Source organism: Dasypus novemcinctus, chromosome 16 (genome assembly GCF_030445035.2).
Source record: "Dasypus novemcinctus isolate mDasNov1 chromosome 16, mDasNov1.1.hap2, whole genome shotgun sequence".
Lineage (NCBI taxonomy): Eukaryota > Metazoa > Chordata > Mammalia > Cingulata > Dasypodidae > Dasypus > Dasypus novemcinctus.
The window spans coordinates 72,712,601-73,866,033 of NC_080688.1; the positions used below are offsets into that span (position 1 = coordinate 72,712,601).

The 1,153,433-nt window shown below is 39.9% G+C and overlaps 2 protein-coding genes and 2 long non-coding RNA genes across 21 annotated transcripts; 1 reads left to right on the forward strand and 3 right to left on the reverse strand.

Moving 5' to 3' along the window:
• Positions 1-451,005: 451,005 nt before the first annotated feature.
• On the reverse strand, positions 451,006-496,424 carry TXNL1 (thioredoxin like 1). The gene is made up of 8 exons (XM_004452299.5): positions 496,074-496,424; positions 486,495-486,591; positions 484,039-484,212; positions 474,249-474,371; positions 466,732-466,801; positions 461,486-461,658; positions 459,307-459,411; positions 451,006-453,092 (listed from the first exon to the last, which is right to left on the reverse strand). The coding sequence occupies exons 1-8, from the start codon at positions 496,169-496,171 to the stop codon at positions 453,063-453,065; spliced, it is 870 nt and encodes a 289-aa protein (XP_004452356.1). The 5' UTR covers positions 496,172-496,424; the 3' UTR covers positions 451,006-453,062.
• A 51-nt stretch (positions 496,425-496,475) lies between these two features.
• Positions 496,476-936,345, forward strand: WDR7 (WD repeat domain 7). Of its 18 annotated transcripts, none has more exons than XM_058277778.1 (30): positions 505,170-505,333; positions 527,295-527,405; positions 552,037-552,150; positions 554,467-554,638; positions 562,629-562,735; positions 563,922-564,000; positions 570,021-570,195; positions 574,359-574,435; positions 576,194-576,313; positions 578,310-578,455; positions 578,820-578,922; positions 581,086-581,227; positions 581,447-581,695; positions 582,448-582,668; positions 599,462-599,657; positions 607,774-607,988; positions 639,818-640,587; positions 641,964-642,052; positions 661,168-661,266; positions 663,563-663,681; positions 665,041-665,164; positions 713,691-713,804; positions 770,416-770,637; positions 824,360-824,546; positions 835,195-835,312; positions 837,377-837,526; positions 838,467-838,549; positions 870,770-870,869; positions 928,948-929,052; positions 933,616-936,345. In XM_058277778.1, exons 3-30 carry the CDS (start codon positions 552,113-552,115, stop codon positions 933,817-933,819), a joined length of 4,524 nt encoding a protein of 1,507 aa, XP_058133761.1. In that variant the 5' UTR covers positions 505,170-505,333; positions 527,295-527,405; positions 552,037-552,112; the 3' UTR covers positions 933,820-936,345. The 18 variants fall into 18 exon arrangements, with proteins under 18 accessions (XP_058133768.1, XP_071064668.1, XP_071064671.1 ...); XM_058277779.1 differs by having other exon boundaries at positions 505,190-505,423; XM_023587049.2 differs by lacking the exon at positions 527,295-527,405 and having other exon boundaries at positions 505,174-505,333.
• Positions 936,346-976,697: 40,352 nt separating this feature from the next.
• LOC139436626 (uncharacterized) lies at positions 976,698-978,549 on the reverse strand. Its single transcript, XR_011645907.1, has 2 exons — positions 978,446-978,549; positions 976,698-976,823 (listed from the first exon to the last, which is right to left on the reverse strand). It is a non-coding gene; the product is annotated as an uncharacterized lncRNA (long non-coding RNA).
• A 128,024-nt stretch (positions 978,550-1,106,573) lies between these two features.
• LOC131273694 (uncharacterized) lies at positions 1,106,574-1,119,264 on the reverse strand. Its single transcript, XR_009180972.2, has 3 exons — positions 1,118,964-1,119,264; positions 1,111,057-1,111,136; positions 1,106,574-1,107,348 (listed from the first exon to the last, which is right to left on the reverse strand). It is a non-coding gene; the product is annotated as an uncharacterized lncRNA (long non-coding RNA).
• Between the last annotated feature and the right edge of the window lie 34,169 nt (positions 1,119,265-1,153,433).

Genomic DNA, 1,153,433 nt, shown 5'->3' on the forward strand with positions numbered 1-1,153,433 from the left:
AGTTGTGGAAGGGAAAAGGTTTTATAATGGATATGTGAGAGTACTGTATATTGTATATATGAATTACTGTGGTCTATAGCTCTTGTGAAGAGAAGCTCAATAATTAGGAAAAAAGAAAAGAAAAAGATAGGATGTAGAATTTTTCCAAATCAATATGTATTCTATATCTAACCTTTAAACTCATCGCTATATTCCATTTTACTATTAAGGGAACCTGGCATTATATTGGGCTTCACTTTTCAGGAAGTTTTGGATCACAGAGTGGTTCAACAATGGCAGTGGAGGAATACTGGTTTGAGATGTTATTGACAGGGGACATATGGTTGACAGGGAGTTATACAGGGCATGTGTTCAGGGTGCATAGAAATGTTTGGATATACTCATAGTGGAAACAATTAAAAACAACAGCTGGGGGGGTGCTGGGTTCCTGGCCAGGGGGCTCTGTTGTGGTCCCTAGGGGAGCAGCGGCAGTCCCTCGGGTGCAACGGCAAGGACCAGGAAGGAATGAGGGTCCAACAGTGAGCCCCTGATACTAATGACTATGCTTGTGAGCCTATACACCTGAAATAAGAACAAGGCCTAGAGCAGCACTGTGCCTAGGAGTTCCCTCCTGACAGCCTCCATGTTACTCAAATGTGGCCAGTCTTGAAGCCAAACTCAGCATGTAAATGCACTTCCTTCCCCCCAGCGTGGGACATGACACCTGGGGATGAGCCTCCCTGGCGCCGAGGGATCACTACCAAGTACCAGCTGATGACATAACTAGAAAATGACCTTGAATTAAAGGTTTAACGCAGGCCAGCAGAATATCCCTGTTTATGTATAATACCAGGAGTTAAAAATGCTTTTTGACCTAAATTAAGAGGGAAATGGAAAGGAGAAATGAGTTTATATGGCTATGAGTCTCTAAAAAAGAGTCTGGAGGTTGTCAGAAGGATTGCCCTTATGCACACCTGAGCAGAGTCTCAGAGACAGATAAAGTAGATACAAACCCAGGTATTGGTTCTTTTGAGGGCTAAAGAGACCCACAGGTTTTATGGCCAAGGCAGATGGAGCTCACTGCCATGTCAGTTGGCCCTTCTTTGGAGTTGGTGTTTCTGCGTGATGGAGCTGGACTCAGATGTGATCTCTTTTCACAAGCCTTTCCTGTTACTTTACTGGAATTATAGTTGGTGCTGGGGTTTAAGATATATCTAGGGGATCTGAATCTCTGGACTGACAATATGATAGCCAGGCCCTGAATCTCAACAGACTTCAGCTCCTACACTCTGGTTTATTGGACTTTCCCCACTCAGCTAACATGGAGTTGAAGAATGTCAACCACCACACCATGGAGCCTAGAGTGCCTACAACTGAAAGCAGGAGGATTGCATCCAGTATCCATGTGGAATCTAAGCCCCCTCTTGACATAGATGTGGAATGGACATAACCAATCCAAGGTCCACAGGAAGGAGGAATACAGTAAGGGTTAGAGTGGACTTACTGATATTCTATTCATGAACAATTGTGGTTAGTATTCGAGAAAATGTGGCATTGGTGTGGAAAAAGTGGCCATGGTGGCTGTTGGGTATGGGGAACGGGAGGAGGAGATCAGATGTGGAGGAATTTTCAGGACTTGGTGTTGTCCTGGGTAGTGCTGCAGGGACAATTACCGGATATTGTAGATCCTCCCATGGCCCACAGGATGGAACGTGGGAGAGTGTGGGCTATGATGTGGACCATTGACCATGAGGTGCAGCGATGCCCAGAGATGTACTCACCAAATGCAATGGATGTGTCATGATGATGGGGGAGAGTGTTGCTGTGGGGGGCGGTGGGGGTGAATGGGAACCTCATATTTTTTGAATGTAATATTTTTTAAAAATGAATAAAATAAATTTAAAATTTAAAAAAAATTGAGGCAAAGGGGCGAGGGTTGGTATGAAAGGCAGACTTGTGGGAAACAGGATTTTAGTTGATAGCTGAAGTTGAGGATCGGTTGAAGAGGTTTAAAACTTCAAAAAAATAAATCAGAATTCAAATATCAGAAGTATCTGAAATCAGAAGTCTTTGAAAAATGTCCATAAACAATTATGTAAATTTTTACATAAAGAGATAAAAGTAAAAATTCTAATCATAGAGATGATAAATTAAGCTTTTTGGCACTTCTTGTTCAGAGGTTTTCATATTGGACAGAATCAACCACAATTTAAAGAAGAAGTTTATTCTTTCTCCTGCCTTCTCAATATTAGTTTCATGGATATTCCAAGAGGAACATTATTTCATCAAAATAATGCTTGCTTTCTATACAAGTTCACAGTTTTTGTGAGTAACGCATACAGAGAAAATGCTTGTTCTTTTTATTTGTGTGTATGTGTGTATAGGTGCATGTGTTTATTTTTCAAAATACCTTAGCCATAGTTCAAATATCAGAGGTGTTTTCAACCCTTGAGAGTTAGGAAATAAAGGTATAGATTTGTCTACTAAGCAATGTCTTTCTGAGTTTTAGAGAATATTTTGAAACCTGAATCTGCATGTAAATAAAACTTTTTCCATGAGGAAAAGTGAAAGAGGTATAAAGAAAAGAAAAACATAGGCAAATATTCTGTCTAGTATTTGTAGTGTTGAAAGCTAATTGTTTTATTTTCTTCATTCTTCAGAATTCATTGAGAATTAAATGTTTAAAGCAGTGTTTCCCAGAGTGTGTTGTATTCCCAAGAAATGTTCCAGTAAAAGGGACTCTAAGTTCAAATAAATTTGAGAAATTCTCCATCTGAGTCACCCAATAAGTCATTTACTGAGAGTTTCCAAATGCATATGAGCACATTAAAGTCTATGATAAGTCCTGTAGGAAAGTCACATGTTTACTTGGATTTAACTGCTGTTCCTCCCAAATAATTATCCTTTTTCACATGTATTCTATCACTATGGATGGTCTTTTTATAAGACACCAAAGGTGATATTCTAAATATCTAGCAACCAGTAGAACACAGAAATGACCCATCAGGAGATGCTCAGTCTATGAACAACCAGTACAGCTGGACCACTGTGTCCTGGCTGCATATTAGATTAGATCTGATAATTCCCATTAGGAACTCTGGGAAAGTGTTTATTGAATTCATTTTGAGAAACACTAATTGAAAGAACACTAACATCAGATTTTTCCAGTACTACAGAATAATTCCTGTCCCTACACTAAATTACAAACTAAAGGCAATATTGATCTTTAAAAATTTTTTCTTTCATAGTATTTAATAGAGCTTTGAAATCTATAGAGACTTTCTGGGTTAAGACACTAGATTAAAACTCTAGTAGAGAATATCTCACCTTCAATATGTAAAAACCTGATCATTCAAAAAAGTAAAGGTGTATAATGAAAAAGCATCAAAGACCAGCAGTCATGGAAGGAAGCAGACAATTTCAGTGATTCAGAGGCCCATCATGGCTCAGCTCTCACTCTGCCCTCACCCTCTAGAGGCTGTACAGGTGAATCTACAAAATCTTTAGTAGAATCTCTAATAACCCCTATACTGGAAACATTGACTACACGTCTTCTGACCAGGTGGTGGAAATAGCCTGTAGGAGAAAAGGTGTGAAGGGCCTACTCTAAGATGGAAGTGAAGGGCTCTGGGCTCGACATGGAACTGGAAGAGCCTGCTACACCTCAAGGGTGCTTGTTCACACACCCCAACCCTGTAGGCAGACCCTGGCAAAGAACTAAACCTCTGAAATGGCACAGCTCAGCTCTAACAAGGGCTGCTGTTGAAACAAGATTCTCATCCCTAACTAATCCCTGAAACTACCAAAAAGAGGATAAAGCAGAGTATTGATTAGGAATTGCATTTGGCTGCTGGCAATAGAGAACTGATTAAAGTGGCTTTAAAAATTAAAAGCTTGTTCTCTCACATGAAAGAATCCCAAAGGAGTGTAATTCGGGGTTAGCAGAGTGAAGCCATAAAATAGTGAAAACTCATTTTCCTTATTTTTCTTTTCAATAGCATGTTGCCTTCATCTTCATCAAGGTTGCAAGATGAGTGCTAGAGATCCTGCCATCATGTTTATACTCTAGGAAAGAAGACAAAGGGCAAAGGAAATAAGCAAACAAACAAAAATCTCCTCATAGTTAAGCCAGGACTTATCTAATGACCTGTAAATATATGTTGTCAGCTATAGCTGGCTACAGATTAGACTGAGAAATATAGTCTTTTCCATCAGGACACATTACTTTCTGGGAAAAAAAAATTAGTGGTCTATTACTAAGGAAAATGGAGAATAGATATAAATAAGCAACGAGTAATATTTGCTAAAAATGGCAAGTATCAGGCCCAGAAACTGTAACTGGGAGAGAAAAACGAAGTCTCAGATTGAATAGAAAAGAAAAACTAAATATCTCCCACAATATATCAGATTATATAGAATTCCTGCATAAGTATGAGTAAAATGAATGACTGCCAAGTAACTAGGTAAACATGCTATAGCTGAAAAAGACCAAAACAAAAATCAAAATAAGAAGGAAGAAGGTGAAAAAATAAATAAATGGAGCCCGGAAGAAAGAAATTACTATGCAAAATTCAGGCAAAAAATCTTTACCCAGGAAAAAGAGATCGTTGGATTCATTTGTTTTATTTTGCTTTCAATTTTCTAGTCATTGCTTTTTACATTTAAATTTGGTTTTATAATTGTGTAAAATATTTACAAGATCCCCAAGTCAAAACTTCAATGAAGGTATATTAAGATAAGTCAACTTCTATAGCTCCTTCCCTTTGTAGGTATCTATTTCTTCCAGATGAGTAATTCTTCCAGTTTTTTAACAGTTTACTATGTCAATACTTTGTGATATTCCTCGGTCCTTTTTAGGGCTATGTAGTACTCCTTGGAGTGGATATATTGTGCTTTACTCAACCTCTTCCTTATTGATGCACTTTTGGGATGTTTTCAGCCTTTTACTTCTACAAATAATGCTGGAATGAGTAGCCCATAGTATATATCTTTTCAGTTTTTGCCAGTATATCTTTGTGATAGGTTTCTCAAAGTGAGACTTTGGGGTATGTACGTAATTTTGATGGATAATGCCAAATTCCCTTCTGCAACTTTGTACTATTTTGAATTCCAAACAGGAATCTATTATGATGCTGTTTCCCCACAGCCTTTCCAATAGTATATTACCAAACTTTTGAAATTTTGCCAGTTCAAGGCATGAGAATTAATGTCTTAATGTAATTTTGTTTTGCATTTATTTTATTATGAAGGAGTTTTAGCAACTTTTCGTAAGTTCAAGAATCTTTAGCATCTTTTGTTCCCCTGTGAAATGTTCATTTCTTTAGCTCATTTTCTAGAGTTCTTAGTACTCTTCTTCTCTAACTTGAGAAATTATTTGTATGTTAGTAATATTAAACCAGTGTTATGCCAATTGCAAATGGTTTTCCATTTGTTCACTGTCTTTTTATTTTCCTTGTAATATTTTTGCTATGAATACATTGCAGGTTTTTTTTTAAAGTGTTCCAATTATTCTGGATTTTGAGCCATAATTAAGAATGCTTTTCTCTCCCAGGTTTAGAACAAATAATACATGTTTAATTCTAGTAGTTACATGTTTTCATTTTTTTATATCTAAATATGTGGTCCATTTGGAATTTATCCTGATATAGAGTATGAGGGAGTGTTTCAATTTTATTTCACCAGAAAGCTATCTAATTAGTTCCAAACACTTATATTTTCCTATGGAATTATATTGATTTCTGGACTTTCTCTTCTATCCTATTAGTCTGCCTATTGATGAGCTAACACCACACAAATCATTGTTGTTCATTTTCATAATTTTACTAGCTATTTTTCTTATTTTATCTTTCAAATAAACTTTATAATCAACTTGCCTTGTTCAATAAAAAAGTACGGTATTTTTATTGGTATTACATTAAGTTCATCTTTATGATGTTGAATTTTCCCATCCAAGAAAAGACGAATCTTTCCATTTGTTCAAGCCCACTTGCATATTTTTTAGTTTAATGAAAATGTGATTGTCTTTCTAAGTGACTTTTGTTTTGTATTTGCTTAATTCCTCTTTCAATATATACTTTGAGGTTTATTTTATTTTAGGAAAACTTTTTCAATTTATAATTTTCAGTGTTTCTTCTGACACATAGCTTTCTCTTCTCTATACCCTCTTATTTTTGTGATAACTTTCTATGTGATTCATAGTGATATTTAATTTTAAAGTAAATGTTAATGGGGTGATAGTTTTTAAGAGGAAGAGGACCTGATACTCCTCTTAGTTTAAGGGAAGAACACTTCATTCAAAGTTGGCTAAAGAGTTTGAGTTCTGGCTCTGTCTTTTGCCTAAAACAAATTAGTTATCTTCTCTGAGTCTCCTTACCTCTTCAGTTAAGTGAAAATATAGATGTTCTAGTTATCTCACAAGGTGGTTGTGAGGATCAAATGAAAAAACTGAATTTGAAAGAGCTTTAACTGTAGAACACACAGATATAAGTAAAAATAAAAAAGTAAACTGTGTCCCCCACCACAGGAGTTGGCCCAAAGAGAAAAAAAGAGTTTCCTGTAGAGGGGCAGAGGCGAGCAAACAATTTGACTTCTGCTTCTGCTTCTTCTTTCACCCACTCACAACCCAAAATTCAATAGCTCATGGAGAAAACCACAGCCTTGGGTCTTTCCTAGCCTCAACATGAAAAGAACATCTGTCCAAACGGGGTAATTATGAATGAAACCTATCCATCCAGTTTATTGACTAGCCCTTTACCACATAGAAGTTTACCATAAGGAGACACCCTGGAAAGTCATCAAATATCTAGCCTTTTTTCTTTTGTACAGAATCAGAGAAGGGTCTTTCTTCACTGGGTACTGAATGAAGCAAGTAGTGAATAAAAATATTCCATGATCCCATTTATGCTTGGAAAAAAACTGTATACACTAACATATATTCATCTTGTGATGATTAACTAAAGTGATTTTGCTCTCAGTAAATTGTGATGATTTATATCCTGCCATCTTAAACAGAATCCATTTCTAAACATCACATGAGAAGGTCATTCCATACCGTTGTGCATTTATTTAGCTCAATATTTAATCTCTCGTTATAGGGTGCTCTGATGTTCTTCTATTATGGGAATCTCCATTTCTCTTCAATTTCCCTTAGAGATACCCTCAGTGAAAAATGGAGACCAGTTGGACTCCATTCTAGCATCTAAATCACAAACAACTTATATCTGATCCCTGCCAAATGGAACATTGTGAAATAAATGGTGTTCCTGGGCAAAACCTTATGACCTCCCAAATGCAACATGGGGACTAGGTTGCAATGGAAGTTGTAATTATTATTACCTATTTTCCTTCACCAAAGGAGAGTTGATGCAAAGTACCAGAAATGTTTTGGCTTTTATGAAGGGCATTTATTTGGGGGTAAGAGCTTACAGTTCCAAGGCTGTGAAAAGTCTAACGTGAGGCACAGTAAGAGATGCTTTCTCACCAAAGTCGCCTGCCACGTATTGAAGAAAGATGGTGGACAATCTCTGGTGGTCTCTGCCTTCCCCTTTGAGTGTCCTCTCTCGGTCTCAGCTGCTCCACTTTCTTCCTGACTTCAGTTGCAAGCTGGCATAGGGCTTGTCTCTTACGCTTCCTATATCAGTCTTGGGTGTTCTGCTCTCTTCACAAATTCAACTGTAAGTGATCAGGTAAATGGCTCATCTCTCCCCAGGGCTCAGCTATCTGAACCTTCTCCTTTCTGTCACATGACAGGATAAAAAATGACAGAGCTCTCTCTTCCTGTGTCTGTCTGTGTGAGTCCGTTTATATCAGACCCAGGAAGGGGAGCGGGGACTCAATCCGAGTCCTGCCTCACTGACATAGTCTAATCAAAAGCCCTAAAGCAATCTTAACAGGCAATCCAATCAAAGGCCCCTAGACTGAATTTAATGCAAACAAAGGGTATGGCACCCAGAGGAGAAGATTAGTTTATAAACAAAATCTGTCTCTTTTTGGGATTCATAAAATAGTCTCAAACTGCCACATTACCATTATCAACAATAATTTGTATTAGAAAGAAGATAATAGTACACAAGTGTAAGAAGGGAAAAAACATTTGCACTTAGGGTAAATAGAGAAAGCTTTTTAAAAAAGATGATGACTGAAGGCAGACTTTATAGCAAAGTAATTGGAATGCAAAGCATATGTTGATTGAGAGTATACTATTTGTTTTCAGTTTCCTGACTGCTAAAACAAATACCATAAAATGGGCTGCCTTAATAATGGGGGTTTATTGGCTCCTGCTTCAGAGACTAGAAGGCTTGCTTCCTCCTAGGTCGGTACCTTCTGGCCAGCCAGCAACCTTTGCGGTCCCTTGGCTTTTCTGTCACAAGGCAATGCACACGGTAGCATCTTCTTGCTCTTCCAGATTCTATTGAGTTTCAGCTTCTGGCTTCTCTCCGTGGCTTCTCTTTCTAGTTCCAGTTTCCTTTGCTTATATGGACTTCGGTCACTTTGGATGAAGGCCCACCCTCATTTGGTCTGGGCACAACTTAACTAATAATATCTTCAAAGGTCCTATTTGCAAATGAGTTCACACCCACTGAACCAGGGGTTGGGACCCGAGCGTGCCTTTTACAGGAGACATGATTCAATCCGCAGGACTGTTTGCTCCAAAATAAATTTGCAAACTATTAAAAAATCATTTTAAGGTTAATTTCTACATTAAAAAGGCAATAATCATTTTCTAAAATTTGGGGTAATGAAAGGAACCTTAGAATTATCTTGGGGAACCATGTTATTTTGTTTTGTTTTGTTTTATATTCTGTTGAGTCTTAGTTGTAGAGGTTTGAATTCATTATACCCCTCAGTTCATGTATGCAAGGCATTTCTTGTGTAAGGTATTTCTCTTGTTTTATTTATTTACTTCCTTTTTTGCCCCTTCTATATTCTTGTTCTCAAAACTACTGCCAAATAGCATCATTTTGTTTATGCATGTTTAATTATAATGTATGTGGTTATTTTTTACTTATATTTTTTATTTATAAAGATGGTATATTGCCTTAGATCGTGTTTTCTTTCTTACATTTTTTCTACTCTATGTTGAGTAGATATATCCATGTTGCTGTGGGTATATTTAGTCCTTAGTATGCATCTGCCAAATATTCCCCAGCACTCACTATGATGGTCATAGGATTTCCTTCCTTTCCTGCCATTACAAAAATTGTTTCAATGAACATCCTTATGATTGGGTCATTATATGAGAATTTTGGGGGATAAAGACCCAGGAATGGAATCAATATATGTATTCATAATTCAATTAAATACTACTAGCTTTCTCTCCAGAATGGATGGACCAGTTTACACTCCATCAGCAGTGTTTAAAAGTCCCTGTAACCCACCAACACTTAACATTATCCACTTTTCTATTTTTTCCCTGTTTGATGGTATAGTTTCAGGTGAATTTTTCAAGACTACACCTTTTTCTACTTAGTTCCTGGCTTCTTCTTTTTGGTTTTTAGCAACTCCTTTTATATTCTAAATATGTGTTCCTTGTCTGGTTTTGATATTACAAATATATTCCCTCAATCTATCATCAGTCTGAGAACTTTTCTTTATGAGGTCACACTTTTTTTTTTTTAGGTTTTGTTTAAAATCTTTCCCCATCCATCCATCTATCCATTCAGCAAATATTTTTTTGTTTTTGTGTGTGTGTGTGTTATCTTTTTTTTGTCTTTATTTTTTTATGTTACATTTAAGAAATATGAGGTCCCCATATACCCCCCACCCCCCTCACCTTACTCCTCCCCCCATAACAACAACCTCCTCCATCATCATGAAACACTCATTGCAGCAACTATTTTTTGAGTGCCTACTATGTGCCACATACTGTTGTAGTTGCTGGTGATGCCAATGAATAAGCAAACCAAAAGTCATGTCTTTTTGCAACTTACATTCTAATCAGGAAAGACAGATAATAATCAGTAGAATTAATAAATAGGTGAATTATATAGTATGTTAGATGGTGAAAGATCCTATGGAGAAAAATATTGAACAAGGGAATGGAGGCCAGGACAGTGGTGGGAGGAGGGGCAGAACTGAACTTTAAACAGGGTAGTCTGGATAGGCTTGACTGATCAAACAACATTTGAGGGGAGGGGAACAAGAAGAAAGAAATAGTCATATGCGTATCTGAGGGTAAAATATTCCAGGCAGGGGAGACCTCCAGAGTAAAGTGTCTGAGACAGGAGTAGCCTGGCATGTCTAAAGAACAGCAAAGAGGCCAGCATGGGTGGAGAAGTGTGAGGTGTGAGGAGGTGGATATGAGACCTAAGTAGGAAAGAGGATCAGATCTATTTAGGGCCTTAAGGAGATTTTTTTAAGGATGTTGGTGCTCTTGGGGTACTTTGTGAAGAGGAGAGGCAATACCTGTTCCCCCATTTCTGAAGTATCTGGCTTTCAGGCTAAGAATTGATTGTACAGGGCTAGGATGGTACCTAGGACCTGGATTAGGTTTCTACTGCAATACTCTTGAGGGCTAACAGTGACTGGGACCAATATTCTAGCATTGCAGGAAGCAAGCAGTGGTGGGGTTCTGGAAAATCTTTGCAAATAGATCCAATACAAAGAGAGTTGTGGTTGTTGTTCCATTGATGGTAGAAGGAAGAAAGGGAGGGAGGGAGGGAAGGAAAGAGAGAGGGAGAAAGGAAAAGTTTCTAAAGTTTACTCTGGTGTTAGAGACAAAACATCCAGGTCCTCTAAAGTTCATTTCTCTACAGCAAAAATGGGGCCCTCTAATAAAAATTTGAAAAGGAAACACTCTTAGGATATGACCACAATGTCACTGCTTCAAGTTATGAAGCATCATTTGACCACATTTTCTTTTCCTTCAGTATCTCAGAAATTCACCTCTAAGAGGAAACACTGATTGGACTACCAAGAAGCTGTGTTTTGGTTGGTAGGTGTAGTTAAAAAGCAGAGATGAGGGAATTGGGGTTATTGACCAGTAACTTACCATTAAGCTCAAAGCTGAATAGTTGAGTGAAAATTAAACAGTCCTAAGACTGAAGGACTCAGTGAGGCTAATAAAGTCAAATAGTGGTAAAAGACTGAGCTGGGAGAATAAAAAGGTATTGTCAGAGGTTTCAGAGCTGGAACAGTTCTGGGTGCGGTCAGGTAAGTGTGCTCCTGAATCAGAAATATTGTAAAGGTATTTGTAGTTAACAATTTTGAGGGGGAATGAGATTAGAAGGATATTAGGTAGATTATTTGAACATATAGATGATGCCCATTATGATGGTTGGTAGTCATGAGTCAGAAAGCAAAATACATGATTTGGGGGATAGTGTGGTGAGGATTTAGCTGACAACGAGGTGTAGGGTAGAAGACAGTTTAGATGGATGCCATGAGTTTCAAAATAGATGGAGATTTTCTACAAGGATGGAAGGGACAATGAAGAAAGTGGCAATGAGAAGTGAGGAGAAAGCTGCCATCCTGTCAGCCCCTCTCCTTTCCTGTGTCACATGGGGTATGGAGGATGAACTACATCTGTTCTTTGAGATGCTAGAGAAGCTGTGGCCCCAGAAAAAGCCAAACTTCAGTTAAGGCAAAGAGAATAGTGACCACTCTGGGCAGATGTCCAGGCAGAGGAGTTGGAAATGGAAGGATGCCCAAGCCAAGGCTGGAAATAAGAATGGGAAAGATGGATCCAGGTGGCAGGGAGGAGAGAGTTTGGCAAAGTGGGGCTGCTGTCAGGAAGCAAGAGGAGATGCAGCTGGATGGATGGATCAGTAATGGGGCCGAGGCAGCCTGGAATTCAGAGTTGAGTTTCAGCTTACATGATCTGCAAGGGGCCATCTTCTGGGGACCTCTGAGTGAGCAATTAATGTGATGAAAACTGATGTTGGGGTGCTGAGCAGGATGGATGGAATAGGAAAGAAAGAGGAATCAGTGACTCCATGTTCGTCCCAGGGCCGGTGAAAGCATCATTTGACTTCATACGCTCGATTTTAAAAATAAGACCCCGTTGAGCTGCTACCTTTAACATCATCCATCTTGGTCTTATAAAGATGCATAAATTATTTTTAAAACACTGGGTGTGGCTTCAGTGGCATTGATTCAACTTTCCTGGGTAGAACCAGCTGTTTCCAACCATCTGAATGTTTGCACACAAAGCCGTGGATTCTTCAGTGGACTGGTCCCTCCAACCCAGTCAGCTCAGCATCTGAATTGTGATGAATAGCCTGACAGGTCAACACGTCATTGCCCAGAACTCAGTCTGCTCAGGGCCAAGTCAGCGCCCCACGTGGCCATGGCACCTGCCTTAAAAACCAAGGGGAGAGAAAAGGAATCCTGGCACAGGTCCGTGCAGAGGTGAAACCTTTCATCCTCATCCTGTCACATTATTTGTCATTTCCATATGGGCCACAGACAGCTGTCAGTCAAGCAAGACTTACCCAGCCGCTGGCAAATCTCAGGGCATACAAAAAAGAGACTAACAAAAGTCTGTCTTAATTAGGTGATAATTAAGCATGCCAGCCAGAAACCTCCAATCAATCTGACAGAACACACCCGTTTCAAAACAAGGTTTTGCGGCAATATTCCAACAGACTGATAAGGTTTTGCCTCTCCATGAACAAAAAGGCTTCAAATCTTCACCGAGTGTCTTACAGATTAGATTTGAGGGTTAAGCAGAACTATACCTAAAAGGAACTCGAGAGACATGGCATCCCCAGGAGTTGTGTTCCTCTTCCCAGAAAGGGGAAGTAGGTTACAGTGAGCCTCAGATGCCGCCGTGCAGCAAGGCACGATGACAACAGAACCGTGGCTGCCACCAGGCCTCTGTAACCGTGGCGAGAGGGCCGCAGGCTGCTTACCTCTGTGCCCAGACCCTCACTCCGTGGTGAACACGTAGTGGCACAGCCACCGCCCTCATCTCCACCTAGCGCCCCGGAGTCACTGTCCAAACCCCTAGTAACTCGGCTCCTACTGAGACCCCCGGAGATAACTGCGCTTCTATTTTTTCAAAAGCAAGCCCTCATTAAGCATAGATGGTGCTTCTGCTAAAGAGCTTTTAGATATTATTAAACTCGAAATTTCCTATCTGGCAAGTTTATGGCCTGCAGAGTTAAATATAGAAAGAGTCTATACAAAGCTTATATTGGATTAGTTCCTTGCTTAACTCATATAATTAAATACTGAATTGACCCAGAATGTTGAATATTACTTTCTGGTGGGATCTGTGCCTCCAAACACCGAAAATCTTTCATTGTTGCCATGCTGCAATGGATCAAATAAAGCTGCAGCTCCTCAGCCCTTGTCCCATTGTTTCCCCAGTTATATGTGATCCGACTTAAACAGACCATCACTTGAAGTTCATGTGGCAGCCTGGGTGGGGCTGAACTGTGACAGTGCAGCATTCCTAGAAGAAATTCCTAACTTCCATTACTATTTTGTGGCTGTAACAATTCTGCATACTCACACACGACACACACACACCAGAATGAGCATTATATGGAGTGTCATTCCCTAGAAATCGTACCGCAAGAGAAACTTAGACATTTTCTCTTTCCCACGAAACTAATAATAAGATGCAAAACTATAAAGAGGAAAATGAAAGCCTCTGGTGAGGTGGGGGTTGGGGACTTCAAGACAGAAGCTGCCAGACTAATCGCTGCCCACACGATTCAAATGGGGTGGTTTCTTTAGAAAAGTTTACAAAGATTGAATAATTTCCACCAATATCATGAGGGGGTGCATATCCCACTCCTTCCTCTCAATGTTCAGATTTTCAGTTTCTCCTTCTTTGTTTCCTCTGAGATAAGACCCTTAATGTCCTATTCTTTAATTTTCCGTTCCCAAACAAAAGCAACCACAACATTTGCAGTTGACTTCAAAGGCTTTTTTATGTCTCTGTTATGAGTTGCTATGTTTTTCTCTGTTCATGCGATTGAAATCACTTTGTGAAAGCTGAGAAAACTGGCTCTGAATTTTTTAAGAGGTTCAGCATGTCCAACCAGGCAACTTGTTCATGCAGAACAGAGTGTGTGGCCCGCAGCTTCTGTCTTCTGAGAAGAGTTTCTTGCCAGCTAAAGCAAAGGCCCTGAGCGGCAAGGTATTTTCTTTCTCCTAGAAGGCTGGCTGGTTTCTCCTTGTCAATCTAGCATCTTGAGTCCCAAATGAACTGTTTCTACCCTTAGGACCTTTTCTTTCAGGGGCTGCCACCCTGTTAGGTTTTTTCTCCCAATTAATTTGTGGTTCCTCTGTCCTCAGTGTTCTGCATTTCAGAATCTTTCTCAAAGAACAATCGATCGACTTTGTGAAGCGGTTTAGGGTCAAAGCACTGCAGCTTGAGTATTTGCCAAGGAGCCTAACTTCCAAATGGCCACCAACCCCTGCCACAAAGTTACTTATCTATTGGGGAAGTGGTACACCTTCCTGTGGTCCTGAAAAATAAATATGCGTTTGAGCTTTAGTTTTTGTTCTGGTCTTTGGCCAGTTGGCTCTCAGATTCCCATCCTTCCTGTTCTGCTCAGTAGAGATCTAGCCTCTGTAGGCCACATTTCCTAGACTCCCTTGCTCACATCCATTCAGGTTAGGTCAATGGGCAGCACTGGTGGAAATCGGAGGATGGGAATTGGGGAGACTCCTACCTCACTCTGCCATGGTACCTCCCACAGCCCCTCTGTGTTCACGCTCTAGGCACAGTCCCAGCTCCCCCCATCCCAGTCACTCTCCAGAGTTCCACCTCCCACCTGTTAGACCATCGGGACTGCCATCTCCTCCATTTACCCTATAACCTTAAAAGCAGTAGCCGCTCTTCTATTTTCAGCTCTTCCAACAACTCTAGAGTGAATTCCCCTTATGGACTTCCCTCTATTGGAATACCTGGTTTGATGTCTCCTTAACTGACTGGATCCTCACTGTGAGTTTTCTTCATTCCCAAATTTTAAAATGTTTTGAATGTAGAAAATTTAGAAAAGAGGGAATGATACAAGTACAGTAACAAAATGAAATAAATGGCACACAAACACATGTAGAGAAATAGCTCTACTTGTGCAGTGAACCAACATGAGCAAATTATGGCATGAGGAGGAACCAGTAGCAACATGAATGATCTCATCGTCTTTACTTAGAAAAAAGGAAACCGAGGCCCAGGGGTGCACAGGCACACATAGTATTGGCAGCAGCACCAGCAGAAGAATCCAGATTTCCTTGGGCTCTGGTTGATGGGTACTTTCTTTAACAAAAACATGTCTACACACACAGCACCATGGAGAATTCAGATAAATTTCCAGATAACATGAGCAATGAAACCTCTGTTGTCATTGTTCCATAGAAGGCCAAATAAACTGTAATTTTATAGATTATTCAATTGAAATTCAGCTCTAATGTTCAACCAGTATGTATCAAGAGAGCCTATTTTCCTAGAAATAGAGCTGTTTCCCTTTTGCTCCTTGCTATCATTAATATCATATCTGAAACAGAGAAAAGGATAAAACCCTCTGCCTTAATTTCAATAGTTATTCAACACTGCTCAAAGCTCAGCTTTAATCTATCACTTTCAAAAGACTTCACCACTTTCCAACCTCCTGAAACTCTGATAATACTGCTTTAGGTAATTTTGCTCTATCTGTCACAATAGACGAATCAGTAACTTAACACAAAAGTTTACTTCTGGCTCATGTTATAGTTTGAGCTGGGTTTAGTGGCTCTACAGGACATCACTCCTCCAAGCGATGACTCAGGGATCCAGGCTGCTTCCGTCTTGTAGCTATGCTGTTAGGTACACATGGTCTCCAACGTTGCAGAAGCAGAGGAAAAGCAAGATGAAAGAGTCACACTAGTTATTAACAGACTCCACCTGAAGGATACACACAAAACTCCATGCATGTGTCATAGGCTAAAACCAGTAACTTGGCCACAACTTAACTGCAAGGGAGGCTGAGAAATGTGTGGGAGTGCATCATTTGGTGAGCACAGCCTGTGGGACCTTTCGGCAGATACTTTGGATACTTTTATAGATGTCTTTTTGGCTTGTCTTCCTGTTTAATTTTGTGTCTCTCTGTCAGTTCTTTTGTAAGTACTTTGATAATAGAACCAGTATGTCACACATCTTTATGTCCTCCTTCACATCCAGCAAATTATCTCTCCTGTAATTCTGTAATTGGTCCATTCAACATTTAGCCAACAAATACTTCTTGAGTTCCTATTACTTGCACTCTTCTAGGCACCAGGGATGCCTTGGTGTGCAAATGCACTGAATTTTCTATACTGCATTTACAGAATCAATCAAATATCTACACAAATGACCATAAAATGACAACCATACTGAGCATTAGGAAGTTAAAGCATACTGTGTCCTACCCCTGAAAAAATGCTGTTATGATTAAATTTGAAAATAATGTTGCTTTTGAATAAGCTAAAAAACAACAACAACAACATGATATGTGGGTTGAAGGGAAAGTCTTGCCCTATGGGGATTTCAGGACAGAGCAGTAGAAGGGGCAGAAGGCAAATGTTGTGGTGCTGGGCAATTAGTAGGAGCTTCTGAACTCCCTGGAGGAGTGAGGTTTTCAAACAGCATTCCCCAGTCTCCTGTAATGGGCCTGGTGTGATGGGCAACATGTCAGGAGTAATAAAGGAAAATGGCAGTGCAACTACAAATAGAAGGAACACAGCTTTGGTACATTTCCATTCTGTCAGCAGTTTTCTGTCGTACTTTAATGGGATCATATGAATAATTTTGTTTTCTCTGATAGGAACTGAAAATATATAATCTCATCGGGTTGTTTTTATATCATAGTATGAAAAAATGAATGCTAACACGATGAAAAGAAAAGATAAGCAATAGAAACACAAGCAAAATGGAAGATTTGTGAACATGATTATTTTAGATATTCCTCTGGCATCTGTGATAAGAATGCTGTTTCTGCTCACCCCTGTGCATTTGATGAACTGTGGGTAGTTAGCCAAGAATGGCAGGCATTTTTGTCTTGCCATGTTGTTTTATACTTGGAAAGGAATGTGTCTCTTGGCTTACACATGTTGTTTTATTTATTTATTTTGCTGAATTGTATGCTTAAGAGCCTTCAGTCTGCTCCAGTGATATAACGCAAATGACTCGGACAATTTGTCATTGTCAGTTTTTGAGAAGAGACCATGAAGTCACCCTGCGGCCCTCCAAACATATCCATTCAAACTCTGAAGACTGTCATTGGAAATTATTTCAGCAAAGTCTTCTCCTTTTCCTCCAGAATTGTTTGGGGAGGTTGATTTGCTTTTTGCTTCAGTTATTAGACAAGTTGCTCAACTTTCTACTTGCTTGTAGGCTGGGTTGAAATCCAAAACTGTATCAGCCATAATTCATATAGGACAGTGAAAGCATATAATAAACATTTAATAAACACTGGTTGAAATTAAGTCAGTTGAATTGAACTGAACTGAACTGAAAAATTAAAGACTTGCGTGGTTCAGCAAATTAGAACATTCTGTTAAAAATGGACAATTGGATCGCTTGCCCTACAGTGGCATGCTCTGCCTCCACAGAGAGTGTAGGTGTAGGAATAACCACGTGCTCAGCCAGTCGTGTATTCAGGCACTGAAAGCAAGTTATTTTTGTTGCATAATGTCATTGTGAGTTTCCTGTCTTTGTAACTCAAAAAATATGGGCCTCATAAACCGATGAGGAAGGAATGAATTATTCAACAATGGTCTCGGGAAAATTGGCTCACTACCTGGAAAACAAAATCCTCAAGTTAGATTTTTCACCTCAGACCACATAACAAAATAAATTCCAGCTGATATTAAAAAGTCAAATCACCAAAAAACTAAAAGAAGGAGGTGGAGGGGGCAGAGAATGAAGGCACTTCTGCTTTTACTTTTTTCTTTGTTGTCTTTTTAAAAACAATAAGCAACAGGTTCAGACACAATTTTCAAGATGAGGAGATAATATAAGTGATATGTTATTGGTCTCTGGGTGGTGAAGGGCTTTTAAAACATAATGAAAATATAGAAACCTGGCACAACTTCTGATGTCAATCAAAGGCTCAAAATGTAAAAGATAGATGAAAAATCAGGAAATAAATATTATGAAGTGTTAATATCATCAATGTATAAAAAGCAATTCCAACTTAATAAGAATAATAGGATTCCTGTATTGGGCAAAATAAATGTTGCACAGAATAATAGTAAAATAATAAATAAAATAATAATAAAATAATAAAAACCGTGATAAAGTATTTTTTAAAATACCACAGTTTTTGTGTCAGGATATTCATCACAACTCTATTTATAACACTAAAGACTTAGAAGTTATCTCAATGCTTAATAAAAGAATGCCTTGAAAGCAATTGTTTGAAGAATATGTAATGGTGTGGGGATATTCCAATTACATAATTAGAACAAGAGCCTCGAACCAATATACAGCATATTCAATTATATAAAACAAAAATGCGCGTGTTTGTATGTGTACATGCACATAAGAAAAATCTAGAAGGTAATTTATGAAAATACTAGCAGTACTTATCTCTTGGTAATGAGATTAGTTTACTTTGTTTCTTTATATTGTCCTTTGGTTTCTTTATAAAAGTGTATACTATTTTCCAATCAGAATAAAATAAGAAGTATTCCTTTTAAGTACAAGACTACTTTCCTTTAAAAAAAAATCATAAATTAAGTCTAAAATCTGTGACCAGATAAAATAATTATGGAACTTTGAATGAAAAACAAATTATTTCTATGCATTGAACTCCTAGGGATTGTTGGTTTAACCTAGAGCATGAAGAGAATCAGTTGATTTAATTTTAACTGTGCCCATGAGCTTCCTTTTCTCACTGTCATCTCCTCTTCTACAGGTTTGCTTACTTTTTACCAAAGTGCTAGCTAATATGGGATACCTTGAAACTGCAAGTTGCACGTTTTGAAATAGATGGTCTTTTTTTCACATCCCTTGGCAAATTTTAAATGGAATAAGTGAATCAAATAGCTGAAAGATAGGCCCTTTGGAATAAGTTCTGCTAAATTTTTCCTCATCAGGGATGTGGAATTAGCCCCAAAATAATACTTTTCCTCATCATTTGGACAAGTCCTTCATCATTATTTGTATTGTTTCTGCTCGAGCTGTAAAGCATACATGATCATTCCAAAATAAACACACATCATCCTCATGACTTTAACACTTAATACCGTTCTTCTATTAATTTCTCTTCTTGTCTTCCTGGTCCCTCTGAGCCATCATCAGTTTTCAGTTTTTGTTTTTAAGGAGAACAGAAATGTGGCTGCTAAGGGTAGATAAAGAAGGAGAGTTGAAAACTCAACATTAATAGATGAAACTTGCAGTTCCTATGTTTCATACTTGGTTAAGAAAAAGAAGGAAAAACAGCCAGCCATCAAACCCTGATGGGGCCCACCCCTGAATAAATGTATCTTCCTGTTTAATACCTAAAATTCCATCATTACTGAATGATTGCTTGCAATAATCATTGCCCCTTCCAGTTATCCTCTTTGAAAATGTAAATACTCCTAAAAAAATGACTAAATTTATGGACTAACACTTTGTCATGAGCAACTTTTAAAATAAATTCTCTTCCTACTCACACAAAAGATGGATTTCCATTAGGAATTCATTTATCATCAAAGCACTGTGTGCTGGGAAACTAGAGGTTCTAAAAATGGAGCAAAGGATCAACTTTGTAAGCTTTATAATAGTGTTTTGGGCAAGTCCCACACATATGCTGCCAATGTGCCCAGCACACCCACTTCCGCCTATGTCAGCACTGTTTTAAGGTAGAAAGGAAAGAACCAGTGCATTAATGGTACAACTCTTGATACCCACTGCCTCTAAACCCCCGGTGTCCCAGGGACACATCGGTTGAAGCTAAGGGGCTATTGAGCAGCCAAATATTAGCCTCTGGTTCAGCTTCTTCATCAGGAGAGGAAGGGGATGAGAATAAGACCACAAATGAAAAAATCACTTTTTGACTGCCTTCGATGGGTCTCAGCTTAAGAATAAAATGTAAATTGCAAAACAGGACCCAATAACAGGAAATACAAGTAGGGCTCAAAGTATGCTCAGAAAATAGCTGCAGTTTTCCCCACCAGGGTCTTGATTAATGCCCTCAGCACATCTAAAGAAAAAGACACTCCATGCCGGGAGTGCTGACTTCACACACATGTAATGAATTCCGTCCATCTCTGACATCTTTACCCAAGCCATGGATTTGTGGCAGAACCAAACACCTAGTCCTAGGAGAGGTAATGAAATGTAATGACATTTTTTCCCATTCCATTTCCAGATGCTTCACAATGGCTGCTGATAAAGACACATGACGTTTAACTTGTCCATTTGTGTCCCCAAAGCAAATGTGGAATTGTAGTTTCCTCTTTGGTCTGCTCCTTGCCTGGAGGAATGTGTCATGGAAAAGACAAGTCAACCTTGAGGTGACCTCTAACTGCTTTCATTAGATTAGACATCAACATTTCTCACAGTGCTTCCAAATATTTATTTTATTTTAAAAGTACAATAGAACTATGGTAGTCTTGTTAGCAAACCAATAGAATCAAGTCTTGTTCACAAAAATTACTTGGATTCCAGAGTGTGTGACTTTACTCTGGTTTGTTTATTTTCCATTTTATCTAAGGGATTCCAGAGGGTGGGTCAAAGAATTGAAAGCAGGGTTTGAAAAGGACTTGGAGAAATTTTGTTTTGGAAGCCCATGCAAAAATTAAAGATCATTATCTACTTTACAGTGTTTTTATTTTGACTATTTATGAGAACTGGCATTTGAATGTACTCATTCTCTAAGGTTTTCTGGGCCTACAATTTGTCATTAATGTTTCTGGGGACTTTTAAACTAAATAACAGTTCTGATACTAATACTACCAAAGCAAATAGCAAGCTTATATTGGTCTTCTGTTCCTCCTGCTCAAAGGCAGTTGAGTTAAATCAAGTGAACTTTTTCTAAAAACCTCAGACAGAAGAACTTAGAAGATACAGTTGACTCCCAGTCAACCCTTATAAATTTTACATTTGGTTCATTAAGAGAAAGCCTTTTTTGGGGGAATATTTTATCATCTTTAAAGATTTTTCTAATTCTGGCAGGACTTTTTGACCCATTCATAAAACTTATACATATCTGCAAATGTATTAGTGTCTATAGAATATATATAGAGAGAGATAGAGACATAGACATAGAGAAAATTTGTGAGCCTTTCAATCTTGTATAGAGAGAATTAATAAACTTCTTTGGTCATGTGTCCCCTGTCCTACCCATTTCATTCCTGCTTCTACAAACCCACCTCTCTGTAGTAGTTAGAAAAGAATGAAGTTCTTTAGGACATGACACCTTGAATTTTTCTGTTCATCTACATCAGCATTGTCATTGCCTTGTGCTACAATTACTTAATCACTCTGTACCTCAGTTTCCTAGGTTAGTACCTAATCTACTTCAGAGAGTTGTTGTGAGGATCTAATGAGATGATATATGCAAAAGATTTGGAATAGTGTCTGGCATATATTAGACACTTAAAATATTGTAGCTATTATTAGAGCCCAATATCCTAAATGATGTAAGAGATGAATGGTCATTGAACTAGGTCAGAAATCAAATCAAATCAATAAATATGCATCACATACTATGTGGAATCACTGCTGTAGAAAATACATGTTCATCAGTGGACACTTAGTTCATGCTGCATTAAGGGCTTATTGGTTATCTGGGTGGACCAGAGCAAATCAGAGCTAGTCTATTATTCTGCTTTTGTTAGCCTGGGACTAGGAACATTTAGGCAGGAAGAATGTACTCATTCATATTGGGACCTGGCCAGAACATGAGGCTAAACAAATCTATTAGTAAATGCTAACTTCAGTAATTAAAGGTACACACACAGACATCATGTGTGCTAAAATGACATTTGGTTAATAGACTGTCCTGGCAGGTTGAAGTGTTCTTTTAAGCTCTTTAGCAGCAGCAAGCTGCTTCCTAGTCAGGAATCTTAAAATAACTATGTCATTACAGAAACATTCTACATCCACCTTATGCCAACCCATTTTCTGTTTCCTTTGGAAGAGAATGAAATGAGATAAAATCAATGTGACCCAGGAGCCTGTAGTACATATAACACTAGTGTTCATTAAAATTATGGATATTCTAAAAGTTGTGAACTAGGAACGGTGTTACAGATATGGCTGACCTTTACCAAATTATTTTATTGCAAAAGATCTTTGGTTTTACCAACTGGCATGCCAGAGTCAGTGTAAATACGGTACTAGGGGAATACTGAGGTAAGTACATAAACTTATGTAGCTATTTTAGCACAGCCAACTGGGCACGGGGGATCTGGGGACACTGAGATGGTCCACACAGCTAAAGAAATAGCAAATATTGCCTGGTGCCAATAATTCAAAGAGCACCAGATTTATTGTCTTAGAATTAGAATGTACCAGGACCAAAGCAGACATAGTGACAAACCCACATATGCAGACACAGGCTTCAAGCAACTTCAACCTCTAAAATGCCTGCATTAGTGGGACTCAGGCAACAGGGAGCCAAGCCAGACTGATGTTTGGATCCAAGTCAAATAGGTTCTAAGGAATGAAAGGAGGCCCAGAATGTGGGGAGCCAGCACTGGAAGATATAGGGGAAGAGGAAAATATGAGAATGAGTTCGAACTGTTGGTGGCACATGACTTGGAGTCAATTAAAGGTACTAGGAGAAAGGACAGAGGTCAATCACTGAATCCAATATTTAGGTATGATTTAGTCTCAAAGGGCAAGTCAAGAGACCAGGAATTGTAACTGGAACTAAGAGGCAGATTAGATGCTGAGCCACTTGAGTGATACTCCTAGAAATTAGGGCTTTATTGAAGGAAGCAAACTTGCTTGATATATTTAATAATTAAGGTGTCCTCAGGTGAACCATAGACTTCCCATATTGAATTTGGGTTGTCCCTGTGACTTTCTTTGACCAATAGGATTAGGCAGAAGTGATACTGTATATCTCAGGAATTGAGCACAAATAGATCTACAGCTTTCACTTTTGCCATTTGGAATGCTCCCTCTTGGGCTCTGCTGCCATGATGTGAGAAGCCCAAACCCCAGTGAGGCAAGATGGAGAAGAAAAGATGGGCTCTGATCAATAGTCCAGCCAACCCCCCAGCAAGGCCAGCACCAACTGCTTGCTATGCAAGTAAGCCATCTTGGATGTCAAGGCAAGACAAGGCGGATCCCATATCACATGGAGAAGAACCATGTAACTAAGAGTTAACTCACAGAATCACAGGATATATTATATCATTATAATTTAAAGCCACTAAATTTTGGAATGACACAACAGAAAACTGAGTCTATGAAGGTTACAGGGGACATAAAAGCAATCATAAACACTGCCTTGATTATATCAGAGGACATTTGAAATGATGAATACGAATCTATTTTTAAATTAAATTTCATTCAGTTTAGTTTTTTAAGAAGACAAAGGGCTGTGCACTTTTTAGGAAAGGTTTCTGGGAAGCGGATGTGGCTCAAGTGATTGGGCTTCTGTCTACCATATGAAAGGACCCAGGTTCGATCCCTGGGGCCTCCTGGTAAGGGCATGCCTACGTGGTGAGCCAGTGCCCACATGGCGAGCCACACAGCAAGATGATGATGCAACAAAAAGAGAGATGAAGGGGAAAGACGAGACGCAACAGAAACCAGGAACTGAGGTGGTGCAAGTGACAGGGAACCTCTCTCCACATCGGAGATCCCTGGGATCGAATCCTGGTGAATCCTAAAGAAGAAAAATGAGAAGAGAAGACAAAAAGGGAAACAGGAACAGAAGATCACAGCGAATGGACATAGACAGCAAAAAAACAGCAGGATGGGGGGTGGGGGAGAAAAAGAAAGTTTTCTGCACAAATAGTTTAAATAAGCTATGATTTCTGATTGAAAGGTAAACTTAGTTTACCTAGAATTTATTCTTTGATGTGTCACTATGATTCAATGAAAAGAATAACGGGTAGGATGGGGTTTGAAATAAAATCTCAGATTTTTCAGGCAATTTCAGACACATCACCAACAACAACAACAGCTTTGTGAACATCGTATCTTCTCAAGATATAGCTGCTGCTTAATTTGCTACTACAGGTAGATATGAGATTTCTTGCATTGAACTTCTCAATTTTATATAAGACCTCCATTCAGCCTGGTTATCGTCTATATGACATTACCTCTGTATTTGTTCCAAAGGGTCAGATTTGAGAAAGAACCAGAAAGGGGGCCCAGCTCCTAAATCAGCACCCTGAGGGTTAATGTCACAGCATATTCCAAAACATCAAAGTAGGCCAAGGCAGACCAAGGTCTGAAAGTCAAGAAGTCAAAGCAGAGGTCAGGAACTCTCTGACTAGCAAAAGTCAAAAAACCAGCCAAGGGTCTGGAAACCATGACATCAAAAAAAGGAAAGGGTTAACCACCAGGGCTTAGAGGCCAAGACTGCCAAGGTCTTGAGTTCAGAAATCATAGAGTTCAAACTAATTATCTCAGCACTCAAAACTCAGAAGTGACCTCAGAATTTTTTCATCCACTTGATGGGAACAGCAAATGGTGACCAGAAGAGGGCAGAACAGTTCCCACAGATGTTTGCAGAACTGAATGCTTTTGAAATTAAAATAATCAGTCTGATTCTCAACTAGAGGATGAGTTGATACTGTCCTATTACTTTTATTCTTCAAGACTTTTAAAATTTGGAAAGAATATTGCTTGAATGATTTCATTACAGTTGTTCTCATCGTTTCACATTCTCTGACTTTGCAGAGCATGCCATAGTTGGCACGGAACACATAACATTGGGAAAGGGGTGGTGGTCCCTCTCTTTGTAGCATGATCATGACTTACAGAGATATATTTGGCTACCTTCTTGTCTTTGATTGCCTTCACTAGAGAGAGACTTCAGGAATTAGGGCAGTCTCCCTGAGTAACCCATCTACAGCTCCCATTCCTTCACTATCTCTTTCTCAAAGGAATTACTAGTTGAAAGTAAGCAGTCACTTCATGGGCAATAGTTCTCAAGATTAGTGATCAAAAGGACATTTTAGTTGAACCAAATATGGGCCATGTTTGCCAAGGAGGATTTCCTACTGCAGATTCAAATCCCAAGCTTCAAGGGCCTCTCAACTGGTGCTGGCTTGAAGTCCACTATGCTAGGCTGGGCACACAAGTGGATACATTGGTGATCCATTTGCAAAAGGGGTTATGGCCAACTGTAGACATTTCTGCAGGATGAAATGGTACAAATCTGCCCTCTTCTTTCAGGAGGTTTTGGCAATGAAACTTAGCCAATGAAACTCAGCCACAAGAAGAACCATTAGTTTTCAAGAGATCTTCATAGCTGATCACAGGTCTAGGAATAGCAGGTCTTCAGGTGGGAGCACTTTAAAATCTCTTAACTTTACTCTAATAGAAAGAGTGGTCAATTTGTATGACAAGTCTAAATAAATTAAAAGATACAAATTTCAAATGCATAAATTAACTCCAGGCTAGCAAAACACCAACAACTAAAGGCAACAGGACTCTTTGCTTTAATGAATAGAAAGGGTTAATTTGTAAATAATATATTAATAGTTTCCTTACAAATGACCACCTCATTGTAGCCCATAATTCTAAATTAGCATAATCAAAACAGAGTATTATGAAAGAATTTTCTAATAGTCAATTCAACAGACTTCTATTAAGAATCCTATTTTGTATTAGACTTTGTGGTAGATGCTACAGTTGCTAAGATTAATCAAATTTGATCTCTGCCTCAAGGAGTTGACAGTGTAGTAGGTGAGAGAAGGATGCAATTAATTATTATATAATGTGATAAATTCTATTCTTTTGTATACTCTCAGAGAACAAAGAGGGCAACAGATTAATGCTACAAAAAGGAGGCATAAATATTTCACAGGGGAAAATAATATTGGATTTGGACCTTAATGGCTAACTAAGAACTCACCAAATGCGGGAATCAGAAGGGTACCATAGGGGAAATTGTCTTGAACAAAGCCATGATGGTATGATGGTATTTCCCTTGAGATACTGTGGCTGCAGGAAAGGGAGCTGGAGGGAGGCAGGAGATGAGGGGTGTAACACTAGATCAAGATTGCCCCTGAATCCCTTCTGGGGTTGCGACTTAATCCAATAGACAATGGGGATCTAGAAAGGTTTGGAAGCCAGGGAGAGATCTGAACAGATCCTTTCGTGTGGAGATATTAACTTATCCAGAGGTCGCCACTGCCTCAAGGAAAAGTAGAATTTTTATAACAAGAAACAAGAGTCTGTTTCAGCTTTCAACTTTTTCAACAATAGTGAAAGTCACTGCTTTTTGTTTCCAAGAATCAAGCTTTGAAGAGGAAGATTCCTTTTTTCAAATAAGAAGGCGAAGCCCTAATAGAGCTGGAAGAACATAGAAGAACATGGTAAAGAATTACTAATTAGTACATATACCCTGATTTTGTATCTCTACCACCCACATGATAAGACCAATAGCTCTTCAGTCATAAATAGTGTACTTTTTAAAATCAATCTCAGGCCTGTATGAAATGATGCTAAAATAACCAGAAGGGCTCATTTGGGCACGGGGCATCCTAAATTAACAGTATCTCAAACATTGTGCTCACTTGTAACAGTCATGAACTGGGGATGATGTCATTACTGTCCTGCTAAGGAACTCTCTTAAGCCAGTTCCATTCGGTCTTCACTTCCAAGAAAAGGTGCTGAGGGTCTTTCCCATTCACACCACCACCTTTTGCTCTCATGTTATGGGACCTCATCCAATTTTGGGGGAGATATGCTGTCCTGTCAGTTTGAGGGTCTGAATGCACAGGACAGGTAGGATGGGCTCAATAAAGTCACAAAGTATATGTGGGCATCACTCCTGATGTGCCCAGAGGCCCTGAGGCTCCAGCCTCTTCTGAATTTGAGATGACCAGAGATAATAGAAATGGAGATTATGGCCCAGAAGTTCTGAGCCCCCTGTGCCAGCAGGAATGGCCTCTAGACTGAGAGACCAGTAATGAGCCACAAAGGAGAGTGGAGACATGTACAGCTGCTGCCCAGCTTCATCCACCTGATAGTGCGGGGAGCTGTCACACACACGGTCATGCATGGACTTGCACGTGGGAAGGGCCTTGCTAGAGGCACAGGTTCAGGAAGGACCCCATTTCTCACACCCAGGGGTACTTGGGGGTTCTAGGATCCTAGAGGAAAATAAACTTGTGGGGACAGTAAAGATGTACTTGGGAGAGGAATGTGGTGAGATATAATATTGAAATATATTAACTATTGGATAGTCTCTCAGTGTGGATGGGCTTCATCCTGGGACCAGTGGAGGAAAAATCTCAAACTGTCTCTGTTTACACCTTACCCCAGTAAAGTCACTAGGGACTTTCCATAGATCACCTGCATCCCCACCAGCCGTCCTTGTTCTCAAGCTTTGTTTTGTGGGGTTTGCAGATATACTGGCCGCTAACAGGGTTTTTTTTCCATGTGGGAATTTGAGTGTCTGGCATGGGGTCATGTCTGCTGCAAGACCAGCAAAGGAAGGGCAAACAGGTGTCAATGGGATGAGAAAGCACTCAATATTTCACGATAAGTTCTTCCTGCATGGACTTGAGAAGAAGGATGAGTCTGCAAGAGGGAGTAGGGGGTGGGTTGGAGGTTGAAGAAGCTATATGCAGGGCAATGCAAGAGTGGGGGCCTCGGGAAGGCAATGACAATGGAATGGGGAACACCTTTTGCATGTGGCAGGTTTGGGACGGGAGGCACTAAAGAGGATGGAGAGAAACGAGACGACCAGGCGGACTCCTAGGCTTTAGATTGGGTGGCAATAAATGGCAATGTCCTGTTCTGAAATAAGAAGCAACTTTTGTAAGGAAGAAAATAATTTGAGATTCTGGAGACAGAAACCCAATTGTGCTGGGAAGAAGAATGAATGAAATATAAGGAAATGGAGGTTTGAAATACTGGTTCAAAAGCAAGGACGGGAAGGGAAGGTGAGAAGTGTAGCACACTATCTGGAGAAATCTACCCTGCTGCTGTTTTTCAATCTATTCCCCTGTTCCAACACCTGACAGTTGGAGTGGCACACAAAGATCCAGGAAAGCCTTCATTAGCTTCCCAAATTATGGTCCCAATCCTCTCTTCTAATTAAGGGAAGCAGGCTACCCCCGCTCCTTACCATACCCACATGCATACACACACACACTCAATAGATATTTTTTACTGCTGCAATTTTTTCTTGTTCTACCTTCAGCAGAAAAAAGACAAAACTGATCACCATTCTCTGTAGAATATCCCTCCTTAGAAATAAAAGTTAATTAACATTTATTGAACCTTTCCTGGACATATGGCCCAGTGCCAGAAGCCTAGAGGGAAATGAGAATGGATGTTTAGGTGTGGTTCTAAAGCCAAATGAGAAGAGAAGAAGCATGCCAGTTAGACAAGTCAATGCCAAGTTTAATACATTTTTTTGCTTCTGGCTGCAAGACCCTGTCCCACCAATAAATCAGTTCACTCATAGAAACTATTTGCATTCCATAAAGTACATGGTAGGTAAGTTTCCTAAAATCATTTTTATGGGCTCAAGGGTTGAGCCATTCCTAATTGCCTCTTGACAGGTAATAAATGCTTGTGAGTGTAATTTTTAAAAAAATATCTCCATACTTGACATCTACAAGCCTTAATCAGTCCCTTCCAGGCCACATCACAAGGAAGTACTACACCTGCAGATTAACACCAATTCCTGCACTACCTACAGGATAAGCCCTTATCCCACAATTCATGACCTTCCCTTCACTTACCAGAATGGCTCTCAAGCCAGGCTGCCCATCAGCATAAAGGGTGCTTTAAAAAATACAGGAGTCCCTGTTGCCCACCCACAGCCTTTACATCAATAGAAGTCAGGGCCACTTCGTGATATCTTTCTTCATCTCCCAGTTGGGTGTGAATGTGCAACCCAATTGAGACATATAAACTTGTGAGATGCTGTCGTTTATGTCTGTCAATCAAGCCTGACTCCCATCAACTTTTCCAAAAGTACCTCCAACCACTGCCAATAAACACAAGTCCCTGAGGCACTGGCCTGAGCATTCCTGCTTTCTCAGCTTGCTCATGCCATCCAGTCCACCTGGTCAAAATACACCACCTTTTCTCCCCCTTTCCCCAGAGCACCTTTTCTTCAAGGTCCAGTTGAAGCCAAGCAGAAAGTGAACCTGTTTGTAAACATACACATCCTGGTGCTCAGGCTTCTACAGCATTTTGGTTCACTGGGACTTGTGAAGAAAATTGTGTGACTGGAGTCATCACTCAGAGATGGTTATAAAGAGAAAGGTGGACAGTTTCCCAGCCCATTCATGTCTGGGTTTGGGTGTGAGCTTTTATCCCTTAGGCACTTATATCCAGTGTGTGGATAACCCAAAGGTTAAGCTACCCCCTCATGGTTTTACATTTCACACTAACTTATCTTGCATTCGGACTCATCCACATTGCAAGCATGTTTAAGGCCCTACAAACTCCCTCACTGGAAGGCATGAATTAGTTATGACCCAAAAGAAGTATCAGCCATTTGAGAAATAGAGGTCATCTTGCATCTCTTTTCATGAACCCTCATCTGTATTTGGACCAGAAGGAGGGTCGAAGGAGGTGGGATGCAGGAATCAGGGCAAGCTGCCAAAGGAGGTGTCTGTTCTCTTACAGTCTTGCCTAATATCCAGAACTGAGAGGTTTTCCTTTATATTTTGATACTATTTTTCATATATTTTTTAAAAAATGAGAACAACATGATGGCACTTTTGTTTATTAATCTCTCGTCTGGGGAGCATGTAGCCACAGTTGACCAATTTCCGGTGAAGCCTCCCTCCTGAAGTGCCAGCACCAAAGCACTCTGCTGTCTGGGTGGATGCTGCTCTGGGCAAGAATGGAGCCTGCTCCCTTCTACTAGACATCCACCCTAACGCAGTGCGCAGCAGTTAAGTCAGTTCTACTCTCTGCACTTTTGAGGCTGTGGGTGAACTTGGACTAGATAGCAGAGAAACAAACCCAGGTCCAGAGGCAGTCAAGCCCATCTCAGTGGTACTCAGAGTCTCTTGATTTAATCCTGGAGGAGACAGGAAGGACCCACTGGAAATGGGATTCTTGGCACGAGGACCTCTGGGTGGTAGGTGAGGGCAGAGCTTGCAAACAAGGCCTGGACTCTTCCACTTGCTCACGCAGTTCACGTGGAAAGGTGAGGGCCTGTCTGCCTCTGTCTCAGCTTCAAACACCAGGTTTGGAAAAGTGACAATGACCTCACAAATGGGCATTCGAGGCAGAAATAATAGAATACAACTTCTGAAGTACATTCCTCCCTGGATATTTTTCTGTCACAGAAATGGTCAAGTATCTGACCACCTATAGATTGAGTTTGTCTTTTTCATCTGCTAGGAAAAAAGTCTCATTTTTTAAACATTCCCTTTCTGTATGGCATAGATTTGTTCTAAGCCATTATCTTTCTGGAAGACTTTGGTTATGAAAGGTTCACAGAGAGCAGACTTGATTTGGCTCTCACACTGATTTACGGAACTTGCTTTGGGGAATGTGACAAGAGAAAGGAGAGAAGCATAACAGGTATCAAGCACTGCAATCTGAGAGCCTAAAAGTCCAGTGTCTTAGTTTGCCAGGACTGCAATTACAAAATACCCCAAACTGCCTTCAACAACAGGAATCTATTGGTTTACAGTTTTGAAGGCTAGAATTCCAAACTCAACCTATCAGTAGGCATGCCTTCGCTGAAGTCTCCAGCATTCTGGTGGTCACTTTCTGGCAATCAATCTCTACCTCTTTCACAGAGTGATCTGTCTCATTCTCTCCCTCCTGTGGCTTATACTTCTGTGTCCAAATTTCTTTGGCCTATAAGGACTCCAGTCTTTATAAGAGCTACACTGGTTCAATTTGCCCTTATCACCAAAGACCCTTTTACAAATGAGTTTCAGGGGTTAGGACTTGAGCATGGTCAATCTACCACACTCGGGTAAAATGTTCTTCATGAAATTTAAAAGGAAACCTCTCAATGAGCTACTCTGATGCCATCCTGGATTGTCCTCAAGGAAACCATTACAACTTTAAAGCAGAGGAGAGAAAACTTTATTAAGTATCTAACACTGTACTAAGCACATATACATATACTAATACACATATACTATAGCATACTATAATATATATAATACATAATATACTATAATATACGAAGCACATACACACATACATACACATAGAGCCTATACTAAGCACATACACATACCTAAGCACACACATATATACACACACCTTGAGATAGCTTTTATTCTCCCTCATTTTCCACATGAGGAAACTAAAGCTCAGACAGGTAATGTAATATAAGGTGCCAGGTGATGTAAGATCTCCAGGATCATTGGTAGTAACCTTAGTTGCTGGCAGAGATAAGATTCTGATCTAGGCATGTACACAACTGTGTCATGCCCATTTGCAGAATTAATGATTTAATCTAATATATGTCCCTGGGGAGCTTGTATCTTTCCCCTGCACCAAACTTCTTGCTGGACGAAGTAGAGAGAAGCAGTTAAGAGAAAAGCCTCTGGAGCCAGAATGCCTGGCTTCAACTCCCAGCTCCTCAGTTTTCTAGCTGTGTGATCTTTATCTCTCCACACTTCAGACTCCTTATCAGTAAAATGGGGATGGTGATAATTCTGTTGACTTCATAGGTTATGGGGAGGATTAAAGAAGGTGGTAGAAGTCCTGATCAAGATGATAGAGTGAGATGCTTGAGGGCTCTATCATCTCACAGATGCTTTGAACAACCCACAAGAACTGGCAGAAACATCTTTCTCAAAATTTCAGAAGTCTTTTTTTATAAAGGTTTATTTATTTATTTCTCCCCCTTCCCTCCATTGTCTGCTCTCTGTGTCCATTTGCTGTATGTTCTTCTGTGCCTGCTTGTATTCTCATTAGGCGGCTCTAGGAACCCATCCTGGGACCTTCCGGAATAGGAGAGAGATGATGATTCTCTTGCGCCACCTCAGCTCCCTTGGTCTGCTGCTGTGTCTCTTTTCGTTGAGTCATCTTGTTATGCCACCACTCCACATGCGCCAGCTCGCCTTCACCAGGAGGCCCTGGGTATTGAACCCTGGACCTCCTATATGGTAGATGGAAGCCCAATTGCTTGAGCCATATCTGCTTCCCAAGTTTCAGAAGTTAAAGGACTATGATCCTTAACAGAGTGAGTGCCAAATCAAGTTAAAGGCTACCTAAAAGCAGTCGGCTCTTGTGGCGCTCTGACTGGGCCACCCCCCACCCTTCAGCAGCTTAGCACAGAGCTGGCCCGTGTTCCCAGTGTGGCCCTGCTCCCAGAGGGCACTTACTGGGAGCATGTTATGCCTGGCCTAATCTGTCTGATGATAGCCTGAAGGACTCAGTCAGAGATCCCAGAGCTTGCCCTGCATATAGAAGGAGGTTCACCAATCTCTCCCACAGAGTGTTGCTTGGGACAAGGGATTGCTGGCTGTGGGACATACAGTGTAGTGACCCGGGACTGTGGGGAAACATTTTCCTGGGGAAGAGGGGACTTTTGTAACTTTGTAAACAGGGGAATTCCTAAGGCCACACATGCATGCCCAAGGCAAGAGGCCTGAGCAGAAAAGGTCAGGGAGGCCTCTAAGCTTTGGCCTGGAGATGTTCTCCAAACTTTTTATATGGATTATCTCAGAAGGAAAGTACTCCACAGGCCAATCTGCAAAGACTAGGAAAAGTGGTTGTTTTGCTTTTCCTGATTTGGCTTTTCTTCCTCCTCCTCCATCTTCTTTTGTTGAATCCTGGCATTCAAAGAAAGCTCTGTCATAATACTAGCTGGATACAAGCTTAAGGAATAGGAACTTCAGAGTATAAATACTAGCAAAAAATTTTAAAATAGCAAGATGTCCATGTTTCAATAAAAGATTATAAAACATACAAGAAACAGGAAGCGATGGCCCAGGCAAAGGTAATGATTAAAGGTTTAGAAACCTTCAATGAGGAGGATCAGACAAAGAATTTTTAAAAATGGTCTTACTACCTAAGGAACCAGGGGGAGGACTGGATGAAGGAATAGGTGAATTCTGGGGATTTGTAGGGCTGTGGTTAAAATTACAACGGTGGGGATAATCTTTTAGCAAATATGGCTGGGGAGGGCCACTGGTGCGGGATGTTGGTGGTGGGGGATATGTGGGAACGGGTTCACTGGAGCATGTTTCTGTGGAATATGGAAGTGTTCATCTTGACATAGAATATAATCTCAGTAGGTGGAGACCTACACAATAAACAAGAAAATATTAAACTCCCGTCCTAGTGAGTCTTGCAATGTTCTCAAATAGAGAGGCAAAAACATCTTGAGTACATAGGCAGCACCTAGTAAAAGAAAACAGACTAGTATATCAAGCCCTCAATTAATGCATGTAACTATGAATCTTATTGTTCAAAACCTGAAACTTAGTGGTTGCCATGGGTTCCCAGGGGAGCAGGAGGGAGGAATGGGTAGAATACGGGACATCTATGGGGCATTAGAGTTGCTCTGCGTGATTCTGCAATAATGGATACAAGCCATTATACATTTTGTCAGAACCTATAAAAGTATATGGTACAAAAAATAAACCATAATGTAAACCACTGGCCATGGTTAGCAGCAATGCTTTGACATTTCTTCTTTGATTGTTACAAATGTACCATACTCATGTAGGATGTTATTTGTAGGGGAGGACATGTGTGTGTGTGTGGGGGGGAGTATATGGGTATCTCTTGTATTTTCTATGTGATTCTTCTGTTACCCAAAGCTTTTCAGAAAATAAAGAGGGGAAAAAAAGACCTTGGTGGAAAATACAGAAGAAATTATCAATATACATGAAAGATAAGAGATCTTAGGATGATGAAAGGTACAATGCAAAAAAATTTTTAATTTTTTGTCTTTTGTTTTTGTTGTTTAAATTTTAATTTTATTATTTTTTTTATTGGCTTTTTTTTTTTTTTTTGGATGCAGAAAGGTTGCAGCTGTGGCAGGGGAGGATCAATGGTCTGGGGTATCAGTGGTGGGGGGATATGCATGTGGGGTACACCTGGGGCATGCTTCTCTGCAGTGTGAGTGTGTACATGTAGTCACAGGGTATCATTTTGTGGGAGGAGCTCCACAGAATAACTGACAGAATATTGAATCCCCATCCTTGAGAGTCCTGCTACATTCTCTCACAGAGTAGTGAGAATCTCTGGAGTATACGGGCAATGCCTAGCAAAGGAGGGTGGACCCATGTGCCAGGCCATTAATATTGATCCCTGTTCTTATGAACCTTGCTCTTGTGAAATTGAAACCTGCCCCTGTAATATATATTGCCTAAGAGTTACCTCCTGAGGGCCTCCTTGTTGCTCAAATGTGTTCTCTCTAAGCCAAACTCAGCATTTATTATTATTTTTTAAATTAGAATGTAAAAAACATAGAGGTTCCCATATAACCCACACCCCACTCCCCCACCCCAATCATTTTTGTAAATTGTACTTTTTTGAAGATACATACATCACAAAAAAGGTTACATTATAAAAAACATAAGAGGTTCCCATATACCCCTCATCCCCCCACCTGACTCCTCCCATACCAACAACCTCCCCCATCATAGTGGCACACTCATCACACTTGGTGAACACACTTTGGAGCACTGCTGCACAACATGGATGATAGTTTACTCTGTAGTTCACACTCTCCCCCCAGTACATTCAGTGGGTTATGGCAGGATACATAATGTCCACCATCTGACCCCGCAACATCATTTGGGACCACTCCAAAGTCCCAAAATTGCCCCCTCATCACATCTCTTCTTTTCACTCCCTGCCCTCAGCAACTACTGTGGCCACTTTCTCCCCATCATTGATACAATTTCTTCTATTAGTAGTCACAAAAGTTTTGTAGTAGAATATCAGTAAGTCCACTCTAATCCATATTTTATTCCTCCATTCTGTGGGCCCTGGATGGTGATGTCCCCACCACCTCTATATTGAGAGGGGTCTTAGATTCCACATGGATGATGGATGCAATTCTTCTGCTTGCAGTTGTAGGCACTCTCGGTTCTCTGGTGTGTGGTGATTGACCATCTTCACCTTCTTGTTAGCTGACCTGCATAAGTCCAACGAACAAGATAGTAGGCGTTGCAACTCTGCTGAGGCTCAGGGCCCAGTTGGCACATGGACATTCCAGAGATTCAAGTCTCCTGAGTATGAACCAACACTGGCACCAACCAAAGGTTCATTAAAAGTGACAGAAGAGGGAAACGGACTTTGGCCCAGTGGTTAGGGCGTCCGTCTACCATATGGGAGGTCCGCGGTTCAAACCCCGGGCCTCCTTGACCCGTGTGGAGCTGGCCATGCGCAGTGCTGATGCGCGCAAGGAGTGCCGTGCCACGCAAGGGTGACCCCCGCGTAGGGGAGCCCCAAGCGCAAGGAGTGCGCCCGTGAGGAAAGCCGCCCAGCGTGAAAAGAAAGAGCAGCCTGCCCAGAAATGGCGCCGCCCACACTTCCCGTGCCGCTGACGACAACAGAAGTGGACAAAGAAACAAGACGCAGCAAAAAGACACCAAGAACAGACAACCAGGGGAGGGGGGGAAATTAAAATAAATAAATAAATCTTTAAAAAAAAAAAAAGTGACAGAAGAGGCATGTATAGAAGGTTCACATCTGAGTCCAACTCCTTCACACTCAGGAACACAAATTCCAAACTAGGGCCCACTGACATGGTACTGAGTGCCAGAGCTATCTGCCATGACCATATCTCTGTGGGTCTCCAGTCTTCAGGAAAACCAGTACCTGCGTTGTATTCACTTTGGCTGTTTCTGGGGTCCTCCTGAGGAGTGCATAACCATGACCCCTCTGATGACCTCCTGACTCTTTTTTGAAGACTCTTAGCCATATAAACTCATTTGACTTTGCCATTTTCCCCTTTTACTCAAGGTCAAACAGTAGTTTTTAGCACATGATCATACATGTGGGCTGAGATATTCTGCTGGTCTGATTTGACCCTTTTATTCAAGGTCTTTTTCTATTTATATCACCAGTTGGTGCTTGCTAGTAATCCCTTGGTGCCAGGGAGGTTCATCCCCGGGAGTCATGTCCCATGCTGGGGGGAAAACTCAGCATTTAAATTCACTGCATTCTCCCCAACATGGGATGGGTCTCCCTGGCACTGAAGGGATTGATACCAAGTACCAACTAACAATGCATTTGGAGAAAGACTTAGACCAAAAGGGGGAAATATTAAATACGTTTTTATGGCTAAGAGATTTCAAAGGGAAATGGGAGATCATTCCAGAGGTTACACTTATGCATATCTCAGGAGGATCTCACTGTCTGCTATAGTAAACAGTGTCTCAAATAGGTTGTTCCTGGGGGCTCTAGAGATATCTAGATACTACTGACAGGGCAGACAACTTGAAATTGGCACCCCATCAGTTGGCCTTACCTTGGAATATATGATAACCTGTCTCCCCCAATGTATTAGAGTTAAACTCATTTATAATTTTTCTATACATGATTCTTCTATCCCATTTATTTGAACCTATAATTTACTATACCCATTAAATATATGTCTTCAGTCTGCTCATATGCCAGATGAACCTGGATTCTCAGTAGAGTTGTAGCCAACTCCTACTCTCCTGTTCATTAGACTCACCCAGGACAATTAACAAAAGAATGATGATGGACAGCACCCAACCCAAGAAGCAAGCAAGACAGTTCCATCCATCTGCCTATATGGGATTTAAGACCCTTCTCAATCAGAAGCAGAATGGGCATCAACATCCCCCAATCCTCAATATAGAGGAATGAAAAAAATAAGGGGGGGGGGTGGAATGTAACTATGAACTAAAGTAGACTTAATATTATTTGAGTCATGGAAGAACTTATAACATTGATATAAGAGTTGTCACTAGAGGTTCTGAGGGGAGGGAGAGGGAATAATAGTTGTATTTTGAGGAACAATGGGGCATTTTTGAGATATTGGAAGCATTCTGCATTATATTACAATGACAGATAACAGCCATTATATGCTTTGTCAAAACCTATAATATTGCGTGGTGCAAATTGTAAAACAAAATGTAAACTATAGACCATAGTAGCAATTCTTCAATGTGTGTTCATCAATTATAACTATTTTACTACACTAATGAAAGAAGTTGTTAATGGGGGAAAGTGTGAGAGGGGGAAGGGGTAGGGTATATGGGAATCCTCTATAGTTTCAATGTAACATGCATGGAATCTAAAACACCTTTAAAAATAAAGAAAAAAATTTAATATAAAAAATACATGGTCCTAAATATGCTCAAAGAGCTAAAGGAAAGCACAGATAAGAACCAAAGGAAATCAGGAAAACAATAGATGAACACGGATAGAATATCAATAGAGAGGTAGAAAATATGAAAAGGAACCAAACTAAGCTGAAAACCATGGAAACAGAAATTTAAAATTCTCTAGAGGCATTCAATATCAGATTGGGGCTGGTAGGAGAAAGAATCAGAGAACTTGAAGATAAGACAATTGAAATCATTCAGTTTAGGAAGCGGATAAAAGGCAAACTGAAGAAAGTGAACAGAGTCTGAGGAACCTGTTGGACACCATCCAGTATCCAAATATACAGATTGTGGGAGTCCCAGAAGATTACAGAAAGGCACAGACAGAATATTTAAAGAAAAGATGGCTAAAAACCTCCCAAATTTAATGAAAGACATGAATATACACATCCAGGATGCTCAATGAACTCCAAAACATGATCACTCCAAATAGATTCACATTGCACCATATTATTATCAAACTATTGAATGCCAAAGACAAAGCGAATTCTGAAAGCTGCAAAAGAGAATCACCTGATCATGTACAAGGAAACATCTCTAACATTAAGTGCTGATTTTTCATCAGAAACCATGGAGACAAGAAAGCAGTAGGAAGACGTATTTAAAAGGATGAAAGTAAAAAATTGCCAACCAAGAATCAAATATCCAGGGAGCAGATGTAGCTTAAGCAGTTAAGTGACTGCTTCCCACATAAGAGGTTCCAGGTTCAATTCCGACCGCATACCTCAAAAAAAAAAAAAAAATATATATATATATATCTAGCAAAACTGTCTTTCAAAAATGAAGGAGGAGTTAAGATACTCCCAGCAAAACAAAAGCTGAGAGAGTTCATTACCACTAGACCAGTCCACAAGGAATCCAAAAGGGAGTTCTGTAAGTTGAAAGGAAGGGCACTAGACAATTGACTGAAGCCACATGAGGAAATAAAGATCTCTGGCAAAAATAATGATGTAATTAGAAATACTAGTACTGTTGTATTTTTGGTTTGGTTTACTTCCTATAGGATCTAAAAAGTAACTGTACAAAATTTAGTGATGAATCAGAGGTGTTGGACTTGAAATGTATAGACATGTAATTTGTGACAAGAACTACATAATGATGGGGGGATGGAGAGTTATAGGAATACAATGTGTGTATACTGTTGAAGTTAAGTTGGTATCTTAACTATATGAAGATATGTTGGTAAAGCAAATGAGATTTAGGATGTGAAATTTAAGCCCTGTGGTAACCATAAAGAATATAAGAAATAATATGAAAACTTAGAGAGACAAAAAGTAAGAGTACTGGTTAGTAGGGGTGGGAAGCAGCATCAATGGGGAGTAAATGAAAAATGAATGTAGGGTTTCTGTTTAGGGTTAAGGGAAAGTTCTAGTAATGGATCATGGGGAGGGTACTGCAACATTATGAATGTGGTATGCTTTGGGAGGGGTAGGGATAGGATGATTTATCTTGTATATATGGTTCCACCATTAAAAAAAAAAAAAAGAGAAACTAAAGAGAGAATAGCAATTAAATTCAATACATGATACTGGATGGGATCTAAGAATGGAGGAGAAAAACTCAAAGAGACATTATTGGGGCTTAAGAAAATATTAGATATAAAATGTAAGCTTTCTATCAATACTAAATTTCTTTTAACTTGATAACTGTCCTTAAGGTCATTATGTAAGTGAATATCCTTGTTTGTAGTAAATATATATGGAAGTATTATGTGTCAAAGAGAATGATGTGTGTAACCTACTCTTAAATGTTCAGATTAGACAGATAACATAGATAGAGAAATAGACAGATAGATAGATGATAGATAGATAGATAGATAGATAGATAGATAGATAGATAGATAGATAGATAGATAGATAGATGTTAGAGAGAGAAAGGAAGGAAGGAAGCCAAAATTGGTGCATCTAAGTATCTTGGAGGGTGGGGGTATGTTGGAATTCTCTGTATGGGATTTGTATTATTTTTGCAACTGTTCTATACATTTGAAAATATTTCAAAATAAAATGTTAAAAAAAGGAATAGACATACTCAAATGGATGAACACCTACTTCCCATGTACAAGGTCCCGGGTTCAATCCATGGTACTTCCTAAAAAAAAAAGTTAAAGAAGAAACTAATATACTTAAAACATTGAGAATATCTGGCCCTTGAGTTCTCATTAAATGACAGCTATTTATTATCCAATTAGGATCATTAAAACTTGGCACCTGCCTCCTTTTACATCTCATCTTGGCCATTCCTCCTCTCAGCCATTATCCTCCAGCAAGATGCCAGGCACTCTATCAACACCATGCCTTTCATGTTTATTCATGGTCCTCTTTCCTTCTACAGAGGCATTCTCCACCTTATACAGATGGCAAACTCTTATGTCTGCTTTAATTTTTTTTCCTAGAACCCTTCCTCCACCCTTATCAAAGAGAGTTTATTCTGTCTTCTGTGGAAAGTTTGTGAAACTTACCAGACTTTATTGTAATATGTTTACCCATTTGTTTCTGCTGTCAAACAGTGACCCGCTCAAAGGCAAGACAGTATCATTCAATTTTGTTATCCAACACACACAGCACAATGCTTGACACAAAGTATATGCATAATGGTCAATGCTACATGTTCACCAAAATCTGTGTATAGTTAATTATTTATAGAAAACTATGCTTCCTGGGTCACTTGTAGTTAGGTGGGCCAGGTGGCTAATAATTGAAAAATGCACAGAAATGATGGCTGGGGTTGTGAGAATCTAGTGTAATTCCCCAATTTTCCTATTCCTCTGCTGCAGAGAATGTGGAATTCTTGTGTAGAGATGGCAGAGCCACAGGAACCAAGAGGCCAAGATTGTTGATTCACTGCAGAAGTACAGCTTCCCAGATCGTCACCCAGAACGATTATGAACTTAAGAATAAGCAAGATGTAAGCTTTTATTGGGTTAAACTACTGTGGAGTCAGAGTCATTTGTCCCTGCAGTATTGCCTAGACTTTCATGACCAATAATGTCCAATACATGTCAATTGCTTAATTTTGATTGATTTGTTATGTATAAAAATTATGTAGCAGAAACTATTGCCGAAAGGAACTGAGTTGTTTTTTTTTTTTTTTTTTTTTTTTGCTTCTATAGTGTCCTGTCAACCAATTCTCCTGCAAGTGATTTTGGCCAGTTGTGTTCCAATGATCAGATTTCTTCTGATGATTAACATTATCTGTCAGTAAAATCATTATTTTATCATCCATGTATCCAGCAGGCCATAAAGCTCATACTCAACTGATAGTTTTTCTCTTATTTCACTTTGGGATTTTAGCAGTTAATGCTAACTGATCACATTTTAAAATACACAAACCTGCAGTATACAGAGATTCTCTACTTTAAACCTTCTGAAAAAAAAAAAATAGTATGCCTCCAGAGGAAAGAAAATAGAGATATGTGAAATCAGATAAATAATAAATTCCCAAGAAGTTCATTTTCAATAAATGATGAGAATCCAGAAACTTAGAAAATCTGTGTTGGGGATTTCCATCAAAATTGACAACTTCATTGTAATTTTCACACATATGCCTCTCTTAAAAATTCCAACTCCCAGAACTAAAAAAGAGACTGCCAGCCCTGACTCTGGGTCTTTAGTTTCTTGGTTGAATTCAGGGAGTTGAAAGTGTAATACTTCCTTTAGCATGCAGTTCACTCTTGTAGATTTATTTCCCTCACCTCTTCCAAGAAGGGAAAACCCAAATATAAAAGTCCCTGGATGCTAGTCAGGCTGAAAGAGAGATTCGTTAGCTATCTGTAAAAGGAGATGTGACGTGGGTCTACCATTGTGGCTTGTTGTAAACCATAATAAGTCTAGGCAAAGATATAAAACAATGAACTAAAAAATGCATATCAGTTGCTCACCCATCCATATCACATAAATACATAATTAACTTCCTGAACATGAGTACTTTTGGCATTTAAAAATATATGTTAATGGCTTCATATTCTGCCCATTACAGGCTGTTTATGTGAATATTGAGTTGAGAGACTCCTTAAAATGCTTGGAAATTACCTGGCCATCTACAATAATAATTGACTAAATACATAATTAGAATTTTTTTTTAAACAGATATTAAAGACTGAATAATCTTTAATGACCTTTGCATCCTCTTAACCTACGGTGTCAAGACTTCATTAGAATTCAAAATTCACGGATCATTGGCCAAAAGCATCATAATTGGCTTGGGCATATGCATTACTGCAGATCATCAGCAAACCAACTCCTTAAAAACAAAATCTCACAATGCTATTTTAAAGGTGTATTGATTCACCCACTTGGAATATTTCTCACAATGCATTAACCATTTAACATGTCTTTGAAGGGGAAAGCTTAATTTTTCCCTAGGTGATGTGGGAAACTCCTCTTTACAAATGAATGTCAGCTAATTAATGTAGAAGGAATTATGGAAATTTTTTTAAATCCCAATTTTGTGAACCTTCCCTGTTTCCCTCCCCCATCATGAAAATATTGATTCAGACAAGGATCATTAATGGATGCCAAAACCCCTGGGTAAAATGTCCTGTGGGGGAAAGGTGATTCACAAGGTGTCACGTCTCATCCCATAGATCACATGCTAATAGCAAAGAGAAAAAAAATGAAATGTTTACAATGGAAGGAATCTGTCTGTCACAACTTCAAGGTCACTGATAATGGAACCCTCTGCATTATGTTCTGGAATGCAGTAGGCAGTACCTAGAAATACCTGGGAAATCTTCTTGCTAACAACTTTTAACCTAGTTCTAATCAAATCTTTAGGCCTAACCTACAGTCAGCAGAGAATAGAAGAACAAAAATAACTCCAACAAGAAACAATCAGGGTAATCCAGGGTTGGGGAACAGTCCAAGACAATGGTTTATTAACTGCAAACCTTGGTGTAATGAATTTTAAGAAGTGGAAACTGTTCTAGATTAAGAGATAACCAAAGAAACACAATAACCACCAGCAATGAGAACTTTGGATCCTGTTTTGATACAAACAGCTACAGCAGACATTTTGGAAACAACTGGGGAAATTTGAGTATGGATTGTCTATTAGATGATTTTAGACAATTAGTGCTCATTTTCTTAGGAGATAATGATATAGTAGTTATGTAGGCAGATGTCTTATACCAAGGAAATACTTGATGAAGTCTCTTCATTTTGAGTGCAACTGACTTTAAAATTGTATAGCACATACACAGAGAAAGACATAAATATAATAAAGTTATTGTATCTAAGTAGTGGGTACACATGGGTTCATTAAATAATATTTTCAATTTTTCTCTGTGTTTGTAAATATACAAATATGTATATAAAATTTGGGTACAAAAAAATCCTTGCCTCCATTTTCATGTATTTTAAGCCAATTTGCAGTATTTGGGATCACAGCATAGCAAAACTAAGACAGGTTTTGGTACCAGAAAGAGGGACGCAGCTATTGCAAATACCTAAAAATGTGGATATGGCTTTGGGTAATGGGTAGAGGTTGGGAAGAACAGTGAGGTGCTTGACAGAAGAACCTAGATTGCTTTGAAAACGCCGTCAGTAGAGATATGGACATTAAAGGTGCTTCTCAGAGGCTTCAGAAGAAAAAGATGAAAAATTATTGGAAACTGGAAGGAGGCAATCCTTGAAATTGGGGAACTTGGGAAAATTGTGTTTCAATGTTGGATGGAAGGCAGAACTTCTAAGGTATATAACCTTGGATATTTAGCTAAGGAGATTTCCAAGTTAAGTGTGGAAGGTGCAGCCTGGTTTCTTCTTGCTGCCTATAGTGAAATGAGAAAGGAAAGATGTTAGGAGAGATACCTAAAGAGATGTCAGCCCATTCCAAAGAGGTGTCAGGGTCACCAGCAAAAGCATGACGCACACAGGCTCTGGTGAAAAGATGTTTTATTCACACAGAGAAGAGACAGAGCAAGGTCACTTCTCTAGTGGGCACTGGTTTCCCATGGCCAGAAGGTCTCAATCCATGGCCAAGGCAGGAATGTGTTCTCCACACAGCACACCTCTCTTGTGTTCACGTGCTAACGCAGCAGAGGAGCCCCGTGGCCTCCCCTCCAGGGATAGCTATACCACCAGGATATGAGCTGGATGCCATAAAACATGACCACCGGAGTCAGACTGTCTGCAGTGAATGCTTACACATGCTCAGGACAATGGGGGAGGAATGTACCTGTAGTCCCCTTATCTACTAGGTGTTTGTGTTTTATCCCACCAGACTGACACAGGATGCATTTGTGGGTCCCAGGGAAAGGTGGCACAAAAGAGATAAACCGAGCATTAAACTGTAAAAGCACAGAGAAGCCAGAAATGGATAATTTGGAAAAGTCTCAGTCTATGCAGTTCATGTGCTCTGAGATTAGGGTCAGAAACAGCTCTGTCAAAGCCCTGCTTGAACTTCTAGGAAGTGAGTCCTCAGAGAACAGGAACTCGCTTCACATGAGGGTTTAACTGAACGACTCTTTGCTAAAGGGGATATGGCCAAACATGGATCCAGTCAGCCATTTTAGAGGAAGTCAGGATTGGAAAGGATCCAAGAAGGATCTGTGGAAAGTCTTTTTTCTGATGGTTTGGACCCCTTGACCTGCATGTAAAGCCAATAAGGTTTTTGCAAAATTCATATGAACAGAAGCACTGCCAGTCTGAATTGTAAGGAACAGAGAAGGGAGAAAGTGACCAAAGAATGACTTCAAAGGCAGAATCATGGAAGCAGAGGTCTGGAAGGGAAAATTCTCCTCTGGCCAAAAAAGAGAAACAACCCACACATGTGGTAAGGGTGGGTCTGCCCCAGGACCTGGAGGTGGCAGACTTCCTGCTCAGGCACTTGGAGAGGGCGGGCTCCATGCCCTAATGTTTAGTAGAATTTGACTATCACCCCCAAAGCCTGGAAAGAGAGGGGTCTATGTCTAGGAGTTGGGGAAACATGGCCACTGCAAAAGTACTTTGAAAGGGTGGGGCTACCTCTCTAGCAAGGCCAGAGGACAAAGCATCAAGCCACAAATGGCTCTCTATACCTTAAATAATGGAGTCTGCCTGCTGGGCACTGTTTTTCTTCCAATTTCTCCCTTTCTGGAATGAGAATGTCTCTCCTGTGCCTGCCTCACCATTGTATTTCGGAAGAAGATAATTTGTTTTCCAGGTTTCACAGGTCAGACCCACAGAAAGGAATTTTGCCTCAGGATGGACCATACCCATTATTGATTTTGATGCGATTTCAGACTTAGAGTTGTCACTGAAATGATTTAAGGCTTTTGAGATATTGGGATTGGGGGAATGTGTTCTGCATGTGAGAAGAACATGTCTTTTGGGGGGCCAGAGGGTAGACTGTGGTAGATAAAATATGTACCTCAATTTAGACATGTTCTTGATCTTGATCCACATTGCTGTGGATAAGAACCCTTTGTAAACAGAATCTCTTGAAAACATTATTTTTAATTAAGTCATGGCCCAACTGAAGGTGGTTGGGTCTTAATCCAGATTACTGGAGACTTTATAAAGAGAAAGAAACTGAAAGCCCGAGGCAGAGAAAGCTATGGAGAGAAGGCAGAAGAGAAAGGAGAGGACATCACCAAGACAGGAAAGCCAAAGAACACGGAGGACTGCCAGGAAGCCAGCACCAGAAGCCTCTGAAGGAAGCAAGCCTTCTAGCCTCTGAAGCCATGAGACAATAAATTTCTGTTGTTTAAGCCAACGTATTGTATGGTATTTATCATAGCAGATTAATAAGCTAAGGCAGTTTTTGGTGTACGTGCTTGTTTGTGTTTGTGTGTGTCTATGAAGGTATTTCTCTAGAATTGTGTGTATTTAATAGAGTATGACAGATAGCCTTTGATTATTTACCTCTTACATTTATTTGGATCTTACTGAATCCCAACTAATTTATATTATTTGGTGCTTTCAGAAATGCATTTTCTTTTCCAGTACTGAAGGATTCAATTCAACCATTCTGGCAGTATATATTTACTGAGTATCAAACCAGGTTCAATGATAGGCCCCAGGAAATAATAATAAGCCGAAGCAAATATGGACCCAGATGTCATAAATCTTATAATCTAGTAGGGAAGGAAGATTTCATCAAATTATTACATGGCTAGACAGTAACAAATTATAATAAGTGCCATGAAAAATGTTTCAGTTTGCTAAGGCTGCCAATGTAATATACCAGAAATGGGTTGACTTTTATTTCTTTTATATTTAATTTTTAAAAATATTTTTAAAGATTTATTTTATTTATTTCTCTCCCCTTTCCCCCTGTTGTCAGCTGTCTGTGTCCATTCACTGTGTGTTCTTCTGTGTCCGCTTCCATTATCCGGTGGCACTGGGAAACTATGTCTCTTTTTTGTTGCGTCATCTTGCTGCATCAGCTCTCCATGTGTGTGGCACCACTCCTGGCTGGGCTGGGCTTCTTTTTCATGCACGGCAGCTCTCCTTGTGGGGCACAGTCCTTGCACGTGGGGCGCCCCTGCATAGGGGCGTGGTACAGCACTCCTTGCGCACGGTAGCACTGAATGTGGGCCAGCTCACCACATGGGTCAGGAGGCCCTGGGGATCGAACCCTGGACTCTCCATATGGTAGACAGATGCTCTGTCAGTTGAGCCCCATCCACTTCCCAGGTTGACATTTATAATGGGAATTTTATTAGGTAAAATCTCATAGTTCTGAGGCTGTGAAACTGTCCAAATCAAGGCATCATCAGAGATGCTGTCCCACAGAAGGTCAGCTGCTGGATCCTGGACTCCTGCCATGTGGTGAGGAAGAATGATGGCGCTCCGCCTCGGCTTCTGCCTTCTCCTCCAAGCTGCTTTCTCCCTGGGCTCAGCTGAGGGTGATCAACAATGGCAGAGCTTATCTCTTCAGCCTTGAGTTGCTCTGTGGGCCTGCGTCCTTGGGGACCTCTTTCTGTGCCTCTGTGCTCTGTTGATTCCAGTCTCTGGCCTCTAGGACCTCTCTTAGCCTCTCAGGGTCTCTTGGCCTTTCTGAGACTTCTTGGTCTCTCTCTCTCTCCTGGTATAGTCAGAATGGCAGCTGTCTTTCTCTGTGTGTTTCTGCTTCCAATTCTCAGTTTATATGACTCCATCAAGAGGATAGAGAGGGAAACGGACTTGGCCCAGTGGTTAGGGCGTCCGTCTACCACATGGGAGGTCCGGGGTTCAAACCCCGGGCCTCCTTGACCCGTGTGGAGCTGGCCCATGTGCAGTGCTGATGCGCGCAAGGAGTGCCATGCCACGCAAGGGTGTCCCCCGCATAGGGGAGCCCTACGCTCAAGGAGTGCACCCTGTAAGGAGAGCCGCCCAGCACGAAAGAAAGTGCAGCCTGCCCAGGAATGACACCGCCCACACTTCCCGTGCCTCTGACGACAACAGAAGTGGACAAAGAAACAAGACACAGCAAATAGACACAGAGAACAGACAATTGGGGGAGGGGGGAAGTTAATTAATTAAATAAATAAATCTTAAAAAAAAAAAAAGGATAGAGACCCAACCATTAGGCCCTAAAGTAATCTAATCATCAAAAGCAATCTAATCTAAAGGTCCCTTAACTAAATCTAACCAAAAGGTCCTACACAAAATAGACTTACACAGACAGGAATGGGTTAGCTTAAGAACATAATTTTCTAGGATCCACAAAGGACTCAACCCAGGACAAAAGATAAGCACAGGAGCAGATTGGGTGTAGCTCAGTGGTTGAGCATGTGCTTTACATCCATGAGGCCCTGGTTCAATCCTCCTAGAAAAGGTACCTCCTAAAAAAGATAAGTACAGAGAACTAAGAGACTAAAACAGAAAATTCTAGTTTAGACTGGTGAAGGGTGAATAGCCACTTAACTAGAGGAAGGAAGTGAGAAAGTCTCCAAGGTGTGAGGGAGTGTGGTTAGTTCCAGGAACAGAAAGGCCAGTTGGACAAGGAGAAAGAATGGAGGAGACACGGTACTGATGAGGCCCAGGGGTAAAGGCCAGGCGGAGGATGCTGATCTTCATCTAAAGACGGAGAGCTTCAAATGTGAAAGTGATATGGTCTGCTTAGCATTTTAGAAAATCTCTCAAGCTATTGTAAGGTGAATGGATTGGAGCTACCCCAGAGTGGAAGCTCAAAGACAATTGTGAAAATCCAAGACAGAGAAGAGTGGCTTGCATTAGGGTGGTGGCAATGGAAAACAATAAAAATAATACAAGGTAAAATTTACAGGCTCTGTGACTAAGAGGAGAGGGTTTAAGAGGCATCAGGGACTGCTCTTGGGGTTCTGTTTTCAGCTATTGAGTAGAGCACATAGGGGGAGAAATGGGTTCATTTAGAATCACTGCAAGTTGAGTTTTAGGCATGGTGTGTTAAGGGTATCTTCAAGTTCTCAATGTCAGCACATACTCCAATGGCTCATTATCTGTTTTTAGACATTCAGAGTATGGGCATAGAACAAAGGGAATTATCTTTCAACAAAACAAGATTTTACATTTCCAAATATGGGGTTTACCTTCAGGAACAATGTACTTATGCCAACGATCCTGTCACTACTGAAAATGCATCTGGAGTTCTTGCAACTTGCCTCTAAGAACCAGTGTGCACACATCTCTACTTCAGCCTGGAGTCAAAGAGTCTTCTCCAGGTGCTTCCAAAGCTCTACTGTTTACCCCAAATGCAAAGTTTACACTAGGCATTGCATTGCCTTTTTACTTGACTGAATCTCAAGACCCTGAGCTCTTCCAGTTTGCTCATTTCTGGATCAGGACAATATACATAAAATGCCCTTAACAAATATTTACTAATTAAGTGTAGAAAATTTATCTCATTACTTTACCATCACACCATAATTTTATCCAGTGTAGCCCAGCATGATCATTCAACTTATTTCCTAAAGTAGTCCCTGAACAACTTTCATCAGTTTCTAAAATAACAAAATCGATTCACCAAAGGACAAATAAGTGGATGAAGAGGAGAAAAAAAAAAAAGGATCCACAGATAATAAGTGTCACAGGATCTGAAAGTAATTCTTTCAGCTATATTCCTGGGAGTCACTGGGATAACAACAGCGCCTCCCAAAGTGACTACTTTGAAAGGGATAAGACCTATTTGAATATGCAAAGATTGATATGTTAAAAAAAAAAAAGAAACTGATTCTACACACACACACACAAATATATACAATATTAAAGATGATAAATAAGAGTCAAATTAAATAGCCCAGTCCATATGACACAACAATGAGAATTTGCCAGAAAACCTATACCAGCCATTTTCAAAAAGTACTGTGTATCAGATGCACTTGGGAGCATTTGTTAAAAATTCTGATTCCTGGACTGCATCTGAAGTTTATTGAGTCAGAAACTCTGGGTATACCCTGATGTTTGTGTAATTGAGCAAAGCACAGATGGAAGTATCTGGAAGCCTATACTACCTGAGCTCTGGTCTTGTCTCTGCCTCTCAATATCTGGTAAATCCTCTGGCCTCAGGATCATCTGTAAAGGATGAAAGCTGTTAGCTGGTTGCTAAAGTCCCTTCTAGCTCTAGGATTCCATGTCTGTGTCTAATGCCTCTTGTTTTGGCACACTAAACATTTTTCTTAATCTGCTTATATAGACCCTGATCAATTGTCTGGAATCCTTGGGATCTGACCTCACATTCAGTCTCAGGATGAGAATAACTATTACAGCACTTTCTAGCCCAATTTGCTGTCTTGCACTTTATTGTCTCATACCTCAAAACTTGCTAATGATTCCTCAAAAAGAAAGATCATGTTAGCTGGGATCATGTACTGCAGGTGGACCTCTAAGGGTGAGTAGGAGATAGATAAGCAGAAAGGAGGAAGGGAACACCAGGCAGAGAGAACTACAAGAGTGAAAACACAGGGATAGGAGTGGGCAAGAGATGCCCAGGGATCATGCTGTCAGGAACACAGTGTTTGCATTAAAAAGTAGCTTAATTCGAGAGCAGCACAGCAGAATTCAGATCAAGTTTGAGTTTTGTTTATATCTTAACATAAGAGCAAAGAAGGAAGAGAAGGTTCAATAGAAAGAGTTTGCAACTGTGAAACACTGTGCTATGATTATGTGTTAGCATGAAGTTCTCTCCTAAAAAGATGACTGTCGTGGATAAACTCACACTTTGCTTATGCCATTTTGTCTTATATATTGATAAACATAAATATCTATGAATGAACGAAGGAAATTAAATGTAGAAGCAATTGTGTGTGCTTCCAGACACATTTTCTTTCAGAAGTCATAGGGAATTAGATTGTGCCAGCAGGAGGCATGTGGTTGGGACAGGACCTCACTGCCAACTCAGCCTTTGCTGTATCATGAGTCATAGAACTGGCAGGCTCTGGGTACACATGTGGACTTAAGATCCTCTAGGCTTGCCAGTCCTACCGAGTAAATGGTACCCAACCAATGCACCACTTCTTTGAGAAGAATTGTTTTGATGGAATTTTTCCCTTGGGGAAAGGCATTCACAGACTTCCTTTCCAGTACATAGGTAAAAATGTTTCCAAAGTACAGAAGGTGAAAAGAGTCTACTCCATATATAGATGGGTTTTTCCTTTATCCAAGATAATGTAGACTGAAAGGGAGTCCACTGGCTGCCAAGGTTCCCAAGACAGGTTGCTGGCAGCAGGCTCTTTGATCCAGGAGCAGATGGCTTCTGGGAAGGGTGGGATGTCAGTCAAGGTTTCCCTGGAGAATCACTGAGTGGATGTCCTGGTTACCTCAAACATGCTTCCCATCTAGGCTCTAACCAAATCCAACCCTCTCTCAGAACTTAAAGCTTGATGTATGCATGAGTTTTATGCCACAGAAGACAATGTCCTCATCCATACAAGAGGAACTGATTCTTCTCCCCAAGGTCAGCCTGGTAAAGTTGTGGCATCATGATGGGTCATTTTTAGACTAATCCTTGAATATTAATTCCATTCCAGTTGACCTCATGGGTGTTTTTAAAGGGTTTGGGACTTGTCACCCACTCTCCCCACCTCAAGTGGGTTCATTGGTTCATGTACAATGTTTGCTAACTGTAACTGAAATACCATGAGTTTGATTAAATTGGATAAGCTTTTCTGGTGGCAACTTTACATATTCTGTAGTTCAAAAAAGTAGGAGCAGATTTTTTACCTAGAACACCCTAGACTTAGGTTAAATCCCATTTTAACCTTGAGTCCATTCACGGATATTTATTGGATACATTTTCCTGTAGGGCACCCATCAAACTGAGCCTAAACAAATGCAGAACGCCTCCTAGAATGAAGCATGCTATTAGCTTTTTAAAAAAAATTCATCAATAAATAGGTACTGATTCTGCCCAACATCTTGCTTCAAGATACTAAATGAGGAGGAAGGGTATGTTTTCAAAGATAATTTAATCTAGCAGGGGAAATAGGTTCTCATACATGAAATACTGTAATAGGAAACAAGACAAACTATAGTGGATAGGTCAATTCTAATGCCTCAGAAAAGATAAGGCATTTTTCTGCAAAATGTCCATTATGGTATATATGTTTCATTGTAGAATTTTGAAATTTGGTGCAATTGGCTACCTCTTCAAGCAAAGTCTTCCACATCCAACCTGCTAAGGAATTTGGATAGCTGTTGGAGAGGTCAGATGCCAAAGAAGGAATCATTTATCCATCCTTAAAGACAGGAACTGTTGCTCATCTCAGCTGAGCATTTTGGGTACAGTACAACACCAAGATGTTCTAATTTGGGCTGTCAGATCATTCAATTTGGAAAGCTTCAGACATGCTGTTCTTGGCTTGATAAACATGAATATACTTTGCATTTTAAGTTTTATTTTCTTTATTACTCTTCTACTTTTTAAAACATCATTTTACTGCAGGCAAAAGAGGTCACGTAAGGAGAAGAAGTAAAGCAGGACAAGAGCTGGATGCCTCCATATGCCCTACTTGTGCCTGTCTCTGTGCCTTAGTCCTACCTCTCTCTCCACTTCCATTGCCCAACAACCCTTCTCTGGATGTCTGAATTCTCTCCATCATCCACAGCCATCAGATACCACTTCTAGGAAGCCATCCAAATCTCCATCTTGAGCAAATATCTCTCCCTAGAACACTTGCTGACTATCTCATCACATTTAGCACTTTCTCTTGTACATAAATATTTGCACATTAGCTCTCCCTCTCTCTCTCTCTCTCTCTCTATATATATATACATATACATATATACATACACACACATACACCATACATATCTGACCTATTTTAATACAGCCTGCTGCACCTAAAACCTATCACAATGTCTTAGCAGCAGCCTGACTTCAGTAACTACTGGAAATATTTGTTGGGTGGATGAGTAAATGAAATCACTATAATGGAGGTTCTCACAAGGAATTTAACATATATCAGGACACTAAAATGGAAATAAAGTCATGTGTACAATTTGCAGATATACATCCTAGGTAAAAGTGGTCAATATTTAAATTATTGGTCAGTTCAATGAGCATTGTCTATCTACTTGCCAGACATGGGTATTTGGCTAAAATCAAACAAGAAATCAGCATCCAAGCAAAAGGGCCCTATTTAGGAAATCCACCTCACTTCTTTCATAAGCATTTCTTCCTTTCTTTGGGATTTCCTTGAGATCAGGGGAATTTGGGAAATGGTCTGATTAAAATGTAAAAAGTTATTGAGAATTAGATGTGGGCAAGCTTTCTTTTTTTTATGACTTGAAACCCAACCCTGTTGATAAACTTTAACATAAGAAAACAAGAAAAGTGAACTATTAAAGAAACCAGTACCATTCTGTTGAAATAGCAAAACAAAATCGTAGCAGTTTGATATTATTGATGAATTCCAAAAGGAAATATTGGATTATGTTTGTAAACTGGTCTTTTCCTCTGGGCATATTACATTATATTGAATTCAGAGGTTTACCTGAATCCAACACCATGTGCCAGTAGGGCATTGAGTCCCAGCCCCTTGGTGGATGGGGACTCACAGATAAAAGGCATGGCAAAGGACAGAGTTTGAAAGTTTTTGATGTTGGAGTTTGATACTGAAGTCTTAAGCTGGAGCCCCAGGAAGTAAGCACACAGAGGAAAGAGACGCAAGCCCCAGGAAGAGAGGAACCCTGAGCCCAGAGGAGCAAGGCCTGGGAAGAGAGGAACCCAGGAAGCCTGAACCCTGGCAGATGTCAGCAGCCATCTTGCTCTAACACATGGATACTTTATGGCCTGTTATCTGTAAGCTCCTACTCCAAATAAATACCCTTTATAAAAACCAACTGATTTCTGGTATTGTGCATCAGCACCCCTTTGGCTGACTAATACAAAAATCAAAGCAGATGCTAATATGAAGAGAGACATGGCCCACTGGGTGGAATGTGGGAGAGTGTGGGCTATGATGTGGACCATTGACCATGAGGTGCAGTGGTGCTCAGAGATGTATTCACCAAATGCAATGAATATCTCATGATGATGGAGGAGATTGTTGTTATGGGGGGAGGACTAAGGTGAGGGAGGTGGGGGGTATATGGGGACCTCATATTTTTTTAATGTAATATTAAAAAAATAAAGACAAAAAAATGAGAATTAGTTACCATGGATATGCAGCAATGAAGAGGACTCGGTGATAGAGAATGATGGAGATGGGCGATAATTAGGAGGATAGGGATTTAGAGTCTTCAAGGATAGGATATAGCTATATGTGAAGAGTAGTAGAAGACTCCAGCAAGAGCATGAGATAAGAAGAAGTTTTGTGTGCTCACAGAACTGAAGGTTTGGTTTGGTCTTAATGGAGATGATATAAAGATATTGGTTATCACAGGTTCTGAAGGGAGGGGGAGAGAAGAATAGGCAGAACATAGGGCATTTTTATGGCATTGGAATTGTTTTGCATGATTTTGCAATGATGGATACAGGCCATTATACATTTTGTCAAAACCTATAGAATTGTACAGTGTAAAGTATAAACCATAATGTAAACTATTGACCATGCTTAGTAGCAATGCTTCAATATTTGTTCAGCAATTGTAACAAATGTATCACACTCTTGTAAGATATTATTAACAGGGACAAATGAGAGAGGAGCTGGGGTATATGGGAATCCCCTATATTTTCTTTTCTTTTTTTTTTTTAGGAGGTACCGGGGATTGAACCTGGGACCTCATACATGTGAAGCAGGTGCTCAACCACTAAGCTACACCCACTCTACACCCCTATATTTTCTATTTAACTTTTCTGTAACCTAAAACTTCTTTAAAAATAAAGTAAAAAAAGAGAGAAAAAAATATGAAGGGAGAGAAAAGACACAAAGAAATACAATCCATCGGTTGATTGAAATGAACATTGGCAGAATATGAATGTATTAACTAGAATCACATTTTCCTTAATGACCAAATTTAAGGTAACTATAACAGCTACCATTTCTTGAGCACCTGTGGTGTGCAAGAGCTCTTTATATATTACCTTATTTATTCATCACAACTCTTCAAAACAAATATATGGTTTCCATTTTACAAATGAGGAAACAAAGCTCAGGGAGGTTAAAAAACTTGGCTAAGCTAACATAACTAGTATCATAGCCACTGTAACCCATCACCTTCTGCAATAAAAGCACATCACAGGAGTCTCCACTTCTTCAACGAGACAGGCTCAGGGACACACTATCCCAGTATGCCTCACCTCAACTTCTTAATTAGGCCCAACATCAAAGGACTGACTTGTGGGGCCATAGTTGAGAAGTGGAGAAAGACGGCCCAAGAGCTGCTGAAGGTATTCACAAAGTGAATAACCCACATCAAGGTATTCCACTGTTGACTATAGTGTTTATTAATATTCCCCGGTCCAATTATCTCTCCTACTATGCCACAGCTGCTTTTACACTGCTTGAAAAGAAAAATGCAATCAAGGCAGGCATTTGCCATCTGTATATTAGGATCCTCCTGCTCTTCAAAAAATGCTTTGGAAAAATACTACCAAACCTTTCTTTTGCTCCTCTCTGCCTCAACCAAATTGTACCCTCTCTGTGCCTCATGCCAGGAAAGCACCCTAAGCATTTGGCCCTGTGTAACCCTGGGAACCAGGAGACTTGGGCAGTCTAGGAAGATGTCCAGGTGAATTTGTAGACTTAAAAAGGGATAAATCTGGAACTACTTCCACTAATCATTCAAATTTCCCACCTTTTTGTCTACTCTGAACTGAACTTTGATCTCTCACTCATTGTTCATGCTGCCTTGAAAAATGCCTGGAAATGTATTCCAAATCTGGTCTTCAGGTGACACCCCTAACTGAACAATGCATGCAAAAGGCTGGAGTGAAGAGCAGCCCTCCCCTCCATCCTGAGGATGCTCAGGTGCTGCTAGCCAGTTAAAACGCCCCTAGAGCAAGGAAAAGAGGATGCTTCATGGGTGGAGGCCAGGGCTTCAGCCCTGGGAACTCCAGGCTTCAGAATCTAGAGGTGCCTGAGAAGGGCAGTGAGATGGTTAGAATAGATGGAGGCACTGTCGTGGGCAGTTAAGTCCCTGCATTTGGATCATACTGCTCTGCAATAATCTGTCCTTTCAACAGAAGTTCAAGACCGTGCTTTCCTGTTTCTCGAGGCCTACAGTCACGGCAGCTTTTTATGTGATCCAAATTGATTTCTGACGATGCTATTTCAACAGCAAAGTCAGCAAAGTGAGACATGGTGCATCTCTGGTCCTTGACTTCACATCTCAACAGAGGAGCCAGGATTTACCTGGACTTCAGAGGGCAAGGATGCATCGAATAACTCACCTTACTTCCCCTGAAGGCTTGCTAAACTAGTGTAACAAAGAGCAATCCCTTTGAATGTAGCTAAAAATGGAGCCCTTGGTATGGCTTACAACCTGCAGTGACACATGGCAACTGAAGGCCACTACTCTCATGAGCTCTCGGGGCCTAAGGAAAGCCAGCATCTAATGCAAAGTGTAGCAAGCTTTGAGGTATTTGTCCCACCCCCTGTGCTGTGCCTTTATCTAAGTTAGATCTTTCAGATTTAAAGGCATAAGAAAAATGCAAACACACAAATTGACCCTGGTTATATTAGATCAACATTTTTAACGCAGATCTTTTCAACTCACATTCTTTAGTGCTGTTATTACCATTGTTAGACACAATAGCAGTGAATTTGAAGGGGGTGTTGTCACTCTGAAGACCCCCATTTTACATATTAAATAATGTTGCCCACTGAAAAATTTTAAACACATCTTATGTCGCTTTGTTTTTAGGTTCTCTCAGACCAGAAAATCACAAAAAGCAAAGTGAAGAGAAATTCTTTGCATATTATAAAAAGTAATAGGCTTGAGATAAGTCTAGGATATATATATATACATACACATGAATCTCCCTGCAGTTACTCCATTGCTCATTTGGAAGCTAAGAAGATGTCTTTTTGGTTTTGAGATCTCTGGATGTGTTGTTTCACTTGTCTATATTCCCTTGACATTTTAGAAAAGATATTTTTAAAGACTAAGTCTAGTCATTTTGTTTTGAATTTCTTAGTACTCAGTTATGTAGTTGCTTGAGTGAATCTGACTGATTGTTTTCAAAATAACCACTTGCTACATTGAAACTCTAAATTTTACCAACAAATTTGTATGTTTAGGCCAAAGGTTGCATATCCAGCTTATAGACACATTTTGCTTGTTCAGCAAGGTGGATTCTTTTTACTGTTTAGGTTCTTTTTTTCCAGTTAATTAGCTGCTAACTTTTAAAAATCAAGATCTTTTCATTTTAAAAATTCTAGTTTCTTGACTTCTTTGGAAAAAAAAATGGAAAGTCTGGCAACCCTGGACTTGCATTTCCATGACGGGAAAGAGGTGAGTGTCTGGTGTCTGCTGTAGATGGAACATGGATCTTGAGTACATCATGGTTCAAACACAGACTACTCACTAATATGCATCTCCTGCCCAGGGCCCTCGAGGCAGTTGATTTTGCAGCCCCTGGTGTAGACACAGCTTGAATGTCTTGACAGAATCGAGGCTCCTGCAATAAGAGGCTCTGTCACACCTAGGAGGCATGTTGTGCTCTGCATGAAGGCTCTTGTGCGCACTCTTTCTCTTGTTCTCGTTCTCACTCTCTCGCTCTCTTTCTCTTTGATATCATTTGACCTAGACATACCTGTTCAGAATCTTCGCAGTGCAAGTCACATGGGTAGATAAAATATGGAAAGCCTTTGGGATGAGAAAATGCATTCCTTTCACAATCATTTGTTGAGTGTTTGCATTATGCCCAACACCCATCAAGGTACTGAGGGTACATCAGTGCACCAAACAAACCAAACATTGTCTTCATGGAGCTCCCATTCCCATACATTGCTCTTGGGACTTGCCACCCCCACTGCCCTCAAGTTGGCCCCTAGGTCCTTGCCTCTTCCAAATGGGTGCAAGCCTATCAAATCTTTGACTGTTAAAATTGTATTTCCAGGATGACAAATAGATTGCATCTTCTTTGCCAACTCTAAATAATTCATAGGAACTGCTTAGAGCCAGGGATTAGAATAATTCCCAACCCATATCTGGCTTCCCTGGTAAGAGTATCATTGTGGTGATGGCACTGGCACAGGAGGGGACTGGGGGCTGGTTGGCTGTACATTCGTCCATCCTCAGTCCTGACTAGCTCACTGGCAGATGAAAACACAGAGGCTCACAAGGGTGGCACAAATGACTTGCTCAAGGTGACGCCATTAATGAACAAATGGGACTCCATCCAGATTCCTTCGTTAGTCCCAGTTTTCCCTGTGACCTCCTGAATTTCTCTGGTCACTGAACCCAGTCCAAGAAATGATTTAATAAAGTCCCCTGCCTCTATTAGTGACCCAGAGAGAGAGTTTGGTCCCATGAATATTGGCGTCCTGAGCTGCTTCATGTCTTAACTCTTTGAAATGACTTGTCACATCCCTCCTTTGGAAGAAAATAGCAGTCACAATCTTTGGAAAATTAGTTCATTCTTTAAATGGTGTCAAGTATATTGCTATTAACAACAAAATTTAAATTAAAACCAAGGGGGGGGGGGGGAAAAAACCTCAATAGCCGAATGGCCACAGGTGAAAAGCAAATCATTCATTCATTCCTTTAACAACAGATATGGAGTGCTTATTATGAGTCAAGAACTGATTTAAGTTAAAAGGTAGAAAAGGTCAGTAAAGTCTTCTAAAGGAGTGGTAGACTGATAAAACAAGTAATCAAGTGGAAAGTAAAATATTAGCTAGCAACATGAATTGAAGAATTCTGGATGGTCATCTCTAAAGAGGTTTCCCTTAAGCTGAGAAACGAATGGTGTAAACATCTAGAGGGAGTACTTCCAGGCACAGAGAACTGCTGTTGCCAAAGCACAAGGATGAGAATACATTTTGGGTGTGCAAGGAATAGAATGGTCGCAGCATTTGCCTGGCTTAGGATGAGCGAGGTAGAGAGCTGTTCACAACAATTTCTGCTAGCTTAGCAAGTGGTAGACCAGGTACATTCTTATAAGGAATTTTAATTTATCCTAAGAGAAATGGGAAGTCCTTCACAGGTTCTAAATAGAAGAGTGACATGGAATAATTTATAACTTATAAAGTTCACTCTGGCTGCTAGATGGAAAACGATAGGGGTAGAGTAGGGAGTGGAAGCTGGGAAAGACGTGTAAGCAGGAATGATAGCCTGGAAGAAGGCATTCTCCACGTGTTTGCAGATGAGGATCACTTGGAAGACTTTTTAAAAAGGCAAAACTAAACAAGCCCCAGTCCCTATCCCAGAGAATGTCATTTAAATGTTCTGGAGTAAAGGCAAATTTTAAAAGTTCACCAGGAAAGGCTAATGGAGATTCAGAGTTGAGAACTACTGGTATAATGTCATAGGAGTGCAGATGGAGAGAAGAAAACAGATTTTGATAATGTTTTCAAGGTAGGCTCAACAGGACTTGATGATGTACTAGATAGATGGAAGAGGGAAAGAGAGAGCACACTAGTATATCTGGGCTTTGGGCGCTGAGAACCTCGGCTGATTATAGTTCCATTTCTTGAAATGCCGAGTGACATCTGGAGGAATAGGAAGCTGGGCAGGATGGGAATTAAGGTCTCTGCTCCAAACATGCTAACTTTGAGGTGTCTATTAGATGTGCAAGTGAATATGTCTAATAGTTGGATATTCAACTTTGGAGATAAGAGGTTAGAAATGGGCATGTGGATGTATGCATGTGTGTGTGTATGTGTGTGTATGTGTGTGTGATCAATATAAAGACAGCATTTAAAGCAGTGAGGGCCAGGTGAGATGATTTAGGACAGTGTGTAAACTGAGAAGAGAGGAGAACCCAAGACTAAACCCTAGGACCTTGCAAAATTTAGAATCTGCAGAGAAGGGAAGGAAACAGCCTGTGTAGAGACACCAGAGAGGTGGCAGGAAAATCCACATGCATGTTGTCTACAAAATCGAAAAAAAAAAAAGGGGGGGGGGGTTTCAAGGAGGAAGTGGTAACTGTGTCAAATGTGACTGAGAAGTCAATTAAGGTGAGGGTACAACTGACAGCTGGGTTCTGCAATATTAAGATTATGGGGGCACTTGACAACAGAAGTTCATGGAGAGCAGTGAGGAAGGGAGCTAATGAGGGAGAAGAGAGGAAAGCCAGCCAAGAAAATGACCATAGAGAAGATCTGGGGAGAAGGAGAAAAGAAACATGCACCTCATCTATCTATTGAAGCAGGAAAGAGGCACCTTCATTTCCTAGGGCTGCTGCAACAAAGTACCACGAGCTGAATGGCTTTAAACAAAAGATTGCTTGGCTCACAGATCTGGAGACAGAAGTCCAAAATGTGTCGGGGAAAATCTTTCTTTGCCTCTTCCTAGCTTCTGGTGGTTTGCCAGCAATCCTTGGGTTTCGATCTTTGCCTCAAGGAAAAGAAAGCAGTAAAAACAATGTGAATACATCCAAATATAGATCGAATGCAATAAAAATAACTTTATTGTGTTTGTAGACTATCAAAAGTTTTTTAATTCTCCCCCAAATTAATCTATAAATGCAATTACAATCCCACTAAATATCTAGGATTTTTCATGGAACTGGACAAAATAATTGTGAATTCTTTAAGAAAGAATGAATGTTTGCAAATGGTCTAGGCAAATCCAAAAGAGAAGAGAAGAGGAGAGAAAAGGCACTTGAAGGAATGTTAGGGAGGTTTGTGGGATAGTTAGAGCTATTTAGGAATCCTTCCAGGAGCACAACTGATGCCACTGGTGGGCCCTCAGGCAAGATGAGTGAACTGCTAAATGAAAGTCATGTATTTACTAGGAGAAATTGGATTAGCCAGTAGCCAATGATTAAAATATCCAAGGAAGCAGTTTTACCACTGCATGCAAGCATCCTCTGTCCTACAGGAGTTTCCTCATAATAAGGAAATGAAGGAAGCCCTTGGCACCTTGGCAGGTATATCCCATGTTTGCAGCCATGATGCCAGCCTTAGCCACACAGCAGGAGCACCCGGTGAGCTTCAAGAATACAAAAATCTCACCCCCAAAGATGCTGGTTCACTTGGTCTGGGATAGAGCCAGGGCACTGGTATTTTTCTAAACAGCTCCTCCCAAGTAATTCTAATGGGCACCCAGAGTTGAGAAAATAGTTTTATGGGATCCTTCACTGAAGACTGGAATTTATCATTAAAACTTTAAAGAACATCAATTCCAACTCCTCTAACATGGATTAAAAAGAGATCAGAGGGCCATGCAAAGACTCAGTTAGAAGTCTTTAGGTGACTCTTTTCCCAGCAGATAAGGTAAATAGACGGAGTCAACAGGAAGACGCAGCTAAGCACTCCTGTCCCTACATGGTAGAACAGAAAACTGAGCCTGTTTTCTGAGTGCACCATACTGAGAATCCAAACAAAGAACATTTCTTGATAGTGTCAGTATACCTGGTCTTCCTTAAATAAGAAAAGAGTTTTTAGGTAAAATCATTAAAGGTGTGGAAATCTTTAACAAAGAATCATTTAAAAGTTAGAATCCACATTTTATAAACATGAAAAATACATATTTTTCTCTCTGCTTTTTCCTTTTTTATAGGCAAAGTTTGTATTTGCTCTGGTCCTAAATTGTGGAATTCACATAACTACTAATTTTTAAAAACATGTCTAAATAAAATGTTACAGAAGGGTGGACAATAAATGACAGAGAGGATGCCCACGCCTTACACTGAACTCTCTAAATCAGGCAACGCTCTGCCCCGTGGAGCTTAGCGTCCAACAGGCGTGTGTTTCCCACCCCAAGAAACACATAGCAACAGAATTCTCATTGTCAGAAATTCCAGTTTAGCACCCAAACCATCCAGAGGACAGGAGTTCCGGATTCAAACGCTATTTCCTGAGCAATTAGTATGAGTAAAATGCCCTAAGAGAAGCTTCCATATGTGTCGTCTGATCTCTGAGCTAGACAGACGCCTCGGTTAAAGATAGGCCACCAGAAGCTCCAAGAGATCATGTCACTGACTCTAGGCTACGGAGAGTAAATGGAACAGTGGGGAATTTTTTGAACCAGGTTTTTAAGAATTATTATTAACATAATGCATGATAATTCAATTCACAAAATGAGATTTAAAGGGGGGATCTTTTTAAAAAAGTGGCCGTGGGGGGTGAGGCCATGAAGGACAGGTTGAATTTACACGGGTCAGCAAAGAGAGAGAGGTGCATTCCAAAGGGAAGCAAAAAGAGAAAGAAAACCAGATGGGAACGTACCCAATGAGGTTAGAGGACTTAGCATAGGCCTGTCTGGCTGCAATGGAGGCGGATCCTACAATGCCCAAACAAATGACTCCTTGCCAAGCAGAGATGGTTTCTTACTTAAAGAAATATTGCATTTGGTCAGGGCAGCACAATCCTGGGGCTATGAATGGAAGCTTTCTCCCTGCTGTCAGGGGCATTCTCCTGAATGATGAATTGACAGTTCTCCAAGCAAGTCCTGTTCCTTCTGGGGCCATGCCCCTTGGTGTGCACCTGCCACCGCAGAACCGAAGGGAGAAAATGCATTGTCTTCCTCTTTTTCTTCTGAGTGCAGCAGCTGCTGGACTGCTTTAAGGGAAATCTTCTAAACCTAGAGTCTTAAACCTGAACTTCTCTGATTTGCGGAGTGAAAACTTCACACTCCCAGTAGATTCAGGGAAGTGGTACTTTAGAAACTGATTTGAAAAAGCTTTGTTACTCACTTGGTACTTCAGGCGGTTTACTCCTTGCTCCTCGCAGGCCCTTTTTCCACTTAGCGGCTTTCTGACCACATCCCTCAGCGCCTGCTATGCTTTGTGACAGACGGCTGGGAGCAGTTGCCTGGAATCTAGAGGGGGCTGCCGGCCCTCTCACATTCAGGGGGCAGAAAGTGGTTACCCTAAAGGGAAAGGAAACTGAGTCATTGGTGCAGGAATTCATGATTTGTCCAACCATTCTGAATGGCTCCAGAAAGACAAGGCTGGTAGGGTAATTCAGACTTATTTAAATATTTCTGTGGCTTCCAAAGAATTAAATTTTTATCCTCCAGTCAAAGAGGCACTAAAAGTGAAGTTTCCAGGGACTTGTTAGCAATATTTGTGGTGTCCTCAAATTCTGGTTAAAGGGTTTAGCATGAACAATTCTAGAAGCCAGACATCTGGAAATTAAAATTAATAACAGCCATCGCCTGAGCACTTACTATGTGCCAGACAATGTCCTAAGTGCTAAACTCAAATAATTTTCTTTGATTCCATTTAAGCGTAACACTGACTCTTTTCATTCGTTCATCAAATCTTTATTTATTGAGTGCTTATTACATCCCAGACACACTGTTCTTTGGGATGGAAACACAAAATAAATAAAACATATAAGTAAATGATATAGTGAGGAGAACATGATAAGAGCTAAAGAAATAAAGATTAGGGTCAGGAGGCTCAGGAATCCTGGAGTGTGGCAAGGATGAGGGTTTTATGATCTGATTGACAAGGTGACGTTTTAACAAATACTAGGAAAGCAAGGGAATAATCCATACCATATCTTGGAGTAAGAATAACGGAGGCCCAAGGAACCAACACTGACTTTGGTTAATGTAAGCAGGGAAAAAACAGTGCTGTAAAGTAGGGGAGAGCTTGCTGAACTAAGGAAAAGTGGACATCTGTAGTACTGTAGCAGGCAGAATAATGGCCTGCCAAAGGTGTCCGGACGCCTCTGAAACCCTGGAAACTGAACTGGCTGGGTTATATGGCAAAGTGGAATGAAGGGTGCAGATGGAATTGAAGTTGCTAATCAGCTGACCTTACAATAGCGGGGGGATACTGGATTATTCTGGGAGGTCCAATGTAATCACAAGGGTTCTGAGAAGCAGAAAAGAGAGACAGAAGCAGAGAGGTAGCAGTGCGATAAGGGTTCAGCCCGATGTTGTGGGCTTTGAAGATGGAGGAAGGGGTCATGAGCCACAGAAAACTGGTGGCCTCTAGACACTGGAAAAGGCAAGGAAACCTCCAGAAGGAACACAGCCCTGCCGACATCTGGATTTTAGCCCAGGCCGACCTGTCTTGGACTTTGAACCTCCGGAACAGTAAGAAAATAAATTTGTATTGCTGTAAGCCACTGAGTTTATGGCCATTTGTATGGCCGAAATAGGACACGAGCACAATCCTATCTACAGAAGATGCCTCAGAGATTTACTACCTCAGGCCTCAGGAAAGACAGGCACCTGGGAGCAGGTTGGTCCCTTCAGAGTCCCTGGAAAGAACCTGCTCCAACGATTTTCCTTCCTTACTGCTCTTTAGACTCAAACTGTGCCCGACCTGTTTGAAAAACATCAGGTCAGTGTGACTGAACCGAGTGAGCAGAGGGAGTATGGAATGTACAGGTATCCAACTCATAGGGGAAGGAAACGGAGGGCTAAGCTTCCCAGGCTTAAACAAAGGAGATATACCTGGACGCCTATGGCCTTTAAAGCCCTTGCTTTCACCAACTGGGCAAACAGCTCAGAATAATGTCAGGATGAAACACTGGCTCCCAATGCTGCTGTCACAACATTGTGTGTCACCAAATCCTCACTATGGTGTGTTTCATTGGCTCCCATTGTTGACGCGACAGTTTCAGCCGAGAGTGCTTCACCTTCTGGAAGAACAGGGAGAGACCGCTCTTCGCTGCCGGGTTTGAAGTGGAGCCAGACCACGCCACGTCAAAAACACCTCTCTCGCTCTCGAACTCTTCCTCACTACCCTTCTCATTTCCTCCTCCTCACCCCCTGTCTCTCCTCCATAACTGCAGGAACAAAATCTTGCTGGCTTTCCAGCTGCAGGTTTTGTTTAATTAAATAAGGAGCTTCTACAGGACTTCATAGCACCCCTTCATTATCTCACTGCTTTTTAACCACACTGAACCCCGAGGCGCTCTGCTTTTCCCCATCCTTTGAGATTCAAGTTGAGCTGCTCTCCCTATGTGTTTAGGTAGCAGCAGGCCATCTGTTCCTGCCGCCTGCCAGCATCCCTCCCCTCTTCTCCTACTAACAGTGTCCTGATTTTCTGTGGGGAGGCACCCCACCCCCACGGAACCAGTGCTGGCAGCGTTGTCAGTCAAGGTGTCATGTGCACGCCTGGGTGAGGGGTGGGCCCCTGACCCACGCGTTGCCCATCCTCCCCCTGGGAATCTGAATCTCTAGAGAAGGGCCTGGAGGAAGGAAATTGGTGGAGCCGGTTCCTCCTAGGGGATCTGAAGAGAACAACCTACTCCTTGGTGAATGTCTTTCCTTGAGGCCTGAGGTAGATGATTGTTGGGGAGTTTCCTGTAGACATAATAATCCCTGATGTTCACTTTTCCTGAGATTCAGTGAACTCTCCCATAACCTTCCAATAATTTTTTTTTTTAATTTTCCCTACTTATGTTAACTCAAGTCACTGTTGGTTGCTTGCAATTAAAAAAATAAAGAGAAAACACACAAAACAACCTTAACTGATAAATCTTGCCTCTTGAATAACTAGCTGAATTTTGCTTGTCTTCAATATTTGGGACTTCAAAGGCTCTTAGCTCTCCGTGTAACTAAATATGACTATCCTCTATTAATATGTAGATTTTACAACTTAATATGGAGAATACTCTTCTCCACATGTTTATACCTTTTCCAGTCATATACCCCAAGGTTGAGGATAAAGTAATTCATCTTGCAATTTATCCGATAATCACCATTTTACCTTTATTTAGTCTTTTAAAAAAACAACTGAATAGAGATTTAATCCAAAATTTCAAACCAGAATTCTTTTTTTTTTTTTTTTTGCTTTGAACTTTAAAGAAAGCTCCCCAAAGATTTACCTACCTGAAATAGTTCTTTCAGTTAAGCGTATGGTTTCTGAATATAAATAAAATTTTGGCGTGTCCTTGAAAATGCAAGATGGCATTTGGGAAAAGTAACTTATTAAGCTTTAATAGTATCCTTGAATATCAACACTATCTTTGGATTTGTTTATCAGAATAGTGATAACATCACCCAAGAGTAAGTTCTGGCCAATGGTACAAGCAAAAGGGTCATGTATGACTCCCATTTCAGCCTCCTTCCTACAGGCTGGATTCTGGATGTGATGGCTGGAATTCAAGCAGCCATCTTGTACCATAAGTTGGAAACCCCAAGCTGAGGAGAGGAGAAGCAAGAGAAAAGAAGCCAGACTACAAGACAACTTCATGAAACTGTGCTACCAGCCCTGGGTTTCCAAACATTTATATATGAAAGATAAAGAAATGTCTCTTGCTAAACCCCTGATATTAGGTTTTCTATCCATTACAACCAACTATTTTCCTAAATTTTAACTGATACAGCAAAGTACTTACTCCTTCCCCATTCCTCCCCCTCCTCATTTATTCACACTTCCCATACCCTCCTTGGGAGATCTTATTATGTTTAATTAATTAAAAATAATACCATTAAATGCAAATCTTAAATATTAAACATGCTTATTAAAGCTAGTCACTGAATATTTCTAGACAGGCTCAAACAGGACAAATTAAAATAATGGCTATCATTTCACCACCAAAAGAGGAGAATTAAAAGTCATAAAGATCTTGATAAGGGAAAACTCTGTTTGAGGAGATGGGGAGACAAGGGCCTTGTGATGGTTTAAATTTTGTGAATCCCAGAAAAGATTGTAGTTCTTCAACTATTCCATTACAATGGGTGTGAAGCCCTTTGCTTGCATTAAATTCAGTTAAGATACCTTTGATTAGATTGATTTAGGGCTTTTGATTACATTGCATTAGTGAGATATGACTAGGTTGGGTCTTTACCCTATTGATAGGCCTTATATAAACAGAGACACGGAGTGAGAGACAAAGCAAGGGGAACTCTGCCATTTTGAACCAGCCCTGTGAGACAGAAGACTCCAGGTTCATCTATAGCTGCAGAAAGACAGAGAAGCCTGAGCAGCTCATCTGAGGCCCAGGGAGAGATCCCTGATTGCCCACGGCTGAACTCCAGGAAAAAGGAGAACGAGACTGGCATTTTGCCTCGCCATGTGGCAGGACCCCAGGATCTGCTAGCAGCCAATCTTTGGAGAAAGCATGTCTGATGATACCTTGATTTGGACATTTTCACAGCCTCAGAACTGTAAACTTTCCTTAATGAAAGCCAACCCACTTCTGGTTCTTTGCATTGGCAGCCCTGTGGCAAACTAAGACAGGCCTTGATGGAGCTTCTTTCTTCCCCTCACCACCAAACCAAGCTCCTATTTCCTAAGGAAGAAAAGCTATTTCTGTGCCACCCTCATTTTTCATGCATTTAACTTACACTAACTTTATATCCTCCAGTTCTCTCCTTGGAGCCAAGGGGCAGAATGGAAGTATTGTCCTGAAAATGGAGATCCTGGGATTTGAAGATTGCTTATTTGGTTCCTTTGCCTCCACCCTACCTCTGCTTGTCCCAGCCCCCCTAGCTCACCTGCCTCCACCAGGTCCTCCTGCCTTGACCAGTGTACCACTATAAAGAAGCCAAGAAGCCTGGCCCCAAGTAGCCGGGAGAAATGTGCTCTCTTCAGCCTCCAAGGACACCAACACACTTCCTGAGATGACGATTTGCCTGCAGTGTTTTGCAAATGGGTAATGTCTTCACTGTTAAAAAAAAAACAAACTTAAATTCCTTTTGCCATCTTATAGAGTAATCTGCTTATATTTATCTCATTGCATTTTTTAAAAAAATGTCCTTTTTAACAATCAATCATCCTTGGAACTTCATAAGGCATGGCTAACAATTCTCAGTGGAGCAATTTTCTTTTTGATTAATATAAAATTATAATGGCAGAGAATTGAGGATATTAGCCCTGTGATTTATTTTTTTCAAGGAAAGAAAAATCCAGCCTTCATTTAACAATGCCTCTTGATGGCTCTGAACCAGTCCCTTCTGGTGTTATCTGATACTGGTTACCAAGAGGAAGAGATTACAGCGCTCAAACTCTTCCTTTCAATCTTTCTGGAACTCTATTTGTAGCTCTGTGTCACCAGAGTGAAGAAAAGATAGTGTTTCATTTGGAGCAGCCCACAGCTACTGGCATGCTCCTTAATTAGTGTCTGCGACCAGTTAGCATTGTTTAGATTTCATTCCCCACACTTACCCAGCGCGGTCCTTCTCGGCCGCTGTGGTGTGTGCCAGCTGTCTTCAATCTCTCAGGCTGCGATTCACAGACCAAAAAACTCTCTTCTGAGCACAAATGTCTAAGCATGGGCATTTGTTTATTCTCAGCTTAGGAGACAACTTTCATATATCTTTGTCATTATGAGTAAATAAACAGGTAAATAAATACCAAAAAGAAACACAACAAAACCAAAACTGAGTACCTCACTTCTAACATTTGAATTTAAATGTTTCAGAATTACATCACATAAGGTTTGGCTCATGGCAGAGTTGCATCTCTCTTTTTGGCAAAAATAATACTGCTCTTCTCCTAGGAATAAAAAACTTGTCCCCAAAGCCATTTTGAAAATTAAACATACCCATCGAGAAGGGCAAAGAAGCTTATGGTTTCAGGTCAAGAGGTCGCTATTTCCAGTAATTACCAAGCCACATATGTTAGTGGATTTTGTCTAGGTTTTTGACTGTGCTACAGAAATGAATTTCAAGAGCACGTCGGGTGAGTTAGGCCAGCAATTTATTCAGTCAGGGAAGGATAAGAAATGGGAGAAAATAACAGATCAGGGGTCCCAGGTAGAGAGGAAGGGGCTGAAAAGTAAAAGAGGGCTGATTCACAGACTACAATTTCCCATCATAGGTTATAAATCCCCAGGTTTACTTGTATAGTGATCCAAGCAGGGGAGAAGGCAGCCAGAGTCGGGGTCCAGAGGAGAGCGAGCTCCGGCCTCAGACCCGCTCTTTGAACTGTTAATTATCCCACCCCTTTGGTAATGGCTGGGGAGGAGTTCCAGCTGTTTACTGTTTTGATTGATTCTCTCTCCTATCAATCTCCCATGAGGGCCCAATGATAAAGTCCTTGAGGAATATCCAGGGCTTCTGGCTTCCGGAGGAAGACTTCTTCTGAGTAGCAGAATCTTGGGGAGGGTCTTCCAGCAGCCATCCTGGAGTTATTGATGTTCACGTGGACTTCTTGCCAGGTTCCAGATCCATCTATTGATTCCGTCTTACTAGCCTGCTTCACGAACATTCCATTTCTTTCAAAAGTATACACCTGGATGGCACCGCAGTCCATCTCCTCTTTTTCTAAATGTGTGAATGGATATGTCTTCAGATGGTGCTCCTGGGGCCACCCCGGATGCATTCCCCACATTCCAGCACTTGGGGCAATGAGGCAAGGACCACACTTGTGCTGGCAGCAAGCTGACCCCATGCCCCATTAGGCACCTGGACTCTGTGAGCTCCAGGGACTCAAACACATTGTGTCATGACTTTCAGATTTTTAATCTTCATACTTTTATGACCTTAACACCTAGTACAATTTCTAGCATGCAGTGGGTAGTCAATAGATGTCCGTTTGATGATAGGACGACACTATGTACATGTAATTGTCTACCAGGTACTGTTACAAGACTTTTGCAAAATATTAACGTATTCAATCCTCATAGCAGTTCTATGGGGTAGCTGCTACTATTGCTCCAAATTATAAATGAGGAAACTGGGACACAGAGAAGTAAAGTGACTGGCTCATAAGTGGCAAAGTTGGGATTTGAACTCAAGAAGTCAAGTTCTAGACAACCATTGCTACATTTTTCTCTCTCTCCCCCATGTCCCAACACCCCAAGCCTTAACTGCTTTATCCAACTTGGTAGTCACTGAGCTCCCTTCTAAAGAATGAGATTCTCATCTCTGATTCTTGGATAACTGGTGGGACACATAGGATCTTCCATTACCTGCCCGTCCCCCCAAAATATTCCTAGGTCTTAAACGCCTGAAAAAATTACATGAGGGAACATGGAACCATGATTCACCCTTCTCCCCAAAGGAGGTTTCCATAAAAACAAGAACAAACAAGAAAACCATAAATGATCCCCATTTCTCTAACATCATTTTAACAAGAAATTAGTTCATAGGCAGAGGAATGATTCCCAGAATTCTGTTCAAGGGCTGTATGTACATCAGCAAAGATGAACCAGCACAGGTACCTCTGACCTATAATGGCACAAGGAGCCCTTAATGAAATGTGAGATACAGAAAATATAAACTCAGCCTGAGCCAGTCACCCAGGAAGGTGTTAGGGAGGCCTGAGACACAAGAGGGAAGTAAGGAAGTTGAGGCTGTATGTTGTTTGGGTTTTGTTTTTTGTTTTTCCAATAAGCTAGAATATAAAGGAAAGGAGGGAAGGCAAATGGCAACACTGGGACACAGCAAGGAACAAAGATATTTTTAAAGATAAGATAAACATGTCTACGGATCACAGAGAAGTAGCCAATTAATAGTAAGAGGTAGAAAAAACCAGAGGGTGTGAGACAGAGATGAGGGAGAGGGAAAAATGGAAGAATGTGAGAGTCTGGTCCTGGTTAGACAGGAGGGCATGAACTAGAGAAGAGTAACCCTGAGGAGAAGGAAAGGCACCATTTTCTTTCACAAAGATCAAGTGAGAGTGGATCCCCCATGGCTTCAACTGATTCATTCTTCAGACTGGAATTTTGCTGTAGTGGGGTATAGAAGACTGAAAGTCATCTTTGGGTTGATTTATTAACCCCAAAAATAGCTCCTTCAGAAGTGAAGAAAAACCAGTGGCAAAATGTCAGTGACTACCATTGGGGATAATAAAATGGGGTACCAATAGCTATGGTTGCTTATTTCTAAAGAGAGACATAGAATTCTGGGTCATGGGACCCTAAACAGCCAATGCTGCCCTTAATCAACCACACACGTCTTCAAAGAAAATAATCATGTGGATATATAAAAGCAAGGCAAAGTGGCACTTTAATTTTTACCCCATGAATGTACATTAAATAGCTCTTATGTGACAGGCATGGTGCTAGAGACACAGCAATGAACAAAAAGTCTTGCTCTCAAGGGACTTACATTCTATCTCCAAATTCATGAAAATATTTTGACCTCAGAGAGTCAGCCCAATTTGCCTAGTCTGCCTGTCTCCACCCCAGCAACCAGAGATGTTAAAATGGCTACACCTGCCAGCGAGAAACAGAAGAAAGTGAAAGACAACATTTGCCCCAGCAATGAAAGCAGAACTGTCTGAGGCCATCTGTCCAAACCTGGGAAGAGGGGAGGGCACAGCCCATAGCCTTGTGATGGGCTGGTTGGGTGGCAGATGCAGAGCTCCTGGGGAAGGAATGCTGCTTAGCCTTGTCCCTGTCCCCTGGGGCAGGAGCCCAGCTCTAGTGTCTTCTCAGCCTCAGGAACCCAAGGAAAATCAATATGGATCCACATGCAAGCATGCCAGAACCCTAGCTCAGCACGGTAGGACATGCAGCCTCCATCAGCAGCTAATTAAAGGTTTTAAAGCTGAACCGATCCATAAAAATTATTTCTGGTAGTGGATAGGAGAAAGATAGGAAAGAAGAGAGGGTATATGAGCTTCCCAAATCCCAGAAGATAATGTTCACCCTCATTTTATTCTCCTCTTAACCCATGTGGTTAACAGTCATGCCCATAGCCCACAGAGCTTCCTACCAAGGGACATGTGGGGAACCCTGATCTGACTTTAGGAGGCCATTCTCCAATTCTCACTGCTATTCTGATATTTTCTCCTGCAACCAACCGGATGGACAGTCTGAGCCCTTGATACCTTTTAAATTCCTACTTAACATTTCTCAATTCTATCACTCACACTCAAGGAACAGAGCCACCCAAATAGCACAAACAGGAACATAAAATGTCTCAAGTTGAGACAGAAAATAGAAGATGCCCCCTATCTTTACCTTATCCTTAGATTCCCAAATCATCATTTTATTTTAAAGTGAAATTTACCTTATCCTGGCCTGGTGATCTTGAGCTTCATCTACACTTTGTCCAGTGTACACTTTGTGCCCTGCTGTTTTCTCACAGGACCCAGAGCTGGGTTAGTCTTGCATATTTTCTTTGTCTTGCTTCAAAAGTCTAATCTCCCACCTGGTCTGTCCACTCTTTTCCACCTGTTTACATAGTCCTCCCTCACATTCCAGCTTCCCTGCAGCTTTCCCCAGCCCTCTGCCACCAACCCACCCAGGGATGAAATGACTTTCATTTACAAAACTATTTATACTTTGTTTACTTTATAGATAATTTAAACAGGTGGGTTCTGTATATTGATTGATTGATTGGCTGACTCGTTAAAGGTATTGCTCACCTCTATTGAAAAAAAAACAAATTGGGGTTCACACAGTATGAAAGGCCCTCAGTAAATGAGGCAGATCACCATCACTAACCTGCTCAATCATGGCATGCGAGTTGTTTTTAGGTAAATTATAGTATCGCATGTACCCTTTTGCTGCACAGGTGTGGAATATGAGGTTAAATTTCCTCTCCTACCTATAGCATACACAATGAAACAAATATAGAAACAAATAATAGGAAAGTAAGTTATGGATGGTCCTTTAGAAGTCAATTTAATCTGAGCATCTAACCATAAAAGCAGCATCTGCTCTGCTAAATACAGGTGTTTTATATCCTTGTCATTAATTGGAGGGGACATTATGTCATCATACATCAACAGTTAAGGTTGGTTAAAGTGCCACTTATCTCAGGTGCTGTCATTAATCAGGTTCCTTTCAGCTTGGTGACTCCAGAGGCTTTGCTCGAAGCTGCTCTATGTGGATGGGTTTTCCCTCTAGGTTTGAGGCGTCTTCATATAATCATTGTGAACTAAAACCTTGGGACCCAGACATTGGTGGCCACTAAAGTAGCAGTTCTGATGCTTCAGAGAAGAGAAACATTTTCCCCCATCATCTTCATTCCCCCGACGCCTCCACCAAACAGTCACAGTGGAGAGGAAGGCGCACCAGCACAAGCTGTCACATCATCATAGTTTAACCCATTAATGGATTTCAAACGGACCAGCTACAGTACATCTGGTGCTTAACAGGAGCTGGAGAACAGCAGGAAGGAAGGCCAGTCCCTTCTCTTTCTGCACGATACCCAGTATGGCAGTTTGATAGGGTTACAAATTCCAAAAATAGATATTGGATTATGTTTGTAATCTGGTCTGTACCTGGGCTTGATTGAGTTTTGATTGGGGCTTTGATTGGGCCAAGTCATTAGGGCATTGAGTCCTCACCCCTTGGTGGGTGGGGACTCACAGATAAAAGGCATGGCAAAGGACAGAGTTGAGGGTTCTTAATGTTGGAGTTTTGAGGTTGAAGTTTGATGCTGGTCTTAAACTGGAGCCCCGGGGAGAGAGACAGAGCCATTCGCCAGATATTCTTCAGCTGACCTTGTGGAGAGAGGTGAAGCCTAGAGCGCCTCATAGTCTACAGCTGACCTTGTAGAGAAAAAAGAGGAGCTGAGCCCAGAGGAACCCAGGAAGCCTGAACCCTCGCAGACGTCGGCAGCCATCTTGCTCCAACACGTGAAAATAGACTTTGGTGAGGGAAGTAACTTATGCTTTATGGCCTGGTATCTGTGAGCTCCTACCCCAAATAAATACCCTTTATAAAAACCAACCAATTTCTGGTATTTTGCATCAGCACCCCTTTGGCTAACTTAAACACCCAGGTCATCCAAATGCCTTTCTGGTTGCATAAAACCCACAGTGCTGGCCATTCCAGATAGACGTCCATGATGCATTCTTTTCTTTATTGTTTTTTAATTGGAGAAATGATTATTTAAGAAATTGTTCTGGGACAATTAGTTAACCATATAAAAATGAAATTTGTTTTCCATCTCAAACAACATCTAAACAAATCCAGTTGAATTAAAGATATAGTTTTGAGGTTTTGCCATTCACATTATAAGAAAAAATATCAGGATATATATTTGGACATTGCACTAGGAAAAAAATTTTAAAATAAGAGCCAAAAAAGATCAAACCATAAAGGAAAATATTCATACATTTGAATACATTAAAATGATTCAAATACAATATAATGACATTGAGAAAACAAGCCAAATTTGGAGATGTTTTAAACATTATTAATTGAAAAAGAATTATTATCCAAAATATATGTTATACAAATTAATAAGAAACCAATTTTTGTTGTTGTTCCTTTAAAGTCTTTTATTTATTTTTGAAATCTTCTATAAACATTTATATATCTTTTGGTGGAAATTACACTGCAAATAATCAGCTAATTTTTTTTTTACAAATTTGTTTATTTATTTATTTTATTTCCCCCCTTTCTCTTCCCCCTCCCCTCACCCTGCTCTTTATTTGCTGTCTGTATCCATTGGCTGTGTGATCTTCTGTATCTATTTCTCTTTTTTTTTTTTTTTGGTCCTCTCATTTTTTTATCATCTAGGGTTCACCGGGATTCGATCCTGGGACCTCTGATGTGGAGAGAGGTTCCCTGTTAGCTCTGCCACCTCAGTTCCTGGTTTCTGCTGCACTTCACCTTGACTCTCCCCTTCATCTCTCTTTTGTTGCATTATCATTTTGCTGCATGACTCACTTGTGCGGGCACTGGCTCACCACACAGACACTCTCATCATGTGGGCACTTAGCTCGCCACATGGGCACTGGCTTGCCACTCTGGCATGCTTTTTCTTCTTCTTTTTCACCAGGAGGCCCTGGGGATCGAACCTGGGTCCTCCTATATGGTAGGTGGAAGCCCTATCACGTGAGCCACATCTGCTTCTCACTAAATTTTTTAAAGTATTCTTTAAAAGATACTTAGATTACATAAATGTTACACAGAAAACATAGGGATCCATGATGCATTCTTTCTCGTCTCTGCTTTCCATTTGAAATGCCTGTCTTTTGTCCCATTCCTACAAGGTCACTGGAAGTTGCATGAGCTATTTTGAGTTAAATTGTCAGGGACAATGACTGTATGCAGCATTCTTCTACTTTCATCACCTTAACCCTAAAAATTAGGGCAAAATGTTCAGGTAACAGGTAGATAATTTAGACAAGGGGCCAACTGATCCATATCGAATGTTCACTTTAGGAGCCCCGTGATGGTTAGGCTAATGTCTCAACTCTGGCAGATAACTGTGTGCAGTTGTTTGGTAAAGCAAGCAATGGGCTAATTGTAACACAAGGACAGTTATGGGCTATAGTCATCAGTGATTTTACTGCATAGATGGCTGGTTATATCTATCATCGATCAGGAAGATTGCTGTCAGCAATGATTGATGCTTTATTCAAACAGTTGAATGCCTTAAAAGGGGAAGTGAATTCAGCATTCAGAGACAATTTCCCAGCTGTCTTCAGACAGCCAACGTCTCCTGGAAACTCACCAAAGACTTTCATTAGATTTTCATCAGAGCCCCTGGTTTGCAGCCTGTCCGCAGAACCTCGACTTGTGCATCCCCATGGTCATGCAAGAGACTCATAAAATCTCGTACTATTGACAAATCTCCTGTTGATTCTGTTTCCCTAGAGAACCCTGACTAATACAGAGCCCCTACTTTGCCTAGAAAATAAAATTCCCTAAACTTTCCAATTTGGGTCTCTGAAGGGCCCAAACTGCAGGAGAAATTGGAAGAATAAAGTCTGTAATGTGAGGGGAGGAGGAGAATGTTTTTATCATTCATTCATATATTCATTTACTTAGTGGACATTTGTTGAGTGTAAGGCCTCTGCTAGGATTGGAGGACACACTCCTGATCAGAAACAGATACAACCCTTGCCCTCACTTGCATGAGTTTAGTGGACTTGGCCCAGTGGTTAGGGCGTCCGTCTACCACATAGGAGGTCCACGGTTCAAATCCCGGGCCTCCTTGACCCGTGTGGAGCTGGCCCATGCACAGTGCTGATGCGCGCAAGGAGTGCCCTGCCACGCAGGGGTGTCCCCCGCGTAGGGGAGCCCCACGTGCAAGGAGTGTGCCCCGTAAGGAGAGCCGCCCAGCGCGAAAGGAACTGCAGCCTGCCCAGGAATGGCGCTGCCCACACGGAGAGCTGACGCAACAAGATGATGCAACAAAAAGAAATACAGATTCCAGTGCTGCTGACAACAAAAGAAGCGGACAAAGAAAAACATGCAGCAAATAGACACAGAGAATAGACAATGGGGTGGGAGGGGGAGGGAATAAAATAAATAAATCTTTAAAAAAAAGAGTTTACAGTATGAAGAGGGAGGGGCTTAAATAAGCCAAAGAGCAACCGAAGCAAATGTAAAGAGCTGTGATTAGTTCTACAGAAAAAAGTGCTACCCATCCATGCAAACATGCAATAGGAGAGCTGACCTGAGATCTGAAGTATGAATTAGGATGGTACAGGGAGGGATAAAGATCATTCCTGTAGAGGGAACAGAAGGCACAAAGTGCTGTGGTAGGAGGAAGCCAGAAAAATTCAGAAATCAAAAGTCTCCCATGGTAGGCAGAATTCTAAGGTGGTCCCCAACGTCCCCACTGCCCTGTGTGTACATGCCCTACATAATTCCTGAAACTGTGACTAGGATGGGTTTTACTCCCATGGCTGGGATATGTTATTAGGCACAGGTAACTTTAAGAAAGGAAGATTATCCAGGTGGGCCTCACCTAACCCTGTGCGCTCTCTCCATCTGGGTCTAGGAGTCAGAGACAGGGGAACGCAGAGCTATGAAGCACAAGAAGGATTCAGTGTACCACTTCTGGCTTGAAGATGGAGGGGGCCACATGGCAAGGAAAATGAGCTGCTCTAGTAGCTGAGAGTAACCCTAGTTGATAACTAGCATTTTACAGCCACAAGAAACTGAACTCTGCCAACAAGAATGAGCATGGAAGTGGATTTTTTCCTCAGTACCTCCAGGTGAAACTCAGCCTGAACAACACCTTGATTTCAGCAGAGAAGCCAACCACACCACGCCTGGACTTCTGACCTACAGAGCTGTGAGCAAAGAAATGGGTGTTGTTTTAAGCTGCTGAATTTGTGGTAATTTGTTGTGCAGCAATAGAAAATTAATAGAGCCCCTGTGGCTAGTGCCAGAGCTCAGTACCAGAAAAGGTTGGCCTAATGGCAGGGGTTAGACAAGCAAGGCCCTGAAGGCATTGACAAGAAAAAAAAAATTGGACTTTATCCTGAAAACAATGAGAAGCCACTAATGGAATTAAGATAAGAATGATCTGATTAGATTTTTTTTCTCTCTTGCTCTTCTCTTTTTGCCGGTTGCCTTTCTTTTCCTCTCCTTCCTAATTAGTATACCAAAGGCTTGGATGGGTAGAGAGGAAGAGAGGCAGTTCCTTAGTTCCACCTCAAACTTTATACAGAAGAGGAGAGGGAGTGCAAGAAGATAAATGAGCATACTCTGAGTCCAGACATTATTCTAAAGATTTAGGTGCATTTTCAGATTTCTCACAACAAGCTTCTTATTCCCCCTATTTTATTGGTAATAATGTTTTGTAACATCGCCAGGTCATCAGCTTAGGGAAAGTGGAACTGGGATTTGGATCCAGACCTGATGTGTTCCAAAATTCATTCTTAAACTTGCTGCAATAAATCAACCACCCAATACTGCCTTGGCCAAGGTCATTTCCTCTAGCATGGAATACCTCGTGTGAAGCTCAGAAGAGTCCTGTGGATTAGGTAGAATGGCTATGAATCCAGAGAACAAGGACACCTTGGTCCTCAGGGTCAGGCAGTTTTGCCCAAAGGACGAGCAATAGAGCATGCACAAAGCTCAATCACCCACCTGGCATTCTCCCTTTCCTTTCGGAATGAATGGTCAGTGCGCCAGGACTGGAGAGGGGAAGGTGGTAACAAGTCTCACCTGGGGATTTAAGGTGAGGTAAAGGATTTTCAAACCCCTCTCAAGACCATCCAGAGCTCTGGATCAGTCTCAGGCCACCTGAGGACATTGCCTTCCTTTTAGGTCAATTCTAAGGAAATGCAGGCTGCAGAGGCAGCAGCGAATTGTTCATCTATCCCAGGGCACTTTTTAAGATTTGAAGACATCCAGGTCACACCCTTCAGCCTACCCATAATCACTAGCTGTAAGAAATGATCAAATGCCCTTTAATCAATGTAAAAATCCTCTGTATATTTTCCTTCAATGAACTACAAGAAGTCAAGTAGCTCATTCTGTTCCCCAGAGAATTATAACATCTTATGTTCTTTACCCAGAGATGTACATGCCTTTAAAGGGAGGACACACTACTTTTCTAGCACTCATTTACATAACTTTGATAAATTACTGTAACCAGATTAGGGAGATAACATAACCAGTCTATTAATTACAATGATTATTATTTAATGGAAAATGGGATTCTAGGCAAAGTGTGTAGCAAGAAGAAAGCTTAGCAATGCATTATACAGATGTGGTATTTTGTCTTAAAGAGTAAGATAAGTATCCAGTCTGCTCTGCAATCTTGAGAATATGTTCATTAACTCTGTAAGATTTATATGTATAATTGACCATAATATTTTAACACTATTTGCTTGATTTGGTGGCACAAAAAGAACAAGGAAAAACTAACTTCAATTAAATTGAGTAAATCTCTCAAGGAACATATGGAAGACCAGGTCTACCCAGCAATGTAGAAAGCAGAGGGTTGAACAATGGTTAATTTTTTTAAAAAATTAAGTACTGCATTGTTTTGATTTGAATTAGTTGGCAACTTATTTTTGAAAAGATGGGGGTGGTAAGGGAAGCTTTCCTCACATCAATTATCCTCATAACCAAGGTATAATTTCTGGATGTGTCGATACTTCTTAAAAGAGAAACTTAGCATCATGATCAAATCCTGACTCTACCACCACATTGGATCTTGCCTCAATTCTCTCAGCCATAAAAGTGAGAATAACAACAGCCTCTGCCCATGTGCAGTTGTATGGCTGAAAGCAGGGTCTGTGAATTACAGTCAAATGCAGCCCACTGCCTGTTTTTGTATGGTTCCAACCTAACAACACTTTTTATAGTTTTAAATCGTTCAGGAAAAAAATATGCCATTTCATGGCATGTGAAAACTTTATAGAATTTGAATATCAAGAGCCCAAAAATAAAGTTTTGTTGGAAAACAGCCCCACTCATTCATTTAAATAGTGTCTATGGCCGATTTTATGCCACAACAGCAGAATTGAGTAGATGGTGACAGAGAGCATATGGTCAACAAAGACGAAAATATTTACTGTCTGGTCTTTTACAGAAAAAGTTTGCTGACCCCTGGATTAAAGAAGTAAAGCATGGAATCTCAAAGTTTGTTCCACATTAGATTCACCTGGGGAGCTTTAAAAAGCCTATTTCTATGGCACACCCCAGACCTATTAAGAAAGAATCCTCAGAGGGTACACTTCAGCCATCAAAATGTTTTAAAGCTGCCCAAGGGATTCCAATGTACTGCAGATTTGAAAGCCAGAGGAATAATATGTCTATGTAAGGTATATAAACCTAACACATAGTATGACCTTGATAGTTGTTAGTTGAACTGATAAAATAAATCCTCCTTTTTTATTCCTCAAAGCAGCTCAGTAAAAAGTTATTCAATATGTTGTGGATATTAAATATCTTGCCCCCACTTCCCTCTTTTTCCTTCCTGCCTCTGTTTTCACTTGCATGTAAGAGTTAGGGCAGGAGAAAAAAGAGTTTCCTTCTATGTTTTGAGTTTCTAAACATTCATGTCTTTATTGTTTTATATTTTTAATCTACAATATCATGTTCTATACAGTATTAATGGCAGATAAGAACATCAAAGATTTGTTTTTAAAGTTTTAGAGCATGCAATGGTGTTCCTGTAAATAGCCATATTAAAAAATAGACATAGTATTCATGGGAGTTTATTTGAGTAGTTTACTATTCATGAATCAGGCAGCCTCCAAAATGCACAAGGAGAGAAGCTCTGCCGTGGGAGTGGAAAGGGGAAATATATACAGGGCAAACACAGAAGAAGCAAGCAAGGAAATGTTCAGACTGGCTGATGTTAAGTTTCCATTATTCTGGGGAGGTCTTACAAGGTAGGGAGCATATATGCACTGATTAATATGGTGTGTCCATTCTGATAAGCTCTCTCTCTTGGACCAAAACAGGTTTATCACCAGTTGTTGTTTATCTGCAGTTCGGTAGGGTACATTCCCTGGTTTCATTTTCTCAGAAAGCCCCTGCAGGTCAATGGTTTTAGCATTCTGGAAAATCCTTTCTTGGGAAGGGGTCCAGCCAGGTAATGGCCAACGCCGGCAACCGTTTTCTTTTTCTTGGCAGTGTAAATGATCTCATAGGAAACATGACCAAAGCCTTCCTGTCACACTAGTGATTTCTTTTCTTGTCAGACAGTTGAGTAGGCTTGGTCAGACATTTTGTGCCTTTTTGCCTCTTCATTTTTTGTATTTGTTTCCTTCTTGATTGCAGCGAAGCTTGTTGCGTGGCTGTTCATTTAGGACCCTGGGAGTGGGGTTACTTACTCAGCTGAGTGGATTACAGGCATAGCCCTCTCTCCAAGTCAGGGTGTCTATTATTTTTATTTTTAGTCCCAGTCCACTAGAGACAGGCCCATTTCGATCTCATTTTCCTTTTGATTAGTTATATTAAGAGCAAACATCTGTCTTGAGGATGACAAGGAATTTAAACAGACTCTTGAAACATAGTTTGTACAAGCAATGAAAATATATAGACTGATAATGACAGTTAAAAGTATAAATCCAAAGCATACTAGTGGTCCCATGTTCATTAAACCAAGAACCTAAATCAGGAAATAGGTCTGTCCATTGAAATGTTTGCGCCTGACTGATACAATGAAATACCTCAACTTGGTGCTTTAAAATATTTGCTGTACCAGATTTATTAACATAAAAGCAAAAATGAAAACAAACAAAAAAACAAAACCATGCAGTTATCTGCAGTTTACAAAGGGGATGCAAAATAACTCAATGAACAAAAGCAGATTCTGAGAACTCAGAGGTGTAGAGGTGTGTCCTACAGTTTTCAATCAAAACTCACTATTTCCCTTTACAGTCACCTCCTTTTGAAAAAGATGACCCAGGAAAGGTTATTCTTGATCATCAAATATAGCTGGTTTCATTAGATTTGGTCTGATTATTTACATAGGTGCAGCAAGAATGGTAATTTACCATATAGATCCTTTTAAGTTCACTTTGCTGGTAGTTTCCATAAGCAACCTGAAATTGGACTTTAAAAGCCTTGAGGCTGGGAAGCCAAGTTAAGAATTTGACACCAGACTTCAGGTGCAGTACTTACGGATTTGATGAATTCCTCTTTCTCAAGATCTCCAAAGCATCTTATGATTCCTGTGTTTACCAGAAAGCAATCCTCCTTACTGACCTGTAAGGCTGGGAACCCTGCAATCAGGTGCCAGTTCAGTTTTTCCAAGAGGGTTTTGTGAGCTTTGGCTCCATAAGTCAATTTCAGTTCCTTAAAAGTCTCTTATCATGTCTGATTAAAGGAGCATCATTCTCAAATATTCTAGTGAAACCTTGGTAATATAATCAGTGTTTCCAATTATATCCTATTAACAAGGAGGACAGATTCTGATTTAACCTATGCAAATAATTATATTGCCATAACAGTAAGAACAGTTTCTGAATTCTGGAGGGATCAAGCAGCGAGAAAAAGATAAAGGTTTTCTAAATTATAGATAGCTTAAGGGAAAAGAGTATGGGATTCCTTGTATTTAGAAAATAGCCCATTAAAATATCAACAATAATCCAAACAAAACCTATAATCACTCTATCAGTTTATTCAGTCTTAGATAATTAATCCTTGTTCAGTTTGGTCTAGTATTAGCAATTTCATGAAACCATTGGCTTCTTCACTAGAATTCTGGAGATGCTGACGCAGTCCAGTGGCACAGCCTCAAGGTTACTTCAGCAGTGCCATTAGAAACCTGTGCCCCAGTATCTGGCATAGTCCTTTCCACAGGTCTCTGAGATAGATTTTTGTGTTGAAGATGGAGAACTCTGGCCTGTAACTGATTCCAAGTGTTTTCAGAGAAGCAGCCAAATAAAAGCTATCTGTAGACAACCAAAGACTTATAATTGTAGTGACTAAATTATTGCGGTTTTACAAAAGTGAATGATCTGATAAGAGTTCATTAAACTTTCTTTTGAGGAATAACTGAACTTATAACCATAACACTACTGTTGTCTGAAATATTTATAGCAATAAAATTTACCAATGTAACTGACAGAAGGTTAGAAACTTTTTAATTTGACACTTCCAGGCAACTCATAGCATACCAAATAAACCTATACCTAGCACCTCTCATTTTATTTATTTATTTTTAATTTTTTTATTTTTATTTCTTTCTCTCCCCTTCCTCCCTGTTGTCTGCTCTCTGGGTCCATTCCCTGTGTGTTCTTCTGTGTCCACTTGCATTCTTGTCATGTGGCATCAGGAAACTGTTGCTTTCTGTTGTGGTGGTTGCATCATTTTGCTGTGTCAGCTCTCTGTGTGTGCGGCGCCACTCCTGGGCAGACTGAGCTTTTTCACATGGGGCGTCTCTTCTTGAGGGACACACTCCTTGCGCATGGGGCACCCCTACACAGGAGACACCCCTGCATGGCATGACGGCACTCTTGGCACGCGGCAACACTGCACATGGGCCCGCTCATCACATGGGTCGGGAGGCTCTGGGTATCGAACCCTGGACCTTCAATATGGTAGGCGGACGCTCTATCAGTTGAACCACAACCACTTGCTAGCACCTCTCATTTTACAAGGTGAAAAAGCAAATCGTTTGTGATTTTTCAGGGGCCCTCTGAAAAAGCCTAAAGACAGTTTGAGATCAAGAAGCTGTCATTGAAGGTTTGATTCGGGGAAGGCAATTGTCAAAACTCTCAAGTTTGAACATTTTGTTATATAGGATCATGGGCCACTGTGAAAAAATATTTTGCTCAATATTTAACCAAAGTGGCAATTAAAAAAAAAGTTAAATACAGGAGTTAACATGATTGTAAAAAAAATAAACCAAAACAAAAACAAAAAATCCCTAGACTGCTTCCAAAAGTAAGAAGACTTGTTCTCTAAAACAATAAAAGATTACAAGGTCACTATAAAGCACAGGAAATTGACAAGATACAGAATCTTTGCCACTACGCAGATTACTCAGATGATTAAGAAAACCGTTCACAACATCTTACTAAAAGCAGACCAATCATTCAAGAAAATTTTGTCATTTTAACAGAGAAGAAATCAAATTCCTAGTTATGCTTGAAGATACTGCCTGATAAGAAAACTCTTAAAAATCTTACAAACCTGTCAAATCTTAGCCAGTCTTGACCATGACAAATAAAATTCCTTTTCCACAAACTTTCTACAACTTTCTATACCCATTTAGGTTCTGTCTTACACATTCCTATTTCTCGTTCTGCAACAGCCAGTCATTTCACTTTAGGAAAAAACTGTTCCCTTTTTCCTTAACAAAAACATATCCTGCATACCTTACATGTTTAAGTTATTAAAAGATCCTGGAAAGTGTCTTCAAACCAACATCCTACAAAACACAATATTCTTGTGTGTGTGTTCATTCATTTGTTTGGGTTTTTTGTTGTTGTGCTTTCTTTCTGAGTTTACTGAAAATGCTCTAATATTGATTGAAGTGATGAATGCATGACTCTGCATTATACTGAAAACACAATTATTCTTGAAATAAAGTTTGTCAATTTGGTTAAACACAAATTTGCATTTTTCATCAACTTAAATATCTAGTAGGTATGGTAGTTTGTTTGATCAGTAAACCTGTATAAATTTAGGAAGAACAAAGAGAATATAATTGTATGCTGGTATTGAACTTAATATTGATAACTCAGAAGTATAGCTGTTTATTTAATTAACAATATTAAACTACAATTTTAAATCTGTTTGCCAAAGAGTTACGTAAATTACATGAACTTAAATTTTTAAAAACATTTGGATTTAGTTCTACAAATACTCATTTTTTTTTTACTGGAAATAGTAGAAGTTCAGTTTCTTTAATTTCCGGGATTTTAGAAGTATTACTTTTTACACAAGCATTTATTTATCTTTAAACCAGTTTGAACAGAGTTCTTTTAAGGAGTTTTATAGATTAATTTGTTAATACCATTCGGAGGTAGGAAAATATCAAACATAAAGACACAAATAGAGAGATAACTTCAATTTAAAAGTTTTTAGCTTCCCTTCTAGTAATATACATGATCTTAGATTTTCCCTTTCAACCACTGATATACCCATATAGTAGTACTGCTAGTTACTAACACTATATTGTGCTTTCACCTTTTCTATTCATTTCCAAAGATTAACAAACAACATTTTTACTAATTCTAAAGCTAAAAAATGTAATGTAAGATTGTATAGTATGGTAAAACCTCATGTGAAATATGAATATAGGTAATATTGAATATATGACTGTTTTTCTTTGAAACCAAACAAATGTATATTAATGTTACAAGATGGTAATATCAGGCAAAAAAAAAAAAAATCACATTATGCTAAATGACAGAAACCAGACACAAAGTACTACATATTGTATGATTCCATTATATAAAATATAAAAAAAAAGTTTTTCAGCCATGAATCAGACATAGAAACACAAACACAGAAAACATAGACATACAAAACTCACTAGTTTAAATAAGAGAACTAGCTTTCTTCCTTGGACCACTCACATTTTTATCAGAATTTGTTCTTGGCAGATGGGCAAGTTGAAGTTAATTGCTTAAAATGAGAGCTAAAGCTTTCTCATTAATATATGTGGAAAAGACTTATAATATTTTCTTTGCCCTGATATGTAATCTTATTGTAGCTTTGCACCATTTCTTGGGCCTATTTGACCCTCAGATTTATTGTGGGAAGAGGACCTATAGTCCCTTTCCAGATCAGTCCGTTTAGCTTTTTTTTTTTAAGATTTATTTTATTTATTTATCCCACCCCCACCCCCACTTGCCACTTGTTCACTGTCTGCTCTCTGGGTCCATTCACTGTGCATTCCTCTGTGTCCGCTTGTCTCCCTTCGTTGCATCATCTTGCTTGCCAGCTCTTCAAGGGTACCAGCCACCCTGCCTTCACAAGGAGGCCCCAGGACATGAACCCAGGGCCTCCCATATGGTAGACGGGAGCCCAGTGGATTGAGCCATATCTGCTTCCCAGTCCATTTTGCTTTTGTCTTCCAGGATTTAGCATCTAAGGTTCAGATCGACATGTGTATAGCAGATAAAGCTCAGGTAACCCTGGATCATATGTACCCAAAAGAATTCTAAATTCTTCTGTGAATAATTATGGCTGTGAGTCCCATCTTTGACTACAGGTTAAAGGTAGTGGCCAGAAGGCCAGGGTCTGGGCAGGGTCTAACCTAAAGAGACATCTCTCTAGTTTCCTTTCTTCCTCATCATCAAAGTAAAAGGGTACCTGTGAAAGAGTGTCAGTAGAGTCAACATAATTAGGCAAAGGAGGGTAAGAAGGGGCTGAAGGCACAGTTGGAGTTGAGTGAGTTTGTCTACATCCCCTATTGTTGTCTTAGCTTTTCATTTCCTAGGTTTTTTATCTTTATTTTAAGGAGGCTTTTAATATACCTATTTCGGAATCACAAATTCTTTTTGATGCCTCTGAATATCAGTCAAAGTATGCATCCCATTGTTTTTGGGAGATGCAGGGGTACTTTATGTCCCCTGGGGTACTTTAAACTAAAACTACCCATTGTGGCCTATGAAATTCTAATTTATCCTTTGTAAGGGCTGACCATATTTTTAAAAAATGGACAAGTTTGGAGTCCTTTGATTTTAAATATATACCCAGGCAGCATCCCAACCAGGGAAACCCCAGATTCTGACTTTTTTGACAAAAACAAATGAGTTATCTCCTTGAGATCTTAAGTGTCTACAGTCTGACCTTCACACTTGTTTTGTCTGGACTCTAAACAAACCCTTAGTCTGTTCTCTCAACTTAGTGGTGCTCAATGCAATTTACAGAGAACTCAGATCCAAGTTGCATTTACCCATCACTCCCTGGGCACTGTGGAGCAAGTTGCTACATGGTCTGCCCTGGGAAGCCAGGCTCAGGCAGAACAGACATTTTCAGCCAACAGCCGCTTTATTATACACAGCACAAAGGGTCCAAAAGAGCAGGAGAAGAGATATCATTGTGGCCGGTCTCCTGGGGAAGCCAACCGTTTGGGTCAAGGTCAGAGCTTAGCAGCTACACATACCCTCCCCACCAGAGCAGAGACACCTGTACTGTCTGGGGTGGGGGATTTATACAGCCCAGGGGAGGGGGCCCTGCCACTAAGAGTTCCTGTCCTGACAAGCGGTAGGTGCTGCTTATTCTCAGTTTCTGGGTTTAAGGGATGGTCAGGCCTTTTCATTAGACCTAACATCTCCTCCAGACTGTGGAATGGAAACACACAGAAACATCGGCACACGATGAAAAGGAGGCGAGGGCTGGGAGGTGAAAGCTAGGTGAGTCCACCGCCTCCCCACCGCCTAGAGCAGAGAGCACAGAGGGCCCTCAGGTACTTTCCCCAGTTTTCTCTCTACCTCTGGGGGGCCGTCAGGGATCCCTAAGAGACCACACTGCCGATGCCCAAATTGTTACAAATGTTTTAGACAAGACATTATTTATGAGAGTTTATGTGAGCACTTTACAACTCATAAATTGGGCAGCAGCATCCAAACTGTGTGTGGAAAGGAACTCCACGGTGGGAGTGGGAAGGGGAAGTGTCAATGGGGCAACCACAGAAGCAAGCCAGGCCATGTTCTGATAGGCTGACGTTAAGTCTCCATTTTACAGAGGGGAGTCTTACAAAGTGGGAAACAGATATATATTTATAAGCTATCCTTCCTGGACTGAAACAGATTTATCACCAGGTGTTGCTTACCTGCAATTCTGTAGGGTGTTTTCCCTTGTTCTGTGTTCTTGGAAAGCCCCTGCAGGTCACTCTTTTTAATCTTCAGGAAAATCCTTTCTCAGAAAGGAGTCCCTTCCAGCAATACCCAATGCAGGTGGCCATTGTATTTTACTTAATACCCCATATGTTCAGGTGGAAACCCCCTGAATCTTACGGACTTCTTGTAAACAGGCAATTATAACCTAATTGGCTTTGTAGTAGCCTTTAAAATTTAAAATAAATAAATAAATAAAAGTGGCATCTTCAAGAGGCAATAACTAAAATGAATACCTGAAGCCTGTGTCATTGAAAAAAAAACAACAACAAAACCAGTGTTCTGGGTGGATACCTGTTCTCCACGTCACAACACATCTGAGGATGGTAGAGGGAAAGAAACCCAGGTGGCATTGATTTCAAGAGGCCGGTTTCCCTCTTGGGAAGACAAAATGAATGCACCATAAACAAACAGGAACTTCCAGTCCCGTCCTGGAGAGTTCACTCCTTTGTCACAACCAATGAACATCCACTAAATAATCCCCCAAAAGAAGATAAGTATGGACAGAGAAAGAGAATAGACTAGGAGAGAGAGATCAAGTGTATGGATTTTGAGCTCATACCGCCTGAGTTCTAATTCCAGCTCCATCAGCTATATGACCTTGGGCAAATTGATGACCTCTCAGTGCCTTGTTTTCCTGAAATGTAAAATAGGCATACTAATATTCTGACCTCATAGAGCCGAGCTGAAGTGATTCTTTAGAAAGAAACTATACATAAAAGCTGTTTTCTTTTTTTAAGATTTTTAAAAATTTCTCTCCCCTTCCCCACTTCCCATTCCCCCACCCCCACCCCATTGTCTGCTCTCTGTGTTCATTTGCTGTGTGGTTTTCTGTCATCCGCTTGCATTCTTGTCAGCAACACCAGGAATCTGTGTCTCTTTTTGTTGCATCATCTAGATGCGTCAGCTCTCCACATGTGCAGCACCACTCCTGGGTGGCCTGTGCTTTTTTCATGTGGGGCAGATTCCCTTATGGGGTGCACTCCTTGCACGTGGGGCTCCCCTATGCGGGGGACACCCCTGCCTGGCAGGGCACTCCTTGCACACATCAGCACTGAGCATGGGCAAGCTCACCACATGGGCCAGGAGGCCCTGGGTTTGAACCCTAGACCCCCTATGTGGTAGGTGGATGCTCTATCAGTTGAGCCAAATCTGCTTCCCAAAAGCTGTATTCTGAAAAGCTGAAAGGTGGTCTTCACAGCGTACCTGCAGGGATCAACCCCTTCATGGAACAAACTTGGCTCTCATTATCTTTAGTTCCCAATTGAGCACTGCCCTTTATGGCCAAATATGAACTTCTTATAGGAAGGGATTATGATTATACAGACTCTCGCCAAATTAAAGCCCTGTCCTTTTCAAAAAGGCCTTGCAGCATGTGCTCTTCATGTAACTTAAAATGTAGGTGCCTCATGAAGGCCTTTAAATGACCCATGAATTTTCTGATTGATAAACAGACAAAAGTTTCCATTTGCAATTTCCCACTACCTTAGCCCAAAGCTCAAGTGTATCTTCTGCAGTCTTCTGTCCTGACATTTGTTTTAACTCTTGAAAAGACATGCTTTTGGTGGCAAGTTTTCTCCGAAATCAATCCAGTGCCATTCATAGAAAGATTCTGTGCTGTGTAATCTTCTTCCAGATTTGCTTTTCTTTCTATTCTACTAGTCTCACTATTCATTCTTTCATAATGTAAATTCCTACATGACCCAGCTGTTAGTCACTGCATTTTGCAAGAGATGACTATGTTTTCTTTTTCCTTCTTCAGACTTCACGACTTTGCGTAAATGGTGTTTAGGCTAAGTGGCATGCATTTTAAACTCTGATTCACCACCCTCATTATGAGTAAATTCTTCTTTGCCATTAGTAACTTTTCCTCCAGAAACTTGCTTTGTTATTTCTGTGGATTTTTAAGGTAAAAATCATCTTTCATGCTTTTTATGCATGAATTATCATCATTCAAAATACATTTCCCTGTTGAAAAGGCCAAATAAATTTGTGGACAATAAAGACTTTAGGTGCCTTCATATTTCTTTAATATTTTCATTTTCTATATAAATCCATCTTCTTACACTTAAAAATTGACCCTCTATTCTTGCCATCACTTTGTCAATTTTTAGTGCTGAATAAAATAAAGCAAAGGGGAAAATAAAATGAGTAACGTGTAGTAATGCAAGAAAAGGCAATGAGAATTCACATGGTAACAGAAACCACATGGAGTGAGCAGAGGGATTTTCCCTCTCTTGAAAGTGCTCTCGGCCTTCTACTCTCCATTCCCAGTATTCGTCTCTGCCGTGGATACTTCCCAGTTTCTGTATATCACACTAATGTTGTCATATTTCTAAAATCGTGTTCAATCCCTTATGGAACAAACTTATATAAAAAGGTGATTTTATGCAAATTGAGTACACAATCATGTGTATATAAACACATCCAAGAGGCTTTTGTTTTTTTGTTTTTTTTTGTTTTTTTGTTTTTTTTTTTTTTTAAAGATTTATTTTTATTTAATTCCCCTCCCCTTCCCCGGTTGTCTGTTTTCTGTGTCTTTTTGCTGCGTCTTGTTTCTTTGTCCGCTTCTGTTGTCGTCAGCGGCACGGGAAGCGTGGGCGGCGCCATTCCTCGGCAGGCTGCTCCCTCCTTCGCGCTGGGCGGCTCTCCTTATGGGTGCACTCCTTGCGCGTGGGGCTCTCCCACGCGGGGGACACCCCTGTGTAGCACAGCACTCCTTGCACGCATCAGCTCTGTGCATGGGCCAGCTCCACACGGGTCAAGGAGGCCCGGGGCTTGAACCGCGGACCTCCCATGTGGTAGACGGACGCCCTAACCACTGGGCCAAAGTCCGTTTCCCTCCAAGAGGCTTTAACCTCTGCTTTGCACACCTTTTATTTGCTTTGTAGGTTGATTTATTTCTATCAGCAGAACTCAGGACCTTAATGCCTGTCCACACAAACCAAAGAGAAAGGGCTGGCAAATATCCAAGGAATCCAATAACCTATTATATTAGTTATCTATGACTGGTAACAAAATATCCCAAAACTTAGTTGTATAAAACAGTAAACATTTGTTATCTCACAGTGATTCCGGGCACAGCTACACTGGGTGGTTCTGGCTCAAGGTCTGTCATGAGACTGCAGTCAAGGTGTTGGCTTGGCACATGGTCCAATTCAAAGGCTTAATTGGGGGAGCATCCACTTCTAAGCTCACTCGACCTGTTGTTGCCAGCATACGGTGCCTTGCTTGCTATATTACATGACCCTCTCCATAGGGCTGCTCACCACAGGGCAGCTGGCTTCCCTCAAAGCAAGCCAGCAAGAGAAAAACAGGGAAGCAGATGTGGCTCAAACAATTGAGCTCCCGCCTACCACACAGGAGGTCCATGATTCAGTTTCCGGTGCTTCCTAAAGAAGACAGCAAGCTGGCACAATGGGCAGGCATGACAAGCTGGCACAGTAAGATGATGCAACAAGAGATACATGAAGGAAAACATAATGAGACAACAAAGCAGGGAACGGAGGTGGCTTCGGTGATTAGGCACCTCTCTCCCTCATTGAAAGTCCTGGGCTCAGTTCACAGTGCCTCCTAAAGGAACAAGGAAGACAAACAGACATAGCAAGTGCAAACACTGAGGGGGTGGGAAGAAATAAATAAATAAAATAAATCTTTAAAAGCAAGAGAAAGTAAGGAACAAGATGGAAGCCATATGGCTTTATAACCACATCTCAGAAGGAAATACCATCAGTTTTGTCATATTCCATTCATTAAAAGCCAGTCCCCTGTTCCAGCCCAAACTGGAATCCAGGTGGCAAAGCTACTGGGCACCACATTGGAGGCCGCCTACCACACCTGTCCTGAGTATGTTTATCACATACCTCCTCATATCATTGACTCATAAGTCACGTGGCTTAACAGTTGGAACCTTTTTTTTCCAGTGCAATCATTGGAAAATCGTAACCATTAGATTATATTAATCTAATTTTTTAGATTAATATAAAATGTCTTACAAAAAAAATTTACCCTAAGAGCAAAATCTCTTAAAATTGAGAGAAAAGTATGTCAAAAATAAAATCTTTCTCCATGCCATCCTAAAAAAGTGAATCCAGGTTTAAAATGTAAGGTTGATAAAAAGAGATCAAGTAATGCATGAAAAAATAATTCAAAGGCCACAATATCAATACCATACGAGCAGGATTTGAAGAGAAATATTAAATAGGACAAATAGTCATTTTTTTTCATAAATGTTAAATGCAAAATGCAGGTACAAAAGTACCGAATTGTATGTGCCAAATCATACAGTATCAAAATACATAAAGTAAAACTAATAGAATTAAAAGTAGGATTTGATAGACATAACTCAGTGCTTCTTTCAATTCCTGAGAGAGGAAAGTAAATAGTACTTAAAGATACAGAGGATTTGAAAAGTAGCTCTATTAAGATTGATTTGATAGACGTATAATGCTTTCAACTTAGAACCCCATGATCTGAACAGAGAATGTATCTTCCATACCAACACACATGAATTATTTCCAAAGAGGTGACATAAAGTAGTATACAATGAAAATAAGTTTTCCAATGCAGAAATAAACCATATTCTCTGACCTTAATGAGATAAAAGCAGAAAAAAATACATTTTAAAAGGTCAACACATTTCCCTTTGCAATTACGTCTGTCTACCTTAAAATTAATAGGGGATGAGGGATTATGGAAAAAGTATACCTATGGACCATGGTTGGTAGTAATAGTCTGATGGTGTTATCTCATAATCTGTAACAAATATTCCACCACACTGTGGTGTGTTGGTGAAGGGGTGTTGTATGAGAATTCTACACATAAGCATGATTGTTTCTTAAGTTCACAACATCAGTAATAAAAATATATTTAAAAAATAATAGGGTGGATTTGGGGAAAAATACACCAAATGTAAGATACTGTTTTATTCAGCCAAAGGGGTGCTAATGCAAAGTACCAGAAATCTGTTGGCATTTAAAAGGGTATTTATTTGGGGTAGAAACTTACAGTCACAAGGCCATAAAGCGTAAGTTACTTCCCTCACCAAAGTCTGTTGCCATATGTTAGAGCAAAATGGCTGCCTGTCTTTGTGAGAGTTATGGCTTCCTCTTCCCCTTAAGTCTCTGCGGTCCCAGGTCCTTTTGTTTTAAGCTGTATTTGGACTATAGTTAGTGGTACTATTTTGACAATGCTCTTACACAGCTTGTAACAAATATTTCACAACAATGCAAGGTATTGGTGGAGGGGTGATATATGGGAGACTTGTGTAATGATATGCATGTTTATTTTGTAAGTTCACAACTTTTACTATACACTTGTTTATGTATGTTCATGTATGAATGATATACTTCAATAAAAAAATGAAAAAATAGCTGTAAAGATTATATCATCAGTACCCATAAAATATATTGTTTCCTATGTTAAGTAACTATGATAATTGAAGTATGTATGAATAGAAACGTAGGATGTTTGGGAATTGTTTAAAACTGTATCCAGGAGAGGTGGAAAATGAAGAGTTAATTTAAAAAATACAAAAAAATATTAATAGGGAAGTGGGTATAGTTCAGTGGTTGAGTGCCTGCTTCCCATGTATGAAATCCTGGGTTCAATCCCTGATTCTTCCTAAAAATAAATAAATAAATAGAATTAATAAACAAAAAAAAAAAAAATGAAATGAAATGAAAGCAACTCCTTCCCTGCTGGAGCCCAGCTGCACATGGTATTCCCACCACTTGAGCTCAGTCCTCAGGGGAGTGGGTTGGGTGTGAGACTGGCTGAATCCTTGGCCTTGAGCAACTTCACCCACTTTTCCTAGGGGGTTATACAAATAATATTTATCATTATTTTCATTCTGTATCATGATGTGCAAAACTCAAGCTGAACTTACATGCTATTTATAAATTAATGATAACTAGACCACCATCCTTAAACCTAAGCACAATACAAGGAAAGAAGTAATAAAGATAAAAACAGAAGTAGCAAAATGATTTTTTTAAAAATTGAATTGATGAATGAGTAGCAAGAAAAGATGTTCCTTTGAGTCAGACAGACTTGGGTTCAACATCTGTCCTGACCATCGCTAATTATGGTCCTTAGATTAGCTATGACTTAAACTCCCTATGCCTTGGTGTTCTCGTCTGCACTATTAAGGTAGCCATAAGGCTGTTGGGGGATTAAGTGAGAAAATATATAAAGTTCTTATCATGATATGACTGACAGGGAGCTGTACAGAACATATGTCCAGGGTGCATGGTAATGTTTGGATATACTCATAGTGGCAACAATTAAAAACCACAGTAGGGGGGGTACTGGGTTCCCGGCCAGTGGTGCTCTGTCGTGGTCCCTAGGGGAGCAGCGACAGTCTCCCAGGTACAGTGGTGGGGACCGGGAGGGAGTGAGGGTTCAACAGTGAGCCCCTGATACTAATGACTATGCTTGTGAGCTGATAAACCCAAAATAATAACAAGGCCTAGAGCAACTTTGTGCCTGGGAATTTCCTTCTGTCAGCCTTCATGTTACTCAAATGTGGCCAGTCTCGAAGCCAAACTCAGCATGTAAATGCAATGCCTTCCCCCCAGCGTGGGACATGACACCCGGGGATGAGCCTCCCTGGCAACGAGGGACCACTATCAACTACCAACTGATGATGCAACTGGAAAATGACCTTATACGGAAGGTTCAATGCGGATCAGCAGAATATCCATGTCTACATAAAATACCATGACTTTAAAATGCTGTTTGACCTAAAGTAAGGGGGAAATGGAAAGGAGAAATGAGTTTATATGGCTACGAGTTTCTAAAAAAGAGTCTGGAGGCTGGCAGAAGGTTTGCCCTCATGCACAACTGAGCAGAGTCAGAGAGACAGATAAAGCAGATACAACCCCCAGATATTGGTTCCTTTGAGGGCTAAAGAGACCCATGGGAGTTATGGTCATGGCTGATGGGGTTAACTACCAGGGCAGATGGCCCCTCTTTGGAAATGGTGTTTATGTGTGATGAATCTGGACTCAGATGGGATCTCCCTTCATAAGACTTTCATGCTAATGTGCTGGAGGTGCAGTTAATGTTGGGGTTTAAGATATATTTAGGGGATTTGAATCTCTGGACTGACAATGTGATAGCCAGATCCTGAGCCTCAACAGACTCCAGCACCTACAATCTGATTTATTGGACTTACCACACTCAGCTAAGATGGAGGTGAAGAAGGACAACCACCACACCATGGAGCCTAGAGTGATTACAACTGAAAATGGGAGGATTGCATCCAGCATCCAGGTGGAATCTGAGCCTCCTCTTGACATAAAGGTGCAATGGACACAACCAATCCAGTGTCCACATAGAAGAGGTGGCATTGGATTGGGAAAAGTGGACATAATGGACAAAGGGTATGGGGAAAGGCAGGAAGAGATGAGAGGTGGAGGCATCTTCGGGACATGGAGCTGCCCTGGATGGTGCTTCAGAGGTAATCACCGGACATTGTAAATCCTCACAGGGCCTACATGATGGAATAGAGGAGAGTATGGGACATGATGTGAACCAATGTATATGAGGTGCAGAGGTGCCCAAAGATGTACTTACCAAATCCAATGGATGTGTCATGATGATGGGAACGAGTGTTGTTGGGGGGGGGGGAGAGGGGGGGTGGGGGGGTGGGGTTGAATGGGACCTCACATATATATTTTTAATGTAATATTATTACAAAGTCAATAAAAAATAAAAAAATTAAAAAAAAAAATAATTATACTATTAACTACAAAAAAAAAAAAAAAAAAGTTCTTATCATGAAACTGAATCCATGATGAGCACTCAAAAATGTGTCTGCTATAATTAACCTTCAAAAAACAAACAAAATAAACAAAACTGACTAGTCCAAGGATAAGAGAGAGAAAAAATGGACAACATCAATGATAAAAAAGTGTATATAACAACAGATGTGGTAATTTTTTAAAATTATTTAAGAAATATGCATTATTCCTTTTTTACCAAATTTGAAAATCTCAATGAAAAGGATTAATTTCTAGGAAAATATAAATTACAAAATCTCTCTCAAGAAGAGTTAGAAACCCTGAACAGACCAAAACTATTGAAGAAGGTGAATACAGTTGTTAACACATGACCCCCACAAAAAGCTCTTAAGGTTGTTTGGGGTTGTTCTAACCCCTGCAAGAAGGAGAAAATTCCTTTCCAAGCATTAAAAGATGGAAATATCCTTATTCATGTTACAAAATGAAGACAATCTTTTCACCAAAATCTGACAAAACACGAGGAGTTTTGTAAATGAGGGAAAATGATTAACACTCATACCTATAGATAACAAAAATGTTAAATAAAACGTTAGTAAATTAAATTCAGATATATAGCAAAAGGGTTATGCATTGTAACCAAGTAGGGTTGATTCCAGGAATGTAATGATGGTTCAACTTAGAAAGTGAATTAATATGAGTTATATTAATAGGAGGCAATCCATGCAACTTCTTGATGGAACTGAAGAGGAGTATGGGATAAAATTCATCATTAATTTCTACTTAAAAATTATTAATAAAATAGAATAGAATGGGTTTTTCTTTAACATTATTTACAGAAGGTCTAGCCCTGACTAATCTTCCAGTAAAATTAGCTGTAATTCAAGGGTGTCCATCGTCACTACTGCTATTTAAGATTATTCTGCAATTCTATTTAATGCAATTAAAAATGAAAACAAAATATTGTAAAGGAGGAAGAAAGCCCATCAGGAATTATAGATGTTATCATTGTTTACCTACAAAAGAAATTGGAATAAGGAGATTTGTCTGGGCAACTATTAGAATTGACATCCAGTTTACTATTCAGCTGCTATGCTGTGGAATGGCTGTACACATCTTTCACATCCCTCATCAGTGCTGAATGGTAGGTTCTAGGCTGCATAACTATTTGAATATTTTGAATTTTGGCTTTTAGTAAGAGATATCTTTAAGAAGGCCAGAAATAATAGGAAAATCAGCAGCTTTCCTACTTACCAATTGTGACCAGCTAAAATATGTAGTTAAAATATGTAATGGTAAAACAATCCTATTCACAGTAATAACTAAACATATAAAATATCTAGTAATAAACTGGACAAAAACATGCAGGACCTTTTTGATGAAAACGATTGAACTTTACTCAGAGTTATACACGAATAAACGAATACTTAATACTTGAGAAGACTTTGCAAACTAATCTTCAAATGTAAAAATCATCCTGAAAAGTCCATGGAATTTATTTTTGGAACTTGATGAAATTCTGGTAACATAAACACACCAAAATGTTTTGAAAAAAGAAGAGGGATGAGTTGGGATTTTCCTTCCCAGATATCCAAATGTGATGTAAAGCCACAATACTTAGAGTAACTTGACATTGGTGCCAACATAGACACATAAATGAAATGAAGTAGAAAATCTACAAGCAACCCTATGTACGTTTAAGAATTTAGTATATGATAAAGATGGCATTTCAAATCTGTGAGGGAAAGATAAATTATTCAATAAACAACTGAAGAAAATATGGTGACTAGTTTTTATAATCTTGAAGTTGGAAATAACTTTCTAAACTTTACATTATAAGATGAAACCATAAAGGAAAATAATAATACTTTTGATGTTCAAAAAATTTCTATTGACAAAAATTAAAGAGCACAGAACACACTAGGAACAGACAGTTGTCACATATGTGACAAAGACAGTTAAAATTTTTAAAAAGGAGTCAATTGTTCCAATTTACTGTCTGTTTTCGTTTCCTTGGCTGTTCAAGAAAATACCATGCAATAGGTTGACTTAAACAATGGGAATTTATTAGTTCATAGTTTTGAGTCAAAAAGCCCAAATCAAAATTTCATCAAGATGATTCTTTTTCCCAAAGACTGGCATTCTGGGGCTGGCTGCTGGTGATCCTAGGTCCTGGGCTCCTTTGTCACATGGCAGTGACCATGGAGGTCTTTCCTGGTCTTCCCTTCTCCTCCAGCTCCACTGATGTTTAGGTTCTGGCAACTCCCTCTGGCTTTCTCTCTTTCTGTGTCTGAATTTCATTCTGCTTCTAAAGGACTCTAGTCATAGGATTAAGACACATCCTGATTAAACTGGACTACACCTTAATGGAAGTAACCTCATCAAAAGGTCCTACTTACAATGGGTTCACACCCATGAGAATGGATTAAGTTTAAGAATATGCTTTTATGGGGTACACACAACTCCAAGCCACTGCACCATTCTATCCCTAAATTCTACTACAGTGCCTGACACGTAGCAGGCAGTTGAATGAATAGGTACATGAAAAGGCTTGCAAGTCAGTACGGAAGAGAGGAGCACCACAATTTTTTAAATGAACAAAAGGCATGAATCAAAAATAATAATTCTAAAAGGCCAGTACAAAAAGTTCAAAAACTGTAAATCTTATCAGCAATAAGATAAATGCAATTAAAACAACATTATTACCATTTTTCACCTAGTACTATCACTCTTAGCAGACTAGAAGGTGAACATAATAAACTAGGAGATCTTAGTAGACTGGAAAATGAGCATTAAATCTTAAGGTGTTTTTTATTATGGGAGTTTTATTTCCTTCTTAATAGTCTTCTATATATTTTAATTATTTTCAATTTAATGTATTACTTTTAAAATAAAAATGGTAAAATTTAAGAAATAATAGAAATGTAGCACTTAGTACTCTGGAAGGAAATCTTTTTGCTCTTTGTTAGTGCTTCCAGCTCCTGTGCTTGCTGATTTCCTTTGAATGACTTCTTTTCACTAGATCATTATGGTCTACAAACTTTTACTAAAAACTAATATTTAGTTATTATTAAATGGAAATCCCTAAACTATTCTCCACCTCACCATCATATTCAGCTACTACTGCCACCCTGCTTTATTTTGTTATTTTCTTCATAGCCTTCAATGTGAAATAGTCATTTACATATTTGCCTACTTGTTTATTATCTGTGTTTCCCCACCAGAATGTAATCTCCATGAGGGCAAGCACTTGAATTGTTTATATTCAAACCTATATCCCAGTACCCAGAGCACTGACTGATTTGGTAGATGCTCAATAAACACATGTTGAATAAATGAATGAATGAGTTTGTGTTAGTGGAATGCTCTGGGTTCTGGGCTTCTAGAATCTTGGCTATGTTGCATAAAGGAATTTAGGGACACACCATAGGGCAGGCAAGGAAGGAAAGAGTTTATTAAGAAATAAGTAAAGAGGAAAGTACACAACTGAAGACATGGATGGATTACAGCCATGCTACAGGAGGAGTGGGTGTGTGGGGCTCAGGGCTGACCTTTTTAAGACCTTTCCTCCTCCCCCTTCCTAATGTTGGGGGAGGGGCCCCAGCTGTTTGCTGTTCTGATTAGTTACCTTAAGATCCCCACTGTTAACTCTCAGGGTTCCAGTGAAGAGGCCTGTTTGGGGTTATCCAGGGCTCCTCCTTGAAAGAGTTCCAAGTGGGACCTGACCAGGGTCTGGCAGGATCTTTCCAGCTTTGTCCTAAGTAGCCCGGGATTTCTGGGCAGGGTCTCTGCTGGGTCCCAGCCACCTTCCCCCTTTCCCTATACTAACCTGACTCATTTGCTTGGGAAGAGTCGGTTTATTTGGTATGACTATGCAAAAGATTCACTGCCTCTTGGGAATCTTCGGAATTAGTTCTGCTAGTTCTCCTTATTAAGCAGTGTGGCTGACCTACCAAGCGGTAGTACATAGTAGAAATCACCCGAGTCTAGAAGTCAGCAGAGGTGGACTCCAATCCAGCTCTCACCACAGACAAGCTTCCTAAGCAAATCACTTTCACTGTCCTTATTATGTGAGACTGACCCTATTGAAAAGCCCCAGGCCTTCTCCTCCTTGGTGTCATTTTACCTCTTTGAGAGTGTTCACACTCCCTCCTGTGTGCCCTGGCTCTCTACTGCCTCACTCTCCTAGATGACAGAAGGCTGCTTAAGTCCCTCTAGTTTACCTACTGCCCAACTCCAGGGACACAAGACTCACATCCTGTACTCATGGTCTTCCTCGCTTGTCTCTCGTGAAAACCACTTTCAGGGCTGTATCCACAAAGCTCACCTAGATGGCTCTGTATCACCTGCTTTTCACAAGACACAAACACTTTGGTTCTGTGCAAAACAGGGTCTCTTGGGCAGAATCATTGCCATCTTTTGATTTATAAAACTCAGATGACTAAAATATGCTAGATAATTACAAGGCACATATACCAGTCACCTATATGTGTCCCAAAAATAAAGTTATTTTAAAAAGTCACAATGCTTCCTAATGCAGAATAATTTAATTAATAATAGATGCTATCACAAAGCAGCTTTCCAACACTTTAAATACCATCAGCCTTGTGAAAGGTATGAAAAGTTGGATCCACTCCTAGCCCTGTGGGCTCAAGTTCTAAATTGTAAATGTGAGATATTATTATCTGAACCTCTCAGGACTTCCTTGGCACTGGGAGGAATGGCACAGCAATCCTCATTTTAATCCCCTCCCTATTTTTTCCCAGATATTTATAACACAGCTGTGGAAAGGTGCTCCTGGCAGGAAGTTGGCATGCAATTTCTCAGGCTGGGAACAAAAATCTGAATCAAACAGAATAAAAACAAATTCCAAATGGATGAATTTCTTCAAGTTTGAGCTGAAAGAGTTCAACAAAAGAGTTGAAGTGCAGGTTTAGAGAGTATAATGTGGTGTCAGGAAATAGATAACTATCTGAATAACCCAAGTTCCAAGTCCATGCTGTCTTTTTAAGTTTCCAAATAACACAGGTAAAAGTTGATTTTCTCTTATACAGAGAGCCAGTGATAACACAGCAGTAGAACTGGAGTACTAGAAAAACCCAGAACAGCTTAAATATCGAGGCATTGTCCTGAACCTTTGTAATCAAGGGTTAAGAATTATAGAGATGATTTTATATTTTAAAGCATTGCAGAAGGTTAATATCTGAAATTGTTGAAACTGGCTGGATATAGCCTAGACCTGTTATTATTACAGTCATTCTAAACAGGTTTCACCCCTGTTTATAGCTGTGCAAAACTTAGCCTCACCCTTGTGTGTACTTGCCATTGTGATAGTAATTCTAGACTGAACTTACCTTTGTTCATGCTTAACCACGCCACCCTCCTGTTTGAGATCCATATGGAACACCTTGTGACTGACCTCTACTCTGTACTGTCCTACCCCTGATAGCCTACTTTGTCTCTGATAATGATTATAACCTTGTAACTCAAGCTGGTTTGGTGCCCACCCCACCATGCTCAATCCCTTAATGTTTATCAAAGAAGTAACCTGTGTCCAACTCTGCCCCAATTAGCCATTAGCACCCTGATGGTGTAAAATATTAGAATTACTGCAGTTCAGGGAGGATGATTTGAGATGGCACATCTCTGGTCTCCCACCAGTGAATAAATTCTCTTTTCCTTCCTAGCCTAGTTGGGTTTGTCTGTCTATTCTGCCACACCAAGCACACGAACCCAACCCAGGGCCACCCCAGCCCCTCTTCAGGACTATTTGAGGATGCTGCATTCAAGACATACTTGACTGGGTGTAGGTTTGACTTTCCACAATCACATGGTAAAAGCCTTTGGCACTTAAATCTTCTCACTTGTGATAGACATGATCTTTTCTTTCTTTTTGTAGGGAGAAATAGGAATTGTGTGGTTTTCACATTGTAAAAACGTATTGTAGGGACGTGTTTAAGAGGACTTAGGAAAGAGATTGAAGGTACTCATGTATCATCTGAAACTACCTAGGCTGGAAGCAAAGCTGGTAATTTGAGACTGGGAGACTTAACCCTTCACTGGGCTCAGAGGATGCCAGTTGTCCCTCTTATACAAGGGAATCAGAGGCCAGGTGCTACTACTCAGGACATAGAAATTAATGGTACAGCTTTAGAAGGGAAGACAATCTTGGAATCTGCACATCAGCTTGTGGCTGGCTGGAAGATATGCTGAAGAGCTAGTGGCAATGCCCACATCTGCTCAGCATTGCTGTGCAGCACTACACAGTTACGAAGGTCCTTTACTAGACACCATCTCACTGATCTCCATATTTATCCTTTGACAGGGGTAGGTAGAAGCTAGCTTCTCTGAAGCATAGAAACATCTTAGCAATTGACTTGTGGTTGCCTTCCACAAAACAGTAAGAAATGGGCTGGGATAAGGATCAAGAATGAAAGGTGTCAAAATTTTAAGATCCTTGTAGGCATATGAATGGTGTGTACACAATTGTGCAGCCTTCACTGCATCTACAGCAATATTTTACAATATATGTAATTGCTACTCTGATGCTAACAATTGGTAATATTTATTGACCAATTACAACTTGCCATGCAATCTGCTTAGCAAATCACATGTATTGCCTTATTTTATTCTCACAATAATTCTGAAAGAAACTTAATAAATACCCACTGAATGAACAGCCAGACTTAAGTCAATTACACAGCACTGGGCAATAGTACTTTTTCCCTTTACAATAGTAACATCATGGCCTCGTTTGACTCTTTGGGAATGTTTCTGGATGCTAGAAAAGGGAGGGAGTGAAGGAGGCTGGGTAAAAGGCAGCAGTCCTCCTAAACAGAAGTTTGTATTTCTTGTCCTCTGCTCCAGGAAACTCAATTCCACATTCTCCAGTAATGCAATATTTTCAGGGGGAAAAAATGCTCTAGGGACAAGAGGTTGCCTGCTTATTAGTCCAGTCGAGAATTTCTTTGCCCACTCTGGATGCAATTTTTCTGGTGTAATTTTTCATTGGTAAAAGTCAGTGAATGTTTTAAGTGTCTACAGTGTGTTGTATATTCTGGCCCCACAGAGTAAACAAAATATTATCCTCAGAACAACAGCAGCAGCATGAGGCACCTATTTCATCTAGACACACATGTAACCACAGGAGGTTGGAATTATCATTCCTCTCTGACAACCAGGATTAAGAGAGGAATGTTTTAGTGGGCCACAAATGATCAGGACAAAGACTGCTGTTTCCCAAACCCCAAAAAGCATTCTTCTCTTCTTCCTTTGAAGAGGTTTGGCTGGGTCTTGGTTATCCAGCTAGTGATGATATTTTCCAACCCCCCTTAGAGCTAGGTATGGCATGTGAGCCTGTTAGAAACATGTTGATGAGAACACCAAACACCTAAGAGAGAGCATGATAGAAAGGACCTGGATCCCTGGACCTCATGGAACAATCTCTCTTCCCAACATCATGTGACACAGTGACCTTCAAGCTTGTCTGAGCTACTGTATTTTGGGCTTAACCTATTCTCTAACCATGCAACGATCCAAGCATAGAAGTAAGAGAGTAAAAAGCCTATTGAGAAAAAGGTGGAACTGAGAGTCTGGGAAGGCAGAGAAGAAAAACATTCAGCTTCAAAGGTCAGCTGTGGTCCCAATGTGGAGTAATTAGCTCATCATTGATCCTTCCAGGAACATTAATGGAGTGCCTGTGAAGTGCTGAGTACTGTGCTGGATACTGGGAGTACAAAGATGAAAGACTTTGCCACCATCCTCAAGGATCTCAGCATCTAGAGGGGGAGATCAGTAGAAAACAATCACCTAGCAATGAAACCGGTACCATGACAGGCTGTGCAGAAGTCTGTGAGAGCACAGGCAGAAGAGGCTATCCAACAAGACTGTATGTGTTGGAACAAGCCTCATGACAGACTTCGAGGATGAATAGGTGTTGGCCAGGCAAAGACCAGTTGACCAGTGAAGGTGGGATCCCAAAGCAAATCTCTTTGCAAAGTCACAGAGACTCCAGTGAGCATGGGGGTGCTGGAAAAATAAAATTAGTTCTATATGACTGAAGTTTATAGGGGAGAGCCTAGAAAAGAGAGTGCGGAAGTATGCAGAGGCTGAAGCATGTGTTTATTCACTTATTTACTCACACGAAAATATTTATAGAGCATCTACTTTTTGAGTTACATTTAAATTGCTTACAACAGGTGGTAGGTAAAGGAGAAAAACATCTGGCATATAGAACTATTATTATTATCTACAGATGAGACAATTGCATGGTAAACAGTGAATATATTCATGGGCAAAAAAACCACTACCCCTGTCTTCTCAAAATTTAATATAGTGGACAAGACAGAAACATTAAGATACAATTATCACTGGAAAGGGAAGTAGAGGAATGCATTCAGGACAGCTTATGCACAACATTCCCCAAATCTCAATGGATTTTCACAAAAAAGGTAATTTTCTTACTTTCCTTATAGCTAACGATTGGGCATCTCTTCAGGACCTTTCTTCTTCTGGGTCCATTCATCCCCACAGGATCTCTAGATTCTCTTCATCCAGCTGGCCAATGAGAGAAGAGAACAGCCTGGAAGACAGGACATCTGCCTCTTAAACACAATTCCTGCATATGGCTCACATCAGTTGAGCTTCCATTCCATTGATGGGAGCTAGCCACATAGGGGTGGGAAGTGAAGTGCCTGGGTGGAGAGCCACTGATCAGCCTGAACTCTATCCAATAGAAGGAGAACACAAATTTGTTGACCAGGTGTTTGATTCTAGGGGGGTCAATAGGGAGGTATGAGAGCATATAGGTAGGAGGAGCTGAGACTCAAAGATGCTTCTCTGAGGAAATGATGTTTTAGTATGATTGGCAGTGCTGGGGAATTTGAAGTAGATCCTGGAGCAATGGGAGAAATATTCAAACAGAGGAGCAAAACAAATTCTTTAATGTTTCAGAAAGATCCCTCTGGCAGCAGGAATAGAAATTGGTTAGGTAGAGTATAAAACTACTGAAAGAGGATGCTGTGACTCAGATAAGAAATAATGAAGATCTAAATTAAGGAAGTGATAATGGAGTTGAAGAGTAGAGAAAGTATTCAAGGCAACTGGACCTGGTCATACATTGGATAGAGATAGGATAAGAAGGAATCAATGATGGAATCTGCTGAATAATCTTAGGGAATGTAATACAGTTAAGAGAATAGAAGGAAAATGGTGCTTGAGGAGATGGGGTACTGATTATCACTTTGGAAAAGTTGAATTTGAAGTCCTTGCTTGGAATCCAGATGCTGATGTCCAGTTAAGTAAAAAATATGTGAGTCTAAAATTTCAGGATTGAGTCCAGGGATGGAATGATACACTAGAGAGTCATCAGAGGAAAATGGATAATGAAAGCCATGGAAATACGGGTGATCACCCAGGCTTCAAGGTTTGGGCTTTACAGTTTAGCTAAGGAGTCATATGCCATCTGTTTTCTAGGTTTCTTCCACCTGGAAAGCCTCACTGTTGTTTGTGATGTCATAGTGGCATCTTGTCTTCTCCAACTCTTTCTCCCTCCTTAGCCACCATCAGAGCTATCGCCACCATGCCTTAAAAAATTCTGTTCTTACTCAGAGTTTTTTTCCTCCTGGCTTTCTCCTCTTTATCACATGAAGCATAAGCTCCGCATTGCCTTTACAGCTTGTTGAAGAGTGCAGTGCAATTTTCCACTATAGAAGCACTCCCCCCACTCTACCCCAACTCCCACAGCTATGCTGGGGTGGATAGTGGCATTTCTGAATGGCTGCTCCTCTCCTGCCACTCTGCCCCAGGTTCAGAAAGAACCATGACTCCTCGACCAAGCAGAAATGAAGAGTGCCATTTCCCAGGTCCTCTGTGCTGTCTCACACACCCACATTTGCATTAGTTCTCAGTTTGTTTCCGCTCTGCCAGTTTTGCTTGTATGTCTGGCACTGGGGGTGGCTCCCTGGGCTTTTTGCAGCCCTGTTCTTTCACCCAGAAGGAAGGTGGACCACTCTGACTCCAATATGCTACTGAATGCCAACTGGCAGGTGGCTGGGGTGAAAGAAGGGTGAAGTCACTGCAGGGACACCCAGCAGGCAATGAATTGGGGCACCAGATTGGCACCCACAGTTGCCACTTCAAACTGTCAACAACAGCCAGAATCCTGAATGCTGAACCCTCCTGTCAGTCCCTACAATCATGGAATCTTCTAGGAGTAGCTTGCATACTGATATAAAGGAACTTTCTCTGAACCACACTCAGCCTACAAATCAGAGTATTTCATATAGTGTCTCCAACTCTTCTAGATTTGTATAATCTGTAGATTCACCCCAAAAACCAATCTCAAACTTCTCCAAGGTGGGGAATTGCTAGACATGTGCTGTAATCCACGTCCTTCCACTGGATAGCTCCTAGTTTCTGTGTTGCCATTTCTAACATATTGAGGTGCAGTATGCTATGGTTTGGGTGCTTTTTAAATACTCCATCCCCTGCCAGAGTAGGATGCCATCCACAGAATTTTGACAGTAGTGTACATTGCAGCCTTCAGTATCCTAGCCTAGAACCCAAGCTTGAGCTCATGGCTTAGCTTCTCTCCAGCTCTACATCCCACTCCCAGAAATCCACCTTCAGGTTTCTTGAGAGAACAAGATTCCTTTCCTCCTTGCACCAACATCTACATAATCCCTCCAGGTTTTCTCTGTCTCACCTCCCTGACAACAGCTTCTGTTTCTGCTCCATTTAACCAATCTCCCTAAGTTCTATTGACAACTTTGTAACCAACTGGCAGCAGCTCGTTCACTTTAGGAGGTATTCCTCATATTCCCTGCTAGCCTTTCCGAATCAGTTCTCCACCCTTTTCCCCCTGCTTGGTGCCTGGGGAGGCTGCCCTCTGGAGGCTGCCCTCTGAAGACTGCAGCAGTGGGCCCACTTGCCTATTGGCTGTGGAAATTCGGCCAAAGGGAGCTTCCAGCCGGAGAACAGAGGGTGGGAAGGAAATGAAGTCAGGTTTATCGCCCCAGCCTCCAGCCTTCCAAGTCCTGCAAGGTCACAGTTACGGCTACTCTCTCTGGAGTCCTCATAATTTATCCTCCACTTGTCCTGTCAGGTCTAGGAGGGGTAGAGGCTCCCTGCTGTTACTAGCCCCAGGCTATGCTAATCTCCCTCTTTGACTTCCCTAAATCCTCTCCACATATTTATAAATATTTCCTTGATTAAATCCTCTTCAAATACCACATTTGTGTATGCTATCTATTTATTGCCATAACCCTGACACATACCGGAGAGTTCTATTATACTAGAAGGAAAGGTGTTTCCTAACTTAATTTAATGGAGCAAATATCAACTGGGTGCCTTCTGTGCATAAGGGCCTATTCTAGGCACTGGGGTTACAACAGTGATAAAAACAGAAAAATCCTGCCTTTTCAGAGATTGCATTCTAATGGGGGAAAAGAGACAAAAAAAAATAAAAGCAAATCATAGAATATATTAGAAGATGGTAAAGTTATGGATTAAAAATAGAGAAGGCAAGGGGGATAGGGAGTACTGGGAGTTGGGGAGTGCAAATTACATGGGTGGCTAAAGGTGGCCTGAATGAGAAGAGACATTTGAACAAAAACTTGAACAAGGATTCAGTGAGGGCACAAAGAAGTATAGCACATGGATGTTGTCCTCAGAGTGGTTACAGCCAGGTTGGGAAGCCCTAGTGGCACATAGTAAATTGGATATACCAAAAAACAAAAATTCAAGAAACGTCAAAAGTCAGTGGATGATCAAAGGCCAGTGAAGAATACAAGTAATAAGTCCTTCGATTCTCATAATTTGGGTTCTCCAAGAAGCAGACTCTGAAATGGAGTCTAATGTGCAGAATGTTTATTAGAGAGTGCCCTTGTATTCAACACCCATGGAAGGAATGAAAGAGAAGAAAGAGTGGCACAAACAAGTCATGCTGCAATATAGGCCTGGCAACCTCATCCAACCACTTCAGTTGCTCTGGAGCTAAAATGGACCATCAGAGTTGCCCTGCATTAGACCTAAATGGTCAAGCCTTTATACCTCCATTTGGAGGGCTTGGCAAACTCTCTGAAGCTGAACAAAATCCCTGCAGGGGCTGAGAACTGAAGGCTGTCTGTTGAAAGCACTACCAGTCAGTAGCTGGGGCAACAAGTCTTCCTATGAAGGGGGATCTGGATAGCAAATCGCCATTTCCCCACACCCATGTACCAGAAATATTTGAAAATGAGATGTTAAACCATTATGTTATCACTGAAGAATGGTGGTTACTAAAGGTGTGCAATTGCAAATCTTATTGTTAGTTTTGCATAAGTACAGATCTTTGCTCTTGAGGTTGCTAGAATGGATTGTTAAAGATGCTAGAATGGATTGTTAAAGAGAGGATTTGTGGCCCATTAGAAATGTGGTAAAAATCTAAGACACAAATTCCCCAAGAACAAGTCCTGCCAGATTAACCTCACTTCCTTTGATTCCCTAAATTGGTCTATTAGGGAATTTGATAGAGTTTGTCCAGATTTCAGAGAGAGTATGTTCTTGAGTGGCATGCCAGATGACATGCCTGCTTTACCAACCCCGCTTATCATTTCATCAGGGTAATCAGCCTCTACTAAATCATTCCACTCCTCCTACTCCTCACCCATGGCTGACTGGACAGGCTTCACCAAGGTAACCCACCTATCATCAGAGTCTTCCTTCTAGGATTTGAACTAATATGTATATATATATATCAAGCAGATGGTACAAGGTCCTGGAACAGTATGTTCATGTAGAGATGATGCCAGGGTTGACACCACAGAAAGCCAAAGTTAAAGGGAAGTGAAACTAAGAGTCTCAAAGAAGCAGGCAACGTGCTGTAGAAAGAATGGAGGAGATCTGAAGAGTAAGTATGGGTTTGAGAAGGAGAAATGAAAAAAGCAGCTGACTAATGACTTTCCAGTTCTGTGGGGCCCAGCATTATTTCAATACATTTGGATAATAAAAGACTCCTCTGTGTGTTTTAGGTCTATTTTTACTGAAGCCACTTTCAGTAAGTTTTCCTTACTTTTAACTACATAATGCTTAAAATAAGTCTCTAGTCATTTTTTTTTTATGGATTGGATAATGTACTGGATAATGTACTGGACAAAAAAGCCAGGTAAAAGTATATTAGGTGGTTATTAACTTAACTAGAAAATACTGTTTAGTGATTTGTTAGGTGCCTAGAAGGTATTCCAACTGGCTGCCATAGTGCAGTATCCCCATCACTGAGGCATTCGAAATTCTTGTCAGCACCAAGGATGTATATTTTGTAAAAGACAAACTGGAGTCAAGTCTGCAGGTGACCATATTTTACTTGGGACATCAAAATTTTGCTGTAGCAGGGAAGCCAGATCACTGCAGCAAAAACAGAAAAACAGAAGCAGCTTTGAGCTTCTAGGGATGCCAAGAGATCTTTATAGACCTAAAGAGGAAGTTATCCTAAGTCCTGTTGTTTGGACATGGTGTTGTCCATATTATTGGGGCAGGTTTAGGGCAGGAAGGCTTTGTTTTATAACTAACTAGAGGCTTGATTGATTATCTGGGTCAGCCGCTTCTGTGGGGATTTCAAATTTCAAAAGATTTCAAGAGGAAACTCAAGAGGGAGTTCAAAGATGACATAGGACATAAGTTCCTTCCTCCCTTCCTCCCTTCCTCCCTCCCTCCCACCCTCCCTCTCTCCCTTCCTCCGTCCTTCCCATCCTCCCTCTCTCCCTCCCTCCCTTCCTTCCTTCCTTCCGATCTCTCTCTCTCTCTGCTCTGAGGAGATATTCACGACTATCTTTAAAAAATTTTATCAGCTCGATGGAAGTAGGTATCGTGCCTGCCCTACAAAGTGCCACATTTAGTACGTAATAGTACATACCAGTACTTGCCATATATTAAGTGCTCAATTTTTAAGAAACTGTTAAATGAATTAAGATATAGATTTTGCAGACAACATGAATCAAGAAAAAGAATGATTTTGACTAATGAGAAAGGTGGGATTCAGCAAAGTAAAATAATTCTATTTTATAAGAATAAAGAAAAAGTCCTAGAAATGGTTCCAAAACATCAACAGTGCATCTTAGGAACACATGAATGAAAAAAATGTAAGAACATGCTTGATTTTGGCTCACGAGTCAGCAGCAATGTTGTGGTACTTGCAAAGGAATCGATGCAGGCTTAGGCAATGCTAGGGATGCATGGTTTCCGAACAAGTTGATGGTCCTTCTCAAATGTGAGCAGGTCAAACCACACCGAGTATCACATTCAGAACTGCACAGCTACTTTAAATAGCAAAACACAAACTAGAACATGTTTACGAGATGGGAGCCAGAAGGCCTCAAAGTGACTCAGGAGTGTTCTGGAATGGTCTGGGGATGAATAACCTATAGAACCATTACAAACTTGCAGCAGATACTGGGGTGAATGAAGGCTGCCTCAAAGCCACTGAACAATTGTCCTGAGGAAGAATAATTAGATACATTGCCTTTCACAGGAGAAGAATGATTGGAATCTACATTCTATCAACAAAAATTGAGCAACTTACCTTTGGTCAGTCATTATCTTGGTACTGGGAATGCTGTGCTGAGGAAAGCAGGCAGTCTCTGCCCTCGTGAAGTTTTTGATCCAGTGGGGAACCTGACATTCAACAAAAAATCATGATGAAGATGTATAAGAAGGGGGCTACAGAGGACAAGCAGAAGGTACTATCAGGGTTCCCTAAGGTTTTAGGAATAATTTTTGTATTACATTTTCTTTTGTATTACTTTGTTTTGCTTAAGTGTTCATGAAACTGAAAAAAAGCAATGTTGCTGAAGTCTAATGAGCAAGTTGGAGAATGGTATGAATTATTGGAAGATCAGTTAAAATGTTAGAGCAGAGGACAGGAAAGAGATATTAATAGGCTATACTGAAACGGTGCCAATGATGATAAGGGGAAATAGCTGTCTTTAAGATATCCTTGAGGTACAACCTAAATAACTTCAGGAAGTACTAGACAGAGATGAGTAAAACATTTGTTAACTCATACTCTTTGTTATAATTTAGACAAAAACTGGTCTAAAATATTTTTATACTATCTGTAAAAAAAGTGTTTATTGAGCCAATTAAATGAATTTAGAGGAAGGGGATTTGGAAGGAAACTTTATCCTATTTCAGACAAGAAATATTTTTAAGGGCTTAGGCAAATGCAGTTATTAAAGTTGACACACAGGATCTCCATAATTTGAAATAAATTTCTGAAGTCCAGACTTCTCACAGATCCAAGTTAGTCTTTACCCCACAATCACTTATTTATTCAAAAGACTCATTTAACATTTAAAATATGCAAGAAGCTATGTGGGTTGCAAAGATGAATCAGGATCAGCCTTGTACAAAAGTTACAGGAATACAGACTGTACTCTAACTTAGGGCCCCTAAGACAAGTACAAAGCAAATGATCTAGAGACATGGTAAAGGATTTTTTTGTTTTGTTTTGTTTTTATTTTTGTTTTTCTGAATAACTATGGACTTTAATAGGAATGCATCAACTATTGTTCATTAATTGTAACAAAAGCACCATACTAATGAAAGATGTTAATAATATAGGAAACTTTGTATAGGAATAGATCTGTACTCCTCTCAATGTTTTTGTACATTTAAAACTGTTCTGAGAAATAATGCATATTAACATAAAAATAAGGAAAAAAATTATACAAGCAGAAAAACTTCTTTCAGTGATAAGGTACTATTAATCATAATTTTCAAAACCACACATATATTTCATAAATGTTCAAGGATATTTTCATGGGAAATCAATAGTTTATTTTATACACAAATTAATCAACCATCCATTTATTTGAAATTTTCTAGAAAAATTAATTCAAGTTCTCAGATTTTTATATACGTTTGTTCTTGGAACCTTGAAACTGAACTTCTGGATAATGAAACATTTAATTTTAGAATATATAACTTTGGAGCTTGTTCTGAAGCCACGGTAATTTGAAAGATAAAGGTTTAATCATTTCATTCAGAACAGAGATAATAAAAAACTAAACATCTAATTTAACAATTACAATTCTAATTTATCATTAATTTTGTAACAGGAAAGATATCCTGAAAATAATAATTACCTTAAATCATATCTTGTAGAAGCACAGTAATTCTCTAAGTTGAGTTATATTGGTGGTAGATATAAGTGCAAGTTTCATTTATTAAATATCACCACATAATCCAAGTGGAAGTTTATAAGTAGAAATACCATGGCCTAGTATTCCTATTCCAGTTCATTTTCATTTAAATAGTAAAAGTGATATACATTTTTTATAGAAAGTTTACCATAGCAGAAGAGATGATACAATTTCTTGCCTCTACATTTCACTCACATCCCAAATTTTGGTAACACTGTAAACTGGAGAGAGAGAAAAAAGTAATTAAGTTTACTTGTAAACCTGAAAGCTTCATTTAGTCTACATAAATATTACATTTTATCCACAATTGTATTAAATTACAAAAATTAAAGAGTACAAAACTAGCCTTAGGCTGGCACTCACTTTCGTACTCTCAACCTCTCTCTCTCTCTCTCAAATTTTCTCTCCATATTCCAGGATCATTAATAATTCAAGGTATTATTGCTCACTCTCTTAATTCATTCTGAGCACAGGATGAACAGCTGACATTTTTTTTCTTTAACAAATCAATTTTATTGATACATCTTAACAAAGCATATATCCATCCAAAATATACAATCAATGGTATTAGGTATAATCACATATTGGTGCATTCATCACTTCGATCATACTTAGAACATTTTCATCACTCCAATAATAATAATAAACAGAAATAAACAACCAAAACCCATCACCTCTCAATCTTCCTATGCTTCCCCTGCCAAACATAGCTGCTATTCTTTTTCCTTCTCTCTAGTATATTTGTATTTATATTTGATAAAAACAGTCTTAGATATTCAATATCATCTATATTCACGTTTTACTTGAGGTTTTACAATGTTACAATTTTTAGCTGTCCTTCTAGTAATAAAAATGACCTTAGACTTTCCTTTCAACCACTGTCATACCCATACAATAGTACTGCTAGATACGAACACCATGATACGTTTTAACCATTTCTATTCATTTCCAAAGATTTACAAACAACTTTTTACCAATTCTGCTCAGATTAACCCTTAGCTTTTCATTCTCTACCCTCCTATTTTCTGGCAATCTATATTCTAATTATTAGCTCCATGAGTTTACATAGTATATGTAGTTCATAATACTGCAATCATAAAGTATTTGTCCTTTTTTGTCTGGCTTGCTTCACTCAAAATAATGTCCTCCAGGTTCATCCATGTCGTCATATGCTTCATGACTTCATTTCTTCTTACCACTGCATAATATTACATCATGTGTATATACCACAATTGTTTATCCATTCATTATTCAATGGACACCTGGGTTGTTTCCGACTTTTGACACTCGTGAGTAATGCTGTTATGAACATTGGTGTGTGCATGTCTGTTTGTGTCACTGCTCTCAGTTCTTCTGGGCATATAGCTAGCAATGGTATTGCTGGGTCCCATGGCAAGTCTATATTCATCTTCCTTAGGAACTGCTGAACAGTCCTCCACAGTGGCTGTACCATTCTACATTCCCACCAACAGTGAATAAGCATTCCTCTCTCTCCACATCCTCTCCGACATGTCCAACATGGTAAAGATTTTATTTGTGCTGGGTCTTGATAGATGGGCAGAGGTGGGGCATTCTGCAACAGATGAGCAGACGTGCTAAAAGGAACCAATATTGAAAGCTGTAACACCAAGGTGAGTGTCAGGAGCATGTTCAGGAAACATGGACGGGGGCAGGAGGAACCCCAAAATATTGTGGGGTAATGACTGGAAAAATGTGAGTGAAACGTTTTAGCTAGTGAAAAGTGAAAAATAAAAAAACAAGAAGTTTCTTTCCTAATGTACTTTATGCATCACAGATTCATCCAATTATATAGCTGAATGGGAACTTAGAAAGCAAAGTCTCCATCCCCATTGGTTTTCATCATTACCTTGCTATGACTTGGCCCTTTGCACCAGGACCTAGGGCTCCAGTGGTGTTTATCCTATGGCAAGCAAAATATCCAAGGCATGAAAAATATTGATCTAACTTCCAGATTGCTCATCACTGGACCCTGTTTCCACTCCAATTTCCTTTTAATCTTTGAATGTTATTGTCACATTATAATTAAGCTTTCAGGCCATCCAGATATCCACCTCCCCCATCCCCAAGTACAATTCCCATTATATGGCTCCATGATGCCAGGTAAATCTACAAGCTTTATTAGAGGCAAAAATGTTTGAGGCCCTCCTGTTTCCTCCATGTCTCCTTTCCCCTCTCAACTCCAGATAAGATTGCATCCTTCCAAGGAAGAAATGAGTAGAGCCAACTCGAAGGAATCCATGCCTATAGGGGTCATGAAAATGCACAGAAAATCAGCACAGACACTGCTCTTGCTGCCAAAAAAAGCTGTTATAATTCTTTGGTCCAGAAATACCAGAAAATATTTCTGATAGACATTCTCCCCTAAAATTACATCCTTTCTCTACAGATGTCAATGACTTTTATTAATCAACCATGGAGGGCTGGGGCTGATGGTGGAGGTGGTGGTTGGTGAGGAGAGAATTTTTGTGCATGGACGTGTAAGGTTTGGCCAGTGAGTTTGCCAATTCTAATCTTCAACACGTGTGTAATAAAGCAAGTGGAAAAAGCAAAGCAAAACAAAACGTAACAAAACAATGGAGGGCAATTTCTTTTGAGGTATTTTTTCCAATAGTGATCAAGGAGTTGAAATATTCCATCCATTCTCACTGGTGGGAATGACTTATCCTTCTTGATTAATCCTACTCAAAAAATGACTGTTCAGGATCAAGAATAAAGTAGGACTAGACTTACATGGGACAAAATCCATGATCCTGATCTCATTACTGCTCTGCACTAACTTGAGCTACCAGCCTTGATAATTTGGTAATGGCATTCAAGAGCCTCAAATCATACACAGTAGGCAATTGTTCCTAGCAGCCTCTGTTTTCATGCCAAAGATGTTACCATTTGTTTGGTTCTGGGGAACTCAATGTGTGGATTTCCTTTGAGGGCCATCTAGGGAGTTTCTCATATTGAAAAGTGGTTTGACTTCTTAACGTAAGTGTGAGTGAAAGATGGCGAGGTTCACAGAGTAACAACCACTTGCTTTTCTTGTTAATTAGATATTTTGTCCTGGTGATTTATTGCACTAAAGGACATTGAAATCATTTACATCAGATAACTGAATTATAATTAAATGCTGTATAGATTATTAAAGTATCATTGTTCCTATTATAGGGAAATATAAATGATCACCTTGAGACATTATAGAATTAGCTTATTTCTAACATACCCTGTTGGTTTGTTATTAAGTGGCAGCCTTGCCAGACCTACCTCCTCTATGGATCCTCACCCACCTCTGCTCTGCTGAAAGCCTCATTCCAGGTGGAAGGCAAGAGGGTTCACAGGCTTACAACTGGCTGGCAGCAGAAAGGAAAACTCCAGAGCGGAAATCCAATAGCTACTGTAAGCTCTTCTGGAGACACCACTGCGCCCAAAGAGAACCCAAGTAAAGATGGAATAATCACTCCTGAAACTTAAAGCCCCTCTGAAGGATTTCACTTCAGGTGAAAAAAAAAATTGTAAAAAGCTGAAGGAAAGGTAAAAATAGTTGTATTAAAATGTTTCTTCATATTGATGTCAGGTCATTCACCAGTTTAATATCCTCCAGGGATAACAATAATGTGGGGAAAAAAGTCTTCACAACACGCAGGTTTGGCCTTCTTTCTAAGCACTCCATTTTCTAGCTTGGGGCCTCTTCAGAACAATCAACTCACAATAGTACCCCTCCTCTGAACTTCTGAAGTATACATTCTATGTAGCATTCATTATATTTTGTGGACCTCTCTAAAACCACTATGCTATACTATTGCTTATCTCATCTGTTAATATTTAACTTTCACATATCAATGACTTCTATTCCTAGTAAGAGCATAAGTTATGTGAGGTTTGGGCCTTCTTTATGTGTTTCTGGTTCACCCATAGAACCCATCACATAGTAAGTATAATAGGTATATAATAAATACTTATGCATGGTTAGGAAAAAAATGGTGTTGGGGAATCTCAAAACCAAGAGAAACTTCACATAGCAAAATTTGCTGGCAAATAAATGGAATTCAATGTTAACTGTGTATGAGGCAATCCAAAAAGTATAAATTAAACATATTATAACCCATTTTTAATTTCTTTAAAGTATATTTTAATATCCTTAGGGCCTGAATGATCAACGCACTGGAAAGTGAGCTGAGGATCCCAATGAAGCACTTATGACCAACATTGTCAAGAACATTCCCTGGGTGGGCTTTTCATTGGTCCAGTCAGAATATGTTGGCAATGTGTTTCTGAAGGGTACATGATCAATGCTCCTGACCCACCTTCTCAGCTCTCAGACAGTGCAAGCTCCACATCTGGCACATCTGGATGCATGCTGAGACGCATGTGCTAGGAACACATGAGGAAAAAACCAGTATGAATTTTGGGGCGTCTGTTTGGTATTTCCAGGACAGGCTTATCCGTATTCAGCAGAAAGGAAACTATTAAATAACAATGACCGAGCCCAATCTGGCAATTTTTAAAAGTCTTTAAGTTTAGGAAGGAAAACACCTTTTGGGGCAAAGCTGTTTTCATTCTCACCTTAACCCCACTTTGATCCATCACCTCCCTTACCTGCATAAGTGGTCAATGCAGGAGTGACTATACATGTACGTGGAGATTCTGTCTCCATCAACGGTATCAGCCACTTCCTTCCACCAGCCCCGCACATCAGTAGACACTGAGGGTCTGCAGCCCATACCATCAGCAGCATTTACTCCTCCTCTTGTGGGCCTGATGGATGATGTAGCGGAGTAGAAGGGCCCAGGATTTTGGACAGACAGCACTGGGTTCAAATCCTCGTTCCATCTTTTGCTAGCTGTAAGTGCAAAGGTGCATTAGGCAACATTTAAGTCCCAGTTGTGAAATGGGAATAATTTAAAACCCAACAGGTGCCCAGTATGTGTCCTTTTTCACTCCCTGTTCCAATCATAGCCTCCACTACGAAATGGACTCCTAAGTCACTAAGCTCTAGGAACCAAGAACCTCCTGCATCTCAGTCTGAAGTCTCCTACTGGCATCCACTATTTGCCAGATTGGACCCACTTCAATGTTGGATGCCAGCCCAGACAGAGGTCAAAAGCACCACATTACTTTGAGGAACTGTAATTTGGAGGCCTTGGCAATATCACCCCATCCTAGACTATGCCCATCTTCATTTCCTCTGCCACCAGCCCATGCTGAAGTTCCAGAATATCTCTTGGTTAACTTTTCCATGAGATGCCTATTTGAAGGGACAGCGCTGCCTAAACTGGGCTTTGTTGGCCTACTAAGTAGCACATTTTGAGGCTACCAAAAATAAATAAAATGAAACATGCCACACTTATACCATTTGACCTGACCTCTAAGAGTATTTTATAACATTAATTTTTTTTGCATGAAAAAGCCCTGGTCAGAAAAAATAAATATAAGCATTATATAAAGAGTGTAAATATCTATATAAAGAGGCATCATCCAATTCTACCTAATTAGGAAATAGTGGTTAAAAGCAGAAATTCATGGGCCAAATTGCATGGGTTTGAAACCTGAATCCTTTGTGTCAATTGGGACAAGTTATTTAATCCCTCTGTGCCTCAGTTTCTTCATCTACAGGAGGAGAATAATAACAGTACCTATATCATAATGATAGTGCAAGAATTAGGTAAATTAATACATTTAAAGCTCCTGGGACAATGCTTGTCACAAGTGCTCAGTGGGGATAGGGTGTGACTTCTGATAGCCAGACACCTATTATCAGCTGATCAATTCTCACCCATCTGAAAATGTACTCTTTGAAGAACTTCCCATTTCAGTTGAGGTCTGTCAAGCAAGAACTGATTGTTGAGCACCTCAGGACCCTGTGCCAGGTGAAAGATTGTGAAAAGTTATCTAAGGTGCAGCCCCAAGGACTGACACCCTGAGAAGACGAACACACACACACACACGCACACACACACACACACACACACATGCACAGAGGAAAATTCAATGTATAATCATTGTCCAGTGAGTGGCTGGACAATTCATGTCACAAGAGTTCAGAGCTGGACAGTTCGGAAAGTCTCCTGTGAGAAAGTCTACAAGGGCATTCCAGCACTGGGTGGAAAGAGTTAATCCTGCAAAGTTCTTGAAAGCCTAGAAATCTGTCGTTAAGAACACTTGCATCTCCTTTCAGGCCAGCTCCAATTCTGGATGGGATTTTCTCTGCTCATATTTTAGGGTGTGTCTTAATCCTTAGCCATTCCCATACAAGTGTGAAATTCCTCTCCTTTTGTTCCTTCAAATTTCTTTGCAAAAGATGCTTTCCAGCAGCAATCACTTTCATTTTATAAATGCTGTTAGAAAACCCAGGCAGAGCTATTGCTTTCTCATATGGTTGGGAACTTGATACTCAAAGTGATATTTTATCCCAGTTTCAGGTGGTCAGTTATACAGAGCGGGAAGAGAAGGATGACTGAGAGAAAATCTACCCCCACCAAGAATGTGCAGCTTCCCTAGAAGACACCAATGCAATGACAAACACACAAATAAATAATAAATATTCTTTCACTGAAATGATGTCTCACTTCAGTAAGCAACGCATTATGCACCATACTGGTATAATAAAGCACACATCCTCTTGAATAATTCCCACTAATACAATGTATTCAGTGCTCATATGATTACACTTTTACAGCCTGTTAGCAAAAACACATACAATTGCAAAGTGCTGCTAATGCAATGTGACAGAATACTGTTATTACAAGAAGAAGTTGTCAGCACCAAGCAATTGATTTTCCTTCATCTCCTTTCTGCTTCTAACCTTCCTTCCCCCACCTCTCCTGGAGGTGTTTATTATGTCCTCTGAGCACAGTCCTTTCACTGAATCAATTCTATTATAGTGTAGGGGAAGGAATACAAAATCAGGAAAAGTTAACACTATTCTAGGTATTCTAAGGGGGAAGAAATCTGTCCTTTGAAGATACTTTCTTCCCAAAGTCTTTATTAAAGCTTGGGGAGACAGAGTTCCTTTCCTCCAGGAGAAAGAGCTGGCCTTTTCATTCCATGATGCTGTAACTATTTGTTTTCCTCTTCTCTTCCATTTCCTTCTTTTCATCCAAATAAAATCAAGTTGGCTTGAAAGGGCTCCTACTTTCCTGCGGACTCATTTCCATGCCTTTGGAACTCAGTGGAACAAAGGAATACAGAAGGCCAAGAAGAAAAATGATTAGGTTATTGCTTGGTTAGTATTTTCCTTACAAATGTTTGCCTCCATTCACCAGGTGTCAATAGGTATTTAAAACAATGATATCTCTCTGGAAAGAAAAATAATTCTGTGGCTAGCACTTGCATCCTAATCTAAAATCCTAGAATGATGCAATTGAAGGGGATCAAGTCCAACGTAATCATTTTACAGATGAAAAACCCCAGACCCCAGAGTTAAGGAACTCATCCGTGTACTCACCACTGGTTATTATTAGAGCTGAATCTAGAAGCCAGTTTTTGCTGCTATACCATGCTATTCCTGTAAATGTAACACACGTGTATGAATATATGTGTCACTGAATTACCAAATGGCTCTTAACACCTCACTTTTCTCTTTCTTGGTTATAATGGAATGGAAGAGTTCCACTTGTCAGTGTTGGTTTGAGGGAGAATAGACAAGTTCATGCACAGGCAAATTGATTCATGGTTTTCTGAAAGAGCAAGTTACCAAAAGAAACATTAAAATATTCCTGGGTTAAGGATTTCTTCTTGGGATTTTATGCCTACGTTTCTCCTCTACCCTATTTTCCCCTCCTCCCCCTCCCCCTTCCTGCTGTTTTTGCTGTCTGTGTGCATTCGCTGTGATCTTCTGTATCTGTTTCTCTTTTTGTCTTCTCTTCTTGTCTTTCTCCTCTAGGATTTACCAGGATTCAATCCTGAGGACCTCTGATGTGAAGAGAGGTTCCCTGTCAATTGTGCTACCTCAGTTCCCGATTTCTTGCTGTGCTTCACTTTGACTCTCCCCTTTGTCTCTCTTTTGTTGTGTCATCATCTTGCTGTGTGACTCACTTGTGCAGGCACTGGCTCACCTTGTAGGCACTCAGTTCACCTTGCAGGCACTGTTTTGCCACGTGGGCACTTGTATGGGTGCTCAGCTTGCCACGCGGGCACTCGGATTACCACACCGGCACTTGTGTGGGCACTTGGCTCACTGCATGGACACTGGCTCGCCTTGCAGACATGCTTTCTCTTTCTCTTTTTACCAGGAGGCTCCAGGGATCAAACCTGGGCCCACCCATATGGTAGGCAGAAGCCTTATCACTTGAGCCAAATCCACTTCCCCCTTGACCCTATTTAAATGTGAACTTTGCACATCTTCCCACCTCATTAAATGGACCAGGTACCCTTAGTTGTACCTAACATAAAAGCTTGGCTCCTCCCCTTTAACTCAGCAGGATCTCATTATAGCTTGCTCTTGAACATAAAAGAGTCACAAGAACCAAGGGTCACATCAGGGTCCTCAAACTTTATTGCATGATTAGTGTTAGAAAAGTCTTGGTAAGTTGCTTTTTGGACCATTGGGACAGTTGAATCTGTTTTTCTAGTGAGTCTTCACATTTTTAAAAATTGAAGAATCTGGACTCTTTTATCTTGAAGATGGCTAGAGGTACTCCCATTTGCAAATGGAGGCTTTATTGTGGGTTTTGTTCATTTGATTTGGGTTTGGGTTTATTGTGCTAGCTAGAAAATATTTGTGTGTGGAAAATATTTCATCAGAACCAAGAATTACCTATATTGAGTAGGGACTGGTAGCTACAGCCCTATTAAGGAAAACAAACTTTCCCCATCTCTACACATCCTTGAGTTGCCCACACTAAGAAACAAAAAGAAGGAGGAGGAGGAAGAGGAGGAGGAGGAGGAGGAGGAAGAGGAGGAGGAGGAGAAGGTAGAGGAGGAAAAAGCAGGATGGACCCACATAATTTAGGGCAGTATTGGCCCTCTGGTATGCTCAGTGACAGAGCTGGCCTGAGGCAATGTCATAGAGTTCAGGAAGGTTCACTGAGGTCCTCTTGTCCCCATCTGACCATCTGACATTTCCTAGTGTCCTTTCCTACAAATTCCACTATGTCTTCCTCCTTTAAAAGTGTTTCCGCCTTTCTTCTTTCCTCATCAAAACTGCCATTTCCTTTCTCTTCCCCATCCATAAATCTACTAATTCTGCTATGTTATTAGGTAGTAACTTCCCTTTCTGACTTTAAACCATGGCAACTTCCTATGGTTCAATGTAAATACTAATGGGCAACAACAATTAAAATACTACCTCTCTCTAGCTTTTTGTTTGGTTTTGGTTTGGTTTTTTAACTTCTTTTTTATGCTTCTTTAAACATGAATGTCTTTAATGGCAGAATTTCAGGCAGTTGATATGTGTCTAGCGTGGGAAGGATGTAACATGCACTCCCAGAAACTCCCCTAGACATCCAGCTACTCCACATTCCAATTCTGCAACCACAAAAGGGAAGGGAAGTAGAGGATTTCTTCTTCCATATTTCTTATCACTTCAATGCATTATATTCACTGACCGCTTAAATCCACCTTACTAACTAGATGAGAAAGGGGTGCGATACTGTCCATGGCCTCCTGGAACTCTTAATCTGGGGAGAAGGGCAAATCCACAGACAACGTTAAGCAGAATGTGCCAAATGGTAAAACAGAGGAGAGAAGAGGTGATTTATTACTAGGAGTACAAGGGGAAGCAGAGGGACTAGCAACACCAGCCTGGGCTCTACCAGGAGGTACCCACAGCTAGAACTTTGGGGTTTGAGCAGCCCAAGAATCTGAGAAAAAGTGAATAACACATGGAGGCATGAAGGAAAGTCAGGATTAATCATCAAGCCAGTGTCCTGCCAGGAGCTCATTATGTTGAAAGTGGTTGTGACGTCTCAAGAGAGGCCATCATCTTCTGCTGTTAGGACAAGGAATGCAGGCCAGCAAGGGAGCTGGGGAGAAGCCCAGGCATGCTTCAGCGTGTGTCTCCATGTGGTCATTCATACAGCACTTTAACTAACCAGCTCTGATCTTCTCCAGAACAGTAGATAAAATGACAAATGAAATATGGAACAATAATATAAGGCTAAGGCAAAGTTGCCAGTTTTAATATGAGTCTCTTCATGGGGAGATAGGTCATTACATGACAATAATGAAATATAAATGACCAACATAAAAAAAAGATAAAATCAGGTAATTACTGAAGCATCAGTTCTTTATAAAATAATTGGTAATGACCTTTGATAAAGAAATCACATTGTGATATTGCTGACAGGACAATTTTCCAGTGAGCCAGTGGAGAGAAATCTAGCAGCTGGTTATAAAAGCAGGAAAACTTAAGTTAATTTATTAGGCCAGGCAGGAGAATTCTTCTCATTTATTGGTACGAGGCTGCATAAGTGCATATTCTTACCTGTTGGGAATAGGGGAATTAAATAATGCTCTTCTTGGATACAGTGACATGTCATTATTAACACCCTGTCCTTAGTCCCAGGGGTCACTGTATAGTTCCAATGCTTGTTCATGGCTTCCTGTGTCTCCAGGCTGATGGTTTTCCATTCAAGCTGTCTGATAGGCTGGAGGTACAGGGTGTTAATACCTCAGGGCAGATCCTCAACCAATTAGGGGTAGGAGTTGGTGGAAAATAAACCAGCTTCCTTTCTCCTCCATGAGACAAGCCTGATGTGTATGCCACAGTCTGTCAGAGGTTCCTCAGCAGGATTGAGCCTCAGTTGCCCAGAGCTGTAACCCATTCATTAATGTACGCTTTTTTGTCTTCCCTTTTGACTCTTCACCCTTTCCTGGGTCCTGGGATCACCTCCCAAATGAACTACTAATACCCAAATTGTTGTCTCGGGATCTGCTTTGGGAGGAACTAAACTAAGATGTTACTTTTTCACTTTCTAATATGTCAGTGAACAATGTTTATTGAGTAGATATTGTCTAAATAACATAGTGCTAAGCCCATGGACTTACAAGAAAGTATAGGTCCCTAAACTCAAGGAACTCACAATGAAGGTAAAACAAGGGTTCATTAAATATTAAATAAGAATTAAGGCAGTATGTGATGAGTACAAACTGAGCTATCTAAGGAAAATTGGGAAATGAATGGTTGTGGGCAGATGGGAAGAGGGGAAGGTCAATCCAAGCTGTGGGAATAACACAAGTGCAAACAATACATTGGCTCTGGGAAATTCTGCAGCAAAGAAACCTACTAAACTATGATTAACCCAGTATTTCCCAAACACTTTTGACTCTGAAAACTTTTCTTTATGTAGCATCTAAGAACACCTTATAAAACTAACATTCACTGGAGTACACATTAGGTTATCAAGTTCTAATCTCTAGGGCGAGAAGCCAATGCTTCCTTGTTTAGCACAGGGTTTTTTCACTCCCACACCCATTGGTCAACTCAGTTAAGAAGTAACTCATTACTTTAGGCTGGTTTGGATGAAAAGACTGAGCAGTCTTCCCAGATATTTGAGTTTTTCTGTATGAAGTCAGGGTGGATGTATGGTAAATCTTTCTACCATCTGTAACACTATTCAGAGCCCTGGGAACAAGAAGCTGACGGATATTAAATCTATCCTTTAGAACTCCAACTGTCTGGGAGAAAAAATGATGAGTGTGTGCTCCATGACAATATACATAGCCATTTCAGCTGTTATCTGTACAGATGAAGTCCGACCTTGCAGCCAGGGTTCAATTCCTAGGAAAACTTGGGTGTCACTTAACTTCTTTGTGTCTCTGTTCCCTCATCTGTCAAATGAATTTCTTCAAAAGATTATTACGAAGATATAATGAAACAACACGTTGAAAGGAGCTCAACAGTCCCCAGCCATGGCCAGAGTTCAACAAGTGGTAGCTGTGCTTATGACTAGTAGCACTGTTACCACCAGTAGCACCATCATTACTTGGTTCCCTTTTAACTTGAATTGGTTTCTCTTCTCTGTGACCAAATTGCCTAGATGAGGACATGCTCACAACTTTGGCACCTCGCAGGGTTGGATAATGCTCAGATGAGCCAAACACAACGTGGGGGGGTTGTTAAAAAGATCATTTAAAATTCATCCTGAGGAAATTATCTCCACTCCAATAATTTGGGATATCTGTATGCAATACATGGAATTCCATATTACAAATAACTTAGTAGAGAAATTGTTGCCAAAAAAACAAGATATCCTTGCATGTGTACTTTCTCAGAGTTTTGTAGTGTTGACTTTTTCTGTCGCCTTCTTGCCCCAGTGCTGAGTGTCCTTCTCACTTCTTAGGTGTGGTTTGCTAGTAAAATTTTAGGCACATATGGGTGACCCATAGCATCAGAACAGCCTGGAGAAGTTCAATAGATAACGGCTGGGTTTTCAGAGTATTCTCTCCTTCCTCTTTTAACCTCCTCTCCTTTCTTCCCTCTTCTTTGGTCCCCCCTTCACTCTCCTACTTTCTTTTGCCCTCCTTCTCTCTACCTTCCTTCTCTCCTTCCGACATTCCCCTTCGCTCCAACCCTCTGTGCCTCTCGCTCAGACTTTGTCTCTCCTTCTCTTTTTCTATATATATATATATAGAAATATATATAAAATCTCTCTATCTCTATCTCCTGTCTTTAGCTCTAATTCCCCAGTTCTCTCAGAGTGTCTTTATTCTGCATAAGTTGCTATTGCTTGTTCCATGCATCGGCTCCTCTTTTTCTCTGATTGTTGAGCACTCTTTCTCTCCATCCCTTCCTCCCTCCCCCCACCCCTGGCTCTCTGTTACTCTCTCTTTTCCCATTTCTCTGCCTATCTCTGTCTCTGTCCTTTCTCTCCTTCTTCCTCCCTTCCTCCCCTCTCCTTCTGTATTTCACCATCTCTCTCTTTCTCCCATCTCTCTCTCAAATCTCTCTTTCCCCTTATGTGTTTCTTTTTTCCTCGGTGTCTCTGACACTCTTCATTTGCCTCTCTCTCTCTGTCTCTCTCAAGCATGAGCCCCTGATGGAGCCAGTCTGTGGTCTCCCACTGTCCTCTAACAGAGGATTTCCTGATGTAAATGGAACGTACAACATTCAAAACTGCTGACAGCCTAATGAGTGACAACTCTCAGCAGACTGCACTGAATGTGTTAGAGGGGGAGAAAAAGACCCTCTCAAATCACTGAAAACACTGAAGCAGATTAACAAAGGAAATTAAACCAGTTGCATCCAACAGACTTTGAAACACACCCACAAACCTACCCTGCCCCCTTCCCATCAGCAGATCTTCACACTTTCACTAATACCAGCTGGTTTGTACACTCCAGAAGTATCACCCTCGCCTCACTGAAAGTGAGACTTTAAATATGGATTAAATCCACTCTGGTCATTAGTCAGTCTTTCTGTCCCATTTTTCCTCTGGCTTTTCTTCACCTGGAAAATGTTAATACTTTATGTACTCTGTACACCAATCGAAGGAGGAAAAATGCTGCAGCCAGTTGGATGAGTACAGAAGAAAGAGGGGATCGCATTTGTGACCCAGAAACTCAGACTTTTCCATTTTAAAAGTAAGTAAAGGGATCCAAAGGACATTGCTATTTCCAAGTTAGTGCTAAATGAGTACATGTGTCTGCCATAAAAACAGAAAGATCTGATACTTGTGTGATCTCATTTGGCAAAGAGATCAAAGAACATGAGATTAACCAACTAATACTCAACCTACCCTGAGTTCACACCAGTCTGACCTCTACCTAAGAGCTGACTGTGCAAGTGGAGAAAGCGAGGCACAGTTATGTGACTTGCCCTTTCCTCCTCCTGCCTCTGAAGAGCATGGAGTTGACAACTAGGATGGGCTTTCTTCATTGTCCTTGTGATCCTGGGTATTACACCCCCCCCCCCCACACACACACACAAATACCCCCCACAACTACCTAGACCCTGTCCCTCTTCCCATTCCAACTCCCAGCTAAGGGCTCCCACCCAAATAAATCCCCTACACCCATAACATTTCCTTTTAGTCCTCCCTGCCCTCTCCTTCTTGACAATCACTATTTATTGTTGGACTTTAATTTCTTCAGGGCCCTGTTCTCTCCCTCCTGAAATGCAGGCTGAAACTAACCCAGGAGAATGGGTTTAACAGGCTTTCTCTTCTAAGAAGGCATTTGTTCAATGTAATAATGAAATAACCTCAGAATGAAAACCTAAGAGGGCATTTTAGGCCTCATGACTGGCAGAGAGAAGAGCTTTGAGGGCAGAGCAGCTGCCCGTGCCCTCTTCCTGAGGGGCAAGCTTCGGCTGAGCCTCACAGTGCTGTGCCCTTCCTGCTGAATTTCCCTGATTTCCTCATATACTGGCTGACATACAGAAGTCTCAAGTGTGTTCCTGGCTGCTAATCTCTGAGGTAAAAAAAAAAACACAAAACCAACTTTGTGTACCGGAATTGAACTGGGTGAGGGTTCACCCTAGAGCAGGCACATCTCAGTGCAAAAACAGCCCCAGGGTTTGGGTACCATGGACCGTATTGCAAAAGGCCCTGAGGGACTTTTAGTTCCTACCTTTTCTAGGTTAAAGCTTTAGTACTTTGGGCCCAGAGTCCATTTCAAACTTCTAGAAGGAAGGGACAAAGTTCAAAACAGAAAAGAGACAAGGTAAATGAGCAAAGAGATATATTTTCAGGGTTAAAATTTTTTCAATCAGAAATCATTAGGCTATTACTAATTTAATGTTATTATCTAAAATAAAAAAATGATTCATTCACCCACTGATTGCCCAAGATGTGCCAACCATTGTGCTAGGTACCAGGGCTCCAAAGGTGAATAAGACAGACATGGTGGTCTCTGACCTCATCAAGGTCATTACTGTCTAGCTGGAAAGTCAGACAGACAAGGAAATATAAGAAAGCATGCTAGATCTTACCAGAGAAGTGCAAAGAACTAATGAAGATCATGTGAAGATGCAGCGGGGACCTAACTCAATCCAGAGGATGGGGCTGAGGAGGAGGGGGATGTAAGAGGTCAAGGAAAGCCTTCAAGAGTTTCTAGGAACTAAAAATTTCATAGGGGGTAAGCTAAGCTCAAGGTGGATAGAGTAGAAAACAAGGAGGATGAAAAAGCAAGTGTAACCAGATAGAGAAGGGTCATATAAAGAATGTTAAGGGTTTTAACCTTATTTTAAGGGCCACAGAGAGCCACAGGAGGGTTCTGAACAAGCTACTAATGTGATCAGGTGTGACTGCGAATTGTATCACAATCAGTGCAAAAGATGATCCTACGTTTTGCAGAAAGTCCTGTTAGTATAGAAGGGGCACCTGAGGCTCATAAAATTACCTCAAAAAATGTTTGGAAGGAATCAAATGCAAAGAGTATGATCAAATGCCCTCTCAGCTAAGCTGCCCCACAAAACCAGATTCGCAGGTGCAACTGGGGTAGGGATAGGGGGAACAGGAGAAAGGCCTGGTGCTGTCTTCCTTCCCCCTTGGCAGGGGGTGTGATTTAGAAGCATAGAGGCTTGTCTAAGTTTGAGGAAGTTCAGATTAACCAGCTTCAAAATATTCACGGTCTGGGATAACGTAAACCACCAGTCAGACCAAACTTTTCCATCAAAGGTTCTTTCAGGAGGACCAGTAGCTACCTGATCCAGGAAGCAGTTCATGGAGTTCTAACCCGGTTTTGGAGGATCCTACAGTTGGATGGAATGGAATGGTGACAGATGATCTGCAGATGGCCACTGGAACATGGACTAGACTTTCCAGTAGTCCTTGGTGAAGCCACAGTGAGAGTTTCTAGTGGCAGACACAACCTTTCTTTTTCCAGTGCCATCCTCTCATGAACTGGTTCTGTTCATTTCATCTGACATGGCTTGTTCAGAAAAGCAGGGGTCCAGGGCCAACACATGCCTGGAGCCCCCGACCCAGGGGTTTCCAGGCTAACCACAGCAATGTGACAACATTTGATAGAGCTATTGTTCCTTGACTCTGTTTTCATTGTTTGTTTGATTTTATAACTAGACTAGTCTCCAAGGAGTAAACTTTCTAGTGCACCATATGTACTATACAGTTAATTATAACACACTCCCTCTCTTACCCATGGACCCTGAACATAAGGATGTTTCTAGTCTACATATGGTGAACAATACTGTTCATGCATTCTACCCTCAACGCATTTCCTAAAGCCCTCACACAGTGGACATTAATGACTTCTTTGGGCCCCTTCTGGTTTCACCAGATGAACAAAAATGAAAATAAGCAGCTGTCATACTTTAACTTAAAAAAAAAAGAAAAGAAAAGAAAAGAAAAAAAGAAATTCATCAAGCCTACTCCAATTTGGAAGAGTATTTGGCTTAGAGAGAGGGGAATCGGCTGTACCAGTGATGGCAAAAAGCTCACTTACTAATGCACCACTTCCTGACATTTAATTTGCACAATTTGTCTCTTATTATCTGGCATCTCTCAAAAGATTTTGGAAGCAGGAAAAAAGAAGACAGAAGCATAATAAGCAGTGAGATTAAAAAGAGAGAACGGGTGGTGGGGGGGCACCAAGTTAAATAGTCAGAAAACTAAGTCCCAGGCCACGTCATCAGGCCAATCAACATCTGGTGGCAAAGCACTCCAACCAGAAAATACTGTCATAAAAGCAAACCAGGAAGGGTGGCCAGAAGACAATACACAATAATAAAACAAAACTCATTTATGTTCCTTACCCGGCACGTTAGACACCAGGGAACTCATTTGGATCTAAACCTAGGTGTGATATATCTGAGAATATTATCACACACCTAGATAGGGGAACTTGCATATTTTCCATCATAAAAAAAATATCAAAATGTTGTATCTGTGCTTCTGCAATTCAAAAATGACTGAAGCTGTGAACTTCAAATTTGGCAAGATTGTAGTCCTCATTAAGAAAGGGAATAGAAGCCAATTTTGAAGAAAAATGGTTTCCTATTTTTGAATTTAGAAGGTTTAAACAATGAGCGTCAAGGCTGAGATGAGGAACAGTTCCTCTGCTGTTTTTGCTTCCATTTGGATAGAGATTATTAACCAGAAACAAAACTAGACATGTCTCTTTTTGACATAAATGAAAGCACCTTTCCTGAATCCTTTTTTCTTCTTTTGTCTTTCTTCCACTCTTCAAAATCTAAGTTAAAGTACTTTGTTAACATCTAAGCTAAGATGTAAAAGTAAAACCCCTCAAAAATCAGATAATTCATAGAATGGCTTTATCCCAGTCAGCTTAGGTCTGGGGGGGCCTAGCACAAAGTGTTTGTGAGGTTCCATGGCTGTGGTACAATATGCAGGACGTGCAGGGACTAAAAGAATACTATTATGAGGACTGTAACTTAGGAATTTCCTGATTTGACTACAAAGATTTCAGTCTTAACACTGTGTCAATATTGGTTTTAAATATATACATGTTTGTTTATTGGCACACACACATACACATAGGAATCACATCCATAAAATGCACTCACATCTGCGGTTAAACACAGCAGCTGTTTAACAGCCCAGTATAACATTCTGAAGAAATTGGGACCTGAATTAAGAATTCCACATCCAGTGGAAGCTGCAGGGAGAACTGAGGTCCTATATTAGGAATGCTGCCTTGACATCTCTCCAAGCTTCCCCCAGACAGAACTGCGTTGCCAAATTCACAGCATGGTCCCCAAAATTTGGAATCTGTAATGAAAGTCCTTGCCTTTATTTCTTGCTCTGATAAGTGTATTGTAATAAATACTTCACAGGCCAGCTCAAAGGAGAACCAAGGCAATTTAAAGTCTGCTAAATGAGTACATTTACTGTCCCAAGATTTTTGCAACGCCAAAGAAACAAAAGAAGCAGAAGCGATCCCAGGGCTCTGGCCAGGTAACTGCCAAAGAAAAGCAATCTTCATAAGCCAGTGGCCAGGAGGTGCTGGCATCAGGGCACATTTTGTTAGCATTTCATATCACGGCTCTTCCTTGGGCCACATTCCATGCCACTGATAACCTATTAAGAATAATCTTGGAAATGATGGAGGAAATGTACAGCAACCTGAAATCACACCCATAAATCATCAAGACACACTAGAGCAGGTAATCCTGAAAGTGAGGCTGCCGGTGCTAAGGTTACTGAAGGGCCTGCCAAAGGGTATACAAGAGAGAAAGCACATAACCTCCTCGTCATCTAGAACTGCCCAAATCTCCAGAGGCAGAGGTGAGACATTTTTATTACAAAATGAGCTTGCAGATTTTTGTTGCTGTTTTTCTCACTGAGTTTCCTTTTGCTGTCTGCTCACATTTTGTTTTTTTTTTTCTTCTAATTTTATTTCTTAGCATGGGAACTGGATCAGGGCATCTTATCTACACCCGACCAAGACTAGTATTTTCCTTCCAAGAGCACAATGAATTCCAATCACCCTAGCCTGGCACACGAGATCCTCTATAATTTGATTTCATTTATTCATTATCCATTTATTCATTCATTCACTCATTCATTTATCTTTTTGTGAAATAAGTATTTACCAAGCATCTATTCTGTTCACAGTATAATGTAGGAATTAGAAATAGAGGCATAAATAGGATAGACTACCAGCATCAAAGAATTTGAAGGCTAGGCTAACATGAGCATACTCAGTAACTATTAATTACAGCAATGTAGTAAAGGCTGGGATGGAGCAATATATGAGACACAATGGAACAATTGAGATATATGTGCCTAATTCTGTCATAAAGGAGATGTGGGGGAAGCAGACGTGGCTCAACTGATAGAGACTCCGTCCACATATGGAGGGTCTAGGGTTCAATCCCCAGGACCTCCTGACCCATGTGATGAGCTGGCCCACATGCAGTGCTGCCGCGTGCAAGGAGTGCCGTGCCATGCAGGGGGCCCCCAGCTTAGGGGTGCCCCATGCGCAAGGAGTGCTCCCCATAAGGAGAGCCGCCCCACATGAAAAAAACACAGCCTGCCCAGGAGTGGTGCCGCACACATGGAGAGGTGACGCAGCAAGAGGACGCAACAAAAAAACACAAAAAACAAGAAGATGCAGTTTCCCAGCGCCACCGGATAATGCAAGTGGACACAGAAGAACACACATTAAATGGACATAGAGAACAGACAACAGGGGGGGGGGGGGGAGGCAGGGAGAAATAAATAAAATAAATCTTTAAAAAAAGGAAATGTGATGTGTGAACTAAGGTTCAAAGCCGGAGTAGGAATTTACCAATGGGATATGCCAAATAAGACGAGAGGGGCTATAAAAAGTAGAGGAACTATGTGAGCAAAGTTACTGGGTAGAAAGGAAAAGGATGGCAAGTTGGGAGACCCCACATTTCAATATGGCTGTGCACATGATGGGGTATAATAGGAGAGGGGTCTTGAAGTATATGAGAACAGAGAGGTTGGCAGCACACACGGCCTGGAAAGCTCTACTAGGAAGTTTGGATCTTTTAATGGCTCAGTAGATCACTGAAAGATTCTAATTAAGCAGAACACTTATATTTTTGTACAATCGCTTAGACAGAGTGTGCAAAATGGAGACTGCCTAAGGAATTCTATCATGCCTCATTTGCTACCAATCTGCTGCCCCCAAAGCTTACTCCAGTCCAACTAATGCAGCAAATAGGAACTACTTCTCCAGTCCAGGTGTGCAGGAACAGGCCTATCTAAATTTTAAGGGAAGCCCCCTTTCTCAGGGAATCTGGCATTCCCCTCCCCGTTCTAACGATTCTACAAGCTTGTATGGTGAGTGCCTGGGGAATCTGGCAGCTCTTATCTGCTCCACACTCTTGTAGATGACCTGTCTTGGTGCCTTTTGCTTCCCCTAAAGCATCTGGCTCATAGTAGGCAATTAAACCTAGTAGGCAATCTCTACTACATAAAATATTACTCTTCCTTCAGAACATCTTTTACTCTCCACTGAAGGTTTTGCCTTTGGTATTTTTGCAAGTCTTCTGGACCAGGGCCACCTGGAAAATCCCCTGGGGAACTTGTTAAACTGCAGATTCTGATTCAGTGGAGGAGAAATAGGACCTAAGCTGGGGCATTTCCAACAAGCTACGATGCTGCTGGTCTATGGACAACACTTTGAGTAGCAGGGATCCACATGTCAGTGATGTTCTGCTTATTCGGAGACATTTCCACTCTCCAGGATTTGTTTTGTTGTTGTTGTTTTTCCTTTAAAGAATTCATTATTCACATATCTCAAGAATATTAGCTCTTGGAAGGCAAAGGGTACATCTTCCACCTTCCTGCATCTCCCAAGTAAAGGTCAGCTCCTCAGGAGCGATTGATCTGCTGCTGGGATGCTCCGCGCTGCTCCCAAGCCCTTCGCTGGCTCTCTGCTCTCCTCGGAAGTCAGTGCAAACACCTGAGATCATGCTGAAGAAGTGGCACAGGACTTGGCCCCTGCTCCCTTTTCAGCCTGATTGTCTGCCGCGCCCCCACCTCCTGCTCTGTGCCCTGCAGTCACCTACTGTGGGAGCTCAGGGGGAGAAACCTGAGATGATGCAAAAGGAGTCACCTTAGGACTCTGAGGAGTGGGGAAAAGGCGGGCAGAATGTCTATTTGTTTTGTCCGGAAGATCTAGTCTGCATAAAGGACTCTCCATCACTCAGATACAAGCCTGACTCTTCTAAACATCAGAGGCAACAAGAAGTTGAACCCTGTATGGTGAGGAACGGGCAGCCATCTTCTCCGTCCCCACATTTTTTCCATCCATGTGTGTGCTAATTTCAGCTTTGGTTGAGTTCCTCCCTCCTCTGGCCTAACTTCTAATTACTTACACCTCATTTTCATCTTGGAGATTTTTGGATTTTTGTCTTGAGTCTGCACCTGTGGCCTTTGTTTCTCCTCCCACATTCCATTCCTTCCCAAGACTTCAGTCACTGTCTCTCTTAAATTGTTTCCTTTTGCCTCCCATTTTCAATGGCCCTGACAATAATTTGGTGTAGGGTTGACATTGTCCAGCTTTCCCTTACTAACTGGCCAACCCTCATACAGTGTAGTTTATTCACTCGCATCAGCGACAGTTCTATAAAATTTGATATTAGGACTCCATGGCCTTCTGCACCCCATTTAGCACTTCTTCATCTTTTTTTCCATCTTAATTAAAGCCTGTTACACTCACGTGTACAAACAGAAACGAATTTTACATACATTCCCTGTAGTTCCTGGCAATTTGTATGTGAGCATGAAAGTTGATTCAATACCTGATGCTGTTACAGCTTACAGCTGCTACCTGCTCCAGACACGAGCATGGAGTTTGCTGACAGGCAGCACAAGTGGTCTCAAGGCTGGAATCCTGACAAGTGCCGCACCTGCTGAGGGAATTGATCCGATCAGAGCTTGTTTAGAGGCAAAGTGACATCAGTGACGATCTCCTCCCTCATCAGGTTGCAGATTGCTTTCCCATAAGCCAAAGGAAATCTAAAGAGTCGTTGGAAACTTAAGGGAAATCCTCACCCAGCTGCTTTCTCCTCTAAACGACTTGCCTGTTGTTGGACTGCTGGTTTTGGGCTTGGCTGGAGGATTTCATCCAGATGTGGTAGGCTTCAGGCCCCAGAACACTCTTCCTTTTAAGTGGTGGCCTGAAACCTGCCATTGAGAGGCGCAAGGCAAGAGTGTTTCAAACTCTTCGGAGGATACCAGCTTATTGCTCAGATGTCCTCGTGAGCAGATTTCTGTTCTCCTTATGTATTAGATAAGCATGCTAAGAATATGCTTTCTCACGCAGAGTGAGGAAGAGCTGACACCTTCCCCACAGCAGGAATGGACAGGTTCTGTTCAATCCGGATGCTCTCGGGGGTAGCTCTGCATTTTAGCAGGTTCACATCACAGGCCCGAAGAAATGAAACGGAACCCAAAGGAATCCAGCTGTGGTCCACCTAGCTTTTTCATCCAAGAAGCAGGCTCCACTCTGCAGCAGCCACGTTGCAATTCTGTTGTGTTCAGTGGTGGGAAATGTACCCTTGTCATGGTAGGTGTGAGGAAGTGGGGGAACAGAGAGGTGAAACCAGGACGTCGTAAGTGAGGCAAACAGGACGGCTGCTGGATCTGAGGGAAAGAACAAGAAGAAACATCCCCATGCATCCAGAACTCAAGGGTTTCTTTATGCACTGTCACTTTGGAATGAATTTTGACAATCATTTTAATGTTATCACTTTCTGATGCCCTAAAAATGATATGCATTTCCATTGCATATAGAAATTAAAATGTATTGATCTACAACTTCCTCTGCATTTCAACTTCAGGGTGCTAAAAGGAAGGAGCTGTATTTTTCTTTAGATCATCTTCTTACGAAAGGGGGAGAAAACAAACACAGGTGCTTTAAAATTTTCAAGGTGCAAACTAAATTACACGATGCCCAGGAGTGTGCAATAGCATTTCTTTGTTTGAGCATGGAATAAAAGACAGATAATTAGGAAATTGGGAGTCTATTAATTTTCTAAATTTACTCATGCAAGAACCACTGAGCTATGGTGATATTTGCTTACCTCGTCATTATGCAAAAATATATTAGCTAATTATTTTGACTAATGCAATTAAGATATGCATATTTAGCATAAACCGTACAATAGAAATGTTACAGTCAGCAATTGCTGGGTTGCGCTCATGGGTAGCAGAGAGGCAAAAGTTCCTGCTCAGTCTCCAATGGTAAAGCACAAGATTGCTACAACTCTGCCTGCACTGTTATTATTAGTTCGGTTGCAGTAATTAATTTACTTTACAGCATGACTAGGTGGCACAGCTAGCAGTGGTATTAATTTTTGTTATGAGACACCTGAAGATGTCAGCTTTTGAGCAGCAGCGTCTGCACCTTTAATTGCCTTAATCAGTGGAAATGCAGTATCTCTTTCAGGGATCCAATTAAGAACGCTATTGTTATTTTTCTTCTCTCTCTAACCCTTCTAGCTAGTAAAAGTTAAGTTGATGGTAGGAGCCAAGAGGTGTGTCTTCTATTCTCACCCTCGGAAACCCACGGAGCCTTGAGCTCCCAAGTGAAAGAAGGTTTTCCCCGGGCGTCCCTTGGGTTCCATTATCCCATAGGCCCTTGCTTCTCCAAATGTGGTTAATGTAGCAGCAGGGTTAGCTTCACCCAGGAGGCTCTAAGAAGTGCAGTATCCTGTGCCCACCCCAACCCACTGAGTCAGAATCTGCATTCAAACAAGATCCCCAGGAGATGAATACGCACATGAAGGATGTTGCTAGGGAGAAGGGGCTTGAGCCAGTCTTCAACCTACCTAAATGAAGTCAGAATCATTTAAGTGATAGTGTGATTTGAGGATATGCACACTGGGAAGGAACCCATGGACAAAAAAAAAGAACCCCATTGCCTATCCTTTATTCCTTTGCATTTGGAAGCATTTCAACCTGTGGAGTCTCTTGATAAAATTCATATGCTTTTTACCCTATGTCAGCAGAAAACACTAGAAAAATGCTGGAGAGAAAAGGCCAAGAGAGGAAGAAGGTTTGGGGAGGAGGTGTAATGAGGATGACGTCCTGTCTTGGTTTGCCAGGGCCACTATGACAATACCACAAACTGGCTGGCTTAAAGCACAGGGATTTATGGTTTCACAGTTTTGGGGACTAGAAGTCCACATCAAGGTATTGGCAGGCCCTGTTTTCTTGGAAGTCTGTAGCATTCTGGCATGGCTCTCGCTGCCCCCATTCTGTGGCGATCTGTCTCTGTCTTCTCTGATTTCTTCTTTCTAAAGTCCTTACTTATCAGGACTTTGGCCATTTTGGAGTAAGGCCCATCCTCATTCAATTTGGCACACCTTAGCTAACAGGCTCTTTGAAGGTCCTATTTACAAATGGGTTGCCACACACAGGACCAGGGGTCAAGACTTGAAAATGCCTTCTATGGGGGCCCAACGTGCCCCACCCTCACTCTTTTGTTGCAGAGCCCCTCAAGGCTGTCTTCCTGGGCTCTACCATGCTCTGGTCTGAGGACACAAGCCGCTCTTGTCAACCAGACCCTCTTAAGAGAGCACCCTCCTCCAGAGTCTCCTAACATGTTCCCCACAACCTCCACCTGTTAGTCCCAGACCTCTCTCTTTGCTTTTGTTTTTTCTCCCTTTGTCCCGATGCAGGAAGAGTTCTATGACTCATGTTTCAGCCTTTATGTTATGCGATTTTGACTTTTCAGAATTTTTCTGTCTGGCTTATCCTGCCTGGATCTCCAGTCTCTGTTCACCCCCATTTCGTGGCATCTTATCCTGCTAGGAAAGACCATGGAGAACTTGTATCCCCACTGCTGGCCACAAGCTGGCCCTCCGGTTTCAACAGGTGCCCCTGAAAGCTGGACTCTTTCATGTATATCTCCATTCCATGTCCAGTTCCTGAAATGTTGCACCTGCATAGTCAAGCTACGTTTACTGTCACCTTCCCAGCTCTTGAAATGACCTAGGCCACCAAAGCTTCAGATAAGTGTGGTGGCCATTAGCAACAGTGAAAGGCAGACCTCTTTGCTAGTTGAAGCAGCAGGAGCAATGAGCAGAATAGAAGTAGTTAACCGATAGTATAAGACCAACTATGTTGTAGGCTCCTTGAAGAAAAGAAAATTGTGGTCACATGCTTAAGCCCTCAAGATATCTCACCCAATAGTAGGTGATCCGTAGTAGGTGTTCAATAAATACTCATTGAGCAAATAAATGGATGAATGGATTCATGCCTGATTTAAAGAGCGATTCCCAGATTCTTAAGATAAGAAAAGTCTTTTTTATTTGAGCCTGATGACTCTGTGGAACATCTATGATACATGCCTTCCATCCCAAGGGGAAACAAAAACTGATCCCTGAACAAACCCTGGAAGAAAAAAATGCCAGCCCCAAGGCCTCTCTTTCTAGCCACAAGGGGTTTTTTGCTACTCTTTCAAGGAGTCTCCAGCATCCCAGGGAGCCTGAGTCAGCCGGGTGGCAAACATATTTGTTTTCACATATTAGTCATATATTTGATAGAGTGTATAGCAAATGTATGTGATAACATAAAATATATTTTAAAATTACAAATTTGGACAGCTGTCATGACATTTGAAAGAGTACATTAAAAATGATGCTCTATCCATTTTAAAATGCAATGCCGAGTGGCTAAATTTGTCAGTCTTTCCACATATTTTATATTTGCTTGTTTGTTTTGATTTTATAAAAGGAGATCACTAGGTGATTTCTGGGCAGCTGGTCAATATTAATAAAAACCTCACTTTGTAAAAACAAAATAAAAACTGAGTCTAAGATGAACTCTGCCCAACTCTACCCAGTCTCTCCTATTTCACAGTCTACCTTAGTCAAAATAACCAAGAAATTGTCAGAAACTACATGGGAGATTTAGCAACCTTGGCATTGGTAGAACAAAAAGAAATCAAAATTTGGGGTTCAGAAACTGGCTTTTCCAACACCATGCACTTGGGTTGAAATTGGCATCATGGTGCATGTGCCCCAGTGGATGGAGAAGCAGCTCTTGCTTGACTCTTGCCAATTTTTGCAATAAGGGACTGCAGACCCAAAGCAAAAAAAAAAAAAAAAAAACCCAGAAATCCAAACTTAAAAAAACAAAGAACAAACAAACAAACCAAAAACACTTCCCAAATTTTCAATGATAAATTCATAAAAAACACTATTCAAAACCAGCTTAAGCACTTTGAGATCAGGTACAGACCATGAGTTGCCATTTTGCTACCTTTGCATTATTCAGTGTTCAGAAATACTTCAGACCAATGAGTTTCCATTGCTTTCTCCCCATAGACCTACCCTAAGGAATTAGGATTTGGGGTTACCTTCTATGTGAAACTGTCTTATAAATTTATTTTTATATAAATTTCTTTAGATATAAAATTCCCACAGTGGGAGAGTCAAACATTAGCACATATAATCCAACACATTGTATGTAAGGAGGAGGGGGGTTAATTATTGGTTATTACTGGCAATTGCAGATGCGCTTTCCTGGTTTTATTGAGGTCAAATCAGAATATGAAAATTGGTTTGCTTCATATAAGAACTGACAGTAAGGAGTGGGGGGTCCAATGCATGAGGGTGGCAGAAAGATGATCACTCAGAACCCAAAATTTGCCTCAGATCACCAAGCGGCAACTATACTGTGGCAACATTAAGTTGTTCCTTTGGAATTGAGCTAATCCTTAAACTGTGTGCAAATCTAAAACATTAGCTATCTGCTGTCAGGCCTTTATGTGCCACATGCTGAGTTAATTAACACAGAGACGCTTGACACTGGAACCCTCCAGAAGGGAAAACAGAAAGCAGTCCAGGTCTGAGAACAGACAGAGCCCTTAGGGGGATGGAACGCAGGGGTCTGTTCAGTTTCTATTTCTTTCTGCTCTTATGACACACGGTCAAAGTGTTAGTCAACCCCATTTCTGTTCTATTGTCTATTATAATTCTCAGGATGACATCCTCTATGAAATAACAAAGCCTTACTGCTTTCCAAAAATTAAACATGAAAACTACCAAGAGGGAGCAGATGTAGCTCAAGCAGTTGAGCTACCTCCTCTCATATGGGAGGTCCTGGGTTCAATTCCTGGTACCTCCTGAAAAAAAACAAAAACAAACAAAAAGTAAAACAAATGAAAAAAGAAAAAACAATTCAGGAATGCCGATGTGGCTCAGTGGTTGAGCGCCAGCTTCCCACATACAAGGTCCCAAATTTAATCTCCAGCCCCCAGTACCTAAAAAAAACAAAAAAACAAACAGAAAAAACAAACTACCAACATTCCAACTATAATGGTCAGAGAGAAGAGTTTGTTGGAAAAACTACTTACCTGTGCCTGTAAAACAGCAGCCCTGTCTCTAGAACCCATTACAAAAACAATGACAGTAGTCTCTACTCACAATTTCATCCTTATAACTGTATTTTCTATAAATGGATTTATCATTTTTAACTTAAAAAATGCCTAAAAGGTATACATTTCCACGCTGTGGTGAATGTATATACAGGCATTCAGATATCTGTGTTTTTGTAATGTGGGGGGTAGTTAATAAGTATAGCCATTCTATCATTCACCTGACCCAGAACCAAAATGGTAGCATCTATCTTCTGAGGCTGATGTCACGCGAATACGGGTAGTACGTTTTTTGAAGGAAGGCATGTGGGGATCAATGACAAACATTTTAATAATGTTTGTTGAGGGCCAACAAACCTCATCTGGACTGGCTAGTAGCCATGGGGATGGAGAAGAAATGAACAAGATGCTATATCCATTTTAAAATGTCATGCCGAAAGAGGAAGAAATAAGATTTGGAAAGTAACTAAATAGTGACATCCTCAGTATCTGCAGAGTCTGTATTTGCAAATTCGCCTACTCACTAAAATTTAATTAGCAGCAGAACCAATACCCATGGCAATCTCATGGTCATTCACAAGCAAGCACAGACACACGGAAAATTTGGGTCTCCCGGCATACATATTCCCAGCTAAGATCGGATAAGGTGACACTCTGCCTTCTTGTTTCGGCTTTCGTACTGCATCCTTTTCACAGTACATGTAATACCACATGTTTTTTGCATTTTTGTGCTTTTTGGTGGTGGTTTCACAGCTTAAAATTACTCCTAAGCACAGTGCTGGGTGCTGTCTATTGTTCCTAAGCACAGGGAGGTTGTGATATGTCTAATGGAGAAATACGTAGGTTAGAGAAGCTTCCTTCAGGCATGAATTCCAGCATTGGCCGTGAGTTCAATGTTAACAAATCAACAATATAAACTAAATAATATGTCTTTAAACAGAAGCACACGTAAAACAAGGTTATGATCAGTTGAGGAAAATGCTGTGAGCAGAGGCTCTCAGGACCCTAACTCTGTATTTTCCCCGGAACAATGGCTCGGTATTTGCTAATTCAGCTCACGGCAACTATATAGAACATAACTAACACATATAACAAGAATAAACTGAATAACGTTAATGTGGCCCTGAGATTTCAAGCAAGAATGATGAGGAAGCCAGGGCAGTGAAAGAGGAAGCCAGAAGAGCAGGTGGGCAGGCCTCTGTCTCACACAGTGGTCACTCAGTAGCCAGGGTGCAGTGCTTGTCAGCACCTGACCCATGGAAGGTCACCACACTCTCTAAGCAGCAGTTTCCTCAATGACATATTAGGAATGATGGCAGTATCTTCACAGGGTTGTCATCAGGATGCAAACAGAAAATGTACATACCAGAGACAGTAGAGCATAGCATTTTACAGGATGGATTCTGGAGTCAGATAAATTCCTCTCCTGCCCCTCCTGAGCATGTACCCTTGGACAAGTTATTTAAGGTCTTCAGGCCTCCCTTTCCCCATGCGTAAAATAAGCGTGCTTAACTGCTTAGTTGGTTGTAGGGATTAAGCAGGACAAAATGCATAAATCACTCCAACCAGTGCTTGGCATATAGTAACCACTCTATGTGTATCAACTGTTACTAGGTAGAACGTTTAGCACAGTTCCTGAAACAAAACAAGAGCTCAGTTACCAATAACCATGCTGCTGCTGCTGCTGATGGCAATGCACAGAACTTCGCGCAAATAGTGTTGCAATGGGACATCAGCAAGGAAAAGGCCACTCAACAGAGACACAGCAATGAGGAGAGAGCCACAGAACAGCAGTGACAGCCAACGTTCAGCTCTAGCCAGAGTGAAAACAGAGGTGGCCTCCTGGGCTCTGGACACACAGGCCGTGTTGAATCACTATGGTTCTGCCCCTCATCCTTGGCTTTGGCACTTGTCAAACACAGGATGCAGATTGGGGGTCATGCAAGCACATCTAAGCACCACAGTGCAATAACAGAGACATATCCCAACCTCACTGACACCTGCCCTGCTGCCATTGCAGAGCTTGCCTCCCCCCAGCCTCTCCTACATCTCGCCCCACTGCACCCCCGTTCCCACTGCTGCCATCATTTTGGCTACTTCTGCATTAGCCATGTGGACTGTCGGATGGTTTCTGCTGTATTTTGTTGCCCTTTCAAATATTTCTTAAATAGAAGATTGTACCATCTGGTGGACAATCTGCCTGGGTGCTATCTCACCTATCACAGTGTGGATTCTACTCCTATTAGGAAAGAGAGAGGGAGAGAGGAGCCGCTATTTGCTAGAACACTGCCTCTGCCTCCTGCAGCCCCTTTGTCGCTGGTCTTCTCCCTCTTTCCCAGTGGCCTGGTTCTGCCTGCACAGCAATCAGGTTCTGTTTGCTGAGCAGATGTTTCTCCCACTCACTCCATGGCTGGGGTATTACTCATGGGGCTTCGAGGAGCAGATGTCTTCATAGATAGACCTCTCTGACCCATGCTGACATATTACCTACATAAGCATCAAATCACGGTGCCACTACATTTTAATAAGTGGGATAGAGAGTGGTTAAGGTTCAGTAAAATTCCACACATAAATTACACATAGTGTCTATACACTTCCAAGTTTTAAAAAAATTAATTCAATGTGCTCAGAATATTACTGGTACCTAAAGAAGGAAAGCACCCATGGGTATGTATGTGTGTGTGTGTGCTTACATGTATTTTTTTTTATTCTGTTCCAGGGAGCATTATATGTGTCTGGGGACAAATATAGAATTGGTACTTTGGGTTTAGAAGATGAAACTATCAATGGTAGCATCAAAACTTGAGAACATTATGTGGTAAATCTTGTTTGGCAGGAACTAAAGCAAATTCCAAGATTTGTTTTCCATTTAAGGATGAGCAATATGACCTCAGAGAGGCCCACAGAAGAATCTCAAGAGATTGTCAAATATAGCATCATGGGCAAGAATGGGAAATCCAGAACCAAACTGCCAGACACTGGATTCAGGCTCTACCTTCTACTAGATGTGTGGCCTTGGGCTAGTTACATAACCTCAAGTTTCCTCACCTGTAAAATGGGTGTAGTAATAGTTCCTACCTCATAGATTTGTTTGATTCAAAACTTTTCTAGAGTTTCCTATGAGCCAGGCACTCTCATAAACACATTACAAATTAGCCAAAGAATAGTTTACCCCTTCCCTAAACTGAATCATGGCATAGGTCCAGTGCTCCTTCTGAACTTGTATTAACATCTGCATCCATTACCTATGCAGCTGGACAATCAACATCACAAACTCCCAAACCAAGAAGCCTCAGGATGGGCTCCCTTTCCTCCCATGTCACATGGATAAGGGCAGCAGTTGGGGAAATCCATACCTCTCACTGTCTCTTCTTTGTTACTTGAAATAAAACAAGGATTGAAACAAAGCAGATTATGAGCCATTTGCCAGATAGGCAGGTAAAAGCTTTCAACATCCTTCCAACTTCATATGACATTTGCTTCATTGCTAATGTAACTTCTCCCCAGATCCTACTAAAATACCCAGGAAGATACAAAAGAAGAGGAAAACTCATCATAAAACCAAAAACTAAGTTCAGCAGACAGCCTATGGTCAAAATTCTAATTCTACTTATTTTGCATTTCTACTAATTACAAGATGATGGAACTGAATGTTGAAAAAACTATCAGTGGCCTACTATACTTTGTCTTATAAACTATAGCAGCCCCAATATCCAAAAGTAAATCAGAAAATTCTTCTTTTCTCCTTCATTTCTACCCATTCATACTAGAAAACATGGTGGCCATGTGATGCTTCATGATTTAGTAATATGGGCTAACATTTATTAAGTACATACACTGTGGCATGCACTATGTCAAGCACCTAATTTATATTAACTTATTTTATACTCACAACAATACAATGAAACAGATACCTCATTATTACCCCCATTTTAAAATGGAGAAAACAGAGGCAAAGAAAAATTATATAAGTAACTTTACCAGGCTTTTGTAGCTAATAAATGGCAAACTGGGATTTGAACACAGGCAGTCTAACTTTAGAACTTGTATTCTCAATCACTATATATTACTCCCATCATTATCCATATTTCTACATCCACTCAGAGACTAAAATTAATAGTTAAAAGTAAACAATATAGAAAAGCAGGTGGAACATGTGATGCAAATTGCATTCCAGGAAGCAGAGTCCTACAAGTAAAGGAATAGGGGCAACGAAGAAAATACAAATAGCCTTGGTTTCAGCAAATGCTGAAAGCAAATGCCAAGTATAGGTTTTCCTTTACTTTATGTATTCAGAGTACAAGAGAGCTAGGCATTGACAGTAGAGGGAAATTGTTCTTAGTCTAGCAAGACTTACTATGTGAAGGTTATCTCAAGAGTGGAACCTGAGCTGAGAGATGTGAACATCAACCTGCTCTCCTACTATAGATTTCAGTCAACTGTGGGCAGCAGGTAGAATCGATGGAAAATCCATGCACTTTTTTGTTTGATAAATGGTCAGCCTAGGTTGATGTGACCTTCTTTGAGATCAAGCAAAAAGAAAAATTATACATATATACATACATACACATACAATAAAAAATGTTGAAGATTAAAGGACATGGACATTTTCCAAAAGACTCAGAGGAAGAAAACATACGAACATATTTACTGTAAGAACCAAAAATAAGTTTTAGAAAACGATTATCCTCAATAGTATTAGAGAAGTCATGATCTCTATGAAACAGCAGGAGAAAGCAAAAATACAGAATAGGTTGACATGAAAATTGACATGAAAAAATTTCCTGGATGCTACTAGGAAAAATTGCAAGAAAACTAAACTTGCAATGGCAAAATAAAATCTAAATTAGAGACAGTAAAGAGCAGAACTGACATGGTGGGAAATAAAATAAGTGATATGGAAAACAAACCTGGAAATTCATTCATAATGCTAAGCAAAAGGACAAAGCTAAAAACAATGAGAGATAATATGATACAAAGTTAGAACCTAGGAAATAAAACTATTTCTAAAGAACAAGAGAAAACAACGGATGTCAAAGAAATAATCAAAAACAAAATTAAAGTTTCCAGGAATGGTTAAAAGGGGCTAACCTTTTAGGCAAATATTAAAAAAGGATAGCCCACTGGTGATAGAGAAAGTCAGAGAAAAAAGGGGACAAAGAGACAAGAGGGATGAAGAATGAGAGACAGAGAAGCAGACTTGGCCCAGTGGTTAGGGCATCCGTCTACCACATGAGAGGTCCGCGGTTCAAACCCCGGGCCTCCTTGACCCATGTGGAGCTGGCCTGTGCACAGTGCTGATGCATGCAAGGAGTGCCCTGACACACAGGGGTGTACCCCGCGTAGGGGAGCCCCACGTGCAAGAAGTGTGCCCCATAAGGAGAGCCGCCCAGTGCAAAAGAAAGTGCAGCCTGCCCAGGAATGGCGCCGCACACACGGAGAGCTGACACAGCAAGATGACGCAGCAAAAAGAAACACAGATTCCCATGCCGCTGACAACAACGGAAGCGGACAAAGAAGAACACGCAGCAAATAGACACAGAGAACAGACAACTGGGGCAGGGGAGGGAAGGGGAGAGAAATAAATAAATAAATCTTTAAAAAAAAAAAAAAAAAAAAAGAAAGAGAAACAAAGAGGAACAAAGAAAAAAAGACACCCAGAGAAAATGAGAGTGAGAAGAAGAAAAAAATGTAGTAGCATAATCAATCAATCAAACAAGCAATCAATCATTCAGGTATCCCTGCAGAAGAAAGAAAGAACTCACTGTGGTCAACACTGTTGGTCTTTGCTCCTATCTCCTCATGCTTACATTTCGGTGAATACCAGCCTGACTTCCAACTGCCCAACTCTGGCTTTCTTTTTGCCTGGCCTTTCTCAGACTCTATGGTCTTTTTGCCTGCCCTTTCAGATGACTGGGAATTAAAAACTCACAGGAGATGACTTCAACCAGTGAGGAGGACGGAGAATAGGGGTTAGTGATTAAATACCCTGGCTTCCTCACTCCCTGTCAGGTAATTTTGAGTCATGTATTTTCACTGGCTCTGAGAGGTAACCCAGTATGATTAAGTTCCCAATGTGCACAGTGGTATCTGACTTGATAACACACTCTTTTAAAATGCACCCTTCATTGGCTTCCCTCCCTCTCCTGTCTATCCTCCCCACTTTCCTATCTTCACCTCTAAAATAAACTACTTGTACTTGAATCTGTGCCTCAAATCTCAAAATAAGACATCCCCAAGGGGCATGTAAAATTAGGCCAGATGATTCTCAAATATTAACTGTCAGAAAACCAGAATGTGAAGTTTATCCAGGTTTGAAGGGAATAATTTGAGATCCATAAATGGAATTCTCATCCAAGTGTCATTCATATGTAATAATAACAGGAAGACATTTCCAACTAGGCAAGAGCTTGGAAAATTCTCTTATTTAAAGCATGACTCTACCTTTAAAGAGGTGAATCAAAGAAACTAAAGAATAGGGAATTTGTGATATTTGATGGTTTCTAATCCTAACCAGACAGCCATCTCATAGTTCACTATTTTTTGTTACTACTCTTTCATCTGGGAAATTTTTAAAATGAGTTTTCTCATGTTTCACATTTTTTAACCTGTTATTTGAAGGTTTATTTCCATAATGGAATTCCTAATTTGAAAATGTTGTGATAGTAATAAAAATAACTAGCCTATATCAAATGCTCATTAAAAGTCAGGCACTGGTCCTGGTGTTCTATAGGCAATATCTCATGAGGTAGGTACTATTATTATACTGAATTTGTGTAAGAGGAAACAAGAGTCACAGAGAAGTCAACTCCGCCAAGAAGTCAACTCCCCCAAGATGATACAGCTCATGGTTGAATGGATTCAGACACTGAAAAGTGATTGAGTCCTTGCTCTTAATTATACTTTTCCTTTATGATCCTTTCAGGGAATTCCCAAATATAAGCTTCTATTTACTCTCTCTCATTCTATCTGTCTCATTAATAATGAGAACTGTGGTGGGGACCAGAAAATATTGTCGTTTTTTTTCCCCCCTCACCTTATCTCTCACTTAAACAGTTGCAATGTAATGTAGAGGAAGTTTATATTGGCTGAATAGATAATCCTATGCTGGGTTATAAGTTATTTTCAAGAGCAACCTCAGAATGGCCTCCAGACTGATGAGTAGCTCTTACTCTAGAACCATGCAGTCATATAGAACACTCACATTCAAATGATATGGACAAATTTGACACCAACAATTAACCTGGTACTATCAGGTCAACTTGTTTTTATGCCAACTTTGGAATCCCACTTCTGCAGCCATCTCCTTGGAAATGGAGACTGTTGTAAGTTTACTGTATTAGTCAGCCAAAGGGGTGCTGATGCAAAGTACCAGAAATCTGTTGGTTTTATAAAGGATGTTTATTTGGGGTAGAAGCTTACAGTTACCAGGCCATAAAGTGTAAGTTACTTCCCTCACCAAAGTCTGTTGCCACGTGTTGGAGCAATATGACTGCCGACATCTGCAAGGGTTCAGGCTTCCTCTTCCTCTTAAGGCTCCATGGCCCCAGCTTCTTCTAATATCAGCTGTAGGCTGGGAAAAGTCTCCTCTCTCTCCCAGGGCTCATTTTATTCTGGGCTCAGGTGCTCTGGTCTCTCCATAAGAACAGCTGTAGACTAACAGCCTCTCTCTCTTTCTGGGGCCTCTGCTGTGTCTATGGAGTCATCTTTATTCCGCTGTGTTCTCCTGAGTGTTTACTTTCCTTGGTTCCAGCATCTAAAAACTCCAACTAACTCCTCTGCCTTATCATTTTCCCCTACTGATGTGGCCCAATCAAAGCCTTAATCATAATTTAATCAAGTAAAAGAGAAACCTCTGAATCCAATACAATCTATTTTTTTTTTAAGATTTATTTATTTATTTCTCTCCCCTTCCCTCCCACCCCACCCCCTGCCCCAGTTGTCTGTTCTCTGTGTCTATGTGCTGCGTCTTCTTTGTCCCCTTCTGTTGTTGTCAGCGGCACGGGAATTTGTGTTTCTTTTTGTTGTGTCATCTTGTTGTGTCAGCTCTCTGTGTGTGTGGCATCATTCCTGGGCAGGCTGCACTTTCTTTTGCACTGGGTGGCTCTCCTTACAGGGCACACTCCTTGAGCATGGGGTTCCCTTACACGGGGACACCCCTGCGTGGCACGGCACTCCTTGTGTGCATCAGCACTGCTCATGGGCCAGCTGCACACAGGTCAAGGAGGCCTGGGGTTTGAACTGCGGACCTCACATGTGGTAGACAGACGCCCTAACCACTGGGCCAAGTCCGCTTCCCCAATACAATCTAATATGCCCAGGGGAACAGATCAGTTTACAAAACATAATCCAATATCTATTTTTGGAATTCATGAACAATACCAAACTGCTACAAGCAGGTATATTTAATTTTTTTTCATTTTAGAAACAATTTATTGAAGTATATTATTCATATATGAACACACATAAACAATAAGCGTATAGTAAAAGTTTGTGAACTTACAAAATAAGCATGCATAACATCATACAGTGCTACCAGACATCATCCCACCATAAATACCTTGCATTGTTGTGAAATATTTGTAACAAATTATGAAAAGCATCATCAAAATATTACTTATAAGTATAGCCTGTATCTTAAATTTGATGTATTTTCCCCCAAGCCACCCTATTATTTTTTTAATTCATAAACCATTCAATTTGTCTAAACTGTGCAATCAATGGAATTTGGAATAATCAACAAGTTGTGCATTCATCACTTCAATCACCATTAGAGCATTTTCATTACTCAAAAAAAAAAAAAAAAGCAAACACTATCATACCCATATTTTAGCACTACTAACTACAAATCCTATGATGTGCTTCCACCATTTCTATTCATTTCCAAACATTTACAAACAACTTTTTACCAATTCTGCACAGATTAAACCTCTCCTCTCCATTCTCTAACCATATTCTTTTTTCTGATGACTTATAGTCTAGCTATTAATTCCATGAGTTTTCTCATTATATTTAGTTCATGATAGCAAAGTCATATAATATTTGTCCTTCTGTGCCTGGCTTGCTTCATTCAACATAATGTCCTCTAGGTTCATCCATGTTGTCATATGCTTCATGACTTCATTTCTTCTTCAGCTGAATAATATTCCATGATGTGTATATAATACAGTTTATTTATCCATTCATCAGTTGAAGGCCATCTGGGTTGTTTCCATCTTTTGGCAATTGTGAATAATGTCACTATGAATATTAGTGTGCAGATGTCTGTTTGTAGCACTGCTCTCAGTTATTCTGAATATATATATAAGTAGTGATATTGCTGGGTCACTTGGTAGATCTATATCTAAATTCCATAGGAACTGCCAAACAGACTTCCACTGTGGCTACACCATTCTACATTCCCCCCAGCAGTAAGTAAGTGTCCCTATCTCTCCATATCCTCCCCAAAACTTGTAGTTTTCTGTTCTGTTAATAGTGGTCATTCTAGTGGATGTGAAATGATATTTTATTGTAGCTTTGATTTGCATTTCACTAATAGTCAGTGATGCTGAGCATTTTTTTCATGTGTTTTTTTCACCATTTTGTATTTCTTCTTTAGAAAAATGTCTGTTCAGGTCTTATGTCCTTTTTCTAATTAGATCATTTGTATTTATATTGCTGAGTTGTAGGATCTCTTTATATATAATGGATATTAGGCCCTTAGCAGATGCTTTCCAAATATTTTCTCCAATTACCCTCTTCACAGATTCCTTTGAGGTGAAGAAATGTAAATTTTGAGGAGGTCCATTTATCTTTTTTTTTTCTTTTGTTGTTTGTGCTTAGAGGGTAAAGTTTAAGAGACACACACCCCTCCCCCCTTACTACAAGGTCTTATAGATATTTCCCTATGTTATCTTCTGGGTGTTTTATGGTCCTGACTTTTATGTTTAGGTCTTTGATCTATTTTGAGTTGATTCTTGCATAGGGAGTGAGATAGGGGTCCTCCTTCATTCTTTTGATCATGGATATCCATTTCTCCCAGCACCATTTATTGAATAGATTATTCTATCACAGAAAAGTGGGTTTGGTAGGCTATCAAAAATCAGTTGACCAAACAGGTAAGGGTCTATTTCTGAACTCTCAATTAGATTCCATTGATCAATGTGTCTATCTTTACACCATTACCATACTGTTTTGACCACTATAGCTTTATAATATATTTTAAGGTCAGGGAATATGAATCTCTGACTTTGGTCTTTTTTAGGATATTTTTGATTATTCAGGATTCCTTTCCTTTCCAAATAAATTTGGTTTGACTTTTCTATTTCTGTAAAGTAGGCTGTTGGAATTTAGATTGGTATTGCATTGAATCTATAAATCAATTTGGGTAGAATTGACATCTTCATGATGTTTAGTCTTCCAATCCATGAACAAGGAATGTTCTTCCATTTGTTTAGATCTTTGATTTCTTTTAGCAGCATTTTGTAGTTTTCTGAAAAAAGATCCTTTACATTCCTGGTTAAGTTAATTCCTAAATATTTTATTCTTTTCCTTGCTGTTGGAAATGGATTTTTAAAATTGATTTCCTCCTCAACTTGCTGATTACTAGCATATAGAAATGCTACTGTTTTTGTGTGTTTATCTTGTATCCTGCCACTTTGCTGAACTTATTTATTAGCTCAAGTAGCTTTGTTGTAAATGCCACAAGATTTTCTAAATATAGGATCATGTCATCTGCAAACAGTGAGAGTTTTACTTCATCTTTTCCAATTTGGATGCCTTTTATTTCTTTTTCTTGCCTAATTGCTCTAGCTAGAACTTCTAGCGTAATGTTGAATGACAGTGGTGACAGTGTGCGTCCTTGTCTTGTTCCGGATCTCTCCCCATTAAGTAAGATGTTGACTGGGATTTTCATATATGCCCTTTATTATATTGAGGAACTTTTCTTCTATACTATCTTTTGAAGGGTTTTTATCAAGAAAAGATGCTAGATTTTGTCAAATGCCTTTTGTGCATCAATCAAGGTGATCATGCATTTTTTTCCCTTATTTGTTGATCTGGTGTGTTACATTAATTGATTTTCTTGTTTGAACCACTCTTGCAAACCAGGAATAAAACCCACTTGATCATGATGTATAATTGTTTTTATGTGCTGTTGGATTCTATTTGCAAGTATTTTGTTGAGAATTGTTGCATCTATGTTCATTAGGGAGATTGGTCTGTAATTTTCTTTTCTTGTACTGTCTTCATCTTGTCTTCGGTATTAGGGTGATGTTGGCTTCATAAAAAGTGTTGGATAATTGTTTCTCTTTTTCAATTTTTTGGAAGAGTTTAAATAGAATTGGTATTAATTCTCCAAATGTTTAGTAGAATTAACCTGTGAAGCCATCTGGTCCTGGACTTTTCTTTGTTGGAAGGTTTTTGATGATTGATTTAATCTTTTTACTTGAAGTTGGTTTGTTGAGTTCCTGTATTTCTTGTAGAGTCAGTGTAGGTTTGTTGTGCATTTCTAGGCATTTGTTGATTTCATCTAGGTTGTTTAATTTAATTCTTTTTTAATTTCTCTCCCCTTCCCCCCCCCCAGTTGTCTGCTCTCTGTGTCCATTTGCTATGTGTTCTTCTGTATTCTGTATACAAGTGGAAGTTCTTCTTCCACTTGTATTCTTGACAGTGACACCCAGAATCTGTGTCTCTTTTTGTTGCATCATCTTGCTGCATCAGCTCTCCATGTGTGCAGCACCATTCCTGGGCAGGCTGCAATTTTTTCACACTGAGTGGCTCTCCTTATGGGGTGCACTCCTTGCACATGGGGCTCCCCTGTGCAGGGGACACCCCTGCACACAGCAGCACTGTGCATGGACTAGCTCATCACATGGGTCAGGAGACCCTGGGTTTGAACCTTGGACCTCCCATGTGGTAGGTGGACTCCCTATCCCTTGGGCCAAATCTGCTTCCCTAGGTTGTCTAATTTGTTGGTGTATAGTTTCTCCTAGTACCCTCTTATGATCCTTTTTATAGAGTCAGTTATAATGTCCCTCCTTTCTTTTCTGATTTTATTTATTTACATCTTCTCTCTTTATCTTTGTTAGTCTTGCTAAGGGTTTTAAGTTCACCATCATATTTGAAGAACACTTTTGCCAGATAAAGAATCCTTGGCTGGCAGTTTTTCTCTTTCAGTACCATAATTATATCATACCACTGCCTTCTTGCCTCCATAGTTTCTGAAGAGAAATCCGCATTAAGATTTATTGGATGTCCCTTGTATGCGATGTTTTGCTTCTCCCTTGCTGCTTTCCGAATTTTCTCTTTATCTTTGGCACTTAGCATTCTGCGTATTATGTTTCTTGGGGTAGGTCTGTTTGGATTTTTTTCTAATTGGCGTACACTGTGCTTCCTGGACATGTTTATGCATGTCTTGCATAATTTTTAGCAATTACTTCCTTAAATACTGTTTCTTCCCTTTTCTTTCTCATCTCCTTCTGGAATTCCCATAACGTGTATTTTGGTGCTTTTCAACTCCCTGAGCCCCTGCTCAAATTTTTCCATTCTTTATTCTCTCTGTTCTTCTTTCTCTTCTATTTCAGTTGCTTTTTCCTCTACATCACTGATTCTTTCTTCCATGAGTTCAACTCTGCAGTTGTGTGCCTCTATTGTATTTTTAATCTCATGTATGCTTTTCATTGCCATAAGTTCTGTTATTTTTCTAGCCAAGATTTCAAATTTTTCTTTGTGTGTTCACTTAGTGTCTTCTTTCTTTTTTGAACAAATCAATTTTATTGATACATATGATAAAGTATACAATTCATGCAAAGTATGCAGTCAATGGTATTTGGTATAATCACATAGTTGTGCATTCATCACTTCAATCACCATTAGAGTATTTTCATTATTTCCATAATAATAATAATAATAATAAATTAAAAAACAGAAAAACAAGAAAAGTCTTCACTTCTCAACGTCTCTGTTTCCCCTGCTGTACATAGCTGCTATTTCTCACTATCCTTGCACATTTATTTATTTATTTATTGAGCAGTTTTATTGCAATATATTCATATAATCTATGATTTACCTAAAGTGAATAATCAATGGCTTTTAGTATAATCACAATGTTGTGAATTCATCATCCCCAAAATTTTTAGAATTATTTCATTACTCCAAAAAATCCCATACACCTTAGCATGCCTTCTCTGGCCCTACATAACCACTTATCTTTATAAATTGATCTATACTTACATTTTACATAAATGGAATGATACAATATGTTACACAATATATTTAGGTCATAGTAATGTAATCATACAATATTTATCCTTTTGTGTCTGGCTTACTTCACTCAACATAATGTGCTCCAGGTTCATCCATGTTGTCATATGCTTTATGACTTCATTTTTTTCTTACTGCTGCATAATATTGCATCACACGAATATACCACAGTTTGTTTATCCATTCATTGGTTGATGAACACCTGGGTTGTTTCCAACTTTTGGCAATTGTGACTAACACCACAATGAACACAGGAAAGCACATGTCTATTTGTATCACTGTTCTCAGTTCTTCTGGGTATATATCCAGTAGTGGTATTGCAGGGTCACATGACAAGTCTATATTCAACTCCTTTAGGAACTGCCAAACAGTCCTGCACAGTGGCTGTACCATTCTGCATCCCCACCAACAGTGAGTAAGTTTTCCTACTTCTCCACCTCCTCTCCAACACTTGTAGTTCTCTGTCTTTTTAATAGTGGCCATTCTGATAGGTGTGAAATGATATCTCATTGTAGTTTTGATTTGCATTTCCCTAATCAGTAGAGATGTTGTGAATTTTTCATGTGTGTTTTTTGGTGTGTTTTTTTCCATTCTATTTTCATTTTTGAACAAATGTTTATTCAAGTCTTTTGCCCAGTTTTTAATTGGGTCATTTGTTTTTTATTGTTAAGTTGTAACATCTCTCTATATGTCATGGATATTAAACCCTTATCAGACATGTGATTTCCAAATATTTTCTCCCATTGAGTCAGCTGCATTTTCACTCTTTTAACAAAGTCCTGTAAAGTGCAAAAGGGTTTAGTTTTGAGGAAGTACCATTTATCTATGTTTTCTTTTTTTTTTTGAGTATGCTTTGGGTGTAAGGTCCAAGAAACCACCACCTACCACAAGGTCTTTAAGATGTTTGTCTACATTTTCTTTTAGTAGTTTTATGGTCCTAGCTTTGATATTTAGGTCTTTGATGCATTTTGAGTTGATTCTTAATAGGGAGTGAGATAGGGGTCTACTTTTCAATCTTTTGGTTATAAATATCCAGTTATCTCAGCACCATTTGTTGAAGAGACAATTTTGACCCATTAACTTCATAGGTTTGTCAAAAACCAGTTGACCATAGAGGTGAGGGCTTATTTCTGGACTTTCAACTCTATTTCACTGATAAATGTGTGTATCTTTATGCCAGTACCATGCTCTTTTGACCACTGTAGCTTTGTAATATGTGTAAAGGACAGGTAATGAAATTCCTCCCAGGTTGCTTTTCTTTTTTAGAATGCTGTTGCCTATTCAGGGGTACTTTCCCTTCCAAATGAATTTGGTAATGCTTTTTCTATTTCTGTAGGATAGACTGTTGAAATTTTGATTGATATTGCCCTGAATCTATAAATCAGTTTGAATAGGACAGACATCTACATAATATTTAGTCTTCTAATCCATGACCACAAATGTCTTTCCATTTGTTTAGGTCTTCATTGATTTCTTTTAGCATTGTTTTGTAGTTTTCTGCATATAGGTCCTGTACTTCTTTGGTTAAATTGATCCTTGGGTTTTTGAGTCTTTTTGTTGCTATTTTAAATGGAATCCCCCACCCAATTTCCTCCTCAGATTGTTCAATACTGTGTACAAAAACATCACTGATTTTTGTGCATTGTTCTCATATCCTTCCACTTTGCTGAACTCATTTATTACATCAAGTGGCTTTGTTGTAGATAGTTCAGAATTTTCTAAATATAGGATCTTGCCATCCATAAATAGGAGAATTTCACTTACTCTTTTCCTATTTAGATGCCTTTAAAATTTTTTTCTTGTCTAATTGCTCAAGCTAGAACTTCTAGTAAAATGTTGAATAACAACAGTGACAGTGGGCATCCTTGTCTTATTTCCAATCTTAGAGGGAAAGCTTTCAACATTTCCCCACTGAGTACTATGTTGGTTGTGGGTTTTTCTTATATACCTTTATCATACAGAGGAATTTCCCTTCTATTCCTATCTTTTGAAGAACTTTTATCAAGAAAGTGTTCTGGATTTTGTTGAATGCCTTTATATGTTGATTGAGATGATCATGTGGTTTTTGTCTTTCAAATTGTTAATGTGGTGTATTACACTGATTGATTTTCTTATGTTGAACCAGCCTTGCATACCAGGAATAAATTCCATTTGGTTGTGATGTATAAGTCTATTGATATGTTGCTAGACTTGATTTGTAAATATTTTGTTGAGAATTTTTGCATCTATGTTCATAAGAGAGATTGGTCTGTAATTTTCTTTTCTTGTAGTGTCTTTATCTGGCTTTGGTATTAGGGTAGTGTTGGTTTCATAAAATGTGTTGGGTAATTTTCCCTCCTCTTCAATTTTTTGGAAGAGTTTAAACAGGATTGGTGTTAATTCTTTTTGAAATGCTTGATGAATTCAACTGTGAAGCAGTCTGGCCCTGTACTTTTTTTGCTTGGAGATTTTGAATGATGGCTTCAATTTCCTTAAACGTGATTGGTTTGTTAAGTTCTTATATTTCTTGTAGTGTCAGAATAGGTTGTTTTTGCATTTCTAGGAATTTTTTCCATTTCATTTAGGTTTGTTGGCACACAGTTTCTCATAATATCCTATTATGATCCTTTTTACTTCTGTGGGGTCAGTCATAACTTCCCCTCTGTGATTTCTGATTGTATTTATTTGCATCTTCTCTCTTATTTTCTTTGTTAGTCTAGCTAGGGGTTTGTCAATTTTATTGATTTTCTCAAAGATCCAGCTTTTGGTTCTGTTGATTTTCTTTATTGTTTGGTTGTTGTTGTTGCTGTCAATTTCATTTATTTCTACTCTAATCTTTCTTTCTTTCCTTCTGCTTGCTTTGGGATTGTTTTGCTCTTCTTTTTCTAGTTTCTCTAGTTGTTGAGTTAAATCTCTGAGTTTAGCTCTTTCTTCTTTTTATTATAGACATTCAGGGCTATAAATTTCCTTCTCAAGTCTGCTTTCACTCTATCCCATAAGTTTCGGTAAGTTGTGAACTCGTTTCATTTTTCTCAATATATTTAATGATTTCACTTGCAATTTCTTCTTTGATCCACTGATTATTTAGGCATGTGTTGTTTAGCCTCCACACATTTGCAAATTTATCTTTTTTCCTCTCTATTATTGATTTCCAGTTTTATTAGATTATGGTCTTTGTATGATTGTATGATTTGCTTTGTATGATTTCAATTTTATATTTATTGAGAGTGTTATTGTGCCCTAACTTGTGTTCTATCATGGAGAAAAAAGCATGGGCACTTGAGGTGAATGTACAACCCACTGAATTTGGATGCAACGTTCTGTATATGTCTGTTAAGTCTAACTCGTTTATCAGATTGTTGATGTTCTCTGTTTCCTTGTTGATCTTCTAACTAGTCGTTCTATCCAATGATGTGAGTGATAGGTTGAAGTCTACACTGAGTATTGTAGAGATGTCTATTTCTCCCTTCAGTTTTGCCAGAGTTTATCTCATGAATTTTGGGACACCCTTGTTAAGTGCTGTAGCAGTTTGATATTATTTATGAATTCCAGAAATAGATATTGGATTGTGTTTGTAAACTGGTCTTTTCCTCTGGGCATATTAGATTGTACTTGATTCAGAGGTTTCACTTTTACTTTATTTAATCAAGATTAGGACTTTTACTTGACTACATCATTAGGGTGACTCCATATGAGTACTCACCTACATCTAAACTATAGCTGTGGGCTATATAAATGGATGCTCATTCTAAGAGAGGGAAGTACATGCAAGGAGAAGGAGAACACAGAAGAAGAGAGACAGATCATTAGACAGGATCCTGTGGCCTTAGGAAGAGAGGTGAGCCTGGTAGTTTACAGCTGACCTTGTGAAGAGAACAGAGCAGCTGAGTTCAGAAAGAAACAAGCCCCAGGAAGAGTTTGGAGCCATATGCCAGCCTACAGCTGAGATCAGAAGCTGGGGCCACAGAGCCTTAACAAGAAAAAGGAAGGCTGAGCCCTCACAGACATTGCCTGCCATCTTGCATTAACACATGGCAACGGACTTCGGGTGAGACAGTACCTCTTAAATAACCTTGAATTAGACTCTTTAGGGCCTTGTGACTGTAAGTTTCTACCCCAAATAAATACTCTTTATAAAAGCCAACAGATATCTGGTATTTTGCATCAGTACCCCTTTTGGCTGACGAATACAGGTGAATAGATATTTATGACTGTTATATCTTCCTGGTGGATTGTCCTGTTATTAACATATTATGCCCTTCTGTATCTCTTAAAACTTTTTTGCATTTAAAGTCTGTTTTGTCTGATATTAGTATAGCTACCCCTGCTCTTTTTTGGTTTCTCTCCATGAAGTATCTTTATCCAAATTTTCACTTTCAGCCTATTTGTATCCCTGGTCTAAGGTGAGTCTCATGTAAGCAGCATATAGATGGCTCATGTTTGTTTGTTTGTTTCCATTCTTTCAGCCTATATCTTTTGATTGGGGAGTTTAATGCATTCACATTCAATGACATTACTGTAAATGCATTATTTACTTCCTCTATTTTCTTCTTTGGTTTTCATATCATATCATATTTTCATCTGTCTTTTTACTCTTTTATTCTTGTCCTTTCTACTAATTTTTTCTTCTATACTCTCCTCCAAGCCTCTCTCTCCTGTCTTTTTCTTTCCATCTCTAAGGCTTCTCTTAATATTTCATGCAAAGGTGGAATCTTTTTTTAAAAATCTCTCTTAGTTTCTGTTTGTTCTTAAATATTTTATACTTACCTTCATATCAGAAGAACAATTTTGTTGGATAAAGAATTTTCAGCTGCCAGTTTTTCTCTTTCTGGATCCTATCATGCCACTGTCTTCTTGCCTCCATGGTTTCTGACGAGAAATCAGAAACCTTGCATGTAATGGATTGCTTCTCCCTTGCTGCTCTCAGAATTTTCTCTTAATCTTTGACATTTGACATTCTGAGTAGTATGTGTCTTAGAGTAGTTCTATTAGGATTTATTCTGATTGGGGTACTGTGCACTTCTTGGACACATAAGCTCATTTCTTTTGTGAGAGTTGGAAAATTTTCAGCTATTATTTCCTTAAATACTCTTTCTGCCCCTTTTTCCTTCTCTTCTCTTTCTGGAATGCCCAAGACACGTATGTTGTTGTGTTTCGTGTTGTCATTCAACTGCCTGAGCCCCTACTCATTTTTTTCCATTCTTTCCCCTCTCTGTACTTTTCTTAATCAATTTCAGCTGTTCTGTCTTTGGTATCACTTATTCTTTCCTCTGTCATTTTGAGGCCAGTGTTGTATGTCTCTACTGTGCTTTTTATCTCACTTACTTTGTCTTTCATTCCCATGAGCTCTGTTACTTTTCTATAAAGGATTTGAAAATCTTTTTTGTATTCATGCAATGTCTTCTTGATGTCATTTATCTCTCTAAGCATATTGTCTCTCAAATCATTAATTTGATTTTGGAAATTTGTGTACATTTTGTTAAATAGTTCTCTCAAATCCTGCATCTCTTCTGGGGCTTTGATATATTCCTTCTCTTAGGCCATGTCTTCCATTTTCTTAGTAAGGTTCATAAATTTTTTGCTGATGTCTAGGCATCTGACTAAGAAGGTAGTTTAATAAGAACAAGGCCTAGAGAAGCACTGTGCCTAAGAGTTCCCTCCTGACATTATCCGTGTTACTCAAATGTGGCCAGTCTCGAAGCCAAACTCAGCATATAAATGCACTGCCTTCCCCCCAGCGTGGGACATGACACCCAGGGATGAGCCTCCCTGGCACCGAGGGAGCACTACCAAGTACCAGCTGATGACGTAACTAGAAAATGACCTTGAAATAAAGGTTCAACGTGGACCAGCAGAATATCCCTGTCTACATATAATAACAGGAGTTTAAAATGCTGTTTGACCTAAATTAAGGGGGAAATGGAAAGGACAAATGAGTTTATATGGCTATGAGTCTCTAAAAAAGAGTCTGGAGGTTGTCAGAAGGATTGCCCTTATGCACACCTGAGCAGAGTCTCAGAGACAGATAAAGTAGATACAACCCCAGGTATTGGTTCTTTTGAGGGCTAAAGAGACCCACAGGTTTTATGGTCATGGCAGATGGGGTTCGCTGCCATGTCAGTTGGCCTTCTTTGGAGCTGGTGTTTCTGCGTGATGGAGCTGGACTCAGATGTGATCTCTTTTCACAAGCCTTTCATGCTCCTTTACTGGAATTGTAGTTGGTGCTGGGGTTTAAGATATATCTAGGGGATTTGAATCTCTGGACTGACAATATGATAGCCAGGCCCTGAGCCTCAACAGACTTCAGCTCCTACACTCTGATTTATTGGACTTACCCCACTCAGCTAACATGGAGTTGAAGAAGGTCAACCACCGCACCATGGAGCCTAGAGTGCCTACAACTGAAAGCAGGAGGACTGTATCCAGTATTCATGTGGAATCTAAACCCCCTCTTGACATAGATGTGGAATGGACACAACCAAGCCAAGGTCCACAGGAAGGAGGAATACAGTAAGGATTAGAGTGGACTTAATGATATTCTATTCATGAACTATTGTGCTTAATAATTGAGAAAATGTGGCATTGGTGTGGAAAAAGTGGCCATTGTGGCTGCTGGGTGCGGGGAATGGGAGGAAGAGATGAGATGTGGAGGCATTTTTGGGACTTGGAGTTGTCCTGGGTGGTGCTGCAGGGACAATTACTGGACATTGTAGATCCTCCCATGGCCCACTGGATGGAACATGGGAGAGTATGGGATTTGATGTGGACCATTGACCATGAGGTGCAGCGATGCCCAGAGATGTACTCACCAAATGCAATGGATGTGTCATGATGATGGGGGAGAGTGTTGCTATGGGAGGAGTAGTGGGGTGGGGGCGGCGGGTGTGAATGGGGACCTCATAATTTTGAATGTAATATTTTTTTTAAAAATGAATAAATAAAAGAAAAAAAAGAAGGTAGTTTACTCAGGTGCTCAATTTCTTTCTTTTCCATAGGGATTTATTGCCAGAAGACTGTGTGTTACTGCTGCTCTTTGATTCTTGATTCAACCTAGATTGTTAGGATTATTCCTGTTAGTTGCTCAAAACTAGGCTCTGGACCCAGTAATGTGTTGCAGACCCTCTTCCTAGGGCTTTGGGGAGGGAGGTGATAAAGGCTGGAAAAAGCCTCTCTTGTTTTTTTATTTTATAATTGCACTTCCTTGGTCTGCTAGCAGATGGTGCTCTTTGGCAGCCCTCTCAGTTCAATGCCTGGTTGGAGTGTGTGAGCTGCAACACTGACTGGATCAATGTGATAAAGGTTCCTGCCTAGAGGCTAAAAGCCTCATAATTCAAATTTTTTCAGAGATAGTTCTCCAGCCTTCTCTGGCAGGCCCCTCCCTTTTCCCAGGTAGGAAATTCCACTCCCTTCTGCATCCTCAACAGTCAGTCTCTGTTAGGAGAGAAGGAGATTGGGAGGGTTGGACCTCTTTAGACCCTTGCTGGCTCCTAAGGCAAACAATAGTGGGGCTCCACCTGGCCTGGAAGGGCTCCTGGGATAGAGCAGACAAAATTTGTGGGTCAGAAGCTGAGTCGGCCTTAGGCTCTCCCCTTTCCTAGGATGGTGGATCCCTGGAGCTCCCTTTGTCTGAAGCTGGCTCAGAGGCTTGAGAATTCTAAAGTGTCTTTAGCATGGAGGAGTGTGCCGGCAGTAGCAGCCACTAGTTTCAACTCAGTTTTGCAGTCATCATGACTCCCCCTCTTTGTCCTTCTCTCTTCTGGGCAATGACCAGCTTTCATCTGGCATCCTAAACCCTAGAAGACCTTTTTCCAGACTGTTCCAGCCTGTCCTCTAGCTATTTTTTCTAGCAGAGAAGAGTCCCATGTCTTTCTAGTCTGCCATCTTCAAGGAAACTCTTAATGTCTTCCTAATGTGTTTTATTTCTTTAGCCATGTTGTCCTTCAAGATTTGATTTAGGAGATTTGTAAGAACCTCATTGATTAGCTGTTTGAAGGCTCATCTGGAGCTTTGATTCATTCCTTTGCTTGAGTCATATCTTCCTTTTTTCTTTGTATGGCTTATAATTTTTTTGCTGATATATAGGCATCTGATTCTGATGTTGAGTTTATTCTGTTTAGTTTCTCTTTCTTGCCTAGGGATTTACTTTTAAGTAGCTGTGTGCTATCACTGTTCTTTGACTTTTGATTCAAACAGGATTTCCCCTGTTTAACTGCTCAAACCAGGCCTAAGGACCTAATATGGGGTGTAGGCCAGTTTCCAAGGGCCTGGGAGAGGGTGGCAGGAAAAGCACCTGTTCGCCACTTTTATTATTTTTTATTTTTCTTTTTCGTGAACTTTCATGGTCTGGCCAGAAGGCAGCGCTCTTGGGCAGCTCTCTGCTCCAACCTCAGGTGCTGAGGGGGAATGGATTCAGTCTAACTCCTCAGGTGGGTGGGCAGTGCAGAAGCAATGGCCTCAGGGCTGGCCCATCCTCACAAACAAACTTTCTCAGAGACTGTTCTCTCTTTGGCCTGCCATACCCTTCCTCCCTCTGCCTCCTCAGCAACCAACCCTGGGCAGTAGGGAGGGTATTTGAGGAGGCAAATTATCTCTCACTCCCTGCTCTCAGGGCAAACAATGCCTGGGCCTCACTAGCCCTGAAAGTGTGAGATTCTTCCAAAGCAGCAGTACAAAGCTTACTGGCCAAAATCTGAATTTGCTATAGGCTGTGTCCCTCCCTCTCCCCTTTCCTCGGGGAGGAGGTCTCCTGCAAGCCCCTCCATCTGCAGCCAATGCAGTCCACAGGCGCTGCACTCTGCAGACCTCTATTTGCTCCACAGGTGGAGGGAAGGGCGCCTGGTGCTGCTTTTGCAGCTCTGTTCATGGGATTTTTCAACCAGTTGAGGTTCTTTTTCTTCTCTCCTCTCTCTTCGGGCTGATATCTCCCCATTCCCTGGTGTTCTTTTTATATATATATAAAGGGTCCCTGGTGTTCTGAGCCTCAGAGCAACCCCCCAGACAGTCTAAGCCTGATCCCTAGCCATCAATTTACCTTTATTGATCTTCCAGACTACTGCTTCTTCCTGGGAGTCCTCAATGGCAGGAGACTTGGAGATTCTGAAGAAGGTCTAGGCAGGCAGGTAGTCCCAGGATACCTGTTTTTCTGTGATCTGACTGTCTTTCCCCAAAGATTCTTCCCATCTCTTTACAGACTCTTCTCAGTGAGTTTCCCTTCTTTGCTGAGCTTCAAAGCTTCTGAGACCTTGACTGCTGGGAAGTATAGGCTGAGGGATGGAGCACCACCTTGGCCTGGGCCCTGCTCACAGGGGTGGCCACCCAAGAGAGACCCAGGAGCAGAGGGCAAAAAGTCCTGCGTCGGGACGGAGTGGAGCAGCAAAATTACCAGGTATATCTAATTTTTTAAAAAGAAAAACATCTTGCCATTTCTCTCTATTTCAATGTCTGAATCAGAATTTTCTCCATACTCCAGAACCAAAACAAAAATTCATTAATGAAGAGGTTGGGATTGGCCAAAAATGTTATTATAAGATGGCAACCATCATCCATAATTCCCAATTTCCATTTTTTTGTGTTTAGTCATATGCCTCAGAATTCATTCTGAGTGCCTTTTTTAAAAGTAATGTTTAAATTATAGCTGCTTATATTTTTGAATTACAAAATAAATTGAAAGTACTCAAATATCCTTTTCCTGCTTCACACACTTAAGTGCCAAGTAGTGTATTATTTGGGGGAAAAATATTTCACTGCTTAATGAAAAACTTGACAACCACTGAGCGTAACCACAGGGTGTTCCAGCAAGTGCTGAGGAAACCTAACTCCTCCAATGAAGCGTTCTTTCACCTCATCCATCTTGAGTCGTGTCTGTGGATATGTGAAGAGAAAGGAGTGACAATACATTAGATTTCAACTCTACCAGGAAAGAAGCCAAATGAGGGTAATTAGCCTCACCTTGTCAATGATGTAGCAAACTCAAGCATGGAGGACTTCGTTTGACCAGACAGGGTCTTACTGAAGTGTGCATCACTCAGCAGCTCTAGGAGGGACACTTCTTGAATGCCTGCAGACCATGACTAAAAAGCAACAAAACCCACCAGGGAACAGAGCAGAGATGCCTGTGAGCAGCCACGAAGGAAAGGGCATTGTTCAACGGCACCTCCTCTTTCTCTCTCATCCAACTTATTTCTAGTTCCTTTAGAACTAATTTCCCTCTTAGGGCCATACACAATTTTGTTGACTTCCTGCCTTTTTAAGTTGATGAATAACTGTCATAATGGCTGTTGCCTTTTTAAACACCCCAAATCAAGACCAAGAATGTTGAGACTGCAATTGGATTTCAATAGTTTGAGGAACACACATTCCGACAGGCATCTCATTTGGTGAATCTCTCTGAAAATCAAGAACTAAGGAGAAAATATCACAGCTAAGGAACTTTCGAGTAAGTATCCAGAAGAATGGAAAAGGGACCGCCAAGCGGAAGGCAGTAAATGTACCAAACTCTGGTACATCAGTGTTAGGGAACCCTCTAACGGGCTTATTTTTTGCTTATTTGATCCTTGTCCATACTTGCTTATTGTAGATAATTTCTTTAACCACCTTTTCTCCCACAACACCCTAAAAAAATAAAAAGGGAAAAAAGGCTGCTTTATTTTACAGCTAATTTGCCATAAGCACATAGCCCAGCTGCTCACAATGAAGTAAAGAGGAAATGGGAACAGAGGGAACCTTCTAAGGAAGGCGGGGGAGGGGGACATATAGAGATGGAAGAATAGGCAAGATGCTATTCTATGATTAAAGACAAGAAAAAAAGTAGCAAGCAGGTATGCTCATCTTGAGCCTAGGAACAGAGAAAATGAAATAAAAATTACTGAGAGCAAATGCTTTTTCAAGATGGTGTTTTAACCAACCAAAATAAATCTTTCCCACCATGCCATTATGCAAAGCTATGGCTGGGATTTTGTTCTTGAGCATGTGTTATAATCGGACCATTGTTTGTAAACAAGGGATAATTCCAAACACTGATAATAAAAACGAGCATTTCTCTAGGAGTTCAAGAGGTAGGCTTAATTGATTTGATGGGGAAAGGCTTAAATGTAATCATTTGGAGCCATTGGAAAAACAACATCCTGAACTTCTGAGTTAGCAGGCTGCGTGCCTCACTCTCACACAAAAAAATTTCCCTTTAAAAAGAAGAAATATCACATTCATTTTGCATGCTATCCTCTTTCTGTCAACTCAGCATGTTCCCCACCCCACCCACCCCCTCACTGGGGGCCATGTTGGAATGTTACATTGTATACTTTTGTACTTTTTCAAACTGCAGAATGTGGTATTCATATGGAAATGAACAATTTCCTCAAGTTTCAGCTATAATTCTTTAATAACATAACCATTAAGGCAGGGGGAGAGGTGGTGTGTGGGGTGAGCTGCTTAGAAGAAAAAAAAGTAGGCTTTAATATTCAACTCTAAATAAATTTACTGAACTGGTCTGTATGATAATAGTGCCAAAATAATTAATTGGTGCCTGGCCTTTTCATTTGTCAGTGAGAGCAGGTTGCTGTGCTCTAAGGTTCCGTAAAACCGTAAAAGAATCAGCCCATCATCACTTTAGAGCTCAGGGCTCCTCCTGTTCCTTCCCCTGGTGGGAGCTGAGGCCCAATTTCCTCTGGCCCAGCTGGGGGCTCGGTTTGAGCTGGCCTCAGAATCCTCATTCTGAGCATTGCTTTGGCACCAAGGGAGAACCTTGTCCCACCTCATATCCTGTAGCATTTTTTGCCTGCGAATCTTCAGAGGAAACTAAAATGGTTAGTTGCTATTTGATAGCAAGGATTGGGAATTTCAATTTCCCAGGTTTTAATCCCATTTAGGAACTTGGGATAATTCCTTGATCTCCACAGCTGACGACAAGTACTGAGGGCCACTGTAGTTCACAGAGCCCTCTCCTGGGCACAATAAGATAAGTAAAGGTCCCCTAAAACCTGAAAATTTTTTTAAAAATCACAAAAATAAAATAAACACTGTAAAACAAATATGTGCAGCTTACATGCCCAAGCAGATCTAGGATTGATAAAGAAAAAACTAAAAGGTACTTTTCTTAGATTTGAAAACTCTTGACCTTTAAGAATGGAAATTTATTAAAAAAACAGTCGTAGATGAGGAAGTGAGAAAGATAAAACTTGTTTTGGAGCTTAATAAAATGTTGATAGGTTAAGTCAGGAGAAAGATGAAATATTCTGGGGTTTTTTTGTTTGTTTGTTTTTTTAAGGTTGTTATGAAACTTTCTCAGCCCTCGGGCACCTGAAACTGTCTCAATGGCCAGCACGGATGGTAATGGTCCCATCATGTATAAATGTGTATACGAGCTAGAAGAATGCTACAATATAAGAAGGAATGGGCGGTGCAGTACTACACAACTCTGAAAAGGAATGAGGAATATATCTCTACCTAATTAATACTAAGGAGTGACCTCCAGTTCTATTTTGTTGAGTGAAAAAAACAGTAAGTTGGAGAAAATGGGGATAGTTTGCTACTGTATAGCCAAGAAATGGTAGGATGAAATGTCTGTAGAAAGGAGTACATTTATAAATGTGTATATATGTGTGTGTGTGTATGTGTGCATGCCTGTGAACACAAGTGTGTATGTGAAACCCAGAGGTGACTTTACCCACCCCAGGGGATATTTGGCAACATCCAGAAACATTTTTAGTTGTCACAATTGTGGGGTGGGTGGTTGTTACTGACATCTAGTGTGTAGAGGCAAGAGATGCTGCTGCACATCCTCCAATGCTCAGGATGGCCCAATCCAACAAAGACGTATCTGGTTCAAAATGCCATTAATATGTGGGTTAAGAAACCCTGGTGTAAACATATATATGTATTTGTGTGCATGACTTTTCTTATATATTAAAAAATCATAAGATAACCCATGAAATTAAAGGAAATAGACTACCTATGGGGAGGGGATGAAAATAAGTTAGAGGAAACAGGAATAGATGCAAAACTTATTTGATTACAACTTGTTTTGAAATCTGACTTTGAAACTATGTAAATATTTTACATAATTACCAAGAAAATTACACTTTAAAAACCAAACCCTAAAATTCTCAAGCAAAATTAAGCACATGAATCTGTGTTTTGACTAGGTAACATAACCACATAAAAAGGAATAAAGTGACTTTAAAACACAAATGCTGTCTGTAAACCTAAGGACAAAAAAACTCTCAAAAATAATCTTAAACTGCTTTCAGTTGTATTTCTATGGCTGTCTTGATACTTTAGCACAGTTTTGCATATATTTTGAGATAAAACAAATGAATAGTTACTTGTTATCATCAGATTTTGGCATGAGAGAAAGAGATATTATGTAATAGAAAAGTTAAATAAAAATCCTTTCGTTTTGAATTGAATTGTAAAAATTAATATAGAACCATGGTTTATAAAAATTCTTTATTCTGTATCTTTGCCCAGTGAACAGGTCAGGAAACAATAACACAGTAGAAATGAGCACCTTAGTACCTAGATTGTGGTCTCTAAATACCATTTTCAGGGAGAAATAGCTGACTGATTACAGGTCTGAAGAAAAAAAATATATGAGATAAGCCTGAACTTCTTAACAGAAAGCATGGAAGTTATCAAAGCTATTAGTGCCATATTAAAAGGACTCAAAGACAATTTTAAGAGGATCCCCTTGTCCAAGCATGGTACAATTAGAACATCAATAAGAATTAAGCATTACAGTGGATTGAAACACCATTTAACATGTTTAAATTCATGAGCTCATACTGGTTTTAAAAATCTCATCAGTCACCCTTGGCAAACTAAAGAACTAACTAATTATTCTGAAAACAAATAAAGAGAAAAATCAAGTGTTTCTCCTGTTTTTTCTATACAAAACCAAATAGTCAAAGAAAGGAAGTTTCTTTTTGTAGCTGTAGATAAAATATTAAGAAAGTAAGATGGAAGTAGAATATTGCTGTTCCTAATGAACTAATGCATCTAAGCACTAATTATCAAAGGCTGCTCACATCACAAAAAGAGAAAGACATTATATGCCTATTAATGGAAGAACATGCCATCACCTATGAAGTATCCTTACAAAAAAAAAAAAATTGAATCTGAATCTTCTAGATCTCCCACCAGTTATAGGAAGTGCGTAATACAAAGGAATGACACAATGGGTGTGAGATCAGCAAAGTCTAAACTGGGGAAACCGTCAACATAAAAATTGCAAGGGGAAAAAATGATGTGCAGGAGAAATCTTTATATGTTTGAAAGGTTGAAAAGACATCAGTTAACTGAAATACAGGGTCCTTAGTCAGATCTGATTCTAACAAAAACAAAAAAACTGTAAAAATTTTTTAAAAGATTATAAATCTTTGTAGAAATTTGAATACTTGCAGATATTTTATGATACTAAAGAATTATTTTCAAGTTTTGATTGATAGTCTTGTTATTTCTTTAAAAAAAAAAACAGATCTGTTGTAGAGATACATACTAAAATGTTTGTGAATGAAAGGGTATGATAATCCAGAAGGAAGGGATGAGTACAGATGAAACAAGATTTGATAATCATTGAAAATGGTTGATGGGTATATGGGGGTTCATTGTTGTATAAATTTTGAAATTTTCTTGGATAAAGTGTTTTTCCAAACTTAAAAATGAATAAAAATAAAAGAAGGAATGGATGTTTCCCTTAATATCTGGACATAAAAATGTTTTACAGCAATCTTTATAGTGAAAATGTGATTGCAAGAAACATGCTTTCAGAAATGTCACACACCACATCCCCCTCACCCCTATCCAATCCTAAAGAATCTCACCAGGAAGTTGTCTTCCTTTCCCCACTACAGGCAAATGCCCATTAGAACTGGGATCATCTCATTCTGATGAATGCAACATAAAAGATGATAATACCAACTATGCCTCACTGAACACCATCTATGTACCAGGGCTTTTACATATATTTGTTTTATAATCTTTAAAACAAAGAAGATACTATCATCTTCATCTCAAAAATGAGGGAATAGAGGCTATAGCGGGGAAGGCACTGGCTCATGGCCACACAGCTAACAAGCACTTCATTCAGGATTTCCATACAGGTCTTTCAGACTCCATAGACTTTGCTCTATCCACTGCACCATAACAACTCCACTCCTGACTGTGCTGCTGAGGCTAAACTTCTCCCATCCCAAAACCCACCCAAACTCTCTCATGACTTTCTGTATCTGTGGTCATCAAACTTTATTGTGCATTGGAGTCACCTGGAGAATTTGTTTAAAAGGCAGATTCCTATGCCTGCCCAGAAAGATTTAGATTCCATATGGGTAGGATAGGGTCCCAAGAATCTGCAATAAATGGATGATTTTGATGCAGATGGTTTAGAAACAAAGCATTGAGAAACACTTCCCAGCTCCATCACGATCTTAAACTTCAAATGTATTATAACATGATCCTAGATGCTTTGGTTTCCTGGGAAATAAGTCATTAAATGAATAAGCCATTAGCTGCTTCAGAAAGTCTCTCTACCCATTCTCCTTTCTTCCAAAATAAAATAATAATAATAAGTGCACTAGAACCAACGTTCTGAGGAGTATACCATGCCAACATTTACATGCCATTCTTTGGAGTGGCCTCAATGAGTTGAATTTAAAGTTACAGAATCTTAAAGCAGTAATTTACCATTAAAATCGCCCAGTCTAATCCTTTCAGTTCAGCTAAGTTTTTACCATAATAACTAAGTACTTCCCAAGTGCCGAGTACTTTGATACAGTAGACATTACAGAGATGAATAAGATATAGTCCTTCCTTTGGAAATTTAGTCTACCAGCAGGTTGACATGTAAACAAATAAATACTATGTACCATATATATATAAAGGCCACAGAAGAAGGGACCTCATTTTCTCTAGGTAATAATAAGGAAAGCTACTCCATGATCATGACACCTGAGCAGGGCTTTGAAGTTAGCTACACAAAGAGGGAATTTCTGTGTTGAGCGTATATGCAAAGTTCTCCAGAGGTGAGTGGTTTGCCCATGGTCATACTGCTATCTTGTGTAGGGCAGCTTACACGGAGGAGCTCAGTTATTTAGAGATGTACAACATCAAGGCCTGGAGTAACTAAATAATTCACCCCCTTCAAGACATCTGCAGCCTCCTCCAGGGACTCCAGCCTTACAACACCAACTCTTCCCCCAAGACGATTCATTTTTGCACAGAATTTATCAGCCATGAAAATGAGTTCAACCCATTGAGCTTTCACCACCTCAGTTTGGCACCTCATCCTTTTCCATCATCAAATGTTGTCTTCTATCCCATCTGGCTGTGGCAAGACTCCTTCAAGTACCAGACATCTCTAAACTTAGGCATCGACTGAGATTTATGCTGATTCACTTGATTTAGTCCAGACTTGTCAATTTCCCTGGAAGGAAGTAGATCATTCCATAAATTACTGCAGCCTTTAACCAACCAAACTATTTTTACAGGGTGGTCCACATCAAATGCAATTAAATCTAAATTGGTGCCTTGATAACTCTGCCTTCTCTCTTTTCTTGTTCGCTGATTTCCCCAAGCGTGTTGAGCTTGTAACACATTAAGTTCGGTTCATCAGACTTTTTCAGTCTCTGGAGAATTGCTAAGAGCAATAGAACTTTTCATTTCAGGAGGTTTGAAAACAGTCTTGGAACACCACTTCTTAACATGCATCCTGGTTTAGTGTGTCACCCTGATCCCGTCTCCAGAAAATGTGCTGCACTAACTAGTTCAGATGCCCAAGGAACTAAACACAGGGCAAGTTCTCTGACCCAAGATCTGAGACAACAAAGGGTAAATAGCTAAAGCAGACCTTAACATCTCCAACCGTTTCAACAGTTCTGACTAGCACACAAACTGTTGAACCCTGTGCTACCAGACTCTTCTATAGTCGTTGGACTCCATGCCTGCCTTGAATTAAGCCATCCTCAGTTTCCCACCTCTCTGACATTCTTTCCTGCACAGGTATAAATGGGGCTATGAAAAAGGATGCATTAAACTGTATCAGGCCCTGAAATCCTTGTCCTCCTCCTCTCCAGCCTTCATTCTAAATGTCAGAATAATTGGGGCCATGACCAAGTGAGAGAGGATATGTTTCACTGGAGACCACAGTCTGCCCAAACAGGTCAGTAAACGAAAACAAAGACCATTGGGTGTCTCTCTCTTTGATTGGAAACCTGAGAATCTCCCACCAAGTTGAAACCTCCTTAGGTGCTGCTACATTGCTGATCATGCAACACATTGGTCAGAGACCTGGAATCATTTTGCCCCCATAAATCCCACCAGAGCACTATTTGCCACTTGCTGTCCTGCCCACTATCACTTCTCCCCTTGGCCACCTAAGTCCTGTCCCCCATATCTTCTCTACATTGAGAGCCTTCTGTACCACATCACTCTCTCTTGCCATCTGCCACTAATTCAGCAAGAATTAATAAAGACACCCTTCTCAAGATACTTTATTGCCATCTATCAGAAAAAGGTGGTAATAGCTATATAAATCTATGATGAATGAAGCCTGAGTATCTCCCCCTGGAGTTGTACAATTTGTCAACTACAAAACCTATAAACAGTCCTTTCCTCAATTTCAGCAGAAGCATGAGCTCACACTGAATGAGGCAGCCTGGCAGATTCCAGCTCTTTTGTAATATGAGTCTCAGAAACCCTCAGGTCAGAGGACGGGACCGTTTTATACCTTCTACTTCCCATAACTGAAAGTTCAAGGTCCTATCCCTTAGTTCTTCTCCACGGGGGCTACTGGTATTTTGAGTGGGACAATTCTTTATTGTATGGGATCATCCTATGCACTGAAAAACATTTTACACCCCAGCCTCCAGGCACCAAATGCCGGGGGCCTCCTCCTGTCATTGTGGAAACAAGAGCACCCCCCTCCCACATTTCCAAATGTGTACTAAGATGGTGCATACACTGAAATCTGCACCCCCAGTTGAGGATCACATGATGATCTGTTTTGTATCTGTCTTCATCTCTAGACTAGGCTGCTCAGGAGGGCAGGCACCGTACCTTGCACAAAGCCGAATTCCCAGTGCCTGTCACCAGAGTACCAATCATCGGAGCTGAATTGAAAAAGGAAACTGAAAGATATACCAAGGAAGAGTAGCTCATCCTGGCACATACTTCCATATACAATAACTCTAGTTCTCCCCTTCCTTACCTGCTGGGAGAAAGCCAGCATCAGTCCCTGAAACACAGGAGAGCATCTGTTTGTGCCTATCAGTGTACTTATCACCTACAAAGAGAAGTTGATCACTGGAGGTTGCTCAGCCCATCTGATTCTCTTAATAATTAGTAGCAGGTTGCCTTTCTCTAATGCCTGGAGAATGGGATTGCAAGTGCCCCCTGCATGAAAAGGGAAGAAAAAGGGAAAACATGTACTGGCAAATAGAAATATTGAGTCACTCATAAGAAAATAAAGTTGGGGGGAGGTGCTGGGTCAGGATTTCTGCCTTAGGTTCTACTGCAACAGTTTTTCAAAGCACTTCCATCTTTATTATCTCAAAATTTAGGTTGAATATGTAGGTATAGCAGGGCTGGCTGACTACCCATCAGCTAACTGCCCCAGGTTTTGTTTGGATACCCCCCTTCAGGAGAAATAACCTTATTCCCAGCTCAGGGGTAAATCTAAGTCTAAAGCTGACATAGTCCAGCCCAGGGCCAAATTCATCCTGCCACCTGTTTTTTTGCCTGGCCTGTACACTAAGAATGGATTTTCCATTTTTAAATGGTTAGTTTTAAAATGGTTACATTAGTACCTACATATTACCCTTGAGTTGCCTCTTAGCCCAGAAAGCCCAAAGTATTTACTACCTGGTCTTTAAGAAAAGTTTGCCCACCCTGTTCTAAAGCAATTGTCTCCATCCAATTCCTCTTGCATCAATTCTAGCCAGTTAGGTAAGAGAGGAGTTCTAGGAGCTTGTGGGAAAGGCTTCTTTGCTCTTAAGAAGGAATAATTAGACATGAAGGCTGGAACTGGGACAGCCACCCTGCAATACAAGGCAAGCTGGCCTGAGTACAAAACTGCCTCACTGAGGATGCTGAGCACAAAGATGTAAGGTCCCAATGACATTGTGGAGCTATAAAATTAATCAGTTATGGACCCACTCTATCTCAGAGCTTCTGGTTATGTGAAACAATGAATTACCTTAATGTTTAAGATGCATTGAGTCAGAGTTCTTGTTACTTGCAGCTAAACACATCCTCATGGATTTAGCTGGAAAGCAGAAAGTCAGAGAGGTTTCATTTCTTCATCCTCATCCCCAGGTAGTTGCTAATAGAGATGGAACCAGAAGACGTTTTTGCTTAAACTGACAAGACTTAAGTTTCCAACAGAGAGGCAAAGTGTGGTTTTTGTTTGTTTTTTTTTTAAGATTTATTTATTTATTTTAATTTCCCCCCCTCCCCTGGTTGTCTGTTCTTGGTGTCTATTTGCTGTGTCTTGTTTCTTGGTCCGCTTCTGTTGTCATCAGCGGCCCGGGAAGTGTGGGCGGCGCCATTCCTGGGCAGGCTGCTCTTTCTTTTCACGCTGGGCGGCTCTCCTTACGGGCGCACTCCTTGTGAGTGGGGCTCCCCGACGCGGGGGACACCCTTGCGTGGCACAGCACTCCTTGCGCGCATCAGCACTGTGCATGGCCAGCTCCACACGGGTCACGGAGGCCCGGGGTTTGAACCGCAGACCTCCCATATGGTAGACGGACGCCCTAACCACTGGGCCAAGTCCGTTTCCCCAAAGTGTGGTTTTAATGAATGGGATAAGGGTAGCTAAGTGGATTCAGCTGATTTACTACTAGGTGGCACTTTGAGGGAGTTGTTTCAAAACAAATGAAGACTGCACCCACCTTCCTTGCATTTATTTTTTGTTAAGTCTCCAAGGGACAAAATCATTGATGTTTTCCCAAGAAAAGGAGCCTTTACAAAAATATCAAACTATACTTATGCAAACAGGAGGAAAGCCACAGCCCTGACCCTGCCATACAGTTGTGTGTGTGTGTGTTTCCATTATAAGAACAAACAATTCAACTTCACTAGCTACAGATACTCGAATTTTCTAACAGACACAATTTTCTTGGTCCCTTACACTACTCAGAAAACTATTTTCATGCTACAAAATCATATATTTAATAGGGTGTTAACCCTCACTGAGCCTCCGTAATGGTTTTGTATTAATGTTTACTGTTCCCATTTCACAGATGAATCAGAAGAGGATAAATGACCTTCCCCAGACTGTACAAAGAGCAGCTCAAAAGACGAAGCAGTTACTGGGTCATGCAAGCCAAAGCTGCCTCTTTATAGCCACGTTCCTCAGAGAACTGCCTCCTGCCTTCCCACAGGCTTGTAGAGACCTCACCGTGTGGTCTGGGAGCATCATGGTAACTCTCTCTGCCTGAAGTCTTCCGTGAGTAGATCTAAGTTCCTTACACAGACCTTCATTCCCTTTAGGAATTTTAACTGATTTTGGGACATTTTTCAAAAGCAGGAACTAATGGAACACCAAAAAAACTTACAATCAACCCACTTACATGTTTTTGCTTTTGCTTTTGTTTTCCAAATCATCTCAAATGCTGCACTTGTAATTGTGAACTATGTTAGAATTTAGTCCATTCTTTAAAAAGCATGGACCGAGCAGCACAGAATCACAGATCCCAGAATGGAAAGAGTCTTCTGACTCAAATCCCCACTCTATATTAATCCTGTCCAATTACTTCAGCTCTGCGTCTGCACCTCCAGAGCTCATTACCAGAATGTTCTTCCTAACATTTGGACAAACATCTTTCTTCCTGTACCTTTTACCCACAGGTTGTAGTTCTGCCCACAGTGCCTCCCTGAACAAATACATTTCCTCTTTCACAAGACAGCCCCTCAGATATTTTAAGACTGATACCTCATAACCCAGAGTTTTCTCTTCCCCATACTAAACACCCACATACCAAACACAGCCTTAATAGTGAAGAGTTTGGGGCCCCAACCTGCTCATGGGTCTGACCACTGTTCTCCAGATATAGAATCCAGGAAATCATAGCAGTTTAACTGACCATTAATATCTCCAAACTCCTTCCAAACCCATGAGTTCTGTACATGTCCATTGAATTGCACCTCTTATGGTCTTCATTCCTCTGATACTTTGGAAATGTTCAAGTTTAATTGTGTTCCCATGACTCTCTTTGTTTGGGTCAATTCTTCTTAGAGAATCCTTACATCCCAATGAAAATCAGAGTGGGATCATTTTGGTGTACCAATGAGCCAGTTTTCCTTCTAAAAACATTAACGAAGAGGTTGTTTTGATGTGGGCTGATTTCGTCTCCAATGAACACCCAGCATCTAATTTCAGATGTATTCTAAATACCATCACCTATACTTAAAAATAACTTAGTACTTTCTTAATATGGGTGAATACCTTAAAAGTGAGTTTAAAATGTCTGGTGGCAAAGGGATGTGCTCAGAAGGCTCAGAGACCAATTTGAATCACCACAGAATGGGTGATAATACTGCCTTAATCCAAAAAGAGTCCCTGTCATCAAGAGTCCTTGGAAGTTCAGGCCTTTGATGATGATCACGAGCCAATAATTAAACAATCAACAATAATTTTTTGAGGATTTTTTATGGGCAAGGCAACATAGTAGCTTGGATTAGAGTCAGAATACAAGCAAGTGTGACATAAGCCTACCCCAGAGTTTACCATCTAGTTGTGGGGCCAAGGCACACATTGGCGATACTAGACAACACCTACTGAATGCTAAAACATGGAAAGGAGAAATAGTGCAGGAGTTTTGCAAAAGAGGAAGAGAGCTAACGTAAGGGCCCTTAGATGTGCTGGCTGTGTTCCGGACTTTCTTGCCTTCAAGCCTTCCAGCAGCCTTGACTTGGGTGTCACTGATCCGTTCAGAGATGAGGGAAGTGAATAAATGCAGGACGGGGCTACATACTCTCAATCAACTTTTCTTAGAATGGGGTTGGAAAAGATCCCAAAACAAAATTGCAGGATTTGTGTAGCTCAAACATCTACCAGGGGAGAAGGCAAGAACTGAGTGGGTGTGGCATGAAAGGGCCTGGGTGGGCAGATGGCACCAGGGTGGAAAGTGCCCTGGAGGAGATGTACTCTAAGCCTGTCGAAGGGGAGGACAGCTATCACATGGCCCAATGGGGAGGTCAGGGCAGGCCAGGTGGGTCTCTGCATTCCCACTCCATTCTTGGCCCTCTGAGGTACTAGAATTGGAGTGAAGAGAAGCTTCAGCCTTCTAGGTCAGCCCGTCCTTTTGGAGCCCTTCAGGTTTGCACCATCGTTCTGGAAAGTTGAACAGTGTGCCTGCGATCACCTTGAAGACTCCGGCTCAGGCTTCTGATCCTCAGCCCGTATTCTTCCCACCAAACCTCACCTCCCATAAAATGGGGTTTCTCCTCAGCGCTTCCCATCTCTGCCTCCCCCATTCTTTCAATGTCTCATAGAAAGGAGGAGCTGGAGGCACGCTGCAATCAATAGCATTTTATATAAAAGTCTGTTAGCTTGCCATGACATGGAACTCACATGGGAAGGGAAATGAGCATTGTGCATAAGTAGCTATAAATAAAAGCCCCCAACTAGTGAAAGTTTCTAGATCTCCTTTTTATTTAAATGTTCCTCATTTATATGCAACCAATTCACAAAAGCCCACACACCAATCTGCAACGCACCTGGTATTGTGAGAAATTGCCAGTTTGGTAGTGTCGGGTTTTTTTCCCCCCCACAATAAAAACTGCAAAAAATCATGTCCTCAGGGCACATCAGTCCCTTTCCTTTTTTTTTTTTTTTTTAAATAAATCCCTCAGAGAGGTAGATTTATAAAATACACCCAACAAAATGGATTCTATTTATTCCTAAGCATTCTAGGAACACTCACCCAGGAACATTTTTAGAGAGTGGGTATTTCTAATCGCCCTCTGTCGCGTGCTCTTGTCCTTTCCTTCTGCCTAAAGAAGCTTTTAGGACTGGCATTTGAAAGGGCAGAGAAGGAGTGATATAAGTTCCCACTTTTCACCCAAGCCTGGGATTTTGGCCTGGCCCCTAGCATCACAGAAAGAGGCTAGTAGAAAAGGTATGGGGCTCCCCCGGCTGGAGTGGGGGTGGGGGCGCGCTCTGCAGCTCAGAGCAACTCAGCGGGGGGGGGAAGGGGTCTGTTTCTCCCAAGGTCGCTGCACCCAACCTTGAGGTGAACTTCCGTGAAGGAGAGTGTGTCTCCGACCCCCTCCCGTTCAGAGGAGCTGAGCTCGTCTCTTCTGTGAAAGGAACACAGAGAGAGCTGATTCAGCTTACCAAGGTAAAAATAGCTAAGTGGACAGCTTGAGCGAAACTTAGCAGTTCACCTGTTTTTTCTATTATCAACTGCACAAGAGTGTAGGTATCAAGGACTGCCAAGTTAGAAGCCACGGTAAAACCAAGGGTCTGTGTAAAGACCGTCCATCCAAAATTGGGAAGTGGAAGGGAGCTCACCCAGATTGGAAACAGGCAACTGCTTCACCAGCTCCTCCTCAAGCAGCTGCCTGTGGAAGGACAGTCAACGGGAAGCCTCCTGCAATAGGGGCACATGCCAACGAACACTCGCTGTCAGCGGGATGCCCACGGGTCACCTCCCAGCGGGAAAGGGTGGGCTTCCCATCGCTGTGTGCCAGCATTCCAACGTTCAGCTTTTCTGGTGGTTTTGTTCCTTAGGTGCTGGAGATTGAACCCCGGATCTCGTATGTGGGAAGCCGGCACTCAATCACTAAGCCACATCAACTCCCCTGAGTGGGTTTTGTCATTCGTTTGCTTGTTGTTTATTTGTTTTTGTTATCAGGAGGCACCGGGGACCAAACCTGGAACTTCCCATGTGGGAAGCAGGCGCTCAACCTCTTGAGCCACATCTGCTCCCCCAGCTTCAGTTTCAATTTCAAGGCTGAGATGCATTTGCAGGTCAAGTTCATTTAGGTGGTACAAGTCTGGGAACTTTTTCAGGAAAGAGGCACATTTATATTTGATTCATACACCTGTTTGGACACTCTGATTTCTCAGCCCTAACATTTGAATCAACACCTGGGGCTTTCAGTGGAAAGGCCTTCCCCAGGTGGGTGGATGGAGAAATGTAGATGGATTCTGGAAGTTCTGCTGCCTCTGAAGGTCCTTCTGGTGCTTTAAAAAATCACATCCTCGGGAAGCAGACTTGGCCCAGTGGTTAGGGCGTCCATCTACCACATTGGAGGTCCACGGTTCAAACTCGGGACCTCCTTGACCCGTGCGCAGCTGGTCCATGCGCAGCACTGATGCCCGCAAGAAGTGCCCTGCCATGCAGGGGTGTCCCCCGCATAGTGGAGCCCCACGCGCAAGGAGTGCACCCCGTAAGGAGAGCCGCCCAGCATGAAAGAAAGTGCAGCCTGCCCAGGAATGGCGCCGCACACCCGGAGAGCTGACACAACAAGATGATGCAACAAAAAGAAACACAGATTCCCGTGCCACTGACGACAACAGAAGCGAACAAAGAAGAACACACAGCAAATGGACACAGAGCGCAGACAAGTTGGGGGGGGGGGGACGAAGGAGAGAGAAATAAATTAATAAATCTTTAAAAAAAAACAAATCACACCCTCCACTCAATTCCACTGGTGTTTAAGAGAGTCTGGTTAGGGATGTGCTAGGGAAGAGGAGAAACAGTGCTTTGGAGTTTACGAAAATATGTATTATATCCAATATATGCATGCACACGCATGCATACCTTCTTTTTTTTAAGAAAGAACAAGAGATGGTTTGAGAGTAGCAAACGCCCCACTGGGCCCGTCCTTAATCATTATTAGTTGGATCTGTCATGTTGACAATAGCTTCCACGGAGGGCAGACCCAGCAGACAGCCAGCACAGACAGTTGTTCACCTCCCGCTCCTCCCAGATGCAAATCGTGGAATGCAGGAGGCCTCCGCAGGGCACACACGTGGCCTAAAAATACCATGCCTGCCCCATCTCTGTGGGGGTCCACTTCGCAGGCAGCGGGGGCCTGAGGCCTGGGCCCCGTCCAGAGGAGGGGCTGGGGCCAGGGCCTGCACCTGGGCTCATTACCCCAGAACCTGGAACCGGCAGCTGCTGGGTGCCCGCTCTCCATTTGCCAGCCCCTCGCAAGGCAGTCGTTCTAACTTTAGAACTGCACTCCAAACTTTGATCTTCCAGTGCTGCTTGGCTTGAGGCAAAACATACACTTGAGAGCTGCAACATGTTCTTTAAATTTTATTCCCCTGGCAGTTTTAGAATAAGGACAGGAATTATTTTCAAATGAGAATCTTTGACTGCATAACACAGGCTTCCAATATTAAGCAGAAACACATGGCAGTTCTTATTATTAAATTTCCCTTGAAAAACAATGGTTTAAATTATGGGGTGGGGCAGGGCGATGAGAGACGGGCAGTTTGATAAAACTTTGAAATGTGAAACCTGAAGTTTAAAATTAAAAAATAGTTCTGTTGGTTTTTTTCCCAAAGATCATTATGGTTTGTTTGTTTGTTTTCTAGCCCTGCCATTATTAATACCTTTTTAAACAGATGTTTATAAAAATGAGTGCTTGGGGCTTGAAATATGAATGACAACTTTTAAAGCTGAGAATCAGGTGCTAGAGGGCTTCCTTAAGCACAGAGAAAAATTCGGCCTACCTAATTAGAGCATGTTCCCATAAAGCATGCTTTTAAGAAAAGAATGACAAAGGTAGAATTTCACGGTATCACAATCTGTACCTGATCCTGTGTAGCAGATAACAGGGAATGGCAAGGTGTGCCAGCAAGGCTTGCAGCAGGTTCCAAAGCATGTCGGTGACAATTAGGGCCATGGGCATCTTTTTCATCATGACCAATCAACACCCAACTTTCCTGGTCTCCCCCAGTCATTCCCAGAAAGAGATTTGGGCAAGAAGATGCTCTTGGAAACCTCACTGTCTCCGACCTCCCAGGCACTCGTTACTTTTTCCCTCTCTTCAAGGACTCAATCAATTGCTGCCTTCTTCATGAAGCCTTTGTGATCACCTCATTTAAAAGTTTCCCCATGTTCTCGTCTGCCTGCATCCGTATCACTCACATCGCTGACTTGACACTTATTCTTGCCCTGCTGGATGTGGTTAGTGGTCTTACGGAATGTGTGTCTCTTCTCTTCCCAGCTCCCTTATGAGATCTGCAAGAGTAAGAACCGGCTCTTTTCATTTCGTGGCCCCACCAAGCCTACCTCAGGGCCCTGCACAGATTGGCCTGGTTCCTGTTCCGTGCAATGCAGGGGAACTCAGGGCCAACAGGAAGTCATCTTCTAGCATCACCCCAAGGAAGCCCTTGGGAGCAAACGCAATGGAAAGGAACCCTAACCAACTTTCACTCCCCCTTTCTTGTTCTTTTTTTTTTTTTTTTTAAGATTTTTTCTTTTTCTATCACCTCCCCCCCTCCTCCCCCCCACACCAGTTGTCCATTCTCTGTGACCATTCGCTGTGTGTTCTTCTGTGTCTGCTTGTATTCTTGTCAGTGACACCGGGAACCTGTGTCTCTTTTGGTTGTGTCATCCTGCTGTTGTCAGCCCTCCGTGTGTGTGGTGCCACTCCTGAGCAGGCTGCACTTTTTCTGCATGGGGCGGCTCTCCTTACAGGGTGCACTCCTTGTGCGTGGGACTCCCCTACGCAGGGGGCACCCCTGCGTGGCACAGCACTCCTTGCGTGCATCAGCACTGCATGTGAGCCAGCTCACCACATGGATCAGGAGACCCTGGGTTTGAACCCTGGACCTCCCATGTGGTAGGCGGACGCTCTATCAGTTGAGCCAAATTCACTTACCTCACTCCCCCTTTCCACTCAGGCCTGGAGGGCGAGCCTGGTGGTGCCGCCTGATGGTGGCTGGGCAGTCGCTGGGCTGAACTGGCCAGGCAGTGGATACCACCGCAAAGACTCAGCTTGACAAAGGCAGAGATGACGGAGCAGGTCCCCACTCTAAGATTGGGAAGGACTCACTGTATGACTTCTGTCAGCTCTCAAATCCCTGGTTCCTGTTAGAGCCCTGGCCTGTTTCTTAGCTTCTCTGACTAAAGGGATGATTTCTGTGCAGTGCAGGGTTGGATCTTGATGATATTCACCCCACCCCCACCCTACCATCTTTGTAACATTGTTGAAACAGAATTACTACTGGTTCCAGGAAAACAAGAATATCATTCACCAAACTTTGTTGATGTAACTGAATTCTAGCTTGGAATGATTTCCTTCTCAGTTATAAAAAACAGCCTTTCATCTCCGGTGATAGCCAGCCCAATGGCCTGGGTCAGCATGGGGCTGGAGACCTCTCTGCGGGATCTTGTGTAGAGGAGAGAACTTTGCCCTGGGCAAAGTGGAAGGAACAGGTGGTGTCTGCGGTTTAGGGCTGGGTCTCTAAAAGTGTGGTCCAGGAACAGGGTCATCACCTGTGAACCTTCTCAGAAATGCAGAATCTCAGTTTCCACTCCAGACCCACAGATTTCAAATCTGCATTTTAACAGGATCCCCAGGGTTTCATATCTGCATTACTACTGCTCAGAAGCATCCTGTGAAAGCTCCCTCCCCACCAAGAAGCCTCTCCCACCAATCCCCTACGACTGCTGGAAATGCTAACTGGCTTATCCGTGCTTTCTTCACTTTGAAATTGCAAATCCACTCAAAAAAGGGACAATTTATTAAGGCCTAGTAGCCACTAGTACTGAGATGCCAAGATGGACCAACTAATCTGTGTCTTTCTATGAGGAAACTAGTTTTTCAAAGCGAGGAAAAGAATCGGATGCTTTGCACACCTTAGGATAGTCGCAAAGGTGAGCCGGCCGGCCCTGGGGAGTCAGGCTGGAGGTGTGCTGCTTCTGCCCTAGGGCCAGAGGGATCCCAATGTGGGGCACAGAGTCCCCTACCCAGTCACACTTGCAACAGCGGACTGGGGGAGAGTGTAAACTACAATGCAAGCCACTATCCATGCGGCGCAGCAGGGCTCCAAAATGTGTTCACCAATGCAGTGAATGTCCCACGGTGACGAAAGGGGTTGTTGATGTGGAAAGAGAGGGGTGAGAGGGCTGGGTTATATGGGGACCTCATATTTTTTTAACTTAACATTTAAAAATAATAATAAAGAGGAAAATAAAACTCAAAAGAAAAAAGTAAAAGAAGGTCCCGAAATGGGTGAACACATCCAGGAGGTTCTGAGAGCCGGAGAACAGGGTCAGGGAGCCATGCGGGATGAAAGCAGAAGGGGCAGGTGGAAGGGGTGCGTGAGACAGCTCCGAGTAAAGGCCAGAGGCCAGGGCTGGCGGCTCCCTGCCCCCCCCCCCGGCCTGACGGGGAGGTGGGTGACGAGGATGCCCGCAGGACTCATCGGCCCGTGGGATGACAGAGGCCACAGGCACGCGGATATCCACGTCCACTACGCAGTCTGACGGGGGGCGCCAGGCCGGCTTGGAAGCTCCCGTCCTGGTGGATGTTTCCAAGCCCGCGGCTGCCATCTCACATACACAGAGGAATCAGATTGCTCCTTGCTCCTCTCTGGGGTGCAGCCCCTGCCCATCCTCCCCCACCCACACACTCGAGTCCTCATGCCCGACAGCAGCACCCCAGGCCGCTTCTAAGAAGAAAAGGAAACGTCCAAGTGCCCGCCTGCCTTGCTCTGCTGCGTTCCCAGGAGGGACAGAGCTGGGAGACGCCTCCCTCCTCCCCTTGCATCCTCAGGGCCCCTGCAGACTTGGTTGCTAGGGACTCTGCAGGGTCTCTGTGCAATTTGGTTTGTGTCTCCCAGTCCTGCCCCACCAGTTCACCCCGTGTGCCAGGAGATGTCTGCACCCTAACCACGGAGATGGTCCAAGTGCTTTTTCCCATCAGGATAAGGACGGAACAGGGAGGGGGAGGACAAACACAAAAATAGGGACAGGGGATGGCTGCCGAGCTGGAGTGCCCCTGGACACCCTCTTCCTGGCAGGGCCAAATCTCACCACTCACCACTGCAATGCCCTGCTACAGTCAATTAGTTTGCTAATTCATCAAGACAAAGAACTTTAAAATAAACTTCAGTGGGAACCCAAAGGGACATCAGCCTGAGGGGCCTGTGACAGTTCTACCCACTTTTGCTTATTTGTTCATCTCTTCAACTTCTAGAACAGAGTCTGATATATAACAGGCAATAAAGGTTTATGAATGAATGAACGAATGAATGAATGAATTTAGCACATACATATATCCAGGGCCTGACTATCATGTGCAAGTCTTTGTCCTAGACACTAGAATGCAGCAGGAAATCAGAATCTGTCCCAGCCTTGATAGAGGAGCCTGGAAAATAAGCAGATGAGTTCTAGGCAAGCAAGGCAAGCAGGAAGGCGGGGTGCTGCAGGAGCACGGCGGAAGGGCCGGGGCAGAGATCCCCATAATGGGAGGGAGTGGAAAGGAGTCTGTATAGCGACGGGCACATACTGAGTGGCAAGGGTTGGAAATGCCTGCTAAGGGGTGCCCTTCCTTTTATTCTTTTTTTAAAATATATTTTTAAAAGATGCATAGATCACGCAAAATGTTATATTAAAAAATATAGGAGGGGGGAAGCAGACGTGGCTCAACTGATAGAGTGTCCATCTACCATATGGAGGGCCCAGGGTTCGATCCCTAGGGCCTCCTGACCCGTGTGGTGAGCTGGCCCATGTGCAGTGCCGCCGTGCACGATGAGTGCGCCCCATAAGGAGAACCGCCCCACATGAAAAAAAAGCGCAGCCTGCCCAGGAGTGGCGCCTCACACATGGAGAGCTGATGCAGCAAGATGATGCAACAAAAACGAAGACACAGTTTCCCAGTGCCACCAGGTAATGCAAGTGGATGCAGAAAAACACACAGTGAATGGACATAGCAGACAATGGGAGGGGGGAGGGGGGAGAGAAATAAATAAAATAAATCTTTAAAAATTTATGTATATATAGGAGGTTCCCATATGCCCCACTCCCCACACCCCTCACTTTTCCCACATCAACAACTTCTTTCACTGGTGTGGTACCTCTGATTCTTAAGTATCTCCCCGGGACCATGACTAAATCTCATGTCCCAGCCTGGGGTCTCCAGCACTAAGTACTGGGCTGGGGCAGGAGGTCCTCCATTCTAGGACTGACTCAAGTCCACTGTCAGTAGCTGACTGCCACCAGCACACAAGGTGCGCAAAAGAAATATGAAACTGTGGTATGAGCAGAGGGGAGGGAAAGGGCTGGGGAGAAAAGAAAGGAAGTGATTGTAGTCCAGATATGAGTTTACATGTTGAACATATTTACGTGGGAGGAAGGGAACAGGCAGATTAAAAAGTGAAAAATGACAGTTTACAGAGAAAGCCTAACTATGGAGAATAAGTAAGAGGTGAAGCAAAGCAGCTTTGGTAACAAAACTGGAGGTCTGAGGCGGTTATCTGCCAAAATCTCCTGCTTCTGAGAGAAGCTCAAGGGCCGTCTGCGTTGTTATACAGGAAATAAGACTGGGTTTGGTTGGGATTTCACTGGGTAAAGGGATAAAAAGTGAGGCGCTGCTCACTTGATTCCAAGGCTGTCTTGCAGCCAGGCTTTGAGCTGAAGGGAATTGTTGCGGTACACATTTATGTTTGAATACAAGCCAGCACATATTCTACCAGCACAGAGTTCTTTGATGCTCGGAAAAAAAAGTTTCTGCTCTTATATATATTCTTTCATCCTAAATCTGAAGCACTTAATAAAAAGTCAAGGTTGGCAAAGGCCTGGCATGAGGCAAGACTGTGTGTGGACGTGCAGGCGCTTGTGTTTTCTAGACAAATTTACATCTTTGCTGTTGGGGAATGGGCTAGTTTTTCCATAAATGGATAAAAGGAATTTTCTGTAGTTTGCCGCCTTTCTGTTTCATATGCCACATTTTAACTTGCATAGTTTCCGAGCCTCTACTTTTCCCTTGGCTTTATTTCCTAACCAACCCTCACCCCAGCCCACATGCCACATCCATCAAAGCTTTCAATAGGTCTGGTTTCTGTTCCCATAAACTGGATCAGGTGGCAGTGGTGGTTAGCTGAGCTGGGCATCTCTACTCCCCACCTCCCTCTTCCCAAGCTGGCTCATGTCACCAAATTGCAAAACATCCCAAACAGAAAATAAAATCCAGGCAGACTATGGCTATTTGGAATGAGACCACTTAGGGATGGATAAATACCTTAGAGGTTTAGAGGTTTCCCCTAGAATATTTGAAACTTTGCAGTCAGAAGTCCATGGCCAGGTTTTCAAAGGAAAAAGTAACAGGTGTGCCTAGGTGTACAGGTGAGCCCCTAGAGAGCAGGGTCTGTGAATGCAAGTGCTTGTGTAGGTTCAGCGGCTGTTCTGGCCATATGTCCTGAGAAGACATGGCATGCAGAGCAGGGAACAAGACTGTGAGTCAGATCCCACAGGCCCATTCAGCTATCCTTACCTCGTTTATCTCCAGGTAGGTAGGGCAAAGCCACAGGTAGAAAGCAAGAGCATAGCAGATGGGACTTCCCAAGGAGAACCTGCTTTCTGCTCCAAAGCATTCATAAACACGGGTAAAGTGCAACCAGTGGATTTTTGGTCATTTAAGTGATCTCAAAACCGAGAGAGTAAAACCACTAGGACTCATAATGAGAGATCTCAAAGACAAGCAATAGCTAGGAGTAGGAGCTGAGCAGGCTCTAGATGTTACCAGCAGGGGATATAGGTGCTCCATGCTTTCTGCTGACTTCTAAATGTTGGCATGCTCTGGCCTTGGCCTGCTCACCCTTTCTCTCCTCCATATTCTTTCCCATTGACCTCATTCGGTCTCATGCTTTCACTTACCTTTTACGTACTAATGCCTCCCAAATCTAAATCCCCACCCTGACCTCTGTCCTGAGCGCCAAACTAAAAATCCTATAGGCTGTTCATCCTCTTGGATACCTAATAGAGCACCCGAACTTAGTAAGTCCAACACTGAACTTTGATTTCCCATTGTACAGCCTTGCTCATCCCATTCTCAGAAACTAGCCCTAGCATTTACCCAGGTGTTCTGGCCAAACATCCCACATCCAATCCATCAGCAAGTTCGGTCACTCTCCACCTCAGAATAAATCTCATTCTTATTTCTCATTGCCTCCACTGCTACCAGCCTTGTATGGCACCACAGTCTCTTTCCTGGATGACTGCAATATCCTCAAGCTCATCTCTTTTTTAGAAAATGTAAATTCTCTTGCATAAAAATTTCCACTGCTGCCCCTTTACACTTAAAATGCTTCACAAAATCTTACAAGACCTGGCTCCAATCTACCACACCAACCTCATCTCCCGCCACCCCTGTCTAGCCCATTCCAGCCACAGTAGCCTCCTGGCTGTTCTTCAAAACACCCCACAATGCTCCTTCCTTGGGATCTTTATATTTGGTGTCTGTTCACCTAAAAAGGCCTTCCCCCAATTTTTCACATCATTCATTCCTCTCCTGCATTCAAAACTCTCTATTCACATGTTATCTCCTCGGAGAAGCCTTTCCTGACCACAGAAAATAAAGTAGACCAACAACCATCTCCTCCACTGCCCGCATCACCCTCTCTTCCATTATCTTGCTTTAATTTTCTTCATAATGCTTGTATTGGGTATTTATCACATTGTTTTGTGGTCCAGCTTATTTTAGCATCTTTGCTTAGTTTAAGAAATTTTAAGACTCCCCATAGCTGAAACTGGTGTACAATACTATCCTCCCAAAATTCACATCTACCTGGAAACCTCAGAATGTGACTATTTGAAAATAAGATCTTTGCAAATGCAATTAGTTAAGGAACTCAAGATGTAATCATCCTAGATGTAGGGTGCTTCCTAAATCCAATGACTGATGCCTTCATAAAAGAAAGGAGAGGGAAATTTGGACACATCCTCATGGGGAAGAAGGCCATGGAACGATGGAGGCAGAGATCGAAGTGATGCACCCTCAAGGCAAAGGACACTTATTAGTTGGTGTTCTCTAGAGAAACAGAACTGATAGGATATATGTATGTACATATTAAAAAGCTGGCTCACGCAAACTGTGGAGACTAGCAACTCTGAATTCTGTATGGCAAGCTGCAAGTTGGCTGCAATGAAGGTGAGGTTGAATTTCCCGGGAAAAGTTGACTGGCTCAAGAAGGGGAAATATTCTTCTTTCTGATTTCTGAAATCCTCAATTCTGATTTTTAAGACCTCCAACTGATTGGATGAGGAGACTGTCCTAATTGCTGAGGACAATCTCCTTTGTTGATTGTAGATGCAATCATCCATAGATGCAGCCAGAGCTTGCTTAACCCAACGCCTAGGTACCTTTACCGAGCCAACTTGACACATGAAATCAACAATCATAGACACCAAGGATTGCTGGCAACAACCAGAAGCTGAATGAGGCAAAGAAAGATTCTTCCCTAGAGGGAACACAGTCCTGCTGACAGCTTAATTTTGGACTTCTAGCTTCCAGAACTCTGTTGCTTTAAGCCACCAAGTTTGTGGTAAGTCCTAGAAAATTAATATAGCCAGAAACTCATTTCCCTGGGTTCTTGGTAATCCCTATGGGAAACATGGGACTGAGGATCTTGAGGGAGGCCACTCCCAGCTGTTTGTTTCCTTTCTGCCCAAGTCCCAGACATCAAAGAGCAGAACAGAAGCCATCCCTGTCCTATCCTGTTCAAATTCTTGACCCACAGAGTCCATGAGCCTAATAAATGGTTGGTGTTTAAGACCATAATGTTGGGATCGCTTGTTATACAACAATAATAACTGTAACAAAAACCAAAATAATTTCTCTCTGTTGGGGGAGCTTTGGTAAGATGGAGGGAGGAGACGTATAGAATCATGACTTGGTCAGAAAGGTGTTGGGTTTGTTCAGATAGCTGGATCTTATATTTCCCAGAGCTACAACAGACACCCACAAACCTAAGGTCATTAAGGGTATAATGAAAATTGTCTGGAGTCCTGAACATTTGAAAAAATATTTCAAAACTCTTGGTATAGTTTAGGAGAAAGAAACCTCATTTTCCTTGCCATTATAATGATGAACACAAACACTGACAATGTACCAAGCATTTCCATATTCACATTTTCTTGCAATCCCCCAATAACTCTGAAGGTCAGGTATTCCCACTCTCGTTTTACAAATGAGAAATGTTACAGGTGAGGTCTGGAGAGTATAAAAACCTCAACTCATGCTTTGAACCACAAAGAGACTTGAAGTTGCACGTTCTGACAGTCCATCTCCCAGATGTCTCTAAATGACAACACTGTATAAAATGAGGGGGCTGGAGTACCAAGTGATCTCAACAATCCCCTTTCATGATATTTTCAGGCTACTGCCAACAACAATTTTGTCTCAGAAGCAGCTCAGGGCAGTTAACAACATGGGAGATAAGCATTGGGGTGACTGTTAAGCCCACAATTGGAAGTTCAGAGAAGCAGGACATAAATTATTTTTAAAAGAGTGAAGATCAAGCAAGGGGCCCTTTTAAGAGTGGCCTGGCATCTTATTCCTGCAGCCTGGGCTGAATTTGTACTGAATCTCATGCTCTGGGGCAGAAATTCATACCAGAAAAAGTTCCTTGATGCATTTTTAGCACAGTTGGATAGAGCCAAGAATTTCTTCCAATTTAAATTAAATGACCCCCCGCCTAGGCTGATATACCATCAAGGATATTAACCAGCTAACTTCAGCAGGTCCTGATAGGGCACCTAGAGCAAGCTGAGCACCCCCCAAGAACTTGCTGGTATCACTGGAATTAAAGAAATTGGTGGCCTTTGCAACTGGCACAATTTATATCTATAAGCTAGTGAGAAGAGTTGTCATATCCATGGAAGGCTGCTAACCCACCTAAAATAATACTGGAGCAGTAATTCGGCAGCCTTGCAAGGATATGACAAAGACCTGTCAGATTTCATGAAAATATAAAACCACACTAGAACTAACCTTCAACAACCCAGGAACCCAAATGTCATACCTTTTCCAAACTACAAGCAAAAGATCATCTAGTCTCACTGCTTCATTATACAGATGAGGAAACTTAGATTTATGATGATTAAGGGACTTTTCAGTGAGATACTAGTTCATACTTGGGTAGACCTCAGTCTTCAGAGGCAGAGAGGCTAACACATTCTACAACTTTCTAGCTACATGGCCTATGGCAAGAGAATTCTCCATGAACATCGGTTTGTTTCCTCATCTGTACAACAGAGATACTAATGGTCTGGTCTCATATTTTTGTTGCAAAGGATGAAAACAATGGATATAAAGTGCCTCATGTGGAGTCAGTCACATTTAGTGTCTGTTATTATTTCCCTGGGTCAACAAACAAATCCTGCTTGAGCCAAGATTAAAGGCCACATCTTGGGTCTTTCAGGCTGGTACTTATACCATGCCACTGCATTGATGAGAAGGGCATTTTCCACCTGCATCCCTGGATCTACATTCTAACCATTCAGGACACAGACCAGCACCTCATAAACTCAATAAAATATAAGTAATCCAATGACTCTCTATTTTTTTTCCTGAATAAATGAAGTTTGGCAAGCCATCCCACAACCGCACACCTAATCCATAAAACCATAGGCAGTTTCCTTGGGGACCAACATTGTCTGGCTAATTAAAATGAATTTTGTATCAATGAAAGATTATTTTAAAATAGCCCTGGAAGTGTTTAGACACTGTCATAACATCAGCCAGTGGATCACTAATTTGCAAATTTTACTAAAGAGCTTGCCAATTAAAACCCCTTCTAGACACTCTCAAACACGCTGTCAGTGAGAGCTGATAGACCACATGGTAAAGACATGATCGCATTAAAGCCACATAAGACTGTTCTCCTGGAAGGGCTGAGGGAGGGAGATGAGGACATGTCCTCGAAAGGGTGCCATTGAGTCAACCCAGCCAATTGTCAGAGAAAAAAAGGAAACTTTTGGGTTTTATTTCACCCTGTTTTCCAAAACAAACAGTGGAAATTCTTAAAAAGTCTGCAGGTAATTATCAGCCTGCAAAGTTGTTTCTCTCTTTCTCTTGGGGAGACAAGTCAAGAGATTTATCTTGTCTCTGGACTAAACTGAAGTTCACCAAGACACAATTCAGCCTGCAGGCTCAAACCCAGGGTCCTGTGGGGGCAGTTTGCATTCCTCCAGGGATTTTCAGAAGGGGCAGCAGTAGTGAGTAGACTGACTCTGGGAAGTCACCCCATTAACAGCCAAGTGAACTCCTATAAAAGTCAACTTTACAAGCTCTGCCCAGCAGTTGGTCATTGATGGGAAATTTCCAGATTTGGAAGGTAAGGTAGTATGACTCAGCATGTATTTAAATACAGAGATTCTTAAACATAACCCTAGTTGCTAACATTTATTAAGTCCCTACCATTTGCATTGTATCATATAATCATTGCATTGTCACTTTCAAATTGGTGCTACTATTATCCCCAAAGGAAAGATAAGGGTGATCAGGATTAGAGATGGTGCAGAATTCATCCTAGTACACAAGTAGCTATGCTGCAGAACTGAGATTCAAACCCTGTCCCTTCTAGCTCCAGGACCTGGCAGTTAAACTCCAGAGTATGTCTGCCTTTATCCCTGAGATTCGTGGTATACCCACACACTGGTCCATTGGGGATCAATGTCTTTTCTGAGATCCACGTGGCATATTTTTCCAACCACTAAGGTATTTGGAAATGCATCAAGTTGCACAATGGTACTTACACATACAGTTTCTGTACATAGACATATTATACTGGAACTGTGTAGTAAAACCTTATTAAACATCCAGACACAAAGTAGGTGATTATTTGTGGAGAATGCTGGATTAAAATGGGTTTATTAAACAGCTTGGTGAGTAAATAAGATGGCATTGGTGTTCCAATAATTACAGCTATATAATGAATTATCATAAAGCATAGAGGCATGAAACAGCCACTTATTTTGCTCATGAATTCTGCTAGTCAGGAATTGGACAGGACACAGTGGAGAAAATTTGTCCCTGACCCATGATAGCTGGGCCCTCAGCTGGGAGACTTGAAGGTGATGGCTGGAATAACCTGAAGGTTCCCTCATGTGTCTGGCGGTTGGTGTTGGCTGTTCACTGGGGGTCTCGGTTCCCCTCCACACAGCCATCTCTATGTGGTCTCTCCATGCAACTGCCTCACAGCCTGGTGGCTGGGTTCTAAGAGAAAGCCAGGTGAAAGCTGTATAACCTATTTTAGGGGGGAAGTTCCTAAAGCATAGCCTTGAGAATTAACAGCATTATTTCTACCACATTCTATTCATCAGAAGCAAGTCACTAAAGCCAGACCATGTTGGAGGGGAGGGGAATCAGACTCCACCTTTTGTTAAGAGGAGTGTCAAAGTTCTGGAAAAGAAGGCAATACTGTAAATGTTGTTGTGCTAAGTTTTGGAAACTGAACTATGGCACAAGTGGGAATATTTATCATATTTAAAAGAACAACTGACTTAAGCACATGCTCTAACAACAGATTAGAAGCATCCATTTACCTATCAGCATTCTTATTCTCTAAAGCAAACATGCAAATACCATGCTAACTATAAAGTATTTTTATCTTTTTTATTTTTAAAAACAATCCCTCAGTGTATGCTACCTGAAAACATTTGGTTAAATGACCATAATAGGTTTGAAGGAAATAAAAATATCTTTTTCTTTGAATATTATATTACAATGCATTTTAGAAATTCAAATCAGCTTTTCCTCACTATGAATTTATTGAGATTTTACTGTATGTGTATAAAGACCTTGGGCTACAAAGACTATTGGGGATCAAACTGTTCCTTCCACAGCTTCTGACTGGACAACAATTATCTAATTCATCTTGGTATTTTTATTGTTTTTATCTATTAAAATTATAAGCTGAAGAAAAAATGTGGCCTAATACAAATGAAATAGGGTAACCACATTCCATTAGATCCACAACCAGGCAGTGTTCACTGTTTAGTTTCAAAATATTTGGAGATTTTCCAGAGATCTTGAACACCCTGAACACTCTTTAAATTTTTGAAACTTGTTTTATGGCACAGAATACAGTAAATTCTCTATGTGCCCATAAGAAGAATTTGGATTTGGATGTTTTGAGTAGAGTGTTCTATAAATGTCAATTAAGTCCCATTGGTATCCTTACCAATTTTCTAGTAGTTCTATCAGTTATTGAGAGAGAAGTCTTGAAATCTCCAACTCTAAATGTGGGTTTAATTTTCCTTGTAATGCTAACAGTTTACGCTTCCTGCATTTTGCAAGTCTGTTATCAGGAACATGAAGACTTAGGATTGCTTTGCCCTCCTGGTGAACTGACCCCTTTATCTTTATGAAATGATCTTCTTTATCCCTGATAATATTCTTTGCTTATGAAATCTACTTTGTCTAACACAGCTACTCCAACTTTTTTTCTGATTAGCAGTATGTTTATCTATTTTAAGTAACTTTAATCCTATTTGTGTAATATATACTTGGGTCTTTTTTATCCAATCTGACAAATTGGGATTTGGGTGCCTTTTAAATTTAATGTGATTACTGATACTGTTTGGTTTGTCTTGCTATTTCTTTTCTGTTTTCCCCATTTTTCTTTGTTCCCTTTTCCTTTTTCTGACTCTTTTTGAATTAGTTGGTTATTTTTTATCGTTCATTTTAATCTCCTCTGTTAGTTTAATGGCTGTAACTCTTTTTTGTTGTTATTTTAGTGGTTGCTTTAGGGTTTACATTATACACATTTAACTTATCACAGTCTACCTTCAAGTAGTAGTGTATCACTTTATGTACAGTATAAGAATATACCATAGCATATTTCCATTTCTCCATTCCCAGGCTCTGTGCTGCTGCCATAAATTTTACTTTTATATGTGCTATAACCTGCATATTAAATGGTTATTTCCTTTTAAATAGTCATTTATCTTTTAAAGAGGTTTAAATATAAAGAAAATAAATGTTTGTACTTGCCCATGTAATCCTTTTGTTTATTTTGAGATTTTTCAACCTCCTTACTATTGACATTCTTTGCTGTAAGGGGCTGCCCTATACATTGTAGGATGTTGAGCAGCATCTCTGACCTCCACCCATTAGGTGCCAATAGCACCCCATCCCCAGGGGGCAAAATCTTCCCCCATTGAGAACCACTGGTGTATATCTATATTTCCATCTGGTATCATTTCCTTCTTCTTGAAAGACTTCCTTTAACATTTTGTGTAGTGTGAAAATGCTGATGACAAATTCTTTCAGCTTTTGGATATCTGAAAAGATCTTCATTTCACCTTCATTCTTTCTTTTAAGATTTATTTATTTATTTATTTATTTATTTATTTATTTATTTCTCACCCCTTTCTCCTGCCCCGGTTGTCTGTTCTCTGTGTCTATTTGCTGTGTCTTCTTCTTTGTCCACTTCTGTTGTCAGCGGAACAGGAAACTGTTTTTCTTTTTGTTGCGTCATCTTCTTGTGTCAGCTCTCCATGTGGGCGGTGCCATTCCTGGGCAGGCTGCACTTTCTTTCACGCTGGTCAGCCGTCCTTACAAGGTCCACTCTTTGCACATGGGGCTCCCCTATGTGGGGGACACCCCTGTGTGGCACAGCACTCCTTGCGCACATCAGCACTGCGCATGGGCCAGCTCCACATGGGTCAAGGCGGCCCAGGGTTTGAACCGTGGACCTCCCATGTGGCAAACAGATGCCCTAACCACTGGGCCAAGTCCGCTTCCCTATTTCACCTTCATTTTTTGAGAGACATTTCCATTGGGTGAAGAATAGTTCTTTCAGCATTTTAAAGATGTGACTCTGCTGCCTTCTCCCTTGCATTGTTTCCTATGAGAAATCTTCTGTCATCCTTATCTTGGTTCCTCTGTACAGAACATGTGTTTTTCCTCTGGCTGCTTTTTTTTCTTTTAATTGTATTTTTTTTGAAGATATATACATCACAAAAAACTTTACATTCAAAAACATAAGAGGTTCCTGTTTACCCCCCAGCCCCCCACCTGTCTCCTCCCACACCAACAACCTCCCCCATCATTGTGGCACACTCATTGCACTCAGTGAACATATTTTGGAGCACTGCTGCACCAAATGGATAATAGTTTACCCTGTCACACTCTCCCGCAGTACATTTCGTGGATTATGGCAGGATATATAAAGTCTGGCATCTGACCCTGCGATATCATTTAGGACAACTCAAAGTCCCAAAAATGTCCCCACATCACATCTCTTCTTTTCTCTCCCTGCCCTCAGCAACTACTGTGGCCACTTTCTCCATCTCAATGCTACAATTTCTTCTATTACTAGTCACAATAGTTTTATAGTAGAATATCAGTAAGTCCAGTCTAATCCATATTTTATTCCTCCATTCAGTGGATCTGAGAATGGTGATGTCCATTCCACCCCTAGATCAAGAGGGGGCTTAGATTCCGCATGGATGCTGGATGCAATTCTTCTGCTTGCAGTTGTAGGCACTCTTGATTCCCTGGTTTGGTGGTTAACCATCTTCACCTCCCTGTTAGCTGACCTGGATAAGTTCAACGAACCAGAGAGTAGGAGTTGCTACTTTGCTGAGGCTCAGAACCCAGCAGGCACATGGCAGTCCAAAGTTTCAAGTCCTCTGAGTATACACCACCCCTAGTGCCAATCACAGGTTCAGTAAAAGTGACAGAAGGGACCTGTGTAGAAAGGTCACATCTGAGTCCAGCTACATCACACTCAGGAGCACAAATTCCAAAGGAGGGCTCTCTGACATGGCACAGAACTCCAAATCCATCTGCCATAACCATATACCCTGTGGGTTTCCATAGCCTTCAGGAGAACAGTACCTAGGGTTGTATCTACTTTGACTTTTTCTGGGGTCCTGCTGAGGTGTGCATAAGTGCAACCCCTCTCATGACTTCCCAACTCTTTTTTTGAAGACTCTCAGCCATACAATCTCATTTGTCTTTGTCATTTCCCCCTTTTATTCAAGGTTAAAAAGCAGTTTTGAAAATATGATCCTAAATGTAGGCTGAGATATTCTGCTGGTCTGAGTTGACCCTTTTATTCAAGGTCTCTTTCTAGTTGCGTCACCAGTTAGTGATTGCTAGTAGTCCCTCGGCACCAGGGAGGCTCATCCCTGGGAGTCATTTCCCACACTGGTGGAAGGTAAAGCATTTACACACTGAGTTTGGCTTAGAGAGTGGCCATATTTGAGCAAATGGAGGCTCTCAGGAGGTAACTCTTAGGCACCCTGAAGCTCTAGGCCTAGTTCATATTTCAGGCACACAGGCTAATAAGCATAGTCATCCGTATCAAGGGCTCATAATTGGGCCATCCTTCCTTGTTGATTTTTGTCATTGCACTTGGGGGATTATTGCTCTTCCATTGGGGAAAGTGACAGAGCTCCCCTGGGTAGGAACTCAGCACTCCCTCAGTTGATGTTTGTAACTGTAACTACTATGAAAATACCCAACATATATCCAAACATTTTTATGTCCCCTATACATGCTCTGGAGAACTCCCTCCCACCAATGTGCCCCCCATCAATAACAAACTACACCAGTGTTCCTCCCCTGCCATAGTTGAGCCTCTCTGTGGTCCAAAACTTCTTCAACAATGAAGCCTAAAAATTGCCTCTGGCTGCTCTCAAGGTTTTCTCTTTATCACTGGTTTTAAGCAAATGGATTATGATGTACCTTGGTGTCATTTTCTTCATGTTTTTTGTGCTTACATTTCTTTCATAATGGCATGAATCATAATCTACAAACAGGAGTGCAAGAAATATCAAAGTTTACTGTTTTTTAAACTTAAGTAAAACCTAACTTAGTGCCAACCCTTTCCAAATACACTGTGGGAAATTCAATCACAGTCATTATTTTTCCTTCCACAGTGATGGGAGGATGTTCCCTGGGCCTTACACAGAGCTATGGGTCCTTGGCACACCCTGGTTGCCATGGTGACATCCAGGATTCTTATTCAGATCCAATACATTGATAATCCATGCCTGGGACATGGCCATCTTCAGGCAGCCAGAATCCTGTACCTGAGCACCATCTCCTGAAGTCTGCACCTATCTCCTGAAGCGCTGCATGGAGTTATGACTCTTTTCACTTAGGGAACTCTCTTCTTCCCAACACTCAGAGACAATCCTCCTTCTCTCTTTCCATCTTCCAGATATCCAGCACAATCTACTCAATAACTTTGTTTTTTTCTTTAAGAAAAAAAACAAACAAACAGGAAAACCAAATAACTTCAAATTGCTTCTGCTTCTGCTTTCCACCCTTCAAAAAATCCCCAAAGCAAAGAAATGTCAATAACCTGGTTTCCTGCTTGATAAGGGGAAGTTCAGAAAACAAAATCTCAAAGATTATCCTACTAATTGTATAAATGATAATATAAGGTAGCAAATGATATACTGCATATTAATCAAGTGCTATGGGAACAGTTAGGGCAGTGTAACTTATTGAGGAAGGCAGATCTTAAAAGGTAAGGAAGAGTATGGAAGACCTAAAGTTGAGCATTCCAGAGAGAGGTGCAGCTTGTGCAAAAGCCCTAAATTGTGGGGTGTTCTGGGAACAATAAGAAAAAATAAAGAGTTATGTGGAGGTGTATGCAGAAGGGAGGAAAGAAGGGATCAGAGAGTGACAGGAGAAGGGGCTGGAAAAATTAGCTAATAACTAACTGTAAAGGGCTTTATATGCTAGACTGAGGCTCAGAGGTGATACTGTGGCAAGCAGGCAGTCAGCAGAATTCTTTTAGACTTCTGAATGACATGAACAGTTCTATTTTCTTTGGTATTATTTTACAGTTACAAAAGTAATAGGATACAGAAATTATAGCAAAAAGAAAACTATTAATTTTCATTGCTACATAAAATATTACCACAAACATAACAGTTTAAAATAATACATTTCACCACTGTTATTCAACATTGTTCTGAAAGTTCTAGCCAGAGCAATTAGGCAAGAAAAAGAAATAAATACTGTCCAAAAAGGAAAGGAAGAAGTAAAACTCCCTATTTTCAGATGACATGATTCTATATAGAAAGAATCCTGAAAAAAAAAAATCCACAGCAAAGCTACTAAGACTAATAAACAAATTCAGAAAATGTACAAGATCAACATGCAAAAATCTGTGGTGTTCCTATACAGTAGAAATTAACAATCTGAAGAGCAAATTGAGGGGGAAAGGTCCATTTACAATAGGAACTACAAGATTCAAATATTTAGGAATAAATTTAACTAAGGATGTAAAGGATTTGTACATGTAAAACTACAAAACATTAAAGAAGATCTAAATAAATGGAGGGACATTCCATGTTCGTGGAACGGAAGACAAAGTATTGTTAAGATGTCAGTTCTAAGCAAAGTGATATACAAATTCAAAACAATTTCGATCAAAATTCCAACAAAATTCTTTGCAGAAAAGGAAAGCCAATCATCAAATTCATATGGAAAGGTAAGAGGCCCTAAATAACCAAAACCATCTTGAGAAAGAACAAAGTTGGAGGACTCACACTAATTTTAAAACTTATTACAAAGATACAATAATCAAAATAGTGTGGTAATTGCACAAGGACAAACATACAGACCAATGAATCAAATTGAGAGTTCAAGAAATAAACTTTTACACCTTTGGCCAATAGATCTTTGATAAGGGTGCCAAGTCCATTCAGTGGAGAAAGCATAATCTCTACAACAAATGGTACTTGAAGAACTGGATAACAATATGCAAAAAAATGAAAGTGGACCCCCAACTCCCAAAAGAAAACTTAGGAAAACATCTTCAGGGCCTTGTGTTAAGCAGTGGTTTTCCAGACTTTGTACCAAAAGCATGAGAAACAACAGAAAAACTAGATAAATAGGACTTTATCAAAATTAAAAACATTTGTACACCAAAGGACTTTAAAAAGAAGTAAAAATACAGCCTATAGAATGGAAGAAAATATTTGAAACCCACATATCTAATAAGGGTTTAAAATTTATAATATATAAAGAAATCCTACAACTCAACAACAACAAAAAACAACATAATTTTAAAAAGGGAAAAAGACTTGGGTAAGTATTTCTCCAAAAATATAGAAATCATCAATCTATACATGAAAAAATGTTCAACATCATTAGCCATCAGGGAACTATGAATCAAAACCACAATAAGATACTATGCCACATCCAATAGACTGGCTACTAATTTTTTTAAAAAAACAACAGAAAATAACAAGTGTTGGAGAGGATATGGAGAAATAGGAACATTTTTACATTGGTGGTGGGAATGTAAAATGGTACAGCCACAGTGGAAAAGAGTGTTGATTCCACAGAAATTTAAATATAGAATTACCATATTAGTTGGCAATCTCACTTCTAGGCATATAGTCAAAAGAATTGAAAGCAGGGATTCAAACAGGTATTTGCACATTGATGTTCATAGTGGCATCATTCACAATTGCCAAAAGATGGAGGCAACCCAAATGTCTTTCAACGGGTGAATGGATAAACAAAATGTGGTCTATACATACAATGCAATATTATTTAGCCATAAAAAAGAATGAATTTCTGATGCCTGCTACAACATGGATGAACCTCAAAGACATCATATTGAGTAAAATAAACCAGACACAAAGGGACAAATACTGAATATGCTCACTTATATGAAATAAGCAGAATATGCAAATTCAGAAAGTCAGAGGCTAGAATATAAATTACCAGGGATGGAAATGGCTGTGGCTCAAGCAATTTAGCTCCCATTTACCATATGGAGGACCCAGGTTCAATTCCCGGGATCTCCTGATAGAAAAAAAGAAAAAATGGTGTCCCAGACCTACATGGTGAGGTGCAGGCCCAAAGCAATGTACCACAAAGATGTTCATGCAACCAGATAGAAAAAAAAAAAATTACCAGGAGCTTGATGGGAGAGGGGAATCGAGAGTTAATGTTTAATTTGTGCAGAGTTTGTGTTTGGGTAATGGAAAAGTATTGGCAATAGATGATAGTGATAGAGAGGCAAAAAGAGAAATTTTAAGTTTAATATAGATTACCACACATACACACATACATACTCAAAGAACATAGAATTGAACAACACAAACAGTGAACTCAATACAACAGTGGGCTAAAGTTAATAGCATAATTATAATATGGTTTCATTCATTGTAACAAAAGTATCACACTAAAGCAAACATATATTGATAGGGAAAACTGTGTTTGAGAGAGGGCAGTAAATGCAAATACTATAATTTCTGCATGCAAAGACAAACTCCAGAATTGTAGGCTGCTCTAATAATGAAAGAAAGAGAGAGAGAGAGAGAGAGAGAGGAAGAGAAAGAAAGAAAAGTCTCTAATTCTCCTTTTAAACGATTATTGATGAAATGGGAGAGGAGCACTTTGCTGGGCAGAAAGTAGATTTGTATTCAAGGCCTGACCATTAACTAGCTGTGTTACTTTGAGCATGTCATTTTTCCAAACTGTGTGTGAGAAAGGGCAGTAAATGCAAATACTATAATTTCTGCATGCAAAGACAAACTACAGAATTGTAGGCTGCTCTAATAATAAGAAAGAAATAAAAAAATAAAGAAATGAAAGAAAGAAAGAAAGAAAGAAAGAGAGAAAGAAAGAAAGAAAGAAAGAAAGAAAGAAAGAAAGAAAGAAAGAAAGAAAGAAAGAAAGAAAGAAAGAAAGAAAGAAAGAAAGAAAGAAAGAAAGAAAGAAAAGTCTCTAATTCTCCTTTTAAACGATTATAGATGAAATGGGAGAGGAGCATTTTGCTGGGCAGAAGGTAGATTTGTATTCAAGGCCTGACCATTAACTAGCTGTGTTACTTTGAGCATGTCATTTTTCCATTCTGCGTCTCCACTTTTTTTCATGTGAAATATAAGGGCTTCGTTTGGATATAATTTCCAGCTCAACCACTCTCTGAAGCAAATAGGGCAGGAGTTGTTACTTGAAACTAAAGATATGGAATCCTGTAGATCAAGGGTGAGTCAACTATGACACATGACCAAATCCATTTTCCTCCTGTCTTTGTAACAGCCCATGAACTAAGAATGGCTTTTACATCGTTAAACAATTGGGAAAAATCAAAAGAAGAATAATAGTTTGTGACATGCTGAAAAGTATTTGAAATTCAAATTTTGGTACCCATAAATAAACTTCTGTTGGAACACAACCACCTTGTTTGTGTACCTAGCGTCTTGAACTGCCTGAACTACCTTGGCACTACAAGGGCAAAGCTGAGTGGTCGCCACAGAGATCTTATGGCCATAAGATATTTACTCACTGGTTCTTTCCACACTTTACTGACCCTTATTATAGATCAATATGCCTCAAACTTCAGTGCCCATACAAATCACCTGGGACACTGATTAGAGTGTAATTTCGTGGGTCTGGAGTAGCGATGAGATTCCTTACTTCTAACAAGCCCCTGGGAGGTACCAGAGCTGCTAGCCTAGGCACCACATTTTAAATGGCAAAACTAGCCTCTATCAAGCAAATCTGCTTGTCAGGAACCTGCATAATATCCTTCAGTGCCTTTCCATAGCCTTCAAAATAAATGTGGACTCTTAAAAAAAAAAGCACACTTTCATTTTCTCACAGTATCTGTGTGTCAGCTTGCCAGGTCCTCTGCTTCAAAGCTGCAGTCAAGACGTCAGCCAAGGCTGGGTTCTCACCTGAAGGCTGAACTGGAGAAGGAACCACTGCAAGCTCACATGGTTGTTGGCAAAGCTCAGCTCCTAAAGAGTTGTTGGACCGAGAGCCTCAGAACCTTGCCACCTGTTAGCCAGAGGCTGCCCTCAGTTCTTCTCCATGGACAATTCAAAGCTATCAAGGGAGTCTCTAGGAAGATGGAAGTTATAATCTTATGTAACATGATCATGAAAGGGACCCCCTATCACCTATGCTGTATTCTATTCATTAGAAACAAGTCCTAGCCCTGCCCACACTCAAGAGCAGGGGACAACAGGAGTAAAGGCTTACTGGGGCCATATCAGTGGCTTATCAGAGAAAAGCAATCATTTACTGGCTCACAGCAGGAGGTCACAACTGCTGTACTAGCCAGCTCAGTAAGTAGCAACCCTAATTGTCATGACACTGCTTGTGAGTCTTTGAAGAGGCTACCCCCTGTTCATTGTAGGCTCACCTCCAAACAGAAGCAACCTATTAGCAATTTCATGAATTAAGGGCCAGTTTTCACTTATACTAGAAAGGATAAATATTTGTGAGCTTAGGTAAAAACCCATGCATTTATTAGAAAAGACAGATATTTTACTAAGCCTGATTATTTTAAATGCAAGATCTACATGCATAAGGGTCACATTATTCTAGAACACATGTATCACAGCAATGACTGTAAAGAAAATGACACAGTATATTTCAAGATGGCAAGTAATTACAACTAAACCTAGGTATGAAATTAAATAGATATGATTTAATATGTTTTCTCATGGTTCATTGTGTGATTTTTAAAATCTGTTTCTAAATGTTATCCATATTTCATGAATTGGTTTAAGTCTGAAACTTTTCCTCTGAGTTCGTGTGAAAATGGGTCTGCAGATTAGCAGGTTAGTGAACAAAGTCACTAGACTTGTTTTCTAGACCTGGCACTTCCAAAAACTTGGTGTGTGATACTAATTTCTAATTATTTAACCTTTCTGGACCTCAGTTTCCTCATCTACTAAATGGTGTGGACTAAATTCGCTTTTACAGCTCCAACAGTCTATGAATACATATTTTCCTTATCATTCAGTCATCTTAAATTACACCAGTTGTTTTAGCCTAAATTTGAAAGGCCTTTGGGGGCTTGTAATTTGCAATCAGTCACTTCACAATGAGTGTCAATAGCCCCAGCTATGAGATATAAACTGACTGCAAAGTGGATCTGTGGGGCTTACAAAGGATGATATATTGACTGCAGAGCAGGCGTGGGGGCGGGGTGAATCCAGCTGAGATGGAGTGACTGAGTCCTTCAGGGCTCCGTGTTATGCACAACTTGAACTTGTTCTCTCAGAAATTTCTCAACCAAGGGTGCTGGTCTACTTCCAGGCTTTGTAATTATGTATGTAATTTATATATTATTGTCTATAATTACATATATAACCCTTGGCCTTCAGCTAAGACTGGGACTAAGCCCACTCCCTTCCGAAGCTACTAAGACCAGTGACTCCCTAGTGACCTTCACCTCCAATGCCATCCTTGAATGGGAAAAGTATTTCCTGTCCACATGCATAGTTGAGTAAGCATGTCTCACTACTCTTTATTCAATAGATATTAATTCAGTAAGGATTTTGGAGGAGAAAATTTATAAATAATCATGCAATCACATATGTCATTATAAACTACAATTCTTTTAAAGGCAAAGCAAAAGATGCTCTGGAAGCGAAGAGTGGAGAGATAGAACCTAGTCTAGGAAAGATGTTACTGAAGAATATATTTGAGCAGTAATTCAAAGAATGCCCAGGAATTACCTAGAAAGAGGTGAAAGAAAGCAATATGCCTGGGAGGAGCATGGGAAGAATGGTGTGAGATAAGTCTGGGGGAATGTCAAATCATGAATTTGAGGGAAGCTATTGAAGAGTTTCAAGTTGAAGAGTATTGTGATCATATTTGGATTCTTTAAAGATCACTCTGGCTAGAGTTTGGAAGTATCAAAAGAGCAGTTAGGAGAATATTCATTATGCCAGGCAAGAGGTCATAGTAGCTTAGATGGGAGTGGAGACAGTGGACATAGAAGGAGATGGGCAAATTCCAGAGACACTTAGAAGTTCGACTGGTAGGATTTAATGGTGGAGTCAGCAGGGGCATTTAGGGAGAAGGATAGCTACCAGGTGTCTAGCTTAAAGAACTAAGTGGATGATAGTGATTTTCACTAAGGCAGGGAACACAAACAGAAAAGAGAGTCAGTCTTCAAAGGTGGGGTCATGAGTAGAGAGACTCAGCCACACTGAGGTTAAGGGGCCTTTGGAAAGTCTGGAGGTGATAAGGTAACAATTGTATATCTACGGTACTCTGAAGTTCAGAAGATATTTCTGAACCAGGGATGCACATTCAGGTGCCCTTGATAATTGAAAACTAAGATGAGAGACACTGCTTGGGAACTAATGTAGAGTTAGAAGAAAAGAACAGAAGAAGCTCTGAGGATCCTCAATCTTTAATGGACAGGTATAGGAGGATGACCCAATAAAGGAGACTGACAAGAACTAGCCAAAGATATCCAATAAAAAACAAGAACAAAGAGATATACAAATATTTCAAAGAAGTAATTGACAACCTTTATAAAAAAGCAACTGTGATAAGGTTTGAACAATGTTTATCATATTTAGTGACATGAAGGCCATGGGTGACCTTAGAAAGAGTCATTTCAATAAAGTCATGGGGATTAAATGAAGATTGTAAAGGGTTGAGGAATGAGTGGATGATCAGAAGAAAGTAGATGTTGTTTAGCTAAAAGAAGATGTGAGAGATTGGATAGTAGACAGGTAATAAGGTATAAGTGAGGGAGAGTGATGTTAAGATGGGCCAGACTTTACAGCAGTGAAATGCTGATGGAAAGAAACAAATGGAGAGGTAAGTCTTGAGACACAGAAGTGAGATAATATTGGTAACTTGCTGAACAAGCAAGAGTAGATGAGATCCAAGACACATGTGGAGGAAGTAACATTGATAGGAGGAGGAATAACTCCTTATTCCAACAAGAGGTTGGGAGGAAAGGAAGGATGCAGTTGAAAGTAGATGGCAATTAAAAGAGAAAAAAGGAAGCAGATGTGGCTCAAGTGATTGGGTTCCCATCTACCACATGGGAGGTCCCTGGTTCAGTTCCCAGCACCTACCTAAAGAAGACGGTAAACTGGTATGACAGGCAGGCACAGCTAGCTGACACAACAGGATGATACAAGAGGCACAGAAAGAAAAACATAATGAGAGATACAACAAAGCAGGGAATGGAGGTGGCTCAAGCAATTAGGAACCTCCCTCCCACATTGCAGGTCCTTGGTTTGGTTCCTGGTGCCTCCTAAAGAAACAAGGAAAACAGATACAGCAAGTGCAAACAACAAGGGGGTGGGAATAAATAAATAAATAAATAAAATCTTAAAAAAGAGAGAGAGAAAAGTTGGTGTGTGCAGTTGTAGAAGAAAGAGGGGCTCTAAAATGGCTTCTTTTTTCTTTCGAAATAGATGAATTCATTTGTAGGTCTAGAGAGAAAAATTAAAGTAGAGGTGGATTCTTCTGTGAGGGAATCTTTTCTGAGGGTACTGGAACTATAAGCTTGAATTCTTAGCAACAAAGTGAAAAAATTAATCAATCTGTTTATTTAATGTCAGGAAAGGTTTTAATAGCTTGCTTCACTGAATTCAATCACTTTGGTTTGAGTTGTGTTCATTTGTTTTTCTTTAAGCAGTTTTATTGAGATATATTCACTTGCCATACAATCTATCCAAAGTGTGCAGTCAGTAGCTCTCAATATAATTATAGAGTTGGCATTCATAACCACAATCAATTTTAGAACATTTTCATTACTCCAAAAATAAAAATCCCATACCCCTTAGCAGTCACCTCTCAATCTCTCTATCCTATATAACCACTAATCTAATTCTGTCTCTATAGATTTATTTATATTTACGTTTTCTTCTAATGGAATCATGCCATATGCAGTCCTTTGTGTCTGGTTTTTTTCACTTAGCATAATGTTTTTTAATTATTGTAATTATTTTTTAACAAGGAAGTTGTAGATTTACATAAAAGTCATGTAGAAAATACAACATTCCCATATACCCTCCAATTGCTGACACTGAGAATTAGTGTGGGACTTTTGTTACAAGTTGTGAAAGGATATTAAAATATTACTGTTAGCTATAGTCCATAGTTTGCGTTGGATGTATTTTTCCCCATATTGGGTAGAGCTCATTTTTGTTTAATAAAATAATCTAATTTTTTCATATGGCCACAACCTTAAATTATATTTCCAGAAGCACTAGGCTTAAATATGTTATTCAATAACTCTTTTTTGACTATCCTTTTCAAAATGTAGCATCCTGGATCTTGTTGGGAGTTCCAGCATTGTCTTACTACATTTCAGCTATTCTTAGTACATTTTTCTATCAATATAATTTCACGAATATCCCAATTCTAACCATTTCAAGGAAGCAGTCTCTCAAAAATGTTTAATGCTTTTCCAAAAAGTTTCAAAATCTAAGTGTATAGCCAAAATGTCTCAGTGATTTGGAAGTTAAATATCAAGTCAACTCACATCTCCCAAATTCTAAAACTTTCCTGTGACTAGAGATTCTGAAAATGTGGAGGCCATCCCTACTTCATCTCATGTGTCTTGTGGCTTACTATTCCTTCCTGTTCCCCTAATCAAGCTTAGGTCTCCTTTTAACTCTGGTTTCTGAAATTATATTTATTTTTAAGTTATTCTTTAATTATGAAGACTTATTAAGGCATTAATAAAGACTGTAACTTGATAGGTGTCAAAAGAGTTTTCAGTGAAGAATTACCAAGGATCCACTTGATTGTAGGAGACTGTCTATAAAAATAGCAGAGAAAGATGAACTCTGTAATTATATCTCTAGGTGCCTGAGCTCACATGGGCCTCCAAAAAAGTTGAGATGAGCCCAAATTAGGTGATAAAGGGCTATTAGCAATCCAAACTGAAAAGCGTAATAATAACTCTTAATTTAAGAGGATATTTAATTAAAAAGCAAATGTTGAGGGAATGTCTACTGGCAATGTGAGTGGTGAACCTTTATTACCTAAAAAATGAAAGCACTTTTGCTCACATTCTCTCTCTTCCACTTCACCTTGGAATGGCACACACATTTTATTTTCATATTTTCTCCCTTTGATACACACTGCTCTGTTCCATGAGCATTGGAACAACTTTTTCCAGAGGGTTGCCTACATCTTCATGACCAACCACATGTTACTACATCAGAGTAGACACCATGCCATCATGACTGCCCTACTGTTCCCATTATCTTCCTTCAGATGTGGTTAGCAATAACTCAAGGAAGATGTAGAGTATGCAGGATTACAGGTTAGCGGGCTGCCCACAGAAGGAGCATGTGGGAAAGAAAGTTCCCAGGAAACTCTCAAGACAGGAAGGGTGCTGTATCGGGAGCAATTAAGTGGGTCTTCAGTCAAGGAAATGAAAAGGTAAGAGTCCAAACTGAAAAGAAAAAACTGGATCGTGCATTTGGATGAATGCGCAAGGCAAGGAGATGATGATAAGAAACAAGAATGCCTCAGTAGGGAAGTCAAGAATGGGGGAGGTTAGGTGGAATAAGAAATGGAGACCATGAGTACCAGAAATGTGCTGGGATACATGCTTTCAGTTGCACTTCTCACTAGATAAGAAGATAGCAAGTACAGAAGGAAAATTGTATTATTAAAAATAATGTTTTTATTTATTCTCACAAAAGTCTAAGTTTGACATTAAAATATAAATGTATAAATGGCATGGTAAGGGAAGCAGACTTGGCCCAATGGATAGGGCGTCCGTCTACCACATGGGAGGTCCACGGTTCAAACCCTGGGCCTCCTTGACCCACGTGGAGCTGGCCCATGTGCAGTGCTGATGCTCGCAAGGAGTGCTGTGCCACGCAGGGGTGCCCCCTGTAGGGGAGCCCCACGTGCAAGGAGTGCGCCCCATTAGGAAAGCCGCCCAGTGCAAAAGAAAGTGCAGCCTGCCCAGGAATGACACCGCACGCACGGAGAGCTGACACAAGATGACACAACAACAACAACAAAAAAGAAACACAGATTCCTGTGCCGCTGACAACAACAACAGAAGTGGACAAAGAAGAACACGCAGCAGATAGATACAGAGAACAGTCAACTGGGGTGGGAGGGGAAGGGGAGAGAAATAAAATAAATAAATAAATAAATCTTAAAAAATAAAAATAAAAATAAATGGCATGGTAGGAGACAATCAACTAATTTCATTTTTTCCTTTCCTCAAATTCTGTGTATGAAATGGACAGATTTTGGCCACTTATTTTTGGTTTGTTTTTTGTTTGTTTCTTTTTTATCTTTCATCCACTCCTTTTCAAAGACGTTAGCTGGTATATCAAGGTAGAATATGAGTCATGCAGCCTTCCCCCCATATCTCATTTACTACTATTTATTTTATTGAACACTTTCTCTATAAAGAGAGCACTGTACTGAATCCTTTGCAGTGTGAGAAACACCACATGCCTGTTGAATGACCCCATGTTCACTTACGATAACTCTAAGTATCACATTCACCTATGTATTGTACTCAGGCCACAGGAAAGTCATGACACCATTGTGCATTGTGAGATTTTGTTGTTCTGGTTTGTTTGTAGTCTTGATTAAATATTGTATACAAGAGAAATAAAATTGCACAGTAAATGACCACTCACAAAGAAATTTATCTCTTGTCATTTCTCTGGTTCAAAATCCCTCCTCCCCAAGGCATTCTCTCTTCCTCTGCCCATCTTATCCCAGAGCCAACCAATCCTCCCTCTGCCTCCTCTTGCAGGTCCACTCAGCTCAACTTTCTCAAGTCCAGATATGATATCCAGGCCCTGAAGGTTCATGCTCCTTCCCCAGAAGATTCATCAGAGGATGCTCCTAACAAATGATGATTGCTGATCATGCTTTACACATAAGAATGGTTAGGCACCTGGTTTAACATTTAGTTTGTAAGCCCACACACAGAAAGGAGCCAAATAATATTGAAAAGCAGGCTTTGCCCAAAAGAAAAACAAGGCTAAAATGTCACTAAACAGGAGACCTGTATAGATTGCACAGATCAGTAATGCCTTTGTGATGACCTGGAGAGGTGAGCTGGACCTAGATTGGATGAAGGCACCAGGAGGATTTGGGCAAGCAAACAAAAGAGAGGGGCCCATGTTAGAGGGTGCAGAGAGTATAGAAATGGGCAGAGGTGCAGGAATGAGCGTGTACTCTTCTCCAGTCTGACCAGTTCAAAAATAAGTCAAGAAGTAATGGCAAGATAAGTGGTGCCAACCCTGGAGACCCTTGTGGCCAGGAGACTGGTCAAGGTGAGTGGAATAGCCCATGCAGTGACCCCTGTGGGAGCATGGTTTTCAAGCAAGGCAAAACCTTAGTCAGCAGGACAGCTAATGTCAAAACTGGAAGAAAAGGTGGGCACTAAGCCAAGGGGGAGGGATGAGATATGATCTAAGAATTACATAAGATAATTTCTCCAATTTAACCTGAAGCCAGGTTGGTAACCAAGGGAAAAGGAGAAAAATTCAAAAACAAAAAAAACAACTCTGGATTGGATCAGTGGTTTCATAAGCTAAGACTGATCTGGAGTACAGGTGAGATTTCCCTTATATAACACCCAATACAGACTCCAAGTAAGCAAAACCTAGGCTGGCTGCCTTACAAACTAAGAACAGTAATTTGATATAGTGAATTTCATACTGTGGAAATGGGATCATTAGAGTTTTTGAGTAGAGAAGCCATGTGAAGAGTGTATGGCTTGAAAAAGTTGTGACTGATGGGCACAGTTTGTATTGCAGACTGTGGAATGAATAAATGGAGGAATGAATAAATGAGTGAGTGAATGTTTAAATGACTAAGTAAGTAAAGAGTTAAATTAAAAAATGAATTTAAAAAGTCCAATTAACACATAGATAAGTATAGTCTATCCATTTATTTAGTTAGTGAATATCCATTGAGCACCAAGTACTTGTCCAGCACTAATGAAGAAAGCAGATATAGTCCCCAGCTTCAGGGAGTTTATCATCTAATGGGGAAAAGGACATTAAACAGTTAATGACATACATACAAATCATAATGCTATGAGGAAAAATCTTAAGACACTATAAGAGATTATAACAAAGGAGTTGTGAGTTCAGGAACTTGGCAAGAATGGAGCTCATTTGACTTTGCTAGGTCAGATGGGGTGCAGTAAGAAGGCAGATTGGAATGAACTGAAAAGTGAATGAATGAAAGGAAGGAAGGAGAAGGGAAAGGAGGAGCTGCGGATGCATTGCTGAACTAAACAGACGAATTCTTGCTCTTGTGAAGCCTACACTCGAGAAGAGACACCAGCAGGCAGGCAGAGCACTTGAATGGAACAGCAGGGCTGGGAGGGGCAATGCAGGAATGATGGGTACAGAGACTGTGACCACATTCACCAAGAAAAGAAGCCAAGAGAGTCCCTGAAAACAAGGATAGCCCCAAGAAAATGTCCCCTGTTGGGAAGGATGGGAAAAGAAAAAGAACTCAGAAGAATCCAGAAAAGAGGCAAGCAAATGCCTGCATTAGAGATAAATAAATATATATATTAAAGTTCTAGCCCAGGACTGTTACCTTCCAGGATAGAAAAAAGTGCTACCATTTCTAATTAAAGAACCTTACTAGAGAAAAAAGTTGTAGGGACCCCCTGACTTAGCTAAAAGGGGCTTGAGACAATTGGCCTTGAGCCTTCTGTGTGTGGATACAGGGGAGAGACAAACCTCACGCAGGTCTGCAGTGGGCGCCCAGCTTATGATTGTTGAGTGAATGAATGAACAACAGACGAATACGTGGAGGTCTAAGTGCCATTTGATCAGAGAACAAGGAAAAGAATATGAATGGTCTCCATCACATGTCCCTATTCAAAAAGGAAAAGATATACCGTATTTGATGCCTATGAAGTTTTTCTGCTATCAACTCTAAACTAAGAACAACCCTCTAATAAACCTCAGAGTCTCCTCTTGAGCTCCTTACTCCTTTATTTTCTGCTTCAGAATCCTTTTTAGTAGATGGTTCTTTAACAGTACTGAAGTAGATTTATATATAAAACAAACAAGCAAACTAAATTTTTTTTTTAAATCCCCAACTTTGACCAGTAAACCAAGAAAAATGATAAGTATTTCAAAGACCAGCTGGATGGAAAAAGATGGCCATGCTGACATGCAGAACTAACACTAACTTCAAAATGCTGAGGAAAGATAGGGTTTTTTAAGAATCCAGAGACTTCGCTAAGGTCTATACAGTAATTTTGCCTAATTAGGTCCCAATAATTAATGTTGTGAGTGTAAGAGAGAAATAAGAGGACAAAATGCTGGTGTCAAAACCCTATGAAAGTATATCTTCTGCTAGTAATTGTTATATCCCTTTTTATTAATAAAGATGCAATTTAAAGAATTTGTGATTTTTCTCTTTTGTATGAGAAAATAATAAACATTATATTGTTAGTCCATATATAGTGACACTGGGTATGTAATTAGCTGCATTTTTCAAATTGTCTATAATAACAACTTAAAGTTTCTAAAATGGAATGTAGACTTATTATTTAAGTGGAAACACGGTACTGATATTCCATTAACCTAAGTTGCTAAAGATATAATATATACCATTTATTAAGCATTACTGTGGGTCAAGCATATAGTAACTGCTTTAAAGAAATAGTGTATCCCCTACAAAATGACTGTCAGCTAGAGGGGGAAGGGCAGTGATTTCCTAGTGAGTCCTCATGAAAAAGCAGAAAGAAGGAAAGGATTGGGAGGGTAGGAGACTATTTTCTGGATGACTCCCTCTGTTCGTGTTTCTGCATTAAAGCCTGATGCCCATAATCATGAGTATTCAGTAAATGGTTGAGGTTGATTATGGTTTTGAGGACGATGATGACAGTGGTGACGATGATGAACATACTTCCTTCACAATCCACAAGTGGCCTATCAACAAAAAATATTCTCCTCTCCAATTTGTAAGCAAGGGGAATAAAGAGATTTAAAAAAGCAATCTCTTTTTGTCAAAGATATTATTTCTAATCTGAAGGAGGAAGAAATAAGTAAAAGCTACAAAAACCTGGTAAGTCTCCATTAAGCTAGACTTTAAGACCCGGAAATTACCTTTGTAAAATAACTGCTGCCTCCAGTCCCCCTTCTTGCCAGGTGGACCACAGCACATTGTGGTTAAACGGTGCACCTTCTGAGAATATTCTGGCATCAGTCTTTCAACAGAACGTAAGCATCTCTTGATTTTCTACATGTCGATTACAATATCTCTATCAAATTGTCACATTTTCAGAGTTAATAAAACTGAGCCTTAAAGTGCTGTATGTAAAGAACTAGCGCGTCTAACTGAAGAGATTCTCAGGCTCTGATACCACAATATGATTTGGCAGCTCCTTCTAGTGAAATGTGAGCAGCCCAGCTCTGGGAATAGGCTTCTCACCCAGAGAAAGGGGAGCTATCAGAGCAGTCTGAAGGGAGAAGGATGAAGCTTGGGGTCATAGCAGACACAGAGTCCAGAGAAGGAAGGCGCTGCTCAGTTCTGCCCTCCTGATAACGTTAAGTATGCCGTAAAAGCTGACTATCCTGGCAGAACTGCCCCATGCTTATCAAGTGCTCAATGAATACAAACAATTATCTGTACTCATTGCTAACAATTTATTTTTAATTTCTTGGAGAATATTTCTATAGTCACTTATTTTCACCTTTGTAACAAACAAGAAGCAGAAAAGTTATTTTGCAGATACTGTGAAGAGTGTTATAGAGAGGAAGGGACACCATCTTCAGAATGACTTTCTAGCCACCAAGAGTACTTAAATGACAACGTGCTCTCCTGTCGTCTTCGCTGCATGTCCTCAGAACATCCCTATGGAACAGGCAAGAATAGGTATTACCATTCCTCATATATAGATGGGGAAACTTCAGCACAGATGGATTAAGGTCACACAGGGAGTCACAAGTTGTCAAAACAATAATCAGTACCTTCTGATAATAAGTCAAGATATTTGGTCCATAAACAGAATAATAAACTGACTTACAAAAGTGGATGATGGGAAGCAGCTATGGCTCAATTGATTGGGCTCCCGTCTACCATATGGGAGGCCCTGGGTTTGCATCCCAGGGTCTCCTTGTGAAGGCAGTCTGGCCTGCACCCGCAGAGAACTGACGGCCCACAACTACGGAGAGTTGGTGCAGCAAAATGATGCAACAAAGGGAGACAATCAGACAAGCAGAATAACGTGCAGCAAATGAACACAGAGAGCAGACAGCAAGCAAGCCACAAGGGGGGAGGAGATAAATAAAAATAAAAATAAAAATAAATCTTTTTTAAAAAAGTGAATGAGGGAAACGGACTTTGGCCCAGTGGTTAGGGCGTCCGTCTACCATATGGGAGGTCCGCGGTTCAAACCCCTGGACCTCCTTGACCCGTGTGGAGCTGGCCATGTGCAGCGCTGATGCGCGCAAGGAGTGCTGTGCCACACTAGGGTGTCCCCCGCGTGGGGGAGCCCCACGCGCAAGGAGTGCGCCTGTGAGGAAAGCCGCCCAGCGTGAAAAGAAAGAGCAGCCTGCCCAGGAATGGTGCCGCCCACACTTCCCATGCCGCTGACGACAACAGAAGCGGACAAAGAAACAAGACGCAGCAAATAGACACCAAGAACAGACAACCAGAGGAGGGGGGGGAAATTAAATAAATAAATAAATCTTTAAAAAAAAAAAAAAAGTGAATGACATTACATACTATTTTAATAAGAAATTTTGATTATATATCCTCAGTATGGCAAAATCTATGGATAGATATTAAATAAAATCAATGAATATATGTGGAGCATCTCCCATGCGGAAGGCACTGTGGTATGTGCATCAACTACATTCTCTGCTCATTACGGGGGACAGGGATCACACATAAAATGATAATTAAAAAACAAAAAACAGAACAAGATATCTTGAGCACTGTATAACATCTAGGCTAGGGGTTGGCAGACTTTCTCTATGAAGGGCCAGATAAAATTTTCAGGCTTTGTGGGTCAGACGTCTGTTGCAACCACACAAGTTTGCCTCTGTAGCTTTCTAGCAACTCAAAAGCAGCCATAGACAACATGCAAATGAATGGGCATGGCTGGGTTCCAATAAAATTTTTATTTACAAAAACAGATAAAAGGCTAGATTTGACCAGAGGGCCATAATTTGCTCACCCCTGATCTAGACAATAACTTATAGCTGTGTAATTCTCATTTGTGATTAATACACATCTATAGTACAGAAGGCAAGATGTTCAAAAGATTATTCAGTGAAAAGTCTCCCCTCTCCTTCTCATTCTTCATTTCTTTTCAAATGCAACCATTTTTGTTAGTTTCTTCCGGATCTTCCCAGAGATATTCTATGGTAATGCTAACCATGGAAGCTTTCACAATTATTACCCTGATTTAATCCTTTCTACAGCTCTGTGAAGAGGAAGAATATCTGCTATTAGACCCATTTTGAAAATGAGGAAATTGAGAGAGATTCAGAAAAGACATTACTTACCCAAAGCCAGACAGTTAATACCCATAGCTCAAATCCAGTACTCTTCCACAAGTATATCATTTCAAAGAGTGGTTCCTCACAAAGAAGAGATAAAAGGGGGGCAAGGGGTTGCCTTTGCTTGGGGCTTTGCGGGTTTGAGGGTGGCTGGGGAGGGACGGGTGGGTAACGTTGCCCAAAAGTGGGGGGAGGGAGGGGTAGCATACGAACCAGGAGAGGGTCAGGTGTTGGTGGAGAGTAAAATGCCGAGAAAATCATATCAAAATATAATAAAGAGGGTTACCTGTTTAGAATGCTCGGAGGGGAGGGTCTGATGCAGGACGGGCTCCTGGGGAATGTCTAAATGCTCATTCTGCCAGAGTGGGTGACACCATGGGGTAGAAACCCAAGTAGTGAGAGTGGGGGTGGACCCACATCCTGGGGAGGACTAATGCCATCCAATAGAGGGAACTGTATCCCTCGAGAGAAAGGGTGGCTCCCAGGGCATTGGGGCAGTTGAGCAAGTTAGGCCCTGAACACTATTCCATCTATCTCTGGAAGTGGCTCCTCAGGAAACGGAGGTTGGCTATCACTGAGGGCACTAAGGTGGAAGGGAAAATGGACGTTAAATGTGTGGAACCAAAGTAAATGGGGGGTAAGAGAGGAGTTTCTTGAGAGTACACAAGGATGGATATAAAACATGTAATATTACACCATAACATATAGGAGATGACAGACTGATAATGTAAACCATAATGTAAAACATAGGATAACTAAAAATGTAAAGAACTGTGTATCCTAAAGTATGCACCATAATGTAAATACAGATGTCACCTTGTTAGAAAGCTAATGTCTCAGACTCTGTACATCACTTTAAGTAAATATGATATGAATAGGGCGTAAGAGTATCACTGTGGAAGGGAAAAGGTTTTCTGGTGGATGTGTGGGAGTGCTGTATATTATATATATACATTGCTGTGGTCTAGGACTCCTGTGAAGAAAAGCTGAATAATTAGGGGGGCGGGGGGGGAAAAAAAAAAAAGAAAAAAATAGGATGTGGAATTTTTTCAAGTCAACATTCTTTATCTAAGTTCTTTATCTAACTTTATCCAAGTTCTTTATCTATCCTTTAAACTCATCGCTATATGCCATTCCCTAGTAAGGGACCATGACATTATATTGGGCTTCAAATTTCGGGGAGTTCTGGATCACAGAGTGTTTCAACAATGGCAATGGAGGGATACTGGTATGGGATACCAATGACAGATGATATATGACTGACAGGGAGCTGTACAGAACATATGTCCAGGGTGCATGGTAATGTTTGGATATACTCATAGTGGCAACAATTAAAAACCACAGTAGGGGGGGGTACTGGGTTCCCGGCCAGTGGTGCTCTGTCGTGGTCCCTAGGGGAGCAGCGACAGTCTCCCAGGTACAGTGGTGGGGACCGGGAGGGAGTGAGGGTTCAACAGTGAGCCCCTGATACTAATGACTATGCTTGTGAGCTGATAAACCCAAAATAATAACAAGGCCTCGAGCAACTTTGTGCCTGGGAATTTCCTTCTGTCAGCCTTCATGTTACTCAAATGTGGCCAGTCTCGAAGCCAAACTCAGCATGTAAATGCAATGCCTTCCCCCCAGCGTGGGACATGACACCCGGGGATGAGCCTCCCTGGCAACGAGGGACCACTATCAACTACCAACTGATGATGCAACTGGAAAATGACCTTATACGGAAGGTTCAATGCGGATCAGCAGAATATCCATGTCTACATAAAATACCATGACTTTAAAATGCTGTTTGACCTAAAGTAAGGGGGAAATGGAAAGGAGAAATGAGTTTATATGGCTACGAGTTTCTAAAAAAGAGTCTGGAGGCTGGCAGAAGGTTTGCCCTCATGCACAACTGAGCAGAGTCAGAGAGACAGATAAAGCAGATACAACCCCCAGATATTGGTTCCTTTGAGGGCTAAAGAGACCCATGGGAGTTATGGTCATGGCCGATGGGGTTAACTACCAGGGCAGACGGCCCCTCTTTGGAAATGGTGTTTATGTATGATGAATCTGGACTCAGATGGGATCTCCCTTCATAAGACTTTCATGCTAATGTGCTGGAGGTGCAGTTAATGTTGGGGTTTAAGATATATTTAGGGGATTTGAATCTCTGGACTGACAATGGGATAGCCAGATCCTGAGCCTCAACAGACTCCAGCACCTACAATCTGATTTATTGGACTTACCACACTCAGCTAAGATGGAGGTGAAGAAGGACAACCACCACACCATGGAGCCTAGAGTGATTACAACTGAAAATGGGAGGATTGCATCCAGCATCCAGGTGGAATCTGAGCCTCCTCTTGACATAAAGGTGCAATGGACACAACCAATCCAGTGTCCACATAGAAGAGGTGGCATTGGATTGGGAAAAGTGGACATAATGGACAAAGGGTATGGGGAAAGGCAGGAAGAGATGAGAGGTGGAGGCGTCTTCGGGACATGGAGCTGCCCTGGATGGTGCTTCAGAGGTAATCACCGGACATTGTAAATCCTCACAGGGCCTACATGATGGAATAGAGGAGAGTATGGGCCATGATGTGAACCAATGTATATGAGGTGCAGAGGTGCCCAAAGATGTACTTACCAAATCCAATGGATGTGTCATGATGATGGGAACGAGTGTTGTTGGGGGGGGGGGGGAGAGGGGGGGTGGGGGGTGGGGTTGAATGGGACCTCACATATATATTTTTAATGTAATATTATTACAAAGTCAATAAAAAATAAAAAAATTAAAAAAAAAAAAAAAGAGTGGTTCCTTAAAAATCACATATCTTACAAAACATGAATAAAGCTGGATTTTATGAAAAAAGAATAATTGAATATTGGTAAATATAGCTTTAATCTAAAAAACTGGGAAGCAGATGTGGCTCAAGTGATTGGGCTCCCATCTACCATATGGGAGGTGTGAGGTTCAATTCCTGGGGCCTCCTGCTGAAGGTAAGCTGGCCCACACCACAGAGAGCAGACAGCCTGCACCTCAGAGAGCTGAGGGCCCATGCTGCAGACAGCTGGCACAGCAAGATGATGCAACAAAGGGAGATGCAGAGAAGAGACAGTGAGAGAGACAGAAGACCAGGGAACGGAGGCGGGTTAAGCAACTGAGTGCCTCTCTCCCACATCAGAAGTCCCAGGATCGATTCCCAGTGTCTCCAAAATAGAAGACAAGCAGACACAGAAGAACACACAGTGACTGGACAAAGAGCAGGCAGAGAGCAGGTGGCAAGAATGGGAGGAATAATTTTTCTTTTTAATCTTAATCTAAAAAACTGCTGCCTGCCTTCCATTTCTCATCCCTACTCCTCTCCAAGATGTCTTTTTTTCCCTCTCTAGCCAAAAACATAATATTAGATATAAGTTGTCTAGGCTATGGGGGGGAAAGCAATACTTTGCACTGGCAGGTATGAATATCATGCACTGCAGAATATCAGTAAACCTCCGGGGCTTGACACAGAGACTATAAACTTCCTTCTCTTCCCTCATTTTCTCTCCCCAACCAAAAGCTCATGCTCTGGCCCCAATCAAGATGGCAGCGTAACAAGCTTCAGGGCTCTGCCCCTCCACAGAAGCTTGGAACAACCAGCAAGAACTGGCAGAAACATCTTTCTCAAAGCTCCAGGAGACAGGTAAAGGATTGCAGTAAGAAGGAAAGCAGAACCCAGCAAAAGGCCACTTGAAAGTGGTAGTGTCTCCTGGGGTGGTGACCGGCCCCTCACCAGCCCTCGCCAGCCCTCGCCAGCCCAGCGTGGAGCCAGCCCACACGCCCTGTGAGGATCCCGGTACAGAGAGAGCTGAGTAACATTTGTGCACACACCGGGGGTATGGAATTTTGGCCCAGTCTGTCTGGTGGTGACCTGAGGGAGTCATGTCTCAACACTTGCCCTACACATAGAGGTGGCTCACCAAGCTCACCTATAGAATTCTGTGGAAGAGCATTTAGGGGCTGCCTGGGGAAATGGATTTCTGGCTCTAGGACATAAAATGCAATACCCAGGACCGGGACGAAACTGTTTCCTAGGGAAGAACATTATATTGTATAAACAGGAATTCCTAGGGCCAAGCGTACTTGCCCAAGGCAAGAGACATGTGCAGGAATAATCAAGGAGGTCCTGTGCTTTGGCCGGGTGCTATCCTCTAAACTCGTTGTGTGGATAAGCTTGGGAGAAGAGCACTCCCAGTGTTTTCATTTTTCTCTTTTTTTTTTTTTAGTTTACTTTTTTTAAAGAAACTTTTAGATTACATAAATGTTACATAAAAAATGTAGAGGATTCCCATATGCCCCGCTCCCTCTCCCTCCCACACTTTCCCACCTTAACAACATCTTTCATTAGTATGGTACATTTGTTACAATTGATGAACACATGTGGAAGCATTGCCACTAACCATGGATCATAGTTTACATTATAGCTTGCACTCTGTCCCACACAATTTTATAAGTTATGATAAAGTACAGCACTCAAGGAAAGCTCCACTATAACATTAGCTGGATACAAGCTTAAGGGACAGAGGCCTCAGAGTCTAAATTCCAGTGACAACATATTAAATATCAAAATGTCTAGGTTCCAAGCAAAAGTCTCAAAGCTCATTGCCTGAAGGTGATGGTCTAATAATATTATTGTTTAATTTTTCATGTATGGCTAATATGAAAATACCTTTCTCAAAATTAAAAAAAATAAAATTTTAAAAATTTATATTCAGTAGTATCCTACTCATTCACACCCTCAATCTCCTAAGCAGTCCCCCTAGAAGGTTTTTGGCAAATAGTTGTGCTTTTTTTTAAAGATTTATTTTATTTATTTCTCCCCACCCCATCATTACTTGCACTTGCTGTGTCTGTTCATCTTCCTTATTTCTTTAGGAGGCATGGAGAAATGAACCCAGGACCTCCCAATATGGAAGGGAGGCACCAAATTGCTTGAGCCACCTCTGTTCCCTGCTTTGTTGTGTCTCTTACTGTTTTTCTTCTTGTGTCTCTTGTTGCATCATCTTGTTGTGTCAGTTTGCCATGCCTTCTCATTGCATCAGCTCACTGTCTTGCTCGTCCTCTTTAGGAGGCACCAGGAACCTATGCTCCCTGCTTTGTTGTGGCTCTCACTATGCTTTTCTTCTTTTATCTCTTGTTGTGTTAGCTTGCTGAGCCTGCCCATCACGCTAACGTGCTGTCTTCTTTCAGAGACACTGGGAGCTATACTAGGGGCCTCCCATTTGATAGGCAGGAGCTCAATCATTTGAGCCACATCTGCTTCCCACAAATAGTTGTTGAATGAATGAATGAATGAGATACTTCAGCTAGGAACATATCCTTATCTTCCACAATTCTCTTTTATTTTTTTTTTAAGATTTATTTTATTTATTTCTACCCCCTGCCCCCATTCCCCACATTGTCTGCTCTCTGTGCCCATTTGCTGTGTGTTCTTCTGTGTCTGCTTGTATTCTCATTAGGCAGCTCTGGGAACGAATCCTGGGACCTTCCAGAGTGGGAGAGAGGCGATCATTCTCTTGCACCACCTCACCTCCCTGTTCTGCTACATCTTATTTTCTCTCCTCTGTGTCTCTGGTTGCATCATCTTACTGAGCCAGCTCTCAGCCTTGGCTGGCACTCCTGCACAGGGTGGCTTTCCAGTGTGAGCCAGCACTCCATGTGGGCCAGCTTGTCCTCACCAGGAGGCCCTGAACATTGAACCCTGGACCTCCTTCATGGTAGATGGGAGCGCGATTGGTTGAGCCACATCTGTTTCCCCACAATTCTCTTTAAGTGCATTGTTGAGGACACTAGTCACCGTAACACTGGCTTGTAGTCCTTGAGGTCCCACAGAAGAGACATCTACAAGCCTTAATACCAAGAATAGAAATGTTTTCCTACACATGAGTTGGCTTTACACTTAGGACCACTGTGAATTATGTGGATTTTGAGCATGTCATTTTAGTGAAATATGTCTTTTTAACATGAACTCTTATGCAGAACCTTACAGCATATAAAATAAACTCAGAACTGCACTGGCAGAGGAGAGTGAAGGAAGCCTGGAGCTCCACCCTTCACCTGGTCTCACCTGTTGTACCTGTCCCTGAGTTTCTCTGGGGAAGCCAAGGGCTTCATGGAACAAGATTTGATGACCCTGGCTCTCTCTCTCTGCATTGGCCACTAGAGTTTTGGGCCCACCTAGAAAATGCACATGATTCATGACTTATGAAAGCCATTCTTGGCTTTATCTAATCTTTCCTATTATTCTCCCTTTATCCCATTTTTTTTTATTCATTACTTTTTTATTTTATTTTATTTTATTTTATTTTATATGTTGGAAGATCTCTAAAATTATTTCTGACACAAATCATAGGAAGGGTGGGTGGATGAATGGATAGATAGATCTCTACGAAACTAGTTATCATGCTGTAATGTTAATTTGTATGCCTATGATACAGGGAGGAACATAGCAGTTGTGAAAAATTCTCCATAAGTAGCAGTTACACATATAATCAGTAGGAACTCTTCATAGCATGTGCCATCTTTCACTTAGAGTAAAGGTTCACTGGGACTGCAAATGGCTGCTTCTTGCATTTCACTCAACAAAGTAAAGCCAGTGAAATCCATGGGACAAACCATCCCTACATAAATGTAAATGTGACATAGGAAAAAAAGCATTGATAGAATTCCTCTAGCCATTATTGCTAAATATTAAAATCCTGACACTGCTATATGGAATATTATGGCCCAAAAACCTTCAAACTGGGAAATTAGTATACTTGATGATAAAATCACCTCTTGAATATCTATTCTAAAAGGATGCCCAAAGTCAGTCATTAGTGGATATCCCCACTCATCTCAATTTGTTCTCATAGAGCATTGTTTCTCAGCAGATTTATTTCCTCAATAAGTTTCCTTTAACTTCATATTAATATGGGTTTGCCTTGGTTTTATCTGCAAAATGCTACTACTATTGCTTACCGTGTTAGTTTGCTGAGCTCTTAGTACCTAAACTTTCCCAGACTCACTTGCTGATGACTTTACAAAGTTCAGGATCAATGGTTTTCAATGGTTCTTACATGAGTAAACAGCAATACCATTTAAAGACTGGTAATGGAATTGTGTACTTGCCTGTGGATCTCAAAGCAATTTACCAAACATCATTCTATGATCTTATAATGTTGAGGGCAAGTGATTGTGTCCGCATTTACACGTAGAGCTGAGACACCCAGGGCCCATTTCTCTTATTGTGCTATGCCCCACCAAGCTGATGATAACCCTGGGAACTCTTAAGAAAGCAGAGGGGAGGCCGGTGGAAGCTCTGCACTGCAGGAGTTGGGGGCTAAGCGAGCTTCTGGAGGTGGTGCCTGCTGTTCAGTGTGCCCCACCAGGAATCGCATAGCAGATTGGTTCCTTCCAGAGAGGAGCTCCTTCAAGTTGAACTACGGGGAATCCTAATAGGTCCAACCAGTATTTGGCATTTTGGTGCTATTGACCCAGGTCCTGCCCATTTGGGGACCCCTTTGCTGCCGACCAGGTAGTAATCAAGGACACCAAAGGCAGTTTTACCCACTGAATCAGGAAAACAAAGACTTGAGATTCTGCCTCCTTTTCCCAAACACTTCTGCAAAGCTTTCCCTTTCCCTTTCCCCACGCACCTCTCGGGTTATCTTTCTCTTTAATAACATTTCTTAAGTTTTTCCTTTCTGAGTAGAAAAGCAATTATCACCGCTAAAAATTTTGAAAACACGCAAGAGTACAAAGATAAGAACATTTTAAATCACCTATAATTTTATCATCCAGAAATAAACATATAACATTCTTTGATGTATTTCCTTCCAGTCTTTTTTTCATACGGTTTACATATAAGCACAACTAACCACACATAATGGGGGTCAAACTATATGCATTGTATATATTGTTTTTCCTTTTTGCATTTATCAAAATAGCATGAATACTTTTTCAGGTAAGTATTCTTTTTATAACATGATTTTTGAAGGTTTCACAGTAGTCCATACTAAAGCATAATTTAATTTATTAAACAATTTTACCATCAAAATTTAGGTCAATTCTAAGTGTCCACTATTGTAAATAATACTGTGATGACCATCTTTGCATGACAGTTGTTATATATGTATGTGCGTGTAGCACACTGATTGTTTTCTTAGGATCCCATGGAATTAATGTATTAAAGGTCATGAACATCTTAAAGATCTCTAACAGACATTTCCTAGTTGCTTTTTCCCATCCCCCCTCCCTTACCCTAAATGACTATACCAAGTTTTACTCTGACCAGCAGAACATAGGAGTTCCCAGAATGTTCTATTGTGATTTTTTTTTCCCACTCAAAGTTGCTCTTAACCTTCATTTTAACCCGACTTTTCCACAGACAAAAATATTGCCAGAGGAATAGTGTGTGATGCTCAGAACACAGGGCTATTTCCGCCAAGGCTCCAAACCCCCTAAGACAAGTAATACTGAATTGGAGACCTTTCTCAATTTAGGGAACTTAGGAAAATCAATGACAGGAGCTGACCTATGCTTTCTCCCTCTCCCAAACGAACAGAACTCTAAACCCAGATCTTGCTCCATGTGTCCCTGTGTTCAAACATGAACCTAAACAATTTATGATACACAAACTGGTTTTTCTGCATATGAAGAATCAAGTCAAATGAGTACTCTTTACACAACTCACTTGAAATGTTTCGTGGTTTTTTTTATGCTACTTAAGAGAAGCGCTTTCTTATTTTTCAACCTGTGTAAATGGCCCAAAGTTTCTATTTTTACTCAAACTGTCAGGAAAAAGATTCATTATTCTTTGCACATGTATTTCTACATTTTGCTGTGAAAGTCAATATTTATTACACTTTTTCCTGCATTTCTTAATGGAACATGTGTGTGATTATTGAATAAACATGAATGTATTGAGTTTTGCAACACTTCTACTCCTGTAATTTGTTAAGGTTTTTTCACGACACTAACTCAAAACAGATTTATTTTTCTAATAAGATTTTGCAAGTTCTTTGTCCACAGTATCCACTAGATTTATTTCATTTTCAAAATATAAACTGCTGCACCTGGGCACCAATTTTTTGATCACCCCAAATGGTCTGTAATGGTTTCTAGCAAAGAGCAACAGCATGCACCCTCACCAGCTGTACCTCAGTTCATGCATTACATTTTGGTTCAATATTTTTTGGTCTGCTTATTCCATTTCAGTCTCCCTGGCCACATTCTTAGGCTTTATTTCATCCTCATTTGCACATCACGCAAGAGAACATTTCAGCTGAATAAAGAATCCTTTGAAAGATTTTGCATGGAAATGGCAGATCTAATAAATTTCTGTAAAGAAAGTTTATTATTGTTATTGTAACTATTATTTAAGTTGGATGAAGCATTCCTGCAATACTCCCAGCTTTAAAGAACCTCTAGGTAGTATTGTCTTCTCTGCTAAGACATTGTGAGTTTATTCCTCAATCGTTTTCTCTACATGACTCAGTGGCCCAATAATTAGGTTCAGAGACCACTAAAGGAAGTTTCAATTTTGAATATTAAAAAATGTTATAATGGTTAGACTAGCATATTACATGTACACTCTTCCATTTTCTAATGAGTTCAAAATATTTCACAGATAATCTATAAGATTTTCCTCAACACTTGATAGCAAAATCACTCTCAGTGAAAAACAAATGCCGAACACAAATTATCTTTTGGTTACAGTTCATGTCATCTATCACTCTATTAGCAGTTTCCATTTGATCTGGTATGGGGGCTGTTTGTTTTTTAGCCAAATCAATAAGCAGTTTCTATCTGATCAATTGATAGGCTGTTGGACCAATTTAGCTTATTAAGACTACAAATCTAAACCTACTTTTTCAACTGGGAGAGTTTTTCTCCTGATGGAAGTGAATTTTGTGGTATTTTTAAAATATAAGTGAGCTAGTTTTGTTTTTTAAGTTTGAAAAATGTCATGTCTACAACAAAATTTTGCTGGCCCAAAAAATACACGCCAGACCTTCCTGTATCTCACCTGGTAAAGTGAATCCATAGCAGGAAATGCAGATATTTGCAGTACACAAGCCCTTGAAAATTTATAAATTAATCAATGTTTTCATTTGTGTTAGTTTTTTTAAACTATTTTTGCCAAAATAATGGTATTTTTACTCTTAAAACTTTGATATGGTGATTAAGCAATCTTTCTTCATGGGGATGTCAATATTGACAAAGATTTTAATATAATTAAAAAGCACCTCCCCACCCCCTAAAAATAGAACTTTCTCAAGAGAAAAGAGATCAATACACATTCTTTATTTCTCTAGGCTAAGTACCTACCCAAGGTAAACAGTTGGCTTGCAACAGAACCAGTATCCAAACCAGATCAATCTGATACCAAAGCCTCTTTCTTTCTCTCTAGGTATTCACCCAAAAGCAAAACAAAGCAAAACAAAAATACCCTACTTTTACTGCAGGCAACCATCTCCTCTTGCTTCTTCCCTTCAACATGGAACTTTTTCCTAGAAGAAAGGTGGACAGTTTGCTGCTGCTCCTTTCAGACCTCCAATTCGCTCCTCAATCCACCGCCATCTGACTCCCCACCACCACCACTCTGCTGATGCTGCTTCTCAGAAGTCTCCAAAGGCCTCCACCCTGGGAATCCAGTGGCTTCTTCCAAGTTCACATCTTTCCTAACCCACCTGCAGCATTCAATCCACTTATTCACTCTCTCGTTCTTGAAATTCTTTCCTTCCTTAGCTTTCATGACATTTGGGTGTATCAACTTCGCCTCCCACTTCTCTAATCTCTCTTTTGCAATCTTTCCTTGCTTCCTCTCTTTCAGTTTAGTTCCCATGTTAAATTCACCTTCTCACTAAAACTGTACCTCCTCCTACATTCTGAGTGGAGATATGGGGGTGGGGGGTACCCACTCTTCCAGGATTCCAGAATTGGGACTTCAGGGTGATTTTCTCTCCAGGTCTTGCCACATACGTCCCAGATGTCCTAAGTCTTTCTGACCTTCCCCCTCTTTGTTGACACCTGCTATCCTAGTCCATGCCCTTATCATCTGGCAGAACTATTGCAGCAGCCTCCTCTCCCATCTCCAACTTCCAATCAATATCCTGTGTAAGCCCATCCTTCACACTGCTACAATCTTCTTTCTACAAGGCAGATCTGGTGAGATCACTCTTGTGCTCAGGAAACTTTAACATTATCCCACAGGTACTCTTCCCAGTTTTATTCTCTGGAGTTGACTGGGACCTCTTCTCTCTACACACTCTAGCTAGATAGTCTCTAGTTTCATTGCTTTAGGTAACAATTAAGTGCTGATATGACCTAAATTTATTATCTCCAACCATGACTTTTACTCTGAGGTCACAGTAACAACTCACATTATACCTTGACATCACTACATGGACAATCAATAGGCAACTCAAATGTAATAGCCTCTCCAAAAACAAAAGAAAACTTCTTATTACCCTCAAATCAACTTCTTCTTCAGTCTTCCCTATTGACACAACTGAATGACACAGCTACCTAATCAAACTAAACACCTCAGGGTCATCTTTGACTGTTCTCTCCCTCTCCCCAACATCCATTCGAACTAAGTTCTGCTGCACTAACTTCAATATATATGCCAAATCTGTCATGTTCTCTCTTTCTTCAGTGTTACCATCCCGGTCCAAGCCACCATCTAAACTCACCTAAAATTCAGGAGACTTTTCATTGGTTTCTCTCTATTTCCATTCTTGGTTCACTACAGTTGGCCCACTGTAGAGCAAAGAGTAAACCAGGTTATGATATTCCCCTTCCTATACCCCCCGCTGGCTTCCCATTACACTCAGAAAACAGCCCAGGCACTATCACGGCTTTCAAAGCTTTAGGTGAACTAATCCCTGCTCTGCTCCTCTGTCTACAATCCATACAGCTGTTCCCTTGTTTCCTATCATCTAGGTACCCTGGTATTTTTTTCCCACATGCCAAACACATTCCTCTCTCAGATTTTGTTCCTTCCTGCTTTTCTGCATGGAACACTCTTTCCCCTTATCTTTGTGTGAATGACTGACATCTTCTCAGTCAGGTGTTAATGTAAATAGCATGTCATTAGAGAAGTCATCCTTGACCATTTCCTGCTGTCTCTTTCATAACACCCTGCTTTATTTATTTCTTTTCTGTCTCTTTCACAACACCCCACTTTATTTATTTCCTTCCCAGCATGTATCTTTCTTTGAAATTACCTTATTGACTTATTTATCTCCTTATTATGGCCTAGCTCCCCCCTTGGAAAATGAGCCCCATGGGAAAAGAGAAGATGACTCTCATTCACCACTGGAATTAGAGTGTCTACCTTGTATATCACAGGTCTTCAATAAATAGCCTTTGAATGAATAAATTTCTCAATCAGAAAGTCCAAGCTCATTGGCATGCCATTCAACATCCGTACCAATCTGGCCTTAACCTGCATCTATAGCTTGTCTTGTAACACATGACCCATCCAAGACTAGTCACTATTTTTCAAATACACAGTGAAATTTCATGACCCTATGCCTTTTATCAGACCATTTATTTATTCTCAAGTACCCATTTTCACCCTTTCCCAATCCTCCTACCCTACTCCACTGAGTGAAATTCTACCGCTTGTGGCGCTACTGAAATGTCTCCTCCACTGAACCAACTGAAGCTTTCTCCTCTGGATCCATGGCACTCTGTCTCTCTATCAGGGGGCTGTTAATACGTCCCTCCTTTCATAATTAGTTGTACCCATCTCTTGCTTCCCTAAGGTACGCCATGTTCTTTGAAAGCAGAAGCTCAGTCATCTTCGCATCCTTCTTAATACCTAGTCTAGTCTTAGATAGGAGCTCAATAAATGTTTGCTGAATTGGACTGAATTGAAATGATCTGAAATGAACAATGAGAAAGATGATCCAAAGACTAAAGTCTTTGCCTCTATCCAGCAGGAGTTTAATTGTCTGTTCATTGAAAAATGCATAACTTTCTTATTTAATGGGTTTGGTAGTGGAGGTCTGATTTGTTGGGGAACTTTCTCTGCATTTGCTCTGCTTATTGTAGAAAGAGAGACAATCAGGCATCATCAGTCTTATATTTTCTGTATCTCTGTCTTAAATCACCAGCTGCTTGCTTAGCCTTTATCCCAACGTTTGGCAGAAATTAGGTTGCTCCTCTTACACATGTTTCTCCTTTAGAGTGTTGATGTTGGGCTGTATCCTATATGATAACAAAATACCAGACTTCTTGGGTCAGTGGTTTAATGCAGCTGTGGTTTGTTGAAGTTCATGCAAGTCTCCACTTGTCATCTGTTTATATCACTGTCTTAGTGAATTTAGAGCTTTCCTTTACCAGGCAGTCCGGAACTCCATCCCCAGGCCCATAAAGTCCCACCACCACCATCACCCTGCTAATTAGCATGAGAAAGGGGATTAATTTGGAGCAAGGCACACTGTGAACATTCAGCCAAGGCCCTGTAGCAATTTAGGGCAGAGTCCTAGAGGAAAGAATTCTAAGTAGTTCCTTCTTTTTTTTTTTTTTTTTTTTTTTTAATTTCTCTCCCTTTCCCTCCCTGCCCCTCTCTACGCCCCCCCCCCCCCCCAGTAGTTCCTTCTTGAATTAATCCACTCTTGTTCCATTAGAGTCAGGGCAGAATCCTTAGTTAAGCAGGGTGGGACATTGCCTTCTTAGACAAGGCTGGCTGGTGAGATTACGTGTCCAGAGGATGCAAGAGAATCTTAATAATACTGGAAGATAATATGGTTATTCCTAAGAGCTCTAAAAAGCAGAGTCAAGGCCTGGCTGAAGCAAGGCAACAATGTATCAATGGCTTTGGGATAGCCTGATGCCAGCCAAGTTATTATCAACAAGCATCCCCTTCTTATCTTTAGTCCCTAAGCTTCCAGGTATATAAGCAACTTCTATTCCTGAGATGCTCCCGTGGGGTGAGGTGATTGCATTTTATTACCATTTGGTGGCAACCATCTCTGTGCCTGTCATGAAACAGTTGTAGGGGATACCTAGAACTGGTCAATTCTCCTTGTGTCTCCTTCTCCCTCTGCTGTGATATCTTTACTGCTCTTTAGATACCTCACAGCATCCCTCCTCTCACCTCCTCTTCAAAAGACAGAAAGTCACTATCCCAAAGGAATTACAAGGTATAAGACATGGTGTAAGAATAGATTTTTAAAAAAGTTTTATTTCCACATGACCCACTAAGCTGGCAACAGGAGAGAGAAAGGCAATGGCTGCTCACGACGAGCTGACAGCAACTTCTTCAATTTGATTCTGTTCAGTTTAATCCAACTGTTGGTGTGAGAGGGGATGGAAAGGAGTGAGTAAGGGCATTGGAGACTGAATGGATAACACCTTGCTGTCTTGGGTGAATAGCTCCTTGCTATATTGGGTGATAGGATTACTATAAGGTTTGCCAAATGCTGGTGAGAACTGGACAGAGACCATTTCACATGGAGATTTATATTAACTGTGCTGGTAGGGAAGAGCTTGACTTGGCAGGAGAAGTAGGTGGTGGCGCTAATCAGAGTCAAAATGTGCCCTCAAATAGCTGGCTTCTCCTAGTGGGGTCTCCCTTATCTGATCCTGATCAAGGTGTGCTCAGTTCCCTTGCCCCCTTGCTTAGCTAGACAGGTAGGAAGATGTGAATACAATGGTGGATGTAAATTAAGCATGGGAAGAACCGCAGAGGTCGCCTGCTGATCACACAACTACTTTGCTACAGACTTTTCACCACTGCTGTCGTGGTTTGCCACAGAGCTGCCGATGCAAAGTACCAGAAGTGAGTTGGCTTTTAGAATGAGAATTGTACTTAGAGTAAAAGCGCACAGTTCTGAGGCTATGAAATGTCCAGTTCGAGGCATCTGTAGAGATGCGTTCTTCCCGAAGTCAGCTACTGGTGATCCTGCGGTCCTGCTATGAAGTGAAGCAAGGTGGCCGCTGATCTCTGCCCATGTCCCTGCCTTCCTTTCCAGGCTCACTGTCTCCCAAAGCCCAGATGAGGGCAACCCAGGCATAGGGCTTGTCTCTTTGCAGGCCTCCTGTCTCAGTTTCAGCTACTCTGTTTCTTCCCGAGTTCAGCTGTGGGCTATCAGGCATATGGCTCAGCTCCTCTCCTCAGTCTTGAGGGGCTCCATAGGCCCAGACCCTCAGAGGCCTCTTTCTCCATCTCTGTGCTGTGCTGATTCCAGACTCCAGGACCTCTCTCAGCTCCTGGTGTCTTCTCTGATTTCCTGCAGTCCTCTCTCTCACATGGTAGGACCAGTATGGCAGCTTCCTGCTCTGTGTTTCTATCTGTGTGCCTCTGTTATAGCAGACTCAGTAAGAAGGTAGGGACTCAACCTGAATCATGCCTCACCGACTTAGTCCAATCAAAAGCAATCTAACCAAGTGATCCAAAGTGAATCTAATGCAATCAAAGGGTATATACCCACAGGAATAGATTAGGTAAAGAACATATTCTCTCTGGACTGACAATGTGATAGCCAGATCCTGAGCCTCAACAGACTCCAGCACCTACAATCTGATTTATTGGACTTACCACACTCAGCTAAGATGGAGGTGAAGAAGGACAACCACCACACCATGGAGCCTAGAGTGATTACAACTGAAAATGGGAGGATTGCATCCAGCATCCAGGTGGAATCTGAGCCTCCTCTTGACATAAAGGTGCAATGGACACAACCAATCCAGTGTCCACATAGAAGAGGTGGCATTGGATTGGGAAAAGTGGACATAATGGACAAAGGGTATGGGGAAAGGCAGGAAGAGATGAGAGGTGGAGGCGTCTTCGGGACATGGAGCTGCCCTGGATGGTGCTTCAGAGGTAATCACCGGACATTGTAAATCCTCACAGGGCCTACATGATGGAATAGAGGAGAGTATGGGCCATGATGTGAACCAATGTATATGAGGTGCAGAGGTGCCCAAAGATGTACTTACCAAATCCAATGGATGTGTCATGATGATGGGAACGAGTGTTGTTGGGGGGGGGGAGAGGGGGGGTGGGGGGGTGGGGTTGAATGGGACCTCACATATATATTTTTAATGTAATATTATTACAAAGTCAATAAAAAATAAAAAAATTAAAAAAAAAAAAAAGAACATATTCTTTTTTTGGCATCCACAAAATTCAAACTGTCACAACTGCAATGTACTCTGAAATGTGTTTCTGTGACTTCCTATCAACAAAGATGTGGCTGATGTTTGGGAAATTTACTGCACTTCAAACAAAATAAAGAAACCCCACTGAGATATCATTCCAGATATCATTCCAGAGTCCTTAGAAGAAATTCATCCCTTCCCAGAATCCATCCTTGTGTCTGCTGGAGAAAGAACATATCCTCTTTCAGGTCACACCAGCTTACAATGATGGATAAAGAGGACCTTTTGAGTGTATATATGGAGGGAAAAGGGGGAGAGGTAATTTATTTATTTAAAGGACCACCTACTGGGCTGCAAGCTTCAGGGAGAAATAAAAGTAAACAAGAAATAATGAGGTGTGTTGACATAGGACCTTACCATCCATCCTGCTGAGCGTTGAGAAAAATTTGAAAATATAATGTGCCAAAAACAATATGCAGTGTATATGTTCAGTTCTTTTTTTTTTCTTATGGCTTTGTTTTACCTTTTTTTTTTAATTGCAATTTTATTGAAATATATTCAGATACCATTCAATCTATCCAAAGTGTACATTCAATGGGTTTTGGTATAAACACAGTGTTGTGCACTCATCATAACAATATTAGAGCATTTTTCTATTACTCCAAAAAGAAAAACCACCACACCTCTACAGTTACCTTTCAATCCCTTTGTCCATTCCCTGCCATACATATCCACTAATCTAATTCCATCTCTATACTTATATTTATATTTACATTTTATATAAATGGAGATGCTCAGTTCGCAGACACCAAATATTATTGAGATGAGCATTAGATGCTCATCTCTTATAATTATATTGTTCCTAAAAATTTAATATCATATTCTTTGTATGTGGAATAAAACTACTAAGTTACTTTGCTAACCACTAGGCTCCATCAAAGTTTTCTGAAGTCATGTCAGTAAGTACAGAAGGATGATTCCCAGGACTCTCTCGTAGTCCAGGAGTACCTCTTCGTTGATTCCATGGAATATCTGCTTCATCCCAGATAGTTAGGCAGTGCCTTACAAATAAGGGAAGAAATATTTACTTGGACTAAGATTAAATTACATCACAAGAGATATTAGAAGACAATCCCTTTGGGTTTCTGAAGTGAATGTGATAAAAGGTGATCTATAGTTTACTGCCAAGTTTAATTACCTTAAAACATCAAAACTGTGTTTGGAAGAGGCAGGAATAGGTAAATGGGTCATATGCATTGGGATCCTATAATTACCATGTTCAGCACAAGAGAGTGATAGGTGCTGCACACTGGTTGTTTAGCCACCCCTAGAACTGAGTTCAGGTCTGGGGTTGTATACTATGGGAAGAGATAGAGGAAAACTAGAGAGGCTCCAGAATGGGATGCCAGAATGGTGACATATTTAGGAATCATTTCATGGGAAGCACAGTGAAGGAAACTGAGCCTATGAATGTGGAGAAGAGAGGAATACAAGAAGCAGGAAAATATGAAAGCTACATTTTCTAAATTTTGAATGTTTTCATACTGCATTTATTATATTTTGCCCAGAACACTATGAATTCTCTGCCTCTGTAGCTTCTTCTGTTGAAAAGGCTTTTTCCCTTCTCCTAGCATATTGATATCTCCAGAGCAAGATCAGAAACCCCTTCTTCAGGAAGCGCTCCATGATTCCCTTCTCCCTTTCCCTCTCCCTGACATTAGCAGGGAACTAGGTACTCTTTCTCTCTGTAGTCTGTTATTCACCTATCAAAAGATTTTCATGTTGTATCAGAACTTTGTATTCCAATGCTCTCTCCCTACTCCCCACCATTAAGCTCTGGGCAGGGAGTGGATCCAAAATTTCTTTTGTTCATTTTTTTCACCCTTTGCTGAATATCTGTTATATCATAAATACTATGCCAAAGGCTGGGAATACAAAGACAAAGACTTGTCCTCTGTACCTGCAGAATATAAAACAAGACAAGTAACTGACAGGTGCAAATAATGGGAATAAGAAAAGGATTTCTTCTCTCACACCTTCTTTTTGCTGTTATACTGCAGATTTTAACCCATGCAATAAGGTAAGAAAAAGAACAAAAAAGAATGCAGATGGGAAAAAAAGGAAAACTATGTTTATTCACTGATAACATGATAGTGTTTGTAGAAAACCCAATACAACTGGGAGCAAAAAGTGAGTTTAATAAGGTTGCGTGATAGGAGATTCACATGCAAAGTCAATTGTATTTCTATATCCAAAGAATAAATAATAGGAAAATGAAATTTCAAAAACCAATATCATCTAAAATAGCATACAAATAGGAAATACTTAGGGATTAATATGACAAAACTGAAAGACTTGAACACTGAAAACTACAAAATATTGCCAGAAGAATTAAAGAGCTAAATAAATGAAGAAATATTTGTGCTTAGAAAACTCAATATTGTTAAGATGTCAGTTCTCCCCAAATTAATCTCTAGATTTAATGGAATCACAATCAAAATCTTAGGAGTCTTTTTTTGTAGAAATTGATAAATTGATTCTTAGATTCATATAAAAATATAAAGGCCATAAAATAGTCAAAATATTTTTTAAAAAGAAGAAAAGGTTAGAGGGCAAAAACGACCTGATTTTCAAGCCTTATTTTAAAGCTACTGTAATAAAGACAGTGTGGCATTATGTAAAAGTAGAGAAATAAATTGATGGAAAAGAATAGAAATTCCAGAATAGACATATATGTACATGAGCAACTGATTTTGACAAAGGTGCAAAGTCAATTCAATGAAGAAATGACAGTCTTCTCAACAAATGATGTTGGAGCAATTGGATATTCATATGCAGAAAAAAAAAAGAACTTTGACTTAATAATTCCTACCATACTCATAAATTAACTCAAAATGGATCATTGAACTAAATGTAAAACCCAAAACTATAAAACTTCTAGAAGAAATATAGGAGGAAACCATAGTTACTTTGGATTAGGAAAGATTTCTTTTTTATAACACCAACATAATGATCCATAAAAGGAAAAAAGTGTATGTTGGCCTTCATCAAAATTTGAAACATCTGTTCTTCAAAAGACATATTTAAGATAATGAAAAGACAGCCCACAGACTGGGAGAACATATTTTCAGTAAATGTATCCAATAAAGGGCTTTTATGTAGAATATATAAACAACCCTCAAAACTCAATAATAAGAAAACAGACAAGTCATTTTAAAAATGGGCAAAATATTTGAACAGACATTTCACCAAAGAAGATATATAATGGCAAATAAGCACAAGAAAAATGTTCAATGTAATTTGTCTTAGAAAAATGCAAAGTAAAGTCACAATGAGATACCGTTGAATACTTATTAGAAAATAAAAAGACTAATTATACATAATATTGGCAAGATGTGCAGCAACTAAAGCTCTCATACTCTGTTGGTTGGAATACAAAATGGTGGAGCTACTTTGGAAAACTGATTGTCAATTTCTTAAAAACTTAAACACATACCTACCATATAATTCAAACAGTCCACTCTTATTTAACAAAAAAACAAACAAACATGAAAGCATATGCTCATCTCAAGACTTGAACACTAATGCTGATAGCACATTATTTGCAATAGGCAAAAACTGGAAACAGAACAAATGTCCATCAATGGGTGAATAGATAAATAAATTATGCTATATCCACCCACTGGAATGCTACTCAGCAGTAAACAGTGATGAACTATTGATATACTCTACAGCATGAACAAATCTCGAAATTATTATGTCGCATAAGAAGTCAGACAGAAAGGAATACATTTAATATGAGTGTTTTTATATAAAACTAGAAATTGAAAATCAATCTATAGTGACAGAAAGCAAATCAGTGGTTTCCTAGAGAATAGGGTGGGAAAACTGAAGGGACAAATTACAAAGGGCACAAGGAAGCTTCGGAGAGTGATAGACATGATCATAATCTTGATTGTGGTGATGATTTCCACATGTATACAGAAATTTTCTAAGTTTACTCTTTAAGTATGTGCAGTTAATTGTTTATCAATTACTCTTCAAAAAATCTACTTAAAAACAAGCAGTAAATGGTAATAGGACTTTTTAGGACTTCAGCTAAAAATATTTCAAGTCAATTTCTGAAACGTTATATATATTACAATAATGCGAATTTTTAAAACTCACAAAAATACTGAATATGAATATTTCTTACATATATTAATAGTAAAAGATTTATAAGGATACACACTAAACTGATAAATGCAGCTAACAATGGAGAGAATATTGGGATTGTAAGTGATGTGTTGAGAAAACTTTAGTTGATCTGATAGGATATTATATTCATTTACTGCATAATTAAAACTTAATTTAAAATTGGATTGAAGGCATTCAGTTGTGTAGGTGTATATCTGCTATATCCTCCCCTAGAAAGTATGCAAGCCTGATCCAAGGCAATTGTGGATAAGGTGGAGAGGAAGGGACGGGAATGAAAGATATTTAAGGGCAAAAATTCCCTAGGATGAGTATCTTCAGTGAGCCTGGACACAGCAGAGACCCAAGATGTGTCAAGGCATGGAAAGCATGCAAATGCTCTATTAGATTGATTCTCTTACTCTGAAGTCCAGAACTAGGCCAAGAAAACATATTTCAGCTTAATATAATCATTAGGTAGTCCAATAATGGAATGAGCTTCGTGTTAGCAAGGTGTCTATCAAGTGACTAAAAGTCTCCTAGAGAAAAAAAGACTCAAATTTAAGTTTCTGTTTTTAGTGCTCACTGTGTGACCTTGAACAAGTCATTTAAGTATTCTAAGCCTCAGTTTCTTCATCTTTAAAGCAGAGATTATAATTGCATCTACAACATAAAAATGTTATTAACAATAAATAAAGCACATGAAAAATATTGTTGAACTGACTTTTGCACTGGCTGGAAGGTTGAGCCAGTTGATTAAAAGTTGTTTGTTAGCACTATTTGTATAGATATGGTAATACTGGGCATTTCATTTAGGGCATACAGACACTTATTCAGAAATACCCTTTAAAGTGCCACATTTGGAGAAGATAATGGAATCAAATGGAGATTCAGGTAAACTCAGGGCAAGTCACCATCTCATCATTGCTCAACTCTCAAGCTCTCTGATTATTCCATTGAGCACCTCAGGTCCCACAAGTCCTTCCTGCCTATCTTCTTCCCAGGCCTAATGATAAAGTCTGAAATACTGTATCATGTTGCCTGTAAGAATTTTGAATTGTAGGATGTTCCTAAAAGACCAGTACTTTTCCCCCACAAAACCCCTATTTTTGTAATATTGTTGTTATTCATTAAAAGCAAAAAACATATCTACAGAAAGTTTTAAGGAGCCTGTTTTGATGACACTCTCTTTATGGATTTCTCGTTGATGAGTTCTGTTATAAATGCTTACATAAAATCTTGATTCAAGAAAATGAATTCAGCAATCATAGGACTGCCTCTTTGAAGGCTCTAATTGACCATACAAGCTACAAAAAAATGTGTAGCAAACATGGTTTCTTAGTGTTTCCTGCATTTTATAGGCCAGGAAAAATAATGATCTGCTTTCTTAAGGCCATGCAGGAGAGGGCTAGAAGACTCAGAGAAACTCAAGAGTTCCTGATTGCTGATCCCACATGTGATTTCCTAGGGCGCAGTGTTTCTCATATCTTTGGCCAGTTAGCTATTTGTTCACTTGATGAGGGGATAAAATCAGTGTCTGCCTGATTCCAGGTCTTTCCCTTCATTTTTTTTAGATTGATGATCTTAAAATTACAGGTGCATGATGCTTATTTATTTTTCTATTTTTGAACCAGCAGGTCCTTTCTTTAATGATGCCCAATCACAAATCTGGCAGACAATTTAATTCCACATGCTGAAAGGAAGCTGCAGGAAATATTTCTATTCTGAATTGCATAGAATTTGTGATTTGCATGCACCTTTTGAGTGAAAATCAAACATTTGCCCTGGATTGGCCCGGGTTTAATTAAAATGATGAGAATATGTGATAGGCATTCGGTCTAAGGCAAAAAGGATGCACAGTATTGAAATTTGGAACAAACATTTTTTTTAAATGAGAAATGCATGGCTGGTAGTGATAAGAAATGCCAAGACTATGTATTACATGGGATCACAGGTTGAAAATAGAAAATATCCTAAAAATTCTGGCACACTGTGAAACTGTTGTAGGAAGCCTTGGATAGGATTACATGCTTTATGGATAATGTCCCTGTAACTAACACTGTAGATGTTTATAATCTTTTCTATAGTCTTTTTGTAGCTCACCATGTATGATGGGCTGCTCATCAGTCCTGGCAGATTTTCCCATTTAACCATACAGGGGAGAAGGAAGAGGATTTTCTCTTTAAGGGTTAAGCTCTGCAAAACTGATGATCATCCAAAATCGCCGATGCCAACAAAGTCAGTATGAAACAAAGTCAAAATAGCCAAGCACAGAGAGTGGATCACTAATCATTTGAATTGAGGATTACTAAAACTGACCAATTTTCCATTACAAAATTGTTTAATTTTACTGATATTAAAGAATTATTCCTATCACATTCTAAGTTGTATTTAAACAAATGCACACATAGCTTACTAAATGGATTAGCGTGTCCATATTGCTTGGGCTTTTTACTTAATGGTTGAATTAAGTAAAAATCTGAGCTCTGGATATGCTTTCATTTTATAGGAGGCATTTACGCTTCATAGTTTACTAAGTAAATATTTAAATTTCCAAGTTAAGTATTTGGAATCATTTACAAGGAGAAAGAAGACATTAAAAAGACACACTATCTTAATTATTATGGTAGATTGGCTTAACAGAATAGATTTCAAAACTACTCTATAAAAAAGGAATAGTGTTGCTCTAATAGATGGGTAGACTAATGTTTAACATAATTACAATCAACTATTTTCTTATTCTATGCCAATATCTATGAAGACATTCCCAAATTCCTCTTACAAATAGATGGTTATATAGTCCTTTATGGCATCTCCATGGGACCCAAATTCCCAAGTTGAATGTCATTGGAATTCTGCAAGTCCTGCTGTGAGCCCTGAGAACCTCAACCCAAAGAAGAGGAACAGAAAACAGAATGGAAAAACGGCAAATGCGTCATGTCTCTCCTCCCTCGGGGAGAAACAGACAGCCACTATAGAATATAACAAGGGTGAATTTCCATTCAGACCATAAAAAGGAGGTCTATGCTCTGCCTCGTTATTTTTAATAATGGTGTTTGTCTTCCAAATAGCTCCAACCCATGTCTCTCTGTGTTTCGCTTTAAATAGTACCAACATTGTCTCAGCATCCTCAGTGGGCGCAATAGCTGTTAGAAAAATCTTTTCATATTAAACTTGGCCTCCTTCTTCCATTTACTCTAAACACTTGAAAAATACAACGTTGAATTTAAGAAGTTGCAGTGTAGCCAGCTCTACTTTGCTAACATGGCTGTACCTTAGTAATAATAATATCAAGAGAGAAGGAAATGACAAGACCACCAAATGCCCCGAACACAAAATCAGGGTACAAGTCAACAATTCATTCTAAACCCCACTGATTCAAAGGTACACAAAGGGAGGGGTGATGCCTTCGTTTCAACAGCCGATGAACGTCTGTTCCAAACAGCCTCTATCCCTGGGTAGAGTTAGACTCACCAACAGCTTTATAGGCCAGACAAATGCATTTCATGAAAAGAACATGTGGCTCAAGGGCTCACGTACCAAAACCCACACTTGTCTAGAGTTTTCATAAGAACAAATATAAAAATGAAAGAATGTATAAAAATCTACAACCCAAGTAGCTTTCTTTTGGCTTTGAGTCCATTTTTTTAAATTTATATTTATTTTTATTTTTTCACAGGAGGTGATTTTGCACCATTATTTTACTTTTGATTTGTGCATTTACTTCAGAGGTCCCTGGTCTATTTATTCTTTCTGACAGATTCTAATTTTCCAGATGCTCCCCAAATGAGTCATTCCTCATTCTTGCATCCTGCTTTTCTCCTTGTACTACTACAGCCTTTCCTCTGTCTTTCCTTTCCTCTTGGAGCTTCATTCTCTACTTCTGATCCTGTACAGATTGTGCTCTCACATTCTGAGCAGTACTTGGCCCTAGTAGGAAAGAGTCAGAGACCAGCAAAAGCGAGAGGGCCAGGCGCTGGAGGGCAAACAGCCCGACATCCTCCTTAGCAGAAGAGGAAAGAGCAAAAGGTGGTGGTCGGAGCCTGGGTGGGGAAAGGGAGGGGACGGAGGGAGGGGGCAAGTGAGTCTTTGAGACCCGTTTTTTTTTTCAGATTTATTTTTTTATTTATTTCTCTCCCCTTTCCCCCTCCCCACCCCCATCCCAGTTGTCTGTTCTCTGTGTCCATTTGCTGCATGTTCTTTTTGTCCGCTTCTGTTGTTGTCAGTGGCACGGGAATCTGTGTTTCTTTTTGTTGCGTCATCTTGCTGCATCAGCTCTCCGTGTGTGCGGTGCCATTCCTGGGCAGGCTGCACTTTCTTTCCCGCTGGGCGGCTCTCCTTACGGGGCGCACTCCTTGCGTGTGAGGCTCCCCTATGTGAGGGGCTCCCCTACATGGCACGGCACTCCTTGCACAACATCAGCACTGCACATGGGCCAGCTCCACACGGAGACCCATTTTTAAAGCAGACTCTCACACACATACACACACATGCATGCCCACTCAAAATAAATGCACAATAATGTTTATCACAGCTAACTTTTCATTCTTTCTGGTATGTTTTGACATTAACACCATCATTTAATGAATGCTAGGATGATATTCTTGCAGGATGCAAAGAAAAAAAATTAACCAATTCATTCATTTACAAGCAGTTATTGAGACCAAATATGAGCTAGCACTGTTCTAGGCAAGAAATTTTAATTTATAATGGTGAACATTTAAGTAACTGTACAGTAGTCACTCACAGAGGTTCCCAAGCAGAGAAGAAATAAGACAGTGATCAAGAAGGATGAATAGTTCTATGGGCAAGCTCATGTGGTTCTCCTAGATGGCAAAGGCATCATACAGTTTATAATTTGCTTGAACATGGAGTCATTTACTAATACTTTTTAATTTTTTGGAATTCACCTTATTTTCATTCCTGTACATATTATTAATATTCTATATAGTGGTTTTTCAAATTTGAATGATTAAAACTTGCATTTAATGCAATCATGCTGGACTGACAGGTCTGCTAGTTGGTTGAATCGTCTGTCAAACGTCCCTGGATAACCATCTTAATTCTCCAACTAGAGAATCTAATTTGATATTTGTGCTTCCATTTTGACATAAGAACCAGAAGTGTGTTAGAATAACATACAGACAAAAATCTTTAGAATAAATGATAATTAGATTACAGAAACTCAAGTTTTTCTTTTAATGTTGTCTTCTACAGACTGTGTGTTTAAAAAGTTTTTGGATTCCAAAAAATTATTAAGCAAAAAAACTTGTTTTCCAGGATTTTATTTATTACAGAACCAGATGGCAATGAATAAGAGCTTTAGATCATGTTGCAATAACCAGGTCGACACACTGAATATATATAACTTTAATGCAATCTTATTTCTGATAAATATACACTATCCATTTGACATTCTGACTTACTAACAAGAACTCACAAAATCCTTTACTTTTTTGGGGGGTTCCCAGGATTCCCAGCAGAAGTTCATGTGGAAAAACTTCCAGGCAGGAATGTGCTTGATCTAATTATAAAACACTATAGAAAGCTACTCTTCTTCTTTATAAACTATTCTGCCTTGAAGAAAAATTGGTGATGTTTGCAATAACCTCCATTCCACGATTTAAGTAGATATCCATCCTCTTCCATGTTCTCATCTGTTTGACACAGGCTCTGTGGGTTTCCTTGGTAGAATATCATCTTATGACACTGAGGGGCATGCTGTCATGTTGGGAGGGGAAGGGGGGCGTTGGATAGGAGAGGGGAAATTGCCCCACACCAGGTGTGGAAATCCCAGATAAGAAACCAGTAACAACCTGTAACAGTCACAGTTCATCAAAATGAAAGTAAAACAGAAATACCAAGGCATGTAACTTTCCACTAAAAAGTCTTTTATAATACAGAAGGTGAGTTTCGGCTCCATTCTTCTTGGAAGGAGAATCTAAAACCTCCCTTCCAGCTTTATACTAGCTAGTATAAAGAAACCAGTTTGGGTGCCTTGATCAATTTATCCGTCTGCTTGAGCTTCTTTCCCCCTTGTACCCTGCAAGTCCATGATGACCATGTGCTGTCCCTTTAAGAAAGGCAGATTAGATTGTCTCAGGTAGATAACAATGAAGAGATGCTGCCAAAGGCTGAATGTAGGTGTCTCCGTACAAGTGAAAAGGAAAGAGAAGAAAAAGCAGAAATCTTTTTTATTGAAAGGTATGTACATTACAGGCCTCTAGGCTAAATATTGTTCCCTAACGGAGTGGCAATGCATTCAGAGAAGAGAAAACCCAGACTTTTTAAGAATTCCCCTTTACTTACAGAACAAGTTTGGTGAAATTTCTGAAACATCTGTTTATACCACATCCCTTTGATTTGGGAAGTTTCATTTTCTTAGGGCAGAGCTTGCTGCCAGCAAGCCGACTGCAGTGGCAGAGGGCATCTCCTCCTTCCGAGCACCCTTTCCTCCTGGCGGAGCCTCAGCCCCAGGTGGACACGCGGGATAACCGGCCAGGGCTCCCGGCACACTTTCTGCCTTAGGTCACAACGAAGCAAGTATTCAAGGAGAATTACAGTCTGTTCTCTGTGTTTTCAGCAGAAGACATTATTTAACTTTGGATGATTGTCTTTCTCAGTTCCCGCGTCAAGCTGGTAAATTCTCAAGTCTAACATGTGTTGTCCCTCTCACTCTCAGTGGCTGGCATGCTGGCCTCCCCTTGTCCCATCCTGCTCTTCTTCCGCTTCACCCTATCTACCCAGTTCTGACTTTGGGACCTTGGCTCAACTAAAGCGGAAGCTCGGGAAATCCCACTGAGAATACCTAAGCTTCTGCTTGTAAGAGGTGGAGACAGGTGACCTCACCTAGTCAATGGTAAAGTTGCAACTAAAACCACCGGTCTCCCTCTTTTTCAGTTCCCAAATCCTGAGACATTTTCTCCGAAATGGGTTGGTTCTAATGCCTGTTCCACGCACGGGGCATGGATGTGGCCCTCAGTTCAGCGCTACATGCTTAGAAATGGTAAAGGAGCCTTAGATTCATAGACCGGATCAAGGGCTTGGGGCTGGGGCCACGGGATTAGGGGCTGTCACACTCCAACCTGCCAGGGAGGGAACACAGGGTTTTTCATCTGAGTTTTGCAGAAGTTCAAATGTGCTCTTGGCTCTTTGTAAAATAAATTATGCCTTTCAAATTACAGGCTGGACCGGCATGTTAACCAGGTCCAAAACTCCAGGCACTGGGCAAATCTGTGAAAGAGCCCAAAGGGCAGAAGCAAACACACAGGAACTTTGAAGGGATGTTCAGCTACTTGGAATGGAACTTCATGTACTCTTTGCTGTCTACTTGTAAATGGCTTCATTTAAAAATAAACAAACAAATCATTAACTCTTAGGACTTGCCAGGTGTTTGAGGGCACTTTCTCCCCGGGTTTGCTCTTTTGGTTTTCTAATTTCTCCACGACCTGCCCTTTCTCCTAAGGAGTTCGCCTGCATCTCTCCAGTTAGAGATGTGGCAACAGCAGTTTAATACCCAAAGGTGGCCCGTCTTACAGGAAGGCAGTTGCCACATGTACAATTTCAGTGACTCTTGGAAGACCCTTTTGCCCCAAAATGTACCTCCGCCACCTGCTCTTTCTGATGCTTAAAATTCTAAGGATTTGTTCTTTTTTCTCATTTTTGTTTTTAACTTTTGATTTCTTTTCAAATAACTGAATGATATTTGTGTTTCAGGGAAGCGTAACATTTTCGTTTTCTGTGTGAAATTTTTTCAGACGCTTTTCAAGAAGCAGGTTTTGATAAAAAAAAATAAAGAAAATGTGCATATGTGTGAAAAAAGAGGAGCGGTAGAAAGGAAGGGAGGAAGGAAGGAAAGAAGGAAGGAGGGAGAGCAGGAGGGAAGGAGGGAGGGACAAAGGATTAGAAGGGGAAAAAATTGAAACAATAGAGGTCATGAAGTGTTGAAAAGGAGTGGACAAGGGATGGCCTGGGGCCTCAAAAGAAGAGACAGGGAAAGTAAAAGAGCCAAGCTTCACTCCCTCCTCTGAGTAGACTAAGGACAGCCTCTTTTACCTCCTATTCCTAAACATTTCTTTCTGAGGGGAATTTTCCAAGCCAAAAGATCTTGATTCCAGTCTAAGGAATTAGATTCACATGGTCAAACGTACCTGAACTGCTGAAAATATGTGAGGTTCACAGCAATCGCCAGAAAAAAACTAAAGATTCTGACAGGTCATTTTAAAATATAGTTGGAGGAATGCTCCCTGAGTTTTTTCTTCTTGCGTTAGCATCTTATTTTTAAGGTGGTATAAATGTTACCTTGGAAAGCAATTGCCATTTGGAACCCCGAGCTGAGAGCCGACTGATGCCCTGTTGGACGCCCTTGCCTCTGACCTCTGCCCTGGGCATCCTGCTGCAGAGCTGAGAAGTCAGGTCTCTTTTCAGGGGCGTTCAGGATGATAACCTTTGAGGTGAGAATACCTGACGTGCAGCCTTGTTCCGAGAGTCATTCAGAAGACTGCCCATAGAAGGCCTTCCCATCTGGTCCTGTCAGAATATTCCTTCTCAGAAAAGAAAATAAACAAACAGATTGTTGCCGCCTTCATTTTGGTGCCAAGCCCCGAAGACTTCCAAGGATAGAGGCTGTTGCCTGAGGTAACACGCAGGCCAGCTGTGGGGCCGGGGGTCCTGCATGCCACGGCCATGACAGAATCATAACCAAGCACACAGATTTCTTTTTCCAAATCTTACCTCAGACATGACGTAAAAATACCAAGATGTTCACCAAAGCGTTTCAGCTCACAGTTTGAACTATCAATCTGTCCATTCCCGCAACACAAGCATTGGTACTTTCAAGTGCTAGAAGAAAATTAACTCTAGCAATAGCCTCCTGTTTTTTACAAACTGCTCAGCTTCGGCAGCAGCGGGAAACGCTGTTTGAATCAACGGCTGTAACAAAACTCCTCTTTCCTGCTAATGCAAAGTGGTGAGGCCTGAGCCCTTCTGTTTTATGCTGCACACTGATTTGAACGCAAATATTTTTCTAACAACATCACCAAATTGAAAGCATTTTGAAAAATCTGAAGCCGTGAAAGAACACTGTTTTGGAAAAACCAAGCCTAGTGGATCTCTCACTGACACAAGCCATCCCCTTCAGTTTAGCTTGAAAATGTGACCACACATTTCAAACAGCTCTAAATGATATATCTGTGTAGGCTTGAACCCAGCTTAAGGCACTGTGAGATCCAATTTTAAAAAACATGTATTTTCCCATTATGCTCTTAGTATTTATCAATAAAAACAACAACATCCCCCAACTTTAACTTGGGGCACAGTTACTTGTGAATAAGGTTTCAGGACACACTTGTGAATCTGAATTCTTTGGCCAGATATGTAATTTTTAAATTCATACTTCCCTCAGTACCCAAATATGTACTAAGAGCATAGTACAACCAATGTGCCATGCTAAATCCTATGAAAGGATAAAGTTACTCAAGAGATGGAACCAGCAATTTAAGGAGTTTACCCTCTGTTAGGGGAGAAAACAAATCATGCAAATATCAGAACTACAAGCGATCATTCCTTTTTCAAAATTAACTGTTTGGCACAGCTTTCTCCTCTCTTTTTGAACCCCAAGGATTTGAGTCGGGGGTCAGTCACTAATGGTCACACATGCCATCCCACATCTCTACCCTGTTATTTTCAATATTTAGGTGTAATTTGTAAAGTAAACTACAATTGCCTACAAACTGTGCTTTGGCACCTCAAAGTCTCTAATAAAACTTTCCAATACTTAAAACCTCTTCAATTTGTCACATTGATTGCTCTCCCCTAATCCTCACACTTTGATTTTCTTTTGGAAAATTTCAGATATATATTTTAAAAAGTAGAAAGAACATAAAATGTATATAATGTACCCCCCATGTACCCTTCACTCAGTTTCAATGATAAGCAATGCTTGGTCAATCTTGCTTCTGGTGAATCTCCCCACTAGCCACAGGGTAGATTACTTTGAAGCTAATCCCAAACATCATATCACTTCGTCTGTAACTATTTCAGCATTGTCACATTGGTTTCTAAATTTCCTTTACACTTTAATGAAGCCCTGATATTTTTAGTTATTAATCAGGGCACTTCACATCCAATAACATATGCTAATTTTCATTCTATCTACTCATATAAGTGGTAGAGTTGGCTTCTCTATTTTAAACAAATTATCACTAAAATAGTCAATAAGTATTATCATTTTTAATCTTGATGGAGTTTTTGCACAGCTATGTATCTGAGTCTACAAACTCACACTTTGTCAGTCACTTCCACACTATTATTTTGAGCATGTTAGTACTTGCCATTTATTTATTTAGAATATTTTTATATTGTAATGAGTTTCTCACATTCTTGTTTTCTTTCCTGCTCTGAGGCAGTTATTGATCTGTGAAAGCCTCTTCATTCCAGGGAACAATTTATTCTTCTAGGAGGGAGCCGAGCCCAGTCCAGGGATCCTCTTCCCATGCAGCATTTATGGGGAAAAAGCAGCAAGTTCAAAAGAAATTATGGGGAAAAGCACCCAAACATCTTGGGGATTATCATCAGAGGAAAAAGACAAACCCCTAGCGATTGGAATAAGTAGCAAAGTGAAAATTATATCATGAGGTTAAATAAACAGGATGAACCAAGAAGACAAGCTTCTTTATTCTAAGAGAAGAACTGCATTCCCCAGGTCCACCTTGATTAAGAAAAATGAAGTCACGTGTTCAGGTAGTTACAGCCAGGCAGGAAAAGGAGAAATAAATCCCCTGGTGCCAATAAAAAGTCACTCCACGTTAGTCTCTCCTAGCTGTCCAAAGTAAAAGTGAAAGTTTTGAGCAATAGGTCACAAGGACGTTCAGTGTTCCACATACCGTGTTCCAACTTAAGCAAAATGTCTAAGGATATTCCTTTTCGTCGTTAAGCTTTTTGATTAAAATATACCAGAAGGGCATTGACAGAGCAGGCTGCTTCTGTTCCTCTGTGGAAGGTTTAAATGGCCGCCGCACGCTCTCTAAATCTATTTACTTCGAGGCTGGAATGAAACAAACATGACAGATGGTTTTTTAAAAAAATCAAAGGGGAAGTTCTTGGAACACATCCTTCAAAATAAAATTTTGTTTCTTTATTTCGAGCAGCTGAAATGATTTTTCAGAACATCTGATGAGCGATTTTAATACTTCAACTTTCTCCTCTGTGAAGCGAGCCCATTCATTTGGAGACTTCTGTTCTTTTGTTTAATTTCTGAGTGTCTTTCTTTGACAAGACATAAAGTCTGAAAACGACAATATGCTAAATGAATGATTCCATAGTATATTCGGCAGCACAAGGGCTGTTGGAGTATACTTTGGATTTTGACGGGATAATAGAATGCTTAATGGAAGAAATCTTGAAGAAATAAAAAGGAATAGTTAATGAGCCTTCATTTTTTTGCTCTTGCTGATGTACAAGGGGCCAAGCAACTTCCCTTCACCTGTTGCAAGGGCTGTAAGTAAGAGGGTAGACCATCCCCAGAGACTGAAGGACTTAAAGGGAAGGGAACTGCCAGGATGTGGGGGTAGGTGGCAGAGGGTTCTGTGTGGCGCTTGCTTTCTCTCACCATGCTCAGAAGAGCACAGACTTAACACCAGTTTGTTTTCACTTACTAAGCTGAAATTTAACATTAGGAAACATGAGACCAGCAACCAACATTATCACAGGAGTAAGTCATGGCCCTCGCTGGCTTTTGATATGGCCTGGGTGTGAGGGTGAGTGAGGGGTCACCATGGGATATGGGCCTGAGGGTGGTGCCATGAATCCACGGAACACAGAAGGGGCAGATCTGGAAGCTACACTTACTTTCCAGGCACATCTAAAGACACACACGTTAGAAATCATGCCTTCTCTTGATCCCAGAACTAGAAAACAGGAGGACTTAGACTGCCTCAGAAAAGCAGTGCAAGGTCTATTATTTTAAAACACGGACTTTGGACTGAGAGAGACCTGGAAGGAAATCTCTGCATCACCACCTCTAGCTGTGTAACCAGTCACAGGATAGCACAGACTTTCTGGGTTCTGTTTCCTCATTGGTCAAACATTGGTCATCAAACCTGCTTCTTCGGATTTTAAGAGGCTTAAACGAGATAATATGTAGAAGGCACGTTTCATAGAAATAGGGCCTTAATACAACTACCCTTCCGTTTGGGTCCTCCAGCAACACTAGCTAAAAGCAGCATACACTATCTGGGGTCACGAGAGGTCATAATTTCCACTCCAGGAAACAGGGTGACCCAAACCACTACCAGCTGCCCTCACAGTCCCAAATTTGATAGCATTCTATAAGGACCTCCCATGGACGTTCCCCAGTAGTTATCTTGGGGTGTAAAGATATCCAACAACGCAAGAGCAAGTGATAAGTGCTAAATGCCAAGGGAGTTGTAATGACAAAACGTACTTTGAGTTGGAAGGGAGAACAACCACGCCCATTAAAGTGGCTAGAAGATGGAGAAGACAAGAAGAAAAAGCCAACTTTGACTAAAAGCTTGGTGCTGGGCCCTCTCAAAGGGTTTTCAGAATGCACCACTGAAAGAGAAAGCAGAGTCCCGACACAGATCAACACATCCCAGGCCTTAGCATAGTTCCCGGCCAAGCTCAGAGTTCCATAAATATCTGTGGAAAGAAAGAAAATTCAGAAGTTTACAGAACTACCTATTATAAATTTTATTTGTTTAGCTAAGTGACAGTTAATGATATACTGTATTTACAATGCTTATGATCAGTTAACATTAAAAATGATTTTATGCTTTCATCCAGCAATTCCAGTTGACAGTATCTGCCTAAAGAAAATCCTGCAGATAGCACAAGGAGAGATGTACAGGTGTTCATTACAGCATTGTTGGTCATGGCAAAGGCTGAATAAACTGTAGTCTATTTGTACCATGGAAGGCACAGGAAAGCACAGAAAAGGAGTGCGCTAGAGCTATTATAACAATAGAAATTACCTTAAAGACATATTGTTGAGTAAAAATGACTGTTGCAGAGGATGTGTAGATTATGATACTACTTATGTTCAAGACACACACACACACACACACTCTAGTAGGTTGTTTCTATAAATACGTATGTATGAATGCGAAATATGGAAAAGGTTTGAAGGTCAAAAGTAAGTAAATATGTATATATAAAAGTGACTTTTAAGGACGCAGGGATCCCAAAAGCATTAGGTTAAGTGAAATGAGCCAGACACAAAAGACTTCATGCTACTTTATTTACAAGAAATTTTAGAAAAGGCAAAGAGAGAAAGCAGATCAATGGTCTACACAGCCTGTAGGGTTGGTAAGGGTAGGGGAATTGACTGCAAAGGGGCACAAGGGGTGATGGAAATGGTCTCTATTATGATTAGGATGTTGGTTACACACTATATATTTTTGTCAGAATTCACTGCATTTTACACTTAAAATTGGAGATTTTTTTTTTCTTTTTTTAAGGAGGTACAAGGAATTGAACCCGGGACCTCGTACATGGGAAGCAGGTGCTCAACCACTGAGCTACACCTGCTCCCTGATGAATTTTATTGAATGCAAATAAAATGTCGCTAAAGCTAGTAAAAAATGTAATAAAGACTACCGTCAGGGAGATGAAAAAAAGGCTGATATTGAGGTCATAATTTTCAAAAGAGAATGTTACTCATTTGTGTTCTTATTCATTGAGGTATTATTTACATTGCCTTAAACTCCTTTTCCCTCTTACATAGCAAATTTTCATAAACTCAGATTTTAGTCTTAGAAAATGTATTGCTTCATACTCATTTTTAGTTACCTGGATTGCTTCTATAAAGAAACTGAGAACATTTGATAAGGAAATATTCATTCCAACCACCTTAAGTGTGAAAGGAAAAATACCAGAGAAAGAGGCAGAAGCGCTGGGCTCTAAGCGGCCCTCACTCACTCTCGGGCACTAATGATGTGTAGGACGCTGAGCAATTCATTTCCGCTCAGGTTCTGCTTTCTCAACCGAATAGGAGGAGGTTGGACACCCAGCTACTCTCTTAGCCCTTTTATAACCCGCAACCAGTGTATGACCCTGGGAAACTCAATCCTCTAAGAAATAAGGCAAGATTAAAAATGAGACTCAAAAGAAAATGACGAGAGAAAAATAATTCCATTCGTTTATTCAAAGATGGTGAGCCTTCAAATTCCATAAGCCCTGATACTTGAGCCAGTTTTTCTGATTCCCTTTAGCAAAAAAGTTCCTTCCCTTAGAAGAAGACAGTCATGCTGAAGAAAACAAAGGGAAACCTGGGTCTGCACTGAATCAATTTAACTTCGGCCAAAGCAAATTCGTATGGCCCATTTTAAAAAACATGTTTGTTGTAGAAATCCAAATTAAAAGAGTATGAACTACCAGGAAGATGGTGGAATAGAAAGACATGGAACTCTCTTCTCTCCCAGAAAAACAGCTAGAGGACGAGCGGAAGTGGCCTGGAAAAAATGTCCTAGGGTTTAGGACATAGGCAAAGGCTGGACATGGCCCAGAAGAGAGAGGAACAATGGTGAAGAATCACAACAGCAGAACTGTGAATTAAAACTAGCAGCTGCTATTGCAGGCACACTTCCCCACACTAAAGACACTTCAGAATTCTCATGCCTCTGAGCCAGCTACAGACAAAGCGGGCTACAGGGATCCACTGCCCCAGGAAAGGAGAGAGAGGGGGACACATTCTAAGACTGACTCTGCTTTTGACCCACAAATTTGGTCTGCTGTGACCCATAAGCCTTTCCAGGCTGGGTGGGACTGCTCCATTGTTTGCCTTCAAAGCCAGTTTAGGACTAAAGAGATCCCAGACTAAAGATGCTTGACCCTTCCAATTTCCCTCTCTACCAACAGGACTGATTGTTGAGGGCACAGAGGGGAGTGGAATTATTTCCTACCCAGGAATAGGAAGGGGGCTCCCAGCAAAGTCTGGAGAACTATTACTGAAAGAGCTTAAATTGTAGGGCTCTTAGCCTTCAGGCAGGAACCTCTATGACATTGAACCGGCTCCTGCTACAGCATGCACACTCCTGCCAGGTACTGAACTGAGAGGACTGCCAAAGAGTGCCATCTGCTGGCAGACTAAGGAAGTGCACGTGAGAAAATCTAAAATAAATAAGTAAAAGAGACTTTTTCTTTATTGTCTCCCTTGCCAAGGCTCTAGGAAGTGGGTCTGCAATGCATTACTGGGTCCAGAGCCCACTTTTGAACAACTAACAGAACAATCCAGGTTGAATCAAGAATCAAAGGGCAGCAGAAACACACAGCCTCCTGCCACTAAATCCCTATGAAAGAGAAAGAATTGAGCATCTGAGTAAACTATCTTCCTAATCAGATGCCTAGACATCAGTAAAAAATTACAAGCCACACTGAAAATGGAAAAAGTTTAGCACGGGTTAAGGGAGAAGAATGACAACACAAAATGTAACTACATACTTGTCCTGGGAGTTCCAGAAAGAGAAGAGAAAAGAGGCTGAAGGAGTATTTGAGGAAATAATAGCCTAAAATTTCCCAACTCTCATGAAAAAAAATGAACTTACATATCCACAAAGCACCCCAAACAGAAGAAATCCAAATAGACCAACTCCAAGACACATACTACTCAGAATGTCAAATGTCAAAGAGAAAATTCTGAGAGCAGCAAGGGAGAATCAAACCATCACATACAAGGGATGCTCAGATTTTCCATCAGAAGCCATGCAGGCAAGAAGAGAGTGGTATGATACAATCAGGATACAGAAAGAGAAAAACTGCCAGCCAAGAATTCTTTATCCAGCAAAATTGTTCTTCCAATATGAAGGTGAGTATAAAATATTCACAAACAAACAGAAACTAAGAGAGTGTGTTAAAAACAATCCAACTTAGCAGGAACTATTAAAGGAAGCCTTAGAGCCTGAAAGAAAAAGACAGGAGGGAGAGGCTTGGAAGAAAGAATAGCAGAAAGAATAATCACAGAGTAAAAGAACAGATGAAAGTATGATATAGACTTCTCAACAGTAATAGCTGAAGACTTCAACACACCACTCACATCATTAGAAAAAACAACTAGACAGAAGATCAACAAGAAAAAGGGAATTTGAACAACATGATAAACAGGTTAGACCTAACAGACATATACAGTACACTACATCCAAACTCAGCAGGTTATACATTCTTCTCAAGTAGCCAACAGTCTCACTCCAGTATAGACCTCATGTTAGGGCACAATGCAACTCTTAATAATTATAAAAAGATTGAAATAATACAAAGCATCTACTCAGATCATTATAGAATGAACCTGTAAATCATTAACAGGCAGGAAGAGGAAAATTTACAAATGTGTGAAAGCTAAGCAACACATTCCTAAATAATCAATGGGTCAAAAAGGAAATTGCAAATGAAATCAATAAATATATTGAGACAAATGAAAATGAGAACACAACTTATCAAAACTTATGGGATACAGCACATGCAGTCTTGGGAGGGAAATTTATAGCCCTAAATGCCTATATTTAAAAGAAGAAGAAAGAGCAAAACTCAAAGATTTAACTGAACAACTAAAGAAACTAGGAAAAGAACAGCAAGCCAATCCCAAAGTAAGCAGAAGGAAAGAAATAGGAAAGATTAGAGCAGAAATAAATGAAATTGACAACAACAACAACAACAACAAACCAAAAGCTGGTTCTTTGAGAAGATCAATAAAATTGGCAAACCCCTAGCTAACCTAAAAAAGAGAAAAAGAGAAAAAGATGCAAATAAATACAATAAAAAAATGAAAGGGGGTGGGGGGAGTTACAACTGACCCCACAGAAATAAAAAGGATTCATAATAGGATATTATGAGAAACTGCATTCCAACAAACTAGACAACCTTGATGAAATGGACAAATTTCTAGAAATGCACAAAAAAACTACACTGACACTACAAGAAATATAAGAACTTAACAAACCAATCAAATTTAAAGAGATTGAATCCATCACCAAAAATCTCTCAACAAAGAAAAGTCCAGGACCAGATGGCTTCACAGGTGAATTCACCAAGCATTTCAAAAAGAATTAACACCAATCCTGTTTAAACTCTTCCAAAAAATTGAGGAGGGAAAATTACCCAACACATTTTATGAAGCCAACATCACCCTAACACCAAAGACAGATAAAGACACCACAAGAGAAGAAAATTACAGATGAATCTCTCTAATGAACATAGATGCAAAAATTCTCAACAAAATAATTGCAAAGCAAATCCAACAGCATATCAAAAGACTTACACATATCAAAAGACTTACACCAAGTGGAATTTATTCCTGGTTGTGCAAGGCTGGTTCACCGTAAGAAAATCAATCAACATACTACACCACATTAACAAATTGAGGGGGGAGAAAGCACATATCATCTCAATTGATGCAAAAAAGACATTCAGCAAAATCCAGCATCCTTTCTTGATAAAAATACTTCAAAAGATAGGGCTAGAAGGAAAATTCCCCAATATGATAAAGGGCATAGATGAAAAACCCACAGCCAACATCACACTCAATGGGGAAATATTGAAAGCTTTCCCTCTAAGATCAGGAACAAGATAAGGATACCCACTGTCATCATTGTTATTCAGTATTGTACTAGAAGTTGTAGCTAAACTGATGAGACAAGAAAAAAAATTAAAAGGCATCCAAGGGAAACGGACTTTGGCCCAGTGGTTAGGGCATCCGTCTACCACATGGGAGGTCCGCGGTTCAAACCCCGGGCCTCCTTGACCCGTGTGGAGCTGGCCATGCGCAGCGCTGATGCACGCAAGGAGTGCCATGCCACGCAAGGGTGTCCCCCGCGTGGGGGAGCCCCACGTGTAAGGAGTGCGCCTGTGAGGAAAGCCGCCCAGCGTGAAAAGAAAGAGCAGCCTGCCCAGGAATGGCACCGCCCACACTTCCCGTGCCGCTGACGACAACAGAAGCGGACAAAGAAACAAGACGCAGCAAATAGACACCAAGAACAGACAACCAGGGGAGGGGGGGAATTAAATAAATTAAAAAAAAAAAAAAAAGGCATCTTAAATAAATAAATAAATAAATAAAATAAAATAAAAGGCATCCAAATAGGAAAAGAGGAAGTCAAACTCTATTTGCAAATGACATGATCCTATATTTAGAAAAGTCTGAAATGTCTACAACAAAGCACTTGAGTTAATAAATGAGTTTGGCAGAGTGCCAGGATGCAAGATCAACATGCAAAAATCAGCAACGGTTTTGTACACTAGTATTGACTATCTGAGGAGGAAATCAGTGGCGGGGAGGGGGTGGGGGGAGAATTCCATTTACAATAGCAATGAAAAGACTCATTTATCAATTGCAATGAATGTTCCACATTAATGAAGGATGTTGTTTATGTGGGAGGGTGTAGGAGGTGTGGGGAGTGGGGCATATGGAAATCCCTTTATTTTTGGTGTAACATTTATGTATTCTAAGTATCTTTTAAAGAATAAAAATATATATATTTTTTAAAAAAGCTCAAATCCATAGGAATCAATTGAACCAAAAAATTACAGGCCCTATATGCAGAAATCTACAAAAACAATGCTAAAAGAAATCAATGAAGACTTAAACAAATGGAAAGACATTCCATATTCATTGGATGACTAAATATCGTGAGATGTCAATCCTACCCAAACTGATTTATAGATTCAATGCAATACCAATCAAAATTCCAACCGCCTATTACAGAAATAGAAAAAACAATTACTAAATTCATTTGGAAGGGAAAGTGCACCCAAATAGGCAAAACATTCTAAAAACGAAGAGTGCCTTGGGATGAATTTCACTGCCTGCCCTTGAGACATATTACAAAACTACAGTGGTCAAAACAACATGGTACTGGCATAAAGATAGACATATCTATCAGTGGAATACAATTGAAAGTCCAGAAACAAACCTTCACCCTTCTGGCCAACTGGTTTTTGACAAACCTACCAAGTCCATGTTAATGGGACAAAACAGTCTCTTCAACAAATGGTGCTGTGAGAACTGTATGTCTATAAAAAAAAAAGAGGACCCCTATCTCACTTCCTATTCAAGAATCAACTCAAAATGAATCAAAGACCTAAATATAAAAGCCAGGACCATAAAACTACTAGAAGAAAATGTAGGGAAACATCTTAAAGACCTTGCATTTGGTGGTGGTTTCTTGACCTTACATCCAAAACACACACAACAAAAGAAAAAATAGATAAATGGGACCTCCTCAAAATTAAACACTTTTGCACATCACAGGGATTTGTCCAAAGGATGAAAAGGCAGCTAACACAATGGGAGAAAATATTTGGAAATCACATGTCTGAGAAGAGGGTAATGTTCATGATATATAAAGAAATGTTACAACTCAACAGTAAAAAGACAAACAACCCAATTTTTAAAATGGGCAAAAGAAACATATTGAAAAAGAAAAGTGAAATCAGAGAAATCACACTATCTGACTTTGAAACATACTACAAAGCTACCATGGTCAAAACTGTATGGTATTGGCACAAAAATAAGACATACTACCAATGCAACTGAATTGAGAATTCTGATATTTGACAAGGCCACCAAGCCAATTCAACTGGGAAAGAGTAGCCTCTTCAACAAATGGTACTTGTAGAACTGGATATCCATATCCAAAAGAATGAGAGAGGAAGACCATCTCTCACCTTATACAAAAATTAACTCAAGATAGATCAAAGATCTCAATATAAGAGTGAAAACCATAAAGATCTTGGAAGATAATACAGGGAAGCATCTATAGGATCTTGTATTAGGAAATGGTTTCATGATCTTTACACCCAAAGTACAGGTAATGAAAGAAAAAATAGATAAATGGAACCTTCTCAAAATTAAAAACTTTTGCACCTCAAAAGAATTTGTTAAGAAAGTGAAAAGGCAGCCTACTCAATGGAAGAAATTATTTGGTAACAATATATCTGATAGAACCCTAATATCCAACATATATAATATAAAGAAATCCTATACCTCAAAAATAAAAATACAAACAACCCATTTGAAAAATGGGCAAGTGATTTGAGCAGACACTTCTCTAAAGAGGAAATAAAAATGGCTAAAAAGCACATGAAAAGATGCTCAACATCACAAGCTATAAGGGAAATGCAAATCAAAACTACAATGAGTTATCATATTATACCCATTAGACTGGCTGCTAGTAAGAAAAACAGAGGACCCTAATAGTTGGAGGGGATGTGGAGGAGTGGGAACCTTCATCCACTGCTGGTGGGAATATAGAATGGTGCGGCTATTTTTGAGGACAGTTTCTCAGAAAACTAACTATAGAACTGCCATATAATCTAGGAATTCCACTGCTGGGTATATACACAGAAGGATTGAAAGCAAAGACACGAACAGATATATGCACACCAATGTTCACAGTGACATTATTCACTATTGCCAAAAGTTGGAATCAACCCAAATTCCCATCAACAGATGAATGGATAAACAAACTGTGGTATATACATACATTGGAATATTATGCAGCTGTAAGAAAGAATGCAGTATTATCATGTGGGATAACATGGATGAATCTTGAAGACTTTATGTTCAGTGAAGCAAGCCAAGCACTGAAGAACAAATATTACATGACCTCACTGACATGAATTAAGTTAATTGAGCAGACTCATGGAGCTAGAGTCTGGAAGATAGGTTTACATGAGTTAGAAAGGGAGAAGATTGTGAGCAAACAACCATATGGGCAAAATCTGTGATAAGATGGAAATGTGTAGTTTTGCAGTAGAGGGGAATGACAGTGGTGCAGTGCTGGTTTTGGGGTTAGGAGAAACTGGTTTGTCAGGGAGGTAGGGTGGGAAGGGTGGGTTGAACTGTCCATGGAACTGGAAGGATTGGGGGAGGGAGCAGGTGAACACTGGGGATTGGCTAGTATGTGTTTAAAATTATAATGTTGGGAATGTTCTTTTGGGAACATGGCAGGGGAGGGTTACTCATTTAGGGTGTTGGACATGGGGAGATTTTGGGACAGGGCACACCTGGGGCAACCTTCTAGGGTGTGTGTGAGTGTTCATCTTGTCATGTCGATTGTATCAGTTGGTGGAGATCCACATAATGAGCAGGAAGGTGTTGAACTCCCATCCTGGGGAGTACTGCTGTGTTCTCAAATAGAGGAGCAGTAGTCTATTGAGAGCATAGGCAGTGCCTAATAGGGAAGGACAGGCCAGTATGTCAAACTCTCAATGTTGTTGCAAGTAACTATGAATCTTGTTCTCCAAGGAGTGAAACCTGGTTGTTGCTGTGGGTCCCGAGGGGAGGGGGAGGGAGGAATAGAATAGATGGCACATGGGGCACTTTGGGGGCGGTGGAAGTGTTTTACATGATCTTGCAATGATGGATACAAGCCATGTTAAAGTTCATCACAATTTATAAAATTGTGTGGTCCAAAATATAAACCATAATGTAAATCATTGAACGTGGCTGGTAGCTATGTTTCAGTATCTGTACATCAATGGTAACAAATGTATTATCCACATATAAAATGTTATTAATTGGGGAAAACGGGAGAGGGCAAAGATGTTGGGTATATGGGAATCCCCTATATCCTGTATGTGATTTTTCTGTAACCTAAAACTTCTTTGAAGGCAAAATGAAAAAAGTAAGACACTTGGGGAATAAGTGGAAGCTAATGTCACTATACAGACAAGACAACAGATCTTAGTAATGAAAGACATAATGCCAAAAAATTTTTTAAACATTTTTTCATTATTTTTTATTATTCCAAATCTTTTTTATTTTTTTAAATTTTTTGTATTTTATTTTTTATTTTTAAAACTATCATTATTATTTCATTTTCTTATTAATTATGTTAGGTTATTTTGTTGGCTTCATTTTTTAACAAGTTTTGGATTACAGAAGGGTTACAGCTATGACATGGGAGGATCATTTGTGTAGGGTGTCAGTGATGGGGGATACATGAGAGGAGGGTCACCTGGGTATACATATAAGGCATTTAAGTGTGTTCAATAGTTCATGGGACATCGTCACAGTGGGTGGAGATTTACACAATAACTGAAAGAATATTGAATTCCTATCTTGGGGAGCTCTGCCACATTATCCCCCAAGAATCCCCCAAGTACAGGAGCAATGACTAGTGAAGGAGGATGGTCCATTGATGGGCCCTTAATATTGACGACTGTACTTAGGAACCTTTACTCTTGAAATTGAAACTTAGCTTAGTATAATAGGGTGATTAAGAGTTACCTCCTGAGAGTCTCCTTGTTGCTCAAATGTGGCCTCTCTCTAAGCCAAACTCAGCATATAAATACATTACTTTCCCTTCAGCAAGGGACATGACTCTCAGGGTTGAGCCTCCCTGGCACTGAAGGATTACTACCAAGCACCAATAGCAATACAACTAGAAAAAGATCTTGACCAAAAAGGGGAAAAGGTAAAGACAAATGAGTTTTATATGACTAGGAGACTTCAAAGTGAGTAGAGAGGTCATTCCCCAGGTTACACTTATGCATGTCTCAACAGGATTTCATTGACTGCCAAAGTAAATACTACCTCAAATAGTGGGGCTCATGAGGGCTCTGGAAACATTCAGACACTGTTGTCAAGGTAGATAGCTCAGGAGTTTGGTGCCTTGCCAGTGGGCCCTACTTTGGAATTTATGCTCCCCCATGTGAAAGAGCTGTACTCAGTTGTAGTTTCCCTAAACATGGCTCTTCTGACCCTTTTATTTGAACCTATAATTAGTACTAGGGATGACAGCTGTACATCCAAGAATCTAAAGTTGCTCGGCTGTCCATGTACCAGCTGGGCCCTGAATCTCAATGGAATTGCAGTACCTAATCTCCTGTTCACTTAATTCACCAAGGACAACTATCAAGGAGATGATGATGGACAACGACCATCTCAACGACCTGAGAGAGTCTAAAACTGCAAGTAAGAGAGTCCCATCCATCTGCCCCCTCTCAGTTAGAGGTGGAGTGGGCATCACCAGAATCCTCAGAATTGGGGAATGAACTATGGACTAAAGTAGACTTACTGGTATTCTACTATAGACTAATTGTAATTCTAGAAATGGAAGAACTTGTATCATTGATGTGGAGACAGTGGCCACTGGACGTTCTGAGGACAAGGAGAGGGAAAAACGGGTGAAATACGGGGACATCTTTGGGACTTGGGAACTGTCCTGAATAATATTACAATGACAGATACAGGTCATTACATATCTTTCCATAGCCTACAAAATTGTGCCAGAGAGAGTATAAACCAAAACGTAAAACTATAATCCATGCTTAGTGGCAATGCTCCAAAATTTTTTCATGGATTGTAATGAATATACCACATTAATAAAGGATGTTGTTGATGTGGGAAAATGTGGGAGGTGTAGGAAGCAGGGCATATGGGAATCCCCTATGTTTTATGTAACATTTATGTAATCTAAATATCATTTGTAAAAAAAAATTAAAAACATATCTTAAAAAATGGGCCAAACACTCAAATAGACATTTTGTCCAAAGAAGAAATACAAATGTCAAAAAAAAAAAACAACCATGAAAAAACGTTCAACATCACTCATCATTAGGGAAATGCAAATCAAAACTACAATGAGATATCATTTCACACCGATCAGAATGGCCACTATTAAAAAGACAGAGAATTACAAATGTTGGAGAGGATGTGGAGAGAAAACGCTTATTCACTCTTGGTGAGAATGCAGAATGGTACAACCACTGTGGAGCATTGCTTGGCAATTCCTAAAGAAGTTGAATATAGAGTTGCCATATGACCCTGCAATAGCACTACTGCGTATATACCCAGAAGAACTGAGAGTGGTGACACGAATAGACATCTGCGCACCAATATTCAAAGCAGTGTTATTCATGATTGCCAAAAGTTGGAAATAGCCCAGGTATCCATCAGCCAATGAATGGATAAACAAGCTGTGGTGTATTCACATGATGGAATATTTTGCAGCTGTAAGAAGTGAGTTCGTAAAGTATATGACAACATGGATGAACCTGGAGGACATTGTGTTGAGTGAAGCAAGCCAGACACAAAAGGACAAATACTGTATGGCTGCATTCCTATGAATCAATTATATTGTGTACCATATTGTATGATTCCATTCATATAAAATGTAAATATATATCAATTTATAAATAGGAAATTTGATTAGTGGTTATGAAGGGCTAGTGAAGGCATGCTAAAGGGTATGGAGTTTTCTTTTTGGAGTAATGAAATAGTTCTAAGTTTTTTGTGTTGACGACTAAACAACATTGTGATTATATAAAAAGCCATTGATTGTATACTTTAGATAGATTGTAATGTGAATAGATCTCAATAAAGCTGCTTAATAAATAAATAATTGCACAAGAATAGTCAGAAATAGCAGTTGTGTACAGTAGGAGAAACAGATTGAGAGGTAAAGAATTTTCTCGGTTTTTTTTTGTTTATTATTTTATTGTTGAAATAATGAAAATGCTCTAATAATGACTGAAGTGATAAATGTACAACTATGTGATTATACCAAATACCATTGATTGTACACTTTGGATGAACTGTATACTTTAATAATATGTACAATAAAACTGATCTGTTTAAAAAGTATTTTTTAAAGAGTATGGATGTAGTACTTTTATCTGATTTTCTCTAATAGTCTATTGAAGTATTTAATTGTATATCAGATATATATAACTCATGTGTGTTTATGTTATGTTAAGAAATTTTTAATGGTGGTGTGGTTTTTAACTACAGGCAAGAGTTAAATTCCAGGTATTGCAAGGGTATGAGAAACTCTAGGGGACCACGACTTTCCCAAATAATTAAAAGACTCAATAGTAATTAAATGAGTTCTTAAAGGAATTAGAGCCAAGCATAAGCATCGTTTAGCTGGAAATTCTCTTCTCTTGAAACCCACCTTCTTAGGAATACAAGTACATGTAAATGGAAAATTGGACAATAATCCAGTGAATTTGGCATCTTTTACATATTTAATCCCAAATCTGGATCGAGGCAGACGAATTTATTTGTCCTGAGTGAGTTGATAAATGAATGGCTCTTAATTTCCAGCCTAATCATAAGGCCTTTCAGTGCATCTGTGCTGTCTCCCCCAGTCAATGCTAATGACCATTATCAGGATTTCTGATACTCTGAGTTGTCTTTTCCTGAGAGGAGGGCTCAGTTGGCAGGGAACCATCCTCACTCTCTCTATACCGCAGGTCTTCCATCTGGGGACTGGCTGGTCAAAGTTGGGGGCACTGTCTGGACAAGGTGACCAACCTTTTTGGTTTCCAGGGACTTTACAGGTTTTAGTCCTGAAAGTCCCATATCCCAAGTCCCGCAGCCTCTCAATCAGGGGAGACTGGGACTGTTGGCTCCCCTTGTCTAAGCATGACCCTCGGTCCCACATGCTCTGTCCCCTGCCCACCCTCTGCTTTGTGTCCCCCTCCAACTCCCCACAGTGGCCTTCCTTCCTTCCTTCTTCAGGGCCTTTGCCCCAGCAATGCTTTTTCCTCCTCTTCCCCCCTTCCCCTAGCTATCTCCTCTTCCTTTTTCCTATATCTGTTGAACTGTCACTTCCCCGGAAGAGTTTCCCTAAATCCTCTAGACAAGGCTTAGTCTAGACTGGTAGCCCCCTGTGCTACAGCATTTGTCACAATAATCATTGAGACATCCATCATGAATGGCCAGCACCTGGGGCAGAGCCTGGCTCACAGTAAGTGCTAAATAATCGTTTGTTGAAATACTGAACCAATAATAATAATTATAACAATAGGTCCCCTTATGCAGAGCTTACCATGCGCCTGTTGCAAGAACTGGAAAAGTATTAACTCATTTAATCCCACAACAACCTCATAAGATATAAAACACTATTTTCATATACTGCAACTGAGAAGACAGAGGCAAAGAGAATGTGTGAAAAACTTAAAAGTAGAGTGAAGCCTACTAATGAGTCCATCTGGGATGTGACCCTGTAAGGTTGGCCTTTCTAACATTGGGCTTTAGCCAACTGAGCTAATTAGACCTCTACCCTTCTAGACTACATCACCTCATTTAACAAACCGAAACAGAAGGAAAACATTCCTTCTGAGCAAGCTGTTGCCGATCATAATTGTGGGCTGGAATTTTCTGGTGAAAATAATGACACTGATCCAGACAGTCAACTGAAAGGCAGAAAACCTGATTTAGTCACATTGCAAAATTGCGCACGGAGGAACCTGAGCTTTGGGCCCGGAGGTGCTGTGACTTAGGAGGTGCGGGTGCTCTGGAAGGCCATCCCCCAACTGGAGATGGATAACTAGAGCCCTTTGCAGGGAACAAGAAATGGGCCTGACCAAGACTACAGGGCACGTTCTGTTCCCTGGGAAAACTCCAGCCTCCAAAGAGGCTTCTTCCTTCCACGGTTGGGATAGTAAGTTTCATTTCTCCAACTAAGGGAAAGTAACCTGTTCACTTTGGCTAGCCTGATTTAGACAAGGTTTATACCTGGAGAAGCACATGACATCATGGGAAGTGGAAGAAATAACAGAAAGGGAAGACAAGTTGAAGAACTCACCAGATGATGTTGGAGAAGGAAATAAGATGCAGACACAATATGATGGAGGGTTTACCAGAGAGATCTGATACTTAATTCAAAACTGAGGGTAAATGTAAAACATGTCCAGAAAGACCTTTTGATAGCAAGATTATGTCTCTTTTCCGCCATAGTATTTTTCAAGCTTTGTAATCTGGGCTGGTAGCCACATGTTCTTAAAACCATGGTATATGCTACATCTTTTCAACAGAAATTGATGCCAAACAATTTCTCCTTGTGGAGAGATCAGGTCATTAGGTTGCTCATTATAGTAATTAGTGTAAAACTGAGAAAATCATCAAGATAATTCAATAATTTCTTAATCACGCTTGCCTACTAGCTAGAGATATCAAACAAAAATTTTAGAAAGAAATTTCTGAATATTCTTATTTCTTAACATCACTTGGCACAGGATTCACACAGGACAAAGGTAACTAGAAAGGAAGATTCAGATTATTAAATGTGGGTTTTTTCCCTCTTCCTTCACTCAATTTTGTATATTAAAATAGTGTTTTTCACTAATGATTTTTAAATTTTGTCTTGTTCTAGTAATTCTCAATTTTTTTGCATGTGACACCTGATACGATGTCAGTTGCTACATGAAATTTCTCAAAATTTTTGAAACTATTCATTTTCTTTCACTTTAGGAATTTTTTTTGATCTGTGTTGCGCTTTGGTAGAGCAAGTCCAGGGCTTCATCAGGGAACGCCAGAGAATAAATGGACCCTTGGAGGGTGGGAACACTTCAAAGACAGACAGTCATAATTTCAAAGACCTGTTACGGCTGACTCATAGTTTTGAACTAATTGAAAGCAAGATCTTTGATATGTTATTCTTTCCACAGCAAGCTTAGCACTGCAGTTCATTGATTCTTTCAACAAATATTTATTGAGCATGTTCTATGTTTAAGATTTCTGCTTGCACTTTGTATGGGAGGGTGGGGAGGAAGAAGACATTTAAATAAGACACAGATACTGAGCTTTAGGAATTCACACTCTAGTAAGGGAGATAAGTCCAATGAAAAGAAAAAAGAGAAAAGAAGGAGGAGAGAAAGAAAGAGAGAGAGTGAGAGATCGAGACCTGTGTCCTTTTTGGAAAGGAGAGATGGCCTTCAGCAAAGCTGGGGTTAGGAGACCAATCTGGAATTTTGTAGAAGACAAAGATTTGAACCAAGGTTTTAGAACTTTGGTAAACAGATATAGGAGAAGGAATTAATTTCATTAAAAAATAGACCAACAAGAGCAGAAGCTCATGTGAAGAAAAGCAGGGTCCTGTCCACAATTACAGAAAGGTCTGACTCAAAATTCTGTTATCAATAGTCTATCTCTATGAAAACCACAGGTCTCATAGCACACCCAAAAACTTTTATCTAGTGCATTAGTAGATCGTGAGACTGCCTATCAATTCTACCAATTTCAGTATGAAATCCAAACTGAAATCACAAGGCTCTAGGTTTCCAATTCTCTTCTGATTAGTGTTCCTTCCCTTAGCTTTCCTTCACAAAACAAAGCTAAGCACATTTAAGTTTCTAGGATCTTCTCCATATCCCTTTGAAAATACAGAGTAACTATGGTGGCTCCTTTCTGTAGTCAATGCATTCTTCTTGCCAATATCATAAATATAAGTTTTTTTGGCTGATACTTCTCTTCCTGTATACATATGCTATTGATAATTACTTGGAGTTTTTTTGTTCTTATCCACTTGTGTATGGGCATGCATCTGAGGTTTAAATGTTAGAGACAATTACATTATTAAATGTTGTATTTTATGAGCAAATAGGTCATCACCAACCCTATTCTATGCTCTAAATTTGTACTCACCAAAGGAATCCATTTACCCTCCTGAAATCCTAAAACAACCAAGCTTTTTTGTAAGAAAGTTAATACTAAAGGCTCCGTGCCTTCTCTGTAATCAATTTATCTTCCGCTTCTGTATGATGGCAGCATAGGAAATTCTCTGGTTTTATTTTCTATGCTTAGATAAAACAAGGATGATTCAATTAAAGATGTGCAATCTTAAAAGTGAATTTGAGGGAGGTCCTGTCTGGGTGTAGACTAAATGATATTGGCAATCTTCTGTGGCACTACAAGTTGCCGCAGCAGTGAGAGCACCAGAAGAAGCAATGAAATGAGTCATGCAGAGACATAAGGTTCCCATATGACAACTTTCATGCCTGTCTCTGTCCTTTTTCATTGCAGTGAGAAGCAGACTGATTGTCTTGGTATAGCTCAATCATGAATTTTCTGTTAGACCCCCCCAAGGAAAGTGGAAAATACACTTGGTTCTTTAAGTGTGAATATTGCTTCTTAAAAAAGACCCCTTGAGATTTAGAGCTAAATGGGCTGTTATACGAGGAACTGTGGGTAATATCTTGAGAGCTTTTATGCCAGCTTCCTCTGCTTAGATGAACGCATGGAGCCCTTGACTGGAAAATTGGGTAGCGTGGATCCCTGTCTGCCATCACCTGGAATCTAATATACAGACCTCCTTGTTTTATGAAATGTGTCATACTGTTAACTAAAATAAATTGCCAATAGTAATAATAATAATAATGTTTTGTGTACATCCCAGGACTCTGACTTCTCACAACTTCAATGAACCAATGTGTCCATTTCTTAAACCTGAATTGTGCCAGGGTATCTTAGAATCGTGATGCCTCCGAGGTTTAAATGGGGAGACACTTTGCCTGTTTATTTGGCCTCATCTTTTAACAAGTAGTCTTCAGCTTTATGAATAAGGAAAGGCCACCAGATTAAGCCATAAGAAATAAACTTAAACCTCCTTAATTCAGATTTATTGGGAAGTCAGAATGAGCTTTCCTAAAGTTCAAACATGAAATATTGAAAAATGATTAACTACCCATTGCATTATTTTTAGTTATGATAAATGATTGACAAGTAAAGGTCCACTGTCAATAAATACATATTTACATTACACAATTTTTTCATTAGTTGTTCCAATGTATGGATGCTCCTTGCTGAGGGTTACATTATTTCTCTAAAATAGTTCAGAGCCTTTAGTTAAACCAGTTGCCAGTGTTCATTTGTTTAGTAAACTCCTTTTCCATGGATCAGGCAAAGTTGACCACCAGCCTAGCTCCTGTCTGCATTTTTGATGTTTATTTAATGACAGATATGAGTCTGTCTTAACAACAAATTTGGTTTAGCTCAGGAAGTTGTTTCAGTAAAGTACTTAACCACACAAGCTGGCCTTGCCTAAGAAAAAGGATCAGAGTTATTCTAACCCAGTTCTATCCAACAGAAATATAATGCAAGCACCACATACATCATTTAAAATTTTCTAATAGGCTTATTTTTAAAAAAACAGGTAAAATTAATTTTATCTAACCCAGCATACCCTAAATAGTACCATTTTAATATGTAATAGTATAAGTTATTAATGAGATATACTTTTTTTTTTTTTTTGCTGTACTAAGTCTTCAAAAAATATTCACTGCACAGGTTTTACTTGCAGCACATCTCAATTTGGACTAGCCACATTCCAATGCTCAGTAGCTACATTTGGCTAGTGACTACTGTATTGGAAAGAGCACTCCTAAATAATTATAGTACTTGTCACAGCTTTTCCTTGAAACTGCTTACGTGCATATAGGATTCTAGCTCTCAACTTAAAAATCCGAGAGATGTTGTTTAAAGAAACAAAGAGAGGAAATGAGAAGAAAGAAAGAAGGTAACATGGAGTCTAAATTGCGCAGCATGATTACCAGGAGCCTGTGACCTGACCTTCATCCCCTCCGCAGCCTCAGCTTGCTCCCGAGCTCACGCTCCCTTACTTTCAACACTCTTGCCAAACAGTAATTTTAGTTCTCCGAATGCGCCGTTGCCTAGAAAACTCCTTCCACTCCAGTCAGTCTGTCTAGCTCATTCCTCCTCCTCCCTCAGGTCACAGTCCAGACGCTTTCCCAGAACCGCCTGCAGTTCGCCTGTCCCTGAATCCAGCCTGCAGCTTGCGCTGCCGCTTCCGCACGGCACCTGCAGTTAGGGTTTGCGAGTCGCTGGCCTGTTTGACTGTCTTCCTCTCTAGACTTTAACCCCCACAAAGGCAAAGGCCACTTCTTTTTCTTTTTTAGGCGGTACGGGGAATTGAACCTGGCATTTCATATATGTGAAGCACCTACGCAACCACTGAGCTACAGCCGCTCCACTCTATTTTGATCTTTGCCTCTCAGTTCCTAGCACACTGCCTGGCTCGTTAAAAGTCCCTAACTAAATGTTGAAGTGGTGAACTGAAGGTGGAGAAAAAGCAAACATTGGACCTCAAAACAACCCTCTCCTCTCCTGTTCCCAGCTTCTGATAGTGGGGTGGAAAAGTTGATTAGGATGTCACGCGAGACATGTTCTGGAGATCCCGACCTCTCCTAACACACACAGGTTACCTGAACTATTGAGTTTAACCTGCAACCTGCTGTTAAAAAGCCCTGTTTGATTCTGTAGCCTCCTGGTTCTATACTGACTAAATGATTAATTCATTCTAGAGCAGGGATTCTTAACTAGCAACCCACAGACCCCCAAGCAGTCTGGGAAAGATTTCAGGGGGTCCGTGAACTTGAACTAAAAACAATTCAACTTATAGTCTTTATTTTCCCTGACATCTAAATGAAATCTAGAATTTCCCTCACTTATGAATGTATGCAATAAATGAATTACAGTAGTATTCCTTTCATATCATATTACAGCTGTTGCAAATCTCGAGATAACGCTTACGCGCATTCATACTGTGAAATTATGGTAGTTGTTTGACCCAGCGCTAGCTGAGTGTCATAAAACTATCTGCCGCTACATTCTGAAAAGGGTTCCAAGGTTGTCACCTGACTGGCAAAGGGGTCTGTGGAACAAAAAAGGTTAAGAACCCCTGTTCTATAGCTAGGAGTGAGGGTAGACACATTTGAACTTAATGGGTTGTACACCCTCCTTGGAATTCTTTAGAAGGAAAGGGTCTGTCTCTGCTCAACTCAGTTTGCTTCCTGGGGATATTTAAAATGTAGTGCAAGGATCAGTCACACATAAAACTCAGATTTTATTTCTTTATAGTTGAAGGCCTCCACTTTCTAGTCCCCACCTCTCTTTCTTTCCTGCCTCATTCCACCAAAATTCTACACATTCTCGGCTGACTTAATCAAATCACTAAGTCTGCGCTTCCCCCAAATGTACCCTATGTGTTTCTGCTGTGCCTTTTATTTTCACGTTTCCCTTCTGGAAGGATTTTCCCCAGCACTGACTGCCAAATCCAAGGTCCAGTCAAAGGCCACAGGAAAAAAATAGTAAGCTCCTTCTCCCTCTCCATGCTCCCGCTGTTCTTTAGATCATTGTGGAGGCAGTAAGTACATTCTGATTTGTGTTACATAACTGGTTCACTGTGTTTTCTCTCATGCCGGACTTAGAACTCCTTGGCAAAGAGGTTACATCGGTGACATTTTGCACATCCTTTTACCTTTTTTATTTTTATTTTTTTAAGGCTTTCAAAAAAATTTCTCTCCCCTTCCCCGCCACCCCCCTCCCCCACATTGTCTGTTTATCAAACACCTTATTCAAGAGTTCACCCTTTTTTTTTCCTCTCCCCTTCCTCCCCCCCCCCACCCCAGGTGTCTGCTCCCTGTGTCCATTTGCTGTGCGTTCTTCTGTGTCCGCTTCTATTCTTGTCAGTGGCACCAGGAATCTGTGTCTCTTTTTGTTGCGTCATCTCTCCATGAGTGTGGCACCACTCCTGGGCAGGCTGCACTTTTCTCGTGCTGGGTGGCTCTCCTTATGGGGTGCACTTCTTGTGCGTGGGGCTCCCCTACAGGGGGGACACCCCTGTGTGGCATGGCACTCCTTGCGCACATCAGCACTGCGCATGGGCCAGCTCCACACAGGTCAAGGAGGCCCTGGGTTTGAACCTTGGACTCCCATGTGGTAGGCAGATGCCCTATCCGTTGGGCCAAATCCCCTTCCCTTGCACATCCTTTTAACATCTAGCAAGATTTTTCCTGCAGTGACCAGGTAAACTAAACCTTAGCTGGATACAGCTTAAAAATTACCTGACCACAATTCTGGAGTACACAGAGAGTTGTGTTATCCAGAAGGCAGATTTTTTATTTCCATCTTTAACTGCACTAATGAGCTCTATAATCAAGACATGGTTGTTAAAGTTCTGCAACTGGTAGCAGCATGGTGTTCGATCAGACACAAAACCTCCTTGGACCTCAGTTTCCTTATTTGTCAAATCAAAAAACTTTACTATTTGATCTCTACCGTCTCCCTTACAGTTTGAAAAGTCCAGTGATTTATTTTGGGGGGAACACTCGTGTTTGCTTAGGTTAAAATATGAGGTGTGGATATAATTCAGTATTTAAGTATAAACATTATAGACAGAAAGGAGAAAGAAAAATAAGTGTCCACATTTACCCCCAGTTGAAGACATTGGAATTCACAGAAGAATGCAGCAATCTCAATCGTGAAATACAGGCATAAGTCTGTGTTCTCTAGTGTGTATGTTCATGTATACATATAAGAGAAAGTTTTCGTTTTAAACTATATGAGTACAGCGACAAAGTTCAGAGGTTGAAGGCATCCTGGGTTGGTTGTCATTTGGCTCTTCTCATACTATTCCTCTCAAGAGATGACTTCCCCAAGCACTTGGAGAATTCTTCCTTATGCAAATCTCTCCATCATGGTTTCTTTGTGAAAAACAAAAACAAAAACAGATTGTAGAGACAACGGTATTCTATTTTGTGGAGGGAAGGCGGTTGGGGAGTACTGAGTGGTTGCTGTTGATTTTTAAAAACTAAACTATCCTGAATGTCCCTTTTTTGTAACTGAATATTATTTGATATTCACTATACACACCTTCTCCAAACAATACCCAAGGCGGAGCCCAAGCTTTTAGGAACTAAGAGAGAGTTCAGGGTGGAGAGGAGGAGACAGGATCTACATTATGGAAATAAAACAATCTCTCATGAAAACATTTTCCTGGAGGCGTGAACAAGTACTCTAACTACCAATTTTGTGATGCAGCAATCAATCGCCTTCCAGCCTAAAACCCACTGGTGTAACAGCTTTGTAAAGACTGCTGGGTTTAGAATTTAACAATTCCTCTGCCCTTCCTTACACTCCATAGGAATGATTGCAAGATGTGCCCCTAAAGCCCCATCACGAGGGGCCCTAAAGCAACTGTGTGGAAGTCTAAATATAAGCCTGAAGACGAACTCCTCTCATCCTGTCCATTTACTTCACTTTTTTATTGGCAAGGAGCATCCTTGCCTTCTTTCTCAACTCTGTCCCTGCTGGTGAAATATTGCTAATGCATGGACCGTGTGGAAGCCTCTGGGAATTATCATTATTATCAGTCATGATGTTAATAGGCTGTCATCATTGGCTGAAGTTGACTTATTCTAGATGTTTTGTTTACTAAGCTAACAAAAAGGCAGCTTGGAATTAAAAAAGAAAACGTGCCAAGCAATTAATCCATAACTTGGTTGGAATGCTTCAGGGATTTTCTAACATTTCTTTTATTGAATTTTTGTTTAAGTGCAGTATCCTTTTTTTCCTCTGAAATTTCGTTCTGGAGTTTTTTATTACATGCCATTTCTGCAGGAGGCACATTGAGCCATTGGGACCTTCTGGGTAAATACCACGTGTTTTAAAATATTTATCAATAATGAGGCTACTTGCTCACACATTCCCTGAAAATGCCAGGCTGTGAAGCCAATTCATTGCACAGGTTTTAAAAAGATATCAAAATGCTCATGCCATAACATTTTTTACATGGCACTTTTCTTTTGAACAGTGTACTGAAACAACAACAACAAAAATCCTGCAGCTAAAAGAGTGAAATACAGCTAAAGCCATAGGCTGTAAATATAGAAATTCTTTGAATGTTAGCACTCTACCAGATAGGATGGATATTTCTCTATATAGAGAGAGTAATAGTCATTATTAAGCATGTATCCTAGTTGAACTTCTTAGTTTCCTTAAGAGAATGTCAGCTGCATCCTTTGGCTAATTTCCAAAACATATAGATCTGTCCTTAACTGACAACACAAAAAGTTCTCACTGTATAATTTTTTCAGAGAATATTACCTTGATCTCTTTGGTGTCCAATTTGTTTCAAAAACTTGATTGTTAAAAAAAAAATAATATTCGTACTGGATTGCCTGAAGAGTATGCATTCTATCAAATTTTCTAGGTAGTCAAAGTTCAAACCAAACCATTAGAAAACTGCATACTTGGATTGCATTGATTTGCATCCTAAAATAGTTTTTATTAAATTTTGCTTTGGCATTATGCCAAAGTTTGCTTTGAAGGTACAGAATAAATCTTCAAAGAAATAATGGAACAATGGAACAAAACTCACTGCTGTATTCTATTGTTTTTTATTGGGGATGATGTTCAAGCTGTTATCTTACCGTCTCTCACAGCGTCCGCTTTCTTGAGTCACAAAAGCTGTACTTCTGATTAACTGGCTTTCATTTTGTTTTGTGGGGGGTGGTAGTGGGTGTTTTTTAACCTTAGAAACACTTTGTCACTTTTTAACTTTGCCCAATCTCTTCTCATATTATTTTCTTATCTAACTCAGCTCTCTGTTCCAGCCATGCTAATTCATGTGCCAACCCTTATACATGAGTTGCTAAATCTCATTCCTCCCTGTAAATCTTCTATTTTATCCTATAAGAACCAACTTAGAATGTGCCACTGAGTTTCATCTGAATTACCCCATCCTCACCATTGTTGAGTATTTGTTTTGCTATTATTTCACTCTTGTTGAAATGAATAAATTTCCAAACCCTCTATATATTTATGTTTTTTAATTCCCAACTGACTTATAATTTCTCTAATAATTGCAAAAGTGCTTTCCTGAATTTTATTCTGGGAGGGAGAATAATGCAGTGCAAACAATATAGACCTGTGGTCTTCGAGTTGTGAGACACATTGAGCTATTGAGCCATGGAAACGTAGATGGTCCAAATTGAGATGTGCTCTAAGTGTAAAATACACAGCAGATTCTAAAGACCTCGTACAAGGAAAAGAATGTAAAAAATATCTTATTAATAACTTTTATACTCATTAAATGTTGACTTGATCATGTATTGGCTATATTGGGTTAAATAAAATATATTATTGAAATTAACTTTACCTATTTCATTTTACTTTCTTTTAGGGTTCCTACTAGAAAAAAACTTTTAATTCCTTTCTTTTCTGTTGGACAGTGCTGATATAGACTTTGTGGAGGTAAAGAAATGGGTTTGAACCCTAGCTCTCCCTAAATAGGGATGAGAAGTTACAATACAGCACCTTATGGCTCATGATTGATGCTTAGTAGCTACCTTTGGAATTGTGAGGGAATGAGTGAAGGATGTTGGTGTAAGGATTAAATAAGTACAAAAAACATCAGAATAATGGCTGGCATAGTAAGAATTCAAACAATATTAGTTCCTATTCCCTTTTCTTCTTTTTCCTTCTGTAACTCACAAAACATACTAAATCATGTTTGATTATAATAGCTATTATTTCTTTTTCTTTTTTTCTCCTTTTTTTTTAAATTTTATTCATTTTGTAAAAATATTACATTCAAAAAATATGAGGTCCCATTCAACCCCACCACCCCCACCCCACCACTCCCCCCCAGCAACACTCACTCCCATCATCATGACATATCCATTGCATTTGGTAAGTATATCTCTGGGCATCGCTGCACCTCATGGTCAATGGTCCACATCATAGCCCATACTCTCCCACGTTCCATCCAGTGGGCCCTGGGAGGATCTACAATGTCCGGTAATGTCCCTGAAGCACCACCCAGGACAACTCCAAGTCCTGAAAACGCCTCCACATCTCATCTCTTCCTCCCATTTCCCGTACCCATCAGCCACTATGGCCACTTTTCCCACACCAATGCTACATTTTCTCTGTGGACCTTGGATTGGTTGTGTCCATTGCACCTCTATGTCAAGAGGAGGCTTAGATTCCACATGGATACTGGACGCAATCCTCCTGCTTTCAGTTGTAGGCACTCTAGGCTCCATGGTGTGGTGGTTGACATTCTTCAACTCCATGTTAGCTGAGTGGGGTAAGTCCAATAAATCAGAGTGTAGGAGTTGAAGTCTGTTAAGGCTCAGGGCTTGGCTATCATATTGTCAGTCCAGAGATTCAAATCCCCTAGATATATCTTAAACCCCAGCACCAACTACAATTCCAGTAAAGTAGCATGAAAGCCTTGTGAAAAGAGATCCCATCTGTGTCCAGCTCCATCACGCAGAAACACCAGCTCCAAAGAAAGGCCAACTGACATGGCAGTGAACCCCATCTGCGATGACCCTAGAACTTGTGGGTCTCTTTAGCCCTCAAAAGAACCAATACCTGGGGTTGTATCTACTTTATCTGTCTCTGAGACTCTGCTCAGGTGTGCATAAGGGCAATCCTTCTGACATCCTCCAGACTCTTTTTTAGAGACTCATAGTCATATAAACTCATTTGTCCTTTCCATTTCCCCCTTAATTTAGGTCAAACAGCATTTTTAACTCCTGTTATTACATGTAGACAGGGATATTCTGCTGGTCCGCCTTGAACCTTTAATTCAAGGTCATTTTCTAGTTACATCATCAGTTGGTACTTGGTAGTGATCCCTCGGTGCCAGGGAGGCTCATCCCCAGGTGTCATGTCCCACGCTGGGGGGAAGGCATTGCATTTACATGCTGAGTTTGGCTTCGAGACTGGCCACATTTGAGTAACATGAAGGCTGTCAGGAGGAAACTCCTAGGCACAATGCTGCTCTAGGCCTTTTTCTTATTTCAGGCATATAGGCTCACAAGCATAGTCATTAGTATCAGGGGCTCACTGTTGGACCCTCATTCCTTCCTGGTCCTTACCGTTGTACCTGGGGGACTGCTGCTGCTCCCCTAGGGACCACGACAGAGCACCCCCGGCCAGGAACCCAGTACCTCCCCCCAGCTGTAGTTTTTAATTGTTGCCACTATGAGTATATCCAAACATTACCATGCACCCTGGACATATGCTCTGTATAGCTCCCTGTCAACCATATATCACCTGTCAATAACATCCTATACCAGTATTCCTCCGCTGCCATTGTTGAACCACTCTGTGATCCAAAACTTCCTGAAAAGTGAAGCCCAATATAATGTCAGGATCCCTTACTAGTAAAATGGAATATAGCAATGGGTTTAAAGGTTAGATATAGAATACGTTTATTCTATTTATTTGGAAAAATTCTACATCCTATCTTTTTCTTTTCTTTTTTCCTAATTATTGAGCTTCTCTTCACAAGAGTCCTAGATCACAGTAATTCATATATACAATATACAGTACTCCCACACATCCACCATAAAACCTTTTCCCTTCCACAGCGATATTCTTATAACTTACTCATATCATATTTACTGAAACTGATGTACAGACTCTGAGACAATAGCTTTCAAACAAGGTGACATCTGTGCTTACATTGTGGTCCATACTTTAGGATATATAGTTTTCTAAATTTTTAGTTATCCTGTTTTACATTATGGTTTACATTATTAGTCTGCCATCCCCTATATGTTTATGGTGTAATATTACACGTTTTATATCCATCCTTGTGTACTCTCGTGAAACTCCTCTCTTACCCCACATTTACCTTGGTTTCATCCATTCAACATCCATTTTCCCCTCCCCTTGGGGCCCACAGTGACAGCCAACCTCCATTTCCCGAGGAGCCACATCCAGAGATACCTGCAACAGTGTTCAGGGCCTAACTTGCTCAACTGCCCTAATGCCCTGGGAGCCACCCTTTCTCTCAAGAGATACAGTTCCCTCTATTTGAATGGCATTAGTCCTCCCCAGGATGTGGGTCCACCCCCACTCTCACTACTTGGGTCTCTACCCAATGGTACAACCCACTCTGGCAAAATGAGCATTCAGACATTCCCCAGGAGTCCGTCCCACATCAGACCATCCCCTCCGAGCATCCTAAACAGGTAACCCTCCTAACTATATTTTGATATGATTTTCTCAGCATTTTACTCTCAACCAACACCTGACACTCTCCTATGTTCATATGTTGCCCCTCCCTCCCCCCAATTTTTGGGCAATATTACCCATCTGCCCATCCCCAGCCCCCCTCAAATCCGCAAAACCCCACCCAAAGGCAACCCCTTGCCCCCATTTTATCTCTTCTTTGTGCTCATACTTACCGCCAGCTCATCATAGATTCCACCCCTGCAGACGTCAGCTCACATCCTTCCTCCACCCCCCCGATTTCCTGTAAGCCTATCTTCCAGTCTCTAGCTCTCTGAGGCAGCTTGCTTATTTCATATCATTGAGGTCATGTAGTATTTGTCCTTCAATGCCTGGGTTGCTTCACTCAACATAAGGTTCTCAAGATTCATCCATGTTATCACGTGTGTTTGTAGTGTATTTGTTCTTACAGCCGAGTAGTATTCCATTGTGTGTATATACCACATTTTATTGATCCACTCATCTGTTGATGGGCATTTGGGTTGATTCCAACTTTTGGCGATAGTGAACAATGCTGCTATGAACATTGGTGTACATATGTCGGTTTGTGTCCTTGTTTTCAGTTCTGCTGGGTATATACCCAGCAGTGGTATTGCTGGGTCATATGGCAAATCTATGGTTATTTTTTGAGAAACCGCCAAACTGTCCTCCAGAATGGTTGGATTCTTCTGCATTCCCACCAGCAGAGCTATCATTTTCTTGATGTAAATATATTTATATTTCAAATGAAATATTTTAATTTGTATTATAAACGTAGTACAGCTCCTCATGAGTAATTTCAGAAAAAAATATAAAATAAAAATTATAAAATATAATCTACCATGTAGACATAACCATTTTTAATATTTTTGTGTATATCATGTGACATTTTCCCTTTTTATTTACTCTTATATGTTTTAATATAGAAATAGGTACATATTATTTGCAAAACTGCTTTGTAATACCTATTTTTATTTAAGAGATTTTTGCGGACATCTTTCCATACAAATTAAAGAAAGATCTACCTAACCATTGCAATGGCTGCATGCTATTCTATTGACTGGATATATTAGTTTTTATTTTCAACCAATAATTTATTGATAGTTATTTGGGTTGTTTTTCCTGCAATTGAAATCATTATACAATTTTTGTAGGCTTTTCCAATTACTTTTTTTTAGGAAAATATCATCTAAATGAATAAATAAAAGGGTAACTTTGCTTAATTATCATTCAGAATAACTGCATGATTTGCATCAACAGAATGGAGCAGGAGATTGTTTTTAATTCCTGGCACCTTCACCAATAATAGATTGGTCTTTTTCTCATCTTGAACAAGTTTATCATTTCTTTTTTTTTTAAAGATTTATTTTTCTTTTATTTATTTCTCTCCCCTTCCTCGCCCCTCCCCATCGTTTGCTCTCTGTGTCCATTCGCTGTGTGTTCTTCTGTGTCCACTTGTATTCTTGTCAGCGGCACCCAGAATCTGCGTCTCTTTTTGTTGCGTCGTCTTGTTGCATCAGCTCTCCTTGTGTGTGGCACCATTCCTGGGCAGGCTGTGCTTTTTTCAAGCTGGGCAGCTCTCCTTAGGGGGCGTCCTTAGGGGGCGCACGTGTTGCACATGGGAATCCCCTATGCGGGGGACACCCCTGTGTGGCACAGCACTCCTTGTGCGCATCACACTGTGCGTGGGCCAGGTCATCACACGGATCAGGAGACCCGGGGTTTGAACCTTGGACCTCCCATGTGGTAGGCAGACGCCCTATCCAACTGAAAATGATCTGCCATGGAAGCCACTCCCCTGTGCATTGCGGGAAGAAGGAAAAGCATCAGGGACATAGCATTACTGTGGAAACCATGGGAAGTTTTGTTTGCTGGGATGGCAGATTGGGAAAGCACCAAACCTCCAAAGAAGCAGTCGGGTGAACCCCAAGACAGGTGAGAACTGCCAAGCACTAAGCAGAAGACATTTTTTATCAACTTAGAAGAGTCTCTGCAGGGGACAAAAAAGTGATAACGAATCACCTTAAGGAGGTGTCAGAGGCCTCCTGACACTACGAAGAACTCAGAAGGGGTCTTTAGGCCAATCGCTACAATTTTCTGATCTGTCTGTTGCTGATTGCCCTGGTCATTTGAATTTGCATCATTAACACGTTCCAAGATAGATTGTCATCTTAGAATGCAGAGAGAAGAATCATACATGTGCATTCTAACAATACAATCACACAAGCAATTTATTTTGAACATTACTTTGGAGTGAGGCCTTTATGCAACCAGAGATTTAATAAATACATGGATATGAGACTGCGTTTTTCACTTAGGTTCATCAAACACAGAGAGATTTCCCATTATGGAGAAAGAGAGTTTGGAAGCAGGCTGGGGTTTTCCTTGCAGATTAAAAAGACAGATGGCAAGGTGCTGTGCTCAGGGAAAAAGGTTTATAATCTAAGAATTAGAATGTATTCCTCGATGTGGCATTTAGGTTCAGCCTCTATGCACAAGGTCACCTCATATGCTACCAAAAGATTCCATTATTTCAATTTCTCGTGGACCATCAAACCAAATTACCAATTCTGTAAGTCTTGGGGAAGATACAGTTCAGGAAATTAAAAGATCTGTTTCAATAGTGTCTAATTCCACTGCACATATGGATGTGGATGACAATACGTGCAGTCAGTAAATAGCACTTCCATTCTCACAGTTTCTCAGGCCAAAAGCCTTGGCGTCATCCTTGGCTTCTCTCTTCCTTGTACGCCCACATCAAATCCATCAGCAAATCCTGTCAGCTCCACCTTCAACATCTATCCCGAATCTGCTGCCTGCCCCCTTCTCTCCTCCCCGCAGCAGGCCAAGCCTCGTTATCACTCTTGCTGGCCTATTGCAATCGTCTTTCAACTGGTCCACCTGTTCCCACTCTCACTCACTTACCGGCTGTTCTCCTGAAAATGAAAATCCAGGGGAGCCGATGAAGCTCAAGTGGTTGAGCACCTGCTTCCCATGTACAAGGTCCTGGGTTCAATCTCTGGTACCTCCTTGAGAAAAAAAAACATCCATCCACGCCGCACGCCCGCTTCTAAGGCTTTTCAACCCACTTAGACTCGTGTTGAGCCCTGGTGCAGGAGGCCCAGTAGGCCTGGCGCCTGGCTGCCCTCCCCCCACCCTCCCTGCCCTCTGTCTGCTCCCCGCACCCTAGCTTCAGGGGTCTCCTTGTATTCCTCACGAGCACCAGGCAGTTCCCCCTCCTCAGGGCCTCCACACCCGCCACTCCCTGTCCTAGATCCCGCTCATGCCAGAGAGTTACTTAGCTGTTTCTTCATGTCATTCCGAGGCCTGCTCCCTTGTCACCTCCTCGAAGACGACTTCCCGTCCACTCAATTGGAAGCAGAACCCCTCCTACGCTGCTTTAGTTTAGTTTTCTTTATGGACCTAACCACAAGCTGATGTCATAGTATCTGTTTGCTTGTTCGTTTTCTGTCTCCACAATGTAAAGGCCATAGGGACAGGGACTAACGCAGTTTTGTGCACCAGCATGTGCCCAAGCGCACAGTGCTCAGCACATGTTGGCACTTGGAACAGGTGGACTAAACGATGGTTGACTCAGTGGTCACAGGGCAGGCTCTGCTGCAGGTTCAGCTCAGAGCGGTTCAGAGGGGAGAAGCAGCGTAGCAGGTGGCAGGTCCCAGCTGGTGCTCAGGCAGGAGCGCAGGCCCCAGGAAAACGGGGCTCCCCCATCCAGCCCTAACACCTGCAGTTAAGAGTGAACACTTTCACTTAGTCTTGAGGGTAGAAAGAACCCACATGGAGCAGCCCAAGCAGTGTATGCAGGAGAGAAGGCTGAACTGGCTGTGCCTCTGCGGTGGGAATGGGCGAGGGTGGCTATGTCCAGGCAGTGGTGCCTCGGGTAATTTTTAGCCCTACAAGGCAGCCTCCCTGCCTGGCTGCCCACCAGCTGCCTTCCTGAGGTTCTGCCAAGCCCCAAACCAACCAAAATGTGTGATGTGTGCCAATTTTTCGTAACATAGGGGTGGGTCTGATCATACCTCTCAAAGTAACCGCCACACTAACTCCTCGAAGAGGAAATGACTATTTGGTCAAAGTAGCACCTATTCCTGGGTGTTCCATCCTCAAAGCTGGTTCCACCCAGCAGTCTCTGGATGTCTACTCCAGAGGTACTGCCACCAACACACCACAACAGTGGATTTCCCCTATACCTAGAGAGGCCAGGCTCATCAAAATGGGGCTTTTAGAAGATTCCATGTGTGCTGGAGATCCAGTTGCAATACTTTGTAGCTGGTTTGAACCATTTATAATACTCCTGTAATAATTACATAAAAATTGCCATTATTGAATGTCTGTTCCGTGCCAAACTTTGCTCAGCATACTTCATATGCTTTATTTCTAGTCATGCCTACAAGGTAAATATTCTTATCCCTATTTAATAGCTACGTTTCAAGGGAACTGACCAAGTTTCTGCAGTCATTAGCACCAGAGCCATGGTTCAATCCAAGTTCTTCTGATTCGAAAACATCAATGTTTCCTCCTTTATACAGCAAAATAACTCTCTATGTAAACAGCCACTATTCCAAAAAAGTAAGGTCATTTGCCTAAATGACTGCCACCTCTGAACAAAGAAGAAAAAGATGGTGTGAGAATCCACCCAGTCCCCGTGCTGAAGTGAGGGGCTCAGGCCCACTGGTTGGGTATAAGCTTCTCTACATGGCTGGCTGCCCAGCCTTCTCCAGCAATAGCCAATCTAAGCACTTGTGGTTTTTACAATGAAAAGAGAACACACAGAAAGTGGACACTGCAGGGGGAGAGCAACAAAGGAAAATTTTCCTCCCTCCAAGGTGAAGAAAAAGAATTCCCCCCAGAACCAAGCTGTGGAGTGGTATGAAGAGTAGTAGTGCCTACTGATTCAGCCCTTGACCTTCACTTACATTCCTCCATGGAAGCATCTCCACAGTCTTATGGGTATGTCACACAGTGGCTGACTAATTATCCACTTGTACTGGTCTGTTTCAACCTTATGCCAAACAGGACACAAAACTCTTCCCTTTCACTGATTTCCACAAGACACCTATCACATCAAATGTTCTGTACTTTTATTTTTGTGCTTATTTAAGAATTACAGGGTCCTGGGAAAGTATCACAACTTAAAACATTGTCATTTATAAAATCAGGAAAGTTATCATGTCCTGGGTTGCGTATGCAAAAATTTTAACAGAAGTAATGGGGGACTCTGAAAATGCAGCTTATCATTTGAAGACTATGGTCTCCAATTTAGAAACACAGTCATTCGCAGGTTAAGCCACCAAGAGAATCCCCATTTGGAAGACTGTAGCATTTTGCCATTTCAATTTATCAACTCATTGAGTACCCACTGTGTGCCTGGCCCTGAAGGAGTGGGGAAAGGAGAGTTTGCTGGCCACAGAAGGCTCAAAATCTGATTGGAGAGGTGTCACAAATATGGCTGAGATGTTTAGGCGTTAACAATAAGACAGAGTTTGTCACAAGGTTCAACCCACATGAATGTGTTGAAAGAGCTCTTATCTCTAGCTGTGAAATCCTAAGAGGAGGAAACATACCGCAGAGATGAGTAAATGTGGGGTTGGGGTTGGCAAAGAGAAAGGAAGGAGTGGAGGCAGCCCACCCAGCCTGACAGTATCTCAAGCAACTGCGCTGTCCATCTCAGAGGCCAGGATACACTGAAGTGGGAACCATGCGAGCCTTGGCAGATCCCAGGAAAACTTAACATGTAGATGCATATCCTCCAAGCTCTCCTCTGCTGCATTTAATTTCACTTAGAGGTCCTAGGTATGTCATTATAGGGTATCTTGTCCAGATTCTCTCACCCTGAGTCTCTTATACTCAGCTGTGCTCTTTGGTAAAATGATTCAGGGGTGACCAGGATACTGGAGTTTTTCTCTGGCTTCAGCTAACAAATGAAGCCTTCACATCAGAATGGTGCTGGAATGAGTTAAAGATTGTGAAGATCTCTGATGAACAATCGTATCACATGATCAGTCAAAAATATATATCTTGGGCACAAACAGTTTGTTATGCCAAACTCCCATAATGATACTAAATGACACTTTAGTATGCGAATATATCAACCAGATGCTACGGTGAGAGGTGGAAGGAACTGCTGCTTCTCTATACATGGTCACCTCTTCCATTGCTTTCTTGAACTGAGCTGTCCTCTTAAATTAGAACGAAAGACGTCGAGGATACTTCATAGTAATTCCATCTGAAATCATTTTTGAGATGGTAGAGAAATCCATCTTTAGCCATTTCAATGCTGAGTCCTCCTGTTTTGGAAACATTCCAGGGATCAAAGTTTTTAATGCTGTGTTAAATTCCACTCCTGGTCTCAAATGCGAGGAAGATTTTCTTGTTTTTACCTCAGATTCCTTGCTGGGAATAAAAAAGTCAGGCAGTGTTTCTGTAAATCATTATACGCTGAAGATATTTAGTACCAGACTGATGACTGAATACACAGATGTGGGTGCCATCTCATTTAATCCTCCAGAACTGAAGTCTATCCATAGCATGGCTTTCTCCTCGTTTCCTCTCATTTCCCCCATTCAACCACCTTTGACGACATTCCAGTTTTAGCAAATGCTGCTGAAGTCTCTGCTGCTTTCCTTGGATTATAGTTTTTCAGAAAACTCAGAAGTCGATCTGCTTAATATTTATTCATTTTTCTTCTAAAGAATGGTAGTATTTTCCATCTCTAAGAAAGTGAGCTTTGTAGTATTTTCTCTCCAATTTAGAAAGAGGCATTAGCCAGCTTACACTGAATATTTTCTTTAAAAACTGAATGGTATTCTGATTCTCACATATTTTCCCCATGTAACCAGAAACAGTGATGGAAAATCTTTTCTTTTCACAAACTGCTTAAGCAGTTATGAAGAAAGTCTCACGAGAACTAGCCTGTCAATAAAAACTCTAATCCATTCAGATTTATATGACTCTATTAACTGGAGTCTTTACATTTAGTTAATAATATGAAATGCTTTTTTAAAATTTGCATATAGTATCTCCCATGAATGTCTCCAGCCATTCCCCTTGTTCTTTATAAAATTTAGACATAATTACACTGTTCTTAAAAAAAACTGAATGGTACTCTGATTCTCACATATTTTCCCCATGTAACCAGAAATAGTGCTGTTTTACAAAAAATACTACAATACTAGTAAAATTACAATAGTTTTCTAGAAATTGAGTCTAAGATTATTCAACATAGTATAACCGATGAGTTAAATTAGCTTATTAAGCAATGGGACATTATTAAAAATGAATGATTACAGGAAAAAAAAACTTTCAGATAAATAGTCAATAAACTCTAAGAGACTTGAGTTGAAGGGACTGGGGTAGAAATTATGGGGCAAACCATAGGACTGCTTTTTGATTCTTACACTAATTTCCTGTAAGTTCATAGGCAAATAATTTCACCTCTTCACTTTCGTTCTCTAGTCTACAAAACAGAACATCTGCCTAACAGAGTTCTTAAGATGATATAAAAATAGAGCATATGCAAAAATATACTACTACTGATTTCTCAGGCTTTACAAGAACCAAATGTTTGTACATACAAAAACTTACGATGCAAATTATTTACAATGAGAAGTTATATGTACAAATATACAGAACACATTCATGCATATACATTTGTTACAGAATGATAGCATATTAATCCAACCTTCTAACCAAGTCAGGGATAGTGCCTACAAAACCCTTCCCGGGTGGTCACTGCGGCGGCTTGCTCGGTCGGTAGAGGTGGGGCCTGGCTGCGGACGAGGGGTCGGTCCAGCTCTGGACGAGGGGTCGGTCCCGCTTGGGACGAGGGGTCGGTCCGGCAGCAGACGAGGGATCGGTCTCACAAGGGGTTGCGCGGTTTGGCTGACGGGATCGCCCGGCGAAGCCGGTGACGAAGGGGTCGCCTGGAGAAGCAGGCGACGAACTGGGGACAAGGGAGGCCAGGCCCTTGTCGGGGGCTCTCAGGACTGGAGGGCGCACGGCAGAAGAACTACCGCGGAGACAAGGTAAACACGCAAGTCCACTTTACTGAGGGAGAGGCAACAGTTTTATAGGGGCTGGGGAAGGCTGATTGGTTGAAGCCACGCCCTGTTCTGATTGGTTGCCGGCGAAAGGTCAGTGGGCGGTACCGGACGGGGGAGGGGTGGTGGTTAGGGATTGGCTGTCGCTGTTGCTGGGGGAAGGGGCAGGGTTTAGGGATTGGTGGCTGCTGTTGCTGGGGTGGAGGGCAGACTGGAGTTTCCCGCCCACGCCTGGCTGTTGCTGCTGTCGGGGGAGGGAAAAGGGCAGACTGGATTTTTCCGCCCACACCTGGCTGTTGCTGCTGTCAGGGGAGGGGAAAAGGGTAGACTGGATTTCTCTGCCCACGCCTGGCTGTTGCTGCTGTCGGGGGAGGGGAAAAGGGCAGACTGGAATTTTCCGCCCTGCGCCTGCGCAGGGAGAAAGAAGAAGAAGGGTGCCGCCCCACAGGCATCGGGTGGTGCCATCCGGGAGGAGGGGCGGCCGCGGAAGCATGGCTGCCGAGAAGGGGAGACCCGAGGGCACTCTGCGCCCATGCCGAGCTTCCTTCAGGGGTGGCGGTGAGTCCGACCAGCCACCCTATTATGGGGGCAGCGGCTTGGCCTGCCGCGGCTGCTCCCCCGCCAGGCCAGCAAACCACACTTCAGCCCGAGGGGTGACCGCAGTCACCATGCCCCAGTACTGGGAAGGTACTCACAGTACTGGGAAGACTAGGCCTTCATTTCCACTGTAGAATAGCTCTAGTCACTAGAAAATTATTTGAACTGTGCTCTTTTTACTTTCTCACGTTCTAGCTCAGTTTTTGGTGTCATACCAAAAATCTACTCCACACAATAGTTCTTTGATTATTTAAAGAGCAAGACTCATGCAACCAAGCATTCACAAACCAAGCAATAGCCGGTATCATTAGATCCATACCATGTGCCAAGCATTGCAATAAGGCATTCATCTGTTATTTCATTGAGGCTGTACAGTAACTAGATGTTATAGATTTATTTACATTGATCACAGATGAAAGACCTGCGGTTCAGAGAGGGTAGGTTGCCAGTCCTTGCAGGTAGAGTACTTTCCTACGCCTTTACTCAGGGACCACATGTCACCTGGCTCCATCTTTAAGATCCCAGCAGCTCAAAAGCTCATGATCCTGCATTTCTAACTTCTCCAGATTTCATTTAGACCCTATTTCGAGGTGGACTCAGATAGGATCCTCTCACATAAGAACACCAAGTTTGGATAAACACACTCAGATACACTCAAAGAAAAACTTACCAACCAAATATATAAGGAGGAAACTTCCAGAAGCATTTTGAGAAGTTAAAACCACTGCATTAACATAAGATGTTGCTGCTGTTAAAAAGTAAACCAGGTTACGGAAAAAAATGTTATTTAATGGCACCAATATCAATGATTTGGGATCAGTGAGTCCAAAGAGATGGGGTGTATTTAAAGTAATTACACATTTATTTCTTGTGCTGTACGGCCACATGAAGCACTAGTAATCCCCCAACAGATACCTGCCAGGAGGGTTGTCAAAAACAACTGTTAGGGCCACAGGTATGAACCAAGTGAATTCACACTACTACAGCTATTCACCTGACCGATTCCCAGAGCCAGACTCTGTCCACCAAGTACGGGATTTATAAGGCATTACAGAGTTTCCATCAGAAGGTACATTTGTTTCTAGCATAAACCACCCTGCAAACTCATTTGTTATTGTAATAACCACTCTCAACATTCCTATTATTAGGGAAGAACTTCTTTTCAAATGAAAAATGACGTACCTGATTACTTTCATGGAACTTGGCGTCATACTCATTTTGCTTCTTGTTTGAGGCAGAGAGAGCCAAGGCAAGGCCTTTACATCCTTGCATGCATATCGATTACAGTTAATGGAGTTCATAGGTTTATTATGCATTGGGGAGTTTAAAAACAAGATCTTTAATGATGGAGACCTTACCAATCCTACCAGCACATCCAAGAGAGCATCAAGATTTCAAGCACTAAAAATAGTTAAACTATCTCAGAAACTGTTTACAGTCAGCAAGGATAATTATATGAGCCTATAACTCATTCCCATCATATTAGAATACTTTAATAACCTATATTTTATTTATATCTAGTTGCTAAGTTTATTAGTGCTTATTATAGGATATGTTCTTAATTTTATGTTTTACAAAACAATTTGAATAATCAGAATTACTTTTGTGAATTTTTTTCCACTGGCAGTAAGATGAGTGAATTATAAAAAGCCATTTTCTAAACATGCTAACAGGTGCAGGAAAGATTGACAGAGCAGTACGAGAAAGTATTCTTAATGTAGGCTTTCTAAGATTTCAAATGGAACATGTTAAAGGAGTGCATATCATTTAACGGGTCCAGTTTACTCCTCAGGGGATGCTGAACAGAGGATATAGCAGGTGTATTTTATTAAATAATAACCATAATCAGACTTATGTGGTATATAGATGTATGTATTAAAAATAAGGGAAAAAAAGAGAGAAACATTGGCATAAAAGGCAAACCAACAGAAAACAAAAATTCTGGATTATTGAAGACCTCAAATTTCAGGTCAAATGTCAATAAAAACATAATCAGTGTTAGGAAAGCAGTAGGAGGTGATGAATTTTAAGTTTTGCTATGTGCCTATGACCATGGCCCTGTCACCAGTAAACTTATCAATTCAGCCAACATTTTCTAAGCAGTTACACATGTGGGCCCAGTACTGGGGATATGAAAAGGACAGGGCATAAATTCCCATTAACGAGAAACTCACAGTTCAGAGGGCGACCCTACATTATGTACCTGAACAGGCCCTTCCTGGTCTCCCAGCCGCATCACCCTTTCTACTTGACTGCAATGTGCCATGGCTATTTTAAAAATCACTCTTTATGACATCACCAAAATTATGTCTGATTTTCCCTTCAAAGTCCTTTCAGCCAAAGGGAACGTTACCTGAGTAAGGTTCTCAGAACTGAGGTCTTTAGGAAGTGAGTTGCCTTTAAGAAGTCCTGAAAGCACAAATTAAATAACCAAGAATTCTATTCATTGAAAAACACATTATATTGCATCATGTCCTTTTCAAATAGAGTGAAACTTGCTTATATTAAATTTCTAGGAACCTAAGGAAAAAATTTGATATAGGATAGAATTTGATAGACTCTAGAAATATTACATGTATGTGTAATAGGCCTGCTTTCCAATTTGATTGCAATACTCAGGGATTCAATATAGGTGGGTTCAATATCGGGGGGTTTCATTGAATTTGCATCTGTGTTTTTCAGGACATATATGGTATGTGCTTCCTCAAGGAAAAAAAATCAGATTCATTCCTGAGTCTAGGATAATTAAATATTCATGGGAACAGGAATTCTGGGAGGAATTTGGCCAGATGAAAGTAGTGTAAGCAATCTAGTTTTCACTTCGTTCCACTTTAATATTAATCTAATTGACTGAGGTTTAAACTATTGAATTCTGGAAATAGTATCTTTCTTCCTTTCCCCAGCTCTCCAATTCTCTGGCCTACAACTTCTCTATCTATTTATTTCTTTAATATTTTGATATTCATCCAAAAGAAAGTATTCAAAGGAAGCAAAACACCAGAGTTTCAATATGTAAAGAAATTTTCTCTTCCTGAAAATGTCTCAAGTCTCAGAAGATTGTAAAAATAATGAAAGATGGATGGCTGTGATAAAATGAAATAGATTACACCAAAAAATATCACCCCCTTAAATCATAGATGTAGAAAATTGTTAGCATTTCGCAAAATTTTTTATTGCTCCATTTTTTTTTTCTTAATTCTGAATTGAACACCAGCATTCTATTAATTAGCACTTGGGTGGCAAGGACTGGGTTTTATAAATTGTTTCTTCCCCCGTGGAGGACACTGGGCATGCCACAGAATCAGTGACAGGACAGTCCCTGAAAAACGGATAGATGAGCCAAGCCTACCACTCCATTTAGGAGCCCTTGGGTACTTAGACAAACATGTTACTTTTACATGAAAAAACTGGAAGTGGAAATGATGAAGTATGTCACTGCACAGCTCTATAATCAATTCTACTAAAATCTGCTGATTTCATCCAATATTCCAATGAAACAAATACAATTAAATAAAAAGAAACATATGTTTTAGATACCTTAACAGATTGGCTTCCTCTCAGATTGGAAAATCTGAGGTACTTTCCATTATAAAAAAGACAGGTCATGGACATACATAACATAATACTCATCACTTTCATCAGAAATATTTTATAGAGTTGCCTAAAAGTCATTTGCATCATCATAAGACATGTATATACTTAGCCAGCTAAGCTCTTCCTTAACATAGGATTGAGATAGGGACACAGTAGCTTATAGATGGAGTCACTGCTTCTTAGACTATACATTTAGACTGTTTACACTACAAATAATCTACTTGGGGAGATCAATTATTGACTTAAATGGCTGATTATTTTATTAAAATGACAAGATATTATGTGCAAAGCCATTAATCCTGTAGTGTCATATCACCCCAGTTTCAGATATATTTAAAGGAGGCAAAATTGATATATCTAAAGGGGATACAACTGAATAAATACACAAAATGCAAAAATGAATTAAATAGTTGAATAAATAGTGCAGAGTTAATACCAGCCTTACACATTGGCTTCATGAGAAGCTCCCCTAACTCCCTAAAACTCTCACACTCTCTCTTTCCTTCTCTCTCTCTCTCTCTCCCCCTCTCTCTCTTTCTCTCACTCTGGCTCTCACTCTCGCTCGCGCGCGCGCGCGCGCACACACACACACACACACCAGCTGCTACGGCTAAAATACTACCCATGGAGATGCATTCACTTTGGTTGAGCAAGTGTTTTGTTTCTAAAGGCAAATACTTCTGGAGGGAGGCAACCCATTATACTGTTAATAGATATTTGGGCTTTACTGTGAATTCGTAGTGGCTTTCACCCTAGAGACATAGCTGAAAGCTGGACTCTGAAGAGAGGGAGGCAGTGATCAGGGAAGAAGAGAGGTAGGAATCAGGTCCGGTTTGAAGAAGGGCAAGCCTGGAGGGGTGACCTGGTTGTGCGCAGGCGCACAGAGCAGGCAGCAGAGGTAAACTGCTCTTCCTCCTGTCGTGGCTCCAGGTGCTCCCGTGCATTTTCAAGGAGCAAACCTCACCAGCAGGGGCTTCAGAAAGCCTGTGTAGGGAGGACGTCAGGGTCTGAACTCCTAGGAGTGTCTGAGGGACCTGTCTGGAAGCAGATTTGTCCGGCAAGCACATTTTTTTCCCTTAAATGATATAAATAATTACAATGACTTGGAAATTATGGGAGACCAAACTTTCCCCCAGCTTCCCCTTTGCCCCCTTCCACTGAACACCGGGCAGAGCCAAGGGCCTTTGTTTCCAGTAAGCAGCAGACAAGGCAGGAGCTTGGCGACTGCTTGGTGACCATGCTCCAGTTCCCAGGTCATTGCCCAAGGGCCTTGTACGTCCGTGGATTCAGACCCCACCGTGCAGGAGGCCGTGCCCAGCGAAGGACATTCCGTCCAGGCTCCCAGGCTGATGGGCTTCTCGCTCCTTCCTGATCACTCTACCTTGAAGAGTGGAGAAAAGACCTGCAGACCCGTGGGTGTGGCCTCTCAGGGGAGGGCCCTGCGCCGGCAGCCCCTACCTCCACCGCATTGATAACTCCACTCGTGCCCCTGTTGAAGGAACCGAAAGAAGGTCATTTGTCAGCCCACAAGATGACAACTTTAGGCTGGTTTTATGTTCTTTGCGGGAGGCACAGCATTGTTTTATTTTATTTTATAAAGCAATTTATTTATAAATTAGCATTCTTCTTGACCATAGTCACACTGACTCCTTCCAGCCACCTCTTAATACAACCATTGCTATCGCAGAGCGGAGTCCCTTTCAAGGAGCAATGGTGAAGCAGCTAATCCTGACTGCAAAAATTGAACCAAGACTGACCGGAAATTCCCCTTTGTCACCTCGACTAATATTAACCCTGTCTTTATTCTGTTACTAGGATAGAAGAATGCAGAGAAAATGCTCAGAACACTGGAGAACAAATTCTTTCCAAATACCTTCCAGCGATTCAGAATTGCACTTTCCCTTAAGTGAGTAAGGACTCGTGTGATCATTTCTAAAAGGATCCTTGACTGCCTCTGAATAACTTCTTATGCATTTGTTTAGCTTGGTTGGTGCTCTTTTAAAATAATCAAACTGCACTTTTTAATCAGCCAGTCAGTGATTTTTCGGAGCAGGCTAAATTAAAGAGGGCAAGGCAGGAGCTGTCCTTGGCCGGCACAGGAGCAGCGGCGGAGCCCCTTCCTCTCCTCGCAGGGCTCCCCGCTCTCCCCGCTGGCCCACTGCAGCCTGGACACTGGCCGAGGAGCCCCGGACTCACGAGGCCTGCAGGCTCCCCTCCTTCGTCCAGCGCCTCAAACCCCATCACTTGTTGCCCCTAGACCCCCGTCACTCGTTGCCAGGGCTCTCGGGTCCAGGTGCCTCACTGAACTGCCCTGAACTCTGCCTTTAGCAAGAACCTGGCCTTGACCCCAGTGACCCCGGCTGTCACTGCCTCCCTGGACTCCTCGCAACTCCCAGTCCCTTTTCTCTGGGTCCTTCCTGCCCTCATCTGGTTACTCCCAGAAGCTGCAGGTCCCTCCATGGTTTCGAATCCGGACCAAGCCTCTAAATAAACTACACTAAAGTCCATTAAAAAACCACCTAAAATGTCAACACAATTGGAAAGTGGGCTATTAACAGTGCATATGGAAAGCTGACAGTATTTGTGATAAGCAGGAAAAACAATGAACACTAAAGTCTTTTATTTGTAGAGCATGTTAGAGGTTTTTTTTAAGATTTATTTTATTATTATTTTTTATTTTTCTCCCTTCCCCCCACCCCCAGTTGTCTGCTCTCTGTATCCATTCGTTGTATGTTCTTCTGTGACCACTTCTATGCTTATCAGCGGCACCAGGAATCTGTGTTTCTTTTCATTGTGTCATCTTGCTGTGTCAGCTCTCCCTGTGTGCAGCACCATTCCTGGGCAGGCTGCACTTTCTTTCACGCTGGGCGGCTCTCCTTATGGGGCGCACTCCTTGAGCGTGGGGCTTCCCTACGCGTGGGACACCCCTGTGTGGCAGGGCACTCCTTGCACGCATCAGCACTGCACATAGGCCAGCTCACCGCACGGGTCAGGAGGCCCTGGGTTTGAACCTTGGACCTCCCATGTGGACCTCCCATGTGGCCCTATCCATTGGGCCAAGTCCACTTTCCCATGTTAGAGTTTTCAAAGTATTGTCATAGCACTGCTGAGACAGGCGAAGGGCTACTGCTTTCTCGTGTTGCACTCGAAACGCTTACCTTCAGAAAGCTTAAATGAGTGAGGGAAAAATAGTTCTTGAACCCACAATGTAATTGTCCAGGAAACCCATCAGAAGGCACCTATAAGACCTTCAGACCTTGGGAACTTGTCCTTAAAACGCTGCCGCTATTTCTTCCTGTGGCTGCTGCAAGGCGCCAGGCATCACACATACATATGTATTCCTAGGCCTTGCCCCAACTCACAGTATCAGAATGGGAGTCGTGCCCCTGAGGCCGATCCACCTTAAGCTAAGCAGAGCTTGTGAAGATCCAGTCCCCACCTGAAGAGGAAGAGGACTTTCCTGAAGGAGTAGTACAGAGAAACAGGGTCAGCATGACAGAACCAGCTACCTACGTTCAACCCCCCAAAGGGGAGACTCAGGGCATGAGTAACAGCCAATGAGCCAAGATGGCGTCAAGGTCAAATCACCAACCTTTGAAGCCAAGTAATAGGGGAGCTCCATCCACGGACAAAACCCCTCAAGGGTTAAGAGCTTGGACACTGGAGACAAAGTGTCTTGGATCAAACCTCAGTCCCACTACTTATACAAAGTGACCTTATACAAGTCACTTATTCTCTCTGTGCCTCAGTTTTCACATCTGTAAAATGGCTGCAATTATAGTACCTACTTCACAGAGTTGTGAGTAAGACTAAATAGGTTTAAGGGAATGTACTGCACTTAGGACAGTGTCCCACACAGAGTAATTGTTGAATGAGTGATGGATATTAATAATCTAAGGGCTCCTTTTTCTTTATTGTGGATCTTTGAAGTGACATATGTTGTTAACAGGCAACACAGGAACTCAGGCTGATGTGATTTCCAGCACCTGGTGCAAAAAACAGAATTAAATCCTTACTATGCTAAACATTCGATACATGTTCAATAAATGATAAAATGGTGTAAATCTAATATTTTACCCAGTAGGGCAATTTAGAAATGAAGCTAGGTTGAATTAAGTATCTGTTCTTTGGTCCTGCAGACCAACCCAATTCCCAAGGCCTTTAAAATTTTTCCTGAGAAGATGCAAACTTTTCTGAATTTTGTTTTGTTTAGTTCTAATAAATCTTCATGCAAATTCTAGCGGAGATCATCATTAGCCTTTCTAGAGGCAAAAATAGGTGTCTCCCCTACTGAGATGTGATTGTCCTGTACAAATATACACTTCAACCCTATTCCCACCACACCTTCTGTTTTCCTTCTTCTTTCCCCCCCCTCCTCTAACAGCATGCCAACAGTCACAAGCTACCGTGGCTATTTATATCTCCTTAGTACAATGCCATCTCTTGGATATTTTAGAGAGCAATACCATTGATGAAATTTTACTAGACATATTGTTCATTTTCTAATGAATAATTGACATGCCCAAATCCCATTTGACTACCAAAAATGTTGATTAATTTTGAGTGTTTCACTATTTTAATGCACACATGTGAGTCTACCCAACAATATTTTAATCTTCATGCTATTTTGAAAAGCCTAAAGAAAAGCCATCAAAGTGCACATGGTAAAAATGGCAGCCATTTGGAGCCACCCATGAAGATGAGAAGGTTGAGCTCTTGGAGAGCTGTAGATATTTTCAGCATGGGCAGGAAAGAGCAAGTTTCCCTAAAAGAAAACACATTGACAACAACATAACAGGTTGCTTCTATTGTCAATGCCCTAACGACTTTCTTAAATTAGCTTTTTATGGGAACCCTTTCTGCATGTTTGATGATGCTGAGACCACCCAAGTTAATTTGATACAAATGTAATTTAAAAGATTCCATGTGTGTTTTAGAGAAGATTTGGGTATGTGAGATTTGGATTTTTTTTTTCTCTCTCTCTTTCTCTCTTTATTTTTTTTCCCCCTTAACCTGGAACAAGTTCATTAACATATACATGTTTTAAAAAGTGATGATTTTCTACTTGGTTATCACTCATAATTGAAGCTAACATTTAAAGTAAATGGTTTATATACTCTCCATTAACATTAAATACAAATCAAGAAGTTATTTCTTCCACTGAAGCACATGAATGTAATTTCAACTGGAGTCCATAGGAGTAACTGAGTAGAGATGTTGGTTAGTACGTGATGTACTTAATTTTATATCTTGGGCCAGGAAATTAAAAATGAATTATTTTGGAGAAGGGTGAAACCAGAGAAGGAATTTGAGTTGTTCTATTGCAACATCCCCTTTTTAAGGATGACACAACTTGAAGTACTCCAAGTGCTGTGCCCATGACTTAGATCACTTTTCTGGTTTTCAATAGAAGGTGTAAAAGCAATGGGAAGCAAAGAACATGTGGGGTGATTCTGCTGAATTTCTTTTTATCCATCATTTTTAATTAGCAGCTTCTTATTTTCTTATGTGTAATCTAAAACTCATAAAAATTCATAGGACTAAAAACAGTCTTGCCTAAATATGTCAGAAGTCAAGGTTTGATTCTATATTTAAATATTCATAGAGAAAGTGGAGAACACAGAGTTTGGAGTCAACATTTCTAGGTTCAAATCCCAGCTCTGCCACTGGCTCTTTTTGAATTTTAAGAAAGTTATTAAACTTCTTTGTGGGTCATTTTCTTAAGCTGAACAATTGATATCAGGACATTGTAAGAATTAAACGAGGTAACCTTTGAGCAGTATTGAGTATGTGATAAAATGATGGTGGTGGTACAGGTAGGTGTTTTCTGGGAAGGACTCTTGTGCCCTCTGAGGAGTCCACATGTATCTAGTACCCTAGACTGCTGTTGACCCAGGTTACAATTTTTTTTCTCAGTTTTGGGCTGAGAGCACAAGAAAGTCACATCTCTCCACCACAGTGAATTACTTCATGCTGCTTTGGCAAGAATAGGGCTGGAAGAATTGATGACCCAAATAAATGGGGGAATGAAAGTCAAATCAGAAGTTTCATGGATTGTCAATCAGAAAGAAAAAGAATGGACATTTGCAAAATTTTAATATGGTTTACTCAAAAAAGGAAAATACTGAAAGAAATATGTCCCTAATTTAAGGACAGGAGGTCAAATATCAAATGTGGAACATTCAGAAAAAGGTGAGCCATAAAACTATCAAGGAAAGACACCTCTGGGATAGAGAAGCTCTACCTAAGGTTTCTTCAGACAGGGCAAGGGAAAACAAGACTGAGAGCTTAGAGAAGAGATACCTCTAGACATCTCAGGCACAAGTTCAAGTGATGGCTGTTGGCTCAGTACCTAAGCAAAGCATACCATAGAAAAGGATTCTCTCTAATACTTTGTGTAGCTTGTGTCATCAGATTAAGGTTTGAAAAACATCACAGTAGAGTGAGGAAGAATTCCTCAAACAAGAGAAAGAAGAGTTTCTTCACGAAAAGTCTCTACATCATTCTAAAGCCCAAAACTGAAAGCATATCTAGGCTATACTAGAGTTTCACCTCTCTTGACTGAACTCCACAAATAAACTTTGTTGAAATTTATAATAAAAGTACATACACAAAAGTAAATTCATCTTTAAAAGTTATGAAATAAAATAATAAAGCATTTAGCACATCACTTTGCACATAATGTATACCCAATAAATGAAAACATTATTATTATGAGTAATCCAAAAATAATTTTCACTGACAATTTTATTCCATCTGACTCAAATCACCAGACTGCAGTTTAAGTCCATTCAAGCATTAGCACAAAAGGGCAAAAGCAATCCAACAGTGGTATTAATAGTTTCATCTTTGAAGCTAATAATACAAGTTCTCCTAAATCTTATCATAGATTCTATTTTTCTATCCCTTAGTGTCTTTCCTGTTCTCTGCCCTAAATTCCTCACTAAGCTCTTAGCAGAACATTCATCACTCTAAACCTACCTATTGCACCATTCTCATAAACTCACCCTCTCTATTACCACAATTCGACCCTATCTACCACATCATTTCCAATTATTTACTCCTTTCTCCTATTTACTAATTCATTTACCTTTTAAATTTGGTTTAGTTCAGTGGTTCTCAGACTTTTTTGTCTTGGGACCCCTTTTAAAAGAATACTTTAAAAAATTACTGATAGGGAGTGGATGTGGCTCAAGCGGTTGAGCTCCTGCTTCCTACATGGGAGGTCCGGGGTTCATTCCCCAGTGCTTCCTAAAAAACAAACAAGCAAACAAATGGAAAAACCAACACAGAGGGGCAAATGTGGCTCAGTAGTTGAGTGCTGGCTTTCCACAGTCCAGGGTTCAATCCTCAGCCCCGGTAACTTGAAAAGAAAAAAAAAATTTTTAATTATTATTATTATTTTTTTAATTTTTTAAATTATTGAGGTTGCCAATGAGCTTTTGTTTATGTGAGTTACACCTATTGATATTTATCACATTAGAAATTAAAACTGAGAAATTTAAAAATATTTATTTATTAATACACTTTATAATAACAGCAATAAACCCTTTACGTGTTAACATAAAAAAATTATAAAAATTAACTGCTTTTTTCAAAACAAAACAAAATAAAAGCAATGGGAAGAATGATATTGTTTTACAGTTTTTCAAATCTCTTTAGTATCTGGTTTAATGCATATCTGCTTCTACAATTTATTGTGATATGTTGTGTTGATTAAAGTAAATTAAGGACATGTGGCCTCATGCAGAAATAAAGTTTGAAAATGGTGAAGTATTTTCATAGCCTTTTCAGATAATAGTTAATTCTTTTCTTTGACATGACACAACAATTGAGGGGTCGTTTCTTCTGTGATGGCTGCAACATAGAACGTGAAATCCTACCAGTAAAATATTTGTTGTCTGTTACATTAAAATCAATAGATCCATCTTGCACATTAAATGGATCTATTGCCCATGCATGGTTTTATAACATTAGTCATTTGGAAAATATTGGTTCCCTGAGATATGCAGATCCTCCAAATGTTAACACATTTAATTATACAACATCAAAAAATGCATTTGTTAATATCACCACCTATCTCATCACAAAAGTCTTTAAGTATTGTGAAGCTGTCAAGTTTATGGTGGTGGATACAAGTTTTCCAAAATTCTAATTTCATTTGAAAGCTCAAATTTTTATCATAGGCAACAAATACTGTCAGTTGTTTTCCTTCAAGTGACAGGTTCACTTTTTTCATCTTTGAGAAAAATGCCTGCCAAATACGCAAATCTGAATAACTGGATTTTCTGCCAGTCGTTCTTTCAAGTAAAAAGGGAGTTCCATAAAAAAAAGAAAAATTTAAAAAGTGGCTAGTTCAGTTCACAACAAACAATCTCACGAGTACTTTTCCCTGAGATGACCATCACACTTCAGTCAGCAGCAGAAATTCTTTATGGGTACTTTCCATTCAATCATACAGAATATTAAAACAACATGTACTCAAGGGTTGAGATTTAATAAAATTAATACTTTTTATTACTACGTCAAAAGGATGGCATAGAAGATTACAATGACTACCAGTAGTGTTTGGTATGACTGGCTTAATTTATGCCATGGTGCCAGCAATATTTCCACACCTGAGAGCCGCTGTTTTAGATGTCTCAGCAAAGTTGTTTTTGTTTTTTTTTTTGAGATTTATTTTATTTATTTCTCTCCCTTTCCCCCTTGTTGTCTGCTCTTTGTGTCCATTCACTGCGTGTTCTTCTGCGTCCACTTGCATTATCCAGCAGCACTGGGCAACTGCATCTCTTGCTGCATCAGCTCTCCATGTGTGTGGAGCCACTCCTGGGCAGCCTGTACTTTTTTCACGTGGGGTGGTTCTCCTTACGGGGCACACTCCTTGAACGTGGGACACCCCTACGCGGGGACACCCCTGCATGGGACAGCACTCCACATGCATATCAGCACGACGTGTGGGTCAACTCACCACACAGGTCAGGAGGCCCTGGGGATCAAACCCTGGGCCCTCCATATGGTAGACAGATACTCTAGCAGTTGAGCCACAACCATTTCCTCAGCAAACTTTTTTATTTTTTATTTTATTTTATTAAAGATTTATTTATTTTGTATTTATTTCTCTCCCTTCCCACTCTCATCCCTGCTCTCTGTGTCCTTTTGCTGTGTGCGCTTTTGTGTCCACCTCTATTCTTGTCAGCGGCACCAGGAATCTGTGTCTCTTTTTGTTGCGTCATGTTGTTGTGTCAGCTCTCCGTATGTGCAGCACCATTCCTGGGCAGGCTGTACTTCCTTTCAGCCTGGGCAGCTCTCCTTATGGGGCGCACTCCTTGAACATGGGGCACCCTACACGGGGGCGCCCCTTCATGGCATGGCACTCCTTGTACACATCAGCCCTGTGTGTGGGCCAGCTCACCACACGGGTCAGGAGGCCTGGGGCTTGAACTCTGGACCTCACATATGGTAGGTGCACACTCTATCCATTGAGCCAAGTCCGCTTCCCATCAGCAAACTTTTTTAAACCACAATTTCCCTTCCTGATGAGTGCCTCAAGAATGGAGATTTATTAAAATTGCCTCCCCCACTTTAAACTTGTGCATACTGATACCTCCCCCAATCTCTCCAGATTTTGTATTGGTTTCATGATTTATATTTAATTACTGATATGAAGTAGTTAAAGGGGATAAACTCGTGCTGATTGCTTGATTGATTTTTTTAAAGTTACAGGTTTTTAAATTAGGTGGGCAAAAGGAAATGCACAATGACAGGTGAGAGTATGGGCTTATGGGCTCCAAGGGACTGACTCATTAAGGAGGACGTTAAAAAATGGTAGGGTGTCCAGAGAGGTTAGCTGGGTTAATGGATGGGCTGAAATCACGTTCTGTTAATGTGAACTAAAAAAATGTTCACGCAAATATCTTGACTGCCATCAAAACTAGGATTGTGTTATATGGGAAAGAGATTAGTTGTACCAGGAGGCAGCAGAAGGACCAATGAGTAAAAGTTACAGGAAGATTAACTTCCATTCAATATTTTTAAAAATATGTATGTATTTTTTTTTCTAAAAATTCTCTCTATCCACATAGGGAATAAGTTACATTTGAACAATAATCAACATGCCCAGCAGATATTACCAGATGCTAAGATCTAGAAAGGGGAAACTGTAACCCCAGTGTATCAGAAAAAGCATAGAATAGCCAGTTTGCAAAAGACTCACTTTGGAAGCTTCCCAACTTTTCCATGGTTTGCCTTCTTGTTCAACCACAACTGGAAAAACTTAGCCATTTGCATTACCATGGAACACTTTCACTTCTGAGAGTGCCTATCCCTTTTAATAACGGGGTTTTGATCATGGTAAACTTGGTAATGCTGATGAAAGCTGTGGAAACACATGCACACTGACACAAAAATACATGTGCGTGATTTCAGGATGACCATGGACCCCAAGGTTAAGAAGAGCCAGATGGATGACTTCTTAAGTCCTTTCCAATTCTCAGACACTACAATTACATTTTAGGCATTGAGAGCCTTAATAAAACAGATTTCATAATTCCTTTCATAAAAAGAAATGATTAATGAATTAAAATTAATTTGATGGGTATCATTATTCTTCTGTATAGCCAATTCAAAGTATCACTGTCCATTTAGACAGCATGGAGGAAGGGAATTATATCCATAGTCAGCTGGGTTTTAAAAGTCCTGATGTTGTGATGGAAAGACATGGAAGCTAAGAGTAAATTAGAGGGAAGAGCCACTGAGTGCACACTTTGAATGCATTGTACAAAGCATGAGGCTATATAGCACAATGAATCCTGTAGTTGAAGATGGACAGTGGTTAACCATACAAATATAAGAACATTCTGTCATGAACTATAACAAGTATATAATACTAATACAGGTGTCAATACCTGGTGGGTTGGGGAAAAATACACCAAATGTTAGATGTTGGACTATATTAATAGTAATATTTTGATGATGCTCTTTCATAGTTTATAACAATTTCACAACAATACAAGGTAGTGGTGGGAAAAAAAGTCATATAGCAAGAATAAACAAAGCAAATGAAAAAAAAAAAAAAAGAGTAAACTAGATGGAGCCCAGACTTGTATAAGAGCCCAAATGTCCCATTCAGTTGCATTGGACAAATTATTAAAGCCCATCTATAAAATACAACTGTGTATATTTTCAAGTCCCTTACCAAAATGTTGTGCTTACAAAGTAAGGTGACATTTTTAGAAATGTTTGGGATTTTTTTTTCTCTAACAAAACTCTGCTAATGCTGAGATTTATTAAATATTTGTTTGAATGTTTGCCTGGAGAAACTGCTTTCCAAGAGAACTGAAAAATTATTTGGGCAAAAGGAAATGCAACTAATTCTGTGTGATTAGAATAGCACATTTAACACTCATTAAATGTTCTTTGATAAATTCACTCAGAGTATCTTGGTTATGACTAATGACAAGGACCCAGAAATGGATTGAAGGCCCCATGGGCCAAAGTGACAGTAGATGTTTGCTGAGTTGTAAGAAAATGTGACGGGGGCAGGGAGCAGGGGGAGAAAGAAGAAGGGCTTCTGGGATTGACGTTTGATATGGCCTTATTTAATATCTTCATTAACAATCTAGAAGAGGGGTAAAGAGTCTGTTAATTAAATTTGCAAATGAGACTAAATTGGAAGATGTTGTAAACACGCTCAAGGACAGAGAAGTGATATAAAGACACCTTGAGAGCCTGGAAGGATGGGTCGGAACAGAAGAAGCCGAAGGCATGTCTGTGTGTATTCTAGAAGGAAACCATGGCAAGAAACCGTGAGACCCCTATGCACGCACCTTTCATTCCTCTTCCTTCCTTCCTTGGTGTATTCTTTCTCTCAATGCTTGTTCACACAGCGGTGCCTGCCAGTATCCACTTGGTGGCATTCACTGCTACACACCTTGCAGTCTGCTCACTGATTCTGCCCAAAGGCTTCATTTTGATCACAGGATGAGCCAGAAGTGCAGGAAAGTTAATACCCATAGAAATAGCGCTCAGCCAATGACAAAGGGGAATGAGGGGTTGGTAGATAAATATAAATAACCCAACTTCTTGACCTTCAATTTGGATAACTCTGAGAAATGTTCTACACTGTCTTTCAGCATTTCCAAGCAAGACCGATCTCTTTACCCACAGAGGTAACCGGCTTGAGTCACACCCTTCATGAGCTTCCTTCCCTTCCCGGTCACTTCTAAACTCACAGCAGTGTTGAGTGGGGTCAGATCTTAAGTAAACACCTTGCACTCAATTCCTTGTCTCATAGTCTCCTTCTGGAGGAATCCAAACCAAGGCATTTGTCAACTGTTTTCACCTCCTATGCACTGTGCTGTGTAATAGTTCTTTTTTTTAAATATATTTTAATTTTTTTTTTTAAAAGATTTAATTTATTTATTTATTTCCCCTTCCCCCTGCCCCAGTTATCTGTTCTGTGTCTATTTGCTGCATGTTCTTTGTCCACTTCTGTTGTCAGCAGCACGGGAATCTGTGTTTCTTTTTGTTGTGTCATCTTGTTGTGTCAGCTCTGTGTGTGTGTGGCGCCATTCCTGGGCAGGCTGCACTTTCTTTCACGCTGGGCAGCTCTCCTTACGGGGCGCACTCCTTGCACGTGGGGCTCCCCTACGCAGGGGACACCCCTGCATGGCACGGCACTCCTTGTGCGCATCAGCATTGTGCATGGGCCAGCTCCACACAGGTCAAGGAGGCCTGGGGTTTGAACTGCGAACCTCCCATGTGGTAGACGGACGCCCTAACCACTGGGCCAAGTCTGCTTCCCTTAAAATTTATTTTTAAAAGATACATAGATACACAAAATGTCACATTAAAAAGTATAGGAGGTTCCCATATGCCCCACTCCCCACATTCCCCCCCTTTTGCCACATCAACAACTTCTTTCATTAGTGTGGTACATTCATTGCAACTGATAAATACATTCATGAGCACTGCTATAAAGCATGAATTATAGTTTATATTGTAGTTTACACTCTCTCCCAGTCCTTTCAGTGGGTTATGGCAGGATATATAATGTCCTGCATCTGTCCCTGCAATATCATTCAGGACAACTCCAAGTCCCAAAAATGCCCCTATGTCATACCTCCTTTTCCCTCTCCCTGCCTTCAACAACTCCCATGGCCACTGTCTCTACATCAATGATATAACTTCTTCCATTGCTGGAGTCGCAATAATTCTATAGTAGAATACCAATAAGTTTACGCCAATCCATATTTTATTCCTCCATCCTAAGGACCCTAGGATGGCAATGCCCATTCCACCTCTCAATTGAGAGGGGACTTTGAACTCACATGGCTGGTAGATGGGACCTTCATGCCTACAGCTGTAGACTCTCTCAGCTCCTTGTTATGGTGGTTGACCATCATCACCTTCCAGCTGACCTGGATAAATCCAATGAACTGAAGAGTAGGTGCTGCAACACCACTGAAGCTCAGGGCCCAGCTAGCACATGGACAGCCCAGAGATTCAAGTCTCCCGGGCGTAAACCAACCCCAGCACCAGCCACAGGTTCAATAAAAGGGACAGAAGAGGCATGTGTAGAGAAGTCACATCTGAGTCCACCTCCATCACTCAGGTGCACAAATTCCAATGTAGGACCCACTGGCAAGATATCAAACTCTGCTATAACCATAGCACCTGGATGTCTCCATAGCCCTCAGCAGTACCACTACCTGGAGTTGTATTTAATTTGGCTATCTCTGAGATCCTGCTGAGACGTGCATAAGCGTGATTCCTCTGATGACCTCCCAACTCATTTTGAAGTCTCTTGGTCATATAAACTCATTTTTCTTTACCATTTCCCCCTTTTATTCAAGGTCTTTTTCTAGTTGCATCACCAGCCAGTGCTTGGTAGCAATTCCTCAGCGCCAGGAATGCTCATCCCTGGGAGTCATGTCCACACTGGGGAGAATGTAATGCATGCTGAGTTTGGCTTAGAGAGTGGCCACATTTGAGCAACATGAAGGCTCTCAGGAGGTAATGCTTAGGTGCCCCGCAACACTAAGCCAAGTTGAAATCTGAAGCGCAATAGGCTCATAAGCATAGTCATCAGTATCAAGGGCTCATCACTGGACCATCCTTCGTCACTGGTCATTGCCCTTGCACTTGGGGAATTGTTGCTTTTCCATTGAGGAGTGCAGCAGTGCTCCCCAGGATGGGCACCCAGCACACCTTTCAATTGTCATGTGATTTAATAGGTTCTGGTCCTCAAAAAGAAGGCTTGATTAGCTAATCCAACAAGGAATGTCAAACACATGTTACTATATGTAATATCCTCAGGTCAGTCCTAGAGAAGCAAGGAAATCATGGTCTAATTAGTCAGTATAAGGAATGATATTCACTTCATCACCCCCTTCACTAGGTTCGCCGTGATATTTCTCAACTTCAGTGTCTTTCTTCTCCATTTCTGCCGCCTTGTTTAGTGAGGATTCTAAATGCCCTAATGCCTCAGCCTTGGACTTGAAACTGATGGCTTCAATCTGTCCTACACAGAGCAGTAAAAATTGACCCTCCCTCTGCTACCACTCTGATCATATCACGACCCTTTGTATAACCCTATAATGATATCCAATTGTCTCAGAAGTTCATTAAAATCCCTAATTGGGAACTTGAGTTTATCCATTGATCTCCATTTTCCTGCTCATACCAGCTTGCAATTTTGCCCTGGTTAAGAAAACTTCTTCCCTTCCCTGGATCTGAACTATTTGCTCCTATTCTGAATTTTCACTTGTGGTATGAGTCAAGAAGTGAGTAAACTGTTGCTGGGATTTAATCTGTCCAGTTTTGGGCCTCATGTGTTCAGCCATCCCCCAAACCCTATGATGGGAATCCCTCCCTCCCCAAGGTGGTGAAAAGGAGGCATCAAACCATCACTCATGTCTTATCTTCTCCTCTTCTTCAGATCATTTCTTTTTCCTGAGGAAACTTGCCAAAGAATATTCTCTCTCTCCCCTATATTTTTTATGTAACATTTATGTAATCTAAACATCTTTTTTAAAAAAGACTGAATATTTAAGTCAATGGGACAAATATTTAATGGGCATAGTGTTAATTATTATAGGTTCAAATAAAAGAAGTATAAAAATCATGGGAAAAAAAAAGGGATCCAGTAAAAGCTAATACAAAAAAAATCCTCTCTCTCATAAAATCTTTCTAGGCTAAGCTTATCCAACTCTATTATCCTCAATACCATCTGAAGTCCCCATTAAGCTCTAACAGGTTCGGTATATGTTTCATATGTAACCTATTTCATAAAATTTTGTATGAGGATGTAATTGGATCATGTATGGAAAAATACTCTTTAAATGATAAAGCACTATACTATCATCATTTACTTGTTCTCCTTCTGCTTCTTTGTTTTTGATGAGAAGAGTAATAGCTGTGTTTTCTCCTTTCATTTTACCTGTAGGCCATTTATATTGAATACTTTCTTAAGACAGGGACCATATCTATTTATTTTGCAATTTTCACCAGCTCTGTATGTATGTTTAGCACCCGCAGAATGTGTGCAAAATGTTAATGACTGTTTGGCTATCCTATTCCAAATTAACACCATCTCTAGATTACTTACTAAGAAGTGTGTTGCAGATTGTATTTTCCAGAGATGGCTGTGCTAATAAATAAGGTAGAAAGAGGAAAAGAGAAATAGGAAGGAAGGAAGGAAGGAAGGAAGGAAGGAAGGAAGGAAGGAAGGAAGGAAGGAAGGAAGGAAGGAAGGGAGGGAGGGAGGGAGGGAGGAAGGGAGGGAGGGAGGGAGGAAAATCCCACATGCTGTTTTTACATTATGACTGGCATTCCTCCCATTGAGAGGTAGAGTTTCTTTCCCTTCCCCTGAGCAAGATGTAACTTCCTTCCATGAATAGAATATAGAAGTGATGTTTCCAAGACGTACCACCTGCCTCTCTCTGGGGTGGTCTCTCTCTGGGGTTTCTCTCTCTCTCTCTCCTCACTCCAGCTACAGCTAATCAATATCAACTCCAAGATAGATGATGTCAGCCCCCAGCCTTTGAGCTGCCCCAGCTGAAATGAAAGGGAGCAGAAACAAACCAACCCCGCTGAATCCTGCCCAAAGTGCTGATTTGTAAGCAAAAGAAATGTTGCCATGTTTTTTGAGCCACTAAATTGTGGGTTAGATTGTCTCACAGCCATGGTAATTGGAATGAAGTGCACTTTAGTGAGTCAGTAAGACACTTGTAAACAGGGTATCCAAAACACTGTTAGAAATTTCAAGTATGGATCTTGTAGGAGAGGCCAGAGCCAGGGCTCTGTGGGAGATAGATTAATCTATAAAAATAGGTGAGATGGCTCAGAAATAATAGGCAAAAAATCTTGAGACTTAGAGAACATGTGTATTTACAGAGCAGGTTGAAGAAGACAGCATCTTTTGGCTCTCAACTCAAATACTTCTTACCACTCAGATGAAATCTAGTCCTTCTCTTAAATGATCTCTCAGCACCCTACACATCTACCTTGGAACTCATATCACAATAACTATTAAATAATTGGTTATATAAATTATTATTTAATTTCTTGTTCACCCAATTGAATATGTAAGATCCATGAGCACAGACGATGAGTCTATCTTTTTCACCATTGTATTCCCACAGCCTAACATAGAATGAAGGCTAATAACTAAATGAATATGTTAAATACCAGTATCAAGTAGGATGAAACTGAAAATAAGATTTCCCATTGGAATTGGCAACTTATAGGTCTCTGGTAACCTGACAAGAAGAGATATCGTAACAATGAGCAAAGAAGCCAGGCCATGTTGAGATGCTGAGTGTAAGTACATTTCACTGAGACTGAAATCCACAGGATTTTCTCCAAGCCCTTTACCTGGTTTATGGATAGTCCAGCTCCAAAAGGTCCAAGGCTGTAGAAAATATTGGGGAAGCTTTTGTGACTAACTATTGAAGTGAACATTAGACATCTCTCTCCACAACAGAAATTGTCCTCAGCCTTATTTCCATTTTGACTTGGAGATTTAATTATTTTACCAGAAATATGATATCCTAAAGATATGGTTTTGGATCACTAAACAAAGTATTAGAACTTTGGTGATAGGAGGGAAAAGTAAGACTCTGAAGAATTATCTTAAGCAATTCATTTTAACATGCAAAGGAGTCAATAAAAAGATGTGTTTCTAAATACTAAGCCTAATACTAGGTGAACAGCCATAGCTGTACTTGAAAACCTATGGTTGCCTATGTCTTGGCTTCTTGGTGGCACATAAACCAAAGATTTAGTCCACTCAGTTGCCAAGATGAACCCCAGAGGTTGGGCCAGTACCTAGAGCAGAAAGAGCCTTCTCAGACTCCTGGGGCACATTAGGATAGATATGTTCAAGAGAGCTTAGAGAAGATAGGCACAACCCTAGATGCAGGTCCCATCTAAGCACAAGGCAGAGCTGGCATTTCTTCAGGTTTTTCCAAATAGAAAAAATCAATAGATTCTATGGTTCAAGATATATTACCACTAATCTTATTTTGACCCATGAGAATCTTCCTTGAAATGTTGTCTTTCTCTTTGTTGTCATTCCTTAGAGTCCAATGGGTATGCTACATTTCTATTTGGCGTGCCAGGGTATCCTAAAGGTTCTCTCGGGTGTCCACAGCTTTCCTACAACTATTAGAATATGAAGGGTGCAAGAAGATTCAGGGGAAGTATCAGAAATGGAACCGTGACCGCTATAAAGTGGTTTGGTCCCATTGGAGGCATGAAGAAAACTATTAGAGGGGAAATGCATATGATGAGGCAGGTGATCAGTCAAGTTGCCAATAGGAGGTCTAGCTATCCAGTATATTTAATTGAGAAACATATGCTTTTATTCAACTGTATTTTCTTTTTAGTTTATAATTGTTTATATTTTCAATTATCAAATATTTAAATAAAGTTAAAAAGTAAAATAAAAAGTAATGCAGTTTCTCCCCTGATATGTGATTGATAGAGTTAATTTGGCTATCCATCTGCAGGTTTGGAGCAATGGATAAAGGATGTGGACATGAAGGCCTTTAATTGGCAACTTCCAAAACCATAAAAAAAAAACAAAACAGAGGCCCACATTAGAGACTAGGTGACTGGATAATCTGTGAAAGTGGGAGATATCTTTGGCAAACATCACAATTAGCACTGATGGTGACTGATACAAGGGGTAAAATGTGCAATTTTTCTCATACTCACCATGAACAAGTTGTCATTGACATGGGTTAGAAGCAGGTCAAAGGTGAAATCCATTTTGTTTACACTGGTTCAGAGGCATCTATTGGCCTTGAAATGGGGACAAATATTCGTTGACGAGGTCATATGGACAGATAATTTGGAGACTTCTAAGCGGTCACCCCTCGGGCTGAAGTGTGGTTTGCTGGCCTGGCAGGGGAGCAGCCGCGGTAGGCCTAATTCCACTGCCCCCATAATAGGGTGGCTGGTCGGACTCACCGCCACCCCTGAAGGGAGCTCGGCATGGGCGCAGAGTGGCCTTGGGTCTCCCCTTCTCGGCAGCCATGCTTCCGCAGCCGCCCCTCCTCCCGGATAGTGCCACACGATGCCTTATGAGGCAACACCCTTCTTCTTTCTCCCTGCGCAGGAGCAGGGCGGAAAATTCCAGTCTGCCTTTCCTCCCCACCCCCCAGCAGCAACAGCCAGGCACAAGGCGGGAAACTCAAGTCTGCCCTCCACCCCAGCAACAGCAGCCACCAATCCCTAAACCCTGCCACTTTCCCCAGCAACAGCAGCCACCAATCACTAAACCCTGCTACTTCCCCCAGCAACAGCAACAGCCAATCCCTAATCACCACCCCTCCCCCGTCCAGTACCTCCCACTGACCTTTCTCTGGCAACCAATCAGAACAGGGCGTGGCTTCGACCAATCAGCCTTCCCCAGCCCCTATAAAACTGTTGTCTCTCCCTCAGTAAAGTTGGACTTGCGTGTTTACCTTGTCTCCGCGGTAGTTCTTCTGCCGTGCGCCCTCCGGTCCTGAGAGCCCCCGACAAGGGCCTGGCCTCCCTTGTACCCACTTCGTCGCCTGCTTCTCCGGGCGACCCCCTCGTCGCCGGCTTCACCGGGCGACCCCGTCAGCCGAACCACGCAACCCCTGTGAGACCGACCCCTCGTCTGCTGCCGGACCGACCCCTCGTCCCAAGCGGGACCGACCCCTCATCCGCAGCCAGACCCCACCTCTACTGACCGAGCAAACCGTCGCAGCTGACCGACCCCTCGTCTGCTGCTGGACCAACCCCTCGTCCCAAGTGGGACCGACCCCTCGTCCCAAGCTGGACCGACCCCTCGTCCGCAGCCAGACCCCACCTCTACCGACCGAGCAAACCGTCGCACTTCTAAAGTTCCCAACTCTGGGAAAGAGGCCCAGCAATCTGTGTTTTAGCAAGCTCTCCAGGTGACTCTGATACATGCTAAAGTTTGAGAACCATTGGTATACTGAGACTGAATCCAGACTCACACTTATCAAGTCATACACATCTCCTACCCTCAGTCCCCTCAGCCATGAAAAATGGGATATTAGTAATAAAACCTTCACCAGAGGACTATTGTGAGGATTAAACAAAACAATGTTTGTGATGCACCTAGTGCCTAATCTCTCATACCCTTGCTTCACAGTAAATATTAATTCCTTTTCCTCCCTCCCTTTCCTCTAAGAATCAGATTGTAGTTCAGCAAAGTCTTCAGTTCCTAGTACCTGGCCCTAACTTAAACTGAGGATTGATTCTGCTTTTTCTATGGACTTTGCAATGAGAGACTCCTGTAGCAAGTACATTCTCAAGTCACACCATCTAAACCCTTAGATCAGACTGGGAGAGACAATACTGACAGTTGTCAGGACAGCACTGCGGGTTAAAAAAAAAAAAAAAAAAAAAACCTTTGGCAATATTGAGTCTTTCTATTTCAGGTTAGTGCTTAACTTTCCACCAGCTTATTTATCATCAGGAACAGATATAGGAGAAACTACAGCCTACACAGCCCCCATGAATGGCAGCAAACTTGAAGATGAGGCAAAATCTCCAAGGCAGTGATCCCATTTCTGTGGTCTTAGGGAGGTACCTCTTTTGACTTTCTCAGTATTATGTAACTCAGCCACATGTCCTTGGCATCTTCAGCCTTCACTTGAAGAGCTAATTAGCTTGTCTCCTTATATTTCTTATGCTCAAAAGAAAGGCATTGTGCCCATTTCTCAATGTCCTGATATCCCAACCACAGAAAGAGACATTCTCACCATTTGTCCTGGTTCAAGCAACCAAATGCCATCTCAGTAAATATTAGTGGAAATGAACTGACTAAAAAAAAACAAAAACCCATGGGACAGGGAAGTGGATGTAGCTCAAGTGATAGGGCCACTGCCTACCATATGGGAGGACCTGGGTTCAAACCCTGTGGCCTCCTGGTGAAAGAGAAGAGAAAGCATGCCTGTGCGGTGAGCCAGTGCCCACGTGGTGAGCCAAGTGCCCGTGTGGTGAACTGAGTGCCCACGTGGTGAGCCAAGTGCCCATGTGAGTGCCCACATGGTGAGCTGAGTGCCCGCATGGAGAGTCGCGTGTCCATGTGAGTGCCCATGTGGTGAGCCAGTGCCCACATGGTGAGCCAGTGCCCATGCAAGCGAGTCATGCAGCAAGATGATGAGGCAACAAAAGAGAAATGAAGGGGAGAATTCAGGTGAAGTGCAGCAGAGACCAGGAACTGAGGTGGCTCAATATGACAGTGAACCTCTCTCCACATCAGAGGTCCCCAGGATTGAATCCCGGTGAATCTTAGAGGAGAAAGACAAGAAGACAAAAAGAGAAATAGATTCAGAAGACAACATAGCAAATGGACACAGACAGCAAAAATAGCAGGGAGAAGGAGGGTGAGGAGAGGTGAGAGGGAGGGGAGGGGATGAGGGAGGGGGAATGGGGAGGGAAAAAAACCCGTGGGACAAACGGCATTATACTAGACTCTGTGGACAATGGGTGATAATGGGAATAACTTATGTCTGAGGAGATTTTTCAGAGCACTGAAAACATTTTAAAATGACATGCCATGTCTGTGCAAAATTTCCTAGTGGGTAAGTGGATGGAATCAGTCTTGGCAGAATTTAGGCTAGATAGCACCACTCCTACCACCCTTCTTTCCATTGTTACCAAATAAGCTTCTCCCAGAATTCTCTGTCAACAAGAAAATACAGCAGCTTCGATTCTAACTCTGATGGGCCAGATCGAGGTTATCTCAAAAGCACTGCAACTAAAAATATATCTTTCTACAACACGGAGAGATAGTCCATATCGCAAGAGGTTTTTGTTTTTTTTTTAAGAATAACAATGATTTTAGCAGGAGTGCTATATCATACAGTGGAGTTCAAGCATCCTTTTCAAATATACTCAATTCACAATGCCAAAGGCACTGAATTAATTTCTGTGCTTAAACCTCAAGAATGTTTGAGAGAAAAGCAAAATAAATGGTTAAAAAGGTCCATAAGAATGCAAAACATGTAATTCCATAGTATCCTATGAGAATGATAGGTTATCAACATGGTAATAAATCAGAGGAGAAGGTTCCATCATTCCTGGCTTAGACAACACTGGATAAAAACACAACTGTTTAAAACTGCTCTAGGGAATTAAAGAAATCATCCATGCAACATATTTTGTTTTCATGTTTCTAATTGGTTAAATTTGGTAATTTGTATTTGAAAACTGTAACTGAGAAACAAATCTGGAAACTTCCAACTTAAAATTGTATCTGGATAACAGTTCCAGACACACCATCAGCCCTCAAACAAAAGCACCTATGAAGACCCAGATCATGAAACATCACAGCAACGAGGAAACTGGGATTTCCAATCAAACTCATACCAGAATCTTGAAGGAAGTTATACTAATTGAGAAGCAGAGCAAATCAGGTAGAAAATCCATTTTGTGATCCACCAGTTCTGTGTCTATTAGAATATATGCCCCTATTGTCTACCAATGTCCAGGAAATCAACATTGGTGCAAAACCAGGCAGCCGTGTCATGTCTCCACCACAGTAGTAGTGCTTCTTGGCAAAATTATCACTGTACTGTTTCATGCCCTCCATTCTAATCAATGCCTCTCTTTATACCTCCATCAATAATATTATTAAAGCAGCTAATGTTTAAAATTTGTGTTCTGGGCTAGCTGCTTTACAAGCATTCCTTCATTTAAACTTCATAATACCCCATAATGGTAGTACTATTGTTATTTTTATTTTAGGAAAACGAGGCTCAGTGATATGAAATAACTTACCAAAGGTCACATAGCTAGTCAGAAGCAGAGCCAGAGCATGAGTTCAAATTACAAGACTCTCAAACAAGTAAGTACTGAATTACACCACAGCTCTTATAAGATATTTGTCAAGAGATAGAGAGAAGCTGGGAGTAGAATTTAGTATCACAGGAAATATTGTCTTTCCAAATTATGTGCTAAAAGTGGAGGAAACAGAGAAATGGAGAGCTCAAGCAGCAGTGTGTGCTGAAAATTTTCACTTCTAAGCATTCCATCCATTCAGAATTTCAGAGCTAGGAGGCATGAAAAGAAATTTCCATTTCACCCTGGGGAAGTCATCCTGTAAATGAATCCAGCTAGACTCTGAGAAGGAGACGTGCCCAGTACCAGTGAACAAAGTCAAAGTTAAGTGATGCAACCTCTCTTTTATTTGAGAATACAAGAAGAAATGTAAACCATGGGGGGAAAAAGGAAATTGAATAAAAATGGGAACAACATCATTGTAAAAACTTAGAGAATGAGCAGCCTTCTGGAAAATATTTATTATAAAAACCAGACTCTGGAAAATGGTCTGGGATTCTCCTTTATAGGACAACATGATTTCCATGAGGCAAAAAGACAACATCACTAAATAGATAACTTGCTGAGGTAAAAAGTCAGGATGAGAGTAAAAGTAATGTAGCTCAGATAGAGAAAGCATCAGGAAGATTTAAAAAGCAATAACCAAATAACAAAACTATGTAAGAGGCTATGAAGAGTATAACTGACATTGCAGAAAACCAAATCAGTAATACGGATGCCAAACTTTAATAGTTCTCCTAAAATTCAGACCAAGTTCAAAATGATGGGAGAAAATGTTTAAAAAAGAAAATAATAATAGAGCTCCAACCTAAGAAAACAAAGTTATTGTAATAAACACAGTATCTAAAGTCAAAGTTAAGAAATCTTTGTAGACTAAACAGCTTACTATGATCCAAGAAAAATCAGTGGAAAAAAATAACCCTCCAATACATTTGGATCCATCCAATCATGTATAACCACAGGATAAAGTTAAAATATTACATAATTGTAGACAGAAAAAAATTTAACACAGAAAGACATAAAGGTCAGGCTGGCCTCATACTTTATAATTCTAAATGCTAAAAGACAATGAAGCAATGAATAACACATTTTCCGAAGGACCAAGTTGTAAACCAAGAATATTATACTCATCCAAGCTACCTTTCTGAGTAATGGAAGAGAAGGACAGTCTTGGAGAGGCAAGGGGTCTGGTAATATATCACCTATTTGCCTTTCTTTTAAAATTAAAATTAAATTTAGGAACTCTACATAAGGGAAGCGATATCATCAAAGGACCAGTGATTTGTCTTACAGGACATGCCCTCAGAGAACCACATCTGGCTGAACTAATGAGCCTGCAAGAATTGTTGGAGGCTTTGGGACACCATTTTTCTCTTGCTCTGGATAAAGCTTAAAACACAAACAATTTTAGAATAAATTGTTACTCTTAATTATTCTTATTTTAAAAAACCATTCTGGAAAAGGAAATTCAGGAATTCTAACAAATGGGTGCCATTGTGTAAAAAACACCCACCTACTCCCCCAAGAAAAAAGACCGAGGGCAAGAAAATCTGTGGTTGTCTCTCATGGACAGAATACTTTTCCTTTTTGAAAGAAAGTTCATCACATTTCCTTTAATGAGCTCATATTATTTAGTTAAAAGCAAACTATTTATAAGAGAAAATAGTATATTCAGAATTCATCCCACTTCAGCTAAAAAGATCAGTGCCTTTGGCTCCACCCTGCTGCTGTTAAAGCTTTCCAAGTATCTATTTTCAACAAGTGGGAGACTGCTCCTGGCTCGTTGGGTCTTTGTACCATGACTAGTGTGTTATGGGACTTGACTAGATGATCTCTGTGACCACTACTCAAAAATGCAACCGTGTCTCTGGTTTGGGAAGCTTGGACAAAGCCGGTGGCCCATGGCCTGCCAGGCTTGCCCTGGGAAGCGAGGGTCTTTGATTCCGGTGCATTTCAGAGGCTGGCTTTTCCTGATTTGTAAATTAACCTTTATTTTTTTAAGCATAAGAGTAGTCCACGTTTATGGCAGAAAATGTGGAAAACTCTAAAAAAGATAGGAAAAGATAGAAAATCTCCCTTTATCTCATGATTCAGAGTCATGGTTTTTCATTCCCAAGATTGTTGGGAGGCAAGAAGTTTAAAGGTGGCAGAACTGCCCGTTCCAAGGGGCTGCCACAGTGCGCATGGCCCTGCTCTGGAAATGAGACAGAGGGACTTAAGACAAGCTGACGCTCCAGGATTTGAGGGCTCCTCATCTGTGCTGTCCACAGATTCCAAGTGCAAATAGAAGCAATACAAGAACACCCATGGAAGCACTTTTAAAACGCTCCAGGATTTATTTACAAATCTTGCTTGTAATTATTCTCAGGGGAAAATGGTGTCTTGGTATCGTCATGACTCCACAAAAGGGAAATTTCCAAGGAGCATTTTCTAAATTTCTCGCCGTTGGAGCTGTTGCTGCAGTTCGGCTTTGCTTGGTGGTGGCAGCCTCTTTCCTGGCATTTCATTTCCCACAAGGATCTGGCAGGGCCTGCGGGTGAGCCTGGCAGACGCCCGCATCGCATCGTCTCAGGATTTCACTGCTCCATTCCCGGCGCTGCGCACTTAGGAATGGTGCTCTTATCTGTTTTGACCCTAAATAAGAACATAACTACAAATGCTTCATTTTAAAGCCCACACTGTCAGCAAGACTTGTAAAATCGCTAGTTCCAGAAAACTCTGATCAGCTGAGGGCAAGCTAAGTCACTTTCTGAGCCTCAGTTTCCCTCTCACTGAGGTGGGTAGAGTAACACAGATAGGACTTGATAAAATAATGCACGAGGAAGGGTCGCCATCAACACCTGGACACAGGAAGCGCTGAAGAGATGTTAGCTGCATTCGAATCTTTACGGCCCAGTGTCCAGAGTTCATTTATGTTCCTGACCCAGGAAAACAGTCAAAGGAAAAGCTACAGAAATTGCTGCTGGGAAAGGAGACTGAATGGGCAGAAGAAGGAGATCTTCACCGGAGATTGAAAATAACCCCTCAGCCGAGTAGTAGAGGCTATTTAGACATCATAAAGTTGTTCTCCACCTCCCAGAGTAATGCGGAGAGAAATCGCAGCTGGACGTGAATAGTTTCGGGGCGGTAGGACTGGAGTGAAGCATCCCTGGTCCCCGGAGTGAATTTCTCCTTTAATTGGGCATCCCGGGCAGTTCACATGCCTCCCCCTAGTCCTGGCTCTTCCCAGGGAACCAGCACCCAGGAACCACATTGTGCACACCTAGGAAGGCAGTCACCCCTGCCCCCCCTCCCTTCCTCCCCCCTTCCCCCCCTCCAACCCCCTCCGCCCCCCCTCCCTTCCTCCCCCCTTCCCCCTTGCAGCCAGTAGTTGTTTTGTTTTTTATAGGTTGTTTTTTTGTTTTGTTTTTATTTATTTCTCTCCCTTTCCCATCCCCCACCCCCAGTTGTCTGCTCTCTGTGTCCATTCGCTGTGTGTTCCTCTCTGACCACTTCTATCCTTATCAGCGGCACGGGAATCTGTGTTTCTTTTTGTTGCGTCATCTTGTTGTGTCAGCTCTCCGTGTGGGCGGCGCCATTCCTGGGCAGGCTGCACTTTCTTTCGCGCTGGGCGGCTCTCCTTACAGGGAGCACTCCTTGCGCGTGGGGCTCCCATACGTGGCGACACCCCTGCGTGGCAGGGCACTCCTTGCGTGCATCAGCACTGCGCATGGGCCAGCTCCACACGGGTCAAGGAGGCCCAGGGTTTGAACCGCAGACCTCCCATGTGGTAGACAGACGCCCTAACCACTGGGCCAAGTCCACTTCCCCACAGCCAGCGCTTGTGTGCTCAGGACCAAGCCCAATGCAGCAGCAACAGGCAGAGCAGCGCGGCCGAGTCACAGCCCGACCACCCAGCAAATGCTGTTTTACCCCAATTAACAATCGACTGCAACTCTGCAGTGAGAGTACCGTCCTGTGTGTCAGACTCCCCAGGAGAGCCCCAAAGGGGCAAATACGTGAACCCAGCCATTGCCCAAAGAACAAATGACCTGGGAAACTCACCAAAGCGCACACCTGGATGGGTGTCACACCTGAATGCAGGTCCCATCAGCATGTAATCACCCAGGGGCCATCAGCCAGAGAAGAAAACTCGCAGAGAAGAGCACAGCTCCCAATAAAGAATCACTTTATGGAAGTCTAGAAACACACAAGTTCTTCTTTGGGGACATGAAATAAGAGAAATTTCATTTCCTTCCCATTTCCTTTGTTTCATGGGTTATTCCTGTATCTTTGATAAGAGGGACTATCTTTAAAAAGTCAAACGGCAATGAATTTGAATATCAGATATGCTGACATGGGAGGATGGGGTGCAGATGTAGCTCAGTAGTTGAGCACCTGCCTCCCACATACAAGGTCCCAGGTTCAATCCCAGATACCTCCTATAAAAAGAAAGATATGCTTACATCAGTGGCAGTCGTAGCAATTGGCAAGCCGAGCACCTTTACTTTAGGTGAGGAAACTGAGGCACAGAAAGGGAGCATTACTGATCTTGCTCAGCATCTCAGTGGTGGACCAAGACTAGAACCCAGGAATCCAAGGACTGGGAATCCAAGGACCCAGGAAGCACCCACCTTCGGGATTTTTGCCCAATCTACTTGCCACTCCTACATTGTTTACTTAAGAGACTTCTTTAGTTTGGCACATATTTCCTTACAGAACTCTACTTCTATATATGGAAAATCAGTATCACTTGCCATGAATAAAAGGTAGCCATAAACATAAACAAAATTGTAGTGAAAGAATGTTGAAGAAGCTTCAGTAAGAGGCTCCGAGACCACTGCTGGTTAAATAGCGACGCTCCCCAGTGCAATGTCCTTGCCCTCCCGCGGGAAGCTTGAAGGAGAACTGAAAAGGTTACCCACATGCGACTCAGCCGCCATCTGGTCACACTCTGGAAAGCCTGTGCTACCCCCCAACACAAGCCAAGAGGCTCGCCTCCTCCAGGCAGCCCACAGGAGTCCCAGAGGAAGTACCCTTGTCAGTGAATTAAGTATCGCCTTCTCAGTATGTATACTCTCTCCCCCTTGTTTTGAAAACTAAGAAGCATTTTTTAATTCTAGGGGAGAATTGTTTGAGAATGTGCTCCAGGGATTGGTAACACCCCAGGAAAGGAAACTCACTCAATAGTAATTTTCAAGGAAAAAAAACTGAGGCTATAATAATGACAAAGATTTAGGTTCTTGAAAAGGAAACAAATGTTTAATGTCAAATACCTACTATGTGCCAGGCAGGACATAAGCTTTCTCTCAGTTAACCTGACAGCAACTTTAGAAGGCAGTCATTATCTGTTCCATTTCACGCATGAGGAAACCAAGACTCCGAGAGGCCAAGTAACTTGCCTCAAGTCACACAGCTAATAGCAGAATTCAAATCCAGATCTTTTATGCCATTCTGGCTGCTCATTAAAATTAACTAGGAGCTTTTTAGTAATGTTCAACACCAGAACCTCACTCACGTTGATTCTGATTTTTTTTTAAACTTCCTAGGTGATTCAAGGGTACAGCTAGCTTTGCAAAAATCTCACTTTATGACATAACCTTTGTTTGCTGTTATTCCCTTGTCACTTTTTCAGTTACTTTTAAAATCGGGTTTCCTACATTTCCTTTATCTTTTCTTAATGAAATTTCGGCAAGCAGGAGGGACCAAATCTATAAGCAAGCAGGTCACTGTCCAGTGGTGTGGAGCACCCAGGCCTGGGAGAGGCGTCCTGGGCCCCAGCTCTGCTTCTGCTCTGCTTTAGCTGGGACCTTGGGCAAAGCACTCAGCCTTGGTTTCTTGGTTTCCTCATCTGCAACATGAAGGGGCTGGACTCAGGGATCTTTAAGCTCCCTCCAGCTCTAAATTTCTGTGATCTGTTCCCAAATATAAGAGCCAGCTGCAAAGCACTGGGGACACACAGTCCTTCGTTTCCAACACGTTGGCTTGCTTCTTCCCTTCGGATCTTTTTCTGTTTAATGTGCGTTGGCCTCCGTGTGTCCTGACTGCTTCTCAGCCCTCTTAGCCCATCCTGGGTCCCCAGTTCAAATCTCACCGTGGAAACTTTTTTTTTCATTACTAATTTGCTTCTACTTTTTTACCTAACTCTAGTTCACTGCTGGCTATAGAAACTCTTTTAATACATACACTTGTCCTTTTTGGATCTTAATTGAACAAAATTATTTTCTAAAACTCCTCCCAAAAGTGAGCCAGGAGGGGCAGGGAGAAAGGAGAGCACAGGAAAGAGGCAAGTTCATCACAGGACAAATGCCATTATCATATTCCCCTCAGAATACATCTGTGTGAACATACACACACATACTTGCTTGCCCAAAATTTTAAATAATTTCAATATCTCTACTCTGGATCCATTTCCTCCTATGAAAGTTTAACCCCAGAAGACTATTTTTCAAAATACGGATCATTTCACTTCATGGGATTCTTTTACTTATTTGCACTTGCATGTTTCGTGCACATATAGGTCACAAGAGGCCTCAACACGAAGCGATTTAGAGCAACTCAAAACAAAGGTTGATACTTGCCCTCATCCTAGTTTATACCTAAATCCAAGTCGAAAAGCCCCCTGCATTCAAGAAGTCTGAACCTCGGGAAGCGATTTGGCTCAACTGATAGAGCATCCACTACCATATAGTAGGCCCAGGGTTCAAACCCAGGGTGGTGAGCTGGCCCATGTGGTGAGCTGGCCCGTGTGGTGAGCTGGCCCATGAGCAGTACTCATGCGTGCAAGGAGTGCCGTGCCACACAGGGGTGTCCTCCGCGGAGGGGAGCCCCACGCGCAAGGAATGCGCCCTGCAAGGAGAGCCGCCTGGCATGAAAAAGCACAGCCCATCCAGGAGTGGTGCCACACACACGGAGAGCTGACACAGCAAGATGACACAACAAAAAAAGGAGTCAGGTTCCCAGTGCCACCAACAAGAATACAAGCAGACACAAAAGAACACACAGCGAATGGATACAGAGAGCAGACAACTGGGGGCAGGGGGGTGGGGAGGAGAAGAAATTAAAAAAAAAGAAAGTCTGAGCCTGTGCAAACATCCTTCCAATGAACTCCCATCTGCAAACACCTTGTCTCAGCCCCAAATTTCTCTTAATTGGAACAGCCCTTGGAAAATGTGTAACATTGAATCTGAGGCTGATTATTCCACAACGACACTCAGAATGTTTTGGTGCACGACAGGCTTGATGAAGACCAATTTCCAAGCTGCGCCAGGATCGAGTACGGGGAGTGTCAGACAGTTTTTCTGAAGGAAACAGTTCTGTTGATTGGAACAGTATTTTGCAAATTCCTACTTCACCATCAAAGGTTGCACCTTTGTAAAATCTCCTAACGTGGGTTTCACATTTATCCTCCTTCTTGTTGTTGCTGTTAAATGGAACTAATGCTCGAGCTCTTTAGGGCAAGTTTATTGTTGGGATGAAACTGCTCCCCATCTGACTCAACAGAATTACCTTCCCACTGTTAGGTGGGGAGAAACATTTTCGGTTCTTTCATTATTCTTCCTTTGTCATAAAACCATTGGCATATATTTTATTTTCCGAGAGAAAAGGGGTGTGTTTATGGTTTTACCTTTATTTTTAGACTGCGTTCTTCGATTCGTCTCCTAACAGTGTATATTGTTATTCAATCTCAAGGTATAATTTATTTATTGTCAAAATGCTAATTATGCATTTGCCTTGTTTTTTTGTTGAGATTAACGAAATACAAAAGCTAACCCAGAATGTTTCCAATATCCTATCGAACTCCGAATGTAAAATGGGACCTTGATAACCGGCCACACAGAGGACCCCTGGGATTTCAGGGCCGGGGAGTCTCCTGGGTGACGTCGCTAGCCATTTTAGAGGGGAGGCGGCATCTCACCTATTCCCACAGCTGGTTTTAATAACAAGGGGAGCCTCCAACTCTGTTTGGACCGGGGGAGGGTGCGAGTGCCCTCAGTTAGTTCCACCTTCATATGGGCAACCGCAAACCCGCCATTAAGGAAACCCCGGGAAGCCTCCAGCCATCGTCCTGCACTGGGTGCGAGCAGCCCTGAGGACGCACCCAGGCGCAAGCCACCAGCTCGCCACTAGAAAAGTCTTCCATTACATCAGAATGCCAGCGCTGATCCCCATTGCACAACTCGAGGAAAGCGACGCCCAAAAATGGGACATGACTGAGTCACACACACTTAGCAGTCCTGCAATTGCAACCCTGGCCTCCCGATTCTTCTTTAAAGTGAGCCCCAAAGCTTCGCTGAAAGTAGCAGCAGGGGGTCCTGCCTTCTGCTCCTACAGGATCTGTAATAATTGAAGAGGCTCCCTTATTAAGCTTTTGCACGCAGTTCTGAGCTAAGTGCTCTCCCCACATTATCTCACTGAATTCTCATAACAACCCTCTGAGGTTGGGATTCTTAGAGACAATTAAACCATGAAACGGAGAGTGAGATCATCAGTCCATGCTCACACAACTGGTCAACGAATGATTAGAATTCAGTCTTTAATGGATCCAGAATTCAATCTTGGGTCTTCTGTCTCCATAGCCCAGGTTCTGACCCATGACCTGAACCTGGGTCCCCTTTTGCTTCTCTCTGCAGGGCCTGGCACAAGCAAATCCCATAGTCTCTGGACAGATGCTGCCCAAGACTTTCTTCCCTGATCACAGAACTGACCATGAGGTGAGGTAGCCAGCAGATATCCCTGGATCTTGGGGACCATATCCAGCCTCTCCCCAGCCCCAGGAAGTAAATAGTGACTGATCCCACAAGTCGTGACAATTCCATTCCCCTGTCCCAGTGACTGGTGTAGGGTGGTCATGTTATACTTTTCTGACCAATGAGATGGGGCGAGGTGACTTCTCAAGTCTCTCCTTGCTGTCTAAAAAGATAGAGCTTCAGAGGCTAAACCCTTTGGCTTCTAGCCCTCGTTTTTGCTTAGGATGATGACATAAACACATGACTGATGGAGCTGAAGCAGCCATTTTGCAAACGTGGGGTGACACAACCGAGGGCAAAAGATCAATATATGAGGATGGCAGAGCAAGCCTGTTAGAAAAAAACCATTGCCTGGACATTTGAGGGCATTACTAAGTCATTGCACCAACCTGAAGGTGCCTCCCTCCATATTTCTTGCTGTTTTTAAAAGTCAAATGTCTAGTGCCTAGGCAACCATCAGTCAGGTTCTCTGTTCCTAGAAGCCTGAACCATTTCTAGGCTATATGAGCCGTTAGTTCAGAGGTGCGTGGTTTGAGAATAGCTGCCCAATCCCAGGCCAGCCTTCCCTTTTTTCTGATGCATGAATCAGCTAGAGTCATACCAAGGCTTTATGCTTAGCAGCATTCAACAAAGATCTTGAGGCATGTGCCATACATTAATGTACTATGATTCAGAGTGTGGACTTTTGACCAAGCCACAAGGGGAATTAATTTTGATTCTTTGAGGGTAAAATTTAGATATTGGGACACATTCCCCACATATATAGAGCCATATAAAAATTGTTTCATATCCATGGGTTAGCAAATCACAAGTTTATTCAGTACCTAGCAGCAAATTGATAAGGATTCAAACACAACTCAGGACTCTTGGTCCTTCAAGTCCAACCTGCGCCACTATACACCTCCGTCAAGAGATCACCTCCCCTCAGCAACATAAAAAGAAAGGGTGAAGCCTGTGAAACTCTACAGAGGATCCATCCCTGCAATGTTTCCCTCCCCAAATCTACAATTTTGTTCTTTTGGTTGCCCATAAACATATTCTAGGGTTTGCTAGTTTTGCACCATACTTAGTAGGCATAAATTAACATTTGCTGTTTGATTCTATCTTATTTTGAAACTATACTACAGTGTTTTACTCACACAGAAACCTTTTCTGAGATGCTGTAGAGCCATGCCCATAATCACTGAATTGTCAATTGTTCAATCAACAAACATGGATGTGTGACGAGTACTGTGTTAAGAATTCAAGACTCGTGCCTCAAAAGGCTGGACCATGAGGCTTGTTCTTTTTCAGTGACAACACAAATGGAAGTGATGCCAGCATGAAGAAGTGATGGTATCCTATTATTACTCAAGAATTCCATCCCCAGCCCTGGGAACGAAAGCCAGAACTCTCAATGTCCCGTTTTCCCTGCTGTCCTGTGGGGGATGGAATTAATATGAGCAGAGTGCCTGACTCAAATACTGTCAGCCAACAGCCTCACATTCTTTGAGCTGGTTACTCCTCCATGGTCTCGTGCTGAAGAGAAAACTGCCAAGGATGGGGTTGACTTTCTTGTTATCCAGACCATTTGCATCAGCAGGCCCTGTAGAAGAAAACTAGATAACTAAATGAGACAACTGTGCTGTAAAACCCACTAAAGAGAGACTCACTGCAAAGCTGTGAGCTTCTTGTGGATAAAGGGTCTATTTCTAATTCATTTTTGCATTCCCAGCACAAAGCAGATATCCAATATGTGTGATACATAAATGAAGGGACAGGAAGTGTTATTACGATTGTTTTTCCATTATTTTTATTATTATCATTATTGCATACAGGTGGATCTAACTTTGTACCTTTTATTCAGGATGCTAAAGATAAAGAAATAGGGTCTAGTTTTCGAGGTCTGACTACAAAGCACCACAAAAATTGTAGCGCTGTGTTTAAATGAAATCTTATTTTAAACTTGCATTTTAAAAACCCTGGAATGAAAATCCAAGTCAGGGATCTCAAACTTGTTAGAGAGGGACTGATTAGACCCATGGCAATACACTTGGGAAGTTAGAGCATCAAGTTACAGATGTACCCAGTATTGGGAACTCTTCAAACATCCTTGAAGAACATCCCTTAGCCAAAAGCACCTGATTTTCCGATCAAGCATTGTATTTGTCAGAGTAGATGATTGTGGTAGCTCTGACAGAAATTTTATCACATTTAACATTTGTTCATTTCACACTTCAGGCTCTCTCTCGATCGCAGAATTCGTCTCATTGGCATTTGTCATAGCTGGGCTATCTTCTTTCACCACTTTGTAGATGGTGGCTTTTTTAGGCGACTTTTTCTGAGCTAAGGATTTTTTTTCTAGGATGCCAATCCAATCTGGTATTTCAAAATGCCAACACCATTGGCCCTGCTGGAAACCGATTAAACAATTTCTATGCCTAACAGCTCTTTTCAAGTTGCTGAGTTTTTGATTTTCATTTCTTAAGGCTAAATTTTCACACACACAAAAATTGCCCACTCTTTGCATGCAAATGAAGCAGTTTAGAAATGGAAATTCAAGCACAGTGAGCCCTGCATTAATTTACAAATCCATGGCATATTTAAAATATTTTTTTCAAATTGCTTCACACGTTTTGGGTGTGTGACACATCACCATTTAACTTAGTCAAAGTTATTTTGCTGATAAACTTTAGATAACTCTGAAGAAGTAATCTTTGAGAGAATCAAGAAAGAATTCTCTTATCTCTTCCATCTTATTTATTTATTTACTTACTTATTATTTATTTATTGTCATGAGAATAAAATGGGATCAACTTGGGTGAACTAGAGCTCCCTCTAAAGGCAGGCTTTCTCTCCCAGGTAGGCCTTTAAAAAATTGAGTGAATAGAAGGAGAGAGAAAATGAAGTTCCCTGTGAGTCAAAGTCTATGAAAGTACAAGTATGTCATCAACACTTTACATTTCAACCACTTGACTTCTGGTTCCCAAGAGAACCCAAATGTATCTTCACACCTCTGGGTAGATAAAAATAGGTAATCATCACAAGTCTTCAGCAAAGTATATCCCAGCTTTTTGTTGTATATTTGCTAAGAAAGAATAACACATTTGGCTCAAATAGGGCAATCGAAAGAAAAGATTTCTTATCCTTTCATAGTCTTAGAGCACTGCGTCATTGCCAGCACATTTTAGAACTGACATTCCCGAGATTTTTTAATTTAAATGAAATTTTCCGTTTATCTATCAGCCTCGTCCTGAATAAACTCAGAATCTAGTCAGATTTTAAAACTATCAATGCGTCCTGCCAGATAAAGAAGAAGAGTTACAAAGTTATAGTAAATGAGACAGTGTGGTATTGATGCAGAGAGGCCAATAGTTTAATGAAGCTAAACGGAGAGAGCTGAAAAGACCTGCACATAAAAGGACTATTTGAGATTGCAAATAGATGGGAAGGGAGGGAGGCTTCAACAATGGTGCGGGACAATGGGTTATCAATATGCAAAAACAATGAAAATGGATCCCCCCTCACAGCTATTATGAAACTCAATTTCAGATATCAATGACACAAGGAAGGCAATTTTACAATTTTCAGGAAAAAATTAATAGGAAAACATTTTTGTGATCTCAAGATAGACAAGATTTCTTAAGTCACGAAAAGACCAAACTACTACCAAGAAAAAAACAGTTATTTATTCAAATGCATTAACTTCTATTCATTAGAAGACACAAAAAGAGGATGGTGAAACAGAACACAAACTTGGAGAAGATATCTGCAGCACCTATAAATAACAAAGGATTAAGGTCCAGAAAATAAAGAACTCCTATGATTTAATAAGAAAAAGACAACCCAAGAGGGAACTTATAATCCATGGGCAAAAGATATGACAAGGCATTTCACACTAGGCAAGGTGAATGCCCATTAGACATGTGGGGGAAAGGTTCGTTAATAATCAGGAAAACACCATAAAACTACAATGAGGTACAAGGCATTTCCATTAGGTGGGCAAAAGTGTTCAAAGTCAGACAACGTCAAGGGTTAGTTAGACATAGAGTAAGTATGTGGCATAGCAGGCACCCCATACACAGCTGGTGGAAGCAAAATTATTACTCCCTCTTTCCGATACACTTTAGCATCAACTAGTTAAACTGAACATGTACACACCCTACAACCCAGCAATTTCACTCACAGATACATAGCTAAGAGAAATGTGTGCACGTTTACTAGGCAATGTGCACAGTGTTGTTTTTTGTTTGTTTTGTTTTTTGAAATTTATGTATTTCTCCCCCCACCCCTCACCCATTGTTTTTGTGATTGTTGTCTGCTTTTGGTGTCCATTCTCTGTGTTTTCTTCTGTGCCTGCTTGTCTTCTCTTTAGGCAGCACCAGGAACCAATCCTGGGACCTTCCAGAGGAGGAGAGAGGTGCTCAATCTCTTGCACCACCTCAGTTCCATGGTCTGCTGCGTCCCTTATTGTCTCTCCTCTGTGCCTCTTTTTGTTGCGTCATCTTGCTGCCCCAGCTCTCTGCATAGACCAACACACCGCTCAGGACAGCTTTCCACACAGGCAAGCTTTGTTTTACCAGGAGGCCTTGGGAATCGAACCCTGGACCTCTTATATGGTAGACAGGAGCCCAATCGCTTGACTCACATCTACTTCCCAGCATTGTTCTTCAGAGAAAAACAACCCAGATATCCTTAAACAGGAGAATATATAAATTAATTATGACACAGCCAAACAACAGAATACAAGGTGGCTATGCACATCAGCATGGCTGAATTTTAAAAGTATAATGTTGAGCACTAAAAAGAGAAAGCCTTAGAAAAATACACACAATATGATTTTATTTACTTAAAGCACTAAGACAGGCAAAACTAAGTAATTTATTATTTAGCAATAGCTATGCATTTAAAAAAAGAAGGGGGAGATTCACACAAAATTCAGGATAATGATAAGCTCTGGAGAGAAGGAGAGGATGCAATATGAGGATATCAGGCATAGGACTTCAGAAGTATCAGTAGTATTTGACTTTTTACTAGGTTCATTTTATCATCATTCTTGAAATTGTGCATAGATGTCAGACCCACTCTTTTATAGCTATTATATATTTAACAATTCAGAAAAAAGTTTTAAAAAGAACTTTGATGTGTGAGAGTCAAATCAGGAGTACAAACAAAAAATACCATCCTTCCCATCCCAATTTATCTTAAATAGTAAGTTATTTCCCAAACTGTTCTCCAAAATTCAGGTGGACTTGCGCACCACGCTGTTGGGAGGCACAGGAGCTGGTGTACAACATTCCAAAAGCAGCAAAGCCCTGTGCGCTCCTAAGCTTAGCAACGCTGTTGTGTTGTCAGGGCTGTTATATGTTGCTTGTTTTGGTGCCATGCTAGAGGTTGAGAAAACACAGAGATGCCTGACGGTTTGCTGACTTGACTCAACAGTCCCATTTTAACAACTGTTTCAATGGATGAATTGGGGGGCAGGGGGGAGGGGATTCTCCCACCAAGAATCTTAACCCGAAGTCTCTAGTGAGAGTACTTTGTGGAAGCAGGCATTACAGGGAGTTTGGGCTGGGGAAGCATCCTTATCTTGTATGTACTTGTTTAACACATGCTCGTTAGATCCCAGATTTCCTTCTGTGATCCCAAGGAAATGATGAATATATGTTTCTTGAATCTTAAATGCACTTTTTTGTTGATATTTTAACATCCCTGAACTGAGGATGCATTTGCAATCTAAGGTATGACACAGTATAATTCTTTTCTTAGTAGATGTATTAGTCAGGGTTCTCTAGGGAAACAGAATCAACAAGGGATATCCATTGATAGAAAAAGATTTATCAAAGTCTCTCATGCAGCCATAGGGATGCACAAGTCCAGGTTCCACAGGCAGGCTGCAACCAGGAGCTCCAATGAAAGTCTAGTGAAGATTCTTGATGAGTCCTGGGAGATATTGGCTGTCCAAAGACAAGCTGGGAAATTCTCAATGCTGGAATCACTTCCCCTTTTAAGGGATTCAACTGATTGGGTTTAGTGTCACTCATTGCTGATGGCAATCTCCCTGACTGATGTAATTATAACCAGCTATCTATGATTTACCACTGCAGTAAAGTCAATGGTGACTAAAGTCCATAAATGCCTTTGTATTTCAGTTAGCCCAGTGCTTGCTTGACCAAACAACTGGGCACAATTACCTGGCCGAGTTGACACAATAGCCTAACCATCACAGAAGACTGTAAAGTAATGGATAGTCTTAGAATCGATGGCTTCTTAGATTCTCTGGCATATAGCATCAAGTTCCCACCGCAATTCCCATAACCAGAAGTGGATAAAGCAAAAGGCCCAGTGCCCAGGTAGATCAAATGCTGTCATCCTCTGTAGAGGCTGGAAATGACTGCCTGAAAGAGCCAGTGCCTGAGAGCCTCTCTTGTGGGCGAGAAAAAAGAGGGTTCAAGAAGAAGGGAAAGGTGGTTCAGCCTGCACCAAAATGTTGATAAATGTTTGCTATTTTTAATGTGACCATTTCAAAACACACACACACAAATGCATTCAGACCCTCTGCTAAACCTTGATGGTAGGAAGCTCCAAGCATAGCTCAAACTGTTGAGCCAAGAGAGACACAGGTAGTAACACTGCCCTGCAAACCCAGCCTCAGCATCTGCAATTCAGGCTGGACAGGGAGGCCAGGGGCTGCATCTACTGTCAGCAAGGAGGGGGAGAGCAAAGTTCACGACGGCCACTCCCAAGCGCTGAGGACCCCAGCTTTTCCTTGCTGAAGGCAGAAAAAACAGATGCATGATACCCCACCCTTTCTTCAAAGACCTATTATACCTTCATGTTGGCTATCTCAGGACCTCTGTAAATGATGGACAATTGCAAAGTTTGAATAGAAAAAGCTCCATCCTCCTCTTCAGCCCCTTGCACCACAACTATTCAGCACTGACGGTTTGCTGCATGAACACCAACACCTTCAAATCAGAAAAAAAAAAAAAAAGAACCAGTGGGTGTTTTGCCATCCACAGTGCCCAGAGGAGAGAAGAGGCTCTTTATCAACATTTCTGGTTAACAGAGAATATATCATACTGCCCGGGTGGTCTTGCACAAGGGGACGATGTGTATGAAAGCACTTTGAACACAGTGAAGCAATCTAATTGAATGAATGAGCCGTGATTCATAAATCAGCAGGACTTGCAAAAACCCCACGGAGCAAAAAACAAATAAATAAATCTTTAGTGTTTGTTTTGTTTTGTTTTGTTTTTTTCCTCCACTAGCTAACTACCCTGGCTTAACTATTTTATTTCAGTACCTGGGCCACTGATGTATAGTACTATATTGAGAAATTACCAAAGAAAGTGAAAATATTTTTTTAAATATAAACTTTCTAGAACAGTTATTTGTCTCTACAAATCCTTTAAGCTTCTAAGAGCTATTTGATGTGTTGCCCTTTAGGTGTCATGAGCTGTATTTGCACGACTGGGCACCACTTTTCTTTGGGCTGGCAGGGTGAGATACTGTCTATGTTCAACAGGACCTCCCTAAACTTGTAGGAGTAGTATCAACAGTGTCCATCTGCCCATGTCAAAACCTCCTTAGACCAAGACTCACTGGAAAAGGGGCCATATTCATTTGGTCTGATGTGGTATGAGTAGAACCAAGTCCATGTACCCACGGCATTTAGTAAGTATAGACTGTTCAGAGTTTAGTTGGGTTTAATCTGGGCCAAGGGGAAGAACAGAAATCAGTCAGCACGTATGTGGCTTTGTCTTGAGAAAACAACAAGATTCATCTGACCTAGCCTGGTCCAGATTGATGTGGTCCACCTGTTGCCACTCAAGAGCCAGGCAGCTGGTAACCCAAATCCCTGAGGGAAATCGAGATCACGATTCCTGCCACTTCCCTTCCAGAAACTTCAACAGAGAAAGAAAGAATGCAGGTAAAACACCAGAGCAGTTTTTTGTCACCTGACCATTGTAACATCCTCAGATTCTGACAATGTCATGTTTTCTTTCCACTCTGTGGAATAGAGGGCTGGAAACAGATACTATGTGGCCATTTGCTTCTAGTGCCCTGATAGGTGACAGTTTCCTGCATGGGACTTTTATTCTTACTTGGCATTTGGACTTTTAAATGACTCCGTGATTAATGCTTTGGAGGCTGCATGTGATAATTGCCTTGGCAGAAAAGGATGTCTTTGTTCTTGCCCACTCACCTTTTGTATGGCATTTCCCACCCCTGTTCCCTTATTTATGACTTGTTGACATTCATCTATATTTAGCAAGCATTTTGCTAATATGCAAGGAGTCATCAAAGGTGCAGCTGCTTCGTCTCTACAGGAAACCCCCGCTTTAGGAGCTACCTTTACTCTATGAGGATGTGCTCCGGAACATTCCTCTGCATGAAGATGAGAAATGCACCTCTTAATTTTTAAATTAGCTGGCTAATGCGCCTATCTGTTTTCTTCCTCTTGGGGCTCGATGAAGTCAGGTTTTATTTTTGGTTGATTGTCAAACTAGCAAGGATGTTTTTCTAATCACCTCTGTGTGGAGTTATATTGGGTTGTTTTTTCCTTCCCTTCCCAGAGGTTCCTTTCTTCATTGTGTGGACATGTGACCTTGTTTTCATGTTTTTGGTGTCCCAAGCTAGGAAACTTGTGACAGTCCTTTCCTGTTCCTTCTTGAGTCACCAATGTGTGTCACAAATCTTGGTCACTTCCTTCATGTCCTTAGAGAAGGGGAATCCTCCAAAATAATTCCCCACTGTTGTCTCACAATAATTGGATGAATGCTGTAGCAGAAGGCATTAGAAGGCCCATTCTTCTTGAGTGCCAACTCTATGGGTTCCCTAGGGTGGCCATAACAAAATAACACAAACTGGGTGACTTAAAACAACAGAAATTTATCTTTTCACAGTTCTGAAGCCTAGAAATCAGAAACCAAGGTGCTGGCAGGGCCACTCTCCCTCTAAACGCTCTAGGGAAGAAGCCTGCCTTGCCTCTTCCCAGCTTCTGGTAGAGCCTAGCAATCTTTGGTGACCCATGGCTTATCCCTGCATCACTCCAACCTCTGCCTTCTCCTTTACATGGCTTTCTTCCCTGGATGTATGCATGTGGGTCTCCAAATCTCCCACTCCTTGTGAGAACCCCAGTCATTGGATTTAGGGTCCAGCCTAATCCAATATGACCTCATCTCAACTTGATTCATCTGCAAAGCTTGCGTTTCCAAATAAGGTCATGTTCGCAGCTATTAGAGGTTAGGAATCAACAAATCTTTTCAGGGTACACAATCCAACTCACTATACCATCCAGATCGGGTGAACAATGTACCCAAAATACCACATATTAAAGTGGTTTCACCATAAGGCAACGTCACCATAGAGTTCTTGCTACACGTTGAGCTGCCTCTTTCCAGGACAAGTGAATGCTCAACGGCAATTCCTGTAATGCCTCCTGGGTCTCTCCACCAACCTCTTTCTAATTATCTTTAGAAGCAGCAAATCTTGATTCTCCATTGGTCTGGGATTTCAAAAGTCAGAAGTGAAAAAAAATCACACTTTTAATACATACCTTAAAACAAACAAAATAAGTAGAAGAAAGAATTTTAGAATAGATTGCACAAGATCTTTATAACCTCATAGGAAACTACAGAGGAGGAAAACTACAACAGGAAACCAGAATGAGTAGGGAAAGGAGAGCATCTGCGGTGGCTTTTCTGCTCTTATATTCTCCTTTTACTACTACCATTTCCATCTGGTATCCATGTGCTGTTATGGCAGATCAGAGAAGGGATAAGAAACCAGCATTCCCAGACAGCCCTCTATGAGCGAAACTCACCCATTTTGGAGAGACAAGCAAGTCCATGTATAAGATCTCAGGCTCTGAAGTCAAGTTTGAAACCTGCCTCCACCACTTACTAGCTGTGAGTCCTTAGCAAGTTATTTAATAATTTCTTTAGGAGGTACCAGGGATTGAGCCCAGGACCTTGTACATGGAAACAGGCACTCAACCACTGAGGAACATCCGCTCACCAGTGAGAGTTGTTTTGATTGTTTGTTTTGTTTTTAGGAGGTGCCGGGAATCAAACCCTGGACCTCATACATGGGAAGCAGGCACTCGACCACTTGAGCTACATCTGCTTCAGCAAATTCTTTTAATCTCTCAGTGCCTCAGTTTACTCATCTGTTAAATAGGAATCATAACAAACCTCCCTCACAGAGTTATGAGGAATAAATGAGATCTTAAACAGTGCCTGGCATATAATAAGCATTATATGAGCATATGATAAGCTAAAAAATTAAAGAAATAAAAACGAATACATTTTCCATTTGATTCTCGTAATTTTTGTCACCGGCACTATTGGTTGCCTACTCATAAGCAACCCCTCTCCCCTTTCCTTGTGGTTGGTCCCACCTCCACTTGACAGATGCTGCAGATACCATAGGCCATATGCCATATGCAGTCTTTCTTTGCAGATGAGGCATGAACATGTAACCCAATTCTGGCCAATGGAACCTGAGGAAATTGTCACTGGTGTCTTTAGGAAGCTTTTCTTGCCTTCAGAAGAGGCAGCTGGATAAGTAGAACCCCCTTCCATGCTTCTTGTCTTCTCAAGCATCTACAAGCAGTCTTATCACCATGAGGAAACATCTAAACATACCACAGAGAAGCCAACCTGGTTTCTCTGAACCAACCCTGGAATCAACTATGCCCAGGCTTCTTGTCAAGAGTCATGTTGAGTGAAGCAGACTTGGCCCAGTGGTTAGGACGTCCGTCTACCACATGGGAGGTCCGCGGTTCAAACCCCAGGCCTCCTTGACCTGTGTGCAGCTGGCCCACGCGCAGTGCTGATGCACGCAAGGAGTGCCGTGCCACGCAGGTGTGTCCCCGCATAGGGGAGCCCCACATGCAATGACTGCACCCCGTAAGGAGAGCCGCCCAGCGCGAAAGAAAGTGCAGCCTGCCCAAGAACTGTGCCGCACACACGGAGACCTGACACAACAAGATGACGCAACAGAAAGAAACACAGATTCCTGTGCCGCTGACAACAATGGAAGCAGACAAAGAAGACGCAGTGAATACACACAGAGAACAGACAACCGGGGTGGGGAGAAGGGGAGAGAAATAAATAAATAAATAAATCTTTTAAAAAGAAAGAGTCATGTTGAGATAATAAATGTCCTTATTCTTTTTTTTTTTAAGATTTATTTATTTATTTAATCCTGCCCCCCCCCCCCCCCGCCCTTCCCCCAGTTGTCTGTTGTCTGTTCTCCGTGTCTGTTTGCTGCATCTTATTTGTCCACTTCTGTTGTCATCAGCGGCACGGGAAGTATGGGCAGTGCCATTCCTGGGCAGGCTGCACTTTCTTTCGCCCTGGGCAGCTCTCCTTATGGGGCGCACTCCTTGCACGTGGGGCTCCCCTATGCGGGGGACACCCCTGCGTGGCAGGGCACTCCTTGCGCGCATCAGCACTGCACATGGGCCAGCTCCACACGGGTCAAGGAGGCCCGGGGTTTGAACCACGGACCTCCCATGTGGTAGACAGACGCCCTAACCACTGGGCCAAGGCCTTTTCCCGTCCTTATTCTTTAAGTCACTTTCAATCAGATAGTCATTTACTTGTCGCCAAATGACACAGGATTATTTTATAGGAGGAAAGGGAGGGTTAGAAAGGTTAAATAACATTGTCAGCCAGACAGACAGTATAACTAGAATTCAAAGCCAGTACCAGGGAGAGTCCTCCATGGTGCTCACCCACTGGGCAAAATCAGTTAGGACTCAGAGCACCAGGGACCACTGTGTGAAGGTATGATAGGGAAGAATACAAAAATAACCAGTGCCTTGTATTTGTACCATGCCCTTAATTGTTTGCAAATCACTTTCACCTCTAGAAATGCAGAACTGGAAGAGAGCTTATAGACCACACAGACCAGATAGCAAAAGTGAATGGGTGAAGTCACACTCTTAGTTATTGGCAAAGTTGGATGAGAAATGAGATCATAACCCTTGGTTAGGCCCCTACGTCATCTCATTTTATCAACCTTTTAAGATCATCATGAAATAGGGAGATGTTGAGTAAACATTCAAGCCTGGGATTTAAAAAAGAGAGTCAGGGCTGGAGGTACGTACTTGGGAGTCATCAGCATGTTCAAGGTTCCAGGACTGGTTGACTTCTAAGATGGACAAGTCAAGGGGTGGAGGACTGAACCCTGGGCCACGCAGCAGAGTGAGGCTGGCCTGTGAGGAAGGCCGGTCACGCACAGTGCTCACAGCCTCTTTGCTCAGGGCCACCGGGGCAACTTTCACCTCCTGCCTTGGGTAGAGGAGAGGAAGTCTTGGAAGGAGAATAAAGTTGTGGGCAAGACCCGCTCACACAGAAGGGTCAATAATAGTGGAGAAAAGATTATGATAAGTGAACAGAGACATCTCAGGCCATCTCTGGCCCTGGCTTGAGATAGGGAGGTGACAAAGAAATACCTAGACTGCCTGCAGAGGAAATGGGCCAGAGTTGGGAGCACCTAAATTTAGCTGGGGAAAGAAAAAAATTTTAAAAAAGAAACTATTTATATATTTTTAAAGATTTATTTATTTTTCTCACACACACAAACACACCTTTGTGTGCTCTCTCTGTCCATTTGCTGTGTGTTCTTCTGTGTCCACTTGTATTCTCATCAGGAGGCGCTGGGGATCTGTGCCTCTTTTTGGTGCATCATCTTGCTGCATCAGCTCTCCCTGTGTGTGGCACCACTCCTGGGTGGGCTGAGGTTTCCTGCTAGGAGGCTCTCCTTGCACAGGGGCCACTCCTTGCATGGGGGGCACATTTACATGGGGGCATCCCTGCGTGGGCACTCCTTGCACGCAGCAGCGCTGCATGTGGGCCAGCTCACCACATGGGTCAGGAGGCCCTGGGTATCAAACCCTTGAACCTCCTATACGGTAGGTGGACACTCTATCTGTTGAACCACATCTGCTTCCAGCAACTATCTATTAAGTGTTTTTTATGTGCCTGGTACTGCACTAATTATACATTTTCACCCCTTAGTCCTTTCAACAAACCCAGGAGGCAGACACTGTTATTATCCCCATTTTACACATGGAAGAATTGAGGCACAAAGAGGTTATATATCTTCTCCATGTTCACCAAGTTAATAGAGCTGGCTCCAAATCCCTTGATTTCTACAGCATATTCTATCAAATGCACTGCTTCTGTATCTTGGGCATAATTCATAGAGATGGGCCCTGATAATTAGAAGGACCAGTGTCATGATGCCATAGTCAATATCAGAGATGCCAGTGAGGTCAGCTTGAAGACAATGAGCCCTTCCCTCCACCTGGCTGGCTGGCACGTGACTGACAGACCACCCCTGGTGTGCAGTGCCAGATGACTGAAGGACCCACGACCTCATGCAAAGCTACCAGCAGATTAGGGGTGACCAGAAAAGGAGGAAAGCACAGCTCAAAGAACTTACCCACAATTCTGTGCCCAAGAAATCCCAAGGCACTCTTAATTTTAGCATATGCGACAGCCCTGTTTTGTTTTCCTGTGGTCCTTATTTTGAGTTACCTGTGGCAGGAGCCCCTCCAGGCCTGAATCCAGCTTTGGACTTAGTAAGTCCACCCTCTGCCCTTTCCCAGCACCACAGCCTGTTCCAGTACCTCCTCATCTGTCTCCAAAACAATGACATTCCTTCTTAACCATATGCCTCGCACTCATCTTATTCTCCTTGACTTCACTCTCCGTAGTGCAGTAGAGAAAGATATCAGATATAAATCTGAGCTTTTCTCTCCTACTTCAAGGACTCCCGCTCATCCACAGGATAAAACCTACACTACTTATGGCATTCAAGGCCCTTGGGTACCTTCACACACCAGAAGAACAAAACTGGCGTTTCCCACATGTACCACTGTTTTCATGCCTCTGAGCTTATGCATTCTCTCTTCCTGGAATGCCTGTGCCACCCCTCCCCTTCAACACTGCTTTCAGATTCAGAGTTTTCAAGACTCGAGTTCAAACCTGCAACGCACCTCTTATTGCTACCTCAACAAATTACCTAAACAGTTTGAGTCTCCTTCCTCATGCTGAAAACTGGGCTTAGTAAAAGTGCGTAATATACCCAGACAGGCACTAGGAATACCGTGATGGGAAGCACACACACGAGCCCTGTCCTCAGAAAGCTGACACTCTAAAGGGAGAAACAGAAAAGCAAGCGCAGTGCAACGCGGTGGCAGATTCCATGTCAGCGTGTAATACTTGAGTTACTTTCCCTCAAGCGTAACACCCCTTTGCATCATGGTATAGTCCCCCACAGTCAGGCCTGCGCTGTGCATAGCTGAGATTGTTCTTTGGAAGCCGTCGCTGAGATGCTCTGCAATGTTTGTCACACCAATAACCTTTTGGTTGCTAACTAAGGCAGACTGCAAACCTAGCTGCCAAGGTTCTGACACTCGTGCCAGAAGGCAGTGGGGTCTGTGTGCCTTCCCCTTGAATGAGGTGGGCTGGCAACTTTGACCAGTACAGCAGGGAGATGCTAGGCACTTCAGCGGCAGCTCCCACGTCCTCACTGTAACCCACCCTCGTGAGCACCGAGGCACGGTGGGAGGCTGAATGACGTGGCCCAGCAAACACCCATTTTTAATCTTACTCCACATCCTGTGGGTGTGAACCCATTAGAAACAGGACCTTCAGAAGATGCTATTTTTTGTTATGGTCAGCCGAAGAAGGGTGGGCCTTAATCTGGATTATGGAGGCTCTATAAAGAAAATCTGGACGTTACAGAAGTGAGAGAGGAAAGAACCTCACCACATGGGTATGGGGAAGGGCAGGAAGAGATGAGATGTGGAGGCGTCTTTGGGACATGGAGCTGCCCTGGATGGTGCTTCAGGGGCAATCACTGGACATTGTTAATCCTCCCAGGGCTCACTGGATGGAATGGGGGAGAGTGTGGGCCATGATGTGGACCAATGACCATGAGGTGCAGAGATACCCAGAGATGTACTTACCAAATGCAATGGATGTGTCATGATGATGGGAGTGAGTGTTGCTGGGGGGGGAGGGGTGCGGTGGGGGTGGTGGGGTCGAATGGGACCTCATATTTTTTTAATGTAATATTTTTACAAAATCAATTTAAAAAAAAGAAAAAAAGAACCTCACCACATGATGTGTGGCAGAGATGCAAGCCAAGAAGCCCCAAGGACACCACTGGCCCCGGAAGGAAGCAGGACATCTAGCCTCCAAAGCCATGAGACAACGAATTCCTGTCATTTAAGCCAACTCACCCCATAGGATTTGTGATAGCAGCTCTGGCATGCCATGGAAGCATTCATTTACCCTGCAACTTCTCAACTGAAGAGGCACATGTCGATGGTCCCTGCTGAGCCCACCTTTCAGCCCCAGCCCAGACACTGGACATGTGAGGGAAGAAGCCATCTAGGCAGTGGGTCAGCCAGCCCCAGCCTCCAGACATCCCAAGTTACCCTGGACCATTTGATTCACCAGCTGAGACCCCAGACCTTGTGGAGCAGGGAAGAGCCGTTTATGAATGCCTGACTCACAAAATCCATAAGCATACAATTGAGAGTAGGGGAACAGTTTGCTACATTGCAATAAATAATCAGAACATGGCCATATCACAGGAATGAACAGTTTCGGCAAATTGGGCAATTTCTTAGGTAACTGCGCCAGAGCTTCAAATGCATCTCTCCCCCAGACCCTCCTCTGCACCCCTCGACACTCTGCTGCTGGGGCTGGGACTCTGCAAACCACATTTTCCCTTTGCCAGCCGCTCCCTGCTAGGTTTTGCCAAAAGGGTGCTGTAAGAAGACTAGAAAGCAGCAGGAGGGAAGAGGGAGCTACCCCTTTGTGTTTGTGTCCCATTTTCTTCCTATTCCTGCCAGCTTTGCCCAGCCACACTTTTCATTCCTATAGTGGCAGCTCATTCCAGTATCTGCAGCTGATCCCAATTTACAGTTTTCCAACACCCCCGGAACCATCAGAACAAGCACCAGCAACACACAGATTTCCCAACTTGGAGGTCTGAGTCCCAGCCCCGTGAGCCCCTCTTCCAAGCTCAGAAACACAGCACTGGCTGAGCAGGTGCTCTTCCCCAAAGGCCTGTGTCCCAGCCCACAGGGCCCCCCTTTCCAGGTTTAAAGACACTAGAGCTAGCTGGCTAGTGCCCTTTCCTCGCGGCTCTTCTTTTCAGCTCCATGGGCCCCGTCTCCAAGCTTCTGGTTTTAATACTTCTGGCCTCTCCACTTCATTTCCCACACTAAGATACATTAAGCTCCCTTTTTTTCTTTTCAAATTTTTCCAATATCTAGGAAACATGTCTTTACATATAATTCCTGCTGTTAAAATAACAGAGGGTTTAATCTACTGAGTGGACTCTGAATGATACAGATCATCAAAGATTATTCCTCTTTAAAATTATATAATTGTTGCCTCCATATCAGGAGCTCATCTTGGTCTCCTTGGATTTACCACATCTTCGTATGAGCAGCTCTAGATCTACACTGAGTAATGTAGCTGCACTGCCCAATATGGTAGCCAGCAGCCACATGTGGTCAAGTACAACTGAGGAACTGAGTTCTTAGTTTTATTTCATTTTAATGAATTTGACTTTAAATAGCCACATGGGGCCAGTGACTACCATATTGGACAGCACGGTATAGACCCTAATTACTCTTTCACACACAAATGTCTAGTTCAAAACTACTGGAACTTACTCTTCTGTGTTTTCACAATGTCTTGCTCTATGAAATAGTCTTCAAATTTTATTTTAATTATTTATGTGGTCTCTCTCACTAACTGAATTCTTTGAGGGCCATCTGATTGTCATGGTTCCTGGGTACATGGCAGACGGAGGAGCCCCAAAACAGTCCATACACTGAATGTAGTGTACAACCTGGAGATAGTAATAGACAGAGACAGTGGCTCTGTGTCATGGGGAAAGGAGATAGCCTTGGATTGCAGAAAGAAACAACTAGGGCAGAGCACTTAACTTCTTTGTGTGTCACTTTCCTCACCTGTCAAAGAATCACTTTAAGATGAGTTGGGTTTATTATAAAGCAGGTCTGGAAGCAAAAGTTTCACTCTGGTGTTAATCTTGACATTCTGCCTCTCAAAACTTTTTTTAATACTGTGTCCTCCATTCCACATTCCTCATCAACTAGGTTTTTAAGTTTAAAAAAAAAAAAGTACCCATTTTGCAAAGTTCAGGAAAGCTTGTCTTCGCATGAAGGAGAGAATGAAGGACGTATTTCCTTCTATTATCCATTCATCTATCTGGCCATTCAATAAATAATTCTTGCACAAATACCAAGTACTAGACCCTGTAATCCCCAAATTACTTTTTTTTAAGACTATATAAATTTAATCTCTTTCATGGCAACTTACATTTCTCTTTATCATATATACTGTAATTAAATATTTTACAAATTATATTATAACTGTTGCATGTTCCCCTAACTAAATGGTAAACTAAACCATGCCTATCTTCCCACCTGCGTTCCCACTAATATTGTTAGTTTCGATGTAGTACGTAACCAGTAAATTGCTTTTTATAAAATAAGTAAATAGTGAAAGAATGGCATATATACCATTTCAAGAATTGGACAATCAGCGAGCAGATGTGGCCCACGCAGTTGAGTGCCTGCCTCCCAAATGGGAGGTCCCAGGTTCGGGTCCCACTTCCTCCTAAAGAAAAAAAACAATGATCAGACAATGAGAAAAAAGAAAAAAACTAAACAAAACAATGAGCTGACAACAATCACAAAGAACGAGCAAAAGCAACAAGTGAACAGACCAGGGAGCCATTGGGGGAGTGGGGACAGGAATTGGACACTAATACTGTGCCTGACAAAAATCTCATTTAAAAGGTTTTCTTTAAAAAAAAAAAAAAAAAAACTATCAACCAAGAATTGGAAATTCTAAAGCCCCAAAATGAATGTGGCAGGATAAAATATGATGATAACTGAGTTTTCTATTTCCCATAATTCTCTCATTAACCCCACACTCCTCCATGCATTGAATTAGTGGCCTTAAATGAATCAGCCAAAAACAAAGAAGTCAATAGGGTATATAAATAGATGTTTTAAATTCACAAAGAAGACAAGAGTCTTGAAAATCTTGAAAAGAGGAGTTCTGTTGCAAGGGCAATGCTTTCTGAAAAAGGAAAAGGGCTTGGATTTTCAAAAAGCTAACATTCTGAAGAACACAGGCAATAGAGTTTATGTCTAAACCAGAGAGAAAGAGAGAATGCCTGATCATATGTCAGTACGATCTGGCCCAAAAAAGATCAATGTTTGAACAGCAAATAGAAGTAAAAGGAAGCACAAGGAAACACAAAAAAAGCTTAGATGCTGGTGAGTTTAAATGGATGTTGCCTCTCTCTGGGCCAAGCTCTGGGGTTGGAAAGAAATTCTGGAAACCCCAAATAGTTTAGGGGGTCTTCAAAGCAGAGGCTGAAGCTGACAGCATCAGTAAGAATCACGGTTTCAATATATCCTGGTTTCAACATAGCTTTGCAAAGTCAAGTAGAAATGCCAGTGGAACATGTCTTCTGAGAGGATATAAGGCAATTTCTTGAGTCTTCCACCATACCAGGGAGGCAGGAAGAGCATCTGAAATTTCCCACACAGAAAAAGGAGGATTTACCATGAAGCTAAGGAAACTTAAGCTCTAGTGCCCTGCTCCTCCACATTCTAAATGAGACATGTATTTTCCATCCTCAGGATTCCCATAAGATTTGTGGATGAGTCTCTTGTTTATCTGCCTCTATAAAATCCCACCTCCCCTTTTTGAGATATTCCTCATTAATAAACAGTGTTCCTAGTGCAATAGCCTGAATAAAACCATCTCCTTAATTGTCTAGTACATGATGTCTTTGATGTTGGTATGTTCTCATTAAATAGCAACCCAGAGACTAGTTGGGTCTTGGATTATAACCACAAAACCAAGATTTTCATAAGCCTGAAGCAGGGTACATCTAAGCTCTAAGACTATCCCTTCAGAGGAGAAGATTCTTTTGAAGTTAAAAATATAAAATATAATAAAATTGCAGGCTTCCAAATCATAATAGTTGTATGTTAGTATCTGTGGATTGAGAAAATTGATGATGACAAAATGAAATTGCTTTGAATTTAGCAATGCTTTACAATGAATTTTATTTTATTAATTCCAAGGGGGATCTACATGCATTTATAGATTCAAATATATGTCCAGGTGAAAGTAATTTTTTCTGTTGAAGAACTATACTTAGTGCCTTGATGGCTTCACAGCTTTTTAAAAATATCTCTACAACCCTCAGGGTTATGTGGACCTCAAGATGGGAACAATTGGGAAGCAGATGTGGCTCAAGCGATTGGGCTCCTGTCTACCATATGGGAGGTCCTGGGTTTGGTTCCTGGGGCCTCCTGGTGAAGGGGAGCTGGCATGCATGGTGAGCTAATGCAACAGAATGGTGCAACAAAAACAACAACATCAACAACAAAAACACAGAGAAAAAAGACAATGCAAGACACAGCAAACCAGGGAGCTGAGGTGGCTCAAGCAATTGAGTGCCTTTCTCCCACATCAGAAGGTGCCAGAATCAGTCCCCAGTGCCTCCTAAAAGAGAAGACAAGAAGAGAAGACCAGCAGACTCAGAAGAAGGCACAGGGAATGGATGCAGAGAGCAAACTATGAGCACAAGCAGCAAGGGGCGTACAATAAATAAATAAAATAAATCTTAAAAAAAAAAAAAAAAAGAATGGGAACAACTGACTTAGATAGCTTCAGGTAAAAGGAAAACTCTTAGGAAAGAGGGGCTGACCTGGCTGGGGTAGGCAGTGCCATAGTTCCTGGGGCTGTACCTTCATTGGACAGTTGTTTGGGCAAACATCTTGAAACATAAACTCTTCAGCCTCCCTTCCCATTCCACCCTGACCCTTGGCTGGGAAGACAGAGAATTAACAGCTTCTTGCAGGCACTCCTCTTCTGAGCCCACAGAGAAGTGCCACAGGAATCCTCCTCTGACTTCCTCCCTCAAACACACACATGCACACAAACTTCATGCCTGCCTCTGTGCTCAGGAACCTAGTCCCAGTGACCTTAATCCTGCCAGAAGAGGGAAGACAGAAGTCTTCTCTTGACGAATATCAGAGACCTAACTTCTGGGGATACACCTGAAAGAGAGAAAAGAGAATGGGGGAGGAGAACTGGGCCAAGGGCAAAGTCTGAGCCACTCTGCATCCCTAACTCTACCCTTCCCTCACCACCCAGAGTCTGCCACGCTCTGGAAGTACCAACAGAAAGGGAATATCTACATTTGGGGGAAAACGGACAACAGGTTTGTGGATATTTCTAAATTCCTTTTAAGACATGCATAGCATGACATTTCACAAATGCTATGTGGGAGACAATGTGTTGGTCACATTTATGTACTTGATTATTCCCCAAACCACACTGATGAGCTCACATGTATTTTGCAGGTTTCTGTAGAAATATAATGAACATTAGCCTGATAGCTAGTCAAAATATTAAAAACCAGCTTTCATTCTATTTGAAATATACAATCATCCAGAGGGCAAGGTTGGTGGTGCAAGCATTTCAATATGGAATAACATTTCATACCCAAACATTCCATCTTTATGGAGAACTTCATTTTAGATCCAGAGTTGCACAATGGAGTTAAGACAGTATCCAGTTTTAAACAGCAGACAAACTCATTCATATTATTATTAACTCTAAAAATTCAATTTATGTCTAAATGTCTGAGTTTAATTTCCTTCCCCGAGATCAAAGTATACAATAGTTCGATCCATTTAGAAAGGACAGACTCGACTACAGTTGGATGAAAAGATCGTCTACGTGCATCAGTGATTTATGCCAGATACAGAATTGAATTGTGACTTTATGGACAGGAATTATTTTTCCTTCTGTTTAATATTTAGGCCATGTCTCCTCTGGCATCATAGCCCAGTTATCTTTCTCCTCCTACTTCACACTTTCTATAAGCCTTCTGGTTTCACAGCAGACACACTGTAAATCTTCTATCTAAGTGTCCCACATATGCTTCATTAAAAGTGTTTGTTTCTTTGATCAGCTTGACGTTTCTAATGTGAAAAAAATAATAACTTTGTCCTTTGTCGCCTGACGCTTGGAAATGTATAGACCCAAAGTGAGGAGCCGTGCGGGGCGGTGAGGGGCGTGCACAGGGCAGAGTGTCAGGCTGTCTACCATTCAAACTCCACCGTCCCCGTGTGGGCCCGTGCTCCCCATGGCCCCCGCCTGCTGGAGGTGATGAGAGAAAACACAATTCTGGTCTTTGTTACACTGTTGACAAAGTGTATGAAGAAGCAAGGAAGGAAAACGGCAACCAGTGAGTGGGAGCCCCCAGGATTGCTCAGCAAGGCAGAATGGACTTTTCCAGGGCTTCCGACTCATCCATAGGCAGGCTTGAGTCACGCTCATTGGGAGCAGAGCTCCAGCGCTTCAGCAGGTGAGTTAAGGCATCAACGCAAGGGAAGGGCAAGCTCTGAGTTATGCAGGAATGTTTATTTTGGTCTTGCCCTCTAAAGAAGCGCCTTTCCCAGTAGGGGAGAAAATGTGCAGTATGCGAGAAGGCCTTAATTTCCCATCTCTCCCTCCTCCTCCTCCTCCCCCTTCCCCAGGCCATCACTGCTGCTGGTGATCTCAGAATAGTTTCACAGGAACCACAACATACTTGTAGCCCTCGTCCCCAGGGGTCCAAATGACTAAGCTTCCACTCAGCCCCAGAAGCATAATTTCTACTGCATAAAGGGCGCACCATTAAAGCACTCTGTTCCCTGGAGCCACTCATCCCTCCCCTACCAATGAGAGTTTCTTACGAGGGTCGGGAGAACACACCACACATCCACACAACGTCCACCCATCAGGTCCCTGGGTTTCAGCAATGGTCCCATAACATTCTCACCAATCGGCAAAGGAGTTCTCTCTCAGTACCAGTTCCCAAATTGCTTCCCAGACCACTGTGGTCCCACAAAAGTTGGCTTGGGTTTTGGAGGGCATATTTGTTTGGATTCAGTCACTAGATTTCTCAAGTCTATGAGGAATATTATTTCTGAAATTGATTCTTCTTTCTTATTCTATCCCTAAAGCACATTCTCACCTTTTTGTATCACCTAAGTATACTCTAGGACACAGGAAAGCACATGGTAAATGTTACCAATATCCATAGAAAATGCGGGTACGGTAAGAAGGATGCAAAAGAGGAAAGGAGTATGTTTATTAGAACCCTCGTAATTCCCCGCCACAATCTTACCACTCTATATTCTGAATATATAGGTGCTGTTGCCCTCACCTCTTCTGACATCACTGGAAAAACAGGAGGAGTGGGGAAAGGCAGATAAAGAGCAGCCAGATGCCCTTCTTGATATTTTATGGTTCACAGCTCTGTTCATTCAACACTGTCTAATAAAGACACACTTCACTTTACTCTGTAAACATAATTATCATAATTAATATTATTATTATTAATTCAATCCTCTTCCCATTAACTTAAATCATCACAAACAAAGGGAAAAATAATAAGAGACCTCATATATGCAATATATGAATCGTGCTGGGAAGCTAATATGACCCATGTTCTCGTCAGAACTGCCTAGACTAGGGGAGGCATGGGTCCCCAGAGAAAGGGATGCAGTGCAGACAAAAACTACATCAGTCCACACAAGTGGGAATGAAGTCTGTGGAAGGAAGAACCAAGCCAAATTGTACGTGATGATTTTCTATAAGATTTCTGCAACTAGGAAAGGGAATTTAGTTAAGGGGCAGTGAAGTCTAGTCCTGATGCTACTATTATTTAGCTATAAAAACTTGAACAATCCTTATTCTTTCTAGGGTTTTTTCTTCATCTGTAATATGACATTAAACTACAGTCTCTAGGCCACTTCTAGGTCCCAGATGATCTCCTTACATGACTGAAAGTGATCTTTAGCTCTAGCATCAACCACCAGCATGAATGTGTGAAAATCATTAAACATCTCTAAACTTCATTTTGAAATCAGGAGTGATAATGCCTAAGTTTTTAAGTGAAATTGCATGTACAAAAATTGCTTGAAAAATAATATAACAGCTACCATGTATTGAGCATCTTTGATGGATAAGCATTATACTCTGTGTTTCTTGTGGCTGTATCATGTTTCTCTATTCCGCTTATCCAATGCTGTCTAATGAAGACCCATCCTTCACTTCTTTCTTCTTTTACTCAACATACTTCACAGTTTGCTCTGATGTCTGAATAGAAAAAGATAATGGAATATTTACATATAGGTAGTCAGAGAAACCTAATTGATTTTCACCCACAAGAACAGGGCCTCCATGAATATAGGAAAAGAACCTCATTTTTTAAAAATAAAAGACTGACATGACAGGAAAGAGAGGAAAATGAACACAGGATTGCAGTAACAATTAAAAATGCAGTAACAAAATTAAAATGTGTACCTGAAATAATAAAGAAATAGGTTTTAAATTGCAGAAAATAGGGAGAATAAAGTAAAGGACATACTTGATGCGTTATCCCGGAATTTCAATGAAAATTGTGTGGCAATAAAAAATATGAGAAAAAATGATGTTTAACCTATGTGTTCAGTCTTTTACAGCTAAAGCTCCTTGAAGAAAAGGCCATAATTCTTGGAACTAAAAACCATAAATGTAGAAAGAGTTATAGAAAACTATCCAAGGCTAAGAAAAGACTTGAATATTGAAAGGAGTTACCAGGTTACAGCAAAATAATGAATAGACAATCATATTTTGACTTGTACTTGCAATTTTTAATTATATCATTAAGAAAAGGATTCTATCAAAATCCAGGCAGAAAAAAATTAACTAGAAAGAAACAAAAACCAGAGCAAGCCCTGTTAACTTGCTTGCAACACTAAATGCAAGAAGACAATGGAGCAACAGCCAGAATTTTGAGATTGAGTATTGGTGAACATGAATTTTTATACCCAGTCAAGTTATTGTTTTTATATAATAGGAATGTAAAACCAGTTTCAGATATGGACTGATTCAGGAAAACATAATCCCTATCTTTCTTTGAGGAAAGACACACTACAACTGACCAACTGAGCAAGAACAGACCAAAATTAAGACCTCAATAACTGTAAAACAGTGGTCTAACAGGATTGAATTTTTTAAAAATCATCAAGTATTAACAAACCTAACCCTGATGAAGCAATACAGTAGAGTGTAGCATTTTCAAACTGGGTCTTCTGGGTTCCACAGAAGTGACTCAGGAGGTACCAAATGGATGAAAGGAGGGCTGTGCTAAAATCTTCTAGGTCTCCCACTCTCTTTCAACCACAGCAGTTCCATGTTTATCCATTTTATATATTAGAGTTCTGCATATGATTTGGTTTAAAATTAAAAGTTTCAGCTGTTAAAAATAAATGGGGGAACCAGACATGACTCAAGCAATTGGGCTCCCATCTACCATATAGAAGATCTAGGGTTCAATACCCAAGACCTCCTGGTGAAGGCAAGCTGGCCCATGCAGCAAGCTGGCACATGCGGAGTGCCGACCCATGTGGGGTGCTGGCCCACAAGGGGTGCCATCCCACACAGGAGTGCAGGCCAATGTGGAGAGCTGATGCAACAAGATGATGCAATAAAAAGAGACACAGAGGAGAGACAATAAGAGACTTCACAAAATCAGGGAGCTGAGGTGGCTCAAGAGAACGGTTGCCTCTCTCCTACTCCAGAAGGTCCCAGGATCAGTTCCCAGAGCCACCTAATGAGAATACAAGCAGACACAGAAGAACACACAGCAAATGGACACAGAGAACAGACAATGGAGGGAGGGAGGAGAAATAAATAAATAAGATCTTTTAAATAAATAAATAAATGGTATTGAAACCATCTGAGTAGTAGAAAGACAAGAAATAGCAAAATCTGGGTTTGAACCCCTACTCTTCCACTTATAATCTATGTGCCTTTGGGCAAACCACCAACTTCTTTGATCTTTAGGCTCTTCAGTTATAAAATCATCTATCTCATATGTTTCTTATCAGAACATTGAGATGAAATGTGAAATGAATTCTTATGTGCTGTTATTACTCAACTAAATACCAAAAGTAAACATGTCACTTAGTTAGCTGTGGTCTTCTCTAAATGATAAATGACTTTGTTTTTCCTTTCTACCTTTCTGTGTTTTTTAATATTTTATAAGCAGCATTGCTTGTTTTTAATGAGACATAAATTACATAATGTATACAGATCTTAAGTGTGCAGCTCAATGGATATTTATACATGTATACACTCAGGAGACCACCATCCAGACAGAGACAATTTCCATCTCTCCAGAAGCCCCCTCATGCTCCATCCCAGTCACAAATGCCCCCTGAAAGTAACCATTATCCTGACAAATTGGTTTTTAGGGAATATCCAATTCTCGCATCATGAAAAAATAATAAACCTCAATTTTTAAATTTTTTTTAAAATGTAAAAGATTTTAAACAAGAGAATATATATTTCTAGCATTAACACAGACACATGCTTTTTTCTCAAAGAGTTGATTGATATTCATGATTACTCTAGGGCTGGAAAATGATCACCATGAGAAAGAAATAATCCACATGAGTGAGCTGAAGGTAAACCCCAAGTTCTCCACGGGTTTGGTTCAGAATGGCAAATTCTGTCCTAACTAGCACAGGTAAAAAGCTAATATTCATATGAACTTGCAGGGTTTTTCAGTTCCTCCAGAGAATTCCTGCATGAACAGACTCCCCTTTGAGATTTCTGATAATTATCAATTTTCAATGAGCAGAACTCACTTGCTCTAAGTACCTTCTTTCTAAATATAGTTTCATAGGTTTTTCACCTGCCCAACCTGACCAAAACATGAAGAGATAGAAGAAAAAATGTTAAATTTCCCTAAAGAATCCAAGTGAGTTGCAAATATCACCTGTTTGAATAATCGATACTCTAATGTCCTCCACAGAATGAGTTTCCATAACTTCCTTTCTGCTCTAAACCCCATCACTGAGAGGAGTATCCTCTCTTTGTGTGATCAAATCCTTCCTGATATCTCCTTAATTGAGAAAACCAGTACTGGTCAACATGCTTTATTTCATAAACCTTTACATACCTGGAAATGGTTGTCGGTTTCCCATCTGAACTCTTTTATCAAATTTAAATAATTTATTTTTATGGCTCTTCCATATGGAAGTGATTCTGTATAACTTCAAATATTTGGGTCTCGCCTTCATTCCACCCTAGATTTTCCACATGTGGCAAGGTGTGGGCAAGAGTTTTAGGGTAAGTCTGAGTGGGACTTAGAGAGAAGAGAGAATGGTTCCCATTTACTGTGTGCGTCTCCATCATCCTACACATTGGGAATCCTCTCCCAATTCCCATGAATCTGTTCACTGACCTTCACTTTGCTGCTACACCTTTTCTCATCTGGACTAAATACCATTTGTTCTGCTTGACATGTTACTTTTGGAGTTTCCACATGCTCCCTCCAAACCCTGCCAGAGTCCCTGAGGGGCTTGTCTTCCCACTCCCTTTTCTCATGGTGGCTTCCTTTTCCTAAGTATGTTTTGACCAATACTTTTGTTCTAGTTGTCGGATGCATCAACCCCTCGCCCCTCTGATCACTGATAGATCTTCCAAGCATCATCTCTACCATACAGGACATGTCTGTCTAAAAGCACATCTGCACCACACCCAAAAAGTAGTCTGCCTTGTGTTTGTCAGTAACTGTTCAAACCTTGTGCTGTAACACCACAATTGCTTGCTCAACCTGTGCTTGGTTGGCTATTTTCTGGACATATACACATTAGACAAGGAATAATGTTTTTCTTCATTTCTCTTTAGATGTTCAGTCTTGTTCCCCCATAATCTTCCATCCACATAACAGATCCCCACCCATTTTAAAAGGTATTACATCATAGATTAAAAGATTTCACCATATTTGGGGATGGGCAAAAGAACCTGGACTTGGAAGGCAAACAGACTTGTATTCAAATCCCAGTCAAATAACTTTTCAAGACTTCAGTTTTCTTGTCTCAAATACTGATAATAAAAACTACTTCCCAGGGCAGTTGGTGAACAAAATGAGGAAAAATATGCTCCAATGTAAAGTACCTAGTGTAGGGTGACATATAGGAGGAGATGCTTTAAATCAGTTCTGTGACCATCTGTTTCTCTGCTTTCCTTTAGAAACAGTGAGGGCACACCTACACACAAACACACACACATACACACTCCTGATATTAACCTAAACTACCTGGACTAGCACCAAATTTAGTTTGCTACCCTCTAGGCCTCAAACTCTATTTCTTGTTCCTTTCCTTTAAAAAAACCATCAGTGATTAAATCTCTCTCCTCCCCTAGACTCGTTACCTCAGTAGCCATGCTCTCTCACAAACTCTAAATTTATATAGCCTCCCTCTCTATTTCCACTGATAAGATGCCACCCTGTGTTTTGGTCACTTCTTGACAAATGTAACTGTTGTCCAGATGGCCTGTTCTCCCTCTGTGCTTCTCAAATCTGATAAATATTGGCGGTTGCTGCCAAGATTCCCTTTCCCTCTGGTCATTCTGAACCTAGTTCAAAGCCCTGCTACAGCTTTCGCATTCATTTTCCAGAGAACTCAACCTATCTACAATTAGAAGTGAAGGCACAGTACTCCCTCACATACGCTGGGTTACTTCTTTTGTTCTTCTAAATTTTCACCTTTTTAAGGGTGTTTTCTCTCCTTCCAGTTCTTTTTTCTTTTCCATTCTTTACCTGTCACCTAGACTCTTCTCTGCTCATGCTATAAACTTTCCTTTCCTCATATAAAAGTGTTGCTAAAACTCCTTCAAGAAAAGTTAATAATACACAAATTATGATACATCTAGTCAAAGGCTATTGTGCAGTCTTTTTTTTTTCAAGAATTATTATTATTTTTTAATTTATTCCTCCTTCCCTCATTGTCTGCTCATCTTCTTTTTAGGAGACACCAGAAACCAAACCTGGGGCTTCCCATGTGGGAGAGAGGTACCCAATCGCTTGAGCCACCTCCCCTCCCTGTGCAGTCTTTAAAAAACTGAAATAGTTGCTCTGATGTAGAGAAATACCCTCAAATTTAAAAAAAAGTTACAGAAGACTGGGTAATTTTTAGTGAAAAATATATACATCTGTGTCTATACACATGCACAAAGAGAAAGACATATTTGCATATTTTTCTGTAAGGAGACACAGAAATCATTTTAAATATTTACCTTTTAGAGAGGGACCTCTTTCTACTACTTGAATTATCTAGCTATGTGCTTTAATTGCTTTTTTTCCCTAATGTCATTAGGAACTATCTGGGCTGTGGAACTATGGACCATAACTTTTGCTTGTTTAATACTCCTCATAACAAAATAATATTAATAAACATTCCATTTAAAAAATAAAAGTAATGATGTCCCCACTCCAGAGATTGGAGCCTAGAAAGCATTGTTAGAAGAATCTAGCACAAGTCCAATGCTGAGAGTATTATTTCGTTTACAAACATTAGATCTACATTGTGTCTGGCACTGACCTTCTACTGGGAAAATTTTTTTCTTAAAGTATGAAAGACAGTGCCTGCTCTCAAGGAGTGTAAACAATGGGATAATTGTTACAATCAAGGAAGGCAAGACACCATAGAAGACCTGAAGGAACAAACCTCTTGTAGCACTACAAGGAAAGCTTCAAATGTACCAACATTTCAGTTGGGTCTTATATTAGTCAGGATAAGAAAGTTTATGCTGCAGTAACAAATTATTCCTGATATCGCAGTGGTTTAACACTATCAAAGTTTATTTCTTGCACCTGTGAAGCCCACTGCAGTAAAATTGGGAAGCTCTTCATTTTTCTTGCCATGTGAATCTTTGGATGACTTGCATAAGCAAAATAATAAACTAGGTAAATTGGTTGTCAGGGTTCTCCTTTCTCATCACTATTGTCTTTTCTCTCCACCCAAGGAAACCAGCAAGTTCACTCACATGTTACACACTTGAATGATGAAGACCTCTCCCAAGCCATACAATTGCACATAAATCTTTTCTCCCCATGCTTCAGACGCTTATTCTTTCCACCCCCTGAATCAAAAGTTACTCGAACCATGTCTCACTCTAAGCTATTTGAGGGGGTATAATACAACATGCAAATTCAGAAATATGGTCCTTGTTAGTTAGTATGAAAAACAAATGAAAAAAAAGGATCCCACTGAAAAAGAGACTGCCATGTTTTGGAAGGAAGTACAGAAAACTTTTTTAAGGAGGAGTGACTATCCATGAAGTAAAGGAATCCTGACCTCTCTCTGAAGCAGATCATTCTAACATCAGAGGCAAAGATCTGTAAACGTCAAGCTGCTTTGTTGAGCTGAGACTGGAGCCACTTTGAACATTTTAGAAGACTCCTGACATCCAATGTACTGACTATTCTCTATCGTACCCTCCCCATCCATTCTCCTCCTTTCTCTAATCTGCTCTATTTTTCTAAATTTGCTTTGTTCACTAGAGCAAGCATCAAGCATGGTTAAATCAGACAACACTGCTGGATCAAGAAGTAAACAGATAAGTCTCCATATAAGCCTCTACTAGGGCTGGGATCTAAACTGGACTAAATATGTCATGCCAGGGAAGCCAGAAACAAGCATTTTGCACTGCTGGGAATCCAAGAACATTCCTATTCATATATTATGCTCTTACTAAGTCTGACAACATCTCTTGGGCAGTAGAAACTGTCATGTTCCTCCAGCATTCCAGTTTTGAGGTTCGAGTCCCATGTTCACAAAACAAGGCAGTTTCTATCACTTCTTCATTCATACGGTGGAATCAAAGCAGACACAGTGGAATCAAGATGACTGGCATTTAATTTTTTTAAAAACAAAAAAATAGTGTTCCTGCAGTACCCTGATTAACCTTTTAGTTCCTGGAATCTATGGCAACGCCAGTTTTTATTCTAAAACCTAGGCTCTGAACACAAGTAAAATCAGGACATTTGGAACTTGATATATATCTCATTCCACAATCGGTCACAAAAGTGCCAGACTGGGAGGAACTTGAGCCTGCATCTGGGTGAACTGTCACTACGAAAAGAAACTACAGTTAGGCAGGTAAGCTGTCACTGGGAAGAGAAACTCCACTTAGGCAGATAGTGTAAAGTCAAGTAATTGTCTAGACCAGTGTTTCTCAAAGTGCGGTCCCTGAACCAGTGGCATCAGCAGCACCTGGGAACTTATTAGAAATGCAAATTCATAGGCCCCCACTCTTAATCTACTGAATCAGAAATTCGGGGAATGGGGCCCAAATGCCTATGTTTTATGAAGTCTTTTAGGTGATTCTGATGCACACTCAAGTTTGAGAACCACTGGTCTATTCCAGTGCTCAAACATAAGTGCTTATAAGAAATGTAGATTTCCATGGCCAGTTCTAGAAATTCTGATTTAATAAGTTAAAGGCACACTTGAGAAACAGCAGTATAGACCAGCAAGTTGTATATAATAAATCTAGCAACAGTAGGTTCTGGTAGACAAGATTAGCAATAGGAGTCTAGGAACAGACTCTTTTCAATGGTCACTAGGAAAGTTTGTAATCAGTAGTATGTTCTAATTCCCAGCATGAGTTTTGGAGACCTCCTGCTCCCAGGAAGTGGGGGTGGTGGGTTCGAAGAAAAGAGAATGAAAAAGATAAGAATGGCCTAGATAAGTCAAAGGGAGATAGGAAGGTTAACAGATTTTATTTTATCATTTTAGGGCAGCGGACAAGATAGAGATCCAATCACAAAAACTGATACGTGGTTCTTGAAATTTAGTCTCAAGAATAAGACCCATTAATAAACCCAGGAGCCAAAGGTGGGAGCCAAGCTACCTCAGGAATGAATTCAAATTTCTCCGGACTGAGTTCAGCTATGTTTTGGAATCAGAAGTCAGCCTGGTCTGCAGGTTGGATGGACCTATGAGAAGCAGCAGTAGTGAGGATGAAATGCAAATACATCCTGAAAAGAGACTTCTTTACTGCTCACTTGGCTGACAAGTTATCAAACTCATAGTTAGCATAGGATTCTCATGAGGAAGTTGCTCTACAAACTACTTCATGCAGGCTGAAAGCTCCTGCAGTTGCTCAGAGATGCTGAGGAAACAGCTCCTTTCCTATCTTAGTGTGGGCATGGATGCAACCCCACATGTCTGACTCTCAAGTCTGTGCCGGGTAAAGTTGTCCAGAGAGGCTGGTGCAGGTCCTCCCAGCTTCTTCCCTGCCCCCCAACAGGCTAGGAAAGGAGCTGTTTTCTCAGCATCTCTGAGCAACTGCAGGCACTTTCAGCCTGCACAAACTGGTTTGTAGAGCAACTTTGATTCCATTTCCACCCCTCACCCCCACAGGATAGGAGGGGGCTGATATTTCTTCAGCCCCTCTGGGCAACTGCAGGCACTTTTGGCCCACATAGACTGGATACTTGGACACCTGTATCTCCATCCCCACAACCCAGAAGGATAGGATGGGAGCTCTATTTCCTCAGCCTCTCTGGGCAACTGCAGGCACTTTTGGCCCATGGACTGGTTTGTTGAGTGTTTTTGATTCTATCTCCACCTGCTCTCTGCACCCCCATAGGATAGGACAGGAATGGTGTTTCCTCAGTCTCTCAGGACAACTTCAGGCAGGCATCTGTGGCTCCACCCCCACTCCCCAAAGGACAAGAGGATAGTGGTGTTTCCCCAGCCTCTCGTGGGTAACTGCAGGTGCTTTGGGCCCACACAGACTGAATAGTCAGAGACACCTATAGCTCCCAACCCAGCCCCAAGTAAGATTAGAGGGGAGCTGTGTTTCTTCTGGATTTCCAGGCAATGACAGGTACTTTTGGCCTACAAGGATGGAACTGTTGGATGCCTATGGATCCACTTCCATCCCCCAATAAGATAGGAAGAGGTTGGTGTTTCCTCAACCTCCCTGGGCAAGGACTGGCACTTTTGATCCACATGGACTGAGCCGTTGGGTGCCTGTGGTTCCATCCCCACCCTCTAAAGGGCAGTAAGGACAGTATTCCTTCAGCCTCTCAGGGCAACTGCAGGTACATTCAGCCCATACAGAATAGACTGTTTGGCACTCTACAGGGTCATTACCCTCCAGAGGGACTGGTGCTATGTCAGTATACCTGGGCAACTCTGGGCATTTTGGACCCTCAAGGCATAGATTGCTGCCCACACCTGCAGCTCCATCCCCACCCCAGGCAGGGGAGGAAGGGGCATGAAGCCTCATCAGTCTCTCTGGACAACTACAGATGGTCTTGGAATGCACAACTTGGATTGATACACTCGGCTGCAGCTCTGTCCCTGACTCTGGCAGAGGAGAAAGGTGGGAGAAACTTCATCAGTTCCTGGGGCAACATGATTAGCTTCACCCCATAGCTTACAGTACCAACTACATCCTCAGCTCCTACTACACAACCAGCAAGGAAAAAAAGGCAAGAAAGCCCTAAACTAAAGAAAGAAACTGTGCCCAGAATAAATACATCTGGTAAGCCAGATGCCAAAGACACCAACAAAAAGTTACATTCCATATCAAGAAAGAGGAAGATATGGCCCAGTCAAAGGAACAAGATAAGCATCCAAATGACATAAATGAGTTGAGACAACTAATCATAGATGTCCAAACAAATCTCCTTAATAAATTCAATGAGATAGCTAAAGAAATTAAAGATATTAAGAAGACACTGGGTGATCACAAAGAAGAATTTGAAAGCATACATAGAAAAAGAACAGATTTTATGGGAATGAAAGTTACAATAAATGAAATAAAAAATGCACTGGAGACATATAACAGCAAATTTGAGGAGGCAGAAGAAAAGATCGGTGAGTCTAAAGACATGGCCTCTGTGATGGTTAGGCTAATGTTTCAACTCAGTCAGGTTATTTTGCCCAGTTGTTTGGCCAAGCAAGCATGGATTAATTGTAACACAAGGACATTTATGGACTTTAGTCATCAGTGAGTTTACTGCATAGATGACTGATTACATCAAGGAGATTGCTATCAGCAATGAGAGATGTTTTATCCAATCAGTTGAATGCCTTAAAAGGGGAAGTGATTTTAGCATTCAAAGAGAATTTTCTAGCTCATCTTTGGACAGCCAACATCTCCCAGAAACTCATGAAGGATCTTCCTTGGACTTTCATCAGAGCCCCTGATTTGCAGCCTGCCTGTGGAATCTGGACTTGTGCGTCCCCCTGTTTATGTGAAAACTTTATAAAATATCATATTATTTAGAGTTATCTCCTATTGATTACATTTCCTTAGAGAACCTGACAAATATATCCTCTGAAAGAGAACATACAAAAGAACAGATGAAGAAAAGAATGGAAAAAATTTAACACATCTCAGGGAACTAAGTGATGACAAGAGATGTGCAAACATACATGTCCTAGGTGTCTCAGAGGAAAAGGGAAAAGGGGCAGAAGAAATATTTGAAGAAATAATGGTAGAAAATTTCCAAACCCTATTGAAGAACATAGATATCTGTGTCCAAGAAGCACAACATACTCCCATCCAAATAAATTGAAATAGACCAACACAGAGACACATATTAATCGAATGTCAAATGCCAAAGACAAAGAGAATTCTGAGAGCAGCAAGAGAAAAGTGATGCATCACATACAAGGGATGCCCAATAAGATTAAGTGCTGATTTCTCATCAGACACCATACAGGCAAAAAGACAATGGTATGGTGTATTTAAGACCTGCAAGAGAAAACTGCCAGCTATGAATCTTATATCCAGCAAGATTGTCTTTCAAAAGTGAGGGTGACATGGAAGCAGATTTGGCCCAACAGAGAGGCCATCTGTCTACCACATGGGAGGTCCAAGGTTCAAACCCAGGGCCTCCTAACCTGTGTGATAAGCTGGCCTACGCGCAATGCTGATGCACGCGAGGAGTGCCGTGCCACGCAGGGGTGTTCCCTGCATAGGGGAGCTCCACATGCAAGGAGTGCACCCTGTAAGGAGAGTAACCCAGCACAAAAAAAGTGCAGCCTGCCCAGGAATGGTGCTGCACACGTGGAGAGCTGACTCAGCAAGATGATGCAACAAAATGAGACACAGATTCTGGGTGCCGCTGTCACAAGCAGACACAGAAGAACATACAGCAATTGGACACAGAGAGCAGACAACTGGGGGTGGGGAGGGGAAGGGGAGAGAAGTAAAATAAAGATAGATAAATAAATAAAATAAATCTAAAAAAAAATGAGGATAAGTTTAGAATATTCACAAATAAATAGAAACTGAAAGAGTTTGTAGCCAAGAGATTGGCATTGTAGGAAATACTAAAGGGAGTGTTACAGCCTGAAAAGAAAAGACATAGAGTGAGGCTTGGAAGAGAGTCTAGAAATGATGATTATATCAGAAAAGTAACTAAAAGTGTGAAAGGAGTGGTGAAAATAAAATATGACAAAGGTCATTTTCATTGACAAAGGTCAAAATGGGTGAAATAACAACTGCCTTTATAGTAACAACATTGAATGTTAATGGATTGAACTTCCCAATCAAAGGACACAGACTGGCAGAATGGATAATAAAAGATAAACCATCTATATGCTGTCTATAAGAGACTCACGTTGGACCCAAGGATAGCAATAGATTGAAAGTGAAAGACTGGAAAAAAATATTCCACACATACAGTAACTAAAAGAGAACTGGAGTGGCTATACTTATAACAGATGAAATAGACTTTAAAAATTGTTATTAGAGACAGGGAAAGGCACTAAATATTAATAAAAGGGGCAATTCACCAGGAAGAAGCAACAATCATGAATGCATATGCACCTAACTAGGATGCCCCAAAGTTCATGAGGCAAACACGGGCAAAACTGAAGGGAGAAATGGATGCCACTACACTAATAGGTGGAGACCTCAATACAGCAATCTCATCATTGGATAGAATGCCTAAACAGAAGGTCAATAAAGAAACAAAGAGATTGAATAATATGATAGGACTATACCTAAACCTAATAGACTTATACAGATCTTTGCACCCCAAAACATCAGGATATACATTCTTCTGAAGTGCTCATGGATCTTTCTCCAGGATAGACTTTATGTTGGGTCACAAAGCAGATCTCAATAAATTCAACAAGATTGAAATTATACAAAGTTCTTTCTCTGATCATAATGGAATAAAGCTGGAAATCAAAAAAGGTGGGAAAAGGGAAAATTCACAAATATATAGAGATGAAACAAAACATCCTTAAATTATCAGTGGGTCAAAGAAGAAATTGTTAGTGAAATGAATAAATATCTGGAGATGAATGAGAATGAGAACACAGCATATCCAAATCTATGGGATGCAGTGAAGGCAGTTCTGAGAGAGAAATTTATAGCCCTCAATGCTTACATTAAAAAAGAAGAAAAAGCTAAAATTGAAATGACCTAACTACACAGCTGAGGGAACTAGAAAAAGAACGGTAAACTATTCCCAAAGCAAATAGTGGGAATGAAATAGCAAGATCAGCAGAAGTACTTGAAATTGAGAACAAAAAAATAGAGAGAATTAACAAAATAAAAAGTGGGTTCTTCAGGAAGATTAGCAAAATTGAAAAACCCAGCTAGACTGACAAAGAAAAAAAGAAAGAAGATGCAAATAAATAAAATGAAAAATAAAAACAAGGACAGGGAGGAGTAAGGGGTGTGGAGAGTGGGGAATATGGGAACCTCTTATATTTTTATTGTAACACTTTATATGATTTATGTGTCTTTAAAAAAAGATAATAAAAAATGTAAACTATTTAAAAAAAGAATAAAGAAAAATTTGAAGTTGAAAAAACAAGGACATACTACTGACTCCACAGAAATAAAAGAGATCATAAGAGGGTACTATGAGCAACTGCAAGTCAACCAACTAGACAGTGTAGATGAAATGGAAAAATTCCTAGGAACATACAAACAACCAATACTGACCCTAGAAAAAATAGAAGACCTCAACAAACCAATGAAAAGTAAAGAGATTGAAACAGTCATCAAACAAGTCCCCAAAATGAAAAGCCCAGGACCAGAAGATTTCACAGGTGAGTTCTACTATGCATTTAAAGAAGATTTAATACCAGTCTTACTCAAGTTCTTCCAAAAATTGAATCAGAAGGAACACTACCAAATGCATTCTATGAAGGCAATATCACCCTAATACCAAAACCAAAGATATTACAAAAAAAGAAAATTACAGATCCATTTCCCTAATGAATACAGATGCAAAAATCCTCTACAAAATACTTTCCAATCAAATCCAGCAACACATTAAAAGAATTATTCATCATGATCAAGTTTGTTTTTTACAGACTCCAGCACCTACAATCTGATTTATTGGACTTACCGCACTCAGCTAAGATGGAGTTGAAGAAGGACAATCACCACACCATGGAGCCTAGAGTGATTACAACTGAAAATGGGAGGATTGCATCCAGCATCCATGTGGAATTTGAGCCTCCTCTTGACATAGAGGTGCAATGGACACAACCAATCCAATGTCCACATAGAAGAGGTGGTATTGGATTGAGAAAAGTGGACATGGTGGACGATGGGTATGGGGAAAGGCAGGAAGAGATGAGAGGTGGAGGCGTCTTTGGGACATGGAGCTGCCCTGGATGGTGCTTCAGAGGCAATCACCGGACATTGTAAATCCTCACAGGGCCCACTGGATGGAATGGGGGAGAGTATGGGCCATGATGTGGACCATTGACTATGAGGTGCAGAGGTGCCCAAAGATGTACTTACCAAATCCAATGGATGTGTCATGATGATGGGAACGAGTGTTGTTGGGGGGGGGAGAGGGGGGGTGGGGGAGCGGGGTTGAATGGGACCTCACATATATATTTTTGATGTAATATTATTACAAAGTCAATTAAAAAAAAAAAAAAGAGGAAAAAAAAAAGTTTGTTTTTTACCAGGCATACAAGGGTGGTTCAACACAAGAGAATCAATCAGCATAATAATACACATTAATAAATCAAAGAAGAAAAATCACATGATCCTATCGACTGACACCAAAAAGGCATTTGACAAAATACAGCATCTTACCTTGATAAAAACACTACAAAAGATAGCAATTGAAGGAAACTTACTCATATATAAAAACCCACAGCTAACATTGTACTCAATGGTGAAAGATGGAAAGCTTTCCTATTGAGATCAGGAACAAGACAAGGATGCCCACTGTCACCACTGTAGTTGAATATATTAGCGGTTCTAGCTAGAGCAACCAGACAAGAAAAAGAAATCAAAGACATCCAAATTGGAAAGGAAGAAGTAAAACCTTCGCTGTTCACAGGTGATATGATCCTATACCTAGAAAGTTACAAAAAAATCTATCACAAAGCTGCTAGAGCTAATAAACTATTTCAGTAGAATGTCAGGATACAAGATCAATATGCAAAAATCAGTGGTCTTTCTATACACTAGTAATGTGTATTCTGAGGAGAAAGTCACGGAAAAAGTTTCATTTACAATAGCAGCTAAAAGAATGAAATATTTAGAACTATACTTAACCAAGGATGTAAATTAATTGTATTCAGAAAACTACAATGCATTGCTAAAAGAAATTTACAAAAGACCTAAATAATTGGAACAATATTCCATGCTCACAGATTAGAAGACTGAATATCATTAAGATGTCAAATCTACTCAATCTGATAAACAGATTAAATGCAATCCCAATAAAAATTCCACCAGCATCTTTTAAACCAATGGAAAACAAAGTTATTGAATATATTTAGAAGGGTAAGGGGCCCTGAATAGTCAAAAACATCTTAAAAAGGAAAAGGAAAATGGAGGACTCTCACTTCTGGATTTGAAATCATATTACCTGGCTACAGCGGTGAAAACAGCATGATACTGGCATAAGGATAGACACATAGACTGATGGAGCTAAACTGATAGCTCAGAAACAGATCCTTACATCCATGGTCAAGTGATTTTTGACAAGGCTGTCAAACTCACCCAGCTGGGGCAGAACAGTCTGTTAAGCAAATGATACTAGGAGAACTGGATATTCATAGCCAAAAGAAAGAAAGAGGACCCTTATCTCACACCTTTTACAAAAATTAACTCAAAATGGACCAAAGACCTAAATATAAAATCTAGAACCATAAAGCTCCTAGAAGAAAATGTAGAAAAACATCTTCAAGATCTGGTGGTAGTTGGTGGATTCTTAAACCTTATACAGAAAGCCTAGGCAATGAAAGAAAACATGGGTAAATTAGACTGTCTCAAACCTAAACACTTTTTGATTCAGAGCACTTCATCAAGAAGGTGAAAAAGGCAACCCACTGAATGGGAGAAAGTATTTGGAAACCACATATCTGATAAGAGTTTGATTTACATTCTGCATAAAGATGTCATATAACTCAACAATAAAAAAGCAAGTAATCCAATTTAAAAATGGGCAAAAGACTTAAACAGACATTTCTCCAAAGAGGAAATATAAGTGACCAAAAAGCACATGAAAAAATGTTCAGTATCACTAGCTATTAAGCTGATGCAAATCAAAATGACAAGTGAGATATCCTCTCACACTGCATAGAATGGCCATTAATTTTTTTTTCAAAAAAAGCAGAAAACAATAAGTTAAATTGGAGAGGATGTGGAGTACTGATGCTTAATGTATGTAGAAGTTTTAATTAGCTTGACTATAGAAGTGTGAAAATGGATAGAGTTGATGGTAACACATTATAGTGTGTAGCAACTGGTTTATAAATGGGACTGTGGCTGAAAAGGGTAGTCTAGGGAAGTAAATGTCAACTGGAAGAAAGCTAGAGAATAATCTAAGGACTGAATAACACAGTGAACCCAGAGATAGGTGGGAATTGTGGTTAATAGTACAAATGCAAGTATGTCCTTCTGTGAACTAGAACAGATATACATCACTATTGCTGGGTGGTGGGAATGCAGAGAAGAATGGGGAAAATACAATTAACGTAACCTACGGACTATAGTTAACAGCATTACTGTAATATTCTTGAATCAATGCCAAAGATGTACTGTGTTAATAATAGGGAGTATGGAAAAAATATGCCAAATGTACGCTATGGACCATAGTTAGTGGTAATAGTCTGATGATATTATCTCATAATATGTAACAAATATTCCACAACTGTGTGGTATGTTGGTGAAGGGGTATTATATGGAAAGTCTACACATGTGCATGATTGTTTTGTAAGTTCACAACTTCTGTAACAACAATATATATTTTAAAAAGCAAGGTAACGTATCACACCTACACAGATACAATATATGCTCCCTAAACACACCATGAACTGAGATTTTATCTATCATTAGATTCAGAGATGACAGTTTAGATTCAGAGACAACAGTAGTTTTTTTATTATCTCATTTTTTTTCCTTGGGTCTGCTTCCTCCTCTAAATTCCCAGTCACGCTGGGGAATGGTGAGGCCAAAAACAGTCTTCTTTCTCAAAAAAGCTCTCTTTCATACAGATATACCTTTCATTCTCCACTAGTGGTTGCTCTCAACTCCCACATCCCTCCACATACCCTGAGTTCTAGAATAAGCCTTGTCATATCACAAATCATATATGTATATAATAAAAGGATATAAAATGTAATTTGTGCTATATTTTCATAAGTTCTCTTTAGGACTACTCTAATTTGGCAGTAGCTTATGTATTATATACTATACACAAGCAAACACACACAGACTCCCCAAATACCCTCATTTTAGAGATGGGGATTCCTAAAATTGTGAAATCTTAACTCAAAGGTTCAGCACTCCAATGGGCAGAATATGGAATACTTGGTCAGCCTAGTTGGGTAGGACAAGTAGAGCCTTACACATCCTTCAAGTTATAAAGAGAAAGGAAGCCTCTCTCTTTTTCAAAAAATATACCAACACTTGATTCCCAAATGTCAGAGAAGCTCTCTGAAGGCCTTCCTGCTCTGTCCAGCTGAGAAGGCTGTTTGGGGCATTTACCTTTTGCCATCTCTGAGCCACTGTAGTGAGAACAGAGGCAGTTGCAAAGTGTCTTCATCAAAAGCTCTGCCCTTTTTCTCAAAGAAAAACAGAAAATGCTAGCCTGCTGAGAGTTCCAACATATTAATAGATAGATAATGTTACTGTGCTTCCAGGACTACAAAGTTAACAAAAACAAAAACACCTGTTACCCAAATCACCCCAAACAGCGCGTTACCACTGAAAAGCTGCCCTCATAGGCAGCTACGTTCCTGGAAAGCTCCAGCCATTTAGACTGAAGAGGCAACCGATGAGAGACCTCCCGGCCCTGCCAGGTCCCGGGCTGTCTGCGTGGAAAAGCAGGAGGGAGTGACATCCATCAAGCCCAAATTGTTGAGCAACATCCGTGACAGCGTGCTCTTCCCGCTGCAGCTGTTCCTCCCTGTCAGTGAGCCCAGATGATGAACTACCAAGGACAACATCTAATTGCCACTTTTTAATATCTGGGGTTGGCTTTGAGGATTCCTCAATTATAATAAAAGGGAGAGGGGACAAACCTAACTCGTAGCCTGGTCCTGGGTAAATTGTAAGACAGAGGTAGATGTCCCAGCTTTCAGCTCTCCTCTTTCTGCCATCTTTTCCTCACCAGGAAACCTAGCGACCTCAATATTTCTCTATCCCCAAGCAGCTGAAACCCACTCAGCACAAGCAATGTTAAATTGACAGAGAGTGGTGGTTAAGATCAGGGACTGTGGAGCCGGAATACCTGGATTTAAACCCTGCCCCTATGCTCTCCAGTTCTGTGGGAATAGGAGCAATTTACTAAAATCCTCTGGATACCACTTGTCCTATATTAAAATGGGGGTGATGATAGCAATAGTGTGTACTTCCTAAGTTGTTGTAAAGATCAAAGGAGCTGGTATTTCTTCACACAAGTAGTGAGCACTAGGTAAGGGCTTGCTGAATAAATAGCAACATGCATTATCCAACAGAAAGCACTAAGCTAGCCTCTTTTGTGGACCTTATAGGAGACAGGTGCTATGAAGACACATTTGAGTGGAGAGGCTAATGCAGCATGGACTTGTGCCATTCGTGGAGCTCTAGGGCATGGCAACTTTCCCTAATTACCATCAGTGCCTTGGTCATGGATATTCAGGCAAATTCTGTTCCTCTGCTTTCGTCCTGGTCTTTTGTTGCTATTGCTTTCCCATGCTGTCTTTGGGCTCATTCTTGTCCCAAAGCCAAAGAAAAGGACATATCTTCAGCCAGGACAGGTGTGATCCAGAGTTTGCAGGAGTAGGTAAAAAAAATCAGGGAACAGCAAAGCATGCACACTCACAGTGACTCCCTTTCAAGCCTGCCCTCCCCCCTTGCCACCTCATCCAGTCACCTTTCCTTGCTTTTCACAACACCTCTCTTCCTAAGGAGGCATTTGATTGAAACCTGAGCTTTAGGCAGAACTCACAGCTGCAAGTCAAAGCTCCTTATGGAAGCTAGTTTCTCTACATGCAAATTGCAGTCACCCGTGGCTTTCTATGTGCTCCACATCAGGCCAGGCTATGGGGCAGATATAGATGGAGCACAAGACAAGGTGGAAACCAACATTCCCGAGCAGCTCAAGAAGACACAAGTCCAGTAACCCATGTAGAATAGCTTTGAAGGGTTTGGGAGTTTAGAAGACAGGAAAATAAGTAAATGTAGGTATAATCAGTACATGCTTTTTGGGAAAATGGGTTTGAAATTTATTTTGACTAGATGGAGAAAAGAAACGAAAGGGCATCCTAGGAGTTAGGGACAGATTCTGAGGTACAGCATCAATCCCAGCATGCTGTGAACAGTGACATCAACCTACCCGTAGTGTAGGATGAAAGTTGGGAAGTTGTGAGAAGACAAGATGAATAGGGAGGGCTGATAAAAGTTTGCACAGGGCTTTTGAAAGCTCAGCTAAAGAATCTAGATTGGATTAAGTACTAAATGAGCAAGATATCCTTTTCTATTCATTCTCTTGGAAATTAGATATTCTCCAACAGGACCTCTGAGAAAGTTCTTTCTCTTGTAGCTTCCATCCTTTCTTTTCTGTTCTCACCTGGCCTATTGCCAAAGCTTCTCGACCGGCCTCTCACCTGCACTCTCCAATCCATCCCACACCCAGCTGTCATCTCCATCTTCTTAAAGCTTAGCTGTCATCAAAAACCTTCAGTGGCTCTGCACCACCAAAATAAATTGCATCTCAACTCCACATTCTTGAATTCAAGGCCATCCATTCTCTAGCCTCAACTTTCTTTTCCCTTCTTTGATCCTATTTCTTCATACTGTAGTCAGAACAGATTAGACAGGGGTGCTTCCTTAAGTGCCTGCTGCCCTCAATCTGGAATAGTCTCTTAGTAGGAAACACAGCATCCTGAAACCATGGAGGCAGATACAGACCAGGTTGGCAGTGGGGCTACAGAGGGCATCGGGAAGTGCTAAGGGAGTGTAATAACAGGTGTGTGTGTGTAAGAGGCACCAAAGTCTAATGGTTATAAGTATGGACTCTGCAAACTGGATTCATACCCTGGATCCAGCATATTCTGAGAGCCCTTAGTTAAAGTTATTAACTACTATAGGCGTAAATTTCCCAAAAATTTCCTTAAAAATTAGGCTAATAACAGTACCTTCCTAATAGGGTGGTTAGGGCACATAGCACAGTACTAGGCAAATAGCAAATGATTAAGAAGTGCTAACATTGTTTTAGACAGAGCTCAGCAAAAAGAGATTCAAAACAGGCAAGCACATCTCGATTTCCAAGTAGCTCTATATTTACCATTCCTCCTTTCTCTCCCCTTCCCAAAGCTAAGTCCTTCCAGCTCTTCACACATCTTCATCCTTTGTTGCATCTCTAATCTTGAGCTTTCCATCAGAATGTTTCTCTTCACCTGCAAACATCTTACACCTCCAACCCGATCTAGCCCAGCACCTTCCATACATGTTTTGTAGCACCTGCCAGTGTACCCCACTGAGTGAGGGGACGGGGTCTAGGACTGGAGCTTGAAGGTAAAGGAAAGGCAGGAGGTATAATGTAGAAGTCATTAGAAAGTTGATATCATTAGAACAGGTCAGCCTCTGAAGAGAAAGAACGCAGAAGGAGTGCAATAGCCTGGGACTGAGCCTTTAGGGATGTCTCCCAGGAATCAAGGAGCTTTCAAGGGAAAGCAGGTTTCTCCTCTTGGACTCCCTGCTTCCTCTCAGTGCCCTCCACTCTCTTACATGCGTTTGGCTAGTGACTAGGATTGGCCCTCCTGTCCTCACTTAGCATGCTCCTCTGGATTCTTCTATCACTTCAACACAAATGGCTCACACCCAAATGTACAACCTGGCCTACAACAGATATATGTACTTACAACTCCCTATTGCATCTGGAAATGCAGCAAAAGAATAGAGAGAGATGGTCAATAGTGTCAAATTCAAAATTGTCTTTTTTTTTTTTTTAAAGATTTATTTATTTGTTTAATTCCCCCCCTCCCCTGGTTGTCTGTTCTTGGTGTCTATTTGCTGCGTCTTGTTTCTTTGTCCACTTCTGTTGTCGTCAGCGGCACGGGAAGTGTGGGTGGCGCCATTCCTGGGCAGGCTGCACTTTCTTTTCACGCTGGGCGGCTTTCCTCACGGGCGCACTCCTTGCGCGTGGGGCTCCCCCACGCAGGGGACGCCGTTGCGTGGCACAGAGCAAAATAATTGCAAACCTTTTTTATATAGGTACTCGGGTCTGGGATTGAACCTGGGACCCAGGACCTCCTATGTGGGAAGCTGGCACTCAACCACTGAGCCACATCAGCTCCCCTGAGTTGGTTTTTTCATTTCTTTGCTTCTTGTTGTTTTGTTGTTGTTGTTGTTGTTGTTCTTAGGAGGCACCAGGGACCAAACCCAGGACTTCCTATGAGAGAAGCAGGCACTCAACCACTCAAGCCACATCCCGCTCCCCTATCTTTCTGTATTGTTGCCCTATCTTCCAATGTCGTGAACATCCAACATAGCTTCAAATACATTCTTTGGATGGTGGACTGGATTAGGAATTGTATATTTGATTTCTTTCTCTATACAATGAACTCTCTGCATCCCTAAGGAAAGAGAAGAGTCAGCAGAGACCCACTATGGGTAGATTGTGTGGACAAAAGAGCCAAACCAAGCAAGATAATCCAGTCCTCAAGTCTCTTTTAGCCCAAGTTTTTAAAATGTATATTTTTTATTGAAGAACTATATGCATATTTACATTAAAGTATAGTGATCTGAAGTGTACAGACTGATAAATTTTTAAATATAAATAACCTGTGGAGCCACCAATCAAGCTCTAGAACAATTCCAGCCCCCAGAAGTTTCCCACACACCCTTCGCAGACAAGACCAGCCCCCCAGAGGTAGTAACCACCTTCTAATCTAAATTGAACCATTCAGTATGTAATCCTTTGTATATAGCGTCTTTTCCTCAAAATGTTAGATTCATACATGCGGTTGTGTGTATCAAAAATCTGTTCTTTTATTGTCGTGTAGAACTCCATTCTATGAATTCCACAATTTTTCCAACAATTCTCCTATAGATGGATACTTGGGTTGCTTCTAGTTTTTTGCTATTGTGAGCAAAGCTACTAAGAACATTCTTATCCATGTATTTTGTTGCTATGTAGTTGTTTTCCTTAGGTATACATCTAGGAATGGAATTGCCAGATCACAGGGTAAGCACATGTTCAAGATTGTTAATATTATACAAACAGTGTTCTAAAATAGTCATACCACTTGAAACTCTCACCAACAATGTTTGAAAATTGTAGTTCTTCCACATCCCTATTGTGGTTCAATCTTAATCCAACTATAACCCCATTAACAGCAAAATAAAGTATGGGTTTCCTGCTCTGAGAATTTAAGAATAAGGTTTTCTTTCAAACATCCTCTCTCATGTTAAAGAAACACCTTATATGAAGGTTTTATTTCCTCCTCCAAAGAGAAGGAAGATTCTTTTTCATCGATTTGCTCAACATAGGATTTGAGATCACTTGCTAAGAGAAATATACCTCCATAGAAAAAATAAGAGGAAAAATAAAGATGGACTGGTGGAGTCAAAACCTGACTTACAAAACTCCCAACTTAGTGTTTTAATTTGATACATACTTTTCTTAGTTAAACCACACCATTTGGTGAATAAAAAGCAATTGTCTCAGAATACGGCCTCGCTAATGGGAAAGCAGCTATCTAGCCAGTGGGCTGAGGAACGACTGGAGAGGCACCTCCTCAAGCTGCACTGGAAGACACGCGCACATGGATTTTGGCATAAGTGGGCTTTTTGTTGCCATTAGGAGTTTTCCTCCCCCTGGCTGTTCAGAAGTTTCAGATGAAATTTTTCTGATGTTTTTTAATGAAAGATGATATTTGCTTACCCATCAGAGAAGAGATTTCCTCGGCAGGAATGCTGTCGAACATGTTGCATTCACAACATGACACAAAGTCTAAAAATCACAGAGAGACTAATTACTGGAGGAAAATTACACCAAAAGACCGATTTCCTCATGATGAAAATGACAGCCTGGTGCCCCGTTACCTGGCCTGATTGGGCAAATCGCCTGTGCAACATTGTTCTACCGCTTTACCTTACAAGCCACGGTAGAGGACAGAGGCCCTTCGATCCTGTAAGCAGCTCAGTGAGAAGCCAAGGTGAGCTGTCAGTTAAGTGAGGTCTAATTATAAGTCTCATTTCCAGTATTTATGAATGTGACAGACAGTAGCCGGGACTTACCTGCTTCGGTACAAGGGACCGCTGGAGCTGGTCCTTTTCCCTATTTGCCAGCATCTGATTTATCACCTTGAAGTGCTGACATTTAGTGCTGACAGCCAGAGCTGGCCCCAGCCAAACCTGGAAAGTGAGGACCACCCCTTTGCTCCTTCTGCTTTGCCCCTTCCTGTCAGCTGCCTAGGACTGAAAGGTCCCTTCCCCGACTGCCAGAGCCTATTTAAAGAGACAGAGGGGAGTCCTTTCCTCCTTAATATGAATCCACATCACTTTCAAGTCAATTTTCTCTTCAGTCGCAAAGATGACATATTGTAGTATTCCATTGATATGAAATGTCCAGAATATTCAAATCCACATAGATGGAAATTTAGATGAGTGACTGCCTAGAGCTGGGTGGGTTAGATGGAATTGAGACTGAATGCTAGTGGATATGGAATTCTTTTTGGGGTGATAGAAATGCAGACAATGTCAAGCATTCAAAAACAGATGAAGGGAAACGGACTTTGGCCCAGTGGTTAGGGCGTCCGTCTACCATATGGGAGGTCCGCGGTTCAAACCCCGGGCCTCCTTGACCCGTGTGGAGCTGGCCATGCGCAGTGCTGATGCGCGCAGGGAGTGCCGTGCCACGCAAGGGTGTCCCCCCCGTGGGGGAGCCCCACGCGCAAGGAGTGCGCCCGTGAGGAAAGCCGCCCAGCGTGAAAAGAAAGTGCAGCCTGCTCAGGAATGGCGCCGCCCACACTTCCTGTGCTGCTGACGACAACAGAAGCGGACAAAGAAACAAAAGCAGACAAAGAAACAAGACGCAGCAAATAGACACCAAGAACAGACAACCAGGGAAGGGGGGGGAAATTAAATAAATAAATAAATCTTTAAAAAAAAAAAAAAAACAGATGAAGAAGATTGGGGGTGGGGGAGAGTGAGTAGGAGAGAAAACGGGACCATTTTGTTGCTCTGAAATTACCCTCAAAGGCCAACCCTGCTAATTATATTAGAAAAGCGGATCCTGGTTGATAGTAATCAGTGTTGCTCAAACTTTTTAACCCATGACCTTTTTGGATAAACATAAATATCTCATACCTTCCTTTGGGCAATTTGAAATTTCAAAAAAGGTAAATATCATGTCTATGGGCAAATCAAAGCAATTATAGCACCACCTCTCAGAGATGTTGCTCACTCTCTTCACTCAATCAGAAATCACAGTATAGAATGAAACTTACATTTTGTTTTGAAAACTGCCTGTAACTTTCTCTTCATATCATCTTGTGTCAGAGTTGTAAGGAACTTTAAAGATGCTCCCTTATCTTTAAGATGCTGATCTGTCAGGGGAGCACATAGATCTCGGATTCAGAGGAGGCAAGAGAAGAAGAGGCTGCTTCAAAGGGTTGGGAAGGACAAAGAAGGGAGTGGGTACCGGTAATTGTGGTGGGGAAGGGGTAAGAGCTCATGGGTACTTACTTGTTGGAGAGATTTGAGCACAGAGAAATTTAAATGTGGAGGAGGGGAGAGTTGAGCCCAATATGACCATGATGTAGAATATTATCCACTGGGAATATTCAATCCAAGCACACTCTGCACTGGTACTACATGGGATTTTATGGCTAGGTAATTGATGATATAGGAATTGTTAATAATTTTTGTAGGTGTGAGAATGCTGATGTGGTTATGCTTTTTAAAAGAGCCCTTATCTAAAAAAAATGTTTAAATAAAAAATAAGAGTCCTTATCTTTTAGAACTGCATATTGAAATATTTATAAATGAGATTATAAAATGTGTGGTATTTGCTTCAAATAATCCGGAATGGGGGAGAAGCAGAAGGGTGGATAGATAAAAAAGACTGGTCATGAGTTGATCATTGCTGACACTGGATGATTAATATATGAAGATCCATTATATCATTCTGTCTACTTATATGTATGCTTGAAAGTTTCCATCATAATTTTTTTAAAGAAACATTGTGTTCCCAATCACATGGAGGAACAGAGACTGGATTATACTCCTACTAAGAAAAACTAGAAAACCAGAAAAGTACATATGAAACTATTGTTTTCAGACATTGGACAATGGGCAGTGCATGAAGAGAAACAACCTAAGATACCCTTATGGTTGTGCCCAGCTGATGGCCTGGAGACAGTGTCCATGTACAACGTGGAAAGGGGAAACCTAAATGAAGGCCAGCCTTCTCACTAAGATGGAGGAGACAAAGGTCGAAGTTCAGGGAGGGCAGGTGTGTAGAATTTGTAGGGCCAAGTTCCAGAGTGAAGAGAGCAGCACAGAAAGAAAGCTCCAGAAATCTGTAAGAGTCTTTTAACTGTATATCAATGAGAGGAAACTACTTGAGGCCAGGGGAAGAACTACTCGAAAGCTGTAGGGCAAACAATTCCCAAAGATAACATAGGATTAGGAATCTTCTGTGCTCCTATCAACCAGAATGGTTGCTTCCCCTTACTGCCCTCCCTCTCATCCCAGTCAGGCACTCAGATACCTTCTGAGCCCACAGATGCCTGCACAGTCCTCAAACACGGAAGACTTCATTTTACTTATCTTTGTGAATAACTCAATCAAGGCGGGATGGATGGGAACCTGAATGATGGGAAGCTGGAGGGAACACTTGCAAGGACACTGAACAAATGTCTGTCAATATTTATTCTTTTGTTCATTCATTTATTTCCTCAGTCACTTATTCTTTTATTGGGTGACCTAAAACTCAATAAGGGGAGAAAAAGGTAATCTGTATTCTACACATGAAAAACAAACTGGCACTTGTAGCAATTTTCCAGTGATACAAACTGTAAATTCATCAAGTCCATGCTCTCGACTATTTATTGCAGAACCACACATCAATAAAACCTTCTGAGAAGAGGTCAAGGTTAACAGGGGGAAAGGAACCAAAATGAGCAAAACCTGCTCCTTCCTTATAGCCAAACCAGATAAAACACAGATTTCTTTCCTGCCGTATGAAATTGAATGATCCCTTTCAACTCTCTATTTTACTTTATCTACATTTTGTGGTCAGCCTGTATCAAACATAAATATTTCAACCAGATATCGTAATCCTTTATTTTCAAACAAGGAAACAGAATTATTATTATATAAATAGCATAAAGTTCAAACCATATCTCTATGCTATTTATAAACTTGTTTCTGATTTCCTTTGTTCTATTCTCCACTTAAAATAATTTCATGAGTAGACAACATCCTATTATTTAAATGTGCAATAACTATATTTGGTTTTGACCAGTTCATGAGAGTCTCAGAAATAAAATACTAAACAAAACTTCTAGCAATGTGAATTGCACCTCGATTTTTAAAATTTGCTAGTAACATTTACAAGAATTTTTACTTCCATGTTTAAAAGAACATGGAGATCATAACCTCGTTAAAACGTTGGCAGGAAAATTATTGCCAGTATATTTTTTAGGTAAGTTTCTTTCATATAGCCCCAATCCATTTCCAAGTTGTTTCCTTTTTTGAAAGCAGAAACCCAATCTTTATTTTTAAATCTATCAGCATTTCATCTTTATAGATTAAGCATATAAATATTAAATGAAATGTTTTATTTTGTTTTCTATATCCTTCCCAATTATTAAATCATTTAATAATGCACATGGTTTTTAGAATGTAGGCACCACTGGGGCAGGGTTTTTGTCTGCTTTTATTAACTACTGAACACTTAAAACCTAGACAAGTACCTGGCACAGGGTGGGAGCTCCATAAATGTTGGTGGCGTGAATGAATGAATGAACAAACAAACTAACTGGGTTCACCTGTGGTAGCCTCAGACTCTTTCCCAGGGCCTCACTTTGGGCGGCCAGTCTTTAGAGTTATGCTTGGAAGTGATCTCTTGCCATCTGTTCTCACTCATTCTGTCCACCTGATCTTTCTGTTTACAATATGCTAATTTATTTGATGATGTTATCCACCTTTGACTACTCATTTACAAACAGACCCCAGTGACTTTTAAGAGGAGCGAGGGGAGCTGTAATGCAGCCGCTCACATTTTGTCAGGAGACTGCATGTACTCATTGGCTGCCATATTTCCTACTGACCCTCAAAACAGTCATGGTTCACGGCCCCCATTTGATCTTGAACCGAAATGTTTTCCTTGTCTTTTTTTTTTTAAGATTTATTTTTTACTCATTTCTCTCCCCTTCCCCACCCCCAAGTTGTCTGCTCTCTGTGTCTATTCGCTGTGTGTTCTTCCGTGACCACTTCTATCCTTATCAGTGGCACCAGGAATCTGTGTGTCTTTTTGTTGTGTCAGCTCTCCATGTGTGTGGCCCCATTCTTGGGCAGGCTGTACTTTCTTTCGCGCTGGGTGGCTCTCCTTACGGGGCACGCTCCTTGCACGTGGGGCTCCGCTACACGGGGGACACCCCTGCATGGCATGGCACTCCTTGTGCGCATCAGCACTGCACATGGGCCTGCTCCACACGGGTCAAGGAGGCCCAAGGTTTGAACCACTGAAACTCCCATGTGGTAGGCAGATGCCCTATCCATTGGGCCAAGTCCGCTTCTCTTTCCCTTGTCTATTGATACCATTTTTCACATGTTCTCTGAGGGCTTCAACTTGAGAAAACCTAAATTCAGATTATAATCCAAATTGAAGTTTCCCAAAGCAAACCCAAACCCAACCTAAATTAGAAATGCAGCTATTTAGATCCAGGGATATTTAGACACCAAAATCTAATTGCTTTTTGAAAAAGTCTGGATGGCTGTTTTACCTGCCAGGATCAAAGAAATTCTACAAACCAGGAAATTAACCTAGGCCAGCATAAATGCCTAATTAACCTCAAAATATACTAATCCCATTTGGGCTGTCCATAATCCCCACAAAATTTTTGATACAGGATCTTCGCAAACCCTGAACCACAAAGTGACTTGTGGAGACATCTGGGAATCAGTCATTGGATTTCTCCATATTCTAACTACATTTTTTTTTAATTATCTTTTTTTGAAGTTAATGGATCACACAAAACATTATATTAAAAAACATAAGAGATTCCCATATACCCCACTCTCTACCCCCCACCCCCATCATTTTTTATTGTATTTTTTTAAAGATACATAGATCAATTAAAAAGTTACATTAAAAAATATAAGAAGTTCCCATATACCCCCACACCCCACTCCTCCCACATCAACCACCTCTTTCATCGTTGTGGCACATTCATTGCATTTGGTGAATACATTTTGGAGCACTGCTGCACCATGTGGATAATAGTTTGTATTGTAGTTTACACTCTCCCCCAATACATTCAGTGGGTTATGGCAGGATATATGATGTCCAGCATCTGACTTACATTTTTAATAATTCAGAAACCCTGATTATGGAAAGAATGTGTTATTAGTCTATTAAGGCAAGAATTTAGAATATACCAAAGGATATGCATGAATCAGCATCTTTTTAAATGTCTTTAAGGCAGAATACCAATTGTTTAGTACACTTTCCAAAGTGACCAACATGACATTTCTATTAGTGGTCATGCTGTTAATTTACCAAATAGCCTTTCAAACACTATGCCTACCATTGTTTTAGCATGATCATGCAACCCAAAAAGTAAAGGAATGTTTGGTTCAAAAAGCCCTTAAAGACTTCTGTTCAAGATTACCTTTTTGCTGTGGTTGCTAAAACTCACTCATTTTCATCAGAAAATATTTCCAAGCTGTAAATAAAATCAACTTTTTAATAGGCCTCTCCTGGCATCTTTCAATGCATTACTTTGCGGAAATATGAACGTAGATGCTTCAATGTCTTAAAGCCACAACCTCTCTGTCATTTTCAGGGAAAAGGGCTCTTTTTATTGCTCTGTTCTAAAGATATTTTATTATTTTCTGTGGCAATTGAACAATACCACGTTCCGATAAGCTTCCCATAAAAGGCAGTGTAGCAGGTTAAATGGTGGTCCCCCAAAATGATATGTCCAAGACCTAACTCCCCAGTATCGTGGATGTGACCTCATTTGGAAAAAGGTCTCTGCAGATATTATAATTAAAGGATCCTGTGATGACATCATCCTGGCTTATCCGGAGGGGCTCAAAATCCAGTGACAAGCAACCTTCTAAGAGACAGAAGAGAAGACACATATCTGGAGAAGGCCCCGTGAAGGTGGAGGCAGAGGTGGGCATGACCCAGTCACATGCCAAGGAATGCCTGGGGCCACCAGAAACTGGAAGAGATGAGAAAGTGTCCTCGCCTGAGCCCACTGAGGAAACGTGGCCCTGCTGACACCTTGATTTCAGACCTCTGGCCTCCCGAACTGAGAGAGAATAAATTCCTCTTGTTTTAAGTCACCGAGTTTGTGGTAATTTGTTACACCGCAACCGTAGGAAACTGGCATACAGCAAGAAACTGGGTGCATTGTGTATTTATGTATTGTATATTCCACATTGTATATTTCTTACATTTTTATGTGGCCTGTGAGGGATTTCAGCTAAATGAAAATATAAGAGGAAAATCACAGGAAGTTGTCCAAAATAATGATGACTGCGCTATTCCAGAATTTACTTGCCTAAATTGGTTAAGAAACATGCTGTCTTAAATGACAAAATTCCGACAAAAAGTGAATAATACAAGAGCCTAAATCCACTTTCCAGACTTGCTTCCCCAGTAATATCTGTAATAGAACAATCCTGAATTAGCTGCTACTTTCCATAATTCTTGTCAGCAAAATCTATCAGTAGTTCTAACTCTGATTATACACGCTGGTAATGTAATTAAACGTGTTTTAAGCCTATCTCTGATGTCACAGTTTCAAATATAGCCACATAAATTTTAGCTATGAGTATTTCATACATAATTTATATATACAAATGTGTTTGCATGTGTACCTGGATTAAGTATAATAAATGTAAATTATATAATTTATATCTATATATGTTTAACTGTGTTTAGTTTCAATCAGACAATGGTTTGATATATATGTTTTTAATGAGGTAAAATCCTACCACAATATTAAGATTTTGTGTTTTGCAGACTTCATTTCTTAGTATTTTTTTAATTAAAAAGACAAATACATTTCAATGTTCTTTTTAGTAAATGTTATGCTTCCTGTTCCAAAACAACTTTAAGTTTATAAATAAGAGTTAATGGCTCCAAGAACCATGTTATTCCATGAGCTTGTGAACAAACAGCTTAAAGTCAAACTAGAATTCTTTCCAAGTTGGAGTTTCACATGATATAGTTTATAAACAGGTTTGGGGGTAGAGGAATTGGTTTTGTCTTCATTTGTTTTTCTATATTCTCAGTAAACAAAACTAAAATTCTGCCTTTGGAACAACTTGAAATGACTTGAAGAGTAACCGGATTTCTAACCCATCACACAAATGAACTTGTGCTAAGCGTGGAGATTGCTCTTGGCATCCATTCCTCGCTCTGCCTTCTAGACAGACACGTGGATGGTTCCCAAACTGTTGACCGCCTCACACGATGCCCCTTTGCTGAAAAACGAGGGCGCCTGCATGGCCCCCGTTCCTGAGCCCTTGATCAGAAATAGATCCTGAGAGAAGGCCCGGCAATCTTGGACTCTACCATGCTGTAAATTGTCTCTTCGGTAATTGTGACAGACACTCCCGGGATTCTCTCTTCCATCCGACTCCCATGATCACTTTATCCTTTCTCTCTCTGCTGCCAAATAGAGTGGAGTTCCCGGAGTTTTGACACCTTGTAAAGACATTCCAGTGGATTCTAGCACACCCAAACAGATGGTGTGAAAGGAATACAGGGGAAGAAAATGTAGCCCTCTGCCAGATTCTTATGTATTCTAGGTAACATGGTGTTCCAGGAGAAGGGGAAAAAAAAAATGAAAAGGAACCGATATCATTGTTACTGCCTGCTTCCTAAGCCAAGCCGCCAGGCCTCTGCCAACGATAACAACGTCTTGAAGATGGCTCTAAAAACTCCTAACATTATGTGAGGCAAAAGAAGGAGACCTATGAGGGGATATAAAACCACCTTTATTATTGTTATACCGTGTTACACTGATGCTTACATAAAGCAGAATTCTTTTTCCTTTTAGCAAGAATGACATCCAGCTCAAAATAACATCTCTACTTCTTTTCCTTCCTTGTCCAGCGTGTTGGAAATCTCTACTGGGATTCCTCTCTGTGGCTAGCATTGACTTTCACCACAGATGAAGGCTGGAGTCACAAGAACAAAGTATATTAAATAAACATCAGAGAGCAGTTACATGCTTTTCTCCAAGATGCAGCCTGATGTAGATACACACACACACAAATAAGCACATGAAAAGATGTTTAACATCATCAGCCATTAGAGAAACACAAATTAAAGCCTCGCTGAGATTTTGCTACACACCTATTGGAATGTCTGAAATAAAAATAGTGACAACACCACATTCTGAGGAGGATGCAGAGAAACCACATCATTCATACATTGCTGGTGGGACCCTGAAATGGAACAGCCACTCTGGAAAACAGTTTGGCAGTTTCTTCAAAAACTAAACCTGCAACTACCATACAACCCAGCAATTGCACTCCTAGGCATTGATCCCAGAGAAATGAAAACTTATGTTCACACAAAAACCTGTGCACAAATGTTTATAGAAGCTTAATTTATAATAGCCAAAATCTGGAAACAACCCACATGTCCTTCAATGGGTGGTACAAACTGTGGTTAAACAAACTGTGGACATCCAGACCAGGGAAGGGAAGTGAGTGTGGCTATAAAAGAGCAGTAGGCAGGAGCCTTGTGGAGATGGAAATGTTCTGTGTCTTGACAATATCAAGGTCAAGATCTTGGTGGTTCTATTGAAACTATAGCTTTGCAAGATGTTACCACTGAGAGACATGGGCAAAGGGTACCTGCAATTTCTCTGTATTATTTGTTATAACTGCCTGTGAATCTACTAGTGTCCCCAAATAAAAAGTTTAATTAAAAATACTGGGGAAGGAAATGGCTGTAGCTCAATCAGTTGGGTTCCCGTCTACCATATGGGAGGCCCTGGGTTTCTGTCCTGGGGTCTCCTTGTGAGGACAGGCTCGGCCACACGCTGCAGAGAGCCCCCAGGCCCGGTGCTGCTGATTGCCGCCAGCCTGCAAGTGCCGTGGAGAGCCAACTCAGCAAGGTGACACAACAAAAAAAGGGAGACAAGTAAAAACGCAGAAGAGCATGCAGTGAATGGACAGAGAGAGCAGACAACAAGCAAGCCTCAAGGGGGGGGAATAAATAAATAAATAATAATAAATATAGACACAGAAGAACGCACAGCAAATGGACACAGAAAGCAGACAGCAAGCAAAAATCACAAGGGTGGGGAATTAAAATTATTGGGGAGCAGGTATAGCTCTGTGGTTCCCAGGTACAAAATACTGGGTTCAATATCTGGTGCCTCCTAAAAAATTTTTTTAATTAAAAAAAGTTTTTGGAAAATTACTCCACTTACAATAAAAGAAAAGCACTTAATCTATGCAAAGACATAAAGTAAATATGGGTCTTTTAACTAGACAAATTTGAAGAGTACAGTAATCCAAACAGATTTCTTTTAAGCCTTCACATTATAATAGATTATACAGTATATATATTGGAATAGACTAGTTAGATTTAATGATTAAAGGAACAAGTAGTCTCTCTCCTTTGTAACCTACTCAAAAGTTCTAGATGAGAGAAAGAAAATTATGGGCGCTCAACCAGGAAATAATGGATAGATAATACAAGTAACATTGAAGCAGTGATATGCTCTCTGGGTGTGCAAAGGTAAAACCATGAAAGTGCTATGCCCTGGTCATAAATCTGGCTTTTCTAGGAGCCATTCCCAGTCTCTCATTTAGGGCCCCTTGGGTACAATGGAATGAATTTTTGGATGGCTAACCAAAATTGGTGTGTGGAATATAGTTTAAAGCGAGCATATGATCCAGCACAGATATAAAACTCACATCCTTGACCTCATCACTTTTCCTGCTTGTCAGACACACACTCACAATAAGCCAAACCACATTCTCTCAAGTTCTTTGATTCTTGAAATTCTCACCTGGATTTTTGGGCCCATATCTAATGTGCCAGCCCTTAGCTTTCCCCCAACCCTGAATCTTCTTAGGCTGCTCATCTCTTTCTTCCTTCTTACATGTTCTTTTCCTTAGCTTCTCACTCAACCCCAAATCCTCTACTAACTCATACTCTGTTTATTCTCATACTCATACTCCAAGTCATATTCTAATCTAGTTCTTCCACACACTGACCCTGCCTCTTCTCCAGCTCAGCTGCCCCTGCTCAGCTAATGTCGTCTCTTTCTTGAATTTTTATCTCCTTAATCCACAATTACATAATCCATAACTTAGATGCATGTAGGTTTAGCTGGAAAGGCAAACAATTTTATTCTTAAATAGATGCTTTTAACTACATAACATTTCACAAATAGAACTGTTTTATTTTTCTTTTGAATTACTCATGACATTTGCTCTCAACTCTCTAGGACACCTTTCTACTCTGGGATTCTGGCCCAGAAATGGAGGATGAGGATTCCTATTTTTCCAACTGCCGGTCCTATATCTGTCTTGCTTCTCCTTTCTACCAGCCCATCCCACTCCCCTTTCCTCTTGCTGTCTTGCCTGGACCTCTCTTACATAAAACTTCATGGTTTTAAGTTTCTTACATAAATTTTGGTCAGAAAATGTTTGGACACACACGCATGTAAAACACGAACACCAGCAGCAAACCTCTTTTCAGGGAAAATCAATGCCGTCGTGGCCATCTTCTGCCACAATTGCACCAGTCCCCTCCTCTCGGCCCCAACACACAATTCCCTGTACTCTGGGCTCTGAGGCACTTAAATAACTTGGGGAAGGAGGAGTCACATAAGAGCTACTACAGTCAAAGAAGTATTTAGTGCTCACCACCGGAAATACTGCAGCAGAGGCCTCCATTGCCACCAGAAAGAGCTACTCCTGCATGATTTTTATTTAACACATTTTTTTATGTTAAAGTTAATAGATCATACAGGATGTCACATTTAAAAAACATGAGGTTCCCTCCCCACCCCTCCACCCCCATCATTTTTGTAAATTGTATTTTTTTAAAGATACATACATTCCTGCGTGATTTTATTTCCTCCCCTGACCATCAGCTCCAGGCTTTTAGCCCAGTCATTGGTGAGGGAACCAGCCAAAGGGAAAAAGAAAAAGAAGTGTCTGGTCTTTAGCACAACCTCTTTGGCACTGCAAGGCTGACCAAATCACTGCTTTCATTGTTTTACTTGGTTTTGTTTTTCACTCACAATCTATTTTATGGTCACTGTGATGACACATTCTAAGCAAGATGATTTTAGGAAACAATAAATAACCAACAAACATTGGAAATTGAAATACTAAGCTACTCTTTACAATGAAGCCATTGGCCTTTCTCACCAGGGATAACTTACCTTGGAAAAGATACTTAGATTATTTTTCTGAGGTAAGATAAAGACAATGGATTAATGATTTACATGATGCATCATAAAGTTGGAAATCATGTGGCTAGATATTTCTGGCCCTGGGCTCTCCTCCAAAAAATCATCTCTTAGAGTGTGTGCTTGGACCACCGACAGCCCTCACTGGTCAATTGGTAAGATACATCTTTTCTGTGTGGTGTTGAGAACCCAGACTGGGGGCAATAAATGATATTAAACAACACTTTGACCTAAAGAAAAAGGAAGAGAGATAATGATGTAATACCTCAACATTTAGGAAATAACTTCAGGATTTTAAGTCGCAAATAAATGCCTGAGGGTTGACGTTTCAGTAATTTATTGCTGTACAGCAAATCACCTGAAAAATTAATGGCTTAAAACAACAAGTCATTATTTGTCACAATTGGGTTGACTGAGCTCAGCTGGGCAGTTCTTCTGCAGCACTTTATGTAGGCTGGGGTAACGCATGTGGCGGCTTTCAGCTAGGAGCTCAACTGGGGCCGGAACATACAAGATGGCCCCATATTTTGCAGAAACTCTCTCCATGCAGCTTCTTGTCATTTATTGTCTAGTTCAATCTTCATCTGGCAGCTGGAGCCTAAGCAGAAGCTGAAAGACCTCTTAAAAGTGAGCTATGGAATTGGACTAGTGTCATTTTTCCACAATCAGTGGTCAAAGCAAGTCTCAAAGCCAGATCAGATCAGGGGAGATAGGAAATGCAGACCACCTCTTTTTCCGTTTTTTTTTTTTTTTGAGGAGGTACCAGGGATTGAACCTGGGACTTTGTACATGGGAAATGGGTGCTGAAACACTGAGCTATACCCACTGTCCTACACACCACCTCCTTTTGTAACTTCAGGGATAGGAGGAGTTATTGGCTGCCATCTTTGGAGGCAATCTACACAGATGGACAGGAGGATATGCAAAATGCTTCTCCTAGAATAATTGTGCCACATCTAAAAAAGGGGTGATTTAACATAGTAACATTCAGAGATCACAATGATTTTTTTTTTGCAAACAATACTGTTACATATTTTTGCCAAGACTCTTAACGAGAATCCCTTAATTAGCAATGCTCCAAAATGTCTTCATCAAATGCAATGGATGTGCCACACTGAAGAAAGAGGTTATTAATGTGCAGGGAGTGGGGTATATGGGAACCTCTTATATTTTTTAATGTAACATTTTGTATGATCTATGTATCTTTTTTAAAAGAAGACAATAAAAATTTTCATTTTCAAAAAAAAAAACCCTTACTGGTCAGCCAGTAGGTCCCAAAGTTTCCAATGTTAGAGGCAGAAATCCTGCCTGGAAATGCAAATACCTCTAGCATTGATATGGGGTCAAACCACCAGTGCCTGTGGGTGAATCTGAGAATATCAAGCAAATTGGTGGCAGGACTTTGAGGCAGGGTTCTTAGTCCAGGATCCACGGTTGGGCTTAGGTATCTGAAGAACTTTTAAAATACCTTCAAAATATTGTGACTGTGCATACATTTTTCATCAGTTTCTCAAAGGGGTCATATAATTGTCAGCCATGGGAGTGCTGATGCAAGTACCAAATAAAGGGTATTTATTTGGGGTAGGAGCTTACAGTCACAAGACCATAAAACGTTAAGTGACTTCCCTCACCAAAATCTGTTGTCGCATGTTGGAGAAAGATGGCTGCTGGTCTCTGAGAAGGTTCAGCCTCCTTCTTCCTCCTAAGTCTCCATGTCCCAACTCCCTCCATTCTCAGCTATCGGTTAGCATAAGGCTTGTCTCTCCCTGGGGCTTGTTTTTTCTGGGCTTTCTCAGCTGTTCAGGGCTCTGGTCTCCCCAGGCAAACAATTTCACTCTCTCCCCGGGGCTCCAGTGTCCAAAACTAAAACTCTCTCCTCTGCAGTGTTGTTTTCTCTGTGAGTCCCCATCTACCAATGTAGGGGGTCCTACTGATGTAGCCAAATCAAAGCCCTAATCATAATTTCATCAAGTAAAAGTGAAACCTCTGACTATAAAGAACACACCAGTTTCCAAACACAGTCCAATATCTATTTTTGGAATTCATAAACAATACCAGACTTCTAAGTCAGGTATCATTATTGTAAGGGTAAGGACACAGGTAAGTCTCATTAGGGAAGAAAGCAAAACTAACACAGTTCTCTTTGGTGAACAATTCTTGTACCACCTAACTGTGCTACAAGATTTAATATCTATTACCTTTGTTTAGTTATTATTATTTATAATATCTATTATTATATTAGTTAATATCTATTACCTTTGTCTCAGTACCTAGGAGGAAGGGTCTGCACTTGATACTTGTATCCGCCAGTGGGAAGAATCAGAATCATTGGGAGTCCTCAAAAGGCATCCTGTCCAGTTCTCAAATCATGTTCCTCGAAACCCTTCCAGGTTAAGTGAGGCCAAGGGTAAGGTGGATGTCACAGCAGGAGAGGCAAAGGGGTAGCCCAGCAGGGATGTGGGCTCAGGCATGCTGCCTTCCAACAAAGCAACTCTTGATCTTATTATACTTAAGTATAAGTTTACTTTGAAGGTGTGTCTTGAGGCAAAAGTTTGAAAATGAAAAACATGTCCAATCCCCTTATTTTTCAGGTGATAAAACAGATGCTATATAGGTTTAAATATTTTGCTCAAAATCTGGAACCAGAGTTGCACCAGAACTGTGGTTTGTGTTCCCTGATGTTTTCCAACCTATACCATAAATCCCAACCAGTCCCAAGGCCCTGCCTACACCTTCTCAAAGGCCTGAGTCTGTGTCTCCTAAACCCCAGGACATGTCTTCTTCTGAGTACAAAAGGTCTGAAACCAGGAAATAGCCAGTTGATGAACCAGGAACTTGGGGAATTCCAAAGGGAGAACCTGCCTGGGCTAGGAACCAGAGCGGGACTTGGGCTGGGAAAAGGGGAGGACTCAAGGAACCCACAGAAGAGGGGACAAGTCCCAAGTTGTCATCATTAAGCCCTGTTACTGACCCTGACTCTTCCAACAGCTTTCTTTCTTCACTAAAGAATGAATTTTGATGTAGCAAACTTCATTTTCATCTTCTTAATGTAATGTGAAAAATACACTGTCCCTGATCACTTAATTCCTGAAAACCAGAAAGTGCATTTCAAAGTCTTACACCATATCCCATGCTTTCCAAAATGCCTTAAGGAGAGAAATGCTAGACAAATCCCAATAAAGATATGCATATAGATATACTTGCAATATTAATGGGGCTTGACTAAGACCACTGTGATTTTAATACATTGTATTGTTTTATTCCTACTGTATTTTTAAATAGAACATCTCAAGACAATTAGATTAATTAAATATCCACAGGGATGCAGGAAATGTTTTCTTATCACACTTGGGGACTTGACCAGCTCAGTTCCTTGGCTTTTTCAGAACCTCTTAATGACAGATTCTCACTCCAACAGAGCCTTGACAACGATTTCAATCTGTCACTAAGAAGTGCATTTCAGTACCTGGAAAATTTTAAGACTTCTTGAGACTGAAATTTGCCAAATGTAGCTGCTTAGTTTAAGGGAAAGCCTTTTTCACCATGAGTGGCATACTTTCAAGCCCGCTGGCTTATTGTCTGAGCATGCAAAGTGGATCATGGTCTTGGGGAGTAAAATACAGGTTAGAAAGGTTAGAAAAAGTCACTGAGCAATTTTTATTGTCTATGTTTCTGTCAAGATACTGAAAGTTGAAAATTTCACCCCGTGCTAATAATACAGTATTAGTTACACTTGACTGCTTTGTTGGAGCCAAACCAACCTCGCTTCTGTTCTCTCAAGCCTAAATTCCAAGAGCGGCCAGCTTTTTAAGAAAACAAAAGCTGCCATAATCTCTGGTATAGGCTGGTGTCAAACCACAGGAGTTCTAGCAAAGACCACATATTATCACGAACTCCAAACATTAAAGAATTCTGCAGCCCGGCAAGCTCTAGGAAAGAAACTGTTCAGAGAGACTCATTTTTCTCCACTATGTCAGTTGTAAGAATAAACTAGTGATACACAAGAGGTTGGGAGCTAGAAATAAAGAGATCATGCCTGCCTTGGTTTTGTTGGCAAGTCATTTGATTGGGTAAGGCATTTGATATACCTAAATGTCTCTAAAGTAAGAGGCTTATGTTTAATTCCTTTGCAAGTATTGAGTTTGCATAGTCACAAGGGAGATTCTTTTGACTCTTGTAGAATTGCAGGGCTACTGAGATCCTTGAAAGATCCCTCAGTGGATCTAAACACTGGCTTTCTCCCTTGCAGCACTGGGATTTGGGCAAGTTCTTTTAACTTCCTGTGTTTGACCTTCTCCTGCGTCTCAGTAAAATGGCAATGATAACAACAGTCCTCCTACACAGGACATAAGGATTAAATGGGTCTCATGATTTAAACCACTTAGAACAGTGCTGTAAAACAGTCTTAAGTATTTACTCTGAAGCATAAGTCAGACTTAAACTATTTCTTTGCAGTCTTCAATGACAACCTCCTTCAGTTTACCCCTATTCCCATATTTAATGGTCCTCATTGAGGGAATTGGATTTTTAAAAGGAATAAAGACCTATTCTCCCTTATTAACCTCCTCCAGCTACATTGCATGATAGAATAGTTTTTACTCAAGAATTCAGATCAGAGATAAATCACAGAGAAGAGAAAACAAATTTCTTCACACCTCAACTCCTGGAAAATTCTGAAATCAAGTGATCCAATTATAATGAAAAAGTTAAACTCAGGAATAACCAAATGGCTCACAGTATTCAACATGTAAAGAGCATTAGCAATCACCTGGTTCAGCCCCTTTGTTTTATAGATGAGGAAACTGTGGCATAGAGAGGTAAATGGCACTGGTTACTTTAATATTCCAGAAATTATACTTAATAATTAATGGGGAAAAAATTCAATGGGTGTCTACTCCAATCTATTTTCCACAGAGGCTATGGCTTATTCTAGTATTACTGCCACTACGTGAACCATGTTTTTAGCAGTTTGTGGGAAACTGCTTTTCACTTGGCTTGTGTATGTCACCCAAGAAAACCATCTGCCCTAAGGGCATCGTCCAGCCTGACCACGCACCTTCAAATATGAGATCGTATTTGTTTCTTTATGATTTTTTTAATCATTTCCAGAGACCAAATTTACTTTCACATGTCAAAAAAAAAAAAAAATCCTACTGTAAAAGAAAAAGTGCACCAGACAATGAAGGAGATGATGATTTTATGCAGGCTATTATAATATGAAGAGTGTTCATTAATGAGGAAGGTCTCAAAGAAAAGAAAGAGGGTCTGGGGTTTTATAGAAGTGGGCAAACATGTGAACCTTATGGGAGTCCTGAGGAAGGTTGGAAATTGGTCTTATCTTAGAATATACATGGGAGGGTCTTCCTTTGTCCTTAGCCATTTCCTGGCACACAAAAAGGTAAGGGTATTTCTTCACCATTGAGCTGTTTTCCTGGAGCACAGGACTGGGAGAAAGGTCAACACTGTCATGTTTCTGAGTATAATCAAAAGAATGTATCCAAGCTCTATAGGCCACTAACTACTCAGTCTCCTAGATGCTCTGGATGTTTATGCTCCTAGCTAGTTTTGTTATATTTTATCTGATAATGACATCATTTTTCCTGGTGACACCCTTCCTGCATCTTTTATATGAAGTTAAAAACAAAACAGAAACAAATAACAATGGGTCAAATCACGGTTGAAGTCAGCCATTAGACATAATACATCCATCTAAGACCATTGACCAGCCACCCTGCTCTCCATCCTATCATCTTACCTTGTCAGAAATTCTGTGCTCTTTGGTATAATGTTCACCATATGATTAGGTCTGGGAGTAGAATAAAAGATGAACTGAATTTCTGAAATTTACTTGTCTTGGGCATAGAAGTAGCTGGCTCAATATCCATAGATAGAGATACTATGCTTAACACAGCAGCATTATAATTTGCCAGTGATAAGGCTTGATATAAATATAAATATATAAATATAAATTGTTTGTGTCTCTGAAAAATTGGGAGTTTGAAATTTTTAAATTAAGTGGTTTTTCTGACAAGGTCATCCATTTGGATGTCTTTGATTAGGCTATTTAACAACTCTGAAGAGATAGAAGCTAACTTGTGGAAACCTAATAATAAAGTAAATATCTCCAGGCCATGGAAATGTAAACTCTGTCCAGTGGAAACTCAGTTGGCTTGCCTCCCCCACTGTGGAACAAGTCCATTTCGCACCTAGTAAGAACATTTGTTTTGGCATTCTTAGTGGCCTAGAAGTATGTCTGATCTTTGGATTCTACTTTGAACACCTCTCTGGTTCCTTCATTAATTAAGAAGTGGAAAGTCTTTGATGCATGTTAATTTTATAGTTGTATGAGAGACATGGTTTCACCTTAAAAAAATCCTTAAACATATATAAATAAATATATGTAAAGGCTCATTAACTCCGGCTTATTTTAGTAGGGAAAAAATCATTCTGAATTAAAGTATTTTTAATGTCCAGAAAAACACAGTTTGACTACTTTCAAGTTCACACTAAGAGAAATTCTCTAATATGATCAAACTTAAATAAATTATTTATAATGAAGTATGTAATTTTTCTAAATACAAGGCTGTTTCTAGATCACTTAAATGCAGTAGCATATTTTAACTGTTCTTAAAATCTTCCTCTAATTGTATTTCTACTACTTTAAAAAGAAAAAAGAAAGTGTGTTCCGAAAGGCTTCAGCCCAATTATTCTAAGTTACAAATTAGTGAAATCTAACTTTAATGAAATTTTACGTATGCAAATTGATGAACCACTGATTCTTGGAATGCTTGGATTGGCCACATTGTGACCTAAGACATCAATTAATATAACGCAGGCATCCCTTATAAATAGGTCTCCATGGGTACTCGGCCAGCCCCTGCCTCAAAAAATCTGTTAACAAAGAGCTCAGTATCTTTCAAGGAAGTTCATTTCATTGTTAAAAAGCTTCTATAGTTTGAACATTTTCCTTCTAATGAATCAAAATCTCCTTTCATGAAACATCCACCATTGGTCTTAAATATAGTTTAAAATAAACCTAAGACCTGTCTTTTATCTTCCTTCTCACCTAATAGCATAGTTGACCTGCCATTTGAGCTTCCTTTGGGAACAAAAAAAGTCACAAAGATTTACAATAAGCCAGACTTGCTATATCATCCCAAATAATCAAGAGGTAATACAGATACCTTAATTACTGCCATAAACGATCCAAATAAAACCCTCATAAACACAGGCTCAAGCACATAGAGTCTACATGTTATTCCCAGGTTTTCATGGATATTTTTGTAGCTATTCCTTTAAATAATGAACTTTTGATTGACAAAAGAAAAAGTACCAGGCAGTCAAAAAGCCTGATTGTTTCAAAACCAAGACAACTAACGTTAAAATAAGGTATTGTCTCATTCTACTCTACTATTGTATAATTCTAAGAATGTCATAAAAACCTCTCCGACTGCTTCATTTTATGCCATTACACCAAAATGATCCAGAGGATTCTTTTGCCATAGCACCCTTCACCTAATATTAGGACATTTTAAACGTAACTTAGAGTTTAAATATTAAGACATTGTACCGTTTCCCACATGCCTTTCTCCATCTGTCCATCCCTTCCTTAAGAGAAAAGATTCAATATACTGCCTGTGTGGCTAGAAATAGATTCTTTAGCAGAGGGGACAAGCTGTAGAATGCAGGATCTCCCTCTCCATTTATGAAGAAAAGAGAAGTTACTGTGGTTTTTACAGATCGGTTTGCTAGGGAATAAAGAAAATCTTGCCATTTTCCCTATGTCAGATGTAAAAATAAAAAGCATAGAGAAGAAGAATGGGGCCATAAACTTGATACAACGTATTGCAATAGAGTTTCATCAGATAAACTACAGAGACAGTTTTGATGATGCTCTTGTCAGAAAACACATGGTACGATACACTGTATATGTGCCAGATAGCTTCTGCACTTTCAGAAATGTCATTTCTAAAAATGTCTATCCATTTGGAAAATAAGTATGCAATAAATCTGTAAATATTTATTATAAAAGCAATAAGAAAACAGTAAAGAACGAATGCAGTTTCTGACAACACTGCGTAAACTGTTAACAACAGACCTTTGGAGCCGACAGTTCTGTTTCTAGATCAGGGGCCAGGGCCCAAATGTTGCAGTAACCGGAGCCATATCAATACTTCCCATATTCACCCTCGCGCCACAGGAGGTCCACTTAATTGAGCCGCCAAATAAGATATGAGGCGGAAGTAAAGCACACAAATCTTGTCTTTCTGAATCCATATGTCTTACTTGATCGATGAACCAAAATAGCTCCTCTCTGGAATTGCAAAGCTGTGAGAACTTGCTGCTGTTCTTTTTTATTCTCAGTCCTATAGGAAAGGGTTGGGAGCTGAAGAATAAGGGAAGACTCTCCCACAGAAGAGAGAACATTGGCACTTACTCAGGGCTGGGATCACCCGGAAGCTGGTTAAGGATGGTTAAGGGCAGGGTGACGGATGTGTGTTTAACAAATGGCCTCTTTTTTTATTTAAGAAAACCCAGTTTCATGTTGGCTTACCTTTTCTAAATAACTGTCTTCTGGACAATTTAGCTTAATGCTTCTTGACTTAATCCACAGAATTAGAACATCTGCTCTAAATCGAAGATTTACAGAGGGAATTATACCTTCTCCATCTAGAGATTGTTTGCCTCTGATGTCATTCTTGATTAGATGATTTTGGAATTTTGATTGCTTCACATTAGATCATTATGATTCAATGATTTCAAAATGCAGCCTGTAAAATTTAAATGTATTCAGTTCATCAAGGACTATAAATATAAATCTTCAACCACAGACTTCTCCTTTGCTTAGGTCCTCTTAGATGCTCTTAGGTTAATGGGATACCTAAAGAAATACCTTTAAGTAAAGATGACAAATGTCTTCATTAGAAATAAGCTTCAAAACATCTGGTCTCCTATTCAGGAGTTTGATCATCATGAGCTTTTCTGGGTTGAGATTTAAATTAATGACTTATAGGGTAATGAGGGTTGACTCTTTGGAAAAACAATGCAAAAACTTTAAAGACCATTCATGCTCCATTTCATAAAGTGATTACATGATTAGATTTTTTTAAATCCTCCAGGTTTTTCTACATGACCTTTGTAGGTAAAAAAATCAACCTCTGAGTTTTCTATTCCAAAAGAAATTATCCATTTCCATTCACAATACCTTGTAAGTTAGAAAAATTTGAAACTAACCTGGTGAGACAGGGAAAAACAAAAAACAAAATACAATGTCTCTTTGTAAGTGAAGAAGACATTAAAAAGTTTCTAAATTAAAATTAGATTTAATGTATTCTGAAACTAAAGTTCCCTAGAATTTGACTTGTTTCTTTCTTTAATCAACTTTGGGAGCCTTTTTGCAATTGAGATTGCATCTCAAATTAGGTAAACCCTAAAATACTTTACAAATTTAAGATTCTATGATTTTACGAGTTGTAGTATTTGAGTTCTACATGAAATCATGTCATCACTGCTATTTGTATTTAAGAATTGGGATAAGAAAAAGGAATAAAATAGCAAGATGTGTATAGAAAGCTGGTGGGTCAGTTTGCAGGGGAAGGAAAAGAAGCATCCATTATCTCTAAAAGGCTGCAGTTCAGCATGAAAACCAGCCCATCTGACACGCATCACGAGTTACAGTGGTAATTAAGTCTCTAGAACACAAGCTACCTTGAGGACCCCCCAGGATTCCAGGTGGCTAGCTCTCAGCCTTGAATCACCTAGTACTTCCTTGTGGAGCAACCATCCACATCATTCTAAGCCAAGGGACCACGTTCGGCTCTAAAAACTCCTTGCACAGCTACGAGCCTAGTTTTCCATTTTCTGAATACTTTCCTTAAAAATGAAGCCCATTATTCCTAATGGGTTCAAACAAAGTGTCTTCGTGGGCTTCCTTCCTTCCTTCCTTCCTTCCTTCCTTCCTTCCTTCCTTCCTTCCTTCCTTCTTCCTTCCTTCCTTTCTTCCTTCTTTCTTTCTTTCTTTCTTTCTTTTCCATTTTTCCTTTTGGTCTTGCCACAATAAGCTTGGGAAGGGGCAGGGGCCATTCACCTCTAGTTGGTCTGTCAGTGAAGGTCAGTTACATCTGCTTTTTCATGGTCATCCTTGTTCTCATTCATTCATTCAGCAAATATTTATCAATGTATCAAGAGCTGAAGCTGCGGACTACTTGTCTGAGGAGGAAAGAAACAAATGAATAAATTGAGAGCCATAAATCCAAAGGGAGATGAGCTTTTGCAGGAACACCCATACACCCTGGCTGTTTTCTGGCTTCTGGACTCCACATGGCCCCTCGTTGAATTTGGCAGCATTGACACCCCCCTAAGTAGCATCGTATGTAAAGAGTTAAGCATGAAAGAGGTATCATGGTATGGATATATGAACGTTTTGTGGACTTGCCGTGGGAAGAGAAGAGGAAAATGGGGGAAGAAATTCTCCTGCCCTTTCCAATACCGTCTTTGTCTCTGTGCACAAGAGGAAGGAGCTGGTCAGTCCAGGTTGTGGCCGATGGGCCAGTTATTTGTACTCTCGGCCCTGTTGGCTTATATGAGCAATTTTGGAGTAGTAATTTCTGCTGCCAGGTGGCAGCCCAGAAGTAACTTTCCTGATGAGCAAGGGAAGTTGCTCCCTACTTCCTTCCTTGACATCCACACCGCAGCCCCCTCAACCTCATCCCCACAGGCCGGGACCTTGGTGTCGGCATCCACGCAGGCTGTGATTAAATGACTCATCTCCTTCATGCCTTGTTTGTAAAGGTTACTCGCAACAACAGCAGCAGCAGGGCTCCAACTCCGGAGTGGGTATTTGTCAAAAATGAGTCAAGATAATAAGGGGCCATTGAAGGAACACCTCCAGTGGGGAGAAGGGGAGCAGTACTTGTGACTTGAGGGCGATGTTCGATTGAACACTTCCATATGCCCTTTGGAAAAACCTGACCTTCACAACAGAATCAATTCTTGGTTGACTGCTTGTTATGAAGTCAAGACTCAGACTTGTATCTATCCAGGACTTCGCCAAGTGTAATGACACCCATGTCTCCAGCCAAGTCAACAGTGAGCCCCTGCTCTGGTCCTCCAAACCCCTTGGCACTGCCAATTATCACATGCAGTGAGACAGAAACAGCCCCAGACCACAAAACCAAATTAATCCTAATTCACTGTAAATGTCAAAATCAGCAAGAAAAAATGAAATAAAATAAAGATCAGTAAAGCTCGTAAGTGGTGATTTTTATTTAAGGAAGGCATATCCTAAGGAGAAAAAAAAACTAAAGCAGGATGGTACAATCTTTTGTTGCAAAAAGGCTTGTAATCATTCAAATAGATATAAAAAGAAGTGGTAGAGAAGTGTTACTAGAGATTCCCTTTAAAGTTGCTATGAACAGATGAGTAGAAGAGACAAGAGGATAGTGGGGTTTAATTTTCCCTGTAATCAATTCTGGAAATAATAGTAGGAGAAGAGAACTAACTGTATACTAGGCAGTATGTGACCAAACATATCTTTCTTAATCCTTGAAACAGCCTTATTTGGTAAGTATGATTATTCCCAGGTCATAAATGAGAAAATTGAGACTCAGAAAATTGTAATGTCATATGTAAGTATGGTGAACGTTTAGTGAGCGTTCGTCCTTTTTGGCTCCCTGGCAACCAAATACCTTGAGTATTTGGGAGAGACTCCCACGGGGATTCCTGACGCTCGCCTGAAGGCAGTCTCACTCCCACTTTCTCCTTCCCACTGGCGCACAAGGCACAGGCCTGTGGCAAGTCCGTGCAAAGCACTAGCCCAGGACCTGACTCCTGAGGGTACCACACAAAGGAGCAAAGACAGTTGAGAAATTACTCCCAGCATGAGTGGCAGAGTGAAGAGCCCAGTTATAAGGCAACCCTGAGACCCCAACAGAAATAGTAATAAACAATATACAACAGTATATGGTTAAGAACCAAAAGGGCAGTTTAGGCAATAAACACTGGGAATTCTAAAACAGAACTTTCCCCATGGGTTGGAACCACTCGGGAAGGCTTAAGTGGATGGAGAAGCTGGGGCTTCAAACCCACCTTGTAGACTACACGGGATTTAAAGAAGAAAGATCATTCCTGATGGCAGGAAGAGCCATAAGAAGATGAACGTGGGATGCCCCAGGAACCTGCTGGGCTAAAAAACAATTATGTGGGGAAGGCCAGTTGGAGGCTTTGGAATCAGGGGAAGAACCAGAGGGTGCTACTGACGGTTGTTCAGCCATGGAGCACAATAAGGAAAGAGGAACCTTAAGAAAATTGAGTTGGCAATGTCAAGCAAGACGAATTTGAAAGGGGAGATCACAGGGACAAGGTTTGTAAGTGTTTTTTGAAGAAGCATTCCTGACCCAGACTGTAGTTGGACCAGGAAGCCCAGTTCTGAGTGCTTGGTGACCAGGGGAGAAAATGATGACGCTTTTACCAGCAAGGGTAGCTGGAGGAAGGGCCTCCCAGCACAGAGACACGAGGAGAAATTCTCCCTCTTTCTTCCTCTCCCAGAGCAGGCCCAGGCCCCAGGCTCAGGGAATGCTCCTGTTCAGTGGCCCTGAGGCTCCCCGAGGCTCCCCTCAGAACCCCTCCCCATGTCTCCTCCCTCGGCCCGGAGCTCAAAGCAAGTCCCCAGCCCAAACCCCAAGAGAGTTTAGCCCTTCCTACACATGGTGGCCATGCATTTTGTCTGTCAGGATAGCCCTGTGTATGTCTCTATTTCCCTTTAGCATTTGCTGAGGCAGTTATAATTTCTCCTACTGTCCCCCCCCCCCCCCCCCCGCCACCCAAAAGGCGGTGACTTTTGGACCCAGGAAACTAAACTACTCCCATGTTATAGATATGAACCATTTGTCCAGGGAAGATCCTGAGGTCTGGACAAGACAGAGTGATGATATGGAGAAGACGGAGGAGAAGGGCATGGGGGAGCAGCAAGCATCATGGGACTGGACAGGGGAGATTTAGGCATTTAAAAGGCATGTCAGCAGGCAGTCATATATAGTTACATAAGGTGTAACCCTTGGGGGAAACTGGGTGAAGGGTTCATAGGACAGCTCTGTACTATTTTTGTTACATTCTGTAATTCTATAAATTATTTCCAAATAAAAAGCCAAAAAGGTGGGGGGAGGGTTTAGACATTAAAGAAGGGGAAGTGGAGGTAGGAAGGAGGCTGTCAAAGAGAAAGGCTTGGCGGAGCAGACCTCCAGGTCAGGGCTTAAGCAAATCATCCTCCAACTCTTCTATACGGCAGCCCCAGTTTGCCACCCCCCCCAGTCCCTGGACCCACGGGGGGCTATCTTCCCCTATGGGGGCCCCAAGCACAGGTCCTAGGTCCTAGCAAAGAACAGCTCTGCTTCCTGACAGCCTTCTGTCCCTTTTCACACATCACTTGCAATGAAGAGCGGAGAAGTACCATTTAGCACTGCCTCGGCCCCCTTTTCTTGCCTGCAAAAGGAGTGTGTGAAGTCACTCCTGAAGGGCTTTCCTTTGCAGGTGAGAACCTCTGCTGTCACAAGCCCTATTCTAGAGATTACCTGCTAGGCCTCAGAACGCGAGAGGCCTTAGATGAAGAGCAAAATTCCAGCTAAACGGAGGTGTAAGGAAGAAACTGGCTCCTGGTTTTGGTATTTTGCCTGCCGAAGGCCTTTAGGCCTCACCCCTCCCTCTGCCCTCTGGGCCCCACCTCTGGACAAGAGGACCTGAAAGCCCAGGTGCTCCCTCCTTGGACCAGGCAAGCCCCTGCCAATGCCCGGGGCTCTCGCCTCAGCCCCACCCTCTAACACAATAAGGAAAAAACCCAGGCCAGTCTCCTCTCCTGGCTCTCTCAAGCCACTTTGGACATGTGTGGGAGGCCTGCCTTGTTCCCCCGCCCCAAGAGCTCAGCTACGAAAGCGGCACACCTTCTCCTCGCCTCTTGGTGTGAGCGTGGTCTTGTCAGTCTTGACATCTGAAGCAAACCTTGGGCCTCTGCAGGTGGCCACAGCAATGGGCACCGTGAGCAGGATGCCTAGAGATTGGTCACCACCGCCAGGGGCTTTCTTCTCTTGCTTTGACTTGCTCACCTGCTCTGTGGCCTCAGGGCACGCATGCCCTTTGAGCAGCGACTTGTTGGGTAGTTTGTGCTTCGAGTTGTGCTGCTTCATTGCACTGTTACAGATTTAGCTGATCTAAGACAGCAGTTTCAATACTTACTTGGCATTTAGGGGCAGGCGCATGGGCTTGGGGCCCTCTTGAAAGTGGCCCTGGTTGTGTGTCCCAGCTTAGCCCCATCTGTATATTTTGAATGAAGCCATGACTAATGCTAGGTGGAGGCACTCAGTGGGGAGACTACACCCTGGGCGAGATGTGCGCCCGTGGAGCAGCCGCTCACAAAGGAGCAGTCTTCCGGGAACTTGTGACTGATGCTGAGGCTCAGGGAGAAGGCCTGACCCTGTACCTGACTGGTTGTGTGTCTCAACCTGGCATTCTCCCCACAAATCCATAGAGCACTCAGGGAAAAGTCTACGGTGGGCAAGAGGTGGGTTTGACGGGTGGTTGCTCTTCCTAGAGCAGTCATTAAAAAGAAGAGCAAGAGAGAAAAAAGAGAGAGAGAGGAGAGGAGAGCGGAGGGGACAGGTAGGGGGAAGAGGAGAGGGGAGGAAAAAGGAGGGGAGAAGAGGGGAGGGGAGAAGAGAAGAGCAGCCATAAGGTGGCATGCTGAGGTCCACGCTCCTAAGAGCAGATGGCTCTCCAGGACCCTTAAATGTCACTGCTGCTGCCCCTGCCTCTGTCACAACAAAGAACAGATCCTCAGGGTTATAGGGAAAAGCCCCCACAGCACCCCTGGGTCCCGGCAAAGGGGTTAACCCAGAGCTGAACTCAGCCTGGGTTCTTAAACGCTCCAAAGCCTGTTGCCTTGGCGAGGCGCCTTCCCCTGATGATGCCTATTTGCGGCTCTCTAGAGGAAGAAATATTAGCAGGTAAAGAGGACTCCTGAAGTATATCCAGTCACCAAAAGTGACCCGTCCTCCCCCCCCGCAAAAACATAACTGAAAGGAATAAACCTGGATACAGGAGGAGGAAACAAACAAACTGGAAACAGTTGTCTACGTTGACATGCCAAGGCTAAAATTAGGCCTAAAATTCAATTGCTGCCTTGGGATTGCTGAGCCTCACAGAAGCCCCAAAAGCCTAACACAAGTCCCCCTGCTCTTGTCAGAGACACACCCCCTCTAGTAGGAAAGACTCCCCACTCAGCTAGTTCCACCGTCAGCCAGACCACCTATACCCCACCGGACCTACACCTCACAGGAGCCAGAGGGCGCCGCCCCGTCTTGTTACTACAAAGCCGGGCCCCAGAGCCACTCTTGTTCACTCTGCTCCCAACCACAAGCTTTACGTGGTCCTGCGTGGTGTATGGTGCCCATCTCCCTGGAATGTGAATACGTGGGACAGATAAACTGCTGCCCATCTCAGCCGTCCAGTGTTGCGTGTCCTGTGTTCCACTGTCCCCAGAGGCCTGGGACAGAAATCCCTCTGTCACTACAGGGTCTCAAGGAGGCAGAAAAACATTATAGCACTGGAAGAATCCATGCGTTCCTCTGTAAGGAAGCTACTAACCAGTCCTAAGTGGAGTCCCCAACTTTAATCCAAGTCCTGCCCACTCCTACCCACTGCACTCCTTCCACAACACGTTTTCTGAGGACTTTACTTGGTTCCCTCCTTGGCATTGGTCAACCTCTGATTTCCAGATATTTTCCCATGTGCCTTCCCCCCACCCCTGCCCCCGGATCAAAGTATAAACTCCTTTCTGACAAGAGTTATTCTCATTCATATATGTATAGTTATATATGGCAACTGTATATGCTCATTAAATAGAAACTAAACAGAGAAATCAATGAAGGATGTCAAAAGACTCAAACCAAAAGGAAATGAAAAGTTACTTCTGTATCTGAAAATTTGCTTTTTTATGCAGGGAATGTGTAATTTTATCAAAGGAAGACACATTTCCAGGTAAGTATCACCCAGAGATGTACACTGTGCTCCACATGAATCATTTGGCAAAACGAAAGGTAAAAGCTAGATGAAATAAACAATTATGGCAATCCTGAGGTTCTGGACCAGGAGATGAAGCTAAAGCAAAAATTGCCAATCCTAACAAACAAGTCCACTTAGGTCAGGTTTTGGAGCAGGTTCTTTATCTTAGAGATTGTGCATAGGTTCAGATGATCCACTTAGGAATAATTAATATAAAAGAAGGTCAGTTTTCTATTTTGTGGAAAATTAACAGATCGCAAGAACCAGCTTCTCCCTCTACCCAACATATCTCTGACCTACATATGTGCTTATGTAAAAGTTAAATAAAACTAAAAAGAAAAAAATAGCTACAAGACTGTTACAAAATGTATTTTAAAAGCCAAAATTATTCCCAACTTATCCATGCTACCCCTCTTTTTCATTTGGTAGATAACTGTAAATTGACAGGACTGAAAAAGAAAATTAAGACAAAGCATTGAACCTTGTCTGTCACTACTTCCTGACAATACTGATGGTTTGTGAGACATAAAAGGAGCTTCAGCTTCTTCTAGCCCCCTCTCTCCTTTCCTTCCACTCTTCCTTACTAAGTCATGGTAACTAAATGCAATGCATGAATCTGAACTGGATCTCCTTGCTATGAAGGACGTTGTTGGGACAGGAGGCAGGACTTGAATGGGGGTTGAAGAGGAGACGTAAATAACGGATCAGTGCTAATTTCTTGATTTTGACGGCTGTGTTGTGTTTATGGGAGAATGTCTCAGTTTGCAGGAATTACGCACTGAAGTATATGGAGGTGATAGAGCATCAAGTCAGCAACTTACTCTTATATGGTTCAGAATAAAGTAAGTTCTTTGCACTATTCATGCAATTCTTCTTTAAGTTTGAAATAACTTCAAACAAAAATAAAAGCCAAAAACTGAAAATAACAACATTAGTAACAGAGAGAGAGACGCTGACCCTTGCGATTCTGAGGCTGCTGTCCCTTTGGGCACCTGCATTCACACTGGTGTTGACCTGTGCGCACAGCAGGTGTTCCCCAGCATTCCAGCTCCAAGACGGCATGGATGTCCCTCCTGCCACGCAGCCCAGTTCCTTCCCCACCGCTTGAATTACGGCCCAAGCCAGCGGTCTTAACCCGGTCAAGCGGCCTTCCTCCAGCGAGCTTTTTTCTTAGGACCTCACATTCTCGTAAGAGTTGCACAGTCTCAGGCTCCCGCCACCGCGCACTAGAGACTCCCGACAGCACGACCCTAACGCATACCCATCTCTCTCCTGGCCGCTCCTCCGTTCGTCTCGTCAACAAATCCTGGGTGCCACCCCACGGCTCCTTCCCTTCCCTCCAGACAGACCTTGGGTGCCTCTGCCTCTCAAGATCTGGAAGGCTCTCCGCTTCATTTCGGCCACTCTGAGCCCTCCACATCCTTCTAGGCCCATTTCAAGGGCCACCTCCCTGTGAAGCCTCCCCCAGCCTGCACAGCCCACCGCTGAATTCCACAGTGCTTACTGTGTCACTTCTGGCTCTAAACACACAGGCCTGTTACCTTCCTCCATAAACATCCTCCCTCTCCCAGCAGGTTTAAGGTCTTTAGAACACAGATCACACTTGCCATGCCTCTTTTCAGTTCCCACCATACCTAGCACCCGCTCGCTAACAATGGACTGATCCAGGCTCTCACCCTTTCTCAGCCTCACTTCCCTCAGAACACTAGTATAAACAGTTATCACTCTGGGAAGCAGACTTGGCCCAGTGGTTAGGGCGTCCGTCTACCACATGGGAGGTCTGCGGTTCAAACCCCGGGCCTCCTTGACATGTGTAGAGCTGGCCCATGCACAGTGCTAATGCGTGCAAGGAGTGCCCTGCCATGGTCCCCCACGTAGGGGAGCCCCACGCATAAGGAGTGCTCCCCGTAAGGAGAGCCGCCCAGTGCGAAAGAAAGTGCAGCCTGCCCAGGAATGGTGCCACACACACGGAGAGCTGATGCAACAAGATGATGCAACAGAAAAAGAAACACAGATTCCCATGCCACTGACAACAACAGAAGCAGACAAAGAAGACACAGCAAATAGACACAGAGGACTGAAACCTGGGTGGGGGGAAAGGGGAGAGAAATAAATAAATAAATCTTTAAAAAAAATAAACAGTTATCACTCATTGTGGGTCACACACAGACACGTGGGTCAGCCAATTTGGAAATCAATAGATATGCCCTTCTTTCTTCTCACACTGAGAATTTGATCTAAGCAAATTCATTTGTCTCCTCTACTTATAAAACAAAATCAAGCATTTAATTAATCCTTCCCTGTGGTTCAGTTTGGAACCCTAGGGAAAACCATGAAGTAGAGATTTGGGCATCTTTCTACTGCCCGTAGCATTACTTTTTTGTTTATAAAGACCCATTGCATGGGAAGCAGACTTGGCCCAGTGGCCGTCCGCCTACTACATGGGAGGTCCGTGGTTCATAGCCCGGGCCTCCTTGACCCGTGTGGAGCTGGTCCACGTGCAGTGCTGATGCGCGCAAGGAGTGCCCTGCCACGCAGGGGTGTCCCCCGTGTAGGGGAGCCCCACGTGCAAGGAGTGCGCCCTGTAGGTAGAGCCACCCAGCGTGAAAGAAAGTGCAGCCTGCCCAGGAATGGTGCCGCACACACGGAGAGCTGACACAACAAGATGGCGCAACAAAAAGAGACACAGATTCCTGTGCCGCTGACAACAACAGAAGCACAAAGAAGAACACACAGCAAATAGACACACAGAGCAGACAACTGGGGCAGGGGGGGTTGGATAAATAAATCTTAAAAAAAAAAAAAAAGACCCATTGCAAACCAGTTTTAGGTAGAAGCTTATTCTATCTTGCTGTTCTACCACCATGTTAGCAGCTAGCTAAAATACCAGTAGGTATCTTAAAAGAAACAGCTAAGAAGAAAACTGAAGAATGGAAACCTTTAAGAAATCATAGAAAGTACCTCTAAATGGGAACTGTCAGGCAAAGGCGTAGTTAAGACAACTATTTATGCCAACAGTGCACTCCTAGTCATACATGTATGGCAGAGATGGGGGCTGGTTGAGGGCCAAATAACTAACCAATAGAAAGAGAGGGAAAAGGGAAGAGCTCTTCTCAGAAGAGAGTCCAAGGGTAAGCTGCAAAATTGGGGCTGTTGGGTGGATTTTATGAATGCTTATCATATTAAACTTTCCACTTTGAGAGAACCTCTAGAGAAAAGAATGGCTTCACCAGGGGTTGGGGAGCAGCAGCTATACTGAAGCCAGACCAAACTCCACAAGATATTAACAGAACAATTAACCAATACATTATTAGGGGAATTACTGGGATAACGGGCAAAGAGCGAGACCAAGGTGAACTATTAGAGCCCAGCCCAGAGCAGTGGGGGTCCCCAGGTGGAGAAGAAAAGCTCATGTGGACACAGCTGTCCCTCTTGGCTTATGTCATCTTCAATATCTATGATGCTAATTCAGGATTGCTCAAGGAAAACAACCGCGTTTGGTCCCATCTGTTCTTCACATCTCAATGACTATATTCTTTGCAGACTTAAGTACAATTTCCAGTACAAAGACTTTTTTAAATGTGGCAAATCCATAAAACAGACTCTGAGCTATACTCTAAATGTATTTGATACTATTTAATATATCAATGTCCAAATGGCAAATTTAATGACCAAAATTATTTGGTCAGATTCTGACATACCTCACTCTGCCTTTTTGGGTAGGGCATGAATTCTTAAGCCTTCCATTGTATTTCCAAATCCATAAAATTGGTCACTGCATAACTAAGAAGAGTTCACACAACCCTGAAAAAGCATTTTCAAAACTCATTCTGCCCATCATTTTTGAGACTGTACCAGTGGCACTATGACATTCAGTCTCCAACATACCCACTTTCCCCTCCAATTGTTCTCACCCCTTTTCTCTCATCCAAGAGAAAGCAAGTAACCATCTAACTCAGGCTGACAAAATCACGAATGAGGCAATGTCATTCCACATCCCAATTCCAACTGGCACAGACTAGAAGGAACCTCCATCTAGCTTATCTCATGGGAGGCCCGCAGTTGCTATCCCAGGGGTAAGGAAAATAAATATTTAATAAGCCATATGCAAAGCACTGTGCTTCTACATTTTTAATCCTCACAAGGACCCCAAGGCAGGTATTGCGATCACCCTTATCACAGATGAGGAAACTGCGGCTCAGGGAGGGCACATACATACCTGGCCCAGGGCCCCAGAGGTAATATGGTCAGTCAAATCAGGCTTCACAACCAAGTCAGCGGGCTCCGAACCCACGTCTGTCTCACGGCTTATGTTTAGTCAAATCACTCCGAGTTCCTGCCTCTCATCCTCGCGCAGTGCCTTGGCTTCCCCTAGGCCCGCAGCGTAGACCTCAGTAGTAGTTTGGTGCAGAGGTCAGCAGCCTTTGCAGGGCTGCATGCTAAGGTTCCGCCTCCCGTTTTCTGGCCTTGGGAGAGGAGGAAGAGCTGTTCTGATGACCTGACTTTGGGGAGCAAGAGGAATGGGGTGAGGGTGGTAGGGGAGAGATTCCCTTGGGCAAAGAAGGCCCAGCTTGGGTTGGCAGGCACCTTTGGCCCAAAAGCCAAAGGGTTCTGAGTCCTTGTGTTCTTAAAGCCACCTTGCTTTCATTGGTTGGCTTTATCAGAAAATATTTCCAACTTCTAGGTAGTTTTATACGAATAAAACACTGTTTGTACATTGTTTTAATATTTTGAGGATCTATGTAATACCTTGGTTTTGAGAAAAAAGGCATCTGCTACAGTAAAAAATAAGTTTGCAAACATGGCCCAGAGAAATAGACTCTTCAAAGACACCTCTCAACATCCATTGCCCACAGTCAAGTCTTCGGTGAATACTGGACTGCCCTGAGCAGGTGCTTAAACCTCCTGGCCATGACCTAAAGAAGGGATATTCTCTGTGGTCAGTTAAGAGAAATATGATTCCTAACAGACAATTAACTGAATTGGATCTGGAACTAACAATGCTTTATAAAAATTGAAGGGCCTGATAAGGACAAGGGCCTGAAGTTCTCCAACCCCTGCTTGGACGCAAATGAGGAAGAACCCCAGACAGAGAAAAGTGCCTTCACCGTGCAAATTTTTTTTTTTTCTTCAACTAGTACATATTGAAAATGATTACAAAAAAAAAACTTTTAAAAATTGCTGTTCATTGCATCCTCCAAAGATGGCTGTGACAATATTTCCTGTCTCGTTTGCTCTTCACACAAGGTGATTTTGACATTTCTCATTGAGAGGCAGGGTCCACCATCTCTCCCCTTGAATCTGGGTGGGCTTGTGACTCCAGTGATGTTTATGTGACCTCGGCTTAGGTCATAGAAGGCAATTCAGCTTCCACCTGGTCCTCTTAGGATGTGGCAATGACTATCCCGAGGCCATTAATCACATGATTATTGCTGTTTTAAAACAAAAGTTTGGGGTTAAATTGTTACACAGCAGTAAATAACCTGAACAAAAAAATTCTGATTAAGACTTTCTGAAGCTAATTTGACTTTGCTTCTTCCGAAATTTAGTCCAAATGAGAAAAATTATTTCCTCTTCAGAATCTTCTACATTTGCAAATGACAATATGCTTTTGGCTATATTGAGAAGGCAGATCCAGCATGAGTTCCTCAAATGACCAGTCCAACTCACCATCTCTTTCATGCATTTCCTTGGACAGTCTACATCTAGTTTAGCCATGTATGCTTCTAACTTGTCTCTTCCAGGTTTCTGCTACAACATAATCCCATTCCGTTCTAGTGCTTCCAAATTTTGTTTGTCTACTTCCAAGTCTATTTCTGTCAATTCTATTATAGTTACATTGGGCTTTTTAGCCTTTTTATGTGCCTGGGATGGCCTCCGGTCAAGGTAAAATGAGAAGCAAGAATATTCAAAGACATTCTGACTCAAACTAACAGTAGTGGTCATTCCTGTTGTTTCTAGTTCTAGCCTAGTTCTATCACGTATAAGAGAGAGAGACACTGGATCTGATCACCGCCAAGTTCCTGAGCTGTGAGGAAGGAAGCGCTTACCAGGCTTTCAATGGCCCAGAGAATATTTCTCAGATCTATCTAACATCCTCAAATCTTACTCCAGAATAACCAACAAACTTGTAATAACTAATGCTGCTTCCCAGGAATTCTGATGCTTGGAAAAGTGAATAGAGACCCCAAAATTCTGTGCTTTAAAAAAGGGCAACCCTGTCTCCTCGATTCTGGTTTTCACATCAGTCTCTACTTATTTTTAGTTATTGTGAGTTCCTGAGAATCTTATTAGCTTGGCTCAGTGATGAAATCAAGTGCCTGGATCCCCAAATTAACCAGAACATGAGCTTGAGGCAGGATGATCGTACTACGGTATCTACCTCCTATGAGACCATTTTCCTTGCAGCCTGACTGCTCTCCTGTGCAACGATCCCAGGTCCCCTGGAAATCTCCAAACTTCCTAACTCTAGCTGTTTTTCAATGATTCTGTTAAAAATGCAAATAGGTACAAGATCAACAATAAAAATCAGTGGTGTTTCTATAAACTAGTAATGAACAATCTAAAGAGGAAATCGAGGGAAAAAATCCTTTTATTGTAGCAACTAGAAGAATCAAAATATCTAGGAATAAATTAGTAAATTTAAGCGAGGGTGTACAAGACTTGTACATGGAAAACTATAAAACATTGCTGAAAGAAATTAAAGAAGTTCTAAACAATGGAAGAACATTCCCTTTTTATGGATTGGAAGAGTAAATATTGTCAAAATGTCAATTCTACCCAAAGCAATTTACAGATTCAATGCAATCCCAATAAAAATCCCTACAGCCTTCTCTGCAGAAGTTGAAAAGCCAATCATCAAATTTATGTGGAAGGGTAAAGGGCTCCTAATTGCCAAAAATGTCATAGAAAAGAAAAAGAAAGGTAGATGATTCCCACGTCTGTATTTTAACAATTATTACAAAGCTACAGTAACCAAAACAGCACTGTAGGGGAGCAGATGTAACTCAGTGGTTGAATGCTTTCCATGTACAAGGTCCTGGGTTCACTCCCTGGTACCTCCTAAAAAAAAAACAAAACCAAATTAAAAAGCAGCATTGTACTAGCACAAGGAACACATATAGACAGTGGAATCAAATTGAGAGTTCAGAAATAAACACATTTATGGCCAATTGATTTCTGACAAGGGTAAAAGTCCACTCAATGGTAAAAGAATAGTCTGGTCAACAAATGGTACTGGAAAACTGAATATCCGTAGGCAAAAGAATGAATGTGGACCGTACTTCACACCACATAGGAAAATATAACTCAAATGGATACAATACCTAAATATAAGAAACTTAGTTACAAAACTCCTAGAGAAAAACACAGGGAAATGTCTTCAGGACCTTCTGTTAGACAATAGATTTTTAGACTTTACACCAAAAGAATGAGCAAAATGAAAATTTATTTAAATGGGACTTCATCAAAATTAAAAACTTTTGTACATCAAAGGACTTTACCTTGAAAGCAAAAAAAAAAAACCTATAAAATGTTAGAAAAAACATATCTGACAAGAGTTTAATAAGCAGAATATATCTTTTTAAAAATCCTGTATCTCGGGAAGTGGCTGTGGCTCAAAAAATTGAGCTCCCATTTACCATACGTAGGACCCAGGTTCGATCCCCAGGACCTCCTGATAAAAAAAGAAAAAAGGTGACCAAACCTGAGTTGTGAGATGCAGGCCCACACGTGTTATGGAGAGGTGCAGGCCCCAGGTGGGCAAAGTGACGCACCAAAAAGACAATGATACAGCCAGATAGAAAAAAAATATCCTACATCTCAACAACAAAAAGACAACCCAAGTTAAAAATGGGCAAGAGACTTGAATAGCCATTTCTCCAAAGAGGATTACAAATCGCCAATAAGCACTTGAAAAGATTCCCAACATCATTAGCCATTAGGGATATGCAAGGAAAAAAACAACAACACAGTGAGAAACCATTTCATACCCACTAGAATAGCACTATTTAAAAAAAAAAGAAAAAGAAAAGAACAAATGTTGGAGGTTGGAGAGGATGTGGAGAAATAAGAACACTTATACATTTTTGGTGGCAATGTAAATGGTTGCCACAGTTGAAAACAGTCTGGCAGTTCTTCAGAAAGGTAAGTATAGAGTTACCATGTGACCCAGTAGTCCCACTACTAGGTATATACCCAAAAGAATTGAAAGCAGAGACCCAAACAGATATTTGCACAACAAAGTCCATAAGGGTATTATTCACAACTGCCAAAAGATGGAAGCAAACCAAGTGTGCATTCACCGGTGAATGGATAAACAGAATCTGGTATATACATACAATGGAATATTTTTCAGCCAATGAAGTTCTTTTTTTTTTCCTCCCCTTCCCCTGCCCCCAGTTGTCTGCTTTCTGTGTCCATTCGCTGTGTGTTCTTCTGTGGTCGCTTCTATCCTTATTAGCGGCGCTGGGAATCTGTGTTTCTTTTTGTTGCATTATCCTGTTGTGTCAGCTCTCCATGTGTGTGGCGCCATTCCTGGGCAGGCTGCACTTTCTTTCATGCTGGGTGGCTCTCCTTACGGGGCGCACTTCTTGCGCGTGGGGCGGCACTCCACTGCGCATGGGCCAGCTCCACACGGGTCAAGGAGGCCTGGGGTTTGAACCACAGACTTCCCATGTGGTAGGCGGACGCCCTATCCATTGGGCCAAGTCCACTTCCCCAGCCAATGAAGTTCTAATTCATGAACCTTGAAGACATCATGTTGAGTGAATTAAGCCAGACCCAAAAGGACAAATATTATATGATCTCACTGATATCAAATAATTAGAATAAGAAAATTCATAGAGTCAGAAACTAAAATACAGGTTAACAGGGATGAGGGCAGTGTTAGGGCATGGGGAGTTAATGCTCAATTGGTACAGAGTTTCTGTATGGGGCGATGAGAAGTGTTGGTAATGGATGGTGGTGGGGGTGCCAAAACACTTCGAATGTAGTTAATACCACTGAGCTGTATATCTGAAAGAATAAAATGGGAAAATTTAGCTTGTATGTTACCAGAGTAAAAATAAAATAAAATTTAAAAAAACAAACATAGAATTGAACAACACAAAGAATGAACCCTAATGTAAACCATGGGTTTTAGTTAATAGTGTAATTATAACAATATCGTCTCATCAATTATTATCAAAGGTGTACACTAATGCAAAATACTAATAATAGGGAAATCTGTGTGTGTGAAAATGGTGGTATACAGGAATTCTGTATAGTCTACATTATTTTTCCTAAACCTACAACAGCTCCAATAAAAACGTGAAAAGAAATGCTAATAGCCATTATCAGTCATTAACTTTGCTTGCATCATCAATGTGTCTAGGCTTTTCAATGGGAGAGCTGTTGGGAACAAGTTTTACCTAGTGAAGGAAGAAGGAAAATGAGCCAGAATATGGAGGAAGCTGAATGGGAGCAGGCAGTAGGGGAGAGGGGTAGTTGGAACACCAGAGTCAGCACACTGGGTGCTGGGTGCTGGGAAGCGATAATAAGCTAACTCTTATTGAGCTCTTTCCATGTCAGATACAAAGCTAAGTCACTATTTACTCTTTCACAAGAGAATATTATAGGTAAAGAGGATATTATAGATAGTAAAATATCCTTCTTGACAGATGGGGAAACTGATGCACAGAGAACCAGAATTTGTCCCAAAGCTGTCTTTTGGGGTCTAAATCCTTCTTTTTAAAAACAGCATTATAGGGATATAATTTACATACCATAATACTACCCATTTTAAGAGTTCAGTTCAATGATATTTCAGTAAATTTAAAGTTATGCAACCACAATCCAATTTAAGAACATTTTTATCACACCCAAGAAATCCTCCATGCAGCGCCTAAATCTTAACCACTAAACCAGACTGCTTCCCACACTACAGCAGGTGACACCACACTGTGGAAGACGTTGGCGAAGAGCAACTGGGAGCTCCTGTGGACGGCTGGTGGGAGTTTAAATGGGCACAACCACTTTGCAGAGCAATTTGGTCATATAAAATAAAGTGGGGAATGCTCAGACCCAGTGACCAGCAATTCCTGCCCCAGACCTACCCTAGAGGGTCTTCCCATCTGCCCAGAGAACCGATACAGAATTATTCATTATAGCATCCATTGTAATGTGCAAATTTGGAAACAACCCCAATGTCTAGCAATAGGACTGGATAAACAAGTTGCACTATATTCATACAACACAATATACTAAACCAGCCAGTAAAGTGAATAAACTATAACTACAAGAATCAAGATGGGTAGCTCAAAAACATAGTTAAGAAAAAAAGGAAGTTACCAAATACTATGTATAATACAACACTATTTGCATCCAACTTTAAAACCATAAGCAGCATATTTTTTAGATAGGGCCTGTATTTAAATGTTATTCCTTTTTAAAAAAAAAATGAGAAGCCAGTATGGCTTAATGCTTAGGTTTTGATAATGCACTAAGTTAATGTCTTTACTTGTCTTTATATTTGAAATATGTTTTTAACCATTTATTCTGTGCTGACCAAGCGCCAGACACAGCTTGGGGCACTTTCCCGTGCCTTACCTCATCTCATCCCCAGGTCAGCTCTCCAGGCTTCTGTGTGTTAAGGGCACACTTTCCCTAAAGGCTGTACTCTGCACGCCCCAACCCCCGCCAGCCGCTGTCACACTGACTCGTCCTCCTCCCCTATTCAACGGCTGAAGTATTGCACAAAACAGATGATGTCTTTGTGTTTGAGCAACAGAAAACTAGGATTGTTTGGCTCATAAAAAGATAATTAAGTGTTAACTAGTATTGAATGTGGCAAGGGAGAAAGCACTCAGCATTAACTCAGGCTTCTCAGAGGCTGCCCTGGAACAATGAACAATTCTAGGAGATTTTAGGACAGAAAAGGATGGACTTAGACATCTGTCTCTTTACAGTCTTCTGTCAAGACAGGACTTCTGGGGGGAGCAGATGTGGTTCAAGCAGTTGGGTGCCTGCCTCCCACATGGGAGGTCCCAAGTTCGGTTCCCGGTACCTCCTAAAGAAAATGAGCTGATGTAAGAGCTGACACAATGAGCTGATGAGCGAGCAGACACAACAAACAGACACAACGAGCAGGAAGCAGATGTGACTCAAGAGGTTGGGCACCTGTCTCCCACATGGGAGGTCCCTGTTCAGTTCCTGGTGCCTCCTAAAGAAGACAAGCAGAGGGGGGTGGGGGGTACATGGGGACCTCATATTTTTTGAATGTAATATTTTAAAAAATGAATTAAAAAAATAAAAATTAAAAAAAAGAAGACAAGCAGACACAATGAGCAGACAGACAAAGGAGCCATGGGGGATGGGGAATGGGTTTAAAATTTTCAAAAAGATAGGACATATTTCAGTCTTGTATTTTTACATCATACCAACTTTCCAAAAGGCAAATGTCTGTAATGGCACCCCTTTTATGTGACTCACACAAAATGTAGGCTGCCTTGCCTCCTGATATTGAAATTCAAGACCAGCATTAGGTAATCAAGCCTTTTCTCCTTTGGCGCCATACAATGTGGGTCTGGGCCACACCAAAACACTTGTCATTTTCCATATAGGCCCCTTATTTTCCCTCTCCCTGCCCTTTCTCACATCGTTCCCACTGGCTTTAACAACCTTCTTGCACCTCTTCTGCCAGCCTTCCCCCACTCCTCAGGGTGTCCAATGTTTCCCTGCAATAAAGAGCAGTTCAAGCGCCCCTTCCTCCTCAGAGCCTCCACCACTGCCCTGAGCCAGTAATCATACTAAACTCTGGTTTCATTTCCCTGGTTTCCCTCTTGTGAATCAAAACAGCTATTGCCATTATTATTATTATCCATTTAAATTTTTTTCTCTTCCCTATTATACCATTAAAAAGTGGGAAACAAGGTGTTATTCATTTTTCAACCATTCCTATTGCCTAAAACAGAGCGTACAATAGAGGCTTAATAAACATTTGTTGGATGAATAAATCTCTCTGTCTTGATCCATCTGAATTTCAGTCTGTTTCATTTTCACTTTAGCTGTTGGCACAGGCTGACAAATTTGCCATTAGGAAATCGAGATGAGCCTTTTGCCTTGACCTGATTATAGAATTCAGAGAACCCAGACGATGGGCTGGTTAACATTGTCTCTTGACCGGTAGTTCTCAGCCCTGGGCACACATTACCATCAGTGGGGGGCGCTTTCAAGAGTACCAGTACTCGCACCCTTTCTCCCCCCTCCTCCTCCAGAGACATTCTGATACAATGGGTCGGGGATAGAACCTGCGGATCTGGAATTCTGAAAGCGGCCCCTGCAATTCTAAACTGCAGGCACCACCAAGGACCAGCACCTGACACTGGGGCTCCCCATTGTCTTTTCAGACACCCTGGGCTGCACTTCGGCTACTACAGCTTTGAAAGGAAGTGTGAACAGTGTAAGCAAAGGGAAGGTCAACACTATTTGCATTAAAGACCACAAACTGCTTAAGTACCACCTTCCCAGCAGTTTTATTCACACGATGGATGAGCTCATTCCAAGCTCATCTTATCTATTTGTTAAAGCACTTACAGAATTCTCTTAAATGCATAGGCAACTTCTACTTTTCCACTTCCCCTTGTCCTGTCAGCAGTTACTGCATGAATTTGAGTCATAAAACTCCTTTTTAAAAAAGTTCTATAAACTATGTCTCTACTAAAAAAATATGAGTCCTGCACCATGTAGCTAAAAGTCAATATGGATACAAAATCTTGTCAGTGAAAAGAATAGAATATAAAATAGTACTAAATGCAGCTATATACAAAGTGATGCAAATATTGGGCACTTTAATTTCATGGATTTTTTTTTCCACCAACGTGCAACTCAATGAAGATTCGAAATTATTTTTTACAGAGCTAATAACTAAAAATTTTTTTCTACTAGTTGCCACTTAATGAGGGCATGCTGTCATCAGCATTTTTGCATTTTCCAACCTAAGATTACTATGTGCTTCTGTCTCAGATGGGTTTTTTGCTCAGTTGAGGGCAATTGGCGGTCTCTTTATTTTGTGGGCTCTTTAGAAGGTTTTAGTTTCCTGATTGTTGTTCATCTTCCCCTTCAAATCACCTCCTCTCCTCTTAGTGATGTCACATAATTGGACAACTCTGGAACTGTTGGTGGAAGGCTCTGGGTTCTGGGTTCCAGGTTCTTGGTTTATGTCACATAAAAGATTTAAGGACATGCCATAGGATAAGCAAGGGAATAAAGAGTTTATTAAGAAACAAGAAAAGTACGCACTCCCAGACATGGATGTAGACGTGCTGAAGGACGCGTCGCGCACGTGGGGCCCCAGGTTGGGCCTTTTAAAACCTTGGAACTGGATGAAATCCTCGCATGACTAATACCTTGTTCTGGAAGGCTTGATTCTGGAAGAAATTAACTTATTTAGAAATTAAGATACATGGTCCTACTTAAAAGGATGAAGAAGATGGTGACAAGCGGGCCCAAAGGGAGGTCAGAGTGAGAAAGACTGTGCCTCCAGAGGCTGCATCCTCCCAAAGTGGATGGGAAACCACATTCTTTCCAGTTTGGAAGTACATTTCCCCATCCCTTTAAGGAGACAGGACCGTGGTCTGTGGCCGTCAGATCTGCCCATCTTCTCCTCTCTCACACGGGTTTAACTGGAATTCAGGGTCCCATGCAGAACCCACTCTTGACCATACTGCAGCCACATGGTGTGGCAGGAAAAGATGAGCCCCTTCCTTTTAGACCACCAGTAGGCTGCTTGTCCCGATTTCTGAGACCACACCCCCATGGGAGTCTGCTGGAATGCTAGAGAAGCCCCCCATTGTTCCAGGGAGAAATGGATAAAAAGTCTGCCAGCCCATCCGGCTTCCTAGATCCCGGCCTGACTGAGCGTTTGCCCCCAAAACCCAAGCGCCCAAGCAGTCTAAGTCTTAGGGGACGTTTGGAGTTGCTTCTCTCATTGTCGGTGTCCCAGAAATCGCAGAGACCATGCACCCAGACATCCCCAGGCGAACTAGGTCTTGGGAGATGCCCAGACGAAGGTTCCAGACCAAAGCTGCTCAACTGCGTGATTCTTCCTAGAAAGGCGGCTGGCTTGAATCCTTCCTTTTGACCTACTGTTGCAGAGGTCTTAGAAAGGTTGGCCGTGAGAAATGCCACTGCCAGGGACCACGGGTGGTGTTAAACTGGACATTAGGAGGCATGTTAAAAGCAGAGACTGATTGTTCTGCGGCTTTCAGGCAAACAGTCTCCAGGACCCCAGAGGTAATGAATTAAGAGGAACTTAAGGAACAAATCTCGGGAAGCAGACTTGGCCCAGTGGTTAGGACGTCCGTCTACCACATGGGAGGTCCACGGTTCAAACCCCGGGCCTCCTTGACCCGTGTGGAGCTGGCCCATGCACAGTGCTGGTGTGCGCAAGGAGTGCCATGCCACGCAGGGGTGTACCCCGCGTAGGGGAGCCCCACACACAAGGAGTGCACCCTCTAAGGAGAGCCACCCAGCGCAAAAGAAAGTGCAGCCTGCCCAGGAATGGTGCCGCACACATGCAGAGCTGACACAACAACAACAAAAAGAAACACAGATTCCCATGCCGCTGACAACAACAGAAGCGGACAAAAAAGAACATGTAGCAAATGGACACAGAGAACAGAAACGGAACAGACAACAGGGATGGGGGGCAGGGGAAGAGGAGAGAAATAAATGAAAAATAAATCCTAAAAAAAAAAAAAAGGAACAAATCTCCAGGCACAGCCCAGGTTGAAACCGTCAGCAAAGACAAAAGAGGGCCCAAACAGGCTTTAACTAAAAACTCACTAGTCTTCAGCCAGGGTCAGGGAGTGTTAGTTGCCTCTTTGTCTCCTGGCTTGGTTTGCCATATATGTTAGCAGAACATTCTGGATTCTGGGTTTCTAGGTTCTTGGTTTATGTTTCATAAAAGAATTTAAGGACATGCCATAGGGTAGGCAAGGGAGTAAAGAGTTTATTAAGAAGGAAGAGGCTGTGGCTCAAGCAACTGAGCTCCCGTTTATCATATGCAGGACCCAGGTTTGATCCCTCGGACCTCCTGGTAGAAAAAGAGAAAAAAGTGTCCCAGACCTGCTGGTGAAGCACAGGCTCCCGCTGGGTGAGGAGGTGGCCCCGCACGGCTGAAGTGACGCACCAAAAAGATGATGACGTGACCAGACAGGAAAATAAAGCTTATTAAGAAACAAGAAAAGAGTAGACAGTCTTAGACATGGAAGAGGGGCCGCTGAAGGATGAGCCGCACATGTGGGGCCCCAGGGTGGGACTTTTAAGACCCTTCCTCCTCCCCCTTCAGGATGCTGGGAGGGCCCAGCTGTTTGCTCTTCTGACTGATGGCCTTACCATCCCCGCCTGTTCGCTCTCAGGGACCCGAGGAGGAGGTCAGTTTGGAATTATCTGGGGCTCCTCTTTGACCCCAGAAAGAGTTCTAAATGGGACCTCATGGCTGGGGTCTCACAATCCCTCAGGAGCCTTCCAGGGTGGGTTTCACAGCCATGTTTTCCGCCAGGTCTTCAACCGCAACCCAAGTCTTTCCTTGCCCTGTGCTAACCTGCCTCAAAACGAAATCCTTACTGATCCTGGAAGTTAGGTCCCAGCACACTGAGCATTTTTGTCAACTCCCTTTGCTGAGCTGACACTTATTTTGCCTTGAGAATAGGTTCTCTAAGCTTGAAAACAATTGCCGTTTCCCTTTTTCTTTGGAAGAAATGAAGGAGCAACCTGCTTCACACAGTGCATGTGTGTGCATGTGTATGCGCGCGTATGTGTTTAGAAAAACAGATCAATTTAGATGCATTTTTAAATCTTTAAGCAATCTAGCTTGGAACTCTAAGATTGTTTCTTTAGTAAGGGAATAATCTTTTCTAAATAAAAAAATTGTCCTTAATTAATGTTTAATACATGTAATTTTCATTTTTATTTGAAATGGGGATATATTTATTTCGTAAATAATGCCCTCATAAGCCTAGTTCAATTCACAAAGAAAATGTCAGTATTTGCGAGTTGTTCTTCTGAACATGAATGATACTAAGCAAAAGTGGGTTCTTGCCCTGTGTTCTTCCTTAATGACCAATTCCTGGACATGGGGGTTTCAGAGAGAGAAAAAGCTTATTTGTTTGTGCATAGAAGAGGAAGACAGTGACCTAAGGACCCAAAATCTGCCTCCCTGGTTTTGAGGGTTTTTGTGGATTCAAACAGGGGAGGATGGAGTGGTTACCATCACAGTAACAGGTATACAAATGGTGAGACTAGTTTGGCGTAATCATAAACAATGGTGAGACCAGTTTAGAATAACCATCACAATGGCAGGTATACACAAGAGTGAGACCAGTTTAAGATAATCATCACGGTAGCAGTATACATGAGGGTGGAGCTAGTCTGGAGTACCCATAAACTGGGGGAGACTATTTTAACTAGTTTCGGTAATTTCAAGAATTAAATTTTGGCTATTCTATAATATACTAGAAAAGAGAGAAAAAGCACCTATATAATGACTCAGGAATGACAATCATTTGTTTATTCTTAACTCTTAGTTACACTGAAGAACTCTTCAAAGAAGTCAACTGCAATAGGAATGTCCCAGTTCTCTTCATCCTGACCTGTGCCAATGGGAAAATATACTCAATGTTCTGATACCCAAGCAGGATTAATGAAAGGATGTCCAGTTGTTCCTGCTTGAGACGTAGATTTTCCCAACTTTCTGAGTTGCCGTGAGCTTAGGCCTCTTGGATGAATACAGAGAAAGTCCATCACAACTCTATGAGCTGGATCAGTGGCTATTTGTGCACTGTCATCATTGTTAATAGTATGAATACATTTATTTAGTGGGTCTAAATTGTGTAAAGCTCATAAGGATGAACACCAGGATGACTTATTCTCTCTAAAGAGTACACAAATGGCTGGGGGCGAAACGGGAGGGAAATGTTTGGGGTCTTCTGGAACTTAGTCCTTTACTCTATAATTCTTGAATCAGGCATTCTGCTGATTTCTAAAGATAGAGCAGTAAGTAACACAGGCATGCACCCTGCTTTTCTGGACCTTGCAGTCTCCCAAAAGAAACACGTATCAAACCCTAATTGCAGAATTAATGAAGTCATAGTGATTAGCAACATGTGGGGACATGCCTAATGGTCCCAGACTCCAGGTTCAGAGTGGCTTTGCAAGTAGCCCACCCATTCTTCCCAAAGCACTCCTCCCTCCTGGTGGGTTTTCTCACTAGATTCCTGCCTTCACAGCAACTTCCAAATCCAAACTCCCCACACCCCTTTAAATTCCTTCCAAAGCATGGATAGCAACTGACATTCTTTTTCCATCTTAGCCGAGCAGGTTATTTTAGAAAGTTTACTGTAAACTTAGGTAGGCGAGAGGAAGAATAAATACCAAAATGTATTTGCAAATAGTAGTATTAAAAAATTTTTCCAAAATACAGGTTCTGTTCCTATCAATGCCCACATAACAGCGAGAAAAAAAAATTGGGAGGGTGTTGAGACAATGACCGGTAATCTTGAAGAAAATTAAGTTGAATCCTTACCTCACACTTCACAGCAAATAAATTCCATCTATATAAAAAATCCAAGCAAAGAATTAAACTTAAAAAATACTTGAAGGAAACGTGAAGAAATTTTTTAAAATCTTGAAGCAGGGAAAGGTCTTTCAAAGTTTGAAACAACAGAAGTCATAAATTGTAGATCGATAAATTTAACTACAACAAAGTAAAAAATGTTTAGAGAAAGGAAACTATCATAATCCAAAATCAAAAGGCAATGACAAACTGAGAAACAATATTTGTATCTTGATTTACAAACAGGCTTATTTCTTTAATATAGAATCGTTCTTACAAATAAGAAGACTAACAAAACCCAATAGAAAAATGCACAAAGGGTGCTATCACAGTTTTCAGTAAAGGAAATACATGTGACTTATTAACATATGAAAAGGCACGCAAAGTCATATGTAAAAAGAGAAATGCGAAGCGAAATTATAGCCATTTTTGTCTCTCAATTTGGCAAAAATCAACATGTTGGATCATATACTACGTTGGCAAGGATGTTGGGAGCAGGCACGTTCATTCATAAGAGTCAGAGTGTAAATTGACACAACTTCTGAGAAGAACAATTTAGTAATCACCTATCAAAATTTTAAATTCACATACCCTTTGACTCAGTAATTCCACTTGTAGAAATTTAAACTACAAATATACTCATGCATGTGCAAAATTAGGTACATAAAAGGGTTTTCATTACAACACTGTTTAAAGAAGCATAAGAGTGGAAAACACGAGGCTATCCATGGGATAAATAAATAGTAAGTGTATATAATTTATTTAAATAGCATATCTTTTAAATTGCTCCATAATAATTTATATAAACCTTGGTACATCCATAAAATAGTAAAAGAAATGAAAGAAGCAACTCTATATGAAGTTCTATGAAATGACTCAATTACCCTGTTAATAGAGAAAAGGTAAGGTCCGAGTATATGTTTAAAGAATCCTACAAAATATGAAGGAAAATAAATGTAGTTTTATCTGGGTATATACACGACCCTAGCAAGATATATAAGAAGCCAATAACTAAGTACCTGGAGTACAACAATGAGAAGCAGATAAATATTTCACTATGTATTTTTTTGTAGTCACTTTAACTTTGTATCACGTGTAATGAATTTGTATCATAACGAAACATTGGGTCCTAAATATCCTAATCCTAAGAAAAATTTTGCTGTCTAATGCAGCTAGCTGCCTTTGCCTGCTTTCCTTCACTCCCAACTGCCTACTTGCCTTTCAGCCTTGCAGACACAATCTAGTTTCAACAAGTCTCAGCAGATTAGCCATCATTTGTTTCTCTCCCACACAAAAAAGTAGTCCTTTTCAAAGCTAATTACCTTAAATCAAGCACACAATAGTAAGGGTTCATGCACTAGGCTAGCCTTTCAGGTTAGCAATATTTTGTAATAATATCTTAACTATCTACGTATCAGGGATAAATGAATATACATTAAGTTAAAAGTGCTTCTAATGGAAAAATCTATGAACCTTTTGAAAATATTCCATTTTTAACATTTTCACAAGAGTCTGCTGTAACAATTCTAATTGCTTTCCAATCACTTTGAATGCAGGATCAATATTTCTTTGGAAGCAACACAATGTAAGACCAAACCATGATGGAGCGAGGCTTCATGTGGGTTGTGTATGCATAAATACTACATTCTCTGATACACTCATATTACCATGAAAGGGCATCCTTAATGGCCAGACAATTTGTCACCAACTCAAGCTCCTTCCTATCAAATAATCAGTTAATATACTAATTATATTTAAAAATTGACAGAACACTTAGGCATGGCTGTACTTGTCCACCGCAAACTAAACCGAGCGGTAAAGCAACAAAGCTTATTTGGGATCTTAGAATTGCAATTTGGGGAGCACAGATTCAGGTAGCAACCTGAATTGTGTACTGTTTTGCAGCTTCTAAGCCAGGGTTTTTAAAGAAAAAAAGAAGATTACGTAAATTGTTGGTAAGGAATTATGATTGGGAGTTACCAAACATTCCTCCAGCTAAGCAGTTTACTGATTTCTCTAGCTTGCAGTTGTTTCATGGCCTCCGTATGTCTCAGGAACCTTGTTGCTTTTGGCGCTGCAGACCTTGGCAGTTTGTAACAGCTGCCTGAGACATGCCTAGGAGTATCCTCCAGAATGGCCTCCTTACTCCATTTTAAGTCCCTTAGCCATAGGAACTCCATTTTGTTTTATCTTTTTTTCTCATTCTGCAAACCCACAACTTCTCTAATTAAAAAAATAATAATGATGGAACAAGCATTAGAGGATTACGTATAATATTCAAAATTACAGGGATAAAAAAAACATAATGTGAATCTCCAACACTAGGAGGAAAGAACTGGTAAAGGTAAGGGAAATTCTCAACTTTCACATAGAAAAGTCGATAAATATTGTCCAAGAATATAAATCCAGAAATTGCTGTGTAAACATATCATCTAGACTAGAGTTAAGGAGAGAACCGTCCATGGATGTAAAGGCTGAAATTGGTGATGGGGGAGGAAAGGCAAGACCCAGTTGCTTTCTACTATAAACTTTTCTTTATTATTTGATGCAATACTTGCATATTTTTATGATAAATTTTATTAGTAGTTGACAATTTTTTGTTGATAAAAAGTCTATTTTAAGCCTAGGACTAGGCCAAGCATTATAAGGCTACACACACAAAAAATAAATAAAATGAAATTAATACAAAATTTTAAAATTTGAGAGACAGACTCTACCCTCAAGGAAATTGTGTTCTCAAGGGGACCGTGATATTTGAATATATATGAATATATTTACAAATATAGATATCTATATGCATACACATACATGCATGTATGCAGGCATAAAATACGTGTGTTATCAATTATTAAAATACCATCATATCTAAGATGTAAAATGGGATATTGTTTAAGAGAAGAGGAGACTCAGGGGGTAGGAGTAGTCAAGGGGACGACACTGAATCTGAACAGGAAGAGCACATGGAGGATGGTTGTTGTAGGCAGGGATTTGTGGAGCAAAGGGGACAATGGGCCTTGCATGTTTGTGGGGCAGTGTGTGGGCCTGACTAGAACTGCGAGTGGGAGACTCTGCAAATAAGCTTGGCAGAGTGGCCCAGGGAGGGGGTGAAGGACGAGAGGCCTGTGAAGTCCAGAGTGAGAAGCCGAGGTTGGGTGAAGTAAGTTAGTTATGGCGGCCCCTGACAAGGGAGTGAGTTGGTCTGACAGCGTGAGGAGAGAGTTAGCACTGAGAGGGGAAAGGCCAGGCGCCAGGTGGAAGGAAGTGTGTAGGGTGAGGGCTGATGCCCTGAGGACCTAACGTAAGGGAGGAGGACAGGAAAGGGAGAGAGACGGGCCCCAGTCTACAATGACCCTGCAGATAGGAGACTCCAGATGGCAACTTGGACCTCCATACTCTTTGCTTCTTTGCAGAACTGAATTGTGGGGGTTCTGGTGTAGCAAAGGTGATGCTCCCCACCTTTTCTATAGACAGGTGCCTTAGTGTCATCCTGGACTGAAGTACGCTTGTAAAAAATGGGCAATGGCAAAGAGCTGAGGAGGATTTGACGAGATGATTCATTAGTAGGGCCTGCTTTCTGATGTTGGCTCAATGAATAAAGAACACTAGCAGAGCTGTGTAGGCTCTGCCACTCACCAGTGGGAATCTTTGGAATATTACTTAACCTGAGTCTCGGTTTACTCATTTTTTAAATGGTGGGGATAACGACTTCTTCACAGGGCAGATGGGAGGTTTGTATGAGAACAAAACACCTAGTATGTGGCACCCAACAAATTTGAGATTCCCTTCTCTAGTGCACATTGCTGTGCTTTGGCCACTCAGCATCCACTCTACCCTTAGCCCATAAGCTTCACTGGATCTGACTCCATCCCCAACACCCAGGCAGTGGTACGACCCAGGCCTCAGCCAACCAGCACATTCCATTCTCCTGGGTACCATAGTTATTTCAAAGATGAGCAGGTGACCCAATTCAGATCAAGGAAAACTAGTCTCCAGACTTTTGTATAAACTGTTGGAGGAAGTTAAATTATTTTTCCAACCAAGAGAAATCTGGAATGATATTAGCCAGGCAGCCATCATGCCAACGTGTTGCTCAACCATGGAGGAGAGCAGAAAGGAGAGATGGAAAGGTCCATGCCTCTCAGTGAGGCCCTGGATACAACCATGCCTGGAGCCAGAACTGCCTCTGGACTTTTCTATAAGAGAGCTAATAAATTCCTGTTTTAAAGCCATTTGGGGATGGGTTTTCTGGCAGCAGCAACTCAGTGAGCCTGCCTGGCATATCTTCTTTCTCATCTCTTGCCACTCCACAACAACAAATTCCCCAATTTAAGTTCTATGGGGAAAGAAAAGGAGTTTTTCTTTTTTCTTCCCTCTCTCCAGCAATAGAGCAACACAGAAAAAGCTTGCCATATTGTTTCATTGTCCTGTCCCAAAGGAACACCTCTAGATCACATTGGAAGCAGGTCCACCTGGAGTCAAAAATAGCCACCTGCTTTTCTCTCTGCCATCTTGGAGGGGGTAGGCACATTTCTCAGTTCTCTTCTTGCATTTCTCTACTGCAACCCCCACCCCCCTTCCCCAGTCAGTGAAGGTCCCATATGGACACTAATTCGAACACCGCCCTTCCCCTGGCATTCTTCAGGCGGCAGTTTATGGCCTCCGCTGCTACTGCCATACGTTTCCTCTCCTCCTCCATATTTCAGGGCCGGAAAACACTTGTTAAACATTTGCTCCCAACACCTACCAGTGGATCTTCCTTTATTAAAGAAGAAGTTCTGTGTAGTGGCGAGATAGTTTCAGTCAACCTTGAATTTATAAATAGCTAACACTCCAATTGGTTGTGAGCCTGGCAGAATGGGTAACATATGCATGCCCCCCATTTGAGTGGGCCCGGCTTATGTTATGTTGAGCAATTTTTTTTTCTAGAAAGGAATAAAAATTAAGTTATGACAAAACGTCTTAATTCCCTATTATTCATCTCAAATGCTAGCTTTTAATCATGCGCTTCCTAAGTTTAATCAAAATCCCCATCATTTGCAAACACATAGCAACTCTCTTTCCATAGAAGGGAGTTGTAAAATATATATGTGTGCCCTATAATTTGTTACAACATATTAAAATTGTAGTTTGGCCTTGTTTTTCCTCTAAAACCCTGAAGGAAAAGCAAAATGCCAAAACATAAAATGAAATGTTGCCTAAAGAACTGAGTAGCAGTTTTACCAAATTTACTTTCCCTTTACATTCCTTAAAAATATCATAAATCCTTTTGAAAGTCCAGCCAACCTTGCTGTCATCTCTGGTAATTAGGAACAGAAAGAGGCTGAAGAAATAAAACTCACCAATCCATGACATTTTGTCTGTCAGTTTTAACCTCCTCCTTCACAAAACATCATAACAACTCCTAGGAGTAGCCAAGTTGACTCAGATTGGTTTTCTTCTCTCCTTTCAGCCCCTGATGATCATAAAGAAGAGTTAATAGAGAAACAAGGAACAAGAAAGAAAGGATGAAGGAGTTGTGGCCACAGGCCTAGATAATCTGCTGAGGATCCAAACTGAAAAACTGGTTCCCAGAGAGATGGCCTAGTTGAACTGAGCAGTTGCTAAGCCCAAAGATTAAAGTCCTACAGGCCTAGAGGAAAGCCACCAACAACCAAAGAGCTTCTAGGCCACTGGAGGAAAGCTCACCATTGAGGGAAGAAAAAAATTTTTTATTTGTTTTACCTCAGATTTGCAGAGCACTTTTCATGTCAAGGTAGTTTATAACTACCTGAAAGTTAATTATTCTTGTAATCATGAAATGCTAAAAGCCTGGAGTCACCCATCTGGTTAGTGACCAACCTGAGGCAAGAGTCTGGTCTCCTGACTTCTTGGAAACGGTTTCCATGATCCTGCCATCCCTATGTGCAATATTTCTAGAGAGCCCATCTTGGGTGTGTGCTCTGGCCATTCCAATACCTGTCTTTCACGGGAGTCCTCACATTGATTAGAATGAGAGAAGGAAAGAAAATTCGTCTCTGGAGCAAGCAGCTCAGGAGCGACAAGACCTAGCTAAACGACGGTTCTGCAAGACTGGCTAAGCATCAACTTTTCTTTGCTCTACTTGCTCAGCTTTCAAATTGGGATTCTACTTTCTCTTCTGTATCACACAAGAATGGCCTGAGAACCAAGGACACACCTTTAGGAAGCATTCCCAAAGCCACTGTTTTTGTTTTTGTTTTTGTTTTGTTTTGTTTTTTTGAGGTAACAAGGCCAGGGATTGAACCCAGGAACGCATATACGGAAAGTTGGTGCTCAATCACTGAGCCACATCGGCTCCCTTGAGTCGGTTTTTTCATTTGTTTGTTTGTTGTTTGTTGTTTTTGTTTTCAGGATGCTCCAGGGACCAAACCAGAGACCTTCCATGTGGGAAGCAGGTACTCAGCTGTGTGAGCCACATAAGTTTCTGCCTAAGCCAGTTTTTTAATAATACTAAACTTGTGGCTTAGCGCTGGGGAGACTCAAACCAACAGGCAGTCTTTATATAAGAGCATAAAAGTAAAATTTAAATATAGGCTCTTGTACAACTACTTATGAAAATAATGACTGTTGGTTCTTCAACTCTCAAGACAAAGCCATATTTTTAGCTTACATATTGCAATGCTAAAACAAATCAGTGTCCAGACAGATGATATATTTTATAATTATTGTTAACTGGACTTCTGTTTACTTCTGCTCTCATCTGCTTAATTAAGGCTTCCTACCTGGGAGGTTTTTAGCATAAATGCAAAATTGTAAAATTGAAATATATTTAGGACCTATAATAACTCTTCAGTGCACTGACAACCAAGAAGTGAAACAGAGCCTAAACAATTAGCCTTTAAAAATAGTCAGAGGTACTGGAATGCATTGTACGACTGTGCCAGGTTGTAAAAATTAGTGACATTCTGTCTCTGATCATCAGAAAATTAAGGAGTCAAATACACTGAAAAATCATTTGAGAAGTAAACAGAACATTTTAAAAATGCATAGAAAAAACATAATATATCAAAGCAATTTCTTTCTGGACTTCCCCATTTACAACTGCCCCTGACTCTTTACCTTGCTCAGCTCTCCCTCTGCATCCCCTGGTTTATGTCCTCATCCCCTCTTCTCATCTGGGAGTGTGCCACAGTGGCTGAAGGCCTGAAGTCTTGAATCAAGTCATATGGGTTCAAATGCCAGCTCTGCCCCTGTCTTGGTTTTGCTAGGCTGCCATCACAAATACCATACCCCAGGTTGTCAAAACAACAGGAATTCATCGGCCACGGTTTCAGAGGCAAGTAGGCTTCCTTCTTCCCTGGCTTGGCAGCCTTGTGGCTGACTGGCAATCCTCTGGTTCCTGGGCTTTCCTGTCACGTGGTGGTGACAGCCTCTCCTTTCTCTTCTTGGTTCCCTTGTCCTCCAGCTTCTAGCTCCTCCCTGTGGCTCTCTCTGTCTGAATTTCTTCTGTTTACAAAGGACTCCAGGAATCTGATTCAGACTCTCCCTCATGCGTTGGGCCACTCCTTAACTGAACCAAGAGGTCCTGCTTACAATGGGTCCACACCCACAGGGATGCTGATGAAGTAAGAACTTGTATTTTGGGGGGTATGTAATTCAACCTACCACAGCCTCTTACTGTGTAGCCTTGGTCAATTTACATGCCCTTTCCAAGTCTCCTTTCCCTCTTCTATCAAGTACAGATAACAATAGCTCCTCAAAGGATCACTGAAAATCAATGAAAGGGGACATCACAGTACCTGATGCACCAAGAGGATGCAATAAATTAACACTGTGGTGGTGGCAATGGTTCATGGGTAGACTCCTCCCTAATGTTAATCTCTTCAGCCCCTCTCTGACCCAGTCCCTTTGGGCATTTTTGCCAGACTCTCTCCCCTATGGAAGGTCCATTTCTTGGCCCATTAACAGGTGGCAGCAGGGACAAGGGGGGATTCACATGGACTGATTGTTGGGCCATCTCTTCTTCCTGGAGACCCAGGCAATGAAACACAGGGGACCTCTGGTTGCCCAAGAATATGGAGGCAGTAACCATAAGGGCAGAGCTGAGCAGCATCAGCAGCCCCCAGCCAGCTCTGCCCTGTGCTTCCCGGGCCCAATCTAATGCCTTGGACCAGGACTGTGCCCCTTATTTGGCTCCATAGCACAGCCTGGCGTGTCACACACCTTATTAACTTGCGTGTAGCAAAGGAAAAGAGCTTCTAAAGATCTTTCTAGGATCGGATTAGAACCGAGGCTCTCTAATCAGAACTCTAAGTCTAAACTCTATGCAATCCATAAGTGTGGAGCTGGCCCATGCGCAGTGCTGATGCGCGCAAGGAGTGCCCTGCCACGCAGGGGTGTCCCCCGCGTAGGGGAGCCCCACGCGCGAGGAGTGCGCCCTGTGAGGCGTGTCGCCCAGCGTGAAAGAAAGTGCAGCCTGCCCAGGAATGGCACCGCACACATGGAGAGGTGACACAACAAGATGACACAACAAAAACAAACACAGATTCCCATGCCGCTGATAAGGATAGAAGCAGTCACAGAAGAACACACAGTGAATGGACACAGAGAGTAGACAACTGGGGGTGAGGGGGAGAAATAAATAAATATTTTAAAAAAGAAAAAAAATCCTGAGTCTTGAGTGAGCTTTCTTCTAACCTGCCACTCAGAAGCCATTTTACAGAAGACAGGGCCGTAGACTGAAGGAGCCAAACCCATGTTCGAGAAAATTTCCTGGGAGACTCTTCTTTTAGGGAAGAAGGGACTTGGGCTCCAAAAAGGCTATGGCTCTCTTGGGGTCATGGCAATAGGCCCAGCCGAAGTCCAGCTTGATTGTCCTATACACACAAGAGTCTTGATTGCCTATACACAGCGGCATCTTACCTGTGAGTGCCCAGGAAGTGAGTGTCAGGTGAAAATTCACATTACTTTTATAGAATAGTAATTATAGAATAAGGTTCTCTTCTTATCTTTCAGTCCCCTCTCCTGTTTTTCTTTAGTTTAATAGACTTACAGGGACTAGCAGATAGTCCAAAGTGATACTTACTGGTCATTGCAGTATTTTTCTATTATTGCTATTTTTCATCTTAAAATTGTAATTTATAATTATTTTGCATTGTAAGCATTTCTTATATATTAAAATATTTAGAAAGAAGCTGCATATATTTCTGACATAGAAAGATATTTATATTGTATTGCTGAGTGAAAATAGCATGTATGATTTGAACTCATAGTCAATCTTTTCTGCATATTACAAAATCTGGGAAATTAATCTTCAAAGTGTCAACAGTAGTTATTTTTAGGACAGTAAGATATGTGTTCCCCTCCCCCCTTTTTTCTAATAAATTTATACATATGATTCAATTGCTTATATCATTGAACACATTTTTATTTTCAATTTTAAATAAACCTAAAAAGAACATTCTTAAAGCATGTTTTATACCAGTTCTCTTCAGTTAACCCCTTTCAAAGTAAGTTGGGAAGTCGGAGTTTTGCCCACGACACAGAAGACCCCTGGAAGCCCAGTGAAGACAAGGAATTCAAAAAGAAAACCCTGCCAGTGAGAACACACCTTCTTCTCAAGTCCCTTGAAATGACACTTGGTAAGGTATTTGCCGACTTAATTACTTCATGTCTTCTGCCTGGAGGCTGCTACTGCAATGCTTTTCTCTTAGGAAGAAGAAAAAGATGTTCTAACTGTGATTGGCAGTGATGGCTCACTCACCCTGCGAGGTTCAGCCTCCCCCACGCTCTGCGAATCAATCAGCCTCCGCTAGCACGAGCTTCAGAACGCTCAGCACAGACTGAGCAAGACTTGCCTGTCTGCTGCACCCCCTTTAAATAAAGCCCAAGGCGCACGGGTTGAGTACCTGCATCTTCCCACCCAGCAACAAGGCGTGATCCAGGAACGCGCTCAGGATCTGCGTGCTCAGTGAAGGAACAGATTAAGGAATCAATCCCGCAGGCCTTTCTCAACTCCCTCAAGCACACCTCTTTATAGATGAGAAGCATCTGGGCAGGTGGGGGAGTGGTAGGCTGAGAAGGTTAGAATCACCCTTTGAAATCCCCGAAATCTCCCATAAAGCTTAGTATACATGGTTTTGGATATCAAACCCAATTTGATAATATAAATTTATGATACATATATATATATAACATACCATATATGATAGAATACTTGTGAATGTATAGTTGTACAGTATATTTAAGAGAGAGAGAAAGTAGACTGTATTAGTGAGAGTTCTCCAGACAAACAGAACTGACAGGATATGTGTGTGTGTGCGTGCATATACATATTCTCTATGTAAATATGTAAATGTGTAGGTAGATATTAAATATTTTACACATGTTTATTTTAAATATATTTAAAATAGTATATATAAATATGTAAATAATAAATATAATAATTTTTGCTGCAGGAATGGGCTCACACAACTGTGGGGTTTGGCAAGTCTAAGTTCTGTAGCGCAGGGTGCAAGCTGGGAACTGATGGTGATTCTGAATTCCCCAGGAGAAGCTGGCAGGCTGAGGTAGCAACAGAAACTCTTCTTTCTGAGTGCGGGGATCATCACTTTTCCATCAACTGATTGGATGAGATTTCTCTCACTGCTGAAGGCAATCTCTTTAGTTGATTGTAGATGTAATCAACCACTGATATCATCAACTTGCTGATTATTTACATCCATGAAACACCCTCTTAGTAACGGTGAGGCCAGTGCTTGTTTGACCGAACAAATGGACACCAGAATCTGGCCATGGCGACACATGAATTTAACCATCACGTAGACCATGCATAGTATGACTCGTAAAAGTTAAATATGACTCTCCTATACATGTTTTGTACATTTCCACATGCCTGTCCTTATCACGTGGCTTGGGGGAAGAGCTGTGTTTTCCTTTTTGTCCTCTGCACCTGCAATACCTCAATAATGTTACCTTATGCTTACCAAGCACTTACTTTGTGCCGGGCACTGTACTCGGTCTTTTTATGCACATTATCTAATGTTATATTTTAATAATCCTTAGGGGATTATTATTCTAATTTTATAGAGAGATTAATTAACTTGCATGAAGTATCCAACCAGTCTGTGATAAAGCTAGGGTTCAAATTGGTTTTATCTGCCCCCAAACTCCATTCTCATGACCAATGGACTATTCTGCCTCTCCATTATAAAGGATTTGATTTAAGGGACATTTAATGGGCATTTACTAATTCACAATTACTTAACAGTCTAGGGTGGGGATATGGCCAAGGAAATTAATTTTTTAAAAGTGATTAATTTGACTAGAGTAAGAAGGTATTATTATCAAAGTCCAAACAGAAATTAGAATAACATCAGAAAATATAACTCAGTGAGAAGTCACCTTCAAAAAACTGATTGCCCACAATCTTTTGGTAACACATCGGCTACTTGAAGCAGATATGTGTTATATGTATAGGAACAATGGCAATCATATGAAAAAGCCTACTTCCAAATGGATATAAAATATGATATACTAAGGTATATTGGTTCTGGCTGAGTGGTGTAGGTATATTTTGTTGACATCCCACCATGGTAGGAAATGGTAGGTCGCATCAACCAAGACATAGAGAAAAACATCAAGATATGTTATTTGTTTTCTTTTCAGAGGGGGAAGGACCCAGCCAGAATCAGAAGTTTTTTCTGCCCCTAACTCCACTGACTCCTTGACCTTGGGCACATCTCTGAAGTTCAGGTTACCCATCTGTGAACTTGGGATAAATTAAAAGGTGCAGGTTGTTTGTCGACAGCCATATGCTTCCTCTCTCATGTGCATCTCAAATGGCCCTATCACGGGAACCATGGTGCAGGCAGAGCACAGTGGAAGGCAGCCCACCTCCCATGGCCGCAGCTCACCTGCATGAAATGTATGCAAGGGTAATTGAGTTTCCGTGGAACAAGATGCGGGCCAGGTAGCTGGCAGGCTTGCTAAGATGACTCAGATGCAAAGCACGGTGCATTATGTGAGCAAGCAAAAGGGAGGGCCCTTTAAAACAAGTGTTCCTAGATTGCCTATTCATTTTCCCTATTTATTAAATATAGATGATATCTATAATATATAAATATATATCATACCCCCCAGTGCTCTTGTGTAAGCAAAATTTACAACTCCTTGTATTTCATACTTTGCACTTGGGTGAATTGGCTAAACATAGAAAATGTTCAAAAATAGCTTCTGGATCCACTTGAAGGGCTCTAGAGGTTCGCACTTGCCCAGTGCAGTGACTAGAATACAGAAATCTGCTCAGGGAGTTAGGGTAGAAGCAGTCGGGAGAGAAAAGAAACTTCCCGATCCTGCGTCCATTCTGTGTGTGTCTCTCTGCTTCTGTCCCTGTCTCACCGGAAGCCTCTGTCTTTGACTGCTGGACTTCTCTGCATGGGGGGAAGAAAGAAATTCAAAAACATTGATCAGTGTTCCTTCTTGTTAGCAGTTGTGGGAAAACATTTAAGAGAAATCAAAGAAGTTCAAAATATAATACTAAATTTATAAGGATTTGGAGATGGTTGGAGAATTTAGTCACCTGTGCTGATCTTGACTCATCAACACAGATTGTGGGTTGTAAATGGTGACAGCCTTCAGGATGAATTCCAGAGCTTCGCACACCAGCGGAGTTCCCTAGCTATCTAGAGAATGTGTTGATTCAGCACCACCTCTTTAAGGTGGCCTGTAAGTGAATTCCTAAAACTGACAGGTATTTGAAAACATTGACTGTCCAGAACGTTTGTGAATCAGAAGCTCAGCTGAGTGAACTGATTTAAACTGGTTAAGTACAAACATGCTCCTGACTGGTACCCAGCCTCAGTTCATGCCTCTAGATGTACTGATCATTCATTCATTGAGCCACATCATCGGTTATTGAGCAGGCACATTGTTCCAAGCACTGGGCCACTGCCACACGGCAGCTTCGGTACCCATCTCGTCAGAGAACTACCTCAGCAACTAAAGGAGAGTAGAGAAGCACAGAAACTCTGGACCCAAAGGCGGGCAGGTAACTCTCTACACTGAAATGAAAATGAGAGTCGAGTCGATGCCAGCAAAGGATGACCTGGTTGGTGGAAAGCACATGAGCCTGGGCATAGACCTATTCTACTGCCAGTTCTCTGTTGCTTTGAGTAAATTCGGGCACTTTTCTGCCTTAGCTCCTTTACCTGAAAAACCAGAGGGTTCATTTTACATATTTCATTTTTTACTGATTAGTCACACAGAACTTACTAAGAACAAAGTTCTTCGTTAGTGGGTGGGTGACAGAGTCAAGAAAATGTATATGAAAGAACTCTGAAAAGCATATTAAGACATTGTTTTTGTTAAATAGTTTGACAGTTAATGTTTCCAGAACATTCTATACAATCCAAAGACATAAAAAACAGACTCTGTAGCAGGGGAAATGTACTCTCATACTGGAGAATCAGTGAAAACCATGGGGAATTTTTATGAGAATGACCACAGGAAGACACTGACTAGGTTGTCTTAGTTTGGATATGCAAATCAGAGGAAGGGAGAAGAGGGTAAAGTTTAGCAGTTGGGAAAGAAAAGCAAAATAGAAATTATTTTTCAACAGAAGGAACTTGAGGCAGTTTAACAATGCCATGCAATTTCACAAAACTTTTAGAGCTAGAAAGAACTTTAAAACTGAAAATAGCCAAACTCCCTAGCTTAGGAGATGAGGAAACTGAGGACCAGAAAAAGAAGGGGCTGGCCCAGCCTAGAATTGTCACACTTGCTGATTGCCAGGCATCTCTTACCCAAACCTGCAATAAAAGCATAACGCTTTCAGAGATGTTTATCATTTTATTAGACACTGCAGAGCAAAGATTATTGCTGAACCCAAGAAAGCAGTTGTTTTTAAGTTTAAAAAGAGAAGGAGAAAAAAAATCCTAAAAATCAGTAGTGCAGCCACATAAACAGAACAGTAGATGACTAAGGAAGAGTTATAGATCATTGAAGCATCTAAAAAACCAGAAGAGTTTATAAGAAGCTTTTTTGGCAGTAGGGAAGAAAAACTGGTATTCTTTCTATTATAAATGCCACTGCTGCAATTTAAAAAAAAAAAATCAAACAACAAATTTGGATGCTAAAAGGCTAGTATTTTTATTTTCTAATCTGCCATCAATCATTTATGAGGTGTCTTAGGCAAATAGTGGTCACGATCACGGAAAGTGGAGAAAGAAGGATGCTGGTCAAAGGCCCAGCAATCAGCTGGAAGGTAAATCTAGTGCCTTCAGCATAAAGGAGAAGAAAGAAGAGAGACTGATGGCAGACCGGTTGTGGTGATGACCCTTCTGCCTGTCAGCCTGATTAGAGGAAAAATGTCCACCCTGTCCTCTCTTCTCCAAGGACCCCTGGAGACCCAGGACATAGGGTCCTGCTGGGGATTAAGTTCTGTCCCTCATAAAGATGTGTTCGAATCTTAATCCGTGTCCCTATCAGTGTGAGCCCATTTCTAAACAGGATCTTTTGAAGATGTCATTATAGTGAAGGTGTGGCCTGGCTGATCAGGGTCTTAACCCACATTACTGGAGGCCTTATAAAGAGAAAAGCACACGAAGAAGCCAGAAGTCAGCGGAAACAGAAGGGCAGACACAAGCAGAGAGAGATGACACGTGACAGGAGGCAGAGATGCGAGCCAAGGAGCCCGGAGGCTTGTGGCCAGCCAGCCCCAGAACACCACCAACTTCCTGCAGAAAGCACGGCCTTGCCGACCCCTTGATTTTGCACTTCTAGCCTCCAATACTATGAGACAATAAAATTCCCGCTCCTAAGCCAACCTGTGTTTGGTGTTTGTCATAGCAGCTCTGGCCAACTCAGACGAGTTCTTGAGGTCCCCCTGGGAGAGGCAGCTCACAGCGCAGGCTCCGGAGCTACAGCACCCAAACCCCAGCTCCACCACTTAAGCTGTGTGTCTTCACGCAATTTGCCATTGTTTCCTCAACTAGGAGGTAAAGAGAACAATATTACCTACTGCACACAGTTAGGAAGATGTTTCAGCTAAGGTATGTGAAGCACTTAGAACAGTGACTGACACAGAGAAAACCATTCCACCTATGGCAGCTGAGATGATTAGCCATTGTCCAGTTCTGAGCATTCTGTGTCAAGCAATAATCAGAGTTCTTAAATTGGAACTTTAATTAAATGATATATTAGGGATGCAACCCTACGTCACTGTGAAATTTAACACAGACTACGAATTACAGGAGCCTCCACATAAAGCTCTAACTTGGGGTTGAATTGTGGGTCCGGATCCCTTCCCTCATCTCCCGCTGTTTCTCCCAGTGAGCGCGGTTGAGCCTCATTTTCTAGTCGCTCGGGGGCTCTTAAGGGAGGATGTCCTTATCGCTGGGGCTGTGCGCTCGGAGAGGACCGCCAGACCCCAACCACCAGCGCACACCACCTTTCCTATAGGTCCTAACCTCCGGGGCTCTGCTTCCCACTGCTGCCTGCCCTCTCATCCACTCCCTCCAGCTGCTGCTGCGGCCCTTTCAACAGCCCCGTCAGGGAAAACTGAATGGTTGTGTGCCTGGCAATGCCCCTGGCCCACCCAAGGAGGAGAACGCTGGGGGGATAAAGGTCGCTTCATAGTTTTCCCCTACTTTGCACAGTTTCGTGGAGTTGGCAAGAGCAGGGGCCCACTGTGCACAATGCCCGGGGCAGAACCCTGGGTGGGGAACGGCTTCGAGGAGCACAGGACCCCCGAGATTCCACAGGACTCCCGAGATTCCCACCCCCGGGGCAGCAGGGAAGGAGTGAAGTGGCCTCCCTTCGAGGGGCCAAGCGGGCAAAGCTGGAAGGCCTCTGCATACGTGTTGATCCTGCTTCCAGCCACCTCGGACTCCCAGCCACCTGGGATCATTCACACATGGTCGGCTCAAGGATGGGGATCAGCAAGATGGGCTCAGTCCTCGCCCTTCTGGAGTTTCCAGTCTAGTTTGGGGGGTAAAGATGAGTAAACAGGAAACTGCAATGAAAAGTCCCACTTAGGGCTATGAGAGACAGGGCCCCAGGAAGGCTTCCAGGAGGAGGTGATTGGTAGGCCGAGATTTAAAAAATGAGTGGGGTGAGCAGGATGTAGCTCAAGTGTTTGGGTGCCTGCTTCCCATGTACAAGGTCCTGGGTTTGAATCCCAGTACCTCCTAAAAACAAACAAACAAAAATCCAACTCTCATTGGAGAGTGGATGTAGCTCAGTGGTTGAGCACCTGCTTCCCAAGTATGAAGTTCTGGGTTCAATCCTCAGTACCTCCTTAAAAAAAAAAAAAAAGAATAGAACTAGCCACCTCACCAATTTCCATCCATCTCTTGCTGGCTTCATTCATCTCTCCTCCCCCAACATGTTATTTGAGCAGAAAAGAGCTGGCTGGGGACAGTGCCAACAGAGGCAGTTTCACCTAGGGAAGTGGGGGCCAGGGGGTCCCCTACCCTTCCCTTCACTCATCACTAATTCTTCTCCTTCTCCTTCCCAAAGCAAAGCAGCTGACTCTCACAGCCTGAAGGCAGAGCATGACCCCAGTGCTTATTTATAACCTGTGACTGGCCACTCCATATGGGTTAGAGAAGCACATTAAACTCAACTGCTATGGATTGAATTGTGTCCCCCAAAAAGTATGTGTTCAAATTCTAACCCTCAGTCCTGCAAGTGCCTCTACCTGGAAATAGCGTGTCTGAAGATGTTAATGGTTACGATGAGGCCAAGCTGACTTGGGTGGGTCCTAGTCCAATATGACTGGCATCCTCATCAAGAGAAGAAATTTGGGCCAAGAGAGACAGAACGAGGGGAGAACACCATGTGACAGCTGAAGCAGAGAACCCATGGATGGGTGCCAAGCCACCCCTGGAAACCAGGAGAGGCATGGCACCAAGGCTTCCCTACAGACTTTAGAGGAAGCATGACTCTTCAAACATCTGAGCTAGAAGCTCAGGCTTCTAGCAATTTCTGCTGTCCTAAGCCATTCCGTTTGTGATACCTTGTTACAGCAGCTCTAGGAAATTAAGACACTGGCAAAAGGCCATTTGACTTCATTTGGAATGCAGATTGAAAAGGCTCAGTTCCCTTTCGGGCCACCGTGTGGTTACCTGTACCTTGGGCAGCCAATCGGCCCCCATGGGATCCCTTACTGGGTAGCCCCACATCCCCTCCTGGGTTCACAGCTGTTGCTGATCTATTTTGGACCGTGTCAGGAGGAAGTGGAGGGGAACAAATGGGCTTCAATCCTCATGGGGTAGGGCCAGGACCTTGGCTGCTTCTGCCCATTGCCTCAGTGTCCTCACAACACTTCATGCCCCTTTACAGTTTATAAAGAACAGCTGGTCTTGCTCTCTTATAGACTAAGAAGCCACAAGGGACTGTGAGAGGATGAAATGAACTGCCAAAGATCATACCGCTGGGAAGAGGCCACAGGACTTGAACCCAGGTCTTTCTCGTTTCTGTCTACTGCAGGAGGCATGGCCATCATGCTTCAGTGATGTGTTTTAAAGAAAGAAACTTTGAAAGGTCATAGTTTCTAAAACAAAAGACAGCTGCTATATATACACATTTTCCATTATGAGAGCAATTGTATTTTTACAAATCCTTACAAGTTTGTATATAAGCTATTTCCCAAAAGAGCAGAGAAAGGGAAAATTTTAACATTGACTTGATGCTCAGTGAAAGCTGTACCCCCACCCACCCATGCCTGGCACATCCTAAATATTTTTTGAATGAATAAATCCATTAAACATATGCTCCCTATAGTAGTAGAACTAGTATATGAATATTTTGGTTGCGATTTGACTATCAGGTAAGGAGGACAACAGAAGAACTAATCAACAAACTCACAAACCTTACCGTGATAACTTCTGGTTTTATAGTTCGGTTTCAAAAGATTAGTGTATTTGCATTCTACTCTATACTTTCATCCGATGATTTTTCAGCTGGGCTAGGCTGGAGAGGGGAAATAAATGACTCAAGAAATCAAATCTTCTTCCTTATTCCATTAATGGTCACTTTTGGTTTGTAATCACTGTGGAACTTGTTAGATAACCAAAGCGTTATCGCCTTTACTTGAGTAGGCTAGTGAACAAATACATTGTTTATTCTCCCTTGCTGTCAGCATTTGGTCTTTAAGCTCTGACCTATATTAAAAGCTATTGCACCATAGGGGCCCTGGGCTGCTGCAGGGTCTGCTGCCGGCCTCGCCCGTCACCCCCGGGTCGGGGGCACGTGTGGGTCAAGACGTCCCACGCTGCAGATTGTATTCTGGAAGCGCGACCCTCCCGAAGGCTGAAGGAGCGGACTAAGCAGGCATTGAGGAAGTAGCCCCGTCATGCGCCCAGGCTGGTTGCCCCTGACCCCGGCCGGGAGGGGGCGCAAAGCGGTGCCCTGCAGAGAGGGGGTGGTCCCTGCTGAGAGAGGGGGTCCTGGCCGAGCGCCCGGCAAGCCGAGCCCCCTTTTGCAGCCTGGACGGGGCGTCTCCTCTCTAAAGCCCCGGCCTTGTTAGCAGCCCCAAGCCTTGCTCCCGGCGCTGGCCGCCACCGCCTTCTCCCCGCCGGCCCTGGGCGGCGACAGCGATGGCAGAGAGCCGGGGCTTGCGTCCCCGCCCGGGCCGGGCCTCGCCGCCGCCTTCCCACCGACGCGCCCGGCTGCCCGCGACGGGGTGGGCAGAGTGGGGCCGCGCGGCGGCGGTGTTCCCTTTCCGGGTGGGTCACGGGCCCGGGGTTGCCTGCACAGTGTCCCTCAGCTCCACATTTACCCTGCCTACGGCTGGGGCTCTTGCCCCAGCATTAACAAGGGGAGGAGTGATTAATGGTTTAAAAAGCAACCGCACCAGCTCTCTCCCTCTCTTTCCCTGGGTCAGCCCCCAAGTATCCCTGGGACCCGTGATCTGTTATTTTCTCCCATTTCTCTTCTCTTCTCTCAGTTCCTTAATAAACTACTGACCTAACAGTGAGTGTGTGTGTGTGTGGGGGGAGCTATTACACAGGGAGCAGGTGTAGCTCAGTGGCTGAGCGCCTGCTTCACATGTACAAGGTCTTCTTGGGGTTCAATCCCCAGTACCTCCTAAAAAAAAACTTCTTGCTGCCTATGTGTGGTGAACATATACAGCTTTTATGTTCATGACAGTGACACGCGCAAGCACAGAGAGCATATTTATGATTCCTGGACACAGCATAGTACCATTTTCTTATATAGCTATTGAGATGAAATGCTCAAACCCTAAAATTTGCACAACTTCTCAGTAGGGAAAATCTCCAGAAGCAGCATGAAAAGTCACACCAGCTGCTGAAGAGGAAGCCGCCTGGGTCTGAAACACTGCAGCAACTGGGCTTGTGTCTACTGATATTATGTCATTAATAACACTCTATCAGCCCATCCTTATGCAGCTAAATCTTTTTTTTTTTTTACTGTGTTTTTTGTTTTTGCCCCCAGACTAACCTGCACTCCCCCTCCAGCCCACAGCCCTGAGACCCTTACCAGCTTGTCTGGTTAAGAGGGCAGGCATTCGAGCTACCTAAAGAGAAGGCAGTTGGGAGTATTCCAGATTGATTGTAACAAATGATAACACTTTAATCATATCGGGTTTTGACATGTGCAGTTTTCTTTTCTTTTATTGGCAGCTAAAACTCATATTTAGAAATATTTTGCAATTTCTCCCTGTAATGTTTTCAATTAGAAGCTTTCTTGCACATGATGCATCAAGGGAAAAAACAACACTTGGAGTTAGAACTAAGGTACTCCCAGAGACAAATATGATTAATGGGATAATCTTATAGATTACAATAGTTAGAGGCAGTTCCTGCCATTGCCTGCTCTCCAAGGACTGGTACTACTCACTCCAACACAAACAGCTGCACATTCCTCAATCCCATCATTATCCAATGCAAGGCTGTGTTCCGCATGCTGAAATTCCTTTAATATCCACATTTGGTGATTTCCTATTGTGCAACTTCAGTGTTAGAAGTTAGAACTTCAAGTTCCATGTGATTACTTGATGGAGTTTATAAACGGAATTGATTTTCTAAAGCACCATTAAAGGTTGCTCCATGAGAGACCAGACAAAGAGTGCCCCTACAAGCAAAACAGCTTTTATGTGGCACATTGAAAACATAAAGGGCAGTCCTGTCATCTGCCAGTCAGTCCCCTAGAGTCCCTCTGAGGGGCAGGTGTTTTTATTCCTGGTTTACAAAGAAGAGGCAGCCGCAGAGAAGGTACGAGACTCACCCAGGGCTTGGCCGAGCCGAGGGTGGGGTTATGATCAGGAGGGCCTGGTTCCTGTCCCCGAGCCCATGCTTGGCCACTGCCTTCTGACACAATTGTCCAGCTCCACCGTGTGACCCAGTGAGAAAAAGGCCTATGCCACTGCATCTCCATAGCAGAGGCAAGCTGTAGGGAGAGTGGTTGAAATTTGATTTTAACCTTTCCTTTTCTTTCCACGGCAGAGCCTTTGAAGAACCCTCAGTAAACTTCTGGACAAACAACTGGTCCCATTACATTTGCCCCCACTCAGTTTCTTGTGCTCTGTTCTTTTCTTTGTTGATAACGTTGTTGGGGGGGGGCGGGAGTGGGGAACACGGCCACTTCTGCACTCTTTAAACTTTAAACAAAAACTCCTCTCCTTGTTCAATATGTTCAATCCTTCAATATTTATGCTCTTTTTTTGCCCAGGAATTTTGACCTTTGTGACACTGCCCTGCAAATTGACATATATCTTATTATTTGCCTCAAACAAGCAAGGTATACGCCTGCTCTGAGCAAAACTCTAAACCAAAGGAGTTTTACTCCATGCTCTCCCTCCTCCCAGTTTTGCACCATTTTCCTCTCAAAAGCTGGAGAGATGCCTGCCACCACCAAAGCCAGTGTCTTGAGTCAATTTCCAAATATGACTCAGGAAAAATATGAAATGGTTCCTACCTAGATATAAATAACTGGAGACAGCTTAAGTGTTCTTAGGAATGGGTTTCTTGTAAGATCAAAGCTCTAAACTAGAGAGAAAGCATAACTCTGATGAGGTTTCAGGCAGGTAATAGGAGGGGGGAGATTTGGATAGAGTGGAAGGAGGACTGGAGGATAGCTGGAGCTTTCACTTTCCCTGAAATCATCACGTAGGCCAGTGGTTCTTAAACTTGAGTGGACATCAGCATGACCTGGAGGGTTTGCTAAAACTCAGGATTGTTGGGCCTACTCCTGGAGTTTCTGATTCAGTAGGTCTGGGGGAGGGCCCAAGAATTTGCATAGCCAACAAACTCCTAAGTGATGCTGCTGATTAGTAGACCACACTTTGAGTAGCCCTGCCAAGCAGCAGGGCATGCTCCCTGGACACAGGAAGACAGCCCCAACAAGAATTGTTCATACCAGAATCGAATGAAAGTTTAAAGGAAGCTTTGGTGCCCCAGTCTGAGAAGGTAAAATGCCCCAAGAGAAGCTGGGCGGAGGATTCAGGAGCTCAGCTAAGTGGCCTTGCTTTGCAATTCTTTCTGACCCAAGGCAACTAGGAAAGGAGATTCCTGAGCAGAGGTACTTTATCAAGGACACCTTTTAGGGGTGTTTAGATTCAAGAATTGTTAGCCAGCCCTCTAATTGACCTCAGCTGTCACAATGGTACACAAAGAGATGTAGCTGGGTACCCAGGGACCAACCATCGGGGGTTTATAGATCAATATCCACACCTTGAACTGCACTTGAAAGCAAATTAAAAGCCAGTGCGGACTGCACGGTGTAAAACCCAAGGTGTAAGCAATGATTTGCAAAAATTCTTTAATTAGAGTCAATAGGAAAGACCTCTTGTATTTTTTCTTCCATTCTACCTAGCATGCTAGTGATTTTATGTTTCTTTCAAACGTCACAGATGTTGTTTAGGGGGATGGTGCAACAATGACACTGTAAAAACCTGGAATTTTGAAAATGTATGCAAACTGGAACCTATTGCCACATAAAAAATATGAGTCAACTTACTCCCAAAACCTAAGGAGAGAAAACAGCTACAAAAAATCCAACTGGTCTTCAACATGGTGTTAGTGATATTAAAAGGGGGTTGTAATGAGAGCTAGAGAGAGAGAGAATACACAGACCGCCTCCTCACCTATAGAAAAATAAATAACATGTCATTTCCATCATGTGCAGTGGAAATATGAAGATGAAATGTGAGGTTAATTTTTAATCTCTATAGAATGTCCTTTAGTATAAAATGCTCTAAATTTTTTGTCTCCTATGGAATTGGAGAGCACACTATAGGTTTTTCAGATTTGGAAAACAGCTTTTCCCCAGTCCTCTCACTTCAACAGAACACTTCCTAGGGAACTTGAAAGCCTGGCTTGTTTTTAACTCCAATTTTAAATACACATGTAGACTTTTGAATGAATGTAAATATCTTCATTACATTTTGTTTTCCTTTTTTATTCTACCTTCTACTGTGGTTTCAGGCTTCTCAATGTCAACTTGTGGGCAATCATTTTCTAAGTCAGTTAAAAGGCCTTTAGGTTAAGCAGTAATTTAGTCTATAACAGTCTGTGGTGGTTTCCCAGAACAATTATGGAGAAGGAAAGAAAACACATCAGTTCTCTGAAAGGTGGCTTCTGTTTTTTTCCAGGGCTCAAGTGCATGTTAGGTAATTTAAGCTATGCCTATCCCAGAATTATACAATTGGGTAGAAAATTAGATCAATTCCTTTTTAATGTAGTGTCATATAGTGAATGTCTTCCCTTTTCCAAGATTGAAAATATGCAGAAATGAATTGACACATTAATGTGTTTTGGGTTAAAACGGTGAAATGCTTCCTGAGTCTTCTAAGTGTGCAAATAGGAGCCAAGACTACCACCACCAACTCACTCTTATAAAAATCCTTAGACAGAACTTTCTCATCTTCACTGACATCTCTAATTTAATATTCATTCCTTTTTGGGGGTGGGGAGGGAGACTAGAATGAGGAGATATATGGAAGACTTAAAATTCTAGTCTCCAAAAAATGATCATGTAGTACTTTAACAGTGTTCAGGAAATGAAGCAATTAATCGAGGAACCATTGCATGTCCAGTACTGTGTTAGATACTATGGGAAACTCAAAGTCATTTAGAGGGACAAAAATAACACAAAAGCAGACTGGAGAATGATGAAAGATGGCATTTGATTATATACCACACTGTGAGGCACCAATTGTAAGGAAGAAAACCAAAGTTTGGTCTTATAAAAACTCTGGATTTTGTATCTAGAATTTTCTCTTACTTGGTTGAAAATGGATGAAAGGCAGTATTGCATGGTAGAAAATGAAAGTTTTGACACTCCAGGCATGAGATGTGTGAACTTGGCCAAATTCCTCAACTGCTCTAAGCATCAGAATTTTCATCTATAAAATAGAGATAATAAAAAAAATTTTTTTTTAAGAAAAAAATAAGAGATAATAATACCTACCTTGTAGCGTAGTAATGCTTAAATAACTCTGTGAAACTCCATAGTAGGGGGTTCATTATAGGAAGAAAAGTTAAGTGTTAGCTATTGTAATTGTTACAACATGATCCAATTCTCCTCATCACTTGGCATAATTTGCTTTGGGCAAAGCATATTTTACCTCCCTAGTCTCTGTGATCATCCAGTGCGTGTCAGAAGACATATCTTCTCTGAAAGCATTTCTGTTTGGGGTTTTGCATACTGAGCATTCCACACAACTCACCTTCACTCTTTAACTAACCCTCAACTCAGAACCTCTCCTCAATCGTTCTCTTTGGAAAACACATTTAAACTTTGGATAAGAATAACCCTGTCTGTTTGAATGGGGTGTCTAACTTTTCAAAGTCCCCTTACAGAACACTGTGGCAGAGTTCAGACCAATAGGTACCTGGTCTATAATGTGGGAATAATAAGGCACAGAGAGGTTACACAACTTGCCTTGGTCACAAGATGAGACGTTAGCAGAGCTTGGATGACAGCCCAGTTCTCACTGCCCCCCTCCTGCCCCCCCACCCCCCCCCCCCCCCAGTTCAGCGTGATTTTCACTGAAACGCTATGACTACAGCTTTTTGCAGTGTTTTATTACTTTACCTGGAAACCCTTTTGTTCCTAGCCTGATGTTGAATGGTACATAGTGAGGTAGTGAGCATTTATTCATTTATTCACCCAATAAATATTTCTATATGCCAAGGAGTCTTCTTGGCACTAGACACAGCAGTAGAGACAATTTCTATCCTTGTGAAGTTTACATTCTACTGCGAGAGACAAATAGTAAACAAATCAGTAAACTATTTGGGTCCTTAGATATTGATAAAGATCAAGAAGAAAAATAAAGCAAGGAAGAGGGATGGGAAGTTGGAGAATAGGTATTGATGAGTTTGTAGGTGGGGCGGGGAAGTGTTGTGATTTTAGATGAGGTAGCCAGGAAGATGGCAATGAGAAGGTGACATTTGAGCAAAGACAATTGCAGGAACTCATCTTGGAGATATCTGGCAGAGGAGAGTTCTAGGGCATAGGAACAGCAAGCACAAAGGCCCAGGGTTGGGACTGTTCCTGGCAAAATTGAGAAACAGCAGGTTGGCCATTGTGACTCAGCCCAGTGAGCTGAGAGCATTGGAAAGGAGTAGGAGACAAGGTCAGAGCAGTGAGGAAATGGGGACAAGAGGCAGATCAGGTGGGGCCTTGTGAGTCATTGCAAGGACTTCGGCCTTGCTCTGAGTGAAATGTGGAGCCACGTCAGGATTTAAAGCAGAGGGAGTGTTCAATGACTTTAAGAGCTGTTCCCATGTGCATAGACTCGAGGGGAATGGGTCAGAGTGGAAGCAGAGAGACAATGAGGAGATGCAAGAGTCCAGGTGGAAGATGATGGTGGCTGGATCCTTTTCCTCACCTCACACCTATGCCATGGTAGACCATGGTATACTTGCTACTTTTACAGATGAGGAAACTGAGGCTCAGAATGACTTGTTCTGTTGGACAACTCCTGTACTTCTCACCACTCTCCCCTTCCCAAGGCTCAGAGCCTCATGTCATGCAAGGGCTCAAGTCATATCTCAGCTTTTCTTAAGGGCACTATTGAAGTCAAGGCCAAAGAATTTTGTGAGTATCCTTTGGGCCAGTGATTACCAACCTGCACTTCTAGACAGTAGGTGGTTCCTATATTTCAAAATCTCAAAAGGAAATCATTTGCAAGGTTGTTGAGCTAAAACATTGTTTCTTTGCTGCAGGATGGATTTGTACCAACCCTAGGCTGGAACCGTCTTTCCGTGCTGATCAGAAAGTTTGGATTGAAAGTAATACCTGTCTTGAAGTTTTTTTTTCAGTGGGGAAATGAATGAATACTTATTAAATGTTTTGTGGACCTAAGCTTTCAAAATATGGTTCCAGTGTATGAGACAATAAGTTGAGTAGTTAGTTGTTAAATAGCAGGAACCATTGAGATAGATGATGGCAGGTGAACAAATTCCACTCTCACCCAGGCATCTTGGAAGAGTCCCAGGAAGAGCATATGATGTGAGCCTCATGTACACAACCCCTGGGAAGGAGACAGTGTGGTGAGAAGTATAGGAGCTGTCAAACAGAACAAGTCACTCTGGGATCAATCTCCTCATCTGTAAAAGTAAGTCTAAATGACCGCTATGGTCCACTCCAGCTCTAAGCACCTAAGATACTGTGGGTGGTCTTTGTCCACAGGGAATGGAGGAGAAAGGATTTCATTTAAAATCTGGTCAAAAATCCAGGCAAACAGCCCAACACTCAATTCTTTTTACATACCTAGAAAATGTGAGGACGTGTAAATCCTTTTCACTCTTGGCACTAGAAAGAAATTTTAAAACCATCTTACAGGCCAACCGTGTGATATTTTACCAAATGCTAAGCTTATAAAACCTGGCTTTTTATTGCATGCACTTGGGTAGACTTTACCAAGTCATAACCCCTGAAACATAATCAGGTCATACACTATACCACAAGATCTTGGGAGGGCTCAAGTCATATCTCAGCTTTTCTTATGGGCAAGGAATATTTGGAAATACTTTGTTTTGTTTTTATCAACCTCCTGAGCTCATATGATGTGCTTCAAGGGCCAGCCATACTCTAGGGCTTATTGTCTTGGCAGAAAAGGCAACTATTGGAAGGTCAAATAAGGGCCCATTTCCTCCCCTACAGGCCCGCTGAGACTTCCTTCTCCAGACTGACTGCTATTCCTTTATTTTAACCTTCAGTTTTGTTCCCTAATAAAAAGCAACACATTGGGAAAGTTGTCATTGAAGTTACTTTGTAAGGGTTGAGTGAGGTCAGCTTCTGTGAGACGGGATGTCCCTGGGTGTAAAGGGACTGCCTTGGGATGGCAAGAATTTGGGCACTTAGAGGTTAGAAGAACAAAAGTCAAGTGGTCCCTTCTTAGTAGTTTTTCTCAGGCAGCATTCCACAAACCAGCACAATTGTCCTGTGTGACTTCTTTTAGAACTCCATTTTTCTTGATTAAGTAAACTCAAATAATTCATTTGTATGTTCCTGAGCACACATTTTTTACTTTTTTTTTTTTTTTTTTTGCTGTCTTCTTACATGTTGGATGATGGTCATTGCTGAGAGTAGAATCACTAATCTGGAAAACTAGAGGTCAACTTCCATCGCAAGTCAGGATTCTTTCTATGATACCCTTCAATGAGGGCCATCTTGTTGGTGATTGAACTCTTCCTGTGACAAGAAACCCACTACTTCATCAGATACTATATTAAATGGTGGCTATTTTATTTTAAGGAAGTTCCTCACATTGAATCAAATTCTCACTCTAAACTTCAACCCATCAGTTCTCTTAAAATCTAAATTCCAACATTCTTACCTGATTATCAAAATCCCTTGTTCCTTCCACAGGTCTAGCTTTACGAAAACTTGGGAGTCTTGGACTGCACCTCTGACAAGCCCAAGCCTATGTCAAAAGGAGGGGAAGGCTGGGGTATCTTCAGCTAAGTCCTTCAAACTAGACCTTAAGGTAGCTCTAACTCCCCACTCAGCATATCGTATTCTGCCTGGAAATAATTCTAATCTTAATACATAGGTTTTCCACCATTTGACAACTGATCACATTTTCTAATAGTTTCTAACACCTCACTTAAAATTAATCCACAATGAATATTTTGACACAAAACCCTACATAAGGAAATTACTTCCTATCCAAATTTATTACAAAATCAGGAAAAACTTGAAAAGGTTCTGTCACAGGCTGTACTCAGGCCTGTCTACTATATTTAACTGGGCTCTTCCTGACATCTAGTGGTGAAGTCTGGAAGAGATTACAGAACCCTAAAAGCTACTAAGAATGTAAACCAAAAAAAAAAAAAAATCTTAGTCTTATTTAATATTTGCTCTTTAAATGTTTCATTTTGTGAAATTGTAAACCAACTAATTTTTTCAATCCATGATAGTTATATACTCATCTTCATTTTAAACCTCTTTACTGCTTATATATTTTATATTTAGGTTTAATGTGAAATCAATCAAATCTATTTTTTTCACGGATGTCAAAAAGAAACACCAATCCCTTTAGGAAAAAAAAGCCATTTGGGATAAGCATAAATAATTTTAATCTGGAAAACATACCACGAAAATATTTCGCATAAATGTTTTAATTTTGAAATGTAGTTTTAAGACTTTAGATTCCTGTGAAATCTGAGTCATTTATAGCTAACCTTGAGTGTATTGTTATTCACAATTAGAAGTAGATAAATTTCGCAGTCAGAGAAGCTGACAAGTCTTTAAGACTTCACACTTAGTTTTACAGGAAGAGATGAAGTTAATTAGAAGTGATTATACATACATTGCATGTGTGTATTTGTGTTGTTGCAAGCAGACACCACAAAGCCTTGGGAAGGTTGCATTTTTTTTTTAATGTTTTAAAAATAAACATAATCTCCTTCCCATGTGTTGTTATAAGCCCAGTAAATCTAGGAAGCTCAGCAGGGCTGAACAAGGTCATTTCTTGTCAGGACTCCAAGGGGGAGCAGGAAGCAACCCCGGGCATCAGATGCTGGCATTCTAATCCCCGCTCAGCAAGGGCTTCTCAGGCGTGTTGGACGGGTCGTGCCAGTGCCGACACACTGGCTCACTGAGGCTTTGATGCGTGCCACCATCAGGATCAGGACTGTGGCTCTCTACCTACAGTGTCCCTTGTATGATGGAAATATATCCTCACCTTGATAATGAAGGCAAAACTCCAATGAAGTTTGCCCACTTCTTGGTTCTGGTAAACAGAAAAGTAGTCATGGAAAGAACTATCTATTCACTACCACAAAATCAAAGAGATTTTGTTGATTTCTTTTGATTTTGGGGGAATTAAAAAAAATAATATAGCCATAGATCTGCTACTGAGAAGAAATGGAACATATACACACATATAAGTAGAATATAATACCAGAAGGATACACAAGAAAATGCAGTGGTGATTTCTTGTGGGACAGGAGCTGGGGTCTGGGAGATAGAGGTGAGGAGACTACTTTTCTCTATATTCTCAGATTGAAAAACACCTGTATTACCTAGCAAGAAATGTATTTTAATTTGAAGATAATTTTTCCAAAAGGGGTTGAAAAGTATAGTCCTCACCTTGAAATGAGGTGATTTAAGTTTTTGGATTTATGATTAAAAAACTAGAAAAAAGCAAACTTTAGATGAGTTTATTAAATTATCACCTAGTTTGCCTAGAAAGATTGGGGAGAGTCTGAATAAGGATGTGTGTGGGGTTTGTGTGTCTGTGTTAGACCAAGGGACTCTCCAAATTTGAACTACAAAAGCCTATCTAAGATAAATTAAAGGAAACACATAGAAGAGTAAAGAATTATTTTCACTGCTATAGAACCAGTCTTGAAGCACCAAGTAAAAATCCAAAATCTGCTGTTTCTCAAACAACTTAGAAGTGAAATTATGTGCTCTAGAAAACTGTATGATGATTCAAAAAGTGGCACTTGTGATGATGAAAACTCTGATGTCAACAAAGCATGTGATGAGTTTGAATAAAATTGTTTCCTAAAATGTGAGTGGGATAAAAAAAATGCAATATATCTAAATCAATAACTTTTACATAATTTAAATATATATGCATATCTAAATTAATAAATTAACATAAATTTTAAAAATTGAGTACAGAAATCCAACAAGAATCTTGAAGAACAACTTTATCAGTTTAAATTGTCATATCTTCCTGTCCTTACTCATTCCACTTGAAAGTTAAATTACAATGGAACAAGGAAAATCAGCTAAAAGTAATTGGATTTGATGTGTAAAATGTACAAGGGTGAACTACTGCTCTTTCCTATGGATGGCCTTTCACCTTTTATACAAATTCTTTAGAGTTGAATATATCCTCCATTGTTTTTTCAATTGGTCAAACTGACACTTTCAATAAAAAGGGAAGGACCTTGTTGTGAGACAACTAGAATTTTGACATGGTCCATACCCAAGAAGCTTCATGGTAAGATTTTTAAGAATGCTGAATTAAAAACAAAGCAAAAAAACCTCATGGGTAATCTGATGCATTCATCCAACATGTTAAAATTCAAGTGTTGGTTTTAAGGCTGTTAATCAGATCCTTTAACAATAACACATACAGACGATTTTACTTGACTGATTTTATCTTAAACTCCAATCAAAAAAAGTTAGACCACTTGAAATATGGCATTTAACAGCAATATCTATGTTGGAATGCTAGAAACATGAATACATTTTAGCCAAAACTAGTAATTTAATATGTTAGGGACTGTTTTGAGGATTTTAGATATCAGGCATCTAAGTTTGGGATTATTCATGTAATTTCATGTGGCTCAAGGGCTCATACCTGAGACAATGATCATTTTAGAACTCTTGAGAGTTCCATTTCTGGTGTAACTGGATACACAATGAAACTGGTGAAAATTATTTTTAAAACCACCATTTAAAGCCTCTGGAAATGGCTCCATGGACATACAGGAAAAAAAAAGTTATTAAAGAAAATCTACTAAAACTTGGAAAAATGGGGAGAGTCTGTAGTCTTTTAACCAAATCCCATACTCACTCTCTGCCCAGTGAATTGGAAACTCCACTCCAGACTGGTACAGCAAAGAACATAGGGCTCACTCTCCCCCCAAGCTCCCACTCAGAAGGCTATCTTCTTGGGAGGAGCAGGCCATCAGTATTTTACGTAGCTGAGGCTAAGTTCCAGGGAAGTGTGGCAGAGAGGTGGGGCTCCATTCTTCTATTCAGGGGGCTCTAACTTGAGTGACTTTGAGAATGCTGAGTCTCTGATCATCCTTACTCTGGCTCCTGGAGGGGCTTTCATGTTGAGAGCGGCAAGTCAAGGAGACCTGGAACTGTTGCTTCCTCTTCTACTGAACACTCAGCTTTTAGGGTAGGGATGTCACTCAGAGAGAGCGGTGTCATTGAAACTAACTCCAACACCAAAAATGTGACTCAGATATTTCCCAGGGGGAGAAGCAAGCCACAGAACAGAAAGCTCCAATCCTTCCTCAAAAGAATTGACTTTACTTGCAACAGAATATGGAGCAGTTGAATTCTAGGAGTCCTCTTAAAAATCCTACTGGTGAAAGGCAATTGGGTAGAGATTGATAGATTCCTTGAAGATGTAGGCTAAATACATGCCAGATAGTTTGCCAGAGAGAAATGGGGAAAGAAACAGCTGGGAAGAGCTCTCCTGGGGTCAGAACAAAACTCAGGACATTGACTCTAGAAACTATCTCTTCAAAGGATCCAGAATTTGATTGGATTATACTGTGAATCAATCTATTCCCTAGAGCATTGTAGAGAACAATAGAGCAATCAGCCTATAAGTAGTGGAGCTTAACAGCTGAGGATGGTCAAGGAACAAGACCTTCAAGAAACTGTATACCATGACCAAGTAGTATTTATCCCAGAAATGAAAGACTTGTTTCTTTAACATCCGAAAATCAATTAACGCAAAGCACCATATGAGTTGAACAAAAACAAAAACCAGAGCAGACTTGGCCCAGTGGTTACAGCGTCCGTCTACCACATGGGAGGACCGTGGTTCAAACCCCGGGCCTCCTTGACCCACGTGGAGCTGGCCATGCGCAGTGCTGATGCGCGCAAGGAGTGCTGTGCCATGCAGCGGTGTTCCCACGTAGGGGAGCCCCACGCGCAAGGAGTGCACCTTGTAAGGAGAGCTGCCAGCGCGAAAGAAAGTGCAGCCTGCCCAGGAGTGGCACAGCACACATGGAGAGCTGACACAAGATGATGCAACAAAAAGAAACACAGATTCCCATGCCACTGACAACAACAGAAGCGAACAAAGAAGAGCACGCAGCAAAATAGACACAGAGAACAGAAAAACTGGCGGGGGGAGGGGGAATAAATAAATAAATCTTAAAAAAAAAAACACCACATGACCATCTCAGTAGATGCAAAAACAGAATTTGACAAAATTTACCAGCCTTTCATGATAAAAACAGTAGGAATAGAAATAACAAACTAGGAATAAAAGGAAACTTTGTCAATCTTTGTCAACCTTACAAAGAGCATCTGCAAAAATCCACAGGTAGCATCAAACTTAATGGTGAAAAACTGGATGCTTTCCTTCCAAGATCAGGAACAAGACATGAAGGTCGTCTTTGCCAGTTCTATTCTACATTGTACAGGATGTTCTAACCGGAACAATTAGTCAAGAAAAAGAAATGAAAGCTGTCCAGATTGGAAAGAAAGAAGTAAAATTATCTCTATTTGTAGATGACATGAACTTGTATACAGAAAATCCCAAGAAACCCACTAATAAAAGAATTCAGGAAGATTGCAGTATCTATACAATCTATTGTATTTCTATACACTTGCAATCAACAATTTGAAAATGAAATTAAGAACACAATTCAATTTACAATACAATAAAAAGAATAAAATATTTAATAATAAATTGAACAAAAGAGGTGCAAAACTTATACTCAAAACTACAAAACATTGATGAAAGTAATTAAAGAGCTATATAAATGGAAAAATGTCCTGTGTTTAAGGAGAATTAATCAGGGAGCCAAGAGTGCCTACAACTGCAAGCAGAAGAATTGCATCCATCATCTGTGTGGAATCTAAGCCCCCTCTCAATATAGAGGTAGAGTGGACATAACCATCCCAGGGTCCACAGGATGGAGGAATAGAATATGGATTAGAGTAGATTTACTGATATTCTATTCTGGAACTATTGTGATTACTAATGCAAGAAAATGTAGCACTGATGTGGAGAAAGTGGCCACGGTAGCTGCTCAGGGTAGGGAGAGGGAAGAAGAGATATGATGTGGGGGCATTTTCAGGACTTGAAGTTGTCCTGAGTGGTAATGCAGGGACAGTTGCTGGACATTGTGTGTCCTGCCATGGACTGCGTGGACTGGGGAGAGTGTAAACTACAATGTAAACCACTATCCATGTGGTGCAGCAGTGCTCCAAAATGTATTCACCAAATGCATTGAATGTGCCACGATGATGAAAGAGGTTGTTGATGTGGGAAGAGTGGGGTGAGGGAGGTGGGGGCTATATGGGGACCTCATATTTTTTTAATGTAACATTAAAAAAAAAAAAGAAAAAAAAAAGAATAATTAATATTGTTAAGATGGCAATACTCCCCAAGTTGAGCTATAGATTCAACACAATTGTTACCAGAATTTCAGCTGGGTTCTTTGAAGAAACTGACAGCTGATTTTAAAATTCATATGGAATTGAAAATGACCCAGAATAGTCAAAACAATCTTGAAAAAGACCAACAAAGTTGGAGGATTCACATTTCTCGATTTCAGAACTTACAACAAAGCAACAGTAGTAACAGTGTGATACTGGCATAGGGATGGACATATAGAATACATGGTAGTACACAGAGAATCCATAGAATATACAGAATATATTGATAATGGAATAGAATTGTGAGCCCAGAAATAAACCCATGTGTCTATGGTCTACTGATTTTTGACAACATTGCCAACCCCACTCAACGTGAAAAGGAAGGTCATTTCAACATATGGTCAGAACAACTAGATATCCACAGGCAAAGAATGGAATTGGACCCTTTCTTCACATTCTTTATAAAAATTAACTCAAAATAGATCAAAGATATAAGAGACAAAACTATAAAACTCATAATAAAAAAACATAGGGGAGAATTTCATGACCTTGGATTTGGCAATGAATTCTTAGATATGACACCAAAAGAACAAGCATACAAAAGAAAAAAAAAACTGGTTCTCCTCAAAATTTAACACTTCTGTACATCAAAGGACACAGTTCAAGAAGGAAAAAGATGGGGAAGCGGCTGTAGCTCAAGCAATTGAGCTCCCATTTACCATATGGAGGACCCAGGTTTGATCCCAGGGGGCCTCCTAATAAAGAAAAAGAAAAAAAAAAGAGAGAGAAAGATAGCATCCCAGACTTGCATGGTGAGCAGAGAGACACACACAAAAAAAAAAAAAAGGAAAAAGACAAAAGACAACCCATACACTGGCAAATCACATATCTGAAAGGAACCTGTATCTAGAATATATAAGAATTTTGTACAACTATATAATAAAAAGGCAAACAACCCTATTTAAAAATGGGCAAAGGATTTGAATAGACATTTCTCTAAACAAGATAAGCAAATGGCCAATAAGCACATGAATAGATGTTCCATATCATTAATCATCAGTGAAATGCTAATCAAAGCCACAATGATACACCACTTCACACCCACTAGTATGGCTTTAATCGAAAGGTCAGGTAATAAGTGTGATGAGCATGTGGAGAAATTGGAATCTTCAAACACTGCTGGTAGGACTGTAGAATGATAGAGCCACTTAGGAAAATAGCCTGGCAGTTCTTCAAACAGTTAAACATAGTTACCACATGACTCCGTATTTCTACTCTTAGATATACAAATAAGAGAAATGAAAACTTATGTCCACATAAAAACTTGTGCATGAATGTTTATCGCAGCATTATTTATAATAGTCAAGAGATGGAAACACCTTAAATGTCCATCCACCAATGAATGGATGAACTAAATGTTGGCTATCCATACGATGGAATATTATTCAGTTATAAAGAGAAATGAAATACAGGATACATGCTACAACATGGATGAATCTTGGAAACATGCTAAGTGAAAGAAACCAGTCACAAGATTGCATATTATATGATGCCATTTATATGAACAGTCCAGAATAGGTGCATGTATAGAGATAGAAAATAAATTGGTTGTATAGGTCTGGGGGTGATGCGAAGATCAGGGGTAGATTGCTAAATTTATACAGTTTATTTTTGTAAAATTTTCTTGTAATTTAAAAAAGAAGATTTTTCACGGATATAAATTTTTATCAACTGAAAATACTGCTAAAGTATAACTAGTACAGAGGGACCTGACCCTCAGACTCACAACAAATTTTACCATGGACTAAACAATCCCAGATAGAGTCTATAAACAAAAATGTCTTTTTCAAGATTTCTACTTCCTCTAAGTAATTCAGACTACCCCCCCCCCCCCACACTGGTGACAATTAAGAATGCTAGAAAAAAATTAAAATCTCCTCGAAAGCATGAAAGATGTTAGCCCAAACCCACAAAGCTAATTCACCCTCCATGCATTTGTCAATCCTGGGAAAGCAACTAAGTAATTGAGCTGCATTTTCGTACCTCCTGGGAAGCAGCTATGAAACCTGTAGCCCATGGGGGTAAACACCAAGGGAATCCATTCTCAAGCCAGAGCAGGGGTCACAGAGAACATAGCCTTTGGGCATTGTGGGAAGGAGATGAGGTCATGAAATGGAAGTAAACTAATCATACCCAAAAGGGAGCTAGTATACTCCATTTAAACGATCTAGACTTCAAGGTAAAAGGACGGCTAGAAAAGAAAGGTCAGTTCTTAAATAGCAAGGTTCAACTTTAACAGTTCGAAATCTATACGTATCTAATAACATGACATCAAATATAGAAAGCAAAAACTGACAGAACATCAAGGAGAAACAAACATGCAAAGTTGATCTAAGATATATAAGACTGAATCCAACAATTGAAGAGCACATATTCTTTTCAACCATATTTTCAAAAACCACATTTAGAAAACATTTACAAAAATGTATTAATGCAGGGCCATAAAGCAAATTTCAAGAGATTTCAACTATGAAATCATACAGAATGTTTTCTGACCTCAATGTGATAAAATTAGAAAACAAAAATTAATGTATCTAGAAAATCCCCATTTGTCTGGAATTAGGAAATATACTTCTACATAACTCATGGGTCCAAGAAGAAATTAGAAAGCACCTTCTGTGATGAAGTTAGGCCAGTTCCTAAAGGGAAATGTATAGCCTTAAAGCATATGATAAAAAAATAAAACCGCATAAAATCAACGAGGTAAGCCACCATTACGAGAAGTAGGAAAAAAGGTAAAGAAATGTAAAAAGATGTATAAGGCAGAAAATAAGCAAGATAAAAACAATGTAATGAAACACACAAAACACTCAAAATACAGAGATTCAACAAAAGCAAAGTTGTTTCATTGAAACCGCTAATACAATTGATAAATCTTTGGTGAGACTGATTGAGCACAACACAGAAATTTTCAATGATAGGTGAAAGAATAAATGAATTTTGGTATGTACAAGAGAATATTACACAGCAATAGAAAAGAATGAACTATGAATACATGGATGAATTTCAAAATTATTAGGTTGACTACAAGAAGTCAGAAAAAGAGTTTGCATTGTCTAATTCTATTTATATAAAATTGCAAAAAATGCGAGTTTATTTTTAGTGACTGAAAGCAGAACTGTGAGTGGCTGAGGAAACAGGATGAGGGAGGGCACAAGGAATCTATCAGGGGTGATGGTATGTTCACTATGTTGATTGTGGGGATGGTTTCACAGATGTATACACATGTTAAAATTTATATTGGGAGCAGGTGTAGCTCAGTGGTTGAGCACCTGCTTCTCACATATAAGGTGGTCCTGGGTTCAATCCTTGGTACTTCATAAATAAATAAATAAATAAACACCAAATTGTACACTGTGCACAATTTATTTAGTGTCTACTTAATCTCAATAAAGTTATTTAAAATACCAAAGGGAAGTGGACATGGCTCAAGCAGTTGGGCACTCATCTACCATATGGGAGGTCCTGGGTTCAGTTCCCGGTACCTCCTGCAGAAGAGGAGCAAAATAGCTAGCTGACGTGACAGGCTGGCACAGTGAGCTGGTGCAACAATATGACACAAGGAAACACAATGAGAGACACAACAAGCATGGAGCAGAGGTGGCTTGAGCAATTGGGCACCTCCCTCCCACATGGGAGGTCCCAGGTTCAGTTCCCGGTGCCTTCTAAAAAGAAGATGAACAGACCCAGCACACAACAAACAGAAACAGGGAGCAGACAGCAAGCACAAACAGTGGTGGTGGTGGTGGGGGGGGGGGGATAAAATAAATCTTTAAAAACAAAATTCCATTAAAAAGAACAAAATAAAAACATGAATGAAAATGGAAAAAAAAATCCATAGGAACAGACTCAAACGATTCCAGATAATCCAGATAATTGAGTTCTCAGACACAAATTTTAAAATTGCTATATTTGGACTTCTTTATACAGCTATGTAGAGTAGTTTGTGTCAACAACTGGAAAACTAGAAAAAATATGAATGTGTTGGCATTTGCAAGCTGACTTGAGGAACCAAGTCCAGAGATGGAGGAATTGTTGAAAGGTGAGTCAACATTCTGCAGTCACATTTTCTCTTACTGCCTAAGGCTTTAAGTTCAGACAAATGTTACAGGCAAAGGGTCTCTGCTGGGAGGAAGAGAAAAGAGAAGAGCATTTAGCCATCTCCCAGACCTGGAGAGGCAAAAATTGGAGATATGAAGATCCAATACCCTGGCAAGAAAGGAGTACAGAACAAATCTTGCTTGACACATGGCTGATATTATCCTCTCAAGACATATACCAAATTTTGAAACTGTGTGGGGTTAGACCTAAGAAATTGAGAAAATTCTGAAAAGCAGTGTTAATCATCCTTAGAGTGTTAAGGAGACAAGAACTAAAATTCAAACTTGTACATACATTAGGCTGCCTGGATGCAGCTTAGTTTCTGATTGGACTAAAAAAAAAAAAACTGTCCCTCTGTGTTTGCCTAGTAGAGGAAAGTGTTAACCCATTCAGATGCAGATAATATCACTAGAACATTTACAGCTGTTCACAGACAATGTCTGGCAAGCAATAAAATATTATGCCAAAAGACAAGACCAAAGGACCAAAAACAAAGAGAAAAAAAAAAAGACAGTAAAAACAAACCCAAGTGATATGGATATTGGAGTTAGCAGACAAGGATTTAAAAAAAAAGAACTGCAATTACTATGTTGAACAAAATAATGGAAAAATGGAAAAAAATAAATTAAAAGGAGAGTATCACCAGAGAATTTGAATCTACTGAAAAGAATCAAATAGAAATTCAATAACATAAAAAATAAATATTGAAATTAACCTATAGATAATTCTAGCAGCAGAGAGGGGAAGTGAATTGAAAGACATGTCAATAGAAAGCATCTAGTCTCCAGTGCAGAAAATATGAAAGGACAGAAAATACAGAAGAAATGTCACAACAAAGAGAAAAGGACTGACATGCATGTAATTGGAATCCAATATGGAAAAGCATTAGAAAATAAAATAGAAGCAATACTGAAGAGATTATGGCAAACAATTTTTCACAATTGTTAAAAGACATTACAGAAAAGTTATAATACTATAATGTGGGGTTTATAACATGTAAATAAGATACATATGACAACGCTAGCACAAATGATGGAGGCTAAATAAAATTAAGTGTTGCAAGTTTCCTCTATTTTATTTGAAGTAGTATATAAATCTAAGCAATTTATTAAGGATACATAATGAATTCCTAGAGCAGTCACTCAAAAAGAGGAATTTAAATGGAACACTAAAAATTTTGATTAACATATAAAAATCAGGTTAAGAAAAGGACAGAAACACTATTACAAGGTATTAATAATAGGGTGGTAGATGGGAAAAAATATACCTAACGCAAACTATGAATTATAACAGTAATTTTATATTCTTTGTAGGAAATTGTAACAAAGTTACCAAACCAATGCTAAGTGTTAATAATGCAGGTATGGGCTTTTTCTTTTAGGAGAAATGAAAATGATATAAAATTGATTGAAGTGATGAATATACAACTCTGTGATTATATTGAGAGTATATATTGATTATATACTTTGGATAGATTATATGGTATGCATGAGGCAGGTTAGTACAGGAAAAAGAGGGAAGACGGACTCACAAGCAGTCACCCTGCAGAGAACATGGCCGTGAAACCCTGCCCAGAAACCCCCGAGGGAAGGCTGCTACTAAGAACAAAGCCTGAAAGACCCAGCTGAGACCCCAGCCATGAGATCCCACAAGGAACTCTATCCAAGGTCAAGGGGAAGCCCCGGAAAACTCCCAACAGGCCTCCCCATTGGTCTTAGATAACTCCCAACAAAAGGCCTCATTTTTGGCCCCTGAGAGCTAACAGGTAGGCAACCAATCAGAACAGCAAACAGCTGGGGCCCTCCCCAGCATTAGGAAAGGGGAGGAGGAAAGGCTTTAAGAAGGCCTAACCTAGGGCCGCATGTGCACTTCTCACCTGGAGCTCGCCCACAACTATGTCTAGGGCTGTATACTGTTCTTCTCATTTCTTAACAAACTCTTTACTCCCTTGCCTACCCTATATCATGCCCTTAAATTCTTTCATGCAACAAAACCAAGAACCCAGAAGCCCAGAATCCAGAGCATTCTACCAACAGAAGGGTTTCCTCTCCCAGGCTGTACAAATATCTTCCCCGGCGCCTCCCCCGGCGCCTCCCCCGCCGCCCCGGGGCAGCACAGATTTCTCTCTCCTCTCAGACGCAATGTGGGGTATGAGGAGTGCCATCCACATCCCTGACCTGCTCCCCAGGTGCCTGAGCCTGTGTTGCTACAATGTGCCATGTAGCCACTTGTTCCACAAACAGCAACAGCACAAATGAAAAACAAAGAGCAGGGCAGTGGATGTAGCTTAAGTGTCTGAGCACCTGCTTTTCATTTACGAGGTCCCAGGTTTGATCCCAGGCACCTCCTAAAAACAAAACAAAAAGAAACAAATGAAAAAACCAACTTGGGAGAATCTGTATCTAAGTGGTTGAGTGCCTGCTTCCCACATACAAGGTTCCAGGTTCAATCCCTGACCCCGGTACACCAAAACAACAATAAAAATAAATAGCAAATAGCAAAGTGATACACCTAAATCCAATCATATCAATTATTTCTCTAAATGTTCTAAATGTAAATGGACTATAACCTCTGATTAAAAGATTGTCATACGGGATTTAAAAAGCAAAACTCAGCTAAATGCTATCTATAAGAGACATTTTAAATAAGCAGCACAGATATATTTAAAGTAAAATAATTGGAAAAGATATACTGTGCAAGTAATCAGAAGAAATCTGGGGTGGCTATAATAATATTAGACAAAATAAATAAACTTAAAGACAAAGAGTACTGCCAGACATTTATGAATAAAAGGTCAATTCATCAGAAAGCCATAATGAATATGTGCTTCAGTGAAATATCCATTCATTTTTGAAGTCTGTAATACCACTCTCACAGCAACTAATAGAATAACAAATAATGAAATTAGAAAGGATGTAGATAGCCTGTACATACAATACTACAAACCACTTGGACCTCATTGATAATTTATAGAAAGCTAAACTTAACAACTGCAGAATATGCATTATTTTGAAGCGTATATGGACCATTCACCAAGATTGACTATTATGCTTGGACATAAATCAAGTCTCAAAAAATTCCACAAGAGGGGATCTCTTTTCACAAGACTTGCATGCTACTTTATTGGAATTGTAGTCGGTGCTGGGTTTAAGATATATGTAGGGGATTCGAATCTCTGGACTGATAATATGACACCCAGGCCCAGAGCCTCAACAGACTTCAGCTCCTACACTTTGATTTATTGGACTTACTCCACTCAGCTAACATGGAGTTGAAGAAGGTCAACCACCACAACATGGAGCCTAGAGTGTCTACAACTGGAAGCGGGAGGAGTGCATCCAGTACCCATATGGAATCTAAGCCCTCACTTGACATAGGTGTGCAATGGACACAACCAATCCAATGTCCACAGAGAAAATGTGGAATGGGTGCGGGAACGGTAGCCATGGTGGCTGCTGGGTGTGGGGAACGGGAGGAAGAGATGAGATGTGGAGGCGTTTTCGGGACGTGGAGTTGTCCTGGATAGTGCTTCACGGACAATTACGGGACATTATAGATCCCCCCAGGGCCCACTGGATGGAACGTGAGAGAGTCTGGGCTATGATGTGGACCATTGACTATGGGGTGCAGTGATGCTCAGAGATGAACTTACCAGGTGCAATGGATGTGTCATGATGATGGGAGAGAGTGTTGCTGTGGGGGAAGTGGGGGGCGGGGGCGGTGGGGTTGAATGGGACCTCATATTTTTCATAATGTAATTAAAAATAAATAAATAAATAATTTTAAAAAAATTCCACAAGATTGAAGTTTTACAGAATATGCTTTCATACAGAAAATGGAATTAAAAATGACCAAAAATATGATATCTAAAAAATCCACAAACATATGTGAATTAAAAATGTATTTCTAAAGAATCCATGGATAAAAAATAAATTCTAAAAGAAATTAGAAAATATTTTGAATAATTTAAAATATTGGAATAATAATCTTAAAACATGTAACAAATTTTGGTATGTAACTATCATAGCTTAGTAGGAAATTTATCATTTTAAATGCTTATCTTAGAAATATTTGTAATTATGATCTAAGTTTTATATTAATAAGATAGAAAAAGAGAGCAAATTAAAGACCAATGAACTAGAAACAAAGAAGTAATGCAGAAAGTATTAGCATCAATAAAATAGAAAAATATAAAAGCCAAATACTGGTTTGCAAGATTGATTTACAAAAAGAGAAAGAAAAAATTAAACACAAATACCAATAATAATAATGAATAATGGCAAGCACTGCAGATCCTTCAGGCATTAAAGAATAATTAGGGAATATTATGAAAAAAAATGCTAATAAATCTGACAACTTAGAGACAAATTCCTTGGAAAACAAAATTTATCAAAACTGACACAGAAAATCCAAATAGCTCTATATCTACCAAATAAATCAAATTCATAGCTAAAAACCTTCTGACCAAAAACAATACAAAACAAAAAAACTGGTGAGGTTCTATTAGACACTTAAAGAAGAAAATAACACCACCAAACTTGTACAAACTTTCAGAAAATTGAACAGGAAGGAAGCTTTCTAAGCATATATTATATGACTAGCTTAATACTGATATCAACACCTAGTAGAGAAGTTACAATTTAAGAAGACTGTAGGATAATATTCTTAATAAGGATAGACACAAAAATGTCCTTAGCAAACTACTAGCAAATTGAATGCATCAAAATATGAAAAATATACGCATCAAGAACAGAGCAGTTAATCCAAGGAATGCAAGGGTGGTTTAACTTTCAAAACTATTTATGTCATTTACCATATTAACAGAATTAAGAAGGATACATACTAATCATTCCAATAGGTGTAGAAATAGTATTTTGCAAAATTTATCACACATTCATGATTTTTAAAAAATTAAGCAATCTAGAAAGAGAGAAGGGAACTTCTTCAATCTGATAAAGGAAGCCCTTTAAAAAACCTGTTAACATCACTTAATGGTAAAACACTTAATGCTATCTCTCTAAGATCAAGAACAAACCAATATCATCTACTCTCACTATCTCTAGTCCACATTCTACTGGAATTCCTAGACAGGGCAGTAAGGCAAGAAAAATAAATAAAATATCAAAGTTTAGGAAGGAATAATTAAAACCGTTTCAATTTGCACATGACATAATTGTTTACATAGAAAACCTTAAGGAATCTAAACAAACACTAGAACTAATAAAGGGGCAGCAGACTTGGCCCAGTGGTTAGGGCGTCCGTCTACCACATGGGAGGTCCGAGGTTCAAACCCCGGGCCTCCTTGACCCGTGTGGAGCTGGCCCATGCACAGTGCTGATGCGTGCAAGGAGTGTCCTACCACACAGGGTGTCCCCCGCGTAGGGGAGCCCGATGTGCAACTCCCTTAAGAAGAGCCTCCCAGCGCAAAAGAAAGTGCAGCCTGCCCAGGAATGGTGCTGCACACATAGAGAGCTGACACAACAAGATGACGCAATGAAAAGAAACACAGATTTCCGTGCTGCTGACGACAACAAAAGCGGACAAAGTAGACACAGCAAATAGACACAGAAAACAGACAACCGGGGGCGGGGGGAATAAATAAATAAATAAATAAATCTTTAAAAAAAAAGAATAAAGGAGTTCATGAAGTTGACACTACAAGGTCAATATACAAAAATTAACTGAATTACTACAAGGTCAATATACAAAAATTAACTGCATTACTATATACTAATAACAAATAATTGGAAAATGAAATTTTAAAAATTTCATTTACATTAGTGTCAACAGCAAATAACTAGAAATAAATCTATGAAAGAAGGGCCACTGTGCTGAAACATATAAAACTGTGCTTTGCAAAATTAAGCTCTAAATGGTATAGAATAGAAAAAATAATTCCTTCACTGGATTTCTACACAGCCATGAGTATTAATAAACTTCAGCTATATGGAATAACATGAATACATATTTTAAACTTCTTTGGAAAGAACCTAGCATGTCTCTACTTGTCCTCTTGCATTTCTACATGCCCAGAGTAGCCCATCAATCTGAGGAGGAGGAGGAATCACCTGGAAAAGACTGACCGCAAAGGCCCAGCCTAGATCAGCTGATCCCCAGGTGACCCACAGATAGGTGAACTAAATAAATCCTTAGTGTCCTATGCAATTGAGATTTTGTGGTTGGTATTGCCCACCAATAGTAAACCAATAGGGTAATTACAATACAGTTGTCTTTTTATCCTCATTTGTCCATACAACACCCCTACCTTTTAAAAAGGATAAAGATGCAGCCTCAACCAAACAAGACAAATTCCACTGAGTAGTAATTTCCCCTATCAGACATTGCATAAAAGAGAGTCCTGGATATGGTAAAGTGGTAACATTTTTGTTGCCCCCTTAACCCACCTTTCATCATGTGAATGCTGCTTGGAAACTAAATCAGGCAAAAGTTTTAATCCAAAGCTTCTGTAACTAAGGAGGCTTCTAGAAGAAAAAAACAGCTTCTGTGTTGCATTCAAATTCTCATTTGGCTTATAAAACTTTTGTTTGAGAAATATAAATATTGAACTTGTATGAAAATGTTCTATGTATGTAAACATTTATAGAAATACAATTGAATTATAAAGTTAACTGTTCAAACTATTTTGTTTCCCTTTCTCTCCTCTAAAAAAGCCCTTTAAAAGCAAAGTGGGGGTGGGGGGATAGGGGGAATCACCTATAATTCATTGATTCTAATATGCTGTGGACGTCAAGAAGCCTATCTTATGATAAACTAAGAAACAAACAATGCTTCCAATTAACTGTCACCACAAAAAAGACACATCCCAATTTTAAAGATGTTAGAATAGGGGAAAATTACATCTTAAAACACATGACAGGGGAGCCAATGTGGCTCAGTGGTTGAGTGCAGCTTCCCACATACAAGGTCCAGGGTTCAATCCCAGCCCCGGTAAATCAAAAAAGGAAAAAAAAACTGTAAGTGGCTTTAGAGAATCTGAGTCAGAATTTACTAAAGGGAAGAGGATTTGGCTCAACTGATAGAGCATCTGCCTACCATATGGGAGGTGCAGGGTTCAAACCCAGGGCCTCCTGACCCATGTGGTGAGATGGCGCATGTGCAGTGCTAACACACTCAAGGAATGCCGTGCTACACAGGGGTGTCCCCTGCATAGGGGATCCCCATTTGTAAGGAGCACACCCTGCAAGGAGAGCCACCTCGCATGAAAAATAGTGCAGCTCGCCCAGGATTGGCGCCGCACAAAGAGCTGATATAGCAAGATGATGCAACAAAAAAGAGACACAGATTCCTGGTGCTGCTGACAAGAATGCAACCGGACACAGAAACACACACAGCAAATGGACAGAGAGAGCAGACACGGGGTGGCGGGGGAGGGGGTGCAGGAGTGAAGAGAAATAAATTTTAAAAATCTTTGAAAATAAAATTTACTAAAGAACAAAATCATGATAACTGATAACAAGCCATTAGTAGTCCTTAAAAGGGTAAGAGAGAAAAAAGACAAAAAGCTGGAAAGGCCCTAAACCCCTTTCTTGGCCAAATCATTACTTTCAGAATCAGTGAAAAATGAAGATTTAACAGAAATTTTTAATCAAAAACTGAAGAGTCATAAACTAGGAAGGCAAAGTAAACACAGCAGAATTTCTGATTTTGGTTTATAAATGTCTTTTATCCTTGTGAGGGGTGTGTGTGTGTGACATTAACAAAAGTAAATTGCAAGCAGCATGCCTTTCATTCAGGTAAGGTTTGTTGAATAAAGGTAAAATTCTTTATTTTTGCCTTATAATAAAAAAAGTTCTCTCTTAAACTAGAATATGTAAGTCTTAAATCAAGTATACGAGTGAACTGAGTTCAATTTATGAGTAGTTTTTAAAAAATACTTACAAATATGACCTACAAACTTAGAGGGCCACTTTAAGATGTAATCTTTCTCTCCCTAATTTACTATTACATTAATTTTATTGCATTTTAATTTGTTTGCATTCAGATTTAAATAACTCTTGGTTCATACTTAACTGAAGTATTAATAATCTGTGTTTATCTAAAACACATCTTAGATATTGTTCTGGATGAGAACTGTTGTAAATGGTGAAACCCATCCCTCTCCTTCTGAAAGGTCACCTGCTTTATGATGAAGCTGTACAGCCATAAAAATAGCTTGTTCCTGAAATGATACATATTTTAGAGTTTCCCGGTAACTCCCTTAAGGCTTTCTAAAAAGTGAGTCCTTTAGGTTAAGGTTCTCAGCATTTCCCCAATTCAGTGGATTTCATATTTTGATTGATAAGAGGAAGCAATAAAGCAATTATATAAAGTTTGGGTTAAGAGTTTTAAAACTCCAGGACCTTTTTTTTCTTTTAAAGTGCAAATTCAAAGAAAAATGTGAACATCCCAAAATCTCCTCATAGTTGCCAGATTCAAATTAAATGAGATGACATTTGGAGTGGCTTTCTACCCACCTCTGCACAAGCCTCTGCCAGTGGTTCCAGTTGGCCTATGCAACTGCCCAGGCTCCCTGCCATTGCACTTTTTAAAGTTAGAGGTCAAGGCCAAACCCAGCTAACAGCACCCCTAATGCTGTCAATATGTGGACACCTTTGAGAAAATTATGTGACCTGAGATATGAAATGGCACCATTATTGTTATGGCTCTAGTCACAGGGAGGTATAGGGATCTTGTGAAGCAATCCCCTATTACTCAAAATCCAAAAGAGCAGGAATGACCAACTTGCACATTCAATACTGCCCCATAAAATTAGAAACCTTATTGCTAAAGTTCTTAAATGGCTCACCCAGGATTCTAACACAGGAACCATTTTGATGAAATTAGAAATATTTAATAAAAGCAGTGCTCATTGTTCAAGAAAGGCATATAGAACAAAACATAAAAATTGCAAACAAAGGAAAAAAAGCACCTGACTATATATGTAAAGACTGAAACATTTAATGGCACCTTCAAAACAGTGTTTCATATTCCTTCTTATGGAATGTTGAATCAATTTTCAAGTCTTGTAAACCTTTATTAAATAGTGAACAATGAAGTTTTAAAATTTCCAAAAGGGTTTCAGAATCATTCTATCTGCTAATACTAATTTTAGCCAAAATACTTTAAATATAATCAAGGAATGATTCTTTTAATTAGACATTGGAAGATGGTTAATTAGACATTGGAAGATGGTTTCCACAAGTGATGGGACTGAAAATTGAACTTCACTGCTAATTTCAACATCTCTGCAACTTTTGTTACTTAGGACTTTTCTCTCTTGAATTTTTAACACAACTTGACCACCTCCTGTTTTTCCTCCTGTGATCTTGTTTACTACTTGACTTCCCAGGTTCCTCTTCTGCCAATCCTTAGCATCTATTGGTACTCTTTAGGATACACCTATTTCCATTTTCTTCACCTAAAAGACTCAATTTCCTATTTCCAGTCCTAAGCTCTAAAACATTTCTGCCTGTGTATCTACTAGACATCGCCCTCTGAAATGCCACAAAATGTATTTTAGATACATAGCTCAATGTAACAAAAACTAAAATTACATCCATCTTCCCCTCCAAACCTGCTGTTTCTCCTAGACACCAATTTCTCCACCCAATTGTAAAAGTGAGAAATTTGTGTTATTGTGGACTACTCTCTGTACTATTCTGTCCCCTGTAACTAAGGATGAAATGTTCTTTTTCACATGACAATAGGCAATGCATGTTATGGTTTCTACTTGCTCTTCTAACTTCATCGCTTAACCCCACTCCCTAAAAAATCTCTTATACTTAACTCTCATTCTTTGAACACATCATGTGCTTTCCCTTTCTCTCTACAAATTCTTTTTTTACCTTGCCTAACTACAAATTCCTACTTAATCACTCAGACTCATCTCAAGTATCAGTTTTGCCTTGACTGAGCCTTGTAAGATACGCAGGAATTTTTCAGATGGACCGTTAGGTCAGAGGAAGACATTAGATATCAAAGTATATTCTGGTTAACTGTTAGTATGGTATAGCACACAGGAGAAATAGGGGCTGGAGGACCTTGTATAACACATGAAGATAATTAGCAGCTTCTTTCTATAGAGGAGCATAGGAAGTGTAGTTGAAGAGGAAAAATTTAGTGGTTTTAAACAGTTAAGTAAAATAAAATGGCTACCTGCTTTGGGCATTGCCAGGAGGAACCTCTTTCTGAGAAAGGATTTTCCAAGAGAAGAAAACAATTGACCTTCAGGGGCTTTCAGAGAAAACAGAGCAATGAAATGCACCCCATGGAACTGCAGATAAGCAACATCTGGTGATAAATCAGTTTTGGCCCAGTAAAAGAGAGCTTACCAGAAGGACCTATCATACTAATCAATGTATATCTGCTCCCCACTTTCTAAGACCCCCTTATGTGAAATGGAAACAATGCCAGGCAATCAGAACACTTCCTTCCTTGCTTCCACGTTTACCCTATATAAGCTTACCTTTTCCACTCCCTCAGCAGAGCTCCTTACCACTTTCGGTTTGGAACTGATTCACAAATTATTTGTTGTCCAAATGAACTTTAACATTTTAAAACTGTCTCAGTTTATCTTTGACAAGTTACGTATCATAAGATTCTAATACTGTCCCTGTGTACAATTCCAATAACATACGTAAATTCTAAAGTTATATTATGGGTAAAATGTAGCTCTTCATTATCCAATTGATACTTTTACAGGGGCCATGAAGTTTAAAAGTGATCTCAGACTGTAAAATCTCCATTCTGTCCACTTATCCCTACATTACTAGGTATACTGAAAAACAAAAAGCAAACAAAAAAACTATTTATCTATACATAAAATAACTTGAATTTAAAATGTGATTAAAATGACACCAAAATTCTTCCTTAAGCATTATCAATTAATGATAAAGCTTAAGTCCAAAATAAAATATTTAAAGTTTTAAAACTCATTTATCCAGCAAACATACATGTAAATTATAAAGCATATATACAGTTGGAAAACTGTAAAATGCAGAATGGCACTTCTAACAATGAGATGTTAAGTGTTAAATGAACACTGAATTCATCCAAAGGCAGTTCTTTAGTAGTTCCTCCTTTAGTAGTTCAGTGAATGGGTTTCTTATTCTAGGTTAGGTATCTGAAAAGAAAAACTGAGATGAAAAATGATCAATTCTGAAAATGAATTTACACAAAAACCAGCCTATGCAACAGAACTATATAAATATCAATACAGGCAACATGTAAATTTCTTTCATTCTTTAAAGCTTAAAAAAGAAAGGATTTAAAATAATTTACTCAACTCCAATGCTTTATACTTATTACAGTATTAAAGATTTATTTTAGACATTAGATGAACATGGGAAGATGTTAATTGTTTTGGGCAAAAAAAATAAGGAGAACCCCCCGCCCCCAACATCAAGTGTATTCATGGCAGCCATAAAATGCTGACCCCCTTTCAATCAGAAACAGAGTGGGCATCACCATCCTAAAATCCTCAAGACTGAGGAATGAACAAACGTAAGGGGGGAATGCAACTATGGACTAAAGTAGACTTATAATTATAGCAATGGAAGGACTTGTAACACTGATATCGGCAGTGGTCACCAGAGGTTCTGAGGAGAGGGAGAGAGAACAGACGTTAACATGGGGCATTTTTGGGACAATGAAATTGTTCTGAATGACACTGCAATGATACAGGCCATTATACCTTTTGTCAAAACCTATAAAAATGTGCAAAGGCTAAACTATAATGTAAACTATAAAGTAAATTTAGACCATAGTTAGCAGCAATGCTTCAGTATGAGTTCATCAATTTTAACAAATATACCACTAAGAAAGATGTTGTTAATGGGGGAAAGTGGAGGAAGTGGAGGGTATATGGGAATCCCCCTATATTTTTGATGCATCATTTATGTAATCTAAAGTGTCTTTAAAAATAAAATAAAAAAATTAGAGAGGGAAGCAGCCATGACTCAAGCAATTAGCTTCCCTTTACCATATAGAGAACCCAGGGACCTCCTGGTTAAAAAAAAAAAGAAAAAAGAAAGAAAAAAGACATTCCAGACCTGTGCAAAGCAGCGCAAGGCCCTGGTGCAGCCTGGAGAGGTGCACCAAAAAGATGATGCAACCAGATAGAAAATAAATAAATAAGAGAAGCGGATGTGGCTCAAGCAGTTAGGCGCCTGCCTACCACATGGGAGATCTCGGGTTTGGTTCCTGGTGCCTCCTGGAGAAGACAAGCAAGACAGCTAGCTGATGTGACAGGCTGGCACAGTGAGCTGAGGCAACATGATGACACATTGAGCTGATGCAAGATGACACAACAAGGAAACACAATGAGACACAATGACCAGGGAGCGGAGGTGGCTCAAGTGACTTGAGTGTCTCCATCCCACATGGGAGGTTCCAGGTTTAGATCCTCCTGCATCCTAAAAAAAAACACGAGCAGACACAAAGCACACACAATGGAAAGACAGAGCGGACAGTGAGTGCAAACAATGGAGGCGGAGAGGGGATAAATCTCTTTAAAAATTTTTTTAAATGCTGAGATCAAATAAACATTAATAGCATACCTGTAAATGCTGAAAAATAGTATGTATCCTCAAATCTTGAGCCAAGGATGGCAGATGCGTTTTAACTCATGTCAGCTCAAGATCATTAAGTGACTGTATCCACTTAATGATCTGAAGTTGACAGGTGAGTTAAAGATTGTCGAGATTGGAGGGCGATTTGGAAATTGACCACAAAGATGACCAAAATGGATAGTAGAGGGCTGCCACAGGCAAGAGTTTGGGAGCCAGAGTGTGCTACTCTTGCCCTCAGTCTTATACTGACAAAGAACTTAGTACTGAAATACATATTTTTATTATGAACAAGGTATTTCATTGCTGATTCACATTAGAAGGGCACTCTGTTGTGAACTACAACAAATAAAATATTTCAATCAAGGGAAAATATATATTTTTTTGCTCTGACAAAAAAGTCTATATTCCTAGGTTTCTATGTATTATCTTATGGATGGCTTTGGTTAAAATAAGCAGGATTACATTTTTCAAATGCTGTTATTTGTCTGGAAAATTCAGTGTGCTCTCTATACACATATATATAAATCTTTTAGGAGAAAACATAAGGATTTCAGCTTGATATTTTAAATAATGTCAATTATACATGTTTATTTATAATATTAAAACTTCCTGTAAGTGAAACATGTTAGTTATCTATAAACATTAATTTTTCACTATTTACAATTATAAATAAATATGGAATGCTTGACTATGGCAACCAATTGAGTTACAGAAAATCAACAATATAAATCTGATGTCCAATCCTTTATCAATATGAAATTACTCACTGGGTTTTCAAATTGTCAAGTATAAATAGGATGAGGTCAGCAATACTTAAGATGAGGCACTTTAATGACCGCCAAAGAGGTTAAGTGTACAAAAGTGTAAAACGAAACTCTTGATACTAATCTTATCTTTGATTTCAGGTTCATCAATCTCAGATTAATCTGAGATGGTACTGCTTGCCCTTTTGCCTCCACTTGAACCACAGCAACACAACTAGGAAATACATAAGGTAAGCATCACTATAAACCAGTTAATGTGTTCATACAAATACAAATGAACTAAACATTACCTAATGACACATGCGTTTCAGAAAGTGACTATTTCCACACTAAAACATCTGCATAATTTTCTCATAAAATATGTAAAAATACATTGGTCTCCCAAAGGCATCTATATTTCATATTCTTAGACAAAAATGCCCTCAAATGGTGTTATACCATTGTTAAATGAATCACAATTTGTATCTTATGAACTCTTTTCAAACAATGAATTTTAAAAGTACTTACTAGAATTTAAAAATTAAATTTACCAATGCTTCTAAGTATACAGCTTAAGATAAAAAAAATAGTAATTAAGACCAGATGTTTTGGGTTGCCAGTCTTTTATGAAAGACCTTGTGAACATATGTTTAGCTAACTCAATTTCAACTTTAAATTATGTTATCTAATATAGCTACACTGGATATTTTGGTGGTTAAGATAATATACACGTGGTGGTTAAGATAATGCATACTTGGTGGTTAAGATAATACAAACTTGATTAAAGATAATAATTCCTATAATTTCATGAATTCATAGTACTATATTTTTCCCAATTGTCTGATTTCAAAATAGCTCTACTGGTAAAGAAAATGGCTGACTGAAATTTTTAAAGCTTATCCAGAAATTAAAATCTTTCTATGAGAATTTTTATTCCATTAACAAAGAGTTTTGGGTGAGTGTTGTACAATCTCTCATTAAACCTATTTCTTTCTGGTAGTAAACTGAATAGTCTTAATATCCTAGATACCCAAATGTCCTTTAATAAAAATGAGTCAGTACTTACTAGAACATGGTTAGTTGTTCTAAGTCCATTTATGTCATTCACTTGCATTTCAAATAAAGTTTAAACTTAAGTTTACAATATTACATTTTTTAAAAAATTACATTTTTTGAGAACTGACAACTCTGTATGTCTGCACATATGCACACATGCCACCTTAATTCCCTAAGACAATTCTGTCCTTCTAGAGAGAGAAAATGGCTTTCAGTCAAGATGATATCAATCTCAAGTCTCATGTAAAATTAGAATTTTCAATCTTTCAATAAATGAGAAGAGAATATACTTACTTGAGACGACAAAAAATAAGCTTGGCAAAAGTAGTGACTTTTATTTACAATTGCATGGATCAAGATTACAATAGAAACACTAGTAAAACCATCTGAACAAAAGCAATGATTTATTGGTAATGGCAATAAACGAAACATTGACAGTCTCTGGCGAGAATCAAGCAATTTATCCAGGAGCTGTAGATCTGATTGCAATATGGCCTTCCAGTGTCTTTTGTACCTTAGTGGCTTTCTCCTTTTTTGCCAACTACCTGGAAAAAAAAATAACTTTTTATGTACAATTTATTGATGTAGAAATATGGTCTAATTTTTAAAATACATATTAGTATTACCGTATTAGGTAATCATTTTTTTAACTTGACGTTAATTTTTATTCCTCTTTTTAGCATGCAGTGTATTTTCATTGTTGAAGCAAACTGTGATCCTCCCTCCCCATTCTCCGCATCAAGGAATTAAAAATAAAACACATGCAGGCTATTTTTGGTTTCCCACACTGTTTTAGGAAAAAGTAATGCAATTTTTCAAAACAAAGTTGACAATTTAGAAAAGTTAATTTAAAAATGCTGCTATATGAGTGAAACATATTTGGCAAATTATTTTTAGGCAATTAGAAATCAAATGTCTATCACAAAATAATCTGGAATAAGAGAGTATGCTAAATTCATGTCTTCATGTCAACATGACAGGTTTCTAGACTTTCTCCTCAACATGTAGACATGCAATAAAACAGATTAAGAGTAATTTTGCCAGGTTTCTTAAAAAAAGAATCCTGGTTGCCACAAATTTAGCAACATGTATTTATGTAAAACATAAAGAATAAACCTTGTTTCTGTCGTTAATTCTAGAAAACTTCTCTGTTGGCAGGTTCTAAAAAATTTCCTGGTTGCTAAAAACATGGCAGTATAAAACTTTGAAGAATAAACCTCATTTCTAACAACAATTGCAGAAAACAGATTCTCTGTGGGAGGGTTCTAAACCTAATGTTCTAATTGAGTAATTTACTTTAAACCATTTATCAGGTAATATATTCTCATTATAGAAATGTCTCTAAAAAAACTACTTACGAGATACTACTAAATGCATATTTGTACACAAAAAGATTCTACGTACATTTGTAAATGGAATTTTCATATTTTAAATGGATGTTATTCCAAGAGGCAGCATATGTATTAAGCAAAATGTATAAAGGTCTTTAGTACATGTCTGATCTAAAGGAGAACACAGCTGGGGCAATGTCATACAATAAGAGAATTCCTTTTCCAATGAATTTCCAAGCACACAATGCTAGACATGCCTTTTTCTCCACTTCAAGGAAAACCACATTTGTCACTTTAACACAATTTCTCTCTGGTTCAAGAAACCATGTAAGAAAGCCCAATGAGCCAGAAGGATGCTGAAGAGAATCTCATGAAAGGGGAATGTGGATAAAACTACAAAATACAGGTTTTAGGCAGCACTAGAAAAAAGAGGTAGCACTTTTTGTATCAGAAGTGATTTTAAGCAAATAAACACTAAAAGCATTATTGATCATTTATATTATTTGGGAACACACCAAACATGGGAAACATGGAAATATTAGAGTAAGCAAAAGAAAACAAAAACATCTAATACTAAAAATTATAATTTTAGCAGATCTGATACATAAGATACAAATCTGCATACTGTTTCACAGGTTGATAAATCTCAACTTGCCAACGTGTATTCTCTGTAAAAAAGAAGAAATTCAGCATTCCAATATGGATTTTTTGACCCCAGATGCAAATCTCTTTCATTCATCAAGTCTTTATATTATACCTCAGACAAACAAAAACCTAAGTACATCAAAATTAGGCATCACAGATATTTATTCAGCAAAGAGTTCATTTTTCTTTTATGGCAATATTTTAATTCAGCCTAATATTCAGTCCATAAGTCCTTCAACCGGCCTTGAGTTCAATTGTTAGGCAAAAGCAGAAGACAGACCAGACCCACAGCCAATTATCAATAAGATCTTTGGGCTAAACTTACAATGAGAAAAGAAAACCTGAACCCCGAAGTACAGCCTAATCAGTATATTATACTAGTACTAGTAAAAAAGAACTTGAAGAAATTTTCATATTTGATTTTCAAAATGATTCTATAAATTCTGAAAAAAATTTAAATTTCAGAACTAAAACATTATCCAATAACTTACTAAATCTGAAAACCATTCACAACAATGTTTTATTGCAATATTACTTCTTAAAATGTTGTACAAAATTAAATGAGACAGTAGCAAAAAAAAAAAGCCAGGTGAGCAACACAGTATGGTCATGAAATTAAAGCACCTAGTTGCAAGCCCAAAACAAAAATGAAAAAACAGCACTTGAGAAACATGGCTACGATGAGATTTGAAGAAAGAGATGGTTGAGGAAATATAGGTAAAAGGAAGGCTGATCCAGACGATAGAAGCTGAAGAAATCTTGCACAAACAATGTTGAGAATATGGGAAAGGTGAGAGGGAAACAGGTGCTAGATGGGAAGAGAAGCAAGGAGGGGAGTAGAGTGAGATAAGGTCAGTCTTTTTATTACTTCATTTTTTAAAATCTTCTGTTTTTAGTTCATTTGAGTTGGATTAAAAAAGCTGAAAAATAAACAGACAAAAACGTTACAAAAATAGCTGATATGGTGAAGGGCCAGTTTAGAAAATTCTATTTTTATTACAGTGATGAAAATCTGCTCTGTTTTTCACATGCACCTCATTCCTTATGATGCAGAAGACCCTATATTTTGCTCATTTTTATTGATTTATATTAATACTTTCATATCAAAATAAAGCAATCATGTAAACAGCATGTTTAGCAAAGAAAACATCTACTTTCAATTAAGATGGCAAACTTTTCATGCTGCAATACCAAGAATCCACACACAAATAACCTAAGTGTAAATTTTCATCTGTACAAAGTGTCTATAAGGAGAAGCAAGAGAGAAGTGGAAGGATGTTCTAGTCTATCAAATCGTAAAAGTACAACCATATCTAGCATGCAAGGAGATCTAAGATTTCTATCCACATTGAAGACTCATCAGCATTACCTTACCTTCTTCATCTTAAGTAACATAAGAAGAAGATTAATGACAATCTGAAAGCTAAAATTATCTAAAAACAACTCATACAACACAAAAATGTAAAATGAAAATGCTAAACATTTACTTTACTTATTAAATCATTTTATATACCTCTCTTCACAATATAAGAAGGTATCAAAACTTTCCTCCCTATACTGATAAAATACATGCCTAAGTAGTTATGAAATTTTATATTCTAATTAATGTATATAATTTCCTTTTAAATTCAGAATGACTGAACAAGTACAAGAAAAGGTACACTATGCTCAACTTGTCCTTAAATTAGTCCTACACCTTGCGATTTTCATGCTCAAGTTCCTATTTTTCCATTCTACTTAGAGTACCCATCACTATCTTTCTTCTATCCAACTTCTACTTTCAGACTTAGTTCAAAGGATCCTCTTCTTCCATAAAGTATTCTCATAATTTCCCAGCCATTATTGGAAAGAAGGAAAGATCACTGGGCTGGGAAATTGTGAGAATACTTTGTAGAGGAAGAGCACCCGGAACTAAGCCTTGATTAATTTTAATTAGCTTTCCCTATGCTTGTGCATTATCCTTCAAGAATGTAAGCTCACTCTAGACAGAGAGCATGATTAGCAGACCTTGCATCTAACACAGTACAACATATCTGCTATTTCCTTCACTAGAAATTAAACTCATTTATAATTGTAATAGGTAAACATCTATTCAAGGATCAAACTGGCCAAATTTCAGTTAATCTGTTTGTTTTACTGCATTTTTGCTACATTAAAGTTGTTGACTAAGCATAATATAGAAATAATGAAATCTCAGCTTACTTAAAGGGATAACCCTGTAAGGACAATACATGATGACAAGCAGAACAAATCTCGTTCAAAAACCCCAAAATGGAAATGTAATGTAATATTAATATACGTAAGAAAATCATTCAACCAATTCAAATTTATCAAACATTAAAAGCAAGGGAATGCCCAGAACATTAAGAAGGTGGTCTGTTTATAATATCAAAATTATTCTTCCAATGGTTCTCAAAGTATGGTTCAGGGACTCCTGTGGGGTCCCTGAAAGCTTTGCAGAAAGTCCATAGGTCAAAATAATTATCTTAATAATGCTGAATCATTACTTGCCTTTTAAACTTTCATTCTCTAATAAGCATGCAGTAGAATGTTCCAGAGGCTACATGAGGTGTGATTTTATAACCAGAATGCAGAAGCAGATATAAGGAGAGAATTCTACTAGCTAGACATGAAAGGAATTTATAAAATTGTTAAACCAATGTCTCTCTTCTTACTAAATTGGTTGTTTTGAAAAATATGGTTATTTTAAATAAAAAAATGTTATTATGTTAACACGCCAAGATTTTTATTGTAATTTGTAAATAAATTTTTTGAATTCTCAGGTTTAATTTCTAATATGGTAATTATTAGATAAATATAGTCCACACAAGCAAAAGCTCAATAAAATTTAATAGTGCAAAAATGGTCCTTAGACCAAAGGAATTTGAGAACTGCTAGTCTAGTAATTTAAGTAAAATAATTAAGTACTAGTTACATGAACATATTGCTAACATAAAATAAACATAATCACTTTCAACAAGAAAAGTCTAACACTTATGTTATCCAAGACAGCCAAAGAAAAGCAGCTTGGCAGTTAGAAAAGAGAAAGGCTACGGTAGAAGAGGTAGAAGAGGGGCATTAAAAGCAAAGATATACCGAATACCACTGATTGTACACTTTGGATGTATTGTATATTTTATTAACATGTAGCAATAAAATTGATTTGTTAAAAAATTTTTTTAAAAAAGCAAAGATATAAGACAGATTCTTAAATGGGTAATTATTAATACAAATTAGAAAACTATATCCATACGACAGGCTAATGAGAGAGTGGACGAAAGCTAAAATGGTGCTTACTTACAGGGAAAAAAAGGAGATAAAATATCAGGAAAGGCTGTGGTGAAGAGCAGGGAACTACAGCAAAATTAATGTTCTGGTCAGATAACAGAACTTCTAGTCATAAAACTGATAAAAGACCTAAGCTAAAAACAAACTGCAAGGCAAAGTTAAAGCCAAGTTCAATGACACTGAATGCAAATGAGCAAAGTAACAAAGAAGGCAGCCAAAAAGTCTTTCTTGTTCACACATTTTCCTACTAGTACCTATTTTTTATCACAACAATGTAGATGTTTAATTTCTGCTTCTTTTGACCTATCATAAAACATGTCAAAAATCTAGCTTGACAGATTTAAGGACATAATTATTCCTGCAGCTCCCAAAAGTTAACTATGCTGTAAGACAGGAAGATAATAGTTGACAAATATCCAGTTAAAATATCTATACTCAAGGTTTTCAAGAATGGCAAAAATAGCATACAATTTTATAAGAACTTTTATTATTATGGAATTTTATGAATTTTTCTGTAATCAAACTAAATCAGAGCTATAAACACCATCAACAAAGAACAAAGTTTTAAGATTTAGAGCTCCAATCCCCAATTTAGAGGTCTAAATCATTAAGTTGGGTGTTCTTCCTCCAGGCACTGGCAGCCCTAGGGAAGTTCTTCCTCTTTTATAATCACTTCAAGTTCTATATGGCCTGACTAGATCCCCTGTGCTGCCACACATTTAAACTGTATCGAACAACTGGTGTTCTACACTGATAAGCTTTCGCTGGCTTCTTTAAGATCTGTGGTTATAGATTTAAGAGTACCCTAGGGAACCATTACCAGTTAGAAACAGTTCCATGAATGTAAAAAAGAGATCAGTCCTCATATCTAAAGACCCCATGTATTCTAGAAATTCTTTACAAAACCTCAGGATTTTGCCCTTTAAAAAAAAAATTCACACATACACATTTCTGAAAACCTGCCTCTTCACCATCTATGTGTAGAGGAAGGAGAAATTTGCTGAAATGTGCTCCTTCAGTAAAAAGAAATGGTGATTTGGAAAATTAGTATCTCAATGTTTAGTAAAACTGAGCACATTCTTTTTTTATTAACATTACTGAAGTTATTTTAAATATGTTTTCATCAAAACAAAGATAAAATCTTAATATCTGCAAAGTCCTTAAAATCTCACTACCTTTCACTACCTTTTAACTTGCTCCAATTTTTCCAAGATTCCTCACCACTTTCTACAACCAACCTATTATGTCTTCTTATTTGGATGCCATTCATCAATAGACACTATTATGAGTAAGACATCATTTTTATTAAAGATGTCTACTTTTAGATGGATATCTAAAACTGTTATATGAGTAGGAGAACTTGCTGTTCTACTTTAACCTTACAAATTTTGATGACATAAGACTTTGGGTCTTCATGGTTGCTATATATATATTTAAAATTATTCCTTTCAAATTATATTTTTACTTCTTCTAAATACCATTTAAACAAACTTACTCGTTTGAAGTCATTCATGTTTGTTGCCTGAACTGGAGTACCAATAAAAGTAAAATACGAAATTCTTGTTGTTTCTTCTTCACCTTGATTGGACTGAACAAATATCTACCAAAAAAAAAAAAAAAGACAATTTACATTTACAATCCTTATTTTTTCATTGAACATGCTTTAAGTTCAATAAGGAATATTTAATAAAAATACTCTCAGTTCTTTGTAAGGTATAATCTGATTATCAAAGACATTTTGACCAATACTCCTACAGGATTATTAATTCCACAGTTTAGCATAGCGATTCTCACCTTCCCCAGATATACCAGGGAAAGACACTCACATATACAAGTTCACAATAATTCAGTGTGATGGTATGGAGGAGTTGTAATTAAATTCTTTTAAAGAAAATGTTGAAAGAATATGAGATGCATAATAATCCCAGAATAGATGCTGTTAAAAATGTTATTAAAATTAGAGTTTTTCCACTGTGGGAAAGCTCTGGAGTTAAATTCTGATATTAATTCAATTTCCTAGAATATTAAAAGAAAAATAGTATTGTAAATAGGCACACAACTCTTAACTATACTGTGCCCACCCTATTACTTTAAGCTTTACTTTTCACTTTCTATTAAAATTTCCCCTCTGTATATTAGGAGATGGAAGCTTTACTAATAGATCCTTTTCAGGGGATTTTTTGGATCTGTTCCATTTGTAAAAATACAGCCCTCCAAATGCTGTCTACTTAAGAATACTGCCTCCCTTGATTTGGATAAGGGACTTCTTCAATTCCGAGATGGTATTCAATGGCAGATTTTCATTGTGTTTTTAAGCAACCATAAATTCATCTCAAACCAAGTTTATCATCAATTAAAAGTTCTAAATTTGTAAAAAGTGGACTTTTAAGCCAGGCCTCCCCTTATTTGTATAAATATTGAATTTAAACACAACAGTTTATATTTAGTTTAAAAAATTTTTCCACTTTGATTAGGATCTCTAATCAAAACTGCCATTTTGAATCCTACTCTTCTCGTACCATGACTTCTCATTTTAAACCTAAAAAAAAAAAAAAAAAAAAAGCGACAGGCACATCTTCTGTCTTGATTCAATTCACTGGTTAAAACTTTGATTAAAATAAGACATGGTATATAAAAACTTGAGTCTATCATGAGGTAACTATATTCAGTGATTCTCAATGAGGGAACAGAATATATCACGGTCTCTGGGTAAAAAGGCTTTTTTCCAATAAACAAATGCCCTTCCCCTCATCACTAAGTAAAATAAAACATATTTTTAACTGGGGATATATTACAAATACGAAATGAATAAAGCCAGAAAAATAGCTCATACCCAGGACTCTAATTTAACTAATCATTTCTTATATTACATTTAGATAGGACATTTAAAATACTAAAACTCAATTTGCTTATAGTTCTCCATCTTTTCACTAAGTGTATTCTGTGAAATGCCACTGAAAACCTCCTTGAAAATGAAAACATGCTAACGCAATCTTCTAATTTATGAAAATAAAATTATTCTATCAAAACAAATCACATTAGTTTGGCATGACTTGTTCTTAGTGATTCTGTGCTGGTTCCTACTTCTTTTTCTAGGTATTCTTATATTCTGTTGTAACTCTTCTGTCCCCTCTTCTGAAAGACTGGGTGGTGGTGGTAGGTTTTCATATTAATTTCTCAAAAGCAATTAATAACTGCTAAGAAGCAGCTGACTTTTATGGGCTGACATTTCTATAACAACATTAGAATTTATCATTACATCAAAAGAATATTATTTCAGTCCTATTCAGTATTATATAAAATGTAAAGTTACCATTTAAAAAAGTCCTTTTTACAGAGCTCGAGACCACTAAACTATGAAGAACTCTAGAACACTAAATGAGATTTCACAAAATGTATCATCACCAAGTATAAAGGATAAATCACAAATATCTTCAGTTTAACTGACAAATTCAAAAATTTTGAAAAATCAACCTGTCTTTCCTCTTTGGGGTACACAGATAAATTGAAGAGAAGAAAATTTATTTAATCCATTATATATATTTACTCATTTCAAACTGAGTGCACAAGTAACTATTTTAAAGGATAATTTAGAATCATGGAGGATACTAAAAATAGCATTGTCACCCACAAACCCATTAAATATATCTCAATGAAATATTAATATTACTTACAGTTACACTGTTAACATTCTGAAACTTAACATAACGAAGCGGAACAATGCCATCTTCTTTAATATCATCCTCTGTTAGTTCCAGAGCTTGAGTTGGTTCACTTCTTTCTGCCTCTTCAAAATCCATAGATCGGGGCAGGTTGATAAAAATTTTTACATATTTAGGACCCTGACCTATAAAATGGTAAAATAAAATGAAATGCTAAAATTCCACAAACATACAATGCTTTCTTCTCTTTTATCATTATGCTTGCACTATACGTTCACAGAGACACAAATAAAATGTATATAACCAAAAATAAAAACCTTCCTAGGCCTCCACATTCAGGATTTTTAAGAAAATCTGAGTGTTCTGATAACCGTTCATATTTTTTTTTTTTAACAGACATTTACTAGTACCTTTTAGACCTAGTTAGCACCATACTATACACTACCAATAGTAATTAAAACACACACACAGGCAGCGGATTTGACCCAGTGGTTAGGGCGTCCGTCTACCACATGGGAGGTCCATGGTTCAAACCCCAGGCCTCCTTGACCCGTGTGGAGCTGGCCCACGCGCAGTGTTCAAACCCCGCAAGGAGTGTCCTGCCACGCAGGGGTGTCCCCCGCGTAGGGGAGCCCCACGTGCAAGGAGTGTGCCCCATAAGGAGAGCCGCCCAGCGTGAAAGAAAGTGCAGCCTGCCTAGGAATGGTGCCGCACACACGGAGAGCTGACACAAGATGACGCAGCAAGAAGAAACAGATTCCTGTGCCGCTGATGACAACAGAAACAAAGATGATGCAGCAAACAGACACAGAGAACAGACAACTGGGGTGGGGGGGGCGGGGAGAGAGAAATTTTTTTAAAAAATCAATACTTAACCACACACAGGTTTCCTTTTTTAAAAAAACACACACATGCACACAAACATGCAGAGCCTATGTCCTCAATTGCAAATGACATAATATAATAAATATACTACTACTGATGAGGAAGTATAAAGAAGGTGACAATAGATTCTGCCAGCATAAGGAGGTTAACAATAGTTTCCTAAGACATATAACATTTGAGCTAGGTTTTGCAGTTGCCAATAATTACTACATTTTGTTACTTAGGAGGAACGAATGATCAGTGAGAGTATTTAGTCAAAAGGGAATTAATTATACAAATAACCAACTTTCATTTCAAGGTGGGCTCAGTGGTAAAGCCACATTTATAGAATGTCTTAGCCCTTTAATGTCAGCTTATAAACTAAAACCTACAGTTTGTAACTGATAATGGTATATTGACATAATCACATTGCTTAATACTCATTTCTACAGTGTTTACTTTTAAAAACACTTTGTATTTTTAGAGTAAAATTACAATTTTCTTAATGAAAAATTATCAGTATATGAAAACATGAGGTTAATGCCATCTGCCAAACAGAACTCTGGCTGTTTCTCCCGAACAATTAAAAACAAAGGAAAAAACCACAAATGCCCCAAAAAACATAGCCACACCCTCCTGTCCCCTAAAACACTCTCTCAACAGAAAACAGAAAAAAAAATGTTGGTGGTGGGGGTAAGAATTCTTTATTTTACAAAAAGAAATTCTAAGCCTGTACACTTCATTTAGAACATCATAGCTTATGCAGATACACAGATGAAACCATTAATAGAGCCTAATTAGGAAGCTTTGTAGCCTCAGTTTTATCAATAATTGGAGAGTCCTCCAACTTCATTCTCCTTTTTAAAGGTATTTCTGGCTATTCAGGGTCCAATATCCTTTCAAATAAATTTAATAATTGGCTTTTCCATTTTTGTAAAATAGGTTGTTGGGATCTTTACTGGGATTTTTTGATTTTTTGGGTAGCACTGATATCTTAACAATTATTTAGTTTTCTAGTCCATGAATGCAGAATGTCCATTTATTTAAGCTTTCTCAGTTTCTTTTAGCAATATTTTGTACTTTCCTGAGTATAGCTCCTTTATGGCCTTGGTTAAGTTTATTCCTTAAATATTTTATTCTTTTAGTCATTATTATAAACTGAATTTTTTAAATTTCCTCCTCAGATTGCTCATCAGTATTAATCTTGTATCCCCCCACTTTACTAAACTCTATTAGTTCCAATATCTTTGTTGCGGTGTTTTAGGATTTTCTAGATATAGGATCATATCATCAGCAAACAGTTTTACTTCTTCCTTTCCTATTTGGGTGCCTTTTAATTTCTTTGTTTAGTCTAACTGCTCTGGCTAGAACTTCTAGTACAATACTGAATAAGAGTGGTGACAGTGGACATCCCTGTCTTGTTCCTGATCTCAGTGGGAAAACTTTCAGTCTTTCACTGTTACAATGCTAGCTGTAGGTTTTTCATATATGCACTACCATATTGAGAAAGCTGCCTTCTATTCCTATCTTTCGGAGGGTCAAGCCTACCCAGCTTGACCAGAACAGTCTATTCAACAAATGGTGCTGGGAGAACTGGATATACAAATCCAAAAAAGAGAGGATCCCTATCTTACACCTTATACAAAAATTAACTCAAAATGGATCAATGACCTAGATATAAAAGCTACAACCATATAACTTCCAGAAGAAAAATATAGGAAAGCATCTTCAAGATCTTATGATAGACATGAGTTTCTTAAACCTTACACCCAAAGTATGAGCAATGAAAGAAAAAGATAAATGGGACCTCCTCAAAATCAAAATTAAACACTTTTGTTCCTCAAAAGACTAGCTATTAGGGAAATGAACATCAAAACTACAATGAGGGGCGGCGGACTTGGCCCAGTGATTAGGGTGTCCGTCTACCACATGGGGGGCCCACGGTTCAAGCCCCGGGCCTCCTTGACCCGTGTGGGGCTGGCCCATGCGCAGTGCTGATGTGCATGGGGGGCAGGGGGAGCCCCGCGGAGGGAGTGTGCCCCATGGGGAGAGCTGCCCAGCGCGAAGGAGAGTGCAACCTGCCCAGGAATGGCGCCCCACACACATGGAGAGCTGACACAACAAGATGACGCAACATGGGGAGACACAGATTCCCATGCTGCTGACAACAACAGAGGCAGACAAAGAAGATGCAGCAAGTGGACACAGAGAACAGACAACCGGGGTGGGGGGAAGGGGAGAGGAATAAATAAATAAATAAATAAATATTTTTTAAAAACCCAAAAAACTATAATGAGATATCATTTCACAACTTACAAAATGACTATTATTAAAAAAAAAAAAAAGACAACTACAAGTGCCGTAAAGGATGTGGAAAAACAGGAACACTCCTTCACTGTTGGCAGAACACAGAATGCTGCAGCCTCTGTGAAGACAGTTCTTGAAGAAATTAATTCTAAAACTGCTGTATGATCCAGCAATCGTGTTACTGGGAATATATTCAGAAGAACTGAAAAAAAGGACACGAACTGACACTTGCACACTGCTGTTCATTACAGCATTAAATACAACTGCTAAAATATGGAACCAGCCCACCTGTCCATCAACTGATGAATGGATAAACAAAATGTGATATACACACACCAAATGGAATACTATTTAGCTGTAAGAAGAAATGAAATCAGGATGCATATGACAACATGGATGAACCTAGACGATACTATGTTGAATGACATAAGCCAGACACAAAAGGACAAATATTGTTTGTTTCACTAATTATGAACTAAATAAAATGGGTAATCTCAAGGAAGTAAACTCCATGGTATACTAGGAAATAGAAAGTGGGCTGAGAATGGGAAATGATACTTAATGTATGCAGTATTATTTACAAGGTTAACTGTAAAAGTGTGGAAATGAACAGAGTCGAGAATAACACATAATAATGTGTATAACTAACATTGCTGATTTATAAATATATTGCGGCTGAAAGGGGTAGTATGTGGAAGTAAATTGAAAGGTAACTAGAGATTAATCCAAGGTATGTATAACATAGTGATTTCGGTGGTGGATAAAGATCATAGTTAATAGTATAAATATAAGGGAAACGGACTTTGGCCCAGTGGTTAGGGCGTCCGTCTACCACATGGGAGGCCCGCGGTTCAAGCCCCAGGCCTCCTTGACCCGTGTGGAGCTGGCCCATGTGCAGTGCTGATGCGCGCAAGGAGTCCCGTGCCACACAGGGGTGTCCCCCGCGTAGGGGAGCCCCACGCGCAAGGAGTACACCCGTAAGGAGAGCCGCCCAGCGCGAAGGAGGGAGCAGCCTGCCGAGGAATGGTGCCGCCCACACTTGCCGACAACAGAAGCGGACAAAGAAACAAGACGCAGCAAAAAGACACAGAAAACAGACAACCGGGGGAGGGGAGGGGAATTAAATAAATAAAAATAAATCTTTAAAAAAAAAAAAAATTAGTATAAATATAAGAATGCTCTTTCCAAAGTGCTAGGAATAGGGTGATACATGGGAAAATTACAACTAACATAACTTATGGATAGGTAACAATAATAATGTAGTATTTTGCAGCAATGGCAAGAAGATATTTTTTCAATATTAAAGTACAACAATAGGTGTGTATAAGGGGGTAAGGAATTTTTCCATTTGGAGTAATGAAAATGTTCTAAAATTGACTGAGGTGATGACCGCACAAGTCTGTGATGAAATGAGAGCCACACTTTGAATGGACTGAACAGAGCATGGGACTTTTAATACAGGGAATCCAGTGGTGGATGATGGACTGTGGTGAACAAGAAGATTATGACAACATTTTCTCCTGAACAATAACAAATATATAATACTAGTACAGAGTGTTAATAATTGGATGGGTTTGAGGGGAAAATACACCAAATTTCAGGTATGGGGTATAATCAGTGGTAATCTTTTGACAATGATCTTATATAGTTTATAAAAATGTTTTACAACAATGCAAGGTGATGGTGGTGAGGAGATGTATGGGAGCCTTGTATAATGATATACATTTTCTTTTTTTTGGTAAATTCACAAATTTCACTACACATTTATTGGTTATGTTCACATATGAATGATACACTTCAATAAAATTTTATTTTAAAAAAAGAGGAAACCTAATCAAATTCTAAAGTAAAAAAAGCTTTAGAAATGGTATAAGTTCCCTTTCTTTCTTATTTTCAGTTCCCAGTAGGTTCACATTATTAGTGCATTCATTTATATCTTTGTCTTCTTCCAAAAACAATTTAAGATAGTATAATTTCACTTTCTCCCCCCAAAAAAATATCAACTTCTATTTAATAAAGTTTTAAATATGTTTTAAATATGTGTTAACAGGTCCATAAAGCAGGAAGTTAGGTTAAAAAAAGCTTACCATTATCTGGCCCTTGAAATTTCATGGAATAAAGTTTAACAGGTTGATTGAATGCCACAGTAATAAGTAGCTGTGGAGAAAATAATAGTTTCATTTTAGAATATACAATATAATTTTATGCCTACATAAAATTTAAATCAACAGAGGCAGAAAAAATCTAATTCAGCTAACAAAGCAAATATAATATGGAAAACCAGTAAGTTGAAAGTAACTTGATTAGATTGACATCTGAAGACCATTATTTATATAAGGAGATGAGGGCAATAGAAAAGTTACATAGAAAAAATTAAAATTAAGTAGTAAGAACTTAAGTTCTTGTGACCCAAAGGAAGTGAACTTGGCCCAGTGGTTAGGGCATCCATCTACCACATGGGAGGTCCGCAGTTCCCCGGCCTGCCTGACCGGTGTGGAGCTGGCCCATGCACAGTGCTGATGTGTGCAAGGAGTGCCCTGCCACGCAGAGGTGTCCCCCACGTAGGGGGGCCCCACGTGCAAGGAGTGCGCCCCGTAAGGATAGCCACCCAGCGCGAAAGAAAGTGTAGCCTCCCAGGAATGGCGCCACACACACGGAGAGCTGACACACAAGATGACGCAACAAAAAGAAATACAGATTCCACTGCCGCTGACAAGAACAGAAGCGGACAAAGAACATGCAGCTAATGGACACAGAGAACAGACAACTGGGGCTGGGGAGGGGGGAAGGGGAGAGAAATAAATAAACAAATCTTTAAAAAAAAAAAAGTTCTTGTGACCCTTAAACTGGCAACCCAACATCTTACCAAATCAACCCAAATTAAAAATTTAAATGAGATATTTTAGCATACAGCCTAAAATTTTCTAGCATAATTTCTATGTCAAGCATCTATTCATGGTACTTGACATGTGGAGGCCATGCAAAGGTCATGCAGAGAGACTAGTCCTCAAACATTTTTGACACACAAATACAGTTAATTATAAAAAGTATCCATATATTCGAAGAAAAGAGCCTAAGCATTTTCTTAGGCAAACTGACTAAAGTATGATTCTGCAATCATTAAATCTAAACCCTATCTTTGTTCCAACCAGAGCCATCTTATTATATACAGTTTTGAGTGAATCATTCACATTGTACTGCTTGTAAATGGTACCCTAAATATAATGTGATGATATGTATCAGCAAGTCTGGCTAAAGCCTCCCTGAAAATCTTCCTGCTGGGAAAATCAGCCAAAAGAGGAAGAAGCATATGTACTTACATAAAACACAATTTTGGCTTGAGAGAAGACCTAGGATTAAGGTCTAATTATATAAAGCAAATGTAAACACTATAACCTTACTACACAAACATATTCCTTATAAATTCACGATATTTTAGAATTACAAGTGGCTTGAAGATATTCTACTTCATGAGGCAGTACATTCCCTTATTGGACAACAACAATTTGGAATGCAGTATAAGACAGTTAGGAGTACTGGTGTATAAACAGAAAAAAACAGCTATATGAACTTGAGTACTCTAATTTTAATAAGTTATTAAATATAAATATATTTATATAAAAATACATTTATATATTTAAATATATAAATACATTTATTCCTCAGAGCTGTTAAGAAATAAATATATCACATAAACAAATATAACATTAGCAACTTCTAGAATACTAGAAGGCTTACAGTAATATGCTCTTAACAAATACTGATAAATTAATTATCCTAAACTCTAACTATTAAGAGAAAAGCAGAACTTATTCTTAATTCTCATAGATTATTACTTACTAATATGACTATGCAAGATAAATTCTTCATAAAGGATCTATTTTTGGCTAAGAATTATCATATTATTTGACCTCACACGCCATTTACTATTCATTACCAGCATGGCTTTCCCTTTCAAGGTCCAGAGTAGGATGCGATATTTAACAATAAAATAATCTTGAAAGCCACTGTGCATACACCTAGTAGAGAATGGAATGATTCAGTTCCCAATATTAAGTTAAAGTCTTTTGTATTTTCTGTAACCTTTAATGCTAACCTTAAAACTTTTCAAAGCAAAGCATAAATTAGGTAAATGCCTATCTGACATGGGCCTTTGGGGTATGTTGCCAACACCTAAAATTTAGAACAGCAAATCCATGGACCCATACTTCCTGATTTTAAAACTTATTACAAGGCTATAGTGGTCAACACAGCATAGTACTGGCACAAGGACATACTTATAGACTAAAAGAATCAAATCAGAAATAGACCCTCACATATATGGCCAATTGATTTTTGACAAGGGTGCAAAAGTCTACTCAAAGGGGAAAGAATAAATGATGTTGGAAAAGTGGATATCCACATGCAGAAAAATGAAGGTAGACCTCTACCTCACACAATATACAAAAATTAATTCAAAATGCATCAAAGACCTAAAAATATAAGAACTAGAACTATAAAACTCCTAGAGGAAAATACAGGGAAGCATCTCCAGGACCTTGTAGGAGGCAATGGTTTTCTTAGCCTTTTCAACAAAAGATAAAATAGATTGATGGGTCTTCATTAAAATTAAAACTTCTGTGCATCAAAGAACTTTATCATAAAAGTAAAAAAGGCAACCTACGGGGAGTGGATGTAGCTCAAGTGGCTGAGGGTCTGCTTCCCATATGTGAGATACTGGGTTTGTTCCCTGGTACTGCCTAAAAACAAACAAACAAATGAAAAAAACAAAAAAAAATCCAAACAAATGGAAACACACCAACTCTCACTGGGGAGAGGATATAGCTCAGTGGTTGAGTACCTGCTTCCCATGTATGTGGTCCTGGGTTTAATTCTGGTATCTCCTAAAAAAAAATAAAGACAACCTAGAGAACGGGAGAAAATATTTGGAAATATTTTCCAAAATATCTGATAAGGGTTTAATTTCCATAATTCATAAAGAAATCCTACAACTCAACAACAAAAACACAGTCCATTTTAAAATGGGCCAAAGACTTTTCTCTGATAAAGATACAGAAATGGATTTAAAACAAACAAAAAACCACAGGAAAGATGCTCAACATCATTAGCTGTTAGAGAAATGCAAATCATAACCACAATGATATCATCACACTTACAGAATGACTACTATTGTTAAAAAATGAGAAATAACAAATGCTGGAGAGGATGTAGAAAAAAGGAGTACTTGTTCATTGTTGACGGGGATGTAAAAGGTGTGGCCTCTGTAGAAGACAGTTCGGCAGTTCCTCAGAAAGTTTAGAATTTCCCTACGACTGAGCAATACCACTTCTAGGTATTACCCGAAAGAAATGAAAGCAGGGGCTAAAACAGATATTTGCATAGCAGTGCTCACAGAGACATTATTTACAATTGCCAAAGGATGAAAACAGTCCAAGTGTCCATCAACTGATGAATGGATAAGCAATATGCAGTATGCACACCAACTGGAGTACTACTCAGCTATGTAAAGTTCAGCTATGTGAAGTTCATCCACATGGATGAATCTTAATAACATCATGTTAAGAGAAATAAAGCAGACACAAAAGGACAAATATTGTAAAGGATCAATATAAGAAATAATTGAAATAAGCAAACTCAAAGCCAGAAACAAGAATACAGATTACCTGGGGCTGAGGAAGGAGTAGGGAATAGGGAGTTAATGCTTAATAGGTACAGAGTTTCTGTTTGGGGCAAATAAGTTTTGGTACTGTTTAGGTGATGTTAACATGATATTGTGAATGTAGTTCAAACACTGAATTATATATCTGGAACATGGTAAAAAGCAAAAATTGTAGGTGGTATATAAATTGCTAGAATAAAAATTTTAAAAATCTCAAAAACCTATAGGCCTGTATAACATAAACAATAAGCAATAATGTAAACTATAGACTAGTTAATAGTACCATATAGTATAGTATTCTCTTATCAATTGTAACAAATGTGCACTAATTCAGAATGTTAAAAAAATGTGGGCATGTATCTGGGAACTCTATTTTCTGCATGATCTCTCTGTAAGACCACAACTTCTCTATAAAAAAAAAAAAGGCAAGTCTATGAATGCCAAAGATATGCTACATATGGGGGGGGGTGACAGGAGGAATTTTTTCAAGATAATCTAACATCCCTTCCAGCTCTTAAAATTATATTCTACAAATAGATGAATTTATAAGTACACAAATAAATCTTACTGCCTAATGTATCAAAAATATTAAGTACATTTCATACTCAAAGCTATACCTGATATAGCAGATTTAGAAAACATGGTACCTTCCCTTTCTCATCAAAGCTATGATAGAAATGTAGACACTACAAGCTTATAAATTAAAACCAGTTCAGTTACCATTTGCTCTTACACTTGAGAAGAATTTAAGAAAATCAGAAATAGCTTTCAAAGGACTTCCAGCTCAGTGGAGAGATTAACCATCATTCTCCATTCACTTTGTGAAGCATACTCACAGCATCCTGAAGGCTGCTGGCTACCAGGCCACTCTTTAGAATATCTTGCATATCTATGTTTACCAAGGGTCAGCTGTTCTTTTGGTCATACAAAAGAATTTTTTTTTTGTAGGGATTGAACCCAGGACCTCGTCAATGGGAAGTAGGCTTGCAACCACTGAGCTACATTCACTCCCTGGAAATTATTTTTATTCTATCAATTGAACTAAATATATAAACTAAAAACTCTAAGTTGAATGTAAAAAGTTATTTCTTGTGAAAATCAAGATAAATGCATTGTTTAGGCAAGTTGATAAAAAATAAGGTATGGATAAGATACTTGGAAGACAAAAAAAATCTAAAGGATTTTGTGGGGTTTTTCGGCTTTGAAAGTTTCTAAGTTTTCCTCTTTAGGAAACTGAAGATGATTATTTGAGAATGGATGTAGTTTAATGACATAGACAACACAAAACTCTAATGAGCAAAAAGACCAATGAATAAAAGTACTTCAATTATATAGAAATCTGCAAGAATAAGAATAATGAATAAATCAAAGGGAAAAAATTTGCTAATCTCTGGTAAAAAAAAGTAATTACAGTTAACAGGATGAACCACATGGACTTGCCAGTATTTGTTATTGACTTAAACAAATGGCCAATTTCATATGGTTGAACCTAATAAAAGAGCAAGTTCAACAAGTCATAGAAATTCTATTACCTTAAACCAGAAGTGGAAAACTGAAGACAAAATCCATTCAGACGACTGACCTGTGGCACACAAGTGTATGTGTATGTGCTTTCATTACCAAATTTAGCTATCAATACTTAAAGACAGGAAATTTTTACTTTAAAAAAATCTTTGACGGCAGTGGACTTGACCCAGTGGTTAGGGCGTTCGTCTACCACATGGGAGGTCCACGGTTCAAACCCCAGTCCTCCTTGACCCGTGTGGAGCTGGCCCATGCGCAGTGCTGATGCATGCAAGGAGTGCCGTGCCACGCAGGGGTGTCCCCTGTGTAGGGGAGCCCCACGTGCAAGGAATGCGCACCATAAGAAGAGCCGCCCAGCGCAAAACAAAGTGCAGCCTGCCCAGGAATGGCACCGCCCATATGGAGGGCTGACACAACAAGATGATGCAACAAAAAGAAACACAGATTCCCGTGCCACTGACAACAGAAGTGGACAAAGAAGAGGTAGCAAATAGACACAGAGAACAGACAAACGGGGTCGGGGGGGAGGTAAGGGGAGAAAAATAAATAAATAAATGAATCTTTTAAAAAAAAGAAACTTTGATCCTCAACTTCCCCTGAAACTTCTGAAAATCTGGCACCATGCAGGCCCACTTTACCATATGGCAATTATTGTCAGGGCTAAGGAGTGGCTGCCCCTTAGAGTCTCCACCTGACTCCTTATTAAGAGGACCTGCCCAACCTCAGTTTTCATTTGAGTTTGCCACCCCCAACTTTCTGTGGACTGTTGTGAAGCAGTACTAAGGCTAATAATAGGGATGGGCTTAAAGGGACAATCTCTAAGTCTTTGTGGGGAATCTTCTTTCTCTCTCTTTCTTATTGTCTGCTTGTTTTTGTTTAATGTCTGTTCATCAGTTGTCTTTTTAGGAGGTACCAAAAACCGAATCCAGGACCTCCCATGTGGGAGGCAGGTACTCAACTGCTCGAGCCACATCTGCTTCCCTATGGGGAATCTTTTTAAGGGGTAACACTTTTTACCCTTCTCTAAGGATATTCTCTTTTACTTCATGATGTCTGTTGTACCTACATATTTCAGGAAGTAGCTTTACATGTTCCCCAAGTATGTAAAGAACAGATTTAGTTTCATAATATTCTTTTGTTTTATCACATGTTCAAAAGTTTATACTCTTCTTTCAATCAGAAGATTTAACTATTTAAAGTAGCATAATCATTTATAAATGGGCACTATTTGATACAAAACTCAAGAATAGAACTCTTACAGCTCTACAGTAACCTCCAAACCTCTGTCGTAAACTTACAAGACTAAATGAATTTGGAAGGCCACAAAAGGGAATTGGGATATAAAACAGTCAGACTGCATCTCTCAGAAACCCTGGTTCATTTACTGAATCATCTGTCAAGTATATTCTATGTGCCAGGCTTGTGTTAGATGCTGGGAATAAGAAAATAAAGTTGCTACAATACGTACATGAACATTAAAAAACGAGAAAAAGTAGGAATAGAGCTATGTACAGAGTATAGTATGTGGCAATAACAAGACAAAAGATATCGGTATGTCTTGGTGGAACAGGTCAGGAAAGAGCACAAAGCTAATATCTGATTTCTGAAAAAAAGAGTAGGAGGCTGCTAAGTGAACACCAGGAGGGGTATATAAGACAGAAAGAACCAGAAGCATAGAATATGCATGGCATGTTTAGGAAACTGAACCTAGGTGAAAAGCAGGAGATGAAATCAGAAAATAGAAACAAAGTCAACAAGTTCTGAAACTGTCTCCCTAAAGCCAGTAAGAAATCATTTAACTCTTTTCAGGAAAAGAAAAACATGAGCAGATTTATATTTTAGAAAAATAACTTCAGTGACCATAGGCAGAAATGGACTGGAGTGGGGACAAACCAGAGACTGTGGAATAGAAAGAAAAATTAAAGTTTCTTTAATCAAGAGGAAGATAAAAACAGCTTGATCAAGGCAGTAATACATTACTTTCTCTGTAACAAGGGCAATGCAGGGAAGTATAATACAGGTTTCCATCTGGGAGAAAAGCTAGATATACAGGGACTGCTCATCTACTTAGTCTCTTTTTCATCAGAAATAATCTCATCTGGGTGGATAAAAAATATGGAAGCAGTCATATGGATGAGCAAAGGGAGTGAAAAGAGACTGAAGGCTCAACTCAGCAGTGGGGCCAATCCATGAGGTTCTGCAATTCTCCTCTCTCTAGTGCACTCACACAGAAGAATGGAGGAAGCAGGTATGTGTGAATGGCCAAAGGACAAAGGGTCAAAGAATCTGAAGATTATAAAAAGTAAAGGAAGAAGTGATCATCTATCTGGGAAGGAAAAGACAAAACCATGACAGACAAAGAAACAAGAAGGCATTATTATCAATGATTCGTAAAAGTCTTAAATTAAGCATTTCAAATACCTGTTCATCACAGTCAGATTCCAAGAAGGTCAAATCTTTTCGTAAACAGTTGTCAAATCCATGTTCATCACTCTCATTAAGACATTCACAGCCAGCTTTGTTAATAAATGGCATTAAATCCATCTGAAAACAATTAAATCAAGACTAGATAAAGCAATTTTAAAGAAAACTATTTAAAAATAGTTACTAAAATTTATAATAATCTTTTCACTGGGATTTCTGATGGAGATCTAACACAAATTATTAAAGCCAAAACTAGGCTTAGCATACTTGGAAAGGTTATCAGAAAACAATCCTTTAACTACTAAGTTTATAAAATACCAACATATCTTTTAAAAAGTGCTTTGCATTAGAAAACATGCAAATTAAAAATTCTATATAATCCCAAGAAAGTCTATCTCACTCGTATTGGCTGTGGACTCAAACTTATTTCCATGAAAATTTCAGATTGAGTAGCAAATAAGAACTTAAAAATATTTTTATTATGGAAAATTTCTAACACATATAAACGGAATTAATATCGTACCCCACAGCTACAATAATCATCAACTCACGGCCACTCTTGTTTCATATTTATCCCCCACTCTCTAACCTTCTCCATGCCAGTTATTTTGAAGCAAATTACAGTTTTCCTTCATTAATAAGGTACCCCTGATTATTTATAGAATGTCCTAAATACTTTCAAAGCAAAAATGATGTTAAATTTATTACCCAGGGTAATATAAGGTACCCAATTCAAAAGGAGGGAGGAAAAAGGAGGCCTATAAAGAAAAGCTCTATTATAGTTAGTATTATTTTGGAACTTCATGAAAACCCCTGCCTTTGAAAGGGTAGTTTTGACAAAATATTTTAAATGTTTGTCTTCTTTTCTACCTAGACACCATACTTCAATACTCTTTCTAGGACTGAGACCCTGGGCATTAAGACAGAACTACGATCATTCTTACAATAGCTTACTAATGAAAATATACTAAATGGATGAATTATTTAAATAACTATTATATTCACTTGTTGTGAGGCACACTAAACAAATATCATATTTAAACAGGTATATTAAATCATTACAGCAAACACTGACTGGCGTCTGGGACTAAATGAAATTAAATGCTTCTAAAGGAATGCAATGGGAAATAAATATCACTCCCTAAGTAATTAACCTGCCAATATGAGATAACAATCATGAGAAAACAATCAGATAAACCCAGATTATGGAGCAGTCCATAAGACAGATGCCCTGTCCAGTATGATGACCACTAGCCACATGGGGCAATTAAAAAATAACGTAATTAAAATTAAATAAAGGTAAAAATTCAGTTCCTCAGCTGCACTAGTGACATTTTGAATGTTCATTAGCCAAATGTGCCTAGTGGCTACCATGCTTTTAGAATGGTATAGTCAAGATTAAAAAAAAAAAAAAAAGGGCAGGGAAAATATTCTAGATTAAAGTCTAAAAAGAACTGACAACTTAAAGGCAATGCATGATGCTTCACTTGAGCCTAGATAGTGGAGAAACAGCAAGGCACATTTTGGGGGAAATTAATATGTTAGAGATAGTGCAATGATTGTATTTGTGTTAAACTGATCAATGTTAAATTTCTTAGGTGTGATAATATTATTATATAGAATACTCAAGTTCTTAGGTGTTACATGCTATCATAAATTAAGCTATCATAACGTATACAGGTCACTTTTAAATTACTTTGCAAAAGATAAAATATAGTGAGACAGAGCAAAAATAACAAAACAGGAGCAGGTGTAGCTCAGGGGTTGAGCATGCACATCACATGTACAAGGTCCTGGGTTCAATCACCAGTACCTCTCAAAACGAAACAAAATAAAAAACCCAAAGTATTACCAAATGAAGACATAGGTGAAAGGTATACTGGTGTTTTGTTGTATTACTTTGTCAACTTAAAAAAATATATATATATTTCGCCTTTTGTTTTTGGTAGTGAAAGAGCTTTAAAAAGTCAACACTAGACACACAGGAAGGATAGAAAAACCTTTTCATGCTTTAAAGTTTTTGTTTAAAGGTTTTTCATCTTCCTATATAAATCAAGGCCATCTAAAATAGGATTTTATTTTGACAAAGGCTGACAGATTTGTAGAGCAACGCTTGTAGTTCAGAGATCAGACTACTGAAAGACACTAACAAGCCTCAAGATTAACAACACATGTGCACTCAAGTTCGATTCAAGAGTGCCTACCATTCAAATTTCTAGAGAGGAAGACCTGATTTAGAGGGCATGAGGAGGGCTATTTGAGGCCCTAATATGCACTATTTACTCTAAGGAAATGTGGGAAAGCAAAGACTCAATCTTTAAGATATTTCCAAACTTTACGAAACATTTTTGAAAGATTAAAGTCATATTATTATAAAAATGCTCTTACTTCTGAATAAAAATCTATGAATCTCGAGAAACAGCAAGATGGCAGTGGAGTAAGGGGCTCCTAGAGTCAGCTCCTGCTACAGGGCAGTTAACAAAGACCCAGAGCTCTCTGGAGCCAGCTGAAGCACCTATTTAGGGGCTCCAGGATACCAGAAGAGCATCCTGCAACATCTTTGAAGGAATGGAAGGAGGAGACTGCCCATGTGCAGAGAAGACTTTTAAGTAGAGTGTACCACGCCCAGGAGGCCACTGTCCATCCTCCACTGGAGGCACAAGCCACCTCCGGAGCTGTTCCGCGCCTGGAATTGAAAGCTCCACTTCCCAAAAACAGGGGAGGAAGAGACGGTTGGGCACCAACTTCAGCTACTGATGAGTAAATTCAGGGGGCTAGCTAAAGCATAATCTTGGGAACACTTAAAGTTTGAGCCTGTCCAAGTCAGAAAGAGGCCGGTTAGCCACCATCTTAACTCCACGCCAGGCACAAGGGGAAGTGGGGAGGACTGAGAATCCCAGTGCTGGTGGGGACCGGCTTCTTTTTACCCAGGTCAGATAGCAGCTCTAGCCAAGGTCCCAGCACCACCTCCAGGAGGGAGGAAGCTGCAGGCACCTGCACCGGCCTCTCCAGGAAATTGTCAGCCAAGCCCTGGAGGTCAGTGATTGTCTTACTCTGGCGGCACAAGTCGCCCCAGGAGCTATTCTGTGGCTGGAATTGGAAGCTCCATTTCCCAAAAACAGGGAAGGAGAAGATGGTTGGCTACCAATTTCGGCTACTGATTGGTAGACTCCCAGATATAATCCTGGGAACAGCTGGGATGTGAATCAGCACAAGCCAGAAAGAAGCCAGTGACCCCCAGCCGGAGGGGAAGCCGGGACTGAAAATCACAGTGACGGTAGGAACCAGTTTCTTTCACCTAGATTGGCCTGATGCCCTAGCCTAAGCTTCAGCCCTGCCTCTGGCAGGGAGGAGGCTGGTGGGCCCTGCACCAGCCTATCCAGGTAACTTGCAGGTAGCTTTGGCTGGCACAGACTGAAAATCAGAAGTCTACCGGGGCAACTGTTCATCTTGGACCCACACAGCATAGATTACTGCCCACACCTGCAGCTCCATCCCTGCCCCAGGCAGGGGAGAAAGGGGCCGGAAGCTTCATCAGTCTCTCTGGACAACTACAGTCTAGGCATACACAACTTGGATTATTCCACACAGGTGTGACTCTGTACCTACCCCTGGCAAAGGAGAAAGTTGAAAGAAGCGTTATTGGTCCCTGGCGCAATGAGGGCAGCTTGCACCTCCAAAGCTTATAGGACCAACTACATACTTGGCTCCTACTTCATAACCAGCAAGGGAGAAAGGATAGGAAACCCTAAATTAAGGAGAAAAACTGCACCCAGAATACTCTAGTAAGCCAGATGCCAAGACACCAACAAAAAATTATAATCCACACTAAGAAACAGGAAGCTGTGGCCCAGTTAAAGGAACAAGATAAGCCTCCAGATGACACAAAGGAGTTGAGACAACTAATCCTAGATGTTCAAACAAATCTCCTTAATAAATTCAATGAGATGGCTAAAGAGATTAAGGATATTAAGAAGACAATGGATGAGCACCAAGAAGAATTTGAAAGCATACAGAAAAAAATAGATCTTATGGAAATGAAAGGCACAATAAATGAAATTAAAAAAACACTGGAATCATATAATAGCAGATTTGAGGATGCAGAAGAAAGGATTGGTGAGCTTGAAGAAATGGCCTCTGAAAGTGAACCCACAAAAGGATAAATGGAGGGGCAGCGGACTTGGCCCAGTGGTTAGGGTGACCGTCTACCACATGGGAGGTCTGTGGTTCAAACCCTGGGCCTCCTTGACCCATGTGGAGCTGGCCCATGCGCAGTGCTGATGCGTGCAAGGAGTGCCCTGCCACGCAGGGGTGTCCCCCACGTAGGGGAGCCCCACGCACAAGGAGTGCACCCCGTAAGGAGAGCCACCGAGCACGAAAGAATGGCACTGCCCACACGGAGAGCTGATACAAGATGAGGCAACAAAAAGAGACACAGATTCCCATGCCACTGACAACAACAGAAGTGGACAAAGACGACGATGCAGCAAATAGACAGAGAGAACAGACAACTGGGGTGGGGGGGGCAGGGAGAGAAAAAAATAAATCTTTAAAAAAAAAAAGAACAAATGAAGAAAAGAATGGAAAAAATTGAAAAAACTGAAGACGGTCTCAGGTAACTAAATTACAGCAAGAAACATGCAAACATATGTGTCATGGGTGTCCCAGAAGGAGAAGAGAAGGGAAAAGGGGCAGAAGGAATATTTGAAGAAATAATGGTAGAAAATTTCCCAATCCTATTGAAAGACATTGATATCCATGTCCAAGAAGCACAATGTACTCCCATCCAAAAAAATCAGAACAGTCCAACTCTGAGACACAGTCATCAGAATGTCATATGCCAAAGAGAGAATTCTGAGAATAGCAAGAGAAAAGCAATGCATAACATATAAGGGATATCCAATAAGATTAAGTGCTGATTTCTCACCAGAAACCATGGAGGCAAGAGGACAGTGGTCTGATATATTTAAGATATTACAAGAGAAAACCTTCCAGCCAAGAATCTTATATCTGGCAAGACTGTCTTTCGAAAATGAGGGCAAGATTAGAATATTCACAGATAAACAGAAACTGAGAGAATTTCTAAGCAAGAGCCCAGATTTTCTAAAGGGTGTACAAGAGCCTGAAAAGAAAAAAACAGGAGAGAGGCCTGGAAGAGAGTCTAGAAATGATCATTATATCAATAAAAGTAACAAAGTGTCAAAAGAGTGGTGAAAATAAAATATGACAGACAAAACTCAAATAGTCACGAATAAACTTCACCAATGATGTAACGCACTTATATTTAGAAAACTGTAACTCAGTGTTAAAAGAAATTTTAAAAAGCCTAAATAACTGGAAGAACATTCCATGCTCATGGATTGGAAGACTAAATATTATTAAGATGTCAATTCTACTCAAATTGATATACAGATTAAATGTAACCCTGATAAAAATTCCACCAGCATTAAAAAAAAAAAACATTGAAAACATAATCATCAGATTTATTTGGAAGGGTAAGGGGTCCTGAATAGCCAGAAGCATCATAAAAAGGAAAAGCGAACCCTCATCTCCAGATGTTAAATCATATTACCTAGTTATAGTGATAAAAACAGCATGGTACTCACCTAAAGACAGACACATAGACCAATGGAACCAAATTTATGGTTCAGAAACAGACCCTCAAGGACATATACGGTCAAGTGATTTTTGACTAGCCTGTGAAACCCACAGAGCTTGGGTAGAACAATCCATTCAACAAATGGTGCTGAAAGAATTGGATATTTATAGCTGAAAGAAGGAAAGAGAACCTCTGTCTCACATCTTATCCAAAAATTAACTCAAAATGGATCAAAAACCTAAAAATAAAACCAAGAACCATAAAACTTCTAGAAGAAATTGTAGGAAAATATCTTCAAGTCCTGGTGATAGGTAATGGATTCTTAAAGGAGATAAGAGGAAGACTGAGATGGACTACTGATGTTTAATGTATGTAGAAGTTTTACTTAGCTTTACTGTACAAGTGTGGAAATGTATAGAGTGGATGGTAATACACAGTGAGTAACAGCTAGTTTATAAATGGTGATGTGATTGAAAATGGTAGTCTAGGGATATAAATGCCAATTGACAGAATGCTAGAGAATAATCTAGGAACCAAGAGGTGGATGAGAATTGTGGTTGATGGTACAGATGCAACAGTGTCCTCTGTGAGCTAGAGCAAAGGTACATCACTACTGCAGGGTGTTGGGAATGTGGAGAAGCATGGGAAAAACACAGCTGGAGTGATCTATGGAGTGTGGTTAATAGTAATAATATTCTTGCATCTATGCGAAAGATGTACTGTGTTGATAATGAGGCAGAATGGAAAATGTGAGCCAAATGTAAACTATGGACATGGTAACAATCAGACGATATTATCTTATCTATAGCAAATGTTCCACCAGTGTGGTATGTTGATGGAGGGGTATTGTTTGGGAATTCTGCACATGTGCATGACTGTTGTATAAGTTTACAACTTCTGTCATAAAAAATATATTTAAAAAATAATAATAGGGTGGGTTGGGAGAAAAACACACCAAATATAAGATAAAGACTATGATTAGAAGATTTTGACAATATTCTTTCATAATTTGTAACGAACATCTCATGACAATGCAAGGTGTTGGTGGAGAGTTGATGTATGAGACCCCTATATGTTATGCATGTCTGATTTGTAAGCTTGCAACTTTTACTAAACACTTAATTGCTTATGTATGTTCATATATAAATGACAAAGATAATAGGGTTGTTTGGGGGAAAAATACTTTGGTTAGTAGCAATATTTTGACAATGCTCTTTAATCATTAGTTACAAAGGTTTAACAACAATGCAAGTTATGGGTGGTAGGGTGAGTTGAGTTATGAGAGTCCTATATGATGTTATATATGTTTGTTTTGTAAGTTCACAACTATTATTACATACTTATTGTTTATGTATGTTTATGTACGAGTGATGTACTTCAATAATTTAATTTTTTTTAAAAATTCTATGACTCTCAATATCTTTTGCAATACCTCAAACCACCCTGGATGAGAGATACATGTATTTTTCCTTTAAAAAAGTGAATTAAAATTATGTAGTCTTAAGAATTTTTTAAAAACTCCCTATATTTTTACTGATTCTAGTCAAATCAGGAATGCCAAAACTATATATGTAATATCAATGACTGTATAATCACTAAGTGTTAAAACATCTTGACTGAGACTATTCTAAGAAATCCAAATTTTATAAAAAATTGTCAATACATTTTTGCAATGTTTATATTTAAAAGTATTTAAGATAAAATTTTCCTACAGTGATTCTTATTCCCATCAAGTTTCTATTTTTCTTGTAAGAACAATCATGTTCTTAAGAACACATTACCAGTTTTAAATCCTTAATAACCTTCTAAGAACTGAATAGCTTAAAATGTTTAATGTCTTTAGATTTGACACCTGATGGAAAAAAGTGAAAATGTTTTAATAACTTTCACATTTTATTCTAACATTTGCATGAAAACTACATTTTTATTTCTTTAAAAGTCATTTTTTCCTCATTTCCTACCTGAGGCCAAAACACTGATATCTCACTTAGCTGATGTGTAAGGGAGTATCCCTGTGGCTAAGCAGCAGGACTGTTGCGCTCATAAGACTTTTTCATGCAAACACCCTTAATAATAAAGGAAAAAAAATACAAAGATGTAAACTACAGTTTACAAGTCAAATAATTTCCAAAATTTTCCAAAAGGTGTCATAACCCTGGCTCATATAGCATGTTCATGTGTTCTAACTCAGGGGGGTTCTTAACCTTTTTTGCTCCATGGACCCCTTTGCCAGTCAGGTGAAAACCAAAGACCCTTTACTAAGTCCACATTATACTGTGTACTATTTAATAAATATATCACACCTGTGCCAACATGTCTCCACAAGAATAAAATTTTTTTTTTTTTGAGGTAACAGGGACCAGGGATTGAACCTGGGACCTCATATGTGGGAAGCCAGTGCTCAACCACTGAGCCATATCAGCTCCCCTGAGTTGGTTTTTTCATTTGTTTTGCTTATTGCTTTTTTGTTTTTTCAGAAGGCATTGGGGGACCAAACCTGGGACATCCCATGTGGGAGGAAGGCACTCAACTGCTTGAGCCACATTCACTCTCAATGTTTTTTTGAATTTCTATTCAAACTCATGGAGCCCTTGTTAAGAATCCCTGTTTAACTAGATATTACAATTTCAGATTATTATACAACAGTTCTATTTAAAATAAGTAATAATTGTATTTCCCTAACTTAAATAACTAATGTGAGTACCACTAAAGACACTTCCTGACAACAACCCTATTTAAAAAAAAAGGCTCTCCTATTTGCCTAACTATAGTTTCCCCTTATTCAGCATCAATTTAAAGGACTTACAGAAATGACATGTGGCCCTAAGATATGTACCTGCTTTAATATATTTAATATAAACTGCTTTAATATTAGTTTTAACTTTTTTCATTGCTTAGAAGTAACACTTATTTGAAAAAAACTTTCTTTGATCTGCTTATACATTAACCTTATGACAAGAAAAATTTAAAAATACATATTTTTGTATGCTGGATTTACCAAATTGCATAAACAAATCTGAAATGCTACCTTTGAATTTTACTTCCTTCTTGAATTGCTCTCAAATGATAATGACACTGAATTATAAGCTAATTTTCCAGTTTTTGGAAACTATTATTTCAAGGTACTCAGAATAATAACTTACTCTCAAAATTTAGAAAAACACATCCAACACTAAAATCACATTTGGGTTTAGAACAAAATCAAGAACTAGATTTAAAAAAATAATAATAGAGTACCAGAAAAGGAGGGAATACATTCAAAAGAACAGAAAAAACAACAGGAAGTAACAGTGAGGAGAATTTACTGTATAAAGGTCACACATTAAAATTTACAAGTCATTTGTTGAAAACTGTCAACAGGTAGAAAATTTTTCCAAGGCATATTTCTTCAGTTTGAGTGGAAAACAGTGTAAACAGTGTTAAAAATTGGATATTAAAGTATTTCAAAAAGTCAGATTAAAAAAAACAAGTGTCAAAATTAGCAGAGAAACTCGGATAAATGACTTATGAGATTTAAGGTTAGGCACGTGCACACATGTGACATGCATATGCATATACAAATCTGATAAGTTAGCTAATAAATTTACTTTAAAAATTCTTATTTGAAAAAAAAATTCTTACTTGAAAGTATCTGAACTAGTAAGAGATAAAATCTGAAAACATAATCCTCTAATTTAAAAAGCATTTTAGGCAGTGGACTTGGCCCAGTGGTTAGGGCGTCCGTCTACCACATGGGAGGTCTGCGGTTCAAATCCCGGGCCTCCTTGACCCGTGTGGAGCTGGCCCATGCGCAGTGCTAATGCGCGCAAGGAGTGCCGTGCCACGCAGGGGTGTCCCCCATGTAGGGGAGCCCCACGCGCAAGGAGTGTGCCCCGCAAGGAGAGCCATCCAGTGCTAAAGAAAAGTGCAGCCTGCCCAGAAATGGTGCCGCACGCACGTACGGAGAGCTGATACAACAAGATGATGCAACAAAATGAAACACAGATTCCTGTGCCGCTGACAACAACAGAAGCGGACAAAGATGACACAGCAAATAGACACAGAGAACAGACAACCGGGGTTGGGGGGACGGGGACGGGAGAGAAATAAATAAATCTTAAAAAAAAAAGGCATTTTAGTCAATTTCATTTTAACCAAATAATGACAATTATAACATATTACATAATGATTTCATTTTTAAGTACATACATAGCCTTTTGGAATATCTGTGTCCTCATTGCTTCCAGGGTCATTTTCTAGATGTTGTTTAATTTTTTCTTCTAATCCCACAGCATCTGCTCCTTGATATTGATCAATTCTCACTTTGTTTCGAAAAAACAGAAATGTAGGTGTTGCTGATATATTGTTGGTGGCAGCTGTTCCCTAGAATTGGCAAATCAATGTTACAAATTAAAATACATTATAAAGCATTCTGAATATTCGTTCTACATCTTTACGGAAGTTAAATGTCACAAGAATGAATTAAAAACATGTAAAATGGTTTATTCTTGTTATTTAAGAAGAACCAGGTTTGTTCCTATGGCCACAACTATATTACCCTTGTACCCACAGTGAAGAAAAGCCCCGCGTTTTTACCAGTTTTAGTGGTAAATACTTAACCCAATAGAATTTGCTTCTCATACAGAACTTGTGGTTTACAACAGGAGACCACTCTCACATAAGAACATATTGTTTCTTAAAAGGAGTAACTAAGAAAGGTATAGATACATCCACAAAACCCACCACTGCTAGGAAAAAGTATTTATCTGAAGGACAGTAGCCAATCTGTCCATGAAAAAGAGGTAATAACCTTCTCCACACTGCAACCTTCATCCAGTTCTGATCTCCTATAAAACACGTAACAATAACTATCTTTCAAAATTTTGCCCTAGTGCTGCAATTTTATAAGGCTAAGGAATGCACTGAAGTTAGCTAATAACCAGTGAATCTCATGTAAATATGTTACCTTGCACATTTAAATACTACGACGAGATAATATGTATTGTTTGAAGAAAAAAGCATAAATATAAAAAAGAGATGTCTTCTTTAAGAAACCACATAAATGAAAAAAAGCACAACTGACCATCTACTACAGTGCTGTCCAAAGAAAATAATAATGTGAGATAAAAATGTAAGCCATGCAGACGGGGTTCACTGCCATGTCAGATGGCCCTTCTTTGGAGCTGGTGTTTCTGTGTGATGGAACTGGACTCAGATGGGATCTCTTTTCATAAGACTTTCATCCTACTTAACTGGAATTGTAGCTGGTGTTGGGGTTTAAGATATATTTAGGGGATCTGAATCTCTGGACTGACAATAGGATAGCTAGGCCCTGAGCGTCAACAGACTCCAGCTCCTACAATCTGATTTACTGGACTCACCTCACTCAGTTAAGATGGAGTTGAAGAAGGACAACCACCACACCATGGAGCCTAGAGTGCCTACAACTGAAAGCAGGAGGATTGCATCCAGTATCCATGTGGAATCTGAGCCTCCTCCTGACATAGAGGTGCAACAGAAACAACCAATCCAAGGCCCACAGAGAAAAGGTGGCATTGGAATGGGAAAAGTGGACATGGTAGCTGATGGATATGGGGAATGGCAGGAAGAGACGAGATGTGGAGGCGCCTTTGGGACTTGGAGTTGCCCTAGATGGTGCTTCAGGGGCAATCACCGGACATTGTAAATTCTCCCAGGGACCACTGGATGGAATGTGGGAGAGTATGGGCCATGATGTGGACCACTGACCATGAGGTGCAGAGATGCCCAGAGAGGTACTTACCAAATGCAATGGATGTGTCATGATGAAGGGAGTGAGTGTTGCTGGGGGGGGGGGGGGGGGGGGGAGTGGTGGGGTGGGGGTGGTGGGGTTGAATGGGACCTCATATAAATTTTTTTTTTTAATGTAATATTTTTACAAAATCAATAAAAAATTTAAAAAAAAAAGTAAGCCATGAATATAAGCTTAAGTTCTAGTAACCATAATAAAACAAGTAAAAAGAAACAAGTGAAATTAATTTTAATATTGGTTAACCCACTATTTCCAAAATATTATTTCAACATATAATCCATCAAAAAATGAACGACATAATTTACATTTTTCTTTCACACTAAATCTTCAAAATCTGATGTGCGTTTTACACTTACAATACATCTCAATTTGGACTTGCCACATTTCAAGTGCTCAATAATCACATATAAGTAGTGGCTAGCATACTGGATAGCACAGCTCTTGAAGAAAGAATTTTCAGATTGGAGATAATGAATACCCAAAAGAAGGGTCAGCAATACAGTACAATGTATGTGGCAAAGTACTGGACAATAAATATGTCATGTAGGGCTTATTAAAATTCCCAAACTATTAACTGTTATTCACAAAATATTCTAAAAATTTTTCCCATAGTTAGAAATGTAATTAAGACAAAGACTGACTGCTATCTCAGACCCCATCCAACCCTCCAAAAAATGAAAGAAAAAGCTGTTACAGAACTGTTCCACAATCAGAATGATTCTTAGTGTTGGAAGAAACCTTACAAAAAGAAATTCTTCACTAATGTAGCTCTAATAATAATTGTAATAATCACGTCAACATGACATGAAAGATGCTATTAATTTTTAATTTCAAGCTGACTCAAATTAAAAAAAGAAAACAAACCCTTACTTACCTGACACTGATGTACATCCACCTCCAAGAAAACTGCCTGTGGATATTTATTACTCATAGAACTGAATGCTGGAGCAATCCTTAAACATGGTCCACATCTGTGAGAAAGATAAAATACATGCTTGGTTAAGTAAACCAAAGATTGTAGTAATTTATACTCTAAAGCACTGGTTAATTAAGACATAAAATAAACACTGATAACCTGGCTTTAGACTCAATCACCTGATTTACAATGAAAATAACAAAACAATACAGTGGGGAAAGGACAGTCTTTTCAACAAATGCAGCTGGATCAAATAGACATCTCTGAAAAAAAAAGATTCTTGACCTCTACCTCACAGCATACATAAAAAACTATTCAATATGGATTACAAATCTAAATGTGAAAGGTAAAACATTAAAGATTTTAATGAAAACTAGAGAATATTTTCAAAACCTTGGAGTAAGAAAAAATTTCTAAAACAAAACAGCACAAAATAAAAAGGAAAGAATTGATAAATTGGAATATATCTGATAAACTGGAAGATTAAGATCTTTATACAACAAAAGATACCATTAGGAAAGTGAAAAGGCAAGCCAAAGAATGGGAAAAAAGTACTTGCAAAACATATCCAACAAATGACTTACACCTTTAATCAAGAATGCCGGGAAAACGGACTTTGGCCCAGTGGTTAGGGCGTCCGTCTACCATATGGGAGGTCCGCGGTTCAAACCCCGGGCCTCCTTGACCCGTGTGGAGCTGGCCATGCGCAGTGCTGATGCGCGCAAGGAGTGCCGTGCCACGCAAGGGTGTCCCCCGCGTGGGGGAGCCCCACGCGCAAGGAGTGCGCCCGTGAAGGAAAGCCGCCCAGCGTGAAAAGAAAGAGCAGCCTGCCCAGGAATGGCGCCGCCCACACTTCCCGTGCCGCTGACGACAACAGAAGCGGACAAAGAAACAAGACGCAGCGAATAGACACCAAGAACAGACAACCAGGGGAGGGGGGGAAATTAAATAAATAAATAAATCTTTAAAAAAAAAAAAAAAAAAAAGAATGCCTGCATACACTAAAAGCATGAACAATGAAAAATAAATGGGACTTTATCAAAATTAACAACTTCTGTGCATCTAAAGACATTATCAGGAAAGTGAAAAGACAACTAACAGAATGGGAGAAAATGTTTGGAAACCATATATCCAATGAGAGTTTAATATCCAGAACATATCAAGAACTCCTAAAACCCAACAACAAAAAAGACAATCCAATTTAAAAAATAGGTAAAGGACTTTAAGACATTATATTGAATGATATAAGTCATACACAAAGGGACAGATGTTATAGGATTCCCTTTACATGAAATAGCTAGAAAATACAAAAACATTTAACGTAGGGTACAGGTTACAAAGGGCTAGAGTTGGGGGAGGAAACGGGAGTTAATGCCTAATGAGTACAAGGTTTTTATATGGGGAGGTAGGAAGGTTCTGGTAATGGATGGTGGTGAGGGTAGCAAACACTGTCAATGTGACTCATTCCAGTGAATGTTATGCTTAAGAGTGGTTGAGATGGGAAAGTTTATAATGTATAAATGTTTTCATAATTTTTTTAAAAAGTTATTGAAGAGACAATAAAAAGACAAATGACCCAAATAAAATTTGGGCAAAAGACTTGAATAGACATTTCTTCAAAGAGAATATACAAATGGATAAAAATAAACACGAAATGACATTCGACATCATTAGCTATTAGGGAAATGCAAATCAAAACCACAATGAAGAACCATTTCACAACCACCAGAAAGACAACTATTACAAAAAGAGAAAATTACAGGTGTTGGAAAAAAAGTGGAGAAAAAGGAAGAGTCATTCCCTGCTGGTGGGAATGTTAAATGGTGCAGTCACTGTGCCACTGTGGAAGACAGTCAGGCAGTTCCTCAGAAAGCTAAGTATAGAATTACCATATGACCTGGCAATCCCACTTCTAGGTATTTCCCAAAAGAATTAAAAGCAGGGACTTGAATAGATATTTGCACATCAATGTTCAAGCAGCATTATTTACACTAGCCAAAAAATTCAAGGAACACACGTATCCATCAATTGGTGAATAAAAAAATAAAATGTGGTATACACACAAATGCAATATTATTCAGCATTAAAAAGGAATTAAGTTCTGGCTCATGTGACAACATGGATGAACCCTGAAGACATTATATTGAGTGAAACAAGCCAGACACTAAAAAGACAAATATTGTATGAAATAATTAGTATAAGCAAACTCAAAAGAATTAGAATCTAGAACATAGGTTACCTAGGGCTAGGCTGGAGGTAGAGAATACAGAGATAATTTGTACAGAATTTCTATACAGGTTGATTGTAAAATTTTGGAAATGGATGGTGGTGGTGAAAACATAACATTGCGAGTGTAATTAATAGCAATAAATTATATATGTGACTGTGGTTAAATGTGGAAATTTTAGGTAGTATATATGCCACTAGAATAAAAATTAAAAGATAAAACAGTACTGTACAACACAGTTAACTTTATTGTAAATAATGGACTACAGTTAATAGTATAATCACAATATTCTTTCATTATTTTTAACAATGGGACCACACTAACGCAAAGTGTTATTAATGGGGGAGGGGGAGTATACGGACACACTATTTTTTTAACATGATTTTTCTGTAAACCTGTAATTTCTCTAATTAAAAAGTTTATATAAAAAGAAAAAAAATTCTAACTGTATCTATCCAACTCTGCCTCTGTATCTATCCAACTCTGCCTCTTTTCTGTCTCAGTAAAATGATATCTCGTCTCTCCTATTCAAAGCCAAGCAATCGTTACACTTGGAGTCAGGCTATGGACTCTTTTGCTTCTTTTAGGACTCTATTCTCAGTCCCCCTTACACCTCTCTCTCTCCTTCCTCTGCCTCCTTTTTCCTCCTCTTCTTGCCCCTTGGGGCAGTTTTGATATCATTTATGAATTTCAAAAAGAGATATTATGTTTATAAACTGATCTGTTCCTCTCGGAATGATACCACTTTATATTAAATTCAGAGGTTTCACTTTTACTTTATTAAATCAAGATTAGACCACATCATTAAAGTGTGCAGGGTTGAGTCCCTGCCCCCTTGGTGGGCTATATAAGCAGACACTCAATCAAGAACATGGAAGTAGATACACAGAAGAACGCAGAGTAGAGAAACAGCCCCATAGACATTGCAGAGGCCCAGGTAAGAGATGAGTCATTTGCCTGATAGTTTACAGCCAACCTTATAAAGAAAACAGAGCAGATGAGCCCAGAAAGAAACAAGCTCCAGGAAGAGAGACAAACCTTATGCCAGCCTACAGCTGAGAGAGGAAGAAGTTGTGACCATGGAGCCTTAAAAGGAAGAAGGAAGGCTGAACCCTTGCAGACATCTCCCGCCATCTTGCTTCAACATGTGGCAAATAACTTTGGGTGAGGAAGTACTTCTTATGGTACCCTGAGTTGGACTCTAAAGGGCCTTCTAACTGCAAGCTTTTACCCCAAATAAATACCCCTTATAAAAGCCAAAAGCACTTTGCATCAGCATCATTTTGGCTATTATATCCCTCTTTCCCTACCCCACTCTTGCTCTCTTTCTCTCTCACTCTCTCTCTTCATTTACTTTCAGCCAGTAAACATGCCTAGGTGTGAGCATCTTAAGAAAGAAAAAAAGAGACAATGGTAATTAAATGTAATATATGATCCTGGACTGAATCTAATAATGGAGGAAAAAAGGCCGAAAATGATATTGGGACATATGAAAAATCTATATTCCATGCTATATTTCTTGAACTTCATAATTTTACTTAAGGTGGCTACATAAGTGAATATCCATGTTTTTAATAATACATGGAAGTACACGGAAAAGTACAAGGAGCATGATGTATGCAATTTTACTCTCAACTACTTAGAAGACAGATATAGATGGCTAGCTAGGTGGATGGACAGGAATGATATGGCAAAAGTGGTAAAATGTTAAAAGTTGGTGGATATGGGTATCTAGGTACAGGGTATGTTGGAGTTCTCTGTGTGGAAATTGCTATTGTTTTGGCATCTGTCCTCTAAGTTTGGAATTATTTCATTATAAAAAGTTGAAGGAAAAAAAAGAACACCTACAAATACGTAAGAGTGAGACTATAAAATATTCAAAATAAAAATGGGATCATGCTCCCTGGCTCGGTAGGCCAGCCAGACAGCACGCAGGCCCAGACTGCGGCCCCGACTCTCTCTGAAATGCGACTGCCCTTGTGCCTCAGCCTGCTTCTTGACCTGTGCCACCCATCGCCACAGCCAGTCATGCTAGAGCATCTGGGCTCTCTGCCCATGCAAATGGATTACAATGGCCAGAAGCTGGCTGAACATATGTTTCAGGGAATTATTCTTTTTTCCGCAGTAGTTGGATTTATCTATGGGTACGTGGCTGAACAGTTCAGATGGACTGTTGATATAGTTATGGCCGGATTTGCTTTTTCACATTTGATGACAGTTCCTCCATGGCCCAACTATTGCCGACATCCCCTCAAGTGGTTACCTGTTCAAGACTCAGGAACAGAAGACAAGAAACCAGAAGATAGAAAACTTAAGAGGCATGCTAAAAATAACTGATGGGGGATTTCATGGTTCAGCTTTACTACAGCATCTGCTTTTGTTTCTTGTGAGATGAGCTAAATTGCTTTCATACCCCAAACATAAACTAAAAACCACCTATGCTCTTATAGCACAACTCTCTTTATATTTCACCTCTAACCCAGCTGGGTTTTGATTTATAAATATTTTAGACCTTCTCCTCTTCATAATTTTGCTCATAATTGGAAAACAGAAAACACAAGTTTGCAAAGTTTCAAGTTTACATAAATATTAAGAATGCCTCACTTGATAGTATGATTTAACTACCAAAGTTTTATAATTCATTATGAGTAATAAAACTTTAAAAATTAAAAAAAATAAAAGGGAAGCGGACTTGGCTCAATGGATAGAGTGTCCGCCTACTACATGGGAGGTCCATGGTTCAAACCCAGGACCTCCTTGACCCATGTGGAGAGGGTCCACGGGCAGTACTGATGCACGCAAGGAGTACTGCCATGCAGGGGTGTCCCCCACGTAGGGAAGCCCCATGCGAGTGCACCCTATAAGGAGGGCCGTGAAAGAAAGTTCAGCCTGCTCAAGAGTGGCGCCACACACATGGAGAGCTGATGCATCAAGATGATGCAACAAAAAGACACAGATTCCTGGTGCCGCTGACAAGAATAGAAGCAGACACAGAAGAACGCACAGTGAATGGCCACAGAGAGCAGACACCTGGGGTGCGGAGGGGAGAGAAAAAAAAAATGGGTGAACTCTTGAATAAGGTGTTTGATAAATTATCCAGACAACTGAAAATATAGAAAAGTATTCTACTTCATTAGTCATCAGGGAAATTGAGGAAAAATCAATTAAAACCACCCCCACCAAAATACCTAAAACAAGAAACCACCAAGTGTTGTTAAGGATGTGGAGCAAACTGGTATAACTTCGAAGTAGGGGAAGAGACTGGAAAGATCCACTAAAACTAGGCATCTGCCTACCCTATGACATAGCAAGTCCACTCCTCAGATATATATAATTCTTTCAGCAGAAATGTATGAATATGTTTGCCATATGACATTCACAAGAATATTGATAGCAGGAATATTTCCAATAGCCAAAAACTGAAAACTACCCAAATTCCTATTAACAAGAGAATGGGTAAATGAATTGTGGTTATTCACACAATGTATACATTAATTAGAATGACTGATATAAATCCTCATGCAAAAATATGGATGAATCTCACAAATAATATTGAGGAAAAGATATCAACCACAAGAGAACACTACCTGATTCCATTCATATACAATTCAAATACAGGCAAAATGAATAAACTGTATTACAAATCAGGATAACAGTTACCCTTGTGAGAATTAGGGACAGGAAGGGGCATAAGGAAGACTTCTGGATACTAGTAATGTTCTGGTTCCTCTCTGGAAGCTGATTATACACGTGTGTTTAGTTTGTGAAAATTCTTTAAGCTGTACATCTATAATTGTGCACTATACATGTTTATCTGAACAGATTTCACAACAATGAGAAAAATCTTGGCTTTAGCAGGCAGGAACCAGCAAGGATAAGCAAATCCTAAAGCACAAAATAAGGTTTTAACCTCAAACTCTGGTTGTGACTGTCTCTCTATCCTTAACAACATTTTAATCAGCATTTTATCTTGTGTGAAGTCTCACACCAAAAAAGAAATAGCTATTAAGTTCTTAAATATTAAATTTTGTGCCTTTGAAAGTAAATTTTTGGATCTAACAATATTCCAATAGGCTCACATGTAACTAAAAAAGACAACAATTTACAATCAACTAAATCTATATGTTTAGTTTAGCGAAATACAGCTATTAAGTCTTAAGCACTACTGTGATAACAAATTGGTACATCCTTTCTGGAGGGCCATTTGCTCATTATCCATCAATTTTAAATGAACATAATCTAAGAACCAACAGTGTCACTTCCAAAAGTCTAGCCTCTTAACACTTAATAATATGTATAAAGAAGTTCACTGCAACATATCTGCAATAGTAAAAAATTAAAAACAATCTGAATGGTAACCAATTGAAAATGGCTTAAAAAGTATGACACACTTATTTCAGGGAACAACTTAGTTTGAAAATTTTGTTATATATAATGGTAGAAAGAAGTCCATAATAGATATAATCAAGTTTAAAAAAAAACCGAAGTCATAATAAAAGGTTCTATATCACACATTTGAAAACTATATATTCATAAACGCATATTAAAGTTAGGCAGGCTAGAGTGGACTTACTGGTATTCTACTATAGACTTACTGTGATTCTAGCAATGAAAGAAATTTTATCATTAATGTGGACACAGTGGGCACTGGAGGTGCTAAAGGCAGGGAGAGGGAAAAAGAGGTGTAATATGGGGGCATTTTTGGGACTTAGAATTGTCCTGAATGACATTAAAATGACAGATACAGGCTATTATATATCCTGCCATAACCTACAGAATTGAGTAGGAGAGACTATAAACTACAATGTAAAGTATAATTCATGCTGTGTGGCAATGTTCCAAAATGTGTTCATCAATTGCAATGAATGTACCACACTAATGAAAAGATGTTGTTTACGTGGGAGAGTGTGGAAGGTGTGGGGAGTGGGGCATATGGGAATCCCTTATATTTTTGGGGGTGGTATTTTGTGTAATCTAAGTATCTTTAAAAAAAAAAAAGTTAGGCAGGGGTAGTGAGCGTAGCTCAGTGGTTGCATGCCTGCCTCCCATGTAGGAGGTCCCAGGTTCAATCCCTGGTACTGCCTTTAAAAATAAAGAAAAAGAAAAATGTTAGGCAGGACATATAATAAATAGCGAACTTTATTTCTGAAAACTGAGATTGGAAAAGGGAGGTAGATTTTAGGTGAGACTTTTAATTATCCATACTTCCACATCATTTTTTTGATGATCAATAGATATTTTTATTTTTAAATACTTAAGTGAAAACAATTTAATGTTTACTGCACTTATACAGGTGCCACAAATGAAGAACAGGTATTTATGCTGTAACACAATATATCCATTCTTGAAAACCACTTTCTGAAAAAGCACGGACTTAAAATAGAGCTTATGTGAAGAAAAAGGTTGAAGCAAACTACTTGAAATCCATGCACCTTTGTCCAGATTGCTAAAAAAAACAATAATTAACACTTAGGAAATAATATGGACAATCAGGCAGGTGGCTCAGACTAGGAGGCTGCCTTACAGGGTATTTAAAATGAACAAAGAAAGAAAGAAAAAGAGGAGAAATGCCAGCTTAGAGGTGCTGTGTGACAATGCAGATGGATATGAAGCTCTGAGCCAGTGGGAATGCCCTTAGGTTTGGACAGAAGATAGAGCAATACCAAGAATAAACTCTGTGAACAAGGACTGGGAATAGGCACTCATGCTTAATTTTATTAATTTTAACTTCTTTAAAATAAGCTTGAAAGGGTCTCCACCTGCTTGTGTAATGGACGGTTTTTCTCCTTCCTGCTAAAGGTTTTATTTCTATTCCTGTTCTTCACTACTTATGAAAAATTGTATATGAAAGAACACAACTTCCACATTATACTGATGCCAACTCTCCACTGATAATTATGTATGAGCTAAATGGTGTTAAAAAACACTCCCTGTAGCCGAATAAACTGTATTACAATAATGGTAACTTTACAAATAACTGTTTTCTTTAAAATTTTAGCCTTATTTACATCTTCATTTAATTTCAGTTAGCCATCATAATTTGGAACTTCAGTCAAGAAAAATAAGTCACAGAACACAGAAGAGCAAATACATACAGTAGCATACTTTCATACTACAGTCAAATGAAGTGATTGATTATTTTAAATAAGATGTCTGCCTTCCTTAACATTATCAGGCTTCAAGAGGAAATTAATTTCCATTATTAACTTAGATCATAAACAAGTCATCTGACAGCCCTGTGTAAAAAGATAAGGGACTAGATTTTCCAAAAGCCCTTACCAGCGCTAAAAAGGAATTGTTAAAATATACAGTGATACCTGTAAATAGATTTCTCCAAGTCAGTGTGGTGTAATTAGCCAGGGTGTCAAGGTAAATCAGTGGAGACCTCTAACTCTCCTAAATAGGTTCCCACACAAGGAAAGAGAGACCTGTAAATACACAAATTGACTGAAATCTTGGTTCTAAATGCGTAATTCCAACATGATATTCTTACACAGGAACATTACACAAGCAACATGGGACGTCTAACAGCTCTGCAACATGTAAAGTATGACGACAATTACCAAAGGTAGTTAACATCTTTCAAGATCCCTCCTCTTAAATCAGGTCAAACACGGAGACTGATCAAACCCAGAGTCTGGCCAGTATATTCTACACCAGTAATATATTTTTACTCTATTTGTGCAATAAGATGCAATCGCATATCTAGGGAGGTTAAGTTACAAAGTTACTAGCCAAGCGAAGGACAAAAAGGTTACGAAAATTAAAAGAATCCTGATCCAACATAAAATTAGTTTAAAATGCATTAACTGAGCCTTAGGACTAACCACTACGCAGATTAGCAGGATGCCATTGTGACTCTTCCAAAGGCTTTACAGAAATGCAGGTGATGAAGAGAATCAAAGTGATCGATAAATTAAGCTTTTAAGTTTCTAGTATGCAAATGACAGCTAGATCCCCGGAAAGAAGGGGACAGGTGCAAGTAGGGGCGACAAGGGAGACTCCCACAGACTTGAAGAAATAGAGGCCGGCCAAGCCCAAGAGGAGAGCTCTTCTGAGGATTCAAAAGGGGCGGGCGGGGGTCTCCAGGGCTGGGGTAGGCGGCCGGCAAGGCCTCGGTCCCCGTCTGGAACCCTCCTGTGAACAAATGGGGGCTCACAGCGAGAAGTGAGGCCTAACCCTGGCAGCAGTCTAAGGCTGCGGCCAGCGCCGGGCATTCTGGGGCAAGAGATGGTACGGGAGCCGCGACCCGGAAAGAGTGAAAGGAAAGCACGGGCGGGTTGACCAGCAGGACTCCGGCCCGGCCTCACCCTCTCATGGTGAACTTGACCACCGTGAGTCTGGAGCCCGCGCCGCTCAGCTCCGGCTGAAAATCCGGGTCGCTCCCGACTGGCTTCACGCCCACCATCTTCAGAGAGAGCCCGGCAGGGGGCCGCAACACCACCAGCTTCGAAATTAAAGATGAAGACCCAGGAAGGCCGAGGCCTGGACAGAGAAGGTGGCAACAGCGATGTCTTCCCACCGGGCTCTCAGTGCCGAGTCACGCCAGAGAGCCGAGCGGCCGAGGGGGCGGGGACGGGGAGCGGGGAGGAGAGCAGCAAAGGAAGGGAAGGCGTGCAGCTCCCGGCAGCCACCGCGCGGCCGAGCGCCGGCGCTTGCGCAGCCGAGCGTCATTACTGCGCCGCCACTTTTGGCCCGCTCCGCCCGTTTTGGTCCTCAGCGTCCAATCCTCAAACACGAACCGTGGCTCCACCCTCGACTGAAGATCCTGTTACCGCTTGCGACGCAGGCGCAGGGGTGTGCAGGTTAGAAGCGCAGGCGTAGAGTTCTCTGCGAAAGTATTATTTCTTTGGGTTCTCCAGGGTAGTTAAGAAGAGTTTTTTGGAGTGGAATTTTTTTTTCGGTGTTCGTACCTGCTGTGTAAGGTCTTAAGCCCACCCTCTCTCCAGGAAGTACCTTGGAGTATAGTCCTGTTGGGTATTCGGGGCAGGTCACCACACATTCCAATTAGACAAAACGGACGTAGACATCATCTTATTTATGGAGCGCATTATATTTGGATCCTCTGCACGCAGTTATTCCGTAGATACTGTGCACCTGTCTTTAAGTTGTGCGCAAAAGATGAAGACATTTCTTCCTTCAGGAACTCATAGTCTTGCGACAGGAGTTAGCGTAGGAAACGGTGGCATCAAATGGAATGGGGGTGGGGGATGGGACGGGGAAACTTGGTGAGTGATTTCTGAAGTGAATCATGAAAGAGTTGAAGGGCTGAGTCAGGTGCTGAGAGATGACTGGATATCCTAGGCAAAGGGACCACCAGCAGATGCAAATGCATTTGTATGATTTAGCGAATATTTAACACATTAAGTGTCAAGCATTTTATAAACTCTTAAAATAGTAATTATATATTACATCAATTATAATACACATTAAGATTTTTCTGTTATATATATAAACTTTGAGAATTATATTTCAGGGAAAAAGTAATTTCAAGTGAAGGCAATTTTAACAGCAGAGTGCTTACTCTTAAATACTTCTCAATGTGACAAAGGAATTGTTTTGCTCTTGGTTTTAGCTGGGGAAATGAAATTGCAGAGGAAGGTAGAGGTTAGATCACGAAAAGTAAAGGAATTCTGGGTTTTATCCTTTAGGTAGTGAGGAATCACTACAGTGTACTTTTGTGATTCAAGTGTCTAGAAAAAAAAACCTTTGAAGTAGTAGAGAGGATGATGGAAGGCAATGAGACCAGATTAGAAGGTTTCTTTGGTAATCTAGGAACTAAGTTATGAGAGCAGCTGCAGTGGATATGAAGAGGAAGGATATATTTGAGAAACGTTTAGAAAATAAAAGCCACAGGGTTTAGAGACCAATTGAACCAATTTAGTCACCAATTGAACTGATTTAGTAAGAAGACAGAGGAAAGTGTTTAGGATAAGTCAAATATTTCCTTGTTGTGACTCTTTACTGGATTGCCTGTAGGACATCCAAGTGAGATGCAGAGTAGATAGTAGGAAGAATGAGTCTGGAGCTAAAAAAAATTAAGGAATAGAGTAGAGTTGAAGATTTGGGAGTCATCAGTTTGGGTGGTATTTGAATCCCAAAACGTATGAAAAGAGAAGACTAACATTGCAGAAACTTAAACAATTATGCCTAACTGAACCCAGCCGAAGCACAGAGATAGGAATTACATGCTTTTATCATGACACCTGCACAGTGTGATGGCTTTGGTCCCAAAGAGACAGAAGTTCCAATAATAAAACTTAGCTATTATTTTATGATGATGAGCAAGCCACTAACCTCTTTGAACCTCAGCGTCCTTATATGTGAGAGCACCTACTTTACAGGTTTGTGAGAGTTAAAGGTGATAGTGGCTGATGTATGTAAAGGGCCAGAACATAATGTGCTCAATGAAAGATGTTTATAAATTATGAGTTATTATTATTCTTAATGGTCCTCCCAGTTTTGCAAAGAGGCAAACAAAGAGCCACAAGTAAAGCAGCTGCTATGGAAATGAAGTGGGAACTTAGAAATCTATGAAGATATTTAGGACTTTATATTACAGCCTTTTGTTTTCTCTGGAGTTTCTAATTGCCTTCTTTTATTCATATACTCTTAGGTTGGTGCAAAAGGAATTGCAGTTTCAGATCGTGAATTTTAAGTCATTATAACTAGGCTCAAACACATCTTTATTAATCAAAATAGAAACCATTACAATCAACACATTGTTGCCAATGAGGAATAAGTTTCCTTATTCCTGTACTGTAAAAATCCATGCTTTGGGATTCAACGAACTCTTGGAAAGCACTTTTTGCATCCTGCTGGTTGTGGAAGCGTTTTTCCCTGCAAAAAGTTGGCAAGATGCTTGAAGAAGTGGTGGTTGGTTGACGAGAGGTCAGGTGAATATGGTGGACGAGGCAAAACTTCTTAGCTCAATTTGTTCAATTTTTGAGGCATTGATTGTGTGACGTGCATTTGGAAGTTGTTGTGGAAAAGAATTGGGCCCTTTTTGTTGACCAATAGCAGCAGCAGGCATTGCAATTTTTGGTGCATCTCATTGGTCTGCTGAACATACTTCTCAGATGTAATGGTTTCACCAGATTCAGAAAGCTGTTGGTGTCAACAGACCACCAAGCAGTGACCATCACTTTTATTGTTGCAATTTTAGCTTTCGGAAGTGCTTTGGAGCTTCTCAGTCCAACCACTGAGGCGTTTGTCACAGTTGTCATATAAAATATACTTTTCTTCACAGGTCACAATCCAATTGAGAAATGGTTCATTGTGTAGAATAAGAGAAGATGACACTTCAAAACAATTTTTTGGACTTTCGTTTAGCTCATGAGGCACCCACTTATCGAGCTTTTTCACCTTTCCAATTTGCTTCAACTGTTAATTGTAGAATGGTTGATGTTGTGTTCTTTGGCAATTTCTCCAGTAGTTTAAGAGGATTGACTTTGATGACTGCTCTCAATTGGTCTTTATAAACTTCCTTTGGATGGCCACTACACTCCTCATCTACAAGACTCTCGTCTCCTTTGCAAAACTTTGCAAAATTACTGCACTGTACGTTTGTTAGCAGTTCCTGGGCCAAATGTGTTGTTGATGCTGTGAATTGTCTCTCCTTTATGATCCATTTTGAACTCAAATAAGGAAATTGCTTGAATTTGCTTTTTGTCTAATGTCATTTCCATAGTCTAAAATAAATATAAAATAAACAAGTAATAGTCATTAGCAAAAAAACATAAAGCGAGAAATGCACCTTAAAATGCTTAACATAGCCACATTTATTTAAGAATGTATGCCAATATCAAATGGCAAATTTCAACTAATGCAAAATCGCAATTACTTTTGCACCAACCTAATATTTACCTTTATTTTGGTATTTATATTATTTTCAAACTTTACATTATATTGAGCATTCTATTGTGTGTCCCCCCTCCCCCTTTTTTATTGTACATCTTCCTCCTGGAGCCCTATATCCCCTAGTTTTAATTTGGATTGATTGCTGTATTTGTTACACAGCTTTTATCCTGGGATTTCCCTATACTGATCCTTTGGCAAGTACTATTTCCTGGATCCAATCCATGTTTTCCTCATGATTTACTCATTATGTTTCTAGAGTACATCCTCAAATAGTGCAAGAAAAAATACACTAGAAGAAAACTTTGAGTCTTTGGATGTCTGAAAATGACTATTTTTTCTTGTATATGATAGATAGTTTGAACAAGTGTATATTTCTGTGTGGCTATGTGGAAAGTCATTTCTTCTCAAAACCTTCTCAGGTTTTCTCTGGCTTCCATTTTGATCTTTAGAAGACTGATGTTAGATTGATAACTCTTCCATTTCAGATGACCTCTTTTTCCATTCTCTCTCTCTCAGCCTCTAGTGTCGTCTCTTTATCATTGGCATTTTGGAATTGCATAATGATATGTCAAAGGCTTGGGTCTCTGTTGACTCATTTTCACTTTCATTCTCTCTTTCCCATTTTCTTTTACTTTCTGGCAGACTTCTTCAGTTTTTTTTGGGAATCATATTTTTAATTTCCAAGAGCCCCTTTTTCTGACCATTCTTTCCAAGCATCTTGTTACTGTTTTACGTTTGCAATGGCTTCTCAAATTGCAAATACTAGGAGTTGGTGTCTTTTGTTTATTTTTAAACTCTGTTCCCAGAGTTATCCCTATTTAAGCTAAACCCATTGATCTTTTACACATTGCAGGCTTTCCTAAAATGCTGGGTGATACTAGGCTCTTTAATCCATTTAATGGAAGTTTTATTTCAGTTATCCTTATGAGACAATGAGCTACCCACTCTCTGTGGAGCAGATAAGTGGTTCTTTCTTGAAAGGCAATCTGGGCAGTGCGTCGTTTTGACTTCTACAGTCTCCTGATTGTATCTTATGGATCCACTTCTCACCTCAGGTTTAGGGAGCAACTCTTCCAGGGCTCTGGTGGTTCTCTCTGAAGGGAAATGTAGGAGAGGGAAGTTAGTCGGATGAATCACAGCTCTTGTTGCTGCAGGTGGTGTTGGGGCTGTGACTGATACTCTCCACCTCCTCCTTTACAATCTATTCGAATTTCCTCTTGCTGATCTTGGTAGCTTGGTAATAGGCTCCCAAACTCTTATTCATGAGGATCCAGTGTACCCCTAACTTTATTTCCTTCACTTTTTCTTAGAAGGCCTGGATAAGGAGAAAATAGTGATATTTCTAGAAAGAGACATGCCGTTACTTGAAAAGAAATGGTTTGATTTAGTGGAAGTCATGATAGGAAAAAAAGAGGTCTCACTGGTTGACTTTCATATCATGTGAAAAAGTGAAAAGGGAAGCCCTTAAAGAGTTTTAATTACACAAAACCAAACAAAGAATGCTTATTAAACTACTTGCTGCAACATGATAAGGCATAAGCTCTGTTGGTGCTAACATGGAGACCTAAACTGTGATAGAACTTTTAGGGGGAATTTGATAGCAATAATGAGGTCAGTCATTATCAGAGTGATAATCTCCTTTTTAAAAATTATAAAATGGAGGAATAAATGTCCTTGTCTTTTGGAGAGCTACCTTGAAACACTGAAAATCTAGGAACTACTGGTGTGTTGTTGGGTAAGTGCTACTAAATTCTAAAGACAGTGATACTTAAGTGTTGTTTTTTTTTTAATGCTTGTATCATGGTGGCATTCTGGACCCTAATCTTGTGGATTCTATTTATGATTTTGTTCTGGTAACAACTATATGTTTTTGATTAAAGCAATGACAGCAACTACAAGACAATTTCTCACTTGTCTCCTTACATTTCTGTCTCTCCCAAGTAATTTACATAATTTGCTGTCAGATTAAATGACACTTAAAATGACCCCCTTCTCTGCCTCTGAGTTACACCTTTGTGTAATTATTTTATCTTGAATGTAACTTGGGATGTCACTCCCTTAATTTATGTATATATCTTGCTGACTTTGAGAAGTCAGCTGCCATATTTTGAGAGGGTCTTTGGCGAGGTACATATGGTAAGGAACTGTGAGATGCCTCTAGGACCAGAGGGCCACTTCCAGCTGACAGTCAGAAAGAAGTCAGGCATTTAGTCATATAGCCACAAGGAAATAAATGAGCTTGAATAACTTTGGAGTCAAATTCTTCCCTAATCAAGCCTGTAGATGAGAATGCAGGCTTGTGAGATCATGAGCAGAGGACCCAGCTAAACAGTACCTGAACTCTACCTACAGAAACTGTGAGACAATGAATGTGTGGTAATGTTATGCACTAAAAAAAAACAAATACAATATTGTTTAAAAAGCACTGCTCATATATTGGTCAAAAGTCTTCAATGGCTCTTCAGTGTTTAGAAAAAAGTTCAAAAAACTTAAATGGGCATTCAAGGCCTCTCATTGTCTGGCCTTATTCTATTCTTCCTTGTAATTTCTTATCACTAGACGCAGTCTACTTTTCCAACATTTTCCCATTATTTTCCCTTCATGATCCTGTACTTACAGATATCAAAACTGGTGCCAAATTTGTTTCCTTTTTCCAATTCTACCTATTCCAAATCCTACCCATTATTCTAGACCTAAATAAAATCTAATGTGATCATTCCTCCTTTCCTCAACATAATCAATCTTTCCCTCCATCTACCTTTTCATACTACACTGTATGATAGCCATATATCTTGGTGGATATTTGCCAATCTTTTTAGCTGCCCAGTCTCCAAAACACTTTCCAATGATAAGGGAATTTCATACCTCCTGATTCTTGGTGGGAAGCAGACTTAACACTTTTTTTAAAAAACATATTTATTTTTTATTTCTCTTTCCTTCCCCTTCCCCCCCCCCTTGTCTGCTTTTCTGTGTGTCCATTCACTGTGTGTTCTTCTGTGTCTGCGTGCATTCTTGTCAGTGGCACTGGGAACCTGTATCTCTTTTTTGTTACGTCACCTTGCTGCGTCAGCTCTCTGTGTTTGCAGCACCATTCCTGGGCAGGTGGTGCTTTTTTCGCATGGGGCAGCTCTCCTTGCGGGGCACACTCCTTGCGCGTGGGGCTCCCCTATGCAGGGGACCCCTGCATGGCACAGCACTCCTTACACGCATCAGCCCTCCACATGGTCCAGTTCACCACACAGGTCAGGAGGCCCTGGGTTTGAACCCTGGACCCCCCATATGGTAAGCGGATGTTCTATCAGTTGAGCCAAATCTGCTTCCCCAGATTTCCATTCTTTACAGAAGCTGAACAGGCCAGATTCTTGCTTTTTCACCTTTGCTTTCAGTTAAACTATATAAAAATATGTTGAACTATTTTTGATTATCTTTTAAGATTTTTGTATAATTCTTCCAGATGAGAGAAATAAATAAAGTATTCAAGTAAATATACTCAAGATCAGCTTACTGAAAATAGAGACCTTAATTTTCAGGAAGGTTGTATGAGCTTCATATATATATGTGTACCAAAATTTATGAATTTTTCTGAAACAGAAACATTTTATTAATTAGTATTTGAATATTAGTTTTAGCCGTGTGGTTCAGGAGACTACACAAATACATACTTTGGCAATAAATTTTGTAAACTTGGTAGAGGGACCACATTGCTAACAGTCTGAATGCTGATGTTTAACAGTCTTAAGGCTGCTGTTTAATCTTCATATTCCTAGCAAGATATTTGAAAAATATTACTCAAGTAATATTTGTTGAATTAAAGAGCCCATTTAGGAAAAAAATAATTATAGATTTCCTTCACCAATCAAACTAGATTTAATCTAGTCTACAATTATCCTATGGTAACAACTCTGTGCTTCCTATATTTCAAAGAGTTCTTATAAATTGTAAAGGAAACTATCAACTTAAAGATTTAAATGTATTCATCATAACAGTGAGTGTATTATTCGCTAAGGAGTTGATTCCTTCTATTTAAGATCGTTTCCCTCAACTCATAATATATAATTGCAAAGCAGTTAGTCAAAAATAGAAGAAAATAATAGAATTCCAATTTGTAGTATTAAGACAATATCAGCATTACTGATTTTCAAGTGTTTTATTTACTCCATGGCCCACATTATAATTTAAATTTTTTCACCATGGTGGCTGTAGTTAGGGCTGGTCTCTACAAATAAACAGAAACAGCATGTAAGGAACAACACCTGAGACCTAAAGTACAGTGCAGTAGTTGGATGCTGAACAGCCTAGTGAAGGGAGAGTGTCACCCAGGACAGGGATGGGGTCTTCTATGTGTGCTGGGGAAAATGGGAGAGAGAAGTTAATCATTAGCAGGAACTAGTCTTCTGACCAAACCAATACTTCGCATTCTTTTTGGGAAATTAGCAAGGAAACTATACTGTCTGAAGAGTTGATTCTACATTATTCTGGTCCCCTAATTTGCTGCTCTAGGTCCTTGTGTCCAACAGGATCTTGCTATTCAAGGTGTGGTCTGAGGAGCAGCAGCAATGGGTATTACTCAGGAGCTAATAAGCTTGTTAGAAATGCAGAAACTCAGACCCCACCCAAGACCTACTGAATCAGAAACTTCATTTTAACAAGATCCCCAGGTGAGCCATATACACAGTAATATGTAAGGACTACAACAGGACTCTCAGTTGTCCTGCAAACCTGCCAATGTATAAAGGAAAAAAAAGCCTTAGAATGAATATCTTTTGTACCTTTTAGCAAAATTAACCACTGGCCAATAGCAGAACACGACAGTTTTTCCCTTGGTTGTTAATATTCATTCAACATATATTTGGAAGATGGACAAGCATAATAAATAATTAACGTTTTCTGAGCTTGTTTAATTTCTTAGAACCCCACAAGGTTATTATCCCTATTTTATAATTGAGAAGAGAGAAGAATCAATTTGCCGAAGATGAAATTAATGCTGTGCAGTGGAGGAATACGGATCCAAAAGGTGCCTAAATGCAAAACCCACGCCCCACTACTCTTACTGTCACCCCCAGAGTCTATATTCATTCTCTCCAGTCTACAGGAGTGTTACACGACATCAGATTTCCTCTAGGCGCGTAGCGGAGTTCCTCCTCCGTCTGGCCTTCTGTGCTGTGGGCAACCGCTAAGTTCTGAGGTCAGGAGACAAACAGTAACTAACATCCAGAGCTAGCCCTTTCCGGGCGCCTGGACGGAGTGGTGAAGGCCGAAGGATAAACTTGTAATTTTCTGGTCGCAGGGAGGACCTAGACTACTTGAGATTTCATCCTTTCAACTAGTCCTTCCACTTGGGTGAGGCGAAGAGAGCCTTGAACGCGCTTCTCACAACAAAAATGGCCTCCGCGCACTCCTTGCCCACAGTGGAACGCTTCGCCGCTGCTCGGTTTCCGTGGTAACCAGCCGGCTTCTCTAGTGCCGGCTTAGACCTGGAGCGTATGGAAATTGTGAGCATTTCCAACCCCTTCGCTTTTTGCGACAGTTGCAGCGAAAGTCACGGCAGCTGAGGCTGGTGTCAGCTGATTTACTGCAGTGGCAGTAGCGGCGGCGTCGGCAGCTGCAGCAACGGCCACGGCATCTTGCAGCCTTGGTGGGCGGCCGGCGGCCGGGCGCGGGTTGCGGTCTTCTAGTTTTGCCCACCCGGATTTGCACTTCCATCATCCAGGTTAGATACGCCCTCGCATTGTCCTCTTTGCTGGAACGCCCACGGGTGGACCGGCAGACAACATCGCGGTCTGAGATGAGGCTGTGACAGGTAAAGGGGGTTTTCGAGCTTCCCCGGCGGAATCCTAGCGCGGGAGGTGCCTGCACCGTGGGGGATCAGAGGTCGGGGTCAGGGGTCACAGTCCTCTAGCCTGGGGCGGCGCCCGCTGTCAGTGAGCTGTTGCTGGAAGCTCTGTTCAGCGCCTTGTAGGCGGGTTCAGGCCCATAGCTAAGCTCCTGTGTCCGGAGTTTGGGGTCCTATCCGGGATCTCCGGGCTCCCTTACAAGATGAGTGGCATTTGCTTCTTGTGACACTGGCTTTGGTCTTGAGGTGAGCTTTTTTTTGCGTTAAGGGGCATTCCAAACCGGAATAGAGTGGGTAGCCGTGGTGGGTGGGTGGTGCCTTTGGGGAATGCTGTTAGGGTACATGTGGTTTCTCCTTGCCTGTTGGAACTACTCTTTAGTTTACCCTTGCTTGAAGGTGGAATTTTACATCGCCTGTTGGTACTGAAACCCTGTTAGAGTTTCATCTTTTAGATGCCATCTACCAGTTCTTTACCCCTTGCTCTAGGACTTAAGAGGTACCTGCTACACCCCTTCGCTTATTAATGGGTCCCCGCATTCAAAATGTATAGGTCTGATTCAGACGTTGAGTTATATAGCTTTTCACTTATTTCCTATGTTGCTTTCTCAGGCCCTAGGGAGGATTTGATGGATCTTACAGTTTGAAACTATGGCAGCTACAGTTGCATCACAGACTACATAGGTGGTGTTGATACTGCCGATTTTAGGTTAAGTCAGTGAACAGCTACAACTTAACGTTCACTATAATTTATTTGCCATGAGGCAAAAAAGTCACGCTATAACTTTCACATATTCATTGCTTATAACTTTATAGGCAAGATTTCAAGAATCGCCTGATACATGAGATAAATTGACTATGTTTTTGAAAATTTTACACACATAAAAATCTAGTTTATGCCTGCCTCTTGCTTTATACGCAAATTTTTGACAATACAGAGGTGGGAAACAGCTTAAAAGTGAAAATAATGTGTTGAAAATGCCTTTATTCTTAAGAAGATTAAAAATTACTATGATATCACTCAAAGAACAGGTCTTAGTTGTTTCAGATTTGGAAAACGGACCAGTGTGAATAGTAAATACTTCATTGTTAACCTCAATTAGAGACTGTCGTAGAGAAATTCATTTGTTTGAGTCTATATTTTTAAAATGCTCCAGAGCTCTAACTAACAGCAAAACTAGGATATACAACTTTAATTTTTCTTATCGCCTCCTGTGGATAAATAACATTTTTTTTTTTTTTTACCAGAGAAGTTGTGGGTTTATAAAATATATCATGCAAAAGTAGAGTTCCCTTATTACTACCTTCCCCTCCCCCGATTAACACTTTGTGTTGGTGTGGTACCTTTGTTACAATTGATGAAAGATTATTATAATACTATTATAGTCCATAGTTGACATTATGGTTCACTTTGTTTTATAAAATTCTGTGGGGTTTTTTTCTGAATTTTTATTCTAATAACATGTATACAGCCTAAACTTTCCTCTTAACCACATTCAAATATATAATTCAGTGGTGTTAATTATATTCAGAATGTTTTGCTACCATCACTAGTAGCCATTACCAAAACTTTTCTATAACCCCAACCAGAAACTTGATGCCAGTTAAAAAGCATGAACTCCTCATTCCCTACCTTCATCCCAGCTCCTGGCAATCTGTATTCTAGTTTCTGACTCTATGAATTGGCGTATTCTAATTGTTTCGTATCAGTGAGATCATACATTATTCATCTCTTTGTGTCTGGCTTATTTCACTCCATGTGATGTTTTCAAGGTTGATCCATGTTGTGTGAATCAAAACCTCATTTTTTTAAATGGCCAAATAATATTCCATTGCATATATAAAAAACATTTTGTTCATTCATTGGTGAATGATTGCTTTCATCTTTTAGCAGTTGTGAATAATACCACTATGAGCAATAGTGTACAAATACTGGCTTGAGTGCTGCTAGGTAGTATGGTCATTTTATACTTAATTTTCTGAGGAACCACCGAACTGTTTTCCATAGCACCTAACTGCACCATTTTACATCCCCACTAACAATGAACAAATGTTTCTATTTCTCCATATCCTCTTCGACACTTATTGATTTATTTATTGCTCTCCCCTCCCCGCCCCCAGTTGTCTGCTCTCTATGTCCACTCGCTGTGTGTTCTTCTGTGACTGCTTCTATCCTTATCAGTGGCACCCGGAATCTGTGTTTCTTTTTGTTGCATCATCTTGTTGTGTCAGCTCTCCCTGTGTGTAGTGCCACTCCTGGGCAGGCTGCGCTTTCTTTTGCTCTAGGCAGCTCTCCTTACAGGACATACTCCTTGCGTGTGGGGCTCCCCTACGTGGGGGACACCCCTGTGTGGCAGGGCACTCCTTGTGTGCATCAGCACTGTGCGTGGGTCAGCTCCACACGGGTCAAGGAGGCCCAGGGTTTGAATCGTGGACCTCCCATGTTGTAGGTGGACGCCCTATCCGTTGGGCCAAGTCCGCTTCCCTATTTATTTTTTTTAATATTAGTTCTTCCAGTAGATGTGAAATTGTATCTCATTGTGGGTTTTTTTTTGTTGTTGTTAAGACTTATTTTATTTCTCTCCCCTTCCCTTCGCCTCTCCTTCCCCGGTTGTCAGCTCTCTGTGTCCGTTGCTGTGTGTTCTTCTGTGTCCACTTGCATTATCTGGCGGTATTGGGAAACTGCGTCTCTTTTTTTTGTTGCGTCATCTTACTGTGTCAGCTCTCCGTGTGTGTGGTGTCACTCCTGGGCGGGCTGTGCTTTTTTCATGTGGGACAGCTCTCCTTGTAGGGCTCACTCCTTGCACCTCTATGCGGGGACACCCCTGCGTGGCATGGGACTCCTTGTGCCGCAGCAGTACTGCTTGTGGGCCAGCTTACCACATAGGTCAGGAGGCCCTGGGTATTGAACCCTGGACCCTCCCGATGGTAGACTGATGCTCTATCAGTTGTGGTTTTGACTTGAATATTCATAATAGCTAATAATGTCGATCTTCTTTGCATGTGCTTTCTTGCCATTTGTGCATCTTCTTTGGAGAAATGCCTGTTCAAGCCTTTTGCCCATTTTTAAATTGGGTTGTTTTTCATTTTGTTGTTGAGTTGTAGGATTTTTATTTATATATTCTGGATAGGAAACCTGTGGTGGTTTGAAGCTGTATGTACCCCAGAAAAATGTGGTCTTAAAGTTAATCCATTCCTGTGGGCGTGAACCCATTGTAAGTAGGACCTTTTGATGAGGCTACTTCAGTTGAGGTATGATCCACTCCAGTGAGGATAGGTCTTAATCCTGTTACTGGAGTCCTTGTAAGTAGAATGAAATTTAGACAGAAAGAGAGAAAGCCATGTGTATTAGTCAGGATTCTCTAGGGAAATAGAACTGACAGGAGATATATGTAAATATTTTGAGATTTTATAAGATTTTCTCATGTGACTGTGGGGGTGCATAGGTCCAAATTCCATAGGGCAGGCTGCAACCCAGGAACTCTGATGAAGATCTTTGATGAATTCCCCGGAGAAGCTGGCTGGCTGAAATAGAGATGAAAATTCTCTCTCTTCTGACTGCTGAAATCATCACTTCTCCTTTTAAGGCCTTCAACAGATTGGATGAGACATCACTCATTGCTGAAGGTAATCTCTTCAGGTGATTGTAGATTACTCATCTGTAGATGCAATCAATTTATTAAAGATTTAAATCCACAAAATGTCCTCACAGTAACAATTAGGCCAGTGCTTGCTTGACCAAACTACCTGGCACCATTACCTGGCCAAGTTGACATATGAGCCTAACCGTCATACCACAGAAGCAAGAAGCTGAAATCAGTGAAACCTGGAAGAGAAGGAAGAGACCAGCCTATGCTACTATGTGCCTTGCCATGTGACAGTGGAACAGGATTGCTGTTTGGGAAGAAGGCAGTGCCTTGATGATGGCTTAATCTGGACGTTTTCCTGGTCTCAAAACCATGAGCAAATAAATTCCCTTTGCTTAACCCAACTCGTTTCTTGGTATTTGCTTTGAGCAGCCTAGGAAATGAAAACATACCCTTACTGGATATGTGGTTCCCAAATATTTTCTCATTGTATAGGCTGTCTTTTTTACTTTCATGATACCCTTTGCACAAAGGTTTTAATTTTGATGAGGTCCCGTTTATTTACTTTTTCTTTTGTTTCTTTTGCTTTTGGTGTGAAGTCTAAGAAGCTATTGCCTAACACAGTTTCCTGAAGATACTTGCCTATGTTTTCTTCTAGGAGTTGTATAGTTTGGTCCTTATATTTAAGTCTTCTTTAATCCATCATTTTGAGTTAATTTTTTATATGGTTTGAGGTAGGGATTCATTGTCATTCTTTTGCTCATGGATATCCAATTTTCTAGAACAATTTGTTGAAGAAATTATTATTCTTTCCTCTTTGAATGGACTTCGTATCCTTGTTAAAAAGAAATTATATGGTGGAGAGGGTATAGCTCAGTGGTTGAGTGCCTGCTTTGCATGCATAAGATCCTGGGTTCAATACCCAATACATCCTAAAAAAGAAAATTGTATGTAGATGTGAGAGTTGATTTCCAAACTCTCAGTTTGATTCCATTGGTCCATACGCCTGTCCTGTGGCTAAGTTTGAAAGATCTTGAGTTTGGAGGAATCAAAAAGTCTGGGCTTTGCCTATTTCTTGAACATTATGGTAGGAATTTAACTTAAATTCTGGGGTAGTGAACCTTGTATTCTACAATTTCTTTTTATTTTATCTTGGATAAAAGTTTTGAAGTTAAAGTAAGTGGAATAGTTTATCCATGTAACAGACTTAGCATTGAAAATCTTACAAATAGTGAGCTGGATCTGTGCCTACCTGAGGGAAATGATAGGGTGACATCAGCTTTAGTGGTAAGCTGGATATTAGGTTGAGTCCTTAAATTTTATTTCAGACCTCCGATACAGAGAATTGAGTTAATCTTAATTCAGTGGCCATTATTGGTCTGTTTAAGGCATCTCATTTTTTTTCATTATTCCTCCCTCCCCCCCCACCTTTTTTTTTTTCTGGTTTCTATCACTTAGCATAATTTTTTTTAATTAATGCATTTTTTTTAAACTGGAAAAGTTGTAGATTTACAGATAAGTCATGTAAAAAAAATCATTCCCTTTTATTATACTTACCACTCTATTCTATTGCCCATCAACACATAGGCAACCATTCTAACATGAGTATCTTAGTTTGCTGGAGCTGTTATTACAAGTACCACACTGGTTAACAACAGGAATTTATTGGCTCATGGTTTCAGAGGCTAGAAGTCCAAAATCAAGGCCTTGGCCAGACCATGCTTTCTTCCTGAAGTCTGTAGCATTCTGGTGCTGGTTTGTTGCAGTCCTTGGGGCTCTTTTGCTTCTATTTCTGCCTCACATCACATGGTGATCCCTTCCTCCTTCTGTCAGCTCTTTCAGTTTCTGCTGATTTCTGACTCCTCTTGCTCTCTGAATCCAAATTTCTTCTACTTCTAAAGGACACCAATAATGTGGATTAAGCCCACCTTGATTCAGTTGGGCCACACCTTAACTAATAATACATCTTCAAAGAATCCTGTTTAGAAATAAATTCATACGAGTGGGAATGCAGATTAAGATTAAGAGCTTGCCTTTGTTGAGGTACATAATTCAGTCTACTAGTGTGTGATGTATATCCTCTGTTTGTATGTTATTAAATGTGTATTGTTTTGGGTGTCCTCATTTTTAATTTATAGAGATATCATGCTATATATCTCTTTTTTAGAAAAAATATCTCTCCATCATATATTCTAAAGGTCTGTGTTGCTAACTATTGCTTCTAATTGCTGCACAGTGTTTCAGAGTGTACATCTACTATGTTTTATCTGTCTAGTCTCCTATTTGTGGATACTTATATTACCTTTACTTTGTTACCACTATATTAGTCCGGGTTCTCTAAGGAAACAGAATCAACAAGAGCTGTCTGTCAATAGTATGCAATTTTATAAGAGTCTCTCATGCAGCCATGGATATGCCCAAGTCCAGGTTCTGCAGGCAGGCTGCAACCAAGGGCTCCAGTGAAAGTCCAGTGAAGGTTCTTGATGAGTAATGAGAGATGTTGGCTGCCCAAAGATGAGCTGGGAAATTCTCTGTCAATGCTGGAATCACTTCCCTTTTTAAGGCATTCAACTGATTGGCTTAAGCAACATGCATTGCTGATGGCAATCTCCCTGATTGATGTAATTGTAATCAGCTATCTATGATTTACCACTGCAGTAAAGTGAATGGTGACTAAAGTCCATAAATGCCCTTGTATTACAGTTAGTCCAGTGCTTGCTTTACCAAACATTTGGGCACAATTACCTGACTGAGTTGACACAATAGTCTAACCATCACAGCCACCATGGACTGTACTATGGTAAACTTTCCTTTCTGACCTCTATGATAATTTCTTTAAGATATATATTTTCAGGAATGTGACTTCTGGATTGTAGGGTATCCATATATTTTATTGAAGAACTGCCAGATTACATTCCAGAACAAATTGCAATGATCTATACTGCTGTGGGAAGTTGATGAGGGTTCCTATCTCCTGGTATCCCCACCAGTCTTTCGTGTTATCTAGTACCCTATTTTTTTTTTTTTTTTTAGCATTTTTTAATTGTATTTTTTTGAAGATACATAGATCACAAAAATGTTACATTAAAAAATAGAAGAGGTTCCCACATACCCCAAACACCACACCCCCCTAATTTTTTTAAGACTAATAGATACAAAGTAAATTCTCATTTAAAATTACATCTTACTGATTACTAATGAATTTGAGCATTTCCTCATATGCATGTTATCTTTTTTGGGGTTTGTCCTTTGGTAAATTTGTCTGTTCATCCTTTCACCCATTTTTGTTTTGGGATTTCAGTTCTTACTGATTTGTAGGGGTTCCTTGTATTTTCTATAGATATTAGTCCATTAAATGTTACAAGTATTTCTGCTCCTAATCTGTCATTTGTCTATAACATTTTTCATGGCTTTCATTGAACAGAAATCTTGTATTTTGATATAATCCAATTAATTTTGATTATTATTTTTTCCCTTTTGGTTTGTGTTTTCAGAGTTGTGTTCAATAAGTCTTTCTCCACCTCTTTGTCACAAAGTTGCTCTTCTATGTTACTGCCTGCCAAATTCATATTTTTCTCTTAAACACATAGACTTTAATATGTCCAGAGTCTATCTTTTCATATGTCATAAGATATAGATTCCGGGTAGCGGTTGAGGCTCAACTGATAGAGCGTCCATCTACCATATGGAGGGCCCAGGGTTTGACCCCCAGGGCCTCCTGACCCATGTGGTAAGCTGGCCCACACACAGTGCTGCTGTGCCCGCATGCGCACGGAGTGCCGTACCATGCAGGGGCGCCCCCGTTTAGGGTTGCCCTAAGCACAAGGAGTGCACCGTGCAAGGAGATCTGCCTTGCGTGAAAAAAGCACAGCCCACCCAGGAGTGGCACTGCACACACACAGAACTGACGCAGTAAGATGATACAACAAAAAAGAGATGCAGTTTCCCCGTGCTGCCTGACAATGCAAGTGGACGCAGAACACACAGCAAATGGACACAGAGAGCAGACAATGGGGGGGGGGGGAGGGAGGAGAAATAAATAAAATCTAAAAAAAAAAAAAGCACAAGAATTGTATTGGCACAAGAATCGATAATACAGAAATAGACCCTCACATCTACAGCCAATTGATTTGTGACAAGGTGTTTTTATAAAATAAATCTAAAAAAAAAAAGATACAGATTTGGTTTCTTCTTTTCCATATGGTATTCCAGTTTTCCCAGGACCATTCTCTCCTTTTCACATAGAAAAGGTGTTACTCATATTGTATATTAAAGTCTTATATATACTTGTATTACTCAGCCAAAGGGGTGCTGATGCAAAATACCTGAAATTGGTTGGTTTTTATAAAGGGTATTTATTTGGGGTAGGAGCTTACGGATACCAGGCCATAAAGCATAAGTTATTTCCCTTACAAGTCTGTTTTCACTTGTTGGAGCAAGATGGCTGCCGACATCTGTGAGGGTTCAGGCTTCCTGAGTTCATCCCTTTCAGGCTCTTGCCTCCCTCTGGGTTCAGGGTTCCTCTCTTCCCAGGGCTTGTTTCTTCCCTGGGCTCAGGGTTCCTCTCTTTTTGGGCCTTGCTTTTCTTTCCTCTGTGTGCTTACTTCCTGAGGCTCCAGCATCAAGCTCCAACATTAAAAACCCTCCAACTCTGTCCTTTGCCATGCCTTTTGTCCAAGGTGTGGGGACTCAGTGCCCTACTGACACAAGAGGTTTAATTGATTACTTAATCAGTTAAACCTCTGAATCAATTAAACCTCTGAATCCAATATAATCTCATACGCCCAGAGGAAAAGACCAGTTTACAAACATAACCCAATATTTATTTTTGGAATTCATCAATAATATCAAACTCTTAACATGTATTCTGATTCTTTGGTTTGTCTGTTCTTGCTTTAATATTATACTATTTTATTATTATGGCTTTGCGATCTTTTTTTTTCCTACATGAATAATATTTCCCATTTATTTTGCTTTAGCTTTTATTTTGAAATAACTATAGTTTCATGGAAATTTGCAAAAGAACCACAGAGGGGAGTGGATGTTACTCAAGCAGTTTGGTGCTTGCTTCCCACATGGGAGGTCCTGGGTTCTGTGCCTGGTGCCTCCTAAAAAACAAAAATAAGCAAAACATATGATAAAACCAACTCAGGGGAGCCAATGTGCTCAGTTGTTGAGCGCTGGCTTCCCGCACACATGGTCCTAAATTCAATTCCCAGTCCCTGGTACTTCAAAAACAACTTACAGCAACAGCAATCACAAATCACAGAGAGGTCTGGTTTCTCCCAATGGTTAACATTTAATATAGCTTCACCCAGTTCCCCTCACTGGTTACATTTTTTATGACTATGGTACAATATCAAAATCAGGTAATTGATATTGGTACAATGGGTATGTATTGTTCTGTGCCATTTTTTCACATGTATAGATTCATGTAACACCACTGCAGTCAAGATACAGAATTATACTATCACTACAAAGTTCTCTTTTGTGCTGCCATTCTAATCACACTCACCTCCCTTCTCCCAACCACCCCCAATATCTGGTCTAATGAGTTTTACATCTCTTTCATTTTGAGAATGTTATATCCAAGGAATTATACAGTAGATGAACTTTTAAGATTGAGATTCATCCATATTGTTCAATAAGACAATTTTGAGATTTATCCAAATTTTGCATGTATCAGTAATTCTTTTCTATTGTTTGGTAGTATTCCATGGTATGAGTGTATTAAGGTGTAACCATTCACCCATGGAAGGAGATCTGGGTTGTTTCCAGTTTTGGGCTATTGGGAATAAAGTTGCTTTGAACGTTCTTGTACCGTTTTTTTTTGTTTGCTTGGGTTTTCGTGTGTGTGTGTGTGTGTGGACATAAATATTCCTTTTCTTCTGAGTTTAATGACCATGAATGTGATTGCTGGGTGGTATGGTAAATGTGTGTTTTTAAGAAACTGCTGAAGTGTTTTCCAGTGTAGCTGTACCATTTTACATTCACACCAGCAGTGTATGCGCAATCCAGTTTTCCTGCATCTTCCTTAATGGCTAGTGATTTTAAATATCTGGTAGGAAGGTTTTCCCTTCTTTGCCCATTTTCAAAATTGGCTTAGCTCTTCGTGGATTTTTATTCTTTCTTATATATTTTAAAAATTACTTTGAGTTTCTAAAACCCATCTAGAATTTTGATTGAAAATGCATTGAATTTTAGATTTGAGAATTGATATCTTTATAATATTAGGTTATTTTATTCAGGAGCAGGCAATGTTCTTTCACTTACAACTTTGAGTGGAAAAAATTTTTTGTAGTTTTTAGAAATATTGTGACATAATATTTATATATATATATTTGGCATATTATTTTTAAGTAGATTATTGTTGGTAGAAGAAAATATTATTGATTTTCATACATTGTCATTCTACCTTTGTCTTTTTGTATTCTACTAGACAGAGATTGAAATTTGTAGTACAAATCTTAAAGTAGTATTTATTGTTTGTAGAGATAGGCCTGAAACTAGGCAGTGCTTTTATTGCTGGGTTTATCTGTTAACATTTCTTGGTAACATCATTTTTTATTTGTTGGGACAGATAAACTTGATGATTAGGGTATGGGGTTAATGTGGTTTGTAAAGTTCATTTTCCCATTTTTGTCCTTTTAATTGTTTCACTTTATAGACTGTAATCTTACAGATGAGCATGTCATTGATCATGGCTAGAATCAACTGAGTGAAACTCTTGTCACTAATGCCTTATGTTCCCACTTATAGATACTGTGCTAATAATGTTAATTTAGAGTTTGAATTCTGTATATGTGGTTCATTTGTCTTGGTCTATATCAGATACTTAAAGCTACTTTGCTTATCAGGACACAAAAAATTCAGTTGGAACAAGAAATCCTATATCATGACTGCATTCAGAAAGGCATTATGCAAGTGGGATTTTTATTGCCTATTAAAGAACAAATCAATATATGCTATATTGTAAAATATTATATATTCTATACATAAATAGGCATTGTTTTCCAAAATGTGTTGATGATGCTTAATGAAAATACAGTTTTTATTATTTTTATTTTTATTTATTGGCAGATGGTTGCTTCAGTTAGTGGGAGCAATAAAATAATGGAACAATAAAATATTAGGATACTGGTCAGATGTATGAAGTTATTCTGTGGGGTCTTTTAGAATAGAAAATTGCAAGAAGTACATGATTTTTAAACCACTCTCTCTCAGTTAGCTTAGCAATTGTAATTATGCCCCTTCAAGCTCACAGAAGATGTTTTACTAGTATTTTGCACATATATATTTTTCTCTGAATGTTAATAGTATATGTCAGTGATCAACAGATTGATAGTTTGTCAGTTACCTTCTGTTCTCTCATTAAAGATTTATTTATTTGATTGTCTTCCTTAAGGGCTCATCTTTTTTTCTAAGCATTTTAAATACAAATAAACAATAAAAACCGCCATTAGTGGGAGCAAAAAGTTCACACTAATGAAATATCACTGTATTTAATTTAAGAAGCACTTTTGTGATTAACAGGTTTTAGTGAATGTGGTAGCTATTAGGGAAAATAAACCTTTTAAACTAATTTTCTTCATAGTTCCTAAGATTTTTGTTTGCTGTGTATGTGTCACAGATAGAATAAAGAGACTGGAATAAGGGAAAATCTGCAGCTGGAGAAAAAAAATGTTAACAGATTTGATTAAGGAGATATATTAATTATACAATATTCTATACAGTTATACATAATATTAAAAAACTATTAATTGAATAAGCAATTCTTATGTGAAATCCAAAGCAGAAAAAACCAAGATGCACTTTAATTTGCTGATGGGTACAAGTTTTTTTAAAAAAAATCACAGTAAAACATATTTTATTAAGTAATTTGTTCATTTGCTTAAAAAATGTTTGCATACCTCCTATGTGGCAGGAATTGAAAGGTCTGGGAATACAGTAGAGAACAAAATAAATCTTCACCTTCATGACGCTTCCATTCTAGTGGGAGGTGCAGGCAATAAACAAAATATACAATGTATAAGTATACTGCAGAAATAGAATAAAATACTGTTTGGTGGTGGGTGTTTGTTGTAATTTGTTATTGTCTGGAAAAACTTCACTTACAAGGTGACATTTTAGCAGAGAACTGCAGGAGGTGGGAGATTGTGCCATGAGGATGTCTGGGGGGATGCTATTCTAAGCTGAGAACCTGCTTGGTCTTTGAGGAACAACAAAGACTAGAATGGGTGCTCATGTAGGACAGATATTTGTGTAGAGTTTGGCTTTTACTCTGATTAGATGGGAAACTAAAGGAAGATCTGTGACATGGTGTGATTTAAAAAAAAATAACATCACTCTGCATGCTGTACCAAGACTGGATGGCGACAAGACTGGAAACAAGAATATCAGTTAGGAGGCGATTGTGTTATCCTTGGTGGGAGATGCTGGCAGTTTAGAATGAGGTGGTTGGATTCTGGATATCCTTTGAAGGTATAGCCAGTACAGTTTGCTGATGGATTGGGATATGGAATGTGAGAGAGAGGAATTATAGATGATTTTACAAAGGTGGAGTTGCCATTTACTGAATTAGGAAAGGCTACGGGAGGAGCAGATTTGGGGGAGAAGACCAGGAGCTCATTTTAGGATATCTCAAGTTTGAGAAGTTTATTTAGATACCCAAATGGAGATGTTGAGTAGGAAGATGGATATGTGAGATTGGAGTCCAGAAGAAAGCTTCAAGCTCTTTTGGTATATTGTCAATGTATATGTAGTATTTAAAACTGTGAGAATTGATGAGATCATTGAGGGGAGGAACTGTTGCCAGAGAAGAGAAATCCAAGCTCTGGGTACTCTACTTTTAAAGGTCAAACAATGAGGGAAATAGCAAAGGAGACTATGAAGAAGTGTAATACAGAGAGGTAGAAGGAAAGCCAGGAAGGTGTGAAAACTTTCAGGCCAAGAAAAGAAGTGTTTCAAGGAAGGAGTATGAGCTATGTCAAATGTTGCTGGTAGATTAAGTAAGATGAGGATTAGGACTTGACATTGGATTTAGCAAAGGGGAGGCCCTCGATGACCTTATCGAGCAGTTTTTGTGACAGGCAGGTGCTAAGCACTTTTCTATAGTATATAAGGAAAGGGCAGTGTTACAAATGAGTACACTCTGAGTTGAAGAGGTTAATCTTCAAGCTTTACAGTCAGTAAATAGGGGCACCTGGGATTTTTTTGTTGTTTTTTTTTTTGATGGCAGTGTGAAGGAAGAAAGTAGGAAAGATTGGAGGTGATTGGGGGAAGAAAACAAGTTGATTCTACCAGTTTCTGTTTTCTCTAGAAAGTAGGGACTTGGTGGGCACAGTTTGCTTTTTACCTCACTCAGGAACTCTTGATTGAGGCAGGTTGATGATGGATTGAGTCTAAGTGGGATAGTTTGGACATCCTAATAGCAGCACAGATATTTAAAAAATTATTCATAGGCCTCAAAATCCATAAATTTAAAATTGTGATTTATGTTTGTGGTGGTTTGAAACTGTATGGACCCCAGAAAAATATGTTCTTAAAGTTAATCCATTCCTGTGGGTGTGAACCCATTGTAAGTAGGATCTTTTGACAAGGAGGAGATTGAGATGTGACCCACCTTCTAGTGTGGGTCTTAATCCTTAATAAATGGAGGATGAAAAAGCCGTGACAGGGAAACGGACTTTGGCCCAGTGGTTAGGGCGTCCGTCTACCATATGGGAGGTCCGCGGTTCAAACCCCGGGCCTCCTCGACCCGTGTGGAGCTGGCCATGCGCAGCGCTGATGCGCTCAAGGAGTGCCGTGCCACACAGGGGTGTCCCCCGCGTAGGGGAGCCCCACGCGCAAGGAGTGCGCCCGTGAGGAAAGCCGCCCAGCGTGAAAAGAAAGTGCAGCCTGCCCAGGAATGGCGCCGCCCACACTTCCTGTGCCGCTGACGACAACAGAAGCGGACAAAGAAACAAAAGCAGACAAAGAAACAAGACGCAACAAATAGACACCAAGAACAGACAACCAGGGGAGGGGGGAAATTAAATAAATAAATAAATCTTTAAAAAAAAAAAAAAAAAAGCCGTGACACACAGGAAAAGCTACCCTGTCAGAGGAGCATTTGGAAGCAGAATTAGCCATGGCCTGGAGAAGAGGAGCGAGATGAGTAGGCCGCCATTATGCCCTGCCATGTGTCTGATCACCCACAGCTGAGCTCTGAGAGAAAGCATCTTTTTATTTTTTAAAGATATATTTTAAAATTTATTCCCCCCCCCCCCCACAGTTGTCTGCTCTCTGTGTCCATTCGCTCTGTGTTCTTCTGTGTCCACCTGTATTCGTGTCAGCAGCACCCGGAATCTGTGTCTCTTTTTGTTGTGTCATCTTGCTGCGTCAGCTCTCTATGTGTGCAGCGCCACTCCTGGGCAGGCTGCACTTTATTTCGTGCTGGGCTGCTCTCCTTACTGGGCATACTCCTTGTGTGTGGGGCTCCCCTACGCAGGGGACACCCCTGCATGGCACGGCACTCCTTGTGCGCTTCAGCACTGCACGTGGGCCAGCTCATCACACGGGTCAGGAGGCCCTGGGTTTGAACCTTGGACCTCCCATGTGGTAAGTGGACACCCTGTCCGTTGGGCCAAATCTGCTTCCCAAGAAAGCTTCTTTAGATGCTGCTGCCTTGTGCGTCATTACTCACAGCTGCAACTTGGTGAAACAGCATTTCTTGATGATGCTTTGATTTACACATTTTCACAACCTTGGACCTATAAGCTTTTACCCTAATAAATTCCCTTTATAAAGCCACCACATTTCTGGTATATTGCATTGGCATTTTTCAGCAAACTAAAACAATGTTTGACCAGATAACTGCGGTTTTTCAAAATCTGACTGACTCCGGTATCTTCAGGGCTGTTTTAGCAATGAGATAAAAGTGGAGTCTCTTACTGCCCTCTGCTCAGCCCGCATGTCCTTAATACCAGTACTTCCTTTAACATAACAGTCCTTAGTATCAAGTTCATTGGGGATATGTTTCTTGCCACTCAAGCGAGAGAGTATAATATTGTGATCTGTTTTGTGTTCAGAAGGTTGTGTCCTTCATATTACTTTAATTCCAGAAAGGCCTTTGTTCTGAGGAAGCAGCTTAGTGGTTTCTTCAATATGTTTTATGACCTAGCTATCTCATTGCATTAATTATGTGCTTCGATTTATTCCAAGTGTTTAGTTAAGTGGTAGTAAAGGTACAAACATGAAGAAAATTCCTTAGTGATCGCTTCTTCCTTCATGTCATACTGTGTACTTGTCTTGGACACACAGACCAAGAGAATATTGACTTTTGTGAAGATGCCTCTATTCCTGGGATAGAAATACATCCTGATAATTGCTTTTGAGAATTAAGAAAGCAATGTGAAGGAATTAACCTTAATCTGAGACTAGAGTTTTTACATATAATCTTAACTGTTTCATAATTTTTTAGAAATCACATAGGATAGAAGTATCACATGGGATATTGCTGCCAGGATAGTTTGGTCTTATCAATGTTACTTCACAGATTCTTTTTTTCTTTTAAAGATTTATTTTTTACTTATTTATACCCCCCTCCCCCCCTCCCCGGTTGTCTGCTCTCTGTGTCCATTCTCTTTGTGTTCTTCTCTGCCTACTTGCATTCTTGTCAGTGGCACTGGGAATCTGTGTCTCTTTTTGTTGTGTCATTTTGCTGTGTCAGTTCTCCTTGTGTGCGGCACCACTTGTGGCCAGGCTGTGCTTTTTTCACGCGGGGTGGCTATCCTTGAGGGGCACACTCCTTGTGCTTGGGGCTCTTCTACGGGGGGGACCCCTGCGTGGCACGGCTCTCCTTGCGTGGATCAGCACTGTGCATGGGCATGTTCACAACACAGATCAGGAGGCCTGGGTTTGAACCCTGGACCTCTTGTAAGGTAGGTGGACGCTCTATCAGTTGAGCCAAATCCACTTCCCTTCACAGGTTCTTGATAGTTCAAAAGGGAAAACAAAACAAAACAATTACAGTGGAAATATCTGGTAGTCACTACCTTTATCAAACAGTCAAATGTGGCATTACAGCTAATAGGACATGTGGCAATAATGCCTCTGATAGTGATGCACTATGAAGTATATACTATCATGTATGAATTATTCTTGCCAAAAATGTTTGCCTTGACTCTAATGATGCTTTCAGATCTAACTTCCAGTTTATAGGATAATCAGGAGATAAGAGGACTACTGTAAATTAGAGACAAACCCAAAAGGTGGACCATTCTACAAGCAACTGTTCATTTTATTGTTGTTTTGTTTTGAAAGTTAGCATGAACAACAAAATGAGACTAGAGAGATAACCAAATGCAGTGCATAAAACTTGAATATTTTATTTCTTTGTTAAGAAAACAGTTAAAAACACAAGTTTTTTGAAAAATTGAAGCAATTTGACTATGGACTACATTGTAGATGCTATTAGAGATTTATTATGGTATTAATAATAGTGATAATGGCATTGTGGTTATGTTAACAGAATGCTTTCTTTTGGCTTACTCTTTCAGTGAGATTTTTTGAAGGTAGAAACTAGATTACATGAGGTTTTTTATTAGTAAGGAAATGTATGCACTAAGTTAAAGACCACAGGTTTCAAAATGTTGATTTTAACTCAGAACAAGAGAGAGAAATTATTAGATTTACAATCAGGGGTCAGTAAAATGTGAAGGTGTTTGGATAAAAAGTGAGATTTGATTGTGTTTGATGGACAAAGGCTAATTTAATTAGAAGGTAGATATTGAAATGGTAGACAGAAGTTAACTTAAGGGAATAATGTTGGCAGAAAGTTTTGGGTTCTGGGCTTCTAGAGTCTTGGCTTATGTCACATAAAAGAATTTAAGGACACGCCATAGGGTAGGCAAGGGAGTAAATATTAAGAAATGGGAAAAGAATACACAATCCAAGACATGGATTGCGGGCGTGCTGCAGGGTGAGTTGTACACGAGGGGGCAACAGATTAGGATTTTAAAACATTTCCACCTCTCCCTTTGTGGTGTTGGGGAGGGGCCCCAGCTATTTGCTATTCTGATTGGTTGCCTTATGATTTCCGCCTGTTAGCTCTCAAGGGCTCAAATGAGGAGACCTGTTTGGGGTTATCCGATGCTTCTCCTTGACCCTGGAAAGAATTCCAAATGGGCTCTTGTAGCCAGGGGTTCGTGGGATCTTTCTGGCAGCCTTCCCCTCAGGAGGTTTCCAGGCTGGGTCTCACTTCTATGTGGTTTGCCTTCCCTTTTACACTACTAACCTGCCTTAACTCCCCACTCAGATAGTTTATACCCTTATTCTTAAGGGAGAGCTGAAGGGCAATGCTCATTCTTCTGTAGTTGCTTCTTGTTAGTTAGGGGGAGTAGGCCCTACCTGACAGAGTATAAATCCTCTGGCTATTCTATTGAGGTTAGAGGAAGACAGTTCTGGCACCATGGTTGGAACTGGATGAAATCCCTGCATGACTAAAATCTTGTAGAGGAAGGTACTGATTCTGGAAGAAATAAACTTAGTTAGAATTTAAGATTCCTGATCCTACTTAAAGATAAAGAAGTGGGCCCATAAAAGGGGGCCAGCCATGACATACTCATGAGAAAAGCCAAGTGCCTTTAGAGGCTGCATCCTTCCAAAGTTGATGAGGAACAGCATTCTTCCTTGAGTTCTTTTATGCTGTTTGTTAACTCTAGGGAGAGACCGTGGTAGACAAGCTGGGTTTGGAATAAATTTCCAATACCAGTTCCCATGGCATTGGTTATGCCTAGGACAGCTAGGAGAGGTATGAAGAGAGCCAGTGCCCTAGATATAAACTCATAAAAATGTATAGGTAATAATAAGACAAGCATATGGCAAGTAAAACAAAGACAGTACTTAAGAGAGTCATTCCTTTATCTTATAGGCACATTCATTAACTCTCTAGAAAATGAATTAAGTTTACCAAGACTTTTAGCATGTTTAGTATCCTTCTGCATATGATGTAGTATAGAAGAGATATTATCATTCATCAGGCCTGTAGGTATAGTACTTAATACTAATAAATGCACTAATTAATGCATAAATTCCTCTTTGACCTGTAGTTAATAGATCTAAGCTCCAGGTTTGCAATACTATACAGTTGTGTCTCCATGGGAGCAGGTCATTAAGCCAATTGTGTCAGTTTAAGTTCTATTCACATTACTCTGATAATTCTTGCTCCACTTGGTATGTCCTTCACATAGCCATCATGGTGCAGTACTGTTGGTCCTCAGAGGGGTGCTCCTGGGATTCACTGGCTTGGTACATAGTGCCTGTATTAGTCAGCCAAAGGGGTGCTGATACAAAGTACCAGAATTCTGTTGGCTTTTATAAAGGGTATTTATTTGGGGTAGAAGATTAAGTCACAAGACCCTAAAGAGTCCAACTGAAGGTACTATAGGAGGTACTTTCTTACCCAAAGTGATTTGCCACATGTTGAAGCAAGATGACAGGTGATTTCTTTTAGGGTTCACTCTTCCTTCTTCCTCTTAAGGATCCATGGTTCCAGCTTCTTCCGATCTCAGCTGTAGGCTGACATAAGACTCGTCTCTTTCCCCAGGGCTCATTTCTTTCCAGGTTTAGTTGCTCTGATCTCTTCACAAGGTCAGCTGTAGACTGTCATGCTCATCTCTCTTCTCAGGGCTGCAGGATCCTCTGTGTTTCTTCTCTGTGTGTCTACTTCTGTGTGACAGTCTGTTTTATCAGACCAAGGGAGCTGGGACTCAACTCTGAGTCACACTGTAATGATGTGGTTGAATCAAAGTCCTAATCTTGACATAATTTAATCAGATGTCTCAGCTGAATCTAATACAAAGTATCTCATGCCCAGAGGAACAGACCAGTTTACTAGCATAATATTTTTTTTTGAATTCCTAAATAATATCAAACTGCCACAGCGTCCTTCAGTACTGTGAAACATAGCTAGTCTGGAAGCATTGTCCATTGTAAATTTGGCCATATCAAGCCATTGCTGGCTGCTGCAGGAGTCTGAAAGTGCATTGTATTCTCCATCCACTTCAGGTGCATGTTCAGAAATGTAGTAGATACTTTCATTGTATTAGGGATCATAGTGACTGACCTAGCCAATAACGCAAATGGAGAGGCACCATGCAGGGTGCTCTAGACCTTGTTTGAATTCACAATGGACTTTGACAATACCAAAGTCTATATCTTTTAATTTTTATACATTTTCTAAGCTCTTCCAATACAATGTATAACATATCAAATGAACTTAACTATTTTTAGTACTTTACTTTTACCATGTATATGTTAATTAGGAGGTATTGTACTTTAGCAGTACAAGAGAAACTGCTTTCTTCATTATTTTATGAAAATCTAAGATTTCTGATGGAATCAAGATTATCTTCCTTTATTACCATCTTAACATGCAGTTTGAGTTGACCTCTGACAGCTTTCTCTGTTATGAAGCTACTTTTTGCTATCAATATCAATTTAGATTTTCAGTTAATAATGGCTTCCTGGAATTTGCCATTTAAATACTTCAGTTTAGACAATGTCTTTGCAAACTTCTTATGATTAACCATAAGCACATAGAATAGTTACTTTACATTTACTATAAAACAACATTATATTCAAAAGATCACTTTGAAGGCTATTTCTAATTATTCCTTTACTTCATAGATTTGCTTATTTCTCTTTTTGACTTTGACAGACCTTTGATGAACAACACTAATTCTATTATGTATTCACTGAGGTCATTGAAGTCTCAAGGAAACCTGTTTTTTTTCTCTTGACTTGCTGCTTTCAGCATTCTTTATGGTCATGGTGGGAGGTCCCCCAATCCCCAGTTTTCATAGATATTCATAACAGGACTCCAGTGGCCACTGGACTGCAAGAGTGGATGTCCAAGCCTGAGGTTCCAAGGATTCCCACCATGTAGCCTTACAAGTTCTGGGGTCCATCTATGCTCTTGCCCTGAGTAGGTAAATTGGAGTCTATACCTGAAGTCTTGAGAGAAAGCAGGGTTATTAACACTGGTAGAAGGGTAGGAGACAGAGGTGTCACAAATTTGCCTTCCTGGAGCCATACGGGGCAAAAGTTGCCTTGGTACAAACAGGAGAATAGAGTAGTTACTATCACAATGGTGAGCAAGTACTAACCAAGGGTGAGGTGTGTCCTGAAATAATCATAAGCTAAGGCAAACTCAGTTTAGAATTACCATTACTATAGCAAGTGTACACAAAGGTGAGGTTAGACCTGAAGTAACCATAAACAAAGGTAAATTAGTCTAAGAAAACCATCACAATGTTAGGCCTGGGGAGAAGCTAGGCTTAAAATAACCATAATCGAAGTTGAGTTCAGTTTATAATTACCATTACTATAGCAAACACAAGCTAGACTTAAAGTAAGCATAAAAGAAGGTAAATTAGTCTAAGATTACCAGTACAATAGTAGGTCTAGACTAAATTCACCCATTTATAGCAATTTCAGCTTTTGCTGTTTTATAATAAAAGGTATGTATGTTATATTCTTAGCTTTTAGTCACAGTTTCTAGTAAATTTTTACTTCAAAACACTTTGGGCACTTTTGTTTGTTTATTAACTAAGCAACTAAAACAGTTTTATTACTAATAACAATAGTAAGTTTTCTGCTTTTCCAGCAGTTGAACTAATTCCATGTGGTTTTTACATAAAATCCAATTGCAAGACAGAATTGACATTTAAAGACTCATTTTTAGGTTACCTTTTACCATTATACAATTTGTAACACATGAACCCCAAATCTGATTTCCTAGGCACAAGCAGACCACAAAGTTAAACACAGATTAAAAAGTTAAATACAAAGTTAAGCACAGATGAGAACAGAAGAGAGAATTTTACGTGCTTACTTAGCATAGGGAAAGACCTGACAGAAGCCATTTTCCATGAACTTTTTAATCTTAATTGATGGCACATGAGGAAGTTCCTTATTCTAAGAGGAGAGGTTTAGTAAATTGTCTAGATCTTGATTCCCCATTCACTCCCAACATTAGGCACAATCAAGGTTAGAGAGGTCCAGAATGCAGGCTATGAGTAATTGGCTCCCATGTTAAATAAATTGAGACTCTCACCTGCCACATCAGGGGTCACCTGAGACTCCTTGGGTTGATGTTTCATGGACACCTTTAAGCCCTTTCCATCCTCCACTGGGGCCAGGCCCCATCAGTTGGGATGGTGAGGCAATTTGGGACCAGGTTCCTGCTAGCATGGAGCCTGGATTTGGGTAACACTGAGGTGACAGTGCCTTTTTTTTTTTTTTAATTAATTTTTATTTTTAAAAAGATACTTAGATTACATAAATGTTACACCAAAAATACAGGGATTCCCATATGCCCACTCCCTACTCCCCCTATACCCTTCCACATAAACAACATCCTTTATTAGTGTGGCACATTCATTTCAATTGATAATGATGGTGACTTTAACAGCGGCAGTTAAAAGGAGAGCCTGCCCCAGATCATGCACCCACTGCTCCTTTCCTTCTCCATTTTAGTACCATGATCTTGGTTGTTGAAAATTGAGAATGCTGCTTCTAAAAGGGAGTTAATGGAAGCTTGGGGACCCAGGGAAAGTTTCTGCAGCTTTCTGCTGTTATCTGAGGCAGACTGCTTGTGTTCTAGGTTCTACCTCTGAGTAATTTTCCTGAGCTATAACTGACTAGTTTTGTAGTGCATTTCCTTATCCCTTTAAGGAGACATGACCATGGTCTGTGGCTCTCAGATCTGCCTGTCCTCTCCTTCTCTCTTACACAGGTTTAACTGGAATTCAGAGTCCTATACAGAGGCCATGCTTGGCCATATTGCAGCCGTGTGGTGTAGCAGGAAAAAATTAGCGTCTTCCTTTTAGACCACCAGTAGGCATGTTGTCCTGATTTTGGAGAAGACACACTAATGGGGAGGCTGCTGAAATGGTAGAGAACCACCCATCGTTATAGGGAGAAATTGAAAAAAAGTCTGTCAGCCAATTGGTGCTCCAGATCCTGCCCTCACTGAATTTTTGCCCTCCAAACTGAAGCACCCAAGCTGCTTAAGTCTTGGGGGACATTTGGAGTTGCTTCTCTGGTTCCTGGTGTCTCAGAAATTGCAGAGACCATGCATCTGGACATACCCAGATGCACGGGTCTTGGGAGATGTCTGGACTTACTTTCTGGGCCAAAGCTATCAAACTGCATGATTCTTCCTAGAAAAGGGACTGGCTTATAAAGTTATTTTCGACCTACTATTGCAGAGCTCTTGGAAAGGTTGGCCATGAGAGATACTACTGCCAAGGACTGAGTTTCCAGTTAAACAAGACATTAAGATGCACGTTGAAAAGCCAAGGCTCATCTGTGGCTTACAGGTAAACAGCCTCTGGGGTCCCAGAGGTAATGGCTGAACAGGAATCTCAGGGCCTGCTGGGGGCTAAGTAAGGAGCAAAAGGGCACAGACAGAATTTAATTAAAAAACTCACCCAGTCTTTGGATGGGGGTCGGGAGTGTTACTTGCTTCCATGTCTCCTGACTTGGTTCATCAAATAATGTCGGTGGATGGCTCTGGGTTCTGGGCTTCTAGGTTCTTGACTTATGTCACACAAAAGAATTTAAGGGCATGCCAAAGGGTAGGCAAGGGAGTAAAGAGTTTATTAAGAAACAAGACTTTTAAAAAAGACAATTAAAAAATAATTAAAAAATTAAAATTAAAAAAGAAGAAAAGAATGCACAATCCAAGACATGGATTCTGGGCGTGCTGCAGGTTGAGTTGCACAAGTGGAGGCTCCAGATTATGCCTTCTAAAAGCTTTACTCCTCCCCTTCATAACATTAGGGAGGGACCTCAGCTGTTTGCTGTTCTGATTGGTTGCCTTATCATCCCCACCTTTTAGCTCTCGGGGGCCCAATGAGGAGGCCTGTTTGGGGTTATCCCGGGCTTCTCCTTGACCCTGGAAAGAGTTCCAAATGGGATCTCATATCCAAGATCTCATGGAATCTTTCTGGCAGCCTTCCCCTTAGGAGGTTTCTGGGCTAGTTCTCATGGCCATGTGGTCTGCTTCCCTTTTTCACTATACTAACCTGCTTCAGTAATATTCTTGAAAGAGTCAAGAAGGAGTTATATTTAACAAAAAAGAGGAGAGATTTCTTCCTCAGAAAGAAGTTAGAATTGCATGTAAAAATGCTTCTCACAGTGGTTGGCACACAGTGAAGGTTTAATAAATGGTAGTTAATGTTATTCTCTGTTTATTCATTCAATAAATATATATTGACCACAAGTAACTATTCTAGGTGGTAGTAAGTCACTTTCAAATTCTCGGGGAATGCAGTTTCCTTGATAACGATTAAATAACAAAGGTGGTGTATTTATACAAGTGACCTGGTTTTCCCTTGGCGGAAGACAGACTTTAGTGGAAACAGATGAATTTGTAAATGAATACATACAGACAGTGATGAGTGTTATAAATTAGCTGTCTAGAAGGTGTAGGGGCTAAAGATAAATTCTTGTTTAAGTTAGATATATTCTAAAACCTCCATGTTGTGTGCTTATGTACAACTATAAAACAAAACCAAACGTGGTTAATCAGGGCCATTTTATTTATTCCTTTATTTATTAATGATATTTTAATGGAAAACATAAAGATGAGGAAAGAACCATAGGATCAAAAGATTTATCTTGAGAATTACAACTCTTACTTAACTCAATCTCTTTTTTTTTTCCTGCTTTATTTTTTTCTTCTTCTTTGTTTTCTTTTAAATGTTACATTCAAATTAACCCAATCCCTTACTTCTCCTATTCTGCCTCTTCAGAGGGAGTCATCATTACTCTCTTATTTTTGGTATCACTTCAGCATTATTACAAGTGTGTGTATGTGTGTGTGTGTGTGTGTGTATATGTATGTATGTTACAGAGGGTTAAGAATTAAATGATTATGATTCCTAAATCATTATAGATGCCTTTATATTATAAAACAGCAAAAGGTTAATACCTGAAATTATTGAAGCCTGCTAGAATGTTCCTGCCTTCTAGCCTGCTCACTCTAGACTTACTTACCCTGCATATGTTTACTCTTGTGGTGGTAATTACAGATAGAGCTCATCCTTGAGTATGCTTCCTATTAGAATGGTAACCCCTCCACCCTCCTCTGTTTAATATCTATTTGGAAAACCTTGTGACTGACCTCTGCTCTGTACCTTGTGATCTCAGAATCTTGATCTCTGAAAATGATTGTAACTTTGTTATTTATTTATTTATTTATTTATTTATTTCTCTCCCCTTCCCCCCACCCCGGTTGTTCTCTGTGTCTGTTTGTTGCGTCTTCTTTGTCCGCTTCTGTTGTTGTCAGCCACACGGTAATCTGTGTTTCTTTTTCTTGCATCATCTTGCTGCATCAGCTCTCTGTGTGTGCGGCGCCATTCCTGGGCAGGCTGCACTTTCTTTTGTGCTGGACGACTCTCCTTACGGGGCGCACTCCTTGCACGTGGGGGTCCCCTACAAGGGGGACACCCCTGCGTGGCACGACACTCCTTGCGTGCATCAGCACTGAGCGTGGGCCAGCTCCACAGGGGTCAAGGAGGCCCGGGGTTTGAACCGTGGACCTCCCAAGTGATAGATGCCCTAACCACTGGACCAAGTCTGCCACCCCTGATTGTAACTTTGTAACTCCCCCTGGTTTGGCGTCCATCCCAGCTTGTTCAATTCCATAATGTTTATTAATGAAGTAACCTGTGTCCAGTTCTACCCCAATTATTCATTAGCACCCTGATATTATAAATTATTAGAATTTCTACAGATGAGGGAGGCAGTTTTGGGCCAGAAGACCACTGTGCTCCATTGCTGTGCAACCAATAAAACTTTCTCTCTTTGAAACTCTGGTGTCTCAGGAATGGACTTTAAAGATGCATTGGAAGAAAAGAACCCACTTTTGCTTGGTATGATGTATACATACATGTTTATCCCCCTTTGAAAGCTCAAATGGGAGTATACTTAGCCCACTGCATGGCATCTTTTCCTCCCACTATATATTTTGGAGATTGTTTCATATCTCATACTGCTGTGTTCCATAGAAAGGCGGTAATTCCTGATTGATGGGCATTGAAATTCTTTCCATGTACCCTTTAAAATTATAGAAATTTTCAAAGTCATAAAAATAAAAAGACTAGTGTAATGAACATTCTTATTCTACTAAGAACTTCAACACTTCTTTTCACAGCTTGGATTCCCTGGGGAGCAAACTCTGACATGGAGATTAGTGTGTAGGAGGTTTATTAGGGAGTGCTCTTGGGATCAAAACCCAGGGAAAAGAAAGTTTGGCCAGAGGGAGAGGTTGAGCTGTGATCAATCTTGGTGGAATTTCAGTTGGCTTTAGGGGGAGTTCTGAGGTTGGAATGACCTTTCAGAGCTATCCCGAATTGGTTGGTATGGGGGGTCAGGCCTTTGCATCCTGCATCCATCATGTGAGTTGTCCCATATGAAGGGGACTAGACCTTGGGGAGGTGCCCTTTTCAGCTAAGGCAATCCTTAATAGGGGCTGACAACTGCAGGCTGTCTTTTGGGAGCACACTGAGCAGTAGGAGAAATAAGTCCTTCATTCTGGAAGGAGGATGTGGGGACATCATATAGCATCCATCATACTGGTCATCTTGTTTCATCTACATACCTTCAATATTTCTTACCCTCTATTCCTCACTCTCCTCCCCCATGTGCCACTAATACTAGATATCACACCCTTATACCTATAATACTACAGTTTCACTTGCCTTTTAGTGATATATTTTAGTAAAATCTTGATTAATCAGAAATCCTGGACAGTGAGACTTTTTGGGTGAATGGAATTTTGTGGTATACTAAGACAATATAGAAGAGTGAAGAATATTTCATTAGGAAGCAGGAGATATGGATGTGCCTCTGAACTCTGATACTAATTTGCTCTGTGACCTTGAGAGTTATTAGTAGGAACTAAATATCTAGCAAAATGAAAATCCACAAGATGGTAGGGAGCTATACTTTTCTCTATTTCTAGATTAGGAAACCAGATTATTTTTTTGGCTACAAATTATTTTTCAACTGCTTAAATTTAAAAAACAAAGACTAACAGGAGGTAAACCCATATTCTATAAACTTTTGCATAAAGCTTGGTTTACAGATAGAGATAGAGGCAGAGGGTGATTGCATTTTTGCTGCTCATGTGGAACACTTTTAAGTTCTCTAGTGGCATTTTATTAAAATTTTTTCTGAGTTACAATTTTTTTGAGACCAGATTATGCCTCTTTTCTTCTTCGTCCTTGTTTATGTTCTTGCTGTTCTTCCTCTCTCCCCCATCCTTGTCTCCTCCATTTTCCCTTCTCTCTCAGCCTGAAAAGTCAGTCATTTGCATCTTCTTATCTCTGACCTTACATATTTCCTCACGCCCATGATAAATTGCTCTTCCTCTGCAATATCTGATGTTTTCCTTTTTCTTAAAACTCACCATCTTAGCTAAGATTCTTATCACTCTATACCCAGACTTACTGCAGTAGCATCATATTTGGTTTCTCTGCAGTTTTTTTCTTGGTGTAATCCAGTCTTCACACATGTAGTATTTCCTTCCTTCCCAAAACCTATAGTTAATAAATTCTGGTCACGTTTGGAATACTTTCTCATTTTAGAATCCACACTTATTGGTAGCTTGGCTGGGGATCTGTATTCAAGTAATAGTGTACTGTCTTTAACATAGAAATACTAAAGTCCTTTAGTATTTCAGAATACTTTTATCATCAGAGTACCTTTGTGTAAATCCTGTATTAAAATCCAGATTGCATTCTTATCAGTTTGGTGCTTTGAACTCCAAGCCCTATTTATTGTAACTCTAAAATAGCTCTCATATCCCTTTTATTATTGCCACTCTCACTACTATTACTCTGTACCACAAATTTTTTAAGGATATATTACATGCCAGACACTGTGCAAGAATCTTATGGTGATGAATACATAGATGTGGTTCTTGTTCTTATGGAGCTCAAAGAGTACTAAGGGAGATAGCCATTAAACAAAGAAGCCCAGAAAGAAGTTGTATTAGTTAAAGTTCTCTAGGGAAACAGAACCAACAGGAGATATCTGTAAATAGTGTGAGATTTTATAAAATTGTTTTACATGACCATGGGGTTGCACAAGTCCAAATTTCATAGGGCAGGCTGCAGGCCAGGAACTCTGATGAAGATCCTTGATGAGTTTCCCAGAGATGCTGTCTTTCTGAAGTAGAGATGGAGATTCTCTCTCTGAATGCTGAAATCATGTCTTTTAAAGCCTTCAGATGATTGCATGAGACATCACTCATTGCTGATGGCAATCGCCTTAATTGATTGTAGATATAATCAGCCATATATACAAAAAACTCACTAATAATTAAAGTCCATGAAATGCCCTTGTATTAAAATTAGCTCAGTACTTGCCTGACCAAACAACTGGGCACCATTACCTGGCCAAGTTGACACATTGGCCTAACCATCACATTAGTAATAGGTGATTATAATAAATCTAGGCACCATCATCTTTCATTTTAGGTACTGCAATATCCTTAATGGTCTTCAAGCACAAAATTTTATTCCTCTCCAGTAAATTGCATCTAGAGTGGTATTTCTGCAAAGCAAATTCAGATTTAAAACTTGACTTGCTTCCCATTGCTATCAGGTTGAGTCCATTCTCATTAAGATGGCTTTCCATGCTCTCTATGATCTGATGCATGTTTACCTTCAGGTTCCTGTCTCATCATTCTACCTTTGTACTCTGCATTCCACCCCTAGTATTTTCACTTTCCAGAAGGAACTAAGATCTCTTGTCTCTGGATCTTTGAGTTCTTCCTTGATTAATTCTTCTCCTTTGCACTCATCATTTCTTCTAGAATCCTTCTTTGACCCTTGAAGTCTAGATTAGGGGATCCATCTTATGTTTTTCCGTAGGTGTTGGGACTTACACACTATAATATCACATTCTGTGGTAATTGTTTGCATATATGTAAGCTTCAGTGGGTAATTGAATTGTGTCTGTTTTATTCACTGTTGTAATACTGTACACTTACCAAAGTATAGGCACAAAATCGCAACTTGGGGAATGTGCTCTAAAATGTATACTAATTGTTGTTATTATGAAATAAAAATTTAATTTGAAAACCATTTCGGTATTAGGATGGGAAGTTTGTAGTTATTTCTGATAAAGTCAAGCAGAACTGAATTGTCATATTTGTAGATAATAGAATTGTGTTTGAAAATCATATACAGTAGTACTTCTTTATTGTGCCAGAAAGTCATCAAAGAATATTAACCTGTTGAAAAGGCCAACTTTATTAAATTTTAAGTGCTGGAAGAAATTTGAAGTGGAAGGCATATTGGAAGAAGCAAAATCTACTGTTTTTTAAGACTGGTATTTATTGAGCATCTACCATGTGGTAGATATTTTACTAGGTGCATTACATATATGATCTCTCTCAATCTTTATGACAACTTTTTGAGAGGAGGGTATTATTATTCATCTTTTACAGATGGGGAAGCTGAGGTCTAGAGAGGTAACTTTTTCACAGTCACGTAGAATCAGGATTTGAATACAAGTCTTTTGATTGTAGGTTCATGTTCTTTCAGTTATTCTTTTTGTTGTTATTGACTGATGCATACTTTTATCATTTATATACAGCTCATAAATAGGTGAAAATGGGTTATATGGGAACCTCTTATATTTTTTAATGTAACATTCTTTGTGACTGCAATCTATTAACTTTTAAAAAGTGTTTAAAAAAACAAACAAAAACCCATTATGTCTGCAAAAATTAAGTTAATTCTCATTAACTCTTTGTAATTTCCTTATTATGAACATTCAACTCAAAAGTTACTGCTGAATTAAAATGCATCTCTAAATTTATCCTCATCTAAAAAAAATAGATGAAATTAGTTGAAATAGAGGAGCACATGAAATCAATGTAATCAGAAGAGATGACTGAATTTTTACCACTGAGACTCATTCTCTTATGTTTTCATTTTTTGACTTAAAAGTTACTCAAGATTAATTTTACAAATAACTATTTTGATGAGAAAACTGAGCCTCAGAAGCAAGATATGATAAAAGACTATTATTCGTGGGAAAATGGAAGTAGAATCTGGAACTCGTGATATTTGAATCCAGTGCATTATCACTTAAAATTTTTTATTTAATAGCCTATTTCTAAATGTGATTTTAAGCCAGAGTTGATACAAGCATTATTGAAAACTGAACATTCCTAGGATTTTTCTTTTTAGAAGCATTTAATCTTAGATCACTTTAAATTTTGAAAAATAGCATTCCCTCTTTATTATTTTCAAAATTGAATATTTGTGCATAAAATTTGGAGAGTTTTCCATTTTTTCCATAATTTCCATAATTTTTCCATAATTTCATAGTTTCTCTTAAAGTTAGTATCAGATCATATTTTTCTAGTTATTGACTTAATCATCTTTGCTTCTGAACTTTTCCGTGAAAATATGAATTTTGTTTTATCTCAGTGAATACTGTTTTGTGAGTTGTTTCATTTCCATTTAATATAAAGCTTTTTAGGAGATGATTTAATTTCCTTTGTACAATAATATTGGAAAATGAGTAGGTTATATGCTGATAAATAGACCATTTGAACTCTGATAGTTGAAAAGCTCCGTTTGGTGGATTTGCATTGCCTCTTACCCCCCTTGGAAAACAGCCTTATGGTGCCAACTTAGTGTGTGTTGACTCACCCATTGTTCATTCAGTTTAAAGAAATTCAAACTTAGATTCCTACGATATACCTAGTTAGATGGTTAGGTGCTGGCTAATTTGCCTATTTTTTGTTTTAATCAGTTGTTTGGCACTAGGTTTACTTGGTAGCTAATTCAGTGGTCATCTTGCCTAATCCTTCGTAAAAAAATATTTGATTGTGATGTACTATTTGATCATCATAAACCATGTTATCCTTTATTTCATATTAATTCATTAGTGATTCTGATGATTTTTCTAAAGTTTCACTTTTGTTAGGTTTTTATGGTATTAGAGAAAAAATGTTTTGAAATTTTTGCATATTCAATGGACTGAGATGATATTTTTCCTTGTATGTATTTCTTTTTTTTTAAGATCTATTTTTTATTTATTTCTCTCCCCTTCCTTGCCCCCCCCCCAGTTGTCTGCTCTCTGTGTCAATTTGCTATGTGTTCTTCTGTGTCTGTCTATATTTTTGTCAGTGGCACCGGGAAACTGTGTCTTTTTGTTGTGTCAGCTCTCCGTGTGTGTGGCCCCATTCCTGGGCAGGCTGTACTTTTTTTGTGTGAGTGGCTCTTCTTATGGGGCACACTCCTTGCACGTGGGGCTCCCCTACGCAGGGAGCACCCCTGTATGGCATGGCATTCCTTCCGTGCATCAGTACTGCACGTGGGCCAGCTTCACCACACAGGTCAGGAGGCCCTGGGTTTGAACCTTGGACCTCCCATGTGGTAGGTGGATGCTTTATCCATTGAGCCAAATTCATTTCCCCTTGTATATATTTCTATTAAAAATTTTTAGACAATTTGCTCAAATAATTAACCACAGATTCCTTGTCCTGTTAAGTTTATCTAAATTATGTGTTACATGGTATATAGGGTCAAATAGTGATATAAAACTTTATAGCACAAAAAAGCATGAAGAGAGAAAAAATATTTCAAAATTCTAAAGGTTTACAGGACAATGATCATGGATTATGTGGATTTTTAGGTAATTCAATGTACATTCTTTGGTTTGGTTATAGATGATAAGTACCATGGAAGGCAGAGGCTACCTGTCTTAGGTTAAGGTGAATGAATTAGTGCCTAAAGTGGTCCAGGTTATTAAGTAAATTGCAATGACTGAATTCTAGAAAGTATCTTATAAATCATGTTTCTTTAAAACAAAGATTTATTCAGTGAATATTCAAGAAATTCCTGTTGCTTAAATATGTTACACCATAACTAGATTTCTGGGTTTCAAAAGAATGAATATTCATTGAAGTATGGTTAGCTCAAAACAGGTATTAGAAGTTATGCATCCTTTCTTTGATTCAATTTAGAATCTCTCCCCAATTGTCATACATATAAGTCAAATGGAATGTGTTTGCTGTATATGCTGAAGGAAATTATTAGCTTTTAAGAAAAATTAATGTCTGTAATCCAAGAATAATTGATTTCAATAGGGAACATGTTAATATATCCTAGGAAAGTCCGAATATTTGTAGTTTATCACAAAAAGCATGTTTGTACATTATTAGGTACATGTCCAGTTCAGTGTATATAGCATTTAATTTTATATACTTCACAGTGTTTCTTCCTCCTCCCTTATAAGTATGTCAACATATTTATTTTAAGAGAGAATAAACTATATTTTATAACAGTGACAGGAAGGATTAAAAATCTTTTCAGGAAATAACCACAAAATTATTTTATGTCTATTTGATTTTCTTTTTTGATTAAGGAATTAATTTTTTCTGGTTTAACTGTGTTGTTGGACCAAGTCACATTGACTTAAATTTGAGAAATAAGGAGTGCTTAAAATACCACTAAAAAGCTCAAGGTTAGGAGCAGGTATAGCTCAGGGCTGAGCACCTACTGCCCATGTGCAAGGTTCTGGGTTCAATCTTTGGTACCTCCTGAAAAAAAAAAACCCAAAATACTTGCTTTGCTTTATAATATTGACTTTAGAATGCACTTTTTTTCACCAGTAGTTTTTCATCAAAATGAGAGAATTCAGTGCTCCCCCTATTAATTTATAGACATATTAATATAAATTAACATAGAATTAATTATATAGTTAATATGTAGAGTCAGTGCATACCTAAGTATAATCTAGCAGGCTATTTTCTGGTAGAAATTGACAAGCCAATTCTCAAATTTGTGTAGAAATTAAAAGAACCTAGAATATCCAAAGCAATCTTGAAAAAAAAGGAGCTAACTTGGAAGACTTACCCTACTTGATCCCAAGATTTACTCTAAACTTGCAGCAATCAAGGCATTGTGGTATTGGCAAAAGGGCTAAAAAATAAATCACTGAAATCGAATAGCATCCTGCATTTTCAACAAATGTACAGCACAATTCATAGGGGGTGTGTGGGGGGGTGACTTCTTTTCTACAAATAGAACTGGAATTATTTATTACTCATATGGGAAAAAAATAGACTCTGACAGCTTGCCTCATACCTTACACAAAAATTACTTTGAGATGGCTCATATATCTAAAAGGAAAAACTAAAACTATAGAGCTTTTAGAAGAAAACATAGGAAAATATCTTTTTGATTTTGAAGTAGGCAGAGGTTTCTTCAGACACAGAAAGCAATAACTTATGGAAAAATGATAAAGAGGATTTCATCAAAATTTAAAATTTCTGTTCATCAGACGATACTGTGGATAAAATCGATAGACAAACCTTAGACTAGTAGAGAATATTCAGAAAACATATGATGAAAGACTGCTATCCAAGCTGTATGAAGAATTCCTACATTTCAATGTTAAAAAGATAGACAACCTAATTATAAAATGGTCAGAATATCTGACGAGACATATCACAAAAGATATATGAATGGCTATAGGTATATGAAAGAGAGTTCAGCATCATTAGTCATTAGAGAAATATAGTTAAAACCATAATGAAGTACTACCACATACTTCCCAGAATGCCTAAAATTGAACTCTGTCAACACTGAATGCTACTGAGTTTGTAGAGCAAGTGGAACATTGATGGGAATATAAAATGGTACGACCACTTTGGAAAGTGATTAGCAGCTTCATATTAAACTTAACCATATCAATGACATGATCTTTTATGTAGAAAATCCTAAGGAACCCACTAAAATGCTATTAGAATAAATAAACAAGAGTAGTAAGGTTGTAGGATACAACGTCAATATACAAAACCAGTTGTATTTCTATATACTTGTAATGAACAATTGCAAAAGGAAATCAATTCCATTTGTAATAGCATAAAAAAATTAAAGTACTTAGGAATAAATTTGGCAAAAGAAGTACAAAATATACACTGAAAACTGAAAACATTTTTGAATGAAATTAAAGATGATCTAAATAAATGGAGGGAAGTGGACTTGGTCCAATGGATGGGAGGTCCGCGGTTCAAACCCCAGGCCTCCTTGACCCGTGTGGAGCTGGCCCATGTACAGTGCTGACGCGTTTAAGGAGTGCCATGCCACACAGGGGTGTCCCCTGTGTAGGGAAGCCCCATGTGCAAGGAGTACCTCCCGTAAGAAGAGACGCCCAGCACAAAACAAAGTGCAGCCTGCCCAAGAATGGCGCCGCACACAGGGAGAGCTGACACAGCAAGATGATTTAACAAAGAGAGACACAGATTCCCGGTGCCGCTGATAAGGATAGAAGTGGTCACAAAAGAACACACAACAAATGGACACAGAAAGCAGACAACTGGGTGGGGGTAGGAGAAATAAATAATAAGAAGAAATAAATAATAAGAAATAAATAAGAAATCTTTAAAAAAAAAAGGAAAAATCATCTCAAACTCATGGATCAGAAAGTTTAATATTGTTAAGATGATATTGCTCCACAATTGATCTACAGATGCAATGCAGTTTCTGTCAGAATCCCAATTTGCTTCTTTGTAGAAATTGGCAAGTTGATTCTAAAATTTATATGCAATTACAAGGTACTCCAAATAGCCAGAAAAATCTTGAAAAAGAACGAAGTGAAAAAGAACACTTCCCAATTTCAAAACTTACTACAAGGCAACAGTAATTAAGACAGTGTTGTTTTGGTATAAGGATAAACACATAGATAACTGGAATAGAATTGTGAGTCCAGAAATAAACCCATTCATAAACCATGGGGTACACCTACTCAACCTACTCTGTGGTTTAGCAATCCACTTCTAGGTATTTACCCCAAAGAAGTAAAATCATATCTACAAAGACTTATATAAGAATGTTCATGGAAATTTAAATATAGTAAAATTAGAAACATCCTATGTACCCATCAATAGATGAATTGATTAAAAAAAAAGATAGTATGTTTATACAATGGAATAATATGCAACAATTAAATGGAACAAACTACTGATGGATGCAACACCATGGGTGAATGTCAGAAACCTTAACTGGAATGAAAGAAGGCTTACCCAAAAAAGTACATACTGAATGATTCCATTCATATATTGTTTTAAAATAGGCAACACTAATATATTTCAGGAAAAAATAAGGCCAGTGTTTTTCCCTGATGTGGGAATTGAGTGGAAATGGGTATAGTGTACTTTCTTGGGCGATGGTAGTATTCTATTTATTAATAGGAGTTTGAATTTGTATTAGGGTTTTCTAGAGAAACAGAGCCAACAAAATATATATAGATTAAATATATAGATAGATATATTTATAGATTAAATATATAGATTAAATAAAAAGATTTATTATGAGGAATTGGCTCATGCAACCATGTGGGCTAGCAAGTCTGCAAGCTGGAAACTCTGATAAATGGGATTCTGAAGTCAGGTTAGTTTGTATTCCCAGGCTGACTAAAGGTTAGGCAGAAAGTCTTTGATTTCAGAAGTCCTCAGTTCTAGCTTTTAAGGCCTCCAACTGATTGGATAAGGAGACTGCCCACATTACTGAGGGCAGTATCTTTTGTTGATTGTAGATGCAGTCAACCATAGTCATAACCCATTGTTTATAGATGCAAATACATCTATGAAATAACCTACACAGTAACATTCAGGCCAGTCCTTGCTTGACCAAACAATTAGACACAATAACCTAGCCAAGTTGACACATGACATTAATCATCACAGGATTATTCAGGTGTATGCGTTTGTCAAAACTCAGCAAATGTACCCTGAAGATTTATGCTTTTTGTGTGTAAATTTTAACTCAAAAGAAAAAAAAATCTAAGCAAGTAATGAACTTTAGCTAACAGTATGCATAATGAAGTATTTAAAGCAACGTGTACTGAAGTCTGCAATTTACTTTGAAACACAAAAAAATAAGAAGGAATGATGGAGAGATGGATAAATATGTAGTAGAACGAGTTAAAATGTTAATGGTAGAATGTTGGTGTTGGATATTGAGTGTTTATGAACGATTTAACTTTTCTTTATGTTTGGAAATTTTCATATGAAATTTTAGGAAAAAGTAGGTGAGACTAAAAGAAGAAATATCCTATAAAAGAAAGGTTTGTGATGTAGCATAACAAAAAGCCTATTAGATATAGGTTCAGGTTTTCTGATATCTTGATTGAATTGGATTTTAAAGTATAGAACACATATTCAAGGACCAATCATAACATGTATAACCACAGAGTACTAATAATATTAAAGTAAATGAAAAGAAAAAAAAAGTAAATGGAAGCTCTGTAATTGAAATTCTAGGTTGACAAAGGAGACCCAATAAGATGTGATTATATTTTATCCAGTACTTTATTAGGCATAGAAATACTTCTATCCAGTCCTTTATTAGATATAGTAGTACTTGTATGTAATATCTCATTTTAAATTTGCAGACTGCTTCAACTGCCAAATATTTAATATACAACAGCTCCTCAGGATCCCACCTTTCACATAAAAAATGAATTATAGGAAAAATTTCAACTCCATTTTTTCTGTTCCCTTGCACATTGTTTCTACCAGGAGCTAGTTGCTGATTCTTGTACTGGTTCCTGATGTGCAAGTCAAGTTTTATTTCTTCTGCATGTTTCAATGCTGGAAGGAATATCATTGCGTTCATTTGGATTGTAAAAATCTTGAATTCTATTTTAAATTATGCAGGTCTTGTTTTTATATATTTGAATTGTATAAAATCTAAACAAACGCACATTATACATTGACCCACCTAACCTATCTGCCATCTTTCACATTTTGACTGGCTCATGATCAATCTGAATTACCTTCTGCCAATGTGCAAAGGGGCCTGGCCACAGGCCACAAAGTCATGATTGTATCTGCTTCCCTATCCTTTTGTCACTGCTGACCCCTCCTACCTCTAGGGTCCTTAAGTTTTTTCCTTTACTGTAATTTCTTATCATTCTTTTTTTTAAGAAGATTTTATTTTTTCATTTATTTCTCACTACCCCCCTTCCCCCATCCCCCCTGTTTTCTGCTCTCTCTGTCCATTTGCTGTGCACTCTTCTCTGTCTTACCTGCACTCTCATTAGGTGGCACTGGGAACTGATCCTGTGACCCTCTGGGTGGGAGAGAGGCGACCACTCTCGCGCCACCTCAGAGCCCTTGTTCTGCTACGTCTTCTTATTTTCTCTCTTCTTTGTCTCTTGTTGCATCATCTTGCTGAGCCAGTTCTCTGCCTCGGCTGGCAGTCCTGTGTGGGGTGACATTCCCATGCAGGGTGACTCTCCTGTGTGGGGCTGCATTCCCTTATGGGTCAGCACTCCACGTGGGCCAGCTTTCCCTCACCAGGAGGCCCTGGGCATTGAATCCTGGACCTCCTATGTGATAGAGAGGAGCCCAATTGGTTGAGCCACATCTGTTTCCCTCTTGTCATTCTTAACATTTCAATTACACCAGGACTATTATCCTCATAAATTTTGGGCATTGTGTATTTGAGTTTGCAATTAGGAATAGCATACATTTTTGCAGCAAAACTCAGGAGTTTATTTTATTTGTATATACAGCAAAAAGTCTAAATTAGAGTTAGAGGCATTTTTTTATAAACACTGGATTCCCCTATTTTTTTTTTAAGATTTATTTTATTTATTTATCCCTTCTCGCTGCTTGTTTGCTGTCTGCTCTCTGTGTCCATTTGCTGCACATTCTTCTGTGTCTGCTTGTCTCCCTTTGTTGTGTCATCTTGCATTGCCAGCTCTCCGTGGGTACGGGCTGTCTGCTCTCCGCAGGTGCGGGCGAGCCTGCCTTCACAAGGAGGTCCTGAAACATGAACCCAAGGCCTCCCATATGGTAGACGGGAGCCCAATAGATTGAGCCACAGCTGCCTCTGCACCTATTTTTTGATCTAGTGTAGCATCAGCAAGGATATCTCCTTGTCTGGGGAGAGAAAGCCAAGTCAGTACCTAATTGTTCCTAACAGTTTCTCTGCCTCCATCTTTTGAACATTCCCCAAAGCCCATTTCCCCACAGTCTGCCCCCAACTCTGATTAATACTGTTTTATCGAGGAAGTTCTAATATGTGTGTTTTGAGACCCAGAAGCACAAATCTGTTTCTCCACTTGGATCATGCAAATAAGACTCTCTGTCCTTCCTCTCCCTAGCCAAGATCTGAAACTGTTTTCTCCTGTTTATTTCACTACCTCTTCCAGTGAGCAAACTCTTTAATTATTTATTTAGAAGTTGTATCTGTTTATTTTGAATTTGGCTGGAACCACCTTAATCCCAGCAGTAAGACTTGTCAATATCACTTTGGATTGTGATTCCCATTCCATCTTCATTTCAAGCATTCTTTATCATTATTTACTGTTTAAATGTCACCCAGCAGGCACTATTTGGATATTTTGTTAGAATATATCAGCCAACAAATAGCATTGTGCATAATTTAAGGGCCTTTGACAAGGTACCTGCAACTCAGGGAAGGACAGGTAGAAGTTAGTTTTTATCATCTAATTTCCTTGGAAACACATCAGTGAATTTTGGTCCCTGAGGTGTTTCCCTGCCACCCACAACATAAGGTGGTAACTCCTTACCTCAGTTGCACAGAATTTCTTCCTTTATTGCTCAGCTAGGCAGTTAATTAGCTTGATGTAGTCTGATGCCCATTATGTCCTGAGGGAGAACTGCTTTTTGGATAATTAATTTTAGTTTAAGTACTTATAAGGGATATGCCCCTTATAAAGATCTGTAATTGCCCTTAATGAGTATTCCTCTCAGAATCTGGTTGACTGTCATTTCTTTTTCATGAGGGTGTGAGCGGTTTGTTTTTTTCCCCAAATTTTGTGCATTTACAGTTAGAAGCTGAGTTAGAGACTGATGTGTTTTCTAATGCAATAAGCTATATTGTTATCATGTTGTGGGCCGGTATTTTCATTTACTTCGGGGGCTATGAAATGTATTGCTCTTCTAGGTTGCCTTGAGTACTCTTGTCACTTGAATACCAGAATGTTCTTTCCTGTTGCATTAGAGCAGGTACATCTTTCAATTCACCATGTAGTCGCACATACTCCGTACTCCTTAGTTTATATATTTGCACTATCTTTATGCCAGGTCAGTATGCATAAATTAGACTCTTCAAATATCTGGAGCAATAGTGCTTATTCCAAATTGCACCATATTATGTTCTGTGCTTTGAGTTTGCCTAATTGAGAGAAATCTTCTTTGGGTAATATAATTTAAAACTGAATTTTGTCACCATGAAAAAATGAACTCCTTCCAGGTTCTTTTTTTTTTTTCGAAAAAGTCAATGTTCCAGGCTATTTAGCCAAGACATGCTGTTCCAAATTTATTAAAATCATTTCAGTGCTTTGTTTCATTTTTTAATATTATCGAATGGAAATATGGAAGTAATTGTGTCATAGATGCCATAAAGTGACATCTTTAGGATTTTATTAATGGGCAGTCATCTTTGAAGTTTTTCTTAAAATGTACAGTTTTTTGCTTGTAGTAAAAAGATGAGGTTTCGGGGAAAACAAATTAATGAAAGCCATGCATTCCACCAACAAAAAAGATGTAATATAGGTTGCTTTTTGTAAACTTTCCTGTATCATTCATAATTTCTTTACTTGCCTCATTTAAAAACATTTTTAATTTGAGAACTATGCAGAAAAGAGTTCCAAGTATCCCTCTTCACACATGCAGTTCTCCATTATTAACACTTTGCATTAGTGTAATAGTTTTGCTGCAGCTGATGAAAGAATATTATTAAAATTATATGATTAAATATAGTCCATAGTTTATGTTTGGGTTCACTGTGTTGTACATTCCTATTTTTTTAAAAAAATTGATTCTGGTAACATATATACAGTTTATAATTTTCCCATTTAACCATATTTAAATATATAATTCAGTGCCATTAGTTATATTCACAATGTTGTACTACCATCACTACCAGCCGTTACCAAAACTTTTGCGTCTCCCCAAACAAAGCATGTACCGATTAAGCATAATTCCCCATTCCCTACCACCACTCTGGCTCCAGGTAACCTGTATCCTAGTTTCTGACTCTATGGATTGGCTTATTCTAATTATTTCATATCATACACATTTGTCCTTTTATGTCTGGTTATTTCACTCAACATGATTTCTTCAAGGTTGATCCTTTTGTCTCATGTATCAGAACTTTGTTCCTTTTCACAGGTGATAATATTCCATTGAATATATAGACCACATTTTGTTTATTCGTTCATCTGTTGATGGACACTGGGATTGCTTTAATCTTTTAGCAACTGTGACTAATACTGCTATGAACATCAGTATACAAATACCTGTTTGAGTCTCTGCTTTCAATTCTTTTGGGTATATAGCTAGAAGTAGGATTGCTATGTAGTATGGTAATTCTAAACTTAACTTTCTGAGGAACCACCATACTGTCTCCCACAGCAGCTACACCATTTTACATTCCCATCAATAATGAATGAGGGTTCTTGTTTCTTTATATCCTCTCCAAAACTTGTTATTTTTCCTTTTTTTTCACTAGTAGTCATTCTCGTATGAATGCTATCTCATTGTAGTTTTGATTTTATTTCCCTAATGGCTAATGATGTTGAGCATCTTTTCATGTGCTTTTTGGCCATTTGTGTATTTTCTTTGGAGAAATGTCTATTCATGTCTTTTGCCCATTTGCCTGTTTTTTAATTGGGATGTTTGTCTTTTTGTTGTTGAGTGTAGGTATCCTTATATATTCTGGATATTAAGCCTTTGTTGGTTTCTCTTATTAAGAAGGTTGTCTTTTCATTTTCCTGAACCACAGACCTCCCATGTGGTAGGCAGATGCCCTATCCACTGGGCCAAGTCCGCTTCCCTGACAAAGTCTTTTGATGCACAAAAATTTTTTAATTTTGAGGAGGTCCTGTTGATCTATTTTTTTTCTTTTGTTGCTTGTGCTTTGGGTGTAAAGTTTAAGAAACCATCACTTACCTTAAGATGCTTCCCTACATTTTCTTCTAGGAATTTTATAGTCCTCTTTCTTATATTTTGGTCTTTGATCCATTTTGAGTTAATTTTTATATGTGGTTTGACATATGGTTCCTCTTTCATTCATTTGCATATGGATATCCAGTTCTCCCAGCACCATTTGTTGAAGAGACTATTCTTTCTTAATTGAGTGAACTTTGGCAACCTTGTCAAAAATCCATTGGCTGTAGATGTGAGGGTCTATTTCTGTATTCTCAATTCTTGTGCCAATCCAATTCTTGTGCTGTTTTTTTTTTTTTTTTAGATTTATTTTATTTATTTCTCTCCCCTTACCCCCCATTGTCTGCTCTCTGTGTCCATTTGCTATGTGTTCTTCTGCGTCTGCTTGCATTGTCAGGCGGCACCAGGAACCTGCATCTCTTTTTGTTGCATCATCTTGCTGCATCAGCTTTCCGTGTGTGCGGTGCTACTCCTGGGCAGGCCGTGCTTTTTTCATGCAGGGCAGCTCTCTTTGCGGGGTGCACTTGTTGCAGGTGGAGCCCCCCTACATGGGGGCGCCCTTGCATGGCACGACACTCCTTTCATGCAGCAGCACTGCTCATGAGCCAGCTTACCACGTGGGTCAGGAGGCCCTGGGTATTGAACCCTGGACCCTCCATATGGTAGGCGGATGCTCTATGAGTTGAGCCATGTCCACTTTCCTCATGTGCTGTTTTGGTCTCTGTACATTTGTAGTAGGCTTTAAAGCCAGGAAGTGTGTGAGTCTTCCAACTTCATTGTTCTTTTTCAAGAATTTTTTGGCTATTTGAGTCCTTTACCCTTTCAAATAAATTTGATAATTGGCTTTTCCATTTCTGCAAAGAGGGCTTTGGAATTTTGATTGAGATTTCATTGAATCTGTAAATGACTTTGGGTAAAAGTGACATCTTAATGTTGTTTAATTTTCCAATCCATGAACATGGAACATATTTCCATTTATTTAGTTATTCTTCAGTTTATTTTAGCAGTGTTTTCTAGTTTTCTGTGTATAAACCATTCACATCCTTTGCTAAGTTTATTCCTAGATATTTGATTCTTTTAGATGCTATTGTAAATGGAAGTTTTGTCTTGATTTCCTCCCCAGACTGCTCATTACTAGTGTATAGAAATATTATTATTTTTTGTGTGTTGATTTTGGACCCCACTACTTTGCTGAATTCATGTATTAGCTCTAGGAGCTTTGTAGATTTTTCGAAATTTCTATATGTAAGATCATGTCATCTGCAAATAGTTAAAAGTTTTACTTCTTCTTTTCCAATTTGGATGCCTGTTATTTCGTTTTCTTCCTTAACTTCTAGGACTAGAAGTTCCAGTACAACGTTGATATCAGTGGTGACAGGGTGCATCCTTGTTGTACCTGATTTTAAGAGGGAAAGCTTTCAGTCTTTCACCCTTGAGTTTGATGTTAGCTGGGATTTTTCTTAAATGCCCTTTATCATAATGAGGAAGTTTCTGTCTACTCCTTTTTATTTATTTAAAGATTTATTTATTTTGCCCCCCCCCCCCCCCCCAGTTATCTGCTCTCTGTGTCCATTCACTGTGTGTTCTTCTGTGACCACTTCTATCCTTATCAGCGCCACCGGGAATCTGTGTTTCTTTTTGTTGCATCATCTTGCCGTGTTAGCTCTCTGTGTGTATGGCGTCATTCCTGGGAAGGTTGCACTTTCTTTCACACTGGGCCGCTCTCCCTATGGGGCGCACTCCTTGCACGTGGGGCTCCCCTATGTGGGGGCACCCCTGCGTGTCACGCACTCCTTGCACGCATCAGCACTGCACACAGACCAGCTCCACATGGGTCAAGGAGGCCTGGGGTTTGAACCGCGGACCTCCCATGTGGTCAGTGGACGCCCTATCCATTGGGCCAGGTCCATTTCCCTGTCTACTCCTATTTAAATACTCAATTTCATTTATTTCTGCTCTAATTTACTTTGGTTTTCTTTCTAGTTCCTCCAGGTGTGCACTTAGGCCTTTATATGCTCAAATTAAAAAAGCAGAAAGAAATAAAATAAATTTTCCCTCCCAGCACTGCCTTTGCTGTATGCCATAAGTTTTCATATATTTTCATTTTCATTCTTGGGATATTTACTGATTTTAATTGTAATTTCTTCTTTGTCCCACTGATTATTTAACTGAGGTATTTAACTTCCATATATTTATGGATTTTCCAGGTCTCTGCCTGTTATTGATTTCCAGCTTTATTCCATTATGATTCAAGAAGATGTTTTGTATGATTTTGACCTTTCTAAGTTTTTGAGACTTGTTTTGTTACCCAGCATGTGGTCTATCTTGGAGAATTATCCATGTGCACTTGAGAATAATATGTATCCTGCTGTTTGGGTATACAGTGCTCTCTATATGTCTGTTAGATCTAGTTCATTTATCATATTATTCATGTTCTCTGTTTTCTTTTTTATCTTCTTTCTCGATATTCTATTGATATGAATGATGTGTTGAAATCTCCAACTCTTCTTATTGTAGAGGTATCTATACTAGAGCAGCCTAATGATGATTGAATTGATGAATGCACAACAGTGTCTTTTTTTTTTTGTCTTTTTATTTTTATTTTTTTAAAAGTTATTCCACCTCTCCTTGTTTGCATTCTCTGTCGGCTCTCATCTCTCCACAGAGATGTGGGCTGTCAGCTCTCTGCAGTAGCATGGGCCAGCTTGCCTTCACCAGTAGGCCCTGGGAATTGAACCCAGGGCCTCCCATATGGTGATGGGAGCCCAATCACCTGAGCCACCTCCGTCTCCTGTATGTCTTTTTAAAACAGATTTTTTGACATATATTCATGAACCTTACAATCTATCCAAAGTTTACAATTAATGGCTTTTAGTATAATCAGTGTTGTGCGTTCATCACCACAAAAAAATTTAGAACAATTTCATTACTCCAAAAAGAAAACTCCTTAGCAGTCACCTCTAAATTCCTCTATCCTTCCCCAGGCCTACATAATGACCAATCTAATTCCATCTTTATAAATTGATTTCTATTTACATTTTATATAAAGGGAATTGTACAATATGTCATACTTTGTGTCTGTTTTTATTTGCCTGGTATTAACATCTTATAACATTAACATACATTTTTGTTCAGTTTCAAAGAAGAACAGTCTTATGTATGCAATATTACCCATATTCATATTTCACATGAGGTTTTATCCAGCAAAATTTGTGTCTTTTGATTGGAGAGTTTAACCCATTAACATTTAGTGTTATTACTGCAAATCAGTTCTTTCTTAACCACTTTTGACTTTTGATTTTCATATGTTCGATCTTTTTTTACATCTCTCTTTTCCTTAATTGCAGCCTTCTTTTCTGTATAGTTGATCTTCGTGATGTATCTGACTGATTGCTTTCTTATATCGGTATACATTTTAAAATATTAATAGTTTCTTTGTGGTTACCCTGGGGTTTATATTACACAACCTACATTTATACCCTACTAATTTGAAAAGATACCAACTTAGCTTCAATAAATAACTTATATGTTATCTCCTCCTGTATCCCTTTATTTTCCATTTTTATATTGTTTTTGTCCTACTTTGCCACTTTATAGTTTGCATTTCCATTATCAGTGAATATGTCTTTTTTTTGTTCAATTGTATTCTGGTTCTTAGAGGAATTAAAAAGTAGAGTTGTATAAATTGAAAGATAAATGACCACTGGGTTTTGCATTTATCTTTTCAATTACCCTTACTGATGATCTTCATTCCTTCAAACTCAAACCACTCTCTTCTGTCTTTTCCTTTTAACCTGCAGAACTCTCTTTACTGATTCTTGCAAGGTGGGTTCTTTATTGATAGACTATCTCAGTTTCTGTTTATTGGTGAATATTTTAAATTGTCCCTCATTTTTGAAGGGCAGTTTTGCTGGATAAAGTATTTTTACCTTAATTTTTTTTTCAGTACCTTAAAATTTTATCACACCACTGCCTTTTTGCCGCCATAGTTTCTGATGAGAAATCAGCATTTTAGTCTTATTGAGGATATCCTATATGTGACAAATAACTTTTTCTCTTGCTGCTTTCAGAATTCCCTCTTTATCTTTGGCATTTCGCATTCTGATTACTGTGTGTCTTAGGATTTGTTTTATTTGCTGTATGTTGTGCTTCTTGAACATGTATATTTGTAAGAGTTGGGAAATTTTTGGTCATTATTTCCTCAGATATTCTTTCTGCCCCCTTTCCCTTCTCTTCCCCTTCTGCAATCCCCGTGATGTGTATGTTTCTGTGCTTCATGCTGTCACTCAAATCCCTGAGACACTGCTCAAATTTTTTCTGCTATTTTCTCCATCTGTTCTTCTGACTGTATGATTTTGTATTGATCTTTTAGGTTGCTGATTCTTTCTTCTGCATGTTCAAATCTGCTGTCATATGCTTCTAGTGTATTTTAATCTCTACTATTGAGCTTTTAACCTCCATAATTTCTGTTATGTTTCTTTTTATACTTTCACCTTTTTTATGCTTAATCTTATTCTTCTTAATATCTTTGATCTCTTTATGTATATTATCCTTCATCTCCTTGAATTGATTTAGATTGTTTAAACTTCTTGGAGTAGATGTTCTAAATTCTGTGTCTCCTCAAAAGTTTTAATTTGTTACGCAACTGAATCATATCATCCTGTTTCTCAGTATGTCTTGTAATTTTTTTTTTTGCTGATGTCTAGGTACCTGATTATCTTGGTGAGTTAACTGTGAAGGTCAGTTTCTCGATCTTTTCTAGGATTTTATTTTTGATTGGCTTTGTATTAAGGTTCTTCTTTCACACTTGGTCCAACTTATTCTAGACTTTTAGGATAGCTTATGTTTCATTGGTCAGGTTTTCTCAGCTCTTCTTCATTTGACTCTTGCTCTGGATTTACAATACATTTTTTGAGATTGTACTTTTTGTGTCATTGTTTCAGCTCCAGGAGAAAGCTTCCTTTCCTTTGTTACTTCTCTGGGAATCTTGATCTCTTCTGTTTGTTTTTGTGCAGAATTTTCTTCCCAGCTCCTTTGATTTGTTTAAATTTTCTCCTTCAATTAGTGAACTGTTTTCCTTACACTTTTCATTTCTGGAACCCTCCTCTCTTACAGCTATTCAGTTTACCCTCCCCCCCCCTTTTTTTTTTTAATCTTTGTAAGTCTTTTCTGTCTCCAGTTTCTTCCCCCCACCCCAGGGAGCCAGATGGGGTCACTCTAGAAAGATGTGCTACTCTAGAAAAGTCTGTTTTGCATTTAGCTGGTCTAACCAACAGGAACTGGATTTGAGTGAGTGCACCATTTGCCTGTCAAAGTTCTACTGCAGTCTCAGTCTCTCTCTGTCTCTGTCTCTCTCTCCCTCTTTTCTTCTCCTCTGGGGACTCTTGTATGTAGCACTTTACAGTGGCTTGTGTTCTGTCCTGGGCTTCTGTGGACTTGGGTCCCTGTGCCTGAATATGCATGGAGTTCTAATTTGTTGCTGTGAGTAGCTCTATAGTATGTGTCCCTGGTGGGAGGTAGGACGTTTCCCGGCTGCTCCCTCAGAGCAACTTGCAACTTGCGCAGGACTGAGTGAGGAGGAGGGAAGTCTACCGGTGGGTCTGGGATAGAAATTTCCTACCTGATATTTTTGCATTCAGCATTTGTGGAGTCCTTATCCAGTCTCTACTGCCCTCCAGAGTTCTAAGTAAGTGGAATTTGTTCATTTATTCACTGAATTTCTGGGGAAGTTTTTTTCAGGGGATGTCTTATGTTACCATGTTGATGACATCACTCTGTCCTTCCATTTTTAAAGCTTTGTTTTCTAGATTCAGCACTTCCTCAATTACTGTAATCCTTTAGCTGTTTTCCAGAATTTTGAGGAAGATGGCTCTGAAAGTTTTCCGTAGTTATTTAAAGATCTGCAGGGGAATGGTTCATTGGAATATCTTTGCACAGCCATCTTAGTTACTGAAGGTCCTTATATTCTTTCTGGTTGCCCCTTCTTTCAGCTGACCATCTGTCAAGCCATTAGGTGATTATCCCTAGTGGCTCATAAGATTTAGCAGTGTCTTCTCGCTTCTCTGGAGCCTTTGTCTCGTCTATCTTTATTTCTTCCTTACTTCTCTCCATTTTTAGTATTTGTATCTTTAGCCACACAGTTTACAACAATGAAACCTAGATGTTTCAACAACTAGATTTTTTTCATTTTTGGGCTTAAAACAATTGATTCTATTACAGTTCTGGAGGCCAGAATTCTGAAAACAAGCCAATGCCAATGTGCCAACAAGACCTGCTCCCTCTGGAGGCTTAGGGGAGAGTTCATTCATTGTCTTTTCCAACTTTTAGTAGCTGCCAGCATCCTTCAGCTTGTGGCCACATCTCTGTACTCCATCTTTACATTCCTGTCTCTTCATGTGTTTCGAATATCCCTTATGTGTTTCGAATATCCCTTATATGTTTTGATTGTCTCTTGTGAGACCCTTGTGATGGCATTTATGCCAACCTGGAGAATCCAGGGTAATCTTTTCTCGGAATCCTCATCTTAATCACATCAGTAGGGACCCTTTATCCAAATGAGGTCACATTCACTGGGTCCTGAAATTAGGATGTGAGTTTATCTCTGGGAGCCATCATTAGTCCAGCACAAAGACTAAAGAGAGTTCTTCTGAGGAGTCAATAAGATTAAAAAAAAAAAAAAAAGACAATTTTGGCATGCTTACCACATGCTGCTCATGTTTCTAAGTGCTTTTCAGATGTGTGCTTGTATAATCCTCCATTCAACTCTATTCAATAAGTATTATTTATTCCCTTTTATAGTTGAAAAAACTGAGACACAGAGGTTTAAGTAACTATCTAAGGTCACACAGCTCTTAAAGTGTTGTATTAGTCAGCCAAAGGAGTGCTGATGCTAAATACCAGAAATCAATTGGCTTTTATAAAGGGTATTTATTTGGGGTAGGAGTTTACAGTTACCAGGCCATAAAGCATAAGTTACTTCCCTCACCAAGGTCTGTTGCCACGTGTTGGAGCAGGATGGCTGCGATGTCTGCAAGATTACAGGCTTCCTCTTCCTCCTAAGGCTCCATGGTCCCAGCTTCTTCCAGCATCCGCTGTAGGCTGGGGTAAGTCTCATCTCTCTCAGGGCTAGTTTCTCGCCAGGCTCAGCTGCTCTGCTTTCTCCACAAGGCCAGCTGTAGACCTTCGGGCAAACAGCTCGTCTCTCTTCTTGGGGCCTCTACTGTGTCTAATGGAGCCTTCTCTCTTTGCTCACATATCTGCTTCTATGTGTATGTACTTCTTGGGGCTCCAGCATTAAACTGTAACCTCCCCACTCTGCAGTGCAATTTCTTGCCTTACTGATGTGTCCTAATCAAAGCCCCAGTCATAATTCAGTCAAGCAAGAGTGAAACCTGAATCCAATCCAATCTAGTATGCCCAGTTTACAAACATAATCCAACATCTATTTTTTGAATTAGCAAAAAATACCAGACTGCCTCAGGTGTCTTCAAATCTGTGCTCTTATCCACTCTGATCTCTTACCTATCTATCAAATCTCTGTAAGGCACCTGGCATGTTGTAGATACTCCACAAATCTGAATTTTATTTTCCTCATCTACTGCTGCCCCTAAAGGTATCAGGGAGGTCTCTCTGAATGTAAAGGGATGCTATACTCTATTGCTAGGAGCCCTCCTCTAGGAATTCTGGGAAATGTGTGTGCACTAGAAGGCTCTAGCCAGCTTAGAAGCTACTAGCTTTGATTCCTAAGATCTGTGGGCACATCACCAAGTAGAATTTAATTCTGTTTTATGAAGGAAGAGTTCCTTATATTTGTGCTCTCTTGGAAGTGGGACACTCTGGTATAAACTGCTTAATAGATTATTCATCTCAAATTTAAATACTTTCACTCAAAACTATATTTTTGTTATGGGAGAATTAGTTTAAAAAGAAATTCCCCTCAAGTTTCAGCCTTTGCAGCAAAAGTCATACATGACTCTGAGACATAACACGTTTGTAGTAAATGTGTTTGAAAGGGTTTCTCATTTAACATACTGTTTGTAATGTTTGGCATATTTTGAATCTGCATTTTGTTTGGATTCTGCATTTTATAACTGGTTTACAGATTTAATGAGCATCCTCTTTATCATTGGTAGCATAGCAGAGTGGTTACTGCACTGGTTTTGTAGTCAGGCTGCCTGGATTCTGATTTGGACTCCATCACTTCTAACTCTGTGATTTGGTGCATGTGACAAACTCAGTGCCTCAAATCCTTTATCTGTGAAAGAGGAGAGATAATATTACTTAATTCTTGATTTGTTGTTGGGGTTACTGAGCATATATATACATATAGATAAACACAATATTTAGAAAAATCCTCAGAACTTAGGAAGTTCAGTTCTTCATAATTATTGTCTTGGGTAGTGGTACAGTTGTGTGCATTGGACTTTCTGAGAACATTTTTATATTTGATCTGTCTTTTTGGTAGAAGCAGGGTCCTCGGGGTAAGAAGGTCAGGATTTACATTTGGATTCTGTCACTTACTGGACTGTGTCTCTGAGCAGGTGATATGATTTATGGTTCAGTTTCTACCCTGCCAACCTCATAAGACTGTTTCCAGAGTCAAAGTGAAATAGTGTAGGGAAGCAGATGTGGCTCGAGTGATAAGGCCTCTGCCTACCATATGGGAGGACCTGGGTTCAATCCCTGGGGCCTCCTGGTGAAAAAGAAGAAGAGAAAGTATGCCTGTGTGGCAAGCTAATGCCCACATGGTGGGCCCAGTGCCCATGCGGTGAGCCAGGTGCCCTTGCAGTGAGCCGAGTGCCCACACGGTGAACCCATGTGCCCACACGGCGAACTGAGTGTCCATGTGGGTGCCCATGTGGCGAGTCGAGTGCCCATGTGGTGAGCCAGTGCCTGCGCAGTGAGTCATGCAGTAAGACGAGATGAAGGGGAGAGCCCAGATGAAGTGCAGCAGAGACCAGGAACTGAGGTAGTGCAGTTGACAGGAAACTTCTCTCCACATTAGAGGTTCCCAGGATTGAATCCTGGTGAATCCTAGAGGAGAAAGATGAGAAAAGAAGAGCAAAAGAAAAATAGATACAGCAAATGGACACAGACAGCAAAAACATCAGGGCAGGGGAGGGGGAGGAGAAGAAAAAAGTGAAATAGTGTATATACAATGCATTATAAACTAAAGCCCTAAATAAATATGAAGTATCAATGTCATTGGCTTTTCATTGATAAATTTAAGGACCTGAATCTGGGAACAGTTAAATTAGTAAGTTCTTTGTTTTTTTAATCATTATAAAGGTTTAGATGAGTTTTACTACATAATATATGCTTATTTTAAAATTATATAAGTTGACTTCATAATAAAAATATATAACATGTTTTAAAAGGAAATACTATAATACCTGACAATATTGTTATAACATTTTCAGGTCTGAAAACACAATGGCAGGAAACAGCCTTGTTCTACCCATCGTTCTTTGGGGTCGCAAAGCACCAACACATTGCATTTCAGCAATACTTTTAACAGATGATGGGGCGACCATCGTAACAGGATGCCATGATGGACAAATATGTCTCTGGGATCTTTCAGTAGAATTGGAGGTGAGTATTTGAAATGCCTCTTGTACATTTTAAATATAAGGGACTAATTATTAGAGAATTATAGTCCCAGAATAATATTTGGGCTCCCATATTTTCTGTGAAATATGTTTTGATTAAAATTGGTATTATCTAATTTTGTTATTTATGTAATATATTAATCAAAATTGACTTCTGCTGGCTTTTGGTTATTTCCTAGTACAGTATATACTTCAAGTGGCTTAGTATTTGTTACATTTAAGATTTTCAGCAAAGAAGCCAGTTTTTTTGATAGCAACTTTGTTGAATCTGTAGATCAACTTGGAAAGTTTTGCCATCCTGACAATGTTAAGTTTTCAAGTCCATGAACAGAGGGTTTCTTTCCGTTTATTTATATCTATTTAATTTTTTCAACCATGTTTTGTAGTTTTCACAGTATGTTTTACACTTGTTTCATTAAATTTATTTCTAAGAATTTTATTTTTTTTGTCTATTGTAAAGGGGATTATTTACTTAATTTCATTTTCAGATTGTCCATTTTAGTATAGGAAGTCAATTGATCTTGTATACTGCAACCTTGCTAAACTCATTTATTATTTCTAATAGTTTTTTTTAGTGGATTCTTTAGGATATTCTATGTACAACATCATGTCATCTCTTGTAGAGATTGTTTTCCTTTTCCTTTTCCAGTGTGTATTCCTTTTATTTCATTTTCTTGCCTAATTGTCCTAACTAGTACCTCCAGTACAGTCTTGAATTGAAGTTGTGAGAGCACATATCGTTTTTTTTTCCTCATCATAGGGGAAAAGCATTTTGTCTTTCTCCATTAAGTATGATGTTAGCTGTGAGTTTTTTGTAGATAGCCTTTATTAGGTTAGGAAGTTCCCCTCTATTTCTAGTTTGTTGAATATTTTTTTTTAAATTTTAATCATGAAAGTGTGTAAGTTTTGCCAAATGCATTTCTCCATCTATCAAGATAATCATGTGGTTTTTACCCTTTATTCTATGTTATGTGATTTTTTTTACAAATTAATTTTATTGATACATATTAATAAATCATATAATTTATCCAAAGTATATAATCAATGGTATTTGATATAATCACATAGTTGTACATTCATCACTTCAATCATTACTAAAGCATTTTCATTATTTCAATAATAATAAACAAAAGCAGACAAACAAGAAAATACCTCACCTCTCAATCTCTCTGTTCCTCCTGCTGTACATGGCTGCTATTTCTCGCTCTTCCTGCACAATTATTTATTTGTTTATTAGCAGTTTTATTGAGATATATTTGCATAGTATATGATCTTCCCAAAGTATATAATCAATGGCTTATTTTTTAGCTGTTAAAAAGTCTTTTATTATAAAATTGTAAGATAAATAGAAAAATAGGTTGAAAGAAATTACAAATTTTAAGTGAGAGTGCAAGGCCAGGATAGATTTAATATAATGAATCATAAAAAATAGATAGCATAGCATAGCAACATTTATAAATGTAAATAATAATTCAAAAATAATTATAATTATAATTTTTTATATTCCAGCACTAACTGTTGAACATACTAATTTCTCAGATTGAAATAAATTATTGGCTTAGTTATTTAATTTCCATTTAGACCATAATTCTTTCTAGATAATCATGGGAATTCTTCAAATCTTATTGGAATGAATTACAGCAGGTAACAATTTACCAACTCATTATTTTATGAGGCAGAAAAACTGAAAAATCTTGTTCAACAGGAGTTATACTAAATCATAATTGATCCTGATATTTTAATTTAAAAATATGACTAAGAAAGGGTTAAAGAAAAATGAAGTATCCAAAGATATATCTCTTCTCTAGTCCTCCTCAGTTAAAAGCAAATGTTTATTTTGTATGGAAAAAACTACAGAATACTGATTATAGGAACAAATTTGCTAGTTGCACTGAGTAATTATTGTTCTTATACTATAATGTTGTTATTTTAAATTTATTTGGTCTATGCTGGCTCTTTTTTGGTTACTATTTGCATGGAATATTTTTTTTCAACCTTTCACTTTTAACCTGGTTGTGCCCTTACATCTGAGGTGGGTCTCTTGTACAGACATATTTTTTTATCCATTCTGCCAGTTTATGTCTTTTGGTTAGGGAGTTCAATCCATTAACATTCAGTGTTATTACTAAAAAGACATTACTTACTTCATCCATTTTGTCCTTTGCTTCTCTGTTGTCATATCATTCTATTGTCTGCCTTTTTATCCTTTAGTTTACTCTTCCTAATAATCTTCATTTCTACACTCTTCTCCAAATCTTTTGCCCTTGGTTTTTCCTTTTAGACTGTAGCACTCCCTTCAATATCTCTTGCAACTCTGGTCTTTTGGTAACATATTCTATCAGTTTTGGTTTTTTTTTTTAAAGATTTATTTATTTATTTCTCTCCCCTTCTCCCCCACCCTGGTTGTCTCTTCTCTTTGTCTATTTGCTGCATCTTCTTCTTTGTTCGCTTCTGTTGTTGTCAGCGGCACAGGAATCTGTGTTTCTTTTTGTTATGTCATCTTGTTGTGTCAGCTATCCATGTGGGCGGCACCATTCTTAGGCAGGCTGCACTTTCCTTTGTGCTGGGCAACTCTCCTTACGGGGTGCACTCCTTGTGCGTGGGGGTTGCACGTGGGGCTCCCCTACGTGGGGGACACCCCTGCGTGGCACAGCACTCCTTTCATGCATCAGCACTGCGCATGGGCCAGCTCCACACAAATCAAGGAGGCCCGGGGTTTGAACTGTGGACCTTCCATGTGGTAGACGGATGCCCTAACCACTGGGCCAAGTCCGCTTCCCTCTCTAATGTATTTTTAACCACATCTGTCATGTCTTTCATTCCCATAAGGTCTGTTACCTTTCTTTGTAGTCTTTCAAATTGTTCTTTATGCTTTCCCAGTGACATCTTAATTTCCTTTATTTCTTTAGTCATATTTTCTTTAAATTCTTTGAAGTGATTTAGGAAAGTTATGTGATTATCACTGGCTAATTATATTAAATCCTGTATCTCTTCAGGATAGTTGGTTTGTTCTTGTGGCTGGGTCATCTCTGAAGGTTTCCTAGTATGGCTTCTAATTTTTTGCTGAAGTCTAGGCATCTGAATATGTGAATTTACTCTGATGGCTAATTTCTCTCTCTTGCCTACTGTTTTTTTTTTTTTTCTCCACAGCTATTCTTTGATAATTGGTTCAACTTAGTCTTTAAAATTACCCAGCCTAAGTTTTCAAAATTGTGGGGTGCAGATTATCTCCCAAGGGTTGGATACAGAGAGCATGAACAGTTTCATTATGCAGTTTCCAGACTGGCCAGCAGGTGGTGCTAGTGAACGCACCATTCCACGGAGGTGTTTCAGTCTCACCTTTCCTGTGTTCCTGTGTTGAATCTCCAATGTACAGATTGCCAGCAAAGGGGGCTCTGCTGGCAGAATTCATTGAAGAAAAGCACTCTGACCTTCCCTCCCTTTTCCCTTAAAACAGCTGACAGGGAGGAAAATATCTGCTCCCCTCTCAATCAACTGCAGTGAGCCAGGGGTTTTATCCCAACTTATTATCTGGGGGGCAGGGGTGAAGGGAGTCCTTCCTGACCACCTTGGAGGATTGGTAACTCATAATTGTCATTTCCGCTTCTTTGTCTCTCTGTCACTCACCCTCCTGGTTGTTGTGTAGCAATGTCCTGGTCTGCTGGCTCCCAAAACAGGTCCCTCAGACAGCTTTTGACTCTTTCTGCATTGTTTTTCTGAGAGCATTCAGGTCTGCCCATTAGTCCACAGCCATCTTCCCACAATCCTCGTAAATTTTTTTAATGGGAGGTATTTTAGCATGTTTGTATACTGAAAAGAATGACCCCACTCCCAAATAAAATAAAGTGAATATTGAGGACTTTGAAGAGAGGAATGGCATTTGAAGTCATATTCAAAGGGTGGAGGGGATGGAGTCTAGTGCTCAGGCTGAGGGGTTATTCTTTGATAGGAGCAAAAAATATTTATTCACTGTTACAGAGAACTTGGAGTATGTTGGTACAGGTAGATTGATTGCTATCTTGGTAGAAGTGTAAAAATCTTCTGAAGCAGGGAAACGGACTTTGGCCCAGTGGTTAGGGCGTCCGTCTACCATATGGGAGGTCGGCGGTTCAAACCCCGGCCTCCTTGACCCGTGTGGAGCTGGCCATGCGCAGTGCTGATGCGCGCAAGGAGTGCCTTGCCACGCAAGGGTGTCCCCCGCGTGGGGGGAGCCCCACGCGCAAGGAGTGCGCCCGTGAGGAGAGCCGCCCAGCGTGAAAAGAAAGAGCAGCCTGCCCAGGAATGGCGCCGCCTACACTTCCCGTGCCGCTGACGACAACAGAAGCGGACAAAGAAACAATACGCAGCAAACAGACACCAAGAACAGACAAACGGGGGGGGGGGGGGGGGGGAAGGAATTAAATAAAATAAATAAATCTTTAAAAAAAAAAATCTTCTGAAGCTTCTACTCTTTTTCAGAAAAATAAACAAGGTCTTTGGGTAAAAGAGAGAATAGGAAAGGAGCTGCTAGAGGTTGAGAGAGAAGCTGTGAAATGGGCACTTGGGAGAGTGGAAGAATGAGTAGACTAGAGAAATAGTGTAGGACTGATGGACTGCCCTCAGGGTCCCCTTAGGTTTAGACAGCATTAGTTTATTGTGAGATTAGTCAGCCTAGTGGTATAGTTTTTCAGCCACCTGCATCTGCTTCGGTGTAAACCTAGGTCAAACAGAGAGCCAGACTTTACTGGGCTGAAGTTTTGCCTAGCAAGCTTAACAGAGGGAGAGAGACAAGTAATTTTACCACTTATGAAAGGTTTAGTAATTGTAAATGATGTTTCAAGAACTCTTAAGTAAGAGTAGATGTGGAAGGCATCTATACGAGAGGATGAAGAATAGTGAAATTTTGGTAAGGTAGAGGTAGAACTGAGGTTTCAATGGGGGTAAAGAATTGTTGGGAATTGGGAGATGTGATGGAGTTTGTTAGAAAGATAGGAGGTAGTGGTTGGAAAGTGAGATTGTTTGTTTGCTAAAAACTGCTGGGAACAATATACCAGTAGTGAGTTGGCTTTTACAGTGGGGATTTATTAGGTTAAAAGCTCTCAGTTCTGACATTGTGGAAGTATCTGAATTAAGGCATCATCAGGAGATCCTTTTCTGCGAACTGCAGCTGTGGCGATCAGGCATGTGGCAGGGAAGCAATGGAGGCATTGGTTCATCTCTCCCCTCTCTCCTTCAGGCCTTGTTGCTTTCAGCTTCTGGCTAGTGTCTTTCTCTCAGCTTCTGGCTCTTGGGGCCATCTCTCTCAGTTTCTAGCGTTCCTCTCTGTCTCTGCACCCTTCTTTCTGTGTCTGTGGCTTTTTATTCCTCTGTTTATGAAGGATTCCAGTAAGAGGATTAAGAGCCACCCTCAGTTATGCAAACTAATCAAAGGCCCTTAACTGAAGTAATTCAATCAAAAGTTCCCACCTGCAATAGGTTAATACACACTAGAATTGATTAGCATTAAGATCAGGATTTTCTGGGGGCCATGAAAGCTTCAAACTACTACAGAAATGCTCAAGTGGTATTTATTAGTGATAATGGAATTGGGGGTACACTGCAGCAGGGTGGATGTCTAGATCTTTAGAGGTAAGGAGATTTGGGAGTAGAAGGTCAGGGTATTGCAAGGATTACCTATAAGGTTATTGAAATCACATAAAATTAGTATATGAGAAGTCCTGGGGAGTGAGAAAGTGAGCCAAGTGCCAAAAGTGTCTAGGAATGAGAGGGAGTGACTTGGATATCTGTTCTGAGTATAGGGTAGAGAGCTGATGGTATAAACTGCAAAAGTGCTAAAGTTTTGCAGGAGGGAAAGCCAATCCTTCTGGAAGAGACAGGAGGAGCAAAGAAAATTATTCTTCCTTCATGCATTGTAATTCATGGTGTCATGGAGAAAACCCAGCCACCCGTGAGAGGGCTTCAAGGGAAACTACCCTCAGGAGACTTGCAGGCTTTGATTAAAGCAAGAGGCTGTGAGTAATGTTCAGAAATGAAATGGAAAATATAGAGAATTTTGGTGATTACTGTTCTTTAGTACAGGGGATATGGAGGAGGAGTTGGGGAAGACTGTAAGATTGAGTCACATTCACATGGGGATTACAATTGATGGTTAATACTCAGAAGGAAATCAATTAAATCCAAACTCAGTATTTTAGTAATAACAGGCATTTGACTTCTAGGCATTTGGGTCGTAAAGATAATTACAACACATTTCTTATCCTTAGCAAGTTCAATTTAATGGCTTTGGTAAACTGCAAAAATGATCCCATGAACTTAATGACCTAAGTGCTAGGCATACAGATTGGAAAGTAAATGGAAATGTGTGTTGTAGAATGTCAGGTTTGATAGCAAAATAAATATGAATCAGCAGTGTAGCCATGAATGTAAAAAAAATCACCACCTTTTATTGGAATGATTACAGCCATTAAGACTTAATTGTGAGATCTCGGAAACAATTCTTTCACTGAATTTTTTCATGTATTTCACCAGAATGTTATGTTTTACATACGTTCAAGTAAGAGGGTCAAAGTGACTTAATGGATGGGAGTGGGATTGTGGTAGGGAGTAGGAGAGAAATTTCTTTTTTGCAAGATTTTATTATTAGACTATTTCCCCATAAGAAAAGAAGACAGTAAAAGGTGATTTTACTATTTTCAGATATATGGAGGGTCTTTCTAAGTGTTATACTTTTTAGCATCTCTTTCTGCCTATGGAGGAGCACTAAGAATTGAAACATTCAGAGACTAGGCACATCATGCTTTCTTTTGAGGTCATGGTATCTTTTCTTCCTCTTTTGTTAGGAAAGGATTCAAGACTGTAGCAGAACTTTTGCCATTCCTGTCTTGGTCTCTTATCACTTTGGAAAAAGGCAGACGCTTCAGCTAAACTCTTGGTGGGAATAAAATATATGAGAGAAATTTCAGATGTATGGGTTTAGTGCAGGGGTTCTTTGCCAGTCAGTTGAAAACCACGGATCCCTTCTCAGAAGGTTATGGCAGATAGTTTTATGATACTCAATATCAGAGGTCAGAGACAATAAAGATAATAAGTTATTTTTTTTTTAATTCAAGCTCATGGACCCCCTGATATCTTTCAGTGGATCCCTGGTTAAGAATCCCTGGTTTGGTGGGTACCTAGAGATATGGTGATAGGACTAAAGATGTTATCTTTAATACGTTGATGTAAAGCTACATGATATTCTGAGACTGGTTCATGTCTTCATGAAGCTTACATTCTAGTAGGGAAACAGACTTATTCAGAGAATACTGTAATACATAGCATTTGATGAAAGAAGTGAAGTGTTATAGTTAAGAACTCAGGCTTTGGAGATGGACAAACCTAGGTCAGTTCATGGCTTCTTAGTATTTAGCTGTGTGACTCTGAACAATTTACTTAATGCTAATGTCTGAGTTTCCCTATTTTTAAGATATGTCTATCACACAAGATTGTGGTAAGGAGTAAATGAAGGAATGTGTGTTAAACAGTTACCACAGTGCGTGGACATTAGTAGGGACTTATTTAATCCATGGTAACCATAGCATTTCAGGCAATGGGAAGAAGAGAAAAAACTAAAAGGGGTGAAAAGAGGAATGTTGAATGATGGCTGACTGTAGGACTAGTTAGATTGGTCCAGATTGGAAGTTTGGTGTTATGGTTTGCTTTTAAGAACTGGTGCATCCCATATTTTTTATTCTTCTTGATTTGCCAGTGATAACATGATAACTTTTGCTGTTGAACTTTATGTTTTTTGAAGAAGATGACCTTTATGGCTTATTAAAGAGATTATTTTATGATATTTCTTTGTGCTGATTATGTATGAAACTGTTTAGTTAATAATTAAACAAATATGGAATATGATGGGACTCAAAAGGTATATATGTAATAATGTTCCTTACATTTAATTTTTTTTCTTTTTTTAATTTGGTACTTAGGCACACTTATTTTTACATTCCTAGATTAATCCCCGAGCACTCTTGTTTGGTCATACAGCTTCAATCACTTGTTTGTCTAAAGCTTGTGCTTCCACTGACAAACAGTATATCGTAAGTGCGTCTGAGAGTGGGTAAGTGTTTTCTTATTCTTTTTTTTTTTTCTCAGAAGTCTTTATTGCAAATAGTATAAGTATATTAGTAAGTAGGGAGGTTTTTTATCCCCCCCTTTGGAATATCTTTTAAATGAAAGCTTTAGGTCATCTAAACCTAAAATAATATATTTGAAATACGATTTTAAGAATATGAATATTACCTCTATTAATGATTTTTATAAACTTTTATTACATTTTATGACTATGTTTTTGCCTTGCCCTCGAGAAACTTAAGAGTACCATAAAAGATGAAGCATAGTCATTAATCCCATGGCATTCTTTTGAGTTAGCAGACAGCTTTCAGATTATTAAAAAACCTGAATAATGCTGGGTTCACATACATTTGAAAGATGATACCATGAAGTTCATACAGTTATACTGATTTCTATTTAATATATAAACTCAGTAAGACTTCTGCAATAAATGCAGAATCAAAACTTACAATATTGTATTTAATTTGCAAGTTTTGAATTCATTTGACTTTAACTTTTGTTTTTTGCAGTGCCAAGTTTTCTAGCTACATATGCTCATGAGTTAACTATGAATTAAATACATTAATGTGTAAAGAAAAATTAATTTTATGTAGTCAAGTTATTTTGATTACATAAACTATATTACAAAGTTTTCTTTATAGAATTAAAATACAAAAGTCATTTTTACCAGTTAGCATGGGGCTAGATTATGCATTAATAACCACTGGAAATCTCAGTGGCTTAAATGAAAGGTGTATCTCTTGTTTTGCCTTGCCTTTCATGCATTGCCTGGGGGTTCTGCCCTACTTCATTACTATCCTAACTTCAAGGTTCAGGTGGAGGGAGTAGCCACTATCTGGATCTCAAGCAGAGTTTTTGAAAAAGAGAGTTCTGGAGTACCTCCCATCAGTTTTAGCCAGAACTACTCCCAAGACTCCACCAACCAAAAGGGAGGCAGGAAGTACAATTATCCCATTGCCCAGAAAGGATGTGGATTAAGGTGGAGTGGGCAGGGTAGAGGGGGTTGCATGGTGGGTGAGAGGAGTGAGATTTCTGATGAAGAGGTATAATGATTACATTCTGCTTTTTGTGCTGTATGTTAATTTAATGGAAGATTAATTTAAACCACTGTGACAAAGTCAAATGGTACTTTTGAAAATCAGATTTAAAGTTAGCTGTTATTTATTTTATAGAGAGATGTGCCTTTGGGATGTGAATGATGGCAGATGTATTGAATTTACAAAATTAGCTTGCACACATACTGGCATACAGGTTAGTATTTATTTCTGTAACTATCCAAATCAGCATGGTTTATTACAAATATACATTTAAAAAATGGTTTTAAAATATTACGCCTATATTTTTATATGAGAAATTGGGAGAGGGGTAATAGGACAAGAAGACTAAAATTGGAGTTGTGCAAGTGTTCCTTACAAGATAGTTCAGTGGGCGTATCAGTCTGCCAAAGGGCTGCCCATGCAAAGTCCAGAAATCTGTTGACTTTTTAATTTTTTAATTTTTTAAAATTCATTTTTAAAAAATATTACATTCAAAAAATATGAGGTCTCCACGCACCCCGCTCCACCTCACCACTCCCCCCACAGCAACACTCTCCCCCATCATCATGACACATCCATTGCATTTGGTGGATACATCTCTGAGCATCGCTGCACCTCATGGTCAATGGTCCACATCATAGCCCACACTCCCACGTTCCATCTAGTGGGCCTTGGGAGGATCTACAATGTCCGGTAATTGTCCCTGCAGCACCACCCAGGACAACTCCAAGTCCCGAAAACGCCTCCACATCTCATCTCTTCCTCCCATTCCCTGCATCCAGCAGCCACCATGGCCACTTTTTCCACACCAATGCCACATTTTCTTTGATTACTAACCAAAATAGTTCATGAATAGAATATGAGTAAGTCCACTCTAATCCTTACTCTATTCCTCCATCCTGTGGACCTTGGATTGGTTGTGTCCATTCCACATCTATGTCAAGAGGGGGCTTAGATTCCACATGGATGCTGGATGCAATCCTCCTGCTTTCAGTTGTAGGCACTCTAGGCTCCATAGTGTGGTGGTTGACATTCTTCAACTCCATGTTAGCTGAGTGGGGTAAGTCCAATAAACCAGAGTGTAGGAGCTGAAGTCTGTTGAGGCTCAGGGCCTGGCTATCATATGGTCAGTCCAGAGATTCAGATCCCCTAGATATATCTTAAACCCCAGCACAACTACAATTCTGGTAAAATAACAGGAAAAGCTTGTGAAAAGATATCATATCTGAGTCCAGCTCCAGCACTCAGAAACAGCAACTCCAAAGAAGGGCCAACTGACATGGCAGTGAACTCCATCTGCCATGACCATAAAACCTGTGGGTCTCTGTAGCCGTCAGAAGAACCAATACCTGGGGTTGTAGTGTTGACTTTTATAAAGGGTGTTTATTTGGGGTAAAAGCTTATATTTACAAGGCTGTAAAAAGTCCAACTCAAGGTTACTTTTTCACCAAAATGGTTGCCACATGTTGAAGCAAGATGGTTGCAGATCCCTGACTGGTCTCTACCTTCCCCTCTGGGCTTACTCTTCCTCTTGAGTGAAGTCCTCTGGCATAGGACTTGTTTCTTTCTGGAACTCCTATATCAGTTTTGGCTCTCGTCCCAATTTCAGCTGTAAACTATCAGGCAAAATGGTTCATCTCTCCCTGGGGCTTTATCTATTTGAGCCTTCTCCTTTCTGTCACATGGCAGAATAAAAAATGACAGAGCATTCTCCCTCGTATCTTTTTTTTTAATATATTTTTTATTTATTTTTAAAAGATATATAGATTACATAAAATGTTGCATAAAAAATATAAGGGACTCCCTTATGCCCCACTCCCCACACCTCCCACTTTTCCACACCTCCCACTTTTCCAACATTAACAACTTCTTTCATTAGTGTGGTACATTCATTGCAATTGATGAACACGTTTTGGAACATTGCCACACAGCATGGGTTATAGTTTACATTCTCACCCACTCCATTCTATAGGTTATGGCAGAATATATAATGTCCTGTATCTGTCTTTGCAATGTCATTCAGGACAATACCAAGTCCTGAAAATACCCCCATATTACAGCTCTTTTTCCCTCTCCCTGCCTTCAACAATTCCAGTGACCACTGTCTCCACATCAATGATATAATTTCTTCCATTGGTAGAATCACAATAAGTCTGTAGTGTAATACCAGTAAGTCCACTTTAGTCCATATTTTATTCCCCAATCCTGAGGATTCTGGGATGGTGATGGCCACTCCATCTTTAATTGAGAGGGGGCTTTGATCCCATGTGGCTAATGGATGGGACTCTCTTGCTTGCAGTTGTAGACTTTCTTGGTTCCATGGTATGGTGGTTGTCCATCCTCACCTTGTTAGTTCTCTGGGTGAGTCCAATGAATTGGGGAGTAGATGTTGCAACTCTGCTGAGGCTCATGGCCCAGCTGACACATTGACAACCCAAAGATTCAAGTCTCTTGGCCATATACCTACCAACTCCAGTGCCAACTATAGGTTCAATAAAAGGGAAAGAAGAGGCATGTGTAGAGAAGTCACATCTGAGTCCACGTGTGACAGCACACTTGGGAGCACAAACTCCAAATTAGGGTCCACTGTCATGGCACCAAATTCTGGAGCTATCTGCCATCAGAGAAGTAATGCTTATGCGTGTCTCAGCAGGATCTCATAGACAGCCAAAGTAGCTACTACCCCAAATAGTGGGGCTCCTGAGAGGGCTCCGGACACTCCCAGGTCCTTGTGTCTTTTTGAGTGAATGTCCATTTATTTTACACCCAGCAAGGGGAAGAGGACTCAACCTGAGTCATGTCCTCTGACATAGTCAAATCTAAAAGCCCTAATCTTAACAGTCAAATCTAAAAGCCCTAATTGTAATCAAAGACATCTCAGCTGAATTTAATGCAATCAAAGGGTACCACACCCAGAGAAATAAATTAGTTTAAAAACATAATTTTTTGCTTTTGGGGATTCATAAATAATCTCAAACTGCACAATGGGGAACAGTAATAAAGAAAAGGAGACCAAAGAGGAAAGCTGTAGAGTATGCCAGGTTGCACCACTGCTCCTGTTGAATGAAAAACCCCATACTTGGGTAAGTGTTCCAGATGTAAGTAATAGAATTCCCTCCTGCTAAAGTCTTCATGATTCTCTTGGTGACTGACACAAACTAACCTGTTTTTTTGTTTTTTGTTTTTTTTTATCATATCCTTTCTATTGCTTGTGCAGTCATTACCTGGGTACATTTTTAACACTTTCCAAGTCTTTGGAAGAAATTGCCTGGCTTAGTATGTAGAATATAATGGAGGAAGTTGTGTTTTCTGAGTTGTGTTCCTGGTATTATTTCTTACTTTTTCATAATTGTTAGTCTCTTTGCTTCAGTTTACTTATTGTTTGCTGTGTTGAGTGTTGGGAAAATTAAAAAATATTTATAAAATATGATTTAGGTTCTCAATAGGGAAGGAAAGGTAAGAGAAAAGAATTCACATTTATTGAGCAAATATTGAATAGGGTTTTTTTTTGTAATATTTTTTATTTATTTATTTCTCTCCCCTTCCCTACCCGCACATCCCCCAGTTGTCTGCTCTTTGTGTCCATTTGCTGTGTATTCTTCTGTGTCTGCTTGTGTCAGCGGCACCCGGAATCTGTATCTCGTTTTGTTGCATCATCTTGCTGCATCAGCTCTCTGTGTGTGCGGTGCCATTCCTGGGCAGGCCGCACGTTTTTCAGGCTGGGTGGCTCTCCTTACATGGGTGCACTCCTTGCTCGTGGGGCTCCCCTATGCAGAGAACACCCCTGTGTGGCATGGCCCTCCTTGCACTCATCAGCAGTGCGCATGGGCCAGCTCATCACATGGGTCAGGAGGCCCTGGGTTTGAACCTTGGACCTCCCATGTTGTAGGTGGACGCCCTATCCATTGGGTCAAATCTGCTTCCCTGAATAGGCATTTCTTCAATGGTATTTGATTTAGTCATCACCACATACCTACAGGTCACATATAAGGAAGCCGAGACCCAGAGCCATTAAGTGACTTGCCCAAGTCTCTCAGTGAATCATTCCAGTTACCAGCATCCCAAATTAGGTTAATGTAACTATAGGGACTGAGTTCTTTCTGTTACATCATACCGTCTCCTTTAAAACAAACAAATAAAATCATTTGTTAACAAAGAAAACCCATGCTAACATATGAGAAAACAGATATAGTAAACCTCTTGGTGACACTGGCACTTACTGAAATCACAAGGAAATGCCATTTATTAGCATGTGGGGTCATCCCTTGTTAATGTTTGCAGCATTCATTTTCCCATTCAGGACATTCTCTCTGCCGATATCAAAGTGTCTTGGTAGCTAAATTAGTGTTCAGAAGATTGGCAATATAACATTAAAGCAAAAGTTGGGAGGCTGTTAGGTAGGTCTAATGAAATACCTCTGCCCAGAGGACACAGCCCTGCTCTAGTGACTGCAGTGCACGTCTTCCCTGTTAGGTGTTAGATAAACACTGACAAAGTTTGCTTCTCTGTACCCATCCTTTCCTCCTTGATACATCTTCCCCTTATATGGGTCAAGGCTACCTATAGTCAACGTTATTATGTGTTTGTGCCTAATAGTCCCTGGAACCTCCCTTTGTGTCTGGTGGTTTTTAAACCAATCTTCTGAGATCTAGAGGTCTCTCCCTGTGGCTAGTAGAACACCTCTTGGAGTTTTAGTGGCTCTACCTTGAACTTAATGTGCTCCATGATTGTTTATATGTAAGAAGTTGTACTTTGTATATGATGTGCTCCATAATTGACAGATTATATTCTTTTGTACAAAATTGAGCTCTGAGAACTTGACTTTTGAATGTGGGAACAGGCTGGACCCAGGGTTTCTTAGTGATTTCCTTAGTTGCAGTGTAATTACATCTTTGCTCTTTGTGGTTTAACTTCTTGTCCTTACATGATTTGTATCGGGCCCAATATCTTGGAAAATAGTAGGCTGGATAGTAGATGCTTTTACTTTCTAGAAGTCCCCTGGGAGAATCAGTCTACTAAGAGAGCCACTGCCTTTTTGAGGCCAGGGAAAGACAAATCCTTTAATAATGTGCTGGTCCTGTTTTTTATTTGTTTGCTTGTTTGTTTTGTCCTTTGTTGGTCTTGTTTTGATTGTTATCCTTCCTCTGCTCTTTGACTGATGGAAATCCATTTTATCCTTGTGGGCAGTCCTTTCCATGAGTAAGATGTAGATTATGACTGTATTGGTTCTTCCTCTAATTTTCCTCTACACAGAGTATAAATGCACACTATGCACTAAAATTTAGTCTGAAACAACATACTTAGTTCTATCAGAATTTACTTCTTATGGTAATATATTTGAACGTCAGTCATCCTTCATGTCAAAATTTTATTTGATCATATAGTAATAAGTCCATGTTCACTTTTCCATTCATCTAAAATTCTTATCTTTGTAACCAAAACAATTCTTATTTTGTGGCCAACAAAAAAAGTGTTTCTTTTGACCTGATTTGTGAAGCTGATTTTATTCAGGCATTTTATTGATTAATTCAGCAGTCCTATTTTAGATGCTAGAGGGGGATAAAAAGAAAAATTAATCACAAAATCTGCCCCCAAATTATTCAAAAGTGAGGTAAGATGTTAGAAAAGGAATAGGGAAGCAGATCTGGCTCAGCTGATAGAGCATCTGCCTACCACATGGGAGGTCCAGGGTTCAAACCCAGGGCCTCCTGACCTGTGTGGTGAGCTGGACCACACGTAGTGCTGATTCACACAAGGAGTGCCGTCATGCAGGGGTGTCCCCCACATTCGGGAGCCCCACACACAAGGAGTGTGCCCTGTAAGAAGAGCTGCCTCCCACAAAAAAAGCGCAGCCTGCCCAGGAGTGGTGCTGCACACACGGAGAACTGACGCAGCAAGATGATGCAACAAAAAGAGACAGATTCCTGGTGCCTCTGACAAGAATGCAAGTGGACACAGAAGAACACACATGGAATGGACACAGCAGACAATTGAGAGGGGGGTGGAGGGTGGAGGAATAATTTTTGTTCAGCTGTTTCGAAATGTTGCAGAATTAATGTATGTGGTCCATATATATTCATATAAATAGAATATGTACCATATTGTACACACCTGAAAATATTACAGAAGATGAGTATTTAGGAGAATATCATAATCTTGATGAATGTATATAAATCAAGTATCTCAATTAAAGGGGAACATCTAAAAATCTTTTTCCTTTTGACACAAATTTAGTTCTACCAGTTCTCTGTTGGAAATCAGCGAGAAGGGAGGCTTTTATGCCATGGTCATTACCCTGAAATCCTTGTTGTGGATGCCACCAGCCTTGAGGTGCTGTACTCCTTAGTATCAAAGATATCTCCAGACTGGATTAGCTCCATGAGTGTAATTCGATCCCACCAAACACAAGGTTAGTGTATTATGTCCTTTAAGAAATTCAGCACCATGGATTAATGTTTAATTTATTGTATAGTATAATGATTTATCATAAAATAGTATTTCTGTTTAAGAGACAGCTCTTTTAATAATTTATGGTCTTTCTCTTCCATGAAGGCATCTTTGATTAGATTATGTTCATTCCATGTGGTGGATCATTAGCTTTTGGCAATCTTAAGAGTGTTTGGATGATTTTCTGGGGAGAGGAAGAGTATTTTCATATCTTAACCCTTGGAAGTATGTTGGAAGGAACTATAGTTTCACTTGTATATTTCTGGAGCCCAGCTTTACCACTTGCTTAGGAGGGATAGGAAGTGTTTCCATTTCGTATGGAGATAATGAGAAAGAAAAAGATTATACATAGTTAAATTTCATGAAAATCCCTAGTAAGTGCCTGGTATATAGTTGATGCTCAATAACTACGAGTATCCTTCTGTCATTTCTATTGAACGCCTTTTCATTAACAACTGAGAGCAAAACTAAAATTGTTCAGGAAAAGAACAATGATTAGTGCTGAACATTGAATGTATACTCTCATAAAACTTTTTAAGGAGCATTCTTTGTTTTTTTTCTTCCCCAAATGGCTTCATGGTTATAAACTCTTATTTAAAGACTGACCTATAATCACCATTGCCACCAAAACTTCATTTATTCTGTACTCACAGTATTAGGAACAATGCTAAACATTTACATTTACTATCAATTCTCACAATACCCAGTGGGGTAGGTACAGTTGTCATCTGTTGTATAGATGATGAGACTAGTGTGTGCTGACTGTAGCAGTTGGACTCCAGAGCTATTACTTTACTGCCTCCTATCAGTGAACTGCCTGTAGTTTTATGGAAACTTTCATTTATAACATCTTAGGGTCAGAATTCAGCACAGATCTTTTTATTCAACAGCTGTTCTGCAAATATTTATTGATTGCTTACTATTTTCTAGGTGCAGGGGATTGAACTACGAAAGGACTCAAATTCAAGTAATGGAGAACGATACATAAACAATAACAGTTTAGGGTGTAACGTGTGACAATAGGTATATATCCAAGGTAGAGAAATGGTACAGAGAGGATGGAATTAGTAAAGGCAGTGGATGGGGCTTAAGGAAAGTAGGAAAGGCTGCTTAGATAAGATGAAATCTGATCTAGGACTTGGAAGATGAGCAGGAGTTTGGCAGACATGGGGATCAAGTTGTTTCTGCTGGGAGAATCGTCTGTACAAAGGTGCAAAAACATTAAAAATAGTCCTGGTGTGTATGGAGAACGATGAATTGTTTTTTTCTGAGGCAAGAATTATGAAGGGAGGGGTGGCAGGATATGAGGCTGGCACAGTTGACAGGGTACAGATCATGAGGGACCTGGCATGCCAGCCAGAGAACCTGCATTTCACTCTGTAGATCAGGGTTTGGCAGACTTTTATTGTAAAGGGCCAATAATGAATTTTTTAGTCTTTGCAGGCCATATGGTCTGTGTTGCACTACTCAACTCTGTTGTTGTAGTGCCAGAGCAGCCATAGATAATATGTAAGTGAATGAGCTAGCTGCATTCTAATAAACTTTATTTACAAAAACTAACACTGGACTAGATATGGTCCATGGGCTGTAGCTCGCTGACCCCTGCTGTAGATGCCGAGAGTCTTTGGATAAGAATGCATGCAAGGACTTATGTTTTAAATGTTACATTGGTGACATTATTGAGATGGGAACAAACTAGTTAAGATATTATTTTAATAGCTCAGCCAGGAGACAGTGCAGGTTTGAACTAAGACAAAGACTATCGGAATAGATACATAGACTTGCAGCATTTCTCAAGGAGTGTTCTTCCGAGTGTTGGTTCTGAGCTTTGTTAAACAGGTGTTACAGGAAAAGGAAGGTTCTGTGGTTGGGTATGTTTGAGAAATGCTTGTTAAAATTGAGCAGGCTTCTTTAATGTGGAATCTTGACAGAGAGGTTTTTGTGCCTATTAGAGAATTGCTGCTTTATTCCTGAGCATAAAATTGAAAATGAGATTCAATTTAATTTTCCAGCCAATAGAAAACTCATTATTAGCGTGTTCACCTTTAATTACAGTTAATGCCTTCTTTTAAAAAAAATACTATATTTGTCACCAAACAGCTTGCACATTTTGAATTTTTATACTCTTCATATGGATACACGGGCACACACCATATTCCAGAAAAGAATGAATAGAATAGAATAGAATGTAACTTTGATAGAAAATTGTGTGTGGTCCATGCAATTCTAAAGGTTATAGGTTTATAATGTTGAAAACATATAGTTTTCGTCTGCATTTACCATATTCTCTTCTGTGGTATTTGAGACTTTTAGATCCATTGGTATGTTGTACTTTTACTGTAATGACAGCACTTGTATAAGCAGTTGCTATAGCTTCTCTGTACAAGGATCATGGGAAATGTGGTAATAAGTATATTCCAGTGCCTTATGTTACTTTGGAAATTATGCAATATCTAAAGTTTTTACTTATACAATTTTAAAAAATAACAGTAATAATTAATCTTTATTAAAAAATTAGTGTGTGCTGAGTGCTATACCTGTTATGTCCTAATTTTCATACCAGCTCATTAAGGTGAGTAACATTGTTATTCATATACGTTTGCTTAAAGATAAGTAAATTGAATTTGATATATTAGTTAAGTTATTCACTTTTTTTTAAAACTTTATTTCAACTTCAAAAAATAAAATAACCAACAAAAGACAGCTTAACAAATTATGGAAGCATTACTTTAAAGATTCTGTCTAAAAGGAAAAAAAAAAATCCTCTCAGGCACATGTATCTTATTTAATCCTTATAAACAAACTTAGTTGTTGTTTCAGTGTTCAGGGAGATGAATAAATGAGCACAGATTGTTTAAACGACATGGCCAAGGTCTCTTTGTTAATGAGGAAAATGAAAAAAACATCCTTGGCCATATTCACATCTCATAAAACTAAATCCCATCTTTTTTTGTTTGACCATTTAGCGATACAATACTTTCCTTGCCTTTGCTACAAAAATATTACAGTATTACTGTTAACTGTAGTCTATAAATTGCATTAGTTATATTTTTCACATGTACCACAATATTATTTTTTTTGTCTTTATTCATTTTTTTAATATTACATTCAATTCAGTACAATGTTATTAACACCTTGTAATTAGAGGAACATTCTTGTATTACTACCTGCAGATCTCATGTACCTCTGAAATCACTGTTACGCAGTCCCTAGATTATTTTTCAATTAGCATTAATCTTCCTAGACCACCCTGTTCAGCCATAATCACATTTATAAATCAGTAGTGTTAGTTATACTCATTATAATGTGTTACCATCAACTCTACCCTTTTCCACATATTTACATTGGACTTTATTAAATATTCTACATACATTTAGCATCAGCTTCCCCTTCTCAATCCACAGTCTGTCTCCAACTAACCAACACTCTATAATTTAATTCTGTAAGTTTACTTATTGTATTTAGTTCACATCAGTGAGACCATACAGTAATTGGTCTTTTATGTTTTCCACTTTGCACTGGCTAATAAAAGGAAAAAAATGTGATTTTTAATGTATACCTCCCTCACTCTGGAGCCTGCATTCTAATGTTCATCCTCGCAAAATCCAAGCATATCACTATGGTATTGTAACTGGTCTCTTCCCTGAAGCTTATACATTTAGGTTTTATGTCATGTCTTTCATTTTATCACAATCTTTGGAGTTTGTCGTGTACAATACAATGTTTGGAAGGCAGACAAGGTAGATGGGAAAAGGGGTAAATGGGTGCTTTGAAGAAATAAAATGACTGTCATCATCCATGGTAAATAATTGAAAGTTGTCAGTTTTGAGGAATAAAAGTTATTTGTTAACCTAGTAAACAGGAACATTTTGAAATGATAAAGCTTGTTGATTAGAAAATTTTTAAAACTTCAAGTAGCTAGAAACAATTTTTCTGTGAATTTCAAATTTTTGGTGATCTCTATTTAAACTGTTTCAAAATCTGGCTTCTATTATTTTATGAAATATAGATTTATGTTTTTTTATACTAATTGTAAAACATACAGTATGTTTTCAGTGAGCCATCTTAGTATTTCGAAAGAAAACATTATTTGTAAACTTGGCTTCTCATTCCTTTTCTGTTCAGAGGACACTGTGGTGGCACTTTCAGTGACAGGCATCTTGAAAGTGTGGATTGTTACCTCAGAAACTAGTGGAATGCAGGTGAGACAAATGGAACTGGAAGTGATTTTTCTGTTTTTATTTTTCTTTATGTATTTATAAATTTTAGTAATGATATATCCCCTCCCTTTTTTCTTGAGTGGAAGGAAAAAGCTATTCACTTTCTATAGTCTTGTTGATATAGTAGAGAAGATACCCTAGTTGTGCTGTGTATGCAAGTGAATTATTGTCTTCACTTTTGATGGTAGACTTCTACTTTATCAAAGATATGAGTGGAGAAACACTTTACATGGCATAGAAAGTAGAGAAACATAAAAGAGGTGGGGTTTTCCTCAATTGCTTCTGTTTAACCTAAAACTTCAAAGGTAGTTTGCGCCTGGGGAAAAATATAAAATAAGACAAATCACCACAAAAAAAGCATTTTATAAGCCACTCAGTCCTTTAGACTTGAATTTCTTCTTACTTTTTATCCATAAGAAGTTAAAGTAAATCGATTTTTTTACAATGTTGATACTAATCTCTTCAATTAGGGAAATTTTATGCATCAAATCTGGAAGTAACTGGATGAATTGGTCAGTTTTATTTTTAACCTACCAGCACTTATAGCTACAAAAATTAGGATTAATTCAGGTTTTTATCATTTGTCATTGCCAGAGCAATTATACTCTTGACACTTTATCAGTATTTAATCTTAATGGCTTTGGAGTAAATACATTTATGCCCAACTGTTTTAGTATTAGTCAGCCAAAGGGGTGCTGATGCAAAGTACCAGAAATCTGTTGGCTTTTATAAGGGGTATTTATTTAGGGAGAAGCTTACAGTTACCAGGCCATAAAGACGAAGTTACTTCCCTCACCAAAATTTTTGCCACATGGTGGAGCAAGATGGTTGCCAGGATCTGCCAGGGTTCAGCCTTCTTTCTTGTAAGGCTCCATGTCCCAGCTTCTTCCATCTCAGCTGTCGGCTGACGTAAGGCTTGTCTCTCTTCCCGGGGCTCTCCCCGAGGCTCTCTTTCTGGGCTCAGCTGCTCTACAAGGCCAGGTGTAAACTATCAGGCAAACAGCTGGGCACTCTCCCAGGGACTCCAGCATCAAAACTCAGCTCTCTGGACATTATATATCCAGCCATAATCACTGAAAGTCAGCCATAATCACTGAAAGTACTCGGGGAGAGTGTGAACTACAATGTGAACTATAATGCATGCAGTGCAGCAGTGCTCCAAAATATATTCACAAAATGCAATGAATGTGCCTCAATGATGAAAGAAGTTGTTGATGTGGGAGGAGTGGGGGCAGGGTGGGGTATATGGGAACCTCTTATATTTTTTAATGTAACATTTTTTGTGATCTATGTATCTTAAAAAAATTTTTTTTAAAAATTGAAAACAAAAACTCTGCTCTCTTCCTTGCCGTGTTGTTTTCTGTGCGAGTGTCTGCCCATCAAGGGGGCGGGGATTCATCATCCTACTTACATGGCCAAGTCAAAGCCATAATCTTAATTTAATAAGTAAAAGTGAAACCTCTGAATCTAATACAGTCAAAGTGTATCATGCCCAAAGGAAAAGACCAGTTTACACACATAGTCAGTTTTCCTTTTTGGAATTCACCAATAGTATCAAACTGTCACAGTTCATAAAGTGTGTTTTTGCTGGTTTTTACTATTTTGTTGTCTTCATGAGGAGCTAAAATGATGAACATGTCAAGCAATGTCATCTTTTCATTTTGTTTTCTTATCATTGTGTGATAATTTCAGTTGACAACCAAGTCATTTCTCAACTTTTACAAATCTTTTTCTTTTCAGGATACTGAGCCAATATTTGAGGAGGAATCCAAACCAATCTATTGTCAGAATTGCCAAAGCATCTCTTTTTGTGCGTTCACACAAAGGTCACTTTTAGTTGTGTGCTCCAAATATTGGAGGGTAAGATTACATAAATAAGAAACTGTATTTTTATCCCTTAAGATGTTAGTTTTTCAGGCTTCCAAAGATAACTTTAAGGAAAAGCTTGGTGCAAGAATATTTTAACTATTCGTAATTCATGTCTGATTTTGATTTCCATTTTTCAATTTTTTAACAGTGGAGGGAAGAGTTGGGATTTGTATATGTTTTTTTTTTTTTTTTTTTTTTGGTACATGGAAGGATTCGATTAGTGACTATTATTCTCCGGGTCTACATTTCTACTTTTTGCTGCTGTTTTAGTCATTATCTTATTGGTACAATATAAGCAGTCATATGAGTTTTCTGCAGGTTGGACACATCTTTATATAGGGTGGTGTTATACCCAAAAATGCGGTTTTTTTCCCTTGGCTTCTTGGAGTCAAGAGAACATCTCTCTCCAGAGCTAATGATAGAAGGAGTATATTACTTCTCCATTGCCAGGCTCTAATATTTTCACAATAGCAAAATAGCATGTTTTGAGCACTTGCTCTGTGCTTTCCATGTATTATTTCTTTTAATCCTCACAACAGGTCTCTGAAAGAGGTGTATTAGTTATCTAATTCTACATAACAAAATAACCCAAAATTTAGCAGCCTAAAGCAACCAACTTGTATTATCTCCCAGTTTCTAGGGGTCAGGAATGTAGGCTTGGATTAGGGTCTCTCACAAGTCTGCAATCGAGGTGTTGGTTGGAACTGAAATTTGATTTCATTTTTATTCCAGATGGACCCCTGTACCTGATGCCATTTGTTGAATAATTCATTTTTCTGTTCTTGTACCTTTATAATATAGTCTATTTCCATATTATTGGTATCTGTTTCTGGATTTGTTGATTTGTCTGTTCATGTATTAGTACTGTATTGTTTTAATTTACATAACTTTTAATTTGCTTTAACAGATTATATGGCTGGGGCGCTGGTCTCCTTTAATTATTCTTTCTTGTTTTTTTATTGGCTACTCTTATAGTGCTAATGTTTTGTACTGGTAAATATTATAGAAATTCATGGTAAATTCAGCTAGGTTTGTTCAACCCTCAGAGTTCTACCCAAGCAACTTCACTGCTTTTTCCTTAAAGAAAAGTAAAATGAAAGCTGTGCCATTGAATTAATCTTTCCTCTCGGGGAAATTTTCTAGCAATATGGAATGAATTATGATGAACAATTAAAAATAGTAGAAAGGACAATTCTAGGCATTATAAAACCAAAGTTTTTAGTCATGGCTTTACTACTTACTGGTCACGTGACCTTGAAGAAGCAATAGAGCCCTTGTTGTATCGGTTTCCTATCTGTAAAATGGGTGGTGGTGGTGGGGGGAAGTAACAGTACCTGCTTCCCACCTCCTGTAAAGGATCATATGAGAGAATGATTGCAGGCACTTTGTAAACTTTGATTCCCTTCATAAAAATGTCAGGCCTATCAGGTCAGTAGTCTGTGTGTTGCTGGTACAATTACAGGGACTAGACTTTTATGTGATAATTGTTAAATAATAAAACTGAGGTCATTAATCTCATATATATAGTATTTTCGAACATTGATGGAATAAATAATTCCCCTATTAGGAAATATTCTGGTGTAATAGTTTATTGTTTGAAATTTTGTTACCAGATATAGAAATAAAACAGGAGTCATCATCATGCATTCTTGAAATTGACTCCCTGTTACTTACCATCTTCGATGGAGCGTTCCTCCCTGTAGGTGAGAAGGACTGTGGATTCCCATTCATGTGCAGGGAGCATTGCTGCCTGGTGCTGGAAGGTTGTACACAGCTGGGGGCCTACTCATGTTCCTATTAAAGGTAACTGCCTCATGGCTCACTGACAAAATGTCTTTATCTGAGGCAGTGAACTCTAAAGGGCTGAGTTTGTTAAAAGGAACTTTTTTCCTGTATATTGTTTTTTCTTTTAGTTGAAATGTCACTGTCGCTGTGTCTTACTTAAATTACAACATGGACTAGATTGTGAATTTCTTATTCATTGTAGGTATTTGATGCTGGAGACTATTCCCTATTGTGTTCAGGTCCTAGTGAAAATGGACAGACATGGACTGGAGGTGACTTTGTATCAGCAGATAAAGTAATCATTTGGACTGAAAATGGGCAAAGTTATATTTACAAACTACCTGCCAGGTATTCAATAAATAATAAGCTAGGGCTTTAATTGAAAGTAGAAGATTCAGACTTTGGGGTGTGACCAGAAAGTATGAAAATGTGAATGGTAATTTAAATATTTAATTTAGGTAAAACACTTCAGAACATCTTAAGTTAGACTTGTAATTCTGGTTTGATTTCTAATTACAAAATTTAGGTGAATTTTTATTTGAAGTAAAGTATTTTCATAACATCAATTATTTAGTTTCATGCCTACATTAAATTTACTGTAATTAAAAATCCATTTTGTCCATTGTAAAAAAAAATCTTCTCATGTGGAATAATATGATGAAGCATTTAATTTCAGTGTTTTGATTAAATGTTGTAATTTTCCCATTTTCAGTTGCCTTCCAGCTAGTGATTCATTCCGTAGTGATGTGGGGAAAGCAGTTGAAAATTTAATCCCTCCTGTACAACATAGCCTCGTGGATCGAACAGATAAAGAGGTAAAATTTTTCAGGTATTATTTCTAATTGATAGTTACATTGAAAGTTTATCCATAACTATATTGGTGTCTTTTGGTAGTAAGCATTTGAAAGATTCAGCACAATTCAAGGCACTGTGTTACGTTTTATAAAACATTTTGACATGGTCAACTATAAGCACAATTTGTAAATTTGTACTTTTTAAGTATGTAATATGCCTGTGATATAGCACTTACCCTTGTCTAAGAATACAAGTGATCTTATGCTGACTACACATTGGAATTGACTTTTTAGTAAAATTCATATTGAAGGAATAAGTTTATTTTACACTATAACAACAGTGACAGACATAATTTCAGAAGGTCAAAGATAAAGGATGTAATAATGTTGGCTGATGTTAGTTTATTACTTTATGTAGGCATTGTAGTAGCTTCCAAAAATCATAGAGATTTAAATCATTAGATACTTCAAATTAAGAATAAAAGAAATATTTTCTCCTGTAAAAACAGAAGTTCATTATGATTTCTAAAAACATATTAATGTCCATTTAATAATGTTGAAATGCAGCAGTACTTAGTGCTGGGTTTTCAACACTGTATTCTTTGAACAGTAAAAAAGAATCTTTGGGTTTAGAAGTAAAGTGTAGTAATAGAGGAATTCTTGGTTTCTCAACCTGATGATTTTGAAAATTTTGTCTCATCTTCATGTAGCGGGTTAGGGAGGGGAAAGGAATTATTTTGCCAGAAATATTTTGACTATACAATGTGTGTGTGTGTGTGTGTGTATACACACACACAATTAAGATCTTCTGTAATTTGTTCTTTACTCTCTTAAATGTCGACTTACTGATAGTCACTTCCAGTTTAACTAAGGGATAATGATTTAGGCATATATATCATGTTTCTTTAGCTATCAGCCCACTATACATTTTAAATTAAGATTTATGTGTTTTGTGGTGTGATACTCATGTTGGAACATTGGTTATTGCAGTTGCTGTAGCTTCTCCTTGTTAAATATTGTATTAATTTTTAGTAATTTTCAAATATTAAGTCAAATAATTGGTTATGCTTAATATATAATTTCTTTGGGCTAATGATTTTAGGAAACAGCTAGTCCCAAATGCAGTAATTAGATTTTTTGTTAACTATAATTGTCAAAACTGACATCTGTTTATTATGACTGGATGAGATTCCTTCCATGCATTAATGTTCATGTATTTTTGAATTATTCAATATTTTCATTATTCAATATAATGAATAAGAAATCTCACTGAAGGCATGAGATCTTAAGCTGAAAATAATATTAATTTTCAAAATGAAAGTATACAGGAGACTTTCAGAGCTTAAAATGTTATGCTGATAGATGAAAAATGTACTAATTTAAAAAAATGGCGTCCCATATTTGCACCAACTTCATAAATTAATTTTGCTGTTATTTTCAGTGACTAATCAAGAATGGGCAAAAAACTAGGATTAGAGAGTTTTCTCCTTTTGACCTTTTAAGTGAAGATTTTTCTTTTGGGTAGAGTAGTGTATTTTCATATTCATTACTAATAACAGATGATTGAATAAATTGCACTGCTCTGTTGAGTGATCAGTTTTTATAAAAAAGAAACAGAGGATAATTCTTGAGAAAGACTATAAATGTAGTTTCTGTTTCCTTGAATGCTTGTGGTATACTGGATTTGAGTATTAGTTGACGTGCATTAATGCTACAAAGTTACGTTAATAATCCTATTGAATACTCATAGCCACATTTTTACTCTGTAGTAAGGCAAAGCAATTAATATCTTTATTTGAAAACATATTGTTAATGTGTGAAATATTTTTGGGACTTAGAGTTGTCCTGAATGATATTGCAGGGACAGATGCAGGACATTATATATCCTGCCATAATCCATTGAATAGACTGGGAGAGAGTGTAAACTGCAATGTAAACTATAATCCATGCTGTGTAGCAGTGCTTCAATATGTAGTCATCAAATGCAATGAATGTACCACACTAATGAAAGAAGTTGTTGATGTGAGGGTAGTGGGGTATATGGGAACCTCTTATATTTTTTAGTGTAACATTTTGTGTGATCTATGTATCTTTTTAAAAAAAAGAATAACTTTTTAAAAAAGATTCAAAAAATATATATATATAACTAAAGATACATGAACAAAGGTTTTTTTTTTTTGGCAGTTGCTAATTTGTCCTCCTGTTACTCGGTTCTTCTATGGATGTAGGGAATATGTCCATAAACTGTTAATTCAGGGTGATTCTTCTGGACGATTGAATATTTGGAACATATCAGACACACTTGATAAACAGGAAGATGAAAAAGGTAGTAGTAAATCACGGGTAACAATTTCTTAATTCTTTTAACATCTTAAAGGTTAACAACTGAATAATATTCATAATATACATATATATCACTTTTTTCTTAGGATTATATTTTATGACAGTTATCATTTGATATAATACTAAATCAACTGTAAGCATATTTAATGTTTTAATTTTTTTTTAACATGTACAAATGTTTTTCTTTTATACAAAAACACAGAGCTGGAAATGACAATTTCTATTAGTTTGCAAGAGGCATTTGATAAACTGAATCCTTGTCCAGCTGGAATTATAGATCAGCTGAGTGTAATTCCTAATAGTCGTGAACCTCTTAAAGTAACTGCAAGTGTGTACATACCAGCACATGGACGACTTGTTTGTGGCCGTGAAGATGGAAGCATAATTATTGTACCTGCCACCCAGACGGCCATAGTGCAACTGCTGCAAGGGGAACACATGCTCAGAAGAGGTAATGTTTAAAGTGTTTTGAGAACTTTGTAGCCATGATATTTGAAAATACCCTCATTCTTTGTTTAACAATTGCAGTATGACAGTATTAGTTGTTAGTGTGATACAGAGTTGGTAGAATATAAGGTTCAGATAATAAAATACTCAATGGCTATTATTGGAATAAAAAAGTTCATTATTAAAATACTATATAATGACTTTAATTAAAGAAATCTTCAATTTTATCTCTTTGATATTTGCAAATAGCTCCATTTATTTGTTACCTGTATGGTTTACTAAATAATTATCAGTAATACTGATAATCTTCTAGAACAGTGCTCCCTGGTAGAAATATAATGTGAATCATATGTGTAATTTTAATTTTCAAATAGCCATATTATAAGTAAAATGAAATGGATGAAATTAATTTTAATATTATATTTTATTTTACCTAATATAGCAAAGCTATTGTCACTTTGACTTGTAATCAATATAAAGCTACTTATGAGATATTTTGCCTTATTTTTTTCCTACTGTCTTTGAAATCTCTTGAATATTTTATATTTACTGTATATCTCAATCCAGGCAAACCACCTTTCAAACCCTCAAAAGTCTCATGTGGCTAGCAGCGTATTGGACAGAGCAGCTCTAGAAGATAGAAATCTTTTCTATGATAAAATTTATACCTATTTTGACAACTCATGTTTATTCTTACTTGTTGAAACTATGCAAGACTTTATTTTTCCCATTTTAAAACCAAAACCTCATTCACAGGTTGGCCACCTCACAGAACCCTCCGTGGTCATCGGAACAAAGTCACATGTTTGCTATATCCTCATCAGATTTCAGCACGTTATGATCAAAGATATCTGATATCGGGAGGTGTGGATTTTTCTGTCATAATTTGGGACATATTTTCTGGAGAAATGAAACATATCTTCTGTGTGCATGGTGGTGAGATTACTCAACTCCTAGTTCCACCTGAGAACTGCAGTGTAAGTTGTTTGATTATGGTAGAGCCAAGTTATGGTACAATAAGGCATGTAATCTAGAGTAACTTAAAAAAAAAATGACAGAAGAATTAACAAAACCCTTTCAATTTAAGACAAAAATTAATAGTAATATATATTTAAGCAGTAAAATTGTGGTAATTTAGTATTGGGCATATAAAAATGGAAGTCAGAGATTTTTAAAATTTTCATTAGCTCCTAAATAGCAGTGCTTTTCCCTGAAATATAGTAGCAGTTTAGAATGTTTATTGAATGAAATTTCTATTTTTTAAAGATAATTTTTCTTTATTTCAAAGTTCAAATAGAAAATATAAACCAACTTGCACAAGGAAAAACTTTATTCAACCTATAAACAGAAAATCAAAAGAAATCTGGGAAATAAAAAAATCTAAACAATATTGTGTCTAATAAATTATGGCAAGCCTGCTATGTTCAACAGGCTTGCATATTTCCCACCAGTATTTCCTGATTATCCACTGGGGCATGTAACTACCATAAATATATAGACATATAGATATATATTTAATGAAATTTTTTTATATTATTGTGACACATTGATTATAAATAATAAAAGAACATTGTCACAATATTACTGCTATCTTGATGTATTTTTCCTACAAACCATCCTGTTATTAACACCAAGTATTAATGATCTGAATGAGCATTCTCATATTTGTACCGTTAACCACAGTTCATCAATAGTACAAGACTAATAATTAATAGTCCCATAATTTTTTTTACTGTTTTTTAATCATAAACTTGTTCATGTGATAGCTCCTTCCGTGTACATAATCACCCCCCCCCCCAACACTCAGTCACATGCACAAGCATGCATATAGTATATTCTTACTATAATCAAGTCAGTGTCACCAGTTCGGGGCTTACTGAAATTGAAAACAGTTTTAGCTGATATACCTGATGGACTAAACAGAAGAGTCATTCAAACTCCAAGAAATTTTTCTTGGCTTTTCTGCTTACTTAGTCTTTCTTTTGATGTATTTTATCAATCATGTCCTGCCAGGGCTAGATTTCATTTGATTTGATATTGGTGGCGTCATAAGAAGTCCTAATACCAGAACAACCAAAGCTGCAAAATCAGGTTCTTAATCATTCTCTTTCTTCTTTTACATTCTTTTCCTTTCTTTCTGATTTGGTTCTTTCTTATCTGAATCATTGTGAAAAATTTATGTGTATTTATTTAAATGACCAATTTTTACGTTATGTTTGGTGAATAGATATTGTAATTGTTCTCATAATTTACAGCACTGTTATAACTGCTCTGTAAAACTAATTTTACAACAGTTATGCCCTATAGCGAAATGTGATTTTTTATCTTGGAATACGCATTTGGCAAAATACTTAATTGATGCTGAAATGGATTGTTTAGATTATTTTATTAGTTTAGAACAACCATTTCTGATTTTCTAGCTTTTGTTTTTATAAGAATAAACCACTTTAAAATAGTAGAGTAAGAGATTGTTTTTAAAAAAATTATAGATGTGATAAAATGAAAGTTTGTTTGGAATGGTTTACATAAAATTGTGTGCTCTGAATTGTGTTAATATATAAATTCTTTAGCTTATAGGTTTGTATGTGTTTCCTGGTTTCTTTGTTAAAAAAACTTTCAAGTGCTTTTTTTTAGAGGGTATTAAGGCACCTAGTTTTTCTAAATTTATTTATTTTTATTGTGGTATATACATATATACCATACAACCATGAAATTTACCATTTTAACCATTTTAAATGTGCAATTTAGTGATAATTATATTTGTAACACTGTGCTGCCATCAACACCATCCATTATCAAAACTTTTTCGTCACCCAGTGTAGCCATTAAGTAATAACTGCCCTTTCTTTCTTTTTCTCTCAGCCCAACAATCTTTGTTCTTCTTTTGTCTCCATGAGTTTGCCTAATCTAGATACCTAATATAAATGAAATAATTCAATATTTGTTCTTTTGTGACTGGCTTCTTTTAGCATGTCGTTTTCAAGGTTCATCTATGTTAAAGCATGTATGAGAACGTCATTCCTTTTTATGGCTGACTATTATTCCACTGTATGTATATACCACATTTTGTTAATCCTTTCATCTGTTGATAGAAACTTGAGTTGTTTCTATCTTTTGGCTACAATGAGTAATGCTGCTATGAACATTGGTGTACAAGCATCTGTTTGGGTCTTTGGATATATATATAGGAGTGGAATTGCTGGGTCATGTAGTAATTCTCTTTTTTACTTTTTGAGAAACTGCCAGATTTTTCCAGTGTGGCTGTACTGTTTTAAGTTCCTACCAGCAATGCATGAGGGTTCCAGTTTCTCCACATCCTCATCAAGACTTATTTTCTTTTTCTATTTGCTTTAAATAATAGCCATCCTATTGGGTGTGAAGTGGGATCCCATTGTGATCTTGATTTGCATTTTTCTAATGATTAATAGTGTTGAAGTCTTTTCATGTACTCTCTTGCTATTTGTATATCTTCCTTGAAGAACTGTCAGTTTACATCCTTTGCCCACTTTTTAACTAGGTCATTTATCTGTATGGGTTGTAAGTGTTGGTGTTATATTCTGGATACAAGACCCTTATCAGATATATGATTTGGAAATATTTTCTCCCATTCTACAGATTTTTTATCTCCCATTATACAGGTTTTCACTTTTTTCGATAATTTCTTTTGATGAACAAAGCTTTTTCATTTTGATGAAGTCAGATTACCTATTTTTGTTGTTGTTGTTTGCCCTTTTGGTGTCATATCCAGGAAGTAATTCAGTTTTAAATTAGCTGACTGCTTCTCATGCATTTATATGTTTATCACTGAAATGGGTAAATAAATGGAGGCAGTTTGCTTTGTGATTAAGAAAGATGCAGGCTTCAGAGCTGAGGGCCCCTGGGGTCAGTCTGGCTTGGTCACTGTATTAGTCAGCCGAAGGGGTCCTGATGCAAAGTACCAGAAGTCTGTTGGCTTTTATATAAGCTGTTTGTTTGGGTTGGAAGCTTACAGTTACAAGGCCCTCAAGAGTCCAGCTTAAAGCTACTTTGTCACCAAACTCTGTTGCATGTGTTGAAGCAAGATGTCTGTGAGGGTTTGACCTTCCCCTTCCTCTTAAGGTTCTGTGGACCCTGCTTTTTCCTCTCTCAGCTGTAAGCAGGCATAAGGTCGTCTTTCTCCCCAGGGCTCATTTCTTTCCGGACTCAGCTGCTCTGTTCTCTCCACAAGGTCTGCTATAGACCACCAGGCTCACCTGTCTTCCTGGGGCAGTGTCTGTGGAGCACTCTCTCTTCCTGCGTATCTACTTCTGTATTCTCCTTCTCTGTGTGTGTTCTTCCCAGGGCTCCAGCATCAAAACAACCAGATTTCTTCTCTGCCACATCATTTTCTCTGCGAGTCCTATTGATGTGGCTGAATCAAAGCCTTAATGATAATTTAATCAACTAAAAGTGAACCCTCTGAATCTAATACAATCTAATATGCCCAAAGGAACAGACCAGTTTGCAAACATAATCCAGTATCTATTTCTGAATTCATAAGTAGTATCAGACTGTTATAGCCACTTACCAGCTGGGTGACCTTTCAGTAAAATTTCTTTATCTCTCTGAGTTTCGTTATCTATCACCAGTCATTTTGGTGGTGGTTATTATTCCCCCATGTTCCCTGGAGATCATGACTAAAAGCGAAGTTTCTGGTAAGCAGCAGTCCCTAAGGGCTTGAAGGGATTTAGAGAGGAGTTAATTATTATAACCCCTTGCCTCCAAGCTCAGCTTTTCCTGGGGCTCCATCTTGGGTTTCTGAAGCCTCAGGAAGACATTTCAGTGTCTTACTGTCCCGTGGTAAGGGGTTTTACAGTTCAAACCTATTTACTACTGTCTGTTTCTTCTTGGGTCTGATACCAAGAGATGGAAGTGCTCAAGCAATACCACTGAACAATTGTGAAGCACCTACCACAGGCTGGACACTGGTGTAGTATGACCAAGAGGAGTGTCCAGATTATCAGATTGTCTTTAACATAATAAAATGATTTTGAACATAATTTTTATGAGTAAAAAAGCACTTAGACATATATGCAACTAAATAGTGAATGCACTCCTTAATAGGCTAGGAGAGGGCTATTATAATCTGGACTATAGAGGTTTTTTGTTTTCAGTTGACATTCAGAAGTACTGATTAAGATAAAAATACTTGCTTTTAGCTACGTAATAATTTAAGAAGTAAAGACTGCCTTTTTAATAACTTGTTCATTTGGCTGGTAGTTTTAAGTATATCAGCAAATGTGCTTAAAGGTGAAAGGGTCTTATTAATTAATAAAAAACAAAGAATATCCTAAAACACAAAAGTGTTAGTTGTGCTAAAAAAGTTATTTAAATTATGATTAAGAATATGTAGGTTTGATATTTTTCAATTCTTACTTTATGTCACTTTCTGTTTCCCCAAACAGAAAAAAAGTGCTGAGCAAAATAGTTCATACCTAGCATAAGTAGACAATGAAGAAAACCTGAAGTCTTGTCAGCTAGGTGGAGTAGATACTGCAGCTGCAGACATGTTCTGATGATTTCCTCTGTGCACTCTTTTACAACCATTTACATGACTAAGTAGACAAATGAGACATACTTATTTTCCAGGGTCTGGGTGCTTCGTTATCATCCTTTCCTCCATTTTAATGATATTTTTAGTGTCTTTTTACCTAAAATACTCACTATTGATTAACATTATTTAAGTGCCATATTCAGCAGTGCTACTCTATTTTTAATAAACTATTTCTTTAATCTTTTATTAATAGGAGTTTTAATTTTTTAAGACAACATCTTCATAGATGGTTAATATTACTGAAATACAGTATAGTTTCTCACTATGAATATGCTTATTCTGAATATTTCATAGCAGTGAGATCATACAATATTTATCCTTTTGTCCTCAAGGTCATATAGAAGACTTCAAAAAAATCTTTTTTTAAGCAGGTTTGCTAAAATTTTAACTGGCTTATTAAATTTTCCTCTGCACTTAAAATATTATTTACTGTAGTGTTTAAAAACACTTTATAAATAGGTAATATATATCCATTGTATAAAACTAACAGGTACTAAAATTAATCATGAAGAAATAAGTCTCCTGTCCTTCCTATTCTTTAGCTTCCTGGATCTCTTCATCCAGGAATCATTATTTTGTACATCCTTTCAGAGATTTTCTATACTGTAGTGTTTTCTACACTGTAGAAAAAATACTGTAGTGTTTTTTTTGTTGTTTTATTTTATTTTTTTAAATATTTATTTTATTTCTATCCCTTCCCCCCTGTCCCCGTTATCTGCCCTCTTGTGTCCATTCGCTGTGAGTTCTTCTCTGTGCCCTTGTATTCTTGTCAGTGGCACCGGGAATCTGTGTCTCTTTTTGTTGTGTCATCTTGCTGCATCAGCGCTCCATGTGTGTGGCGCCACCCCTGGGCAGGCTGCTTTTTTTTTTTTCGCACAGGGCAGCTCTCCTTGCGGGTGCACTTCTTCTGCCTGGGGTTCCCCCATGCAGGGGACACCACTGTGTGGCATGGCACTCCTTGTGCGCATCAGCACTGCATGTGGGCCAGCTCACCAAACGGGCCAGGAGGCCCTGGGTTTGAACCCTAGACTTCCCATATGGTAGATGGACACTCTATCAGTTGAGCCAAATCTGCTTCCCTTGTTGTTGTTTTAAAGTTTTAAATCAATTTTATTGCTACATATTCATAAAGCATACAGTTCATCTGATATGTACAATCAGTGGTATTTGTTATAATCACATAATTGTGCATTCATCATTTCAATCATTATTAGTACATTTTCATTGCTTCACTAATAATAATAGTAAAAACAGAAAAAAGACCAAAAAAATAACAAACTCTACTCATTAATAATCACCTCTCAATTTCCTTTGATGGGTGGCAATTCAGAAAATTTAAAAAAAGAAACAAAACCAAAACCACAAAACACTAATGGCCCATTAGAATATTTCTTACTCTTAGGGTAGTAGCGATAGCATTGCATGCAGCTATCCACATTTTCTCAGTTGATTTTCAATTATGCTGGTTAACTGTATTTTGAAGAACATCCTGCGATGGGACATGGGAAGTGTGTATGTACATATGTGTAAGGGTGTGTAATACAGTATGATGCCATTTATTTACATTTAAAAATATATAAACCATACTATGTATTTTTGGATACATGTATAGGTAGTAAAGGTTTTAAAGTTGAACTGGAAAAAGAAATTCTAGATTTGGAAACTGTTTTGCTTTGGGAAGGGAGGAGAATGCATGTGGAAACAACCAAAAAATGACTTTTTTAAGTACAGTGTTTTATTTATATAAAATAAATACTTAATATTTCTACTTTGTATGGCGTAGGTGATTGAACAGCTCTGATAAGAACTGTTTTGCTGTTGCTTGGACTTCGTTGAAAACAGAATTTTGGAAATGTTTTACAATAAATTATTTAGTAGCAATACTGTTTCTGAGTGTGAGCATAAAGGCTGAGTTCTTGAATATATTAAATAAATGATTAATTTTCATTTATTGCATTTTACCAAACTTTTATTGTCACATAATCCCATCAGTGTTCCCCAAAAAATATCCAGAAGGGGGCAGCATGGGTTTGTGAAAAATGGAATGTGAGGTACCTAACCTGTATATTGGTGTTTGTGCCTTCATTTAACAGGATTGGATTCCTAGCTCCTAGAGACAGAGAGCTATGATAATATTAATGGTATATATGACATACGTGTGCTTGTGTACCTAGTGTTCAGAACTTGTAAGAGCAATGAACAAATTAGGTTTTCTTTTTAATATATTATAATTTTATTCCAAAAATTACCTAAAGCTTTCACCTAAATTAGCTGCTACCTCATGCTTTTTAATCTGATTTTTATTATTGATTTAATTTGAATGTTACCTTTAAAAAGTAATGTCTACGTTTATAGCATAGTCTCTGAAGCCAAGCAGAGTAAACTCTAGTAATACCAATTAAGCTAAAGTGAGTAGCAGAACTAACTTTAAAAAATGAATGATGTACATAATATTCTGCAACATACTTTTTCCCCCTTAACTCTTAATTCTCTTAGATTTTGAGACCATTTTCATATGCATTCAGCACTATCTTTTTGAAACTGATTTTAATTTTTAAAATTAAATAATACATAGTTTTGGGACACATAGGTATTTTCTAAGGATCATGTCATCTTTCTGTGTCTCTGTACTTAATATCATGTAATGATATTCTATAATTTTAATTTTATCAGAAATTTTAGAATATTGCTTTTTAAAAATTAATTTTCTCCTTTTATGAACAGTGGGTTGAAAATTATTATAGCTAAATCTTTTTGCATACCCTGCATGATTTCTTAGGATAAATTCTTAAACATGGAGTTACTGTGTTGTAAAAAGGTCTATTAAGTTTTGAATAGGTATTGCCAAATTGTCCTTCAAAAGATGAGGAATAAGTTTATATAGCCACCACTTTACCCCATCTTGTTTATAATCTTTTAAGTCTTGCTAATTTTCTAGGTCTGTAAGTAAACTGTGTATATAGAGTGTATGTAAGGATAGCACTCATTTTGAAACCACAAATGTATTGTATACCAACACTATGTTGGTCATGCATTCTTTATAATTTCATGTTTTTCCAAATTTTTCTATCATATTGCTATTAAATTCAAGATAAAATGTAATTTTCCTTGTCTTGAATATTATCTATGTATTCAAATATTATAGTGCATCCTGTCTCTTATGCAGGAAGCTGAAAAGGATCAGTGATATTCCAATAAACTATTAGTGAGGGGTAATGAGAAAGTTGTATACTTATACTGCCTATGCTGATATTATATGAAACACTTTGGAAATTTGCAAATTCTTATATTTTGGAAAGATCCTTTTAGGAATTAAGTCATATCCTCATATCCTTGGTATAAGAAGAATCCATTGGAACATTTATTTTTAGTAATGGTCTTAAGTGATTGGGTGCTAAACTTCGAGGAATAAAGTAGTTTATTAAATTGATTAATACTTTTTGTTTTGGCCTGAAGAGAAAGTATAACATAAAGAAAAGGCTGTTTTATTTTTTTTAGTGACTTGATCATAAGACAATTTCAGAATGAGTAAAAGTTTATTTTAAAATGGAGAAATTGTTAGGGAAAAATGTTTGGGTTTCTGAGGAGACACAGGTACAACATATCTTTAGTTTGTCATTTATTGAGCAAATATTGGAAACAGGTAATTATAGAGCAGGGTGATAAATATTATGATGGGGGTAAATTCAGGACCTTCAGGCGTTTCAGAGGAGGGGCTCTTAGTAGGCCATCCTTGGGTGTTTCTTGAAGATTTTTAAGAAAGGTAAAGTCTTTGGTAATTGGATGCATTAGTTTTGTGAGCTGTATAAAATCATACCTGGTACCTGAACAACCTCTGTTTGTATGTGTACTTGGTATGGTATAAGTTACGTGGAGTCATCTGGAGCACTTGGTAAGCTACACTGACTAGTATCTACTAGATCTGTTTATAAAAAACATTTGGATCTAGGCCAACATTAGCAGGAATTTGACATATATACTGTTATATATTACTATGAAAATTATAACCAAGAGAGCAGAGTAATGGTTTTATATGTGCTGCAAGCAAGCTTTATGTGATTATGAGGGTACTGTGTTTCATCTTAGGAGGGATGTTTAGAAGAAAAAAAAGATAATAGAATATGAAACTGTACCAAAAGGTAAAATATTCAAGGCACATTCTTCTAAAGAAAGCTTTGATAAAAGACTAAAGTGCCAGTTCTTATATGATGACTTTTTTTTGGAGTGATAATTAATGGTTTTTCTTTGACATTAGTGAAGACTTTGAAAAGGAGTAGGAGAAAATTCTCTTTTTTCTACGCATATGGATCCTAAAAGAATGGAACCACTGGTTAGTCACCTTAGGGTGAAGAACAGGGTCTTTAAAACCAAGCAGACTTGGATTTGTATCTTCATCTTGGGATGTTACTTGTCATCTCTGAACCTGACAATGCTTTCTGTGAAATGTTGATTTAAAGTTTGGAAGAAATGCCTGGCCTATGTTAGGAGTTCATCATTATTGTTACTTCTCTTTTCAGTTATCTACATTCTCATTTGGATGAAAAAGGTTGAAATCTGGGCAGTATGTTAGTTAATTTCCAGTATTAGAATGATTTTTATTATAGATATACATTGTTCCTGTTAGGAACTACTTATGTTTTCATTTTCTTTTTTCCCAACTATGACCTTGTGCTTTTAGAACCTGCCCAAATTAGAAAGGATTCCCCTTTCTCTGCAGTCTAACTGCTTCTCTTTATTGAATGAGACAAGTTTCAGGATAACAAGAGGCAGCAAATGGATAGAAGGGTTTTACTGTCCCCTTTTTCCCTAGAAGTTGTAGTCCCAAATATTGTGTTTTTCCTGCTCACTGCCTGAAAATTGGAGTTTTCAACTCTCTGAGAGGCACGAGACTCCCAAACCGAGTCATTTCTTCTGGACAGTTGGGTATGTCCAGAAGACTTTGCCCTTGCTGAGCCTTTGCATGCATGACCCCTGGTGGTCAAAGGGGAAGTGTGACCCTCTGTGTTGCTTTTCTTAGGGCATACATTATGGTGTAGGCCCAGCGTTCTTGCCTGATTGTGGACACTGTACATTAAGTGTCTTTGATATAGACTGAAAAAGCCAGCCAGCATCCTTTCTAAACAAAAAAGTACTTTTGGCATATATGTTTTAATTTACTTTTAGGAAGGAAACAGATCCTTTCCATATCTCCAGTTAGAACAGTGAAGAGATTATCTATTAATTCATTTGTTTCCGTAAGGAAAGGAATAAAAAAGTTATTCCAAAGGTATTCCTTGTAGGGATATAGATATGATCAGGTTAAATAGATTGAGGACAAGTGGGCTCTTAATTGAAATATTAATCTTATATGGTTTTTGTTGTCATTTTTTTCTAGTTTATTATTTACTTTTGAATTTATTAACCTACAGATCAAAAGCAAACATTTAATACTTTATCTGAAATTTTTTTAGGTGTGTGGGGTGAGGAAAGGATAAAAATTATCTGTCCTTCCCTAATTTAACAAATTATCTCAGTGTTATTTATTAAATAGTTTTTTTTTCTCTGATAGGCAATGTTTTCTTAATCTTATATTAGATCCTTCATAATTATTTGCTATTTTGCTAATAAGGAGGCATTTGAAGAAAGATGGAGTTTTTATTAGCCCACTATTTCTTTGATGTTATCTTTGTGTTTAATGAATGAAGGAAATGAAGGAAATGTAGGAAATATAGGAAATGAAGGAAGGAAGGGAGATAGGAAAGAATGGAAAGAAAGGAAAGAAATAAAAGAAAACTGGTCAATGAAATTCTTATTCATATATAACATAACCATCCAGTTATATGGTTAGTCAGTTTGGCTGGACCACATGTCCTTATTTTCTAAAAATAGGTATTAAATAAATGGCACTCTACTTCCTTTTTTAAAGAAGGATGAACTGCAGATTTATGAAAATGGTTTTTCCTTGGTTCTAGTTTTGTGAAAGTGTGGAAAGGAAATTAACATCATAAGCTTTTTTTTTCCCCTTTCAGGTGGAATATTTAAAAGTGATAAATGATGCATCTTAACTGCACATTTACGTTCCATAGAAAGAGTTCTGGGAAGTACAAGAAATAATGATTAAGAGAATAGTGAGATTGATTTATGAGAGAAAGACGCTGGTCATTTATTGCTGGTCTAATGATGGGCATATTTAAAAAGGAGAGATAATAGAGCATTCATTTATTTGGAAAATATTCAGACAAAGAGAAAAATTCTTTTGGGAAAATAAGAGATAGCTCTGAAAGAGTAATTTCATTTTGAAAACAAATTAGCAAAAGTGTAAATTTAAAAATATATTATTTACATTGGGAATTGTTAGAAAGTGGATTCATCTCCCTGGAGAGCTAATAGATGGCATAAACTAGCTGCCTCTAATTTCTGTAATTCATGGCAGATGCTTCGGAACAGGTTACATAAGAGGTTTCTGGGAATGGTTTAAAATGAAGTCGTGTAAAATGTGTAAGGTCAGACTGGATGACCTAGGTGGTATATTCTGCCTCTATCAGATTCTGTGATAGCTTGTGGCATTCTGCTGTTCAGCACTAATGTACTGTGAGGATTATTTACTGGCAAATTCAATGAGACTTTCTTTGGTTTAGGATCAGAATTCTTTGCTAAATAAGAAATAGCCTTGGCATATATTTGTTTTGGTCCTATATTTTCCCCATCTTCTTTTCCCAGTTTCTTAATTTTTTCATTGAAAAATAGTCTTCACTTGCTAGATATTCTGCTTATTATTAGCATTTGCTTTTGTTTTAACGTTTAAGCTTTTTTATTTTGAAATACTTCCAAATTTACAGGACAGTCACAATAATAATACAAACCCATACAGAGTACTCCATTATACTCCTATCCCCCAGGTCCACCTGTTTTACTATTTGCCACATTTCCTTTATCATTCTTTATCCATCTGTGTATCAGTTCATCTGTATGTCTGCCTGTCAGTTCTTTTTCTGAACACTTGAGTGTGGGCTGTATACATCATGTTCCTTGAACCCTTATTATTGCCATCTACATTTCCTAAGTACAAGGATATTCGCTTTTGACTTTTGTAATCATTTATGTGCATTTATCAAGTTCAAGAAGTTTAACATTGATATAAAGCTTACAGTCTATACCCCAATTTTCAAATGTTCTGGTAATATTCCTCTGAGCCTTTTCCCCTCCCTTCTTAGATCCCATCCAGAATCATGTATTGCATTTAATTGTTATCATCTCTTTAGTTGGTCTTTATTTTTAATTGTGGGAGCATATATACATCATAAATGTTCTCATCTCAACCACTGCCAAGCATACCATTCAATGAGATTGATAATATTCCAATATTCAGGACCCTCACCACCTTCCATTACTAAAACTTTGAGCCTTTGCTTTTAATTTAGGTTTTTGATGTCATTGGTGCATAGGGCCTCTAGGGTAGAATTAAAACAGTGTTTGGAACATGAATTTGAATAAATTTCACCTATAAAATGTTGACTAAGTTAATTGGATGCTGGATCCATGTTCTATAGGTTTTGTCCATGGCAATACAATTTTTTAAAATTTTAAATTTTTTAAATAGAATTTTTGTTTTATACTCTTCAACACAGTTGATAGCAGTGGTTACTAAAATGGAATATGCAAGATAGAACTTTTATTAACTTTTTTTTTAATCTTAAGAAATCAAGCTTTATGAACCTTTAATAGTTGGAGGGACACTAGTGGCCTCACTTTTATCATGTATCAGATGGGCATATATCCACTGGGGGAAGAGGATGCATGCCATCTCAAGAAGTGTTGCTCCCGCTGGGTGTACACAATTCAAATGCATTTGGGGAGAGGATGTGGCTCAAGCGGTTGAGCACTTGCTTTCCTCATGGGAAGTCCCGGGTTCAGTTCTGGTGCCTCCTAAAAAGCAAAACAAACAAACAACAAGCAAAAGAAACCTAAAAACCAACTCAGGAGAGCTGATGTGGCTCAGTGGTCGAGCACCAGCTTAAAAAATAACAAAACATAAAAAATTGTACAATATAACATGCAAATGCCTTTTTAAAAAATTTCTCTCCCCTTCCTCCCTTCTCCCCCTGCCCCAGGTTGTCTGCTCTCTGTGTCCATTCACTGTGTGTTCTTCTGTGTCTGCTTCTATTCTTGGCAGCAGCCCAGGAATCTGTGTCTCTTTTTGTTGCATCATCTTGCTACATCAGCTCTCTGTTTATGCGGCACCACCCCTGGGCAGGCCGGACTTTCTTTCGCGCTGGGCAGCTCTCCTTACGGGGCACACTCCTTGCGCGGTGCTCCCCTTATGTGAGCACCCCCCCTGCGTGGCAGGGCACTCCTTGCGTGCATCAGCACTGTGCGTTGGCCAGCTCCACATGGGTCAAGGAGGCCCAAGGTTTGAACCGCGGACCTCCCATGTGGTAGACGGATGTCCTAACCACTGGGCCAAGTCCGCTGCCCCCTGTATAGTTTTTAACTCACCTAATCATAACAGAACAGGTGAGAAAATACTGATGGAAGATATTTCTAATGAAAAATAAATAGCTCTTCATTAGTCACATTATGAAGTTCAAACTGATCATTGCATTAGTCTGGCAGGAGGTCAGTCCCCCAAAAAGTCAAAATTATATAAAATATGTATTTACATCTATTATCATTAACAGTTAACCTTTCCTAAGGACATACATTGTTCCTTGAGGTACTGGCTAATGCTGACATCAAGTTATTAACAGTGGGACATTTAGGAAAATGTTTTTATTTACCATTTATTTAATCTTTCAGTGATCCTTTAAAAGTTTGTTTTTTTGTGCCTGTTTTACAATGTACATGATATTTTAGCACAAAGCAACAGATATGTAACTTATAAATATACATATGTTGGGAATAATGAATGGGTTTGTGATAAAAAATGAAAGTGAATAACAAATGTTTTTCAAGTAAGTTTAAAGATATAAGGTTCTTATTCTTGTTATTATTTTTTATCCAGTTCAAATGCTTTATACATTCTCTTTTTATAATGTTGTTGTTGGTAGATCATGTTTGGGTGACTTTTCTAGGCTGAAGTGAAAGATAGAATTAGTCAGTGTAGGTAAAGTAGGTGTTCAATAACAGATATCTGAAATTTAATAATAATAAAAGTCAACTAACTCAACTCTTGTGGGGAAGGTGTCTAAATCAGGGGAAAATGAGTCATAAAATATATTTTTAAGAAATGCTTCTTTACTTATGAGGACACATAACAGGAAACCACAATTAATTGGGCTTTAGCAAAATTTTTAAGTGCTTTCATTTAATAGCTGAAAATTGTTTATCATTACTCAGTTCATTGTTTGAATTAAAAGTAATACCAAAGTGGTGCTTGAAAATGGTCTTTTCTCCTTTCACATTTAAATTGTCTCGACATTTGCTTTATTTATACCATTACTTTGTTTTCACACCAGCTGCAAAGGTAATCATCAACTTAGAATTAATTAGTGAAATCAAAATTAATGAGGTTTTACTGTACTGGGCCATTTCCACTCTAGGCCAGTTTTCTTCATACAAGTTGGACTAGCATTTTCTTGAAAGAAGAAAAATTAGGTTTATTTTAATCTATATTTAAAAAGCAAAGAGCCATCTTTTCTTATGAGTTAATTACCTCTAATAACTGTGCTTTCTTGGGCTTAGTAATATTGATTTTTTTTTCATTCTTGATTATTTTGGCTATTTCCAGACTGTTGCATATTACAGTAAAGCTAGAGTTAACCGTTCAAATGCTTACAATCATTCACAAGGATAATAAATCATTTTTATTTTGGACCAAACTTTTTGTATGTGTGAGTAGAATATATCATTTGTAAGTTTTCATCATTATTGCACTATATGACTGAAAGAGGACCAAAATGATTAAAAACACACTTAGGTAAAATATGTGTGTTAAAAGGGAATATATTATATGGAAATGCAAAGCTTGAATTTTTGGAATTAGAGCTTTTTTTTCTGTCAGAAAATTGCATTCCATAATCTACTTCTTAAAGCAGAAAGATATTAGACTATTATTTCATATGTGCTTTGTACATCCTTTATTTTTACCATATAAGAGTAATAACATGATGTACAGATTTCCAATATTTTTATAGAATGGATTGCATTTTCTTGAATCTTAGAGAGTGTTCACCTGCACATAAATGGGGAAGCGGAAAGTTCAGGCAGCAAAACTCCTTATGAGGGGCCAACAATGCCGAAGGTCTGGTTCCTCATAGGAATGGGGGAAGCCCTTTTGCTTGTTGGCTTAGGGGCTGCACATATCTCTCTGCTAGGTTATAAACCAAGGAGATATTTGGTGGAGAGATAAAGCATGCCTAGCAGAGTGATGGTGAATAGATTTGTATCGCCGCAGGTGTTGGAGGTCTACCACTCTGTCAGCTTGCTTTCATCAGGAGGCCCTGGGTATCAAACCCTGGACCTCCTGTATGGTAGGTGGGAGCCCAACTGCTTGCACCACATCTGCTTCCCAGTTTTCTTACCATTTAAAATTGGTAAACACCTGCTTTGCTGATTATAGTGCTTATATTATTATAAAACTAAAAGTACAAATAATGCTGACAATAAAATACCTGAATTAAAGAACACAATATACAGTTAAGAATTATGATTACCTTTGTTTTATTAATGCCTTGCTTCATTCATAAATTGATCTTAGATTGTTTATAAAATATAAACATCAATAAGATAAAAATAAAGCCAAATCATGGTGAAGAGAAAATGAGAGCTGAAAGCGAGAACTCTTGAGAGTCCACATTCAGAAATGGACGTGTGGAGCGGGCATAGCTCTGTGGTTGAGCGTGTGCTTCGCTTGTACGAGGTGCTGAGTTCAATTCCCCATACCTCCTAAAAGAAATAAAAAAATTATGCCTTAGATCCCATAGTTAGAGGTAGAAAATTCAATCCTGAGTTTCTTATCAGCCAAAACCTAAAAGGAGCCATCTATAGGAGCTTTCACCAAAGTCTATTCCTCAAAATCTAGGTCTCATAAGTTTCATGGTCAAATAAACTTGCATAAAGATATTGTGTCTTACTTGTAGAGATTATTATGTTTACAAAGCATTTTTAGGCTCTTGGAATTTCTGGGATTAAAAATAACAACTGTGATTTCTGTGTTTCCCAAACATATTTGGCCAACCTTCTTTTTTTCACCTGATTCCTATTAACATTTCTCTTTCCAGGAATCAGTGAAATGTTGTTCTTTAGCTAAAAAGTCTGTGTGGGAGAAGCCCAGCCGGTTGAGGCTTGAGAAATTTCTCCTTTAGCCTCCCATGGAGATACGTAGCACCCATGCTACGTAGCCTCCCATGGAGATACGTAGATACGTAGCACCGTGGGCATCTTTCTCACTAAATAGCCTAGTCCATACAGTGAGTGTCAGATGGCTGCTTTCATGCAGTTTCCCTCAGTGTGAACGGAAAGCGTAATCTAAATAAGTCACTAAAAAGTTAAGTCTTATTGGCTAAATGGCCTTTTTAATTTCCAGGTAGTACTTTCAGTTCTTTGTTGCTAGTGAAAATCTTTACTGTGCTTTGATTATTTATATCCCATCTTGTTCTAAAAGGGAATTGAAGGGCAAAACTAGAGATGAGCAGAAAACACATAGCAGAATGCTTAATTGGCTGTTGTGTGGTTAGTTGAGGTGGTGCAGCTGTCGACATTATAGACAGAAGCTGTGAAGGAGACAGGGAAACACATCTACAGATAATGTCAATGGCCCCTAAGAAATGATTGTGGCAGGGGACACGGCAAGGGTATTGTTTTTGAGCAAAGGTTCAGGGGAGAGCATGGGTCTAAATGGCAGAGTCACGGAAAGAAGTGCTGCAGCAAGTGCCTCTTGCAGCAAACAAAGGAAAGTTCATGCTGTGGAAAGGGAATACATAATAACAGATCAATTGTTTTCCAGCTTTGCCTTCTTAGTTATAGCAATCATTTCAGTAAGGTCATCTTCAAATTCGATCTTTAATCTAGGATAAATTTAGTATTTTTAAAAAAAGTGTTGTTGAGATTGAACTAGGTGTTTTGTGTATAATATAGAGGAATGGATTTTTCAACACAATCTAATATTATGATAGGTTTTTGACAGTAGAGAATATATAATTAATTTTGGTTTAAGTTATTGAGGATAGGGTCTGTTGTATTCTGAATTTAAATATAATTAAGGTTTGATCTTCTTTTCAGGCGAGAGTGCAGCACTGCATCTGCTCTGTAGCCAGTGACCATTCAGTAGGACTTCTAAGTTTGAGAGAGAAAAAATGCATTATGCTGGCATCTCGTCATCTTTTCCCTATTCAAGTAATCAAGTGGAGGCCTTCTGATGACTACCTAGTGGTGGGATGTTCTGATGGTTCTGTGTACGTCTGGCAAATGGATACGGGTAAGAAAAAGTGCAAGAGACAGAATAGAAAATTAAATGGGTAGATTTGATTTTCTGGAGAGTAAAATTCTTTTATATATGAAAAAAAGCTTTGTAATATAAAAAGGTTACTAATTTTATTTCTGATTACTGCGTTTTTAAACATTCTCATCATTATCAATAGAGACATATTTAAGTACCTTATTTGTTGTGCTATGCCACATGTTATAGTGTTGTTTACCAGTCTCTTAGGTCATGTAATCAAAGACAATATATAGGTGCAGACATGATGGACATGTAAGCAACTTCTATATAATTCATGCAGTGAATTATGAGCGAGGTGATGGAACTGTTTTTCTCACCGGTACAGAAAGAGTGTAGAAATACAAAATCCTCTTTTATTTGAACAGCAGAAAAGCAATGCTAGGCAGTTATTGTAGGAGGTGGTTGAAAGGAAGGTTCTAAATTCTAGAGAGAGCCTTTAAAATTTTAAGTTCTAGAAAGTTTATGTATCAGAAGTAACAGAGCAAGCAATGCTTATGCTAAAAGCAAAGGCAGTGCTATGTAATGTTTGCACACAGAATCTCATGGTTTTCCCCAGGAAATCTTGAACTATGTAACTAATTGTACAGTTAAAGGTTTTTTTGAAACACATTCTATTCTACTTTTATTATCTTAAGCACTCATCTATCAGTGATTGAAAACCTCTCTTTAGATTCCTAGTTGTACTATATTATATTGCTACTATTTTTTTCTTCCTCTTTTTTTGTTTGTTTTCTTAAAATAGTCTCTCTTGAAGTTACACCGTATACATATTTCTGCCTGCCCTGTGGTGTAGTAGGGGATTCACTTAAGACTCTCTGCAATGAATAGCTGAGGTCTTGAGCAATCTCTTATTTATAGTCCTAGTTTTAAACTGCTGATAGGTAGGCAATCTTGACAAGAGGATGCATTCTTGAAGTGTGTCTGACTTCTTTGCTTTTGCACTTAACTTTCATCCTTCTAGTCTGATTTTGAAAGAGATCTTTTTCTTTTTGTCTAAAATTTTGAAAGTGGGAAGGTATTAGAAAAGAAAAAAGATTTACCCAAATTCCATTGCCCAGTGATAAATGTTAACATTTTGACCTATTTCTTTCTAGTCTTGTTTCTCTGCATGTTTAAAAACATAATTGCTGTCATACTACATATGCAATTTTGTGTCTTACTTTTGTCTTCCTTTATGTTATACACATCCTGCTGAGCAGGAGTTTTAAGTTTGCTGGTTTGGTCCACCTCACAAACTAAGAATACTTTGTCCTGAGCCCTGGAGTCAGACTGCTTGGTTTGAATCTAGAGTTCACCACTTCCTAGCTTTGTGACTAGAGGCAAGTCACTGTCCCTCATTTTCCTCATCTGTAAAATAAGGACAGGAATAGTTCCTATATCATAATGTTGCTGTAAGAATAGCATGGATAATATTTACTTGATGTGTGGTAAACATAATGATAGTGTATATATATGTATGTGTATATGTGTGTATATTTTCTATTACTAAATAAACATGCTGTTTGCCTTATTTTGTTGAACTTGGGAGTATTATCTTACCTACATTTAGAAATATATATATATTTTTTTTAGGAATTGGTATTAAAGAAAGTAAGTTCTTATAGCAATAATGATATTTATAAAACACTATTTGATATACTTAAATTTTTAAAAAATTTTTTATATACTTTAAATAGAAAAGTATGGTAAGCTTGTCTAGGACTTATTGAAGTTAAATAAATAAGATAAAGGATAGTATCATTTTCCTGCATTTTTCAAATATATAAATACATGAAATTCTTTACATATGAGGTCTTAATGAAAGACAAAAGTTACTTGTCCGTTAATTTTCCTAGAAGGAAATGACAAATAGTCCCCTAACTGAATTGGTTCTGGAAGATATTAGTCTTATAATCAGCTTAGTATAATTAAGCACAAATTAGATTAAACACAATATATAATATTGAAAATTTACAGTTATCTTTTGACCTCCCAGCGAATTTAGGTAAGCAGTCAATGTGACATTCTTAAATCAAGATAAAAATAGAAACACAGAATTTATTTTGGATTTCAACCATAATAGCAAGTATACATTTTTTTTTCTTCCCTGCTGTTCATGCTGTAGCTGGTGATATAACAATCCCTGGGGAATTAGTAAGGCACATCCTGAAGGTATTGACATTATTTATTAAATTTCTTTATATAAAACAAAGCTGAATAAATCAGATTTAGCCAAGGTTTGATATATGAAATGTATTTAATTCTGAGAAGATACTTTATTCCTCTTCTTAGTGTTTTGGGAAAGCATTTTTAAAAATGAAGGTATCTTACAAGAAAACTACTTGTGCATATTAGCCAGTTTTGTGTGTTTGCTGTTTTGAATTGTCCTGTTGTTCCTAGCCTAAAAACATTTTTAAAATACTTTTCCTATACCCTTTCATGCAGCATTTTCTTTAACTTTTCCATTCAAATGGATAATTTTTATTTTCAAGTGTTTACTTGATGAATTAATAAAATGAGGTTGAAGCTAGTAATATAAAAGTGGATAGCTATATGTCCAGAATCTTTTGTTCTTTTATTGTGCTATTTTAATCAAATGCAATATCAATTTAATAGTGCCCCCCTTCCTTGGAATATAAATTTTTTCCTCACAGGAAGTTAACATTGATAAATTACTAGCTTCATATCTTTAGACTTCGTTCAAATTTCTCCATTTGTTCCAATAATGGCCTTTATTGCAAAAAAATCTAAACTAGAATCATGCATGGCATTTAGTTTCATGTCTCTTCACTTTCCATCTGAAATAGTTCCTCTGTCCTTCCTTTCAAGACTGATATTTTTGAATATTACTGCTCAGTTATTTTGTAAAACATTTCCCAATTTCAGTTTGTCTGATGTTTTCTCATGGTTAATTTCAGATTATATATCTTTGGCAAGAATATCACAGAAAATTTTCTCATTGCATCTTGTCAGGTGGCATATGATTTTCATTTCTTTAATCACTGGTGATATTTACTTAGCTCACTTGATTTAGGTAGTATCTTCAGGTTTCTCCATTATAAAGTTATTCTTTTTTCCCATTGTAAAGGTATTCTTTTATTTTGTGAGGAGGTACTCTGAGATCACGTAAAATATCTGTTCTTCTAACTTTTAATTTATTTGTATCAGTATGGACTCTTGAATTCCTATTTTATTCACTGGATTATAACCCTACACTTCATTGATTTTGATGTCCCAGATTTGGTCAGTGGGAGCCCCTTCATGCTGGACATGTTTTTTTGGACACTGTTGTGCTTTCTGGCACAAGCAGATCATGCTGCCCCACTTGTGTGGATGTGCTCCTCTTCCAGCCTGGCTCTGACCCCGGTGGCTGGCCTCCCTCTTTTCCTCTGTAGACTCCTCTCAGCCTTCTTGGGATCCCCTGCGCAGACAGTCTCCCTCTTCTTGGGCACCAGACCATTCTTCCTCACCCTGTGGATGCCCTTCTCATACCATTTTGACTTCAGTGACTTGTGCAAGCCTGCATTCCTACCTAGATTCCCCTGGACTCTGATGGTGGCCTCCCTGTGCAGACTCGCTCTTCTCTCTGCTTAGGTTCTCATACTGTCTCTGTATGCACGTGTCCTGCCCTTCTCACCCCTTGTGGGCTTCAACACCTTGTCCCAATCCGTCTCCATCACCTCCTCCTTGTTTGCATACTTCCTCACTGATCTCAGGTTCTGACTTTGTTCTTCTCACTACTTCCACACCCAGTGTGGACACCTACTTTTGCTTGGCCATGCTTGATGACTTTGGAATGAAGGGAGGAGGAAGAGGGGGTATAAAATCCTTGACATGAGAAAGCATATCATTTACTTGGTGGCCTGAATGTAATATACTCTCAAATTGCTTATTTGTTAATTGATTAATGATTCTAGTTTAAATAACAATAAGGAAAAATCACTTAAGCCTTTCCATTAAAACTACAAAACCACATTTAATAAAGAATTAAGAGCTGGAATAGTAACATCTAAGTTTATTTCTGCTAAACTTTAATATATCTAAAAGGATATCATAGCATTTTCAAAATCTAATCAATTTTAATTAACAAAATAATCATGATATATAAAATAATACAATATATGTTTGTGAAAAATTGATACATTAGAAAGGTTTATGCAGAAGAAAGTGAAATTCCCTAGTAATTTCACCACCTAAATATACTGTTAAATAATTAGTGTGCATTTTTTGAGATTTTATTCTGAGCATAGACTTTCCTTTCCCCCTTCATACTATAGATATATTTTTTTTCATTTAGCAATAAATGAAATGTTGTGGCTTTTACCCCATGTTAATATACATATCTGAGCTTTATTCTTTTTTGTTTGCTTTTATGACAACTTCACAATATTCCTTTTAGTGAATATAGTATACTTTATTGAACTTGTTTACTAATGATGAATATTTAGTTTTTTCAAATTTTTCTATTATAAGTAAGACAGTAATGAGTAGCCACCTGTACATAATTTCTATATATTATATATACAGATTTATGCTAAATAAATTTACCATAAATCTTAGATTGGGAATTATATTAAAGGAAATACAAGCTTTAAATTTAATATAATTTCTTTAATAAAAAAAGCAGTTATTAACTTTTACTTGTACTAAATTTTATTACCAGTTTCTTCATACCCTTAAGAATGCTGAATATTTATCAGTATCATTGTTAACTTCGATTTGGATTTATTTTGATTATTAGTGAGGTTGACATTTTTTCGAATGGTTATTACCCATTTGTGTTTTTCTCAATTGTTTATATCCTTTGAACATTATTGTGTTGGTTTATGTATTTTTTTTTTCCTTATAGATTGAGAAATAGAATGAGAGGAGTCAAGGATGACTGCAAGGTCAAAATCCTCAGCAATTTGAAAGTTGAGAGTACATTTTCAGAGATGGAGAAGATAGTAGGAGGAATAGATTTTACAGAGATCAGGAATTCAATATTAGATACATTAAGTGGAGTTGAATATTAGGCATTCAATTTGAGGTGTTGATTAGTAAGTTGCTTATATGAGTCTGAAGTTCAGGGGAGTGATCAGAGCTAGTGATATACATTTGGGAGTTCTTAACTTATGGAAGATATTTAAAGTCATGACACTGGATGAGCCCACCAAAGGAGTGCATATAGATAATGGGTGAAACACTCTGGATTTAGATGCATCTCTGCAATGTGGAGGAACCATCAGAGGACACAGATGGACTTGCCAATGAGAGGAGGAATGTGAAAAGTGTGGTTTCCTGAATGTCAAAAAAAAAAAAAAAATTAGGTTTCAAGGAGTAGAGAGGAAGAGTATTGACTGCTGTTGATACTAAATGATGGTAACATGATGACTCAGAACTGAATTTTGGATTTAGCAACATGGAGAGTAAGTTCTGTGCACATTTGGGGGTGAGGGCTGATTTGAGTTCAAGAAAAAAATGGGAAGATAAGAATTTAGAAGCTGCAAATAAGGACAGATCTTTAAAGGAAACATAAAAAATGGAATACCAGTTAGAGATACTGAGTCAAGAGTTGGGTGTTTAAATTTTGTTGTTGTTGTTGTTGATAAATGCTGGTGGGGATGATCTAGTAGATAGTGAATATTGATAAAGGAGAGAGTTGATGAAAGGTGTGCTTGAGCAGGCAAGACAGGGATGGGATTCGCATTAGTAGGGTTCTGGATGGTTCTTTTGTAAAAAGAGGGTAATATAAACAGATATGTGGTTGAAGTTTGTGGAACTTCTATTTGTTTCTTTCTAAATGAAAAAATAAACTTTCACCTGGGTAAGGGTGGAAAATGGAGTGCTGGAGGTTGGATGGTAGAGAATATATATATGTAGATATGGAATAATTAATTATGAGAGTAGGGAAGTGAAAAGTCTGTGGAAATGTGGTTATTAGTAAGGGCCCATTTGAGATTAATTGTCCTGAATTTCCCAAGTGGAGTTGTCAGCATACTTGTCATTCATGTCCATTTTCCTGAGCACAGGTACAGAGAAAGTAGAGAGCTGGCTTCAACTAGGGTTGGGGTTTACTAGGCTGGTATTAAGTGAGATAAGGGCAAGGGTGTGATTGTGAAAATGAAAAGTGAAATTTCGGTTGAGTAAGGAAGGACGTGAGGAAATGGGTAAGTGAGAGACAGCAAAAAGGGAATAGGGCCAGTGAATTAAAGTTCTGGTAGGATTGAAAAATTATTGGAATTGAGTACTAAAGGCAGTAAACTGAAGAATGGGAGCTGATTTCAGAGAGTGGAATATTTGAAGTTGGGATCATGTTGGAATTTCAGTTATTGGTACTGAGAAGATTCATATATGAACATTGGCTGTGATCAGGTGAAGGATAAAACTTATTGGAGTAGAGGAGCTTAAAGAATCAAGTCAGGATATATTGGACAAATCATATGTGCCAGCGATTTCAGACATTTTTGAATTTTCAAATCCTTTTAATTGCTTTAGAATATATACACACATGCAAACATTCTCAAACACTCTTTCATATTTCATATTTCATATTTATGAAGAGTTTAAGGTAACAATTCCTTCCTTTGTCTTGCTTTGCTGTCCTTTCTCTTCCGTAATTTATTGGCCAAGGCTCAGTAAAATGCTGGTTTATGTTGATACTGAAATTATCAAGAATTAAATCAAGAGTAAGTGGTTAGGGCGTCCATCTACCACATGGGAAGTCCGCAGTTCAAACCCTGGGCCTTCTTGACCCATGTGGAGCTGGCCCATGTGCAGTGCTGATGCGGGCAAGGAGTGCTGTGCCATGCAGCGGTGTCCCCCCCACATAGGGGAGACCCATGCACAAGGAGTGTGCCCCATAAGGAGAGCTGCCCAGCACGGAAGAAAGTGCAGCCTGCCCAAGAATGGCGCCGCACACATGGAGAGCTGACACAACAAGATGATGCAACAAAAAGAAACACTGATTCCTGTGCCTCTGACAACAACAGAAGTGGACAAAGAAGAAGATGCAGCAAATAGACACAGAGAACAGACAGCTGGGGGGCGGGGAGGGAAGGGGAGAGAAATAAGTAAATCTTTAAAAAAAAAAAAAAGAGTAAGTAGTATTGGGAAGAGAACACCGAATCTGGCTGAAACCTTTAACGAATGAAGGACTAACTTGAATGGCATGTATGTAGTCATTCAACATAGGAAAGAAATAATGTATTTGGATGTTTGGGCCATAGCTCAAAAATACAGTCCACATTTTAAAAAAATTTTGTTGACAGTTAAATTTCTGATGTTCTCCATGATTGTTTTTCAAAATTGACCTGCCCTCAATTAGAATGACCCAGGAAAAATGCCCAGTGAATCAAAGTAAACTTCATCATTTCATTGTCATTATTATAATCTTCAAAAAAATTAAATTCTCAGAATGAGCTCCTCTTTGCCTCATGTGATGCTAAGTACTGAACAAAACAAGTATGCAGAAAGGATTTCTGCCTTATAAGTTTATGCTCTAAAACAATAAATGCATAGGTAGAATAAATGAAAAGGATGAGCAAAGCAAACAATCTTTGAAGTAGTTACAAGTTGAAATAGTAGTTATTTTCACAAATATGTGGGTACATATGTAATTGTATGGTGAGGGTCAAATTTGCAGACGAATGGAGACGTTATAATATTTTTTGTTTTGTGGATATTTCCTCGAGAAAGAGAAGCTTCAGAAATTATTCAAGTAGAAAAAAGAATACATTTTAGTAAGTTTTTTTTTCTTTCTGAAGATTGATATACTCTTGGACAAGGTGCAGCCATAGAATTTGATGTTTGTCATAGGTTAATGTGTGGGAGTGGTCAAAGAGACCACTTGGGAGTAGAAAGATAGTGGAAAAGCTTGGGAGAGGTTGTTGAAATCTTGGCTGTGGACTTGACTTTATTGGGAATCTTGCTAGGGGCTTTAAGGGAGAGAAAATGATTGAGATAGTACAATATGGAAGATCATTAGAGCAAGGAAGTATACAAGAAAATGATTCTGGGAGGCATTCATAAACATCTTCCTACATAAAAAATTTCCATGCTGTTTCTCTTTTCTTAAAAAGCTATTTAAAATTTTATAGTGTTATGTAATATTTGTTAACATTATGTGTTCCAGGTGCTTTAGATCGTTGCGTGATGGGGATAACAGCAGTTGAGATACTGAATGCTTGTGATGAAGCAGTTCCTGCTGCAGTTGATTCACTTAGTCATCCAGCAGTCAACCTAAAACAAGCTATGACAAGACGTAGTCTTGCTGCTCTTAAAAATATGGCCCATCATAAGCTACAAACCCTTGCAACTAACCTCTTGGCTTCTGAGGCATCTGACAAAGTAAGTTTTGTACATGGGCTAATGAAAGTATTTGGTTCCCAATTAATTTTAATTAATAACATAGATTTGGCATGTCTTAATTTTTGTATAATACTATGGAAAAATAATCTTCTATTTTTATTTAGATTTATTCAAATATATTTTTGGAGTATTACAAATATTTGATGTTTTGAAAAAGTAAATTATTCTTACTGTTTAAAATATTTAAAAATGGTTCCTACTGAATTGTGACTTTAATTTCAGAAATTAGAACAAATATTTAAGGTATAATCTGTTTGTTTCTGACAGTCTTTCTGGTGAAAGACCGAGCTAATGAATGTAGCCAGGAGGAAAAAAATTAGCTACAAGTTTGGTAATGAGTAGGGGTGATGAAAGCACTACATTTTAAAGGTACTTAATGACACTGTATTGCACATTTAAAAACAGTTAAAATGGCAGATTTTATGGTGTTCATGTTACCATAATAAAAATAAATTAAAAAAAACAAAAATGAGATAGGGCAGGGAGGCATATATCCAACTATGGAGAGCCTTGTAGGCCACTGTGAGGAGTTTGAATTATATTTTAAAAGTGACAGGACATTTACAATTGTGACTTAACCTTTGTTTTAACTTTAGTTTATGATTTTAGTTAGGTTAGATCATGTATAAAGATTTAAGAAAATATTTGAGAGTAAGTATAATCTAATGAAGTTGTACATGTGCTGGCATTTTTCTGTGATTCCCAAGCTCAGTTATACTTTCCTAAAACTGTCACTTATAATCAAGGCATAAATTATTTCTTAAGTTAACAGAAAATTATCCTACCAAAGAAAGTTGTAATCAAGGCATAAATTACTTCTTAAGTTAACAGAAAATTATCCTACCAAAGAAAGAAACATAACCCCAGTTCATTAATTAGTTCTTGTCTTTAGTTTTGTAGAGGCTAACTACTATTTGGTTTGTGGTATTTGTGCTCTATGGTTTTGTTAGAACTAGTTTGTTTCTGGTAGTGGGTAAATGAAACCTGTAGACAATTCCGGTATTTCTTATGAGTCAGTACTTAAAATTTCTAGTTCAATCTAAGATTTCATTAGAGTTATTATTCTAATGATTATGTATAATCATTTTTTAATGATTAGACATGTGAATAAATAGCAAGGGGTTGAAAGCCTCATATAGAGACGTGAAAATTAGCTCATGGATTAGTGAGTGCTGACACACTAAATACTGTAGGTAGTTCCAGTGAGCCATATCATCTAGTAATTGACAGCAAATCACCCTTTGATTATTTTATATTTACCACAGATATAAAATTCTTATTGGCTATTTTATATTGTATATTTCTGGATTTGAATTGTGAAATCCTTCTTCATTTTTTTTTAATGCTTTCATCTCATGCTCTGACATTTGAGGAAAAACCACAGCTTAAATGCATTTGCCACATGTATAATTTCTTTCAGGATCTCATAGATGTTGTTAGAAAGTGTTCATAGCACGTTGTCTGACATTGTATAGAGTTTTAATTTTGAGCAAATTTATAAAACAGTATATTCAAGGGCAAGCATATACATTATATAATTCCCAAATGTATTCTTTTTCTTGATGCTATCCATTAGAGGTAAACATTTGAAAAAGTAATAATATAACTGGAAAATTAAAAATAAGTGGTACAGTAACATTCATGAATGTCTTTTTGTAAGTGGTCGTGGTCCATTATGTGATTTTTTACAATCTTGTTTGTCCCTGTTTTAATAGCGCACTTTATAGTGCAATTAGTGATAAAAGCACCAGATATCAGAGACACTACACTTATGTATTGTAAAATATATTGCTTGTGAACCTCTTCAGTCTTGTAGCAGTGGTAATTGTTGCCTGGCCTACAAGGAAAACAATTACAGAAGGGGAAAAAAGACTTAGGAAGCTGAAGCTGCAAGAGGATAATCACTTTATGAAAAATGTATGTTGGCTGGACCATTAGGGATTTCTCTAACTATTTTCTCTTGTTAAGTTTGATGCTCCTTCTGGGGAGAATATTTAAAGAGCCGTTCTTTGGATGGCTTTTTAACCTCAGGGGAAATAAAATCCACCCAACAATTACAACAAAAAATCACAACCCAAAAAACAACCCAAATAACTAACAGCTTCTCGGTGGTACAGAACTTACTGTAGGATATTGGGTCTAAATTTTTACATGCATCTCAATGGAAAGTAAAGTCCCTATGGCGATACTCTGTAGAAAGTAACCTGCTTTTAACTTGTTAGAATAGTGTTTGCAGTCAGGGCTATTTGGAAGTACCAAATATTTTACATTGCTATTTATGTAATTATGCTGGGTTTATAAAGCTTTGCAAACAAGCATGGAGAGTTTACTATCCTGTGATTTTTTTTTCACTAAATGATCAAGAGGGCATTAAATAAAATTATCTTTTGTTATTACTACATGTTATTACTTTACAAGATTGTATGTATTTGAACTCCTGTGTATTTCTTAGGACATTTTTCTTTATCTTCTTTGTATTATAATAATTTATATACTTTTCTAATTCTCTCTACTAAAATTCAGTCTTCTTGAAGGCAGGGATTATATCTTATCTATCTTTGTGTTTTTCCTATGAGATCTAGTAGCAAGTATAATAAATCTTTGTTTTGCTTTTTTTCTTTTTTGTTTTTTAATTTATTTCTCTCCCTTCTTCCCCCCCCCCTCCCCAGTTGTCTGCTCTCTGTGTCCATTTGCTGTGTGTTCCACTGTGACTGCTTCTATCCTTATCTGCGGCACCGGGAATCTGTGTTTCTTTTTGTTGCGTCATCTTGTGTGTCAGCTCTCCGTGTATGTGGCGCCATTCCTGGGCAGGCTGCACTTTCTTTCGCGCTGGGCGGCTCTCCTTACAGGGCGCACTCCTTGCGTGTGGGGCTCCCCTATGCGGGGACATCCCTGTGTGGCACGGCACTCCTTGCACTCATCAGCACTGCACATGGGCCAGCTCCACATGGATCAAGGAGGCCCGGGGTTTGAACCATGGACGTCCCATGTGGTAGACAGACCCCCTATCCATTGGGCCAAGTCCGCTAACCAATAAATCTTTGTTGAATTGGATGATGTATAACAGAAAGCGCTGTTAGCCTCTGCTCAGCTTCTTGCCTATGTCTTCTCCATTCTCTCATAGCTGATTTTCGTGAGACCCCTTACTGTCAGTTTCGAGTCTATCCCTGTTCACCAGCCTTTAGATATAGAGCATTCAGTAATAACTTTTTCCTTATGTTCAGTTTTGCATTTTCTTCTTTGGTTTTGATGAATGAAGTTGTTCAGTCATAACTCATTCCCTTCCTTGCCATCTCTGTATTGCCGATGTTGCAACACAACCTAGAATTATTTCAACTCCTTTATTCCTTTATTATTCTTCCTCATGGCTCTAAACCAGGGTTCTCAACTTCTACACTATTGAATTTTGGGCTGGCTCTTTCTTTGTTGGTGAGGGGACCTTCCTTTGTATTCTAGGATGTTGAACAGTGTTCTTGACTTTCTACATGCTAGTAACACTCCTCACAGTCGTGACAATCAGAAATGTCTCCAGACATTGCTGAATGTACCCTGGGGTACACAGTTGCCTCCAGTTTAAAATCACTGCTCTGGAGAAGAAAGGTGGGGAGATGGTAGGAATCCTACATCCTATGTTTTATGCCTCCTTTCCCCCTCTCCACCCTGCTGCTTAAATCTCTCTCCTCTATGAAGATAGTGAAGCCACCTCCCCACCACTGGCCCAGGAGAATTAGTTCTTATGTTTTCTTTGTGCTCATATCTTCTTGTTCACTCTTTTCCGAAAGCACTTTTCATTTTATATATATTTTTTCTTTATGTCTTTCTTCCCTGTATTTAGAGCTTCTTGAGAACAGGGACTGATTTTTTCATCTTTCCATTTCCAGTGCTTGATATAGTATATAAAGCCCACTAAGTACCCAAGAAATTTGGCAGGGACATAGTTTGGAGGCATATTGTGAAAGAACTTGAATGCAAAGTGGCAGTGGCACAATATTGAATAGTTTTATCTGAATGTGTATGTGTGACAGTTAAAAAAATGTTAATATGGGTAATGGCTGCGATGGTATAGTGAGACGGAATGGGGACCTGAAATAGGATTATGCAGTGGAAATGTAGAAGAGGGGATGGCTTGTAAGGTATTATGTGGTTGAATAAAATAGTTGACAAATGAGCAACGGAAGAGTTAAGAGATACAATATGATGTCAGAGATCCAAGCCCATTGAAGGGATAATGGCACTGCTGTTTATGGAAATAAGCAAGTCACTGGATAGTCTTTAAGGTTGATTGTAATAGGAGACATTTAGTCTTCCAGGTAGTGTTGGGAGCTGGGGTGTGTGCAGGTGGATCAAAAACCTCCAAAAAAGAAGTGATGCAATGGTGAGATGGCATAGGGACAGGGTTATTTTTCCCCCTATATATAAATACTGAAATGTCAGAGCCTGAATTCATTTGCAGTTTACGTTTTCGAATGCCTGCTATCAGATTTTTCTGCATATGTTAAGTTTTTAATTCTTATTGCAAATTGGGAAGTTAGTTATTACTGTTCCTAAATTGGGAAATCTAAAAGACAGTTGGTTAGAACAGTCTGGCAAACATTTTTTTAGTAAAGGGCCAGATAGTAGTTTAGGCTTTGTTTGCTGTACTGTCTGTTATAATGACTCAATTCTGCCAATATAGTACAAAGGTAGCCACAGACAAATGAGCGTGGCTGGGTTCTAATAAAAGTTAATTCATAAAAACAAGCAATGAACCCAGTTTAGCCTATGTATTATAGTTTTCTGACCCCTGCCTCAGATGATGGCATTATGTTTTTCAAGGTTATAAGAAAATTGTCCCCAAGAAATTACTTCTGCTTCATTTTTGAAAAGTAGCTCCAAGGAGTGATTAAGAACCTAGTTTCTGGTGTCAGGCATACCTGTGTTCACATCACATCTTTGTATTGTTCTGTGATTGACCTTGAGTAAGTAACCTCCAATGGCCTCCTGTCACTTAAAAAATGCAATTCAAACTCCTTACCTTACAGTGGCCTACAAGGCCCTCCATAGATAAATATATGCCTCCCTGTCCTATGTCATTTTTTAAAAATTTCTTTATTGATATTGTGGTAACATATTAACACCATAAAATTTGCCATTTTAACCATTTGTAAGTGTACAATTCAGTAGCATTCAGTACCATTACAGTGTTGTCCTTCCATCATCCCTACCCTACCAAACGTCATTGCCCAAAACAGTAAGTCTGTATCCATTAAACAGTAACTCCCCATCTGCCTTTCCACCCAGCCACTGGCAACTTCGTTTCTACTTTCTGTCTCTATGAATTAATCTATTCTAGATATATCATGGAAGTGAATCATACAATATTTGCCTTTTTTGTGTCTAGTTTTTTCACTTATAATGTTTTCAAGGCTCATCTCAGTTGTAACATGTATCAGAACTTTATTCCTTTTTATGACTAAATAATATTCCACTGTATGTATATACCACATTTTGTTTATCCATTCCTCTGTCGATGGACACTTGAGTTTTTTCTACCCTTTGGCTATCCTGAATAATGCTACTGTGATCATTAGTGTACAAGGAACTGTTTGAGTTCTTGCTTTCAATTCTTTGTTTTATTTCATTCTATACTTAATTACTCAGCTCTGGCCAACCTACTATTTTTTTTTTCCTGAAACATGGGGACTCCTTTCTACCTTAGAGTGTTTGCTTACACTGTTTCCTTTTCCTGGCATGTCCTTCTTTAACTCTTCATATGACTAATAGCTTCTTGTAATTTAGTCTTAATTCAAATGTTACCTCCTCTATGAGGCCTCTTCTGACTTTCCATCTAAAGTACTCTATTCTAATCACTTCTTTCCCTTTTCCTTTTCTGGTTTCTTTGTGGGATCTATCATTATTTGAAATTATCCTGATATTTATTCACCACTTTATTGTTTGTCCTGGTCCGTTAGAATGAGCTCCACAGAGCAGTGATCTTATCTGTCTTGGTAAATACTTCATTGATAGGTTAAGCACTTAAGAGGTGCTCCATAAATACTTGTCAAATATATTAATGAATGAAAAGATGAATGAATAAACTTGGGTTGCCACATTTTGACTATTGATAATATATTGTAGAAGGTTGGAAGAGAATTGCAGGATAGAAATTGAAAGTTGTCTATAAAGTTATCCTTGAAGTGCTATATAAAGTCATTTCTTCAGGTGATATCACTGAAAGACGGAGTATGGACATGAAAGAAATTTGAAGGTGGAACGCTTGTTTTGGTGGCAGGGAAATGAAGATGAGAGAGAAGGAGAAATCACATGGGTGGATTCTAGGTCACATATATAATTGAAGACAAACCTTTGTAAAGGAAGCAAAAGGTTGACAGATGCTTAGAGAAATCAAATATTATTAACATTTGGGGAATAAAAAGGAGTTTTTGGGTTTTGTGTTTTGCAGGATTTGATGATCATTAGCAGAGCTATTTTGGTTGAGTTAGCTGGGTCAGAAACCACAACACAATGAATTAAGAGTGATACAAAGTGAGTCTCACTCTGCAACATACCTACAGCCCATGCCTCAGACTGTGTACTTTTCTCGTTTTCTTATTTCTTAATAAACTCTTTACTTTCTTGCCTACCCCCCTTCCCCCAAGAAGGAAAAAGAATGAGTATGTGATTAAGTGGAGGTAGAGAGTGAGGGAGGTAGATGTTTGCTTTGGGAGAAAAATAGTGGCTTCAGGAGCTGCAGGATTAAAGAGCTAGGTTTTTACTTTTAGATCACTGAACATTTTTGTCAGTAGAGGGGAGATACCATGGAGCAAAATAGGAAGACATAGTGTTGAGAACAGAATTGGAGAGTTTACCCTTACTAGAAATTGTTTCCTTATGATTGGTAATGATGAAAGAGAGGCGGTGAATATATCAAATTATTTTCCGTCAAAGAGGAGAAAAATAGGCTGTGATATCTTTTGAAAGAAAAAGTGTGGTTATAATTCCTTAAAGGTAGAGACCATCCTTTTTTTTTTTTTTTTTTAATTCTCCACACCCAGCCTAAATAGTATTAGATTAGGAGTTAGAAGACTTGTAAAATATAAATAACTAGTCAATTGAAGATTGTATGTGGTAGTATTTAACAAAAGCATAAATGAATGTTAAGAATATGGTCTGAGCATGACAGGTGATATTTCTGACTAGTTTTCTTATAAAGCATTTGCCACAGACACTGATTCTTGTTGAGATCTTGGAGGTTGTCAGGGCCAATGGGATTTTATTATTGATCTAGAAAACCCTTACCATGAAATTCATTCCTTAGGCTTGGTGTATTTAATTTTTTTGTTTGGCATCTTTACATCTTAGGCATTTGTATCAATCAGAATCCCCTATTTATACTGAAAAAAGACCAGGATGATTTATCTTTTGCCTTTCATTTTTCTCTTTTGTCTAATTAGTCAAAAGCCTGAAAACATGAAGGGGTTATATTTGCAGAGGTCAGTAGCTTTGTTTTCTGTATAAGTAGGTGAAAGAGTGGAAGTTAGAAAGCAAATATAGTCTACTAAGAACATGCTCTGTATTTTTTGTCTACAAAAGTCACTCTGTAAAAAATATTTTGTACTGATTGAATTGACTTTATGATTCATTGTGAAAAGGGCGCGGAAGGTACAGATAGGGACAAGCCAAATGATGTGTATATACGGTACCAGGTCTTATCTGGTAAACCGTTTTTTCCTTAGAAAGAATTCTTATGATATATATATATGACCTTCGAAGAATCACACTTTCTTAACATTCCTCCCCAAAACTTTCATGAATATTTCCATAACAAATATGACTATGCTGATTGTATAATTATATAAGTATACCTAAATTCAGTTTTTGGTTATTCCAAATAGTAAATAGGATACAACTTCTATATTATACTAACTATTGGTCTGTTTTTCAATAAATAACCTTAGCTAGCCTGTCCATTTTTAAGTAAACAACAGTAAATGTTTATGATTATAGAAGAAACCTATTTTCTCAAGCAAATAGTGGAAAATTTGTCATCTTCCATCTGTGAGAGGTATTGTGAGTTTTTAGAAGGAATATTCCTTCTAACATGCAGGATACTTGTTATTAGCCTTAATGTTTATGCGATCCAGAGATATTTTTAGATTACTATCAGTCTCTGACAAAATTACAGATATGATACTCTGAAAGAGTGAAGTTTTGGGTTTCATAATATTTCATTCAGGGTTTTGATTGCTTTCTGAATGCTGGCATTCATAAACTGAGGACAACAACCAGGTGCTTTTTCCTGCAGTGATTATTCATATATTAAAGTTGGGACTTAGGAGTTTCTAAAATGTCCAGATAGCATAAAATTAATCTTCCAGTTGCTTGTTTTTTATTGCAAAATTTTTAAAGTTTAACTTATTGGATTGGAAGCTTTATGTTTTCCTGGATTTTGAATTAGGATTTATTGAATGTTAAACTCTTTTCTCATAACTCAGAATGAATGTTGGTGATTAAAATATGCTCTAGATTTAGCTATAGATAAAATAAATGCACATCTCATCACTTTTCTTGGACTCCTGTTTTTTTCCTGCTTTGTTTCTTTATTAAGTTTTTCTTTCATATTCTCTTTTCTAATTGCTGCTGCCACTGCCAATCTCTGCTACTGTGTTCCTATTTTTCTCTTATAATATTGATATATTTGGGTTTAGAGCTACCATTTCAACGTTTGTGTTCCATTTGTTTCACCTATTTTATATTTCTTTTTCTTGCCCTCTTTCAGGTTAAGCATTTGTTTTTATGATTTCCTTTCATATACTTGTAAGTTATATATTCTGTCAGTATTTTTTCATCTTTACCCTAGAAATTATACTGTGCCTCATTGATTTACTATACTCTAAGATAAATTATTACTTTTATAATTTTTCTGATAATGCTAAGACCTTGGATTGCTGTAACTCCATTTACCTCTTTCCTTTTACATTTTAGTTGTCTCATTGTGATTCTACATATATTTTAAAACTCCACAAGTCATTATTATTGTTTTGTACAAATCAATATTCATTTCTATTTATCCTCATATTTAACCGTTCCACTGTACTGTATATCTTCTTATATTTGCATGTTTTCATCTGGAACTATTTTATTTCTGTCTGAAGAACTACTCTTATTACTTTCAGTACAAATCTTTTGTCAATGAAATATCTGTTTTTGATTGTCTGAAAATGTCTTCTTTTTTTCTTACCTTTATTTTTGAAGGATATTTTGGCTTATAGATTTCTAGGTTGGTGGTTATTTTCTTTCATCACTTTAAAGATTTCATCATCTTGTTTCCATTTTTAAAAAGAAATCTTGTTGCTCCTTTGAATGTAATGTGTCTTTTCTCTTTTCCTTTTTTTTTTTCCTTAGCAGTTTAAATATGAAGTGCCTAGGTAAGGTTTTCTTTGTATTTATCCTGCTTGGAGTTTCCAAAGCTTCCTGAATCTGTAAATTCATGCCCTTAATTAGTGTAGGAATATTCTTGGCCATTATCTTCTCCCCACCCCACCACCCCTGAGATGGCTCCCTCATCTGCTTGCTCATTGTCTTCTTGCTGTGTCTTGTCACTGTATCTCCTCTCTGTGCTTGCTGTCTCTGCTCGTTGTGACTGCTCATTGTGTCTGCTCATTGTCTACTTGTCTTCTTTAGGAGGCACCATGAATCAAACCTGGAGCCTCCTATGTGGGAGGTGGACACCCAACTCCTTGAGCCATATTTGCTTCCCTGGCCATTATCTTTTTTTTTTTTTTTCATTGTTAGTACATTTCAAAAAATGCTTTAGATTACATAAATGTTACATAAAAAATATAGGGGATTCTCATATGCCTCTCTCCCTACCCCTCTCACACTTTCCCACATTAGCAATGTCCTCGTTAGTGTGGTACATTTGCTACAATTGACTGAATATATATTGGAGCAGTGCCACTAAGCATAGATTATAGTTTGCATTTTAGTTTATGCTCTGCACCACACAATTTTGTAAGTTACAACAAAATATATAATGTCCTGTATCCATCATTGCAACATCATTCAGTACAATTCCAAACCCCAAAAACACCTCTGTTGAAATGCTTCTCCTGTCCTATCATTTCTAACCTCTCTTTCAGAAAGTAGGAGTACATATATATGACTCCCCTCCCCTTTTCTAAACTCCCTTTCACAGCTCTCATGTTCTTTCCTATGGTTTCTAGTCTTTTTAAAAATTTGTGTTTCAGTTTGTATATTTTCCATGTTCCATATCTCTGTTTTCTACTGTGCCTACTCCACAGATGTACTCATCTATCAAGTTCTTACATTATTATTGTTATTATTATTTATAGAAAACACATGTGATCCCTCTTTATGATTCCAAATCTCTGGTGAAATGCTCTATTTTCTTCATCTGCTTTCTGCACCATTTCCTTTATTTCCTTGAACATAGTCATATGTTTTAATCTCTTGGCATGCCTAGTCATTTTCTATTGAACACCATACATTGTGAATTTAAAAATTTGTAACTTCTTCAGATGATACCCTCTTCTATAGATGGTTCACCTTTCCTCCCAGGTCAGATAGACTAGGAACTGATCAACTTAATCCAACCAAGGACTAAGCTGAGTCAAGGTTTGGTTGCAGTTTTATAATCTCTGCCTTCTTACGGATTTTTTCCCTCTGCAGTGTGTTGTTTCTCAGAGCATCTAACTGAGAGCCTGAAGTATTTAACAGGGCTCCTTTGCTAGTTGAGTCCTGAAATCTAATTCTTGTCTCCTCATCATGACAACCCTACCAGAAATTCCACTTTGATTTACAAAGTCTTTCTGCTTGGCTTCTTAGCCTTCCCACACTACTTCAGTATTTGACACATGTGATGAGGGGGATGGCACTGCCTCAGTTTTTTTCTTCCTCTCTCTTCTCATCAACATCTTGGTCCTTTGAATCTTCTTTATTTTTTTGTCCTACAATACTGTCAAAAGCTCTGTTACTTTTTCTGTCCCCAGCAATAATCCTGCTGCTTACTTGATATTTCTACTCTGATTTCTCTGGGGCTTCTTAAAATCAGTATGTCTAAGATTGAATTCACAACCACCCCCTACAGAACATTCTATTCCTCATTATTCTCTGCCGCCTAAGGTCAGCAAACCATGACCTAAGAAATCTTGTGTTGCCATCGAATCCTCAAATATTTACTATTTGACTTTTTACTGAAAAATATTTGCCAATTGTTTTAATTTCCTTGGCTGCTCAAGCAGATACCATGAAATGGGTCAGCTTAAACAGTGTGAATGTATTAGCTCACGGTTTTTAGGCTGGGAAAATGTCCAAATCAAGACCTCATCAAGACGATGCTAGGGAAGCAGATTTGGCTCAATGGATAGCGTGTCCGCCTACCACATGGGAGGTCCAAGTTTCAAACCCAGGGCTTCCTGACCAGTGTGATGAGCTGGCCCATGTGCAGTGCTGATGTGCACAAGGAGTGCCGTGCCACGCAGGGGTGTCCCCTCTACAGGGAGCCCCACGCGCAAGGAGTGCTCCCTGTAAGGAGAGCCGCCCAGCGTGAGAAAAGTGCAACCTTCCCATGAGTGGTGCCGCACACATGGAGAGCTGATGCAGCAAGATGATACAACAAAAAGAGACACAGATTCTGGGTGCCACTGACAAGAATACAAACGGACACAGAAGAACACACAGCGAATGGACACAGAGAGCAGACAACTCGGCAGGGGGGTGGGGAGGGCAGGGAAGGAGAGAGGAAAAAAAAAAAAAAAGACAATGCTTTCTCCCCAAAGATTGGCATTCTGGAGCTGGCTGTTAGTGATCCTTGGTCCTTAGCTCCTCGGTCACATGGCAATATATATGGCAGCCTCTCCTGGCCTCTTGGGTTCTATTGAATTTCAGCTTCTGGATGCTCCCTGTGGCTTTTTTTGGTTGTTTGTTTGAATTTCATTCTGCTTATAAATGATTCTAGTAATAGTATTAAGACCCATCCTGATTGAGATAACCTCATCAAAAGGTCCTACTTACAATGGGTTCACACCCACAGGAATGGATTAAATTTAAGAACATGTTTTTCTAGGGTACATACAGCTTCAAACATCACACCAACTCTTACTCTGTCCTAGTAAATGTCACCATTATTTGCCCCACTATAGATGCCAAAAATCCTAGGAGTTATTCTTGGTATCTCTCTCTTCCCTGAAAACAAATTCTAAATGAACTTAGGACATTTTTTTTTTTTAAGATTTATTTTATTTTTTATTCTCCCCCCTGCCCCAGTTGTCTGTTCTCTGTGTCCATTTGCTGCATGTTCTTCTTTGTCCACTTCTGTTGTTGTCAGCGGCACGGGAATCTGCATTTCTTTTTGTTGCATCATCTTGTTGTGTCAGCTCTCCATGTGGGCGGCACCATTCTTGGGCAGGCTCAACTTTCTTTCACACTGGGCGACTCTCCTTACGGGGCCCACTCCTTGTGCATGGGGCTCCCCACGTGGGGACACCCCTGGATGGCAGGGCACTCCTTGTGCACATCAGCGCTGTGCGTGGGCCAGCTCCACATGGGTCAAGGAGGCCCGGGGTTTGAACCATGGACCTCCCATGTGGTAGGCGGACGCCCTATCCACTGGGCCAAGTCCACTTCCCAACTTTTGACATTTTGATCTCCTTTGCAAACTAGTCGTCTTCTCTTTCTCTGATTGCCACATGTCTAGTCCATAATCTTTTTCCTAGATAATACCTTATAACTGATCTTTCCTTGTTTAATTTTGTCTTCCCTGCCCCTCACCCCAAATCTGACACCTGCTCCAAATTCTTAAGTAAAATAAAAGTGTTTCACCATATCTGAGCTCACAAACCTAATGCCCTTTTCTCAGGTTTCTTAAAATCTCAGTCTTTGTGGCATTTCATATAATATTGACCATTATCTTCTTTTGAAAACCATTTCTTTCCTCAGCTTCCAGTCATATCATTTGCTCCTGAGTCTGGTGTCTACTTCTTAATCCTACCCCTCCTGCTTGCTAAATGATCACAAAGATTAGTCCATGATTCCTTGTGACAAGTAATATTTTCAATAAACTTTTATTTAGTGCCTATATGACAAGTGGTTCCCTTTAATGGAGGACAGTAATTAGAAACCAAATCTGGATGCTACATGCAGTCATTACTCCTGGGGTAACATTGTTCCCAGAACCTCTTAGTGGACAGAGCTAGGTGATGTATTCATGTTTAGATATGTATATGACCACAAACATCTTTAAGAATATCTCTATCTGCCTAATTCCATCACCTCCAATTCCAGTCCAATACCGTAGTATTTGATAATTTTCCTGTCCAACTGTGAGGAACCTTACTCCAGATATTTTCAGTGTATTTTCTTATTTGCTCAATTACTCTTTTTTTTGTAACCAATCACACTCATACTCCAAAATTTCCTTTCATATGTGATAACCAAAGCTTGCCTTCCACAAAGAGGTAGGAGCTTCATTTTGGTTTGATTTTAAGTATTTTCTTTCCTTTTGCCTTCTTTCTTAAAGAGTTATCTGGGATTAATATGGAATTTACCTCAGTACTTTTTATTTCTCATTTTTTTGTGCAAGTGAAATGATTTTTCCTAGAGTTTTAAAAATGGTTCATTCATATAGCTTTTATATGTTTACAGAGCTTCCTAGTCTGTTGATTTCATGTGGTTCAAAATATGGCGGCTTGCTTAATGAGATTTCCTGGCACCCTTCCTCTCTCTCCCTCCTTTTTTTTTTTTTTTTTTCCTTTCTGTAATGCCTGTCCATTTTGATTACCTTCTTAGCAATTTCTCCTCAGTGTGAGGCCCCTTCCTGGAAGGGAGACTTGCTGTGCCTCATTGTTCATTGTGCTGTGCCACTCAAACTTTGTCACTCTGGACCCTTGCACTTGCTTGCTTTTGGGGATGGGGTAAACCCCTTCCAGTTTCAGTTGCTGTTTTCAGACAGCCCATTGTGTTTTTTGGTGAATGTCTGTTAGCTCTTTGGGCGTTTTTCTGTTGTTAGATCTATCAGATCCCTCACTCCTTTCCTCCATTGAGATGCCTGGTATTAGGCAGATCTCATAGCTGTTGGCGTGTTTTTTCCTATCTGCTTGTATTTTAGGATTTGTGGGGTTACTTTGTCACTGAGTTTTATTGAAAACGTTGTTCATGGGTTTTTGATTTTGCCATCTAGTTGTTCTGTTTCTTTCTATGTGGAGATTTTCAGAAATCCAGTACCTGCTTCTGTCTCCACCATGATCTTCCCAGAATTTCTTTCAGTCTCTGTATTCTCGAAGTTAAGTTAAAATTCAAAAGGCATTAGCTAAGGAGAAATTGTATTAAACATTCATCTCTTTTATCTTAATTATATATTGTTTGAACTGAATGACACACATCTGTGAGTTTCTGTATATTTCTTTTCTGAATCAGTATAAGGTACCAGTGTAGTTCTGGTTTTAAAGAACACATGTTTTCTGTTTATGTAAGAAGAGCCCTGACCTCCTGGCAAGTGACAGATTGCCTTGAGACAGTCAGTCTGGGTTGGAACTTTTCTTATATATTGGTCTACCTTCTGCCCATACCCAATAACTCATAAAATAGTGGTTTTTGAGAGTGAATTTGAACTCTACAGTGAGCAATTGTGACTTTTTTTTGCCACTAGTTCTCTCTGTATTGTTTGTCAAGTGGGAAAAACTTTGATTTTAAAATTACCTTAAAAACTTCTAGAATGAGAACTTGGTATTTAATGTGGGGTGTTGGGTAAAGTGATTCTTTAAGGAATAATATGTTTTAAAATTTGGCAGGGGTGAAGACCATAAATGTGAAATTAAAAGACTTAAAGTAATTGATCAGGCACAATTACTGATATATACAAAGTAACATGATCAATTTCTGAGCATATAATCTTATATTAATTGCTTTCTTCCCTCCCCATTCCCTACTCATCCCTCCTTTCCCTCTTTCTCCCTCTTCTCTTCCCCTCCACAATTCATCCATTGTATTAAGTCAGTCCCTTATCTCTGTAACTATTGCTCACATTCCTTTAACAGTTGATGTCCTAATTCTGTTGCTCTCCCTTATTCTCTCTTCATATTGGCCTCACTTTCATAGGACTTTTACTCACTGTAGGAAAGTACCCAATATGTAGGCTGTGAGTGCATGTCCTTGTTGTCTATAAATGTGTATGGGTGCACATGATGTATGGACTTTTTGTAGAGATTGGGATGAATGCTTTGAAAATTTCCAACTTAAGGTTAACTTCTAACCAACCCTTCTCAGTTTGAGGGAAACGAGGTTTAGTTACTGAAAGTATGATATCAATTACTCCATTGAGGATCTTGAAACAAGCTAAATATGTTTAATTCATATTTAGTAATTTTTTTGGTGATTACAGGGCTTTTGGTTCTCTTGCCTTTGTAAGGATTGAATTTGTCATGACTGGATTTATTGTGATCATTGCATAGCATGATCACATAATGACATATTTGATCATATAAGGGAATTACCTTCCCTGAAATTTAACAATCCCATGGCCATAGTGCCTTATTGGCACTGTGCCTTATACATAATAGGTGTTCAGTGGATTTATGAGTTGAATTCATAGTACATATTAAATATAATTCATCATATTATCCTGAGCCAAGATAGCTGTCTTGTTCTATGATGGCTTTAATTTCTGAAGTTTTGTTTTCCTTTGAAAGCACATTAACAAAAACACACAGTACCTGAGAGGAAATTTAGATTGTTGTGCAGTATATGTGAGATATAAAAAAGGAGAAATTTCTTTCACTATCTCACATAAGTCAAATAGTAGATTGCTAATAGAATAGGAGCACTAGATAAAATTAAACCCTAAGACCATCTCAGCAGTGAGATCTTTCCAACCCTTGTATATTTATATTTAACTCTTGTTAGGGTACTTGAAGATATTGTGATGAAATTTGCTAGAAGTATAAAGGTTTGTGGCTAAATATTAACATTTCAGTACTTTGGGGAAGAAGTAATTTCTTCTCTTCTAATATACTTGAAAATTTTGCTCTTTATTAGGCCTTATAGAAGATTTTCAAACTTCTTGACTTTTATAGCCTCCGTTAGAAAATAATTGAATCAGTGTAGTTCAGTAAACATTTATTGACTACTAGGCACTGTGTTAGGCCCAGGAGAGCCAAAATAAATAAGACGTGATATTTACCCTCAGGAAATATAAATTGATAAACACAATACAGTGCAGTAAGTGGAATGACTGAGAAATGCAGAATGTTGTCCTAGCCTGAAGTGATCAGGACTGGCTTCGTGGAGGAGGGGACATCCCACTCAAACATTAACTAATGAGTAGAACATAGTCAGGTAATAGATGAGGATGAGCTGTAACATGCATTCTGGGAGCAGGGGATGGCATAAGCAAAGACAGATTTGGGAAATACCGTAGTCTGTTCAGTATTGCTGAAGGATCAGCTAGGTGGAAGGTAATGGTGGAAGATGAGGCTAGTCCATGTTGTACCATGTAAAGGTACTTTCTTCTTTTAGGCCAGTGGTTTTCAAACGTTAAACATGAAATTAGCATTAGAATTCTTTCCTCAAAAGGAATTTTATATGAAAGCAAGTTATGCAAAACAGATAAGAAGGAATATAGAGGTGAATTTAGATTCAAGAATTGTATATGAGTTATACTTGGCAAGACCTAGTAATTGATTATGTATGGGTGGTAAGGAAGTTCACGCAACTGTTTTCTGATTGGGTATTTTAATAGAGTGACTCCTAACAAGTGTGATATCAAGTGTAGGAGCAGAGTTGAGGGGGGGAATGATGATGAGTTGCTCTGTATATGGTATGAGGTTCCTTCCTATGGATATCTCTTTGAGATCAGAGAGTTCAGTTTAAGGGTATGAAACTCATAGGAGAAGATTAATGAAGGATGTGCAGATTGAGAAATCCCTAACATATAAATGGTACTTAAAATCAGGGACGTGGATGACATCATCCAGAGGTAGCAAATGGTCTGAGATAGACTCTAGGGAATGCCAAGTATCAGGAGACAGGGAGGGAAGGATTTGGGGGTAGGAGAGGTGTGAAGAGTATGAGGGGAACAGGAGTATGTATGGACTGGCAAACAAAAGTAATCAAGTGTAATCGGGAGGGTTTTGAGTGATCAACTGTGTCAAATGCAATAGAGGCTGCATATTAGGACTGAATGCGTTTGCCAACAAGGTCAATTGTATCCTTTTCCAGAACTCTCTTCCCAGTATGTCTGGGTGGTGCAGAAGCTTGATTGATTGTGTTGGGTTAAGGAATGAATGGGAAGTATGGAAGTAAAACTAGCCAGTGTAGGACACTTCTGAAATGTTTGTATGAGGAGGGAAGGAGAAAGAGAGTAAGTAGCTAGAGGGAGATGCAATTTTAAATGGAGAATGTTTGGGGACTGAAGCTAAAGAGCCAGGAGAGTGGAAATTTTTAGACCAGGAATATGGAAGGGATAATTGATAAAGCTGGGTTCTGCAAGGATGAGAGAGTTACAGATTTCAAAGGCAGAGGGAAAGCAATTGACTTTGAACTGAAGGAGAAAAACTTTGTTTTCTGAAACTGATTACAGAAAGAAGGCAAGCTGCGGTCGGGATGTCTATGTTTCTATGGGTAATGGATAGGAATTGAGAAGAAAACATTCTAAAGCCTTCACATTTCTCTAAGAACTAGGAGGGAAGGTTAGCTGTGGGGAGGGCAGGAGTGAGAGTAGGGGACTTGATGAAAATGGTAAAGGTTTACAAAGGTGAATGAGGAGACTGAAAGAAGGAGCTGAGGAAGAAGAAGGAAAAAGACTAATTGCATTTGCCGTTGAGACAGGCTGCAATTAGCTGGAGAAAAGGTATAGAATAAAAGTAGATGGTAAATTTCATCACTATTCCAGAATGGCAGTTTTGTAATTCAGAGGTAAAAGGGAATTGGGGCAGTTGTGAGAGATTGATTCATTTGATAGTCATGGAGTCTATGCTAGATAGGGAAGAAAGGCGAGACAGGAGGGGGGCTGACAGTCTTTGAGAAAAATGTGGAATCCAGGGACTGATGTCTGTATGACAGTGGTCCCCAAACTTGGCTGCACATTGAAATCACCTAGGGGTCTTTCAAAAACGCTGCTGCCTGGCTTCTACTGGCAGACATTCTGATTTAATTTATATGGGTGCCACCTGTGCATTGAGGGGGTGCAGGTGTTAGTGCTCTCCAGGTGATTCTAATGTGCAGCAAAGTTTTTGAGCCACTGCTCTAAGAGGTTGAAGAGCAGGTGTAATGTGACAGCTTGTGTTCAGGGTGGGGACATTAGTGTTCAAGTTTTCTGATTTGGGGGACAGGGTCCTTCGTACATGGCCATGGGAGTAGGTGGGTGAGGTGGAGTAGAGGTGAAATTGACTGGGGTTGAGACAGCCATGGATTTGTGAGGGTCATATGGCTTTTAATCTTTGGTGGCTCAAAAGACCCTGCAGCCATTTTCCCAGTTTTTTCTCCTTTCCAGTGATTAAAGAACACTGTACCACAGTAAAGTGCTACCTGACAGGCAAATATGGGAGCAAGGATTGTATGTAAGACAATAGGACTCATGCATGCTTTATTCTAGTTTTTGGAAAATAATAGTTCACAGTGATGTTGATGCAAAGAAATAAACTATAAGAAGCAAACTAAATGCTGAAACTAATAGGAATTCATAATTTAAAAGCAGGAATAGTAGCAATTGAAAATTAGCATTTAGGATACACTACTGTCAGAGCATCCCTTCTGTGGGAAATTCCTGTGTTCACATGCAGTAGAATCTTTGTACCATTTTTACTCTTCCTTTCATGATGTTGTGACATCTAATCAGAATGCTGAAAACCTCTGGAAAATTATAGTCCTATGCTAACTCAAAATTACAAAAACAAAATATATAAATAGCACCTATAGGATCATTAGCAAATGTAACCTTAGTAATAACTGTTGCAAAATGACTCCATGCTTAACATTGTGTCATTTCTGCTCCTACTTTGAATCCTTTTACATCCACAAGGAGGTCCCTTGTCCACCAAGGGCTGCAGACCAAAAGTTGAAAATTACTGACCTACATGGATGGTGAATCTCCTAGGGTGATGGATGTCTAGCAAGGCTGTGAGTCAGTGACAATAATTTTGAGGTTTTTAAAATTTTTAGAAGTGAAACTCATGATTTATAGGACATAGCATTGCAGGCTCTAAAATTACCCTTGTATGGAAATAAATTAATCAGTCATTTATCTCAGGGAGGCAGTTTATTGCCATATCCAAGGATAGGAAGTATAATTGGTACGTAGTGGTTGTGTTTGGAATTCTGTACACTGCTTTCATAGGTTGGAATATGCAAAATATATCCAAATATCTTTCCACTAATAACTCTTCCATATATCTCTTTATTTTTGTATAAATCATGCTTTTCTCAATCACACCAATACTTAGCAGTGATGAGCCTTGGTAAAAGTGATATTTTCTCAGAGGAGTAGATGGGTGAAAAGTAAGAGGTAGAAAAAAGAAAGGAAAAGGCAAGAGAAAAGATTTTTCAACGTAAATCAAGATTTTAGTTTTTCACGTACAATGTAACTTGGTTCCCTGATCTCCTTTATCTGTGATGCAGTAAATGTAGCACTTGCTATTTGCTGTGTCAGGAATGCTTCTGGTCCCTTTGCCCCCCTTTCACCTCATCTCATGGGCCTCATTTCTATGACCATGTCCCTGCAAAACCTCCCTGAATTTTTCAGGTAATACTAACAAATCGTGCAGAGTTAGTTGGATCTTCCTCTTTAATCCATTGGTGCTTGGTTCCTGGTGTTTATTCTGTTGTACCAATATAAGTAAACAATTATGCCTATTTGTTTACGTATCTCTTTCTCATATCAGAATTTCTCAATCTTGGTACTAGTTAATTCTTAGTTATGGGGGCTATCTTTTGCATTTTAGGATGTTTAGCAGCATTACTGACTTCTACTCACTAGGCGCCAGAAACATCCCCTAGTTGCAACTACCAAAGATGTCTCTGGATATTGACCAATGTCCAGTGAGGCTAGGTGAAGAAATTTCCCTGGTTGAGAATCATTGCTTTGTATCAGAGTAAGAGCTCCTCAAAGAATATTATATATCTCTTTGTATTGCCAGTGCCCAACATGTTGTGAATCATTGTGAATGACCCAATATTTTGAGGGTTAATTAATGTGCAGTGGAGTCACCCCTTTCTTTAGGAGAAACTTGACTTCCTCTCTGTCTTCCCCATTGACTGGCTATATGATAGACTTATCTAATTTTTTGTTGTTGTTTAGATATTTATTTTTTATTTATCCCTCACTCCCCTAGATGGTTCTCTCATCTGTATGCTCATTGTTTGCTCGCCTTCTCCAGGAGGCACTGGGAACCAAATCTGAGACCTCCCACATGGGAGGTGAGTGCCCAATGGCCTGAGCCATATCTGCTCCCCATGGGCTGCAGTGTCTGCTGGCTTCTGGCATCTATCTTGTTGCGGCAGCTGTGGCATCTGTTCATCATCTTTAGGAGGCACTGGACTCAAACCCAGTACCTCCCATGTGGTAGGTGGGCCCCCAACTGGTTGAACCACATTCACTTCCCATCTTTCTTTTTTTTTAAGACTAAAATATATTACATAATTTTGTCATTTTTGTACACTGCATTTTTTAATTGTAACTTTAAAAAAAACCAATTTTATTGACACATACTAATAAAGCATACAATTTAGCCAAAGTGTACAATCAGTGGTATTTGGTATAGTCACATAGTTGTGCATTCATCACTTCAATCATTAAGGCTATCTCTTAGCTTCAATTTTCTTAGCATTAAAATGGGGTAGTAGGGTTGTAATGAAGATTAAATGTGACAACATGTTTGAAGACATTCATCACAGTAGGTACTCAACAGAACTAGTTTAATACTTTTGGTTGATTCGTTCATTGATTCGGCACATTTTCAGTTCATACTATGAGCTAGGTCTAAGGTTAGAACCAGTAGTAGATTGCATTAATCACACCCACACCAACATGGCCTGGCTTGAGAAGTTGCTACTGTAATGTGGTAGACAAGTATGCAATTCATTGTGGTGAGCTTTGTCCTTCTTATGGTAAGCACAAACTAGGGCAGAGCCCTAAGGTGATGAACTGACCTGAAGACTTGTTGGGGAGGCCTTTCTGAAGAGAGAGAGACATTGTATAGAGGCTTGACATCAGGAAGACAGATGGGAAAGAACATCTCAGCAAAGGCACTTGTGTACTTGGAGGGTGGGTGGTGAATAGGCATTATAAGAATAGTAAATAGTAGGGCTCAGGTTCCTAGGCTGCTCAAAGCAGATACCATGAAATGGTTCCAGCTTAAACATTGGGAATATATTAGCTTACAAGTTTACAGTCTGAAGCTGCAAAAATGTCCAAATCAAGACAGTGCTTTCTTCCCAAAGACCTGCTGCCAGCAGTCCTTGAGTCCTCTGCCACATGGCAGGACACCTGGCAGCATCTCCTGGTCTCTTCCTTCTCTTCAGTTTTTGTTGCTTTCAGCTTCTTGCTTCCATGATTTTCTCTCTCTCTCTATTCATCTTTTTATCAAGGACTCCAGTATTAGGATTAAGAACCATCCAGTATGAGCTAAGTAACACCTTAACTGTGAAGTAGCTTCATCAAAAGTTCCTACTTAAAACTGTTCCACACCCAAAGAATTGCCAGATTTTCTCTAGGTTCTTTCTTGACTAAGCTACATAAAATGAATTTCATTAACAAGCCAGATTAGTTAAGCCAGTAATTTATTAAGGAAGGAAAAGAAGAGAAATGAGAGAAAATAACAGATTAAAGGTCCCAGGTAGAGGAGAAGGGGCTGAAAAGTGATAAAGAGGACTGATTTACAGACTACAGTTCCCCATTACAGATTTCAAATGCCCAGGTTTTACTGGCAATGCTCTTCCCAGGCAGGGAAAAAAAGGCAAGAGCAGGGGGCTGTTTTTAGTCTTGGTGCTTGCTTTTAAATCAATAATTATTCTACCCCTTTGCTAATGACAGAGGAGGAGTCCCAATTGTTTGCTGTTCTGATTGGTTAGCCCATCCATCAATCCCCCGGGAGGGTTCAAAGATGAGGCCTCTGGAGAATATCCGGGTTTTCTCCTGGCTTCTGGAGAAAATCTCATTCTGAATAGGAGTTCTCACAAAGGTCTTCCAGTAGCCATCTTGTGGGATATTGTGGCCACATGTTCAATGGCGGCAGTTTTTCTTCTAGGTTCCAGATCCGTCTATTGATTCCTAATCTACTAGCCTGCCTCAATAGAAATAGATTAACTTTAAGTACATGCTTTTTGGGGGTGTATACAATTTCAGACCACCAAAGGACTAAAAATAGAATAGAAGCCACTTGAGCATGAATATTTCTGAAATTAGGAATTGCTCACTACAGTGATTCAGGGGTAGATTAGAGCAGTGTTCTTCTCTCCTTTTCATTTTGTCATTTCTAGTCTTGCCATCCTTTTTCTTAGCAAGTTTGCCTCCCAGAATCTCATCTTGTTTCCATTTTTTTCACAAATGTGTTAAGAGGTTTTAACATACCCAGGAGGTATATGTCAAGTTATAATAAGGGTTCTTTGGAATTTTAGCTTCTTTACTTCAGTTGGTTTAAACTATTTTAACATGTATCATTAACACATTTATTTGAGATCACATTATCTGGGCTTTATTATCTCTGTTCTACAAGTAAAAAGACCACTGCTTGTATTGGCTCTTTCCATCATCTCTCTGAGGTAGAAGTGGTAGTCTTTTCTTTATTTGGAAGAATTGATGGTAGGGAAATTAATAGATTCATATAAATTCCTCTAGGACTCCCGTCATGTTACTTTGGTAACTTGGCCATTTTGGGAAGTATTGAAAATCAATCTCTTTTTTGCTACTGTTATGGCAACTCTTAATATATTGATCTTATAATCTATTAATATGTTAATACTATTCGAATAATATTGATATCCAAACATTATCCAGTAAGACACGGCCTGTAGAAATACCTTTAGAAGATTTTTCTTTAAAAAGGCATGATGTAAACATTTATATTTAATGGATGAATAATTTATAGTTTATCCATGTCATAGTAAATAAGTTATAGGCAGTATTAAACCTTAAAACCCTTCTAAAAGGTTGTCTCTTTTTGCTTTATGCTCTTTAGTTAATATACTTGTTAATGAAACACATGATAGAAAGTAAAATAACATTAACACTAATGATTACATGTCATTCATACCTAATCACAAAATCCCATTCTATCCAAAATGAAATATTTAAGAAGTATATTGTCTAATTCCAACTTAAATGGATTCTGTGAAAAAAGAAATTATCTTATTTTACGGGTTATCGTAACCATTGGTGTTAAATAACAGCAGTATAACAGCAGAGGGCACCAAATATCCATTTCAGTCTTACATATTTTCTTAATGTTTCTAGTTTTTGCAATTCTCTTCCCACTCTTCTTTCTCTCTTTCTTCCTACCTTCTTTTCTTAGTACTTAAAATAGTTAATATTGGAACCGTATTGTGGATACTTGTAGTAGATGTTATATTTTTCTAATTTTGGAATATTTTAAAAGTACATTAAGATGATTATTTATTTTTATTCAGTTAACCCTTCCATTTAATAAAATTATGCATCAGAATTTCAGAAATTATTTTAAAGGTGTTTATTCAATAAATATCCTACCCAAAATCAAGAGCAAAAATTATTGTTCCTTTACATTTATTTTTGCCAAAATATTCTTAGTGATAAGCCAGTTCTTTATACCATTCTTAGGAAATATAAAAATTCTTTAGAACATGCATTGTAACTATAGTGCATATACAGTTATTTTTGTGAAATACTGTATTAAGGTTTTTGAATACTTTTTTCCTTTTACTCTATTTCAGAATACACTGTTGATATTTATAGAAGTCTATGTGTGTTTGTGTGTGTGTATTAGATATATAACATTTCCTAGCCTTATTCTTAGTAGTTTTGATCTCTGGTTTCTAAACAGATTTAGTTTATTCAAAAGGTCATACACTCTTTTACTTTACAGTTTAGCATCAAGATGTCTGTAATGTTCACTGGCATAAATTCTGTTTTAGGTAGAAATCTGAACCATTTGATATTATTATAATAGATTGGGTTCAGTGAACCTTCAGGAAAAGAAATAAATTATTTTATTAGGTAACTTTAAAAATGGTCTTGAAAACTGTGAAATGAAAAAGGTGATTGAGAATTACATAAACTTTACCATCAGGACCATTGATGTGAATGGTGAAAGCATAAAAATATTGTCATGGTTTGGAATTTTTTTAGTTGTGTAAAATGACATATACTTAAAATATGACATTGTTCTTAGGCGACAAAACTATAAGGTGTTTCAGCAGATGTGATTTAACATGGCATGTGTTCAGGTGTATAATAATGTTATAACAAGGATGCATACATCAACATTTTCTCTTCTGTGGATTGTTAGCTATTGTTTTGGGTTTTTTTGCCGAAACTACTGCTGATGATGCGTATGTGTGTACGTGCATGTCTTGAAAAATAACTGTGCCCAGAAAAGGATTAATCTCATGGTCATAGTTCTGTTATTTTCTTTCGACTTTCTTTTGAGTCACAATTTTACCTGCTACTGTTAAATGTGTTTGTCATAGGTTCACAACGATGAGCAGGCAATTCAACACTCTTCCTATTGTCTCATTTTTGTAATATTTTAAGTTGTGTTCCTTAGATTCTGAAGTGGCTTAATGTGTATTTTTCATTATAGAGAAAATATAAGATTATGATGATAGCCTTAGTACTTAAAATGAAAATGCCAAATACCTCTGTCCTACTTGCCTTTTAAGGTGGTATGTGTGTATATTATTGCATTTACTGTTGAGTATCACTAAGCAAACTTGAGACTATTTTATTCATATACTTTATGATTTAGCTCTCCTTATTCCCCTTTTCAACTATTGCCTTAAGGAGAGAGGCTTTATTTTCTCCCAGGCATCTTGCACATGATAGGCACTCCACAAATATTTGTTGAATTGAATTTAATCTTCTTCCATGATGTAAAGGTGAGTTTGTGAGCAGACATTTCAGATGTTCTTAATAAAGGTGAGCAGAGCATTCCTAACATTCCTTTTAAAGACTTTGCTGGTTCAAATAGTCTGCATTTAAAATTAAGCATATAAGATGATTCAAATGGATTAGTTACTCTAGACATGTATAACTTATGATTAAGCCAGGAGAATTTTTGATTTTGAGCAAATTGTTATTCATTTTCCTGGAGCTAGTCTTAGTGTAATGTGTAAGAATATGCATTTCAGTGATTAATTCTGACTTCCTTCTTCATGCATTTATAATTATCAGTAAAATTCAGAACTTGATGCTTTAGAAGATATTTAAACATTATTTCTCTGTTTTTAGCTAAAATCTTTACAACACTACTGGATATCTATATTTTGTAACAATACTTTGTTAGAGATTATAGGTTTTCTGCAGGACTTGGTGATGTCAGAAATTGTAACTTCTCTCTCAAGGACTCAGGATGAAAGGTTTTTTCCACCTTTCTTCAGTTGCCTCCATTTACTTTCCACTTGTTTTTGTTGTTTTCTTTCTTCTTTCACCCTCTCTTTTCCTGACTCTGGAGTGGTGCTAGGTACAGTTTTTGCCACAATGACATAATCAGTAGTCCTGAGAGGTTGTGATAAAGAGGAGTGACACACAATCACATCCAGAGATCATGCTACCAGGCATTAGATAACCTTTCAGGTGCCAACCACACGGACTGTCTGCTGGCCACATCCCAGAGATAGACAGAAGACATGGGTAGATTTGGAGGTGCTGCAAGGGTTACATATGTGGGTGAACTCAGATGAGAGCTAAAACGACTGCCTGTATCCTCACTTTTGCCATCCTTTTTTTCCCAAGCCATTCTTGTTGCTCCAGTAATTTCTTGACCAAACATTTTTGATTTTATATTTTTGTTAGTAACAGTCTCTATCTGCCCTCTTAAAAGAATTTTGTAGGTCTTTTCTGGAAAGGTAATGTCTGCTAAAGCACTGTGGGGAGCTCTTTGTTTTACATAATGATGCTATTAGCTATTCCCTCATACCTAATGACAGGCATTTCTACCCAATATTGATTTAAGTTGATATTTTATCTTTTGCTGTGACATAACCAACCCTAATGCCTAGCACAGTGCCTGAGCCATAGCAACAGCTTAATATGCAGAAGCAATCATTATTGATAATTTTGTATAAATAATATTCCTCTAGATATATTTATTATAAATATATAATTTTCATGTATCGCTCACTGAAATAAGTATCGGTAGGTGCAATGCATTAAGGATTGTGTCAAACATTGCACATTCAAAGTTTGAAAAATTGAATCCAAACACAACTTTCACTGTACACTTAGTTGTTTATGTTCATATATAAATGATAAAAAGATAATAAAAGGGGTAGTTGGGGGAAAATACTTTGGTTAGTATAATTTTGACAGTGCTCTTGACATTAGTTAAAAAGATTTAACAACAATGCAAGTTATTGGTGGTAGGGTGAGCCATGAGAGTCCTGTATGATGTTATATGTTTGTTTTGTAAGTTCACAGCTATTATTATACACTTATTGTTTATGTATGAGTGATATACTTCAGTAAATTGGTTTTTTTAAAAAAGTAAATCCAAAGCACAGTTCTATGAGAAATAAAAAATTCTATTGTGTATTTTTATTCTCTCATCTGGATAGCATCTTTTGCCTCTCAATTCATAGTTGTAGCTCTAGTCTTTCTAGATAACCTCTAGATTGCCGGTAGAGAAATGCATATAAAAATAAATTTGACCATATTGTGCTCTCATTATAGCCTTTTAGACCATAGTCCTCAAACTTTACTGTATCCCATCTTCTGGAGGCTCTCATTAGATCCCTTTTAGCCTGTTCCCAGGGATTTTAACACACACTGTGGAAATTCTGGGAGAAGTACAGCTTTAGAGGTGGAGCCTGCAAGTTAAAGTTCAAAAGCCTTAATGTGGCCCTCAGTGATCTCAGTGGACTGGCCCTTGCATTTTTTGTCCTGGTCACTTGTGCTTTCATCACCATCCATCCTATGATGTTTCCTGCCTTTATTCTTTTTCCACATATAGCTTCTTTCTGCCAGGAGTGCCCTTCTGTAAGGGTTTTTCTGATATGCAAGGTGGGCTTGGTACGTTCCCCTTTGTGTTCCATATTGTACCATGCAATCCCCTTTACTTATAGCAACATTCATACTACATTGTAATAATTTGTGTGCCATTATCTGCTAGTTTTGAGTTCCATGACTAGAAAAATCATCTCTTACTCATCTTTGTATCCTCAGTGCTTTGGACAAACATGTGAAATGAATGAATTAAGTACAGGAATGGGATTCAGATAATTAAATATAGGAATGAGATTAAGATTCAGTCAATTTTTAAAAATTTCCTATCTGTATGGTACAAATTTATCACGTTACTTACATACCTTATGTTCTTTATCTGTAGTATAGACAGCATTCATTCAATCTAGTGTAGAGTTTTATACAAAGTCCTCAGGCCTGGTTGGGAAATTCTGGGAGTAACTTTTAGAAGAGAAGCCCCTCAAGATGATTCCTAAAGGCTGAGTAGAAGTGTGGCTTGAGTGAGAGTAGGGAGATTGAGGAAGGTGTGGGATCCTGGCATGCGCATATGCAGAAGAACAAGTGTCTGAAACTATGGTTTTGGAAGCACAGGTGGTTAATTTTTTTGTTTTGTTTTGTTTTTTATTTTTTATTTTATTTTTTTATTGACTTTGTAATAATATTACATTAAAAAATATATATATATGAGGTTCCATTCAACCCCACCACCCCCACCCCACCTCTCCCCCCCAGCAACACTCATTCCCATCATCATGACACATCCATTGCATTTGGTAAGTACATCTTTGGGCACCTCTGCACCTCATGGTCAATGGTCCACATCATGGCCCATACTCTCCCCCATTCCATCCAGTGGGCCCTGTGAGGATTTACAATGTCCAGTGATTGCCCCTGAAGCACCATCCAGGGCAGCTCCATGTCCCAAAGACGCCTCCACCTCTCATCTCTTCCTGCCTTTCCCCATACCCATCAGCCACCATGTCCACTTTTCCCAATCCAATGCCACCTCTTCTATGTGGACATTGGATTGGTTGTGTCCATTGCACCTCCATGTCAAGAGGAGGCTCAGATTCCACGTGGATGCTGGATGCAATCCTCCCACTTTCAGTTGTAATCACTCTAGGCTCCATGGTGTGGTGGTTGTCCTTCTTCAACTCCATCTTAGCTGAGTGTGGTGAGTCCAATAAATCAGATTGTAGGTGCTGGAGTCTGTTGAGGCTCAGGACCTGGCTATCACAATAGAAGATATAGGGGATTCCCATACGCCCCGCTCCCCACACTGCCCACATTTTACCCACATTAACAACCTCCTTCATAAGTGTGGTACATTCATTGCAATCAATGAACACACTTTGGAGCATTGCCACTAAGCATAGATTAGTTTACATTGTAGTTTCCACTCTCTCCTACACAATTCTGTGGGTTATAGCAAGATATATAATGGCCTGTTTCTGTCATTGTAGTGTCATTCAGGACAATCCCGAAGTCCCGAAAATGCCCCTGTATTACACCTGCTTTCCCTTTCCCTAGCCTCAGAACTTCCAGTGGCCACTGCCTCCACATCAATGGTAAAAGTTCTTCAATTGCTAGAATCACAATAAGTTTATAGTAGAATACCAGTTAAGTCTACTCTAGTCCATAGTTCATTTCCCATCCCTGAGGATTCTGGGATGGTGATGCCCACTCCACCTCTAATTGAGAGGTGGCTTCAGTCCCATGTGGCCAATGGATGGGACTCTCTTGCTTGCAGTTATAGACTCTTTGAGTTCCTTGGTATGGTGGTTGCCCATCATCACCTCTGTGTTAGGTGTTCTGGATGAGTCCAATGAACTGGAGAGTAGGTGTTACAACTCTGCTGAGGCTCAGGGCCTAGCTGGCACATGGACAGCCCAAAGATTCAAGTCTCTTGGACATTTACCTACCAACTCCAGCACCCAACTATAGGTTCAAATAGCACGTGATTAATTTTGGTTGGTAGAATATATAGGAGGTTAGAGATGAAATTGGAGAGGTTGGTAGCAATATATACAGGAAGATGTTTTGTGCCTTGCAGAGAAGTCTGGATTTTATCCTTGGGTTATGATATGCTCTTGAAGCCTCTTAAGCTAGGAAAAAAACATCATTAGATGGTGGGGTGGGGAGGAGTTGAGACAGAAGAGAGACCAGTTCAGGGGATTCGCTGTAATTTTATATGACTGAAGAGTTGACTAGCAATTTAAAAACAATTTAACAAAGATTTTTCTAATGTTTTTTGTCCATTCTGCCAGGTACACTACATGAGTAAGATGCGGTTAGTCATTGAGCCTGAAATGGTCTCACAGAGTACAGAAAATGTAAATACCTAAAACAACTAATTATATATTAAATACTACAAAGGCATGGGAATTTGCCCTGTATATATTATAGATATCAAGTCTTGTAGGAGCAGAATTTATTGTGGGCTGACTTTCCTTGGGAGAATTAGGTTCTTGAAGGAAGAGAAGAGGTTGGAGTAAAGTGAAAAGAATAGTTTGTGCCAAGGCAGTAGCATAAATAAAAGGGATCAATGGGTGGGAGACCATGGTTGATGGTGGCTAGAGCCTGAGCATTTGGTAACGCTGGAAAAGTATTTGGTATCAGACCATGGTAGGCCATGAATGTTGTGCTGAAGGAGTTTGCATTTTATCCTAGAGCTTTATTTTCTAATTATGAAAATTGATTATATACAATTTAAGAAGTTATAAAACTTGAAGAAAAATAAAAATCTGTAATTCATTACAAAAACATAGTTGTTATTAACATTGTAATGTATTTCCTTCTAGTTTTTCTCTCCATGCCCATATATGTACTTAAGATTAAATAAAAGAAATTGGCCATACTCTGTGTATGTGTCTATATAATAAATATAGTTTTAGCTCACTTTATATTGGAACATGGGCATCTTGCCCATGTTAAATGTGTTGAGAAACAGTGTTTTAAATGGTTGCAATATTTATTTTATTATATGGCTATGCTTAAATTATTTACATGTTTTCTTATTAGATATTTAGATTATTTCCTATTTAAAATAATGGATACTATTTCACTGAAAATCTTTGTACGAAAATTCTTACCTGTTTTTCTTGTTTTTTAGGATAGGATTCTAGAAGTAAATGTACTAGGTTAATGTACTAGAAATAAATGTACTAGATTCAGGAGGTATAACAGCTGTATTGAGATAGCCGAGATTTGGACAATCAAAATGTGAGGTAGAATGGGGCATCCAAATACAAGCAATTGGAAATAGTTGGAAGTCCTTTAAGGAGGCCGGTCTGGTTGATGATGGAGATTAGGGAACCATCTAGGAATAGTGGTGTGATGTGAGTGGGTAAGCTCTCTCAGCTAGAGTGAGTTATCAGGGCAACTGCCTGAGACCCAGGTGATCAGAATTAGAAGGGCTTGTTAGGAGAGTGTTCTCTAAGAAGCTTGAGAGGCGATTTTTTCTTTATTTTTCTTTACTTTTTTCTCTCCTTCCTTTCTTCTCTTTCTGCCTTCCTCCCTTCCCATCCTCCCTCCCTTTCTCCCTACATCTCTCTCAAGAAATAAAAAACAATGCCAGATATTGCACAGCGATTAAGTAGAGAGGGACTGAAATGTGTCTTTTGGATTAGTCTACTATTTTCAGTAAATATGGCTAAAAGGAACAGTAGAAGGAGAGAGAAATAGGTAGAAGGGAGGCATTGGCAAAGGGGATAACACTTTTTTATTAGGATCCAAGTAGACTTCGACATATGTTCTTTTTTTTTTCTTTAAAGATTCATTTTTTTAAAAATTCTCTCCTCTTTTCCCCTCCCTGTTATCTGCCGTCTGTGTCCATTCGCTGTGAGTTCTTTTGTGTCTGCTTGCATTCTTGTCAGGTGGCACCGGGAATCTGTGTCTCTTTCTGTTGCAGCATCTTGCTGCGTTAGCTTCTCCATGTGTGTGGCGCCACTCTTGGGCAGGCTGCGTTTTTTGCATGGGGTGGTTCTTCTTGCAGGGCGCACTCCTTGCACGTGGGGTACCCCTATGCGGGAGCATCCCTGCACGGCATGGCACTACTGGCACGTAGCAGCACTGCACGTGAGCCAGCTCACGGGCCAGGAGGCCCTGGGTACCGAACCCTGGACCTCCTATATGGTAGACGGACATTCTATCAGTTGAGCCACATCCGCTTTTTGGCATATGATCTTTGGAGGAAAAGGGATCTGTGCATAGGGCGGAATTGAAAGTAAAAGAGAAAAAGGAGGGATTTGATGGAGCAGTAATTTAAAGGGATCAGTTGCCATGATAAATAGGTTATTCTTTCAGGTGGGATAGTAGTTCATTTTCAGAAATAAAACTTGCTTATTCCGTTATGGAGACAAATTTTAATCTATTTTGTGGGCAAAAAGACTCTCTACGTCAATAATAAACTTTTATTTCCTTGTTTTATTTTAAAATTATTAATTTTGTCATTGTTTCAGCATAGAGTTCTAAGTGTAAGCTCATATCTTTTTCATGTTGCTGATTATATAAAGGCAAAGTTAGTGTGTTAATTTTAATGATGTAAGTCCCTAAAAGGACAACTTAATAAGCATTTAAAAATTCCTTGATTTATTGTTCATTAATGAATATATGAAATGTAAAAATTTTAATTATAACCATTTTTTGAAAATATTTATTTCAGGGGAATTTGCCTAAATATTCTCATAACTCCCTGATGGTTCAAGCAATAAAGACAAATCTGACAGACCCGGACATACATGTGCTTTTCTTTGATGTGGAAGCGTTGATTATTCAACTCCTGACTGAAGAAGCCTCTAGGCCGAATACTGCACTTATTTCCCCAGAGAATTTGCAAAAAGCATCTGGCAGTTCAGACAAAGGGGGCTCTTTTCTAACTGGAAAACGAGCAGCAGTTCTCTTCCAACAAGTGAAAGAAACTATCAAAGAGAACATAAAGGAACATCTCCTTGATGATGAAGAGGAGGATGAGGAGATCATGAGGCAGAGAAGGGAAGAAAGTGATCCTGAATATCGGGCCAGCAAATCTAAGCCATTGACTCTATTAGAATATAATTTAACTATGGACACTGCAAAATTATTCATGTCCTGCCTTCATGCCTGGGGTTTAAATGAAGTCCTGGATGAAGTTTGTCTTGATCGCCTTGGAATGCTGAAACCTCATTGCACAGTATCATTTGGTCTTTTATCGAGAGGAGGTCATATGTCACTGATGCTTCCTGGTTATAATCAGGCTGCTCATAAACTATCTTATGGGAAAGCAGAAGTAGGAAGGAAGGTGCCAGCTACTGAAGGAGTTGGAAAGGGTACTTATGGAGTGTCCCGAGCTGTCACCACACAACATCTCCTGTCTATCATATCTTTGGCAAATACCTTAATGAGCATGACCAATGCAACTTTTATTGGTGATCATATGAAGAAGGGTCCTGCCAGGTGTGAATGATAGTTTGATTTTATTCTTACTTTATTTTCCTTTTTCAAAAAAATAACCTGTTTTATTCTTGTCGGTGTTTATTATTCTCTTTTTTTAAATTCAACACAGTTTAGCATTTTAGTGTCATTTCAGTGTTTCCCTTTAAATTTTAAAACACAGTCTCCAAAATAAATGACTTAAAACACCATAAAATTATGCAATTTATAAAAATTAGAATGAGGAAGTAGGTCACAGTTCAGCTTTAACAAGTGAACTGTATACTAGCTCTTAAGTAAATATAATCTTAGAATTGTATCTACTTAGTTTCCACTCATATTTGATTCAAAATTTATATTTAGTTAAAATGAATACTTGCCCTCATTATGACCCAAATGTAATGAATGATATATGTTCACTGTTTGGCTTTAGAATTTTATGAGATGTATAGTCAGAATTTTTCAATAGAAGTAGCAAATGCACTTATAGGAAAAGAGAAAACCTTTTTGAATGTGGGAGAGTATTATTTTAATGTTTCTAGAATTCTTAGCTTGAATAGCTATTTCCTATTTTCCCAAAGTCCTGCAGACAACTTTTTAAGCTCCGACTTTATTAAACTCTTTTGAGAGTTGACCATATCAAGATTAAAAAAAAAAAAATCTGACACATTTTAGGTGGCATTTTGAGTCAGGCTCTGTTCTAAGTACTTTACAAATATTAACTTATTTAATGTGCTTAACCCTATAAAGTAGGTACTTCTATTACCCCTTTTTACAGATGAGAAAACTGAGGCAAGGAGAGATAACGTAACTTGGCCAAGTCACACAGCTAGTAAGTAGTGGAGCCAGAATTCAAAGCAAGACAGTCTGCCTCTAGAGTCTATAATAAGCTTACCTCCTATTCTTTGCTGCCTGTCCAAGAGTTCTTAATACCTTATTACCTTTTTCCCATTTTAGGGCTGAATACTTTGGAACTCAATGTATTGATCCATGAATTCATTTGGACCAGTCATATGGGGTGGGCTAAAATTTCAGCATGCTAATATTGAAGAATGAAGGGTTCTAATTATGTAATTTATCTGTCAAAGATTGTACTTTGAAGTGTCTGGAAATATTTCTTAAATATGTATGCATAAGCATAGATTGATGATATAAAATTTTTACTTGTTACTTATCATTTAATTATTTTACCATATTAAATTTTGAAATGGGAAATGTTAAGAGGTACAAAAAAACCACAAATATCATCTTTTTGGAACAGTAAATTGAAAATGTTCTGTAAGTATGTTTTTCAATTCATTTGAAACTAGGAAATTTAATGTTTAAATGGCCCTGAAATATGAAAATGTGAATATATAAATATACACACACACACTTGTGTTTTTTTTTTCTTTTTTAAGGCCATCTAGACCAAGCACCCCAGAACTTGCTAAGGCAAGGAGTTCCCCTTCAACTTCCAGTAATATTGTGCAAGGACAGATTAAACAAGGTAAAATGAAATCTCATTAAGTAATTGACATGACATTTCAGCTCAAGAAACTGAGGAGGCATAGCTAATGTATAATCATAATATTTTGTTTGTCTCAAATTGTTAAAAGGGAGAAAAGTTGTTATATTCCAGATGTAAATATGGATAATTAAGGTGTCAGTTAAAAATAAATCAGATTTATTTAGAAATTGATAAATGAGCATATTTCACATAATTTTATTGTACTGTCTTTAACCTAATTTTTATACATTAGGGGCACCTTAACTTGACAGCATTAGTGACTTAATTGTGTATATCTACTGTTTAAAAGTTGTATCTATTTTGAACTCTGTTTAAAAATATTTAAATTCATAGTTCCATACTATAGCTAATCTTCTACCATTTGCCAGCAGTTTATACATTTAACTTTAAATGGAAATCTTTGTTTGCAACTATTTATTTTATCTTTTCTCTCTATTTAAATCATTATATGCTCTAACTTCTGTGGATAGCATTGTTTTTCTCATGAGGTATAGAAGAGAAGAAAGGTTGGGTTTCTCTTCCTGTATTAAAGACCTTTTATACTAATTATAAGACTGACAAATGAATTCTTTAAGAGTTGGGGGGTCACTTATGCCTAGGGAACTTTCCTTCAGGCCAAGAGTTAATTCTGACTCTCACAGTTTGTGATAGAGATGGGAATGATGAGGGTTCTGGATCTAAATGGTGACATCTTAGGGTTTTTTAAATATAAATTTAAAAACACATTCTTATGGGGACGTGTTGGTGTAGGTGTGACCTATTTATTAAATAATACACAGTCTAGTGTGGACTTAGTAAGGAGTTCATGGTTTTCACCTAACTAGCAAAAGCGTCCATGGAACAAAAAAGGTTAAGAACCCCTGCCTTAAGTGACATGCTTGGTTTTCAGTTTTAGGCACTGTCTGTTGGCTTCTCACTGTGGAAGATGAGGCTATAGCTCTTCACTCTGTACTCCACTCTCATCCTTCATTTCCAATCCTACATGATCACCCTTCTCATCTCCCTTGCCTCTCATTAAAGTTTTATAGTATTAATATTATGGTTTATATAAAAGTATATCAAAGGTATATAATAGTTTTGGTTAGATAACTTTTTATACTTGTATATGAGAAATACGCATATAGAAAAATGCGCAGAACAGAAATGTTTAGCTTACTGATTTTCACAAACTGAACACCCTTGGAACCACCTCCATAGACAAGAAATAAAACATTGCCCACACTCCAGAACCAACCCCCCCCCATGCATGTTCTCTCCCAATCATTATATCCCTTCCTAAAGGTAACTACTATCTGGACTTTTAAGGAAGTCACTTTTTTGCTTTCCTTTATAGTGGTACCCTCTAAGTTTAAATCCCTAAACAATGTAGTTTATTTAGTTTTACCTGTCCTTTGAACTTTATATAAATTTGTGTTTGACTTTTGTGAGATTTATCAGTGTTGCTGTGTTTGACTAGTTTGTTCATTTTTATTGCTATATATTGTGTTGCATGAATAGATTGCAATTTATTTTTCTATTTTGCTGCTGATAGACAATTTTGGGTTGTTTCCAATGTTTGGTTTTCATAAATAATTCTGTTATTTGTTGTATTGGACTTTGTTGTATTGGAATCTTACTGTACATTACATGCATTTTTGTTGTGTGTGTAATTAAAAGTGGAATTTCTGGATATGCTTTTCAGCTTTAGTAAATAATATTAATCTGTTTTCCCAAGTGAGAGACTTGTTACATGCCCACCAAAGTGGCTAAAAGTGAAAAAGATAGAAAATACTAGATGTAGGCTAGGATATCAAATGTGTATGAGAGTTTTCATTGTGCCATATCCTAGCCAATACCTTAATATATACAGTGTTTTTATCTTATTGTTTTTTCTGTTTTCTATGTCATTGTTTTTTGCTATGATAGATAAAATTTCTTTTTTCTGCTTTTAGTTTTCTCCTACTTAAGGTTTCTTAGACTGTAAACTGAGGTCATTGATTTGAGACCTTTCTTCTTTTCTAATATAAGTGTTTAGCACTACAAATTTCCCCCTAAGTACTGCTTTATGGCATCCCACAAGTTTTTTTATCTTATGCTTTTAATTGACCTTTTGATTTTATTTTATCCTTGGATAAGTTAGCAGTGAGTTATTTAAGTTTCCAAACACTTGGGGATTTTTTCCAAAAATTGTTCTGTTATTGAGTTCTAATTTATGGTCAGATAAGTTTTGAATTGACTGAGACTTGTTTTAAGGTCCAGAATATGGTCTATCTTGGCAAATATATCACATACACTTCAGTAGAAGAATGATCTGCTATTGTTGGTTAGAGTTTTCTGTAAATGTCAGTTTGTTAATTGACAGTGCTGTTCAGGCCCACTCTATACTTGCTGATTTTTCTGTGCACTTGGTTCTATCCATTAAATAAGGGTATTGAAATCTCTAGCTGTAATTATGGATTTGTATATTCCTCCTTGCATTTTTATCAGTTTTTGCTTCATGAATTTTGAAGTTCTTTTATTAGATGCATAAACCGTTAGGTTTATTATCTCTTCTTGATTTTTTGACTCTTTTCTTATTATGAAATGTTTTCTTTATCCTGGGTTTTTGCTCTGTAGTCTACTTTGTTTATAGTAGACTTTTTTATAGTAGCATTTTTGGCTACTGTTAGCATTTGCTTTTCACCTCTTTGAGTCCTTATATTTAAAGTGAGTTTCTTATACTGAGTATGTAGTTTGGTCTTGCTTTTTTAAATTATTATTATCATGTCTGACCTGCTTTTTAATAGGAGTGTTGAAACCATTTACTTTTTCTGTGATTATTCACATGATTAGGTTGAGTACGTCATTTGCTATTTATTTTTCTCTTTGTCCTATTTGTTCTTTGCTCCTTTTTTCTGTTTTATGCCACCTTTGGTTTAATAAAAGTATATTTTATCATTCTAATTTATCTCCTTTGTTAGCTTATTAATAATTATTTTTGTTTTAATGGTTGGTTTAGAATTTATAGTATACATCTTTAAATTATCATAATGAACATTCAAGGGATACAGCTTTTAATGTTTAATGTAAGAACCTTATTAAATGTACTTTTCTTTCTCACATCCTGGCCTTTATACAGTTTTTGTTACTCATTTCACTTTTACATATGTTATAAACCCCACAAATCAGTACTATTATTTGTGGAATTTAAAACAATTATAAAGTATAATTATGATAGTCAATCATACTTTAAGAGCTTTAAATAATAAGGAAAAAATTGTACTTTTAGCCATATAGTTACTAGTGTTGGTGCTCTTTATTTCATTTTGTAGAACTAGATTTCTGCCTGTTATACTTTTCCTTCTGCCTAAAGGACTTGCTTTCTTATGTGAGGACCTGCTGTTCTTTCAGCCTTTGGATGCCTGGAGACATCTTTGCTTTTGTTTTTGAAAGATACTTTTTGCCCAGTATAGAATTCTAGGTTGCCCAATTTTATCTTTTAGTACTTTAAAGATAATACTCTACAGTTGTCTTATCTGTATTGTTTTTGATGAGAAATCTGATGCCATCCTTATCTTTGTTCCTCTGTATGTAACATGTTTTAATTTTTTGTACTGTCTCCTTTTTAAGATTTTCTAACTATCACTGGTTTTGAGCAGTTTTATTGTGGGGTACCATGATATTGTTTTCTTCCTGTGTCTTGTGTTTATAGTTCATTGAGCTTCTTAGATCTATGGGTTTATAATTTTCATTAATTTTGGAAAATTTTCTACCATTATTTCTTTAAATACTATTTCTGCCCTCTTCTCTTTCCTCTTTTTTTGGGATTCAAATTATATGTACATTATTAGGCTGCTTGAAATTCTTTCACAGATCACTGATTTTTTGTGTGTTTTTTTGGGATTCTTTTTCCATTCTGTGTTTTGTTTTAGATCATTTCTATTCCTGTCTTTTTTATTCCAATACTTTTTTCTCCTGCTCTTAATCCCATCCAGTATATTTTCCATCTTAGACATTGTAGTTTGCATCTCCTTTTGTTTGGGATCTTTTTTTTTTTTTTAAGATTTTTTAATAAATTTATTTCTCTCTCCTTCCCCCACCCTCCCCCCTCCCCCCCCAGTTGTCTGCTCTCTGTGTCCATTCGCCGTGTGTTCTTTTTGTGTCCGCTTATGTCAGCGGCACCCGGAATCTGTGTCTCATTTTGTTGAGTCATCTTGCTGTGTCAGCTCTCCGTGTGTGCAGCGCCACTCTGGGTAGGTTGCACTCTGTTTGTGCTGGGTAGCTCCCCCCACAGGGTGCACTCGTTGTGCGTGGACTCCCCTATGCGGGGGGCACCATTGCATGGCAGGGCACTCCTTGCACACATCAGCACTGCACGTGGGCCGGCTCATCACACAGGTCAGGAGGCCCTGGGTTTGAACCTTGGACCTCCCATGTGGTAAGTGGATACCCTATCTGTTGAGCCAAATTCACTTCCCTGGGATCTTTTTAATATCTTCCATGTCTTCTACATCTCTACTTTTCTGTTATGCCAAATACAGTTATTAAACTAATTACATACAGTTATTATAAATATTACTGTTTTAATATCCATGCGATAATTCTGATATCTCTGTAAGTTTTAGGTTGCTTTTGATGATTAATTATTCTCTTTATTAGGCACTGTACTTTCCTGCCTCTTTGCATGCTTGACAATCTTTGATTAGATGGCAGATATTTGAATTCTACCTTGGTAGTTACTGCATATGTTTATAGTCTTATAAATCTTCTTGAGCTTTGCAGTCCTTACGTGGAGACAGTTTGACCTTGGTATCTTGCTTTTACTGGTTGTTGGGTGGGTTTTGTGCAGTGCTCAATCTAAGGCTAATTATTCCCCATTATCTTTCTGAGTACTCTACAATGCCCCATGAATTCTGAGGTTTTCCAGTCTGGTTGGGGAAGCAGGCACTATTTTTGGCCCTTCAGATAGTTCTTTCCCTAGCCTCTGGTAGTTTCCTTACACATATATGCTGATTAGTGCTCTGCTGAGTACTCAAGGAGGACCCTCTGAGGATTCTGTGGTACTCTTTTTTCACAGCTCTGTCCTTTCTGTCCTATCAACTCTGTCTGCCTTGGTCTCCCCAGACTTTCATTCTTTCTCAATATAGGTAGTCTTCCAGTATCCTCCTCGCTTCCTCCTCCCTGTATCTTGGTTGACAAACCGTCAAGGCAATAAGCTAGAGCAGTTGTAGGGCTCACCTCATTTGTTTCCTGTCTCAGTAGAGATTGCCTCAGTAGAGTATACTGATATCCAGTGGCTTGAAAATCATTGTTTTATGTATCTTGTTTTTTGTTTTGTTTTAGGTAGAATTGTAAATCTGGTTCCTGGAAGTTGCCCTTTACTTTTAAAATGTTCTAAATATACTATTAGTTTATAAAGTAAAAATTATTTATGTTGGGCAGAGTTTTAATATTTTTAGAGAATCATTTCAGAATGAAATAGAAACTGACTCATAGAAGTAATTGATTTGCCTACAGTACGATTAGTAATGGTGGTTTGATTAGGATACAACCAGCACCTTTTAACTACATATCCTGTGCTTTTTCTGTAGAATTGTGTATATATTTCTTTCCTGAATTCATTGAAAATATCTTCCAGGATATGCAGTACAAATCAGTGGCAGGGTCTTCATTCTTTTGTAGTTCAAAGCTTCATTTAAGATTGACTTCTTCAGAGATGTTTATTCTAATTGTTGTCATCATCATTATCATTATCATCTTCATTAACATTTTTAGTAATTAATATTTCTTCGTGCATTCCATTTTTCACCCTCTGAAATTGAAGTAGATGAAATGTTCTAACACAATTTGTGGTATTATCATGATGCAATATATACTCCACTCTGCTTATGATGTTGAATTTGCTCACCTGGTCGAGTCTGAAGGTTTTCAAGTTGGAGACCATGTAACTTCTCTCCTGAAAACATTGAGCTTGAGTCATTAACTTGGTGGGCTGGTGGAAAAATACACCAAATGTAAGATCTTAGCTACAGTTAGTAGTAATATTTTGACCATGGTCTTTCATAGTTTGTAACAATTGTTTCACAACAATGCAAGGTGTAATGTATGGGAGCCCTGTATGATGATATATGCATGTTTGTTTTGTAAGTTCACAACTTTCACTATGTACTTTTTATGGATGTTCATGTAAGAATGATACACTTCAATTAAAAAAGTTCAACAACAAAAAGCACTGAATTTTGAGAACAGTGAAAAAGGCACTGAGAATTGACTCTTTTTAAAAACATTTATTTAAGGCAGTAAGATTTAGGAATTTCCATTAAGAATACATAGATGCTTATGTCTTTTTAAAGTAAATGAATGTCAGCAATCTCCTGAGAGTTCAGTAGTAAAATACTTAAGGATGGCATTATGAAGTCCCCCTTTCTATTTGAATTTTGAAATGAATCTATGAAGTAGTAATTTCTTTAAACAAATATTTGTTAAACAGTTTTTTGTCTCCAGACAACTCAAGATTAGTCTGATGCATACTTTCCTGAGTAGTTTATGTACACCTAGTAGATAAGACATAAACATTAATAACCTATTTAGAGTAGGAAGTGGTAAGAGATACAGACAGGGCTCTGAGTTCTCTGACTGCAGTTCAGCAGTTAGAGCATTATATATTCAGCTTTCCATTCTACCTTCTCTTATGTTGTTTTTCTTTAAAAAAATTTCCCCTTGTGTTTTTTTCCCCTGACTTCCACTGCAGTGCACATTGACTGACAGTCCATTTTTCTATTGGGTTGCAAACATGAATATGCTCTTTTTCAATAGGATGTCACTTTTATGTTGGCTAATACTTGTTCACTGCAAAATAATCTATATGGAGTAAAGATGTTAGCTGAAATTGGTCTTTTCGTAGACATTTGGGTCTGAGAATAAAGATAGCTTATATAATTTAGGTTTCAACAATATCAGGGCATTTCATTGGCAAATAATTTCTTAATAGGTTTATTTTTTGTAACAGTAGACTTCATTAATTCAATGTTTGTCAATAATTAGCATTACATTAGCACATCTCTTCATGTGCTTGTTGGTCATTTATATATCTTCTTTGGAGAAATGTCTATTCAAGTTCTTTGAACATTTTTTTAAAAAATTGGGTTGTTTCCCTCTTTGTTGTAAGAGTTCTTTATATATCCTGGGTATTAGACCCTTATATATGAATATTTTCTCCCATTCTGCGAGTTATCTTTAACACACAAAAATCAGTTATATTTCTGTACACTTGCAGTGAGCAGTCCAAAAGAAAATGAAGAACTTTTAAATTTTGATGAAGTCCAATTTATGTATTTTTTTCTTTGTTTATGCTTTTTGTGTCATGTCCAAGAATCCATTGCCAAATCCAAGGTTATGAAGAATTATCCTTATTTTTACATGTAAAAGTTGTATGATTTTAGCCATTATATTTAGATTGTTGATCCATTTTTAATAAATTTTTGTTTATGGTGTTAGAGATCCACTTCATTCACTTCCATGTGGATATACAGTTGTCCCAGTACCATTCATTGAAGAAACTTATCTTTCTCAAATGAATGGCCTTGGTACCCTTGTCAAAAATCAATTGGACCTAGGGAGTGGATGTGACCCAAGTAGTTGAGTGCCTGCTTCCCACATGGGAGATCCTAGGTTTGTTCCAGGTGCCTCCTAAAAACAACAACAACAACAAACAACAAGTAAACAAATGAAAAAAAACAACTTGGGCCTGTCAAGCCCCACCCACAAGTACCAGGAAACAACCCCCCATGGCTGTGCCACGAGGGCCCCTGTGACCTGCAGTAATTTCTGCTCCTGCCGCCCCCTCGGCGCTCTCAGAGGACCTGAACCAATGAGGAGATTCCACAAATGCTTTCATTTGGGGATTCCCCTCTTAGGACTTTGGCAGGGATGCCTGCTGAGCTGGGGAGTGGGGGAGCAGGGAATGCAGCCGGCACAGGCCTTACACCCTGTCCTGCACCTCCAGTTGCCTTCCCTACAGGCGGCTGGAAGACACTTCTTGAGGCTGAAGTGAGCCTGGCTTGGCCTTCCCGGGCCTCTGCTGTCTTCTGGGCATGTGCGTGGCCAGTGGAGTGGCACCTCAGTGGCTGTGAGGAAGGCACATCTACTCTGTAAAGTCCTCGGTTCCTGCCCAGATGTTTGAAAGCAAAAGTTATTTAGAAAAGCTGCAAAATAACTCCTCCATCCCTCAGTAACAACCAACCAAACAAACAAACAAATGAACAAAAAAACCCAAACCTACTGTATTAGTCAGCCAAAGGGGTACTAATGCAAAGTACCAGAAATCTTTTGGCTTTTATAAAGGGTATTTGGGGTAAAACCTTACATTTACCAGGCCTTAAAGCAAAGATTCTTAACCAGGGGTCCATGGAAAGATTTTAGGGAGTCCATAAGCTTGAATTGAAAAAAATCAACTTATTATCTTTATTTTCTCTGACCTCCACTATTGGGTGTCACAAAACTATCTGCCATTACTTTCTGAGAAAGAGTCTGGTTGTCACCTGACTGGCAAATGGTTCCGTGAAACAAAAAATGGTTAAGAATGCCTGCTCTAAAGAATCCAACTCAAGGTGCCATAGGAGGTTCTTTCTCACCAAAGTCTGTTGCTGCATGTTGAAGCAAGATGGGTGATAATCTCAGGCCTTTTTCCTCTTTTTTAAAATTTTTTATTTATTTCTCTCCCCTTCCTACCCCCACCTCCCACCCTCAGTTGTCTGCTCTCTGTGTCCATTTGCTGTGTGTTCTTCTGTGTCTACTTGCATTCTTGCCAGCGGCACTGGGAATCTGTGTCTGTTTTATTGCATCATATTGCTGCTTTAGCTCTCCATGTGTGCAGTGCCACTCTTGTGTAGGCTGTGCTTTTTTTGCACGGGGTGGCTCTTCTTACAGGGCGCACTCCTTGCGCATGGGGCTCCCCTTCATGGGGGACACCCCTGCGTAGCACAGCACTCCTTGTGCGCATCAGCACTGCACATGGGCCAGCTCACCACACAGGTGAGGAGGCCCTGGGTTTGAACCCTGGCCCTCCCATGTGGTAGGCAGATGCTCTATTCATTCAGCCAAATCCACTCCCCCCTTCTTCTTCTTAAGGTGTATGGGCCCAGCCTCTTCTGATTTCAGCTGTAGGCTGGCATAGGGCTTTTCTCTCTTCCCAGGATTTTAGCTGTTTGATCTTCTCCTTTCTGCCACATGGCAAGACCAAAATGACCAAATTCTGTCCCCTTCAATGTATATGGAGCTCTCTTTTCCTGTGTCATCTGCTCTGTCTGTTTATATCAGGCCACCAAGGGGGTGGGGACTAAACCCTGAGTCACACCCTACTGGTATGGTCAAACCAAAGCCCTAATCCTAACATAAATTAATCAAAGACATCTCAGCTGAATCTAATACAATCAAAGAATATCATACCCAGAGGAACAGGCCAATTTACAAACATAATTTTTCTCTCTTTTGGGGAACTCATAAATAATTTCAAACTGCCACACCTACTAACTCCAAAAGAAGGCTGTATTCAGTGTTATGACAACATAATATTCAGAATGTCTAGTTCTCAACAAAACTTAGAAAACACAAAAAGAAACAGGAACAATGTCTCTCACAGGAAAAAATATTTGATAGAAATCATCCTTGAGAATGTACACTGGAGCTATTATTCAGACTTTATATCAACTGTCTTAAATATGTTCAACAAGTTAAAGGAACTGATGAAGAATAAAAGAAATTAGAAGAACACTGTCTGAAAAAAAAATAAAGAGATGGAACTCATGAAAAAGGAATCAAATTTTGGAACTCAGAAGTATAGTCATTGAAATAAGAAATCATTAGATGATTCAGCTGTAAGAAGAAATGAAATTGGTATGCATATGACAACATGGATGAACCCTGAGGATATTATGTTGAATGAAATAAGCTAGACAAAAATGGACAAATATTATATGATCTCATTAATATGAACTAAAAATGATGAGTAAACTTATGGAGGTAAACACTAGAGTATAGATTACTTGGAGATAGAATGTGAGTTGAGAGTGGGAGCTGATACTTAATATATGTAGAATTTTTTGTAAGATTATTGTGGAAGTGTGGAAATGAATAGTGTTGATGGTAACACATGAGTATAAATAAAACTGCTGATTTATTAATGTGATTGTGGCTGAAATGGGTAGTCTGTGGATGTGTCAACTGAAAGTAAGCTAGAGGATAATCTAAGGACAGTAAAATAATGATTTTGGTGGTAGATGAAGATTGTGTTTAATTGTATAAATGTAAGAATGTTCCTTAAAAAAGTGTTAAGAATATGGTGATATATGGGGAAATTCTAATTAATCCAACAGGATGTTGCATTATCTAATTTTGTGCCTCAAAAAGGTAAAAGAGGCATTAAAAAGGTGATGAAAGCATAATATAACTTACTGATGATAGTGAACAATAATATTGTAATATTTTTGCAGCAGTGGCAAAGAAAATATTGTATTAGTTCTAAGGGACAACCATAGGGAAGTATAGGGTTATATTAGGGAGTGTGGGAGTTTTCCTTTTGGAGTAATGAAAATGTTCTAAAATTGACTGAAGGAATAACAGCACAACTCTGTGATGAAAATGAGAACCCTTGAGTGTACACTTCAAATGGATTGTACACAGTGAACCCAGTGATGGAAGATGGACTGTGGTTAATAGAACAAATATGAGAATGTTTTCTCATGAACTATAGCAAATAATACTAATACAGGTATTAATAATCAGATGGGTTGGGGGAAAATACACCAAATAAAACATATGGGCTGTAGTTGGTAGTAATATTTTGGCAATGCTTTTTTGTAGTCTGTAATAAATGCTTCACAACAATGTAAGGTGTTGGAGGTAAAGTAATGTATGGGAATCCTGTATGATGATATGCATGTTTGTTTTGTTAATTCACAGATTTTATTATATACTTATTGTTTATGTATGTTCATGTATGAATGATATACTTTAATAAAAATTTTTAAATAAAAAGAAAAAACCAACTCAGGGGACGTGATGTGGCTTAGTGATTGAGTACTTGGCTTCTCATATACAAGATTCGGGGTTCAATCCCCAGCCCCAGTACCTAAACAGATAGATAGATAGATAGATAGATAGATAGATAGATAGATAGATAGATACATACATACATACATACATACATACATACATACATACATAATCAATTGGCCCTAGATATGAGGGTTTATTGCTGGATTCTCTATTCTATTCCATTGATCTGTATGTCTGTGTCTATGCCAGTACTGCACCATCTTGATTACTGTGGCTTTGTAGTAAATTTTGAAATTGGGAAATGTGTATCCTCCAATTTTGTTCTTTTTTTTTTTCTTTCTCAGAATTGTGTTGGCTATTCAAGGCCCCCTGCAATTCCATATGAATTTGAGGCATTTCCATTTCAGTCTTTTTTTAAAAAGGCTGTTGGAATTTTTTTGATAGGGATTACATTGAATCTGTAGGTAATTTTGGGTGGTATTAACATCTTAACAATATTAAGTCATCCACTTCAATGGATGTCTTTCCATTTATTAGGTCTCCTTTAATTTCAACAGTGTTTTATAGTTTTCAGTGTTTGGGTCTTCCAGTTCCTTGATTAAATATATTCCTAAGTATTTTATTCTTTTGGGTGTTACTGTAAATGGAATTGTTTTTTAAAATTTCTATTTCAGATTGTTCAATGCTGATGTATAGAAGCACCAGGTTTTTTAAAATGTTAACCTTGTATCCTGCAACTTTGCTGAATTCATTTATTAGCTCTAGTAGTTCTTGCTGTGGATTATTTGAGGTTTTGTATATATAGGATCATGTTATAATGTGAATCAAGTTTGTTTTCTCTCTTCCTTTTCAATTTGGATGACTATTATTTCTCTTTTTTTTTTTTTTTTGCCTAATTGTTCTGACTAGAATTTTCCAGTGTAATGTTGAATAGCAGTGGTGAAAGTGGGCATCCTAGTCTTGTTCTTGATCTTAGGGGAAAACTTTCAGTCTTTTACTATTGAATATATTAACTGTGAGTTTCTCATTAATCGCCTTTATTCCTAGTTTGTTGAGTTGTTCTCCTGAAAGGGTGTTGGATTTTGTCAAATTCTTTTTCTCTGTGAGTTGAGATCGTCAGTGTTTTTCCCCCCTTTGTTCTGTTAATATTGTGTGTTACATTGATTTTCTTATGTTGAGCCACCCTTGCATTCCTGGGCTAAATCCCACTTGGTCATGTGTATAATCCTTTCAATATGCTGTTGGATTTGGTTTGCTAGTATTTCTTTAAGGGTAACAAATAGATTTTAACTTGGATTCCTTATATCAAGTCAGAGAATATATCTGAGAACCCTTCAAAATTTTGTTTTTGAAATTATTTGCCTTTTTTTTTTTTTAAAAGACCTCTAACTTTTATCAGCTTTGGAAGCAATATGGAATCACACTGATTTATCCCACTTGCTTGTAACAATGGCCAGTATATAGAAAGACCTCAATAAATATTTGAATGAGTAAATAGATATCTTCTCGTTATACTTCTAGAGTCAGTTTGTTAATAACTAGGTGTTGATGCCATAAGGACTGACAAAACAAATCTCTACTCTCAAGGAGTTTATATCTAATGGAGGAGATCGAGAGGAGTGCAATTTATTATATTTTAATTAGTTATTTGGTTATTTTTGCTACTAGATTATGAGTACTTTGAGGAACTGTGCCTAATCTTTTTGTGTTTTTATATACTTAGCCCAATATCTGACATATACTAGGCACTTACTGTTAATTAAATGAAGTAAAGATTTTAATAGCCTTCTTATACCCAAGTCAAGTTAATGTTTATGTTATAAATTTATCTTTTCCTGTAATAACTCACATATTTTGGATATGATAATAATGAGGGAGATCTTCTACAGAAGTATGTGCGTGTATATATGACCTCTGGCTGGAGTTATATGCCAAGGCAAATTTATTAACATTTGTACTTTTCCAATTCTGACATAATCCCATGGTGATCTAATCGTTGGAAAGTAGTGTTACTTTGTCAAACATTATGAGCACTTTTGTATTTTTACTTTGGCAGATGGCTGTTTATCAAAATGCCATCTTGGGCTGTTTAATTCATCCTAGCTTTTGTTAAGTCCTCATTTCTTCCCTTTCTGGGAAGCTTTGTGTACTTCTATTGCCCTTAGCTATCTGAGTTCTTTCACGATGTTTTAGAGATAACATTTTTCCTAAGAATGTTTGACAGTAGATTTCTATATTGTTTCTAAATGTGTTGTTCATTTAGTGATCCCATATCTAAGTGAAAGAATCTAGGTTTTTAAAGAATCCTTTGTTTAAATAAAGTTTTCATAAGTTTTGTTTATCAGCCCCACAATGAATGGTATGAATAAATTTAACACACAAATTTAGTTAGAACATACCATAAACTTTCCTCTGTATTTTTCATTTATTCCTATAACAACATACCATAACAATTATGACTATATTGCACAGAAAATTGTAATGATCTGTTAGGATAGAAATTTGTTTATGATATGCAGAGTATTCAGAAATACCAATTTGAGTTTTACAAAACTCCAACTTTGTGTAAGTGTAGTATTTTTGAAATCATCATAGTTGCTGATATAATTGCTGTTTTAAATCATTACTCAATTTCCAAATACATTTATATAGTATTTACTTTCTCTGTGTAATTTCTTGTAGCATTTCTATTAACTTGAATCATTTCATCAGTTATATTTCAGGAATAAGAATGTTATTGGACTTCTTCATAGTAACCAAAAGCTAGAGGACCATGGAGTAGTTCCTTAAAAGTACAGAAAGAAGATAATTTTTTCATTTTAGAATTCTGTATATAAACTATTAAATATCAAAAAAAACTTTAAAAAGCAAAATAATGTTTTTTTCAGGCTGGCAAGGTCTCAGAAAATTGCTATATTATACCTTTTCTCATGATCTCAAATAAACGATGTGTTCCATCAAAGTAAAGGAATAAAACAAGAAAGAAAAAAAAGTTACATGGTATCCAGGAAACTGGGAGCTTATTCAGGAGAGACTGGGGAATTTGCAGGCTGATGGTGATGGGCAGTCTCAGGGTGACAGTTATGCAACAGATAGATGTAGGATGCCAGATGGCTTCAGGAAAAACCATTCATGGAAAAATGAAAATGGGGTTTGAAAATCATTGAGAGGCTGTTGAAGGATTTAGAAAGAAGAAATAGATACATAGAAACAATGCAAATGCATTAATTCAGGAAGAAAATCAACAAGTTGTCCAAGAAAGGAAATACAATCTCAGAAAGCTACTTGAATTGACCTTGAACAGTATTTGTTTAGAGATAATATACACTTAGCATTGTTATAACCAAAAATCATGAGATAACTCTTTTGGGAAGATAGGGGGAAGGGGAAAGAATATTGGCTGGGGGATGTGTTTTGTGAAAACTAATTCTTCATCATCTATAATATTAGTAAAGATCAATAGTTAATGTATAAATTTGGTAAATCAAGAAATTGCAGGGAAACGGACTTTGGCCCAGTGGTTAGGGCGTCCGTCTACCATATGGGAGGTCCGTGGTTCAAACCCCGGGCCTCCTTGACCCGTGTGGAGCTGGCCATGCGCAGTGCTGATGCGCGCAAGGAGTGCCGTGCCACGCAAGGGTGTCCCCTGCGTGCGGGAGCCCCACGCGCAAGGAGTGCGCCCGTGAGGAGAGCCGCCCAGCGTGAAAAGAAAGAGCAGCCTGCCCAGGAATGGCGCCGCCCACACTTCCCGTGCCGCTGACGACAACAGAAGCGGACAAAGAAACAAGACGCAGCAAATAGACACCAAGAACAGACAACCAGGGGAGGGGGGGAAATTAAATAAATAAATAAATCTTTAAAAAAAAAAAAAAGAAATTGCAGTATTAGCATTTTACTTAGTATTATGGAAGTAAATGTTGGAAGAAATACAGAATTGGTTGAAAATGAGCTTTTTCATACTACTGGACTTATTGAACTGAGCACAAATATTACCACCTTTCATATTGAATGGGCTGCTGTTATTCTATTGGCCATATTAAAATAAATGTCATCTTGCATGATAACTAAAGAGTTCTATCTCACCAGGCATATTTTGCAGATTAAGATGTTTAATAGCTGAAATAGACATATAACCCCATATGAAGGCATTTGCCCCTCTGAGTTGAATGGTATGGTACTAAAGGACAGCATTTTTATGGGGTTCTAAGACATTGCCTTCATGATTACTACATGCATGTGCATACACACACACACATACAACTTAGATCATTAGTTACCTGTGTACTTGTTTTCTAGCCTTCTGGTCATTAAAATAGATTTTTTGGTGTAGTTTTTTAAATCAACTTTTTCCTGCCATTAAGATATAATGAAATTAGAAATTTTCGGAAAACCAAATTAAGGAGAATTAGAATTTTCTTGCCAAGGATGCATTCAAAGCAAAGTTACCGCCTTAATTGTACCAATTGCTTAAAGTATCAAAGATATAATTTATTATAATTAATCCAACAGGATGTTGCATTATATAATTTTGCGCCTCAAAAAGTAAAAGAGGCATTAAAAAGGTGATGAAAGCATAATTAATGATTTATACTAATGCTTCCTGTTGATTTAAAAGATAATTAGAATATCCATCTATCTACTTAATACTTAAAATTCTAGACCTAAAGGAAGTTTATAAAAAGGCAGCTGTTGCCCATTCTATACCAGATGGCAGGTCCATTTTTGAAAGTTTTTATATTAATATTAAGTAGATGGTGGTTTGGTTTAGTTTCCTAACTTCTTAGTTTTCCTGTTTTCCCCTCCTCTTCCTTCCTGTGCCCATTCACAGAATTACCATTACCATGTAGTACTTCAGAGAACGTGATTTATCACTAAATAATTTTATTCATTTTTTTTTTTTGTTAAGCACTGAAAAGAAAAACAAACAAAAACTTCCTTCTCTCAGCATTGCATTTGGTTTTCTGGGGTTTTTTTTTTTAATGTTTTTTAGTTCTGAAACAATTTGAAAGGGCTATTTGTATTTACATGCCAGTAACACTATTACAAAAAGTATGTTTATTTTCTGTTCTATATGTTTTTTTAAATCAATTTTATTGATACATATTAATAAAGCATACAGTTCCTCCAAGGTGAACAATCAATGGTATTTGATATAATCACATAGTTTTACATTCATCACTTCAATCATTATTAGAGCATTTTCATTATTTCAATAGGTTGAATGGGACCTCACATATATATTTTTAATGTAATATTATTACAAAGTCAATAAAAAAATTATAAAAAAATATTATTATTAATAAACAAAAAACAAACAAGAAAATTTCTTACCTCTCAGTCTTTCTATGCTTCCCCCACTGTACATAGCTGCTGTTTCTGGCTGTTCTATCTATAAATGTTTTTAATATCACAATGACAGTAGGGAAAAATGACATTTAAAATCAGATTTCAAATGAAGTACTTCTGTTCAAAGGTAGAAACTATGGATTTTGCATCGAGTACATATATGTGTATACCATTTAAAGGGAAACCAGAGCATATGTGTGCTTATATGTATTTTCACACAAGTTTATTTTCATCTTTCTTACCATGTGAGAGTATGCAGCTGAGGAGACTTTCAGCTGTAAAATCATTTACTTTAAAGGACTTTCCCAGCTAGAACTTGAGTCAGATCTATCACCAGTTAAAAGCTGTGTTGAGACTGTTTGCCCTTTTGTTTTACTAATTCCTAATAATGAGACAAATTGATAGTTGACAGCTTATTTGTTTTTTAAGAAACCAAATGCTTAATTATATTTTATGGTGTAAATATTCTGTGTTCAGTGCTTCTCATAACTTTTCAGATTTATTAGTCTTTAAATCTTGATCCTTTCATTCTGGAGGTAATATTTTTTTCTCCTAATTTCTGTTGCTGATTTTACTAAATGTGGTCAACTATAAAATGTATTAATAAAAGCCAAAGCAGACTCTAACTTTAATATTTTCAATGAATTGTGAAAGTAGTTCTAGATTTTGAAGTTTCAGTTGTGTGAGGTGGCCTGAATGATTTATTTTGTTTGAATGCAGAGGCTTTTAAAGCATTATAAATCTGATTTCTTGATTTCTGTTAAAGTATTTTTTTAAATTTTTAGTGCATTTAAAATTTATTAAAGGACATGTGTTAATTGCTGTTTATACATGAAATGTCATTTAAACATGACTTCAAAATATAATACTCAGTATCTGTTTTCTCTCTCTTAAAAAATAGTTATATATATTGAACATTAATCTGTTAAGACATATTGTGCTCATTCTACCAGTTTTTCCAGTAGTATTTCTAGTTTCCTTTCAGATGTATGTCTTAGAGAAAACATCACGATTTACTCCCACTGATTATTTGTCCTTGTTAAGGTTATTATCATTGAGTCCCAAACTTTCATTCGTGTTGAATTTCCTCACCTTCTTATACTAGTGTCCTTTCAGAATTAAGGATAAAGTCAGAATTAACATGACCTTTCCAGCAATAATAATAATTTTTTGTTTGTTTTTTTAAGTGAAATTATAGAAAATTCCCAACCATTAAACACCACCAGAGGAATTTTCTCAACATATTTGGTGGCATGAAAGTTAAAACATGAAAATTACTTCTTGCCACTGAGGCTTTTTAACTTGTTGTATGGGCAGGTGAATATTTTATAGGCCCATTATGACTGACTTTATAATAAAAAGTGATAAGGAAATTGAAAAAATAAACTTAATGGAATTTAGAAATATTTGGGATTTCTTTGCATTATTACTTTATAATAGAGTTCTTAGATCTTATGAAATATACAGTTGAATAGCTTTCCTCCTTGCGTAAGTAAGGCATTATAAAATAATTGTAATTTTCTAAGGAATTAAAAAAATTTCTTGCAATAAAAAACTATAATTCCCCAGATGAAACTTTGATCTGTGCAATATGTGCTTCTTAGGTTTATGGAACTAGATTTTCTTCGTTTTATTACAGTTCATGGACTTCTTTTAGTTCTACTGTTTACCTTGCACGTGCCTGATTGACATTATGATGCATTTGTGTGGAAATTATGAAAAAGTTGTTTTCATGCAGCTGTCCTATAGTTATAAAAGAACTTTACTGCATGAAAAGCAAACATATCATTCAGCAGACAATAGTTAATCTGTTCAGGAGTCCAAACCTATTGCTGTTCAATGACAGAAGAAAGGAGAGGGATTAATTTGAAGATGCTTGTGCATGACATATGGTAATTTCTCCATAGGAAGGAAGTGTCAAATGGTGATCTCTAAATCTTAACATTGACCTCCAGTTGTAGAATGTGTGTGCCATACGGTCCTTTTGCCTTTTCATATGTTAATTTAAGGTGAAACATTTTTCTGGTAGCATGACTTTTTTTTTTTTTTTTGTGCATCTATTCGGTAAGAGTTTTAAAATTCATAGTAACTGTTTTTAGAAAATATATCATGTACATGTAAGAGCAAATTTGAAACTTGAAAGAAGTTATGTTAGGATTCTTCTAATAAGATCTAAGTATAGTATAGTATATATATTCTTCACAAGTGGATGTATTTAAAATTTTGTTTTTATTAAATTACTGTGGAAAATTGCAAAGATCTCAAACCACAAGAGATTAAAAAAATTTACACAAAATGTTAGAAAATAAGCTATTAGAAGAATGTAGTTAATGCATTAATGTAATTGACAATATATGTAGACCAACATAACTGTTTTCATTGTGATAGTTTTTAACCTGAATTATATTCTTGTTAATGCTTAATGTTTGCCATTGTTTTCATTATAACCTTGGTTATTTTAGCATTATTTTGGATTAGTTTATAATCATTCAACTATATTAAAAAGATTTTGACTTTAAGAGCAATTTGAACTATATTGTGATTCCTATTATAAATCTTTCACTTTTCTGCTGTAATCCTTATCAGATTCTTCTGATTAAAACACTATTTTTCAGTTTTACATTCATTATATTTTGCCAATTTTGTTTTTCATTCTTCACTAATATTGAGCTTTTTTTCAGAAACCACTGTACCTCAATTCTCTCCTCTTTATTTCTTCTATTTTCCTCTGCAAGTTGCTGCACCTGTCGTTTCCACTCGTTCTGATGCTGATCACTCTGGCTCTGACCCTGCTTCTACTCCTGCTTTACATACCTGTTTCTTAGTAAATGAAGGTATTCTCTCTCAACTTTCTAACAACTCTCTTTCAATCTATGCTTTATTCTAATATGACATGTTCTTTTTATCTAAGTTATACATTCATCTGCTTTGTTATATATGAGATCCTAAAATTCCCCTTCTATAACTTTATTTGCTAATGTCAATTAGAAGGGCCAGTTATAAAAATATATTGTTACTCCTGGCTGGTATAAGCCATGTTTTCTCTAATCTAGAATTCTGTTCAAGAAATACAAATTGTTAACCTTTGATATGAATTAAGTTATTTCAAGGTTGATGGATTTTCATGATATTTTTGCCGTGTGATTGCTTGAATTAGAGCTAATGAATTTATTTTCTATCATTACTCTGTGACAGGCACATTTCCCTATTTTACACAACCATGTGCCGTAGTTAAAGTGGGCTATTAGGGATCTCCTAATTTACATTCTCATTGGAAAAGTCTTAGACTGATGGTTGGTACCAGTGATTACACACTGCTAGCTCTTTACCTGTTTATCCTCCTTACTATCTCTGCTTTGGACTGAGGCAAAAATCTGTAATTTCCATATTATCCCTGTGGAGATACAGAACCAGAAAACGAAAATACTTTTTTGTAACTCTGAGAATGTGTATGGATCTACAAACCATTATTCCCCAAGAGCCATCTAGGATTGCTTATAGTGCCTGGAAGCTTAATGGAACTTGTGAACTCTGAGTTATTTCTATTCTTTGTCTTCATTGTGGTTCTCAAGCTTTGTATACTATATAAAGGGAATTTATAAAGTCTCAATTATGATCCAGAATGATTCTGACTCCTCAATGAAAAGTATTATTACAAGTCCATTCAAATGGAAGGAATGTTGCAATGTCTGTTGAGTAAGAGCCTACATTGCAAGAACCATTCCTATAGGAAAAAAAACGGGCACTTAAAAGTGTAATTTCATTTTTTTTCCATCATAAACCTTAACTATAGTTAGTATGTTGAGACAACATTTTAGCCAAATCATTAGGGTCATATTTGTTAAACCATTGTGAAAGATGGTTATTTGTTAAATCAAAAATAAGCTATTAGATGTCAGACTTTGATGAGACTCATCACCATCATTAAAATTTTGATCATAAATATACTTTATATTTTTATGAGACATTAAATCACCTTAAGAAATTACTAGGTAGTAATCTGAAAAATAAGTAAATATAGAGACCCCTGAAAATAAATTGTAATTAAAAATGTGTGTGCTTATCACCTTAATTTAATATAATTACATATTTATTCTCAATTGATGAGAATTTCCTCACCAAAAGGATAAATTTTAGATGGTGATCCCTCGCCTTCTCTCTCTCAGTCTCTCTCTGTCTTTCTCTTTTTAACAATTCCAGTGATCATTTTGAGTTTTATGGTAGGGTTTTTGTTGTTTAGAATATTGCAGTTTAGATTATTTCACAACATTTACTTGCTAAAATTCTGAGATCACAGATAATTCATCCTGCAGCATGATAGAGGACACTTCTGCATCCATTTTGATTATTTGTCTTTATATATTATCCCCAGGGGTAGTGGTAATTGTTGTAGACTATTAGTGACTTCCTGTATAACTGGGGGAGAATAAGGCATTTATTGTGTATATTACAAACACCTTGAAAATAGGATTGAAATGTTTATTTGTTGTTTATATATTAGTACTTCTAACTTTTGAAGTGGTTTACAGTATTTGTCTTTTTCATATAATCAAGTTTTATGTTATGGATTAGAATTTTGGAAAAAGTAACTTTTATTCCCATAGAATTAATGAAATTTAAGATTTTATAAGTTTTAGATTATCAAGTTTTTGGTGTTCTGTGACTTATTTCAGTTATGATTCAGACTGTAAGAAAGGGGAACAATAAGTACCTTAATTAAAGATCATGTAACAGAGATAACATGCCCTTTTAACCAAAAGTGACTTCCAGTCTGCAGCTGTACTGTGTGTTTATATCTATGTTTTCTCATCCTTTAATGTATGTTTTGTTTTAGAAGGGCTGCTTAGAGATGTGTTTTCCTTGTAGATTTCTGGTGTATTTAAGTGGAAATTTATTTTCAATTAAGACTTTGAGAGTTCTTACACGTTTTAGATACATGATTTGGGGTATGAAATAAATTTAGTGTCATTCTTTGTACAAAATGGCTAATAAGTTGACATCAGTTTTTTGGTTGAAATCATTTATAACATAATGGATCTGTATTTTTGTGTAAACTTACATAAAGATAACTTTTGAATTTAGAGAATGCCAAAATATTTAAAGTATTTGTAATATATTACATTTTAACAGGATGGAGTCAGTTGGCTGCTATGCATTGTGTTATGCTGCCAGATCTGCTGGGATTAGATAAATTTCGACCTCCACTTCTGGAGATGCTGGCTCGAAGATGGCAAGATCGATGCTTGGAGGTAAGAACGTTATGAAAAAATGGGAAAAAGCATTGGAAAATATAAATTATAAACAAAAATGGTTAATGTTTTTCTAATTTGTGTTATAAACTGTTTTTATGTCAAGAAAATATGGATTGGTGATTTCCGTGTTTTTCTTTTTCAATTTATATACTAAACCGTAGTGTTTCAGTTTGTTTTTTAATCCAATGGGTATTTGATAGAAAAATTTCATTTATTTTATGGAACTGTTTCTTAAGTATTTGTTTCAATACATATCGTATAACACACATTCATACACACAAACATACATATTCCTACCTCTTCCCAAATCACATGAATCAAGTTCTAAGTGAATATCCATAGTCCAATGGAAGGTAATTTATTATAATAGAAGGGGAAAGTCTTTGAAATTAGAAGTGACCTGGGTTTAAATATCGGTTCTACCAATTATTAACTCTGTGACTCTGGGCAATTTACTTAAGGTTATTTGAGCTTTATTTATAAAGTGAAGATAATAATATATTCCTGATAGGATTGTATCAAGATCAAATAAGATAATGCATGTAAAACAATAAGTACAGAGCTGATACATGGTAGGAGCTCAAAAATGGTAGCTATTATTTTGTGTAAATGAACTTATGCTGTGTTAGATATTGCTTGAAATATAATATCACCAGGAATATAATATCACTTAGAAATATTTTATTGAGATTTTCTTTAATATGGCATTTAACCTACATAGCTATAGCAGTTTGTATCATTCAAGATTTTTTAACTACCAAATATAAATAATATTTATATTTGACCCTTTCGTGGTCTCTCTTCCTTCAACTCAAAGTGGGATTACAGCACATTGTAAAATTTTCATAATTTTTCCATTGAGTAATATTTGAATTCACTTCAAAAGCCATTTGCACTTAAAAACAACTTTTACCCAACCACATATTCAGATACTGCTGAGTTGTGTTTTCAATTATAAATAGTTAATAAATTGGTACATCACTTGATAATTAACTAGTTTCTTGGAGCTCAAATAAAACAAAACAACACTAAATTAAAAGTGCAGAATAAGAATTATGTGCTACATTGAAAGAAAAATTGAGATAATTTTTTCCTTTAGAGAGGTTGTATGATTATAGAACAATCATGCATAAAATACAGGATTCCGATATAACGCCCTATTAATTAATTAGTATATTATTAATTAAAGTGTCTGATGAATTGGTAGCATTCAATCATTCCGTTTTAACTACATAACTCATAATTTGGCTGGAAGTTTCTTTCATTATGAACTTTCTAGTTTATGATAAACACTCATCTCACCAACTGGTATGCCTTCTGTTTTTTTTTTTACATTTGGATCTGTGGTCTTCTTAGGTAAGAGAAGCAGCACAGGCCCTGCTTCTAGCAGAGTTGAGAAGAATTGAACAGGCGGGTCGGAAAGAGGCCATCGATGCCTGGGCTCCTTATTTACCTCAGTACATGGACCATGTCATCTCACGTAAGAGTTCTCATGCTTTCTACAGGGTATTGCATGTATATGTAGAAAAAGTACTAAAAGTCACGAATCAGCAGGCTGCTGTCTTTTCACAAAAGTGAGTAGTTTAAGTAAAAACAAGTGCTCCTCAAATTCTGCTTATTCGTTTTCTGAATCTTTATACTTTCAAGTTGGATACAGAAGCAAAAGTTATCAAATATCAAAATCTTGGCTAAGAGACTGGCTCCTTGTAAAAATGAATCCCCAGGCACCCCAACCTTTTTAACACTAGCATCTGTCTCTGCCCATTGCATTACTATGCTTATGGGTGCCAAGTTGTTAGGTAATGATCTGATGATATTCAAGTGCAAATATAAGAGAGGTCCCTTGCAAGTAGAAGTTGTGAATTGTGAATCCTTGAAAAATAAAAATCTGGTAGAGGTAAAAGATCATGCTTTGTATGGATTAGAAAGGCCTGGGGAAAACTTGTTGAAATTTTTGAAAATTTTTTGCAAAAGTATCCTTTGTAATCATGCTGCTAATTCATTTTAAATGACCTTTTGCCAGTTCCAGCTATTCTTGGTAATGAGACATTCATCACACATGTTCAGATAGATAGTTTATAATTGCACATGAAGGAAATGAAAAACAAAATTAAGAAGGGGTTAGAAGCAGACTGTTTGGACTTGTCTGACTCTTCCAGATCTTTGTCAATGGTAACTATAATGATTGTTTAATTATTAGTTTTATGACCTTGAGTACTTTATTTAACCTTTCTTTGCCTTAGATTCCTCACAGATAAAATGAGGATGATGGTAGTACTTTATAAGACTGTTAAGAGTATGGAGTGAGGTAACCTTTTTTAAGCCCATAGAATAGTACCTAGCCCATTGTAAGCATTATATATGTTATATAAATAAATACACCCATAATCTATAAAAATACAAACACATTTTCCCCAAATAACCCAAAGTACCACACATTAACAGCTCCAGTTAATATTCTTTAATCTATATTTACTGAGTATTAGTTTTCATTTGCTTACTGAGACGTTTTCCATTTTAATAAAAGGAAATTAAATTAGAAGACCAGGACCTTTAGACATATAGACTCTATATAAGGTGTTAGTCTTAAAATTATTTTTTAAAATTAAGTATAGATTTGAAAATAAATTTCCATTAAAAAAAGGTTAACAAAAATAATAGTTGAGAAAAGTTGTGCTTTGAATATTTTAACAAATAGTGTAGAACAGTACTATTTTTTATAACTTGTGGCATTAACTTTGTAATATTCCAGAAAGTGGAACTGAATAAAAGATCCTCGAATTAAAAAACAAACTGTAAACATAGTACTGTACTAAATATTTTGAGGATCAAAAGAAAAATAAAAAATGACATAGAGTTACAAAACAATTATACTCTAGTTGGAAAGATGCTAATGAAGTAACTGGAGAACAAATGCAAGAATCCAACAATCTAAATGGTATATCAAGTGGTAAAGTGTTAAAAGATAAGAGCATGATCTCCAAAGATAGAGAAGATGAACCTAGACAATAGAAAATCACTAAGGATTTTTTTTAAAAGGAGAACATTATTATGGAAATATTAAGCAACATTTTCAAGACATCTTTATTTAAAGTGAACTAGTATAAAATGTGGAATGGATTAAAGTAGAATAAGTAGCTGGGAGGATGTTATAGAGTTGTGTGACCCAGACCTAAATGTAGATATGGTGGTATTAAAGATAATTCTTTAAACTTGATTATAGAGTGCTTCTACAGAATTAAGGAAAACATCAAAGATTAGTACAGTGTTGTATTCATGACAGTTTGGGAAAAGCGATGCCATTAGCACTTGGAGCAGGTGCCATTTTGTTTTTTTCCTGGAAAGAAGAGAATGAGGTGGCTCCAAGGTAAAGGCGTAATATAGCCACAAATTACTCCCTGAAGCAATGATAAAAATGGATATATTGCTAGGCTTAGTGCGAACATTGAGAGATGAAGTCTTTTAGCAAAGTGTTATTTCATTTAAACAATTATGATAACTCTATAAAGTACTCTTATCATACACACCACCTTATTTTTTAGCAGATGACTTAACTGAGGCCAAGAGAGATTAAAGAAGTTTCTGATGGTCTCTCAGTTACTAAGTGGCATTTCGACTCCAATACTCATTCCCTTAACCACTATTTATTCTATCCTGCTTCCCCCGGATTGTTGGATTTTAAATGGAATGGGTTGTGGGGAGTGTAGGAATGTGCAAGTATTTGGCTTAACTAATAATGCTTTCAGATGGGGTCCTTTTCAACCATACTAAATTTAGCAACAGCAAGAAAAGGGCAGAAAAATAACTGTTAGAAAATTACTCTTTGATGGTTTTCATTGTGGTTTAAATAAACATAAACTAGGTTGTTCTGAAGTCAAATTTAAATCTTTCTGTTTATATAATTAAAGTCCTGGTATTAATTATAGTATCATGGAGTACTTTATAAATTAACTGAAATCCTGGCTCACTTAAAATTTTAATCTTCTCACTTAATGGAATTGTGTTTGGTAACAAATGAAGTAAAGAAATAGGCATTCTACACGTAACTAAAATAACATACCCTATCAACTCCTGATAAAATATGTTGATCTGTTTCTGAATCTTTACATTGACTGAGTGTAAAATTAGTTTTAGTTTGCTTTACTGGGAGCTTTCTATTTTAATAAAAGGATGTCAAGTGAAAGGGATAGGGATTCTGAACGTATGAAAGGAGAAGAAAGCATATAACAAATGAGGAATGACCACATAGGGCTATTGAACAGATTTGCTGTCCGAAGGGATCAAAAGGTTATAGAGCCAGCTGGTGGACAGCCTACACCTGCCATCCACGTGCTTGTAGTGAAATCTCCTCTGCCATTGCCATTAATGTTTAAGTAAGTGATTATTACAGCATGGCAGAGGTTACAACATTCAGCTTTGATTTAGAAGCATAAAACCTATTTCCATAATAAGAATCCTCTTAATCATGAAAATAGGCAAAATATTAAACAAAATGTCTGGTAAGTACACCAGTCATCAGATATTTTCTTATAATTTAGTCATCTCAAACATTTAAAAATGTGCAATTAATGCCTAAGTAATATTGGCCCTTCCTAACTTACTACTGAGCTCTGTTCTGAGAGTCCCTTTTTAGATGTTTGAAAGTTAGAAAATACTCCTACCTGAAGCAATGTCACACTGGGCTGGTGGACTGTATAGGTCTCATCTTAGAAATCTGGAGTCTAAGGTTTAAAGCAGGTAGTGACTTCCTCTGGGCTCACAGTCAGTAAGTGACTGAACTGGTATAAGGATGAAAATTTATGTCAAGTGGTTTCTGGTCTTTTGAGTTTCCTTAGATTCTCAAATTGCAAGCTTTTATTGGATAATATATGTAAATAAAGTATTAGAAGATCCCAGTCAATATGAGAAATTATGGCCATTTTTAAATTCCAGGAACACTTCCCCTTTCCCCCCTACTCATTCCTGATCATGTGATTTTGACTCCCCTGTGTGTTCCCACTACCACCAGACAGTCTGAGGGGCTGAGGATAGGTGGGTTGGGGTAGATTGAAGGGAAGTAATTAAATAGGATGGGGGCTATATGGATTAGAAAAAGACTGGCTGGCCATGGGGGTGGGCCACTAAAATGCTGTTGTGAAACAGAGTTTAGTCTTTCCTTTCTTTACCACTCGTAGCCCTTTTGCCAATGATTATTGCTTATAGCGTCACTGGGTGATAATGAAGAATCAAGTTCCTTAAGTTATCGTTTTTCTTCCCCATGAATGCCAAACACGTGGTTAACTCTTGCTCTTTATCACATGATTGGCTGCTACCACATTCCCTGCTCATTTCTCAAGATTGTTGAGAGGACTAAATGAGAAACTTTTTGTAAAACATTATGCATAGTGCGTAATGTTGCTTCTCTGTCCACTTTCCTTCCCCGTACTGGCTTCTATAATTTTGTTCTCCTTATTGCTGCTGCCTCAGAATTCACTTTAATTTATATTGCCCCGGGATTCTGACGGTAGTCAGGGGAGGAAAAAGGAGCAATAGTCTGCCTTAACTGAAGAGCCAGTTCACAGATTTTCATGAAAACCAAGTCCTGTTGGAGTGAGACGAGAATTTTGCTTCAGGGTATGGAGCTCCGTCCTTGAACCAGTAAGCAAATATTACTTTATCCCTTCCAAATGCAGTCAGTATGTAAACTTCTGAAGCCTAGTTTCTGATAGAAAATTTGTTGATAAGAGCATTGCGATTACTACTCTGATGGTAGCAGGACTTGAGTTATAAATAGTGCATACATTCTTATAATATTGAATAATATAAATATTGTAAATGCTTTCCAAATCATTCTTGAGCATGTGTTTATTATCACTTTTATGTTAACAAACATTTAAAAATTTTTGTTGGTTACTCTTACTAAAGAGACTTTAAAGTTTATTTTGTGACACTACTCTAAGTTCACATGAAGGCAGTGTTACAATCTATCTCGGATGTATTTTAAAGGGAAGACGTTTTGGGGAACCCGGTTTTATTTATTTACTGGTGACATTCTACATTCAGTATTTTGGTAATTGACTCAAAAATAATTTTTTTGGAGGTCAAGCACTTGCTACTTTATGAAATATGCCCACACTTGCCCTTCATTCCAGGCAGTGACTGCTCTGAGGTAAATGCTGATGGTTCCTAATTTTCTTTGGCCTGCATTGCAGAGTGACCTTATAGGGCATGAGGTCACGTGTGTAATTATTTCTCCTACATTGTGTTCTGCTTGCTCACAGTGGCTCATCTCCTCCTTTAGTTTCAGAAACATTAAACATGTGAAAGTCACCACCATTATAAAAATCAAAACCTTGTCTAAAGAGGGTGTAGTTGTAATTTTATGCAGTTATGGCTGATGTATTAATTTGCAAATTTATTACCTAGATATTGATAGAAGGATGTGTAACACATCTCGTTTAATACATATTGATGTCATCAGAAAGCACAATCCTTTGTTCTTATCGAGTCCCTGCCTTTTTAGCTTCCTTTTGTGTTAAGGTTACCAGGGTTAGGCTCGTCTTTTTATCCCCCTTGGAAACAGAATAGGATTTCTTTGTGCAATGAAAGACCCTCCTAGTAAGGTGTTTTGAGTTTGACTTTCAACAAGATACACTGTAATGCCTATTTTAACCTGGAATTGAAGTTACTTTTTCTGATGAATAAAATAATGGTTATTCTGAGCACAAATGTGGATGGACCAACAATATATAAGAAGGTAAGATGGAACTATATATTATAGAGGTAGTAGAAAAGTATATTGTAGCTGGTCAAAATAATTTAAATATTCATGCATTCTTTGGTAGGCAGGTATTTTCAGGTTTTGTTAGTGGGGAGAGGATGGGGAAAAGGTTAAGGTGGGGTTCTGATAAATATGATTTAAGTGAGTCCATCCTCCGCAAAGGCCTTAAACTGTGCAGCATTTCTTCCTTTCTTTTTTATAAATGCCTCAGTTATTTGGAACTTCCTGAGACAATCTTCTTAGGAAGGACTTTCTGGATAACTGAGGGTTTTAAAATCACTAGGTGCTTAGAAATTTTTATTTTAACCTCTTTTTTTTTTTTTTTGGTTATTGTTCTTACTAGAATATTTCAAAAAGTGACTGCATATAGCTCTGGCTTTTAAAACCTCCTGTCATTAACCAGAATTGTTGTTTTGGCCTGTACTATGAAATTACCACCACTTGGCTTTTTTGAAAAATATGGACCTGCTTATCTGAACATACAAGTCCCTGATTCATATGCCTCTTGCATTTCATATTCTATATATTAAATAAATATTGTCTAGTAATGGTTATCAATTTTTGTTGCTCTGGGCTGTTTTTTCTCATCCCTGGTAGCTTCTGTCCTGATCTGTAATATTCTATTTCCAGTGTTCTGAGAATGTGGGCTTATCTGAGCTAAATATAAACTAAAAGTAAATTGGTTAAGAAGAAGGTCTCCTGGTAAAAAAAAATCTAAGCTTAATGTAAGCACTTTGTGGTGTCCCTTTTGGCTGCTCCATTCTGCTTACTTCACTGCTTTCTCTCTGTTCTTTTGTTGCATTCTGGGTGCATCTATCTTTGGGGACCAGAATAATCTAGTTAGAATTGGGGAGAGGAAAAATCATTTGGTTGCTCTTGAAAAACTGTTATTTCCAATACCCTTTTTTTTAGTACCTATATTGTGAATCAGCTGAAATTAAAGGATGAGGTTCCTCAGAAATATATGGAATAGTAATCTGTTATAGTGTTCACAGAACCATTTGGACATGCTTGTACGTTGTGATTAAAAAGGAAAAGTATAAAATTCTGACTGATATGCACAATAACTACTTCATGTTCTTTGGGAATTTTTATATTGTGTTGCTGAAAGGGTTTGTCTTGACAAATTACATTATGCAAAGCACTCTGTGTTGGTATTATATCTGTTTGCAGTGTTTCATTGGGACCTATGGGATTTTTTCCTCTTTTTTCTTCCTGAGTTTCAGAACTGTTGAGCTTAATTTTAAGCACTCTAGACTGATCATGTATTTAACAGCTTTAAACTGTTGTAGTTATCTATATTTGGCCACTAACCTAATGGAATAACAATGAAATTTCTTCTTAATTAGTCACAGCTATCTAAAAGATAATCCTTTAGTTCCAGGGATTTGAGTGCTTTGAGGTAATATTTAATATTCTTGTAATTTTCCTCATATCCTTTCTTTAAGTCTTGGCAATTAAAGTAGTATAGTAAAAAATTGAAAAATGAAAGCATTGCTGGATGAGTAGGTTCTTTAGACTTCTAAGGAATAAACAGAAACCTCTGTTACCAAGTGATGTTGTAGGCTAGGAATGCCACAGGAGTGAGCAACTTCCTGCTGCTAGGGAATTCCTCCATAGAAGGGGCAATACAACAGTGTAGCCAACAGTCTGGCTTTAGGTTATCAGTAGGAGCCCCATGACAACTTGCTCCTTATATAACAGTAAGGAAAGAAGAGGGACTTCCGTTAAGTGTGGAGACTTCTTGCCTACCTCTTTCCCTCTCATCCCACTTAGGGGAGAGTAATCATTGACTCCTGTGGAAAAGCTTCTAGAGCTGTAAGGATTTGAAATTATATCAATCATTTTCTCATACCCACTTGTGTGTCCCTTTTACAAGTTTCTCCCTCTCTTCCTCCCTTCAATGCAGAAATTTTTTACTCTCCTAGAATTGTAGTTGGTAGCAAGGTTCCTAGGAGGCATGGTGTTTGAGGTGTTTGTACATTTACTTTGTGCTTGAAAAAGTTAAAGATACTTAAACCTTTGAAGATTATCTTATAAAAGAAAAGCTTATTCAATACTCCATTACCATGTTTTTTTAAAAAGTGGTGTTCAAATGGAAATAGCTGATATACTTTTAGCTAGCCATAATAAATGACCCAATATTAGTTGCTATGAAAAGTATGGTATTGATTTCTGCCATTAGTCTTTGCTGATTTGCTGAAGAACAATAATTTGTAATGCTAATGGCATTATACACATGAATATGGGAACATGCCTTTGTAATAGAACAAGTGTTTAGTAAGCTTTTAAATGTAAATTTTCTTTATTCTGATACAGATTATTGTAATACAGATACTCAGAATTTTGTTCATGTTTTTATAGAACAGAAATCTGAGCTATTTTGATAATCTGACATTTTAGATCTTAGAAACAATATACACAAACTCAATTTTTATCAGATTGTGAGAAATTTATAATTTTATACATTTCTAATTTTATTATAGGTTTTTGCCTTATTTTAATATTTTATTTCAAAGACTTGTGATTTGCATGTGACAGAATAAATCTTATGGTTTGGAAGAAAAATAGTAAATTTAAAGTTACTCTGAGAAAATTATGTAAACCTACTTTACCTTCATATTTTTTATCGTAATAGTTAATGGCAGATTTTGTTCTAGTATGGTTTATAAATCCTGAGATTAAATTGATCAAATTATAATAAAATATCTTTGGTTAATCCATTCTCTTCATTTTTTTTAAAGTATGGTGTTTTATGTTTAATTTTATTTTTTCTTAGTAATATTGTCCTCTTACATACTCCATTACCTATTTTTATTAGATTGATTTTGATTAAAAAATATGTATTTTAAATGTGTTTTAGTATTTATACATGGCTTTATCATGCATGACATTTGCAGACTTGGTTAATATTTTAGCACTTCTAGTACACAAACATAAAGGAAAAAAAAATTGTTTTATTGGTTGAGCACTTGAATTGACCCTAGCAAGATTGAGATTGATCTGGTTTCTTTCAGCCGGTTAAATGCCAATCCAGTCGTCTGTAACAGTACTTAGTATTTTTATAATTTTTCTATACATATATTTTTATTTGTTCTGTAAAACTTACCATCACTTGAAAAGGTTTTCCTTGCTTAATTTAGAGATGAGAAAAACCACAACCACCTTTTTTATTGCTTGTTGTTTTGAAAAATTGTTCCTATAGTCAATGTCAGTGCTATAATCACTGTTCTTTTCTGTACTCCTTATGAAAGGACTTTAATTTTCCTTGGAAAAGAATATGAGAACTACGTTTGAAATGTTTACTTAGATTAGAGAACAACCAGCTTTGGAAAATGGAAATGGAAGAGGAGGGATGGTTCTTAACACATGAGTATCCCTACTGACTTTAAGACATGTAATTAAATTATATCCCCCCTAATAATTAAACATTTCTAACATAACTAGTGGGTAGAATTAGCTTATTTTTGAGTTCTTTTTATATCTCAGACATGCAGTGAAGAAGGCTTTTCCTTTACTCTCTGCTAGGGGGTTTTTAGCATGTTCTACTCAGGTTTGGTTTTGTTTTTTGTTTTCTTTTTCCCTAAATCAAGGGTCATTCTGTAAAGCAAATAATACCAAGGCCCTAGAAACTACACTGGGAGTGAATCTCTGAATTCTAGTTGATGGGTGGTGTGCTTTGGGTTTTTATAATCTTTTTTTATTATTTTTAAAGCAGTTTTATTGAGATATTCATATACCATACAATCCCTCCAAAGTATACAATCAATGGCTTTAGTATAATTACAGTGTTGGGCATTTGTGATATTCATATAAAGAGTCTTGGTGCTTTTAATGAAATATTTATTTAGAGTTTAAGTTGGCCACATAATCTCAAATGTGACCTTTTTTGTTTTCTTTTGTCTTTTGAGGTACTAGGACAGGGGATTGAACCTGGGACCATGTATGTGGAAGCCAGCACTTAACCCTTGAGCCATATTGGCTCCCCTAAGTTGGTTTTTTCATTTGCTTATTGTTTGTTTTTAGGAAGCACCAGGACCCGAGCCTGGGACTTCCCACGTGGGAAGCATGCACTCAACTGCTTAAGCCATGTCTGTCCTCATATGTGACCAATTTTTAAGCTATTCTGAGAGTATCCCAAGTTTTTCCCAAATAGAAGTGGATGGGACACTTGGGGCTGGAAGCACTGTCCATTCCATTTTATCTCTGTGGACTCCTGTGAGGAATCCTATGGTGGTTCTCAAAAAAAGGGGAAAGGGGAGTGGTGAGACTCTCCTAAACCAGGGATTAATCTGTATTTATTCATTTCATAGTTTCCAAATCAGATGGAAAAAATTATGGGGAAATTTTTTTTCAAAGTATGTTTCTAATGATGTATAAGTGATTAATTTTCTGAATCTGATTATTGATCAGAAGGTCTAATGGAAAGAGAGACATCAGAAGATTTGGCACCTTGTCCTCCTTCACCATGAATTAGCAGTACCCCCAGTTAGATAAAGTATCATCTGCACTTCCTTATCTGTATCAGTTTCTTTATATGTGAAATAAGGGGAAGGAACAAATTTATGTTTTTCAACATTTTAGGTAATAAACTTGTAAATGAAATCTTAGCCAGAATTCCAATATATAAAACAAATTAAAAAGCATTAAATTGTTTCTTTAGATGGTTTACATCTTCATTTTTAGTGAAAAATATTTCATTTCTTGTGCAATGAAACACTCTGGATTTCTGTGTAACACAATTGGAAATTACTGAACTGTCTGTTGTCTAAATGCCATCTTGTGCTAGCAGATTACATTCTCTCTCTCTGACACACACACATACACACAGACAGTGTAACAGGGCAGAGTTAGAAAAGATTTAGTATAAATTTGCCCTTCTGTAGAACAATTCTTAGTATTTGTTATGCAGGACAATTTCCAGTTTCTCTACAACTCTTAAGGTTCTGTATGGCAACTTGGGAATTATATTCTTGCGACTTCTTCAGAGAATGACAGTTTGTAATAGAGCTTCATAGTAGGTTGCACTTAGCAGAGCATCCCTAGTGGAGTGCTAGCACATTGTGTGTTTGTATTAGTCAGCCAAAGGGGTGCTAATGCAAAATACCAGAAATTGGTTGGTTTTTATAAAGGGTATTTATTTGGGCTAGGCGCTTACAGGTACCAGGCCATAAAGCATAAGTTACTCCCCTCACCAAAGTTTTGTATTTTCACTTGTTGGAACAAGATGACTGCTGACATCTGTGAGGGTTCAGGCTTCCTGGGTTCCTCCCTTCCTGGGGCTTGCTTCTCTTTCCTCTGTGTGCTTACTTCCTGGGGCTCCAGCTTAAGGCTTCAGCATCAAACTCCAACATCAGGAAGTGGATGTGGCTGAAGTGATGGAGCTCCTGCCTACCATATGGGAGGACCTGGGTTGGGACCTCCTGCTGAAAAAGAAGAGAAAGTGTGCCTGTGCGGCAAGATAGTTCCCACATGAGTGCCCACTTGGTGAGCCAGTGCCCCACACAAGTGAGTCGCACAGCAAGACGATGACAAATCAAAAAAGAAACAAGGGGAGAGTAAAGCACAGCAGAAACTAGGAACTGAGGTGGCACAATTGAGCGGGAACCTCTCTCCCCATCAGAAGTCTCCAGGATTGAATCCCAGTGAATTCTAGAGGAGAAAAAATGAGAAGACAACACAGACAGCAAAAACAGCAGAGCTGGAAGAGGGGAAGGGGGGGGGGGGGGGGAAGAATAAATCTTTTAAAAACAAACAAACAAGAAAACTCCAACATCAAAAACCCTCAACTCTGTCCTCTGCCATGCCTTTTATCCGTGAGTCCCCACCCACCAAGGGGCAGGGTCTCAATGCCCTAATGATGTGGCCCAATCAAAGCCCTATTCATAACTTAATCATACCCAGGTAAAAACCAGATTACAAACGTAATCCAATATCTATTTCTGGAATTCATAACCATATCAAACTGCTATAGTGTTTTAAACAGTTTCTGAGTTATCTCTTGGAAGTACAGAAGCAATTTTGTGTATGCTACATTAACATTTGATTCATACTTCATTTTTAAATTTATATGCATTGGCCAATTTTCTGGTTTTAGAACTTAGTTATTCTTATATAACTATAATTGTATATTAAGTGTAGATTCATACATATTCAGTCATCTTTTAATAGCCATGGTCCACTTGAAAAATCTCTGCAGTAATCACCTTTTACCCATTTGACTTAATGAATCGTCATTGGATAATCTTAAATCTGTTAATTTGGGCATTGTATTTTTCCCTCAAGGCATAATAAATGCAGTAAAGTTTCTGTGGCATGTTCTATGTGGAATCAGTAAGTCAATTTGTATACTTTCTTAAAAAGCATGTTTCTTGAGTTTTTGCTTATTATATTTCTTTAGCATTAAGCTTCTAAAGACTTGTTCAGCAAGAGATTGTGTTTTAGACTGAGTTTTTTGGTTGAGGAATTGTTTATTGGTAATAGTGCACATGCTTCCTCTTTTTGTCATTGGGCCTGTGGTATGCATGGATGATCATGGTGAACAGCAGATCTATGCTTCTTGGAGTTTACCACTTAAATATATGAAATAACATAGATGGGTTAGTTTTTTGTTTGTTTTTGTTTTTGGCCAAAACACTTTTAAATTCTTCTTACAAAAGCAAGCATACCTCTTCCTTTTTTTAATTTTAGTTTTATTTTATTCATTTTTTAAAAATATTACATTAAAAAAATATGAGGTCCCCATTTACCCCCACTACCCCCACCCCACCACTTCCCCCACAGCAACACTCTCCCCCATCATCATGACACATCCATTGCATTTGGTGAGTACATCTCTGGGCATCGCTGCACCTCATGGTCAGTGGTCCACATCATAGCCCATACTCTCCCACGTTCCATCCAGTGGGCCATGGGAGGATCTACAATGTCCAGTAATTGTCCCTGCAGCACCACCCAGGACAACACCAAGTCCCGAAAATGCCTCCACATCTCATCTCCTCCTCCCATTCCCCACACCCAGCAGCCACCATGGCCACTTTTTCCACACCAATGCCACATTTTCTTGATTACTAACCACAGTAGTTCACGAATAGAATATCAGTAAGTCCACTCTAATCCTTACTGTCTTCCTCCTTCCTGTGGACCTTGGATTGGTTGTGTCCATTCCACTTCTATGTCAACCTCTTCCTATTAATTATGTGCCATATCAGTAGTGATCAATAGGGAGGTATAGAGTTGGGGAGAAGTTGGGGAGAAGACGCATCCAACAGAGATTATTTCCAAGGATTGTATTACTAATCAGAAAAACCATTTTTTTAATTTATTCCTTTTGGAGTTGCTGCATAGAGATGTGGGAATGGTTTGTTAGATGATTTGCTTGAATGCCAAGCTTCACCTTATGAGCTAGTTTGGATGAAAGATATGTGTTTTCCTATTTAATTTTTTGAAAGTTTCTGTATTGGAATATTTCAAACATATGTAAAAATAGTCTAATGTAATGAACCTCCATGTACCTATCACCTAACTTCAACAGTTATTAACTTGTGGTCAGTCTTATTTTATCTATATCCCTCTACCCCTACCTCACCCTATTATTTTGAAGCAATTCATAGATTCAGTATTACCTCAGCTTTAAATATTTCAATTCATATCTTAAAATAATGCCTGCAACATTAAAACTCAGTTTCTTTTTTTTTTCATTTTCTTAATATCATCAAATAATTCAGTCACTGTTTATATTTCCCAGTTGTCTCTTTTTTTTTTTTTTTACCATTTTACAAATTAATTTATTCTACTTAGAATGCAAATAAGAGTTCATATATTGCAGTTGGTTGATATGTCTCTTAAATCCTCTCCCCTCCCCTTTTTTAGTAGGTACTGGGGATTGAACCTGGGACCTTGTATATGGAAAGCAGGCACTCAACCACTGAGCTACACCTCCTCCCCATCTTAAATTCCTTTTAATTTATTGGATCCATACCTGCCTTTTAATTTATTGGATCCCTTCCTGCCTAATTACTTATATACCCGACTGTCTTATCCCTCCTCTGTTTACTTACCACCATCACCTTCCTTGTAATTCATTTGTGAAAGAAATTAGGGGAATTTCTGCTGTGATGATCTTTGATCTTTTCATTAGAGTGGCAAACCCTGGTATTCTAATTCTAACATAATCTTCATTTATTAAGTAGAATACTTCTCTAAAGAGAATCTTCCTCTAATCAACTATTTCATACCACGAGTTCATGGAAGGACAGGATAAATGCCAGAGGTGATTTAAAAAAAAAAATTACGAATTCATTGATTGAAACATGTTTTGATCCATTGTGGTTTTTCTCCTTATCATTGTTCAAATTGTCCCATCTTTGGTTGCTGGGAGCTCTTCATTTGGCTCCTGAATCCCTTTGATGTGACTCTAGTAGTCTTTGATAGCTTATATGCAGACAAGATATTTTTGTCTATATATTTCCTAACTCAGACCTGAACCAGCTTACATAGGAGCCCTACTTCCTTCTCGTGAAAATTGTGTTTTAAGATCACAAACTGAGTGTTAGAGGTGCTCTTTGCTATTTGATTGTTCACTGCTCATGGGCTTTTGGGCGGACACATTCATACACACTTTCATTGGATCTTAAATTATAGATAATACTGATACTTCCTATTAAATTTAGGACTACAACATATTTACTTATTTCATTAAGATTCCATCTGTATCTACTTTCTTCCTCTGTTATAATCCTGGAACTAAATGACATCTTTGTAATTACTCACTTGCCTTTCCTCAGAATTCCTCAGCAAGTAGTTCGGAATATCAGCACTACCATAAGCAATATAATTACCAAGGACATTGGGTGTTTGTTGTTTGTGTATGTGTGTCTTTGTTGCAGTTCTTTTCCTTCTTAGGGTGTAATCCACTAGAGATGTAAGTTAAATTATTGCTTAAAAATTAATGTAAATAGTTCCTCATACATTTAGGTTCATTTGTTTCATTTTACTGTCAATTTTTATATTTCCTTTAAAAATTGTTTTTATAGTTGTGTGAAATGTTTACTTATTTCCAAAGTCAAACAAAAAAACAAGGTATATTCAGAGAAGTTTATATCCTTTCCTGTGCTCTATTTCCTTTCTCTCTTAACTGGTGTTGCAGTTTGGTATTATTTATGAATTACAAAAATAGATCTTGGATTATGTTTGTAAACTCATGTGTTCCTCTGGGTGGGGACTCACAGAGAAAAACCACAAGGCAGAGAAGAGAGTTGGAGTTTTAGAGCTAGAACTCGAGGAAGTAAACCTACAGGAGAAGAACACAGAGGAATATGGACAGCTCCATAGACACAGCAAAGGCCCCACGAAGAAAGAGAGTCTTTGGCTGACCTTGTGGAGAGAACAGAGCAGCTGAGTCCAAAGAGGAATGAGCCCTGGGAGAGAGACAAGACAACCCAATCTATAACTGATATTGGAAGAAGCTGGGACCATGGAGCCTTAAGAGGAAGAGGGAGACTGAACCCTTAACAGATGTTGGTGGCCATCTTGCTCTAACATGTGGCAACAGACTTTGGTGAGGGAAGTAACTAATGCTTTATGGCCTGGTAACTGTAAGCTTCTACCCAAATAAACACCCTTTATAAAAGCCAACAGATTTCTGGGATTTTGCATCATTACCCCTTTAGCTGACTAATACAATTCTTCTTTACCTTCTTTTAACATAAGCAAATACAAATATTTATCCATACATCTAGTTTCCTTAGATAGCGGTACACTACTCACAATTATTTTCACTTCGCTTTTTTCACGTAACTTATCTTGGAGAATTCATGTCCTAAAGACATTTCCTATCTTCCCACATTTTTAATAACTATGTAGTAGTCCATTTTGTGGGTGGACCATGTTTTATTCAGTAAGTCTCCTATTGATGGACCTTTAGGTTGTTTGCAGTCTTTGCTATTATGGATAGGACTTATCTAGGATAAGGCACATAGCCTTATCTTTTCATTTTTTGATCATATATCTTGGATTCATACCTGGAGGTGGGATTGCTGGTTCCAAGGGACAGTGCATGTATAATTTTGTTACATATTGCCATGTTCTTTGCCATAGAGGTGATACCATTTTGCATCTTCAACAGCAATGTATTGGAGGACCTGTTTTCCTGCATTTCCAGTAGAGCATATTGTCATGCTTTTGAAATTTTGTCTTTAGTATGTAAGAAATGAAATCTTGGTTTGTTTTATTTGTATTTTTCTTGTTAGCAAGTTTTACACCTTTTCCTATGATTAAGCATCTTTTGTATTGCTTTTAAAGTAACAGGTCACATCTCTGGCTCACTTTTATTTGGGATTGTTTGACACTAACCGTTTATCTCTGATACAAAGTTCAGATATTTCCCAGTTGTTTTTTTAACTTTGCTGTTGGAGTTTGCCCTTTATAATCCAGTTTATCAACACTCTCTCTTACTACATCAGGATATTGTGTCAAAATTAGAGATGTTTTCCTTACTTTAGGAATTTCCCCATATTTTCTTCTAATATTTCTGGCAGTTCCATTTTTTTTCCCTTTAAATGTCTGTTGAATTTGGTACTGCTTAATGATTTGTGAAGAATGGATACTGTATTTTTCCATATATCTATTGATTATTCCTAAAGCACTTTTTTTCTCTTTATTTTTTTAAAATGTTACATTAAAAAAATGTAAGATGTCCCCATTTATGTACATTAAGTTTCCTTGTGTTGTCTATTTTGGGATTTTTTTACTTTGTTCCATTGGCCTCCAGCTAAATCATATTTTAATATTTAGTAGTTCTGGACTCCATCTGTCACCAAGCCTTATTTTTTTTAATGTTCTCTAGGCTATTCTTGCTTGTTTATTTTTCCAAATGAGCTTCATAAACAACTTGTTTAGTGTGAGGAGGAGAAAAATCCTGATGACATTTTTATTGACGTTCCGTTTAACTTAAAAACTTAGGGAAAACTTACATTTTTTTTTTTAACAGTGGGTTACTATCTAAGAATACAGTATGCCTTTATTTTAATGTTCTTCCATTTACCTTTTAATGGCTTTTTGTGTGTGTGTATATGAATGTTATTAATATTTTTTGTTAGTTATATAACCTGATACTATTATAAAATTTTCTTTTTATGTAAGCTTTTCCATTGTTTCTTTTGGGTTTTTCAGATGTACATAATCATGTTTTTGGGTTTTTTTTTTTGCAAATTGAAATGTTTTACCTTTTCCATTTCGATGATCATGTCACTAATTGCTTTCTTCTGTAAAAGTGTTTCAGCTAATATCTCTGCAACTATGTTGAATAGGAACTATGAATAAAAGCATAAAGACTTTACGTGACACTTAAGTTCTACTGAATTTATTTTTTAAATTTTTTTTAAACATGAAGGATTTTACGATTTATTTTTATTTATTTTTCTCTTCCCCGCCACCCCCCGTTGTTTGTGCACACTGTCTGCTCTCTGTGTCTGTTATGTGCATGTCTTCTTTTTAGGAGGCATGGGGAACCAAAACGGGGACTTCCTATGCGGGAGGGGGCCCCCAATCACTTGACCCACCTCTGCTTTCTTATAGTGTGTTTCTCATTGTTTCCTTGTGCTTCTTTTCATTATGTCATCTCGTTGATTCATACTGTTGTTTCAGCTCGCCGTACCAGCCTATCATGTCAGCTCACTGCCTTGCTCGTCTTCTGTAGGAGGCTTCGGGAACCGAGCCTGGGACTGGGCATCTAACTGCTTGAGCTACAGCCACTTCCCAAGTTTTTTATATTTTTGTATTTTTCAGTTTGAAATTAAAACTTTATCATTTGACCCATCAAATATGTTTACGACCAGAATTATAGGGATTAAAGGCTATATTATTTATCAAGGTAATTTATATGGTTATCATTTATTACCCATAGTTCTCCCAGTTGGTGGAATTTGTAGGATACCTATACAGAGTGTGGCTGAAGTGGGCCTTTCTCCTCAGACTACTCGGGGACTTCACTATGAGAATATCTTTCCTAGTTTATACCTCTGCTTGAAGAGTTCCTTATTACCTTACCATTTCACCTACCACAACCTCCTCCCCACTCAGGTTGTCTAATGACTTTGGAGAAATTAATCTAGTTGTTTCCATTAAAAAATGGAGTGTGTTGAACCACAGTAACATAATCTACTGGTTGTATGTTTGTTCACTGCAGATTTTTTTTTTTTTTTTAAGATTTATTTTTACTTATTTAATTCCCCTCCCCTCCCCCGGTTGTCTGTTTTCTGTGTCTTTTTGCTGCGTCTTGTTTCTTTGTCCGCTTCTCTTGTCGTCAGAAGGCACGGGAACTGTGGGCGGCACCATTCTTCGGCAGGCTGCACCCTCCTTCCTGCCGGGCGGCTCTCCTTATGGGTGCACTCGGCACTCCTTGCGCGCATCAGCACTGCGCATGGCCAGCTCCACACGGGTCAAGGAGGCCCGGGGCTTGAACCACGAACCTCCCACGTGGTAGACGGACACCCTAACCACTGGGCCAAAGTCCGTTTCCCTTTAACTCATTTAAAGAAACTCAACAGACTCTGGTAAGGTGCAAAGATTTCTACATTGATAACTAAGGTGGATTTTTTGGAAATATGTTACTATCACTAAAATTTGAATTTAAACTAGGAAAATATAGCATTTTACTACTAAAATAAGGTTATTATCTAAATTTTCCTCTATTATCAAGTTTGCAGAGCATAGCTTAACCTCAGTAATTATGTTGAACATTACAAAATGAGAACATTACAAAATGAGAAAAATCCCCGAGCACTTCATTAGGTGCTTTTACATGTTCTTTATTTTTGTTAGATTAAAATATGCTCATGGATGATCCAGGGGGGAAAGCATGGAATGGAAAGAAATTAAAAGGAAACATCAAAAATCAAATTTCTTTATAAAAATCTTCAAATGTTCACCTATAGTTTTTTTTTTTTACACAACTCAAAAGTGAATTTGCTTGTTTAATTAAATAAAGAGGAAGTAAATCAAGCTGCAACTGCAACCCTAAGGACAGAAAAGTATTTTCTTTGCTGGATCCTTAGTAGAGTACGTGGATATGATGGAATCCTGTAAGGAGAAGAAAACTCACCTTCCAGTAGTTTGTTGGAGATAAAGGGAAAATTGGTGATATCATTCTCTGATTGGTTGCCTGATTAATTAGTTCCATACAAGTTTAAAACATAAATGCCATAAAATAGGTATAAATAGAAGGCCAAGGGAAGAGGGAAAGAAACAGTTATTTCTGACTGAAGACTAAATTCATTTAAATATCCAAATTTCTAACTCTTTACCAGGTTGGTCATCATTTTCATAGTACCGATTCCCTTCATTAGAGTAATAGACATTCTTTATCCCCAAAGAAACAACCCCATCTGTGGATTTATCAGAATGAAATCTTATTAACCTGTTTTAACACTTGCCATCTAAAACTCTTTAAGTTAAAAAAATTCATTTAATTCATTGGTTCCATCTCCACTTAATGTATCTAGGTACTTCAGAGCTATCATCCTCACCTATATATTTTTTCTAGTATTCTACAACTTTCTGGCACTGCTGTCACTTTTATTATTTATATGACCTAGGGAAATAATATACTAATTTTGGAAGTGTTTTGTAATCTATTATATGATTGATGATATATTAATAGACTAAAGAAAATATTTCCTTTGTTACAAGCATTTTATTTTTTTATTTAAACAAAAATCTCATTTCTTTAAAAAGTTACAAAGTTATATATCATTATTTAGCAATGACTTTCCAGGGCACTTCTGTCCTTTAGTATGTACATAAATAAAATTTAAATTGGCAATATTTATTAATCTTCCTACATCAAAATAATATATGTACAGATCTTTTAAAAATTTAGGCCTGAATACACTCAAGTAATTTAATGTGAAATTCAGAATCAAAATTACTATGAAATGGTAACTTACACAGTAGAGAACTTTATCTAGGCATTGAGTAGATACACACCTAGATTCACAGACATTCTTCAAACCACACTCTGGAAGCCACCAACTACATCTTAAAACAATCTACTTTGTGTTCAAATCTAAATTCCTACATTGCTTTTCCATCTCCCTAAAATCCTTATTCCTTTGAATACAAAACGGACAGATGAAATATAAAGTGCTTATGAGCTCTAAATATTTTTAAATGTGAGGGGTATTAAAAGTAGCTATTTATGATCAAAAAACATTTTATTTTTAAAAGATGTAATGATTTTATTTCAATCTTGTAATAGAAAATGTAATCAAGAAAACTAGATAATCACTATCTAGAGAAAGCATCTGCACCTGCCTTGGTGACACAGCAATAATAGTGGTTATGGGGGGTGGTTATAGGATAGTGATGGGGAGTTTATTTTGATATGCTTCCTTTGGATAAAATATATCCCACTTTTCCTGACTTGGAGGGGATAGGTTTGAGAATCATTAGACAAGCAGTGGCTCTTAACTGGGAGCAGGGAGTGGTGTTGCTTCTCTCCCTTCTCAGGACATTTGGTAGTGATACTGGCCATCTGGTGGGTAGAAGTCACATTTTGGTGGGTAGTGGTCAGGGATGCTACTAAACAGGACAACTCTCTCTCTGCCACTCCAACAAAGAATTGTCCAGCTCCAAATATCAATAGTGAGGATGTTAAGTAACGCTGGGTTAGAGTAATTAAACATGTCTTCTCTCTATTTACATTTCTAGGGGATAATGTGCTCATATGCTTACATGATTGAGGACAATATAAAAGTTAAGTAGATAATATTTTTTGTTATTTATATAAAATTAAATCACCAAATTTATTTTTTCTTTTGCATTTAGTGTTTTTTTGTTGTTTTATAAAGCAGAGGTTCCTTAAAAATGTACTATATAATTATTATAGATTTTTTCATTGTTAATAAGGATATATAAAATAGATACCATGCTTGATAATATTATTTTACAATTCATTTATGACCACTCTACATATTTGCATGTAGAATTGCTTCTGCTAAATAATAAAAGATTTTTAAGTAAAAGTCTTGATCAGTCTATATATCACACTGTGTTTTCAATCTTTCCTTCCTCGGTCTTTCCCTCGCTCATTCAGGAGTTTTTGATTGAGTGTCAGACATGGCTGTAGGTACTGGGAAGTAAAATGATGCACGCAATAGTTATCATCCCTGCCTTCATGGTGCTTATAATCTATTAAGAAGCCAGGTAATTGAATGAGCAGCCAAATAGTATGGTAAGGGCTATTATAGAGATGGTACAGGGCTATAGAGCACCCAGAATTGACAAGGGAAATGGCATTTAAACAGCTGGGAAATTATCACAGTATTCGGAAGTGCTTACGGCTTAATGTACGCGAGCTCTATTCAGAGTGCACTGTTAAAGCTGCGTTTTTTGAGATTGGAGCAGTGTGATTTGTATAAGTCCATTTTAATTTTATGTAAATTTAGAATTTCTGTTTTTTGCAATTTACATAAATAAAAAGGATAAACAGAACAGGATGGCCATATCTTAATTAAATATTGAGACACATGCTTGCATGCTTAACAGATATTTTGCTTCTACTTTTTTAATCATCAGAATTGTGGTCTTGGATACAGGCTACTGATATTCAATTTAAAAACAAAGATTGGCTATGTAAAGTACTCTTGACAACATTTTGGGGCTTGTGGATGTCCTAGAAGAGCTGAAAACACTGTCTAAGATATTTACAATGTTCTACCTATGTCATTTCATATAACATTTAATGAAGCATTATTAATATATAGGGGATGCAGATGTGGGTCAAGTGATAAGGCCTCCGCCTACCAAATGGGAGGACCTGGGTCCGATTCCTGGGGCCTCCTGGTAAAAAATAAGAAGAGAAAGCATACCTGTGCAGTGAGCCAATGCCTGCGTTTTGAGCCGAGTGCCCACATGGCAAGCCCAGTGCCCACATGGTAAGCTGAGTGCCTGTGCGGCAAGCCAAGCATCCTCGCAGCAAGCTGAGTGCCCACGCGATAAGCCAGTGCCAGCGCAAGTGAGTCACACAGCAAGATGATGACACAACAAAAGAGAGACAAAGGGGAGAGTCAAGGTGAAGTGCCACAGAAACCAGGAACTGAGGTTGTGCAATTGACAGGGAACCTCTGTCCACATCAGAAGTCCCCAGGATCGAATCCTGGTGAATCCTAGGGGAGAAAGACAAGAGGAGAAGACAGAAGGAGAAATAGATACAGAAGATCGCACAACGAATGGACACAGACAGCAAAAACAGGGCAGGGAAGAGGAGGGGGAACAAAACAAAAACTAAAAAAAAAGTCTCTTTAAAGAAAAGTAATATATAGGGAAGTGGACGTGGCCCAGTGGATAGGGCATCCGTCTACCACATGGGAGGTCTGCAGTTCAAACCCTGGGCCTCCTTGACCCGTGTGGAGCTGGCCCATGCCCAGTGCTGATGCACACAAGGAATGCTGTGCCACGTAGGGGTGCCCCCGCATAGGGGAGCCCCACACGCAAGGAGTGTGCCCCATAAGGAGAGCCGCCCAGTATGAAACAAAGTTCAGCCTGCCCAGGAATGGCGCCACACACACACGGAGAGCTGATACAAGATGACGCAACAAAAAGAAACACAGATTCCTGAGCCTCTGACAACAACAGAAGCAGACAAAGAAGAACACGCAACAAATAGACACAGAGAACAGACAACTGGGGTAGGGGCGGGGGAAGGGGAGAGAAATAAAAATAAATAAATAAATCTTAAAAATATATATATATAAAGCATCCTTGAGAACAATGTTGGGTACGTATTTATATATTAGCCTTTATTATTTATTTTCATTGCCATCATGATCTTAAGTGAAGAACATTTGAAAAGAATATGTACATCAATGTGATAACATGTGGCTATTCACCTGTGTATGCTGAAAGAAACACATTTTTAACGTGCTGTGAAATTCTTCAACTCAGATTAGTAGAGATGGTAGATTGGTGTCAAAATCAAGTATTATATATTATTGGGACACTAAGCAGATCAGCACCATTCATTTAACTTCTCTAAAGCATACTTCTTTACTGCTAGCATTTCCTAAAAAAGTAGTTGATCTTTTCAGGTAGAAATCTTTTCAGGTTTCTTTAATGATAACTTATTTACAGTGATACAGTACTTCCTTCCCTGGTACCTCCCTACCCCAATATCTGGCCAGATTTGAGGAAAAAATTAAGAGTTTTAAACTGAGAGTGGCTGCCTAATTTAAAAATATATCTTAAATTTTGCTTTTGTTGGTGGATGGAGTTAAAAATCACGAAAGTTTATACTCTCTTCATACTTGTAATATCTCTGCCTTCTTTGTGATTGTTTGGCTTATTTGTCATTAGTTTTATAATTTTCCTTTTGTTATATAACTTTATTTCCTATTTAATTCTTTAAAAGCTTTGCCAGAGGAAGTGATTGGTGTTCTCTTAGTTAATTCAACTTTCCATCCTCCTCTAAATCATTAGTTAGCTATGAATTATTTTTAAAATGAATTGTGTGATTTAATCAGTGTAATATAGCAGGATAAAGATGTGCTTCTAGGGATGCATTATGCTCATTATAGTGTATGAATGTATATATCCTCAGCAGTTTGATGCCAGTTTTTCATGTTTCTAGACTGAAATAAATATATTTCATGTACCTGCTTGTGTTACCTAATTTTCTCTGTGGTTTCCCATTTTATTTCTTCATATTCAGTGTATGGATGTATGTTTACGTTTTGAGACATAATGTGTTTTTTGTGTGTAATAATGTAGCCACACAGTCTTCATAAAAATAAGTACATGTAGTGAGTACTATCCTGAGATTGCTTTGGCACCAACATCCAGGATCTTGTTTTTGTTCCGAAATGAACCAGCACAATGGTGCTCAGTAGGCATTTTTAATTCCTTAAAAATAGGCTTTTAAAATTTTTTTAATAATGCCAGCTCTTTCATCTTTACTTCCCAGTAATATGAGAGTTACATCTCAAGTTAAAAAGGAATTTTCTAAATGAGAAAACTATGAGAGTCAGTTGTGTTGCTAAAGCAAACAGATTTTTCTTGAGTACCTGGGTTTTATTTATTTCTTGTCCCAATAAATGTTTTAAAAGATTGGAAAGTGTTTATTCAAGTGCCTATGGATGTTAGCTTAATTTTGATAGAAGTAAGTTAGTCCCATAGTTACCCTAGACTATGCAGATATATTCTATTATACATATTAGTAATGGAAAATATGTATTTGTGAATTCTTGCTCTCTCCCACTTTTTGCTTATATGCTGACCTTTGGCTACTTGACCTTTCTTGACCTGATTCCTTCTTTCAGCTGGGGAGAGTATTAGTGAGATTCCTTATTCAAAGCACTAAGCAGTAAAAGATGATTTTCACTATCACCAATAACAATTTTAATGACACTATTTATACTGAAACTGTGGCTACTGGAGAATTTTAGGGGATGTTATTTTAAAAATAATGTAGTGTTGCCTCAGAAATTGTATTTGAATTCATATTATTATGCATTTTTGAATGGATACTACCTAGGACTTATAAGTTGAAAATGACATAAACTAAAAATTTTTATTTGGATTTTACTGGTGTTAGAAAATAATATATTTCTCTAGCTTGGTATAATATTTAGTAAAGCCGTTTTGGGAATAGGTATGTTAATGAGGACAAAAAGTTCAGTCATATCCATGGGAAATTGTTAAAATTCAGGAAATCAGTGGATAGTTTAGATGGATACAAGGTATTTATTCACCTTTTTAAAAAAGAAAAGTGTTTTAAATCAATGTGTTAATTCTGAAGTTTCCATGGTTTATCAGCTTCAAAAATAAAATGTGATAAATTCTATTAAATTATATTACCTCATACTTAATAACATTAATACTTCATTATAAATAAGTTGATATACTTTATTATAAAACTTTGAAGGTTTCCAGAAGTCATAAAACATGATTCTGGTATGATAATATTATACCTGAATTTTTTTTTAATTTTTAATTTTTGTCAAAATATATCATTCATACATGAACATGCATAAATAAGTGTATAATAAAGACTGTAACCTTACAAAGTAAACATACATAACATTACACAGGGTTCTCATACATCACCCCTCTACCAACTCTTTGCATTGGTGTGAAACATTTGTTACAAACTATGCAAGAGCATCATCAAAATATTACTACCAACTATAGTCCTTATCTTACCTTTGGTGAATTTTTCCCCCAACCCATATGTATTTGAATTTTTAAAAAATGGGAATAGTTGTACAGGGATGTATGTTCAATCTATTACAATATGAAGTAATATGTAAAGGACTAAAAAAGTTGTCTACCCAGTAATTCCAGTCCTAGGTATTTATTTAAGAGGAAGGAAAACAAATGTCTAATGAAGACTTATACATAAATGTTTATAGCAGCTTTATTTGTAATAGTCAAAACATTGGGGAAAAAAACAATCATGTTTTATAAGCTCACAACTTCTCTAGTAAAACATGTATATTAAAAAAAACAAATGTTCAACATTTAGATAAACAAATTGTGGTACATTAATTTGGAGGACTTCTCAGCAAGAAAAAGGAACAAACTACTGATACAGACAACAGTGTGGAAGTGGACACAAAACAGTGCATATTGTATATTTCCATTTATATTAAGTCTTAGAATAGGCAAAACTAAGGCAATAGAAATCAGATCAGTGGTTGCTTCTTGAAGTGGAGTGGGGGGTGGTGAGGGCCTTGACTGGTAGGGATCACAAGGGAACTCTCTGGAGTATTGCAAATGTTCTGTAGTGATATGCCAAAACCAGTTGAATGGAACTCTTAAGATCTGAGCATTTCACTGAATGTAAATTATATCCCAATTTTAAAAGGTAAAATAGAACCTTAACTATCCAGGACTCAAATATTCAAGCTGGAAAAAAATGTCAAGGAAGTAAAGAGAAATAATGAGTTTAGCTACAAAACATGAAAATTATCCAGTTCATTTTTTTCTTTACCTTCAGCTATGGTCTTTTGAATTATTAATGTAATAATATGCACAAAAGTATAGTCAATTTACATGTATGATTAGAAATAATCAGTTATTTGGGTGACTCCTCTTTTGGTAAATTTAAAATAAGGTGTATACTGTAACTACAGTAAATTAAAAATCAAAATTCCCTCCAGCTCACCCATATCATCATTTTAACAGAACATTTTTATTTTTGTGGTTTGCCTTCCTGGCGTTCTATCAGTGTTTGTGAGTATGTATAATTATTGTACCAGGATTTTTTTTGAACTTGGCATATTATGACCAATTTGCATGTTTCTACAGATTCTTCAAGTTTTTTTTTCCTAAATGTCACCCACTATGTGATACTTCGTAAAATATTAACTTTAGGTTCTTTGTCATTCTCCTGTTATTGAGCATCATGATTTCTTTTTCTTTTTTCTATTATATATATTGAAATAGATGTTTCACTTTATGAGGTAACAGTTTTTTTTTTAATTAAACCCAGAAATTGCTTCCTATTTAATGTAGTACATAATTTGGAATTTAGTCATTTATTCAATAAATACAACCGAATACTTCCTATATACCACTCATTTTAATGAATGTGCGTGATTTTTAATTATTAAAAATAATTACTTGGGCACTATGTTTTAGACTACTCAGTAAGTCTTTAGGTTTCATAGAAGGCAAAAAAATCTTGCCCTGGAAGAGTGAGCCAAAGCTCTACTGAAGAAGTAGTCCTTGAATGGTGAGCTGTACCATATAAACGTATACAACTATGTATAAAGTCACATGGGAAAATAAATACTTTATTGTGTATTTGTTTCCACTGTATTATATATTCTTGTCTAAAATTTACCTTGACCAGAGGTAAGTATATTTTATCTAAGAGAGATTTTTACCTTAAATTTATAGTTCAGGATTGAAAGAAAAACTCATCCTAAAGTTTGTTTCATTACCTGAAGATAAAATATGCAGGCTTAAGAAGAAAAAAGCTTCATAAGCATTAAAAAGAGTCATGGTAACCAGGACCAGTGATGATGACAATTTTGAAAAGATGCTTACATTCACTTGATACAAGGCCATATAATTTTGAAGAGAATGGATCTTAAAAAAATAATAGTTTTTGTTTTATAAATGCCCAGATTGTTGGAGTAAATTAGTAAAGACATAATACTATAGATAAACAATATTACGTATGAAATAATATTAGGATTGTGGGCTCAATTAGGTCAAAATTTTCCAATGCCCTATCCTTCAGTGTTACCTCCATGGCTTATAACAAAAAGGCCTCAGTTGATTGTTTTAAACAGCTCATAAACTCATTATAAGGATTTCAACTTTGCTCACCATTTATTTTCATGCTGACTTGCTGAACCTTCTGGGTGCTGAATTATTCTTGTCTGACTGTGCTTTTGGTATTGGCCTTTTCTGTGATTAACTTCTCCATCTAAGCTAAGTCAAATTCCCTCCTGACCCTAAAGTTTTCTGAATTATCTGCCTTGTTTTCTTTTTTTATGCTATTCCATATTTGTACTGAATCTTTTGAACTCCTAGCAACCAATTCTTTACTTCTCTCCTCATCCATTTTCGGAAAAGCTCACCTTTTCCGAAGACTTTTTTAACACAAATAATTCTGAAGTGCATGTAACTTTTCTGTATACTTGTTCCCCTTCTAGCATGCTGCACATTCATCCCAAATTGAACTCGTCATCTTGCTCTCATCAGGTTTCTCCCATGCACCTTCAGGTCTTCCTATTTCGGTGAAAAAAGATACCTATGCTAGAAATCTGAGGTTTCCCAGAATTCTTTCCTCTTTTTTCTCTCTATGCTCACCTGTAAATAATATACTGTATTTCTAGATTGTCTTTCTGAATTATATTCATGGCCTCATCATTTTCCACCTGGTTTGCTACTCCAGTCTCATAATTAGTTTGTCTCTGCTGTCATCTGCAGGTATTGTCCCCCAAGTCATTATAATGAGTTTCTATCACAAGAGCCTGGTTATCATCATCCCCCCCTCCCTGTTCCTTTCAAAGTCCCACAGTGACCCTTTATCTCTTTAGGGTAAACCCTGAACTTGTTAGCCTGGTACAATGGAGGATCTCCATTATTTGACTTATCTTCTCCCTGCCTTAACCTTTTTTCCCCATTAAACATTTAGTTTAAAATAATTCTAGATGTATGTAAGTGTTGCAAAGATGGTACAGAGAATTCCTTTTTACCCTTCACTAAGCTGCCCTGGTTTTAGTATCTTGTATAACTGTGACACATTTATCTAAATGAAGAAGTTAACATTGGAATTGTACTCTTAATTAAAGTGTTGGCATTCAATTTTATCATTTTTTTCTACAAATGTCCTTTTTCTGTTTTAGGATTCCGTATTGCATTTAGTCATGTCATGTCTCTTTAGTCTTCTGCAGTCTGTGACTGTTTTTCAGTCTGTCTTTATCTTTCTTGACCTTGATGCTTTTAAAGAATACTAGTCAGGTATTTTGTAGAATGCCCCCAAATTAGACTACCTGATATTTTCTCAACATTAGACTGGATTTGGATTTTGGGGAAGAATACCAGAGTTGACGTTCACGTCTGTTTGCATCATATCAAGGGCAACATATTATAATATCAGCATGACTTGTCTGGTAATTTTAACATTGATTACTTGTTTAAGGTGGTATCTGCTAGTTTTCTCCACTTGTAAGTTACTTATTTCTCTGTCTATACTCTGTTTTTAGAAGTGAGTTACAAAGTGTTTTAGTTTGCCAAAGGGCTGCTAATGCAAAGTACCCGAAATCTGTTGACTTTTATAGTGGGGGTTTATTTGGATAAAAGCTTATATTAATAGTTCCAAGGTCATGAAATGTCCAAATCGAGGCATCAGCAGAAATGCTTTCTCACCACAGTCAGCTATTGGTGATCCTGGTGGTGTTGCCATGTGGTGAAGCAAGATGGCTGCCGATCTCTCTGGAGGTTCCTGACTTCCCCTCCAGAGTCCACTGTCTCTTGGAGCTCAGCTGTAAGCAGCCAGGCATAGGACTCGTCTCTTACTAAGCCTCAGCTCTTTGAGCCTCTTGGAAGCTTCTGTTTTCCTGTAGTCCCTTCTCTCACATGGCAGAATCAAATGTGGTGGCTCCCTTTTCCTGTATCTGTCTCTCCTTGTCTCCCTTTATATCAGACCCAGCCAAGGGCAGGGATTCAGCATGAATCACACCCCACTAATGTAGTCACAAATGAGTCTCACACCCCAAGAATGTATTAGTTAAAACATAATCTTTTGCTTTTTGGGATTCACAGAATTCACTGTCATACAAAGTCTAGTCCATCTTTAAGAGGAGGGGAATTAAGCCCCAGCTCCTGGAGAGAGGTGTTTCAAAGAATTTGTAGCTGTTTGTTGAAGCCACCACAATAATTAATAACTGCTTTGGAAGAGATACTTTGAGGCTATGCAGATACCCTGTGTTACCTTCAGGTTTCACCCACTAGTTTTAGCATTCATCAGTATTTCTGGCCTGCAGTGGTTATTACTATGCTGTTCAAATGGTGATTTCCTGTTTCCTTCATTGCCTTTACATTTATTATTTGGAATTCTTCAGTATGCACTCATAAATATTTTAAGCATTGGGCATGATTCAATACTGGTTTAATTTATTTTGATCAAATTATTCCAGTTTTGGTTGTAGGGAACTTTTTTAGTTGGCTTTGGTGTCATTTTAACAATATGACTACATTTTTTTAAAAAGCATTTCCTTACCTTCTACTAGAAAATGCTTCCAATTCTTTTATTTTCCCTGCCCAGTTCTAATATTAGCCATTTCTCCAAGGAGTCCTGGTTTCTGTTTGTTTGTTTTGTTTTAACAGATGTATTAGAACCAAAATCCAAGTGCTAGATGCACTTGTTTCTACTGGGGTTTCAGTGTTCCTAGATCCTTTTGGTCAACAGAATGAGGGTATATATGTATGTATACTAACCCACCGATGTTTACACATCTGTAATTATTTCTGTATCTGTCTACCTGTATATATATTAAAATAGACGAGTTCATACTAGTAATCTTTCCATTTTAACTCACCACCAAAAGACTCATTCCAGTCTTCCCCCTTTGCTTATTTGTAACTTCTTTCTCAAAGTGTGAGAAACCTGGCTGTCATTTTCTACAATAGACTTACTTGTTTTTTCAATACTAGTAGACATAAAAGTAATTCAAAATTGCTATCCCATTCACCTGTGAAAGCAGAATTACAGAGTACTGTATTAGCACGCAGTTCTTTGTCTTTTGTCCTGTTTCCCAAAGTTACGTAGGTCAACTTCTTTTCTCTTTATACTCTTCAGTGAGGTTATATCAAACATTTGTAATATAGATTCATTTGTCAGAGTCTGAAGTACTGCCTGTGTTCTGCTGGCTTCCTGGTTAATTTATCATTTTTTTATTTGCATGCAATAAAGTTCAAATTCATTCATTGTGGTATATGGGTCAGTGGGTTCTGACAAATTAATAGTCATGTAGTCACTTGTACATCTGCCTCCACCATTCCCTGGCAACCACAGGTCTATTTTCTTATAGTTTTGCCTTTTCCAAAATTCCGTATAATTGGAATCATACAACTTGTAGCCTTCTGGGTCTGCCTTCCTTCACTTAGCAAAATGCTAAGTGAAGATTCATCCGTATTATTTCATGAATCAATAGTTTGGGTTTTTTAATAGCCAAATAGTATTCCATTATGTGGCTGTACCAAAATTTATCTGTTTATTTATTTACCTATTTAAGGCCATCAGAGTTGTTTCCAGGTTTCGGTGATTATGAATAAAGCTGCAAGAGCTATTCACATAAAGGTTTTTGTGTGAATACATATTCAGTTCACTTGAATAAAAACCTAGGAATGAAACTGCCAGACTTTTCCAAAGTAGCTGTGTCATTTTGCATTCCTACCAGCAATAAAGGAGCTTTCCTGTTGCTAGCATTTGATATTTAGATTTTAAAATTTTAGGCCTTCTAATAAGTGAGTAGTCCATATCTCATTGTGTTTTTAATTTACACTTGCCTAATGACTAACGTTGAGCGCACATTCATGTGCTTATTTTCATCCATATATCCTCTTTGATGAAGTGCCTGTTTAGATCTTTTACCTTGATCTTTTTTTTTTTTCTTTTCTGTTGAGTTGCTTGTTTTCTTACTGTTGAGTTTTGAGAGTTCCTTTAATAGTCTGGCTGTAAGTGCTTTAACAGGGATATATTTTTGGAATGTTTCTTTACAGTGTGTGGCTAGTCTTTTCATTTTCTTAAGACTATCTTTTGCAGAGCAAAAGTTTTTAATTTTGATAAAGACCAGTTTATCATTTTTTTTTTCTTTCTTGGCTCATGCTTTTGGTGTCATAGCCAATGACTGGCAAACCCAAGGTCATGCAGATTTTCTCCTATGTTTTCTTCTGGAAGTGTTATCGTTTTATGTTTACCTTTCTATTAATTTGGTCTTTCTATTAATTTTTATGCAGAAGTAGCATTCTTGCTTGTCTCATCCTTTTTATCATACGGTGTACTTCCGGGTCATTAACTTACTATCTATATTTACTACATCGCATGAGGTTTGCCCATAATTGCCTGTTTATTTACTATTTGTATTTAACACTTCTGTGAGTTTTATTTATCCTATTTTTCTTGTTATCTATTAAAGAACTTTATATTCTTGAATGATAAAGTCAAGCAGATCACTATGTTTATCCAAGTTATTATTGTGAGAAATTGTTGGCATATAATAAATGCCTTATAGAATGATATCATAGTATATTGCTGCCAATTAAATGTGTCTAGCAGGACAATATTACCACAAGATTCTTATGTCTTTATTTTCAAATCTGAATTAGTCTTTGTGTCTGAAGAGATTAAGAGGTCAAAAGCTTTCCTATCTGTGTATATGTGTGTGTAGATATTTAAAAATAACATTTAGCAGTAGCAGTAATATTATAAGATAAATTGACTCTTTGAAATATAAGCATTCATCTTTTTTTTGCTTCAGGTGGCTTATATTTAAACAGGTGTCAAGATGTTTGGAAATGTTCTCAAAGAAGATTATAAAATAAGATATAAATAAATCGGTTCACCAAATAGAAAAAGGTGAATATTGTCTACTTCCTTATAGATAGTAAAGTACTTTAGGGGAAAATAAAATAATAACAAGAAGTAAAAATTAATTATAACAAAAACAATGGTAATAATATGGTAATAATGCCATTTATTGAGTATTTATCCCTGGTAATGTACTAAGTCTTTCATGTCATTATTGCGTTTAGTATATGCCACTGTCTTTTATCTTGTATTCATTGGGATGTACACAAGGGTACATGAAAGGCAGCTTGGCTGGTTTGCCAGGAAATATTGCTTTTGTGGGACTGTCTGCTAGTTAGAGTAAATACTCTGCCTTCAGAATTCTCTTCAAACAACTGCTTTGGCCTCTGCGCAGACTGAATTCCTAAACTATTCTGATGACCAGAAAGAGAGGTAATAGGGCTATCCTTAGCCCATATCTCAGATATTAAAGTTCTTGTTTACGCTCATTGCACAGTAACCATCCCTAGAATCTCGTGTTTGTATCTATCTCCTGTTGACCTATTCTACTCCACCTACCATACTGGGAGCCAGGTATCTGCTTTGAAGAACACTTATCACTTTCCTGCATCAAATTTTCTGTTAGTAGCCTGTTTCTCGTTATGTGTGGAGTTCTGATCTCAATGACCTTTTAGCTTCATTTTTCACCTTTCTCCACACTGGTTATGCTCCTGCCACCCATTTCCACAGAAATAGCAGGGTCTTTCAAAATAGTTGATCTTTCTTCCAAGAGTTTTCTTTACTTTGTGTCATCTCACAGTAAATTCTTACATATCTTTCAAGACTCAACTCAAATATCTCCTGTTTGCTGAAGTCTTTTTTGACCGGTGTTCTTATCCTCGTTCAATCCTAAACACATCTAATTGTGTTTTCTTCATATATACACATGATATTTTCTCTTATGCATTGATAAATCTGTATATCCCACATGACTATTTGCTTCTCTAGTATAGGATCCTTGGTTTTGTTTTTTTATCCCTTCCTTGAATGAATGAATCCTTATCCTTCCTCATGGTTCTGAAGGCCCTCCACATTCTATATGTTTTATCTGAAAACTACCCTTGATTTTCTACCCAATTGTGATGTCTTTTTAAAAAAATCCAGATCAGTGGTTTTCAAACAGATTTTAAGAAGAGGTATCTTTTCCTCAAATGAAAATTTTTATAAAATGTGTGTGTGCACACACACTCATGGATAAAATAGAGTGAGAATAAAGTTCTGGTTGAAATGTAAAGGTGGAGAGCTTGGAGGCCCCCTTCTCCTCTGGCACTTCTAGGGAGCTCCTTGATCTCCAGGCAGCACAGTTTGAGATCAATGACTTCATTGCCCTCTTCATTCTTGTGTCTCCCTGAGTCATTCACATGGCTACAGGAGAGATCTTTTAAAAACACCACTTGAAAGTTGTTTCTCATGCTCACATTTCTTAATGACTCTTTATGACTCACCTCATCATGTGAGTTTCTTGCAAGCAAAGACTTTATGTCTTTTTTACTTTTGTCCTGGTACAGAGCTTATTACATCCTAGTCTGTGTGCTGCATGAATATTTAACATAATGATGGCTAATGATGGAACCTTGCATGGTTATATGTCTTTGTCATTACGTTCATGTTGCTTTTACTTATATTGGCAATACCATCCTCTCTCTTAGTTGGATCTGTCCCAGCCGTCAAATCCTGGTCCAAATCATAATTTCTTAATTATAAAGCCATCCTGGGACTTCATCAATTTCCCTTTCTTTGATTTCTAAAGCAACTTTTTGTTATTATAAACAATTACAATATTTTTATTTACTCTATGTATTTTGTGCACTATAATTGTTGTTATACTTAGTGGTAAAGCCTCTTCCTAGGTAATCCTAGCGAAAAATGAAAATCCATGAAGGTTTCAAAGATAGCTTCTTATCCAGGAGAACATACCTAGAAAAGCTCTGAGGTATACAATTCTTTTTATAATTTAAGTTTCTAAATCAACAAAAGATTATAATTTTAAGTTTGTTCTTGTGTGCATTTATGTGTCAGGGGAGATTTGCCTTTGTCCCACATTTTGTAGGTTGAACAATAAATCTTTGTTTTACTTGTGTCTTCTGAAACCAAAATTGGTGTTGAATCTGTTCATAGCCTGCAAATCAAATAGAAATCTTTGGAAAAAGTCTATGCAATAAATTAAAAGTATGAGATATGATTTCCAGCAAGGATTATTTTCAGGTGCTTTTTGGAAAAGATGAATAGTAAAGCTTTATACTCTCACAATAATATTACACTTCCTGTGTTCTACTTACTCCTGGTGTATTTTCAATAAATATGTGCCTTTTGTTGCTCTCAGTATTGTTTATAATTACATTTCAGGTGAGAAGTAGTTTTCTTTTAAAAAAATCAGAACACCAGGTAGGAAAAAATGTGTTTTATTACTTTAAAAATAAAACTTAGATGACCAAATGTTTGTTAAATTCTTAAGATTTACTTCAGGCTTGAAGATACCTTATTTTTAATCAGATTTTTTATTTCTCTGATTGTTTTGTGCCCTTTAATAAACTAACAAGTCTAAAATGATCTCTATTCAGAATAAAGGATAAATACCATCAACATTTCTTCTAGGAAGACTTTTCTACCGTACAACATCTATACTGTTACATTTTATATTTTTGATGTTATTGCAGAAGGAAAAGTGGATACTGTGTCTTTAATGGAAAGCAAAAGGTTATCTTTCTATGGCCTTTGTGTGTATGTGCTGATGTGGATGTGGGCAGCCAGACAGGCAATGTGTGCAGAGAGACTAGGGAACGGGCTGTGGATCGATAGGAGTGGTGTGAAGTGAATTAATGCGAGGCAGGCAGTCTGTCTGTCACAAGGATTGTGGGGAATGTGGGGCAGTGTTGGTCAGTCACTGCAGAGATCTGCTTGCAATAAATTCAAGCCTTCTGCCTGAAAATTAACTCTAGATACTGACCTACTCCCTTCCTTGTTGTTAAATTTTACTTTATTCAAAGGAAATGTTCAGATCAAATTGTAGCCTTTAGTGTACTTTATTGGACCTTTGGAAAACTACCTGCATGACAAACTGATGAAATAAAAATATCTGCTGTTCCTTAGATTTCGATCCATTTTCCAACCTCAGTGGAAATCTGTATTACTATGAGAATGAGAAATATAATTTTTGTTAATATTTATAAATATGCTGGTATAATTTTTCTTTCCAAATGCAAATAATATTATCAGTTCCATCTAATTTTCAATAAAATTATAATGAAATGAAATGGTTTTATATTCTGATATTGGTTAAATTTGCTATATTTTAAATATTACAGTAAATTAAAATTTAGAGTTTAGTCTGATTATTAAATTATTCACATGAAACTTAAGTCTTCTGAGTTCATATTATTAATCATTATTTAGATATTATTAGCCAGTAGGAAAAAACTTATAAAGATAATTTATAAATCTTTGAAAGATACTTTTTATAATTAATCTGATTTTACTGATGGGGAGAAGTGAGTAATGTTTTATTCCATGGATTTTGAAAACTGCATTTTCATAATATGCATTATTTAAACCATTTTCTAAAGTGATCAGAAATAGCGTGTACAAATGGAAAAGTTTTATGTGCTTAGATTTGCGCAATGTAGAGTGATCTGAATATTTAGAAATCTCAATGGCATGAAGATCTCATAATATTCTTCCTTGTCCTCTATTTGTCACTTCTGCTTCTAGCCACAATCTTTCCTTCTCTTTATTGCTTTTGTGTCCAAACTTACTCATACCCATCTTCTGTCCAGCCTGTTTATTCCCTATATTCCCTCATCTTTCACAATAGAACCCTATTTATAGGGACCAATTGACATAATGTTCATTCTGGGCTTAAGGACTCACTGGTTTTTTAAGGTTCTTGCATCATTATTTGTTGTATTATTATCTTTTTACCCAAAGCACACTTACTGTTGTTTTCTTCTATATCTAAATCACATACATTGTGTTTTGGAATAAAAAATACCCAATTCTATTCAATATGTATTTATTGAACCTTTATGAGATGTTCCTAACTCTGCCAAATATTATAGGGATACATAGAAAGTAAGTAAGTCTTTCTGGATTTTATGGTTTAGTTTGACAAACTCACTTACCTCAAATATATAAAATAAAAACAAAATATTGGGAGCGGGTATGGCTCAAGTGATTGAGCGCCTGCTTCCCACATGGGAGGTTCCAGATTCAGTCCCTGGTGCCTCCTAAAAACAAAACAAAACAAAAAACAAGCAAGCAAACAAACAAACAAAAAAACAACTCAGGAAGCAGTGTGGCTCAGTGGTTGAGTGCCAGCTTCCCACATATAAGGTACTGGAGTCAATCCCCAGCCCCGGTATTACACACACACACACACACACACACACACACACACACACATAAATAAAAAAATAAATAAATAAAACATCACCATATAATTCATTGACAATATTTATCTTTATTATCAATGTGCAAGAAGCTGAGGATTTCATTTAGGTATTTTCAAAGTGCTCTTACCTATTTCCTAGAAATATATATATATTTTTTGTTGTGAGGAAATGATCTTTATGCTCGTAAGTTTAAAATTTTTATATCAGGAAGACAATGGAAAGTTTTTTTCTAGTCCCTGTTTCACTGAAAATATCATTGCACTTGGACATAATCATTAATTACTATGCTATATTATCTTCTATTTTATCTTATTTTTAAAGTTGAGTGGGCCGTGGTATAATTTATATATAGTAAAATTCACCCCTTCAAAATAAACAGTAATATGAATTTTAAACAAAGGTGTATAGTCATGCTTCAACAACCACAATGAAAATATAGATGATTTTCATCATTCCAGAAAATTTCCTCATGCCTCTTTGTACCCAGTCCGCTTACCAAACTCCTAGTCCCTGGCAACCACCAAATTGATTTCTGACCCTATACTTCTCCCTTTTCCAGAGTGTCTACTGTAATCTGTACCAGCTACCATAAAGTAGAAATGTAACATGTAACCAAATACTGTAGATGTTAAAAATAGCCAAGTTATGCCTGGAAATTTGTAAAAATATTTTTATTCCTTCTTTTGCAGTTAATAATCATCATGCTTAGAGTGATTAAATAATGTGTTTTACTAATCTTTTAACCTATCTGTATGGTCCAAAAGTTCAAAATGAAGTTATCCATAACTTACTTTAAACAAGGTGTTAAAATTACTTTGAAATGATCTGTACCACTTAAATTTGAGAGTTGAGTATAGTAATTTAGTCTTTCCAGTCTTAGTATCTTTTACCTTTATCATCCAACAATTGTCATGATTCTTAGGTAGTTTGGTAACATCCTAATTCCAAGTTTGACTGGAAATAAAATATTTAGCTGATCTTAGGAAAATGAAATATATATAATTTTGAAGAAAAATCTGTTTTTATTGATTGATAACAAAATAACAAAAATTTTGAATGTGAAGACTTAAGGGTGAGTCACAAATACAGTCAGAGGTAAGACTGTACCTAAGTGTGTAAAAGCAAAAGTATTATAGGAAAACAAAATTAAAAGCGTTGACAGTAATAATAGAAAAAAGCACCTTCAGTCAGTCTTGTGTGGAACATGAGAATCAGCTGTAACAACAGAATCTTTTTGGGTATTCTGAATATGGTGACAGGAAAGAAAAAGGCCGACTTATTGAATGACCTGTTAAATTTGTCATGCATCATTAGAAGGGGTTAATATTATAAGTTACATTCTTTTGTTCTTAAAAAAGTTAAAACTATCATAATGATAATTGTTTTGTTTTGTTTTGTTTTCTTATCATTTTTCCAGGAATAGGTCTTGGCTTTTTTTCTACTTCATGCTTAGTCAGTGAAAAAGAAATAATGCTTAAGCCATGTAAAAAACCAAATATATATGACTTTAAACAAACCCATTACATAAATATCCAGAATTGCAGTGTAGTTGACTTAGTGAATATTCCTTTCTGCTGTGCACTTTAATTATTTTGTTCTTCTGTCTTTTGATTTCTATTGTTGCTCTGGAGAGGCCTGCTTTTAGTTTAATAGTTTATTTATACCCTTTGCATATAATCTGCCTTTTCTCTTTGCTTGCTTTTAAGATTTCATTTTATCTTTAATGTTTTATGGTTTCCTTCCATGGTGCATCTAAGTTATTATTCCTTTTTAAAATATTTAAATCAATTTTATTGGTGCATATTAATAAAGCATAAATCCATCCAAAGTGTATAATCAGTGGTATCTGCTATAATCACATAGTTATTCATCACTTCAATCATTATTAAAGCATTTTCATTATTTCAATAATAATAAATAAACAAGAAATTCTTCACCTCTCAATTTCTCTATGCTTTCTCTGCTGTACGTAGCTGCTATTTCTGGCGATTCTTACACATTTATTGATTTATTTTTAAGCAATTTTATTGAGATATATTCACATAGCATATCATCTATCCAAAATGTATAATCAATGGCTTTTAGTATAATCACAATGTTGTGCATTAATTGCCACAAAAATTTTTTGTAACAATTTCATTACTCCTTACCAGTCATCTCTCAATCCCTCTATCTTCCCCACCCTCACATAACCACTAATCTAATTTCAAATATTTTAAATGTTTTTCATTTAATATAAATGGAATCATTCAAGTTGTAGTACCTTGTGCCTGGTTTCTTAGTGTAAATTTTTTTGTGTTTTGTTTTTTATTTGATATTAACATCTTGTAGTATTTACATATATTAGTATAGTTTTAAAGAAAACTATTCTTATATATGCAGTTTTACCCATTTTCACATTTAACGTGTGGTTTCACTGTGCTGTACAGTTCCATGTCACCTTTTTTAGCTTTCCTTTTAATGGTATACATGACCTTAGACTTCCCTTTAAACCACTGTCATACCCATGTATAATAGTACAGCTAACTACTAACATGTGCTTTCACCTTTTATATTCATTTCCAAAAATTAACACACATCCTTTTTACCAATTCTGTGCAAGTTAACTGTCAGCTTTCCATTCTCTAACCTCATTCTGTTTTCTCATGATCCATATTCAAATTAGCTCCATGATAGTACACATAATAAATTTTTTAATATAACTTTTTATTTTGAAATAACTGTGAAATTCTGTATTAGTCAGCAAAAGGGATGCTGATGCAAAATACCAGAAATTGGTTGTTTTTTATAAAGGGTATTTATTTGGGGTACAAGCTTACAGTAACAAGGCCATAAAGAGTAAATTATTTCCCTCACCAAGGTTGGTTGCCACATGTTGGAGCAAGATGGCTGCTAGTCTCTGCGAGGGTTCAGCCTTCCTCTTCCTCCTAAGGCTCCGTGGTCCCAACTCCCTTGTGTTCTCAGCTGTAGGTTAGCATAAGGCTTGTCTCACTCCCTGGGGCTAATTTCTCTCTGGGCTCAGCTTTTGTGCTCTCTCCAAAGGCCAACTGTAAACTATCAGACAAACAGCTCATCTCTCTTCCCTGGTCCTCTGTGATGTTTAATGGAGCCTTCTCTCTTTCCTCACGAAACATCTGCTTCTCAGTGTTCTTCTCCTGTGTGTTTACTTCCCAGAGCTCCAGCATCAAACCTCAGACTCTATCCTCTGCGGTATTGTTTTCTCTGTGAGTTCCCTTGCCCTTGCTGGGCAGGGACTCGGTGTCCTACTGATGTGGCAGAATCAAAACCTTGATCATAATTTAATCAAGTGAAAGTGAAATCTCTGAATCTAATATGCCCAGAAGAATAGACCAGTTTACAAACATAATCCAATATCTATTTTTGGAAATCATAAACAATACCAAACTGCTACAATTTCCATGCAGGTTTTTTGGGGATTGGTTGGTTTTTTCTTTTAAGCAAGCAAGTAAAAAGTTTATTATAAAACAAAACAAAGTATCTAGACAAGATGGATGCGGGCATGCTCAGGCATGCTCAAGTGAGAGAGGAGCTCCCATGCAGTTTTAAGAAATAATACAGAGGAAGCGGAGCGTCTGCCTACCACATGGGAGGTCCAGGGTTCAAACCCCGAGCCTCCTTGACCCATGTGGTGCTGGCCCATGCACAGTGCTGATAAGCGCAAGGAGTGCCCTGCCACACAGGGGTGTCCCCTGTGTAGGGGAGCCCCTCGCACAAGGAGTGTGCCCCGTAAGGAGAGCCGCCCAGTGCAAAAGAAAGTGCAGCCTGCCCAAGAATGGCACCACACACGGAGAGCTGATGCAGCAAGATGATGCAACAAAAAGAAACACAGATTTCGGGTGCCGCTGATGCGAACACAGAAGAACACATAGCAAATGGACACAGAGAGCAGACATTGGAAGGGGGGTGGGTGAGAGATAAATAAATAAATCTTAAAAAAATAAAACAGTGCTCCTGACCTGTGTGATGAACTGGCCCAAGCTCAGTGCTGATGCGCGCAAGGAGTGCCGTGCCACGCAGGGGTGTCCCCTGCGTAGGGGAGCCCCAAGAGCAAGGAATGCGCCTCTTAAGGAGAGCTACCCAGGGCGAAAAAGTGTAGCCTGCCCATGAGTGGCAATACACACACAGAGAGCTGACACAGCAAGATGATGCAACAAAACGAGAACAGATTCTGGGTGCTGCTGACAAGGATAGAAGCAGATACAGAAGAACGCACAGCGAATGGACACAAGAGAGCAGACAACTGGGGGCAGGGAAGGGGAGGGAAATAAATTAAAAAAGAAATCTTTAAAAACAAAAACAAAAAAGAAATAATACAGAAAGATCCCCCATATTCTTTTTGCTTTCCCCCAGTGATAACAGCTCATAAAATAGGGCAATGTTACAACCAGATTACTAACATTGATATTGTCAAGATCCAGAACATTTCCATCACTATGGGGATTCTTATGTTGCCCATATATAGCTGCACCCAGTTGCCTTCTACCTTCTCTTCCCCACAACTGCTGGCAAACATTCATCTGTTGTCTAGTCTTTAATTTTGCCATTTAAAGAACGTTATATAAATGGAATCATACAGGATGTAACCTTTTGAGATTGACTTTTTTCTTATCTTACATTAAGAATTTTCCTAATTCTCTAGAGATTCATTCAATTTGTTTTATTTATCAGTAGTTCAGTCCTTTCTAGTGCTGAGTAGTATTCCATAGTATGGATGTACCACAGTTTAACTGTTCACCTGTTCAAGGACATCTGGGTTTTGGCTTTTATGAATATTTATGTGTGTAGGTTTTTGTGTGAACATAGGCTTTTATTTCTCTTGGATAAATGCCCAGGGAAGCAATTGCTGGGTTTACAGTCTTTTAACGTTTAATTTTTTAAGAAACTGCCAAACTTTTCCTCAGTGTCACTGCCTACCATTTTACATTCCTACTAGCAATGTATGAATGATCTAGTTTCTCTGTATCCTTTCTAGCATTGGATGTTGTTTCTATTGCTTTATTTTTATATTTTATTTTGGCTATTCTGTTAGGTTTGTAATGGTATCTCTTTGTAGTTTTTGTTTGCGTTTCCCTAATGACTAATGATGTTGATTATCTTTTCATGTGCTTTTGTATATCATGTACATTTGTATTTTCTCATCTGTGGAACATCTCTTCATATCTTTTGCCCATTTTCTAATTGGGGTGTTTTGTTTTTTAACTTTCTTTTTTTTTTTAATAAAGCTTTATTGAGATATACTTCATGTATCATTAAATTCACCCTTTTTAAACTGTACAGTTCAGTGGCTTTTTAGTATATTCACAATGTTGTGCAACCATCACTATAATCATGTCTAGAACATTTTCATTACACCAAGAAGAAACCCTGTACCTACTAGCGGTCACTTCTCATTTCCCTCAGGCCCTCCCTTCCCCCATCCCTACCCAAACCTAGGCAACCAGTAATCTACTTTCTGAGTATACATTGCCATTTATGACGTTTCATATAAATAGAGTAATACAACGTGTGGTCTTTTGTGACTGGCTTATGTTACTTAGCATAATGTTTTTAACAAGGTTTACCCAGGTTGTAGCATTTATCAGTACTTCATTCCCTTGTATTGCTGAGTAATAGTCTATTGTATGAATATATCACTTTTTTTGTTTTTTTAAATTTTCTTTTTTTTTTAAAGATACGTAAATCACAGAAAATGTTACACTAAAAAATATAAGAAGTTCCCATATACCCCACTCACCCCCCCTCACATCAACAGCCTCTTTCATCAGTGTGGCACATTCATTGCCTTTGATGAATACATTTTGGAGCACTGCTACACAGCATGGATTATAGTTTACATTGTAGTTTACACTCTCCCCCAATCCATTCAGTGGGTTATGGCAGGATATATAATGTCCTGCATCTGTCCCTGCAGTATCATTGAGGACAACTTCAGGTCCTGAAAATGCACCAATATTACACCCTTTCTTCTCTCTCCCTGCCCTCAGCAACTCCCGTGGCCACTGTTTCCACATCAGTAATACAATTTCTTCCATTGTTAGAATCTCACTAATTCTATAGTAGAACACCGGTAAGTCCACTCTAACCCATATTTTATTCCTCTATCCTGAGGACCCTGGGATGGTGATGTCCACTCCACCTCTAAATCAAGAGGGGACTTAGCTCCCACATGGCTGATGGATGGGATTCTCCTGCTTGCAGTTATAGACTCCCTTGGTTCCCTGGTATGGTGGTTGACCATTGTAGCAGTTTGATATAGTTATGAATTACAAAAATTGATACTGGATTATGTTTGTAAACTGGTCTGTATCTGGGTGTGATTAAATTATGATTAGGGTTTTGATTGGGTCACATCAGTACAGCATTGAGTCCCCTTCCCTTGGTGGGTGGGGAGTCACATATAAAAGACATTGCAAAGGACAGAGTTGGAGATTTTGCTATTGTAATTTTGATTTGGAGTTTGATGCTAGAGTCTTGAACTGGAGCCCTGGGAAGTAAGCACACAGAGGAAAGAGAAGCAAGCCCAGGAAGAGAGGACCTGAGCCAGGAGAAGAATACAGAGGAATAGAGACATCTTCTTAGACACAGCAGAAACCTCTGGGAGAGAGACAGAGAGCCGTTCACCTCATAGTCTACAGGTGACCTTGTAGAGAAAACAAAAGACCTGAGCCCACAGAGAAACAAGCCCTGGGAAGGGAGGAACCTAGGAGCCTGAACCCTGGCAGATGTTGGTGGCCATCTTGCTCCAACAAATGAAAATAGATTTTGGTGAAGGAAGTAACTTATTCTTTATGGCCTATTATTTGTAAGCTCCTACCCCAAATAAATACCCTTTATAAAGGCCAGCAGATGTCTGGTATTTTGCATCAGCACCCCTTTGACTGACTAATACAACCATCCTCACTTCCCTGTTAGCTGACCTGGGTAAGTCCAACAAACTGGAGAGTAGGTGTTGCAACTCTGCTGAGGCTCAGGGCCCAACTGGCACATGGACAGTCCAGAGATTACACTTACCAGTTGTGGACATTTAGGCTGTTTTCACTTATTGACTATTATGAATAATGCTGCTTTGGAAATCATGTACAATTTTTTGTGAACATGTTTTCATTTCCTAGGAGTGAAATTGTTGAGTCATGGTAACTGAATGTTTAATCTTTTGAGGCACTGCCATACTGTTTACTTTTTAGTTTTGAGAGTTCCTTTTACATCATAGATATTATTCCTTTGTCAGATATGTGATTTGTGAATCTTTATTCCTATTCTGCAACTTATCTTTTCATCCTTTCAATAGGGTCTTTTGCGGAACAAAGTTTTTAATTTTGATGAAGTCTAACTTACCAATTTTTCCTTCTGTGGTTTGTGTTTTGGTTGTCTAATCTGTGATCTCAAACATTTTCTCTGATGTTTTCTCTCTAAAAATTTTGTGGTTTCATGAGTTTTCATTTAAGTCTGTGATTCATTTTGAGTTAATTTTTGTATAAGGTGTGAAAGTTAGTTTAAGGTTTATTATTTTGCCTATGCATGGTTAGTGGCCACAGCCCTATTTGTTGAAAAGATTATTTTTTTTCCATTGAACTGCTTTTTCACCTTTGTCAAAAACCAGTTGGGGGCGGCGGACTTGGCCCAGTGGTTAGGGCGTCCATCTACCACATGGGAGGTCCCCGGTTCAAACCCCGGGCCTCCTTGACCCGTGTGGAGCTGGCCCATGCGCAGTGCTGATGCACGCAAGGAGTGCCCTGCCATGCAGGGGTGTCCCCCGCGTAGGGGAGCCCCACACACAAGGAGTGTACCCTCTAAGGAGAGCCGCCCAGCGTGAAAGAAAGTGCAGCCTGCCCAGGAATGGTGCCGCACACAGGGAGAGCAGACACAAGATGATGCAGCAAAAAGAAACACAGATTCCCGTGCCGCTGACAACAACTGAGGCCGACAAAGACGACACAGCAAAGAGACACAGAGAACAGACAGCTGGGGTGGGGGCGGGAAGGGGAGAGAAAGAAATAAATCTTTTTTTAAAAAATTGTCTTTCTAAAAAAAAAAAAACCAGTTGGGCCTATTCCTGTGGGTCTGTTTCTGGGTTCTCTGTTCTGTTAATCTTCATGTTATTCCTCCACCAAAACCACAGTCTTAGTTACTATAGCTACTTAAGAGATTGGGTAGACACATTCTTCCCTCTGTATTCTTATTTTGACTAGGTAAAATAATTTTGATTTTGACAAGTTCTTTTTTCTTCCCATATAATTTTAGGTTAATCATGCCTATATTTTCAAAAAACTTTGCCTATGTCTTTTTTTTTTTTCTTAAGGAGGAACCGGGGATTGAACGTGGGACCTTGTACACAGGTGGCAGGCACTCAACCACTGAGCCACATCTGCTCCCCATTCCTGTATCTTTTTTTTCCCCAGATTACTCTGGTTTTGTTGAGTTTGCCACCAGGAGTCAAAAAACTGTGTCACATATTCATTATATTGAGTTTTCTAATCCATGAACACAGTATGTCTTTCCATTTATTTAGATTTTCTTCTATTTCTTTAATCAGCATTTTTTACTTTTTAGCATGAGCCCTGTACGTGTCTTTAGTGTGAATTATATGTAAGCATTTCATTTTTTAAACCATCATAAATGGTATTTTTAATTTAGGCATCCAGGGGAGCAGGTGTAGCTCAAAAGAGTGCCTGCTTCTCATGTACAAGGTCCTGGATTCAATCCCTAGTACCTCCTAAAAAAAATTAATTGATTAAAAAATAATTAGGTGTCCATTGTTCATTGCTAATATATAGAAATATAATTGAGTTTTAAAATGTTTTTCTAGTATTCTACAGTTCTGCAACCTTGATGAACTCAAGTAAGTTCTAGTAGTTTTTTTTTTTTTCCCTTTCATATGTTTTTTTAATCTGTAACCATACAGGTTGTAGGTAACAAGGCTGCACTTCAAGTCCAAGACTGTGGAAACTTGGGTTTTTTATTTCTATGTGGTTTTTTGGGGGGCGGGGGAGGTATGTCACCTCCACATTTCCCCTATGAATCCATGACCAGATAGTTAAAATTATTTTTCTCACTGCTCATGGACATGGGTTTCCACATGAATAGAAGACTCTATACTTATTAAAGGACTTCTAGTAGTAATTTTGTAGATTGTTTTGCATTTTCTATATAGACATTCATTTTATCCTCAGAGACGTTTTACCTAATCCTTTCCAATCTGTATGCATCTAATTCCTTTCTTTGCCTTCTTGCACTGCTAGAACTACCAGAACTACCCCCACTATGATGAATACGAGTGTTGTGTGGATGTCTTTGCCTTATTCCTGATCTTAAGGAAAAACATTTGGTCTTTCAACACTATATATAATATTAGGTATAGATTTTTAGTAGTAGATAACTCTATATCAAATTGAGGACATTCCCCTCTGTTGCTAGTTTTCTGAATGTTCTTGTCATGAATGGCTGTTGAATTTTGTTAAATGATTAAAATCATGTTATTTCTTCTTTAGCCTGTTAATATTTTGGATTACATCGATTGCTTTTAGAATATTGAACTAGACTTGCATGCTTGGAATAAACTCTGCTTGGCCATTGTGTATAATTCTTTTTATATATTGCTAAATTCTATTTGCTTATATATTGTTCAGGATATTTTAGTCTGTATTTGTTAGGGATGCTGGGCTGTAGTTTTCTTCTTTGGTAGTCTTTTGTTCTTCCAAGAGATAAAGGATTTTATAACTCTTACTTTTTTTCTTTTTCTTTTTTCTCTTTTGGAAAGCATCAATCAACTGGATTAGTGTAGCTACCTTCTTGGAACTTCGGTTACCTTGAGACACACATGTTTTCTCTTTAATGTCTCAGTTGAGCAGTTACCAGGTGCAGCAAAAGAACTCCTTGGAGAGCTTGGCAGTATTATTTATACTCAGTGTTGTGTGAGTCCATGATTTTCATGGTTATGCTTGTGGTGTTCTATAACCCCAGCTTACCTCCAGAAACTCAATTCCTATTAGGACTTAGAGGTAAAAAGAACATTGGGGTTTGAAATCAGAAGACCTAGATTTCAGTTGTGGTTCCTGAATTTACTAGATACATCATAGTGAAAATTTACTTAACCTCTCTGGTTAAATGAGATGGATTGTAAATGAATTTGTCAACTTTGTTACTACATAAATACCATATTTATTTTCATTGGATCTTCTGATTTAAAAGAAAAAGAAACTAGTAATGATGGTTGTTATTACCCAAACTTGTTTTGTAGTATCTTTTTCTTGTTCTCTGATCAATTTCAGAATTATCAAGTGTCAAGGAAGGGATGAGACTGAGATTTCAAATGCGTATATTTTGATTTAATAATATGAAATGATGGTCTTTGATGTTCTATTTAAATAGTAAGTCTACTTAGGAATGTGGCATTTACTTACCTCCTTCTCTTTTGTGATTATTTTATTGCTAACCATCTTTTAACTAAATAATTAATACCATATTTGTAATAATTCTCCTCCTTTATCTTAAAATTTTATCTTGCAAACCCATCAAATAAAAATGCTTCTCCAGAAGCAGACAAAAGAAGACGCAGCAAATAGACACAGAGAACAGACAATCGGGGGGGGGGGGGGGAGGGGAGAGAAATAAATAAATAAATCTTTTTAAAAAAATGCTTCTCTAAAGGGTGGCTTTGTTATTTTGCCTTCAGATTTAGCATTGTTCATTTTTTGTTGGAGCAACTCTGAACAAGTGGTGGTAATAAGTTTGTATGTATTCTTTTCCAACTTTAAATAAGCATTACTTTGAATAGTTATGACTGCCCCATGACTATTTAGAAGCAGAATGGGCATCACTATCCCAAAATCCTTAAGATTGGAGAATGAACAATGGACTAAAGTAGACTTATTATTATCCTACTTTAGAATTATTATTCTAGCGATGTAAGAACTCTTATCATTGATATAAAAGCAGTGGCCATCAGAGGTTCTGAGTGATGGGAAAAGGAAGAATAGGTGTAAAAGGATTTTCGGGACACTGAATTTGTCCTGTGTGACATTGCAGTGATGGATACAGGCATTGTATATTTCTTCATAACCTACAAAATTGTACAGGACGGAATGTAAACTATAATTTAAAGTATAGTGGGAAACGGACTTTGGCCCAGTGGTTAGGGCGTCCGTCTACCATATGGGAGGTCCGCGGTTCAAACCCCGGGCCTCCTTGACCCGTGTGGAGCTGGCCATGCGCAGTGCTGATGCGCGCAAGGAGTGCCCTGCCACGCAGGGGTGTCCCCCGCGTGGGGGAGCCCCACGTGCAAGGAGTGCGCCCGTGAGGAGAGCCCCCCAGCGTGAAAAGAAAGAGCAGCCTGCCCAGGAATGGCGCCGCCCACACTTCCCGTGCCGCTGACGACAACAGAAGCGGACAAAGAAACAAGACGCAGCAAATAGACACCAAGAACAGACAACCAGGGGAGGGGGGGGAATTAAATAAATAAATAAATCTTTAAAAAAAAAAAAAAAATAAAGTATAGTCCATGGTTAGTATCAGTGCTTCAATATGTGTTCATTAATTCTAACAAAGGTACCACACTAATGAAGGATGTTAATGTGCAGAAGTGTGGGAGGAGTGTGGGCATATGGGAATCCCTCATTTTTTAATGTAATATTTATGTAATGTAAAGCTTCTTTAAAAATAAAAAAAAAATAATTAAAAAAATAGTTGTGGCTTGGAACTGCCTACTAGTAGGTATAGTTCTGGGTTATTCATGGTGGTTAATGACTAAAATTCTTACTCTCTGGCTACCTTTTGTAAACCTAAGGCGGGAAGGTTGAATTTGACATAGAAATGCTTACATTAATACATTTTGGGATTATTTGAATACTTACAGTTTTTGGTTTTTAAAATATTTGGATGGATCCTATGTAGGTAGTTATTCAAGTACTTATTAAGAAAATTTGATTAGAATGTTCAGCTCCTAAAGTAGCTTCTAATGGTGAGGTTTTTATTTATTATTATTGAGCAATACCTACTGAGGACCATATGAAAAATATTGATATGGTGTATTATCCATTTCCAAATTAGAAATAATGTGGTAGATGGGAATTGATATTAAATTATTTCATCAAGGAGGAGAAGATAGGTTTGTAAGGAAAAGATAATCGCATGAACTGTCAAGTCTCTTATGATTTACGGAATGCAAGCATTTGACTCCATGATCAAGTTTACCTGTCAGGGAGGATCGATCTTTCAGTGTGATAATTAATCTGATTTCATAATTCCATCATAGAAGGAGATGTTATATTCATTTTGGTCAGTACATTCCAGGTTTCTTACTTAGACCCAGGGTACAAATCCCTGTGTTGTATAAATACTTTGACCCAACCCCCAAAATAAAAATTCAAACTAATATTAAAGAGAAGTCAACTTTTAAAATAGTGCTACACTTTCTAGTTGTTTTCCCTTCTTTGTTGCATCATTATGTATAAATCAGCCAAAATAACTGTAGCAAAAACATTGAAAGAAACCAATTAAAGATGTAATTTCCTTTAACATCCTTTTTCTGTTTTCCCAGATCTTGGTTAAAAGTAAGGATGGCATACAAACATGTAAATATATGAATATCAATAAATAGAGCACACTTGAATATTTTGTTCCTTAATTTGTGTCTCCTCTAATTGTTGTGATATATTATGTTTTTTAATGTTTGCCTGCAGTAAGTAAATTAAAAACCTTTGAAGGTTTGGGTCCACCCTTCTTTTGATTTGGAAACTTACGATTCCATTTGTTTTAGCTGGAGTCACAGCAGAAGCCATGCAGACCATCACCACTGCTCCTGAAACCTCAGGGACAGAAGCCAAAGTCCAGGAGGAAGAGCATGACCTTGTTGATGATGACATCACAGCTGGTAAGCAGGAGCATTTTTAACAATATTTTTTGTTGCTAACTTTTTATTTAGAAATAGTTTTAAACTTACAGAGCAATTACAAAAATAATACAAACCCCATGTAGGGAACTATGACATACCCCTACTTCCCCCACCAAACACCCAGAATATTTTGCCACATTTTCTATATCATTCTGTCTATCCATCCATCCATCTACCATCTATCTACCAATCCATTTTCTGAACACTTGCATGTAGTTGGATCATCATTTTCCTTGAACACTTTTTACTTCCATCCTCATTTCCTGAATACAAGAATATTCACTTACCTAACCACCTTAAGTGCAGTTATCAAGTTCAAGAAATTTAAGATTGATTTAAAACTTAGTCTTTGTTCCAGTTTTTTCTTACATCCCAATAATATCCCTTTTAGCTTTTCCTCCTCCCTTGTTAGAGGCCATGGAAGATCATGTATCACATTTAATTGTCATTGTCTCTTTAGTTGCTTTTTCCTTCTTTTTTCTATTGTGGGGACGTATAAACAATATAAACTTTCCCGTTGCAACTATTCCCAAGCATACCATTTAATGGAATTATTACATTTACAATATTGTGGTATCCTTATCACCTTCCATTATTAAAACTTTCCTCTTTCCAAGCAGAAACCCTACACTCCCATTATGTATTAACTCCCCATTCCCCCTGTATCCCACCCCTGGCTACCTGTACTCTAATTTCTGTCTCTATGAACTTTACTATTCTCTAATACTTTCTTTGTAGTTACCATGGGTTTAAAGATAACACACTAAATCTACATCAGTCTTGTTTGCTTTGATAACTTCAATAGCATATACATATTATATTCCTATATCCCCATCTTGTCAATTAATGAGTCTATACATTATGAGTCCAAAACTACTGATTTATCATTATATACTATATATTTGCCTTTAAGATCCTGCAGGAAATAAAAAGTGGAATCACAAACCAAAATACAATATACTGAATGTTTTCAACTATCATATCTTCAAGGTCATTGGTTCTTTTGTCTGTCAGCTCTAATCTTCAGTTGAACCCCTCAAGAGAATTTTAAATTTCTGTTATTATGGTCTTCAGCTCTGTGTAGTTCCTTTTCATAATTTTCACCTCTCATTAATACTCTTATTTTTCATTTTTCTGACTTCCTTTAGTTCTTTGTGTTTTCCTTTAGCTTTTTGAGCATGGGTAGGACCATTTTTTTAAAAAATCTTGGTCCTGTTATATCCCTTGTCTAGTCTTCCTCATTGATGGTTTCTAATTCTTAAATCTTCTTTGCCTGGGCTATCGTTTCCTGTTTCTTTGCACATTCTGTAATCTTTTATTGAAACCTGTGCATTTTGATATTTTAAGGTATTATTGCTTGAATTTAGACTCTAATGCCTCTGCTCTTAGCTAATATCCAACTAATGTTATGATAGAGCATTACTTGAATGCCAGCAGCTAACAAAACAAAACGGGAACACTTTCTGTGGTCTTTGCAGATTTACCTGTGCAAGTCCCTTCTTTCAAGGCTTATCCATACAATGAGTTAGAGAATAGCCCCAGGCCAAAGTATAGGGGCCTTCCTGATTATGCACATGTGGTCCTAGAAATTTACAGGATTCCTAATGTCCCCTAGGAAACAGTTTCCTCAGGATCCCAGACATGCACTGTATTTTGGTTGCCAGCCATTCCTTGCCCCAGGCATCACGACTTGACTGTCTCCTACAATGTTCTGTAGGACTGCCTTCTACGTGCAGGACAATTTCTGGGATGGCAAGTCCCTCGAACCACCACCAAACAGACTCAGCCAGACATACAAGCTCCTAATATGTACACGAGGTTACTCTGCTCCATCCAGAACCAGGACCAGGGATCTAAACTGCGAGTTTGGGCTTTTTCCATGCTGAGCCTGTGAGGAGTGAGGGAGGGCCAGCCAGGGCACCACAAGATCATACTGCTTAAGGTGCCTTTTTTTTTATTCTGTACTTGCCTTGTTACTGCAGTCCTTAAAGTGTTTTCTAGACCATTGGGAGAGGTTTCTGCCAGTTCTTGCTGGTTATTCAAAGCTTCTGTGGGGGAATGGAGCTATGGAGCATCTCACTATCCCATCTTGGTCAAGGCAGCTCCTTTAACGGAATTTTGATGGAGCTTTCTTCAATTCTGTAAAGGGTTTTTTAGGATATTCATACTGGAACTAAATGTGTTGATGGAGAGGATGGAAACTTGTATTGATGATATGTTTGTTTATTATTTGGCGTAAAACTGCAGAAATTGATTTTCCTGCACATCTGATGGCCATGGTCCATCTGAAACCTGTAGTGGTGAATCTTTGCTTGCTCTTTCTTGCTTCTGGTGTTTACTGGCAATCCTTAGCATTCCTTAGCTTGTAGATGCTTGTAGGTGTATCTTCCTCCATCTTTGCAGAGCCTTCTCCCCAGTGTCTGGTTGTGTCTGTATCCACATTTCCTCTTAGAAGGGCATGAGTCAGATTGGATTAGCACCACCCTAATCCAATTTGGTCTCATGTGTTTTAATCACAGGCCCTATTTCCAAATAAAGTCACAAATAAGCCCTAAGGGTTTGGGGCTTGAATATGTCTTTTTGGAGGACACAATTCAACCCATAACAGGGAGAAAGACAAAAAGGTAAGAATAGAAACAAGGTACATATGTAAAGTACATGCTTATAGAGCCCCAGGTACACCTGTCAAATGACTGCACCTCTCCATCTCTCAGACACTGGCCTGTCCAACCATTGCTCCTCAGTCTTTCTGGATTTCTCTTTCAGCAGCTCTAAATTTTTTCCTTGTGAGTTCTGTACCAAAGTGAGAGTCTTAAGCAGGCAAAGAGAGCCTTGTTGTTGCCACCTCCCTCTCTCTCTCTCTCTTCCCGTCTCTTTCTCCCCTCCCTCCCCTCCTTCTCCTCCCTTTCTTTTTTTCTTTTTCTTTATTAGTGAGGTTGTAGATGTACAGAAAAATCATGTAGAAAGTAGAGTTGACATTCCACTCCTCCCCACCCCTCACACACAGGTTTCCCTATTATTAACATGTTACATTAGTGTGTTACTTTTATTATAATTCATGAAACAATTTTATTCAAATTATACCTTAACTTTAGTCTGTAGTTTACATTAGGGTTCACTCTTTATGTTGCACATAAACACAATCTTGATTCTGGTTATTTATAGATGACCTAAAACTTCCCATTTTAATAACTTTCAAATATATAATTCAGTGGTGTCCATTATATTGTAAAGTGCTACCATCACCACCTTTCAAAACTAAACTTTACCATCACCCCAGATAGAAACTCTGTACCAATTAAGCATTAACACCCCATTCTCTTCCTTTATCCTGGTCCCCAGTTTCCATAGTTTTTATCTGTGGATTTGCATATTCTGATTGTTTCATATAAATGAGATCATTCTATATTCCTTTTGTGTCTGACTTATTTCACTTAACATGATGTCTTCAAAGTTCATCCATATTGTCGCATGTATCAGAACTTCATTTCTTTTTATTGCATATTTTGTATATTAGTATGTTTAGTTTTATGGGACTCTTTAGTGTCCTTTTTGAGCTTTTAATTTGTTTTGGGTTTGCTCATTGTCACTCACAGTGAACCTGCTAGCTATACACTTGATTTTCTGGAGACCTCCTAATTCAAAGATTAGAATCATTACTAAAGCCTTTGAACATGTAGAGGAAGATATACATTATATTATGAAATGTTTTGCAATTATTGAGCAAAGTAAAGAATACTGAAGGTCTAATAGTAATATATGCAGTATGTGCTATACGAAGATTTTACAGAGTCTCATACCTACAATATAAAATAAATGCTGCCTTTTAATATTATTTATGTTGTTTGGATAGTGAGCATTTTTATCTGTATTATACATGTAAATAGACCTAGAGTACATTTTTTTAATATAAAATACTCTATTTTTAAAGAGCTTTTAGATTGCAGAAAAGTTACATTGAAAGTATGAGGGATTCCCATTTACCCTACTCTTCTCCCCTCCCACATCTTACAATAACATCTATTTATAACATCTTACAGTAGTGTGGTACATTAGTTACAATTGATGAATAAATGTTGAAGCATTGTTACTAACCAAGGACTATAGTTTATGTTGTGTTTATATTAATTCCAATGCCCTAAAAATGCCCTATGTTCCACCTTATTCCCTCCTTTTCCTCCCAGAACCTCTAGTAACCACTCTCTTTATATAAGTCTTGTGTGTTCTTTCATTACTACAGTATTAGTAAGTTTACTTTGGTTTATTAATACTACAGTATTAATAAGTTTACTTTGGTCCATGGTTGCATTCCCCCTTATGTTTGTTTATTTCTCAACCTTGAAGATTCTGGGATGGTGGTGCCCATTCTGCCTCAGATTGAGAGGGGGCTTAGATCTTATGGGGAAGATGGAAGGAACTGTTTAGCTTGCAGTTATAGATATTCTCTGTTTTGGGGGATGGAGGTTGTCCATCATCATCATTTTGTTGGTTGTGCTGGGCTAGTATGATACACTAGAGAGTAGGTGCTGCCTGCAACTCTACTGAGATTCAGGGCTCAACCGGCGTATAAACAGACCAAAAATTTAAGTCTCTGGGACTTAACCTTTAAATGGTATAGTGCTAAGTATAGGTTCAAATAATTGTAGGCTCAGTATTGAGTGTTCTTATCTGTATTTTCTATCATGTAAATAGATATAGACTAAATTTTAGGAGACCTGTATACTCTGTATGTTCAATCTGTCTTTTTACAGATGAAGCCAGTGTCAATTACTGGATCTCTAAATACATTCAGTTGCAATTTCTTTGACTACATAGAGGATTAAAAATGCATAATATAAATACCTTTATTGATGTTAAGGTTGGTAAACTTGTGTTTTTGGTGTGTATATCAGTCAAGCCTCTCCAGAGAAACATCAACAACCAGATATTTGTACATATGTGTATGTACTAAACACTTATTACAAGGAGTTGGTTCACATGATTGTGGGGTTTGTCAAGACTCAATTCATAGGGGAGTCTGCAGTCTGGACATTCCATTGAGGGTGATGCTGAATTCTTAAATCTGAATTCCTTAGTCTGGAAACTCAGGAAGGAGTAGAATGTGTAGTCTTTTCAGACAGAATTCCTTCTGATCTCTGGAACCCTCAGTTCTTGCTGTTGAGACCTCCGACTGATTGGATGAGAACCATACTATGATGAGTAATCTTTTTTAACGTCAACAGATTGCGGATGCTGATTCCATCTATGAAATACCCCACAGTAACAATTAGGGTCAGTATTTGACCAAAGAACTGGACACCTAGCTAAACTGACACATGTAATTAACCATCATCATATGGATGGTTAAAATTTAAAGTCTGACCATATAAATTCATAATTTTTGTGACGCAGTATATTAGTCAGCCAAAGGGGTGCTGCTGCAAAGTATACCAGAAATGTGTTGGCTTTTATAAAGGGTATTTATTTGAGGTAGAATCTTACAATTACAAGGCCCTAAAGAGTCCAGCTTGAGGTTACATACTCATCAAAGTCACTTGCCATGCGTTAAAGCAAGATGGTGTGTGACCTCTGCCTGGTCTCTCCTTCCTTCTTCCTCTTGAGGCTCTGTGGGCCCAGTTTCTTCCATTCTCAGCTATAGGCTGACACAGGGGTTCTCTCTCTTACTGGGGCAGTAGCTGTTTGAGTCTTCTCCTTTCTGTCACATGGCAGGACCAAAATGACCAAGTTCTGTCCTCTATCTTCTTTTGTGTGTCTTCTAGGATGAGTGTCTGTTTCTATCTGCCTGCCAAAGGGGGTGGAGATTCAATCCTGAGTCATGTCCTACTGACATGGTTGAATCAAGCCCTAATCTTGATTTAATTTAGCAAACAAACCTTTGAATTTAATACAATCAAAGGGTATCATGTCCAGAGAAACACCAGTTTACAAACATAATGTCTCCTTTTGGAATTCATAAATGATCTCAAACTGCCACAAGCAGCAAATATTAACTTAATAGTAATCAATGATTTAAAAAGAAGCATGCCTGGAAAATACCAGTATAATTGAAAGGAAGTTTGTTTTTCCCTATTAAAGTTCTGTGTTGTTGGTTCTTTAGGCTCTACATAAATGTTCTGTGTACTCCCTTATTTTTATGTTTCATAATAATTTAAGAACTAAAAGTTCTGATTTCCATATACCAAATCTAAATTTATAAGAACTTCATTTGGGAACTAAAAAGACTGGTCCTACATTTGCTTATAAATGTGAAAGCATAATAGTCTACCATATGATATGGAACTTTTTGAAAATCATCTTCTCTTGGCTTATTATGATCTGATATTAGAGTATTTCAGCTGAACAGTACCTAAGAATAGTTACCACCTGAATTCCATTAAATTTTTTCTGCTTGGGAAGAGCTGAGGGACTCAATGATCTCCTTTGTAAATTTATGACTAAATTAAAAAATTCCAACTATATGCCATTCTGGAAAAGCAAAACTATAAAGACAGTCCAAAGATCAGTGGTTGCCAGAGGTTCAGAGAGAGGCTTAGGGAGGGACAAATGGTTGGAGCACAGGGATTTTTAAAGGAGTGAAACTATTTATATGACACTATAATGGTAGATACATGACAGTGGACGCTGTGTAATGGTAGATATATGACAATGTACGTTTGTCAAAACCCATAGAACTGAACAACACAGAGTAACCTCTGTTGTAAACCATGGACTATATAATAAATAATGTATCAGTATTGGTTCATCAGTTATAACAAATGTACCACATTTATGCAAGATGTTAATAATTGGGGACACTGTGGGTGTAGGGGGCCAAATGGGATATATGGGAACGTGGTACTTTTGACCAATTTTTTTATTAATCTAAAGCTTCTCTTTAAAAAAAATCCTGTTAAAAGAAAATTGTTAAAATAACATTTTTTTGAAAAACCTGTTCCCAAGTGCCACTGCTGCAAGTAAGTATTTGTCTAAGTTGGGGAGCATCCAGTTTTCTGTAAAAGTAAGATGATTGTGGTGGCAAGTACTTGTCCTGTTTTCATTCTTTTTAATGTATCAGCTCATTGGTTAAAAAAATCATCTGACTTAAATATAAAGAAACAATTTCAAAAGCTTCCAACCTTTCTGAAAATCATTAGCACTTCAAAATTATGGAATTTGTTGCAATAGCTACTAAGGAAAATCTATTTCATTTTCAGATTAAAAAAAAATCTAGCTCTTCATTCAGTTTCCATTGCATTTCTTATGCTGTTATAGATATGTGTCGATGTTATGTTTTAATTCCCTGCAATAATTAAAGGCCTCCTAATCTACAAAAAGTAGTTGTTTAATTCACAAAAAAAAAAAAAGTTGCTTTTGCAATAATAGAGTGACTCCATTTGCGAATAAAGGCTGACTTTTTTAGCTCTCAAATATTAAATAAGTACTCTGAAATTTTGAGTTATGTACTACCAAATAAATGAGATAGCATTATAGCACATAACTGTGTTTTAATTTTATTGTTAACAAAACCAAGAAACTTGAAGTTGAAAATCTAGTTTGGAGAGGCATTTAATGCTACATAAAGTACATTTTAATCCATAGGAAATTTGGTTAAACATATGTGATGGAAGGCTTTTATCAGTTGATTTATTCATTTCATGCCATGGATATTGGAGGCAAGAATGTTCAATATCCAAAGAATTTGAATGACTAAAAAAGGCTTCCTTAACATGTTGTTAAAACAACTAGCATACTGCAGTCTGTAGATGGTTTGGGTTACCTTTAGATTGTGGGATTTGATTAAGCTGTGCTATCGATTTTTGCGAGGATTTAGAAGAAAACCATATTTCTTTTTATTGAATGGAATCCTATATAAATTACATTATGAAGAATATGGTGGATGCATTGAGAAAAACCTGTTTCAAATATAATAATCTTATTTTGGGATACCCAGCATTGTAGAGCACAAGCATTTACAAAAGAGAAATTGGGCCAGTTTAACCAACTATTTGTTTTGAAAAAAATCCAACTAATTTTCTTCAGTTATTTAAAAGGAGTTGTTCTAATAATATTTCTTCATAAAATAAATAGAAATTATATTACACAGAGGTATTGCCTGTATTTTGAGTGAATTCTTAGTGTAGTTAGGCTAATATACAAAATTGCATTAATGATTATAGTAATACAGGACTTGATTCTGAAAAACAATCTGACCAAGATAACAGTTAAAGTATTGTATGAAATATAATAGCTATTTTGGTGCTTTTTCCAAAGGCAGAATAATTGTTTTTGAGATTTTGCTTTTGGTTGAGAGTGAAGGAGATATGAAGGTTCTCTTAGACACCCAAAGCTGCGCCTGGTAGTCTTTGTTATTGTTTGCCTTATAAGGATAAAGAAGCATGGATAAAGCTGTATAAATGTTGGTCATGATCAATTGGAACTAATTAAATTTATTTGAAATGAATAGCCTTAACTGGAAGAGAACAGCTGGAAAAACTGGGAAGAAAACAGTTGAGTCTTGATTGAGACAATTTAAACCTCCACCTTGTCATTTAAAAAATATGCTGCAGCTTCTTTCTATAGCTCTCCTTTTAAAGCTAATATCTATTGATCGGCTCCACAAAGTAACGCCAGTGTGCTGTGGTCAACACACACTTGGGTTTGCTTAGCATTTTATCTTACTGTCCCTCAAATTCTTTCTTTAAACCACATTTTAAATTATATATCTTAGCCATTTTAACCATTTTGGTGGGTTAATATTATTTTATGTAGAAAAATAATAAGACCTACCCCACATATTTTTTATATAATATCCATAGGAAAAGTAATTTCTTATTCAATAGAATTGCTTCAGGTTTCACAATACTCTGTATATTTTAAATCAGTTTTAGTAATATTCATTAAAGTTTAAAAGATTGTATTGTTTTAGTAATATTTTCATTAAAGTTTAAAAGATTATATTGTTTGTTTCTAGATTATAGTTTCAGGGCCACAAGACAACTACTATATACCTTTGTTTGCTTTTGTATTTATACTTTTATTTGTCATATTATAATTTAAATGTTATGTACATACAACACATAATCAATGTTTGTAGATAATGTGTTCTTATTTTCATTAAGATGTAAGTAGATCATATATTAAGGAGTAAATATCACTAAAAGCTGGCATCCATAGAAAAACTTAGATAATGAATCGTAATCTAATATCTTTTTATTGTTTAAGGCCTTTTGGATAACTTACTTAATTATCCTTTATGTAATTTTCATTGTGGTAAAGGATAGCATTCTGTATGAGGGTGGAACTATCCATTCCCTAAATGTTGTATCTTAAAACAGCTCTCCCCTTATTGCAGGTTAAAAATAATTTTGGAGGGTTTCCTGCACAAACCTGCACATATCCCTTTAAAAAGTACACTACATTCTGCTGGGTGGTCATACTGCTGTGCCCTGCTTCTTGTTCAATATAGCAAGGACACACACCGACTGTATAACAGTGAGAAAGGGTCAAGAGTTACTGACATTGTCAAAAAGAGACTGCTTGATACTAGATCAGCACAGTTGATGGATTCAACTACTTAGAACAAAATCTTGTTCTGTGGTTCAGAATGAGTGTGTTAACTGCATTTGTTTTACTCCTTAAGTTTTTGTGTTTTTTTTTTTAGTAAAATTGTAATTAACTATGTTTTAACTGCTAGTTCAGATGCAAAATATATCTCCTATTATGGAATAATAGAAGCTCAAAATAAATACAGTTTACTGTTGCTGTATTCCAACTGATAATGGAAATTATGTGTGCATAATACACCCTCAGTTATACTACACCCTCAGTTATACTACAGGCATATTTTAAATCTAATTTTGCAGTTGTGTACTTGCTGATTTAAACTTTTAAATTTCTGGAAGGATATCCTATTTTATGGTAAATTGATGTATAGTTTTTTATAAATGTATATTTGTTTTTTCCTGGATTGTAGAATCAAAATTTTTGGGAAGCGGACTTGGCCCAGTGGATAGGGCATCCGCCTACACATGGGAGGTCTGCGGTTCAAACCCCAGGCCTCCTAGACCCGTGTGGAGCTGGCCCATGTGCAGTGCTGATGCACACAAGGAGTGCCCTGCCATGCAGGGGTGTCCCCTGCGTAGGGGAACCCTACGTGCAAGAAGCGCGCCCTGTAAGGAGAGCTGCCCAGCACGAAAGAAAAGTGCAGCCTGCTCAAGAATGGCACCGCACACAGGGAGAGCTGACACAAAGATGACGCAACAAAAAGAAACATAGATTCCCTGTGCCACTGATAAGGATAGACAGGTCTCAGAAGAACACACAGCGAATGGACACAGAGAGCAGACAACTGGGGGAAGGGGAGAAAAATAAGTAAAAATAAATATTTTAAAAAAGAAAAAAAAAATTTCGTTGTAGCAGGGACCTTAGAGACTATTTTATCATTTTTTTCCCTCAGCCCCCACCCCCCTGAGATGTCTCCTTTGTCTGTTTGCCTGTTGTTTTTGCTTGTTGTCTGTTTGTTTGTTCTTTAGGAGACACTGGGAACCAAACCCAGGACCTCCCATGTGGGAGGTGGGCACTCAACTGTTTGAGCCACATCAACTCCCTGCTTTTTGTTTTGTTTCATTTTTGCTTGTTTGTGCATTGTTTTGCTTGTTTGCTCATTATTTTTGCTCAATTTCTGCTCACTGTTTGTTGTCTTTAGGAGGCACCAGGAAACAAACCCTTGTCCTTCCATGAGGGAGGCAGGCGCTCAACTGTTCGAGCCATAACTGCTGAGACTATTTTGTCTTACTCTCTCATTTTGCAGTCAACTAATTGAATATTGTTCTTTCTTAGAGAACCCAGAATAACAAAACATATTGACCTCTCGAGTGGAGGAATCTACAAAGCATGATTCAGCATGGAAAGATCTAACTGTGGTTAAATATGATACTGTATGTATTATTAACAGTATGTAATAATCCTAAGATTCATCCATTCATTTATTCAATAAACAGTAAGCACTCTCGTTTTAGGACTGTTTTAAACATTTAGGATATGTCAGTGAACAGAATAGGCAAAGATACTTGTCCTCAAGAAGCTAGCATTCTAATGGGAGGAGACAGACTATAATGATAAGGTTAAAAAGAGAAAAAATAGAGAGTAATAAGGGAAGTTGAAAGCAAAAATCAATTTTTGAGAGATTACTGTGTACCAAGTACTTTGAACTTGACTCTTAACAAGATTTCTTTGAAATGGATACATTTTCCCCCCAGATATATAGGTGGAGAAACAGGCCTGGAGAGAAAACTTTTATATAATTACAGACTTAATAAGAAATAGATCTTGGCTCTATTGGCGTCTGATTGACTCCAGAACTTGTTTGTTTGTTTTTTAAAGAGGTACCAGGGATTGAACCTGGGACCTCATACATGGTAAGTAGGCACCCAAACCACTGAGCTACACCTGCTTCTATGACTCCAAAGCATATGTATGTTCTTAAGCACCACCCTGCACTCATATTCTCAAATTCATTGACATTGGAAGATTTAAATTTCCTTTTGAGTGCGATGATGTCATAGTTTAACTTTCTTGCTTATAAAACTAAGTCTGAAAAGTAGTACTCAATCTATGTTGAATTTTAAATCTTTAGTTCTAAAGTGTCATTACTACCCTTTTGACTTCAGAATGTTAACTACTATAAAATATGCAAGTTTACTCCAATGAGGCTCTTTGAAAATTATAAATTATTAAAGCTGTGATTTACTTAATGTGTGGTTTTCATGAAAACAGATGTTAAGAAAAAATACGTGTGAATTTAATGTTTTGAGTAAAATATTTCACTCCAAATAATTTACATTTCAATACGTTGCTTAATTTGGGGAGAAAATGTAAATTAATTTTTGTTTCCTGTATAGATTTTAATGCTCTGCTATACTTATATTTTGATAAGTTGTTAAGTACAGAAGAGTCTATTTCATAACCTGAACTTTGCATGTATCCCTCTCTCTGACTGGTATGCTCTCAACTCTCTCATACATGTAGTGAGATTCTGAGGGTTCCCTTCAAACCCCGCTTCATTGTCATCATCTTCATGAACCCTTCTGGATCCCTCTTGTCTCTCAGCTCTCCCAGTATATACAGCTACTGTTGCACCTGTAATATTGTTGCCTAACCATTTCACTTGCCTTCTCTGAGCCACGTGTGGGCATCTGTCTTTTATCTCTCTGTATTTCTAGCACTAGAATAGCGCCATGCTGCATAGTATTTTCTCAATAAATGTTTATGGAATGAATGATTGGATTAATGAAGATATAAATTACTCGTATTTCAAATAGCACTCCTTGTACACTATACTTCTTTAAAAAGAATTCTTGAGGAGTGGATGTAGCTCAGTTGTTAAGTGCCTGCTTCCCATGTATGAAGTCCTGGGTTCAATTCCCTGTATCTCCTTAAAAACAAATTTCTTTCTTCTTGTTGGGTATTTAATGTCTCAAAAAGTATTTGTAACAGATTAGTGAGAAAATATAGGCTTATTTCATGGTATACTGTTGTTTTTGATATTAGGAAGATGAGACTTGGAAAATGAGACTGTGCTAATTATTCAGTAGAGCATAAATAGCTCTACTGAATTGTCACTTGATTCTCATCAAAAAGTTTGCCTTTTTCTATTGGAGAACAAATATGTCTTTAAAGTTAGGAAAAGGATATGGCTCTAGGATATAAATGAGAAAAGATATGATAAAATACCTGGAACAACTGTGGTTTGTTACTTAAGTCTTAATGAGAGGGTGGAAGGTGGGGGTGCTACTGTGGGAAGCACCAGCAGAGCAATTGCCTTTAGAGTCCTCATTGAGTCCCCTTTCCATGACTTGCATTAACCGTTGCATGTCTGGTACACATTGGAGGTGTACTTATGGGTAATGTGCCTGGTTTTTGGAAGTCTGCGAATTACTTGGCAGCTCTGTCGTTAGTAAAACTTTTCTTTCCTCTGTGTGTTTCCTTCCCATTGCCCTGGCGGTTGTGCTCTTCATTTCTGGGCTTGAACGCCAAAGCCTCTGGTGGGTTTTCCTAGGGCTGGAGATAGCAGTATACTCATGTCCCAGAGGCCCCTCTGGAGCGTGGTGGCCCACTGCAGAAGCAAGGTGGCTTGGATCAGGAGCGGGGGGACATGGAGGAGTGAGGAGATGCCCCTAGGAAAGAGAAATGCAGTTTTCCAGAAGGCCCAACATTCATCACACTTCACTAAAGACTGAGAGTTGGAAGTCCTGTTACATACTGGTGGACACAGTGCTTTTGTAGCATTCCTGTAGGTGGATCCAGCCAGTTATTTAGCACTAAGAAAATTTGCATTTTATTAATTGAAAATTGTAAGTTACACACCCAGATTTAAGACATTCAAGCTTGTGTTTGAGAGCATGTTCTACGGGGACTTACCTAAGAAAAAGTTTAAGTGACCGAGGCAAAAACAAGGACAAGAAGATAACTAATAAATATTGGTCTAATAGTTCCTCCGTTAAATGTTTTTTAGACTTTCATAAGTGGAAAACCTACCTAATATCAATGCATTTTAACCAAGAAAGTTTTTGTGTATTAAAATGTATTAAATATTATAAAGTATCAGCGGTGTTACGACAGAAATTACTCTTATCACTGTTGCATTGTCACTAAATCAATCTTTTATAATGATGTTTTCCAATAAGAGCATTTTATTTTTCAATGTGTGTGTGTGTATATGGTATTTGTATATGATACCTTTGCAAAGAGCTGGTCAAATAAATAATAATTGATATCACCTTAGCAAATTCATGTAAAAGAACACATTTGAAAGTCAGGAACTTTAACTCACTAGCACTTATTGAGTGCGTAATATGTGTCAGGCCACATTCTAGACTCAATCCTCACAACAATTCATTGTGATAAGTCCTTATTATGACTCCAGTTTTACAAGATAGGAAAATGAAGCACAGAATGATTGAGTCATTTGCCACCAAAAGCCCACAGATAGAAAACGTCAGAGCCAGCATTTGAATCCAGGCAGTTTGTATAAGTTCATGTTCTATTACTTGGAAATAATTTGTTTGAAGCCAAGACATCAAAAAAAATATTACCTTATAAGAGAAAAAAGAAACAAATATGTTCACCATGGCATATCCCCTCTCTTTGAGTAATATAGAAATATCTGTTTTAATTTTTAATATAGCTTATTTTTTTATGTAGTACAGGGAATTATTTAAAATGTAAAGAAGAACCTTGCTATTTTCTTAAAAGATAAATATAAATATAAGTATTTGGTATAGGAGGGTTTTGGTTTTTTTTTACATTTTCCAGATAAAATTAGACTTAATTTTAAATCCATATATGTAAATCCACATATGTAGGGAAACTGACTTTGGCTCAGTGGTTAGGGTGTCCGTCTACCACATGGGAGGTCCGCGGTTCAAACCCTGGGCCTCCTTGACCCGTGTGGAGCTGGCTCATGCGCAGTGGTGATGCGCACATGGAGTGCCGCGCCACGCGGGGGTGTCCCCCGCGCTACGCGCAAGGAGTGCGCCCCATAAGGAGAGCTGCCTGCCCAGGAATGGTGCCGCCCACAATTCCCATGCCGCTGACGACAACAGAAGTGGACAAAGAAACAAGACGCAGCAAAAAGACACAGAAAACAGACAACCGGGGGAGGGGAGGGGAATTAAATAAATAAAAATAAATCTTAAAAAAAAACAAAAAACCACATATGTAAATATACCAACATATATACACAGTATTAGATCACAAAGATTTATGGTGGGATTTTCAGATTTAATGTTATGTATTCCTTTTGATATATTTGGACTAAACAGGAAAACAGATATACTCAGCTAAGAATATATGAGCAGGGAAGCAGTTGTGGCTCAGGCCACTGGGCTCCTGCCTACCACATGGGAGACTGCTGGTTTGGATCCTGGTGCCTCCTAAAGTAGATGGCGAGCTGGCACAATGGGCAGGCACAGCAAGCTGACATAACAGAGATACAAGAGTTGAAAACATAATGGGAGGCACAGCAAAACAGGGAGCAGAGGTTCCCGGTACCTCCTGAAAAAGAGGGAGCTGATGTGATGGGCAGGTGTGGCAACCTGATGTAAGAAGATGACGCAACAAGAGATGCAGGGAGGTAAAGCATAATGAGAGACACAGCAGAGCAGGGAGTGGAGGTGGCTCAAGTGAGTAGGCACATCCCTCCCGTATCAGAGGTCCAGGTTCAGCTCCCAGTGCCTCTTAAGAAACAGGGAAGACACAGCAAGTGAAAAGCAAGAGGGTGGAGAGAAATGAAAAATAGAATACAATAGAATATATGAGCAGTGCTGGAAAAAAGCCTTCCATGAGAGCAAATAACCTTCAGGATGAACTCAAAGTTTGGCCTTTTGTGAGCTGTGTAATAACACCTCACGGATAGGAATGAATTGCATTAGATTGTGGCATACTATTATATATCTGTATATTACATGAATTGCCCTTATAATTGATATCAAACCCATATGACCAAAAGTTATAATTCACAAAAGTAATGACAACAGTGTCTCATGAATCATGGCCTTTATGTCATACCTGTGAATGATTACTTTTACTGTGCAAACCATGTTAAAGGGGAAAAACAGGTTTTAAAACTGATGTGGGTTTAGAAGAGTTCTTTCTGATACTTTATAGTCATTTTTAAAACACAAAGCAGATAATTAAATTGGCTAGCATCCTTGAATTTCTGCTTGATTTTTTTAGATTAACATTACTTATTGTTCTTAATTTTACTTTTTAATCAAAGTTAACATTTAATATTTGAGATGGAGACATGAACCTGAATGTATTTTCTCCTCATGTGATATGCTAGAAAATGTACTCCTGCCTCTCTTATGTAGAATTAAAATCAAATGAGAATACTTTCTCATTTAAAAAACAGCTACTAACCTAAATAAAAATGGGTAAAGTATATGAAGTAAACCTAATTTGAAAGGATTCAGGGAAACTGCACCAGCTACTCTATCTTTGTTTGTCCTTTTTGTATGTTTATATTTTTCAATGTGCTTAACCATGACTTCAAAGAAGTGTAAGGAATATTCAATTTAATTCAACAGAACACATTAATAAACATCTTGTATTTTTCTATCAGCATAATCTATGGAGGATTTAATAAAGCAAGCCTCTAGTTGAGAACGTGGTGGTCTACATTTAAATACAGGCTGCATGTCCACACACATGCATATCCAACATAGATGTGCATGTAATAGGCTTTAGAGAAGAGAATTTAGAGCAGTGGGGATTAGTTAAGGGACGGAATCATAAAGAGGCAAGCCTGCATTTGTGCCAGAGATAGAGAGACCTGGAAAGGGCTTTTGTACTCATGCTGTTCATTTACAGATGTAGAAACAAAGAATCTGGGAAAGAGATGAGAAGGAGAATGGCCTACTGGAGCTGACAGACTGGCATTATCATCCAGGAAGTAGGTTTTATACTATCTGGCCAGGCTTGTTAGTTCGGAAAGTAGCTGATTTTATATCCTATATTATATATTTAAGGCAGTGTTTATTATTAAACAGGTGTAGAGGGGATTTAAATGTTGATGGGAGGCAATGGCTATATTCCATTTCCATGGTTTTTCTTTTCATTGAGCAGATATTTCTGAGCACCTACCAGGTATTAAGCACTTACAGGGCCCTGGATCTAGAGTAAAGTTTGTGCTTTAAAGAGCAAGATTGATGATTGATTGTATTAGTTGTTATTTTATTGGAAAATTTTTACCGAAGTGTTATTTTGGGAGGTTTAGTGGACTCATGTTACTGTGACATAAAACCTGTAATTTATAAGTATGTCTGAGTGAATTTATAGATTTCATAAAAATAAAAAAACAAAATGAAACAAATTCAAATCAACTGGGTAGAAAGCTGGTGTGCATTTGTAAATATATAATTAGAGTATTTAAAAATAAATACATTGTAGCACATGTTCTAGTCTTACTGTGAGCCTCAACAAAATTTCAACTTCTGTACTTACTGTGTGGTCTTGTGGGAGTTACTTGGTCATGTCAAGTCTCAATTACCTCATCTGAAATAAGAGGATAAGACTGTTGTGAGGACTAAATGAGGTGATATGTGTAAACTTCCTAGAGGCACTGGCACAAAGTCAGTGCCCAAATGTCATGTGCCTCCTCCCTTCCCTCTTTTTCCTCCCTATTACCCACCATCTTTAAATGATTTGCTTAAATAAATAGAATGAGTGGTTTGTAACTACTTATAAATCATTTCTAAATCAATTATTTTGGATCTCTTGGTGGTATTATTCTAGGTGGTTTGACCATCCTTTCTAGATATTGCTTGCATTATTAATCTGCTAGGCAAATTTAAACTTCATTGATAGAGAAATGAACTGCACCCAAACTTTCAGAAATTTCTGAAAGATGGAGCACAAAATACTGGTGGATTATAACATAAAATACTTTCATATTGGCACTTTTCACCATGTTTCTTATCTACGTTGAAATCTTACCTAGGAGAGTGAATCATCTGATGAAATAGAAGTAACAAAAGCCTTAGAAGATGACATCAACTTATACTTGTAGTAGCTTAAGGAAGAGATTATTTGCATCTTCAGATATCTGCGTTCAGCCAAAGATGATCAGTGAAAAATGGAAGAGAATGATACAGAAACACTTTCTGAAGATTCTGATATGGCCATTTAGTTGAGAGTCACTGCTCAACTTTAGGAAAGCATTTTGAAAATATCATAGACAAGATGGGTTTGGTTCCATGGAGAAGGGCACTTTAACAGGGAATAAAACTTAAAAGGATAAGAAAATATCTTTACAATAATATACAATAATAATGTTGACAAGAAAGATAAAAGAAGGAAACATTTAAAGCAACTCTCATGCTTGCAAAGGATGCTTTTTTGTTAGCTTGGTTTTTTGAAAGGTTGTGTTCAAAAGTAGAACAAAGGACCATAGAACCAAATGTGACAGTGAAGGGTGACATGAGTAATACCACCAGGTCCAAGCCGAGTGAGATGGAAACAAGCAGGAGTATGTTTATTCCCTCCTTCCTTGCTATCCTTTCTTCCTAGCTGTGTTCCAAAAAAGAGGAAGACCAAAGAAGAGACAAATCCACTATTAGTATAAAATAGTTTAAGATGGAAACTTATATGGGACAGACATTTTAAAAACTCAGTTGATGTAGGTAGAAGAGTGAAGGGACTAAAGATGTTTTAGGTTAGTTTTCCGTAAGATCTATGGAGCAATAAAAAGTTGCTGCAGTGATAACAGAATTACTCTTGGTTAATTTCAGGTTTAAAAAAAATGGAGAATGAAAATAAAAACCTGTGGGTGGGCAAAAGTGTTCATTTCGCAAAATGGTGAAAGTTGGTTCTAAGAAACTCTAAACTGACTAGTGTAATGTCCAGATATAACAGAACTCTGCATTGCATTATTAGATATTATTTGGGAGCACTTTGAGGAAAAAGAGAATCTGTATGGTCTCCCTGAGCTCTACTACACATTTCAATTTTATAATGATGTTCCACTTGTCTTGATTTTACCTAAAATAATCTTGATATTTTGGAAAATAAGATGTATATGATTCATCATAAAATGGCATGTATACTCTTCTGTGTTCTCACTGCATATAACACACAATGAAATGGGTCATTCTGCTCTTCAGGGAAAGCTATTTCTCATGATAAATTTGGGGTTTTTAAGAATTTGGTGTGAAATTGCTTGTTACTATCATTACTTGTATAAGCATCATTGCTAGTGCTTTACCAATTATTCTCTCATGATTAATTTATCCACTTACCTAGAGATGAGGGGAGAAGACTTCTGAAAAATAAGGAAAGGTCTATGAAGAAAATCACAATGATACGCCCAAGATTCTGCAGGGCATTAAAAATGTGTCAGTGCTAATAATCATTCCTCCAGCGCTACCTTCAAATCATCTCTGCATACTGCTCCATGCACATTCCATATTTGTGATACGGCTTCTGGCTCTCCTGTATATTATACTTGCAGAAGACTTTGCACATTCTGGTGACCATTGGTCTTTCAGAGGGCCTGGCTTGATGTCACAGCACACATCTTATGTCAGATGCACTGAAAGTAGTATTCATTCTTTGCAGCTGAGTGGCACATCTGACAGATGTCTTTCCCAGCTATTCACTGGGATGATTTGTCATGTGAGTGAGCAGAGGCAAGTAAGCATCTGCCCATGGGTGCCCAGGAGTTATGTGTATCTCAACAAGGAAAAAAATAAAAATTTCTTCATGATTTTGCATGCTGTGATTTTCATGGCAAATATTTATTGATGGAGTATTTCCAGGTGTGTGTAAATGCTTGATTTAAAACTTAGGTCTTGTGTTATTATTTGCAAATATCATTTTAAAATACCTGGTGATTAAAAATAACAACCCATTCCCACCTAGTATTAATATTTTGCTCTTTCTTGGTTTTTATGTATTTGCAATTGGTTGTATATGATTCATGTAGGAAGTAAAGGAGCTTACATATTTATAAATATGCTATTTACTTTCCGGAAAATAATTTCTTTAAATATGAGATGCTTTCTTTAAAGCATTGTGAGTTTAATTTTAAATAAAAAGAAGAAAATGCGAACACACTAATTGAAAGATTTTTGTGGTCATCTAAAAAGTAATCATTTAGCCTATTTAAAACATGGTATTGAGTGGCTAAATCCAAACTTAACAGATTTTTCCTTATTCTCTCCCAACTTGAGTTGATTCTTTTTTAAGTAAAAGCAACAGGTGCAGTGACAAGGTTTTTCCTCTGATCTCTGGCCAGGATTCACCTAAATTTTGGTGAAGATGCAACAAATGAAACCATCTGCTACTCCCAGTACACTAGCCTCTGACCCACTGCTGGGGACAATGAGGGTACCCCACGTGTCAGCCCCTGGACAGAGCTCCTGCTGGGCATCATTTCATAGGGTTAGGGCGATCCTGTTAGCACACATTTTGGGATGTGATTCCCTCACCAGCCAGTCATAGAGAGATCAAAGAAACTTCTAATTTGCATTTAATTACTTCTTGAAAAACCATCCACTATATCTAACAATAGCTATTTTATAAAAAACAAATGTGTTAAATATATACTTTTTAAAAATCTGAAACAATCTTTTCAGATGCTAAATATGAAAATATACATTATTTATCACTTCTATCTTTCCTCCATAAAATTGTAAATAAAAGAAGAAACTTTATGTTATATATATGTTACCACAATAAAAGTTTTAAAAAGAAAAGATAATATGAACAGAAAGGATTATTTTATTTCAACTGACTGATGCTTTCCAATAATTTTCATTTCTTTGAAATAAGCCTTTCAAATAAAACTTCTAAGAAGATGATGTCGACCATTTGTCAATGGGATTTTTATATCAACTCATAACTTTATATTAAAAGAATTTGATATTATTTTCAGTGAGTTTATTTTATTGCAATTTTAATAGGATTACAATTTTTTATCTTTTGTGAATTTTCACACTTTAGTAGAAAATCAAAGAATCTTATACTCAAAGGTAATTAGAGCTGTTGACTGATAAACATCTGTCACACAACAAACTTGCATAAACAATTTGTCCTTTGTTGGGTTTATGAGTTGACATCTGTTTGAATGACAGATGTCAAAGTAGTTAAGATGCTATTTAATTTGGGAATGTTAATCTAAAAGAGGCTCACATTTTAATCATTTGCATTTGAAAAACAAATGTGGCTTTTGCCATTAATATAATTGGCCCCTTCCTTGGTGAAGAAGCATGAACACACATAACTAGTAACTATTTGGGACAAGCTTTCTATGGGTATGACCTGTAAAGTGATCTCAAAATTAGTCATTGTGACTATTTTGTGAGCCATTGTGACCAATCAGAAAAGAAGTCTATTGATTAGCAATTGCTGACATTTTCAAAATGGCCATGTAGAAAAATGTTACTGGATTTGTTAATGTTTTTCATCAGCTGCAATCACCAACAAATTTAAATAAAAATGTCACAAGCTGAATCTGCTTACTAATTTGCCATTGTAAAATTTTCAACAAGTTTTATAACCTCCAATTTTGATTAGTGTATTAAAAATGCCACTTTATCAAATCATTACTGGTGAATTTAAGAAAAAAAATAGAAGAAAAATAAATAAAATTGAGAATTAAGTTTAGGTTTTTTATTTGTTTTTATTGAGGTGAAAATCACCCAACATAAAATTAAACATTTAAAGTGAAAAATTTGATTTAAGAATAGAGAATTATTAAGAGCTGGTGTACTATTGCTCAATGGTGATATTTACATTACATTATCAATGTAAAATGAAGAAACTAGTAAGTTTCTGTTTAGAAGGAAATTCTGAGAGAAATACTTAAGCATTTGTATCTAAGTAACCAGAATTAAACCAAAAATAAGTTTATTTCAGAAAAAAACTATGTAATAAGGATATACTAAAGAAAATGCTGAATAATTGAATAAATCAGTATTCCAGTTGCCTCTTGGCCAGCTATATATGGATGATTCTAAAATGCAGTATTTTAAACACTACACTGATCCTCCTAAACCCCAAACATCTTCTTTGACCTTAATACCTTTTTTTTAAAAAAAAGATTTATTTATTTATTAATACTTTTTCTTGGCCTGGGGTACCACCATTCCTCATTTTTCCAAGTCAGAATCCTGGCAGTTATCCTTAAACTCATCTTGCTTCCTCATTGCTCCCAAATCTAATTGACTATCATATACTCTCAATTCTCTTAAATCCTGTTTCTCAGTTTCTGTAGCCTGTTTTCTCTAATTCCTTCAGTGTTCTGAATGCTTAAGATGAGCATATACCCCCTTCAAATCCTCACTGCCTCCAAGATGATCTTTATAAAATATAAATCTTATTGTTAGTCTCCTGTTTAACATCCTTGAATGCTCCTTTGTGCCTTGGGATAAAATTTACATTTCTTAGAAGGAATTATAAGGACCCTCATGATATGACCCTCTGCCCAGCTGCCTGTCTTTATTTCTCAACCTTCTCTGCTGTTAGTTCTCCTAATGTGTCTTTGTTTTATTCTTCTATGCCTGTTCATATGCCTTGATCTTTGAAACATCCTTCTAACTGTCCTCACCTCTATCATCCAACTGTCTCCTACTCATCTCTCAAGACTCTGCTCTTCCATCTTTTCTGTCTTTTCCCATCCCACATTCCCAGGCTAAGCTGGCTGTCATTAGTGTTTACCCCACCTCTACCCTAGCTATTATGATATAGAATGTATCATAACTGTCTCTTTACTTGTTCATCTTTTCTGGATTTTTTGAAAGACTTATTTTTTACTTATTTCTCTCCCCTTCCTCCCCCCCAGTTGTCTGCTCTCTGTGTCCATTTGCTGTGTGTTCTTCTGTGTCCGCTTGTATTCTTGTCAGTAGCACCCAGAATCTGTGACTGGTTTTGCTGTGTCATCTTGGTGCGTCAGCTCTCTGTGTGTGCAGCACCATTCCTGAGCAGGCTGCACTTTTTTCGTGCTGGGCGGCTCTTCTTATAGAGTGCACTCCTTGCGTGTGGGGCTCCCCTACGTGGGGGGACACCCCTGCGCGTGGCATAGCACTCCTCGCGCACATCAGCACTGCATGTGGGCCAGCTCATCACATGGGTCAGGAGGCCCTGGGTTTGAACCTTGGTCCTCCCATGTGGTAGGTGGATGCCCCAGCCGTTGGGCCAAATCCACTTCCCCTCTTTTCTAGATTTTGTTCTCTTTGTGTTTGAGCAAATAGCAAAGTGTCCCATTCCTGCTCCAGCAATTGTTTATTACATGATTTAACATTCATCTAGTACAAAGGTACTGAACTTGGGACTTCATAATGTCCCTGAACCCCCTTAAATAGAATACAAAATTTCAGGAGTGTGTTTCTGCATGATACTCTGGAGAGAGGGTCCATAACTAAAACTCTCAAGACTTTGTTCAACAACTTTCAAAATCACAAATGTCCCTCAGTATAGCTTTGAAGTTTAACATATCTTAAACTATGTAGGTATCTTCCTCCTCTCGTTGCCCAGTGTTAGCACATACAACTTTAGAAAATGCTTTTAAAAGTATAATTTCCTTCTTTTTTGGGGAAAATTTGAGGAAGTAGACTTATTTTGCTAGACAATGATATTGAAAGAGCTTAGCCCAGGGTTTCTAATTCCTGCCAGTCATCTGCACAGGGAAAGCATCTTTTGTAAGGCCACATGTTGGGGATTGAATCCTGTCCCTGTTAGGGTCAGGTTTGGGTCCCAACCCCTGGTCCTGCGAGTGGGAACATATTTGTCAATAGGACCTATGAAGATATTATTAGTTAAGATTTGACCAAATTGAATGAGGGTGGTCTTTTGTCCAGTGTGACTGATGCCCTTATAAGCAAAGGAAATTGGGCACAGAAAGAGAAGTCAGAGGATGGAAAGAAATTTGAAGTCAACAGAATCTGAAAGAGAAAGGAGCAGACTCTGCCATGTTGCATTGCCATGTGACCATAAGGTCAGGGACCCAAGGATAACTAAGTGGTAGCCAGTCCCAGAATGCCAGTCTTTAGGAAGAAAGTATTGCCTTTCTTATGCCTGGATTTTGGATTTCTCCTACCCTTAAACTACGAGCCAATAAATTCCTTTTGTTAAAGCCCATTGTAAGGAAATTTTTTAGCAGCTAGGAAACTGAGACACCATATATGCCAATTGTGCCTTCAGGTAGTAGCTGAAAGGTACCTAAAGAACTGAATTTCATCACTACCGAGTATGCAGAGGTTCATCGGGTTTTATTCAGGGGCTCAAGTGTTGAGGAGGGCCAAAACCAAAGGAAATTTGCTCATACTTCATGGTTTGTAGTTAATCTACTTTTATCAGGGTTATGAGTCTGAAGCCCTGCCGTGTAACTATCAGAAAAGCCTACTTCTTTCCTGAATAGGGCAGAAAAGGGATTTTTGTCTTCATTCTGATATTTTGAGTTGCTGAATGAAAATGGGTTATGTCTGGCTACATCATGGCATGAAAATGAGTTATATGTATATTAGGAGATTCTACTTGTGTTGACAAAGCAATACCATTTTGAATCTTTTGGAAAGCAAATAAAACTCTTTACCTATATTTAAACTAAACACGTCTTACCACATTAAAAATTTAAATGGAATTTAATTTTTGCCAGTAATCTTTTTAGATTTATTATCTCCAAATACAGGGAACTTTCTACTAATTTGATGAGATGATAAAATAATTGCTACCATTTATTAAGTCTCTAGTTTTTACTTTAAGGCTTTACATTATCTTTTTTAATCCTCTCTCTCTCTCTCTCTCTCTCTCTCTCTCTCTATATATATATATATATATATATATATATATATATGCTGTCTCTATTTTAAAGATAAGGAAACAAGTTCAGAGAAGTTATGTGTGTTACTCAAATTCACTCAGTTAGTATGCAGAAAAGTTAGAATTCAAATCTGGTTTGGTAACACCAGAACTTGGGTTCTTTTTCCGTTATAGAACATTACTTAATATTTTTTAAGTACCTAGTATAGTATCTGAGATGTGTAGATATTAAAAAAGAGATGTCTTTCTTGCCACCAATGGTGGGAAAACTGGTGTAGGTTCTCATACAAATGTGCAGTCATGTACATGTAAGTAACTGGTGGAATGGCACAGGGATACTTTTAGGCTCTTTAGAATCAGTTGGACCTTCAGCTGGCAGGAGAGGCTGAATTAGAAGTTATTCACAGTCCATCAATTCATTGATTATAGTTTCCTATAAGGGAGCTTTCTATCTGGTAACTTACAGTTACTGTCTCTTATAGTGCTTATCTTGGAAATTTGCTACATTTTAATATTCACACAAATTTCAAGTGGTTATCATCAGTTTTAAATTGCCAGAATAATCTTTAAATTTTTATGCCATTCTGGTGACATATTTATGTATGGGCTGAATGTAGTGTCAAGTACATTAAGTAAAATTATATATAGTATGTATGTGTGTGTGTGTGCTGTGTATGATGTGTATACTGGTGTATACTATAAAATTTAGATTCCTAAATGTCTGTGAATATTTACATTTAAAATAAAAGGAATAAACATTTTGCTGATAAACTTGGGCTTCCAACTAAGTAAATACTTTAGCAGCATTTTAGAATTTTTAAAAAGATTTATATACTTTATAATTATACTAAAAATTGACATAATTGCAGATTCTAACATTAAGTTACCATGTTCACACAATTTATTTGCCCTACTTGTATATGCAAATAGATTTAAATTCATTGAATTATTAGTAAATTTATAAACATTAGTTATTGGTTTATGAAGAAATGACGTGTTAGGCAAAATATAAACTTCCCTAAAAAATTTTCTTCTTTTGTAAATATGAACAGTTTTAAGTATTTTTAAATTATAAAATTAATGTTAATTATGTTGGGGAAGTTTAAGAAAACAGAAAGGAAACGAAATATAGAATACCAAATACATTTACTGGTAGCATAATAAATTTCTTCCACTCTTTTTTCATATGAATTGTTGAAGTTATTGTAGGCAATATACATTTTTGTTCCATAGTATTTTATTCCTTCACCCAGCCTTATAGCATAATCATTATTCTTAACTTTCCTTTTTTTTTCAATATATGTATTTTTTATTAGAGGAGTTGTGAACAATCACACACAATGTGCAGAATTCCCATATAATACCCATCCAGCAACACGTTATGTTGTGGTAGTACATTTGTTACGTGTTGTCATTGAGCATCATTAGACTGCTACCACTAACTATGGTCTGTAGTATACATTTGGTATATTTTTCTGTAGCCCCCTATTAGTAACACAGTACCTTCTTTGACATTGATGCAAGAATATTGCAAAATAACTATTAGCTATAGTCCATAATAACATTAATTGTATTTTTCTGATGCATCCCATGTTCTTAGCTCCTTGTATTAGTGATATACATTTATTCTAGTTTATAGAAGAACATTTTTGTATTTGTACTATTTTTTTTTTTAGGAGGTACCCCTGGGACCTTGTATGTGAGAAGCAGGCACTCAACTACTGAGCTACACCCACTCCCCTATATTTGTACTATTAACCATAATCCTCATTTACCTCCAGGTTTACTGCTTTATTTGGTCCCTAGCTTATTCCCTAGCTTTCTTTCAGTTGACATTTACATCCCTAGTCTGCCCCTTTCAGCCTCAATTAATAAACCACCTGTGTTAGTTATACTCTCTATAATGTGTTACCATCAACTCTCTCTGTTTTTACACTCTCACAGTCAAGCAAATTAAAAATTTTAAACCATCAGTACCCTTTTTCAGCCCTTGTCCTATCTCCTAGTAGCCTGTACTCTAGGTTTTAACTGTATGCATTTATTCTTTATATTTAGTTCATGTTAGTGAGACTGTACAATATTTGTACTTTTGTGTCTTGCTCATTACAATCAGTATAATGTTGCCAAAGTTCATCCATGATATTATGTGTCCAATTTCATTTCTTACAGAAGTATAGTATTCTATCATAGTTATATGCTACATTTTGTTCATCCATTCCTTGGATGATGGACATTTGAATTGTTTCCATCTTTTCACAATTGTGAATAATGCCACTGTGAACATTGTTGTGCAAATGTCTGTTCCCATCACTGTTTTCAGTTCTTCTGGATATATTCCTAGTAGAGGGATTGTGGGGTCGTATGGCAGTTCTATATTTGGCTTCCTGTGGAACTGCCAAACTGTGTTTAACAGAGGCCGCACCATTTTACATTCCCACCAATAATAAGAGAGTGTTCCTATTTTTCCACATTCTTTCCGGCACTTAATATTTTCTGTTCCGTTTTTATTTAATAATGGCCATTGTATGAGGTGTGAAATGATATATCATTATCTTTTTGATTTGCATTTCTATAATAACTAGTGATATTGAGCATTTTTTATGTGTTTTTTTGGCCATTTGTATATTCTTTTGGGAGAAATAACTGTGTAAGACTTTTGCTCATTTTGTAATTGGATTGTGTCCTCTTTGATTGTTGAATTGTATGACCTTTTTATATAACATGGATATCAAACCCTTATCTGACATGTGGTTTCCAAGTATTTTCTGCCATTGAATAGGCTGCCTTTTCACCTTCCTGAGAAAGTCTTTTGAATTGCATAAGTGTTTAAGTTTGAGGAGGTCCCATTTATCCATTGTTTTCTTTTGTTGCTCATGCTTTCTGTTTAAGGTTTAAGAATCCATCATCTACTACCAGGTCTTGAAGATGTTTTCCTACATGTTCTTGTAGGAGTTTTATGGCTCTAGCTTTTATAGTTAGGTTTTTAATCCATTTTGAGTTAATTTTTTAATAAGTTGTGAGATAGGGGTCTTCTTTCTTTCTTTTGGCTTTGGATATCCTGTTCTCCAAGAACTTCTGATTTGTTTGCTGAGGTGTTCCATTCCTTCTGTGTTCAGTGTACATTGTTCATATGTTTCTAGGAATTTTCCATTTCATCTACATTGTGTAGATTGTTGGCATACATTTGTTCATTGTATCCTCTTATGATCTCTTTTATTTCTGTTGGGTCAGTAGTAATGTCCCTGTTTTCATTTCTGATTTTATTTATTTATTTATTTACATCTTCTCTTTTTTCCTTTATCAGTCTAGGTAATAAGGGTTTGTCAATTTTGTTAATCTTTTTGAAGAACCAACTTTTGGTTTTGTTAATTCTCTACTTTTTTTTTATTCTCCATTTCATTTATCTCTTCTTTGATCTTTGTTTTTCATTCTTTCTGCCTGTTTTGCAAATAGTTTGCTCTTCTTTTTCTAGTTTCTCCAGCTGTGTAGTTAAGTCATTGATTTTATCTGTTTCTACTTTTTTTATTGTAGCATTGAGGGCTATAAATGTCCCTCAGCACTGCCTTCACTGCATCCCATAGGTTCTGATATGTTGTGTTCACTTTTTTATTCATCTCCAGATATTTATTGATTTCCCTCACAATTTCTTCTTTGACCCACTGAAGAGTGTATTGTTCATTCTCCTTATATTTGTGAATTTTCCTTTTTTCCACTTCTTGTTGATTTCCAACTTGATTCCATTTTGATCAGAGAAAGTGCTTTGTATAATTTTGATCTTGTTGAATTTATTGAGATCTGCTTTGTGACCCAACATATGGCCTATCATGGAGAAAGATCTGGAAGCACTTGTGAAGAATGTATATCCTGCTATTTTAGGTTTAGTCCATGCATCACATAGTATTCAATCTCTCTGTTTCTTTATTGATCTTTTGCCCATGTGTTCTTTCAAATGATGAGAGTGGTGGATTGAAGTCTCCAACCTTTGTTGTAATGATACCTATTTCTCCCTTCAGTTTTCTCAGTGTTTGTCTCATGTATGTTGGGGCATACTGGTTAGGTGCATAGATATTTATATTGTTATTTCTTCCTGGTGACTTTTCCCTTTTATTAATATATAATGTCTTTTCTTGTCTCTTAAAGTCTGTTTCATCTGATATAAGTATAGCTATTCCAGCTTTTTTTTTGGATACTACATATAGGGAATATCTTTTATCTGAGGTGAATCTCTTGTAGACAGCATATAGATGGCTCATATTTTCTTATCCATTACACTAATTCATGCCTTTTGATTGGGGAATTTAATCCATTAACATTCAAAGTTATTACTGTAAAGGTAGTTGTTACTTCACCCATTTTGACCTTTGGTTTTATCTGTCATATCTTATTTCACCACTCTTTTTATATTTTTAGTAACTTTTACTGATACAATCTTCATTTCTAGACTGTCTTCGAAGCCTCTCTCTGCTGTCTTTTCTTTTCAGGCTATAACACTCCCTTTAGTATTTCCTGAAAAGCTGTCTCTTGGTTACAAACACTCTCAGTTTTTTGTTTATCTGTGAATATTCTAAACCCACCATCATTTTTGAAAGACAGTCTTGCCAGATATAAGGTTCTTGGCTTTCAGTTTTTCTCTTGCAATATCTTAAATATATCATACCACTACTTTCTTGCCTCCATGGTTTCTGATGAGAAATCAGCACTTAGTCTTATTGGGCATCCTTTGTGTGTGATGCATTGCTTTTCTCTTATTGTTTTCAGGATTCTCTTTTTATCTTTGGTATTTGTCGTTCTGATTAGTGTGTGTCCTGGAATAGGTCTGTTTGGTTTTACTTGGATGGGAGTACATTTTGCTTCTTGGATTAGGAGTATTTATGTCCTTCAGTAGCATTGGGAAATTTTCTACCCTTATTTTTTCAAATATTCTGTCCCTTTTCCCTTCTCTTTTCCTTCTGCAGTACCCTTTACACATATGTTTGCACATCTCTTCCCATCATTGAGTTCCCTGAGACCCTGTTCACTTTTTACCATTCTTCTATCTGTTCTTTTGTACCTTCACTTTTGGAGGTAATGTCTTCCAGCTCACTGATCCTTTCTTCTGCCTCCTCAAATCTGCTGTTATGTACCTTCAGTATATTCTTAATTTCATTTTTATGCCTTTCATTCCCATAAGATGTGCTATTTTTCTATGTATGCTTTCAAATTCTTCTCTGCGTTCATCCAGTGTCTTCTTAATACCCTTAATATCTTTAGCCATCTCATTGAATTTATTAAGGAGATTTGTTTGAACATATATGATTAACTTATTTATGTCACTTGGAAGCTTAGCTTATTCGTTTGATTAGGCCATATCTTCCTGTTTCTTGATATAAATTATAATATTTTGTTGGTGTCTTGGCATCTGGTTTACTATATGAATTCTGAGCACAGTTTTTCTCTTTAGTCTAGGACTTTTTATTTGATTGACTTGGTGCTACATCCCCTCTTTTTGGTTCCACTTAATTTGAAACTTTATAGTGACTTGTGTTTAGCCAATCTGAATTTTTTCCAGCTCTTTTTCATTTGTTTCTTGTCCTTTTTCTCTTGCTTATTGCATAGTAGGAGATGAGGATGCTCTTGGTACTGTAAACTGTAGAGGTTGAAGCTGCCTCCATTGCCCCAGTAATGGATGTAGTTTCTCTCACCTTTCTCACCTGCAAGGGTTAGGAATGGAGCATCAGCCATATTCAATAATGCAATTTTTGCAAGCCAAGACTGTCTGTAGTTGCCCAGAGAGACTGATAAAGCTTCATGCCCTTTTCTTCCCTGCTGGAGGTGGTCCATTAGCCTAGGCTAGGACTGCAATCTGACTTGGGTGAAAAGAGGCTCATCCATGCCATCACTGTGATTTTCAGTGAGCCCTGCTTCCCTCCCCTCATGCCAAGGACTGACTTAAAATGGAGGAACCATTCTCTCTCTCTCTCTCTCTCTCTCTTTTTCAGTATTATTTTATTGTGTATTTCTTTTTTATTTTTGTTTTTATTTCTGGTTGTTATTTTAGTTTATTGACCAGTCTTTTCCTGACAGGTTTGACCTTTAACTCTTCTTAGGATTAGACTTTAGCCAGTCAAATTTGCTAAGCTGAAGTGAGTGCTCTACCATCTCTTTCTCCCCCATTTTTGGGAAATGGAGCTTCCAGCTTCAACCAAGGACTAGCGCCCAAGGTGGCTTCCACTACCAGCAGGGGATTGGCTCCATTCTCCATGGTGTAGGGTGCTCTACTCATGATTTTCACTGCGAATGGGTGGTGGTTTCCTCCTTCCATTCTTCTTAGTCTATTACAGGATGTTCTTCTGGTCTCCTTGGCCCCCCCAAACATGTGCTCTAGGTTGCTCTGGGTGATTACTAACTGCAATGGAGGATGAGCTGACTCTTGGAGCCCCTTACTCTGCCTCCATCTTCTGGAGTCAGTTTAACCTTTCTTTTAATAACTAAAAAGTTTCATCTAGTACATACTAATAATTTGCCTTCACATTTTCCTGTTTTCTTCCAGGAGGTTTATCCTACTTAACACACAAAAAAAAACATATAAACAAAACAAACATCATTGAGCCGTTATAAAAATCTTCTTTTATTTCTTCAACTAATTTTCAATATAGTTTACTTAATAAATTAATTATAATGATTATATCCTTTATGAACCTGCTGCACAAACTAAGAACTAGAATATTTCCAAGCACATATCTACATATGTGTTCTTCCTTTGTTCCATCCTCTGCCTACCCCTAGAGATAGCTGTTTTTTTGAAATTTGTGTCTATTGTTTCCTTTTTATTTCTTTTGTCTCATTCATAGGAATACATAAACAACATACAGCTTAGTTCACTAACTTTAAGCTTATAAAAGAATGTTACAATGTATACAATCTTTGGTAGTTGCTTTTTTCATACCACATCACAAAGATTCATTTATTTGTGTGTAGCTGTAATTTAGTCGTTTTTACTACTTATTAAATAGGAAAAGATTACAGTTTTTTTTAATCCATTTTTTTATCAATGGAAATTTGGATTTCTAGTTTTTAGTTTTGTTTTTGCTGTTAAAAACTGCATTCTCACCCATATCATCAGTACATATAAATACACTTTTCTTTTGAGCATGTGTCTAGAACTGGAATTGCTTTGTCTTAGGAAGTGAAAATGCTCAACTCTAAAATAGAGCCAAATCTATATCCAAGTTATATGAGTTTACAGATCCACATCTTTCCCAATGCTTGACATTTAAAATTTTACCAGTCAAAAGTGTATAAAATGGCATCTTGTTGTGCTCTTGGTTTGTATTTCCCTGTATACTAATGAGTTTGAGCACGTTTCCTCTTCTGGGAACTGCCTGGTTCATGCCCATTTTTCATTTTATTGTTTGGCTTTTTCAAATTGTGAAAATTCTTTATATGTTTAGGAGACTAATATTTTGTCAATTATGTGTGGCAAATATCTTCTCTCAGTTCACACGTTCTATTTTTCATTTTTAAGGTGCTTTCTGTGAATAGAAGTTCTTAATTTTTGTTGTTGAATTTATCAATCCTTTTATTTTCCTAAATCTTTCCTTAAAAGTTATTTTTTTAAGATCTTGTTTAAGAAATCCTTTCCTATATCACCATCTATATTTTCTTCCAAAAGTTTTAAAGTTTTGCTATCAGTATATAAATTCTTAATATACCTATCATTTTTTGAGTATGATATCAAGTGGATTTTCTGCTTCATTTTCATTCATAAAAGTAATATTTTTTTCATGATATAGATATATGTATCTGAACCTTTTTTGGCTCCGTATTTTATTCTTTGTGTAAATTTATCTATCCTCATTAATGTCATGCTGTTTTAATTATTGTAGCTTTATAATTAGACTTCATGTCCAGTAAGAAATGTCTTCCCTTTTTTCCTTCTTCAGAAATGTCTTGGCTATTCTTGGCCCTTTGTTCTTTCATAATATGTTTTACGGTCAGGTTAATTATTCATCATAGGCTGTGCTAGAAACCTCCTGGCTTTACCTTTTGTGCACCTGCCTTTGTAAAACTCAGAACTTTGAGAGCAGAGCAGAATGTCTGTTCTTTGCAAGTAATGTATCCTAAAGAGAAGGGAAGGGCCTGAGCTTCTCCAAACAGATTCCTCATCCTAGATTCGTCAATCTGAAAAGTCACTTCAGAACCCCTGGGAGAGCCAGACTTAGGAGTCGGGTGGGGCAGGAAATCAGGGGAGCTTAGGGGAGATCTCTTCAAGGAAAGTAGAGGAGTGGTGAATAAGACCACCCTGACCAACAAGTTTATACGATTGCTAAGATTGACTCTAATCAGTGTGCTCTGAGAGGCTGCCTGCTCATGGCAGATGGCCCTTTGTGTGTATTTATTCAACCAAAGAAACAACTTTTGTTGTTTTGAAGATCTTATAATTTCTCAAATCTTTTTTTATTTAAATAAGAATGATATACATTTTACTTAAAAGATTTATTGTTGTATTTTATTTATATTTCTAGGGTATTCTAGAATTACGAAGACTATTCTGTATTTATAACTTATACCACAAAATATCGAATAACCACCTGGGCTTCCTAAAATGCCTTGAAAACAAACAATACCCTGCAGCAAGAATTTAATGCTATTTCATTTTGCTCTTCTCCTTCCCCTGATAAATTTTTGAAAAGTAAAGATTATCTGTTTAATCTACAGGTACTCTAAAGTTTTTGCTTGTGGCTCCCCTCCCATTTAATTATTTAATGAGGAGATGTCTGCTTTTATTCCTTCTAATAACTTCTCTGTTATCTTACACTGTCACTGAGGTCCCTCTGAGAATGTGTCCAGTACCTCTCTAGGAATGAGACCTAAATTCTCTGGGCAGTATTGACCCTATAACACTGATATCTTCTATTGGTTCAATAGAAAACATTTCAAAGTAATTATCTTCCTTTGAGGTCCTATGTGGGTCTTCTTGGATCTTTTTTTACTAGACAGAAAGGAGCATACTAAGTAGAGGTTTCTGATTAAGTATTCCCCCCCAATGCTGAAACATTTTGTGAACCATAGAACATATTGGCAACTCAAAACTTTTTGCACATACTCACGCATACACACGCACACACATATATATTAGGTATATACATGAATAAGCATGAAATCTTATACTTAGGTACTCATATAATACACACACATATATACACACACATATATAAACAGGTCTCTGTATGTGAGTGTAAGTGTGTATGTGTGTTTTGGAAGGGGGTCCTCTGAAGTGAGCTCTGGGGATATAAGGAGTAAAAGACATATGAAGTGGCAGAGTACTATACAGCCTGATTAATGCTACAGAAAGACCCTGCACTAAGTATTGTGGGAGCTGAGAGGATGGACCAGATGACATTTCAGCTGCACTTGAAAGGCTGTGTAAATTTTTGTCAGATGAAGAAAATAGGAGAGGGGAAAATCTTCTCCTACATTCTCTGTAGTGCAGGGGTTCTTCACCTTTTTTTGTTCCACAGACCCTTTTGCCAGTCAGGTGAAAACCATGGACCCCTTACTAAGTCCACACTAGACTGTGTATTATTTAATAAATATATCACACCCGCACCAAAACGTCCCCACAAGAATAATGTTTTTTTGAATTTCAATTCAAACTCACAGACCCCTTGTTAAGAACCCGTGCTGTGGAGCCTTTTCTCTCTCCTAACATTTGGTACATAAGGAAGGCTTTCCCAGAGTTTTCTCTCAGTCCTCGTCTCTTTTTTTTTTCCTTGGGAAACTCAGCAGTTTCCCAGGTTACTTATCACCTAGACCTGAATGATTTTCAGCTGTCTCTCTCCAGACCTCATCTCTGCTGAACTCCAGGCTTTTATTCTGACTTTTTTGCTAGGCTTCTCCATCTAGTTATCCTTAAGATAGTTCAAATTCAGTTATGTTTAAACTAAACTTATATTTATTAATGACACCTCTCAGACTTGAAAGCGTAAAATCTTGTTTATCTCTTCATCCTCTTTTTGTACCTTTTTGCTGTTGTGAACACAGAGGCATGCACGTTTTTATTGCTGTATAGCATCTCTTCTGTTTTCATAGCTTCTACCCTAGAGTTTTACTTTTAATAGCTATTGTTTCATATCGCAAACTCCATTACATTCACAGTTGCCAGACTGAGCTTCCCTTTAAGCACCATGAAATTTGAAAATTTTCACTGGCTTTGCATTGCTTTAAGAATATAATTTAATCTCCTGATCCTGGAATTAGGACCTCTACATTATAAAACTACTTCAACATTCTATCCTTTGCTCCCACTTGTTGCTTTCATGATCTCTCACTTGGGCCAAAGTAAACTGGTCCTTGTTTCCCATGCATGACTTGAGCTGTGCTGTATCTGTGCTTTATTCATTAATTCAACAAATCTTTATTAAGCATCAACCTGCCAGGCATTGTTCTAGGCACTTGAGCTACATCTGTGAACAAAATGACAGGTATCTCAATCCCTGTCCTCAGGCAGCTTACATTTTAGCAGTGGGAGGGAATTGTGGGGAGCAGTAAACATAAATTAATATATTTTATGTGTTAGAAGGTAGACCATGCCGGGGGTGGGGGGGGGGGGGGGAATGAACAAAGGAGTGTTGAGGGAGGGGTGGGAGGAGGAGACCAGGGTAGTCCTCTACTTCTGCTGTAGTTCCTTATCCCTTTGATGCATACCAGTTTTTTCTTGTCCAAATCCCAGTGGACTCCAGGACCAGTCATATATGACATGTCCTTAGTGAGGCCCTCCTTTCCCCAGCTGAGGTCACCTGCATCTGAGCATCCATGACTTTCTTATTGTTGTTGCCCTTACTTAATGGCAAGAATTGCTTTCTCCTTAGGTTCCAGTTATTTGTGAATTTATCTCTCCTTTCCTATTAGGCTCTGAGATCTTCAAGGAAAGCATTTATTATAACTGATTTTTGTTTGTTTTTTGTTTCTTTAAGGTTGCAGTTAAAAATATTGGCTTTAGAACTACTCTGCTGGGGTTCATATCCTGGCTCCATCACTTATTAGCTGTGAGATTTGGGCAAATTATCCAACCACTGTGTCTCAGCTTCCTTATCTCTGATCACTCTATCTAAAATTGATTGTTTTCTACCTTATTTCCTATCTCAGTCTCTTTTGTTTTCTTTGTACTCTCACACTTTATTTTGTACTTATTTGTGTTTGCCTTCCTTTCCTGAATGTAAGCTGCAGCAAGGTGGAGACCTATTCTGTCTTGTTGCCTGTTAAGTTCCCACTCCTAGTACGAATGAGCAGATGTTTGGATGCGTAATGAGAAAGTCTGGAACATTCTGTGTCCTATGTAAATATGTAGATTATACAAATATATTAAGAGATGTGTGGTGAATGTTGGTGACTATCGAACACAAAGAGGTCTTTTGTTAATGCTTAAAATAACAATGATGATGAAAAAGAATATTCCTCCTTCACATGGTTTCTGCTTGGTTTTATCCTGGGAAGTCTGGTCCCCTGTGCTTATTCTACTTCCTTCCAGCATTTCCTTGCAAAGTCATATAGGCATTCTCTACTTTAATGTCATTATATTTATAGTATTTAAAGTGTCAGTTTCTGTGAGGAGTAAATAGTAAATGGTCATAAAATATTTTGTGAACGTAAATACTAGAAAAGTATTTTGTAATGATGGATAGGAGAAGGGGAAATGAGAAAGGATTTCCACACTCTGTCACTGTGTGGTGGATCCTGGAACAGTGTGGTCAATACCAACTCATAAGCCCATCATACTTGGTGGCTGAATATGCGGAGTAATAGTTCCAAGCTTCCAAGAGACTCTTCTTGCAGAAACACACAAACTAACCGGTATTCTATCAAAATTTTAGTTTCAATAGTAATACTTGGCATTTATTTAGCATTTTGAATAAAATGCTTCATAACCATTAATCTCCATATGATTTCCCTATGTTAATCAACCATGAGTGCATAATTCAATACATGTGCTATTGAAAGAATAACATGTAAAAATATGTAAAAATGCAAAAAGAACCATAGCTTATTCTAGTTAAAGTAAAATACTTCAGTTTTATTCTCCCTAAATTTGATCTACATTTACATCTGTTTACAAAATCTGAGCATTTCTCCCCTCAACCTAATGCTTCAGTGCTCTCTTCTAATAAAAAAATCAATATACATGTCCAGCACTCATGAGTAACCCTATAATAATAAACTAGAGTACATGCAATTGAAAAAAATAATTTCAGGAAAAAAAATGATTAGAATTGTGGCCAGCTACAATCTTTTTAAAAATAGATATGCAGATGGGAATATAATAATCTTTTAAATGGTTAATGCCATTTTTTGAGGAATTATCTTAATTTAAAGAATCTTTATTGACATGAAATATTTTATGATGTTCTCCTTCCCACAATTAATGATGCACTTAATACATCAATTTTGGGTTAAATAATACAGGAAAATAGTTTCTGGTAAAAAAGTATACCTTTATTTCATAGAAATTGAATTCCTCTATTCAATTCTTTGTTAAGTACTTTGTTTTGCTAATTTTGTACTTCACAATTTTTTCATTTAAAAAAACATAAAATATGCTTTAAAATATGAATATACCTCTGCAAGTACAGTATCAGTTTCTTACACAAAACAGTGAAAGTACAAGTCATATTATTCACTCTTTTACTAATCTTTGGTGGTTGCACTTTGATAAATAAATAGATCATCTAAGATTCAATAGGCCAATTGCAGCATATAATAGCTATTCAGAGGCAATTAAACTGCCCTTTTTCATGCCGGCATGTGAGCCGCCCTTTCACAACCTTCAACTTGATTCGTGGTGATTCAAAATTAACTTAAAAGTCTTGTTTGCTGACAGCTTAAAGCTTAATTGACTGAAAGCCAAATAGAGTGTGTTCTGTATTCAGCACTAAGGCTATTGATAAAGCCATGTGTAAATTGTGCATAGTGAAAGACAGGGATTGGGCCTCCTGTTCTTGTATTAGTCCACAACTTAGCATTGCTGCACAGTCAGAATTGCTTTGTCAAGTCTTTTATCACACCAGGTTAACTCTCTGGAGTTCCTCCAACAGCAGAGCAGTCGAGTATTGAGCTTCCACAATACGTTGGGGCCTGCTAGAATTCTGTTACTTATTTGCGGTTTCTTTTTTTTTTTTTTCTTCTTTAATATAGTACTGGCCTTTCATTTCTGAACAGGACTGTTGGTAGCATATTTCAAGAACCTGCTGATTTTCTGTATCTTTCACTCTAGGTATGAGCATGGTTTTTAGGTTTAGGGGTTTTGAAAAATATTGTAAGGAAACAAGGATCGTAATATTGATTGGTCTCTCTTATGAAAATTAAATCTAGCCATTTTGGACATTTAATTAGGATAAAGAATGCATTCTTAATAGCTTGTAGTGTAATGTAATCCTTACTAAAAGCTAACAATTAGACTATCTGGCTCTTTCAGTACTTTTACACAAATTATTTAAGTGAATATTTTACCATGTAGACCTGTGCATTTCTTTTTAAAAATTGATTTTTGAGTAGCAAATGAATTGGATAATTAATATATAAAAATATGTTTGATAAAATTTCAAGTTACAACTTTTTCTCATATAAGCCTAAGAGGTCCAGTTGTATAGAAAGTAAGAAGAAAATTTGAATATAAATATCATTACAAAGAAAGGAAAATTCAGAAACGAAGCAATTCTCAGAAGCACTTTACTACTGTCGGCTTTTCTGTTTGTATATCTTAGAACTCTGTATACTTTATTATTTTATGTGAAGATTTTTATCTGATTTTACTACTGTCGGCTTTTCTGTTTGTATATCTTAGAACTCTGTATGCTTTATTATTTTATGTGAAGATTTTTATCTGATATTGACTTAAATAATTAAAAATGTAAATTTATCATTTAATGCATTGTGAAAATATTTAATAAGTAATCTTTCTGTTGTAGTTTTGTCTTTTTGGATTAGATCTATGTGCAGTGTTTTAAATGTGTTCATGATAAACTCTCCATTCTATTTGTTTCTTCTAATATTAATTTTATACAGTCAGCCCTGAAATTCAGCATAGTTGGTTCTCTATGTTTTTCAAATAATTTTCTCACTTCCTGATGTTATCTATATTGAATAAATATTTGAAATGTGATAAAATTTATCTTGCCTTTTGAATGTTCTTATGTGGTTTTTTGTTTTCGTGTCGTTGTTTTAGTTTTTATGTCATGCAAATGAAAAATATAGACTAAAACCCAGTTTTAATAATAGTGAAATAATGGTAAATATTAATGAAAATGCATTTTTCATTTTTTTCTGTATTTCATATTCAATGTAATGGCATTGAAAATATTTTCTGCATATTAAACATTTGCATGCAAAAATGTAATTTTACTTTAGTTTTTTCTTTTTTTATAACGTTGATTTTCATATTGTTCTATCTCTTATTGATATTCTGATGAACCATGGCTAATTTTACCCGCCTTCCAAATGATTTCCAGTTAAAGCCTAGTCTGTTCATAAAAAAAATCAAGATAAGTTGCAACTCAGTTTCAAAATGAATATAATTTAAATATTGTGTTACTCCTATATACTTTTCAATAAAGTAGTAATCATGCTTCAAAATGTACAATCCAAAGGAGTACCATTTTTATTGAATTTTTACGTATACCAGTGAGATTTGAGAGTCAAGAATGAATTCCTTTTAATGATCATATTTTTGTATTAACAGTTAATCCAGCGTATCTTTAAGGATGTGTTATTTGAAAACTACATTTTGTTTCTTTTTTTATAACATAGTTTAGTATGTATAAAACATTTGTATTGTTAGAGAGGGCAAATAAAATCTGATTTCTTATTTTTCTTTTAAAATAAGAGAGTAATTGTACAGATAATCCATTTTGTTTTCAATTAATTAAACAATTATAATGATAAAGAAGCAAATCTATTACTTAAAATTTAGGAAAGATGCCATAAATATTTTTACCTTGAATCCACAGTCAATAAGAGGTTAGCAGTAAGAGACTCTTGGTATAGTTTTTGAAAGGGATGAGACATGTTGTCAGACTACTATTCTCTAGATCAAAAAATGAGAATTTACATGAGGTTCTGAAAGAGTTTACTTCTGTGAGGGCTAGGCCAGAATCAGGTTTAGTAAAGCTAATTTTGTAAATTATACATTTTTTTTTTAAAAATCCTTACATTTTCTGGCAAGTTATTATTATAGTTGCAATTTTTATTTTTTTATTATGAAACTATGTTTTCAAAAATTTTGGGATTCAAGTCTCTTCTAGGAAAGAATGATTAACTTGGTCACAATATTTATGCTAATTTGTATAGTCCTCTCTTCTCTACATATTATTCTTTTACATAAATAGATGTGTTTTAGTTTTACTATTTGTCTTGCCCTTTTCCAATGAAGTTTCTCTTTTTTGTAATGACTAAAGTGTTATTTTGCTTTTGGTTAACGAATGGGTCAAAATGTACCTTAACAAGTAAAAATTGAGTGACCATTTTATATTTTACAGTGTATTTTAAAGCTTTAAAAATCTTGGTGCTGCATAAAAGGGAAAATTTGACCATAAAAATCATCTGTGGTGAGGTTTGGTTTTATATTGCCTTTTTAAATTTCTGAACCTTAAAATGTTTTGCAAATTTATATGTAATATTGTGACATATTTACCAAACTATCCAAGTAATATTGTACTTCACATCTTAACAATGAAAGTTTATTTATGTTGCGTTACTGATTGAAAAATTAAAGAGCCATATAGATTGAATGGACTGATAAATTGAACACTAGAAAGTTTCTAAGTATTACAATTTATATTTATGCAAGATATATTTGGAATTTTGAAGAACCTAATAACAAAAGGAACAAGTTTTATTTTGTATTTGGTTATCTAAATACTTCTGGGGAAATATCGAATGTCATCCAGTTAAGTAAATTATTCAGATAATATCATGACTCTTACTTAAGTTGAAATCTGTTTTAAATAAATTGTAAGTGTTAAGTTGTAAAACAGTAGATGAGATCATAAGTAGTTGGCCATATATTTTTATCTGAGCTTTTAAAAAATGAAGAAATTAATGTCTTTCTGAAATGACAATTTCATTAATGTCATTATGGATTAGTGTAATAGCCCACAAGAATTCACTTCTTCTAAGTGCAAAGAAAATTACCTTGACAATCAAATTTATGCATATGCTCCCCCAAAATTACTTACTTTAGATCATTTTTTAATATTGTTTATTTAGCCTTTCAGGTAAAAGTGGAAAAAATATAATTATACCCTAATTTTCTCTGCATGTTTCATGATCTCTAAAATAATTCAGGGTCTATTATTGTAGATATTTAGCAATTGAGATGATCATATAATGAAACTGAGATAGGAATAGCATTGATAAAGGAAGGATTATTTTAAAATCCATTCAGGATTGAAGCCAAGATTACCTCAGTGAATTTTCTATCTTGGATGAATTTAGTTTTATTTGGCTTAACTGTGATGTTAGTAATGTATGATGCGGAATGGTTAAAAAGTCATCAGATTTTATTTTAATGGATCAGACATATGCTGTGCTATCTAAAGGAGGCTGATCATTATGTTGATGCCATTTTTATTACTCATCTGTATACATTGCCTTCTAATCAAGTGATAAATATGTATTAATATTTTGGGGTATTTTTTAATAAAATTATGCATGATTAAACAAAGTGGTTGAAACATCCCTAAGTGCTAATGAATACTTACTTGGTTGTAGTCTATACTAATGCTTTCCCAGATGCTGAACAAGTTTAGATGTTAAGCTTTTTAGGAAGAGTGAATGATGGCTAATGATTATTTAATGACAGATCTCTGGACTGAAAGGCATTTAGCACTCAACGTATACTGCAAAGCCTATTTCTCAAAGCTTTAGACAGGTTTATTTGGTCTCACCTTGAATAGAACAGTGCTGTATTGATTTCATTGGTGTGGATTTAAACACACTATCGGCTTAGAATAGCACTAGTATGCAGGAGAAAATGATTGTCTTAACTCTTATGGTGATTTAGCTATTCTCTAATATTATGATATGAACTTTGGAAACAGTCATGAATTTGCAATATTTGGAGTTCAGTTTGTGAGTTTGGAAAATATTTGTGCTGGTAGACATTACATTACAGAGGGAGGTTTGTATACAGGCAATTAAGACTTTAAGTTATATTTTCAATTTGTGTTTTTCTCCATATATTGAATTTGAAGAAACTTTCCTTCTGTGGAAATATTTGATGTTTCTGTGAATGGCCTGTTGATTTTATCACTCTGTTGAATAATGTATTATTTATGTATTTGGTCTCTGAATGGTGATAATGTTTGTGCTCAGTGCTTTGTATTGTTTTCAGTATGTTTGAATATTCCTTATAAACCCAATTTAATGTACTTACTGTAAAATATGCACTATACACTTGATATAGAACATACCCCCAATTTTTAAAATTTTTATGAATAACCCCATAGAAAATAAATATAACATCATTAGATATTATAGTGCAAAACTTATTTTAAGACTTTTTTTTCCTTAATTATTGATGTTGCTTGCTTATTGTTATTTTAAGGAACGTTTAAAATTATACAGATTTGCAAATTCCTAAATAGAAATTCATCTTGAAGCAGATGTCAATTATTAACTAGTTTCTATGTAACAAACACTGACAAACTAGGCCAGTGAAGATTCTGGAGATCGATCTATAATGAGGTTCACATGAGTGCCCACTCTTTGTGCCCTTCATTTTGTCATTTGGCCACTTAACATGCTTAATTGTCCTTTTGTATAAGATATGGGTATTGGTTTGGTTAGAAGAACCTTATGATCCCCTTTTCCTTTAAAATTCTAGAAAAACAGTGATCTCATCTTGGTCATAGGAGATACTTTATGTTCTCTACCTCTGATTTGTTTTCTTTTCCTTTTCTATGTTTGTAAATGAATTTGGAAAGTGATTGCAGTAGGCATATAATTATGTTGTTATGACAAATACAGTATTAGTAGAAGTGTGAAGCACCAATGTGTTTTAGATAAGCAGATAGAATTTGTATGAACCTAATATTTTCTTAATTATTTAAAAATGGGCATCACATTTTCAGTTGTTTTTGAGTTTTGCTTAAAATAAACAACCTTTTGCCTTTAACATATTTGGAGAATTTTGTTTTCCATAAATAAATGCTGTTTGTTATTTCAGTATTTTTTTTAGCATCCTAAACCATTGAATAAAGTATGAGAGAAATTGTTGAAATTGTTTTCATTTGTTAATAAGAAAAACAAATTATATCTGACAGAAATTGTATGTACATGTTAACTTTTTCTTTTGGATTGCTTTCGTCTGTCTGTGTTGAACCCCTAGGGACAGTTCACGCTCATGGCACTGGTTGTCTAGTGGCAGTAGTGGTGCTAAGAGTTCTCTGTAAATTTTATCTTCTCTTGATTTTATGCTTTTTTTTTTCCTGTACCAAAGTCTTAGAGCAGTTAAGTCCAATAAGGGCCATTCTGGGTATATGTGGTTATCCAACACCAACACTCATATGTATTATCTAGGTTTTTACATATGGAAGCATCTGTTTTTCTTAATAAGAGATAAATTAAGGTAAGAGAAGATTATAGCTCTATCTCTTCACAACTCCTAAGTAATCTAGTGATTTGAGCTAGTTAGCTTTGGCAGCATTTTGCAGAAATGGTTATATGTTATCGTGTAACAAGCAGATTTTTTAATACCAGTCTTTTAAAATATCATGGCATCTTACAGACCTGAGTATTTGACTACATATGTATATAGGTTAAAACATTAAATTTTTCTCTAAGTATTCATTTCAGGAGTGGTAGCTTTTGCAAATCCATACTGGTAACAGATCAATGAGGTAGAAATGCAATATATCTAACTAAGCCTTTTTTTGGTTGGATGTTGGAGAGACTGTGCCAAAATTCAAGGCTTAAAGCCTATTTCAGTGTGATATGCTCAAGACAACAACACACAATCTAAATTCTAAATGGAATTAACAAATGAATAAGAAATCTTATAAAATAGTTATTGAAAGAGAATATTAGTAAATTTTTATATGTATATTTGCTTATTTGAGAAGGTAAATAGTAAAAGAAATGATATAAACAGAAAAATGTCTGTGAAAAACAGAATTGGCCCAAAAAGCTAGAGTCAATTTGATAGACTAGGTACCTCCTTCATAAAGTGGGGAAATGTAAAATAATTTTTATAAAGTATCTGTAATAATTTTAAAAATATGTCATTCATTTTTCTATATGTTGTTCCAAAATTATGAAAGTCCAAACATGTAACAAGATCAGAAATGAAAATGAATAGCTATCTAATAGCAATTTAAGCATTCTATTTCTTCAAACTCCTGAAGCTATTAATAATTCTCTTTTAAAAATTGTACTGACCTAAAATCAGTAATTTTAAAACCCATATTCCAAATATTTCTATTCTTGTGTACAGTGGAAAAATCCTAATTCATGAAGAATCTTGAAACTTGACTAAGCATGAAAATTCACTAAATTCATTAAAATGATGTTTAAGTAGTAGTTGAAATCATGAGGAAAAAAAGGAGAAGCACGTGATTCTAAGAAAAAAAATCTCTCAGAAACATTAGATAGAATAAAACTTTGTCACTTACACACATGCATATTCCTTTGACTATATTTGGATGACTTTTTCTATAGATTCCTGCTAATAATGAGCATTAACAGCTTAGGTCTGTGGTTTATTCTGTCAATGACTTTTAAATTTTAAGCAGCAATAATAATTTAATTTTGCTTATATTTCCTTTTTCTTCTTCAGAGCTTTTCTTTCTTGATCATCTGTTAATGTGATTGGTAAACTAAAAGTAAAAGTCATCTTTGAACTAATATATTTGCCCTTTAAATTTATGTGGAGTACTTAGTTCTTAGAAATTGTACAAAATGTTTTCTCAGGTTTTAATAAATTCACAGGATGCTCAATAAAGAAGGTAAGATTTCATGTATCTCTGCTATTTGTAGACTGGGTAATTAAAATTTTCCCTGTATAACTTTGCTTTAGGTTTAAATACCAGAACTTTTCCCAGATCTGCTGTTACTACAAAGGTTTAATTCCCAGGATATTATATTGCCCCTAACCATGCTCAGTTATTTCTACTCAGCACCTTCACTTGCAATGAAGAAAGCAGAAGGGGACAAAAATCATGTGGACTAAAGTGATCACTTTTCAGATTCAAAGATAGCATTATAAAGTAATCTGTCAAGAAAAATAAAAACTGGAAATTCCTTAGAAGTTTTATTTTAAACCATACATTTAAAAAATGATAACTTTAGTCACATGTCCTTGGTTTCATCGTTGTGACCATCAGTGGATAGGAATTCAGAAAAATAAGAATAAATACTGTAAATACCTCTCATAAATGAACAGATGTACTTAACTCCTCAAAAGTAGAGCAAGGCAGTTATACCTTTTGATCTGGCCATGTCACCTTGTTGATAGAGATAATTATTTAGGTGAAAATATTTTTAAGTGAATCCAATAAATGATTTATCATTTTATCAATAAAAAAGACCTCGGGTATAACAATATATTTCTCACTGTATTGTGCGTGAACAGATATAAAATCTTCATAGAATGTATTCTAAGAGTCCACTAAATGTTAAGTCTCATGTGTTCTATTTGGTCTTTTAAACAAATGCACCAGGTCTAGTCTAGTATTTTAACAAGTAAGTCTCATCACAGGAGCTGTGTTTTTCTCAACCTTACAGTAATATAAGTGAGAAAAAATTGTCTATGAGAATGATTTGTCTTGTGTTCAGATTTGCATAATTTTGCAAACCACTAGCCATGGCGTTTCTGAAATATTTCTTTCCACAGGAACAAATAATAATGGTCTTGTTAATGTTACCATTTGTACAGTTTTAAAAACTTGATATGTATCTCAGATTCACCTTTAAAAAGGTAAATTGAACCAAGAATTAAACATTTTTGGAAACAGTTATTACCTAGAAGATTTCTGATTGCATAGTTGTCTTAAATATTTGGAATTTTTAAAATCCCAATTTCTTCCGAAACTGAGATGAGAATGTTTCAAGAAGAGGGTAAAGGGAAAAGTAAGATAATGCAGAGCATGGATAAATGCATGTATAACAGTGTCTGTATGAAGAATAAGAAATTGTTACATGAATTACTTGAAAAACATGCAACTCACTCTTAAAGTTTAAAGTTTCTAATTATCAAAATAATTTACACACCCCCAGGATAATAATACTGTTTCTTTTGAAAAAGAAAATCATTTTGGAAGTTTTCATGTGTTTTGCTTTTATCTGATATAGTGGGAAATGGATTTGCTGTATTTTGTCAAATACACACACACATAACTCACATATATGCAAGAAGCCTTATTACAAAACGGCTTTATCAGCAAGCAGAAAAGGGTAGTATTATGCATTTGCAGAACCTGTTGTGTTCCAGCAGGGGGCTATCGTGCATACATACAAATTAATAGCATGTCTGTTTACTTCCGTTTTCAAGTGGGAAGAAAATAGTGCAGCAGCCACAACAGCAAAAGCCTCATGGACGTGGGAAACAGATTCCATATGCTCTGCCAGTAGGTATGAGGAAAACACTGGCAGGTGTGTCACAGAGCAACTCAAATATGGCTTTAATGTACTAGGGGAAATTCCTCTGCTACTAACAGAGCGTTCATACTTTGTTATCTTTGGTGGTACTGTGAAAATAAATGTTGAAGTGCCCCGGGATTGTCATTTCTAATAAGTTCATCTATCCCTAGGAAAGGAATATGCAGAAAACTTAAACAGTTTATTTTTTTTCAAATGCACGGGTAGAAATTTGCATGCTAGCCATATAATCTACAATTAAAATTTATTTCATTTCAAAATTTGCCTTATTTTGTAAAAATTGCATAATTTGTAGTTCTGCATATCAACAAATAAAATAATTTTAACATTCATATGAATATCTGGAGAATTTGCTAAATCTTATTCATTTGGTTTAGAAAAGTTGTTTAATTACATACATTTATGGATGGCATAGGACCTCCACATGAGCCCTTTCACCACCAGGAGAACAAGAGTCTTTGAGTCCTTTTTCAACTTGGACTATTAACAATCTATGCCTTTTTTTGTCCCCATTTAAAATACAACTTCATCTTTGAAGTGTTTGACTTAGAATTAAAGTACAATGGATAGCTGTGATTTAATTAGTAGAATACTGTAGCATTTTAAGCTCTTTTAAAACCAAATTGTTTTTTAAAATAAATTAATAATAAAAGATCTTCGCTTACTTTTAAGATTTCCCTTTCATTGTTAACAAGCTTATTGGAAGAGTACTAGAACATACCTAGTAAAATCTGACATTTTTATGGCAATGTACTTTATCATCCTTAAGCAATCCTAAGCATAGCAAGTAGGCCTGGAAACTTTTGGGGCCAGTCAAATATGTGGAAACAATTTATTTGCACTGTGAAAACTCCACTGAGAGCCAACATTTTCTCATTATGTCTCTAAAATATACGCAACACATTACACATTTTAGGTGTCATGTTGTGGTATCCTCACTAAGAATTCTATATACATGTGTGTGTAATTAAGCACACACTCTTGTATAGGTATAAAATTAATATATTTTATTAGGACCATGAAATGATTACTGAAAAGGCACATCTTTAAAATCAGTTGTTAATACTCTATCAGGTATCTAGATAGAAGTCAGTCAGTAGGAAATTTGTTATTTTGATTAAAGTACATTTAAAAAATAATGCAAACTCTGCTAGCTTTTGAAGTTTTAGTTATTTTCAGATACTTCTATGTATGTTCATGAATGTATTAAAATATATGCTTGAATGTACAAATTTCACTGTCATATATTATTTCTAAACTCTTTAATTAGTATACAGTTATATTTGCTTTTAATAGTATCTACAAATAGTGCCGCCTCACAATTGAAATACTCTCAGGGCTGAGAAAAGAGAAAGATAAAAATGAAAATTTAGAAGAATATTTTCCTGATCTGAAAATAGAAATCTTTTCTACTTATATTAACTAGTATTTGCAGAATGTGGAATGAATAATATGTATGCTAAGCTGTGTACAGACATTGTAAACAGTAATCGTGTCTGAAATAGTTCTAAAAGTTCTGTTGGCGTCAAGATTGCCAGAATTAACAAAGTTTCACTTTTCTAAGTTTCTTCTTGTTCTTTAATTATTAACCAAAACCTAATATAAGCAAAGACACTTTCGCAAACAAAACAAGATTGTACTGAACCATAATAGATACTATTTCCTAGTTGAATTCAAATAATTTTAAATAGCTTCTACATGCTTCCATTTAGTTTTCTGCTGTGAAATCTTGCATTTATTCTTTTTCTGATCATTCATATAAAATCTTACAAAGTCATGGTTACTTATAAATTTTAAAATACATTTTTAAAATTTTGTTTGTCTTATTTTATATTTATTTTATTTGCCTTATTAAATAAAAACTATTTTTTGCTTTGCTAAGTAGTGCATAATAAAATAAATTTATTTCTGCATATATAATCCTAAAACATTACTTATATTGATAAAGAAAAACATTAAAAATTTTATTTCCATATATCATTATCAAATAGATATTTCAGAATTTACAAAGTGATACTTAGGACATATTGAAATTTATATCAAATTCAGAAATACTCATAATATTGTGAAGTCACTTGACCTCTATCATTTGCCAGAAATTTCTAGTGTAAAATTGGTATGTTACAACCAATCTGAATGTAATGTGCTTTTTTGTTTTGGGTTTATTTTTTGGTGAAATATTTTAAATATATTCTTGAAGTAAATTGTTTGAAGTAAACACATACTATTTCATTAATTTTTACTAACATATATAAGGCAACCATAAAAAGCATTCCGATAGTCTGATAGACTCAAGCCTAAACAAAGAATCAAATTTTTTAAAACAGATTTTTCAGGTTAAATTGCACAATTCTTTAAGTATCTTCTCAGGGTAATAAATTGGTAGTATCTACTTCTCTAAGGTTTTAATACCCAATACAATAACAGAACACCATCGATATGTGGCTGATAGAAAATATAAAGTATCTGCTGGTAGTCTATCTCTCATAAAACCGTCTTTAGCCTTAATTCAAATCTATTGATTCTTATTCCAGTTAAAACTGAAGAACTTAATATGTCTTTTAATCCTTTTATTGTAAGCTAGGATAAAATTAATTTTACCCTAGAACTGCACAAAGCCAATTAACATGATCTTTAGAGTTATTTAGTAAAGTGCTTCAAACTGTTAAATTTATCTTGACCTCTTGGTTGCACTCTCTGACTGCTTTTTAAATGAAGTAATCAATATCTCACAGCCCTTTAAATAGCTTAAACTTCTCAAATATTTTACCTGTGTTCTAGCTAAGCAGTAAGTAAAGTGTTTATGCCTGTTAGTGTAAATCTAGAGTCAATTATGCTAAATCTAAAGACAATTATGTACTTTCGAGGGACAGCATATAAATTAAATGATTGTTTTAATAAAATCAAAGGCTAACATTTTGTTAACAGTAACCCAGTAATGAGCAAACATATCATTTTCACACAGAATATATATTCTGTTCACAACTTAAAATGTGGAACATTTATGTCCTTTACCATTGCATGTAGCTTCTGTTTTCCACCCAGGGCGAGTTGAAGGTATTAATTTTCTTACTGTGATAGGGTGATCAACCGTCCTGTCAAGAAAATGGATCTCCATGTCACCCTTTAGCATGATTAAAAGGAGGCTTGTCTCTGTGAAAAAATACCAAATTTTCATGAGACAAATGAAACTGTAGAAAGGTCTACATTTACAGAATTATTTCATTTTTGATATCTCAAAATCTCCCATTTGGTTGTCAGTTTATTTGTAGGGAAATATTGTGGCTAATTGCATATTTCTTCTATCAATTAAGTGAAAACACAGGCAAAGTCAATCATTTTAAAATGCTGCCATATTTGAAAAATTAAAGAATCAGAAATTGCTTTATTATTAGAATAGAGTAAGGATGGCATCTGTGCCTTATACGATCACTAATCAGTCAATCTCTCTTTTAGGGAATCATTTTCTTGCCTTTGTTAAAAACATCTATCGTATTTTCAGATCTGAGTACTGATAAAAGTTGCGTAAATAGAATTACAACATCAGTAGAGGTAATATAGCCAGTTGGGCAGTGTTCTTAGGAGCCTATGCACATGCCAAACTTTAAACTACATTAAGTGATGTACTGGGTAGCTAATTAAGATTTCATATTTTGGCCACTTAGCAGAGGGCACCTGTTAGGGTTCTATTAGCTTAGGGATAAAATTTACAAATGACTGTTTTAAGAGTACATTATTAAAACTTCCCTAAAGTCTTAATTTTCCTCCCAAGTGGGAGGTAATTAAACAAAAGGAACATAGGGAAGGTGGGGGACCAGGGGTAGAGGCAAAGCTTTCCAAATGCCCCTGTTGTTTGATTTCCTACTGGAAACAGCCCATGTGTGCTTCTGCACCCCCTCCCCCTTCAAGCAGTGGCCGCTGCAGAGGCCGAGAGGCTGGGGTCAATGCCTTGCCTATTGATCAGTATCCCTGCAGTCCCTTGCTCCAGCAGCTGCTTCATTGGCTTCTTTCAGGGCCTGCTTCAGTACATTAGAATAGAAATCCATAACCAGAGCTGTGCTCATCCAAGCAGGGGAAGAAACTAAATTAAATGGTATAAAACAATCTTGGATCAGAGTTTGTGCCAATTCATCTTGATCTAAGGTGTCACACCAGGCTCTCTGTCTGAGCACCTGGGCTAGGGGCAGCCATAGTGAAAATAGATGGAACTGCGATCATTCATTTGTCAGCTAAGGAGCAAGGCAGCGGTTAGCAATTCCCTTCTGCGGAGGTCAGCTGACAGAACAATCAGTGCAACTGCAGAAAAAAGCTTTCCTTTGAACTATTGTTATGGAGCATGCTCTTGCTGAGACAAGGGGGAGGAGAGCTTGGTTTGCTTCCTGTTTCAAGACTACTATGTAAAGAGGAAAATACAAACTCTGTGAATCCAGAGGCAGTTACAGAGAGCTCTTACTCGTTTCTGTTCTTGTACATAAATAAAGTTGATTTTAAACGCATATACTGAGTTATAGGTTATCAAACTGTTAAATATCACTGTCTAGAATTAAGGTACATTTTCATCCTTTTAAACATAGAGCCAGTGGTTACAGATTTTATTATTATTACTGTTATTATGGTTAAGCTTTTAGTTTTTTTACACTCCCCTTTTAGTTTTCTTAACCATCACAGATCAGAGTCATACTTTGAAGTTGTAAGATCATGTACATGCTAATACTTTGACAAACATTTCCTCTTTGTATTTAAAACACTAGAAAAATTCTATGAAGAGGGAGTATTGCATACTATAACATCAGATTAGATAATACTTCTTAATATTAATTAAATGACATTGGAAGAGCATCTTTACAAAGCAGCCTATGTATGATTTAAAATATACTATGCAAAATAAAACAAATTTTTAAAATGGGTAATAATTGAAATTCTACATGAAAGAATCTATTTTAAAATTTATCAAATATCTCTGAACCTGTTTCAGATTTTGTCTTTTTATATACTGTTTAAAAACTAATAGCACATTTCCAGAACCTTCTTTTTTATTAAACCTCAAGTATGACCTGTAGAACTTACGTAACAACACACATCTTTTTTGTACTCCAGTTGCACCAAAATTTTCTTTGAATCCAAGTAAATAGTAACTACTCTTTGGTGTTACCCTCTTAGTTTTCTAGATAAAAGTCCCCTCTCCCTTTTTCTTAAGTACTTTAATGCCACTTTCTCATTCAATTATTCCTTTCCAACTCTTCAATTCTTTATAATATACCATTTCCATTTCTTAGGCTCTCATAGGTCTTCTTGCCTATATCCAGCTTTCAGCACAGCAAAATAATGGAATTTAAAGTGTATTCTAAAAAAAAGTTTTCTAGGAATTTTTCCCCCCAGCTTTTGGAAAGGTCATGTTTTCTTTTCTTGTCAGGTATTTTATTTTTATTTTTTTGGTTTGTTTTTGTTTTTGTTGATTAAGACTTAAAAGAATTCAGGGCATGACATCTCAAATCCTCCTGCATTGTTTCCATCAACTATCCAGATCTCATAAAATATATTAAAGCTATTTACTTCTCTGCATTGTTTGTTTAAATCCTCAAACCAAATGACTTTAATTGCATCTTGATTTCTACAGTACCCTTCTAACTGATCACCCCACTTCATCTACTGTCTATATCCAATATTCTTCATTCCTTGTTGTCCAGAGTGGTTTTCTAAAATTCTAAATCTAATTAGGTCACTCTGTGACTTAAAACTTCTCATCAGTATTTTCCCATTGTTCTTAGGATAAAAATTTAAATGTGAACCTTAACTGTAGGGCCGTGTGTGATCTGGCCCTTGCCTGCCTCTCCTCCCCCCCACTTTCCACCATTTTCCTTTTGGCTCATAAACTTCCAGCCAAATTACCTACCTTGAAAGAGAAATCAAGTTCCTTCGTGCTTTAGGATCTTAAACTGCCATTCTCTCAGTCACAAAAGTTCTCATTGAATCTGTAACTTACCATATCTATGTTCTGTCTAGTAGCCTTTAAGTTTAACGAGAGTAGGGACTTTGCTTTCCTCTTTTCTATTAATCCATATCTTGTATAATGCCAGGCATACGCTAGACCTTCACTACTTCTACGTCGAATATCTGAGTGACTAACAGAATAAATGAACTGCTGCCATCACTGATATTTACTGTTTCCACCTGATTGTTGCACATGTCTTCTTTTGGTTCTCTTTGATACCAACCATTTCTCACCTTATAGTCTACCTTGCATACTGCCACTATCATGATCTTTCTTTTAATAAATGCAACTGATGTCAGTGCCTTATGCAAAATTGTTCAATGACTTTCCTTTAACCAAAGGTTAAAATTGAAAGTCTTCAGCATGCCATACATGGCCTCTCTTAGTTTGGTATCTCTTTAGCCTCTCTTCCTATAATCCCCCCATCTACACTCCAGTCATATAGAATGACAAAGCAAGAAACAAATAAACAAGAAACAAAATAAAACAAAATTCTTGAAAGTATTCAGAAGGCCCTACTGCTAATTTCTCAATTGGCATACTAAGCTCTGAGGGCTGTTTGTTTTATTGATCTAATTAATGAATAAAGCAAAGAACTGAAGAGGCCAGAAAAGCTAGATGAATTAATATTGGGAAAAGCAAAAAACTGATCTTCAATCAAGATGTCTCTAGAAGTTTACTTTTTAATTCTTTCTGTGCCTAATACATAGCCATGATGAAGAAAAGAAACAAATAGAAAACCAAAAAGATATAAACTAGACTCAAGAAAGATAGATATCTCTGTGGACCAGTAATGGAATAGAAACGCAGTGATCTGGGCTGAAACCATGAGCTGCTTTCCAGAAGCACAGCTTTGGCTCCTATAAGCTAAAGAGGACTTAAAATGCACCATAAATAAAGCTTAAAGCCAGGAGCTAGGCTATGGCTTCCTCGGTTCTTGAAAAGACATTGAAAGGATCTGAGTATATTGTTACCCAGAATGAAATTGAGGTTTTGTTATTAAGGGAGAAAAGGTAAATAGATAATTAAGTATGTAACTGCTAGTGTTAACCATAATAGGAAATAATGAAAATAAATGAGTGGTGTTCCAACTAAGAACCTAGAAATAAAATAGGGGAGTAGGCTGGGGAAGGAGGACATAGAGAAAAACCTAAAGAAAGTAGGAGAAATAATAAAAATAAGAGCAGAAATGAGTGAAAAAGAAAGCAAAGAAATAAGATCAATAAAATCAAAACCTTTTTTGAAATAATTGATGAAATACATATTTCTGGCAACTTGATTAACAAAGACATGAAAAGTAATATTAGAGGATGCACAAATGAACAATATTTAATATTTAAAAGAATAGGGAAACGGACTTTGGCCCAGTGGTTAGGGCGTCCGTCTACCACATGGGAGGTCCGCGGTTCAAGCCCCGGGCCTCCTTGACCGTGTGAAGCTGGCCCATGCGCAGTGCTGATGCGCGCAAGGAGTGCCGTGCTACACAGGGGTGTCCCCCGCGTAGGGGAGCCCCACGCGCAAGGAGTGCACCCATAAGGAGAGCAGCCCAGCGCGAAGGAGGGAGCAGCCTGCCGAGGAATGGCGCCGCCCACACTTCCCATGCCGCTGACGACAACAGAAGCGGACAAAGAAACAAGACGCAGCAAAAAGACACAGAAAACAGACAACCGGGGGAGGGGAGGGGAATTAAATAAATAAATAAATAAAAGAGAAAAGCACCACAAATCATGTCATTAGAGATAATAAATATTTAAAAGAATCCATAGCAATTGATAAAATTGAGATTTTTTAAATCATATTCTCTAATTTCATACCAATACATTGGAAAATTTAGATGAAATAGATAATTCTTTCAGAACTATAAAGTTATTGATGACACAAGGAAAAATGTAAAGCTAGATTAGATAACTATTGAAGAAAATTAATATTGAAGAAAATGAATTCGTAATAAAAATTTTTCTCTCCATTCTGTTCCATCCTCACTCCCACTACTACAGCCTCCACTAAGGCATGGGTCCTGTGAAGAATCCTATTATCCTTGTTTTATCAACCTGTTTTCAAAGAATAGAGTGGGGAGACTAAAAAGGGAAAGTTACTTTATTTTTTTTTAAACTAGTATAGTATTGGTACTAAGACCCAATGGGTATAATATATGAAACGAAAATCATGAACCAATCTCATGTATGGATATAGATGTCCAAAAACCCCTATTAGCAAATTTAGTTCAGAGTCTCTCTGCTTGCCTGCCTATCTTCCTGTCTGTCTGTCTGTCACTATCCATTCATCCATCCATTCAGAGTTTACTCCAAAAGTACAAGCATAGTTCAAGGCTAGAAAAGGTATTGATATTAATGTAATATTCAAATAACACTGATATGATTATATCAATAGATAAAAACATTTTATGTGGGAAGTTATATGGTGACATATAGGATAGGAGGGGAGAGGGAATGAGGTTAAGACTCAATGCACAGTGGGCTTCAAATGCATCCTTAGTAGTTCATTACTTTATAGAAAATCTGAAATGTGTGGAAAAACATTAAGATTTTATAATGTTAGTTGTGTGTATGTCGTTTTTATATTCTCCACTTATAATTTTATGTATTCTTTAACATAAAATGAATGGCAAAGAAAAAGGAAAGGATAGACTACTTCTAGAAAGGAGTACAACCAGAAAGGGGGTAGGATGGAGCCAAGGATCAAGTCTCAGGAAAGTTTTAGGAGAGTAATTGAAGTGTAAATATCTGTATTAGTCAGGGTTCTCTAGAGAAACAGAATCAACAAAGAGATATCTGTCAATAGTGTGTGATTCTATAAGAGTCTCTCACGCAGCTGTGGGTATGCACAAGTCCAGGTTCTGCAGGCAGGCTGTAATCAGGTGATGCAGTGAAAGTCCGTTGAAGGTTCTTGACGAGTTCGGGTAGATATTGGCTGTCCAAAGAAGAGCTAGGAAATTCTCTCTCAATGCTGGAATCACTTCCCCTTTTAAGGCTTTCAGCTGATTGGGTTAAGTGTCACTTATTGCTGATGGCTATCTCCCTGACTGATGTAACTATAACCCGCTATCTATGATTTACCATTGCAGTATAGTCAATGGTGACTAAAGTCCATAAATACCCTTGTATTACAGTTAGCCCAATGCTTGCTTGACCAAACAACTGGGCACAATTATCTAGCCAAGTTGACACAATAGCCTAACCATCACACTACCTTAGTAAGAGAAAGGTTGGAAAAGGAAATTTTAGAAAGCAGTGTTATGTGTTAGGAATGATTTCCTCATTGCTCCCCTTATTATTATGATACTTTCTATAAAATCAGCCTTAAAATGTACAATTCATTGTTTTTTAGTATATGAAAGTTATGCATGCATCACCATAATCTAATTTTAGAACATGTTTATCACCCTCCCAAACCTAGTATACATTAGCAATCACTAATTATTTCCACACCCCTACTCCCTGTACCCCCATCTGCCCCTCCCTCCAGCTCTAGGCAACCACTGATTCTATTTTCTGTCTCTGTAGATTTGCCTGTTCTGGACATTTCATGTAAATGAAATTAAATGCGTGGTCTTTTGTGACTAACTTCATTCCCTTAGCATAATGTTTTAAAGATTCATCATGTTGTAGCATGTATCATTGCCTCATTCCATTTTATTGCTGAATAATACTCCATTGTATAAATAATTGTAAAAATTGAAAAAATAATAAGCAAAAAAAAAAAGAATAAAAAATACTCCATTGTGTAGATTTATCGCATTTTGTTTATTCATTCATCAGTTGATGGGCATTTAATTTCTTTCTACTTTTTGGCCACTATGAATAATGCTGCTGTGAACATCTGTCTGCGTGTTTCTGTGTCAACATTTGTTTTCATTTCTCATGGGTAGATACCTAGGAATGGAATTGTAGGGTTATAAGGTAATTCTGTGTTTCACTTTTTGGAGAACTACCAAACAATTTTCCAAAATATTTGTACCATTTTGCATTCCCACCAACAATGTATGAGGGTTCCAAATTCTCTTTATCCTCAAGAATAACCATTCTAATGGATGTGAAGTGATGACTAGTGATGTTGAGTATCTTTTCCTGTGCTTAGTGCCCATTCATATATCTTATGTGGAGAAATGTCTATCCACATAATTCCTCATTTTAAAAATTGGATCGTCTTCTTTTTATTGAATTGTAAGAGTTCTTTATGAATTCTGGATACAGCCCCTTATTAGATAAATTTGACAGTATTTTCTTTCAGTTTGTGGGTTGTCTTTACCTTCTTGATTGTGTCACTCAAGTGCAAAATTTTTAATGCAGATGAAATCCAATTTATTATTCTTTAATTGCTTGTGCTTTTGGTATCATATCTAAGAAATCATTGCCTAATGCAAGATCATGACTTACAACTATTTTTTCTTCTAAGTGTTCTATAGTTTTACCTCTTATACTTAGGACTGTGATTTATTTTGGGTTAGTTTTGTCTACTCAAAGAGGTGACCATCTAACTTCATTCTTTTACATGTAGATAACCACTTGTCCCAGCACCATTTTTTGAAAAGACTATTCTTTCCTGAATGAGCAACCTTGAATGTTTTTTTTTTAAATCTTATTTTTTAAAAAGTCTTACTTTTTTTATGTATTGGTATTCTTTTAATTTATATTCTTATATTTTGGCTTTCAGGTTGCCTGGCAAGTGTCCCGCAAATGAAAAAAGTTTCCACATCTTATGAGGAAAGACGGAAACAAGCTACTGCTATTGTTTTACTAGGAGTGATAGGAGCTGAATTTGGTGCTGAAATTGAACCTCCTAAACTATTGACCAGACCTCGAAGCTCAAGTCAAATTCCTGAGGGATTTGGTTTGACTAGTGGTGGCTCTAACTACTCACTGGCCAGACATACTTGTAAGTTTTTAAATCTTTAATGTTGATCTACTGCTTCTCACTACGTATTATTTGTCAACAAAATTTTAGAGAATTGAATATATTCTGAATTTTAGTTATTCTAGAATGCATAAATGAAGCTAGAAAGCAATTCAATATGCTTGACACCTTGTTTTTAAGTTACAGTTATCCAAATTGCTTTTTTTTTTTTGAGTGAGTACCAGTGCCAGGAATTGAACCTGGTTCTTCATATGTAGGAAGCCAGTGCTCAACCCCTGATCCACACTGGCTCCTCTGAGTTAGTTTTTTCATTTGTTTGCTTGTTGTTTCTTTTTTTTTTTTTTTTTTAGGAGACACCAGGACCAAAACCTGGGATCTCCCATGTGGGAAGCATGTCCTCAACCGCTTGGGCCATATCTGCTCCCCGAACTGCTTTTTAAAAATGAAAACATGGTCTTTTATATGCTTTTTAAAAAAATAACAGATTTGGGAGACTTGTGTTTTTACATTTTTGTTCAAGATTCTAGTAAAAAATTAGGAAATCCAAGTTTCACATTGAAACTTATAACTTCTAAAATAATTTCTGAGAAACTTTGCAACTTGTCTTGAATGTGCTTTGAAAAGTAAGGAGTAGAATTGGAATTCCTGCTTTTTCTTTGAGTTTATATATATATTTGTAACTTTTTATTAATATATATAATATATTCAATATATATAATTTTTTAAAAGAATGAATGATGAGTTACTACTGTAGTTTTTTAAAATTCCAATAACAGTTTTTAAATGAGTAAAACCTTACATCAGATCTCACAGGGCCTGGATCATACTGCTGCTGTGGGTTCTGAGCCTGGTACCTTAATCATACGTAAGGCTATTTTAGTAAGGGATCTTTGGTACTTAAATGTTGGAACTCTTTAGGCAAGGTCCAAAATGTTCCTCCCACATTGCAAAATCATTTCTAACAAATTGTATCATCTTAAGGATCAAATATATTCCTTCCAAATGCGTTACAATGTATTGTTGGTAGAACAAAATACTATGTACTTTCTGGGTCTTTGGGTTTAAACAAGGAAAAGATGTATGTTACTCTCCTAGTTTGCCAAATTGGCTTTTATGAAGGGACTGTATTAGGGGGAAAGCTTACAGTTCTGATGCTATGGAGAATGTCCAAATCAAGGCATCATCAGAGATGCTTACTCACCACATTACAGCTGAGGACAGTCAGGCACATGCTTTCTCTAGCATCTAAAGATGCTTTCTCTCTGAACTCAGCTGTGAGAGATCAAGCACATGGCAGGGCATAAGGGCAGCCTGCTTTCTGCCTTTTGGGGTTTCTCTTGTCTTCCTGCAGTTGTAGGTGGTCAGGAGTCCCCTCTCTCTCCTGGCAGGGTCAAAATGGCAGCTGTGTTTCTCTGTGTATTTCTGCATCCAGTTCTCAGTTTATATAAGACCCCAGCAAGAGGGCCAGATACTCAGCCTGGGTCACAACTCACGTGGTGCAATCAATCCAGGGCAGTTACTTTGTTAGTTATGACAGCAGGGAACTTCATTGGACCATTGTCACATACTTTTGCTATAAACCAAGGAGCAAAGTAGTAACTTTTATTCTTAAAGCCCTCCAGGCGACTTAGAGACCCTTCTGTTAATTTTTTTTAAGATTCCTAACTTAACAAATACATACTAATGGTTGATAATCTCTTGGTTTCTACTTGCCCTTGAGAACCAGAGAGGAATAATAGCATACCACCACCACCAACAGCAATAAAGCCACTAACTCTTTTGAGAAATATTTTAAGCTCTTTGCATGCATTCAGCCCTCATAATAACTCTATAAAGTTGGTACTTCCATTATCTGCATTTTACACATAAGGCTAGTAAGGTACAGAGAGGTTTAATTAACCTGGCAGAGAGCAGACTTCTGGGAAATAGCAGTGTTGGTACCTGAGCCCATGTATTTAACCATGGCTCCCCATTGAAAAGGGAGAAATCCCTAACATATATAATTCAGAAAAGTATTTTTTTTCCTTTATTTCCTTATTTGAAATTCAAAATAGAAATTAAGACCCTTCCAAAATGGCTCAGCCAGAAAGTAATAAAACTTGAACTTGATTTCAAGCTACTTGTAATCTGAAAACTCATGCCCTTTCCATTCTCCAGCTGCCACATCTACTTTCCCTCACCTACAAAACACTACTGCTGGTTACCCTGTGTCTTAAGTATGTCTTGTTTTATTTTTTTCTCAAGCTCTTCAAGCACCCTGCTTTTCATTAGTAAAATCCTGCTCAGATCCAATCCTTGCTACAAGTCTATTTGATTAGACTCACCTGTCTTATGTCATGCCACACAGCCCAGGACTTAAGTATGTTGTCATTCTTGGAATCTTGGTATTGGAATATCAGAGGTGAATGAAACTTTGACATGATTTAGTCTGGTGGCTTTCAGCCTTTTTCCTCACCATCTCACTAATGAGTATTGAGAAATATCTAAACCCTTGCAAGATGTTATGTTGACAGCTAAAACTTAATAGTAACTTTAAATATTTGCAAAATATGTAATTTTGAGGATACTATGAATATTGTAAAAATATAATTGTTGTGGTCACTCTTATTTTAAAGAGTATCAGTGGTCAATAGAAAAACATGAACAAACCTTCCTTTAAAAGTTAGAAATCTTATATCCTTGAATATTTTCATATAAGAGAGAAAATTTCTACCTTTATAGTTTTAGGGAAGGAGGTCATTTGCAAATTTAGTATCCAGAAATTAATTCCTTTAAATTACCTTGTCTTAAGAACTGCTCCTACTTTTGAAACTATTCCTTGGAAAGTTTTAATGTGCTCCTATTTGAAGAGGGGTACCTATTTTTTTTTTATTTCTTATTTTTATTACAGAAATAGTGCGCTTACAGAACAGTCATGCATAATGTGCAGTATTCCCATACATCACCCCTCCACCTGCACCTTACATTGTGGTGGAACATTTGGTACAGATTGAAAACACATGATCAGACTATTAACCACTACCTGTGGCCTATAGCGTACACATGATGTTTTTCCTTCCATATAGGGGGTGCCTGTGTTGAAGACCACCGATTTAGCCTATCATGTTGTGCATAATTTCTCAACTTTATTCTTTTACGTTTTATACTTTCCTGCAAGGAAAATGAACATATATGCTGTTTCCTTTGGAATTTTCCCATAGGTCAGTATAAATATCTGGATATAAATGTAGGAGCTTCATAAATATTCATCCCATCCATGCCATTGACTGGTTACTAGGCATATTAGTTTAACATTGTACTGGTTATCTTAACTAATACTATTATTCTTTTTCCAACCACAATTTATCTTTACAAAACTCTCGTATTTGTGATTTGCTTCTGAATGTTTTTTAACTGTAATAATTTCACCTGCAAATTGTTACATTCTACTGTAGTTAGAAGAGCAGGAAACAAAGCTTAGGAGGAAAGAGGGAATTTTGAAAAACTGTGGTAGACTAGAAATAAAAGTTTTTATAAAGATGTCTTGAGAATTCATAAAGGAAATACAGGATGTTAATACTGCTCTTTGTTATGTTAAAAGACAGGGATCTGAGGTGCATGTAAAGGCTGCCAAAACATGTGTCTGCATGAGGGATACCATGCACCACACTGTAAGCTGGGGAGGCGCTTTTGCATGGTACCTTTGGCTTTCCTAAGAAAGATAAATAAGATTTGTGTAAAACATTAGAAATAGTTAAGTGTTTTAGATCCAAGTTTATTCTTTGAGCATTTTAGATAAAGGATCAGATATGGGAAAGGGAAAAGCAATGCTTCTTAACAAGTTATATTTATGATTCTCTCATTAAAACTCAGGATGGAAAGATTCTGAGACATTTCTTGCAAGCAAGGAATAGTTTATAAAAATGAATGATTGGAGAAAGACGAGAAGACAAAAAGAGAAATAGATACAGAAGAGCACACAGCGAATGAACATAGAGAACAAAAATGGCAGGGGTCAGGAGGGAAGGGGAAGGAAAATTTAAAAGAATTAAATGATTGGGGGAGCAGGTGTAGCTCAATGGTTGAGCACCTCCTTCACAAGTACTAAGTCCTGGGTTCAATCTCTGGTACCTCTAAGAAAAAAAAGAATGATTGATACCTTTTAGTACCAATTTAAATGTGTAAAATATTTTTGATATTTTCTCCACATTTTATGCCATCCTATTTTATTTTAAAATTATCAAAGGTTTTAAAGATAACTTTGGGTTTACTTTATTCCTGTTTCCTATTTTTTTCCTGAAAAGTCTTAGGTTCCTTGGTAGTAAATTTGCCTACCACAGTGATTTTCAAGACCTTTCTTATTTGAATTGGATTGTCTTGATTAAGTTTATATTTATCAGTTTAAATCTTGCTCTAGTACTCCCTGGTCATAAATGGTCAGTGTCTCTAAATATGCTGTGTCTTAGTGGGACTCATTTAGTTCTGTCATGTATAATATTAACCTGTTCTAATGTTAATATGCTAGACGCTGCTATATGTATTGCCATGTTGTTTGTTTATGTGGCATTTAGAATGTTTCACTACCATTAAATATTTAATCTTTATAGGATCCTGTTGAATAAGATAATTATTATCCTCATTTTGCGATAAGGTCATTAAGATACAATATTTGATGGATTTTAATTGCTAATTTAGTTAGAGGTATAGATAGTGAGATATAACCTTCCTTGTAGGGCCATTCAGAGAAAACATATAATGTAGTCACATGTCAATTATTCACATTAATGAGAGGGAAGAGTGACAATGATACCTAATTCAAAGTCAGACCTATTTTCTAATAAAATTTTATACTTATGTTTGAATATAGATGAATCTTTTGTAGGAATTTACATAAAGTGTCTAAATCACATATTGAAGACAAAACTGAAGGATGCTGGAGATTGAGATTCTTAGACTAGGCCACTCTGTTACTTTGTATGCTTGGATAAGAGAAGACTCTCTCTGGTCACAGTTTTTCTCTTGCACGAAATAAAAGGTGGAAACTATTGTCTTTTAAACCCCCTTTTAGGTCCAGTTGATCTCTGCCCCTGAAGTGAACTAGAAAGGTTCCCAGGAAATTCACCTTCTTCATCACCTTCATTTCTTATCCACAAATGTGGCATTACTAGAGTATCTGAAGACATTATTTAGAATAGTATTGTATAAGTCATTTAGTTTATTCTTTCATTTGACTCTTCCTTCATTTTATAATTGAGGAATTATGCTGAAACCTCAGAGGCAAATCCCACCATGATCTCTCATTAAATTTTTTACTTTGGGCATGTATCAAAAGTCCTTTCCTTGGACTGCAAGAGTTTGAGACAGATTTGTGTGAAGGAATCTTTTCAGATCACTTTAGGAGAGTGACTGAAACAGATTTGGGCAGTGGTAGAAGCTGAATTGTGTTTCAGATGCATAGAAAACCTAAGCCAATCCTTGTGAAACAATTGAGCTGGGTTGGCCCTGTGTGTTGTCCTGAATTGGGGCTCAGGGCTTAGCCTTCATACCTTGTTAATCAGTCTTCTGATGGGGGCTATCCTGGGAAACGGGTGAGGCAGCTCCTCATCCTAGGACAACTCACACAGAGGGCTCACAGCCATTAACACTCTCAAGAGCTGGGGAGTGAATACTTCAGTATTGAAGTAGAGGATATGGGCAGCTTCCCAAGACTTCTACTACAGCGTGTTACTAACTTGTATATGTCCGCATTCCCTCTTCTCTCATAACAGGAAAAAAGCAAGAAACTACCAGTTACTTAACACCCATTTTATTCCACCTCTCTGCATATCTCTTATTACCCTGTAAGGCAGGTATTTTTATCCAGCACTTGGCACATCATAGGACACGTTAATAATAATAGCTAATTATTGAGCATTTACTCTGTGCCGGGTATTCTGTTGTGTACCTTATGTGTACTATCTCACTAATCTTCCAATCCTATCAAATTCTAAGTACTAATTCTATCATAATTTACCACATATAGAAATTAAAGCTTTGCTCAATACTACCAACTCATTCAGTAGAGAGTTGTGAAATTGGATTGAACTTTCATTATGCAGAAAATAAATTGAGGGCATAAATTAAATGTTTGAGATCAAACTGCTAAAAAGGTGCTATATCTGAACTCAAGCACCTATTTTCCAACTCTAAACTAGTATATCTTTCAGCATTTCATACAGCCTTCTTGTATTATAAATGCATACGATTTGGAAGTGGTGCTATAAGTAAGAGAGGGGCAAGTCAGCACGTACTAGGGTACCTGTTAATAGGAACATCTGTTGAATCGTTCATTTAGAAATGTGCTGGGGTTGTGCAAATACAAATGGTTTGTTAAGCTCGCCAAGTTTCATGTTCTCACTGACATTACACAGAAAGTGCTATGTGACTTGGTATTTTTGTTCTGGAAAAAGGATTTCACAGATTTCATCAAATTCTAAAAAAAAAAAGTCATTCAGATAAAAATGGACAAGAATCACTGCAAGAATTTGTTGGAAAATAAATTGCCTATCTATTATGATTTTTTTTAAAAGTATAGAGTTGTGTCTTTCATATTTAGTTCAGATGTAATACCTCAAATGGAAGCCTCAATTAGATGCTACCTAAGGAATATTTTAGTTCTGTGAACCTCTGTTTAGAGTTTTATATTGCTCTGGTACTATGTTTGATTTTATTTTGTTATAGCCTACTTTTGTGAAAATGATTCCCAAATGCTCTGCATGCTTTCTAAACATGCATATTTTATTTACTGAATATGTTAATATTAGTTGAGGTTGATTTTATTATGTATTCTTATTTGATTTTATTTCCTAAATTTTGCAGAAAGTTAAGCCAAATCTCAAATGTTTTATTGGGAAAATTAGAACAAAGTCATTGAATTGCAGTTAACAAAATTAGAGGTAGTTGCAAGTTATGAAAAAAAAGTACAGCTAGGATAAGAAAGCATAGGTGCCATTTGCTAGGATAAGCAATGATCAGAGAATGGCTATTTTCACCACTGACACACAGTCATCTGCTGCTGCCATGGCCATAGCCATTGCCTTTTTGCTTACTTTCCCTCATGTTTCTAACCTGTCCTGGCACTCTGAAGTAATCTGACCTTCCCAATTGAATTCTACTCTGCTGTTCACCTTGTTAGTTCCTCTTCTCAGTACACTAACTTAAGACGCCGTGTTGTTTACCACCACCTCTCATTTGTAATTTTACCTTTTATCATCCTGGTCCTTTATGCCACTTGACTTTGTTGCCATTAAATCTATTGTGTGTAAAACAGCAATTCTTCATTCTGGCTATGTGCTAAGGTCACATGTGGAATGTTTTAAAAATACAGGTGCCTGCACCTTATGCTGGAGGTCCTATTCAGAAAGTCAGGGGGTGGGGGTAGGGTTCAAACATTTGTGTTATTTTTAAAGTTTCACATGTAATTTTGGTGTATAGTCAGGGGTAGAGAAAACCCATAGAACAGGGAGTCCTATATGGTTATTTTAAATTGGGTGTTCTCTAGTAGTTCTGGTCATTAAACTACTTAATGCACTAACTGTAAATTTTCTTTACATTTTCAAATGGAAGAGATAGACCAATCAGAGTGAATAAATGATATTTGTACTACTCTCAGAGCTGTCTTTTGATTGTTCAACTTTTTCACTGGAATTTCATTATTCTAATGCACAGATTACTTGGGTTTGATTCAGATCACCACTTAGTTTTTGTATGGCCTTAAATACCTTGTGCCACAGTTTCCTTAATTAAAAAATGGAAATAATAATAGCATCCACCTCTAGAATTGCTGTGAGGATTAAGTGAATTAATATATGTAAAGCACTTAGAAAACATCCTGACATATATGTGCTTTATAAATGTTATCTATTGTAATTGTCACTAGAAATATTTAGGGGAATAAGGAAAGGAAATAGCTCTTTTTGAAGCGTCTTCTCTGTACTAGGACATTTATATGTATTTTTAAAATCTGTTTGTTTTCATCTTAAGAACCTTAAGAGTAGGTTTTACTATCAACATTTTATAGATGAGTAAACTGATACTTAATAAAAATTACTTTCTTCCAATTTATCTGAATACATCCAAATCTAGATGTATTTTTTCCTAAACTCATATTGTTCTCTTTCTCTTCTATTACATATACTGATTCCCACTCCTTGTGGTAAAACACATTAGTTCCCAAGGGTTCATATAAAAATATACTATCTTTGGCCACATTGTTATACATATCAGATCAGATGGAAATTTTGACTATTCATTTTGTTTGTTACTTGTAAATAATACTTTATATAGCAGATTTTCATTTTTTTCCTGAGATCTGACACTTGCATTATAGACCCTAATTGAATTGATGATGTAATCCTATCCTTGTTCTCCAAGTATAACTTCAATTTGCAATCATTTTTTTGTCCCTCTCCCCATGGGTACCTAATATCAGCTCACCATGCAAGCACTATTTTTACATTTAACTCATTCTCCACACATGTTCAGCTTTGTAGACTTGTTTTATATTAAATATAGCTGTACTGTAGACCAGAAGTTGGACAAACCATGGCCCATGGACCAAATCTGGCCCCCTGTCTGTTTTATACATAAAGTTTTATTGGAAGACATCCGCACCTACTTGTTAAATATTCTCTATGACTGAGTTCAATAGGTACTGCAGAGACTATAAAGCATGAAAAAGCCAAAAATATTTACTATGTCATTATTTATTTATAGAAAAGTTTGCCAACCATACCATAAGTAATTTGAAAAATTTATTCATGTTCCTTTTTTGCCATTTAATGTACAAGGGCTTTGAGATGACTGATGAAACTACTTTTGTGACTAAATATAATATGTGCAACAGTTTGAGATCTACATTCTTATAGGAATTTAACTAGCACCAAGGCTTAATAAGTGGTTTTTTTTTTTTTTTTGGTCAGAATGTGCTGCTACATTGGTATAAGGCTTTTTGCAAACTTCCAAAGTATATATTAACTTGATTTAGTTTTTAATTTTAGTTCGGTTTTTAATTTCCTTGATTCTTTGTCATATGCTGAGTAGTGGATTCAGTGATAGGCTTTAGCCTTGTATTGCCAGTGGCAATCTTTTTTTTTTTCTTACTTGCACAGGACATTCCTATTTCTGGTTTTTAATTAACCTTGGTCTGAAGTTATCTGACAGCTCTGCAGAATGGTTCCTCCTCATTTGCATGTTTTAATATAGTGTGCCCTAGGATCTCTGTAATTAACCTATTTAAGTTTCTATAGCTTCAAACAATTTTATATCAGGAAGGAACAATGGAAAACATCTAGTCTAACCCCTTCAAAAACTGCACAATGCAGTTTAAAGGTTCTCTTAGTAAGCTTTCGGAAAGCAGTGAACAGAAATATTTTGTAAACTTGTTTTAGATTCCTTGCCATGTCCTGAGAAAACACAATTTCCAATACTCTATTGAATGACAGGGAGTTCAAGTCTATTTTATTTCTTTACACTTTGACCTGCATGCTCATACATTAAGTGCAGGTGAACTTCTTGGTGCTACCCATTTCAACTGGTAGTTGCCAGAGCCTGAGTCCATTAGAGGATCCGAATGCATTCGAGGATCTGAATCAATAGACACAGCACTATTTCCTTTGGTTTTCCGATTATGTTCTGCAGAGCCGTAAGGTTCCATGGAGATGGCTTTGTGGTTGCCTGAGCCCTTAAAGCTACTACTTTTCAGTCACAGACGCACTGATTCTTGTGTTTTAGAAATTGGAGTTTAGCATCACATTGTATTTTCCAAAAAAGAAATTGCTGATAAAGGAAGAAGAGAAAATCATACAAACTCTGGAAATTGGAAATTATTCATTTTTCAGAATAGAAGTTTTAATCTTTCCACCCATCTCAGTTGATTATCATCCTTTCCAGTTATCTTAGAGTCATCCCTAATTTCTCTGTCTCATATGCCACATCTAATCCATCAGGAAATTCTCTTGGCTCTACCTTCAAAAAATATCAAAATTCAATTACTTCTTACCACCTCTACTATTATTACTCTGGTTTACTACCTTCATTTCTTACCTGGGTTATGGGTAAGGAGTCTTCCTGCTTCTACTGTTGGCCCGTTTTAGTATATTTTCAACATAGCAAGCATGATAGTGATTTTTTTTAAAACCTAAGTCAGATCATATCACTTATTGACTCGAAACTCTGCATGGGTCCAAAAACCAGACTTCACAATGGCCTCAAAGGCACTGTGAGAATTAACTTTTCTTCTACTGCTTTCTATCTTGCATGTTCCACTGACTTTCCCACTGTTTCTCAAACACACCAGGCGCTCCTTCTGCTGGGACCCTCTTCCCCCAGATACCTGCTCAGCTAACTGCTTACTTCTTAGAAGGGTTTCCTTAAATTTATCAATGAGATATGTCCAAACCACCCTATTTAATCCTGCGAACTACTCTCTCCACCCCCAGTACACACCCAGCCCCCTGTATCTTACTCTGTGCCTTTTTTTCCCCAAAGGGCTTTATCGCCTTCTAAAATTCTGCATAGTTTATTTATAATGTTAAGCTCTATCAAGTTAGGGATCTTTGTCTGTTTTATTGACTGGTATTTCCCAAGTACAAAAAACACTCTCAGGCATGTAGTATGTGCACAATGAATGTTGTTCAATGAATACTACTGTATTCTAAAGTGGTTATACAGAAAATAGCCTTTGAGGAGTTTTTCAACTTAACTGTACCTATTTCTTTTCTTTGTAACTTCCTAGATGACTTTGCCAGTCTCTCTGAATGTACATTATCAGTAGACTTGGATAATTATTGTATGTTACAATATTGTCCAGTACACAAAGTATGTGGTCAAAGAAAAAAAAATCTACATGACTATTTGAACAGAAGTTAAAAAAAATGACATTTTAAAAATTCAAAATCTTTTCTAGATATGGGCTATTACTAAACAATGAAAACTTCATTAACATGATAAAGAATATTAAGTTGAAACTAAAAAACATAATCCTTGATTGCACCACATTAGACACCTTCTAACCAGGAACATGGCAAGAATGCCTGCTGACACTGCTGTTCTTTAGCATGAACATTTTAGCCAATGCAGCAAAACAACAAACAAGCATTATAAGTACTAGACAGGTTATGATTATATATTTGGAAACTCATGTGTACTAGTGAACAAAATTAAAAAATGAAGAAAATCAACATTTTTAAAGACTATAACCTAATAAACTAATTTCTTCCTTTAAAAAATAAAAAGGAGGAAGAAGATAGACAACCCAGTTGAAAAAAATGTTTTGCAAAGGCTATGGCAGTCATTTCCCCAGAGGGGAATGCAGATGCCAACAAATGCTCAATCTACTTAATCAAAGAAATTCAAAATAACAAAGATGCAATTTTCAACAAATTGATTTAAATTAAAGATTTATGACATCCAGTGGTTTTGAAAAATATGAAAAAGTGAACATTCTTATGTATTGTTGAAGAAATCATAACCATTTTGGAGAATAATATAACAATCCAAAATTTAAAATATGCCTACCCTTTCACACAACAATATTATTTCTAGGTTGTTTTTTTTTTTTTCTTGGAGGAATTCTTGAACATTTATAGGCATTGTTTTTAATGGCTGAAATTCTTACATTTTGTTCATCAGTAGAGGAACGTTTATATGAATTGTGATATATCCATACTGTGAAACAGTATGTATCAGTTAAGAATAACATAGATCTCCTGGTATAGAAACAATTCAAATACTTATTAAGAAAAGTAATATTTTTTATATTGGCCATTTATAAAAATTATAACTGTATCATTTAATACTATTTATTTTTGAAAAATTTGTTTTTGTGTATATAACTGAATAAACAGAACAACATCAGGAAAATTAAGTAGCAAGCTATTAACAATGGCTCCCACTTGGAAGAGCTGCAGGTATTATGGGGGCAGGAGAAATTTGCTAGATACACTGTGTATTGTTTAACTGGTTTTTACATTAATGGCTATTTGTGTAATTGAAATAAATTAAAATAAATAGATGCTTGACATTAAAAAAGAAAAAAAGATCTCAATTAGTATAGCAGCCAAATAAAGTCATAGAGCTGAGAGTAAGCTTAAGAAATACAGAAGAAATTACAAAATCTTACGGAGAGAAATAAAATAATATTTCAGTTAGACATGCAGATATTGTGTTATTACATATGGTAAATGTTTTAGTCAGCCCAGGGTGGGTGCTGATGCAAAGTACTAAAACAGTGTTGGCTTTTATAAAGGGTATTTATTTGGGGTAAAAGCTTAGAGTCACAAGGCCCTAAAGAGTCCATCTCAAGGTTACTTCCTTACCAAACTCTGTTACCACATGTTGAAGCAGGGTGATTGCTGGTCTCTGCTTGGTCTCTCCTTCTGGGGCTTCTTCTTCCTCTTCCTGTCTTCCTCTTAAAAGCTCCATGGGTCCAGCTTCTCATCTCAGCTATAGGCTGACATAAGTCTCTTCTCTCTTTCCAGGACTTATTTCTTTCCAGGCTCACTGCTCTGGTCTCTCCACAAGGTCAGCTGTTAACTGTCAGGCTCATCTCTCTTCACAGGGCCACAGGATCATCTGTGTATCTTCTCTGCGTGTCTACTTCTGTGTGAGAGTCTCTTTTATCAGCCCACCAAGGGGGCTGGAACTCAATCCTGAGTCACACTCGAATGACATGGTTGAATCAAAGCCCTAATCTTAATTTAATCAGATGTCTCAGCTGAATCTAATAGTCAAAGGGGATCATGCCCATAGGAACAGAACAGTTTATAAACATAATGAGTATCTCTTTTTGGAATTCATAAATAATCTCAGTCTGCCCCACTCCACCCTCTGATTTCCCAAAAGACATTACAATATTCAAAAAACCTTAAATCCTTTCAGTTAGCAATGCTAAGTACAAAATCATATCATAATCAGTTTAAAGAAATAGTTTGTCTTGAGGCAAAGTCCCATCTGGCTGTAGACCTCTGAAACTTACAAAGTAATTTATCTGCTTCCAATATGCAAAGGGACAGACAAAGGATAACCATTTGCATTACCATAAGAAGAAATTGGGAGGGAAATATGAGTAACTGGTCCCCTATAGTTTTGAAAACCTACAGGGCATTCTTCATTAGATTTCAAAGTCTGAGAGTTATCTTTCAAATAATATATAAATCTTACATAAACAGAATCAAAGTCTTAATAGAGTTCTTTTACTTAGACTTATTCTAAAATTAACATACCAAAGATAAGTGGAATATATGTTTTGTTTTATTCAGTAAACATTTATATAGTGCTGACAATATTCCAGCTATTTTAGCACCTTACAGATATTAACTCATTTAATGCTCCGTATAATGCTTTGAGATAGGTAGGTATAGGTAAAACCAATACTGTAAAAATATAAAATATCTAGGCATAAAAATCTAACAAAGAATATGCAATGATTTTATGGAAAAAATTATAAGCTGTTGTTGAAAGAATTTTTACAAGACCTAAATAAATAGGGATATATATGATTTTATGGAAATGACGACTCAATAGCATAAAGATGTCAATTTTTGTAAATGTATTTATAGATTCAATATAGTTCCAAGCAAAATACCAGTAGGATTTTTGTTATTTCTTTTGCTATTGAGCTTTACATACTGATTGTCAAATTTATATGAAAGCTCAGTAAGTTAAGAAAGTCTGTGGGACTCACACAGAAGATGAACAAGGTGGAGAATTTATCTTACCTTATATAAAAAATTATTTTAAAATGTGTGGTAGCTAGTACAGTGTTATCTTGGTCCAGGGGAGACCAAAAGACCTTTGGAACAGAATAGACAGCACAGAAATGGTTCTGCACTTACACAGGAATTTGATTCTATATGGATCTAGCCTTGTAGGTCTAGAAGATAGAATTTTAATTATGATAGGAATTTCATTGGTTATCCATTAGGAAATATAATGAAATTGGATTCCTAATTTCCCATCACCATAAAAAAAATTAGTTCCATGTAGATTTTAAACCTTAAATGTGAAAGGTACATTCCTAGATGATATAGGAAAATATCTTTAAGAATTCCTTAAACAAAGAGAAAGTAAGTCCAATCAAAGTTTAAAGAAAATACTGATAAACTTAACTGCATTAAAATTTCAAAGTTCTCTTCATCAGAATATACCTTAAAGAAAATAAAAATTAAAGCCACAAAGAGGGAATAGTATTTGTAATAGGTAGCTAACAAGGAATTGTTAAACCGATTTATACAAAGAACTTAAAAAGAAAAAGACAAATAGATAATCAGAGAATGGGTAAAGATAGAAAAGACACTTCACAGAAAGGAAACAGAATGGACACTATGAAAACGTACTTACCAGGGAAATGCAAATTAAAAGAACAACAATGCTATTGTTCCTCGCCTATCAGATTGAAAAAAAAGCTTAATATCTGAAAATATCAAAATCTGGTGAAGATTTGGAGCAATAAATTCCACTAATTGTAGAAGTGTAAATTGGTTTAGTCACTTGGGAAAACAATTTGGTACTGTTTTGTGAGTCGACTTTTTACTACATCTGGAGAAACTTTTACACATAGCAAATATTGGAATGGGCACAAATGTACATTAGCCACTGAATAAATAATAATGCAGAGCAAAAAAAGTAAATGAAAAAATAATGAAACATTTTTATTTTTACAAAGTCCAAAGGCATGCAAAAAAAATCATTTTATAATAAGGGAGACAAATGTATGTGGTAGAAAATAAAAGCAAGGCAATGTTAACCACGTAATTCAGAACAGTGATTATCCTGAAAGGACTACTGAAGAAGTTGGGGGATTTCAAGAACTACCAAAAGGGCTTGTTAAGTCTTGGTAATATTCAATTTCTTATATAGGGCTGTGGGTATAAAGGTGTTTGAATTGTAATTCTATATACTACATATATTTGTGTTGTTTTTCATCTGTTAAAAAATTAATAAAAAATGTAAGCCTAGAGTATGCAGTTAGTAAACAGATATTAAAGTAAAAAATGGGGAAGAATAAATATGGACTTTTTTTTTCTTGCCACCTTTATTGAATTTTGACAGTTGTATATGCCTGTGAAACCACTACCATAATCAAGAGAGAGAACATTCTTTTATCTGCAGGCAATGTTGTCCTGTAGTCCTTTCCTAGCTCTGCCTGTGGGTCACAGGCAACCACTGATATGTCTTTAGTGACTTTAGATTATTGTGCCTTTTATATATTGGAATCAGACATCTTTTATTTGGCTTCTTTACATAGTGTAATGATTTTTGAAATTCATCTACTTTGTTGAATGTTTCAATAGTTTGTTCCCTTTTTTGGTAATAATATTCCATAGCGATAACACATTTTATTTTTTATTTTTTAAAGGTCATTCTCTCTTTTTTTTTTAAGATTTATTTATTTATCTCCCCTCCCCACGCCACCCCAGTTGCCTGTTCTCTGTGTCTATTTGCTGCGTCTTCTTTGTCCGCTTCTGTTGTTGTCAGCGGCACGGGAATCTGTGTTTCTTTTGGTTGTGTCATCTTGTTGTGTCAGTTCTCCGTGTGTGCGGCACCATTCCTGGGCAGGCTACACTTTTCTTTCGCGCTGGACAGCTATCCTTACAGGGCGCACTCCTTGCGCGTGGGGCTTCCCTACGCGGGGGAGACCCCTGCATGGCAGGGCACTCCTTGCGTGCATCAGCACTGTGCATGGGCCAGCTCCACATGGGTGAAGGAGGCCCGGGGTTTGAACCGCGGACCTCCCATGTGGTAGACGGACGCTCTAACCACTGGGCCAAGTCTGCCGCCTATAACACATTTTCTATATCCATTCACAGGTGAATGAAACTGTGAGTTTCCATTTTTGGTAATTGTGAATAAAGCTGGTGTGAACATTTGTGCAAGTCCTTATATAACCATATGTTTTTGAATAATACCTGAGAATAGAATGCCTGGATTATTTTGAAAGTCTAAGAAACTGCCAGTTTTCCTAAATGGTTATACCATTAACATTCCCATTAACAGCTGCTTCACATTTTCACCAACATGTAGTATTGTCAATCCTTTTTAACATTAAACATTTCCAATGAGTATATAATGGTATCTGATTATGCTTTTAATTTGCATTTTTTAATAATTCAGGTGTTTAGCATATTTCATGTGCTTATTGGTCATTCTGTATCTTTGGTGAAGTGTCTATTCAAATCTTATGCCCATTTTTAAGTTTTGAGGCTTTTTTCCCTTATATTAATAATTTGTTTTTAAAAATTTGTTTTATATTTTAGACAAAAAACCTTTGTTATAAATATGCATAGTAAATATTTTCTCCCATTCATGGATTGCCTTTTGGTTATCTTGACAGCATCTTTCAAAGAAAAAGAAATCTCTTAAGTTCAATGAAGTACAGTTCATCAATTTTTTTTCTTCTAGGGTTCATGCTTTTTGTGTCCTATCTCAGAGATCTTTGCCTACTCCAGAGTTTCCAAGAATTTTCTCCTGTGTTTTCTTCTGGGAGTTTTAGCTTTACATCCAATGTATACCGTAATTTGAATTAATTTTTGAGTATGGTCTTAGATAAGGATTAATTATTTTTTCCATACTGAAATCCAGTCGTTCTAGCAACATTTGTTGAAAACACTTCATTTTTTTCAAATCATTTAATCCTAGATGTTTGTGTCTATTTCTTGACTCTCCTTTCTCTTTCCTTAATCTATAGACCTATTCTTTCACAGATACCACACTGTGTTGATGACCATAGCTTTATTTAAAACACTGAAATCGGTAGCGTAAGTCATCCAACTTGTTCTTCTCTTACAGATTTGCTTTGGCAATTCTAGGTCACTTGCAGTGTGATACACATTTTTAAATCTGCTTGTCAGTTTCTGGGGGAACAAAATCCTGCTGAAAGTTTTACTGGAATTGCTTTGATTCCATAGATGAATTTGGGGAGAATTGGCCTCTTAACAATATTGAACTTTCCAATGCATGAAGATAGTATATTGCTTTTTTTATTTAGATCTTCTTTACTTTCATCAATTTTAAAAGGCCTCACAGGGACCTTTTGGAGTTCAGAAGAAGAGGAGACAGAGCATGTATCAGAAAAACTATTTGAAAAAAAAAGGCTAAAACTTTCCCAAATTTGGTGAAGGACTGAAATTTACAGGTTCAAGAAAGTTAGCAAACCCCAAACAGTTAAACTTAAAAACAAATAAACAAAACATGCCTTAGAGCATCATAATGACTGTCTAGTTTGTTTCTAATTTTTACTATTAGAGATATAAGAGTATTACTCTGTGTGTGCTTGTGTGTGTTTATGAATATTTTGAGGATTAACTTCCTGGAAGTAAATTCCCATGTCAAAGTCTATCCCTATTTTAATTTGGATAAATATGCCAGATTACTTTCCAAGCTAGTTGTATTAGTTTCATCTTTTGTTATCTACTTCCTATACCTCTTTAACTCTGAGCATATTAATAGTCTTTCTTCTGTCTGCCAGTGTGATTGATGAAAAAGATACCTATTGTTATTTTTAATTTGTATTTTAACTTTTTAGGTTGGTTTTCTTGTTTTTACTATTTGTTTGTTTTTTTAGTAATTCCATGAATTACCTGTTTGTGTTTGTTGTCCATTATTGGTAAATTTTTATTAGAAGGATATATATTGCAAATATTCTCTCAGTTTGTTTCTTTTTTACCTTTTTTGATTCATTTTAAAGAGTCAGATATTCAGTCTTTACCTTTATGCTATTGAACCAAAGAAAATAAGGGGTATAAAAATGGTGTACTTTCATCCAATTTTGTAGTAAATAGTATATATCCAAGGGTCTAAAATAATACTCACCAAAGTAATAAAAATGGTTCTTCTATTTAAAGGGGAAAGGGAAAGGTTAGAATGAACTTGGCGGTATCAGTGTGCACTCATGGTTTTTAATATATTTACAGATAAATATAGAAATAAATTTAGATATATGTGTATGTGTAGTTAGTGTGCATACAGATATTTCCTAGCCATATCCACTGAAAGAATCTGAGAGCAGTGACAGTGCAGTAGCCACGAGCATTCCTAGAGCTCAGATCTCCAGGACTCCCTGGACAAGTGTTTGATTCCATATCTGGGGCAGGAAACATGAACTGAGCCTAGAATAGATGGGGGTACATCAGAAGGACCAGGGATCACTCTGAAGGTGCTTCCAATAGCCAAAACTGGAACAATTTGAACAAAATATATGAAATATGTTATGGACTCATAATCCATAGAATAAATATATGAGTCCTTATTAATATCATTCAATAAACAAATGAGGGGAAAGGGACAGTTCTTTGGAATTTTTCTTACCAAGGAATTCTGGTTAGTAAATGTAGAAAAATGAGGAAAATACGAAATCTCTATTAAGTGTAAACCACAGTAATAACGGGTGCAAGCATATCCACTGATGAATGGGAAAATGAGTAAATTAGCCGACTCAAGGTTTCTCCCCTCAAGATACGTATTATCAATTACAAAAGGAAACTGGATTTCTCCACTATAAAGTTACCCAAGTAATCAAGGTTAAGTATACCCACATCATCTCCCCTCTGACATAATGCTCTAATGCTCTGAGAAGGACACAGCCTCACTTTTGGGGAATTCTAGCTCGAAGTTCATAACCTTATTCTCCCTCTTCCCCAAACTACCTCCACTGCTGCCGCTTTCTTTGCCTGTCTTGTTCAGTTACTGAAACAGCTGTAGGCTCATCCAGTACTAGGTGTGTGGACATTGTGCTAGGAGAGTTTCAGTGTGTCAACTTTATGAAATGAAATATAAACCAGTAAAACTGTATTACTATTTCTTTTGTTGGTTTTATTTTAATAAGTGTCTTCATTAAATATTTTTGATACAAACAATGAAAAAAAAATTTTAGGCCTAGGGAGCAGATATAGTTCAAGTTGTTGAGTGCTTGCTTCCTATATATATGAGGTCCTGGTTTGATCCCCATTATCTCCTAAAACAAAAAAACAAAAAACCAACTCATTGCTGGGGGGATATAGTTCAGCGGCCCCTTATCACAGATGACCTCAGGAAGGATTAGTGCAGCCAACAAGAAAAGAGATACAAAAGAACTCAAGTATCCAGCTACCTCCATGCTGCAACAGAATTATCTTCAAGACAGCTTAAGTCAGCATATCACTATATAAATTAAAAATCGAAAAAAAAATTGTTTTTAAAGGGTCTTTGAAGTGAGAACTTGCAACCCATATGAACAGTAAGATCCACACTCAGCCACACTCTGGGGAGGGCCCAGAGGCACAGACAGAACAGAAGGGACTGGGCAGGCAGGGAGTGGACACAGACCTGGAAGACAGCAGCCTCTCCGTATGTGCATTCTGCATGTATGCACATGTACACAAACACACACAGCTCAGTGTCTTTCTCACATGTGTGATCTGCTTTGCAGGCCTGAACTTTTTAAGGCTTCATTTGTTTTACACTTCTAAGTTGTTTTTGTTCTCCAAGTACCCACTACAATTAATTGTTCCATTCCTTGAACCTACTCTTTGAAATTAGGTCCCAATACAACATGCTTCCATTTTATTAACTTTACTTTTGTATTTCACTGTTAAAAAGAGTTTCCTTCTGAAACAGTGAATTTAATGGTCGTGTTTTTATCTCCTTGTTCTATGAAAATATTTTTTTCAGTTGTAGAACTGTCTGTGAAGTATCATTCTTCCAGTGTGTGGGCCTAGAGCTCCTACGTGGTCTCTGGTACAAGTGGCTGTTATCTGTGGGAATGCACTGAATTACCAACTGCAGAGGACCGGGTTGTATTTGTAGAAAGTTGCACACATTGTATACATTATATTCAACAGTTTTTGCCATTAACTACAGTTTAACCTGCTGTCAGACACCTGACTCATGCTTCACCCTCTTATGCATTTCCTTATGGTTGTAACCTTGAAGTCATTCTTCTCTTATTAGTATCTCTAGGGTAATAAAATATCTCATGTAAGAGGAAAATGCTTGGATTTTTTTTCATGTCGATCTTAAGAGGAACATTAAAAAAAATTGCAATGCTGTTAAAAAAGAATGGCATTCCAGAAATACTCACACCGCCTCCCAACTGAGGATTGTTCAAATCATCACAATACCCCAGCCCCAAATCCAAGAACTCCTGCCTCAGTATAAGCAGGCAGTGATCCTTGTTTAGAACCCATTAAGGACTTTGGGATTGCCGCTATGTTTCCTGAATGATGACCATGAGAGTTGTGGAGCTTGGAGTGGGGGCCTGGAGGGCTGAGCTATGAGTCCAGGGAGGTGTTTGGAGGCAGCTGCTGGGCCACTGTCTCTGCTGACACCTGGGGAACTTGAGTGGATGATTTGTACTGATTTTTAAACATGAGTAACTGATTGCAGCTCTTTTGCAATACTATGTCACAAGCATAAGACTTGTTGCCTCCACTTGCCTACAGGCTGCTGGTTTTCCACTGCTGGCCAGGTCTCTGTCAGACTGACAGGTCATTGCCGGAAGGGGAAAATAATTCTAAATTGTACAGGCTTAAACCTGAGCTTGACTAGATCCAATGCATAGTAAATAAATGCGTTTTGTATTTACAATTTTTTATCATCATGTAATCTCTAAATGCATTTTGTTTTTACAGTTTTTCATCATCATATAATCTCTGAGTTTTTCATTTCTGCCGAAAAAGTGTTAGCACATTGATAAACAAGTAATTTCAGAAATAATTCCTGAGACTTCAATATTTTCTTTGTTTTGAGGTATGTGTGTCTATCTGTGTCTAGATGATGGCTATCTGATTTATGCCCTCAAAACTTCAAGACTTTTTCCTTTAAGCAGATAGGATTAGAGTCATGATTAATAAGTGATCTCTGAATTGAACTCATTGGAGATAAATATATATATAAGTACACACATATCCATATATACATATATATAGTTTTGTGGTTGGTTTGATTTCTGATTTAGACATTTTAGTAAATTTTCACTCTAATAAATTTTATCTTGTCATTCATAACAAGAGTTCAGCTGGGCACTAGAGAGCTCTTTCAGTGTTTGAAATGCACTACTTCATGATGAAAGGAGGAACTAGCACCTTCTTAGGAGACTATAAAAACTGTATAGTTGTCTCCACCCAGAGTAATAAAAGCAGTTGCTCTGGGATAGTATGATCTTGACTCATCGTAATTGTTGAAGGAAAGCTGGTAGGAAGGGGGGCGTATATCAGGTAGGAAACAGTTATCAGAACTGGGAAATTTTAATATAAAGAATTGCTTACTAGTAGAAAATAGAAGCAGCAGACTTAGAGGTGTAGAAATAGCAGGTTCAAAAGAGCAGCTGTTACCTCGTGGGTGAGGAAAAATGGATCATTAAGGAACGAGAAGAAGTCTCCCCCTAAGGCTTGGGTTAGACCACTTCAAAGGGCATGGTTACCACAGAGCCTGTGGGTGGTGAAGAAACTTGCCATAGGGCATGGACAGACAGGGCACTCTGTGAGTGTGGGCAGGTTGGAGCTGGTCCTGAACCTGCTGGAGGGATGGGAGCCCAAGTTCTTCAGAAACAGCCCATCACTGTCAGAGGATTGGATGAGCTAGAACCACTTGGAACGGAAGTATTTTTCTCCTGCTTTCCCATTGTAGGGTCACTCCAATGTCCTCTACTGGCAAAGGTTAACATTCCAATAGATGGTAAAGTACGTATTTATAGAGTCCAGTTCCAGTATTATGAGCAGTAAGAGGGGAAGGTGGATATGGAATTGAGCTTCTGTAAATTGATAACTGGTCCAGTATATAGTTATAATTCTAAGACATAGAATAGTCTCATAAATCAAAACTTTCAGACCATTAAAACTCCATTCTCTGGTTGGTCCTTTAGAATGAGCTAATTATATTTTCCATAAATGTTTTTTGATTTGAGTTATGCTAGTGTTATTGTGAGTTTTGAGAGGCCTACCATAGAATTTGTCTCTATGGAGGACCCAGGTTCAATCCCTGGGGCCTCCTGGTAAAAAAAAGAGAAAAAAAGAGAGAGTGTGCCTGCGCAGCAAGCCAATGCCCGCACAGCAAGCCCAATGCCCGTGCAGAGAGCCAGTGCCCACGTGGGTGAGCCGAGTGCCCACACAGCGAGCTGAGTGCCTGCACAAGTGAGTCACACAGCATGATGATAACATAACAAGAGGGAGACGAAGGGGAGAGTCAAGGTGAAATGTAGTAGAGACCAGGAACTGAGGTGGCACAGGTGAGAGGAAACCTCTCTCCACATCAGAGGTCTGCAGGATCGAATCCCCGTGTAATCCTAGAAGAGAAAAATGAGAAGAGAAGACAAAAAGAGAAATAGATACAGAAGATCACACAGCAAAAACAGCAGCAGGTGGGGTGGGAACCAAAACAAAAATACCCCAAAGAAAATAGGTCAGGCCTCAAAAAAATTTAACACTGCCTGTGTGTGGTAAGCAAAAGGAACCCTATTTTGCATTTACAGATAGATAAATGATGGTTGGCTGCCATGTCTTCCAAATTAGCATTTCAATTGCCTGGTAATGCCCCATCACTTCCCTACTACTTTACAGGGATATTAGTGATAAGGAATAATTAATGATTTGTTAACAAGATCAGATCTTTGATTATAATATACAATGGAAGTACAAATTCTATATTTAACTTTTATTTGCCTTTTAATTGCTATGGATTTCTATGTTTGCTACTAGCTACTTTATCAGACTGAAGAAATGGTTCCTATAATCTCTTATCCTCAGTCCCCATGGACATTACAATGTATTTTCTCCAAAACAGAAAAGGCAGTGCAGTTCCATTACATGTTATAAAATGTTGCAGTACCATCCATTTTAGCTGTGGTTGTCAGTTCAGTGGGATAGCATTCTGGGAGTTAAGAAGGAATAAAAATGGCAAATAGGATTTCTAGTGTTTTTGTGTTGAATGGTTTAAAGGGGGATACTATTGGCAGGTGGCAAATTCTTGAGACTTTTAAGCACTAGAAAGGAATTTCAAGCTGCTAGAAGGTAATATATTAAGCCCAAACTCATTTAAAATTCTACTTTGTCTGACTGACCGTCACATTACAGAACAGTTTGCTCAGATCGTCTCCAGTGTCAGTTCTATAAACCCTGCATAGCTTCATACAGCAATTGGCTTGAGTGGAGCAGGCCACTCTATTTCTGGGAAGAGAACAGTTCTGGGCAGTAGCACAAGTCCTAAAATATTGATGTAATCATTCCTATAAAGTATTGCAATATTGTCTAGTTATATGCAATATGTCATTCAAGCTTTTTCCATTACCCAGAAATCATATGCTCAACCTTTAGGTTGTCAATCAAGGTAATTTTGGTAACTACAAAGTATTGTTTGCCTTCAAGGATGTTTGTATATAATTATAATGTGCTTAGTCAAAGATACAGTACTTTTTAAATGCTAAATATTGAAAATTCACTGCCTTTCACTATCTAGTACTTCTCTTAAATCATGTTTAGTATTGTTACCTATATGTACACGGATGGATGTACCATGGGATTATTCTTTTTCAATGCCCGAATTGCAGTGTAGTGGTAGTAAGGGCTATGAAATACCAAGTACTAGATTTCACCTTATGAAGCTGCCATTTTTGAGGGTCAAAAATTATAAAATAAAGCAATTTCTAAACCTAATAGTGGAGTATTAACTGTGCTAAGATTTAGAAGACGACCAAGTCTTTAAAGCAGATGATATGAGCCTCAACTCAAATTTGCAACAACTGGACTAGGGACAAAGAGAAGTGACTATCCAAGAAACTAAAAGCTAATGAGTGATGTATGACCCACTGCTTTACTGCAACGGCCTAAATGTGTGATCCTCATCGCTGTATTGACAGAAAATATCTGGTCGACAAATTTTTCATTCTGTAAACATGTGTTTTCTGTTTGGGATTATATAAATACTTACATTTAAATTATTTCAAATTTGTTTATATGATTGCCTTCCTGACACTTCACACAGCAGATTTTCATTCCCAAACTCTGCTGCTTTTCTGAATTTTATAATCTTACCATATCAAGGAATTGCCCCTTTGGGGATTTTGTGGATTGCTGCCTGGAGTGATAGTTGGAGGTTGTGCATTCTCTACTGCTCTACCTTTATGTTCTGATACTTTTTAAAGATGGTGTTTCACCGAAGTCGTAGAATGAATGAATTCTCTGAATTTTGTGAATGAAATTGTAATTGGTCTATTATTTTTAGTAATCTTTTTTATGATATGATATACTTGTTCTTTTGAAAGCTAAGCTGTATATTGTTTCTATTAGTAAATCAGTGGCCAATGGACATATTTTTTGTTGTTTTTTTTGTTTTGTTTTTTTGTGGGGTTTTTTTTTTTTTTGCATTTTTTAATGGAATTTGTATTTCGAGTTACGATGTGGCTCTTCAAAAAAGTCCTAATACTTTCTAATGTCATTTTTAACAGCAGGTAGATGCCAGGGCCTGGCAGCAAGCACTCATTTTTATCTATTATCCAGAAATGGAGTTATTTGAAATTTTTGATTGTGACCTAGTCTGACCTTTTGCCCAAATCTTTGTTAATCTTACAGTGGTTCACAAAAATTTAAATTACCATGTGCCATCCAGAAAATTGCTCATTACTGATTCACAACTTTGCATTTAAAGTACAGTTAATGCAACATTTATAAAGTTAATGGGTTGATAAATCTGTAGACTCTTTCATCTTAAATATGAAAATGCTCAGACCAATTTTTAATACAGTGTATTTTTCAAAACTTCAGTTCTCTCTGGCTACTAGTGAGAAGTGTTTTACACTTAATCACTTCCAAACTTAACATTAGCCTAACATTTTTTGGCAAAAACGTGGCCTTTTTTTTTTGTAGCCTTTTGATTCTAAGATACTCAGATGATTTTACATGGGTTGTGTTCTCATAATGCGTGCCCATGTGAAAAAAGTAAACATCAGTAATTACCATTCCTGCTTTCCACATAGGAAAACCAAGATAAGTCATATGGCTCATTTCTGATAGAAATAATCCAGTATACTGAGTCTTTTGCTCTAAATTATGACTTTAAGTGGTTGTGTGTATATGCATTATCTTATTGAGGAAACTTCACTTTCAATTATTCTTTCCTTTAGCCTCTTTCTTCAGAATTCCAAAATCTTTGATCTTCAACTGAACTACATGACATTTAAAATGTTAAAATTGCTTTATGGAACAGTGCGAGGATTGGAAGAGATGAAGCAGGCTGAAATAAATATTAGGACAAATATTTTGAGTATAAAAAATTGGCATGAAGCTATTTACAAATATAATAAAGTATTTAGAGAGTCTTACAAGTATTGAAAGGTACATGCTGATTAGAGTATGTGGAAGCTACAACTTTGGTGAAGAAAAAAACTGCATGCTAAAATTAAACCTAAAACATAAGAAATACCTTATTCCAAAAAAAATCTAGGTACTTCTATATTGTATTAGTATTTTATTACAGATAATTTATAGGAGATACCATTAAGAATAATTTCAAAATTTATTCTAATTAATTTAGGGATATAAATGTTAGTACTCTAAAAACTTAAATTCAAGATATATAATCTGTTTTATATTTATTGATTAGAAAGCCTTCTTGAAATTTTATTTATATTTATTAAAATCTTTCTACCTTTTAACTGTGTTCTGCTAGATAAATATACTGAAAGACACTCCTGGATATTAAGCTGTCAAGATAAAGTCTTTACTGCTATAATATAGAATTTATTCAATCACAAACATAGCCCAAATTTGGAATTTAAAAATGTAAAACTTAATATTTGTATAACACATTGTGCACAAAATATGCTTATCTTGAAGACAGTAGAAAATGATAGACAGGATCATAGGTAGAATAAGTCCAAGGTACTTGTTCATGGACTTGTTCTTTTTAACAAAAATCTACCTATTAATTAAACATTTACCTATTCACTCAGTGTTTATTGAGGATTTATTATGTTTCAGTCACTGTTCTAAGCCCTGGGAAATAATTCTGAAGAGGACAGACAAAATTCCCATCCTTAAGGAACTTATATTTTACTAGGGGAGTGTGATGGCTAGGCTGTTGTATCAACTCGGCCAGGTAATTGTGCCCAGTTGTTTAGTCAAGCAAGCATTGAGCTAACTAATACAAGGGCATTTGTGGACTTTAGTCACCATTGACTTTACTGCAGTGGTAAATCATAGATAGCTGGTTATAATTACATCTATCAGGGAGATTGCCATCAGCAGTGAGTGACACTTAACCCAATCAGTTGAATCCCTTAAAAGGGGAGGTGATTCCAGCATTGAGAGAGAATTTCCCAGCTCGTCTTTAGACAGCCAACATCTCCCAGAACTCGTCAAGAATCTTCATTGGACTTTCATCGGAGCTCCTGCTTGTGGTCTGCCTGTGGAACCTGGACTTGTGCATCTCCACGGCTGCGTGAGAGATTGATAAATCTCTTACTGTCGATGGATATCCCTTGTTGATTCTGTTTCCCTAGAGAACCCTGACTAATACAGCTTGGTACCGGGAGGGGTTCTTGGGGAACAGAGTCTTAAACATGGGATATCTGAGGTGGTTCTGGGAGTTCTGCAATTGTCCTTCTACTCTAATTGAACTCAAGGGTGCTGACAACTCCCTTTCCAATAACAAAGAGGCTGCTAACAGTCCATGGCTGCAAGTTGGCAAGGGAAATTCACAAAATAGCATCACTGAATTACCCTACTTTCATGCTTGTGACAAGATAGGATCTGGGTGAGAGTGTTTTCAACACCTTAACAGAGTTTTGTGGAGTCAAATGGTATGGTGATGTTGGATGGCTCCTTCTAGATACTCTAGATACTGTTACCAAGGAAAGAGATGTGTTAAAGTCTTCGATTTTGAAACTTAAACACCAAATGGAAGATGCCAAAGTTTCTAATTGTGCTCTGAAAGAAAACCTTGTCTCCTGTAGCCACAGGCTGGAAATGTCTGATAACCAAACTCAGACTCTCATTGTTTGAGTAGCAGAGTTACAAAGGAAACTAAAATCTCAACCCCAGGGTTTCTGCAGTTAAAGTGAAGGCATTGATTGGAAAAGAATGGAATCCAGAGAATTGGGATGGAGACATATGGGATGATAATAATATTGATGGAGACATTGGAACCCTGAATTCTGCTGAAACTTTGCCACATAAGCCTGCTGTGGCCTGCCCTTTCCAGGCCACACCTTGTCAACCTTATATCATCCAGCCTCCAGCCTGCCCCAGGGAGTCTGAAATAACTTCCACCCCTGAGGTGGGTACCAGCCAAACTCCAGAATGCACTGCCAAGCCTCCAGTCTGTCCTGAGGAAACTGCCTTCCAACCCCTGACTGAAGAGATTAATCCAGTCTCACCAGAAGAAAATAAAAGGGAATGCCTTGAGGTCAGTAGCTTGCAAGGCATTTCTTATCCTTCCTCTTACCCACCCCCACCACCTCTCTTTTCTCAAGACCTATTGTTAGACTAAAATCACAACAAGCCCCCAAAGGTGAAATACAAAGTGTGACCTGTGGGGAAGTTAGGTATACTCAAAGAACTGCATGAGTTTTCCAACTTACATAGACAGAAATCAGGGGAACATGTCTGGGAATGGATACTAAGGGTGTGGGATAATGCTGAAAGGAATATAAAATTGATCAGGCTGAATTTAATGATATGGACCCACTAAGCAGAAATTCTGGATTCAGTGCTGTAGTTCAAGGGGTTAGAAAGGGCTCTAACAGTTTGTTTCGGTGGCTGATTGAAACGTGGGCCAAAAGATGGCCTAGCATGTCTGAGGTTGAGATGCCCGATTTGCCCTGGTACACAGTGGAAGAGGGAATTCAAAGGCTTAGGGAGATTGGAATGCTAGAATGGATTTGCCATTTGAGAGCTGCCCACCCACCCCAGGAATGTCCAGAGGACACACCTTTAACCAGGACTGTGAGAACTAAATTTGTAAGACTAACTCCATCTTCCCTGAAGAGCTCTGTAGTTGCTCTTCTCTGTAGTCCAGATATTACTGTAGGAAGGGCTGTGATGGAATTAGAATCCTTAAATATTTTGAAGATGATTGGATGTTGGTCTGGTAAAAGTCAAGTATCAGCAGGTAATTGCCAAAGTCAAGGTGGGCGTAGCTACTGCAATGAAAGGCAGATTCAGAAAAGCACTCAAAATAGTCTGAGTCATGTAGAGTTACGGCATTGGCTAATACATCATGGGATACCTAGCAGTGAAATAGATGGGCAGTCTACTAAATTTCTTCTGGATCTGAATAAACAGAAGAGTTCTGGGTCAAGTGAACGAAACCCTAACTCAGATTACAGGCACAGAGAATCATGGCCCCTTAATCAATTCCCAGACTTGAGACAGTTTACAGACCCAGAATCCCTTGAATGAGAAGGAGGCCAGATCTCCTTGGGGAAGGATTCTGTTTTAAACAGCCCAAAATTTATACTGTTAATCTTCCTCCCACCTTTCTGCAAAGAGATCAGCAGCCTTTTACCAGAGCAACTGTGCATTGGGAAAAAGGAGATAATCACACATTTTGGGGATTATTAGACACTGGCTCAGAAGTGACATTAATTCCAGGAGACCCAAAATGTCACTGTGGTCTACCAGTCAGAGTAGAGGCTTATGGAGGTCAGGTGATTAATGGAGTTTTAGCTCAGGTCTGTCTCACACTTGGTCCAGTGGATCCCCGGACCCATTCTGTTATTTCCCCAGTTCCAGAATGCATAATTGGAATAGACATACTCAGTAACTGGCAGAACCCCACACTGGGTCCCTGACTTGTGGAGTGAGGGCTATTATGGTTGGAAAGGCTAAGTGGAAGCCCCTAGAACTGCCCCTACCTAGCAAAATAGTAAACCAAAAGCAATACCAGATTGCTGGAGAGATTGCAGAAATTAGTGCCACCATCAAGGATGTAAAGGATGCAGGGGTGGTAAGTCCCACCACATCCCCATTCAATTCTCCTATTTGGTCTGTGCAGAAAACAGATGGATCTTGGAGAATGACAGTAGATTATCGTAAACTTAACCAGGTGGTGACTCCAATATCAGCTCCTGTTCCAGATGTGGTGTCATTGTTTGAGCAAATCAACACATCCCGTGGTATCTGATATGCAGCTGTTGATTTGGCAAATACTTTTTTCTCAATTGCTATTAATAAGGATCACCAGAAATGGTTTGCTTTCAGCTGGCAAGGCCAGCATTATACCTTCACTCTCCTGCCTAAGGGATATATCAACTCTCCAGCCCTATGTCATAATATTGTCCACAGGGATCTTGATCATCTCTCCCTCCCACAAGACATCACACTTGTCCATTATATTGATGATATCATGTTGATTGGACCTAGTGAGTAAGAAGTAGCAAAGACTCTAGACATATTAGTAAGGCATTTGTGTGAGAGAGGATGGGAGATAAATCCAACTAAAATACAAGGTCCTTCTACCTCAGTGAAATTTCTAGGTGTCTAGTGATATGGGGCATGTCAAGATATTCCTCCTAAAGTGAAGGATAAGCTGTTGCATCTGGCTCCTCCTATGACCAAAAAAGAGGCACAACGCTTAGGTCTCTTTGGATTTTGGAAACAACACATCCTCATTTGGGTATGCTCCTCTAACCCATTTACCAGGCAACCAGAAAAGCTGCTAGTTTTGATTGGGAACTGAAACAAAAAGAGGCTCTGTGTCAGGTCCAGGCTACAATGCAAGCTGCACTACCACTTAGGCCATATGATCCAGCAGATCCAATTGTGCTGGAGGTTTCTGTGGCAAATAGAGATGCTGTATGGTGCCTTTCACAGGTGCCTTTAGGAGAATCACAATGCAGACCTTTAGAATTTTGGAGCAAAACCCTGCCATCCTCTGCAGATAACTACTCCCCTTTTGAGAAAAGCTTTTGACCTACTACTGGGCCGTAGTAGAGACTGAACACTTAACCATGGGCCATCAAGTTACCATGAGACCTGAGTTGCCTGTCATGAGCTTGGTATTGTCTGACCCACCAAACCGTAAAGTTGCGCAGGTGCAATAGCACTCCATAATAAAGTGGTATATATGAGATAGGATTTGAGTGGATCCTGAAGGCATGAGTAAGTTACATGAGGAAGTAGCCCAAATGCCCATGGTCACCAACCCTGCCATGTTACCTTCTCTTTCCCAGCCCATAGCTTTGGCCTCTTGGGGAGTCCCTTACAATCAGTTGACTGAGGAAGAGAAAACTCGGGCCTGGTTTACAGATGGTTCTGCACAATATGCAGATACCACCAGAAAGTGGGCAGGTGCAGCACTGCAGCCCCTTTCTGGGACATTCCTGAAGGACAGTGGTGAGGGCAAATCCTCCCAGTGGGCAGAACTTCGAGCAGTGCACCTAATTAAATGGTTGATAAGGGCAAAGTCTTCTTGATAACAGTATTCCAGCCATAAATGGAAGAAGGGATGGTAGAATGCCAACATCCTGAAACCCCTAAAGAATTAATAAATCTAAGAAATGGTTCCTGATACCACCAAAAAGGATAGCCAGACATCATATATTTCTTAATGAAAGTATGCCAGAAAGACCTTACTGTAACACAGGTGAAAATCATACACACACACACACCCCAAAAAAAGGCTAAAAGAAATTAAAATTACAGAAGCTATGGAAAAAACAAGACAATTTTAGAAATGAAGTGATTTAAGAAAGAGAAGATTTGAAAATGCAGGTGACAGAACTCAGGAAATAATTGGAAATTTAAGAAAGCATTTCAGAAATTAGTTTTGGCATAGAACAAGCACAAACCAAATACTCAAAATACATAATAAAGAAAAAAGTGGAAGATAGAAAGGGAAAAATATTCAATAAATGAAGAAAGGTAAAAGAGATTTGGAAGAGAATGTTAGAATTAGAACATAGGCAAAGAAAATCTAATATATGTTTAATAAGAGTCTGTGAAGAAGAAAACCAAAGCAATAAAACAAAACAAAAATTCTAAAAATTAGAATTCGAGGAAACTTAACTGAATTAAAAAAAAAAAAAGACTTGACATTACATATTGAAAGAACACATCACAAACATCAGAAACACCCAATACTAAGAAATAGTCTAGAAAAACTATTTAAAGAAAAAGAAAAACAAATCTTGGGGCATCCAGACATAAGGACCAAATTACTTACAATGGAAAGAAAATCAAATTATCACACTTTCTGACAGCAGCACTTCATTCATGAAGATAATCAAAGAAAGATTTCATCCCTCACTCCCCAACTAATCGTCACATATAAAGGTTGTAGGCAACTGTTCTAAACATGTAAGATTTGGGGGAATGCTGATCTCATGAAGCTTTCCTGATGAGTTTCCTAGGGAAACAAACAGCAGTTAACCAAAATGATTGAAGAGACATCAATGTTAATAACTAGTAGGGCTTATTAAATATTTATTTATAAACATATGCACACATAAATATGTATTTTTATAAGGGGTATAGTATGGTATGTAATGGTTTTATACTCTAACCGTGTCAATACAATAAAGCATTTTTAAATGGAGGGAGAATGGTTAGATTATAAGAAAATTAGAATAAGCTTGCTGATTATCTCAGGGATATTAACAGATCACATGTGAGTGGGATGTAGGGAATTAAGAAGAATAGGTTACTAGCATATTTGAATATTGCTCGTAGTAAGGTACCAATATAGAGTAGCTTTAGAAAAGACACTTCAAAAGGTATTTGAAAGAAGGTAATCATTAGAACAACAATAACAAAAACCCGCTTTCTTAAATAGTAATAGACATACCAAGAGAGAGTGAGAGTACATAAATAGACTTCATAGTAAAAGACTTTTTATGTAATATTCCCTGAAAATAATACTGAGGGCAAATACATTTACCATAACAATAAATATAAATGGGCTAGATTTAAAAAGAATTGTCCAGAGTGATTAACACAGTTATATCTACCAATATCCTGTATAAAAGACACTTACCTCAATCAAAGATATTCAGAAAGGTGTAAAAATGGGGGAGGGGCCAAAATATAGGTAAACGAAAAAAATACAAAAAGAAAAAAAGAAAACAAACACTCCATGAGTTGTTAACTTGGTATGACATGTTGAAATCAGATAGATATACTAGTGGAAGAGAATAAAAATTGATTCAGAATCCAGAAGCAATTTATAAATATGTATATTCATGTTTTAAATATACATATATAAAGCACCATTAGCAAGGTTAAAGACAAGGAAAATAATTACCACAGTGGATTAAAACACACCAAACTTGTTTTGATCCAAGAGTTCAAAGTGATACCAAGGCAGATAAAGTCACACAAGTCTCAATGTCATTTTTGAATGATGTTAGGGAACTTATTGGTAAATAGAAGGATATAAGCAATAATCCTGCCTTTTTTTAACCTAAATAAACCTCAACATAATTAAATGGTTGATAAGGAGAAAGTCTTCTTGATAACAGTATTCTAGTCATAAATTGAAGAAGGGATGGTAGAATGCCAACATCCTGAAACCCCTAAAGAATAATAAATCTAAGAAATGGTTCCTAATATCACCAAAAAGAAGGATAGCCAGACATCATATATTTCTTAATGGAAGTACACACCATCTAAGAAATAGTTTTGTCAAAAAATTCAAGCCAGAATTTTTTTAGCCAATTTATAGGAAATACAGTTGTCAAAAGAGCACTTTAAATTTCATCACAGAGATTATATTAGCAAAATCCAGATTTTAGGGAAGACTATAGTTCTAAAGTAGTGATTTCTTCCGGAACAAAAGGAAAAAGAAAGAGAGTGATGGGGAAGCACCTGTAGACTGAAAGAATTGAGAGGGGTATTTGGTTTGTGGTTAGAAGAGACAAATATAAATAAATGAAGGAAAGAAATGAAAAGAAAGAGAGGAAGAGAAACAGGAAACAGAGGGAGAGGGAAAGTAAGGCAGAAGAGTATAAAGAAAATCAGTGAACCGTGAATGCTGCCTGGCTAATTGATGATATTAAGGAATTATTAATAATTTTGCTTAGGTTTGATAATAGTGATATGATTATGGTGGGGTGGTTTTTATTGATGTCCTGTTTTAGTTTCCTAGAAGCTAAAACCAATACTATGCAATAGGTTGGCTTAAACAAAACAGGAATTTATTGACTCACAGTTTTGAGGCTAGGAAAAGTCCAGAATTGAGGCGTCATCAAAGCAATGCTTTCTCCGAAGAATGTGGCTGCTGGTGATCCTTAGTCCTAGACTTTTCTGTTTCGTGTCAGTGCACATGATGTCCTCTCCTGGCATCTTGGTTCCCTTGACTTCCAGCCTCTGGCTTCTTCCTCTAGTTTCTCTTTGTGGTCTTCCCAGGATGGCCTTTACTAATAGAATTAAGAACCACCCTGATTCAGCTGGGCAACACCATAACAAATAACCTCTTCAAAAGGCCCTGTTTATGGTGGGTGCACACCCAAAGAAATGGATTAAGAATATCTTCTTTTTCTGGGGAACATACTCCCAGCAACTGTAAGTCCCAATTTTTAAAACACAAATATCAAAATATTTATAGATAGGATTTGTTCCAAAGTAATTTAAGTGTTAGGGGAAAGTGGGTGAGAGTAGAGATGAAACAAGGTTGCTCATGAGATTAAAATTGTTGAAGCTGGTTGATGGTTATGATAGGATTATTATCCTTTTCTTTCTATTTTTGCATATATTCGAAACCAGTTTTGGATTGCTTCTGAATCCTGAATCATTGTTCAGGGAGGTTTTTCCACACTAGATTAGTTTCCTTTAGCACTTTTATGAATTCCTTTTTTTTCCATTTAAATCTCTTATACAGTTGGAATTTATTGATGTGGATCTAATTTTATCTTTTTCCATATGGCTATATAGTTAACCCAGTGCCACTTATTTAAAAGTCCATCTTTTCCTTACTGACTTGAGATACTGGTTTTGTCAATAAACTAAATCTCTGTATGCGATTAGAGCTCTTAATTGACTTTATTCTCTTCCATGAATAAATCCATCTATTCATCTCATTTCTAACACATCATATCAAGAAACCTCTAGGCCAGATCATCTCTAAATTCCTTTCACATATGAGTTTTTCAAATCTGTGTTCCTTTGAATAGTACAAATGAGATATGTTACAGAAATTTGGGTATAAAATAGTTTGAGTGACCAGCAAAGCCTTGGTAGTAAGTAAAGTGAAACTTAATGAGACATTGAAAGATAGTTCAAATTTGGAAGATAGAGTATCCTTTCATTCATTCAGCAAATAGTTTTTCAGTGCTTCCTCAGTGCTAAACAGTCTGCTAAGCACAGGGATATGGTTCTGAACAAAACAGTTAAAAATCCGTCTTTAAGGGGTTTACAGTTTAGTGGAAGGAAATGGGCATTATGCAAGAAAACAAATAAAGGCTATGTACTATAAAGAAAATAAAGCCAAGTAATCGGTTAAAGAATGGTAGGATGCACAGAACTATTAGAGAAGGGTGGGCCCCAGGAATCTGTATTTTTCAAAAGTGTCCCAGGGAAGCGGATGTGGCTCAACTGATAGAGTGCTCATCTACCATTTGGAGGGTCCAGGATTCGATCCCCAGGAGCTCCTGGCTCATGTGGTGAGCTGGCCCACGTGCAGTGCTGCTGCGCACAAGGGGTGCTGGCCCACACAGGGATGCCCCCGCATAAGGGTGTCCCCTGCACAATTAGTGGCCCCTGCGCGAGGAGAGCTGCCCCCCATGAAACCGCAGCCTGCCCAGGAGTGGTGCCACATACACAGAGAGCTGACGCTGCAAGATGACGCAACAAAAAGAGACACAGATCTCCAGTGCCGCCTGATGAGAATACAAGCAGGCACAAAAGAACACACAAGAATGGACACAGAAAGCAGACAATGGGGGGAGGGGGGGGCGGGGACGGGGGATGGAGAGAAATAAATCTTAAAAAAAAAGTCAGATGACCCTTGTTCCAGCATTACTAGCAGTATGATCTAGAATGAGTTATTTAGGGTTTCTAAGAGGCAATTTTCCTCATATTCAAAACAGAACCCAATATCCTTTTCCTCACAGGGCTCTTTTCAGAATTCAGTGAAATACTACATGTAAAGTGCCCAGCACAGTACCTGCCACCTACCTGGCATTCAACATCTGTTTCCCTTCTCACCCCGCCCCCCTTTCCCTTCCATTCATTCATGTTAGTGTTTTCTCTTAAAGTTTACTAAAATGCTTTATATTATATATATTTTTAAAGAACAGTAGTCCAAGTAGTTTTCCTTGAATTCTGCATTTAAAATGTACATTTTCAAGCCTTAATAAACTATAAAAATAAGTATATCTGTTTGATGAAATTTATCAAGGAATGATTTCTTTGCAATTATATGTAGGAAGATGGGGGAGAGGAATATGATATCTTAAGAACCTACCCTGTATAAGGCATGGTACGTTTTCTCATTGAATACCTTTCTCTACTCAAGAGGTAGAGCATTTCCCCACCTCATTTTATATCATTGGATGAGGAAACTAGCACCCACGTTAAGTTCCCCAAGATGAAACAGTTATCAAATTGTAGCCTTGAGATTAGCAGCCAGATCTGACTCCATATCTTTCTCCTACTCTCCATGGATTTTCAGTCACTAGAGAGAGAAGGGTAGCATTTGCTTCCTTACTAGAAAGGGGAAGAGGGGGTGTGGGATGAAAGAATATATCTGAATTACCTGAAGGACATTCTCAAATTATACTCATGGCCCTATGCTCTCCCCAAATTTTGATATCCCCATCCTACCATATTAAGGCATGATAATGGTAATATGTCAGAATTTCTAGGTGTGTTGGGATATAAAAGAAGATTGAGCACCATTGTTATATGATATACTGCCTAGACATTATTATACAAGTAATTATATCAAATTAAACCCAAACATGGGCGCAAAGTCTTAAAAATATTTTGACACTCTAATTTATTATTCTTTATTGCTTCTAGATATTTTAGAATTTTGACATTTTTATATGCTATGCATGTAACATAAGAAGTAAATACTGTAGTAGGTTTTTTCAAGCTGTCCTTAGCTGTCAATACAAATAGAAAAATAGAAAGTATAATTCTTATTTTGGTTTCAGCATTTTTTCATCTTTAATTGAAAATAAAGACTTGTAGTGCTTTTTAATCTAAATTTGATTATATAAAAGAAATTAATGAAAATCACTATACAACAGTTTTGCGAATTTATAAAAATTTCATGTATTTGAGGAAAAATTTTTAAGTAATGAAAGCCATACAGTAGCCAGTAAGGTATAAGGCAGCTAATTGCTTCCTGTCCCATTTGAAATTACCCAGCCTGAAAAAAAAAAAGATAACTCGTATTGATTTCCTGTATAGTAAATGTCCCATTGTCTCTCTTTACCACCCAGAGAAACACACACTGATACCCCTTATGCATACACACAAGGCAGTAGTGGCAAGAAACTGCATATCTAACCTCTTCTGTGATACAATAACAAAATTAGAGTGAAATCATTTTTTTCCTTTTCATAATCTTCCTTTCATTTTCTTCATTTTTTATTTTTTGGCATAAAATTATGAAACCATACCAAAAGAATGACTGTGTATGTTTATTCACTTTTAAGCTAAAAAAAACCACAAGTTTCCCATTTTAAAAAAAGGTGTTTCCTGATAATATAGTATCAGTCTATTTATATGCATATGCAATATAGATATAATGTCAAAATTTAGCTTGTATCTGATAATTTTTTTGAAAGTTAGTGTGAAGACATACAAATTCAAATTGTACTCTCCAATCTGGTCTTGTCCTTTTTTTTTTTTTTTTAAAGATTTATTTATTTAATCCCCCCCCTCCCCCAGTTGTCTGTTCTCTGTGTCTCTTTGCTGCGTCTTGTTTCTTTGTCCGCTTCTGTTGTCGTCAGAGGCACGGGAAGTGTAGGCAACACCATTCCTGGGCAGGCTGCACTCTCCTTCGCCCTGGGTGGTTCTCCCTACAGGGCACACTCCTTGCACGTGGGACACCCCTGCGTGGCAGGGCACTCCTTGCGCGCATCAGCACTGCACATGGAACAGCTCCACACGGGTCAAGGAGGCCCGGGGTTTGAACCGCGGACCTCCCATGTGGTAGACGGACGCCCTAGCCACTGGGCGAAGTCCGTTTTCCTGGTCTTGTCCTTTAACTTCAGGAAATACCCATATAAAGAATATGTTGTATATAAATTGTTATCTATGATTTTGAATTACCTGTGGTTCCTGTTTACTTCTATATCTCAGACAGGCAAGAGACAGGCAAAATATTATGTATTTTGTGCTTTACCTTGAGAGGCTCAGAGTACTCTTATTTGCAGAAAAGAGAATACTTTGTGATTGGATGGCATCCCATGTATCCTTCTGTTAAAAAAACACAAAAAAACATATATGTATCCCCATATTACTTTGGAAATATGTTTACCCTCTCTCTAGTCTGGCATTAACATCTGTTCTCTAGAGAGCTCTGTTTCAGTTTTCTGTAGAGATTTGTTGGTAGTTCTCTTGTAAACACACCGGCACCCATTCATTGCAGAATTTTGATTGCAGACTTGGCTGCTCTAGCAAGGCTGCTGTTTACTGGCACATTCCCATTAACATAGCCTCCACTCCTGGGTTAGATAATGGACTCAAAGGTTAAGAGCAGAGGATCCTCAACAGCTCCAATCAGCAGGGCTTTTCCAGGGCTAATTACCTCTTTACTGCGCTGACTCTAATGTGACATGTTTATTGCCTTAACTAACAACTCATTAGCTTAGTTGATGTTTTTGTCAATATTAATTCGTTCATTTAAGCCAAGTCAAAGCTTAAACAAAGATGTCCAGACTGAGAAACGGGCAGCAGAGTGACTTTTGTTTGCTCATCTTTTTTTTTTTCCTTACTTAACTTCAATAAAATAAATGTGTAGGAAGGAAACATTTAGTGTGCTTGTATTGAGATTGTTGGTATCTGTCTATTTACCAGCATGTAAAACAATTCTGAATTTATGTCTTTAAAGGTTACCCTAGTCTCTGTATCATAGCTTACTTAATATTTAGTATCAGCTAAAGGCATACTATTTACAGTCTTTGACTCTGTATCTGTAAAGGATTAACATTCAGCAGTTCCTTGTTCCAGTTGAAATGCTTTACTATGGTTATTAGATAGATCAAATAGTTTTTCCTATGATTTTAATATCTACTGGACTACTTATAAAATTACTATGAGATTTATAGTGTAATGATGGCTAATGAACTTTTAATTAACCTATGTGAATTATTTAGAAGAAGAGACAACTATGAAATTCTAATGAAATATTTTACTTCTCTTCAGGTTTTTGCATATCTTTGGTTAACATTAATGGTATTTCTTGAAGAAAGTCATTGCTTCAGTTTCATGTCCTTTTAAAATAATTAAATTCTAAAAGCCCTAAAATAGTGTCGATAGATAAAATACCTGAGCATCATCTTTCCATTCCATAGTAAGTTAATTACTTTGGAGAGGTACATCAGCATCTTCAGACTGCTAGAATCCATTTTGTAATTCCCCTCTCACAGAATGTTTAATGTTATCCATATGATCAGAAAGGGTTAAGATGCAGTGTTGTGGCTATCAGACAAGCAAAAGATTGCAATTTTAGGAGAGGTTCATCCAAGAAAGGCCAGCCTCTGCATTGAAGCCAGAGACTCACTCCAATTGGTTGGTCCCTGGTTCCTGGAGGTGATCAGGCCACAAAAGGTTGATAGAAGTTACATATAGAAATTGGAATGCCAGTTTATTCATTTGTAGTAAGAAACATGCAACAGAAACCAGAGATTTGCATCTATTTTATCCACTCATTATCTAATTATAGAAGGTTACTAATTTATTATGACATCTAAAAAGTCACTTACTCTTAAAACGGCAATACTTGAATCTGTATAATTGTATATGAAATACTCTTGACTATATCTACCATCCCTGCTTTCTCAGCTACCCTTCTTTACTGAATCTACTTTCATCAGGCTTTTCCCCCCATCACTTTACTGAAACCTTTTCAGTGAGGTTACCGTGACTTATACATTGCCAATCCCAATAAGCAGTTCTCAGCCTTCATCCCAGTCTCTTGGGAGCATATGATAGTTCCAGCCATGTTGAAACTTGTAACTCTTTCTTCATTTGGTTTTTGTGACATCATCCTCTTCTGGTTTTCTCCTACTTTGTTGGCCACTTAGGCTCAGTCTTAATATTCTTCTTCCTTCCAAACTATAAAAGTTCTTTTGTTCCTAGACATAGTCTCTAGGGATCACTTCCAGAGACTACATATGGAAGATTTCCAAATTTTTTATTCTTACCTTGGCTCTCCACCAATCTCCAGACTCATTTATGCAGCGTCTTAGCTGATACTTAAGGGTCAAATCGCCTTCTCTCCCATTGTTACTCTTTTTGGTAAATGTCAGTACTATTCATCCAGTTGCTCATGACAAAAGTCTTGGAATTCTCTTTACTTCCTCTCTTTCTGTCACATACCACATCCAACCCTTAAATAAATCCAGTCTGATCTATCTTAAAAAAAAAAAAAATTCCAGAATTCAGATACCTCTCACCACTCCCCCATTACAATTTTAGTCCAAACCATCATTATCTCTTGCCTAACACCATTGCTATAGCCTCCCAGTTGACCTCCTTTGTTCACTTTTGCTTCCCCTCCGGTCTATTCTGTTGCTCTAAGTTGAAAGCAGATTATGTCACTCTTCACAGAACCTTCTAATACTTTACTATAACAACACTTATATTAAAATTCAAAGTTTAAAAGGCCCTGAATGATTAACCCCTTGCTGACCCCTCAAATTCCATGTCCTACCACTTTCCCCTTTGTTTACTTCCATCCAGCCACACTGAACTAGCAAGCTATTCCTGAGATGTCCCAGGCATGCTCCTGCCTCCGGGCCTTCTGTACAGTCCCTTCGGCCTAGAATGCTTTTTCCACAGTTACCCACTTGATTCTTTGATTTCACTCAGGTCTTTGTTCAGATATCACTTCCCTGGGAGGCCTTCCTTTACCATCACTTTCTAGCCTCCTATTCTACTTTATTTTTCTTCATAACTCTTAGTACTGACATGCATTTATTCATGTCCCAAATAGAATATAAACTTCATGCGAGCACAATCTTTCTTGACCTGGCATAGCAGATTCTCAGTAAATACTGAGTGAATAAAAGAAGCACTCAGCTTAAAGTTGGTAGAGTTAGACCTTAAATCCTAGTGCACTCTCATTTTACTCCCTCTCTGTTTCACCTGTGCCATTCAGAAGTCTTATGTCTTTTCTGGGGAGGATATAGAAATATTTGGACAATTCAATTTAAGTTTTGGTAGATCAGTGGATTTTTTAAAAAGCCTCTTTGACCTCATAAATACTTGTTTCTGTTATTTTACCTTTTTATTCCTGGTGCCCAGATAAACAATCAGCACTTTTTCCCTTCCCTAGTCAGAAAAAAGTCTATATGCATTAAGTAATAGCCTTTTGTTTGGTTATAGAAAGGATATTCCCCTATTTTAGTCAGTGTTTATCAAAAATATATTAAATACCAAAAACAAGTATAGGCTAATTTTATTTATTAAATTTTTTAAGGTTTATTTTTTATTTATTTCTCTCCCCTCCCACGCCCTGCACCCCCAGTTGTCTGCTCTCTGTGTCCATTCAGTGTGTGTTCTGTGTCCACTTGCATTCTTGTCAGTGGCACCCATAATCTGTGTTTCTTTTTGTTGCATCATCTTTCTGCGTCAGCTCTCTGTGTGTGCGGCACCATTCCTAGGCAGTCTGCACTTTTTTCACGCTGGGCGACTCTCCTTATGGGGCACACTCCTTGTGGGTAGGGCTTCCCTACGCAAGGGACACCCCTGCGTGGCAGGGCACTCCTTGCGCGCATCAGCACTGCGAGTGGGCCAGCTCATCACACAGGTTTGAACCTTGGACCTCCCATGTGGTAGGTGGACACCCTATCCATTGGACCAAATCTATTTCCCTAATTTTAAGTATATGATAGAACTTAGTTCATGTCATACTCAGTAGAACAGAAAAAATACTTTGAATTAAGGGAAATTTGCCTTCTTTAGTCTTCTGGTTATGGGATAGGGTATAGCTAATTACTTTGACTTAGGACTGTTTCAGTTAAATTGATATTAGATTAATGAGTTTTAAAATATCTTTGTTAAATTTCCTAATTTGACAAGGCTATTTTATGCCTTTTACTAAAAGAAATGACTTATTTTTCATGTGGTACAGGATGTAAAAATGTTTGCGTTAATTCAAAGTATCAAGTTATAGAAATGTTTGTTAATCTTTCTATATTCATGTTTAATGCACAGTACATTAGAATTATTTTAGTCTGATCAAGTACCTGAATAAAGCAAAGGAATAGAATTCTAGATGTCACTCTGCCATCCTTATTCTTTGATGGACATTAGCAAGTAGGAAAAGGCTTCATTCACTTGGTTACACTTTGAAATAAGTGGCCAATCATTATTAATTCATTTTGCACTCATTGTAATGGCATAAATCATCATAAATTCATTTGCTTTAAAGTGCATATAATATGTATTCCCACAGGAATTTCCTTGTAATTGAGCTATTAATTAATGTATTTTTAAAATACAGCATTTTTCCTGTCTCTACTCTTCAGAGCCAAGAATGATTAGTGGCCATTTCTTCATTCATGATTTTCCTTCTTTTTTTAAAAATTTATTTCTCTCCCCTTCCCCCCCCCCCCAGTTGTCTGCTCTTCGTGTCCATTCACTGTGTGTTCTTCTGTGTCCGCTTGCATTCTTGTCAGCGGCACTAGAAATCTGTGTCTCATTTTTGTTGCATCATCTTGCTGCGTCAGCTCTCTGTGTGTACGGTGCCACTCCTGGGCAGGCTGCACTTTTTTCGTGCTGGGCGGCTCTCCCCATGGGGCGCACTCCTTGCACGTGGGGCTGCCCTACGTGGGGGACACCCCTGCGTGGCACGGCACTCCTTGCGCGCATCAGCACTGTGCATGGGCCAGCTCTACACGGGTCAAGGGGGCCCGGGGTTTGAACCTTGGACCTCCCATATGGTAGACAGACGCCCTATCCATTGGGCCAAATCTACTCCTTCCCCCCCCCTTTTTTTAAAAAGCATTTTTATTGAGATATATTCATGTGGTGTGTGAACATGATTTTCTTTTAAATATGAAGAGCAAGTTTATTTTAACTACACCCGTTGGCTGGCTCAGGAGAGACCAAAGCCCAAGAAAATGGTTATATTCTGTGGCAGCAATACAGTAGTTAATAGCATGAATGATCTCTAAGATCTCCTTGAGAAATTCTCTGAAATGCTGTGATTTTCTAATGAGTCCAGTAAGAAAATATCATTTTCTCTTGATATGCATGGTTTGACTCTGGCTTCTGTTTTAAGTTCTTATTCTTAAATGTCCTCCCTATTGCCACTGATTCTTGATAAGCATTGGTTACCATAAAATCTGAGTTCATTTGCCTCCAGCACACTCAACATACTCCATAATCAAGATCCCCTCTTTCCCTTCCTATGCATTGTCATTCCATAATTCTCTCCTTCAGCCTCTTCAGTTATCTGCTGACTTGTTTCCTTCTTATCTCAGGAGTAGAGTCTTCGTTGCTAGAAGACTTCTGACAGAGCTGGCTCTAGAAACTGCCTGTGGGAGAACCACAGGATCCTAGGAAATCTTCATATAAAGCTGGAAAAAAATTGTCATTGATTTTGCAACTTTAAATGTTCATTTCTTATTTAGTGCCATGCCTCACAACTGGACACTGGGTAAAAAAATGCTATAAGACTCATGTTCATATTTTAGTAGGGTCTGGGGTTTTATGAAAATAAAGATTTTCATATCAACTCAGATGTTTTGTTAGCATATATAACTGACAGTTGACCACGTGTCTGTGTGTGTTTTAATTAAAATAATCCAGAAGTCTATTGTTTCAGGTACAGTCAAAAAATTCTAGGTACTACTATCAGGGACAGTCTCTACCCTTGCATTAGAAATGTAACAGGGGAAAAAAGTAAAATTGTAATACAGAAGAGTTATTTATTATCAAATTAATTATGTTGAAAATAATACCTGGTATTTATGTAAATGTATAGTTTATAAAATGTTTTTATTTCTAGATATTCAATAAATATAGGGACCATTAATAAATTAAATCTATACTTTGTGACAAGGATAAATAACTCCAGAAAACAAATTCATTTTACCTAGGTAGTAATAACATTAGTGCTTGTGCATATGCATGTGCATGTATGTATTATGGCATGTATGTTTTAAAAGGGCTAGCCATCATAACCAGCCAGATACTTCAAAAAATTTAAAACTTGACATTGTTCATTGGTCATTTCATGACTGGGCAAGATCCATCTTGTCAGAGCAACAAGTCAGCTGTAATATAATCCTGTCAGCTTTTTTTTCTTCCCCTCCCCTTCCCCCTTCCCTGCCCTGCTGTTTTTGCTGTCTGTGTCCATTTGATGTGTGATCTTCTGTATCTCTTTCTCTTTTTGTCGCCTCCACTTGTTCTTATCCTCTAGGATTCACCCAGATTCAATCCTGGGGACCTCTGACTTGGAGAGAGGTTCCCTGTCAATTGAGCCATCTCAGTTCCTGGTCTCTGCTGTGCTTCACCTTGACTCTCCCCTTCTCTCTTTTGTTGCATTATCACCTTGCTTTGTAACTCACTTGTGCAAGCACTCAGCTTGCTGTGCAGGCACTCGGCTTGCCACGCAGGCACTGGCTTATCACGCAGGCACACACGTGGGCACTTGGCTAACCACGCAACCACTTACATGGGCACTCAGCTCACCGCATGGGCACTCTGCTCACTGTGTGGGAACTGGCTCACCACGCAGGCATTCACGTGGGAATTTGGCTTCCCACACAGGCACCCAGCTCATCACACAGGCACTGGTTCACCATTTGTGCACTTGTCTCACCACACAGGCACTTGGCATGGGCACTCGGCTTGCCACGCAGGCATGCTTTCTCTTCTTTTTCACCAGGAGGCCCCAGGGATCAAACCCTGGTCCTCCTATATGGTAGATGGAGGCCTTATCACTTGAGCTACATCCACTTCCCACTGTCAGTCAGCTTTTAACCATTTTGCATAGGTTTTTCTCTTAATCCTTTTCTCATGTTTATTGTTTTGCTGTTGTAACAAAGTGTGAATATTTTCTTACAGCTTTGCTCTTTTCTAGCGCTCTTAAAATAGCAGTTTAGGAAGCTTGAGATAAAATAGCACTAAAATATGAGCTTTTGTTATTACTCTTGTCTGCATGACAACAAATTAGTTTCTCAACAGCCAGAGGGTCTAAGTTAATTGTGATTTATTCCATGCTGGATTTTAATGCTTTCTGCTTTTTAAAGCGTTTTTTGTTTTGCTTTGTTTTCCAATGTTCGGAGCCTGTAAATGGTTTTCTGCATTGTGGTATTGATTGGTACATTTGACTAGAGCATATGCAGGTGGGAAGGGCTGCATGCTGCATTCTCCCTGTAGAGCTGCCATGGTATCTGTCCTATTCAACTACCTTCTAGGTTAGAAAGTCCTATAAATTGATACCTTAAGTTTTAGGATGGTCCAGATTGTCTTGTATAATTCTGAAATTCCACACTCTTAACGATTTCAGTGAGGGGACTATTGGTATTCTCAAGAAAGAGTCTCTCATTAGTAACAGAATTTACTAGTTGTAAAATCCATGTAGTGGAAAAGGTACCCTTCTAGTTCCTTGAGTTTATTACAAATGGCAGTGATTTCCAAACATTTGGATATCATGGGCCAGTACAATTAGTAAAATAAACATGGCGTTATAAGTTTTTCATTTTGCTGAGTCCAGACATTAAAAAATATCACTATCTTCATTTCATGAAGGGAATTTAATCACGAAAAAGTAGTAAAAACATAACTTCAGAATAAGCAGAACTTTAAATTGAATAAATTTAGCTTTTATGTAAAAGGCTTATTACATTGTTCATGTTTTTCCCATTTTACGAGAGAGCCATGGAAACTTTGCCATGGACCAGCACGGGTCTGTAGCATGCTCTTAAAATTTCTGATCTGTGCATAATTTTGTTGACTGTGCTGGCCACATAACCTTACACAAGGTAAAGTAATTTTTAGTATTTGCCAAAGCAATACTTATGCATTGAGTACTTACTGTATATAAAGTACTATGCTAAACCTTATGCCAAATAGAAAAGTATTTTTTAAAATTTCATATGATCGAGGGAACTTACCAGTTGAGCAGCTATTAAAAGGTAACAAAAAAGAAAAGAAAAAAAAACAAGTAAAATTAGCCTCATACACTAGAATAAATACCAAAAGATGACATGTCATGGTTTATTAAATTAAATGTATGGACAGTAATCGGTTTAGTTAAAAGAAGAACATCATTCTAAGGTAAGTGGGGAGGATGTAGCAGAAATTGCTGTCAACCCAAATCAGTTTTGTTAGAAATGGCAAAGTGTCCACTAAAAACTATATTTCCCACCCTTCCTTGAAACTAAAGGAATTATTATATGATTTATTTCTGGCCAGTTAGATATAATCAGATTTTAAAAGGGGGCTTACTTAACTGGAGTGTGCCCTTTTGCTCTTCACTCCTTCCCCTTTTCCTGCCTGGAAGGTTGAAGCAGTACTGGATATGGAATTAGCCATTTTGTGACAATGATGCAACTAAGAAAACAAGGACCAAGATTATTATGGGGACCTTGGTATGGCTATCCTTAGCTGTGATCCAGTGACAGCAGCTTATCAGTATGTGAGAAAGATAAGCAATTTATTTAATCCTCTGGGTGGACACCATTTATTGCAGCAGAAATTATTCCCTAATTCAGAAGAAGGAAGAGATGGACTTGAGATAAATCATAAATGATATAGTTTGGAATGAATAGTTGGGAAGAATGCGTTAAGTAAAACATGAGAGTTGGAAGGATACAGGTTGTGTTCAGAGATATGTACTAGTGGTGGAAGAGGCACAGAGGCATGAACTCTTTACCCAGGCCTGTGGCTAATCACTTCCCTTCCGTGGTTACTGGTTAGCTCATCCAAAACCTGGGCATAGGCCAGATTTTCCAGCATCCTTTCCAGTTCAAAAATTCTGGGATTCTGGTTAATCCCATGTGCCTGAGAATGAGGACATTGGAATTTTTTAAAAGACACTAGGTCTTGTCTCCTTTATAATTACAAGACAGCAAAGTATCAACCTTTCTAAAATGAAAATCTGATCATACTTCTCCTTTGCTTAAAACTTTACAAGAGTTCATCACCAGATGAACAAATACCTTAGCATGCCAAATTAGGCCCTTTTTGTTCTGGTGCTAATAACCTCTCCAGCCTTTTGTCTCATTGTCATACTTCATCTCCCTTGCCCTCTTCTTCCTGTTGCCCCTTGCCTCTAACAAAAGACACACACACACACACACACAAACACACACACACCACATTTCTAGCCATATTGAACTACTTGTAATCCTTTAATCTTACCATATTCTCTCTCATTTCCTGATTTTTGTATATACTATTTTCTCTGCCTCGCATATTTTCTTCTCCTTTGATTGTTTACCTTCTCCTTATTCTTCAGATTTTGGCATAGAGGTCACCTTCTCTGGAAGCCTTCTCTTCCCCCCTAAAATGGAGTTAATTGTACCTAAATTTTATCTTAGTACCTTAAGCTTATAAATACATTGCTATTCATAATATACTCAAATTTCCTGCTTCACGCCTATCTCCTGAACTAGAATTTCCTTGAGGAAAGGAATTGTGTCTTATTCCCTTTTGAGCACCTAGTATAGCTCCTGCCTGTGGAAATACTCAATAAATGAATGTGTAGATGGATAGGTTGGGATGAAATGGAAAGTCGTGAATAAGTCAGGCCAATTGGTTGAACATTTTAGTATTGTCACTGGAGAGCCTTTGGTGAAAGGATCAAGTTATGCTGGTGGATGATAGCATCATTCTCCACCTTACTCACTTAGCAAGGTACTACATGGAACAGTGACATATTTATAAAAAAGAAGTAAATTTTTTTTGGTACAAGATTAGATTCCACCTTATACATATTAAAATATGCAACCTTTAGTGAGTACAAATGGTTTAAGAAAAATTATGGGAGGAAAACCTAAAATTCATAAAATTCCATCATGAGATTTTTTCTGTAATTAGGGTAAGTACTATCATTATTTTAATTTTAGGTTTTGCATCACCTTGGTTCATCTTGCAGAATGCCATTACATGGTATCATAATTTAGAAAAACCATAAACCACAGAATACAGTATAAGTTGGAAAATAGTTCTTTATTATCATATAACCATTTTTAGAAGGCTGATTCCTTAATATCAGCAGATATTAAGGTTAGAAGGTTTGAAGCCTTAGGCATCCTAAATTAGTCCTTCAGAACATCAGTGTCATTGCTGATAGTGGTAAAGTCAGTAATTAACAAGGCTAGAAGTCAAAGGGTTTAACTTGAAAATCCTCATTAACTTCTATTATTTATATGTTTTGATTGAAAATTTGTCAGAGACAAATGGGGTATTTTGACATTTATATGTCTATGTTTTTCCAAAACAGTTCACTGAAATAGAAATCATACTCTTACTAGTAGATTTCAAATTTGCATATAAAATATGCCATTCTTTCTTTTGTCCTCTTGATGCTCCACACATAGCCTGTAAAAATTGCCTTGCCCAAACTGAATATAAGGATTTTTATTTTGTGTCACCTAGAGACACCTAAAGGAGGAAAGATACTGTAGGAGAATTTTACTTATGAAATCATTGAAGGAAATAGAAAATAATTTAAGAGATGATGGGCAGTGCCAGAGGGAAGCTGCATTACCCATCACATGGCACCTCTTCAGTGGGAGGCAAAGACCTCGTTGGGGGCCATTGTAGAGCCAGGGTCTTTTGGGGCAACCCCTACTGATATCCCTTTTCTGTCCATTTCATTGGAGGGCAGGTAATCAAATTCCCTGTGCTGTCTTTCCCACATTGCTGGAAAAATGATGGAAAATATCAAGAAGTCTGCCACTTATTGTTAATTTTTACTCTCAGGAAAAAATCTGTCAGAGTGTTGAGGAAGCTTCCTCTAGGTTTCCACCAGAGAGATTGTTAGAAACCAGCAAGGTCTCTAGTATTGCCAGAATGTTCCTACTTGTAATGAATACAGAAATGGTAGAGTGCAGTTAAGGAAAATGGTGATTGAAATGCTATAAAACATTGTATTTAGGAAACTTAACTTCCCCTTTGCAGTATTACTTAGCTAGGATACACCTCCAGGGAGCCCTTTCACTTAGATTAAAAGCCACTGCTGCTGGGTTTTCAAAATGTCTGCAGAGAACAGCAAGAGGAGTTTTGCTGCAGATCTTACAACCTACTAGAAGTAAAGGCTAAACAAGAAAGTGGTAGATTTCTTGACATTTTGACATATTCTGACAATCTGGGGCAGTGAACTGCATTAGAAGTACAGATGCAGTAAAGGCAGATTCTTTGGTAAACTGTATGTAAATAATTTTATTTCATGTTATCTGTACTGCTTCATAGGAAAACAAAGTTGTAGTAGATTCTAGTGTAATTATCAAACTGGTCCTTTATGAATTACAAAATGGAATGGATTTACACCATACATCACATTCAGCTCACACTCAGTGGATCCTTCCTTGAAATTAGATTGAGCCCTGTCTAAAAACCAATCAAGAAATTCCCCATGGCTCCTGAAGAGAAGACCTTGCTGTTTTCCATTTTTGGTACATAATGTATACAAAATAACGTTTGGTGTTGAGAAGATACAAAGTTGTATGAAATGCAGTTCTAACCCTTATAAGCTGACAAACTTGCTAAGGAAAAGAGGAATACACAGAAATGATTATACTTAAAGACATTATATGATGAAGGGTGCTTAAGTGCTGACATGAAATGGAAAACAGTGGGTCACTTTTTTTTTTAAAGGAGTTTATTATTTTTGTGATCCAAAGACAAAATTTGAAGTCTTTACATATTATACTTATATATGGTTAAGTATGAGTGTAAAATTTACAGATACACATATGAATGAAGTTTGAACTTTGGAGTGCTTTACTGTGGAGATTTTCCTTATGTACTGCCTTTTCAGTTTACTGTAGGAGTGGTTAACCTAAGGAGGGTGAGCTCCTTGAATCGTATGTAGATTTATATTTGTGAATATATATATATATATATTTGGCAGTTTCCAAGAGAAAGGATTGGTGGTATTCAACAGATTCTCAAAGGATCTATGACCTGGAAAAGGTTAAGAACCCCTAATTCAGGGAACTAATTCACAGACTCTTACCTTGGCGTTGTAATACCCCATAACCTAAATAACCCTGGAGTCCCTCCCCTTCTCTTCACTTTCACTCCAGTTTGTTCTCTCCCCTATAGCCAGTGACCTTCCTGAATATGTGTATCTGATTATCTCGCTCGGTTTGTTTCTCTGTCCTCCTCTCTTGCTGCATTCCCCCATGCTCTATCTGAATCTCAGTTCCTCAGACTTCTCTGGTTCCATGAGCTCTTCAGACTTCCCCAAATGCTTTTCCTTGAAATAGTATCTCCCCTCTCTTTAACGACTCCTACTCAGCCTTCAGGTCTTAGGTCGACTATCATTTCCCTTGGAGAGTGGAGCTTTTCCATCCCTCCCTTCCCTGGACTAGGTTAAGCATCAAGCCATGTGTTCTCAGGGTACCCACCCTGAACTTTCCCTGTCATAACATCTCTCACTCCATGGGAAGTATGTTTGTTTTAAGGGTACTTGTTCAATTATCTGTTTCTTTTCCTGGTGGTAAGATCTATGAGGGAAGGACTTACTTCTCTCTTCCTCATACTTTATACATAGTTTTGAGTTCTGTTCTTTTTACTTAATTATGCCATGTTCATGTATCATTTCATTTTATTCAAAAACTGTGTTTATAAGAATGCATAATGTTCAACCACATGATTGTACCATATTTACTTAACTATTGAACTATTATTTGGCATTTAGATTTTAATATTTTGCTGTTATATTATAAATCTTGCTGTACTATATATCTTTGCACACAGGTATTTGTCTAAAGTTCCTACTGTCTCAAGATAGTTTCTTAGAAACAGGATTGCTGAATCAGTATGTATAAATGTTTTAAAGACTTTTTAGATACCTTGTCGAATTGGTTTTCAAAAGATTATTCCTGCTCTTTACCTTTTAATTTTGTTTAAAATGCACTTATTTTTATCCTGTTTTTGTTCCCTTTTCTAACCGTCGTTGGAAGTAATTTATACACGAACTAAAGTTTGAAATAGTGCAAAACCATTTACAGCCAAATAGTAACTACTCAAATAATGGTATATTATTCAGCAATAAAATGGAATGAAATTCTGATATATATGACAAGGTGGATGAGCCTTGAAGACTACATGTTGAGTGAAATAAACTAAACACAAAAGGGCCAGTATTATGTGATCTCATTGACATGAAATTACAGTAAGCAAACCCATAGTGTCAGAATCTAGAATATAGGTTACCGGGGGATAGGATAGGGGTAGGGAATAGGGAGATAAGACTTAAAAGTACAGAGTTTCTATTTGAGATGGTGGAAAGGTTTTGTTAATGGATGGTGGTGATGGTAGCACAACATTGTGTACGTATGTAATAGCATGAAATTATGTATTTGAATGTGGTTAAAATGGGAAATTTTAATTTGTATATATGTTCCTAGGATACAACTTTTTAAAAATCCATGAAACTGTACAACACAAACAGTGAACCCTATGTTAAACTATGGACTGTAGTTAATAGTGCAGTTATAAAAATGTGCTTTCATCAAGCGTAATGAATGACAACAGTGCAAGGTGTTAATAATAGGGTGCTGTGTGTATTTTTGTAGGACAATTATTTTAAAAAGTAATTTTACTACCTAGAAATACATTGTAAATAAATTCTAAAATGTTCTGATTATGATGCTGATAGAATTTCCCAAGCTAATACTTTTAATGTATTCTAACCCACATTTGTGATGGATTATTATTCCCTGTATTCTTTTTATTGGAAGAGATTTTGAGGGCTATACCAGAATTTGAAATAGTGTTTTATTTCTACTTCCTTTTTGCTTGCTTTTTTAAATAAACCAAATTTTGTATATTTTTGTCATCTATTTTTATATCATCTCCTCTGTTAGCAAAGACAATTAACATTGATTAACAGAAAGAACACTAAAATAAGCCACACTTAGTTCTTTCAAAATTTAGTGTAGAATATAAGACAGTGAGGTTGTAGCTTGAAGGACTTTGTATAATTGTCAAATGTGGAGATATAACTAATATATATTATAGGTGATATTTCTCAGTATTGGTATGGTATTGATGCTTTTTTAAAAATCAAACTGTTGCATCTGTACTATAATTGTTTATCTTATAAAGATAGAAAATATTTTAATAGTAGCAAACTGTGGCAATCTTTTTTTTAAAAATAGCACTTCAGGTTTTTTATTTTATTATACACTGTGCCTGAATTATATAAAAGTAACTTGTAAAATTACAAGTAAAAAAGTTGTAACTCCTAACAACATAATTTTTAATCAAGTCTCACATTATAGCCTCCTTTTTTTCCATCCATATGCATAAATAAGGTCAAGATTCTTGTTTTACTTTTCAATAAAATGGTTTTCCTAGTACTGCTGCCCTCTAAATAATCTCCACATTATATACATCTGAAAGCTTCTTTACCATAGGTATACATAACTGTACATTTTTCAGAACTTTTGGTATTGATTTTAATCACATGGGTGAACCTGGCTTAATTATAAGATTAAAATTTTACTACACAGTATACCTAAGGTCCAGAAATATAAAATTTACTTTCAAGGAATTCATATCTTCTCTTTTGAGTGAACTTCAGGTTTTCAGTTAAATGTCAGTATGTAGTGCCAAAAATTTAAATGAGATTTCCCTAAACAGTTTATTATTTCCTGCATTTGGAATATGTTTGCAGTTACTGGCCTCTCTCTGTTTTCCAGTGAACAAATAGAATAAGGAAGGCAAGAAATTTGAAGACCACAACATATACAAATAAATAAACAAATAGTCAGACTTTATTTTCTCCCTCTTCCCTCTACATATCCATATGCTCTTGTATATACACACATAAATTGGTTTAAAACGTTTATCTTTTTCCTGAAACCAAATTAACACATTATGCTTAGGAAAATAAACATCTATCTTTATGTATTCTGGTGATAAGTTGGTTAATATCAAAATACCTCCATGAAGTATTTATTTTTTTAAAGAATTTTTAGGCAAAAAATGTTCATTGGGAGGCAGAGTGATCTGTCCCTATGGTATCCCTTTATGCTTTCCTCCCTGTCCTCTTCTGTGTATTATGAGGGACTAATTTTCTGACTCTGACTCCATTCCCTTAAATGAGTCAGTCTCTATACAGAGACCTAGACTCACAGAGTATGTATAAAACAAGAGAGATTTAATGTGTCGTCCATGTCTTCCTAAAGGAAAGAAAGAAGAGGCTCTTTAGCCAAAAGGGAAGTTTCTCTTCACTTCAGGCCAGGATCAGTGCACATTGACTGTAACTAAGGAAGGGTCGAATCTTTGGATTTTCAACAAGGCTGACTTTCTCATTTGGTCAGGGGAGACACAAGGCATCTTCCACTGGGTTGCAACGGACATGGACTGGATGCATGCCTGTTACTTCAGGCTGCCCTTTCCTTTTATTTTTTTAACATCAAATTTTTATTTTTAAAGAAGCTTTAGATTACATAAATGTTACATCAGAAATACAGGGGATTCCCATATACCCCACTTCTCACCCTCTCACACTTTTCCACATTAACATTTTTCATTACTATGGTACATTTGTTATAATTGATGAACACATATTTGAAGCATTGCTATTAACCCTAGACTATAGTTTACATTATAGTTTGCTCTTTGCCCCGCACAATTTTATAGGTTTTGACAAAATGTGTAATGGCCTGTTTCCATCATTGCAATGTCATGCAGGACAATTCCAATGCCCCCAAAATACCCCCTTATTACACCTATTCTTCCCTCTCCCTCTTCTCAGAACCTCTGATGGTGATTGCCTTTATATCAGTGACGGGTGTTCTTCCATGCTAGAATAACCATAAGTCCACTTTAGTCCATAGTTGCATTCCCACCTTATGTTTGTTCATTCCACAATCGTGTGAATTTGGGAATACTGTTGCTAATTGAGAGGGTGCTTAGATCCCATAGGGCAGATGGATGGAACTGTCTTCCTTGCTTGCATGCCTCATCACACCCAGAGTAGCCAAACTTTCCGTGGCCTGGGTTCCTCAACCAAAACTAATCCAGTCATTCAAAGCTATATAGCCAAAAGCCAATCACACACTTACATTCAGTTGTGCTACTGATCACCAGATGCACAAAAATACTATACTACATTATTTTATTCCTTCTCTACTTTGCGGGTCACTGAGTAGAGAAACCATTTGTGGAAGTTTGGAATTACTGATATGTTTTGAAATTATATATACTTAGTATTTAATTAAAATACTTTAGAATATGGCATAAAATATTGAATCCAAACTTTTCTCTTTAAAGTATGTACCTAAACAAACTGCAAACTCCAAGGTCTTTTGTAGTCTTCTTGTGCAAAACCTTTTTCAGGTAAAAAAAAAAAATCCAAAGTCATTTGTTTTTTTAAATTTGCTTTAAAGAAAGCAATACAAAAGTAAAATTACTTCATTGCTATGTGTTTTATTTTGTAATTTTAGGCAAGGCATTGACATTTCTTCTGCTACAGCCACCAAGTCCCAAACTTCCTCCACATAGCACTATCCGCAGAACAGCTATTGATCTGATTGGACGAGGTTTCACAGTGTGGGAGCCTTACATGGATGTGTCTGCTGTTCTGATGGGGCTTCTCGAACTTTGTGCTGATGCTGAGAAGCAGCTTGCCAAGTAGGTGCTCAATTCTAGTTAATTTACTATGTTCTTGGGTTTGGGTTTTTGTTTTTTTTTTTTTATTCCTCAGAGCTGGGGAACATTGATTACCCCTTACAATTTGGAAAAAAATAGTCAAAAATATCAATAAATGATATTTTGGATATGGACAAGACAGGGAATCATTTTTATGTATTTTTTAATACAACTGGGATTTAGCCTTGAGCCAAAGAATGATTGAAATGTTTTATAGTTTTCAAATTGTGTATATTGTATATTGAGATAGTATTAGCCAATAATAGAAGATTGTTTATAAAGACATTTTTATATATATAAATTTGTTTGATGCATTTATGTATGTGTATATGTAAATATATGTATATGTATGTTTGATGCTTGCTCAAAAATGCTTTACTGATAGAGTGCCTAGAAAAATAGTTTAGGAAATCACTCCTCTACACGCCTTTAAAAAAAAACAATTCTGTTGAGGTTTCATTTGCACACAATAAAACACACCCATTTAAAGTGTGCAGTTTGATGAGTTTTAACAAATGTATGACCTGTGTAACAACAACCACGATTAAAATATTGAAGAGATATAGAACATTTCTCTTATCCTGAGCTCCGTCACTGGCCCCAGGCAACCACTTTTCTGGGTTCCTTTTCTTCTTTTTTCAATCAAGATATAAGTCACCTACCCTATTAAAGTACACAATTCAGTAGTTTTTAGAATATTCACAAAGCGTGCTGTAGTCTTTCTGCTGACTCCTCTGCTTAGGAATGAAGGCTAGAATGGAATGCTATGACTTTGTCCACAGATAACCAACCCAGAGACCCCAGACTGATTATAGGAAGAGTATATACATTTCAAACCCAGGTAGCTGCCGTCCTCTGTCAGCCTCTAGCATACTGCCATGCTTCCTAAACTTCACTTCTGTATCTTCCTACCTGTAGGCCCTTCAGCAAATTACTTACTTTGCCTCCCTGCCTCACGTCCATATGCAAGTGGGGTCCAATTAAAAAACAAACAAAAAACCCACACCTATCTTAGAAGGGTAATAATAAATGAACTTATATTTGCAAAGTGCCTAGAAAAATACTTAGCATGTATTAAGGGATTAATAGACGTCACCTGTATGGTGGGCGTACAAGTGGTGAGACCATTGTCACTGTCCTAGTGTTCAACAGATCAAGAATAGCCCAATTCTAGAGCGAACAGTTTGTCAATGCCACACAGGATCATTTCTGGATATAGGAGGCCTGAGGTTTCCCAACTGACTTTATGGATTAGGAGGGAATGCGAGCCCGTTAATTTGTGCCAAAAATAAGAGGAAGCTGGCCTTTGTGCAAGACCCCAAAACATAATTTTTCACCCCTCTGCTACAGCTGCTACACACAGCCTCCAAGGAGTCTGTTACTGCAGTTCTCCTGGTTTTCTTGAGAAGCCTTACCATTTTTCGGTTGTCCAAGGTTTTGCTTTGACCTAATTTTATGTTCTATTTTCAAGTCTGACCTAATCACAGTTTCATCAGTATGTACTATATTTTGTTTCCTATGAGAGAAGTGATGGGTATTTATTTTAGGTGTAGTGTTAAGTATTTTGTTTTATTTCATTTTTAAAATAAGTTTACATCAAGCTTATATTGGCAGACATAATGATGTGTTTAATTTTTATCCACATACAGTATGTCCACAGATAAAAATACTATCGTTTTTCAGCAGGTAATTTAAATCTCACTGTTACATCCTTTTCTGTCATGAAGATTAGTATGATTCCTTATACACAGCTCTGAATAAATGAATGTATCAGCATGTAGCCTTGAGGAGTCCAATGTAATTTTCATCATGATAAATTGCATAATAAGCAAGAAAATGTTTGCTTATTAATCTGTAACAAGATTTAGATTGAAAATGGCCTGTTAACACCTATGACGCACTTGGTGCAAGCTACAGAAGGACTGAGAGGGGAGAACTGGAGCAGTGATGCGGGCTAGGGGTTAAGTGTGCTTTTTACCCTCCTGCTGCCCTGCTGAGCTGCCTGTTTGTGCCTGATTTGCTGTGTACACAATCGCAGTGCTCAGCTGTCTTGCTCGTGTCTGCGATGTTAAGCTTGCTTTATGAAGACACTTTTATGTTAGGCTTGTGCATTTTAAAATTTCAGTTCACCTTGACAGAAAAAAGGAAACGCATTGGCAATTTTTTTTTTAATTTCCATTTTTTTCAGTTGATGGCCAGGGAGGTATCAGGGGAGTGCCAGGAGCAACAGAGTCCTTTCTTCCTCTCCCTCCCATGTATAGATGCCCCACCCACCCCCATTAGAATTAATTATATCTTGAGTTTAGAAATATGACTTACAACTTTGTATCTTTGAAATCGGAAATCACTGATTTTCTAATGTTTTCAAATATTTTGCCAAATTTTAAACTATGTTTATTAATTAGGCAAGCATTTACTTAGTAACTAATATATGTGAAAGGGGTGAAGTTAGGTGTTATGAGGTGTTGCAAAGTTGGATCAAACCAAAATCCTGCCTCCAGGGCACTTGTGATTTTACAGGAAATATCAGCTCTGCCCAGAGATAACCGAGACACACAGTAAGGAAGAGAAGGGAAGGTGTGGACCTTCAGGGCATGGTGAGATCAGTCATACCTGGATAATCAGAAGTAGGCAAGGAAGAGTTTCCTTTGAATCTTTCATTTGAGCGACTATGAAGACAGGAGGGAAAGGGACCCAGCAAAGAGCAGGAAGTAGGAAAACAGACATGCCCAGGAGATGTTAATAGTGCCTTAACAGAAATGGGAAGTGAAAGTGAATACTGTTTTTAGCTAATTCTATTCATTAATTCCTTGCAGCACTTAAACTACAGGATGCTCCCAAAAACACTAACATAATTTTCTTTCCACTTATCTCTGGGGAATGGAATTGAGGTCAAGGAGAGAATTGGTTTTACCGTTTACTTTATAAAAAGATTGTTACCGTGAGCTTTTTCTGCCCTTTTAGCACCTACCACATACATAAGAATAGCCAAGGTATGGATGCAGTCCTCTTACTGAATGTCTGCTACCTATGAGTTTGTGCGCCATGCACATCACAGATTTTCTCATCTAATCATAAAGAACTTAAAGAAATAGGTATTACAGTCCCCATTTTGCAGATGAGAACAATGAATCTGAATCTGAAAAATGAGTCAGAGAAAATGATGGGATTTAAACCCAGGTCTAGCTGCCTCCAAAAACCGTGGTTCTCCTGGTACTGTCCTATCTTGTATTTAAAATCATATACCCACAGAATTTTAAACCAATGGGGTATTAAATTTAAAATAATCTCTTTTAAGGACATAAATGGGGTCACCCTTTCAGAATTTACAGCATAGTCTCAGAATTTTTAAATATATTTAGTAAATTATTTTCATCAAGGATTTTGTGCCTTCTAGAAATTAAGCCTTATTTAAATATCAGTAAACTGCTTAAGCACTTGGACCATGTATTACATGTTTATTCTTATTTACTCATAACACTTTCCAAATGATTTGCATGCATTAAGTGTTTAATAAACAGTCATGGAATTTTAAAGATGAACTTCTCCTTCAACCTCATCTGATCCATTACTGTATTAGACAGTTAAAGGGGTGCTGATGCTGCAAAATACCAGAAATCAGTTGGTTTTTATAAAGGATATTTATTTGGGGTAGAAGCTTATAGTTACCAGGCCATTAAGCATAAGTCTTCACCAGTGTCTGTCGCCACGTGCTGGGGCAAGATGGCCACTGCCATCTGCCAAGAAGAGTTCAGGCTTGTTGGGTTCTACTCTTCCTGGAGCTCTGTTTCTCTCCTAGCTCAGCTACTGTGTTCTTCTCCACAAGGCCACCTGTAGACAATGAGGCTCTCTAGGCTTTGCCTCTCTGCACAAGGCCATGTGTAGACTATCAGGTAAATGGCTCTGTCTCTCTCCCCGTGGTCTCCGCCATGTCTACAGAGATGTCTCTATTTCTCTGTGTTCTTCTCCTGTATGTTCACTTCCCAGGCTCGAACTCAAAACTCCAGTATCAAAACTCCGACTTCAAAACTCCAACACTGTCCTTGCCATATCTTTAATCTGTGAGTCCCCACTCCTTGTGGGGACTAGTGATATGGCTCAATCAAAGCCCTAATCATAATTTAATCATGCCCAGCTACAGACCAGTTTACAAACATAATTCAATATCTGTTTTTGGAATTCATGAACCATATCAAACTGCTACAATTACCCTCAGTATCCTCTTAAATAAAGGCAAGTCTAGATAGATTAAACAACTTTTCCAAGGCTACACTAGTACTATTAAAGCTAAGACTATCCCTTGGGTCTCCTGACTCCCAGTTCGCTATTCCCATTCCATATGGTTATGCCACCCTTTACATGATGACAAGAGATTCTCAAGTAGAATCTTATGGGAAGAATTTTTTAAATGAATGGTTATGGGCTGCTCATTCATGATGGACTGTTTAACAGAAAATTGAGACTGTACTTCAGTGAAATCATAAATTGGCCCATCCCTAGCTAGATGTGAGAAAAATAGGAATGTAATATTATTTTTTCTGTAAACCTATACTTGTATTAAATCAGCATGCTGATAAAATATGAGAGACATTAGAAAATCATACTTTACAAAGAAATAGAAAAATCTTTGTGGTTATGGAAGGCTAGACTTACATCTGCCTTTGTATGGTCAGTGATTTTGATTCCGTTTGCATAGTTCATGTTGCAGGGCCTTTACTCTGAAAGAGAACAGAGCAGTCCTGGTTCATCTCTCCCCACCCACTGCCTCAGGTAAGGGGTGATAGTGAATTAGAAATCATCTTCTTTTCTGGTATATTCACAGTTTACCAAACATTAAGAGAAAAACATATAGCCACTGGAGACCTAGGCATGCCCAGATAATGCATACCTTAGCACCATATGTTAAAAAAATTCTTCTTGAACCATACAGAGTAGAAGAAAAGGATTTAACCTTTCAACTCAATTTCCAACCATATGTTTTTATATATATATATATATTTTTTTTAATCTAGGAGGTGGGAGTAGAGAAAGGAATATATCATACAAGCACTAAGATGCTTTTAGATTCTATATTTAAGCATTTTTTCCTGTTGATATGAAATATATTTCTAATAGACAATTTATGTTCTGAGGAAGCCATATAACTAAATCATGTTAGCATAGTTTTAATTCAGTATAAATATCTACAGCATATAGGAAATAGGTCTAAAAGATATGTATGTGCTCAGGTGAGAAATTGTCCCAAGTTTATTAAATTAAGATCCAACATGACAGAGAGGATTGAAGATTCCTTATTAAATTAAAGACAGTTAACATATCTGTTGTACCTGGGAGGGATAAGATAGAATTCCCAAATCTTAGGGAAATTGTCTATGTATTTTCAAATCATTTTTGTTGTCTTTGTTTTTGATGGGAAGTGTTTTCAATGTCCTGTTACTGTTGACCAAGGGCTATTCAATGAAAGTTTACATGCTTTTTTTTCCCCTTAATTTGACAGATGGTGAAGACTGACAATTTTAGATGGTGACATTTAACCAAAGTGTTCTTACATGTAGCTTTTGAAATGCTTGCACCTCAATGGAGTAAGGGTTAGAACGGGATTAATGAGCAGTCATGTAAAGAGTGAGCTCTGCTTGAGTGGGCTATTTTTCTATTCATGATTTTTATTTATATTATCTGTCATCTCAGGTATTTCATATTGGATGTGTATACTGAAATGCTGAGTGAAATAGAGAGTCTGTCATGTCATATTTTTTTAAAATAAAGACTGAAATCAAAGAACCATCATATACGCTTGTATAACAAATGGTCTGCATAACAGCCAGATAAGCAGGATGAAAAGAGCGAATCATCAGAATCAAATGAGAAGAGCGAGTTCTATGTTTGTACAGGGTTTCCCACGTGAGGCAAACACCACTTTAATTTCAAACATCTAATAAACAGATCCTTCTTCATTCACTTAGAATTCCACATTAAAATATTTTACACACACAGTGCACTCTCAGCTTTAAAGATATCTACATACAGAATTAGACTTTTGTCTGTTGGGACTGCCAAATCAATTACTTTGACTTCATTGCTTGGTCAATTCAGTCAAATAACTGACTAAGTGATTTTTCTCCTGCTGCATTTGTCAGGTAACTCCATTTAGTGCATAGCTATTGAGCCTCCATTGTGTCCAAGGGCTGTACTGGGCACTTTAGGGGAATACACCAGGAGTAGAAGACACAGTCCCTATCTGCACTGATTTTACAGTATATGATAATTCACACTCCCTGCTAGAATGTGATTCAATGCTAAGGGCCCAGAAGAAATGGGTCTGTTGTTAGTATTCTCTTTCAGTTAAGTAGGTAATTGGATGCTATAGCAATCATAGAATGCCATGTAGAGAAGATAAGAAATGAACTGAGGGAAGGAAGGAGACTGTGTCAATGGAGAAAGGGGTGGAGAAGAAGCATTAGCAATTTTTAAAAATGGGACTGGAATTTTAGGGACCAGCTTTGCAATTATCCTAGCCTCAGGAGCATTGGTATTGAAAGATTGAGTTAAAATTAGTGAAACTGGATTATGGAGGGCCTGGAATCTCAAGTCAAGTTTACGATTTCCTCTTACAAGTAGTAGGGGAGGTTTTTAAGCAGGATAATCATGAAATAAAGCTGGTACTTTGGGAAGGTTACTGTGGTAGTGGTGCATCAAGTAGACTAGAGGGGAGAAACCAAGTTTCTCTTCCTTCTCTCTGCCTTGGCAAATCCTTTCAAGGGGGTCATCCTCACAACCCTCCCACTCTTGCACGGTGGTTGCTTTAAAGGGCATGGCAGATCCCTGACCTCAGGGCATAGATCTGTCTGTACTCTGCAGTCCTGCACTCAGACTGCCAGGCACTGATGAAGAACGTCATTCCAAGGCAAACATTGATGCCTCTACAAAGTCTGGATTTTTTCCAGCCTCCACTGAACTTCTTGGGCAATATGCAAGTCTTTGTTTAACTTCTTTTCCCATTATCCTATAGCTTTTCTTTCAAACCCTGCCACACAGCACCCAACTTTACCACTTTCCTTGCTATATGAAGTTTGCGGATTCTCCCTAATTTACAAAATCATTTGCTGAAATGGAGGAACAGTGTGATTAGGCCTCTACCTTGAAGCCAGTGACCTGCTTTTAACTGATATCATTTTCCTTTCACTTTATTTCTAGGGTGACACATCTTTAGTCAGAAGTAGCAAATTGTTCACGTAAAATAGGTCAGGTACAAACATACTGTCCTCATAATGTAGCTCAGGCACAAGGATCAATGTATTTGCTTATGTTACCTCATTTAATCTACTGATCTATCCTGTGAAGTTGATATTTTCAACTTTCCCATTTTTTGGGTAGTGTGCCTCCTCTGTCTTGGGGTGGCCAGAAGAGCCAGCATAAAGGTTGGGGAGAATATCCACTTGTCCCTGTAGCATGAGTTTTGAAAGTGTCAGCACGCCACACCCAGCTACAGGTGCACACACATTCATATTCATTCGTTTTCTTTCACTCTCTCTTGTCATCTCTCTCAGTCTCTCTGTCTCTGTCTCTCGCTCTCTTAGTTTCCTACCAAAAGTTTCTCCTCCACACAAAAAACAGAAGTGGGCAGGTTTGCTAGGATCCTGATTAGGTGAGTAGAAATCTGGTTTCCAACTGCAGGGATCCCAGTAGCACCCAGCTGGGGATATATAGGACCTCTTGACTCCAGGAGGGTGCTTTAGCTCTTCTGCAACCATTGAGCACATCCACAGTAAGAGTGCCAGCTACCTAGAGCCATGAAGTGTAGCAGAAGTAACACCTTCCCTGTATTTTACTTCTCTTAATACGATTTAGCTGTTCTGGCACCCACTAGCATACATATTTATGTTTCAAATAAAGCCCTCAGGTCTGTTCTCCTAGCTTGGTGGGCAATGTATTGTCTCTCCAATACCTGTACAGTTGGCCATTTGTACCAACATGTAAGGCTGCTTCTTTAGCTGAATTTGAAACTTCTTTCCGAGATGCAATCTAGTCATTCGTCAATATACTATATGAGTTTAGTCATGTTACCGATTGATTGCTCATTGTGCCTGCCTGTCATGCTAGCTTGCTACACCTGCCCATTGTGCCAGCTCACCTTCTCCAGGAAGTCCCAGGGACTGAACCCAGGACCTCGCATATGATAGGTGGGAGCCCAATCGCTTGAGCCACATCTTCTCCCACTACTATCTTTTCTTGTCACTTCTCTTATTTCCCATTTGTAAGATTCCAATATCACCTTCCTCAAAGAAATGTTCTAGAGCAGAAGCAAGAAGATGAAAAATAGCACAGGAAAGCCTGACCTCAAACCTAGACCAATTCTCCTTCCCTTACATTCTGTCTTCCAGAGATGGACGGAGTATCCCAGTAGAAAGACATTCCTTTTCCCTGGATGACTAGATTGTCAGGGATGTTGCCTGGGAGATTTGAGGATTTTGTATCTTTTCCAGTTCTGACATTCTCTGAGTTTTATTGATCCTATGAAATTTGATGTGTTTCTTCAGAATTATTCAATTAAGCTACTATTCTTATTTGTTTTAGCCAGTTTTTCAATATTATCAACACCTGTTCTTTCACATTGGCAAAACAAAGGAAACATCACAGGGTGTCTGAAAAATTCAATTGCTTTTGAATTTTTTAAAATTTATTTTGGCGGCGGACTTGGCCCAGTGGTTAGGGCGTCCGTCTACCACATGGGAGGTCCACAGTTCAAACTCCAGGCCTCCTTGACCCGTGTGGAGCTGGCCCATGCGCAGTGCTGATGCGTACAAGGAGTGCCCTGCCACACAGGGGTGTACCCCGCGTAGGGGAGCCCCATGCGCAAGGAGTGCGCCCCATAAGGAGAGTTGCCCAGCGCGAAAGGAAGTGCAGCCTGCCTAGGCATGGCGCCGCACACACAGAGAGCTGACACAGCAAGATGACGCAACAAAAAGAAACACAGATTCCCATGCCACTGACAACAACAGAAGCAGACAAAGAAGACGCAGCAAATAGACACAGAGAACAGACAACTGAGGTGGGGGACCGGAAGGAGGGAAATAAATAAGTAAATAAATCTTAAAAAAAAAATTTGATTTAAAATGTGGGCATATAACCTAAGCTTTACAATAACTACACTACTCACATAGTAAGCATTTCTCTTCCTGAATTCTCAGCAGTAAAGTTTAGTCCAGAAAAGAAGCTGCTTAACTGCCCCATCCTGCTTTCCTGCTGACATCTCTTTCAACCCCTACTGAGAACCAACAGCTTCATGATCCTGGAGGTGATACACTCACCAATGCATTCCTTCCATTTATTGTTCATGTGTGTGTCCTCTCAGATGGCATCTTTCTTTTTAGTGGTAAACATCAAAGAAAGACTCTCCCTACCCCTCTCATGGTTACTGCTTTATCTCTACTACCCAGTTTGGAAAAAAGAATAGTCAAATAAATCAAAGATTTAAGCAGCAGTAACAGAAAGAAATGATAAGCAGAATTTTCTATAATTGTTACCTTTTCTAATACTGACAAAAACGCCTATGTAATATATCTTTATTTTCAATTAAAAAGTATAATAATGTTTCCTAGATTAATTATAGAGATACTGATTAATTTTTTGAGATTTTTAGTAATCATATTCCAGAAGATGTATTTGATTGGAGCACTATCTTAAGTTCATATGAATACTTAAATATTAATATTATTTAATTAGAAAGAAAAACTATAATCCATAACAAAATACTCTTTATGCACAATTAATGTTCAGATCATATGCCACATTTTAATTGAAAGTCTTGATATTTTTCCCAGCATCATGTATAATATAAAGGAAGTTTGGAAACAGAAAAAAATTTATTTTGATGTATCAAGTGTGGGAAAGGTGCTATAAGGACCCATGTATTCTTACAGTTTGGAAAATGTATTTCATCATGAACATAGTCATATATAACCAGGACAATGCCATGCCATATGATTTTGTAGAGACAGCATGAGTTTGTTAATATAATTTTTGTGTCAAAATTTTTGTGCCAAAATTTTTGTGCCAAAAACTATTGGCAGCACAATACTGAATGTACTGAGTATGGAGTAAACTAGCAGTACCAAGGGTAGTTCAAACTAAAAATAATATATGAACTAAAAATGATTTTGTCATTCTTGGGTCTTTTGACATTTTTATGGACAGGGATGAATTTTGCTTCCTTTCAGATATATGACCTTAAATGCAGCCTTTTAAATGTGACCTTATAAGCATGTTATTACCTTTAACGTTTTTAGGGAAAAATTGGAAAATACCCAGCACAATCTTCATTCTTGCCCTATTCTGAGCTTTGTGATATGTATTCAGTACTAGTTCTTGATAATTTGTTAACAAGGCCTTTTTAACACTTTGGACAGATGCACATACTGTTTTCAATCTTCACGGTTAATTATTCGATTTTGTATTTGATGCCAGAACACCCTGACTCCTAATCACTGCTCATTGTTGCAAGTCCATTATATTCTAACTGTTTGAGTGCTCCCATTGACCTTGAACTGACATTATAAGCTGTGTCTAATCTTTTCAGTCTATATTTCTAATGCTTCTTTTCTTTTTTTCTTTTTTTCTGATCCCTGTTTAGCATTACAATGGGGCTTCCTCTGAGCCCTGCCGCTGACTCCGCCCGCTCTGCAAGGCATGCCCTCTCCCTCATTGCCACTGCCAGACCACCCGCCTTCATCACCACCATAGCTAAAGAGGTGAGCACAACTTTTCACTGTGCTCCATCGTCTCGTTTGATATTGTGAGCTAAGGGTTCATAGCTACAAATAATCCTTCCAGCTTGTTCTAGAACAGTGCAAATTATAATATAGTACCAAAAGGAATACACATGTTCCTTTGTGCATGCATACTAAATGCCATAGCAGTGTGTTCTCCCTGCACTTTTGTGTTCATGTCTGTTCCCAAAGTTAATTCACCAACTTGTAAATATTTGATAATTTTTTCATCTGAAGTATAACAGACTTTTGCAAATTAATATATGTTAAAAGTATTCACCTTTTCAAGAATTTATTATCTACCTGTAAGCAAAATTAAACTTCTTATTTACCTTTGGCTCTCCAACTGTAAACAAAAATGTTGGTCATAAACTGTCTTATTGTTTTTCCTTTTATATGTCACAGATTAAGACTTGAAGGCCAATTGATTCCCACATTCCTAGTGCTCTAATTGCCCACATCTAACTGAAAAACTAGTAAAGAACAATGAACCAATTATAGGAGCTTTCCATTAAAGAGCTGTGAAGGTCTTAGTACAGGAAGAAAATGGATAGGTTGGTAACCCCCAACCCTGATTTTTTTAAAGGTTTGTTCCATCTCAGCGTAATGTGCAGACTCAGTGTCCATAGGGTATGGGTTCTGCCTGAGTTGTTTTTCCTGTAGCTATGATGAATTTTTAAAATACTAAATAAATACCCTCTGAGTCTACCCTGCTAACCTGAAACCAATTGGGCCTGCATCTGCCCCAGAGCCATTCTTAATAGGCACACAGTAAATATCTGTAATGTGAAGATAGCTAGAAAGGAGGAAAGAAGGCCCTAAGAGCAATTTGTATAGGTTTATGTGAGACAGTAGAACTTTAAATTATGTTTAAAGTAAGTTTGTAGAACTAAGTTATTACGTATTTTCTAATAGGGCATAGTGTTATAGTGAGGTTCCTCTGTCTTTAAAAATATACATGTGTATATATGTGTTCATATAATTTTGGTGTATATTATATATTTATATATAGTATATATATGAGTATGTATCTACATATGTGTAAACATTTCCATTAGCCATAGAAATATTTTATCAGTTTATCCCATCAGGAATATGCACAGGGGGTAATATTGAATACACTGAATAAGCCTTACATCAGTCAGATCACATATACAGATTCTATTAGATGCTAGGCATTAAACTGTAAACAAATGTTTATATTATTTGTGGTTTTTAATTTAATTTGAATCATTTCCATTTGAGTATTTTTTAAATGAATTGTTAGAACAGCCATGCTTTGGGTTTATTGTACACCAGTGTTTGGTTAGGGAGGTAATCAAAAAATATTTCAGTGTAATAGTCTACATATATTTCCTTTTTAAAAGAAGTTTCCCACTTCACTTTTTAAACTTAGAGTATTAGAGTAAAATGCTAACGAAAGTATTTCTTGCAGTATTGTTGCGCCGTACCCCATCCATCCTCTCACTTACTCCACCACTCCATTCCTCTGTGGCTGTTCTAGGGCCACCCGAATGTCATTCGTGCTCTTTCTTCTCTGAACTGCAAAGCTTACAATTTGTGTGGAAAAAAATCACACAGCATTTATATTATTTACAATGCTCGTTATTTTTGGAGGCATGTTAATCTAGATTTCCTAACTTGATTATAAAGCACTTAGAATCGTGCTTGAGACACAGTAAATGCTGTCTAAGTATCATTTACTTTTATTACCTAAGAGAAAGGATTCCATCTTATGCTTCTTGGGTATTCCCTAACTGCCTTTGACCTCAGTGCCAAATACACCAAATTCACAAATCTTCAGTCTGTCTCTTCAAAATTGTCATCATGATATTGTATTGAAGTCTCACACAATACCTAGGAACTTAGAGTTTTTATTAGACAATCCTTATTGAGTTTTTACTGTCCTGAGATGTTTCTTTTTTGCAATCAAAAGTATTTCTGACTAACCCCAAGAGGTTTGTCTCTGTCAGTTCTTTTCAAGTACCTAGAAATGAAAAATTTTCTAAGTGCCAAATTATCTATAGCATGGAAATGTTTTTATAGGTACATAGACATACTGCCCTTGCAGCAAATACCCAGTCGCAGCAGAATATGCACACGACAGCACTTGCACGAGCTAAAGGAGAAATTCTAAGAGTCATTGAAATTCTTATTGAAAAGATGCCCACAGATGTTGTGGATCTTCTTGTGGAGGTAAGAAAATCCTATTTAAAACAATATACCGGGGAAACGGACTTTGGCCCAGTGGTTAGGGCGTCCGTCTACCACATGGGAGGCCCGCGGTTCAAGCCCCGGGCCTCCTTGACCCATGTGGGAGCTGGCCCATGCGCAGTGCTGATGCGCGCAAGGAGTGCCGTGCCACACAGGGGTGTCCCCCGCGTAGGGGAGCCCCACGCGCAAGGAGTGCACCCATAAGGAGAGCCGCCCAGCGCGAAGGAGGGAGCAGCCTGCCGAGAAATGGCGCCACCCACACTTCCCGAGCCGCTGACGACAACAGAAGCGGACAAAGAAACAAGACGCAGCAAAAAGACACAGAAAACAGACAACCGGGGGAGGGGAGGGGAATTAAATAAAAATAAAAATAAATCTTTAAAAAAAAAAAAAAAAATAAAACAATATACCAGCAGGCTAAAGTAAATATTCCTGTGCAGTAATATAAATCAGCATCTATATTTTCAGCATCTCTAAAAAAATGTGTTGTGTGTATGTGAGAGAGAGAGAGAACTAAAATCAATTAACTTGTCTACTATTTCTGGAGGCCTTATTTAAATTTCCTCAGAAATCAAACTGAATGCTATCTATTCACATGGAATTGGTCTGTATTAGAAGAATTTTTAAAGCTTATGTCTAAATTATAAACAGAACAAAATGTATAGGGTGCTTGCATATAAGCTACCTCTACTGTACATAAATGTTAATGGCCTTTAAAGTAAACAGTTCTGATCTCATTTTACTGCACTGTATTATATTTTGTTCATAGATAAAAGATAGCCTGTGACACACATGTTTAAAATTGCTTTCATTCTCTTTTTTAAAATATCTAAAATTGTCATGAGTAAATGAGGCCTTATTTAAATTTTGAAGAGCTAAGTATTTGAAATTAATTTTAGATCTGTGTCTTTTTCCACAAAAGGTTATGGACATCATTATGTACTGCCTGGAAGGATCCTTAGTTAAAAAGAAAGGTCTTCAAGAATGTTTCCCAGCCATCTGCAGGTAAAGAAGCCTTTAATAGCACGCAAAATAGATAATTTTAGTAACAAATAATTTCTTTTTAAATGATGTGGTTAGTTAGTAGTCTCTCTCAGTTTAGAAATCCAATTATCAATTAACATTTTCTTACTTTCTACAAGAATTTAGGCAGCTTATAATCAAAACACCAATACGGGAGCAGATGAAACTCAGTGATTGAGCGCCTGCTTCGCATATTTAAAACTGGGTCATGAAGACATTTTGTGCCTAACTTCAAAAAATGAATAGGAAATAGCAAGCATTAAATTAAATATATTTATATTCTAATAATCATTACTCAAATTAATATTTCCATTGCAAAAAGGAGAGTTAGGAAGCTTCTTATTTGAGGGAATAGATATACTTTTCAGCCAATAGAAATCTCTGTGCTACATTTTTACTGGAAAATTTTATATTGAATATAAAAATCAGTATAAGAATTTTATGTTTTTATAGTATATAATTGTTATAAACTGAAAACATTTTACATGTCAAAATGTAGTTAAATTGTTTATTTTTCTTTTAAAGTAATTTTAAATTTGGTTCTCAAAGTGTTTATAACTTGAAAGCACATTTTGTGGAAAATTTTTTATGTTCATGAATTCAGTAGAAATAGTATTTAATTTTTTCAAATATATTGTCTATAGAAAACAAAACAACCAGTTACTCATAATTACATTTTTCTTTCTAAGACAAATACAAATATATCCTTACTTATTTGCCATCTCATTTTGCTCATCTGAGTGTGTTGTAGTTTACAACTTTATTTCACACCGTAAGTTTCCTCAGAGCATTGACCTTATAATTTGCACTTTTCTGTCTTCTGTATTTCTTGATAATTCAGAAGTGTTTACTGAATTGATAGTACCCTATGGACTTTGCCAGATGTTTTCCCTATTCACAATAGACCCTTATTTCCTAGTCCCTTCATTTTGCAGTTTCTGACTTATGCCACTCAGGATTTAAAACAACCACAGGATAAAAAATTTTATGCTGTCGCCTGTATGTGTGTAGATGCATATTTTCTTGTGATGTAGATTAGTCATGTTAGAATACAGTAATTTTTTAAAAAGATTTATTTTCTTTATTTCTCTCCCCTTCCCCCCCAGCCCCCCAACCTCCCGTTGTCTGCTCTCTGTGTCCATTTACTGCGTTTTCTTCTTTGTCCGCTTCTGTTGTTGTCTGCCACATGGGAATCTGTGTTTCTTTTTGTTGCATCATCTTGTGTTATCAGCTCTCTGTGTGTGCGGCACCATTCCTGGCAGGCTAAACTTTCTTTCGCGCTGGGCGGCTCTCCTTACGGGGCGCATTCCTTGCACATCGGGCTCCCCTACATGGGGACACCCCTGCGTGCCAGGGCACTCCTTGCGCGCATCAGCGCTGCGCGTGGGCCAGCTCCACACGGGTCAAGGAGGCCCGGGGTTTGAACCACTCACCTCTCATGAGGTAAACAGATGCCCTATCCACTGGGCCAAGTCCGCTTCCCTAGAATTCAGTAATTTTTTTTTTTTAACATCATGCTATATTAATTCTGGTTTATTTTCTTAAAACTTGTATATATTATAACTTTTGTATAATTAATACTTGTAGCTGTTCTCTTCCCAGTCAGTTATTTCTAAGGAAATGTCTAAGTGAAAATGTCTGTAACTTAGTGGAGGTGATGAAGAAGCAGTTTTATTAAGGTTTATCTTACAGAATATTAGCAAAATGTTCCTTATAGCACCAACCACTGCTATGTAAATAAACCTCCTGAAGTTAATGTCAGTTGGTCAGTAATTATCAGACCTTAGCTGAAAAGTGGCCCACTTGAGAAGCAGCATCCTCAGTTCCTTAAGTCTCCTCAGTTTGCTGCATATCCATTTCTGTTTGCCATTGTTTAATCACTGGAGAGTTGGGATTCTGCATGCATGCTAAAAAGACATGTAGCTAAACTGAATTTTCAGTGCAAATTTTTTCTGTTTTGGCAGAACGTAATTACATTTTAAATTAATTTAATACTGAACACCTACCATCTTTCAGGTGCTAGCTAGGCCCTGAGGACACAATGATAAATAAGCTGATATCCTCAAGAAGCACAGGGTCAGATGGGGGAGGTTATCATATAGACAGACAATTCCAGGGTTCTGTGTTACATGCTGGACTAAAATTAGATACCATGGACAGAAGTTGGAAACAAATGGAATGTTTCAGTCTATTATGGGAGCCTGAGAAAGTTTCACAAAAGACGAGGCAGTCTAAACATAATATCTGTGAAAAATGCTTCAATAAAAGTTAAATGGAGAGATGGATTTGTCCTCCTTGGCTGGGGACCAGTCTAAGAAAGCTCCACGGAAGAGTTAATTGGTTTGGCTTTACAAAATAGATATATGCCAGCTTGACTTGTTGAGGGACCCAGACCAGCAAGTGTTTGGAGGCACAAAAAGGTATTGTGAGTACTTTTTTGGTACTGTGAGTACATAGTAGTGTGCCTGAGTGTAGGAGAAGGATAAAAGTCTAGTAGAGTTCCAGAGTAGAGGGCTTGAATTTCATACTAAGAAATTTGGCCATCATTCTATAGACAATGGGGACGCAGCAAAGCTTAAGCAAAAATTTATTATTCTTTTGCCAGAACACAGTTGATAAGACATAACCTTCTGAAACATCATATTCCTAACAAGCATTCACTGACTATCTCCTATTTTTAAAATGTAAATTATGTTTGGTTTATGAAGATATAAACCGCACAGGTCCATCTGTTTGAGAGTTAGACCATAAACATAGAAAGATGATTAATAATATAAGGTTGTAGCTTACACTAAATGTTAGTTGGAACAGACAGTAAATTATGGAGGACTCCAGAGAATTCTAAGATTGGACAGAACATTCAAAGTTACACAGGTTAATGCCACTCTACCTATTGGCTAATTTTTTACTAGGTTAATAAGTGAACAACAACAAAGAATTTATCAACGTTAGTTAAGATTATTTTATTGAATATCTGCCATATCCATACAATGGTATTGTGCCTTACAACACTTATAATAAATACTTTTCCCTAACTGTGAAACTGTAGTCAACGTCAATGATATGAATATCTGTGTTCTAGTCACGTCATACTTGTTTTAAAAGCCTTTATATACTTTCTTTTTTTTTCTTTCCTTTCCTTTACCTTTTATATAAGATGCTATGGGTTTTAACTTAGACTAACTTCCATAGTATTGCTATTTACCAATATTCAGTTGCCATGGTTGATATATCATAAAATGCTTTGAAGTTTCATCTAGTGTTCTTTTTAAATGAGGTATTTGTGAAAGCACCCAGAAAAATGCTTGTGATTTAGGTGTTTAAAGAATATTAATTTCTTTTTGGGTTTCTGTACCTTAAATTAATGTAAAACCTAAAATGTACTTAAGAAATTTTTTTTTTAAGATTTATTATATTTATTTCTCTCCCCTTCCCTAGTTCTCCGCTCTCTGTGTCCATTCGCTGTGTGTTCTTCTGTGTCCGCTGGCATTCTTGTCATGTGGCACCAGGAAACTGTGTCACTTTTTTTGTCGCATCATCTTACTGTGTCAGCTCTCCATGTGTGCAGCACCAATCCTGGGTGGACTGTGCTTTTTTGTGCGGGGCGGCTCTCCTTGCGGGGCGCACTCCTTGTGTGTGGGGCACCCTACACAGGGGACACCCCTGCATGACATGACACTCCTTGTGCATGGCAGTACTGCCTGTGGGCCAGCTCACCACACTAGTCAGGAGGCCCTGGTTATTGAAACCTGGACCCTCCATATGGTAGGCAGGTGCTCTATCAGTTGAGCCACAACTGCTTCACAGAAGAAATTAATTAATATATATTTTATATGTATAAAAAGTATACAACATTATTATCATGTTCATATATGTAAAATGATCGGTTTACTTCCAAAAATTTAAATAATCTTTAGCCAGCACTGTAAAGGTGATCTTCACATCTAAATTTAATTTAATTAAGAGCTAATACAATATCCTGAAGTTCAGTGAATATTTAAAAATTGGGAGTATTCTGACTTGGAATATACATAAAATTAACTATTTTCTTTTAGTCCAAAGATGAAATTGCACTTTGTGATGCTCAATCATCCTGAGTTTGCTTTTTTGTTTTTTGTTTCGTTTTGTTTTTTAATTTTATTGACTGGTGGACTTGTGATTCTGGTATGCATTTGGGTTTTCTATTTTAAGTTGAGGATTTAAAAGTTTTAATGTGTTAATTTTTCTAAGATTTTCTTTTATTTTTGTTGACTGATAGTTATTTCTTAAGTTGCGTATCAAAATAAAATTTCCATTTTTTTATTATGAAAGTCTTTTCATTTATTAATAATTTTATAATGATCTATAATGATTTATAAATTAAGTGGTGAATTCATCTCCCCAAATTATGTTGTTTATGGAATTTCTTTGCTTTCTGATATCCCTCCTCAAATGTATTTATTTAAAGTTTTAGCTACCATTGTAAATTCGACAGAAGGAAGGATTGATAGAAAAAGCTTGATTCTTCTTAATTTTTCCATATAATACCTTTTCTACCCATTGTTAAAACTTCTTGTTAATACCTTATGGTCAGAAATAGAAATGGGTTAGGACATATCCCAGTAAAATTTGACATTATTTCTGTATCATGAACCAAAACTCACTTGTTGGTATTAAAACATGAAGTTGTAGCAATGCATAATTCATAAAATAATAACACAATATTTTTTATTCATATAATACTTTACAGAAAGTACTATGTGCTTTAAAACTCATAAATTCTCATAGAAATTCTTTAAGAAATGCATTATATGAATTTTTAAACATTTTTTGAGAATTAGGTTGTGATATTAAAGTTGTAACTCTAAGATAAAGCCCAAGCCTTATTCCAAAAGCATAGTCCCATTGCTTTTGCTCTCCAATTTTAACCTTATTTATTTGTCTGCCCATTTATTATGCATGCCTGAGTGTAATAGCTACTCGACTTGTTCTATAAAAGATTTTAAGCAGCTTTTAAAAGTTTATATAAGATATAATGATAGTGTGGGAATTAAGACAAAAGAGTTCTTAGTGGCTTCTGTTCTGTTACATAAAACCTTGTTACATAAAGATCTTTCAGTTCTTATTTGTTTATATGTTGAAGAAACTCAGAATTTCTAAGGAAATACCTGAAGGTATTCCTTCAGCTCTTGCATTGCTGTGATGCGCCATTAGCTTTTAAAGACTTGCCCTTAGATAGCACTGAAGACTGTAACTTCAAATCCTTAATCAGTTTTTATCTAAAACTCAGTTGAGAAAAACAGAACACTTAACAAAGCTAGTTGAAAAAAGATGAGGTCCACTTATTCCTCTAGATATTCTAGATGCCTAGATTAAGGAAAACCATCTCTTTGGACCTCTTTGTCTGGGATCCTCCAGGGTTGCCTTCTCCAAGTTCCTCTTCAGCATTATGCCTGCATTTTGCATTAAGGAACCCTCCAAGAGATTGCCATAAGCAAACCATCAATACATTTATTGTAGGAATAATGTTATCATTCAGTATGTCATTTAGTGCCCCTGTATGAAGACTCAGTCAAGACATTTCTTTTAGAACTGGATGACAGGCATTTTTGTTTGTATCCTAAAGAGCATGTATGTTTTTTTCCTTCATATAACTGGTATTAATTTCAAAAATTGGCTTTGTCCTTTCAGCAGCTCAAAGACAAATTTCCTGCCTAACTTTAATAAATTATGTCTTATCTCTCTCCTCCTTCTTACCTCATCATTACACTCTCAGTCTTATTTTCCTTTTCCATTGTTTTCCTGTATTATATGCTATAAGCTTCCCTAAATCCTTTATGAGGGTCATGTGTGTGTGTGCATATATGCATATGTATATGTATACATATACATGTGTGCACATACATATACATACACAGATAGCATCTATTTTATTTTAAAAGTCATGGAAGCAAAAAATCATCATTGTAAGCATAACATCAGCTATAATGATGTTCTAAAAACAGAAAATGGTCTTTGTATTAACTGAAATATACTAGATCTTACTAGAATAGTTTATGTATCTGTATATACTTTTCTATAGTATATTCAGTAAAAGATGTAAAAATTGCATAGGTATAAGTGCTATACAATGTTTATAGTCATAGATTTAAATATTTCCTAATAGTTTACATTTTAGTTCCATAAGTATTACTAGTAATATAGTGGCATCTATTAATTATACAAGAAAAGTGCTTAGATTCCAATGCTCTTAAGAGAATATAGCACACACTTACTTTTAAACAATTTTACAAACTATAACTCAGATTTTTTATCACTATAACAAATAATGATATATTCTTATATAGGAATTAAACTGTATTCTTTTTAGAACACAGACACATTAGCAACAAGTTTATTTCACCACTGAATTAATATTATGTATATAAATAGCAGAGGAAAAGACAGAATAAGATAATATTTTTTAAATTAATCCTTCCAGATTCTCTCCAACCTCATTGGACTTTGCCTTCATCAGTCTCCTAGGTAATCTTCAAAAAAGCATCAACCAGCACAGATAATTGTTAGAGGCATAAGTACAGATGGTTCTGAATAATATACATTTAATTTTCTGGGATATAAATAATACGGCATCCTCAGTTTATATATACCCTAGACTTTAAGTAGAACCAACTCCTTTCAAGACTTGGAAGGATAAACATCACTGAAGTTTCCTCAAAGTTCACTGTTAAAATTTTCTTACCAGTTACCTTGCTACTGAACTTGAATATTCTTCTGTATTCCCTCCACACAACAGACCTGTTAACATTGAACATGATATACTTGACTCAATTTGATGATTTATTCCACTTTTGGTCACTGTATCAACAATGACTGATTTTATACTATAGTATTTGATACAGTAGCATAAAATATTAAAGTGTTGAGCTGTACTTTGGTGCACAGATGTTACTGAACTAAGAGAAAAGCACTATAGAATACACATGTGTGCATACACGTGTGTGAGATACACATATCCCAAACACAAATACTTATTCATTTTGCCAAAGTATTCTTTACTGATTTTGGATAGGGAAACTTAAGTTCTTATAAGCTCTTGCCTAACAAAGCTCAGTTAGAGATGAAGTATCTTCAAAAATAAAATTAAACTGTAATTTTAAAATGTAAGGTTGTTTTATTATATTCTTGAGGACTGGTAGTAGCATAATGCATAAAAAATGATTAGGGATTTTTAAATGAAATTGGAAGTTGATTGGAAAATATGACTTCATTTGAAGTTTTACAGATTTCAGAATTTTTTTTTTTGTACATCTAGATGTCTTTAATACTTCAAAATTTCAACATTTAACAGAAGATACAGTGTCAGTTATATCTAATTTAGCTTCTCATTTGTTGGGAATAAAGACCATCCATACATGCAGTATGTTACATACAAACGCTTGTGGCAAAGTGCTTACAAATAATAGCATGCAGCCATCTCTCTTACCTTGTCATTTAAGACATAACACAAACATTGTAAATATATGTATATAAACCATTTGTGGTTTTTTGCAAGAATGCAAGAATCCGAAACAGCAAGTCATGAAAGCAGCTTTTTTCTGTTTGATGTTGAACAACATAGTTAAATTTCAATCTGCATTTTAATATATTTGGTCCCCAAACCAAACACAATAGATGGTATAATTTGTCAATAAACAGTGCTTTTTCTTTCACAACTGATTAAAAAGAAATTAAATTAACTAATGCAAACAAAGCTCTTAGTGTGGCACCTGAAGCTATAAAAGCACAAAATAAATGTTATTATTTTTATTATTAAATTATCCGTTATTAAATGGGAAGAAGTTTAATTTGTTCTAATATATAATTGATATTATTAAATACTATGAGTGAAATAAACTATTATGTAAACTTTAACAAAGTACTGATCTAATTTCTAAGTTAAAACAATGTCCAAATTATATACCACTGAAATCATTCAGGACAACTCCCAAGTCCTGAAAATACCCCATATCGCACCTCTTCCTCCCTCTCCCTGCCTTCAGCGACTCCCGTGGCCACCATCTCCATATCAATGATACAGTTTCTTCCATTGCTAGAGTCACAACAGTTCTATAGTAGAATACCAGTAAGTCCACTCCAATTCATGTTATATTCCTCCATCCTGTGGACCCTGGGATGGCGATTTCCACTCCACTTATAAATTGAGAAGGGGCTTAGATCCCACGTGGCTGCTTGGAGTTATAGACACTCTCAATTCTCTGGTGTGGTGGTTGACCATTCTCACCTCCCCGTCAGCTGACCTGGGTAAGTCCAGAGAACTGGGGAAGGTAATGCATTTACATGCTGAGTTTGACTTAGAGAGTGGCCATGTTTGAGCAACATGAAGGCTCTCAGGAGGTAACCCTTAGGCACCCTGTAGCTCTAGTCCTAGTTGAAATTTCAAGCACTCAGGTTCATAAGCATAGTCATCAGTATCAAGGGCCCATCATTGGACCATTCTTCTTCACTGGTCTTTGCCCTTGCACTTGGGGGATTGTTGCTGTTCCATTGGAGAATGTGACAGAGCTCCCCCAGATGGGAACTCAGCACTCCCTCAGTTGTCATGTGTAACTCTATCCACTATGACAATACCCAGTGAACATCTGAACATATCTGTATGCATACCCTGGAGAACTCCCTCCCACCCATGCATCCCCAGTCAGTGACACCCATACCAGTTCTCCTCCCCTGCCATAGTTGAACCCCTCTATGATCCAAAACTTTTTCAAAAATGAAGCCTAATATATTGCCAAATTCAATTAGTAGGAAAATGAAATAGTATTGACAGGTTTAAAGATTAGAAATAGAATACATAATAATTTAGAAAAACTAAAATACAGTAAAAAATAAATTAGGGTATTATAAAATGAAAAATATCATAAAACTTTGTTTTTGACGTTTTGCCTTTCATCACAGTAATAGGTATTGCCCTGCATATACATTAGCAAGGCATTCTCTTCCATTCCTTCCTCAGTATCTGCATCCTTTTTTTTTTTTTAATTTTTAATTTTGCCTTCTAAAAAGTTTTAGATCACAGTAAAGTCACATATACAGTATGGGGGACTCCCATATACCCAACATCACACCCGTTTCTCTCTTCCCTAACAATGAATTTTTTGCATGTAGATGTTATATTTGCTACAGCTGATGTACAGATACTGAAACACAGCTACTAACCATGGTTCCATTATGGCTTACATTATGGTTTATATTTTAGACTGTATACTTTTCTAAAGTTTTGGTTACATTATAGTTTACATTTTAGACTATACACTTATATAAATTTTTGGTGAAATTTAGCATGGTTCATATCCATCATTGCACAATGTTGTGGCACACTTCCCTTGCCTACCAGTTATCCCTTCTTCCATCTATTCTTTTCCTCTCTCCCTCTCCCCTCAAGGCCCACAGCGGCAACCAAGCTTCTCTGCTTGACAGACAAGATTCATAGGTACATACAACAATGTTGAGGGCTTGACACTCTAGTCTGTCCTCCCACATTGAGAGCCACCCATGCTCTCAAGAAACACCCTCTCCTCTGTTTGAGAATATCAGCCCTCCCCAGGATGGGAGTACAACACGTTCCTGCACATCGTATGTGTCTCCACCCACTGATATAAGCCAGTATGATAAGATGAGCACTCACACACTCCCTAGAAGCCTGCCACAGTGCACCCTGTGCCTGATGCCCCCATCAAATACCTTAAACAAGTAACCCTTGCTTATTATATTTTCTAAAGAGTTTTCTCAATATTATAGTTTCCACCACATACCTGACATTCTCCCATGCTCATCCACTCCCCTCAAACCCTCCCTCCAATTCCATGGACCATTTGACCTCCCTCCCAACCCTAGCCCCGCTTAAGCCTGCAAAGCCCACCCAATAGTATCCCTGTGCCTCTGTCTTATCCATTCACTGCACAACTACTTACCTCCACTGTATCATAGATTTCACCCATATAGGTATCAGCTCAAAATCTTCCTCTCCCCCTCCCCCATTTCCTGTAAGCCTATCATCCAGTCTCTAGCTTTCTGAGACAGCTTGATTTGCTGAATTAATATCAGCGAGGTCATGTAGTATTGGTCCTTCAATGCCTGGCTTGCTTCACTCAACATAAGGTCCTCAAGATTCATCCATGTTATCACATGTGTTTGTATTGTATTCTTTCTTCCAGCTGAGTAGTATTCCATTATATGTACATACCACATTTGATTTATCCATTCATCTGTTGATGGGCATTTGGGTTGATTCCAACTTTTGGCAATAGCGAATAATGCTGCAATAAACATTGGTGTTCATATATCAGTGTGTGCCCTTATTTTCAGTTCTCCTGGGTATATACCCAGCAGAGAATTGCTGGGTCATATGGCAAATCTATAGCTAGTTTTTTTAGGAACCACCAAACTGTCCTCCAGAATAGCTGGATCTTTCTGCATTCCCACCAGCAGTGGATGAGGGTTCCCATTCCTCCACATCCTCTCCAACACTTGTAGTCCTCTGTTTTTCTAAAGAGCTGCCAGTCTAATGGGTGTAAGATGGTATCTCATTGTAGTTTTGATTTGCATTTCCCTAATATCTAGTGATGTTGAACATGTTTTCATGTGCTTTTTAGCTATTTGTATTTCTTCTTTGGAGAAGTGTCTGTTCAAATCTCTTGCCCATTTTCTGAATGAGTTGTCTTTTTATTTTTGAGATGTAGGATTTCTTTATATATGTTGGATATTAAGCTCCTATGCTATATATGGTTACAAAATATTTTCTCCCATTGGGTTGAGTAGGCTCTCTTTCCACTTTCTTGATAAACTTCTTTGAGGTACAAAAGGCTTTAATTTTGAGGAGGTCCTATTTATCTATTTTTTTCTTTCACTGCCCATGCTTTGGGTATGAAGTTCATAAAGCCATTTCCTATTACAAGGTCCTGTAGATGCTTCCCTACATTGTCTTCCAAGGTCTTTATGGTCTTGGCTGTTATATTTACATCTTTGATCCATCTTGAGTTGATTTTTGTATAAGGTGTGAGATGGTAATCCTCTCTCATTCTTTGCATATGGATAACCATTTCTCCAAGTACCATTTGTTGAAGAGGCCATTCTCTCCCAGTTGAGAGGGCTTTGTGGCCTTGTCAGATATCAGATGACTGTATATGATGGGATCTATATCCAAACTCTCAATTCGGTTCCATTGGTCAGTGTGTCTATTGTTGTGCCAATACCATGCCCTCTTGACCACTATGTTTTGTTTTTTTTTTCCCTTGGTTACAATTCATGTTTATTTCCAAATGTTTGGAGCTGGATCTATGGGAGCCAAGGTACCTTTAAGATCCAGGACCTGCTGCTCCCCCCAAATGTCAAGGACTGACATTTGATGCCAGCATCCCTAGTCAGCTTATGGATGACTCACTTCCCTGCGTCCCCCAGTCCCCAGGCCCACCCACCCACCCACTCAGGTCCTGTAAGCTCCTTCATGTTGACAATGGCAGCTGGGACTTCCCAGGCCCCCTGTGCCTGGCAGAGCACAGGAAGGCCCCGCGCGGTCCCTGATAGAGCCTCCAGCAGCTGGAGCCTCCTCCTCTCCACTCGGGGCAGTTGCCTGCTGTCCTAGGCTGCATCTTGGTGCTGGTGGGCAGTGGGCGCACCTCCCCTCGTGAGCTTGGGGGTGGCTGAGGAGCTGAGGTGGGGCACCCAGGTAGTGTGATTCCTCCAACTTCATTTTTCTTTTTCAATATGTCTTTGGCTATTCAGGGTCTCTTTCCCTTCCAAATAAATTTCACACTTAGTTTTTCCAGTTTAGTAAAAAATGCTGTGTTGATTTTTATTGGAATTACATTAAATATGTAGATCAGTTTTGGTAGGATAGACATCTTAATGATATTTAATCTTCCTATCCATGAACAGGGAATATCCTTCCATTTATTTAAGTCTTCTTTGATTTCCTTTAACAGTGTTGTGCAGTCATCTAAGTCTTTTACATCTTTAGTTAAATTTATTCCTAGGTATTTGATTTTTTAAGTACTATTGTAAATGGTATGTTTTTTCTTGATTTCCTCCTTGGATTGCTCATTACTGGTGTACAGAAATGCTACTGATTTTTGCACATTGGTCTTATAACCTGGGACTTTACTGAACTCATTTATAAGTTCTAGAAGCTTTGTTGTAGATTTCTCAGGGCTTTCGATTTATAGGATCATGTCATCTGCAAATAGTGAAATTTTGACTCCTTCTTTTCCAATTTGGATACCTTTTCTATCTGTTTCTTACCTCAGTGCTCAGTCAAGTACTTCTAACAGTGTTAAATAGGAGCAGTGGTGGGCATCCTTGTCTCATTCCTGATCTTAGGGGGAAGGATTTTAGTATTTCACCATCGTAAATGATGTTAGCTGTGGGTTTTTCATATATACCCTTGATCATGTTCAGAAAGTTTCCTTCTATTCCTGTCTTCCGCAGTGTTTTTTTTTTAATTAATTGATTGAAATGTATCACCCAAACACAAACATACATAAACTATAAGTGTATAGTAATAGTTGTGAAGTTACAAAACAAACATATATAACATCATAGAGGACTCTCATAACTCACCCTACCGCTAACACCTTACATTGTTGTTAAACCTTTTTAACTAATGATTAAAGAGCCTTGTCAAAATATTACTACTAACCAAAGTATTTTCCCCCACTCTTTGTGCATGGGGCACCCTACACAGGGGACACCCCTGTGTGACACGGCACTCCTTGTGCGTGGCAGCACTGCGCGTGGGCCAGCTCACCACATGGGTCAGGAGGCCCTGGGTTTGAATCCTGGACTTCCTATATGGTAGAGAGAAGCTCTATCAGTTGAGCCAAATCTGCTTCCCCCCCTTTTTTTTTTAATTATTTTTTTAATATATATTTTATGCCAGGAGTTGTAAACTTATAAAACAATCATGAACATGTGCAAAATTCCCAAACAACACTCCCTCCATCAACACACCACATTGTGGTGGAACATTTCTTACAGATAAAATAATATCATCTGATTGTTACCCTATCCATAGTATACATTTGGCTCACATTTTCCATTCTGCCCCATTATCAACCCAGTATATCTTTGGCATAGATGCAAGAATATTATATTATTACTGCTAACCACAGTCCATAGGTCACTCCAGTTGTATTTTTCCCATGAGTTCCCATACCCTGCTGTAGTAACATACATTTGCTCTAACTCAAAATGGACACTCTTGCATCTGTACCATCAACCACAATTCTCATCCACCACCTCTTGGTTTACTGTGCTATTGAATTCCTAGATTATTCTCTAGCACTCTGTCACTTGGCATTTACATACCTAGACTACCATTTTCAGTCATATACCCATTTATAAACTAGCTATTACTCACTATTTGTTACCATCAATTGTATACATTTCCACACTTTTACAGTAAAGTTAATTAAAACTTCTACATACATTAAACATCAGTAGTCCATCTCAGTCCTCCTCTTATCTCCTTTAAGAGTCCACCACCTACCACCAGGTCTTATCGATATTTTCCAATAATTTCTTCTAGAAGTTTTATGGTTCTTGCTTTTATTTTTAGGTATTTGATCCATTTTGAGTTAATTTTCGGATAAGATGTGAGATAAGGGTCCTTTTTCCTTCTTTTAGGTATAGATATCCAGTTCTTTTAGCACTATTTTGCTGAGTGGACTGTTCTTCCCAAGCAGTGTGTATTTGACAGGCTAGCCAAAAATCACTTGACCATACCTGTGAAGGTCTGTTTCTGAACCATCAGTTTGGTTCCGTTGGTCTGTGTGTCTGTCTTTATGCAAGTAACATGCTGTTTTTACCACTGTAACTATGTAATATGATTTAAAGTCTGGAAATGTGGGTTCACTTTTCCTTTTTTATGATGTTTCTGGGTATTCAGGATCCCTTACCCTTCCAAATAAATTTGATAATCATGTTTTCCATGTTTGTTTTTTTTTACTGGTGGAATTTTTGTCAGGGTTGCATTGAATCTGTATATCAATTTGAGAAGAATTGACATCTTAATGATATTTAGTCTTCCAATCCATGAGCATGGAATGTTCTTCCAGTTAATTTAGGCCTTTTTAGATTTTTTTTAACATTAGGTTGCAGTTTCTGAATACAAATGCTTTACATTATTGGTTAAGTTTATTCCTGACTATTTGGGTTTTTTCTGTCATATTTCATTTTCACCACTCTTTTGACACTTTTAGTTACTTTTATTGATATAATATTCATTTCTAGACTCTCTTCCAGGCCTCTCTCTCCTGTTTTTTCTTTTCAGTCTCTAGCACACCCTTTAGTATTTCCTCAAAATCTAGTCTCTTCCTTAGAAATTCTCTCGGTTTCTGATTATCTGTGAATATTCTAATCTCACCCTCTTTTTTGAAAGACAGTCTTGCTGGATATACAATTCTTGGCTGGAAGGTTTTCTCTTGTAGTATCTTAAATATATCAGACCACTGTCTTCTTGCCTCCATGGTTTCCGGTGAGAAATCAGCACTTAATCTTATTAGGTATGCCTTATGTGTTATGCATTGCTTTTCTCTTGCTGTTCTCAGAATTTTCTCTGTCTTTAACATTTGATATTCTGATGAGTATGTGTCTCGGACTTGGTCTATTTGGATTTTTTCAGATAGGAATACCTTGTGCTTCTTGAAAATGGATATCTATGTTCTTCAATAGGGTTTGGAAATTTTCTACCATTATCTCTTAAAATATTCCTCTGCCCCTTTTCCCCTCTCTTCTCCTTCTGGGACACCCATGAGACATATATTTGTACATCTCTTGCTATCGTTTAGTTCCCTGAGACCATGTTCAGTTTTTTCCATTCTTTTCTTCATCTGTTTTTTGTATATTCACTTTCAGAGGCCATTTCTTCAAGCTCACCAATCCTTTCTTCTGCCTCCTCAAATCTGCTATTACATGATTCCAGTGGTTTTTTTTTTATTTTATTTATTGTGCTTGTCATTCCCATAAGATCTGCTATTTTTTATGTATGCTTTCAAATTCTTCTTTGTGATCATCCAGTGTCTTCCTAATATCCTTAATCTCTTTGGCCATCTCATTGAACTTATTAAGGAGATTTGTTTGAACATCTATGATTAGTTGGGGCTCCCCTACGTGGAGGACACCCTTGCGTGGCAGGGCACTCCTTGTGCGCATCAGCACTGCGCATGGGCCAGCTCCACATGGGTCAAGGAGGCCCGGGGTTTGAACCGCGGACCTCCCTTGTAGTAGACAGACGCCCTAATCACTGGGCCAAGTCTGCTTCCATCTCCGTCATTTTTGAATGAAGCTTTGCTGAATAGAGTATTCTTGGTTGGAAATTTTTTTCTTTTAGTACATTGACTATGTCGTACCACTGACTTCTTGCCTCCGTGGTTTCAGCTGAGAAATCAGCACTTAATCTTATTGAGCTTCCCTTGTATGTGATGATTCTCTTTTACCTGGCTGCCTTCAATATTTTCTCTTTGTCTTGAGCATTGGATAATTTTGTAAGTGTATGTCTTGGGGTAGGCCCATTGGGATTTATACTGTTTGGGGTGTGCTGTGCTTCCTGGACATGTACATCCATCTCCGTTAATAGGTTTGGGAAGTTTTCAGCCATTATTTCCTCCCAACACCCTTTCTGTCCCCTTTCCCTTCCCTTTTCCTTCTGGGATGCCTATAATGCATGCATTTTGTGTTGCCATTCAAATCCCTGAGTCCCTGTTGAATTTTTTCTATCTTTTTATCTATCAATTCTACAATCTGTTTGATTTCAGATGTACTGTCTTCCACATCACTAAATCTTTCCTCTACTTTTTCAAATCTGCTGTTATTTGCTGGGAATATATTTTTGATTTCTTGAATGATGCCATTCATCACCATCATATCCGTTATTTTTTTGTGTATGTTTACAATTTCTTCAGTATGCTCTCCAAGTGTTTTCTTAATATCCTTAATCTCTTCCTTCACTTCTTTAAGTTGGTCCATGATTTTTGATTGGAGAACTTTGATTAGTTATTTGATGTTCTGCTCCTCTTCCTGGTTTTTAATTTGTTCATTGGACTGGGCAATGTCTTCCTGATTATTGGTTTGGTTTGTACTTTTTTGTTGCTGTCTGGTCATCATTTTATCTTGGTGGGTTCATTCTGTTGATTACCATCCTTCTCTAGTCTCAGGTTTTTTAGGCACTGTTTGTGTTAATTTTTTTCTTTGACACTTTGTTCTTCTTATTCTATTACCTTGTTGTTGTCTACATTACCTTAAGGAAAAAGATTAGGGCCAGGAAAAACAAAAGAGGTAAGAAAAGAAAAAGTATAATAGTAGTATTGGTAGTAAATGTTAGCAGAAGAACCATATAAGACCTACAAGAATAAATATTAAACTCGTGTAAGCAGTGTGTAGTTATAGGAATAAGAAAGTGGAATACCTACAATGAAATGAGAAACTGAATATGGAGAAGAATATAGTATGAATTAAAAGGCTAGCATGATCAGGAGAGAGGGAAAGAGAAAAGAAAGGGCAATAAGATAGAGTTATAAAAGATAGGAAACAGAAGTGTTAGATGTAAAAAGCCAGAAAAAATTGGGACTAAACAATGAGAGGGTATGTAAGAGCAACAGAAGGTGGAAGATAGAGAGATGTAGGAAGGAAAAGGGATAGTGTTGGTAGCAAAAATCAGTACACCCAGAAAAAAGGAGGTTGAGGATTAGGAAGCACAGGAAATATAGGCAAGCAGGCAGCACCTAATCGAAAAAAGGAAAGAGAAAGGAAAAAAAGGGTGGGGCAATAAGAGGAAGGAAAGACAAGATAGAAGAAAGAAAAACACCCCCTCAAGCAAGGAGTCAAACAATTAAAAAAAGCAGACTTGGCGGTGGACATGCCCAGTGGTTAGGGCATCCGTCTACCACATGGGAGGCCCAGGGTTCAAACCCCAGGCCTCCTTGACCCGTGTGGAGGTGGTCCATGAGCAGTGCTGATGTCCGCAAGGAGTGCCCTGCCATGCAGGGGTGTCCCCTGCGTGGGAAAGCCCCACGCAGAAGGAGTGCGGGAGAGCCACCCAGCGCGAAAGAAAGTTCAGCCGGCCCAGGAATGGCACCACACACACGGAGAGCTGACACAGCAAGGTGACTCAACAAAAAGAAACAGATTCCTGTGCCACTGACAACAACAGAAGTGGACAAAGAAGACACAGCAAATAGACACAGAGAACAACCGGGGGGGGGGGGGGAATAAATAAATCTTTAAAAAAAAAAAAAAGCAGACTTCCCTCTTAAACCCTTATTTAGGGAAAATAAGAGACCCAAGGGAAGCTAATACAAGGATATTATCTATGTTTTCCCTGTCTCAAAAAAGTCCCCTTCCAGTTCCAGGATAGACTCTTTGCAATTGAATAAACTGATTAGGAATCTGCCCTTCCCAGTTTCTCCCTATCTCACTTCCCTCTCTCTCTGGATGGCAGAAAGCCCATGTCAGAGCTCCCCTCCAAAATTCAAGTGGGGCCCTGGTAAACCAAATCACAGAAAATAATGACTCTCAGTTTCTTTGAGGGAGAGCATCAACACCTTGCTGGGAGCCCTAAATATGCTCTTGGAACCCTACCAAGCACTTCTTACTGTCCCCATCCATTAGGACTGTTGCACAGGATTAGTTAATTGCCTGGCTCCCCTTCTCCTAGGCGGGACCACAGAGTTTAGGTAAATTGTACTGCCTCAGCAGATTCGCCTCTCTCCTCTAACTGGTTTCTCATTAAGCCATCTGGTATGCTCCTCAAAGTTCAGAAAGGGGTGTCAGGACAATTGAACCTGCACTCGTAGGACCCCTCTCCACCCGCACTAGAACACTCCCACTTTCCGAGGTGGTGTCCTCTGGCTGTGTGACCAGCGAGGTTCGAGGTTCGGGAAAAGCCTGGGCTTCTTCCCCTGGGAGAGGGGCAGAAACCCTTGGTTTTACCTTGAGCTATCACTTCTTGTTGCGCTCTCACGGATCGATGTCCAGCAGCCTCCTGCTTTGTGGGTTCCCAAAACAACTCACTCAGGCAGGATTTTGTCCCCACTGAGCCATTTTTTTGTAGGAGTGATGATACAGGTACTCTTACTCTGATGCCATCTTGCCCCGACTCCAGTATTTTTGTCATAGCAAAAACTAGATACGCTTCTAAATGTGATTTTTGGCTACTTATAACTCCTCAATTACACACATTATATGTAGCTTGAGTAAGGAGCCTTTTGCATCGATTTCTTTTATAGCGCTCCACAGCAAACAGCTAGAAGTCTTTCTTGGGCCAAATGAGTTGCCAAATGGTCCCTTTTCATGTACTTCTATTGTTTTAAGTTGAGGCCGTTTAGCTGACATATACCTAAGAGTGATTTCATTTTTGTGCCAAATACATAAATTCACAGATTCAAAAGAAATTCTTTGTTGGGCTCTGTCCCAATTTTTAGTTAAAAAAATATGAACACTCAATGTGGACACTCAATGACTATGCTTGAATGATGATACCAGCTCTGCTGTTTTGTGTGTTTAGTCCTTAATTCCCTCATAATAAATGGCACCTGTCATTTCATTTCACCAGTGACCTTTCTGCATTATTTTTAGAGAATTACAAATTGTACCATCTTAAATCTGAAAAGGACCTTATGTTGTGATCCACCCTTTCCTGTCCTTTGTTTTGCAAACAGGTTTTGTTTTATGCTGACAGTCAGACCAAAGTGAAGCCCAGGTTTGCCAAAAAGACCTTACCCCTGCTCTTGTTCTGCAGGGGTGGGTGTGCACCCGCTACTCAGGCATGCACATGCCTGAACTGTGCCGCGTGGGCCTCAGAGCATGAGACAGCTTTTGTTTTCCAGGCCCAGGCACCTTCCTCCATCTGCACCCTTGTGTTGGCTCTTCCTCTTTCAAGAACTCTTCTCTCACTTTATCCTCAGCTTCTCTTCTGTGGCATCACTTCCTCAGTGCAGAAGCATGCTCTGGTATCTCCCACTGAAAAACCCTTCCTTCCCTCTGCATTTCCTCTGTCCTCTGTCCAGTCTCAACTTCCCTTCTCCAGGGACAGGAGTCTGCACTCTGTCCATTTAGTCACCCCTCTAGCTTCTCTTGATCTACTGCAGTCTGTTTTTATTGTTGTTTCTTTGCCTCCACTACTTTTCTCATTTCTCCTTCCCTGTCTCTTTCCTCCTCTCTTGTAATGAATAATTTTTTTATTCCCAAATGTTTTTCAGGCTTTAATGTAGTGGTTCTCAAACTTATTTATCTCAGGAACTCTTAAGAATTGAGCACCTGGAAAAGTTTTTGTTTATATGGGTTATAACTATAGATTTTTACTATATCAAAAATTAACACTCAGAAATTTTTGAAAATATTTATCAATTAATTTAAAATAATTATAAACCCATTTCATATTATGTAAAACATTTTTATGAAAAATTAGAAAAATTAGTGAAAAGAGTAACATTGTTTTGTATTTTCGCAGGTTATTTTAATGTATGGCTTAATAGAAGAGGTGGATTTTCAGATCTGTGAATGTCTTTAATCTGTTGCATTATGTTGTCTAGTTGAAGTATATGATGAAAATCTGGCCCCACATGGTATTTTAGTTTCCTAGCTGCTAAAATAAATACCATGTAATGTGTTGGCTTAACAAAAGGAATTTATTATCTCATGGTTTCAGAAGTTAGAAGGGAAGCGGACGTGGCTCAACTGATAGAGTGTCCGTCTACCATATGGAGGGTCCAGGGTTCGATCCCCAGGGCCTCCTGACCCGTGTGGTAAGCTGGCTCACATGCAGTGCTCCCACGCATAAGGAATACCGTGTCATGCAGGGGCACCCCTGCGTAGGTGTGCCCCACACGCAAGGAGTGCACTCCACAAGGAGAGCCACCCCACGTGAGAAAAGCGCAGCCCACCCAGGAGTGGCTCCGCACACACAGAGAGCTGATACAGCAAGATGACGCAACAAAAAAAAGAAACGCAGTTTTCTAGTACCACTGGATAATGCAAAGCAGATGCAGAAGAACACACACAATGGACACAGGGAGCAGACAACGAGGGGGAAGGGGAAAAAAATAAATAAATCTTTAAAAAAAAAAAAAGAAGTTAGAAGACTCACGCCCTCCTACAGTCAGTATCTTCCAGCTGGCCAGCAATCTTTGGAATTCCTTGGCTTTTCTGACACATGGCAGTGCACATGGTGGCATCTTCTACTTTCTCTTCCAGGCTCCATTGACTTCCAGCTTCTGGCAGCTCTCTGTGTCCAGTTTCCTTTGTTTATAAGAACTTCAGCCATATTGGATTAAGGCCCACCCTCATTCAATTTGGGTACAGCTTAACTAAATAACATCTTCCAAGGTCCTGTTTACACAGGGGTTCACACCCACGGGACCAGGAATTGGGACCTGAACATGCCTTCAGGGTGGGGGGCAGGGAACACAATTCAATCCCCACTGTATACATATGAAGTTGGAAAAGGAAGGAAAATTTTAAATAGCCTTTTCAGATACTTTTGCATCTTCTTTTGGATTCTTTTCAAAACTCAACATGTGGTCATTTTTTCAAAGCTGAGTTTCAATGTGGCATCTGCAGTCTTATGAACTTTTCATGCTGTTATATTAAATCCATTGGTATGTGGTATCTTGCACTTTGAATGAGTCTTTCACCCATGCATGATTTTGTAACATTATGCATTGGTCTTAGAAAATATAGTTCACTGAGCTATAGAGAGCCTCCATGTATTGTCTCATACATACATCTAGATGTATTTTTAAAAATCACTTTTGCTCATATCACTGCTGATCTCATAAGAAAAGTCAGTGAGTATTGAGAATCCAGATAGAGCTTTCCAAAACTCTAATTTTTACTTGAAACATTGGATTTTACCACTGGCAATAAACTGTCATTTGTTTTCCTGGCAGTAACAGGCTTACTTTGTTTATTTTCAAGAAAAAACATCTGCCAGATACCCAGGTCCAAATAACCAGAGTTTGTCTGTCAGTTATACTTTAAAGTAAAAATGGAGTTCCATGAAAACAGCAGCTAGTTCATCTTGCAACCCAATCTCACAAGCACTTTTTCCCAGAGACACTCATTGTACTCCAGTACATAGTACTTTGTGTATACGTCCCATTTTGTCACACAGAATATTATAATGACATGTACTCAAGGATTAAAACTTAATAGAATTAATAACTTTTGCTGCTTCATCAAGGGCATTTTCAGTGAAACTATATTTGTTGTTTTCTTTTGTGTTATGTTTGTTTTTACTACCAGTGCATGGCAGCAAAGAATATAATGATTCCTAGTACATTTTGGTGGCACTTCCTTGACTGGGTAAGGTACAGTTTTACCCGTCTTTCCTTCTGCATCAGCAGTACAAAGTTAATGCAATGAAAAAGTCAAAATACATCTCAGTCTTTTAAATGAAAATAAATGTGATCTCACAAACTTCCTAATAGGAGTATAAGATCCCGGACATTCTGTGGACCACACTCTGAGAACCACTGGTTTAGTAGAACCCTTTGTTGCACTGAAACATTAAACGTATTTCTTCTTTCTTAAAACTCTATTTCTGCATACCTCCATATCCAAAAGTCATAACCTTTCCTAGGATTCAGCACTTAGGGAGAAGATAAGCTAGATTTTAGAAACACATAGGATTAGGTTTCCTGAGGCCCAATACAAATACAACCTTTTATGCTTTCCTAAAAATTAACTATCAAATATAATCCTGTACTAGATTATTTAATGAACAGAAGAATAAATTAATATGGAAAGTAAATAAAATGATTTAAGAAAAACAAGGAGTTTCTATTTTGCTTAATGTTACTGAGTTTTATAGGAAGAAAAGTTTGGGTAGAAACCAAAGGCATAATTTTAACATGCTAATATTTTTATACTTTTAAAAGTTGTCAGGAAATTAGTATGATCTTCAGTGATTTAATGCTGATCATTGTTTGTTTGATTGTTTTTTTAGTTAAGCCAGTAAAAAGAATTTATTGGGAAATGGGGGAAAAAACAGAACTTGCTGAGAAATGGGAGAGAAAGATAGAAATACACACTGAGATTTGGTGCAGGCTCCTCTATGCAAAGAGCTAATTTTTGTTCTGGTGAATCAGTATATCATTCTCCATCATTAAATGATGAGAAATTAATTAATTACTTAATCCAGTATGTGAATAAACATCCAATCATTTTAAATTCAACACTAAAAGGTGTTAATTTTGGAATTTGAAAATTATTATGAAAAGTGGATATTTAATTGAAAGGGTTTTGACACACAAATGGATAAATGCCAAGTTTTTTTAAAAGTCACTTAAGAAATAGGAATTTAAAAATGGAATTTGAGTGATTTAACAAAGTAAAATAATTTTTAACTAATTGCCTGAGTTTTCCTTATTAAAATTTCCTGGAACTATTTTATAATGCATTCATTTATTCAGCAGACAGTTAATGTGTATCTGCTCTGTGACCGAGCTTGCTAGGCCACTTGACCTATGCAGCTGTAGCTGGTGAGTCAGGCATAGGCCCTGCCATCAAGGGCCTTCAGGTTGGCTTGGCAGAGACAGAGGTATGTCAGTAACTGTCCCAAATGCCATGATCAAAGAGTGTCCAGGACATAAAGTAGAGTCACAGATGCTGTGATGGAAACGACACAAAGGAGGGAGCTAGCAATTATGCATGGGGGACGAGGAGAATTGACGACGATTTAACAATTTTAAGAGATGAGTAGTTATTTATTAGGCAGACAAATCCTGCCAACCCCAAAATCTATGCTGTTTCCATATGCAAAATTGGCTCTTCTTGCATGAAATATCATATTAAATGCTATTCTGAATCTGACTGGTGTCTCAGTGATTCATTTACAAAAAATTATAATGTATAGTCTCCAGTGTTGCTTATTTAACTGCCAAGAATATTCTAGGGAAGTCCTCAAGCAATCTATACGTAAAACTAAGCAACCTATTTAATGGCTTAACTATGTGGCCTTCTAAGAAGATGTTAAAGATGTGTTAGTAAGTGATAAGAAGGGAACTAACTTTAAAGGAGTTAAGATATGAATTTATCTACTTTACTGTAAATGGATAAATTACCTGAATCTTAGTAATATCAACATTGATATATAAAATATTTTATATGGTTTTATTGGATTTAACTGATTGTCTTTCAATTGTCGTTTGTTGGGGGCATCTTAAAAATGATTTGTGTATGTTTTCACATAAAAATGTAAAATTATTGCTTATTAAAAGTTGTTTCCATTAAAATATATTAGAACTCTGGTATGCCATGCAGCCATTAAAAATATTAAAGCCAATCCATTTTTACTGATATGGAAAGATGTTAGTGGTACAATTTAAAGAGAAATGTTGCAGAAGAGTATATAAAATAAAATCATTTTTGAAAACAAAAACTATATGTGAGGATCTGTATTCATGTGTATACATGTATATACATGAAGAGAAAGAAAAAGTCTTCCAGAACACACCTGAGCTGTGTGGTTACCTGGGGTGGGAGGTGGGAAGTGGGTTAGTGGTACAGGGTAACTTTTCAGTCCATAACTATGTATTTTTCTGTGTTGTCTGTACTTGTTTTTTAACTTCTTATTTTTAACTTATTTTTAACATATTATTATTTCGATATATATTGGAATAATTCAAATCAAAGAAATAACAAGTAAACATTGAGAAATGTTAGAGCTATAATAGAATGTAAAAATTCAAGACAAGGTAAGTAAACTTCTGAATTCAATGAAAAAAATAATATAAACAGAAAAGTTAAAAGTCTTTGTCTTGAGAGATTTTCTTAAACTTTATTGTGTAGACAGACTGATTGATTCTGCTTTTCAAGTAAAAAGCTGAATCATCCCTTTTCACCCTAATTGGGCACTTAAAATCTAGTAAGGAAATGAAAGCTATCTACCTTAGAACAATCCATGAGCTCATTTTTTAAAAATCTCCAAACCTGTGGTTTGTTCTTATCCAATATAGTGATAACACTAGTGGAATTTATAGCAGCTTTTATCCTAACTTCCAGTAAAATTCCTGGTTACCATTTTACATTATACTTTTGATAAAAATATTTATAGATTTACCTAATGTACTTACATGAGTAGAAATTCGTCTAAAACCACTTCCCTACTCCTAAAATCTTCTCAGCAGATGGCTGTTGTTCACTATTAAACTTCTTCACATTTAAAGAATTCCAGAGCTTCCAGTAGTATTCCATTTCATTGTGTAACAGTTTGAAACCAAAACCCGTATTATGTATATTAGCACATTTACTAATACAATTTGTAAATACAATACAATTAAAATAATTTGCAATTATCAGGTTATAGTTAACAAATTACAAGTATTTATGAAATATACAAATTTATAATATTTTGGGTGTTCATTTCTCTTATTTATTAGCATTTGCTAGTCAACACTCATTTGCTTTAGGAACATAGCAAATTAACATTTTATTCTTTCTGTTGTATATATTCAGAGACATAAATAATGATGACAATGATGAAAGCTGCTAAGGTTTGTGTGTACTTCATAATAAATGCTTATGACATGCCAGGCACTGTTCTAGGTACTTTACATGCAGTCATTTAATCCTCACAACAACCATATGATAGATACTATTATTGTTACTATTTTACAGATGAGGAAACTGAAGCACAGGCAAGTTAAGGAACTTGCCCAAGGTCACACAGTAAGTGGCAGAGCCAGACTGTTTCTCAACCATCTTGCAACATACCTTAGACATGTATGGTATTTTTCCTTGTGGAAGTTCTGTTCCCTGAACATCCCAGAAAGTGGTTCCAATTCTCTTTTTAGCATTTTGGCTACAGTGTGCCTATGGCAAATTTTTCAGAAGAAAAAATATTTAGCAGTGTTACTCAGGAAATATCTATTGATATTTCAGTGCAGTGTGCAGGATGCTAAATGACAAGTCATGGCTCTCAAAGAGAATTCCCCAGTGTCTATCACCATCCCAGAATGAGGGATCTTTCCAGTGTATCTTTTGAACTGGTGCCCTCCACTGGAATGAAGAATTTATAGAAAATATTTGCCCTCCACTGAAAACTAACAACATAGCCCTCCCTAAGCTGATGGCTTCACCCAAGCCACTTTTACTCTATAAATCTTCAAACATAGTCGTGACACAGAGGCCTGGAATTTGGGAAGGGGGTGTTTGCGTGTTCTATAAAGTGCCTCCTCCTTCACAGAGCTCTCCACCTTGATGACTGCAGCCATGCCATCTCTGAGGCTGTGGACCAGTACTCTGGAACTTACTCCTTAAACTTTTAGTCCCTGGCCCCTCACACGGGTGGCCCTCAGACAAGCTCCTAGTATCTTGTCTAGTATTGCCTACGTGAGGAATGGAGTGGTCGGCAGTCCCTGCTACCTTTCTGGGGTTAGAGAAACCTGTATATTGCTCCACTGCCAAAGTCCTGCTATTCTTCCCTGCAGATTTTTTTCCCATGGGTTATTGGGAACACATAATGGATTTTGAGTATAACCCTCTCCTTCCCCATTGTCTATGTGCTTATGACTAACAGCAAGGGATGCAATGTGTTGATGAGAGTTTAAATAGTTTTTATTTACAATGATAATGAATCCTGCATTCACATCCTACAGAGTATAATCTAAAATGTTATTTCCTGCAAATTAAAATAAAAATGTAGTATTTTTTCCCATCCTATTGGCAAAAAATTAGGCTGTTTGATAATACCTAGTGGGGCACTCTTTTACTTTTAGTGGGAATTGAAGGCAATTTGGGATTGCTTAACAATTTAAAATGTGTGTAGGTTTTGATCAGAATTTTGCTTTGAGGAATCTGTTCTACAAAATTCTCACATAGGTATACAAAGATCCAAGTACAGTACAATCTAAACATCCATCAGAAAGGAAATGGTTAAATAATGGAACATACATACGTAGGAAGACAATGCAAGTGTGAGAAAGAATGACATAAAATCCAAATGCACTGACCTGAGTAGATCTTATGTATTAAAGAAAAAGGTACATTACAGAATAATAGCATCATATGATACCATTTTTATGTTAAAAATTAGAAAAAACTCTTGGAAGGCCCACCAAATTAACAGTAATTACCCTTCGTGGGGGAGAGGAGTGTGAAAATGAACATTTACTTTTTTCTGTATATGCATTGGTGGTGAGTTTTTTACAAGTACAGATTACCTTAATACTTGGTAAAGAAAAAGTCAACAGTTTTAGAACCATTTTTAATTCAACATTTAGGATTTCTAAAAGCAGCTCTGTAAGAATTATTCATAATACCTCAGTTACTTATAGAAGTGCATAACAAGTACCTAGGACAGTGCCTGATACATAGTTAGTACTCAGTAAATGTTAGCTACAAGTAGTAATAATTGTAGTCAGTGAATTGTATATTATTTTGAAGAATTTAAAAAAATAATTATATTCACACATTCTATTCCATACACCCTTGGATTTAAAATGGTTTCATGTTAAGCTGGGGTTAATTTTGGATTAATTGAAGGGTGATTCTTGTATTTTAACACACAAAGATTTGATATTCAGTAGTAACTTAACATCCTGATATTGTACCTTACCAACTTCAGAGTTAAGGAAGTGATTGTATAAGTTCCTGACTCTCTCCCAAACCATATTTCTGCTGAGTGTTGCATAGCTTCCTTTTCCTATCTTTTCAGAATCAAGCTTTAAATTTCATACAAATTTTCTTTTGAGGATCATTTTCATAAACATGAAAAATCTTCATCAATTCAAGGAAGTCTATAAACAGTACCATAATTTATTTAGAGACTCAGGTTCTGGGTAGTCAGGTGGGCACAGGTGGGCACATTCTCAATCAAAGTGAATTGCTCCAAGATCCTGTGCCAGAGTGTGCTCAAGTTACATTGGTGTTTCATATCATAAACCACCCCCATTGTGGAGTATTCAGAATGATTCCTGAATACTTGAAATCACAAATACGACTTTGGAGAAATGGATTATCTCACCTACCTCTTCCCAGTAACAGAATTTAATAACAATTGATAAGTGATTATTTCTTTTAATTATACTTTATGTGATAAAACTGTGTTTATTGAACTTTATATGTGGCAATTTAACTATTTGACAAATTCTTATAATCACTTTTATTCACAGGAGAACATTTATACCAAAAATATAGCTTATCGTATGTATCATTATTGGGAATATTGGTATTTGACTTCTTGAAGTTCAGTCCAGATAATCTTTTCTAGTTCCTGAAATATGATTAAATACTTTCTATTATGCAACTATCAGTCTTATATCAATACACCCAGCCTTCGGGATATTTATAGAAAACTTCTTGTAAATCTGTAGTTGTTTGTCTCAATTGAGAATACATTTTTAGAAGAATCGTGGAGCAGCTCTCTAGTTTCTTAATTTCTGCATAACTCTTTAAACAGTTTTTGTTTTCTTTGTTGATCATCCCAATTATTTTAGATCCTAGAAAATACTCATAGGTCTTTAAAAACTCCGTGTTCAGCATGGCTTATACACTAGGCACTGAAAGATAAAGTATTTTAAACTTCTTACTGCGTTGGACTTCTTACTGCTGCATCCTGCTTGCTTGGACCATACTTACATATTCATACATTTAGCAAGTGCTTTGTGATGGGCATGGAGGATGCACCAGTGAGTATCCCTGGTGGAAGTAAACAAGCAGCAAACAAAAAATACTGATTGATATTTCAGAAGTGATAAGTAGGATAAGGAAAAACAAATAAGGGGTATGGAGTAAAGTGGGAGGATAATGGGTATGGAGTAAAGTGGGAGGACCTGCTAATAGGGTGGTCCTTAAGGCCTCCTACATCAAGATAACCTTGGAACAGAAACCTAAATGAAATGAGGCATGAACCATGGAAATATCAAGCAGGTGAGTTTTTCAAGTGGAGGCATCAAGAAGTGTAAAAGTAGAAATGCTCTTGGCATATTCAAAAAAGTGCAAGGAGATTACCATGACTAGAGGAGGTTAAGCAAAGGAGAGAGTGATAGGAGCCGAAATCTGAAAGGTATCAGGGCCACATCGTGGGGGACCTCGAAGGATGGTTGTGAGCAGAAGATTCAGGTGATCTGACTTATGTTTGAAAAGGATCACTTTGGCTGTGTGTGGGCAATATTGAAATGGAGATGACTGACTTTCAAATTTAGATCATTGACCACCCTAGCTCCGGCAAGAAATATATTTGCATCAAGACCCAATTCAACTTTATTCTTCTTTCACTTACTTGAGTGGTAACATTTTTTCTGACTTAACTTAGTTTCCTTGTGGTTCCCCTAGTAGAGGAGAACCTCCTTCCTCCTTGAATATAGCATAAGGTTTCTTGCCAAGTTATTGCCCAAGAAATACTGCCAAGATGACATGTAATTAATGCAATGAGCTGGAGACATCCCATTTCCAGAAACTTGTCATACATGATCCCTTACTCTGAAGCTTCCTTCCCTGTGGGAGCATATCAAGACTAGAATGGTCTTAAAAACTATAATAGACTTTCCACTTTAATCCACTGATGCCTTGGATAGTGGGGGCAAGTAAGGTGTATCTCACCCTCCTTAATCTTGACATCCTCCAGATAGAGGATTGATTGTGAGAGAAATGTACTCTAGGGGTATGGTGGTCTTTGGGCAATGGCAGAGACTAGCTCACTGTAGCCAGCCCCCATGGTAGAATTGTGAAGTGACAGAAAGCATCCTATGGATTCCTTCTATGTTTTTTTTTTTTTTCATTTTTTAAAAAACATTACATTCAAAAAATATGAGGTCCCCATGTTAAAGGAATATAAAGTTTAACAAGAAATCCAAAGATGAAAGCATTACATGAGACCTTTACTGCCCAGAATTTTTTAAAGATATTGTCTGGATATATTAGTCCAGTAGTAAATTGCAAAGAATGAAAAAAAAAATTGCAGCCTGTAATATATAGTCCTTTCAGGCTGACAAAGTTTTGATACCAAGAATAGATTTGATCTTTTTTTCCTCTCATAAATAATGGTCTTTATAGATGATATAGAAGGATGATGTTGATATCCGGAGCATTGAAAGTGAGCAATATAACAAAAACTTTTAGATTGTAGTTCATTAAGTACAGTTTTCTCAACATGAATGTATTTTACCATTGTTTTGTCTCAAACAAACATTATATTCATGTTTTGCAGAAGGAGTTTGGCAATACAGCTGTTACTTAAGTATAAAGTTTAATAATAAATAAAAGTACCTCAGGAAATTTTCCAATGGCCATTAACCTTCTGCACAGAATAAATATTTGTTAAAACATTTGTTATATATTATATTCCATGTTACTATAGTAGGATATAAATTATGTGTATATATGTGTGTGTATAGATATATAGTGGTTTTCAATACTTAGACCACAATAATTATTGAATAACAAAATATTAAATGTTTTTAAACTCTTCTAAATCATGTTTATTTTCAAGTATAATAACACTGGATTTAGAATGCTAGTTCCCATCTTCTCTACTGAGGTAGAGAAATGTGATGCTTTGGACTGGAAGAGCTTTGAGAAACTACAAATGGGGAAAGCTTCATATGTTTCAGGCATCTTCTGTACCCTTCCTTCGCTCAGTCAGCACACAGAGTACAACACATGCCTGAGCACAGCAAAACCTAGCAGGACATTCCAAAGTAGCGTCTTCCACGTGATTGGAAATGAAGCACTAAATTCCCTAAAGGGGAAGGAGTTGGTGGTTAGATAAGGCTTAAATAGGAGGAAAGTATTTTTGCTCTCATTGTTTAGTATAAGTAAACAAAAAAATTTGAAACCTTAATGTCTGTTAAGGCCAAAATGACTTTCTCAGAACGTTCCTGGTTTCAAAATGCCAACATTGAAACATCTTGTCTCTCTCAGACCCTTTTACCAGAATTTTGGAAAGCAGTCCCATGCCCTACTCTATGTCTATCCCAAGAAAGCATTAGAGAAATGATATTTCTTTTCTTTCTGCCTTACCCACAACCCTCCCCTCATCTCCCTTTTTAAAACAGTAGCAGATCACTTTGGCTTGTAGTATGGGATCACAGGGAAAAGGCAAGGAATGTACTTTATTCTAGATGCAAAACCCTCATAGATATTTAGGTAGACAGTTCACACTGAGACAAGAGCACTTCGATGATGGAAAGGTATATTTAAAACTCTTTAGAGATATATAATATACTTTATTTGTACTTCAAATAGTTATTTATTTGCATTCCTAGACCTTAGCCATGTGCACATGGAATCAGTATGATAAGGCATAGATCAGAAATCAAATACTTAAATAGATTAGTGGAACAGAACTGAAAGTCCAGAAATAGATTCACGCATTTGTGGCCAATTGATTTTTGAAGAGGATATGGAATCCTTGGGGAAAAAATAGTATCTTCAACAAATAATGTTGGAAGAACTGGATATCCACATGCAGAAGAATGAAGACAACCCTACATCACCCCTTATACAAAAATTAACTCAAAATGGATCAAGAACCTAAATATAAGTCTAAAATTATAAAACTCTTACAAGATAGGGCAGATCTTTATGATCTGAGATTTGGACATGGATTCTTGAGATATGACACTAAAAGAATTAGTAGATAAGTTAGATTTCATCAAAATTTAATACTTTTGTGCCATGAAGGACATTATCAAGGAAGTGAAAAGACAACCTACAGAATAGGAGAAAATAGTTATAAATCATGTATTTGGTAAGAGTTTAGTATCCAGAATATATAATGAACCTTTACAATGCAAAAACAAAAAGGCAAACAATAAAGTTTAAAAATGGACTTGAAGACTCATTTCTCCAAAGAAGATATACAAATGGCCAGTGAACACATGTAAAGATGCTCCACATCGTAAGCCATTCGGGAAATGCAAATTAAAACCACAAAATAACACTTAATCCACAAGGATGGCTTTTATTTTTTTAAAAATCAAAAAATAAAAGTGCCAGAATGCCAAGAAGTTGGAACTCTAGTGCATTGTTGAGGGGGGTGTAAAAATGGTATAATTGCTATAGAAAGCAAGGTAGCAGTTCTTCAAAAAGTAAACTATAGAATTACTGTTTGGCCTAGCAATACCACCTCGAGGTATATACTCTAAGACAGTGAAAACAGGGTTGCAAACAGATTCTTGCAGTTTGTAGCAGTATTATTCACAATAGCTAAAAGCTGGAAACAACTCAAATGTCCATCCACAAATGAGTGGATAAACAAAACATGGCATATCCACACAGTGGAATATTATTTGACCATAAGGAAAAGTGAATTTATAAGACACACTGCAGTATGGAAGAACCTTGAAAACACTATGCTCAGTGAAATAAGCAAACACATTAAGAACAAAACTCTTATGATATCACTTGTAAGAGATAACTAGAAAAAGTAAATTTGCAGAGATAGAGAACAGATTAGAGATTTCCAGGGAGTGGTAAAAAAATCTTTTTAATAAAAATTTTAAAAAACAAATAATCCAGTCATGAAAACAAATCTAGAAAAAAGAAATTTAAAAAATCAACCCCTTAAAAATTTCATAGGCATTATCCCTAAATCCTTGATGCAAATTAAGGCATGCTTATTCATATTGAATATAGTTATGGGTATCATTTAGACAAACTGGTAAATGTTGAAAATCTAGGAAAGTTGAAGGATGACTTTTTTCTGGTGGATAACTTTCTAATTTCATTCTAGATTACTGATATAGGCATAAAATTGATGAATCTTTTTTATGATTGTTCTGCTAAAAAGTATATTTCGTTCCTTAATACTATAATAAACCATGAAAAGATAATTAGATTGAATATGTAAACCTTTTTAACTTTTCCTTTTCTGTTCAAATGGAAATATTTGTACGATGGTCAATGTAGTAAAACTGGATTTTCATATTTAATCTTTTTGTATTTGGTCCTTATTTCTTGTTTCAAAAATTTAAGAATGTTTGACGTTGTTTTCTATTGAAAATAATTACCAGTAAGCCTAGGTGGTGTTCTCCATCATTTTTCTTTCAGTAGGTTCTAGGAATTATTAAAATGAAATATCTTTGGAATCTCTTAATAAATTTATTATGGAATTATTTAAAAATATATCTGAGCTGTCTTTAATCTTTGAAATGTGTTGCTGTCCTCTTCCATGTGCAGATCATCCCACCTGTTTTTGTTTTGTTTTGTTTGCTAAAATGTTCAATTCAGGTTCTACATGGTCAGCTATTATGAGCGGAATCACAGAATAGCGGTTGGAGCTCGTCATGGTTCAGTGGCCCTGTACGACATCCGGACTGGAAAATGTCAGGTAAATAAATCATTGTGACTTCCTCTCCATAAAGTGTGGAAGTTATTGAAAGGAGAGAGAGACTAGCACTTCACCAGTTGACATGCTGAGCTGCTGGAACATTATGGATAATGCTAAAGGGATCAATAGTTTAATGAAGGACTCAAAGAATATAGAGCTCTACTGTCTTTATTCACTGGGACTGAAGGGCTGCCACAGATGGGTTAATAATAGAGCCCCGAGGAAGGTGTGACTGCTTGCTAACTACATTGCAGTAAATCTTATCTTTTATTTTAAAGTTTTCTGATTTTTAAATTTTCGTCATGTGTTTTCTGAAAAAAGTTTGGTAATGCATTATTATGGTATAATAAAAGAACAAAATTTAATTTTCTGACGATTAAAATGAGATATTTATCAGATATAAGATAGTGATCTAGTCTGAGTTCATAAAAAGAAGAATCTTTACATTAGTACTTAGAAACTATTGCTCTATTTGAAATAATTGTGTATTGTTTTTATGACATTTTATTGTTTATGAAAAGGTCTTATATAACTCTCTCACTTGATTCTCAGAATATACAGTGGGTAGATAGGACCAGTCTTATCCCCATTTTAAATATAGTGGAATTGAAGCTCAGAGACTTTAAATCTCTTCAACCCATTGTCACACTGCTAGTTAATGGTAAAACCAGTAGGATCCAGTGGGATCCTGGCAGATGTATAATGTTCACTGATAAATTTTCCCAAGTCCTTATGTTTCATTGTAGCACTGATTAATGCTGGTATGTTCAACCCTATTATTAAGAACTTACAAAAAGAATATGAATGAATTCATAAAGATTTGGCTAAAATTTTAAACTGTCTCTTAAATTTGATAAACAATTAATTCTCCAAAAGCTCCCATGAAATAGTTCTAAGTAATTGTTACGGGTTATTGGGGGTTGGGGATAAAAGAATTGGCGATCATACAAGTTTATTTATTATAGACCTTCTCAGTCGCTAATTTGTGAAGGTGCATTGGACATTTCCTGGGAGAGCATAGAGTTTGTGCCACTTGCCATATTTATTTAACTATTGGATTTTGTTTGAATGGGTACTTTTTTTAAGACACATCTCCCTTCTGGTAATCATATTCCTTCACTCTGAGCTCTTAGCAATGAAGTCACTTTACGTACTTCTCTAAAAACTTATTACATATTTATAACATTGTCCAATAAGAGAGATATATTCTTCAGATAGAATTTTCAGAATCTCTTTTGTTACAGTTTTTAAAAATTGGAGTATATTACTACTAGTAGTAATATTGGGAGAAATAAATCATAAATATCTACTAGGTTAAAAAAATAGAACAAGTTTCTTTAAAAAATGAAGTGAGGAAATCATAGGGCTCTGCTATCAGACAAGACATAATTGTCACCTGCAGAGAGAATAGTAAGGTATTTCTGAACATGGTAAGGTGACTCAGTAGAGAGAAGAGGGCAGCAATTAAAAATGATGAGAAAGTACTGAAATGTGTGAAAGTAAGTATGCATTCCTTTACATTTTTCTCCCAAAGTGGCCTCAGTGAAACATCTTGATAACATGCAAGAAACATATTTTGAATACCTTATTCTTTTCAATTAATTACTTGAGATATACTTATTAGTCAAAGGCATTCTTTCTTCATATGAACTTGTAATGTCATTCATATCCCATTTTATTTTGTATTGATCATTTGGTACATTTAGGCATTTTAGAATTCCTATGCTTTTTATTCTACTGCAGCGTCTTGATTTTGATACCACAAAATCATTGCTAGTGTTATATGGTTAAATAACCATTACCTTCCAATTCTATATGAAAATGAAGGTTACCCTTTCCTCTCATCATTCAGAACATGAAAACAAAGCTAAATCTCCAAAATCAATCTTAAACTGCTTTTGCCAGCTACCAATTATATCCGGTGACAATGAACTCTTAATGGATTCTCTTAATTCTTTTATATTAGTGTATATTATTTGAAATCAGTGATTCAACAACTAATGAAGAATACACTAGTTGGCATGTTCAGAAATGATGTTTTAGAAGGTGAATTAGGGATGCAGTAAAGCATTTCTTGAAGAATCTGCTGGAATCAATTAAAGAGACAATTTTCCTAGCATGAGCAAAGACACAGAACTGTGACACAAGCATAGAAAGGATAATAAGTAAATTCACTTGACTTTTTAGTGATATGGTCCCAATTAGGAGGAAAGAAAAGACATAACCATGTAAATGGGGCCAGCCACATCTCATGGGAAAATCTGCATTGGCCTGTACAGGATGCCAAAGGCTGGGAGGCATCCAAAGAGGGGAAGATCCATAGGGACACCGTGCAAGCAGGGGGCACATGACTGAGGCAGTGAAGAGAGGGTTATAGAGGTCCTGTCATTGCATTAGATTGATTGATTGATAAAGGATAGAATAAAGGATAGAATTTAAAAGTAAGTCCTTTTCCCTTATTTTTTGGCACTGGCTTCTATCTTTTTTTTTTAATCAGTTTTCTTTAGACCAAGTCTTCCCAAGCTAGAATAGGAGATTATGCAAAACCACAGGATAAATATGGCACATCTGTCTGGAACATGGATTTTGCTTACCAGGAGTTGGCAAACTGTGGCCCACATCTGGCTTGCCACTGCTTAGTAAATAAAGTTTTACTGAAACACAACCACACTTATTCTCAAGTCATATTGTTAACTACCAGCATATCTGTCAGGTTTTGGCCCATCTGTTTGCCTGTATCTAAAATCTTATATTAATTTCCCACCACTAAGTTTTTTTCAAGAACTTTATTACTGTATAATTTCCTATATCTGTTTCTTCAGCAAAAGATTAGGTTAGTAATTCAGTTGTCATTATTATTATTGTTATTGTTGTTATTTCCAGTTCCTCATTTGTAAGGTGACATAAATTTCATTGCAGTTTCTCTTGATTTCAACAGAAATAGTTTAGAATGATCTCATTCTCTCTCTCATTTGCATGTTACATTTATTGTTTATCCCTTCATTACTATCTCTATTGTTATTCAGTCTAGTTTTTTTATAAACTTAAATTTTATATAAGTCCCTGTGCCGTTTTGTGCTACACTGGTGGATGCTTTTATATCAAAGGGAAACTGTAGTTAGAATCTTAAGGTTTGTTATCCAATTTCTGTTAGGTTTGAAATGGAACTAAAATTTTTTCATTCTGTTTCATCTCTGAATCTGGCAGGCTGTGGCCAATGCCCAATTCAATTTCTTTTTCTCTTTTTTCTCCTTTTTTTTTTTTTTTTTTTTGGTTAACATGAAGTTTCCTGTAACAACTTTTTCTGGATCTAGTGGCAATAATGATACACTGATACCTTGCATTACCCCTGTGAGAGGTCCAGGTAGAATGCTGGAATAATGGGCCTTTACATGAAAAGAAGCTGTATAGCAACTCAGCATGGAAGAAGTCAACATGCCTTTTATTCCAAAATTAAATATATTAATTGCTTCTTTGAAATGTATATGTAATTTATGCTGATTAAAAAAGTAACCTTAAGTAATAAAACATTTAAAGTAGAAAGTTCAACTCTACTATAACCTCTCCCTTAGAGTTAAATGTTTATTTCCTTGTTTTAAGTACTCTGAGACTTGTTTCTGTAATATACAAATATCCCTCTCCCCAGTAGTACAATACTTCCCAGCAACCTGTTTTTATTTTTACTTACTTAGCCATTTATCATGGACCTCTATTCTGTGAGTCCATATACCTCATTGAATAGTAGCAGGTATGTATTGGACACCCACTATTACCTGTTGTGTTATTCGCAGTGTGGGGATACAGCTATAAGTAAAACACTCAGATCCTACTCTAATGGAGCTTATTTTCTAATGAGGGGGCAGATAATAAACTAACCAAGAAACTAGCAGGTAATAGTATGTTTCTACAGTGGGGTGAATGAGTGCTCAGGGTAACTACTCTGCAGTGGTAGCATTTAATCTGAGACTCTGTGACCGTCTAGAAGAAGAGCATCATAAGGGAAAAGAGCAGTGAGTATGAAGACTAAAATGGGAACAGTTTAGACTTGGGGTGACAGAGAAGGCAAGGGCAGTAGGGATTTTGTGAGCAAGTGGAAGATGATATGAGATGGAGTTGTAGAGGAAGGCAGGGGGAATCGAATCATGAAGGCCAGGGTTGAATCTCAGATTTTATCCTAGTATGATGAAACACCATTAGAAAATATTAAGTAGGAGAATGACTTGTTCAGATTGTTGGTTTTTTTCCTTATTGTTTGTTTTGCTTTTTTAACATCTTGTTTCTTTATTTCACACAATTGGAGTTATACTATTCAGTTTACTCTGTAACTTTTTTGAAACCTTAACAGTATGTTAAATATATTTCCAGGTCAAAAAGTGATCTTATCTATTCTTTATAGAACATAAAATAATTTAATTCAACTATTTTTCTACTTGTGAAGCACTTAGATTAAGTCTATCACTGTGTTCCTACGAACAGGACTGTAATAAACATCTTTATGCATGGGTTCTTTTCTCTCTCTAGGAGGATTGCTTTGATACTTTTTCCGTTTAAAAGGTCACTGGCTGCTGAGCTTAGACTTTGGTCATTGAAGTGGAGATGGAGAAAACTATACAGATATCGGTTGTGTTTTGGAAGTAGAGCCAGCAGGCCTAGCTGATCATTCAGATGTAGAGGGGAAGTGGTAGGGGTACACGTGAGTAAGGAGCAGCGGTGCGAGAAAGAGGATAATTCAGAGGGACATGAGCAACTAGATAAATTATGGTGCCATTAATGACTTGGGGGAAAACAGCGTGGGTGTGGGAGTGAAGGTCAAAACTTAGATTTTGGACATAACTAAATTTGAAAGGCTTTTTAAATTTATTTGAATGACTATATAATATTCCAATATATGGATATAGGAAAATTCATTAACCAGCCTCTTTCAATAAACATTTAAGCACCCCCCCCCCCAAAAAAGAAATTTTCACCAGTACAAACAAGGCTACATTGAATATCCTTATTTCTCTTAACTTTTTATGCTTGTCCAATTTTTTAAGGGTAAATTCCTGGAAATAGAAGTGCCAGGTCAAAATATTTGTGCATTTGATTGCCAGAGGTCATAAAACTGTTTATTTCCCTACAAACTGTATGTGAACACTAGTTCTTCCACTCCACTCTGTCCCTAATATTCTTGTGAAAAGCACAATGACTTTAACAGCATTTATTCTCATTAAGAAGTGATGCACAGTTGGCCTATTTTTGCCTCCTGTATTTGTCATCTTAGATAACAGACTCTTCATTCATGTCTTCCTGGTTTATTATCCATTATATTTACTTAAAATGCGTGACTCTCTTCTGCATCAGAATCCATATTATATGCAAGAAATCAAAAAATAATTATGAACCCTTCCTACCTCAAGGAACTTACAGTCCCCACAACCCCAGAGTTGGATTTGTGGGATCATCCTTTCAGGGAAGGAAATCAGGAGCATTTGCAGGAGACCACAGAAGAAGCCCCTAGCCCAGATGAGGCTAGGAGTCAAGGGCAAATTGGTCAGGAAGGGCCCCTTAGAGTTTGGATGACAGCCGAACTGAGCCTTAAGCAATTAGGAGTTGGGCAAAGACAGGAAGGGCAAGGAGCTTACTCCTGGCAGAAGTGACAATATATTCAAAGCCTAGAGGAGCAAGAAAGCCTTGAGAGAGAGGATCTGCAATACTTGAATATAACTGAAGCAAGGGTGTGAAAAAGGAATGTGAGACCTGAGCTGGTAGAAGCAGGCAAGAACCAAATGGAGAGAGGAGTTTTGACTTTATAACAAAGGAAACACCCAGGATGTTGTTTTAATTCGATTAGACTGGGAGCAGAGAGATGGTGGTTGCTGGGATGAAATTAGGGAAACTGGCAAAAAGACTGTGACTGTGAGGGCATGAAACAGTCTGGAGAGGTGGAATTGGTAAGACAGGCAGATCACAAAAGTATTTAGAGAGTAGAATAAAAAGGACCTTGACCCTAAAAAATAGGACTTGTAACTTTAAGAAAAATTTCTCACCAAGTTTGCTTTCTAAACATTAGGTTTTCTTTTGAATGACTATTTAGACAATTTTTTCACTTTTTGAATAAACTCTACAAATTGATTTGTTAAAAAAGAAGAAATCCGTAACAAGACCTGAGAAATTAAGTTGTCCACACATAAAGACAAATTATGCTAAAATAGAGAATATTATGATTGCAAGAATTGAACAGGGAAGCTACAATTCCTAACAGGTGTGAGCACGGGAGGACAGAGGTGCAGGGTGTGCACAGGGGTCCCCACATCGGGGCAGCCTGACCTCACTCCCCCGTCAAAGAGCTAAGCATAGCATAAAGGTGAAAACTAAGATCATGAAGAAGGGGGAGTGGTTTATTTGACTGGTTCACTGGTTTGAGTGGTTTTAGTATATGCATTTAGATATATAGCAATTTATATATATATAGGTTTTGTATATAAGCTATAGGTGAATCTTTTGAAAACAAACTGGCTGCATATCAGTATTACCCAAAAAGAGGTGGGGTTGTTCTGTTTTGATCTCCTGGTTTGGGGCTTTTAAGACTGTTATCCCATTTCACAGAATTTTATAGATGGTAGAAATTGAATATACCTCTGGTTTGGTTTTCCAACTTTTTTTACCCTTTTTGTTTGTTTGCAGATGGGATATTTCTAATTTCTGATTCATATTAGAATCTCAAAATTTTATATGCAGATCTAAGTGAATTGTTTGAGAGAAAGGTATGTAAAGAAAATGTTGCCAATTGGTAGTTTACACAATATGAACTCATATTACCATTGTTTCATTCTTTGTCAAAACAATTTGACAATTTCTTAAGCTATTTTGCTTTCCTCAATTATATATTTTCAGCTCAAAATGCTTACTTTGCACATTTTCACCATTTTTATATTCCTTAATATTTATGAAGCCTTGTTACTGATTCTTTTTGTAAAGGAAAACAAAACTTCCATACACACTAAAGAATAGCTACATTTTTCTTGATTTTTCCTGAAAAGAGAATTAAGATCTTAAATGGTATTTCGACTTTGTAATCTGAAATAAAGCAGTGGAAAATGTTACCTGGATCTTTTCTCATAAATTTAGCACTCTAAAGGCATATAACAATAGGTGGGGTGAAAGATAGAGTAATGCCAATTATGACCAGTTGTGTGATGATAAAGGCAATCCCTATTGGATGTGGAATAATGTTCTCATTGTTTTGGTAAAAAAGGCATCAATCATTGAAAGTTGCAAAAACAGTGGAAGTACTAATTTTTGGAGTTTAATCTGCTCTGTTAGTTTTCAGACAGAATAATTTAGCCCAGACAGATATCAGAGGTAATTCTGCAGTCCCTCTCTCAACATTATAAACTGGTTATAATCATAATAAAATGAACATCATGAAAGACTTTAAAAGGATAAGCCACATTATAATCTAAGGAGATTATGAGGGAAGTGTCTGCTCCGAAAAAGGGCTGGTTGGGATTTATAGTCTTATGGTAGGTAAGAATATGAATCTGTTCTTTTTATCAGTTAATAGAGCTTTATCATTCTACCCACACACTTGGTTATAGTAAATCGGAGCAGCTAAATGGGGTAGGGCTTATGACCCAATTTGCCATCCTGTAGGGCAGCCCTAAGAGCTACTATGTAAACCCATGTATAGGTCAGCCTGATTTTTAAAATTTCTTCCTGAAGATTCTTTCAGGACATAATAGATACCCCATCTTAATATCTTCTACTTCCATTCATCCTTTCCAGAGAACTGAGGTAGGAAAGACCTGGCTGTAATAAGAAACCCAGAATTTACAGCCATCATGACCAGGCCTCACAAACCAACACATATTGCACACTTAACTATACTGTAGATGTACTCTACTGGGAGGTACAGTAAAGTGGTACTCCACATTTATGTGCTATTTTATAGTTTAATTCTTGCCATAGCCTTGTGTAGTATTACTATTATGATGCCCACAATACAGATGAGATGGAATTTGTGCAGGATCACACAGCTGGTACATATTACATATGAGACTTGAACCTCAGTCATCTCATTCTAAGCATGAAGCCCTTTTCAGCATACTATATACTGCATGAAAAAATGTCCAATATTCAACACCTACCTCTTTTATTGAAAACTACAGAAATGCTTTCCATTACATAAATGGTTCACATTACTTTTTCAAATTAGCGTTATACTAGGAATTGGACAAATCTTTAGTGAAAAAGTTATTCCAGGGAAACGGACTTTGGCCCAGTGGTTAGGGCATCCGTCTACCATATGGGAGGTCCGCGGTTCAAACCCCGGGCCTCCTTGACCGGTGTGGAGCTGGCCATGCGCAGCGCTGATGCGCGCAAGGAGTGCCGTGCCACGCAAGGGTGTCCCCTGTGTGGGGGAGCCCCATGCGCAAGGAGTGCACCCGTAAGGAGAGCCGCCCAGCGCGAAAAGAAAGAGCAGCCTGCCGAGGAATGGCGCCGCCCACACTTCCCGTGCCGCTGACGACAACAGAAGCGGACAAAGCAACAAGACGCAGCAAATAGACACCAAGAACAGACAACCAGGGGAGGGGGGGGAGTTAAATAAATAAATAAATCTTTAAAAAAAAAAAAAAAAGAAAGAAAAAGTTATTCCAGTAGATAAATAGATGTGCCTCTTACTTTTGAATTATTACATGCTAAATCAGTAGCATAGATTCTATAAGTAATGTTATATAATGTCAGCAAAGTTTTAAAGGAATAACTGAATACTGACATTTTCTCTTAACTAAAATAATATTGTTAAGGGAAAAAAAGGAGGCTTGGCAAGATATAAAAATGTTTTCAGTATGGAATTTAAAGCATTTTTATGAAAATAAAGTAGTGTAATTTTCTATGATACATTTATTTCTGGCAAGTACTCTATAGCTACTACATATCAAAAGAAAGCTAATACTCAAGACTAAAATGAAATGTCAGCAAACATACTTGTATTAATAGAAGTTTGGAAAACAATATGTTCTCTCTAAAAATAACAAAGATTTAACTTCCAGTTAAGGGGAGCAATGGACCTTAGGGATCCTGTGGACAGTAAGATTGATGTTTCTTTAAGGCAGAGTTTTGAGGCTTCGGGCACAGTTTTCACTGAGCAGAAGTCTATAACGCTTATACATCAAGGGCACTTATCTGGTGATTGCAAAAATTGCAGTACAGTACTTAGTCAGACAGTGACATTTTAGGTATTTACTTTCTGCTTTTTGCTGCAGCTGGTTTTATGGCAGGTCCTTCCAATGACATTCTAGAACAACAACCAGAAATATGGCATCAGCGGTGATAATAAGATGAATGGTTGGGAAAGACAGTGGCTTCCTGGTATAGTGTTGAAGAATTACCTTACAAGCTTCCCATTTTAAAAATGAAATGCTGTTTAGAGAAGTATCTCTAGGAAGAGTAACAGATATCTGGAACAATGCTTGAAATTAGACCATCATTTAGTTTAAAAGTTTAAAAATGTTAAAAGAATTTTTTTAATTGACTGTGTAGAGAACATTTTTCTGATGGTATTTACTTACCCCTCACTCAGAGTATTTCTTGCATCTGTATTATGCTTTGAATGGCAGTATTAAAGGTTTTTATACCAAGAAAGAAAATTAAATACTAGTAATGTCTTTAACTGGAAATACATGAGGCAGAGAGTTCTGCTCTTTAAAAACCTAACAGTTATTACAAGTATTTCAACATCCTTGCAAAAGCATTAGGCAAACTAAAATTAATTTTGATTCCCAAAATTCACATCATTTCATCTATGTTTCTCAGTGCCTTTCATCTCCCTCCTAGCCATTCTTCTCCCACTCAGAATACTAAAAAATGTAAGTATAAAGTCTTAGCAATACATAAATATATATATATAGACAGAAAGAGTGAGAGAGGGAGAGGACAAAGGAGCAAGACAAAGGGGAGTGAGAGAGAGAGCGAGTCTACCTATATGTAGTCTACAAAATTAGAAAATATTAGGTAGGAGAGTCACAGCCCACTAAATACATCCTAGATTCACTGCTTTGTATTCATTATACCCACTCTCAATGTGTAAGTATTTAGAATAAGACCTGGTATATAGTAGACAATAATAGACCTGTTTAATAAGAACATGAGTCTCTAGTTCATTGTAGATTCCAAATAGATATTGATGGTGATTTGAAGGCGCTTACTGTCAAGACTTGATAGCTCCTATCTCAAATAGAGCTCCTGGTAGAACTTGCATCTAGCCGGGGAGGAGGGCATCCACACTTGAATCTAGCACAGTCAACACCAGAAAATGCTCAGTTCATCAAAAATGTTGGTCAAGTGTGGAATCATAGAAAATGATATAGCACTTCATTTTAATTTAAGTCCTACAAGTGTAATTGTATCTCCTGTCTCTCTTGATATGGGACCAAGGTCCTTTCTTTCAATAGCATTCTGTTGATTATAGTTCCAGATCATTTACTTGCCAAACCACACTGGTGTCTGTTTCTTTAAGTAGATTGAGAAATTAAAGATACTTATAAAGCCATCTCAGATTATAAATCTAGCCTTTTCTGCTTTTTGCTAGTTTTCCAGTTGTCTCTCATACCTAATTTCATGTGTGTGTGTATACCTTTCTAAAGCAGTCAACTGATTTTTTTAAGAAGCAGCAGCTTTTTTTCTCTTCCCACTCTTATTTTATAAGCTTATGTGATATTTCATTCAACTCCATATTTATATTGAAAAGCACAACTAGCATAAGTAGCTTTGGTTAACTCCCAAGTCATAGAGCTCAAACAATGAGAAAAGTAGTAAGTGGGCTTACCAGAGAGTAGCCTACTAACCACTGGTATTCATCATCTGCTGGGCATCAATCAAGATATTTTGTACTAGAGAGTACTGGTTAATCCCAAGAGTCAGTTAAGTGGAGGTCATTTAAGAGAGCTTCTAATTTAATACCTTCCATATATGCTACCTAGAAGTATTTACCTGGCACTATGAAATGCAGAAGTGACTATTTTGGTGGGCAAGGTACTTATAGTCTAGTAGGAATGACAAAGATGAAAGAAAGAAGTGCAATGAAGTGTTTTAGTGCTACAGTACAATGTGGTAGGTCACAGGAGGAAATGGTGAGTCCTGTGGAGGCAGGGAATGAGAACAGGAAAAGATTCACAAAGCAGGTGATATTTGAACTGAATCTTAAAGAAGTATTCCATAGGCACACATGGGTGAAGAAAACATTTCAGGGAGAGGATGAGACATCAACAAAGCACAAAGATAATATTTTGCTTATGGTGCATTCCAGGAACTGTAAGGGTTTTGGTATGCCTATAGCAAAGTTTGCCAAGGACTGTAGAAATGAGACAGAGGTGGAGAGAGATTTAGTCTAACAATTAGGAGGGGGAAGATCATGGTAAGCCTTCGTGGGATAGAATGCCTTAATGTCTGAAGTCAGCAGTGACAAGTTGAAATGCCTAAGGAGACCAAGCAGGGCACATAAATTAATAAAGCAAGATAGACCCTCTTGGTCTGTCTTTCACTTTTCCACTTTCGTTAGTGCTATTCAAGAAATATTTTTCTTTTTGACTCTGTGAAACAGCAGTGTAACCCTTTAATAAAATAACTTGATATTCTTCTGCTTTGGCAACGTGGATAGAATTGGGAGGGGTGGGGACTGTGGCAATCTAGAGAGTACGTAGTCTATGTAAAGCTACTTCTCAGATCTTATCAGGTAGTGCGTGGTATTGCCTGATCTTCTTATATTTCAAGAGACGCTAAAATTCTGAGTCTTAACATTTTAAAAAATGTTCAAACTGATTTAAAAATGTTTTTAGAGTATATAAATCGATGCCTAATAATGAATGTAACCCAAAGGAACCACTGAAAAGTTTTAAGCAATAGAGCAAAATTATCCGATATTCAGTTTTGCAAGGTCGCCTCAGCACAGTAGAAAATGTGGGCATGAATTGAAGAAAGTTTTAACATTTAAGGCATGGATAACAGCTGGTAAGCTCTGGTAACAATCCAGACAACAGATAATCAGGACACTACTGACATCGGTGACAGAGGGGAAAGGGAGGTGGAAAAAGGAGTAAAAATCATGAAATACAGCAAGTAGATAGTAGACTGTAAGTCTTAAAATACAGAATTTTAAATGTATACACTAAAGAATATAAATCGATACTATAATGAAGAAGTAAAAATTGTACTTCTTAGATTCAAAGGCATTTTCTGAGAACAATGACAAAAAGAATAGGTCATAAACTGGTAGGTAATAGGAGCATGTTCAAGGAAAGAATTACTTTAGGCATGGGAGGGATTTTAAAAATAAAAAAATTGTGGAATTGATGGAAAGGTTTAATAATTCAAATATTTCACCTGCAAAGTAGTAGAAGCCACAAAAGAGCTTATAAATTAAAGAATTTATCTCACATTAAAAAACAAAACAAAACCCAAGGCTAGCTGTTGGAGCAAGCATTCCAGCACAGACTCCAATCTTGCCATCTCCCTGTTCTGCTATAGTCAGCATTTCAGTCTACCTCCTTAGCCTGTTTTTCTTAAGGTGGCTGCCACAGAACTAGCAGCCCATTCAGCGACCAAAAGAAGTTTTAAAAGCAAATACACCTGCAGAGAAATCCTGTGTTAAGACTCATTGACTGAAATTGCATCACACAGTCATTTTTAAAACTGTCTCTGGCAAAAAAGAATGGAATTATCACGACTGACTAATTTTTTGCCTCTGAAACAGCACAAAGATTCCATCACCTTCCCTGAGCACGTGGGGTTGGCCTTGGAAAGCCAACCAACATTTGCCTTCCCAAGGGAACTTGGTAACATCTCCCCTGGAGTGTTAATATAATAAACAGGCAAATAGGATTGAATACCGGGTCTTTAGAATAGATTGGGGTTTGGGCAACTCCTCTTCCACTTTTAATCTTTGAGACCTTGAGCAAGTTAACTAGTCCTCTATCAATCAGTTTCCTTATCTATAAAATGAGGGTAATTTTAGGCCCTCTTCCTCTATTAAATGAGCTGATGTATGTAAAACATTAAGTGTCATGATTGTTTTAAGTGCTCAATAAATTTTAAGTGCTCACTAAATGGTGGTAGTAGAGTTAACAGTCACCTTTAAACAGTTCAATTTTGAGTCTCTTAGTTTGAAAGAGAACTTTTGAATTAGTCCAGAACAAAACTCTTACCAATGGGAAGCATTTTTAAATTAAATGTACTATTGTAAAGTTATATTAAAGTACCAGCTTTCCCCTTTGTTCATATAGAAACCGTGTTCTCAAGTCTCATGGGGTGGAAGAGTACAGGACAAGCCTCAGACGATCTGGCTGTGATCCCAGCCCTTTCCCCAGTGGAAGCCCCAGGCCTATCACTTCTCGCTGAAAAGAGTGAGAAGAGAGCGCCTGGCCTGGATTACCTTACATGTCTTTTCTCTGCTCCGTCATCTGTGCTCTTGCTGCCAAGTCAGCAGTTAAACAGCCTCATTGGAAGATGTTGAATAATTTGCATTCATTCTTTTGAATGTTTAAATAAGCAATCCCACTGCTCCATGAATTTCATCTTAATCTAGAATATTCTTTAATGTGGAGAAAAATATTGAAAAACGTAATTTTCAAAACAATGACAAGCAAAAAAAATCTATTAAATACTATAATTACTCTCAATTAAATGCTTCTTTTTCATGTGTACTAAGAGTGACCCTTGGTAGTAGTAAGAAATCTGGTTCCCCAAGCCTAGAATTTCTCTGGGAGAACTACATTGGCCCCAGTATATGGCACTGTTACTTTGTTGCTATAATTTATGTAAATGCATGGTCAGAGATGAATTAAAACTCACGGTTATAAATCTACAAGGGCACAGCTATAACACACAAATTTATTACTTGTAGACATATATATCAAGCCTCTGGAGTTTCTGCCTCTACGATAGACAGAGGTAACAACTTACATGCCATTATACATATACAGTAGTTTGTCATTTATTGATAGTGCTGTGAATACCAAAAACAAGTATGTGGACAGCCCTTCACCAACACATTCTAATCACCAAATTTCAGCAAAAATGCTAAAATCAAAGGCAGTACTGAATGGTCAGAAAACTTAGTCTTAGCCACTAAGTTTACTAATTATAAGACTTTTTTAAAAAGCTGTTAAGAGAAAACAAATACACTGTACATGGTTTTTATGAGATAGGCATTCATTCATTCAATAGATGTTTATTGAGTGCTACTGTATAACATACACAAATTCATTTTTTAGGCTAAAGAAAATAATTTAGTCCAACAAACTTATTTTTGGCAAAAGAAGGAACTTGAGGTCCAGATAAGTGAGGTACCTTTTAGAAGCACATGAAAGAGGTTTTGAAAACAATCATTAATTGTAAAACAAGGCCATTATCTCCTTTATGTGTGTTCAATGTGTTTAGTTCTGCATAGGTGCCTCCACCTATCTAGGAGTACCTTTTATATAAATTCACTGGGATTGTCATTTATTTCTTTTCTTTCCAAACCTGGCAGCCTATCAGATCTTGAGAGAACTTTCAAACTGGATTCCTCCTACTTAGGCGTTCTTCATCAGAATCTCCAAGGGACCCAGGTAGCTACATTTTTATAGAGTGCCCCTAGGTAATTGTAAAGCACACTGGAGTAGAGACGCTCCCAGCTTACTGAATAAAATAACAGACTGTGAGGAACAAATACTAAAACATATTTAAGTTATGCAGGGTCTGTAAAATCAAATTGGTTAAAAATAAGGAGAAACAACTTGTATTCAGTCTAGAATCATTGAGAGACTGAAATGGAGCCAAAGGAAGAAGTGAATTTCTTTTTTTTTTGGTATTACCATTGAAAAGGCAATGTAGCAATAACATTAAAAGAAGGTTCGGTGGGGGGAAAAAAGACAAATCACCCATCATAAATCTTCCCCAACCTAATGCAGCTATTAAATGTTACGTCATTTGTGGGTATAAGTATTTATATATTTTTTTTTAATCATAGTTTACATACCTCCATATTTGCTTTGAAATTTTACATAAAATCATAAAATTGTAGCTAATGAGTTTTTGGTTACTCCTATCTATCCAGAAATTTCTCTGACTGTCCTGAGCTCATTTTGGGCCAGAATCCCTAAGTTTTCATATTACATTTGAGGATTTTCCTGTTACCTTATGCCACCCCACCCAGCCAGAGCTTTAAGCAGCTCCTGTTGAGTATACATAGCCTCACTTTCTCTCTACAATCCCTTTTTTGATACCTTTTCAGTTCAAATTACAACAGGAGGGAACCTCTATCAGATAAAATCACTAACAGAAAATGTGCTTATAGAAGTCACCAATATCTTGTTAACCCCTTGTAGCTTTGTCTCTAATTGGAAGTTTTTCTCCAACTACTCAGATATAATGCAATTCAAGATTTCTCTAGCCCTGGATATCTCTCACTGTTTTGTAGGCTCTTTTCTATTGCTGAAGCATCCAGTCAAATAATTTATTAATTTAACAAATATCAAGTATTTCTTATGTACTAGCTACTACGCTGAGTGCTACTCATGTTGAAATAATATATTAATATTTCTATTTAATGATTATGAGGAAACAGTTTTTCTTCCTCAACTAATGTAACTGGAAAAATACTTTTAGCTGCCCTGCTTTTCTAAGTTGTGAATCCAGTGAAATTCCAGGATATGAGCCACTTTCATATATGAGGCAAACACTAAACATTTAGTTGGTTAATATATCCTTAATAAAATGCAAAAAGAAATTATGCACCGAAGATTTTGCTGTAGGGCATCAAGAGGCACTTCCCTGACCCACAGCCAGACTCTTTTTTTCTGCAGAGGCAACAAGACATTCTAAGGTCTCCTCTACGCACAAAGATAATTACAGATGCTCCAAAGCAAATGTAGGGATTCAGATTAGACTCTACCAGAAAGCTCTTTTCTAGTTTAAGTCATGATGAGACGTGGAGGAGGTTCAGTTTCCTTCCCAGGTACTCCATTTCACAGACGAGACTGTGAGGGATTGCTGAGCTATCCTCTTCCTCTCAGTCATGTTGTTAGTAGGCTTGCATAAACTACTCTTTCAATAAGCTTGGCTGGAAAAGTGAGAGGAGAGGTGACCAGAAGGGACTGTGGCATCAAGAGCGTTTTGTTCTTTAAGAGGTAGTGTATATTTTTTTCATGTGCTAGAGAGTATCTGACCTCCAAAGGAGAACACCTGACCCACAGTTTCCCAAAACAAAACTCTCAGCAGTAGGAAAGGGTTTACGAAAGATATGAGTTTTGGATTTGCCATGAAAAAAATACTGCTGCATGTTGTCTATATACTGATTTTTTGTTCTGAACCATTTTAATATCAGTCCAAAGAATCCAAGATGAAGAGATAATGAAGAGGCAATAGAGACAGACCGTTGACATTGTAGACTAAGACAAACAGCAGTACCCTAAGTTTGTGGTAAAAGTCCATAACTGACATTTTAATAAGGGTCATTTGCCCAGGGGTTTCAAAGACATGTGTTACTTTAAAATTTGGTGGGTTTCAAAAGCACTCAGTTCCTGAATATTCTTAAGAAAAATATTCAGTTGTCTTTGAGTTTATAGGATTAAGGGACATGGCCTTTTTTTTTTTTTTTTTTTTTTGCCAACAAGGGAGCATTATTTACTTCTTGGCAAAGGCATTATTTTCTTTTTAGTAAGTAAGCGGTATTGAGGAGCAATTTTTAGAGGCTTTCTCTTAATTTTCTCTGGACAAGAGAGAGTAGGTTGTTTGCATTTCTGAATTTCCACCAAGGAAATGCCAGTGACCTCATGGGCACTAAGTCCTTTCATACGGTTTAGGCATCTCACTGAAGGAAGAACTTCATTCTGATTTTTCACCTTTTCCATAAAGCAAATGGAGAGCTGTTTACAACAGGCTTTGTCTGGCTTTGGCATTGATTTTAAATCATCTGGATTGATCATGTGGTTATGGGACTTTAAAAAATCCCACCAAACACCAAAGCCTGTAAACATAATTAGAATTGAGGGTTTTTTAATCTGCTAGCATTATGTCCATAGGAGTACATTCTAAATTAGCCTTTATTTTCTGTTCATATTGTGGGGAGGGGGGGGGGGAAGCATCATCCTAATGTATAGTGTCTGAGGTTTGATAGCTGCTCTCTAAGCATATAGACATTTTCCCGGTTTTCAAAATGAGGAAGCATCTAAAATTTATGTGTCTTTGACTGCCTAGATAGTTACCTCAGCCAATAAGAGGAAAATATGCAAATCCACCAGCTGTCGTGTCACACACTCCTCAGTTGCAGGACAACAGCAGGTCTTAGGCAAGCTGATCTCAACCAGATTTGACAAAGAGGTGGAAGGTCTAAAATTAAATAGGTCAACACAAATTCTCTAATAATAGGTAGATGTGAAAGGACAACAAGAGATCCCACAGGAAAACGGCTTTTTAACGACTACTGATATTATTGCTTTCTTTTCAGACTTCCCGTCATCAATGGCATCAAAATCTGAACCATCTTATTTGATAATGAAGCTGTTCCTATTTTTCACTAATTGCTCTAATAAGATTAGTCTTCGAACAAAGTAAAATCAAGCTTAAAACTCCTTTAAGAAGCTGACTTTCCTATTTTAAGGGCAGTTATTTTTCTTAGGCTTGCTATAGTACAACAATTTTGTTGTCATGGTGACTAGATAATATAACTTTTCAAAAATGGAAACCTGCAAACCTGCTTTTAACTCTGTTATACCAACCTACCAATCAGAAATGTAGACTACAAAGTGTACAGTTTATACTCAGCTTCTCTGCTAGCTAACATCTAAGTTTACTTTATAGATATCAGTGTGATTCCAGTAATTAAACACACATATACAGAGTAAACTTCTTGTCTGGCTCAGAATAGTAAAGCCACAGTAGCCTCCACAAAGGAATTGTTATTGTTGTTAATTTATATTCTTTATAGCTGAAAAGCATGTTTCCATAATTATAATTTGGGAGTATTCTTACAGTAACAACTTACTAAAGGTTATAGTACCATTTTCCTCAATACCTATAAATGTCAGTAAATGAAAGAAAAAAGAAACAAGGTATTCTTATCACTAGACAGAGCAAATAAAAATCACTCATTTAAAATGTGATTAAAATCAATCAAGGGATCAGTGCTTTGTTCCCTAACTTCGTTCACATGCCATTTTACATTTTACACAATTGTGCAATTGCACAATTGTAGTTTTTGCTTTTTAAATGCTTTTTATATTGAAACAATAGGGCATATTGCAATTTTTCCTGTAACATTCTTTCGGAGGTTCCAAATATAAATTCATAGTATTTATAGCATGAGCTAGGGCATATTTTAATGCTTGAAGATGTTATTTTACCTGTTTGAAAACAAAAGAAACTTTATTTGTGAAAATAAGAAATAAACCTTAAAATATTTTCTCTTTTTTCTTCCTGTACATTTTCTTCATGTATCAAGAAAGATGGCTTTACATAGTAACTTAGAAATAACACCTAATGATTAACAGAATGATGGATGTGATGAATCACCTTTTTCTTCAGAAATAATAAATCAACATATTCCTACCCATAAATTTTTACCAGAAAAATGTGAAATATTAGCATCATATATTTATCAGAGTGCCAGATACAAATGCTGCCGACAAAATGTTGCCCTCTGCACCAGTAGAATCCATTGCAGTATTATGTGCTTTTTGGGGGACACAATTAAAGTTATTCACATAATTTACAACTTCCTAAATTCAGTGTGGTTTTACTTTACATTTACTTGTCTAATGAGAAGCATGAACATGGTCTGCTTGAGCTTTATCAATATTACACATTAAAGTGAAGGAAGTAAAACCTCTCAAAACAGAATTTTTTGAACTACAAAATTTTTGATTATCCTTTATTTTTAAGAATATAGACCTAAGTATTTCATAAGATAATTCTTGTACTTTTTATATTTAAGTGATTCTGTCCAGGTCCATATTTATGTAGCACTTTTTCTTCCTTACTCTGGTTTCATTTTCAGGGAGACTTTATACTGACCTCTGTTTGGATTTTTTGGAAGCCTATTTGAAGAGTTCATTTGTGATTACATTAAAAGGTCGGTTGATTGTTAGTTGCACAGCAAGTTTGCTCTATTTTCGTTGGGTGGGGGGTGTTTCTCCTAGAGTAGCCAGAGTGTATTGTGGGAAGTGGAGCAGGGCAGTGTCCTTCCCCTGGCTGTATTGATTTGCCCTTCAGCTGTGTGCAGTGCAGAGAGAACCTCGGGCCTTGTTGTTGATTATCTACACAGTGTCTCTGGGAGCATTATTGACCCATTGCCGCTGACTGCCTGTGGCTCTTGATTTTTCACACCGTCTCCATGACACTCATAATAAAACATACTATCTTATTGCTACTCAGCTCTGGGAGCCAACTGATTCAGCCTTAGAACATCACAATTTTTCTGGAGAACATTTATTGTATGTAGGTAAAAGTGTTGTAGCAATTTTAGGATTCTGTCTTGTGTAGTTTTAATGCTTACCTCCATAGCAAGATTCCACCCACACTATTATATGTTTATTGTCTTCAGTGCCAATGCTAATTCTGAAAATAATATATCTATTAGGGGAAAAAAAGACAATGCTAGCTTTGCCTTTATTGTCCTCATGAATTTTGCATTGTTTGTATAGAATTAATTTTTAAATATTGGGCTAAGGAAAAGAATATTCTGCACTAGCATCAGGCTTGACATGTTGTTACAACATTCATTTTCCAAACTAAATCTTTAAACGTGTCACAAAGATTACTGTATGATTTATTACTATAGTGAAAAACCATTTTTTTAAAATTACTGACTGTATTTGATTAGCATGTTTCTAATTTGCTATTGTCAAAATGTCCTCCATAATACATTTTAACTTCTGATAGTACATTTGGTTATACAAAATCATGTGAAACCTTTCTTCGTAGTTACCTTGAAAGATTTTTTTTTCTATTTAAGCTATAATTAGTAGAACGTATGTTTGTTTGAACATATATCTTTTAGTTTTACACTGAAGGCCTCATACATTTTATCAATACTGGAGTATTTTAATTTTTCATATTTCCCATTTATTTCCATATCCACAATTTTCACTATTAATTCCTGTGTACCCTAAATTCTGATTGGTGATAAAGCATTTCAGAAAGAGCTCAGAGAGCCTCAGAAACAAGGCTTTGATTCTCTTGGTACAAACAGAATAAAATGTACATGTTTCTTACAGGTACTTTAAATATTTTAACCTACTGTACTACTATTACTGTAGAAAAGACAATATAGCTCATAAGAGAGCAATTACTCTATTCTTACCTGAAGTATGTGGACACTTTTATAGAAATTGTTAGGTCAAAAGCAAAAGTTATAGGTTAGTTTAATATTGTATTTTTGAGGGTTTTTTGTTAGAGTGTTTTCATTAATCTGAGCACAATGTTAATCATTTGATTTTACTAAAATATTTCATTCACCGTGCTTTCATTGATCATAACCAAAATTTCTTTCACAAACCTATTTTCAGTAAATTCAGACTTTGGGAATTATAATAAAGCTAATTTCTGTTTAGTAGTAGATTTTCAAATTCTTGAATTCCATAATTTAGTGTCTGTGTCAAAGATGTCTGCTATAACTTACAATAATGATATGTTCAAATGATAGTAGCTCACCACTCTAAAATGTTTAAAGTCTAACCGTTTATATTAACGAACTTTGCCATTTAAAACAAAAAGACAGGAAAAAAGATCAATAAACTGTCTTATCAGTCTACCAGCAATTTTAATAACACTTTGCAATCACAGTTCCTTTGTGTTGGGTCACTGATTTTTTATCATTTTGTCTTACTAAATTTTTGTAAGTAGATTTTATGTTTGAGGAATATAACATTTTCTAAATGTACACTTTTTTGTATCAGCCTGTCACAAAATAAGTATTTTAAAATTAAAGCTTTTAGCAAGTATTGCTTCTGGGGTGGGGGGTGGTACATAGCCTTACTAAACTGCCTCTGTATGATAGATTGCACAAGCCAAAAACCTCAAGCAACAAAGTTGCCTCTAATTTAAGTATAGTTGTTTCTCAGCAAATTTGTTTTTGGTTTATGTACAAGTAGTGTAAGTAGAACCTGATGACAGGAAAATCAGAGGAAAGGCATCCATCCCACTTTTCATCCCTCCAAATTAGCGTTGTTCTTTTAAATGGAAAAACTAAATCTCCTATCATTCCAGATGCTACAACTCACATAGTTTTAGGACATAAGTAGTGAGAATAGAAGCAATAAATTCTGTCTCAAACTCTCAAACAGAGGCTTTTTCAAATCCAGGTACTCATCTTAGGCAATAGTTCAATAACTTCTGGGAAAAATAACAGGATACATTTTACCCATCGTTATGCAAACATTGTTCTTTCAGGGCTGACCTTCACGTATATGGATTTAACACCTAAAGTAGGTGAGGTTTTTTAATCTTCTACATCTGAGTAGAGAATCAAGTTTACAGTAAATGTGTTCACAGTTGTTTTGAGCTCTCCTACCTGATGGTTTTGATAGCATGAGGTTTGTGTTCCACTTAAGCCTGAGTATTTCAATGTCTTTGGACATTCAGAACCACTTTAAAGTGTACATAAAGACTTCCTCTAACCAAGTTGTAGTTATCAGGTATTGCAAAGGTTAAGCCTTATCATCTGCACAAAAAAAAAAGGTTGAGGTTTCATCAAAAACTTCCATCCTCACAACCTTTCGACCACAATTTGATGATGATTATTGATTATTTCACAGCCTTTCACTCACGCTCTGCCACTGCGGCCAGCCCTGATATACAGGTAGGGCTGCAGTCCAGCTAAAATAAGACTCCATCTTGATAATAGACTGAGATGAGATACTGTTATTTGATAAAGATAATTGATGTTTCACAGTGAATTGGAAAGCAGCTCCAAGTGCACGGTACCTGGAACTATATTCTGTCCACAAATATGGTAGTTGTTGATAAAAATAGAACAAAAGAACTAAAGTTAAATATTCAGACATGGCTTTCTAGAGCATTCAGTATTGAAATTTTTTTTTCATATTTAATGGTTTTAAGGTATAACGAAAAAATAAAAGGGACTAACACATTATTTTTCGTTTTGGTTTCAGGTTAGTTTGTTAAAATCTTGAATGGCATGGATATTATTGATTCCTTGCAGATTTAATGCCCAAATCCTATGTTTGGATTATGATGAATTGCTGTCATGTATAAGCTGGGTATTTTAGGTCAAAGTTAAATTTAATAGTATTGTTAATTTCTTGAACATTTTACATACTGTACATGAAAATACAATTTAAATTATTGATCGTAAACTACATGTCTCCTGGCAAATGTAATTCATATAATCTGAGAATGTAGACTGGGTTTCTCTTCATTTATTATTAAAAACTTTCTCTGAAAATAATATGTAACTACCTGAATGTGTTTGTTTATCATGTTTCTTTCAGCCAGCAAGTTTAAGTTGATTAAGGTATCATTCATCTTAGGAACTGCTCATCCGATTTCTTTTAGTCTTATCACCTTTGTAACCCCTAATTAAGCAATAAGACTTGACAGGGAGTATGGTTATCGTGAGATAATGACACCCCAAGTGTGTTCTGAGGCATGAGGTTCAGATGAGTGCTCTGAAACCTCTAGGGGTGCGATTATCTTATGATAAACATGCCATGTTGCCGCACATTGATATCATTGTTGTATACTCATGCCACTGGAATTGAGGTGAAATTGACATTTCCTTGCCCACCTTCTCACCCATCCAAATAGCGAATTTTTTGTAAGTATTGGTTCAGTTCTCAGATTTATAAACCCAAGTTTGAACCCATGTTTTTATTTTATTGTTTAAATATCAGTGGAACTTGCAAGTACATCTTTAAGAAAAAATAGATTTACTTTTTTTTAAAGGTAAAGTTTCCTCAGAAGAAATGACTTATAGAAGGCAAATCTATTTTTTATGTCCTAACTTTGTGGCAGTTAGTAGAATCCTACTCAACTGAATGGTAAAATATTAGACATTCTTTTAAATTCAGAAGGAGCAAGAATATGCTTTCATTCAAATGAAGTTATTAAAGTTTTGGAAGTTCTGTAGGAAATAGTCATTGGATTTTTTATTTGGGAGATCCCATTTAGCTTATCACTTGCAACTATCACAATTAAAAATAGACCCATGAGGGAGAGAAACCATCTTTTTTTTGGCTCATATTATTTGTGAAATAATACTTCAAGGAAGAATAATTTTTGTTTTTTTTTATATTGACTCTAATTTGGTATCTAAAAGGAAAACTTGAATTATCTCCTGTAATTTGGGCCTGACTGTTAAAGAAAAAAGAGACTAATTTTTAGATGCTATACCTTTCAGGAAAGAGTAACAATACCCTGGCTAACTTTCGAGTGTTTCAATGTAAACTTAAGCATTGGCGTCTCAAGTAATGTCATTCAGTAGAACTTTCTGTGATGATAAAAATGTTCTGTATCTGTGCTGTCCAATATGGTTGTCACTCATGGGAGTGGGGAACTAATTTATTTTATTTTAATTAGTTTCAATGTAAATAGCTATGTGTGACTATCGGCTCATATATTGGCTAGCACAGTCCTAAGAGAAAACGAAAATCCTTGAAAGTTCATCTTTCTCAAGCTCTTCTTGCAAAATTATTTGGAAATGAATGACTTTGTGGCTTAAAAGAATATTTTCCAAGTAATTTGTCCATTTTATGGTCTTTTTTCTTTTAATGTTCAAATGAAAACTGAAAAGTTGTTAGATTTAAAATTTTCCTTAATAAAATTTCTGTTTTGTCTCTAATTCATATTCAGTTTTTCAGAAGTTTCTGTCAAGTAGTAAGATATTTGATGCATGTTGAAACTATTAATCCAATTATAAAATTAAAGTAATAACTTTCTTGGCAGAGTGAAATGCTTTTTTTTTTTTTTTTTTTAGGAAGAATGTCTATCAATCTAAAACGCTGGGACTTTTTAGTGTCTATTTGCTAAATAACTTACAATACTTGACTGTTTTATTTGTCTTATAGAAAGAAAATATTTTTTTCTTAATAAGATTTATAGTACCCAAGTTTACCCTTATTCTTGTAGGTGCAGTATCCTACTTCAGAAAGCTCTAGAATACTACTGAAATCTTGAACATGCTATTGGTACTTCTAGTCTTCATCACTTAGTTTATGTAATTTTTATTGTTTTATTGTTTTGTCTGCTTTGATTTTGCTACTTTCCTTACCCATTCTTTATGTTGTCCCCATTAGACATAGTGTCTGATGCTTGCCATGGATTCTGTTTCCCTAAAGGGGATAAATCATTTGCATTAGCCCATTGAGAAACCAGGCTCTCTGCTTTGACAAGATCCTTGACACCAGGAAATTATAAGTTAAAATATTTATCAAAGCCCAGTCCTTATATAAGTGTCCTCTAAATGAACAAACAGGAAAATGTAAAATCCTGTCTGTCTTTAAGTAGAAAGTAAACATTTCTTAAACCACTGGCTGATGAATTGCTGTTTCTTTTATTATTATTGTGTTAATGTTTAAAAAAAACAAAAGAGTAGACCATCCCAGGCAGAAAAGTATAAACCAATTTTCCAATACATGAAAGCATAGAATTTGAAATTAAATCTATGAAATAAAAGAGCACGTGACCATGAAGACACATGGAATCCTGTTTATTACCTTAACTGCATTTGCACTCAAGGGAAGTGTATTAGTCAACCAAAGGGGTGCTGATGGAAAATACCAAAAATTGGTTGGTTTTTATAAAGCGTATTTATTTGGGGTAGAAGCTTACAGATACCAGGTCATAAAGCATAAGCTACTTCCCTCACTAAAGTCTATTTGGAGCAAGATGGCTACCAATGTCTGCAAGGGTTCAGGCTTCCTGGGTTCCTTTGTTCTTGGGGCTTGCTTTTCTCTGGGTTCAAGGTTCCCTTCTTCCTGGGGCTGGCTTCTCTTTCTTCTGTGAGCCCACTTCCCGGGGCTCCGGCTTAAGTCTTCAGTATCAAACTCCAACATCAGAAAACCCTCTACTCTGTTCTTTGCCATGCCTTTTATCTGTGATACACTCTAATCTTAACTCAGTCATGCCCAGGTACAGATCAGATTACAAACAAAATCCAATATCTATTTTTGGAATTCATAACCATATTAAACTGTTACAGCAAGTAAAGCTACTTTGAAACAAACTTCTAACAGGTCCTTAGGTGAGTAGCAGTGGAAGCTGCTGCTTTTGTAGTCTAGAGGTAGAAGAACCTTTCCTTCTTTTGTATTTGGCAGTCAGAGAATCTCAGAAATCCTTTTGCTTTTTTCTAGATCCCTAGTGAGAACCAACACTCTGCCAACACTTTACATTTCATTTTAAATGAGTCCTTTTTTCTTCTTAGCAATAGAAGCAAGTTATTTTTAAAGCAAATAGCCTACAGATGAAATTATGTGATTTCTAAGATTTTCTTCAAAACCATGTGGGAGGAGGAGGAGGAGATGGACCTGGATGAAGCAAAAATAACCATTAACTGACGACTGTTATAGCTAGGTAAAAGATATATAAAGGTGCATACTGTATTGTCTACTTTTATGCATTTTAAAATTTTCCCTAATAGTTTTAAAAATGCATATATCATATTAATACTGGATTAGTGTAAATAGTGATATCATTACTAATAACACTTGTGAGGTAAAATTTATTTATTCCATGGTTATTCCACCTTAAACTCCTTTGTTGATCCAATCTCATCTCTTACCAGGCCATAATGAGCAAACTTTTTTTTTAGCCCCTCTAATGCCAGCTTTTCTCTCACCCCAGGACCTTTACACATACTATTCCCACATTCAAGTTCTCTCTTCTTTCCATGCCACCTATCCCATCTCTGTCTCTCTTAAATTAATTACTATTCCTCTCTTATTCCTAAACCCAATGATCACTTAACTGCCTCACTGGTTTACTGGGTACTGACATGATTCTCTAATTTAGTTCAGTACCCATCCAGAGGTCTAGTTTCTTACCTTTTGGTCTTATGAGATTAAAACCAGGTCACCTACCTTTTCAGCATTGTACCTTACATATGAAGACGACCCTACCCATCACTTGCCATCCTAGGCCTCTTTCATTTTAGTATGGGAAGGAAGCTTATCAAATGGGATTTGAATTTAGTCTTGAGGAAGGTGGGGACCAAGGTGAACTGAAGAGTACCTGCCCCACTGGAAAAAAGAGACAACTCTACAAATTTTAGATATCGTGGGGACCAAACAAAACAGGCTTGTGACCCAAATAGGAAAATCTGTCAGAAAGAAAACAGAAAAAAAACTGCCGAACTCTCAGTATCCTACACTGTGGCTTATTGGCAAAGACCAAGATCGTATTTAAAATATGAATACCATACCACTTTAAAATTGATCCCAGCAATTTCTAAGTGGAACAAAATATTATTGGAGAAAGAGGATCTGTATTGGTCAGTTCAATTTTTCATTATGAGTTCATGTCTAGTCTAATGAAATGTTCAGACTCATGTCTTTCAAATATATTACTTTTATAAATATATTTTGCCTGATTTTTAACATTTTCCTTTTTTCTCCTAATTAATTCTATTAATCAATTAAAATTGAAGACATGTGGCCTGCTCAGTGTAAAGTAACTTCAAGCCCATCCTTTTTAATTTTATCAGATACTCATAATGAAAAAGAATAATTTAGCTAATGAAATAACAACTTCCTTTTTCCCTTACCTATCTTGATTAAGGCAGCTGGTCTTCTCTAATCACCCCCATCAGCCTAAGAATCCATTCCAAGCTAGATAGTGTCAGCAGCAGATTGCATCCTTATGAATGCTATAGAGCTGGGAGGATGGGGTACCCTTCCTCCTGTGTGAAACTAGCAACAATGCACAGCAACTCAGCAATTGAGAGTTAAAGTCTGTCTATGGAAAGAAACTATAGAATATCTTTATAAAAATGAAGTCATCTAGGTGTAATGTTTCTTAACAAACTAAGATATCTCAGAGGTAGAAACAATATTAAGCCAAATGTACAGGTATATAGGGCCTTTATACACAGAGATTATTCCCAAAGGAGTGGATTCCCTTATGCTAATTTTTAAATGAAGCTTAAATTTTGTCCCAAAGTAGAAAAGTATACGTTTCTCAAATATTGAACATACTAATAGTTAACATTGAGAGGGTCTTAGGTCTTAATTTGGAGTTATGAATTAAAAGTTTAATATAGGGCCATGTAGAACATATAATGGTAATGGAGAACTACTCTTAAGTACTAGGTAGTAATTATTTTGAAAAACCAACATAAAAGAATATAAACATAGGGAAGCAGACTTGGCCCAGTGAATAGGGCATCCACCTACCGCATGGGAGGTCCGCGGTTCAAACCCCAGGCCTCCTTGACCCGTGTGGAGCTGGCCCGTGCGCAGTGCTGATGCGCGCAAGGAGTGCCCTGCCACAGATGGGTGCCCCCGCATACGGGAGCCCCACGCTCAAGGAGTGCGCCCCTTAAGGAGAGCTGCCCAGCACGAAAGAAAGTGCAGCCTGCCCAAGAATGGCGCCGCACACACGGAGAGCTGACACAACAAGATGATGTAATAAAAAAGAAACACAGATTCCCATGCTGCTGACAACAACAGAAGTAGACAAGAACACACAGCAAATGGACACAGAGAACAGACAACTGAGGGGGGGGGAGATGGGAGAGAAATAAATACAAATAAAATAAAAAATTAAAAAAGAATGTGAACATAGTTAAATGAAAGCATGGAGGACCAGATTTTTCCTTGCAATATCCTCTTCCCCTGTCTTGCCCTGTGGCTTTATAATCCCAATCCAACCAGTCCTCACCTGTGGCATCCATTTGTGTAAAATTTTCATTTAGAGACATGTCCCAACTCTGGATTAATGTTTGGCGATCATTTAGGCCTTTAATGAGGGAAGTGATTAAGCCATAAACTAGTAATATGATAGCTATGATCCACCTGTCCATGCTGCTTCCACATGCAAGTGAACTCACTACTGTGATGGCCTCATATTTCCTGAAAGTATATACCTCCCAAACTCAAATCTATATTGTAGTAATATTGCTGATAGTTGATTACATATTATATCTATTTGTGACAAGTATACTGAATGAACTAGAGTAATTTTGGGGACAGGGAGGAGATACTTAGACTGATAAATTGACTTCCTAAGAGAGAAAATAAAAAAGCCTCTTCACTTATTTTGGAAACAGCCCAATAATGTGTGTGTGTGTGTGTGTGTACACTTAAGAAATTATGTCTGGTAGCAAGAATTTGGAATTCAGAAAAGTAAGCCATTTTTCCCAAGTTTCTACCTAATACTTATCAAAGAACAATTTTGGCATATGGATGCCAAGTTTGACATAATAATCAATTTAATATTTTTTTCGTTGGAATGATGCCATTTGCTATAATAAGATGAGGCTGCCTGGAAGAATCACAAACTTGCTGACCACTCTGAAGCCGCATCATCCAGTACCATTATTTTAAAATTTTATTATCATAAAAAGTGTGATGTCGTGTCTAGGTGGTAATGTCTCTTAAAAATTGAATTTTATCAAAAGAAATGCAGAAACATATCTAATTTGCCTCTGTCTTCCAGAATAGTCCTTTTCAGCTTTTAACTCTCTAAATGCCTCATTTTAAGTGTATTAGTGAAGCACTTTTGTTCGACTGTCAAAGAAGCTGCTGTCTTGGGAGGATGGTGGGGTGTGGGGATTGTGTGTTTTCCTGTTCACCCTAATTTATGGGAAGCCCTTTCACAGGAATGGTATTTTCCTGTAAAGTGATCACTCATCTCCTAGGATAGTCTTCAGATTACTGAGTATGTGTTTGGCACGGATCAGACAGATAAATTGTTGTCAGTCAATTGTATGGCACTTGCTTTGGGAGACAGATTGTTCCTTTCTAGAATCACTTATTTTATTTTTTCTGTTGATTAAAATGGAACAATTATGACTGCTGACCCGTTACTATTTAACAGGACATTTTTAATGCACTCTGCGTGTCACATGTGCTCTGTTGAAATAAGTGGAAATCCTTGGAAACTCATGAGTTTAGCTATAGTTATAGATATAAAACATTTCTGAGTTCTTTCTTTTCAACTATTCTGTTCATTTTTGACCATTAAATGTGATTTCTCATCCACTTAAGAATAGTATTGTGCTTATATCCTGGGAATTTTCCCCTTTTTTGTGTATTCTCTCTTAAAGTTTTTCCTGAATAATTTGATCTTAAACTGTCCTGACACTGGCTTAGTATGTTTATATTGTCAAGAGCATTATTTAATAGACCCTGTGTTTTCCAAATAAGGAGTAGCAAGGTTTCAGCATCTGTTTTGATGCTATCCATCCATGAGCCGTATCCCTTAGTATGATAAATAAGAAATATATATATCCAGTTGCAAAGCTGCTTTAACACCCAATAAATCTTTTAAGAGTATAGCCTATCTTCATTTGAGAATCTACAAACTTCTCAACTTTAGAATCAGAAGAGGGGTATCTAACTGACCACTTGTTTTACCATCTGTTTTAGCTATTTATATTCTTATACTTTGAGGATTTACTTCATCGAGAAATATACCATTATTTCCTAAAGTATTTGAATGAATTAATAAATTACTAGCTCCCTCCTAGAAACTTAACACTGTGGACTATAATGTGATTGTTGGGGGAGGGGGGTGGAACACAACATAAGGGAAAGAATTTGTTATTATAAAGAGCCAATGGGACCTTTATTTTAAATATCACTAAGGAATGTTCATGTAAATTTACTGTTAGATTTTCCTAAGTGAACATTTTATAAACTTAGGCTTTTTTTTTTTTTTTGATGATTGAGTAGAATACACTGTACTTTGTTTTATTTCACTTTTTAGATGGGGAAGTAAAAAGCCAGGATAAGTTGGAGGAGATGCCAAAGCAAAGCACAATTTTAAAACAATTACTACTGCTTTGGGTTTTTTATTTAATAAGTGAATGAAATCTATGCACAAAGGTCAAATGTGCCTCCTTGGCTACTGTTAGCATGGAGGGGACTAAATGAATTTCTTCTTGCCTCAATACATATGTTGTCATTCAATTTCTTTGAGCACAGAGTTTTCTAGGTCTGAAAACAGTGCTTTTACTTTGTTTCTTTGCAGCAAATGCCTTTTCACTGCTCTATCCCTAGCAGTACCTCTCAGACTACATTAGATTTTTGAGCTATTCTTCAAATACTTGTTGAGGTGAAATAGTTTAAGCTAGAATGTGAGAGGCAAAAACAACTTTTGAAATCCAGACTTACGTATTTTCTGAGCCTGACATAAAGCTAAGGGATATTAAAGTCTGAAAGCAATGACTGGTGCACCTAGTATCTGCAGGAAGATACTTGAAGACTAAAAGACCTTGATAAAGCTGCTTTCAGTTAAAATAAATGTATATATATATTCCTGCCATTTTCTTCAGAAACACACATTTTGTTTGTTTGAATTTAGAGAATAGGTTCCTCTTCAAAATGGTTTTCCCTGGCAAAACAAGTTTAAGGTCATAAAATATGCTATTTCTTTGAAGCATGGTATAAATGATTACAGAATATATAGCATGTATTACTTCGGGGAAAATAAAGAAATCTTTCTGATAGGACTGAATCTTGCTGGAATGAGATCAAACATCAAGAAAGGTGTGTCTAAGAAGTATATTCCAAGCATAACTCATTCTCTCTGTCTACAACAAACACCACATGGATTATTTAAAATCACAGCTTTCTTCTTACTCATACCCATAATTATCTATTTCTGAACCATGCCTAGTTCTTCCCCAACTCATGGATTTGCTCTTCTTTCATCCCATCCCACCACTCAATAATTTTCCCCAAACTCCTAATCTTTCATACCAGAAAGTGTTCCAAAGTTCTTTCACTTAAGAGTTCATGAGAGCTACTAGAGTTCGTTTGGATACTCCCAATTTCTGACATTCCTCTCTTCCCACATCCTGTCTAAATCATCATCCCCCTGAGTTTAATAACATATATACTTCTGTGGATTCCTTCCCCAAAGCACAATAATTAAGATCAAGCTGAGACTGCATGGGGAAAGTATATATTGTCCATACCTGGAGACACTTGGATCCACAGGTCAGGCAGTTGGAATTAATGCCCATTTGGTATCTGGGACATTTGCTGCCTTTAAGCTTCATGATTTCAAATCAAAGAATAGAGCAGTCATTTCATAGGACTAACAGAAAGGATTGGCATATCAGCATATCCTACTTTTTAAAGTGAGTCAAGAAGTATTTAGTAAGAAGCTGACTGTGATCTCTCCCTACCGCATTAATCATGTATTTATTACATATTTTTTGGAATACAAATCTGTCTGAGTCTGTTTCTGCTCGTAAGGAGTTGGGAGCCAAGCATTAACTCTCTTCTTGAGGTCTGATCAGTACTCTTTTTTTTTTTCAGGTTAACCTAGTGTCTTAGTTTACCAAAGGCTACCAATGCATAGTACCAGAAATAGGTTGACTTTTGTAAAGGGGATTTATTTGAGCTAAGAGCTTACAGTTCCAAGCCATGAAATGTCCAAATCAAGGTATCAACAGAGATACTTTCTCAAAGATCCTGCTACATGACAGAGCAAGATGATCACTGATCTCAGCCAAGGTCTCTGCCTTCCTCTCCAGAATCTACGTCTCCTGGAACTCAGCTGAGGGCAACCAGACATAGGGCTTCTTTCTTTCTGGGTCTCTACTCTGTCTCTCGGGGCGTCTCTGTCGCTCTGCAGCTGTATGTGACAAAGCACTCTCTCACATGGCAGGTTTAAAAATGTCACTTCCTTAATCTGTCTTTCTTTCTCTATGTCTCTATTTATATCAGACCCTGCAAGAAGACAGAGACTCAAGCTGGCTCATACCTCACTGGCACAGTCCAATCAGAAAGGCCCCACACCCAAAGGAATGGATTAGTTCAAAAACATAAACCTCTTTTGGGGACTCATAAAAGAACTTCAAACTATCACACCTAGATAAAAGGAAAAGATTCTATGTAAACCATAATCTTTTGTGCATATTATAATAATAGAAATATAAGGATAGCTTCTCTTAGGTTTTCGAGGCTTTGAAAGAGATTCTTTTTAATCAAAATTAAAACATTTAAAAATTTAATTTTTGGAAAGTTAAAATACTGTTATGGGGAAGCAGATGTGGCTCAAGTGATGGGACTCCCATCTTCTATATGGGAGGTAAACCCAGGGCCTCCTTGTGAAGGCAGGATGGCCTGTGCCCATGGAAAGCTGACGGCCAGCGCCTGAGGAGTGCTGGCGCAGCAAGGTGACACAACAAAGGGAGACAAGCAGACACAGAAGAATGTGCAGTGAATGGACACAGAGAGCAGACAGTGAGCAAGCAGCAAGGGTGGGGGGGGAAGATAAATAATAAAAAATAAAATAAAATAAATAAATAATAAAAAATAAATAAATATATACTATTATGACAAATTTTCCAGAGAGATAACATTTCTTAATTTAGAAATATAATTTTTACATCAGTTTTGACAAATGCAACCAAGAAAATATAAGCCAGATACAAATAAATTTAGACTACTCAGTAGGTTAGAAATTGTGTAAAATTAGATGATCCCTAGGTAAAAATTTTGTTTTCCCTTCACCTTTGGGCAAAAAGGAGAAGAACCCAAGGGAGTTAGAAAAGGTAAAAACTGTTATGAAGGGGACAGGTGAAATTGCCTTATTACTTCCTTCCGCTTTGACAGCCTATACAAAATGGGGCTAAGAACTAGGGACTTCGGCCAGCAGCAGGATGCTACATGCTCACACGATCTTATAAGGAAGTACTGTGTCCTGAATGCCAGTGAAAAAGGCATTTAGATGCTGCAGAAAGGAAAATAATGATATCGAAGATTATGCATATAGCTTCTTAATAAGCTTTAGGAATAGAAACCTGGCCACATTTGCTAATGTACAAGTAAATTATCCTAAAAGTATCTGGTTGTTTTACAGTATTCTACTTCTCACTTCTTTTTTATTTAAAATGGTCATATAAGTATTTAACTATAATCCAATAATTATATGTCTTAAAAGCTTTTCTAATATTTCATTTGAGAGAGAAAAGAGCATTTGATGTTCTATAAAAACTATCTGCAAATAACCTTAAAAAAAAGAGGAAACTGTTTTTCTCCTTACTTAATTCAGAAAGACTCACATGTCTAAACCAAAAAGAGCTTAACATTAGTGAACGTTGTAGAATTTAAATCCTGAGGTCTTAAAAAAATAAAAATCAGATTTAAAACAATCCTAGATAAACAATGAATTGTTCAGAGAAAAGGAAGCAATTACTTTTCAGAAACAACGTATATCTGCTCTGTGGTCTCTGGCAGTGTTTTCAAGTATGATTTGATCAATAGCCTCACAGTAGTGGCAGATACAGAAAAGAATAAATGTTTATCACACTTGTAAACATCTGAGGCAAAGCTGACAGGTTTGCTGAAAAGACAACATCCATTTTTGAATTTCCCCATGGATCAAATGGGAGTGAGGTATTAACGATTGAAATTGGAAGTTAAACAATATGTTTTTATTATAATAAATTTCTTTGTGTTTCCTAGCAAACCAAAATAAGAAGCTGTGCTGAATTATCTAAAGGCTGTTTCATTTCCATGTGGAAAGAGAACACTGACCTTGGCAGTCAAAGGGGCTAGGGAAAAGTTGCTGATTTAGGGCTTCTTGAAAACAAACAAAGATCATCGGAATCCTTGAAAAAAGTATTTCTATCTTAATTCATCTTGGGATATTTTTGGCACTTGGATTGGTGTCTAGGTTCCAACATTTTCAGAAGAAGTTTGAATAAATTACTTAGATTTTAAGTAGGTGAGAAAATAGCTGCTGATAGTGGGATGTGAAATCTTCAGAGTTGGGGAAGGTATTCCCCATTCCTCATTTTCCGTTAACTTTTTCTTTTACTCAGTCATGTGTTTCCTGATCATCTTTATAGGAAGGATGAAGAACAGGGGACAAAGTCACACTTCTTATCCTTGTGTCACTTTCCTTACATTCTGTGGAAACAAAGGAGTCAAGACAAATCAGGTGTGCATTCAGGCATCTTGAGTTTTCTGAAACCCGGGCAGGAAAGTACAGAGGTCACAGGGCATTTCTTAAAAGAACAGTTTGATATCAAAAAGCCCAATGTGTAAACAGTAAAGACTTAAGTATCCTGGGGACTTTGTGTGCCTCCCTGCCCACATGGACCATGAGAGATTGGGTTTAAAGTGCAGGTCTCTAGGGAGCTGTGCATGTTCCTGTGACTCTTCCACTGAGCATTATGAAGGCAAAGGTCAAGTGCTGCCATCTCTCCACATGCATATTTGACACAGCAATTGTAGGGAAACGGAGGATTTTTCTAATGGGTTCTAAATTATTTAATAAAATACAGTTGGAGTAGAATCTCTTAAAACTTGGGCGTAGAGGCACACTTTACATAGGATGAAATGATCTAGTAATTTTAGTACAGGGAAAGGGTTGAACTCTTATCAGCAGACTTGAAACGGTGGCCTTAGTGACTAATCCTTTAGCTTCCACCCTTCTTTCCTATGCTGTTGGCTTTAGAATGCCTCTCACATGGGTACAGAATTATGCATTTATTATCTTCCTTAACTAAGGAAAAGTATTTTTGGTGGATTTGAATGTGATTTAAATGGTTAGTTACACCAAGAGAAATAAATGAGCATATACTACTTTTTAAATGAGTGAATACCTTCTGAAAGTTTAGAAGTATTGAATATTTGAGAAATTATAGTCCTTATTCTTCATTGGTCTAAGTGTACATTGTAGCTAGCACTCATACTGAAGGAAAATAAGCCTTTACCATCAATTTGCCATCCTACTACCAGAACGAATGATTTGTCATATAGAAGGTATAATAATGAAGCTCATGATTACCAATATCTGGAGAAAGCATATGCATGAAGAATTTAGAGTTAATCAGAATATTTATAGAATCTTATATTAGGAACTACAAGATAAAAAAGTTTACAGAACATATCAGTGAAATAAAAGGCTGAGAGTACAAGCGTTTAGTTTGATGTAAGACTTAGTGGCTTCTAATATATTGCTGAGTCTCTCTCCATATTTTGTAATACAACATCCATCTGGCTTATTTGTATTGTGTGTATTAGAAGAAACCCAGTGACCAATTCACAATTGAGGGAATGTTTTTGAATACTGAAATATAGAAAAGTTAAGTTCATTGGATAGGTTGAGATAATAAGGATAAATTATTTAGGAATAAGTAGAAAGAAATAATAGAAAATAATATATATGGAATGGTGATGACAGATTATATATATTTTTTAAACATGTATTTACTTATAGATTATATATTAAATTTCAGTTAGCTTAAAGAGTAATCCACAGAACTCTTTTGAACCACTTATTCTGAGGTAACTAAAGTAATAGAAAAGAGGAATAAAATTTCTTCTCAGCCTTCCTCCCTGGGAACTCAGCTTTTAGTCTGAGACATCTAAATATCTCAAAGATGTCTAGGGATAAAAAAGGAGTTCAGAAAAATACAGGTCAGGGAAAAACAAAAGCAAAACCCTTAAGAATGAAAAGTTTCTTTGTGTTGACATCCAAGAAGAGATAGGGATACATTATGCAGAGAAAACAATCAGGAAAAATAACCAAGACTGATGGGAAGAATTTAATGCTCTTGCACTGTCATCTTATACAATAAATTCAGCAGTACCAGAGGGATAGAAGGAAAGATGGCAAGGGAAATAGAAAACTGCAGCTAGCTTCCTAGGTATGGTGGAACTAGGACTGCCAGAAACCCTTCCAAGGGTCTGAACCACACCATGACCTTGCCAAAACTAGTTCCTGAGCAGAAAGGATCTCTGCACTGTGGCCCCTGTGGTCCCTGTGCCCAGACCTGGAATAGTGCTGCAGCTGACTCGCAGACCACGATCACCATGTCTGGGAACAGTCTTGATGTGAAGGATGGGCAGTATCAAAATATTTATGGAGGGAAGCGGATTTGGCTCAACTGATAGAGCGTCCGCCTAGATATGGAGGGTTCAGGATTCAAACCCCGGGCCTCCTGGCTCGTGTGGTGAGCTGGGCCATGCGCAGCACCACTGCACGCAAGGAGTGCCGTGCCACACAGGGGTGTCCCCCGCATAGGGGAGCCCCACGCGCAAGGAGCGCGCCCTGCAAGGAGAGCTGGCCCGTGTGAAAAAAGCACAGCCTGCCCAGGAGTGGTGCCGCACACGTGGAGAGCTGACACAGCAAGATGATGCAACAAAAAGAGACACAGATTGCTGGTGCTGCTGACAAGATTACAAGCAGACACAGAAGAACACACAGTGAATGGACATAGAGAGCAGACAAGGGGAGGGGAGAGAAATAAATAAATAATAATCTAAAAAAAAAATTTATAGAATCATGTATTAGGAATCATTTAGGGAGAAGTCAGTGATCCAGAATCCTGAAAGTATAGTCCTTTAGTTTATGAAATTGTTTTAAAGAGATTTGTTAGGGAAACGGACTTGGCCCAGTGGTTAGGGCGTCCGTCTACCACATGGGAGGTCCGCGGTTCAAACCCCGGGCCTCCTTGACCCGTGTGGAGCTGGCCCATGTGCAGTACTGATGTGTGCAAGGAGTGCCCTGCCACGCAGGGGTGTCCCCTGCGTAGGGGATCCCCACGTGCAAGGAGTGCATCCGTAAGGAGAGCCACCCAGCGGGAAAGAAAGTGCAGCCTGCCCAGGAGTGGCGCCGCCCACACTTGACCTGCGGCTGACGACAACAGAAGCGGACAAAGAAACAAGACAACAAGACGCAGCAAACAGACACAGAGAACAGACAACCGGGGGAGGGGGGGAATTAAATAAATAAATAAATCTTTAAAAATAAAAAATAAAAATAAAGAGATTTGTTAGTATTAATGTTTAACTAGAATTATATTTTTTAAAGCCTACCATAAACCAGAACTTTTCAGTGGCAAGGAAGAGAGAAGGCTTAATGAATAGAACTCTAGCTCTTTCTCTTACCTGATTGCACTAGTCTTATATTATTTAATTTCCTGTTTTTCTTAATAAAGAAGGTATGAATTAAAGATGAAACAAAAAATACTGATTTTTTTCTTCCTTCATTGAATATTATTTTTGTGTTCTGTGCCTTTTTGTTGGGTGGTGTTAGAGTTATATATATCATATTCTGTAGACTTAATTTTTTCTAGTGGGCCCTTAATGTTTTTGTTTTTAGTGGTTTCGTAATCTTCCGTTTTGGAAGAAGGTTAGATTGCTGAAAATTGGTAAGATGAAACAGCAGCAACTGTCCACTTAGACTGAAGAGGATGCCGTGAAAAAGAAAACCCTTTGTGCACTATACAGTGATGTACACACACATGAAGTGTTTGAGTTCATTAGTTCCTTGTAGCTCTGTTCTAGAAAATGTTAGAAAGTTTTCTTCATGCAAACACTAGATTGTCAGTTCCAGCACTGTGCTGTTTGTCAATTTAGATCTTGTGTATGTTTTTTATATGTGGAAGTTAATATTTGCAGATTCTAGAATTTTAAAAAAATAAGTTTATATATGCTTTACCTTTTGAACTGAATATATTAGTGGACAATAAGAGAGATAAATTTAGGCTCGGGGCTTAAAAACGAAGTTAAGAATGGTGTTTGGACCATCAATCCTGAATCAATAGCCAGTATTAAAAATTGAGCACAAAAGTACAGCTTATATTAAAAAGGAAGAAATGTCGCTTGTGGCATACACAAATCTCTCAGAGAGTGATGAGCAAGAATTCAGGAAAAGAACATTTCCAACTGATTTACAGGAAGGATACCCTTACTGAGAAATGGTAGGTTGTGGTTACTGTCCCCTAAGGGAAATTGTGGGAGCAGTCTCCACTAGACGTGATGAGAAACTAGAAAGCGCGTTCAGGGGAGCAGCCTCAGCCTTGTGCTCTAAGTAATTAGCCTTTCTCATGTCCATCCCTCAGTGCTTCCAGGCAGTGGCCCCACTTCCTATTGCACAGTTATTGCACAATTCACTCTTTCCTAAGATAGCTCTTTTTTCATACCACATATTTTTGACGCCTTTTTAAGAGGTATAATTTATATATAATAAATGCACATATTGTAAGTGCACAATTTAATGAGTGTGGCAAACGTGTACTTCCCACTATCAAGTCAAGATAAGAACATTTCCATCACCCCAGAAAGTTTTCTCTTGCCCCTTTGCAGTCAGTCCTCGCCCCTTGGCAACCACTGATCTGTTTTCTGTCATATTTTTGCCTCATTCAGAATTTTACGTAAATGGAATCATACAGTATTTAGTTTTTTTGTCTGGCTTATTTCACTTAGCATCATGTTTATATTCATCCATCTAGCTTAAATTTTCTATCTGTTTTCTTACTCATAACTAATATATAACTATTGGATACAGAATCACAAACATGAATTCTAACTGGAAAACTGGGCCCGTATAAATAAAGAAAAGCCAAAAAGAAAACAATGATTGGATCAGTCATTATTTTGGGAGTTTATTTCTGTGCCTTATTATTATTCATTGAGGTTTTTATCCCCTTTGTCTTTCACTTCCTAAGGTGTTTTCAAGTATCTATATTTTTTAAATTAACAAGAAAATTATTTTTTTTTACTATTTTGTGATAATTTCACATCTCTCATAATAACTCAATATGCCCTTAGGTGTCTCAAACCAGGACAAGAAATCCCTGGGTTAGAAAATCCTTACATGAAAAAATAAACATAACTAAAGCCTGTGTGTGAAACTGTACTATAACTTTCTTTATAGACATGAACATGTCTCTAGTACAAATAAATTATTTAAGTGAATGTGCCCTTTTTTTTGCATCCTAGAAAAATGTAAACTGTACATTATAACTGATTATCTTAAATGTAGGACAGGAATAGTTATTCCCATTGTCAGACTTTGAGTATTTTTTTGATTATTTAAGAGTGTTTTCTACAGTGTGTTTCTAAATTGAGTGTTTTTCTGCATGCTGCACCTCCAGTTATTGAATTAGAAAAATAGATTGAGTTGGATATAAGAAATTAGTTTGTAAGCAAAATGTATTCTATGTTTCTGAGTCATCTCTTATCACCAATAAAATAGACTGAGAGAGTGAGATAACTTGTTGGCTGTCAGGTTTAGTGATGTAATATTTAGAATATGTGATAGTGACTTTTACAAACCTGTGTAAAATGCCCTGTAACACTTGAGTGGCTGCAGCTGTCATCTCATTTTTTCTGGATTAAGTTTGGTCAAGAAAGAGCTGCCTCATTTTCTAGTTGTCATTTGCCCAGGAAGTAAAAGCAAATTGTAATGAGGGAATCACAGCAGGAGAACCTCCTAACAAATGAGAGGCCTATATTGACTGGCAGCCAGCCTGCCATTTCAGTGATAAATGTATTTTTATACACTGCTGCTCAAGGTCATTCGCTGTTGTCATTGTGTATGCTGCCAACAAAAGTCTCACAGTTCACATCCTAAACAGTTATAATAACTGGGCAGAGATGTCCTACTGAAAAACTCAGTCATTAATTTTATACAGCAATCTAAAACTTCTTTAAAAATAAAGAAAAAAAAATTCATACAGCACATAGGTAAATTAAACATCTTTATGTTCTTATCATGGTTTTATCTTGCCGTTTTTGGGAAAATTAACCAGAAATCAAAGAAAATTTTACATGAGGAGCTACTGGCATTTACGAACATTTGTGTAGATTTACTGTAGTCTTCATAGATGCCAAACTTGAATATGGAAAAACATCAGTAATTATCCTTTCTGTGGTTTGTGATTCTTTAATATTTTTAATTTGTAAAGAACTTTTGTAATCTAAGAATTCCAAAACAAAACTATTTTCATTTTAAGACTTCTAGCATATGTTTGAAATAAATTTCATATTAAAAATATTGAAAAGAAATATTTAGCTTTTAGATCTGCCCAAATCTGAAGAAAATGTTTTAGTAACTTTTTAAACATGTTAGTTACACTTTTATAAGTACTCTGTAATTATTCAGAGAGAACAGTCAATTTATTCACCATCTGTAATTCAAAACCAAACCACATTTATCTGAATGTAAAATGATCCAAACCACATTATTATTCAGGTTTTTAAATCTCCACAAATAGCAAATAGGCTAGATATGAGTCTAATATTAAATAACTGTATTATAAAAGTTAAATTATATGGAAAATGTGATGGTTTGGATCACACAATGTCTTTTGGTAAATATATATTTTTAAATATTATCTTTGTTGGGTTTAAGAGTTCTCTCACAATATGTATATATATTCTCTGAAACTGCAAGGCCCTTCTTGACCTGTCTTCAGCCTAATATCTCTCCGCTTCATCCCTTGTACTCTAAATCCTAACCTTTCTGAAGGCCTTTTAGTTTTTTCCAGCAAGCTGTACTCTCTCTTCCCTTTAGGACTTTGCCATATTATACCCTTGGCATAGAACAGTCTTTCAGTCTCGCTATCCCCCACTTTACCCCAACACACACATACATACACACATAATCACTGAGTCCCAGAAAAATCTCTGTGGTTCCTAACTGGCCTATACTATATCCCATAATTTCATATCTTCCTGGGGATGTGGGAGGGTGGTAAGTTAAATGAGTGTCTCCCTAATTTTAGTTTCTAACTTTGGGTAAAACCAATGTCTAGGGAAACAAAACAGGTAATGTCATACTTCTCTCTGGCAACCCACACATACTCCTGCTGTCCTAGTAATAAACATACATGCCCCTGTATTTCAAGAGATGTTAGAAGTTACAAGTTTCTGTTGTTCACTGTACATAATTAGGTTCCTAGTGTCTGTCTTGAAATGCTTTTCCCCACAGAAAGTATTATAAATAGTCTTAGTAGACTGATCTGGTATGATAAATTTTGAAACATTAAGAATCACATAGGTTTTTGGAAGCTGGCCTGGAAAGCTAATTACTATTTGTGGCTTTGTGGCATTGTTTCTGTGGGTAAATGTGAGTCCCAAACAACTGAATTCCAAGCAAATTTTAGGACTTCTTATTTAATAGCTGCCTTTAGAAAAACACTGTAAATCTACATGTAAAATATCACTAGCATGATGATTTAAAAAAAAATTATTTTTAATTACCAGATTGCATATAGAATAGCAAGGGGTAACAGAATCTGTTATAAATATTCAGAAGTACAAATAGAAGAATTTTATATTTAATGCAAAATTATCGAGAATTAACAGAGAAGTTCTTAAAATGTACATATCCATCTATTTTAAAATTCACATTCAGCATTTGCCTTTCAGTGAGCCAGTTATAGCAAGCTCTGACTTCTTCATATCTAAAACAGGAAGTGTGAACCAGAATTCTCATTGAATTCCAAATGTTCCAAAGCTGAGCGAGAAACAGTATTTTCTGTTCTGTGTTCATTCATTTCAAAAGGTTTATGTTGTAGTTTTCTGGCTCCTAAACCAAATTCCATGCAATGGGTTGGCTTAAGCAGCAGGAATTTTTGGCTCCCAGAAGATGGTGGCGTTCTGGGGCGGCTGCAGGCGCTCCTTAGTCCTTGGCTTTTCTGTCACATGGCAATGCACAGGGCGCCCTCCTCAGGCTTCGCCCTTCTCTTCCCAGTTCCACTGATGTTCAGCCTCTGGCTGCATCCTTTGGCTTTTTCTCTCTCCAAGACCTTGCCTAAAAGGCCTTCGGTAATAAGATTAAGACCCACCCTGACTCAGCTGGCTCACACCTTAACTAAAGTAATCCATCAAAAGGTACTATTTATAATGGTTCGCGCCCACAGGAATGGATTGAGTTTAAGGACATGTTTTTTCTGGAGTACATATATAGCTCCAAACCAGCACAGTTTGCAGCAGTTTTAAAGTGTACTCTTAATTTACTTGTTGATTTGCTTTGTAGTTTAGGTTCTTTGCTGAACCAGTTGTAAACTCTGGCACCTGATCAATCAGAAATTAAAAATCCATAAATACAAATATTTTCTAAGTGCCACAGCAGGCATCTTAACGTACAATGCTGTATCTAAGTACTAATCTTAATTGACTGTTAAGTGAAAACAATTACTTACCGTAAAATTATAATGATAGAAAAATGTTTCATCAACTATATTATTTCTTTTGAAAGAACTCTCCTTTAAAAGGGCACTTACCTTTTCATTGTATTCCAAAAAAAAGTTAGTGAGTCTCCAACATTTTCAAACTATAAAAGTAACTAAATAAGTGTTAAATAATATTTCTTTGTCAAATCGGGTTTCTTTTTTTCTTCAGCGGAAGCACAGTTTGGGAGAGTGCTCAGATTTTATTTTAACTTAAATTTAAAATGATTTGGCCACCATGAGTCCCCTCTCTGTGCAAATAAAATATTCTTACTAAAAATGCAAGTATAAAGAAATGCAAAATTGCTAATACTAGGAAAAACTGAAAAGCTTCATTATTTCAAAGACAGACAATAGCAATTTCCCTTTTTTGTGATTCCCCTGAGTTTTTCAAAGAAAAAAATCTAAACTAAAAATCATGTTTTCAGAATCTACTGAGCCATCAAAATGTATCAAAACTGCCTTCTTCATACACTTCTAAAAGGAAAATATTGCATATTAAATGGAAATTCTTTGGTTGAGTTTTACATGTTTTCCTCAAAAGTGAATAAAATTAGTATGCATCTAATGTATGCATTTAATAGCATCTGTAGTAAGGCATAGATGCTATTTTAAGAGACTGGCATCTGTGTGTTATATAAATTATGATTATAAGCAGATTACTAATAAAGTATGTTCTGAGTTACAAACAAAAAGCTTCAAACGATTCATGTTTGCTTGGGAAGAACATAAATTAAAACATCAAAGCAGCTTGTTTCCCTTAAGGACTGTGTTTATTTGGATAGCTTGTTGGTAGGAGAAAGTGCAACAAGTAGGCCAATATTATTGATTTTCACCAATTATTGATTGTTACCAAAATATTTTTCATTGACAAATATTAATTGCTTATTAAGTGCCAAAGAGTTTGGTGGTCCAAATATTGAATTTTCTAATGAATTGGCCTTTTAGAATCACTTTTTTAGGCAACGTAGTTGTATTAAAGATCTAAAGGTTTAAGCCAGCATATCTCCTACTTTAAAAAGATATTCCTGTAGTATTTAACCTCAGTGTTAAGATATTTATTTCACTTGCCTTTGATTCAAGTGAATTCTCTTAGACCAAACAATAGGAAATGTTTGCTTAAATATGCATTTTATGCCTGTAATTAGTAGTAAAGAAGCCAGTATATCTTGTATTGATTTTAGTTTAAGAATCCAGGGAATCATTGAGATTTGTATAAGATCAAAATTGATGAGCTTGATCATTAACATGGGGTTTTGAAATCATTAATTTGGTTAATTTGGAAAAGGAATGTATTTCAAAGTGAGTAATCAGAAACATACCCACACATACACAAATATATACAAGTTCCATTTTGATTCCTTTCTGTTGACTTTCCTAACTTTTGATAGTATATCTTTTTATTTCTCTTTATAACTTATACTGGGAGAAGTCCTAAGTATATTAGATAATAACCTTTCTAAAATATCATAATGATGGCCAACTGATAAAATTTAAGCAAAATTGAAATGAGTTTCGACTGCCTAATACTGGTAGTTTTGAATAATAAATTTAATTCTAATCAAACATATATTTTTGGTCCTAGAAATTTGAGTTTTTTACGGTTTATTTCCCAATTTCTGAGTCATGTGATTACTCCTTGATAAAGGGTTATTATTTAAAAGTTAAAATATTACCAAATTTCAAAGCAATTTATTAGGTATTAATTATAGTACTTCTCTTCCTAAAAAGTTGTATGGACATTGAGAACAACTTTTAAATCTTTTCTTTAAAATTGTCAGCTGTTAGCTAAAAGCTAAGATATCAAATCTCTAGTTTATAAAGTAACCCCAGCTCTTTCTCTTCTGCCCACCTCTTACTTAAGCTGTTGATGTACCCTGTCATTTCATCATCATCTTTTTCGTCTTTTCCCTCTACCTACTCTTCCTGGGTTATCTCACCCACTCACATTCAGTCATTTAACAGGCATTCTCGGAGAGGCTGCTATGTACCAGGAACAGTGGGGGATCCGTGATCCAGTCCTTCAACAACTATATGCAGTAACTCCCAAATTTCTCTCTCTTCCCACAGACCTTTTCCTGAGCTACAAATTCATCTTTCCTACTTTCTAACATCTTTCTAACTACCTACTGAACTCCTCCGCCTTGATATCTACATATCCCAAACTAAGCTTATCATTTCCATCATTTCCTACCTCTCCTCTTCCCCCCAAAAAAGTATTTCTTCTCTTATGCCTTCCCTTTCAGGTAACAGCATTCCCACTTACCCAGTTTGCCCTCTCCTTCCTGTCCAGGTCCAGGTTGTCCCACAACTCCTACTTCATCTACTGCATTTGTCTCCAAACTAGCCCCTCTTTATTTCTACTTTCTTTCTCTTCACCCTGTAATTTATCTTCCATACCACTGCCAGGATTTTCTTAAAACTAAGCTGATCTGACCATTTTCCTATTTAAAAACTTGAGAAAAACACCCAGTTGACTCTGAACCAAGTCCAAATTTCTACAACACAATGGAAAAGCCCTTTGTAAAGGCCCTGACCAAGCTTCCTTTTGCTTCATCTCCAAAACTGTCCACTCTACACCACCTCTATCCCCTAACACCTCCTTTGGCAGTGACAGGAATGCTTGCTGTTTCCCTGGCCTCCCAGCTTTCTTCTTCAGGCCTTTGCTTGGACTCATCTGTCTGCTTAGAATGGCCTTTTGCTTATTCTTCTTTTGGCCAACCTCTCTTCATCCTTTATAGCTTGTGTTAGTTTTCTAGGGCTGCCATAACAAATCACACAACCTGGGTGACTTAAAATTTATTCTCTCATGGTTCTAGAAGTTAGAAGTCTGAAAGCAAGGTGTCAATTGGGCCACACTACCTCTGGAGGCTCTGGGGGAGAGTCTTTCCCTGTCTCTTCAACCATCTGTGGCTCTTGGCAGTCCATGGTATTCCTTGGCTTGTGGCTGCATCACTCCCATCTTTACCTCCATCTTCACTTCTTCCCTCAAAGTGTGTCTCCATCTATCTTCTCCTATTCTTATAAGGACATAAGTCATTGGATTTAGGGCCCACCCTAATTCAGTGTAACTTCATTTTAACTAATTACATCTACAAAGACCCTATGTCCAACATATAGGAGACGACAGACTGATAATGTAAACCATAATGTAAAACATAGGAGAACTAAAAATGTAAAGAACTGTGTATCCTAAAGTATGCACCATAATGTAAGCACAGATATTACCATGTTAGAAAGCTAATATCTCAGACTCTGTACATCACCTTAAGTAAATATGATGTGAATAGGGTGTAAGAGTATCGCTGTGGAAGGAAAAAGGTGTTGTGGTGGATGTATGGGAGTGCTGTATATTATATATATGCATTGCTGTGGTCTAGGACTCCTACGAAGAAACGCTGAATAATTAGGGGGGGGGGGGAAAAAAGGATAGGATGTGGAATTTTTTCAAGTCAACATTCTTTATCTAAGTTCTTTATCTAACTTTATCCAAGTTCTTTATCTATCCTTTAAACCCATCGCTATATGCCATTCCCTAGTAAGGGACCATGACATTATATTGGGCTTCAAATTTCGGGGAGTTCTGGATCACAGAGTGTTTCAACAATGGCAATGGAGGGATACTGGTATGGGATACCAATGACAGGTGATATATGGCTGACAGGGAGCTGTACAGAACATATGTCCAGGGTGCATGGTAATGATTGGATATACTCATAGTGGCAACAATTAAAAACCCAGCAGGGGGGGTACTGGGTTCCTGGCCAGTGGTGCTCTGTCGTGGTCCCTAGGGGAGCAGCGATAGTCTCCCAGGTACAGCGGCGGGGACCGGGAGGGAGTGAGGGTTCAACAGTGAGCCCCTGATGCTAATGACTATGCTTGTGAGCTGATAAACCTAAAATAAGAACAAGGCCTAGAGCAACATTGTGCCTGGGAATTTCCTCCTGTCAGCCTTCATGTTACTCAAATGTGGCCAGTCTCGAAGCCAAACTCAGCATGTAAATGCAATGCCTTCCCTCCAGCATGGGACATGACACCCGGGGATGAGTCTCCCTGGCAACGAGGGACCACTATCAAATACCAACTGATGATGCAACTGGAAAAGGACCTTATATGGAAGGTTCAATGCGGATCAGCAGAATATCCATGTCTACATAAAATAACATGACTTTAAAATGCTGTTTGACCTAAAGTAAGGGGGAAATGGAAAGGAGAAATGAGTTTATATGGCTACGAGTTTCTAAAAAAGAGTCTGGAGGCTGGCAGAAGGATTGCCCTCATGCACAACTGAGCAGAGTCAGAGAGACAGATAAAGCAGATACAACCCCCAGATATTGGTTCCTATGAAGGCTAAAGAGACCCATGAGAGTTATGGTCATGGCCGATGGGGTTTACTACCAGGGCAGATGGCCCCTCTCTGGAAATGGTGTTTATGTGTGATGAATCTGGACTCAGATGGGATCTCCCTTCATAAGACTTTCATACTAATCTGCTGGAGGTGCAGTTAACGTTGGGGTTTAAGATATAGTTAGGGGATTTGAATCTCTGGACTGATAATGTGATAGCCAGGTCCTGAGCCTCAACAGACTCCAGCACCTACAATCTGATTTATTGGACTTACCACACTCAGCTAAGATGGAGTTGAAGAAGGACAATCACCACACCATGGAGCCTAGAGTGATTACAACTGAAAATGGGAGGATGGCAGCCAGCATCCATGTGGAATCTGAGCCTCCTCTTGACATAGAGGTGCAATGGACACAACCAATCCAATGTCCACATAGAAGAGGTAGCATTGGATTGGGAAAAGTGGACATGGTGGACGATGGGTATGGGGAAGGGCAGGAAGAGATGAGAGGTGGGGGCGTATTTGGGACGTGGAGCTGCCCTGGATGGCGCCTCGGGGGTGATCACCGGACATCGTGGATCCTCACAGGGCCCACTGGATGGAATGGAGGAGAGTATGGGCCATGATGTGGACCATTGTCTATGAGGTGCAGAGATGCCCAAAGATGTACTTACCAAATCCAATGGATATGTCATGATGATGGGAACGAGTGTTGTTGGGGGGGGAGAGGGGGGGTGGGGGGGGTGGGGTTGAATGGGACCTCACATATATATTTTTAATGTAATATTATTACAAAGTCAATTAAAAAAAAATGGATAAAAAAAATAAAATTAAAAAAAAAAAAAAAAAAAAAGACCCTATGTCCAAATAAGGTCACATTCTGAGGTTTCTGTTTTTAAGGGATAAAATTTTGAGGGGCACTAGTCAACCCTTTATAAGGCTCACCTGAAATACTACCTTCTCTCTGTATCTTGTTTTGACATCATCTACCCCTGAACAGAAATTTCTGTTTGTTCATCTGTTTATATGGCATTTATATACATCTCTATTATGGTATTTATTACAGTATTTAATAATTGCTTACTATCAACTTGTCTGTCTCATCTTTGTACTCTGATATTTAGCACAGAACCTGGAAAAATATATACTCCTAATAAACATTTTAAAGTATGTTTATTCTAAAAACATTTAACTATATGAGGTAGACAAGGCAGATATTATCCTTATTTTACAAATAAACTACAACTTAGAAAGTTTTGGTGACTTGTCCTTTCATGAAACCAACAAGGTAAATTTTTTTTTTAAAGATTCATTTTTTTTTTATTTATTTCTGTCCCCTTCCCCCTCCCCCCCAGTTGTCTGCTCTTTGTGTCCATTCACTGTGTGTTCTTCTGTGTCCACTTATATTCTTGTCAGCAGCACCGGGAATCTGTGTCTCTCTTTGTTGCATCATCTTGCTGTGTCAACTCTCTTTAATGGGGTGCACTCCTTGCACGTGGGGCTCCCCTACACAGGGGACACCCCTGCAAGGCATGGAACCCCTTGCACACATCAGCACTGTGCGTGGGCCAGCTCATCACATGGGTCAGGAGGCCCTGGGTTTGAACCTTCTACCTCCTATGTGGTAGGCGAACACTCTATCCATTGAGCCAAATCTGCTTCCCAGTAAATTTTAATATACTAGGTAAATGTGGGAGAGTCTAAGAATGATTCAGATACTGAAAAGTAGTAAAAATTTTGTCAGTAATTACTCTGGAATATCTGAAAATGTAATTGCTATATGAAAAAAATCTACATATAATATATTACTTATCTTTATTACTATTTTAATATAAAGAAAAATTTTGAATGTTTAAATTTGTATTATGTATTAGCAGATCTGTTCTGCTATTCTCCAAAATAAACAGTAGCCAAAAAGTAATGGTGGGCGGCGGACTTGGCCCAGTGGTTAGGGCGTCTGTCTAACACATGGGAGGTCTGCGGTTCAAACCCCGGGCCTCCTTGACCTGTGTGGAGCTGGCCCATGCACAGTGCTGATGCATGCAAGGAGTGCCTTGCCACGCAGGGTGTCCCCCACATAGGGGAGCCCCATGCACAAGGAGTGCACCCCGTAAGGAGAGCCACCCAGTGCAAAAGAAAGTGCAACCAGCCCAGGAATGGCGCCGCACACACGGAAAGCTGACACAACAAGATGACACAACAAAAAGAAACACAGATTCCCGTGCTGCTGACAACAACAGAAGCAGACGAAGAAGACAACGCAGCAAATAGACACAGAGAAGAGACAACCGGGTAGGGTGGGGAAGGGGAGAGAAATAAATTAAATAAATAAATAAATAAATAAATAAATGTAATGATGACATATTGGTTAGAATGTGTCTCAGAATATGCAATGAAAGGACATATCAATTATGTATAATTTAGTTGAATATTTTATAGTTCCTTCACCCTAAACTTATTTAATTTAGTAAAGCATAAGAGGTGGGATTTTTGTGTGCGTTTGCTCATAATTGATTGTCTGCAGTAAGAAAAAGTAGAAGGGGTTACACATGAAAAGGTGAGAATTATTGAAAATTTATTCTTTAATATGAAAAAGTTTCTCAATTGAATAGAAGAGAAAAGCAATGCCTGAAACTAGTACATATCCTTTACAGAAGTTGATGTTATGATGACTACAAAATTTGTAGATTAGGAAAAAACTATTGGGAGCCGATGTGGCTCTTGCGGATATGGGACCCATATCCGAGGTCCCAGGTTCAATCCCCAACCCTGGTACCTCGAAAAGAAAAGAAAAAGGAGAAAAGAACTGTTGACTTTCTCTATTTGTTCATTCATAGACCTTTTTAATATGAATTTTGGTCATTTATAATTGATATTAGTAAACACATAAGCCTCAATATCTTAAAGTTTGACATTATTAGGAATGTCTCAGTAACAAAGGCCTTCAGCATTTACTTTGATTCTTAACTATCCCCAGATAAGGGTGTGGTTTATGTGCATGTGTGTCTATGTATACATACATGTTGGTCCCACAGATGAAATTTCAAAAACCATCACTTGTGCCATAGGATTACCATATATAAATATTGAAAAGCTCCTTTGATTTGCCAGCGTCAGTTTATCCCAAAATGCCATGTAGCTAACTTCCAGTAACTAAAAGTGGACAATAAACACTGCAGCTATTTTTTAAAGGAATAAAGAGAGTCTGTTTACTTGAAGTATTATAACTTATAATAAAACTTGAGATAGCTCAGTTTATAATATTTATCATTAAATCTATTTTCCATTAAGATGTTAAAATGATACCAAACCTACCTGTTTTCTCCCCTGAAAGTATATCTTTTCAATTAGAGGGTGATAGAAAACTCAATTCATTGAATAGTTTCAATATCCTTTGGATTGGAAAATGCTGTAATGGGTTGTTCTATAGCATGGATTTGGCATAAATGTGAATAAAAAGCACCACCTCAGCCTTACATTAAAAAAAAAAAAGAAATTTTAGAGATAACCCATTTCCCCAGTCCTCAATTCTTTGTTCAGTTTACTGTATAGCTAACTGCCAAAGAGCAGCATCTAGGCTATAGGAGATAGTTCAGCCAATAAGAAAAGCAGGGTTCTCTTTGATCTAGAGTATATGCCGATTACCATGTACATTTACCATGTACTTTCCTTTGGTTGATACTTACAGTTTCTGTATCTTGTGTCCCAAGTGAAAAAGAGGCAGTCCCATAATTTTATACATTATCTATTTCTAAAAATGTGTGAGAATATTGAATGTGCAAATGTCAGTCAATAAGCTTATATGTTATAAAGGTTTTACACTTCCAGGAGCTAGAAGTACCAAGAAGTACTTAGTTATGGCTCCTGTAGGTAGGTGTTGCCACTTTGGGACTAATGGGAGGGTGAAACTTTGATACGACCAGGACAGGTGAGGAAGGCTGCTGATGAGGGAGATGGTGCTGCCAACCCCCTCTGGCCTGAGATGCCAACCTAGCCATTTTCTCCCGTCACAGCCAATGAAGAAGGTCTGGGCAGCCTCTGACCTTTAAACCTCTGTGTTAAAAGTTTTAACTCCCTGGAGCTGGGTTAAGTAAAAGAGTTTTTCTTCACCTCCTATTGCTGCAGTGGATCAGGGGACCCTGACTGTGCCCACGTGTAGCACTGCTGGGACGGATGAGCTCCCTGGAGAGACTGGACCTCCTCTGTGCCAAGCAGTGCCTCCTGTCATTCCATTTATCCTCATGGGACAGAAGGTGGCACGAAAGTACAGGTATTTCAAGGGAGACTGGACCAATCTGTTTTGGACCTTCCTGCTTATGGAAACTATCTCCAAGCCACATGGAGTTGGGAGTCTAAGAGTTCCTGAAGCCCTTTGGTATTAAGTAGGGCTTGCAAGGCAAGACTGACATGACTTGTCTGACCAGGAAGAGTGGGTAGATACTTTCTCTAGGCGAGGCCCGGCTCTACCACAAGCTCTTGCTTTCAAGCAGCCCTGCACAGCCGCCTGAGAAGAGGTTGTGCCTCATCCCCAGCAGCACGAGACGTTTCTCAAAATCATCATTGTTTGGCAATGGGAAAGTCGTCTAGGAGTGTGTTGGTGTGTAATGTACAGAAGTACCAGTTGAATGAAAGTCTGGTGTTTGGAAATTGACGCCTGGCAGTTTATAGTGTTCCTGCACCCAGTGTTCTGAGAGGAATGTTGTGTAATAGTTGTGCACACAGACTCTGGAGCCAGACTGCCTGAATTCTCATAAAGTTTCTGCACTGCCCTGCAACTAAGCTCCTCATCTGTAAAATGGGGCATAAAATAGTATTTCTTATCTCATAGGATTTTTTTAAGGATAAAGGATTAATATATGTAAAAGTGCTTGGAACAGCACCTGGCATGTAATATGAACTACAAAAGTTTAGCTTCTTAGACTTTTCTGGATTCCTTTCCAGGCCTAGCACAGTGATGCACACATAATACGACCTTCACTGTACACTTTTAAAATTTATTCGAAGAATAATAAAAACTGTTTTGCTGTTGACCTCTGCTGAATCTACTTTTTGTTTTAAATTAAAGTATGAAATTATATGATGCATTTTTATTAGTGACCACAATGATGGGGTAGAACCCATGCTCTTTATGCACCTAGATGATAGGATGTAAGTGTGGAGAATTGGTAAATTGGAGAAGTAAACAGAAAGAAATAGAATAGGATCAATAAGCAATAATCAGATGGAAGTGTATTTTCAACTGAAAATTAACAGCAAGAGTGCAAAGTTCATATTAATATCTTTTGGAAAGTGATGTAAGAGAGGATACAGAGCAGGGATTGATCTGTGTACTTGTCAGTGGGTGCCCCTCAAGGCACTTCAACATACTGAGATTATCCATTGGGCTCAGGTGTCCCTAATCCCAGTCCCAAAGACTTCCTCTCCTACAGATAACTGGGAGCAGTTTGAATGTCTACCCACTATCATCTACATGCCGACAATTTTTCCACATTTTCCTTTTTTTTTTAGTCATTATAGTAATTTATCATCAGCCATGATTGCTATTTTCTGATAAAAGAAGAATGGTGCTGGCCTGCATGCATAGTATTGTGAGAAGCTGTAAGTATAGTGTCAAGTTTTCTGTTCCACTATTCAGTCCACATTTTGAGATGTGGTTGAAGGAGGTGATCTTTAAGATACAATCCAACCTTGTGATGTCACGATTGGAAAGCTTGAAGAGAGTTTAAGGAAAAGTCATAAAAATGATTAAAGAGTTAGAAAATGAGACCTGAAAGGAAAGAGTATAGTCAATGGGATATTTTAAATCCTGAAAATAAAAAATAAATAAGGAGCCAGTTGTTAATAACTGTCCTCAAGTCTATAAAAGGTTATCATGTTTAGATTGGGGACCAGTTGTTCTCCAGCTCTACTGAGGATAGAGAAAGAGGAAAGTAGGCTTAAACTGCAGCATTTTGGATTTAGATTTGATATAAGGAAAAATTTCCTGACAGCACACATTGTTAAACACTGAAAAGGGTCCTCAGGGGGAGGTTTCAGAATGTTCTGTAGAGATATTTGAAAACAGAATAGATTTTCATCTGTCTGACCTGCTTTAAGCCTGTCCTGTCCATATGCACAAAAGAATGGGTGACCTTTCAATGTTCTTTAAAACATCATATGGCCTTGAGAGGCTGGCTATGCACAAAAATGACTTGAGAAGGCTTAGTTCATAGTAATAATTAAATTTTACTTGGGCCTTCTAATTGGCCATGATGAAATCATCATTTTTTAAAATGGCGTTATCTGCCTAAATTATTTATTGAATCTATAATTTTCCTTGAGCAGATGGTAATTAGATATCTAATATTAATTATTATTAATAGAAAATAGATATATCTATTATTAGATAATTAAACACCTAGTAAATTTTTCACAAATTGGTTGGTTGGGCAAAGAGAAAGAAGGAGCTTTTTCCTTGAACATAATTAATTCTTAATTATTCAACACTATGGAAATGGCTTTTTTTTTTTGGTATGTCTTTTCCTTGCCTAACAAACAAAGCTGTCAGAGCGATATCTTTGTCTTCCCTCTGCCTTGAGCAGTTATCTCTCTGCCAGTCAGCCATGAAATCTGTGGCCTTCTGTATTGGGTTGTCAGGGGTGAGGGGATGGGGGGTATATGGGGACCTCATATTTTTTTAATGTAACATTAAAAAAATAAAGAAAAAAAAAAAGGCATGCAAATCGGATCCTGGTCAACCCTGATTATCTGTTGTTTTCTGACGTCTACCATAGTGCGTAAGATAACAAATGTATAGTTAGTGCTTTGGGTACTGATGTATGCTCATCCTGAAGCTGGTTGATATTGTTGTCATTAAGTGGAGCAATACTTGGAAAAAGCTGATATGTTTGGTCTTTAGTATGACCTCCTTTCCTTTTCTGGGTCCCATACTCACTTCCCTGAAGATCTGGCCATCTCCAACCTATGTCCTGTGTCCATACTCACACGGACACTCACACGGCTTGTCCTCCGCCCAGGGCAGCTGCTATGCTTGACCCTCATGGAAATGTGCTTGTGCTGTTTGTTCTCGGCCAGAACATATTCTGGGGGAAATGCCTCAGTTGAAGGAGTAATTGAGTTTTTAGAAATTTCAGAGACCGTGCGCAGTCATTTGGGAACACTCGGTTCAGCCGACCTTTCCAGCACCCCTCAACTTGCAGCTGCCTGTCTTAATTCAGAGCTAGCCATGTTGTTCCCTGAGAAGCCCTGTGGAGATGGCCGCCTTCCCTCTCAACCCCTAAGCACCTTGCGTTCTTTTATATTTTCTGTTTATTTTAGTAAATGTTATACAGAATGGATGGGTGAAGTACTTATGAAACTTTTCCTTGTGATTATATTTATAATAGCAAATTTTTACCTACTTTTGGACATGTTTTTCTTCACAATTTATGTTAAATATAGGAAAATGTTTTGTATCATTGGTTTTTTCCCTTTCCTTTGAAAAGGTGATGAGGCACACAAATAAATATAAAATGTTCTCTTTAACTGCTTGAACCTCTAAAGTGGGCATTATAGAGTCCTGATTTTTGGTTTCAATTCTCAAGCTTGTCAGCAAGAGACAGGCCAGGTGAAGAGCAGTGTTATAAAAGAATATCCTAGACAGTTATGGCTTCTGTTGATGTTGACCAAATCATTTTAGAAATTCGTGTTTCTGTTTCCTTCTCTGTACAGGAGGGTTAATTATATTTCTTGGCAGAGCACATTGAAAGTGCCTGTTAAAACCGGTTGGGTAAGTAAGTATTGCTCATTATTAATCCTGTCTCAGTTCCTATTCTTTCATAAGAAAAGGGGGGTGTTTAACAATGCAACCCTCTGTCTCCTGCTAGGGATAATTGCTTGATTTCTTTTATTGTTCATAGCACTTCCTGAATTAGATTAATTTCCTTATATTCCATTTCTCTCTTTTCAAGACAATTTCTTTGACTAAAAATATAACAAGATATGTTACTGATTTGCATATAAAAAGCCAACCAAATCTCTTTTTATTTTGAAACCTGTTGTTTTGGAAAATGTTCTTTACAGTCTAGCATCAAAGATCCAAACCATTGGGTTGGCCCCATCACAAAACACAAGTTCGCTGTGGTCCCCACACAGCTGCATTTCTAATGCCAGAATAGAGGTTAAAGTCACTTCAGGTGGTGCCTGCGCAGATCGAAGAAGTTCAGAGAGCTGAACAAAAGACAATGGCAACATTTCCATTACACTGAGAGCTGAAGCACCTCTTAGGCTGAGAGTGTAATGAACTCACCAGATGTACCAGTTTAAAAGAGCCAGCGTCCCTGAACCACCATGAGTGGTACTTGCTTTCTTATAAGACAACAGGTCTGCCAATCAGCTGCAGGCAGGACTCCGTGGTTTTTCTCTAGGTCGCTTTAAAAAACAGCCCTGTGGGGCACCTAACAGTATTGTCTGTGTATATGAGTGAATGTATGCATGCCTGCATATGTGTGCGCGTAGGTGTGGCATGCTCTGATCCAAACAGGCTTTCTAACACAAACTCAGTATAACAACTTGAGGACTTCAACAGCAACAACATTGGAAATAGAACAGTAATTGGTGAAATGAGTATGAAGTATTTATTACTGGATACACAAAATGAGTATAAATTTAGTTTTGAGTTTCCTGGCAGCAAAGCAAACACGTGTTAGATTATGTAATTATCGTTACATGATAAATAAAGCACACAAAAAAAAATGTCTGGAAAGAGAAACATTTTCCTAGCAGAAAATTCTAGGAGAACTTATTTCACAGGATCTTCTATTAGAGACACCAGACAGCGTGGTGAACAGTGTCTTCAACTAGCGTAAAAGTATCCTCCAAGTGGATGCGTTAAATACTAGGCTTGTATAAAAGATGAAGGAATAATATGAAATAGCAACTTAGTGAAGACTTTCTGAAGGAGTAAATATGGTTCCAGTGTGTTTGGTTTTCTGCCTTTACAGCAGGCTGACTTAGCGAACCTCACAGAAAGAAGTGATACCGTGTCCGTGGGTCGTTGCATCCTTTGGACTTACTAGTTTATAGCCAGTTCCCTGTTGCATTGTCTATTTGTCCCAAGTACATCTGGTTGCTGATTAAGGAGGAATGGTAGTCTGAAAGAAGCAGAGTTGGACTTTAAGGAGTTTGCAAGAAGGGCCAATATTTTCTTAGAAGAGTGTGTAGTCTATTCACACTTCTAGAAGGATACTGAGATACCCCAGAGCATGGAAGAAATCATTTTGGATCAAATATTTTAATGGAAGAGCTGCATTAAATGCCCTGAGGACCAGGCATGAAATGAATAAGTGAGGCGGCCTGGGGTGAGGTCCACAGGCACTTCTTAGTCAATCTTTAGTCCTTAGAACAAATGCCTAGGCTGAAGTGACCACCTCCTCCCAGCCCTAGCTGTTGTTGCCATGTGGAACAAAGCCCCAGTATTGCCCAAACTTCCAGTTTTTCAGGAGAGACTAGAAATCTTCCTTTAGCATTAAATCTTATGACTTAGAAATATAGGCTTAGAATTTTTAAAAATAGGTTTTGCAAGCTTAATTGAACATTTCTACAATCTGGTTTCAGCTTTAGGGCCGTTAGCTTGCACCCTATGTTTTAAGGCAAAGCCTTATTAATCACCTATCTTAATCATAAAATAGCCTCAGATTGGTCAAACAGAATTTCAGGTTTTTAGCAGAACTGAATCTTGATTTAAAATTAAAACAATTAAAAATGCTTTCCCAATGAGCTCGTTAAAGACCTAATAAGTGGCAATGTTCCCCATTTTAATTGGTTACGGTTGGTTGGTTGTTTCTTTGTTTGACAGACTTCAATAATTTTCATTCTAGTATACTTGGTATTAAACTGGTTTCTGACAATAATTATTCAGCAGGTTCACCCTTTTGCTTAAGTTAGCACATTTTATGGACCTGTACAAAAGCTATTGAATAAAATCTTTGTCTCTAGGCAACTTCATATGCTGGCTGATACTACTTCTGGGATATACAGTTAGGACATCTCCTTTTCTTGTTTTTTCATTAAACATTGTATTCAAGTATTGAGTTTTGTGTTGTTTACATTTGTCTCATTGTCTCTAAATAAGGAGAGGTAGCAAATGTTAATAGCATTTATTGAATTATCATGTGCCCTATACTGTGCAGAATATAATCAATGTATTATATTATCTCATTTAATCTTCACAAAGCCCTGAGAAGTGGATATTATCATTATCACCATCATCCCTACTTTAGAGACACAGGTATTCTAAGGTTAAGTGACAGGGGTAATTAACTTTCCTGAGTCCACCCAGTTAGTGAGTAGTGGAGCCAGGATTCGAGCCTTGGCAAACTGACTCTAGGCAGTGCCCTCTGCCTGCCCAAAGCTCAGTGCTGTGCTACAAGAATGACATTTGTTCTTTGGATTTTGAAACAAACACAGGCATTATTTTGGATCCTACAGTGCCTTGAAAGACAGAGCCCTGAGGAATGCACTTGTAGCCCTCTCTCCTCCCAGCTCCCCTTCATTTTCTTACTGAAATGTATAGAGCTGGGTCACAGGATGTGCCTCATGCTCCAACTGAGACTCAGGCTCTCAATTCTTCACGGTAAAGTTACAGATGAAAAGAAACCTTCCTGGTATTGCCTTAGCTTAAGAGAACATATTTCCCCATTCCTCCCTAGACAAAGGGAGGAGACCAACCTATAACTCGTAAGCCGGACTGAATATTGGTTAATGTAGTAGATGTGTGGCTTTAATAGCTGAGTATATGGAGAGTAATATAATATTATGCTAATTTGCTTAGTATTCCAGTGTCTTCTGTAATTATTAATATCATTAGACTTGAGTGTAAATATGTATTAGTAAAGACCTTTTATCAAAGACCTATTCTAAAGAACAACTTTTTTTGTTATTCATGGCTAAATCATTTGTAGCTATTTGGCAAAGGCACAAAATTATACCTATTAACTTATTTAATTTTTTTTCTAACTTGTTTCTAAACAAGTTTGATTTATATATGTTTCCAAACCTCCAACATGTGTGCGTGTATGTTTACGAATTGCAACTATATGCATTTAAACCCAGTGTTATTGGTGGGAAATGAAGCATAAAATATGAAAAATGTGTAATTATTAAGGAGTTGAAATTATGGTCTCCCAGATCAGGGATGTTATGATACAGCTTTGATTGTTTTTGTTTTTGTTTTCAGATAAGTGGGGTTCCTGGATGAATTTGGTGATCAGTTTCTTAATTCTGTTTAATTATAAAGTTATTCCCTCCAAAGGGTATCATGAATTAGTTGAATCATATATTAGTTTGCTCATTAGTATACGATTTTTCTTTGAGTTCATGCTACCTCCCAATTAGGAAAAAGGTACATGCTTCAGAACAAGTTTGAAGCCCTTGGATATATCAGTGGGAGATTTATGACTGCTTTAATTATTTTTCTAACCTGATTTTATAAACAAAGAACCTAACAGTAGGTAATATCCGTGAAATGACTTGATCAGCATTGAATGCATTTACATGTGTAGTATAGCTGGGTCTCTAATGGCTACATTAATGGAATACATATCATTAGTGACTTCTCAATTTCATTTTAGACAATCCATGGGCACAAGGGACCAATCACTGCAGTGGCCTTTGCTCCTGATGGACGGTATCTTGCCACCTATTCAAATACCGACAGCCACATTTCTTTCTGGCAGGTAAGCACTGATGCTGCAGATCACGAAGTATGCTGAGAGATGTGCTTGGGGGAGGAAAGTCTTCCTGCTGAGCTTACTTGCCCAGCTCCCTTCTTTCCTCAAACAAATTATCAAGTATTTATTGCTTGCTGATTACGTGTCAGGCATTAGCATGCAAGGTACTGAGAATACAATTAGCAATGTGGAAAGGGGGGACTGTCTCACAGAACTTTCAGTCCAAAGGAGACCCAGCTGAGGAAGCAAGCAGTTACCATACAGAGGGGAACCTTGGACCAAGTGGCCTGGGAAAGCTTTGTGGAGAGAGTGACATCTAAACTGACACATGAGTGAGGCTGAGGAAGGACCAGGTATTGAGAGTAGAGAAGAGTGAGCGTTTAAGGAGAGCGTTTAAGTGCAGCGACTCCGAGGGAAGCAAGGGCAAGGTGTGTTGGAGGGCCTGGGCCGAGAGGACTCAGGCAGCGTGGAGCACTGCTCAGGCTGCTCATTTACACGAGGCCTTCAGGTGGGTCCTTGGTCTTCAGCTCTAACGCTTCATAGGACATCGGCAAAGTAATGCAATCTAGAATTAAATTCATGTTCCATTTGTATTATCTCAGTTTTGTCTGTATTCTATATCTCCCACATATCACTTTTAATTCCCAAATATTCTAAACACCTAAAGAACAAATCTGAACATCTTTAGCTGGCAATTCATGGAAAAGCCTATGTTTAATTATGACTAAAATGAATATTAATTTTGAGCAACTAATTTTTATCAGTAATAAATCTCATCCCATCTTTTTGTTTACTTTATTTTTTCATCTTAATGAACAAACAAAAAAAAGTGAACATTATCAGTGACCCAAAAAAGTTAATTTAAGATTTTTTTAGGCTGCCTGGTGGTGTCTGCATGCACGTCTGTGTCTTCAGAGATCAGAAACCAGGCAGCTCAGGCAACAGTCAGGTCTAGCTCACCTCTAAGTCCGGTGTCAGAATTTAAAATGCAGCCTATTTCCTGCATACTCACAATTAAACACAACTTGGTCTTGAAATTTAAGTAAAATGCACAGGAACAGATCATTTCAGCTTTATCAAGAAAATACAATAAGACTCCTGCCAGAAGTGTAGTGGTCGTTTATTTGAATTAGAGAAGGTACCAAAAGCAGTGTTGGATCTACACTGCTCTCACCAAATGGGCATTGCTAATTTATTTAGATAGATGTTGTTCAGGTCTAATGACATATGATAATACTTTTATTTTATTCCAGTAAGTATACTGTAATATATTTTTAAAACTTAATGAAGTCTTATTAATTCAGAACCTTACTAAAGCATTCAGCTATTAAAATCTTTGCTGAGAAATGTGTGTTAATGAGAAATATTGGTTGGATAATTACTCAAATGAGACTTAGTAAAAGGTCTGTGTGCAGCATCACACACATTGGAAAAAATATTAAAAATTTCCTGTTATTTGATGAATTATATCAGCATGTGTTTCTGTGTAATAAGAAAGAAATCTTTCCAGCACTGATTTTGTGAGCCAAAGTTGCATTTTAGTTTATATACTGGGCTCTTGAATGAGGTAGTCTGGCTGTTGTCCAAGCCCTTTGATTCTGCATGATATTTCCTAAAATGTTGATATTTCACTTAATTGTATCATCCACTGGGTTTGAACAAGGGGAGTTTGGTAATGAAATACATCTATAATTCACCAAATTTTACAATCACCCTCCAACAAATAAATGCCCTTCAGAAATGCTAATAAGTTGGACATCAGTCTCATTTATTCCATGAAACAATGGAATACTATTCAGCTGTTTTTAAAGAGTGATATAAATCTATAGCCATTAAATGAGAAGATCACTCTCAATACTTGGGTAAAAATTGAGAAACTGCCTTTTAATATGATCACCTTCGTATAAAATTCCTTGTACCTGTATCTCTGTATGTGTGTGTATATGTATATGTGGAGGTCTGGAAGGATGTTAGACAAAATGTAAACAGTAATTGTCTATGAGAAGTGGGATGGCAGGGGATTTTTTATTTGTTTTTTTTTTTGGTTTTGTTAGTTTTTTAACACCTCTCTTTATTATTTGAATTTTCTACAAGAATTATCTTTGCAATCAGGAAAATGCTTAATGTTACCAAATATTATCATTCTGGGTAGTTTTCATTCATTCAAGGCTCACGTTGTCTTCACTTTAGCATACTTTGCAGTCAGTCACTGGTCAGCTTTCATTAATATTCAAGGTCAAAGTAGTTAATTTTTTTGCGAGGGTTCTTTGCCTGAGTTAATTGAAAAAAGTAATACTCAACCTTACTATTTCTGATTCATCCCTAATTTAAAGAGGTCGCAGGGGAAGGATAGTCCAAGGAGCAACAAATTATACTTAACATGGGGTCTTCATTGTTCCAGCTGTGTGCAACTGTAATAGTGATAGACCGTGTGGAATCTCACATAGCCCTCTTCTGAGGCAAAAGGGCAATTTGACCTACCAAAGGCATACCTCACAACAGGGATGGCCCAGGTTCTGGGGAGGACCCAGATACAGTAATGGGCTTTTTTTAGGCTTTCCATATATAGCATAACCATAAGATAGTCTCTCTCCAGCCTTGTTCGCCCTTAGCCCCATTTCTTGTTCATGGCTAAATCTGAAGGAAAGAATGAAAAACAGGTAGGTGTCTGGGCATATTGGATGCCCTTAGCATTTTAAGCCACCAGCAGAAATCAAGCTTCATACATTTTTTCATAGAAAATCCATAAAGAATGAAAAATACTTTGTAGTTATTTATCAACTGAGAAATTAGATTTTTTTTAAAAGCACAGTATGCCTGTTGATGCCAGTTAATTTTAACCAGCAATTTTCTGGATCGTTTGGATCTGTTCTATAAGAGGACTAAATTATTAATCTACCATTATTTCTTGTAGAAGTGAGAACTATCAAATCAAACCCACCATCATTATTTATATTTAAACTATTTGGGAACCTCCGGAAAGCGATAAGGCATTGATTTTTATCTTTTATGGAGTTTTTGGAAAAGGGAAGAAAAAAGCAAGGAAAGAGGCTTTTGAAAGGATGACAGTAAGATGCTGCCTGGTTTCAAATGTTGACTGAACTTCAACAGAAAGAGTTAACTATAACCATACATTTGGTTTTAAAATGTGACCTCGTACACTAGTGATTTTTTTTTCACCTCTGTGTTGTGTTTGGCACTATTATTAATGCAGGAAAATCAGTAACATTAGTCATCTTAAAAGGGTTATTACTCAAGATGATTTAAATTGTGAAAATGTCAGTGGAGCCTGCACGCACCCTGCTAAAGATGCCGTGATTTACGCCCCCTGACACCACCCTGCTGCCAAGAAGGGCCAGGAAAAGCAATGGCTTACATTTTGTACTGATCCGAATGCAGCACATGATATCAGCAATAACCCATCTTAAATGTCCTAGGATTTGCCAAGGTTTCATGTGTCAACCATTTGTATACATTGGATCATAATCTGCATGCTTCACACAAATCCCTAGAATTTTGTGTATCTAGATGGGGGTTTCACTGGAGAGAGGAGTTGGAAATGAAAATTAGAGCAATGAAAAAATATTATTTCCAAGACTCCTTTCCTGAATTTCAGTATGCTTCCCATGTAATTTGTAATAACACAAAATCTGTATATTGAAAACATTTTAAGTAATATTTCAAACCTGAAGATTCTTCAGACTCAATTGCTCAGATAATATAGTTCACTTATTTAACCACCATTCCTTATTTAGTTACTTTGACCAGAATGTGTAGTTGTTCATGATTCATAATTTTTGAGTCATTTTCCATTTAAATGAATGGATCAATGAAACTTAAAATAAAATTTAAATCCAGAAAAGCTGTCAGAAGACAGAAATCATAAGCTGATAAGCATTCACTACTACTGAAGGGTTAGGTCACTCTGCAGTGTGCTGCCAAATAGCGAGCCACTGATGCAGAGTTGAGATGCTGGTGCCTCTTCTTTCCCTTCCATTGAACAAGCATTTCCCAGGGATGGGATTTTCTTAAACCAGGTGAGGAGCTCAGAGGTTGATGGACCAGGTAAGTTTTGCTCTCTGATCCAGCACCTATCCCTCTGTTTACTGCTTAACATTGCTTCATTTTCTTGAACGAATTTTAAGTCCCCAAACTTGTCTTCATGGATTCATCCTACAGGGAATGTAGCTAGCGTTATTAAAAACAAATAAGATCTGCATTTTTCAATACCCACTATTTCTAAATATTGTTTAATTGTTTGATTTAATTGAACCATCCTATTAGCTCCCTTCTTAAAAATCGATAGATTCTCCTACTGTGAAGGTCAACCCACAAAGTAAAATTGCGCTGGATTTTTGCCATTTACAAACAGCAGCAGCAGTACCATTTCAAATACACTGTTAAGGACCCTTTGGAGGTTAGGAATAAACTATGTGTGCGTGTGTGTGCGTGCATGTGTGTGCGTGTGTGCATGTGTGTGCGCGCGCACCAGTCACTTGAACCAGTCCCTGCATGTGAAGGGGAAACAGCTCTTTGACTCCTTGGTGCTGCCCTTCTCTCTGCCTCCAGATGAATACCTCTCTCCTGGGAAGCATCGGCATGCTGAATTCCGCACCTCAGCTGCGCTGCGTTAAAACCTACCAGGTGCCACCGGTGCAGCCCGCCTCCCCCGGCTCCCACAACGCCCTCAGGCTGGCCCGGCTCATCTGGACCTCCAACCGCAATGTCATCCTGATGGCCCACGACGGGAAGGAGCACCGCTTCATGGTGTAATGCTACTGGCTGCTGCTGTAACTGCCTTTTAGTTGTTTAAATTCTCTAAGCCACTACCCCCTGTTCTGACTCACACTGGCTCCTTCCTCAGTGCCTGCCCTCACCAATGTCATCCAGGGGCTCGGCTGGGCCATCTCACCCCTGCACGCTCTTGGGAGCGGCTCTCGCCCTCGCCACCAGTTGATTCCGAGGCATGCACACCCAGCTCTGCAGAATGCCGCCATTCTTGCGCTAGGTAGTTCTTCCCTGCCAGGGGTGGGAGGGGAAAGACAGCTGCTCCTGGGCACACTCTTGTTCCTTGGTGCAACGCAGCCGAAAATCAATAAACACTGTGATTGTGCTCCCAGGCCAGGTCAGCGTGTTCAGGGATCCAAACCACACCTCTGAAGTGCTGCTTGAATCTGGGCGTTTTGACATTGGGGTTTTGAGTTAAAGGGGCAGTCCTAATTAGTGAAATTATTTTCCTTTGGGTTTCCAACACATACTGTTTACCAGAAAAGATTCTATGTTTACACATTTTATCTTCCAGTGATTGGTAGAAAATTACTCAATTCAGTTTCCTAAGGTTAGCCATTACCTTCTTTCTTAACACCTGATTTGAGATTAATAGGAAAAGTATTCAAAGAAAGATATTTTCCTTGTAGGAAGTACAGTTTCCCAATCACCTAGCCTTCTAAAGTGGCCATATCCTGCTTAAATGATAATGTATTTAGTAGTTTAAAAATCATCACAACTCATGATCTACTTAATGTAATTATCCAATCAGTCTAATCTCTTAAAGGGACTTTTGTGATAAAGAACCTCTTTTGTAAGCATAGCACAGACCTTAAAAAGAAGACTCTAGTATCTGTTACTACAGATACTTTTGTTGAATGAAGAGCTTACTGTCTCCCTCCAGAAACTTTACAAACCTTCAATTCCCATGTGTGGCATATATTGGTTATCATGTAATAATTACTATTCAGCCTTTCTTTTAAACAGGTATCCTAGAAAATTAGTAAATATGGCACAAGCATTCAAGAATATGTATAAATATGAGGGAGCGCAATCAATTTACTTGCGCAACTGTTGCAATGAATATGTTCATCGTGCTTCGAAGTAAGCTTTAACAAGGTCACTTTTTTCTCCTTATGTCAAGTGATGCTGGTTTTTGCTCATAGTAATGGGTGAAAATCCATAAAATACTATTTTGTATGAATTATTCCTAACAGACCTTGACATGTAGATAGTTGGGAGATGCTGTTGCTTGGTTGTTGCTGATCGGTTGGTTAGATGGGAAAAAATGTTTATTAAATTCAAAAGTAGAAAAATAGTTTATTATATTCAGAGAAAATATACAGAGTTTACAGAGGAAGCGAAATGATAATGGAACATTTAATTTTAAAAGCATAGATGGTCAGAATGTATGTAATATACAGAAAAAAGTAGGATCACAGTCTAGGAACAATACATCTGTTTTACTGAAGCAGATTTTTAAAGAACTTATTAAGAAATTAAGACCATTAGAACGTATCTTTCATATTGATGTGAAGTTATTTCCATTGGTGGCAGATCTCTTTCTATTCCTTGGTTTTAGACTTTGGGTGTACTTTAAAAAGTGAATTTATGCCACATGCATGTACATTGTAGTTATAAAGATTATTTATGTAGATTCCAAGAAAGAAGCAAAGAACTCTCCAGTGTAAACTGTGTTTGGTGAACATGCTGTTGTGTTGGGTATGGATGGAGAAATGTGAAGTAAACCAAAAAGTATACATCTTCTCTATACCCAGCACATGTTTACTTTATGAGCTAAGTGGGAATTAACTTATTCTAGACTACAAAACTATTGTGGAATAATGATGCAAAAGTGTACTTAGAGATTTTTTTTTTTAAACAAAATATCCAATGCATCAGGAAAAAAATGTGGGAGGGGGAGGCAGGCCGCCGCAAATGCCCAAACAGGACACCCCATGGAGATGCCAAACAAAGCTGTGAGGGCCAAGGGAGCAAACCATTCTGGCAGTGGACATGGGCCAGCCTCTCACATGTTTTGCCAGGCAGTCAAGGTTATTGGCCAGTAGAACATTACAATGGTAAAACTCTCGGGTAGATGACAAATGATTAGACAGACCACTCTAACTGCTAAACTAATATTTGCATTCTTGTTAACACAAATCTCTCCTTGGCTGTTTTGATAACCACAGTCCCAAACTTTATCACAGCTTAGATTTCTTAGCACGGAGGTAAACTTTGTATTGTCATCCCAGTGTAAGCTTTTAGTGTTTTATTGATTTTGTTGGCACTGTATTTGGACTCGTCCTTGTAACTGTAAGACATATGTGGCTTCATTGGCAATTTACAAGCAAAAGATGACATGACGTGGCACCTGTATGGAAATGTAATGATTGAAGTCACTGTGTACAGTGAGTAAATTAAAATGTCAGCTTCTCAAGACATTTCTTGATGGTTCAACTTAATAGATCCTGTATGTATTAAATGTCCCTATGTACATATGTGTGTTAAATAAAACAGAATTGTACTGAAGGTTGTTTTGCTCATTACTTTTTCTGTTGTTCATTGTGCCTAAACATTTTCAATTGAAATCTATATGCTTCCTCCCCACCACCTCCACCCCTCTTTCTTTGGTACCAGATCAAAACTTTCTATTTCTGTCAAATTACTCATTTCCTTAGAGGGCTACCTTTAAGAAAGGCAAACTTATTCACAAAAGGCAGTAGAGAAGGAAGTCCCTCCTGCATTACAGAAGCCTGGGAGAACCAGATACTCTCCTACCAGAAATTCAACAGCACCCTCTGTGATCTGGGCAAGGGAATTGCATGCACATTCCTCCTAAATAGACTGTTAATTGTTCCAAATTGTATCTAGTCAGATTTCATGATGTGGGTCAACTGCCCCATGGGAGCTCAGTTGAGATCATTAAATTCATTTCATTTAATACGCAGTTTGGAGTTGAATTTGGATCCCTGAGGTAAAGGGTGTAATTGATTTTCAAGACAGCAATTGTAACAAAATAGGTCATCATTGTTTACAGAGGGTTGTGTGTAAGTAGTAAATGTACTTATTTTAATTTTCAGATGAGAAGGTAGAATAGTCTGAATTTAGCCAAACATTATATAACTATATAATTTTCTATAAGAATCAGAGAAACAGAAAAGGAGTTGACTGTAGTCTCTTTAGCCCTATTCAAATGCCCAGAGTGTCCCTCCTAGGAATTGTTTTAACATCTGGTGATGACTTAAATGTATCCTTGTAGGGAAAACAGGGGCAGTAGCAGTTCTATATGACTGGTGATCACATAAACTGATCAAATGTGGAAAGGGCATGACATTAATAGGAAGCTAAAGCCAAGCAGTGCTGGGTGAACTTTCACCTTTCACCCCCTCCGCTGACTGACAGAGCTGAGTGTTGAAAAAAATCAATACTTTGGAGCCAGGAGGGAAATATTTCCAACCTCTAACTAGAGAATGTATTTTGACAAGGCCAAGATAATCCAAGCTGCACAGGAGAAAGAGAAAAGAAGACTCATTTTTAAAGCTTGACACTTCAAGGTGTTTTTGTACAATGGTTTAGAGATCGTCAATACATACAAATATCAAAGGTCAAAAAGAAAAGCCAGAAGAATTTCAGAAATTAGATGTTCAGTTCTTTTTGCTGTTTACAAACTAAAAAAGATGACAAAGGTTTGCGCTTGTAATTGTCGTTTAAATGAACTGAGCTTATAATTGTGTGATTTCAAGTTAACATCCCTCTTTAATCAAAGCTTAAATTTTGTAGAGGCACCACTATGCATGTCAAAAGCCTACAAAGATGTGACATCTTTGTTTCTGTAAATTTTAAGGGCATGAATTGTAGTTTGAGTAGTTTCAACATTTTGGGCTAACGTCTCAGAATTTTGTTTTGCACTTAATGCTTTTCCTTTCATGATAGCCTCATAAATCTTAGTCCTTCATATTTAGTTCAGTCATTTGCATGAAAAGAGTTCATGTACTGGTGGAACTTGCATTGTTTCTAGTTTCCCAAATCACTTTAAGCAGCTTGCTTATAAAGATACTCTAATTAGTGCCCTTCTAAGCAAGAGACTTATGCATCTCTAGGAAGGTAAGCGATTCTCACCTTCTTACCAGCAAGATTAAATCCATTCATTCTGTGGACAGATACTTCCATCAAATGGATACAGATAAGAAAAAGAAGTGGAAGAGTGCCCAAACCTTCCAGCTAAAGCTCAGAAGGACAAAGAAATCCTGAGGGTTTTAAGTATCTGACGCAGGGGTTCTTAACAAGGGGTCCGTGGGCTTGAATTGAAATTCAAAAAAACATTATTCTTGTGGAGACGTCTTGGTGCGGGTGTGATACTATTTATGAAATAACACACAGTATAGTGTGGACTTAATAAGGGGTCCATGGTTTTCACCTGACTGGCAAAAGGGTCCATGGAACAAACAAGGTTAAGAACCCCTGATCTAAAGTAATTCTTTGTTTGCTTTCTCCTGGAGCTCATCAGGCCTGTGGTAAACTATGATAATTATCTGAGTATTAAAATGACAATGCAAATATAGCTGTGATGTAAAGAACCTCTTTCTTACTAAAAACTCCACTCTATTCTGGAGAGACAGCTCTGGATAGAGATTTTTAGTTTTACTTGTTTCGGGACTCGAATATAGCAAGGGAGACTCCTCAGTGTTCTGAGATTTCCTACAGAAGGCCAGGAATTTAGCACCGGCCCAAAACAGTAGGTATGGAGTAACTATTTCTTGAGTTTGTTTGTAAACTGCTTGGCAGAGTGGCAGCTCAATAAATGTGAGCTGATATTTTCACTGCACTTTTAGAAGTCCTTACTGCACATGGAAAAACCGGATTGTAAATCATCTGTCTTCTTTGGAAAACATTGTTTGTTTTTATTTTGTGTTGTGTTCTTTTTTCTCCCGGTGGAGAGTTTACAGTGGTTTTACCTGTATACACTAGCCTCTTTGCCACTTTGGTGCCATCTTGCCTCTCACCAAAATTTGTCGATGCTGTGGACATGCCAAAGTAGATGCCAATGGATAGAACTGGTTGATTATGACTGATCGAGTCCTCAAAAAGAAAGTAGATTGCCACGTTAAATTTAGGACTCATGTTAGCATCAGGGATGGCTTTGAGTTACTTAGGCGAGTATTTTTTTCAAATATGTGTCTAACAAGATTGAACAAGACTCTGGACAGAATATTACAGAGCAGATTTAACAAAATCTTCAAAACAAAGCAAAAGAGACCATGAATAGACTGTTAGCAACAGCCTCTTGTTTTGACAGGTTTCAAGATGATTTACGGCTACCCAAATATAAAATGGATTGTCCAAAACTTGACCCACCCAGTGGACATTTAAGTTTTAGTAAGAGTTTGTGATTAAAGATACTGCAATGAACTGTTATTTTTACTCAGCTGACAGGCATTTATTGAATATTAGTATATGCCAATCGTATGTTCTGCATTCTATTTTCCGGCTGATGCTGAGCTCACAATCTAGCAAAGAGCATAACGCTATGGAATAAATGCTAAAAACAAATATGGGTAAAAAGCAATGAGAACACGGAATAATTAATTCTGGTAGGGTAGTGTCAAGTTTGGCTTCACAGGCAGGAACTTAAGGGCTGGGCCTTGAGGCACAAATACAAATGTATGATAACGAAACAGGTTTTTTTTTTTTAAGATTTATTTATTTATTTCTCTCCTCTTCCCCCCCCACCCCGGTTGTCTCTTCTCTGTGTCTTTTTGCTGCGTCTTCTTCGTCCGCTTCTGTTGTTGTCAGCAGCATGGGAATCTGTGTTTCTTTTTGTTGTGTCATCTTGTTGTGTCAGCTCTCCGTGTGTGCGGCACCACTCCTGGGCAGGCTGCACTTTCTTTCACGCTGGGCAGCTCTCCTTATGGGGCGCACTCCTTGCGTGTGGGGCTCCCCTACACGGGGGACACCCCTGCGTGGCAGGGCACTCCTTGTGCTCATCAGCACTGCGCATGGGCCAGCTCCACATGGGTCAAGGAGGCCCCGGGGTTTGAACTGCGGACCTCCCATGTGGTAGACGGACGCCCTAACCACTGGGCCAAGTCCACTGCCCATGAAACATGGTTCTTGATAGGGAAAGATGGGTAGGGGTAAGGGGTGTATGGGATTCCCCTATATTTATATGTAATATTTATGTAATCTAATGTTTCTTTAAAAATAAAAAAATACAAGCCTAAAAAAAAAGTTAATTAAGAGGAGGGAGGGGATGTTATAAAGTAGGAATTTGTGAAAGTCCCAAGTTTCTGTATAATCTGATTGGATATGAACCACTTCACACCTACAACCTGAGGGGCACTGGGAGGCCCTACAGCCGATGGGACAACCCAGAAATCTCTCTGCTTGCACCTATTACTACAAATACAGGAAATGAGGCTCCTGTGCCAAAGGACACTTGAGATCTATAAGGCAAAAACCATAATAAAATAAAAGATTTCTACAGGTCTTGACTAACTTTTCAGGTTTAGTTTTCTTAAAAAAAAAAAGTTCATTTTGCTTTAAAAATGAGTCCTGCATCCTCCTTATCCTGTACTCTGTGGATTAGGTAGCAGGGTGCTACCCAGACCTCTCCCTTCACTCCCACCCTAGGACTGAAGCACTTATTCCACCAGCTGCTGACGGTGTTGGCAACTAGCAGGTCCCTGCTGAGTCCTCCTCTGGAGATTGCCTCACAGCTAAAAGAGCCACCTTACCTAAGGCCATGCTTCCTCGCCGGGGACACCTGCTTCCACGATCGGTCAGAGAGGCAGTCTAGAGGCCCAGCTCCATTTCAGAACAACTTAGAAGGGTTATCCCAGCTCCAGAGCTCCCCATTGGAGTGGCCGAGGCTTTTGTGTATCTGCATGGCAGCCCACTTCTCCCTCTGCCCAGGCCTGTTTCCGTTACTCCGCTCAGGTGTTGATCCTAAGACCACAGCTCCATACATTTCCTATATGCAGATCTCTAGCCCAGTCTGCTTTCCAAGGAAACCAACAGTTGGTACCTGGAGTGGTCCAAGAAAGTAGATTCTAAAATAGGATCTGGGAGCTGGGTCACCTAGCAGCCTGCAGCCATAAGGTAGGTGGATCTGGGCTAGGCTCTGGCAGACAGAGCTGTGCAATTGTGAAAACTTTCGTCAGTGGTGAATTGTGGCAGCTTACTGATGGGAGAGATGTGTTGAGGGAGTGATGTAGCTGCTGGCTACACTGGAAAAAGACAATGAAAAGCTGAGGGTGATTAATCACCAATTAAAGACAAAATATGAAAGCCGGAGATACTCCTTGGTAGCATCTAAAGAGAGGCACATCTCCTGCCACAAAAAAAATAAAACTGAGGACTGACCCCAAGTCCTTATTGTAAGAGGCGCACACCTCTGGAGGATCCAGAACTCTTAGCCTCCAAAAGGCAGCTACACCCAGGCCAGAATCCTGTCTGGGAAAGGCTAGGACTATCTGGGTTGATGCATAAGCATCTTGAATCTCCCATTTCCTGTGAGCTCTGGAACTGCATAAATGGCCCGTTCCTCCCTGTTAAAAGCTAGTGCTCCCTCTTTGTTTGAGGATGCTGCAGAGGCCTCAGCTTGCAAGACAGTACATGCCAGCCACCCCCTCTCCTAGCTGTCAGGCCAATTAACCAAGGTTACGTCACAACATAGATTGGCTGCTGTAAGAGGGAAAGAACTACATCCCAAGGGAGATGCAGGATCTAGGCCACATGTACCTGTGGGAAATGGGAGAATTATGGGACTGGATGCTAAGGATGGTGGGCCAAAGAATGACAGAATATAAAGCTGGACAAGGGAGAGTTTATTGATAAGGTATTTAACGCCCTGGCAAGGGCCTTGGAAGAAGATGCAACCCTGCTGCTAACAAGCTGCTAAGCTTGGAGAAAATGGTGACTCACACTAAGCCAAGAGGAAGTGCCAGAACTGCCATGGTAGATGGTGGAAGAAAGAACAAGAGAGCTACAAGTGGTGGGACTGCTGGGGTAGACGTGCTACATAAGGCCTGAAAACCCACCAGGTGACAGCTCTGGGTGAGAGACCCAGGACATTTTGCTTAGCAGAGTGTGATCATAGGCCAGGGTTGAGGGTAGAAGATGCCATTACAGAACCGGGCCCCTCGTAGCAATGGGGACGATAGGATCCTGAAATCACAGAGGCCCACTGAGGTGAATAATCATAATGAACAGTGAGGTTGGAGTGGTAGCCAGAGGGGACTGGCCAGCAGAGGTCTCTGGAGATGATTAATAAAACATGTCAAGATGGGAAGGCAGCCAGCGCTGTATTGTTGGAAATCCAGGCTGGCTAACGGAAGGCTGACGGCAGCCACCCGGATAAGTCAAAGGCCCTTGCCTGGTTTATAGACCCAAGAGGCACGGCTAGCAGGAACTCAGACGCCTCACAGACGAGGGTCTGGGTCAGCCCCCTAGTAAACCACCAAGATGAGCAGAGGGTCTTGCCAAGGGAGAGGCAATTTAGAATAGGTAGTGGGGTGGGGGGGTGGGGGGTAGGGGACAGCGTGCATCAGCAGTGACACCACAGCAACTGCTAAGGTAGCGGGGTTTGTCCCACTCCCATTTGTCTCCTAAGTTTGCCTTAGATGCCTGGAAAAGCTGACCGCAGAACTGACTCAAAGCCAGAGGATCTGAGTGGGGAAGGGGTGAACTGCACTGGATCCTGTGGTATGTATTCATCGCCCAGGTACAGGTGGTGAGAGCTGACAGCTCGCCACAGAACCCTTCTCCAGGAATTGCCAGGGGCTGACAAGAACTGTGGTCCACAAGGCCACACCCACCTTCCCAAAGGCAGCAGCACCCAGTGACTGGTCAGGAGGGTTTGGAGATTCCACCCTCCTTGCCTGGACTTGAGACATCATGAAAGGCAGCCTGAGCTTCATACGTCCCAGGGAGTTTGGCTGAGGCTGCATCACAGTCTGTGGCAACTGCCTCCCACCCAGTATCTCCCTCTGCCAGTTCAGTCTTGGCTTCACACAGGTGTTGATCCCGAATGCAGGAAATCTCCTGCCCACAAATCTCCATCTCAGAGGCTCCTTCCCAGAAAATGAATTCTCTAACTGCCTAGGTTCAAATCTGCTTGGGCCACTTATTAACTCAGTAATTCTCCTGGTGCCCTGGTCACCCCCTCTGTGAAATGAGAATAATGATCATACCTACCTCATGGTCTTATTGCAAGGATTAAAAGGGAAAAGAGTTGATATATGTAGAACACTTGGAATGGCAACTGGCATGTGGTAAATAATAAATGCTAGCTATGCTAAGTATTATTTCCACCTCAAGGCATGATTATAAGATTTTTTTTCTGGGCTTTTACTTCATTTCTCACTTCCATGTTATAGGAAAATATGCTATCTCGTTCATTCATTTCCTGTGTTTTATTCCTTTCTCCAACCCAAGTCAAAGCACTCACTTCTAAAAAGCGAGGAGAAAAACTCATATTTCCAAGTCCTGCCGCCAGACACCATATTAGGTGCATTCATTATTCTGTTTAATCCTTACTCCTCAAAGCCATGAATTCATACCTCCCCTTCACAGATGAAAAACTTGCAGGTCACATGAGATAAATGACCAAGATCACACAACTAATAAAGGGCAAATCCAATATTTGAATCCTGGACTCTCTTGCCGAGGTCCGGGCCTCCTCCATTCCTCCAGGGTCCCCCATATGGCAAGAGAAGTGGTATGGACAATCAGGAGGCCGTCTGGCCATGCTCTTCTAGAAGCAGAAGGAAATGGAGGAGAACAGAAAAGCGTTTGGGTCCATTTAAGCCATTTCTCCCCCTTTGGTTTTATGGCCATTGGGCCACATTTTAAAAGAACTGGAATTATTTTGATTCTTAGTTGTGAATAATATGATTATTTGGCCATGAAATGGTGTGAGCTTTAAAATGTGCTCTATCCCAAGGGAGTGATTTTATTACAGTTCAAGAACCAGTTTTTTTCTCATATGAAATGGATATCTGTGGGAAAATGAAATTTGACTTCTAGAAGCCTGCATTTTCCTTTAGTCCTCAGTAGCATTTGGCACTGCTAATTGGCCTTACTTGAACTTCCCTTCTTGCCTTCATGGGTGCCATGTCTCTCTGACCTCCTTTCCTGGTTGCTTCTGCTGGTTCCTCCACTTCCTTCTGACACTCTCCTCCAGGGAGGTATTACCTCAAAAGTTGAGTATCACTGACACATAAAAAACACATGACAGAATCTTAAGATTGCAAAACTGGAATCGGAAACTGTGTTTTTAGGACTCACCTCCCACATGATTCAAACTCCCAACTAGACAAAGGTATACAAAACTTAACTCTTCCCTTTGGCCAACATTCAACAAAGAGGACATCATCAGGACAGAACTCTCTTGTCTATTCTGTCACATGCCAAGTTTGCACAGCCTGAGCTCCCCTATCCCCAATGATCTCTTTCCAGGATATTGGAAGTATCAGAACTCTGAAAGCAAACTGTAATACACCACCATAGTCACATCCCTTAGCTCAACTTTGACACTAGAACATGTGCCAGGCCCTGGGCCCATGATAGATAAATCTTAGGTCTCTTTCCTAGCAAGCCAAGAGACCCTCTTTGAGGATCCAGCTTTGCTTGTTCTTTCATTGCGAAGACATCTGTCCCATATCATCCTTCCCCACTTCCTCAAACCTAGCTTTCTAGCAATTGTTTTTATTTTTTATTTTTTAGATCATTTTTTTAAAAATTTCTCTTCCTTCCCTGCTCCCCCCTCCCCAGTTGTCTGCTCTCTGTGTCCATTCACTGTGTGTTCTTCTGTGTCCGCTTGCATTCTTGTCAGGGGTTCCAGGAATCTGTGTCTCTTTTTGTTGCATCATTTTGCTGCATCAGCTCTCCATGTGCATGGCACCACTCCTATGCAGGCTTCACTTTTTTCGCTCTAGGCGGCTCTCCTTACGGGGCACACTCCTTGCATGTGAGGGTCCCCTGCACATGGGACACCCCTGCATGGCCTGGCACTCCTTGCGCACATCAGCACTGCACATGGGCCAGCTCACCATGTGGGTCAGGAGGCCCTGGGTTTGAACCCTGGACCTCCCATGTGGTAGGTGGACACTCTATCCATTGAGCCAAATCCGCTTCCCATGTATCAATTGTTTTTAGAGGAAGGGGTAGATGAGGCTTCCAGAAAGCACTAGTGAGTGCTAAGTTGCACTTGTCACTCAGTTTGGCTCTGAATTTCTTAATGCTGGGGCAGAAGGGGATTAGATAGTCCCCTTCTGCTGATATCTGGGAGGACTCATACTGGGCATAAGTAAAGACAAATGTCTATCCTTGTATTCTGAGTATAATGTACTGCCTGGATCCTTAAATGAAAGCGTTTGAAGGGAGAAATAACATTTATTAAAACTATGGGGCACTTGGTATATATGATTTCATTTAAACCTTTCAAAAAATTCTGTGTGTTGGATATGACAGTCCAGTGAAGTAACTGGCCTACAGTCACCCAGCTGGTTCAGTGGTGGAGCTGGGCTTCAAATCAAAAGTGCTCTGTCTTCTCCAGTGACGGGCAGTATCTTCAAGACCAGTTGTATAGCAGCTGAAGACACACCCTTTATTCTCATATGACCTCAATAAAATAGCCCCTCAAAATTCGATCTTCATTTATTTCTTCCACAGTCACTTATTAAATGCCTATTCTTTTCCAGGCATTTCTAGAGAGGGCTAAATTAATATGGCCCAGGCACTCCCATTGCTTATGCATCTCAATAGCTATTGAGTTAATGTGCTGTAGTTGTGCAGCCCATTATGCATATTGCTCACACTCGCACGCACACACACGCGGCCCCTCCCTTCTGGTGACTCAGCAGAGAGCAGCTCTCAGGGACTGCTCAGCCAGTTTTCCCACCGGACATGCCCGCCCTGGGTTCCGGCCCTGGCTGCCTTCCTAAGCACTTCAGGCTCTACTTCCCTGGCCTGTGGCCTCCCGAGCGCCATGGAGCCCTTCATTTCCTTTCCTCTTCCAGCCCTTCTCTCCAGAGCCTTCATCCTAGGATATGTAAACAGAGCCCAAAGGATGCAAGGAGAGGACAGGGGAGGAAGGAAAGGGGGAAGGAAGAAAATATTTGGCCCAGAAATACCTTCTCTGACTGCAGAATAATGAGATTGGCAGGAAATTATGACCAACGTTGATGTGAACATACATGTTCTGGTAGATTTGATTGAAAATTCAATTCATTTGGCAAATATTTCTTGAATATCTACCTTGTGTCTACCAGGTGTTGAGATCATAGCGCTGCATGAAACACTTGTGTTGTCTGCCCTCATAGGGCTTTTGTTCTAGTGAGATGAGATGGGGCAGGGGGTAATACCAGCCACAAATTCTCATATGAGCTATAAAGAAAAGAAAGAGAGGGCCGAGAACCCACTAACCCAGAAATGGAGGCAGTAAATTCCAGAGGAGACCTCTCGAAGAAAACAAGGAGCCAGATATCTGAAGAGCGGTTGAGGAGGGAAGGCCTTCTAGACAAGAAAGTGGCACCTGTGAGGTTCCTGAGACAGGCAAGTGTGGACTGCAGGTGGGGAGCAAGGGGTGTTGTGACCTGCGCAGGGAGTTCAGACTGTATCGAAGCACGGGGGCCAAGGGTCAAGGGCATTCAGAAGCCATTCAAGTGTTGTAAACTGGGGGGTGCTGATATGATTTAGCTAGAAAACAGCTACTGTGTGGAGAAGGGATGGGGGGTGTTGGGGAGGGGTGGCAAGAATGGAAACAGGATGTATTAATTATCTATTGTTATATAACGATATTACCAAAACCTAGTGGCTAAAAACAGCATGCATCTATTATCTCCCAGTTTCTGGAGATGACCAAATGCCTCTGCCTCAGAGTCTTTCACAAAGCGGCCCTCAATGTGCTGGCCAGGGCTGTGGTCTCATCTGAGGCTGGTCAGGGAAATAATTCACTTCCAAGCTTACAGAGTTGTTGGCAGAGCTCAGTTCCCTGTAGTTGTAAGATTGAGGGCCTCATTTTCTTGCTGGTTATCCCCGGAGGCCTTTGAGAACCTGAACTTATATGTCGTATTTAAAGCCTTGGGGATAGATGATGTTTTTCCAGGGAGGCACTGTGGGTAAAGAGAGGCCCTTATGGACACTGACAGAGGAGGAGAATGAGCCAGGGAGATTCAGTCAAGCAGGAAGAAAATCAGGACAAGAGGGATTGTCTGCATTGGCCAGGGCCAATGTAACAAAGTGCCACAGACTAGGTGGCTTAAACAACAGAAGCTCATTGTCTCCCAGTTCTGAGGACCAGAAGTCCAAAATCAAGGTGCCAGCAAGAGCACGCTGTCTCTTAAGAGGTGAGTCCATTCCATGCCTCTCCCCTGATTTCTTTCTTTCTTTATTTCTCTCTCCTTCCCCCCCAGTTGTCTGCTCTCTGTGTCCATTCACTGTGTGTTCTTCTGTGACCGCTTCTATCCTTATCAGTGGCACTGGGAATCTGTGTTTCTTTTTATTGCATCATCTTGTTGTGTCAGCTCTCCTTGTGTGCGGCGCCATTCCTGGGCAGGCTGCACTTTCTTTTCAGCTGGGCGGCTCTCCTTATGGGGCGCACTCCTTGCAGGTGGGGCTTCCCTACGCAGGGGACACCCCTGTGTGGCAGGGCACTCCTTGCGCGCATCAGCACTGTGCATGGGCCAGCTCCTCAGGGGTCAAGGAGGCCCGGGGTTTGAACCGCGAACCTCCCATGTGGTAGACAGATGCCCTATCCATTGGGCCAAGTCTGCTTCCCTCCCCTGATTTCAAATGGGACTGCCAGTCCAGGATGTTAATTGGCTTGTGGCAGCATAACTCAATTTCTGCCACTGTCACATGGCGCGTGCACATTCTCTCTCCCCCTCTTTCCAACTGTGTCCAAATTGTATCTGCTCTTAAGGTCACCAGTCTTATTGGATTAGGACCCACCCAGTTTGACTCAACTATTAGCATCCTCAAAAACCCTGTTTCCAAATGAGAGCACACTCACAGACCGGGGTTAGGACTTGAACATTTCTTTTGAGGGAACCCCATTCAAAACATTACAGTGACTCACTTTATAGGTGTGCTGCCTACTCTTCTAAAGCAGAACTTGTGACCAACTGGATTTTTATCTTTGGTTTTGGAATCAAAGGTGGTGCTAAGTGGCTTTGAGTTTGGCCTCCATTCAAGCCAAGACTTTGTAGTTTTTGACATGGTGAAGAACAAAAGCTAAGGAAGAGCGAGAGCTAAGGGCAACAAAAGTTGGCTTGAGCATTTTTAAGACAAGTATGCCTACCGCAACTCCAGGGCACAGGGTAAGGTCATTCATTCTCATTGTAACTCTCATTAAACAGATGTTTGGTTATTAGTCTGTAGTATATTTGGGGAAATTGCAATGAGAAAAAGAAGGATAGAACCAGAATTAATTTCTCAAAAAGATTATGGGGCCCTCCTTGTTTTCCAAATTTTCCTCATCAATGATGGTTATCAGAATAATCTCTTAAGTCAATAAGCCTTCTCAGAATCAGAGGATTCCTTTAGCTTCTGCTTTAATGAGATAAAATAAGGCAAGAATTGTGAAAAGCAAGTAAAAGATTTTATAACATGTTCTACTCAACTGTGAGTTCATGCACATAATGTGCTGCTCGTCTTAGCATCTACTGCAATGTCTAGACCAAAGCTGGCTCCAAATTAATGCTGTAGAACCAGGAGTTTGGGTGTCCACCATGCTGTGTGACCTTGGGCTAGTTCCTTAATATCTCTGTGACTTGGTTTCCTCCTCTATAAAGTCAAGATGATAATGGCACCCAATACAGGGCCATTGTGAAGACTGAGCGAGAATGATGTGGGTTAAGTGCTCAGAGGAGTGCCTGGCAAATAATAAACACTAAACAAATGTCATCTATTATGAAATATTAACTATTTTTATTCAACTTAATGCAACAAAATTTTGGTTAGGGCAAGTTAAGTTTTTGTGTGTTTGTTGTTTTTTGTTTGTTTTAGATTTATTTTATTTATTTCTCCCCACCACCACCACCCTCTGTTGTCTGTTCTCTGTGTCCACTTGCTGTGTATTCTTTCTGTGTCTGCTTGTATTCTCATTAGGCAGCTCCGGGGACCAATCCTGGGACCATCTGGAGTGGGAGAGAGGCAATTGTTCTCTTGTGCCACCTCAGCTCCCTGTTCTACTACATCTCTTATTGTCTCTCCTCTGCATCTCTTGTTGCATCATCTTGCTGCACCAGCTCTTCACGCCGGCCAGCACTCCAGCACGGAGCAGCATTCCTGCACGGGGTCGCACTCCTGGGTGGCTTGGCACTTCACGTGGGCCGGCACTCCATGTGGGCCAGCTTGCCTTCACCAGGAGGCCCTGGGCATCAAACCCTGGACCTCCTACATGGCAAATGGGAGCCCAACTGCTTGAGTCACATCTGTTTCCCCAGGTTAAGTTTTTTATAACAAATAGACCCTCAGAATTCAGTGGTTTAAAGACAAAAGTATTTCCCCCTTCCTGAGAGTTCAGGCAGGTATTTCTGCCTGGGACCCTGTCATCATCATCTGCATCATCCAGGTCCTACCAGAGAAGGAAGGGAGCATGGCGAAGGCTGGTTGCTGTCCTACAACCCTCTGCATCTAAGCGGCACATAGTTCTACTCACAATCCGTTAACTAGATTTCAGTCACATGTCCCTACCTAACTACAAGGGAGATGAGATGGAATCTCTGGGGACACTAGCAGACTCTATCCCCTTGCACATCTAACATAATTCAGGATATTCTGCTAAGGGATGAGATGCCAAGACAAGTAAGATATAGTCTGCAAGAACTATTATTTTCTGTAAGAAGTTCTGTAAGAAGAGAATGGTGACAGGACGACCAGGTAGAAGTTGGCTGCAAGTCTAATCAAGAGATTCTGATAAATGGAACTATGGCATGTGCAATGGACATCAAGAGAGTAGAGGGACATTTTAGGGAGAGAAGCTAGAGTCCTTGTAAGCTAAATTGTAGGGAATTAGGGAATGGCCTGGGATTCCTCAGTGAGAGAAAAAGGGAGCCAAAATCATCTGCCACCCCAGACCATTCGCACTTATGGAAATACCTTCGCTGTTTACACTTCCATGCCTTCACTCCTACTGTTCTTTTAGCCCATGGGTCCTTCCACAGTGAATTCCCGACCACATAATCCCATAGGATAGCATTGAATCTATGCGAAATCAGATTCACTCTCCATCATATGGACTTGCAGCACGTTTTTCAAGAATAAAACCCCTGGTAGTGAGAATCATCTGTGAGAACTATATTCACATCATCCTCCAAAAATGGCCAGCACACTTCCCAAACCACTTGGCCATTGCTAGGCAAGGTCACTTTAAATTTGTTGATTAAAAATAGACAACATGGCTGACAAACAACATGGCCAACAGAAAACATGGCAGCGAGAACCTGTCGAGACCTTAACCTCAACCTTGAGGACACAGTTGGTACTCTTTTCTGAGCAGAGGGGAGACATGGATTTTCCAAACTGGCCTCACCATTGGCCCCCACAATTGGTGGGGTAACCAATAACATCTGGGATCCCTCCCCTTAGTATTAGCAAAGGAAAGGAGTAATTAATTATTTTAAAAGTGACCACACAAGCCCAAGCTGTCTCTCTCTTTCTCCCTAGAGGAGCCCACACCAAGTCTCAGTGTCCTTTTTACTGAGTTTCTGTCCTTTTTACTGAAAAAAAAAAAAAAAAAACTTGGCCAAAGAATAGAAAGCTACACTTCTATATTAGCTCTGTTTTGTGAAGGCAAAGCCTAAGCTTCATTACTGGCTGAGAAATTCTTGTTGTGTTCCCATTCCCAGGGCATGTGTTTCTCACTTTTGGTGCCCCAACAGTGTAACATATGATATTAGATAACAAATACTGGCAAAGGGGGCACTGGGTATGAAGGTATAGAATCTACATTCTCCATGTTGAAAACCAGCTTACAATGATTTTCTCCATTATTCAAGATCTATTGGACATAAAACCAACACAAGCCAAGTAGTCCCTCTTTGGATGTGGCCAGCCTTGTGATCCCAGCTCTCTCGGAAAGAGTGGGCTCTCTTCGGGGCATTGCTTTCCCCCAGTGAGCCACTGAGAGTTTGTTAAAATCACATTTCCTGAGCTGCATTTCAAACCTCTGAATCACAAGCTCTGCAGCTGGGACCTGGTAGCTATAGCTTAGTATGTTCCTGAAGGGATCCAGATGTACCCCCAAGTCTGGGGGTGTCAGGCCCGGTGCCCTGTGGGTGCCATTGCTGTCTCGCCAGGGCAGGGCCAGGCTGGAGAGGAGCCAGCGCAGTGGCCTGGGTCCCACAGCTCGCCCATCTGTCTCGACCCCTTTCTGTCCCACGTGTTTGAGGGTCTGCCCTGAGGTGGGCCGCCTGGTAGCAGCATTCCTCCATGGCATCTCATTCCCAGCACCATGGTGAAGTAAGGTGAATTGTCCCATTTTCTACTGGGAGCACGGAGCCTCAGGAGGGGAAGTTGCCGATTCCCCTGTGTCCTGTGCCATGCCAGATTCTCCGTGAGCTTTGTTGAATGATCAAATATGGAGCTGAATGAAGGAACAAGCAGAAGTAGGAGTCTGCCAGATCCAGATTTTGTCTTCTGGGCCAACTGACTGTGGGGCAGGAGGGATGGGATTCCTCCCAGCTCAGTGCTGAGCTGGGAATTCCTTCCGTCTCTTTATAGCAGAAGCTGAACCAGAGGAACGGCCTCTACCCAGCCTTGGCCACCAAGAGAAAGATGAGCAGAGATGAAGGGGGCTCAGGAGATGCAGGAAATGACCAGGAGAAGTGTGACCGATGGCCCGGAAGAGAAAGAGGTGCCTCTAGAGAACTCTGAGCCTTGACCCTGAGTGACCCCTCCTGTCCTCTCTGTGGCCTGTGAGCACCCGGCCTCTGAGGCCTACCTAGGATCACGCAGATCAGTTCACAATTAGTCAGGTGTAAAAACTAAGAGGGCCGACCGCAGCTCCGCAGCCTGCTTTGTGAGTGTTCTCCATGTTAAAGGTGACGCTTGGGCAGCCTCTGAAAAACCAGCCCTAGAGAGGTTGCCGCTGGGAAGGAAAGCCTTGTCACCAGAAAGTACTGTGCAACCTACAAAGCAAAACTGAATTCAGAAGTAAAACAGGATCTTTGTTTCAAGTGTGTGTCCTTGCCCTGAGCTTCTTAGGTAAACTGAGGCATGAGAAGTCGTGGGAGGTGACCTGCAATAAACCTCTCTATTCAGCCAGGCCACTAGACTTCCACCCTTTTAGCATTGGCAAGGAATGGAAATATCCCCTGGTACTTTGATGAAACTGAGGTTGAAAATCACTGAGCTAGAAGAGGGCCGGCAAGCAGGAGTCCAGTCAAACCCAGCCTGCTGCCTGTTGTCCGTGGGCAGCCCTCACTCTGACTGCTCTTTACAGATGCACATTTGCAATCAATTTGAATGCTAAGGAGCACTAACCTTGAACCCCAGTTAAGTGAGATGTTCTCCCCCCAGGAATAAATCTCAGTCATCTCATGTGTAGACCCATATTACCAAAAAATGGTATCCAGTTCATATTATTTTATTTTGAATTTCACCAGTAAAAAGTTTTTTGGAAATATGTTTTCTCCCTTGGTACATGAGCACCTACATGAGAGTCTCGATTTTGCCTCTTGGCCCACAAAGCCTATGGAATTCCCTCTCTGGCCCTTCACAGGACAACGTTTCTGGTCCCTGAGCTAGAGACTTAACACTCAAAGTGAGATCTGGGGTAGCAGCTTCAGCATCTCCTGGGAGCTGCCAGAAATGCAGAATCTCAGGCCCCATCCTTGACTGTCTGAGTCAGAATCTGCATTTTGGTGAGCTCCCCGAATGATTCCTGTGCACGTTACATTTGAGAAGCACTGAACTAGGGCCATGGAAGTCCCACTCAGGGTGGGGCTTGGGACTGGGCACCTCCACCAAAACGTTTTTGCAGGAGGGTGGCTGCTCCTTCAGTGAAACCCAACCCTGGGCATCAGAAGATGGAGCTGGAGGTGGGAGCCAAGTCCTCAAAGCCCTCCTTGCCCCTCTGGGGACCTGCTTTCCCATCTGGATAATGAAGGGATTTGAAGAGCTGACATCAGAAGTTGGTGCGGTTTTATTCTACAACTTCTTTGTTCATGTATTGGGTTTTTGTGTCTTTCTCTCTTTATTTTTGGAAGGGGAGGAGGTGGAAAGAATGATCACTTCCCTGAGCACGTAGATTGTGATGAAGAAGACAGGCCAAGGACCAAAAAGCAGCTTCCAGTTGAGTTGTTGGATCCAGGTTGTTTCCTTTTACATAGACTATATCCTGCAGGGTTACTGTTTCTAGTTAAATGCTCCTTCACATAGGGGGCAAAATTCTTGAGGGATCTAATTTTTGGAAAAGGCTCTGCATAGCTTGGGCACTTGTGGTCTGAGTGGCTTTAAGATCGATTCCATAAAAATTGCAATATAAGGGCTACACTGAATTCACAGTTTGTCTGACCATTATTGAACAAGCACAGGAGGAGGTACTGGGATGTGACCATGAACCAAAACAGACCTGGGCCCTGCCCTCAGGAAGCTTACATTCTGAAGTAAGAGAAAGACATTTAGTGGGAGTTATAAGCAAAGGGGAAAAAGTGGAGGAATGTTCCAGGCGAAGGGAAAAACATGTGCCAAGTGCCTGTCCTGGGAGAGAACGTGGCTCCTTTGAAGAAGAACAACAACAAAAAGCCAGCATGGCTGGGGGCAAAGAGGGCTGGTGGGGGACTGTGGCAGTTTATAAGAGGGGGGTGGTCATGCAGGGCCTCCCAGGCCTGCAAAGTTTGCCATGGAGGGAGTGTTTAGCAGGAAGATGACACGATCAGACTAAGGTTTTGAAGAAACCATTGGCTCACAGGTGGAACTGGAGAGGAGTAAGAAAGGGCATTACAGAGACCTCTTGGGAGGCTCCTGGAGAGAGATGACAGAAATCAGGCAACTCTCCCTGGGGGGAATGAGACTAAGAAGTCCTGGAGAGGATGGAGCTATGATTACCTCCTCTCTAGGAGGCCTCCTCTTTCTATCCCAATATGTACTTTCTCTGCCTAGATCAGCCTGGGAGCTGGTTGCTTGGTGTGATCCAGAAGACTTCTCAGAGGAGGCTGCAACTGGAACATGAAGGGTGGAGAGAAGATCACTGGGTGATTGTTGTTTCACCTGCCAGACCCCTTCCTTCACTCAGTGGATTCTCCTTTTGTCTGGATCTCCCTTGTATTTGTTTCCTACTCCTGCTGTAATAAATTGCCACAATTTAGTGGCTTAAAACAACACAAATTTATTATCTTATAGTTCTCGAGGTGAGAAGTCCAAAATCATTCTTCTGGGCTAAAGTCAAAGAGTTTCCAGTTTTGGTTCCTTCTTGAGACTCTAGCTTCTAGAGGCTTCCTACATTTCTTGCCTCATGGCCCCTTCCCACATCTTCTCTCTCAGACTCTACTGTCCCATGTTTCCATTGTCAGACCACCTTCTCACTATGTATCTGACCCTCCCGCTTCCCTCTCATTAGGACCCTTGAGATTACATTGAGCCCACCTGAATAAACCCAGATAATCTCCCCATCTCAAGATCCTTAATTTAATCACATCTGCAAAATCCTTTTTACTATGTAATATAGTCACAGGTTTCAGGGATTAGGACATGGACATCTTTGGAAGTCCTTTACTCAGCTGACCACACCCATCCCACCCCCACATGGTCTTGGGCAGCTATATTAGTTAGGATAAGTTTGCTACTCTTACAGAGAATGAAAATAATAGTGGCTGCAACATGAAAGATACTCAATCTTCTCTCAGTTTAGGGCTTGACTAGTAGCTCCATAGCATTAGGGACCCAGACTCTTTCTATCTTGTTGCTCTGTTGTCCTCATGCCATAGCTTGTCTCATGGTCTGAGCTGATTGCTTCAGTTCCCACCATCATGCTACATTCCAGAAAGCATGTAATGGAAAGAAGATGGGAAAAGTACTTTTCCTTCCTCTAGGGGTCACTCATACTTGATACACATCATGCCCTCTCAGATCTTGTTGACCAGAGCTTAGTCACATGGCTGCACCCAGATGCAAGAAACCCTGGGAAATGTAATCTTTAGTTGGAACCATGTGCCTAGCTGAAATATTATTACTGAAGAATAAGGGGAGAGAAGTAGCGGTCTTACCAAGTAAAGTAAGAGGGCCCAGTGATGCCTTTGGACTGATTTGATGGACAAGGAGAACAAATCCTTCCAGTATGGGAGGTATGGGCTCCTCTAGCAGGAAGGCCCAAGGCTAACTCTAAGTTGGACAGGAAAACAGAAATACTGGGAAAGTTCCCTGGAATGAAATTGTTTCGGCCAATGTTGATTCCAGCTCAGCATGGAGAGTGGTCAAGTGGAAAGAGCATGCACTTTAGAGCCAAATAGAATTCGACTGGTATTTGGGCTCTTCCACTCAATAAATGTGTGAAACTCTTCGGGTTTCTGTTTTGTAATAAATGCAGTAGGAATCATAAAATTGACCTCAAGGTTATTGTGAGGATTAAATGAAACATTTGTAATGGATCTAGCTTGGGGCTTATATATCAGTCAGGGCTCTCCAGAGAAAGAGAAACTTTCTCTATATATACATATAAGGAATTGGCTCATGAGATCATGGGGACTGGCAAGTCTAAAATTTGTAGGACAGGACAGCAGTCTGGAAATTCAAGCAAGAGTTGACATTACAGTCTTGAGTTTGAAATCCACTGGGGAGGCTGGCAGTCTGGAAGCTCAGTGAGGAGTTGATGTGGTGATCTTGAGGCAGAATTTCTTCTTTTCTGGGAAACCTCAGCTTTTGTTCTTGAGACCTTCAACTGACTGGATGAGGTCGGCCCACATTATTGAGGGTGATTTTTACTTAAAGTCAACTAATTGTAAATGCCAATCACATCTACTAAATATCTTCAGAACAACATCTAGACCAATGTTTGATCAAACAACTATAACCTTGCCAAGTTGACACATAAAATATAACAGGTCCTCAAACAATAGAGGTGAGATATCCACACACTCACCTATCACTGATCTTCCAGACAGGCACTTGTGATTCCACCACAGTGCTAGGGTCCTCCAGAGCAGAAGGCCTCTGAGAAATGGTAGGATAATTTGGTTCTATTTGTTATCAGGCTATAATTTTTGTGTTTGGAAATTCATTTAGAATTCATTCCGATGAATCCCAAATGCATGTACCATGAAAACCAATAAGCACTAATAGTGTGATTGATAAATAGACTTTTTTATTGTAATGTTTCACTTATTTGATATATTTATCATGCTCAGAACCCTGCCCAGGGACCTCTGCTCCTCAGTTTTCCCATCCCTAAGATGAGGTAGATCAGCTGATCTCTAAGGCCACATTTAGCTCCATGGGTTTTTTGTTGTTGCTTCTTTTTAATTAGAGAAGTTGAGGGTTTAAATAAAATGCATAAAATACAAGGTTCCCAGATACCACCCTATTATTAACACTTTGCTCTGGTGTGGTACATTTGTTACAATTAGCGAGAGAATATGTTTATAATTGTACTATAGTCCTATCGTTCACTGTTTGGATTTTTTTAAAAATTTTATTCTAGTAACATATAGATATCACCTAATATTTTCCCTTCTAGCCACATTCGAATATCTAATTCAGTGCTGTTAATTATGTTCACAAATTTCTGCTGCCATCACCACCATCTATTACCAAACTTTTCCATTGTTCCAAATAGAAACTCTGAACATTTTAAGCCTTAACTCACTATTGCCTACCCCAACCCTGTCCACTGGCAACTTATATTCTAGATTCTGACTCTATGAGTTTGCTTATTCTAATTATTTCATATCAGTGAGATCATACAATACTGGCCCCTTTGTGCTTGGCTTATTTCACTCAACATGATGTCTTCAAGATTCATCCATGTGGTTGGATGTATCAGAACTTCATTCCTTTTTAGGGCTAAATACTGTCTCATTGTATGTATATACCACATTTTATTTATTCTTTCTGCAGTTGCTAGACACTTGGTTTTCTTCAATCTTTTGACAATTGCAAATGATGCCACTATGGACATCAGTATGCAAATACTGTTCTAGTCCTTGCTTTCAATTCTTTCAGGTGTATATCTAGAAGCGGGTTAGCTGGATCATATGATAATTCTATACTGAAATATCTGGGGAACTGCCAAACTGTCTTCCACAATGGCTATACCATTTTATATTGCCACCAGCAATGAATGAGTGTTCCTATTTCTCCACATTCTCTCCAATACTCGTAATTTTCCTTTTTAAAACTAATATCCCTACTAGTGGGTGTGAAATGGTATCTCATTGTGGTTTTGATTTGCATTTCCTTGATGATTGAAGATGTTGAACACTTTTTCATGTGCTTTTTGGCCATTTGTATATCTTCTTTGGAGAAACGTCTATTCAAATCTTTTGCCCATTTTAAATGGATTGTTTGCCTTTTTGTTGTTGAGTTGAAGGGATTTCTTTATATATGCTGGATATTAAACCCTTACAGGATATGTCAGTTCCAAAAATTTTCTCCCATTGTATAGGTTGTCATTTTACTTTCAAGATAATGTCCTTTGACACCCAAAAGTTTTAAATTTTGATAAGGTTCCATTTATCTATTTTTCTTTTGTGGCTTTTGCTGTGAATATAAAGTCTAAGAAACCACTGCCTAACACAAGGTACTGAAAATGTTTCCCTACATTTTTGTCTAGGAGTTTTATAGTTCTGGTTCTTTTATTTAGGACTTTGATCCATTCTGAGTTGATTTTGTATTAATACATGGTGTGAGTTAGGGTAGAAATCCACCTTCAGTATTTTGCAAATGGAGGTCCAGTTTTCCCAGCACCATTTGTTGAAAAGACCATTCTTTCCCAATTGAGTGGTCTTTGCTCCCTTGTAAAAAAAATAAAAATGAAAATGAAAATCAGTTGGCCATAAGTGTGAGGGTTGATTTCTGAACTCTTAATTCTATTCCTTTGGTCAATATGACTATCCTTGTGCCAGTACCACGCTGGCTGATGACTACGGCTTTGTAATAAGATCTGAGATTGGGAACTGTGAGTCTTCCAACTTCATTTGTCTTTTTCAAGATGGCTTTGGCTATTTGGGGGTCCCTTAACTTTCCATATAAGTTTGATGATTGGCTTTTCCATTTCTGCAAAGAATGTTGTTGGAATTGCATTGAATCTATAGATTGCTTTGGGTAGGATTGGCATCTTAACAATATTTAGTCTTCCAATCCATGAACACAAATTTAGACCTTCTTTAATTTTTTTTTGGTATGTTTTATGGTTTTCTGTGTATAAGTCCTTTATATCCTTGGTTAGTGTGACAGTTTGAATTTTGTGAATCCCAGAAAAGGTTATATTTTTACACTAATCCATTCCTGTGGGTGTGTGATCCTTTTGATTGGACCACATCAGTGAAATATGACTCAGGTTGAGTCTCTGCTCTCTTGCTTAAAGGGAGACACGGAAAGAGAGACACACAGGAAAAGGGAGATCTTCCATTTTTGACCCCGCAATGTGAAAGGAGGACTCGAGGATCACTAGCAGCCAAAGCTTAAGCTTAAAGGCCCCAAGAGGCTGGGCCTATGGAGCAGCTCAAGGTTGAAGAGATGAGCCCAGGCTGAAGAGGAGCCATATGCCTAAAAGCTTATAGCTGAACCCTGAAAGAAAGCAGAGCAGCTGAAACAGAGAGGAGGTCCAGTCAGAGGCAAGCCCTATGCCTGGTTGCCCATAGCTGAGCTCGAGGAGATGGCAGATTCTGGAAGGGTAGGCAGAGACCTTAGCAGAAATTGCCTTCCATCTTGTTTTACCATGCCAGGATCAATAGTAGATGACTTTGGTGAAAAAGCATCTCTGATGGTGCCTTGATTTGGACATTTCACAGCATCATAATTATAAGCTTTTCCCCAAATAAATTTCCCATTATAAAAGTCAACAGTTTTGTGGATTTTTCAGGATTTTCTATATATAGGATCATGTCATTTGCAAATAGGGTAAGTTGTACTTCTTCCTTTTATTTCTCTCTCTTGCCTAATTGCTCTGTCTAGAACTTCCAACACAATATTGAATAACAGTGGTGTCAATGGGCATCCTTGTTCCAGAGCTTAGAGGGAAAGATTCCAGTCTTGGTTGGAAAATTTTTCTTTCAGCACTTGAAGTATTTCAACCCACTGCCTTTTGCCTTCATAGTTTCTGATGAGAAATCAGCACTTAATCTAAATGAAACTCCCTTGTACATAACATGTTGCTTTTCTCTTGTAGCATTCAGAACTTTCTCCTTGTCCTTTACATGCACCAGGTTTTATGGGTATGTGATAACTGATTCCTTCTTCTGCCAGATCCAATCTTCTGTTGAAACCCTCCTGGGAACTTTTAATTTCTACTGTTTTGTCTTTCAATGCCAGTAGTTCTGACTGGTTTCTTTAAAAATTTATTTCTCTCTATTGAGATTCTCATATTGTTCATTCATTGTTTCCTTGATATCCTTTAGTTGGTACTCTGTATTTTATTCTCCTTGAGTATATTGAAGATAATTTTTTAAAAAGTCTTTGTCTTATATGTCTACAATCTGGTCTTCTTTGTGGATGTTTTCTGGATTTTTAACCTTTTCTTTGTCTGGGTCATCATTCCCTGTTTCATTGTTTGTCTTGTACATTTTTGTTGCACACCCTACATTTTAATATCTAAAAATGTTTGTTCTGGAGTTTATTCCCTGAGATGCCTGTTTCTTGAGTTTCTGACCAACTAGTGATATGACAGATTTTCTTGAGTGTCAGAAGGTAACAAAATCAAGGAAATCTAATCAAAGCACACCTTTTACCATCTTTGCCATTTGGCTTTGTGTTCACTGTACTGTCTGTTTACGTTCAGTCTTCCTATCAGGAAGGTCAGCCGAAGGCAAATGCACAGTGCAGGGTCTTTCCTGTCTTTTTTGTGCCTTTCCTGGGCTGTGCTTACAGTGGCCTTAGGAGTTTCCCTGTTCACAGAGTTTGAATACCCCCTCTACTTTCTAGGAAGCAGATCTTCTCCCTTCCTCTGGACTTCCACTGCCAGACTTAAAACAGGTAAGCCTTTGCCCCAGGCTGGCCATCTCAAGTGTTTCTTATACTGCTTTCATTGTCTCAGGCCGCTTTTGCCTGGGAAGGCAAATTCTTGGAAGGGGCATGTTGGAGAGAAGTTTCCCAAGTCAGTCTTTCCCAGCCAGAGCAAGTCCCGGGGACCCACAAAGGAAGCACCAGTTGGTTCCGAACCTCCCTGAGGAGGAGATAAAGGAAGGGCTAGGAGTGTTTTCCACAGCTCCCCAAAGCTGTGCTCTCTTGACTCAGCCCCTGCCCAAAGAATAAACACAACCTTCAGCCGTCCTCTGCCACTCCAAGGAAGCACACCATCTTTCAGTCTCTTCCACTGCCTTTGTCCAGGGTGGGCTGAAACAATGGCTGCCCTCAGAGCTGGGCCCCCAGGGATCCAAAGTAGCTAATCAAAAGCAGTGATCAGCAATTGGACTGTGCTTCCTCCCTCCCCCACCGAGCCCTCCCTGCTCCATCCAGATCTTGGGGAAATGGATTTTCATGTCCTTCTCTGGCACCAGCAAGCTACACAGGGGCCTGTACCCCACTGCTGCCTAATTTGAGGGTAGGGGACGGGCACTGGTAACTGCCCCATAGAGAGAGCAATTTACCTGTATCTAACGTAATTTATCAGCCTCTTTCTCCTGCTCTTCCCTGGATGCTGTGCAGTGTTCCACCAGACTCTGGAGTTTTGAAATCGTTGATTCAGATAGTTCCTGCCTGTTTATAGTTGTGCTGGTGGAGGACCTGATTCCTAGAACTTCCTACTCTGCCATTTTCCTACAATGTATAGATTCATTTGCAAACTGTAATAATTTTTTTGCTTCCTCACTTTTGGGAAATACTGCATCTTTGGGTGATACATTGACCATTACATAGCTGAACTGCAATGATTTGTGGAAGGAGATTGATTTCTAGTACACAGATTCCGCTCACTAGAGCACAGCACCAACAACCAAGCAGCAACAATAGAAGGAAGGGGCCAGCCTTTTTTGGGAGACAATGTAACTTGACAAAGTGTTCATCAGGCCTTTCCTACCCTTGCAAGCTCCTTGAATGCAACTTAGCAGCTGGTAAAAATTAACGAGATCGGTGAGCCGATGATGGGGGATAAATCTGGCATTCATCAGGACAGCCAGTGGGGAGAGGAAGGAACTATTTGAAGATGAGCTGGTGAGGCTCGAAGCAGCAGCACCATGCTGCTGCTCTAGGGGTCTACCCCAGAGCAGGAAGGCCCTGGAAAGGATGGTTGGGGGAGGAAATAGCCATTCATTCTAGGCAGAGGAAGGAGGGGAAGGTCAAATGAAATGAGGTCTTTAGCCATCAAGGGGAAGAAGGAGAAAATAGTGAAGGCCCCTTGTCCCTCGCTGGTAGGAGAACAGAGGGTCTCACCATTACAAATGCAAAGCATTGACCTCTTATCCCTTATAACTACGAAACTGGTGCAGGCACTCAGAGCTGAAGGAATGAGCTCTGCTTAATGAGAAGGGGCAGGGGCTGCTCTTTTGCCTCCCCCTTGGGATGCGAAAGGAGACCACAGTGGTTAGAGAAGTGTGTGGATTCTCTGCCTGTGCGGATGGGCAGAGCTCGAAAGTGGACAGACGGAGCCCACAGCCTGTGGTGCCTGGAGGTCACCTGGCAGGCTCCTGGGCGGCCAGGGCCGGGGGAGCCAGCAGCACAGCTCGAGCAGCCTGGTTTGCACAGCGGCAGATGGCCGCAGCGCCTGCCCCGCCCCCAGCCACAGATTACATTTTAAGGTGATAGTCATCTTTGACCTTTGGGACCTCTGGGGCCACTGGTCATCCATCTTAGAGCCACTGACCAGCAACCTCTGGGCTATTTTTATGGCCAGCCAGCATAGCCCATTGATTGAATTGATTGAAATCCGCATCTGGGTTGTGGGGGGGAGACGCAGGCCTCCCAGCCTGGAATGTGCAGCTTCATTTCTTTATTGTATTGTGCTCGCTCCTTCCTCTTCTCTGCCCACCCCAGCACCCAAGGCACGTGTAAACAGGTCACACACAGAGACACACACATCCCAAACATACACACAAAGAACTGGACACATCCACATATATACACTACACCAGCAGACACGCACACACAACCACAGACACAGAAGCACACATGTACACACATAAAACCACAAACACACACACAGCCATAAACAGACACATACACACCAAACACACACACAAGCCCAAATACACACACACCCTTAAATACACGCACAGCAAACATACCCACCATGTTCTTTTCCAGTGAATTTCCTGGCGGGGTGCTCATTTTCCTATGAGAATGCCTCAAGGGAATGCAGTTGAGAAAAGCAAAGGGGAGTTCAAGGAGAATACACACACAATCTAGAAACATACACAACCAGGAGCGTGAAACATGAAAACAAAAACAAACCTGGTGATTTTCCAATATGTCACCTTTCATAATTCATCGGTGCCTTAGGGATGGCTCTCTCTGAGGTGTGATTAGTGAGTCCCTTTTCTGACTTACAATCCACTTGGAGTGGGGAGGGTGGGAAAAGGAAGGGGCCTACCCGGGGTGAGGAGAGGGGTCCCCTGCGGTCACCCCTCGGGCTGAAGTGTGGTTTGCTGGCCTGGCGGGGGAGCAGCCGCGGTAGGCCTAATTCCGATGCCCCCATAATAGGGTGGCTGGTCGGACTCACCGCCACCCCTGAAGGGAGTTCGGCATGGGCGCAGAGTGCCCTCGGGTCTCCCCTTCTCGGCAGCCATGCTTCCGCGGCCGCCCCTCTTCCCGGGTGGCGCCACATGATGCCTGTGGGGCGGCACCCTTCTTCTTCTTTCTCCCTGCGCAGGCACAGGGCGGAAAAATCCAGTCTGCCCTTTTCCCTCCCCCCCGACAGCAGCAACAGCCAGGTGTGGGCGGGAAACTCAAGTCTGCCCTCCACCCCAGCAACAGCAGCCACCAATCCCTAAACCCTGCCCCTTCCCCCAGCAACAGCCAATCCCTAATCACCACCCCTCCCCCGTCCAGTACCGCCCACTGACCTTTTGCCAGCAACCAATCAGAACAGGGCGTGGCTTCGACCAATCAGCCTTCCCCAGCCCCTATAAAACTGTTGCCTCTCCCTCAATAAAGTTGGACTTGCGTGTTTACCTTGTCTCTTCGGTAGTTCTTCTGCCGTGCGCCCTCCAGTCTTGAGAGCCCCCGACAAGGGCCTGGCCTCCCTTGTCCCCACTTCGTCGCCTGCTTCTCCGGGCAACCCCTTTGTCGCCGGCTTCGCCGGGCGACCCCGTCAGCCGAACCACGCAACCCCTGTGAGACCGACCCCTCGTCTGCTGCCGGACCGACCCCTCGTCCTGAGCTGGACCGACCCCTCGTCCGCAGCCAGACCCCACCTCTACCGACCGAGCAAGCCGCCGCAGTCCCCGAGCCTTTGGGGAGGAAGCCAGGAAAGCCTGCAGATTCCCATAAAGCAGCCGCCTCTCGCTTTTCCTCCTCGCGTCCACTTTCACACCCGGGTGTGGGTGGGGACAGATTTGCATTCGCCCTGGCCTCAGCAGCACCCCTTTCAGAGCTGCCCCGTGGGCCCTGGGAGCTGGGCCCTCGCACGGCCAGGGCAGTGCTCCATGGCATCTCGGCATAAGTGAAACTGCCAACAAGCGGATGCCACCACGTTGGGACTTTTCCGTGAGGAGCCTTTATTTCAGAGTTGGGAGTGAGAAATCCTCCCCTGGGCAGTGGCCCTGTGGTGGGCTGAAGCCGGGGAAGTCTGCGGGGGACAGGGGCGGCTTCTTGAAGGCAGCCCTGCCTGTGCAGGCCACCTCCTTGCTCCCGCACAGCCTGTTTTGCTGGTGCTGAGATTACCAGGGGGTTCAGGACAGAAGCACAGGCACCTGGAGTCCCAGCGCCACCCGATTCTAGGTATCGTGACCTTGGATTTTCATTTTCCTTTCCGTAAAATGGAGCATAGAAGCTTTAATTCTCATGGTGGTTGTCAGAAATGCCCAAGCTGAGGCGGTAAAGCTGGCACCGCTGTCCCTGGGTGCCTGTCATCCCTGCCCCTCCTCTACAGCACTTTCTCGTCCTCGGCACTACTGCCATATCTTTTTAGTGATTTAAAACAACAATTTCACTCCTTTTCAAGGTACTGTGAGTGTCCTGGACCCAGCTGGGTGGTTCTTCTGACTTTCCTGATTTGGGGAGGGGCTGAAGTCACTGGGCATTTAAGCCTCCGAGGAGCTCACTTACATAGCTGGGGCCTTAGTGAAAAGGGCGAGCAGGCTGGGCCCCGGGACGGCGCGGCCCGCCTCCCTCTGCCTGTCCCAGGGTCCCTGCGTCTCCACGTGTCCTCTCCAAGAGTGGAGCTGGCCTTCCTTGTATGGTAGCTCGGGGCTCCCAGAAGCAAAAAAAGTGGCAGCTGACGGGCTTGCTTGAGGCTTCGACACAGAGCATCACTTCTGCCTCATTCTCAGTTCTAAATTTATTTTTTTCTGCTTTGCCTGCTGTCTTGGTTTTGAGAAAGCAGCGCTGAGATGCTACCCCCACCACCCCCCCCACCCCCCACCCCCCCCACCCCACCCCCCCGTGCTACTGCGTTGTTTGGGGATATGGACTCTGCTTTTCAAGGCGACACAGAGAGGGCCCTGAGCCTGAGGGTGCTTGTCACTGTCATCAACATCTTTGCAAAGCAGGCTTTCCCGGGCACAGAGAATTGAATATAATAGGTTCTCAGTAAATTCTGGTTTCAAATGAGGAATAATTCTGGAAGCCTGCAAGGGTACATGTGCAGTTTGAGTCCTGCTGAGCAGCCCCCTCTGGCAGATCCTAAAGAGCCACAGAGACTCTGAAGCTTCTCCAGAGCCACTTTTGTTCTGCTTGGGAAGTAAGAACCCCGAAGCTCTGTGAACACCCAGTGTAGGCCCAATGCGTTGGCTTTGCTCGCCTCAGGACCTCACTGAGTTTTTTGCTGTTCAAAAGCTCATCAGATTTCTTAATGGCTTCATTTGCAACTGTTTTGCCCTAAGACCTTTGGAAAAGACTGTCCCCCCCAACAGCAGCCTGGGAGAACCCCCTTCTCCACCGTGACACGGTCACCCCCACTGCTCTCTGCACTGGTGGGAGATGCATGAACGGATGGGAGACTTCTTGTGGAATTAGGGCTGGATGCAGCCTGGGAAAACACCCTGGGGCAAAGCGTTTGAGCCTCCCGGGCGGCCAGCAGGTGTATCCTTGGGCTGCCCTTGCCCCAGGCTTCAGACCCATTGTTTTCCCAGGCCATCTCAGTCCCTAACAGGGGCCACCTTTTCTCACCAAGTTGGGTATTTGCAGAAGCAAGCTTCTTTTTCTCCTATCTTTCTACGTTATTTTTTTCTTTACTCAAACATTTCCAGGTATCCCCAAAGCTTTACAAAAAGTAGTGAGTAGAAAAGGGGTTCTGAGATGGGGTGGGTGACGGTGGCCCCAGCCCTTCTCTTACGCGAGTCTCTGCCAAGTGACTCCTTGTGTATCCCCTTGTCCATTGTCCCCAGGTTGCTTCCATCTGCTCTCCTCAAGGTGTGGGGCGCAGAATGCACACAGCCCGCCCACCCTCTCTAGATGCTGTTTTAGTTTGCCAAAGGGCTGATGATGCAAAGTACCAGGAAAGGGGTGGCCTTTATAAAGGGGATCCATTTGCTCGCCCCCTCCCTCATGTGCTTCTATCCTTTCACCAGGACAATCAAGCCAGGCCTCATCAGATGCTGGCTCCAGTGCCCTGTGCCTTCACACCTTCCTCTTCCCTTCCTCGGGAAAACCTTCCAAAAAGAGCCGAGGCCAGTTGGGCCCAGCTCCCAGGACACTCAGTCTGGGGAGTTCTGCCCTCTGCCTTGTAATCAATGGGGTCCTTCTTTTTCTGAACTGGCAATGATGTTTGCCATCTGCTCTGCCAGCAGGGTTTAGGTTCTCAGTGATGCCCAGACACCCTCACCTGGGTTTGGGGTCACACTTGAACATTTCCTCGTTGGCCTGGGATGGAAGATTCGAACAAGCTCAGAGCTTGGAGCTCTCACACCATCTCAGGCTTTTTCCCATTTTACCCATGTGTGATTTGCCCTTGTCAGTGCGGATTGTCCTTCGTGTGTCAGTAGAGAAGACACAAAGCAGAAGATGAGGAGTTTGACTCCCTCTTTCCTTCCCTTGAAGCTAGAGCATGGTTCAAATGTGGGAACCTCTGCATGGTGATCTCTAAGACCTCGAGAAAGTTATTTCATCTTCCTAAGCCCTCGGTTAACTTTATTTATAAAATGGGGATAAAAATCACAGTTCCTAACTTGTAGATGACTATGAGAATTGAGTGGGACTTGGTAGACCATCAAGCAATCAGTGGGAGCTGTTGACATTAAACATTCTTCCTTCTAACATTACCGAAAGAGACTTTTGTTTCCTTGCATGTTTTTTATTTGTAAAGACAGTTCTTTGGGGCTTGTTCCTTCCCACCACCCATTTTCCAAGCCTGTTCATGCCTCTCCTGTTGATCCATCTTCGCATGTGCTTTCCAAATCTGAGCTCATTAGAGAGCCATCTGTGCAACTGGACTTTTCCAGATGCTTCCTTATGGAGAATATTTGTGGGAAAAGTCAGAGTGGTATCTTTAAAAATCTTCCCAATTCACTCCTGCCTGAGTCTTATGCCATAGCAAGAAGCTAATGTTGCTTCTGGTTTTGTAAAAAGAATTCTGCCTTCCAGAAGCCAAGGCACACTTCAAACTGTGCCCAAACTTTGCAGTTATTGCAAAGTCTGAAAAGGAATGATTCGTGCTCTCAAGGTCTCGGCCACTTTGACTCTGCCAATCCTTTCCCCCTTACTGGCACAAGTGAGTCTAGAGAAGGGAAGAGGTTAGGAGATGGTACTGGAAAGGTCAGCTTGAGCCAGATGGGGAGAACCTTGATAGGCCAAGAGGAGCCACTAAAGGTTCTAAGCAGAGGAGTAACATGTTTGGAGCTGAGCCTTGACAGCTGATTACAGGTGGCTGGTGAGGGGGGTGGAGAGAGAACGACAGCCCTCAGATCTGATGACACCATTCCTGAGCGCTGGGAGAATTGGGGTGCCATTCATAGAAATGCTTTCTCATATATTGACTTGGAGGTGTCGGGGAGAGGGTGCAGGTGGAGAGGTCAATGGGAAATATGGAACTCAAACTTATTTTTGCAATTTTTTAACTGAGATAAAATTTGCATGGCAAAAATTCATTTTGAAGTGTACAATTCATTGGTTTTTAGGATATTCACGATGTATGAAATCATCACCACTATGTGAAGAACATTTTTGTCACCCTAAAAAGAAAAACCTTATCTACTAGCAGCCCCTCCTATTTTCCCCTCCCCCAGCTGCTGGCAACCGCCCATCTACTTTCTGTCTCTGTGGATTTGCCTGCTCTGGGCTCTTCATATAAATGCAGCCCTGCGCTATGTGGTCTTCTGGACCTGGCTACTGCCACGTAGCACAACGTTTTCAAGGTTCATCCTGGATGTATCATGCATCAAAACTTCATTCCTTTTTATGGCTGAATCAAACTCCATTGTATGTATATACCACATTTTTATCCATTCCTCAGTTGACGGACCTTTGGGTGATTTCCACATTTGGGCTGTTCTGACTAGTGCTGCTGTGAATGTTCATGCACAGTTTTCAGGTGGACATATGGTTTCACTTCTCCTGGGTATATACCTAGGAGTGGAATTGCTGGACCATATGGTAACTGTATGTTGAACTTTTTGAGGAACTGCCAGACCCTTTTCCACAGCAGCTGCCATGTGCGAAGGGTCCGATTTCTGCACCACATTTATTTCCCTTTTCTCACATAGCCGTCCTGGTGGGTGTGAAGTGGCATCTCACTGTGGTTTTGATTTGCATCTCCCTCATGACTAATGATGCTGAGCACGGAGCTGAGATTTAGGGAGGGGAACACTCAGCTCTTACTTGCCAGGGCCCTGGGCATCACGCTGAGCCCACAAACTCGGAACTTGAATTTTCTGCAACACCTGTCTGTTTCTCTTTTGAACATTCATTCTGCCAGAGTGGTGTAAAAGGGCCAGAAATCACAGAGCCTTAAACGAGATAAAAGTGTATTTCTGCCTCACACAGACGTCCAGCGGTGAGGCGCCCCTGCTGGCGGTGGCTCTACTCCATCGCCCGTTGCTGCCCCGCCTGGGGCGTTGCCCGCCTGGCATCATCTGAGAGGGTTCTCACCACACCCAGCTCGAGGGTGAGGGAGGAAGCTCCACCCTTCCCTCTAAGGGTAGAGCCTACCAGCTGTGCCCACATTCCCCATTGGCAGATACTTAGTCACAAGGCCACCAAGTCACCCCTTTTGGCAAAGCCCACTGGAAGCCTTTATTGTGGGTGGGCCTGTGCTCAGCTAAAGAGTTGTTGTTCAACTGCTATGGGAAGAGGATACTGAGGGCAAATAGCAATCTCGGTCACATTAGATTAATATCAAAGTAATTCCCATCACAGAAGTCTTTGAAACCCCTGATATAAGGTTATGTAGGGGGAAGACCCACAATGAGATTGCGGACTTTTTTTCTGTCTAAAGGAGGAGGAAGAACCCGGAAGGTGGCATCTGTCCTTCAACCTCCTCCCTCTGGCTGTCCAGAGTGCATCCCTGGCTCTTCTCCCAGGTTCCCATCAGCTGGCGCCTCCTCCAAGCTGCTCCTCTCCTTCTGCACCCCTCCAGGATGCTTTAACCCCATAACTCAGGAACACTAACGTTGTGAAGGCCACCCATGGACAGCAGCCCCCTCACCCCGGGGAGTGGGTGAAGCCCAGTGGTTGAGTACCCACGTCCTATGTACAAGGTCCTGGGTTCAATCCCTAGTAACTCCTAAAAAAAAACGCAACCAAAAAATAAAAACAAAACAGCACCTCCCAACCTCGTGGCCTCCAGCCCCGCAGCGTGGCACGTGTAGCTAGAGCCTTCTCCCGCCCTGCCTGCCATGTTCTCCTGAGGCCTGCTGCCTCTCCCATGCCCTTCTCTGCCTCCTCCAGGCTCTGCTGTGTGTGATCCTCTCCTGCCTTTCTATGTACAGGTCTTTGGAGTCCTCCAAGGTCAAAGCAGGATTGAAGTTCGCCATGTGGGAGTCAAGCCCTTGGCACACGTGGTCTCATTCAGTTCACCGTGCCACACAGGGGGTCCCACAATCACGTTTTCTGTGTGAGGGTTGTGAAGCACAGAGGCTCCAACTCGGTCCCCTGAGGTCCAACAGCCTGTAGCACAGAGCCAGAATGCCACCCCTCGGCCCTCTCTCTCCTCCAGCAAAATGCTGGCTCTTCTCAGCCCTGAACCCCAAATCTTTACTGCCTCCCCTCCCTCCTGGGCTCCTATTCAGACCATTCTTCTTGTCTAATTGACGGAAGTACAACCTCAGGTCAACAAATTTGTTTCCTTCTACTCCCAGGAGGGAAGAAGAGGTGATGGAGGATGGAGGAGAACTTGCTTGTGAAATCCTTAACTTCCCCCTTTGACTCCAGGGATAGCCCAGCATTCCCTGAGTTTCCCAAATTGAAGGAATTTCAAAATGTCCTCCCTGAGAGGGCGGGCCATGGGGGCATCCGCTCACTTACTGCTTGTCCTGGATGGGAACTGTGCTCGCCCCCGTCTGAGTGACGTAGGGTTGAATTTAGGTTCTGACAACAGTGAAAGCTCCATAGGGGGAGCCTGGAGAGAGGAAAGCAGATGACACCTCAGTGAATCCCACCTCAGGGGCAGAGCTGTGAAGGACTCCAGAGCTCATCTCATGCAACCTCTTAGTTCTATGGAGGAGAAATCCAAGGCCCATGTTGACGAGTTTTGTGTCCAACATGTCACAGCAGGTGGGTGGCCTAGGGCTGCTCTGGGGCTCTTTTTACCCCACCAGGGGTTCTCAACTCTATCAACCCCAATGCCTTTTTTGCAAGACAAATATTTTATAATGACCACTCAACTGTCTTGATACCAGTTTATAGATAACATAACCTGTGTATATACGTGATAAAAAATCAGGACGATGCCCCGTATGTAATAGAAGTGAGAAATAAAAAGGAATCAGTTTATAATGAAATATTTCAGTAAGTAAATACACGGGCACAGCCACGCTCAGGCAATCACTGTGACTGCCATGGCCACAAACGCAGATGGCTAGAGAGATGCTGTATTAGTGACAGCATCCGTCAGGTTTTCCAGGGAGACAGGAAGCAAATTAAACAATGTATTTATTTTAAGGAATTGACTCATGAGTTTGTGGGGGCAGCAAGTCTGAAATCCTCGGGTGAGACCAACAGGCTGGAAATTCCTCAAGAGCTGGGGCTGCCTCCTCGGGTCCGAAATCCACAGGGGAGGCCCACCAGCTGCGAGGTCCCACGAGGTGTCCCAGGCAACTGGTTGGGATGGAGGTCGCACTGCCGGAAGCAGAGCCTTGGATCTGAGTCTGGAAACGTGGGAGTATCCAGAGATTCAGGGCATGGGGCACCTGGGGGTGGCCTCAGGTGGTGGCACGTTGTGGCCTTGCGGGGGGTCAGGTAGCGCGGGGGTGAGGGTGCAGCCAAGGGACCTGAGGAGTGCTGGGAGACTCGGTGTGCGTGATAACCCTGGAAAACACGTGGTGCTTTTATATAAAAAGGAATTCTGTTTTAGACTCATTTCCTTATGAAGACAGTTTCTAACACTTTAAAAAATTTAGTGGGACATTCGAAAGGCACATAGAGCACAGGATGATTTATTTACATGGGACTGTCCCTTGGATGACAGGAAAATGATAACTGAAGTCCACAGGTGCCAGGCATTGTTTCAGAGGCTTTGTATAGACTAATTCACTGAATACAGGAGGCAGGGACTATTATTATCTCCATTTTATAGAGGAGGAAACTGAGGCCAGAGAGGTAGCACAGCCAATAAGTGGTGGGGCCGGGGTTTGACCCAGCAGTTGGAACCGGAGGCAAGACTCAACTCCAGCAGCCCCAGGCCTCGTCCACCGAATGCCAGCAGTGTTCTCCCACCACTCATTGTGACACTCAAAACACTCCTGCTAGTTTTAAACGCCCTTGGGAGCACTATGCTCCCGGGAACTGCAGCCCTGCCCAGCCCGCGCAGGTCATCGCTTGAAAGTCAAGGTTTACTGACACTGGGCTGGATCAGGGCTGGGGTGGAGGTGGGGAGGGCTGGTAGGGTGGGGGTGGGGGGCCTGGAAGAAAGGGATGGGTGAAGGAAAGAAGAATTGGAGCATCCCGTGAAATCCAGTTCATTATATTTCAAGACAGGCTGGGGCCTCTTGGTGAAGTGGTGGCTGCAGATGTTCAGAAGTTAAAACTCATTGCCCAGATGCTCGTGTGGCACTGGAAAAAGAAAGAGAGACCCCTGGCGTCTTCAGCTCAGCTCTTGCTGTTTGTGGCCAAAGCCGGCTGCATGTCCACAGCCAGGGGAGCCCACTGGCACGCCAGTTGGTCCCCACCTGAATTTCTCTCTCCCAGGGCAGCTCTGAAACCCACCCTCTGCCAGACAACTGTCTGGTGAGCGGGCTGCGCAGAGCCCCAGGGGGTGTGCTTCTCCCTGCAGGGTTCCTGACATGCATTTGCAACAGGAAATCTGGCTCCCCGCTGCTGCCCGGCAGGTGGTCCCCGATCTGCCAAGCCCCTCAGAATGGGCGAGTCCAGGCCCGTGGGGGTAGGGGCGCAGGGGGAAGGTGGGAGAGTGAGCTCTGGAATCCAAACGGCGTTGTTCTGGGGCCCAAGCAGCCTTCCATTTTCTTGACCAGCCAAGTTAACATCTGAGACTGTGAACTCTCCTGTGAAAAACAAAACACCGGTAATGCCAGCTAACCCTGACCTCTCACCTCCCACGGCCTCCATACTCTCAGAAGCCCTTTCTGTGTATTTATCCTTTCAACTTCGCTGTGAGGTGTGTGGTTTTATCATCATCTACTCCTTTTCACAGAAGGGAAAGCTGAAGCACGATGCATGTTAAGTGATTTGCCCAAGGTCACGCCGCCTAGTAGTGGCTCCTGGGTGTGTTTCTAACCACTGCACTACACAGCCCCTCCAGCTCTGCTGCAGCAGCGCGCGGCCTCCGGGCTCTGGTCCTGCCTGCCTGCCAGCGTCCTCTGCCAACCTTTCTCCCCCTGACCCAGATCGGGGGACGTCAAGTCAGGGGGCCTGTGTCTGGGATGGATGATCACAACCCCCTGGAGCTGAGCCTGCCGTCTGGGCATGTGGCCCACGAGCTGTGTCTCCCACTCCTGCGCCTGGGGCAGACGTTGCCGGGGGCTGCCCAGTCCTTCTTGCTGAAGTCAGATGCCTCGGAACTCAGGGCGGTTTCAGGGGATGAGCGCTGTGTCCGGGCTCCCTGGTCACTGCTTTGTTCTCCAGGTTGACTTTCATCTCCTGCCTCTGGACTCCATGGCCTGGGATCCTGGGACCCTGTACCCCCCACCTCGAGGGGCCGTGGCCCCTGCTCCTGGTCATTGTCAGGCTCTGTGCCTGCATGATGCACCAACAACTGTGCTCCCGGTCCTGGAATAACAGAACTCGCGGCCTGTCTTGAGTTTCCTGCACACTGGACGTACAGGGTCAGAAATGAGATGGTTGATGGTTCGAAGCTAAAAAGAGGATTGGGCCCACCATGCAAATGAAGAGCTATTTATTTTCATGAGTAACTCATGATGGTCTTTACCCTTCAGGACATGAGGGGGATTTAAAAAAAAACAACAAAAAGAAGGGAAACAAAACACCAAAATATGGTGAATTTCCCTTTGGAAACAGGTGGGTCCCTATTTTATTTGCACCTGAAATTCTGGAGTCAGCGCGAGTCCAGGCTTCCGGTGGGCCCTGCGCCTTCCTGCACTGTGTGAGGCCCCCTCCCGGGCCTGGCTCGGGGCCAGGCAGTGCCACGTGTCAGCACAGATGCGGGGCATCCCCAGCTACTCCCAGCGCTCTGGGCGCAGCTGCCCGGGAGCCAGGGAGCCACAGCGGGCCTTTGTCATCCGTCACCTAATGCGCATTCTCCAGTGGGCACAGCAGGTGACCCTGCTAAAAGGGCCCCTGCCAGAGCGGGGATTACGGCAGGGCCTGCAGCGGCAGATGGTAGCGCTTAGAGCTAACCCTGCACGCGGATGCTTTGAACATCTTGAAAAGATTTCTTTAGAAGTTAAACTTGGCTTGGGAGTGACAATATGGTTTGGTCTATGGCTTTGAAAAGGCCTCGGGCTGGGGAGAGGGGGGCGGCTGCGTCACGCTTCCCCCTCCTTGCTTTGGCTCTTGTCCACGGAGCCTGCTCATCATGGGTCTGCTGGCCGCAGCCGCTCTGGGGCTCGGCTCCATTGTTTGGAAGTCGCGCTTGCACGGTCGCCTGGGCTGGCAGAACCCGCCCGGCTGTCCAGCCCGGGCTATCCTGCTGAGGCCACATTTGGATGCCCGTGGGCAGCGGGTCAGGTCCACCCTCTGCTCATGCAGCGAGGCGGGGGCCGCGTGCCCTGCGGACCTGGGCTGTTAAGTTGCTGCCCACACAGAGGCCCATGGCGGCCTTGACGAGCATCCGGGCAGGTGTTTGGATCTCAAACCTTTTGGCACCAGCCAGGACCAATTTGCAGCTTCTCGAATCCTGGGGCTCATGGCTAATTGCACTGCAATAATACCCTCCAAATCCCCATCCTAGACTGGTCCTATTAAACGAATCCTTTGAGGGACAAAGGGTCAGAGCGTCTCCATGCTCAGATAACACCACCCCCCTCCCCAGTCCTCGATTCGATCACACCAAACAGTCAGGAAAGAGCCAACCTTCTCCCCAGGAGAGTCACCCAGCAGCGTCTTCTGGGGTGTCAGCGGCCCTTAAACGGGCAGGAACGAAAGGTGAGCACTGGCTCCCAGGCCAGTCTGGCCTCTGCAGGCGCAGGAGCTTCAGCTGCCAGAAGCAGCCTCCACTGGCCATTCATGAGCTGTCAGGTGGTCTACAGATGGGAACACGGCATTATTGATTTTTACTAGCCTGCTAAAATGTAAAGAAAAAAGAAAGCCCTCCTTAAAAGCTCCCAGTTAAGCTTTGTTTCCTAAATGATGATTCCAGGGCTCTGAGTTGGTCAAAGGCAAATTTAAAATATCAGGGCCGTTGGAGATATAATGCAAGGAAATCTTCTTGCAGCCATTAACTTCAGCGAGGAGGAGATCGTTGGCTCGGGCTTGGAGACCCCGGGGAAGGGGGAGAGAGGACGAAGGGAGGGGGGTAGACCAAAGAGCAGAACCAGCGGCTCCTCCCCTCCACGCTGCTGCTTTGATAAGCTCGAATGTGGATACAAAGAAATGAATTTGGCCCATTCCAAACTGACACCAGTCCCCCCTGCGAAACGGTGGCGGAGGCTGCAACCCGGGAGAGGTCAGCCCGCGGGGCCCCATCAAGTGCACTGACTCGGAAAACGGGCAGGGTTTGAGGTCAGGCGGATGTGCTCCCTGGGGAGGACCCTAAAGGAGGCCAGATCTGCCCACCACTATTGCTTGCTTAGATGTTGCTTTCTCTGCTTTTCATTTTTCGGAGTGTTCCCGTTTGGGGACTCTCCCCTCACTGGTCACTGGCCTACTGGGTCAGCTTTCCCTGCGCGGGCTGGTTCTGGGAGCCGCCTTGCTGCCACCAACTTCCGGTTGGGTCATTTTTCTCCAAATATTGGGACCTAGGCAAAGTCTCTCTGGAAAACTCCCTGTTGAGTCCACCAAAGGGCGTGTGCTCACACGGTTGCCTCCTAGAAACGAGGGTCTGGCTTTGTAACCGACTCACTATTTCCTGGGTCCCTGTGCGTGTGTGTGTAGGTGTGTGTGTGTGTGCTCCTGTCTGATTGAGGTGGGAATGCTGTTTGGCTGGTGCTGACTTCTGAATTGCACAGTGGCACTGCGGCATTGTAGAAAATGTACGGCTTGATTTATTGACCTTTTGAAATTAAAAGAGCATGGAGCTGGGAGCCATGAGGCCTGGATTCTGACCAATGGACGGATCGATCAGCAGATGCCTACTGAGCACTGGAAAGCACTGTGCTGGGCACTGGGTGGGGGCCAGGGGAGCGTCAGGAAAGCAAACAATAGACTCTGCCCAGGGTTATAAAACTGTGTGGTCCTCTAACCATGGAGCCTGAAATCACAGTATGTCAGGGCTGGACAGGGACCTGGGGAGCCCCTCGACCAACCCTCTTATCTTATAGATGAGGAAACTGAGGCTCAGGGAGTTGAACTGACTCATATCAGGTGCCACTAGAATTTCCTGAATTCCAGGCCACGATGGTTGACCAGCTAGATGGGCTTGACTTCCCTAAAAGAGGATATGGGTCCTGTTCGCCAGTGGCCAACTACCCAGTGATATAGCCTGTGCATAAATTGAAAATTGTTTCCAAGAGTACCTAGTCCCCAAGATGGCCAAATAAGTAATATAGGCCCTATAGTCTCTGAATGTTCAAAAAGGATGTGAGACAAATGTGTATTCAAGGTTGCATCCGGATATACTAATTCAAACTTACCTGAGATGTGGGCGATATGCTAATTCAAGCTCACCTGAGATGTGAGTGATATGCTAATTCAAGCTCACCTGAGATGTGAGTGATATGCTAATTCAAGCTCACCTGAGATGTGGGCAATATGCTAATTCAAGCTCACCTGAGATGTGAGTGATGTGCTAATTCAAGCTCACCTGAGATGTGAGTGATATGCTAATTCAAGCTTACCTGAGATGTGAGCGATATGCTAATTTAAGCTCACCGGAGATGTGAGGGATATACTAATTCAAGCTCACCTAAAATATGGGGGTACTATAATTCAAAACTTATCTGGTACTCAGACAAACATTTAACTAACAAGGAAAGTCATTTTCTTTCACAAAAGCACCATTTAACTCCCTACCCTTATATCTTTTCTGTATAAAAGGGAACCCAAAATCCTATTCCGGGCTAGGTTTTTATTAGGACGAGAGTCCACCGAGCCCGGCCGGTCGAAATAAACCAACTTCCTTCTCGGTACTCTCGCGTCCTGGCCTTCGATACCGCGCACACCCGATTTCTCTACAACACCAGTAGAACTTAGACCTAGCCCATGTCTGGACTGGGAAGCTCAACAAAAATGGTCTTGGAAAGCTCTTTCAGTCCAAAGATGGGAGAGACTTGGATTGATCCTACATTATTTCTACAATTACACAACGATTAGCTTTCGTCCAGCAATAACTCAAGTCCAGGAGCTTTACGTTCATCATCTAATGCATGATAAATGGCATCATGAAGTGCTATTATCACCCATGGCTGACACATGAGAATCTCAAAGCCCAGAGAAGTGAAGGTTCTTGCTCAAGTCACACAGAAGAGTGGGGGGTGCTTGGATCTGCACAGGAAAAACAGTACACAGTCAAAGTTTACAACATTCAGCCACCTAAATCGTGCTTGTTTCTATGGTTCTCACTCACTATATAGAATTTATTTATCGCTAAAAGCAGACTGTTTTAATGTTAATGTAGTCAAAGTATCTTCCAGAGCCCCTTTACAAAGCCAAGGTTGGGTGATCAGACCCATACATTTCTAGCAGACTAATCTTATTTCATTAGAGTCTGGAAGCATCTGGTCAAACCTCAGAGGCCCATGAGGGAGAGGAGCTGTGATTAAGTTGGTGGTAGAATGAAACCCACTAAAACAGAATGTTCAATTATTGGAGTCTTGTGGTTTGGAAGAATCCTCCCTCCCCACCTCCCAGAAAGACAAATGGTTTTGAAATAATTCTTTTCCATCGTAGAAATAAAAAAGGAATTAAGATCCTAATTGCCTATCATAGATCTTGCACACAATTTCAAGATGATGATCAAATTCTTTTTTACTTTGGTAATGAAATCCATTCACAGTCAGGGATGGTCGGCTTCCTGATGTCATAGTGACCTGTCGGAAGGACACAGGACAATGCAATGCTTCGTACCCCGTATATTTAGCACATCCCCCAATTACAGTGTTTAAAGGAGCACACAATCAAGATCGGGCTTCGTGTTGGGCATGCTGTTTGTCTGTACCAATGTCTTCAGAACATTTGGCATTTGGCTACATAAGAAAAAAATCCAAACTCGGTTGTCTGCCAAATTGGGTAGTTTTGCTCCGACTCCATTTTGAGGAAAGAATTATATAGATGCTAGAGTTTCAAGGTCAACTTCTCATACCCCCTCCTCTTCCACATTCCTTTTAATTAGGTGGTTTGGTTTGTCCCTGGCCATAACCAAGGTAACCAGGGCTCAGGAGGCAGGACACTTCTTGGTCCCATCTCCAGTGACAGGATGACCACCCAGCAGAGGGTTACACTCAGAGGGGGCTCCAGTGAACAGGGGTACAGGATCTTCCTCCACAGAGATGCTGTGGCTGAGTGACAGCCAAGTGCCAGCAAGTGTCATCAAGAGATGGAGGAGGACCTGGCACTCTGGATAGATTTTTATTACCTTTGTGACTACTTCAAATTACAGGCATTAGTTTCAAGGCTTTGTTTAGCAATTGGTGCCACGGCAATTGGTTTTTGTTCATTGATTAACATGAATGCATATTACAGCTGGCTTCTCAGGATACATAATTTGTGTTGTGGGGTTGCTTTTGTTCCTGGGAGCTCTTCGGGAAATGTGGGAGAAAAAAAATATCACCGGGCATGTGGGCTCCACCTCCCCTGGGGACTCACCAGTGGGGCTGGGGCAGCACCCAGATTCTCGCAGGCTGAGGCGGGTCCTCAGCTATCTCTCCATCCCAGCCCTGCTCCCACTTGGACCCCGTGCTCGGGTCAGGGTTTTGCAACCTCAGCACCACAGGCATTTGGCCCAGGTAATCCTTGGTTGTGGGGCTGCCCTCTCTGCAGCATCCCTGGGCTCCACTCACAGGTGCCAGGAACCCCCCTTCCCCAATTGTGACAATCAAATAAGTCTCCAAACACTGCCAGGTGTCCCCGGGGGGCCACAACTGCCTCTGGTTGAGAACCACTGGCTTGCGGCAAACAGAGACTCAAATAGACCTTGGGCGAAACCTGGGGTGGTACCTAGAACTTAGAGTCCCTAGAGACATGGTGGGTGGAGACCATGGGGACTGGAGAAGAGGGTGAGGTTGGGTCAGAGCCTCTGCTAGGACAAAACTTAACCACTCTCACCTATAAAAAATAAAATTACGTAGACCCTGCAGCGGCTCAACTTATCTGTTGTGTTTTTTTTCACCACAAACACAGAAAAGAGGTGCTCTCATTCTGCAGAGGGGGAAACTGAGGCAAAGAGAACTTAAATAATTTTCCCAAGGCCATCGGCGTGTCAGAGGTAAAACTGGGATTTGAGTCCAGGGCACCCTGGCACTTCTGCCTCATCAGTGGGTTGTTTAAGTGCATGGAAAAAGCTGTGGCCACTGCACACACGCACCCTCCAGGCCCTGCTAGCACCCTCGGGGAGCCTTTTATTGCATCTGCTGCAGCTGGACCCACGGCCAGGGGAGTCCCTGGCCAGCCCCTGCAAAACAATGCTCAGAAAAAGAACAAAGAATACAACGACCTGCCTAGAGGCACCGCTCAGGGACGTGCTGGTTCTCTCCGGGCAGAGTTCCGGGAACTTGGGGTCACAAGGCGGAATCCAGGAGTCCTCGGCCCGGCCCTCCCCCCCCCCCCCCCCCCCCCCCAGCCGGCCCAGCCGCCCTGTGGAAAAAGCAAGCGGCTTCAGCCCAAGATGCCAGGCCGGCTGCCTGCGTTCAACCTCCCCCACCGGGAGGCCTTGTTTACTAAACACAGCTGCCGGCAGCATCCGGGTCTCCTGGGAGGGCAGCAAGGTGGAAGGGCAGAGGTCAGGAAGCCGAGGGTCAGAGGGTGGAGAGCCCTGGGGAAGTCGGCAGATTAAACATCCTCCTTTTCGAATCGGGAGGTTTGGATAATTAATTGGTCTCCAAACAGGAAAGCTTTAAAAGCTTCTTCTGGGCCGTACCCACGATGGCCTCGCCCCTCACCCCCCCTGGCCGGGAACCCCTTCTGCGCAGCCCGGCGGGGCAGTTTGCCTGAGGGGGGCTCTGCCCCTCCGCCGCCTCCCGGGAAGGGCTTCGGAGCCCGCCTCGGGGAGGGGGAAGGGTCCTTCCCACGCCCCGGGCACGTCTGGGTGGGCTCGCCCCTGTCCTCAGAGCCGGCCACGGACGGACGAGAGCCTCTGGCCTCCGGGAGACGGGGGACTGGGCGACTGGGGGCGGGGGGCCCGCTGGGTGTATATTTCTCCCAGAGCGTCCCTGGAAGTCTTTTGAAATTGCTCTTTTCCCTCCCCTCCGCAGCCCCCGCCCTCAGGTTGAGCTGCGGGATCCCTGAACGCCACGCAGGGCTGTTCGCGCTCACCAGCGCCCCGGCCTGCTCACTGCTACGCTGTCTCTCCCCGGGGAGGGGTGGGAGACCCTTTAGCAGGATCTTTTCAGCCAGGGAAGGGAAATGAGCACGGGGTTGGGGGTGTGCAGAGGGCAGGAGGGCGGGCGGCCCAGCTGGCCCTTGCTGGGTTCCCATGTCCAGGAGCCTGGGCTTGGGAAAGCGGCAGCCTGGAGGGCTGGTCTCAGTCCTGGGGGGCCAGGCCCGGGCAGGACTCCTCCCAGGCCCGGCTCGGCTCCCGGAGAGTCAGGGTACCCGCTGGAAAGTGCAGCGCCCGAGGCACACGGGGGCCGCCCAGTGCCCCCCGGGGGAGCAGCCACCCCTGCCAGTGACTCTTACCAACCTGCGGCCAAAGGTGGGGCAGGGGGTGAGGGGAGGAGGGTGGGCCTTGGGAGGGCGAGTCCCAAATGACTGCCAAGGGCCCTAGAAGTGACGCTCTGAAGGGCTCTTAGACTTCCTTCTCTTCTTGCCTGGAAGAATCAATCAGGGAGCTGGGTTTCCTGCGAAGGTCCCTCTGCAAAGGGCACTTAAGGAACTACGTTTTCCAAAATTCTGCAAATCATTATTCTTGCCATCTCCCCTCCAAAATTATTCATCTATTGAGCTATTTAGTCACGTGTGTGTGCGTGGGCTCACCCACACTGCGGGCAGGTGTGAGGAAGGGGGCGGGGGGGGGGGGCAGGGTGTCCCAGCCCTGCCTGTCCCGTGCATGCACAGGGGCTCCTCCCGGCCATCTGCACAGAGGCCTCACTGTCCCCGATCTCTGGGGGGCTGCCTGAGCCCCTCTCACTCCACCCCAGCAGAGGAAGTCCCCGGGTGGTGCCAAGTGCTTGGCAGCTCCCTCTGGCTCAGCAGGAAGTTGGTGCTTGAGTGTGTGGGGGCAGGGCGGCAGGCGTGAGAACAGCAGGGATGGAGGGTTAATGAGACCGGAAGTTTCCCACCCTGCTGGGTCTGGGGGAGAGGGTGGTGTTTGAGGACGTGAGCTTGGCCTGTGGGTTTTGAGGTGGGCAGGGAGACTGAAGTCCTGGCCCTTTGGTGGGCTAGGTTCTTTCAGAGAGGGTGTGGGTTGGGTTCCTATGAACTGGTCAGGGCCTGAAGCTCCGGCATGCTCCAGAACTTTCCATCACACCCCCTCCGTACACTCCACACCCCACACCCAAGACAAGGCAGGCTAGGGCAGTGGCCGTCAGAGTCCCTGAAAGGCAAGGCAGGCCTGATTGATTTGCAGGCGCTGATCTGCTTAATGTCCCTTTCCCCAAGCGCCCATCTCAGCTGCAGAGGTGCTACATTACCTCGCAGGCCTGGCTGCTGGCCACTGACACCCCTCGCCCCAGAGGATGCTTGGGAGGTTATAGGTGCACCAAGCAAAATGAAAATCCATAGTTTTTAAACCTTTATGAATTGAGAATGTAAACCTGGAAAATGGATCTGGAGTTCCTAATGGACAGTGGGTCTGACCAGCCCATCCATCCTGCCGGCCCTGGCCGAGGGCATGCACGTGACAACAGAGTCCTCCCCCGCCCGTCCTTCCTGCCTGCCATACAGAGTCAGAAAACAGGCAAATACAGGTGGAAGGACCTGCTGCCAGGTGCCAGAGGCCCTGTCTAGGTCTGCCTACCTGAGGCCTCAGGAAGGTGCTGGGGGGAGGAGGTGGCAGAGGGCTTGGAGGAGAGAATTCTAGCCTCAAGGGCTGGCTCACCACAATCAGTGGGAGAAATAGAGAAGCCCCGCTCCCTATCCCAGGACACAGGCCGAGACCCAGACCCAGGGATGAAAACACCTGACTGATGGACAGGAAGACAATATCCCAGCAGGAACAGGGACATGCCAGGCTGTTGGTGGGGAGGGGAGTCCAACCTGGGTCCCACATGGTCTGGTCATCCTTACGTCACAAGTATGCACAGTCCTTGGGGCTTGCAAACCTGCACCCTGAAGTTAGCATGGACTTTCCCTCCAGATAATGGTCTGTGTCTTCCCTCACCACTAAGAATAGGGGAACAAGGGAACTAGGTCCGTCCTTTGAGGATAAAACCATGAAATCAACCCATGGTTGATCAGGGCAGAGACAAAGCGCCCTTGAAACTAGGTAGCACAAGACAGGCATTCATTCTCTACATTTTCTCCTGTGTTTTTTGCTTGTTTGTTTTTGTTTTTGTTTATGCAATACAAGTCTGGTGCATTTGTTAATCAGAAGATGTATCAGTCAGGATGAGTTAGGTCATGCTGCAGTAACAAACAGGAGGTGATTTATAGATGACAGGACAGTAACAAAGGTTCATTTCTCCCTTCTGCTGCATGTCCATTGTGGCTTGGCTGGGGGCTCTGCTCTACTTTTCTTCACTCTGTGCATGCTCGGTCTTCAATATTCCCTGTCGCAGGAAAAGGAGATGTTGTGAATCCGTGTTCTTAGATCTTTCAGCCAGAAGTGATGCCTACTATTTCCACTCCCATTTCATTGGCCAGAGGAAGTCTTAGGTTCACACTTAGCTTCCATGGACCAGGAAGTGCAATTCTGCCATGATCCCAGGGAGTGAAACAGAAATATTGGACGGAGAGCTCTGAAGACTCCCACAGGTGAGACTTTGGTAAGAGGTGGCTCGCCTGACCACCACCCTCACTTTTCCTGCCTCAAGACCTTGTCAGTCTCAGTTGCTGTTACTAGGCCAGATCTTCTGGAGAAATCCAGAGAAGCTTTCAGATTCTCTCTAGATCACAGCCCTGGTTCTTCACCTCACGCAGTTGCTCTGACAGTTCCTGAGTGCAGCCACGCACGTGGCAATCAAACTGCATCAGGACGGTTCCGTTGGCCGGAGGCCACCCAGCAGTCCGTCCCCCCCCCCCCCCCCCCCCCCGGGCCCCCATCCCTGGCCCCACTGCACGGAAAGGCGGGGGCAGCAGGCAAGGCGTTCTCTGGTGCCGAGGCCACAAAGCATTGATTCTGGTGGTATTGTCACAGAGCCGACCCCGATGCGGGGCTCAGGCCTCAGGGAAGGCAGCAAACGCCTTCTCAGCGCTACACTTGGCTTTCAGACTTTGCCTCTTTTCCTTTTTGTTAAAAAAGAAAAGGCCAAGGGCCACACAGAATGCTTTGGGATGTCAAGTTTTAATGAAAAAACTGAGAGAGAGAGCAGATAAATAAAGATGCACATGCAGTGTTATCAAGGCAAATGTGTCTCAGCAAATGCTTTTTCTAACTTGTTATTGATACAAGAAACCCCGTAGGGTCTGTCTGATGACCTTGAACCATTTTGAATTTCAAAATGCAGCCAAAAAGAAGTGCAATAGATGACATCAAACTACTGGAAATTTGTACAGGAGTAAACTTGGCACCCAAGAAATGGTTCAAAATTCTAAAATGGTACATTCCTCCTTCCTAACACAAGAAAATATTCACGGGGAATTTTGCTTTCTGATTGTATAAATATTCTCTTTGGCTCTTTCTCTCTCTCTTTTCTTTAGCTAGATGGTACAAAAAGTACTAATAGAGCCACAGGAGTGGCAAAGATGCTGGCAGAAGACAGGAAGCCTGCTCTCCTGGGGCCGTCAGCGAGAGTGTGGTGGCCTTGCAAACACCTTTATTTCAGACTTTTGGCTCCCAGGACAGTAGAGAATAAATCTCTGTGGCTTTAAGCCAGCCAGTTTGTGGTCCTTGGTTACAACAACCTTAGGAAATGAACACAGCCACCTTTCGTTTTCTTTGTCATTCCTGTTTATTGCGTTCCCTCTCCTGTCCCTATCCTCTTCCTCAGAGTACAGAGCAGAAAGTCACTAGAAACAGTAGTCGCATGTGAGTCAGTCACCACTGACGGGCAACATTCGGTATTTGAGTGCAGATCCTCAGCGTTGATTGTTTCATTTGGAAAACTTCCAGTAGGCCCTGGGCTGGCTGTGGCCGTAAGCCTGCCTTTCCCCTTCCTCATGTCCTGCACCAGCCTGTGCCGCTTCTGCCAGCTTCTCCACAATCCTGGGCATTAACTGGAGCACTTCAATCTGCCTGTCACCACCAGGCCTTCTCCCCAGGTGTCTCTGTGTCTCTTCTCTTCTTATGAGGATGCCAGACAGAATGGATTAGAGCCCATCTTTTCCCAGGATGACCTCATCTTAACTTGATTATATCAGCAAAGACCCTATTTCCAGAAGGTCACATTTGCATGTACTGAGAGATAGGACTTCAACCTATCTTTAGGGGGGGAGCAACTTTGCTCACAACTACGGGGAAGGAAGTGATCGTAATGATATGAGGAAAAGGAAACTGAGGACAGAGTCTTCCATCTGAGCTTCTGATTCTGAAAGAGTGCTGCGTCCGACCTTCTGAGATCTGGCCAGCCTACCAAGCCTTGTGGAGCTGGCAGCGCCCTGGTGTGGCTGCTGGAGTCCAAGGCAATCGCATTCCTTTCCCAGAAATGGAGGACTGGAGCTCAGAAGCATAGGCAGTCTCTGCTGGCCTCCATACTGTGCACACGTCTACCGCTGAGAGCTGTGGAGTGCGGTGGAGTGCTCCATGCAGGGACATGGAGCAAACCAGAAGGACGGAGAGGGAGGAATGAGGCAGATGAGAGGTAAGAGGTATGGAGAGGGAGCCCGCGTACCCGAGTGGGCTCTGCCTTGGTTCCTGTGCTAGAGTGGTTCGGGTCTTGGTGCCAAGTATCAGGTTCTAGCCTTTCAGGGAGAGGTACCCTTTATCCTGATGATGAACGTCCCCCTTCCCCTGTCTCCCTGCTATGTTTAGCCAGTTTGAGTTGTTTTCTGTCACAACTAAAACCAAGACAAATTAACAAAGAATGGGAATAGGGAATAATCCATAGCATATTCATTCATTTCACTCTATCCCTAGGTTTCTTTTTCATCTGATTCCAATTCCAATTTCCGTGCTCAATTCTCAAATATTCCACTCTCCCCAATGCTAATTCTTTCAACTTTTCTACTTTTCCTTCACCCAATTTTGTCCTTTGATTTGTTACCTACCCTTGCGTGTCCGACGGGAACAGGGTACAGCCACTGGTCAAGCTATCCAGTTGCTGAGTGGACGGTACAGCTCAGAAGTGGATGTATTGGAAGAAGTAAAATATCAATAGATATTTTAATAGAAGTGAAATGAGTGGAAGGAGTACATTTAGGAGAGGATGTGTGGGTTGATGCATGCTGCTGGAGGCACAGAACTATAGAATACTTGGCTTTCTTCCAACGGAAAGACTAAGGGAAATAGGACACTATTAGAATTTGAACAAGTAGAATTAAGATTTGGGCAAAGACTAAAAGGCCCAGGAAGTGAGCTCCAGACCTTGTGATCTTACGAGGAAACCCACAAGCAAATGAAGTAAACAGTAATTAGTGGCAAACACCTGGTCATTCCACTGACTCCCCCTTGGGGAAGGGCTGGGGAGAAGGTGTTGGGGATCTTAATGCAGCAAAAGGAAGACTGAATTATGTAAAAAGGGGTAAAGCCTGTGTGCTGGAGGGAAGACAAGAACGGACCACATAAACAAGAAAAATATCTGCTAGTTTAGCTCTAGAATGAAAATGAAAGCATGTCAATGTGGTTATGACAGGGTGGCATTTGAGAGTGAGAAGTATCTGAATTAGTTCAAAAATATTTTTACGGTCTGTAAATTTATGTTAGCACCAGGAGCTCTGCCTCATGACCAAGTTTGGGAACCACTCAGTTGGGTCTATAAGGAAATGCAAGACCAAATCCTGGCATCCAAGGCATTTACTATCTCCCATGGGAGAGAATCAGAAAGCTTGGAGAAAGTGCTCATGGAACACAGCACAGAGTAAACTCAATGGAATTTCTCTGAAGATCCCTTCTCTAAATGGTTTTCTCCAAACATCCTTAGCCACATCCTTTTCATTGATCCAGTATCGTGTCCTATTTGTTGATCTTGTGAGCAGAATTGGGGAGCCCAGCCAGTAAACCCTAATTGTCACCTGACAAGCAAACCTCCTTCCCTTGGAGTACAGACACAGTCCTTCATTTGTCTCCTCTTCCTAATCTGCCAGAAAGCCCAAGATCCAGAGTTGGGGCTGGGACATCTCACATTTACATAATAGTGAACTCTAAATCCTGGGGAAAAGGGAATAGGATTTCCAGGAGTCAAGAAATTAAAGAAATTCAGATTCATTTTAAAGGGGGTCCTTGTCACTTGGAGTCCTTGTCACTTCATCCTTCAGTTGGATTCTTTTTATAACTCTAACATTTTCTTTTTTTGGATGTTAAAAAGCAAAGATGCCTTCTCTCCTCAGCTCAGCCTTTCTCACTAAAGAGTCCCTCATGGAGGGAAGAAGTCTCCAGGGAATGAACTTCTCAGGAGATAATGATATAAGCCCAGGATCTTCTATACTTCACTGGGGCAGGGTGTGACTCCCCCTGGAGAACCACTTTCCCCTGCACAGCCTGGGGCTGGAGCTATCGGGAGGTGGAAAAGCAGGCCCACAAAGAGGAGGCATGAGGAACTGTTTGGAAGAAAAGCCTTGGATGAGCATATGGAACCTGCAGGGTCACATGGAAACAGGCCAAACGCCCAAAGCCTCCTTCATCCTATTTTGCTGGGGAGGGTGGAGAGCCAGCTCCCTCCAGGTTCATGTGGCCATGGGGCTATTTAAAGGTCATAGACAGGTTTCCTCAGAACAGGACCCACCCTACTTCAGAGAAAACAGACAAGTTTGTTGTTTAGGTGTTTTAAAGTGCCAAGTTTGGGATACTTGGTTACAGTGGCCTAAGGAAACCAAGGCACCCTTCATGGACTCCTTTTCATCCTTGTTCTTCGGGTTTTAACTGCACCACTTACTCTTACCTTATTTTATTTACCAACCAAGTTGATATTTGGGTTTACAGAAATATAGCTATTTCTTAATGATCTAAAATAAGGAAGTGGAAGGAAATGGGCAAAGGAAAAGAAGGTAACCCAGATGAAGCACACACTATATATCAGGCCCCAAACCGAGCCCATGCCCATGTTATCCCTCGAATCCTAACAAACATGCAAGGTCATTCCCGTATGTCCTAGTTATTAATTGCTGCATAACCAACTACTCCAATACTCAGTGACATAAAACAACAACCATTTGTTATGCTCACAGGTTCTGTGGGACAGGAGGCTGTTAGGACAATTCTTCTCTCTGCCTTGAGGTGGAGGCTTCATCTAGCCTGACTTAAATGGCTGGAGATGACTGGAACAGCCGGGGGCTAAATGAGGCTGCAGAATTCTTACAAGACAGCCAAGGTCTGGCTGAAGGATGGGCTTAGCTGAAACTGTCCCACAGAGTGCTGACCAGTGGCCTCTCCAGCATGGTGGTCCCAGGGTAGGCAAACTTGTTGTATGGAGGTTCAGGGCTCCAAGAAGAATGTCTTTAGCAGCCAATGGAAGCTGCATGATCTTTTATGGTCTAGCTTCAGAAGTCACATAGGGTTTTTCCATCTCAACCTGCTGCTCAAAGTGTCTCAAGCTCCAGCCCCAAGCCCAGATTCAAGGGGTGGGGACATAGATGCCACCTCTCCATGGGAGAAATGTCAAAGACTTTGTGACCACGATTTTAAACCACCACACCATATTATAGAGAGTGACTGCCTAGAGAGGTCTGTTAGCCTGCTCGAGGTCAGAATTTTCAAGTGAGTAGAACATTCTTAGGCTGGTGGACTCTGAGTGCTTTGACTCTCCAAGACAGACATCAAAAAGGTCTAAGAGAAATGTTCCGTGAAAGAAACTTCTGTTTTCTTCTAGGAACCTTTCTTTCAATTTCCTACCTCTGAACTGTCTCTCTGTGGCTTTCAGAATCTCCTGCATTGTGAGAGGTTGGCAGACCTCAGCGGATCATGGCCTTTTGCTGTCATTAGCTGCTATACAGGACTCCTGTGTCAACTTTAATTCAGTCCCCCACACTTGTACTGAGTGTCTACAAATAGATATGCTAACACCTTGGTTAAGAGTAAGAACACTGGAGTCTGTTTGAAATCCTATCTCTGCCCCTTACTAGTTATGTGGAGGTCACACCAAAATATTTAAGCTTGGTCTCAGTTTTCTGTAAAACGGGAATAATGAAACAATCCTGTAAAGTTGTAGTGAGAAGATTAATACATGAAGTTGACTATAACAGTGCCTGGTGCAAAGGAACCACTGTGTCAGTGTCTGCTGGTTGTGCTTCTGTGGGAAAGAAGTTCCCCTTGCCCTCGAGGACTGCACAGGCCAGCTGGGTGGAAGAGGACTAAACAAGTAACAGTACCCTCTCAACACTGTGCTGAGTGTTGAGAGAGATGCAGACAGCTGTGAGAGCAAAAGCAGAAGGAGCTAGAAAAATGGAATATTGACCAAATTTTAAAACTGCAAACCCATGTGTATTAGACTGCCAGGGCTTTGTTAGGCCTCCAACCTTTGAAATCTACTCCCAATAGCCATGACTTCCAAGTGGACGTGCTATAATCATTTTTGAGCTTCAGAGATTGCTGAATGCAGTCTTTTTTTTAAAAAGGGAGATTTGCTTAGGCATCCACCTGAGGACTGGAGGCTTCTTGGCTTCCTTTCTAGACCACAAGCTCACCATACAGTCGAGGGTTTAATTGGATTTCATTTATAGCTTGATTAGGTGAAGCTTTGCCTGGCTCTGTAATTTATGTTGTGAATCACTGTTGCCCTCCCAACTCAATGTGAGCATCTGGAGGCAGGTACGCTTGCGGCCACTCTTTTAGCCCCTAGTGAAATTCCTTGACTCTCATGGAGGTTTTGAGAACTTCAGGCAAAATTCCATAGCAATGTCCAAATGTAACCACAAAGAAACATTTCCATGGAGGCATTTATAGAAAAAATACATCTGGTGGGGTAAGTTGCAAAATACTTAAGATGCCCCTTAGAGATGGAGGCCTCGACTTACTTTCCTTCCTATTTCTAGTGCCCAGCTCAGTGCCTAGCATGTAATGAGAATTGCATAAAGATTATTTGAGTGAGTGAATGAATGAATGAGGAAGGTGTCTCGTTGAGGTTACCACTTTGGGGTTGGGAATCTGAGAGCTAGATCTGGGAGAAACAAGCTCAGCTAACAGGCAGGGAGGGTAAGAGCATGGACCTGACAGGTTGCCCATCCCAGTTGAGACCCAGATGTCTGAGCCAAAAATGTAGGGGAAACACCAGTATTTAGTCTCAGAATCACACAAATGTGTAAGAGGATGCTTTTGGTTGTAAATGAAAGAAACTCCAATTCAAACCAGTTTAAACAACAAATGAATGTAGAGGTTCCCGTAGCTGAAAATTCCAGGGGAGGATGGACTTCAGGTCTGGCAGTTCAGTTGACCCCTGGCTTTTTTATTCTCTTTCTCTGCCCTTGAGAGCCTTTCACCCTCTTCTCAGCCATCTATTGTGGGCTGAATTGTGTACCCCAAAAAGATATGTTCAAGTCCTAACCCTCTGTCCCTGTGACTGTGACCTTATTTGGAAACAGGGTCTTCACAGGTGTCATTAGCTAAGATGAGATCATACAGGACGAAGGGGGCCCTAAGTTCAATGATGTCTGTCCTGGCAAGGCCATGTGAAGACACACAGACACCTAGGGAAGAAAGGGGTGTGAGGATGGAGGAGAAACGGGGGCGCTGCAGCTACAGTCCAAGGAATGCCAAGCATGGCTGGCCAACCACCAGAGCCAGGAAGGGGAAGGAAGGATTCTCCCCTGCAGGCCCCAGAAAGAGCATGGTCCTCCTGACACTTTGGTTTCAGACCCCCAGCCTCCAGGACTGGGAGACAATATATTTCTGTTCTTTTAAGCCACCAAGATTGTGGTAATTTTTCAGTGGCAGCCATGGGCAACCATGGCACCATCGAAAGGCTGGTTTCCCTCATAGTAGCTCACAGCCACAGGGGCTCCGTGAATCCTTGCTCAGGTCCAGCAGAATCCACAAGTGTAGAAAAAAAGTCCTGAGCCTTGGGCTGATGGGATCACCCTGAACCAACTACCACGGCAAAGATAACATCAGGCCCTGGTTGACTGAGTCATGGTAACTAAACCAGTCACTGTGGCAAGGGGAAAGGAGTTAGGTGGGTTTAATCCCACCTGAAGGTCATGGTTGCTACACAGGGATGGTGCTGGGAGGCAAAGGCATGTCCTTGTAGCCAGGGAGCAGATACCCAATAGGGGAGGAGCCCTTAGTGGCTGGGCTCCCATCCCTGCCTAGGGATGTCTTCTCCTCCAAGCATGCTTGATCAGTCCTTGTGTGGGTGCTTCCCTTTGAACCACAGAAGTTGGGATGTCTTATTATACCTACTACATGAAAATTCTAGCTCTCCATCACTTTTACTTTCTAAAGCCCCATTCCTTTCTCAGAAGGCATGTAAGGTTGGTTCAGTACTTTTGTATATCTTTAATATGCTAGACCTATGGAGAAGAGGGACATCAAAGCACAGATGGGATTCGATATTTTTTAAGTACCTATAGTTTTCACAAAGGCTTGGAAAGTAGGCATCATTATTTGTATGTTACATGTGAGGAAATGGTGACTTGGCTACTCAAGTGGGCAAAACTGAGATTAAATTCCATGTCTGTCTAACTCCCATATCCAAGCTCATCCTATTTCAGAGCCACATTTCTTTTCATCAGGCTGTAGAGCAGGGGTTCTGCACAAGGGGTCCATGAGCTTGAATTGAAATTTTTTTAAAAAAACATTATTCTTGTGGGGACATGTTGATGCAGGTGTGATATATTTATTAAATAATACACAGTATTGTGTGGACTTTGTAAGGGGTCCTTGGTTTTCACCTGACTAGCAAAGGGGACCATGGAACAAAAAAAGACTAAGAACCCCTGTTGTAGAGTGATTTCAGCTTAGTGGGAGCTGAAGCTGTAAACATTTGCCCACAACATGTGGCACAAAGAGAAATGGGTTCAATGGTATTACAAACAAAGGGAGTAGTGATTATTTTGAAGTCACCCAAGTGAGTGGTTCCTCCGGTGAATGGACACAGATGCAGACATGCCCATGTCTTAGGACAGACACCAGGGCTGGGCTAGTCTTAGGCAAGGTGAGAATGTGTGCAAAATTCTCCTTTACTCTTTTCTCTCTCACCTCCCCTTTGATATTAAGCAGCTGTTTGCAGAGACCTTCTCGGCCCACTCTGCCATCTGCTGGCCCCAAGTCCTCCACCGTCCCTACCTGTGCTTCTCTTTTTTGAAGCCCTCTCCATATCCCATGTTTTTTTCCTGGATCATGCATTTGCACTCCTCAAAGGCAGTTCAAGGAGAACAGAATGGTTGACTACACAGATGTCAGTAGAGATACTGGGACAGAAAATGTGCTCTCATCCTCCCACCTTTTAAGCTCCCCCCCCCCCCCCCCCCACACACACACACACACTTCACAGTCCTGCAGTGCCCTAGGACAGGTCGGGGAGTGGACTGAAGGGTGAAGATGTCACAGGAAGGGCAATTCTGTCTAGAGCAGGGAGGAGAAGTGGAAGGAAACCAAGCCTCTCCAACAGCACTAGCCATACTGGCCTGCATGTGTGCACACACACACACATACACACACACACATGCACTGTGTTCCTGCACAAAACCTTGTAAATTGCTACCAGGCAGATTCTGAAGTAGCTTTTAAATGCATGATTGCAGGAGTGTACCACAAAGACTGTCCCAGGAAGAGGGGCTTCTTGTGTCCCATCTGCACCTGTGGTTGGGAAAACACCCACTTGGATAGGGAGGAGATGAAGCTAAATGTTGATAATGAGAAAATTGGAGATGGCAAAATAAAACACAGCTGCTCCAGGGAGGGATGGCAGCAGAAGAGGGAGGAGTGGTAGGGAGAGGGAGGGTGTGAAAACAGGAGAGAGAGATGGAGGGAGTTGGGGGGGGCAGAGAAAATGCAGCTGTTTTGCGCAGAAGAGCTTGAGGCTGTGCCTTGCCCCCAAAAGTCTTGAGGAGCAGGGGTTGGGAGGAGGGAAGGAAAGATTGGCCATCTGTTCTCTGAGCTGCGGTGAAGCCTGCTTGCCTTGCACTCCTCTCTTCTCCACACTCTTGCTCTAGCTGAAAGCAGTACCCAGTCTCAGGAAGGGACCCTGAGCTTCTTCAAAGAGCCTTGGGTGGGTCCACTGCAAGCAGAGGCTCAAAGCATGGGAAGGCACAACATCACCCTCGAGCCCACCCCTCCACATTCCTGTAGTTCATCCCCGCTCCCTACCCCCACCCCCCCATCACCACCATAACTCACAGGCCCCTGGAGATGCATCTCCTGCTGCCTGAGCTCCAGCCACCCTCCCCGTGCTCCTCCCTAACCCAACCCCCTGCTGCCCAAAGTGGCCATCACAGCCCATGGCTCTTCAGAACGCTGCTGGAACGCCCACCAGCATGGAGCCCAAGGGTCAAATCCTTTGGCACTCGGCTGTGCCCTCCTGTCCATCTCACCTCCGGCCACCCTGGTGTGGACTCCCTGGTTAGTCAGCACAAGCCACCTGTGGTTTCCTTGAGAAGGTGCTTGGGTTTCCACCCTTGGAGTCCCACCAGAGGTCCTAGGACCCAGAGGAGAAGGTCCTTCCCCAGGGGCTCCTGCTCTTTCCTCCAGAAGCCCCTGCTCTAGGATTTCCACCTGAAGGGTTTCCACTCAGGGCTCCTATTTTCCTGCTCTTCAAAGTAAGCTCACAGGAGGCGTGGTCAGAGACACCGGGCTGTGGGCTGGAGGCTGTTCTCAACCCAGGCTCCCCTGCTAACTTGGTGTGGGGCCCGGGATAAGTCCCCTGATCATTGTGTAAAGTGAGGGGAGCAGAACTCTAGGCCTCCAGCCCCAACATTTATGAATCAAAAGAGCAGTGACAACCCCAGGCATCTAGTGTAGCAGGATCTAATTTTGATATTTGCTGGCCTGCTGCATTTCCTGGGGAAACCACTCAGTTCTTCTATTTCTCCTTCTGTCTTTAATTTTGGCATTGGGGAACATGAAACATCAAGGCACTGAGCCATCAGCATCTCTATATGGCAGCACAGCCATGGTGGGGGACCCTCACGGTCCCCCCGTTCTGATTTGGCCCTCTTCGTAGGTTCTGAGTGTTGCCCTGGTTGGCCGCTGACAGCACGTGCTGGAGGTGCTGGAGGTGAGGGATTCCTGGATGCTCTGATACAGTGCTGAAAGGATGTCAGGCTTCAGTGAGAGGTGAGAACTGAGATGTGGGTTCCCTGCAGAGAACAAAGGGAGAAGGCAGAGCTCTTGAGGCTAAGAAGTCAGTGAGACTAAGAAGATGGTGAGAAACGAGAGAGAGTGATTCATGCGGGGAAGAGAGCCTGGCAACCATGATAAGGGAAGGAATGGAACCAGACGCACAGGCTAGGAAAGTCAAAGAAAAATAATTTAGTGAGATAGCATGTGTCCAGGGTGGACTCACACTTGACCTTCTGGGCAAATCCTCCTGAGACCTGGGTATTTCTGGAGGAAGGACCCTGTCTCTGGTGGAGAAAGCCCACACTATGAACAGACTATTTGAAACATAGCACAACACTTAAAATACATTTTGGGGGAGCTGGTACTTTCCCTGTGTCTCTTTATTCTTAGCAAGGACTTTTAGTTCTGTACTTTCCATGCCCAGTGGCCAGAGCAATTCCCTGGAGGAACTGACAAGATCGGTGTAGTCCAAAACCAAACTACAAAACCAGAGAAGTTGGTTTCTGCACTCCACCTACCTTTTCTTAGCCTGTTCCCTGCATCTCCGCTTATGTTTCAGTGAGACCTTTACCTTACTATCTCTCTCTACCAGGAGCCCTTGTGGCTACCCTCCTTTTATAGGGGAATTCATTTGATAAAATCATTCATAGGTGAAATTTCATGACTAAATGTGTTATTCCTCCAGTGGATTAAATCACTAGTAGCAACATTTTAGAGACCAGTTGAAAAATATCTGGCTGGGGGATTTCCCCTAAGCCCTAAAACCTTGAAGTATAAAACAAACCTTTCTTCTACCAATGAATAAAGCCCATTGGATACAAAATCTATGGGAAAAGTCTTGTTTTGATGACTATCATGGGCATCAAAAGTAGTTCTTTAGGGGATGACACAGTGCAGTGGTTTGAATTCCAATTTTGCCACTTTCTTGCTATATGATATTGTGTATATTTCATAACCTCTCTCTAAGCCACAGTTTCCTGATCTGAAAAACAGAGATGAGAATGGTACCCACATGGAGTTATTGTGAGAATGAGATATAGTCTGACACGAAGCAAGGATATAATATATATTTTCTATAATGCTTCCTTGAATTTGAACTGGGCTTATGTAGACACTTGTCTGTAGCTTTGGTGACCACTATCCTTGGAGCTCCATTGTATATCTTTATCTCCTATAATTTCAACCTGAAAGGAGAGCTCAAACTTAGAGACATTTATTGGGCGTCTAGAATATGTACCATGCTCTGTGCTTGGCCCTGGAGTATGTATAGAGAGGAGACCTCTCTAAGGTAAATAAATAAATCTAATACATTGTTTTCTGGGCAGTAATCGAGTTATGACAAGATAGAGAAAGGAAGGCATCACAGGTGAAGTTTACTCTCTTTGATGGGGGGGATTGAAAGACTCAGGAAATATTTCATAAATGAGGTAACAACCAAGAGGGTTTCAAAAGGTAGGTACGAATTTTCCTGGTAAACAAGAAGCGAAGGGGATTTCTAGGAGAAGGGAGAATCAAGTATAAAGTCATTGAAACCAATGGAGAAATAGCTAGTGTGGTAGATACCCATTATATTTCCTGCCCAACAACACCCCTTGCCTATGAAATTCCCCTTCTCTTACATGGTAATCATGTGGTCCTACTTCCCGGAACACAGATGGTTGGTCCAGGTAAAGAAATGTCAGTTCCTTTTTGACAATTAGTCTCTTCTCTGAGATGAATAGATTTTTAAAAATTTATTTATTTATTTATTTATTTTTTATTTTTTTTGAGGTACTGGGAACTGAACCTGGGGCCTCCCATGTGATAGGTGGGGCCCCAACTGCTTGAGTCACATCCACTTCCGTGAGATGATTAGATTTGTAACTAAAGGGTTCAATCATTTTCCCCCATAGCTGTAATGTTTGAAGTTTGAAAGATCCATGCAAAAAAAGAGAAAGATCCCTTGTTCTCTGCCATGTGGAGGAATGAGGTCTTTAGAGTGAGGGAAGAAGATTGCTAACACCCAAGTGAAACAGAGATGAGAGGCAAAGAGAAGGCTTGGTATTGTGTTTCTGATACCAACTGTTCCTGAATACCAAATGAATCCTCTCCTTTTTTTGGTCTTGATTGTTCTGTGAGCTTTCCCCAACTTCCTCTGAATAAATAACCTATTTTGCTAGATTGAGTTAGTCTGTCATTTATAACCAAAGGGAAAGCCCAACTATTGTCTTCACAATGGAAATTGCTTTTTTTAGAAAAAACTAGAAATAAAAATAGTATTTATGAAAATGGAATTTTACCTGTGACTGCAAATTTACCTCTTGGAACTTTGATATCACTTTTCAGATCCAGAGTGAAGAAAATCATGTGACAGGACACATTGGGGATGTTTGCCTTGGTCATGTACCTTTAAGTCAATTTGATGTGCCCCCACCACCACCACCCTCATCCTCAGATCATGAGGAGAGAACTCCCACTCTATTTATGGTACCAGACTCATGTTTATCCTAATTCATTTGTATTTTTTAAAATACTCCCATAACATCTTTCCTATTTTCTGTTTGAAGAACTGTGTCTGTGTTTTTTGGACTTAGCTATGTGCATTTTTCTCTTGACTTTAAACTTAGATCTCGCTATGGGGCTTTGCCTCAAAGGCATATCCTTCCAGACATTTTCTCTAAACCACTTAGAGTATGTCACACCTTTGATAAGTCCTGGTTTGGGTAACTTGAGATGCTGTGGCCAATGGTGTGATGGAGCCACCTTGAATTGGCTCATGATTGCTGATTGTGAACATCTCTTCCCAATTTTGTGTTCAGTGACATCACGTGGGTAGCTTTAAATCAGCCACTGTGGGGATATTTACATTACAGAAATTGGAGAAACTACAAATCATGGTTTCTCTCCTGGAGAACCAGTTGCTAAACTTTTACCAGCAAATCACTGGTTATGACTCACTTGACAGCTCCTTCCCTGAGTGGGGAGGGACAATAAAAAGGGGGACTGAATTTTATATGTCTGATTGAGTTAAGTTTATATAAGGTTTGAAATTTCTAATTATTATTTCACTTTTTTTTTTTAACCAAATGGTCCACCAAAATAATAAGGTGTGTTTGGGGGAAGTCCTCAACTGCTTTTCTCTCAGGTTGTACAGTCACTATGGTAGCTAGTGTCAGCACCACGGACAGCGACCATAAATCCACAGGAGCCCAAGCTTAGAAGACCCAAAATTACCTCAAATTTAAGCTTTTGGACTTGGCAGCTGGTTGAAAATTAGAGGGAAATGAGGAACCCAGGATGAAGGAAGAAGGAAATCAGTATCTTCCAATATCCAGGACTTTTGCTAGGTGATGCTCCCAGGATTCAAGAGTATAAACGAAAGTGCATGTAGGGATCGGAGGTGGCTCAAGCAGTTGAGCACCCACCTCCACATGGGAGGTCCCAGGTTTGGTTCCCGGTGCCTCCTAAAGAAACAAACAACAAGCAACAAGGAGCAAAAACAATGAGCAGACAATGAGCAGATGAGTACCAAAAACAATGAGCAGATGAGCAAAAAAATAATAAGCAGACAACAAGCAAAAACAACGAGCAGACAATGAACAAAAATAACAAGCAGACAACAAAGAAAAACGAAACGAGCACACAACAAACAAAAAACAACAAGCAGACAACAAGCAAAAACCAATGAACAAACAATGAGCAAACAGAAGAGGGAGCCATCTTGGGGCAGGGTGGGGAAGTGGATATAAACAAATGTGAAAGTATAACCTTATACAACATGAATAAGAAAACAGGCAAAAAGTTAATGCCTCATGGCAAAATAGGTGACCGAAACATAAAATAGGTGATCAGAAACATCTGGTACATGGGAAGTAGGTGAATGAGGATGTGAGATCAGAATAAATAGGAGATATCACAGCAAAGAGGCCTATATCCTGAGCAGAGAGTGTGCTATGGTGAACAGAGCACTGGTTCTGCCACTACTTGCTGAGTGACCTTGGTCAGATCACTTGATCTCTCTAAACACTGGCTTTGCATTTGTGAAATGGATGTTAGACTATATAGTCTCTGAAGTTCCCACTAGCTCTATGATTCTATGGAATATTTCATTCAAGCCTAGAAATTTCTTATATGCCCTTAGGGGAATTGGAGTGGAAGCCAAGAAGTGAAATCCCATGCCTGGGGTAGAAATTAATATGAGATCCATTGAAATTTTGTCTTTCATATTTCATTGAGACAATAAATTGGGATAGGCTTTTTGGAGAGGAAAAGCAAAAACACCAGCATCACAAAGGTGCTCAGACGCCTAACTCAGAGCTGTTTCTGACTGGTTATTTATCAAATGTAAAAAGCTCTGACACTGTGATTTTTTGTCAACTCCTTAATAACTTGCCACCATCTAGAAATCAGTTCTACATTTCCATACTTTGGGATTGAGCATCAGTTAAGCACCAATTAAAAAAAGAATCTAAATTTGAATCAGGTACACAGAAGAAAGGGCATTCTTAAGTATAACCCCCCACCCCTGCACACACACACACACACCCTAGTGAGAAGTTAAGAAAATATGTCTAAAGAGAAATATCCTCAAAGCTGAAAGTAAAGATTAATGAACCATGAGTCACGGACAATCATCAATTAGTTATTAGAATAAGCGAAAAAGTTACACTGAATTTCAGAAAACTTCATCTGAACTTATGTAATTGGGGTTCATAAAATACATTTAGGTGTGGTTTGAACTAAAGAGTATGCCGCATTTTGTAACGTTTGGAGTATAGGGGCAGATGATCTGCTATGAGCAGATCATGCATTGGTGTATGATCTACCGCTGTTCATGAGCAGACACTTAGAGAGCTTCTGTGAAGGCACTGAAGACACCATCTGTCTTAGGTGACCAAAGGCTGCCAATTTAAAATAGCTTAAATGGGTTGACTTTCAAAATGGGAAATTTATTAGGGCTAAAGCTTACAGCTTCGAGGCTGTGAAAATGTCCAAATCAAGGCATCATCAGAGATGCTTTCTCACCAAAGGTCGGCTGCTAGCAGAACTTGGAGTCCTGCCACATGGAGTGACAAGATGACTGGTCTGTCCACATGGTGTAACAAGATGGCTGGTCTGCCAGTCTCACTCTACTTTCTCCTTGAGCTCAGCTGCGGGCAGTCAGGGACCTCTCCTTGGGCCTCATCCCTTGGGCGTCTCTGTCTTTCTGCAGCTGTAGGCAAACCTGGAGTCCTCTCTCTCAAAAGGCAGTGTCAAAAATGGCAGAATTCCCTTCCTTCATGTCTCTATCTGCATGTTCTCAGTTTATATACGACCCAGCAAGAGGGTGGAGATCCAGCCTGGAATCCACCCCACTGACAAAGTCCAATCACAAAGTCCCATACCCACAGGAATGGATTAGTTCAAAGGACATGATCTTTTCTGGGATTCACAAAACTTCAAGTTGTCACACCATCTACAGCACAGAGATCTACAGAAAGGATTATTTCAGTCCCTGTTGACAAAGCATCCAACATTCACACATGATGGGGGGCTTATGTCTGAAGAATATAGTCCCAGGTCCCTTGTTATAGAGTACTGGTATACAGAATAACCAAAGGGTTGAATGGAAGAAAAATTTGCTAAGGGCTTTTCTCATTTCTAGGAGTCATAATTTGAGGTTTGTGTTTGCTCACAAAAATGCAAATCCCACAGCTGCTAGTAAAATACTTTCAAGGACCATGCTCAAAAGCCCCTTTCCAGAAGACTCCCCTGATTAATCCAACTGAGCCACAAACAATTATTTTAGCATTTCTCCATCACTTATGGCAAGTTAGGGATTGCCATTTTTGTTTGTCTTCTCTCACCCATTTGCTAAATCCTCATTACTTCATCTGCCTCCAGCCTGTCTCCTCTATTATTTTATAAGGGTAGGGAGCACATATCCTAATTTTGAGATGCTTGATCAGTGCAGAGATGGTGATCCTTTCCTTTTCAAAGCCCACATAGTTGAGAATGCATGGTTATTGGAGATTCTGGGCCAGTGACTGGCCCTTTCACTCTTCTGTTTTCTTCAGTACCCCAGGTTCCCTGATCAGATCAGAATTACCCTCATTTTCAATTCTTCTATTGAACATGTTGGATTTAGCTGTCTCACTAACCGTGATGGTTAAGTTCATGTGTCAGCTTGGCTGGATTGTGGTCAAAAGAGCACTGGCCTGATGGTTACTGTGAGGGTATTTTGTGAATTTAAATCATTCATCAGTTGACTGCATCTACGACTGATGACATCTACAATCAACAAAGGAGAAGCCTCCAGCAAGGAGGGAAGTCTCACCCCCAGCTAGAGGCCTTAAAGGGAGAATTGGCGATTTTAGCAGTCAGAAAGAAGAATGTGTACCTCTACCTCAGCTAGCCAGCTTCTCCTGCGGTATTCACTGAAGCCATCATGGGTGTTCCCTAACTTTTGGCCTTCCCTACTGGATTCAGACTTGCTAATCTCACAGTCGCATGAATCAATTCCTATTACAAATCTCATAATATTATATGCATATATATCCTGTAGGCTCTGTTTCTCTGGAAAACCCTGACTGATACACTAACCAAATGCAGGTGCCAGGAAGTCACTTAAAAAACTTGCTAAAATTTTGTAGAAGTTCATCATTTGCTTGTCATGTTTATGAAAGGAAACGAACCATAAGTAGCGTGAGACCAGAAATAATGAATTATCTGTGACCGTGATATGTAGCTTTCCCAAGCACTCTATGAGGAGTTTCAGAATAATGGGGGGGAAGAATTAACAAGACAGTGTGGTGCCAAACAATAAAGCCCTTTGTAGAGTGACACTTGTATTATGGTGGCAATTGGTGCAGGATTTTTCAGTGACTTGTATGATGAAGACAGTCTTGATTCGAAAACTGTCATGGTGAAAAGTTTGAAGCTGTAGCAAGAGCACACTAGTCATCTGCTTTAATAGGATGCAAACAACCCTGTCAGGTAGTGGATGAGCTGGGCTGTGAGTCAAGCTGTCATATTACAAGACAATTTAATTGAGTTGTGTTTGCCTTCTCATTTTAGTTTCTAATGTGTGTGGAAAATAAGAAGAGGTGTTTGCCTATTTCTCCCTTCTGCAAGGGACCACTGTATTCCACAGCATTCTGGTGACTCCGGTGGTTTGGGTGAAATGTGGCCGTAAGCTTTGGCTGAGGGCTAGGTATGGGCTTATCTGGTCAAATAACTTCAACAAATATTCTGGTTTGAATATTCCTAGCAACCCTTGGTGTGCTCCTGAACAACCAGATCTCTGGGAAAAAAATATAAAACTCATAATTTGTAGCGTTTCCTAATTTCCATGGAATAAGTATGCCCATCATGGCCAATTTTAAGTCACTGCCATGCGGTCACTGAATGTGGAGTGGGGAAGAGATGGGCACAACTGGCTTTCCTGGACTGGTATCCACAGGCTCCAGAGATCACAGTATCCCCCAGCATGCCCACAGCTAGGTTTCCTCATAAAGAGGGGACAGGAACTCATCCTGATCCCCTGGATATTGTGAGGAAAGAATAAGAGCATCTGTGTCTGAGTCTTTCAGGTGCCTCTAGAAACGGATTACTTATCTTTCTAGGCAGCGAGCTTGAATCTGTGACCTTTTAAGTAGAGTGGCCATATACTTTATTGTCTAAATGGAGACACTTTTGAGGAGGACATTATTAATAATTATATTAGGACAACAAGGTTTGCACCTGTACAAACCAGGACAATATGATTGCTCTCCTTAAGGCAGAGTATGAGCTTAGCAGGGAGCAGACACTGAACCCATCTGAGGCTGCCTCCATATTCTCCGTCCCTGAGCTTGGTTTCCTGCCCGTCTGAGAGGACACTGCTGACATGTTCTCTGCAGCCAGCTTGGGAGCAGTAGGGTCTGCAGAGCTCATAAAGCTGCTTGTGTTATCAGGTTTGCAGCACCATGGATGCACCTGACCATCATATTTTCACCCATTGCAAATGTCCCTTCCTGCTTGTCCAAACAATTGTATGAGTGGCTAAGTGCTGCCCTTATTGGTCTCAGTCCATATTTCCTATTCTTTTCTTAAACACACACACACACACACACACACAGACTCTATGGGAGCAAAAGCGAATCCAATTCATTACCTTCTACTTACACTGCTCTAAATTTGCTCCTGGTCTTTGCTTATGAATGTGCAGACGTAATTATTGATTGAGTTGTAATCAGTGTGTGCAAACTATCGTGTGTTCTGCTTGTTTCCATTTAACATTACTTCACATACTCATTTCCATATATTGACATAATCTGCATGCTTATCATTTTTTATGGCAACATAGTACTCCATCATGTTGACACACCATAGTTTTGCATCTTGTTCTCCAAAGACAAAAAGCAATTTGGCTTTCTGCAAATTGATTGCCATGTATGCAGGAGGAGCCCTGGCCAGCTGCTCTTGTGGAAAAAGTGGGAGGGAGTGGTGGGCAGAGAAGGTTTAGCAGTAAACTGGTACTTTTCAATTTGGAGCAGAATCTGTAAGGGGTCACTGGGACATGAATAGATGTGAGACCCTGAGACAACGGTAAGAGTTTCACCTGGTAAAGGTCAGTGGTGACGCTCACCAGTCGTCTGCTTTGATAACCTTCAGCTCCTGTAAGGTCCCTGACACAGAAGGGACCACACATCCATAAGCTTGTTTGAAAAAGAGGTAACTAACATTAACACAGGCATTGAGGTGACTTCTAAATAAAGTCTTAGAAGAATATACGTATTTAAATTATGCAGCAGTATAACAAGTCTGCCAAATCTTCCATGGTTTCTGAGGGACACCTAGCAGTCCAGTGGTTCCCCAAAGGCCACAGCAGGTGCAAGGTAGAGAATTTCACCCTGGGGGTATGAGACCTTGGGATGAAAGCTTGGCCTGGGGTCCCAGACCACAGCATTCACTCCCCCTTCATTCAGACACCAGGCCTGGATTGGCTATTGCTTGAATGAGTATTACTTTGGTTCAGGGAGACCATCAATAAGCACTAGAAGGGGAGAGAGGGCTACACCTTCCACCTTGAACTTAACACTGAGCTAACTGAATGTGATTTAATTAACTTCCTGTGGGTGTTAGTGTCTCATCTTTTGTATGGAGAACTTGCTTACTGGGGGTTCTCGAGAGATTTGACTTCCCCCCATCACCCTGAATTTACATATCAACTCCCTTAATCCCCACAACGACTTGAGGAGACATGGACTATCAGTATCGCCTTTTTATCAGTGGGGAAACCGAGGTACAGAGAGCTTAAGTAACCTGCATGAGTCACAAATTCAGCACATGGTAGAGCTGAGATTTGAACCCAGTGTCTCCAGAGTCTACCTCAAGCTGCCACGCTCTTTAAAGAATTTCCAATCCTTTCATCTGGGGGTGGGCCTGACCTCTGCCACCTTGTCCTCCTCCTGCCTCAGACCACAGGCAGCCGTCTTCAGCCTCAGAGGAAGAACCACAGACAGGACGGGCTGATGACATTTGTCTGAGCACAGCCTTGTGGGCTGGACAACAGAAAACACGGCTAAAATGATTAACCCCAATTTTGCTTCTAATTTCCTTCCTAAATAGATTCCCTTGCTGATGAAATCTGTCTCAATTTTGGGGGGAGGGGGTGGGTAGATGGGGGGGCCTGGACTGTTTTGGGATCTGAAGGTCTCACATGTCGGTAGGGAAAAGTAAAGGGAGAGATTACACTCTCCAAATATGATGGGGAAACCCCAGGCCCCATAATGGTTTATCTCTCTGTATCCATCCATCCATGCATCCGTTATCAGTCTGCCTGCCTGTCTATCAGGTCATCCATCCTTCCATCCATCCACCCATCCATCCATCTCCCTACCTACCTACCTATCTACCTATCCATCTATGTATCATTTTGCAGCGGGCTGATAACAGAGGTGTTGAGGCAGCCGGCGTGTCATCTGCGCACAGCCCTGTTTATGGCCATCATAAAATGTCCGTGGATAGCCCAATGCCTGATTTTCCAGAGTCTTTTTCTACTGTCTGAAGGATCAGAAAAAATCTATCAGTTGGAGAAATTAAGCCATTTTTCTTCGGGGAGAGAAATAGAGCAGCAGGCTTTCCACATTAAAATGCTGCAGTGGATTCTAGATGAATGAAAAATTGGTCTGCATGGTAATGAGACTAGAGAGAGATTTGGAGGGTTTGTAGCTGGCTCCTGGCCGAGGTCGGCCCCTGGGTGGGATGCTCCATCAAGCCCATTGGGGTCAGGCAAGCTTGGCTGTTTGGCTTCTGCTCTAGGGAACTGGGTCCCAGGACTTCATCCTCTTTATTCCCCTTGCCACTTAATTTTGCAAAAGTCTAGTCATCTAGGCAGTTTTATTAAAGAGGTGCAGTTGCAGGGTTCATCTTCCAATTATTGCCCCCTTTTCTGTCTAGTGCTAAGAAGCAGATAACTGTAAAAGCCCATTGCCCCCACCCCCCACCCCCAACTCACAAGGGGCAAACCTGTCAGAGAGAGGAGGTCAGTCCTTGGAAGCAGGGCCTGTCAGAGAGAGGGGGCATGTTAAGCCTGCGTTAGACGATTCACCCAAAGAGGATCCAGGTATAATGCTGTGATGGACCGGAAACCTAATCACAGTCCGTCCTTGGACCTTAACAAATAGGAGCAGCCACTCAGCTGACAGTAAGCAGGTTAACAGGAAACCACAGAAGCAGGAGAATTCACTTAAGGATGCCTGCCCAGATCCTGTCCTCGCTGGGGATTAGTTTCCTGTGGGGCGCAGACGCCTCGCCTGCCTGGTCTGTCCTGTGTTCCTGGAGCAAAAAGGTCATTCCTCAACTTATCAGTTCTTGGGACAGAGGTTGCTTTGTCCTTTCACTGCCTTTTCAGCATCAGCCTTCTGGCCATGGCCAGTTTTCACTTCTTAATAAGGATTCCCCATTGAGCTAGGGAAAGAATGAGGATTCTGGCAACCCGAATGCCAATTTTACTTATCAGGTGGTGTGAGTCACTCAATCGCTTGAGGTCACTTTGGTCATTGATGAGATGGAGATGGAGATGGCAATGTTTATCCTGCAGAGATGCTGGTGAACAGAGGACATACTCAATAAATGGCAGTTGCTATTTTATTAGTATTTGTCAGCCAGGCATGAGTTGAGGGACCCTGAATTTTTACTCTTCCTAAGTATTGCATGATCCACCATGTCTACAATTCCACCGTTATTTTCTTTTGTTTATATCTGATTTCATTCCAGAGAGTCTGTGCCATTCTCCTTGAGGTGCTCTTAAAAGACAGTGTTCATGGAGAGGTCATTCTCACAGTTGACCACACAGCACCCAAATGGCAGAGTGCCATGAACACGTATCCTGGGCAGTGGCTGGAGGCAGCCATTCAGCAGAGCAAGTGCAAAATGTCTTTGAGTTTTTTTCCTAAGGGCTCCTGCAAATTTTTTTAAGATTTATTTTATTTATTTCTCTCCCCTTCCTCCCCACCCCCTGGTTGTTTGTTCTCTGTGTCCATTTGCTGCGTGTTCTTTTGTCTGCTTCTGTTGTTGTCAGCGGCACGGGAATCTGTGTTTCTCTTTGCTGCGTCATCTTGTTGTGTCAGCTCTCAGTGTGTGTGCGGTGCCATTCCTGGGCAGGCTGCACTTGCTTTCACGCTGGGCGGCTCTCCTTATGGGGCGCACTCCCTGCATGTGGAACTCCCCTATGTGGGGGACACCCCAGCGTGGCACGTAACTCCTTGCGCGCATCAGCACTGCACATGGGCCAGCTCCACCCGGGTCAAGGAAGCCCAGGGTTTGAACCGCGGACCTCCCATGTAGTAGACGGATGCCCTGACCACGGGGCCAAGTCCACTTCCCTCCTGCAAATTTTGAAGTCTGCTCTATAACATACCATACTCTTGACTATGACTCTGGGGGAAAAAATGGATGTTCCAGAAAGATAAGTATTGTTAGTCCTCTGGTTTAGAGTAATGGTTCCCTGTGCTGGGAACTGCCATATCAGAATTGCTGAGGGAACTTAATACTCAGACACCATCCCTGAGATTCTAACTATATGTCTGGGGTGGAACCTAAGAATTTGGGTGTTCAAAAGTGTCCCTAAGTAATTCTGTTTGGGGCCAACTTTGGGATCCATTGTGCAGTAAATACCCCTGGCCCGTGCAAGATCATCTACAGGGAGACTAATGTCCTTAAATGTGTTGTGCCTTCCTCAGGTTGCCTCCAAGGGGACGGGGGGAGGAAGTTGGTTGGAGCAGAGCACAAGGTAAGGAAAGCCCATGTTTAGCTGGGCAGAGAGGAAGATGATGGGTGAGAGTAAGTTGGGACCTTTTTTTAATTAAGATTTTAAAAAATTTCTCTCCCCTTTCTCCTACCCCATCTGTTCTCTCTGTCCATTTGCTGCATGTTCTTCTGTGTCCGCCTGCATTCTTGTCAGCGGCACCAGGAATCTGTGTCTCTTTTTTGTTGCGTCATCTTGCTGCGTCAGCTCTCCTTGTGTGCAGCACCACCCCTGGGCAGGCTGCACTGTTTTCGTGCTGGGCGGCTCTCCTTATGGGGCGCACTCCTTGCATATGGGGCTCCCCTATGCGGGGGCCACCCCTCCCTGGCAGGGCACTCCTTGTGCACATCAGCACTGCTCATGGGCCAGCTCACCACATGCGCCAGGAGGCCCTGGGTTTGAACCCTGGACCTCCCGTGTGGTAGGTGGACGCTCTATCAGTTGAGCCACTTCCACTTCCCAAGCTGGGGCTTTTGAACACAGTTTCCACTGTGTGCTTTGCCTCAGAACAATCTGCACCGAAGTCAGATTTCAGGCAGGCCTTTTGGTTTCTTACGAGTCTTGTAGCCTGACTGTGAATACTGCTAAGGGGCAGAAGGCCTGTGGGCTGGACCCCACCCTGTGACCCAGCCCTGCCACCTGTCCCTGGTCTGACCTTGGGCTTGGAACCAGGTCCAGCGTGGGGAGGTCACAAAAGCTGCTGGTCATGACAGCACCGCAGAGGCCTTGGGTCACTGCGGAGGTCAGGGGGACACAGGAGACGGAGTTCTGGAAGGGTCTCTAGATTCCAAGTCCAGGACGGAGCTCCCTGTTCACCTTAGCCAGGGCCTGGCCTGGCCCCGCTGGACCTCGCCTCGTGTGGCTCCCGGGAGATGTTCCCCACTCCCACGGCACCCCAAGAGGCCGCGTCCTGGCGCATCCGCCGCCCTTTCCGCAGACAGGAGCTTCCCACTTCAGGTTTTCCAGTTTGCCGCCGAGGCAGGCCCCAGGCCTGGATTTCTGCTGAGGTAGGTGAACTCCCGGGACCCGACCTCTGCCCCCTTGTCCCTCGGCAGGGCCAGTTGTCAAGGAGATGACAGGATTGAATTCCGAGTTAAGGGAACCAATCTTGTCTCTCTAATTTTATCTTTGCTCTCTCTTCCTCCCTCCCACCCTCCATTTTTTATCGCTCTGCGGCTGTTAAAAGAATGGTTGTCATTTCTAACTTGTGATCGAATCATTTCTTTATTAAAGCAGGGCCTTTTTGCTGGCTTTTGGGAGATCTCTGCCGTAGGTTTTGTTTTGCACATAATCTATACAGAGCCACTTCCCATGACTGGAAGCTTCCACGGTACGTGGACAGACTCACCTGTAATCGTCACAACATCCTAGGAAGGTTTTTTTTTTTAAAAAAAATCTCAGTTATTGACTGATGCAAAAAATAGAAATGGAAAGGCAGGTCCCACAGCTCACCAGCGCCTGAGCTGGCCCGGACGCCGGGACTTGTGGAGCGGGGTGGGGATGGCTGATCACCCCTGGGCTCCCCGAGGACCGGGTAAGTGCGTCAGTCAGCAGCTAACAGCTGGGCTTCGGACTCCTTCTCCGGCCTGGCTCAGACGCCGCTGCTGCGCCCCAGCGGCTGCACTTGCTCAGCTTGGGGGACGCGACATCATCTGTAGATGTCTAAAGCTGGGAGCTCTCCGGAACCATCTGGAGGGAGTGCTTTGTATCTCTCCTTTCAGCATGCACTTGCTCCTTTTCACTGTAGGACAACAAAACTGTGACATTTCTAAAACACCACTCGTTTGACGACCTTAGCAGGCACCTTGGAAACTTGCAGGGAAATCCAATGACGGCTGAACTCAGTGGGGAAGAAGAGCCATCTTTCTCTCAGGGGTGATGAGCGATCAAGTCTACGTGAATGGGTCCTCTTCTCTTCACCTGACACCTCCACAGAATCTTCTAGAGGGAACCCCACCTTATCCACTATACAGCCCATGAGCTTTGCTTGTTTTTCCTTCAATTTTTAACAAAAGACGATCAGAGCAAAGAGCCCAGCTGTGCCAGGGCTGACGGGCCCCATCCCAGGGGCGGCAGGCCCGGCTAGGTGAGTGTTGCACTTGTTTCTTGTCTCCAGCCAAGCTCTCTGGCCGGGACTTCCTTCTCTGGGCCCCAGAGGCCCATCCCTTAGGCCCTCCCAACTGGCCTAGAGGCGCTGGTATCATCACCCACAAATTTCTGCCTCCCACCCAAGGGAGACATTCCCAATATTATCTCCAGTTCTTTTCAGGAGCACAAATACACTTCTCTGCAGGGTCACCACCTGCTCTGCTATGCCCGGGCCAGCGACAGTATGGCGGCCATCTAGGCATTGTCATTAATAGCATGCTTCCTTTGACTCAAATAAATTACACGGTCACAGCTCCCAAGCAACTAAAGTACAGCAGGCTCTCTAGGCAGGACACGCTAGTGATGACTGACCGCGAGTGGCTCCGGATGCTCTCACCGTAGCTGGCAGGGCAGCAGGCAGGCTCCGGGCGTGGCCCTCCCAGGCTCGCGTGACCCGCCGCAGGGCGTTGAAGCGCATTTCTCGTGGTATGCTCAGAGCTTGGCACAGAGCCCAGCGCACAGCGCACCCACGATTCTTGAGGCTTTTGGTCTCAGAACACTTTCACATTCTTAAAAACGAGGATTCCAAAGAGCTTTGGTTTATGTGGATTATATCTAACAATATTTACTGCACGAGACATTAAGATTTTGAAAAGTTTAAAATATGCTTGAATTTAAAACCATACCAAACCCATTAATTGGTAAAAAAAAAATGCCATTATGAAAAATCACTATAATTCCCAACACATTGAAATGTCACAAGAAGAGTGATTTGATTTACACTTAGTGAGAAGAGTGGCATTGATTTATATTTTTGCAAATCTCCTCAATGTCTGGCTTAAATATTAAGTCACATTCCCATATCTGTTTCAGTAGTTGTTCTTGCTTTAATGCCGATCATGTAGTAATGGAAAACTCTAGTGTGCCCATGAGAAAGTGAGTATAAAAAGGAAAATAAAGTTTAGTATCATGAAAACAGTTTTGACCTGATGGGCCCTCTGAGAGTCTCAGGGACCCCAGAGGTTCCCGGGCAATACTTTGAAAGCCTCTGTACTGAATATTCCCTTATTACCTATTGAACAAAACAAATATTAATCTGAGAAAACTATCAGGGAAGTGTGGAAGCTTCTGGCAGGTGGGTGGATAACAGGGAGGGGAGGGGTGGGAAGGGGAGGTATTATTTTCAATTGCTGGATTGTTCCTATGTAATATAACCAGTTAGCTACCTTAAATGTTACATTATGGTTTAAATTTGGGGAGGAGGGTGGGCCTATAGCCTAACAAGCATAAAGAAACTCTTGTCTATGGAAAAAAAATGTGAAACGAAATCCAAGTGAGAACTATGCAAAATTTTGAATTTACTTGTATTTGTGTGAAAGGCATGGCGTGTGATTCTCAAGTCATGGGGTGGGGGTAAGAAGAGGGGATATTCTGTCTCTTTTGATGAAATGATAAACCCCCCAAAACTGGGGCTACATATTCTCTTTCTTTAGACCTGTGCTGTCCAATGCAAAAGCCACTAGCCACCTGTGGCTCCTGAGCATTTGAATGGTGGCTAGACAAATTGAGATGGGCTTTAAGTGTAAAATACACACCATATTTTGAAGAATATAAATGATCTCGTCTATCATTTTTAAATATTGATTACATATTGAAATGACATTTTGGATATATTGGGTTAAACAAAATTTACTGTTAGAATTAATTTTACTTGTTTCTTTGAGCTTTCATTAATGTGACTACAAGAAAAATTTTAAATTACATATATGACTGGCATTTGCAGGGTGCGTTTTCTCTTTCTATAGGACAGTGCTGCTTTAGACTCTACTGCCTTGGCCAGGTGCTTAAATAACATAAACCATTAGCAAAGGCATACTTAGCTTCTCAACCAGCATGCACGTGGGCATTTGGAAAGCAAATGAAAGAGTTAATTAAGGCCCAGAGAGATCATAGTAGGTAGTGGGCTCTCTCGTGTCCAGTTTGGGGAGGATGGGTGGGAGTGGCCAGCACAGAGGAGACATTGGTCCTCTCCTTTATCTGATTGCGGCTTCTGTGGGAAGTGGAAATGATCCTTCGTGAAACAAGACAAGGTGAAGTTCCTTCATCTTCTGTGTTCCCTGTCCCCCAACTCTGGAGCGGGAAGAGGACATGCCCCACTCCCACTGTCCTCTGCTTCCAGAACGGGGTCCCAAGCGCCAGCTCGGTCTTGGACCCCACAGAAATCCCATCACGTCCCCAGTGGGTTGCAAGATGCATTGGTAGCTGGTGTTGTTAATTGAATTCCTTACTTTTTGAAGAGAGCTCTGGGCATGGTCATTTTCTCAAATCCCGAAGCAGGGCCCTCAGTGCCACCCTGAGGCACAGGCCCCTGCCGTACCAGTCGAGGCCGTGTCTCCTCTCTGCAATCCAAACCTCTGAGTGCAAACTGGGCAGAGGTGGGATGGGGCAGCCAAGAGGTCCAGGGTGCTACCAGGTCCAAATGCATCTCCTCCCCAAATACCTCCTTTCACTTACTTTATATATATATATATATACACACACACATATTTTTTAAAAGATACTTACATTACATAAATGTTACATAAAAAATCATAGGGGCAGGAAGCAGATGTGGCTCAACTGATAGAGCATCTGCCTACTACATGGGAAGTCCAGGGTTCTAACCCAGGGAAGGCCTCCTGATCCATGTGGTGAGCTGACCCAGGTGCTGATGTGTGCAAGGAATGCCATGCCACACAGGGGTGTCCCCCACATAAGGGAACCCCACACGCAAGGAGTGCGCCCCGTAAGGAGAGCCGCCCCGCACAAAGAAAGGACAGCCCGCCCAGGAGTGGAGCCGCACACGTGGAGAGCTGATGCAGCAAGATAACGCAACACAAAAGACACAGATTCCCGGTACTGCTGACAAGAATGCAAGTGGACACAGAAGAACACACAGCAAATGGACACAGAGAGCAGACAATGGGGGCTGGGAGTGGGGGATAAATAAATAAATAAATCTTTTAAAAAAACAAAAAAACATAGGGGATTCCCATATGCCCCACTCCCTATCCCCCCACATTTTCCCATATTAACAACATCCTTCATTAGCATGGTACATTCATTGCAATTGATGAACACATTTTGGAGTATTGCCACTAAGCATGTATTACAGTTTACACTGTAGTTGACATTCTCTCCTGCACAATTTTGTATGTTATGACAAGATATATAATGGCCTGTATCTGTCATTGCAATGTCATTCAGGACATTTCCCAAGTCCTGAAAATGCCCCCCTTTTACACCTGTTTTTCCCTCTCCCTCCCCTCAGAGCCTCCAGTGGACACAGTCTCCACATCAATGATCTAAGTTCTTCCATTGCTAGAATCACAATAAGTCTATAACTTTATTTATTTATATATTTATTTATTTCTCTCCCCTTCCTCCCCACCCCGGTTGTCTGTTCTCTGTGTATATTTGCTGCGTATTCTTCTTTGTCCGCTTCTGTTGTTGTCAGCAGCACGAGAATCTGTGTTTGTTTTTGTTGTGTCAGTTCTCCGTGTGGGCGGCACCATTCTTGGGCAGGCTGCACTTTCTTTCGCCCTGGGCTGTTCTCCTTGCAGGGTGCACTCCTTGCGCCTGGGGCTCCCCTATGCGGGGACACCCCTGCATGACACGGCACTCTTTGGACGCATCAGCACTGCACATGGGCCAGCTTCACACGGGTCAAGGAGACCCGGGGTTTGAACCACGGACCCCCCATGTATCACTTTTATTTTAAATTATGAAATACTCCAAATATACATAAAGGTACACAGAATGATGTAAGGCTCCCATGCACCCACCAGCAGATATAACGGCAATTAAAATGCTGCCATAGAGGGTATGGGGAAAGGCAGGAAGAGATGAGAGGTGGAGGCGTCTTTGGGACATGGAGCTGCCCTGGATGGTGCTTCAGAGGTAATCACCGGACATTGTAAATCCTCACAGGGCCCACTGGATGGAATGGAGGAGAGTATGGGCCATGATGTGAACCATTGTCTATGAGGTGCAGAGGTGCCCAAAGATGTACTTACCAAATCCAATGGATGTGTCATGATGATGGGAACGAGTGTTGTTGGGGGGGGGGGGGGTGGGGTTGAATGGGACCTCACATATATATTTTTAATGTAATATTATTACAAAGTCAATAAAAAAAAAAAATGCTGCCATAGAGACGCTAGATCCCCTCCTAAAGGAAGAGAGCCTGGCAGGGAGAGCAGCACCGTCCTCAGCCTCCTCGCCCGCTGCCTGTCTCCCTGCCCTGAGCCAACCTCTCTCCGGCTGTCCTTGGGTTCTTTCCCTACCCCTGTTTCATAGGTTATCTTTGTAAAGAGCCATAAACAATACATATTATTTTTTAACAATGTCCAATAAATATTTGTGGAACGCCTACTCTGCACTAGCCACCGTTATAAGGATTGAGGGAGCAATGAAAAAAAAAATAACTCTCCTCGCTCCTGGAGTTTAAATTCTAGTGGGAGAGACAAATGCTAAGCACACAAGTGCGCATGCGCTGAGGAGACGGGGGGCCGGGGGGCCGGGGGGCCGGGGGGCCGGGGGGCCGGGGGGCCGGGGGGCTGTCTTCCGTTTCTTTGATGGTGGGCTCCTCTGGCTGTCTTCCGTTTCTTTGATGGTCTTCCTCTTCACCGGAGGTTGTTCTTCCTGTAGGTGTCCCACGGCCCTGTCTCGCGGATGTGCGTGGACCCAGAGGCTTTGCATTTGCTTCTGCTGGGAGCGCCAGGGCTTCACGGCTCTGAATGGTTTCCTGTGAATTTCTTAGCTTGGGATTCTGGCACCTCGCAGGGAGTTCACATTCGGCATTCACCCTGTGAGGGGCGCAGTCTGGGAATTTCCAGTTCACACGGGAATTATTTTTTCCGGTGGGGTCCCGGGCAGCGTCTCAGGGCTGCTCCTTGCATCTGCCCACCGTGGGCACAAGCTGTGCCTGCGGTCTCCACCGACCCTGGGCCCACGTCCAGAAGCAATGCCCCTAGGTTCTGAAGGGCTGGCTGGCCGCGGCTCTGTCATCTCACCTTGTTTCTGGAAATGGGGAGTTTTCTTTATTGCCTTTTAGATGGCTATTATATTTAAAACGTGTTTTAGACAACGCTTTCGTGCACTTGCAATAGTTCACACTGCTGTGCTGTGTCACCGAGACTACAAGCCACCTTGTAATGGACTCATCTCATGCCCTTAAATCCTTCCTCTGATCTCTGGCAGCTTGATCAAGAGCACAGATTCTAGAGCCAGATGCTCTGGATTCAAATTCTGACTCCACCACTTAATAAATGTGGACCTGGGAAAAGTTAAATAACCCGTTTCCTCATCTGTAAAATGAGGATAAATATAATACCACCATCCTTGGGTGGTTGTAAAGATGAAAGAAGTTAGTTTTTGTAAAGTGCTTAGAAATATGCCTGGAACCCAGTCAGTGCCTGTGTACTAGTCATTATTAGTTTTGCTTTAAGGTCTTTATTTTAGTTTTCTTCCAATAAAATATACAACTCTTGCAAAATATAACCCTTTGGGTTATTACCCTATATCCACTTTCCAGCATGTTTCATTTATTCAATTCTTATCTATTTGTCATTTTAGAGAAAAGAGATGAGGAACCTGCAGGAATTGGAGTCCAGAATAGATCAGCTTTGATAAGGATGATCCTGGAAGACGGACATCCTGGTGGAGCCCCAGAGGGCCTTGGGGAGAAGAAGGTGAAGGATCTGTGGGCAGCAGGCGAGGGAGCCCCCGCAGGTCCTGTCTCCTCTAGGAACACTTAGCAGTCCTGGAAGCCAGCTGCAGGTGTCCTCCGACCTCTATGGCATTTGCCCTTTTAGAGCCCTTTATGGTGGGTGACAGTGACGGAAGGCTGAGGACCCTGGGTCCAAGTGTCCAGGCTAAGAAGAAAGTCCCGCCACACCCTCCCACCATGCCTTGGGTGGCTGGGGTGCATTTTCCAGCTTCACTAGCATGGAGGGGAGAATTTGGTGGCAGATGTTTATTGTAGGGCAGCCAATTTATCCTGGGTATTTCTGCTTCTTCACAGCAATAGAAAGCTACTCTCTTCTGTTCCTTGGGGCAGAGAATCCCAAAAGGCCTTCTGAATCCTCCAAGAGCAAGGAAATAATGTTCTCTAACGCTTGCACCAAGTGTATTTCAAAACTCTGTTTTTAAAATTGGTGACTTTCATTCAGATAAAATCAAGAGCGTCAGAGAGGGATTATCCAGACACCATATACATGCAAGCGCTAATAGCCAGAATGTTCAATCAACGAACTCTTTATTCCAGACATTTCTCTTAGAACCAACTTGTCAGTTATTAATGAGCCATTAAGAGACATGGGGGGAGATGCTGAAAAGAAGAGAGCTCATTGCTTTCTTTCAAACAACTTTTTATGATTCAACTCTTTAATGACTAGCTTTTTAAGTTTAATGCCTTTATTGCTTTCATAAACATTTAAAAATTTAAAAAGAAAAGAAAGCATTTGAGATTTTGGCTCTGTCCTGTGATTTTGAGAAGGGACTCTGTCTTTTTACTGGCATCTTTGACTGGGGTACTTTTGCATTTATCGTTTACTGGAGAGAATATCACTTCCCATTAGACGGTGTCTTGGAAACGTTTTTAAGTACTCCTGTGGAGTGCCAATGTGGCTGGTGAGTTTCTCCCCCTGACATGAGAAAGTAAGTCACCCTGTGCTTCCCTATGACCCAGTTGGAGATGTCAGGTTACAACACCATTTGCTACAGAGGGACATTCAGGACGGGAAGCCAGGGAATCTTGGCTTGGGCCGTGTGTCAACTCCGGGGAATAAGAATAATTGGATACATAGATGTCTATTTCATGCCTCGTGGAAAGCAAATATTGGCCAGGGTGAACTTTGTCCCTCCAATAACTAATATTCATTAAGCACTTACTACATGCCAGACGTAGAAACCCAGGAGGCAAGGACAGCTTTCAGCTTCCTAGACCTTCTCCCAGAATTATTCTATGTGGGCAAATGCGCGTGCACACACAAACATTTCGCAAACACGGTGGTGTACCACACACTGTTATACATCTTGCTTTATTCATTTAATGTTTTATATTGTACATCATTTCATACATTTATTAGTATTTGCTGTTTTCAGTTTTCAAACGTGACTGATTCCTATAAGCTTCCTTATAGCATTTCATCTCATGGATATACCATCATTTCTATGAACAATTCCCTTTGATGGCCATTTAGGATAACTCCTTGAAGCAGAACTATTTGGTTTCCATTTTAGAAAACGATCCACATATATCTGCCTAAAGGTGACAAGAGGCAGAAGTGCCCCATCCATGGTATTAAATGAACTAACTGGATGTGAGGGCCCAGTGCAGCAGGGAGGACTGGTGTGAGGATGAGGCCCCAAGGGCTGTATTTCAGTCAGATAGCTGACTGGGTGACCTTGGGGGAGTCTCCTAATTTCTCTGAACTTCAGTTTCTTTGTCTGTAAAATGAGATCTTTGGGTTGCTCAGGGCTGAGGCACAAACATTCAGGAAGCTATGAACCTTCTTAACGGCATTTCCTGAGGCCCACGTAGCTTCTCCCCCCTCTATTCCTAGGCTTCTCTTTGCTAAGGTATGTGAGGTGTTGGCTTTAGCTTTCATGAATTTCTCAGGAGTTGGCAGACTCCTTTGCCAGTTTCCATTTTGCAGGGACATGTGGTTCAGTGACAATAGGCCTGGACAGTTGCAGAGGCTGACCTGGGAGCTTGTCCCACCTGCCTGACATCTGGTAAGTCCCCTTTGCTCACAGGGCCCCTGGGCCATGGTTGAATGGATGAACCCAGAGTGAGCCCGGAGGGTTCCAAAGAAGGGCAAACCCCACTTCCCAACTTTCACACGGGGGCCAGGCCCTGTGCAGGATAACTACATCTTTGCTATGCTCAATTTTTAAACATGGCGGACTTCTGTCAGCTTCCTTCCAGGAACCAGTGTTTGCTCCGGAGGGTGGTGGGCTGACTCAGGGAGCAACAGGTAGAGAGAGGAGAGAGCAGTGCTGGTGGGAGAGATTAGGCTAATCCCCATAACCCAGCAGGGCCATTAGTGAAATCTTTACTTAGAGTTCTGTCCATGGTGCTATGGCAGGTAACCATTTATTATCTGAAGTAAGCTCCGAGCTTTCCCAAGAGTCAGGCTGCTCAGAAAACACTGGCCTGAGTGTGGGCGCCAGGGCAAGACGTGAGAGACTGTCACGGACTGGGGAAAAACAAAGCCCCTTAATCTTCCAGTGATCGGCATTGACTAATGGCAAAACAAGGAGAACTTAGTTTAATGAAAGGCTATTTTTTTCTTGGTAACAGAACTGTAAACGTAACCTTAATTAAAGAACTTTGCTAATAGTTTCTCTTCATAAATATTTTAGCTCAAGTTCAGGCCTTAAGGAATTATTAGGGGAGGGGGAGGGGGTATGTATGGGGACAGAGTCTTAGCAAAGTGATTGGACTGAGATTTTAGATAGTTTAGCAACGTGGATGAATAGAATTTGCCATTGTATAGCCAGCTTCCAATTTCATTCGGGGAAGTCCCACATTTTATCTGAATCTTACTCTATCCTTGAACTAACTTGTCATCAGTTCCCCAGTTTTCCTTGGAGTTCAAACTAAGGAGAATCTCATGCTCATAGAATTCTAGAATAGGTAAGGAGCTCTGCTAGTACCTTAAATAGAGGTCCAGGCCGTCTGAGGCCAAGTGCTCCCCTGGGACTCAACCTTCGCACGCTGCTGGGAAGATGGCATCCATCTTGGTCAGATCTCTTCCAGATCAGGCCCTGAGGACCCTACCTCCGGTTGCCTAGTCTGTCTCTTAGCACATACTTGAAAATTCTTGAAATCTCAGTGTGTGGAAAGTCAGTATCTGGAAGTAGTAATTTCCTAGGGATGCAATAACAAATGGCCACAAACTTGGTGGCTTAAAACAAGAGAAGTTTATGCTCTCACAATTCTGAAGGACAGCAATCTTAAATCAGGGTGTAGCAAGGTCTGTTTCTTCTGGAGACTCTGAGGAAGAATCCATTCTATGCCTCTCTCCTAGCTTCTGGTATTTGCTGTCAGTCCTTGGAGTTCCTTGGGTTGTAGATGCATCACTCCAATCTTTGCCTCCATCTTCACATCACTTTCTTCTCTGTGTCTTTGTGTCCTCTCTTTTTATAAGGACATCAAGATTGGGTTCAGTTTTACCCTAAATCCAGGATGATCTCATCTTAAGTCCCTTAACTTAATTACATCTGTAAAGACCCTGGAGTTAGGACTTTGACTTCTTTTAGACAGTCACTATTCACCCTACTTCACTGGGTCAGGCTTCTTCCTCTGTAGCCATCACAAGGACCTTGATGATTTTTACTTCTGGAGCTCACTTACCTGCTCCCCCTCCCTCCCCCCATTCTTCCATACGAGCATCAAGTCTGTGATCCCAACCCAAGTTGTCCACCTCCTTCCTTGCTGCTGTGCTCCTTCTGTGCTTAAAGGTTCCCTGGCTATTGACCACCTCAGGCTGGCCTCCAAATGATGCTAGCTCTGAGCTCCCTCCTACTAACCAGTAGCTTCCCCATATCTGCATCTGTACCCAGATGCCAAGCTTGGAGACTGAAGTTTTATAAACTGAGCCACAAGAGCACTCCCAAGGGGTCAAGCTGTGGGCTTTCGAAGAAGATCTCTGAAAGAGCTGAAGATTCTTTGTGCAACCACAGCATTAGTCCTACTGCTCCCTTTCATAGCTTTCCTCTCTTTGGTTCTGTTCCACCTCCTTAGAATCAGATCCTCATGGCTACTCCTGCTTGGAGAGTCACCCTTTTGGTTGGTGTTTCTCATTGGGAGACACCCTTGATGACCTGTAACTCTTCATCTGTTGATTCTTGGTTTGAGTCTTTTGTGAATGCCAGAAAATTATGTTCTTAAGCTACCCAATCCTGTGCATGTAAACCCACTTTATACAAAGCCTTTTGGTTAGAGTCAGTTAAGAGACCTTTTGATTAGATCACTTTAGCTAATTCTTTTTAGTGGAGTCTTATATAAATGGAGGCACAGAGAGAGAGAGCTGCTTCCATTTTACCCTGCCGTGTGAGAGAAGACTCCAGGATCACCACAGCTGCAGAAAGATAGAGAAACTCTGAGAGGCTGAGAGAGAGACTGGGGGCTGGAATTAGCAGAGCCCTTGAAGTAAGGAGGCCCCCAAGAGGCTAGGTCCATGGAGCAACTTGAAGCTGAAAGAGAAGGTGAGCTTAGTGGAGTAAGCAGAGGGAGGCTGGCAGACCCACCATTTTGTCTTGCCACATGGCAGGAGTCCAGGATCTGCCTTGATTTTGACATTTTCACGGCCCTGGAATGGTAAGTTTTTTCCCATTATATCCATTATATCCATTATAAAAGCCAACCCATTTCTGGTATTTTGCTGCCAGCAGCTTTGGCAAACTAAAACAACCCTGTTGTGTTAAAGCTGGTGTCCAACTTCTCTGCTTATTCTTCTCATGTTGGCTCTGACCTCAGGTCCTGGCCCGGCTCCATAGTATGCTTGTGAGGGGTAGGAAGACCTTGCTCTCCCTCTCCCTCATGTTTCCATGTGGTGGAGCAGTGTTAGAGTGGACTCCTGTGGTCTGATCTCCACCTCCTAAAGACTGTTTGATGGGATAAGCTGGAGACTGTATCTTTTAGGCCATATTTTTCAGAGGCCTTGTCCCTCCACTGAAGCACAGGCCACGGGGCCCATCTCTCTTGCCCTCCCCTAAAGCTGCCGACCTTCACTTGCAGTGTGCTTCCTCTTCTACCTCCCAGCATCTCTGCCTGGGCCCAAGAATATCAACTCAAACTTGGGGGACAGAGAGGAGGTCCTGCAGGGTGTTTCAAATCAGCCTTCTCAGGGACTTACCCTTTGGGTAAAGGAGCCAAAGCTTTGATCCTTTTTTGGATAAATTAGGTCTACTTATCCACTGGTTAGAACCTGGAAGGGAAGAAGAGCTAGAGAATAGCTCTTGGTTCACTTAGAGTAAGTAGCAAGACTTATGATGCCATTGCTGGCTTGTCTACTCTGTTGTTAACCCACAGAGCCTTCCTTGTTTTAACCTCTCATTTTGATGGCAGGAATCTGGCCTTCTTCCAATCTATAATCCTACTCCTTTCCACTGCCCCTTTGGGTGACTCTCAGGCCCAGAGACCTCTTCCAGTCTGTGTAATGGTTAACATTGGTCCTGGGTCTTTTGCAGTGGCACAATAGTGTCACTTCTCTGCTTTTCCATTTGCCTGTCCTTCTGGGAGCAAAAGGCACCAGCAAGATACCTGTCCCAGGGGGGAGCTATCAGGAGCATGCAATACTGATTTCATCAGGATCTCCTAGAGTATGAAAATGCCTGCTTCCTTCTGAGTGTTTCATATATTTGCAGGATCAGGTGAATAAACCTGGGAAATCTCTGACTTCCAGTGCCATTGAGCCCCCGGCTGCTCTACTGTGACCTTTCCTCCTGCCCTCCTGCAGACACAAAGCAGGTGTTCCTGGAGGTGGCTGTCAGCCCCAGCAGTCACAACACAAAACTAGATTCCAGTTTTGCTGAAGAGCTTCATCGTACCCAGATGCCGCAGCCAGGGCAAGGTTTTCAGGGACCAGACAATGCCTTCTTCTTTGTCCCCCTTTCCAGCTCTATCTTTCTTCTTTTTTCCTGACTTTGTTCTTTGTTGAAAAGGTCCAGAGTAGCTGCAGTTGTGTAAGGGATGTAATTTTGACCCCCTCTGCTCCTAAAAAAAATCAATACTCCTTTTGAGCCTCTGTGAAGAGTGTTTTATAGACTCCCTTCTGAGCAGCCCCAATCTGTAAGAGCTGATATTATCTGATGACCCTTCTCATACTTACACATTTTTTTCGCACAAAATATTTCCAGAACCTCACCTTTCTCTATCACTAGGACTTTACTGCACATATCTGCTTTGTGACATACAAACCAGCATATCTTATCTGTCCAGTTAGAAAGAAAAAGCTCCTCATTTACATACCTGAAGGCACTGGGGCATGACAAAGGTCATCAGCTGACGGGGGAACCTTCCCGGGGTGGGAGCATGGGGTCAGACAGCGAGGTCAAACATGAAGGGGAGCTGGCCAGGGCTGGCCCCGGAGTGAGAGAGGAATCAGCAGCTTGAGACCGACCCTCTGTCACCAGTTGCCAGACTCCGCCTTCACCCCGTTGCCTCGAAGGCAGAAAGCACCTAGCTTTTGCCTTTCTGCTTGTGCCTATAGCTCCCAAGACAAGAAACAGGCTATCTCTGCTTCACTGTGAAACTCTGGAAGATGTGGAAGAGCTTTTGAGGGCCACATAGAGCAGGCGTTGTGAACCGGACAGTCTGATTTTGACTGCATGGGGTTTCTGTTTGTTTGTTGGACAGATGGATTTTAGTGGAATTAGTGGTCAATATTTTAAAATCAGGAGATTTCCAGTAGAAATAAAGTTGGAGAGGTTTTCCGGAAACCTGTGAGCTCCAGCAATTCCAAGACCCATGCCGGCATGAGAGCAATGGAGAGGCAGCTGCCCTTTAATTCTGGGCTGCACTCCCCGGGTCCCTGTCTGGACTCACTCATTTAGGTGCTTCCAGGCCCTGAAGGCACCTGAGTTTGCCAGCCTTGGCCTAATTAGGCCTCTCCCTATTTTTATTTTATTTTATTTTTGAGGAAACGGGAACCCACAAAGGCGAAGTGTCTCGCTTCACGGGCCCAGCCGGCAAAGGCCCTGGCCAGCACCCGCCCGCCCTCCGCCAGGGGCCCTGCGGGCTGGGCTGCCAGCTCCTCCGGCAGCAGAGGCCCTGCAGGCTCCTCTCTGGTGGCTGAGAGCCAGGCGGTCCTTCGGGTGCTGCTCCTGTGTCCTCTGCATCTTCTGTCCAGCTTCCTGGGGCATGACCTGTAGCGCTCCCTTCTATTCCCAAAGCCCCCGTACAGCTGGGAGGCATTAGGGCTCTGGTTTCTGTGTTTGTTTTCCACCAAGAAGCAACGTTAATTCTTCCTAGAGAAGAATTTGGAGCCTAGAGAAGATCACACAGAAGACAACCATTTGTTCATCAGTCCACCACTTGGAGAACACTACCTGCAGCAGCTTGTTGAGCTTGTTGAGCTGGTCCTCACCTGTTCCCTCCACACTCTACTGGGGTTGTGTTCCCATGTCACTAATGACCCTTTTAAAGCAACTGGTAAGGCTCCCACAGCATACTTGTGCCATTGCTGAGTGACTGGGAGAAAGGGCACCCCTCTGAGCCTGACCCCCACCCCCAGGCTGCAGTCCCCACCCTGAAAGCCCACTCGTTTTGCTTGACCATTGCTACTATCTGCCCTGAGATGAGGGCTGAAAACCCACCCCTTCTAAGGTGATTCTCTTGAGAAATGTGTTATATCTTAACACATGTTGTCCTAAATGACTTTGCATGGACAGATCCTGGACATTATCTATCCTGCCATAACCCACTGAATGGACTGGGGGAGAGCGTAAACTACAATGTAAACTATAGTCCATGTGGAGCGGCAGTGCTCCAAAATGTAGTCACCAAATGCAATGAATGTGCCACACTGATGAAAGATTGATGATGGGGGAGGAGGGGAGGGGGTGTTTTGGAGTGTGGGGTATATGGGAACCTCTTATATTTTTTAATGTGATATTTTTTGTGATCTATGTATCTTAAAAAAGACAATTAAAAATTTTAAAAATAATGAAGACAAAAGAAGTGTATGATAAATGGCTTTTATTATTTAAAAAAAAAAAAAGGAGTGTATTATATCATTGGGGACAACTTTAAGTCCCAAAAATGCCTCAGTATCACACCTCTTTTTCCCTTTCCCTGCCTTCAGCAACTCCCGTGGCCACTGTCTCCACATCAATGACACAATTTCTTCCATTGCTAGAGTCACAACAGTTTTATAGTAAAATATCAGTAAGTCCATTCTAACCCATATTTTATTCCTCAATCCTGAGGACGCTGGGATGGCAATGTCCACTCCACCTCTAAATCGAGAGGGGCTTAGATTCCACATGGCGGATGGATGGGATTCTCCCGTTTCCAGCTGTAGACTCTCTCGGTTCCCTGATGTGGTGGTTGACCATCCTCACCTCCCTGTTAGCTGATCTGGGTTAAGTGCAACAAACCAGAGAGTAGGTGTTGCAACTCTACGGGTGCAGGACATTATATATCCTGCCATAACCCACTGAATGGACTGGGGGAGAGTGTAAACTACAACATAAACTATAATCCATGCTGTGTAGCAATGTTCCAAAATATACCCATCAAATGCAATGGATGTACCACACTCATGAAAGAAGTTGTCGATGTGGGAGGAGTGGGGGGTGTGGGGAGTGGGGTGTATTGGAAGCTCATATATGTATTTTTTAAATTAGTCCCCTCTTGTGGCTTTTTTTTTTTTTTGGCATGCTGTCTGCTCTCTGTGTCCATTCGCTGTGTGTTCTTCTGTCTGTATTTTATTTATTTTATTTCCCCTGCCCCCTGCGGCTTGCTCGCTCTCTGCTCTCTGTGTCCATTTGCTGCATACTCTTCTGTGTGTGTTTGTTTTTTCTTGTCTCCCTTTTTTGTTGTGTCACCTTGCTGAGTTGGCTCTCCATGGCGCCTGTGGTCTGGGCAGTGCTCCGCAGCACACGGGCCAGCCTGCCTTCACAAGGAGTCCTGGGACGCGAACCCAGGGCCTCCCATATGGTAGACGGGAGCCCAACTGATTGAGCAATAGCTGCTTCCCACTATTTTTTTTTATTTTTATATTTTTTAATGTAACATTTTGTATGATCTATGTATCTTTAGAAAAAAGATAATTTAAAAAATGGAAAAAAAAAGAAATGTGTTAGTTCTTGTGGGAGGTGGGGATACATTTTAATAGGGAGCAGTGCTTTGAATAAAGTCAGAAGAGCTGAGAATTCTACTGAGGCCTGAACCTGGGGTGAGGAAAGAAGCAAAGGGAAGCAGTCACTTTCAAATCCCAACCCTGGGGCGTCCTGTGTGCCCCGAAGCTTCCATTGGCTGGAGTATGGAGTCCTCTTCAACCTGACCCCAGTTGTTCAGGCATTGGGAAGTGCATTTCTTCTACTTGCTGGATGGTTGTGAATAAGAGTCTGCCAGTCTTTGACCTCTTTCCTTATCGCTGAAATGGCAAAAACAATATGGAGTCCTCACTTGCCAGTGATGCCCCACCCGCTGGTGTGCCTCCTGAGGTTGTGTCGCCCCTTCTGCCCGTCTCTCAGTCTCTAAGCCTGCAGGGCACAGGCCAACCTCACCTTACCTTACCAGTATTCAGAGAACTCCGACAGCATGCCTCCGGCCGTTCTAGGAGCTTTGTTTTATGGAAGCATGCCCATAAGTTAAAAAGCAAGCAAGCAACTGCTCTGTTAATAAAAGGAAGGTCACATTCTGTGGTGAAAAGACTTGGCTGGACTTGAGACAGACCCAGATTCAAATCCTGGTATTCGGTACTTGAGCCCCATTATGTAAAGATACAGCAGTGAGGCAAGCAGACAAAATAGCTTGGTCCCGTACTTCCTAGCTGTGTGTCCCTGGCCAGCTTTTTAACCTCTCTGATCTTCAGTTGTCACATGTTCACCGTGGAAATACTGGTAATCCTATGACATCTTCCCTCACACCCCCAGGCATGGTCACCAAACACTCTGCCTTCTTATTCCCGAGAGATGTGACAACTCCATCTCTATGCCGCTTGATACCATAGGCCTCTATTCCTGCACTTGCCACACTATTGCAAACCCAAACATCCAAGCCCTGTACCTGTTCATATAATTCCAGAACCTGATACTTTAGTAGGCTCTTTATGGATGTTTGTTGAAAACCCCTGGCACAGTGGCTGTGATTGTCCATAGCAAGCTCTTTGGATTGAATGCAACCAAATCTGGGCTAACCCCCAAAGCAGTCACCTTGGCAATCCAGTGAGGACACCACGGCTTGGAGAACTTGGCTCTTGGCCTTGCTTTCTGACCCATACATGAACCACCCTAGAAAACCTGACTCTTTCCTTTATTGCCATATCCAATTTTCTGCCTAAACAATGTTTGCCACCTTCTTTAGTCTTAAGTTTTAATTCCAAAGCTGTCAACATATCGAGGATGCCATAGTATTCTGAAACGATAAACTGTCCCAAGCGTTTACATTATTATTATCTAGATGGATAACCATGACCAAACGGACCATCAAAGGATGGAAAATTTACCACCACTGAGAATTATCCCAAAGAATAGTCAACAAGTCCTGAACGAGATGCTAAAGAATATTTGGGGCAATAGGGACATCATTAGAATATGAAAGTATTTTAAGAGAAAGTCTTTTATTTAAATAAATGGAAAAAATCAATCCCATTCCTCTACATTACTCTGTGCCTGGAGGAAGGAAGGAGAGGGCCAAAGAAATAACTCAATGTACAGAAATAGGAAGGCCCAAGGTATATTACACCCCAATCATTCCCCCCATGACCTGATTGCCTCCACATATTGCTAGGAAGAGGAGCAACCCTTGGAGTGGGTTTGGTTTTGCCCAAAAACAATTGATACAAATACCTCCTCCAACTGGGCTTTCCCAAAGGCTGGTAAGAGTGGTCACATTGGCAAAGCTGGGGCCCTGAGCTGGGACAGTAGAAACTGAAAAGAAGAACCAGGAATGGGCTGGGCAGTGTAATTGAGGTGATGAGGCAGGTTAGAGAATCATGAGCAAGACTATGGAGACATCAAGGTCAGGGGAGCAGGTTCACCCATTAGTGGCAATCAGGAAGGCATCATTGAAGAAACGGTGTATCAGGTGGGCCGTCAAAGTCTGGGATCACTGGTTGGGTGGATGGAGTTGATGGGGGAGGAGAATGGGGTCATCAAAGCTAAGCGGACAGGGCTAATAAATTATTAATTAAATGGCTTGACTTAAAATTCACACAATAAAGACATTGTAGGTTATCCACTTACCTTTCTCTTTCCTGCCAAGGTGGAAAGAGCATCGTGAGCTCTAGTTTGGTGCCAGTTTATTCTGAGGAAGGATATGCTAAAACATTCATTCATCCATCCGTTCATCCGAACAGCCATCTATCGAGCCCTTTGGGCTCCCATCAAGAGAAGAGGGGGGAAGTTGGGGATGTGAAATTCCAGTCAGATCAAGAGCTATAAGCAGCTCTATCAGGAGAGAGAACTCGAGAATAATGACTAGAGACATTTGAGCATTGACTTTGGAAATGCTCTCTTGGCCCCTAAACTGCTGGTAATTGTGTCTTTTCTCTCTTTTCATTAACTGTTAAAACGATAAAATCTCAATGCCGACAGAGAGACATCTCTTGTGGGAAAGTCAGCCTGGATAGGGAGGGTACACACTAAAGCTGACATCCGGGTTTCAGAGCCCAGGCAGCACCAGCATGCCCCCCCACCTGTGAGATGTCTCACCTGTACCCCACCTGTAAGATGTCTCACCCATGCCGCCCTTCCCACTTTGCAAACCCCAACACTCTGCTTGAAGATGGCGCTGCTTGGCCTTTCACTTCCCTGCGGCAAAATGGAAGAGCCAAGGGTCATGGAGGGGTGGGCATACCTTGCCTTGGTGCTGGGCCACCCTGGGTAGGGTGTACCCATTGCCCTTAAGTGTCAGCTTTGTTTCTTTGAGGAATATCCCAGAATGAAGCCTCCCAGCTTCCCAGCTGATGTTGGGCCAAGGACTAATTGCTTTATCTGGGTTCTCACACCTCCTCTTTTCACCTGGGTTCTTGGGGCAGGGGAGTTGCTAGGAGGCCCTCAAGGGCGATTAGGAGGAGGTGAAAAGGTAAGCTCTGGGGCAGTGTTTACTCTCCCACGGCAGCCTGCGTGGCCAAGAGCATGAATGAGGAGACAACCGATAAGGTTAATCAGGAGAATGTCGCCCCATAGGGACACTGGCTACAATTTGATAAAACCCTAAGAATGTTTTTTGATAAGGGGAAAATCTATGTGTTTTTTTTTCACTGTTGAATTCCTTTAGAAACTCGGGCCTTTCCAGAGGATGGTTTGACATTCTCCGTGAATACAATTAGTCTGGGGTCTGTGCCACACAAAAGTAAAGATGCCTTCAAAAAAACAAGAGGGACATTTAATAACTACATCAGTAGAGCAAACTTATGTATGGTGAAGTTTTATGAGCTCTTCTTTCAAGAATGGGGATCTTCAAAAGTATTTTATTATCCTTATTCGAACACTCGGGGAAATGTAGCCTCTCTTAGTCAACTTGGCAATTTGTGATCATATTTACCTATTCATGGCTTAATCTTTTTTCATATTTCAAGAAATTAAGACTTTGTTAGTCAGGGTTGTCTAGGGAAACAGAATCAAAAGAGATATCTGTGAATAATATAAGATTTTATAAAATTCTCTCATGGTGACTGAGGGGATGCACAAGTCCAAATTCCGCAGGCAGGTTGCAAACTGGGGGCTCCAATGAAGGTCTTTGATGAGTTCCCAGGAGACGTTGGTTGCCGGAAGTCAAGCTCGAAATTTCTCTCTGAATGCTGAAATCGCTTCCCCTTTTAAGGCATTCAACTGATTGGATAAAATGTCATTCATTGCTGATGGCAATCTCCCTCGTTGATTATACATGTAATCAGTCATCTATGCAATAAACTCACTGGTAACTGAAGTCCATAAATGTCCTTGTATTACAATTAGCCCAGTGCTTTCTTGATGAAACAACTGGGCACCATTACCTGACTGAGTTGACACATTTGCCTAACATGACACCGGTCAAGCGTTATTTTGGAAATATTAATATTATTTAGTGTTGAATCTTTAAATATCTCCTTTTAAACCACATACTCTTCTCTTTTTAGCAGTAGTTCAAAATTTTTCTCATTATATGGCAAAACGTTTCAGCAGCAAAGTAAACATTGAAATGTTAATAGAATGTGTTCTCTTGCTGATATGATGAGATTTCTTTCTTTGTAGAATGAAAGTCATTTCATCGACTCTCTGTTAGGGGGGGATGAAAGTTGATGGATGAATGAAATAATGAGCTGGGCATCATGGTTAATTTCACCATAAGCACGTCTCTTAAACAGAATGAAAGCTTCTGTTCCAGGTGCTCTACTTGAACCTGTAGCCAGGATTTTACAGGCACAGACAGGCAGACAGGGCTGCTAACATTATCCTGTTCTCCTATCAGAGCTAAATCACTGTGATGCAACCTAACTTTTTACATTAGGTAAAGAAAAAGGTATATCCTTATCAGGTGGGTGAAAAGAAGTTGTGGGAGTCACATATTAGTACCATTCACCACTGGTTTTCCAGTAGTTGAGGAAAACCTTCTGAAGGAAAATTTTTGTGGTCTGCTTTATTTTGCTGAATGACAAGTCAGTTTGGAGGGATGGGGAGTGTTCTAGATCTTTCACGCTTTTGTCCCAATTGCTTTTCATTTCTAAAAGATGTAACCCATTTCCCAAAGGTTCACTGCATTGGAACAGCATGGAAATCCTCCTTAACTGTGTTAATCATCTATTGCTGCATAACAAATGACCCCAAAACGAAGTGACTTACACCAGAAATAACCATTTGTTATCTCACAGTTTCTGTAGGTCAGGAGTTTGGGAGTAGCTTAGCTGGGTGGTTCTGGCTCAGCGTCCTTCACGAGGTCGAGATGGCAGCTGGAACTTCAATCAGCTGAAGACGTGACTGGAGCCGGAGGATCTGCTTCCAAGATGGCTGACATTGGCATTACCAAGCCCCCCCAGGTACCCTGGGTTCTAGGGAAGCAGTATAGCACGGTGGTCAAGCACACAGGCACCTGGGTTTTCTTCTCTGCTGTACCAGGTACGACCCCAGTAACCTTGGGCAAGTCCCTTTAATCTTCTGTGGCTCAGTTTCTTTACCTGCAAAATGGGAACCGTAATAAAACTAACCTCACAGAGTTATGAGGAATAAGTGAGATGATGCCTGCACAGGCCCAGTTTCTGGTTCATAGTGAGCCTTCAGTAAGCATGATCTCTAGCTTGTAGGGGAGAGGGCTGTTTGAAAAGCTGGTGGCTTTGCAATCCCTGCAGAGAGCTTCATATCTCCGAGTTACCAGAATAAGAGGGAAGCAGGAGAGCAAGAGTCTCCACCAGGAAAGAATTCAGGAAAAATTAAGAGGTAGATGAAGAGTTCAGCCAAGATCCAGGAGGCAGGAATGGGCCTGGAAAAGGGTGAGCAGGTGACAGAGGTTTGACGGATGTCACAGGCATCGATTTTCCCTGCGATTTGGCAACTTCGTTCATGCACAAGAAGAGTGCAGGCCTGATCACAGAACTGTAGAGATAAGCCTGCCCGAAGCCTCATGTTATAGCTCAAGGAAGGGGGAACTGAGGGGGTAGGTGTGCTGCCAAGGGCCCAAGGCTTGTCAGATGGGAAGCTAGGCTCCTGGAGCTGGGGCCTGGGCCCATGTGAATTTTAATAATCTGTTAAGGCGGAATGTTCCCGATAATGCAGGACCCAAGGCAGCCCTTGAATTGATGCTAGCGTGCTACGTCTGACAGCCTGTATCCTACCAAGACTCACTGGCCCTCTAAGTCATTACAACTGAGGATTAGGAGAGATGGCTCATGAAGACTGTGATGAAGCTTCCCAACCAGGAGGTCTACGTGTTGTGATTATGACATTAGGGCTTTCCCCCGCTTAAGTCAACTTCATTGAGGTAAAATTTGCATACAATAAAATGCCAAATCTTAATTGTACAGTCTGATGGGTTTTGGAAAATGTGTACATGGAGTACCTACAGCCTTCCCACCACCCGAAGTCTCCCTCCTGGGCCTCGGCAGTAAGTCACCTCCAGCACCACCACCCCCCCAACCCCTGGCCGCCAGATCCAACTTAACATTCATTTCAGAATAATTGGAATAATGCTGTCTCAACTCCTAGCCCTGTTTGGGGGCCCTGGGGGAGAGAGGGTAGCATGTGGGGCCTCGATAGCCTTAGAATCTGCTTAGGAGACACACCTAGGAGTGAGCTGAGCTGCAGTGCCCCTTGTAGGCCAATTAGGGCCAACATGGGCAAGGGGAGGAGGTGACGGTACAGGCCAAAGATCCCTGTCGGCTGAAACGGTCAAGAAGGGCTTGTGGGTGGCGGACGTGGCCCAGTGGTTAGGGCGTCCGTCTACCACATGGGAGGTCCACGGTTCAAACCCCGGGCCTCCTTGACCCATGTGCAGTTGGCCCATGCACAGTGCTGATGCGCACAAGGAGTGCCATGCCACGCAGGGGTGTCCTCCGCGTAGGGGAGCCCCACGCGCAAGGAGTGTGCCCTGTAAGGAGAGCCGCCCAGCGCAAAACAAAGTGCAGCCTGCCCAGGAATGGCGCCGCCCACACGGAGAGCTGACACAACAAGATGACGCAACAAAAAGAAACACAGAGATTCCCTTGCCGCTGACAACAACAGAAGCGGACAAAGAAGAAGACGCAGCAAATAGACACAGAGAACAGACAACTGGGGTGGGGGGGAAGGGGAGACAAATAAATAAATAAATAAATCTTTGAAAAAAACAACAACAAGGGCTTGTGGGCTGAGGACAAATCAGAGAAAGATGGTGGGCTGTGAGCGGGCTGGCACGAGAAGGGTGGGGCAGGGGCCGGGTGGCCCAGCAGAGAGGCTGGCCAGGAGCCGACCTTCTACGTGCACAGCCTTCTCATGGATACAAGAAAACGAGGAGAAGGCCCTGGCTGGCGGAAAGACAGGATTCCTGCTGAGCAGCCGCAGAAAACAAGTAAAGTCTGGGTCAGGTTGTTTCCATAATTACTGCATTAACATACATTATTTACTAAATAAATGCGGGTTTAAAAAAATGTCGGACTATGATCCTGCTGCCCTTTTGCTTTTGAAAATGGCCTTGGTGCCTCTCAGCCCTTGGCCAGCTCTCCTGGGCTTCGGGGAGCCTGGGGTGTGAGTGTTTGCCAAGCCTCTAATGACAGGGCCCCATTAGAGTGCATGGCTGGGTTCCTGGAACCATCGGTGAAATTAAGAAATGGAGCCGGAGAAGTAGCTTGATGCTCGCTCTGCCAAGGAGGGACACGTGTCCCCAGCTTGGCTCCTGGGAGGTCGAAGCAGAGGGGGAGGTTGTGTCCAGGTCATTAAGGCAGTCGGGCTCTGAGCAGCCCTCCACCCCACCCCCACACTGGGCAGTTCAGGGATCCCCGTGGCCGTCGGCCTGTGCCCACAATTGCAAGGGCACGACAAAATAAGGACAGGGTGAGTGAGGAGAGGTCTGTGAACTCACGAGCAAAACCGAGCACCTACCCCATGCCAGGCACTGGCCTGGGAGGGGGGCTTCAGTGAGGAGGATGGAGGGGGATGAGGTCAGCTAATGGCATATGATAAGTGATAAGGGCCCTATGGGAGAATAGTGTAGGGGTGGGAGGGGTAGGCAGTGTTGAGCAGAGCCAGAAGTCAAAGGAGATTCTGGACCATGGAAGGTCTAGGCTGAGTCTGAAAAACAAAGAAGAGGTCATGGGCGGGGAGGGGGAGCCTGGAGGGGAGAAGGCAGAAAGGACTTCCCTGCAGAGGCACAGCTCTGCAGCCAGAGGGAGCCTTCTGGAACCCTAAGTTCGTGAGAGCGGGACACCGAGGAGGACACTGAGCTGGAAGCCTGATGGTGGCTATCAGATGCCGAGCTAAGGAAATAGGCCTGACAGCCTGCGTGGTTCTCTGGAAATGACAGACTCAGAAACGTCATTGGCAACTTCCTCCCCAAATTCTCACCCCAGAGAGCAAGTTGTAAACCCAGGCTGCTGACCTTGTCTACACATTCACAGTGGAGTGACTGATTTATACGGGATTCTGGGCTCCGGTTAATTGTCAACAGTACCTGGAGCTTCCACGGCAGGACTGGGAATGGGGCTGTCAGCCCTGCATGCTACCCACGGCTGTCCAGACTGGTACCTGCTGATGAAGCAATCGTGTTGACTCATGTCTGGCCCTCCAGGGCTGTGGGCTCACCTGCCCACGGCGAGGGGTGGTGACTGATGGCCTGTCACCCCTAATCAGCATGTCGTGGAGCCAGCAAACTTCCAAAGTCAGAATAGGGGTGAGGGAATTGGCTAAGGACTTTAATGTCCAAACCACAGGGAAGATTTCTGAATGGGAAGAAGTTCAACTATTTGGCCGTAAAAAGTCCTTTCTGGGAAAGCGGACTTGGCCCAGTGGTTAGGGCGTCCGTCTACCACATGGGAGGTCCGCGGTTCAAACCCCGGGCCTCCTTGACCCGTGTGGAGCTGGCCCATGCGCAGTGCTGATGCGCGCAAGGAGTGCCCTGCCACGCAGGGGTGTCCCCCACGTAGGGGAACCCCACGCGCAAGGAGTGCGCCCCATAAGGAGAGCTGCCCAATGCGAAAGAAAGAGCAGCCTTGCCAGGAATGGCACCGCACACATGGAGAGCTGACACAACAAGGTGACGCAACAACAAAGAGACACAGATTCCTGTGCTGCTGACAACAACAGAAGCGGACAAGAACATGCAGCAAAAGGACACAGAGAACAGACAACTGGGGGGAGGGGTGGGGGAAGGGGAGAGAAATACATTTTAAAAAATAATAAAAATTATTAAAAAATGAAAAAAAAAAGTCCTTTCTGGGAACGTGTCAGGGGCTCATGAGGGGGGTGGTGAAGAAGGGGCTGTTGATGAAACAAAAATAGTGGATGAGATTTCTCTCCATTAAATGCACAGGAAGTGCAGCATTTGGAGATGCTTTGCAAGTGTGTAAAAGTAAAAGGCTGTTAAAACTGAGTGTTGGCCTAGAGTTTTGATCTCAGGAAGGTCACATGAGAATGAGCGATGAACTTTCTCAAGGGCCAGTTGCTGAGCAGCGGATCCCATTTTATTGTCCAGAGAAAGGCAGGGACTATTCTCTGACATTTCATAGGCTACCGAGGGGGAGGATAAATCTGCACCTGCTCTTAAATACTGGGCTTCAATTGCTTCCTTTCTTCCCTGGGCAGATATACGGTCCTCTGGTATGATTTAGTGCCCAAGCCCAGGGGACTGGTACACTTCTGCAGGATGGAGACAGGGCCTTCCAATTATTTTTGTGTTCTCCGCAGAGGGCTGAGGATAAGGCTCAGCCGCCAGTACAGGGCTGTTCGGGGCTGATGAGTCTCCTAGGGAGGGAAAGTGAGGGACCACAGCCGCTACTGGCCTGTCTCCCCGAATGCTGCTGGAGTTCAAGACAGGGCTCGCGTGATCATAATCATGATTATTATTGCTATTGTTATGCTAAAAGTGTGGAGGCGTTAATCACTTGCCCTTTCTCCTTTCTATTTTTTTTTTTAAAGATTTATTTATTTATTTAATTCCCTCCCCTCCCCCGGTTGTCTGTTCTCTGTGTCTGTTTGCTGCGTCTCGTTTCTTTTTCCGCTTCTGTTGTCGTCAGCGGCATGGGAAGTGTGGGCGGCGCCATTCCTGGGCAGGCTGCACTTTCTTTCACGCTGGACGGCTCTCCTTACGGGGCGCACTCCTTGCGCGTGGGGCTCCCCTACATGGCACGGCACTCCTTGCGCGCATCAGCACTGCACATGGGCCAGCTCCACACAGGTCAAGGAGGCCCAGGGTTTGAACCGCGGACCTCCCATGTGGTAGACGGACGCCCTAACCGCTGGGCCAAGTCCGTTTCCCGCTTTCTCCTTTCTAGGTTCTAACCAATTAAAGAGCTAAATACACTCCAGTGTCAGTTGTATCACCTGGCTCATGGGGTCCCCGGATAAAGTTGGATTGGATAACTCAATAAGATCTTCCACTTGGTTCTACAGTTGGAACTCCAACGCCCAGTCATGGGGCCCCTAAACAGAAGCAGAGTCCCTTGGGGATGGGACTGGAAAGGGTGGAAAGCAGCAAACTCCAGACTAAGACAGGCAGGCGTAAGCCAGGACTTGGAAGGCAGGGCCATGCTCTGCTCCGGGAACCTGCTCCTGGCAAAGTGCTCCAGTGGGTTTGCCTGGACCATCCTGGTCTCACCAAGCAGAGGTCACTCTTCCTCTCTTGGGAACAGCAAATGAAGGGGTGGAGACAAGGACTGTGAATGTTTTTCTTCTGGGCATGGGATGAGGAAGTAGAACTAGCAAGAGTAGGGTCATAAGAAGTCCCTTTAATAACTATGACATCTGTGTGCACCTCTTCTGTGCAAGCTCCTCTGACAGGGTTATTACATGCATGATTAGCTGAAGATGTTTTGCTTTCTGACAAGGGATCAGAAGCATGAGTTTGCCAGTCCCTCTAAATGCGCACTGGCCTTCCCAAGTCAAGGTTTGGGCTAGCAGAGTACTTTTACCCTGGAGGGTCAGCAGGGACCATGACTGGCCACAGATCTGCTCTGGAGATTAGGGCCCAGGAACTTGGGAAAGGGAGGACTTTTCTGTAGTTTAGTGTCCCAGGCCCCTGGCCAATGGGATTGATTGAAGGATGGGGGTGTGATTCAAGCCAGGCCAAGAGACTCCATCCTCAGACTTTTGTTGGAACGTCTCTTTCTCAGAACTAGCAGCTCCTTCATCAGTGGAGCTTGCTAACGATGGGTAAGGTAGCTTTGAGCTGTTGGGGGCTCCATGTGGAGGGATCCAGCCTGAGAGGAATGCCCATCAATGGGGTTCTAGGGACTTCCATCAGGTACCTGGATCCCACCGTGCCTCAGCTAGATTTGCCTCTGGCTTTTTGCCTACGTTAGCTTAGCTATTCCCCTCCTTTCCTGAGTTGGATTTCTGTTGCTCACATCCAAAAACACTTGGCTGGTGTATGTGTGGATCTCTCCAATGGAATAAAGAGTTTTCAGACAGTTTATTGTGGAAATAAGGTAGGAAAAGGAAAACACACACCTAGTGAGATATGAGGGTTCTCAGAGACTCAGTGACCCAAAATCTCCCACTCACACTCCCATGCTGAAGCAGAGCACATGATGTTGCTACCATATTTGCTTTTTTGAATTTAGGATTAAATGTCCTAGTTAACTGCAGGAGTGACATCTGAAGCTAGCAGCAGCCATGCGTATCTCACATGGAGTTTATCAGTTCAGTTTCAGTTACTTACTGGGGGTGGGGGACAGGGGACCCTGAAAGAAGGAGTCCTGCTGAAGGCCTTTTGTTAAATGGGGAGGGGCCAGGCAAGTGTAGGGTATGTGGGTGCATGACTGGGGAGGAGTCAAGGAACAGTGTCGGGAGGGAACAATGAAGATGGAGGAAGAGGACAAGGTGGAAAATACCGAAAGCTTTGTCTGTGGAGGTGTCACAGGAAGTACAGAGAAGACAAAGTTTGCCTGAGTTATGGCTTTGCAATAGGTCACCTCTACCCTTAGACAATATTGGTATAGGTGTCCACATAATTCAACGGGAAGATCGATATCAATAAAAGCTGTGAGCAGGATCAGCATCATATGTTGTGTGATGTGTGTATGTGCATGTAGTGGGTAGGAGATGGGCGTGGTATGTGGAGGGTACTCACATGTGAAAGTGTGTGTGTGTATAGTGAGCGGGAAGATGGATGCGGTCTGAGACTGGGGACTGCGTGAGTGCATTGGGGAAATGGGCGTGGTCTGAGTTGGACCTTGTGTGTGTGTGTGCACATGGGGGTATAGTGAGTGAGAATCAGCAGGGGCTTGGCTTGGCCGACAGGCAGCTGTCAGCCAAGGGGCACTTCCAGTTGTAATTGAGAAAAGCAAGTGTGCTATCTCTCCAGAGCGGGCGGCGCGGGATGATAGTAATTAATTGTTCATTGATCCCCGCAGGTCAGCAGGAGGTCAGTGAAGTTACTGCAGTGGCCTTCCGGTGTGCCAGGGCTGGGAGCAGCGGTTTGAGACCTCAGTGGGAACTGCCCTGAGTCCTAAACCCTGACGAAAGGTGATGGGTTAATTATGGTAACCTTAATGTCTATTATTACAAATAATCCACAAGTGAGCCGTTCGGGAACCCCACGCCAGCACGCTACCGAAGAGCTGAGGAGGTCTCGGAGGAGGAGGAGATTGTTCAGCAGTGGACGTTTTTTCGGCATGCAACAGAGCACTGAACATGATCGTTATTATCATCATCAAAAGTTTAATTAAGAGTTCTTCTGGATGTGAGGCTGTGTCCGGAGAATGCCCGTAGATCTCATCCCCGACGCATGTGCACATGTAGTCTAAGACACCGACCCTTACGCCCTGAAGGGCACTCACAGGGCATGGCTGGACTAAGGCTCTGTTCAGGCTCCCGCTCTTGGCCTTGCTCTCCCAGTCTCTGACCTTCTCCCACCCGTGACAGGGATGCCCACTGTCATCTACGAGTGTCTTCATTCAACAAATATGCCGTTGCCTCCCTCCTATGCCAGGACGGGAAAATGGCTCCCCCCCACCCCTGCAGTTCGCATATGGCCTTAGTTCTCTCCAGTCTCTGCCTTGCCTTTCCAACTAGACTGTAGATTTTTTGGAGACAAAGTCTGTTTACATCTATTAAACAACAGTCACAGCAAACATTTATTGAGGCTCATATTGTCCAGGTACATGGTGAGTTCCATTGTGCTTAGTACGGGGTCTGACGTACACTGGTCCCTCAAAATACATTGATTAATTAAAGAACTAGGGAAAGCTAATTGCTGTGCTGATCTTGGTGTGCCTACCGCTCCATTGAAGATTCAAGGCATTGTCCTTTCTAGGCACCTGTGCTTGCGTGTTAGGAGCTCAGGGGGAGACTATTGATGGAGTCTGTGGTTGTGTTAATTTTCTTGGCAAAATATCCTGTCTCTGAGTCGTGTTAGAGGCTCTTAGAACAATCTGGTGTCTACATTTCAGAGGACTAACAATTTTAACTTACAGGAGAGGGAGTGTTGTGATGCAGTCTTGGATCTGCTTTTCTTTTGAAATGCTGATAAAGTTTCTTTCTCCGCACCTGCACTTCTCTATTGGCAGAAGCTGGATGTGGTTTGCTTTTGCAGCTCTTATTTGCAGTACACTTGAAGCATTTGCCATCTGATTGATGCCTCCACCGTAAGGTCTCCAGTGACCACCAATGCCAAAGGACACCTTTTGGAACCCAGTGTGGCATTTGACTCCATGGCCTTCTTGGAGCTGGCTCTTTGGCAGTCTGTGACCTCATGTTCTTGTGGTTTTCATCCCATCTCTTTAGCTGCATTTCTGTCCCCTTCACAGGCTCCCCAAGTGCTCCTCCACCACTGACATGGTCTCATCTAAGTTTGCCATTCCACTTCTGATCTAAATTATCTCCAGTCTGCCTCTCCCAAACCTGTTTCTTTGGACTTCTCAGGCAGACATCTCCACCTGAACATCCCATAAGTACTTCAGGCTCAGCACATAAGAAAGGAATGCATCATCCACATTCCTATCTCTCCCATCCTTATCCCCAAATACGTTCTCCATCTGAGTGAATGTCACTTCCACACACATTATCCATGTCAGAACCCAGGAGTCATCCTTGACCCTCACCTGTCCCTCACCTCTCAGACCCAGTTGGTTCCCAAGCCCTGTGATGTGTCTATGACCTGTGCATCTTTTGTATCACTGTTGTCTTCTTTACCTGCCAGGCCACCATCTTAATTCAGTTCTTACCATCTCCTTCATAGGTCAATGAGATGCTTGCTTAAATTGTTTCCCTGCCTTTCCTCTTGCCCTCTTCCAATTAATTTTCCAACCCACAACTAGAGAGCTTTAAGAAAAAAATACAGATATGTCCTTGTACTTTTTATTTTTTTATTTTTTAAATTTTTTTAATTTTTTTATTTTTTATTGACTTTGTAATAATATTACATTAAAAATATATATGTGAGGTCCCATTCAACCCCACCCCCCCACCCCCCCTCTCCCCCCCCCCCCCAACAACACTCGTTCCCATCATCATGACACATCCATTGGATTTGGTAAGTACATCTTTGGGCACCTCTGCACCTCATATACATTGGTTCACATCATGGCCCATACTCTCCTCTATTCCATCATGTAGGCCCTGTGAGGATTTACAATGTCCGGTGATTACCTCTGAAGCACCATCCAGGGCAGCTCCATGTCCCTAAGACGCCTCCACCTCTCATCTCTTCCTGCCTTTCCCCATACCCTTTGTCCATTATGTCCACTTTTCCCAATCCAATGCCACCTCTTCTATGTGGACACTGGATTGGTTGTGTCCATTGCACCTTTATGTCAAGAGGAGGCTCAGATTCCACCTGGATGCTGGATGCAATCCTCCCATTTTCAGTTGTAATCACTCTAGGCTCCATGGTGTGGTGGTTGTCCTTCTTCACCTCCATCTTAGCTGAGTGTGGTAAGTCCAATAAATCAGATTGTAGGTGCTGGAGTCTGTTGTGTCCTTGTACTTTTTAAACTCCATCTGAGTTGTCCTGCTATAGAACAAGGATGGACTCCTGGCGTGGTTCTACGAGGCCCATGATCATCGGACCCCAAGTCACCTGCTGCTGTACACACTGTCATTCCCCAAATGATAGCCTTGCCTCACGCCCTCCTGTCCCTCTACATCAGGGGTTCTTAACCTTTTTTGTTCCATGGACCCCTTTGCCAATCAGGTGGAAAACTCAGACCCCTTACTAAGTCCACACTATAGTGCATGTTGTTTAATAAATATATCACATCCATACCAACACATCCCCACAAATAATGTTTTGTGTTTTTTTTTTCAAGTCAAGTTCACGGACTCCTTGTTAAGAACCCCTCTCTACACGTTTCCTCCATGCACCATGAGGGAAGGCCCTCAGCCACTTGACAAACACCTACTCCCCTTTAGGTCTAAGCCCCTGCGGAGCCTGCCTACCATGCCCCCCCACCTCTGCAGCCAAGCAGAGTGACAGTCTCCTGCCTCTGGGCTCCCATAAATCCCAAAAGATCTGCTGCCAGCACTTAAAATTCCAGCAAAGATTTATGAAGCTCTTGCTGCATGTCAGGCATGTACTAATGGTTCTATCTCAAGAGTCGTCGTCAATCCTCACACTTCTATGGAACCACCCTTCTTTTATTCCCATTTTACATGTGGGAAAACTAAGGTCACTCAAGAGGCAGGGCTGTGCTCAAGCCCAAATCTGAGTGCAGAGCTTTAACCCAGCTCCAGAGCGCACTGTCCCTTTACAGATCTATCAACGTCACTGAAATGTGGGCTTTCTTGAGGGTAGGAATTTGCTTGGTTAGTTTTAAATACCATGCCTGGCACATCACAGGGGCTCAGAAATAAGCCAGTCCTGTGTCTGCCTTTTCCAGAATTTATTAAATTTCTCAGATTGTGGCTTTCGTAATCTCCAATGTGGAAACATTTTTGCATCTGAGATCTTCATATTCATGTAAGAATATGGCATTTACCTGTGACACATAGCTGTGAGCTATGTGAAATTATTATCTAAAGTTTGAAGCTCTTGAAGACAGAAGGGCTTGGCAGAAGTCATGCCCTCTGAAAGATTCCCGTCCCTGCCCAAGTATCAGGCCTCTTTTAAAATTAGCTTCTGAACATGAACAACCTAGCTCTTAAAAGTTTAATGCTCCAGCCATTTTAATTGTGTCTTTCAAAGCACAAAAGAGCAGCTGGGCCACATCGGCACTAATCACTTGCCAACTTTCCTTTTTACAAAAACAGCTAAGCTCTTTCTGAGATTTAAAATCTCTCCATCTGAGACCCCATCTTGGCACCTACCTTTGCACTAACATAAGAGGAGCCTAATTTCTGCTTTTAAAAAACGTGTTGCGGAAGTGACTTTGGGTTTTTTTCCCTTCTATTTTTTAATAAAGTATTTAAGTGTAATAAATTTTTAAAAGTATTCCTCTATCAGTGCCCCTTCCCCTTTCTCTACTTGAACTGTCTTGGGATAAGGTTGCCACAGAAAATACAGGATGCCCAGAAAATTTGAATTTCAGATAAAGAACACATACTTTTTTTAAAAAAAGTATACGTATGCAATATTTGTAACATATTTTAAAAATTATTTGTTGCTTATTTGATATTCAAGTTTACTAGTGTCCTGTACTTTAACTTGCTAAATTTGGTAACCCTTGCCTTGGAGCTCCCTATTTACACCAAATGTATCTGTCAAATGGAAAACACTGTGCTCTAAGGGGACACCATTCTGAAAATTTAAAAGTAGATGACACTGTCTCGAGGCAACTCATCTGTCCCCTCGCACACATGCATACCCACGCACTGGCCCATCACTGCTAATTCCTTTCTTGCAATCCAGAAGGATAAATGAATGTAATTTCTGAGCCTTATGCTAATTTATTAATCAATGAGCCACAAGCACTTATTGAAACATATGCGAGTATGTTCTGGGGGGACCTGAAATTCGGGAAGGGGGCACAGTCCTTATCCCCCAACCACGTCACATCCTAGTTTTCATGAGGCAGAAAGAGAAACGATTTACTTTAGCTGTGACCCGGATGATAAGTGCAGGTTTTGGAGAAGGGTTAGAGCAGTAGACACCAGTGTGTGTGTGTGTGGGGGGGGGGGGGGGGCGGCGAGGAGGGAAGGAGAGGAGAAGGGAGAGGAGAGAGAGGAGCCCTTCCTACCCACAGGATGCCCCCCTCCCTCCTCTCCACCCACCTCTCCTCTGCGGGGCTGGGGTGGACCTGGGCGGGGTCAGCGCGGGTCCTGGCACGCCCCTGGGGCATTCTGTGGCCTTGGGTCTGAAATTGATTCTTTCTGGATTTCAGGGTAGCAGGAGGCACGAGAGCTCCCGCTGTCACTTCCAAGACTTTTATAGACTCTGACAGCAACGGCGGCCCCCAGTCTTTTGTCTTTTGTCTTCTGTTTGTGTTCAGCCTCTAATCCACGTGGGAATGCCGCGAAGGGGAGCGCCTGTGCCCGGCAGTGTGCTCGCAGGAAAATGCTGGCAGGAAGCGGCCAGGTCCCCCCACCCTGCCCGTTTTGACTTACAAACAAGCTCTAGGATCTCCTTTGGAGAAGACGCTTTCTGGAACCACCACCTGGGAGTAGCCGGGGTGTGCAAGGGGTGGGGGGGTGGGAAGCGGGGGAGCTGCAGCAGCTGTCCACAAGTCACTTCTGACCTGTTGGAGGAAATTAGCATCTACAACAGGCAGGCAAGGGCAGGATGAGCGGCAGGTTCCCGAACAGGACTTCAGCGCTGGGAGAATTTCTCAGGGTGGAAGCGGTTCAGGGCATTGGGGGGAGGAGAGACTTGAGTAGGGCTTTGAAAGAAAGTGAGGAAAGAGAAAAGTGAAGTTGGTCCAATGCCCCTGGAAAGCAGGGCAGAGGGGAAGATCAGAGGCAGAGTTGGGAACAGGCGAGCGCAGCCTGGAGCAGCGGGCAGGGGTTCGGAGCATCTTCCCCCTCTGGGGGGTTTGAAGGGTCCCCAAGACAGGAAGCTGGGAGGCACCTATAGTTGAGGGCTTCTCAAACTTCACTGAGCCTCAGCATCCCCTGCAGGGCTTGTTGAAACAGATTGCTGGGCCCAGCCCCAAAGTTCTAGCACTGCAGGGCCCCGGGTGTGGCCTGAGAGTGAGCATTTCTAACACGTTCCTCTGAGGCATGCTGATGTGGCTGGTCCAGGGACCCCTCTTGGAGAACCACTGTTGACGCTGGCACTGCCCGAGGGGACTAGAATCACCTCCTTTCCTCATCCATTCTGTCCCCACTTCCTGGAAACTTACTATTTTCTAAACTCTTATTAAACATAATCGGCGCTATTGGTTAATTACACATTTTTAAAGTTTGTTTGACACGAGGGGCAGAGGAGGCAGAAAACTTTCCCTAGTTTCATTTCTCCATCCCCCCAATCTTTGGAACCTCGGCTATCATTTATTGGGTGCTCCTGTTCCTTCCCAACCACTCTTGTTTCAGGTAAGTCCAGGTCTCCGGCGGGTCTGGATCATTCGCACAGCCTGCCTCTTCCTCGCCCCTCCAGTGAACGTACTGTTGGGGTGGGAATGCCAGATTTGGACAGTGGATTTAATGAAGCCTGAGGATAAAACACATCCTTCTTGCCTTCAGTCCCCTGAAGTAAACTCAAAAAAACTAGGCTCCAGATAGAAAGAGCAGGAAAGGCACTGAATTGGGATGGAAGCGTTAGAGCCGCCGTCAGCTGTGGATGGTCACAGATATAAGGGGAAGTTTCCGTGACTGGTGAGTTGTCCAGTGGGTCCTTACAGACCAGTGTGGCCCAGCTCTAACCTGTGGGAGGGACTTGTGTTGTTGACTGGTGAGCACACATTAATTACGTGCCTTCTCACTCCTTTCAATGGCATATTTCCTGCTGCTGCTTCTAATGCTTTTTGTTGTTGTTTTTAAATCATGCGGGGGAGCAGTTGTAGCTTAATTGGTTGAGTGTCTGCTTCCCATGTACGAGGTCCTGGGTTTGAGCCCCAGTACCTCCTAAAAACAAACAAAAACCCCCTCTCAATTAAGAGGTAGAGTGGGCATCACCATCCCAGGGTCCTCAGGATTGGGGAATAAAATATGGACTAGAGTGGACTTACTGGTATTCTACTACAGAATTATTGTAACTCCAGCAATGGGAGAAATTATGTCGTTGATGTGGAGACAGTGGTCATGGGAGTTGCTGAAGGCAGGGAGAGGGAAAAAGAGCTGTGATATGGGGGCATTTTTAGGACTTGGAGTTGTCCTGAATGATATTGCAGGGGCAGATGCAGGACATTATCTATCCTGCCATAACCCACTGAATGGACTGGGAGAGAGTATTAACTACAATGTAAACTGTAATCCATGCTGTGCAGCAGTGCTCCAAAATGTATTCACCAAATGCAATGAATATACCACACTAATGAAAGAAGTTGTTGATGTGGGAGGAGTGGGGAGGGATGGGGAGTGGGGTATGTGAGAGCCTCTTATATTTTTTCATGTAACATTTTGTATGATCTATGTATCTTTTAAAAATAAATAAAAAATATATTAAAAACAAACAAACAAAAAAACCAGCTCTCATTGGGGAGCACATTTAGCCCAGTGGCTGAGCGCCTCCTTCCCATTTATGCGGTCCTGGGTTCAATCCCTGGTACCTAAAAAAGAACAAAACAACTATCATGCCAATATATTGCCTTGAAAATTTTGAAAAGGTGACAAAAATGGGAAGAAGATGCTGAATGGTCATATCCTTCTGTTTTGGACAACTTGCTTGAGGGATTCTTCCTGCCCTCCAAACCTTTTGAGTTGGAGCCTCATTACATGGTCTGGAAACCACCATTTGGGGCTGCCATAGATACAGTTGGTCTTGGCAAGAAGAGACAAGAAGAGGGAAGAGGCAAGACGAGGGAAGCAGCATGGCTAGAAGCAGTATGAGTTAGGCGGGGAAGAGAGCACTGCAGGAGGTGTGGGCGTGCCATGGGCTAAGGTGGTCCCAGCTCCCTGGAAGGCGGCAACCTGTGGGAGGAGGGCTTCATCCACAGCCTCCCCAGGGCAAGACAGGACAGTGGGCTCCCTGCCTCTGGAGGGGTGCCAGCCCATGCCCACCACCACCCCATCTGACCCCCTGACACTTCGGCTACTGACCGTCCTTGCACCATAGCCCGGGAGTGCAGCTTAGCCCTCCCTGCCCTCACCGCCGCCAGGACTGTTGTCTCCTTGTCCCTCTTCTTCCTCTCTTGTGCTCAGTCTCAGGAGGCGGCAGCCACCTGGATTCTGCTGGGCTTAGGGGCAGGGCTGTAAGTGACCCATGCAAGCACTGTTTGGTTTTAGACTCGGATTATTTCTGTGTTTTGGGGCCTGGTTGCTGTTGTACAGACCCTCTTTTTCTTTTCCTCTCTTTTCTTTTTCACTTGAGTTTATTTTTATGAACAGTTTTAGGTTTACAGAAAACTGAGCAGAAAATAGAACAAATTCCTATACCCCTCCCTCTTCTCAGTTTCCTCTATTATTGACATCTTGCGTCGGAGGGGGACATTTATTACAATTGATAAGCCATTATTGATATATTGTTAGTCACAAAAGTCTATGGTTTACATTAGGGGTCACTGTGTTGGACAATTCTCTGGGTTTTGACAAAGGCGTGCCACGCAGCCACCATTCCTGAATCACACAGAATAGCTTCACCGCCCTTAACTTCCTGTCCCCACTCATGCCTTCCCCCCCCCATGGGCCTTCTTTTCCTGTTCCCTGCATGGATTGTAGGTGGCACATGGATTGCCACCTGTCTCCCTCAGGGAGCCCCTGTCTCCCTCAGGGAGGGAAGAGCCCTGGGCTGGGAGGCTGGATTCGCGGGGTTCCAGGCTTGCCCGCTGCACAACCCGGGGGCCTCCCTGGCTCCGCAAGGAAGACTGAGAATCCCCTTTCGTGACGGGGAGGGCCGGGACCTCAGGCCCTCCCCAGGAGCACCCGCTGGTTTCCAGGCTGCTTCATTGCCTTCTGGCGCCAAAGAGATGAGCTCCTGGATGCCAAGGCGGGGCTTTAGGGGTTGGGCATCGTCCTGGGAGACCTGAGCACGGAGACCAGGTGGGGTGGGCCTCAGGCTCGGGATGAACTCCCAGGCGACAAGCTGGACCAGTGGAGAATGGCAGACTCCCATCGGGGCCTGACAGTCCGGGGGCCCGGCACCGAGGCTCACCCCCCCGGGAGCTGTCTGCCCAGGGTGGGGAGGGGGTTGGCCTGTGCGCCCCCGCACGCGGACCCCCTGGGCACCGGCCTCCTGGCGGCCTCACCCCTCCCTCAGCCTCTGAGTCTTGGCACGCAGCTCAGCTCCCCAGATCCCTGACACAGGCTAATTGCTTGTAACAAAACTTGGCCTTAGAAATGTCAGCCGTAATGGGAAGGGGGCGGGAGGAAGGAGGAATCAAAACAAGGAGAGGCATTTGGCAGAGGCGGCTGCGGAGGGTGCAGCTTCCCGGGCTCCGGGGCCCAGCCTGCTTCATTAGCTGGTTCGGGGGTAGGAGGTCACCGCCTCGCACAGGCAGTCGCTCCAGCACCCCCAGGTAGCGGCTGTGACGAGAATCCCTGGGAGAGGGCAGGGAAGCGTCAGCGGGCCCCACGGCACTTCGGAGCAGCTCTGAGGCCGGGCTGGGGCCTGCCCTCCTCCAAATGCCAAAGTAAAACACTCATTAGGCCAGTTCCTTCTGTCCGCCCGGCCCATCACTGCCGGGAGGCAGGCTCCTTGGGCGCCGTGGCCTCGTCTCTGGGGGGCCACAGGGCTCTCTCCCGGCCGCACATCTCCTGCTGCAGTGCTCTGGGCACTGCAAAGAAGCTGGACACTGAGAAATGACAAGCATGACCTTGGATTTGAACCCCGGAAATCTTGTCAGCACCTTACTGGTGTGTGTTCAGAGGTCTTGTTTTTACAGTAGTACAGAGATCGGATGAAGCCGAGTCACACAAAAGCCTTAACAACAACGGAGTTTTGCCGTCCGTGTTGTATTTGCAGTTTTAAGCAGAAAGATCTGGCTGAGGGCAACTGCCCAAGGCAAAAGGATGCTCTGACATACCCAGACTTTCCGGCAGCTGCCCCACCGCCCCTGCCCGTCGGCCCCTGCGCAGTGCCTACCCGGTGGGGCCCTGTGGGTCCCCCACGTGGGCAGGTGCAGGGCAGAGTGTCTGGTGAGTCAATCGTTTGTGAAGTCGTGGCCTGGCCTCTCTGCCCAGGCACCCCGTGTGTTGAGCCATGCTGGCAAGCAGCCAGGCCTACAGAGCTTGTCTTCGGTGGTCCTGGGCGGCCCATGTGGAGGTGGGAATCCAGGCTCCTGGGTTCCTGTTCTCCCTCTGCCCCCTTTGAGCTCGGTGACCAGGAACAAGTCACTCCACATTTTAAACGTAAATTCGTCGCCTGTTAGATGGCGAGCCTGGAACACTCCTCCCAGGGTGCTCATGAAGGGCACTTAGAATAGTGCCTGGCACCCAGTGGCTGTGAAATGTGGTTATTATTATTATTACATGGTGATGGTTTCCTGCTCCGAGAGGCAGCTTTCCTTTTCTAAGTCTCCTCTTAGGAGCAGGACGGATTTTTTTTAAAAGATTGAAAGAGAATTAAGCGACATGCCAGTTAGATCCACAGACCCTGCTTGGATTTTGATTTTAACAAATCAACCACGGAAAAACATGTTTTTGAGACAGTTGGGAAAATTTGATCACAGATGGGTTGCTAGGTAGGAAAACATCTTTCTTAAGTAGAGACATGCATTTAAGTGTGTGTGAAAGAAATGGTACAATATCTGGAAATGACTTTAAAATACTTAGGTGGGGTGGGGGGATATAAATAAAATAAGACTGACCAAACGTACATAACTGTCGAAGCCGGGTGTCTACAGAGAGAATAATTTAATTATTCTATATTTGTGTCCGTTTGAGAGTTTCTACAAGTAAACGTTGTAGAAGCTGCTTTGGCCAGGCAGGACGACCCTGGCTTCACACCTCACTGCTGCGCTTGGCCACCTCTTCCTTTGTACCGGGGCCCCAGCCTGGGCCACACAGCAGCCGTGAAACTGGCGGCATGGACTGAGCTTTCCAATTTGCGCAGGAGGCTTGCACGGAAAGCCCGGAAGCCGGGGGAGTCCGTTCCTCAGTTGAGCCGTGCCTGTTAATCCTCCTGGGCTGAGGCTTCCCGGCCCCTCTGATCTGGTGACTGGGCCAAGGAACTGCTTTCCACGGCCTCAGGCAAGCAGGAGGGAAAGGCTTGCTCTGCCTTGAAAGGTCTCTGTGTCCCCCAGGTCCTTTGCTGCGTGCCGTTCCCAGGAAAGCCTGTGACTGCTGCCGAGAGCAGCCTGTTCAAGCCTGGCCTGCGGCAGGAGCCCCGTGCCGCCGTGTCCTTTCTCCCAGGGTCCGAGAGCTGCTTGCAGGGCTTTCCAGCTGTTGACGTGCGGCTCCTGGGTGCTGAGGCACTCTCCCAAAAAGCCGCCAAAGGTTTGTCTTCTCCCTTCTTGTCTGAGCCTGCCCCATGGCCCCATTCTGGAGCTCGGGGAGAGTGGCAGCAGCCACCATTGCGTAAAAGCAAAATAGCCCCTACGGGTAGTCCGGGGAAGCACTGGGGCAGGAGTCCGAAGCTCTGGGTTCCAGAGGCAGATCTTCTGTCCTCTGGTATGTGGGATTCTGGACAATTCCTTTTACAGCTTTTGAATCCAACTGTTCTCATTCAGAAAACTGGATCGAAGGGCTTGCCGAACTCCGAAAGTCAAATTGTTCCTCCCTGTTAGGAATAACGGGTCCGGTTCCGTTTGAGCCAGAGACCGGGGCATGGTGGCTGACCGCAGAGCCTGCACGACCCCCCTCTCCCCCGTGACACCCCAGCTGTGGGGAATGGCCTCGGCGCCTCTCAGCGGGCTGCCGGAGGCTGGTGCAGGCCTTGCCCACTGCCCAGGAGCCCCCACCACCGCCCTCGGGCAGCGGGAGTTAAGTGGCGCCAAGGTTAAAGCCGAGCCTCCGCCTGTGAGGGGAGGGCGCCTGGTTTTGGCAGGTCAGCCAAGAGTCTGCATTCTAGAACCTGCAAGCAATCCTCGTGGTGTCAGCCAATCAATTAGCGAGCAAGCGGCTCCGTCCCTGGGGCTACAGGCACCCGGGGCAAGCAGCTCAGGCTTCTCAGGCTTCTGCTGGCCTTCAGGGCTCCCCTGCTCCTCTCCTGGGCCCGGGGGGCCTGGGCCGAGTGGCAGGAAGGTCAGAGCTCTCTGCTGACCCGAGGTCAGGTCTCCTCGTCTAGCCCCTGCCACCTGACTTTCCTGCCCCGGAGGTGAACTCATTCGCCTGAAGGCCTCACTCCCCGGGTGCCTACTCCATCTCCCACTTGGCCACGACCTGGGGACCCAGGACTGTGTGACATAGGGGACAGCCAGCAGGCTTCCTGCAGGTCCTCGTTCCAGCGTCACCTCCTCAGAGGGCTTTCCTCCCATTTCGCTGGTTAGATGAACCCACCACTCCATGCCTTTTCCCTGTCTTTGTCTCCATTGCTCTCTCACTACATGACATGATGTTATAAATTCGTGTGCTTTGGTTTTTGTCTGTCTCCCAGACTTGGATACATACCAGGGGTCCTTAACCTTTTCATGCTCCATGGCCTTGTGGGTGGTCTCCTGAGGCCTCCAGGGAGCCCTTTACAGAATAATGCATTATACATTGGTAAAATACAATATATAAGACTACAGGGGAAACAAATTATATTGGTATATGGTTATCAAATTCAAAATAAGTCCTACATTTACTCTAAGGGGATATATGTATTTTTTATTAGCATACAAAAGAGCCATCACTAAAGATAGTTGTAATAACTACCCAATTTTGAAGTAATGGAATTTCCCGTAACTCTTCCTAGATAGCTGCGTAACTGTGGGTAATACAAAAACTTTATTTCTATTGGTGACAGAGTCACAGGCACTTCTAATACTACTGTGGTTTGTAGTCTACATTCATAATTGAAGGAAATGGTAACCCTGCTATCCAGGATGGTGGTCAGTGTCTAGGTTGGTGGCTTCATCATGAGAAAGAACTCAAAGATGAGCCACAAATTAATTAGGCAGGCAGAGACTTTATTGGGGGGTAAAGCAAGAAAAGAAAGTACACCCATCAGAGTTGAAGGCAGGCATTTTCGAGGGAGAAAAATGCGAGGTTCTGCCCTGGGGTCCCCTGTTTTATGGGGGTACAGGACTCCAGGACCTGCACTGGTTGGCATGTTTGGGACAAAGCAGGGGCACTCTCTTGGGTGATTTGGTTTTCTTAGCAGGTTGGGGTTGCTGTCTGGTAGTGGTTGGCTTTTGGGCTGCTGTCCATGAGCTCTGCAGGGCAGGCTGACGGGTGGTGATTGGGCTCTGGTCACTGTCCTTGAAGCGTGAGGTAACTGAAAGTGGGTGGGGAAGCCCCTGCCCTTTCCTCTTTCCTGCCATGGAGTGATGTTGCTGGCTGCCTCCTGATGGCGCAGCCTCTGGGTATGTGCTGAGTGCCGTAAGCTGCAGGCTGTTTGTGCTGGAAACTGCCCCTTCCTAACTTGCCTGTGTGATTCGACAGGCTAATGCTAGTAAACAGGCCAGAGCCTCAGCTTCTCCCACCAGGTTTGTTAGGTTTTCTGTCCCTTTCCTCCTGAAAGTGGATGTGGGGAGTTGAGCCCCTCCTGCCCTTTCCTCCTTCCCGCCATGCAATGATGTTCTTCTGATAACACAACCCTTGGGTGTGTGTGCTTGCAGGTTGCTCCTTCCTGACTTGCTTGCGTGACTCACCTGGTTAATGCTAGCCACCAGGCCAATGCCTCAGCTTCTCTTACCAGGCTTATTAGGTTTCTGTCCCCTTCTTCCTTAGGTGCCTATTCTATTCTGCCTCAACCTTAAATTAGTTTCATGAAGATAAAGAGACATCTCCACCTTCCAAGTGCAAGGATCCCTTGAGTTCCTAACCTCAGATTAAGCTTTTTAGGTTGCTGTTCTTTTCTTCCCTACTAGCAGCCAAAGCCAATACTTGGCATATAGTAGATGCTCAATAAATGTTTTTGAACAAATGAAGAACTGTGCTACAATCTAGTAGGTAAGGGGTTAACGTTTGTTCCCTAGTTTTTCACATCCATTTTATAATAAAGTGGTATCAGCAGTTAACATTTTGTGCTTCTTTGCTAGATGTCTGATACCCTTCTACAAATATTATTGTATTTAATTCTTACAGCAACCCCATGTAGGTACTATTAATATTCCTATTTGATGGTTATGGGACTGAGCTGAACAGCATTGAAACAATCTGTTCAAGGCCACTCAGCTGACATTAGAACCCAGATCTCTTTGAGCCTAGAGCCCATGTTCCTCTGTGTCTCAGCCTCAGGGACTGGCTCCCATTTCCGACTGATTCTGCTCTGGTCTCCATCATTGGCTAAAGGCGAACTCTCTTTCACACTTGTCTTCACAAGCTCTTTCTGGTACCTTCTGGGGCCGGGGGGTGTTAGCTGCTCTCACAGTCAACTTGAAGCTAATGACCATCAGGTCTGGATTTCAGGACCAAATTCTCCTCTAAATTCCAAATCCCAGCATCCCCCTGCCCACTGGACACCTCCCCTGGATACTCTTGAAGCTCCTCTAAGCAATGCAAGGGCCTTCTTCTCTGGGAGGACTTTCCTGATTCTTCCCAGATCAAGCTGGCGATCTGGTATCCCCACTGTACTCTGCGTATACCCAACGACCACCCTAGTAATATTGTTTACACAATTTGTTTACACTCCTGCCTCTCCTGGCTGCTCCTTGAAAACAGAGACTAATTCGAGTTTGTCTCTAAATCCCTGGAATTTGGAACAGTGTCTGACACTTAGGTGTCCCACAGATGCTTATTAAAAGGGTAAAAGATGAATGAATAAATACGTGAATGAGTAATTCATATGTGCTCATCCTACTTAACACTTTGGCCATTGTGTTTATTATTATTCATGTAACAAGTATCTAGCACCATGACATGACCCAAGGCAAACAGAGTCTAAAGATGCAAGGACAGGGTTCCCCCTTTATTTCTAAACTCGAAGTCAGTCTTAGCAGTAAAGATACATAGAACTAGATCACAACAGGGTACGATATCTATTCGTTTCATTCTTCAAATCAATTTAAACCCCATTAATACTTAATTTAATTCACTACTCTTTTTTTCTAGAACATTAACAGATACATTATTAAGCTGTAGGGTCATCCATAATTGGTCATCTCTCTGTGAATTAAATTTTAAAGAGGAAAAGTAAGAACAAAGAATAATCCGATTTCCTATTTATGTGGGACAACCAAGTTTAAATTATATTTCCTTTCTAAAAATAGATTCTTTTCTTAAAACTCAAACATTTATTTTGATCTCAAGTGATCTCGATATATCTTATATACAGTTAACAAATACATTCCAGGTAATAGTATTATATATTTAATAAATTTAGCATGTATTGAATGATGAGTGCAGAGCCCTGAAGTGGTGCTGAAGGGAAGCAGGGATGGATTGAAAACAGTCTCTTCCCTAGAAGGAGCTTGTAAACAATAGAACCCTGTGAGCCTCTGGGGATGAGATGAGAGAAGCTGACTATGGAATTTACACTTGAAGATACCAAAGTGAAGCTTTGAGGCATTTTGAGGTCTGGGTCTCCTGATGTGGTTAATGGTGGAAAGGCCTGTTGGGTTTGAGGATAAAGAAGTGTGTGGGATAAATAGCTATTTTTAAATCACGTTTTCCTTAGTAACTCCCAGCAGTGACAGACACCTAGATTGCATTCCAAATACCAGGTGCCACAAACAATCCTGCATCCTTGTACATGTTGCCCTATGAGACTCCTCTGGGGTATGTAGCCAGGCTTGCTGGATCACCAGAATGGCAATGTCCATCTACACAGCATGTAAGGTTTAGTACATGCCATTGGTCCTTGACCAGAGATGATTTTGGTTCCCAGGAGACATATGGCAAAGTCTGAAGACATTTCAGATGGTCACAACTTAAAGGAAGTGCTACTGGCATCGAGTGGGTAGAGACCAAGGATACTTATTAAACGTCCTACAATGCACAGAGCAACCTCTTACAACTAAGCATTTTTGGCCCAAATTGTTAATAGTGCCGAGGTTGAGAAACTGTGTTGTAGACATCTTTACCTGTAGTCCAGACTCCTCTTTAGTGGTCCATAGATGAGCTTAGTGTTTCAATGATTCCTGAAATGTTTGCCAAATTGTGTGTTAGAGGTATATGTCTTTTTCTTGGACAAAGTGTTTATTTTTTGTCTGCCTGATGTTCTTTCTATTTTATTTTGTTAACAGCACCCTAATTTCCCTCCTGCTTGCTCAGTCCAAGTGGCTCAGAGTGAGATTGACCCTACTACCCCAACATGTGACCCAAACCCAACCAAGTGATAGGTTCAGAATTGTGGCACATGACCAGTCATGCCAATAAAAGCTGATACTGTAGCTTTTGATGGAACCCTTTCAGCTAAAGTTGCCAAGCTAATATATGACTGCTGTTGTTGGTGGCTGCCTTTGCACCATGTTGGGGAACACTGCTGAGAAGAAAGTCAACACCAAAGACAACACAGCCAAGAGAGAGACAATGTCTTGATGATATCATTTGGAACCCTGGACCAGACTGTCCCTACATAGTCATCTCTTAGAGTAAGTTTTCTGACATGCAATTACTGAGTTCCTCCCATCTTTTTTTTTTCTTTTGATTAATGAAGATGAGTTGGGTTTCTGTCACTTGAAACTTAGAGTCCTAACAAATAGAATCCCTTGCTTTCGTTGAAAAAGCAAAGGTCAGAGTGACCCCCAAAAGTGTGAGTAACTCCTATCCTTTTATATAATTGTTAGAAAATTTGGGAGTTCCGTACTTAAAAGCAACACTGTATGGCCTTACTAGTAATATGACAGCATCAAACCTAGGAATAGGGTCTCTTTGGTTAATTGGATGAACTAAGGGTACACCAAATTTAAAAGTTCCTGGGATCATGGACTATCAGAACTGAGATTATCCTGTTTTTTTTTTTTAAACAGATGAAAGCATGGAAGAAGAATGTATTATACAAAGCTTGTGCAGATCATTAGAAATATAATATATCTCAAAGGTCTTTTAAATAACTTTTTATTGCACATTTTAAATGAAATCTATTTAGGAAGTTATTTCTGTGTAGAACTTGCTTGGAATTCATCTATTATATAAAAATAGATGAACCTGTAAATGATGCAATAATATATTCAAGTGAGAATTGAAGAGGAATATTAGAAAACCACTTCTTTTGGTCAGCATTCCCTTCAGAGATGTCTGGTTGAGTTCTTCCTGGTTTGCGATCCCTCCAGTGCACACAGAAATATACAGGGGTCAGCCTTTCTCCATCACTACCTTATCCTGTCTCCCCTGATTTCCATCCTCCTCTCTCTAGGGGTTCCTGCAAACACCCACTGGAAAGCAGAAACATTACTATGTTTGGGTCTATATTATGGTTATGTATAGAACCTGTCATGTGGCTTTTCAGATCACGTCTCCAAGTTGATCTACTTTTTCTTGGTGGTTCGGGAGGTACTTAATTTACATGCCTCATATATCACACATTGTGGTAGGCTGAATTAGACATGATCTTGATCTTAATCTGCATTCTTGCAGATTAATTATCACTTGAAAATGTTCTTTTTAGATAAGGTGTGGCCCACCTAAATGAGGGTGGGTCTTCATCCTTATTACTGGAAGTCTGTTCAACAGAAGACACTGGAAGCCAAAAGCTACAGAAGACCCCTGGGAGAAGCAGGAAATCAATGGAAACTAGAAGAACAAGGAGAAAGAGGTGGCTATATAACAGGAAGCAGAGATACAAGCCAAGGACTGTGGCAAGCCAGCACCAGCTAGTCTTCAGGGAGAAAGCAGGGCGTTGCCAATACCCTGAGTTTGGATTTCCAACCTCAAAACTTTGAGCCAATAAATTCCTGTTGTTAAGCCAAAACTCACTGTGTGGTGTTTGTCGCAGTGGCCTGGCTAACTAAGACTCACATGAGGTTTGTGTAAGAGTCCTTCATCTTTGTGCCAGGTATTGGCATGACAGAGCAATGTCCCTGAGCGCCCTGACCCCTTTAGCATTGTGAAGTGGGGGCAGCAGCAGCTCTTCATCTGCTGGAATGAGGATATAAGATGTATCGGCTAATTCCCTCTGCCCTTCCTCCCCCACCTTCCCTGAACATGTGGTTATTTGATGCTGTCTTAAGCACATCTTGGAAAATGGACTGAAGTAACACCAAAGCAGCCTTTTTTTTTTTTTTTCTTTCACATTCTTCTGAAGAATGACCTTTAGATTCTGAGCAAAGCTGCTGTGTGTGTTGTGTCCTCGTGCTGGGCAGGCCTGAGGGAGGGTTTGGAGGTATAACTAGGCCTGTATCCCAATTGCTGAGTTAACCTCCACAGACCCCATCAGGACTCAGGGGGATTTCTGAAACAGACCTAAAACTGCAGCCAAGCTAAATAAGCCCCAAAGGACATGGATTTCAGACATGTGCGAAGGAATTGCAATTCAATGTTAACCATTAAAGAACTAAGACAACTCTTACAGAGGAATTTCCTGGCAGCAAAATGCTCTTCCTCTCCTACTGGTGATTTGTGGACATAGAGTCAGAGAACCATAGAAGGCAATATGGCCAAGTCTCCTAAACTTGTACACAAAGAACCTAAGACTGTAAAGGTAAAAGGACTTCTCCAAGATGAAAAAGTAATTGCAATGGTGGGCCCAAGCCAGACATCCTGACTGTAGTATCTTTACAATATGGCTCCCAAATTCTTTGACAAGTCTCCCATTGAGAGTGGGCCTATACTCTCTCTTCTTAAATCTGATTGTGTGACCAACAGAATAGGGCAAAAGTGATGTCATGCCTGTTTCCCAGCCCAGAACTTTAAGAAACTGGCAGTCAGAACCCAGCCCTGTGCTGTGAAGAAGCCCAAGCAGCCTATGGAGAAGCTCACCTGGAAAGGAACCAAGGACTCTGACTCTCAGCTCCAACTGACCTCCTATCTAACAGTCAGAATGCACTTACCTGGCTACACTTTATCAGTATCACTTGACGGATACCAGCCTTGGGAGTAAGCTGTCCTGGAAGCAGATCCTTTAGCTCTGCCCCCTTTCAGCCCCAACTGATGCTGAATAGGGCAGAGAAGAAACTTCTCTGCTAAGCTCTGCTCAAATTCAGGTTCATGAACCAAATAAATTTTTTGTTTTTAGACCTGAAGTAGTTTTAAGTCACTTTATTTTGAGTGATTTGTTACACACCAATAAATACCTGGAACATTCCTTATTCAAAATACTCCCTATTATACCATCAACTAGCATGTCTTTGAGAATCAGAGATGGGGCCAATGAGGAAAGTGCTATATCAGTGGTTCTCACATTTAGCTAGGTATCAGCATGACTGGGAAGCACGTTAAAAGTGCAAATCCCCCAACTATTTCAATAGATCTGGGTGGTTCCAAGAATCTGCATTTTTAATATGTGCCTCAGTTGTCCAAGAATATTATCTGGACATTGGTTAATTAATTTGTAATTACCCTAAGGAAAGAGCAAGCTCACTAGTCAAAAATGCTTCGGGAAAATTACAGCTGTCCTTCTGACCTATCATCTCTCCCACCTTCATCACTCTGAAGCTTAGAAAAGACTGGTGGTAACAGCATATAAACTCACTACCTTCCTCTGGCATGGGACATGACTTCCAGGGATGAGCCTCCCTTGCACTGAGGGATTATTACCAAGCGTGTTTGGAAACAGACCTTGATCAAATGGGGAAATATTAAATACTAATGAGTTTTTATGGCTAAAAGATTTCAAAGTGAGTCAGGAGTTCATTTCCAAGGTTATGCTTATGCACATCTCAGGAGGATCTCACTGACTGCTGCAGTAAACAGTGCCTTAAGTGGGAGGGGAGGAGGGCTCCTGGACATCTAGACACTATAGGCAGGGCCGATAACCCCAGGAATTCAGCACCCTGTCAGTGGGCCCTACCTTGGAATATATGATAACCTATCCTTCAAATGTATTAGAGTTGGACTCATTTATTATTTTCCTATACTTGGTTCTTATGCCCCTTTTATTTGAATCTATATTTAGCACTATACTTATTAAATATGTGTTCCAAAGACTTAAATATTCTAGCTGTTCATATGCCAGTTGAACCCTGAATCCTAGCAGAGTTGCAGCCAACACCTACTGTCCAATTCTTTGGACTCACCCAGGAAAACTAACCAAGGGATGATGATGGACAATGTCCATCCCAAAAAACAGAGAATATCTACAACTGCAAGCTAGACAGTCCCACCCATCTGCCCCTTGAGATCTAAGCCTCCTCTCAATCAGAAAGAGTGGGAATCACTATCCCAAAATCCTCAAGAGTGAGGAATGAACAAGCATAAGGGAGGAATGCAAACTATGAACTAAAGTAGACTTATTATTCTAGTAATGAAAGAACTTGTAACATTAATATAAATGTAATGGTCACCAGAGATTCTGAGGGAGGGGAGAGGAAAGAATAGATGTAACGTGAGGCATTTTTGGGACATTGGAATTGTTCTGCATGACATTGCAATGACAGATGCAGGCCATTATACATTTTGTCAAAACCATAAAATTGCAAAGTGCAAAGTGTAAACCATAATGTAAACTATAGACCATGCTTAGTAGCAATGCTTCAATATGTGTTCAGCAATTGAAAAAATGTACCACACTAATGAAATGTGTTAATGGGGAAATGTTTGGGAAAGGGAGAGGGTAAGGTATATGGGATTCTTCTATATTTTCAATGTAACATTATGTAATCTAAAGCATCTTCAAAAACAAAACAAAATTTAAAATATTTTTAAAAAAAAAGACTGACAGGCTGCATTCTCTAAAGAGGGGCAAAATATTACTTGAACTCACTCATGCATATAAGGTTGAACTCCATGAATCTGGAATTGAAGAACCATTTGTTTTCAAGTTCTTGCATGCAAATTTTGTGTGTTCAGTGCAGACTCTCTCCTGTGTCCACGCAGCTGTCCATTGCTCATTTGGGGCAGTGCGTCATAGTGGTTTGAACATAAGCCCTAGAATCAAACAAAACTGGGTTCAAAGCCTGGGGCCCGGGAAACGGACTTTGGCCCAGTGGTTAGGGTGTCCGTCTACCACATGGGAGGTCCGCGGTTCAAACCCCGGGCCTCCTTGACCCGTGTGGAGCTGGCCATGCACAGTGCTGATGCGCGCAAGGAGTGCCGTGCCACGCAAGGGTGTCCCCCGCGTGGGGGAGCCCCATGCGCAAGGAGTGCACCAGTGAGGAAAAGCCCCCCAGCGTGAAAAGAAAGAGCAGCCTGCCCAGGAATGGCGCCGCCCACACTTCCCGTGCCGCTGACGACAACAGAAGCGGACAAAGAAACAAGACGCAGCAAATAGACACCAAGAACAGACAACCAGGGGAGGGAGGGGAATTAAATAAATAAATAAATCTTTTTTAAAAAAAAAGCCTGGGGCCCTTTTATTGGGTCTCTTATATTTAGCAAATAACATCACCATTCTAAGTCTCAGTTTATCCACCTGTAAAACAGCATCATCAGGTTGCCTCACCTATATTTGCTATGAAGATTACAGAATTAATGCAAGTTAGATGCTCAACATAATGCCTGGTAAATGGTATGTGCTAAGAAATAGTATGTATCATTATTTGTCTAACAAAAGATAAAGGGGCAGGGTCACCATAAATAGTATTCATTACCTGCATTTATACCTGGAGACAAGGAAATGGACTAAAATTAGTGGTGACCATACACTGATTTGAACCAGAGTCAAATCCTTGGGGCACGTTTTTTTGTTTGTTTGTTTTATTTTTCTAGGAGGTACTGGGGATTGAACCCAGGACCTCATACATAGGAAGCAGGTGCTCAGCCACTGAGTTACACCCGCTCTCCAGCCTGGAGCACATTTTAAAAACACAGATTCCCAGGCCCAGTCTCACAGATTGTGGTTCAGTGGATGGGCACGAGCCCAGGACACTAGAAATAGTTCGGAGGGACCACGTTGGGGCCCAGGAGAGCACTCAGGGTTCATGCTGCCAAACATACTCAGTACCCTGCACAGTAAAGTGATTTGCACGATATTGCTCACTTCCAGCAGCTTTGCGTGCATTTTATACACCCCACCGTGAGAATGAGGCCACCAGGCTTCTTCCAGACTTGGAAGACACAGGGCCCCAGGGCTAGTCCTGCTTACTATTGGAAGGAGGCAGGAGCCCAGCCTCGGAGTGAGAGAAGGCGCCAGGCCCTCCTCCCTGCCTTCTCCCTGATGCTTCATATTAGCCACCCCCTCACCTGAACCAGCTTTCGCCCACCGATGGAAATAGATGTCACTCCCAGAGATTTTAATTAATCGTCTTCCTGTTTTGGTTTTTTTTTTCCCTTTTGGGTCAGACTCCTAAGTGTCTATCATGTTGATAGCACTCCAGGGAGTCTTTTGTTCTGAATAGGTGAAAAATTGTACCCACAAAAAGAGTTCCCCATCCGATCAATTCTCTCTAACAACTTTATTGATTAGCTGCAGGAACATTTTTCATTTATTAATTATGAAGAGGATGTTTCAGGGATTTCTTAAAGTTAACTATTGTGATTTTTTTTTTTAATACTGAGTTAACATTGACTGACTTGACTCAAACTGCTTAATAAGGCAAAGAGTCCTAAAGCAGGTATTTGGGATCCTGGTAAAGGGACCTCTTAAAGGGTCTGTGAGGGTCAGCAGTGGCCTGAATCTTCATTTGGGGCTGATTAATTGATTAGTTGAAAAATATTTTAAAAAAACAGACATGGCTTGTCCTTTTCAATAACGTGTTAGCATCAAAATATCATCCCATTATGATGTCCAGGCTGGTGATGGTTAATTAATTAATTGCCTCCAGTTAAAAACAATGTTCGACCCAGGTAAATCTTTCATTTATTAAAATCAATTTTGGTAATGGCTCAGAAAGGGACTTGGGGGTAGTGAAGGGTCTGGACTGGCTTCTCCTCCCTGCCCTCTCCTCCCCCTCCTCTCCCCTCCTCCTTTCTCTTCCTCTTCCCCCTCCCTCCTCCAGCTCCTCAGCCCACCTCCCTGCTGGCCTGTCTGACAGCCCACAGGGGTCTATGGGAGCCCTATTGGGCAAAGCGGTTCAGAGGCTCCCTGGGCAGGCTTCCTCCTCCTGAGTTACTCAGCAGAAAGTAGTCCAGCAGACAATCTTGCCAACCTGATTCCCAAGGCTTCCTGAGCTGCTGGGAAGGGAGGGAGCCTGTGTCAGGAATCCAAGTTCTTGCTCCCCAGCCCCCAGGAGCACCCGAAGCCCTGCCCCTCCCCACTCCCATGCTGGACAGGGTTCAAGGCCAGGAGCCCCAGTCGTGGACGGAGAAGGACCACGCTCCATCCTCCATCTTTCTTCTCCATTCCACACCAGGCCCTCCGTGGCCAGGCTCTGTGCTGGGGGCTGGGGCACAAATGTGACTGAGAAAAGTTCAGCAGCCTGAGGTCGCCTGGAGTAGCCTGAAACCTTCTCATCGTTCTGGAAGATATAAGGAACATTCAGGAGGAAAACTGGTGGGTGCGTGAGATTAAGGACAAGAGAAGATACTAACGTCAAGTACTTCGAGGGAGAGTGGGTTCAAGTTCAGAAAAGGGAGTTTGGCCCATGAATGGCGAGGAAGTAACAGGCAAAACAAACAAACAAACAAACACAAAAACAAAGAACTAGCCCAAACCCATCCTGGCTACTAAGGGAGCTCTAGTCAGTGTGTGGGGTCACGTGGTGCCTTGGAGTAACGCCAGCCCACCTGCGGGGGTGGGAGTGGAGGGCTGAGTTAGAGGGGCCCAGGGCTTCCAAAGAGCTAGAAGTAGTTTCTAAAGCTCTAAACCATGTGTTTAGTATAAGAGGAAAAGTGGGGAATGAAAGGGCCTGGATTCCAGAAGGTTGTTGAGGGATGACAGGGCCAGGGGCAGGGCTGAGCTCGTCTGGCTTCTCTAGCAAGAATCAGCCTTCCCAGGCACTGGGAGAGCTGCACAAGGAAGGGAGGTGCCGGGGACAGAAGGGAGTGCCTGGCCACTTAATTTTTTTAAAGATTTTTTATTTTTATTTTTATTTATTTCTCTCCTCTTCCCTTCCCTGCCCCAGTTGTCTGTTCTCTGTGTCCATTCACTGTGTGTACGTCTATGTCTGCTTCTATTCTTGTCAGCAGCACCGGGAATCTGTGTCTCTTTTTGTTGCGTCATCTTGCTGCGTCAGCTCTCCGTGTGTGCCGTGCCACTCCTGGGCAGGCTGCACTTTTTTTGTGCTGGGCGGCTCTCCTTATGGGGCACACTCCTTGTGTGTGGGGCTCCCCTACGTGGGGGACACCCCTGCATGGCACGGTACTCCTTGCGTACATCAGCACTGCACATGGGCCAGCTCCACATGGGTCAGGAGGCCCTGGGTTTGAACCGTGGACCTCCTAGATGGTAGGTGGATGCTCTATCCTTCGAGCCAAATCCACTTCCCTGGCCACTTTAAATGGACCCCTGTCTCCAGGTAAAGTGTGCCCCAGGCTCTTGAAAGAATGAGACTTACTTATATTTTCCATTGCTAAGAAACTAAGGAATGAGGATGGGAAATCAGGTATTGGTAAAAATCCCTGTTTTCAAATAAAAGGGAAAGGGTAGTTTCTGGAAACCTCCCTGCCCAGCCCCTGACACACAGGCATAGCTCCCTGATAAAATTCCAGAACAGATGGTTTAAAGGAATATCAGTGGCTTTTAGAAATGAATCCCTGTGTTTCCTAGTGGCTAACACGGGTTCACTAACAACAAGCCAAATTAACTACATTGTCTTTCTAATAGAATTACAACTGTGTATATCAGAGGTGTCACATAATCACGGATCATCTTGATTCTAGCAAAACACCTAACCTGATCCGCGTCTGACATTCTTATGGGTAAATTTGTAAATTACAGGTTGAATTCATGCAGTTGGAATCACCATCAATGAAGTTTCTCACCGAAAGACTGTTGATTATTGAATCAAGTTTACCTTATTCAGCGTTTTTCTAAAAGAAGTGAAGGATGACATAGAGGAAATGCTTATCAGATTTACAAACATGATTCCTGTCTGGGAAGGATAGTTAACACAACAAAAGATGACATCAATATTCAAAATTATTTGTTAGACTGAAATATGGAAATAAACTAACAAAAAACCAGGAGCAATAAACATTAAGTCTGAGTTTAGGTAAAAATTCAAAAAATCAAGAGCAAAGATATAGCCCTAAGTATGACTTAGCAGTAGTTGACATGAAAAAACGTTTGGGGGTTGAGCTGACCATAATGTGAAATAAGGATGCCAGTATGAGTAATTAATTTGGGAGGGGCCTCAGGAAGCCACCTCCAGTAGGGGAGAAGGGAAGTAAGATGGGGAAGGAACCCACAAAGGGTGAGTACCAGCCAGTGACCAAGTGGGCAGCAGGAGCTTGAGCCTGCTGGGGAACTTGGAGGAGGGTGGAGAACGCACATCTCAGGGGCACCCCAGCTGAAGGATGAGGGAGCTGTGGCCCTTGTACTCCAACTCCCATCAGTCCTCAGTTGAGGGTTCCTCTGGGGGTGCTAATTCACTGGCACTTCTAAGTGTGTACAAAGTGGGCTCGGGCAACCCCAGAAAGTCCTCAGCACAGACACACAGGTGCTGGCATTTGGAGATCAGGCTGGCATGTGCTACAACAGTGAGGCTCAAGCGGACACGGGCTGGGCCCAGGAACATCTGCCACAGTCTCTAAGCATGACACAGCAGACAAGGGTCTGTCCTGCTGGCCAGCCGTTATCTGGAGTACTATGTTTAATTCTCGGTGCCATATTTTAGAGGGACCTTGAGAAAGTGGGGTGTTTCTTGGAGCTGGGGTTCAAGGTCATGAATTTGAGAAATATTATCTGAAGATGGAACTAAGAAGTCCCAGTTTGGCAAAGGGGAACCCGAAGAGTGGGCTGGTATCTGCCGAATATGACCTTATTTGGAAATAAGGTATTTTCGGTTGGATTCAAGTTAATGTGAGGTCACATTGAATGATGGCAGGCCTTATGGTGTCCTTATGGGAAAGATGAAGGAGGAAGAAGCCATGTGAAGACAGAGACAGACACTGGGGTGATGCATCTACAAGTCAAGGAACACCAAAGCTTGAGAGCAACCACTAGAAGCTACAAGAGGCTCAGAAGGACAATGCCGTACAGGAGTCTGGGAGAGCATGGCCCTGCTGGCACCTGGATTTCAGATTTCCAGCCTCCAATTGAGACAATCAATTTCTTTTGTTTTAAGCCATGTGGTTTGTGGTGTTCTGTTGTCATGGCAGCCCCAGATAACTAAGTCACTTGTCTAATGGTTATCTTCAACTTAGCATGTCCATAAAGAAACTCTATTTTCTCCTTCAAAAGCTAGAACACTGTGTTTGAAATAATTGTGGACCAATCCAGAAGAAAGCCTCTGACCTCACCCCCAACAAAATGGTGATGCCCCTGTTCTTGAGGGATAGTGGGAAAGGGGAACTGAGTAAAGATGGAAGCCCAGAAACCAATTCCAGAATGGTTTATGGACATAGATAGTAGTTCAGAGATGCACTTGGATTTAAATTTTTTTTCCATTAGAGCAATTGTAGGTTTACAGAAAAATCATGCAGAAAGCAGAGTTCCCCTATGCCATCCCCACCACCAGTTTTCCCTATTATTAACATTTTACATTAGTGTGATAACTTTTTTACAATTGATGAAGCAATATTATTAAAATTATATTACTAACTATAGTCCATATTTTAATTAGGGTTTACTCTTTTTGTTGTGCAGTTCTATGGATTTTTAAATTTTATACAACTTAAAAGATGCACTAGATTTTGATGCTGAAGCAATTGGTTGCATGAATACACAAAGTGTGGACAAAGTTTAAATCTGGGACTGGAAAACAACAAGAGGATTAGTCTTTATGATTAAAATGACGCTATGGAAGAACAAATGAAAGACAACTTCATATATAAGCATATATAGTACATTCATGTATATCCTTGCACACACACATACACACACATATAAAACTGTTTAGTATTCATTCATAATTTATACACATCAGGTAGGTATGACACTATTGTGGTTTTGATATTAATCCCAGTTCTTCCCAATGGGTTAAAATAAACAATGACATACCCATACAAAAGAATGTGGAGCTGCAGCACTCTCCGTGTGCTGACAATTTTCTCCTAATAAGCAGCCTTCCTTTTAAATGCTCACTGGGCCAAGTGTTTCACTTGGTTTTGATGCTAATGGGCCTCGAGGAATATTATCTTCACTTCATCGTTCCTAGGTCCCAGTCTTACTACTTACTAGCCATGTGGCCTTGAAGAAAATTCCCTTCACTCCTCAGAATTCTACTTTGCCCACTATGCCTTTCTCTCAGGCTTGCTGGGGAGAACAAGTGTGACAGGAACGAGCTTTTCAGATTTAGAATTTGATTTTCTTTTGGATTGGCTCTGGTAAAAGAAGTCAAAGATGTCCATAAAGCTGTTATAGAAAGAAACATTTATTCTTTTCATTTAATATTATTCTAGGTATAGAACAAAAGACATATTCCTATGATCTCCCTCCCTGAGGAGATCATCCAGGAGGTAGACATGGGCCAACAGTATCGGACACATACTCATCAAAAGAAAAGCAGGGGAACCATACAGAGAGAGAAAGAATATAACCACATCCAGTACCCCAGGGTTTGTACAGTTCAGGATGGAAGCTGTGGCGTGAGTTCTCATCTAGACCATTCTGAAAGACTTCCCGTGACAGCCAGGATTCCATAAATTGAGTAAGGAGGAAGACACGGTCTGAATAACAGATACAGGAAATTTTTCCAAAAATAAGATAAAACTTGCAGGATGCAGAAAGAACACTTAAATGCCTGACATTCATGAAAACAAATTCAAATAGACTATTTACCTGCAACACAAGAGAATTTGTTATTGTACAAAGCCAAGAAATCTAAGTTAATATTTGATACAAGATATAGAAAATTAGAATTGACACTGATGATATAAGGATTTTAACCAGTGTTTCTTAGGTTGATCTGTTGCTGTCAATACTTTCAAGAGATGGGGTGTAGAAAAGATAGAACAATCTTGTCCTCCTTTCCTGCCAAGTGTCTGCCTTACAAGGGGCTGGGCTTTCTAGCTCAGTGCTCTGGGCTTTTGTGGGTTCTGGTAGAAAAGTCACAACTCCTTCTCCCTGGACAAGTCCTTACTCGTTGCAAAGCACTTTCACATCAATTATTTCAGTTGACCTTCTCATCACTTCCAAGGAGCATATTAATGTGGAAACGGGATTCTGCATTGCATGGTTAGAAGTGGTGATAATAAACCCTAGTTTCTTGACTCCACCCTAAGTTTCTTGTTCTCTCCATGCCCCTCCCCCCCATGGAGCCTCTAAGTCCCACCCCTACTTTCCTAAAATATTTCTCCACTGATGTACCTTGATGTGGGAACTTCAATCTCTGAAATATCATTATTTTAGCAAACACATTGTTGAAAGTCCCATACCAAGATGACAACACCTTGGGAGGATTATCACATTAATGACATGCTCTACCAATGACGTTAAATTTACCTCGTAGTGTCTTTGGAAGATGGAAGACAGGATGGACAGGTGTGTTCTGAAATAAGGACGGAGGGAGGATAAGAAATCTGAAACGCAGAACACTGTGAAATACGGCACGAGAAGCCAGGGGAGAGTCCCAGAGGGACTCTAGGAAGCCGGAGAGCATTTTGAGGGCATAGAGTGACCCCGAGACAAAGGATTGAAAGGCCCCAAAGACAAATGTCACCTCCATTGCGGTTTTATCTAGACCTGGTCCAGATTGTGTGAATTCTCTTGAGTCATCATGTGGCAGACCAGCTAAGAGAGATGGGGGCTTGGGTTTCCTTGAAGTAGGCAAAAGAGAACCTGAATAGACAGAGATGACTATCAAGGTCAGTTAGCGTTGGAAAAGGTTCTCAAGAACTTCATGTCGAGGCAGGGAGGGTGATCACGATAACTAAGGAACAAGTCCTTGCTGAGAGGAAAAGCTTTGCAGCAGACTGTGCCATGGCAGCCTGAGTCTCAGGGGCTGAGATCGGGGCCTGGGCAAGGAGCATCTTTGGGCAGCTAAGCCCCAGGAATCAGGGACTCAGGTTAAACACCTGGGGCACAAATGTACAGAGGCCTGGCCTCTGTGCCCAGGACACCTGGAGTTAAGATGCACAGCATATCCTTCACCTTCAGGGCTGCTTTTGTGAATTTATTCTACAGATATTCTCAAATGTGGAAAATGCCAGGTGTATAAGGATGTTCCTGGTGGCATAGTTAGTGCTAAGCAAAGATGAAAACCGTCTCAATGTCCTTCAGTAGAGGATGGATAAAATAAACAATGACACACTCGTACAATGGAGAACGAAGCCACAGAACTCTCTGTGAACTGATCTGGAACAGTCATCAGGACGTATTTCCCCGAAATTAGCCAAGCGCAAAACAGTTGGCCAGTGAGCTGCCATCTGCACTTCAGTAGGTCTGACCTGTCTAGTAGTGGGGTTGAGAGGCTGGGTGATAGCGTGGAAGGGGGAGATTTCTCAGTATACCCTTTTGCAACTGGGGATTTTTTTGTGTCCATATTACCAATTAAAAAATATGTCCTGGCCTCGAAGGATTTGGGTACAGGAGTCCAAGGAAGGGGACAACTGGCAGAGTTTAGGGGTGAGGAGAGGGGAAGGGGATCAGGCAGGTCCCCAAGTGCCCACTGAGCCTCAAGTCCTGGAAAGGAATTTTAAAGCCACTCAGTCTGGTGGTTCCCAAAATGTCAGTGTGTTATTTGGCTGCATTGGGGTCAACCAGAGCCCTTATTTAAAAATTCAGACTTGTGACTTCCTTCCTAGTTCCCTAAATCTGGAAGTCTCAGGGGGTTGGTTAGGGCCAGGAATCAGTATTCCTGCAAATTCTGGTGTCCGGATGGGTCGGGAGGCCCCTGAACGTGGCTCCCCTCTGTCTCGTGACCGAAGGGGATGAAGAGACATGGTACTTCAGTCCTGTCTCTCAGACCAGGTGGCCAGCTACAGGGTTGGGAAAGTATCTATAAGTAGAAATTTGTTTTGTGTGCACTGCAAGGAACATAAGCTCAGAGTCATACAGACCCTTTTCTGAATCCCAAGTCTGCCACTTCATAGCGATGTCCTTGGAGATGAATTGAAACATCTATTTTTATGTTTCAATCTCATCTCTCACATAGATTTAGTGCAGCCTACTCCATGGCTTAAATTTTAAATAATATAATATCCATAATGCTTATATATATATATATATATATAGATGTATATATATAGATGTAGATGTAGATAGATATATAGATATAGATAAGATAGAGATATAGAAATAAAGATATAAAGATGATATAGGTATAGATATATAGATATAGATATATCTAATGCTCCTCCAGCCCCTTAGCTGTTATTGTTACTGTTGCATTGTTGCTGTTTGCACCCTCATAGGAAGAAAAGGACCTTGCCAGGAGACGTAGGCCCTTATCACAGGAAGAGTGGGAAACTAACGGACTCTGCAGCATTTATGAAAGTCCAGCATCTGACTCTCAGGGGACCTATAGCAACGAGGGGGCCCTGCATGGGGTTACCTGTCAGTCAGGATTCTAATCCCATGGCTCCCTGAGCCACGCAGCCCTGTGTCCTGGTGAACATTTAGTGCTTAACCACCCTCAAAATAGGCCATTTTATGCCTGTAGTGGGGCATCTCGGGCTTAGGCAATGAGCAGATCCCCAGAGGACTTAAGATAGTTCTGCACTTTTTGTCATATTTAATTGGGCTCCTGCTCAGATTGCTTTTCTAGGATTACAGAATCCCTTGGAGGGATTCATTTGCTCTCTTTCCCCGCGGCATGCTTAGCTCTAGCCGCGATCCGGAAGCCCCCCTGCACACTGCCTGGGCTTGGGCTCGGAGCGTCCTTCCCGTCTCTCCCTGGCCTCGCTGGCTGAGGCTGTGTAGCACAGAGACGGTGTCTGCAGGGGTGTTAGACGTTCATCCTGGCCCCTTTTTCTTAGGCAAAACTAAATTTTACCCAGAGGGCAGTCTACAAGCACACTTTTCTTTATTTTTAGATTTATTTTTTATTTATTTCTCTCCCCGTCCGCCCCCTCCCCCCAGTTGTCTGCTCTCTGTGTCCATTCGCTGTGTGTTCTTCTGTGCCCGCTTCTATCCTTATCAGCGGCACCGGGAATCTGTGTTTCTTTTTGTTGTGTCATCTTGTTGCGTCAGCTCTCCGTGTGTGCGGCGCCATTCCTGGGCAGGCTGCACTTTCTTTCGCGCTGGGTGGCTCTCCTTACGGGTGCACTCCTTGCGCATGGGGCTCCCCTACCCGGGGGACACCCCTGCGTGGCACTCCTCGCGCGCTTCAGCACAGCACACTTTTCTTTAGACTTGGAACTTTCAAGAGAGACTTTAGGCAGACTGTGGTCATTTGGTTGCAGCTTTTTTAAAAAGACTTTATTTTTAGAACAATTATAAGTTTGCAGAAAAATTGTGTCAAAATACAGAGTTCCCACATATACCCTTCACCTCCATGGTCTCCTCTATTATTAGCATCTGGCATTATTGATACATATTATTAACAAAAGCCCATAGTTTAATTTGGGTCCACTGTTTGTGCTGCACAGGTCTATGGGTTTTGACAAATGCACATCTGTGTCCACCATTACAGTATTATACAGAAGTTTCACTGCTCTAAAAATCCCCACCACTTTCCTCTCTCTCCCTGAGCCCCTGGCAACCACTGATCTTTTGTCTGTCTCTAGAGTTTTTCCTTTTTCAAAATGGCATATGGTTAGAATTGTAAAGTAAGTAACCTTTTCAAACTGACTTTTTTCATTTAGGAATATGCATTTAAAATCTTCCCATGTCTTTTAGTGGCTTGATAGGACATTTCTTTTTATTATTGAATAATATTCCATTGTATGGATGTCACACATCTTGTTTATCTGTTCACCTATTGAAGACCGTTGAGTTTTAAAAACCTCTTATTCCTATTTTTGCACTGGTGGAAGAGAGCAGAGCAATCATTGAGGAGCTCCCTAAATCTGACATCAGATCTACCTGTTGCATCTGAATCCCTTTCCATATTCCTCCTTGGGGCTGCTTCATTTTAATTTTATTTCTTTTCTCCAGAATGTAGACTTCACAAGTATCAGAGTCTCTACATCTGAAGCGAGGAGGAGAGAAAAATAGAAGAAGAAAGGAGGTGCTGGTTACTGAGAGAAGGTAAAGAACTCAACCCTAAGAGCACAGTCAAGGGATCTGTCAAAGGGGAAGGATGGATGCAGACAGCAGCAGAGCGAGTCCTCGCAGATTATCCCTACCTGCTCTTTTTTAAAAATTTATTTATTTCTCCCCCTTCCCTCCATTGGCTGTTCTCTGTGTCTACTTGCGTGTGTTCCTCTGTGTCTGCTTGTATTCTCATTAGGTGGCTCCGGGAACCAATCCTGGGACCTTCTGGAGTGGGAGAAAGGCAATCATTCTCTTGTGCCACCTCAGTTCCCTGATCTGCTGCGTCTCTCATTGTCTCTCCTCTGTGTCTCTTTTTGTTGTGTCATCTTGCTGCGCCAGCTCTCTGAGTGGGCCAGCACTCCTGCATGGGGCAGCACTCCTGTACAGGGCAGCACTCCTGCACGGGGCAATACTCACCGCAGTACTCCCTGCAGGCCAGCACTCTGCACAGGCCAGCACTCCACGTGGGCCAGCTCACCACACGGGTCAGCGTGTCTTCACCAGGGCCTCAAACCCTGGACTTCCTATATGGTGGATGGAAGCCCAATTGCTTGAGCCACATCTGCTTCCCTCCACCCGTTCTTCATGCAGAGGATGAAATGGAGGCCTAGAGACAGATGGGATCCTGTGGCCATTCAAGGACCAGAATGCAGGTATGTGAATCTGACTTGTTTGGCAAGGTTGGAAGGGAAAGGCTGCACCAAGGAAAGAGAAATCAAAGCCAATGAGACAGAGTGCAATTTGTTGGCAAACTTGTCTACAGGAAATTTTTTAAAAGTAATTTCTAAAATATTATTATATAAGTATATTCATTATCTATTGTATGTAACAAATAACCCCAGAATTTAGTGGCTTAAAATGACAGTTACTAATCTCTCAGTTTCTGTGGGTCAAGAATCCAGGAACAGCTTAGCTGGATGCTTCTGCCTCAAGGTTGCTCACAAATCTGCTTTCAAGGATTGAGCTGGGGCCATGGTCTCATCCAAAGTTTCACGTCAGGGGTCCTCCATTTCCATGCTCACTCATGTTATTCCTGGCAGGATTCAATTCCTCATGGGCTGTTGGACAGAGAGCTTCAGTTCTTTGTTGGCTGTTGGTCAGAGACTTCCCTCAAGTCCTTGCCATGTGGGCCCTTCCACAGGACGACTCATAATATGGCATCCACTTCCCTCAGAGCAAGCGAGAGAGCCAGAGAGGGTGCCTGTATTAGTCTGCCAAAGGGGTGCTGATGCAAAATACCAGAAATTTGTTGGCTTTTATAAATGGTATTTATTTGGAATAGAAATTTACACTTACCAGGCCATAAAGTGTAAGTTACTTACCTCACCAAAGTCTGTTGCCATGTGTTAGAGCAAGATGGCTGTCAAAATCTGCAAGGGTTCAGGCTTCCTCTTCCTCTTAAGGCTCCATCGTCCAAGCTTCTTCCAGTATCAGCTGGGATAAGTCTTGTCTCTCTCTCAGGGCTTGTTTCTCTACAGGCTCAGCTGCTTTGCTCTTTCCGCAAGGCCAGCTGTAAACTGTCAGACAAATGCTTGTCTCTCTTCCAAGGCCTCTGCCATATCTAATGCAGCATTCTCTCTTTCCTCACATATCTTTTTCTCTGCATATTTACTTCCCAGGTCTCCGGCATTAAAACTCCCACTATCTCCTCTGTCTTGTCATTTTCTCTCTAAGTCTCTGCCACCAAAGGGGCAGGGACTCAACATCCTACTGACGTGGCCCAGTCAAAGCCCTAATCATAATTTAATAAAGTAAGAGTGAAACCTCTGAATCCAATACAATATAATATGCCCAGAGGAACAGACCAGTTTACAAACATAATCCAATATCTATTTTTGGAATTCATAAACAGTATCAAACTGTCACAGTTTTGCCTAAGATGGAAACCTCAGTCTTCTTGAATCCTAGCCTCAGAAGTGACATCCATCAACTCTACTCTATTCTATTCTCTAGAAGCAAGTGGCTAAATCCAGACCACACTCAAAGGATGGGGATCACACAAGGGCATGAACACCAGGAGACAGTGATAGCTGGGGACCATACTGGAGACAGCCTACTGCAGTAAGTAAAATGGGTTTGTGGTAGAAAATCAGAAAATGCAGATATTCTAAACTGTAGGCATAATTTACCATGAAGATCTTAACTAGTTACTGATCCATTCATGATATACTACCTACGCATTCATATTTAGTTTAAAAATGTATCAATATATGCTCTTACATGTTCTCTTTTTTTTAATGTTACATTCAAAAAATATGAGGTCCCCAAATACCCCCCACTCCCCTCACCCCACTCCTGCCATAACAACAACCTCCTCCATCATCATGGGACATTCATTGCACTTGGTGAATACATCTCTGAGCACTGCTGCACCACATGGTCAATGATTCATGACATCATAAATTGATGTCAACAAACATTTTTCTACCACATCGTTTTCAATGATTGAACTTACAAATCTCAGCAAACTCAGCAAGGCCAATCCCTGGGACTCCCGCAGGGGTCTCTAACATGAGGGCTATGAGTAGATGATCTGAAAGTCCCTTTAGAGACCAGGAAGCATTCCCCAGAAAGCGTTGACACCCATGGTGCACAGTCCCCTGGGGTCAACAGTTAATACCTGCCTAGAATCCCTTTGTTGAGTCTGAGATCCTTCTAAGTATATGTAAATATATATCTGAATATTTATTCATTTTACCAGAAAAAAATGCCAGATCTCTTTTCCTCAACTTGCTCTTTTTCTCTTTTAATAAATACCATGCTGCCTTTCAAAGACAGGTTAGAAATATATGTCTCATTCTTCCTAATGAATGACTCCCATTCTTCTATAAAGATGTACTATTACTTCTTTAGTCAGTCCCTATTGACAGACATTTAGATTGTTTATGATGTTATGATGTTTTGTTCACTTAAAAAAGGCTTCCATTTGCATGTACACTAATACACTAATGGGAGTATTTCCACAGGAAAATTATCTAGGAATGAAATTGCTGGCTCAAAGGGTATGAGTATTTCTAACTTTTTAGGTGGTCCCAATTTGTCTGGTCTTTCCCATTTTTTGCCAGTCCTGCATATCTCTTTTACCCGTGCCAATCTGATAGGTGAATATAGTTTCTTCTGTAAGTTGCCTTCTCCTATCCTATAATTAACATCTTCAAGGCAAAGACTAGCATATTTATCAAGGGGGCCATGTTAGACAATACCAGAATATCAAGAGGGGAAAATCTAGATTCTATCTTATTTGCATTGATCTTCCCTATCCCCACCTCTTTCTACTATTTCCTGTGTTGTAAGAATAAGAGAATACGGATCTGTCTGCAGAAATTATGCCAGGATTTCCTGGGAAACCAATCTCAGGAAGATATTGGAAAAATTAGGCAGAACCCATTACTTCACAGCTAGACTTCTTGGAGCTGCCTCTTAGCAGGGTGAGGCCAGTAGGGACTTCCCTGGCCACATAAGGCCCTTTCATACCCCACAATGAGGTATTCTATTCTAAGAATGTTTCCTTGCTTCATTCTATGACAAAGCTGGATAGGGTGGTTGGGTGAAGGGGTAAATAGTAGAATATTAGAGCTAGATGGGAACTTTGAGATGGAGGATTTCATTGTGTCCATTTTACAGATGATAAAATTACGTTGCAGTGAGGGGGCTGTAGCTTGCCTGAGGTTGTACCGAGGCCAGTGCTCAGGGCTCCTGATTTTCAACCAGGAAACCGTATTGCATGCACTGAGGTCCCGCCACATGTGAAGGTGTCAAAAATGTACCCCAGGGGATCACCCTGTTTGGGAGACACCCTGGTGAGTGGCTGGCTCTAGCCAACACTTTACTCTACTGTCTTGCTCTTCTGGCCTTTCCGCTTGGAGATGATCAGGGAAGCCCTTTCCTGGACAGTCTCTGTATCCTGAGACCTGAAGGAGCTGCCGTGCACAGAATGGGAGGGAAGGTGTTCAGGGCAGAGGGCCTGCCTGGGTAAAGGCCTGAGGTGGGAGGCGCTGGGTGTGTAGAATAGCCGAAAGGGGGGCGTGCAGCCAGAGCAAAGTGGAGCGGGGTGGAGGGGTGGGCAAAGTCATGCTGGACCACAGAGAGCAGGCCTTGGTGAGGATCGTATGCCAAGTCCAATGAAGCACCACTGAAGGGGTTAAAGCAGGAGATGCCATATTGTGACTTACATTGGGTGGCAAGAGTGGACAAGGTCTGGTTCTACGGCAACATCCCACGATTCTTGGCTTGGCCTCATTCATGTTCTTCACAAGAAGCTGGGATTTTTTAGCCTGCCGAGGAGGTGGAAGTCAAGATTTGAAAGGGCTATTTTCTAGAACACAAGCAATACTCTCTTTCTCTTTAAAACCTAGCTATATTGGCTAAACTACTCTAAGGCACAAACAAACCTCTAAAAGAAAGGACTTCTTGGTGCCTTCCTTTCAAGGGACCAACATCCACAGGGGAACAAATTTTTGTCCTCCTTGCTTTTTGGGTCTGAGGCAGCCATAGAGAGAAATAAAGATGTTGGCCTGTTGGTCAACAATGTGGACCAGTGACAAGGTGATGGCCTAAGAGCTGGCTGGATTCCTTCAGTCCCTCCCAGCCTGGTGGCTCCGGCAGGGAAGGACAGAGTTGTTTCTGGGTGCTGGGCAGTGTGCCTCTTCTACCTTGTGTTTGAACTCCTCACTCTTTTCAGTCAGCTCCTTGGTTTGTTCCTGGCTGGGGAATTTTGAGAAGAAAAGCAGTCATGAACTGTGAGAACAGATTTTGAAACTTAGGGTGCAAAGAGGGGATTTGATTTCTACTTCTCTATGTCAGCCTCTTATGCACATCCTTGCCCAGATGTGGGATTCCAGTCCTTGGCTCAGCTAGCCTGGAAAGTTGGAACAAGGGCCGTGCCAGTCCCTGAGTATGGGGTTAGGAGACAGAGGGTGAAAGGGTCTCTTCCAGCATTGCCACTGGGGATCAGAGCTCCCATCCCATTCTGCTTCAAAATGGAACTGAGAAATGTAATAATTAGTGTATTAGTCAGCCAAAGGGGTGCTGGTGCAAAATACCAGAAATTGGTTGGTTTTTATAAAGGGTATTTATTTGGAGTAGGAGTGTACAGATACCAGGCCATAAAGCATAAAGTCTATTTTCATGTGTTGGAGCAAGATGGCTGCCAACGTATGCTAGGGTTCAGGCTTCCTGGGTTCCTCTGGTCTTGGCACCTCTGTTTTTTCCACAAGGTTGGCTGCTGAAGACTATCAGGCGAATGGTTCTTCAACATCAAAACTCCAACATTAAAAGCCCCCAATTCTGTTCTCTGCCATGCCTTTTATCTGTGAGCCCCCACCCACCAACGCCCTAATGACGTGGCCAAATCAAAGCCCTAATCATAATTTAATTATGCCCAGGTACAGACCGGATTGCAAACATAATCCAATATCGATTTCTGGAATTCATAACCGTATCAAACTGTTATAATTAGTAATAAGGACCAGGAGAATGATGCAAAGGAGATAATCAGAGGTGAAGGTAGAGCATGACTTCTAGGTCAGAGAGACCAACATCATACTAGTTGGACAGATGGTGGACAAAAGCAGAATTCTGAGGTTGGCCATGGCTGAGGATGGTTCTTTCCCACCATGGGTCTGAAGGTGATGGTGAACACTCAGGAGGCAGTGCTGAAAGCCAAGCTAGGAGAGTCAAGGTGGGACCTGAGGATGCTGGCTGGATCCAGGACCAGGGATAGGAGAATGAGGGCTGGTGGCCAGGCTGGAATTGGCAGGAAGAGAAGCCAGGCTAGCAGAGGGTGAGGTAAGGTCGAGAGTCAGAGGTCAGGCCAGCAGACAGGGAAATGGGTAAGCTTCCCACCCACCCTGAAAACTTGCCGCATCTTCCTCCTGGGTAGAGTGAGCCCAGGGCCTGCAGGAGGCAGGAGAAAGTTGTGCCTACCCAGCCTACATGGTGGTGCTGGTCCAGAGACCTGGAAGATTCTGACTGAAGATTAGGGTGGGGCTTCTCAACTGCCCTTCTGTGGCTCACTGGTGTTTTTCAAACGTCTTCATAGGAGTGCTGCTCGATTTTAATCAATGTACAAGACATTTGTAGTGTGATGAATAATGCATGTTGGTGCCTTTCAGATGGCGTTTAAGAGGATCTAATACCATGGAGTAGAGCTAGGTGTAACTTGCTAAAAGAACTAGAAAAAGCATAGTATAATTTCAGTTTGATGTCAAACAAAACATTGATAATGATGTCAAAGAAAGAGGACGTTTTCACTGGTGCCAGTGGACAGGGTTGAGACATTCCTACCAATGGGAAATGGCAGCTCAATAGCATTTTACAGCGTTGTTTATTGGGAGACAGTTAGATAACCTAGTGCTAGTTGTCACTTACTAATTTGCCAGCTTGTCAGAGTTATTTCGAGTTTTTTAATTAATTCAAGCTTGCTGCCAAAAATCTTGGCATTCAAAAGTGTGACAAAGGCACATGGAATAACTGACAACCACTGCAACGAGGTGGCAACAAAACACTGGGGATGCCGAGGAAAGAGACCCAGCAGACTCCTTGGGCTCTACCTGCATTTGGTTGCCTGAAAAGCTAGACCAGCTAACTCAGCAGTTCTCAGTCTTGGCCACACAATACAATCACCTGGGCAGTTTTATAACTTATGTTGCCTGGATCCCACCCCCAGAGATTCTGAATTAATTTGTCTGAGGTGGGGTTTTTCAAAGCTCTCTAGGTGATTATAATGTGCAGCCAAGGTTGAAAACCACTGAGCCAACTGCAGGGCATTGAATTGGTTGGGAGTGGGGTGAGGGACAGTTTACCTTAATTCCATTTGCAAATGACTAAGTTGAGAAGCATAACTGAAAACCCCACGGCTTTAGGTGGGAGTAGTTGTCGACGGTAAAAATGGACTGGAAACCAGCATAGGAGACGTTCTGCTGATTGGAAGAATAGATTTCCCCACATGTGTCTTCTGGAAGGGCTCTCTATCTTCATAGCAAAAGGGCTACGTCCCAATGCTTCGATCATTTAAAACTGAACTTGAATCCATTCCAGGATGAAGAGTACCATCCACCCTGTGGTGGCATGGCTTGGACCATTTCACCAAGTGGGCCTTCCTCATCTCTCATTTATATTTTTTGGATGGAGAAACTGATGATTGTCCTCCAGCCAAATGTTACTGATGGAGCTTGTCCATTTCCCTATCCTCTCCACTTGTCACCTGCTGACTAACTCCTGGCCCTGCTGCTCCTGGCTAACCAGGGCTCCTGATGTCCTTGGCACCCTGACCTTAATTCTGAGGGTGACAGAGCAGATGGAAATTTTCATTTTGGGTCGTCAGAGTTTACTTGTTCTATGTTCCATTTCTTCAGAGTCCTGATAAATTATTTCATCTTGATGAGCTGTTGCATAACAGTAGCTCAATGAGTTGACTTTGGCACATAACCTTCACGAAAGGATGGAACTCATTGAGGAATCCAGGCAGTGAGACAAGACAGGGTAGGGAGTAGTGGGGACCAGCAGGGCTTTTAACCTGCCTCAGATCAGTTGGCTTCAGGTGCCCAGGATGACTGGGAAGAGAGTACAAAGAAGTAGGGGAAGATTGTGTGTATGGGTGGGACGAGATGGGGAAGAGAGAATATGGGAAAGAAAGAAACCTGGAAGAAGACTGTAGGCTGCGATTTGGAGTTTCTTGGTTCTTTCATGGGAACAGAGTCACACCCTTTCCTTTAATAAGTGTGAAGCTTACAGTTAATCTACAAATCTAGGAGCTGATGTGTGAAATGAGTTCACAAAGAAATGCAAGAATAGGACCTGGGGGTGTTGTGTGTGCATGTACATGTGTGTGATAGAGCAGAAAGTATCTTCTAAACTGAAATCTCTGCCAAATAAATCAGAGCAAGAATAGGCAAGTTCAAATGATACATTAGGAGCAATTTAGTCTGTCTTATTCATTTCCTTAGAGGAGGGAATTAGAGATTTGGAGCAGGATGGGCAACTCTATGATCCAAACAAAACTTTGATAATGAAGAAGAAAGGAAAGAACCAGAAACACCTTTAAAAGGCAGATTTCCGTAGCCTGGGGGAATTCATTAGAAGCTTCTTACTACCTAGTGGGAATCAAATAGATGAAAAATATGGGGGAAAATAGGTATCCTTTAAATAATCAGCTCAGGGGACTCAGGAAAACCAATGCAACATGGAAAAGACGAGGAGATGTGTTCAGAGACCTAAGGGGGGCGTGGTGAGAAGAGGAAAGCAACCAACCCAATCTCAGAGACACAAAGAGGTGGCTGGACCTTGTGGGCACAAGAGCAAAAAGGCTAGACAGGCATTTATAGAATGTTGCCAGAAGTAATCTTCATTTGTATTACACAAAAGAAAACCCCGGGAAAATACCATTCCCAATGGACAAGGAAGACAAGCAGGTAGCAGAATGATTCTGAGTGGGGGTTACACTCAGAAAGTAACCACAAGTAGAAATTTTGTCTTGTACAGAATCAGTCAAGATTTCTGACCCCCTTTCAGCCGCACTGGTACCTGATGAGCACAGTAGAGCGTTTCTTCGTAGAGCCTTTGTCTTTAGCCCTTAGGTTTGTTTTCCAAGCATGGAGTCCTACCCCATGTGACATGAGCCAGGACCAGTATACCTAAAACAGAGCAAGAGCAACCTTTGCACACACACAAAAACCCTGCCTGAAACTTACCCCCCGGGCCTTATGGCATGCAGTCACACAGACATGGGGCATGGGCAGGGACCACTGCAGAGGGGCTGGCAATAATTCTGAGTATTCACAAAGAAGGGACATTGCCCCAGAAGCTGCACAAAGAGCAAACACCATGCCCATCTTTTAGGAGGCAGAAAAAGATGATTGCATTCATTCAGGCCCTAGAAGCTTAACCTAGTTTCCAGGGAAGATGCTAGAACAAATCATCAAGCAATCAATGTGCAGTCAGCCAGAAGGGGGCAAGGCCTGGGGAGCTTATGGGTACAGCCGTGTCAAGTGTAAATCAAGTTGGACCAATTTAATTTACTTCTATGATAGAGTGACAGGCCATGTAGATAAGGTGGGAGCAATAGATGTAATCGACCTGAGACCTCAGCAAGGCATTTGCTTCTGTGCCACGTGACAGGCTCGGTGACAAGCCAGCTCGTTGTGGTTCAGGCCAGGGGTCAGCAACCCTGGAGCTCTCACACAAGATGGCAGGGGACCCTGTTCCTGCCACACGCTCCTCTTTTCTACATTGCCTCGGTGAGTTGATGTTCATCTTATACAATTCTACTTAACAAACATTTGTTTTGTGCCTCCCAGGATTGGGGCTTGTTGGATGAATGGATGAACACTTAGGTATATGAGCCAAAACACTAAAGACTGGCGCCGGGAGCCTAGCCCCACCCACCCACCCACTGCAAACAGATGACCAGAAAACACTCAACAATTTGCTTCTCTCTCCGTTTAAAATGCCAAAATCTGGTTTTATAGCTATATCATACTGCGATTCCTGAGACTGGGTGTGTGCAGACTTGGGAGCAGAATGTGCCTCCTAATGTTTGCCATTTTCTCAGAGTCAGGTAAGAGAGAGGAATGAGAACAGGTAGAGCCACTGAAGGGAAGACATAGCCTTCGGGTTACCCGTCTTTGTAGCCTGGATGGCAAAGTTTCCCATAATGAGCACATTGATAACTTGGCTAGACAGAAAATTCCAAACAGAAAATCATGTTCCCTCAGAATTCTGAAGGTATCATTCCAGTACCTTCTAGCTTTCTGTATTGCTATTGAGAAATCTGTCATTTGAATTCCTAACACTTTATATGCGGGCTTAGTATTTCTTCCTTGAGAACATTTAGGCTCTTCTTACCCCAGATATTCTGCAACTGGTGTGTTTCAGTGTATTGACCACTTAATTTGCCCTTTTAGTCTGGAAACTTACAGCCTTCTATAGGAAGAAATTTTATTTCCTTAGTTATTTCATCCTTTCCGTTTTTTTTCATTTACAGTAATTCTGTAGTAGGATATTGGAACTATGAAAAATTATTTTCTAATTTTGTGATTATTCTCTCATGTTTTCCTTCTCTTTGGCTTTTTGTTCCACTTTCTGGAAGATTTTCTCAACTTATTTTCCAACCTTTCTCCTGCCTTTAAGAAATGTTTGGTTATTTAATTTTAAGATGTAACATCTTTTCTTCTTCCACTGAGGATATTAATAATAGGTTTTTTATAAAATATTTTTCTTCTGTTCCATATATTATATCTATTTTATGAGTCTCTTTTTCCTATTAATTTTTATCCCTCTATTGGGTACTTTCCCATGTAGCCATCTTATGTAGTTCTATAAATTAAAGCTTAGTCTAACTTGCTGTAATATAGGACCCCCCCCCAAATTTTATAACTAGCTTAGTTATAAAATTTTATTTTCTAATAACACACTTGTGCAGGCATAGGGTTGTCCTGATCATGTGATTCTATCATCCACAACAATGACTTTTGTCTATGAGTCCAAAGCAGCTGCCTCAGCTTCCACCATCACAGCTGCATCCCAGCCAGAAGGAAAAAGGAAAAGAGGAAGGGAGCACATATCCATTCCTTTTAAGAGCATGACTTGGAGGTGGCACACATAACTTATGATCATACTTTATTGGACAGAATTTAGCTAATGGCCACACCTGACTACAAGGGAGGTTGAGAAATAGCCTTAGAATGGTGGAGTTATAGAATTAAACTCAGTAATTAAACTAGGAGTTTTAGAATTAAAGAGAATAGATATTAGTAGAAGGGTAGCAGTCTTTGCCACAGTCCACCTAATACTGTGTTGGTCAGAGTTCAGGAACAGATCACAAAATAGGAACCACTAGAGATGTTAAAGAAGAAAGGGGTTTAATACAGGGAACAGAGTGCTTTCAAATGCAGTGGAAGGGCTGGAAGACTGGACTCTAAGGCTTTATGCTGGTCTCCCAGCAACTTCAGAGAACCACTGCTTATGCCACGTTCCAAGACAGAGGGGTTCAGAGGGCTGACTCAGGAAGTATTGAGCTCAAGCACACCTGCAACCCAAGGACCGGGAAGCTGCCACCACTCACTCCCGCCTCACCAGCCCTCAGTTCCCCACAGCTGGAGACCTGACCTGGGAACGCTGCTGCTGGGAAACCTCATGCCCTTGCTTGCCAGCGGGAGAACAGCCAAAAGCATCAGGAAGATGGCTTCTTCCTCTCTTCCACCTCCCAGAATTGTTCAAGTGCTTCTTCTCGGTGGAACTAAATTTTTATTGCATACCCTGGCTGCAGAGAAGTCTGGGGAATGAAGTTTTGAGTTTCCTAGGCTTTAGAGTACAGGGAGACACCATAAAGGGGGCCAAAATGCAGCTGAGTGCCAATCCACCATATCCGAGATGCCAGTGGTCCTGGGCTGTCAATTCCTCTTAAAAGTGAGATGGAAATGGCAGAGAAGGTGGGAAGCTGGCCTTTTTTTTGGTGGGTGTGTGGTATCCCTTCACTATTATTAAAGAAGCTCTCTTCGCTTGGCCTTTCTGTTTCTCTAGAGAACCCAGCCTGGGCTTACGTGTTGGCTGCGAGCGTTCTGGGAGCTGGCGGTGACCACACAGGGTGTGCAGCACAACCTGCCCCTGTCCTTCCTGGACAAGGGCCCTGAGTTTAGAGTCTCTGTTTTTTTTTTTTTTTTTTTCACAGCATTAGTTCTTTATTAAAGGAAAATATGAAAAAAACATTATTTAGCAGCCAAAGTATTCTTTTTTTTTTAATTTTTTTATTGACTTTGTAATAATATTACATTAAAAATATATATATATATGAGGTCCCATTGAACCCTACCACCCCCACCCCACCTCTCCCCCCCCCCCCCAGCAACACTCCTTCCCATCATCATGACACATCCATTGCATTTGGCAAGTACATCTTTGGGCACCTCTGCACCTCATGGTCAATGGTCCACATCATGGCCCATACTCTCCCCCATTCCATCCAGTGGGCCCTGTGAGGATTTACAATGTCCAGTGATTGCCCCTGAAGCACCATCCAGGGCAGCTCCATGTCCCAAAGACGCCTCCACCTCTCATCTCTTCCTGCCTTTCCCCATACCCATCAGCCATCATGTCCACTTTTCTCAATCCAATGCCACCTTTTCTATGTGGACATTGGATTGGTTGTGTCCATTGCACCTCTATGTCAAGAGGAGGCTCAGATTCCACATGGATGCTGGATGCAATCCTCCCACTTTCAGTTGTAATCACTCTAGTCTCCATGGTGTGGTGGTTGTCCTTCTTCAACTCCATCTTAGCTGAGTGTGGTGAGCCCAATAAGTCAGATTGTAGGTGCTGGAGTCTGTTGAGGCTCAGGACCTGGCTATCACATTGTCAGTCCAGAGATTCAAATCCCCTAAATATATCTTAAACCCCAACACTAACTGCACCCCCAGCACATTAGCATGAAAGTCTTATGAAGAGAGATCCCATCTGAGTCCAGATTCATCACACATAAACACCAGTTCCAAAGAGGGGCCATCTGACCTGGTAGTTAACCCCATCGGCCATGACCATAACTCCCATGGGTCTCTTTAGCCCTCGAAGGAACTGATATCTGGGGGTTGTATCTGCTTTATCTGTCTCTCAGACTCTGCTCAGTTGTGCATAAGGGCAATCCTTCTGACAGCCTCCAGACTCTTTTTTAGAGATAGAGTCTCTGTTTTTAACCGAAATATTCATGTGAATTTTGGGATCAGCTCCACAATGAATCTGAGTTGGTAAAAGCAAGCCTCTGCTGAATCTTTGAGTGAAATACTACTTCAAAAGGATGTTCCGTATTTAATCACTATTTTTAAAACTACTCCTGGGGCGGCGGACTTGGTCCAGTGGTTAGGGCGTCCATCTACCTCATGGGAGGTCCGCGGTTCAAACCCCAGGCCTCCTTGACCCATGTGCAGCTGGTCCCTGCGCAGTGCTGATGCGCGCAAGGAGTGCCCTGCCACGCAGGGGTGTCCCCCACGTAGGGGAGCCCCACGCGCAAAGAGTGTGCCCTGTAAGGAGAACCGCGCAGCGGGAAAGAAAGTGCAGCCTGCCCAGGAATGGTGCCCCGCACACATGGAGAGCTGACACAACAAAATGACGCAACAAAAAGAAACACAGATTCCCGTGCTGCTCACAACAACAGAAGCGGACAAAGAAGAGGCAGCAAATAGACACAGAGAACAGACAACCAGGATGGGGGGGGGAGGGGAGAGATATACATAAATAAATCTTTTTAAAAAACAAAAAACAAAAACTAGTCCTAATACATGACCACAGACTCCCCCTCTCCCCATTCCAAGATGTGTACCTTCCAGGTTGAGAAATATAGCCCTAGATTATTCTCTAATAGTCTAGGATCCTATGACTATTTTTCTCTTCCTAGGAGGTAGGTAAAGATGAAAAACAACAAAGGAAAGGAAGGGAAGCTTGAGGAGGAACGACCTGCCTCCTATTTTAAAAATAAATCATAGTAGGAAAAAGCTAGAATGGAAAATTCAGAACAGTGATCAATACCCAGAGAAAAGAAACCAAAAAGCCATGTTTTATTGCCTGGTCCAGGCACTGTGTGCAAAAAAGCAGCTTAGACAGACTTCCAGGGCTAGGAGGAAGCAGAAACAAAGCTTTTTACAGTGAAAGGAATCAGAGCCTGCAGGAAGTAAAATCAGTGCTTCTGGAAAATCCCAGAATTCTTCTTTGGGAAGTTCCAGCTTTTTACTGCATAGGCACTAGGCACAGCAAATTAAATACCATTTCCTTCCAGCCCTAGGGCTGGCCAATGCAACCTATCCCAGATGCCACCACGTTTGGGTGTCAAGCTGGGCAAAATCAGTTGGTAAGGATGGGATGAAAGAAAATGAAAGTGGGAGGAGTGTATGGCCAAGTGAAAAGAGAAAGATGTGCAGTAAAACATCTGAGCGGGAGAAAGAGAATGGAAAGGCAAATGAGGAGGAGGATGCCTGGGTTTGGGTTGTACCGTGTGGTTGTTAGAGCCCTTTCATCCACAGGACTGCTTTTGACCCTCTCGACTCTGCCTGCTAGCCCCATTTCACAAATGAGCAAATGAAATCTAAGCAAGAGTAACGGACTTGCTTAGGGTTGCAGAGATAGAAAGCAGTACACCCTCAATTCACACCCAGGACCATCGGATTCGCGGATGGGTGATCTTTTAACCCCTCTCCTCCTGTGAGTCAGGAGGCTCGGACCCCAGTCCCAGTCCCACCACTAACTGGCTGTGTGACCTTGGGGCATTTTACGTAAACTCTCAGTGCCTTAGTTTCTTTTTTTTGTCTCTACTTGTTTTTTTAATGTTACATTAAAAAAATATGAGGTCCCCATATACCCCCACCCCCCCTCACCTCACTCCTCCCCCCATAACAACAACCTCCTCCATCATCATGAGACATTCATTGCACTTGGGGAATACATCTCTGAGCACCGCTGCATCTCATGGTCAATGGTCCACACCATAGCCCACACTCTCCCACAGTCCACCCAGTGGGCCATGGGAGGACATACAATGTCCAGTAACTGTCCCTGCAGCACCACCCAGGACAACTCCAACCCCTGAAAATGCCCCCACATCACATCTCTTCCTCCCACTCCCTACCCCCAGCAGCCACCATAGTGCCTCAGTTTCTTCATCTGTGTAAGCACTGCACCTTGGATAGTCAAGGGGATTAAATGAGTTAATGCGCAGAAAGTACTTAGCCCAGGTCTGATATGTCGTACGAGCTCAATAAATGTTAGCTGCTCTTGCTATGCAAACACCTGGGGACTCTAGAAAGAGGAACGTCCAAGAGAATATCAAAGAGAAGGACACCGACTATCGTGCTAGATTAAGAGACTGGCCCAGTCGCATTCCTTTCCCAGCCTTCCCCTGCTCCGCTCCCCACGCTCCTTTGCCAGGTGCCTTCATGTAGTTTGGGCCGAAGGGCATTGCCAGAGGCTGAGGTGGAGGCGGGCAGGGGCCAGGGCAGGGCCCTCTCTGGTGCTCCCTCAGCTGGCGTCTACAGAGGCGATGGGCCACCTGTGGGGTGGCTACTGGGTTCTGGTATCATATTTCTCTGGTTGTCCCTCCAGCCCAAGGGTGGTGGAGCCTTCCTGCACTTACCAACCTCTGGGCGTGGCCTTGTCTCTGGCTGCCTTCCCAGCTCCTCCGTGGCCCGTGTCACCCCTGTGTCAAATCCCCGCCGTGTGTAAGACCTCGAGCGTGCCTGCCTTGGCTCTGCCCGGACCTTTCTGGTCAGACAGGTTCCAGACCAGTCTCTCTGAGAGTGCGCCCCATGCCCTCTGACCACGTGGGTTGTCCTGGGGGTGAATTTGGAGATGTAAAGAAGACAGGTGGAAAATGAGGATTTGTCCCACGTCCTCCATCCACAGCTGCTAAGTCAGAGCAGTGCCAGGAGGGACGAGAGGCCAAACTCACGATGCAGGTCTCCCGAGAGTCAAGCAGGATGCCCGGTCCAGAGACCTTCCATTTCCTCGTCGGTGTTGCCATTGGCCTGTGTGGCACCAGCAGTGGTTCCCAAAACCCGCATGTCTGACAGGTGCACGACCTCTCTTCTGGTCAAGGCTAGGGGCTGTTTCTGGTTGAATCCCGTGAAGGGCTCCGGTGTGTGAAGAGCGGGTGGCTGTTCACCATCCTGTCGCTCGGCACCCCAAGGCTTTGCGACTGGAAGCATCTGTCTGAAGGCCAGTGACAAAAAGGCCAGGAGCCAACCTCCCCCCTACCATCCCCCTTCCCTGCTTACTTCTTCTCCAAAGCACTTAGCAAAGCCGACATGCTGTCCATTTTGATTATTTGCTTCTCTCTCTCTCCCCTGTCAAGGGTGTAAGTTCCACAAAGGGAGGCCTTGTTGTCTCTTTGGCCACTGCCTTGCTTCCGGTGCATACAGTGGTGCCAGCAGAGGACTGCATGGACGTTGAATGGAGAGCCGTCCCATTGCCTTTCCCACCTGGAGGAAATGCTTTCCAGACCTGCCCCCTCCACCCGCTCTTAGCGGAGAGGCTAACAGTGTCCAGGGCCTGGCCATTCTCCCAGAGCTCCCCTGGCAGCCCAGAGTGGTCTCTGTGGCAGAGAGGTGGGGGGACAGCCCCTCTTCCATGCTGGCTAGGGGCAGGGAGGGTGTGGGAAGAGCGCAAGGAAGAAAAGTTGTTTCTGTTGCAGGAAACACATAAGTCAGAGACTGGAAAAGGAGGGGAATGTAGACAACTAGCCTGATAACAGTCAACAAACCCACTGTGCAGCTCATGCTATATCCGTCTCTCATTGCCATTGCAACAAATTCCTGCTGTGTGGCTTTACACAATAGGCACACCCTCTCTCACAGTTCAGAAGGCTAGAAGTCCAATGTCAAGGTGTCTGCACCTGGCTTCTCCGGGAGGTCTGAGGGAAGATCTGCTCCTTGCCTCTTCTAGCTTCTGGTTGTGGTCAGCAATCCTCAGAGCTCCTTGGCTTGCGGCTGCCTCACTCCAATCTCTGCCCCCATCCTCATGTGGCCCTCTCCCATTTGTGTCTATGTCCCGAATCCAAACCTCCTTTCTCTTATAAAGACAGGTCCATCCTAAGAGTTTGGCCTCTTCTGAACATGATGACTTCTGCAAAGACCCTATTTCTAAGTAAGGTCACATTCACAGGTTCCAGGTGTTGGGGAGGAACCTAACTTTTGGAGGGATGCAATTCAACCCATGACACAAGCCTGCAACCGACATGTGACACCTCTTGTCATACCCCAGTTCCACTACCTAATTAGAGCTGACAGGGTGAAAGCAAATACCCCTCCCCTCTCTTCCTGTGCCCCTGCATCCCTCTCCCCCATCTCCAGCATTGACATCCTTTAGCTCAGCTCATTTCCTCCTCCTTTACCACCTCTCAGGCACTGTTCCTCCTCCAGAAGTGGACAAAAGGATGGCGCCTGGTGGGGCAGCCCACCCTTCTAGGAGGGCTTTGCCCTTGAAATCATGCCCTGTGTGAACCTGTGAGCCAGAAAGCATGGAGCTTGAGTAGAGACTATACCAGCAGGCAATGGGACTCCAGTGATGCCCCACTACGAACCGAGCAGTCACTTTCCCCTAATGGGCCCAGGACACCACTGGCTACGCCTGTCCAAGCCAGTGATCAATGGCTCCAGACTGAAGCAGTGCACTCCTCATGGAAATGTCTTCACCCTGCAAGGTCCCCATCAAGTTGCTCTCCTCCAGTAACTCCAGCCCTCACGGATGGACACCCTTCTCAGAAAGGGCAAGAGCCTCAGCACCACGGGTTTGTCTTTTCTTGTGTGCTTCTTCCTCTTACCAACCAAAAATTAAAAGATCTCTGGATTTTCCCCATTTCCTCCCACTCCATCCCCTTGCCCAGATATGGGGGCCCAGTACATGATCAATACATATGTCCCATGGCTTGATGGACCTGACCTCAAGAGGAAGCCATTTCCTCCCAGTTCTTTTGGGAGTCAGATAACAGAATTAAAGAAGTTTAGCCAAGGCTACCATCCATCTGTACTTCCTTTTAATTATTGGAAAACTAACACATTTGGTCTAGAAAATTTGGAACACAGAAAATAAAATTTAAAAACCTCATGCATTCTGGTACAATTCCTGCCAATGGAAATATGTACATGTTTTCAAGGAAATTGGAATTGTACCATTTGTTTTTATCCTTTCCCCTATATTATTATATGGGCAAAATTTTCATGTTTTTAAGTATTTTTCACGTTAAACATTTTTCAAAAATGTAATTTTGCACAACTGCCCAACATGCCACCACATGGATGCACCACACTGTCCTGACCTATTGCCCCATTGCTGGGCATTCCAGACATTTCTTATTTCCACAGGGCCCTGGGAGTTACCCTGTGACTGCCCTCAGGCCTGTGCATCCCCGCTTGGCCCCGTGACATGTGCCAAACCTTCTCAGACTTTGCCTTACTTTGACCAGCTCCTCCACCAAGCTTCAAAGTTCTTCCTCTCTTCCTCCTTTAATTCTCAGCCTTCCAAAAAAAAAAAAAAAAAAAAAACCAAGCAAACAAACAAAAACCCCAGATAATTCTCAGGACTTTCTGTCCCCATGTACCCACCCACCTACCTCCACCCACCCATATCAGCTATCATTCACCTTCCGGAAGGCCCCAGTACCCTGCCCAGGTGCAGTGGCTGTTCTCTGTCTTATCTTCCTGGGCCCCTTTGCAGTGTTGGATCTTCACTTCTCCTTCTGGAGCCCCTCCCTCCCTGGGCCTCCGGAACAGGGCTCTGCCTGGCCCCGATCTTCCTTTCTCTCCATTGCTAGCATCTCCACCTTCACTCCCAAATGGAGATGATCCAGGCCTCGAACTCAGTGCTCTTTTTGTTTCTTGACTGGCCACATCCACACTATTGGCTTGTGGTAATGAGGGCTGCATAATAAAGTGCATAGGAATGAGATTTGCCTGGGTGCCTCAGGTAGCCCAAATTTATTTATTTATTTTTTATTTTTTTATTTTTTTAAAGATTTACTTTTTATTTATTTCTCTCCCCTTCTTCTCCCCCCCATTGTCTGCTCTCTGGGTCCATTCACTGTGTGTTCTTCTGTGTCCGCTTATATTCTTGTCAGTGGCACCAGGAATCTGTCTCTTTTTGCGTCGTCTTTCTGCATCAGCTCTCCATCTATGTGTTACCACTCCTGGACAGGCTGCACTTTCTTGCGCACTGGGCAGTTCTCCTTATGGGGCGCACTCCTTGCGCATGGGGCTCCCCTACGCGGGGACACCCCTGTGTGGCACGGCACTCCTTGTGCGCATCAGCACTGCACATGGGCCAGCTCCACACGGGTCAAGGAGGCCCAGGGTTTAAACCGTGGACCTCCCATGTGGTAGGCGGACACCCTAACCACTGGGCCAAGTCTGCTTCCCCAGGTAGCCCAAATTTATTGGCTCCTAGGTACCTATCTTTTGGCTAACAGGCCTGAGCCGAGAACTTCAGAGCCTCCTCTTCCCTCCTTTGGGTAGGGCTCACTATGGACCTCAGTAAAGCTTTTTTTTTTAAACTTATAAAGGATGAGTTCTCCTCTCTCTCAAGGGCTTTGAGATGGCTAAGCAGAACCACCTGGCTCCAGAGCAAGCAGCCAAAGCCCTGATACCTAAGAGAATTCATCTTCTGCCTGGGTTCACTTTCTAGCTGTGTGACCTTGGGACTTGGGCAAGTGACTCTTTGTGCCTCAGTTTCCTCATCTGGAAAGTGGAGGTGGAGTAAGGATTACATAAGATAATACACATCACATGCTTAGAACAGTACCTGACATGCAGTATACATTCAGTAAACATTAGCTATGACTACAAGCGTTCAAATCCCAATCTCAGGGAGTTGAGAGACAAAAATATGTTCCTGCCTTGTTCTGCTTCACTCTTGCCTCCATAATGGAGGGGACACTGGGAGTCAGAGTGGGATGTTATAATCCTAATATATCAAGGAAGGTGCGGTTGGGGAGATTGTTTTTCTAAACTTTAAATCTGGATTTGTATGTCATGGTTGTTTACATGTCCATCTCATGCTGAATTGGAAGGCCCTTACAGACTATGTTGTACTCATTTTTGTGTCTCTATAACAACCTGTACACAACAGGAACTCAAAATTGCAACAGATGAAATAAGCTTAGGATGGTATTAAAAGAAAGAAAAGTAAGACCAAAGAAACTGATGGGGAACTCATCAATATTTGGAATTCTTGACCCATCTAGAAAGTTAGCCTCCTGATAATTATGGGACTACAGCTGCTTGGGCTGGAAAGGACAAAGAAATGTTCCCAAACAATAAGCATTTTGCTTTCCATTATCCCCCCACACAGTTGATTATGAAGGAAGTGAGGGGAAAAAAGAACAGGAGCACGTTTCAGTGGACGTGATTTTAGGATGTTGAAAAATGAGCATCCCCAGCTGTTATTTAATTAAAAACAAGATTGAAGTGCTACCCCAGTGATTATGAAGCAGGTAGTTGTACATTAGCTGGACAGAAAGCATTAGAGCGTTTCTGTAAGAGATGAGGTGGAGTTTGTGGAAAACCACATCTTGACTCAGGATTAGTAAAGTGGGAAAAGTGGTACACTTGGTTATTGGCATCCGAGCAGGCTCTTGGCCAGATGGTGCAGTCGGTGAAGGTCATCTCAGAGCCTTCAGGCCTTTCTTTCCTGGCCCTTCTTCCCCTTTTGTGTTTCCCCAGCTCTCCAGTTGGCAGGGGCTCTCCCACTGAGCAAACTCCTTAACTCCTTATCATGGGGTTTCTGCCCAACAGTGCGCTCTGCCCCAGATCTCTCCACAACTTCCTCCATACTCTTCATCAGCAAGAATGGATATATATATATGTAGTGTAGAGGGCTGACTGGTGTCTCCCCAAAACTCATGCCCACCCAGAACCTCAGAATGTTGACTTTATTTGGAAATAGGATCTTTACAAATGTAATATTTAAGGCAGTCAAGATGAGTCATTCTGGATTTAGAGTGGCCTCTAATTCCAATGCTTTATGTTATAGGGAGAAGACACAGAGACACACACGCAGCAAAGATGGCCACGTCAAGATGGGGGAGGCAGAGATTGAAGTGATGTTGCCACAAAGCCACGGAACTCCTGGCGCCATCAGAAGCTGCAAGAGGCCAGGAAGGGATTTTCCCTAGAGTCTTCAGAGGGAGCATAACCCTGCTGACACCTTGATTTCAGAATTTCAGCCTCCAAAACTGTGAGGTTTTGTGGTAATTTGTTTACAGCAACTGTAGAAAATTAATACAGACAATAGGATGCTAGTGGCTGAAAAAGGGTGATTCTGGACCTCTGGAACGTTTATACTTTAAATCTAATTACCTGGAGATCCATCTCTTAAACCCAAAGGAATGAATCTCAGCCTATTCGATTTCCAGCACTACAGCTAGCCAGTGTGTTTTTAGGTAGGAATCTTTTCCAAGTTTTTCCAAGTTTATCATAAATCATCCCATAAAAATAACTAGTGCTCCTACTTCTGTGGCCTTGAGCAGGTGGGTACAAATCCCAAGAAGTCAATGGACACGAGTGGCCTGGTTTCTCAAAGTCATTGATTTATGTTTGTTTCAGATGAAAATTCTGTTTCAAAGTGGAAAAATTAAGGAAGCATTTAGAAATTAAACTAAAATGGTTAGAAAATATGAAATGATATTAGGTAAGCAATTTCTTCTCTGATTTGCAAATATTGACTGATCTATTTTCAAAACACTGCATTGAGTCGTGTGATATGAATACAAATGTGTTCTAAAGAGAGTTAGCTCCATCAATGAAATATTCTTGCAAAAAAAATGTTGAAATATTAAGTCTGAATCTGACTAAAGCTTTAGATCTAACTACCAATTTACATTAAATATTGAAAAGAGAGGAACATGTTAAAGGGTACCATGGGGATGTAATCAACAATGCTTTTTAATATTAACTGTATACAAATCACCCAGAGGGCTTTTGGAGACTGGACAATTCTGATTTAATAGATCTGGGGTGCGGCCTGAGACTTTGCATTTCTTGCAAGCACCCATGTGATTGAGACCCCGCTTGGAGAACCACTGCTCAAAACAGTTTTCTCAACAAGAAAAAAATTACAAGAAAAAAGAGAGATGGGGAGAAAACACTTATATTAAGAACATGTAAAAGATACATCAACTGATACAAACTAATATGTGTTTATATATGAGAGAGAGGCAATCGGAAATTTGAAAACTGATGGATATTTAATTAACTTAAGAAAATATTGTCAATGCTTTATGTTTGTTTTTTTTTAAGGGAATCCTTACATTTTGAAGATACACACTGGACTATTTATGGATATTTGGGATTTACTTACAAACAACTCAGGGAGTGGTTAGGCAAGGAAAAAATAGCTGAGACATGACTGGCCATGAGTTGATTATTACTGAAGCTAGGTAATGAGACCTGGGGATTGCTTCGCTTTACTCTCTACATTTGTCTATATTCAGAATTTTGCATAACAAAATGTTAGGAATAAATAAACAAAACAGATGGTAGTCTTTAGATTCCTTTAACATATATGCAAAGTCTACCGTGTGCCGGTATTTCCACGTGTCATCCAATTCTCACAATAATCAGCCTCTTCTACAGTGGTTTGCAGAAGCTAAATGCCTTTCCTGAAGTCATGCTGCCAGCAGGTGGTCTCACCATTGGCAATGGTTCTCCACCTTGGCTGCAGATGGGATTCACCTGCTTGAGAGCAGAGCCTCACAGTCAGGTCATCTGACTCCAGTACAGCACTCAGGCTGTGACATAAGTGGTCATCACACGTTAGGATGCCTAAGACACATCTTAGGATCTTGTTTAAATTGCAGGAAGCCCCACCCCTAGACTTTGTCTCATCCAGAGGATTTGGGCAGAGACTCAAACCTCTGCATTTTTAACATGTCTCCCAGGTGATCGTAATGCAGGTGGTCTGGGGACTGTACGTTGAGAAACACCGTCTTAGGATGTGGAGGCAACTGGAATGAAGAAAGAGAGAATATTCAGCTTCCCAAGAAAGATGTCAAAGTTCAGAAGCCTGAGTCCCCAGGAAAAGATTCTACCAATCCCTGGTTCCCTCTGTGGGTAATGGGAGCTCAATCAGAGGCTTGTTGGGTTTCCAGGCCCTTCTATAGAGGTTAAATGAGTATTGTTGTGCTACAGTGGAAGGGTCAGGATTTGAAGCACCTGGACCAATCTCCCCAAGGGGTAGAGCTGAATGGCACAATTAACTGGGAAGTAAGCACTGTGTACCATACTTCTCTTAAAGGAACAGCTTTCCAAGGCTGTAAACATCAGCTGCTTTTCTCCTTTGCCAGACAAAGGAAGGAGTTCTTGTCTAATTCTAATCTTGTCATGATGCCTGCCAAAGCCTTTAATGAATATTCTGGAGTTCTCTGTCTTCACTTGGAAATGCTAATATAGCAGCTGGTGGGCTAAGTGGGGAGGATATCATCAAGTTCCTTTGAAACTTAGGGAGGCAAAGTCAACTCCCCTTCCAATCCTTGGCCTCCCAGCAGAGAAGGCTGGCTCCTCAGACCCTGTCTCTTTGTGCCAATGAAGGGGACTTAGAAGGCAGATTACCTACCTCAGTGGGTCTGCACCTTGGCTACATATTCAGATCATCTAGGGACATGTGAAAAACTCCCAATACCTAGGCTACAGGTACAGGTACAGAATAGCTATAAGGGGAACCCAAGCATCTGTATTTTATTTGTTTTCTAGATTTTTCCAGGTAATTCCTATGTGTAACCAAGGTTGAGAGCCCTCCCAATGATTTCTGCATAGCCTCTCTCATTGACCTGGCTTCCACTCTCCTGCATCAGCCTCAGCATCTGGAACAACTGGGCGTAGATGTGTCCTCAACAAATACTTCATTTATTCAAGATGCGTTCATTGTACCTACCAGGTGCCTCGATGTGGGGAATATAAAATCATTCATAATTCACGGTCCTGGTTGTGCAGAAACTGGCAGGAAAGCTGGGCAAATGAGATACACCCACAGAAAAGTTAAACTATTTATGAAAGACCTGAAAAGCAACTGAAGATATTTTGCCACCGTAGCTTGTCAAATGTACAACTTCTGAGGGTTTCAGAAGAGGGCTTGACACAGCACTTGAGCTAAGTGGTGGATATGGACTATATGGGTGGGAGAAGGAGAGACGAGGGGGAGGAGAACTGGAGAGCTGCCGCCACCTTGGTGGACAGTTTAAGACAAGATGAGAGAATACATAAAACACTTAGTAGGGTGCTTGGAAAATAGTATGTGCTCCCAGGGAGGAGAAGCAGGAAAAGAGCCGGGTGGAGCTGGGCAAGGGCATCTGGGACATATCTCCACCCTTGATCTATACCCCTCTCTCCTTACTTCTTTCTCCAGATTTGTAACAGCTCCTTTATCTACATTTGAAAAGGTTATGAGATGCCAGAGCCTTGTTTCCTTTCATTTGCTTTTTGGCTCCCTCTTAGTGGAGGGTCCAATTGTTCCACTCAGGATTTCTGGTTGAGACCAAAGCAGACCAGGCAGGGAGACTCAGGGACCTTAAGGTTTACAGCCCTGACGTTTGATATTCTGGGAACTGAACGGCTGCCTCCCAAACCTTCGCGGGACTTTTGACAAAACACAAGCAGCCCAGAGGAATTCCACCCCGCCCTAGCTCCCCACCGCTGACCCAGTTCCCGCGCTGCTGTGCTTATTCAAATGACCAGGACCCTATCTCCTGGTGCAGAAAATATTGCTGTGGAGAGAGATATGCTGTAACGTCCCAAGCCAGGGCCGAGGCCTTACAACACATGCTCAAGGAGGCAGGAGGAGGTGGTGGGGGAAATGGTTTATGTGAAAGAAGTCTCCCCTTTACACACAAATATCTAAAAACTATTAATTTGGGGACAGCAGCAAGGAAGAAATACATGAAAGGAAAATTGATTTCTATTTAAATGGTATGTTTTCATCACCTTTCTTCAGAGCCTGAGCATTCATCTTTGAGTACCTGTGCTAATTGATTTCAAATGCAATTCAACGCAGTCGCTGTAGAATAATAAATCTCAGGGCGGTAGAGGCTAAAGGAGGAGGCTTGGACTGAACAGGAAGGGGTATAACTAGCAAGCGGCATTTGAAAGGTGTGTCATTGTCACCCTTGGGTGGCTCGGGGACCATGCCCTGATTTTGGGGGGGGGGGGCGCCAGCAGGGGCCGCTGGGCTGTTCAGTTGTTGAAGTTCAGGGTAATTCTTGAACTTGAACGTGAGAGGCCCCTACCGATCAGGAAAGCATGAACTTCAGGCCGTTGCCTGGGGCTTGGGTGGCCTCCTCAATGGAAGAAGGCACTTTTGCTGCTACTGGTGCATTTCTCCCAGCAGCACCTGTTGCCTTCTTTTCCAGGGGCCCCCATACACACACACCTGTGAGCCTCTTTCTTCTGACCCTCTTCTCCCTAAACATAGTGCCCGTTCCTCAGTAGGCTGCCACTTTGGGAGGAAAGTGGTTGAGCTGTCCCTAAAAGGTGCAACAGAGCCAGGCTAGAAACCCAGAACCCTGCCCAAGGGCAATGACACTGAAAATTGTAGAAGTCCAGGCTCCGACAGCAGAGGGACATTTGGGGGTTCCCCTAGGTGATCCCCTGTGGGTGCTGGAGTCTTGCCATCGCTCATCCTGGGAGGCCTGAGGGCTGAGATGCAAGATCGTGGGTAGGAAGAAAAGCAGCAAACGAAGGCTTTGCCTTGCTCAGTGGTCACATGCGGCTGTAACGTCGCCTTCCTGGGCAGGAATATAGCAGGTACGAAGAACCACAGATCTCTCAGAGCACCCTGTGCGAAGAAGTTGAACAATCACGCAAAACCTGGGTGCCCACTGTTGAGAATAATCCAAAGGAGAAAGGCCAGTCTCCCACCATGGGGGAGCAGGCGGCTCCACTCGGGAAGAAAGAGCAGCTGGAGCCTCACTCCACGTGCACCCCAACGGTGAGCTCGACCACTTTGGCCGTCAGTGTGGGCAGGGTATGTGCTAACCCGCGCCAGTGTCAACCTTTAGAACTACCCGCTCTGCGTTCCCTTGACGGGGCTATGGCAGAGCTACTCCCCAGCTGTCCTGAACTGTCTCTGAAGGTTTTTCTCCAGATGATTGAGATAGGAACTTATTTCTGAGAATGGATGGCTGCACCTACCCACACCCAGAAGCAATATCTAACTAAGATCAAATAGAGAGTCACTGCAGTCAGTTTGGGTACAAGGCAAGTAATCCAAATACCCAATGCAGAGATAAATTTACCCAAGACAGACTGAATTATTCATGGACCTAATGTCTAATTTTTACATGGATAGCACGTTGTTCTTTGTCATCAGCATTTCAGTAGTTATATAAGTGCATTTAAAGGGAAAACATGAAACAAGCTGTCCCACATCTCTCCTCATTACCTCCTCTCATCTGTTCATTCATTTATTCACAGCCTCTACCCACATGTGGGTTACCCTTCAGTGGGGCAAGATAAACCTTCAACAGGTAAGTGTCCCTTCCCGCATTGTGGGTCTAGGATAAAGGAGATTTAAAGCCTAAAGGCCTGGCCGCTGGCAAATCTGAGCCAAGCTTTCATGTTACCCGGTTTGCCAAGAGGTAGTCCCTGTTTCCATCCATTTCCCACCTGCCACCCTCCCCTGTGGCCCATTGATTTTTGATATGCTGTGATGTAAAGTCACAGCTTATCATTCTGTATAATGCTGACATAGCTAAAAGAAGAACCCCTCTGACTCATGCCCACCGTCACCAGTTCCTGTAGGACATTGACAGCTGGAGGATGTGGCAGCAAAGACAACCCATGGAGGGACGAAGATAAATTTCTCTCAGGCCCTTTGATCTCTGCTTTAAGCATTTCAATAGTCCAGGAAGTAGTGGAGAAGGGTCTTTTCACACTGATCTCTAACACACTTCTGAGGGCAGAACGTCCCTAAGTCCATCTGTGACTCACTGCAGCCACACTCCCTGCGAATGACGACAAACTCTGCTTCTGTAGTCCCAAAGCAGAGAAAAAGAAGAGGGAAGATAATTGAGAATAGGAAAGAATGGCATTAACGAGCCAGACTTAAAAATATCCTCCAGGGGAGAGAAGGGATTAGGCAGGTATTGTTTGCGCAGCCTCTCCCCCCTGAAGTTGTGAGGGATGGCTGGTGCTGGAAGCCAACCTCCGCCACCTGGGCAAAAACGAGCAGGCCTCCTTGCAGCAGGAAGCACCAGGCTCTGGCGGCAGGTCGGGCCCTTCCTCTTCACTCAAGCTCGGCCGGGCTTCTCAGCTTAAGGCAAATACACCTTTTCCTGCTGAGACTGTGTCCTATTCCTGCAGTCTCTTGCTCCAGGCTCTGTGCTGAGTAGTGGCCACAACTCTGAGCCTTCTCAGATGTGACCAGTTCAAAATTTTGTCCTGCTACCTAGCCCCCTGGTGGGAAGATCCTCAGCTTTTGGTATATGGCATCCCATAATATGCAAAACCTGCAAGGAATTTGGGCGTTCTCCATAATTCCTGAGGGTAGGAAATTATTGAGGTCAAAGGCAAGAGCTCCCCGGGGGACCTGACCAGAATCTCATGAACAGCCTCCATGAAGGGTCAGGACTGGACCTCACAGACTGCCAGAGAGGACTTTGACCTTGCTCCCCCTCCCAACCCTCCTCACTCCTCTCTGCCCCTGCCCTCATGGCCCCTTGCAGAGGTTCCCAGCATCCTCTGGTGATATCCCACCACACTCTCCTGGAGCGTGATCTTGGATCTCTCATTTGCCCTCCATTGGGAATCTGTCCAAGAGGAAACTGGCATTTAATTGCAATCCAAGCCTTGAGATGAAGGGAGGGCACCCTCACCAAGGGAGGGTGGGAGCTTCCAGGCACGGGAGGACAGTTTTGGATAACTGTGGGAATCACAGCACATAGCTGACAGGTGTGTGCAGCTGGCCTTGAGTTCCTGAGGCTGTGGTCGAAATCTGCTAAGTCCCCGTTTTAGTTTGCTAAAGGCTGCTGGGAGAAATATACCAGAAATGTGTTGGCTTTTGTAATGGGAATTTCTTAGGTTAAAAGCTTGCAGTTCAGAGGCTGTGAAAATGTCCAAATCAAGGCATCATCAGAGATGATTGCCACACCCAAGGTCAGCTACTGGAGATCCTGGACTTCTGACACATTGGCAAGACGCAATGGTGGCTCTGCCAGTCTCTGCCTTCTCCAGTTTCTTTACTCTCCCCAAAGGGATTCTCTCTTGCATGTTGGAGACACTGTCACTCTCATTTTTGCCACGTGAGGACAAGGGTCAGTGCTTGTAGCCAATGGATGTTAAACTCCAGAACAGTGCCAACTCACTGTGGGAGGCCCCCTCCCAGTACCCAAAGCTTTCTGTGGGTTCAGGAAGCACCACACATGCCCTCTTTGGTAAGTAAAACTAAATATTTGCAGCTAGCTCTCCTTGGTATAGTCTGCCCTTTTCTACACTCAGGCTCGCAGTTCTTCCCACCCGTCTATACGTTTCAGGTCTCCAGACCCTTTCCATTCTGAAGCTTCAGGCTGGCTTAGGTTGTCGCATTTAGGGTGAGGTGTCTCCAACATCCAAGAGAAAATTCCTTTGGGGAAAGTAAAGAAACTCAAGGAATTACTTTCTAAAACTCATTCATCTAGGAAGTAAATAGGTAGCCATCTGGGTGGTATTTTATCCTTAGTGCAATCATGTCTTCAATTTAATCCAATTAAATTACTTTAACAGATATTTACTGGGCACCTATAAGATGCCTGGGATGACAGTAATAAACAAACTGACCTTACTGAACAGTTAAGTGTCAAGTATAAAAGGTGATGCAGATGAGCAAAGAGAACACTGTGTAATAAGGACATTGGAGGTCAAGAAAGGTCTGTGAAGGAAGTGGTGTCCAAGTTAAAACCTAGAGAATGAACTGGAGTTAGCAGGCAAAGGGGGTAGGGGAGAGGGAAGAAGAGAAGAGGGCTGTAGGAAGAAGGAAGAATATGGAGACAGGATTAGAGGCAAGAGAGCTGGGCACGGTGTGAGGAACCTCCAAATGTTTAGGGTGGCTGGAGCTTGAGGGATGGTGGGGAAAGTGGGAGAGATGAGGCTGGAAAATCACGAAGACACAAATCACAAAGGTCTCTGAAAGTCTGACTCAGGTTTTGGGCTTCCCCTTTTCTAAGGGCACTGGGAGACGAATGTAAGATCGTAAAGTAAGGAAGTTGTGGTGGTTTGAAGCTGTATGTACCTCCATAAAACATATTCTTAAATCTAATCCACTCCTGTGGGAGTAAACCCATTAAGTAGGACCTTTTGATGAGGTCTCTTCAGTTAAGGTATGGCCTGTGTCATTCAGGATGGGTCTTAATCCTCCTACTGGAGTCCTTTATAAGTGGAATGAATACAAAGAAAGAGAGAAAGAGAAAGAGGGAGAGAGAATACAGAAGCAAGAAGCTGAAAGCAATGAAACAGAAAAGAAGGGAGAGACCAGCAAATGCCACCAAGCACTCTGGGAAGAAAGTGTCACCTTGATGATGCCTTAATTTGGACATTTCCATGGTCTCAAAACTGTGAGCAAGTAAGTTTACACTGTTTAAACCAACATATTTCATGATAACCACTTTGAGCAGCCTAGGAAACTAAAACAGAAAGGATGGACTTAGATGTCCATTTGAGAAAGATCTTTCTGGCTGCAATAAGAAGGGGTTAGCAGAGGGTGGGGCTGGTGCAGGGAATCAAGAAGGCTGCTATAGATACCAGGAAGCATCCATGGGCATGGAGACAAGGAGGTGTATGGAAAAGTGATTTAGGGCCAATCGATGTTTTGATTGAGAGCCGTGGTGCCTTTTCCTGAAACAGGGGATCCAAGAGCAAGCACAGTTGCCAGCATCCCGATGTGTCCTGGGCCACTCCGGGCACTGAGGAGATCAGGCAGATGCTGAACTCCTTGGCAGGGGAATGTGTCAGGCTCTCCTTTGTATCCCCAGCACCTGGCACATATTAGGTGGGGAAAAGTGTTTTTCAAATGCATAAATGCATTATTAAATGAATATAAGACAGAGTCTCTAACTTCAAAGTTCTTACGGTCTCCTTGCAAGGCAAGATTATCCTACATCAAACAATTAAAGAACAGCACAAGAGAGAAAATAATTAAGTTCTAAATCATCTGGTTCAGACTATAAGTGCTGGAATTTCAGAGAAGGGAAAGATCAATGTGGGCTGGAGGAGTTAAGAATGGCTTAAATATAATTCCCAGACATTACAGTGCCCTAGAAAAAAGCAGTACTGGTCTGAAAACGGAAGCGAGATGAAAGCCAATGCATGCAGCCTTGTTAAGTCAGAGCTGTGCAGCAGACCACCATGTTATTGGGGGTCCAAATTAATAACATCAGCCTTTGGGGATAACTCTATTCAAGTGAACTTATTATCGTACAAATAATAATGGGCTCTGATATATTTAATTATTGAACTGGCAAAGCAATATGGTAGCCAGAAAAGAAATCTGGACCATGGGACCCGAGTTCCCATCTGAGGGGCTATGAGTAAGTACCACACATTTGACCTTGGGCAGGTCACCAGTAATTTCTGGGCCTCAGTTTCATCTTTTGTATAATGGGGGCTTGACTAAGTTGATACCTAAGGTCTCTTTAAGATTTACAACACTATAATTTTAAGTGCAGTTGTCTTTCATATTTGAAGATGATTAACATAAAATATGTTTATTGATTGGCTAAAATAGTCCAAAAAATCATAACGAATGTGTGAGTGTGTGTGCTAAGAGGTTGAAGTGAGAGGAGGAAGGAATTGCCACTGAGGCTATGATGGACCAGAACCATATATTGATAGAGAGAGTGGAGGTAGGGGAGGTTATCTAGCTGCAGTCTATTTTTTGCTGGTTGTATATTTTCATGTTTAACTTGGTGTTGAGCTCAAGGTGAATTCAGCAATTGGAAGAGCTTGTTCCAGAGCTATTACCAATCAGCTGTATTTATACCTGAATAAATTTATATGTAATCCCAAGGCCCCAAATTTCTTTTTCTCCCTTCCTGCCCCAAATCTTTAATTACTCCTTCTCTTTACGAACTTTTCCTTTAATACCTCACAGAAAGAACTTTTCGCAAGTTCTCCATATAATTTCAAACTTGAATTAAAGCCTTATACCTCAGGAAGCGGACTTGGCCCAATGGATAGGGCATCCGCCTACCACATGGGAGGTCTGCGGTTCAAGCCCCGGGCCTCCTTGACCCGTGTGGAGCTGGCCCATGCACAGTGCTGATGCGCGCAAGGAGTACCGTGCCACGCAGGGGTGTTCCCTGCGTTGGGGAACCCCACGTGCAAGGAGTGTGCCCTGTAAGGAGAGCCACCCAACGTGAAAGAAAGTGCAGCCTGCCCAAGAATGGCGCCACACACACGGAGAGCTGACACAACAAGTTAACGCAATGAAAAGAAACATAGATTCCTATGCTGCTGATAAGGATAGAAGAGGTCTAGAAGAATACACAGTGAATGGACACAGAGAGCAGACAACTGGGGGGTGGGAAGGGGAGAGAAATAAATTTTAAAAATAAAAATCTAAAAAAAAATCCTTATACCTCAAGACAATGCAATGACTCTCAAAACTAATGGACAAGGAAGGGATGATCATGTGCTAAATCTCCTGGGTTCTTGGGAAGTTTTGCAAAATGTACTAGGAGCCACAGGGTTATTGCAAGTTTCCCCAGGTCATAAGAGTAATAAGCACCATCTAAAGGGAGAATTAATAAATATATAGGTGGTATGTAGCATTTTGATATTGTTTATGAATTCCAAAAATAGATACTGGATTATGCTTGTGAAGTGGTCTGTTCCTCTGAGCATATTAGATTGGATTGGATTCAGAGGTTTCACTTTTACTTGATTAGATAATGATTAAGGCTATGATTGGGCCACAGAGAAAACTAAATGGCAGAGTGGTTAGCTGGAGTTTCAATGCTGGAGCACCAGGAAGAAAATACACAGAGAAGCAGAAATGTGAGGAAGGAGAGAAGCCTCCATTAGACTCGGCACAGGCACTGGGAAGAGAGAGGAGCCCTTAGCCTGATAGTCTACATCTGGCCTTGTGGAGAGAGCAGAGGAGTTGAGCCTGGAGAGAAATGAACCTGGGGAAAGAGACGAGATTTATCCCAGCCTGTAGCTGAGATTGGAAGAAGCTGGGACCTTGGAGCCTTAAAAGGAAGGGGAAGTCTGAACCCTTGCAGATGTTGGCAGCCATCTTGCTCCAACATGTGGCAACAGACTCTGATGAGGGAAGTAACTTATGTTTTCTGGCCTGGTAATTGTAAGCTTCTACCCCAAATAAATACCATTTATAAAAGCCAACAGAGTTCTGGTATTTTGCATCAGCACCCCTTTGGCTGACTAATACAGTGGTTATTAGGAGAAATTCTGGTGCAGGGCTGACTGGGTTTGAATTTCAGTTTACCTACTTATTAGGTGAGTGATCCAGGGCAACTAACTTCACCATTGTATCAGTTAGCTAAGGCTAAATTATGTTGTAGTAACAAACAGCCCCCAAATTTCAGGAGCATACAATTTAAAAAGTTTTATTTCTCTCTTACAATCCCAACTCTTCACTCTAGGACCCAAGCTGAAGAAGAAGCCCCTATCTGGGACTTGCTAACCTTGTAGCAGAATGAAAAGAGAAATGGCAGAATAATACAATGGCTCTTAAAATTTCTGCTCAGAAGTGTATTATATCACTCCTGTTCAAATGTTATTGACCAGAGCAAGTTACAGAGCCAAGCCAGGCATTAACAGCATAGGGAAAGGCAGCTAATAGCTGGGAACAGAGAAATCTACAAACTTATCCTGTTTTCCTATGTGTAAAGTGGAAATAATAACTGTACTTATCTTGGAAGTTTGTGGTACAATTCAATAAGATCCTTTTTGCAAATTGCCTGGCACATAGAAAGTACTGAGAAGATGTTAGCTATTATTATAATCTTGTATACATATACATGTAACGGATTTTCATTAAAATATTTATATTATGCAAATAACATAATCATAGAAAAATAGTAAGTACACATCAGCAAAGAGAAAAAATAATTAGAATCATGTTTATTCTAACCATAGAGCAATAACTACCCTAAGCATTTCAGAGTGTATCCTTAAGACTTTACACATACTTTACACACAGAGATATGTGTTATAAAAATGGAAGAATATGATACATGTTGTGTTATCATCTTTTTGCTCATGTAACATTAATTTGTAAATATCCATATGATAATCAAAATATATCTACTCCATCATCTTTTTTTTTTTTTTTTTAAAGATTTATTTATTTATTTAATTCCCCCCCCTCCCCTGGTTGTCTGTTCTTGTTGTCTATTTGCTGCGTCTTGTTGCTTTGTCCGCTTCTGTTGTCGTCAGCGGCACGGGAAGTGTGGGCGGCGCCATTCCTCGGCAGGCTGCTCTTTCTTTTCGCGCTGGGCGGCTCTCCTTATGGGTGCACTCCTTGCGCGTGGGGCTCCCCCACGCAGGGGACACCCTTGCGTGGCACGGCACTCCTTGCGCGCATCAGCACTACGCATGGCCAGCTCCACACGGGTCAAGGAGGCCCGGGGTTTGAACCGCGGACCTCCCATATGGTAGACGGACGCCCTAACCACTGGGCCTAAGTCCGTTTCCCTACTCCATCATCTTAATTGGCATTCTTTGAAGGCAGTATTACATTCTTTGGAAATATTCCTTTAAAAATACAATCCATTTACTATTTGGGGAAATTTTGATTTTTTACACTGTTACCAAGAGTCCACTCTTGGTAACAGTGCCTTGATACTCATTCTCATCCAGCTTTCCATACTTGTTTGGTTCTCCACAGTTTAAAACTCTTAGAAGTGGAATTCCTGGAAATGTAGTACATGCTTCCAAGGCCTTAGGTAAGGATGGTCAAAATGTCCTCCAGAAATCTTGTTCCCATTTATAAATCTCACTGGCAGTGCCCCTCTTATTGAATATGATCATTTGATTGTTTTTGCTATCTTATAATCTAAAGGTGCAAATGGTATCTATTTGCTACTTTGACTTGCATTTTTAATGAATAGTGAGGAAGAAATTTTCAGGTTTATTAGCTACTTATATTTATTCTCTTGTAGCTGTTTTTCAAATATACATAGAAACTACTCTGATTTTTTAAAATCACACATTTAAAACATTCGTGAATATTAAATTATACCAAATAATTATTTTCAATTTTGTTAGATTTAATAATAGCAATCATTGAATGGCAATGTAGACATGTAAGCAGTCATCCATCTCTTTAGAGATGCATGCTGAACTATGTATGGGTGAAACTGCCTGATACTTGGATACATCAGGAAGAGAAAACAGAGGTGATGCAATGCCAATAATTTTTGAATCGGAATGACAAGTATACATTAGAGTTGATTGAACTGGTCTCTCAACTTTTAAAAAATATTTTACTAGAAAATAACAATGCAAAGTGAAAAATCCAAATTTGTAGCTCAATGAATTATCAAAAAACAAACTCACCCATGTCATGATCAAGAAATGGAGCTCTACCAATCCCTTCATGCCTCTATCCCAAAGGTGTCCACCATAGATTGGTTTTGCCTGTTTTGGACTTTACGTAAATGGAATCATACAGTTTGTATTTTTTGTATCTGACTTCTTTCCCTACCATTATCAGGAGAGAAATCTCTGTGGTTTTAAAAGCTTGTATGATTAGATTAGGTATACCTGGATAATCTCTTCTTTAAGGTCATCTAATTAGTAACCTTAATTACATCTGTAAGATCCTTTTTGCCATCTAATGTAACATAATCACCAGGCATAGGGTAAGATACCACATCACATTCACAGTCCTGAGGATCTGGGCGGAAACCTTGACGAGCCATTTTAGCATTCTGCCTAACACAGAGTGTATACTCTGGAGTGGAATTACTATAGCACAAAGCATACCTCTGGTTGAAAGAAATATTTTGCCAAAGATGTTTCCAAAATGGTTGTACCAGTCTATATGCACACCAGCAGTGTATAAGAGTTCTCTTTTCTCCATAGCTTCACCGTCACTTGGTATGGTCTGTCTTTAATTTTTGACTTCCTGGTCAGTGCACAGTGGAATCATGTTGTGGTTTTAATTTGTATTTCCATGATGGCTATTGAGGTTTGAACACATTTTGTATGTTTGTTGGCCATTTGGATTCCTTTTTTTGTGAAGTATCAAAGTTTCTGTTCCTTTTACCATTGGGTTATCCACTTTTTCCTATTGTTTTGTGGGAATATCTTTATATCTTCTATATATGAGCCTTTTGTCGTTGGTAAGTGTTGCAAATATTTCAATTATGGCTTGCCTTGTCACTCTTAAGCTATCTATTTTTTTCTCTTTATTTTTTTTAAATGTTACATTAAAAAAATATGAGGTCCCCATATACCCCCCACCCCCCTCACCCGACTCCTCCCATATCTTTCATCATCATGGGATATTCATTACATTTGGTGAATACATTTTGGAGCACTGCTGCACCACGTGGACAGTGGTTTACATTATAGTTTACCCTTTCCCCCAGTCCACCCAGTGGGCCATGGCAGGACATACAATGTCTAGCAACTGTCCCTACAGTACCACCCAGGACAACTCCTGAAAATGCCCCCACATCATCTCTTTTCTTCCCTCTCCCTACCCTCAGGAGCCACTGTGGCCACTTTCTCCACATCAATGCTACATTTTCTTCCATTACTAATCACAGTAGTTCCATAGTAGAATATCAGTAAGTCCACTCTAATCCATACTCTATTACTCCATCCTGTGGACCCTGGGATGGTTATGTCCACTCCACCTCTATAACGAGAGGGGGTTAAGCTATCTTTTGATGAACAGAGATTCTAAATTTAAATGTTGTCCAAATTATTAGTCTTTTATTTTATAATTAATTCTTTTTTTTTTTTTTAAGAAATCTCTGCCTACATCAAAACCCTGAAGATATTTTCCTATGTTATCTTCTAGAAGTTTTTTTGTTTCATGTTCAGGTCTGTGATCTATCCAGAATTGATTTTAGGGTTTAGTGTCCAGCTTCACGTTTTTCCCCATATGGGTATCCAGCATCTTTATTTTTTTTTAATGTCCTTTTCCCCTTGTCTGCAGAACCATCGTTCTAAAAATTTCAGCATCTGTATATCAGTGAGTTTGTTTCTGGAGTTCCCATTCTGTTGCTTTGGTCTATTTGTCTATCCTTTTGCCAATTCCATACTGAGTTAATGACTGTAGTTCAATTATTATAGCCTTGTAAGTCTTGATACCTAGCAATATAAGATTTCTACCTTGTTGTCCTTCGGTAAGTGTTCAATCCCTGCAAGGGATAGTGTATATTAGGTTTGCCCTTACTTCTATGGTTTACCCCTTTGGGTCTTAACTCAAAGCATGAAGAAGCCACACCACTCCACCCTCTTCCTTGCTATGCCCTGAACTCCAGATTTTAATCCCTCAGCATTGTAAATCCTGCTCAGCTTCTTCTCAGCCTCTGCCCTGTTTCTTCTGGAGAAAGCAGCCCCTGCAGTGATCAAAGTTGCCCTCAATGCCAGGTACCTCTCTCGAGGCTTCCTTCTTCTGTGGATCTTGGCCTCATGGTTCTTCGGTGCCCTCTCAGTGCCCTCCACTACCTTCACACTGATACTCCTTAGCGTATGTCCAGCTTTTCAAGTTCTAAGTGGAGGTTTAATCTGAATGGCCTAGTCTGACATTTCTGAAAGCAAAATTCCCTATTGTCTTTAATGTTTAAGTATATCTGAAAATTGTGCATAATAAAATAATTTTATAAAATACAAAAAAGAAAGTGCTCTTGAATCCATATTACTTTGGGTTGTTAACTGAGACTCCATATTACTTTGGGTCATTAAATAACTTCAGAATCATTAGATATCAGACACAGCCGTTTCTAACAAAGTGCTGACGAAATATTTGAATGCCTGAAGAGGTCCTCAGACTGGAAATGCCTGAGTGTCACTGGTCTAAGTGTAGATGCCCCTGAAACCAAGGCAAGAGGTTGGGGCCACACTGCTGCAGACATTTGACCAACCAAGACAAGCCAGGCAGTTTAGTGCCAAGCACTTAGAACTAGGAAAAGAAAAATTTAACTGAATTTTTAACTTTTCAAACCATCTCATGGATGCATGCCAGTGTGAGGTTTTGGATATTCTCATGTGTTTTGCATGTTGACTTGGATTTTAGAAATAGATGTCGGGTTTGGTTTTAGAAAAAGATTTTCAATTTATTAGGAGGAATGATAATATTTAATGAGTTCTTACCACATGGCAGGAACTATTCTAAGAGTTTACATCTATGTACTCATTTAATTAATATTAATTAATATTCTACTATCAATGTTAGCACTCCCACTTTACAGGAAAGAATAATTGAGGCACCGCCAGGCTAAGTAATCTGTGCAGGATCACCCAACAACTAAATGGCAGTGCTAGGTTTTAAACCCTAGAGTTTGGCTCCAACACCAACTCTGATCCACTAAATTCTACTCTCTCTTCTTTTTTTTAAAGATTTATTTATTTATTTATTTCTCTCCCCTCCCCCCCACCCCCCACCCAGTTGTCTGTCCTCTGTGTCTATTTGCTGCATTTTCTTTGTACGCTTCTGTTGTTGTCAGTGGCACAGGAACCTGTGTTTCTTCTTGTTGCGTCATCTTGTTGTGTCATCTTGTTGTGTCAGCTCTCCGTGTGTGCAGCGCCATTCCTGGGCAGGCTGCACTCTCTTTCGCGCTGGGCGGCTCTCCTTATAGGGCGCACTCCTTGCGTGTGGGGCTCCCCTATGCGGGGGACACCGCTGAGTGGCACGGCACTCCTCGCGAGCATCAGCACTGCGCATGGGCCAGCTCCACATGGGTCAAGGAGGCCCCGGGGTTTGAACCGCGGACCTCCCATGTGGTAGATGGACGCCCTAACCACTGGGCCAAGTCCACCGCCAACTCTCTCTTCTTTAGGAGACAAATTTTTAAACCTACTACTTCCTTTAGCTTTTATGTTTAGCTTATAAATCTCATAATTCTGTGGGTAAGTCTAACACATTTAACTTCGATTCATTTAAAAACTTGATTAAACTCCTTTAAACATTTTAAGTTCATTATACATTTAACATATGCTATTTCCTCTTTAATACAAAAACTTTTTCATCTTCTCAACCTCTTATAAATCTAACAAATTTTAAAAGTGAATATAGTGAGCCCTACGTTCTCCTAAATGTTCTAACATTACATGTGAACTTGGTAAGATTTCCACTTAAAATCACAAGTCTAATCATTCTGTTCACATTTTAAAGTAGTGTCAGAAGACCAAACTACAGAAGACAAATTCTCTTAAAAATTGCAAACTTAAGATATGCATGGATTCCCTAATACAAAAATACCGTTTAATTTTTAAAACTCCTGAGGCTAAAAGATGCTTGAGCACCATGGAAACAACTTTATCATCCTGAACAATTTTGGAGTCATCTTCCCAGGCTTTTTGTTGTTGCTTGCTCTGCTGGCTGAGGTTTCTTAAATGGCCAGGCATGTTGAGCACAGTTTGGCCAGATTCACATCTGAACCTCAGCATCCATCCTGAGGCTGCTTTTCAGGTCACAATGTCACAGGGTGTTGGCATAGTCCCCCTCCTCCCTGGGCCATGGGAGGACCTAAATTTTAAGTCATACAGTGTCTCTAACCTCCCCTCAGGTAACCACATACTCGATTGGGTTCAATAACCTATTTACCACTCCATTCCATTCAGATTCCTATTTTATTCTTCCCCTCTGTTAGGACTATGTGACTTATATAGTTACATTATATATATACATTCATTATATATATCCATTAATACATTAATATAATAACTTATAGATACACATTAATATAATAGCTGATTGAATTCTGGACAACCCCCGTGGTTGGTGTCAGACTCAAATTACAACTTCTATGGGCAAAATTCACACATGTACACAATACAGCCCCACAAATACACAACACTTATCCATACATTCCCAGTCATCCCAGGATATTTTTGGATCTACCTTGTGTCAGACATTCTACTGGCCAACTGTGAATATCCAAGAGAATGAGAAATGTAAACATTTCTTTAGGTGAGTTATAAGAGGGATAAATTAGAATATTTGCACACAGTTTAAATGTGAAGGTGCTGGCTAGAGAAATATCATTGGTTTGATTGAAACTTGGAAATGAAATTTCAGACTACCTTGGGAATTGCAAACAAGCTGGCTGCATAACCCCATCCCCACCCCATCTCCACCTAGAAAATATTTTGTTTTTACTCTAAGGATTTTTTTTTTTTTTTGAGGTACAAAGGCTGGGCCTTGTTGAACCTGGTACCCTGCATGTGGGAAGCCGGCGCTCAACCACTGAGCCACACCGGCTCCCCTGAGTTCGTTTTTTTGGTTTGTTTGCTTGTTGTTTGTTTTTGCTTTGTTTTTTCTCTATTTATTTTTTTAATGTTACATTAAAAAAATATAAGAGGTCCCCATATACCCCCCACCCCCCTCACCCCACTCCTCCCACATCAACAACCTCTTTCATCATCATGGGACATTCTTTGCATTTGGTGAATACATTTTGGAGCACTGCTGCATCACCACTGGGTGGATTGGGGGAGAGTTTGTTTTTGTTTTTAGGAGGCACGGAGACTGAACAGGGACTTCCCATGTCGGGTGCTCAACTGTTTGAGCCACATCCTTTCCCCACCTCAAAGACTTTTCAAAGCAGTGTGATGGATTCAGAAGTTATTCTCTCTCCTCCAGAGCCAACACTTAAGCCCCTTGTACATGTATTATCATAAAGCCTCCGTAATTGCCTGAGCATGTTAATTTATCCTGCAACTCGCTGGTTTTATCTGACTGTATTTAAAGGATTTAAAGGGTGACGGGGAACAGCTGGAGAGAGGTGTTTGCTCTGTGAATATGGGAGTCTGAGCTCAGGGATGGATGTGTTAGGACTCCAGTTCTCTTGCAGCAATGAAATGGAAGTGGCGCAGTGCGTTGCTGTTTTGAATCTTGCCCTGCTTTCCACTCCTTCCTCTCCTCTCACTGCCCTCAGTGCTCCTCTCTCCTCCTGGAGCTCACTGCTTGCTCGCTCTCCCCTGCACACTCTCTCTCTCCCTCCCTCCCTCCTTTCTGCTCTCTCACTTACCCTCCCTCAAAGCAGAGAGTTTAATCTTACTGGGAAGTGTAATCGGCTACCCAACCTTGTGCCTCTCCCCCCTCGAAATCTTATTACTGTTGCTACAATCAGACCCAGGAGCAGTTTGAATGTTCGTATTGATAATCACAGCTGGGACTGTATAAGCAAAATAAAATCTGTAAAATAAGAGCTAGTGGACAGTCAGAGACCATGGAAAACCTATCGATTGCTGCTGCAGCTTCTTTCCATACGCTAGAATGAACGCGGAAGAGCTGAGCTCTGGGTAATTTCTAGCTAACAATGTGCTGTACAGCCTTATTTGTAGGTCCTGAAAATCGAAGTGGAACCCCCAGCTCCCCACAGAACATGCTTCGTTAGTGTGGAACAAAGGGCTAGCTGCAGGCTGGGCACAGCGTTTCCTATTCTGCTGCATGGTCAGGGTAGTGGGAGGTGGTGCAGGTACAACGGAAGCTCAGGAAGCCTGGGCTGGCAGGGCCCTGCATCAGAGGGGGCCCCAAGGCAGAGGAGAGCCACCCCCTCCTAAGCTTAGGGCCTGCCATTTGTAAGGTCAAAGCTGGTAGCTCAGAGCTAATTAGCTGTGTCCCAGAGGCCTCAGTTTCCCCATTGCTTCCATCCAGGGTTCTTGTGAGGCTCAAGTATGACACAGTGATGTGAAAGCATCTATTTCACAGGCATTTATATGATCTTAGAGTATGCCAGCATGATGATGGGGCAAAAGTATGTATCAAGGGCTAGTATGGTCAAGTCCAGAGGAAACGGATGGCACCCTCGAATGAATACTGGAGGGGAATTTGATGAAATGATTCTTAGGAAGTAGGGGCAGGGTTAAGGGACACCAGCAAAGAATCACCGAGCACCGGGGGTTAGCACGGCAGGAATGGTTCCCCCACTCTGTCTAAATGGGAGAGGAGCGAGAGCAGATTCCAGAACTTGGAGAGAGCTGCAGCTGCAGCTGTAGGAGTGGGTTGCTGCACAACATTGATGGCCTTTATTAGGAGAACCTGGATACTCCAGGGGCCTGGCCCATACAAGGAAGAAATGGCATTGGGGGGCAGTCAATACCTGACCTCTATTCTCCTCCCACCCTCTAACCTCCTGGCTACTGATTGGTCCAACCCAATTTGAAGCCAGAGGGCAAGGCAGTCTGTCCGTGCAGTCCTCACAGGTTAGCCACTGGCCTGAGCAGGGTGAAGGAGAGTGCAGAGTGGTTCTGGAGGGACAACGGGAAATGTCCAGGACAGGGTCCCTGCTCTGTGTCCCCTGGGCATTCTCCATACCACTCTTTCGTACTTATTCACTCAAATTCCAGTTCTCTGCATTAGGCTCCTTCGAGCAGGGGCTGTCCTCCTCATCTCTCTTTCCTCAGCCTAACGTGGTCTCTGGAACCCAAAGGGTATTCAACAAATTGGAAGGAAGGAAGGGAGGGAGGGAGGGAGGAAGGGAGCCTGGCCACCTAGCTAGTTAAAGGGAGAGAGGATTCCTTGGCCCCTGAGCATGCTTCTTTTTTTGTTTTTTAAAGATTTATTTTTTTATGTGTTTCTCTCTCCTTCCACCCCCCTCCCTGTTGTCTGCTCTCTGTGTCCATTTGCTGCTTGTTCTTCTGTGTCACTGCATGTTCTTCTGAGTCCATCTGCATTCTTGTCAGTGGCACCGAGATACTGCATCTCTTTTTTGTGGCATCATCTTGCTGCATCAGCTCTCTGTGTGTGCAGCGCCACTCCTGGGCAGGCTGAACTTTTGTCACACATGGTAGCTCTCCTTGAGGGATGCAATCCTTGTGCGTGGGGCTCCCCTACACGGGGGACACCCCTGTGTGGCACGGTACTCCTTGCGCGCATCAGCATACACGTGTGCCAACTGACTACACGGGCCAGGAGGCCCTGGGTTTGAACCCTGGACCTCCTATGTGGTAGGCAGATGTCCTATCAGTTGAGCCAAATCCACTTCCCTGAGCATGCTTCTTTTACGATATCTCCTGAACAGAGCACGCACACTTGTAGAGCTCAGGGACCTCACGAGCCTCAAGACAAGTGTCCTCTGTCTCTCCTTGCCCTTGATCCCTTGAGCATATCTGTAATCCTATGTTGTCCATCTCCCCACATGGCACCTTGAGCTCCTCCGCCTGTCCCTTTCCATCCTTGTTGCTCTCATGTCCAGCAGAGGCACAGCGAAATCCAACCCCCTTTGACAGAGGAGAAAATGTCTCAAGATCTTTTATGTCTTAAGCTGAAAGATTCTTCATGATTTCCCCATAGAAAACAACCATAAGCTTCAGCCTGGGGAAAAATAAAAACACAGTTTGTTCCTAAGGTCTTCTGCCCCCACCCTTCTCCATCACAGAAGAGGGAGGAGGAGGAGGAAGGGGAGGGGCACTGCAATCCAGTAACGGGGTGACTTTTAGCTGCAGGGGAGGCTGGGAAATGTAGTCATCATTCTCAGTGGCCTGATAGCCCAGCTGAAAACTATTTTACTCTGAAAGAAGAGTAAAATATATTTTTAGGAATAATTAGTCTCTGCTACAGTTGCCAACATATAAAAACTGGGATATTTCACCCAAAAAAATGCATATTTTAAACCTCTCTTTAAAAGCTGAAGTATCTGATAGCACTAGGAGAAATTCTTACAAGGCAAGTATCAGCTGGCACTGAGTAGAAGCTGAGCTCTTTCTAAAGGGGCTGGCTTCCCCCACTTCCTACCTAGAACTGAGCAGAAGAGTCTGGAACCAATGATGGCCTTTGGTATCCCTTAGAGACAGGCAAAGCAAGGTAAAGTAAAGGCTTAGATTATATCCAGTCCCCCCAAACCCAATTAATCATTTTCTAACACCCCTCCCTCCCACCCACTCCATCCTCACAACCACCGCCATCAGTGGTGTAAGAACAACAATGCTTGGAATCAACACTGAACCAAAGAATTCATCCTCAAAGATTGGACAAACTTTACATGAGCATCTTTTAATACTTAGTGCTAGTCCTTGTTTTAGGCCCAGGAATACAAAGAAGAATAAGACATAGACCTTGATTTCAAAGAGCTCTTAGCTTGTTGAAACATGTTTTAGGGTTTGTTGTTTTTCCTTTTTGGATCCACAAGTAGTTTTCTTTAATTAAATTACTTACTATAGAACTAAAAAATGTGGCACGAACAGACATTTAACACTGATGTTCATAGCAGCATTATTCACAATCGCCAAAAGATGGAAACAACCCATGTGTCCATCAACTGATTAATGGATAAACAAAATGTGGTATATGCATACGATGGAATACTATGCTGCACTAATAAGAAATGAAATTGGGACACATATGATAACATGAATGAACCTTGAAGACATTATGCTGAGTAAAATAAGTCAGACATAAAAGGACAAATATTACATGGTCTCACTAATATGGACTAAATCTGAAGAATAAATGCATGGAGTTAAAACCTCGAGTATAGGTTATTAGGAGATAAGAGGAGGGCTGAGAAGGAGTACTGATGCTTAATGGATGTAGAAGTTTTAATTAACTTGACTGTAAAAGTGTGGAAATGGATAGACTTGACGGTAACACATTATAGTGAGTAGAACTAACACAGCTGGTTTATAAATGGGATTGTGGCTGAAAAGGGTAATCTAGGGATGTAAATGTCAACTGAAAGAAAACTAGAGAATAATCTAGGGACTGAATAACACAGTGAACCTAGAGGTGGATGAGAATTGTGGTTAATAGTGCAAATACAAGAATGTCCTACTATGAACTAGAAAAAAAGTTCGTCATTATTATAAGGTGGAAAGAATATGGAGAAGCCCGGGAAAAATACAATTAATGTAACCTGTGGACTATAGTCAATAGCAATACTGTAATATTCTTGTATCAGTGCCAAAGATGTACTGTGTTAACAATAGGGGGGTATGGAAAAGATATACCAAATGTATGCTATAGACCATAGTTAGTGGTAATAGTCTAATATTATCTCATAATCTGTAACAAATGTTCCACAACACAATGTATTGTGTTGGTGGAGGGGTGTTGTATGAGCAGGATTGTTTTGTAAGTTCACAACTTCACAAATAAAATATATTTAAAAATTAGTTACTATATAATACATGTGTATTAATACTCCACTGTGAGCTCAACACCATAATAGGAGTTGCCCGGGAGGAATTTGTGTAATGTAAGACAATACCCTACTAATAAACTAAAGAATAAATTAATTCAACTGAAACAAACAGTCCTGATGTGCTCACTGAGAGGCCTTGTTGTAAGGTCCTCTTGCCATTCTTCTTTCTACTTCCCAAAGACTATGTCTTCAGTACTGTGGATGACATGCTAGTTTATGGTTAAGAAACCATGATTTTTCCTTAAGCATGTAGCATGTTTCTACTCTTTTTTTTTTTTATAAAAGATTTATTTATTTATTTATTTCTCTCCCCTTACCCCCCACCCCCTGCCCTGGTTGTCTGTTCTCTGTGTCTATTTGCTGCGTCTTCTTTGGCCACTTCTGTTGTTGTCAGTGGCACAGGAATCTGTGTTTCTTTTTGTTGCGTCATCTTGTTGTGTCAGCTCTCCATGTGTGCGGCACCATTCTTGGGCAGGCTGCACTTTCTTTCACGCTGGGCGGCTCTCCTTACAGGGCACGCTCCTTGCACACGGGGCTCCCCTACGCGGGGGACACCCCTGCATGGCAGGGCACTCCTTGCACGCATCAGCACTGTGCATGGAGAGGGCCAGCTCCACACGGGTCAAGAAGGCCTGGGGTTTGAACCGCGGACCTCCCATGTGGTAGACGGACGCCCTAACCACTGGGCCAAGTCTGCTTCCCTGTTTCTACTCTTAAAGATCTGTAAGACAGAAGACAAGACGTCCCAACAAGTCTCAGCTGATGGTTGAATGATTGTCATTGGGGTTGGAAACTCTGTAGCATTTCAATCTGGCTTATCATAGGACAAGCATATTAGGGGCAGAACTTCAAGGCTGCCTCCCCCACCAGGTTCATCTATGTCTAACCCACAAATGAGCTTGGAACAAGTTCAAGAGGAATGGTGTGGGGCAGAGATGTTCTGATTCCCTTGACAGGGACAGGGTGAGATGGAATAATGCAGACTTTTCTAGTTCCAGCCCCTCCCAGAGGCTCTGCCTGAGCTCTCTACTCTTCAGTCACTAGGTGGTAGTTAAGAGCACTGCTTTGGCCTCAGGTAGACCTGAGTTCGAACCTCAGCTTTACAACAAACATCCTAGGAGACTTAGAAAATGTTACTTAATCTTTCCAAATACATCTGGTTTCTCTGTAAAGTGAGGATCATTACGGTAATAAACACACTGGATTCTTGGGAGGACTCATTCATTCATTCAACAGGTATTTTTGAGCTCTTACTAAGTCTTAGCTGCTGTATTCTAATAGTGACAAAACTGTCACAAATTTGCTCAACTTATATTCTAGAGGAGTAAATGAGTTAATGCATGTAAAGGGCTTAGAGTGGTGCCTGAAATGTGTTAAGAGTATTATAATAACAGAAGCCAAAAGAAATTTCCATTGTGTACCAAGAACCTCTAACAGTCCCTGCTGCCGCAAGCCTCCGAGGGAAACCGTCCCGGGAGTCATTCTCTCTTAGATTCTGGGGACTCAGTGTGGACTTGTTTCTAACAAAAGACGCCCAGGAGTTGCTCCAGAACAGAGACCCCAATTGCGACCGCGGAACTTCAGGCAGTGAGGTATTTCGGTAAGATATTGGTGGCAAGAAGCCTTTGCAGTACCCCCAAATCACAGTCTGGAAGACAATTCCCTCTGCCCCCACGTGATGTTAAACCTGCCTTGAGGCCTTTTTATTCCAAAAAGAGTACGAGGCCACCCCCCATCCTCAGCTCGCAGGGAGGTTAGATTTCTCTCTAATTCCTGTGTAACCTTAAGGGGAGGCCAAACCTACTGCACTGCGGCGTTCTCATAGCATTTGGGGTATCCACGCATATCTACTGGGCCCAAAACTCTTTAAAATGGAAAATTACCAGAAGCGCTTCTCCTGGCAGACTCCTCCTCACGCTGGCGGTGTGCAGGTGGGAAGAATTCTGCTCCAGACACCTCCTCTCTGCCGGGAGAAATCGGGAGATCATGAATAAACAACAGGTTCCTCGAATAGCAACGGAGGGAAAAGACAGCGCCCGCTTTTGCCGCAGGCCCCGCGTTCTGCTGGGGGAGGATTTCCAGGACGGCCAAGCCTGCTCGGCCAGCTTCCCCGGGAAAGAGGGCGCCCCGAGGGAGCGGGCAGAGGCTCCCGGCCCTGGCCCTCAGTGGCTCTGCAGTAATCGAGGTCAGGGCCAGCAGCGGGGTGTCAAGTGGGTTTCCTTACGTTTATTACAGGACGAGTGGGCTCAGAGCCTGTAGCAATCAGCGCTGTGGTTTATTAGCGCTCAGCCACCCTGGCAGGCAGGAAAGAGGGTCCAGAAAATTGAAAGGACCAAACGCAACTGACCTAAAAAAGGGGAAAAAGACCAGGCCGTCGCACCTCCCCTCAGAGCCTAGGGGTTACTTCCAAGACCCCTCTTGCGTTTTTACTTGGTGGGAACTTAAATGTTTTCTTTAATATATTAGTTTATGAGGGTTTCATTGATTATCATAAGATAAATGATGTCACTTTGAAAAACATTTTCTCTTTCTCATCATTTTAAATAAAGGGGATGATACATCAAAAGGGAAAAACTCTCCTTGGGTTTGGATTCGTTCTGGACCCATATATTTTGCAAAATAGATTTTTCAACTCACTGGAAAGAGACCCAGAACAGGAAAGAAAAATGTAAGGGTTCCCTCTGCTCTCCTTGCCAATTTCCTTGAAGTTGAAAATCCATCTTGCCTGGCCCGATGTGGGCTAATTGCCAAATTGGGTTGCTATCTCCCAGCTTTCTTACTTATTTAGCTTCTTGGATGATCTCCAGATCTGGCTCAAAAAGAGCCACGAAGGGTTTGAAACGGGCTTTTTCCTGGGCCTTATTCTGGGGTTCCCAGGGCTAAGCCCTTGGTGGCCATGGCACCAGCAGTAAATCCCCCTGGCTGCCATCAGGGCCATCAGGCAGGGCTCTCCCTCTCGTCTCTGTGGACCGCTGCTTGCCCAGCTCCCGCACCTTTCTCCAGCTGCACACAGGTTCACAGGCAAACATCAGCGTATTGGGGTGGGCTGGGGCTTGAATCCAACCTCTTCTTAAGCACCTTCAAGTATTATTTCTTACTATAGTCATTTCCTAAATGCCTGTCAGCCATTTTGAAGGCAAATATTGGAAAGATGGCTTCTACTCTGATGACATAAAATGCCCTTAAAGACAAAGACTTCAGCTCATTTCAGCTCTTTGAATCAATCCGTCAGGGCGAACCCCCCATGGGGCAGCTGTGAGGCAGGGTACATGCCCCGGACATGGGATCAGGACACCTGGGTATGGGTTCCAGACATGCCACTAACTTCATCTTGGCAAATTGCTCGTGCTCCTCACTCTCCTCTGGGGCTGTTGTGAGGACCCAGTGAGACTGTACCTCTTGGCAACAGAAGATTTTATAAAACAGCTCCTGAGGAAACAGAACTAGGGCTTGAGCGAGCAGGAACCAGCCTGTGGTGATGTTGGAGGTGCCGGGAAGAGCCCCAGTTAGGGGATCATACTCCATAGTGAAGTCTTGAACACCCAGAGCAGTCTTAAATGACGTTCTGGAAGTGCCACATTCGTCATGTCACTTCCCTGCTCAAAAGCTGCCCATGGTTCCAAGTAGAGCCGGACTCCCCATTTCAGCATTCCAGGCCTGCACCCTTAGGGCCCTGACTCGCCCCACCCTCCTTCTTATTTAGATGCACCTACTCACTGAACCCTGGATGCAGCTTCTGGTCCCCTACTGCTCTCCCTAGAATACCCTCCTTCTTTGGATCCCATTCCAGCCCTTCTTGAAGATTCAGCTCAGTTCTCTTCATCTCAGGCAACATCCCTCATGAGCCCACCCCACCTGGATTTCTCCCCCGCCCCCTAGAGTGGTGGGCTTATCATCACCACTCACTGGGCAAATGTATGCCTGGCCCCAGGTGAGGGTGTTTCAAGCTCGTTGAATTGATGTTGAGTTTGTTATTCGACTCTTGCATTAAAATTTAACTTTATTTGAGTTTTTACCTTATTTCTGCAAATAGGTTGGGAACTCCTCAGGGAGAGAAACAGTGTCTAATTCATCTCTGTACCCCCTGGCAGACGGTAGGTGTTCAATCAATGTGTTCTGCGTGATCAATATGAAAATCATTCTATCTCCAAAACTTTAAGATCCAAAAAAACATAAAGAACAGGAAATCTTCTCACTCATTGACCTAGTTCAGAGCACCCATGTGCTACGATTATGGGGCTGATAAAGAACACTTCTCCTCAGTTTAGCCCCATACCTCTCCCCCACCCCAATACCTAAAGTGCCTCTAAGTAATGCTTTACTACCAAGAATACAATGTGTTTTACAAACTCAGCAAAGATACAGCCCAGAAACTACTCTCAGACCTCTCTCCTTCTTTCTCATTTACTCCAACATAGCTGTTCATTCACAACTTGATGTAACTTACTACTTGCTGATGTGTATGAGCATCTACTGTATGCTTGGTACTGTGTTAGGCATTTCCTACATGCTATTTCACCAAATCCTGAAGTTACCCCTTTGAGAAGGGTTCTACCTCCCACTTGAAATGTACCGAAAAGAGCAGCAAAGTCATTGCCCATAGTCATATGGTTAGTGGAAACATAACTTGAACCCCCTTGGTCTGAGTCTAAAAGCCACTTTTAACCCTTCTGTAAGTTGTGAACTAGATCCTTCACCTGGGAATGAGGGGTGGGGGTGGGACTCCAGATGACATGGACTTACGTCTTCTCAGACTGCAGGAGCCAGGATGAAATGCTTCAGCGTGCTTATCCCAAAGGAGATAGGGAAATCACAGTCATCCCTGACACCCAGGTACAAGTCGACTGATCCATTTAAGGGATACAGCCTATCTTTATCCCTACCACACTACAGGGGTGAGGGGCATGGTATTGTAGAAAACTCACTGTTGACCAAAATAGTATCATTCAATCACTCATTCATGCAGCAAATGATTATTGAGTGCTTACTATGTTCCAGGCATTGTTCTAGGAGCTGGGGGTATAACAATGGTAAATACATAGCCTTGAAGAGCTTACTAGCTAGTGAACAAACAGATCTGAAGACCAGTGATTCCAGAGCAGGAGCCCAGAGGAGCAGAAACCACCTCAGGGAGTCAAGGAGGCTCTCCCAGCAGCCTGGGGGCAGGGGGTTCCTCTCCATCCTGCGCGTTCACAGTTGATACTGAGTTGCCTCTTCCCACTTCCCCACTATAGCAGTTTGGTATTATTTGTGAATTCCGAAAAAATAGATACTGATTTTATTTGTAAACTGGTCTGTTCCTCTGGGTGTGATACCTATTGATTGTATTAATTTCAAAGGCTTTACATTTACTTGATTAAATCAAGATTAGGGCTTTGATTTGCCCATGTCAGTTGAGTATGGCTTGGGGCTGAGTCCCCGCCCCCTTGGTGGGCTGATAGAAACAGACACTCACTCAAAACGACCCACAGAAGAAGAGATGGACAAGGAGAAAACTTGGTCATTTCAGTCCTCCCACATGGCAGAAAGGAGAAGGCTCAAGCAGCTTTAGCTGCCAGCCTACAGCTGAGATTGGAAGAAGCTGGGCCCATGGGGCCTTAAAAGGAAGAAGGAAAGAGATACGAGGCAGAGGTCACCCGCCATCTTGCCTCAGCATGTGGCAACAGACTCTGGTGAGGAAGTAACCTTGATTTGGACTCTTTAGGACCTTATAACTGTAAGCTTCTAACCTAAATAAATGCCCTTTGTAAAAACCAACAGACTTATAGTACTTTGCATCAGCAACCCTTTGGTTGACTAATACACCCGCCCTCTCCCACACACTGAGAGATCCTACACAAATGAAGTTTGACAGTTGGCTAAGCTTAGCAGCTCTGGTTGCTGCCACAGAGGCATGATAGCAGCTCCAAATCTTCTGGAGAGAGCATAAAGACTGGGAGGGAGAAAAAGAATGGCAAGAAGAAAGAGAGTGGGGAGGGAAGAGAGAACATTGAGCAGAGCACTTAACAAGGGGAACCGAAGACCTTATCTCTCACTCTGGATCTCTGCAATGTGCATTCCCTGGCCACTTCTGGAAACAAGCAAACAAACAACAACAACAACAAACCCTGCATGCATTCAAATACATGAAAAATAATTACAAAAATTTTATAAAAATATATCAAACGACAGTAAGATACCACTTCCCACCCCCAGAATGGCTATTATTTAAGAAAAAAACACAAACTAGTAAGTGTTGACAAGGATGTGGAGAAAAAGAAACTTTAGTACATTGTTGAAGGGAATGTAAAATGGTGCAGTCATTGTGGAAAACAGTGGCTATTTTTCAGAAAGTTAACCATAGAATTACCACATGACTCAGCAATTCCTTTCCTAGGTATATATCCAAAAGAACAGAAAGAGGAACTTGGACAGATATTTGTATACCAACATTTGTTGCAGCATTATTCACAATAGCCAAAAGTTGGAAGTAATCCAAGTGTCCATCAATGGATGAATAGATAAAGAGAACATGGTACATATATACAATGGAATATTTTTCAGCCATAATGAAGATGAAGTTCTGATACATGCAACAGAATGGATGAACCTTGAAGACATCATGTTGAGTGAAATAAGCTAGAAAAGACAAATATTGTATGATTTCTCTTATATCAAATACTTAGAATAAGCAAAGTCATTGAGACAGAAAATAGAACAGTGGTTACTAGGAGTGGGAGGAAGAGGGAATGGGCGACTACGGCTTAATGAGTAGGAGTTTCAATTTAGGATGATGAAAATATTCTGGAAAAGTTACCCATTATTGTAAAGGTACTTAATGTCACAGAATTCTCCACTTAAAAATGGTTAAAATGATTTCTCTGTTATGTGTATTTTCATCAGAGTTTGAAAAGTAAAATAAATGAAAAAATATATATGTATGTAAACATACACATATCAGAACCTCAGTTATCCACTAAACTCAATATCCTTTATCCTGTCTTTGCTTTGCACACCACCCACAATGATTTATACTCCAGTTTGAGGAGGTTTGGGATCTTATCTCATTTTAAGCTATCTGGAACCCATAGGCAGGCTTGCCTATTCCCTTGCCTACAAAGGCATTATGGGAGAGTGTAATTCAAGGATGGCCAAGTTCCTGATGATGGAGACAAGAAGGAATCCATCCAAACACTCATATATATTTTATGAACAAGAACCTTGAATGAATGACTAAATGAGACTTTTTGGGGCCCTGTGACGTCCCAGGTTCTGGAAGCCTTAAGAGTATTACCTAATTTCTTTTTCACATTCACTTTACGAGGTTAAGGTTATTATCTCCATTTCGCAGGTAAAGATCCTGAGGGTCAGAGTGAATCAGCGACTTTTCCAAGATAACACAAAAATTCGATTGAATGGACAAACCAGAATTTAGTGTTTTCTCATTATTCCACAGTTGATTGCTGAAACCATGTGTCCAGCTGAGCAGCAAGCACATGAAAGAGGTGTAAAAAAATAGAAAACATGGCACTAAAAACTTTAAATTCATGCACTTGAAGAGCTTGCACTCCTGTGAGGAGAGAGAATATACCCTTCAGATGCACTGTGTGTGAAGGGCAAGGAAACCCATCCATTCAAGAGCAGAGGATAGGGCCTGTCAGAGGGATTCGGGAAAGGGATCTCAGTTTGTGCCCAGGGTCTGTGTATACGAAGGCCATTGGGGAGCACAAGCTCAGAGCTCAGAAGAATGTTGTGGTTTCACAAATAGTGCCAGGTTGATCTGATGCAGGCCCAGGCAGAGAGGTCAATGGAAGAACAAAATAGAAAGCCCAGAGGTTAAAAACCTGACTCTAGGATAAAGGTAGCACTTTAAGTTAGTGGGCACAGGATGGCTCAGTCAATAGTTTGGGCACAACCGGCCAGCCATTTGCAAAAAAGAAAAAGAAAAGCTCTATTCTGACTTCATACATAAAAATAAATTCCAAATGGATTAAGGATTTACATGAAAATAATTCTAAAAGAACTAGTAGAAAATATTGGTGAATATTTTATCTCAGATAGGGAAAGTCTTTCTAAGCATATTTGCAAAAAGAGGGCTTACAAATGAAAGAACTGAGAGCTTCAACAAAGAACAGATAGATTCAACTCCATACAAATTTAAAACATCTATATATTGAATCAAATACCATTAACAAAATTTAAATGCTACACAGCAAACTGTGGAAATACTTGAAGCGTATAAGAGAATGGAGGTTTGTGTTCTTTACATATAGGGAGAACTTACAATTAATAATAAAAAGGGAAGCAGACTTGGCCCAGTGGTTAGGGCATCCGTCTACCACATGGGAGGTCCATGGTTCAAACCCCGGGCCTCTTTGACCTGCGTGGAGCTGGCCCATGCACAGTGCTGATGCGCTCAAGGAGTGCCCTGTCACTCAGGGGTGTCCCCCGCGTAGGGGAGCCCCATGCGCAAGGAGTGCGCCCTGTAAGGAGAGCCGCCTAGCACGAAAGAAAGTGCAGCCTGCCCAAGAATGGTGCTGCACACACGGAGAGCTGACACAACAAGATAACGCAACAAAAAGAAACACAGATTCCTGTGCTGCTGACAACAACAGAAGCTGACGAAGATGCAGCAAATAGACACAGAGAACAGACAACCAGGGTGGGGCGGGGGGGGAGGGGAGAGAAGTAAATAAATAAATAAATAAAAATCTTAAAAGTAATAATAATAATAAAAGAAGCCTCAATTGAGAAAAAAAATTGACAAATGATATGAAGAGTATAATTCTCAAAGAAGAAATACAAATGACTTATAAAAAAATGTTCAAACTCATTAAATATTCTCAAGGCAAACTAAAATTTTAAAGAGGCCAAAGGAATGTTTTTGCAGTTTTCATTTTATTTTTTGGATAGTAAATATATTTACGTGGTTCCCATCCCCCTAGACCCTACCATGCCCCAAACAATCCTGATCATAAATGTCATAGGTCTTCTTTCAGAATTTATTTTCATATAGACAAACAAATAGCAGTATGCATTATTAATTTTCCTCCCTTTTAAATAAAATATAGCATTCTATATATTCTGTTTCACACCTTGCTTTTCCTTCTTAACAATGTATATTATAGACCTTTTCATGTGTGTGTATGAAGAACTGCATCCCTATTTACCATTAAATAGGTTTTCATTATATAGATGTACAGTAATTTATTTAAATGGTCTCCAATCTTTTACTCTTACAAACTGCAGTGAATAACCTTGAACATGCATCATTTCTCAGCTGTGCCAGGGTATTTGTAGAATGAATTCCAAGAAGTGAAATTACTGAGACCAAGGTTACACACATTTTTAATTCTGAAAGATGCTGCCAAATTGCCCTGAACAAGAACTTTATCAATTTATACACCCACCCAAAACGTATAAGCATGCCGATTTCTTCACAGCGTTGCCAAAAGAGCATGTTATCAAGTTTTTGGAATATACCAAATAGATGTATGAAAAGTGATATCTCAAGGTGGTTTTCATTTGCTTGCCTCTTATTACAAGGGAGTTTGGGCATCTCTTTATATATTAATTAGCCATTTCTATTTCCTTTCCTGTGAGATATATATGTATACCATTCAAATTGCCCCCATTTTTTCTTTAAAAGATTCTTTCTGGGGGAGTATTCAGGCACAGAGGCACTTACTCTACCTAGGAGTCAAAATAATACAAATTTTTTCAAGGATCTCTTGGCAACATATCAACATATATCAAAATCTATAACACATGAATATTCTTTGACCCAGAAACTCCACTTGCAGAAACTCACCCTAAAGAAATGATCATAGATGTAGAAAGATGTGCGTGTGTAAGAATGTTCATCAAACATTGTTCTTTGTCCAGCAACTCGAATCTGCCCCTCTTTGGGGTCTCAAGGTGGTCACTTGTGGTTCTCTCTGCACCTTTCTCCTGGCTTTTATGATGTCCATGAGTGCCAGTCACTGATCACTGCCTCAGAATGGTTGTGGCATCCACAGAGCTCCAGTCCACCTGCATGGGTTCGCAGTGTTTCATTGGGGTCAGTGCTGGCAACTCAGTAAACCAGCCTCTCTAAATCCCAATCGCAGTTCCTGGGGGAGGGAAGAATATTGTCTCAGAAGGACACTGGGGTCAAGAGAATTGGTCTAGAGAATTGCAGCCTGCTGGGGAAATGGTGTCATGCTTTGATGGTGCCGTTTGAAGAGAGGCTTCTTGACCAGAGGGCCTTTGCAGTTCAAGCTTCGGAGCATGTGGAGCATGCACTTATTTATCACCTCCACCTAAGCCCCTGCCTGGACCCCAGAGCTGATAAAAAGGGTCCAGATTCCACTTGTGATGTTTAAAGCAGCAAAAATTATCCAACTGGCTATAGTCTTTATTTATCATGCTACAATGATTTCTTCAATTGGCTGGCATTTCAAAGACAAAGCACATTAAACTAAGCCATAACTCCACTGATATTTTAATGTTATATTTTGTATTTTTTTTAAACATTTTATTTTGAAATAATTCCACACTTACAGGATAGTTGTAAAAATAATACAAAACCCATACCAAGAGCTCCAACATACCACTCTCCGTCAGATACTCAGATCAACCAATTTTAACCTTTACTACATTTGTTGGATCATTCTATCTATTTACCTGTCTATTCAGCTGTCAATTTTCTAAACACTTGAGAGTAGCTGCATATATCATGCTCCTTGAATACATAATACTTCCATGTACATATCCTAAGAATAAGGATTTTCACTTCTACAACCACTTAAACTATAGTTATCAAGTTTAAGAAATTAAACATTGATATAAAGCCATCATTCTATATTCCAACTTTTTTCACATGCTCCAATAAGTCATTTCAAGCCTTGTCTCCTCCTTTATTAGATCAAGTCCAGGATCATGTACTGCATTTAATTGTCATTTTCTCTTTAGTTGCTGTCCTATGGTTTTAGTGATTGACCAAGGAGCCACTTCTCATGAAGAGGGAAGAAAATATCTCGGCCAGAGCATACATACCTGGAGAGATAGAGCAGTTTTCTGATCTTCTAACAGCATTTTGTACCTATAAAGCCTACATGCCACTTTTGTTTTGGGAATGCAAGAGGAAGGCTTGCATAATTTCCTTGCTGGGGAAGAAAGGACCTCTGGTGAGTTGAGGATTTTTCATCAATTTCTCAAAAGTCCAAGGGACAGATGTGAGAATCATTTCAAAGTTAAAAGACTTGTTGAAAAGCCTCAGTGTTAAAAGAGTTAAAAGACTTGGTGAAGTCAAAAGAGAAATGTACTCTGGGATTTCTAGCATGGGGACTTGAATGGACAGTGCTGGCACAAAGTGATCCAGAATGCAGGGAAGGAATTGATGTAGATAAAGAGGCAGAAATCAATATAATGGATTCAGCTAGGGTCATGATGATCTTGAGATGAGCCAGGTCTATCGATGCTACAAGTCTGGAGATCTGAAGTGAGTCTGGCCTTGAAATCTTAGTCTTGGGAGTTATTTTAGTTTGGGTTCCCCCAAAGAAGAACCTGAGACACAGACTTGGGTGCAGGTAGTTTAGTTGGGAGGTGATGCCAGGAAGCAGAGGGAAGGAGAGGGGAGAGTGAGACGGGGAATGAAGAAAGGCCAACCAAGGGTAGATGCCTACGTGGCTGACCTCTGTGGGGCCCTGGAGGTTCTCAGTGGAACCAAATAGAGAGCAAGCCAGAACTGTTCTTTTAAAGCAGGTGTTCTTAACCTTTTTAATCCATAGGCCCCTTTACCAGTCAGGTGAAAACTATGGACCCTTTACTAAGTCCACACGAGACTGTGTATTATTTAATAAATAGATCACCTGCACACCAACCTGTCCCCACAAGAGTAGTGTTTTTTGAATTTCAACTCAAGCTCACAAGCCCCTCTTTAAGAACCCCTGCTTTAAAGGATGGGAAGCTGGGCATTATCCACTGCTGTCGCTGTTGTTGTTTTTAATAGAGGAGGCTGTATTTGAAGGGAAGGAGCCAAAAGAGAAGAAGAGGTTGACGATGTTCTTGCAGCACACTCCTGAAGGAAGCTGGGGGGAGTGGGAGATAGAAGAAAAAAGCATAATGGTTAACAGGTTTTTTTTTTTTTTGGTTAACAGTTTTTGAATGAAGAAGAGATGTGATTGAAGACCATGAAGAGTTTGGAGGAAGAATGGGAAGCGCTGAGGAAGTAAAGTGGATGCCTGGGTAAGGAGGGCCTTCATTTTTCACAGATAAGACCATCACCAAGGAGTCTAGAGCAAACGAGAAGGGGAACACATAGGGCTTCAGGCTACAGTAGAAAGAAGATACATTTTGGAAGCCACTAACCTGTGCGTGAGTACCAGCTCCATAGCTTATGCACTGGGAGATCTGGGGCATGCTACTTCATCTCCCAGAGCCTTAATTTCCTCATCAATAAAACTTGGATAAACTGCCTACTTCAAAAGGTCCTCATCAGGGTTAAAGAGGTAAGTGTGTGATAGGGACTGATAAAAAGAGTGGCTAGTATTTGTTGAGCACTTACCTATGTACCAGAAGCACGCTAAGCACTTACATTGTACTCTCATTTAAAGCTTGCAATTACCCTATGAGGTGAATTCTGTTATATTCCAACTTAACCAGTGAGAAAGTGGACCTCAGAGAAGTCAGGTTGCTTTCTGGAGAACAGAGAGCTAGTGTTTAGCAGAGCTGGAATTGGGAGCTGCACCTGACTGCCTCCCCCCATGTCTGGCACAGGGAAGCCAGAGGATGGCAAGTTTCTCATTTCCTGGGGAGGGAGAGCAGGGTTTGGGGAAGCTAATGAGTGGCTCAGGCACGGCATCCAAGTTGAGATGAATAAAAGAATCACTTCACAGTATCCGCGAGGGAGACCAGAAGTCATGAACTCCTCATGGTGCTGAGCAGCACGGGCCAGAAGTATGGGCTGAATCGAATGAGTCTGCTACCTTCTTGCCTGTGAGTTGGTTTTGATGGAGATAGTTGGAGGGATTAGGCGGACCATGAGATTAGAGACTTGGTCAAAGCAGGAGGGCCTAGGGACGCTGGAGCAGAAGCTTTCACTTTGCTGCACTAGAACCAGTCCTGCCCATGTGGGGGTTCCCTGGACATCCAGCAGGTGCAGCCCAGCAGGGATTTGACCAAGAAGCATGGTCCAACCTACCCCTGTTCCAAATCAACAATAGCCAAATCAACAATAGCCAACCTACCCCTGTTCCAAATCCCAATGAGCCAGTGGTCTTAGAGCTTCCCCCCTTTATTAGGTTTAGGATGGGAAAAGAAAGGCACTTCTCGTCTGCTCCAGCAACTTGACGCCGGGACACTGACTCCGATGGCTGTCACCTAAAGCCACAGAGATAACAACAGTGGCTGGGCACCAGACACCTGGCCCTGCTTATCTCCTGAGTCAATACTTACCTTGAGAACCTGACCCAAAGGTCCTGGTGGTGAGGAAGAGGTGAGCACAGACAGGAAGGAGACTCGGAAAGCTGTGGGATTTTCTGTGTGGCAGCAGATGATGAGAAGGGTGCAATTTTATTTACTTCTCAGGGGTCTAGTAAGTTGAGGCCAGTGTTTCACCTAAGAGCAGATGTCAGGATAAAAAAATGTCAGTAGGCCTCTGTCTCACCTCTGGAGCACAGGACTCTTCCCTGACCGAGAGGGTTCAGGTGAGCTTCCCAGCACAGGACTTTGAGGGTGGGAGTCACCCCTCATCTCCTGTAACAGAGAGATTCCAGGCAGGCCTGGCCATTGTGAGTGTGACCACCTGTCTCATATTTTTAATGAAAAAAATGATACTTCATCTTTCTAATGACAGAGAACGTGGAGGTGGCTTACAGTAATATATACCTTTTTTAAATACATGGCTCACCATCTCAGAGCAACCACAGCATGAGGGATGGAGCAGCAGACAAGAGGTTAATAGAGCATCAGGCCTTTTTTAATTGAAAAAATGACTGAGGGACCCCACAGCAGGCCAGGTGCTAATAGTATTACGTTCTCTAAGTCCCGTTCTGGAGACTTCCTCTTCATCTGGGGCTGCAAAGCGGACATCAGACCATGTTGCCAAGTCTCAGCCTGCATGGGAGCAGCACACAGCATTTTTCAAAAAGATAGACATTTTTAAATGTTCCTCTCTCTTTTTTACTGCTCTTAATTGACTATGACCTCTAAGAAATAAACACACCGAAGGTTGGTCCAGTTTGCATCAAGTCGTCTTCGTCAACTTGTCTGACCACAATTTAGCCAGATTTTCAGTGAGACCAGTCCTCGTTATGGGCAAAGTTTTATTTTTTTCACTCAGGCAATAGACAAAAATATTTTAACTTCAGAGAAGCTCTCTGAAAGGAGCTGGTGTGAAATAGAAAGTGAGCTGTTTTTAACTGGCGAAGGGATACAAGAGTGAGATGATGGGTTGGAGAAGTGCTTTGACGGTGTCGACTCATAAAAAGGAGCTTTTCCTTTGGCTGGATTTTCATATAACTGTATTTGTTCACGTAATCCAAATCCCCTGGGGTGCCTGGAAATCTGCCCCCTTTCAGTCATGCGGTATGCGGGCTGACCCCATGGAAAATGAATGCGTGAAGGACTCAAAAATAAACCAGGGGCTACCATTTAACCTACGCCTCTCTTTGGGGGCTTTACAAACACTTCACAGCCAAAGAGGACGAGTCTAATTTAGAGAAGGGCTCGCAGCAGACGAAGGGCACAAAGGCTACCTGTCACAGATCTGTCCCCAACTCAGGAGGGTCCAGTGCCCTCAGGCCCGCCATGCTGCTTCTGCTGACTGACACCCCGTAAGCCCTTACACAGGTGAAGGGAAATGGAGTGATCAGATTCAACCAACTTTGGGCAGATCCTGTATACAAGGCCCAGGAGGATAAGGCATTACTGCAGAGGATGTAAGGATGAGCAGACAAGTCCTCCCAGCAAATAGCTTACAATCCACCAACTATTCCCAGAATTGGTGTGACTCTTCTGGGTCTTTTGACGTCCACAAAGAAGCGGTTTTTTGGCCTAAATCACCAAATCTTGTGCTCTCAGCAATTCCCTATCACACAGATCAAAACGCACACTCAAAAAAAAATTTTTTTTAAATGCACACTCTTGCTCCTTAAAAACCAAATGAGAAATTACTTACAAAAGAACTCAAAATTTGTCTGCTAAATAAACACCAGACTTTGTCAAACAGCTTTGCTCATTCTGAAAGCAACATGGGACATCTACGATTATTTCCCCCAAGCACAACCTTGCAACAAGGCTCTCTTGCAATGTTGCTGGTCTACATTTACTTAATAAGAAACACCACAATTTTCAAAGACAAAGTAAAATCAGTTTGCCTTTCTACTTTAAAACAATTACAAGATTTTTATAGTCCAGTCTTTTCAGCCTTCCAATATCTCCAAAAGATAAAAGGGTGTGGACAAAAGGCACTTCAGCTCTCCAAGAAATTAAAACTTCACCTTTTGTTCTCTTCAACTCTTCATTGTCAGAAACAGATAAGAATTCGGAATAGAAGTTTCAACCGTATCAGCGCGGACATTTTATGGACTGGTGAGGAGGGGTTAATTGGGGCTAATTTTAAATGTACAAGCTAGAAACACTTTCCCTAGAGAACCTCTGACAGCATCTTAGCTTCTGATTGCTGAGAGAGGATGGCTCCCAGCTCGTTGTCAGTTGCTTCCTGGATCTCAGAGAAATGCTATGTATGTGGACCAAATAGGAAACATCAAAATAATAAATGAAACTAATAATGCAAAAAAGATTTGGGAAATCAGTATTTCCTTCTGACACAAGCAACGCTGAAAGCCTTGGGGAAGGAAGGCTGGAATATTAAATGAAAGATGTAAATTGTAAAAATTGGAATCGTAAATTTTCCTGGGAAAGAAGAGGGAGTCAACAGCTCTGCTCAGAGGGCACCAAGCTCACGAGATGAACCTCCAGGTTCAGTCCAAGGAGGACAGTCCCCCCACCCCCCTTCTCCACAGAGGCCAGGGAGGTACGTGGATGGGGGTGGGGGAAACAGGACTTGCAAGGGCCTGTCGCTCTTGTTAAATTAAATGTGCCCGTTCTGGGGGGGGGCTGCAGGGGGCCGATGACAATGCTGGGGGGCCAGCAACTCCTTGTTAAGCCTTTCCTTTCTCAGCAGAGGCCTCCTTACCACTGCCCCCTCTCCCCCGAGATCGCCAACCAAGGAAAGAATGCCACAGTGGCCAATGGGAAATCTTGACAAGGATGAACAGAAAAAACCTAATGAGGCAGACCTGCTTGGATTTGATCGAAACGTATTTCCAAGTGAGCACAGGGCCCCAGGATGAAGACATGAAAATGTTTGCCTGTTTTGCTGTAAGAAGGGAGAGAGAGAGAAAGGAAGGGAAGGGGGAGCCTCCTGTAAAGAGGAGACTGTCTGCTATTTCCTTGTCTGTGCCGATGATTTTCTGATCTTAGTCACCACGCTGACCTCATTTCATGTGGTTGGTCCTTTTCAACTTGGAGCTCCTTGGAAATACTCTGACATCCTCTAGCTGCAGCATCCCAGAGCAGCCCAATTTCACCAAATTGCATCTCTTCCCTGAGGCAACTTTGCCAGGCCACCGCTCTCTGCCCCAGCCTGGACCATCCCTCCTCATCCACGCTCCTGCTCTGAGCAGATGGAAAATGGTGGCCTGAGAGCTGCAAGGCCAACAGCAGAGGCCAGTGGCCAAGTTCCTCCTCCAGGCTTGTCCCACAGAACGACTCCCCCGTCTCCATGTGAAGTACAGAGGACGAGAGCCATCCAGGACTGACAGCTCCCCATGGCACCACCCCCATCCCCAGAGCGAGGGACTGGGAGGGACAGACCTGGGGTAGTTTGGTGTGTGGCCTTCATTTAACCTACTATTCACTCACTCAGTAAACAAGTACTGAACACCAAGGATGGGCCAGCCAAGGGCTGACCCCATCTGCATGGGCATTTTGGGGCTGGCTGATGAGAGTCTCACTGGGGCTAATTTTTGTGGTTTACAATATTAAGTGAAACAGACATGGCTGGTGTGCTGTTGGGGATTTGTGCAAAAACCACCAAAGACACGCCGAACACCTGGGGCAGGTGGGCAGGGATCTTCTCTCCAGAGGTCTCCCTCTAGTTGGGGGGATTAAGCCTAAACACCACAAATGAAGGGAAAATCCCCCTCTACAGAGGAGAGACTTATGGCCTGACCAAAGCAAGTGCTACAGCTGGGCCGGAAACTCAGGGTCTGGCTCCAGGTCCACTGCTCCCCACACTGCTGTGAAATGTGAAGAAGCCCAGTCCAGACACTTTCTTTGGTGGCTCTTGGCCATTGCAGGCTTGGTGAGTTCTTCCTGGCCTCAACCTCTCTCTGCCCTCCAAGCCACAGTGTAGCCCAAAGAATCCTCACCTACCAGCAGGAGGAGCTCCAGGGACTATCACTGTCACCGCACCCTTAAAGTCCAGTTGGTAAAGCCACCCAGGGGCCCTCGGGGAAGCTTCCAGAACTGCTGTGCTGGAAAGGAGAAAAGAAATAAACTTAGAGTCCCCTCCTACACTGTGAACACTGTGCAAAAGAAGGTGCCTTTGGTCAATGCTTGCTGAATGATTGTTTCCAATCTCCTGGTATCCTCTCCCATGCAGCACGGGACATGTTTTTAAAAACAGAGCTCACAGTAGCATCTACTCGCGAAAGCACAGCTTAGTTTCATTTCCCCCTGCAATATTTATCACAGACATATTCTTTGCAAGACGCTATGCTAAGCACTGTGGAGAGTGGGTGCTAGAGAAATTTTTTAAATGTCCTTAGCTGGAGCAATGGTGGTGAAGATAAAATTTTAAAAAATGGTTGACCTTTAGCATGCCAAAATTTTTAACTCCTGCTTTCTCCTTTCTGGGGCATAAGTGGAAATTTACTAAAGTATGTATTTGAGTCATACACATTCAAGGATGTGAGTGCAAAATTAGGTTCCTTAGCCAGGAGCCATGTCCCTTAGCTACTGCGTGGTTTTCTCCTTGTCAGTGTCTGCCTGCATTGTCTAAAATGGTAGGGCACCAGCCACACGTGGCTATTTAAATTTAAAATTAGTCAACTAAAATGAAATGCAACTACAATTCAGTTCTTCAATCACCATAGCCACATTTCAAAGACACAGTTGCATCGTGCTACAGTATTGGGCAGTGTGGATAGCATACATTTCCATCATTGCAGAAAGGTCTGCTGGATAGCTCTAGTCAATGCAGTAACAAGTGAGCAGGTGAAAACTGGGATGCTTTGAGAAAACAAAAATGGTTTCCATAAGAAAGTAAGTCCTTGTACAGGTGACGGAAGTGAAAAGGAAGTGATGATACTTCTTTAATACAAAAGAAACTTTTTGAGGAAGCAGTGATCTGTAACGATGAATGGAATTTGTGATCTGGGCATCTGCAAAAGTTCTGGGCACATCCGCATGGATGCGGGACCACTGTGCCAGGGAGAACACGGCCAGGGCCGCAGTGAGGGCGCAGGCGCTGCGATGGGCAGAGTCAAGCGCTACGCTCTGCTGGGAGGGCCAGGAGGTCTTGATGGAGAAGAGGCGTCCGAGAGGGACCTGGAAGGCTAGGCGGTGTTCACACCTGCAGAGAAGAGGGGACAGCCTTGCAAGCAGAGGGACGCGTGGGCATGCCCCTCGCCGTGTTCCCAAGATGCACGGCCAGCAGGGAGGGTGGTGTCTCCCTCCTCGAGGTTCCAGAAGCTATAGTGCCTGCCTTTGAATTTAAAAATAAACTCACAATACAAATGGTTTATGCTGATATGTAGAGAAGGCATTTAAAGCACTACAAAACCATTGGTAAAAATTCTTGATTGGATCCATTTCTCAATGGCCTGCCTTTCAGGCACTATTCATAGTTCTAATTTTTTCTCAAAGTTAGAAAGTTAGCCTCATGTGCCAGCTCATCCAGGCTGAGAATGATAACATCGATCAAAGCAACCATTTACTGTGCATTTTACCAAAAGCCAAGCACTGTGCTGGCCCTGTCCCTTGCACTGAGTGTGAAATTTCCTTGATCCCCTTCACCTTTTGAAGCCCAACTCCTCCCAGAAGACTCTGCAGCCTCTGTAAGAGCCACAGGCTCCACTCTGTCCAGCCCTTCATTGTCCCCTGCTGTCCCTAGGCCCTGGGGTAGCCTGGATGCACGGCTCCTTCCTCTTCCAGGCTCCAGGAAGAGCCCTGCCTCACCAAACATTTCTTAAGTGTTTTAGACTCTCGGAAGATTTGGGGGAACGGTTACTTGGCAGGGTGCTTTGCACGTCATCTCCCATTTCATTTGCCCTTCCTTCCTCCCACCCCCACCTGTGAATTCCCTGCCCCCCACACACACACTTCACCCCAGTTCCCAACCCCCTCCCTCTACTTTACAGAGCAGCATCGGCCTTCCTCTGAAGCCTCGGTGTGGTCGATACCCAGGCCCTAGAGGCTCAACCCCAAGTGGGCTAATCAAGGAATTCTTTCCACATCAGAGGCTCTCCCTTATACCAGCTCTAAAGAAAATAAAACATTCTCTATTCCAATTCATATTCAGTATCTTACACAATATTCTCCACAGCTGAATGCAGTTGGCATGATCGCTGACCTCATTTTGCAGATGAGGAAACTGAGGCTCAGAGAGGTTAAGCCGCACAATTAAGGTTATTTAGCAGGGAAGTGATAAGACCAGTTTATAAACTGAGGGCAGTCTGGTTCTAACATCTTTAGGCTGATCTCTCACTCACTGCTTGAATTAGCCCAGGACCTTATCCCCAGGCTGCCTCAAGGGGAATGGGGACAAACAAATCAAAATAAAGTGGGGTTTACCAAAGCCTCTTCCAAGCCATTTAAAATGACCAGGAAAATAGAACCCTCTGGAAGACATGCAAGATGCTGCTTGGCAAGAATTCCAATGAGCCTACGGGCTCTGCCGTGCACGTCTGGACTGTATCTATTACGGGCCAGGAATGAAGGATTTATTCTGTCCATGAATTGGAGAATAACTATTGTTATTATTTAGCATTGATTAATTGTTCCTCAGGCCCTCCTCTGCCTCTCCACACAGTTCTCAGAAAATCATTATGCTTCAGGGATTGCTTGAGCCTTGACATTCTGGGTAAAGAAGCAGCACTGTGGGCCCTTCTAGGAAAGCCAGATCTCAGAGTGGCCTGGGGAGGGGGCGACAACAATGCTGTGGCCCAGTCCACAGCAGGTCGCTCTGTGGCTCATGGCACTGACCAAAGCAGGGGAGCAGGAATCACAGAGCTCTACTTCCTTACAGAGCAAGCCAGGCAGGCTCCGACCATTTTCCTTGTTGAGGACGTTGGGAAATACATAAATATCGTGTAATTACTCATAAGAAGGGGTTGCCTTCAGTGGTAATTATAGAGCCACTGCCTCTGCCACGATTGTGCGGCCTGATTAAATGTAACATTGTAAAGGGACCCGCAGCAGTGAGTTTTCATCCTGACATCCAATAACACGCCACAATCCTTTGGATATTGTCCTCCCTGGAGGTCAAAATTATGAATAAATTATGGCTCTGACAACCTTGACACTGAGTAGAGGTGGGATGAAAAGCTCTCTGGGAAAAAAAATCTGACATTACATTTGTGATCACAGAGAATAAAGGAAAATCCATACCCTAATTTTGCTAAATTTAGGCTTGACGGGAAGAACAGAGAATAACCTTTGACGTTATGTTTATTCAGGAGGCAAGGGGCCCTCGGTGCTCAAAGCCAAGATACATACTCCGTCATTCAATATGAGTGGGGAGTTACTGGCTCTCACTGACAATTTTTATTGATTAAAAATTATCAACCCAGGGACAGTGCCAGCCAAAGGAGTTGGCGCCGAAACAGTCTTGTTAAATAGTTGGTGGTGGTGCTTCCACTTAGCTAAAATGTATGTCCAGAGCATGGGGCCATCTGTCATGTGGGAGGTGAGGAGCCTCATTTACAGGAGACAACTGAGCAAAGGCAATCAGCCTGAAATCTGCTAAGCTGGGAATTTATAACAGTTCAGCCAAGGAAGGTTGTCTCTTGTTTTAGGCTCTGTCGGCAGGAGGGGGAGGAGCGGAAATCAAAGCCTGGGAAGAAGGGGAGTGAATTACTCAGGTGGCCTTGGGGAGGCCGTCTTTGGGATGAAGGGTAGGGGTCAATGTGGAGACACCATCCATCCATCCATCCCAGCCTGGAGCCGATCTGCCACGAGTTCAAAGACTCAGCACTCGGGACATAAAACCAAGCAGGTTCGTCATTTAAGCAGCAGGCAGCACATCCGAGCAGGAGCCCTACATCACTCAGAACACTGGCTTGATGACAGGAGAGGGATGAACGGAGCCCCTTGTCCTTGGACAGCATGACCTTGGTTTGGGTCGTCGGGGGCACTGGCACCTGCTCAGCGACCAAGGCGGGAGTCCCTTCTCTCCTGGTCTGAGACCAGAGGGGCCTGGTCCCCCACAGTCACAGACCCCAAGGACCCTGAGCTCCCATCTGGTGCAGTCCCGTTGGCAAGTACGCGTCACAGAACAATGAGGGGATTTGATTTTCCACTACAACAGACTCGACCGCCTTCTCTCCCTTTTTGCATGTGCTTCATCCTCTCTTCTCCTCCACATACTTCCTCCGGGTGTTTCCAGGCAGTAGGGCCGTGGGTGAGCACCCAGCCTGTGCAGTCGCTTTACTGCTCACTGGGACCAGCTACAAGAGCTGCACCCGCATATTGGAGCCTGAGGGGAGAGGGAAAGTCAAGGATACTGACCCCGTTTTAGTTAAGATGGTGAAAGATGCGCCTTCCTCATAGATGTTTGTATCAATTTTTTAGAACCCTGCATTAAAAAATGATTTGTCTTGATGGCTTGGGTTTTGGCCCCACTTAAATTTTTTTTAACAAATGTATTTCTTGGTATCAATGTGACAAGTTACTCTGTTAACACAAGATAATAACTGCAATAACGGTAAATCTACTTTAGTCAGCAGTTACGCCCCCCTTAGTTTTGTTCATTCCTCAATCTTGAGGGATTTGGGACGATGTCCACTCTGCTTCAGGCTGAGAAGATGTATATACTGTGGGGCAGAGGAATGGAGCTGTTTTACTTGCAGTTCAAGGTACTCTTTGCTCTCAGGTTTCAGTGCTCCACCAGCATAAGAGCAATCTCAAAACCTTGTCACTGAGAAATATACTTACCAGATAAATTGAGAATTAAAGGTTCAAATAAAAGAAGTAGACGAATCATGATGAGGGGATTTATAAATGTGTATGACTATGTTATTTGGGAAAAAGCTTTTCATATATTCCCAGGTAGAGCCTGCTGAGGGAGTGTTGATGTCATGTGGCCGTGTGGCTTGCCTCTGGTGTCCAGGCATCCAAAGGGCTCTCAGGAGCACTTCTGTTTGAGGCTTTGTTTACGTCTGGCTGAGACCTGCCTAAGTGCAACCTCTGGAATGACTTTCCAACTCACTTTGAAATCTCTTAGTCATGAAAACTCCATTTTATTTATTATTTCCCCCATTGATCAAGGTCTTTCTCCGAATGCATCGCTGATTAAACTTGGGAGGCTCATCCCTAGAAGTCATGTCCCACGGTGGGAGGAAGGTAGTGAGTTTATTTGCAGTATTTGGCTTAGAGAGAGTCTACGCTCCAGTAACAAGGCAGTTTTCAGGAGGCATCTCTTAGGCATTAATTACAATTAGGCTTAGTCTCATTATTACCAGAGGAAGATTCATAAGTACATGCATTAAGAACAAGGGCTTGGCTTATTAGCCTGATACACATATATACACACACACACACATCAGGCATATTTTTCCCACAAACCACCCTATTATTAATACCATGCAAAAGTGTTGTCTATTTGTTAGAATTCATGAAAGAACATTCTCATCTTTAAATTTGAATCCCCTGCCCAGGGGACTCCCACCGTCTTCATAGCCTCGCTCCCACCTTCAGAGGCTCTTGTGCTCATAGCTGCTTTACTGAACACCATTTTTTTTAGGCCTTGCTGCAAGGCCAAAAATGTTGTCTACACTAATCTATTTCATTCTCACAAGTACCTTATGAGCGAGACATTATTATTTTCCCCATTTCAGAGATGAGGAAACTAAGGCTGTGCAAGGTTAAATAACTTGCCAGAGGTTAAGCATCTAGTAAGTGGCTGAATCTGGACTTGAACTCAGTTCTCTGAGACACCAAAGTCCATGCCTTTGCTCTGCCTCGCTGGTGCTTTCCACTGACGCCCTGTCCTCCAGGGAGAAGAAGGGGAGTGTGGCCTAAGAAGAGTGCTCGGCAGCCCCACTTTCAAGATCTGCCCATAGACAGACAGAGCGGCCGGTGCTGTCCTAGGGGAGGGGCTGACCTTCCAGCGTGTTCTCCTGGACCCACCCTCCTTGATTCCACCACAGACCCTGCCCCGCTCACCCAGACGCTCCCGGGGCTGCTGCTTTTCTCCCAGTCTTCAAAAGGTAAGAAACCAATCCCCACAGGAGTCTGTTTCTTTTGAATTCCAAGCACACAAGTGGAGAAGGAGCAGCAAACCCAGGACGAGCCCTTGTGGATTCCGAGCAGGTGGATCCGGGGCCTCAGGTGGCTTCGCTGGCCTCGGCCTATGGACCTGAGCACAGCAGGGGCTCCCTAGCCATCTGGCCCTGCCATGTAAGCAAAGCTACGTTTCCCTCTGCCTTGGACTTGGCGCTCCTACAGGGTGCCTGCCCAGCTCCGTGAAATGTCTTTCTTTTTGTCACAACCTGAGTGAACTGGGGATTGCTTCCATGGAGTGTAAGAGCTGGCACAGGAAAGAAGCCCGTTTTGCACTGACCATCTTGCCGCCCTGGCCAGGCCCGCCCTCAGGAAACTGGCCTCTGCCCTCTGTGCCTTGTACCCTGTCCTCTCTCCTACACCTCCCTCTCCTCTCCCAGGGCCACCAGCTGTGTGAGGCCAGATCTGTGTCTCAGGGAGACCTAGGAAGGACCTGCTGCCGGAAAACCCAAGCAGTTACCCTACACCTCCCCAGCCTCCTCGCCAGGTGGCCCCTCCCTCCCCCCAACCTCCCTTCAACCCCCACTTACCCCCCCGCCAAACCTTCAGGGGACCGGCTGCCATTTTCTGCTGTCAGGAAAGTGCATTTTGACATGACTTCTGGAGGAAGATTTGGGGCCAAACTGAGGCAGGCGTGTGCACTCAGGGAGACTGCCACCTCCCACCCCGCTGCCATCCTCCTCCCCCACAGGACTGCGTGCCCCAAGAGGAAGGGCCTGGTTCTGTGTGGGGCACATGATAGAAGCAGCAGCCCTTGCCAGCCCTGCAACCTCTGGCCCTGCAGTGAGACCTCGGGTAAGTAACTGACTCTCTCAGGGCCTCCCTTTCATCATCTGTAAAATGGGCATTCATTGATTCCTTGGACATTTGCCGAGCACCTCCTGCAGGCCCATGTCTGCGTGTGGTGCTCACAGCCTGCTGGAGGGCAGAGTTGGGTATCTGTATAGTGCAGCGGGCCATTGAGCACGTGACAGGCCGCACCCAGGTTTTGTGAGGGTTTGTGTACGTGACAATTCACAGCAAGTGGGTGTTCTTTGGGTATGGGGGGTTGTTTTGGAGGCACTGCTTGGAAGTCCCTCCTACCGACTATCACCTTTCATGAGCCTGAAGGGTGGAAATAAAACCAAGAATGGACTGACACATTGTTTCTCATTTGTTCCTCATAAAAACCCTATGGAGAGATCAATGAACTTGATCTTGAAATATGCGTTGAAACCCTTCCTACCTTGAAGATCTCAAAGTTTCTAACCTTTTCTACCTCTCAGCTTAAGTCTTCTGGGTTAGGTTCAGCTGACAGTCCTTCTCTCCCTCCTTTTCTCCCTCCTCCTCAACTTCAAGCTGAGTTTTTGGTTGAATGGCTTTCTCTCCTTGGGACCTTTTCAGACATTAGGCTAAAGTTTAGAAATATTGAGCTTCATAGAAACGTATTCCTGGATCTGATGTGTGGAGAAAACATTGTCTCTAGAGTCCTTTTCAAAGGTGTTCTTGTCTGACTGGGGAAGAAGATGGCCCTTCTTGCCTTTAACTCTAAAATCCAAGAGAGAAGGTATTTAGGGGCCAGTCCAGGCTGAGCCCTCTATACAGCCCTGAGAACAGAGTGAGTTTGAGTAAAGAACAGATACTTTCCCTTCCAGGGGAGAAACACAGTCCTCCGAATCCCACGCCAGCCTCTCCCAGACTCCAGGAGCTGAGTCCTACAGACTGGGGAAGGAGGGAACACTCAATCTCCCCATGGCCCAGGGGTGAATTAGGGACCACAGGGAAAGGGCTTTGGAGTCCATTAGGCCTGGACTGAAGTACTAAAGTCACTCTGCATGTACTAGCTGTGTGACCTTGAAGAGGAACCACATTCTCACTGAGTGTCAGGGTATCGTTTCTAAAAAGGGGACAATGAAGTGGGGTAGGCAATTTTATAAGGGTTGGATTCTGGAGTCAGTACTTAGAGAAAAAATCACTACTGGTCAGAGTTTCCTTTGAAAACCTCCTCAGTTCAGTAGCAGGGTTGTCATGCTTCTTACTGGAGATCAACACAGTGTCTCTCAGAGCCCACAGAGGTGAGTCTTCTGATAGTCAAGGTTGGATGTGGTTGATCGTCTTTGGGGGCCAGGCTATATGAAAAACAGTGCTCTTTAAACATCACAATCACATTCCACACAGTGAGATGCCTACTCTTTGAAAGGCCTGTGAAAACCAGATCTGATGTCTCCTCTCTCTCCCTCAGTCTGCACAGGCAGTCTTTGAGTGGGATTATGGGTGGAATTGCCCATGCTCAATCAATCATGCACTCTCTCTCTCATTCTCTCTCTCTCTTTTGTATACAGTTGGATTTGCGTATGTTAAAAGTGCTTTTGATGAAATTTCCTGGAAATATCTACCTCATGGTTTCTGTGAGGATCAAATGAGCTATCACATGTGCAGTGTTTAGTTCTTTACTAGGACATAGTAAACAGCCAGTAATACCCTTTTAATTCAAGTAAAAAGCAGTGGACAAGGAACCATGAGCCCTGTGGTCTTAGTTTTAAGTACATAAGCAGGTAAGCAAGTAAGGCACCTCTCCCTGAGCCTCAGTCTTCTCTGAAGGTTTGGACAAGTATGTTTCCATCCAGGCCCATCACTCGAGGTCTGTGACATGTGAAGAACAGGGCATCAGTCAAGATGCCACATTAGAACGTGACCATGAATGGAGCACCAGGGCAATCAGATCCATAACTAGTGCCAGGCCATTCTGGGCTGGGTCAGAGGCTAACACAAGTCAGCTTCCTTGGGCTTGTTGTGCAGGAAATCAAAACAATCCAGAGAACAGAATTTTGCGTCTTGAAAGTGAGACTAATATTTATCCCCTCCCCCTCTATTAGCTGCAATTATTTAGCTTCTCTGGTTTATGGTGTTTGCAGGGAAAATTGGCTTCCTCTATTGGCTTAGATCTTTTTTCAAAATAGAAAATGTGGACTCTACTATATTCCAAAGAGTGTTTAGTTGGGTGAGGCCAAAGAACACTGGAACCCCTCCCTCTAAGACAGCCCTCACCTCACAGCCACCGTGATGAATATCCCAATACCTTTGCCCCCATAAACCTTAGAACCTCATCAGAGTCAGCTACGTAATCACTGGGCCCAGTGGAAAATGAAAATGCAGGGCCCTGGCCAGGGGTGGGGAAGTCCATCTCCCCTTCCCCCAGGCCAGCCTCCCCAACCCCCCAAGGATGGTAACTTCCATGCTGAGCTGTGTCCAGTATCTGGAATGGGGGTGAATGAAAGGTCCCAGCTGAGTCACCTGCCAAACACTCTGTGGCATTACCAGCCCAGGATGGCTGCCACTCCTCTCCACCCCAAAACACCAAGGGCATATACCTGAACCCCACTCTCCTGGGCCCACTCTCAGGCCTCTGCCAATGGAGAACAGCAGTACATGGGCTTCAGTGGATGGTGGGGCTTGGGGAGAGGCGAGAGTTGAGGAGGGGTCGGGGAGGCCAGGGGCAGGGAGCAGGCACCTGAGAACCTGTTTGGGGGAGGCAGGGATGGCAGGAGGTGGGACTGTGCCAAACCAAGTCTCCCAGCTCCTAGCACATGCTCCATGGTCCCTTAAGACTTCACGTACAAAATACAAATTCAAAGCCGTTTATTAAGACTTTCAAGACCACAGTTGCAGTTCATTAAGCCCCAAGCACAGGGCCCTTCTGAGCACTCAGCCTGTGCAACCGCATGGTGGTGTCCCCAAGAAGCCCACCCCAGACCTGACTTACCCATTCTTCAAAGAAAGGAGATCCAAGCTCACTGCTTGTTTGCTACGGGCCAACGGCAGAGGGATGGAGTATGTGGGCTGTGCAGGTGGGCCAGGCCTCAGCTGGCTTTCTGGCACCCCCATGTCCCCAGGGGAGCCTGCAGACGGAGATGAGCCCACAGAGCAAGGGCAGGCCCTTGCTGAAGGCTCCAGGAGTGCCCGCTGCTACTGGTACAGTGGTGGGATTCTAACAATAATGTTTCAGGGGCCAGACTCAATCCTCCTAGGTGCTTCTGTGAATCTGGTAGGAGTCCAGGGAAAGGAGTGAAGAACTTATCAAGAAAGGGATTTAGGAAAGATCTGCAGAGGTCAGCTTTAAGGGGCTGGGGTAGAGCAAGAGAATGTCCTGATTCTATTAGTGAACAGCGAAGATACAAAGCTGTACGTTCTAAAAGAAAGCCTCCAACAATCAAAAAGACATTTTACTTGGGTCTCTAAAAATGAAGAAAGTCAAGATGTCCCAGTGGGGGGAGCGGGGACCAATGACAAGAAACAGTCATTTGGGGGGAAATTGAGCTTGTTGTCTGTGGGTTTAAATGCCCATTTGAATGTAGATGAAATGCTTTGGAATCCAGAACTTGAAAGTAATTATGGTGATGGATTTTGCATTTTGTTACACAATGCAATTAAGGTGTAAGCTTTAGTCATCATCTTAAGCCTGGTAAGAAAGTATGGAAACTTGCCATGTCGTCATGACTTTGAGGAGATTGCATCTCCTTTGTGGGACTCCCCTGCAAAGTGTGCCCTGACTCTTCAGTCCTGGGTCACGTGGGCCCCGGGAACACCAGCCCGTCACCCGCTGCTGGAAGCAGCAACAGCCAAGGTGCCAGAGGCTCCCGCCCAGCCTGCTCCCCTGTGCCTGCCACACGCTAATACATCACCATTGTAGCCCCTGTCACCTCTGACTGCAAATATGATTTTAGCTGTCAGGCAGCTGACAGAAAACAAAACATAATTTACAGCCAAATTCAGCCTGCAGAAGCACACACCTGGCTCCCAGTGGCATAAACTGTAGAAACCCACTCAGGGGCAGGAAGAGCTGGGCCAGCCAAGAGCGAGTGGAATGGACCCTCCAGGCCTACTGCATGCTTGCTGTTGGAGGAGGGAGACGTGGGAATGTAGTTAGTATTTCTTACAACTGTAAATGCTGAAACACACTTAAAGAATTTTATTTCCAATAATGCATTCTACCATAGTTACGCTGTTCGAGATAAATTGCCTACTGAAGGGAGAATTTTTGTGCAAATTCCAAGGGGAAATGTTACTTTATTTCTTTCACGGCCTGCTTTGCAAAAAGTGATGTTGGGGAATGGCCCTGTGCCCTTGGAAAAAGACACAATTTGAAAGTCTCAAATTCTCACCCTAGCTGCTTCAGGTTGGAGATGATGGGCAGGAGTTGGGAGGAAAGATCTGGGAAAGAATTAAAAATCAGAGATGTAAAGACCCATCTTCCAGCCTGGAAATGAGCTCCCAGAACTGAATGGTATGAGTATGTGTTTGTACGTGTCCTAAAGGACACAAACTTGCACCAGAAGTAACTAGAATGAGCCAAACAGAGATGAGGCATTGAGAAATCTGAGCTGTTTGTGAGAATAGAAAATGTTGCACTGTGGATCCTTTGAAGGGGCCTCATCAGCCTCACCAGGGCTCTGGGTGCTGACCCCAGGGCAAGGAGACCTGGCTTCTAGTCTGGTTTGTTCTGAATCTCTTGTGCAACCACCATTCGGTCCAGGATAAAGTGTAGCCAGTAGCTGGACCCATAAGAACTGTCCAGGTTGAAACCCTGTTTCCTCACTTACTAGCCCTGCGATCTTGGACAAGGGCCTAACCTCAGTTTTCTTATCTGTAAAATGGGGGTGAAAAATATATCTATGGCAGAGGGCTGCTGCATTTAAGGAGATGAAGTGTGTTATGGCACAAAGCATAGTGGCCAGCACATAGAAGCTGCTCCAAAAATGATTCTTCATGTTAGATCATTGTTCATTCAATAAGCAATGATCATGCCTATTCCATGCAGGCATATAGAGTCATACAGGGGTTACAGGTATGGGCCCTGCTTTCAAGAGGTTGGCAGGGGAGCAGATAATACAAGGTAGATGGGGTATGACCCATGGCAGTGCCATCTGGACAAAGTGCTCTGGAATTGGGAAGGGGGTGGACATCAAGTCAGGGAAGCCGAGTGCATGTCACTTCACCGACCTACTTTTTCATCTTCCCTTCTGTAGAAGGGAGTAAAGATCCTCTGCTTCCTTAATTATGGAGTTGGTATGAGGCCCAAACAAACAAACAAAAAGATATAAACAAGTGTTGTAAAATATGACATGTTTCTAAAAACCACAGGAATACGACACAGGTGATGATGGCAGTGACAGGGCTAAAAGTGGACAGGATTCCTGGAAACATTGTAGGGTGGTAGTTTAGGAGAACTATGGGCAGTTGCCAGGTACTCCAAATTCACTTAAAATTGCCTGGGACTTCAGAACTGTATCATGATTTCAACTACCCAACTCCACTGGCACTAAGGTTTTTTTATAGAAACACATTCAACTGCCTACACACTTAAAATGGAAAGGTGAAAACATGCGTGGAAAAAGTGGTACAATGCAAAAACTTGCCTCTCCCTGGAACCTTCCCACTGATGAAAGGGCTGCTACCAGACTTCCCAGGGAGCTCACAAATATGGGAAGCTGAGAAACTGAAGCACAGCCTATGCAGCCATCAGCTCTTATGACATGTCTGGTTTGAATCACAAGTTTGATCATCAGTAGACTTAATTATACTAAAAATGTATATGTTGTGGGAAACTGGCTTACCTGTTCCTTATTGTAAATGTTACATCTGTTCTATTGTAGATGTTGCAGTTGCTAGATGTTGTAGTTGTTCCCTATTATTGTAGATGATGTTGCAGTTCTAATAGCAAACAGCTGCTTGGTAGTTTCCAATAAATACATGGAAACTAGGGTCGAGGCTCTCAGTTCCAGAAGCCGTGAGTCCCCTGGTCCCATCTTTATCTCCTCTCTTGTGCCTCTCTCTTTGTCTTTTATTTCATAAAGTTTTGCGTTGCCTTCCCTTCGAGCCAACCTATTGTGAGCTGATTGCAGCATGTATATCTTCCTGTTTGTATATTACCTAAGAAAACTCCTATACCTTTGTATGTGTCTGGAAAAGGTAAGGAAAGAGAGGGTCTGTTTACAAATGAAACAGAGACACTGATTGATATCTTAGTAGTTCATTCATCAACTCCTCGAGGGCATTTATCAAAGGCCTACTGGATACCAGGCACCTGGCCTACTGGATACCAGGCACCTGGCCTACTGGGTGCTGGGCATTGGAGGAACAGGGACAAAGAGGATCTCAATGCCCACCTCAAAGAATCCAGTCTCAGGGAGGCACATACTTAGAACCACAGTGTGGGTGATACTGGGCTAGAGACCAACTGTGCCAGGGTGAAGAAGGGGGTGGGGGGAAAGGAGGGTGGGTAGCACTGGGCGGACAATGCAGAAGACCAATACAAAAAATGACTCCCATTCAAATTTGCAGAGCGGCTTGGCTCATTCTTCAATCCCAGCTTTGTGTTGGTCAATCTTTAATTAATGAGTCAGTGCTCTTGGTGGAAGCAGGTGGGTTATTTACTTACTGAACTTGTCCTTTTGGGCAGTAAATAAGCATAAATTCATGGGGCTGCCAAGTCTCTTGGAGTTTTTTGACTCTACTGGGCAGTCCAGCCAGAAGAAACGTCAGCTGCCCTTCCAGACGGCCAGTCCCCAAGATCAGAAGTGACTGCCCATGTAGAGACAGCACTGAACAGAAACAGTAAGAATTAAAGAATGAGAACAACCACCTTTGCCCAAGTTTCACTCCGCTCTGGAAATTGAAGCTGCATCCATGGGATGCCCAAACATCAGAGCAACACATGTGAAAAGTCGATGGCTAGAATGTTTGGTATGCAAGGCTCCTGGGAAAGGAGCCGGACGCGGGCTCCCCAGGAGGGGGAGGCGGTGTGCCTCGGGGAGCGGAAATGCCTGCCATCAGAACCTCGAGTCCTGTCCTTCCAGGATCGCAGGCCGGAAGCTGGCCCCACTCTCCTCTGAAAGGAAATCCCTTCTAAAGCTACCGCCGTCAGCTAAACCTTCTAAAGCTACCGCCGTCAGCACCCATACATCCAGCCTGTCCCCTCCAGAATCAGGGTCTGTGAGAACCTGAGGAAGCTCAGGGTCCACCTTGCCCCAGGTCTTCTGGGTGTTGAATGCACGTGAACTGCACCTGCGGTCTTGCTAAACATGCAGATTCTCAGGTCCCACCCAAAAGATTCTGCATCACCAGGTCTGGGGTAGGAGCCAGAAGCCTTTTTTACTGAGCACTAAGTGATGCTGATGAACTCCATTTTGAGAACTACCCCTTCTTGGAATTCTTTGAAATGGAAAGTAGAAAATTAAGCCTCTGGAAGGTGCAGACTTCACCCACCCATCCCCGCCCCCCACCCCCCACCCTCATCTCATAGAGCCAGCTGGTAGAAAAACCCTTCAGAACTCTGTTATTCTGGTCAAAAGTAACAACAATATCAAATCAAGACGTTCAATTCAGCAGTCCACAGGACACAGCCTGTTCCCAAAGTCTTTATGACAATGGAAAGAAAAAAAAATCAGAGGGAAATTCAAACTGGGGGCAAGAATTCTCTGAATGAACATGAGAGGTGCTCTAAACCCTTAAAAATATTGATGTTCTTTTCCTTTCCTCTCTTTCCCTCTCCTCTCTGGTTCCATAAGTTCTTGAGTCAGTGAAAGGTGTCATATATGCTGTATACAGAAATGAGCAAAAGGTTGGTACAAAACAGTCAAACAGCTAAATAAATTTCGACATTCAAGTACAAACAGAAACTGAAATTTTAGACAAAATTAACCTGTTGGGTAATTAATACTGTGCTTCTGCCTGCCTCTGGTGATGCGTGGGTAGTGCCATCAGCTCAGCCTCACAAAAGACCATTTTATACACATCTGCTTAGGGTTGAGAAAAAGTTCTTTTCAAGATTATCAGAGGAATCCAAAGTGGAGGTGGTTAAACCCCTCGTGTGCTTGAACTTGGGAAGATTTTCAACATAATGGTTGACATATAAAAGGCATTTATAATAATTACTCGGGTTCTGATGACAGTTTGGACAATAAGAAGCCTGGTTCCAAAGTTCCTTGATCAGCAGTGTTTGCTGTGACTAAGGGGCAGTTAGGCGGCAGACATCGACTTTGTCTAACCTTTGCACTTGTAATAAAAATGCAATAAAGTAATTGGTTAAAATAGAGACATGTCTGATAAAGAGTATTTGCTTTTTAAAGTAACTGGTTAAAATAGGAGCATATCTGATAAATGAGTTTATGGGGGGCGGAAGGCCATGCCTTACTAATTAGTCAAGATTCTGTTTCCTATATGGATTCCTGCTTTACCTCTTTAAAGAGAAATGAAGCAATGGAACGATGAAAATGCTCTATCGTGTTAACCAGTAACATGGGTATTCATCAAGATAGGCAGTTGTGTACATACTATAACACTTGTTTTAAAATTCCCTCGCTGCACAATACTGGAAGATACAGCATTCTGTGTGACAATCACAAAACTGTGGTTCCTGTCAGCACACCGATATATACCCTGACTTTCTTTGCCAAAAGCAAGAAGTGCTGAGATGCAGGAAAAGAGTCTCTCTAAATCCTCCAAACTCTAATTCATTGCGCTCTACACCACTCTACACCATGTCTTGATCAATCTTCTTTCTCTTGAGAATGTGCTCTACATTAGTCCCCTTTAAAAAGGTTCCAATTTTTAATTAAAATTTTATTTCTTAACAATTAAACGTATAACGGATGACATGTGGTATAATTATGAGTCGACCAGAATACATTATACATTGCAATAGTCATAAGAATGACAAGAGCAAGGGTATCATAAATAAGCAGGCATTGATTGCTCACCTTTCCGTTGTCCCTAAATAGCAATTAAAGAACCTGGAAGGCAGCCATATTGGCTCTGGGCTCTGCCTGAAATGGAGGCCTCCGGCACCCAGGAATCAATGCTCCCTGAGCAGCTCTTGGCTTGTCCCTTGAGATTGCAATCTTCTACGGGGATAAACGATCTCTTCCCCACAGGACCGCAAGCTTGGGCTGATTTGGGTGGGGTGGGGGGAGGGTAACTACAGTGAAACAATCTTTGGGGACTTTGCTCTTATGGAGAAGGAGCTCTTTGCAGAACCCAGAAAAGGAAGGGAGAAAAATCCCCTGCCCTGGGACACAGGCCTGGGAGCATAAAACAGTGGCAGCAGCAAGATAAGGCCTCACCTTCCTAATCAATTGGCCTCTTTGGGGTTTTCTGCATAGACACAGCTCTGTTCTGGGAAGAAGTCTATCACCCAGGTGAACCCCTATAAATACCTGATACTTCCAAATCCAAATACATCATGCACTATCTTGCCCTCATGAGTAAAAGCTAAAGATATGGTTTTCAAGGCTTATAGATTCACAAAGGAAAATCTCAGTTAACCAAAACTCATCTAATTATTATCTTTGACCAACTGGATATTCCCCCTTGAATAAAAATTCTTAACAAAGGGAGACAAGCAGACACAGAAGAACACACAGCAAATGGGCACAGAGAGCAGACAGCAAGCAAGTGGCAAGTGGGGGGGATAAATATATAAAATCTTAAATAAAAAAAAAACAAAGTAGTGGTCTAACCCCCCTTGAGCCGACAGAGTTGCCAGGGAAGATTACTAGGGTTGAGATTGGTGGGGTGTCTCTGTAAAAGGGAGCAGAGTTATCCCCTTTTCCTACTCCAGTGAACACTGATACACACTAGCCATGTCCATCAGTAATAAGTAGCTTCTATTACTACCCCACTTTACAGATCGAGAAACTGAGGCACAGAGAGGTTAAATAACTCACCTACAGATAGTAGGCAATGGAGGATTTAGCACCAGGCAAGCTGACTCCAGAACCGAGGATGAAACTAAGTGCTTAATAAATGAATATTGATTTGATTAACAGAGAGATGACCACATTTTGGCCAGCCACTCATACTATAAGTAAATGTTAAGTCAGTAAAATACAAACATTTGGTCAGCCCTCTGCTGAGGCTGGAATGTCCAGTTACAAAAATCAACCTCTTCCAGGGGAAAATGAGAGGAAGGAGTTGCTAGGCACTGGAGGTCAGAACACTGCTCAAAGCCTTGGCCAGGCCCCCGGGGACCTGGATGGCATCCCACTCCCATTGCAGTGACCAGTTCCCGGACGACCCCTGGCCTGGGCAAAGCCCATCTGCCCTCTGTGCATGCCCTCTGAGGCTGAGCATAGCCCTCCCCGACCCTTCCTGCCGCTGTCTGAAGCCAAGGGAAAAACCCTGATCCCTCCTTATATTTTTCCCTACAGGTCACAAGATGAAATGTGAAAAGTCAACCCAGAAACAGTCTTGTGCTCCTAACGTGCTGACCGATGGGCAAATGAAACTGCAACAGTTCATGTCCATTGAGGATCGGAGCCCACCTCGAAGTGTCCCAAGGTTGCCCCATCCCTTCTGGAATGCCTCTTCCTCTTATGCCACTTTCCCTGCCGACGCCTCCTCTTGTTTCAGGCTCCGTGGAACTCATCAAGCATGTCAGTGGTGATGCTCAGTATTAACCAACCACCTTCTTCCTGCCTGCAAATCTGAAAGCCGAGGGGTTGTCGGGGGGCTCGGCCCCTGGCTTGGCCTCCTGTTGTTGGGTCTCTAAATCCTGCCTGTGAATTAGGATACTTTGTGGAAGACTCTGAGGAGGAACTCAGCTATGGCAAGTTGCTGGCATTGTCATCCCCTCTTTACTTTCCTCTATTTGAATTGTGTAAATCAAGCTCAGCTTTTAGAGTTTCTGTTTTAATTAAGAGGTTTAATTTCTCAAACTCTAAATTTTCACAAATAGCTAAAATCAAAGTGAGAACAACAAACCAACACCTTGAGATTGGAAATCTCTACCCAAATGGTTCATTCCAAGGGAGGGATTCCCTAAGAAAATATTATTTCCAACAGCTGATGGAGCTAAAATTACAGGGACAATAGCCCCTGGGCGATACACCCATTCCAAGATTTTCAATAAAGATTTCTAGGCCTATGCTTCCAGACAATACACACCCCTGTTGTTATCTTGTCAGTAGTCCTTTTTTCCCATTATGCCAACTCTGTGACTTCCTCTTCCCCGAGCATACAGTTAATAACTGAGGCTAAAGATACAACAGTGTACAGCGATCCCTACAAGATTCTAACTCAACTCAGAAAGAAGCGAAGAATTGCGTCGACCAGGCCGCCGATTTCCCCCTGCACCATGTAATTACCAATTTGGTTGATATTTACCAAATTAAATTGTTTTCCCACTGACTTGACCAGCTCTAACATCAACCAGGGCATGAAGAGTGTATTAGGAGTAGTTCTTGTGAGCAACTAGGTTATGTTCCGATATAAATTTTCAGCTGCAACTTGTTCAGCTCAACCACTCAAAACCGTGTCCCTTGGTGACTGCTTGAAGTTTGTGCCTTTCAACAGCTCAACTGTTCCACTGGCCTATTTATTGCTGGTTTCCTGCTCCTTTTGCTGCAGGGGAAGGAAGAAGGTGTTTTAAGTGACAACAACTTCGTAATCCTATGGCTCTCTTAGGAAGAGGTCATAACCAAAATGCAATTTCAGTAGTGCCCATCTGTTCACAGAAAGAGGAATCCAGTCATTAGGAAGTTAGTGGCAACCCACAAAGAAAGGAGCAGTGGGACCTACCTTTCTGGGCCCTGGCATTTTCAGCCTCCCTGGGAATCTCCAGGTTCTAATTGAGCCACACAAGGGCTCCCAGAGGTTTCCTGGAATGCAGAAGCAGGTGGGGAAATCACAATTAAGGTTCAAGTTGAGGTGCAAACACAAAGACAGTTAAGTTCAAAGTGCTTCCCCACCCAGGCAGTTGCTCAGGTGGCAATAATTGAGAATAGGGAAGAAAGTGACAGGTGCTAGATACCAGCCTAACAAGAGCCAGCTCAGACTTCAGGGCTCTGCCGGGCAGGGGGCCATTTAGCATCCTCCTCTCAGCCAAGCCCACAGAGCTGCTGTGCACACCAGGTCAGGTGAGCCTGTGGCAACCTAGATGTGGGGTGTGCGAGCAGAACACGAGGAGGTGGGCCCAGAACCCCCCGACCTGTCCTGGATCCTCCTCTACTCCACAGGCCTGACCAGAGGCCAGCTTCCCTTACCGCACACCCCAAATCCTTAAGACATTCAAGGATGCTGCTATAGCCGGGCATTTAGGCAAGATCAGGGGAGAACCCCAAGGCCATCCCTCTTGTACTTATAATCCATCCCATCTGGGAATTTGCTTTGTGGGAATAATGCTCCTAGCTTAAATTGGGTCACAGAGAAGTTGGTAAACCAGCCTGTGCCAGTCTAAGACCAAGAGCCATCTGGGGCTACAGGTCACTCTTGACCTTGTTTTGAAAGAGGAAAAGAATTGCACTGCTCACGTGGTCCCAACTCATCTGGGGCTGATAGAAGGCCTTGGCAAGAGAACACCCCGAGTTCAGGAAGCCATGGTCCTCGCCTCTCCTAACCTCCACTCCTCTTCTACCGCCTTCCCTTTGCCATCCCAGGTATTCTTTTCTTTCAAGCCAAGGGCATGGTGCTATTAGCCTATCGGGATTCCTTGACTGATTCTGGAAAGTTAACTTCATTGATGTAATCTTGGCCCTTAGAACCCCAACTGTTAGTGGCCCTTTGTGAGACTGGAGCCCAGGAAGCGGTAACTGCTAACTGCTCTGTCCCGGGACCTTGGCGCGGAATCTGCATGGACACAATTTATGCAGACTCTGAGACATTTCCCTTCCGTATGAGACAAACGCATCACATGGGCTCATCATCCATGCCCTGCCATGCTCTTCACAGCTTTAAGCTCTCTGAGGGGGAGAAGGAGCTGTAAGTCATTTTGGTTTGTTGCAGGGCCTGCGGACACAGGCAAGTTGCCTCGCAGGAATTTGCACTGAAAGAGCCTGTAAAGAAGGAAGGGATGATGTACATAAAGCCCCTTCCAGTTTAGCAGTCCCTAATTCCATGAGGCTATTTCACATCCTCCAAGGACTTAGGACTTGGGAATTCTGAAGCTCCTTCTTAGAACCTAGGTTTAGAACCAAGAACTAAGCTTCTAAAGCTGACCAATGGAGCAGAAGAATCAAGGTGAATTGACAGATAGCAAACATATTTTAGAGTAATTTGAGGCAATTATCATGTAACTTCTGATTCATCAGGCATGAATCAGCAATAGGACTTTGAAAAGAAATTTTGGCTTTTCTGCTATTTAACGTGAAATCAGAGCAAGAAATTGGTGTCACGGTCCATGTCACGGCTACTACAAATTAGCAGGTACCTTTCTCTCAAAATATCCAAGGCTTTTGTTGTGGAGCCAAAATTGATCAAAGGTTACTGCAATCTAAAAACAAAAGAAAGAAAGGGAGAGAGAATTCTCCAGTTGCCTGGTTGCTAAGCAACCATAGTCTGTTCTGGTAACTGGGTCCGGGGGTCTTTGCTTTCATTCGCTGCTGACTTTCACTCCATATATAATATATACCAGCATGTTTATTCTCCTGCAAATGCCCAGAAAATAAAAAGTGATAAAGCCCTTTCACTGAAATTATTCATGTGCTAAAAGCTCTTATCCACCTCACTGGTGTGACTGACAATATCATACCAGCAAGCTCCCCGAATTAGTTCTTGTTCTGGTATTGTACGCCTGGGCTTGCTTTCTTTAATAAAAGAAAAAGAGCTACAGTTTTATTTAAGCTTTCTATAGTCTGGCATTACAGCTTCTCAGTACCAATGATTAAGATGTCATGTCTATTCTAGGCACGTTTTCCTTCTAGTTGCTGTCAACTTTCTAGAGAAACTACCTTTCACATGATTTTTCTCCCTGAAAAAACTTTGGTTTGCCTTTAGCACTAATCTGCAGGAGAGAATCCGACTTGGTTATTTACCCATTCTTGGAGCATGTAAGGAAATCCAAACGGTATGCAACACCCTTAAAACTGTTTTTCAAAACATGTACCAAGGATCACGTACATCAAACTCAAAATCCTTGAGACTTGAACCCATTTTACCAGCCATACCCCCACCACCAGGCAATTCTGATGCACACTGGAGTTTGCACATCACTGCCTTAAAGAACCTGTATGCTTTTATTTACACAAATTCATCAATTCTGGGCAAACCTGCATTTCTAAATTAGGAATGGGATATCTCCATTGAGGCAGAGGTTTCAGGCCCCATAGGAAAGACCAACTCCTGTAACTAATGGCCGTGGGCACTGGCAGATAAGCTGGTCACCCCTCACCAGGAGAGGATGCCAGTCCACATGCCAGATGCCTGAGCCATCAGGATGACCACACATGCTGGGGACAGCTAAGGTCCACCATCTCAGAAGGTGGAAGCACGCTGGGGAATTGAATCCTCTCCTCTACTTTTCTTTAACGAAAGATTTTACCTTGACACTAAAGATGAGTACAACCAAAGGACAAAGAGCAGGTACAAATTCTTTAAGCCACAAACTCAAGGGGTAGGAACATATAATTTTTTCCCCCTTTAACAGGATTTAATTTCTCTCCCAATACCCCCTATCTGCCTGACGACCAGAAACTTGATCTTATTAATTGCAGAAAATCTCTGTTAAATTCAGTGATCTCTCAGCCATCTCTGTTTGGAAACTCTGTCACATTCAGGATTTCTCCCCTCCTGGAGCTGATGCTCACATCGTGCCATGTTGCTGCAGCCCCGGTGGGGAAGGGGCATCTCCCTCCCAGCCCTGATCGGTCTCCATCCTCTGCTTCTTTGGAAACCCAATCCTGGCAGGGCCTCCAACCCCCTAGTTCTGGCCACAGAGGACGCCTTGCAGCCCAGCCAACTCTCACTTCTCAGCCAGCTTCCGCCCCCACAGCAAGCCCAGGGATGGCCCTGGCCCTCTCCTGTCTGGACAAATCCTCATCCCACCATCCTCTCTGCTCCACGGCTGCCCATCCTGAAGCTTTGGAAGACTTTTCTCTGGGCCTTGCTGGGTCCCTGGCTTTGGGCCCTCCATCCTCGGATCTCCAAAGTTAAAAGGAGCTCCAAGAGGAAGGGAGGGATCAGGCTCCCCCACCCCGAGCCTAACTCCCTATCTTCCTTCTCATCCTTTTCTTCTCCCCTCTTCCTACCTAGAAGGTTCTGGCTCCTCTGGGTGATGATGGGGAAGATACAGGGTTTATATCAGAACCTGAGCCCTCAGAAGTTTAAAATCTTAAGGGAGATGGGCAATGGGGAGGAGTAAGTAAAGGAATTGTAGGAATAGTGTCAACAACCACCCACAAAAGATGACACTTCACATCTCATCACGCCACAAATACACTGGACCTCTGCACCACATTTATGGTGCAGACTTCAAGTATACACCTACATTTACTATGACTTTTGGTTACGACAGAGCCCCTCAGTTAAATATCTAATCAAGTGACTGCAGGAGATTTCAAAGTCTTTCTTATCTTGCTGTCGAATAGCAGCAGTCATCAAGGCTTTCGAAATAGTCTCCTAATTGATTTCTCCTTCATAAAGGAAAAAGCTGGGGTGCAGAGAAGTTAAGCACAGGACTGAGAGCACCTCGCTAGAAAGTGGTATCTCCTGCCACCGTGCACCTAGCCTGTTCTTACTTCACAGCCAGCACTGGACAGGCTGTGGTTAGAGAGGATATATTTGTCAGGCAGCCTAAAACTTCTCTGTGCAGGCTGCTCCTTTGGGCTACATTGTTACCTGCAGGAGGTCATAATTCAAATAAAGACCAGTTTGCCTGGAGGTTACACATAACACAGACAACCAAGTGAGAAGAAGGCCTGGAAGGAATGGAACGTGGGACAGATGCATTGTGTTGGAGGGAAGAGAAGTGATGGATGGTGTGAGCCCATGGCCAGGCCTGAATGAGATTCTACAAGGGGACCAGGACTGTAGAGTTAACCGGGGGGCATCTGGAGACAGGACGGAATATGGGGATAGCCTGGGAAGGAACAAGTTCAAGAAGCTTCCCCTGGTTCAAGTTTACCCTGGACAGTCTTGTTTCCGGCATTAACCTTTTGGGCAAATTCAAATCTGTGGCTGCAACTTTGTTTCTTACTCTTTCTTTTTTTTTTAATCCCCCCCCACCCCAGTTGTCTGCTCTCTGTGTCCATTTGCTGTGTAGTTCTTCTGTGACCACTTCTATCCTTATCAGCGGCACCGGGAATATGTATTTCTTTTTGTTGCATCATCTTGTTGTGTCCACTCTCCGTGTGTGCGGCGCCATTCTTGGGCAGGCTGCACTTTCTTTCACGCTGAGCAGCTCTCCTTATGGGGTGCACTCCTTGCGCGTGGGGCTCCCCTACATGGGGGACACCCCTGCGTGGCAGGGTACTCCTTGCACGCATCAGCACTGTGCATGGGCCAGCTCCACACAGGTCAAGGAGGCCCGGGGTTTGAACCGCGGACTTCTGATGTGGTAGACGGACGCCCTAACCACTGGGCCAAGTCCACTTCCCTGTTTCTTACTCCTTCTAACAGATTAGAATAATTACCACCAACTCCAAAGTAAACTGGGATCCTCTTTCCCACTGGGTAACCATGACCAGCCTCCCTAAAGCAAGCCCCGATGCTTTGCAAACATGGGGGAGGGGGTGTTTAAATAGGCACTGGATTCATACATAGCCCTCTTCCATCATCATCTTTTATGCAGCATTAATTATTTTTCCTTTTATTTCATTGAAAATGCTTTCAACCAGAGAGAGTCCTAATTAATTTGAGGCAAGGATAATTTTCCCTACATCTTGCTGCTTCCAGTCTGTGATTAAAAGGAGCAATTTCAAAGTGGGCATCTTCAAACTTCACATGTAATATTGAGTGGTTCTGCTAAATAGCTTTTAGATGTGCTGTTCATGTGTTATTTTGATGAGCACTGGTGATGGTGTTAATTTCTGATAGAGTACTACAGAATGCCGGGCTCTGTTTCTAATAGACAGCTTTGTGTAAAGGGAAGGACTCCAATGCCTCAGTTGGTCAGATTTGCTCACGGTCTGGGCTCTCAGGCACTCTCCCTCATGAGATGTCTTGGAATGTATTTCTTTCACATTTGTAAACTTTGTCTTTCCAACTAGATTGCAGCCTGTTAGAGAAAATATGGCGCTTACTGGGACACTGAGACTGAAATGACTACAGACAAAGAAAGATTTATTGAGAAGCTCTCCCAACGGAGGGGGTCTAAAGGACAGACTTCAGCACCCCCACCAGCATGGTGGGGGTCTGAAGAGAGACTTCAGCCCACTCCTGGAAGGGGGGGACTTGGATTTATACAGAACTTTCCTAGGTGGGGAAATGACAGTTGGTGGCAGGGGGTTGAGGGTCCGAGTGAGGGGCAGAGGCCATTAGGAAGCCCTGCAGGTGGAACTTTTCCCTGAGAGTGACTAGAAGATAGTGGGTTGGGGAGTTATGGTTTCTTGGAATGCTGCAGGGGCAGAGGTTTCTTTGTTCTGTAGGAATTTTATTTCCCTCCGATATGCAGGTAAGGAAGGTTTCCATTTCCCTTTACTCCCGTCTCTATGTGGTTTCTTTGTCTAACCCATGGGGAAGCGCCAGGCCCTTGGACCCGTAGGCTTATGGGGGATGGGGTTAGCCTTTTCCCAGTGCATATCAGGGGAAACCGAGCCACAGCTTGTTAGTTATTGCAAACCCCTAACACAGCCTTTTTCAGAGGGGGGCTAAACTCACATAATAGGTTGGTGTACTTGGATTAAACGTAACAACTCCATTCTGCTAGCTTGAACAGAAAGGAGAGGGCACTTGACTTTATAAAGAGTCCCGTGTGTCTCCTGCCTTTAGGGGGCAGGCTCCAGAGACGGGAAGCCACTTAAACCCGGGAGGTGTAGACCTGCGCCATCTGTCTGTGGCTACCGCCTGCGTGTGACTGGCAGTTCTGGGGTTCTGGAAGCCCAGGGTGCGAGTGAAATCGCCCAGGGAGAGAGCGTCATGAACCCGGAGCCCCAGGTGGGCCTCAAGCAAGGCTAGTTAGTGAGTAGGTAGAGCAGAGGGGCCCTGAAGGCCAGAGGAGCGCGAGCTGCGGCGCCTCATGTTGGGCAAGGTGAGGTTCGGTGCAGGCGCCTCATGGAATGCTGCCGAGGCGGGAAGCGGCAGGAGGGGGAGGAGGTAGTTGGACCCGGCCACCTGGACACCCAGGGAGAAATGCTTCCGTGAGCAATGGGGTGTGGGGTGGAAGCCAGCGACGCACGGGTGAAGAGGTGGAGAACTGGAGCCGCAAATACGAACAAGGCAACAAGGCGGGCAAGAAATTTGGCTCGAAAGGGGAAGAAGCAGAGCAAGGGTTGTAGGAGAAGAGAGATGCAGGCCCTGGGGAGGTTTCTCTCTCATTTATGGAATGGTCCCATCATAAAAATGGAAGAATGGAAATGAAGAGAAAAAGTGAAACCACAGCATCCTGTTTGTAATTAGCAGTGCAATTTCGTGGGTATGACAGTGGTGGAACAGGAAAGTTGAAGGTCATGTATATTATTAAAAGAAAAGCTAAAAACTGTAACATGGACTGTATAGCATAGTAAAATCTCATGTGAAATATGAATATTGCATATGTAAGACTGTTTTTCTCTGAAACTGAACAAATGTGTGTTAATGTTACATGATACTAATATAGGCACACAAAAAACCCCACGCTGCTAAGAGAAAGAAACCAGACACAAGGTACTACATATTGTATGATTCCATTTATATAAAATGCAAATATAAATCAGTTTATAAAGATGGAATTAGATTAGTGGTTCTGTAGGGCTGGGGAAGGATAAAGGAATTGAGAAGTGACTGCTAAGGGGTGTGGAGTTCTTTTTGGAGTGATGAAATTGTTCTAAAATTTTTTGTGATGATGTATGTACAACACTGTGATTATACTAAAAGCCATTGCTTGGATGTTTTGGATAAGCTGTATAGTATGTGAATATATCTCAAGAAAACTGCTTTTAAAAAAAGAATATGGGAAGGGTCAAATAAAGAATGGTACGATCAAACTGGGGTAGAGATTCCTTTGTTTAAAAAAATGGAAAGGGTCGAGATTCATGATTATAGAGAGCATTCTCTAAATATGTGCACACACACATACACGAGCTACATAGTACATCAATATTTGTTTCTACCAGCAGGAAAATCCAACAGATGAAAAAATAAAATTCAAAGCTATTCTTTCAGCATCCATCCTGCCAAACTCTTGTAGTTGGCAAAACAACCACCTAACATTTGGAACCCTCGCCCAGAAGCACAAGGGCCCCTTCAGTAGGGACTGATGGACTCAATCCCCCGATGCAAGGATTCCAGATGTTTATATGACCTTTGCCCTATGACATTTCAAAGGGCTAAGTTCTGCCAGTTTTCTAAACCATGTCCTCTTTGTCTCTTACAAAGGCCCCCACAGTATGCCCTGTACGTTTTGAGGCAGTAGTTTGCACCATCTATTTTTAAGTCAGACAGACCTGGGGGAATTTTGACTTGCCATTGACCATGGCAGAATGGGGCCTAGATCCCACATCCCCCAAGGCAGGCCAGGGCCCTCCCACAAATCAGATGGGCTGCTGCATCCTCCTCCTCCCTTTGTGCCACCAGCTTCATCCTTGACGTACAGAGGATTACAGCTCAAAAACCTCTATGGATTATTTTTCCACACCACTACCAGTCCCTACCATTTTACAAACAAGGAAAACTGAGGCCCAGAGAGGGCCAATGACTTGGCTCAGTACAACCAGCTGAACATAAAACTATGTTCTTCCCAGCCTCAGACCTACATGCTTTTGCCACCCAACATGTACCTGTCCCTGAGAGGCCTGGTGCTTTCTCGCAGCTGGCAGAAAGGAGTCAAGTTCCCCTTTTCTTAAGA

Bases quoted from the DNA above. Each gene is read 5' to 3' on its own strand.
- WDR7 (XM_058277778.1), top strand. From the start codon at position 552,113: ATGGTCCCAGCTTCTTCCAGCATCCGCTGTAGGCTGGG. The intron at 562,736-563,921 runs GTAAGTGTTTTC...TTTATTTTATAG, and splicing joins GTAAGTGCGTCTGAGAGTGG to AGAGATGTGCCTTTGGGATG. The intron at 870,870-928,947 runs GTAAATAAATCA...ATTTCATTTTAG, and splicing joins TCCGGACTGGAAAATGTCAG to ACAATCCATGGGCACAAGGG.
- TXNL1 (XM_004452299.5), bottom strand. From the start codon at position 496,171: ATGGTGGGCGTGAAGCCAGTCGGGAGCGACCCGGATTTTCAGCCGGAG. The intron at 466,802-474,248 runs GTATTTGAAATG...TTTTCTCCACAG, and splicing joins AATCTGACTGTGATGAACAG to CTACTTATTACTGTGGCATT. The intron at 461,659-466,731 runs GTAAGCTTTTTT...ACCATTTTATAG, and splicing joins ATTTCAAGGGCCAGATAATG to GTCAGGGTCCTAAATATGTA.